At 38.4% G+C, this 1,153,433-nt stretch overlaps 7 protein-coding genes and 1 long non-coding RNA gene across 15 annotated transcripts; 5 read left to right on the top strand and 3 right to left on the bottom strand.

Moving 5' to 3' along the window:
- Positions 1–31,441: 31,441 nt before the first annotated feature.
- On the bottom strand, positions 31,442–44,024 carry LOC309822957. 3 transcript variants are annotated; one of them, XR_014296786.1, is made up of 3 exons: positions 43,889–44,024; positions 43,119–43,277; positions 31,442–31,852 (listed from the first exon to the last, which is right to left on the bottom strand). It is a non-coding gene; the product is annotated as an uncharacterized lncRNA (long non-coding RNA). The 3 variants fall into 3 exon arrangements; XR_014296787.1 differs by lacking the exon at positions 31,442–31,852 and adding an exon at positions 35,682–35,875; XR_014296788.1 differs by lacking the exon at positions 31,442–31,852 and adding an exon at positions 36,089–36,152.
- Positions 44,025–104,653: 60,629 nt separating this feature from the next.
- PPP2R3A (protein phosphatase 2 regulatory subunit B''alpha) lies at positions 104,654–328,541 on the top strand. Of its 3 annotated transcripts, XM_082654434.1 has the most exons (15): positions 104,654–104,768; positions 136,353–136,507; positions 161,181–163,639; positions 191,506–191,772; positions 200,645–200,748; positions 206,980–207,082; positions 238,294–238,368; positions 246,171–246,257; positions 250,126–250,282; positions 261,777–261,825; positions 262,284–262,373; positions 300,713–300,888; positions 302,166–302,284; positions 303,964–304,070; positions 325,913–328,541. In XM_082654434.1, exons 3-15 carry the CDS (start codon positions 161,645–161,647, stop codon positions 326,037–326,039), a joined length of 3,456 nt encoding a protein of 1,151 aa, XP_082510560.1. In that variant the 5' UTR covers positions 104,654–104,768; positions 136,353–136,507; positions 161,181–161,644; the 3' UTR covers positions 326,040–328,541. The 3 variants fall into 3 exon arrangements, with proteins under 3 accessions (XP_082510560.1, XP_082510561.1, XP_082510562.1); XM_082654435.1 differs by lacking the exon at positions 136,353–136,507 and having other exon boundaries at positions 104,678–104,768; XM_082654436.1 differs by lacking the exons at positions 104,654–104,768; positions 136,353–136,507; positions 161,181–163,639 and adding an exon at positions 187,161–187,593.
- A 1,284-nt stretch (positions 328,542–329,825) lies between these two features.
- On the bottom strand, positions 329,826–366,188 carry MSL2 (MSL complex subunit 2). Its single transcript, XM_082655029.1, has 2 exons — positions 365,861–366,188; positions 329,826–333,666 (listed from the first exon to the last, which is right to left on the bottom strand). Exons 1-2 carry the CDS (start codon positions 366,000–366,002, stop codon positions 332,075–332,077), a joined length of 1,734 nt encoding a protein of 577 aa, XP_082511155.1. The 5' UTR covers positions 366,003–366,188; the 3' UTR covers positions 329,826–332,074.
- A 32,873-nt stretch (positions 366,189–399,061) lies between these two features.
- PCCB (propionyl-CoA carboxylase subunit beta) lies at positions 399,062–490,998 on the top strand. The gene is made up of 15 exons (XM_082655247.1): positions 399,062–399,257; positions 401,947–402,066; positions 403,059–403,127; positions 405,866–405,922; positions 407,996–408,109; positions 422,372–422,482; positions 438,449–438,557; positions 439,822–439,942; positions 441,581–441,662; positions 461,475–461,598; positions 487,486–487,593; positions 487,834–487,934; positions 488,347–488,445; positions 489,275–489,374; positions 490,395–490,998. Exons 1-15 carry the CDS (start codon positions 399,069–399,071, stop codon positions 490,514–490,516), a joined length of 1,626 nt encoding a protein of 541 aa, XP_082511373.1. The 5' UTR covers positions 399,062–399,068; the 3' UTR covers positions 490,517–490,998.
- Positions 490,999–494,170: 3,172 nt separating this feature from the next.
- STAG1 (STAG1 cohesin complex component) lies at positions 494,171–916,114 on the bottom strand (the record flags this gene model as incomplete). Of its 2 annotated transcripts, XM_082655685.1 has the most annotated exons (34): positions 915,954–916,114; positions 788,964–789,081; positions 782,274–782,376; positions 766,798–766,962; positions 737,575–737,671; positions 690,230–690,306; positions 657,008–657,212; positions 641,409–641,560; positions 639,131–639,204; positions 619,040–619,163; positions 595,166–595,264; positions 594,571–594,650; positions 589,088–589,195; positions 586,012–586,126; positions 571,261–571,378; positions 561,985–562,088; positions 546,063–546,155; positions 545,872–545,961; positions 545,508–545,711; positions 544,448–544,518; positions 542,924–543,011; positions 534,177–534,257; positions 520,070–520,162; positions 517,890–518,064; positions 516,033–516,172; positions 512,844–512,945; positions 510,033–510,181; positions 509,139–509,267; positions 505,039–505,244; positions 501,109–501,283; positions 498,831–498,941; positions 498,163–498,277; positions 496,581–496,661; positions 494,171–496,493 (listed from the first exon to the last, which is right to left on the bottom strand). In XM_082655685.1, exons 2-34 carry the CDS (start codon positions 788,990–788,992, stop codon positions 496,470–496,472), a joined length of 3,777 nt encoding a protein of 1,258 aa, XP_082511811.1. In that variant the 5' UTR covers positions 788,993–789,081; positions 915,954–916,114. The 2 variants fall into 2 exon arrangements, with proteins under 2 accessions (XP_082511811.1, XP_082511810.1); XM_082655684.1 differs by lacking the exon at positions 494,171–496,493 and having other exon boundaries at positions 496,494–496,661.
- A 106,589-nt stretch (positions 916,115–1,022,703) lies between these two features.
- SLC35G2 (solute carrier family 35 member G2) lies at positions 1,022,704–1,023,986 on the top strand. The gene has a single exon (XM_082654712.1). The coding sequence runs from the start codon at positions 1,022,710–1,022,712 to the stop codon at positions 1,023,946–1,023,948; it is 1,239 nt and encodes a 412-aa protein (XP_082510838.1). The 5' UTR covers positions 1,022,704–1,022,709; the 3' UTR covers positions 1,023,949–1,023,986.
- A 5,690-nt stretch (positions 1,023,987–1,029,676) lies between these two features.
- On the top strand, positions 1,029,677–1,122,674 carry NCK1 (NCK adaptor protein 1). Of its 3 annotated transcripts, none has more exons than XR_014296740.1 (6): positions 1,029,677–1,029,772; positions 1,091,890–1,092,133; positions 1,109,264–1,109,976; positions 1,112,012–1,113,263; positions 1,115,834–1,115,909; positions 1,122,654–1,122,674. XR_014296740.1 is itself a non-coding variant. In XM_082654311.1 (4 exons), exons 2-4 carry the CDS (start codon positions 1,091,908–1,091,910, stop codon positions 1,112,204–1,112,206), a joined length of 1,134 nt encoding a protein of 377 aa, XP_082510437.1. In that variant the 5' UTR covers positions 1,029,677–1,029,772; positions 1,091,890–1,091,907; the 3' UTR covers positions 1,112,207–1,113,285. The 3 variants fall into 3 exon arrangements, 1 of the variants encoding a protein (XP_082510437.1); XR_014296741.1 differs by having other exon boundaries at positions 1,029,711–1,029,807; XM_082654311.1 differs by lacking the exons at positions 1,115,834–1,115,909; positions 1,122,654–1,122,674 and having other exon boundaries at positions 1,112,012–1,113,285.
- IL20RB (interleukin 20 receptor subunit beta) lies at positions 1,122,669–1,153,184 on the top strand. The gene is made up of 7 exons (XM_082654312.1): positions 1,122,669–1,122,870; positions 1,135,038–1,135,164; positions 1,136,747–1,136,937; positions 1,141,250–1,141,374; positions 1,143,458–1,143,608; positions 1,147,125–1,147,267; positions 1,152,757–1,153,184. The coding sequence occupies exons 1-7, from the start codon at positions 1,122,798–1,122,800 to the stop codon at positions 1,152,862–1,152,864; spliced, it is 918 nt and encodes a 305-aa protein (XP_082510438.1). The 5' UTR covers positions 1,122,669–1,122,797; the 3' UTR covers positions 1,152,865–1,153,184.
- Positions 1,153,185–1,153,433: the final 249 nt, after the last annotated feature.

Below are 1,153,433 nucleotides of genomic sequence, written 5' to 3'. Positions count from 1 at the left end.
GTTTCATATTAAGTGAAAAACTTTCTTGTGACGCCTAGAGACAGAGTGATCTGGCATGGCCATGCCTCTGTGCTCTTCTGTCCTTCCCCACGGTTTTGACCTGCTAGGGCAGGCCTTTTCTGATCTGTCACATGCCCACGGCCTTCTTCACACTCTCTGGGCCAAGGATGGAAAATTAGTTTCATCTTATGTGCCAACTCCAGCTTGGTAGTGGCTCCTTGGAGTGTGTCAACGATTGAACAGTGTCTGAACACAGACGTAGAGAACAAACGTATGGACACCAAGAGGGGGAAAGAGGGGGTGGAGGGGTGTGGGCTGAATTGGGATATTGGGATTGACATATATACACTACTATGTATAAAATAGATAACTAATGAGAACCTACTGGATAGCACAGGGAACTCTACTCAGTGCTCTGTGGTGACCTAAACGGGAAGGAAATCCAAAAAAGAGGGGATATGTATAGCTGATTCACTTTGCTGTACAGCACAAAGTAACACAACATTGTAAAACAACTACACTCCAGTAAAAATTAATTTAAAAAAAAAAGAATTGAACAGTGTCTGAGATTTTCTCTTTCTTGCAAGTTAGTAAGTTTGTCTGCCACAGTTTTATGGAATTTAGTAGAAAACATGACACTCCTGGGTCAGAGATGAAGGATCATTTATTACTCACAACGATTGTAGCCAAAGTATCAGCATTTTGCACCAGTTCCCCAAGCCTCAATTTTCACAGCGTGACATGAAGAGGGCCAGGTGACCACTGCAGACATAATGGGTTACATTACAAAAGAGGAACCCTGAGCTTAGGGAACCCAAATCTTTTATAATGAATTTAAAGCATGCCTGCTTTTTGCTCTAGAGAGAGGCACAATTTTCCTTTTTTTTTTTTTTTTTCCCAACCAAGGATCGAACCCGTGCCCCCTGCAGTGGAAGCACGGAGTCTTAACCACTGGACCGCCAGGGATGTCCCGAGAGACACTATCTTCTCTATCTTCCAAGAAGGTAAGCAAACCTGTCCTTTGCTTGGAAGGAGACACTCTGTCTTGCAAGGCTGATCACTATACAGGCATCCTTGAAAAGATAGTCCAAAGCAAAGGACAGTGAGTGTCTTTCTCAGGCGACATACAGAATTACAAGAGACCCATGGAGGATTGTCTCAGAAAAATATCCCTTATTTACACAGCATCTTGTCTTCTGGAGATCTTCCTCACTCTGTTGGCCACTTCAATCAATCAGACGAAATGAGGCTGATTCCAAATCCATTCCATTTGTCTCATACAGCATTAATTAAAGCCAGTATCCATAGGACTCCAAGTAATAGACCCAGCCAGCTGAGCAAATCCCATAAACCTGCAGGGTATACCTTAGAGAATCAAGTGGCTTTCTCCTTAAGTTTTTGTGTTAACCTTTCAACTCAGGTCAAGATATCGATCCAGCCATAGAAAGGTAGTGATTGTTCAGACTCGATCTTGGCCTACAAGGAGGAAGACTAAAACAGTTCTACCAACAACCCTGGCCAATAGGCTGAGTCTAACCACAATGCCTTTCAGGGCCGAGGTAGGGTCACTAATCACTTGAGCTAACGTCAGGGATGGGGTTTATCCCAATTGTCTTTTGGTGACTCCCATCCTAGGGATAAATACCCGCAGGGTGTGCAGAAATAACCAGTCAGCTGTCCTCTGGGAAGCTCCCCCTAGTGACCTAGGCTAGCTTTCCTGTGGAGAAATCAGTGCAGTTGCCTGGGGTCTCCATTATCTACTGGTGATATTTCCTTAAACATTTGAAGGTCTCTCATGACCACTCATAAGGTGAAAGTCTCTGAGTCCAGTAGGATGCTGGGCCTTCTTTTAATGATGGGAGGCAGAAGAGACAGCAATCTTCCCTTTACTGTTCCCCTCGACAGAGAGATTGAACACTGTAAATCCACCAACACAGTCCCAAGAATCTTCACTTTGGAGAACACCCCTGACTTTTTCAAGGTTCATCAGCCACTCCTGCTGACAGAGATGTGACAGTCATGGCCTTTGAGTCTGAGGTCTCTGACTTGCCAACTGTATTAGTCTACTAGGCTGACATAAAATACCACAAACTGGGTGGCTTAAACCATAGAAATTTATTTTCTTACAGTTCTGGAGGCTGGAAGTCCAAGAAAAAGGTGTTGGCAGGTTTGCTTTCTCCTGAGTCTTCTCTCCTTGGCTTGCAGATGGCCACCTTTTTATTCATCCTCATGTGTTTTTTTTGTTCTTGTTTTTGTTTTTTTCTGTACACATTGACCTGTGGGGTCTCTTCCTCTTCTTAGAAGGACACCAGTCCTATTGGATCAGGGTCACACCTTTATGCCTCATTTAGCTTTAATTACCTCTTTAAAGGCCCTCTCTCCAAATACAGACACTTTGGAGGTTACAGCTACAACATATGAATTTGAGGGGAACACAATTCAATCTATAACACCAACCAATGGGACATCATCCAAATAGTGAAAGCTGTGGTTATGGAAGGGAAGGGGTACATTCACTAAATTCTGGTAGCAAATGGCACAGGGTACACCTGGGGAAAAGGAGACCTAGACGTGGTAATAGGAGTTGATCTTAATCCCCAGATATCAGTGGTAGGAAAAAAAAGTTTTAACAATATCCGAGACAACGTACCAAGTGCGAAGTCTGTGTAATAGATACAACTCTAGCTGAATCTAGGTGCCTTTTCCTCCCACAGGTCTAAGTGACTTGTGCACTCTTTCAACAGAGTCATAAAATCTTGAGTCCTTCCTCTTCCTGAAATTCCCTGGCTTGCTCAGGTGGGTGTGTATGACCTTTGATCCCCCTTGAAGACAGAGAGATTTCGGCCCTACCTTTAATCATCTTTCTCCTTAAAGGAGCTGAGGTCAGGGGTGATAGGGAGAGGGGATCAGGGAGAATGGAAGGATAGAATGGCTCCATGCCATTAAATAAGGTTTCTTACTTACTTTTGGTTTTGTGCATCATGGTAGCAGCTCATGGCTCCACCAAATGAACTTCCAATGTTTTCTGCCCACATAACACCTCTGTGTCAGGCAGCCAGGTCCTCATGGCTGACACCATCCATATCAGTTATGGGAACCTCCTCACTGAGAAGCTTCTTTTATTTATTTATTTATTCATTTATTTATTTATTTTTGGCTGCATTAGGTCTTCATTGCTGCACGCTGGCTTTTTCTAGTTGCAGTGAGTGGGGGTTACTCTTTGTTGTGGTGCGTGGGCTGCTCATTGCGGTGGCTTCTCTTGTTGTGGAGCACAGGCTCTAGGCATGCTGGCTTCAGTAGTTGTGGCACGTGGACTCAGTAGCTCTGGCTTGCGGGCTCTAGAGCACAGACCCAGTTGTGGCACATGGGCTTAGTTGCTCCACATCATGTGGGATCTTCCCAGACCAGAGCTCAAACCTGTGTCCCCTGCATTGGCAGGCGAATTCTTAACCACTGCACCACCAGGGAAGTCCCTAGAAGTTTCTTTTTGACGTCGCTTTTTGGCTGGAGTCACAGGGTTTGCACCCTCTTGCTGACTCGGGCTTGGCTAGCACAGAAGCAACTTTCTTTGAAGATGCCACCTTTATCCAAGGCATCTGATATACTAGGGGTCAGCAACCAGCTATGGATCAAATCCAGCCTGCTGTCTGCTTTGTAAATAAGGTTTTATTGGAACAAAGTCACATACAATTGTTTACATATAGCCCGTAGCTGCTTTTGTGCTATAGTGGAAGAGTAGAGTAGTTGCAGCAGAGACAGTATCGCCCACAAAGCCTAAAATATTTACTATTTGGCCCTTTACAGAAACAGTTTGCTGATCCCTCTGCTACACCATTACCAGGGTAACATCCCTGGAGATCTTGCCCAGTTTCAACAAAAGGGCTAGGGAGATTTTTCCAGGGTGCTGGAGCTGGTCACAAGAATCTATCTAGATTTCTCTGGTTCAGTTTCTCATTCTCCAATGGGTCATCTTTATTAGCATTGTAAACCCAAATCAGGACAGTAAGAGCTGAAATACTAGTCAATGTCTCAACTAGGGTTTTCCACAGCAATTTGTCCTTCTCAGGAAAGTCTCCCTAAGAGGGTGAAAGCTCCCTTATAGCAGCCAGAACCCACTGCAAAAAAAAAAAAAAAAAGAACAAGCAAACAAAAAAAAAACTCTAAGACCTTTCACTCTTGTCTCCAGTGGATCTGTTTGAAATATAGCCAGCAGGAGAGCTTGAGCCATAAGGGTCTCTGCTATTGTCATTCTTCCTAATACACACCAACCCTCCTCTTCAAAGTGGCCAGCCAAAATTTTAATGATTTCTGCCCATAGCAATCATAAATTTCCCTCCTTTAATGCTCAGTGTAGATGTGCATCTCTATAACTGTTCTCTGAAAGACATGAAAACTCTCCCCACTCAAACCTTAGCTGTTAAGTGAGGTGGATGTGAGGCTGACCACTGGTTTAGTGACAAAGTCCTGAGGGAGAATTAGGAACAACCAGACACCATTCGGGCTGGTATCTTTGAACTTATTTCCTGGTACTTAACCTGCAACCACCGCCCCAATTTTTCCTAATGGAAGACTATTTATTGTCCAGTTGACCATACGATTTAAGTGAACATGTTTGCTACCAATTCCATGGACTTTCCTCAGATCCCAGTCTTAAACACATAAGACTCTCATATTTCCTCTTCCAGAAAACCATGTTTCTGGAACATCCCATCCTCATCACCAAAACTGTCAAGAAACAAGAGAGTCTGAGATTTTACCCTACTTATAAGCTAACAAGTTAGCTTAACACAGTTTCACAGATGCTGGTAGAAAACAAGAGACTCCTGCGTCAGAGATAAAAGACCATTTATTACTCACATCAGTAGCAGTAGCCAGAGCATCAGCATTTTTACCATTTTTACCAATCTCCAGGTAATGTGAAGAGAGCCAGAGGACACCAGCACATGCAATGAGATGTGTTACAGAAGAACTCTGACCTTAAAGAATCTGTCTTTTATCCTTCCTAGCAAATCTTTGCTTTGCTCACAAGGGAGACACTACCTCTATCTTCCAAGGCTGTTTGCTATACAAACAACCTTGAAAAGATAGTTCAGAACAATGGGCAGTGAGTGCCTCACTCAGAGTATGTGCAGGCACATGACAAAGCCATAGAGAATTGTCTCCCAGCAGATGCAGATTGAGGATTTACGGTACCCAGCCTCGATCAGATGACCAATTAATGATTTCTGACACTGACCTTGGAGAAAGTACTTGCAGCATTTATGTACATTACATATTTGTATATGTATATTTGTATAAGTATATTGCACATTACATCATTAGTTACCAAAAAAGATATAAACTATAAGAACTATAAGAGAGTTCAGTGGTAATATACAAAATCAGTATATATGAAATCATGGGAAACTTTTGAAAATTGTAAAGCACTAACAGAATTTAAAGAATCATTCAATTTTTAAAAATTAGCTTTCTAATATACCAGTAAGAACTAGTTAACTAGTTGGAAATTATAGTAAAAAAGATGACATTCAAAATAGCATTGAAAAATATGTACTATCCAGAGACAGAGTTAATAAGAGATATGCAGGACAAGATAAAAAGGGCCATAAATTTTCACTGAAGGACATAAAAATTAGAATTGAATCAGCTGAGAGGCACCTTGTGTTCCTGGGTAGGAGAATTTGCTATAATAAAAATGTCAATCCCCCCCCAAATTCATTTATACAGTTAATGCAATTCTTGTCCCAAAGATTTGGGTGTTAGAGTTTGCAGAGGGAAGGGGTGATTATCCAGGGGAAACATTTGCTTTTGTTGCTTGAGACCTAGATTGATGGGTTGTTCTAATCATTAGTTGGCCATCCTATCTAGTTTGCTGAGTTTACAGAGCAATTTCTTGATCTACAAATCTCTGTGACTTAGAGTGGACATTAATACAATAGATTCCCTTGAGTTCTGCTTCCTCTCCCACTAAGAGCAAGTTCCATAGCTGCAGTCTCTGAATCCTTTGCTAAAAGGCCAAAGTGCAAAGACAAAGCCCTAATTTTTAAAGCTTGCTTTATTGGACTCTCCCACTGTACCCAGAGTCCCACAATTGAGACCTCTGCAGCAGACCGTATTTATAATGAATAAAGGAGCAATAGAAATGGAATTAATTATGGTTCCAGCACCAATGAATCTCTCGGAGAGGTTCAGTGAGGTCTTTTTAGTAGCTTTGCAGCATCCTCTGTTTTGATCTTGTAGTGCCAAATGAAACGCATCTGTAAAACTGTTCTGATGCCCAGTGCACACCCAACTCCTCAGCAACTCCAGAGTTTGCTGACCTGAAAATGATCAGGGAAACATTTGAGTCCCGTGGCTCTCCTACCCGTGGGATGTTTTCTATTCTCCAGAATCCTCTCATGCTAACACAGCAGCTGTCCCCACAGTTAATGCCATGCCCACCTGCTCCTCCTTTGCCTAAAAGCTAATGCTGATCCAGCACCTGAGACAAGAGAGAAAAGCCTTGGGAAGTGGACACATCGTGGAAAATTGACCCTTTCCCCACCCTCTCTACTCAACACAAAGCAGAGGAGAACATCCTCATCTTTCCTGATGGTCAGGAAAGCATGTTCCTGCTCCCTGATTTTCGTGGGTATTTCCTCAACTCACATAAAAGTGCAAACTTATCTACTTGTAGCAGGTTCTGACCTACCCCTCCACCTCTCCTACCTCCACCCTGCAGAAAAAGAATTCCACTTATGTGGTCTGGTTCCAACTCTGGTCACATTTATGCAGGATGGCTATATAATTTGCAAGGCCCTGTGCAAAATGGAAACACAGGACCATTGTTCAAAAAAAAGTTAGGAATTCCAAGACAACAAGAGCAGAGCATTAAACCAAGTGTGGGCCCTTCTTAGCGCATGGCCCTGTGCAAATGTATAGGTTACGTTACCAGGCAGCCAGTCCTACATTTACGTTTTAGCAACACCCAGGGTTTGCTTCTTCAAGTTGACTCCTGTTTTCTGCAGCTTTTAAGAGGTTAAGCCCCAGCTTGTGTCAGCAGCTAGGTTGTAAACAAGAGGAACACTAACCCCCCTAGTTGCTCCAACATGAGTCCAAACCTGAGGTAGTGATGCTGGGTAGAGGATAAGAATCTGTGTCCAATCCAGTTATTGTTGAAACAGCAGGTAAGCAATAGCAGGTGACTACAGTTACACACCTATCGACCTGGCCCTGTTTCAGATTTGCAACTTCAGAGACTTGTAACACTGCCATACAGGTAGGACATAGAAAGGACAATCAGGCCATCCTGCAGGGACTTCACTGGATGACCATGGGGCAGGAGGGCCCTAGAAGGCATTCTTGCTTCAGAGAAGAGCATCCCAGACTGACACTGAACAGATCCCATACAGCCTACAGACACATTTTGTTTGGCTCACTGTATTTTTTTTTTTTTAGCTGTCATAAGCCAGTTTATTCATTAAAGAACATTTTTTAGGTATGCAAATTGGGGTAAATGTACACACATAATACTGAATGGTATGGGATTGTCATTAAGTCAGTCAGAATGCAAACTGGCCAACTGTCACACTTTCACATAATCAGCCACCATTCCAAAGGTTTAATTTGACATCAATCATTTTAATAGAACATTAGAGAAGAAATTATATTAGAATATTGTCACTGGCTCACCATATTTCTGAAACTATAAAATTTTACCTTAAAATCTGGACTTCTGTCTTTCATAAATGATCAGAAGAGCTAGAATCCCTGGGCCCACATCTCTGCCTGGCAACAACTAACTAGAGTTGAGGAGCCACTGTCCTTAGACCTGGCATATGGCCCCCGGGCCCCACAGTCCCCAGGCTTCCCTATTATTCTACACCAACCTAAGTAACACCTGAGCCCTACCTGCCTAGCCCTGATCTTGAGTATATGCCCCCCAGTTCTTCATGGGCTCTTCCAACTCTGGGAAGCCACTAATGGCCCAGCCTCTACTATGGACCAACAGTGGACTGAGTACAATTATAGAACAAGTTACTGTAATTTCTATAGCCAACAATCAGATTTTCTGAAAGCAACGTGAGCATAAGTGTAATGTACTATGCAAGATGACAACGAGGAGGAGAAGGATGGTAGCGGTTGCCACTGTTAAGCACTTACCAGGCGGAGTATAAAGGCTATACTCTATATTATCTTGTTTCCTCCTGATAAATGGTGTGGAGCCCTGACACAGATACCATCTGACTTAGGCATCACATACTTTCACCCAACTTCAGCCACCAGGTGAAAAACTCCCTCCCTCCACTTTACCAGCGCTCACCAAACCCTGCCATGCCAACAGGACACTATATAATGCACTGCCTTAAAAGCCAGGCCACGCAGCTTCTACCCCTTCCCCACCTGTCTGGGTTACCGAGTGCCAGCAAGCCAGAATCCTGGGTCCACTCACTGGCTCACTTAGTGACCTCTTCATGATGGAATCTCAGAGAGCTCCATCCACTGAGTAGGGATCTACTCCCCCAACCCAATCTATCTCAGTGCGTTGCCCACAATGGGTGGGAGTGGGGAGGCGTCCTGCCAAGGCTAGGTGAGTAGACCATGGGAAGAATGTCTACAAGGAGCACCTGGAGCCAAATCTGACTGGCATCCTCACCAGCCAACTTCCCAGCCTCCAGACCAGCAAGAGATTCCCCTTCTCCTCCTCCTGTGCTGCCTTCTCTCCATCTGCCCCAGGCCCTGACAAGCTGTTGCCCAAAAGATATACTTCCATGTTGCCTCCTGAGACGCTGCTCTGTCCCTTCAAGCTACCTATGTGAATTGCTTCCTTTAAAGCCTCAGGACACCATAGGCCCAAAGGGGCCTCTCAGGCACCTGTCCTGGTAGTAAGGAGGCTACTCCATCTCTATCTGAGGTACAAACCTGAGTAAGTTTGAGTCCCTCACAGGAGGCTGTGTTTAGGAATGCTTCCGCAAGATTCTTGTTCAAACACATACCCATGTTCTTCAAAACATTCTTTGAAGCTTTAGGACTAGAAGGACATGCTAAGTGCCTGGACAAAACAAGATTATGGGCCCCAGAAGCTACCAAGGCCACATAATGAGTTTTCTTCAGGTGAGGGCCTCCCAAGTATGGCTGCACCAAAGTAGGGACCCAAAGCCCCAAATCTGCTCAATATCTGAGCAGACTCAGGGTCTTATCAGTTCCAGCAGAGGGGATCAGACAACAAGAGACTGAATCATGGGAGCTGAACTCACCAGAGAGTGACTGATAGACTAATATCCCTTATTAGTTCCCAGAAGGAGGGTTCTCACTGAGAAAACCCACACTGGTCATCAGCACTCAGGATGCCAAGTTGCAAGTTCTCTGCTGGGTGAGCAGAGAACATGAGCCAGGGCAACTGGATGTTCTTTCAGAGAATTACTTTCCAGCTCTGGTTGCTTGATGAATTGCCTTTCTCCACTGGAGGGATATTTCAGTCTGAAGAAGCAGTACAGGTCATCTGAAGTCAGGTCACGCTCTCTTCGGGCAGCATTAGAGGAAATCTTTCAAAGCCTTACCCTTCTGTGTTCCTTTCTCAATATTCCTTATCAGTTTCCTTAACTTTCAAAAGCCACTGCCATTATGTGATCTCATGTTACAATTTCCCAGATTACTGCTTGTTCTACATTAGCTACGTTTGTGATGGCTCCTTCCCAGAACATGAGCGAGGAAAGCCATCTCCCAATCACAATGAGGTATGGCTTACTGCTCCAAGATGTCATGTTTTCATTCTTATAGCTTCGGTTTCCCAGAATGGCATTGCTTAACCTTGTTCTCCAAAAGAGGCAGCTAGAAGGTAATAGAAAGAGCCTGGGTACCAGAACTGGAAGACCTGGTAAGACAATTTTCCTTGAAAAAATTCTGTGTCCACAGTTGTAAATGGACATAGAAATGTCTTGCATGCCTAGTTATTATCAAATGAAAAAACTCTTTGTAAAACAAATGTGCTGGGCTTCCCTGGGGGCTCAGTGGTTAAGAGTCCGCCTACCGATGCAGGGGACACGGGTTTGTGTCCCGGTCCAGGAAGATCCGCGGAGCGGCTGGGCCCGTGAGCCATGGCCGCTGAGCTTACGCGTCCGGAGCCTGTGCTCTGCAACGGGAGAGACCACACCAGTGAGAGGCCCGCGTACCGCAAAAAAAAAAAATGTGCTAAATAAATGTTGGGGAAGCTCGATGGATTCCAGGTTGAGCACACAGACTCTGAGGCCCTGGTTTACATCATAATCTTTTACTGCTTCTCTTAAGTCTTGCCAGCAACAAAGTATGTGCTCCACTGCCAGCCCACACTATACTCTAGCAGTTAAAGGGGCCAGAGGTAGGCAGCGATGGGAGAGGGGATGTAGGGGACGTAGAAAGTAAAACAGCAAGCCCAGGGCTAGCAAGTTCTCCATCATGACCTGTTTGGAGAAGCAGGTCTTAGCCAGCACCCCAAGACACAAACAGAAAGTAACAGAAAACCATTGGATGTTGGCATCTCTCAAATCTGGGCCCCACTACGTATTACCTGTGGGACATTGGAAAAGCCAGTTAACTTCTCTCAGTCTCATAATAAAGTAGAGATAAAACACCTATCAGGCTCTCCTGAGGATTAGATAACTAATGAGCAGCCCTGAACCACAGGGGCAGTGCTCCCTGTTTTAGTTAGAACTAAAGTCACCATCCCAGGGTCACAAAACCAAGCACTCGAATTCCCACAGGCTTCTTTAACAGACTCCAGTGTCTATTGTTTATAGTAACTAGGAACACTCTAAAATGGCACGCAAAGTGTTGTGGGAGAATGGGTGTGTTCATTTTTCTGGAGAGGAGGTCCACCGCTTTTAAAAGTATCCATCAAAATGCCCAGAGTCTCTGCTACAAATAATGTCCCTTCCAAAAAACAAAGACACCTCCAACCAGGGAAGGGATGGACCTTTCTCTCCAGACTTGAGGCTGTGCCACAAACCAGCCCACCCAGTGGGCTCTCTGTTTAATATCTGGTCTCCATGCTTTGCAAATTTCCTTAGACAAATATAACCATGGTGAGAGTTGGAGTTGTTTCTTGTTTGTTTGTTTGTTTTAAATTAACCGTATTTCTTTTTTATTTTTTGTAAATTTTGAGATAATTATTTCTTTAAATGCAGTAGCAAGACATAATACAGAGCAATCCCTTTTACCCTTACCCAGTTTTCCCAAAGGTCACACCTTGCAAAATGAGAGTAAAATAACACAGGTAGAACACTGACATTGATACAGTTAAGGTACTTAACATTCTATCCCCAAAAGGATCCCTCACGTTACCCTTTTATACCCACTCCCATTTCCCTTCTAATTTCAACCCCTAATTTGGATTTGGTTTTGGTTAGTTTGCTTTGATTTGGTTGTTGCTGTTGTTTTCCAACCTCATGCAGTGATGGATGGGCCATAAGGACATACAGTCATTTATCCAGCAGAGAACAGACGGTATGTGTGCACCCACATACACACCAAACTCCCTCTAAGAACACTACGCTACTCTCAGAGCAATGGGCTTTGGACAAATGGGAAACTGAGGTTTGGGGTTGAATAACTTGAATCTGAAGCCTTCTAACACTAATTAACATTTATCTAGGAGAGTCTTCCTGTGTGCCAGGTACTTTCCCTACAGTACCTCTAATCCTCTTAACAATGCTGTAAGGTAGATTTGACTCTCATTATCAAGGCAGCTGAGACTCAGGGTTAATAACTTGCCAGAGAGAATTTGAATCCCAGCCACTTTCAACTGAGATTGAGCGAAATTTTATTAAAAACCAGTAAACACAAAGAGTGTAGGGTAAGACATATAAGTATAAAATAGAAACTGAAAAAGCATACGAAAGGGGAAAAAAATAGGACGTGGGTATTGTATAGATCCTTAAGGCAAGGAGGGAAAAGGCTTTCTTCCAATTACTATTGCTACTTCATAAACCAAACCAAATTGAGTGGAATAAAGCAGTAACCATTTTATTATGCTCACAGCTCTTGCGGGTCAGAAATCTAGAAAGGGCACAGCAGAGATGGCTTGCCTCCACTCCAGCATGTCCGGGCCCTCCTCCAGGAAAACTTGAAGGCTGGAGGTGACTTGGTGCCTGGGGTCTAGAACCATCCTCGGGCACTTTCACTCATGTCTGGTGTGGTTGCTGGCTGCAACCTGAGATCGCAGCTGGAGCTGTCAACCAGAGCACCTCTACTCGCCTTTCCATGTGACCTGGGCTTCCGCACAGCATGGCGGCCTCAAGCGGGCTGACAGTTTTACAAGGCAGCCCTGGTACTCAAAAGCAGGTGTACCAGTGGACAAGGCAGGAACTGCAACGTCTCTTTTGTTTTAGCCTCAGAAATCACACAGCATCATTCCTGGTACATTTCATTGGTTAGAAGCAAGTCGCAGCCATTTAAGATAAACCCACAGCATTCTATCCATTATCTAGGCTGTGAGATAGATAACTAGAAAAGAAAAGTGATCTGGATGGGATTTTGACATTTTCAAATCTACTTGGTCCTTGGTGGTGGCTGAAGTCAGGAATGGGGGATAACGGCAGGAGGACGACAAACATACGTAATTTAAACATTTTTTTAAAGTGTTGATTTGGAAAATCAGATTATAATAAATTCTTCATAAATGGTGCTCACTTATTCCAAATCAGGGCTATCCGACCAAGGCTGAGTTAAATTTCCTCATGTGACATCTGTAAAGCAAGCCTTCCTCAGCAATATAATCATGTAAACAAGATGCAGGGTCAGGGAGGGTTTGTCTACAACCTACTTAGGAAAAACTGTTCTTAAGAACTTTAGCACTTTAATCATTTTAATTGTTTGCATGCCAATTAATTGGCACTGCTAATTATAAATGAGTTATCTGTTCATTAAAGCAGACTTAAACGAATGTCAGCTTAAAAGCACTTAGCCGTTAGTGTGGATTGCTTTGTTATCTGCAAGTAAAAACTGCATCCTTTTAAAAATGTCTATATTATAAGCAAGAAACTATAAGTTATTTTTCACAAATTCTGATTCATTCCACTATGGTCATGTAATAAGATCTTAGTAAATAAGATGTGATAAGAAAGGTAAAACTTCCAATGAGAAGAATAAAAGACAAATTTCAGTAGACTGAGGCAAAAGCAAAACCATGGGGAAAATGTGTTGAGCTGTGTTTGTAATCTAAGGGTAAAAGTGTGAAGAATAAAGAGAGAGAGAATTTTTAAAATACTAGAAAAGGCAAAGGAAGCTAAGTGGTGATGGGAGGTCCTAACAGTGGCTCTGGGGTCCCTGTAGTGATTAGTCTTTGAAAGAAGCAGTTGTGTTCTGATTCTCTATTGCTAGGTAACAAATTACCCCAAGATTGAGAGGCCTAAAACAATCTTCTTATTCTCCTCTTTTTCAGTACTGTGGATGAGGAATACAGGAAGAGTAAGCTGAGCCATTCCCCTCTGGTCCACTTATTTTCAGCTGGGGCACCTGGAACAGAATGAATCACAAGATAGTTTCTTCACTCACATGAGTGGCACCTCTGTGCTTCTTGGTATCTCTCTCTATATGGAGTTTCATCCTTCATGTCCTCTCCATGGACCTGGTTTTAACTTCTCACAGTGTAATGATCTCCAGATAGCTGGACATCTTGCATGGTGTCTCAGGGCTCCAAGAGAACAAGGCAGAAACTGCCAGTCTCCTTAAGCTCTAGACCTAGAACTGGCGTAGTGCCTCTTATGCCCATCTCTATTGGTCAAGGTTGTCACAAACAAGCCCAGCTTCGAGGGGAAGGAAATGGACCTCATCTCTTAATGAGAGGAATATCAAAAAATTGGCAGCCTTGATTTGCATTTCTCTAATGATTAGTGATGTTGAACATTCTTTCATGTGTTTGTTGGCAATCTGTATATCTTCTTTGGAGAAATGTCTATTTAGGTCTTCTGCCATTTTTGGTTGGGTTGTTTGTCTTTTTGATATTGAGCAAAAACTAAAGACAGAACTACCATACAACCCAGCAATCCCACTACTGGTCATATACACTGAGAAAACCGTAACTCAAAAAGAGTCATGTACCACAATGTTCATTGCAGCTCTATTTACAATAGCCGGGACATGGAAGCAACCTAAGTGTCCATTGACAGATGAATGGATAAAGAAGATGTGGCACATATATACAATGGAATATTACTCAGCCATAAAAAGAAACAAAATTGAGTTGTTTGTAGTGAGTTGGACAGACCTAGACTCTGTCACACAGAGTGAAGTAAGTCAGAAAGAGAAAAACAAATACCGTATGCTAACATATATATGGAATCTAAATTTAAAAAAAAAAAAGGTTATGAAGAACGTAGGGGCAGGAGGGGAATAAAGACACAGATGTAGAGAATGGACTTGAGGACACAGGGAGGGGAAAGGGTAAGCTGGGACGAAGTGAGAGAGTGGCATGGACATATATACACTACCAAATGTAAAACAGATAGCTAGTGGGAAGCAGCCACATAGCACAGGGAGATCAGCTCGGTGCTTTGTGACCACCTAGAGGAGTGGGATAGGGAGGGTGGGAGGGAGACGCAAGAGGGAGGAGATATGGGGATATATGTATATGTATAGCTGATTCACTTTGTTATAAAGCAGAAACTAACACACCGTTGTAAAGCAATGATACTCCAATAATGATGTTAAAAAAAATTGGCAGCCATTTTTCATCCACCACAAGTCCACCATGAGTCTGGATGAATATGATATTTAAAGTAGAGGAGAAAAATAATGGTATCCTTTTTTTCTTTTTAATAACAGTTCAAAACTCCTTTTTTATTTAGAAAATAAAGTTAGAGTAGTATAAGTGATGACACACTAAGCATTTATATCCATCAATAAAAAGACAAGCAGTGACTGATGTAAACCAGGTCTTTGGAAGGAAGTTCTATGTCTTCTCCATCTTAAAGGTTCACTTTAAATATGGCCTCAATGCAAACAATCCCCTCTATTAGTCTCCCCAGAGTTAGTCTCTCTTTCCTCCCTATGCTTCCCAAACGTGGACACCCACATTCAGTCCTCTGCTCTTTCTTCTGCTCTCTCTATCCTCTTCTTAGTAGATGGTCTGATTCCTTTCCACTTTTAACAGTCGGTTGCCAAACATTACTACTTAAACACTATCTCCAAATGTGTGAAACCAGTTTATCAACTACTCCTAACGTCTGCCCAGCCCTTTGACTTTGAACTTTATCACCCTCATTTTCCTTGTTGGCCTGACTAAATACCTTGTAGTGCTATGTTTGGAGTGCAGTTGTCCTCTCTCTGTTATTCCAAATACATACCCTTAGCAAATTAGCCACCAGATCACATTAGTTCCTAACTTGTAGCATCTCCTGCAACTGCCCGACCCCCTCCTACTTCCACTGCCCTTATCACCAAGTGCCTGATGCATGTCATTAAATTTGTTATAGACCTCCCTACATTCTACATCCCCTTTTCATAATCCTGCCAAATTAATGTCTCTTCCAATTTACCAAGTACATATTACAGTCCTATTCATTTAGTGTAATACCTTACATTTTTAACCTGGTTACTTAAAATTAATCAATATACCTACCCTCCTCCTGAGTAATAAAAGGACCTTACATGCCCTGAACTTCCAATTACCTCCCTCTCTTCTTACATATTATTTCTGTCCAGAAATCTAGTTTGATGATGATTTCATATTCTCCTAGCCAATACTATTATTTCTTTATTCAGTTAATAAACATTTGGATTTATCCACATACTTAACAAATATTTGTTCATCATTACTTCTTGGGTTCAATTTCACTTTTCATGAAGTGCATCCTTTTTATACCAGTGGTTCTCAAACTTGATACACACTAGAATCATCTAGGGATAGTTTTAAAATCCCAATTCTCAGTCTGTACCACAGAACAATTACATATAAATCTCTGTGGGTATAAGACAGGCAAGTCTCTCCTGATTATGCTAACATGCAACCAGATTGGGCAATTTATCTTAGAAAATCCTTCAGCAAAGTTCTCTTAACAGTAAATCATCTATGTTTTTGTCTGAAAATGTTTATAAAAATATTTGCCTTCATTATGAAATTATAATAAAGCTGAACATAAAATTCTAGATAAGCAGTTTCTTTCTTTTAACGCATAGAATATATTATTCCACTGCCTTCTGGCTTCTATAGTCCCTATAGTAAGGTCTTCAGTCAGTTTAATTTCCTTCCTTAGTAGGTAATCTTTATTTACTTTATGGTTGCTTTTACAATTTCTCTTTGTCTTTGAGGTTTTCAAATTTCTTAATATGTATCTAAATAGGGAATTAGTTACTATAAAATAAAAATGTTTGGAATTTACTGTATTTCCTGAGTCTGAAAATTCATGTCTTTCAACATTTTGGAAAATTCTCAAGGCCCTTGAGAATTATCCCTTCTAGTATTACTTTTCCCTCATTCTTTCTATTACATTCTCAAAAAATTCTAAAATTCTATATTATGCATCTCAGTCTTTCTCATTCTATTCTCCATGTCTCTTTCTCTTTCTTTCATATTTTCCTTATTTTTACCACTCTTCAAAGATCTTCCAATTCACTTGTTCAATCTTCATCTCTACCTAATCTGCACTTACCCTGTCTTTTGAGTTTTCATTTTCAATTATTTTATGTTTTAACCTCTAGAAGTCCTATTCTATTCTTTACAAAACCGTCTGATAATTATATAGGTACTATTTATGTATCATATTTTTATTTCTTCTTTTGTGTGTTTAACAAATTTGAAGAACTTCATTTTTTAGAGAATGTATCCAATAATTCTGTTATCTGAAGCTTTAGGGACTTAATTCTTTTGTCCCTTGTAGTGGGTTGTCCACTTGTGGTGCATGTTGTAATTTTGAATCATAATCTTGAGGTTTGGCAGGGCTTTAGCTGTAGGAATCTTGTGCAATTTGGATTTAAAGGATGTCTTTCCAGAGTGGTGCCCCATAGGTTTTACTAGTCTGGGATCAACCTCATGTTAATGCTTCTGCTTGAATTTCCTGGATCATGCAAGTAAGGATAATAGGATGGCCTTATGAATTCTCATGGGACATTTTTTTCCTTAGGTAAAGCAAACCAAGTATCCGTATAAAGTTTTGTTTTGTTTTGCTTTGCTTTGTTTTTTTGCCATTAGGGGGATATTTTCAACCACCATTTCACTGAGAGTATAGCCGTTTGAGGTCTTTATATGGGTGAGAGGGGTCTCAGTTCAAACATCCTGCCACAGGAATGTCCAAGGCCTCAACTCCTTGTGGTCTTTAAACTGAAGCCACCTGCTTACTTAGACTTGCAACACATCCTAGGGCAGCTGAAGCGAGTACCTACATGCCACTCTGATTTTCAGTTTTATTTTCATGTTTTGGTCCCAGAGTCTTTTCTTTCCTAACCTCCTGAAAGCTCTGCTATGCATTTAAAAGAATTTTCATTTCATTTTATTCACTGTTCTAGTTTTGTTGTTGTCATTGTCAGAAGAGGATTTTCAGGGTAATTAGCTCACCATCCTGCCATAAAAGGAAATCCCCATGCATATTCCTTCTAACTTCTGGGAGGAATGGATTGTAATTTATACTGTTGCTCACATTATTGGACATCAACATTATTTATTAATTAGTGTTAGTTAAACAAGTGAGTAAGGACATTATTAATTCACAAAGTATATCTCTTTTTTAAGAATCTACCAAAAATTGTTTTAGTCTTGACACCAAAAGTTCTTTTCAAACTACATTAAATACTGACAGATTTCTTTGAAAGGGAAATTGTGAACTTTCCTCCTGTCCTTTATTCTTTAACAATCAAACAAGGTATCTATTGGGCCAGTGCAGTGAAGTCACTCTCAGAGTTAAAGCAACATAGGAAATGATCTTTGAGCATACATTCTATTCTAGTATTAAAGCTCATAAAACCAGGATAGGGTTTTTTGTATATTTTGTTAATAACCCATGATTAATAGCTCTGATCAAATTTAACTTTATATTATTGATGGTGAGATATAAACCTGGGTGGACTTAATTTATCTTCTGTTTCATAATTCATTTAGTGAAACATCAAAAGTGCAAATAAAATTTAAGGGAACAGTAGTGATGTGAGCAAAAATGAAGTTCTTATAATAAAAATATGTGGATTTCAGTTGTTCAGATTATTTGTCATACATATCAACCTGGCCCACTGGAAGAAAAGAAAAATATTCTAGTTAGTCAAAGCATTCTCTGAGTTATTGATAGCTCCCACATTCCCCTTTCATCTTCCTGTTCCTCACTATAGCCATATCTTCCCTTTTTGCACTATCATATCTTCAACTCCAAATTCTATAGGGTTTCCCCCCTTTTCTTCCCCCTGATATGTTAAAAAAGCTAGCCTCAGCACTGAACTAAGAGCAAAGATAAATTGCAATGGGGCTGTGGAATTTTACCCTACAGAACCTATACAAAAGTGTGGCACAATTAATTCCCCATTGCTGTCTGTGTACAGTTCCTCCAACCAAACCCTCAGCTCTGTGAGAAAGGAAGCCAGGTTCTCATGCCTCCTCTAGGTCCCTGTGCCTGACCCAGGACTTGGTACAAGCTCCAGTCTAGATGAATAATTGATGATAATGTTTGTCTTGGTCATAATCATTATTATCATCAAAACTCCTGTCACCTATTGAGCACAAGCTTTTCAGATTCAGTTTTGAGTCCACAAAATAATCCTGAGAAGGAGGAGAAGTGTCTTTTTTAACATGGGAAAGCTGAGTTTCAGAGAGAATAAGTAATTTGATCAAAGTCACACAGAGCAATTAAATAGTGGCCTATATGGCATCTCTGTAAAATATTCTGGGCAGATAAATTTTATAAATCATTCCCATGGAGTAGACAAGTTGGAAAAAAAAGTACCCTTCCCCTGAGTGGATGTAGCCCGTGAACACACAGCTTGGTCTGGGGCACTGGTGGGATGTCAGCCTCCACTTGTCCCCTCAGTGGGGACAATTTGTGCAGTATACAAGCTGCACAATCATATGTTCAAACCCACAAGTCTCTGATTCCAAACCCCACAGTTTGGTCTTTCCAGCCTCTGTGATCGGTCAGTGATGATGATTCATGATCCCTCAGTGTTGGTCCTAAAATAGGTGGATGATTCTTGCTTCCACTCAGTCATTTCCAAATAACTTGAATTTTTCCTTGTGGATAGTTTGGATTGCCTGAGCTTTGGATTATGATGCTCGTCTCTACTCATTCATTCATGTCAGCTGCTAAAAAGGACTCCCAGTGCGCTCTGTCCTTGACCCCTGGGTCTCTTGGTGATTGGGAATTGGTAAGAAAAGCACAGATGGTACCACACCAGCCTTCGCCACCATAATGCTAAGTTTTTTTGTTTTGTTTTTTTGTTTTTTAACATCTTTATTGGGGTATAATTGCTTTACAATGGTGTGTTAGTTTCTGCTTTATAACAAAGTGAATCAGTTATACATATACATATGTTCCCATATCACTTCCCTCTTGCATCTCCCTCCCTCCCACCCTCCCTATCACACCCCCACTAGCTAGTCACAAACCACCTAGCTGATCTCCGTGAGCTGTGCGGCTACTTCCCACTAGCTATCCATTTTACATTTGGTAGTGTATATGGGTCGATGTCACTTTGTCGCAGCTTACCCTTCCCCCTCCCCATATCCTCAAGTCCATTCTCTAGTAGGTCTGTGTCTTTATTCCCATCTTACCCCTGGGTTCTTCATGACCTTTTTTTTTCCCTTAGATTCCATATGTATGTGTTAGCATACGGTATTTGTTTTTCTCTTTCTGACTTACTTCACTCTGTATGACAGACTCTAGTCCATCCACCTCACTACAAGTCACTGAATTTTGTAAGTTTTCACACCATTATTACAATGAAGTAAACCACGCCTGCCGCCTCTCTAGTACAAACAGTGGCAACTTGGCTGCACAACTCCAGCCCTAAACAAGCATGTGCTAACAGAAACCCCAACAAATCACAAAGCGTAAGTAGCAATAGCAGGCACCAGGGTAATAATTTATTTCTAATGCCATGCTGTCTTTAACAGTGCAGTTTCCTCCAGGGTGTTTGCTTTGAAATTGCAAGATAATTACATCTCAGAAACCAGGCTAATTACAGTTAACAGCCTGAAAACCAAAGGAACCCTTCCCTCCACCCCCACCTTCCTTTTTCCACTAGAATACTACAGAAATTCCACTTAAAACATGCAGCATCATTTAGGAAACCAATATGACTGCGGCTTAGAGGTTCATTTTCCCCTCCTCACAACACATGTATAACTCACGTTGATGTTTATCAGAGGGACCTGAGTAACACAGCCTCAGTGATTAGAATAAATAATGGCACTATAGAAAGGAAACGACAGCAATTTACCAATGGAGAAAAAGTCTCAATGTTTCTGGTGGAAAACCAGGGTGTGAGTGTGGATATGTGCTGCAAAAATGAAATTACTTGTGGCCTCTAGATACTCTGTAGGGTGTAGAGTAAATAATCAACCAATTTGGGCCATTTTTAGAATAAAAGAGCTGGAAGGGATGCGAGAAATCATCTGGTCAATTTTCATGATTGCTAAATATCAAAAATGCAAAGCAATGTGTGTTGGTTGTAAAAGTTTTCAAGAATGATTCCATGACCTGATCTCAAAAAACATTTTTTATCACCACATAGGCACCACACTCTGGGGTGAGGATATGCAAGTGGATTTCCTGATTTTTTAATAATCCTTATCAGAAAGTTCCCTCCATCCAAAATTTATCTTGATGCAATTTCAGACCTTTTCCTCTGCTGTGTTTTAGCTGAAATAAAGACTTCCCCAAATAAATAGAGCTGTCCCTACCATCTCCTTTGGATGGCATAACTTCCACTCCAAGTACTTCTGAACTTCTTAATCATTTGCATATTTTTTCCTAATTTGTCTCCAGTTTCCATTAGCTTTTAAAATGCGTAAGCCAAACATCACAACTAGTTCAGTTTGGCATCTCATAGAAACTAGGGCCTAGCTTTTCTTTCTTCCATTTGTGGGGAAAAGAAGACCAGATTGGAGAAGAGAATTGGAAATCAAATATTCTGAACTTTCACATGAAATCCATTCCTGTTTCTATAGTGCCTCCAGAACTTATCTACCTGACATCACAGTCTTAAATGTAACATAACTAAAGCCAAGCTTCTCCTTCAGGCTCTGCAGAATACCAGCGGTGTTCCTCTCCATCCATGTCTTATTCAGAAAAGCAACGTATGGGCCCTTCCATCAGGCTCCTTGCTAGAGGCTCCTAGTTGCTAATGATGAAAAATTTGCATGCAAATTGTATTTCTCATAGTAACAACTCCCTAGCAACACTGCCTGACTTCATTCGTTCTTTTAACAAACACTACTGAGTTCTCACTCTGGGGGTGGGGACTTTGTTCCCATTCTGCTGCTCCTCTTATTAGCTCTCCCCTTAAAGAGGAGGAATTGTTAATCTTGATTGATCGGGACATTCGATGGGGCCACTCTTTTCTAGCAGGCAGGTTTACTTTGCTCTAAAAGTCAGCCTCCAGGCATACTACTTACATTTCTGCCTCAGACCCAGGTAGATCCTGGTGCTAGATGTGGGTCAGCCATCCTTATTAGTCTTCCTCTTCTACTCTGAGAACTGGCTAGGAAATGTTCCCAGAGACTCTCTTGGGACAAGCCACCTTTCTCTGCTCTTTGTCTGTATCTCTTCAGGGGCATGCCTGAGCATTACAGTCCTAAGATTCAGGTTAGGGGGTGCTGGGGAGGTGAGAGGCCCCATTTTCTCCTTCCCAGTTTTATCACAGAGTCCTAAATTGGGACTTACATTGCTTATCTGAATAGTACTTTCAATTAACATCCCCAGGAAGACCTTTGGAAGATAGGGAAGACTGGCAGAGTATGACTTGAGTATCCAGGCTATGAAATCATCACATTACTCAACATCTCACTTCCAGTCTCTAAAATTTACTACATATCATGCCTGGAGCCAATGAGACAGTCATACAAAGCATAACCCTGTCCTCCAGGGGCTTACAATCTAGTGGAGCATTTTATCTGCCTTGGAAATGGCATTTCCATTGTCATTATCTAAAAAAACATTTATCCTTTACAAGAGAATATTTAAAATGAAATCTAAGATTTTAAAGGGATTTCACTGAAGAAATTTGGGAATTTGCCACAGTGAAGACAGGCACCTGTGTCATGCACAGTTAGGATTCTTTTGCTTTTTGGTGCTGCCCCAGAAACTTTACTAACTAGTGAACAGGTAGAAATTAAATAGGCAACTAAAGGATATAATTCTACCTCAACCCCAAAATGCCCAGGCACAATTCTGGAGAAATGGAAACTACCAGCTGGTGATTGGCTGGATTTTTTTTTTTTTTAATGAGAGAAGAGAGCTCAGAACCAATGAATGTGTGGCTATGAGAATGTCCAGACCCAGGAAGGTGTTCTGACCCCCAACACACACAGCATGGTCTCCACCCCCCAGCACACTTCTGCCTCAAAATGGGAGGGTGAGAGCAAACGTGTGTGAATAAACTCATCAGAGTACATTTCAGTCATAAGGAGAAAAGTTCCTACTTGAAAGGAAGCTGTGGGGACAAATGACAGGAGGGATGTTTAAGGCTGTTTCTTTCTAAAGAGTTTTCCTTTCTAGTCCTTCATTCTTTTGAACAACTCATTAGGGCTAGTAAAGGGCCGATATCACTGTGTAACGAGAAAACTATTTCTGAATTGTTCTCATAATGTTGGGTCAACAGTCAGCCATAGCTAGCCTGTACTTCCATGAGCTGAGACAATCCCATTACTGGGGTCTCTGCTGGTCACATGAAGTGGGCAGGCCACAGCGGAGAGTTCAAATGAAGCAGCCTAACTGCAACATGACAAGATTCAGGGAGAGAGAGAAAGAAGCAGTCTAATAAAACACTAGGGATAGAATCTAAGTTGGTTTAAATTTTAGTTGGTAATTGTGGTGTAAAGGAAAGTGATTTGTATAAAATTTAAAATACTCTGAAAGTACCGTATTAGAAATGTGGAGTTTTGTTAATTCTCTGGATGCTTTCACTATTTTAAACAATCAGAAATAGAAAGATCATGTTTTAAATATATCTCCTTTGGTCCACATGACTTAGATCATATAACTCAATTGCAAATCATCCAATAGCAGTTCACTTTAATTTCAGGGCAAAAACACAGGAGGAAGTGTAAGAGGACTGTATCCCTAAAGCTATACAGGGATGACAAATGGTATCATCTTTAAGAATGACCCAGGAACATTTTTAGACAAGTCATAGCTTACCTAATAACTTGTTTTTCCAAAATTTCCTCGAGTTTACTTATAATCCCCTAAAGAGATGCCTTAACAAGGACATTCTATTATAGAATTCAGTAGTGTGATAAAGATCTGCCTGTATCAGGTTTCTCTCTGATCACTGTCACTGACGATTTTCTATTCACTCATTCATTCAAGAAAATCATTTTTCTCTAATTGGACCTCAGATGCACAGTATTGGATTCATCATAATCCTTGACGAATGATTCTCTCATCATTGGTCCAGGCCTGAGCTACTTTTATTTAGTTATTTTTAATAATGTATTAAACATTCATCAATGCACCATCCAAAAAATAAAACTAGAACCTTGACAAAGATCTACTTCTAACCATGTGCTTTCCCCCTTATTCCATCCTCCTGCTTCCTTTCCCGGCCTGAGATAAGCATCCTTTTGAATCCCAGGTTCGTTCCCTTCCCTTCCTTTGTATATAGTTTTACTGCATTTATATTTATTATATATGTACATATATAATGGATATTATATGTAAAATGTATACTGTACCTACGCATTGTGCATATATATACACATATAATATATAGAGAGATATACATATATATCAGTATTTTTACTTTACTTTTTTAAGGAGGAATCATAAATAACCTTTGGAGAATTACTTTTTCTCCTTAAGGTGATGTTATTTAGATTCATCCATACTGTTGCAAGTTACTATGGTCCATTTATTTTTGGATAATAACAGATAATAATCTGTTGTGTGAATATATTACCATTTGTTCTCCCACTCTCCTAATGTTAGACATTTAGGTTGTTTCCAGGTTTTTCCTATTGTAAACAATGCCACCATGATCATTCTTCTACATGTATCCTGTCGTACATGTACAAGAGTTTTTCTGGGGTATACACTTATGAGCTGAATTGCAGGGGCTACAGGAAATGTGAATATTCAACTTTAGAAGAGAATTCTACACTCTTTTCTGAACTGATCACATGTTCCACTTTAGGAGATAATGTCAAACTCTTTTCCAAAGTTATTGTACTCCAACTTGGCATTATCAAACATTTTAATTTTTATCTAATTAAATGAATGTAAAATGACGCTTCATAGTGGCTGTGATTTGCATTTCCTTGATCACTAATGATGCTGAGCATCTCTTCACAAGTTTGTTGGTCATGTGGTAATTTTTCTGTTTGCGTATTTTTCCCATTTTTCTACTAGGGGATGTGTGTGTGTCTGTGCTTTTCTTACTGATATGTAGGAGTTTTTTTACATATTTTGATGTTAATCCTTTATAGTTCTGTATATATGAATATTTACCTAAGCTTATAACTTGTCTTTCAGTTTCTTTAAGGATATTTAAATCTTTAATCCATTTGGAATTCATATAACATGAGGCAAAGATCCAATTTTATGTTTTTCCACATGGATAATGGATAACTAATTTTTCCCAACTCCATTTACTGATTGCTCTTTCTTTCTTACTGATCTGATAATGTCACCTCTGTCATATGAAAGCAAAGTTTCATCTGTGTTTCTCTAGTCTATTCTTCTGGTCTATTTGCCTATTACTGTACCAATTCACACAATCCTTCCTCTCCACTCTTCCTTTTTCAGAAATATCCTGACTACTTTTGGCCTTCTATCCCTTCATGTGAATTTTGAAATAATTTTATCAAGTACCATGAAAAAACCTGGGATTTTGCTTGGAAATACACTGAATCTGTAGATAATAATTGAAATATTTATAATATTGTCTTATTCATAATATAATATCTTCCTCTCTTATTTAGGTCTTTTTTAGTTGTTCTTAATAAGCTTTTATAATTTTCCCTGCAGAGGTCTTTCATGTCTTATGTTAGATTACTCCTAGATACTCAATATTCTATGATAATTTTTGTAGATTTTGTTTTCTGTTTAATTTTGTTTTATAGTTTTTACTGGTATAGAGAAATGCAACTGATTTTTATATTAATCTTATACCCAGTCACATTACTAAACTCTCCTATTATTTCTAATAACTTATCTTTAGGGTAATTTGGATTTTCTATGTAAATTATTATATGATCTGCAAATAAAGACTGTTTTATTTTCTCCTTTCCAATCCCTATGCCTCTAATAATCTTTTCTTACCTTACTGAACCACCTAGAACCATCAATATAGTGTTAAAGAGAAGTGGTAGTAGAAAGCATGCTTTTCTTATTTCTTTTCATTCTACACTCATCCTCAGTGACCTCTTCTAGTTCCACGGCTTCAATCACTGTCTAGATCTCTATCCTGACTCATGTATCCAACTGTGATTGTTGGACCTTTTGATCTGAATGCTCCACAAACTCAGCACGTCCAAAACTCATCATCTAGTCTCCTCTCTCAACTCATGCCCACTCCTCCTTTATTTTCTGACTTTATAAATGACACCACCATCATGTGGCCCAAGTCAAAAAATGTGGAGTCATTTTTGAGCCTCTCTCTCTGACCACACACCCTCTCAGCCAATCAATCCTATTGATTCTAACTCATTGATATAACTTTACCCCAACCCTTCTTTCCACCCACTCTACCAAGGCCTGTCTTCTCTTACCTCTCTTACTGCCATAGGTTCCTAAATCATTACCTGATTCCAGTCTTGCCTTCTACCAAACCCTCTTCCAGGCCATAACCAGGAATAGTCTGTCTAAACTTTAAATATTCTCACACAATACCCATGTTAAAATCCCTTAGTGGTTCCCCATAACTTGTAGAAAAAGCCTAAACCCTTTGCATGGGCAAATGTCTAAAAGCTAGGCCTCTTTTGATCTGGCCGCCATGACACCTCAGCCTCATCTCCTGTTTTACCTGTCCTAACACTCTATCCTCTGCCATCCTGGGCCCTTTGCAGTTCCACAATCACCTGGTTCTCTCTCTCTTCAAGGTTTTTGTACCTGCTGTTTCCTCTCTCAGTAGTGTGTTTTCCCTTCCCCACTTCCTTCCATCTTTTTCTGAATAAGCCCCACTCATTCTTTAGGACCCAGCTTAGGACTTCCTCCAGGAAGCCTTTGCCGCACTGTAATTTACCTTGCCTGTTTTCCCCATTCCTTGAAAGCAGGAAAAAGTCTTACTCATGTTTATATCCCCAGAACCCAGTGTAGTGCCTTTCATAAGGTAAGGGCTCAATGAATGCTTTGAAAACATATAGTGAATCCGTTCTGCTCCCTTTACCCAAATTTCTGATCTCCATTTGCAAGTATCTTATCTTCCAATGCCTTCCCAGTCTCCCCCCTGCCCCCATGATGTGCCCCACCACTTTGTCTACATCTTTCCCTGGCGTGTGCCCCACCCGACTTGGGCTTTTATCTGATCCTCTCTACCAGCTGCTTGAAGGCTGAGGTTGTGCCTCATCTATCTTGGTGTTCCTGTCACCTGTAGCCCAGAGCCTAGCACATGAGTGATCCCAGATAGATATCTAAAGTAATAAAACTGAATTCCCTCCTGGAGCCACAAAACAAGTAGGGAACGTGCTTTCAATTCTTCTGTGAGCTGCACTCACGTTCAAAGCAGAAGGACTTCTGCCATCATATCCACCTGCACCGCCTTCCACCTCCACCTCCCCAAATGTTTCTTCAGTCTTATAAGGGAAATCTCTGGAACAATGTTATTCATTTTACGTAATGTTATTCATTTCACGTAATGTTATTCATTTCACAAGTGATGCTTCGTCATCTTCCTATCCTGTACTGGGAGGTGTACTGGGCGTGTTTTCTTGGCTTCATTTAGGGCGTTTTTTAAAGAAGAAGCCTTGAGGTGGCATTTAGTCCAGGTTTTCCTTCCTAGGAATATTCCTCTCCTCTGTAGCTGTTTATGAGTATCATACTCTGCCATTTAAATATTAATGCTATGGAAACAAAGGAGAAAAATCGCTCTTTCATCTGATATGTGATGTTGAGGGGAATTACGATTAATAAATGGTGACAAGCTCTATAGAGGAAATAAAAGTTAAATTGCCTTGGACTATTTTCATAAGTTGTTTGAGCAATGAGTATTACACTGAAAGCCCCATAACTGTGATCATTCTAAAAGCCTGATTTCTGACTGTACATCTAAAATGATAACTCAAACCTTAGCACTTCCCTCAGAATACTTGCATGCTGCAAGTTCATATGTAGGAGAAATCCTTTAAGGGGCAAAACTGAGAAATATCTGAAAATTAGGCTTTCTTTATCAAATCTCAAGCAGCCACTGTACTGGGGAAAGGCAAATTTTAGGTCTAAAAATTTAAGTAATAAACATGTCTGGCAGGTAAAAATATCTAGATAATTAACTACAATTTTTCACATCTTCAGCAAGATAAATCATGTCATAGGCAAATTGATATATCAGCTCGACTCAGTTAACTGCAGAGGGAGGGGCCCTCCAGCTCCCCTCCAGGTTTGGTTCCACAGCCTTCACTCTGCTTAACCTGCTAGGGCTATTGGTGAACATATAAGGCAGTGATTCCCAAAGTGTGATCCCTGGACCAGCAGCCTCAGCATCATCTGGGAACTTGGAGATACAGATTTTAAGGCTCCAGCCCAGACCTGCTGAATCTAAAACTGTGGAAGTGGGGCTCAGTAGCGTCCATTTAACAAGCTCCCCAGGAGATTTTGATGCATCTTCAAGCTTGAGAACCACTGATTCTTAACCCTAGTGGCACATAAGTATCACCGGGGGAAATTTTTTTTAAAAAACTGATGCCAGGGTTCTATCCCCCCCACAGAGATTCTGATCTAATAGGTCTGGGGTGAAGCCAGTGTGCTGGTATGTTTTAAAAGCTCCCCAGATAATTCTAAAGTGCAGCTCATGTTGCGAATCTGATTTCAGCCTCTGAGTTCTCATTCTGGCAATGGCAACAACCTCAGAAATGGGCTGCTGGCCTCCAGTCTTTCCCTCCGATCTGGTCTCCACCCCTTCCTCCACACACACCTGCACCCTGGGATGTATCTCAAATCCGATAATTCTAAACTTTACTATGCACCCGAATCACCCAGGGGGATTGTGAAAACAGTTTGCTGGGCCCCAACTCCAGCGTGTCTGATTCAATAGGTCTGAGGCGGGGCCCCAGAATCTGCCTTTCTAACAAGTTCCAAGGTGATTGTTGAAGCTGCTGGTCAGACTTCTAACCCATATGTTCTCCAGTCACTCTGGCCTTGGTGAGTAAAGAAAAATTATGACAGTAATGAACTTACCCTGCAGGACCTCTGGCCTCTGCAGATCCCCCAGCCTACTGCATAGAGCCCCCTGCTCTGGACCAGAAAGCAGTGCAGGGTGGCAGTCAAGAGTGCAGCCCCAGGGTCCAGGCTGCAATGTTTGTGTAATCCCATAAATTCTCTATGCCTTAATATCCTACTCATAAAAAGGGAGATGATATAGGACCTACTTGAAAGGGTTGCTGTGAGGATTACATGCACTAATACATGTAGCATAAAAGGTGCCTAGACATATTAAAGTGCTCGAAAATGTTTATAATTGATCACAAACTTATAAAGGCATAATTAGCTTTAACTGTTAAGTAGTCATAATTACAGACAAAGACAGTTCTTTCTAATTATTGTATAGCCCCTCCCTCCCTAGAGTTTAGACACTAATGCCTGGGGGTCTATGCAAACAGGGGAATTAAAAGGACACATGCTTTGCCATCAATACTCAGAATCATTTGTCCTTCTCCTCCCCTCAAAAATGGAGGGACGTTAATTGACTGCCATGAGTTGAATAAAAGGTTCTCTCCAGAGAGGCCCCACCCACTAGTCATGCTGAAATATAGCAGCATCTCTTGGAAGCAAATGCACACAGCCCCTAAACAAGGTGAAAAATCCTTCACTACAGTTGTTAAAATCAAATATGATCACATCACTCTCCACTTAAAATTATTCTGTGATTTCCAACTGCCTTAAGAATAAAAGCCAAATTGTTTATCCTTATGTAATGGGTCCTGGCCCCTTTCTGGCTTCTCAGCCCATAATGAACCACTTAGACTTTTCAAAGAAACACCTTGCCCTATGAAGTCACCGTGCCCTTCCCCCTGTGCTTTCCTCTGCCTGTGTGCCCTTCCCCCTCCTTGCACTCCTTACACACAAATTTGCTAATTAATATTTATTTTTCAGGCTCCCGCACAGTCACCTCTGCCTTAAAGCTTTCCTGACACACCACCCCACGTCCCACCCCCCTGGGCAGCGCTGATCATCCCCTTCTCTGCATCATTTCCACACCCTCTACAATCCACTGTTGTGCTGAGTGTCTGGGCTGCCGCTGCTTATTCACAGCCTCTCTCCACTGTTCGGGTGTGAGTCAAACCAAAGTAGACACCATGTTCTGGTCATCCTTGACCTCCACACCTAGCACAGCCCTAGCCCATATTAGGGGCTTCATTATTGAGTGAATGGATGAAGCAATGAAGGATGAAGGAGGAGGGAAGAAATACTCAGTGGATTCTGTGTCAACTGAAGTCAATTCCTGGAAAATCAAAGGACACCAAGGAGAGAAGAGAGCAGCAGTGTGCAGAAAGACGAAGGAGTGGCAGCCACCCCAGCTGATCCCAAAACGACAGGTGCACAGGACCTGGAGCTGGTAACTGTTGATGAACAGCGAATGTCTAGCTGTCTGGATTAGTTAGGACAGTGGTTCTCAAACATTTTGGACTTTGTTATCAGCAACCCCAAAGTGCTTTTATATATGTGGGTTTTTTCTGTCCATATTTACCATTAGAAATTAAAATGGAGAAAAATTGTTTCTTCATGCATTTGTTTTAAAATAGCAATAATAAAGATGTAAACATAAATATTTTCAGAAAAATTTTATTGAGAAGAGTGACTTTTTTTTTTACTTTTGCAAAGCTCTAATATCTGGCTTAGTAGAAGACAGCTGTATCGGCTTCTGTATTCAGTCTGTTGTGATATCACTCATCATGTAGCCTCTGGAAAACTCAGCTATATACTCATGAGAAAATGAGAATAAAAAAGGCAAATAAAGTGTCAGTACTGTGATGAGTCTAATGAAAGAGTCTCAGAGACACAACCCCCTGCCCCAGGGGTTCTGGAACCACACTTTGAAAACTACTGAATTAAGATACAGTATAGGTCATCTGTTGTTGCAGAGACTAAAATAACAGTGACTGGAATAAGATAAAAATATATTTCTCTCTTGCTTAACTTTCCAGATGTAAGCAGTCCCTATCAGTCATGATGCTCTTTCTGGTTGTTTTGCCATCCCTGGTACACATGGTCCAAAACAACTCCCCAGTACCACCTCTATATTTCAGCCAACAGGAAGGGGAGGGCACTCCCTGTTCTTTCATGTTCATGTCCAGATACTGTAGGGACTTCCCTGGCGGTCCAGTGGTTAAGACTTCACTCTCCCAAGGCAGGGGGCACGGGTTCGATCCCTGGCCGGAGAACTAAGATCCTGCGTGCCGCATGGCACGGTCAAAATAAAACAGAAACAGATGCTGTATGTATCACTTCCCTTCGAATTCCATGGGCCAGAACTTGGACAAAAGCCTATTACTGAACTGCAAAGGAGACTGGGAAATACCTCTAATCTAGTTGACGGTGTGTTCTATGACCGTAGAAGAAGGTGAGAACAGATATGGGGATAAGTCCCAGTCTCTGCTCCGCTGACCTTTCCCCCTAGGCTCAGCTGGGCCCAGGCCCAGAGAGCAGCTTGGACAAGCCAGGGCTCACCTTATCACTGCCCGGAAGGACAGGGAAGCTGGTCCTGGCATAGAACAGGACATAGAGCAGGACTCACACAGCAAGCCTCACAAAAACAATGGCAACAGAAAACGAGGAGTTCTCAAAGCAGGTAGGCCCACAGATAGGCTGTAAGCAGCTCACATAAAGAGGAGCAGACAGGAGCTGGAGACCAGTCACAATGGAAATGCACTAGTTAAGAAGAAAACTCCCAAGGATCAGCCATAAATGATGCTCTGGTTAGGAAAAAGGCCAAAATCATCAACACAGCTCACAAGGCCTTGCAGGATCCCAACCCTCCCTGCAAAAACCCTATGTCCAGCCACATCTCAAGCCAGTCTCTCCCACACCCTCCACATTTCAGTCATGTTCTACTCATCAATTTGAAAAGTGTGTCTTAGTCATTTTTTAATATATAAATTTATTTACTTATTTTATTTATTTTTGGCTGTGTTGGGTCTTTGTTGCTGCCTGTGGGATTTCCTCTAGTTGCAGTGACCAGGGACTACTCTTTGTTGCAGTGCACGGGTTTCACATTGAGGTGGCTTCTCCTGTTGCGGAGCACGGGATGTAGGTGCGCAGGCTTCCGTAGTTGTGGGGCGTGGGCTTCAGTAGCTGTGGCTCGTGGGCTCTAGAGCGCAGGCTCAGTAGTTGTGGCACACGGGCTTAGTTGCTCCGTGTCATGTGGGATCTTCCTGGACCAGAGATCGAACCTGTGACCCCTGCGTTGGCAGGTAGATTCTTAACCGCTGCGCCACCAGGGAAGCCTGCCTTAGTCTTTCTTATCTTAGAGTCTTTGCATGTGCTGTTCCATCTCCTGGAACACTCTTTTCCCCACCACCATCTGGCCCACACGTGCTCATTCTTCAGGTCTGTGGAAAAAAACAAAGCCCAACCAAATGAGAACAAGCAAAAACTATGTATCCAGAGCTTGCTACAGCAAGAGAGCCACTACCTCTTGAGTTTTGACAGTCTCAAAGGCAGGCAGAGGAGTAGGAAAGCTTTATAACAGAAAAAGGGAAGGTTTCAGGTGTGCCCTTATTGGAGGCTGTTGGCAAGGGAAAGCTGTAGGTGGGAAAACTAGAAGTAGGGCATTCTATGTGATTGGTTAGGAGCACAGATTTGACTTTCTCTGGTTGATCCTAAGTTGGAAGTAAGGACAAAAAGTAGGGAAGCTGTCAGTTATTAATCAAGTCCTGGCCATTTGGGGCCAATTGTTATATGAGTTATTGTTTGGCTTTCTGGACTGGTTGTTAGAGAGAGTGGTCTGACTTCCTATAAGTATGACATAGATAGCAGGCTGGCCGCCCAGGCTGGTTACTGTAGATAATAGGCTGGTTTCCTGGGCTGATTGCTGCAGATGATGGGTCAGAGTTCTATTTTACATAGGATTTGACAATGGTCTATTTGTATATTTAGTCTCTCAGGTCTCAGTTCACAGCATTTCCTCCTGGAAGACTTCCCCAACCCCCAGATCAGGGTAGGTCCACCTGTAATATGTAACTGCAGCTTCCTGAATTTCTCTTTCCTAATTCTCAGCAAACTTGTAATTAGTACTTGCCGAATAGGTTATAATCTCCATGAGGGTAGGGACTATATTTTTTTATTATTCATTTTCTATGCTCAGCACCAAACAAAGGGCTTAGCATAGAGTAGGGGCTCAATAAAAAAAAATTATTACATAGATGGATGGATGGATGCATGGATGCATGGCTAGGAGGATGGTTGAATGGATGTCTGACCTTTGCAGAGCTGAGGGCAATGTTCTGCTGCTTATCAGCTGACAAATTTCCAGAAACTTCTGCAAAGAGTAGCTGAAGGCATGAGTTCCATATTGGTTCTGCCCCCTGAGCCATTACGCCATTCAAACAAAGCCACTTAACAGCGAAAATAAGGTCCCATTCCTTATTGAGCCACCAAAGGTGTGACATTCAAGTTTAGCTATCAGTAATTTTCCAACCATGGGTCCAACCTATCTGGGATCTGACATCTACCTTGGTGTCTCCATCTTAAGCTACATTTCCTCCTAAGCATGGATCACTGACAATCTCCTACAAAATACTCCACTGGATCCTGGTGCTCCTCATTTAGGAAGGCTACCATAAACCTGCCAGCTGTAACATATCTTGCTGATCTGACCCAATGGTGACCCACAGTGCTCTCTGTATGCGCTGTTTTCTTTTATTTTCCAACCTCTGAAGATTGTCAGAATTCTGCCTGCCTAAGCAATAAATCCATCTTTTCAGGGATCAATTGCAGTGGCTGGCTGCAAAAGCTGGAAATCCAATTAACTGCAAAATAAATAAAAAATGAAAAATACACTGAAGCCGTGGCATAAATCAGCTAGAAAATGTTCTGCACATTAAAATAAACAAGGAGAAATTTCAACTTCATTTGTCTTCTTTTTTTAAACCCCATTATTGATAAATTTAGCCTTGGTTCCAATTTTGTCATAGCCATGATTTGCTCAAGTGTAGATCTGTGGGGATGGCTATCTCTGTTCTAATTATACCCTGCAGGCACTCTCCGGAGAGGAGCCAACTCGGCTAGGATTACCTTGGTGCCATATGTAAAACTTTAGGCCCCCTCTCCCTTCATCTTTTTGCACCACATGTGTTCTTAAAGGGGCATAAATCTGCTCTAACGTTGCGTGGGAAATATGAGTTATTTTAGCTTTCTGGGACATTTTGAAAAGGACAGAGTTTTCATCAGTTGGCTAAGTGAAAGGCCTTATGCCTCACTGCTACTAGGTCTGCTGGGCTGCAGCCGTGACACACAGAGCCCATGGGCACTGGACAACCTTCTCAATGTGGACAAGTGGGTTGAGTGTCTCATGGCAATTAACCTCCCTCCAGGCTCTAGCCCCAGGCTTCTTGTCAATGTCCTGGAAAGGGGCCCCCCAAGGTACCCAGCAACCTGAGGAAGCCACTTGGAGAAAACAGACCAGCAAAGGCATGGAGGGAAAGGCCACTTGAGTCCCATCTGTAACTGGAACACAGATTTGTTTCCTGCGGATGTTCTGATAGAGGACAATCGAGGGTGGCGATCCCTCTTCACAACGTGTGGCTGGAGTCCAGAGTGGGAGGGCTCTGTCACTGACTCACTGTGTGACTTCAAACAGTCCTGAGCTGCTCTGGATCTGTTTCCTTGTGTGTAAATGAGCAGATTGAAAGAGAGGCTGCCAAGGCCCTTCCAGGTCCCAATGTCTGTGATTCCATATTTGGTGAGTTAAAGCACATGTTTTATTCAAGGAAGATAAGAGTATTCTTACTTTGATGAACTATAAACTAGCTCTTCTATCCTTCCCTTTTCCTTGATACCCTGCTGTGTCATCACTGAATTTGCCATTTCTGAATTCTAAGCATTATACAGACAACAGGTGTTTGTCAGTGATGTTCCCATGGAAAAGAGGAAAACCAAAAGCCGACTGTTTCTCAACATTTCTTATCAGAAAAACAAATGACTCAGCATTGCTCAAAACACACACACACACACACACACACACACACACACACACACACACACACTTTCACTTCACCCTACCTCCAAATGCTCCTTGGTTAAAACCAATGATATCAACAAATGTGAGAAGAAACCTCTGCCATCCTTCAAAATGCACCCATGTGAACAGTTTTCTATTCAAATCACAAATTTTCTGTTATCCTTAGCTGGTTATTGATTTGGTTTTACTAAAAAATATTGCCTTATTTTCTAAACTTATTTAGAAAATTCTATTTACCCAAAAACAAAACCAAAAGAAAATGAATAGGTTGATGGGAAGCCATAACCATTGGAAACCCAGTCATTACTACCTAGAGGTATTTCCACGGTCGTAAACTAAATTTGCTGCCGTAGTAAACACAAAACACACAGGACCAGGGGTCTCTCCTTAACTGTAGCTGGAGAGGTCAAAGTTATGCAAGGAAATTCCTAGAAACAAGTCTCGATATAACACAGACATAAATTCACCCTCTTATCGTCAATCCTGATAGCTCTATTATTTTTTCCTTAACACTAACTCTAGGCTAGGCACTGTGTTTGGCACAAGGCAAACAGCCAAAGCCTGCCTTCTTGAAGTTTACAGAGGGTGATACATATATCCAGGGAACAAGGAAGCAATGGGTTAACTTCATGCAAAGCAATCGGTTATTTAGCATAGTGTAGTCAGTAGTTTTGTTAACCTATGACTGCATTTTTCTATTTTCATCTATTGGTGTTGCCATCAAGAAGGCAGCAGGAGGGACTTCCCTGGTGGCGCAGTGGTTAAGAATCTGCCTGCAAATGCAGGGAACACAGGTTCAAGTCCTGGTCCAGGAAGATCCCACATGCTGCGGAGCAACTAAGCCCATGAGCCACAACTACTGAGCCTGTGCTCTGGAGCCCACGAGCCACAAGTACTGAGCCCACACACCTAGAGCCTGGGTTTTACAGCAAGAGAAGCCACCGCAATGAGAAGCCCGCACACCGCAACAAAGAGTAGACCCTCTCACCGCAACTAGAGAAAGCCCACGCAACAACGAAGACCCAACACAGCCAAAAATAAATAATAAATAAATTTATTTTTTAAAAAAAAGGAAGAAGGCAGCAGGAGCCTAAGGCTCTTATCTTTCCAATCCCTCTCTCTTCTCCAAGGCAGGTAGTTACAAGTACCAAATAAGTTTCTATTCTCACTGTGGAGTTTTTTGGTTTAAAACTGTTTATTGGGGGCTTCCCTGGTGGCACAGTGGTTGAGAGTCCGCCTGCCGATGCAGGGGACACGGGTTCGTACTCCGGTCCGGGAAGATCCCACATGCCGCGGAATGGCTGGGCCTGTGAGCCGTGGCGGCTGAGCCTGCATTTCCGGAGCCTGTGCTCCACAACAGGAGAGGCCACAATGGTGAGAGGCCCGCGTACCACTAAAAAAAAAACAAAAACAAAACTGTTTATTGATCAATAAAAAAGTAGAAAATCAAAAAGTCATTGTCTGGGGGAACTGTACTAGTAATTTTACAGCCGGCTAGATAGTAAGGAGAGATTACAAATGTTAGTAGGCGGGAGACCCAGCTCCTGCTGAAAACAAGTCAATTCTGACAAAAATCCAACCACCATTACTGACCTTGGAGAGCACTGCGCAAGGTCAGTGGCAGAATGAATATGATTATATTGGTCCTGATCCCAGTCTGTTTACCAGCTCTAAAAAAAAGTGGACAGACATCATATGTACTCCCATATGCTTAAAAGTAATAAACACTGTAAATAACAGACTCGAGTCCTCAAAAGAATGCAAAAGAAAATGTACATAGGATTTAGAACAACATTTTTAAATAGATTTTTAATTTAATTTTTAAAATAGGACTGTCACTGGGACATATTGTTGCCACCGTAACTATTTATATTAATAACTCTGACTCACCCAGCAAGTCTTCGTAAGCTCAGAGAGTCTACTGGCAGTGTTCATTCATTCTTTCAGTCATCCTTCCTCCCATCTGCTCAAAACAAGGACTGCTGGGAGCATGAGTATCTGGAACTTCCAGAGCAGTCCCTTTGCCCTTGTCCTTAAATCTAACAATGACCTTCACCTTGATTCCTCCAAGGAGAACGTTCATTCCAATCTACTCAGTACCTTTCCCTCCACCTACTTGCCTTATTTCTCCTTAAACCTCTCTGTGTCCATAACCCAGATCTCCCTAAAATAACTGGGCTCAAATGTTTCCAATACCCTCTTCTGTCTGTTTGTATCCTCACCCACTTCTCTTGCCTCCATGGCTTCCACTAGTCACCATTTTAATTCTATTATATCCACCTTCAACTCCTCTGTTGCCTACTGAATGAAGCCCCAGACTTGATCTCTTCTGTCAGCTTTCCTTACTCTATAGCAGACAGATTACATGAATTATCATAAATATCATCAGGCACAAGTGCCTTCCCAGAGAGGCAGCACGCTCTGGGTCTAAACAGTCATCCAGAGACTTCCCTGGTGGCCCAGTGGGTAAGACTCTGCGATCCCAATGCAGGGACCAGGGTTCAATCCCTGGTCAGGGAACTAGATCCCACATGCTTCAGTGAAGATCCCACATGCCATAACAAAGACCTGGTGCAGCCAAATTAAATAAATAAATAAATAGTCATCCAACCATAAATTTTAGTTATAACGATCCCTGGAGGATGGCAATGGGATAAGTGAAGGGCCACCTGTGTGGATTGTCTCAACAGGCAGGGTTCCCACCTATTCCCAGGTGAGCTATCATCTTCACGTTTATGGCAAGGCTCTTGGTCTTCAGTCCTGAAACCCAAAACATAGGTGTCACCTCTCGGCTCTGATCACATTCCATCAGGAATAGCCGGCTAAAGAGGTAGGGTATAGTCATGATCATTATCCAACATCTCAGCTTATCATTTTCCAGGAAAGATCAGCTCTTGATGGAGTGGCACCCTGGACAGATGGGGAGGAAAGAAAGAGGAGAGGCTCCCAGCACAAGGCTCTGTCTATGGCGGCCAGGCCAAGATAGGCAGCATGATGGAGAGTCCTAGCAGGCAAGTGGAGCTTAAGGACACACCATACTTCCAGTAACAGGCATTGAAGAATTGAAGAAGAAGAGAAAGATGAGAGGGTCATTACAGAGGCAAGTTCTCCACTTTTTTCTTTGGTCAAAGGGAGCCTGGGGTGTGTTCTGGGAGGGCAGCAAGCCACAGAAGTGGGGACCAAATACCTTCCTCTCCTCCTGTCTCACCAGGGAGACAGGCTGTCCCTTCAGGGGGAAGAGCGAGCTAACTGAGGGTTCTCCTTACTGTCTTTGGGCGTCATGGACCCTGATATCAAGAGCTCGAGGGCAGCTTTGACTCCACATCTAGAATCCATGGAGGTGAGGACTTCAGCTTGAGCCTGAAGATTCAGATATGAGGGGTCTCTTCATGTGGAGAACTAAGGACCCTCTAAAGCAAGTCCTATCCTAGCGATTGTCATACTGAGTGAAGTAAGTCAGACAGAGAAAGACATATCAGATGCTATTGCTTATGTGTGGAATCTAAAAAAATTTATTTACAAAACAGAAGTAGAGTCACAGATGTAGAAAACAAGCTCATGGTTACCAGGGGGTAAGAGGGGGTAGGGATAAATTGGGAGATTGAGATTGACATATACACCCTACTATGTATAAAATAGATAACTAATGAGAACCTACTGTATAGCACAGGGAACTCTACTCAGTACTCTGTAATGGCCTATATGGGAAAAGAATCTAAAATAAAGAGTGGTTATATGTATGTGTATAACTGATTCACTTTTCTGTATACCTGAAACTAACTCAACACTGTAAATCAACTATACTCCAATAAAATTTTTTTAAAAATCAATATAAACATTAATGTAAACTATAATTAAGGATGATAAAAAATGAAATAAAATAAGTCCTACCTGAGAAAAGAGAGAAAAGAGGTACAGAAGTTTGGTTCAAGCGTAATGGGCTGCAACCAGAGATGACACTCTCAGTCATCCTTAGCTCCAGGCCCAGCGACTTACACCATGACCTAGAGCGGCAGTGACAAGAGTCAGCAACCTATGAGTCAGAGCTGGAGAGAGAAAGTGGTGAAAGTATCAAATACCCATGTACCAGTCATACCTGAGATTCCCCCAGGAGCTCCCAGAGCCATTGGCAGGACTTGTGGCAGGGACCTGGAGCAGAGAATACTGACTGGTGGGGACAAGAAACATGGGTGGGAGCTGCCAGCCAAAGATACATCCTTGCAAAGGGCCCCAAGTTTTCAGCCCAATACGTCTCTTCCCTCAGACTTTGGAGACAGCCCTGGTTGGGAATGTGGAGAATGGGTGTCAGAACATCCTCCAGGGAAGGAAGTTTGTGATATATGAGTTGTCCCCACATACGCAGGTACTCACGTCACAACCCTAACCCCACAGATATAGCAAAAGATGACATCACTCACATCCTGGTATCTTTAGCTACAGCTACTGTTGATGGACTCTGGTCAAAGAACAAAAAGGGCAGAGAGGCCTGATGAGGAGATGGAAAGACCCATATGACTGAGTTGATGTGACGTGGTTAATTAAGGAAGACACCATACATCAAATTCCATCAGAATCTTTATCATTTTCTATGCAATTTGGGCCTGAATGTCTTAAGCTCTGGGCTGAAGTCAGGAGTACAGCTCTTTATCTTCCTCTGAAGGATGGCAAGGTCACCTTGTGCCTGCCAGTAAACTTCACTGACTCTCCATAACTCCAACTGCAATAAGAAGAAACTAATACCTGTGAATTATAGAGAGGTTTTAAAGGCTGACAGCATTTTCCAAATTATTTAGGGGTTAGAAGGGGAGACATTTTCTGAATCCAGAGTATTGTTACAGCAGAATTGAGGCTTTTTAGAGCTGAAAGTGTTCCTTCCATTTTACAGATCCTAGGATACTGAGGCTCAGAGCAAGAAAGTGACTTCTCTGAGATCACACAGTCTGTCAGTGACAGTCTGAGAATAAGGAGCTGAATCTCCTTATTCAGCATCTGAATAAGGATGCATGTCTCCTGGATTCAGCTGGGGCATGCAGATTGACCTGCTGGATTTTTTGACAATGAACAAACACACGAACAACAAATATGAACCATTTACTATGCCCAAAGAATGCAGCTCTCCAGAAAAAAAGCATCTTCTTAGAAGCCTTTCAACATTGATTTTCCAAACCCTTCTGCCACTGAAACTTCTTCAGGCAGGCCCACATCATTTTTTTGGTCTTTTTTTCCAAAGGAATAACAAGTTCTTTCTTCCAGTTTCTACTTAATAATGCTGCAGTAGTGAACTTTTTCCTTCCCTCATTAAAGTAGCCCTGGATTGGGTCAGAGGAAAGCTGATTTGAGGTCTCCGCCTTTGTAACCAAGCCCTGGTTTTTTTTGTTTGTTTGTTTGTTTTTGTGGTACGCAGGCCTCTCACTGTTGTGGCCTCTCCTGTTGCGGAGCACAGGCTCCAGATGCGCAGGCCCAGCCGCTCCGCGGCATGTGAGATCTTCCCGGACCGGGACACGAACCCGTGTCCCCTGCATCGGCAGGCAGACTCTCAACCACTGCGCCACCCGGGAAGCCCCCAAGCCCTGGCCTTTAACTGGGATCTCCTCGGCAGCATCCCTGTTGCCCGTAGCAGGAAGACATCTTCCACTGGGTTATGAATTCTGATTTTTTTACCTTAAGTCTTGAGCACTCCCTACAAATAAAATTTTAATATAATTGGTTTCGGTGCACGTAGGAGCCTTTTAATTACCCTCTGAAAGATGCTTAGGCAACAGCTTGCTATTATGTTAAACAGTGTCAGCATCTGTACTGTAAATACAAACTTTGCACACCCATATTTGCCTTTCACTGTTTTTTCTCTAAGGAGACTTCTTTGGGAGTACAGCTTCAATCCAATGGACTGAGTGGACATCATTCCCTTTGGAACACCATCTTTTCTTCTCCTGACTCCCCTCAAAGCTGGATCCTGGCCATTTCAGACACCTCCATAAAACCATGGGGCACCTTGTGATAATTCAGGAGCCGATTACAAAGCGACAGGCTCCCCAGGCAGAGCGTCCTCTCCTCTGCAGCTCATGCCTGGCCATTTCACTGCTCATTAGCCCCTTTTCCAGAGAGTGAGCAGGGAAAACAAAAAGAGATGAAATCCAAACCCATCCATTTGCTTCCTATTAGCTGCTCTAGTTAAAAGTTTAGTGCAGGAGCAGGCTGAAATGATCAATTAATATAAAGTTTGAGGATTGTATCTGCAGCTCATTTGTTTAAGCTCGTCCTTCCTCTTGGAATCATCTATAGTACAAAATGTACTGGCTGCAGGACCAGGCTAAGAAAGTTACTATGATCATTTTGGCCCCAGGAAAGATAATCATGGCAAGCAACTGAGGGAAAACTGACATCAGACTTTCTAAAGCATCCAAAACTTTATGATGTCTCATATAAACTTTTAGAGTTTTTTTAAATTAAATTATAAAATAAACTATCCCATGGCTAGTAAAAACCAAAATAACTGCTTCCCTCTTTGTCTATTCCACTTACAGAAACCCAACTGCAGAGAAAGTCATACTTATAGAAATAATAAATCTTAATAATGCTATCAGGAAAACTGACTTTTAACGACAATGAATTTACACAAGATACTAAGCAAACATTGCAGCAAGCTAATCCAGGCTGTTAAATAAACAATTAAAAGTAATCATGCAAGATAAACCCCTCAGAGAGCAGAAAGATTTTCAAAGGGAATATTTACCTGTGCATAGAGAAAAATGTATATTCAATTTAAAGAAATAGGCTATATCTTCCTCTAGACAAAAAGATTGTTATCTCACGCGTTAATATGTGTTGGTTTATTCTGAACATTATTTGAATATTTCATCAGAAAATTATTTTCCCTCTAGGCACATGGGTTTTTTCTACTATATCCATGTGTATACCCAAGGCTGAAAGCTTTTACAGAAGGAATACTTCTCTAATCTTTGCAAGACATGATAGAATATATGTTACTGAAATTCACTTTATTATCAAATTTGCAAAAACATACCCAAGGCATGCAATGAGGTGTCTCTACACATATGATACAGACTCTACTTCCTGAGTCATTTTAACCAAAACTCAAGGACAAATCACTCGTAAAGCATAGAGAAATTGAGAGACTGAGCTGTTATAGAAGGCAGCTGGGGACTTCCCTGGCAGACCAGTGGTTAAGACTCCATGCTCCCAATGCAGGTGGTGCAGGTTCGAACCCTGGTCGGGGAATTAAGATCCCACATGCCATGCTGCGCGGCCAAAAAATTAAAAGGAAAAAAAAAAAAAAAAAGAAGGCAGCTGGGTTCTAGCCCTGCCTTGTCACCACCAACTGTGGAACCTTGGACCAGCCCCTTCCCTCCCTGGGCCTCTGCAAGAAATGGTCTCAACATGTCCTCTAACTCTAAAGTTTTGTGGTCTGTGAGATAGAGGATCACGCAAGATCAGAAGAAAGCCCAGCCAAGTTAGAGAAGTGCACATTCAAAGTTCAGCTGAGGATAGGAATGATCCTACATGACAGATCCAGGGCTGGAAACCTCTAATTAACTGGAGGTGATGAGGGTGGGTGTGGAGAGGGCATGCTCAGCCCCGAGACTGCAGCTCAGTACTGCTGTTTTATGAATTTCATTATTTCACCTAGATATCATCAGGCTCTAAAAACTCTTTTGTAAGGTGGGGAAAGGATTTAGAAGCCATAATGCTCATCTATTAACCTACAACTGAGGATAGATATTTATAGAAACTGAAATACTCCCCCTAGCTATTCAGAGTAACTGTTCCTGTCATGAGGTAACTAGAGCCCTCAACCAGTCATACAAACATTGCCCAACAAGTACAGAATTAGTTAGAGCTGAGCTGGTGCTGAGAGAGGAAGGAATAGCATATAAAAACCTCTAAGGTCAAATTAAAGAACGTATTCTTAGCCAAGGCTCTCAGACCTGGGCCTGGGCTTCAAGGGATCTGTGACCTTCCCAAAACAGTCAGCAAAACTACATAATGAATATGGCCATGTGCATTTTCCTAAGAAGAGTGTCCATAGCATTCATCAGCTTCTCAAAGAGGTCTGTGATCTCTAAAGGTTCATGAACTATTGGGATATACAGAAGAATAGACTCAAGATAAACAGGGAGGAGACTGAGGCAGCTCTGAAGAGTTTGAAATCAGAGCCAGCTCTGAGGATTCTCTAAGAAAGGTCAAGTTTGGAAGGAAGAGCCAAGCAGAGGCTTGGTCCAGGCCAAATGGGATGCTATAGCACCATCTCCAGGGATCCCTGAAAGGGTCAGGTCCACGGGTCGGACACAATGACTCAGTTGCCACCACAAGAGACTTCACTCACATGTGAGGCTGTAAGGCAAGTAGGTCACCAGGGCTCCTGTAAATCCCGCTGAACAGTGAAGACAATTCTAAAGGATTACTCACAAACAGATGGAAGGCATCAGACTGATTCCCATTCACCCCAGCTTCAGTCTAGCTCATACCCACCTCCTCTGATTGAGCACTGCCCCTCTATCCCATGTTTTCCTTTTTTTCCAAAATCCACCCCTGATTTCTCTATGGGCAAAAGGGACACCATGGGAAGAGAAAATAGGTTTGGCCCCAGGAGGCCAGTGGGAACACATGAGTAGTACCTCTTACAAGAGCTTTTATCAGGGTAGATGGTGGACACTTTGGGCCAAGGTGCCATTCAAATGTAAAGCTGAATTACTTCACTCAGTATGACAATCTCTAGGTCCATCCATGTTGCTGCAAATGGCATTATATCATATGATATCGCTTATATGTGGAATCTAAAAAAAATGGCACAAATGAAAGTATTTACAAAACAGAAATAGAGTCACAGATGTAAAAAACAAACTTATGGTTACCAGGGGGAAGAGGGGGAGGGATAAACTGGGAGATTGGGATTGACATACACACACCACTATATATAAAACAGAGAACTAATAAGAACCTACTGTATAGCACAGGGAACTCAACTCAATACTCTGTAATGACCTATATGGGAAAAGAATCTAAAAAAGAGTGAATCTATGTATATGTATAACTGATTCATTTTGCTGTACACCTGAAACTAACACAGCATTGTAAGTCAACTCTACTCCAATAAAATTTTTTTAAATGTAAAGTTGAATTAATTAAAATGAAAAAAATTTAAAATTAACTCCTTTAATAACACTAGCTGCATTTAAAATGCTCAGTAGCCACATAAGTTTAGTGGCTACTTCTTGGACAATTCAACTATAGAATATTTCCACCATCACAGAAAGTTTTTCTCTAATCCAGTACCAAACTCTGTGACACAAACAGTAATTACAACAGTGATTTAGAGAACAGTAGAGCCTACAGTGAACAGAAATGGGCTCACTGTAAAGGGCTTCAGGGAGGAAATGGGACTTACGTTGAGCCTCAGAGGGTGAGATGAAAGCATGAGAAGGGGCTTTTCATCCGGAAGCCATAGTAAGAACGAAGGCGAGAAGGAGAAGAAACGGGCACAGGCCTAGCTAGAGCCAGGTGCAAGTTCACGATGAACAAATACAGCAGGAATGAATGGATGAATGGCAGGAAACAAGATAAGTAGGCAGGCTGGAGACAGATTGCACAGGCGTTTCAATGCCAGGCACTGTAATTTAGGCATGACAATAATAGCTCCTAACACTGGCCACCACTTATTTAATGCTTATTGTGTTTCAAGCTTTGTACTACGAGATTTACATAAATTATTGAATTTACTCCTCACAGCACCAAGAGGTAAGTGCTATGAACTCTATGATGAGAATGGCAAAAGCAATGACTGGAGAGTTTAGGTAACTAATATCCGAGATCACGCAGCTTGGAAATGGTGGGCTACAATTCAAACAATATGGCTGTTGTGGCCAGTGCTTCCACCTTACACTTTCCTGTGCCCTGCCTGGCTTCCAAACAACTTTCTTTTTAATTAAAAAGGGCCTTTCGGACTTCCCTGGTGGTGCAGTGGTTAAGAATCCACCTGCCAATGCAGGGGACACAGGTTCGATCCTGGTCCGGGAAGCTCCCACATGCCATGGAGCAACTAATACTGTGTGCCACAACTACTGAGCCTGCGCTCTAGAGCCCGCCAGCCACAACTACTGAGCCCGAGTGCTACAACTACTGAGCCCGCACGCCTAGAGCCCATGCTCTGCAACAAGAGAAGCCACCACAATGAGAAGCCCGCGCACTGCAACGAAGAGTAGCCCCCGCTCGTTGCAACTAGAGAAAGCCCGCGCAACAAAGACCCAACACAGCCAAAAATAAATAAATAAAATTAAAAAAAAAAAAAAAGAAGGGCTTTTGCCTCCACCCTTTGCACTGTATATCAACGGTTTCTAAGGCATCTCTTCTGGAAGTCCCTTTACTTTTTCTAACACTTAGGGGAAAATACTTTCTTAACGGGGCCCCAGTCCTTAGTAGTTTAGACTGTGTGGCATCAGCAAGGACAGGAACATGGTGGAAGGGATTTGGAAAATGGCACAGATTGGCCCAATTATGAAGATAAGAGACATCTAGAAGAAGAGGCTGGTGTATTCAAGGCCTCACCAACTTTTCAATTGCTCTCTAGGCCACTTCAGAGCCCCACACACCCATCAGGTGCAGGGCAGGATTCCTGGCTCCATGGGCTCCTGGCCCCTTCATGGCCCCTGTCATCATCTCTCATTCCTCCAAGGAACTTGTTGGCTACCTTCTTTTGCAGGTTTGGGTTTTGGAGTTTGCACATATGGACCCTTCCCTCTTATAACCATGACTACAATCTGAGCTGGCTGCTCCTGGGCCGACCCAGCCTTGGACTGTGACCATAAATTGGAACAAAAGGCTTCCCACGGGAGAAAGACGTTAACGTGCTTTTCCATGCCTCTGTGCTTTTTCTATAGAAATAGAATACTTTATTATGTTAACAAAGCGTGACAATTCATCTCAAATTATTATAGATAAAAATTGATTACAGCGTTTAGAGCGAGATTAAAGAAATACATATACCTCATTGCTACTTTTAACAGCAATCATTCACTGCTTAATCTAATCTTGGCACTTGCCCAAAACTTCATTAGAATTCAACCTGTGTCTTTCCTGAGAGTTTAAATCCTGTTTAGGGTTGGTACTTGGTTTTTTTTTTTCTTCAGGGCGTTAGAGATTTGGGCACCAGTAAATATTTCACGTGGTTTCTCTCCAGCTTTCCACAATCTTAGCTGCCTTCATACAGCTTCTCAATGAGGTGGTGCCCTGCTATGTTCTAACAACCTAATTAACAGTCTTGCTGTCTAATTATTCTGCTCTTCTGTGTGAGAGACTGATCTTCTACTCCACACCATTTACCAACAGGCAAAAAGAGAAAGTGGTTAGATTCATGCCACATACCCATGGTGTGGAGCATACACACACACACACACACACACACACACACACACGAGTAGTTTTTCTTTTCATCTAGTGAGAAGGGTATGATTTCACACAAAGAGGAAGTCCTTCTTCAACCAGCCCTTCTGTCCATGAGAGTCAAATGTTCGTTTTCTTACTTGCTTGTTTAATAAGGGCTAAAAACCTCCAATTCATTCACAATCCTTGTTCTACCTAAACCATATTTAAGCAGAATATAATATTTTAAAACCAAGATGGAGATGTTTTTCTTTAATATCTTATTTTAGTAGGTTGTCAGGTATAAGGGTAAAACATCCTATTCCTATATACAAAAATAGAATTCAAATTTGTACATCATGAGAATCAGTTCCTTCTGAGTTCTATAAAGAAAGGTGCTCTTATAACAGAAACAGAATCACAGGGTGTGCCAAATGCTGACTGACAAATGAAGGGCTGGATGTGGGAAATCATCATCTTGCAAACACCAGAGCAAAGATTGGTCCAAGCAAGAATCATCAATGGTTGCTAAATCTGGAGGGAATTGTTGATGAGGAACAGAATGTCTTCATGGTCTTAAAGGGTCTCCTGAGAGGTGGATAGGGAACAAAATTAGCATCACTAGTGAGAGGCAGCTGGATTTTGTGTGCCTCCAGATGTGATGCTATCTGAAGATTATGCCTGTATTATAACCTGAAGCTGACCATCAAGAAACATCAAAGTAAAAATGAAAAACATTCTGTATACATATATTAAAAAGGACTGAATTCTTCAAAAAGGCCAATGTCTTCAAAAACAAAGAAAGGCTATAGAAATGTTCCAGATAAAGAGACTAAAAACATAACAACTAATTGGAATGCTAGAGCCGTGGGGAGAAAATGCCACAAGGGACATTACTGTGTCAACTGAAAAAATCGAAATATAGTAGGTAGATTAGATCAAAGTATTGTATCAATGTTAAATGTCATGAAATTGATAACTGTATTGTGGTTACGAGGCTATTCTTAGTCTTAGGAAATACACACTGAGGTATACCACCTTCATTCAAATTGTTCAGAAAAGAAATTATGTCTGTGTATTTATGTGTTAGAGAGCACGTCCGCACTCACAAGCGATAAAGCAAATCCAGCAAAATGTTAAGATACGTGAATATGGGGAAAGAGTATATGGGTGTTCTGTGTTCACCCCTTATTCTTGCAACTTTACTATGAGTTTTAAATTATTTCAAATAAAAAGTTAACAACCACACACACACACACACACACACACACACACACACGAAAATCTTGTGAGGGAATACTCAAGGAGAGAAAGAGGACAAACCATCTCCATCCTTAACGTTCTCCCAGGGAGGACCACTGTCTTCACTTACCCCATCCCCCTCCCTCCTCTAGGAGAGATGACCACTGTCACCACAACTGTTCTGGTGGCAGTTTACTCTTCCTACCAATCTTGGCTTAGATTTTAATAAGTATCTTTTTTATCTTGGTCTAGCTGAGACAAAAGTGAAAATGTTTTTTAAATTTTTGTCTTCAAAGATATTCTATGGAAAAAGAAAAAGAGTAGAAAACACAAGTACAAACACAAGTGAGGTTACAAGCAGATTTCTCATCTTTAAATTACGAAACACTTGTCAAAAGTTTGATGTCATCATTTACTACACTCACCTAAATTCACCTCAGCTCTAACATGTTTGACTTGCCCAGAGTTAATGTGCCTTCATCTATTTTTCTCAGCTAAGTCTGAGCCCAGATTCACTAGTGACCATTTGACCTTTGTGGCCAGTGTCATCAGCCCAGAGTTCTCTGCCTCATATAAATGACCACTCTTTCCATAACAGCTGGTTTATGTGATCAAAAATGAGGTATAGCACCTCACTCCCTGCCCTCAAGAGCTAAATAATTATCTTAACGTCCTAATGTAAGGTGATGGGAGTTTTGCCCTAACTCGTGAATTGTGCGAGAATGAACTACTGTTCTGTTTGATTGATCGTGGCTTGATTTTGATGAGGTGAATTTGAAAATTATTTAATGCTGCTTACAGTGCCTAATAAAAATCTTTATTCTTTTAGTTTAAAAAAAAGTCAGTGTGCTATTGAACCAATAAGTTCCCATTTACAGTCTCCTGAGGGGTCTGCAATCCTAAGCACATTGGAAGAACAGAGATGATGGACAAACTCAGGACCCAGTGACCCTCGCTGGGTCAGGTCCCATCTCAAGCCACTTGTCCAGGTGCTCCTAAACACACATTCAAGGGCTCATCCCCTGCCCCATTACCACTGCCACACCCCCACTACCACCCACGCCTACCCCTTCACCTCTACTGTCAAGGGCGCAGAAAAAATGGAAAGATCTTTAGCCATGCAATACCAATGCATATGACCAGAGAGGGGAACCATTCAATCCCAGACCTCCTCAGTCCAGATGTCTCTTTCTCAGATCCCAATTTAACATTGTTCTCAACCCTAGTCCCCTTAAGTCTGGCTTTCCAAGTAGTCTATTTTTTGTCTTTCTAAGTTGAATTTATATTAGAGTAAGTCCCCTGCATATGAACGAGTTCCATTCCAAGAGTGCTTTTGTGAGTCCAGTTTGTTCGTAAGTCCAACTAAGTTAGCCTAGGTACCCAACTAACACAATCAGCTATATAGTACTGTACTATAATAGGTTTATAACATTTTCACACAAATAATACATAAAAAACAAACACAAAAAATTTTTTTAAACATTTTTAATCTTACATTACAGTACGTTGAAAAGTACAGTAGTGCAGTACAAAAGCTGGCATACAGGGGCTGGCATCGAGTGAACTGGCAGGAAGAGTTACGGACTGGAGGAGGGAGAGGAGGTGGGAGGTGGTAGAGCTGAAGGATCGTCAGCCATAGGAGACAGAGGACAAGATGCAATTTCACTCACGCCTGACGTTGATGGCACAGGTTCTGGTTCCTTGCTGGATTCAATTCTATCTACCTTCTTGAAAAAACGATCCAGTGATGTCTGAGTAGTAGCTCTTTTTCTTCTCGTCATAGATGACACGGTAGCACTGGATTGCATTCTGCACGACTGCTGCTACCTTTGTGTACCATTCTATGTTTGGGTCCTGTGCCTCAAAAACTAACAGTGCCTCCTCAAATAAAGAAAATCCCCTTGCCATTTCTTGCGTCGTGAATCTCTTCAGTTACTTCTTCCTCTTGTCTCTCTTCATCTTTCTCTGCGTCTCCAATTCCATCAGGTCTTCATTAGTAAGCAGCTCATGTTGCACAGCAAGTTCCATCGTTATCGCTTGGCACTTCTTAGCAGCAGCAGCTACATCACTGCTGCTTTTACTCTTGCTTCCGAACATCCTGGGCTTGAAATAAAGATGCCATACTACTGTACCTCTATACAGTACTGTACAGTAAAGTACACAAAAGCACAACCACTTGTAGAGGATGCATGCACGTAACAATGTACACCAGACACGTGAACTAACTTACGTGATTGGACATGCAAACGCACATTTGTGTCTTTGAAAGTTTGCAACTTGAAGGTTTGTATGTAAGGTACTTACTGTAGTTATGGTAGGTTAAATTGCTTTAGCAAATGTATTCACGAATGTAATAGCTCAAATCACATAACAATCCAAGGCAAGAATTTCTGAGCCAGCAGGAATCTCTTCATCACATAATGACTCAGGGAATCCAGGCCCCTTCCAGTTTGTGGCTACACCATCCTCTAGAGCCCCATCATTCTCTGCAACCTCTGCATCCAGCTGGTGTAAAGGGAAAGAACCTAGAGAAGTTTCACCTGCCTCTTAAAGGCCACAGCTTAGAAGTGGTTCACATCACTTCCACTCATATTCCACTGCTGAGAACTGATCACATGGCCCAAACTACTGCAAGAGGGTATGGGAATTGCAGTCCCTGTCTGGGCAGCTTCCTATTACCCAGTTGTAGAGGAAAGATTTTTTGAGCAGCCTGCAGACCCGGCCATGGACCTTAAACAAAGAAAATGGGAAGGTTTGATTAATGGAAATCACATTGGAAAACAAAGAAGGACTCTGAAAGTTTATTTCAATTACTTTTTTCTTTTGAATTATTTTAATGTTTGTCTGTTTATTTATTTCCAAGGAAATCTATGCCTTAGAATTATGTTCATACAATTATTTGTATTCTTTATTTTTAATTTTTTAAAATATTTATTTATTTATTTAATTGCACCAGGTCTTAGTTGCAGTTCGCAGACTCCTTATTTGCGGCTCCAGGGCTCCTTAGTTGCAGCTCGTCAACTCCTTAGTGCGGCAGGCAGACTCCTCATTTGCAGCACACAGGCTCCTTAGTTGTAGCATGTAAACTCGTAGTTGTGGCATGCATGTGGGATTTAGTTCCCTGAGCAGAGATCAAACCCGGGTCCCCTGCATTGGGAGTGCAGAGTCTAATCTGCTGCACCACCAGGGAAGTCCCTATTCTTAATTTTTTTGCTAAAAGTTTTGAGGCAGGTACTAGATTCATTGGGGAAGAAAGAATGGTATTGATTTTTGTTCAAGGTCAATGCAAATATTGTAGGGAAAAATGCATTCTCAGGCAAAAGATCAGAAATTTGGGGAAGTCTGGTTTTCCCATGACTACCTCTCCAACATCATTTTCCACGCACCTTCCCCTCATGTGTCACACTCTAGCCTCACTGCCTTACTTACTGTTCCTAGAAGAATCCAAGCACACTCTCACTCCATGACATTTGCATTTTCTCTTTCCCTGCCTGGAACACGTCTTCCAGATATTTACATGTCTTGCCTCCTTATGTAATTCAGGCAAGACATGTAAATATCTGAAAAAATGTGGCCAATTTGAAGAGGGATTCTCTGACTTTCCTACTCAATATAAAATAGCATTCTTTCCCCAGCCGTCACATCACTTCTATTCTTCCACTCTGCTTTTTCTTCATGCCTATCACTACTGCAATATACTATATATTTATTCATTTATTTTGCTTATGCTCATCTTCCTCACTAGCAGGTAAGCTACATGTAGGCAAGATCTTTGCTTTATTTGTTGCTGTATCACCAGGAACTTAGACATGCTTGGCAAAAAGTAGATGTTCTGAAAGTATTTATTGGAGGAATAAATGTACTTGATCAGGTATGAGCAAAGCCACAAAAATAAATACTGTTCAAACCACATCAATATTCAAAAGTTCCCACAAAAAAAGGAGCTCTTTTGTTGTTCTAGTTTTTTTTTTATTTACCATATTTTAAACGGGTGACAACTGGATACCCACATGCAAAAGAATGAAGTTGGACCCCTTCCTTACACCATACACAAAAATTAACTCCAAATTGATCATAGACATAAATGTAAGAGCTAAAACTATAAAACTCTTAGAAGAAAACACAGAAATAAATCTTCATGACATTGGATTAGGCTGTGAATGCTTTCTTAGATATGACACCAAAAGCATAAGTGATAAAAGACAAAACGGATACACTGGACATCATCAAAAATTTTAAAAACCCTTGTTCTTCCAAAGGCATCATTAGGACAATGAAAAGACAACACACACATAGGGTGAGAAATGTTTTTGAGTCGTATCTCTGATAAAGGATTTTATATATTATAGAATATAAAGAACTTTTACAACTCAACAATAAAAAGATTAATAACCTAATTTAAAATGGACAAAGGATCAGAATAGACATATCTCCAAAGAAGTTACACAAATAGCTGATAAGCACATGAAAAGATGCTCAACATCATTAGCCATCATGAAAATACACATGAAAATAACATAAGCTACCACTTAAGGCCCACTAGAATGGCTTTAATCAAAAGACAAGAGTTGGGCTTCCCTGGTGGCGCAGTGGTTGAGAGTCCTCCTGCCAATGCAGGGGACACGGATTTGTGCCCCGGTCCAGGAAGATCCCACATGCCGCGGAGCAGCTAGGCCCGTGAGCCGTGGCCGCTGAGCCTGCGCGTCCGGAGACTGTGCTCTGCAACGGGAGAGGCCACAACAGTGAGAGGCCCGCATACCGCAAAAAAAAAAGACAAGAGTTGGTGAGGATGTGGAGAAAGTGAACCCTCACTGCTGATGGGAATGTAAAATTTCAGCCACTTTGGAAAACAATTTGGCAATTCCTCAGAATGCTAAATATAGGGTTATCATATAACCCAGCAAATCCATTCCTAAGTATATACCAAAGAAGGATAAAATTATTTATCCACACAAAAATTTGTACATGAATGTTCATAGCGGCATTAATCATAATAGCCAAAAAGTAGAAAAAACCCAAATGTCCATCAGCTAATGAATGGATAAATCAAATGTGGTATACACACATACAATTAAATATTATTAGGCAATATAAAGAAATGGAGTACTGGTACATGCTACAACACAGATGAACTTTGAAAACATCACGCTAAGTGAAAGAAGCCAGTCACGAAAAACAACATATTGTATGATTCCATTTACATGAAGTGTCCAGAAGAAAGTATTAAGTGGTGGCCTATGGCTGAAGGAGTTGGGAGGAATGGGGAATGATTGCTAATAGGTATGGGGTTCCTTTTGGGGTGATGAAAGTTACACAACTCTGTGAATATACCAAAACCTATTAAGTTACACACGTTCAATTGGAGGAATTGTGTGTTGTGTGAATTATAAGTTTTTCTTTAAGTAATGAGCCCTCAACTAGTTTTCTGTTTCAGGGACAGAATTAAATCCATGTCACACCTACATTGTTGATACTTGACCTAAACCACTTACAGTGTTCTAGAGCTGTGGTTCAAAAAGCATGGTCCCTGAACCAGTGACATCAGCATCCTCAGTAATTTGTCAGCAGATTCCTTGGCCTCACTATAGCCCTTCTGAATCAGAAACTGAGGTGGAGCCCAGCAACGTGTGTTTGCCCCCTAGGTGATTTTGATGCTCACTAAAGTGTTAAACTCACTTCTCTGGAAAAGGAGGAACCTAAGATCTCTCGTCCCGGGAAAAGTTTGACTGTACAAAATTCCTACCCACCTCCACTCTCATGATACTGAATGGGACACTTTCTTTTTAAATAATAGTCAGGGCTACTCTGCTCTTTTCCTCTCTTCTCTCCCCACACATACAGTTAAGCCATGGCTTCCTCTGTGTGATGCTACCCACCCCCACCTCTCTGAATTCCTTTCTCTATGTGTCCATAAGTAACAAACAAATATTTAGGTTCAGAGGGAGCTAGGAGAGCCCATTTCTTTATCTTGAGACCTCAAGCACATGAACAACTTGGTCTCTTACCAAAGCATGCTGCATTGTCGTTATTGGGTATTTGAGTCCCAAATTGTTATTGTTCTTTGCAAATACAGCTCCCTTGAAACTCTGTGGGGATAAGGGGTGCGTGTCAGGCCAGGATGGGGGCATGACCTCATAATAGCATCAAAATTTCACTCTTAGTCCTGAGCACCTACCAGCATGATATTTACCATATCCCCAGGGCAAGTACCACATTTACTTAACTTACCAAACATCTACCCCTCTTACACCAACCTACTTTGTTTACCCACACCTCCACCTACATGATCAGCATGGTCAGGGCACAGCTGTGTATAATGGCCTTTACGTGCTCACTGAGGTTTTCTGGGAAGCTCAAGGGCATGGGCGGTTGGTCTAAGGTCTCAGAGAGTCAGTGGCAGGACCCTGTGGCCTCAGGCAGCATGGCTCCACGCCCTACAAGAAAGTAAGCCCCTTGTCTAAGGGCTAAATATAGGTCACCGGCCCTCAGGTGGGTCACACCAGGGATGAACAGGTGACTCTATCAGCCATGCTAGATGCGCACGCATACGTGTGTATATAATAGATCCAGAGACATAGAAATATATCCTCTCACAGGCTCCCTTTCTTTCTGCAACAGAAAACAGAAATAGAGAAAAACTTAACAACTGCAAACCCAGAGCCAATTTATCAGAAACCAAATTAAAGCTGTTGGGTATTTTTGTTGAAACATCTCTACGTCTGAAATCTAATTTCTTGCAACTTTCCATATAGGATCCTATGTTGTATTATTTATAAGAAAATAATATTCTGCCCTCCCTTGACAGCATCTCCTGGCTGCAGAAACTACTGCAGCCATGAAGTAACAGAATGATTTGGGTAATGTTTCCATAGCTACCTTGCTTCGAAGTGAGGTTTATTCTGTTTTAAAGTCTACTGACCTGTTCACATCCCTATTTAGAATATTTTTCAATCTAATCCCTTGTCTGGCTATTATTGTATAATGTTCCTGTTATTCCTACATTTAAGGAGGTTCTGGATGCATAAATAAAAGCCTGGTAAGCAGGCCTTCCAGTTAGACATAACAATATGATGAAATTTTTTTCTTTTTTCTTTTTCTATTCCTTTCGAATCCAATGTGTATTCATTCTACCCTACCCTTGCACTAGGAAACCTTCCCAGGGTTTTTGGAGGTAAAGGCTGTTGAAGGTGCACTGGTGCCCTCTTGTGGTCATTCTGGCCTTATGGTTTCTTCCCAGAAGCCTATTCTACAGACAACTGATTTTGCCAAGAAGGTAATGAGAAAGCCCAATGCCATTGCTAATTGTCATAGGTGTCCTTGTGTCTGTGTCTTTTGACCCCTGCAGGCATGAGGGTCTATCTAGAAGGACAGGCAGACTCTCTCGAGTGGCAGTGTAACAATGAGGGTTACAGACCTCTGCTCTTTCTTCCAAGGCAGAGGCCTCATTACTAAAGAATACTGGTTCAACGGGTAAGCCACAGGAAGTGAACTGGGACATACCTCCAGGAAGATGGCACACCAAACAACTCTCGGAAAGGCCTTGTAATGAAGGCAACCCACAGAAAGAGGAGACAGCTTCATCTCAAGAGAACACAGGGACTTCCCTGGTGGAGCAGTGGTTAAGAATCAGCCTGCCAATGCAGGGGATATGGGTTTGAGCCTTGATCTGGGAAGATCCCACATGCCGCAGAGCAACTAGCCCATGCGCCACAACTACTGAGCCTGCACTCTAGAGCCCATGAGCCACAGCTACTGAGCCTGCATGCCACAACTACTGAAGCCCGTGCGCCTAGAGCTTATGCTCCGCAACAAGAGAAGCCACCGCAATGAGAAGCCTGCACACCGCAACGAAGAGTAACCCCTGCTTGCCACAACTAGAGAAAGGCCGTGCACAGCAACGAAGACCCAATGCAGCCAAGTTAAATAAATAAATAAATTTATTTTTTTAAAAAAGAGAGAACATAGACCATCCTTAAAAAAGACAGCAAGGAACAGGTAGTACCACATGCCTTTTTTAGAAGCTGAAAATATAAAGCTCCAGTTCTGGGTGAGAAATCAAGATAAAATAACCAGTAAAATTCTAGTTAATTCAATGTAACTGACTTTTATTCAGTAAGTATAACAGAGGGACGTCCCTGGCGGTCCTGCGGTTAAGACTTCGCCTTCCAATGCAGGGGGTACGGGTTTGATCCCTGGTCCGGAAACTAAGGTCCCATACGCCTCGTGGCCAAAAAAACAAAAACATAAAACAGGAGCAATACTGTAACAAATTTAATAAAGACTTTAAAGGTAAAGGTGGTCCACATCCAAAAAAACCTAATAATAAATAAATAAATAAACAAACAAATATAAGAGGGAGTGAATGATATATGGTCCCAGTGTTGTCCACTAGAACTTTCTGCAATAGTGGAAATGTTCTCTATCCTTATTGCCCAATACAGTGGTTATTAGCTACATGGGCTATTGGATACTTGAAATGTGGGAAACTAAATTTTAAATTTTATTTCATTTTAATTAATTTAAATAGCCACAAGTGGCTAGTGGCTACCATATTGGACGGCACAGGTCTTGAAAAACAGATAAGACTAAGACAACTACAGTATCAGTAGAGTTTGTAGTACAGGGAAGTACAAATAAAGTTCCACAGTGGGAGGGATGAGTAGAGATGACCATAGAAGTTTCCTAAAGGGGAGGCATTTGAGCTGGCTTTGAAACATGGGTTGATCTTATTAGACAGAAGCGGTAAGGAGATCATTCCAGGTGGCAGGAACTGCAGGTACAAAGGCATGGAGATGGCGTACTGTAAGTAAATGTCCAAGGAACAGAGGTGTGGAGTATGAGGTACATGTGGCTGGAAAGAACACTAGAAGCATAGGTTGAAACAAGGACTATGAAGCCTTGAATGTCTTGTAAGATATTTTGGTTAAAATCTATAGTCGATGGAACATTTAACAATCCTTCCACTAAAAGAGGCTTGGAGGGCAGATGAGAGCCTATATCACTAGGGAATCTGAGGTGCCAGGGGACCAAGGGCTCTATGGCAGAAGCCACTGAATGCTAGCTATTGTTATCAGAATTCCAGTTTAGGCTGATTAGCCTAATGACTGTGTGTGGAGGAAGAGGGAAGAGGGCCTCAAGGTGGGGTAACAAGAGGAAACCATTGCAACAGCTGGCCCAGTGAGAAACATGGAGGGTCTTAATGAGGATGAGGGACTGGGTGGTCCCACCTGGGGCCCCCAGTGTCGCAAATGTGATGCATCAGAACTATCATGCTATTGTAACCCTAGTGAAGCCAAAGACTCAGAGCAGTGTCACACTCTAAGACATGCCATCCAACAATCAAAAGGTAACTTCAAAATAACTTGAGTTATTTCCTGCATTTCTCAAATACCTGTGGGTTGCCTCAGATCACACTCTGGCACCCTGAGGACTAAGGAACTCAAAGAAATTCCTTTCTTCTCTCATCCACTTCCCTCATTCCCCACAGCTACTCCCACATCTCTCCTCAAAACTGCCTAGAAAACTCGTCCTCCATCACTGAGCCCTAAGCCTCCTGTCTCTCCACCCTTTCCCTCTCCAGCTCTCTCTTCATCCCCTGGTCTCCAATTTCTGCCCCTCTAAACTCTAAGGAACTAGTCCCCTCAGTGTGCAGGGGATAGCAAGAAGCAGGATGCAAAGCCAGAACAATCTTTATGTGGCAAGGGAGAGTAAAAGTTGGGAATTTTCATAGATTCACCCACTCCCCCCCAGAAAAAAGAAAACGCTCTCTCATATACAAATACATGTCTCTCATATACAAATACATGCTGTAGGGACTCTGGCAGTTCAGTATCTCCCTCCCTCCACCACCACCCCCAGGCTCCCACTTTTTTTTCCATCTTTTTTTATGGTAATTTCCAAGTCAGATCCTCAGACCAGTGGCACTGCATCAGCCGGGAGCCCCACTCCAATCTACTGAATTACAATCTCTGGGGAAAGGGTCCAGGAAACTGTCTTAATGTGCCTACCAGGAGAGACTACACATTAGATGTTAGGAATCACCAGTCTAACAGAGTTGAGAGCCATTACTCTCTTGTACCTGTGGGGTACAAGAGAGTAAACAGCCAACTGAACTTGCCTGGATTTATCAGCCCCTTCTAATAAATCTTAGGACTAGGTAATGGGAAATTTCCCAGGCAGAGATATATCCATATTCATATAAGCCTCCTTCACTAAAAGAGACTTGGCTTGGGTAATGTTTCATAACTTCTTGCACATCATGGTTCATGAGGAAAGTGAGAGGATATGGAGTCACACCAGAATTAACATAAGATGATCTCCAGCAGAGGGGCTTGGCTCTGGACTATAGAGAGGACAGTATTTCTGGAGATAAACAATCATAAGATTTCCCTGTTTTCCTTAAAGGAAGCAAGTGTGAGGCCATCTCCTAACAGCAAAACATTAGGTTCCATCTCACCCATACTGGGGCCCTGAAACACCAGGAGAAAGAGGCAAAATTACTGCCACCATCCTGCTGGTGGCCCATTCTGCCTTATAAGCAGCACATTAGATGGATGCAATTTCTAGTTCATACCCTAAGCTGCCTCTGAGGTGAGAGAGGGGGTCCTTGGATGTGGATATCATAATCTGCTTCTTTCCCCCAAATGTGAGCCCAGTTAAGGACTTCCTCTAAGTTATGGATGAAGCCATAACCATACCACTTTCTGCGTCTAAATATAGCCCCAGGCTCTCAGATCTGTACTTGGTTACTTAATCCTGTTCCATGTTAACTGTTAGTCTACCATTGTGTTCTAGTTTCCATTGTAATGGTTGAGAAGTCTGCTGTCATTCTAATTATCATTTCTCTGTAGGTGAAGTCTACTTTCTGCATTTATGACATTTTCCTCTCTAATGTTTTTCATTTTCATATGTCTAGGTGTGGATTTTTCTTTTTGTTTATCTTATCAAGACTCATGATTCCTGAATGAGAGAATTCCTGTCTTTTATCAACACTAGAAAATTGTCAGCCATTTTCTTCAAATATTGTTTTTCTGGGCTTCCCTGGTGGCGCAGTGGTTGAGAGTCCACCTGCCGATGCAGGGGACATGGGTTTGTGGCCCAGTCCGGGAAGATCCCACATACCGTGGAGTGGCTGGGCCTGTGAGCCATGGCCGCTGGGCCTGTGCGTCCGGAGCCTGTGCTCTGCAGCGGGAGAGGCCACAACAGTGAGAGGTACTGCAAAAAAAAATTTTTTTTTAATTTAAAAAATAAATAAATATTCTTTTTCTACAATTTTTACTTTAGTCTTTCTTGTTGTGTGCACATGTGTGTATATATGTCTGTGTGTGTCTTAAACTCTCTTTCATGTTTTCTATGCCTTAGCTTCTCTGTGCTGCAATTCAGTTCATCAATTTCCCTTTGAGTCTGTCTGATTTGCTGTTTATTCCGTCTGTTAGGTTTTTTATTTTAATAACTATAATGTCATTTCTAGAAAGTATATTTAATTCTGCCTTTTGGGTTTGTCTGCCTTTTTAATAGTGTCTCATAAATTTCTCGTGTTTTTTGTTGCTTGTTTTTTATCTTTAGTCATAATCATCCAGGAATTCATTCAACACTTATTGAGACCCTAGTATATATCAGTTACTGTGGGCATTGGAAAGTGGATAAGACATAATTTCTATTGTCAAGGAGGTATAAGGGTGAAAACACAGTACATAAATTATGACACAATATGTAAGGACTAGGATAGCTATTTGATAATTTGAAGGGAGAATCTGATCCAGCACAAGGGGATCAGAAAAGATTCCAAAAAGATGTAAGGCCTGAACTAAGTCCCAAAATATTAGGAGGTATTAGGCAGGTGATGTGAGAAGAGACAATATTAGCAAAGAAGGTGAATATATGCATAAGAGTGCCATGAACCACCCTAGCTCTTATGGCTGGAACTTAAAGTTTAGAAGCTAGAATAGATGGAAGAGTGGGCAGGGGCAAGAGAGGAAGATGGAAGTGTGATCATGGGCCAGGTCATGGGGGACCTGGTAAGCACTGGTGAGAAGCTCAGATAGTATTATATGTTCAATGGGGACCTAGGGTAAGAGAAGAGTTGCAGAGGAGCATGTAGCCCACCATAACAAAAAAATTTACTAATGACAAATAAATGCCAGTATTAGGTGAAATTGTTGGTGAGTTGAATCTAGAATAGGGGCATCTGTCTGCTCCAGCAAGTAACAAATGTGTCAATAGATTGCACAGTACATGCCCTGACTAAAAGTATTGAAATTCAGATAGATAGATAGATAGATAGATAGATAGATAGATAGATAGATAGATAGATAGATACCACCAAATGGATAACATGCTGGCCAAAGAATCTACTTACTGGCTTTGGCTTAGATCATTTGTAATTAGTGTGTCTAAGAAAGTACTGAACTCCAATTGCTGAATTTTCTAGGACTAGCTTACCCTAGTCCTAGAACATACCATAAGGTATGTTCTTGTGTGTGCTTTCAGGTGCCTAGGAATTCTTAGAGGATCCCAGGCTTACTGAAAAGAACTGCAGACATTTTCTTCCATGTCTGCAATTGGAAGGCAATCTAAAAAAGATAGTCAACATTTATTAAGTGCTGGCCATGGGCCAGGCTCTGTTCTATGCACTTTACATGCATTATCCCATTATATCTTCACAGCATCCCAATGGGTTAGGTACTTTTATTATTCCCACTTTACAAATGAGGAACAGCCCATGCTCTTAACCTCTATGCTCTGCTGCCTTCCAAAAATTCTACAGATGAAAAGTAGTGACATCTATGTCATAGCATTTGTTGGTCTTCATCTGTACCACTCCAGAGGGCACATCTCCTTGTCTACAGAAAAACTTCATCTAACCTGTACACTCAGGTGTATGAAGCCAGGAGGAAGCAGCTTGATCCTGTCCATGTATTCTCTGGAGGACATCACTGGGAGAACCCTTTCTCCCACTACCACTTGGTGCAGTCTCAAAGCTGTGGAAATTCAATCATTGATTAGCCTGAGAGTATAAAAAGCTGTAATGGGGGAAAGTACTATTGAATTTTCATTTTTGACTTGTTTTAAAAATACTTCAGTTCTGAGTGGAATCTTGGTTTACTAAGCTTGATGGAGCCACAAATGCTACATCCTATTGCATCAAAGCTCTGCATTTATCCTCCCTTCATCATCAGGTGTCAACTTCAAACCACTTCTCTCCATCTCTATGATTTTCTCCTTCTCTCTTCCCTCTCTTCTTTCTCTCAATTATTCTCCCTTTCCATTTTTTCCCATGGGTGAAAAATGTCTACTACATTAGCTGACATGGAAAGAACACCAAACTTGGAATCCAACTCCATAGATTGAAATGTCAGTTCTCTAATGATATGTCTTTGAATGGAGATAATAATGCTTTTTCTCAGAGTTCATATTTAGTAAACAGCTACAATGCATTAAGCACTCTGGTAGGTATTGGGGATACATCAGTGAACACTAATAATGATATGCCAACAATTGCAAGAGGTGCTATGGAAGATACAGTGTACTATCACAGCATCCAGCATGAAGGTCCAACCTTTCTGGAAGGGGACTTAGAATTTCCACAAGCGTATGAAAGAACACTGTAAACTGTAAAATCATACAGAAATGTAAAGTATAATAATTCATATTCTGGGACTTCCCTGGTGGTGCAGGGGTTAAGACTCGATGCTCCCAATGGAGGGGGCCCGGGTTCAATCCCTGGTGAGGGAAATAGATCCCACACGAAAGCTGCAACTAAGAGTTCACATGCCACAACTAAGGAGCCCATGTGCTGCAACTAAGGAGCCAGTGAGCCACAACTAAGGAGCCTGCCTGCTGCAACTAAGGAGCCCACCTGCCACAACTAAGACCTGGTGCAACCAAATAAATAAATAAATATTAAAATAAATAATAAATAAAAAGATTTCACTGTCAATTCATACAAAAAAAAACCTTTATATTCTATTATATATCTCCTCTCCCTCTTTCTTTTCCTCATTCTTTTTCCTTCTCTTCTTCCTTTTCTGGTGCCCTAAGGTCAACTCTAGGTTATCAAAAGATGATTAAGAGCTGCTAGATACCCAAGACCACCTATAGATTCAATGCAATCTCTATCAAAATGCCAATGACATCTTTTACAGAAATAGAAAAAACAATCCTAAAATCCTAAAAATCCTATAGAATCACAAAAGACCCTAAATAGCCAAAACAATTTTGAGAAAGAAGAACAAAGCTGGAGGTATCACATCTCCTGATTTCAAACTATACTACAAAGCTACAGCAATCAAAGCAGTATAGTACTAGTACAAAAAAAGACACACAGACCAATGGAACAGAATTGAGAGCCCAGAAATAAACCCATGCACATATGATTAATTAATTTACAAAAAATGAGCAAAGAACATACAGTGGAGAAAGGACAGTCTCTTCAATAAATAGAGTTGGGAAAACTAGACAGCCACATGCAAAAGAATTGAAACTATACCATTATCTTGCACCATACACAAAAATTAACTCAAAATGGATTAAAGACTTGAATGTAAGACCTGAAACCATAAAACTCCTAGAAGAAAACATAGGAAAATCTCCTCGACATTGGTTTTGGCAAGGATTTTTTGGATATGACATCTAAAGTACAAGCAATAAAAGCAAAAATGAACAAGTGGAACAACATCAAACTAAAAGCTTCCATGCAGCAAAAGAAATGGTCAATTGACAAAATGAAAAGTAATATACAGAATGGGAAGAAACATTTGCAAATCATACATATGATAAGGGGTTAATATCTAAAATATATAAGGAATACATACAACTTGATAGCAAAAAAGAATAAAAAACCCTCACATAATCCAATTTTCAAATGTGCAAAGGACCTGAGTAGACATTTTTCCTAAGAACATATATAGTCAACAGACACATTATAATGTAATCACCATCACTAATAATCAGGAAAATGCAAATCAAAACCACAATGAGATAACACCTTACACCTGTCAGAATGGCTATTATCCAGGAGACAATAACAAGTGTTGGTAAAGATGTGGCAAAAAGGAAACTCTTGTGCACTGTTGGTGGGAATGTAATTTGGTGCAGCCACTATGGAAATCAGTATGGTGTTTCCTCAAAAAAATTACAAATAGAACCATATGATCCAGCAATTCTGCTTCTGGGTATATATCAGAAGGAAATGAAATCACTATTTCAAAGAGATATCTACTTTCCCATGTTCATTGCAGCATTATTTACAATAGCCAAGACAAAGAAGCAACCTAAAGGCCCATTGATGAATGGATGGATAAAAAAAAGTATATACAGGTATGTATATAATGGAATATTATTGTCATAAGGAAGAAACAAATGCTGCCATTTGCAACAACATGGATGAAAACTGAGGGCATAGTGCTAAGTGAAATAAGTCAGACAGAGAAAGACAAATACTGTATGATCTCACTTTTTATTGGGTTGGCCGAAAAGTTCGTTCAGGTTTTTGTGTAAGAGCTTATGGAAACCAAATGAACTTTTTGGCCAACCCAATAAATCTTAAAAGTTCTCACCACAAAAAAACCCCACCAAAATATCTATGTGAGGTGTTAGATGTGTTAACTAAGCTTATTGTGATAATCATTTTACAATATATAAATGTATCAACTCATCATGCTGTACACCTTAAACTTACACAATGTCATGTCAATTATACCTCAATAAAGCTAGAAAAATAAGATTAAATAAATAAATAGAACTACAAGATGCTTATTTAATCAGAAAAACTCTCAGTAAATGTTTAGGGGGAATAGGATAGAATACACGGTATGGAAATAGAGGTGAACATTCAAGAATTTTTAAAATAAAGTAAGCATGTATTCAGCATCTATGGAATGTCCACATCTGCGAGGTACAGCATCAGGCACTGAAGATACAGTGGGAAAAGGCACACGCCCATACCCTCAGGGAGCTTACATCTGGAGGGGAGGCAGCAGAGCACACAGTACAATGTGACAAGAACTTTGACAGGGAAAGGACTGAGGGGAGTAACAAGGCGAGGTTCTTAAACTAGACTGGAATGTCAGAGGAAGCTTTGCAGAGAAGACAAGGTGTGAGCTGAGTGCAGGACAGGGTTACTCAGCTGGTCAAACAAGGGGGACCCATATCACCTCAAAACAAACTTAGAAACAACTACGGAGGAGTGAAGATCTTCAGAGGAATGTAGGGAGAACGTTTCAAATAGTCCAGGGACCAGACGTTTCCTCTCTCCTAGAAAAGCCACAGAGGGAGAACACAAGATGGCAGTGGTGCGATGGGATTGTACAAAGCAGGGAGGCCTCTCAGACAGAAACTACAAATCTAATAGCAGTTGACAAGAAATGGGCACTGGCTTGCCCATTGGGGGAGTGTGAAAGGACACAGCCTTCCTGAAGGACAAGGCTGCAATATGTATTGAAAGTCTTAAAAACGTCCATGGTCTTTGAACTAGAAATTCAACCTTTAGAAACTGATCCTAAGTGAAGATTTCCATGTAAGGCTGTTTATAATGGCATTATTTTCAAATGGTAAAGAAGTGGAAAGAAGCCAGATTCCAACACTCCAGTCTAATGGTTAGATGAACTGTGGCTAATTCATCTGGTAGAATAGCAGGTGACCAATTATAATCATGTTCTTGAATAGCAATTAATGATAAAGAAAATGTTCATGATATAACATTAAGTACAAAAAATAGGATACAAAACTACATATACTATATGATTTACATTTTGTTTAAAATTTACGTGTGTGTGTGTAAAGAAAAAAGACTAGAAGGAAAAAGATTAAAATATCAGTAATAGTGGAATTACAGGCAATTTTATTTTATTCTGTAAGCTTTTCTCTATATTCCAAATTTGAATCCTATGTATGTCCCACTATTATCAGAGAAAAATAATAAACATTATAAAAGAAAGTATTAACAAAGTCTATTTCTAGAAAATGAGGTCAAATTTGGTTTTTTAATTCTGTGTGTTTTCCAAAATGTTTCCCCAAATTTCATACTATGACTATGTATGGCTCTTTAAAACAAATCATTGAAGAGCCTTTTTTTTTTTACTGGGAACCCAGAATGCTTAGGGAACACGCTGCTATTTTAAGGGATTAGTGATTAAGTCACCTGCTGAGAACAGGTGTCAGCTTAGCAGAGAATGACATGGTAGCCCCCTCCCCTGCCCCCAGAACCAGAGGACCTCCTATCGCTCTCCCACTGTTTCTGCTCCTACCTTTGAGAATGGGAAGTTGGCAGGAATTTTAACCTTGATCGTAAGGTGCAGTTTTAACTCTGTTATGCCCTTTCTCTGTAATCTGGCATTAAGAGGGTTTGCAGTTGGGAGGGCAAGAACACCCATTGAGCTTGGCAGATATTCCTCAGAGTGCTAGGAGAGGATAGTCCACATAAAGAGAATCTTCTAAAATAAGTACTCAAATCCCTTTGTGTAAAGGTCTCTTTCATCTCCTCGCCATGCTTCATCTTTTGCACCAAGTTAATTAACAACAATTTTTCATCAAGCACAACCCTGACAGGTAAGTATATGGAGACTGTATCATTTCTCTTATCTTTCCTTCTCCTCTGGGTATTGTTGGGCTCTATGGAGCTTGAAAAGCGTTCTCTTGTTGGAGGACACGGAAGCAACACTCAGACAGTGTATTCTTCCGTGGTTGTTTTTTTAAACTAAGAATGAGTTTATTTCAGTATTTTAAAATCGAACCATTAAACTCATTCTGCTTTGCCTGATCAATTTTTAAAGTGTATTTATTTATTTGTTTGGTTGGTTGGTTGGTTATTTTTGGCTGCACTGGGTCTTCTTCGCTGCATGTGGGCTTTCTCTAGATGTGGCGAGAAAGAGCTGCTCTTCGTTGTGGTACATGGGCTTATTGTGGTGGCTTCTCTTGTTGCGGAGCACGGACTCTAGGTGCGCGGACTCAGTAGTTGTGGCGCACGGGCTTAGTTGCTCCACACCATGTGGGATCTTCCAGGACCAGGGCTCGAACCCGTGTCCCCTGCATTGGCAGGAGGATTCTTGACCACTGCGCCAACAGGGAAGTCCCTAAAATGTATTTTTAAATGTTTCTTTCAGTTAAGTAATATATAAAACACATTCTTGTAAAAAAAAATTAAAGAATATAGAAATATGTAAAGTGAAAACCTTCCCATACCCTTCACCTTCCAATTCAACTTGTCTCCCTGGGATTAACCTCTTTTTTATTATATTAGTTTCAGGTGTACAGCATTAAAATTCAACATCTGCATATACTACGAAGTGATCACCACCACAAGTCTAGTTACCATCAGTCACCTTACAGTTGACCCTTTCACCTGTTTCACCCACCCAACCCCCTTCCCATCTGGTAAACACTAATACCTTCAAAGTCCATCCACAAATGTCACAAATGGCAGAATTTAATTCTATTTATGGCTAAGTAGTATTCCATTATATATATACCACATCTTCTTTACCCATTCATTTATTAACAGACACTTAGGTTGTTTCTCTATCTTGGCAATTGTAAATAATGCTGCAATAAACATAGAGGTGCATGTATCTTTTCAAATTAGTGTTTTCATGTCCTTTGAATACCCAAACGTAGAATAGCTGGGTCATATGATAGTTTTTTTTCTTAAGTTTTTGAGGAATCTCTGTACTGTTCCCCATAGTGGCTGCACAATTTACAGTCTCACCAACAGTGTACAATGGTTCTCTTTTCTCCACATCCTCTCCAACATTTGTTATTTCTTGTCTTTTTGATAATAACCATTCTAATATGTGTGAGGTGATAACTCACTGGGTTTTGATTAGCATTTCACTAATAATTAGTGATGTTGAACATCTTCATGTGTCTGTTGGCCATCTGTGTGTCTTCTTTGGAAAAATGTCTATTCAAATACTCTGCCTTTTTTAATTGGCTTTTTGTTGTTCCTGAGTTGTATGAGTTCATTGTATTTTTGATATTAATCCCTTATTGGATATATGGTTTGCAAATGTTTTCTCCCATTCTGTAGGTTGCCCTTTTGCTTTGATGATGGTTTCCTTTGCTGTGCAGAAGCTTTTTAGTTTGATGTAGTCCCACTTGTTTATTTTTGCTTTTGTTTCCCTTGCCTTTGGAGTCATATCCACAAAAACATCACTATGACCATTGTAAATGAGGTTACCACCTATGTTTTCTTCTAGGAGTTTAATGGTTTCAGGACTTGCATTCAAGTATTTAATCCATTTTGAGTTAATTTTTGTGTGTGGTGAAAGATAGTGGTCTATTTTATTTCTTTTGCACGTGGCTGTACAGTGTTCCCAACTCCATTTATTGAAGAGAATATCCTCTCTCTATTGTATGTCTTTTGCTCCTTTTTTTGTAAATTAATTGACCATATGTGCATAGGTTTATTTCTGGGCTCTCAGTTGGTCTGTGTGTCTGGTTTTGTGCCAGTAGCATACTGTTTTGATTACTATAGTTTGTTGTATAGTTTGAAATCAGGAGCATGATGCTTCCAGCTTTGTTCTCGTTTCTCAAGATTGTTTTGACTATTCAGGATCTTTTGAGGTTCCATACAAATTTTAGAATTATTTGTTCTATTTCTGTTAAATATGTCATTGGAATTTTGATAGGGATTGCATTGAGTCTGTAGATTGCTTTGGGTAGTATGGACATTTTAACAATATTAATTCTTCCAATCCATGAACACAGATTATTCTTCCATTTATTTGTGCCTTCTTCAGTTTCTCTCATCAGTGTCATAGTTTTCAGTGCACAAGCTTTCTCTCCTTTTAAATTTTTTTGAAGTGTTTGAGAAGGATTAAATGTTCTTTGAATGTTTTGTAGAATTCTCCAGTAAATCCATCTGGTCCTGGGCTTTTGTTTGTTGGGAGATTTTTGATTACTGTTTCAACATCCTTACTAGTAATCAGTATATTCAGATTTTTTATTTCTTCATGATTCAGTCTTGGAAGATTGTATGTTTCTAGGAATTTATCTACTTCTGGGTTGTACAATTTGTTGACATATAATTCATAGTACTCTCTTATGATCCTTTGCATTTCTGTGGTATCGGTTGTATCTTCTTCTTAATTTCTGATTTTATTTATTTGAGTCTTCTCTCGCCTTTTCTCTTCCCTTACCTTCTCTCTCTCTCTCCCTCTCTCTCTCTCTCTCTCCCTCTCGATATAGCTAAAGGTTTGTAAATTTTGTTTATCTTTTCAAAGAACCAGCTCTTACTTTCACTGATTACCTTCTCGTTTTCTTAGTCTCTATTTCACTTATTTCCACTCTGATCTTTTATTTTTTTTAACATCTTTATTGAAGTATAATTGCTTTACATTGTTGTGTTAGTTGCTGCTGCATAACAAAGTGAATCAGCTATATGTATACATATATCCCCATATCCCCTCCCTCTTACGTCTCTCTCCCACCCTCCCTATCCCACCCCTCTAGGTGGTCACAAAGCACCAAGCTGATCTCCCTGTTCTATGCAGCTGCTTCCCACTAGCTATCTAGTTTACATTTGGTAGTGTATATATGTCAATTCTACTAATTTTGAGCTTCATTTGTTCTTCATTTTCTAGTTCCTTTAGGTGTAAAGTTAGATTGTTTATTTGAGATTTTTCTTTTTTCTTGAGGTAGGCCTGTATTGCTATGAACTTCCCTCCTAGAACCACTTTTGCTGCATCACTTAGATTTTGGTATGCTATATTTCTATTTTCATTTATCTCTAGGTTTTTTTTCATTTATCTCTAAGTCTTTTAGGAGATTAATTTCTCCTTTGATTTCTTCAATGACCCATTAGTTATTCAGTAAAATGTTGTTTAATCTCCACATTTTTGCGGTTTTTCTTGTTTTTTCTTGTGACTGATTTCTAGTTTAATACCATTGTAGTCAGAGAAAATACTTGATATGATTTAAATCTTCTTGAATTTATTGAGACTCATTTTGTGACCTAACATGTGGTTTACCCTGGAGAATGTTGCATGTACAGTTGAGAAGAATGTGCATTCTGCTGCTTTTGGATAGAATGTTGTGTGTGTGTGTATGTGTGCATGTGTGTGTGCATGCATGTGTATAAAGTCAATCTGATTTAATGTGTCATTTAAATTCCATATTTCATTATTGATTTTCTGTCTGGATGATCTATCCATTTGGTGTAAGTGGGGTGTTAAAGTCTGCAACTGTTATTTATTGCTTTCAATTTCTCCCTTTAAATCCATTAATATTTGCTTTATATACCTTGGTGCTCCTCTGTTAGGTGCATATACATTTGTAAATGTTATATCTTCTTTCTGGATTAACCCCTTTATCATTAAGTCTTTTTTTTTTTTTTTTTTTTTTTTTGGCGGTACATGGGCCTCTCACTGTTGTGGTCTCTCCCGCTGTGGAGCACAGGCTCCAGACGCATAGGCTCAGCGGCCATGGTTCACAGGCCTAGCCGCTCCACGGCACGTGGCATCTTCCCAGACCGCCTGCATCGGCAGGTGGACTCTCAACCACTGCGCCACCAGGGAAGCCCATTAAGTCTTTTTTTTAATGTTTATTTTGTCTGATATGAGTATAGGTACTCCACCTTTCCATTTGCATGGAATATCTTTTTCCACCCCTTCACTTTCAGACTGTGTGTATCTTTTCTTCTGAAGTGAGTCTCTTGGAGGCAGCATATAGATTGGTCTTGTTCCTTACCCATTTAGCCACTCTATGTATTTTGATTGGTGAATTTAGTCCATTTACATTTAAAGTAATTATTGATAGAAATGTGCTTATTGCCATTCTGTTAATTGTTTTCTGGCTGTTTTGTAGTTCTTCTTTGTCCCTTTCTTCTTCTCTTTTTCTCTTCCCTTGTGTTTTTGTGATTTTCTTTAACATTATGTTTAGATTCCTTTCTCATGTTTTGTGTGTACCTACTATAAGTTTTTTCCTTGTGGTTACTGCATGGTTCACATATATCATTCTATGTAATTAGTCATCTCTTTTAAGCTGGTAGCAACTTAAATTTGAACACATCCCAAAAAGGTGATGGAACACATTCCATCATTTTACCCCCTCCACATTTTATACTTTAGATGACATATTTTACATCTTTTTATTTCATGCATCCCTTAACTAATTATTGTAATTTTAGTTAATTTTGCTACTTTCATCTTTTAACTTTCGTGCTTGCTTTATAAGTGATTGATCCACTATATTTATTATATATTTTCCCTTGGTCTTTCTCATCTGCAAATATTGCACTAAATTTCCCAAACAGCAAGCCTACACCCTCTATATACTTCTTGCTCCAAACATCATTCTTTAAAAAATATCTTGCTTGTCTTTAGTCTTTTTTTCCAACACGTTTTGGCTCCTTCTTGGCCTTAGCCTTTCTGACACTCTTCTCATGGGTATAACAGGCCTGGACTAGCCATTGGTTCCCACTGCAGCTCATATCTATGGGATTATATTTACCTCACTGTTTACAAATGTTAACTACATTTTGTTTGTTTCCCTGATTCTGCACTTTACAGACTAGATCTCAAGGTCTATGGACACTGCTTCTAACCCATTTACTGGATACTTCCACCTGAAAATTTCTCTGATTTCATATTCCCTTTGTGCTATACCGGTTATCTTCCATGATACTTGGTTCCATGGTGTTATTAGACCAATTTCTCCCCACTCTTTCCAATTTTGGGTGGAATCTCTCAATTAAGTAGGCATTTCCTGTCAAACAGGTCTTCCCAGATTTAGTGCAAAGCACTCAAAATCTCTGCCAGAAGTTCTGGTATCAAAAACCACAATCTAGAAAACTAAAGCCTGCTACTTAATACCAGGAATAGCCAATACTTCAGTTTTCACTCCTCATTATTCTTCACAAGTGGCAACCTTTAAAATGCAGTGTGACATGATTATGACCTCTGCCTACCTCTACTTTAGCCTTCCATGGATTTTATAAGGGCCTTCAAAGCCAATAAAGATATACATGGCAGGGTTCTTCTGCCTCACTCACTCCTTTATATATAACTCTGTAGGTATGAGTATTGATCAGTAGGACTGATATATACTGGTGGGTGTCAACCATGTCCTGCTTGCCTGAATGCTCCAGCATGACAATTCACCCCTGCTGTCTGTGTCATGCCACAGGGTTGCCCCAAAGGGAGTTGTTCACCAACATCTGTGACTCATCTCTTCCTTACTGGGTAGGAACAGCCTTGTTCACTCCTGCTCCTGCCAGGGCTTGGCCTGCCATCTGACTGCAGATAAGTGTGGAGCACTGCTGGGCAGGAGCACAAAACTGCCTCCTTGGCCCCAGGTAGAGATGTTTCTCCTCCACCAGCCCCTCCACTGGATCAGTGGTTTTTTTGTTCTTTTTTGGTTTTTTTGGCTGCTTTAGGTCTTCATTGCTGTGCGTGGGCTTTCTCTAGTTGTGGTGAGTGGGGCCTACTCTTCGTTTCAGCACACGGGCTTCTCATTGTGGTGGCTTCTCTTGTTGCAGATCACGAGCTCTAGGTGCATGGACTTCAGTAGTTGCAGCACATGGGCTCAGTAGTTGCAGCACGCAGGCTCTATAAAATGCAGGCTTCAGTAGTTGCAGCATGTGGGCTCAGTAGTTGCAGCAGGCAGGCTCTAGGGTGTGTAGGCTTCAGTAGTTGTGGCGTGTGGGCTCAGTAGTTGTGGCTCATGGACTCTAGAGCACAGGCTCAGTAGTTGTGGTGCACAGGCTTAGTTGCTCCGCAACATGTAGGATCTTCCCGGACCAGGGATCGAACCCCTGTCCCCTGCACTGGCAGGCAGATTCTCAACCACTGCACCACCAGGGAAGTCCCTGATTACTGTTTTTCTATCAAGCCTCCTGAAACTGGCTAAACCCCTGCCTCTCTTAGGAAGGTTTTCCTTCTGACTTCCTGCCTGGTATGTGTCTTCCCCACTGTCTAGGTAAACTTTCTCCTCTACAGGGATCAGGAAGCCCCAGATGAAGCCTTTCACCTTCTCTGGAAGCAGGGGGAACACCCTGTGCTTGCAGCACATACTGCTTGCTTAAGCAGGAAGCTGAACATGGTGTACTCTGCAGCAATTCCCTCGGCTTTCAGACTTCCTGGGTCAAGAGTCCTATGTGGCTCTCCCTGTAAAAACATGCTTGTTCACCAGTTGGTTCCCTAGAAAGCCCGTTCATAGTTCTCTTAAGAAAACAGCTCTTAAATCAGCTTAATCAGCATAAATCAGCTGCCTCTCACGTTAATAATAATTAACTCCAGCAAGTTCTCAACTTTAAATGTTTAAGAAGTAACAAACTCAAAGCACAGGGACAGCTTAAACACAAAATGGTTATGATTTTCCTCAAGCCTCTTCCCACTCAGGCTCATTTGCTGGGTCTCCTGTAACCAGGCACTCAATAGGGGTTTTGAAATATTCTCACTCTTGTCTAACTCGTGTCTTACTTTTCCTTTCAGGGCCTCAAGCCTCATCTCTATAGCTATGGAATTGTCAGTGCAGAAGGGACCTTGGAGACATTCTCATCAGTCCCGTTTTTTAATCTGTAGTAGGAACAAATTTTTACTCCCAGACTTAGATGTGAAAATGTGACTTGATTACATTATAAATGAACTTATTTCTTAAATTCTCATGTCTATGCAATCTTGCCAATGCAGAATAACTCAGTCACTTTCATGTTTTCCCCCCCTCGGGTCTTTTTGGGTTACTACCCACCAGTTAAGGATTCTCTCTCTGTTCTCCTCCCCCATCCCCGCCCCCCACAATCTAAGTTCAGGTGTAGTTTATGTCCCATCCTGACAACAGGAATGAGGACATAGAGGGTCAGCTGGGCCCACAATCCTCTCCGTGCTGGTCTCTGCCGAGATAGCCAGCTTCTTGCTCAATCCTTATTGCCATGCACTGGGGTCCACTGCTGCCGCCAGGGGTCCTTCAAGACCTCCACTCACCACCATCAATTGGTTGCATTCTCCTTACCTAGGGATGCCAGATTTAGCTAATAAAAATATAGGATGTCCAGTTAAAGTGGAATTTCAGGTAAACAATGAATGATTTTTTTTCTTTTTCTTTTTCGTTTTTTTTTTTTTTTTTCGGTCCAACTAACCACCAGCCTTCTCTCAGTACTTTCTCATAGAAGTAGAAGTGGAGGGACCAAGATGCTCAGTCCTCCTCCAGGGACGGGGCCTTGACTCAGCTCATCCTCTTGCTACGTGGGTGGAAGGAAAAGCCAGAGAGAGAGAGACACCCCTTTGTGTATGACATTCAAACACACTGTGACCTCCTCCTCCAGGAAGCAAGAGCCCAGTCTATACCCTGGAATCCAGTGGGATTAAAAGTCCCTTTTCAGGAACCCTCCTACACTGTTGGTGGGAATGTAAATTGGTGCAGCCGCTATGGAAAACAGTATGGAAGTTCTTTAAAAAACTAAAAATAGAGTTACCATATGATCCAGCAATCCCACTCCTGGGCATATATCCAGAGAAAACTCTAATTCAAAAAGATACATGCACCCCAACGTTCATAGCAGCACTATTTACAATAGCCAAGACACAGAAGCAACCTAAGTGTCCATCGACAGATGAATGGATACAGATGATATGGTACATATATACAATGTAATATTATTCAGGCATAACAAAATGAAATAATGCCATTTGCAGCAACATGGATGGACCTAGAGATTATTATACTAAGTGAAGTCAGACAAAGAAAGAGAAATATATGATATCACTTATACGTAGAATCTAAAATATGATACAAATGAATTTATTTACAATCCAGAAACAGACACAGACATAGAAAACAAACTTATAGTTACCAAAGGGGAAAAAGGGGAGGGGGTGTAAATTAGGAGTTTGGGATTGGCAGATACACACTACTATATATAAAATAAATAAACAACAAGGTCCTACTGTATAGCACAGGGAACAAGATATCAATATCTTGTAATAAACCATAATGGAAAAGAGAACGACTATATATATCTATATATTTATCTATATAGGTAGATAGATAGATATAAAACTGAATCACTTTGCTGTACACCAGAAACTAACACAACATTGTAAATCAACTATACTTCAATAAAAATAAATAAATACATACAAACACACATACTATATAAAAGTCCCTTTTCATGTTTAATATGTATAGAGTTTCAGTTTGGAATGATGAAAAAGTTCTGGAGATGAGCAGTGGTGATGGCTTCACCACAATGCAAATGAACTTTATGGCATTGAATTGTACACTTAAAATAGTTACCATGGGAGAAAAGGGAACCCTCTTGCACTGTTGGTGGGAATGTAAATTGATACAGCCACTATGGAGAACAGTATGGAGGTTCCTTAAAAAACTAAAAATAGAACTACCATACGACCCAGCAATCCCACTACTGGGCATATACCCTGAGAAAACCATAATTCAAAAAGAGTCATGTACCACAATATTCATTGCAGCTCTATTTACAATAGCTAGGACATGGAAGCAACCTAAGTGTCCATCAACAGATGAATGGATAAAGAAGATGTGGCACACATATACAATGGAATATTACTCAGCCATAAAAAGGAGCAAAATTTGAGTTACTTGTAGTGAGGTGGACAGACCTAGAGACTGTCATACAGAGTGAAGTAAGTCAGAAAGAGAAAAACAAACACATATGTAAAAAAACAAACAAATATGTATGCTAACACATATATATGGAATCTAAAAATAAAAAAAGAAAATGGTCAGAAGAACCTAGGGCCAAGATGGGAATGAAGATGCAGGCCTACAAAAGAATGAACTTGAGGATACGGGGATGGGGAAAGGTAGAGTAAGCTGGGACAAAGTGAGAGAGTGGCATGGACATATATACACTACCAAACGTAAAATAGATAGCTAGTGGGAAGCAGCCGCATAGCACAGCTCAGTGCTGTGTGACCACCTAGAGGGGTGGGATAGGGAAGGTGGGAGGGAGATGTAAGAGGGAGGGGATATGGGGATATATGTATACGTATAGCTGATTCACTGTGTTATAAAGCAGAAACTGACACACCATTGTAAAACAATTATACTCTAATAAAGATGTTTAAAAAATAAAAAATAAAAGGTTACCATGGTAAAATTTTACGTTGCGTATATTTTACGGTAAGTTTTTAAGTCACTCTTCATGGAGGAAAGGAGGTAGGAAAAGGACAAAGACTGCCTTCCCAAATTATGGATGAAAAAGCAGGGATGCCTTCACCTCCTCTGCCCTCCATCAGTGTGCTCCTCCGTGCTTTGGCTTCCTCCTCAGGCTGGAGGTCTCCCAACTGTGAGTAACAACAGCTGTAGGAAGAGAAAACCAACTGCTGCTAGGAGCTCTTCCTGAAATCGAAGAAGTCCTTCCGCAGAAGTCACAGTAAACCTCATTGGCTCACTACCCACTTCCTGACAAAGGGGATGAGAGTCCCATTGGGCCAATCAGGTGCAGCCCTGGAACCGAAGGAGGGTCAGCATCCTTGAGGCAGTGAGCTGTGGGGGGAGTGGGGAAGGACAGATGGGTGCCTAAATGAAAGTGGGCCTGTGGGGAATGGGGAAGGGAGAAATGGATGGACAATTCAGCATCTAGTACATAGGCTGTGAGTAGGACAGAACTACACTGTCTGACACTTACATGGGTGTTCCCAAGGTCCTCAGGAGAGAAGCTGAGAGGCAGAAGCCAAGTGCTCCATAATGTGGCACATCCCATGACCACCCTCCCTCGCCCCAACAAAGTAAGAATCTTGAGTAAATTCTATTGACATTTCAGAAATTGATGTAAGCTCTTCCTGGCTGTACTCCTCAGATGCTCTAGCCCTGCTCATTGTACCCCATCCCTACCCCAGCCACCAGGAGCCCTTTTGGCTCTGGGTCCGTAGTGGTCCCTGGTAATACGCCCTGCTGGAGTGATGCTTTCTGTGTCCTCAAGCTCGAACATATGTTAGGCCAATGTGCTAGTTAAATAAAGGAAGTCCTTTTTAACTCTAAAAATACCAACATGCAGTTGGATTGATGGATGGTCACTAAACATTTGGAATGAAGTCTGAGTCAAAATTGTATGGATTTGAGAGACTTAAAATGAATGTAGGAAACGAAAAAGTTATGACCCACTAAGAAGCAGTAGGACAAACTGGAAGATGAAAGTATAATTGAGTTTAGAGGGTTTTTTCAGGTCTGAGAGCCCATGATGGAAGAAGTTTTATAAGAAGTTTTGAAAAGCCAGAGAAAATTGTACAAGTGCATCTAATCCAACAGAGATTCTTTCTAAAATAAGAAGTGAAAACTGTGGCTTCCCTAGGGGAAGGATGGAACCTTTCTAATTATATTGGAGTTTAAGTTCACAGGTGCAGAATGGGAGGGGGTCTGGAAAAGGTGGTTAGAATTGACATGCTGTGCAACAAACAGATGTGAGGTCACATTTGTCTGAGGACTTTGTGCCCTACTCCCTCGAGTAAATATGCCATACATCATTAGAATACTTTTCTAATGTTTAAAATTCCATGATTTTTAGAGAGTATGGGTATGACATGATAATGTGCACTTAGTTGCTTGATAAAGTGTATTAATCCCTTATCAGCAAACATTTCCTAAGTACCTATTATGTACCAGGATATGTGTGCTCATACTTAAACATGGTACTATAAATATTTAAGAACCATCTGAAGCAAGAATATGTTTTTCCACCCATACACACTCATTAAATATGTTCATACTGATGCATTGTGATTAGTTTTACCAGCTTGTTTCTTTGTTTACTGAAAAATTGAACATCAAATTTTTCTAAATTAATTTCAAGGTTTGTAGCAAAAGTAAATCTTTTACAGACATCAAAGCAATAACACAGCGATTGTAAAATAATAAACAAATACACTAAACTAGGAAAAGAATATGGCCCTTTTTAATTGCATGTTCTTATTCATTATTAAATATAAGAAGAGGTTAGGGACTTGCCTGGTGGTCCAGTGGCTAAGGCTCTGCGCTCCCAATGCAGGGGCCCCAGGTTCGATCCCTGGTCAGGGAACTAGATCCCACATGCAGCAACTAAGAGCCCGCATGCCACAACTGAAAAAAAAAAAAGATCCCGCATGCCGCAACAAAGACCTGGTGCAGCCAAATAAATAAATAAATATTTAAAAAAAAGAAGAAGAAGAAGAGGATAAATAATATAAATTCTCATATCAGTCAGTTTTATTTATGAAAAACTTATTGTGATAATCTTCAGTTCTGTCTATTGATCAGTTTGATAAGCTGGTATTATATCATATTACTTGTATTAAGAATTTCTTTGCAAACTATATAAGCCAATTTCCATGTGTTATCTGATCTGTACTTATAAATTTGCCTCATTTTACTGTGCTTTATTAACCTTTCATAAATTGAATTTTTCATTTTCAAATTTAATCAATTCGAATTATTTATGGTTATAATTGTGTTGAGTAAGAAAGTGATTGAAGTGAAGATTTTGTAAAGCTGGCCATCAACTGAGCAACATTAGTTTTAAATGGAACTATCCCATCGTGGATTTTACTATTCACCCATATGAATAGGGCCGATAGAAATCATCCATGGTGAGCGTAATCGTTTTTATTTAATTACATTTTACCTTCGTCAATACACAATGGCCACTCCCGTTTAAATATAATATACTTATAAAACATACTATTCTCTGGAGGGCTGTGGATGCAATTGTGCAATCTTCATGCAATATCAAGCCAGGGAAAACAATGTGGAGTATTTTTTTTTTTTTTTTTTTTTGCGGTAGGCGGGCCTCTCACTGTTGTGGCCTCTCCCGTTGCGGAGCACAGACTCCAGATGCGCAAGCTCAGCGGCCATGGCTCACGGGCCCAGCCGCTCCGCGGCATGTGGCATCTTCCTGGACCGGGGCACAAACCCGTGTCCCCTGCATCGGCAAGCGGACTCTCAACCACTGCGCCACCAGGGAAGCCCAGCGTGGAGTATTAAATACATGGAGTTTTGATGGATACTTGCAACCAGAATTAAATTGTGCTTATTGGGTTCTTGTTGGCAACAAAAGCTTTCATACCTACAGCTTTAAATGTAGTTCTGGGATATACCACTGGTGTCTGGGAGTGCAAGCTAGCAGGAATCAGAACACTGGGAGCAAGAGCCCCAACCTCAGGATCCTTGGAGTAGAGAAAATTGCAATCTGGTGGAGGCTGCAGTTGGATTACTTAAGGATTCAGTTTTATCCTCACTTTGACCTGTGGTTAGTAAGTGATGAAAGGGGATCAACAAAGATCTATTAGATATAAAAGGTCTGGATTTTCCATCATACACTACCTTGGCTATGTTTGACCAAGAATTCAATCCAGGTCACAAACAACACAGATCTGGGGTCCATCCTTCCTACTTTGCCTGTTCCCAATGATTCTAGACCCAGTTTGGACTATGTGTGCAAATAACTTTCATTTTCATCTTTCCCTGTTAATATATATCCCTCCTGTTCTTCATATCTCTCAAATCGTCCTCTTCTGCCCCACGCCTCTGATTATTTCTAATTCAGTGGAAAGTTAACTTTTCTCAGTTAAGTATTTATTGGCAGTGAGGTGTAGTAGAGACAGCACAGACTTTGACTTTTTATCTTTAACACCTGGATTTGGGTTTCAGTCCCTCCCACTTGATCTTGGGCAAATTACCTAACTTCTTAATTTCCTCGTTGACAAAATAGAGATAAACGACAACAGTAGTATTGGGGGATGATACTACCACCAGCCTGTGGTAGAAAGGAGACCCCAGACCCCAGTAACACTAGCCCACACCCCACCCCCTGACATCATGCTCCTGTGTCACCATGCTGAGTCAGGGAGACTTTTCCCAGTTTGTCTATTGCCTCACACATGTGCTTATAGTGATTTTTGATGCATAATTTTTTTAATATAAAAAATGCAACCAGGGCTCCCCTGGTGGCGCAGTGGTTGAGAGTCCACCTGCCGATGCAGGGGACACGGCTTCGTGCCCCAGTCCGGGAAGATCCCACATGCCGCAGAGCAGCTGGGCCCGTGAGCCATGGCCACCGAGCCTGCGCGTCCGGAGCCTGTGCTCCGCAACGGGAGAGGCCACAACAGTGAGAGGCCCGCGTAGAGAAAAAAAAAAAAAAAAGAAACCAGAAAAAAATGAGAATAATATTTCGTGGCTGTCAGAATTAGGAAGTCTTCGAATCATAAAAACATTGGAAGAAACAATAAGGAAATTACTTTTGTATAATCCCTACCCTCATAAAGCTCATATTCCAGCTATTCTCACTTGTGCCTTCTTCCAGGTAAACTTTAGAATAATTTTGCTGTCATCCCCACACACATTAAAAATCCCATTAATACTCCGACTGAGGTCATGTTACACTTAAGTAGTCCTATGATCCAAGGTGAAGCTGAGGCCTTTATCAGGAAAGCAAAGATTTTTCCAGAAACCCCCAGCAAATATCTGCTTCCATAACATTACCGAAAACTGTCCCACACGTAACTACGCTCCCCTGAAAAGAAGGCTACAAAATGATGTTTAGGTTCCAGCCTCTGAAATGGAGGTGGGAGAAGGAAGATGAGAAAAGGGGAGGGAGCCCACCTGCAGGGACTCCCACAAAGTCACCATGGAAGAGGGATTAGAGGCAGGAGCTACAGGAGCTGTTTCTGGGAGCACATGTGCAAGACTGGTCGCAGGAGTGTTGCCGTGGGATCCAAATAACACACTGCACACTGCTGAGAAGGCCACCCTGCCCCTCCTTGCTTCAGGTGGCCATGCAGCCTGGACACTCCGACTGGGAGCAACCACTTGGGAGAGTGTGCCCTGCAGATCCAAGAAGAGTCTGGAGAAGCCAGCAGAGCAGTGCCCTTGTGAGGGGCCTCTATAAATGCCTGTGAGTATTGATTCTTTGGGCAAATGCTGTTGGCTGCCTACCCAACAGCCACAACCCGTCCCCTTCTTCATAGCTTACAGAACCACAGTTTTGTTCCAGCAGCCATGCTCCCAGCAGCCATGAATAAATCATGTTTGGTCAAAGACCATCACAGCAATTGCAGTCCATCTTGGCCAGTGATTGTTCTATTCTGATGGGCAGCATGACCCAGCTTTAGGCAATGAGATGTAAGGGGAAGTCTGCTGGGAGTGGTTCTAGAAAATTTTGTATGTCTGATAAAAAGACACAGGCTTGTGAAAAGAGATTCCTTGGCCCTTGACCCTTCTTCCTGCCTTGAACATGGTTACGTGTGGACATTTTGCTTGGAGCTGTGGTTCTTCCAACAAAAGCAATTTTCGCAGGTTGGCAAGTGTGGAAACAGAAAAAGCCTAGGTCCTTGACGATTTTGTTCAGTAAGCCAGTGCATCACACCTGGAACTGCCTGTCTCTGGTCTAATGATGGAGATGATGAAAATCTTTATTATTTAAGCCACCATTGGTGGGGTTGTTTTAGTACTTGCTACTGAAAGCATTTCTAAATGATAGAGCCCTTGAAAAAGGAGATCAAGCAGAGCATTGTAAGTTGGTTTATTCTTCAGTAAAGACCTGGGAGGCAGAAGATGTCAACAGGAGGCTAGCAAATCTGAGTAATAATAAGAATGTGACCTCTTTCCAGTACCTACAGGCAGTGAGGCTTAGAGGCAGTCAAGTAATGCTTAAAATGTAATTTGAGAAGAAGTGACATTTTTTTACAATACAGTTTTCCTTTGTTGGAAGAAAATGTATTTCTCTCAATTATTTAAATCTCTTCTATCCCTAAGTTTTATATTTTTGTCGTATGTGCCCCACCTATTTCTTGTTAGGTTTATTCCTAGGTATTTTATGTTTGGGGCTCTCAGGCGGTTAAGGTTTCCTGAGGATCAGTCTTTTGCCTCTTTTCACCCCACAATTGCCTGAATGACACCTCCTTTCCTACCCTTCCCCTAAATACTACTTCAAGCTACTATTTCTCCATTCTGAGCAAATACACTTAACCTCCTAGGTACACAGACTTTTGCCTGGACTGTTTTTTGGAGGCCATCCAACCCTGATTGACAGGAAAAGGTAACATTTGGAATCCAGTGAGCTTGAGGTTAGAACATGTCATGTCAGCAATTGCTAAACAACAGTACATCAGATTAGGTCAAGAATTTGTGAAATGTTTGTGCCAAGTGAAATGTCAAAGCACATAGTGTGTGAAGGAAAAAAACCTCTGTGCCAGTCAAAATGTCATTCTGTCTTGCAGTGAGTAATTTATTCCTTTCTGTCTTTATTGCTGTTCTTGTTTCACACTTATTAATGTTGCCTCTAAATAATTGAAATTAATAGTGGCATTATCAGTGGCTAAGGGTAAAAACTATGGAGCTAATTTAGAATCACTCAGTCAGTTTGGGCTTGTTTTGAAAATGGAAGTTGTTAACTCAACCTTAAAAAAAAGGCTTTACCTGAGTATCCAAAGCATTTACACTGCAGCCAGTATTTGTTCTGCTAATTTCTGTAACAAGTAAAAAGAAGGCACGGAGATAGTGGAGAATAAATGTTTCTTAAATGCTGTATCTGAGGAATTGCAAACAAGATAGAAATGCCATAGATAGAATGATTAGATCCAGGTAGCCCTCAACAAATGGAATGCCAGTGGCTGTTGAGTGGATTACAAAGCAAAACTCCATAATGTTTGTCACCATTTTCCCACTGGTTTTAATGTCTAAATTGGCAGAGCTTCCCAGAACATGGCTCCTCTCCATGCCATTTGCTTTCTCTGAGAGCAGATTTCTGTTGCACAGTCATGGCCAAACAGTGGGGAACTGGTTTTGCTCTTGATGCTACAGCTGCCTGGTTAATAAACCAAAATGCTTCTCTGTAGGCAGAAGGGCCAGGACTGGAGTGAGGTAATTGAGGTGCCCAGATCACAACGTCTCAGGTGGCCCTCATTCCCATGTGCCCACCTGCACTTACGTGACCTTGAGAGTGAGTAATTCCTTAAATGCTGCACCCTAGGTTCCTCACTTACCTCACCCTTGTCCTGGCCCCGGTAGGCATTGTTGCTGCCCTTGGAACTGAAGAAAAGGACTTGGAAGTAAAGAAGAACTCTATAAATCTCTGATAATGATAACTGGGTTTCTACCCAATAATATTATTCCACATATTAGAAATTGAACAATATGAGTTCGAAGAGTCATGAGAAGCATGTATTGCTAAAATGAGAGAAGCCTCTCAACAAGGATTCCAATTAATGGGTCAGAATGGGCCGACGGTGTAAAAGGACCATGTGGGACCACCATGCTCCAGAGTGTGGGCTTCAAATTTTCAGACTTGGAGCTCAACTTTATCAGCATAAAGAGAGATGGTCCAATTGAGGGAAACTGGCAAGAGAATTACAAATAGACAGAATCCCAATTTACTAAGTTAGAGTTGTAGATATTTTCCAGTGACGATATCCCAGTGTTCAATGTTTAGGACATCCCTCCCTAGAGTCAGGGGATGTGGAACAAAGTAGTCATCAGAGGGCTGCAGATAATCATGGAGAGAGAGCAAAGGGTGTGGGTGTCAATGGCCAGGATATTTCATCCAGGTCAGGGAAAAGTCCTGCCTCACCCCAGAATACACTGTGTGTATCCGTCACTCAACAAATATAAATTGTGCACCTACCATGTGTTCAGCAAACCCTGTCAGCTCTCCCTTCAAATGAATTTTAAATCCAGTACTTCCTGCTACCTCCACAGTAACCATTTAATTCAAGTACCATCTTCCTGCACCTGGATTAATGGACTAGGCCCCCTAATTGGTCTCCTGGTTTCCACTGTCTCCCTGCCACAGATCAGGTTGTCAGGCTGATCCTTTTAAATGTAAAGGACCATCATGTATTTCCACTCAAAACACTCCATTGGCTTCCTACCTGTTAGAATAAAAGCCCAGATGTCTTTCTTGGGCTGCTACACCTGCGTGCTCTCACCCCCACTCTCTCTCTGATCTTGTCGTGTCCCACCACTACCCTCCTCACTCACTCCGTAGATTCTTTCATCCTGCTCCTGGGACACCCGAAGAGTGCTTTTGCTTAAGGACCTCTGCACATTCCCCTCCTGCTTGAATAATCTATTCCCAGATATTTGCAAGGCTCACTATGCTGAATGCCTAAATATCTATGCCTAACTGGAATCTTATTGCAGGAGTCATAGATGACCACCCTACCTGAAACAGCACCCTGACTTCACTTTATGTCCCCTTACCCTGAAGTATTTTTCTTTAACCATCTGACAAGTTTTCTGTCTCCCTGCAGTAGAAGCTAAGCTCCATGAAATTTTTTGTTCATTGTTAAATCCCTATCACCTAGAACATTGCCTGGAATGTGGTAAATGTCCCAAATATATTTGCTGAATTAAGGCTGAAGACACCTAAGTTATGTATGTAATAATTCTAATCACTGGAGGGGAATATTCTCTGGTGACTCAGGACTTTTCTCTGGCCTGGTTGAAATAGCCTTTCCAGATTCTTGATCTCCCTTTGATTTCTAATGGACTACATGAGGTATGAGAGAGGAAAAGAGGGACCAAGGAGAAACTGAGATTTTTAATATGCACAAATGGAAGAACAGAGTTCCATTTATTGAGTCACGGACAACTATGGAAGGAGTAGATTTGGGAGTTGAGGGATGAAAATCCACAGTTCATTTTTGAACATATTAAATTTAAGATGCCTAATGGGTATCCGGTAGAGATGTTAAGAAGGCAGTTAGATATAAGAGTCTGCAGTTCAGGGGAGAGGTCCAGGCAGGACATACAAATGCAGCAGCACATGGAAGGTGTTTAAAGTCATGGAACTGTGTCCATCCCCCGGGAACGAGTGTAGGCAGAAAAGAGTGGAGTTCCGAGGACCAAACAGTGCGACACTGACATTTAGAATTCAGGGGGATGAGAAAACACCAGTGAAGGACACTATAAAGCAAGCAGAGAAAAGAGGTAGCAGCTGAAGAAGGATAGGGATCTAGGAAGGTTTTTTTTTTTGAAGTACAGTTGATTTACAATGTTGTGTTAGTTTCAGGCATACAGCCCAGTGATTCAGTATGGATGGATGGACAGATAGATAGATTCTTCTTCAGATTCTTTTCCCTTATAGCTTATTACAAAATTTTGAGTATAGATCCCTGTGCTATATAATAGGTCCTTGTTGGTTATCTATTTTATGTATAGTGGTGTGTATGTGTTAATCCCAACCTTCTAACTTATCCCTCCCATTCTTTCCCTTTTGGTAACCATAAGTTTGTTTTCTATGTCTGTGGATCTATTTCTGTTTTGTAAATAACCTCATTTATATCTTTTTTTTTCAGATTCCACATGTTAGCAATATCATATGATATTTGTCTTTCTCTGTCTGACTTCACTTAGTCTGATAATCTCCAGGTCCATCCATGTCACTGCAAATGACATTATTTCCTTCTTTTTCATGTCTCAGTAATATTCCATTGTGTATATATACCACATCTTCTTTATCCATTCATCTGTTGATGGACATTTAGGTTGCTTAGGAGGGATTTTTTTTAATATAAGAAATATTAAGGTATATTTGATGCAATGGAAATGATCCAGTGAAAAAGAAAAAAAATTAAAGATATAGGAGAGAAGGATAATTGCAGGAGTGAAATTCTAGAGTAGGGAAGAGGGGCTGGATCCAGTGCAGAGGTGGTGAGGCTGACTTAGACAGAAGCACACACAGTTCACCCATCACAACAGGAGGAAAGGCAGAGTCTATGTGCACAGATGCCAGAAGGTGGGAAGATGTGGTGGAGCTTGTGGAAGTTCTTTTCTGGCTGCTTCTATTTTTCCAGTGAAATAATGGACTGGAGGTATTAGTGATATGCGAAGACCATAGGGAATCAGATGTTCAGAGGAATGCATTGAGTAGAGGTAAGCGAGTGGGGTGTTTGAAATTGTAGGGTTTTTGGTGAGGAGTACAGTTGTCAAATTGCCTCATGTGAGGCTCTAGTCATAGGAGCAGTGATTGAGGTGGGAACAGAGACAAGACCACATATGTAACTGGCCGGGGTATTGGATGAAAGGTCTTTCCTGATGTAACCTGGGGCTGACACACGTGTGAGTAACCACATTGGCTACTATTCCCTGAGCAACTCCCGTGTCCCATACAATCTATGCAATTCTCTCCTTTAATCCTCACAATAACCCTACAACAGCCCCAAGAATCAGAAGTTGTTACCCTCCAATTGTTTCATCTGTGTCCCAGATGAAAAAAGTGAGGTTCACAAAGGTTCATTAACTAGCTCAGGGTAACAAGCAATATGGATACAGGATTCAGACTCAGGTCTTCTAACCCCAAAGCTAGGTCCTTTCCCTTGGCCTGTACCGTACCTCTCCAACTGCATCACCTGCAAGCTTTAGTCCACAACCACCAGTTACAAGGGAGTTTGGCCACGAAGTCTTATGGCTCAGCTTTTGTTGTCTGAGCCTGAGGCAGAAGATGCTTCAGTCTCCTGAGAGAATAAGGCTCTTTTTCCCCTTTAGGTTAGTGTCATTTTGGGGCGTTGCAAACCAACAGAAGGAGGAGAGTCTAACAGCTATAGCCTTTTGGGGTTTATTTGTTTCAGGGGGTATCTTATTGGCCTGCCCCAGCAGCTACCTTGTCTTACTATACAGGAGACCCTTAGAAAATCCTGCAGTCAGAGCCAGGGGCCTTCTGGCCATCTGTCTCACGGTAACCCCTCCTCCATCCAGAAAAAAGTGAGGCCTAATAACCTGTCGTTAATATACTTAAAGTGTTCTACTGAAAATCCAGGGCTTTTTATCTCCAGGAGATAATTTATGCAAGTGATAAGGAGAGTAGAGACATGAAAGTTTTCACAAACTTCATCCATTTCTTGCTGCAGTTGGGAGAAATTTGCATGCATCTACTTTGTGGTAATTCTACGAAAGAAGAGAGGAATCCTACTTCTCAGTGCCCCAAATGAGAAAAAGAACAGTTGCAGTTGAATGTCATCACTGTTAATCATCTAGACCAGAACCGTCCAATAGAACTTTCTGCAATAAAGGAAATGTTCTGTATTTGTGCCTTCCAATTCAGTAGCCATTAGCCACATAGGGGTATCAAACACTTAAAACACAGCTAATACAATTGAGGAACTGAATTTTAAATTTATTTAATTTCAATTCATTTAAATTTCAGTTTAAGCCATCTATGGCTAGTGACTACCATACTGGACTGCACAGATCTAGATTATAAAACAAGAGGCCAAGCCACCAAGCCCCTCTGAGCATGGTAACCAAGTCTGACCACAAAACCTTGCCATGAAGACCCTTGCTTAGTCAGCTCCTCCTAAGAAATTAGAGTCCTCACTGCTCACAACTTTTGAACAAAAAAACAGAAACCCCATGTAATCATTTTCTATTTCTGCAACAAATTTCCACCAACTTTGAAGGTTAAGCCAACACATATTTGTCTCACAGTTTCTGTAGGTCAGAAGTCTGCATATGGCATGAGTCAACTGAGTTCTCTGCTTAGGGTCTCACAAGGCTTAAGTTAAGGTGTGAGCCAGGCTGCATTCCTTTCTGGAGGCTCTGGGGAAGAATCCACTTCCAAGCTCATTCAGGTTGTTGGCAAAATTCAGTCTCTTGCCGTTGTAGGACTAAGGTTTCTCTGCTGACTGTCAGCTACCCTTAGCTCTGAAAGGCCTCTGCCTGGTCCTTGCGCATGGCCCCTCTATCTCAGAGCCAGCAGCAGCACATTAAATCCTTCTCATGCTTGGAATCTCTCTGCCTTGCCCTTCTGCCTCCAGCTTTTAAGGGCTCCCATAATTACACTGAAACTACTCAGATAGTATCCCTATTTTAAGGTCAATTGATTAGTAACCTTAATTACATCTGCAAAGTGTCTTTGGCCAATTAATATAACATAACCACAGGAGTAATATCAGGGAGCAAAAATCTGGGGGCCAAAATTCTGCCTATCACAACCAGACAGCAGAGGATGGAGAAACCAGTGAGGCAATAGCTGGCAATTACTTAGTGCTTTCTTGAGTAGATAATAGAAAGGACTTGTTGGAAAAAATAATTTTTAAAAACCTCTTTTGACTATTTTCTGTCTCTTAGAATCTTGAGGTATTTGTCTTACTTCATGATTACAAGAAACTGACAAAGTGGTGGCCATCCCTGATCTCTGTTAAGGATCCCCAAACATTTCAGGTTACAGTCCTTGGAGAGTCTTAATCTTCAGAATAGCTTCCAGCCCAGAAAAGAGAGCTGCTACCACCTTAGAGGTCCTTCCCAGCATAGCAGCAGCTACGTGCAATTTCCAGCACTCTTTCTGGTTTAGCCAGTGCTGAGTTAGATATTAAGTACTGATAAGGACAACCTGGCCTGGAAGCTGTTAATTAATGAACAACTCAGTGTGCAAACTAAGCTCCTCAGCTCCAGTTAGCAAAATTTCCAATGAGAAAATGAAGTGAACGGAAAAATACTTCCTTCCAATTAGGTGAAAAGAGACACTGAGTTTTCAAGCCTTAAACAAAGAGCTGCTTTGTGTCTGTCCTCCTGGAGAGAAAGGAGGAAGATATCATTGAGCTAGGAGTTCAGAGAAAGAGAGAGAGAGAAAACGGAGGGAGGACCAGTCTGCTACCTGAAAGAGAGTGAATAAAAGACAAGCTGATGCATTTCCCAAGAGCAAGCACACAGGTGGTCTGGAAGTTCCCATGAGAGAAGTCGCTCAGGGGGCCACAAAGTTGAGAACGTGTAAGAGCCAATCCCTGGTTGAGAAGGTCACGGGAACAGCCCAGCGCTAATAACCCCTCCTCTGCCCATCATATCAGGAACCACTTAAAATGTACCTGTATGTTAAGCCCCATTTCAGACTCTGGGAGCCAGGTGTCTTTCAACAGGGGCAGTAAAAATAGAGAAGTAAGGAAAATCTTTTAGCCAGCTTTCTGCAGAATTCCTCTTAGAGAAGCAACTACCTTGTTTAGGAAAATACCTTGAAAAGCCAGGTGGTGCTAAAGGGTGAGCCCTGGGACAGGGGCTGGCAGGAGTTAACAAGGAAGCAGATAAACATCTCTGCTTAAAAAAAAAAGAACAAAAAGGGACTTGGAGTGGGAGAGAGTGAAAGAGAAAAGAGATGGGAGAGAGAGGGGAGGAAAAAGAGGCTTAGGCAATGCAGTAGGAAGTCTAGAATCTGGGAGTTGGGAGAAAAGGCAAAGGGGATTTTTCAAACAGGCCTATCTGATGTTACCTCTGTGTCACCCACTGTCTAGTGCTGATCTGGAGGGCCACCAGAAGTTCTCCAACGTGCTGCTAACTTCTATGAGTACTGCTTTAGGAGGGAACCAAGGAAAAGGAGCTAGATCCCGTGACTAGGTCCACTTGGGGGTGGAGAACTCAGCCAAAGCTGGGCATCACAGCAGGAGGGGCTGTGTAGAAACCCGAGGAGGGTGCTGAACTTCCCCAGGATGGGCTTGAGACAATCCTAACAGATAATACGTGGCAGGGTGACTACAGCTGATGTCTGAGTTACATAAAGATTAGATGAGCCACTCGCCAATTCAGCACTGCATTTATCTTGCTGCTTTTCCTGTCTTAATTTAATATCAATTTTCCCCAAACCTGAATTTACAGTTTTTCCCTCTTGGACCAAATTCCCAGTTTCATACCTAAATCCCCAGCAACTGGGCCCCTACCCACTACAGGGTTGGGTGAGGTGTGGTCACCCTAGCAAAGAGAAGCAGTGTTGGGGAGACCCACTGTTATCATGATGAAAACTCTTGGGAGTAGCTTTATTTTCTGGTCAGCTGGTCAAGTTGGGTTGACCAAGGAGTTTAGGTTTCTTCTCTCTCCTAAGCCTGAAGACTCTGTAGCTGAGGCCCAAGGCTTCTGAGGGGACACCAGGGTTGAGGGTGTGTCACCAACATGAGGAGAGGCTTAGCTAATTTGTCAGGACCCATGATTAGATGCGCTTCAAAGGCCTGGGAGCATGTATAGTTCTATTCCTTTGATTCAGGTCTAACAATTCTACCCTCTTTATTTGAGGCTGGTTCATGCAGAAACACAAACAACCGTATAGCCATGTTGCAACACTTTGGTGCCCTGGGCAGAGGCCTCTTGTTGCTGACAAGACCGAGAAGGTGGGCAGCACCTAGCCTCAGACACCACCTGGCACCCTCTCTGCATGGGCTTAGAAACCCCTTATGCCAGAGGCCCAAACAGATTCTCCAGGCTAGTTAATTCTGCTTTACCTATCTCTCCACTACTGGCAAGCTTTGCTGCCACCCTGAATACTAGCCCCTCTGATGGCCTGTCTTTTTCTGTTACTATTACCTCCAACCTCCCTTGGCTCATCCTTACTTTTCCCTCCCCACAACCCCACCCTTTCCACTGGCCCTCTGGAACCCTCATTCATTGACAAACTCCCTTCTCTACAATGTAAGGCTTTCCTTGGGCTCCTTTTCCCTCCTTCCTGGACTGAAACACAACACTTGTTGAAGGATACTGCCTTTCCCACAGGCCCCTGGGAGTGACGTTTTATTCTTCCATTCTTCACACACCCCATGGCTATTTGGGAAAAGGAACATATTTATATCTTCTGGCTCCCTATGACACTTATTCAAACACTTATTCTTCATTCAATTAGAAAAACTCTCTACCCTTTGTTGTGGCCATCATTGTCATCTATCCTTCTCTTGGTCACTCCCTCCACATTCACTGGACCTCAGCCTAACTCTCTTCCCCAAGTCTTGCCAAGGTTACAGGTGACTTTCACCTCCTCTCTCTTCACCAGCCATTCCTGTGGCTTCACCCTGAATGTAACCATTACCCAGAGCTCTTTCAATTCTGCCAACTTAAAGTCCAATATCCCACCAAAACCCATTACCAGTCCATTTTCCAGTTCCCTCTTTTAAGACAACTTCTCTTTGACCTCCTTTAGTGTGCTAACCCATGGGTTCCTCTATTTTATTCTAATCTCTCTCCCATCTGCGTTCGCTGTCTCACCTACTTGGGCCCTATGTGCTGTTCATTAAACCAGTATTTTACCACTATCTTTTATCGGTCCATTCAGAGATAGAAACCCCTGAGAATCGGCAAGCTTATTTATAAATGAAACACTAAAAACAATGAACAGTGTTCTACATAAAATAAATATTAATAAAATAACACTTCTACTAGTATTGACATTATCCAGGTAATCTTAAACTTTTCCACAGGGCTCTGGCTAATATTTAATGACTAGTAAGTCTGAACAAAAGTCAGAGGCCTATAGGTAAACTCTACTTGGATTTAAATAGAGCCAATTCACCTCCCAGTTGGATTTTGAGCAGTGTTGGAGCAGTAGAACTCAGAGGATTCTATCCAGGAACAAATTAAAATTTTATTATCCAACAAATGTTTCTCCTCTCAGCACTATCCTGGTGACTTGTCTTTTTAAAGAATTGTCATAATGTCTTCAGAGAATTATTGCCATTTCAACCTAACTCTCCATCCATCTTATATCACGTCTCTTTTTTTATCATAATGTAGAAACACTTCTTAACGTCAAACTATGAAAAGTCACTTATATCCAATATTCTTGCAAAAATGTATTAATACTAACCTTCAAATCAAGTCTCTGCAGGAAGTCTTGGCCATAACAGGTGGGCCTTGCTGTTCAGATAGCAGGCACTGTTTTCTTCTTCCTTCTCCACTTCAAGCCAGTGGAGTTGACACCCACAATCTTATAAGAAGACTGTCAACGTTTGCATCCAGCAAAGGGTTAGGAAAACGGTTGCCAGGAGATTGTAAAAAGGAAAAGAAATTGCAGGCAAAAACAACAGAGATGGATGTAGAGGTAGGTCAGGCAGAGATCAACAATAAAAGACAGAAATCTGAGCCTAATGCAACAGACTCAACCCAGGTACAGGCAGGGGTTGAGGGGCCACAGGAAGAACCCACTCAAAGAACTGGGGTCAAAAGAGTGAGGGGCACCGGGTAGAAGAGGTGTGTTGAAGCATTCTGTTCACTGAGGCACAGGGGAGATAGGAGCATGGGCCCAGTCTTAGGAAACAGGGCTGGCAGGATCAAGGTGTGAAGCAGGCCCCATATACCTGGCAGACATGTCAGGACAAGGGTTTTTTTTTTTCTCTTCTTTTTTTTAACTTTTTTTTTTTAATTTTAGAATCTTATTTATTTTTTTATACAGCAGGTTCTTATTAGTCACCTTTATTTTTTATTTTTTATTTTTTATTTTTTGCAGTACGCGGGCCTCTCACTGTTGTGGCCTCTCCCGTTGCGGAGCACAGGCTCCAGACGCGCAGGCTCAGAGGCCATGGCTCACGGGCCCAGCTGCTCTGCGGCATGTGGGATCTTCCCAGACCGGCGCACTAACCCGTGTCCCCTGCATCGGCAGGTGGACTCTCAACCACTGTGCCACCAGGGAAGCCCCTCAATTCTTTATTATATCATCTCCCCTCAATTATTTCAATCTTCTTTCTCACCCATTCTCCTGATCAACACAGCACAGCTCCAGAAGTGGAGTATGTGAACAGAAGCCGCCATAAAGGAGCTGGGAGTGAAGGGGAGGTGGAGTCTGTGAATACACATATGTTAATCTTTTTGAGCCAGAGATGATCAGAGGAGAGGAGAGCAGAGATACAAAGGAGCTGAAGAAGGGAGGGAGGGAGAGGGAAGGGTAAGAGGAGAGATGGAGAGAGAGACAGAGAGAGAGAGAGACACAGAGAGAGAGAGAGACAGAGAGACAGAGAGAGAGGAGAGAGAGAGAGGAGAGAGGAGAGAGAGAGAAGGAACTGAATGAGGCTGGAGTTGAGGTGGTGAGAAAACTGGGAGCGGGTGGGTCAATGAATGGGCCTGGGAGACAGACCTGCAAAGGCCAGAATAGCACAGGGTGTGTGTGTGTGTGTGTGTGAGATTGTAATTTCTGCCCATGGTCTCTTGGAGATTTTATGAACTTCTTTGCAGTTGGAATCGTGTTTTACTCTTGGATGCCACACAATGATAAAACTGGCTGCAAGGTGGCCCAGATCTCAGGGGATTACAGTATAAGACATGGCCCCTCCTCTCTAGATGTTCATAGTCCAATAGGGAAAACAGCCATTTAACATAAAAGAACACAATAAAACATTGCTGAGTGCTGTGCCACACCTCTCTGTAGGGCATGGGGGTGGCAAATGGGGAAGAGGTCATCTAGTTTACCCCTAGCTCAAGAAAGGTATGTGCTCTCTCATCAGTAAGGTCAATGGAGCTTAGGAGGGGATATTTTCTAGCTCCCAAATTGATTACCAAGAGCAACCTATGCCTCAGTCCTGGACAAGAAGAAGCAGAAGATCCAAATTCCCTCCTCGGACTGATCAAAATTCTGTCACCTCTAAGGCTTACCTGGGTGTCAGGCAGCCAGCAGCCCGCTTGGGCTAATTGAGGGCTTCCTTTCCTTTTCTAACTAAGAGCTGTGTGGATAGGGCGTGTCTTCCTTTCTACTCCAATATCACCTAAACAAAGGAAAACGTGTGTAAACCGGGGTGTTAGCATAAGAGAACACTGTACCAAATCACATAAACATGGAAGGAGAAAATGGGTGAATGCTCAACGAAGCCTGAAATTATGTAAGTGAAACACAAAGTCAGCCCCAGAGCAGCTGCAATATTATAGCTGTGGTTTTCATTGAGTTTGCTTCCCCCAGGCCAAGGGAGTTTCCAAGCAGGGCTGAAGCAATCACTTTGCTGCTTTGTGCCAGCCAAATGACTCACTCCCAAACCTGTTTAATATGAAACAGCATTAGGAGACTGGAGATAGCCTCAGGGAGATCAACTGCTAACCAGCTCAGATTATAGCTGCAATTCCTCAAACACGGCCACTTAAGAGTGTCTCTCTGTGTGTCTTCAGGGGCATACGACACTAAAAGAAAGGGACTGTCCTTGAAGCAGAAAGATCAGGGTACTGGTTCCCATTCGGTAGCAGTTCATCATGTGATTTAGGTCAGCCTCACCTGAAAAATGAGACTGATACCTTGTGCATAAAATAAGTCAATACCTACCCCCTGTGGTAGTTTTTGAGAATTGAATAAGAAATATTATGAGAATTAAGTGAGATGAGGGAAATGGTAGAAACCTGTAAACCAGGTATTATCATTACACACAGGTGTCATAAATCTCTTTTTACACTTTCATTGGAACTAGAGGGAATTTCCTTAAATAGCAGGAATGAGGAAATAAACACAACAAGAACTTTGCTTCCTACTTTAATATCAGCGGCAGTGAAAGCACCAGTTTAGTGGGTTATTGTGGACTTTTGTCATCCAGGCAGTAAATTGGAGTCTTCTCAAAGAGATTAGAGCTCCTCTCCTCAGTGTTATCTGGGGCTATCAGTTAGACCATCTCTGATATTTTCCAGCCAGAATTTTAATGAGATGTCTGAGAAATTTATGAAACTATTTCTCCCATTTATAATTACATGGGCAAGAAAATAAGCAAAAGGATCTTTCATTCTTTTTTTTCTCTCTTTATTCCCTTCTTCTTCTTTGTTTTCTACCCCAGAGGAACTGAGCGAAGCAGGTAAGATGAGTGAGGCACTTGTCTCAGATGAAAATTTTTTTTTGAATTTTATTTTATTTATTTTTTATACAGCAGGTTCTTATTAGTTATCGTATTAGTGTATACATAATACACTAATTACATGTATATATAGTAATTTATACATATTAGTGTATATATGTCAATCCCAAGCTCCCAATTCATCACACTACCACAACCACTTTTCCCCCTTGGTGTCCATACGTATGTTCTCTACATCTGTGTCTCTATATCTGCCCTGCAAACCGGTTCATCTGTACCATTTTTCTAGGTTCTGCATATATGCGTTAATATACAATATTTGTTTTTCTCTTTCTGACTTACTTCACTCTGTGTGACAGTCTCTAGATCCATCCACGTCTCTACAAATGACCCAATTTCGTTCCTTTTTATGGCTGAGTAATATTCCATTGTATATATGTACCACATCTTCTTTATCCATTCATCAGATGAAAATTTTAACTGAGTGCCAAAACCCTCAAAAATCAACATAGGGACTTCCCTGGCGGTCCAGTGGTTAAGACACTTCTACTGCAGGGGTTGCAGGTTTGATCCCTGGTCGGGGAACTAAGATCCCGCAAGCCGCAAGGCACGGCCAAAAAACAAAAACAAATCAAGATAAATATACTTTAATGAATATTTTCAAAAATAAAATTAATGCCAAAAAAGATGAACAAAATATCACATTTTTAGATAAACATCAGTGACAATGCCATACCAAGACATATTGAAGCCTGAGGCAAAAGGAAAAATCAGCACTCCTGATCCTGTCTGTTTAAAGCTTGGTATTTTGTTCATCATTGATTTTTGCCTTAATCTTGATGTATCATGTGTAGCAATTTTGTTTCATTCTTAGTGGCATATAAAATTATAGTTTGCCTTAGTATTGATGGCATCTTAGATTTGGCAAAGTGCTTTCCATGTGGTATGTGGAATAAGAATGACACCTGGCAATGAAATTCAACTTGGCTTTGTTTCTCTCTGTTTCCTTTACACATTTATCCAGTGGAAGTCACCTTCCCTGTTCCTGAGCAAAAACTCTGTGAGTCCCATGGCTTTTCTGTTCCCTCTTAAATAATGAACAATCCCACAATCATTTTAAATCACAAACACAGTCTCAGTTTAGCAATCAGAATACATAATCCCCTGAAATAATCAAAACTCACAACTTCACTTAGTGGTAAACCTTCTCCCCTCCACCAGACCCGGGGGCTGGCAGCCTGCAGTAGGAAAGAAGAATAGGGTCTTCTGCTCTCTGCTTTCCCTGGATTTCTTCTTCACCCACTAAACACCTGCTGTTTTGTTCTCCTCCCATATGGTAGGGGGTTAGCAGCAAGGATAGGAAGGGGATAGAACAGTTCTTACCTGGCTGGGTGGCTTCACACTCTCTGAGCCAGGAAGATGGTTAACGGTGACTCTTTCTCTTTGGGCATCTTTCTTGGCTCATCAGAGTTTCCCTCTCCTTTCAGGTGTCTGTAACACTTGTCCCATCTGGGTGGTGACTCCATGGATGTTTATTATGTAATGAGCTCTGCCCTTCTGTATGCTTTATATATTCTAAAATTTCTTAATTTAAGAAAAAAGAACTGTGAGAGAGAATAAGGGGGAAGAAAACTAAATCTACATGAAAACAACCTTTACTGGATAGAAACTTGCCTTACCTCTCTCTCTCTCCCCCTCCTCTCTTGTTTTACTACCAGCCATATCTTCTCTCCTGGTCTTCATTTTTATCCCCTCGATAGACCTATACAAATAAAAGTTTGTCTAGATGAAGATAAACTTCCTTGCCCTTGTCACATGCTAGTTTATTTCTTACTCCTTTTGAATAAGCAGAGCCATATCCCGCTGGTTTCTAATTTCTTCAAGAATAAATGGCCATGGCCAGAATCCAGTCCACTCTCAGTCCCCTGGGAACTCGTCAGGAGAGCTGGAACATGTCTGCCCTCGACCTCTAGGGCAGAAATCAACAAGAGTCCCAGAGCAAGAAAAGCACTGTAAAAACAGCAGTGTCACCAAAGGCAGAAAACACATCTCATTCTCACCATTGAGAGTCCCACTGTACTGCTGGTCTCCAGGCACTGGGACTGAAGAGAGAAGAATGTTGCAGAGGCTAAACAGTTGTCCCCACTTTAACAAAATAATTGCCTTCATTGTTTAACTTCACAGTACTGGCAATATATTACTTATATCCTTGAGGGCTCATTTTCCATAGCAAATTCTTCAGTGTTCTGCTTTATTGGTGGTATTTAAATGTGTGGTTCTATTTTGCCTTCTAGGATCTATAGAGGCTGGAACTGGAAAACACATTCTCACACATTTCAAAGGGCCTGCCCAGATTCAGGATGTCTGAGTCAAAACACTTTTCCAACAGGACAAGTTTCGGGAGGAGAAGGAGAGAACAACTTGCTGTGGGTAGGTCTTGCAGATAAGTCAACAAAGCACAGAGGGAAATCAATGCAGAGTCCAAGCCCTCTGTGACTAGGGCTGGTATTTATGATTGAGGAGTTGCTTGCAGCAGCCAGCTAGGCTTGGGGGTGGGGGGATGGGGGGAAGGCATCCATTCCAGGAGGCAAATCTGTACTCACTGCTATCCCTTGCTCCCTTCAATCTCCTTCTGAAACTCATCCCAGAGGGGTTAATAAAAATGAACAGAAAATGCTGGTAGATGAGACAAATAAAGTAAAATGTGAACAGGGTGAAGAATCTCACAGAACAGAAATGGGATTCCATTAAGCCATGAACTCAGAGGAAGAAAAAGAAAATTGCATCTTTATTTTCAACCTCTAACTGAAAATCTAGCATTTCCTTCAATAATGAATGGAGGCAATATACCAGAGCAGTTTCACACCACCAATGACTTTGTCACCAATAGAATTCACAGATATCTTCAATTAGCTTTATGGCTGTTGCCAGTATCTTGAAATATCATTTTTGTTCAACGTTACTTTGAAATTGTGATGGCAAATAAATTTGTCACTAGATCTTAATATTTAACCTGTTAATAAAGAAGTGTATAGAAATATACTGTACATTTGTTTTAATATTTTGATAACTATATTTCAATACTTGGTTTCCTTTGTGATCCTATGTATTTTATGAAATAGATTTTAGAACACTATTCTCAGAAGAGAGCCATAGGCTTCATAAACTGCCAAAGGGGAAAAAGGTGCAGAATCCTTTCATAAGGCAGTTGCAGAGTAGTTGGAGGGTACAGTTCCTTCCCATCAACCCAAATTCAAAAACATTTGAAAAAGACTTTGGTGAAAAAAAGGAGGAGGGGATAAAGATATAACTTTAGCTATGCCTAGGGACTATGCAATTCACTAGGGTATGAAAGAGGTTAAAGTCATGGACTTAGAGAGTCTCTTGGTTAAAAACAAACAAACAGATGGTTCAGGAGGAATAACCTAGGTGACCCTAGATCCAGTGTCCTGTGTCCTGATAACCCCAATCTGGAATATATGGTAGACCCACAACTTCTCCAAGAAACTGATGTTAATTCAGTTGGATGTCCTTACAACCCTGGGAACGAATGTAGAAATAAATAGAATAGAAGCCTTTTTTTTTCTTTTTTTTTTGCGGTACGCGGGCCTCTCACTGTTGTGGCCTTTCCCGCTGCGGAGCACAGGCTCTGGACGCGCAGTCTCAGCGGCCATGGCTCACGGGCCCAGCCGCTCCGCGGCATGTGGGATCTTCCCGGACCGGGGCACGAACCCTTGTCCCCTGCATCGGCATGACTCTCAACCACCGCGCCACCAGGGAAGCACAGAATTGAAGCTTTTACAGCCAAGTTTCACTTCTCCATTGATTTACAAAAAAATTAAGCAGGTAGTCCAAAGAGTTTCCATATATTCTGCACCCAGTTTCCCTTATAATTAATGTCTTACGTTAGGATGGTTCATTTGTTACAATGAAGAAACCAATATTGACACATTATTATTAATTAATGGTCATAGTGTATTCAGATTTTCTTAGTTTTTGGTTGTCATGTCTCCTAGGCTGTTCTTAGCTGTGGCAGTTTCGCAGACTTTCCTTGTTTTCACAACCCTGGCAGCTTTGAGGAGTACAGGTCATATATTTTGTAGGATGCCCCCAAATTGGAATTTGTCTGATGTTTTTCTCCTGATAAGACTGTGGTAATGGTTACTAGGAGAAAGATAACAGAAGTAAAGTGTTATTTTTATCACCTCATATCAAAAGTGCATATTATCAGCATGATTTATGACTGTTGATGTTGTGTTTGATCACCTGGCTGATCTAGTGTTTGTCAGATTTCTCCACTGTAAAGTTGCTCTCCTCCTATTTCCAGACTGTACTCTTTGAAAGGAAGTCACCGTGCACAGATCACACCCAAAGAGTGAGGAGTTATGTTCCCCTCCTTGAGGTCAAAATATCTGCATCAATTATTTGGAATTCTTCTGTATGGGAGATTTGTCTATTCTCTCCTATTTATTTATTATTCAATCATCTACCTCAGTATGGAATCATGGGTATTTATTTTGTACTTTGAGCTTTAATCCAATACTACTTTATTTATTTTCTTGCTCAAATTGTTCCAACTTCGGCCACTGGGAGCTCTTCCAGTTGGTTCCTGTGCACCTTTGACGTACCCCCATCAGTCTGTTTTGTTTTGTTTTTTAATCACTTCCTTACTTTCTGATACTATAATATTCTCCAGTATCATCTTATATATTTCCTGCCACAGCCCTAGAATCAGCAATTCTCTAAGGAGTCCTATTCCTTTTATTGGAGAGTGATATTAGAAATCACATTCTGGACACTAGGTGTACTCCTTGTTACTGGAATGCCCAACTGATTATTTACAAACATGTAAAAAGGTAGTCAGTGTAGGAAGGATAACCATTTCAACAAATGGTGCTGTAGCAACTGGACATACATGGGGGTGGGGGGGCAGGGAGGAATAACCTTAACCTAAAATTCACATTCTGTGTAAAAATTAACTAAAAATGAATCATAGATGTAATGTAAAACATAAAACCATAAAACTTTTGAAAGACAATACAAAATCTTCAGGATCTAGGATTCGGTGAATAGTTCTTAGACTTAAAACCAAAAGTATGATCCAAAAAAGAAAAACTGATAAATTAGACCTCATCAAAATTAGAAACTTTTGCTCTAAAAAAACCAAAACTCTATTAAGAGAAAGAAAAAACAAACCACTACAGACTGGGAGAAAATATTTGCAAACCTCATGTCCAATAAAAGACTACTATTTAGAATATACAAAAAAATCCCAAACTCAACAGTGAAAAAATAAGCAATCTAATTAGAAAATGGGCAAAAGACATGAACAGACATTTCACCAAAATGGATATACAGATGGTAAGGAAGCATATGAAAAGATGCTCAACGTCATCAGCCATTAGGGAAATGAAAATTTAAATCACAAAGACATATCACTACACAGAGAAATGAAAACATATGCTCACACAAAAACCTATACAGGAATGTTCCTAGTAGATTTTTGCATAATAACCCCAAACTGAAAACAACTCAGATGTCATTCAACAGGTGAATAGTCAAATAAACTGGAGTATATCCATACCATGGTATACTACTCAGCAAGAAAAAGGAACAAAGTAATGACATACACAGCAATTTGGGTGACCCTCCAGAGAATTACACAGATGTCAGTGGTTGCCGGGAGCTGGAGCTGAGTGATGGGGTGGGCAGTGGGAGAGGGATTGACTATAAAGGAGTGGCACAAGGGCATTTGGAAGGTTGATAGAAATATTCTATTCCTTAATCATTGTAGTGGTGGTTACACAACTGCAAACATTTGTCAAAACTCAGGATTATACACTCAAAAGGGTAGATTTTATTGTCTGTAACAATTCTGACTCAGGGGACTTCCCTGGTGGTCCAGTGGGTAAGACTCCGTGCTCCCAATGCAGGACCCAGGCTCAATCCCTGGTCAGGGAACTAGATCCCACATGCATGCTGCAACTAAGAAATCCACATGCTGCAACTAAAAGATCCCACATGCTGCAACTAAGACCCGGCGTGGCCAAAATAAATAAATAAATATTAAAATAAATAAAAAATAAAATTAATTTCAATGATGATTGCACAACTCTGTGAGTATACAAAAAATACTGAATTTCACATTTTAAATAGGTGAATTATATGGTCTGTGAATTATGTCTCAATAAAATTGTCACAGGAAGGAAGAGAGGGAAGGAGGGTGGGAAGGAGGGAGAAAACAAAAAGAAAACCAAAAAAGAAAATCAAACACAAACTTCAAACTTTTCAGATTTCCCAAAGTAATCACATTCCCCCTGCAAGGAAACAATGTCTCAAGAAACTTCTGCACATATATCTAATGATTTTATTCTGTTGTAGATGTCCTGCTTCTGCATATTGTGCTCTTCTAATTAAAATCTTGTGTGATACATCTAACTGAGCCTAGATCATACCCTCCCATAGCTGCAAAGAAAGTGGGGAGAGTGAGTTCTGGTTTCAGCCTGGGAGTCAGAACTCCTAAAGGTGGAGATTCCCCAAATAAAGGAAAGCTATTCACAGATGCTAAGAAACTATAAGAATATGATATGATATGATAGAATGTTCACTATGCTCAACCACATGCGGAAAGTGAGTTAAAGCAGGGCAAGGTGGGAGGCAGAGGGACCAGTTAGGTGGCTGGTTCAGGCCCACAAAAGAGAGATGGAGATGATCTGAACCACTGATGGCTGAGGCAGCAGTAATTGAGGCAGAGAGGAGCAAACAGATTTGAGAAACAGTTTGAAAGAAAAGTCAGCAGAATTTGGAGATTTATTCCACAAGAGAGATGAGGAAGAAGGAGGAATTAAGAATTTCTGTCTTATGTTAAAAAAAAATTTCTGGCTTATGTAACTGGGTGGATAATGGGATTTTGATGGAGATGAGCAAGAAACATGGGGGGAAGAGCAGGTTTGGAAGTTAGGGGAAAGAGGAGGGAGTACCCAAATTCTAGATATGTTACTGGTTTCTGGTATAATTCCGCTGTGGTCAGAGAACATACTTTGTATGACTTGAATACTTTTACATGTATTGAGCTTTGTTTTACAGTACAAAATCTGGTCTATCTTGGTAAGTATTCCATGTGTATCTAGAAAGTATGTGAATTACTTTATTGGATGGAGTGTCCTACAAATGTCAATTAGGTGAAGCTGCTTGATAGTGTTATCCAAGTCTTATATATCTTTGCCAATTTTCTGCCTATTTGTTCTACCAATTACTAGGAGAAGGGTTTGAAATCTACAACTATGATTGTGAATTTGTCTATTTCTATGTTTGCTTCATGTATTTCAAAGCTCTATTATATTAAGTATATAAACATTAGAATTGTTAGGTCCTCTTGATGAATTGACCCTTTATCATTATGAAATGACCTTCTTTACTTCTGATAATATTCTTTGCTCAGAAATCTTTTCTTCTGGTTAATTTTTCTTTTGTTTGCATAGTAAATCTTTTTCCATACTTTTACTTTTAACCTATTTGTGTCTATGTATTTAAAGTGCATTCCTTGTAAGCAGCATACGGCTGTGTCTTCTTTTTAATCCAGTCTCTTCCTTTTAACTGGGGGTGTTCAATCCATTTACATTTAATGTGATTATTGATATGGTTTGGTTAAAGTCTATCATCTTGTTAATTGCTTTCTACCTTTCCAAGTGATTATTTGTTGCTTTCTCCTCTTTTTGTATGTTCTTTTGGATTAATTAAAAAATTCTGTGTTTACATTTTAACTCCTTTGTTGCTTTGTTAGCTCTTATTGTCTGGTTATTTTAGTAGTTGCTTTAGGGTTCATAGTATGAATCTTTAGCTTATCAAAATTTAAATTCGAGTGAAATCGTACCACTTCATGTATCCATACAGTATAAGAAACTTACAGCAGCATACTTTTATTTCCTCTCTTAGTCTTTTTGCTGTTTTTGTCATACATTATAAATCTCAAAATTGTGTTGCCAGATATAGCAAATAAAAATGAATGACACCAAGTAAAATCCAAATTTCAGATAAATAACAAATAACTTCATTAAATAAGTATTTTCCATGCAATATTTTGAAATACTAAAAAGGTAACAATTATTTGAAATTCAGAGTTAACTGGGCACCCCATATTTTATCTGGCAATCATACCCATAATACATTGTATTTTTTGTTTAAATAATAAAGCATCTTTTAAAGAGATTTAATAATAACTTTAAGATTTTATGTATTTATAATGCAGTTACTATTTTTTGTTCTTCCTTCCTTTCTGTAGATCCATAATTCCATTTGGTGCCATTTTTCCTTATGCATGGAGACTTCCTTTAGCATTTATTGTAGTACAGGTCTGCTATGATTAATTTTTTTAGACTTTGTACATCTGAAAAAGTCTTTATTTTGTCTTCATTTTTGAGATGAGAATATAATTCTAGATTGATAGTTCTTTTCAGTACTTTGAAGATGTTATTTCACTATCTTCTTGCTTGCATTGTTCCTAACAAGAGATATGCTGTCATCCTTTCTTTGTTCCTCTATATATAACATGTCTCTTTTCTCCTGCTACTTTTAAGATTTTTCTCCTTATTACTGATTTTGAGTAATTTGATTTTGATATGCCTTCATGTGGCTTTCTTTATTTTTTTTGTGTTTGGATGTGTTGAAATTCTTAGATCTGTGAGTATATAGTTCTCATCAATTTTGAAAATTTTAGGCCAACATTTATCCAAATATTTTTGTCACCATCTCTCTCCTTTGGAGACTTCATTTACATATGTTAGGCCGCTTAAAATTGTCCCACAATTCACTGATTCTCTTTATGTTTTCAAAATATTTTTTTCCTATGTATGCTTCATTTTGGAAATTTCTATTGATGTGACTTCAAGTTCACTAATCTTTTCTTTGGCAACATCTAATTTGTCACTAATCTATCCAGTATATTTTTATTCAGACATTGTCATCTTCATCTCTAGAAGTAGAATTTGGGTCTTTTTATGCATCTCATGTCTCTGCTTAACTTTTTGAACATTTAAAACACAATTAGAGTAACTGTTTTAATGTCTTTATCTGCTAATACTAACATCTATGACAGTCCTGGGTTTGTTTTTGATTGATTGACTTTTCTCTTTATTATGGATTGTATTTTCCTAAATCTGATCAAGTTGCTAGTTCTATTATCTGTTTATGAGAAATACAGGGGTAGAGGAACATGTTAAACAACACCTCAGGGGTGTAATCAGTAAAGTGCAGAATGTGGAAAAATCCACAAGACCAACTGTTGATTTCTTCAGTATATAAAGTGCACAGAAAGAAAAAGTTTAAGAGTTTTCACTAAATACAATGTGATGGGAATTCCCTGGCAGTGCAGTGGTTAGGACTCCTTGCTTTTACTGCCAAGGGCCCAGGTTAGATCTCTGGTTGGGGAACTAAGATCCCACAAGCTGCTTGGTGCAGCCAAAAAATAAAATAAAATAAAATTTAAAAATAAATAAATATAAAAAAGAAGCATTATTTTTTAAAAAATATGATATGAGGACCTTGTCTGAATCCTGATTTGAAGAAGTAAACTATTTAAAACATTTATGAGAAAATTGGGGAAATTTGAATACTGACTAGATGTTAAGAAATCATTAATTTTTAAAGATAAATGATTTTGTTGTTTTTAAACATAGACCTTAGTTTTTAGCGATACATAGTAAAATATTTATGGGTGAAATAATACGCTGCTGTGACTTGCTTCAAAATAATCCAGGGAGGGAAAGAGAAGGTGAGGATACAGATGGAACAAATTGGCCATGGGATGGTAACTGTTAAAGCTGAGTAATGAGAACATAGTAGGTCACATATTATTCTCTCTGCTTTTGCAATATTTGATCTTTTTCCATAATTAAAAAAAATCAGATGTTCTCTTCTCTGAAAAGAATTGCCATACTGTCTCCCTACACCTAATAGAATTAATTGTGCTCAGGAATGTTCCCCTACCATCCAAATAAATTAAACTCTCATTTATTTTCAAATTGTTCTCTCTAATTTGTCCATAAACCCCTTGAGAGCAAAAATGATGTCTTACTCATTTTCTATTCTTTGTATTTCCATCACCAAACCACAGAGCTGGGATGCTCAGTAAACAGTGACGAATTGGCAGCTCTCCACCCTAATTCGCCAAGGTGTTTACGACAGAGATGCCGACTCTGTCATACTGAATCAAATTTCAAGTTAGATGTTGTGTCCTTTATAAATTCAAGTCATACTGCATATAAATGTATGGCAAAGGAGCCCAAAAAGCTCTAATGTTAAAAATTCAGGTAGTAAAACTGTCAAGGCAAACCACGAATCCAGCAGAGATTGTCAGGGTCAGCAGTACTAAAATTGTTGTATAGCTCATTGTGTACTTCCCTTCCTTACAGGTATGCATTACACTATGACCTTTGCAAAGTCCTTCCGTCCTGCCCTGCCTTTCTCACATGACTGCTCTAAGTCTCAAGTAAGATACACTAATGCACACGAAAGGGCTTTTTTTAAACTGGAAAGCAGTATAAGGTTTAAAGTATAATGACCTCTTTCTAAGGCATGAAGGCATCTTACAGAGCACATCATTTTAGCTATTGGAAGATCTGACCTTGTATAAAATTGTTCAGTAGGCAAAGCATGTTTTGGGTGATTATACAGTTGGCCCTTGAACAACAAGGGTTTGGACTTTGCAGGTCCATTTATATGCAGATATTTTTCAATAAATACGGTACTTGGATTTTCATGTTACAGACCTTTAAATGTGGGGAAAAGTTTTGTTTGATTAGAGATTGCAGTATGTGGAGTCAAAACAACTAGGGTTTTGAGTCCTGATTCTATCCACTTTTTCAGCTTCCTGCCCTTAGGTGAGTCATTTATCAATTCCTTTGTTTTTGAGGTAGAGATAGCAGTACAGAGGACTTTCCACTGCAAGGGAGGTGGGTGGGTGGTAGACGCCCCTAACCTGCCCAACCTTGTTCAAGGGTCAACTGTATATACATATTTATATATATATATATATATATACATATATATATATATAATATTTTTCTTTCCTTGAACTATAATACACACACAGCACCTATTATATGCCTGGTGCTGTGCTAGGTGCTAGTGACACAGAGTGAGGACAGCTAGGTGTCCAGGACCTGTCCTTGCAGGCCACCTAATCCCTGGCTATTTTTAAGTCTTCACATACCCACCTACCTCCCACCCCTAGGTGCTCCTTACTCATGCTGTTCAATCTCCTGATTGACTTATTTTTTAAGTTGTTTACATATTTATGTATTTATTGATTTATCTTTTTAATTAAGAATTTCACTGTTTCACATTTTTCATATGTGCTCTTAGCACATGATTGTGGGCAGGTGGCCTATGAGTTCCTGTGTCAGTTACAAGGAAGGCAATTTTGAGAGGACCTTCCCAAGTTGAGTCCCCCCAGCGCGATGAGATTTATGTTTTAAACCAGACCATTTCACATGGTGTTAAATCTCAGGAGTGGTTATAAGGGTGTTATGTCTCAGGATAATTCATAAGTTGTACATTGGTTTTATGCGGCTTTCTATATTTGTGTTATATTTAACAATAACTGTTAAAAATAAATATCTCTTCTTTCAAAATTCACACAACTTGTTCACTATATCATAATGACATGTGGCGCAGGTGCTGGCCACAGGTAGGTAGGATCGGAGTGACAGGGAGTGTCTGGTCAGCGGTGAGGGCTACCTGTCCACCGCCTCTGGCCTCAATGGAGCCATCCAGTCGGCTACAGGAGGGCAAAACAACTAAATGAAGATAACAACAACGATAACAGTAATAATAAATCAGAGAGTGAAACTCTCATCCGCCAAATCGTAGTAAGCACTACGAATCGCATCCCCGCAGGCCCGCCATACAGGGGACTGCACGGACAGCGCCCCTGGCGGCTCTTGCGGCGCCCCTGAGTGCCCCCTTTCACTCTCTGGCCGGCAGAGTGGGCGGGGTCCGCTGGGAGGGGCGGAGCCTGGCGGGAGGGGCGGGGCGCCGAGCCCACAGCAGCGGGTGGGGCTGAGGGATGGGAGGGGGTGGACGGCCGGCTGGGCGGGGCGCGCTTGGGCCTCAGCTCCTCACGCGCTGCTTTCCCAGCCCACATCCCGCGCCGCCCGGAGCCCTGGCGGCCAAGGCTGTGCGCGAGCGGAGGCAGCAGCCAGAGGAGGAGCCGCGGGCGCTGAGGTAAGCGTGGGGCCGCCCGCCGCGCGGCCCGGAGCCTTCGCGTCCCGCGTTCGGCCCGCGGGTTGTGGCGAGGGAGGGGGGCGGTGCGCGGAGGCCCGGGCGGGCGGGGCCGGGCCCTGAGGGCGGGGACCGGCCTGGCCCCAGGGGCCGGCGGGGTCGGCAGGGCAGCGCGGCGCTGGCCCTGCTTGCTGAGCCGCGCAAGTCGGGGTTCGAGGCGGTGCGGGCGCCGCCGCACGACCGGCTCGGTCCCGGGCCTTGTCAGCCCGGGAGGTGTGGAAACGGCCTGTCCCGGGGACGCCCACGGAGGAGGGAAGGCGGGGGACGGCCTGGTCCCTCCCACTTTCGGGGGGCTGGGGGGCCAGTTCGCCCGTACAACCCTCGGGAACTTGTTAATAGGAAAGCTTGGCAGAGAAACAAATGCCAACGTTTTGGAAGAACTGAGAGTCACGTCGTTAGGCGCTGAGCCTTTATTTTCCTTCCCCGCCCCCTGACCAACCTCGGCCCGACTTGGCCAAAGAAGGATGTGTCACCAGCTCGCGGCCTCGGGCGGGATCCCGGGCCCGGCTGGGAAAGGGAGTACCTGAAACAAAGGTAAACAGGGGTCGGGCTGACCCCGGCCTTGCCCCGCGGCCGCCGCTGGGCCGCCCCGGTGAGTCTCACTCCCGCGCCGACCCCGGCCGCCGCCTCGGAGGGGCTTTCTCCTGGGGGACCTCTCGATGGAAACCAGCTGGCCGGCCTTGGAGTTGATGTTGCATCTGAACTCTGCTATGCTCACATTATTCCCAATCCTCTGACTCTGGTAAAGCTTAAGGAAACTGTATCCAGTTTTAGTGGTCAGCAAATGTAAGGGAGGATAAATTGCTCTTTGTAAATTATAAGGTATTTTCTTATTAGGAAGTGGTCTGGAAACACGAAATAAAAATTTTTAACACGTAAGCAAAAAAAGAGTGATTAGTATGCCTTCCAAAATCTGAGGAAGTCTTCCTCCTCAAATCTTTTATGTACAAAACATCGCCCAAACCTTCCGAGCCAAGCATTTTTCTTTGTTCTTCGTTAGTCTCAGGCCTCAGTTTCTCATAGAGAGAGCACCCAGTCTGAGACCCTAAGAATAGCCGTACTAGAGCAGAGTGTGTTTCTAGCTCAGTAGGCAACAGGCTTGTGTTATAGTAAAACACCGTTTTCTTTTTTGGTCATACTATTTTAAATTACCTCAATTTCATTTCTTCCAGGAGTATCCATGACTTTTAGTGAAAGCCTTTTAAAAAATCTATAGACTAATTTATACATACAGTTTATTCACACTTATTGCATCCTGTCCTCTCTGGCAGAAGAACTTATAGCATGAGATACTTGTGGAAAAACTTGAATCTTTTCTAACTCTGGGAGCTCAGAAATTGAGGACAGAGGAAAGAAGTTTTTTTTTAAATGGAAAGCTTTGGAGAAGTCTTTACCAGGACCAACCTGGCTGTTGAGTTCAAAAAATAGCTTTATCTACGAATAATCTGAACTTTAAGCAGTTAAAGATTTATTTGTATTCATAAATATTTGCATATTTTAAAATACAGCTAACATTCTGGAGATTGAAAGGGCTATACGACTTTATCTTAGTCTGACTTAATTTGGCCTTAATGTTTAGCTGAAACCACTGCCCTAAGAGAATGAAAGGTTCGTTTCAGCAAGAAGGGAATAAAGGAGATGAGTAATATTGGGGTATGGGCTACTTGAGGTGGGTACCTGTTCAAACCATAACTTTGCTTTTAAACGCTTCAGAGGCTTCGCATTACTTCTGGCAAACAGTATACACTGATATGGTCCATACCACCCTTCAACACACAGCTTAAAGCTTTACTTCCTCTCTGAAGTTTTTCTTGACATCCTCCTCACCCCACCTCCCCCCCCCCCGAAAAACCCCATTGCCTGGAATAGAATTGATCACCCTTTTGAGTATGACCGTCCTCTAAATTAGACGTACCACTGACATTTTGGACCAGATAATTCTTCTCGTGGAGGCTATCCTGTGCACTATAGGATGTTTAGCAGCATTCCTGACCTCTAGTTAATAGTTACCAGTAGTCCGCCTGCATACACACACAGTTGTGACAGTCAAACAGTCACACACCCCACACCACCCACACTCAAAAATGCCTCTAGACATTGCCAGATGTCCCCTGGGAGGGCCAAAATCACCCCCAGTTGAGAACCACTGTTCTAAAGGGACTGCTTGTCTTAACACTAATGACACTGCATTGTCCTCATTTGCTTCTGTGTCATTTTTTCTACTCTGCTGGGTTTGAAGGTAAGAGCAGTCATTCATTTAACAAACATCTGAGAGAGAGCCTACCTTGCCAGCCAGACCTTAATTTAGGTCTGGGAATACAGTGGTAAAAGCCACGGATGTGGTCTCTAAACTCCTGGACCTTACAGTCTAAAGAGAGTGACAGACACATACATGTATAATTATACAGTTCCTCGTTACAATTGTGATAGATTCTGGAAGTACAGCGTTCTCTGAGTACATCAAAAAGGGGTACTGACCTAGTTTGGAAACTAGGGGTTTCTTTGGGAAGTAACCTATAAGGGGAGGTAGACTGAAGAATAAATAGAAGTTACAAGGGAAAGCTTTGGGGGACTGTATTCCAGGCAGAAGGAGCAGGACCTTTTCTGGGAATTCAGAGGCCAGTATAGCTGGAGGATGGAGAGTGATAGGGGCCGGATGATACAAAATGAAGCTGGGAAAGTAGGTGAAGGCACGGTGAGCAGCAGTTCTCAGTCCAGCCTGTTTATCAGAATCACTAGAGGAACTTAAAACAATACTAGTGCCTGGGCCATGCTCCAGGCCCATTAGATCAGAATGTCTGCAGTGGGTCTTATTTCCTCCCCCAGCTGCCACTTTCCTTATACCTTCCAGCAGGATAACCACTGTTAGTAGTTTTATGTATCATTCTAGACATTTTCTGTGGCATTCAAGCAAATGCATATTCTTTCCTCCTGTTGTTTACACAAATGGTAGCATACTGTACACACTGTTCTGTTCCTTGTTTTGTTCTCTTAACAATATCCTGGAAATCTTTCCATTCTAATATATAGTTTTCTTATTCTTTTGAATGACTGTATAGTATTCCATTGTATAGATACACAGATTATTTAATGGATCCTCTACTGAGGGACATTTAAACTGTGTTCCTCTGTTGAGGGACATTTAAATTGTTTCCAGTAATTTACTATAACAAATCATACTATGCATATGCTAGTTCACATGTGTGTGAATATATTTGTAGGATAAATTCCTAGAAGTGGAATTGTTGGGTCAGATATATACACACACACATTTGTAAATATTTGTGGTTGTAAAAGATTACTCTGGTCATATTGGAGAGAATAGCTTGGAAGGAAATGAGTGGATGTTGGAGAAAACTGATTCTAACTAAGATTACAGTGTGTTATAAAGTGAATTGTGTCCCCCTAAAATTGCTCTTTGAAGCCCTAAGCCCTAATGTGACTATATTTGAAGATAGTCTTTAGGAGGTAATTAAAGTTAAATGAGGTCATAATGGTTGGGGCCCTAATCCAATAAAATTGGTGGCCTTATAAGAAGAGGAGGAAGGGAAGGCCATGTGCTCACAGTGAGAACATAGCCATTTACAAGCCAGGAAGAGAGTCCTTACCAGAAACCAACCTTGCTGGACCTTGATCTGGGACTTCTATCCTCCAAAACTGTAAGAATGTTAATTTCTGTTGTTTAAGCCACCCAGTCTATGGTATTTTATTATGGCTACCTGAGCTGGCTAATACAGTCAGCCTTTGGTATCTGCTGGGGATTGGTTCCAGGACCCCCCTGGATAGCAAAATCCACGGATGCTCAAGTCCCTTATATAAGATGGCGTAATACAGTCAGCCCTCCATATCTGCAGGTTTACATCCATGGATACAGAGGGAAAACTACACTGTGGAAAGGTAGAGAAAAACTGATAGCTGGGACCAAGTTGGTAGCAGAGGAGATGGAGAGAAGTAAATGGATGCAAGGGATATATTTAGGAGGCATAATTGATAGGATTTGTTGATTGATACAGTACAAGCAGTGAGAGGGAGAAATACGTGTATAGAATAAAGCCCAGGATTCTCACTTACCCAGCCAGGTGAATGGTGTTACCTGAGCTAGAGAACATTGGAAGAATAAATGGTTGAGGTGGTTTAAATTACAGTTCACTTTGGGACTGGTGAGAAGTGGAGATGTCACATAAGCATTTGATAATTCAAATCCAGAGCCCAGAAGGGTGTGATGGACTGGGGATATAAATATTCAGGTGTAAATTGAAGGGTGTAGATGGAATTACCCCGCACAGAGGTTGTACACCCACAGCCCAGAGCTGAATCTGGTTTACAGATGTGTGTTGTTTTTCATATACAGTGGTTTTTGTTGTTGTTGTTTAATTTTGAGTTAGTTGCCAGTAATTTAAAATCTGAAGATTTCCCATGAAAATCCAGATTTTGGAGCTTTTCTTTAAAAGTGAGAAGATGTAGCACTACTGAGCTGGCTTTCCCATATGAGAGCAGTTGATTGGAGCTCTGTCACAGCTGATCCCAGCTGCTTTCTAGTCCACCAAAGAGCCTACCACTCCCTAAAACTTATTCCTGGCCTGCTTTGTTTATTTTCTTCTCTGACTGTGTAGGCATATGAGTGTGTGATGCCTGCTGTAGGGAGAGAGTATAGAATAGTGATTCTCATTTTGGCTACACATTGGAAACATTAAATGGTTAAAAAATACTGATGCTGGGGCCTACCTCAATTTCTCTTTCTGTTTGCTTGCTCTGAATTGCAGCCTGGGATTTTTAAAAGGTCCTCAGGTGATTCCACTGAGCAGTGGCAATTGAGAACCATCTATAGAGATTAAGAAGAGAAGAGGGCTCAGGCCCAGCATTTCAAAGTTGGGTCAAGGAGGGTAACCCCAGGAGAGGGATGAGAAGTGGCCAGAGGTACAGTGGAATGACACCTTGCTTGCCCTTAAGGTATGCAAACTTAACCGAATATATTTGAAGGTGTTTCTAATTAGATGAAAGAAAGTGTTCTATTTCACAGGTATACTTACTGTTGTGTTTTTTTTTTTGCATGCATGCATACATAGATGCTGTTCATTACTGTATAGAGTTATGCATACAAAAATCAGTTAGGCTTTACTTAATAGGCCATTTAAAGAATTTTCGAGAGTAATTTAAATATACTCGGTTTTTGTCTTAGAAACTCACTTTCAAATTTAATTCCAGTTTAAGATGTGTCATGAAAGGCAAGGGAAGAGAATATTTTAAAAAGAGGAGTCATCAAGTAAAGATGTAGACATAAAATGATGTACTGAATTTAGCAAATGGAGTCTTTGACCTTAGCAACAACCGTTTTAGATTGAAAAAGGCAGAAGCCAGATTGAAGTGGATAGAAAGTAAGGAAATGGAAATGGTGAATGTTGGAAAAATCTTTTGAGATGTTTAACCAAAAGGGGAGTGATGAGGCAGGGGGAGGTGTCTTACATGTCTCTATGGTAGGTGCTTAGTCTGTGTTGGTTACCCAAACGCTTCTCCTGACTTTTCAGGGACGTATCTCAGTCGTGCCTGATTACCTGTCTACCCCATTTCAGAGGGGTCTTGCTTATATTTGTTTTGGAGACTTTGTGCTTTTCACTGAGGAGATATTTTGCCAGGACCCTTGAGGCTCAGATGTTGGTGATTAGGCCCTTAGTCTCTTTCTTATCTGGAAAGCCATAGAACTCCTAAGGACCAGCAGGGCTCCAGTGACCCTGACATCATCCTTTCAGTGAACTGATGAACAAAGACCAGATTGTTGGCATGTTGAAAATGGAATACTTGGCTATGTCAGGGAATATGTATCTAGCTGTCATTCCTAGGGATAGTTTTTTTTTTTTTCTTGCGGTACGCGGGCCTCTCACTGTTGTGGCCTCTCCCGTTGCGGAGCACAGGCTCCGGACGCGCAAGCTCAGCGGCCATGGCTCACGGGCCCAGCCGCTCCGCGGCATGTGGGATCTTCCCAGACCGGGGCACGAACCCGTGTCCCCTGCATCGGCAGGTGGACTCTCAACCACTGCTCCACCAGGGAAGCCCCCTAGGGATAGTTTTTGCAGCTGTGTTTTTTTCTAATTAACTTGATATTGCAGTTTGGTTTTCCAGTTGCGTGTATGTAACATTTCTCATACTTTGAAATCTTTATCATTGATGGTGATTAAAGGGTATGGATATAAGTTGGAGAATTAGGCCCTCATTGAGCTCAGAGAGAAGCAGAAGAAGAGAACACCAAACAAACTTTGGTTTCCAAAAGGTTGTATGAATGCTGTTACCTTGAAGACTTTGGATTAGAATGACTCTCTGGAGTGGGTTGTAATGCAGATGTTCACTACCAATCTGTCATTTATCCATTTCTGCCTCACTGGCAACCTCAATCTGGCACAAGAGAGTTTAAAGGTCAGTTTTACACTTCATGTTTCTAAGAGTTGTGATCTACCAGCAAAACAGAAACCACAGGGGTTGGAAAATGCCAAGGATTATTAGTGAAGAATGGTATTTATTAGTTGAAGGCATAAGCCCCATTGCTGTACTCTTTTTGCAAACAGGAGTATCATCTTGTAAGGGATTGTCCTTCATAGCTGTCATTGGTTCATCAGGTGCACGATGGTTAACTTCTAAATGAAGGATGACTTTGTGACATGAATAGCAGACTTTGGTTTAAGGTTTATACTGGGAGTTTATGATAAGAAAATATTTTGTTTAGAAACTTTTATGTGCTTAGGCAATTGTAGGAATTCTTTTATTGCAAATATAGTTAGGTACTATGCCTGATGGTGATAGATGGAGGGAAAAGTTCACTGCCAAAGTTGTCCAGAGCTCCTTTGGTTTGTAAAGGAGACAACAGTGGTTGCATGGTAATAGGATTTAGAGTCAGTTCGTCAGTGCATGACCTTGATCTGTCAAGTGTGAGCTGTGTGACTTGCTTTTATGAGTTAAAATTCACATAACATAAAATTAACCATTTTAATCATTTTAAAGTGTACAATCAGTGAATCTCAATACATTCACAGTGTTGTGCAACCATAACCATTATCTAATTCCAGAACATTTTTTATCACCCCAGAAGTAAGCCATGTACCCATTAAGCAGTTATTCCCCATCCCTTTCTCCCCCTATTTCCTGGAAACCACCAGTTTGCTTGCTTTCTCTATGGAGTTGTTTATTTTGGACATTTCATATAAATGGAATCACACAAAATGAGACTTCCTGTATCTGGCTTCTTCTTTCATTTAGCATGATGTTTACAAGGTTCATTCGTGTTGTGGCATGTGTTCCTTTCTTTGAATAATATTCATTCCTGTCTTTGAATAATAATTCCACTGAAAGGATATACCACCTTTTGTTTATCCGTTTATCAGTTGATGGACATTTCAGTTGTTTACACCTTCTGGCTACTGTAGATAGTGTTGCCAAGAGCTTTCGTGTGCAAGTTTTTACTTGAATACCTGTTTCAATTCTTTTGTGTATATACCTAGGAGTGGAATTGCTGGATCATATGGTGATTCTATGTTTAACTTTTTGAGGAACTACCAAATTTTTCCACAGCAACTGCACCATTTTACATTTCCACTATCAGTGTTGAAAGTTATAGTTTCTCCACGTCCTCGTCAACACTTGTTATTTTCTGGTTTTGGTTTGGTTTTGGTTATGGCCATCCTCGTGGTTGTGAAGTGATATCTCACTGTGATTTTGATTTGCATTTCTCTAGTGACTAATGATGTTGTGCATCTTTTAACGTGTTTGTTGGCCATTTGTATATTTTCTTTGGAGAGATGTCTATTCAAGTTCTTTGCCTGTTTTTTAATTGGGCTGTTTGTCTTTTTTGTTGTTGAGTAGTTAAGAGTTCTTTATATATTGATTACTAGACCCTTGTCAGATACCACCAAGAGTGGTATGATCCTTCAGCAACCACCAAGGGTCTTCCATTCTAGTGCATAGTGAGTCATGACATAACTAGAGGGCTGGGATCCAGCCAGTCACAGAGTCCCAGGTACAAAAGGTATTTGGATATGTTGTACCCATCCAAAATTAAAGGTATATTTTCTTGTAGAGCATCCATTTGTCAAATTCTGTTGCTATTCCTCTCAAATTTATTTATTTTTTAAATAAATTTATTTATTTATTATTATTATTATTTTTTTTTGGCTGTGTTGGGTCTTCGTTGCTGCATGTGGGCTTTCTCTAGTTGCGGCGAGAGGGGGCTACTCTTCGTTGTGGTGCGTGGGCTTCTCATTGTGGTGGCTTCTCTTATTGTGGAGCACGGGCTCTAGGCACGCAGGCTTCAGTAGTTGTGGCACATGGGCTCAGTAGTTGTGGCTCTCGGGCTCTAGATTGCAGGCTCTATAGTTGTGGCACACGGGCTTAGTGGCTCCGCGGCACGTGGGATCTTCCCGGACCATTGCTTGGATTCTTAACCACCACGCCACCAGGGAAGTCTCTCTTCTCAAATTTAGGGATAGCTGTTCTAGGTGTGTGAGTCATAGTTTTCAAAACTAAAGAGTTTTCAGGCTTTGAAGGAGAATAAAGACAGTTCTTTTTATTGAACCAAGAATTCTCACATATCAATGTATCAGCCTTTAAACTTCTAGAACTAAGACTATTTCCTGATTCAGTGGTTAGTGATCTCATTCACCTCAATCAACAAATATTTATTGAGTTACCACTATGTGCTTGGCACTTTGCTAGATACTAGAGATACAGTGCCTTATGATACAAGTCCAAACTCTCTCTTGACCCTGCATCCTCCTCCAAATCTGTTCCTCTCTGTTGTCTAACTGACTCAGTCCAGTTCCTTTCCACCAGTCTCTCTTGAGTCCTCTCTCTTGAGTCAGGCCTTTACCCTCCACATTGCTAACTCCAGTGAGTAAGTTTTCAGTCTTTTTCTTACTTGACCTTTCAACAGCATTTTGCACAGTTGATTATTCCTTTCTTTGAAATGCTTTCTTCACTTAGCTTCCAGAGTACTACATTCTCTGGATTTCCTCCTACCTTACTGGTGATTCCTTCTCAGTCTTTTTGTTTTCATCATGTAACTGACCTCTGAAAATTGGAGAGCTGTTTATTCCTCAAACCTCTATTCTTCCTTATCAACCCTATTTTCTTGTCATTTCACCCAGTCTCATGACCTTAAATATACACCAATCCTACCACCAAGGACTACCAATTTTTTTCTCCAAGTTAGACCTCTTCTCTGAATCTCATACTCTGATATCAAAATGCCTACTTGACCTCTCCATTTGGATATCTAACAGACATCTCAAAACGGAACTCCTCCTCTTCCCCTCTAAAACCCACTCTTCCCACAGCCTGTCCCATCTCGGTAAATAGCAGCTCCATTCTTCCAGGAACCCAGGCCAAAAACCTTGGCAACATCTTTGACTCTCTTCTTTCTCTTTCACCCCACATTCAGTCTATCAGCAAACCCTCTTGGCTCTACATTCAGAATGTATCTAGAATTGGTCACATCCCAATATCTCTACTGCTTCTACCTTGTCCAAACCACCATTGTATCTCACCTGGATTACTGTCATAGCCTCTTTTTCCCTGCTTCTGTCCTTGCTCTCCTAGCAGCTAGAGGGACCCTGTTAAAAGTAAGTTCTCTGATCAGAGGCTTTACACTTACCTACAAGGCCCTATATAATCTAACCCCCCTTTTACTTCCCTGACCTCATCTCCTACAACTCTCCCCTGTGCTTACTTTGTCCCAGTCACAAATGGTTCTTGTTCTTCCTTCAACAAAGCAGCTACATCCCTGCCTCAGGACCTTTGCTTTCCCCTAATATCTACAAAGCTCCTTCTCTCAGGTCTTTGTTAAAGTTCATTTTCCCCAGCACTCCCTTCCATTTCAAACTCTTCTTCCCAGATCTCTCAATAATCTGGGTGTTCCTCCCATCCCCCCAAGACTGAGCATTGAGGCTGTTTCTCTCCCATGCCCCCATATGTTTATTCATCTTTAAGCTTTCTTTTGAACTGAGTCCCTCCAGTTTTGTTTTGTTTTGTTTTGTTTTGTTTTAAGCAGTTTGAAAACTGCTTGTCTGTGAGGTTAGAAATAAAAAGCAGAGATTAGTGTCTGTGAATGGGTATGTCATTAAGGACTTAGAAATCATAGCAAAGGCACACTGAGCCCTTCCATTTCGTGATCACAGGCATAGTCCCTGTTTCACAGCCTTGAGAATGGAGCCCTGGAATGCTCCTGCTGTGAGTACTGATGAACACAGCACTCCTACCAGTGCCAAGCCCCGAGCACTGTGGCTCAGGTGTCAGCATTTTGTCTTCTGTCAGCATGGTACGTCTTGGCAATCTTGGCATTCTCCTGGCATTCTAGTTGGTACCTCTTGCCCATGGCAGGCCCTGCTCAGTGAGTGGAGGTTCACTCAGTGTTGGCAGCAGTATTGAAATCCATGTATTAAAGGCAGTTAAGGGTTCCACATAATGAAGAGAGTGTGTTGATTCTACTGTGAAATGCCTCAGACTCTAAAGAAAAGGGCAACAGATCATGTCCAATGACGGTCTCTCTGGATAGCAGGTTAAGAGGTTTCATCTGGGTCATTGTTTCTCAGCTTGTCTGTAAACCTGCAGGCCTTCATGAGGGCCTTCTGGCGGGATCATGTTATTAAAGGCTGGAATGGTGTCTGTTTTGATTCATTATTTTAAAAGACAATGCATTATTTCTAATGAATTTTTAACCAAACAAGTATTATATAAATATGTTCTCCTTGCCTCTACTCTTTTCCTAGATGAGCTAATTTCCTAGATGACAAATAAGTAGATAAATAAATAATGTAATTTCAGATAGTGGTAATAGTGCTATGAAAAAAATTAAGTAGGTCTATTCCCCAGATGATGAACACTTGGGTTGTTTCCAGTTTTTCCTCTTTTAAACATTACTGCAATGAACATCCTTGTACTTATGCAAATGTGTGAATGTTTATATTGTATAAACAACTGAAAGATGGAATTACTGGGTCATATAGTCATATAATCAAAATTTTAATAGATAGGGGGAAGGGTGAGCTGTGACAGGGCGAGAGAGAGTCATGGGCATATACACACTAACAAACGCAGTAAGGTAGATAGCTAGTGGGAAGCAGCCGCATGGCACAGGGATATTGGCTCGGTGCTTTGTGACAGCCTGGAGGGGTGGGATGGGGAGGGTGGGAGGGAGGGAGACGCAACAGGGAAGACATATGGGAACATATGTTTATGTATGACTGATTCACTTTGTTATAAAGCAGAAACTAACACACCATTGTAAAGCAATTATACCCCAATAAAGATGTTAAAAAAAAAAAAAAAATTTTAATAGATAATGCCAAATTGGTCCCCAAGGTATCTATACTAATATTATTTAACTATATAATATGTAATATAATTAAAAGCAGTAATGTGTTTATGTTTTTTAATAAATAAAATATTTTTATTACTTTTAGTTACACTAGGAATATAGAATACATTCTCTTTGTTAAAAGTAAAAAATTAACAGAGGACAAAAATCCTCATGCCTTCACCAACTTGCAAATTTTTGCCTCTCTCAAAAGTTTTTTAAACTCCTCTCCCCTTGTTTTAATTTTTATTTCCATGTGGTTGAGCATCTTTTCTAGTTTTTGACCATTTGTATTTCTTTTTTTCTTTTCTATTCGGATTGCATAGCAAAGACTGCTGGTTACCTCCTGTGATCCATTCTTCCTTCATCTTTAGTAATAGGAACCCCAGTTTTTAGCCAGGTCCATTGCTGCCCATCCAGAAGACTATATTCTTTGGCTTCCTTGGAGCTAAGTATAACTAGGTAAGTTTTAGCTAACAATACATAAGCAGAAGGGTTTGATATGACTTTCTGAAGGCTCCTTCAAGAGAGGAGGCACTCCCTCATCCCTTCACACATTCTGTATATTGGAACACAGATGTAATGACTGGAGCTCTACCAGCCATCCTAGACTATGAGGACCATGGTGGTAGCTCAGTGAGCCAGAAAGTCTGGGTCTCTGAGCATTTGGTCAAGCTGCTGCACCAGCCCTCAACTTCTTTTGCATAAGAGAAATTTAACTTCTGTTTTGTTTAAGCACGCTTATTTTTGTTTTTTCCTGTTATATGCAGATAGTGAATACTTTTTATTTATTTATAGGAGTTCTTTGGCTTCTAGATACTCATTCTTTATTTATGAAAATGGTACATTTTCCTCCAATCTGTTGTAGTCCTCTCCCTTTGTTAGTAATGGTTTTTAATTTTGATGTCAGATTTACCTATCTTTGCTTTCATGGCTTTTGACTTTACTTTTTTTTTTTTACTAACTTTTTTTTTAACTAACTTTTAAATGGATGTCTTTCCTGCCTTAAGATACAAACATAGTATCTTACATTTTCTTATACTTTTATATAAAATTTAAATCTTTAATTCATCTGGAATTTATTTTTGTGAATAGTGTAAGAGAGGACTCTTGTTCAGTTGGCTATCCATTTGAATAATAATTTTTCTAATAAGTGGCATGTCAAATTATCAGTTAATAGATTCTCATATATGTATAGGTTGGTTTTAGGACTCTATTTAGTTCCATTGATCTTTGCTTCTGTGACATTAACACACTTTTAATTACTATAGCTTGATAATAAATTGTGATTTTTGGTAGGCAAGGTCTTCTTTCTTTGTTCTTTTTAAAAATATTAAACATCAGGCTTCCCTGGTGGTGCAGTGGTTGAGAATCCATCTGCCGATGCAGGGGACAACGGGTTCATGCCCCCGTCCGGGAAGATCCCACATGCCGCGGAGCGGCTGGGCCCGTGAGCCATGGCCGCTGAGCCTGCGTGTCCGGAGCCTGTGCTCCGCAATGGGAGAGGCCACAACAGTGAGAGGCCCGCGTACCGCCAAAAAAAAAAAAAAATTAAACATCTACAGCACAATATTTATAAAACATATGTAAGATGTAAAGCATAGCAGTACAATGAACACTTGTTATCCACTGCTCAGTTTAAGGAAAAAATATTGCTACTACTTTGTCTTTGTTGCCCCCGCCCCCCAGCCAAGGTTCTCTTGGCTCTTTCACATTTCCACTTCCATGTGAAATGTTAGAATTAGCTTATAAATTGATCTTAGAATCAATTCATATAATTGAAGGCAATAATAGTTTCTGTATCAGTAATTGCTTTTTGGAAATTAATAAACCAGTTATTTAAATGTTTTTCCCATTTAAAAAGCAACTTGGGTTGTTTCCATGTCTTAGCTATTATAAAGCTTCAGTGAACATGGGAGTGCAGATACCTTTTCAAGTTAGTGTTTTCATTTCTTTCAGATACATACCCAGAAGTGGAATTGCTGGATCATATGGTAGTTCTATTTTTAATCTTTTGAGGAACCTCCATATTGTTTTCCCTAGGGGCTGCACCAATTTACTTTACCTTGCACAAGGGTTCCCCTTTCTCCACATCCTGGCCAATGCTTATTACTTGTTGTCTTCCTGATAGCCATTCTAACAGGTGTGAAGTGATAGCTCATTGTGGTTTTGATTTATATTCCTCTGATGATGAGTGATGTTGAGCACCCTTTATTCCTAGGTATTTTATTCTTTTTAATGCAAGTGTAAATGCTGTTGTTTTCTTAATTTCTCATTCTGATGGCTCATTATTAGTATATAGAAGTGCAGCTGATTTTTGTGTATTGATTTTGTATCCTACAAGTTTACTGAATTTGTTTATTAGTCCTGACAGTTTTTTAGTAGAGTTTTTAGAGTTTTCTATATGTAATACTGTGTCGTTTGTGAATATAGTTTTATTTCTTCCTTTCTTTTTTTTTGGTACGTGGGCCTCTCACTGTTGTGGCCTCTCCCGTTGCGGAGCACAGGCTCCGGACGCGCAGGCTCAGCGGCCATGGCTCACGGGCCCAGCCGCTCCACTGCATGTGGGATCTTCCCGGACCAGGGCACGAACCAATGTCCCCTGCATCGGCAGGTGGACTCTCAACCACTGTGCCACCAGGGAAGCCCTATTTCTTCCTTTCTGATTTGAATTCCTTTACTTCTTTTTCTTCCTGAATACTCTGGCTAGGACTTCAAATACTATGTTGAATAAATGTGGTAAGAGTGGGTCTCCTTGTCTTGTTCCCGATATTAGAGGAAAAGCTTTCAGCTTTTCACTGTTGAATCTCATGCTAGCTGTGAGCTTGTCATATATGGCCTCTCTTATGTTGAGGTATATTTCCTCTATTCCCAGTTTGATGAGAGTTTTTATCATGAATGGATTGTGATTTTTGGCAAATGCTTTTTCTGCATTTATTGAGATGATCATATGCTTTTTATCCTTCATTTTGTTAATGCAGTGTGTCATATTGATTGATTTGTGGGCGTTGAACCATCCTTGCATCCCTGGAATAGATTCCACTTGACCATGGTATATTATTCTTTTACTGTATTGTTGATTTCAATTTGCTAATATTTTGTTAAGGATTTTCATCTCATCTTTGTTCATCAAAGATATTGGCATGTAATTTTCTTTTTTTATAATGTTGTTGTCTGGTTGAATTAAGGGTATTGCTGGCTTCATAAAAAGGGTTTGACCCACGTACCTATGGTCTTCTAATCTATGACAAAGGAGGCAAGAATATACAATGGAGAAAAGACAGTCTCTTTAACAAGTGGTGCTGGGAAAACTGGACAGCTACATATAAAAGAATGAAATTAGAATACTCCCTAACATCATACACAAAAATAAACTCAAAATGGATTCAAGACCTAAATGTAAGGCTGGACACTATAAAACTCTTAGAGGAAAACATAGGCAGAACACTCTTTGACATAAATGACAGCAAGATCTTTTTTGATCCACCTCCTAGAGTAATGAAAATAAAAACAAAAATAAACAAATGGGATCTAATTAAACTTAAAAGCTTTTGCACAGCAAAGGAAACCATAAACAAAACAAAAAGACAACCCTCAGAATGGGAGAAAATATTTGCAAATGATGCAACTGACAAGGGATTAATCTCCAAAACATACAAACAGCTCATGCAGCTCAATATCAAAAAAAGGAAATAACCCAATCAAAACATGGGTGGAAGATCTAAATAGACATTTCTCCAAAGACATACAGATGGCCTAAAAGCACATGAAATGAGGCTCAGCATCACTAATCATTAGAGAAATGCAAATCAAAACTACAATGAGGTATCACCTTACACTTGTCAGAATGGACATCATCAAAAAAATCTACAAACAGTAAATGCTGGAGAGGATGTGGAGAAAAGAACCCTCCTACCCTGTTGGTGGGAATGTAAATTGGTACAGCCACTCTGGAGAACAGTATGGAGGTTGTTTAAAAAACTAAAATTAGAAATACCATATGACCCAGCAATCCCACTACTGAGCATATACCCAGAGAAAACCATAATTCGAAAAGATACATGCACCCCACCCCGGTGTTCATTGCAGCACTGTTTACAATAGCCAGGTCATGGAAGCAACCTAAATGCCCATCAACAGAGGAATGGGTAAAGAAGATGTGGTACATATATACAGTGGAATATTACTCAGCCATAAAAAGAGCAAAATAATGCCATTTGCAGCAACATAGACAGACGTAGAGTTGTCATAATGAGTGAAGCAAGTCAGACAGAGAAAGACAAGTATCATATGATACCACTTATATGTGGAATCTAAAAAAATAGGGTACAAATAAACTTATTTACAAAACAGAAGTAGAGTCACAGATGTAGAAGTCAAACTTATGGTTACCAGGGAGTGGGGGGGGGATAAATTGGTAGATTGGGACTGACATATACACAGTACCATATATAAAATAGATAAGTAATAACGACCTACTCTATAGCACAGGGAACTCTACTCAGTAATCTGTAATGGCCTATATGGGAAAATAATCTAAAAAAGAGTGGATATATGTATATTTATAATAATTCACTTTGCTGTACACCTGAAACTAACACAACATTGTAAATCAACTATACTCCAATAAAAATTTTTTTAAAATAATAAAATAAAATGAGTTTGGAAGTATTCCCTCCTCTTCTACTGTTTGGAAGAGTTTAAGAAGGACCATTATACTGTTTTTAAGTGTTCTTAGTTTTAAGTATAGTTTAATTTGTACTCATAATGGATTGTTGGTTAAAGATGGAACATGTGTGAAACACATGTCAAGATATCATAGATTAATGAGGAGCATGAAAAATGATAGTTCTGCAAAACTATTTCAAGATGCTCTTTATGAAATACGTAATTTGCATTCATCTGATCAAAATTTTTATGAAATATCAAGATGTTTCTAATACTTAAAAAACTACATGATTAAAGGAAGCTGGGTGAAGGGTATAAGGGAATTCTCTGTATTCTCTTTGCAGTTCTTCTGGAAATCTATAATTAACTCAAAATAAAAAGGTTTTTTTAATCATTTTAAATATAAAAACATTAGCCAGGCATGCCTTAGTTTAAAGTTATGTGTATTCATACATGCTTATAATTGGCATTTGCTATTTCCTATTCTTAAAGCTACTCTAGAGAAAATAATTTCAGGTTGGTTAACCAAATACAAATAGCAAGGTAAAGATACTGTATTGAATATCATGAAACATAGAAGGAGTCTAATCAAATTCAGATGATTTCATTTCTAAAATGAATTGTCAATTGAGAGACTCCATGTGGTATGAAATAAGGAAGAGGTTTGCTCTAAAAAGAATTCATTTTCAACTTACTATACAACTAGTGTTATAGATAGCTGGATGTTTATTTTATTATCATTGATCTTATTCTGTTTAGGTACTTCAGATTCTCAAAAGGAAAGATTTAAACACTTGAAAATATGAAAAAGAAAAAATATACAGGGTTATTCTGTCCAACTGGCTTTTTGTTTATTGGTGATAAAGATCTGAAGTATATGTTTGCTGAGAACTTCTCTCAAAGAGCAGCATGAAACCATTTCTTCTACCTTGATTAAACTAAACCTCCAGGGCTTCCCTGGTGGTGCAGTGGTTAAGAATCTGCCTGCCAATGCAGGGGACACGGGTTTGAGCCCTGGTCCGGGAAGATCCCACATGCTGTGGAGCAACTAAGCCCGGGCACCACAACTACTGAGCCTGCGCTCTAGAGCCCATGAACCACGACTACTGAAGCCCGCACGCCTAGAGCCCGTGTTCCGCAACAAGAGAAGCCACCGCAATGAGAAGCCCACACACCGCAACATAGAGTAGACCCCACTCGCCACAACTAGAGAAAGCCCGCACTCAGCAACAAAGACCCAACTCAGCCAAAAATAAATAAATAAATGAATTTATTTAAAAAACAAACAAACAAACAAAAAACTAAACCTCCAAATTATCAAAATAAGAGTTGATTTTTATAAGCTCAAAATGGAAGAATTCCAAGTATCAGGTTTTTAACGTTTGTTTGTTTTGGCTACTATAATGTGGATTAAATTTCAGCCTACATCTCAATATACATTTGGTGCCAAGTCCATTTATTAAATTTAATTTTATATTAGCGTACAGTTGATTTACAGTGTTCTTTTAGTTTCAGGTATACAGCAAAGTGATTCCGTTATACATACATCCATTCTTTTTTAGATTCTTTCCCATATAGGTTATTACAAAATATTGAGTAGCGTTCCCTGTGCTATACAGTAGGTCCTTGGTGATTATCTATTTTATATATAGTAGTGTGTATATGTTAATCCCAAACTCCTAATTTATCCCTCCCTGCACCTATCCCCTTTGGTAACCATAAGTTTGTTTTCGAAGTCTGTGAGTCTGTTTCTGTTTTGTAAATAAATTCATTTGTATGTTTCTTTTAGATTCCACATGTAAGTAATATCATAGGATATTTGTCTTTCTCTGTCTGACTTACTTTACTTAGTATGATAATATCTAGGTCCATCCATGTTGCTGCAAATGGCATTTCATTCTTTTTTTATGGCGGAGTAATATTCCATTGTATATATGTACCACATCTTCTTTATCCATTCCTCTGTTGATGGACATTTAGGTTGCATCCATGTCTTGACTATTATAAATAGTGCTGCAGTGAACACTGGGGTGCATGTACCTTTTCGAACTATGGTTTTCCCAGGATATTGGTTGTTAATCCATCTTTTAATTTTTTGACAATTTTATTTGACAACATGTGATTTTCTTTCCATGATAAAACAGTTCATCTACTGTGAATAGAAGTCAAAATTTGTCCTTAAATATTAACAGTATAATTAAAGACTTTGCCACATGAGCTTTATAATAAAGCTTTAATAATATGCTGAACTAAGATGAAATATTTTTACTTAAAACTCCTTTATCTTGTGTCATAAGAAATTTTTTAAAAATAATTTTTTAAATTCCTAAGGAGGTTCACAGTATTATTTTTTAAAAAACATTCATTATTCAAGAAAGGTTGGGAAACACTGATCTGCATTGTAGGCCTGATCACTGAAATTGTACTGATTGATGTCAGATTGGGCCTGGATCCAGAATGGCCAGCCTGGAAAAGACGTACCATCCTCAGAATGTAGGGACAGGATGTGTCATGGAATGAGGCCCTTTAACTGAAGAGCACAACATTGCCACTCACTTTCAGAAGGGTAATGATTTCCCCCTTTCAATATATGTTGTTGCTTTGGTCTTAAAAGTAGGCACATGGACACATGTATTGCTCAACTGCCCCATTATAATCAAAGATTAGAATGTCCAAAAGACTCTAGGCTGCTAAAAAAAAAAAAAACAACAAAAAAACACATTACGTATCCATTACATATGGTGAAGTTTTTTTGGTTACAGATTAAATGAAGAAAGACCAGGAGAGGGAATGCAGTAGAGTATTATGAAAGCAAGAGCTGAAAGAAAAATGGAGAGAGAATATCAATGAAGGTGTATGTTTTCATGTCATAGAAAATGATTGGTTGTAAGGAATAAATATCCACTTAAAGATATATTTGTGGGCTTCCCTGGTGGTGCAGTGGTTGAGAGTCTGCCTGCCAATGCGGGGGACACGGGTTCGTGCCCCGGTCCAGAAAGATCCCACATGCCGCGGAGCGGCTGGGCCCGTGAGCCATGGCCGCTGGGCCTGCGCGTCCGGAGCCTGTGCTCTGCGGCGGGAGAGCCCACAACAGTGAGAGGCCCGCGTACCGCAAAAAAATAAAAAATAACATAAAAAAAGATATATTTGTAAAAAGTTTATTTATAGGAAAAATACACAGGGAGCACATCAGTTCACTGCAATTTTAGAAACTGAACATACTCCTCTCTCTCTTTCTCTCTGTGTTATATGTGTTCTGTTTTCTTGACACCAGCTTCTCCTGCCATGTTGCTCATTGTGGGATGCCCCAAAACAGTGGTCTCAGCCATCAATTCTGTAGGACTTTAAGACCCAGAGCTCTCACCTAATTGACAGTATTCCAGTGCTTCAATTCCAGGTTCCTAGGAGAGAAAACATGATTGGCCTACCTTGAGTCAGTGTCTCAACTAAACTTGACCAGGGATTGGAAAACAGTTGTGACTCAATAAAGTTGTCCCGCCTTGCCTGTGAACAAGGCAGGTCCCTAAGAAGTAGGGATATCTCTTGTTCAGTACATAGGAGAGAAGACTTGTTTAAGAAGGAATGGATTGGTGCCCTGAGCTCTGAAAAAAAAGAGGAGACTATAAAATATGTACGCCCCCACAAAAAAAAAGACAAGAGTGTAATAGTCTCCTAAATGTAATCTTCCTAGGAAGATTAGGTCAGTTTACATAAATCGCAACAATATCTTTTTGGATCCATATCCTGGATTAGTGGGAATAAAAACGAAATGAACAAACGAAAAAACAAATGGGACCTAATTAAACTTAAAAGCTTTTGCATAACAAAGGAAACCATAAACAAAACAAAAAGACAACCTACAGAATGGGAGGAAATATTTGCAAACTATGCAACTGACAAGGGATTAATCTCTAAAATATACAAACAGCTTGTACAGCTCAATATCAAAAAAACAAACAAACAACCCAGTCAAAAAATGGACAGAAGATCTAAATAGACGTTTTTCCAAAGAAGACATCCAGATGGCCAAAAGGCACATGAAAAGATGCTCAACATCGCTAATTATTAGAGAAATGCAAATCAAAACTGTGACGTATCACCTCACACCAGTCAGAATGGCCATCATCAAAAAGTCTACAAATAATAAATGCTGGAGAGGGTGTGGAGAGAAAGGAACCCTCCTGCACTGTTGGTGGGAATGTAAATTGGTGCAGCCACTATGGAGAACAGTATGGAGGTTGTTTAAAAAACTAAAAATAGAGCTACCATATGATCCGACAATCGCACTCCTGGGCATATATCCAGAGAAAACTATAATTCAAAAAGATACACGTGCCTCAGTGTTCATTGCAGCACTATTTACAATAGCCAAGACATGGAAGCAACCTAAATGCACTTCAACAGAGGAATGGGTAAAGAAGATGTACATGTATACAATGGAATATTACTCAGCCATAAAAAAGAATGAAATAATGCCATGTGCAGCAACATGGATGGATCTAGAGATTATCCTAAGTGAAGTAAGCCAGAGAAAGACAAATATCCTGTGATAGCACTTATATGTGGAATCTAAGAAAAATGATACAAATGAATATATATATAAAACTGAATCACTTTGCTGTACACCTAAAACTAACACAACATTGTAACTCAACTATACTTAAATTTTAAAAATTTTTTAAAAGAAAGAAAATAAATAAAAACAAATGATACAAATGAACTTATATACAAAACAGAAATAGACCCCCAGACAAGAAAAACTTACTGTTACCAAAGGAGAAAGGTGGGGGGAGGGATAAATTAGGAGTTTGGAATTAACATATACACACTACTATATATAAAATAGATAACCAAGAAGCACCTACTGTATAGCACAGAGAACTGTACTCAGTATTTTGTAATAACCTATAAACGAAGAGCATCTGAAAAAGAATATACATATATATATATATATGTATGTATAACTGAATCACTTGAAACTAATACAACATTGTAAATCACCTACACTTCAATTAAAAAAATCAGGTCAGTTTACAAAGTGAACCACCCACTGTCCATTCTATAACCTTAGGCAACTTTGTTTCCCCAATAATCTTTACAGCTGATTCCCATCCAACAGGAATGAGGGCCCTAGAAGATGAGATAAAGTAAATGATTAAAACTTTAGGAATTTAACCAAAATTTTTCCTAAGACCTGTACTGTAATGTCTGTCAAGGTATGGATAGATACCTTGGTCTGCAGTCTGTTTCCCAGCTACAGTCATGATAAAAGTCTGTTTAGGCAGATGACAAATCAGACTGGGGAGCTCCATTAAGTTCCATCCAGCTCACCTAGCTTGGTAACTGCCAACATTCAAATGGCCTAGTCCTCCCACTCCAAAGTGGTGGGGTTGGGTTTGTCTTGAGCCATTCATGCATAGCACAGGTGAGTAGTAGCAAGGGCATTCATAAGGAGGAACACCACTAGGGGTAGATGTACTGAGTGATAATACTACCAGCAGAAGCTCTTAATGGTCCCTATTTATCAGTGTGGATGTGTCACTTTTCTTAAAGGACTAAGACCTGGTTGACAGAATGTTCTCAGATGCTTTGGTAACCAAATGCCTATACAGGAATACATTCTCTAGGGATTTGGACATGTGTCAGCTAAGTTTGGAGATCAGGGTAGTACAGAGCCCCCTTACAGGTGAACCAGAGATATATTGATGAGTAGACTTGTATAAAAGAAATTTCCTAGCCATAGTACACAAATAATCAATCCTCCTTTGGTAGGCAGTCTTTCTCAGTGTGTATTGGAAGGGAGTCATGCAGTTCTAGTGGATCGTCTTCTGTATGTTGCCTCTCAGTGCTAGGGCATTTGTGATAGGGGCCAGGGATACTGGTCTTAGGTACAAGGCATGTGCTAAACCTTCTCATTAAGTAAAATGAAGGTTAGGATAAGCAGTTATCAGAAATGTCCAAGAGGGCCTCTTCATCCTAGATGGTGTCAGTCAGTCTGTCCTGAAACTAGTTTTAAAAGGTGACTTTTTTCCTAGTCTAGTCTCATCTAAAGAATCAGAAATGGCAGTATATTAGCAAATTGCTTCCTTCCCTTTTCCCTTTCCTTCCTCATTAAGTTCTTCCTTTATACCAGGCACTGTACTGGTGTTGGGATACAGTGATGAACAAGCAAACAGGATCCTTACCTTTGTGGAGCCTACATTCTATTGCAGGGAAAATACAGTAAATGTGTAAACAATAAATAAAACAATTACAGGTACTGATAAGTGCTGATACAGACAGTAAACTGGGTAATGGGGTAGAGAGTAATGAAACAGGGCCTTGGTCAAGGGAGAAGAGTCTATTGGAGGAACCAAAACAAAGGCCAAGGAAGAGCAGTACAAGATGAGGTGAGGGAAGTGGTAGGCAGATTCTGGAGCTATATTAGGCCATGGTAGAGGAGTTTAGATTTTGTTCAAAATGGAGTAGGTAAGCACTGGAGCATTTTAAATAGGAGAGTGATTCACTCTGGTTTGTTTTCCTCTAGTTGTGCTGTTTGGAAAATGACTGGAGTATGGAGAGGCTAGAGTGGAAGCAGAGAGACCAGTTAAAAGGCCATGATGATAGTGCAGGAGAGAAAGCTGGATAATTTGGGCCAAGACTAGCAGGATTCTAATGAGAAGTGGTCAAAATTGAGAGAGATTTTGGAGATAGGGTTGTTAGCCCTTAGTGAGTTTATATCCTGGGTATGGCCTACAAATATGTCAGATGGCCATTCCACTTTTGGGACCTTACAGACACCTACCAAGGTATCTGTAAAAAGATCTATTGCCCCCATAAGGTACTCTGGTTGTGTATATACCAGGCTATACTGGGTTGTCTGTCTGTACAGTAAGTAATTAATAACAAGTAAACCCTTGCTAGACCTCATCTACAGGAACACAGAGGTCCCTTAGTCCCACATGCAGAATGTCAACTGAATGAAGAACTTTGGGAGTGTCTCAGGGTTCTCATCATATCCCTCAGGGTACTTGAGGCTGAATGACAGGTTGGTGAGGCAGGCTTGGTGGCTGCCCTGACCCTAGACTTGGACCTGTCAGCTCAGTCTGACATACCACATGTATGACCAGCAAATACAAAGCAAGTCATGAACAGCCTCACTTGTTCTATTATAGCAGATAACTCTGTTTATTCTCAGCTCTCCTGCTCTCAAATTTCTGACTCTGTGCTCAACCTCCATACCTGCTTCTAGCCTTTTGGTTCGGATGCCCATCATGTCACCCTTTGAACCTTGTTCTCAGTTCTGCTTTCCTGTCTGATCTCAGCATCCTTTTTTCCAGCTCCCTGCTCTCCCAAACACACCTATTATTATATTGAATGAAAAATTTTCTGCTGAAATTGTGGCCACAGAGCCCCACTAGAGGTGGTGACTCAGACTTGTACCCCAAGGGTTGTTTTATTTAGTTAGGTACTACTCTTGAGCCCACAGGGCCACAACCTTTTGCCTTAAATTGTCTTACAGACAGACAAGTGCTTCCTACGCTCTTCCATTGGGCAAGCTCAGAGATTCACTGGATTGGAGCAAAAGTGAATGAACTAATGATCTTATTTGTGATACAACTTCAGCTAAGATAGGTCAAGGTTGATTAAATAGAAGGGATCAGTTGGCTCAATAAGTAAGATACCAAAGCTGTATCCAGGGCAGAAACAAAGAAATGGGGAAGCAGTGCGTTCTGTTGAGGGACATGTGAAAACCGTGAAGGTTGTCAGCTCAAAATAGTCTGCATTTCCTTCTTGCCTGTAGATATTTCCATTGGGCTTTTGCCCTGTTCCCCTACCCCAGTTGAATTTTGGGGTGCTTCACAGCATCTTGACAGTTCATACATTAAGAAAATAACACTGAATTCCTATCTTATGCTGTGCACTGGCTCCACATTGGGGATATAAGGATGAGTAAATTGCAGTGGCTTTCTGACTCACCTCTGCTTCTGCTTCCCTGATCCATCCCCCTGCCACCTGAAACCCATCATTTCCCTTCCTGAGAAACTGTAGTAGTGCTATAAATGCTTAATAAATACCTCATGAATAAATGGAAATTATTTCTAAGTTCCTTTTGTTCAGAGACTCTTTGCACTAAATCTTTGCATTTATGTTTCCTCCAAATCAAATCTCATGTTTTACACTTACATTAATTTTTTTCTTGCCCTGATGTTTGCAGCTCTTCCATGTTTAGAGTCTTCTGCATTTTTTATGTCCCTCCTGTTGATTTAATCTCATAGGTCACTTGTTCTAAAATAATAAAAGTTAAGCTTTGTGCTTGGTTCTATGGCATGTCTTGTATATAGTTCTATTTCTGGATATGATGCCATTTGTGAATATGCTTTTAATTATTTCTCAGTTTTATTATTGAACAAGCTCATTGTCTTAATTATGCTTACAAAGTTTGGTAATATACTTATAGTCTGACGTTCAAATAAGTAGCATTAACATTATTCATTGGTTTTTAAGGGTCTAAATTTTACTCAACTTATCTGTTATGATTTTATTTTATATGGATATTATATGTGTCACAATTTAATCATTCACTAATAAATTTATTAAGTTTTCAAGGTTTCTGAAACACAAAATTGGGGTTAAAAAAAAAACTTGTGTTCTTGCTGTCCAGGTTACTACAAAGAACTTCACTGTTCTATAGATTTATATTCATCCGTCCTTCCTTCCTTCTGTCCTTCCATCCTTCCTTTCTTTTTCTTGTGCCTAGTGAGATTTGAGACAATTCCTTCTCTAGATGTTGAGAAATATGGAATTATGGCAGGGACTCAGGTACTGACTATCCCAGCTCCTTTGGCTTTAATATGGACAGAGGGGCTTCCATTTTACAGAAAATTGTGCTCAAATCAGTTTTTCCACTTTCTAAGTATGTAATATGAGCAAGTTTTTTCTTTTAACTTCCCTTAGCCTCAGTTTCCTCATCTGTGAAATGGAGATAACACTGTGCTCAATGCTGGCATAAAAATTAAATTAGATAATGCGTTTAAATGCTCAGCACAATACCTAGCATATCAATACTTTTAAAATGATGGTGTAGTAATGCTAATCTTCCCTCTGCAAGCCCAGTACAAGAAGGATCAGTCAGCATAGCAGCATGCCTCTGCCTCTCCCGCAGTCCTTCACACACACCTCTCCCCTGCATCTAAGGAATACAAGCCCAAGATAAGAGTCCTCAAAGAGGAAACATGTCTAGTTCTCCTCCTTGCGCTCTCATTATCTGCTGATGATGCTGGCATGAATTCCTGCAGAGAATGGTCTTATGCCGTATGTATGACCATTTTCTTGACTCTGCCAGTGGAGGCCTAGGGAGGGTATTCTTACTCTGACTCACCAATAAACTTTTGGTAAGTGATAGGCCTTGAGATGTGTGGTTATTAAAATATACTTTTAAATGTCCTAAAGGTGTAGGGTAGGATCATGGGAGAAAGTGGCTGAGACAGGGTAGTAAACAAGATCAACATATTTAACACTGTGGAGAAAAGGTCAAGAACCTAAGAGGCCAGGACATCAGACGGACTATCTATTTGAATGTCAAAATCAATAAGAATTACGCTAGAAATAGTGTTGGAGTGACAGTGAACCAAAAGGTAAAATCAAGGAATGAAAGGGAGTGACCTTGGGGAGCCTTCAATCCTGCAATAAGGAAGGGTGGTGGGTGGTAAAGTCTAATGTTATGTGACTCAGAGCAGGGGATTTGGGTAGAGGGCAGGTGGAGAATGGTGTGAAAGTAGCAATGAGGAACCAGAATGACACCAACCAGGCCTCATGTTTGAAGGGTGTGGAAGAGAAAAAGAGTTGTCATCTAAGAGAGCTACAGGGAAATCAGCATCCTCAGGGGAAAGTACAGTTTCAATTTAAATAAGAAGGTAAAGGAAGTTGAAGAAAGCTTCAGAGAAGAGATCCAGGATCTGGGGATTTTGCTGTTGTCTACCCATGAGTCCACAGGGCTCAGTGGAAGGGTTAGGATTTCTGGAGATGGTATAGAGGCTTGGAGTTCCCCCTCCTCCTCCTTCATCATCATCATCATCATCATCATCATCATCTTCATCTCTCCCTTGCATACATCCTCAGTTCTTTTGCCTCTTTCTCACTTCAGCAGCCTTGCCTGGCTGAACCACAGCACTGATTAAATCCAATTCTTTGCCTATTCCATGCCTGTAAAATCATGCTGCTGAGCTTGCATTAAATTAATGATCATAACCTTAAGTGGGCCCATAATGCTGCCTGGCAATCATACTAGATTTCTCCAGTCATTTTCTGTTTCATTTCCTCCTAGATGATTATTGCATGTCTTCAATCTCCTTACATGTTCACCATCTCCTCCCCAGTCTTCACTTTCAATTGATGACCTTGATTCCTAGTTACAGAAAAGAAATAGAAGAAAAAGAGCTTTCACAGGCTTTCACAACTATACCTACCTACTACTTGTAGTAGTATCCGTATCCTCTGCTTTCTTTCCTCTTACTGTGAAAGAGCTAACCTAATAAGTGCTTCGTAATTCTTTGTCTTATATCAGTTTTACCCTCTCTGAATCATTGTCTTATACACGAAAATATGCTTGTATTTTCCCCCATCTTAAAAATAATCTTCCTTGACTCCACTTTCCCCTCTTACTATTGCCTTGTTTCAGTTAAACTTCACAGCAAAACTTCTTGGAAGAGTTGTCTGTAGTCTGTTGCTAGTTTTTGTCTTCCCATTCTTTTTTTGTACTCAAGCCAGTCATATTTCTGCTCCCAAAATTCCATCAAAACATTTCTCTACAGTTATCTGACTTAACATTCAGGAGCAGAGTTAACCACTGTCTCCTCCTTGTAATACCTTCTTCACTTTATTTTAAAATACTTGTCAAGAACTATGCAGATCTAAGATTTTACCCTATTTGTAAGCTAACAAGTTAGCTTGCCAGTTTCATGAATAGTGGTAGAAGACACAAGACTTCTACATCAGAGATGAAAGACAGTTTATTACTTACAGCAATAGCAGTAGCCAGAGTAGGAGTCTTTTTGTACTGGTTCCCTTAGCACTAGTTACTCTGAGACAATGTGAAGGGGGCCAGACTACACCTTTCCACATAGTGAGTTGAGTTATTAGAAACGAAACCTGATCTTAGAGAACCCAAATATTTTATAATGGTCAATAAGCATGCCTTCTCTTTGCTCCAGAGGGAGATAGTACCAAGTTTTCCAAGGCTGTTTGCTATACAGACATTCTTGAAAAAGATCATATGGAACTATCATATCATATAAAATATTATATCACTGACTATCAAGACAGGCAGTGCCTTGCTTGCAATGTGTACAGAAACACGAGAGACCCATGGAGAACTGTCTCACAATTCCTCCCTCTCTGACCACTTCTTTTCTCTCTCCTCTCCTTCACTTCCCCAGACTCTAGGTCTGGGCTGTCTAGCACTATAGCCACTAGCTCATGTAGCTATTTAAATTAAGTTTTCAGTTATTCAGTTGCATTAGCCATATTACAGGTGCTCAATAGCCACATGAATGGCACAGATATATAAATATTTCATCATCTTAGAAAGTTCTATTAGACAGCACTACTCTGCATGTTTGAGTGCTCCTAAGCTCAGCCTTTGGATGTTTCTTTCTGTATTCTATTCCTATATAGAAATAGAGATTTCTATAGAATCTTGTAGAATAAGGTTTATTATGGAATAAATATTTATATATATTTCTTTCCTTTCTATATTCCCTCCCTTGGTGATCTCGTCTAGTCTCAAGGCTTTAAATATAACTCTCAAATTTGTATAATCCTAAATTTCTCCCCAGAAGTCCAGATTTAATTCTTTAATAGCATTCTGCACACCTTTACCTGACTGCCTAGTAGGCACCTCAAAAGTAATGGCCAAAACTGAACTACTGACCTTCTTGCCACAGCTGCTCCCTCTCCCACCAACAAATCTGTTCCTCCTGCAGTCTTCCCAGTATGAATTAAGTCAGTTCTCTTCTTCCAGTTGTTCAAGCAAACAAACAACAGTTTTAAAAAAATCAACCCTTAGATTCATCCTTGACCTCCCTCTTTTCCACAAAACCGACACATCTGTCCCACTGGCTCTTGTTTCAAAATATATCCAGAATCTGACTTTTCACCCTTCCCCTGCTACCACCTGGTCCAAGCCAACATCATCTTTTACCTGGATTATTCGAGGCAAATTTGGCCCCCTTTTTGGTCTCCCTGCTTCTACTCTTGTCCCCTGTGGTCCATTCTCATAAGAGCAACTAGAATGGTCTTGTTTAAAAAGTAAGTCAGATCATGTATTTCTCTGCTCAGAATTCTTTAGTAGCTTCCTATCTCACTCAATAAAAGTCAAAGTCTAGTCACACTGGCATTCTCACTCTTGCTAAAATATTCAAGACATGCTCCCACCTCAGAGCCTTTATAGTTGGTGTTCTTTCCACCACTTCCCCCCCCCAACGCAGCTCCACACATGTGCTTTTTCCCTCATGATACTGACTTATTGAAGAGACCAGGCCAGTTGTCTTATAGTGAGCCATATAATGAATTTCTCTGTTTACTTATGGTGGTGTGTAGCTTATTTCTCTATTGGCCTGTATTTCCTATAATTGGACATTAAATCTGAAAGTTTGATTAAAGCTAAATATTCTTGGCAAGAAAAATCCATACATGATATTCAGTCTTCATATTACATCGAATTGGAAGGTACATATCTGATTATCCCACCATTAGTGATTCTAAGTTTAACCAAGGTGTTAAGGTGGTAACTTTCAGATCCGTCCATTATAAATTTATATTTTTACCTTTGTGATTAACAGTCTGAAGGGTGAATGTTATTTTTTTAATCATGTGATTTTTAATAATGTTTTTTAGCTATATGTTTGTTTTTTCAAATAAAATATTTTTTAGAGATCCATCCAATATATAAAACAGATAACAGCAGAACTATTCTAGTTGCAGTGGGAAATGGCTAGTATTGGCAGCTTCCAAGGGAACTGTGACGAGCGCAGTTTGTAATTCACAGAGCCCAGCCAAGTGCTGGAGGAAACAGAGGCCCAAAGAGGATCCATGAAGTCTTAAGGCGGCCTAGCATCTCATGAGAAAGGCTCAGTGCGCTTTGTGTTAGAGCACAGTGTGGGGAGCTCTCACTTCCTGGGAAAGCCGTGGTTATGGATGATCACTAGAATGGCACTTGGTTTTTCCCTGGCAGTCCACCCACTGTTTTTAGTTGTCTGAGTGCTGTCTTTGACATTCTATCTGTTCTGCAGATGTGAAATTTGAAATTACTTCATTTTTAGCGTGTGTTGGGCTGCAGACTCTTTTTGTTTCCCTTTTGGAAATTCTTCATCCACAAAGAATTCCAGAATCAGACAGACATTATTCATCTTATGTCTGGAACACTAAAATCTCATGAGCTTCCATATGTCTTACCTCTTTCCACCTTTAGAATATTGAAAATGCTGCCACAACTGAAGTCAGTTTTATCATTTCCTTGCTGCTTGCTTCCTTTCTGCACCTAATTTATCGTACAGCCTTAATGTGCCTTTGTAAAGAATTGAACAAGTAAATTTGGTATATCCACAGAATGTATCTAAGATGTATGGTATATATTTTTATTTTCATGAAAAGAGGTCTCCCTATATTAAGTGGAAAAAGCAGATAATAAACTATAATTGTCTCACTTTTGTTAAAAAATTAATATTCACAAAAATCCCATGTCTATTTCTGTGAATGTTGATGTGTGTGTTGAAAGTCAAAAAAGGCAAAAATGTTCATATTGATATTATCTCTGGGTGTGATCTTTATTTTCCTCTTTGTATTTCTCTCTTTTTTTTTCCCCAGCAGTCGTGTCTTATTTCTACAGTCATTACTTTTGTAAAGATTAAAATTGTTTTTTTAAAAAATAAGCAATAATAACTTTGATCTGTCAAATCCAAGCTACATTGAAGGCGATTCCAGGCTCATCCTCTGCTTACTCCATCCATGCCATCTGTTGGGATTTTTCCCTGTTCTCTTATTGTCCCATTCAAGCAAGTTTTCCCCTGACCCAAGCTTGTATTTATTTTACTCCAGGTTCCTGGTCCTCTCCTAGAATTGCTCACTTGGCTCTGGAGAGATTCTCTGTTCTCTTGTACCCAAATAAACTTGTCAGAAAAGGAAAGGAGGATGCAAAAATTATGTTCTAAAAGGAACTGTCACTAGAATGTGATCAAGGCCCAGAAGTGCCCCAATATACACCTGTTGAATGAATTGATCTATTCTTTTTTGTCTCATTTATTTTATAAGTTCCTATAATCAGGAGCTTTGCTTGTTTTCTATAATGCCCTAAACATTTTGGGTACTTAATATACATTAATGAATAGTCCTTTCTTTTAAAGACCCATAATTTACCTAATAAAAGTGAATGTAGGATCTGTTGTCAACTTTGACCAGAATTTGTGCTTGCACAGGGTTACAGAAAAGGACAGGATTTAAAGATAACTTACATTCAGCTCCTACTCATAGATTTGTGATCATGGGTAGTCACATAAGCCTCTGAGCTTCCTTCATTTATAGCCTTACTGATTCTCTTCTGGACTGTTTCTGCAGAGGCCTTCTGCCTGGTCTGCCTGGCTTTGGTCTTGCTTCCCCAACTCTGTCCTCTGCAGTGCTACACAGTGCTACACCCACAGTGTAAATCTGACCTGGTCCCCACCACCCCCGACTGAAATCTCTCAGGGACTCTCTGATGCTACATTGCCTCCCACCCAACCCCCACCATTTAGCGGTAGCACCTAGAAGCCTCTCTTCAAACTTGCCACTGGAATAACACCAAACTCCCAGTAGCTCCTCACACCTCCCAGGCCTCCTGGGGCTACCTCCTGCCTTGCTCCATTTGTCCACAAGGTATCTTTCTGCAGCCACTGCTTCTGCTTAACTCCAGGCTGGGCTTGGCAGCCCTCCTCTCTGGGGTGCCTTCCTTGATGTAAAAGATACTCTGTTTCTCTGCCCACTCACACTGCAAGCTGTTTGAGGCAAAATTATAGGATCTGTAGTTCCCTTGTCTTGAAGAGTACCTGGCAGCATTCAAATGTTTATTAAACTGTATTGTATATATGTTCTTCTAAACCATCCAAATGATTTTTATTTACAGAATGTGATTTCATTTTTATATAATCTCCTCCAAAATAAGAAAAAGGCTTAGAAAAGGAAAATATATGAATTAAAGTAACTTAAAATACTACCAGCAGTCAGAGATGACTATTTTTTGGAATATATTATAGAGAATTTTTTTAAATTATAAAATGGTCAAAGTTTAACCTCCTGATTTTCCTTTGGAGCCAGTACTCCAAGAAATCAGTAGCTTTGCAAATTACATGCATTAAAAATTAATAGCCAGTTCATTGTGCTTTCCACATCAAAGAATACAAAATAGTTTTCTGGTAAATATATAGCTTTTTTGTAATTCAAAACAAGAAAGAATTTTTTGCTTTTCTCGTGTTCCCTAGACCCCAGAGCCATCTTTTGTCCTATTTTTCCAGAAGAGAAGGCGAATCCCAGTGAGGGAAGTGACTTGACCATCTTACTGAGCTGGTCAGTACAGAAGCAGAAGCTGGGAGGAGGAGCCCCTGACTGCCCACCTGGTGCTTTTCCCCTCAGGCACATTTCCTCTTTCTCCACTGGAGTAAAGATAAAAGTAAGTTTTTAAGCACTTCTAATTCCTGTATGCTCAAATTAGACCTGCTGCTGAGATGTTCTTATTTTACTTTTAGTCTCATTAAGACATTAGCCCTAAACCTAGAGCATTAATTGTTCTTTCATGTTCATATGTATAATTTCTTTGAGCACAAGAAAAATATTGCCTTCTAAGAGATTTCTTAATTTGTTTTCTCAACTATTTTTGAAGAGAACACAACAAATAAAATATTCCAGGTCTCCTTTCTTATCCTGCAAATACATATAGTATATGTTTTTGTATTCCTCTAAATTGTACTCTCGGGATCAGTTTCCATACTGAGTCATCCACCACCGAGCACCCGTGTTTTCCAGGCAGACTGTTTTATTATTTCTAAATGACTCATTCCTTCTGAATCATCACACCTATGTATTCTGTTAAATAAAAAGTTTTAGGCACTTTTCTACAATTTTTCTTCTTCCAGACTTCAAAATGTCCATTTAAATGACATGGCTATTCAACCAGTTTTCCCTTGCATCTACGATTTATGTGGATCATTTTCTTCTTGAACCCTTTCATAATTTGAGATAAGCAGAGGAAGTTCTTTACCTCATACCCTCTGCTCCAGATGTTTCCTGAAATAGAACACATAAATAGCAACATAAAAATATGTGTAACATCATTCTCTGTTTTCCATCATCATATTTATGCTGTTTAAGGTTTTATTAACTTCCCAAATTTCTACATGAATTTAGGGAGAAACACCTGTAAAAGAAAAGTATAGCTTTAATGTTTGTTGGTACACAAAATCTTTGGAATTCAGCATGTTGGAAGAATGTAGCACTTTCCTCCCTTGACTTCCATGTCATATTTGGCTGGTTCTCTTCCTGCCCTTTGGAAGTTCATTCTCTATCTTCTTCCTTGAATCATTCTCCTCACCCTATACATACCAGCCTTCCTCAGAGTTTTTTTTGTTTTCTTTTATTTGTCTCATTATTCTCATATTCTTTTTTTTTAATTTTATTGGAGTATAGTCGATTTACAACGTTGTATTAGTTTCAGGTGTACAGCAAAGTGAATCAGTAATACATATACATATATCCACTCTTTTTTTTTTTTTTTAGATTTTTCTCCCATATAGGCCATTACAGAGTATTGAGTAGAGTGCCTTGTGCTATATAGCAGGTTCTTATTAGTTATCTGTTTTATGTATAGTAGTGTGCATATGTCAGTCCCAATCTCCCAGTTTATCCCTCCCACCCCCCCATCCCCTGGTAACTATAAGTTTGCTTTCTACATCTGTGACTCTACTTCTGTTTTGTAAATTAAGTTCACTTGTACCTTTTTTTTTTAGATTCTACATATAAACGATATCATATAATATTTGTCTTTCTGTGTCTGACTTACTTCACTCAGTATGACAATCTCTAGGTCCATCCATGTTCTGCAAATGGCATTATTTTGTTCTTTTTTTATGGCTGAGTAATATTCCATTGTATATATGTACCACATCTTCTTTATCTGTTCTTCTGTTGATGGACATATAGGTTGCTTCCATGCCCTGGCTATTGAAAATAGTGCTGCAGTGAACACTGTGGTCCATGTATCTTTTTGAATTATGGTTTTCTCAAGGTATATGCCCAGCAGTGGGATGCTGGGTCATATGGTAGTTTTACTTTTAGTTGTTTTTTTTTATGTCTATTCTTATGCTAATACCACATTGTATTGAGTACTGTAGCTTTATAGTAAGTTTTTTTTTTAAACATCTTTATTGGGATATAATTGCTTTACAATGGTGTGTTAGTTTCTGCTTTATTAACAAAGTGAATCAGTTATACATATACATATGTTCCCATATCTCTTCCCTCTTGCGTCTCCCTCCCTCCCACCCTCCCTATCCCACCCCTCCAGGCGGTCACAAAGCACTGAGCTGATCTCCCTGTGCTATGCGGCTGCTTCCCACTAGCTATCTGCCTTACGTTTGGTAGTGTATATATGTCCATGCCTCTCTCTCGCTTTGTCACAGCTTACCCTTTCCCCTCCCCATATTCTCAAGTCCATTCTCCAGTAGGTCTGTGTCTTTATTCCTGTCTTACCCCTAGGGTCTTCATGACATTTTTTTTTCTTAAATTCCATATATATGTGTTAGCATACGGTATTTGCCTTTCTCTTTCTGACTTACTTCACTCTGTATGACAGATTCTAGGTCTATCCACCTCATTACAAACAGCTCAATTTCATTTCTTTTTATTGCTAAGTAATATTCCGTTGTATATATGTGCCACATCTTCTTTATCCATTCATCCGATGATGGGCACTTAGGTTGTCTCCATCTCCAGGCTATTGTAAATAGAGCTGCAATGCACATTTTGGTACATGATTCTTTTTGAATTATGGTTTTCTAAGGTTATATGACCAGTAGTGGGATTGCTGGGTCATATGGTAGTTCTATTTGTAGTTTTTTTTTTTTTTTTAACGTCTTTATTGGGGTATAATTGCTTTACAATGGTGTGTTAGTTTCTGCTTTATAACAAAGTGAATCAGTCATACATAAACATATGTTCCCATATGTCTTCCCTGTTGTGTCTCCCTCCCTCCCACCCTCCCCATCCCACCCCTCCAGGCTGTCACAAAGCACCGAGCCAATATCCCTGTGCCATGCGGCTGCTTCCCACTAGCTATCTACCTTACTGCATTTGTTAGTGTGTATATGCCCATGACTCTCTCTCGCCCTGTCACAGCTCACCCTTCCCCCTCCCCATAACCTCAAGTCCGTTCTCTAAGAGGTCTGCGTCTTTATTCCTGCTTTACCCCTAGGTTCTTCATGACATTTTTTTCTTAAATTCCATATATATGTGTTAGCATACGGTATTTGTCTTTTTCTTTCTGACTTACTTCACTCTGTATGACAGACTCTAGGTCTATCCACCTCATTACAAATAGCTCAATTTCGTTTCTTTTTATGGCTGAGTAATATTCCATTGTATATATGTGCCACATCTTCTTTATCCATTCATCCGATGATGGGCACTTAGGTTGTTTCCATCTCCGGGCTATTGTAAATAGAGCTGCAATGAACATTTTGGTACATGACTCTTTTTGAATTTTGGTTTTCTCAGGGTATATGCCCAGTAGTGGGATTGCTGGGTCATATGGTAGTTCTATTTGTAGTTTTTTAAGGAACCTCCATACTGTTCTCCATAGTGGCTGTACCAATTCACATTCCCAGCAGCAGTGCAAGAGTGTTCCCTTTTCTCCACACCGTCTCCAGCATTTATTGTTTCTAGATTTTTTGATGATGGCCATTCTGACTGGTGTGAGATAATATCTCACTGTAGTTTTGATTTGCATTTCTCTAATGATTAATGATGTTGAGCATTCTTCCATGTGTTTGTTGGCAGTCTGTATATCTTCTTTGGACAAATGTCTGTTTAGGTCTTCTGCCCATTTTTGGATTGGGTTGTTTGTTTTTTTGTTACTGAGCTGCATGAGCTGCTTGTAAATTTTGGAAATTAATCCTTTGTCAGTTGCTTCATTTGCAAATATTTTCTCCCATTCTGAGGGTTGTCTTTTGGTCTTGTTTATGGTTTCCTTTGCTGTGCAAAAGATTTTACGTTTCATTAGGTCCCATTTGTTTATTTTTGTTTTTATTTCCATTTCTCTAGGAGGTGGGTCAAAAAGGATCTTGCTGTGATTTATGTCATAGAGTGTTCTGCCTATATTTTCCTCTAAGAGTTTGATAGTTTCTGGCCTTACATTTAGGTCTTTAATCCATTTTGAGCTTATTTTTGTGTATGGTGTTAGGGAGTGATCTAATCTCATACTTTTACATGTCCCTGTGCATTTTTCCCAGCACCACTTATTAAAGAGGCTCTCCTTTCTCCACTGTATATTCCTGCCTCCCTTATCAAAGATAAGGTGACCATATGTGCGTGGGTTTATCTCTGGGCTTTCTATCCTGTTCCATTGATCTATCTTTCTGTTTTTGTACCAGTACCATACTGTCTTGATTACTGTAGCTTTGTAGTATAGTCTGAAGGCAGGGAGCCTGATTCCTCCAGCTCTGTTTTTCATTCTCAAGATTGCTTTGGCTATTCGGGGTCTTTTGTGTTTCCATACAAATTGTGAAATTTTTTGTTCTAGTTCTGTGAAAAATGCCAGTGGTAGTTTGATAGGGATTGCATTGAATCTGTAAATTGCTTTGGGTAGTAGATTCATTTTCACAATGTTGATTCTTCCAGTCCAAGAACATGGTATATCTCTCCATCTGTTTCTATCATCTTTAATTTCTTTCATCAGTGTCTTATAGTTTTCTGAGTACAGGTCTTTTGTCTCCTTAGGTAGGTTCATTCCTAGATATTGTATTCTTTTTGTTGCAATGGTAAATGGGAGTGTTTTCTTGATTTCACTTTCAGATTTTTCATCATTAGTGTATAGGAATGCAAGAGATTTCTGTGCATTAGTTTTGTATCCTGCTACTTTACCAAATTCATTGATTAGCTCTAGTAGTTTTCTGGTAGCATCTTTAGGATTCTCTATGTACAGTATCATGTCATCTACAAACAGTGACAGTTTTACTTCTTCTTTTCTGATTTGGATTCCTTTTATTACTTTTTCTTCTCTGATTGCTGTGGCTAAAACTTCCAAAACTATGTTGAATAAGAGTGGTGAGAGTGGGAAACTTGGTCTTGTTCCTGATCTTAGTGTAAATGGTTTCAGTTTTTCACCATTGAGGGTGATGTTGGCTGTGGGTTTGTCATATATGGCCTTTATTATGTTGAGGAAAGTTCCCTCTATGTCTCCTTTCTGTGGGGTTTTTATCATAAATGTGTGTTGAATTTTGTCAAAAGCTTTCTCTGCATTTATTGAGATGATCATATGGTTTTTCTCCTTCAATTTGTTAATATGGTGTATCACGTTGATTGATTTGCATATGTTGAAGAATCCTTGCATGCCTGGAATAAACCCCACTTGATCATAGTGTATGACCCTTTTAATGTGCTCATGGATTCTGTTTGCTAGTATTTTGTTGAGGATTTTTGCATCTGTGTTCATCAGTGATACTGGCCTGTAGTTTTCTTTCTTTGTGACATCTTTTTCTGGTTTTGGTATCAGGGTGATGGTGGCCTTGTAGAATGAGTTTGGGAGTGTTCCTCCCTCTGCTATATTTCGGAAGAGTTTGAGAAGGATAGGTGTTAGCTCTTCTCTAAATGTTTGATAGAATTCGCCTGTGAAGCCATCTGGTCCTGGGCTTTTGTTTGAAGATTTTTAATCACAGTTTCAATTTCAGTGCTTGTGATTGGTCTGTTCATATTTTCTATTTCTTCCTGGTTCAGTCTAGGCAGGTTGTGCATTTCTAAGAATTTGTCCATTTCTTCCATGTTGTCCATTTTATTGGCATAGAGTTGCTTGTAGTAATCTCTCATGATCCTTTGTATTTCTGCAGTGTCAGTTGTTACTTCTCCTTTTTCATTTCTAATTCTATTGATTTGAGTCTTCTCTCTATTTTTCTTGGTGAGTCTGGCTAATGGTTTATCAGTGTTTATCTTCTCAAAGAACCAGCTTTTAGTTTTATTGATCTTTGCTATCATTTCCTTCATTTCTTTTTCATTTATTTCTCATCTGATCTTTATGATTTCTTTCCTTCTGCTAACAATGGGGTTTTTTTGTTCTTCTTTCTCTAATTGCTTTAGTTGCAATGTTAGGTTGTTTATTCGAGATGTTTCCTGTTTCTTAAGGTAGGATTGTATTGCTATAAACTTCCCTCTTAGAACTGCTTTTGCTGCATCCCATAGGTTTTGGGTCGTCGTGTCTCCATTGTCATTTGTTTCTAGGTATTTTTTGATTTCCTCTTTGATTTCTTCAGTGATCACTTCATTATTAAGTAGTGTATTGTGTAACCTCCATATGTTTGTGTTTCTTACAGATCTTTTCCTGTAATTGATATCTAGTCTCATAGCATTGTGGTCGGAAAACATACTTGATAAGATTTCAGTTTTCTTAAGTTTACAAAGGCTAGATTTGTGATGCAAGATATCTATCCTGGAGAATGTTCCATGAGCACTTGAGAAAAATGTGTATTCTATTGTTTTTGGATGGAATGTCCTATAAATATCAATTAAGTCCATCTTGTTTAATGGGTCATTTAAAGCTTGTGTTTCCTTATTTATTTTCATTTTGGATGATCTGTCCATTGCTGAAAGTGGGGTGTTAAAGTCCCCTACTATGATTGTATTACTGTCGATTTCCCCTTTTATGGCTGTTAGTATTTGCCTTATGTATTGAGGTGCTCCTATGTTGGGTGCATAAATATTTACAATTGTTATATCTTCTTTTTGGATCGATCCCTTGATCATTATGTACTGTCCTTATTTGTCTGTTATAATAGTCTTTATTTTAAAGTCTATTTTGTCTGATATGAGAATTGCTACTCCAGCTTTCTTCTGATATCCGTTTGCATGGACTATCTTTTTACATCCCCTCACTTTCAGTCTGTATGTGTCCCTAGGTCTGAAGTGGGTCTCTTGTAGACAGCATATATACGGGTCTTGCTTTTTTATCCATTCTGCCAGTCTGTGTCTTTTGGTGGGAGCATTTAATCCACTTATATTTAAGGTAATTATCGACATGTATGTTCCTGTTCCCATTTTCTTAATTGTTTTGGGTTTGGTATTGTAGGTCTTCTCCTTCTCTTGTGCTTCTTGCTTAGAGAAGTTCCTTTAGCATTTGTTGTAAAGCTGGTTTGGTGGTGCTGAACTCTCTCAGCTTTTGCTTGTCTGTAAAGGTTTTAATTTCTCCATCAAATCTGAATGAGATCCTTGCTGGGTAGAGTAATCTTGGTTGTAGGTTTTTCTCCTTCATCACTTTAAATATGTCCTGCCAGTCCCTTCTGGCTTGCAGAGTTTCTGCTGAAAGATCAGCTGTAACTTTATGGGGATTCCTTGTGTGTTATTTGTTGTTTTTCCCTTGCTGCTTTTAATATGTTTTCTTTGTATTTAATTTTTAACAGTTTGATTAATATGTGTCTTGGCATGTTTCTCCTTGGATTTATCCTGTATGGGACTCTCTGTGCTTCCTGGACTTGATTAACTATTTCCTTTCCCATATTAGGGAAGTTTTCAACTATAATCTCTTCAAATATTTTCTCAGTCCCTTTCTTTTTCTCTTCTTCTTCTGGAACCCCTATAATTCGAATGTTTGTGTGTTTAATGTTGTCCCAGAGGTCTCTGAGACTGTCTTCAGTTCTTTTCATTCTTTTTTCTTTATTCTGCTCTGCAGTAGTTATTTCCACTATTTTATCTTCCAGGTTACTTATCCGTTCTTCTGCCTCAGTTATTCTGCTATTGATCCCTTCTAGAGTATTTTTAATTTCATTTATTGTGTTGTTCATCATTGGCTGTTTCCTCTTTAGTTCTTCTAGGTCCTTGTTAAATGTTTCTTGCATTTTCTTTATTCTATTTCCAAGATTTTGGATCATCTTCACTATCATTATTCTGAATTCTTTTTCAGGTAGACTGCCTATTTCCTCTTCATTTGTTAGGTCTGGTGGGTTTTTACCTTGCTCCTTCATCTGCTGTGTGTTTTTCTGTGATTTCATTTTGCTTATCTTACTGTGTTTGGGGTCTTCTTTTCGCAGGCTGCAGGTTCGTAGTTCCCGTTGTTTTTGGTGTCTGTCCTCAGTGGCTAAGGTTGGTTCAGTGGGTTGTGTACGTTTCCTGGTGGAGGGGACTGCTCCCTGTGTTCTGGTAGATGAGGCTGGATCTTGTCTTTCTGGTGGGCAGGTCCACGTCTGGTGATGTGTTTTGGGGTGTCTGTGGCCTTGTTATGATTTTAGGCAGCCTCTGCTAAAGGGGCTGTGTTCCTGTCTTGCTAGTTGTTTGGCATAGGGTGTCCAGCACTGTAGCTTGCTGGTCGTCAAGTGAAGCTGGGTATTGCTGTTGAGATGGAGATCTCTGGGAGATTTTCACCATTTGTATTACGTGGAGCTGGGAGGTCTCTCGTGGACCAGTGTCCTGAAGTTGGCTTTCCCACCTCAACGGCACAGCCCTGACGCCTGGCTGGAGCACCAAAAGACTGTCCTCCACACGGCTCAGAATAAAAGGGAGAAAAAATAGAAAGAAAGAAAGAAAGAAAGAAAGAAAGAGGATCAAATAAAATTAAGTAAGATAAAATAAATTTATTAAAATAAAAAGTAGTTATTAAGAAAAAAATTTTTTAAGTAAAAAAAAAAAACGGACGGACTGTACCCTAGGACAAAGCAAAGCTATACAGACAAAATCTCACACAGAAGCATACACATGCACACTCACAAAAAGAGGAAAAGGGGGAAAAATAATCTATCTTGCTCCCAAAGTCCACTTCCTCAATTTGGGATGATTTGCTGTCTATTCAGGTATTCCACAGATGCAGGTACATCAAGTTGATTGTGGAGCTTTAATCCGCTGCTTCTGAGGCTGCTGGGAGAAATTTCCCTTTCTCTTCTTTGTTCGCACAGCTCCCGGGATTCAGCTTTGGATTTGGCCCTGCTTCTGTGTGTAGGTCACCTGAGGGCTTCTGTTCTTCCCTCAGACAGGACGGGGTTAAAGGAGCAGCTGATTTGGCAGCTCTGGCTCACTCAGGCCGCGGGGAGGGAGGGGTATGGATGCGTGGGGAGCCTGCGGCGGCAGAGGCCAGCATGAAGTTGCACCAGCCTGAGACGGGCAGTGCGTTCTCCCGGGGAAGTTGTCCCTGGATCCCGGGACCCTGGCAGTGGTGGGCTGCACAGGCTTCCCGGACGGGAGGTCTGGAAGGTGACCTGTGCTCGCACACAGGCTTCTTGGTGCCTGCAGCAGCAGCCTTAACGTCCCATGCCCGTCACTGGGGTCCGCGCTGAGAGCCGTGGCTCGCTCCCGTCTCTGTAGCTCCTTTAAGCAGCGCTCTTAATCTCCTCTCCTCGCTCACCAGGAAACAAAGAGGCAAGAAAAAGTCTCTTGTCTCTTTGGCAGCTCCAGACTTTTCCCGGACTCCCTCCCGGCTAGCCATGGTGCACTAACCCCTTCAGGCTGTGTTCACGCGGCCAACCCCAGTCCTCTCCCTGGGATCTAAGCTCTGAAGCCCGAGCCTCAGCTCCCAGCCCCAGCCCGCCCCGGCTGGTGAGCGACAAGCCTCTTGGGCTGGTGAGTGCTGGTGGGCACCCATCCTCTGTGCGGGAATCTCGCCGCTTTGCCCTCCGCACCCCTGTTGCTGCACTCTCCTCCGCGGCGCTGAAGCTCTCCCCCTCCGCCACCCGCAGTCTCCGCCCGCGAAGGGGCTTCCTAGTGTGTGGAAACCTTTCCTCCTTCCCAGCTCCCTCCCACTGGTGCAGGTCCCGTCCCTATTCTTTTTGCCTCTGTTTTTTCTTTTTTCTTTTGCCCTAACCAGGTACGTGTGGAGTTTCTTGCCTGAGGTCTTCTGCCAGCGTTCAGTGGGTGTTCTATTGGAGCAGTTCCACATGTAGATGTATTTCTAATGTATGTGTGGGGAGGAAGGTGGTCTCCGCGTCCTGCTCTTCCGCCATCTTCTTCTAGCTCTTCTGCCCATTTTTTTATTGGGTTATTTGATTTTTTTGGTATTGAACTGCATGAGCTGTTTGTGTATTTTGGAGATTAATCCCTTGTCGCTTGCTTCATTTGCAAATATTTTCTCCCATTCTGAGGGTTATCTTTTTGTTTTGTTTCTGGTTTCCTTTGCTGTGCACAAGCTTTTAAGTTTAATTAGATCCCATTTGTTTATTTTTATTTTTCCTCAGAGTTTTGTCCTTGACTCTTTTCTCACCTATGCAGGTTCAGTCTTGTCCTCTCTTGTGGCTTTAAAACCTTTATCTGGTGCTTACTCCCAAGTCTTTATTTTCAACTCCTATCTCTACTGAATGGGAATTCAGTATATTCATCTGAATGGGAAATATGTCTCCTGGATGCCCCACCAAAATAACACATGCCTGCAGCTGAGTCTGTCTCCCCTAGACCCTTGCCCCGATGCCTTAGCACACAATAATCAGCCGCAGCGTCATTTTTACATCTCCCTAGAACCCAGTTTTTAAAATTTGTTATCAAATATTACATATTCTCATATTTAAGGTGTCAATCCTTAAAAGACCTTTTGAAAATATCAGTTTCTCCTCCCAACTAGGCCTGCTCCTCAGAGACGACTGCCAATTTTTTCTTAGCTATTTCTTCCATTATTTACCTTCATATTTATAAATGCATATATATTGCAACTTCATCATTAATTAATTTTAAACCTTATGTCTTGCTTTCCTGATATGAATTTCAGTTCTCTCACCCCTGTTCCACCACATTAACAAAATAAAAGGTAAAAATTATGTGAGCATCTCAACAGATGCAGAATAAATATTTAACAGTATTAAACCACCTTATGAATGGATTAAAGACCTAAATGTAAGACCAGACACTATATATAAAACTCTTAGAGGAAAACATAGGCAGAACACTCTTTGACTTAAATCACAGCAAGATCTTTTTTGACCCACCTCCTAGAGTAATGGAAAGAAAATCAAAAATAAACACATGGGACCTGATGAAACTTAAAAGCTTTTGCACAGCAAAGGAAACCATAAACAAGATGAAAAGACAACCTCAGAATGGGAGAGAATATTTGCAAATGAAGCAACTGACAAAGGATTAATCTCCAAAATACACAAGCAGCTCATGCAGCTCAATATCAAAAAAACAACCCAACCCAAAAATGGGTGGAAGACCTAAATAGACATTTCTCCAAAGAAGACATACAGATTGCCAACAAACACATGAAACGATCCTCAGCATCACTAATCATTAGAGAAATGCAAATCAAAACCACAATGAGGTATCACCTCACACTGGTCAGAATGGCCATCATCAAAGAATCTACGAACAGTAAATGCTGGAGAGGCTGTGGAGAAAAGGGAACCCACTTGCACTGTTGGTGGGAATGTAAATTGATACAGCCACTATGGAGAATAGTATGGAGTTTCCTTACAAAATCAAAAAAAGAACTACCATATGACCCAGCAATCCCACTACTGGGCATATACCCTGAGAAAACCATAATTCAAAAAGATACGTGCACCCCAGTGTTCACTGCAGCACTATTTACAATAGCCAGGACATGGAAGGAAGCTAAATGTCCATCAACAGAGGAATGGGTAAAGAAGATGTGGTACATGTATACAATGGAATATTACTCAGCCATAAAAAGGAATGAAATTGGGTCATGTGTAGAGACATGGAGGGACCTAGACTCTGTCATACAGAGTGAAGTAAGTCAGAAAGAGAAAAACAAATACCATATGCTAACGCACGTATATGGAATCTAAAAGAACGGTACTGATGAACCTAATGGCACGTAGGGCAGGAATAAAGACGCAGATGTAGAGAATGATCTTGAGGACACGGTGGGGAGGGGAAGCTGGGATGAAGTGAGGGAGTAGCATTGACATATATGCGCTACCAAATGTAAAGTAGATAGCTAGTGGGCAGCTGCTGCATAGCACAGGGAGATCAGCTCAATGCTTTGTGACCTAGAGGGGTGGGATAGGGAGGGTGGGAGGGAGACTCAAGATGGAGGGGATATGGGGATATATGTATTCTTATAGTTGATTCACTTTGTTATACAACAGAAACTAACACGATGTTGTAAAGCAATTATACTCCAGTAAAGATACATATTAAAAAAAAAAGCTTATGAGATTTTTTTTTAACTTAACAAACTAGAAATAGAAGAGAACTTTCTCAATCTGATAAAGGGTATCTACCAAAAACCCTGCAGCTATCATCATATTTAATGGTGAAAGACTTTTCCCTAAGATCAGGTACAAGGCAAGGATTTCTGAACTCACCACTTCTATTCAATATTGTTCTGAAGATCCCAGCCAGTGCAGTAGTCAGTAAGGCAGTAAATATTGGAAAGGAAAAAGTAATAACTCTGTAGTCTCAGATAATATGATTGTCTATATAGAACATCCCAAGGAATTTACCCCTCAAATACTATAAGTGAATTTAGCCAGGTGGCAAGTGACAAGATCAATACACATAAGTCAAATGTATTTCTCTATACCAACAACAAACACAATGGAAAATGAAATTAAACTAACAGTACCATTTGTATTAGCATCAAAAAACATGAAATACTTGGGAGTAAATTTAATGAAAGGCTTACAGACATTGCTTAGAGAAATAAAAGAGCATTTAAATAAATGGAGAGATACACTACATTCATGGATTGTGATGACTGGAGACTTGATATTGTTAAGGTCTCCATTGTTACCAAATGGAGATTTAGATTCAATGAAATTCCAATCAAAACCCCAGCAGGTTTTCTTTGTGAAAATTGGCACACTGATTCCAGTATCGATATGGAAGTGCGGAGGACCTAGAATAGCTAAAACAAAAAGAAAAAAATGGAGGATTTACATTATTATTTTAAGGCTTACTATAAAGCTACAATAATTATGACAGAATGGCACTGGTGTTTATAAAGACAAAAGAATAGAGAATCCAGAAATAAATCCATATATATAGTAATTTGCTTCTCAGCAAAGGCTCCAACATAATTCAGTGGGGACAGGATAGTCTTTTGAACAAGTGGTGCTGGGTGATGTTCAAACTCAGCTCATACCATACATAAAAATTAATTCAAAATAGATTGTAGACCTAAACATAAAACTTGAGACCCCCAGAAAAACCTTAAGAGAAAACATCTATGTCCTTAAGATAGGCAGAGATCTTAAGACAGGATACAAATGTATTAACTATAAAAGAGAATTTGATTAATTGGATTAATAAAATTAGAATTAAAACCAAAAGCTACTGCTAAGAAAATGGAAAGGGAAGCCACAGACCAAGAGATATCTACATCTAAAATATGTAAATGAACTTTAGAGCTCAGTAGTCAAAGACAACCCAAAAGATTTGAATAGAAACTTCACAAAAAATGATACATTTGAATTGCTAATAATAAGCATATGAAAAATACTCAATATCATTAGTCGTCAGGGAAATGCAAATTAAAACCACAGTGGGGTACCACTTCACACCTGCTAAAATGGGTAAAATTAAGGAAACTGACAAGTATCCAAAAGGTTGTAGAGCCACTAGAGCTCTCAGGTGTTGCTGATGAGAGCGTAAAATGGTAGAACCACTTTGGAAAACTATTTTACAGGTTTTTTAAAATTAAAGTACACTTCTCATGACTCAGTATTTCCATTGTTAAGTACCCAAAAGAAATGAACACGTATTCACAAAAAGACTTTTACTTGAAGGTTCACAGCAGTTTTAATTCATGATAGTCCAAACTAGAAACAACCCAGATGTCCATTAACTGAATAGATAAGACAAATTTGGGTATATTTAATTATACATCAATAGAATATCTACTAAGCAGTAAAAAGATATATACAAATGATGCATGCAATAACATGGATGAATCTCAGAACCATTGTTTGAAGTTAGAGAAGCCAGACTAAAAAGTATACATCTCATGTGATCACATTCATGTGAAGATCTAGAACTGGCAAAATGAATGTATCGTGATAGGACTCAGATCAGCAGTTGTCAGATACTGCAGCATAGGAGAATTGATTTGGGAAAGGGCACAGGAATAGTTTTAGGGTGATGTAAATGTTCTTTCTTTTTTAGGACAGTGGTTACTACACAATATGAACATTTTTACTGTATGTAAATTATACATCAGTAAAGCTGATTTAAAATAAAAGTGAGGCGCTGAAGAGCTGAGAGGAAGCTCTCTGTTTTAGAGTAGCATTTGTCAATTAGTGGGCTTCATGAAAGGTGATCATGTGGATAGATGGGATTTCCAATCTCCAGAAAAGGATTCTTTAATCCATAGTGGGGACTGGGAGCTAGAGGTAATAAGCCTGGTTTCTGGTGACCTGGACTTGGGCAGGGGAAAGGGGGCTGGTGGACTTACTCAGAAAGTAGACTTTTACTCAACTTTAAGTCCTTTACCACCCTCTCCTTCATATACAGCCCTGGGGTTGGTGCTTTTCTGGTTCAGTTTTTTTCACCAGCAAATAAGATTTCTGTCTTAGCAGGATGAAGGAGGGATGATTTTCTGAGTTTGTGGAGTAGTGGTGGGGAGAACTCTATTCCTTTGCATACTTTCCAACAGTCCCCTGTGTTCAGTCCTCTACCCTAGCCCATTTTCTGTGGTACTTGGTACCTCCTAACCTGGGCCTTTGGGGGTTGTGCAGGGAGAATTGGTTTGTTTGTCATTAGTATCCTTTCCTCCTCTACTCTGCTAAGTCATTGACCATTCTGCTGCTGTTTTCTATCTTCATATACAGTGATTTGGGGTTACAGGTGTCACTTAGGGTCTTTGAAGACAGAGTTTACATTCCTATTTTTGTTCTTACTGTTTGGAGGAGGACCTTAGAACAGTAAAATCCATACTGTACATTTCAACTTCAGCAATACCAAACTCCTGCTAAGTCTCCAAACACACAAGGTTTTTTTCATATCTCTGTACCTTTGTAGAACTCCTTTTTGCTTATAAGGTCCCGTTTAATTTCTTCTTCACCTGCTAAGGCTTTTATCTTTCAAAATCCAGTTCTCCCTCCTAAACTTTTCTTGTCGGCTGCCTCTGTACCTTTATTTCACAAGAAATCCACTTCATCAGGAAGTTTACTCTGGAGGAATACCAGGAGCCACTGGAAAGTACTTGTTAGAGTAATCATACACTAATTAAAGTGAAAGTGATAGGAAGGGTTGAATGAACTCTGAAATTGCATATGAACCACTTAGATAGAAATTGGGAAAACAGACTCTGGCCCATTGCAGGGATGAAAGAAGCAGGGAAGATGAAAGCCTTGGGGGAGGTGGGCAGGCAGTGTGCAACAAGACCGGAGGAGGAATAAATGTAAACATTCAATATTTATTTATTTTATTTTTTTGGCTGCATCAGGTCTTAGTTGCAGCACGTGGGATCTTCGTTGAGGCATGCAGGATCTTTCATTGCGGCATGGGCTTTTCTCTAGTTGGGGTGTGTGGGTTTTCTCTCTCTAGTTGTGGCATGCGGGCTCCGGATCACGTGGGCTCTGTAGTTTGCAGCATGCGGACTCGTAGTTGTGGCGCGTGGGCTTAGTTGCCCCATAGCACGTGGGATCTTAGTTCCTGACCAGGGATCAAACCTGCATCCCCTGCATTGGAAGGTGATTCCTTACCACTGGACCACCAGGGAAGTCCCATAAACATTCACAATATAAACTCTAATTTCCCTTTCTGCTTTCTACCCCTGACATACATGTTTAGACTGATATTTCGCCAAATTGAAGATTGTAAAACACTCATTGCATGTGCCATTAAGAAAAAAAAAAACTCAAACTATGATACAATGCTTTCTTATCATTTAGAACTTTTTTACTTATTAGAAGAGTTCTTTTCACAGATATCGTTTAGACAGATATTTTTAATTATACATAACTCTTGTGCATACATAGTCTTTGGGACTATGCCATAGTCTTTGGGATTTTTTTTTGAAATCTCACTTGCCAAGGTTACCAGTGACCTTCACATTGGCAAAGCCAGTGGGTAATTTTTGTTTTTCCTTAACCTCTCAGCAGCATCCAACACTAGTGACCTCCATTTTGAAAGTTTCTCCTTCAGCATCCTTGAAGTTGCTTCTTAGGATCCCTCTAAGAATTCTGTTCTTCTCTTTAACCCAGAAATGTCAGTGATCCTCAGCCCAGAGCCCTTCTCACTTTATGCACTCACCCTGAGTGACCTCTCAGGGCTGCCTCTTCAACCCAGATCTTGCTGCTGACATGCAGGTTTTTATATTCACACTTCATGCAGTCATCACCACTTGGATGTTCCACAGGTACCTCTTCAAACAACACATTCAGAATAAAACTCTTATCTTTTCTATGGCCGCCTCCCATAAGACAAAAACAAAAAGTCTGTGTTGGAAGTGACAACATTAGTCCCCCAATACCCAAGCGAGAAACCCAAGATTCCTCCCTCTTACTCTCTTCTCCTTTTCTGTGAATTCTTTCTCACTATCTAATCAGTGCCCTTCTCTTTGTTAGTTACTGCCACCTTCCTGGTTTAGGGTCTCACCACTTCTTGCATGGATTATTACAGCCTTCTAATTGATTTCCATGCCTCCACTCAGCTACTAGAGTCATCTTTCTCAAACATAAACCTCATCATGTTACTTCCCAGCCTAAATGTCTTTGTTTCTTTTCCCATAGTTTTCCAAATAAAGTTCAGACTGCTTAGGTTAGCACACGAGACAGTCTGTGGTCCAGTTCCTGCTGCTGTCTGGTTTCCTCCCCTCTTGCATGTCTGTACACTTCCTCCGGTGAAATCAGCTGGAACTATCATAGTTCTGAACTCACTGTGCCATGTTAGGCCTCTGAGCCTTCACATGTATGTCTCCCTCTGCCTAGAGTATTCTTCCTTTCCTTTTTGTCTAAATAATTCTCATTAATCCCTTAAAACTAGGTATATACATCCCTTATTTGGGGAAGCCTTTCCTTACTCTTAGATCTGATTTAAATACTCTCTTTCAAAATGGACAAAGGGCATGAAGAAAGGCTTTGTGAATGAACAACACAAAATGCCTACTAGGTAAATAAAAAGATGTTCAGGCTCAGATTAAAACAGTGTACTTCATTTATTCACCTATCAAATTGGCAAAGATTTAAAGAGTGGTATCACTCAAGGAGAACGTGGGGAGATGGGCCCACTCCTACACTGACATTGGAAGTATAAATTTGCCATCTTCTGGAGCACAGAAAATGGATGTGTATATTTATCTAAGAACCATTAAAAAGTATATGCATACACATACACCCCTTTTGACTCAGCATTCTCCTCCTTGCAATATATCCTAAGAAAATAAGTTTTTTTGGTAAAACATATTTTCACAAGAAAAATTTCAGGATGTTCATTCATAAAAATATTAACAGTGGTTATTTCTGAATGGTAATATGAGTAATTAAAGTGTTTTTCTAACTTTTCTGAGAAGAACATGTATTAATTGTGAGAGCAAAACAGGGGAAAACAGAAGCCCCAGTTTAGTGCTCCTGATACCCTGTTGTGCTTGCCTCCCCTGTTGCCCTCATTAAACAGTGAGTGTGCTGAGGGCTATCACCATGAATTATTCAGTATCATCCCACCAGCCTCTGGCTCAGAGTAGAAAATGCTGGATGAGTGAGTTACACCAGTAACAGCTAACAGTTATTGAGCATTTCCTGTGTCTTGGGCATTGTTCTAAGCATTCGACATATTAACCTCACTCTCATGAGATGGGTACTATTATTATCTCTGTTTTGCAGGTGAAGTAGGCTGACAAAAGTTAACCAACTTCTGTAAGGCCACACAGCTGTAAGTGGCGGGGTTGGGATTCAAACCCATGCAGACTGGCTTTTACTAGTGACACAAGGTAGCATCGTGGTTCTGAGTTAGATTGTATCTCTGATTGAGAATAGTTGGATTAGATTCCAGGTCTAGGATTCCAGCCAGACAATTGGGCATCAGTTGAATCGTGGTCTAAATAAAAAGGCAGAATTTGACACCCACAGATCTGAACCAAATACCAGGGAAGTAATCTTCATTTCTTTGGCCTTTAAAAAAAAAAAACTCAAATCATTTTAGACTGTAAACTTATTGAAATTGGTATCACCCCTTGGGATTTAGCTTTGTTATATGTTCCCTCTCTCTGCTATTCATGTCCCTTCAAAACTTAAAGACCTAAATTTTTAATTAGTTCTTTAACTCTTCTTCCCACCACTTCTCTTTCTCAGTAAGATTACTTATGACACGTTCATCAAATTTTATTTTTAAAACCTATCAATCTTCATTTTTACCATATCTTCTCTTTTTTTCTTTTAAAGTCTCAGAATTTCTGAAAGCTGCATTCCTATTATCTGGAACTGTACTGAATAATATGATGGCCACTAGCCATATGTGGCTTTTTAAGTTAAAATTAATCAAAATTAATTTGAATAGGCAAAAGATTTAAACAGCGCTTCTCCAGGGAGATACGGGGCTGGTCAGTAAGCACAGGAAAAGATGTTCAACATCATTAGCCATGTAGATGTAGGTTAAAGCCCCAATGAGATAACACTACACACTATTAGAAAGGCTAAAACAGTCACAAATGTTGAAGAGGATGAAGAGGATGTGGAATCAACCATATCTCTCATACATTACTGGTGGGAATGTAAAATGGTATAGCCACTCTGCTAAACAGTTTGGCAGTTTCTTATAAAAATACACTTAACGTTCAACCCAACAATCAGACTTGTAAATAACCTGTGGTTAATTACCATAGAGTAATGAAAAACATGTTCACACAAAAACCTGCACACTAATACTCACAGCAGCTTTATTTGTAATAACCCAAACTGCAAACAACATAAATATCCTTTAATAGGTGAATGGGCAGACAAGCTGTGGTATATCCATACAATAAACTCAGCAATAAAAAGGAATGAACTGTTGATACATGCAGTAAAGTGAATGACTCTCAAAATCATTGTGTTCAGTGAGAGAAGCCAATCTCAAGAGTTTACATACTGTGTGATGCCACACATAAAACATTCTTGAAATGACAAAATCGTAATGATGGAGAACTGTTCAGTGGTCTGTTGACTGTATGACTACAAAAGGGTAGTATGAGGGGTTTTGAGGGATGATGGGGTAGTTCTGTATCCTGATTGTGGTGGTACTTACTATAAAAGGAAGGGAAGAAGGAAAGAAAAGGAAGAAGTGATTCATGTAAAACTGGTGGTATCCAAATAAGCTCTGTTAATAGTCAGTTTCCTGGTTTGGGTCACTGTGGTGATATAGGATGTTACCATTCGAGGAAACTGGGGGAAGGGTACACAGGAACTCTCTATATTATTTTTGTAACTTCTATGTGAGTCTACAGCAATTTCGAAATTAAAATTTTTTAAATAAAGTTACAATTCAGTGCTTCAGTTACACCAGCCACGTTTTAAGTACTCAGCAGTTCCATGTGGCTAATGGCAGCCATATCAATGCAGATATGGAATGTTTCCATCAATGCAGAAAGTTTTATTAGACAGCACTGGTCTAAAAGCATACGTCTGACTCTGGCCAGTGTTCTCTCCTCCTTGAATATTTCAGATTCTAATATCACATGAATACTTTCTTGTATTTTCTGTCATGTTACTTTATCAACTTGTTGTTTTGCTTATTTTCAAACCTAGAGAAATACTTCTCTTTACTTTCTCAAATTTCATGTCAATTTAGGAATTTATTTGACATGGGTATAGGTATCTGGATATTTAAATTTTCTAACAGTTCTGCATTTTGCTTCTGGACCAATTTTATCACCTGTATTAAGATATAGTCCTGGGACTTCCCTGGCAGTCCAATGGTTAGGACTCCGAGCTTCCACTGCCAGGGGCATGGGTTTAGTCCCTGGTCAGGGAACTAAGATCCCGTATGCTGCACGGTGCAGCCAAAAAAAAAAAGATAAAAAAAAAAAGCTCTCATACAGTTATTCTAATATACTTTCTTGACAGTATCCATTGTATTTTCCTTCTCTTTTACCCTTACCCAAAAGCTTTTTCAAAATGTTGGATTTCTGAAAAGGTGCGTAGTTTTTTGTGTTTGGTGCTGTTTCTTCCCTGTCTTCTGGATGTACCTCTTTTGAAAAGGTAATTCCTTTGATTGCCATGTTCTAGTCTTTTGTCCCATAACACTTATTCTTCTTCGGCACCTTTGTATTTTCACTTAAAAATTAATGGGTACTCACTTTATTGTGGAACTTTACTATGGAACTTTATACTTGAGCTTCATCCACCCTGCAGGATACTTAGCTTTATAGTTTTATATGAGCCACCATCTGGGATTTGAAGACAAGGCAGTAGAGGATGAAACAACAGCTCAAGATCCATTCACATAGCAACAAAGTTGAGACACTGAAGGAAAAAAAAGAATAGGGGTGACTCACCTGAAGAAAGCCACAAAAAAAGAAAAAGAAAGGAATATTGGAATTAAGATTTGTATATTTGTGGAAGGAAAATCTGAATATTATAATGATATCAGTGTTCCTTCAAAATAATTCACAAGTTTATTACAATTATAATCAAATTCCTATAGGATTTTTCTTAAAACTTGACAATGCAGAAACTCATCTGGAAGACCATCAAAGAATATTTGAAGTGTAAAAACAAATCATAATTAGAAATAGGAGGGAAAAAAGCCAGGTAGTAAAACTTAATAAGACAACAGTAATTATGATAGTGTAGGCTTGGCATAAAAACAGAGTAATAATCATTGAATCTAAAGAGCCAGGAAATATACCCTAAACAGTATAAGAATTCAACAAAAGAAAGGGTTCTTCTTGAATTAATTGTATAAATTGTATCTGATTTCACTGTCTCTAATACATAAATAAACAAAGGATATGAATAGAAAATTTACCAAAGAAGAAATATAACAAATAAGGAAAATAAACAGAATTTTCTAGGATTGAAGAAATAAAAATGAAAACAATGAAGTTCTGTTTCTCATTATTAAATGGGTAAAGGTTTTTATCATTAAAATGCAGATGCAATTGATGGTAGAGTTAAACTCATGCTCTCCTTCTCTGCTGTCATCATCTCCTTCCTATTGTGGCCTTACTGCACCTTTCTTGGTGCAGTAATATTGCACATTCTATCATTCAACAAATCATACCAGCTCTACCTTTGAAATACATACAGTTTAAATGTCTCCAGTGTTCCTCTCCTGGTTCAAGCCCCCAGCCTTCTTGCCTGGTTTATTGCTATAGCCCCTGACTTGTTTCTTCTTATCTTGCTCCTCTGCAATCTCCTCTGAACACAGAAGCCAAAATTACCAATTTAAAATGTAAGTCTGCCAGCAATCCCATTACTGGGCATATACCCTGAGAAAACCATAATTCAAAAAGAGTCATGTACCACGGTGTTCATTGCAGCACTATTTACGATAGCCAGGACATTGAGGCAACCTAAGTGTCTATCGACAGATGAACGGATAAAGAAGATGTGGCACATATATACAATGGAATATTACTCAGCCATAAAAGGAAACGAAATTGAGTTATTTATAGTGAGGTGGATGGACCTAAAGTCTGTCATACAGAGTGAAGTAAGTCAGAAAGAGAAAAACAAATACTTTATGCTAACACATATATATGGAATCTAAAAAAAAAAATGGTTCTGATGAGCCTAGGGGCAGGACAGGAATAAAGACACAGATGTAGAGAATGGACTTGAGGACACGGGGAGGGGGAAGGGTAAGCTGGGACGAAGTGAGAGAGTGGCATGGACATATATACACTACCAAATGTAAAATAATTAGCTAGTGGGAAGCAGCTGCATAGCACAGGGAGATCAGCTCAGTGCTTTCGTGACCACATAGACGGGTGGAATAGGGAGGGTGGGAGGGAGATGCAAGAGGGAGGGGATATGGGGATATACGTATACATATAGCTGATTCCCTTTGTTATACAGCAGAAACTAACACAACGTTGTAAAGCAGTTATACTCCAATAAAGATGTTACATAACTAACTAAAAAAAAAATATAAATCTGATCATGTCATTTCTCTGCTCAGTAGACATCAGTTGTATCCCAGCTCACTCAGAGTAAAGCCAAATTCATCTTAATAGTCTACAGACCCTGCATGGTTTAGTGTCCTACCTTTCCTTTCTGACCTCGTCACTCACACTGCCCCCCTTGCTTTCTCTACTCTGTTCATGTTAGTCTCCTTGTCATTCTTGTAGTAAGTCAAGCATACTCATACCTCAGAGCCTTTTTACTTATGGTTATTCTGCCTGAGATGTTTTAGCCCAAAATACCTCCTCAACCTGCTCCCTCTCTTCTTTCAGATCTCTGTTCAGATGTCAGTGAGGTCTTCCCTGACTGCCCTTTGTAACACAGTACCCTCTCATCCTTTCTAAGCCCTTGCTCCACTTCATTTTTCTCTATTGCACATATCACCATCTAAGTTATATGTTTACTTATGTGTTGTTTTTCTTTTTCCAGCTAGATTGTCAGTTCAGTAGGTACAGGGACTGTATTCACTGCTGTATCTCTAGCACTTAGCAAGTGCCTGGCACATAGTAGGCACTCAGTATTTATTGATTAAGTAGGAACATTGATTAAACCTTTCTGTTTTGTTTCTTTAATTTTTTTCTTTTATTCTTTTTTTTCTTTTTTTAATTAATTTTTTTATTGAGTATAGTTGATTTACAATGTTGTGTTAGTCTCTGCTGTACAGCAAAGTGAGTAAGTTATACGTATTCTATGATAGTTTGTGTCCCTCCATCTGGCAGATATAACAATTAGAAACATATACACATCTAACAACACAGTATCAAAATACAGAAAGCAAAACAAATTAAGGGAGCAATAGAAAACTCAACAATAATATTTGGAGACTTCAGTAGCCCCACTTTCAATAATGGATAGAACTACTAGGCGGAAGTTGATTGAACCTTTTTGGACGTCAACTTACAGCATGGTTTAAAAGCCTTTTTTTTTTTTTTTAAGTAAGAGAATGTTAAATTCTATCCATTGATGACGAGAGAGAGAGGTCTGCATGTAGCAGGCTCTGAGAGGATGAGATCAAGAGCAGTAATAAAGGTTGTTTTTCTCTCTCTCTCTCAGAGAGTAAGAAAAGAGATGATGGTAGTGTAATAATTTCCAAGTATAGAGGAAGTTGTACAATCAAGAACAAGCACTATGTGTTGGCCATCTTTAATAAATTCAAAATGGATCAAACACCTGAACATAAGGCCAGACACTATAAAACTCTTAGAGGAAAACATAGGGACTTCCCTGGTGGCGCAGTGGTTGAGAGTCCGCCTGCCGATGCAGGGGACGCGGGATCGTGCCCCGGTCCGGGAAGATCCCACATGCCGCGGAGCAGCTGGGCCCGTGAGCCATGGCCGCTGAGCCTGCATGCCCGGAGCCTGTGCTCCTCAATGGGAGAGGCCACAGCAGTGGGAGGCCCGTGTGCCACAAAAAAAAAAAAAAAAAAAAAAAAAAATAGGCAGAACACTCTTTGACATAAATCACAACAAGATCTTTCTTGACCCACCTCCTAGAGTAATAAAAATAAAACCAAAAATAAACAAATGGGACCTAATGAAACCTCAAAGCTTTTGCACAGCAAAGGAAACCATAAACAAGATGAAAAGCAACCCTCAGAATGGGAGAAAATATTTGGAAATGAAGCAACTGACAAAGGATTAATCTCCAAAATATACAAACAGCTCATACAGCTCAATATCAAAAAAACACAACCCAATCACAAAATGGGTGCAAGACCTAAACAGACATTTCACCAAAGAAGACATACAAATGGCCAACAAACAGATGAAATGCTCAACATCACTAATTATTAGATAAATGCAAATCAAAACTGCAGTGAGGTGTCACCTCACACCAGTCAGAATGGCCATCATCAAAAATTCTACAAACAATAAATGCTGGAGAGGTTGTGGAGAAAAGGGAACCCACTTGCACGGTTGGTGGGAGTGTAGATTGGTATAGTCACTATGGAGAACAGTATGGAGGTTCCTTAAAAAACTAAAAATAGAACTACCATATGATCCTACAATCCCACTCCTGGGCATATATCCAGAGAAAACTATAATTTGAAAAGATACATGCACCCCAGTGTTTATTGCAGCACTATTTACAATAGCCAAGACATGGAAGCAACCTAAATGTCCATCAGCAGAGGAATGGATAAGGAAGATGTGGTAAATGTATATAATGGAATATTACTCAGCCATAAAAAGGAACAAAATTGGGTTATTTGTAGAGACGTGGATGGACCTAAAGACTGTCATATAGAGTGAAGTAAGTCAGAAAGAGAAAAACAAATATCGTATATTAACGCATATATGTGGAATCTAGAAAAATGGTATAAATGATCTTATTTGCAAAGCAGAAATAGAGACACATAGAGAACCAATGTACAGATACCAAGGGGGAAAGGAGGGGAGTGGGATGAATTGGGAGATTGGGATTGACGTATATACACTATTGATACTATGTATAAAATAGATAACTAATGAGAACCTACTGTATAGCTCAGGGAACTCTACTCAGTGCTCTGTGGTGACCTAAACAGGAAGGAAATCCAAAAAAGAGAGGATATATGTATACATCTAGCTGATTTACCTTGCTGTACAGTAGAAACTAACTCAACATTGTAAAGCAACTATACTCCAATAAAAATTAAAAGGAAAAAAAAGAAAACTAGGTTGATGGAAGCAAAATGTTGATGCAGGTCAGTAGCAGAAAATAAGGCTATAGGTGACGAATAGATGTTAAAAGTGTTGAAAATGAGTCAGAGGAGCTAGGCCTGCCATGATGCCTGATAGAGATCAGTAATGTGAATTCTTGAACTATGAGAGGTGTGAAAGCTCTCTAAATCCAGGCTAATTAGTGTCATGTAAGATAGCAAGGAGGGTAGGATAAGAAATACCAATTGAGAGGCAGTTGTAACAAGGCAGAGTTGAGGTATCACTACTCTAGGTTAGTAAGGAGTATATGAAGCAAAGGCATGAATCAAAGATAAGCCGTCAGTGATGTGGCAAAGAATGAGGTGATTAACTGCATATGGGATGCAGAGGGAGAGGAAATAAAAGGTTCTCTCAGTATTAAGAGATCATATTCCCTTTTAATTATTTTCTTTTTTCATTATAGGTTTTCCTGTCATTCACAGAAAAATGGATCATTTAAACCTTTGGAGGACTCAGTTATCACAATACTTCTATACTACCAACTGAGATTCATGTATATTTATGACCATAAATGTCTGCATCATAGAACTGCTGAAGAACTAAAAGAGAATATTCTTTAATCTTCTTAAAATTTATTCCTAAAAATAATCCTATAGTGTCATGATATTACTAAATTAAACTAGAAGGCACAGTTATTAAATTATTAGACTTGTTAATAAGAGCACACATGTGCAACGGCTACTGTATCCTGACAGTTACCAAACCTCAAATTTTGATGATTTCCCTTTGTGGGAAAGGTCATTATATTTGCAAGAAACCACTGAACATTGTCATCAAATATATTTTCAGCTGAGTGTCTTTTAGGAGAATTTACTTGAAACAAGTTCTAGAAAATTCCATGCTCCACCACTAAGTGGATTTGATATTATGGCAGCAACTTACAGACTTGTGGTTAGTACTGTGAACCACTACAGCAGTGTGGTGATAGACCGGCGTTTTGAGCAAGCTGTACATTATTGCACTGGAACCTGCCACACCTTCACCCATGGAGTTGACTGCATTGTGGTCCATCATAGTGTTTGTGCAGACCTCTTACACATCCCTGTGTCTCAGTTCAGAGATGCAGATCTGGACTCTCTGTTTCTACCCCATGAAAATGGGTTTTCCTCAGCTGAAGGTGACTATCCCCATCAGGCCCTCACAGGCATACCCAGGGTCAGGAAAGGATCTACATTTCAGAACACCTGTAACTTAAAGGACATTGCAGGAGAAGCAATCAGTTTTGCCAGTGGGAAAATAAAAGAATTTTCCCTTGAAAAACTCAAAAACTCTAACCACGCAGCTTACAGAAAGGGAAGGAAAGTTAAGTCTGACTCATTTAACAGGAGGTCAGTTGATTTTGACTTGCTCTGTGGCCATTATAACCATGATGGGAACTCCCCATCCTTTGGTTTACTCCGGAGTTCCTCAGTCGAGGAAAAATCTTTATCCCATAGAAACTCACTCGATACGAACCTGACTTCATTGCTTCTTCACAACTTCTCTGAAGAAGACCTGGTTACTCAGATTTTGGAAAAACATAAAATAGATAATTTTTCTTCTGGAACAGACATAAAGATGTGCTTAGACATCTTGCTAAAATGCTCTGAGGATTTGAAAAAATGCACAGACATCATAAAACAATGTATAAAGAAAAAGTCAGGGAGTAGCATCAGTGAAGGAAATGGTAATGATGCAATTTCTAGCTCTGAAACTGTCTATATGAATGTAATGACCAGGTTAGCATCCTATCTGAAAAAGCTACCATTTGAATTCATGCAGTCTGGGAATAATGAGGCTATAGATTTAACAGAACTGGTCAGTAATATGCCTAGTTTACAACTGACTCCCTTCTCCCCAGTATTTGGCACTGAACAGCCCCCTAAGTATGAGGATGTTGTCCAGCTCTCAGCCCCTGACTCTGGACACTTTCAAACTATAGAACTGCAAGATGACAAGCACAGTTCTAGGAAAACAGACACTGTAAAATCCATTCCAAACAACTCTACAAATTCCTTGTGTAATTTAGAGATAAGTGATCCCAGACCTCTAAAAAATGTCCAGCTTCAATCACAGTCATTAACCATGAACGCTTTAGAAAATGTTTCTTCTGGTAATCTAGTGGAAACCCTTTATATTGAGGAAGAGTCAGATGGAAAGAAAACATTAGATAAAGGACAGAGGACAGAAAATGGACCCAGTCAGGAGTTGTTAAAGGTAAATGAAGATAGAGCAGAATTATCAGTTCGTGGTACTCATCTTAAAAAATGCCCTGCCTCAATGCAAAATGAAATTGGTAAGATATTTGAGAAATCAGTTGTTAATCTACCTGAGGAAGGTCTTAAATCAAAAGTTCCTAAAGTTGAAGAGGGAAACCACAGAGATTTTATGAATCCTAACAGTCAGGAAGAGATAGATAAATTGTTAATGGATTTGGAATCTTTCTCACAGAAAATGGAGACCTCTCTAAGAGAGCCACTTGCCAAAGGTAAAAGCTCTGTCTCTCTAAATAGTCATAGTCAGTTGACTGGTCACCTCCCTGTAGATCTTGAGCCTGAATCTAAAGTCTCTTCACCCACGGAAAAAGTCTCACCTTCCTGCCTAACAAAGATTATTGAAACCAACGGACACAAAATAGAGGAAGAGGATCGAGCCCTCTTACTGCGAATTCTAGAAAGCATTGAAGACTTTGCTCAAGAACTGGTTGAATGCAAATCAGGCAGAGGGAACCTATCACAAGAAAAAGAGATGATGCAAATTCTACAAGAAACCTTGACAACTTCCTCGCAGGCCAGTTTATCAGTCTGTAGAAGTCCTGTTGGTGATAAAGCCAATGACACTACCTCAGTGGTTTTGATTCAGCAGACCCCAGAGGTGATCAAGGTAAGACCCGACAATCTTCAGTTCTGAGATGTCGCCAAAGAAATGTTCTAATGTTTGCAAAATTTATAAACAGAAACTTTTTTTGTTACTCATTTTATGTTCTCCTAAAGCTCCTGCCCTGCACAAGGCACGGTCTCACTAAGTTCAGTGGAGAAAGCCAAAAAGCAAAATCTTTAGAGTCAGTCAGACTAGTTTTAGTTGCCTTCCCCACATCCTTTATCATCTTCCTAGCTCTGTGACCAAAGGAAAGTTACTTAGCCTTAATATTCTCATCTATATAATGGAAATAATAACGATCAAGATAACTTATGTGAAGCACAAGCAAGGTGCCTTACACAAAGTAGGCATTTAATATTAGTTCTTACCCTCAGTCAACCAGTAGGCCACTTATTACTGAATGCTGTGTAGAGTGCAAGCCAGTGTAGAAGTTAAAATCTAGTTGGGGAAACAAAGCTAACATACCAGAAACAGTATGTGAACATGTAAGCATGTCTCTGAAAGTTTTGTTAGTGCAGTAGGTCTTCAAAGAAGGTAAAGACTAGAGGATGTGAGATTTCCTTCATCATGCAAGTGGGAATAAATATCCATCTACAGTCATAGGGTAGAAGTATTTTCAAAAGGCTTTGAATCTACCCTGCTACTGATAGCACTGTTTTTGAATAATCCCAGAAAGGGAGTTATCTGCCCATTTGTAGGTATGTGTGTGTGTCTTAGCACAACAGGATTATTTTTGTTCATTTTCCATGTCCAACGCAGTTGGTAAGAGGCTCTGCTCCACCTCACTCAGGGACCCAGGCTGATAGATGCTCCATGTCCCTACAGCTGCCCCATTGCCCCATCTGGAATATGTGGCCTGTGAGTTCACCAAGGAAGGCGAAGAAAGGGATGGAGCTTTTAACTGCCTTGTCCCACACATGACACACTTCCCATCTGCTCACAATCCAGTGATTCCAACCTGAAGTCTAAGAGTCATAGGGGAGCACATAAAATATTTGGTGAGCACTGTCTCTACCATATGAATATACCATACATGCCAACATGTATGAATTCAGACATGAAGCCAAAGCAAGTTGTAAAATAATGATATGAATTATTTAGAGATATTTACATTTGTCCAAAAAGTATGAATAAATACACGGATACATCAAATACAGTATTCAGAACAATGATTAATCCCTAGAGGAAGGAAGAGAGATGGAACTGAGGAAGGGTGTCCAGGGCCTCAGTAAAATTAGTAATGTTCTATTTCATAATCTGGTGATGGATTGTAAGTATTTTGTCATATTATTTTATGCCATGTTGTATATCTTTAATGTAGTAAATTTAAAAAACAAATGGATATTAGAGATGGCATAAATATGGCCAAGTTAAAAAACAAGTTACTTATTATTTTAGCATTAATGTTTTCATTGGAACAGGAAAAAATGCATATTGTGATCAGAATAAATTTTACCTCGTATTTGTTTTGTGGCTGTTGTTCTCCTGTGCACATTTTTAGTTACTAGTGACACTAAAGTTTAAAACAATAACTACTTAAGGTTATTAAATAATTTAGGTCTAAAGATCCTCAAGTGTTCACTGAGCATTTCTGTGAAGTCTCTGTGTGAGCCTCCTCATTCATTGATTCACAGATGGTAATATCTTTAGTTAATGTGAGTCAGTGCTGGGGGGAGGAACTATGGAAATTAATTATAAAAATAAGAAAAAAATCCTTTCATGTACATAAGCAATTCTGATGTGCTTAATATTTTATAAAGAAAAGAAAATGCCTATATAGCAACCTCAAAATGGTAATAACAGAAGATCTAACAGTATTTGTGATCTGAGCCATGCCAAGATATTTAGATGTATTTTCTCACTATTTCCCCATTAAAAAAAACAGTCTACTTTCTCTGATGACATATTCCAATGTCTCACAGCCACTCTAGCCAGAAACTCTTACTGTAATATAGTGTTTTGAATTTTATTTAACCCTCTCGCCCCATTATCTTCTGAGAAAAAAGGAGACAAAATTCTTCTAGGAGAGGTGGGCTACAGAAAGCAGAAAATGTGAACTTGAAGCCAAGAATAGGTCCTGTGCAGCATCTCTCCTGTGTCCCTGGTTGACAGCTCATAAGTGGGTCTCCAATCTACGTACAGCTACCTGAAAATGACACAATGGCCTCTAATGAGCTCCCCAGTTTTTTGACAAGTATGGACTGAAGTCAAAATCATATTAAAAGACTCTCCCATAGGTCTTTTAAATAAGTTCCAATATCATAGAATAAAATTTGATGAGATTTCTTCTTTTTTTCCCCCCAGAGGTACATAATTTTTTTAATTGAGGTATAATTGACTTATAACATTATATTAGTTTCAGGTGTACAACATAACAACTTGATATTTGTATACACTGAAATAATCACCACAATAAGTCTTATTACCATCCATCGCCATTATAATTTTTATTTCTTTATTGAGATATTGAGATTTCTTCTTAATGAAAGTTGAAAAAGTAATTCATGAAAAGCTAATTTAAAGAAACAGGTAATATAAAATGTTTAATTCAGGAATGTACTTAATGCAAGAAAACAAAACTATTCTTCCTTGCCTCCTACCTTTTCATTTTTTTTATCTTTCTTTTCTTCTTATGAAATATTTTAAATCAGGAGATGGCAAACGTTTTCTATAAAGGGCCAAATAGTAAATATCTTAGGCTTTGCAGGTCACAAGTTCTCTGTCACATAGTCTTCTTTGTTGTTTGTTTGTTTAAACAACCTTTTAATAATATAAAACCATTCTTAGCTCCAAGTCTTAAAAAATAGGCAGTGGGCCAGATTTGGCCCACAGACTGTAGTTTTTCAACCTCTATTTTAAACAAATAGAAAAGTATTGTGAATGGTAGAAAAAGCATTCTTATTACTCACCACTTAGCTTTGTCAAATCTTAATGTTTTGCCATAGCTTTGTTTCAGATCTTTGTTTTACTTAATATTTTCATTAATATTATCATCATCGTTTAATAAAAGGTCATCTCAGATATAGTTGAAATCCCTAGGGCTCCCCTCCCCAGTATTCTCTCCCCTTTCCAGAAGTAACCACTTCCTGAAGTGTCTATATTTATCTCCTGCAAGCTTTTTTTTTTTAAAACGTTTTTTAAATTTTATTTATTTATTTTTGGCTGCATTGGGTCTTCGTTGCTGCGCGCGGGCTTTCTCTAGTTGCAGTGAACAGGGGCTACTCTTCATTGCAGTGCGCGGGCTTCTCATTGTGGTGGCTTCTCTTGTGGAGCGTGGGCTCAATAGTTGTGGCACACAGGATTAGTTGCCTCGTGGCATGTGGGATCTTCCTGGACCAGGCTCGAACCTGTGTCCCCTGCATTGGCAGGTGGATTCTTAACCACTGTGTCACCAGGGAAGTCCCATCCTGCAAGTTTTTATACAGTATTGTTGGTCATGTTTTTATTCTTGTATAAAAAAAATGAACAGAAAGTAGCAGAAAATAAAATCAGAGAGGTAGGTTAGGGCCAGCTTACGAATGACCTTCCTTGTATGCTATGCTAAATAGTTTGTCCTACAAAAAAGAAGCAGACTCTGGGCCTCCCTGGTGGCGCGGTGGTTGGGGGTCCGCTTGCCGATGCAGGGGACGCGGGTTCGTACCCCAGTCTGGGAGGATCCCACATGCCGTGGAGCGGCTGGGCCTGTGAGCCATGGCCGCTGAGCCTGCGCGTCCGGAGCCTGTGCTCCGCAACGGGAGAGGCCACAGCAGTGAGAGGCCTGCGTACCACAAAAAAAAAAAAAAAAAAAGAAGCAGACTCACAGATATAGAGAACAAACTAGTGGTTGCCAGTGGGGAGAGGGAAGCGGGGAGGGGCAATATAGGGTTGGGGGAGTAAGAGGTATAAACTACTAGGTATAAAATAAGCTACAAGGATATATTGTGCAACATGGGGAATATAGCCAATATTTTTTTTTTTTTTTTTTTTTTTTTTTTTTTTTTTTTTTTTGCGTTATGTGGGCCTCTCACTGTCGTGGCCTCTCTCGTTGTGGAGCACAGGCTCCGGACATGCTGGCTCAGCGGCCATGGCTTATGGGCCTAGCCGCTCCGCGGCATGTGGGATCTTCCCGGACCAGGGCACGAACCCGTGTCCCCTGCATCGGCAGGTGGACTCTCAACCACTGCGCCACCAGGGAAGCCCATAGCCAATATTTTATAATAACTATAAATGGAGTATAACCTTTAAAAATTGTGAATTACTATATCATACACCTGTAACTTACATAATATTGTACAGCAACTATACTTCAATTTTTTAAAAAAGAATTTGTTCTAGGGGAGTGAGGAGCTAAAGAAGACTTTAAAGCAGAGGAGCCCCACAAGTACAGTTTTTTAAGAATAATAATTTTTTAAAGAATAATAAATTAAGGCTTTTATTTTTTCAACATTTTGGACAGTCAGAAATTTTCCAGTAGTTCAAAACATTTCAAGTAAAAGACTTACGTAAGGGGCATGTAGGAATTGCTTTTATATGACATTGATGATTATCCCTGAGAAGAAAGATTGACTTGACAATATTATATATAATTAATATTTTAATACATATGTATTTCAAAATAATTTCTCACAAGGAACAGTATTTGTTGTCCAGAAATACTATTCAAACCTATATTGCGAGAGGGAGTCAAATATAAAATACTAGGAGGATGTTGAGAAATTGATAAAGAGGATATTGGTCTAAATCAGGGGTCAGCAACCTGTGGCCCATGGACCAAATGGGACCTGCCACCTGTGTTTGTAAATAGTTTTATTGGAACACAGCTACAGTCCTTCACTTACATATGGTCTATGACTGCTCTTGTGCTCTGCCTACTAAGCTGAGTAGTTACAACAGAGACCTTAAAGCCTAATATATTTACAATCTGCCCGTTTACAGAAAATGTTTGCTAATTCTTAGTCTAGATATTATTTCATTGTAGATCAGCAAAACAGACTTTTGATAAGGTTCAGTGTGATATTTTGTTAAAGACATTGGAAATCTTGGAAACATCATTAAATATCAATAGCAAAAACTACCAATGATGGATGGCAGTAAAACAGTGTACCAGTAGAAACAGAAAAGTAAGTAAGCCCAGAGTTTCAGAATCCTTCATCATGGGTTCTGATCTACACAGCTTTCTCCCCTTTCCTCTCCAGTCACTACCTATCTCTGACTTTTCCACTTAAGGTAGATTCCTTTTTTTTTAACATCTTTATTGGAGTATAATTGCTTTACAATGTTGTGTTCGTTTCTGCTGTATAAAAAAGTGAATCAGCTATACATACACATATATCCACATATCCCTTCTCTCTTGCATCTCCCTCCCACCTTCCCTATCCCACCCCTCTAGGTGGTCACAAAGCACCGAGCTGAACTCCCTGTGCTATGTGGCAAAACAGATTCGTTTTCATCCCCTGTCTTATTGCCTGTTCTTTTTTCCTTTCTTTGCTCATGAAGTCTCTCACTGTGTCAAGTTATCTATATCATTGGTCAACAAATGAGTGTTTGCCTGTGTACATACATTTTTCACAAAGACTCTAAGTGACAGGAAACAATCCTGTAGGTCCTAGAATAGCTGAGATGTTATTCAGATGGGTCTGAAATGAGTTAAACAGAAGAGAACAGTATGTTTTCACTTATATGTAGAATCTAAAAAATTAAAGCAAATGAATGAATATAACGAAACAGACTCACAGATATAGAGAACAAACTAGTGGTTACCAGTGGGTGGAGGGGTGGGAGATAGAGCAAGATAGGGGAAGGGGGTTAAGAGGTACAAACTACTAAGGAGAAAATAAAGAAGCTACAAGGATATATTGTACAGCATCGGGAATGTAGCCAATATTTTATAATAACTAAATGGAGTATAATCTATAAAAATACAAATCACTATGTTGTATACCTGAAACTAATATAATATTGTAAATCAACTATACTTCAATTTAAAAATAAAAAGAACAGCTTGTAGAGGAGAGAAAGGAGGTGTGGCTGAGGTTTCAAAGGGTTTCATAATAACAAATGGGTGAATTACTTAGGACATGTTTTGACATGGGACATTAAAAAATTTTTTAAACACTGAGAAAAATTGTACTGCTTTGGAAGTTCACGTAATAAGTGATATTTTAATTCCATGTTTTATTACCTCCAGCAGATGGTATTACAGTCGTTTCTGGTCTGTTTTTAGCCTTATGGGGCAATAACCTGTTGGCTATTATTCACAGATTAAAATAATAAACCCTAGCCTCCCCTGAAAATTATTTACTTTTACTTAATTTTAGTAAAAACAAAGCCGGGGGAAATTTCCATTACTGCTTGTCTCAATGGAAAGAGTGGAGGGCAGGGGGAAGAATTCTTCAATGAAAGAGGAAGATTTTTTTTTAAGCTATACTATAATATTTAAGTCTAGTGAAACCTTACAAATTTCACTAATTGAGGGGGAAACCTGTCTGAATTACTAGAAAGTACAAATTAAAATTTTAATGTTTAATTTTTTAAAACTATTAATTTCAAAATTATAGAGTAAAACTATTATCAGAGTATTGCCAGGTGTGAACTTTAGCTGGATCTATCTTAATAATGTGGTAAAGATCATTCATAGTTGTTAAAAATGATTAAAGAAGACAATTTAGGTGATCAAACAGGCTTTATTTAACACTTCATGAAGTAGAATCTCCTTTTGGAGAGTGGCAAAATGGAGTGGAAGGCAAGAAGCTTTTACAGGATAAAAAATGAAGAAAAAGGAAGAGGCAAATATCTGATTGGCTGGGGCCCCATAGTCAACCTTGTTTGGGGTGAGAAGGCCCACAGTTGGCTTGGCATTTGGGGATTAGCTGACTGAATATACAACATTTTTGGTCAAGTGGACCATTTACAGGGACACATAAGTTATCCAAGTTTTGGTTTGATGACATGGCAGAAGCAGCTCCATCTTGAGCCTAGAAGTTTATTTTAACATAGTTAATACATTATTGGTATGCAAAATGGAGGTTGCTAAAATGCTTTAAAATGCTTTTAAAAAGATAGTTTCTAAATAGCTTAAACATGTACTGTGTACAGCACACAGTTGGGGATAAAGATAAATCAGACATCATGAGCTTTGTGGAGCTCACAGTCTAGTAGGAGAGATGAGCTATTTACTGTGATGCAAAGTAGAAAGAATGGATTCCATGAAAGAGATAAGTGAAGTGCTACAGAGTTCAGAGGATGGAGAGAGAGATCCCAGCTTGTGGAATTCAAGGAAGTTTCTCTGGAGGAAATAGCATTTGGATGTGGATACCCTACTCTTATCCAATTAATTTACTTAAGGTCCTAAATGTTGGTGTTATTACAGTGTTAATGATACTAAGGGTAGAGGTTTATTTCTCACATTGGCTTAGACCATTTCCATACTGTTCCAGGACATCAAAATGTACCTTAATCTTCTCCATCTATCTTACAAATATAAGCCTTTGGTCCTAGGAGAATCCAGTAAGGGAGGCTAGATGGATAGATCATAAATCCATTGTTTCTCTCAAACCCAGGCTCTCTGGTAGTCTAATCTTGATGATCAAGGGCAAACGAAATGGGCTTAACAGAACTCCCCTTCCAAGAGAGTATAAAGGGAAGTATCAGGCTGCTGTGCTTATATTATTTCAAATTCCAAGTTAGTAGAATTCACACTAATAAAGTAAAGGGTTAAATGGGTGGGACCCATCTCCCATCATTTTTCTGCAGTTTTTAAGTCAGACTCTAAGCAGACATTCTATCTCACAACCTAATTCGTACCTTATCTTCTCTTTTACCACTTCAGACTCCAAAATTGTAATCTCCGGCTCCCAAACATACCCCTATAGAAATGTAAGCACATGCAGAGAGATTTATGAATTCCTCTCAAGTTTCTTTGCCTGAGCCACTATCCTCTATTGGCCTTTATTTAGCAAATGGTAGCGTTAAATAAGTATTTATTGAATGAATAAACAAAAAAGTGAATGAATAATCAGATGAAGGGATTTTTGCTTGTCTGCTTTGCCCCTTCTCAAATGGAAACTCTGCCCTCTTGCCTGAAGGCCATCTCTTTCCCGGCCCTTGGCTTCTCAAGGGTGCATGCAAAAGGACCTGACATAAGGTTCCCTTCTAGGACTTGAGGGTGGTGCCTCAGCAAGACTCAAATATCTCACCCAGACCTCTGGCCTCTTAATTCCTCTAGCTTTTAACACCTAAAAACCTATGGTGTTCTGGGGAAAATCCCATCACCTTCCCTGGCAAGAGGGGAGAACCCCATTAAAAGTGTAGATCATTTTACCTTATCGCAGGATGGAAATTTCTTGATTATAGACTGTAGGCATTTTGAGGAGAGGGTGCTCCCTTATTAACCATTGCACCCTCAAGCCCTAGTGTAGTACCTCCATATACAAGCTGTTTGTTTAAATCCTGAAAATTCCTTTTCCCCATTCTCAGAAGTCCCATCTTCATCCCCATGGATTTAGGTTGGAAAAGAACTTTTCTGGACACTTAATTTCAGTACAGTTGTTTGTTTTTGTTTGTTTGTTTTTGGATGCCCAAGAGGGTCAGAGTAATCTTTTAAGGTGGGAAGGATTTACACTTATTACTAGCACTCACTTTGTTTTTTCTGACCCTGATCAGGAATATGTGTCTGAGATACCATTCCAGGGGCAATAATGGGCCTTCCTAGGTTAATGATCTAACATTACGGGTTTTTTCAAAGTTTAGATATTATATTCTATAATTTCATATATATATTTAAATGCAGAATAATTATGTAAATAAATAAAATTGTATCAAAGCACACTTTTGGAACCTTATTAAAAGTTTCTTCTGGAGCATTTCTCTTTTTACTTTCTAGGTTTTTATCCGTGCCTTCATTAAGATGAACCAGCCATGTCATTGAGGGAAAATGTTTCTTCTCCCCCAGCTTTATAGGTGCTGCTGGTTTCTTGAGTTCAGTGCTGGGAATGTTTGACTAGAAATCAAAACACTCAAATAGGAAACCATTCTCCCTTCTACTTCATTAACCACCATGCAGATTAATAAAAGTAAAAAGGGATCTGGCCAGGGGCAAATATAAATTTGCAGAATGAGTTCAACCAGTGTTCCCCCTCCACCTTTAATGTCTTCTGAGATCAGGTCCTTTTGCATCTCCATCCGTTCTAATTAATCAACATCACTTATCTCAGATATGTCCCCACCTGTATTCAAAAGAATATGATAGATATGTATGTACTAATGTAGAAAAATGGTCAAGATAAATAGATAAAAATGTAAATTGCAAAACAGATGTACCAATGTGATCCCTTTTTGTTATTGATATGTCTGTGTGTACACAAAAAAATGGGGGGGGTAAATATGCTCCCAATTATGCATGTTCCTCTAGAAGTAAAATGCGAGACCCAGATATCCAGGTACTTCTGCTAAGTATAGCCCCCCCTACAGCCTCCAGAACAGGAGCGAAAAGGAGCTCCCAGAGCTCAGATTGCTCCTGGTAAGCAGTCCTCAGTTCCCCTCACCATTTCTGCCTTAAGACCATCAGGACTAATCTGATATGCCCTTCATCCCTGTTTACATTAGTCACCAGGGAAGTCTAGGAATCCAGATCATCACTTTCCTCCTCACCCTACTCTTGTACATCCCCTTTTCTGAGCCCAGCCCTAAAATCCTTTCACCATGCCCTCTTGATCATCCACTGGCAAAATGTCCTAGGTCATCAAACTCTTTTCTAAACATTCCCTTTACCTTCTTGTTCTAACTGAAACCTATTTCTCCCTAAGAGTACTATAGCCATGTGAAATGATGGCACTTTTCTTTCCCACTCCACCCCCTGTCTCACTGGATCTAGAGGAAGCAGTAAATGTTCTTACGTTTCATTGCAGCTTCCAGGCTATTCTTTTTCCCACCTCTCTGAAACTACCCTCCCCCAACTTTGAGCTAATGTCATCAGACTTGCCACCCACTACCCCTCCTTGATTTTAGTCATCTACCACCCCCAGGTCCCTTCCCTTATTTCTTGAAGATTTTAACTCCTGGCTGTACTTTCCAATACTACTTGCTAACATTCTTGTGAGTTTTCAGTAGATGAGGCATTCAGTACCTGGGCTTCTCAGTTCTTTGATCTCTCCTCCAGTGAGCTTGTCCTCTGCCCTTCTTTAGCTGCTCATTCTCTGGTCCTTTGTTTATGTCAGTGGCTTTAAAAATATGGTTCCCAACTAACAGCATTAGCATCACCTGGGAGCTGGATAGAAATGCATATCCTCAGGCCCCGGCCCAGGCCTACTAAATTAAAACTCTGAGGTTGAGGCCCAGCAACCTGTGCTTTAACAAGCCCTTTAGGTGATTCTCATACATGATCTTGTTTGAGAACCACTGTCATAGTTCATCATTAAAATCACTCTCTGAATGTACTCTGTTTCCATGCCTTGCCTTCATTTTGTGGTACTCATCTGGGAAAACTCCAACTGATGTTAAATGTGTTTCTGTCTACTCTGGGCTTTTATTTGTGCAGCTGACCTTGGCTGGAGAATATCACACAACCATACTGAGTGGTCTTCTGTTAAATTTATGACTGCCAACATACAGTGTGCCTTTAGCACTCTGGCAGTCCTACTACGTTTCCCTACTCCCTCACTTTCCTGCTCTGCAAATGACTCTTTTGTAGCTTCTTCTCTGTCCTCTAACATCTCTTTCATCCTTGCCCTCAGCAAATTACTTTGGTTCCTATTTTACTGAGAAAACTGAAGCAATACGAGGAGACCTGTAGCCACCCACCTAGCCATATCAGTACCTATATACTTTCCCTTCCCTTCTGTTGCTGTGCATATACAGTCCGGGCACCTTTCTAAGGCCATCCTCTATACTTGTGCTCTAGATCCCCACCTCTCCCATCAACCCAGGGACACTCCTCCGGTGATTGACCCTTTTCTCCCCTGCAGTCATCAGTTTTTTCCCTTTGATCATTCTGTCAGCATAAACATACAACAATTCTGCCCTCTTTAAAACCAGGCATCCAAAAGGCACTTTGACATCCAAGAGACACAGCTCCATCAGCTGTTATATTTGCAACATAATGCTCAGCCCTAGGGTCCTTGACCATCAATTCTAGCCTTCTCTTTTTTTTTTTTTTTTAACATCTTTATTGGAGTATAATTGCTTTACAATGGTGTGTTAGTTTCTGCTTTATAACAAAGTGAATCAGCTATACATACATCCTCATATCTCCTCCCTCTTGCGTCTCCCTCCCACCCTCCCTATCCACCCCTCTAGGTGGTCACAAAGCACTGAGCTGTGCTATGTGGCTGTTTCCCACTAGCTATCTATTTTACATTTGGTAGTGTATATATGCCACTCTCTCACTTCGTCCCAGCTTACCCTTCGCCCTCCCCGTGTCCTCAAGTCCATTCTCTATGTCTGTGTCTTTATTCCTGTCCTGCCCCTAGGTTCTTCATAACCTTTTTTTTTTTTTAGATTCAGATTCCATATGTATGTGTCAGCATACAGTATTTGTTTTTCTGTTTCTGACTTACTTCACTCTGTATGACAGACTCTAGGTCCATCCACCTCACTACAAATAACTCAATTTCGTTTCTTTATATGGCTGAGTAGTATTCCATTGTATATATGTGGCACATCATCTTTATCCATTCATCTGTTGATGGACACCTAGGTTGCTTCCATGTCCGGGCTATTGTAAATAGAGCTGCAGTGAACATTGTGGTACGTGACTTTTTTTTTTCTTTTCCTATGTTTTCCTCTAAGAGTTTTATACTGTCCAGTCTTACATTTAGGTCTCTAATCCATTTTGAGTTTATTTTTGTATATGGTGTTAGAGAGTGTTCTAATTTCATTCTCTTAACATAGCTTTCCAGTTTTCCCAGCACCACTTATAGAAGAGACTGTCTTTTCTCCATTGTATATCCTTGCCTTCTTTGTCATAGATTAGTAGACCACAGGTGCGTGGGTTTATCGCTGGGCTTTCTATCCTGTTCCATTGATCTATATTTCTGTTTTTGTGCCAGTACCATACTGTCTTGATTACTGTAGCTTTGTAGTATAGTCTGAAGTCAGGGAGTCTGATTCCTCCAGGTGCATTTTTTTCCCTCGAGACTGCTTTGGCTATTCGGGGTCTTTTGTGTCTACATACAAATTTTAAGATTTTTTTGTTCTAGTTCTGTAAAAAATGACATTGGTTATTTGTTAGGGATTGCATTGAATCTGTAGATGGCTTTGGGTTGTATAGTCATTTCACAATATTGATTTTTCCGATCCAAGAACATGGTATATCTCTCCATCTGTTTTTATCATCTTTAATTTCTTGGATCAGTGTCTTATAGTTTTCTGCATACAGGTCTTTTGTCTCCCTAGGTATTTTATTCTTTTTGTTGCAATGGTAAGTGGGAGTGTTTCCTTGATTTCTCCTTCAGATTTTTCATGATTAGTGTATAGGAAAGTAAGAGATTTCTGTGCATTAGTTTTGTATCCTGCTACTTTACCAAATTTCATTGATTAGCTCTAGTAGTTTTCTGGTAGCATCTTTAGGCTTCTCTATGTATAGTATCATATCATCTGCAAACAGTGACAGTTTTTCTTCTTCTTTTCCAATTTGTATTCCTTTTATTTCTTTTTCTTCTCTGATTGCCGTGGCTAGGACTTGCAAAACTATGTTGAAGAATAGTGGCAAGAGTGGACATCCTTGTCGTGTTCCTGATTTTAGAAGAAATGCTTTCAGTTTTTCACCATTGAGAATGATGTTTGCTGTGGGTTTGTCGTATATGGCCTTTATTATGTTGAGGTAGCTTCCCTCTTTGCCCACTTTCTGGAGAGTTTTTATCATAAATGGGTGTTGAATTTTGTCAAAAGCTTTTTCTGCATCTATTGAGATGGTCTTATGGTTTTTCTTCTTCAATTTGTTAATAATGGTGTATCACATTGATTTTGAGGATATTGAAGAATCCTTGCATCCTTGGGGTAAATCTCACTTGATCATGGTGTATGATCCTTATAATGCGTTGTTGGATTCTGTTTGTGAGTATTTTGTTGAGGATTTTTGCATCTATATTCATCAGTGATATTGGACTGTAATTTTCTTTTTTTGTAGTATCTTTGTCTGGTTTTGGTATCAGGGTGATGGTGGCCTTGTAGAATGAGTTTGGGAGTGTTCCTTCCTCTGCAATTTTTTGGTAGAGTTTGAGAAGGATGGGTGTTAGCTGTTCTCTAGATTGTTGATAGAATTCACCTGTGAAGCCATCTGGTCCTGGACATTTGTTTGTTGGAAGATTTTTAATCACAGTTTCAATTTCATTACTTGTGATTGGTTGGTTCCTATTTTCTATTTCTTCCTGGTTCAGTCTTGGAAGGTTATATACATTTCTAAGAATTTGTCCATTTTGTCCAGGTTGTCCATTTTATTGGCATAGAGTTGCTTGTAGTAGTCTCTTAGGATGCTTTGTATTTCTGTGGTGTCTGTTGTAGCTTCTCCTTTTTCATTTCTGATTTTCTTGATTTGAGTTCTCTCCCTCTTGATGAGTCTGGCTAATGGCTTCTCAATTTTGTTTATCTTCTCAAAGAACCAGCTTTTAGTTTTATTTATTTTTACATCTTTATTGGCGCATAATTGCTTTACACAATTTTCTGTTTCTGCTTTATAACAAAGTGAATCAGTTATACATATACATATGTTCCCATATCTCTTTCCTTTTGCGTCTCCCTCCCGCCCCAGCTTTTAGTTTTATTGATCTTTGCTATTGTTTTCTTTGTTTCTATTTCATTTATTTTTGCTCTGACCTTTATGATTTCTTTCCTTCTGATAACTTTGGGTTTTGTTTGTTCTTCTTTCTCTAGTTCCTTTAGGTGTGATGTTACATTGTTTATTTGAGATTTTTCTTGTTTCTTGAGGTAGGATTGTATTGCTATAAATTTCCCTCTTAGAACTGCTTTTGCTGCATCCCATAGGTTTTGGATTGTCGTGTTTTCATTGTCATTTGTCTCTAAGTATTTTTTGATTTCCTCTTCAATTTCTTCAGTGATCTCTTGGTTATTTAGTAGCATATTGTTTAGCCTCCATGTGTTTGTGTTATTTTATGTTTATTTCCCTGTAACCGATTTCTAATCACATAGCGTCATAGTCAGAAAAGATACTTGATATGATTTCAATTTTCTTAAATTTACTGTGGCTTGATTTGTGACCCAAGATGTGATCTATCCTGGAGAATGTTCCACGTGCACTTGAGAAGAAAGTGTAATATGCTGTTTTTGGATCGAATGTCCTATAAATATCAATTAAATCTATCTGGTTTATTTTGTCATTTAAAGCTTGTGTTTCCTTATTAATTTTCTGTTTGGATGGTCTCTCCATTGGTCTAAGTGAGGTGTTAAACTCCCCCACTATTATTGTGTTACTGTCAATTTTCTCTTTTATAGCTGTTAGCAATTGCCTTATGTATCGAGGTGCTCCTTTGTTGGGTGCATATATATTTATAATTGTTATATCTTTTTCTTGGATTGATCCCTTGATCATTATGTAGTGTCTTTCCTTGTCTTTTGTAACATTATTTTAAAGTCTATTTTATCTGATATGAGTATTGCTACTCCAGCTTTCTTTTGTTTTCCATTTGCGTGGCATATCTTTTTCCATCCCCTCACTTTCAGTCTGTTTGTGTCCCTAAATCTGAAGTGGGTCTCTTATAGACAGCATATATATGGATCTTGTTTTTGTATCCATTCAGCGAGCCTGTGTCTTTTGGTCAGAGCATTTAATCCATTCCCGTTTAAGAGAATTATCGATATGTATGTACCTATTACCATTTTCTTAATTGTTATGGGTTTGTTTTTGTAGGTCCTTTTCTTCTCTTGTGTTTCCCACTTAGAGAAGTTCCTTTAGCATTTGTTGTAGAGCTGGTTTGGTGGTGCTGAATTCTCTTAGCTTTTACTTGTCTAAAGCTTTTGATTTCTCCATTAAATCTTAATGAGATCCTTGCAGGGTAGAGTATCTTGGTTGTAAGTTTCCCTTTCATCTCTTTAAATACATCATGCCACTCCCTTCTGGCTTGTAGAGTTTCTGCTGAGAAATCAGCTGTTAACCTTCTGGGAGTTCCCTTGTATGTTATTTTTCCCTTGTTGCTTTTAATAATTTTTCTTTGTCTTTAATTGTTGTCAGTTTGATTACTGTGTGTCTTGCCATGTTTCTCCTTAGGTTTATCCTGCCTGGGACTCTCTGCACTCCCTGGACTTGGGTGGCTATTTCCTTTCCCATGTTAGGGAAGTTTTTGACTATAATTTCTTCAAATATTGTCTCTGGTCTCGTAGGCTGTCTTCATTTCTTTTTATTCTTTTTACTTTATTCTGTTCCACGGCAGTGAATTCCACCATTCTGTCTTCCAGGTCAGTTATCTGTTCTTCTGCCTCAGTTATTCTGCTATTGATTCCTTCTAGTGCAGTTTTCATTTCAGTTATTGTATTGTTCCTCTCTGTTTGTTCTTTAATTCTTCTAGGTGTTTGTCCTTTAAGTCTTCTAGGTCTTTGTTAAACATTTCTTGCATCCTCTCGATCTTTGCTTCCATTCTTTTTCCGAGGTCCTGTATCATCTTCACTATCATTATTCTGAATTCTTTTTCTGGAAGGTTGCCTATCTCCACTTTATTCAGTTGTTTATCTGGGGTTTTATCTTTTTCCTTCATCTGGTACATAGCCCTCTGCCTTTTCATCTTGTCTGTCTTTCTGTGAATATGGGTTTTGTTCCACAGGACGCAGGATTGTAGTTTTCTTGCTTCTCACATGACTTTTTGAATTACGGTTTTCTCAGGGTATATGCCCAGTAGTGGGATTGCTGGGTTGTATGGTAGTTCTATTGTTAGTTTTTTAAGGAACCTCCATACTGTTCTCCGTAGTGGCTGTATCAATTTACATTCCCACCAGCAGTGCAAGAGGGTTCCCTTTTCTCTACACCCTCTCCAGCATTTATTTTTTGTAGATTTTTTGATGATGGCTACTCTGACTGGTGTGAGGTGATACCTCATTGTAGTTTTGATTTGCATTTCTGTAATGATAAGTGATGTTGAGCATTCTTTCATGTGTCTGTTGGCAATCTGTATATCTTCTTTGGCAAAATGTCTATTTAGGTCTTCTGCCCATTTTTGGATTGGGTTGTTTGTTTTTTGATATTTAGCTGCCTGAGCTGCTTGTAAATTTTGGAGATTAATCCTTTGTCAGTTGCTTTATTTGCAAATACTTTCTCCCATTCTGAGGGTTGTCTTTTCATCTTGCTTATGGTTTCCTTTGCTGTGCAAAAGATTTTACGTTTCATTAGGTCCCATTTGTTTATTTTTTTTATTTCCATTTCTCTAGGAGGTGGGTTAGAAAGGATCTTGCTGTGATTTATGTCATAGAGTGTTCTGCCTATGTTTTCCTCTAAGAGTTTTATAGTGTCTGGCCTTACATTTAGGTCTTTAATCCATTTTGAGTTTATTTTTGTGTATGGTGTTAGGGAGTGTTCTAATTTCATTCCTTTACATGTAGCTGTCCAGTTTTCCCAACACCACTTATTGAAGAGGCTATCTTTTCTCCATTGTATGTTCTTGCCTCCTTTATCAAAATTAAGGTGACCATATGTGCGTGGGTTTATCTCTGAGCTTTCTATCCTGTTCCATTGATCTGTATTTCTGTTTTTGTGCCAGTACCATACTGTCTTGATTACTGTAGCTTTATAGTATAGTCTGAAGTCAGGGAGCCTGATTGCTCAATCTCCATTTTTCGTTCTCAAGATTGCTTTGGCTATTTGGGGTCTTTTGTGTTTCCATACAAATTGTGAAATTTTTTGTTCTAGTTCTGTGGAAAATGCCATTGGTAGTTTGATAGGGATTGCACTGAATCTGTAGATGGCTTTGGATAGTATAGTCATTTTCACAATATTGATTCTTCCAATCCAGGAACATGGTATATCTCTCCATCCGTCTGTGTCATCTTTGATTTCTATCATCAGTGTCTTACAGTTTTCTGAGTACAGGTTTCTTACCTCCTTAGGGAGGTTTATTTCTAGGTATTTTATTCTTTTTGTTGCAGTGGTAAATGGGGGTGCTTCCTTAATTTCTCTTTCAGATTTTTCATCATTAGTGTATAGGAATGCAAGAGATTTCTGTGCATTAATTTTGTATCCTGCTACTTACGAAATTCATTGATTAGCTCTAGTAGTTTTCTGGTAGCATCTTTAGGATTCTCTATACATATCATGTCATCTGCAAACAGTGACAGCTTTGCTCTTCTTTTCCGATTTGGATTCCTTTTATTTCTTTTTCTTCTCTGATTGCTGTGGCTAATACATCCAAAACTGTGTTGAATAATAGTGGTGAGAGTTGACATCCTTGTCTTGTTCCTGATCTTAGTGGAAATGGTTTCCGTTTTTCACCGTTGACAACGATGTTGGCTGTGGGTTTGTCATATACCAGCCTTCTTTTTTGACATCTCTTAATTCAGCCCTCACCCAAAATTCCTGAGACATCACACACATGTAAACCGCCAACAAAGACATTGGAGCGATTGATTTTATAGTAGTGTCACCATGCATTCACTGATATTCAACATGGCAGTGTCGGTGGATTGGAAACCCTCTATTCCTTCTAACTTGAGTTGTCTAACGTGTTTATAGGCCAAAATTGAATTCTTATGCTCTATAATGAACAGTCTCTACTTGAAGTAATTACTGAAGGAAGAAGAAAGGCAGACTAAGAAGTACAGAACTCTATGAACCAGAAATTCCAGTTATCCAAGAATTATAATATGTAATAATTTTAGGTTCTTAATTATCTCTGCCTGCCCCAGATCCTAGAAGAGTATCTACCCCTAAGTATTAGGAACACTGAGAGTTAAAAATATTAGATTTATGGGTGCTTTTTCCTATGGAATGTGTTCCTGTCATTTGGAGGAGTTGAAGCAAGACACAAAAATGCTTAATTAGATGTCCTCCTGTTTTGGTACAACCAATGAAGTTAAGGCTAGTGGAGCAAAGAAACCATGGATCACCACTAACATCAACCACCAGCCTCCTTCCCCCACTCCAGTGTTGCATTACTAAAAGTAAAATAACATTCGTGACACAAAGCAAGCTATTAATAAGACAATGGGAAAACACCAAGTTGGAGCATAAAGGAGGATATAAAAATTTAGTATTAAGAGTAATTAGCTTATAATCAATTTCCTCTATTAAAGCTTATTTACAATGATATTTTAAACAAAGTCTATGATTCCAAGTTATTATTAGCTTTTTTAACTGCTCTGCCAGTTAGAGCCAAGATGAGAAAGGCTTTTTTAGGCTGAGATATAATAGTATAAAATTCACCCTTTTTAAAGTGCCTAATTCAGAATCACTATATTTGATACCCGTTACTTATATAATATTGTACATCAACTGTACCTCAGTTAAGCTATATGCCCTATAGTGTTCATTGTATCACTTTATGTTTCTACATCAATAAAATACAATCACACACACAAAAAGTGCATAATTCAGTAGATTTTAGTATATTCAACAAGATTTTGTAACCATCAGCACCAACTCCAGGACGTTTTCATCATCCCACAAAAAAATCTGTATTCATTAGTAGTCACTCCCCATTCCCCCCTCCCTCCAACCCCTGGCAATCACTGATCTTTCTTCTGTCTCCATAGATTTGCCTGTTCTGGACATTTCATGTAAACGGAATCATACGATATGTGGTCTTCTGTGTCTGGCTTCTTTCACTTAGCATAATGCTTTAAAGATTTATCATGTAGCATGTATCAGTACTTCATTCCTTTTTATGGTTAAATAATATCCCATTGTATGAATATACCACATTTTGTTTATCCATTAATCAACTGATGGACATTTCAGTTGTTTCCACTTTTTGGTTACTGTGAATAACACTGCTCTGAACATTCATGTACAAATTTTTGTGTAGACAGAAAAAGCCTTCTGATTTAGCTTTTTTTTTCAAAACAGCCAGCTTCCTTTTTAAAATCAGAAGTACCCTCTTGATGTAGCGTAACTTCCTCTTTCATATGTAACTTTTTTTTCCCCTATAGCATCTTATGAGCAAAATCTTTTGATGTCACTTCAGAGTGACTCTCATGTCTTTCTGGACCTGATTCTTCTCACCTCAACACAGGTCCTCACAGCTGAGCTGATTTCCCAGGCTTGCTATGCTACGTGTTTCTGTCACTCACTCAGATGTTCGCAGTTTTGCTGCCTTGTTTATCCCAATGGGTCTTCTTAACTCCGTGGTCTTGATCAGTTCTATTATCTCAGTCTCCAAAGTCATTGTCACCTGAGGCTGGTATGACTTTACATGTTAGTTTATAAAATAAAGGCTAGACTTATTTTAGGATAACACATTGCATATATCGATACAACATTAACTGTTTAGCAGTTTTATACAAGTCAAAATAAGTGATTCGTGTCTTCAGCAAATGTTCAAAGTTTTCTCTATCCTGTGTAATCAACCCATTTTTTCCTTAAAACATCCCATAGAGCTGATGCTTTCTGAAGAGAGTGAATTAATATTGTATATCACCACTGTCTTCATTTTCAGAGGGGGAAGGGCAGGGAGTTATGAGAGGATTTGGAAAGCTCTAAAAAATCCATTCTGAGTTCCAAACTAAACTTCAAAGACTGAATCCTACAAAAACAATATGTTGGGTGTCACACACAGTTTTATCCTTCTATCTCCTTCCCACTGTCACCTTCCTTTAGGGTATAGGCTCTTTCTGGACTCACGCCTCAGTTCTGTAGGTCATTTCAGGACATGATAAGGGAATATCTTTTCTTGCTTGATATATTGGAGGCTATCCTTAAAACAGTTCTATAGTTTTTAGTCATTTCAGAGAGGGCAGTCTCTCTCGTATGTAGCCCTGCCAGGGAACCTGTAAAACCCTGTAACCCAGGAGTCCACCACTGAGCTGGTTCTCTTTGAGAAAGGTTATCCTCCTTGCTCAAGCATGTTTGCTCAAGGGAAACATATACGGAATGGTAACACAAGAAAGGAACCCCAGTCAAGGCAGCTGGATCTTAAGGTAACAACTGATATATCCCAGTCATTCCCACAGCAAGAGAGCACCAGTCTTTTCCATCCTCTAGTCAAGCTGTCTTAACACAGTTGCCCTGAAGACCAGGTTGGGCCCATGGTCCAGACAGGACATCCTCTGTCTGCAGGCAGTGTATGTGCATGAATGATCTGCAGGCCAAAAAGAGATGCAGGTTGCTGTGCAGGAAACACCTACTATTGGCTAGCTGTCTTGTTAGGATGGACTTCATGTATGCTGCAGAGGGCAGGAGAGAGTATCGCACGGTTTATTCCAGAAGGACATTGGGAAGACCCTTACAATCGACTCTTTCCATTATAACTGAGAAACTTTCCATCTTTGCAAATTGAATTTATTAACTATATGTTTATAGTTTTCTATTCTTCCTCATTCTGTTTAGTTCCTCCCTGGAAAACCTCTCACCTAGAAACAGCTTTTCCCTTCCAGCCCCCAGCCCCAAGGATTGTACCACTTTCTCTGTGACTAAAGTAAAGAGAGAAGAGAGTAGATCATAGGCCGTGTTTGTGTCAATAGTGAAATTCCTTGTTTGATCTTTTTCCAGTAAAGAAGAGGTCACTCTAAAAGCCATGTTCTTTGCTGCTATGTTTCAGTTATCATATACTTCTTGAAACTAACTCACATTCTCAGACTCTTTCTTGAACCAAGCATGTATACTTCCATACAGGCACAAGTAAATATGTAAAAAGCAAATAAACAAACTTCATAATAGTCTTTTTCCATCAATAACTCATTGCTACAGACCAGTTCTTTCTTAACCCCCTTTAGGGGACCTGGCCTTTCTCCCTGTGAATTTTTTGGAAAGCCGTTGGATAAATAAAAACTTAGAGCTTATTTCACCATCAAAGGACATGGAGAAATGTCTTCTTCCTGCTTAAGAGGGGTAGCAGGACAGCCTCTTAACCACTGTTCTGACTTTGAAACTCCAGAGATTTATAAGAAGTAAATGAAAGTATTTGCTGTCCTTTGCTGTAAACCAACATTGTGCTAGGTGCAATGAAGAAAAAAAGGGATCGCTTCTTATCTTCTTCGTATCCTCAGCACCCAGCAAAGTAACTGCACATAATAAGTGTCAGAAATATATTTGTTGAGTGATTGAATGACTTTACAATTGACCTTACCCTGAAAAGTTTAGACACTGTTGGAAAATATTGCCGGATTATAAAATATTGCAGTAGAAGCCCTTTTACCTGAACATGATTGGGATGGATAGTTACTCAGTAGGGAATTGTAAACTCTATCCATGTATTCTGTAAAATGTGTATCTTAAACATTTTATTTTAACTTGGAACATTAATTATTCAGATCTTTTAATGTAGAGCCAAGCCTTTTCTTTGGAAATGAGTGTCATAATTGGAAATTGAAGTTTCATGACATCTTTTTGTAGTAAATCACACTCAGTATATTTGTTAACTGATTTCCAGGAACTTAAGTCAGTAGTGAAGCAATTTGAATGTAGTTACCGTCTAGATTTTAATGATTTTTCTCCTTTATCTCACCGATAACTAATTTTACAGCAGAAAAATTTTAGTAGTTTTTTGCCTTTACTGAGTATTTATAAAATATTCAACTTAGGGTTTTAGTTTTAGAAATATCAACTCTCTTTTTTCCACATTCATATTTCATTAGTTTATGTAATTGAATTATTACTGTAAAAAGTACAACCAGTATAAACAGATGGGGACAAATACAACCAACTCTTAGTAAGCATAGAACTCAACTACTGAGATAAGAAACATGAGAGCATAACAGAAACTAAACTATTAGCCATGAACCAGTGTGTCCCAGGCATTGGTGGTTCTCCTATAGGTAAAATGGAGAGCATTGGTTTGTCCAGAGAATAAGTTAAGTGGAAGTCATTCAAGAAAGACTCTACAATATTTTATTAAGAGAATTGCAATAAGGGGCTTAAATAGATAATCCTTCATGAAATAGGTAAAATTTGAGTTGAATTTCGAAGGATGGTTAAAGTGTGTATAATTTGAGGAGAAGGAGTATTCTCAGGAAGGGGATGAAAAGTCACACCCCTGAAGCCATGGGTTGTTGTAGGAAGGGGAGAAATACAACTAAGGTGTGGCTAAAGTGAAAAAGCATTAAATCACAAGTCTAAAAACCCAGCTGCATTCATAACAGACTTTTTTAATGTTTTAATTTGGTGGTAAATAATGAAGGAGGAATTAGAGAGTTATAGACAAGAGTGTAGGGAAAGCCACCTAGCTCAAAGAGTTAACCTGAATGAGAGAAAATTGGGGAGACAAAGGAAAGGCCCAGGTTGAAGCATTAGACCAGTGGTTTCAATGTAATCCTCTTTCAATCATAGTATATATTGAGAGCTTTCAGGTAAGATTTTGTATGAGTGGAGAATTCTACAGCTTAAAAAGAAATTTGAAAACTACAGGTTTAGGCATATAAGCCCAATATACATGTTATAAAGTGTTACCAGAATGTCTTAAAATCGAGAAAAAACTTAAGTTGTAGGAAACAATGGAAAACCAAAGAATTTAATTCCCAGTAAATTAGACAAAGGTTCAGCAGAAGAGAATCGTAAGCTGTTATTGGTTTTGGGGTTTATTTGGTAATATTTGGTTTATATTTTCTAGAAGTAGAAAATCAGTATGGATCGAATAATATGGCTGACTGAAAATAAATATTGAATTCTAAATATTAAACATGAGATAATACTTGAAGATTTGCTTGTAAATAACTATGAGGCAGCTATTCAATATATGATAAAATAATAGAATTTTTTTAAAATCTGAGATTTCTTGAAAGCTTAAGAAAAACGAGTCTCACAAATTCAAGATGTATTATGTCATTGCTATTTGATCATCTTTTGTACCTTTATTATAACCAAATTTCATTCACTTCTGTGTATCTAAATCTGCTTTCTTTTGGCATTCCATCATTCCTTTCTTAACTAACCAATGCTTTGACAATAAATTTTCAAATGTATCCAGATTCATAACCACTTCAAAAAAGTATGCTTGATCACTAGATAGTCTTCTGCAAACTAACCAAAAAAAAAAAAGAAAAAAAGATTTGATTTTAAAATCTGAGACTAACAAATCTCTGTATATTCCTGTTTGAGGATGATAGTGTTTTTCTCCATATTTTGACTGGTTATATCTAGAAGGTTTTAGACATTTGCTTCCCTTCAAATAAGAATTTTTTTAAATTATTCTTAAAATAATAGTTTCAAATTTGAAGTGCAGCATGTTCTTTTTTTCATAAAATATTAAATAGCAAAATCAAAAATGCTCTACATGTTCTCTCCTAGCTTGAGGAGAAACTGTTTTATGTGGCTTGACACCTCATGTACTCTGAGTTTAAGAAGTTAGCATTATCTGAGAAGTCACTATTTTTAGGTCCAGCTGTAATGTTTCTAACTTTGGTGCTCAGAGTAGTGGGTGCTTCCTTTCCCAGAAGGCTCTGTATTCTCCACATGGGCAGGTCAGTTTGACTTAAAGCTACCTACAAGGAGCAACAGGCCCATTGCAGCCCGTGTTTCTTACTTGAAAATTATGAGCAGGTCTTGGGAGCCACAGGCTGTATTTGGGAAGCAGCTGCATGTCAGTACAAGCATGGATTGTGGTCCCTGGAGGCTGGGAGAGCACAATGCTTGAACTTAATTTCTTTGGGAGATAAGAAGAAAAAAAATACCTTTCTACCTGACGAGATTGACAACTTATTAAGTCTGACTATCTTCAGAAGTGTGCTGGACAGTTTGATAAGTAAACATCCACTTTTCAAAGATGATGATCAAGGAAACATCTCTACGAAGGGACCCGGACTTAAGGGGAGAGTTAGCTTTCCTGGCAAGGGGCTGTGATTTTGTTCTCCCGTCACGGTTTAAGAAGCGGCTGAAGTCATTTCAGCAGACACAGGTTTGAAACTTGGGTGTTTCTTTTAAAATATTTTTATTACTAATAAAACCACCCAGTGAACTAACTTACAAATAATTTTACAGCTCACTTGATATTAGATCAAGGAATTAATCTGTGTCCTCTATTCAGCTATTTCCAGAAAGCTATTTGTAGAGAGATTCCAACAGGTTTAAAAATAGACCTTCTGGACCTGAAGTACAGTACTCACATTTTTCTCTTGTAGAGAGGGAATCCAGTTTTAGAGACAATTAAATACAACTTAACAAATATTTTACAATTTAGAATTTTTCATAGAAATATCTTTGAGAAGTTAGAATTTCCATGTTAAAATCCTTGTTTGCACTTTGATTTAGTAGACTAAATTTGTATTAACATACATATATCTGTAATGAATCTTTTTTAAAAAAGAATATTGATCCTTATAGTCTTTTTTTTTTTGAAAGAAATATTTTTATACATATAGGCAGTTGTGTGTGTGTGATATACTGTGTGTAGGGAGCAAAGGATGGCAGTTACTCCTGGGTTCTGAAAGAATGTCTTCCCTCAGCTGTGAGGTTGAGTCATTTCTGCCTGCAGGGGCTGCTTGCAGAGATCGTGCTTATTTGCTTACAACTGTAGAGCCAGTGTCTCATCAAACAAGTTACCTAGCACTGAATACAATACGGATCAAGGGCCACATCAATGATGGACATCAAGAATCCAGCAAGAAACCATAGTTTTGTAGTTATTCTGACCTAAAGTAATTTCAAATTATTTGAGTGAATGATATGAAATTGCGTTTTTAAAAATAGGTCAAAAATGGTCAAATATTGGAAATGCTACAGTAACATAAGGGTACTGTTCAGAATGAATATCTAAATGATACTGTATAGGGAAAGACTGTAATGGAGAATTGAGATACTTTACACAGCTAATTCTGTTTTAATGCTGTTCCTAGATTTGAATGAAATAGTTTTATTTAAAGTGGGCAGATGCTAAACTTGGTAAATCTGACGAAATTTATATTACTGTTTTATTCTATAATGTTGTAAAGCGTCAGTTTTATTAAACTACTTTAAGACTTAAATTATATGTCTCCTATTGAACCCAGTGGAAAGTAAATCAATACACCTGAAAAGTTCAAAGTAAATGCATTCTTTTTATCTTCCCTTTAAGTATTAACATCAGTTTTATTAAATATGGACTTAAACAGTGAATTAGTAAATACTTCCCTATTAGTGAACTGCTCTGTGTTAAAGTACACTGACGAAAGCAAAGTAGACTATTATATAATTGAATATTTTCCCATTCAAATTAAAACTTTGACAAATAGCCAGGGTTTCTTCTGAATGTCACTTATTTCTGTCAAAGCAAAAGTGTAGAGTTAACACTGAAGGGCTTGCTCTAAACCTTCTCCAGTATTGTGTGTTCACTAGAATATTGAGTTTCATTCCCAGTGGCACCAGTGGTCTCAATCCTATGGTTATAATTGCCCTGAAGTTATCCATAACTACCCTGGATGTCACACCATGGGAAACATTTTTGAGAAACAAAAAAGAATTTTGGTAACTGTATATTTGTAGTCTCACAACTCTCTTTCAGCATAGAATAATAGAAAGGAAATGACAGTAATACAAGTAACCTAAGTAAAGCCCCTGAAGAATTATATGCCTTATTTTAGAAATTTAAAAACAGTTTCTACTGTTATTGACTCATAGGACTATGTAATAATAATTGCAGATTTAGCACTAAGGCAGAGACAATTGCTTACTTAGAAGAGATTATCAGTTTGTTAAATCAAAAGTAGTTTGTAAACTTTAAATTGCCTTACAAGTGTAAGTGATTATTTTATTTATTATTGAATCTGAAGGACCATGCCAAGTTATGTTTAATCTTTTTTTTTTTTGTGGTACACGGGCCTCTCACTGTTGCGGCCTCTTCCGTTGCGGAGCACAGGCTCCGGATGCGCAGGCTCAGCGGCCATGGCTCACGGGCCTAGCCGCTCCGCAGCATGTGGGATCTTCCTGGACCGGGGCACGAACCTGTGTCCCCTGCACCGGCAGGCGGACTCTCAACCACTGCGCCACCAGGGAAGCCCTGTGTTTAATCTTTTGAGAACCCCATCCTTTGGCCTTGTGACTCATTTTCTTAAATAAGACATATCTCTGCCCAGCACAGTTTTGAGCCTCTTCCCTATGTTACATCCTGTAATTTCCTTTAATCCTCACAACAACCTTCTAAGAAGAAGGTTGTTGTGAGGATTAAAGGAAATTAATTGGTGAGGATTAAAGGAAATTAATCTGTTTTATTACTGAAATTCTAAAAGGTTAAGTAACTTACCTGAGGTCACAGAGCTAGTAAGCCATCACTGATTTTTGTTAAGTTTTTCATATTTCATTGGCATCACTTCCCTCTGCAATGTCTTCCTTGACTATTGCTTTATATGAGTGATATCCTGATACTGCAGCAAAGGCTTGGTGTGACCAACTGGCCTTCGTATCCCCAACAGTATTAATATATGAGCAGATTCCACTCTGTATTAATGTCAGATATTAACATGAGAAATGGGCCGTGTTTAATAAAAGTAGGAGATTAAATCATATTTATCACATATTTGTATGAATGAAGCCTGTCTTCCTATAATACTTATGCTTTTCAAAGGTAGCTAAAATTTTTACCCTGAATTTAAAAATCATGTTATAAGTCCATATGTCAAAAGGGAATATGATATTCAGATCTACTTCATACTGATAAATCATTGTTCAGACTTTAGGAATGACGTTAGGATATAATTTAAGGAAGAAGAACACTCGAGTAATATTTTGTGTTCACAGTGAATTTAAAATAAATTTAGCTAGTCAACAGTCATGTCCGTCTTTCATACCTTATGTAGCATTTAATAAGGCCATGCTCATGAGCCTTGATAGATAATTTGGTCAAAATTAAGAATAGAAATTAAACTCTGAAAATCTTCATTGAATCTTTTTTGCTTTTTCTATTATGAATCTCAGAACTAAATTTAGTCTTCATTGCTAAAATAAACTTCTACCAGAATATTAGTGTACCTCCCTTCCCCTTTCCCTAAATCATGGTTACTCTTAGTCTCCCTGTTGCCCCCCAACCTTTTAATACTGTCCTTTCTATGTCTCTTTATGGTACACCACATCAAATCCTTTTTGGAAAAAGGAATGATATAAACTGTTAAAGAATTAATAAACTGTAAAGAGAGTTTGGCTGTGGTGAAATTAATGACCATGATCCTTGTCTATTAGAGTATACTAAAAATGAGAGAATTGTGTATCTCAGAAAAAATAGCATGCCTCTGGTGGCAAGTCAGTCAGCCTGGTAGAAGACATTCTAAAACTAAAATGCTTTAATTTTCTTAACAAAGACTTTCTTTGCATCAGGGACTAGCAGTGATTTTACCTAGATAAAGTCAAACTAGGGAAGAATGTAGAAGGACAGCCCCCACAATACATTTTAGATCTACATATTTAAAAAGAACTCATTCTGTTTGCCTACTGAAGGACAGGTAGAAATGCATAGAAACACCAAGAACAGTCTTCAAGAAGAATTTACTAATCCAGGTCCAACAGACTGAGAATTCACCTTAAGGTCCTTAATATGTCAACTGACCTTGCTCTTAAATGTCTCGCTCATCACTGGTGGGAAAATGTACTGTAGGATTTTTTAAGCACAAATCTATGTAGACTCTAGTATTGACAGATGAGTAATGTACTGATTGATTCAGTGTAGATAAGCATTCCCTCAGAGCATGCTTACCCCTGTCTATAGTTGAGTGAGCTCTTCATCTGTACTGCTTCTAATTGTGGTTTCTTGTATTTATACCCAACTTCCTATTACTGGTGAGGACTTTCCAGTAATATATACTGTTTAGAATATTTGTGTCTCATAATCATATTTTCTTTCCAGATTCAAAATAAACCAGAAAAGAAACCTGGGACACCACTTCCACCTCCAGCCACCTTTGCAAGTAGTCCCCGACCTCTCTCCCCTGTTCCTCATGTGAATAATGTTGTGAATGCAACATTATCCATAAACATTCCACGGTTCTACTTCCCTGAAGGACTCCCCGATGCCTGCAGTAATCATGAACAGACTCTAAGCAGAATTGAAACTGCTTTCATGGATATTGAAGATCAGAAAGCAGACATTTATGAAATGGGAAAAATTGCAAAGGTAATATAACTACTAAATGATGTATAATCTCCCTTTCTCTAGCAATCCCAATCTCCCTCTCTTTATTGCCTCCTTGCTCTCTGTTTGTAAGCATACATCTTTTTTTTCCATATTAGAAAAATGTATTTGATACTGATATATTAGCTATGGTTCTACTTTATGGAACTCTTAAGTGTGAAAAAAGCCTTAGTAGTTTCGTAGTCCATCCTCCCATTTAATACAGGAATTCCATCCATGGCATCACCAACACATAAATTCATTATCTGCTTGAATGCCTTCAGTGACAGGAAACTCACTACCTTGTCAAGCAGCCTGTTCCATCATTAAATAGCCTTCCTTGTTAGAAAAATTTCCCTTGTGTTGAATACAAATCTCTCTTTTTTGTTCTCATTCATTGATCATAACTCCTTGCCCTCAAACCAGACAAGGAACAATTAGGCCAGCTCAACACTGTAATTCTTCTCAGAAATAAATGGATTTGCCACCAGGAAGCAAGTCTGTGATACTTTTCAATATATCCAACTGCTTCTAATTTAAGGTCTTAGTCCCTAATGCTAAGACTACTGTAATATCTTTAGTAATGGATTCTACACCTCCAGCCTCCTCCTAGAACAGTTACTACTGAGCATAATCATCAGTTTATATTTGATCATGTCATTCCCCAGCTCAGCAATATTCAGGGATTCCTACCATCTATAGGAGTGCTTTGTTTCGTTTGGGTTCTGTTTTTATGATGCATGTATACTGAAGAGTCAGATCATACCTCAGGATTTAGCAGTGGTCTCAAGCTGTGCTTCAAGAGACAGAGGGGCTTTAGTAGGCTAAGGGCTGCATGTGGACAACTAGACACCAAGTGGGAGTTCCCAAGACCCCATGCACCCTTCCACTGGGAATGCTTCCTCTGCTTTCAGGAATAATATTTGAAAGTTTGAAGACTACTGCTTTTGAGGATAAAACCCAAACTGCTGTTCCCTGCGTGGGCCTGACCCACCTGCCCTCCCACAGGCTTGCCTCTGCATTTGGGCTCTCATAGTTCTCCCCTCCAAAGTGGGCTTCCACTCTGCCACTCCCACATCACCCATCCTCTAAGACCTAGCTTCCATTGTGTCCTGAGAGACGTCCCTGAATCCCTGCCCTGTCATGTCCCATCTTCTCTCCTACCTCTAACCTCAGAACATTTGTTACTGCTGTTAAATAATTTGTAAGTAGAGTGATTTTAAGGGAAGTGAAAAAGAATCCTTTTTTTATTCCTTTTTTCATCACCCTCCCCCAATCTTAGAACTTGCTTTTTGACCCCTTAGAATGTTTCTAGTGAAAAACAACGTCTTTCATTCCAGAAGTAAGAGCTCACCTTCTTCTCCTCTATTGTACGTATGAGGAAACTGAAGTCCTACAAGTATGTACGTGAGGACACAGAGTTTGTCCATGTCAGGAGACATGTCCTCTGACTCCTGCATCGTGCTGTTTCTACCCTATCTCCCCTGGACGTATGCTAACATACCATCAACTGACTTCCAAGCTATATCCACCCAAATAAGTTATAAGTTCTTTCAGGACATTGGCATTTTCTTACCCCAAGCTTTGAGAGATGACTATTTTATGAATCAAGTGGTAAATTATCTGAGTGGACTAGAATAATGAATCTAAATCCAAAAGATAGAATTTAGCAAGGATGAATGAAGTCTAATTTGGAGATAACATGTTAATCACATAAATGCCAAACAGGGTATATCTAACATGGTAACAATTTGTGTGAGAGAGACATGAGGTTTCATGGACCACTTCGGGCAGGCAAACAGGAGAGACTGCAGATTGCAGGACATGGTAGTTCCCCGGTGGTCTGCTGGGCTCCCCACATCTGGAGAGCCAATCAGTGACTAGTGCTTCACTGCCAGAGACCTGCAGCCTGCTCTGTCTTGAAGGTCTCTGGGTCGACCTTCATCTAAGTATTCCCAGCGCCTGACTGAGGAGCCTTCCTGCTGTGCTGCCTCCACCCTCCTGCTCTGGCTCTCCCACCTGGCTGGTGGTAGCCCTGCCCTGCCTGTGGCTCAGTGGCCGCCAGCACTCCACAGTGAATGCACAGTGAGAGGAGAGCAGAGAGCCTGAGGACTCCACATGGTCACGAGATGTGTAGGAGAGAGCGTAGTCAAGTCAGGGAAGGGGTTTACATGCTGGGGAGTCAGACGGAGGACTTTCCTATTTACAGGCAGTGAGGATCAATCTGTAGGTGGCATCAGGAAAAACTGCCAGTGTGGAAGCTGACAACATAGAGAAGTTTAAAAAGATAGAAAACTATTTTTTTTAGTAGCCATAGTAACAGGCATTTACGTGACAATTTACTGTTTATACCAAATTATCATGTGGCACAATAGCCAGTATACACATACATGTCTGATTAACTTGTCTGAATTGTACTTGATTATAGCCCTAACTTCCATTCGGGGTGCCAAGCATTTGTGTTCACTGCTCTTAGACCTTAATTGTCAGCTCAGATAGCAAGGTGAACTGCTCATACTTTTAAAAAGTTAAAACTAACATTGCATATAAAGATGAGGATGTGTGTATAATGACCTCGGAAGTACTGTATCAGCTCGTTTTATTGGATTTTGCCTCTTTATTCTTAAAATCATTTATTTTTTAAAAAATTCATTTAATCATGTCTTCCAGTTAGCTAGGCTCATGTAATCCAGCTTTTCCTTGGCTACGGCCAGTCTTTTAGCACTCACTAAATCAGTCTTACTTTCCACCGTTCTTTGCTCTACAGACCTTCCTCATCCTTTGGCAGTGCCTGTATCACTGACCCTCGTGTGCTTGTGTTCTCACGACAGGTTGGCTATAGGAAAGGAGAAGACAACCCCTGGGGGACAACAAAGGAGGATGTGGTCAGAGCAATAAATGAACGTTTTTATGGATTCTTATAGTTTATAAAGCTACTTGGAGGACCTTCCCTGGTGGTCCAGTGGTTGAGATTTTGCCTTCCAATGCAGGGGGTGCGGGTTCGATCCCTGGTCAGGGAGCTAAGATCACACATGCCTCACGGCCAAAAAACCAAAACATAAAACAGAAGCAATATGGTAACAAATTCAGTAAAGTCTTTAAAAATGGTCCACATCAGGGCTTCCTTGGTGGCGCAGTGGTTGAGAGTCCGCCTGCTGATGCAGGGGACACGGGTTCGTGCCCCAGTCCGGGAAGATCCCACATGCCGCGGAGCGGCTGGGCCCGTGAGCCATGGCCGCTGAGCCTGTGCGTCCGGAGCCTGTGCTCCGCAACGTGAGAGGCCCGCGTACCGCAAAAAAAAAAAAAAAAAAAAAGTCCACATCAAAAGAAAAGAGAAAAATCTCTCTCTTATAAAGCTACTTGGAAGGCCAGCTTGAGTTTACAGTCTACTCTCCGTGATGCTTAAGTGTAGCTGTAGAGACTGGGGTCTGTTTTTTAAGTGCAAAGAAAACTCTGTTTATGAAATCTGCATCTGTTGGTGAAGTTTAGCTCATTCATCTTCAACCTCAAACAGCGTGGAGAGATGAATGTCCATTTCTGATTAAATTCTCAGTGTGTAGTTTGTACTTTTTTCCACAGCTTTAAGTAGTGATGGAGAAGAAATGACTAGAGAATGAATCTAAGAGGAACAAAAGCAGCAAAGGATGGGCTTCCCTGGTGGCGCAGTGGTTGAGAGTCCGCCTGCCGATGCAGGGGACATGGGTTCGCGCCCCGGTCCAGGAAGATCCCACATGCCGCGGAGCGGCTAGTCCCGTGAGCCATGGCCGCTAAGCCTGCGCGTCCAGAGCCTGTGCTCCATAACAGGAGAGGCCACAACAGTGAGAGGCCCGCGTACCGCAAAAAAAAAATAAATAAATAAAAAAATAAAATAAAAATGGTCCACATCAAAAGAAAAGAGAAAAATCTCTCTCTTATAAAGCTACTTGGAAGGCCAGCTTGAGTTTACAGTCTACTCTCCGTGATGCTTAAGTGTAGCTGTAGAGGCTGGGGTCTGTTTTTTAAGTGCAAAGAAAACTCTGTTTATGAAATCTGCATCTGTTGGTGAAGTTTAGCTCATTCATCTTCAACCTCAAACAGCGTGGAGAGATTAATGTCCATTTCTGATTAAATTCTCAGTGTGTAGTTTGTACTTTTTTCCACAGCTTTAAGTAGTAATGGAGAAGAAATGACTAGAGAATGAATCTAAGAGGAGCAAAAGCAGCATAGGATGGGCTTCCCTGGTGGCGCAGTGGTTGAGAGTCCACCTGCCGATGCAGGGGACACGGGTTCGTGCCCCGGTCCGGGAAGATCCCACATGCCGCAGAGCGGCTGGGCCCGTGAGCCGTGGCCACTGAGCCTGTGCGTCCGGAGCCTGTGCTCCGCAACAGGAGAGGCCACAACAGTGAGAGGCCCGCGTACCACACACACACACAAAAAAAGCATAGGAACAGAAACTGAGGAACAGCAAGGGAAGTATTTGTCACCACTGAGTTTTAGCCTCTAAGAGAAAGTTGAGAGAAAAGAATGAAAGTCTTCCGAACTGAACAAAGCCCTCCAGCTCCTCTAATTGGCTGATACAGTACTATCTTGACCCATTGTTCCTGTGGCCTGTAAGCTAGCCTCTCTGTACCTTTTTTTCTTCATCTGCAGAACTGGATAAAAATACCCACCCTCTTCTGTATGGGATCATGTCAGGGCCAAATGAAATAACGAGCATGAGACATTTTAAAAATGTTAAAGAACATTACAAATATTGGGTGATCATCTCTTCCTGTGTATCATTAGACAATCTTGCTTTCAGTTCTTTATGTTGTTGGGCCATTTTTAGATCTAATTATAGGTGTCAGTCAAGCTTTCTTCGCTCCAGCAACGCTGACTCTTGTCTCCTCCTCTAAACCTCAGTTTCCTAAACCCATTTTCAGCACGTCCTGTACTTCCTTACTTGTCATCCAGTCTTTTCCTTTGTAAAAAGCCTTGACATGAGCTTGTTCTCTCCTTCGTTATAAAAGTTTCTATTCTGTTGCACTCAGGTTGATATCATTTACTTTTTTTTTAGGTTCTTATTGATCTCCTGACTCCCTTTATCTTTTTTTTTTGTCTGCAAGAAACCCACTTAATTTTTAAAAAATTTTTTTAACATCTTTATTGGAGTATAATTGCTTTACAATGGTGTGTTAGTTTCTGCTGTATAACAAAGTGAATCAGCTATATGTATACATATATCCCCATATCCCCTCCCTCTTGCATCTCCCTCCCACCCCTCTAGGTGGTCACAAAGCACCGAGCTGATCTCCCTGTGCTATACGGCTGCTTCCCACTAGCTATCTATTTTACATTTGGTGGTGTATATATGTCAATGCCACTCTCTCACTTTGTCCCAGTTTACCCTTCCCCCTCCCCATGTCCTCAAGTCCATTCTCTATGTCTGCATCTTTATTCCTGTCCTGTCCCTAGTTTCTTCAGAACCACTTTTTTTTTAGACTCCATATATATGTGTTAACATACAGTATTTGTTTTTCTCTTTCTGACTTACTTCACTCTGTATGACAGACTCTAGGTCCATCCACCTCACTACAAATAACTCAATTTCGTTTCTTTTTATGGCTGAGTAATATTCCATTGTATATATGTTCCACATCTTCTTTATCCATTCATCTGTTGATGGACACTTAGGTTGCTTCCATGTCCTGGTTATTGTAAATAGAGCTGCAGTGAACATTGTGGTACATGACTGTTTTTGAATTATGGTTTCCTCAGGGTATATGCCCAGTAGTGGGATTGCTGGGTCATATGGTAGTCCTGTTTTTAGTTTTTTAAGGAACCTCCATACTGTTCTCCATAGTGGCTGTATCAATATACATTCCCACCAACAGTGCAAGAGGCTTCCCTTTTCTCCACACCCTATCCAGCATTTACTGTTTGTAGATTTTTTTGATGATGGCCATTCTGACTAGTGTGAGGTGATACCTCGTTGTACTTTTGATTTGCATTTCTCTAATGATTAGTGATGTTGAGCATCCTTTCATGTGTTTTTTGGCAATTTGTATATCTTTGGAGAAATGTCTGTTTAGGTCTTCTGCCCATTTTTGGATTGGGTTGTTTGGTTTTTGATATTGAGCTGCATGAGTTGCTTGTAAATTTTGGAGATTAATCCTTTGTCAGTTGCTTCATTTGCAATTATTTTCTCCCATTCTGAGGGTTGTCTTTTCGTCTTGCTTATGGTTTCCTTTGCTGTGCAAAAGCTTTGAAGTTTCATTAGGTCCCATTTGTTTATTTTTGTTTTTATTTCCATTTCTGTAGGAGGTGGGTCAAAAAGGATCTTACTGTGATTTATGTCATAGAGTGTTCTGCCTATGTTTTCCTCTAAAAGTTTTATAGTGTCTGGCCTTACATTTAGGTCTTTAATCCATTTTGAGTTTATGTTTTGTGTATGGTGTTAGGGAGTGTTCTAATTTCATTCTTTTATATGTAGCTGTCCAGTTTTCCCAGGACCACTTATTGAAGAGGCTGTCTTTTCTCCATTATAGATTCTTGCCTCCTTTATCAAAAATAAGGTGACCATATGTGTGTGGGTTTATCTCTGGGCTTTCTATCCTGTTCCATTGATCTGTGTTCCTGTTTTTGTGCCAGTACCATACTGTCTTGATTACTGTAGCTTTGTAGTATAGTCTGAAGTCAGGGAGTCTGAATCCTCCAGCTCCATTTTTCTTTCTCAAGATTGCTTTGGCTATTTGCTCACTCTCTTTATCTTAATCCTTTGTTTTTAAGCAGATGCAGACCAGCCATACATTTTTTAAAAATGGTCAAAGTGTATTGTCTGAAGCCCTTGCCATCCACTGCCCTTCCAGTTTTTTCTTTTGGCATTTTCTCCAAGGGCCCGATACCCTCATGTTGACCAACCTTTGGCTGCTCAGGGTGACCCACTACAAGAAAAACAATTCAGCCCTTTCCCATCTACTTCAAAACATATCTATTCTGTACTTTATCTCTTAGGATTCTGCCTTTGGGTCATAAAAAATTTGTAAATGTTAATCCCAGTGATTTACTACTCTTTATGAGCTGATGTGTACACATTTTAACCGGAGTCTTCTGAATAAAAGACTGTAATCTAAGGAAATGAAAGTTTTTAATAGTGGAAGTAGACCCACCGGAGATAGTAAGTGCACAGTCCCTGGAAGTGTTTCGCTGAGCTGGTGACCACTTCCCAAGGATGAACTAGAAGATTCCTGATCCCTTTCAATTCTGAAAATCCGTAGTGGCTCTAGTGGTGGGAGCTTCAAGCACCTTGGCAAGCCAGTTCCAGTCTCTCCTTGTATTTTCTCCCTTTTTGTGGCTCTGCACCCCCCACCTCCATAATACAGGCTATTCTTCCAACTTTTCCAGCAGTTACCAACAGCCTGTCATATTTAAGAGCATTTTCTTGGCAAACCACCATTCTGCATGAAAGGAAGGATTGGGATTGGGGAAAGTGGATTTGACAGTTACTACCCAAAGTATGTTAATTGTAAGCTTTGTACCTTGGCAGTCATAATTTATACAATAAACAAAATCCATTTGTTTGCTAAGCAACACCTTTCCCTCATTCTTGACCTCAGTGGAGGTATTTGACCTCTGGACTTAAGAAATCTTAAATTCCATCCTGCTTGCAGAACATGCTTTAGTGGCCCTGGCAGAAGCAATCTCATTTCTGCCCTGTACTTACCTCCCTTGGCCTGAATCTCACCATCCATATCCTCATCTCTGACATGAACCCAGCAGCCCTGGGCATTCTCTCAGCATAACTGATCTCAGATGAGGTACTATGCAGGCTTCTGTGGGGATCCCCCATGCACCGAGGCCTCACATCAGGAGCAGCTTCACTTCAACCTATTGTGGGTTCACATCCAGTCATCTGTCAGAGGGGAAGCTTCCCTTTGTAGAATAAGGCTCAACAGATCCTATATCTAATATGAATAATAAGAATATCTTTATCCAATGACAAGATGTGACTCTCTGAAGAGCTTCAGATTTGGGAATACATTTTATGTGTATATATAAAATTGGGATCATTTAGAGACTACTTCTCTGCTGATATTTAGATATTATTATTACTTGGAAGAATTTTCCCTCTAGAAAAAAAGCAGGTTAATTTGGTACAGACTGTCTCTTATAAGAGTATAAGAATAATTTTTCTTAATTGAAAGAAAGAGCTTTTTTATTGAGGAGAAAAAAATTATTATCTTTTAGAGTATTGTATTTAATTCTTTCTAAGGCTTTTATAATATGTAGCCATTTGTGGTATCTTCTAAATAAATAATAGCATTTTAATTTTTGCCTTTCAGCTTTCACCTGAATTGTATCCATTTAAATAGATTTATAGCTGTTTTCTTGAACAGTCCAGGCTTTTCTGGTTCTTTTTGCACCTGGGGCTTAATAACACAATAAGCAAAGGAGAGAGAGGGAGAGAGGTGATAGAGTGTATTGACACCAAGTGAGTGAGCAATAAAGGTGGCTGTATTTTCCTGCCATAGGAGGGAAGGGCATATACAACCATGATGTTCAGTCACTTCTTTTTTTTCCTAAAGGTAGAAAATATATGATGTAAGAGTGGTAGGAAGGGAGGGAGACTCGTTGCTTTTTCAGGTTAGGGGAAAGAAACATCACTATAAATGCACTTGAAGAAAAGGCAAATGGATTTTCATTTTCTTCATTAAACATGTCATCTTCTTATTTTGTTTCCCCTCTGTCTTGCTGAATCTACCCCAGCTGATGTATCTGCCTCTGCCCCAGTTTTGCTCCTCCAAGGGCCCTTCTGTCCACTGTGGCATGAAGGGTAAAAGCCACAAAGGCCCTTTCTTCGGTCATGTCATCTCTTCACTGCCCCTTGGCTTACACTGTATTTGTGCTTTATCTGCAGGTCTGTGGCTGTCCTCTTTATTGGAAAACCCCCATGTTCAGGGCTGCAGGGGGAGAGAGGACAGGATTTGTGTCAGCCCAGTCATTCATTGCCATGTGGAGAAAGTAAGTATGAGAGCAGTTACTCTGGGGCTGGGCAAGGAATTGTCCGGCCCTCATGACATGCTTTATAAAAGTCACTTATTTTACTCATTTATTAATTTTCCCCTTATCCTTTGTTTCAACAAGTAAAATTCAATGACTCACAGTTTATTATGCCCACACACAAATTCTTTCCCTAAGCCTTTATCTTACGTCTCTAATCAGTAAAACAGGCCTTCAGAAATACTTCTTTAATAAGTATTTGGTAGTTCTTAGTTTCACTTGTTAACAATTTGAGTCTTAGGATTTGACTCTTGCAGCAGTGACATAAATGCTCCTTTAAGGGGAGCAGACCACACTTGTCACATGCTTCCATTCTCATGTGATCAAATTTAGAATTGTATGTAGTTGATTTCTTAAAAATAGCTGAATTCTAGTAGATTTTAGTTACTACTTTTTGAAAGCTCCAGTTAAGTAACAAAGGAATAGAACATCTATCAAGATACTCCTGGATTTTAACATCCTGACAAGTTTTCTTAAACTCAAATCCAACTTTCTTCTCTCTTTTATTTTTTTCTCCCTTCTTTCTTCTTTAGAAGTTATTTCTTGATATATTTATCAATTTAAGAGACTGTTATAGCATGCCCCTTCTACCTCTTTTAACTGATCAGCCTTCTTTAAATATGCTTTTCTCATCTTTTCTGGGCTAGATACCCTTCCTGATGAACTATCGGGAAATGCTGTTCACCTGATGTCACTATCATCATCATCATTATTTAAAATCAACATATAATAGCAGCAAAATTCAGCTTACAGATTCTTCTGATTCTTTCATGCCACCTCAAAGCCGTTAGTAGTATAATGCTTGAGAACATGATAGGTGATGAATAACTGTATTCTTATTTTGAAAAATCTAGCAGCAAGTTGAGTTCACCAAGTTCTTCTTGCATTACAATAGAACTAAAGTGATCAGGGGATATAAGACTACCAGTTAATGGACTTCTTTTAAAGAACAACATCAAAGCTAAAAGTTATAAATGCTTCATGTTTTCCAGGTGAATTTTAGTCATTTTGTTACAGGGAATAGTTCTAAGTTGTTCAAATACCAAGGACTAGAATGGCCCTAGGACTAGAACCACTCCTCATACACCAGCAGGATGACTCTCCAAAGTCAGGGTCATGGTCACCGTTCCACTTCTCCTATCGCAAATAGGAAACAGCTAGATAAAAATCTTAAAAAAAAATTTTTGTGTGTGTAGTCGTAAAAGAAGAACTCCTTGGAGTCTAGAATTAGCAAAAAAGCACTAATTAGGAGTAAACCAGTAAAAGAATTGGCATTTGCCATTCTGGCTGTCTCTGGCACCCTAGAACCTGAGGGAAGAAAATAGAGCCAAGGGCCTGAACAATAGGGGGGTCAGCTTGGATTCCCTCTCCTTTCCCTACCAGTAAAGCCAGGACTTCAGCTGGGTGGTCTGCTTGTCTATTATTAATTATTATTGTTGTTATTAGAAATCAGTGTATAACAGTAGCAGAATTGAAGATCTTGAAATGTGTAGATGTTCTAGCTTTCATTCAGCTAGCTTCTCTCCCCCTGGTAGGTGCCAGGCCCTGAGAAATGCCTCAGGTGGAGTGTGAACAAGGGTTAGAAAGAATAGGGATGTTACACAGCTCTTGTCCTGGGTATCTTCAGCCATTGAGTTCAGCATTGTTGGCAAAAGCCATCTAACAATCTGGGAAAGCAGCAAGAAGTGAGTTATGATTATTTCAGAGAACGTGTTGAAGAAGCTGGGAGATTAAAAAGGGGTGGGGGGAGTAGTTCATTCTATAAAAAATTAGAGCCAGAGAGAAGAACTATAACTACTTACATTCTAAGTTACTTTGAATATGCTAGGACCCTATGTTTGTGAGCCTGACTATCAAAGAAAAACTAGTAATCAACTTGTTTATCGGCAGTTAACTGCATAATATTAAGGAAAGTAACAGCCAGTTTTTTTGTCTTAGACTTCATGTCACCGGGATAGGGTGGATATTTCTGTTGGTGGACAGAGCAGCAGCAACAGCTATATTCCTTTATTGAAATGAATCATTTTCATTTTATCTCTAAGAAAAAGAGATTATTTCTGCAAAGGCAAAAGGCAAAAAGACTTGAAGCACAAGTCTTCATTTTCAGTTACTATAGGACACTGCTTATGAAGTTATACAGCATGAGCAACTGTCCCTGTCTTTTTTCATTAAAAAATTTTTTTTTAAAATTCTGTGAACAGATAACTGATGTCTCTGTATCAAAGCTTTATTTTCTGCCCAGATACTATAACGACTGGAGCGCCCTCTAGCGGGAGCTCCTTTTTCAGCACTTAAAATGCGTGCTTTAAAGGAGACTCAAGTATGGCTATTTTGGGAGACAAAGCAACTAAGCAGGATGGTTTGAATTACCACACTGACCTTAAAGAAGACGTGTGTTTATTTTTATAATTTTTTACAAATTGTACCCTTTGCATAAAGTGACTTGGGTCCGAGTATAGTATATAAAACTTTCAAGTACAAAAAAATAACTGGCAGGACTTCCCTGGTGGCGCAGTGGTTAAGAATCCGCCTGCCAGTGCAGGGGACACGGGTTCGATCCCTGGCCCTAGAAAATCCCACATGCTGCAGAGCAACTAAGCCTGTGCGCCACAACTACTGAGCCTGCGCTCTAGCGCCCACGAGCCACAACTGCTGAGCCAACACACCACAACTATTGAAAGCCCGTGTGCCCTACAGCCCGCACACCGCAACTACTGAAGCCCGTGCGCTCTAGGGCCCGTGTGACACAACTACTGAGGCCCACGTGCCTAGAGCCCATACTCCACAACAAGAAAAGCCACCGCAAGGAGAAGCCTGCGTACCGCAACAAAGAGTAGCCCCCGCTCACCACAACTAGAGAAAGCCCACGTGCAGCCAAAAAATAAATTTTTAAAAATTAAAAAAAAAATAACTGGCAGATAATGACACAGAATTAAAACATATTGGCATATACATACACATGCTGACTTGCTCCAATAATAGGCTCTATATAATCTTGGGGGGAAAGTCAAATACAAAAGTTAACAGCAAAACAGGAAATAGTTTGCCTCCTGTCCCAGTGTTTATGGGGTGGAGGCTTCTGAGCCCTCCTCTGAGTGGTCTGAGCATGAACACCTTAACAGGCTCTTGTTCCCCTGCCTCTGCTCCCCTTCCCTTCCCTGCTCTGCTGCCCATTTCGTATCTGTACTTTGACATCTGTTTCTCTTGCAGTCAAGACATTTTTAGGGGAAAGGCATTGCTCCACAGCTTTTCTTTTTGAGTTCCCAGTTTACCAGCTTTGTGACAGAGCTCCTCTTACACAGAGTCAGTTATATTGTCCCAGCTTTTTTATGCTTTACTTCCTCTTACCTTTTCATGTCAAAGTGTCATTTTTCCACTAACAAAACAATATTTCATCCTAAGAGCTCTGGATGATAGTTTAGAATAGCTATGTTTACCTTCTTTCTCCAGCTTTCACGACTTTTTTTAATCTCTTTCTCTCCTGCCTTATAGAGTTCACCAGCCACTAGCATTGGCTGAGAATCAGAATTCACCTTTTCTCTCTGATTCATGCTTCTGATCGCAAAAGGCCATACCTAATTTGACTTTTCCCTCTTAGAGAGTCTCTCATCTGTCAGTGTCTGTGCAGTTTGTACTTAGAGGTGCTATACCTCACTGCCTTTTGTTGTGATCATCCCACCCATTTTCTTATCCTAAGAGGTGATTCCCATCAACACCTATTTCAGTAATCTTTTTCTGAAATATATATTTATTTAATTTTGGGGGTCCTGAGCATGCTGAAAAATGATAAGGAAAATAAATATAAAGATCATTCTGTGGCTTTAATAATCACAAATGAAGTCAGTTAAGGGTATATCTGTTAGATCACAAACATTTTTTGAGAATCTTCAATGTGAAAGTCACTATGTCTATCTAGTGTTAAGGGAAAAAAAGAGCTATAACTTTGCCTGCCCTTTAGGTGCCAGAGAAATAAAAGAAAGTTCGTGGTACAATGGTGTATGTAATACATACAAATTAAATAGTACAAAGATCAGTAAGGAATTTAGTTGTCAGAGAAGGTTTTTTGAAAGAGGTAGTTTATTAGCTGGACCTTAAAGAATAGCCAGCGTTCAGATAGCAAAGTTGGGAGAGATGGTATTCTAGGAGAGTAAAACAACATGAGAAATGGCACCGAGGCAAGAATGCACACAGCACGCTCAGAGAAGAGTGGTTCAGGCCAGCTGCCCAGAGTGGACGTTTCATTTAGCATAGTAGTGAGATAGGCAGACTCTAGCCTAATTAAAGAGGGCCTTAAATGTCCAACTTAGACATCCAGACTTACTCATATAAGTGGTAGAAAACTGTTGAACATTTTTGGAAAAGGGAATTATATAATCAAAGAATGTTTTAGAATGATGAATTGTCCATGATGTGAGGTTGCATGGACACTGAAGCCTGTTATGACCCTCTTCCCTTCTAAAGGTCTCAGCATGAAGTAATAAGACCCTGGACTTGATGATAAAACAGAAATAGGAAGGAAGGAATGGTTGTCTAAAATGTTTTGAGGAAATATTCCTCAGGACTCTAGTTTTCCCATCCCAAATTCCAAGCACCTAGTGATCTAAGATAGAAAGCTGGGAGTCATCATGGACTTCCCCCCTTTTACCCCTCCACACCTATCAACTACCATTTCCTTTCACTTGAACCATATTTGCCCCTTTTTCTTCGTCTCCCACTGCCAGTATCCATGCTCAGGCCCTTGGAAAGATTTCTGCTTGATATTTATGAAAAACACATCTGATCATGTCACAGTCCAAGTTAAAACTCTTCTGCGAGTAGGCGAAAGTCCAGGCTTCTTGACCTAACATAAAAGGGCCTCCAGGGTCCAATCCTACCATGTCCCCTTCCCTTACCACCCCAGTGCTTGCAGCTGCTCAAATAATCTGTGCAGTCTCACACCAGGTCTTTGTACATGCATCCTTCTTGATCTGCAGTAGTCCACTTTCCTACTTCACAACTCTTCAGGGAATTTCACTGGTCCTCCTGTGTCTTTCCATGACACCCTGAGTTTATTACTTCTGTAATAACATTATACAGGATTATACATCTTATTGGTGTAGCTCTTTCACTAGACTGTAAGTTCCTTACAGGGCACAAAACTATGTCTTGGGCTTCCCGGTGGTGCAGTGGTTGAGAGTCCGCCTGCCGATACAGGGGACACGGGTTCGTGCCCCGGTCCGGGAAGATCCCACATGCCCCGGAGCGGCTGGGCCCGTGAGCCATGGCCACTGAGCCTGCGCGTCCAGAGCCTGTGCTCCACAACGGGAGAGGCCACAACAGTGAGAGGCCCGTGTACCGCATAAACAAACAAACAAACAAAAAACTATGTCTTATTTTCTTTGTATTTCAAGTATTCACAAGGCCAGACAGTATCTGGCACACAATTAGCATTCAGTAAATGATTAAGGAAGAAAAGCAAGAAAGGTTGGAAACTAATTGGATGTGGAGAATAAGGAAGAGAAATAAGTTTAAAATGACTTCAAATTTTCAAGCCCAGATAACTTGGAGTGGTACCACCATTAACAAAAATAGACATCCATGACTTTGAGGGAAGATTTTAAATTTGGTTTTCGCTATTTTGACTTTGCTGTCAGAGTATAGCATCCAGATGGAAATGTCCAGCAATTAGTTGGATGTGAGGAATTCTTAGAACTTGAAGATTTAATAGGGCCTTCATTTTCTTCTTAAGCCTGGTGCTTCAAAGTCTAATTTCAAAAGCCCCCTATCATGTTAGTCCTGGATATGTCTGCCAGCCTGGACAAGCAGAAGTTCATGTCTTACGTAGTATGTAGTGGTCCATCAGATGTGTTCCCTCCTAGTGGGCAGCTCTGGAGTTCTGGTTCCAGATGCCCTAAGCTAACCTGAACAGACATTCTCCTTCAAGTGTATTTTTACATGCATTAGTTCAGTTGACTCTGTGGTCTCAGAAGCATTCTACAAAAATAATGTACCGTCTTGTTGTTGAGCTTTTATTAAGATGGCCCTTTGACAAAATCAAGAGCATGGAAAAATTTCCTTTTTTTTAATCACTGAAAAGAGAGCACTTGATTCTTGATCTAAATGGCCTTCAGATCAGACTGAAATTACCAACTATTGATGTTGTAGTCATTGTTCATAGTAGCCAGTCTTCCTAAGCAATTGTTTCTTTTCTAGGTTGCTGAGTAACCATCATGATGATGCCTCTAAGTTTATCTGTCTTCTTGCAAAGCCCAGCTGCAGCTATCTAGAACAGGATGATTTTGTTCCTTTACTTCAGGTAATTTTCATTTCCTTTTAAAAATGGGTTTTATTTTTAGAGTTTCAGAGGCTTTTAAAATTTTTTCAACTGTGAGATATGTCAACTGAGATATACAAATTTAGAGGTCAGATTTCTAGACGAGTTGTTTCCAAGCTTGTTTTAGCAGCAAAATCCTTTTGTTTAGAGAAAATTAACACTGATAATAGTATAAACAGATAATAGTATGAAACAGATAAAACAGGGCTACTCCCACTGAAGCAGAAGAGAGAGGCCTTACTCAGCCTCTCCTCTTGCCCACCCACAGCAGTCACAGAAGCACCTTCTGAAACCAGGAAATTGGCCTAGTTGAGTAGACCTTTGTTAAGGTTAAAGAGAAAGAGATCTCCAACAGAAAGAGCCCACTTGGGGAATATTTATATCCAGGCCTTCTGATGAGAATCAATTGCATGCCAATACTGGATCTGTTTTTATTATAGCATTCTTCATAGCCTGATACATTACTTGTTAATATTCTTAATTTCATGTTTAAATATTACATTTTTCTAAGTAGTTCACAAATTACTTGAAGCTGAGACCTGCCTTTCATTTCTGTTGAATGCACATCATTTTTTTAGTTGTTCTAGTAAATCCTTGTTTACTGTTAGTTAGGATACCTAAAGAAGGGCAGAAAGATGCATTAATGTAGTGCAGGTTTTTTTAAGTTGTATTCGTGGCTACCATCAATTTTTTAATAGATTTTTGTTGAATTGCAACATACATACACAAAAAGACACATTAATCACAGTGCATCAATTAATTTTCACAGTGTGAGCACATCTGTGTAACTAGCACCCAGATGAATAACCAAAAATTACCAGTACTCCCAAAGTTCTTCATGCTCCCTCCCAGTCACTGCTGCCCTAGGGGAACCACTATCCTGACTTCTAACACTGTATGACATAGATTTCTAGTTGTTGGAACAGTTTTACATGTTCAGAAAATGAAGTTTGGTTGTAATTTATTTTGTGTGCAGGGTTTTGAGCTTGTCTTAATTTGCATGGTAGCCTTGATTATCCTTAGACTCATCTGCTACATGTTTTTGTTCCCCTTTAAAAAGTGTTCATGGGAATGAGGATTGTTAATCGTATCTTACATTTAATCAAGATCATCATACATAATATCCAATATTATGTGTTCCTATTTATGTTTTGTGAAAGTTCTCCAGCCACCCCTCACCCTCACCAGCTCAATCCATTCGCAGTCTTGCTCTGTCTCCTACAAACTTCATCTTTTTGGCCCCCTTCCCCTAAGAGCTTCTGGTTGGGTCTGGCAGATGGATAGCACCGCCAGGAGGTGGGAGGGCAGAAAAGAAAGAAGTTAGCATTTCTTCCCAACTCTTTGCTTCAGCACAGTAATGTATTTCTCTATAATACAGCTTCTGCTGGATGGCCGCTTCTCCACAGTTGTAGTGCCTACTGGGCTCCTGTAGCTCTGTTCCTCCCCTTGCCCTTTGGCCCTAGGGATTGTAACAATATCTTTCTGTTGCTCATCCCCGGTGCCTTCCACTCCCTTGTTTGTTCCCTTAACCTCCCCACGACTCCACACATAATTGCTTCGTGAAAGGTTCATATGGGTGAATTCTTTTTCCTATGGGGACCTGCCTTGACTGAGTTTTATCAGAAGCTTTAATAAAAGCTTTGACAGGAATATAAATGAAGCTGTACCAAGAGAATTATGAACAAACAACAAAATTATGAATTAGTGGACATTTTTACTTCCGTCCCTTAAATGTAAGGAGAAGTTTTATTTTCATATAAGAAGTGGACGTATGGAGTCTTCTGGTAAAAGATGACAGACTGATACATTCTCCTCCCATTCTTTTCCAAACTCCTCCAGTTAAAATATAGATATTTAAAAGGAATAAATCCATGAAAGTTAATGGAATGGCATAGAGGAACAGAGGAGGAAAAAAATCAGTATACAAGATACGTAGTATTCCTTGGAGATAGAAAGCAGAAGCAGGCTAAGGAGACCACAGCCTGGAACGAGGGGCTGTGTATGGGCTGCAGTGGAGAAGTGAGCTACTCTGTTCCACTCTGCTCGTTAGGATCCCAGAGAGGCTGTAAACTTGGAGTTGGCAGAGCTGATGAGAAGTATTAGAAATGGGGAATCATTGAAGCCTGGTATACAGAGCAGTTGACCAGTTGACTCCTTACCTGGTTCCCAAATGTAAAGTGCAGCCTGACAAATTAACAAACAATAGAGCATGTTAAGACAAATTCCAGTAGAGGAACATCCTAGATAGTGTCTGGCCAGTACTCATCAAAACTGTCAAGATTGTCAGAAAGAAGGGAAGTCTGAAAAACTGTCTTAGCCGGAAGGAGCGTAAGGAGGTACAACAGCTAAATGTAATATGAGATCCTAGAACAGAAAAAAATACATTAGGTAACAACTAAGGAAATGTGAATTAAGTATGGCCTTGAGTAATAGTAATAATAATGTATCAATATTGGCTTATTAATTATAGCAAATGGTAATGTAAGATATTAATAATTAGGGATCTGGGTGCAAATATATGGGAACTTTATACTGTCTTCTCAATTTTTCTGGAAGGCTAAAACTGTTCTAAAAAGGCATTTTTAAAAAATAATTACTATATTCAGGGAGATTATATAAAACAAGAATAGATGCTGACACAAGAAAGAGCTGTTTGAATTTTAAAATGTAAGTGCCAAAATTTTAAATTTCAACATAAGGCCTGGAAACTAAAGTTAAGGATATCTCTGGCACACACAAACTCACAGATGGGGGAGAAAGAGAGAGACAGAAGAGAAGACATAAAGGACCAATTCAAGAATTTCAACATCTAACTAACTGAAATCTGAGGAAGAAAGAAGGGAAAAAACGGAGAGAAGGAAATCATCAAAGAAATAATATAAGAGTCATCAAGGAAATAATACAGGATGGAGAGAATTGGAAAGACTGGAGTGATAGGATGGGTCCAGAGAGCAGGAACCCAGTGGGATTCCTGTTTCCTTTCTTGAGGAAGTACAACATGCCTGTGTAACCATCATCTGATCAAAAACAGAATGTGACCCTCCCATCCCAGCCTCTCATGTTCCCTCCAGTTACTGCCCACAGAACCAGAATACACAGAATATAAATCTTCTGGTTGAGAGGAGCCTCTGAGTGCCAAACACAGTGAATAAAAAAAAGATATACATAAACCAGTCCTGTTGAAATTTTAGAAAGCCACTGGAATCCCCCAGAGAGAAAAACCAGGTCACCTTAATAAGAATAAGAATCAGGATGGTATTAGATTCTCATTGGCAACTCTGGGGAAATGGATTTGAATTCAGATTTCTACATCCTGCCAAGCTATCAATCGGATATGAGGTTAGAATAAAGTCATTTAAAAATTCAGAAAGTTTATCTCCTGTTTTCTTAGAGAGTTATGGGAATATATTCTACAGCAAATTAAGTAAAACAAAAAAGAGAAATGCATGAGATACAGGAAAGAGTGGATTCGATCCAGAGAAGCAGTGAAATAAAGTCCCAGGTTGGCAACTGAAGAACAGCCAGTCCAGAATAGAGAAGGTGGAGGATTTCTCTGGAAAGGGAGGTAGAAGGGGATAGTTGTTACATGTGAGAACAGGGAAACTGGAGAATATGATGAAGATGCAGCATCGTGTATCAACAAGCTAAAGAAAAGCAATTAGAAACTCCTTGAAAAATGAAAAAACTGTGTAAGACAGTCATGTATAAACACGAAGCAAACTGAAATGTGACATGATTATAAACAACTGATGGAGGGTAAGAAAAGGAAGTTCATCTAACCTCAATGCCTGGAACATTCTCCTTTGAATGCCCCCAAGGGACATGATGTTGGACCAATAAGAAATGAAATGCATTCCTTATATGCTGCTTAACTTAGCATTCAACAGTATTTATATAATCAAAATGTCATAAAATATTTTGATGTATAACACCTAAAGTCACTCTATGGATTAACTGTAGAAAATTTTATTATGGTTGCAGAACAGTATTTAAACAACCTGAACAATGTAAAAGTCAAAATATTGCCAACAAAATGTGAAAGAGAAAAAGAGGGAGAAGAGAAAATAACGGTAGGGGTGCTATAATCATCATCCTATGTAAAAGGAAATTAAGGCACTAAGATGAATGGGGTGAAAAATGTATAAATAGATTATTTGCAGTTTACAAAGATAACCAATACAAGAACTAAAAATCATAACCTCAAATATTGGGTAAGGTGAGTAAAGTGGGACAGTTTAAATGAGCTAAACCCTCATCTTCCCTAGCAAAGAATAATAGATATTGTCTAAAGTTGATAGAGCTATAAAGAAAAGTAATTGTAGGGACTTGACTGGTGGTGCAGTGCTTGAGAACCCACCTGCCAATGCAGGGGACACGGGCTTGAGCCCTGGTCCAGGAAGATCCCACATGCTGCGGAGCACCTAAGCCCATGTGCCACAACTACTGAGCCTGTGCTCTAGAGCCCGCGAGCCACAACTACTGAGCCCATGTGCCACAATCACTGAAGCCCACACGCCTAGAGCCTGTGCTCCACAACAAGAGAAGCTACTGCAATGAGAAGCCCGCACGCTGCAATGAAGAGTAACCCCCGCTCTCCACAACTAGAGAAAGCCTGAGTGCAGCAATGAAGACCCAGCACAGCCAAAAATAAATAAATTTTTAAAAATAAATTAATTTTAAAAAGTGATGCCTATTAAAAAAAAGTAATTGTAACATAGTATTTAATTATACTTAAATAATAATTAAATTTTATGTTTAATTATAGAGCTAAGCAGCAAAAGAAATAAAAATATAAATGATTCAAAAGAAGTGGGGCTAAAGGTGCATGGATGGGGTAGGTTGGTAGAATGGTTCTTCCACCATAAGTTCTTATATACTCCTTGATTTTATACCATGTGTATATGTAATTTCTCTTATTTTTATTATGGATAATTTTGAGCTTATACAAATGCAGGCAGAGTGATCTACTGAACCCCCCTGTACCCATCACCCACCCCCAATAATAATCAGAAACCAAAGAGATAGAGAATTTTAAAAACAGTAGCACTTTCAGTAAGTTGAAATCTTGGTATGGGGAAAACTTTAACAAAATAGACGACCAATTAACTAATTTCATCAAGAAAAAGGAGAAAGAACTAATAGACAAAATAAGAAATGACAAGGAGGAACAGAAGAAATTTTTTAAAAATCATAAAAGACTATTTTGCAGGCCTCAAATTTATTTGGAAATAAATTTGAAAACCTAGCTGAAATGGAAAATTTCCTAGGAAAATACATCTGACCAAAATTGATCCCATTTTATTCATTTATTTATTTTATTTATCTATTTTTGGCTGTGTTGGGTCCTCGTTGCTGTGCACGGGCCTTCTCCAGTTGAGGTGAGTGGGGGCCACTCCTTGCTGCAGCGTTAGGGCTCCTCATTGTGGTGGCCTCTCCTGTCACAGAGCATGGGCTCTAGGCACACGGGCTTCAGTAGTTGTGGTGCATTGGCTCAGCAGTTGTGGCTCATGGGCTGTAGAGCTCCGGCTCAGTAGTTGTGGCGCACGGGCCCAGCTGCTCCGTGGCATGTAGGATCCTTCCGGACCAGAGCTTGAACCCATGTCCCCTGCATTAGCAGGTGGACTCTCAACCACTGCGCCACCAGGGAAGCCCAACCCCATTTTATTTAGAAAGCTTAACAAAGTAATTTCCTTAGAAGAAGTAGAGATCTTTATTAAGGAACTACCCCACAAAAAGCACCAGGCCCAGGTAGTTTCACAAGGGAATTCTACAAAACCTTCAAAGACCAGATAGTCCTAATGCTTAATAAATTATTCCAGAGAATTGAAAAGGAAGGAAAACTCTATAGCTCCTTCTATGAAACAACTGATACATAAACCAGGTACAGACAGTACAAAAAAGAAAATTGCAAATGAATATAATTCATGATTAATAATAAAAAGTAATAAATAAAATATTAAAAAGATGCATACAACCTGGTGGGATTTATTCCAGGAAGTCAAGATTGCTTCAGTATTAGGATCTTTTTTAATATCACATGTTGTTTCTAAGAAAAAAATTATGATTGTCTCAATAGATGCTGAAATCACTTTGGACAAAATTTAACACCCATTCATTAAAAAATGCTCAAGAAAGTAGATATTTGAGATACTTTCTTAACATGATTATAATATATATACCTAGCGCTAAAGCCAGTATAGAAAAACATTAGAGGCATTTCCATTAAAATCAGAGACAGGGCAAGGATGTCACAATATCCATTACTGTTCAGCATTGTACTAGAGTAATTATACTGTACAAGAGAAAACAATTAGAGGCATAAGAATGGCTGAAGAAGTAAAGTATTCATAGATGACGTGACAGTAAACCTGGAAACCCAAGAGAATCAGTGATAAAACTCAAAACAATAAAATAATTCAGTAAAATAGTAGGAAATAAAATTAACATATACAATCATCAGATCTTCCATTTCTGACCAAAATGGAGTAACTGGGATTGGATTTGCCTTCCTACCCGAAACAACAAAAACGTCAGGCAAGAAATACAAAATAATGGTTTTCAAGGTGCCAGACATCTGGCAACAAAAGATAGTGATTCCTGAGAAACAGTAAACAAACAAAGTGATCCTTATGATCGCCTTGAGAGAGTTTCCAAGCCACAGTGTGTTGATGGGGACCCTAGGCAGAGTTCAGGGAACTCCCTGAGTTTAGGAGACAGAGCTGAGAATCTAGAGGGACCAAAGTAGCTAGAATTCTTGGGACAGAGCACCAAAGAGGAAAGAAATGCACAGAGAGAAAACTCCAGAGAGCTTCAGAACTCCTCCATGAGTATTCATCAGAGGTACTGATCAGCAGATATATGTGAGGAAAGTAACCAAAGCTGAAGAAAGAGCTACCCCAAATTAGAGGGAACAGTACCCATAAGTCACACAGGGCCAATCAAGAATAATATCTGTCTCTACCATCCAGACTGGAAAACCTCATAATACACGGCACTTTAGGTAGAGTAGTCATAGGAGTCTTGCCTCAGTAGTGGGGAATAATTAGCCCTAAATTAGATAGCACTCAGTCCTGTCTAACAGATCTGAAAAGCAAAATCTAGAAGGATGAGAGGGTTTTTCAAAGTAACTTAACAGCATCGCAGAACGTAAAATATTTATTCTATTCAGAACTTGAGAATAAAAGAATATAAAAATATCCAGCACTCAAAAAGGTAAAATTCAAAATGGCTGGCAACACCAGGCATGCAAAGAAACAAGAATACAATTGATGATTAGGAGAAAAATCGATCAATTGAAACTGACTCAGAACTGACACAGATGTTAAAATTAGCAGACAAGTATATTAAAACAGATATCAAAAACTGAATACTTTTTTAAAGACCCAAACTGAACTCGTAGAGATGAAAACTAAGGTGTCTGGGGTGAAAAATATACCAGATTAGATTAACAGGAGATTAAACATTGCAAATTAAATGACTAGTGAACTTGAAGACATAGAATAGAAACTATCCAAAATGAGACATAGAGACATAAAAAAAGAAAGAAAAATGAAAAGAGCATCAGTGAGCTGTGGGGCCTAACTTCAAGCAACTTAACATACTTATAAATGGAAGAGAGGATGTTGTTAAATAAAGAATTTGTCAGGTCTTAGTCGCAGTTTCCTAGGACGGAACTTCTAAAGCCTCGGAATTTCCCGAATGATGAGTGTCTTTGTTTTTCATGGTGGGCTCCTGGGACATGCCTGAGTTTATACTAATGAGGTGACTCATTGTGGGCCCCTATATAGTTCCAGGATGAGGGCTTCCCATGCCAGAAAGGCCAACCATGTGATTACAGGTTGAGACTTTCAGCCAGGTGATATCAGCCTGACCTCCAAAGAGGCAGGGAGCCTGGAGATTGAATTCAGTCGTGTGACCAGTGATTCAATCAATCATGTCTACATAATGAAACCCAATTAAAAAGTCTGGACACTGAAGCACAATTGAGCTCCCCCTGGTTAACGATACACGGTAATGTGCTAGGAGGGTGACACATCTTGAGGACACAGAAGCTCCACATTTTAGACCTTCCCAGACCTTGCCCTATGCATCTCTTATTTGGCTGGTCCTCATTTGTATCCTTTATAATAGAATAGTAATCATAATACATTACTGTCCCCAGTTCTGTGGGTCATTTGGGCAAGTTGTTGAACCTCAGAGGATAATGGAAACCCCCAAATTCATGGCCAGTTAGTCAGAAGTATGGGTAGCCTGGGAACCCCAGAGTTATGGCTGGTGTCTGAAGTGAGAGGAGTCTTGTGGGGGACTGTGCCCTTAACCTGTGAAATCTGCACTAACTCTGCATAGTTAGTGCTGAAATTGCATTCCAGGGGGACAGAAAATTATTTGAAGAGATAATGGCCCAGAATTTTCTGTACTTGGTAAAAACTATAAACCCATGAAACTAAGATGCTCAATAAGCCCAAAGCACAAGAAACACAAATCTATACTAGGGCACATCATAATAAAGTGGCTCAAAACCAGTAATAAAAAGAAACTTTGAAAAGTAGCCAGAGAAGATAGTCACATTTCATAGAGTGGAACAAAGATAAAGATGACAGCGGATTTCGTGTTGGAAAAGTCCAAGCCAGAAGACAGAGGAGCAACATCTTTAAAGTACTGAAAGGAAAGAACTATCAACCTTGAATACTATACACAGTGAAAATACCATTCAAAAATGAAGGTGAATTAAGGATTTTTTTGGACATAGAAAAGCTCAAAGAATTCATCACCAACAGAAATGCACTACAAGAGATGTGTTTTGTTTGTTTGTTTTTTATTTGTTTGTTTGTTTTAAAAGTTGTTTAGGCAAGGAAGAAAGTAATACCAGATGGAAATGCAAATCTACACAAAGGAATGAACTCCAGAAGTGGTAACTACATGTATGTGATTTTTTATTATTCACATCTCTTTAGAAGAAAAGTAACTCTTTAAATGAAACTATCAACAATGCATTATGGTGTTTCTAATATATGTTTAAGTACAATTTGACAACAATAGCATAAAGACTGGGAGAAGAGAAATGGAAGTATATTGTTATGACTTGCATGTAATCCATGAAGTTGTATAACATCTCTTGAAAGTAGATTGTAGTAAATTAAAGATGTATGCTGTAACCTCTGATGCACCTCTAAAATAAGAGTTATAGCTAATAAGCCAAAAAAGGAAATAAAATGAAAGAATCATAAAGGACACTCAGTTAACACAAAAAGAGGCAGAAAAGGAAGAAAAAAAAAAGAACAAAGAATGGATGGGACAAATAGCAAGATGATAGATTTAAACCTAACCATATCAGTAGTCACATTACGTATAAGTGGTGTGAATACCCCCAAAAGCAAAGATTAGACAAAAAACCAAGACCCAAATATAGTATGTTGCCTGAAAGAAATATAAAGACACAAATAGGTTAAAAGTAAAAGGAGGGAAATATATATACCATGCTAATATTAATCAAAAGAAAGCTCTTACAGAAATGCAAATCAAAACTACAGTGAGGTATCACCTCACACCAGTCAGAATGGCTATTATCAAAAAGTCTACAAGTAACAAACGCTGGAGAGGGTGTGGAGAAAAGGGAACCCTCCTACACTGTTGGTGGGAATGTAGATTGGTGCAGCCACTGTGGAACACAGTATAGAGGTTCCTTAAAAAACTAAAAATAGAGCTACCGTATGATCCAGCAATCCCACTCTTGGGCACATATCCAGACAAGACGAAAACCCTAACTTGAAAAGATACATGCACCCCAGTGTTTGTTGCAGCACTATTTACGATAGCCAAGACATGGAAGCAACCTAAATGTCCATCAATAGATGAATGGATAAAGATGTATATAATGGAAGCCATAAAAAAGAATGAAATAATGCCATTTGCAGCAACATAGATGGACCTAGAGACTATCACACTAAATGAAGTAGTAAGTCAGACAAAGACAAATATCATATGCTATCACTTATATGTGGAGTCTAAAAAAATGATACAAATGAACTTATTTACAAAACAGAAACAGACTCATGGACATAGAAAACAAACTTACAGTTACCAAAGGGGGAAAGGAGGTGGGGGTGGGGGGGAGGATAAATTAGGACCTTGGGGTTAACAGATGTACACTACTCTATATAAAATAGATACACAACAAGGACTTACTATATAGCACAGGGAACTATATTCAGTATCTTCTAATAACCTATAATGGAAAACAATCTGAAAAAGTATATATGTATAAAATAAGTAGCAAGAATATACTGTATAGCACAGAGAATTATTAGCCATTATCTTGTAATAATCTGTAGTGTAGTATAATCTGCAAAAATACTGAATCACTATGCTGTACACTTAAAACTAACATAATATTTGTAAATCAACTATACTTCAATAAAAAATTAAATGAAAAAAAACTGATTCAAATTTGTAAAATAAATATCTATATTCCAAACGATAAGTAAGTAAAATACAGGACTAATCCCATAAGGGACATACAGTTAGTAGACAAACAGTGGGAAAATGTTAATTCTCACTAGATATCAAAGAAATGTAAATGAAAGCAGTCTGAAGATGACAATTTACACATTCTAAAAGAAACCCCCAAAAAAGTTGAATGTTTATATCCAGTGATGGTGAAGTTGCCCAGAAATTGACTCATACATTCTTACAGCCATGTTGTTCCCACCCTTTAGCCAGAAATGTTACCACTAAGAACTTAAGAAAGCAACAATTTGGCAAAAGTAGAAAGGTCCCTCCTCATCCTCCTGACTTCTAAATGTTGGAACTCCCACAGCTGAGCCCTTTAACACCTTCTCTTTTCCATCCATATGCACTGTTTGGAGGATCTCACCTATATACCCAGATCTCTCTCCTCGTGGATCTCCAGGAAGAAAGCAGACCCCAGCAGAGATTTTCCTGGGGGTGGGGTTTGGGGAATTTTTTAGGCACTTCAAGGGCTCTGAACTCAGTCAGAAGGGGCCGTGAAGACAGGAGGGGCCAGAGAGACCCCTAAAGCAAGCTTCTTCATAATATTACTCCCTTACGTTGTTAATAACCAAATGTCCCAGGCTTTATCTGATGGGGAGTAAGGATGAGGTCCCCAGGAATTCCCTCATTGCAGTAGCCCTTAGCTCTCCTGCAGGCCACCAGATCTCAGCTGCCCTTGACCCCTGCCTCAAGTCTGTGAGAATATTTTTGTGAGATAGCCCATTCATATTTTGACTTCCTCACTGAAGCCCATGTAGGAGAGCAAAATTTGCCACCCCAAAATGTCTCTTTGGCATGTAGGTTATTTCAGGCTGAACACAAAGCCCAAAAGACTCAGGAAAAAACTTTGACCTTCTCCCTAATTGCCTAAAAGAATTTAGATAGAGGGACTGTTCCTGGAAAAGAGCTATCAGCAGAGATCTCTGCAAAGAATATGGGCTAAGTATGGTGGGGGAAACTGGGCAGGGCCTAGAAATCAGAGTCCACTCTGTTCTATTGTCTCTGTGTAGCCCAGCGAACATTTGTTTATCAAACACTTGCTTTTCCATCTTCATGTGAATTGCCTTCCTCCTCTTTGAAGTCCCAAACCACTACCCACAACATCCACTTGTGTCTTTAGCTGAAGATGGTATTTAAGGTAAGGGCTTTGGCCATTTTGGCTAGTTACTCAGTTTTCCTGGGTCTCTCCCATGTATACACATTTAACTTTTGTTTAATTTTTCTCCTGTTTAAAAAAAAAAAACTCTTACAAATAAATGGAAAGACATTCCATATTCATGGATTGAAAGACTTACTATTTTTAAATACCCATACTATCCAAAGCAATCTATAGATTGATGCAATCTCTATCTAAATCCCAATGGTCCCATTCCCCCATTCCCTGGCAACTACCATTTCTGTTCTCTGCTTCTCTGAGTTTGACTATTTTAGATACCTCATATAAGTGGAATCATGGAGACGTTGTTCATTGGTTATAAAGTTTCAGTTATCCAAGACAAATAAGTTCTAGAGATCTGCTGTACAACATAGCACCTATCATTAACAATACTGTATTGTGCACTTAAAATTTTGTTAGAAGGTAGATCTCATGTTAAGTATTCTTACCAAAAAACAAACAAAAGAAGCAGCACAGGGAAAGTGTTGGAGATGAAGTATATGTCTATTACCTTGATTGCACTGATGGTTTCCTAGGTGTATGCATGTGTCCAAACTCATCAAATTGTGTATATTAAATAGGTGCAGTTTCTGTATATCAGTTATACCTCAATAAAGTTGTTTAAAAATACCAATGGTATTTTTTGCAGAAATAGAAAAAACAATTCTAAAATTCATATGGAATTTTTAGGACTTGGAATAGCCAAAACAATCCTGTGAAAGGAGAACAAAGCTGGAAGCCTCACACTTTATGACTTCAAAACATATTACAAAGATACAGCAATCAAAACAGGATGGTACTGGTATAAACACAGATATACAGACCAATGGAACAGAATAGAGAACCCAGAAATAAATTCTTGCTTATATGGTCAAATGACCTTCAACATGGGTGCCAAGAATAATAATGGGGAAACAATAGTCCCCAACAAATGGAGCTGGGAAAACTGGATATCCACATGCAAAGGAAAGAAGTTAGAATGTATCTTACACCATATAGAAAAATTAATGCAAAATGGATTAAAGACCTAAACATAAGACCTGAAACTATAAAACTCCTAGAAGAAGACATAGAGGAAACTTCACGATATTAGATTTGACCATGACTTTATGGATATGACACCAAAAGCACAGGCAACGAAAGCAAAAATAGACAAATGGGATTATATTAAACTTTAAGCCTTCACAGCAACGAAACAGTCAACACAGTGAAAGGCAACCTACAGAATGGAAAAATATTTGCAAACATATCTGATTAGGTTACTATCCAGACTATATAAAGAACTCCTGTGACTCAATAACAACAACAACAAACAACCTGAATTTAAAATGGGCAAAGGACTTGAGTAGATATTTCTCTAAAGAAAATAAAACGTCTGATAAGAATATGAAAAGATGTTCAACATCATTAAATAAGTAGGGAGTGCAAAGCAAAAACCACAGTGAGATACCATCTCACACCCATTAGGACGGTTACTTTTTTTTTTTTTTTTTTTTAAGCGTTGGTAAGGATGTGGAGAAATTGGAGTACTGGTAGGAATGTAAAATGGTACAGCCACTATGGAAAGTAATATGGAAGTTCCATATGATCAGCAATACTACTCCTGGGTGTACATCCAAAAGAATTGAAAACAGAATCTCAAAGAGATATTTGTACACCCACGTTGATAGCAGCATTATTCACAATAGCCAAGAGGTGGAAGTAACATAAATGTCCATCAGTGGATGAATGGATAAAGAAAATGTGGTATATACATGGAATGGAATATTGTTCACCTTTTTTAAAAAGGGAAATTCTGTCACATGCAGCAACATAGATAAACATTGAGAACATTATGCTAAGGGAAATAAGCCAGTCACAAAAAGACGTATACTGCATGACTCCACTTATATGATGTATCTAAAGTGGTCAAATTCATACAGATAGAAAGAATGGTGGGTGCTAGTGGCTGAGGGAGGGTGAGGTAAGGATTCATTGTGTGATGAGTGTAGAGTTTTAGTTGTCCGGGATTGAGTGGGTGGGGAGTGGGGGGAATCTGGAGATCTGTTGCCCAACAATGTGCAAGTCGTTGACAGTATTGTACTATATGCTTGGAAATTGTTGGGAGGATGAATCTTATGTATTTCTTTTGCCACAAAAAGAAAAGAAAAGGCAGGGTGGGTGGCTATATTAATGTCAAAGTAGTTTTTAGAGAAAATAATGTTGCTAGGGAATGATAAAGGGATCAATTTATTAAGAGGATATAACAATTCTAAATGTTTACACACCTAATAACAGACCTTCAAAATGCATGAATCAATATCCGATAGAACTTCAAGGATAAATCCACAATTATAGTGGTAGATTTCCACGTGCTGCTCTGAATAATGAATAGAACAAGTAGAGAGAAAATCAATAAGGATATAGAACACTTAAACAAGACTATCAACCAACCTGACCTAATTGACATTTGTATTACACTTCACCCAACAACAGCAGAATACACATTCCTTTATTTTTTTCTCTGAAATCTTGATATATTTGATTATATTTTTCCCCACATGTTATCTTTTCTACTTTATATTGAAAACCAGAAAGGGTATTAGGAATCTGAGTAAGAAGGTATAGGTTCACACATACTTTTGTCATACAGTATACACATTCCTTTAACATGTACACAGAATATTTACCAAAATAGACCATATTCTGGGCCATAGAACAAATCTCAACAAATTTTAAATATTCAGCTCACAAAATATATTCTCTGAGCATAATGGAATTAAATTAGAAATAATAAAAGATCTGTGAAAAATTCCTAAATATTTGATAACTAAATAACCTATGGGTCAGAGAAGAAGAAATCAAAAGGAAAATTAGGAAGTATTTTGAAATGAATGAAAATGAAAATACAACATATCAAAATTTATGGGATTCTGCTAAAGCTGTATTTATTTTTTTACTTCCTATTGTACTTTTTTTTAATTTAAAAATTTTTTTATACAGCAAGTTCTTATGAATTATTTTATACTTATTACTGTATATATGTCAATCCCAATCTCCCAATTCATCCCACTCACCCACCCCCATGCTTTCCCCCCTTGGTGTCCATACATCTGTTCTCTACATCTGTGTCTCTATTTCTGCCTTGCAAACCAGTTCAACTGTACCATTTTTCTAGATTTCACATATATGCATTAATATACGATATTTGTTATTCTCTTTCTGACTTACTTCACTCTGTATGACAGTCTCTAGGTCCATCCACATCTCTACAAATGACCCAGTTTTGTTCCTTTTTATGGCTGAGTAATATTCCATTGTCTGTATGTACCACACCTTCTTTATCCTTTCGTCTGTCGATGGGCATTTGGGTTGCTTCCATGACCTGGCTATTGTAAATAGTGCTGCAGTGAACACTGGGGTGCATGTGTCTTTTTGAATTATGGTTTTCTCTGGGTATATGCCCAGTAGTGGGATTGCTGGGTCATATGGTAGCTCTATTTTTAGTTTTTTAAGGCACCTCTATACTGTGTTCCACAGTGGCTGTATCAATTTACATTCCACCAGCAGTGCAAGAGGGTTCCCTTTTCTCCACAACCTCTCCAGCATTTGTTGTTTGTAGATTTTCTGATGATGCCCATTCTAACTGGTGTGAGGTGATACCTCAGTGTAGTTTTGATGTACATTTCTCTAATAATTAGTGATGAGCAGCTTTTCATGTGCCTCTTGGTCATCTGTATGTCTTCTTTGGAGAAATGTCTATTTAGGTCTTCTGCCCATTTTTGAATTGGGTTCTTTGTTTTTTTACTATTGAGGTGCCTGAGCTGTTTATATATTTTGGAGATTGATCCTTTGTCTCTTGATTCATTTGCAAATATTTTCTCCCATTCTCAGGGTTGTCTTTTCATCTTGTTTAGTTTCCTTTGCTGTGCAAAAGCTTTTAGGTTTCATTAGGTCCCAATTATTTATTTATTTTTTTATTTCCATTACTCTACGAGGTGGGTCAAAAAAGATCTGGCTGTGATTTATGTCAGAATGTTCTTCCTATGTTTTCCTCTAAGCGTTTTATGGTGTTCAGTCTTACATTTAGGTCTCTAACCCATTTTCAGTTTCTTTTCGTGTATGGTGTTAGGGAGTGTTCTAATTTCATTCTTTTACATGTAGCTATCCAGTTTTCCCAGCACCACTTATTGAAGAGACTGTCTTTTCTCCAAGGCAAGGTATCCTTGCCTCCTTTGTCATACATTAGTTGACCATAGGTGCATGGGTTTATCTCTGGGCTTTCTATGCTGTTCCATTGATCTGTTTTTCTGTTTTTGTGCCAGTACCATATTGTCTTGATTACTGTAGCTTTGTAGTGTAGTCTGAAGCCAGGAAGTCTGATTCCTCCAGCTCCATTTTTTGCCCTCAAGATTGCTTTGGCTATTCGGGTTTTTTTGTCTCCATACAAATTTTAAGATTTTTTGTTCTAGTTCTGTAAAAAATGTCATTGATAATTTGATAGGGATTGCATTGAATCTGTAGATTGCTTTGGGTAGTATAATCATTTTCACAGTTTTGATTCTTCCAATCCAGGAACATGGTATATCTCTCCATCTGTCTGTGTCATCTTTGATTTCCTTCATTAGTGTCTTATAGTTTTCTGAGTACAGGTTTTTTATCTCCTTAGGGAGCTTCATTCTTAGGTATTTTATTCTTTTTGTTGCAATAGTGAATGGGATTGTTTCCTTAATTTCTCTTTCTGATCTTTCATTGTTAGTATATAGGAATGCAAGAGGTTTCTGTGCATTCATTATGTATCCTGCAACTTTACCAAATTCACTGATTAGCTCTAGTAGTTTTCTGGTGGCATCTTTAGATTATCTATGTATAGTATCATATCATCGGCATGATAGTTTTACTATCATGGAAAACAGTGACAGTTTTACTTTTTCTTTTCCGATTTGTATTCCTTTTATTTCTTTTTCTTCTCTGATTTGTGTGGCTAGGACTTCCAAAACTATGTTGAATAATACTGGTGAGAGTGGACATCCTTGTCTTGTTCCTGATCTTAGAGGAAATGCTTTCAGTTTTTCACCATTGAGAATGATGTTTGCTGAGAGTTTGTCATGTATGGCCTTTATCATGTTGAGGTAGGTTCCCTCTTATGCCCACTTTCTGGAGAGTTTTTATCATAAATGGGTGTTAAATTTTGTCAAAAGCTTTTTCTGGATCTATTGAGATGATCATATGGTTTTTATTCTTCAGTGTGTTAATATGACGTATCACATAGATTGACTGGCATATATTGAAGAATCGTTGCATCCCTGGGATAAATCCCACTTGATCATGGTGTATGATCCTTTTAATGTGTTGTTGGATTCTGTTTGCTAGTATTTTGTTGAGGATTTTTGCATCTATATTCATCAGTGATATTGGTCTGTAATTTTCTTTTTTTGTAGTATCTTTGTCTGGTTTTGGTATCAGGGTGGCCTCGTAGAATGAGTTTGGGAGTGTTGCTTCCTCTGCAGTTTTTTGGAAGAGTTTGAGTAGGATGGGTGTTAACTCTTCTCTAAATGTTTGGTAGAATTCACCTATGAAGCCATCTGGTCCTGGACTTTTGTTTGTTGGAAGATTTTTAATCACAGTTTCAATTTCATTACTTGTGATTAGTCTGTTCATATTTTCTATTTCTTCCTGGTTCAGTCTGGGAAGGTTATACCTTTCTAAGAATTTGTCCATTTCTTCCAGGTTGTCCATTTTATTGGCATAGAGTTGCTTGTAGCAGTCTCTTATGAGGCTTTGTATTTCTGCAGTGTCCATTGTAACTTCTCCTATTTCATTTCTAATTTTATTGAATTTAGTCCTCTCCCTCTTTTTCTTGATGAGTCTGGCTAATGTTTTATCAATTTTGTTTATCTTCTCAAAGAACGAGCTTTTAGTTTTATTGATCTTTGCTATTGTTTTCTTTGTTTTTATTTCATTTATTTATGCTCTGAACTTTATGATTTCTCTCCTTCTGCTAATTTTGGGTTTTGTTTGTTCTTCTTTCTCTTGTTCCTTTAGGTGTAAGGTTAGTTTATTTGAGATTTTTATTGTTTCTTGAGGTAGGATTGTATTGCTATAACCTTCTGTCTTAGAACTGCTTTTGCTGCATCCCATAGGTTTTGGATCGTCGTGGTTTTTTGTTATCATTTCTCTCTAGGTTTTTATTGATTTCCTCTTTGATTTCTTCAGTGATCTCTTGGTTATTTAGTAGTGTATTGTTTGGCCTCCATGTGTTAGTGTTTTTTACGTTTTTCTCCCCTGTAATTTTTGTATGTTTCTTTTATTTTTTTTCTTTTTGCGGTACATGGGCCTCTCACTGTTGTAGCCTCTCCCGCTGCAGAGCACAGGCTCCGGACGCACAGGCTTGGCGGCCATGGCTCACGGGCCCAGCTGCTCCGCGGCATGTGCGATCTTCCCGGACCAGGGCATGAACCCGTGTTCCCTGCATCGGCAGGCGGACTCTCAACCACTGCACCACCAGGGAAGCCCTCCCCTGTAATTTATTTCTAATCTCATGACGTTGTGGTCAGAAAAGATGCTTGATATGATTTCAGTTCCCTTAAATTAATCGAGGCTTGATTTTTGACCCAAGATGTGATCTATCCTGGAGAATGTTCCGTGTGCACTTGAGAAGAAAGTGTAATATGCTGTTTTCTGATGGAATATCCTACAAATATCAATTAAATCTATCTGGTCTATTTTTTCATTTAAACTTGTGTTTCCTTATTAATTTTCTGTCTGGATGATCCGTCCATTGGTGTAAGTGAGGTGTTAAAGTCCCCCACTATTACTGTGTTACTGTCGATTTCCTCTTTTATAGCTGTTAGCATTTGCCTTATGTATTGAGGCGCTCCTTTGTTGGGTGCATAAATATTTATAATTGTTATATCTTCTTCTTGGATTGATCCCTTGATCATTATGTAGTGTCCTTCCTTGTCTTTTGTAGCATTCTTTATTTTAAAGTCTATTTTATCTGATATGAGTATTGCTACTCCAGCTTTCTTTTGATTTCCTTTTGCATGGAATATCTTTTTCCATCCCTTCACTTTCTGTCTGGATGTGTCCCTAGGTCTGAAGTGGGTCTCTTGTAGACAGCATGTATATGGATTTGTTTTTGTATCCATTAAGTGAGCCTGTGTCTTTTGGTTGGAGCATTTAATCCATTCACATTTAAGGTAGTTATTGATATATATGTTCCTGTTACCATTTTCTTAATTGTTTTGGGTTTGTTTTTGTAGGTCCTTTTCTTCTCTTGTGTTTCTCACTTAGAGAAGTTCCTTTAGCATTTCTTGTAGAGCTGGTTTGGTGGTGCTGAATTCTCTTAGCTTTTGCTTTTCTGTAAAGCTTTTGATTCCTCTCTCAAATCTGAATGAGATCCTTGCCAGCTAGAGTAATCTTGGTTGTAGTTTCTTCCCTTTCATCGCTTTACATATATGGTGCCACTCCCTTCTGGCTTGTAGAGTTTCTGCTGAGAAATCAGCTGTTAACCTTATGGGAGTTCCCTTGTATGTTATTTTTCCCTTATTGCTTTTAATAATTTTTCTTTGTCTTTAATTTTTGTCAATTTTATTACTATGTGTCTCAGCGTGTTTCTCCTTGGGTTTATCCTACCTGGGACTCCCCGCACTCCCTGGACTTGGGTGGCTATTTCCTTTCCCATGTTATGGAAGTTTTCAACTATAATCTCTTCAAATATTTTCTCTAGTCCTTTCTCTCTTCTCCTTCTGGGACCCCTATAATGCAAATGTTGTTGCGTTTAATGTTGTCCCAGAGGTCTCTTAGGCTGTCTTCATTTCTTTTCATTCTTTATTCTGTTCTGCAGCAGTGAATTTCACCATTCTGTCTTCCAGGTCACTTATCTGTTCTGCCTCAGTTATTCTGTTATTGATTCCTTCTAGTGTATTTTTCATTTCAGTTATTGTATTGTTCATCTCTGTTTGTTTGTTCTTTAATTCTTCTAGGTATTTGTTAAACATTTCTTGCATCTTCTCAATCTTTGCCTCCATTCTTTTTCTGAGGTCCTGGATCATCTTCACTATCATTATTCTGAATTCTTTTTCTGGAAGGTTGCATATCTCCACTTCTTTTAGTTGTTTTTCTGGGTTTTTATCTGGTTCCTCTATCTGGTACATAGTCCTCTGCCTTTACATTTTGTCTATCTTTCTGTGAATGTGGTTTTCGTTCCACAGGCTGCAGGATTGTAGTTCTTCTTGCTTCTGCCGTGTGCCTTCTGGTGGATGAGGCTATCTAAGAGGCTTATGCAAGCTTCCTGATGGGAGGGACTGGTGTTGGGTAGAGCTGGGTGTTGCTCTAGTGGGCAGAGCTCAGTAAAACTTTAATCTTCTTGTCTGCTGATGGGTAGGGCTGAGTTCTCTCCCTGTTGGTTGTTTGGCCTGAGGCAGCCCAGCACTGGAGGCTACAGCCTCTTTGGTGGGGCTAATGGCAGACTCCTGGAGGGCTCATGCCAAGGAGTACTCCCCAGAACTTCTGCTGCCAGTGTCCTTGTCCCCGTGGTGAGCCACAGCCACACCCCCGCCTCTGTGAGAGACCCTCCAACACTAGCAGGTAGGTCTGATTCCGTCTCCTATGGAGTCACTGCTCCTTCCCCCTGGGTCCTGATGTGCACACTACTTTGTGTGTGCCCTCCAAGACTGTAGTCTGTTTCCCCCAGTCCTGTCAAAGTCCTGGAATCAAATCCCTCTAGGCTGAGAAGTCTGATTCTCTGGGAATTCCTCCTCCCGTTGCCTGACCCCCAGGTTGGGAAGCCTGACGTGGGGCTCAGAACCTTAACTCCAGTGGGTGGACTTCTGTGGTATAATTGTTCTCCAGTTTGTGAGTCACCCACCCAGCAGTTATGGGATTTGATTTTATTGTGATTGTGCCCCTCCTACTGTCTCACTGTGGCTTCTCCTTTGTCTTTGGATGTGGGGTATCTTTTTTGGTGAGTTCCAGTGTCTTCCTCTGGATGATTGTTCAGCAGTTAGTTGTGATTCCGGCACTCTTGCAAGAGGGAGTGAGTGCACGTCCTTCTACTCCGCCATCTTGAGCCAGTCACTTTAAAGCTGTATCTAATAAGTGAGTTTAGCAAGGTTACAGTTACATTATCAATGTACAAAACTCAATTTTCTTTCTATATGCTAGCAACAAATAATTGGAAATTGAAACCTTTTAAATACCGTTTATAATACTACCCCAAAATATCAAATACTAGAGGCAGATCTGACAGTAGATGTGCAAAACATGTATACTGAAAACAGTAAACATTGCTGAGAGAAATTAAGATTTATATAAATGGAGAGATTGTCTTCTTTATTGATGGGAAGACGTGATATTATTAAGGTGTCAGTTTTACGTTAGATTTGACTCTTAGAACCATAGTAATGTTTTGCATACTCTCCCTGCAATAAATAATGAATTATAATCAACCAAGACCTGTAGGCAAGAAACCCAAAATAGAATATAAACAGTAACAAATGAACTGAACTGTATTACAAATGGACAGCACAACCACATTAAAGAGGATAAAGGAAGATTAGGAAAGAGCTAACCTAAGTAACCTTGGAAAGAATATGTTAACTGGATACTCTTAAGACTAAAGACAAAAGGTACTGTACACAAATACTGTAGCCTACTTAGTAAATTACTTTCTCAATAGGGTAGGTGTTGGCAAGTCTGTTAAAGTTACAAAGGAAAGGGGGAAGTCATGAATGAACCTTGTGGTATTGAATTGAAATCAGTTATCTGTATGATTACATAGTTTTTAATATACACAGATAGAAAGAGAAAGAAATATATGTGTACGCGTGGACTGATATACACACATATATATATTCCTAGTTCTGTCTGCCAAGAGGGTCCACTAGCAACGACACCCTAGTAGTAACAAGCAGCCCCCAGATGTGGTTTCTCAATACCATTCTGCAGTAAAAGGAATCAGGGCTGCTTGGAGAAAAGGTTGATTCTAGGGCTGGAGCATCAAAAATATAAGATGAGACTGGACCATCTTGTGATACCAAAAAATACAGAAGTGCTTACAAAAGGATGGGACATGTCAAGAGGACACAGGAGCCAATTTAAAAGAGTTCCCAGTGACCAAAGCTAGCTCATAAATTGAACAAATAAGTACGCCGGAGAGAAAGGACAGCTCTTCCTTATAGAAGGAAGGGGGAGACTTAGGTAGGGGGAGACCTTCAAGATGGCAGAAGAGTAAGACGTGGAGATCACTTTTCTCCCCACAAATACATCAGAAATACATCTACATGTGGAACAACTCCTACAGAACACCTGCTGAGTGCTGGCAGAAGACCTCAGACCTCCCAAAAGGCAAGAAACTCCCCACGTACCTGGGTAGGGCAAAAGAAAAAACAGACGAAAGAATAGGGATGGGACCTGCACCAGTGGGAGGGAGCTGTGAAGGAGGAAAAGTTTCCACACACTAGGAAGCCCCTTTACTTGTGGAGACGGGGGGTGGGTAGGGGGGAAGCTTGGAGCCACAGAGGAGAGCGCAGCAACAGGGGTGCAGAGGGCAAAGCAGAGAGATTCCCACACAGAAGATTGCTGCCGACCAGCACTCACCAGCCTGAGAGCCTTGTCTGCTTACCCGCTGGGACGGGTTGGGGCTGGGAGCTGAGGCTCGGGCTTGGAAGGTCAGATCCCAGGGAGAGGACTGGGGTTGCCTGTACGAACACAGCCTGAGAGGGCTAGTGCGCCACAGCTAGCCAGGAGGAGGTCCGGGAAAAAGTCTGGAACTGCCTAAGAGGCAAGAGACCATTGTTTCGGGGTGCATGAGGAGAGGGGATTCAGAGCACCGCCCAGATGAGTGCCAGAGACAGGTGCAAGCTGCAGCCATCAGCACGGACACCAGAGACGGCATGAGACACTAGGGCTGCTGCTGCAGCCACTAAGAAGCCTGTGTGCGAGCACAGGTCACTCTCCACACCTCCCCTTCCAGGGAGCCTGTGCAGCCCACCACGGCCAGGGTCCCAGGATCCAGGGACACCTACCCCGGGAGAACGCACGGCACGCCTCAGGCTGTTGCAATGTCATTCTGGCCTGTTGCGGCAGGCTCACCCCGCATTCCTTACCCCTCCCTCCCGCCAGCCTGAGTGAGCCAGAGTCCCCTAATCAGCTGCTACTTTTAACCCTATCCTGTCTGGGCAGGAACAGACGCCCTCAGGTGACCTACACACAGAGGTGCGGCAAATTCAAAGCTGAACCCCAGGAGCTGTGTGAACAAAGAAGAGAAAGGGAAGTTTCTCCCAGCAGCCTCAGGAGCAGTGGATTAAATCTCCACAATCAACTTGATGTACCCTGCATCTGTGGAATACGTGAATAGACAACGAATCATCCCAAAATTGAGGTGGTGGACATTGGGAGCAATGATATATATTTTTTTTTCCTTTTTCTCTTATTGTGAGTGTGTATGTGTATGCTTCTTTGTGTGATTTTGTCTGTATAGCTTTGCTTTTACCATTTGTCCTAGGGTTCTGTCTGTCCGTTTTATTTATTTTTTTTACTATAACTTTTAGCGTTTGTTATCATTCGTGGATTTGTTTTTTGGTTTGGTTGCTCTCTTCCTTCTTTTATTCCTTTTTCTTTTTTTCATTTCTTTTTCTTTTTCTTTTTTTTTTTTTTTTGCGGTTCGTGGGCCTCTCACTGTTGTGGCCTCTCCCATAGTGGAGCACAGGCTCCAGATGTGCAGGCTCAGTGGCCATGGCTCACAGGCCCAGCCGCTCCACGGCATGTGGGATCTTCCCAGACCGGGGAACGAACCTGTGTCCGCTGCATCAGCAGGCGGACTCTCAACCACTGCGCCACCAAGGAAGCCCTATTTTTCATTTTTTTATTTTCAATAATTTTTTATTTTAATAACTTTATTGTATTTCTCTTTTTTCTCTTTCTTTCTTTCTTTTTTTCTCCCTTTTCTTCTGAGCCGTGTGTCTGACAGGGTCTTGGTGCTCTGGCAAGGTGTCAGGCCTGTGCCTCTGAGGTGGGAGAGCCAAGTTCAGGACATTGGTCCACCAGAGACCTCCCAGCTCCACATAACATCAAATGGCAAAAGCTCGCCCAGAAATCTCCATCTCAACGCTAAGACCCAGCTCCACTCAACGACCAGCAAGCTACAGTGCTGGAAACCCTATGCCAAACAACTAGCAAGACAGGAACACAACCCCACCCATTAGCACAGAGGCTGCCTAAAATCATAATAAGGTTACAGACACGCCAAAACACACCACCGGATGCGGATCTACCCACCAGAAAGACAAGATCCAGCCTCATCCAGCAGAACACAGGCACTGGTACCTTCCACCAGGAAGCCTACACAGCCCACTGAACCACCCTTAGTCACTGGGGGAAGACACCAAAAACAACAGGAACTACGAACCTTCAGCCTGTGAAAAGGAGACCCCTAACACAGTGAGTTAAACAAAATGAGAAGGCAGCAAAACACACAACAAATGAAGGAGCAAGGTAAAAACCCACCAGACCTACCAAATGAAGAAGAAATAGGCAGTCTACCTGAAAAAGAATTCAGAGTAATGATAGTAAACATGATCCAAAATCTTGGAAATAGAATGGAGAAAATACAAGAAATGTTTAACAAGGACCTAAAGAACTAAAGAGTAAAGAAACAATGATGAACAATACAGTAAATGAAATTTAAATTCTCTAGAATTAATCAATAGCAGAATAACTGAGGCAGAAGAATGGATACGTGACCTGGAAGATAAAATAGTGGAAATAACTACTGCAGAGTAGAATAAAGAAAAAATAATGCAAAGAATTGAGGACAGTCTTAGAGACCTTTGGGACAACATTAAATGCACCAACATTCGAATTATAGGGGTCCCAGAAGAAGAAGAAAAAGAGAAAAGGACTGAGAAAATATTAGGAGAGATTATAGTTGAAAGCTTCCCTAATATGGGAAAGGAAATAGTTAATCAAGTCCAGGAAGCACAGAGTGTCCCATACAGGATAAATCCAAGGAGAAACACGCCAAGACACATATTAATCAGACTATCAAAAATTAAATGCAAAGAAAAAATATTAAAAGCAGCAACAGAAAAACAACAAATAACATATAAGGGAATCCCAATAAGCTTAACAGCTGTTCTTTCAGCAGAAACCCTGCAAGCCAGAAGGGAGTGGCAGGACATAGTTAAAGTGATGAAGGAGAAAAACCTACAACCAAGATTACTCTACCCAACAAGGATCTCATTCAGATTCGATGGAGAAATTAAAACCTTTACAGACAAGCAAAAGTTAAGAGATTTCAGCAGCACCAAACAGCTTTACAACAAATGCTAAAGGAACTTCTCCAGGCAGGAAACACAAGAGAAGGAAAAGACCTACAATAACAAACCCAAAACAATTAAGAAAATGGTAATAGAAACATACATATTGATAGTTACCTTAAATGTAAATGGATTAAATGCTCCCACCAAAACACATAGACTGGCTGAATGGATACAAAAACGAGACCCGTATACATGCTGTCTACAAGAGTCCCACTTCAGACCTAGGGACACATACAGACTGAGAGTGAGGGGATGGAAAAAGATATTCCATGCAAATGGAAATCAAAAGAAAGCTGGAGTAGCAATACTCATATCAGATAAAATAGACTTTAAAATAAAGAATGTTACAAAAGACAAGGAAGGACACTAAATAATGATCAAGGGATCAATCCAAGAAGAAGATATAACAATTATAAATATATATGCACCCAGCATAGGAGCACCTCGATACATAAGGCAACTGCTAACAGCTATAAAAGAGAAAATCAACAGTAACACAATAATAGTGGGGGACTTTACCACCTCACTTACACCAATGGAGAGATCATCCAAACAGAAAATAAATAAGGAAACATAAGCTTTAAATGACACATTAAGCAAGACAGACTTAATTTATATTTATAGGACATTCCATCAGAAAACAGCAGATTACACTTTCTTCTCAAGTGCACACGGAACATTCTCCCGGATAGATCACATCTTGGGTCACAAATCAAGCCTCAGTAAATTTAAGAAAATTGAAATCATATCAAACATCTTTTCCGACCACATCACCATGAGATTAGAAATCAGTTAAAGGGAAAACAAACACAAACACATGGAGGCTAAACAATATGTTACTAAATAACCAAGAGATCACTGTAGAAATCAAAGGAAATCAAAAAAAAAATCTAGAGACAAATGACAACAAACACGTGATGATCCAAAACCTATGGGATGCAGCAAAAGCAGTTCTAAGAGGGAAGTTTATAGCAATACAAGCCTACCTCAAGAAACAATAAAAATCTCAAATAAATGAACCTTACACCGAAAGGAACAGGAGAAAGAAGAACAGACAAAACCCAAAATTAGTAGAAGGAAAGAAAACATAAAGTTCTGAGGAGAAATATATGAAACAGCAATAACAAAATTAATAAAATAATAACAAAAATTAATAAAACTAAAAGCTGGTTCTTTGCAAAGATAAAGAAAATTGATAAACCATTAGCCAGACTCATCAAGAAAGAGAGGGAGAGGACTCAAATCAATAAAATTAGAAATGAAGTAGGAGAAGTTACAGTGGACACTGCAGAAATACAAAGCCTCATAAGAGACTACTACAAGCAACTCTATGCCAATAAAATGGACAACCTGGAAAAATGGACAAATTGTTAGAAAAGCACAACCTTCCAAGACTGAACCAGGAAGAAATAGAAAATATAAACAGACCAATCACAAGCACTGAAATTGAGACTGTGATTAAAAATCTTCCAACAAACAAAAGCCCAGGACCAATTGCCTTCACAGGTGAATTCTTTCAGACATTTAGAGATGAACTAACACCTATTCTTCTCAAACTCTTCCAAAATATAGCAGAGGTAGGAACACTCCCCAACTCATTCTATGAGGCCACCATCGCCCTGATACCAAAACCAGACAGAGATGTCACAAAGAAAGAAAACTACAGGCCAATATCACTGATGAACACAGATGCAAAAATCCTCAACAAAATACTAGCAAAGAGAATCCAACAGCACATTAAAAGGATCATACACCATGATCAAGTGGGGTTTATCGCAGGAATGCAAGAATTCTTCAGTATATGCACATCAATCAATGTGACACAGCATATTAACAAATTGAAGAACAAAAACCATATGATCATCTCAATAAAGTCAGAAAAAGCTTTTGACAAAATTCAACACCGATTTATGATAAAAATCCTCCAGAAAGTAGGCATAGAGGGAACTTATCTCAACATATTGAAGGTCATATATGACAAACCCACAGCCAGCATCGTCCTTAATGGTGAAAAACTGAAAGCATTTCCTCTAAGATCAGGAACAAGACAAGGGTGCCCACTCTCACCACTGTTATTCAACATAGTTTTGGAAGTTTTAGCCACAGCAATCAGAGAAGAAAAAGAAATAAAAGGAATCCAAATTGGAAAAGAAGAAGTAAAGCTGTCACTGTTTTCAGATGACATGATACTATACATAGAGGATGCTACCAGAAAACTACTAGAGCTAATCAATGAATTTGGTAAAGTAGCAGGATACAAAATTAATGCACAGAAATCTCTTGCATTCCTATACACTAATGATGAAAAATTTGAAAGAGAAATTAAGGAAACACTCCCATTTACCACTGCAACGAAAAGAATAAAATACCCAGGAATAAACCAACCTAAGGAGACAAAAGACCTATATGCAGAAAACTATAAGACACTGATGAAAGAAATTAAAGATGATAGAAACAGATGGAGAGGTATACCATGTTCTTGGACTGGAAGAATCAACATTGTGAAAATGACTATACTACCCAAAGCAATCTACAGATTCAGTGCAATCCCTATCAAACTACCAATGGTATTTTTCACAGAACTAGAACAAAAAATTTTACAATTTGTATGGAAACACAAAAGACCCCGAATAGCCAAAGCAATCCTTACAAAGAAAAACAGAGCTGGAGGTATCAGGCTCCCTGACTTCAGACTATACTACAAAGCTATAGTAATCAAGACAGTATGATACTGGCACAAAAACAGAAATATAGATCAATGGAACAGGATAGAAAGCCCAGAGACAAACCCACAGACATATTGTCACCTTATTTTTGATACAGGAGGCCAGAATATACAATGGAGATAAGATAGCTTCTTCAGTAAGTGGTCCTGGACAGCCACATGTAAAAGAATGAAATTAGAATACTCCCTAACACCATACACAAAAATAAACTCAAAATGGATTAAAGACATAAATGTGGGGCTTCCCTGGTGGCGCAGTGGTTGAGAGTCCGCCTGCCGATGCAGGGGACACAGGTTTGTGCCCCGGTCCAGGAGGATCGCACATGCCATGGAGTGGCTGGGCCCGTGAGCCATGGCCGCTGAGCCTGTGCATCCGGAGCCTGTGCTCCACAACGGGAGAGGCCACAACAGTGAAAGGACCGTGTACCGCAAAAAAAAAAAAAAAAAAGACATAAATGTAAGGCCAGACACTATAAAACTCCTAGAGGAAAACATAGGCAGAACACTCTATGACATAAATCAGAGCAAGTTCCTTTTTGACCCACCTCCTAGAGAAATGGAAATAAAAACAAAAATAAACAAATGGGACCTAGTGAAACTTAAAAGCTTTTGCACAGCAAAGGATACCATAAACAAGACGAAAAGACAACCCTCAGAGTGGGAGAAAATATTTGCAAATGAAGAAACTGACAAAAGATTCATCTCTAAAATTTACAAGCAGCTCATGCAGCTTAATTTCAAAAAAACAAACAACCCAATCCAAAAATGGGCAGAAGACCTAAATAGACATTTCTCCAAAGAAGATATACAGCTTGCCAACAAACACATGAAAGAATGCTCAACATCACTCATTAGAGAAATGCAAATCAAAACTACACTGAGGGGCTTCCCTGGTGGTGCAGTGGTTGGGAGTCCACCTGGGGAGTCCGCCTGCCGATGCAGGGGACAAGGGTTCGTGCCCCGGTCCAGGAAGATCCCACATGCCGTGAAGCAGCTGGGCCCATGAGCCATGGCCGATGAGCCTGTGCGTCCAGAGCCTGTGCTCCACAACCGGGGAGGCCACAACAGTGAGAGGCCCGCGTACCGCCAAAAAAAAAAAAAAAAAAAACCTACACTGAGGTATCGCCTCACACCAGTCAGAATGGCCTTCATCAAAAAATCTACAAACAATAAATGCTGAAGAGGGTGTGGAAAAAAGGGAACCCTCTTGCACTGTTGTTGGGAATGTAAATTGATACAGCCACTACGGAGAACAATATGGAGGTTCCTTGAAAAGCTAAAAATTGAGCTACCATACGACCCAGCAATCCCACTACTGGGCATATACCCTGAGAAAACCATAATTCAAAAAGAGTCATGTACCACAATGTTCATTTTAGCACTGTTTACAATAGCCAGGACATGGAAGCAACCTAAGTGTCCATCAACAGCTGAATGGATAAAGATGATGTGACACATATATACAATGGAATATTACTCAGCCATAAAAAGTAATGACACTGAGGTATTTGTAGTGAGGTGGATGGACCTAGAGTCTGTCATACAGGCTGAAGTAAGTCATAAAGAGAAAAACAAATACCATATGCTAACACATATATATGGAATCTTAAAAAAAATGGTTATGAAGAACCTAGGGGCAGGAGAGGAATAAAGATGCAGATGTAGAGGATGGACTTGAGGACACGGGGAGGGGGAAGGGTAAGCTGGGACGAAGTGAGAGAGTGGCATGGACTTATATATACTACCAAATGTAAAGTAGATAGCTAGTGGGAAGCAGCCGCATAGCACAGGGAGATCAGCTCGGTGCTTTGTGACCACCTAGAGGGGTGGGATAGGGAGGGTGGGAGGAAACTGCAAGAGGGAAGAGATATGGGGATATATGTTTATGTATAGCTGGTTCACTTTGTTATAAAGCAGAAACTAACACACCATTGTAAAGCAATTATACTCCAATAAAGATGTTTAATAAATAAATAAGGTAAACACCACTATATCAATGCCACAGTCAGTTTCCGTCAATGGCTGCTGAAATCTGTGGGCACAAGTTTTCAGAGAAACAGGATATTAGCAGTGTCTTAAAGTATCTCCCCCATGATATTTATCAGTTATTAAATGGTAATAAATTTATGGTGGCAACCCAGCAGATACCACTTTAACCAAGTGTGTTCTAAAATTAACACAAGTTGTAAAACATATCAGCATCACATACTCCTTGTAAGACTGAAAAGGACACAACATCACTTCTGTGGTATACCCATTAAAAGTGTGTAACTTTAATGATGAGGAAATACCAGACAATGCCACATTGAGAGACATTCTACAGAATAACTAACCAGAACTCATAAAGTGTCAGAATCATGAAATAAAAGGAAAGACTGAAGAACTGCCACAGATTGGAAGAGACCAATGAGACACAAGAACCAATGCAGTTAGGATGCTGGAACAGAAAAAACAGATTAGGGGAAAAGCTGGAAATTTTTGAATAAGGTCTGTAGTTTAGCATTACATCAATGTTCATTTCCTAGTTTTGATAATTGTACTATGGTTTGTAAGTTGTTACCATTATGGGAAGCTGGGAGAAAGATGTAGGAAATCTCTCTATAAAATTTTTGCAATTTACTGTAAGTCTAAAATTATTTCCAAATAAAATTTAAAGAAATAGTAAGGTCCATTGGTTTTAGACTGTATTGGTAGGTATGAATAGCTAACTGCTCTGAAGAAACAAAGGAAAGAGATATAACTGATGTCTGTCCATTCATGACTAGCCAATTAATAGATTATATCTATGTTAGCATTGCTGTCGCCTCTGGTTATTAAATTAACAGTAATTATCTCCATTAGGTTCTCTAGGCTCATTCAAAGTGCTTTTAAAACCTAATTAGAAAATAAAAACAGTATTTCAAGGATTTAATATTCTAATAGTCTTCCATGAGAACAAAATATCAGATTTTAAAATAAATAAAATCCTAAATTGGAAAACAAATTTGTCAACACAGTTATTTTGATGAACATTAGCTGGTTCATAGAACTTAACATAGATTTAAAGCTATTTGGCTACAAGGCTATTTTTTTCCCCCAAAATTTCCCATGTCTGTAGTTTGAGAAAGAATCGTTCTAGTGGGCTTGTGTCTATCATCCTTTCTGTGTAAATTTCACTTAGCAATCCCTACCAAGATCTGTGGGATGAATTTCCCGGAAATGCATGTTAGAATTACAGTATGTACCTGTAAGACATTTGATTCATAAATCACCAAATATAGCTAAATTAAAATTTTAACTTTTTATTGACATATACTGTGAAAAAACACACATAAGTATGCTTGTGAAATATTTGAATTTAATAAAGTACTAATTAAATTTTAAGTACATTGTTCAATATTCTGAAACAGCGAGTTTGCTCAACTGGCAAGTATTCTACAAGAGGGAAAAAAGTTCTGTAGGTGTCTTGGGGTTTTTTGGGGTATGTTTGTTAATTTAGTTTGGTTTTGTTCTTTTTCAGGATGTGGTAGATACACATCCTGGCCTCACGTTCCTGAAAGATGCTCCAGAATTCCACTCCCGCTACATCACCACGGTAGGCCGAGTCCCTTTTTGTCTTAATATAACTCTATAAGTCTCCTTTTTGTCATTATCTAGTATCCAGGCTTTCAGATCTTTATGCAAAATGGGCTATAATGATTATTTTAAGTGGAAGGAAGTAAAATTGAATTAATTTTTTCTATCTATTTGCCTTCTTATATGTGTCCAGTGCTTAAGAGGTCTCTTGTATATAAAATTTAAGTGATATGCTCATTCGGTCTGGTATTATGAGGTATACCTTTTGCTGTATCATTAATATTGATACCCAGTTGATCTTTAGCATTTGCAAATAATACTGAAAAGAATCTTCAACATCCTTTTCCAAAAAAAGATGTATCTATAGTGCCTCAAAGTTAGAACTGAAATGATAATGAAAAATAGATTGTATGTAATCAGAAAACAAATCATGTAAGAATTTAAAATAACATGATCACAATCTCCTATTTTGTGGGGTGTTCTCATTCCATGTTTCTCATACACAGCCTCATTTGGTCAGTCACAGGCAGGGCATGCAGTATGAGTGAGAGCACACAGGCCTACAGCTCACACTGCAGCCACACCAGGCATTCTCTGCCCTAGCTTCCAGATTATCTTTGGAAGAACTCCACAGCTGAACCAACCTCAGGGCACACCTCACATTCACAGCCATACCCGGGGGAGATGATCCCTGCCTCTGGTAAATAGAACAGTCTCCTCTGAGGAAGGCCCTCTCATTCTTAGGGCACTTTTTGTTGGCTATGAATTTGTTGGTTTCTGTTGAGTTACAGAATACCACCATTCTTTTTCTACTGTAGGAACTTCATTATTTGCTTTTACATTGATTCTCTTCTGTCATAAAACTTTATAAGACTTTATTTGAACCATAAGGTGTCACTGTCATCCAAGACTATCTCAGAAGTTATTTTTGCCTGTTAACCACAACACTCTACTAAACTACCTCTACTACAATCACCCTGGCCCAGCCACTCATCCTTGTTTTTCACATGGATTCCTTCTAATTGGTCTCCCTACTTACACCCTCATTGCCCTACAGTCTAGTCTCCACAAAGCAGAGTTATCCTTTGAAAATATAAGTCAGACCATGTCACTCCTCTGCTCAGACCCTCCAGTGTTTCCCCATCTCATCACTCTGCTTCAGCAACAACAGCCTGCCTTCTCTCTGTTCCTGGAATAGACCAAACCTGCTTCTGCCTCAGGTGCTTTGTTCTTACTCTTTCCTCTGCCTGGAATGCTCTTCCTACAGATTTCCACATGACTCACTCCCTCACTTCATCCAGATGTGTGCTCAGACATTCCCTTCTTAGTGAGACCTTCCCTGATCACCCTCTGCCTTCTTCACCCTTCTTCTCCCTGTCCCCTCCCTCTACACTTCTGTTCCTTTGTTCTGCTTTATTTTCCTTCTTAGCGCCTATATCACTGATATGTAATTTTTTTGTTTATTGTCCATCTCCTTCTCTATAACATAAACTCCATGAGAGGAGGGACTTTGTCTATATTTAGATGTTGCTATATCTCCAATGCCTAGAATAGTACCTGGCACATAATAGATACACAGTAAGTATTTATTGAGTGAATACGTGAAGTTATTCATGCTTAAGAATTCTATACATAACCCTGGTTTCAATTCCAATAGGAATTATTGGGTTCTGATTGCTGACTGTTCTATAAACTAAGGACGTATTAATAGTATATTAGAATCTCAAGAATTAGAAAAGATGTTAAAGATAATCTAGTCCAACCTTCTACCAATTCAGAGAATGCTGTCTACAGAGCAACCTTTTATTGGAATTTGTTCTTAGAAAAGATATTAAAGAACAGAATTATAAAAGAGATAAATTTTCCTTCTATACACTTTCTAGTTTGGTATTTATTGAAGTATGATCGCTGGACCTATGATGGTCTATAGTCATCTAGCAAGTGGCCCCCAGGAAGTTTTAGGAAGAGTGCAAAGCCATGAAACCGTTTTGTTCGCATATAATTCACATTTTCTGAGAAATGCTAGTATGTTAGTCGTTGAACAAAAAGAACTACATAGGTCAATTAACAGGATCCAATTAATTATTGCTGCTGACATATTTGCATGGCATTTGCATATTATTGTTTACATTTCTTAAATTTATGCTTTATTGTTAGTATTATGCTGCTTTATCCCCAGTTCACAAAAATGAATCCAGTATAGCTGATTCACTTTGTTGTAAGCAGAAACTAATACAACTTTGTAAATCAACTATACTCCAATAAAAATTTTTTTAAAAATGAATCCATTGCTCAGTAGTAGTCATTAAAGTGTAAAATACTTGTGAAATAATGATAATGGGGCAACTCAAAACATCATAACGTAAGTAGTAAATAAGATCTAACTGAGAATACAGAATGTGAATCTGTATGTCCTGAGATAAGTGTACCTACTGTTGTGATAATCTCATACTACCCTCCAAAACAGAAAGATGCAAATTAAAAGCATCATACTGAATACCTAGAAACAATTTTATTGGACTGGTTATCTGTTCTACCCAGTGCCTTTTCTATTATGAAATTTGGTCAGATAATGACATGAAGTCATTGAAAGTTTTAGGTTATTTCAGAGTACAGTGAATTTTTCTATAAAAAATACAAAATAAGCTTTCTAGTATGAAATTAATTAATTTTGTGGCATAGAAGTAACCAAATTAGAGAAGTGTCATTCTCTACCCTGCTCATGGCAAAGATAACAGTATTTCCAAGAAACTTACAAAGATCAGCCTCAGAATTAATGACAGATATCTCAAAAAAAGCAAAATTAATTTATCATATGACCCTATTGAATATATACTCTCAGTGGCATACAGTATAGGACAATTAACATATTTTGTTTGCATGGTAGAGTTATTCAGTTATTTCACTTTACAGTTGGAAGAAACTGCTTACACAGTGTATGACTCAAGTATTAGCTTATGTGTGGCACATATACAATGAAGAAAATTTGGGCAACTTTTATTTTCCATTTATCACTGAAAACCTATGCTACAGGAAAAGACTTTTTATTTGTTTGTTTAGTTAAATATTTTGTCAGCTGTTTTAGAATGGAAAGGCAGAACACCAAATTTACATATAGCAAAAAAGGACATCACTACCTAAATAAGGGATTATACCCGGAGTCACTCCACGTTCTCCTTTATTTCCAGAGAAGAGTTGGCAAGTGAGAAATGAGCCTCTTGATATCAAATGAAAATGAGAATTGGAAATACCAGCAAATTGTAGCCCTTGAGTTTGCAGGTTTGCATACCATGCAAAGAAATTGCCAGTGAATAAGGCTCTGCTTATCCTTACTGGCATATGCTGACTTTTGAGGAAAGAGGTACTCATGTGAGGTTTTAAAATTAGTGATAATATTGAAAATACTTTTTTGTGATATTCGTGCTGGCAGTAAAGATATTTCTGTGGCTTGCTCAGATGGTGTCTTAGTGGTGTATTCAGTGTCTTGATTGGCCTGAATCTATCACTCCAGGCTGAAATGTCAGGATTTTCATTGTTGAGGACAAGGTAGTGATATTTCCTAAAATGGCTAAACTGGTGGAAACTGCTCATCACTAATAGCTTAACTCTTTCCCCTTGAGAACGTTTCCTCTTGACAGAGAACGAAATCATTTTTATTAGATAGTTTTGTTTAAGTCCAAGTTCTGCAGAAGACCATGAAGAAATACTTTTCAGAGCCATAGTAACTAGAGTGGATCAGTAACCCATTCACACACACACACACCCCCCCCCCCCACACACACACACCGCCTAATAGAAGAGCCAGGCTTCCAGCATTGAGTTGTTCATGTGCATTAAAGTCATCTACAAAGAGCAATCTCTGTAATTTCTGTGTCTGCATTTGATCTGCTTATCAAAAACTCTGACAGAACCACCAAACACATACTTCTATTCCTGGTGACCTCTACTTGTGAATTAGAGGTTTCCACTTCAGTAGATATAAAGAAAAAGAAAGGAGACTGACTTACAATTCAAATTGTCAAGTTGACTAGAGATTCCTTGGTGAAAAATTATCAAATTTCATTTCTCTCACTGATAGTAAACAGTTATTCTTAGTATTATTAATTTTTACATTTTTTTGATATTTTTAAATTTTTGATTAATTTCTTTTTAAAAACCTAAAACTGGTAGACCAAAAAAGTTAGGGGGGAAAAAAACAACTGTAATTAATGTAGAACCAGCAGTTACATGCTCTCACCACTAGATGGTGCCCCTACCTCGATAAGCTAAAATGCTGAATCAGTTGTGTGGAAACCAATAAATGTGCTGATGTAAGGGGCCACTGAATAAGGAGATTTAGGCTATGGAAAAATGGAATACAGGTACATTTTATTACAGTATGAGACAAATAGGTTAGCAGAGGCTAAAAATAGGAAATTACTTAACATTCAAAATGTTTATGAATTTTAAAAATTCTCTCAAAAGAACAAAAGATGAAGAAAAGAATAAAATAAAAATAAATACAGATTAAAGTTTTATAATTTTAAGTGTTATATAGTACCTCCATAAGTAATATAAAATATTTGAGGGGTATATATATACAAAATTTAGACAGACAGGAAACTTAGACTTTAATATAAATTTACGTTCAAAATCAAGAAATAAGGACAAAAATCTAATAATGTGCAACAAAGAAAAGTTTGGTGTAATAATATGTATTGAAATTGACTTTAACTTGAGAGCGAAGACATGGAACTATGATAAGAGATATTCTTAATTTTTATTTTCATATATATAATTTCTGGCCTAAAATCCTCCATCTTTTTTATAGGAACTTTTGTGAAGCTAGTGCTAAAAATACAGTGTTGAATAAAACACATTCTCTGCCCTGAAGCACCTCACTCAGAGTCTGAGTGACTGGGGCCAGTAGAGAAGTTGTAGACACCAGCTAGTCCCAGCTCCCACCTAACACGGAATCCTGTGAGCTTCTGCCTAAATAATTGTGGTGAGAAGAAACCTCACTACTTCATACAACCCATTGCTTCATAAGGCTAATGTTAGGAAACTCTTGTTTACATTGAAGCATTTCTAACCAGTAAGGGCATTTCTATCCAGTAATTCTAGTAGTTCCAGTTCTATTTCTACCCTCTGATGCAGTACAAAAAATATCAGCTTCTTATTCCACCTGATAACCATTCAGATCATGGTCACATCCATACTGTAGTCTTATTTTTTCCTCAAGAGTAAACACAACTACATTAGTAGTATCTTTCACAATAATTTTGTATACAGTTCCCTGTTTTATATTTTCTGTACATCTTATATGCAATCTATCTATAAATCATAGACAACAGTACTGATTTTATGTAAAATATTAATTAGAGAACTTTCCTAGGTTAGTATCCATCTGCTGTTCAAAACTCTGGATAGAGTTATTCAATTAGCTATGAATCCAACCCATATGTCTCTATCACAAATATAACATGAAAGTCTTTGTCACACAGCTTTCCAATCTCATTAATTTATCAAGCAATTTTCCAAAGAAGATATACAGATGGCCAACAGGTACATGAAAAGATGTTTAACATTACTAATCAGGGAAATTCAAATCAAAACTAAAGTGAGATATCACCTCACACTTGTTAGAATGGCTATCATCAAAAAGACAAGAAATAACAAGGATGTGGAAAAAAGGGAACTCATGTGCAGTCTTGGTGGGAATGTAAATTGGTGCAGCCAATGGAGGTTCCTCAAAAAAACTAAAATAGAATTACTGTATGATCCAGCAATTCTGCTTCTGGGTATTTATACAAAGGAAATGGAAACAGTAACTTGAAAAGATACATGCACCCCTGTGTTACTGTGTCATTATTTATAATAGCCAATAAATGGAAACAACCTAAGTGTTCATCCACAGATGAATGGATAAAGAAGATGTGGAATACAATGGAATATTGCTCAGCCATAAAAAAAGAGTGAAATCCTGCCATTTGCAACACCATGGATGGACCTTGAGGGCATTATGCTAAGTGAAATAAGTCAGAGAAAGACAAATACTGTATGATATAAATCTTAAAAAAAAAAAAAAAGAACGCTCACAAACACAGAGAACAGATTGGGAGCTGCCAGAGGCAGGAGGTGGGGAGAAGGGAATCAAAAGGTATAAACTTCCAGTTGTAAAATAAATTAGTCATGGGGATGTAATTTACAGCATGGTGACTATAGTTCATAATACTGTACTGAATATTTGAACGTTACCAAGAAAGTAAATCTTAAAAGTTCTCATCACAAGAAAGAAAAATTCTGTAACTGTGGAAACGGATGTTCACTAGACTTATTGTGGCGATTATTTCACAATATATACAAATATCAAATCATTATGTTGTACACCTAAAACTAATATAATGTATGTTAATTATACCTCAGTTTTTTAAATTATCATGCAGTTATTGACCACCTGATGATATAGGCAGAGCAACATATCAGGCACTGGGATGCAAGTGAAAAGAGATCAGGTTCCTTAGAATTTGGAGGTGATGACAATCAGGTGTACCTGTGTTGAGAATATAACCACAGGATGACCGAAGGAGACTCAGGTGACATCAGGAGCACAGAAGACAGCTCGACCCAAGTGCCTGTGCTGGGGCTTCCTATGGAGTTGGTAACTGAGCTAGATGCTGAAGGGTTGGGGGGAGTTAGCACCGGTAGCGAGATGGGGTGAGGCGTGCCGGGCAGCACAAGTCTGGACCTTCATCCTGAGGCTACTTTTTTCCTGTTACTTTTGGGAATCACTCTCTTTGATAAGGAATCCAGAAACAGAATAGTGGTTTGGTTCCTCATTAGGCCTACTCTTAGGATAGATGTCCAAATGTCTTCTCTTTTTTGTTCTTCTTGCACTAAAATAGCCTAAAAAGGGGATCTAACCTCTTCTATGATTAAAAACCACCAAGGTTACAGGATTTCCATATCATTAGATAATCAAAACTAAAGCCGAAGTACTAAAAAAGCTGCTTAACTGCTCTTCTCACCCTTGCTTCCTTTCGAAGAAGAAAAGAAAAAAAAGAAAAAAACCCTAATAGGTCAAGTGCAAATTAAATGGGTGGAAATAACCCCAGGTAAAAGTGTTAAGAATGCACTGTGGCCTCCTACCTCCAGGATTGCAGCCTGTCTTCCTTCTCCAGTCCTCCCCTACACAACAGCACATACATCCTCAATTTCAGACACCTTTGCTACCCATCCTCCTTCTCTCCCATCTTGTCCAGGGTCTTCTCCAGAGTTTCACCTTTGTTAAACTTATTAAAACACTAGTTAGTAACAAAACTGTTCACGCCTAAATAAGGACTCGGGATATAAACTATCCCAGGTGTATCTGAGTTTCCAGAGAGAGTTCAGAAGTCTTCAAAACTCCAATGGATAAGGCTATAATAACCAGAATATGCCCTCTTGAATCATACCATGTTGGCAGCCATTCTTCTGACCCAGTAATTGTTAAGCCACCCCAGTGCAGATTTCCCACCTCATATGCCTTCCAGAAACATCTAGCCTAATAAGCACTACTTGAATCCCTATATGAGAGGTAAAAATGAAAGTGACATGTAGGCACCTGGGAAATGCCGACTTGTGAGCAAAGAATTTTTTTATTCTCAGAATTATAAGGGCAGATGCAAACTATATGGATGTAGACTTTTTTAATATAGTATTAATTTTTACTAGAAATTACACTTGATATAATCAAAAGGCCAAAACTTAGCTTGGTTCAAAGAATGTTCATAAGATGGCCTTTGATAAAGTAATAGATATCTTTAATGTTTTTATTTGGTTTTGTTTTCCTTTTGGAACCAGGTTATTCAGAGAATATTCTACACAGTCAACAGATCTTGGAGTGGAAAAATTACTGCAACAGAGATAAGAAAAAGCAACTTTTTGCAAGTATGCCTCTCATTGAAATTCATACATAAGGAGCAATTTAAATAATAATCTTACTTCATTTAACAAATATTTGAGTGCTTATTATGTGCAAAGCCCTGTCACTACTTTCAGTCGTTAAGCAGTTATCAGATACCTGGAAGGTGTTGGGGGAACAAAGATGAATAACAAGAAATTTTTGCATCAGGGCATGCACTGTGGAGGAAAAGAGAAAAGGGCACAGACAGCCACACCTGACTTGAAAAATTCCACGGAAATATATCATAAACATGCAGTGAAGGCTTCACAGTAGGACTGGCATGTGATCTTGACCTTAGAGATATCAGGAGTTTACCAAGATAAAGAAATCAAAAGAAAAGGGGATTCCAGATAGAGGAAGCAGCATAAACAAAGGCCCAGAAGCATGAAAGTGGCCCGTTCAGGAACTGCAGAACAGTCTTAAGTGGCCACAGGCTCCAAGGAGAGTGACCAGTGATGAGGCCTGAGGGGTGAGACAGGGCCAGGTTGGGAAGGGCCTTGCAAAAGAAATGGAGGAATTTCAACTTGTTCCTTTTAGCAGTGACTCTTTATCCATCTCCTGCTAGAGAAAAATACTAAAAATTCCTTTTAAGAAAGAATGCATTTCATTCAATTATTTTATTTATTTTACCAAATGAGAAAGTACTGACCACTAGTGGGAGCCTTTAACCGAGGCAATCTTCATGCCTGATTGTTCAAGATCTTCTATTAACCTAAAGAAAGTAGAATTGGTCACACTTGAAAGGAAATGAAATATTTTACTTTAAGTAAATCATACTAAATGAAGCTTAAGCAAATAATACAACCTTATTTACACTCTGTTTTTCCCATCTTCATCTGGGACAGACAAAGTAATGAAGACTTGGCAAAATTAGCAAACCATAATAAATATGCAAACACTTTTTATTCTAATAAATGAAAAGTCATCATCACGGTCATTATTAATATTTACTGAACACCTGGTGTCTGCCTGGGCTCTCAAGAGGTAATGTGGTATGGGTTGAGATGGCAAGAATTCCATTAAAAAGGCCTTCCTTACACCTTAAGAATGATAGGGGCTTCCCTGGTGACACAGTGGTTAAGAATCTGCCTGCCAATGCAGGGGACACGGGTTTGAGCCCTGGTCCGGGAGAATCCCACATGCCGCAGAGCAACTAAGCCTGTGCGCCACAACTACTGAGCCTGCTCTCTAGAGTCCCATGAGCCACAACTACTGAAGCCCGCATGCCTAAAGCCTGTGCTCCACAGCAAGAGAAGCTCACACACTGCAACAAAGAGTAGCCCTCACTACCCACAACTAGAGAAAGCCCACGTGCAGCAACAAAGACCCAATGCAGCCAAACATAAATTAATTTTTTAAAAATGATAATAATCCCTCACATTCCTGAAGCACATTAGAGTTTTGTATTTCTAGATCATTATTATAATCCATATTTTTTTTACTGATGGTAAAATTCATATGGTTGAATGACTTGGATAAGATCACACAGCAAAATAAGTGGTTGAACTGGAAATAGAACTCAAGTGTTCTGCTTCCCTCTATTTTCTTCCCTACCCCTCTCCTTAGTCTTCCTCTTAGTACATGAAGGTATGCTCATAAAATATTCAAATAACATAAACATATATAGAATAATAAGCAGAGGTCACTATCTCTTCACCCTGCCATTTCACTCCCTTTACCAGAGGGAACCCATGTTATCTGTGGTTTTATTCCTCTGTATATGTGTGTGTGTGTGTGTGGAGTATATATTGTATGTGTGGAGTATATAGTTTTGTTCTGTGTGGCTGCTTTTTTGAATTATTTTTAATATGTGAGACCATACTTATTATTCTGTTAACTTTTTTTAACTTAACAGTATGTCTTGATGTTTTTTCATTTCCATTCATATAAATCTATCTCATTCCTTTAACTATTGTGTAATCTGGCATGGCTGTACTGTAATTACATACTTCTCTACTGAAGATGTTCAATTCGCTTTCATTATCTCCCTATTACAATAATGCAGTGAACATCCTTATACTTTCCTCTTGTGTGTATATGAGTAAGAATTTCTCTAAAATAGAGTACTGGAGGGAAAATCCTGGATCAAATGGCACGTGCTTTTTTTTTTTGCAGTACGTGGGCCTCTCACTGTTGTGGCCTCTCCCATTGCGGAGCACAGGCTCCGGACGTGCAGGCTCAGTGGCCGTGGCTCACGGGCTCAGCCGCTCCACGGCATGTGGGATCTTCCCGGACCGGGGCACGAACCCATGTCCCCTGCATCGGCAGGCGGAGTCTCAACCACTGCACCACCCGGGAAGCCCGGCATGTGCATTTTTAATTTGATAGATCCTGCCAAGTTACCCTACTAAATGCCTGCACTAGTTCATACTTAAATGTACATACTCACCAACAGCAGAAGTTATTCATTTTTTTCATTTTATGACAGTCCAGTAGATGAAAATGAGAGCTCCCTGCTTCTCAAGATATTTGTTTTATTGTACATATTCTGTGTGTACATTTATACACATTAAAGAGCATCTTATAAAAAAAAACATTACAAGCAAGTTTGGAAAACAGAAGAAAAAGCGTATTTTACCACTCTAATAAAACTAATATTCTTGTATGTGTTCGTCTAGTCTCATTCATATGCATATTTGGATTTTAGAATTTAATATAGTTCTTAATGTGTACAATCTTATATCCTGTATTTTGCACTTACCATGTCATGATTTTCCTTTGTTTCTATATAGACTTTATAATTTTTACTGGCTGCAAAATCTTTCATTGAGTGGCTTTTACCATAATTTGGAATTCAAGGTGAAAAACATTATAAGAAAGATGACTATTTCATAATACAAGAGTATTACTTTGATAAAAATTATTTTCTAAAATGTAAATACTGGAAATCCAAAATTCCATTTTATTTTCTTTTTAAGATTTAGCTAGTACATGTTTTAACCTTGCTTTTAAATTTTACTTCAGACTTCTCTCTTAATGGACAGCATATACCTAGATCTGCTTTTGGGGTTTGGGTTTTATTCTCAATCTGAAAATCTTTTAATAGGGAGATTTAACTCATTTACCTTTGTTGTGACTGTTGATATATCTTGTCTTATTTCTGTCATCTCACTTTGTTTTTTCTATTTCCTAAGTTTCCTTATGGTTTATCTTTTTTCTGACTCTTCCTAAAAACATCTTCATTTATCTGCCCACTTATATGATAATTTGGCTTATTATAAGAATTCTGGGCTCAAAAATCACTGTTTCTGGTGTTTTCCCTAGGGGCACACAGTGAGTCAGGGGAGACCGAGGCTTATTTCCAGCTCAGGGCCCTGCAGCTCTACCCTCCATGCCTTCTATGCCAGGCTACCCCACACTATCACAGTGGTATAAATAAGTCACCTTTATGGTAAACTTGATGCCATTACAAAACCAAACCCTGCATGTGGATGCCCACTTTTCATAATAGAATAGATAGAAGATCAGTCTTTTAACTTTGAAAAGTTAAAAGTAATGTGAGTTTATGGCCATGTAATTAAAAGTCTGTTGTCTGATTGTTCTGTGCTTGCTAGTCTGGGGACCTCTGACAGGCTGCAGTCCCCTTGGTGATAGCTCTTCCCTTTCCCTGCTTTTAAATCCTCCGTAGCATCTAAGTCTTTGCTAAGAATATTACAGAGCACGTAAATGCTTATAGGTTGATCAATTGATTAAAAGGTAGGATGAGGTTGCCTACTAAATTTCCTGGTTTGGTACCAAAACCAAAATTTTTAATTCAGTTTAGAGTAAAACTTAACTGGGATCTATATAATGGCCAAAGCTGGGTCTTCATATTTTTAAAATAAATTAATCCTTCTATTCATACCATTTCAGACTCTAGCACTTTTGGAAGAAGAGGAAGATATAAACCAAATCACAGATTATTTCTCCTATGAACACTTCTATGTTATTTATTGTAAATTCTGGGAACTAGATAGTGATCATGACCTCTACGTCAGCCAGGCCGATCTGTCTCGATACAATGACCAGGGTGAGTGTTTCTATGGATGTTGACTTTACTATTTTGAAGAAGGCAAGAGTTAAATTGTGCTCATTCATTATGGGGAATTCCCGTTTCTTAAATCCTGTATCTAATCAAGTCCTCTTGAAAGGGCCAAGAATTTTTAAGTAGAAGTGAGTGAAGGTACTAATTTTTTATTTAGAAACCAGATTTAGGAGAAGGGGTTTGGAGGTAAGTAAGAAATTAGAGTCTTAGTTTTGATGAATGGGTGAGTCTTTATAGTGATGCTTATTTTCTGATGATGAACTGAATAAGAACCACATCTATGTAAAGTTTATTTGAAAGAGAATGTATATACACCTTTATAAATTCTCATTTTACAGTATTTATAAACAACCAAGGATGAAAATGATGTTTCTAACTTGCCAGTGTTTTAAAGGATTCAAAAAACCTTTTCTGGCATTTAGTTCTAGAAAAGGTATTTTCTCTGCAGGTGAATTTTGTGTGCTTTCTTTTGTCAGAAAACAAAAAATTACATATTACATGATATTACCCTTCTTACTTCATTTTGATCAGTAGTAAACTTAGAACCTGTTTCCTGCTGATTTAATATTCTTAACCAAGCACCAAGATACATTGATTCATTCTTCTCTCATAAGATTGTCCCTGTTCTGTTCTTAAATGTCTTCTCAGATACTGTGGATTTTTTTAATAAGCCCTTAGCCTTTTAGATGTAGCAAAGTACAAATCTTAAATAAATACTTTGAATTTTGCTTCTGATATTTGGTATATCTGTGACTAGTAGTATACATCTTAAGAAAAGTTTCATTCTATATGTCAGTTTTCATAGAACTTTCCATTTTAAGAAACAGAGTTCTAGCTCACAAAACTCAGGTGCCAACCAGGCATCAAGAGGAAATACTAAATTGTACTTATTTGATAAACAAGCATTTTAGTATTGTATTCTTCCTTCAAGTACAGATGTACCTCGTTTTATTACACTTTGCTTTATTGAATTTTGCAGATAGAGCATTTTTTACAAATTGAATGTTTGGGGCAGCCCCGCATTGAGCAAGTCTATCGGTGCCATTTTTCCAGCAGTATTTGTTCACTTCATGTCTCTGTGTCACATTTTGGTAATTCTCACAATATTTCAAAACGTTTTCATTATTGTTATATTTTTTATGGTGATCTGTGATCAGTGATCTTTGATGTAACTATTGTAATAGTTTTGGGGGACCATGAACCACACCTGTATGACAGCAAGCTTAATTGATAACTGTTGTTTGTGTCGGGCCTCCATATTCCCTGAGACACAACAATATTGAAATTAGGCAAATTAATAGCCCTACAGTGGCCTCTAAGTGTCCAAGTAAAAGGGAGAGTGGCACATCTCTCACTTTAAATCAAAAGCTAGAAAGCTTAGAGGGGAAGGCACGTTGAAAGAAAGGACAGGCTGAAAGCTAGGCCTCTTGTGCCAACAGTTAGCCAAGTAGTGAATGAATGTGAAGGAAAAGCTCTCAAAGGAAATTAAAAGTGCTATTCCAGTGAACACATGAATAAGAAAGTGAAACTGGGAATTCCCTGGCTGTCTAGTGGTTAGGACTTGGTGCTTTCACTGCCCAGGTTCAATCCCTGGTTGGGGAACTAAGATCCCACAAGCTGCATGATGTGGTTAAGAAAAAAAAAAAGTGAAACAGCCTTGTTTGCTGATACGTAGAAAGTTTTAGTAGTCTGGATAGAAAAACACACCAGCTACAACATTCTCTTAAGCCAGAGCCTAATCCAGAGCAAGGCCCTAACTCTCTTCAATTCTGTGAAGGCTGAGAGAGGTAAGGGAGCTTCAGGAGAAAAGTTTGAAACTAGCAGAGGTTGGTTCATGAGGTTTAAGGAAAGAAGCCATCTCTATAATATGAAAGTACACGGTGAAGCAGCAGGTTACCCAGAAGATCTAGCTAAGATAATGAAGGTGGCTACACTAAACATCAGATTTTCAATGTAGATGAAACAGCTTTCTATTGGAAGCAAAAGCCATCTAGGACTTTCATAGCTAGAGAGGAGAAGTCAGTGCCTGGCTTCAAAGCATCAAAGGACAGGCTGACTCTCTCATTAGGGGCTAATGCAATGCAGGTGGTGACTAAGTTGAAGCCAGTGCTCACCATTCCAAAAATCCTACAGCCCTTAAGAATTATGCTAAATCTCTTCTGCCTGTGCTTTACAAATGCAACAACAAACCGTGGATGACAGCACATCTGATTAAAACATGGTTTTCTAAATATTTTAAGCCCACTGTCGAGACCTACTGCTCAGGAAAAAAAGATTCCTTTCAAAATATGACCCTGATTGGAGAGGACTGGCGGTGTGAACACAGCATGAAGGGGTTAGTGCACCACGGCTAGCTGGGAGGGAGTCCGGGAAAAAGTCTGGACCTGTCGAAGAGACAAGAGACTTTTTCTTGCCTCTTTGTTTCCTGGTGCGCGAGGAGAGGGGATTAAGAGCGCTGCTTAAAGGAGCTCCAGAGACGGGCACAAGCCGCGGCTAAAAGCGCAGACCCCAGAGATGGGCATGAGACGCTAAGGCTGCTGCTGCCGCTACCAAGAAGCCTGTGTGCGAACACAGGTCACTCTCCACACCTCCTTCTGGGGAGCCTGTGCAGCCCGCCACTGCCAGGGTCCCGGGATCCAGGGACAACTTCCCCAGGAGAACGCACGGCATGCCTCAGTTTGGTGCAATGTCCTGCCGGCCTCTGACACCGCAGGCTCGCCCAGCATCCACACCCAACCCTCCCCCCGGCCTGAGTGAGCCAGAGCCCCCGAATCAGCAACTCCTTTAACCCCGTCCTGTCTCAGCGAAGAACAGACACACTCTGGCAACCTACACGCCAAGGCAGGGCCAAATCCAAAGCTGAACCCCGGGAGCTGTGTGAACAAAGAAGAGAAAGGGAAATCTCTCCCAGCAGCCTCAGGAGCAGCGGATTAAATCTACACAATCAACTTGATGTACCCTGCATCTGTGGAATACCTGAATAGACAATGATTCATCCCAAATTGAGGAGGTGGACTTTGAGAGCAAGATTTATTATTTTTTCCCCTTTTCCTCTTTTTTTGAGTGTGTATGTGTATGCTTCTGTGTGAGATTTTGTCTGTATAGCTTTGCTTTCACCATTTGTCTTAGGTCCATTTTTTTTTTTACTATTTAAAAAATTTTTTTTCTTAATTGTTTTTTTATTTTAATAACTATATTTTATTTTACCTTACTTTATTTTCTTTTATGCTCTTTCTTTCTTTCTACTTTTTCTCCCTTTTATTCTGAGCCATGTGGATGAAAGGCTCTTGGTGCTGCAGCCAGGAGTCACTGCTGTGCCTCTGAGGTGGGAGAGCCAACTTCAGGACACTGGTCCACAAGAGACCTCCCAGCTCCATGTAATATCAAATGGCGAAAATCTCCCAGAGATCTCCATCTCAACACCAACACCCAGCTACACTCAACGACCATCAAGCTACAGTGCTGGAAACCCTATGCCAAACAACTAGCAAGACAGGAACACAACCCCAACCATTAGCAGAGAGGCTGCCTAAAATCATAATAAGTCCACAGACACCCCAAAACACACCACCAGACGTGGACCTGCCCACCAGGAAGACAAGATCCAGCCTCATTCACCAGAACACAGGCACTAGTCCCCTCCACCAGGAAGCCTACATAACCCACTGAACCAACTTTAGCCACTGGGAACACACACCAAACAGAACGGGAACTATGAACCTGCAGCCTGCAAAAAGGAGACCCCAAACACAGTAAGATAAGCAAAATGAGAAGACAGAAAAACACACAGCAGATGAAGGAGGAAGATAAAAACCCACCAGACCTAACAAATGAAGAGGAAATAGGCAGTCTACCTGAAAAAGAATTCAGAATAATGATAGTAAAGATGATCCAAAATCTTGGAAATAGAATAGAGAAAATGCAAGAAACATATAACAAGGACCTAGAAGAACTAAAGATGAAACAAGCAATGATGAACAGCACAATAAATGAAATTAAAAATACTCTAGATGGGATCAATAGCAGAATAACTGAGGCAGAAGAACGGATAAGTGACCTGGAAGATAAACTAGTGGAAATAACTACTGCAGAGCAGAATAAAGAAAAAAGAATGAAAAGAACTGAGGACAGTCTCAGAGACCTCTGGGACAACATTAAACACACCAACATTTGAATTATAGGGGTTCCAGAAGAAGAAGAGAAAAAGAAAGGGACTGAGAAAATATTTGAAGAGATTATAGTTGAAAACTTCCCTACTATGGGAAAGGAAATAGTTAATCAAGTCCAGGAAGCACAGAGTGTCCCATACAGGATAAATCCAAGGAGAAACACACCAAGACACATATTGATCAAACTGTCAAAAATTGAATACAAATGAAAACATATTAAAAGCAGCAAGGGAAAAATAACAAATAACACACAAGGGAATCCCCATAAGGTTAACAGCTGATCTTTCAGCAGAAACTCTGCAAGCCAGAAGGGACTGGCAGGGCATATTTAAAGTGATGAAGGAGAAAAAACTACAACCAAGATTACTCTACCCAGCAAGGATCTCATTCAGATTTGATGGAGAAATTAAAACCTTTACAGACAAGCAAAAGCTGAGAGAGTTCAGCAACACCAAACCAGCTTTACAACAAATGCTAAAGGATCTTCTCTAGGCAAGAAACACAAGAGAAGGAAAAGACCTGTAATGACAAACCCAAAACAATTTTAAAAATGGGAATAGGAACATACATGTTGATAATTACCTTAAATGTAAATGAATTAAATGCTCCCACCGAAAGACACAGACTGGCTGAATGGATACAAAAACAAGACCCATATATATGCTGTCTACAAGAGACCCACTTCAGACCTAGAGACACATACAGACAAAGTGAGGAGATGGAAAAAGATATTCCATGCAAATAGAAACCAAAAGAAACCTGGAGTACCAATTCTCATATCAGACAAAAGAGACTTTAAAATAAAGACAATTAGAAGAGACAAAGAAGGACAATACATAATTATCAAGGGATCAATCCAAGAAGAAGATAAAACAATTGTAAATATTTATGCACCTAACATAGGAGCAACTCAATACATAAGGCAAATACTAACAGCCATAAAAGGGGAAATCAACAGTAACACATTCATAGTAGGGGACTTTAACATCCCACTTTCACCAATGGACAGATCATCCAAAATGAAAATACATAAGGAAACACACGCTTTAACTGATACAGTAAAAAAGATGGACTTAATTGATATTTATAGGACATTCCATCCAAAAACAACAGAATACACATTTTTCTCAAGTGCTCATGGAACATTCTCCAGGATAGATCATATCTTGGGTCACAAATCAAGCCTTGGTAAATATAAGAAAATTGAAATTGTATCAAGTATCTTTTCTGACCACAACGCTATGAGACTAGATATCAATTACAGGAAAAGATCTGTAAAAAATACAAACACTTGGAGGCTAAACAATACACTACTTAATAACGAAGTGATCACTGAAGAAATCAAAGAGGAAATCAAAAACCACCTAGAAACAAATGACAATGGAGACACGATGACCCAAAACCTATGGGATGCAGCAAAAGCAGTTCTAAGAGGGAAGTATATAGCAATACAATCCTACCTTAAGAAACAGGAAACATCTCGAATAAACAACCTAACCTTGCACCTAAAGCAATTAGAGAAAGAAGAACAAAAAACCCCAAAGTTAGCAGAAGGAAAAAAATCATAAAGATCAGATGAGAAATAAATGAAAAAGAAATGAAGGAAACTATAGCAAAGATCAATAAAACTAAAAGTGGTTCTTTGAGAAGATAAACAAAATTGATAAACCATTAGCCAGACTCATCAAGAAAAAAAGGGAGAAGACTCAAATCAATAGAATTAGAATTGGAAAAGGAGAAGTAACAACTGACACTGCAGAAATACAAAAGATCATGAGAGATTACTACAAGCAACTCTATGCCAATAAAATGGACAACCTGGAAGAAATGGACAAATTCTTAGAAATGCACAACCTGCCAAGACTGAATCAGGAAGAAATAGAAAATTAGAACAGGCCAATCACAAGCACTGAAATGGAAACTGTGATTAAAAACCTTCCAACAAACAAAAGCCCAGGACCAGATGGCTTCACAGGTGAATTCTATCAAACATTTAGAGAAGAGCTAACACCTATCCTTCTCAAACTCTTCCAAAATATAGCAGAGGGAGGAACACTTCCAAACTCATTCTATGAGACCATCATCACCCTGATACCAAAACCAGACAAGGATGTCACAAAGAAAGAAAACTACAGGCCAATATCACTGATGAACATAGATGCAAAAATCCTCAACAAAATACCAGCAAACAGAATCCAACAGCACATTAAAAGCATCATACACCATGATCAAGTGGGGTTTATTCCAGGCATGCAAGGATTCTTAAATATATGCAAATCAATCAGTGTGATACACCATATTAACAAATTGAAGGAGAAAAACCATATGGTCATCTCAATAGATGCAGAGAAAGCTTTTGACAAAATTCAACACCCATTTATGATAAAAACCCTGCAGAAAGTAGGCATAGAGGGAACTTTCTTCAACATAATAAAGGCCATATATGAGAAACCCACAGCCAACATCGTCCTCAGTGCTGAAAACCTGAAAGCATTTCCACTAAGATCAGGAACAAGACAAGGTTGCCCACTCTCACCACTTTTATTCAACACAGTTTTGGAAGTTTTAGCCACAGCAATTAGAGAAGAAAAGGAAATAAGAGAATCCAAATCGGAAAAGAAGAAGTAAAGCTGACACTGTTTGCAGATGACATGATACTGTACATAGAGAATCCTAAAGATGCTACCAGGAAACTACTAGAGCTAATCAATGAATTCGGTAGAGTAGCAGGATACAAAATTAATGCACAGAAATCTCTTGCATTCCTATACACTAATGATGAAAAATCTGAAAGTGTAATCAAGAAAACACTCCCATTTACCATTGCAACAAAAAGAATAAAATATCTAGGAATAAACCTACTTAAGGAGACAAAAGACCTGTATGCAGAAAATTATAAGACACTGATGAAAGAAATTAAGGATGGTACAAATAGATGGAGAGATATACCATGTTCTTGGATTGGAAGAATCAACATTGTGAAAATGACTCTACTACCCAAAGCAATCTACAGATTCAATGCAATCCCTATCAAACTCCCACTGGCATTTTTCACAGAACTAGAACAAAAAATTTCACAATTTGTATGGAAACACAAAAGACCCCGAATAACCAAAGCAATCTTGAGAATGAATAACAGAGCTGGAGGAATCAGGCTCCCTGACTTCAGACTATACTACAAAGCTACAGTAATCAAAACAGTATGGCACTGGCACAAAAACAGAAATACAGATCAATGGAACAGGATAGAAAGTCCAGAGATAAACCCACGCACATATGGTCACCTTATCTTTGATAAAGGAGGCAGGAATGTACAGTGGAGAAAGGACAGCCTCTTCAGTAAGTGGTGCTGGGAAAATTGGACAGGTACATGTAAAAGTATGATATCAGATCACTCCCTAACACCATATACAAAAATAAGCTCAAAATGGATTAAAGACCTAAATGTAACGCCAGAAACTATCAAACTCTTAGAGGAAAATATAGGCAGAGCACTCTATGACATAAATCACAGCAAGATCCTTTTTGACCACCTCCTAGAGAAATAGGAATAAAAACAAAAATAAACAAATGGGACCTAATGAAGCTTCAAAGCTTTTGCACAGAAAAGGAAACCATAAACAAGACCAAAAGACAACCCTCAGAATGGGAGAAAATATTTGCAAATGAAGAAGTTGACAAAGGATTAATCTCCAAAATTTACAGCCAGCTCATGCAGCTCAATAACAAAAAAACAAACAACCCAATCCAAAAATGGGCAGAAGACCTAAATAGACATTTGTCCAAAGAAGATATACAGACTGCCAACAAACACATGGAAGAATGCTCAACATCATTAATCATTAGAGAAATGCAAATCAAAACTACAGTGAGATATTATCTCACACCAGTCAGAATGGCCATCATCAAAAAATCTAGAAACAATAAATGCTGGAGAGGGTGTGGAGAAAAGGGAACACTCTTGCACTGCTGCTGGGAATGTGAATTGGTACAGCCACTATGGAGAACAGTATGGAGGTTCGTTAAAAAACTACAAATAGAACTACCATATGACCCAGCAATCCCACTACTGGGCATATACCCTGAGAAAACTATAATTCAAAAAGAGTCATGTACCAAAATATTCATTGCAGCTCTATTTACAATAGCTAGGAGATGGAAACAACCTAAGTGTCCATCTTTGGATGAATGGATAAAGAAGATGTGGCACATATATACAATGGAATATTACTCAGCCATAAAAATAAACGAAATTGAGGTATTTGTAATGAGGTGGACGGACCTAGAGTCTGTCATACAGAGTGAAGTAAGTCAGAAAAAGAAAGACAAATACCGTATGCTAACACATATATATGGAATTTAAGAAAAAAAAATGTCATGAAGAACCTAGGGGTAAGACAGCAATAAAGACACAGACCTACTAGAGAATGGACTTGAGGACATGGGTAGGGGGAAGGGTAGGCTGTGACAAAGTGAGGGAGTGTCATGGACATATATATACACTACCAAACGTAAAATAGATAGCTAGTGGGAAGCAGCCGCATAGCACAGGGAGATCAGCTCGGTGCTTTGTGACCACCTAGAGGGGTGGGATAGGGAGGGTGGGAGGGAGGGAGACGCAAGAGGGAAGAGATATGGGAACATATGTATAGCTGATTCACTTTGTTATAAAGCAGAAACTAACACACCATTGTAAAGCAATTATACTCCAAGAAAGATGTAAAAAAAAAAAAAATGACCCTAATTGACAATGCATCTGATCACCCAAGAGCTCTGATGGAGCTGTACAATGAGATTAATGTTGTTTACATGCCTGCTGACACAACATCCATTCTGTAGCCCATGGATCAAAGAGTAGTTTCAACTTTCAAGTCTTATTCAAGAAATACGTTTCATAAGACTATAGCTACCATAGGTAATGATTCCTTTGATGGATCTGCGCAAAGTCCACTGAAAACGTACTGTAAAGGATCACCATTCTAGATGCCGTTAAGAACATTCATGATTCATGTGAAGAGGTCAAAATATCAACATGAACAGGAGTTTGGAAGAAGTTGATTCCAGTCCTCATGGATGTCTTTGAGGGGTTCAAGATTTCAGTGGAGGAAGTAACTGCAGATGTGGTAGAAACAGAGAGAGAACTAGAATTAGAAGAGGAGCCTGAAGATGTGACTGATTTGCTGCAAATCTCATGATAAAACTAACAGATGAGGAGTTGCTGCTGATGGATGAGCAAAGAGAGCAGCTTCTGGAGATGGAATCTACTCCTAGTAAAGATGCTGTGAAGATTGTTGAAATGACAACAAAGGACTTAGAATATTATATAAACTTAGTTGATAAAGCAGCAGCAAGTTTTGAGAGGATTGTCTCCTATTTTGAAAGAACTTCTGCTGTGGATAAAATGCTATCAAACAGCACTGCATGTAACAGAGAAATCATTTGCGAAAGGACGAGTCGATCTATGTGGCAGATTTCATTGTCGTCTTATTTTAAGAAATTGCCACAGTCACCCCAGCCTTCGACAGCCAGCACCCTGATCAGTCAGCAGCCATCGACATTGAGGCAAGACCCTCCGCCAGCAAAGAGATTACAGTTTGCTGAAGGCTCAGATGATGGTTAGCATTTTTAGCAATAAAGTATTTTTAATTAAGTTATGTGTATTGATTTTTTAAGACATAATGCTGTTGCACACTTAATAGACTATAGTATAGAATAAACATAACTCATATGCAGTGGGAAACCAAAAAATTCATGTGACTCACTTTATTGTGACATTCACTTTATTGAGGTGGCCTGGAACTGAACCCACAATATCTCTGAGGTATGCCTATAGTCATACCTTCCTGTTACAAGAATAGCATAAAGATGGAGATATTTATAGGGGTGTCAGGCCAACCTTGTTAGCTATGCACCTTCTAATTACCAGTGGCCAGATCATCTGTATAACGTGAGCTAGTCTCCAGAGGTCATACAAAACCTGTGGGCTCTAAAGCGCCTTCTCTGGCTGGCATAACCAAGTTCTCATTAAGCCCTAAAATATTGTATATACACATACAGTAACTCATTAGAGGCATGTTAAAGGAATGAAGTCCAGAAAAGCAGGCATCTAGGCCTGCATAATGCAGGAGCCACTGAAACTCTGTGTAATTGCCCACCCACTAATCTGTCCTTAATAGGACAACATGATCTTAAGTTTTAGGAGCTTAAACTTTCCAACTCTAAAGAAACATGTTCAAAAAGACTTTAGCTTCAGAATTAAATACCATTGCCTTTCCTATATAGCCCTCTTCTGTTCTATTTCCTCTTATTTTCAAATTATTAACCCCATAAACCAGTGCTCAACAAACTCTAGGGGGCCCTTATTCAACATTTGGTATGTGGCCAGGAATGGCAGTTCTGACACTCATATTCTCAGCATTCTTCAACCAAATTAATTAACCTTTATGTTGACTGTACCTAACGCTGTGCAGAAGAGTTAGAGCTGGTAGCTGTTAACTCTAATGATACCAACACTGGTTCTGAAGTTTTAGTGTGCATGCCATTGCCTGGGGCACTTGTTAAAAAGAACAGATTCCTATCCTCACTACATCCCTAGGTCTGAGATCCACTGTTATCTCCCTTTTTTTAACTAATGATTTTGGTTACTTTGAACTCACAATGAGGTATGCTGATATAGATTACCTAGGATCTATCATCAAAAGCAACATACTATCTTAAGATATAATCATCCCTCTGAATAAAACTTACTGATGGAATTTATTTAAAAATTGTATGTTATATCATGTTATATCCTGGATTTTTATAGGATGAGAATATAAGAAAAGTATTTGTGGTATGTTTTAGTATCTTTTATAAAATTCTACCTGAAAAACGGTTCTCCGTTGTTTTACTCAAATTCCCCAACAATCAGTTCCCCCCCTTGGATTTAATGCTAGGATAAAATCTGTCTTGTTTTAGGGGAAAAGTTGTCTGGTCTCATTAGATAACAAGATCAATACAAATTTTGTACATTTTTGTCTTAGTTCTCAGGATATTCGGAACCAATTCGATGCTCAACTATATTAATATATCCCACCTGTCAGGCACATCCATTTGCCTGTTCTTTTTTAAATGATTGATTGATTGACAGAGTAAGCCATCTCAAATTCCTGCTTTCAAGAAGTATGTTATACATAAGTAAAAATTTACTCATATTCTCATCATGGAAGATTATTAAGTTTTAGCTTGTGGCTACTTGAAAATAAATTTGCCAAAAATATTGCCTTTTGGAGCATGTTTTAACTAGCTTTGTACTTTTTATTTACATTTAGCTTCATCAAACAGGATTATTGAAAGGATATTCTCTGGGGCAGTAACAAGGTAAGAAAAAGCATCTGAGTTTTAAAATGAACTACAAGTAATGCTTAACAATGTCATTTTAGCAAGGCTTCCTGCATAATTTGTCAGTGCTGTAGGTCAGATAATACCCTACAAAACATGCAGTTGTGGCTTCATACAAGATGGCGGTAATTCTTTAATACATGGGCATTAGTCCTTTATCTAAATACAGGTAAAAGTATTTAACCTGCTGATTATTTGTATTCAAATTAGAAACCAGATTTCTTTCTTCATATCTACAAATACTTTCTGATTTCATCCTCTAGGCATTTGAAAATAAGATAGGCAATGCAAGGGGTTGCCCTTTGTGAGGTTTCCAGCATTCTATTTTTTTTTAACTTAATTTCCAAAGAAATGTTACTTTATTTCTTAGTCTCTCATAGTACTAAATTTATCTGAGTAATTGCTCAGGAAACTTTATAACCATGTGTTTTCTTCAGGGGAAAAACAGTACAGAAAGAGGGAAGAATGAGCTATGCAGATTTTGTTTGGTTTTTGATTTCTGAGGAAGACAAAAGGAACCCCACCAGGTATGACTTCTGAGTTTCCTTTGCCAAGATTTTAAACCCATGAGCAAAGCTTGAAAAATTCATGGTGTATACGAGTGAGTGCCAGCTCAACTAGGGGTGCCAAGATGGGTTTGACTTAGTCTCTGCCCTCAGACTGAATGTAACCACAGTGTATCAAGAGAAGTGCTCTTACCCCTGGAAACAAAGGTGAAGTGACATGTGAGCTGGCCCTGAAGGATATTAAGCATTTATATGGAATATGGGAATAGATGCTGTGGATTTTAGTTGTTTCATGATATTCCTTGTTCAGTAGTAAATTGGACAGGAAAGAAGAGCAAACTGTGGATGACTAGTATATGAGAACATGCCCTCATTCTCCCAGTTAGAATCATCTCTCCCTTTGCTTGGCATACCTTGATTTGTCGCTGTGAGTTTATCCATCTGTTTCTTACACCTCTGTAACACTGTGTTACACAAGCTAGGAACAAGAAGAAAAGAGGGACATAGATTTTTGTGTCCCTCTCTTCTTTTTATTCCTAGCTTGTGTAACACAGTGTCCTGCACATAGCTTCTGCTCAGTACCAAGGGAGGGAGAGTCTGCAGTCCCTGATGCTGCCTGCTGGTATTACTGACTCAGCTGTCTGCATGTTAGTTCAAAAAGTTATCTAAATGTTGGATATATGGTTTTTGGAAATCATTGAAATGGAAATAAAACTAATTTATTTCATGGCCAGCATGTTGTCCATTTCAAAGATAGTAATTTGTTGTTCATGTAGACAACTTAGAAAACATGGCTAAAGCAGAAGAAAATAAATTTTAATACTAATAATTCTAACACTCAGAAAAAGACACTTAAAAATTGGTATGTGTTGTACAGTCTTTTTCATATAAACTTTTACATTCTCTTTGGACATGTAGGTTAATTAATTCCAGGATTAGATTTAATCCTTTGGAATGTTATCTCCTAATATCCTCTAGTAGTTTTAGCTAAATAGTTGTAACATCCACTATATTTTTCTTTAAAATAAATTCCGCAGGAAAGGAATTGCTAGGTTAAAGGATGTAGACATTTTTAAGAGCATTTATAAAAGTATTAAATTGATTTTCAGAAGAACTATCATTTTATACCTTTATCAACAAAGTATTGAGCATATTTTCTATAACCCTTATTCACACTGGGTATCTTCCTCTTAAAAATATTTTCAAATTTGATAAGTAAAGAATTCAGTATTATCTTTTTTGCATTTCTTTGATTGCTAGTGAGGCTGAATTTTTTTTAAGACATACTGAATTTTTTTTTTGGCTGCTTTGGGTCTTCGTTGCTGCATGTGGGCTTTCTCTAGTTGTGGCGAGCGGGGACTACTCTTTGTTGCACTGTGCGGGCTTCTCATTGTGACAGCTTCTCTTGTTGCGGAGCACGGGCTCTAGGCACGTGGGCTTCAGTAGTTACAGCATGCAGGCTCAGTAGTTGCAGCATGCAGGCTTCAGTAGTTGCGGCGCACGGGCCCTAGAGTGTGCGGGCTTCAGTAGTTGCAGCACACAGGCTCTAGGGCATGCAGGCTTCAGTAGTTGTGGTGCACAGGCTCAGTAGTTATGACACACAGGCTTAGTTGCTCTAAGCAACATGGGATTTTCCCAGACCAGGGATTGAACCCATGTTCCCTGCATTAGCAGCAGGATTCTTAACCACTGTGCCACCAGGGAAGTCCCGAAGCTGAATTTTTTTCATACATTTTTGGCCATTTTTATTTCATCTTAGGTGACTTGCCTTTTCATGTTTTTTGCTCATTTCTGCTGGATTAATTTTTTAAGTTTATCATTTTATCACAAATATACATCAAGTATTAAAAATTTTAAAATACATACATTCAGAAACCTTAATATAAAATTCATTCATAATTCTTTACTCCATAGTTAACATTTAGGTATATGTCCTCCTACCTCCTCCTCCTCCTTCCTCCTCGTTCCCCTCCATCCCCTCCTTTCACTCGTCCTCCTCTCTTTCTCTCTGCACCAAGTGAGAAATCATTGTATCATTTAGTGTACAGTTCTGTGATACACTTCTTCATGTAAGAGTATATTTCTATGCCAGTAAGTGTGCATGTTTATAATTTACCATTAATCCATTATTTCGAATGTTTAGATGTTCTTTTTAAATTTATTTTGTTTATTTATTTTTGGCTGCTTTGGGTCTTCATTGCTGCATCGGGCTTTCTCTAGCTGCAGCGAGCAGGGGCTACTCTTCATTGCAGTGTGCGAGCTTCTCATTGTGGTGGCTTCTCTTGTTGTGGAGCATGGGCTCTAGGTGCCTGGGCCTCAGTAATTGTGGCACATGGGCCCAGTTGCTCCGCGGCATGTGGGATCTTCCCGGACCAGGGCTCGAACCCATGTCCCCTGCATCGGCAGGTGGATTCTTAACCACTGCACCACCAGGGAAGCCCTAGATGGTTTTAATTACCTAAATTTCCGAAGATTTGAAGGCTGTGCATCTTTCCGTTTCTTGCCTTTTTGGTGTTCTGTTAACGCTCTCAATTTCAATCTTTTATCTTTCATGTTTACTTAATTATGAAAAAGCTTTCCTCAAATAGTTCCCATCTTTTCCTCCTATTATCCCATAGGAACAAATGATATAAATGATAATAAAGAAACTTTATATAACAAACATGAATATATACTTGTTCGCCTTTCTTCTATCAGCTTCTTTAAAAAAACATAAATTATATACTATAATAATTAGGACAATATATTATTGGGTTTGTAGTATATAGAGATGTGATATACATAACAATAGCATAAAAAAGAGGGATGAGGGAATAGTTATATAGGAGTACCGTTTCAGTATCTCACAGGAATTAAGTATAAATCTGAAGTAATTCTAAGAAGTTAAAATGTATATGGTAAGCCCTAGAGCAACCAGCAGAAAATTAACTCAAAAATACATAGTAAAAAAAAATCATTAAAAGAGTTAAGTGTCCCACTTAGAAAATATTCAGTTAACTGTAAAAGAAAGCAATAAAGGAAAAATAGAAGAAAAACTCCAAGACACATAAAAAACAAAAAGTAAAATGGCAGACATAAGTCCAACTGTAACAATGATAACATTAAATGTGAATGGATTAATCGTTTCATCAAAACGCAGATTTTCAGACTGGATAAAAAAAAACACGTTTTCTGGATACAATTCTGTGCTGTCTATATGAGACACAGATTAGATTTAAAGATACAAGGGGGGAAAAAAAGGAAAAGGAAGGATCAAGATATGCCATGCAAACAACAATCATAAGAAACCTGGAGTGGCTGTATAAATATCAGAGGACATAGACTTCAAAACAAAAACTGTTACTAGAGACAAGGACATTCTATTTCATAAAAGGGTCAATCCAACAGAAAGACATTAAAATTATAAACATATATGCATGTAACAACACAGAACCCTAAAAACATGAAACAAAAACTGACAGAATTGCAAGGAGAAGTAAATAATTCAACAATATTTGGAGACTTCAGCACCCCACTTTCAGTGATGGACAGTCAGGAAGAAGATCAACAAGGAAATAAAATCATGAACAATACTATAAACAAAACTATAAATCAACTGGACCTAACACATATCTATAGAACTCCCCACCTAAGAACAGCTGAATATATCAATATATTCTTCTCAAGCATATAGAACATTCTCCAAGATAGAGTATGTGGTAGGCCATATAATAGCCTCAAAAAATATAAAAAGTGAAATTACACAAATTATGTTCTCTGACCACAATGGAATAAAATTAACAGACAGAAACTTGAGGATTCACAAATATGCAGAAACAACGCACTGCTTGAATAACCAATGGATCAAAGAAGCATACCTAAAGGAAATTAGGAAATAATTTGAAATGAATGAAAATGAAGGAACAACATACCAAAACTTTAAGATAAGCAAAAAGGAAAACATAGTATACCAAGACTTATGGGATGAAGCTGTAAATCCATCTATTGAAAAAGAAAAAATGTCTTAAATCAATAACCTAACCTTCCACTTTTAGACGCTGGGAAACAAGAGCAAATGAAGTATAGCAAACAGGAAAAAAAAAGATTAAAATTGATAAATGAGAGAATAAGAAAACAGTAGAGAAAGTCAATGGAGCCAAAAGTCAGTTCTTTTGAAAATATCAGTAATGTTGATAAGGCTTTAGCTATACTGATCAAGAAAAAAAGAGAACATACAAATTATTAAGGTCAGAATTAAGAGGGAACATGACTACTGACCATAAAGGAATGAAAAGGATTATAGTATATATATAGTATATATAACAACTTTATGCTAACAAATTAGGTAGCAGACAAAATGAACAAATTCCTAGAGAGAGCCAAACTACTAAACTGGTTCAAGAAGAAATTAAAAATCTGAATAAGAAAAACAGTCCTGGGCTGAGGTAGCTTCACTAAAGGATGCTACCAAACACTTTTAAAAAATAACAGTTTTTTACAAACTCTTTGAAAAAATGAAAGAGGAAGGAACACTTCCAAATTCATTTTATAAGGCCAGTGTTACCCAGATACCAAAACCAGACAAAACATTACAAGAAAACTGTAAACCACTATCCTTTATGAATATAGATACAAAAATACTCAACAAAATTAGGAAACTTAATCTAGCAAAATATGAAAAAGATTATATACCATGATTAAGTGAGACTTATCCCAAAAATGCAAGGTTAGTTTACCATCTAAAAACCAAGCAATGTAACACATCATATTAATAGAACAAAGGATAAAAACCACATGATTGGCCCAGTAGTCTCAGCAAAAGCAGTTGAAAAAGTTCAACATTGCTTCATGATTTAAAAAAAAACAAAAAAAACCAACACAGATTAAACATGGACAGGAATTTCCTTGACCAGATAAAGCATATCTATGAAAAACCTACAGCTAACAACTAGTTAATGGTGAAAGTTTGAATGCTATTTTCCAAAGATCAGGAAAAAGACAAGGTTGTCTGCTCTATTCAACATTGGATCCTAGACAGGATTATCAGGCAAGAAAATGAAATAAAAAGCATACAAATTGGAAAGGAAGAAGGAAAATTATTTTTTAATGTAACTTTTAAAATTTATTAATTTATTTCTTTTTGGCTGTGTTGGGTCTTCATTGCTGTGTGCAGGCTTTCTCTAGTTGTGGCGAGCGGGGGCTAGTCTTTGTTGCGGCGTGCAAGCTTCTCATTGCAGAGCACGGGCTGTAGGCTTCTGAGCTTCAGTAGTTGTGGCACAAGGCTCAGTAGTTGTGGCTTGCGGGCTCTAGAGCGCAGACTCAGTAGTTGTGACACACGGGCTTAGTTGCTCCACAGCATGTAGGATCTTCCTGGTCCAGCGCTCGAACCTGTGTCCCCTGTGTTGGCAGGCGGATTCTTAACCACTGCGCCACCAGGGAAGTCCCCAAAACTATCAATTTAAATATGATATTATATACAGGAAATCCTAAGAAATCAACCAAGAAACTGTTAGAACTTAATAAAGGTTAATTTCAATTTACAAAATCAGTTTACAAGATTGATAAAATACATAATATCAGTTTACAAAAATCAATTGTTTCTGTGCATGAAAAATCCAAAAATGAAATTAAGAAAATAATTCCATTTATAATAGCAGCAAAAAGAATAAAATACCTAGGAATAAATTTAACAAAAGAAGCATAAAACTTACACCATGAGAACTATAAAATATTGTTGAAAGAAACTAAGGAAGATCTAAATGAAACAAAGATATCCCATGTTCATGGATCAGAAGGCTTAATATTGTCAGCATGGCAGTTACTCCCCAAACTGATCTGTAGATTCAAAGCAATTCCTAACAAAATCTCAGCTACTTTTTTGTTGTTGTTTTTGCAATAATGGAAAAACTGAATCTTGAATTCATATGAAAAAACAAAAGGATCAGGGTAACCAAAACAATCTTGAAAAAGAATAAGATTATAGGACTCATACTTTGATTTCAAAATATACAAAGCTGAAGGAAAGACCATGTAATACTAGCAATAAAGACAGACATACAGACAAATGGAATTGAATTAGGAGTCCAGAAGTAAATCCTCACATTTATGGTAACTGATTTTCAACAAGGATCTTAAGTCACAATTCAATGGGGGGAAAAACGTCTTGTAACAAGTGGTGCTGGACACTGGATATCTACATGCAAAAGAATGAATTTGGACCCCTACCTCATGTTATACAAAAACATTAGCTCAAATGGATCACAGACCTAAATGTAAGAGCTAAAACTATAAAACCTTTCAGAAGAAAGTATAGGAGTAAATTTTCATGACCTTGGTTAGATGCAGTTTCTTGGATGACACCAAAACCACAAACAACAGAAGAAAAAAATGAATGAATTGGACTTCATCAAAATTTTTAAAATTTATGCTTCAAAAAACAACATCAAGAACATGAAGGATAACCCACAGCATGGGAGAAAATATTTTTAGATGATATATCTGATACATAACTTGTATCTAGAATATATAAATAACAAACTCAATAATAAAAAGACAGATTACTCAATTTTAAAATGAGCAAAGGATCTGAATAGACATTTCTCCAAAGAAGATACCTATACAGCCAATAAGCACATAACAAGGTTCTTGATATCACTGTCATCAAAGAAATGCAAATCAAAACCACAGTGAGATACCACTTTACACCCACTGGGATAGCTATGAATTAAAAGTCAGATAATAAACAAGTGTTGGCAAAGATGTGGAGAAATGGGAACCCTCATACACTGCTATTGGGAATGTAAAATGCAGCAGCCGCTATGGAAAACACTGACAGTTCCTCAAATGGTTATAGTGTTACCATATGACCCAGAAATTCCACTGCTAGGAATATACCCGAGAGAAATGAAAACATATCCACACAAAAACTTGTACACCCATACAAGTTTCATAGCATCACTATTTTCAGAGAGAGGGGGAAGATGGCGGAAGAGTAAGACACGGAGATCACCTTCCTCCCCACAGATACATCAGAAATACATCTACACGTGGAACAACTCCTGCAGAACACCCACTGAACGCTGGCAGAAGACCTCAGACCTCCCAAAAGGCAAGAAACTCCCCACATACCTGGGTAGGACAAAAGAAAAAAGAATAAACAGAGACAAAAGGATAGGGACGGGACCTGCACTATTTTCAGTAGCCAAAATATGGGAACACCCAAATGTCTATCAATTAATAAATGGAAAAACAAATGTGATATATCCATATAATCTAATATTCAGCAATAAAAAAATATGAAATACTACATACTATAACAGTTGAATCTTAAAAACATTATGCAGATTAAAAGACATCAACCACAAAAGACTACATATTGTATGAATACATTTATATGAGTTGTCCAAAATAGGTAAATCTATAGATACAGAAGGTATGTTAGTAGTTGCCCAGGCCATGAGGGACGTGGAGAGGCAGGGGTGGGGCAGGGAATGATGTATAAGTGCTACTAGGTATGGAGCTTCTTTTTTGGATGTGATAAAAGTTAATTGTGGTGATGGTTATACAACTCTGTGGATATACTAAAAAGCATCTGACTATACATTTTAGATGGATGAATTGTATGATATGTGAAATATATCTCAATAAAGCTGTTTAAAAAGAAGAGTTGAGATAATACAAAGTATATTCTCTGACCATAATGGAATTAATGTAAAGATCAATAAGAGAAGGATGACTGGAAATTAAACAACACAATTCTAAATAATCCTTGGGTCCAAAAGAATTTTTCAAGAGAAATTAGATATTCAAAAGATAAAGGAATACTATGAATGACATACACACACATGTAAATGTGGTGACTTAAATGAAATGGACCAATTCCATTAAAGTCACAAGTTAACAAAAGTTGTCCAAGGAGAAATACATAACCTTAATAGTCTTGTATCTATTAAAGAAAATTGAATTCATAGTTTAAAACTTTCTGAAAAAGAAATCTCTCAGCCCAGATAATTTCACTACTGTATTCTTCCAAACATCTGAAGAAGAAATATCAAATTCTGTACTACTTCTTCCAGAAAATACAAAAGGAGGGAACAATTTCCAGCTTATTTTATGAAACCAGCATTACCTTGATACCAAAACCAGACAGACACATACAAGAAAATAAAACTACAGACCAACATCCCTCATGAAGATAGACCCAAAAATCATTAACAGAATACTAGCAAGTGAAAGCTCAACTTCTCAACCTCTCAGGCCCGGCCCCTCTTCCAAAATCAGCAGATGCCCCAAGGGAAAGATGGTCACAAATGCTAGGCTCCTCCTTTCTGGATTTCCTTCTACATCTGGACACCATAGTTCTTCACTGCCCTGTTAATAGTCCAGTGCCTTCAAAAAGGATTTTTACTGCAGATTTTCTCAGTGGGAGGGTTAATCCAAAACACTTAGTTCATCATTACCAGAAGCAGAACCCTTCAGATCAACTTTTCATATCTCGAGATACATAACTGGATCTTTACTTATAGAAATATTGCCAAAAGAGGTTTTTAAGTCAAAAGCTTTCTTTTCTGCCTTGCATGTTGCCTTTCTCCTACCTAACAGCTAACATGTTGCTGAGGCCTTATTCTTTGCCAGGTAACAACTGTTTCATATGTGATGGCTTGTTTAATCTTCATATCACTATGAGTTTAGGTGTCAGTGTTCCCATTTACAGTTGAGGAAACAGACGCTCTGAGAGATTGTACATCTACAAAGTGACCTAGCTTGGATTCAAGTCCAGGTCTGTATCACTCCAAATTCTGGACTGTTTATCACTATAAGGTATGGCCTATCATGTGAGACAGCATGTTTGCATGTCTGTCTTCTTACCAGCTAGGCTATGGAATCCCTAAAAGAGCATTCTCTTGGTGTCCTGAAATTCCTTATTGCTTAAGAGACTCAAAATTAGGCATTGGCCTAATTTGTCTCCTTGGCTTCTACAGGCACTTACTAGGCACCCAGAGTATTTGTTCTCAGTGCTTCACATTATCTTACAAAAGCAGAATGTGATCAGAAGACAGTTAAACCTCACTGTTGTAAAGTAATGAAGAAAATATCTATACATCAAAATCAAACACTTATTTAAAACGTAGTAGAAATCAGATTTGTGGCTTACGAATGACATGGGTAGAAAAAAATGTATTTCATGAAAGAAGTAATATACTCACTGAAGTGTGATAAGTGCTGTGTAAAATACTACGTAAAAAATTGTGATCTTGAGTCTTTCCTGTGCCTGGTTCTGTCAGGGTTAGATATGGAAAGTGTCTTTGGATAGATTATTTTTTGTGGACAGGCTTTTGCAACCAACCCTCTTTTGGTATGTCCTTTAACCACCCCTCTGGTCTGGCTGTTTATCACGTTCTGCTTCTGCCTTGGTCTTCTGACTAGGTGTCCTCTCCAGCAACTATCTCATGCATCTTTATGTCTGAGGACACTAGGCCAGTGCCCTTGAAGGTAGTAGGTGCTAAAATATGTATACTGAATATGCAAAGGAATATACATTTAGTTAATCCCTAAGTAATAACGAAGTTCCCCGTAACTTGTTTCTGCAATAGCTTATAGGAGTTTATATCAGGAATAAGACATTTCTGGTCCAGAAGTTAATTTCATTCAGCCTGAGAACAAGGCCAAAAGGTAATCTTGTTTATGTCTATAATTGTACAAATACAATCTTTAATGAATATAATTATGCTTTAAAACCAAAAATTGGTGGCAAATATAGCAAAAATTTAACACTGGTTCTCTCTGGGTAGTTACTCCTTTTGTGTGCTTTTCTGTTTTCCAGTTTTCTTGCAATGAATAGTCATTACTTCTAGACCTAAGAAAATATTACCTTTGTTAAAAAGAACAGAGGAAAGAAAAGAAATTAAATCTGCATTGGAAAAAACTTTAGAGAGTATCTATTATTTTCAATAAGAAAATTCCCTCTGAACATGTCCTATAAGTATTTAACCATCCAGTAGCCCCTGCTTCTAAACTTCCGGGGACAAATAGCTATCTACTGAGGTATATTATTTTATTTTGCCAGCTCTGAGCCTTAAAACGTTTTCTCTTCTTTGTGCATTGATCCTTTTTATGCTAATACTCACAGAATTACATCAGATTCATCTACCACACGATATTCTTCGAAACATATTTAAAGGCAGCTCTTATGTGACTTTGGCAAATATTGAGGCAGTTTGTCTCTTTCTTTGTGTTCTAGCTTTGATTCTCTTTTATGAGCTATTACAAAGAACTGAAGTATATGCTTTAGCTTTATTTATTTTATAGACTCTTTTATCTTAGTTCTTAATTGAAAATGCAACTGACTTTAGTTTATATTTCTTAGTAAAGTAAGTTGCCTTTCACTAAAGTCCTATTAGATAATTGCCAAAATCAAGAGGTACTTCCTTCCTATTGTCCTAATTTCTATTATCCTAAGATACGTAAGAAGGAATTTCAAGACACCAAGAGGCCTTAAAGACCACAGGACAGTCTACTGCTTCTTTCTGTACTATTCAACACATTATTACTTAAAAAGTAATGATAAAGTGGCAAAAGAGCCACATATTACCACATTTATTGTAGCCCTCTGCTCATGAAGTCTGTGTCCTCAAGGTTTTTCTCACAATCAAGATATCAGGTCTGTCTCCTCAAGGTTTTTCACAAATCATGAAATCATGTTTCAAAGTGGGACAATATTAAAACCCTGAGAGTAGATGTGATATGACAGCCAAACTCTGCTACCTCATGTTCATTGGCTCCAGTGAATGTCTCCTCTGTTCTTTGATGGTAATGTTAAATATCAAGCTGGTACAATTTTAAAAATAGATTTCTCAAAAGAATTTTGCAAGTATTACAGTTTAATTTGTTGCAATAATGTAAACTTTATCTTTTGGAATACAGGTGTGTTACAGATCTTAGTGTGGCTTACTTGAAAATAATTAATAGTCATAACTTAGTTATTTTCACCTTTTTCTCCTCAAAAGAGATTTTTTAAAACCATTAAGTGTATAGAGTTTCTCAGTATAGCTTAAGGCCTACAAATGGTAATTTAACCAAGAGTCTCTTAGAACCTTCTCTTGAGAAGTTTTAAATTACTGTGAATCAGTGGCTCTTTATAGAAAAATATTGTTCCCTGTTACCAATTAATGCTATTAGCTTCATATTCTATGATGAATTAGTGACATGGCTATACTTGCTACTGTAAGTGACATTGCTAAATGATAAAGTGGCCATAGTAGAGTGTGGGTAAGCTTCTAAATGAAGATAGCAACTTACCCACATATAGTACTTTTAGTCCCTCTTGAAATTCCACTAAAATGACAGTACAGAGATTTTTTTAAGGAATAAATCCATAATAACAAAGGAAAAAAGGAGAAAAAAATAAGGATTTGGAAACCAGAAAGTAAATAAATTTAGCACACTACCTGAAACCTAAGCCACCATAGGAAAAGACAAAGAAGCAACTGGATATATCGCAAAAACCTCCAAACATTCAGGACTTTGGGGTACCGGGAACATTGGAAGTAGGGGTGGGATAAAGATAGAACCAAAAATGAGGAGAGTTTATAGAAAGTTTCTTTAAGGAAACAGCTGATCTCCAGATCATCTCCTCTACCCAGGCTGGAGACTGGTGCTTTATTCCCTCAAGAGTATAAAATAGAGGGCCTCTGGACTGGGGAGCACTGGGCACAATTGAAGGTAGGGCTACCATATTGAAAACAGATGAAATGAGTGTATGCTTACTGAAAGCTAAGGTGCCCAGTCTTCATTCCTTACTCAACTTTCAGAATCTTGGCAACCTGTCCTTAACCTCTAGGCAGGAGACAAAAAGATGCTTTTCTGGAGAATCTGGCCAGCCCATGAATAAAGACCTGAAAATTTGACATTGGCTCAGCCCCAAGGAAAGAACCCAGGCAGATCATTTTACAGTAAAGCTCAGAGTCAACAAACCCATAAGCCAGAACTTCCAGTCAGCTTTTTAGCATCTACTCTTAAATATGAGCAGAGAACAAAGGATCAGTAAATACCTAAGTAAAGCTTCTTACATAAAAGATAGAGACCAAACAGATAGAAGTGGGAGGAAAGTAACTTGGATGAAACAGAATTCAGGGAGAAGGAACCTTCAGCAAAAACAACAAATACACTGTTACTAGTAGCCTCAGAGATAAGAGAAAAAATGAAATTCATAGAACATGAACAGAATGGTACTTTTAATAAAAGAAACAGCGTGGAACCAAAAAAAGAACTCTGGAAAATCAAAATTATGATAGCAGGAAAAAAAAATGTTCAGAAGATAAAGCTAGGTAGACCTCCCAAAAATAACCCCAAAATTGAAGTAATATAATATAGAGACAAGATATGAAAATTAGAAAGCCAATCCAAAAAGTCCAACATAACTAGAAATTGAAATATAAGATTTACATGGTAATTTTAAAATTCAGCCATAAGAGAGTGATGGCAGCAAGATGGTGAGTTATAAGTTTCCATTGCTCATCCCCTAACAGAAATACCAATTGAACAACTATCCATGAACAAAAATACCTTCACAAGAGCTAAGGATTCCAGGGCAGCACCAAAAGACCCAACCTTTGGGCCCACCCCAGCACCAGGCCAGCCCCTGTGTCCCCAGGCTTCAGACTCAATGCTGTATTCGAGTTCCAGGCTTACCCCAGCACCAGGCCAGCCCCTGCAACCCCAGACTCCAGGTAGGATATTGCCAACCCATCCTCCAGACTCACCCAGCACCAAGCCAGCCCCTGTGGCCTCAGACTCATCCCAATGCCAAACCAACCCTGGAAACCCAGGTTCCAACAAACCCCAGTAGACCTCAAAATTGGCCAACCCCCAGAGACCCAGGATCCAAACTCACCCTTGCAGATTCAGGTTTTAGGTACCACAGGCCCATCCCAGCACTAGGCCAGTCCCTACAGGATCAGGCTCAAGACCCACCTCTTACCATCAGTGCCCATGGACCCAGGCACAGGCCCCACTCACCTGCTGACCCAGGTACCTAAGTAGCCTACCCAAGTACTCCAGCAGTAAACCTGCTCACAGACCCCCACTAGACAACCTGTCCAAAATCTCTGAATAAGGAGACTGTTGAAAGGATTTCCCTGCCAAAGCCAATCTGTAAAGACTGAAATAAATGCCTACTTCTTCAGAGGCAGAAACACCAATGCAATGTGACAAGAATCACAAATAATCAGGGAAGCATGACACAATCAAAGGAACAAAATAAAACACTAATAACTTACCCTAAAGAAATTGAGATCTGTGAATTGCCTGACAAAGAATTCAAAATAATCATCTTAAAGGATCTCAGTGAGCTACAAAAGAACACAGACAACTAAGCAAAATCAGGGAAACAATACATGAAGAAAATGAGAAGTTCAACAAAGAGAAATCATAAAAATGAACCAAACAGAAATTCTAAAACAAAAGAACAAAATTACTGCACTGAAAAATTCTATAGAAAGCTTCAACAACAGAGCAATTAAACAAAAGAATCAGTGAGCATGAAAACAGGTCAATTGAAATTACCCAGTCAGAGAAAAAATAATGAAAAGCCTCCAAGACTTACAGAAGACCATGAAAATAAACAATATATGCATTATGGGAGTCCCAGAGGGAACAAAGAAAGAGAAAAGGGCAGAAAACTTATTGAAAGAAATAATGACAGAAAACTTCCCTAATCTGGAGAAGAAAATGAACATCCAGATCCATGTAGCCCAAGGAACCTCAAATAGATAAAAATATTAAGAGATCTTCACCATAGCACATTACAATCAAATTCTCAAGTCAAAGACAATTTTGAAATCAGCAGGAGAAAACCAACTCATCACATACAAGGGAACTCTTATAAGACCAGCACTGTATTTCTTAGCATACACTTTGCAGACCAGGAAAGAGTGGCATGATATATTCAAACTGCTGAAAGAAAAAACTGTCAACCAAAAATGCTATGCTTGGCAAGGCTATAGTTCAGAAATAAAGGAGAGAGAAAAACTTTCCCAGACAAAATCTGTGGGAGTTCATCATCACTAGACCTGCCTTACAAGAAATGCTAAAGAGAGTTCTTCAACCTTTCCTTAAAGGATGCCAACTAACATAAAAACATAGGAATTATAAAACTCACTGTAAAAGTAAGAATATAGTCAAGTTCAGAATATTTTAATACTATAAGGATGATGCATAAATCACTTTTAACTCTGCTATAAAAGTTAAAAGGCAAAATAATTTAACTGTAACTACAATAATTTTATAGTGAATACACAATCCATGAGTTATAAATTGTGACATCAACAACATAAAATGTGACAGGAGGAAAAGTTAAAACATAACAGATTTTGTATGCAGTCAAATTTAAGCTGTTGTCAACTTCAAATACTTTCATAACTGTAAGATGTTTCATATAAGCCTCATGATAACCAAAAATAACCAAAACAGTCAGAAACAAATTAACAAAATGGCAATAGTAAGTCCTTACCTATAAATAATTACTTTAAATGTAAATGGATCAAAATCACCAACCAAAAGACACAGAGTGGCTAAATGACTACAAACAAGATTGTACAGTATGCTGCCTACAGGAGACTCATTTTAGCTTTAAGGACACACAAAGCCTAAAAGTGAAGGGATGGAAAAAGATATTCCATGCAAATGGAAACAAAAAGAAAGCTGGGTTAGCTATCCTTATGTCAGACAAAAGATTTTAAAATAAAGACTAATAAAAGAGAAAGAAGGACATTGCAGAATGATACAGAGATCAATCCAACAGAGAATATAACAGTTGTAAGTATTTATACACCCCAACGTGTAAGAGCACCTAAATATATAAAGCAAATATTATCAGACTCAAATGGAGAAATAAACAGTACTACAATAACAGTAAGTGTTTTTACTACTGCACTTTCATCAATGCATAGATCATACAGACAGAAAGTCAATAAAGGAAATACCGGCCTTAAACAACATGTAGACCAAGTGGAACTAACAGACCTATACAGATCATTCAGATCATTCCATCCAATAGCAACAGGATACACATTATTTTCAAGTGCACATGGAACTTTCCCTAAGATCATATTTTAGGCTACAAAAAAGTCTTACTAAATTTTAAAAGATTGAGTTATATCAAGTATCTTTTCTGACCACAGTGGTGTGAAACTAGAAATCAATAACAGAAGGAAAATTCACAAATGTGTGGGAAGTAAAAAACACTCCTGAATAATATACAATGAAGGAAAATCAGTTCTAAGAAGGAAGTTTATAGCAATAAATGCCTACATTAATAAAAAAAGAAAGATCTCAAATAACCTAACTTTACACCTCAACAAAGTAAAAAAGCAGACTAAACCTGAAGTTAGCAGAAGGAAGGAAGTGATAAAGATCAGAACAGAAATAAATGAAATAGAGACTAGAAAAGATCAGTGAAACTAAGAGATGTCTTTTTAAAAAGATAAACAAAATTGACAAACATTTAGCTGGACTAAGAAAAAGAGAAGACTCAAATAAAATTATAATTGAAGAGGAAGCATTACAACTGATACAGAAACACAAAAGATCATGTAAGACTACTGTAAATACTTACATGCCAACAAATTGGATAACCTAGAAGAATGGATCAATTCCTAGAAACATACAACCTACCAAGACTGAACAGGAAACCTGAATAGACCAATAACAAGTAAGGAGATAGAATCAGTAATCAGAAACCTCCCAAAAAAGAAAAGTCTGAGACCTAATGATTTCACAGTTGAATTCTACCGGTGAAAGAATGAACTCAAATTATTCTCAAACTCTTCCCAAAAAGTGAAGAGGAGGGAATACTCCCAAATTCATTTTATGAGACCAGCATTACTCTTGTACCAAAGTCAGATAAGGACACTATAAGAAAAGAAAATTATAAGCCAAGATCTCTGATAAACATAGATACAGAAATCCTCAACAAAATACTGGCAAACTGAATTCAACAACACATTAAAATGATCATACACCATGATCAAGTGGGGTTTATGTCTAGGATGCAAGGATGGTTTGACATGCAAATCTATAAATGTCATATACCACATTAAAAGAATAAAGGACAAAAGCTATACGATCAACTCAATAGATACAGAAAAGCATTTGACAAAATTGAACACCCTTTCATGATTAAAAAAAAAAAAAACTCTTATCAAGTTAGGTGTAGAAGGAATGTACCTCAACATAATAAAGGCTATGTATGACAAGTCCACAGCTAACATAATACTCAATGGTAAAAAGGTGAAAGCTTTTCCTCTAACATCAGGAACAAGACAAGGATGCCCCACTCTTGCCACTTTTATTCAAGTGGAAGTCTTAGCCAGAATAATTAGGCAAGAAAAGTAAAGAAGAAGTATCCAAACCAGAAAGGAAGAAGTAAATTTTTTTCTTTGCAAATGGCATAATATTATATACAGAAAACCCTTAAAGACCACAAAAAACTGTTAGAAAAAAATAAATGAATTTCAGAAAGTTGCAGGATACAAAATGAACCTACAAAAATTAGTTGCATTCCTATACACTAACAACACTGAAATATATAAAATCTTAATGAAAGAATATGAAGAGGGGGCTTCCCTGGTGGCACAGTGGTTGAGAGTCCGCCTGCCGATGCAGGGGGCGTGGGTTCGTGCCCCGGTCCGGGAAGATCCCACATGCCGCGGAGCGGCTGGGCCCGTGAGCCATGGCCGCTGAGCCTGCGCGTCCGGAGCCTGTGCTCCGCAACAGGAGAGGCCACAACAGTGAGAGGCCCGCGTACCGCTTAAAAAAAAAAAAAAAAAGAATATGAAGAGGACAGAAGAAAATGGAAAGATACCCCATCTTCATGAGTTGGAAGAATATTGTTAAAATATCCATGTTACTCAAAGTGATCTACAGAGTCAGTGCAATAACTATCAAAATTCCAATGACATTTTTACAAAAATAGAAGAACAATTCTAAAATTCATACAGTACTAGAAAAGAACATGAAGCAATGTTAATGAACAAAAACAAAGCTGGAGGCATCACACTACCTGATTTCAAAATATACTACAAAGCTATAATAAAACAGCATAGTACTGGCATAAAAACAGACATATATACTAATGGAACAGAGTAGAGAACCCAGAAATAAATCCATACATTTATGGTCAACTGATCTTTTTCTTTTGGCTGTGTGGGTCTTTGTTGTTGCATGCAGGGGCTACTCTTTGTTGTGGTGCACAGGCTTCTCATTGTGGTGGCTTCTTTTGTTGTGGAACACAGGCTCTAGGCATGCGGGCTTCAGTAGTTGTGGCATGCGGGCTCAGTAGCTGTGGCATGCAGGCTCTAGAGCACAGGCTCAGTAGTTATGGCACATGGGCTTAGTTGCTCCGCAGCATGTGGGATATTCCCGGACCAGGGCTCGAACCCATGTCCGTTGCATTGGCAGGCAGATTCTTAACCACTGCACCACCAGTGAAGTCCCTGGTCAATTGATCTTTTTCAAAGGTGCCAAGAACACACATGAGGAAAGGACAGTCTCTTCAATAAAGGGTGTTGGAAAAAAATAATAAAAGGTGTTGGAAAAACTGGTTATCCATACGCAGAAGAATGAAATGGGACCATTTTCTCACTCCATATAAAAAATCAACTCAAAATGGATTGAAGACTTAAATGTAAGACCTGAAACTATAAAACTACTAGAAGAAAACATAGGGAACAAGCTTCTTGACATTGATTTGTGGGGGTGGGGGAATATATCCCAAAAGCACATGAAACAAAAACAAAAATAGACAAATAGAATTGAATCAAACTAAAAAGCTCCTAGTGGGAAACAACAGAGTGAAGAGAGAACCTATGGAATGGGAGAAAGTATTTGCAAACCATACATCTGATAATTGAAAATATTATAAGGAACTCTAACAACACAATACCAAGAAAACAACTAATTTTAAAAATAGACAAAGAGGGGACTTCCCTGGTGGTCCAGTGGGTAAGAGTCCATGCCCCCAATGCAGGGGGTCCAGGTTCAATCCCTGGTTGGGGAACTAGATCGCACATGCCTGCCACAACTAAGAAGCCTGCAAATGCAGCTAAGAAGTCCACATGCCACAACTAAGAAGTTTGCATGCTGCAACTAAAGATCCTGCATGCCACAACTAAGACCCGGCACAGCCAAAATAATAGAAAGAAAGAAAGGAAGGAAGAGAGGGAGGGAGAGAGGGAGGGAGGGAGGAAGGAAGCAAGAAAGAAAGAATACAAATAGACAAAGGACCTGAATAGAATTTCTCAAAAGGAGACATACAAATGGCCAACAGATAAATGAAAAGATGCTGAATATCGCTAATCATCAGGGAAATACAAATCAGAACCACAACAAGATTTCACCTCAGACCTGTTAGAATGGCTTTTATCAAGAAGACAAAAGGTAACAAATGAGGATGTAGAGAAAAGGGATCCCTGGTACACTGTTGATGGGAATGTAAATTGGTACAGCCATTATAGTAAAGAGTATGGAGGGTTCCTCAAAAAATTAAAAATAAAACTAACTTATGATCCAGCAAATCTACTTCTAGGTATATATCCAAAGGAAATGAAATCAGTGTCTTTTTTTTTCTTTCATTTACTGAATACTGTTTTATTTCTGAGCAAAAATGGAAATATGCTAGTGGCATGTGACATTTTCTGGGCTCTAAAGAAACTCTCCTTTCTCAAATGATGACTGATTTAGAACCAAATGTAATGGTCTTTTTAACCACAGTAAATTATTAAGATAATTTTTGTTTCTAACTCCAAGCCCTTAAAAGTACAGGCTTCAAAGACTAGCCCCTTAACTTAAGCAAAATATTCTCTGACATAAATCGTAGCAATATTTTCTTAGATAGTCTCCCAAGGCAAAAGAAAGAAAAGCAAAAATAATCAAATGGGACTTAATCAAACTTAAAAGCTTTTGCACAGCAAAAGAAACCATTAGCAAAATGAAAAAACTTATGGAATGGGAGAAAATATTTGAAAAGATGGGACTAACATGGGGTTAATTTCCAAAATATATTTTACATACAACTCAAAATCAAAAAAACAAACTACCCAGTGAAAAAAAGGGTAGATCCAGAAATAAACCCACACATCTATGATCAATCTATGACAAAGGAGGCAAAAATATACAGTGGAGAAAAGAAAGTTCTTCCATAAGTGGTGCTGGGAAAACTAGACAGCTACATGTAAAAGAATGAAATTAGAACATTCTCTAACACCATAAACAAAAATAAACTCAAACTGGATTAAAGACCTAAATGTAAGACCATATACCATAAAACTCAGAGGAAAACCTGGGCAGAACTCTGTTTGACAGAAATAGCAGCAATATCTTTTTTGATCCATCTGCTAGAGTCATGGAAATAAAAACAATAAACAAATGGGACCTAATTAAACTTAGAAGATTTTGCACAGCAAAGGAAACCATTAACAAAACAAAAAGACAACCTACAGAATGGGAGAAAATATTTGCAAACGATGCGACCAACAAGGGATTAATTTCCAAACTATACAAACAGCTCATACAGCTCAATATTAAAAAAATAAACCCAATCAAAAATGGGCAGAAGACCTAAATAGACATTTCTCCAAAGAAGACATACAGATGGCCAGCAAGCACATGAAAAGATGCTCAACATCATAATTATTAGAGAAATGCAAATCAAAATTCCAGTGAGGTATCACATCACTCTGGTCAGAATGGCTATCAAAAAGTCTGCAAACAATAAATGCTGGAGAGGGTGTGGAGAAAAAGGAACCCTCCTACACTCGCACTGTTGGTGGGAATGTAAACTGGTACAGCCACTACAGAGAACAGTCTGGAGGTTCCTTAAAAAACTGAAAATAGAGCTACCGTGTGATATGATCCTGCAATCCCATTCCTTGGCATATATCCAGAAACGATGAAAACTCTAATTCAAAAAGATACATGCACCTTAATATTCATAGGAGCACTGTTTATACTAGCCAAGACATGGAAACAACCCAAGTGCCCATCAACAGACAGTTTAAGGAGATGTGACATACATATATATGTATATGATTTAGCCATAAAGAAAGAATGAAATATTGCCATTTGCAGCAACATGGATGAACCTAGAGATTATCTTACTAAAAGTGAAGTAAGTCAGACAGAAAAACACAAATATTGTATATGTGGAACCTAAAAAATAATACAAATGAATCTGTATACAAAAGAGAAACAGACTCACAGACATAGAAACAGACTCACAGGTTATTTGTAATAACCTGTAAAGGAAAATAATCTGAAAAAATATATATATCTGTATCACTTTAAACTAACACAATATTGTAAATCAACTATACTTCCATTTAAATAAATAGATAGATAAATAAATAAAATAGTCACTTTGCCCACCTCCCCCAAAGAAAAAAGACTGGCCTTTTCTCAAATTACTACAGTTGCAACTTGTGTCTTTTCTTTCTTTTTCCTTTTCTACCTCTTTTTTCCCCTTTTTTAGGTATAACTGACATATAACATTATACTAACATTATATTAGTTTCAGGTGTACTTCATGATTTGCTGTTCATATGTATTGCAAAATGATCGCCGCAATAAGTCTGCTTAACATCTGTCACCATACATGGTTACACTTTTTTTTCTTGTGATGAGAACTTCTAAGATCTACTCTCTTAGTAACTTTCAAATATGCAGTACAGTATTATAAACTATAATTACCATGCCATACATTACATCCCAGGACTTATTTATTTTATAATTGGAAGTTTGTAGTATTTGACCCCCTTAACCCATTTCACCCACCCCCTACCCTACTCTGGCAAATACCCATCTGTTCTCTGTATCCGTGATCTCTCAGTTTGGGGGTTTGGTGGTGGTGGAGGTAGTTTTTAAATTCCATGTGTAAGTGAGATCATACAGGATTTGCCTTTCTCTGACTTACTCACCTACATAATGCCCTCAGGGTCCATCCATGTTGTCACAAATGGCAAGGTTTCAATCTTTTTTATAACTGAGTAATATCCCATTGTGTATATATACCACATTTTCTTTACCTATTCATCCATTGATGGAAATTTAGGTTGTTTCCATATCTTGGCTATTATAATTAATGCACAGTGAACATGGGGGTGCATACATCTTTTTGAGATGTTGCTTTTTCTTTTGATAAATACCCAGAAGTGGAACTGCTAGATCATATGGTAGTTCTCTTGGCAATTTTTTAAGGAGCTCCCTGCTGTGTTCCATAGTGCTGCACTAATTTACATTTCACAGCACACAAGAGTTCCCTTTTCTTCACATCCTTGCCAATATTTGTTATTTCTTGTCTTTTTGATAACAGTCACTCTGACAGGTGTGAGGTGTCTCACTGTGGTTTTGATTTTCATTTCCCTGATAATTAGTGATGTTCAGCATCTTTTCATGTACCCGTTGGCCATTTGTATGTCTTCTTGGAAAAATGTCTATTAAGATCCTCTGCCATTTTTTCAGTTTGTTTTTTTACTGTTGAGTTTTGAGTTCTTTATATATTTTTAATATTAACCCTTATCAGCTAAATAATTTGCAAATATTTTCTCTTATTTGGTATGTTGCCTTTTTATTTTGTTGATGGTTTCCTTTGCTGTGCAGAAACTTTTTAGTTTGATGTAGCTTACTTGTTTATTTTGTTGGCTTGCTTTTGGTGTCAGAGCCAAAAAAATTCATTGCCAAGACCAATGTCAAGGAGCTCACAGCCTAGAAGCTAGAAGTTTTACAGTTGCAGGTCTTACATTCAAGTCTTTAACCCATTTTGAGTTGGTTTTTGTATGTGATGTAAGACAGTGGTCCAGTTTCATTTTTTTGCATGAAGCTGTCCATTCTTCACAACACCCTTTATTGAAGAGACTGTCCTTTCCCCATTGTATATTCTTGGTTCCTTTGTTATAAATCAATTGACCATATATGTGTGGGTTTATTTCTGGGCCCTATTCTGTTCCACTGATCTGTGTGTCTGTTTTTATGACAATCATACTGTTTTGATTATTATAGTTTCGTAGTATATTTTGAAATGAGGTAGTGTGATGCTCCAGTTTTGTTCTTCTTGCTCAAGTTTGCTTTGACTATTTGGGATCTTTTATAATTCCATACAAATTTTAGGATTATTTGTTTTATTTATGTGGAAAATGCCATTGGAATTTTGATAGGGATTTCATTTAATCTGTAGATTGCTTTGGGTAGTATGGACATTTTAACAACATCAATTATTCCAGTCCATGAGAATGAAATATCTCCATTTATATGTATCTTCAATTTCATTCATCAGTGTCCTGTGGTTTTCAGTGCACAGATCTTTCACCTCTTTGTTTAAATTTATTCCCAAGTATTTTATTTCATTCTTGATGCAGTTGTAAATGGGGTTGTTAATTTCTCTTTCTGTTAGTTCACTGTTACTGTACAGAAATGCAACAGATTTTTGTATATTGATTTTGTATCTTGCATTTTTACTGAGTTTATTTATTAGTTTTCTTACAGTTCTTTGGTGGATTCTTTAGGGTTTTCTATATATAATATTATATCATCTGCACATAGTGACAGTTTTACTTCATTTCAAATTTGGATGGCTTTTATTTCTTCCTCTTGCCTAATTGCTCTGGCTAGGACTTCCAGTGCTACATTGAATAAAAGTAGCAAGAGTGGGTACCCTTTTCTTGTTCTTGGTCTTAGAGGAAAAGCTTACAGCTTTTCACCATTGAGTATGATGTTAGCTATAGACTTGTTATATATGGCCCTTATTATGTTGAGGTATGTTCCCTCTATACCCATTTTGTTGAGAGTTTTTATAATAAATGGATGTTGGATTTTGTCAAATGATTTTTCCATATCTATTCAAATGATCATATGTTTTTTACCCTTCCTTTTGTTAATTTGGTGTATCATGTAGATTGATTTGCAGATGTTGAACCATTCTTGCATCCCTGGAATAAATCCCACCTGATCTTGGTTTGGATCTTTTCACTTTATTGTTGAATTCAGTTTGCTAATATTTTGTTGAGGATTTTTTCATCTATAGTCATCAGGAATATTGGCCTGCAATTTTCTTTTCTTGTGGTATCCTTGTCTGGTTTTGTTATTTGGGGGTAATGCTGACCTCAAAATTAGTTTGGATGTTTCTTCCTCTCCTATTTTTTAGAAGAGTTTGAGAAGGATTAGTATTAATTCTTTTCAGATGCTTGATAGAATTCACCAGTAAACCTGTCTGGTCCTAAGCTTTTGTTTGTTGGGAGGTTTTTCATTACTGATTCAATCTCCTTACTAGTAATTAGTTCAGATTTTCTTTTTTTCATAATTCAAGTCTTGGTAGGTTGTATGTTTCTAGGAATTTATCCATTTTTTTCTAGGTTGTCAAGTTTGTTGGTGTATAATTGTTCATAGTAATCTCCTATAATCCTTCGTGTTTCTGTAGTATCACTATTACTGTTTTTTCTGTCACTTCTGATTTTATTTGAGTTCTGTCTCCCTCTCTCTCTCTCCTGTTTGGGAGTATAGCTACAGGTTTGTCAATTTTGTTCATCTTTTCAAAGAACCAGCTCTTAGTTTCATTGACTTTTCATTGTCTTTTTAGTCTCTTTTTCATTTATTTCTGCTCTGATCTTTGTTGTTTCCTTCCTTCTACTACTTTTGGGTTTCATTTGTTCTGCTTTCTCTCATTGCTGGTGGAGTAAAGTTGTTTATTTGAGGTTTTTCTTGGGTTTTGATATAGACATTTATTGCTATGAATTTTCCCCTTAGAACACTTTTCACTGTATCCTCTAAGTTTTGGTATGTTGTATTTCCATCTTGATTTGTCTCAAGGTATTTTTTTACTTTCTTTTATTTCTTCTTTGACATATTAGTTGTTCAGTAGCATGTTGTTTAATCACTACATATTTGAGAATTTTCCAGTTTTCTTCTTGTAATCAATTTATAGTTTCATACAGTTGTGCTCAGAAGAGATGCTTGATATGATTTCAACTTTCTTAAGTATACTGACTTGTTTTATAGCCTAACGTATGATCTGTCTTGGGGAAAGTTTCTCATGCACTTGTGAAGAATGTGTATTTTCTTGCTTTTGGATAGAATGTTTTGTATGTATCTGTTAAGTTCATCTGATCTAACATGTCATTTAAGGCTGATGTTTCCTTATTGATGATTTTCTGTCTGGATGATCTATTCATTGATAAAAGTGTGGTATCTAAGTATCTTACTATTATTGTATTGCTGCTTATTTGTACATTTAAGTCTGGTAATATTTGCTTTATATATTTATGTGCATAAATATTTACAAATGATGTGTCCTCCTGTTGGATTGATCTCTATATCGTTCTGTAATGCTCTTCTTTCTCTCTTATTACAGTCTTTATTATAAAGGTTTTTGTCTGACACAAGTATAACTAACCCAGCTTTCCTTTTGTTTCCATTTACATGAAATCTTTTTCCATCCCATGACTTTTAGTCTGGGCGTGTCTTTACAGTCAGTAAGTTTTTTGTATGCAACATATAGATAGGTCTCGTTTTCTTATCCACTTAGCCACTCTGTGTCTTTTGATTGGAGAATTTAGTCCATTTACATTTAAATTGTTGATAGGTATGTACTTATCGCCATTTTTTAACTGTTTTCTGATTGTTGCTGTAGTTCTCTGTTTATTCTTCTCATGTTCTCTTTATGGTGTGATGACTTTCTTTCATGGTATGCTTAGATTCCTTTCTGTTTATCTTTGGTCTATCTTTTATGGGTTATTGCTTTGTGAGTACCATGAGGCTTACATATAACAAATTATACTGAGTCAATTTTAACTTGATAGGAACTTAAGCTTGAATGCATTTTAAAGCTCTACATTTTTGCTGTCTCCTGCCATGTTTTGCTTTTGATGTCACATTTTACATCTTTTATCTTGTATATATCTTAACCAATTATTATATAGTTTTACCACTTTCATCTTTTAGCTTTCATACTAGCTTTATAAGTGATTAATTCACCATCTTTACTATATATTGGCCACTACCAGTGAGATTTATACTTTCATATGTTTTCTTGTTACTAATTAGTACCATTTTTTAAAATTTTTTAATTATTTTTTTAATTTTTGGCTGTGTTGGGTCTTCGTTGCTGTGCGTGGGCTTTCTCTAGTTGTGGTGGGCAGGGGCTACTCTTCGTTGTGGTGCACGGGCTTCTTGCGGTGGCTTCTCTTGTTGCAGAGCACGGGCTCTAGGCACATGGGCTTCAGTAGTTGTGGCACGCAGGCTCAGTAGTTGTGGCTCATGGGCTCTAGAGCGCAGGCTCATTAGTTGTGGTGCACAGCTTAGCTGCTCCACGGCATGTGGGATCTTCCCGGACCAGGGATAGAACCCATGTTACCTGCATTGACAGGCAGATTCTTATCCACTGTGCCACCAGGGAAGTCCAGCACTGTTTTCTTTTTTTCAATTCAAAAAAAAGTACCTGTCTTTTATTTCTTGTAAGGCAAGTTTAGTGGTGATAAACTCCCTAAGCTTTGCTTGTCTGGAAAACTCTTTATCTCTTCTATAATTCTTGATGAAAATGTTGCCTGGTAGAGTACTCCTGGCTAGAAGTTTTTTCTTTTAGTACTTTGAAATATACCATCCTGCTCCCTTCCAGTCTACAATTTTTCTGCTGAAAAATCAACTTATAGGGGTTTCCTTGTATGTAGCTAGTTGTTTTCCTCTTGCTGCTTTTAAGATGCTCTCCTTGTCTTTAACTTTTGACACTTTAACTATAATATGTGTTCCTGTGGATCTCTTTGGGCTACTCTCTTTTGGAACTCTCTGGGCTCCCTGGATCCAGATGTCTGTTTCTTTCCCCATGTTAGGGATATTTTCAGCCATTATTTCTTCAATTAAGTTTTCTGCTCCTTTCTCTTCTCCTTTTCAGACCCCTGTAATGGGAATGTTGGTCTGTTTGCTGTCCCGTAAGTCTTTTAAGCAGTCTTCACTTTCTTTCAATATTTTTGTTTTGTTTTTGCTCCTCTGATTGTGTGAGTTCCACTACCCTATCTTTGAGTTCACTGATCTTTTCTTTGCTTCATCTAGTCTGCTGTTGAACCCCTCTAGTGTATTTCAGTTCAGTTATTGTATTCTTCAGTTCTGTGACTTCTATTAAGTACTTTCTTATACTTTCTGTCTTCGTTGAAGTTCTCACTGTATTCATTCTTTTTTTCTTCTGAGTTTGGTGAGCGTTTTTATGACCCTTATTTTGAACTCTTTATCAGGCAAGTCAATTATCTCCATTTCATTAAGGATTTTTTCTGAGATTTTTTTTTTCTTGTTCTTTAGTTTGGAACATATTCTTCTCTTTCTTCATTTTGCTTGACTCTCTGTGTTGGTTTCTATGCATTAGATAAAACAAACACCTCTCCCAGTCTTGAAGTAGTGGCCTCACATAGGAGATGAACCTTATGGTTCAACCCTGCCCTAGCTCGTGGTTGTCTGTCAAATCTCTGTACTTATCCAAGCATCCTATTTTAAGTTTGATGGTTCCCTGTAGTTGAGGGTATGCAAAGACCGGTCAGTGTCCCAAAAGGAAGGATCTCAGTCAGCACCTAGATTCAGGCTGATTACAAGCCAGACTCTCATCAGCAGCTCTTAAATTATGCAAATATATACAGTCCTGTGGAACCACAAGTATAAGCCCCACTGGCCATCAGAACTAAGTAATTGGGAGGTATTCCTGGGCAGCAATCGAAAAACATCAGGGGTGCCAGATGACTATATAAACTCCTTTCTGGGAGATACCAGCAGGCTGATGCAAGGCAAAGTAAGAGTGCAAAGATGGCATCCATCAGCCTGTGTTCCTGAAAGCACCTCCATAGGGCCCTAGATGTGAGCCAAACCTGAGGCCTGTGACTAAGGCCAGTGACCCAGCACACACAACTAGGCCTCTTTCACAGAAAGACTAGGTGGGGTTATATTTCACTCTGTTGTTTGTGTAGTGCTCTGAGCATGGTCGCTTACTATGAACTGTCTCTCCAGTCGTTACAGTCTCATGGTACCTGGGAATGCAAGCCTCTCTGGCCACCAGAGCCAGGTGATCAGAAGGTGTCCCCTGGGTGGCAGCCACAAAAACCAGGGCTCCAGACGTATATAAAAACTCCCCTCCAGGAGATACTGGCACGCTGGAGTGCAGCAGAGGGAGAGTATGAAGGGACTTTGAGGTCTCTGGAAGGGATTACCCTTAGATCTGTGATTAATTAAGAATTCTACCTCTCTGACTGCAGCTTTGATGGTAAGCTAATAGGCTTCTTTAACAGAGAGACTGGGCTCCTGGGTGTGTTGCCTCTTGCTGTGCCCTGGGATTGGTAGCTCTTTAAGAATTCTTTCTCCATTGGTTACAGTCCTGTGGAACCCGTGAGTATAAGCCCTGGTGGCCACCAGAGCCAGACAATCTAGAGATGTCCCTGGAGGCAGCCACAATAACTAAGGAGTCAGACAAGTTTATAAGCTCCTTCCTGGGAGATACTGACCAGCTAGAATATGGCAGAAGGGAGCTCAAAGACTGCATCCATCAGCCTTCATTCCCTGAGAGCGCCTCCACAGGCCTCTAGACGTGTGCCAAACCAGCAGCCTGCCCCTTAGGCCCAAGTTCCTGGATAAGCAAATAGGCCTCTCACTGAAAGACAAGGAGTGTGTTTCAGTCTGCTATGTGTGCTGTGCCCTGATGTGGTGGCCTGCTAAGAACTGTCTCCAATTGCTATGGTCCCATGAAACCCAGAAACACAGGCCTCCAGAGCCAGGCAATCAAGTGGCATCCCGTGGGTGGCAGCAACAAAAACTGGAGCACCAGCCTTATGTAAAAGCTTCCCTCTGAGAAATACTTGTGCTCTGTAAGGCGGAGGGAGAGTGGGAAACTGGTGCCCTGTGGCTGGAGTGAGGCGCAGAGGGAGAGTGTAAACATGGTGCCTGCTAGTCTGTCCTTTCACAGTAGCCCAGCAGGCCCCCAGATGTGTGTTAAATTAGACGCTTGCCCCTTAGGCCGAGGCTTTAAGATAAGGAAATCAGCCTCCTTAACAGAAAATCTGGGCACCTCTATAGCGGCTGCTTCTGTACTTGGCCCTGGGGCAGGTGAGTCCAAGCATGCAAGCCCTTTAAGAGCCTTTTCTCACTTCACTAGAGCATTGTAGGTCTCATGAACTCAAGCCTCATTGGTTTTCAAAGCTAAGTGTTTCAGAGAGAGTCCGGATCAAGATGGCAGAGAAAGAAAATCTAAGCTTATTTCCTCCCACAGAGCCACTAAAACTACTAAAACTATGGAACAACTGTCTCTGAGAACAGCCTGAAGACTAGCAGGACAGATTTTCTACAACCATAGATACAAATAAAAGGCCACATCAAGGGCTTCCCTGGTGGCGCAGTGGTTGAGAGTCCGCCTGCCAATGCAGGAGACACGGGTTCGTGCCCCGGTCTGGGAAGATCCCACATGCCGCGGAGCGGCTGGGCCCGTGAGCCATGGCCACTGAGCCTGCACGTCCACAGCCTGTGCTCCGCAACGGGAGAGGCCACAACAGTGAGAGGCCCGCATACCGCAAAAAAAAAAAAAAAAAAAAAAAAAAGGCCACATCAAGACAGGTAGGAGAGGCAGAGATGCAGTGCAGCAGAACCCATACCCCTGGTGTGGCAATCCCACAAGCAGGAGGGATATCGTAACCAAGGAGGTTTCCCCTGAGGAGCAAGGGGCCCCAGCCCCATGTCGGGCTTCACAGCCCACAGGCCTGCTCAGGGAAGATGAGCCCCTGCAATGTCTGGCTTTGAAAATCAGCTGGGCTTATGTCCAGGAGAGCCTAAGGCTCCACTCTTTGTGTGTGTGTGTGTGGTGTTAGAAGTGTTCTAATTCCATTCTTTTACATGTAGCTGTGTGTGTGTGTGTGTGTGTGTGTGTGTGTGTGTGTGTGCGTGTGGTGTTAGGGAGCGTTCTATTTCCATTCTTTTACATGTAGCTGTCCAGTAAGGCTCCACTCTTGAAGAGCTTGTACAAACTCACTCTGAGTCCCAGCACAGAGATAGCAGCTTGGAAAGAATCTGAATCATACAAGAGGGAGATTCATTGACTAATTTTAGGGCATGTGTCAGAGGGGCAGGTTTCTGGTGAAACTTTCTCCAGGGATAGAAGTGCTGGTGGGCTCCCTTTTTGTTTTTGCTCTCCTTCCACGCAGCTGGCCTGGCTCTGGCAGGCACCATTTCTGTCATTCTCCATCAACCTACCTAACACCTGGCATCCATCCCCAGCATTCCTCTGAGAACTCACCCCACCCAACCCACCAACCTCAGCCATCCCCTCCAAAGCAACTCCCACCCTGCCCCACCTGGCAGGTGGCCCCAACCAGCACCAGTGCCCCTCAAAAGTGGCTCCTGCTAGAGGGGACCATCCTTGCACACTAATGTGCCCACAGCAATCGCAGCCAGGCCTCATGAATGGCCAGGCTGGGGACTAGCCCTGCCCACCAGGGTGTCAACAGCAGTTGCGGCCAAGCCACTCAGCTAGCCAGACCAGGGACCAGCTCCATCTACCAGTGCACCCACAGCACTTGCAGCCCAACCACAACAAGAGAACATACACAGCGCATACAGGGGATAACCAGGAGCACCTCGCTCTGGTGACCAGGGGTGATGTTGCCACTGGGCCCCACAGGACACCTACATAAGACCAGTCTTTCAAGACTGGGAGATGTAGCTGATACACATATTATGTAGAAACAAACACAGACAGTTAGGCAAAATGAGGAGACAAATAAGAAAACAAGACAAAACCAAAAGAAAAAAATTAAACAAAATGGAGATAAGCAATTAACCAGATAAAGAGTTCAAATCAATAGTCTTAAAGTTGTTCACTGGACTCTGGAGAAAAATAGATGAACTCAGTGAGAACAGTAACAAGATAGAAAACACAGAAAAGAACCAATCAGAACTGAAGAATAAAATAACAGAAATGAAAAATACACCAGAGGGAATCAGCAGACTAGAGGATGCAGAAGAATGTATCAGCAATCTGAGACAGGGTAGTGGAAGTCACCCAATCAAAACAGCAAAAAATAATAATAATAATTTGTAAAATGAGGATAGTTTGGGACTTCCCTGGTAGTCCAGTGGTTAAGACTCCACACTTCCACTGCAGGGGGCCCGGGTTTGATCCCTGGTCAGGGAAGTTCCCCATGCCACATGGTGTGGCCAAAAAATAATAATAAATAAAATGAGATTAAATTTAAAAAAAAACTAAGGATAGTTTAAGGGACCTGTGAGACAACATCATGTGTACTAACATTCACATTACAAGGGTCTCAGAAGGAGAAGAGAGAGCAAAAGTTTTCTTCAAAACCTATTTGAAGAAAAATGACTGAAAACTTTCCTAACCTGGCTAACAAAACAGACATCCAAGTGCAGAAAGCATAGGGAGTCCTATATAAGATGAACCCAAGACACCCATACCAAGATACATTACAATTAAAATCTCCAAAGTTAAAGACAAAGAGAGAATCTTTAAGGCAACAAGAGAAAAGCAACAAGGGACTCCCACATAAGACTGTCAGCCAATTTGTCAGCAGAAACTTTACAGGCCAGAAGGGACTGACATGATATTTAAAGTACTAAAAGAAAGAAAGCTTACAAACAAGAATACTCTACCTGGCAAGGTTACTGTTCAGAATTGAAGTAGAGATAAAGGGTTTCCCAGACAAGTAAAAGCTAAAGGAGTTCATCACCGCTAAATAAGCCTTATTAAGAAATGTTAAAGGGACTTCTTTAAACAGAAAAGTGAAGGCCATAACTAGAACCAAGAAAATCATGTAAGAAAAAAAATCTCATTGGTAAAGGCAAACATATAGTAAAGGTCAGTCACCTACAAAGCTAGTACGAAGGTTAAAAGACAAAAGTAGTAAAACAAAAAGATGCAAAATACGTCAGAAACATAAAATATCGGGGGCAGCAAATGTAGTGCTTTTAGAATGCACTCAAACTTAAATGACCATCAGTTTAAACAGACTGCTGTATACACAGACTGTTGTATATGAACCTCATGGTAACCACAAACCAAAAACATATAACAGATACACAAAAAATAAAGAGAAAGGAATACACACATAACATGGAAGAAAGTAATCAAATCAGAAAGAAAGAGAACAAGAAACAAAAGAAGAAAGGAACAGAGAAGAACTACAAAAACAGCGGAATGGCAGTAAGTACATACCTGTCAATAATTACATTAGGGGCTTCCCTGGTGGTGCAGTGGTTAAGAATCTGCTGCCACAGGGGACACAGGTTTGAGCCCTGGTCCAGGAAGATCCCACATGCTGCAGAGCAATTAAGCCTGTGCACCACAACTACTGAGACTGCACTCTAGAGCCCACGAGCCACAACTACTGAGCCCACGTGCTACAACTACTGAAGCCCGCGCACCTACAGCTGATGCTCCACAACAAGAGAAACCTCCGCAATGAGAAGCCTGTGCACCACAACAAAGAGTAGCCCCTGCTTGCCGCAACTAGAGAAAGCCCGCACGTGGCAACGAAGACCCAACACAGCCAAAAATTAATAATAATAAAATAAATATTTTTTAAAATAATTACATTAACTATAAATGGACTAAATGCTCCAATCAAAAGACAAAGCGTGGCTGAATGGATTAAAAAAACAAGACCCATTTATATGGTTCACAGAAGACTCACTTCAGATCTAAAGACACACACACAGAATGAAAGTAAAGGGATAGGGACTTCCCTGGTGGCGCAGTGGTTAAGAATCCACCTGCCAATGTAGGGGACACAGGTTCGAGCCCTGGTCTGGGAAGATCCCACATGCCGCGGAGCAGCTAAGCCCATGAGCCAGAACTACCGAGCCCACGTGCCACAACTACTGAAGCCCGCACACCTAGAGCCCATGCTCCGCAACAAGAGAAGCCACTGCAATGAGAAGCCCATGCACCATAATGAAGAGTAGCCCCCACTCGATGCAACTAGAGAAAGCCCACATGCAGCAATGAAGACCCAACACAGCCATAAATAATTAATAAATAAAATTTTTTTAAATGGAAGTGAAGGGATAGAAAAATATTTCATGCAAATGGAAATGAATACTAATGATATTAGTATTAGATGGAAATGGAAATCTAATACTAATTATATTAGTATTAGAATACTAATATCAGGCAAAACAGACTTGAAAGCAAAGACTGTAAGAAGAGACAAAGAAGGTCATTACATAACGATCCTTGGGGTCAATCAAACAAGAGGATATAACACTTCCAAATATCTCTGCACTCAACATAGGAGCATCTAAATACATAAAGCAAATATTAACATACATAAAGAAAGAAACTGATAGTAATACAATAATAATAGGAGGCTTTAATACCCCACTTACATCAATGGATAGATCATTCAGACAGAAAAATCAATACGGAAATATTGCCCTTAAATGACACAGGTGCACTTAACAGAACATTCCATCCAAAAATAGCATAATACACATTCTTTTCAAGTGCACATGTAATATACTTTGGGTAGATCACATGTTAGGCCGCAAAACAAGTCTCAATAAATTTAGAAAGACTGAAATCATATCAAGCACCTTTTCTGAAAGTAGAAATCAATTACAAGAAGAAAACCGGGAAAAACACAGACACATAGAAGCTAAACAACATGCTTCTAAACAACCAATGATTCAATATAGAAATCAAAGAGGAAATTTAAAAATACCTTGAGACAAATGAAAATGGAAACACAGTGTTCCAAAAACTGGAGCACAGCAAAGCAGTTCTAAGAGGGAAGTTTATAGCACTACAGGCCTACCTTAGTAAACAAGGAAAACCTCAAATAAACAATTTAAGCTTATACCTAAAGAAACTAGAAAATGAACAAACAACACCCAAAGTTAGTAGAAGGAAATAATAGAGATCAGAATGGAAATAAATGAAATAAAGACTGGGGAAAAAAAGATCAGTGAAAAAAACTAAATGAAAGAGAAGTTACAACTGACACAACAGAAATACAAAGGATCATAGAAGATTACTACAGTTATTTGCCAGCAAATTGAACAGCCTAGGAGAAATGGATAAATTCCCAGAAACATGCAACCTTCCAAGAGTGAATCATGAAGAAATAGAAAATCTGAACAGATTACCAATAATGAAACTGAATTAGTAATTAAAAAAAAAAAAAGCCCAACAAACAAGCCCAGGACCAGACAACGGTAAATTCAAACAAACTTAAGGAAGAGTTAATACCTATCCTTCTCAAACTATTCCAAAAAATTGAAAAGGAAGGAACAATTCTAAATTCATTATACTGATATCAAAACCAGATAAAGACACTACAAAAAAAATTACAGGCCAATATGTCTGATGAACATAAAATGCAAAAATCCTCAACAAAATATTAGCAAATTGATTTCAATCATATAGTAAAAGAACCATACACCATTATCAAGTGTATTACACAGATGCACGGATGGTTCTGTATGCACAAATCAATCAACATGATATACTACATTAACAAAGTGAAGGATAAAATGATCTAGTCACATGATCATGTGACTAGATGCAGAAAAAGCATTTGACAAAATTCAGTATCCATTTTTGATAAAAACTCTCCAACAAAATGGATATAGAGGGAACATGTATCAACATAATAAAGGCCATATATGACAAACCAGCAGCTAAGAAAATACTCAACAGTGAAAAGCTGAACGCTTTTCCTCTAACATCAGGAACACGAAAAAGATTTCCACCATTGACACTTTTATTCAACATAGTATTGGAAGTGCTAGCCACAGCAATCACACAAAAAGAGATAAAAAGTATCCACATTGGAAAGGAAGTAGTAAGACTGTCACTATTTGCAGATGATATGATAATATATATAGAAAACCCTAAAGACTCCACCAAAACACTATTGGAACTAATAAATGAATGCAGTAAAACTTCAGGATACAAAATCAATATACAGAAATCTATTGCATTTCTATAGACGAATAATGAATTATCATAAAGAAATTAACGTAACATTATATTTATAATTGCAACCAAAAGAACAAAATAGCCAGGAACAAATTTTGCCAAGAAAGTGAAAGACCTATACTCTGAAAACTATCAAACACTGATGAAAGAAACTGAAGACAATATAAATGAATGGAAAGATATAAGAATTAATATTGTTAAAATGTCCATACTATCCAAAGCAATCTACAGATTCAGTGCAATCCCTATCAGAGTATCAATGGCATTTTTCATGGAATTGGGACAAATAATCCTAAAATGTGTATTGGAACCACGAAAGACTGTGAAAACCAAAGCAATATTAAGAAAGAACAAAGCTGGAGGTATCATACACCCTAATTTCAAACTATGCTACAAAGCTACAGTCATCAAAACTGTATGGTCTTGGCAGAAAAACAGACACATAGATCAATGGAACAGAATAGAGAGCCCAGAAAGAAGCCCACTCTTACATGGTCAATTAATGTACAGCAGTGGAGCCAAGAATATACAATTGGGAAAGGACAGTCTCTTCAATAAATGATGTTGGGAAACTTGACAGCTACATGCAAAAGAATGAAACTGGATCACTTTCTATGCTATATACAAAATATAAACTCAAAATGGATTGAAGACTTAAATGTGAGACCTGAAACCATGAAACTCCTAGAAGAAAACATAGGCTGTATACTCTTTTACATTCGTCTTAGCAATATATATTTTTTTGGATCTGTCTCTTCAGGCAAGGGCAACAAACAAAAATAAACAAATGAGACATCAATCTAAAAAGGTTTTGTGCAGCAAAGGAAACCATCAACAAAACATAAAGGGAACTTACTGAATAGAAATACTTGTAGATGATATATCTGATAAGGGGTTAATATCTAAAATATATTTTAAAACTCACACAATATCAAAAAAAAACAGTCTGATTAAAAAGTGAGCAGAGGGCATGAATAAACATTTTTCCAAGGAAGGCGTACAGATGGCCAACAGACACATGAAATGATCTTCAATATCACTAATCATCAGGGGAATGCAAATCTAAACCACAATGAGATCCTCACATCTTTCAGAATGGCTGTTATCAAAGAGACAACAAATAACAAGTGTTGGTGAGGATATGGAGAAAAGGGAACCCTTATGCACTGTTGGTGAGAATGTAAATTGGTGCAGCCACTACAGAAGACAGTGTAGAAGTCCGTCAAAAAATTAAAAATAGAACTGCTATATGATCCAGCAATTTTACTTCCAGGTATTTACCCAAAGAAAACAAAAACACTAATTTGAAAAGATACGTGCACTCCAACGTTCAGTGAAGCATTATTCACAATAACCAACATATGGAAGTAACCTAAGTGTCCATCGATAGATAAGTGGCTAAAGATGCTGTGATACACACACACACACACACACACACACACACACACACACACAATGGAATTTTACTCAGCCATAAAAAAGGAATGAAATCTTGCCATTTGAAACAACATGGATGGGCTTTAAGGGTATTATGCTAAGTGAAATACGTCTGACAGAGAAAGACAAATACCATATGATTTCATTTATATGTGGAATTTAAAAACCAAACAAACAAAATAAGACAGAAACATACTCACCAATATGGAGAACACAGTGGTGGTCACCAGAGGGTAAGGGGGTGGTTGGGTGAAATAGATGAAGGGAAATTGAGAGGTACAAACTTCCAGATATAAAATATATAAGGCATGTGGATGCACTGTATTGCATAGGGAATACAGTCAATAATACGGTAATAACTTTGGTGACAGATGGTTACTAGATATGTTGTGGTGATCAATTCATAATATGTATAAATGTCAAATCACTATGTTGTACACCTGAAACTAATATAATATTACATGTCAACTATACTTCAATTTTAAAAAAGGAGGGGAAAGAATCTAGACTTGGGGGGAGTGGTCTCGGTTGTATGTCTTTAAAAGTTTGGGTGCACAATGTGGGGTTCAAACTCTTTGCTCCTCAGGGAGAAGCTCTGGATTTTGAGTTTCTACCTGATTGTGGGTCACTGTGCTGGGTTGGGTTTTACAGCAAGATTGTGTCTCAGCATCTCCTACCCACTTAGGTGTGAGTTTTTTCTCATTTGCCCAATATGTAGGAGTCACTCAGCTAGTTTTTAGTTTTTTTCAGAGGAAATTGGTCCATATGTAGCTATAGATTTGGCATGTCTTGGGAGGAGGTGAGTTCAGGATCTTTCTACTTGACCATCTTGAACCATAACTCTGAAGTCAGTCTCTTGAAGAGATATCTGTACTCCCTTGTTCATTACAGCATTATCACAATAGCCAAAATATGGAATCAACCTAAATGTTCCTCAAAGAATAAATGGATAAAGAAAATGTGGTATATGTATACACACACAGTGGAATATTACTCAGCCTTTAAAAAGAAGGAAATCCTATCATTTGTAACATGGATGAACCTGGAGGACATAATGCTAATTGGAATAAGCCAGGCACAGAAAGACAAATAGTGCATGAAAAACAAGTCAAACTTATGGAAGCAGAGAGTAGAATGGTGGTTACCAGGGGCTGGAGGTGTGAGGGAAATGGGGTGATGCTGGTCAAAGGGTACAAAGTTGTAGTTATATAGAATGAGTAAATCTAGAGATCTAATGTACAATATAATGACTATACATTTAATATAATATTGTGTTAAATACTGGAAATTTACTTAGAGAGGGTAGAGTTCAGGTCTTCTCATCCCTACCCCCCCCAAAAAAAATGGTTAACACTGTGAGGAGATGATATGTTAAGTATCATCTTTACTGTAGTAATCGTTTTTACTGTAATCGTTTTTACATCTTTACTGTAGTAATCGTTTACTGTGTAATTGTTTTTACATCTTTACTGTAGTAATCGTTTACTGTGTAATCGTTTTTACATCTTTACTGTAGTAATCGTTTCACTGTGTATATCACATTATTTTGTTATATATCTTAAATACATACAATTTTTAGTTAAAATGTTTTAAAATTTTTTAATGAAATTAGCTACAGTAAAAAAGTAAAAAGAAACATAAGATTTAAATTAATTATGTATCTTATTTAACCCAATATATCTAAAATGTTATTTCAACATGTACTCAGTATAAAAGTATTGATGTTTTACTGTTTTTTTTCTTCCTAAGTCTTCAAAATCTGTTGTGTATTTGCACTTAAAGACATCTCAGATTGGACTAGCCACATATAGCTAGTGGCTACCATATTGGACCATGCAGATTTGAATTATAAGAATGCCACAAAAATAGAATGGATAAGGGGAAACAGAGGCAGGGAAGAAACAAAATAATTTGAGAAAATGTCCAAGAACTAAAGAATACTAGTTTCCAGATTGAGCCCAGCAAAATAAGTGAATTAGATACAGACCAAGGCACCTCATATTATTTCAAAACACCAGAAACCTCTATAGGCTTCAAAGGAAAAAAAAAAAAAAAAAACAGGTTACAGTCAAAGGATCAGTGGCTTTAGACTTCTCAACAACAATGGATAAATGGAAGACAATGGATCAGTGCCTTTAAAATTCTGAAGGAAAAGAACCACCAACCTATAATTCTATAAATACCAACTACATTGGGAGTAGATAAAAGGTATTTTCAATGATCCAAGATCTAAAAATGTAGCTTTTAGGAAGCTACTGAAGGATGTGTTACACCAAACAAGGAAGTAAACCAAGAATGAGGAAAATGTGATATATAAGAAACAGGAGAAAGGTGAAGGGAATTCCTAGAGTGAAACTGTGAACCAGGCCTAGAGATCAACCAGTCTAGATGAGAGTAAGTCAGAAGGAACCAAGAAAGACTTCAAGGAAATGCAATTGATAGAATACCTAATGGGACTGATTATGGATGTAGAAAACTGGTAGAGGTTTTGGGGTTGAATTAGTAACATGTACTGTACCCCAAAAACTAAGCAAATAAAAGAGAAAAGGAAAATGTAGTTATAAACTCTGAATGTTGAGTAATTTATCTATATATTAAGAGGCTGGGGAGGGCTGTGGGTAAGGTGGAATGAGTGGCAAAACAGCTGAAACCTCATCTTTCATAGTGCAAAATTAATCCACTCCTTAAAACAGAAATATGAGAAAGGAGCAATATAGACATCTTAACTGAAATGTAAAGATAAAAACCAAAATCAGGTGTTGAAAATGGTTGGATCTGGGGAAGAGAAAATAAAGGTCTGCCATTTTTTCTGATAAATTTTGTAAAACTATGTCTAAGTCTAAAGTATACACATATGTAACTTTTAAAAGAAACATGAACAATAATAAATCTGAGTGAATAAAGGACCTTTAACGGGCCATTGCTAATGAGTATCCTTATGTCCTAGCATTGAGTACTGGTTCCGCTGCATGGATGTGGATGGGGATGGTGTGCTCTCCATGTACGAGCTGGAATACTTCTATGAGGAGCAGTGTGAACGGATGGAAGCCATGGGCATTGAGCCCTTGCCATTCCATGATTTGCTGTGCCAGATGCTTGACCTGGTGAAGCCAGCCAACGATGGTAAGATTGAATAAAGAGCCATTTGCATTGTACACCTAGGTGTACAATGCAAACTCCGTTGCACTGTAACGGAGTGTGGGATATAATCCTGGATGGTCCTAAATTATTTAACTTCCCAGAGTCTTCCATACAGGCTTTCCAAATACAGAAGTATTTAAGTTTCTCCTTTATTGTTAGCATAGAACCAACAATTGATGGCAAATTCTGTTTAAGAAATAGGCTTTTTCAACTTAAAATAGAACTACCATATGATCCAGCAATCCCACTCCTGGGCATATATCCAGAGAAAACTGTAAGTTGAAAGGATACGGGCACCCCCGTATTAATTGCAGCACTATTTATAATAGCCAGGACATGGAAGCATCCTAAATGCCCATCAACAGAGGAATAAATAAAGAAGTTGTGGTACGTGTATACAATGGAATATTACTCAGCCATAAAAAGGAATGAAATAATGCCATTTGCAGCAACATGGATGAACCTAGAGATTATCATAAGTGAAGTAAGTCAGACAGAGAAAGACAAATATATGATATCACTTATATGTGGAATCTAATTTTTTTAAAAAAAGATACAAATGAACTTATTTATAAAACAGAAGCAGACTTATAGATATCAAAAACAAACTTATGGTTACCAGAGGGGAAGGTGGGATAAATCAGGAGCTTGGGATGAACACATGCACGCTACTATACTTAAGCTAGATGACCAATGGGGACCTACTGTATAGCACAGGGAACTCTACCCAATATTCTGTGATAGCCTATATGAAAAAAGAATCTAAAAAAGAATGAATACGTGTGTATGTATAACTGAATCACTTTGCTGTACACCTGAAACTAACACAACATTGTAAATCAACTATACTTCAATAAAATTAAAATATATAAATTAAAAAAATTGTTTAAAGAAAAAAAAAAGAAATAGGCTTTTTCCATAGAAACAGAAAGCAGATTAGTGATTGCCAGGGGCTGAGGATTTGAGAGGGGAGATGGAGTTGGACTGCTTGATGGGTACAGTTTCCTTTGGGGGTGAAGAAAATGCTATGAAATGTGACAGTGGTAATGGTTCTGCAACATTGTGAATGTACGAAAAGCCACTAAGTTGTACCCTTTAAAATGGTTAAAATGGTGAATTTTATGTGAACTTTACCTCAAAAAAAAAGAAATCAATTTTTATAATCAAATAAGCATATGCACATACTTTTAAACTTCAGTAAAAGTTTTTTTCACTTGCCAAAACAGCTCTTGAAATTTACCAGATTTGTTCTTACACAGGCAAAATAACTCTACGAGATCTGAAGAGATGCAGAATGGCTCACATCTTTTATGACACTTTCTTTAATCTGGAGAAATACTTAGACCATGAACAGAGAGATCCCTTTGCGGTCCAGAAGGTACCAGTATAGTTTTAACTTCTATTTGAGGGCTGCAGTATCAGGGGTTGTGTGCTACAGATAAAAATGGTCTCTGTCTGCAGGAATTCTGGTATTTAAAGAGGTAACATTTAAAACATTTCATCACATACTGAAATGAGAGAATAAAGGACCTAGAGCACATATCTTCCCATAGTATTAGAAAGTATATTGGGCTTGATTTAACTGTACCATTCAATTTCGGGATGACAAGGTAATAAAAACTAGATGCTCTCCAAAATAAGACAACCTTCAGATAACGTAACACTTTTTCAAGTAGTAATGATCACTGTACATGACTATCAGTTTGAAGACATTCTACAGCTGAAGAGGGGTGAGCTGCCTTCCCCATACACAAAAACCTGTGGACTCTCAGAAAACCCATGTCCAGAAAAACACGAAACAAACAAAAAGCAGAATATCACCACTTCTTCTAATCCCCTGTTTAAAGAGTAAAAATTATATTGATGGAAAAGAACTGTTTCAGTTGAGTCCTATAGGAGTACAAGTACAGGAAACTTTCTCAGTCTTTTCTTTGTCTTCCATATGTTGCATAACTGTACTTGTAAGAATATAAAGATCAGCTCCTAAAACCAAATACTCTGCACTGGAACTTGGGGCATATCAAGATGCATTATCACTAGCCTGAAGTCAGTATTATATCATTGAGTTTAAGATGCCCCATTATTTTATATACCTTTAAGCAAGAAAAGTTATTGCCAATTGTAAGTCTGAGATGCATGCCAATTTCAGAGATGTTAAAAGGGTGGGGTGAAGTTCTTAAAGTGGATTAAATACAGTAATTAAGGCATTGTGTAGTCAATATTTAGGTACTTGCATTCTTCTAGGCATAACTAACCTTACACCCTAGGGCAATACTAACTCAATTTCATCATGGAAAAACATCATTTTACCTAGAACATATAATCCAGGATGCTGCCTGTATTGTAGAAGGAAAAGAAAATATATGCCCTTTTTCCCCCTTCATTTCTTTTATTTATGTTATAAATTTTACTTTAAATTTTTTACCTTTAAATTTTCCTTTTTTTTCTGAGAGGTGGTAATTATCAACATTCTGAAAGTGCAGAAAGTGCTCAGTAAATTCCAAGCACTGTGTTGAAAAGACACTGGTTATATAGAGATGATTCAGTATATAAAGAATGGGTATACAGAGATGAAAAACGACAGAAGAGCAAAAGGTGGCAACCAAGCATAGTATAGCGAAGGAAATGATTGGGGGAAGAAGGGCAGTTTCTAAAAGATAACACAGATAACACGGTATCTGAGCTGGCTTTGAAAGAAGCAATAAAAATTTGTCAGAGGAAGGGATGGTACATTTCAGGTGGGCATAAGCAAACCACAAGTCACTCCAGATAGCTGCTGTGCAAAGTGCCAGAGGAGAAGGGGCTAGAGAAGAGCCTCTGATAACAAGGCTGAAGAATCTAGACCTAAACAGTCTAGCTGCTGAACAGCCTTATAATTTTTTAATTCACGGTGTAGAAAATCACTTTAGGAATGTTACTTTAGCACCACTTTTAACATGTTTAAATGAAACATGTTTCAGATAGGTTTTTTTTCAGTGATGTAAAACATTTGTAATGACCTATCTCCAATTCTTTGTCTTTGATTTTGTTTCCTGTGGCTGTCCTTTTCCCAATCAGGATGTTGAGAATGACAGTCCTGAGCCCTCTGACTGGGACAGGTTTGCTGCTGAGGAATATGAGACCCTTGTAGCAGAGGAGTCTGCCCAAGCACAGTTCCAGGAAGGGTGAGTGAGTCTGCCTTGGTCTTGTAGAACTTTTTTTAACAGGGGTAATAACCACATTAGGACCACCTTAAAAAATCAAGCTAGTAATCCTTTCCTATTTCTACCATTTTTGAATATCATAAAAATGAGTGATTTTAACCAACTTCAGTTAAATGAATATTTCCCCAGCAGTCTTCTCTCTCCTTCTTCACTAATTTCCTGAAAAGTCTTCTCATGTGCCATTTCCTTTAATGGAGTTGTACCTTTCACTGAAAACTGAGATCATTGTGCAGTCATACTACTTTGCTAGGGATGTTAGTACACCCTGTTTATAAATACAGGAGGAGGCTAGAACTGAAGCTGTTTTAAGTAGTAAAGATTATCATGTTTAAAACAAATCTTTATCAGACATGGTTTGGTGCTTTCAACCCTGAACAGGAAGTAACCTCTACAAGGATTTATAATAGGGTATAATTCCATAAAGGGACTGTGGTAAGAAATTAAATTATTCAAGACTTTTACTGCTTAGAACATTTCAGTAACTATAATTTGCTGGCTCTTTTCATCTTCTGGCGATTCCTTTAGCAGTTCCTATGATTCTTCCTTAGTCATTGTTTCTCTAAGCCTCTCAATTAATCTTTATTATTAATGTAATGCATTGTAATGCATTTTGAATAGGCAGTATATTAATTTGATTTAATATTCAAATAAAAGAATAAATAGTAAGTTTCCTGCTACCCAGTTGTCCCCAGAAGCAACCACTGTTATCATTTTCTGTGCACCCTTCCAAAGACACTCCATCCCCACTCCCTCCCACGTGTTCTCACACTCTCTCTCTCTCATACACAAACACACATATATACATACATATGTGTATATGTATAAAAGCAAATACACATATACATTCTTTTATTTCTTTCTTCCTCTTACACATATGGTACCATACTCATTATTTAGTTTCCTGCTTTTTCCACACTTTTATAAAGTTTCTGTTATAGAAGATGAATAAGTTCTGGAGATCTGCTGTACAACATAGTATCTATAGTTAAAAAATGGTATTGTGCACTTTAAAATATGTTAAGAAGATAGATCTCATGTTAAGTGTTCCTACAAAAGAAAAAAAAAACACAAGGAAATGTTGGAGGTAATGGATATGTTTAGTACCTTGGTTGTGGTGATGGTATCACAGATATAAGCATATATCCAAAATCATCAAGATGTATTCACTAAATGTGTACAGTTTTTTGTATCAAACTTCAATAAAGCTAAAAATGATAACAACAAAGATTGGGAGAGCAGCATGGTGAACCAGATACTTGTATTTTATGATCATTGAGGTATAAATGAGGCATCACAAATATTTGGGGGGCCCTGAGGTGTATGAAAAAATTAATAAAAGAATAACTGAAGGTTGGAGAAAAACAAATCAATAAATTGGAGATTATTCCATAAATATATTTAATGAATGTGCTAAGCTTTTTATAACTGCATAATATTCCACTATATAGTTATACCATTATTCTACATTCCTCCGTTCACAAACATTATAGTGAAAATAGTGAAATATTAGAGATATAATGTTGCAGTGAATAATCTTATGTGTCATTTTATACATATGCGGGATAAATTTCTAGTGTGTAGCAAACAGATAGCAAACTTGCAAAGACACAGGAGGATTTTAGAGAAACCAACAAGAAATGATGCAGACACCCAGAACTAGGTATGGTGGGAGCATTTCATCCCTAGGCCTAAAAGGACAAGTAGGTGAAACCATCATCAGAACCCAAAGAGAAGAGCTATATGGAGAGGGTCACCTGACAGAACTTGTGACCTTCGTAATGGGATTTAGCCAACCTGTGACAACCCAGCTGAGGGAGAGCTGCTAGAATATCCCGTTTCATTCTCATATCCTTCAGTATCCTGCAGGCACTTCGCTTTAGCTTCCAACCAGAAACCAGAAGACAAGAGAGCCCAATGGTGTGGTCCATTTGGGTCAGCCTCCTGGGGCACAGAGCTAGGGGAAGAGTAGATCTAGAGGGATAAACAGAAAATACCCAGCTCAGTAGATAATGTCAAATAGTCCTCCATAGAGATTGTACCATTAAGTCTTGAATATCTTTTTTGAGAGTACTGAAGAAGCCATCACCAAACCACCTTCTTTAATCTAGAGATTTCCTTAATATGCTTAGCCACAAAACTGGGACCTCATTTTTATGTCAAAGACCCAGAGGAAACGCTTAAAATCATTCATCATTCATTGATTATCTTAAGTCTGAGTGCATCAGAAAAGACAGGCAAGTTGATTCACAGGCATGATTTAGTTTTTTGGCAGGGGGCTTCATTAATACGAATTGGGGTAAGTGTACTGATCTTATGAAGCAATATCACTACTGTTAAGAAGATGTGTAGATGTTTATAATAGTGAAAACTGGAGACAATCTAAGTATTTAATAAGAAGAAGATTAATAAAATTATCCTACATATACACAGTGCAATCCCATGTAACCATTAAAAATCATTTTGTGGATGTATAATTCTTAACTAGCAAAGAAAAAACAGAGATGTGAAAGAAGGCTTTGAAATATCAAGTAAAACTGAATAGAAAGGAACAAAATAAAGTTATCAGAAAATTAGGTATATATAAGGAAAACAAAAGGGATCTAACTTAAACATACTAGACAGTGGAGCAAATGAAATAGAAAAAAATATTCAAAGATAACAGAAAAGCTTTTTTGAAATAAAAGAAGACCTGAATCTGAAAGGTCAGAAGTCACACCATATCCAGGAAATACTGATGATGACTGGCCCCATAGATGTGTGGTGAATTTAACAGAATTCAAAGATAAATAAAAGTTTACTTTGGGGGCTTTTTCCATTTTTAAAAAATGCAAGTCACCAGACAAAAGAGGAAAAAAGAATCAGCCTTGCCTCAGGTACCTCCACAGTAAAAATAAATACTAGAAGATCATAAAATAATATTTATAACTTTCTCAGAGAAAGAAATTCTATATCCTAAAATTTTATACTAACCCAAGATGGCATTCAAACATGAAAACACAAATGGATATTTTCAAACATACAAGAACTGAAAGGAATAAAGCACCCATGAGCTCTTCTTTAAAAAGGACATAATCATAAAACCAAGAGATGAACCAAAACAGAGAGCCCAGAAATGGAATGGCCATGGTGGAAAAGAAATAATAGTGAGTGTTCAATCCATTTAAATATAAAAGGATAGAGGCAGAACATAATATTCTGGAAAAAATAATATAACTAAAAGTGGGATGTAGAGAGGAGGAAGAAATATATGTGTAAGTTTCATTAGCAGGGCCTCAACAGCTACCCTCTAAAGCTGATAAGTCAAGTTGAGGGTTTAAGGCTATTAATTAAACACTTGAAAAACCAAAGCCAGACTCTAAATATTCTAATTCAATCAGAAAACATGTACACACAAAAAAGAAAAACACAGACCACGCAGCATAAAGATGAGAGAACTAAAACAAATACTTTTAAGTCAGTGAATATAAATGGAACAAACTCACTTATTAAAAGAAAAGTATTCAACTACAGAATGACAACAAAAGCTGAATTAAAAAAGACTAAACACCCCAAAAAAGCTGTCCTGATAACATCAGATTCTTGAAGCAGAAACTCCAAAAGGAATAAAAAGGAGAAACTGAAACCTGTTATTTGCAGCCATAATAAAATATTCCCTGAAAATGGATACCTTTGTGGTTTATTGTCCAGAGACCATTTACAAAATACATATTAGGCCACAAACAAAACTTCAGTGGACTTCTAAAAAGTAACAGTAATACAGACTAGCTTCTCATTTCAAGGAGGTAAACAAAGCATCCTGTAGTTTTCAGTCTCTGATACCATATAAAAATAAGAAATACAGAGCACCACTTGAAGTAATAGGAGAAACTTTCAGTGGACTAAAAGAAGGAAAGCAGATGGAATCGGATTGAAGAGGGAGCCAGAGCTTAGGTTCTATGCAGGAAGATGAGGAAGATAATTGCCACAGATAAAGGGAGCAGTACTTACAGATGATTCATACCTTAATTTGACTGAAACCAAGAGCAAGAGAGAAACCAGAAGAAGAAGCATCCCGGGAAGTTGAACCCTGTGCATCCCATCCTACCCATAAAGGAAAGACAAAAGCAGTGAGTATGGGATCTTGGGGCAGCATGGCCCATCCATCCCCCTATTCCCATTTAAAACACTAGCAACCCCACATTGCTCTCTCCTAAGCAGCCAGTGCAGAGGCAACAGTCTGTTCTCTACTACATAGTAAAGTGGACAAATATCAACCAATAAAATACTCAACAAATGGAAGAACTTTCAACCCTGGAAGGAGACTCACTACAACAATCAGAACAAGACATCAAAATGGGTATATTTACTTTTTTTTTTTCCTGCACCGCACAGCATGTGGGATCTTAATTCCTCAACCAGGGATCGAACTCGTGCCCCCTGCAGTGTAAGCGCAGTCTTTAATCACTGGACCGCCAGGGAGGTCTGACTATTTTTAGAGAGATAAGAGAGAATATTACACTCTTCAGGCAAGACCAGCCAAGTATCTTTCCAGTATCTGGAAATGAGAAGAAAAAAAATCTTAATGAAAAAACAAAATCATTGGGCTAAATAATAGAATGGACACATCTGAAAAGTTTTTGATTTGGAATATTGATTGTGATACAGGAGTAAGAAATCCTTGTAGAAACCAGTAGAAATAATAGCCAAATAATTCCCAGAATTTTAGCTGTTTAAACAAATAAAAATATACACAGAAACAGGAATCAGCACATTTTTTCTGGCCAGGTAGTAAATATTTTAGGCTTTGCAGGTCTCTGTCACAATTACTTAGCTCTGCCACGGTGGTGTGAAAGTAGACATAATGTGTAAGTAAGCGAATGTGGCTGTGTTCCAATAAAATTGTAATAATAGACACTGAGATATTAACTTCAGATCATGTTCACATCACGAAATAGTCTTTTGATTTTGTTTTCAAATTTAAAAAGGTAAAACCATTCTTAGCTCATGGGCTGTACCAAAACAGGTGGTGAGACAGATCTGGCCCACCGATTGTAGTTTCCCAATCCCTGTAGTAGAGTGAAATTTCAGAACATAAAAGATAAAGAACTGAAAAGCTACCAGAGAGGGAAAAGGAAAGATTACCCACAAATTAAACACAAAAAGATACACTAACTAATATGTATAAAATAGATAACTAACAAGAACCTGCTATATTGCACAGGGAACTCCACTTCACTTCACTATACAGTAGAAACTAACACAACATTGTAAAACAACTATACCCCAATTTAAAAAAAAAGAGAGCACTTCACTGAAATACTGAAAAGAAAAAAACTTTGAACCCTGAATTCTGTTCCTATTTAAATGTGAGGGCCAGATAAAGACATTTTTAGACATTCAAAGATGCAAAATGGTTGCCACCCACAGATGATCTCTGAAAGAAATACGAAAGGGTATTCTTCAGCAAGAAGGTAAATATATCCTAGAGGAATAGTGGGATACAAGAAACAACAAAATTAGTAAAATTTATCCTTAGAATTAGGGAAGTATTGATTATAGATACTGTTAACAGAGAGAGTAAAAGAAGGTCGGGGTAATATGCTATGAATCTTTATTAGAGTGAAGAATATAGACACTGATAAATTTATATTTAACAATGACTAGAGTTAAAGTATGTCTGTTGGGCTTCCCTGGTGACGCAGTGGTTAAGAATCCGCCTGCCAAGGCAGGGGACATGGGTTCGAGCCCTGGTCCAGGGAGATCCCACATGCCACAGAGCAACTAAGTCCATGCACCACAACTACTGAGCCTGTGCTCTAGAGCCCGCGAGCCACAGCTACTGAAGCCCGCGTGCCTAGAGCCTGTGCTCCACAACAAGAGAAGCCACTGCAATGAGAAGCCTGCGTACCACAATGAGTAGCCTCTGCTCTCTGCAACTGGAGAAAAGCCCGTGCGTAGCAACAAAGACCCAACGCAGCCAAAAATAAATACATAAAGCAAATAAATTAAAATTTATTTATATATGTCTGTTAAAAAGTTTAAGGACGGGGCTTCCCTGGCGGCGCAGTGGTTAAGAATCTGCCTGCCAATGCAGGGGACACGGGTTCGAGCCCTGGTCCAGGAAGAACCCACATGCCATGGAGCAATTAAGCCCATGCACCACAACTACTGAGCCTGCACTCTAGAGCCCGTGCTCCGCAACAACAGAAGCCACCGCAACGAGAAGCCCACGCAATGCAATGAAGATTAGCCCCCGCTCACCGCAACTAGAGAAAGACCGCGCACGGCAACTAAGACCCAATGCAGCCAAAAATTAAAAAAAAAGAAAGTTTAAGGAAAACCACTAAAAGAATAAATATTAAATAGAAAACTTTCTAATCATTTTTAGAAAAAGACAGTAGACTATTAACTGGAAAAATAGTTGTATAAAGAAAACTCAATCTACTAAAAGACAATGTGTTTATCAGTATTCTTTTGGTGAGAAGTGACTTTAACTCAAATTGGCATAAGGGGGGAAAAGCATTAGCAAAAAGGAAATTATTGAACTTTTATTGAATTCAATAATTATTGAATTATAGAACTGAGAAGTCTAGGGATAGTACTGACTTTAGAGACTTTGATTTTATCTCTTTCATCTCTTAGATAATGCTTTCCTTTCATTCTTTCACTCTTCAGCAAGTTTTTTATATGTGGTGGCAAGATGATACCTTCAAGTTCAAATAAAAGAGAAAATCCCTTTCCCACAAGGTTCAACAAGCTGCCCAGGACTTGTGTTGGCTCTGATTGGCTTGGTTTGGGTCTAGTCCCTGAACCAGCTCCTGAAGGAGTTAGGCCTAGAACTTAGCTTGGACAGGAGTCAAGTTCACCCAAACCATGTGTATTCCCAAGGAAAATTTGGGAATTTTGAAAATATGGCCCCAAAAAAGGAAATGCTATACTGGTAAAGGAACACCAGATGTCCACTACAGTAAGAAAGGAGACAAGAAGACAAAGACAGACAAAATAAATGGACAAAGTAAGTCCAGATAAAGTATGAATCACAAAACTCAGAATGGATTAAAAATCCAACTGTACACCATTCTTTTAGATTCATACCTAACACAGAGGTAACAGTCAAATAAATAGTAAACAAGAGGAAATCAGGTATAGCAATGTTAATGAGACAAAGAGAATTGAAACCTTTAAAAGAAACTTACCAGTATTTCAGCAGCTGGCCATGAAAATAAGTTACGAACTTTATGCAATACATAAAACAAATCTGATATAAATACAAGGAAAAATTCACAATCCCATAGTCATATAAAAACCAACAAATCAAACAGGCTAAAAAATTCATAAAGAATATAGAATTAGTAAACTTTCATAGAGGTACTCAAAAGTATACTTGGTACCCAACAAATACACATGGAACCATCACAATAAAGTACCTATTTATTAAGGCATGAAGGAAACTGCAACATTTTTTAAAATTACTAGCATATAGGGCACATTTGTTACTTAAAATGTAACCTGAAATTAACAACAACAACAAAAATGCACATATCTGGAGAGTTAAAAATAAAATTTTGAAAAATTAAATATATCTTAAAATAATTGTTAAGCTAAAGAGAAGATCAAAATACCAATTACAGTTTCTTTTAGAATCAGGCAATGAAAGCATTATATTTATTAAAATCTGTGGGATATGGACAGGGGAAAATTTGTAACCTGTAGACAGAAATAAATGAATTAGGCGATGCATGAAAAAGGATGACAAAATAGACCCAAATAAAGTACATGAAAGGAAGAAGTTCAACAACTGTATTTCAAACAAAAATAAATCTATTAACTTATCCATACATACCCATATTCTGTGCCAAGCACTATTCTAAATATTTTAATTCATAAAACTTCTATTTTGTAGGTGCTGTTATCCCTAGTTTACAGATATTAAAACTGAACTACAGAAGATTAATTTGTCAAATCTACCAACATATATAAAAGAATACATCATCAGTAAGGGGGTTTTATCCCAAGATTGCAACAGTGGTTCAACTTTACAAAATCTGTCATTAACAGATGAAAGGAGTAAAAAAGGAAACAAAATATAAACTGATTCTTTGAAGGCATGTGATAAAATATATCTTCTGGTTTGGAAAAAAATTATAAAACTAAGCAAACTTAAGAGCACCTCCTTAATGGGTAAAGGGTATTAATCCCATGCCCCAGAAACAACCAGCTAAAAATATAATAGAAAAAAATCCTATTTGTGATATCAACAAAAAAAGTGACTCCAAAATATATGTGAAGAAAATATAAAATTTCACTAAAAGTTACAAAGATCATTCCCCATGTTAAAATTAATTTATTAATTTGATATAATCCCCCCAAATATGTTGTAGAACTTGATCAGCTAATTCTAAAACTCATACTGAACAATAAATACAAAAGACTTGCAGTGAGTTCTGAAAAGAAACAAAGGTATGGTGGGGCACAGGGGACGTGTACTATAAAGCCATAGTAATTAAACTCATTTTAGAATCCATGCCAAAACAGAAGATTTATGCAAAGCAATACAGTATATGATAAAGATAGTGTGTCAAGAAAAGTCTAGTCAGTAAAATGTTGGCTCTCTGGTGGAGTGAAGAAAGTACATATTAAGCTAATATCTGCATGCAAATAAAGAGTTTAAAAGCAAAAAAGTGATGGGAGAAATTTATAGGGAAATTATTTATAGATATGAGTATATTTTAAAAGTGACAAATTCTATATCACAGTCAAAAGCAAACACATAGGGTTGAATAGTCTTTCATAAATTGGATTCTTCAAAATCAGTAGTTAAGAACATGAATATTAACCAATTCTACAACATCAAAAGATAGAAATTTCACCCAGGAAATAACAATGAAAATTCCCACTTCACCAACAGTTAAAATGTAGTAGCCAGATATAACAATTTTAAGTGTTATCTGTACCTAACAACAAAGCCCCAAAATACATGAAACAAAAATTGCCAGACAATTCAACAATTATAGCTGGAGATTTCAACACTCCTCTTACAGTAACTGATAGAACTAGAGACAATCTCTAAGGATACAGAAGACTTGAACAACACAGTCAATGTATTTGATCTAATCAATATATACACTCCACAAAACAGTAGCAAAATACACATTTTTCTCAAATGCACATGGAACTTCTTCAGGAAAGACCATCTGTTAGGTGAATAAAACAAGATTCAGTAAATTCAAATCAAGTATGTTTTCTGACCATTATAGAATAAAATTACAAATCAATAACAGAAGGAAATCTGGGAACCCCAAAATGTTTGGAAATTAAATAACACACTTCTAAAGACGCATGGGTCAAAGAAGACACTGCAGGGAAATTTAATACTATCTTGAAACGAATGAATATAAAAGAACATATGAAAATGTATGAGGTGCAGTTAAAGCAGTGCTTAGAGAAATATTTATGGCCCAGAAAGGTCGAACATCAATAATATAAGCTTCCATCTTAAGAAACTAGAAAAAGGAGGAGCCAAGTAGACCCAAAATAAGTAGAAAGAAGGAAATAACAAAGATCAGAGTAGAAATCCATGAAATAGAAAATAGGAAAATAATATGAAAGAACTGATGAAACCAAAAGTTGGTTCTTTGGAAAGATTTTAAAAGAGATAAAGCTTTAGAAAAAACGAGAGAGAGGAATAAATTAAAATCAGGATGAAAGAGGTTGCATCACTATGGACACTATAGAACTTAATTATAAAGGAATATTATGAACAACTTTATCCCAATAAATTTGACATCTTAGATGACATGGGACAAAATCCTCAAAAAACTCAAATTACCAAAACTGGCTCAAGTAGAAATGGAAAATCAGGATAGACTATATCAAGATACTAAAATTATTAAGTTTTCCCCAAAAGAAAAGTCCAGGTCCAGATGGTTCCAATGGCAAGTTCTGTCAAATATTTAAGGGAAAAAATAATACCAATCTTTCATTAATACTGTCAGAAAATAATAGTAGGAGGGAACACTTCTAAATTTATTTTAGAAAGCCAATATTACCTTTATACCAAACCCAGACAAAGATCACGAGAAATGAAAACTACAAACCAGTATCCCTCATGAACATCAATATAAAACTTTTCACAAAATATTTATCAAATCCAGCAACATATAAAAAAGATTATACACTCTAAGTGGGGTTTACCTCAGGAATGGAAGGCTGTCTTAACATCTGAAAATCTATTAATGTAATACACCATATTCATATAATAAAGGACAAAAACCACATAATTTCCACAGACACAAAAAAAGCATTTGACAAAATCCAACATCCATTCACAGTAACTCTTACCCCAGTAAGGATAAAAAGGAACTTCCTTAACCTGATAAAAGGCATCTATAATTAACATCATACGTATAGTGAAAAACTGAATGCCTTTCCACTAAGATCAGGAACAAGGCAAGGATGTTTCTGTCCCTCCCCATTTCTACTCAGCACTGTAACTGAGGGTCCTAGCCTGTGCAGTAAGACAAGAAAAAAAAACATTAAAAGTGTTCAGATAGATTGGAAAGAAAAAAGTAAATCTATTCCTAGATTATATATCCTTTAAGTAGAAAATACAAAGAAATCTGTGTAAACGCTACCAGAACTAATAAATGAGTTAGCAAGGTCTCAGAATACAAGCTCAGTATACAAAAATCAGTTGTATTTCCATGTACTAGCAATGAACAATCAAATAGTGAAATTCAAATAAAGAATTCTATTCACAACAGCATCAAAAAGAAAAAATACAATAAATATAACAAAAGAACTATAATACTTGCACGCTGAAAACTGCAAAACAGTGCTGAGAGAAATTAAAGACCCAAATAAATAGAATTAGAAAGCTCAGTATTGTTAAAAAGTCAGTTCTCCCCAAATTGATCTACAGATTTAACCCACTCCCTATCAAAATCCCTGCAGGCTTTTGTTATAGAAATTGGCAAACTGATCCTAAAATTTATATAGAAATGCAAAATACCTAGAATAGCCGAACACTTTTTTAAAAGAACAAAGTTGAAGGACTTAGGCTACCTGATTTCAAAACTTACTACAAAGCAAACAACCATCACGGCATTGTAGAATTGCTAAGTATACACAATCAATGAAACACTCTAGAAATAGACCCTCATATATACAGCCAATTAATTTTCAACCAAAGGAGAAAGGGTGGTCTTTTCAGAAATGATGCTGAAATAATTGGATGTCCATATGCAAAAACAAGAACCTCAATCCACATCTCACACCATATACAAAGATAATTATCTCGAGTTCCCTGGTGGTCTAGTGGTTAGGATTTGGCACTTTCACTGCCATGGCCTGAGTTCAATCCCTGGTGGGGGAACTGAGATCCTGCAAGCCGCATGAAGTGCCAAAATAATAATTATTATTATAATTATTAATAAATATTAATTAATTATTATCTCAGTAAATTTAAGAGCTGAAACCCTAAAGCTTCTAGAATAAAACATAGAAAAATCTTTGTGACCTTGGGTTAGGCAAGAGCAATAAAAATATTGATAAATTGGACTTCCTTCAAAATTAAAAACTATTGCTCTTCAAAGACACCATTAAGAAAATGAAAAAGACACACTGGGGGAAAACATTTCTAAAACATCCTGATAAAGGATTCTTCCCAGAATATATAAAGAACTTACAGCTCAATAATAAAACGACAACCTAATTTTTCAAGTGAACAAAAATTTGAATATTTAACTAAATTAGAGGTACAAACAGCAGATAGATATATGAAAAGATGCTTTACATCATTAGACATTAGGAAAATGTAAATTGAAACCACAATGAGATACACTACACAGCCACTAGAACATCTAAAATCACCAGTTGGCAATGATGTGAAGAAGCTGGAACCCTCATATATTGGACTGATGTGGATGTAAAATTATGTAGCCTCTTTAGAAATGTTTCGCAATTTCTTAAAAAGTTAAACATACATTTATCATATGAATCAGCAGTTCCACTCCTAGGAATCTACCCAAGAGAAATGTTTACCCAAGACTTGTACATGAATGTTTACAGCAGCATTATTCTTAGTAGCCCAAAACTGAAAATAATCCAAATATCCACTAAACTGGTGAATTGAGAAACAAAATATAGTATATCCATGTAATGGAGTGCTCTTCAGCAATAAAAAAAAAAAAAAGGAATGAACCATTGACAAACACAACATTGATGAATCTCAAGCCAAGTGAAAGAAGCTAGACAAAAAAGAGTATATTCCAATCTTGTCTGATTCCATTTATGTAAAATTCTAGAAAATGCATCCTAGGGACTTCCCTGGCAGTCCAGTGGTTAAGACTCCGTGCTCCCAACGCAGGGGACACAGGTTCAATCCCTGGTTGGGGAACTAAGATCCCACATGCCACACAGCACAGCCAAAATGAAAAAAAAAAAAAAAAAAGGCAGGCTTGCCAAAGGGGAAAGGGGCAGGGAGGATGGATTGGGGGGTTTGGGATAAGCAGATACACACTACCGTATGTAGGGTAGATGACCAACAAGGATTTACTGTATGGCATAGGGAGCTCCATTCAGTATCTTCTGGTGACCTATAGTGGACAAGAATCTGAAAAAGAATATATATGTATAACTGAATCACTTTGCTGTACACCTGAAGTACACAGTATTGCAAATCAACTATATTTCAATAAAAAAGAAAATATCACGATTTTTAAAAATTTTCTAAAAAATTCTAGAATGACAGAAACCAAATCAGTGGTTAGCTGGGGAGGGCAAAAGTGATTCTAAAGGGGCATGAGGAAACTTTCGTTGGGGGGGGGCAGGGGGTGGAGATTTACATGATCTTGAGGTGTTGGTTTTACAGGTATATACAAAAGTCAAAACTTATTAATTATACACTTTAAATATGAGCAATTTATTCTATGTCAAATATACCTCAATAAATAAAAGGAAAGAACTACTAATACGTGCAACAACACGGATGAATCTAAAAAATACCATTCTACATGAAAGAAGCCGGACACTAAAGACTACATATTATATGATTCCATTTATATGAAATTTCTAGAAAAGGCAAAATTATAAGCCAGAAAACAGATCAGTGGTTGCCTAGTTCCAGGATTGAGAGTACAAAGTGAATGCAAACAAGCACAGGGAGAGGAAAGGCAGATGGAGAGATGAAAGTATTCTACAATTGAATTGTGGTGATGACTGCACAATTACTAAAACACATTGAACACTTAAGATCAGTGAATTCTATGATATGTAAATTAAACTTAAATAAAACATTTGTAAAAAGCAAGCACCCAAAAAAGTTTAGCTTATTAAATTGGCAGGAATTTTTTAAGAGATGGTATGAATTCAGTACATGTTTGCATTCCTGCTGTATACTAAGCACTACTGGATATTGGTGAACACAGACAGGATCCCTGCCTTAGCAGGGAAAAACAGGCAGATACAATTAAAATAAAGTGTCTTAACTGCTCTCTCATAGAAGCAGCACATTGTAGTAACATATTGCTGGTAGAAGCAAATTGGCCCAACCTCCCTGGAAATTAATTTGACAATATGCTGTAAAAGCCTGAATTCATACGCTTTGACTCCCGATTCTAATTCTGGGTATCAATTGTAAATAATCAGAAATTTAGATAGAACTGTTCTATCCAAACAGTTGGCATTGGTCACAGGTAATTATAAAATTAAAAAATTCAAAGCAACACAAATGCACGATAATAGAATAGTTAGTTAAGTAAGTCATGGTATCTATGTGTCATATTTTGCAGACATTTAAATTATGTGTTGCACAAAAATGTAACATGGAGAAATCAGGGTTACAAACTTGTGATATAATCTCAATATTAAAAATGTGTATCTATATAAACATGCTAAATGATAAGCCTCCAAAATATTAACAGTGGTTAACTCTGGGCTGTGGGATTGCAAGTACTTTGGTTTTTTATACTGTTCTATAATTTATAATGTTTGTATAATGAACATGTACTACTTTAATAAACAGGAAGAAGTTATTTTTCTCCTTTATCTGTTTACATAGCTGATATGTATTCACTGCAGAACAGTTAGAAATGAAGATAAAAATCTTCACCTAAAATCTACCACCCAGAGATAGCCTGACTTATCATTTGGGAGTATATCCTTCTAGACATTTCTTTGCAAATAGATAAGTAATTTGTTTTATAGAAATGGAACTTTATACTACATATTGTTTTGTAACCTGATTTAGAGGAAGGAGAAAATAGAGATAGCAGGTCTAAACACTTAGAAGTTTATTAGTCTAAAAAGGAGAGAAAACAGATGGCAACTAAAGAGAATAGGTAACTGGCTCAAGCAAAAGTTTTTCTCGAGTTGTGGTAGTGCTCAAAGAAGGTGCCAGTGTGTGTGGAGGGCAGAGAGGGGAAGCAAAGGGATACAGACAGAAATACAGGTGAGGGGTCACGAGAGGAGATGCGGAGACCAGCTGTAGTGAAATTTGACCAGTGCATATGAGAGGCTTCTGCTGGACACCCATCTTCTCATGTTGTGGGAGATAAGATAAGGCCTACACAGAGCACATGTGGGTGATGAGATCTCAAGGGGAGAGGAGAAGCCTTACAACAGCCATGGCCTGTAGGGTGAGCACTAGAATGTCAACAAAGGAAAAGAAAGGCCTCTTTATTATAGTTGTTAGTAACTGACTGACATGGTTCAAAAGCAAAGCCAGACCCAGAATTCCAAGGCTACATCACCTAGGGCTTCATCTCAAGAGGAATTACAAATAAATTAGGGTGAGTTTGCCAAACAGAAATTACCAGAATCAAATATTAGAAAGGGAGGAAGCATGGTAGTGCCATGGAAAGAGCATAAGCTTAGGAGCCAGACAGATCTGGTTCTACCTCCCACTCACCAGCTGGGCAGGTTATCTGACTCCTGAGGCTAAGTTTCAGAAGATACCAGCAACCACCTTCCAAGGTGGTTGTGAGAATCAAAGATAATACATATAAACACCTGGCACATCGTAGATACCTGACAAATAATAGCTATTACTTCTCCCTGAAGGAGAAGAGATACAATATAACATCATGGTTAAAAGCACAGAATTTGGATTTAGACAAATTTAGTTGCACAGAATTTGGATTTAGACAAATTTAGTTAACTTCAAAGCCTTGCTCTATCAATCACTAGAGCAAGCCTCAGCATCCCCTATACAATGAGGATACCACCTGCCACACCAAGCTGTTTCTGGATTAAATAAGACAATGTACATAATGTATTATGCCCTTAGGCATAGTGCCTATGTAATCAATAAACGATGGCTATTATTACTACCACTTCTGTGATCTTGGCCACATTACATAACCTCTCTGAATTATAATTTAGTCAGGTATTACATTAGCATTCCACTGTCTACCTTGTTCCCTTCATTCCCAGGGCACAGAACATGGCACACAGTTGGCAACAGTAAATATCTGTTGCATGAACAACAGGACTGTACTGAGAATTAAAGATAATGTATATAACGTATCTAACAGTGTCTGGCAATGGACCTATTTGTGTTTCCACTGGAACATGGGCTCCTTCAGGGCAGAGCACCTTGTTTTATTCATCTTGTAATACCAGCACCTGGCAAACTGTTAGGGATGTAGGAGATCCTCAGCAAATGTTTACTGAGTGGCACAGAAGGCAGCAGTAACCTGGCAGCTACCCTCACTACAAGGATAACGCAGGAGCCCAAACAACTTGACCCTCCAAAATCAACTTGAAATTCTCTATCTACTTTACCATCTAACATCATAGGTCACCTCTGGGCCAAGTGCCTGTACCTCCTGATTCAAGGCTTGTACTTAGGTAATGCTTTCAATAAGCAACCTAGTAATTAAAAAATAATAAGTAATCTGGTAATGACTCCATATTTTAGTGAGGTGAAAGAGGGTAAATGGTCTCCATAAGTATGAGTTTGCAAACATTGTGAAGTATCCCATCTAGCATCAAAGTAATGAACGGTCATAGGGGAAGCCAGGGTACCAGTTACATATACCTAGTCAACTAAATGACCATGACTATGTGTCACCTATATGAAGACAACAGGTTATGACACCAAACTTATAGTTAACATTCTTATGGTTTCTGCAATAAAGTTTAAAACTCCACAGAAACTGTGAAAAGCAGGCTAAAGGGTCCTCTATGTTGCTATCTTAAGAAAACGCAGCCTGTAATAATTAGAAACAAGATTCTCTGCCAATCTGACAAATACTTGATTACTTCAGATTTTTAGTTAAGAATCTTTTACATTATCTCAAAAATACTTTCTTACCGGATATTCTGGTGTTTCACCAACAGCTTTACATTTGATTAACTTAAACACAATTTTCTTTTTCATTCTGAGAGTCATTATCTGATTAGTAGAGAAAGATAAGCTTACTGCAGAAAAATTGCAAAATATAAAGAGATTAAAATCATCCTCGGTTCAGTCATCCAGAGGTAACCATTATTTATACCTTGGTATATTTCTTTTTGATGCTTAATGTTACTAGTGTATTCAAAAACATGACTTTTAATGCTTCAGAGTATTCTCTCAAGCAATAACACATCCATTTTCCCTATCATCGGGACATTTAGATAATTTAAGAACTGTTTTCTACTGAATGTTTTTAAAGGTGGATTTCTCCTTTATACTAAATATAAACATGTACTGACTTACACCTTGTATGAGATCTACATTTACTTCATTCAGCACTGGAAAATAAGACACTGTAGGCAAAGAAGGCCCGTCAGAAACCCACTGGAGCAGTCCTCCAGGAATGTATGCTATTGAGAGTCAAGTCTGGGGTAAGGGGCTGTATGGAGCCCGGCTGTCCTGAGTGAGGTGGGAGAATTTAGCAGAAGAGCAGGGATCGTGGCGGGTGGGGTACGTGTGTGTATACATTGGGGCATGAGTTATAATCTTACAAGTCCAATAGTTCTGAGTCATTATTTTATAATCTAAAATTTATTCTAAAATTTTTATACTATCTACATCCAAAATAAATAAGAATTAATAACTGATGACTCATGACCCTAGAACTGCAAGAGATCCTCAGCCATCAAAAATGTAGTATCAGGACTTCCCTGGTGGTCCAGTGGTAAAGAATCCGCTTTCCAATGCAGGGGACGCGGGTTTGATCCCTGGTCGGGAACTAAGATCCCACATGCTGCGGGGCAACTAATCCCACGCGCCACAACTACTGAGCTCGCGTGCCTCAACAAGAGAGCCCACACGCCCTGGAGCCCACATGCCACAACTAGAGAGAGGAAACCCGGGTGCCACAACGAAGAGCCCACACCTCAATGAAAGATCCCGCACGAAGACCCCACGTGCCGCAACTAAGACCTGACGCAACCAAAAATAAAGAAAAAAATGAAGTAGGATCAACTTTCTGAGGCAGGAAAGGAGGTGGTACATATTAAGAAATTTTAACAAAAGTTGAAGCAAAAGATTTTCTATAATAGTTACTGAATGGGTCAATAAGGAAATTCTCTGAACCAAATATCTAACTTCTAAAGTATTGATATTTCAGGTAATCCATTTTATATAAATGACTTAGGTTATCTGTTCTTAAAAGTATAAAGGTAAAATTCATCCACTCCTATTTCTAAAGTGTTATAGACTCCAATTCAGAGAACTATTTAACAGTTTATTTTATACATATAGCCAGCATATATCTTAGATTTCCTCAGATAAGCCCTGAATCAAATACTCTATCCCTTTGCCCCTGTAGTCAGAATCCCAGAAGTGGAATCAAACCACAACTCCCAGACAACACCCTGAAACTGCATACAAATTCTTTGTCAGACCACATATGTGCCAGTCATTATTTCTGCTCATTCCAGCTATTATACTTCCATCCCAGGAATCTGCAGAACTAGTCCTAATACTTTTGCCCAGAAATTGCTCATCTGAAAGGGGAAACTTACTTAGGGAAACAGGTTTCTAAAGGCTATCATATTGCTAGCAAAAATATGATATTTGATATTTTGCAAATTGCAAAAGTATATGAACCATCATTTTCCCTTATGCTAACTATGAAGTTACTAGTAGTTGCTACTATGTTACTACTAAGTTAAAGAATTTGTTCTCAATTTGATATCTAGGGTTTCTTAGTGAACTGTTTGTGAACTCTATGAGTTCTGCTTTAAAGCTCTGACCACTCTACTCATTTAAAAATGGCCAATTAACAGAGAATACCTCATAAAATAATTTCATTTGAGCCCAGAGGAATCCCAGTGACCTACGAGTAAACCTGGAATTGGTCATTTAGAAGGAATCAGTAAACATTCTCTCTCCCTCAGGAATTCCTGGAGAGCAGGATAAAGATTAAGGCTCTTGCAGTTCTGACTTTAGTGACTTCAAGGTCACTAAAGTGACCTTGCACCCTCACCATTTTACTGACTCCAGCCTTCCCCAACAACTCAACACACAGTTTTACAAAAGCATTAGGACATCATTTTTCATTCAACAGTACATTTTAAGCACCTAGCACCAGGCACTAGACTATATAGCCCAAGAAAATTAGTGAGTTATAAAATGGACACTTTACAGTTGAGTAGGGATGACATTTATTTAATTATACAGTTATGAAAGAAATAAACAGGGTAAACCGATAATGGAGAGAGGCTTGCAACTTAGGATGCTGAGGGAAGAAGAATCTCCTAGGGAGGTGATGAGAACCTAAAATTTGAGAAGGAAAGTTATGCAAAAAGCAGGGAGCAAAAATGTTCTAGGCAGAGGGAAAAATATAAGCAATGGCTCTGAGGCAGGAAACTGTGTTGAGGACATTTTAAAAGGCCAGTGTAGCTGGAGTATAGTGAGCAACAGAGGGAAATGTGGCTGGAAAGATTAGCAGGGGCCATATCATGCAGGGCCTAGGGGAGAAACTGAAAAAAGTTAAACAAGGTAGTAGTGTAACCCCACTTGCGTTTTTTGAAGATTACTCTGCTACATTGGTAGAGGGGCAATAGAGGCAGGAAGACAAATAAGGAGGCCATTACAGACATCTAAATAAGAGATGGTGGAAGCTCAGGCACTGGGAATCAAGAACCTTTTAAATGACATCTCAGATTAAAAGATGAGCACAAGTTAACCAAAGGGGGAAGGGCACTGCAGGCCACTGAAAAACAGGTATTGTACCGTGGCATTAGGTCCCAAGACCTATTCCGACACTGTAAACAGTCTGGTATGGCAAAAGCAAAGGGTATGTGATAGAAGCGAAGGCAAGAAGACCAAGTGTTAGAAAACTATTGCAATAATCCAAGCAAGAAAGTATAGCATCCTGAACTAAATCAGCGGCAATGGAGAGGAAGCAGCAGGACTGCATCCATGTGGTATTGAAAGTGGTAGGAGAGAGTGGCTGGATTTGAAGAGGGAAGGGGAAAGGCAGGAAGAGGAGCTTGGAATAACAAGGTTTATGGCTTTGAGTAGGTAGATTATGGTGCTATTTGCTAAAATAGGGAGAACCAGGGGTATGGGAAGGACGAGTCCAGGTTTGTACACGCTGCCATATGGGAAGAGCCACATAATAGACAGCTGGATATGTGGCAGTCTCCAACTTAGAAAGAGGCTGAGGCTAGACATGTACATTTAGAAACCACAGGTGAACAAGTGGTGGATAAAGCCATAGAATGACTGATTGCTCAGGGAAGTACAAAATGAGAAGAGCTTAGTCCAGGATGCTGGGATGCACTAACCGTAATGGGGCAAGAGTTAGAGCAGGGTTTCTCAACAACAGCACTGATATTTTAAGCTGGGTAATTCTGTTGTGAGGCACTTTCTGTCACACTGTAAGATGTTTAGCAACACACCTGGACTCTACCCACTAGATGCCAATAGGACCTACCCAGTTGGGACAATCAAATATGGCTCCAGACACTGCCAAAAGCCCCCCGGAGTGGGGGGAAGCACCGCCAGCTGAGAACTACTGAGTTAGGGTAAAAGGACTCACCAGGGCACTGACAAGAGGTTCTGAATGAGCTCCCTCCAACTTAAGATTCCTCCAAAGTCTCTGTGTATATTACTGCTCTTGGTGCCTTGAAAGTACAAAAGAAATGCAGGTGACATTCTACTACATCCAACCCACAAAGCATTGGAATACTTTTAGGTACTAGATTGGATCAAATCCATTGCTGGAAATCCCATTTCTGTATGAGGCTACAGTGGGGGAAAAATACATACTCTTTTGTAAAAGATTTTTTATTCACAAATTACAAAAAAAAATTGTGACCCTGCCCCCCAGTATAGGATGAGGTGTCACCATCCTGCTTCAGTAAGCCCCAGCACTTCTCCATCACGAGAATAATATGTGATATTTTCCAAGAGTTTATGATGTGTAGGCCCTCTCACCTAATCTCTTTTCAACCCTTATAAGGGGTAGGAACTGCTATTAGTCGAGGAGGCTGATGCAGGGGGGTTAAGTTACATGCCCAAAGTCATATTAAGTGACCTGAGATTAGAACTCAACTTCCAAAGTCCATGCTCTAAGGCTAAACCACTTAGCCACTATTCCAGATGACCTCCATTAGGCTACAAGCTTTGTGAGGAAGGGGCTGGTCGGTCTTTTTCACCATTGTATCCCTAGCATTTGGCTCATGCTTAGCAACAGGAGCTCAAATAGTTACTGTGAATGAGTCTCAGTTCAGACTTCACTCTTTAATTCATTCCCAGATCTGCATTGAGAGCTCACAGACAGCAAGTTAGGTTACCAAAAGGAAGAAAATGCCTTCCATTCTGACAGGAAATAAGCAGCCAGTGTCTGACACTGCATTTCTAGAATTAACTTTTCTTTGAGAGTTTTTCCGCCCAGAAATGAAGCCTCTACCATCAACCCTGCTTCAATTGCATTAAAGCAAACTTACTCTCCTTATTGCCTCCTTATTCAACATACACCATAACTGGCGTATAACTATTGAGGCCTCAAGGAGATGGGAGAGGAGTAGAAACAGAAATTAAGTATGGAATATTTTTGCAAAATGACAGTTAAGTAATTTCTGACAGGATCATAAATGGTACTCAGGGCAACGTTTTCCAAACATCAGATAAGCTTTTTAATAAAAATGTAATATTCTCTACTCTCTATGAATAGGTGCCACCTACTAGGTATTCCTGCCTCAGCATATTTTTCATCACCAGGCAGTCTTGGAACCTTTTTTAATAAAAGGACTATATATCCAGAAATTTCTGCACAGATGAAGCAGCCATCATTCTGAGATAAAATATTTTGTCATCCCTACCTGGAATAGCCAGGAGGGGTGGCCTGGAGGATATGGAACTCAGGAAATACAAGTAACCTCTAAAGAGGGAATATGCTGTGGAGTTCTGCAAAGAATGGAGGGAAACCCATGAGTGGACTTTAATCTGCTCTATGTACACACAGATATACATCTTCAACGTACTTCTTGGAAGCCATGGAAGCTATAAAACTGTTTGAGAGAAAGTTCCCCACTCCGCATGGAAGCCACCAATGAAAGCATTCATGTAAAATTCATACTTTCCAGACCTCATACCCTCCCTAACCTAGCTTCATCCATAATGCTCTCATTCCCATCAAAGCCTCTAGGGAAGGCTTGATTCAGCCCGTTTTCAACGTAAGTAACAGGGAAGGGAGAAGAATGTGTTTTCTGTTCCAGAGCACTGTCCCCTCCAGGGTGGCTCAGTTGTTCACAGCTACCATTTAGCAACTCAGGGTATTTCTGCTAGCTGGTCTTGTCTCTAGTTTGCTATACTGACTTCTACCCAAACATTAAAACTTTCTTTTAAAAAAATCAGTAACTCACTTTTGCTGTTCTTTCAGCTCCTTTGAAGATTATGAAACAGAGGAACCTGCCTCTCCCTCTGAAATTGGAAACAAAGGCAATAAAATAGTGACCTCAAGCCTTTCAGAGAAATGTGGAAAGCTTCAGTCGGTGGATGAAGAATAGCTGCCAATGTCTACATGAAAGGGAGATACGTATTTTAAATGTTTTTTTCTTGTGAAGAGATGCTGTAGTTTGCATATTGCTTTTTAAAGGCTTTGATTTCTGCAAGTGCGTTATCTGCAGCACTAGGAATTTTTTTAACGTTTTTGAGCAATAGCTCTGGATACACATACCCAGTTTGGGAGACTCCTCCAATTTGCCTCAAACCTCTTACAGAGCTTTTCCTCAGAAGCAAGTAAGATATACATCACCTTCCAACGTCTGTGAATCAGCACTCTTCACCCCTGAATGTACCAAGGATCTCTTGGGGACAGTGCCAAGCACAGTTCTCTGCACAAAAGCAGGAGTTGCCTCTGTTGTCCAGCATCCCTGAGGCCCATCAGGGCTCCTATGGAGCCCAGAAGAAGCCTTCACTTGCAGAAAACTTGAGTCAAAAAATTCTGGAACTTGAAAAAGCAGTCAGGGCCTCCAGAACTGAATTAGCCCTGGTAATAAAAGCACTGCCAAAACATCTCAGAGACTTCTTTTAATTGTATGTGTACTGGAGTTCAAAGATCTTGAACTTAATCTAATTTCACAATGACCTGCCAAACTGCTAGTCACTTTACATCCTCAGGTATTGTAACCACTGGGCCTTCCAACCTTGCTGGCAAGCTCTAAATAATCCCTCCCCATCCTGACTGTGGATCTTATATAAAATCTGAAGAAAAACTTGTTAACTGAAGACACGTACAGAATATGACTCACACTTGGGGGGGGGGGAAGTTTCCTTTTAACTCATCTAACATTTGTAGAGAATTATTGAGTGATTAATCTAAAAATTAGTTGATGTCCCATCTATACTTCATATCAGAAGACCTACTTGAAGACTTAAATAATTATATATGAAAATTCTTACTAGACATATTCATCACTAAATATTAGACTAGGCCAACAGTAAAGGCCTCAATCTAAACATTATTCCTTAACTTCATGTTGAAAAGAAACTATTTCAAATATTGCATCCACTTCAGTATTTATCACAAAAATGGAAGAAAACAGTGATGCCACCCATAAAGGAAAGCAACTTCATGTTTACTATAGTGGTAGATGTGGTCAACACAGAATACATTTTTCAGCAAGCCACAATGCAGCCAAGCCCCGCAATACTGTTGAAGATAAAATTGAAAATAAACTATTAAAAAGGATGGAAATTTGACACTATAAAAGAAACCCCCAAGAAACTTTTTAATATCCACTTCTGTCAAAGTCATCAAGTTTTCTCCTGGATTTTTTGTTTTAACCTCAAGTCCTAAATGTCAGAGTAGCTTCCTTTGCACCCCACATTGGTTCCCTTGCTGGTGTGATGGCCAGACTTTGAAACAATCAAACCTTGGGCTGTGGTAGGCAAAAAGTGGAGAAAAGGAGAATTTAGGAAATGCACCATCAACTAGTGTAGTTATTAATAGAGTTAGCAATCCTTCCTGTCAGTATCCTCCCAGTTTCCTGTTATTTTACCTTCATGATCAGAACTGACCTTCCATTTAACTATTACAGAAAGTATTAAAAGTTAGTTTCTAACAGTTCACAAAGAATAAATAAAAGCTTAAAAGTGACTAAATTTTTTGGAAACACTACAAAAAATAATCTAAACACACTGGTAAATTATTAGGATTAAAAGTGTTTATGTGGTACATGAAATTTACCGTCTATCCCATCCAACCTTTACCAGGGAACAAAAGCAACTTTACATTTTCAGATAAAAATGCTAAAAAGGTAAATTTTGTTAGAAGCCAGATATGGTTTAAAGGTTTTATTAGCCATAATGATCTAAACTATTTCTAAGACTCAGCAAAAATTCAGTTTTCCAATATACATTTGATTTTGGTTTTTTTACTACATAGCTGTACTTGACCTTGTTTCTACTTACTGAAGTCCTCTTTCACTTTGGTCAATAACTGGTTTCAAAAGTCTACAGTTATTATAAAAGTACAGCTAACAATATCATTCCACTTAAGATAGTGCTTTTAATTTAGGTTACCCAAAGTATCACATTTTCAGACATAAGAATGTGTTTCACTGTACTCCCTTCTTAGTATTGAATGTAAGAAATGTGAATTCTGAGGAACTAAGATGATAGTATATATTTGACTTTCTGGTAAAGATCATGCAGAATATAATCATTACTGCCCAACTGGAAATTTCAAGTTATTACAATATCCAAGACTCTTGATAAAAGTTAAATTGAGGGTATGATCTTAATGCTAGTCAATGAAAAATGAGTTTCATAGCATAACATTGCCAAGGTAATCAAACTAATGAAATTCTGTATATTTTCCCTGCATCTTATCTATGTCATTGTGTACTGTTCAAAGTGTTTATAAAACTCTAGATTGATCAAATGAGAGAAGTCATTTGCTCAACTTTTGGAAATGTTATGGTGTGTTTGGGTGGAGAAGCCTGCATGATTTAACTTTTGTTTTTGTTTTTCCCTTTTTGCAAAACTAAATAAAGTTGTCAAATATGAACTAAGATAATCACTACACACTTTTGGTTTTAATCACACTTGCAATTCATTTTTATGTTTGAAAGAGTAGCATTAGAAACAAACTTGAGTTTCAAAGAGAATAACTCTTTGAACCCCTGGGAAAACTTTATAAAGAAAGAAGATCTGGGGGCTTCCCTGGTGGCGCAGTGGTTGAGAGTCTGCCTGCCAATGCAGGGGACACAGGTTCGAGCCCTGGTTTGGGAGGATCCCACATGCCGCGGAGCGGCTGGGCCCGTGAGCCACAATTACTGAGCCTGCGTGTCTGGAGCCTGTGCTCCGCAACGGGAGAGGCCGCGATAGTGAGAGGCCCGCGCACCGTGATGAAGAATGGCCCCCACTTGCCACAACTAGAGAAGGCCCTCGCGCAGAAACGAAGACCCAACACAGCTATAAATAAATAAAATTTAAAAAAAAAATTCACTTTAAGAAAGATCTGGAAGGATAACACCTCATAATGAAAAGTGATTTCCTCTGGGGATAGGAATTTGGGTTTGGAAGTGAGAAGTTCACAGGGATCAAAGGAGACTTTAAGCCTTATATATAGTATATTCTTTTAAAAGAATGTGTAATTGTTATCTGGATACCTAAAACTTAATTTTTTTAAAATAAGGGAGAAAAATTAAAGTACCATCCACACATTAGATTCCCATTCTATACTTTGAACTTAGTATTTTCTAAAGCATTTTATATTTGTTGCCTATGATACGGGAAAAGAAATTTTACTTTTCATCGGTTGTTAAACTTTCACTTTTCTTCAGCGAGGTCACCAACGAGTTATTTTAAGAAAACTAAGAACACAGTGAAGGAATTCTTTATCCTAGAACTGTATTACATCTCTGCTTAGAGATGTAGACCTATGGAAACTAATCAAAAAGATTAGCTCTAAAACTGTCAGCTTTAAAACTTCTGTCACCTAAGGTGAAAGATCATTGGATCATTTATGGTAATTACAAGGACTCAAAAGAACAAGTGAAGATGAGTCATATTAAATGCTGTTATTGTTTTGGTGGTTTTAAATCCTGTTGAAGTAAATCCAGTTACTTCAGTAATAATTTCTCAATCATCCCTTGTTAGCCATTGGTCAGCATTCCTAAAATAACTCACGGTATAAAGAAAAACAACGCAAAAATCAAGGCACTGTAATTAATACTCTTCCCCAAATGCATATAATACAGGCCATTCAGAGCGTGCTATCCCAAACTCCTCAGTATTCTACAACATAGAATTACAAAACTAACATTTATTGATAGATTTAAGGTGTAATACAGGTTTCCAAAAGTGTGGCAGTGAGAATACCAGCATAAAAAAGAGAAACTTGTGCTAAAAAAAACCTGAATTCATCATTGGCAATATTACATAACAATCAAGGCCCTCACATACTAATGATTTTCACTTTATCTATATTGCCAACCTCCCATGCATCAAAAAACACAAAACTAAGATTATCAAACTTGGGAATCAATAAAGTACTCAAGGAATTTTAAAATCATAATATTAGGAAAATTTGGGAGATTTGCAAAATTTATCCTAATCATCCATGTGTACAATCTCATTTCTAGTCATTTTTGCAGTGATCATTAGTGAATAAAGAACAGATTTACAAGTTTATATAGCAGGGCATCTGCGTCCAACACAAAATTGTTACAAACTTTAGGCAAATACATGTTTCATAAGACACTGCTAACACTTAGAGGAATTAAATAAAATTCCGAAACTTGGAAAGCAAATAAAGACAAGACAACTAAGAAGCATTTTCCACCATTTACTCTTGTTATCAAAAATAGTTCAACTCTTCTCGCAAAACAAAAACAAAATAGTACATACTGGACACATACATCACATTTTTCTTCCTATGGCTTTAGCCCACCCCCACCCACCAAAAGAGACAAAAAAAAAAAAAAAAACCCAACAACAACAACAAAAACAACTCTACCTGACCACATTCACAGAAAATGACACCAGGATACACTACAAAACAGAAGGTGTCATCTGCTCTGTGTCCAAAGGTTTCTTCTCCATGTCTTGTACTAGGTGAGTAACCATCATTGAACATGCTGTGTGCCAAATCAAAACATAACTTCAACATATGTCAGATCTCAGGAGAGGTGGTGAACGTAGTAGAAACTGAAAATTTTCCAGCAGTATTTTTCTTTAAATAAGCACTGTCAAAGCAGCAACTCTTCTTTTAAATCATAAGGTCATTTCTTTACAACCTAGTCAGTCCTTGTTTTATTTGGGCTGTGCTCTTTCAAGCAACTGACTAGATTTCCCTTCAACAGAATGTTGTGACTCACTTATCTCCCCCATAAAAATTACAGGAAAGAAGTGCATTTAAACTGAAACATAGTTTGTGCTTTACATGCAAAAGAGTATTCTAAAGAATATCCTCCTAGCTTCAAACCCAACTAAACGCACAGGCTTCATAAAAAGGCATTTTTATTAGGCCTCTATAAAGAAGTCTCCACAATGAATAGCACCCTAAAAAAAAAAAAAAAAAGGAAAGAAAGAAAAAAGCACATTCAAAATAAAGTCTGTGGCAAACAGAGGAAACGAAAATCACTTTGAAGTGGCCAATGGCAATAGGTATAATGCATAAATCTGAGTAACTTTTGGAGCATTATTCTAAAATTATTTTAAATAAATCCCAATTTCTAAATAAAACATTTAAATAATTTTTTAAAAATTTCTGTCACATACCATAGTCTAAATTCAATTACCTTCAGAATAGAACTGTTCTTCTCCACTTCATTTATCTTATTAGAACATTGCTCAAAGTGAAGGATTTTTTTCCCTAGAAATGAGTCAGACTTAACTAAAAATGGGGATCAACTCAGAAGAGTTTTGTGGCATAAACAGCTAAAAACATCTGCAGTCTGACAGAATTTCAGTTTGTTCACTTTTAAAAGACAGATTTCTTCAACATTCTAATGAGGGGCAATTTTTCTTTCATAATACTGCTGATTTAAGAACTGCTACATACACCAGTAGCCAATTTTCATGATTAGAAATGGTATTATGTCAGCACAAAGGTTGAGCTGGACACATCAGCTTTTCAACAGGAGAAACATCAATGGCATCTGAAGGTAGCACTGAGTCTCCTGAACAAACTAATGGTTACTTTTTCACAAAATATGAGCACAATCTTTATGGACTGACTAGATACCACTTCCTTACATTTAATCATAAACTTTGATTATGCACAAAGCATGACCATAAACAGTGAGGTTAATGTTATTTTCCTTGCCAAAGTTCGTTTTGTATAAATCAGTTGCATCAGCATTTGTTCTCAAACTATGAGGTTCTGTAAGAACTAAGGACATATAGTTGTAGGGTTACTCCTCCATTATCTGCAAACTATTTCCCCGACACTAACACATATAACTTAGCAATGAAAACACTTGATACAAGTGATCTATATGCAGGAGCTCCGGCAAGTTAAACCAACAAAACCATAGCTGCCGTAAAACTGTAGCTATTTCCCTACCAGAGGTAGGTTTAAAGACCCACTGATTTAACAGTCGAATCTCATGTCTATAGCTTCATCCAAACTTTTATCATCATGTGTACTGGCAGCTAAAAACGTTGTTACTGGGGACCCTGTGACATTAATTACACTGGTGCTGGTACTAGCATTGCGCACAGCAATGCTAGTCACGTTAATGCCCAAAGTGAGCCTGGTCTGCTCCAAGGCCTTTTCTGGCACAGCAAATGCCTCCAGCTTCTTCTCCCCATTGGCCATATAGGAGTTTTGGCAGCCACGACATATACAATCTAAGCAGGCTTTGCGGTTAGAGTAGCAAGGGCAGCGTTGGCCGCGGCATGTAAGAACACTTGGATTTTGAGTAGCACGCCCACATTTACACCCTTTCTTTTCCTGGGGTTTTTTATACACAGTCTTGGTAGGACTTCCTGGCATAAAATGATGACTAGGAATCTTTTCCTTTACTGTTTTGTCTTTTTTAAGAATACCTGGCTTGGTTTTAGAGTGAGATTTCTTGGATCCATGTTCATGACTCTTTTTCATGCTTTTAGCAGATAAAAGTACAGTTTTGCTGATTTTGGGTGTTGTGCCTCCATTGGGAACAGTTGCTATAGGTTGAAGAGAAATTTTGCTCTCCCGTTTCACTGTCACAGGAGCAGATGCCCCCAGTGTTGGGCCTCGGATAATGGTAGAAATTGGAAGTGGCTGAACTTTCTCACTGTCGCTTTCTGATCTGGATCGTTTTCTATTCAATTTTGCTACCTTCGGAGTTGCTGCTGTACATGATAACCCATGAAGTGCAGGACTGGTGGACATAAAAACATTATGGCTAAGAGACTGGGAAGAAAGCTGCAGAAAAGGTCCATTGGATACAGTGGCTTCCAAGTTGGGCTGCAAATTAGGGCAACAGACTTCTGTGTTTGAAACAGTTTCTAAGCTGCGGAGTACTTCCTCAACACTCAGTAACAAAGAGTCACCAGGTTTTATATCTTCACTGAAACTGCAAATATCAATGCCTGTGGAGCATAAGTCAGTGGCTACCGTGTCACAGACAGGTGGCAAACTGTCAGACAGATCCTCAGTTTTTATGTCAACAGTGTTACATACATCAATTGTATTTGAATGTTCAGGTGAAGGAATATTTATACCAAATCTATCTATTGAAAGCCCATTATAAGTAGGCAAACCATTGATAACAGAACTGCCAATAGCAATGCTGAGGGTGCTTTCAGATACTGGAGATAAACTAGCTTGAGGATCAGTTGTGGGTTCTGAGGTCGAAGGTAAAGGGGAATGTGTCAAACACAAAGTAAAGGATGAATCTGAGGGTTTTTCCGTCTCCTCACAAAACAATGATCCATCATTAAGCAAAGCCAAAATATCAGAAGAACAGTCGACTGCTTCTATTATATCCCGTGCCAATGTAGTCTGTGTTATATATTCACAGAGTTTTTTGTAGCAGTTCACTAGGATGCTTAACTGCTTGTTTTCCTCAAACTGCTCATAGTCTTTGCACCAGCTACATGAAGGCTTCATCATCATTTTCTTGCCTTTACAACTTTTGCAGACATAGTGTTGGCAGGTGGAGTTGGTGGGTGCAATAGGATCTTGTAGCAAATGTCCTAAGAAGGAAAAAGGAGGAAAGCAAAGATTTTAGTAAAATAAATTTATAATTTCATATACTGAAGTTGAGATTATAAGTAATCTATTAAAGTTAAGATGGATTAAACTCACCAGACCAGATAACAAAACATGTAACTTACAGGAAACAGAAAAATACTCAATAGCTCACTTCACTTCCATGCCATATTCCCCATTCCTTTATCTCAAACAGAATCTTCCTCAGTCTGCGTTTCTCCCCCAAATCAGTATGTTCTGGTCCACTTTCATATTCTCTTCTCCAAAGGCTAGAAAGAGGTGGTGATCAGTCACTAAAAGCACAAACTAGGCTTAAAACTCTTGGGACCTCAACCTAACCCAACTGTTGGTAATGCCACAACATACTGAGCACAGTCATACTGTTTATTTTGTGTTAGACATGGGAAAAAGATAAGAGCAAGAGAGAGTTAGTCCCTGTCCCCATTAAACATCCTTTGAGGGCACTAATCATTCAGTACAATGGCATCTTCACAGAAAAAAGTACAATTTCAAACCATTTCATTGTATATACCAGTCATAAACTAAGAGAAGACCAAAATATAGTTATGATGGAAAAGAACTATATTCATTTATTAAAAAAGGAAATATTACTAAATTCTTTTATAGAAAATCAAAATACAATGACAATGGAAAGAAGTGTTTAAATGTAGTTAAAAAAAAAAAACAGAGTATAATACTGGGCTCAAAGTCTTCTGACAGAATACACAATGACCGTGGTCATGAACCACAAGTATCCAAAGTATAGCAATATAGTATAAAAGTGAAAGTGATCCCCCAACTTGATATAACTCCTAAACTATAAATGATCTATACATATGAATTAAAAAGGAGAAAACAACTAGCTCCCCAAAGAAGCAACTGCTCATTGGTTCCCAATTCAGGACAAATAGTAATTAACTCAAAGCAGCACCTGTTTTCTTATATACATTACATAATTTAAGACTGGGACAGAAAGTACTTCTGGTTATAGCTAGTGAAATCAGCAAACCCTCTCCCTTAAAAGCAACTATAAACCTGAAAATTTTTGACAAAGAGTCGTTTTCACAGCCAAAGACATAAAACCATGTGAGAAGCATTTATGTTTGAAAAACTGATTTCAGGTAAGGACAGTGGGAATCTGTGGTGTTCTGTTCCGGGGCTACCCAGGTTCTACCCTACCACCCAGCTCTATCAGTGTTACCCTGTGAGAACCAGAAGCTGCTGTGATGGAAGGGGACTCATTCCACTTAGTACAGAAGACAATGCATAAACATGGAGGCATTATCACTGGAAGTGACTTGTCAGAAGCTGGCCAGTTGGGGAGGACAAACGGCTCAGCTCTTACTAGCCTGAGGTTACACAAGCTCAGGTTAGACAGAGAGGCCTCACACAAGATGGCAATTTTCCCCTAAGTTGATCTATAAATTCAATATAATCCCTTTGAGAATCCCACGTGGCTTTTTCTTTTTTAAGAAATTAACAGAATGATTCCAAAATTCATATGGAATCACAGAGGACCTGGGACAGCCAAAACAATGTTGAAAAAGAACAAAAAAGTTGGAGGACTTACACTACTAACTTTACAATCTTCCATAACCATAGTAATCAAGACAGTATGGTAATAGCAAAAGGATAGGTACATAAATCAATGGATCAGAATAGAGAGTCCAGAAAGAAATTTACATTTATGGTCAACTGATCTATTTGACAAGATTGTCCAAATAATTCAACAGGGGAAAAGAGTATTTTCAACACACTGTGTGAGACACTTTGATATCCCAATGCCAAAAAATAAACATATACAATATACACAAATAGTAACTCAAAGTAGATCATACACATACAAATCTAAGAGCTAAAATTCAGAAGCAAAGCAAAATGCAGGAAAAAACCATGACTTTGGGCTGGGCAGTATTAGATGCATCATCAAATGCACAAAAGGGGAAGAAAATTGTAAAATGGATATTCACAAAATAAAAAACTTGTGCTTCAAAAGTCACCATTAAGAAAATGAGAAGATAATCCATGGACTGAGAAAAAATATTTGCAAACTGTATATCTGATAAAGGGCTTACAACATGATACATTAAAAACACTTTATGCAAATCAATAAAAAGACAACTCAATTTAAAAATTGAACAAAAGATTTGAATAAACATTCCACCAAAGAAAATATATAATAAGCACATGAAAATATGCCAGTATAATTAGTTATTAAGGAAAGTGAAACTATGGCATACTGCTACACACCTACTAGTACGGATAAACTCAAAATGAGGGATAATACCAAGAGTTGGCAAAAATGTGGAGAAATCAGAACCCTTCTATATTACTGGTGGGAATAGAAAATGGAAAATCACACTGGGAAACAGTTTGGTAGTTTCTTTGAAAGTTAAACAGGGCTTCCCTGGTGGCGCAGTGGTTAAGAATACGCCTACCAATGCAGGGGACACTGGTTTGAGCCCTCGTCCGGGAAGATCCCACGTGCCGCAGAGCAACTAAGCCCGTGAGCCATAACTACTGAGCCTGGGTGCCACAACTACTGAAGCCTGCGCGCCTAGAGCCCGTGCTCCACAACAAGAGAAGCCACCGCAATGAGAAGCCCGTGCATCACAACAAAGAGTAGCCCCCGCTCGCCACAACCAGAGAAAGCCCACGCACAGCAACAAAGACGCAATGCAGCCAAAAATAAATAAATTTATTTTTTTTAAAAGTTAAACATTTACCATACAAACCAGCAACTCTACTCCTAGGAGCCTATTTGAAGACAAATGAAAATATACATCCATATAAAGAGATGTTTGTGAATATGCATAGCAGCATTACTCAGACAAAAACAATCCAAATGTCCATCAACTAGTGAATAAACAAAATGTAGTATATTCATACAAAAGAATACTGCTCAGCAATTAAAAGAACTATTGGTACAAGCCAAATCATGATGAAGTGCAGAAACACTGTGTTAAGTGAAAAGCCAGATGCAAAAGAGTACATTATTGTATTATCCCATTTATATAAAATGTCTAAAAATGACAGAAAAGCAGAAATAGTGATTGCCTAGGTCTGGGGGCAGGAGCATGGGTTAATTGTAAATGGGCACAATGGAACTTTGGGGGGTGATTAAAATGTTCTAACATCATATCGTGCTGATGCTTGTACAACTCTAAAAATAAATAAATAAAAACGCCTTAAGACAAGGCCCCAGTAGTTACAGAGTCCAACCTTCTTTCTACCCAATACAGGAATCCCTTAAAGTAGCAGACTTAATCTAAGGAAGGCTGTAGGGGATATTAATACATACAGAGAGATGTGTACACGCTTAAAAGGATAAACCGTAAGGTTAAAAAGAAATACGTCATCTACTGGGAAGGAGAGATTGAACAAAGTGAAAAGGGACAGCATTTCACTATTCTAGGTTTAATCTGTTTGGTAGCATTTAACTTTTAAACCATGTAAATATTTTACATAATTATATAACAAAACTAAAAAATTTAAAGGAAATTCCTACAGATCAAAAGTAAAATGTACCAAAACTGTAATTTCTTATCAAATTGATGGTATAACTATTCAGTTAACTACTTCAAATGACTTTAAAACAGAAAATTGACTCTAACGTTACATCCTTGTTTTGTTTTCAGAAATTACATTTATTGGTGGTAGTGTTGATAGTTATTATAAAGTGTTAGTGTCTAATTGTGGGATAAAGTAAATGCTGATGTCCTTGAGAATCTAGATTTTTTTTTTAGTAGGAGGAAGGAAGTCATAAGATGTGAAAAGTAAAAAATCCTGTAGTCCTGAATTTCAATTGGATTTATCAGTATGAACTCATGTTTTCATCTTAAAAGTACATATTATACACTGAAAAGGCGTGGCAACAGTGGCAATGAACTCAGATAACCATGTTGAAAAACAATTTCTTATTCAAAGGAATCAGAGCTTCTTGGACAAATGGCTGATTCTAGATCTGTGGCATAAGTTAGACGAGATGAGTTTTGATTACCTTCTTATGCCGGAAAGCAAGGAAACTATCAAAGATCCGGATAACATTAAAGGGACTCAGGAGCAAACCTCAGAGGTTTCCAGTGACCAAAGATGAGAAAATCTGAGCATGCATAAATGCAATGGAATATAAAGCACACCTAAAATGTTCAAATCTCTAGAGTTCATTTAAAAAAAGGAAAAAAAATCAGACGCTAGTGAACCAGCTCATTAGTTTGAAAACTGGTAAATAAAGAGCAAGAAGCAAGTATTTATTCTGATTTACCTTACCTATATATAAGCTAAACCACCAAATAACCAAATCACAGATGAGAAGTTTCTCTTTATGGGAATAATGTAACTAATAAATGAAGAATGACATAATTTGAATGTCATCATTTTATAAGCCCTAATGATTTGCAAACTGTACAAGCTAAGTGATAAGTAAGGATTACCTCTTCTGGCCTTCATTCCATCACTGATTTTCTTTTCACCAGTCATGTCAATCAAAACCTCCCGGAGGTACCAAACATCTTCAAAGGACTTACACCCTCCACATCTGTGTATTCTTCTACGAGATTTTAGGAGACTATGCCTAATACTAAGAACTGAAAATAGGTTAGAAAACACTAAAATTATCACTTATTGATTCATAATTCCACCACCAATGAGTTCCTAAGAACTTCCACTATGTGGTCTCATATTACCTACTGGATTGCCCAACCATTCCTCAACACAAATATTTGAAATTTTAATCTATCATTAAAGATGCCTATAGGCAAACTTGTTTTATGCACTCAGCTAAGTATCCTAACCCTCAAAAGCGTCCCAGAGGGTTCTCTTTACACCTCACAACAAAGGCAGCTCCAGTGATACAGGAACAAAGAAAAAGTTCAGAGGCTTCTTAGAGCTGGGGTAAGTGTTAGCCATATACTTACTACATGTCCCTAAGGAAACTCCTCCCTGCAAAACTAAGAAATGTCAGATAACACTTTTAAAATTGTAAATATACATCTTATACTAGAAAGTAAAATGGATGGGCAATCTTAGTCAAGCGGAAGTGCATCACTTACTGGCAGACTGTACTATAAAAACTGGGTAGTATTTGGGGAAAGGTTTAATTTGCTTTAGCTTACATCATGTTCGCTATAGTTTCACACTCAAGTACAAAAAGACTTGCTCAAAACACATCTTCAGACCTTAAAAATTTATAGTTCATGACAAAAAGTTTTCCCACTGCACTGCCTTGAATTCTTACTCTGCAATATATCACAGGAATTATCTTCCTTTACATAATATCAATACAAGTTGTCTTCTAACTAAATGAATTTGATATTATGTGCCCTGTTTAAATAATACTAAATGATGCTATACTGACCCTAAAAATACTAAAGACTAAATTTCATTTTTACTCTTCACTTTAATAGAAGTTACTAATTCCTTTTTTATTCTCCCTCTCCTTCACTTTTCCCATCCCCAAATCACCCAATTATAATTTGAGACTAAAATTTCATTTTAGATTACCACAACAGTCATTCTGGGAATTTCTGGGAATACATAAATATTGGCAAGAAATTTGCTAAGATATTTAATATCAGATTTTTTTAATGCTCTTAGCTTGGTGAAACTTTTTATTATAGTAGTTTCATAAAGTCAGAAAGTAGTATAATTAATCTTCATATACCTATGTATACCAGATTCAATAATTATCTAGATTATGCCACATTTGCTTCATCTACCCATCTTTTGTTCTTAAGTATTTCAAAGCAAATCCCAGCAAACCTCTAAATACATCAGTATATATCACTACAAAGTACATTTTCTTATGTAATCGCAATGCCATTATCACACCTAACAAAATCAATTATTTAAATAAATTTTAAACCAAATTTAGGTTTAACTTAAGGGAAAAAAATCTTAAAGCCCTAGAAAAGGGCTTTAATTCTGACATAAAAAAAAAAACCATTTCAAAAGTTATGTTCTTCTCAGTAAACATACTTTTTAGCCATAAAACGTTCCTTCTATTAAACAGATTTAACATAGACATTCAAATCACTACTTTACAGTATTAATAGACCAAAGGTAGCACTTGGACTGGTTGCCACGCACTTTATCCTTACCCCTGAGAAGAATAACTGACAGCATCAAGAATTACAAAGCAGCCTAAGTTTGAAAGAGAGACCCACAGCACCAAAATAAATAAGCAAACTGTAAGTAGGTCTCAAATCAGCTTGCCCCTTTCTCCATACAAGGGATAGGCACAACTCCTTAGTATAAGCAAACAAAGATATGATTAGTTTTGGCAAACTCTTCTAAATACATAACTGATTCCAACTTCGAACAAAGCCACTGGTAATTCATTCACTTCAGAATACCATTGGTAAAAGTGGACCATACTATAAATGTTATGCTGACATGCAGACTACCCAGTAAATTATGCCTTAACTGCTTCTGAAACAAGATCTTTTATTCTCCTTTGTACAGTGATTGTGTTTAACCCCACTAATATCCTGACCAGATGACTGGGGGAAATTAAGTTTAAGAAGTGCGGAGAGAGGACACAAGAAAAAATAAAACCAATAATGGCTAAAATGCTTAGCAAAACTTAGTGAATGACTAAAAAACGATCTTGTGAACACTGGACCTGGCAATAATAATGATCATAAAATAAAACCTACAAAAGCTACAAAAGGTTAAAATCTGACAGGGATAAACTAGATGTGAACAGCAACAGAGAGACTACAAAATCAATTCCTCATTCTAAAGCTTACATGGAAAAGAAATGATCCCAATGAAAATAATTTCAGTAAAATGAAAACTGAAAAAAGTAGAAAATGGTTTAAGGAATTAAACTATCTCAATGGCTTAATTTTGTCATTTGACCAAAAAAAGCATTATATAATTCTAACAGGCACAAAAAGAGCACTGATCAGAATCAAAACATTCTGTATTTACCACCACTCGTCCAGAATTCCTTCTCCTGGTAATGCTTCTATTACAGCAACAAGGAATGCCTAATCAAAAACCTCAGATAATGCAAGTAATTTTTTATAAGCCTTATTTGTTGTTGATGAGATGACACTTCAGGATCAGGGAAAATTAGCCAAGTCTCATATAAACAAATCCTAACGTCACTATCAGAAAGCAAAAAATGCACACAGGCAGGTCACGGTTAATAATTAAAACAATCATACCATTTCTCCAAGAAGCATTCTTGGAAACCAGAGTATTAAACAGTCAAGGAATTCACAAAAAGAAATAAATCTTATGATACTCAGATATATGGTATATACGGAAAAGTATCTGGAAAGAGGGGAAAAAATCAGTATAGAACTCCACAGCTGTCAAATATGTGGTATCCTACAAAAGAGAGAAAGCAGTTTTCTGCTTTTACTGATAATGTAAGCAACATGAAACAGAAGGGATATCATATAAGATACATTTCTACATACTAACTCAATAAAATATGCTTTCCATCACAGCTTAAATTTGCTTCCCAACAAATGGACCCACATCAAAACTGATTAGCAAAATTAAAGGTTACCAGATACTTATATTAAAGCTCTAAGGCAAAAGGAGGAAAAGAATAAAAATGAAAAATTTCACTTGCTAAAATATAATAATTATATTCATTGAGATTTTCTTAAAATCATTACTAAAGGAACTTTAAAAAAATAGTACTAACTGGTTATCTTAAAATACTCAAAAAAGTAGAATTCTTAAATAAGAAGTTTCTAGGTTCACTTATGTTACTGATTCTAAAGCCGATTTCCTCAGCAATCACTACTGAATAAGATAATGTACTTTTCATCAGCCACTCCTTTCCAAATGGCCTAAATAACTGTACTGACCACCTAAATACAGACAGTCACACAGAAAGAAATACAGAAAAAGAAGAGAGAGGGGGAAAAAAAAAAGCTGTATTAGCAGCAAAAAGAATTTTGTTGCCAGCCAGATCACATTGCTGTGAAACTCCTGAATCCAAGAGAGGACAGTAACTTAAGCAATGACAAAACATTTCAATGAATGACGACAAGTGGCACACTTGGTCTTGGAAAGGCACTCTCAAATGTTGCAGACATAAAAACTTCAAATATTTTGTTCAGAAATGCAGTCTTGGATTCTTCTGCTATGCAAATCTCTCCTGCACCATAAGGGCAAGGCTCTTTTTTTATAGACTCAATCTGACTCAATTTGTTTCAAATATACGTCATACGTTTCCATTTTCTACAGTATGACCAAAAAAGAAAAAAATTCTTTGTCCAGATTTTAAATTTTCTCAAGAGAAGTCAATAAAGGGACTTCCCTGGTGGTCCAGTGGTTAAGACTCCATGCTTCCACTGCAGGGGGCATGGGTTCAATTCCTGGTCAGGGAACTAAGATGCCACATGGCAAGGCCAATAAACAAAAAAAAAAGTCAATAAAAACGTGTGAGCCTGATCTCAAAGCGGGGCGGGCAGCGGGTGGCCTTTAATTTACAAAAGGTGATAAAAATGAAACTGCAGAAACACTAGTAATGAATGATTGGGCGGGCAGAGGTCAATTAAATGCCAAGATCTTTGTTCAACATGTTTGAGAAGGTTCCTTTTTGTTCCATTACAAAACATGTTCTTTCTAATAAGAATTTTTTTCTGTATGTTTGGCACTATACAAATTGATCCTTTTCTTTCATTATATTATTACGTGACTCTTTCAACATTTACCTGAATATTTCTCATAAACATGAAAAACTGGTAGATGTTAAATCCTTTGAAGCAGGGGTTCACAGCCTGCTAGGAACCTGGCCACAAAGCAAGAGGTGATCAGCGAGCGAGCGAAGCTTCATCTGCCGCTCCCCATCACTCCCCATCACTCGCATTACCATCTGAACCATTCCCCCCTGCCCCCAACCGTGGAAAAACTGTCCTCCCTGAAGCCGGTCCCTGGTGCCAAAAGGGTTGGAGACCGCTGCTTTAAACTTTACAAATCTGTTACAAATCAAAGAAGTTTTAAAGTTCATCATTGTTGGAAGTCAGGTTCCTAGGCAGTGAAACTCTTGGGAGAGAGGTCAGTGTGCTGAAAGTTTATCAGGTGAGGAAGGAAGGGGCAGAAGAACAAATTAGGCTGGGATGTATCACAACGAAGGCCTCAGATGACCCCACAGGGAGCTCTGAAGCTGGGAGGGCTCTTCAAGGTTGTCCTATGGTGGCACATGGGAGCCAGGTCTTTAATGGACTAGTCTTTGAATGCAGGCTACTCCAAGGAAGGGGATGTGAGCTTGGGCGAGTGGCTCTCTTCAGCCAACAGCAATTCCCAGGGAAGTCTGAAAACCCCAGGAACACTCCCACTAACTAAGAAAATGAAGTCCTTCAGTCCTGAAGTGGGGATTTGGGTAGTGTATACATAGCATCCACTACAATTAGCAATTTTAACTGTCCAAATCTGATGAATATGAGTAAAAAAAAATGTAATAATGATGATGTACCTTTAAAAATGACTAGCCCTTGGGCTTCCCTGGTGGCGCAGTGGTTGAGAGTCCACCTGCTGATGCAGGGGACATGGGTTCATGCCCTGGTCCAGGAAGATCCCATATGCCGCAGAGCGTCTGGGCCCGTGAGCCATGGTCACTGAGCCTGTGCGTCTGGAGCCTGTGCTCCGCAACGGGAGAGGCCACGACAGTGAGAGGCCCGCGTACCGCAAAAAAAAAAAAAAAAAAAAAAAGACTACCCCTCCATTCCTTGAACCTATAAAGTGACTAAATATCTAAGTTCTTTCTAGCTCTAAAATTTGATGATGCTAAGATTTTATGGCAAGATCTACAATGTATCAGAAGTCTTGCATTTGAATACCATTAACTGTTTAGGTGATAAGTATTATCAATATATTAGAGTTCTATCCTGTATACTGAAATTTTCGATAAAAGTTTCATAATAAAATCCAATGAAAGCCTGCATATTTCCACTTCCCTGTATATTTTCATAATTTCAAACTTACCGACTTAACATATTTAAATATTCTCAAGTCTGATGATCTTTCTTCTTTTCAAAACCCTTCCTAAAGATACAACTAAAAACTGTCCAAACAAACCAAAAAACAAAAAATACCTTCAACCTTCAAGCAGCCTTTAAAACCCAAATTCTTTCGTTTTTTTGTTTTTTGTTTTAAATATTTATTTAGTTATTTAGTTATTCATTTGGCTGCGCTAGGTCTTAGTTGCTGCGTGCAGGATCTTCACTGCAGCGTGTGGGTTCTTTTTTTTTTTTTAAGTTGTGGCATGCGGGATCTAGTTCTCTGACCAGGATGGAACCCAGGCCCCCTGCACTGGGAGCACAGAGTATTAACTGCTGGACCACCAAGGAAGTCCCTAAAACACAAGTCTTTGGAATGACATACGTGGCCTTTCAGAATCTAGCCCACACCCACCTTCCCCCCAGAATTTTGTAACATTAAGCTTTCTCCACAAACTCCATACTCCATTCTCACCTGGCCATTCCAAAACAAGCAATGCTTGCTTACTCATTCCTCTGTGATCTGCTCTTCCTAGAATGTCCTTCTTCCTTCCTTGCATGGTAAACTATTTATTTATTTATTTTTTTTTTTTTTCTGCGTTGGTTCTTCGTTGCTGCACGTGGGCTTTAGTTGCGGTGCATGGGGGCTACTCTTCATTGCGGTATGCGGGCTTCTCACTGCAGTGGCTTCTCTTGTTGTGGATCACGGGCTCTAGGCTCGCGGGCTTCAGTAGTTGTGGCACGCAGGCTCAGTAGTTGTGGCTCCTGGGCTCTAGAGCACAGGCTCAGTAGTTGTGGTGCACGGGCTTAGTGACTCCGCTGCATGTGGGATCTTCCCAGACCAGGGCTTGAACCCGTGTCCCCCGCATTGGCAGGCAGATTCTTAAACCACTGTGCCACCAGGGAATTCACTAAACTATTTACTCTTTAAGGATTGACTCAAATATGACCTCGGAAAGGAAGCCTTCCTTAATTCCTAGCCCTCAAGTTTGTTCAAAAAGCACTTTGCACATTCTCCTATTATAGCACTTATCACATTATATCGTCACCATTCACTGGGTCTCACTCAAGGCCGGAAACTTATTTATCTCTGTATCCTTAAACCAGTGTTGGCACATAAGCCAGCAACTAATAAATGTACAATGAATGAATCATAAAAAGCACACTAGAGTTGGGAGTGACCTTGGAAATAAACTTGTCCCATGGCCTCATTTTAACCAAGATGGCCTTTCATAAGATTACATAGCTAGTTACTAGCAATGAGAAATAGTAGCTTAGTCTATTGATTCCCAATCTAGTATTCTTTCTACTTAACCAGCAGCATCCCTACTTCCGCTACTAAGTCCGTGGCATCCACTGAGACAATTTTAGCTTCTTTTCACTTATCAAAAAGAATGATCACTGAAACTGGACCATAACAGAAATCAACATACTAACCACAAGATGTAAAACCTTTTGGGGGAAGGAGACAGAAGAACAGGTACTGGCAGTAACGAATAGTGAGTGGGTCAGGAAGAGTGAAACGAAGGGGAGAATGGATGACCAATAATAGTTTTGTGAGAGTCAGGAAATCTTTACTGCATAGAAATTGGAGCTACAAGAGTCCTGCCTGGATTCTCTACACACCAAGCTTAATTTTTAAAGTCAATCTTAAATGTTTTAAGTGAACATATATGCTATAAAGCACTGTACTACCTCCTCTGTAAAGAAAGCCCAACAAAAAAACCCTCAGCCTGCATATCAGTCTATGAATTTACAGCATGAGAAATCTTAGCTAAAGACTGTATATATATATGTATATATATACATATATATGTATATATATGTATATATATATTAAATGGGTGTTATATATATAATATTAAGTATAAAATAATTAAAATATGTACAGTTGGTTTTCGTAAGTGATATCACTTTAGAAAGCATTATTAGTAGTAGCAGCATTAAACTGATGCTGATCAACCCCAATATATACATACACCTTATTCTTCCTGTGGTGTGAGAGTAACTATGCTGACTCCGAGTCATATCCATTCAGCTTAGATTCAATCAATCTGTAACAGCATTATCAAGGCACATATAAAGACTGGGAGAATATACTTCTACTGATGTCAAAAGTCTGACATAGGGCCTGAACAATAATCCTTCCATAATCCAATCCATTGATCTAAATATCCCCATTCTCCAACTTTTCCAAATGAAGAATTGTTTAGGCTATCTTCGTTTAAGAAAATATTCCTCTTTCCTCAATCACTTCAACGAGTAACTTCTGAGGCCCTGCTATATGCCAAGCACTGTGCATTTAACAAAGGATACTTGGACCTTTTTTACATCACTGAATTACAGCACCAAAATTACACCTCAAAATTAAAGATGTAAAGTATGTCTTGAAACAATAGTAAGAAATCTCCTAGATACATAAACACATGGGAATAATAATCTGGATTCAGCTAAGAACAAAAATGACAATACCATAAAAAGATCTTATGTATCACTTAGCAAATGGGCATAGATGAATCAACTGTTTTAGACAATTTAAACTGTCCTTTTTAAAGCTTGTTTTTAGTTTTACAAAACCTGTGCCCAATATACTTTTTTGCAGACATACGCTGAAGTCTAAACCTCTTAAAAATCTTTTCATTAGGCGAAATTCATGAGTATGAATGCTACTCATTGGGTTTGACATATATACACTAATATGCATAAAATATATAACTAATAAAAAACTGCTGTATAAAAAATAAAAAATTCAAAAGAAAAAGAATAAGCTCAAATCAAAGAGAAATGAATTTGAAATCAGAGAACCCTCTTAAGAAGACAGCACTATTTTCCTCTTGGCAGAGCTTCCTAACCCAGGTCTGTTCTTTTTAAATTTTTGACTAAGCAGCACTTTAGAATATGTTCCTTTAAACTTTAACACAATTTATTTTAGTAGTAAACCAAAAAGCAAATACATGCCTCAAAAAATCAACAGGTCCAAACAACAAACTAAAGTTTCAAGGAAATTATTAGTTCTCTAATTAAATATTCAAGCAGCTATGTTCTAAACCACTATTAGCCCCTGATCATCTGGATTCCACAAACCTGTAAACTTTTCTTTAAAATATCTAGCACAAATAATTTCGCAGTATGACAGGAAAATGTGCATTTTAATTTTAAAATAAGGGAATATTATAATATATATGCTCTGGTCACTAAAAATGGTGACACAGAGAGGTATTTTGACCACGTGACCCAGTAATTATTTTAAAGGTCATTGCATCACTTTAAATAACTAAGCACTACTATACTGAGAGACCAGTGATAGCTAAACATGTATACCAGGGGAGTGGGTGGTGAAAAAAAAAAGACAAAATCCGTGTTTCCAGTTTGGGAAAAAGATTACAACCAGTCTGCAGAAAAATGAAAAATGGAAATCGACTGTTAAATATCGCAATTTTAAAAGTATGAACGTTACTCAAGCCAAGCTATTTACTGCACATCTGAATGGTTAAATTTCAGAGTTTAACTTTTATGTCTTTGGTCAACCTACAACTATGAAAAATACTTCCTGATACTCTTGGATGTATCAACAGTTTATACAAAGTAAGTAAGCTTCACCAGTCAAGTACTATTATAACTAAAAAACCAAACACTGACCGTACATTATTAAATGGATGATATATAAACCACAACACATTCATAAACTCAAGTCATGCCTCATTTCACATTCTAGTAAGAATTAAAAGAGAATGCCAGACACCATTTATCTTAATAATTATGCAGGGGAGATTTTGTAGAGTGTTTTGTGGTTACAGAGCACTTCTGTAATATTCTGTTATTTTCATATTTTAGCAAAGCCATGACGGTCTCTCGTTAAATTATTACCAATACGATAAAACAGGCTAGTCAATTAGGCACAATTAAATCGATTCTCAGCTCAACAACAAACATTAATTGAATAAATCAATATTAAGCTAGTTCCAAATTTCCCAAACTGGTGTTCCACTGTACCAGAATGCATTAACAGGTTTGCTTTAATATCCTCCTGGAGAGTCATCCCCAAATTTACATTAGTGTCTTAAAACTGAAAACTACCAATGTCAAGAAACTTGCTTAACACAGCATTACTTAAATTTATTGGCACATGTTTTTTCGTTTAAGTACACCTATAAACCTCACATAAGGAGTATTCAAAGACAGCACTACTGTTATCCATGGATTAGTATTAGAATCACCTAGATGGCCTGCTTCAGACTGACTCAATAACTGCAGATACTGCCCAGGAATGTGTATTTTTAAAAAGCTTCCCAACAAATTCTGATCCACAACTGGGATTAAAGATACTTTAACCTTTCTTGCCTTGATGAACTGGGACTTTTTTTTTTTTGCGGTACGCAGGCCTCTCACTGTTGTGGGCTCTCCCGTTGCGGAGCACAGGCTCCGGACGCGCAGGCTCAGCAGCCATGGCTCACGGCCTAGCCGCTCCGCGGCATGTGGGATCTTCCCGGACCAGGGCACGAACCCGTGTCCCCTGCATCGGCAGGCGGACTCTCTCAACCACTGCACCACCAGGGAAGCCAAAACTGGGACATTTTTCTAATCAGTTAAGTAAGAAATGTGATTAAAAGATTTCAAGAAATTTTTAAAATAAACGTATTATCAAAGATTATACTATAAAGTTCATTTTAATAAAACAAAGAAATTTTGACTTCCCACTAACAAGGGCTACATCTTGCTTTATTTAAATAATGTAATAAACGCATTTTGGCAATATATCTATTTTTAAATGACCTCTCTTGTTTATAAACTCATGAATGTTAAAAACATAGGCTAAAATTGAATATATTATGCAAGGACAAAGCTGTAAATGTGACTTGGTTATTTGTAATTCTTGTATCTTTTACAAAAAAAAAATTTTTAGTGTTCTGTTACTAAATGATAAACTAAGGGTGGCTTTAGACTGGTATTTGCAAACACTTCAAATAACACACAGCAAGTGTAGTTAGTCTTTATTCTCTAAAAATAAAAGGCCATACTGTATATCACTATGTATTCTCCTGCTAACACTGCTTTTTGGATAATTACCTACACCTTGTGGATATGGAGAATATTAAGAGAACAAAGACAATTTACACAGAAGAATAATAATAATCATGAACCAGATATTTGGAATCATTAGTATTTTTATGTTCCTCATTACCTAGTATTTCAATAGCAACCTAATTTTCTTAATGTTTCTTGTCCCCAACCAATGATCCATTGAATGGATATATGAAGAATTGAGAAAACTAAAACAATACGACTAAGAATTAATAAAATACGTGACTGAGTATTAAAACAACTTAAAACCCTCACGGCAGAAAGGATTTGGCAGAATTATTAACTGGTATGGCATGTGATTTGGTCCAGTAGTCATCTGACATCTCAAATTGCCTCACTTTAGAGGAAGAAAAATAGTTAAATTATCTTCTGTTTTTTAAATAACGGAAACCTTTTACTACATGAACACTATGGAACACCTTCTTGAACCCAATTCACTAACACTGATTTGGGGGAGTTGTTTTTCAAGTCTATAGTGGTGAGCTCCAGTGATCTGTTCATAACCCTATCCAGCTCAATGTTTTAAAATCAAAACCTCAGATGCAAACACTGAAGGCATCTTTCAATGCTCCCACAGGTTTCAGGAACAAATCTAAGTTCTTTAGTTGTTATAGCACTGTCCAGTAGAACTTTTTTATGCAATGATGGAAATCTTTTACATCTACAGTAAGGTAGCTATTACCCACATGTGGCTACTGAGCACTTAAAGAAGTAGCTCAGTATAACTAAAGAACTTTTTAAAATTGTCACAACAGCTAAGTGGCTGCTATATAGGACAGTGTAGGTTTAGAATATAATCTGATTCTGCTTCCAGACGAAATGGAATAATTATATTTTGTTTCATTTTTGTTTCAGTTGCGAGACTTACTCTCCCAACTGAAACAAAAACTGGACAAAACAATGGTTTTCAGATATACTGGGCAACAGACACCACACATCAGTAATCCGTGCATGGAAGAACAAATGAGCTAAGCCCTACAATTGCCCCAGCTTGCTGTCTGGAGACAATCTTCAGGCCACAGCACAAGGAGGGAGAACCAAGACAAAGCCCAGTAGTCTCCCGGAGTTGAGAAGACAGAGTTGCGAAGACAAGGCAGCTGGACTTCTCAGGGCAGAGTACTAGAGATGACAGAGCCGCACAGAGAAAGAACACCGTATTTATAGATGGTCTCTTTCAAATCTTCAGCTGAGTACTGAATGATCAGCACATGTTTATAAGGAAATTACCCCAGGATGGAGAAAGAATCCCCAGAAAGGAACAAAAAAAACAATCCCTATAACTCAAAGGCAGCAGAACAATTCCTATTCCCACCACCTAGTGTGTGAAACCTCATTAATTCATGAGGCATCAGATAGAGTAGTCAAAAGGTTCTTGCCTCAAGTAATGCAGAAAAATTAGCTCCTAAAGGCTGCTCTGGTTCCACCTAAAAAAACACTTAAAAACAAGCCTTGAAAGGATCAAGGATCAAACTATCTGCAAGTAACTTAACCAAATTCCAAGAACAAAGCTCAAGAATATTTATAGTACAAAAATACCCACCCACAAGGTTAAAATTTTACCAACAAGGTACCATTCACAATATCTAGCATCCAATCAAAATTAACTCGGTATGCAAAAAAGTAGGAAAATATGACCCACGCAGAGAAGAAAAACCAAAGAGCAACAAAACTTCTACAGGATTACAACAGAACAGTAAAAATTAACTATGTGACTATTACATTATACATTCTCACTATATTCCATATGTTCAGAATTATTTTATGCACCTAAAAACAGAACTTCAAAATACATGAAGCAAAAAGTGATAGAAATTCCGAAGAGAAACTGATAAATCCATAATTACAGTTAGAGATTTCAACATCTCTCAAAACATGAAAATAGAAAATCAGTAATGACACAGAAGATCTAAACAACACCATCAACCAACTTATGAAAATGTTTTAATTGACCATAAACACTGTGAACCAATAACTATTCTGACTGCAAACAAGATAAATTAACGCTGATTCTTATACAGGTAAGGTCTCATAAAATAATTCAAGATCCCAACGACATTAGAATTCTACAGTTAAAAATAGATAGGGCTATTTTGCAGAGTAAAATTTAGCTCCCTACCCCAGAGGTATTCAGGAAAAGGCTTAGGTGAACTTTCAAGAATATTACAGAAAGCGTTATTTGATGTGAAGAAATGACTGTATGATTTATGGTGCTTTCTGTCTAAAGCTTTATAAATTCTCATCATGAAGAATAATCTAGTAATACCTTCCTTGTAAAACATATGTAAAAATTGAGCTGGCAAGCTCAATGACGCTATAAAAGGATCCCTGAAACAGCTCACAGCTTCTGGTGGATAGACTATGCCAATCATATCCTATGTCACATCCTGAATAAATTCACTCACAAGCTGGACAACCAACTGATTAACTGTAGAGGGGATTCAGAAATCCAACACAAAGATACCTGAATTGGAATGCTCCCTTCTAACCCTAGAATCCCATATTATATATGGCCAGAGTCCCAAATTTCAGAACAGCAGACAGAGATTTAAACTTCAAGGGAATGGCATTTAGCAGGATTGAGAGGAGGTCAAAAGCTATACCCCGGACCGCCCACCTGCACATGCAGGATCTTAGTTCCCCAACCAGGGATCAAACCCACACACCCTGCAATGGAAGTGCACGAGTCTTAACCACTGGACCACCAGGGAAGTCCCTAGGTATGCCTTTAATTATTGCAAAAAGAATTTTAAAACTACTTGACTTTGCCAGAAAACCTAAGTTATTTCCAAATTTGACGCCAGACAACATTTTAAGTGCACATTTTTTGTGGTTTGTAACAATAAAAATAGACAAATGCTAACTGATAAGACAAACTAAATTCAAAACACAAAATATATGCTGGCTATAAAACTAGATTAAATACAGGTTGAGATAGGCAGATATTCCAAATCTGCAAAGATTCAACATTTCTGAACAGAAAGGCAATGAGCTAGAATAATTCTGTTAAAATATTACGAAGTCAGAAAAAGGAAAAGATGAGGAAAATGGTCAGACATACACTAATTAAGGTGAAAAAAATTATCTGAATTAATTTCCTAACATGGGAACAACAAAAAGAAATCTTTAAAAGAGGAAAGCCAATAACAGAAACTAAACAGTTAAGAAATAAAGTCAAAGGTGATGGACAAAGAGAAAAATATAAATTAAAATAAAGATTCTGAAATACCACCTTTTAAATTAAAAGATAAAATTTAATCAGACCTCACAAAAACTGATTAAATCATACATTAAAATGTAGCCAGGTGGACTCTGAGGGAAGGTGTCAACTGAGAAGCTAATACAATAAGGCATTAACCAATTAGTGATAGTATGCTATCAATGCAATGAAAACAAGGAGTGCAAACACAGGAGGAGGACTAAATGTTCAAATTAATTTGAAAGAATGAAAACCACAACCCCAAGACTCAAAAAATATGTTGTTTGTTTTACTATATCAAACAGTATATCCTGTGATTTTAAAATCAAGGTTTCCAGGAAGGGGCACAAAATTAAAGTTTTTAGATTTTAGCCTTTCCTAAACATATTTCCAATAACATTTCCTCACTAATCCCAACTCCCAGGCACCATCAAATTACTAAACACTGTCTCATCCTTCTCTTCATTCTCCTCAGGCCCACACTAGATCCGGTCTATTTTCTCTCTTAATTGAATCCTCTCCCAAGCACCTGATAAGCCAGGTTTTATCAGATCTTCCATACAATTCAGTACTTTCTGTCAAGTATATACCCTGTGAAAGCACTGTACTAGACATGTATATAAATTTAAGGATAGAAAATATTTAATCTATTCATAGTGAAATACGCCTAACCAAAGACAAATTGTAATACAGTGTACCAAAAAATTAAGCTGTTATGATAACCATAAAGAGGACAAAATTTTCCCTTTGCGTTATCTTATGTTGTTTCCTTTTCACTACCACCATTATTCCGGCCTCTATAATATGGATACATCTGATATCCTTCCTAACTGGGTTTCACCACATTCCAATAATCAATCCTATATTCTATCCCAAAACTAACCTTTTTTAATACAAAATCTATATATAACATCACTCTCTTACTTAAAATATTTCTCAAACACAACAGGGATTTGCAAATTCCCCTACCCATATCCGGACAGGGGGGAGGGGAGCGGGGGGGGGCATAAAATGCACATTACAAGGCCCTGCCCACAGAGATTCCAATTCAATCAGCCTGATATGATAATTGGGAATCTGAATTTTAACAATCCCTTTAGGTTTGATTTAGGTGGGCTATAGAGCACACTTTGAAAAAGAACAGGTCTACGAGGTAAATGTCAAATTCCTTAGCCTGGCATCAAGGTTCCCTGTAAAAAGGCCCCGAGTTACCACTATAGGGCAAGAATGGACTCTCTTCATTAGAGATAAACTTGATTTTCTGCAGCCTCAACAAGCCAATGTTCTCTCCCTCAAGTCTTGCTGAAAATGTTCACTTTTTACCATTCCTCCTGGCCTAGCTCAAGCACCTAGCTTTTCACCAAATTGTGAAAAGGAGATTTTTCTTAGGAAAAGAAACCAACAGTTAAATTAATATATCTGACATAAAAAAAGTAGCTGCCAGAACACAGTACTAAATATTGTTCTTCCTTAACCAACCTACTAGATAAATGTTCCCTAAAGAATTCTTCCCAGATCAGAGAGAACAGGTAAACTTAAGTCCCAAGAAAAAACTGGTAAACCAAACTGCTTTAACCCCAGTGAGGGTTGCCCAAACTTTGACCCAAACAGTTACTCAAAAAAGTTACGTGAGGGGAAAATCTCACTTACTGTTAATTTCTGAAATTTTTACACATGTGACAAACTTAACTTACGAGTAAGTTAATATTACATCAATATTGGTAATAACATAAGTGCCTCTAACACACAATAATTGCTGGTTTACTTATGTCTTCCCCATAACACGAGCAACATATGGGTAGGGGCCATGTGTCTTAATTCATCTTTTTATTCCAGCACTGAGAACACCACAGTGATTAATAAAGATTTTGTGAGCAAAAAACAAAATTTTTTTCAAGATAAAAAAATGATAGTGATTCTCCAAAGATGATATACAAAAAGCCAAGAAGCATATGCAGGAGAGAGGGGGAAGATGGCAGAAGAGTTAGACGCGGAGATCACCTTCTTCCCCACAGATACATCAGAAATACATCTACACGTGGAACAACTCCTACAGAACACCTACTGAACGCTGGCAGAAGACCTCAGACCTCCCAAAACGCAAGAAACTCCCCACATACCTGGGTAGGGCAAAAGAAAAAAGAATAAACAGAGACAAAAGAATAGGGATGGGACCTGCACCAGTGGCAGGGAGCCGTGAAGGAGGAAAGGTTTCCACACACTAGAAGCCCCTTCGCGGGCGGAGACTGCGGGTGGCGGAGGGGGGAAGCTTCGGAGCTGTGGAAGAGAGCGCAGCAACAGGGGTGCGGAGGACAATGCGGAGAGATTCCCACACAGAGGATCGGTGCTGACCAGCACTCACCAGCCTGAAAGGCTTGTCTGCTCTGGGAGCTGAGGCTTGGGCTGTGGGTCGGAGCACAGGGAGAGGACTGGCGGCCTGAACACAGCCTGAAGGGGTTAGTGCACCACCCCTAGCCGGGAGGGAGTCCCGAAAAAAGTCTGGACCTGCCGAAGAGGTAAGAAACTTTTTCTTCCCCCTTTGCTTCCTGGTGCGAGAAGTGAGAGGAGAGGGGATTAAGAGCGCTGCTTAAAGTAGCTCCAGAGACGGGTGCGAGGCATGGCTAAGAGCGCGGACCCCAGAGACGGGCATGAGACGCTAAGGCTGCTGCTGCCGCCACCAAGAAGCCTGTGTGCGAGCACAGGTCACTCTCCACACCTCCCGTCCGGGTAGCCTGTGCAGCCCACCACTGCCAGGGTCCCGGGATCCAGGGACAACTTGCCCGGGAGAACACACGACGCGCCTTGGGCTGGTGCAGCGTCACGCCGGCCTCTGCGCCGCAGGCCCAGCCCACACTCCGTACCCTTCCCTCCCCCCGGACAGAGTGAGCCACAGCCCTCGAATCAGCTGCTCCTTTAACCCCGTCCTGTCTGAACGAAGAAAGGATGCCCTCCCATGACCTACACGCAGAGGCGGGGCCAAATCCAAAGCTGAACACCGGGAGCTCTGCGAACAAAGAAGAGAATCGGAAATCTCTCCCAGCAGCCTCAGGAGCAGCAGATTAAATCTACACAATCAACTTGATGTACCCTGCATCTGTGGAATACCTGAATAGACAACGAATCATCCCAAATTGAGGAGGTGGACTTTGAGAGCAAGATTTATTATTTTTTCCCCTTTTCCTCTTTTTGTGAGTGGGTATGTGTATGCTTCTGTATGAGATTTTGTCTGTATAGCTTTGCTTTCAACATTTGTCCTAGGGTTCTATCTGTCCGTTTTTTTTAAAAAAAATTTTTCTTAACAATTATTTTTTTATTTTAATAACTTTATTTTACCTTACTTAATTTTATTTTATTCTCTTCCTTTCTTTCTTTCTACTTTTTCTCCCTTTTATTCTGAGCCCTGTGGATGAAAGGCTCTTGGTGCTGCAGCCAGGAGTCAGGGCTGTGCCTCTGAGGTGGGAGAGCCAACTTCAGGACACTGGTCCACAACAGACCTCCCAGCTCCACGTAATATCAAACGGCGAAAATCTCCCAGAGATCTCCATCTCAACACCCAGCTTCACTCAACAACCAGCAAGCTACAGTGCTGGACACCCTATGCCAAACAACTAGCAAGACAGGAACACAACCCCACCCATTAGCAGAGAGGCTGCCTAAAATCATAATAAGTCCACAGACACCCCAAAACACACCACCAGACGTGGACCTGCCCACCAGAAAGACAAGATCCAGCCTCATCCACCAGAACACAGGCACTAGTCCCCTCCACCAGGAAGCCTACATAACCCACTGAACCAACTTTAGCCACTGGGGAAAGACACCAAAAACAACGGGAACTACAAACCTACAGCCTGCAAAAAGGAGACCCCAAACACAGTAAGATAAGCAAAACGAGAAGACAGAAAAACACACAGCAGATGAAGGAGCAAGGTAAAAACCCACCAGATCTAACAAATGAAGAGGAAATAGGTAGTACCTGAAAAAGAATTCAGAATCATAGTAAAGATGATCCAAAATCTTGGAAATAGAATAAACAAAATGCAAGAAACATTTAACAAGGAACTAGAAGAACTAAAGATAAAACAAGCAATGATGAACGACACAATAAATGAAATTAAAAATTCTCTAGAAGGGATCAATAGCAGAATAACTGAGACAGAAGAACGGATAAGTGACCTGGAAGATAAAATAGTGGAAGTAACTAATGCAGAGCAGAATAAAGAAAAAAGAATGAAAAGAACTGAGGACAGTCTCAGAGACCTCTGGGACAACATTAAACGCACCAACATTCGAATTATAGGGGTTCCAGAAGAAGAAGAGAAAAAGAAAGGGACTGAGAAAATATTTGAAGAGATTATAGTTGAAAACTTCCCTAATATGGGAAAGGAAATAGTTAATCAAGTCCAGGAAGCACAGAGAGTCCCATACAGGATAAATCCAAGGAGAAACATGCCAAGACACATACTCATCAAACTGTCAAAAATTAAATACAAAGAAAACATATTAAAAGCAGCAAGGGAAAAACAACAAATAACACACAAGGGAATCCCCATAAGGTTAACAGCTGATCTTTCAGCAGAAACTCTGCAAGCCAGAAGGGACTGGCAGGACATATTTAAAGTGACGAAGGAGAAAAACCTACAACCAAGATTACTCTACCCAGCAAGGATCTCATTCAGATTTGATGGAGAAATTAAAAACTTCACAGACAAGCAAAAGCTGAGAGAGTTCAGCACCACCAAACCAGCTTTACAACAAATGCTAAAGGACCTTCTCTAGGCAAGAAACACAAGAGAAGAAAAACACCTATAATAACAAACCCAACACAATTTAAAAAATGGAAATAGGAACATACATATCGAATATTACCTTAAATGTAAATGGGTTAAATGCTCCGACCGAAAGACACAGACTGGCTGAATGGATACAAAAACAAGACATACATATATATATATATATGTGTATATATATATATATATACACATATATATATATATGCTGTCTACAAGAGACCCACTTCAGACCTAGAGACACATACAGACTGAAAGTAAGAGGATGGAAAAGATATTCCATGCAAATGGAAACCAAAAGAAAGCTGGAGTAGCAATTCTCATATCAGACAAAATAGACTTTAAAATAAAGACTATTACAAGAGACAAAAAAGGACACTACATAATGATCAAGGGATCAATCCAAGAAGAAGATATAAGAATTGTAAATATTTATGCACGCAACATAGGAGCACCTCAATACATACGGCAAATACTAGCAGCCATAAAAGGGGAAATCGACAGTAACACATTCATATTAGGGGACTTTAACACCCCACTTTCACCAATGAACAGATCATCCCAGATGAAAATATATAAGGAAACACGCTTTAAGTGATACATTAAACAAGATGGACTTGATATTTATAGGACATTCCATCCAAAAACAACAGAATACACAGTTTTCTCAAGTGCTCATGGAACATTCTCCAGGATAGATCATATCTTGGGTCACAAATCAAGCCTTGGTAAATTTAAGAAAACTGAAATTGTATCAAGTATCTTTTCCGACCACAACGCTATGAGACTAGATATCAATTATAGGAAAAGATCTCTCATAAATACAAACACATGGAAGCTAAACAATACACTACTTAATAACGAAGTGATCACTGAAGAAATCAAAGAGAAAATCAAAAAATAACTAGAAACAAATGACAATGGCGACACGACGACCCAGAACCTATGGGATGCAGCAAAAGCAGTTCTAAGAGGGAAGTTTACAGCAATACAATCCTACTTTAAGAAACAGGAAACATCTCGAATAAACAACCTAACCTTGCACCTAAAGCAATTAGAGAGAGAAGAACAAAAAAACCCCAAAGTTAGCAGAAGGAAAGAAATCATAAAGATCAGATGAGAAATAAATGAAAAAGAAATGAAGGAAACGATAGCAAAGGTCAATAAAATTAGAAGCTGGTTCTTTGAGAAGATATACAAAATTGATAAACCATTAGCCAGACTCACCAAGAAAAAAAGGGAGAAGACTCAAATCAATAGAATTAGAAATGAAAAAAGAGAAGTAACAACTGACACTGCAGAAATACAAAAGATCATGAGAGATTACTACAAGCAACTCCATGCCAATAAAATGGACAACCTGGAAGAAATGGACAAATTCTTAGAAATGCACAACCTGCCAAGACTGAATCAGGAAGAAATAGAAAATATGAACAGACAAATCACAAGCACTGAAATGGAAACTGTGATTAAAAATCTTCCAACAAACAAAAAGCCCAGGACCAGATGGCTTCACAGGCAAATTCTATCAAACATTTAGAGAAGAGCTAACACCTATCCTTCTCAAATTCTTCCAAAATACAGCAGAGGGAGGAACACTCTGAAACTCATTCTACGAGGCCACCATCACCCTGATACCAAAATCAGACAAGGATGTCACAAAGAAAGAAAACTACAGGCCAATAGCACTGATGAACAGAGATGCAAAAATCCTCAACAAAATACTAGCAAACAGAATCCAACAGCACATTAAAAGGATCATACACCATGGTCAAGTGGGGTTTATTCCAGGAATGCAAGGATTCTTCAATATACGCAAATCAATCAATGTGATACACCATATTAACAAACTGAAGGAGAAAAACCACATGGTCATCTCAATAGATGCAGAGAAAGCTTTCGACAAAATTCAACACCCATTTATGATAAAAACCCTACAGAAAGTAGGCATAGAAGGAACTTTCCTCAACATAATGAAGGCCATATATGACAAACCCACAGCCAACATCGTCCTCAGTGGTGAAAAACTGAAAGCATTTCCACTAAGATCAGGAACAAGACAAGGTTGCCCACTCTCACCACTCTTATTCAACATAGTTTTGGAAGTTTTAGCCACAGCAATCAGACAAGAAAAGGAAATAAAAGGAATCCAAATCAGAAAAGAAGAAGTAAAGCTGTCACTGTTTGCAGATGACATGATACTCTATACAGAGAATCCTAAAGATGCTACCAGAAAACTACTAGAGCTAATCAATGAATTTGGTAAAGTAGCAGGATACAAAACTAATGCACAGAAATCTCTGGCATTCCTAAGCTTTAATGATGAAAATCTGAAAGTGAAATCAAGAAAACACTCCCATTTACCACTGCAACAAAAAGAATAAAATATCTAGGAATAAACGTACCTAAGGAGACAAAAGACCTGTATGCAGAAAATTATAAGACACTGATGAAAGAAATTAAGGATGATACAAATAGATGGAGAGATATACCATGTTCTTGGATTGGAAGAATCAACATTGTGAAAATGACTCTACTACCCAAAGCAATCTACAGATTCAACACAATCCCTATCAAACTACCACTGGCATTTTTCACAGAACTAGAGCAAAAAATTTCACAATTTGTATGGAAACACAGAAGACCCCGAATAGCCAAAGCAATCTTGAAAACGTATAACGGAGCTGGAGGAATCAGCCTCCCTGACTTCAGACTATACTACAAAGCTACAGTAATCAAGACAGTATGGTACTGGCACAAAAACAGAAAGATAGATCAACGGAACAGGATAGAAAGCCCAGAGATAAACCTATGCACATATGGTCACCTTATCTTTGATAAAGGAGGCAGGAATGTACAGTGGAGAAAGGACAGCCTGTTCAATAAGTGGTGCTGGGAAAACTGGACAGATACATGTAAAAGTATGAGATTAAATCACTCCCTAACACCATATACAAAAATAAGCTCAAAATCGATTAAAGACCTAAATGTAAGGCCAGAAACTATCAAACTCTTAGAGGAAAACATAGGCAGAACACTCTATGACATAAATCATAGCAAGATCCTTTTTGACCCACCTCCTAGAGAAATGGAAATAAAAACAAAAATAAACAAATGGGACCTAATGAAACTTCAAAGCTTTTGCACAGCAAAGGAAACCATAAACAAGACCAAAAGACAATCCTCAGAATGGGAGAAAATATTTGCAAATGAAGCAACTGACAAAGGATTAATCTCCAAAATTTACAAGCAGCTCATGCAGCTCAATAACAAAAAAACAAACAACCCAATCCAAAAATGGGCAGAAGACCTAAATAGACATTTCTCCAAAGAAGATATACAGATTGCCAACAAACACAAGAAAGAATGCTCAACATCATTAATCATTAGAGAAATGCAAATCAAAACTACAATGAGGTATCACCTCACACCAGTCAGAATGGCCATCATCAAAAAATCTAGAAACAATAAATGCTGGAGAGGGCGTGGAGAAAAGGGAACACTCTTGCACTGTTGGTGGGAATGTGAATTGGTACAGTCACTATGGAGAACAGTATGGAGGTTCTTTAAAAAACTACAAATAGAACTACTATATGACCCAGCAATCCCACTACTGGGCATATACCCTGAGAAAACCGTAATTCAAAATGTTATAACACAGCATTGTAAAGCAATTATACTCCAATAAAGATGTAAAAAAAAAAAAAGCATATGCAAAGATCACCAACATCACTAATCATTAGAGAAATTAAAATCAAAACCACAATGAGATATCATCTCACACCCATTAGGATGGCTACTATCCAAAAAACAAACACACACACACACACCCCAATAACAAAAACCGAAAGAGGAAACACAAGTGTTGGCAAAGATATGGAAAAACTAACTGGAGACCTTGTTCTGCTGGTAGGATTGTAAAACGGTGCAACCACTATGGAAAACAGTATGGAGTTCCTCAAACAATAAAAATAGAAATACCACACAGTCCTGCAATCCTACTTCTGGGTTTATATTCAAAAGAACTGAAAGCAGGGTCTCAAAGAGTGTTTACACACCCATGTTCTTAACACTATTCACAACAGCCAAGAGGTGGAAGCAACTCAAATGTCCAACGTTGGATGAATGAATAAACTAAGCATAGTGTATACATACAATAGAATATTATTCAGCCTTAAATAGGAAAGAAATCCTGTCTCATTCTACAACACGGATGAACCTTTAAAACATTATGCTGAAATAAGCTAGTCAACAAAGACAAGTATTGCATGATTCTACTTATATGAGGAATCTACAATAGTCAAATTCATAGAGGCAGAAAACAGAATGGTGGTTACAAGGGGTTGGGGGGAAGGAAGAAAATGGTGGTTGCTTGTTGGGTACAGAGTTTCAGATTTACAAGATCAAAAAGTTCTGGAGGGGTTTCCCTGCTGGCGCAGTGGTTGAGAGTCCGCCTGCCGATGCAGGGGACACGGGTTCGTGCCTCGGTCTAGGAGGATCCCACATGCCGCGGAGCGGCTGTGCCCGTGAGCCATGGCCACTGAGCCTGCGCTCCGCAACAGGAGAAGGCACAACAGTGAGAGGCCCGCGTACCGCAAAAAAAAAAAAAAAAAAAAAAAGTTCTGGAAACCTGTTTCACAATAATGTAAATATACTCAACACTACTGAACTGTACACTTAAAAATGGTTAAGATGGTAAATTTTACATTATATTCTTACTACAATAAAAACTTTAATTATAGTGATTTTAAGTACAAGAAAAATAAAATCTTAAGTATCAAATGAACTCACACTTGAGAAGAATATAAATGTAAAACATTAGTATAACGCTTAACATACGATTAAACAAATGGCCTTTTAATTTAGCCTCTAAAAGGTATGTGGTTTAAAATAAATCACGCTAAATGTTCAAATTTCATTTTAGAAGATTCTTGCTATTTATAAATTGTTTGCTCAGTCAAAAACAAAGTATTTCTGCTAAAAGAATCAGAACTCCAGAACTGGAAGAGATTCTTGAGATAATCTACTGCACTAATTCCAAAGTGGGCCCACAAACAATGCCAAAATGAGAAAAATAAGGAAAATGAAAGTAGTCTTTCATAAAGCTAAATCTATTTAATTTTAAGGCATATACTTTATTCTGAGAGCACATCCTTCCTACTTGGAACCTTGCTCTTTTTATCGGCAGCTTCGTCCATTCAACAATGCTTGTTCAGCCAGGAACTGTCAAGTGCAGGGCTACAACAGTGAACAAGACCAGCAAGACTCTCACCCTCAGGGAACCACGTACCTTGTAGTGGAATGTGAGAGTAGCAGTAGTAAGAAAAGATGTCAGGATTTGCTTTTTTAAGTCCTTAACATTCAAAACAAAAACTTGGTCAGCTTAGGTCAGTGGGAAACACTATTCTCCAGCTCTTTCCTATTTTATAAATAAGAAACTGGATATCCAAAAGTTCCACAACTCTTCAGTAAAAGCCAAAACCACTTTGTTTCTAGAATTTAAAACATCAGGGAGGGGCTTCCCTGGTGGCGCAGTGGTTGAGAGTCCACCTGCCGATGCAGGGGACACGGGTTAGTGCCCCGGTCCGGGAAGATCCCACGTGCCGCGGAGCGGCTGGGCCCGTGAGCCATGGCCGCCGAGCCTGCGTGTCCGGAGCCTGTGCTCCGCAACGGGAGAGACCACAACAGTGAGAGGCCCGCGTACCACAAAAAAAAAGAAAGAAAAAAAAAATCAGGGAAATATTCATGTCCCTGAGATTTGACCATGATTAATTTACAGGACTCCAAATATCTCAGAGAATACTATTTTTCCACTTAACATGTCCTTCCAGTTCTAACAGTATTTGATTCTACATATCAAACTTGTTATGTCATTTGAGGATATAAAAGCTTAATAAAAAACTTAAAATCCCTAGGGCAGAATTTATTGAGTTTCATGCCATCAAAAGAAAATTCATTCTACATACTTCGTGATAAAAATAAAGCAAGTCCAACGTTAAGAACAAGGGGAAAGAACTGACACAGAAATAGTACCCACAGTAATACTGTCTTGGTCACTGTTTCTGTGGCCTAGAAAGTACAATAACTCTCTGGAGCATTGCTATCCCATTCACCAGAAACTTCAGAAAGTTTAAACATACAAAGCAACTGAAAAACAAGCAGTGATAATCAGCTAATTAACATTTCAAAGAACAATGATAACAAAACCTGTAGTTCCAGTGAATAATCTAGGTTTGACAATATTTGACCGGACAGTTCAATCTCTTCTCTCACTTCCCCCTACCTTTCTCCATCTCTGCGCAAGGGTGGCACAAAGTCCACAGACTTGTTCTCAAGGGTTCAAAAGGTTTTTCCCACTTAAAAATAAACTCACATAAAACACAAATTTGGAAAAACAAACTTAAAGAAGATATTATCCCCTTTTGTGGATACAAGAAATTTAGGCAAAAAGTTAAAGTAACTTGCCTAGACAGAAAGTAGAAAAGTTAAGATTTGTACCTAACTGCAAAGTTCATAGACCCTTTTTCCCTCCCTCACCTCCTCTCACTTTCTTTCTCTGAGTCTGTCATAAACACCTACATGCTATTCACTGAACAGGAGAGAATGAGGCAGAAGGAACACAGAAATGTACAAAAAAATAGTATTTTCCCTAAGATAGAATAATTTGAAAGAGTTAAAAGCACCTGTGACAGAACAAAGAATTCACTGAGGGAGGGAGGGAGTTGATGAGTTAGACCATACACAGAAAGAATATATTTTAGGCAGAAGGAACTTCAAAGAGCAAAGGTGGGGAAAAGAGAAGGAAGACATAAGGCATGTATGTTCAAAAAGACAAAAATATCAAACTGACTGAAGCTGAGAAATTATTAGAAATTAAGAGGGCAGTTAAATACAAAGCTGAAAGGGGAGGTTTGGGTCAGACACTGGAGGACCTGTTGAAACAAACTCCCTATTTACAGCACCAAGATAGGATTAAAACTTAACTTTTACATATCTATTATCCTAACGAAATAAGACTGCACATGCCCTATTAACTGGAAGGAGTTTATGCTTTCCAGCTAGGAAAAAGAGTCCAGGACAGTATCTGACATAAAGATGAAAACTGTTGGATCTGAATTCAAATAACTGGGTTTTTTCCCCCATCTCTTCATAACCACAGACTTATGTCCAAAGAGATGAGGGGAAAAAACTGAACCTACATCCATATTGCTGAAATTTTATGCCAGCTACTCAATTATAAGGGAGAAGTAGAACCCATAAATCTTTTGCATAGGATGGTGGGGAAGAGAGGCTTGAACAAGAAGGAATAATTAAAAGCCCCAATGTCACAAAAATTCCTTTGAGTTGTCAAGACTGATTTAAAAAAAAAAAAAAAAAGCTACAGTTGGACTTTCTAATGTAGCTTTATCTTTAATATCAGTTTTTAAAATGCAGGTTAGATTCTTGGAAAATGTTCAATTAGACCACAACTGTCCTGAAGCTACTGATAACTTAAAATTCCAAGCATCTGCAAAACTACCATTTCCCTCTTTGAGAGCTAAGTCCCATCCACCATGTAAAAAGCAGAACTACCAGATCTTCAAGTGTTACCTGGATACTGACATCACTCTCTACTGCAGTTCTAGCAGGCCAGGATGGGCTCGTCTATGCCCTCTACATCACCACAGTAGCAATTCCCCCACCAAAAGAAAGGTTTGTATTGAAAGAAGTTATAGTAGCCCCATCTCCTCATTCCACAAACTATCAAAAGCTATGAAGACATTAAAAAAAAAAGCACTCCATTAAAAAAAAAAGTGAGAGTGGGGTGGCGGAGTTCCCTGAAACTAAGCAAATTCTTATACTATATTTGTAAAATGTAAGCGGAAAAGAAGCTTTGAATCTAGCCCAAAGCTCTCATTTTACATGTTAAGAAACTGAGGCCCAGGGCAATTAAGTGATTTACCAGGGCAACTGCTTCTCTATAAAGGTGTTAAGTGTCAGTTACCAGTCAGTGTAGCACTTAATCGCTTGTAAGAGTTACTTAAATGTTTATGAGATTAAGAACACGATGTGCAAAAAAAACACTCTTCACCTCTTCTGTACCCCTCAGGGCTTTGCCCCAAAGCTATACGGAAAATGCTGAAAGAATCTCAAATGAATACCATTTCTCCCTTCAGCCACTACAGTCGCAAAATTTCTCTTAAGATAAAGCTGAAATGCCTGAATTTCTCAAATTCTGACTAAACAAGTTAGTGGACCAACAAAACCTCAAAAGTTTTGGCGAAGTAAGAATATGAAGTGGAGTATTACTGTTTTGGTTTTGCCAGTTACCCTTTCCTTTATGTTAATGTTTTCAGTCTAAGTTTTTTCAAAAATAAATTATTATTATACGCATACAATTAATCACTGAGATAATAATCACAAATTATTATCACTTTTGAGACATGGATTTATTAGACAATTTAGCATATCTTCATCTCTCAAAAATAACTTGAAAATATCCTGCCCAGCACAAAGTAACACCTCTTGAACAAAAACACCGAAAATAACCCTCTACCAGGCCACAATATAGTAAAACCACCAAAAAACGTAATCCTGTAAAAAATCCCACCAGCTAAAATACACTGAACCATCAGTCTGCCCTGGCTCACTGTTTATCGTCAAACTGTCAAAGCATTAGAAGAACCCGGGGGAAAAAGTTCTGCAGCGACTTCACCGGCTATACCACCACCCACACACAACACGTTTGGGGAAATGCAAACACGCCACATGTAGGTGTTTTAACCAGGTTTAACCACGTTTAAACAAGGTAGGTATTAAGTCAGCTTTGGTATCAAAAGCTTTAAAAAAAAAAAAAAAAGAAGAGGGACAGCAACACAGATGCATATTTCACCTCTTTAAAAAAAAAAAAAAAAACAGGAATGACCCAGGACGAATTTAAGAGTTTTGAACGAGGCCGCTGTACAGAGCGGTTTGGAAGGGCTCTGTCTTTCTGAAATGCCGGAAAAAAGTCCTCTGCCGAGTTTCAAAACTAAAGACCGCAAACTACCGCACAAATAATAAAAGTTTAATACAAACTACCCCTCCGTCAAACCGTTTCTGCTACCATCGCCCTGAGTTTTTTTTAAAACAAGCACTGAAAGGGGAACAATAAAAAGCGTCTCACCGCAAACGCAGCACGAGAGGGACTGTCGGAAGTAAGGCAAGAGCCTGTTAATCTCTGTAAACGCCTTGGGGTCTCCGGGGTCGTAGTTGAGCACTAGGCGGCTCGCGGAAATGTAGAGAGCAGTAGCATTCACGGGGTTCATTGCAGACACTTCGACACTGTTGGCTCTCGGTTGAAGAGAAATTCCGGATCCAACTTTGTAAGCAGCCAAGAAACAATGGCGAATTTGCAACAATTCGGAGGAAATCGGGGGAGAACCACTGGCCAAAGTTGTAACCAAAATCCGTACAAGTTTGTAGAGCCGTAGCAGTCCTCCCACACATGGGGCCTTGGCGCCCCTCCTCCGTCCCTGAGATTTGCAGACCAAGGGGAAAAAAAAAAAAAAGAGAGAGAAACCAGCGTTCGAGTTTGTCCCGAGCGGCCGCGGGGCGCAGAACGCGGCGGCTTCGGCGCTCAGTCTAGCCCCGCGGCTCGGCGGGCGGCCTGCGTTCGAGCTGCATCTCGGGACGCGAAGGCACCTCCTGTGGTCGAGCTGGGCGGTCGCGGGAGCAGGCCCCGGCCCGGTGCAGGGGCGGGCACGCTTCTCACGGGCTGCAGGGCCCTTACTCCATCACAGCGCCCGGCGCGGAGGCAGCGGCGACGGCAAGGACTGCGGTGAGGTCGTCGGATTCCTCGATCTAGTGCACCGAGCCGCGGCGGCGGCGAACGTGGCTGCTGCGGCTGGCGGAGGCCGCCGCCGCTCTCTCCATATCGGACACGCCTGGCTCTCCGCCCCGGCGATTACAGCCCGGCAGTTCCCTGAGGTGGCGAAGCGGACAGGAGAGGCCCCCGCCCGAGAGGGGAGGGCCGGGGAGGAAGTGCGCGGGCCGGCGGCGGCGGGAGAGGGCGGGGAGCAGGCCCGGCCGGGCCGCGGCAGCGGCCCTAGCTCCTCAGTCGCTTACTCCGAGGTCACCAGGCGCAAGCGCCGCCCCCTCACTGCCCGGCCATCTTCTCCGCGCGGCACACACGGACGCCTCCTCCGCCAAGCACCACGGTCGCCGCCGCCCACGGCGCCCACCCGGCCGCGGCACAGGCTGAGGCGAGCGCTCACACCGACAGGCCCCGCCGCCGCCCAGCGCACACAGCAAGGCCCCGCCGCAGGCCCCTCCCCCCGTGCCTCGCCGCCCTCACCCCGACTCCACGCGCCACTCTAGCTCGGTAGGGCCCGGGCTGCTGCGGCCTTAATGTATCCCGCGGGCTGTGCGGCGCCTCAGACCCTGCCGGCGACGACGACCGTTACCCCAACGGGCAAAGCCACTGTCATCCCCGAGACTCCCCCGCCGCCGTCGTCGCTAGCGCTCGCACGCATGCGCAGACCACACTCTCACCCCTCCCCCCCGCCCTTTGCTTTCCCTTCGCTTCCCTTTTCCCCTGCTTCTCCTCTAAGAGCCCCCTCCACGCCCTCCCAGAGCTACCGGCTCGCTGTGCGCATGCGCACTCCACTACCCAGCTCCACCGCCTTTCACCCTTACGCGTGCGCTTTGACCGCCCACCCAGAAAACCGGATAAACACATCAGCCCGCTCACGCCAGCCCCTCCCCACTGCCAACCCACCCTGAGCTCATTGCGCATGCCTGGCTCTCCACTTACGGCTCTCGGTACAGAGCATGCTCCCGGCGAGCCGCCTGCTCTTTCCGCCCCTCCCCCATGCGCTCTCAAATTCCCTCTTAGGCGTGTGGGTTGTGGTGAAACATTCGTTAGTTGACCCATCTTTCCCCAGTGTGAGCTGTAGGCTTCTCGCACTACACTGCTTCTTCGGTGTCCGCCAACGCGGAGGCCCTGCTGGGTCGCGCCATGTGGCTCTCTGCGCTGGCGCAACGCGGCCTTTCCTTGCCCTGGCTGACCGCGAAGTGAGGAGGAAGCCCCGCACCGCCCGAAGCCCCGCCCTCGCGGCCTTTCTCCTGGAACCGCGCTTCCCGGCCGCGGAATGGGCGCTGTCGCCTCGACACTCGCCCAGCCCAGAAGGGAGGCGACGAGTGACGTGGCTGTACGCCCAGCGGGCGTTCGAGCTTCAGGGTTTTGGTTGGGGCCGCGGCCCGCGTCGACGGCAGCCTGAGGCCTCTGAGGCCCGGGCAGGCCGTCTGAAGCGGCGGTGCCCGGACCCACCTGCCTCTCCCGCCCGTCCGAGCGGGCTCTTCCTGCGGCCTCTGGTCCTTGGAGTCCGACTGATGCGGACAGCCCGACCTTCCAGGGGCACCGGCCGGGACTGCACAGAGCTCTCCACGAGAACAGAGTGCAATTTAAAAACAAAACGAACCTCTATTTTAGCTCCTTTAACAGACCTAGCCCCTCTGTGTGAACAGATCTCTTAAAGAACCTATGGTCCTGCTTTAGAACCCAAATCCTTGAAAGTATTATCTTTTTTTTAAACAAGTTTTGGCCTTGTGTTTTTGCAGGAGACCAAGGACACTGAGATATAAATAAACAAAGCCTAAATTAACGTCTGATTCCCCTCCCCTCCAAAAGGACAAAAGCGTCTTTAAAAATAGAAACAGCGTAGGAATCATTATCTCTGGATACACCAGAGCTCTTCAGCATAATTTTTTGCCCATAGTAAATGCTCTACACATGTTTGCAAAGTAAGATTTATGACGTATGTAAATCTTTAGCGGCACAAATACCTGTTAGTTTTAGAGGCTTGCCACTTAGAGTAGAAATGAAGAGTTAAGATAAGGCAACCCATGTAACCTCTGATATATAATTTTTATTACCATTTGAGAATAGGTTTATTTTCTTTACAAGTCCTAGCATATTATCAGTATGTATTAAGCAAAAATAATTATTTTCCTAGTTTTGTAAAACGAACAAAGCTGTGCAAAATATATTTGGTCGTCATTTATCTAGAAAATGACAGTCTATAAAATTCACTCTTTTTTAAAAGCCTCATCATTTTTTTTAATAAGAGATCTTAGTTCTAAGTTCACTTTCAGATAAAACTGTTATAATATACAGTTCTATTTCTATTCCAGACTCTTAAGTTCTACAACACACAGGTTGTTCTTCCCCAGAGGACCAACACAGAGAGTAAAATAATCAGCACTGTTTCCATTCAGACAGTATAAATTAGCAGTCACCCTAGGCAAGTGATTACTTGCAGGCCCTTAACATTGCTGATTTTCTCATAAACTAACTTTTTAAAATCTCTTGAGATGTGCACATCAAATTAAGATTAATTCTATTGATGGTTCGTGTGTGAAAGAGAGACAGAGAGAGAGGAGACAGTTCTTTTATAGCTTCTGAAATTGGTTGCAACAGGTGATAGACTATGGCACTTAGAGGCAAAGCCTCTTCACACTGAAGTATACTCCCTGTCTAGTAACTATTCGCTCACTTGAGGTTTGCCTAAAAAGAAAACAAAAGAACGGTTTATATAAAAAAAAGTGCTTGGATCAAATAGGAGAAATCATACATAACTCAAATTCCTTAAACTATCAACCTAGGGTAATTTTTTTCATAGTTTGTGTTTAATTATTATTCAGAAGTAAAAGTGTTAAAGTTGCCAGATCTAACAATAATATGAAATGCCAGTTTAAAAAAATTTTTTAACTTTTTATTTTAGAATAGGTTTGAAATTACAGAATTATTGCACAGATAGTACAGACAGTTCTCGTCACCCAATTTCCCCTATTACTAACATCTTACCTTAGTGTGGTACATTTGTCACAATTAATGAACCAATAGGAATACATTATTATTAACTAAAATCCATATTTTATTCATATTTGTTCAGTTGTTCCCTAATGTCCTTTTCCTGATCCAGGATCCCATCCAGGATAGCACATCACATTTAGTCATGGCTCCTTAGGCTTCTCTTGGCACTCAGTTGAATTTTCATTTCAGAGAAACAACAAATACTTGTTTCCTTCTTATTATCGTCTTTCCTACCCATTTTGAATTAAAGCTTCCCTTTCTGTCTTCCAAGATTTCCATGTGCTTACCTCTATCATTGCACTTATCACACTAAGTGGCAGTTGTTGGTTTAGCCCTGTCTTCTCCCTATTATACTATAACTGTTTTCTGCTCTTCTCCCTCTTTGCCTTTTATCGTCATTGCCTAGCACAGGGTTTGACATAGAACAGGTACTCGGTAATTGTTAAAATAATGACAGGGACTTCCCTGGCAGTCCAGTGGTTAAGACTCTACGCTTCCAATGCAGGGGGCACGGGTTCGATCCCTGGTCAGGGAACTAAGATCCCACATGCCACAGCGTGGCCAAAAGATTAAAAAAATAGTAAAAATTAAAAAAAATAAAGTAATGGTGAATTACTAGAAACGCGATAATGTAAGTAAACACCCCAGTACAGTGTGTGGTGAATAATAGGCATGGACACATGTTGGCTTCTCCTTGGGGAAAGACATAAAATGTCTTACAAATTTAAAGACGGTTCTTACATCAGCTAGATCAACGTCAATTCTAAGATCCTTAATAAAACAAGAAGTGTGGATTGATTTGAAACACTCAGAATAATCAATCAACAAGTATTTATTGATTGTACTGTAGCACTTTGGGGATAATAAAATAAATGCAGAAGTAGTTGTAGTTATACTTTCAAAGAACAAAGATCAGGCTGGCAGCAACTCAAAGGGATTTTCTGAGGGGTTAAGCCCTTTACAAAATTGTGAAATAGTTGTTTACCTTCTTTTCTCTTCCTCTTTCACTCTCCTTCCTCTGCCCCCTCCTTCTTCTTTCTACACCAAAATCTACCTAGAAATAATGTTCCCTCTTCCCTGGTTGCATTCTCCCTCAGGAGACCCTAGGAGACCTAGGGTCTCCACTCCAGTGCCTTTGCCATTATAACCATCTGTTGTCTGTGTCCCCACCAACCCAAATTTATATGTAGAAATCTTTTTTTTTTTTTGTCCGCGTCCCTTGGCATACGGGATCTTAGTTCCCTGACCAGGGATCGAACCTGTGCCCCTGATGTGGAAGTACAGTCTTAACCACTGGACCGCCAGGGAAGTCCCTATATGTATATAGAAATCTTAACCTCCAATATGATAGTATTACAAGGTGGGGCTTTGGGATATAATTAGGTCATGTGGGTAGAACCCTTAAGAATGGGATTAGTGCCGTTATAAAAAGGACCCCAAGAGAGCTCTCACTCTCTCTGCCATCTAAGGATACAACAAGAAGTCAACCATCTTCAGCCCAAAAGAGGGCCCTCACCAGGTGATCATGCTGGCACCTTGACTCACACTTTCAGCATCCAGAATTGCAGAAATAAATATTTATTGTCTAAGCGGCTCAGTTTCAGTTTATGGTATTGTGTTATAGCTGCCCAGGCTCACTAAGACATCATCCCTACCAAATTTTAACAAGTGCTTAATCTATTGTCATCTGGAAAGAAATCAATCCAATTAACCTCAATCTATGGAGAGTGATAATAGCTTAATCTAACTTCCAACAAATCTTTGAAGACTGACCAGAGCAAGTACCTCTTTATGGGGAACAGCAAACCAGATGAACTTAAACGAGGACCTAATCCAAATCAATCCTCTTCTTTCCGACCTCCTCCTCAAAAGGTGCCCATCAAAAGAACCATATCCCTTTGCCTATCAATTCCTGTTGATATTTTTTCAATGAATTCTTTTCTAAATCCATACATATATCCATTCATTTCATCCAAAACATTTATTTAGCAAGTCTAGCACCTATTTATTTTATATCTCAAATATTAAAATTGCCTTCAGCTTTTTCATCCCTAACTCCAGCCCAGATAAAGCAGCTGCTTTGTTGTTCATCCGCCTAGCAGAGTGCCAGACACATACTAAGGTACCTACTAAATGTTACTGTTTTTATTCCTTAAGACACTTTCAACACTATTCAAATGCCTATTAAATTTGTCCATTCATTTATGCAACCAACATTTATTGCCAGTTATATGCCAGGCATTCAGAATACAAAAATGAATAATTCAACAGTTTCCAGCCCTCAAAGAGTTCACAGTCCAGTTGCAGTGGCAGCTATGTAAACAGCTAATTTATAATTCAGAGTGGTAAGGATTTAGGGATGCACTTGATGCAAATCTAAAGTATCTTAGTAGATATTTCTGTTACACTATGGGTTAAACAAGCTTGTGTAGACTTTCCTGGGAAAATAACTGCAATTATTCACAGCATTGTTTCTAAGAGAAAATGTGTTCTGCATTCCAAACAGTCAATTTAAAATTGAATTTTTGGAATACAGCCTGTTTGTCCCTGGGGGCTGTCTATGTGGCCATTATCTAAGATCCCTATTTGTCTTAGGACAATTTGTATCTCTTTACAATTCCCACCTGTTCCATATGGCCTATGGTACTACCTGAAGGTTGCTAGTCTCAGGGCCACCAACTTACTCTACAGGGTTCAGCACTACATGACTGAGAGAGTTCTCTGCTCAAGCAAGTTGAGTCAAGAAGGTAGGACTAAAGGAGTCTCAGTCCTAAATTTGACTGTTCAAAATTTTACTGTTAGGGAAGGTAGTGAGAAAAGTTCATCAAGAGAGTGATGAGAGTTTGGAATCACTGCTATGTGAAATGAGAGCAGGAACTGCTTAGGGACAGAAAAAGGGATTGCAAAAATGGTTTCCAAAAGGGTATACCTCTTGGATAAAATAGGATCTGTAAAGATATCTTAGTAGACACTCCTGGACAATAAAGGCTTAAAAAATGGTCTTTGAACCACGAAAGACCCCAATGAGCCAAAGAACTCTTGTGGAAGAAGAACAAAGCAGAAGGCATCACACTTCCTGATTTCAAGCTGTACTATAAAGCTATAGTCATCAAAACACTATGGCACTGGCATAAAAACAGACAAATAGACGAATGGAACAGAATTGAGAGCCAAGAAATAAACCTAAGCATATATGGTCAACTAATATTTGACAAGAGAGCCAAGAATACTCAGTAGAGAAAAGACAAGTCTCTTCAACAAATGGTGCTGAGATAACTGGATATTCACATGTGAAAGAATGAAACTGAACCCATATCTTACAACACTTAACAAAAATTAACTCAAAATGGGCCTTCCCTGGTGGCGCAGTGGTTGAGAGTCTGCCTGCTAATGCAGGGGACACGGGTTTGAGTCCTGGTCTGGGAAGATCCCACATGCTGCAGAGCAACTGGACCCGTGAGCCACAGCTACTGAGCCTGCGCATCTGGAGCCTGTGCTCCGTAACAAGAGAGGCTGCGATAGTGAGAGGCCTGCGTACCGCAATGAAGAGTGGCCCCCGCTTGCCACAACTAGAGAAAGCCCTTGCACAGAAACGAAGACCCAACACAGCAAAAATAAATAAATTAATAAACTCCTACTCCCAACATCTAAAAAAATAAAGTAAAAGTAAAATCCTCACTGGAAGTAAACCTTTAAAAAAAAATTAACTCAAAATGGATTAAAGACTTAAATGTAAGACCAGAACTCATGAAGCTCCTAGAAGAAAACATAGGAAGAAAGCTCCTTGACATGAGTCTTAGCAATGATTTTTTGGATATGACATTTAAGTCACATGCAACAAAATCAAAAATAAACAAGTGGGAGGACTTCCTTGGTGATCCAGTGGTTAAGAATCCATCCTCCAATGCAGGAGACGCAGGTTCAATCCCTGGTCAGAGAACTAAGATCCCACATGCCACAGGGCAACTAAGTCCATGGGCCACAGCTACAGAGACCATGCCCTCTGGAGCCCATGCGCTCTGGAGCCCACGTGCCACAACTAGAGAGAAGCCCGCACGCTGCAACAAAGAGCCTGCGTGCCGCAATGAAAGATTCCGCCTAACACAACTAAGACCCGACTAAGCCAAAAATAAATAAATAAATAAATATTAAAAATAATAAAAATAAATAAACAAGTGGGACTATATCAAACTAAAAAGCTCTGCACAGAAGAAAAAACCATCATAAAGTGAAAAGACAACCTGTGGAATGGGAAAAAGTATTTGCAAACCATATATCTGATAAGGGGTTAATATCCAAAATATAAAAAGAACTCATATAGCACAATAGAAAAAAATCCGATTCAAAAATGGTCAAAGAACCTGAATAGATATTTCTCCAAAGAAGATATACAGAAAGCCAAGAGGTACATGAAAAGATGCTCAACATCACTAGTCAGAGAAATGCAAATTGAAACCACAATGAGATATCACCTCACATCTGTTAGAATGACCATCAACAAAAAGATGAGAGATAACAAATGCTGGTGTGGATGTGGGGAAAAAAGGAAACCCTGATGCACTGTTGGTAGAATTCTAAATCTGTACAGCCACTGTGGAAAACAATATGGAGGATCCTCAAAAAATTAAAATTAGAACTACCATATGATCCAGCAATCCCACTTCTGGGAATATATCCAAAGGAAATGAAAACACTAGCTCAAAAAGATAACTGCACCCACATGTTCACTGCAGCTTTAATTACAATAGCCAAGACGTGGAAACAACCTAAGTGTCCATCCATGGATAAATGGATAAAGAAGTTGTGGCCTATGTATACGATGCAATATTATTCAGCCATTAAAAAAAAACAAGGAAATCCTACCATTTGTGACAACATGGTTAAACCCTGAAGGCATTGTGCTAAGTGAAATAAGTCAGAGAGAGACAAATACTATATGATCTCATTTATATGTGGAATTTCTGAAAATAAAAACAAACGAACTCATAGAAAAAGAGATCAGACTTGTGGTACTAGAGGCGATGGGTGATGGAAGGAAGTATTGGAGAAAGGTGGTCAAAAGGTACAAACTTTCAGGGCTTCCCTGGTGGCGCAGTGGTTGAGAGTCCGCCTGCCAATGCAGCGGACACGGGTTCGTGCCCTGGTCCGGGAAGATCCCACATGCCGCGGAGTGGCTGGGCCCATGAGCCATGGTCGCTGAGCCTGCACTTCCGGAGCCTGTGCTCCGCAACGGGAGAGGCCACAGCAGTGAGAGGCCTGCATACAGCCAAAAAAGAAAAAAAATGTACAAACTTTCAGATATAAGATAAATAAGTACTAGGGATGTAATGTACAACATGATGACTATAACGCTGATATGTGATAAACAGGAAAGTTACTAAGAGAGTAAACCCCAAGATTTTTCATCACAGGGAGAAAATATTTCCTTTTTTCTTTTTGTTATTTTCTTCTCATTGTATCCATATGAGAAGATGAATGATAGCTGAACCTATTGTAATCATTTTGTAATATATGTATATCAAACCATCATGCTGTATGCTTTAAACTTATACAGTCATATGGGTCAATTATTTCTCTATAAAACTAGAAAAGCATGGTATTTGCAACTCAGAGACAGACTACAAGCTAAGAATGAAGATTTCTAACCTGATATATATATATATATATATATTTGCTGTACACCTGAAACTAACACAACGTTGTAAATTAACTATATTTCAACTTTAAAAAATGGTTTAAAAAAATATTTCTAACCTGAAGTTGAACAAAATAGACTTTGTGGACCATGTTGTCCTTCTTGTTATTCCTGAGCTTTGGGAGGTAGCATGGAGTAGTGGAATTAGTGTGAACAAATCTTTATTCCAATACTTACTATGTAGATTTGGGGAAAATATTCAAGATTTCTGAGCCTTAGTTTTCTCAACTGTAGAATGGGGATAAAAATACTTTCCTTGAAGGGTTACCATGGAGAGTCATATATTCATCAAATGTGTTTCTAACACAGGCACTATGGGTACACAGGTGAAAAAACAGTCTCAAGGAGTTCCAGTCTACCAGCTAAGACAGAAATGGACATACAGTTATAACACAATGAGACAAGTATTTCAATATGGTGCTGTAAAAACATGAGAAGGGACACCTAACCAGACATCAAAACTCAGGAAAATATAGAGGAAGTGATATATAAAATGTGACCTGAAGGACAAGTAGGAGAAGCAGGGGAAGGGCAGGAAGAGTCTCTAGGCAGAAGGAAGAGAATGTAGTAAGGCTTAGAGGAAGAAGCTTTCCTATTTGGGAAATTTCATGTAGTTGAGTAGGGCTAGAACATATATATTATAAGAGGAAAAGTTATGAGATATGAAGGATTTTATGGACATTATAAGAGTCATCCTAAGAGTAATGGGACATCATAGAAAATAGATTTTGGATGCAGGTGCAAGATTAGAAGCTGAGAGACCAATTAAGAAGCCACTGCAGTATTTCACCAAAAGATGATCTTGCCCAGGGGTCGTCAATTACAGTCTGAAGGCCAAAGGCCTATTTTTGTATGGCCTACAAGTTAAGAATTTTTTTACTCTTTTAAATTTTTTAAAATAATAATAATATTTTATGACACATGAAATTTATATGAAATTCAAATTTCAGTGTCCATAAATACAGTCTTGTTGGAACACAGCCACACTCAATCATTTATGAATTGTCTACAGTATCTTTTGCACTGCTACAGGAGATTTGAGTAGTTGTGACCTGCAAAGCCTGAAATATTTACTAGCTGGCCTCTTTTTTTTGGGGGGGGGGCTGCACTGGGTCTTAATTGCAGCATACAGGATCTTTTAGTTGCAGCATGCGGACTTAGTTGCGGCATGTGAACTCTTAGTTGCAGCATGCATGTGGGATCTAGTTTCCCGACCAGGGATTGAACCCGGGCCCCCTGCATTGGGAGCGTGGAGTCTTACCCACTGGGCCACAAGGGAAGTTCCTAGCTGGCCTCTTACTTTAAAAATTTACTGACCCTTGATCTTGGGCATTAAGCTAAGGTGGTGTCAGTGAGGGATAAGAGATATTAGGAGACTGAATCAATAGGAGTTGGTGAATGGTGGAATGTGAGAATGATAAACAGTCACAGATGATGTCCAAGTTCTCTTATTTTGCCAACCATAATAACAAACACTTACATGGCCTTACCATGTGCCGGGCACTGATCCAAGTCGTTTAAGTATATTAACTCATTAATCTGTTCAACAACCCTGTGAAGTATTATTTTTATCATCCCCATTTCACATATGAGGAAGCTGAGGCACAGAGGTCCAGTAATTTGTTCAAGGTCACACAGTTAATGTGAGGTGAGAATTGAATCCAGGCTGTCTGGTTCCCCAGTCTCTACTCTTAAGATTATTCTATAAGTTCAGAATAGGGAACTCAGCAGGAAAAATGGGTTTGGAGGGAAATGATGAATGCAGGTTTTAGACATATGCAGTTTAAAGTGGCTGTGGAACTTCCAAATTAAATGTCCTATAGGCAGTTGGATAAATGAATCTGGTGCTCTGGGTGTAGGAGGGAAGGATCTGGGTTGTAGATATAGACTTGGGAGTCAGATGGCAAGAGCAATCATGGGAGAGATAAAGATTACCCAGGGGAAATAAGAAGAGAAAAGGGCTAAGAATGAAACCCTGAGGACCACCAATATTTAAACAAAGAGTAGAGAAGCGCATCCCACAAAAAAAGACTGAGAAGGAGTAGTTATAGAGATAAGCAGCAAACTGGAAAGATTTTTCATCTTTAGTCTGGTGGTGTATGTAAGTACTAGCATAACAACCAGCATACAGTAGGCATCACAAATGGTAGCTCCTTTTACTATTGAAGTCTTATTTGAAAGTTCTAGCTCTTTCTTAGCCACAGTATGGGGCTGTTCCAAACCTTTTCCACATTCTCATGTCTTTGAACTCCCATCCTTCCTTGCCTTCCAATTCTTAGCAGCGGACCTTACGTCTACTTTAAGGAGAAAATCAAGATCTCCTTCTTCTCTACATCAAAATATTCCATAATTCCCCATCATTCATTCTTCCCTTCTCTTTCTGGCTTCCTCCAGGACTTTGCTCCATGGTTTTTCCAAGTTTTACTTCTTCAGCCATCCATCCATCATTGCTATATTTCTCAGTTCTATCTAGCTATGCCATATGCTTCTTTCAGACCATCTTTCAGACCTCATCTTCTCTCTCTTCCTTTAATCTGTCAAACTTTTGGTAGAATTCAAACTTATTTCAATTTTTTCATTAGCCATTAATTTGTTCATCTCTTGAAATCAGATTTATGCCCCCACCATTCTAATGAAGCTATATTCACAGAGGGCCCCTACTGTTTGACTTATGTATTGTCCAATCACTACTTTCAACAATGCTATATTAAATTGTCCTTTCTTGTTCTTGTATTGCATCTTAAGTAGAGCCCATAATTTTCTGGTTAATAAAGTCCAGTCTAGTTTAAAACTTTGAATCAAGAGTAGGTTTGACTGAAATCACAGAAAACCGAAAATAACTATGGTTAAACAACATAGAAATTTATTTCTTTCATGTTTAAAAACAGTCCAGAGGTAGGCCACGCACAGTTGACATGGGAGTTCCACTGTCATCCGAGACTCAGGCTCTGTCATTATACCCTACCATGCAAATACATCTACCTTCAAGATTATCTTATAGTCCAAGATGGCTACTGAAGCTTCAGCATTTCAGAAAACAGTAAGGAGGAAGGGAAAACAAAAGGGCCCACTTCCCATCTGAATCAGAGCCTTTTAAGCAGTCTCCAATTTTAAGCAGCCTGCATAACATTTCTCTTATGTTTCTTTGGCCATAACTTAGTCACTTTGCCATGCCCAGTTGGAAGGGAGTCTGGAAATAGCCTTTTAGTAGGTGCATGAACTTGCCAAGTAAAATGGAAGTTCTACTATCAGGGAAGAAGGAGAGAATAGACTTTGGATGGCAACTAGCAGTTTCTGCCACAAACTATAATCTCAAAATGTTTTAAAATCTTATCTCTTCCTCTCCTTTCACTCTTCAAGATCTAGCTCCTCTTGGTGTGTAGGTACAAATAGGAGAGAAAGAGCGACAGGGCAGTAGCACCCTTAAACCCAGACTAGCAAGGGCAACTCTGGGGAAACCTCTCCTCCTGTCAGGTAGAGGGATCCACAGAGCCAAGGAGATTTGCCCAAGAGTCTAAGAAATGGCCAAGGGACAGCAGTTGGTAATAGAGATTTGATGTTTAGATTGAGGTGAGCATGTTAGGAACCTTCAAGAATGAGGAAAATCCAAGGTAAAAAGAGAAGGGAGATGGGCCAGGAGCCATATTTGGGAGACCAACTCTACCTGTGCTGCCACATTCTGGTGTGAAATGCCAAGGACTTCAAAACTTCTAAATTGTAACCTGGCCTTCCATGCTGTTTTGAAAATATATTTGTCAAAGTAGGAAAATGAAACATATTTTATTTAAAAGTTTTTTGTTCGTTTGATTTATAACTTATAAATATTTAGATATATGGTATGTAAGCTGCCATTTATACTCTTGTCCTGGGCCCTGCTAATGGTTGCGGTGCTAAGGGTCTGCCCAACTGGGAAGGATCGAAGTTCTTACCCTGACGGTTGCCACTGCTTCTCTGGCTAACATTAACTGGCAACTGATGTTCTGAGTGGCAGGCATCCAAGTTCAAGGTCTCTCTTGGGTATGTGTTTGTATTTCTCTAGGACTACTTCTGGGTGTCCACTCGCATGCGCCCAGATATTCATGGGAGTATATCTCTGGGTTTGCCACTTCCAGGACCTCTTTGGTTCACACTCCCAGCGCTCTATCCCATAGTCTCCTACTGCCAGCACCCCCTGGCCTGGTGATAGCTTCCTGAAGTGGGGTACAGCCAAAATGGTTCAATCGTGGCTACTTTCCTCAGGGCCCATCTAACAGGAATTACTCATTCTTGCTATGAAAAATGGTGGGAGTTCAGACTACTCCATAGCCTACCTCCATTGCCCATTTGACATCTCTCTTCTGTTCCTTTCCCTTTGCTTACATCGTCTCCTACTCAAGAATACATTCAACCAGGAAATCAGCTTCCCTTTCCCACACACCGTGACTCCAATCTCAGCTGGTGGTGAGAATAGAGGAAAAGCATGTTTCCCTGGGAGGGGAACAAAAAGCCTCTTGCCATAAACACACAACCACAAGACTAGACTCTGATCTCCTATTTCTTCTCTCTTTTCCTATGAACTGGGAAGAGAGAGAAGGTTGGGGTGGTGTCTGGTAGTAGCAGGACTGGTTTTGTTGCCTCAGTCCTGAGTAAAATGGCTGCAACATTTGAGGTCCTGTGCTTCATTATCCTCAGCTATGGGCCCTCAGTCCCACTTCTGGAACAAAGGAAAGGTACAATTCAACAATATCAACCTACTTTAATAAATCTTAACCCTTCTTTTCCTTGACCGCTCTGAAAAAAATTTTTTTATCATTCATTACATCTTTCTTCTGAAAACACTCTTTCTCCATTGTTCCGCAATTTTGTACTGAGTGTTCCTATGTCTGTGTATTCTCTTTTTCACTAGTGGATTATTTCCTCCTATTTCAGTTTGACATTTAAGATAACCTTAAATTGAAATCAGCTATTTACATCTCTCACTTATCAGACCATAAGTTTTTTGAGGGCCTGAAGTATTAGTTCATTTATTTTTGAATGGACACATGAGTGGTTGAATGAATGAATTCAGACCACAGTTGCTAGCTCTTCTTATTTCATATCCCCGCTCTGGCAACTCATCCTCTCTAATGGATTAAGCGACCCCTTCTTCTTGAATAATTGTTGTATCTGTATCTCTACTTTGACATCTCTTCAAGCTTCAGATTCACATCTCTAGCTTCTTGCTTTCTTCTTCACCTAGATGTGCTGTAGTCACCTTAAAATGTATATATCCAAAACTGAATACATCATTTCCCCAATAGTCAGGTCTCGCATTGCTCTTCTCTATTATTTCATTATGCCATTGTTCTCTCTTTCTCTAAAGCTTATAACCTTGGGGTTACCACTTCCCCCAACAAGTGTTATCAACCCTTTTTCTTCAAAACAATAACAAACCAGCTTACTACGATTATTATGATTCTATTTTTATGGGGTACTTAGAATAGCCAAATTCATAAAAACCAAAAATATAATGGTGGTTGCCTGAGAGAGGGGATAATGGAGCATTATTATATTTAATTATATTTAATGGGCATAGAGTTTCACTTTTACAAGATGAAAAGAGTTATGAAGATGGATGGTGGTTGCGCAACAATGTGAATATATTTAATACCACTGAACTGTACACTTAAAAATGGTTAAGCTGGTAAATGTTATGTGTGTTTTACCACGATAAAAAAATTAAAAGCAACGATAACAAACTCCCTTATTACAGATGTTATACATCTGCAAACAATTTATTATTTTTAAAAATTTTTTTAAATTTTATTTTATTTGGCTGTGTTGGGTCTTCATTGCTGTGTGCAGGGTTTCTCTAGTTGCAGCGAGTGAGGGCTACTCTTTGTTGCGGTGCGTGGGCTTCTCATTATGGTGGCTTCTCTTGTTGTGGAACACAGGCTCTAGGCGTGCCGGCTTCAGTAGTTGCAGCATGCGGGCTCAGTTTTTGTGGTACATGGGCTCTAGGCACGCGGGCTTCAATAGTTGCAGCATGTGGACTCAGTAGTTGTGGCTCACAGGCTCTAGAGTGCAGGCTCAGTAGTGGTGGCGCATGGGCTTAGTTGCTCCGCGGCATGTGGAATCTTCCCCGACCAGGGATCAAACCCATGTCCCCTGCATTGGCAGACAGATTCTTAACCACTGCACCACCAGGGAAGTCTTGCAAACAATTTATAAATGCAAACAAAAAAGACCACCTGTAAATCCATGTGTTAATAATTTGCATGTCTTTACAGCCTCTATATGTACACAAATACATATATATTTTCCACCAAAATGAGATCATGAATGCAATTCTATTTGGAAACTGTTTTTGGAACCTATTTTTTTCACTTGACAATATGCCATAAGCTTTTCCCCATTTTGTGAAATTTTCTTCTACCACAGTGTTTCTCAAATTATGGTCCCTGGCAGCATCAGCATCACCTAAGGACTTGTAGATGCAAATTCTCACACACTACCCCATGCTTACTGAATCAGTAACTCTGGAGGTGAGCCCAGCAGGCTGTATTTTGAGAAGCCCTCCAGGTAATTCTAATGTACACAGAAAGTGAGAGCCACTGTTCTACAATATGACTTTTTAACAGCTCATGATATTCCATTGAATACTAATACTGCAATCTACTTAAGTATCCTGCTATTGTTGGACATTGAGGTTATTAATTTTTCACTATTTAAATAACACTCAGTGAATGTTGCTGCAAGTAAACTTTGAAGACATCCCTGAGAGGGAAATAAACCGCTATTTTATTTAGGCCATTGTATCTAGGGGTTCTTTTATACAGCATCTTAGCCTTTGCCCTAGTGTACCTTCTTTACCTCAAACTTACAGTTGACTTCTAGCCAGACCCTCTAATGTTAGCCTCCTAGACCTATAATTTATCTTAATCAGTATTGACTTATTAAGCTATTTAAGTCTCTAATTTGCACAAATCTCGCCACCCTCCTCTGCTCAAGAACTACTACTGTTTATTCATTCATGCATTCATTATTTAAGGTACACTGTCCAAAGTGATATTAGAAAAATAACATGGACACAGTCCTTACCCTCATGTACCTTTATAGTATCATTGGAGACTTTGACAAAACGGATATTAATCAAACATTCACACAAATAAATATAAAATGACAACTTTGATAATTACAAATAAAAGGAGAGGATATAAGAGACATATAACAGAAGCATTTGATTTAAAGAAGTCAGGGAAGGCTTCTCTAAGGAAGTGTCAAACTGAAATTTAAGGATGAGTAGACCTTAAGTACTGAAAAGGGAAGAGATGAACCTTCTACCCAGTGAAGGCAAAGACCCTGCAGAAGAGAAGCATGGTGATTTTGAGGAGTTGACAGAAGACCGGTTTGGCTGGAGCAGAGAGATGGGGGGATGGTACTAGATGAGTTATAGAGACTGGTAGGATCTAGGCCATGCAGGGTCTTAGAGACAATGTTAAGAATGTTTGTCGGGACTTCCCTGGTAGTCCAATGGTTAAGAATCTGCCTTCTAATGCAGGGGACACGGGTTCGATCCCTGGTCGGGGAACTAAGATCCCACATGCTGTGGGGCAACTAAGCCCGTGTGCCACAACTGCTGAGCCCACACACCGCAACTAGAGAGCCCATGTGTCGCAACTACAGAGCCCATGTGCTCTGGAGCCCACGTGCCACAGCTAGAGAGAAGCCCGCATGCCACAACTAAGACCTAATGCAGTCATAAATAAATAAATAAATAAATATTTTTAAAAAGAATGTTTGTCTTATCATATGAACATTGAGAATCCATTGAAGAGTTTAGGTTTGAGAATGGCATAATCATGAAATAGTTGCTTAGATGAATTAACTAACTAACTAACTAGCTAATTCTACCCTTAGACTTTTGCTCTTCCCCATTTATATTCTCCTCTGGGCAAACCACCCAACTTCAAGTCATGAGTAACATCACAAGGGATACTGAGAATGAGTGGCCAATGATACAGGAGAAAAACTAGGAGTATGTGATGTCAAAGAAGCCAAGAGAGGGCTTCCCTGGTGACGCAGTGGTTGGGAGTCCGCCTGCCGATGCAGGGGACGCGGGTTTGTGCCCCGGTCCGGGAGGATCCCGCATGCTGCAGAGTGGCTGGGCCCGTGAGCCATGGCCGCTGAGCCTGCGCGTCCGGAGCCTGTGCTCCACAACGGGAGAGGCCACAGCAGTGAGAGGCCCGCGTACTCCAAAAAAAAAAAAAAAAAGAAGCCAAGTTAGAGTCTGAATTTCTTACCTTGGTATTCAAGGCCCACAACAATTTTATTTTTATGTACACTTCCATCATTTTTCCCATGACATCGCTAAAATGAGCCTTTTAGACATGGTGCTCTTCAGATAAAGTGCCCCATTTATTTTATCTAGAACACTCTGCCTACCAATCACCATTGGATGTATCTTCTGCCCACTGCTACTTATCTAATTACTACCTATTTTCTAGACCCTGACCCTATTTCACCTCCTCTACGAAGATTGCCGTGGAGGCCACTAGAATGTACCTCTCAGATCTCTGATTGCGGTGAGCATAATTGAATGAGGGCACCAGCTATTGCCCTCTGCAATTCATCACTGTTTGCACCAAGGTTTTGCTTCCCATGGACTGCTCCCAGACAATGACTGAGCATGGCACAGATACTAAGGTAGGCCCATTCCTGGGAGATGCCAGACTCCTCTGACAGATGACTCTGAGAAATACTAAAACAACCGTCCAAGCTGTCCTTAGAACTGCACTGGGGTGTAAGATGCTTACATCCAATCTTCCTTCCCTCATTCTTTCACTCAGAATCAGACTTGCATTGTAATCTGATGGCTCTCCCAGTCTCCCTTTTTTGCCGCCCCATTTTCTCCAATAGTCTTTACCTCTAGCACATTTCTTGCATGATTAATCTTGTTTTGCATCATTTCTCAGGGACCTGGACTTACACAAGTGGTATCAGAAGTGGTCCAAGAAAACAGGTGGTAAGATAGAAACTTGGACTGACTCATCTACTGCCATCCAAAGAGAATGCCAACCTGGTTTGTAGGTGGGGCATAGGTAGTTCCTGGCACAAGATGGTAGCTCAGTTGCTAAAGATTCCACCAATGTTAACCTGGGAAAATGGCCCAGTGGAGGGGAATGCTGTGGCAGATGTGATGACACAGGCATTTGAAAAACATGGGAAGGAACAATGCCTACAAAGATAGTAAAATTGGGTAGTTACTACCAAGTTGTATTGATGCCTGCAGAGAAATCATGAGAGACTGAAGGCCATTAAAAACAAGCAATTTTTGATTAAGTGAGAGAGCCATAGGCCTGTGGGATAGGTTACAAAGAGACCTTTATCTCCATCAGGGGAAGGGAATACACAGCTGAATGGCAGGATGAAGACCTAATTGTTAGAGTAGCAGAGCTCCAGAGACATTAAAATGCTCAGCTAAGGCAGGTCTGCAATAGCCTTCCAAGGGCACTGAAGTACTGGATAGAGGCAGCAAGTACAGTATAGTGTTTGGGTGGATGGGGTGCCTGCCTTCAAGACACGGTGTATGTATTAAATCAGAGACCTCTATATGGCACTGTGTTCTCATTAGGAAGAATACATGGGTCTGGGAACCAAGCAGAAGTGACCCACTTACAATGACACCCAATGCCCCACCGAGGAATTTTGTGCTTCCTGTACCCACAACTCTTGATTCTGCAGGTTAGACATCCAATTCCCCAAAGAGGGCACACTTGTGCTGGAGGATATAACAAGGACTGCATTGAATTACAAGCTGCAGCTGCTGCCAGGGTGCTTTGACTTGGGTGTGTCCAGGCACCAGCAAGTGAGAAGAATCACTGTCCATCAAGAATAGTTGACCTTGATCAGCAGGGGGCCACTTTTACACAATAGGGGCAAAGGGGAACACATGTGGAAGCCAGCGATCCACCTGGGTGCCTCCTGGCGCTCTCTGTTGTAGCCATGAATGGACATACAATGCAACCCGGCCTGGGAAACGTATGATTACCAATGGTTCAGCCCCTTCCAGAATGAAAGTTTGGGTCACATCACCAGGTAAGTCAACAAGACCAGCCAAAGTGATTGCTGAGGATGAGGGGATTTGTGAATGGATGGTCAAGGAGGGAGAGGATGAATACCAGTTGTGGCTCTGAGATCAACTCTAGCGACAGAGACTATAGCTTGTGCTACTAAATGCCCTCTTCTGAGTTTCCTCTCAGGAAGAAAAGCCCACAGAAACAGAAAGGAACTGCTTCTCAAACCTGTGGGAAGAGGCAGATCTGTGTGAGGCTAAGGGTAGATTGTGGTGGCTGTGAGAATGTACCTTTCAGATCTCCAACTGCAAGGAGTATAATTGACCAACGGCCCCAGCTACTGCTCTCTGAAATCCATGGCTGGATTCACTCTGAGGCCACACATCTTGCAGGCTGCTCCCAGCCAATGACTGAGTGTGGCAGAGAAACTGAAGTTCCTGGGAGATGTGGGACTCATCTGGAGGGTGACTTTGCTTAAGGACTCCCTGATGGTCTTGCTCTGGTCCTTTCCTCTCTCCTTCACTCAGGGTCAGATTTACCTTATGCTCACAGTCTAGAGTCTCTCCCAGACTCCTCTGGCTCCCTCCCCATTTTCTCTCACAGGCATCACATTAATACATTTCTTACATATTCAATCCTGTCTGGTGTAAATTTCTTGGAGGACCTGGACTAAACCCTTGCCCTAAGCCCTCAGCAGTCAGTGATAACTTCCTATTTGAACTTTTTTTTTTTTTTTTTTTTTTGCGGTACGCGGGCCTCTCACTGTTGTGGCCTCTTCCATTGCAGAGCACAGGCTCTGGACGCGCAGGCTCAGCGGCCATGGCTCACGGGCCCAGCCGCTCCGCGGCATGTGGGATCTTCCCGAACTGGGGCACGAACCCGTGTCCCCTGCATTGGCAGGTGGACTCTCAACCACTGCGCCACCAGGGAAGCCCTTCCCTATTTGAACTTTTATAGCACTTGCCCCCACTGCTCACCTGACACTTCCCAAATGCTACCTAGTCTCTTGGAGATAGCTACCATTATGTCACACTTGTCAACCTCTGCACTTCACCAAGTGCCCTATACCTAGAAAGAACTCAGTGCAACAGTCGTAGGAAAGAGGTTGTCAGGGGTGCTGAGTTGTTCAGACTATCTTGCACCCCAGGATTGATGTTCCACACTTACTTCAAGTTCCTGGTGTACTATATCTTTCTCCACTCTCCAAACCTCCTACTCAAAGAGTTCCCCATCTTTACAGGGTGGTTTCATCTTTAGTTTCCTGTCCCCAAACCCCATACATTTTACCACATACATTGACTCAGTAGAGGATGTGGCATAGACAGCTACCTGGCAACCAAATTTTTGTGACTCCCTTTCTGTAGTGTGGAGTTGTTGCTAAAAAGAGGCTGGCCAGGCGGGGACCACACTGCCAGGCTTGATCCTGTATCCAGGGGTAGCTGGGATCTTTAAGAGGCAGGACTCCTCTTCCACTTGTCTCCTTCCGTATTCTCCAGTTGAATACGGGTAGGGATGGTGAGGCCACAAGTCGGAAGAGGCCTGGGTCCCTGAATCACCATGTGGAGGAAAGCTGCCCACCATGTGGAGGAACACCTACACTGGAATGTTGGATGAGTGAACAATAAGCTTCTATTATGTTAGGTTACTGAAATTTGGGGGTTGGTTTTTTACAGTTGCTAGCATTATTCTAAATAATACAGAAATCATTTGTCCTTTTCTTGGACACTCACCATCTTACCACTCACCACTCACCATCTTAACTCCCTTTTATTTAGAGGGAGTGTCCTTTTATGGGACTCTTGAGGACAAACGGATTAGATCCTTCTCATGCTAGGGTGTGGGCATGTTACTTAGTCTCTGACAATCTGACACATTCCCACTCAAGACTCTGAATGTGGGAGTAATGCAAAGATACATGACAATATAGAAACCGTTCACAGTGGTGGTATGGCCTTGAGAATCCAGGGGCAGTGGCAGCAAGGCCTGGCAACAGTGTTTTTTAGGTCAAAGTCCTAACAAGACTGTTCTTGTGGCATGACCTTTTCTGTGTTTTCCTGCTTCTAGATTCACTTGCTTTTTCACTTTTCTTCATTCTTCCTGACAATTCCTTCCTTGCAATAATTAATTATCTTCTTCAAAGCTCCAGAATTTGTTTCATCTACACTATCTCCTATCTACACCGGCCTCTCCTCCCAAGCTAGAGTCAACAGGATGACCATTTATTAAGCACCCAGCACTGTGAAAGGCGCTCTAAATATGCTGTCTGACAATTTAATCCTTCCATTTCTTCTATAGGGTCAGTATTATTATTGCTGTTAATAAATGGGAAAATTGCAGCTCAAAGAGATTAACTGATTTTTTCAGTGCTTGTGAGTGTTACTTGGAATTCAATTTGGATGGCATCAAAGCATGTTTTTCCATTGCACCAGAAACCCTTCACCAACTCCTAATTACTGCAGTGCTTCTTTCTAGGGCCTCTTATAGCCTACGATCATCTGATTCTGGAAGTACGGAATAATATCAATATTTACTTAATCCTTTCCTATACATAGAAGTGGTTGTAAAGAAAATTTTCTTGTTGCAGTTGTTTTCTAAGGCTTCAAAGAGTATGTGTTCTTCTTTTCCTTTCTTGTCCTTCCCTTCTCTTTTCTTCCTTTTCCTTCCCTTCCCTTTCATCCTTCCTTATTTTCTCTTTCTCTTTTACCCTCCCTCCTTTCCTTTCTCCCTCCCTCCCTCCCTCCCTTCCTTCCTTCCTTCCTTCCTTCCTTCCTTCCTTCCTTCCTTCTTTCCTTCTTCCTTGACAAAACAACAAATCATGTGGTATAGCAGATAGTACATGGTGGCATCACTTCAGTCAGCTCCAGGGGAGCTGACTTTCCTTAGAATGCACTGCAATCTAAGATGCTTCTTCCCAAACTTCCTTCCTTGTTTCTCTCATTCACTTAGGGTCACTCACGCTAGCATCAACCATAAGGTTGGGTGCACCATACCCTAATAGAAAGTGATTATCTTTATTACTTTTGATATTCCTCACTAAGTATGTCTCAAATATCAACAACACCCTTGGGAAACTGTATAGGTTTCCTGTGCTCCACGAGAAAGAAGCTGCCTCTAATGATGGAGCTGAGGGTCAGATAGTTCCATTTTCCCAGAGAAACTGGAGTAGGGAGAGACAAAGTCTTTCAGTGATTGAATACCTCTCCTGTATTAGGGACCATTGGTCCTAGAAACATAGAAATAAAAATTATAGAATCCTTACCCTAAACAACCCTATAGTCCAGTGAAGAGTCATACATTAATAGTTATCTTTTCCAGTTTCTAGATGTTAACTTTAATTGCTTTAGAACAGCATAATTCATACCAAATGCTTTAAACCATCCATTATAATAGAAATAATTGTGAAATTAGCATAGATCATATAACCTGTTAGAATTATAGCAGGAATTATAAAAGAAAAAGAAGTGAGGAGAAGCCACTAATTAAAAGAAACATTTCTTAATCCAGTGCCATGACTCTTGTCTTAGAATTTTCTGAACAGTTGAAAGAGGGCTAGAAAAGAGGAGGATGAGGGGAAATGAAAGAATATTTCTTGTATCATGGCTGCATTTTAATTTAAATGCAACCCAGTATCCAGAAATGGGGAGAATCATTAAAACTCTTTTGTTTGAAATAGAAAAGGCCATCCTCAAGGGTAGTAGAATCAGTATACTCAGAAGGCAATACTGGAACTGTTCTTGTGAGCTCAAGGACTCTTTCTTCGAATCCACCTTGTTTTTCTTATCTTCTACCATCCCAGTTGGATGTCTGTACCCAGTATACCATAGTTCTGAACACATACATCCCAAACCCATTGCCAGGTATAAATACAGATAGAATTGGAGTGTAGTGTGGGTGGGAAGGGCGAAGTTAGCAAAACCTGAACAAGTAATTTTAATGCAACTGATCAAGAAGGTACTGGCATAGAAGTAGGGACAAACCATGGGAACACAAAAGAAAAATGTAGTAATTTTGTGGGATGGAAATCATGTTGGATATTAGAAGGAAGGGAACTAAGGCCATCAGGAAAAGCAAGAAGGGGAAGGGAGTGTTCTTAGAGAAAGTTAAGGCTATCTAGTGGGCCAGGTGGAGGGGGTAAGAGAAAGCCCCAAGCAAAGGACTGAACTGGTAGAGGAGAGAAAAGGGAAAGCCATCAGCGGCCTAAGTGTCAGATTTTTGCTTCATAGGGCCGAACAAGGTGGGCGATTGAGAGGTGGAAGTAGAAAAGGGACAGGTTGCTGAGCGGAGCACTGAGGGAAAGCAGAAGCAAAGAGGTAGGAAGACAGAGAACTGGTTAGAGAATTAGAATCACTAAGAATCATAAGCCTCTTTTTGTTGAGAAAGACAAGGACCTTTAGGATAGAGGGGCCAGGGCAGCATGTTCAATGGCGGCAGGAACAACATAAATGATTCAAGCCAGAGCTAAGATTCCAAACTGAAGTCTGCTAATGAGACACTTTCTGCAACCCAGGTAACCAGAGAAAGTATAAGGCTCTCTTACAAAGATATCACCAATAAAATGTAGAAATTGATATAAGCTATAAATTAGGAACAAAAAGCAGTTGGGAGTTTAGAGAAAGAAGAGGTTGCTTATAATGGGAAATTGTGGAAATGTTTTGCAGAAGAAATGGTGTTTGAAACTGGAGGCATCAGATTTGGACATGCAGAGATACTATTGAAGAGAACAGCAAGGCAAGAATCTTCAGTGACCTAGTGTAGTGTTGGGAATGATGTCCTCCCAAAAGGTATGTCCAAGCCCTAACCCCTGGCACCTCTGTGAATGTGGCCTTATTTGGAAATAGATCTTTTCATATGTAATCTTGTTATTGATCTCGAGATGAAGTCATCCTGGATTTAGGGTGGGCCCTAAATCCAATGACTGGTACCCTAACAAGAAAAGGAGGAGGGAGATCATAGACAAGGAGACACAGGGAAGAAGCCCATGTGAAGATGGAGATTGGAGTGATGCTACCACAACCTTAGGAACACCAGGGCATGGACCAGATTCAGTATGAAGAAAGGGTATGGGAAATGTAGGAGGAAAGGGGTGGTAGAGAGAGCCTCCGGGTTCCAGGTCCCGGAAGTGGAACAACCAGGAACCACTGGAAGCTGGGAGAGACAAGAAAAGATTCTCCTCTAGAGCCTTTGAAGGCAGATTGTCCCTGCTGACACCATAATTTTGGTCTCTTGTCCTCCAGAACTGTGAGAAAATAAGTTTCTGTTGTTTTAAGGCACCAATTTTGTGATAATTGGTTGCAGCAGCTCTAGGAAACTAATGAACCTGGTATGATTTTTCTGACTTCTTCCAGCAACTGTGGGCAGTCTGATAGCAGAATCAGAGTGGTCCAAAGGAAGTGGTGACCCAGGGTTGGGCCTTGGGACGGTGATCTTTTTTTAAGTTTTAAAATAAATATTTATTTATTTTGCTGTCCCGAGTCTTAGTTGCAGCACGTGGGATCTTCATTGTGGCATGCAGGATCTTTAGTTGCAGCATGTGGGATCTAATTCCCTGATCAGGGATGGAACCCTGGTCCCCTGCATTGGTAGTGCAGAGTCTTAGCCACTGGACCAAAAGGGAGGTCCTGGCATGGTGACTGTGATAGAAGGGAGTTGAGGGAGGCTAGAGTGCTAGAGTAGGTAGAGTTTAAATAGTTATACTGTGGGAATTAAAAGGTTCTATTGAGAGAATGGACCAGATTCAGTATGAAGAATGGGTTTTGGGGGAAGGTAGGAGGAAAGGGGTGGTAGAGAGAACCTCCAGGTTCCAGGTTCTGGAAGTGGAGCAATTCTTGGTGATTACAAGGCCCAGCTTGTGGGTGGCTGAAGTGGAACAGAGCTGAAGGCCCTTCTTGTTGAGGAAGCTGAGGCATTCTCAGGACAGCTAGCCAGAAGATATTGGTATAAAGGCTGAATAAACTCTCTGAGAATAGCGGTGGAAGGCAGGTGTGATGGTTAATTTGATGTGTGAGCCTAATTATGTTTAGGCTAAGGGATGCCCAGATAGCTGGTAAACATTATTCCTGGGTTGTCTGTGAGGGTGTCTCTAGAAGAGGTTTGTATTTGTTTGAGTATACTAGGTAAAAAAGGATCATCTTGGGGCTTCCCTGGTGGCACAGTGGTTGAGAGTCCGCCTGCCGATGCAGGGGACACAGGTTCGTGCCCCGGTCTGGGAAGATCCCACATGCCGCGGAGCGGCTGGACTCCTGAGCCATGGCCGCTGAACCTGCGCGTCCGGAGCCTATGCTCTGCAACGGGAGAGGCCACAACAGTGAGAGGCCCGCATACCAAAAGAAAAAAAAAAAGATCATCTTCACCAATGTGGGTGAGCATCGTCCAATCCATTGGGGGCCTGAGTAGGTCAAAAGGGCAGAGGAAGGCCAAATTCCCTGTCTCTGCTTGAGCTGAGACATCCATTTTCTCCTGCCCTATGACATCTGCATTCCTGATTCTAGGGCTTTTGGACTCAGATGGAGACTTACATCATTCACTCTCCAGCCTCCTTTTCTCAGACTTTTGAACTCAAACTGAATTGCACAACAGGCTTTCATGTTTCTCCATCTTTCTTTCTTTTTTTTTTAATAAGACCATATAATCTTTAATATTCATTGATACATGTGTAAACATGCAATAAACTATGAATATTATAGAGTGTTTTCTTTTTTAATTGAGATATAATTGACATATAACATTATATTAGTTTCAGATATATAACATAATGATTCTATATTTGTATATATTGTGGAATGGTCACCACAACAAATCTAGTTAACATACGTCACCATACATAGTTACAAATTTTTTTTCTTGTGATGAAAACTTTTAAGATCTACTCTCTTAGCAACTTTCAAATATGAAATACAGTATTATTAACTATAGTCACCATACTGTACATTACATCCCCATGACTAATTTATTTTATTCCTGGAAATTTGTACCTTTTGACCCCCTTCACCAATTTTGCCCCCACTTCTCTCTCTGTCTCTGTCACCAATCTGAGCTCTTTTTTTTTTTTAAGATTCCACATATAAATGAGATCATACAGTATTTGTCTTTCTCTGACTGACTTATTTCACTTAGCATAAAACCCTTAAGGTCCACCCATTGCAAGATTTCATTCTTCCTCATGCCTGAATAATATTTGTATATATATATATAATATACATATATAATATAATATTTTATTTATCCATTTATCGATCGGTGGACACTTAGGCAGTTTCCATCTGCCTAAGCTAGTTTGGCTATTGTAAATAATGCTTCATTGAACATGGTGGTACATATACCTTTTCAAATTAGTGTTTTCATTTTCTTTGGATAAATACCCAGAAGTGGAATTGCTAGATCAAGTGGCAGTTCTATTTTTAGTTTTTTGAGGAACCTCCATACTGTTCTCCATAGTGGCTGTATCAATTTACATTCCTACCAAGAGTGCACAAGTGTTCCCTTTTCTCCACATCCTCACTAACACTTGTTATTTCTTAACTATTTGGTAATAGCCATTCTAACAGGTGTGAGGCTAAAACCTCATTGTGGTTTTGATTTGCATTTCCCTGATGATTAGTGACGTTGAGCATTTTTCCATGTACCCATTAATCATCTGTATGTTTTCTTTGGAAAAATGTCTATTCAGATCCTCTGTCCATTTTTTAATCAGATTATTATTATTATTTTGCTGTTGAGTTATGAGTTCTCGCTCTCTATTTTTTTAATATTCATGTTATTTTATTGTTTAAAAATTCCATCCACCTTTAATATTCATTGCAAATGCTGACTCCTCCGTTTTAAAAAAAAACTATTTATTTATTTTTGGATGCATTGGGTCTTTGTTGTTGTGTACGGGCTTTCTCTAGCTGTGGCGAGCAGGAGCTACTCTTTGTTGCGGTGCGTGAGCTTCTCATTGCAGTGGCTTCTCTTGTTGCGAAGCACAGGCTCTAGGTGCGTGGGCTTCAGCAGTTGTGGCTCACAGGCTCTAGAGCGCAGGCTCAGTAATTTTGGCTCAGGGGCTTAGTTGCTCTGCAGCATGTGAGATCTTCCCAGAACAGGGATCAAACCCGTGTCCCCTGTATTGGCAGGTGGATTCTTAACCACTGTGCCACCAGGGAAGTCCCTCTCTATATACTTTGGATGTTAACCCCTTATCAGATATGATTTGCAAATATTTTCTCTCATTTGGTTGGTTGCCTTTTCATTTTGTTGATTGTTTCTTTTTCTGTGCAGAAGCTTTTTAGTCTGATGTAGCCCCACCTCTTTATTTTGCTTTAGTTGCCTTTGTATTTGGTGTCAAATCCAAAAAATCATTGCCAAGACCAAAGTCAAGGAGCTTACTGCCTATGTTTTCTTTTAGAGGTATTGTGGTTTCAGTTCTTACAGTGAAGTCTTTAATCCTTTTTGAGTTAAGTTTTGTGTGTGGTGTAAGGTAGTGGTCTAGTTTCATTCTTTTGCATGTGGATATACAGTTTTCCCAACACTGTTTATTGACGAGACTGTTCTTTCCCCATTGCATATGCTTGGTTCCTTTATTATAAATTAATTGATCACATATGTGGGGTTTATTTGTTGGCTCTTGATTCTGTTCCATTGAGCTACACGTTTGTTTTTATGTCAATACTATACTGTTTTGATTACTATAGGTTTTTAATAAAGTTCAAAATCAGGAGCACAATGACTCCAGCTTTGCTCTTTTTTCTCAATATTGCTTTGGCTACTGGGGTCTTTTGTGGTTCCATGCAAATTTTAGGATTGTTTGTTCTATTTCTGTGAAAAATGTCATTGGAATTTTGATAGGGATTGTGTTGAATCTATAGACTGCTTTGGGTAGTATGAATATTTTAACAACATTAATTCTTTCAATCTATGAGTATGGAATATCTTTCCATTAATTTATGTGTTCTTCAGTTTCTTTCATTAATATCTTATCGTTTTCAATGTACAGGTCTTTTACCTCCTTGGTTAAATTTATTCCCAGGTATCTATGTATGTATGTACGTATGTATGTACGTATTTATTTATTGGCTGCAGCACGCAGCATGTGGGATCTTCCCTGACCTGGGATCGAACTCATGCCCCCTGCAGTAGAAGTGCAGAATCTTAAACACTGGACCACCAGGGAAATCCTATTTCCAGGTATTTTATTCTTTTTAATGCAATTGTGAATGGGTTGTTATCTTAATTTTTCTTTCTGATAACTTGTTATTAGTTTAAAGAAATGCAACACATTTTTGCACATTGATTTTGTACCTTGCAACTTTGCTGAATTCATTTATTAGCTCTAATGTTTTCCTGGTTGAGTCTTTAGTGTTTTCCATATATAATATTTTATTTGCAAATAGTGACAGCTTTACTTCCTTTCTAATTTGGATGCCTTTTTTTTTTTCTTGCCTAATTGCTCTGGTCCATCTTGCAGACAGTAGGTAGTGGGACTTCTCCTCCATAACCACATGAGCCAATTCTCTTTTTTTTAAATTAATTTTATTGAAGTATAGTAGATTTACAATGTCATGTTTAATTTCTGCTGTACACTAAAGTGACTCAGTTATGCATATATGTATTGTTTTTCATATTCTTTTCCATTATGGTTTATCACAGGATATTGAATATATTGATAGTTCCCTGTGCTATACAGCAGGACCTTGTTGTTTATCCATTCTATATATAATAGTTTGCATTTGCTAATCTCAAACTCCCAATCCTTCCCTCCACCACCCATACCCTTGGCAAACACAAGTCTGTTCTCTATATTTGTGAGTCTGTTTTTGTTTCATAGATATGTTCATTTGTGTCATATTCTAGATTCCACATATAAGTGATATCATATGGTATTTGTCTTTCTCTTTCTGACTTAACATCACTTAGTATGATAATCTCTAGGTCCATCCTTGTTGCTGCAAATTACATTATTTCATTCTTTTTAATGGCTGAGTAATATTCCATTGTGTATATATACACCACATCTTCTTTATCCATTCATCTGTCACGAAACATTTAGGTTGTTTCCATGTCTTGGCTATTGTGAATAGTGCTGCTATGAACATAGGGGTGCATGTATCTTTTCATATTATAGTTTTGTCTGGGTATATGCCCAGGAGTGGGATTGTTGGATCACATGGCAACTCTATTTTTAGTTTTTTGAGGAACCTCCAAACTGTTCTCCATAGTGGCTGCACTAACTCACATTCCCATCAACAGTGTAAGAGGGTTCCTTTTTCTCCACACCCTTTCCAGCATTTGTTATTTGTAGACTTTTAGTGATGGCCATTCTGACTGGTGTGAGGTGGTACCTCATTGTTGTTTTGAGCCATTCTTATAATAAACCTCTCTATCTATCTATCATTTATCACCTAAAAGGTCTGTTTCTTTGGAGAACACTAACCCTGACTAATACAGCAGGAAAGAGGGAAAAAGTGAGCCCGACACAGACATCATGAGAGAAGGGAGAGGAGGGTGTGTTGTGGAGGTCAGGGGATGCTGAAATGTGGTACCAACAGATGGCAAAAACTTCAAAGGGGGACTTCCCTGGTGGTCCAGTGGTTAAGAATCCACCTTCCAATGCAGGGGACGTGGGTTCAATCCCTGGTCAGGGAACAAAGATCCCACATGCCACAGGGCAACTAAGCCCACGCACCACAACTACTGAGCCCACACACAACTAGAGAACCCGCGTGCTGCAACTACAGAGCCCATGTGCCACAACTAGAGAGAAGCCTGCATGCCGCAACTAGGACCCAATGCAGCCAAAAAAAAAAAAAAAAAAAAAAAATTCAAAACAAGAGCAGCTCAGCAAGGGTGGAAGCGATGTCTGGAATTGCCTCTGGAAAAAAGGATAGGGCAGTTCTGTTCATTTCTCACAGAGCCCAAGGAGCCAGAAAAGACAAAGATTTTCCAAGATGGTGTGAAAAATGTGTGTGGTCTGGGGAAAACCAGGTTCCACATCTTGATAACAATTTTAACTGGAATTTAAGCCAGGTCTCTTGTAACCCAATCTTAGTAGCCAAAGAAACACAGTTCAGGGGAAATAATGTGAATTTAAAATACTTCTTTTTTTTCCTTCAATTTTTAAAATAAAACACTAAGGGCGAAGTGCATTCATAATGCACAAGAAACATTTAAAAAATCCTCTCTTCCCACGTGGAGGGTAGCTGCTCTCCAAAATTTCCTGCAACACCCTTTACTCCTACCACGCAAACCTCACTAAGGTGAGAAGACACCGGTACTGCACTACACCTAATTGACGGAGAGCTCTGGCCCTTATTCTGAAATTAACTGCTGAATTTGCACTGAGGCCACGCCTCTCCCAGGCTGCTGCCATCCAATCAGGGGCAGAAATATTTTGGCTCCAGGACTTAACAGCCTTGCTGAACTTTCCTTAAAACTGCATAGTAGTCTAAAAAGCTCCTAGTCACCCTTCTTCCTTCTCTTTCTCCTTGACGGGGGTTCAGAGTTGGATTGCAACCTGATAGTTCTTCCAGCCTCTCCCAGATTTTGCTCCATTTTCTCTCACAGGTGGTCCCCTAACTGATTTCTTACGTGTTTAATTCCCCTCTAGGCAGCTGCTTCTCTGAAGATTCAGACTAACACATTCTCCCAAATATGGCACCTCTTCCAAATTTACTCCTTCCTTCTATTTCACCCATTTTTGCTGACAGTGGTCATTGACAAGAATAGGATGGCCAGATCAGGGTGACTCCTGTCTTGAAGTGTAGAAATAACTCAGACACAGGAATTCAATGAAGGGGCACTAGGAACAGGAAAATAGGCCAGAGCATGCAAGGATTCCAAAGGGCAATTGTTGGGTAAATACATTCTCCCTTTTTACTCCTCCTCCCACCCACCCTAGGCTGGGTCTTGCATCTGAAGTAGGAGAAATAACATGATAGATCTTTAGAATTCTGTATTGAGCACCCATGGGTCGGGCACTAGTACAGCAAAAAAGAAGACTGGGAGGAGAAAGAAGGGGAGGGAAAGAGAACTACCTGGAGGGAGCACTTAGGTTCAGTCTAACAGTTGTCTCTGGATCCCTTCTGTGCTGGGCTTTCTGCTAAATGCTGGTTACTCAAAGTTAAATAAGAACAAAATCTTCCTTGCTTCCCGAGGGACCGATAGTTTCCCTAACCCAGGTAGAGGGAGGATCAATGTAGACTGCCTTGAGGAAATACCTGAGTAGAGCCTGGAAGGATGAATAGGCATAGGAGAAAACATGCTATTGTCTATTTGCTAGCTCAGTTCAATTCCACAAATACATTCTGAAGGCCTCCTGTGTGTTGAGCCTTGTTCCGGGTGCAAGGGCCACAGTGGTGAGCAAGCTGCCACAGTCCCTGCCCTCTGGCTTGGGAATTTAGTTGGGAAGAGTTCTAAACAATGTTAACACCATGTGAGATGTGCCACAGGAGAGGGATCTGCAAAGCATCTTAGGACAAAGGAGTTCCAATGCCCCAACCCGAATCAAGTCCCAATGCTGAATATGGCAAAATTCTTCACACTGTAACTACATCCCTGCTTTTCAGGCTCATGTACCACCATTATCCCAAAAGCTGGGGACTCAACCATGTGTGTGAATCTGAACAGGCCATTATTCCTGGCATGCAGCTACCTTCTCAGAGATAACTCTCCTTTACACACCCAGCCTTGCCTAAATTCTCCACTGTGCTACCAGGCTGGTCCTTTGTCTACCTCTCTAGATTGGAAAGGTCCTTAACGCAGGGACCCAGGTGCAGGGCCAAGAGCATCTACTACGGAGTCAGAGAGATGCAGGTGGGCTTTGTCCAGCCACATGCCTTCAAGCCTTAGACCCTCAGCTTCACTGCATATGTAGGTGAACAATTCCTACTCCAGGAAAGTAATAAGTACTAGTGGTTACTTCTTGGCACATAGCAGCTGCTCAAAAATGTTTGCTAAATTGAGTTCTATTAACGTTGAAGTCTCAGGCCAGAGTTTGGACTTTATGAAGGCCCTGGCTGTGAGCTGGAGCTCGGCGGGGTTAATGATCAACTTTAGCAGTTTTCTGTGGCTAAGAATGTGAAATATACACCTTGTTCTTTGCTTTGAAGAGCTGACTATTAGCTGGGGAAACAGATGGACAAGCTCCCAACAGTTCAGTTCTAAATCCCTAGAGCAGTGGTTCTCAAACTCAAGCAAGCATCAAAATCACCTACAGGCCATCTGTTGAAACAGATTGCTGGCAGCATCCCCAGAATTTCTGATTCAGTAGGTCTTGGATGGAGCCTGAGAATTTTAAAGTTTGCATTTCCAGCTCGCTTTCAGGTGATGCTGAAGCCTGGTGCTCAGCAAGTGGTACATAATACGTCTGTGTTTGAATCCTGGTTCCACTACATCTCTAGTCCTGGCTGATCAAATCACTCTACCTCTCTGTGCTTCATTTGCTACATCTGTGAAATCAGGATAGTAAGCTAATGCAGGTAAATGCTTAAAGCAACACTTGGTACAGTGTTCAACAAACGCTGGTTAACTTTATTTTCTAAAGAAAGTGAGAGGACAAAACCAGGGGTCTAGATAGCCAGAGAAAAGCAAGGGCTAAGTCGCTCTTCTGTGCAGCCTGGCGGGCACAACATCGGTTGACCACACGACTCAGGGTGACGCCCTAGCACAGCCTCGAGTCTCGAGCTCTCCTGCCTTTCTGCTAAACGCGCTCCGCATTCCAGCCCACAGGCTTCCTACATGCCGCCGACGCTGCGCAGGCGCAGACCCCGCGATGTGCACACGACGCACATGCGCACTCAGATGCGCTGGTAAAGCAAAAATGGCGGCGGCGGCGGCTATGCGCGTGGCGGCACCCGGAATCAGGCTCAGTGCTGTAGTGAGAAGTCTCCGGGCCGCGGTGCGCAGCGTGTGCACCCAGCCTGTCTCTGTTAATGAGCGCATCGAGAACAAGCGTCAAGCCGCACTACTGGGAGGAGGGCAGCACCGCATCGACGCGCAGCATAAGCGAGTGAGTCCTAAAGGGGCCCCGGCCAGCCCGCTTCCGGCGGTCGCGACCTATCACAGCGTGAGCGGCTCGCGGCGTACGGGGCCTCCTAGCCAATCCGCGCGATGCCGCGAGGGGCGGGGCGGAGCCGAGGATGTTCACCTTGTGAACCTGTTGTCTTTCTCTGGGGCAGGTAAAATCAGGACAAGCACCGTTGTGCTTTGTCACTGTCTGCTTTCCCTTTGGAATTTTAGACGGGTCTGGCTGGGCTCCAGCGGCTTACCAGTTAATAGCTATGAACTTTTGGACAAGTTACCCCTTTGGAGTCAATTTATTCTAAATAGAAGATGGTAATAATTCTCCCCTTGTAATGTTACTGGAATAAGATAGTGAAGCAATGATAGGCACTTAATTAAAAAAAAAACCTTGTTCTTCTCATGCCCCATGAAAGAGTGGTGGTAGGTTCTTGCTCCATTATGGAAGCAGGAAAATCAAGGCGTTTGGCAGGGGAAGTTACATGGGCAAACTCACATTCACCTGGGGTGGCTGTGTGGTGTGCGCAGGGAACTTGTGGAAACTCTGCCCCCCGAATGCCAGCCGAAGCTCCTTTAGGATATCAGCGTGCTTGCTGGGTAGGAAAGTCACCTTCGGAAGCAGGTGTTTTTTCCTGGGGTTGCTCAGGTTACTCTGAGAGTTTGGCTGGAGTGAGCAGCTGAGGCACTGCCACCCACTGCCCGGGGTACTGCGAGGCCCAGATCGGTGACTTGGGACTTGAAACGAGGCTCGCTCAGTGCGTCCCGGACACGTGTGAGTCTGGCCTGATGTGCTGGATGGGTTAAATAACCAACCTGGAAGATGCAAAAGTGAAATTTTTAGAGGTGAAGGATACTGAGGCATAAATTTACAGACGTGGGGGTAGTGGGGTCTTTAGTGAGGACATTCGCACTGGCCCTTTATTAACTCTAATTTGAGTGTTAATTTAGATGTTGTAAATGCCCATTTGACAAGAGCCTGAGTGTGACAGTTCCTTTTTGCCATTTGGGAGTGAGATGTAAATTTGGTTGAGAGTGTGTGGTGCCCAGAGTGCTTTTCCTCCCTCCCCTGAGGTCCCTGGGGTGGCAGTGTCTGTGTTGAGGGAGCTTTATTATTATTATTTTTTGGCTGCATTGAGCGGCATGCGGGATCTTAGTTTCCCAACCAGGAATCGAACGGGTGCCCCCTGCAGTGGAAGCGGGGATTCTTAACCACTAGACCTTCAGGGAAGTTCTGTGAGGAAACTTTAGATTATCCTCCGGAAAGGCCTGTCAGTGCTCCCTGCACTCTTTCTGTTGGGGCCCATGGCTCAATCCCTCCCTGGAAGATCATCCCACCCATTTCCAGGCGGATCTTACTGGATTTAGATGCAGCCTCCAGAAACTGTTTTTCTTTTGCCAAGGCTGACTTAGTCAGGAGGCTTACTTGGTTTAAATCTCCTACCCCATACCCTTTTACACAATATTTGGACTACTTCCACAGGATAGATTCCCAGAAATGGAATTACTGGGTCAAAAGATACAAACATTTTTAACACTGATATATATTGCCAAATTGCCGCCTTCTTCTTTTTTTTTTTTTTTTTGCGGTACGCGTGCCTCTCACTGTTGTGGCCTCTCCTGTTGCGGAGCACAGGCTCCGGACGCGCAGGCTCAGCGGCCATGGCTCACGGGCCCAGCCGCTCCGCGGCATGTGGGATCTTCCCAAACCGGGGCATGAACCCGCGTCTCTTGCATCGGCAGGCAGACTCGCAACCACTGCGCCACTAGGCAAGCCCGCCAAATTGCTTTCTTGGAAACTTATTTTATTTTACACAGTAGTGTAGAGGATTACCTTTTTGTTTTAATACCACCTCACTGGCTTTGGCTTCCTTCTTAAGGGGAAAATATAGCTAGTTAGAGGTTTTTTTTTTTTTTTTTTTTTTTTAACAGGGGTCGGGGATAGACAATGGGCCCCGTTATTGGTCTTGGTCTAAGGGCTTGGGAGCCCAAACTATGGAGGCTCTTGACAGGTTGAGGTCTCCAACGTCACCCTCTCCAAGAACCATTTTTTTAACTCCTCTCAAGTGAGCTCTTTACTCTGTCCCACTCTTTTTCTACTAAGCCACTCTCTGCTGTGGGGTTGTCTGTGTATCACAGTCACTGTCAGGGGTAGGGTCCCTAAGCAGGGCCCCCAATGTAGGAGAGGACCCTGGAGGAGGCAGGAGAAGTGTCCTTGGGGCTGGACCCTAGTGAGGTGAGCTTCTGTGGGGCTCCTTAGAAGAAGCTTGTGAACCTAGGAGTGTAGCCTCAGACCCTTCGTGAAGCCTGCTTTAGTTTTCTATCTCCTGCTTCTCCGTTCTCCTTTTTACTGCTCCTTGGGTCTCCAGTAAATGTTTGTAGAACTCGTTATCTTGTTCCAGGGTCAGGCTCTCCTTACCCCGACTTCTCCTCTCTGCCTTTCCCTCCTACTCCCTTAATTTGCTTCCACAGTTAGTGGCTCCTGGAACAGCCGGTCTGCCCTGATTTCCTTACTGGCTGAATTCTACTGATAACACCTTTCTCTTGGGCAGGTTTATGGAACAGAGGCTTTCACATAGGGTGAAGGCAAAAACTAGCCCTCCTGGCCCTCCCATGAGCACTCCTTGCTTACTGACTTTTGTCTATGATGACATCACTGAGCGATTTTTGTTGCATTTTAGGGAAAGCTAACGGCCAGAGAGCGGATCAGTCTCTTGCTGGACCCTGGCAGTTTTGTTGAGAGCGACATGTTTGTGGAACACAGATGTGCAGATTTTGGAATGGCTGCTGATAAGAATAAGGTATCTGTTCACAGTGGTGGTGCAGGCCTCCAGGTTTCACTTACCAGCTGCGGCCCTGCTGTTCGACACACTAGATTAATGAAGTCCTTTCAGGATTCAGGATGCATTGAAACATTTTCAAGTGTGGGGCCCTGGAATTGCAGAAGTGCCTCTTGAGAAGCACTGCTGGGGCCTCCAGGTTCCCCACTCACCTTTGTCTACAGATGAAGGAATGTGGGTGCACTACTCATACCTTGTGCAGGGTGATTCTGGCCCAGCTCCTAGGGCTCTGGTGTGGGTTCACAGGTCTTACTGGTATAGAATGACAAACTTAGAAGGAGAGTTGGGAATTTTTTTGGATTGTGTTCTGGTCTGCCTAGGCACCAGGAACCCCTAAAGGCTAACCAGTCACCTCTTTTGACATACTTTAAGTTTATGCCTTGGAGTTTTGGAGGTCAGAGTTACCAACACTTGTTCCTTCAGTTGGGTGTTCTCCATGGTGCACAGAGTTCTTTGGACTCTCTTTTGGTCCATTTATTTTCAAGACTATGATCAAAGATTTATAACCTTGGCACTAAACTTGCTGGCTCCATTTGAGCCATTATGGGCCACACAATGACTGTCAGAATTCCAAGCAAAATGATAGGTTTGCCTTTTTAAGGTTTGGAGGTGGGATGTGTGGCTCTGTAGAAGTTGCCATGTTTTGTTATATATTCTCCTTCCTCCTGTGAGGGTTCAGTAGTGGCTTCCCTAGGGGGTCCCCTGATTATTCTGCTGAGGCCCACTGAGGCCCAAGACTACAGTGTTCTGTTGATGAAGCAGTAGCCCAGTGCTTGCTGTTGCAGAGCTGAGGGGGGAAGCGGGGATTCCTTCATGTTCTTTATTCATATTGAATTTTAAGGAATTTGGGGTGTGGTTTTTTTAGGGGGAGTCTTTCCTTGGGGCATAACTACGAAATTAATTAAGAGAAGTATTTGGTTTTTTTAACTTTCATTTTTCTATTTTTCTGGTAGTTTCCTGGAGACAGTGTGGTCACTGGACGGGGCCGAATCAATGGAAGATTGGTTTATGTCTTCAGTCAGGTATTTCATACTCTAATTGGCTGAGGTTTCCTTGAGGGCAGAGCCAGGAACAAAATATGTGAGAAGAAAACAGTCCTGGGGAATGAAAACTTGCCTGTAGTTGGGGCAGGTGAGGGAATTACTTTATTTCTTAGTGCATATGTCCAGAGTATTACACTATTATAATGTAATAGAGTGTTTTTAATTAGGGAGAAAGACTCCCTAGTCAGTGTGGGGGAGGATCACAGGGCAGTAGTCATCTAAGAAGTCCCAGGGACCAGGACTTTATCCAAGTGAGTGAGAGTCCTCTTGGCAGGTTGGGTGCGTGCTGGGAGGGCAGCTGTGTCCTGGGCAGATTGTGTGGACCTGAGGGAGTGCAACGGATGCAGCTTGGGCAGAGGGGATTTGACTCTTAGAGCCACAGGCCCCTTGAGTTTTAGGCTTTCGTGAAAGAGTTCAAACAGTTTTTGTTAGGCTGCATCAAGACATACAGTTTCTTCACACGGACACCATAGGAGAATGTAGTAGGCAGAATAATGGCCTGCAAATATATCCAAATCCTAATCCCTGAAACCCGTGAATATGTAATTTTACCTGACAAAGGGGAATTAAGCTTGCAGATGGAATTAATGTTACTAATCAGTTGACCTTAAAATAGAACAGCTTGGGTTATCCAGGTGGGCCCAGTGTAATCACAAGGGCCCTTAAAAGTGGGAGAGAGGCAGAAGGGGAGGTCAGAGTAATGCTATGTGAGAAGGACTTGGTCTGCCTGTTTCTGGCTTAGAAGAGGGAGGAAGGGGGTCATGAGGTGAGGAATGTAAATAGATGGTCTCTAGAAGCTGGAAAAGATAAGACAACAGATTCTCCTCTGGAGCCTCCAGAAAGGAGCATAGCCCTGCTAACCTTGATTTTAGCTCACTGAGACCCATGTAGGACTTCTAAATTACAGAACTGTAAGATAATGAATGTGTGTTGTTTCAAGCTGCTGACTTTGTGGTAATTTGTTATAGCAGCAGTAGAAAACTAACACAAAGAACATGTTGTATCCTATTTTTTGTTTGATTTTTTTTTCTCCACTAAGAGACAGAAATATGTATATAATTCTAAATATTTAGTTTCTTTTTACAGATCTTAAAGGTATAGAGCTTATTTAGGAACCTAGAATGTTTTCCAGGTTTGAGAGTAAAATAATTATACTTGATTATTTTAAGAGTTATTTAGACAGTACTCATTTGCTAATAGAATTACTTTTAAAATATTTTAAAACTGTGTTATAAATGTGTCTGCCAAATGCCTAACTAGAAGGGATCATCTCTCTTTTTTGTAATTTATGAGAGCTAGGCAAAGAATTGTATAGAAGGAACCATTAGTAAGATAGCTAGAACAAAGAAGGCTATTGTGCTTTCTGGGCACAATGTTCCCTTAACTATTAAGGAGATAACAAAAATTCATTGAATTGATGCTTCGGAGCACCCCTTATGCCCGTGGGTTTGGGTGGGGGTGAGGGGGAGGTGGAGATGACCGAGACAGTTCTTGCCCTGGAGAAGCTAATCGTTTTGTAGGTAGAATGGGACAGAACAGGGGTGGCTACAGTTACCGATAGTCGGTGAGAGGTTCTGGGCAAGTGCCATGGGCTCAGGACAAGGGAAGGTCACATCCGGATCCAGGAAAGCTTTAGGGAAAATGGGGCATGTGAAGTAGGCCCTGAAGGATACTGAGGGGGAGGAGTGATGGGTCAGATTTTTTGTAGTGATCCCCCAAATGTTAATATCTGCAGACATTGTTTTCTGCGGGGAGCTTCTGTTTTTCCAGAGAAGCAGTCGCAGTCTTTTGCGTGATAATTGGCTTTAGATGTGTTCTGGGGGAAGGGGGTGGGGGGAAGGAGGGGCCAGCAGTGGCTCATCATTCACTGTACAGATTAGGCATCTCACCTGTTTTCAGCCTTGCCTTTGCTGCCTTTTGTGCCTGGGGATTGTGACTCCAGAAGCCCTCTGGTTAAGTTTCTTGAGAGAGTAAACCTCCTTTCTCTTCTCCAGGTGAAGAAGAGGCCCTGTGGGGTCTAACTGCTCCCAACACAGACTTCCTGTCAGTCTGCTTTCCACCGCACTTTCTGTGGTTCCTGGGCTGTCCCCTCCTGTGGTTACTCCCTCGGCAGGTGTAAAGGCTTCCATTTGCTCCAAGTCAGATATTCTTGTGCTTTCACTTCCCTCATTTGTTCACTCTCTCTTCTGCTGTTGTTTCCTCTTTTTTGTCCTCATGGGCTGAATGTGTTTTTAATTCCGTACTATCTTTTTGATGGGGATTTAGGAAGGAGGTCATTCCTACAAGAAGCTTTTTATATCAGAAGGTAATGAAAATCCAGAAGCAAGAAGAAGCAGTGAGGACTCATTCACTTCTTTCACCTCCTTTATCAAAACAGCAGATATTTCCTAGTAATAGAAATGTCTGTTTGACATCCATAGAATCTGATTTTTTGGGGTTAATTCTGCCTGAAAAGTTTTCCTTCCCTCAGAGCTACAAGTCGTTTTTGTATACAAAGACTAGGTCTTTTGCTCTTCACATTACATGCACTCCTTTTAAGACATTTTATTCACTATTCATTCTATGGAATACTTTATGTCACACTCTCCCCCTAATCTTTTAAACTTCTGAAAATCCTTTAAAAACTTTTATCTATGAATTTTCCATTTCCTCCTCCTATTGGGTCTTCATCTCTGGCTAGTCACTCCATATTATTTTTTGATTTGTTTTCATTTTAGGATTTTACAGTTTTTGGAGGCAGCCTGTCGGGAGCACATGCCCAAAAGATCTGCAAAGTAAGTATTTATTTTTTATAAATTTTCTTTTTTAAAAAAAAATTTTTATTTTATTTTTGGCTGCATTGGGTCTCCGTTGCTGTGTGCGGGCTTTCTCTAATTGCGGTGAGCAGGGACTACTCTTCCTTGTGGTGTGCAGGCTTCTCATTGTGGTGGCTTCTCGTTGCGGAGTGTGGGCTCTAGGCGCATGGGCTTCAGTAGTTGTGGCACACGGGCTCAGTAGTTGTGGCTCACGGTCTCTAGAGCACAGGCTCAGTAGCTGTGGCACACGGGCTTAGTTGCTCCGTGGCATGTGGGATCTTCCCGGACCAGGGCTCGAACCTGTGTCCCCTGCATTGGCAGGCGGATTCTTAACCACTGCACCACCAGGGAAGCCCCCAAAGTAAGTATTTAATATTGAAAACAAACTCAATACTTTCATCAGTCACATGGGGTGGGGCAGAGGTGTGCAGGATGTGGTGCTGACCTGAAGGTGCCTTCAGTAAAGGGCAGGAGGTCTTAACATTTTTTGTAGCATGGATCCCTTTGGCAGGCTGGTGAAGCCGGACCTGCATTTTTTATATATATTTAAAATTTAAAGTCTTTATTGAATTTGTTACAATATTGCTTCTGTTTTATGTTTTGGTTTTTTGGCACGAGACATGTGGGATATCAGCTCCCCGACCAGGGATTGAACCTGCACCCCTTGCATTGGAAGGTGAAGTCTTAACCACTGGACTGCTGGGGAAGTCCCTGGACCCGCATTTTTTACACATGCATAAAGTAAAATGTAGGATTACAAGAGGTTGAAAATTAAACAATCACATTTGTAATATATATGCTTCCTTATTAATGAATTAAATCGAGATTTAGCAGTGGATAAACTGCTATAATTTCAAAGTTGGCATGAGTTGAAAATGATATTTCAAGATATCTGCCAGAAAGTGGGACCCACCAGAAAGTGGGACTTCCCTGGTGGTCCAGAGGTTAAGACTCCACACTTCCATTGCAGGGGGCACGGGTTCGATCCCTGGTTGGGGAACTAAGATCCCACATGCTATGCGGTGTGGCCAAAAAAAAAAAAAAAAAAAAAAAAGATATTTGCAGCAACTTTAATGTGGCATAAAAAATCTGTGGCTTCTATTAATGACAAAGTCACAGGTATTTCTAATACTGCTGTGGTTAATAAAATGTAAAATTTTCCAAGTTCATGGACTCCTTGAAATCTACTCACAGGCTTCTTACGGTTCTGAGGATCCCAAGTAAAGAACCCATGGTCTAGGTAGAGAATCCAGGTACTGAAAAAGCAGTGCAAATGATGGCATTTAAAAAATGCTGCTACAGATGAGATGCTCTGGTGGTGAATAAAAGTGTAGATCATATTTGGGGAGTTTTGGAATAAAGGTAGAGTTGATCTTTAGTAGCTGGGCAGGGCTTCCCTGTGTAATGGAATACCTAGCTTCTCCGTGTGGTCCTGTCATGTGTTACTCCTGAGACCTTGGGCCAATCCCTAAACTTTTAAACCTTCCTAATTTCCTCCACAATTTATTGCCTCTGTTGTGATTACTAAATGAGATAATGGAAGTGAAAGTGCTTTGTAAATTCTCAAGGACTGTTAGAAATGTTGCTCATTAGGCTGTCAACTACTGACCCATGAGGAAAATCTGTCTTATTAGAAGTAAGAGGGCTGGGCCTGGCCTCCAGTTAATAGATGGGTCCACATTTACTTTCACAAAAATACTGCTTTGCCATTCTATCAGTTCAAAATATTATTTTGTTCAGTCCCAGGCTGAAAAAATACTACAGCCTGGGCCTGAGGCTCTAGAAGTGGTTGCCATGAACAGTCTTCGCCTCTGCAAATGGGAAGTGCTTTGGCTCTTGGCTGCTTGGGGGACTTTAATTAGCGGTTTAAATATCTGATTTTCTGTCTTCCACGAGGTACCCAATCATCATGTGGAATGGAGCCAGTGTTATGGACTCCTGTTTTGAAAAGTACACTCAGAACATTTTCCAGAAAACCACCATGGTGCTTTGTAAATGCTGTTTTTCATAACAGGGTCAGTTGTCTCACAAAAGATTTTTCTGCTATCTCAGATCATGGACCAAGCCATGACAGTGGGGGCTCCGGTGATTGGACTGAATGACTCTGGGGGAGCACGGATCCAAGAGGGAGTAGAGTCTTTGGCTGGCTACGCAGACATCTTTCTGGTGAGAAACCGTTAATAGAGAATGGGAGAGTACAGGGAGTTCTCTAAGCTGTGTCCTGGTCAGAGCTTCCCTATCTTACCTCATTGTGTCCCGTAGCTCCTTCTTGTGTCATTGGGGTGGCATGAAGGGTGGATGAAAAGCAAGAGAGGTGGGGGTTCCTGGTGGCCTAGTGGTTAGGACTCTGCTGTGGCCCCAGTTCAATCCCTGGTCGGGGGAACTGATAAGGTGGGGAGGGTTATCTTTCTTTTTCTTTCATAGAGGCCACTGATACTTATAGGGGAAAACAAAATTAAAGGTTATTCAAAAGGGAATGTCACTTAAATAATTTTTTTGCAAAAGCAAGGAGTAGGGAATATAAAAGGTTAAAATGAACTGACTTGCTAAAAATTAGGAATTTTATTATTTTAACTTTATTTTATATCAGAGTATAGTTGAACAACGTTATGTTAGTTTCAGATGCACAGCAAAGTGATTCAGTTATACATATACATGTATCTATAGAATTAACAGTTTTTAAAAAAAGCAGTGTTTTTTTTTGTTTTTTTTGTTTTTGCAGTACGCGGGCCTCTCACTGTTGTGGCCTCTCCAGTTGCGGAGCACAGGCTCCGGACGCGCAGGCTCAGTGGCCATGGCTCACGGGCCCAGCCGCTTTGCGGCATGTGGGATCTTCCCGGACTGGGGCACGAACCCGTGTCCCCTGCATTGGCAGGTGGACTCTCAACCACTGCACTGCCAGGGAAGCCCCTGTGGTTTTTTTTTTTTTGGTTAAGACATTACAAGATCATTATACAAAGTTCAAGCTGTAGTACAAAGAAGAAAGAAATCCCACCATCACCCAAGATCCCACCAGTTAGAAGCATTTGGTGAACATCATTTCAGATATCTGCTTTCTTACAGACTAAAAGAGAAAGAAATGAAAAGAAACACAAAAATTAAATACATTATTTGAAGTAGGAAGTGCATTGTGAGAGTATAGTAAGGGAGGTTGGGGTGAGGGAGAGATGCTGCCAGATGTAAACTTGAGAGAAGGGACAGATCAGCATTTCCAGGGAGGGGAGGAAAGAAAGGACAGAGACAGGCAGACATTGTTTCTAATCAGGCCAGCTGTTCTTGTCATCCCCTGGCCTGCAGGCTTATGAAGGTTTTTATTCCCTGCCACTGCCCTTTGTGTTCAGTCAGAAAAATGTGTGTTTACTTTGTGTACGATACTCTGGTAGTTGTGGGAGCCCTTGTGTATGTTGAGAAGCCACTTTGTAGATCTTAAACCTACTTTTTAATCTTTAAACTTGAGCTCTAGGGGTAGCACACTGGGGAGTAAAGGCACTCCTTTATGTCTTTTACCCACATTCACCAGCTGTTTACATTTTGCCTGTTTGCTCTATCATTTTCTCTCCGTATGCACATATTTGCACGTTATATTTTTCTGAAACATTTTAGAGTAAATTGGAGATTATGCCTCCTTTATCTCTTAAATCCTTCATTGTATATTTTCTAAGAACAAGGACATTTTTATATAAACAGAGTACAGTAATTGGGAAACAATATTGATTCATCAGTATTATTCTTACTCATATTTCATCAAATGATCCTAATAACAGCCTTTATAGTTACCCCCCCCAATCCAGGATTAAGTACTGCCTTTAGTTGTCATATAACTTTAATCTCCTTCAATCTGGAACATTTCCTCAATTTCTCTTTGTCTTTTATGACTTTTGATTTTTTTTAAAACAGCTTTATTGCGGTATAATTTACGAAGCATAAAATCCATCCATTATAAGCATACATTTCAACGATTTTTAAGAAACTTGTGCAGCCATCACCACAGTCTACAATTTAGAATCTTTCCCTCCGAAAAGATCCTTCCTGCCTGTTTTCAGTCAATTCCTACCCAGCCTTAGGTAGCCACTGATCAGCTTTCTGCCTCTACAGTTTTTTCATCTCTCTTCACTTAAAATAATGTTTTTGAGGTTCATTCATATTGTACTGTGTATCAGTGATTTGTTTTTATTGCTGAATAATAGTATATAGATATACCGTATTTTGTTTATCCATCCACTAGTTGATGGACATTTGGGTAGTTTTTACATTTTGAATATCATAAATAATGCTGCTATGGACATTTGTATATAGCTCATCGTGTGGACATATGTTTTCATAACCCTTGAGTAGATTCTTAAGAGTGAAATTGTTGGATCAAGTTATCGAACCCAAGTTCTTGTGCCCAATGCACAGTGAAGCCAAACAAACGGGAATGTCGGAGATTGGAGCGGAGAAAAGTTTATTGTAGGGCCAAGCAAAGACCTGAACTCCTCCATGGGTTTCAGGGAAGAGTTTTTAAGGGGAAGGTGAGGGAGGGTAGTAGGAGGGTGTGTGTGTCTGATTGGTTGGTGGTGAGGTAGCAGGGTGGTGTTTCAGGAATCTCAGTCATCAGCCTTCTGGTTCCAACCAGTCTGGGGTCCACATGCCTGTGCTCAGGGGGCCTGAGTTCCTGTAGAAGAACTCAGAGATATGTATCGAATTGTTACGCACATCCTCTGAGGAGGAACCAGGCCCAGGCCCCATGCCGCACTATTATTTCTTTCTGCATTCCCTCAATCCCCTAATTAGTAACTATTTGAGTCTGCCCTTTGGAACTCAGGGAAGGTCTAGGAGGCTAAAACCTTTTTCTTACAAACAAGAATTGGGGGACACAGAAAGGCTTTTGTACTTGGGAGGGCCTCACAGGGTCCTTCTCGGCTTCATTATAAGTTTATGTATAACTTTTTAAGAAACTGCCAAATTTTTTCCCAAGGTGACTGTACCCTTTTATATTACCACAAGCAGTGTAATTGGGGGTTTCAGGTTCTCCCCATTCTTGTTGACACATAGCATCGTCAGTCTTTTCCATTATAGTCATTTCAGTGGTAAGTAGTGGTATCTCTCCGTGGTTTTAATTTGCATTTCCCATCTCACTAATCCTGTTGAGTATCTTTTTACGTACATGGTAGTCATTCGTATATCTTCTTTGCTGAAATGTTTGTTCAGATCTTTTGCTCATTTTGTAATTGGATTTTGGGTAAGAGTTCTTTATATATTCAGGATACAAGTCCTCTATCAGATATATGATTTTCAAATTTTTTTTACTGGTCTGTGGCTTTTTATTTCTTTTCTTTTTTTTGGTAAATTAATTAATTTATCATTTATATTTGGCTATGTTGGGTCTTCATTGCTGCGTGTGGGCTTTCTCTAGTTTCAGGGAGCGGGGGCTACTCTTCATTGCAGTGCGCAGGCTTCTCATTGCGGTGGCTTCCCTTGTTGCGGAGCATGGACTCTAGGCACGCGGGCTTCAGTAGTTGTGGCATGTATGCTCAGTAGTTGTAGCTCGCGGGCTCTAGAGCACAGGCTTAGTAGTTGTGGCACACGGGCTTAGTTGCTCCACGGCATGTGGGATCTTCCCGGAGCAGTGCTCAAACCTGTGTCCCCTGCACTGGCAGGCGGATTCTTAACCACTGCCACCAGGGGAGTCCCTGTGGCTTTTTATTTCTTAATGGTGGCGTTTTAAGTGCAAAAGTTTTAAATCTTAAAGTCCAGTTTATCAGTTTTTTTCTTTTGTAGATCATGCTTTTATTCTCATATAAGAACTGTGCTCAATACAAAGTCATGAAGATTTTGTCTAGTGGTTTTGTTACCAACCAGGGTTCTTGGCCTCCTTAATCAATAGAAATTGGTCAGAGGCCAGACAAGAAATTCAGGCAAGGCTTTACTGGGGCCCCTGCTGCAGCAGGAGGGAGCGAGAACAAACAACAGGTTCGCTTGCTTGCTTGCTCACTGAGGAGGGTGCAGGCGACCTTTTTCATTACATGGGGTGAGGATAGGGGTGTGTCTGGGAGTCGGGCTGGAGGGGTGGCTTAGGTGGTCTGCCCACCCCTTAGGTGGTGTGGTGTGCAGGGGGCACGTGCAGTGCCCTGCTTTAGCTCCGGGCTCTTCAAAAGTGGCAGTTGCGTTTTTTGGTCTCTTTGTATCTCTTGTCCAGAATTTGCCCTGATTGCACCTGCATGCAGTTACTTTTAGTCCCATGTAGTTTTCTTGTATTTTGTTGCTCGAGGAGAGGTGTGTCCAGGTGCAAGCACTGCAGCACTGCAGCACTGCAGCACTGCAACAAAGGGTCCCAGCTCCCAGCCTGTCTCAGTTTTTTTTCATGAGGTTTTATAGGTTTTTGGCCTTCATATTAGGTCTGTGATCCCTTTTGAGTTAATTTTTGAGTATGGTCTGAGGTCAGGGTCCAAATTCATCCTTGTCCCACCACCATTAATTGACATGACTGTTCTTTCCCTACTGAATGGTCCTGGCACTTTGGTGGAAAGAAAATCAATTGAGCATAAATATAAGGCTTTATTTCTTGACTCAGTTTTTTTCCATTGATGTATATGCTTATCCTTACATCAGAAGCACACTTTCTCTTCTGATAGTCTTATGATGTGTATGTTGGTACATTTGATTTCCCACAGGTCCCTCAGCCTCTGTTCTTTTTTCCTTTTTTTTGCTGTTCCTCAGAGTTGTGGACTTAAAAACTGTTCACAAACTAAAAGTTGTGTCAACTTAAAAATAAATGCACAATGTGCGAGTTGTGAGTTAAGTTTTACTTGGGGCAAAATGAGGACTGCAGCTCAGGAGACAGCATCCCAGATAGCTCTGAGAAACTGCTCCAAAGAGGTAAGAGGGAAGGTCTGAATATATGTGATTTTGGTGAAGGGGGAATACATGCAATCAAGCACATATTTTTTGTAGAAGTTTTCTGCTAGTCTCATGAAAGTTACTGCTAGTCACAAGGAGCAGATGTCACCATGAAGGATTTTAGTGTTTTTCTAGATATGAGGAGATACAAGAATTGGGCTCATAAAATTGGCTCCTGAAAATATCTAACTTTCTGAAGACCTGTTCTGCCAGTTTTTCCCAGAGCACAGAGTTCCTAATTTCAGCTTTCTACCCTGAACTCCTTTCGGTGGGGTGTTGAAAGTCAGCAGCTGCAAATGCACAAGACTTAATCCTTGTAGAGGTAGATGGCAAGTGCCAATTGTAGTTGACATTTAAAAACAAAAATTGTTGATTTATTTGGTTGCACCAGGTCTTAGTGGTGGCAGGCAGGCTCCTTAGCTGCGGCTCGCTGGGCTCCTTAGTCGTGGCTTGCGAACTATTAGTTGCGGCATGCATGTGGAACCTAGTTCCCTGACCAGGGATCGAACCCAGGCCCCCTGCATTGGGAGCACAGAGTCTTATCCACGTGCCACCAGGGAAGTCCCTAAACTTAGACATTCTAAATGTACAGTTCAGTTGTATTGAATACGTTCATAATTTTATGCACCTATCACCATTGTCCATCTCCGTAACATTCTTTTTTTTTTTTTTTTTTTGCGGTATGCGGGCCTCTCACTGTTGTGGCCTCTACCACTGAGGAGCACAGGCTCCGGACACGCAGGCTCAGCGGCCATGGCTCACGGGCCCAGCCGCTCCGCGGCATGTGGGATCTTCCTGGACCAGGGCAATAACCTGTGTCCCCTGCATCGGCAGGCGGACTCTCAACCACTGCGCTACCAGGGAAGCCCATCTCCATAACTTTTTAAGTGTCAATTCTTTTTTTTTTTTTTATGTTTTTTAACATCTTTATTGGAGTATAATTACTTCATGATGCTGTGCTAATTTGTGCTGCACAACAAAGTGAATTAGCCATATGCATACATATATCCCCATATCCCCTCCCTCTTGCATTCCCTCCCACCCTCCCTATCCCATCCCTCTAGGTGGTCACAAAGCGCCGAGGTGATCTCCCTGTACCATGCAGCTTCTTCCCACTAGCTAGCTATTTTACATTTGGTAGTGTATATGTCAATGGTATTCTCTCACTTCATCCCAGCTTACCCTTCCCCCTCCCCGTGTCCTCAAGTCCGTTCTCTACGTCTGCATCTTTATTCCTGTCCTGTCCCTAGGTTCTTCAGAACCATTTTTTTAGATTCCATATATATGTGTTAGCATATGGTATTTGTTTTTCTCTTTCTGACTTACTTCACTCTGTATGACAGACTACAGGTCCATCCACCTCGCTACAAATAACACAGTTTCGTTTCTTTTTATGGCTGAGTAATATTCCATTGTATATATGTGCCACATCTTCTTTATCCATTCATCCATTGATGGACACTTAGGTCGTGCCCATGTCCTGGCTATTGTAAACAGAGCTGCAATGAACATTGTGGTACATGACTCTTTTGGAATTATGGTTTTCTCAGGGTATATGCCCAGTAGTGGGATTGCTGGGTCGTATGGTAGTTCTATTTGTAGTTTTTTAAGGAACCTCCATACTGTTCTCCATGGTGGCTGTATCAATTTACATTCCCACCAACAGTGCAGGAGGGTTCCCATTTCTGCACACCCTCTCCAGCATTTACTGTTTCTAGATTTTTTGATGATGGCCATTCTGACTGGTGTGAGGTGATACCTCATTGTAGTTTTGATTTGCATTTCTCTAATGATTAGTGATGTTGAGCATCCTTTCAAATGTTTGTTGGCAATCTTCTTTGGAGAAATGTCTATTTAGGTCTTCTGTGCATTTTTGGATTGGGTTTTTTGTTTTTTTTGATATTGAGCTGCATGAGCTGCTTGTATGTTTTGGAGATTAGTCCTTTGTCAGTTGCTTCATTTGCAAATATTTTCTCCCATTGTGAGGGTTGTCTTTTCATCTTGTTTATGGTTTCCTTTTCTGGGCAAAAGCTTTGAAGTTTCATTAGGTCCCATTTGTTTATTTTTGTTTTTATTTCTATTTCTCTAGGAGGTGGGTCAAAAAGGATCTTGCTGTGATTTATGTCATAGAGTGTTCTCCCTATGTTTTCCTCTAAGAGTTTTATAGTGTCTGGCCTTATATTTAGGTTTATTATCCATTTTGAGTTTATTTTTGTGTATGGTGTTAGGAAGTGTTCTAATTTCATTCTTTTACATGTAGCTGTCCAGTTTTCCTAGCACCACTCTATTGAAGAGGCTGTCTTTTCTCCATTTTATACTCTTGCCTCCTCTATCAAAGATAAGGTGACCATATGTGCATGGGTTTATCTCTGGGCTTTCTATCCTGTTCCATTGATCTATATTTCTGTTTTTGTGCCAGTACCATACTGTCTTGATTACTGTAGCATTGTAGTATAGTCTGAAGTCAGGGAGCCTGATTCCTCCATCTCCATTTTTCTTTCTCAAGATAGCTTTGGTTATTCGGGGTCTTTTGTGTTTCCATACAAATTGTGAAATTTTTTGTTCTAGTTCTGTGAAAAATGCCATTGGTAGTTTGATAGGGATTGCATTGAATCTGTAGATTGCTTTGGGTAGTATAATCACTTTCACAATGTTGATTCTTCCAATCCAGGAACATGGTATATCTCTCCATCTGTTTGTATCATCTTGAATTTGTTTGATCAGTGTCTTATAGTTTTCTGCATACAGATTTTTTGTCCCCTTAGGTAGGTTTATTCCTGGGTATTTTATTCTTTTTGTTGCAATGGTAAATGGGATTGTTTCCTTAATTACTCTTTCAGATTTTTCATCATTAGTGTATAGCAATGCAAGAGATTTCTGTGCATTAATTTTGTATCTTGCTACTTTACCAAATTCATTGATCAGCTCTAGTAGTTTTCTGGTAGCATCTTTAGGATTCTCTATGTATAGTATCATGTCATCTGCAAACAGTGACAGTTTTACTTCTTCTTTTCTGATTTGGATTCCTTTTATTTCTTTGTCTTCTCTGATTGCTGTGGCTAAAACTTCTAAAACTGTTGAATAATAGTGGTGAGAGTGGGCACCCTTGTCTTGTTCCTGATCTTAGAGGAAATGGTTTCAGTTTTTCACCATTGAGGACGATGTTGGCTGTGGGTTTGTCTTAAATGGCCATTATTATGTTGAGGTACGTTCCCTCTATGCTTACTTCTGGAGCGTTTTTATCATAAGTGCGTGTTGAATTTTGTTGAAGACTTTTTCTGAATTTATTGAGATTGTTATACGGTTTTTATCCTTCAGTTTGTTAATATGGTGTATCACATTGATTGATTTGCATATATTGAAGAATCCTTGCATTCCTGGGATAAACACCACTTGATCATGGTGTATGACCTTCTTAATGTGCTGTTGGAGTCTGTTTGCTAGTATTTTGTTGAGTATTTTTGCATCTGTGTTTATCAGTGATATTGGCTTGTAGTTTTCTTTTCTTGTGACATCTTTGTCTGGTTTTAGTATCAGGGTAATGAATGAGTAGAATGAGTTTGGGAGTGTTCCTCCCTCTACTATACTTTGGAGGAGTTTGAGAAGTATAGGTGTTAGCTCTTCTCTAAATGTTTGACACAATTCGTCTGTGAAGCCGTCTGGTCCTGGGCTTTTGTTTGTTGGAAGATTTTTAATCACAGTTTCAATTTCAGTGCCTGTGATTGATCTGTTTATATTTTCTATTTCTTCCTGATTCAGTCTCAGTAGGTTGTACTTTTCTAAGAAATTGTCCATTTCTTCCAGGTTGTCCATTTCATTGTCATATAGTTGCTTGTAGTAATCTCTTATGTTCCTTTGTATTTCTGCAGTGTCATTTGTTACTTTTTTTTTTTTGTTTTTTTTTTTTTTGTGGTACGCGGGCCTCTCACTGCTGTGGCCTCTCCCGTTGTGGAGCACAGGCTCCGGATGCGCAGGCTCAGCGGCCAGGGCTCACGGGCCCAGCCGCTCTGCCCCATATGGGATCTTCCCGGACTGGGGCACAAACCTGTGTCCCCTGCTTCGGCAGGCGGACTTTCAACCACTGCGCCACCAGGGAAGCCCAACTTTACCTTTTTCATTTCTAATTCTGTTGATTTGAGTCTTCTCTCTTTTTTTCTTGATGACTCTGGCTAATGGTTTATCAATTTTGTTTATCTTCTCAAAGAACCAGCTTTCAGTTTTATTGATCTTTACTGTTGTTTCCTTCATTTCTTTTTCATTTATTTCTGATCTGATCTTTAAGATTTCTTTCCTTCTGCTAACTTTGGGGTTTTTTTGTTGTTGTTTCTCTAATTGCTTTAGATATAAGGTTAGATTGTTTATTTGAGATGTTTCTTGTTTCTTGAGGTAGGATTGTATTGCTATAAACTTCCCTCTTAGAACTGCTTTTGCTGCATCCCATAGATTTTGGTCCATCGTGTTTCCATTGTCATTTGTTTCTAGGTATTTTTTGGTTCTAGGTTTTTTTCCTGTAATTGATATCTAGTCTCATAGTGTTGTGGTTGGAAAAGATACTTGACACGATTTCTGTTTTCTTAAATTTACCAAGGCTTGATTTGTGACCCAAGATAGGTCTATCCTGGAGAATATTCCATGAGCACTTGGGAAGAAAGTGTATTCTGTTGTTTTTGGATGGAATGTCCTATAAATATCAATTAAGTCTATCTTGTTTAATGTGTCATTTAAAGCTTGTGTTTCCTTATTTACTTTCATTTTGGATGATCTGTCCATTGGTGAAAGTGTGGTGTTAACGTCCCCTACTATGACTGTGTTACTGTCAATTTCCCCTTTTATGGCTGTTAGCATTTGCCCTATGTATTGAGGTGCTCCTATGTTGGGTGCATAAACATTTACAATTGTTATATCTTCTTGTATTGATCCGTTGATCATTATGTAGTGTCCTTCTTTGTCTCTTGTAATAGTGTTTATTTTAAAGTCTATTTTTTCTGATATGAGAATTGCTGTTCCAGCTTTCTTTTGATTTCCATTTGCATGGGATGTGTTTTTCCATGCCCTCACTTTCAGTCTGTATGTGTCCCTAGGTCTGAAGTGGGTCTCTTGTAGGCAGCATATATATGGGTCTTGTTTTTGTATCCATTCAGCCAGTCAATGTCTTTTGGTTGCAGCATTTAATCCATTTATATTTAAGGTAGCTATCAATATGTATGTTCCTGTTACCATTTTCTTAATTCTTTTGGGTTTGTTATTGTAGGTCTTTTCCTTCTCTTGTGTTTACTGCCTAGAGAAGATCCTTTAGCATTTGTTGTAAAGCTGGTTTGGTGGTGCTGAATTCTCTTACCTTTTGCTTGTCTGTAAAGGTTTTAACTTCTCTGTCGAATCTGAATGAGATCCTTGCTGGGTAGAGTAATCTTGCTTGTAGGTTTTTCCCTTCCATCACTTTAAATATGTCCTGCCACTCCCTTCTTTGTTGTGGAGTTTCTGCTGAAAGATCAGCTGTTAACCTTATGGGTATTCCCTTGTATGTTACTTGTTGCTTTTCCATTGCTGCTTTTAATATTTTTTCTTTGTATTCAGTTTTTGATAGTTTCATTGATATGTGTCTCAGTGTGTTTCTCTTTGGGTTTATCCTGTATGGGACTCTCTGCTTCCTGGACTTGATTGACTGTTTCCTTTCCCATGTTAGGGACGTTTTTGACTATAATCTCTTCAAATATTTTCTCAGACCCTTTCTTTTTCTATTCTTCTTCCGGGACTGTTATAATTCGAATGTTGGTGTGTTTAATGTTGTCCCAGAGGTCTCTGAGACTGTCCTCAATTCTTTTCATTATTTTTTTTTATTCTGCTCCTTGGCAGTTCTTTCCACTATTATATCTTGCAGGTCACTTATCCATTCTTCTGCCTCAGTTATTTTGCTATTGATTCCTTCTAGAGTATTATTAATTTCAGTTATTGTTTTCATCACTGTTTGTTTGCTCTTTAGTTCTTCTAGATTCTTGTTAAATGTCTCTTGTCTTTTCTTCATTCTGTTCCTGAGATTTTTGAACATCTTTACTGTCATTATTATTTTATTTTATTTTATTTTTAAAAATTTTTTGCGGTACGCGGGCCTCTCACTGTTGTGGCCTCTCCTGTTGCGGAGCACAGGCTCCGGACGCACAGGCTCAGCGGCCATGGCTCACGGGCCTAGCCGCTTCACGGCATGTGGGATCCTCCCGGACCGGGGCATGAACCTGTGTCCCCTGCATCGGCAGGCAGACTCTCAACCTCTGCACCACCAGCAAGCCCTACTGTCATTATTTTCAATTCTTTTTCAGGTAGGTTGCCTATTTTGTCTTCATTTATCTGGTTTTTTAGGTTTTTACCTTGCTCCTTCATCTGTAACATATTTTTTTGTTGTTTCTTTTTTGTTTTTGGATAGGTTTGGCGGTATTCCTGTCTTACTGGTTGTTTGGCTTGAGGCATCAAGCATTGGAGTTTGCAGGCAGTTGGATAGATCCGGGTCTTAGTGCTGAGATTAATACCTCCAGGAGACCTCACTCCGATTAATATTTGCTGGGGTCTGAGGTTCTCTGTTAGTCCAGCAGTTTGGACTCAGAGCTCCCACCACAGGAGCTCGGGCCCAGCCTCTGGCCGGGGAACCAAGATCCTGCAAGCTATGTGGTGTGGCAAAAAAAAAAGAAAAGGAGCAAAGAATATCAAAGAATAAAAAACAAAATAAGGGCGTCCCTGGTGGCGCAGTTGTTGAGAGTCCGCCTGCCGATGCAGGGGACACGGGTTCGTGCCGCAGTCTGGGAAGATCCCACATGCCGTGGAGCGGCTGGGCCCGTGAGCCATGGCCGCTGAGCCTGTGCGTCCGGAGCCTGTGCTCCGCAATGGGAGAGGCCACAACAGTGAGAGACCCGCGTAACGCAAAAAAAATTAAAAAAATAAAATAAAATTAGAAACGTAAAAAATATATTAGGAAACATAAAAATATAATTGAAACAACTACAACAAGATAAAATAAAACCACAACAGAAAAAATAGAAAAAAATTGGGGGCATGGGGGGAACAAGCCAAAAGGAGAGAACAGTAACAAAGTATGAAGAATAAAATAAAATTGGAAAATAAAAAATTTATTAGGAAATATAAAAATATAAATGAATCAACAATAGTGAATCAACAAGGTAAAACAGTACCCCAATCTAAAAGAGGAAAAAAGAAAAAGAAAAAAAAAGACTTGGCTCTTTGGGCGGAGTTTAGGAGGGGTGGAACTTAGGCAGGGGCAGGGTTTAGGGTGGGGTGGAACCTAGGCCGGTGGCGGGGTGAGGTCTGAGCATGAGGCAGGGCCTTTGCTTAGGACCGTGTCACTGGGGGTTCCTCCCATCCGCTTAGGTGTCTGTGGTCCCCCACCGGTGCCTAGTAGGTGCCCTAGTTGTGCAGAGACACGAATTCTGCGTCCTCCTAGTCTGCCATCTTGACTCCCCCCTCTGCCGAGTACTTTCTTGCTTCAGTTTCTGACATATCCGTTGCCCCGGGCCATCGGGTGGGCTGGTTCCTGACTGGCGTGCATACTCTGTGCTGGTGGTAGCCTGGAATTCCGCACCTGGAGAAACTTTTCAGCTAGCGGGGCAGCCGTAGGGAGGTGGACAGGGGCCATCTCCATAACTTTTTGTCTTGCAAAACTGAAACTCTATACCCATTAAACAGTCACCCCCCATTATCCCCTCTGCCAGCCCCTGGTAACCACCCTTCTACTTTGTCTCTATTATTTTGACTAAATAACTTAAGTAAAATTGTACAGTGTTAGTCTTTTTGTGACTGGCTTATTATTTCACTTAGCACAATGTCCTCAAGTTTCATCTATGTTGTAACATGTGACAGGATTTCCTTCCTTTTCAAGGATGAATAATATTCCATTGTATAGATATACCACATTTTGTTTATCCATTTATCTGTTGATGGGCATTTGGGTTGATTCCATGTTTCACCTATTGTGAGTAATGCTGCTATGAATGTGGGTGTACAAGTTATCTCCTTGAGACCCTGTTTTCCATTCTTTTTGGTATATCCCCAGAAGTAGAATTTCTGGATCATTTGGTAATTCTATTTAAAATGTTTTGAGGAACCACCATGCTGTTTTTCACAGCAGCTGTACCATTTTACATTCTTACCAATAGTGCACAAGGGTTCCACTTTCTCCACATCCTCACCAACACCACTTGTTTTCTGTTTTTTTGATAGTAGTCATCTTAATGTGTGTGATGTGGTATCTCATTCTGGTTTTGATTTGCATTTCCCTAATGCAAGTGATTTTGAGCTGGAGGGGAAGGAACTTGCAACAATGGGGTGAGGTGTAACAGCAATGGCCGCCTAACTTCCTAACTTCACCTCTGATCAGAATCAACAACCAGCTGTTGGAGCATAGATTTGAGATATTTGGAGGGCAGGGTCCTTTTTGTCTGCCTCTGTGTAAGCCACTCCAGGAACACATGCACAGCTGCATGCCTCATGGCTGGGGGTAGAGGGTGGGTAGGGGTAGCTGCTACAGCGCTACCAGTTGAAATTGACTGAAATTAACCACAATTTGCCCTCCAAATCTTCCTATGGATGTTAAGCCTTCAGTAGGCTTAACAGAGCTCCAGAAAGTTACATCAGACAGATTCTGCCAGTGTAATTTTTGTCCAGGTGGGGAGACAGATTCCTGATGCTTCCCATTCTACCATCTTCTCAGAATCCTCTCTGTGGATGCCTTTTTGTGCTGTCCTGAGCTATGTCCTGTGAATTATAGAAATTGGTCTCAGACCCAGGTCAAGGCTAAAAGTGGACATAACTTCTCTTAAGCTGATGGGGCTCAGGGAAGGATAGAAGCTGGGGGATGGGCAAGGAGTCATTGGGCTCTTATCTTTCCTGGGTCTTCCAGCCCCCTGGGAAATCTTGTTTTTCCTAGAAGGTGGCCTGAGGCTTGGCTCTTCACAACACCTTTGTCCCTATGGAACCTTTTTGCCTTCTGCCACCTCCCTATTGCCCATCTGCCCTGTGTAGGGGTGGGCAGACATTGAAGACTGAGTAAAGTAGCACCTGCCTCTTAGCCTTGCCTTGTAACTGTTGGGCATCCTCTGTGGAGGGTGTGAAGGGGCTCCAAGTAGAGGTCATGGATCCAGGGTAAGTGTTGGCCCTGTATATTCCACCTAAGGTTTTCATTCATTATTCCAGCCAGTTTTGTACAGACAGGGGTCCTTGCCTGAGGTGTGTTTAGAGCTGGGGTGAGAGTGGTAGGATTCTCTCTGAGCTCATGTCCTGGTGGAGCTTTTGGGGAACTACTGCCCTGCCAAGGAGAGAAGAGGTTTTACTTGCCCCAGAAAGTAATAAGCCAGCCATCCCACCAGCTATGGGAAAAGTTGCATATACAATATTCTGGAAGAAACTGTACAGATTAGGCCTCTTGTCTCTAGGATAGAATTTCTGTGAATAAAAGCCAAATGTACTTTTATTGTTGCCTCTGTCTTTCTGCAGGTAATGCCTTGAACACCTCTGTAACCAGATGCCTTTGCCTTTCTCTTTTGGCAGAGGAATGTCACGGCATCCGGAGTCATCCCTCAGATTTCTCTGATCATGGGCCCATGTGCCGGTGGGGCTGTCTACTCCCCGGCCCTAACAGACTTCACGTTCATGGTAAAGGTAAGAAAAGGACCTGGTTCTCCTGCCCTTTGAGAGTTGTGCAGTACCTCACCTGCAATAACAATAATTCCTGACCCAGATCTGGGTTGTTATCTGCACGCTTATTGGATTTCAGTGCAGTGCTGATAAGGTCTTGGTGGAGAGAAGGTTTTGGCATGAAGACTGTAGCTTGTGTGGGTTCAGTGGCAGAATGTGCTTGTCTGCTTCATTGGTGGGTGATTTTACTTGTTGATCTGAATTGCAAATGATTTTCAGGTAATCAAAGGTCCTATCCTCTGCCCAGACAGATGATCGTTTACTGAATCCTATTCAGAAAGTTTCTCATGGAAAGCTTTTCTGTAAACTGCTTCACTAGGAGGTTGTTTCTTATGTCCCACCTTTATTTCTTCAGCTGTTTGCCATTTTATTACATTTTGTCTATGATAGTAATGGTAAATCTGATCTCCAACTTCATTGTAAAGAGGTTCATGTCTTTATTACATGATTTATATGAAATGATATTTTAAAATGATTTTTAAAAGAAGCCTATTTGAAATCATACATGGGTAATTACCTTTAACCTGATACTTAAAAAAGAAATCAGTCTTTTCCTCTTAAATATTTTTAACCATAATGAGCAATAAATGTCAGGACAGGGCTTTCCTGGTGGCCCAGTGGTTGAGAGTCCGCCTGCCGATGCAGGGGACATGGGTTCGTGCCCCGGTCCGGGAAGATCCCACATGCCATGGAGCGGCTAGGCCCGTGAGCCGTGGCCGCTGAGCCTGTGTGTCTGGAGCCTGTGCTCCGCAACGGAAGAGGCCACAACAGTGAGAGGCCTGCGTACCGCAAACAAACAAACAAAAAATGTCAAGACAAATTACGGGGCAAAAAGGAAAGAGATTCATCCAGTATGAAAACAGTGTAAATAGAGGAGCGTAAATAGAATAGGAAATACTTTTCTCTTTGGCCGTAGGAATTAAAGTTTAACAAAGTGCTTACCCCTTGACTCAACTATTCTTTCTTGGTGACAGATTAAAAGCAACTTAAATGTTCAATGTTCAGTTTAGGGTGGACTTTAAAAATTAAGATGAACACATCTCTTATTTCCTGAGCAAAGCAGGATTCCTTGAACTTTGCCCACTAAATCTATATATGCCATACCTACGTGGTGCTACCCCAGTTGTCTTCCTACCTGGCAGGAATGGAGGTGTGGGATCAATTCCTCTGGCCATTCTTTCCTCCTCTCCCTACATACATGCTGGAAAATTCTAAACTGCTTTCTCTTATTTTTTTAAAATTAATTTATTCTTTTTTTTGGCTGTGTTGGGTCTTCATTGCTGCACATGGGCTTTCTCTAGTTGAGGCGAGTGGGGGCTACTCTTCATTGCAGTGCGCTGGCTTCTCACTGCGGTGGCTTCTCATTGCAGAGCACGGGCTCTAGGCGCGTGGGCTTCAGTAGTTGTGGCATGTGGGCTCAGTAGTTGTGGCTTGCAGGTTCTAGAGCACAGTCTCAGTAGTTGTGGTGCACGGGCTTAGTTGCTCCGCGGCGTGTGGGATCTACCCGGACCAGGGCTCGAACCCGTGTTCCCTGCATTGGCCAGGCGGATTCTTAACCACTGCACCACCAGGGAAGCCCTGCTTTGTCTTATTTTTAAAACATTTTTTCCCAGTTTTATTGAGATATAATTGACATATAACATTGTTTAAGTTTAAGGTATACATTTTTAAAAAAATAAATTAATTAATTTATTTTTGGCTGTGTTGGGTCTTCATTGCTGTGCGCAGGCTTTCTCTAGTTGCAGTGAGTGGGGGCTACTCTTTGTTGCGGTGCACGGGCTTCTCATTGCGGTGGCTTCTCTTGTTGCGGAGCACAGGCTCTAGGCGCGCAGGCTTCAGTAGCTGTGGCTCGAAGGCTCTAGAGCGCAGGCTCAGTAGTTGTGGCACACAGTATTAGTTGCTCTGCTGCATGTGGGATCTTCCCGGACCAGGGCTCGAACCCATGCCTCCTTCATTGGCAGGCGGATTCTTAACCCCTGTGCCACCAGGGAAGCCCCCTTAAGGTGTACCTGTTGATTTGATACTTACATATTGTAAAATGATTACCCCCATAGTGCTCTCATAATTACCATTTCTTTCTCGTGGTGATTAACATTTAAGATCTACTCTCTTAGCAGTTTTCAAGTATGTGATACAGTACTGTTAACTATAATCTCCATGTTATACATTAGATCCCCACAACTTCTTCATCTTATAACTGGAAGTTTGTATCTTTTGACCAACATCTCCCCTTACTCCAACACCACCCCCGCTCTTAGTAACCACTATTCCTTTTCTGTGAGTTCAGCTGTTTTAGTGAGATCATACAGTATTTCTCTTCCTCTGTCTGACTTATTTTACTTAGCATACGCTAAGTGAAATGCCCTAAGGATCCATTCACGTCACGAATGGCAGGATTTCCTTCTTTCTCATGGCTGAATAATATTTCTCTGTGTTTGTCTGTGTGTATGTATGTGTCATGTTTTTTTTATTGATATGGATATCCAGTGGATAATTCTGTGTGTATATGTGTATTTGTATGTATGTCACATTTTTTTTTAATCCATTCATGCATTGATGGACACTTAGGTTGTTTCCATATCTTGGCTACTGTGAATAATGCTGCAGTGAAATGGGAATGCAGTCATCTGTTTGAGGTCCTGATTTTATTTCCTTTGGATATATACCCAGAAGTGGGATTGCTGGATCATTTGGTAGTTCTATTTTTAGTTTTTTGAGGAACCTCCATACTGTTTTCTATAGTGGCTGTATCAATTTGTATTCCTACCAAGAGTGCACAGTGTTCCCTTTTCTCCAGAACTTTACTAGCACTTGTTATTTCTTGTCTTTTCGATAATAGCCATTCTAAGAGGTGTGAGGCTAAAACCTCATTGTGGTTTTGATTTGCATTTCACTGATGATGAGTGATGTTGAGCATCTTTTCATTAGCCATTTGTATGTTTTCTTTGGAAAAATGTCTATTCAGATCCTCTACCCATTTTTTAATCAAAAATTTTTTTTGCTGTTAAGTTTTACGAGTTCTCTATATATTTTGGATATTAATCCCTTATCAGATATATGATTTGCAAATATTTTCTCCTATTCGGTAGGTTGCCTTTTCATTTTGTTGATTGTTGCTTTTGCTGTGTAGAAACTTTTTAGTTTGCAGTAGTCCCACTTATTAATTTTTGTTTCTATTGCGTTTGCTTTTGGTATCATCCATAAAATTATTGCCAGGAGCAGTGTCAGGGAGTGTTTCTCCTATGTTTTTTTCTAGGAGTTTTACAGAGTCGGGTCTTTAAGTCTTTAACCTATTTTGAGTTAATTTTTGTGAGTGGTGTAGGATATGTGTCCAGTTTCATCTTCTGCATGTGGTTATCTAGTTTTCCCACCATCATTTATTGAAGAGACTATCTTTTCCCCATTTAGTGTTCTTGGCTCCCTGGTCAAGTATTTGTTGATTGTATACGTGAGAGTTTGTTTCTGGGCTCTTGATTCTGTTCCATTGGTTTGTGTTTCTTTTTATGTGACGCCATACTTCTGTAGAAAAATGACATTGGAACTTTGATAGGAGTTGCATTGAATCTATAGATGGCTTTGGGTAGTACAGACATTTTAACAATATTTTTATAAACATGGGATTTTTTTCCCACTTGTGTCATCTTTGGTGTTTTTCATCAAAGTTCTATAATTTTCAGTGTTTAGATCTTTCACCTCCTTGGTTAAATTTATACATAGGTATTTTGTAATGTTTGATGCTATCGTGAATGGGCAGGTTTTATTTCTTTTTCAGATATTTTCTATATAGTGTATATTTTGTACATAGTGTATAGAAATACAACTGATTTCTGTATGTTGACTTTTTGTACGCTGTATCTTTTAATCCTGTGTTTTCATCCTAAGCTATCCCATCCTCCACTTGCAGAACTTTAATTAATATCTGCATATTGGCACCACCCCCTCTTTCTTGTCCTCCGCAACTAATCATTAAGCCTTAACCATTCTACATCTTAACTATTCCATGTGTTTAATGAGAGTACAATAAAAATGCTAACAGATTCTTTCTTAAAGATCTAGACAAGTTCATATTAACAAGAAAACTACAGTGTAAGAGTAGACATTCCATGAAGGAAGTGCAATGAAAGGCTAGTCCTGCCAGGTGAGAAAATATGTTTTAAAGCTAAAATAACTAAAACTATTTGTTCAGTTTGTAAATAAATAGACCAGGGAACAGAACAGAATTGAGTAACAGGACAGAACTGAAAGATAGATCTAAATATATTTAGACATTTAATTTATGATGGAAAGGATATTGTTCTATTCAGAGTCACTGATAATGGCAGTTTCTTGTATCAAAGACACCAACGATTTCTGTATCATTAAATCCAGTTGACATTTCTCAGTCCTATCTTACTTGACCTTCCAGCAGCATTTGACCTATGTCATCACTTCTTCCTCTTTGAAACATCAGGGCACTATACTCTCTTGGTTTTCTTCTAGCAATTCTCTCATTCCCTTGGTGATCTTATCCTACCTCAAGACTTTAAATATCCATCTATGTATGTGCTGACAACTCTCAAACCTATTTCTTCAGGATGGAACGGTCTCCTGAACTCCAGGATTAAACCTTCAGTTGCCTATCAACATTTCCATTTGGGCTTTAATGGGTTTCTCATCTCTAATGAGGCCCTCCCAAAGTGCTCTCTTATAGCCTTCCCCATCTCAATAAATGGCAAGACCAGCCTTCCAGTGGCTGAGGTCGAAAACACTGACTCATTTTTCTGTTACATTCCGAGTTCAATCAGTCTAAAATCATATTTGCTCTATTTTAGGATATAATCTAAAATATAATAAAATTCCTATGTACTTCTTATTACTTACACTGCTATTACTTTGATTCAAGCACCTCACCTGGATTATTGCATAATCCTTCTAACTGGTCTTCCTGCTTCTGTCTCTGCCTCCTCTCTCAGTTAATTAAAAAATTTTAAACAATTTAAAATTTCTAATGTAATACATACTCAGGGAAGTACATAAAATACGTAAAGTTTAGCAATTATTATAAAGTACAGATCCATGTAAATGACACCCAGATCAAGAAATGGCCCTCCAAGAGCCTGCCCCCATTACCCTCATAATGAGTATTGTCTCCATCCATCCTGTCTAGAAGTATTTGTCTCAACTTTTATGGTAATTTTAAAATTTGCTTTGCTCTACAGTTTAAAATTTTAATTATGCCTCACTAAACAATGGGGTTAATGCTGCCTATTTTACCTTTAATGTAAAGTGAAACATAATATGCATTCTTTTGTGCGTGACTGTGACGCATGTTTATAAGATTTATCCATGTTCTTTGTAAATGTAGTTCATTTTAGTAGCTGTGTAGTATATTATCTTAAGATCCTCATCCTTTCTACTGTTGATGGATATTTGTGTTTCAAGATTTTTGTCATTGCAAATGATTCTGATATAAGCATTCTTATACATGTATGTTGGTGCATACATATTTCAGTTTCTCAAGGTGGGGCAATGTTAGGTCATAGGATATACATGTCTTCAGCTTTTCTATGTAATGCCTGTTTGCTGAAGAAGTTGCAGCAATTTACACTTCTACTAGCAGTGTGTGAGAATTTCACTTGTTCTACATCCGTGCCAGCACTTTTATTGACATAATTTAATTATGCCAGTTTGCATGTGGTGTGATCTCTCTTTTTTTTTCTGTTTTGTTTTTAATTTTAATTTTATTTATTTTGGCTGCATTGGGTCTTTGTTGCTGCACGCGGGCTTTCTCTAGTTGCAGTGAGCGGGGGCTACTCTTCGTTGCAGTGCGCGGGCTTCTCACTTCGGTAGCTTCTCTTGTTGTGGAGCATGGGCTCTAAGCACGCAGGCTTCAGTAGTTGTAGCTTGTGGGCTCAGTAGTTGTTGTGCACAGGCTCAGTCGTTATGACACACTGGCTTAGTTGCTCCGCGGCATGTGGGATCTTCCCGGACCAGGGCTCGAACCCGTGTCTCCTGCATTGGCAGGCGGATTCTTAACCACTGCACCACCAGGGAAGCCCTCTCATTGTTTTAATCTGCATTTCCATGACTAGTGAGGTTAAACACCTTTTCATATGTTTCTTTTTTCTTTTTTTTTTTTGGTTGTGCTGCACAGCTTGCGGGATCTTAGCTCCCTGACCAGGGATTGAACCTGGGCCTCAGCAGTGAAAGCGCTGAGTCCTAACCATTGGATCGCCAGGGAATTCCCTCATGTTTCTTTCATGGCATGGCTGTTCATCTATTTTACCCATTTTTAAAAATTGAGGTTTTTGTTTTCTTCTTACTGATTTTTAGCAGTTCTTTGTATATACTGGATGTAAGTTCTTTATCAGTTATATATATTGCACCTGTCTTCTCCCACTCTGTGACTTCAGTTTTTTCTTCTCAATGCTATCCTTTGAGCAGAATTTTTAGAAAATCTTTTTATCTTGAAATTTCAAATTTACAGAATTCTGAACTGTTTGAGAGTGGGTTATATATATCATGTCCCTTTACCTTTTTAATGCTTCAGTATATAATTCTTTTTTAAAAATTAATTAATTAATTAATTAATTAGACTGTGCTGGGTCTTAGTTGCGGCATGCAGGATCTTCAGTGCCGCTTGTGGGATCTTTGCTGTGGCATGCTGGATCTTTAGTTGTGGCATGCAAACTCTTAGTTGTGGCATGCAAACTCTTAGTTGTGGCATGTGAACTCTTAGTTGCAGCATGTGGAATCTAGTTCCCTGACCAGGGATTGAACCTGGGCCCCCTGCATTGTGAGTGTGGAGTTTTAGCCACTGGGCTGCTAGGGAAGTCCCCAGTATATAAGGATGTTTTCTTACATAACCAGTTGTTAAACTCCAGAAGTTTAACACTGATACAGTACGTTTTAAAAAAAATTGTAGAATATACATAAGAAATGGTTAAGTGGTAAGATTTAAGTTACAGTTCTGTGGCCTTAGGTACCTTTACATTTTTTGTGCAACCATCGTCACCAGTCATCTCCAGAACTTTTTCATCTACCCCAGTTGAAGCTCTGTACTCATTAAACATTAGTTCTCCATTCCCTACTCCCAGCCCCTTTCTGTTGTGGAATTTGTGGACTCATACAATATTTGTCCATTTGTGACTGGCTTATTTCACTTAGCATAATGTCTTCAAGGTTCATCCATATGGTACCATGTGTCAGAACTGCCTTCCGTTTTTTTTTTTTTTTTTTAACATCTTTATTGGGGTATAATTGCTTTACAATGGTGTGTTAGTTTCTGCTTCACAACAAAGTGAATCAGTTATACATATACATATGTTCCCATATCTCTTCCCTCTTGCGTCTCCCTCCCTCCCACCCTCCCTATCCCACCCCTCCAGGCCGTCACAAAGCACCGAGCCAATATCCCTGTGCCATGCGGCTGCTTCCCACTAGCTATCTACCTTACTACGTTTGTTAGTGTGTATATGTCCATGACTCTCTCTCGCCCCGTCACAGCTCACCCTTCCCCCTCCCCATAACCTCAAGTCCGTTCTCTAGGAGGTCTGCGTCTTTATTCCTGCCTTACCCCTAGGTTCTTCATGACATTTTTTTTTTCTTAAATTCCATATATATGTGTTAGCATACGGTATTTGTCTTTTTCTTTCTGACTTACTTCACTGTGTATGACAGACTCTAGGTCTATCCACCTCATTATAAATAGCTCAATTTCGTTTCTTTTTATGGCTGAGTAATATTCCATTGTATATATGTGTCACATCTTCTTTATCCATTCATCCGATGATGGGCACTTAGGTTGTTTCCATCTCCGGGCTATTGTAAATAGAGCTGCAATGAACATTTTGGTACATGACTCTTTTTGAATTTCGGTTTTCTCAGGGTATATGCCCAGTAGTGGGATTGCTGGGTCATATGGTAGTTCTATTTGTAGTTTTTTAAGGAACCTCCATACTGTTCTCCATAGTGGCTGAACCAATTCACATTCCCACCAGCAGTGCAAGAGGGTTCCCTTTTCTCCACACCCTCTCCAGCATTTATTGTTTCTAGATTTTTTGATGATGGCCATTCTGACTGGTGTGAGATGATATCTCATTGTAGTTTTGATTTGCATTTCTCTAATGATTAATGATGTTGAGCATTCTTTCATGTGTTTGTTGGCAGTCTGTATATCTTCTTTGGAGAAATGTCTATTTAGGTCTTCTGCCCATTTTTGGATTGGGTTGTTTGTTTTTTTGTTATTGAGCTGCATGAGCTGCTTGTAAATTTTGGAGATTAATCCTTTGTCAGTTGCTTCATTTGCAAATATTTTCTCCCATTCTGAGGGTTGTCTTTTGGTCTTGTTTATGGTTTCCTTTGCTGTGCAAAAGCTTTGAAGTTTCCTAGAGTAATGAAAACTGCCTTCCGTTTTGAGACTGATTATGCTGTAATAAACGTTGGTGTACATGTATCTGTTTGAATCCCTGTTTTCAGTTCTTTTAGGCATACACGTAGGAGTGGAGTTACTGGGTATTTTGGTAATTCTGTTTAATATTTTGAAGAAGCATCATACCGTTTTCCACAGTGGCTGCACCATTTTACATTCCCACCAGCAATGCACAAAGGGTTCCAATTTCTCTACATCCTTGCCAACGTTTGTTTTCTGTTTTGATAATAGCTATCCTAATGTGTGTGAAGTGGTATCTCACTGTGGTTTTCATTTATATTTCCCAAATGATTAGTGATGTTGAGCCTCTTTTCATATTATTTGCCATTGGTGTATCTTTTTTGGAGACATGTCTATGCAAGTCTTCGGTTCATTTTTTGATTGAATCATTTTATTGTTGTTGTTGAGTTGTAGGAGTTCTTCATATATTCTGATATTAACTCCTTATCAGATCATGATTTGAAAATATTTTCTCCCATTCTGTGGACTGCCTTTTCATTCTGTTAGTGTTCTTTGCACAGAAGATTTTAATTTTGATGAAGTCCAGTTTGTCTACTTTTGTAATCTCTGCTATTGTTATCATACCCAAGAAATCTTGCCAAATCCAGTGTCACATACTTTCCCTGTATGTTTCCTTCTAAGTTTTGTAGTTTTAGCTCTTATGTTTAGTCTTTTGATCCATTTTGAGTTAATTTTTGTATATGATGTAACATAGGGTCAACTTCATGTTTTTGCACGTGGATATCCAGTTTTCCTAGCACTGTTTTTTTTCTTTTCCATTATAGTTTATTACAGGGTATTGAATATAGTTCCCTGTGCTATACAGTAGGTCCTTGTTGTCCTATTTTATATATAGTAGCGTGTATCTGTCAATCCCAAACTCCTAATTTATTATAACCATAAGTTTGTTTTCTATGTCTGGGAGTCTGTTTTTGTTTTGTAAATAAGTTCATTTGTATCGTATTTTAGATTCCATATATAAGTGATATCATATGATATTTGTCTTTTTCTTTCTGACTTGGTTCAGTTAATATGATAATCTCTAGGTCCATGCATGTTGCTGCATGGCATTATTTCATTCTTTTTTATGGCTGAGTAGTATTCCATTGTATATATATACCCATCTTTATCCATTCATCTGTTGATGGACATTTAGGTTGGTTCCATGTCTTGGCTATTGTAAATAGTGCTATAAATATGAATACTGAGGTGCACCTATCTTTTTTGAATTAGAGTTTTCCTGGATATATGCCCAGGAGTGGGATCCGGCACCATTTGTTGAAAAGACTGTTCTTTCTTCATTGAATGGTCTAAGTATCATTGTTGAAAACCATTTGACCAGGTATGGAAGGGTTTATTTCTGGGCTCTCTATTCTGTTCCATTGGTCTATATGTCTGTCTTTATGCCAGTACCACACTGTTTTGATTTCTGTAGCTTTTTAATAGGTTTTGAAGTCAGGAAGACCTCCAACCTTGTTCTGTTTCAGAATTGTTTTGGCTGTACACAGAGTCCCCTGAGATTCCACATCAACTTTAGGATGGATTTTTCTATTTCTGCAAAAATGTCATTGAGATTTTGTTAGGGATGATGTTGAATCTGTACATTGCTTTTGGTAGTTTTTACATCTTAACAGTATTGAGTCTTTGAATCCATAAATGGAAGATATCTTTTCCATTATGTCTTATTTAATTTCTTTCAGAAATGTTTTATAATTTTCACTGTACAAGTTTTTTTTGCCTTTTTGGCTAAGTTATACCTAAGTACTTTATCCTTTTAGAAACTATTGTAAATGAAATTGTTTTTGTAACTTCCTTTTCAGATTGGTCATTGTTAGCGTACAGAAATGCAACTGATTTTGGTGTGTTAATTTTGTATCCTGCAACTTAATTTGTTTATTCTAACTTTGTGCGTGTGTGGAATCTTTGGGGTTATCTACATATAAAATCCATGTCATCTGCAAACAGATAATTTTACTTCTTCCTTTCTGATTCGGGTGCCTTTTTCTTTTTCTTGACTAATTGCTCTGGCTAGGATTTCCAATACTGTGTTGAATGGAAGTGGAGAAAGCGGGCATCCTTGCCTTGTCCCTGATCTTAGAGGAAAAGCTTCCAGTCTTTAACCATTGAGTATAATGTTAGCTGTGGGTTTTTCATATGTGGCCTTAACCATGTTGAAGTAGTTTCTTTCTAGTTTTCTGAGTACGTTTACCATGAAAGAGTATTGAATTTTGTCATGCTTTTTCTGCATTGCGATGATCATGTAATTTTTTCCTTTTGTTCTTTTAATGTGGTGTATTGATATTGGTGTGCTCAACCATCCTGGCATTTCAGGAAAGAATTCCTCTTGGTCTTGGTGTATAATTCCTTATAAAATGTTGAATTAGATCTGCTAGTATTTTGTTGAGCATTTTTGCATCAATATTTATATGGGATATTGATGTGTACTTTTCTTGTAGTGGCTTTGTCTGGCTTTGGTATTAAGGTAATGCTGGGTCTCAGAATGAATTAGGAGGTATTTCCTTCTCTTTAATTTTTTGGGAAGAGCTTGAGAAGGATTGGTGTTTAATCTTTCTTAAAATGTTTGGTAGAATTCACTGGTGAAGCCATTTGGTCTTGGGCTTTTCTTTGGGAGGTTTTTGATTACTGATTCAGCCTCCTTACTAGTTACAGGTCTATTCAGATTTTCTATTTTTTCATGATTCAGTCTTGGTGGTAGGTTGTGTGTTTCTAGGAATTTGTCCATATCATCCAGGTTATCCAATTTGTTATATAGAATTGTTCATAGTACTCCTATAATCTTTTTATTTCTGTGGAATTGGTAGTGATGTCCCCACTTTCATTTCTGATCTTAGTAATTTGAGTCTATTTTTTCTTAATCCATCTAGCTAAATATTTGTCAATTTTATTGATCTTTTTGAGGAGCCAAGTTCTGGTTTTACTGATTTTTTTGTCTCCCTCTTATTTTTCTATTTTTCATTATCTCGGCTCTAATCTTTATTTTCTTTCTTTTGCTAACTTTGGGTTTAGTTCTTTTTCTTTTCTTTTCTTTTTTGTTCAGTTCCTTAAGGTATAAAGTTAGGTTGAGAACTTTCTTTTTTTTTTTTATGCTTATTGATTTTTTTGGCTGCATTGGGTCTTCATTGCTATGCACAGGCTTTCTCTAGTTGCGGTGAGTGCGGGCTACTCTTTGTTGCGGTGCGTGGGCTTCTCATTTTGGTGGCTTCTCTTGTTGTAGAACATGGACTTTCAGTGCACAGGGTTCAGAGGTTGTGGCACATAGGCTCAGTAGTTGTGGCTCACAGGCTCCAGAGCGCAGGCTCAGTAGTTGTGGTGCACAGGCTTAGTTGCTCGGGGGCATGTGGGATCTTCCCGGACCAGGGCTCCAACCTGTGTCCCCTGCATTGGCAGGCAGATTCTTAACCACTGAGCCATGACGTAAGCCCTGAGAACTTACTTTCTTATTGTGTTTAACAGCTTTAAATTCCCCTCTTAGCACTGTTTTTGCTGCATCTAGTAAGTTTTTGTATGTTTTCATTTCTCAATATTTTCTAATTTCCCTTGATTTCATCTTTGGTCCATTGGCTGTTTTAAGAGTGTGATGTTTGAGACTTCCCTGGTGGTGCAGTGGTTAAGAATCCACCTGCCAGTGCAGGTGACACGGGTTCGAGCCCTGGTCCTGGAAGATCCCACATGCCGCGGAGCAACTAAGCCCGTGCGCCACAACTACTGAGCTTGGGCTCTAGAGCCTGCAAGCTACAACTACTGAGCCTGTGCGCCACAGCAACTGAAGCCCACGTGTCTAGAGCCTGTGCTCTGCAATAAGAGAAGTCACTGCAATGAGGAGCCTGCGCACCACAGCGAAGAGTAGCCCCCACTCACCGCAGGTAGAGAAAGTCCATGCGCAGCAAGGAAGACCCAACACAGCCAAAAATAAATAAATTTATGAAAAAAAAGTGTGATGTTTAATTTCCACATTTTTGTAAGTTTCCAGTTTTTTTGTTTCTAGTTTCATTCCATTGCGATCAAACAAGATAGTTTGTATGATTTCAATCTTTTTAAATTTATTAAGGCTTGTTTCACATATGCCTAACATGTAGTCTATCTGATATAATACTGTTGTCTACTCTACCATCTAGATTACAGTTTGGTCACTTGTCCCAAAAATGTCCTTAATGGCATTTTCTTTCTCCAGTACAGGATCCATTTCAGGATCACATATTGCATTTAGTTGTCATGTTGCATTAATTTCCTTTACTCTGTGACAATTCCTCAGACGCTTTGTCATGACATTTTGAAGACTACAGAATGAATTATTTCATAGATTGTTGCTCAATTTGGGTTTATCTGGTATTTCCTCACGATCAGAATCAGATTAGGTAGCCCAGCCTCTCTACTACATTAGTGATGTTGTATCCTGCTCAAATGATCACATCTGGAGACAAGTGATGGCCATCTGCCCTTCACTGGTGACATTAATTTGATCATTGTTGAAGTGTTGTCTGGTTTCTCCACTATGTAGTTACCATTTTTTCTTTGTAACTGATACTCACTGGGGAGTTGCTTTGAGACCATACAAGTATGCTGTTCCACATTATACTTTTTGCCTTGATTTAGTATCTATTGATGATTCTTGTCCAAACCAATCTTTACAAGATGGTTATTTTCCAGCTCCACCACTTGCTTCATATCAGTTGGTGATCTACTCTAAGGAAGAGCCCTGCTTTTCTTGGGCATTTGTTTATTTCATTGACTTAATATGGGTTCATGGATTCCCTATTTTACTCAATGGTTTATATTCCATTACAGTACTATCATTATTTTGATGCTCAAATTGTCCTTCTTTTAGCCAATGGGTGTCCCTGTAAGCTGGCTTCTGTGCTCTTTTGATAGGAGAACGAATGTCAAATGTATACTTTATGGGTAGTGTGTTTTAGTTCTTGAACTTTTTCCTACCCTGAAGTCAGGAAGATACTTTCTATTTTCTAAATGTTTTATTATTTTGCCTTTTATGTTTGCATCTAAAGTTGGGGTTGATTTTTACACATAGTATGCAATAGAGGCTAGTTTAATGCTTTAAAAATTTTTTTTCCAGTATAGACACCTAGTTGACCTAGAGCCTTTTATTGAAAAGAACAATCTTTCCTGCTCTGTGATGTCATTTATATTGTGAATCAAGCGTCCATATATCGAGTGTTTCACTGAGCTTTCTTGGTCTGTTTGCTTATCTCTGTGCCAGTCAGTACCATACTATCAATTACAATGGCTTTACGACAAATGCTGATACCTGGTACAGCAAGTTGTCCTTCCGTAGTTTCTTTAAGTGGTATGGATATGGGATATTCTTGACCCTTTGCATTTCCACAATTTTTTTTTTTTACAACTTTGAGATATAATTGATGTATGGTGAACTGCACACACTTTAAGTTGTGCAATTAGAGCTTTGATGCATGTATACAACCATGGAGCCATGACCACAATTAAGATAATGAACATAACCATCACTTCCCAAAGTTTCCTCATGTGTTGTTGTAACTCATTCTTTCCTACCTCCCAGCCCTGTCTTTAGGTAACTGTTCATCTGCTTTTTTTTTTAAATTAAAAAAAATTTTTTTAATTTTATTTTTGGCTGTGTTGGGTCTTTGTTGCTGCATGCGGGCTTTCTCTGGCTGTGGCGAGCGGGGGCTTCTGTAGTTGGCGGCTAGTGGGGGCTACTCTTTGTTGCGGTGCACAGGCTTCTCATTGCAGTGGCTTCTCTTGCTGTGGAGCACGGGCTCTAGGTGCACGGGCTTCGGTAGTTGCAGCATATGGGCTCAGTAGTTGTGGTGCATGGGCTTAGTTGCTCTGTGGCATGTGGGATCTTCCTGGACCAGGGATCGAACCCATGTCCCCTGCATTGGCAGGCGGATTCTTAACCACTGTGCCACCAGGGAAGCCCTCATCTACTTTTTATCACACAGGATTAATTTGCATTTTCTAGAATGTTATATAAACAGAACCATACAAAAATGACATTTTGTATGTACAAAATATATACAAAAAGTATGTACTCTTTTTTTTTTTTTTTTTTTACGGGGCTGGTTGCTTTCACTTAGGATAATTATTTTGAGATTCACTTGTTGATGGAATTGGGCTGTTTCTAGTTTTTTTGTTTTTGGCTGTGTTAGGTCTTTGTTGCTGCACGCACGCGTTCTCTAGTTGCAGTGAGCGGGGGCTACTCTTTGTTGTAGCGCGTGGTCTTCTCATTGTGGTGGCTTCTCTTGCTGCAGAGCACAGGCTTCAGGCACGTGGGCTTCAGTAGTTGCAGCACTCAGGCTCAGTAGTTGTGGCATGCAGGCTCTAGATCATAGGCTCAGTAGTTGTGGTGCACGGGCTTAGTTGCTCAGGCATGTGGAATCTTCACGGACCAGTGGTTGAACCCGTGTCCCCCGCATTGGCAGGCAGATTCTTAACCACTGCGCCACCAGGGAAGTGTCTGTTTCTAGTTTTTGATTGTTACAAGTAATGCTCTTATGAACATTTGTTTGAGTCTTTGTGTGGAGTGGGGAAGATAGACCTCTCTAGCTAGGCCATTCTAGCAAGATTCCAAACCAAGGAGCCATAAAATAAAAACTGATACAACACAGATAATAGCCTAAGGACTAATGTCCTTAGTATATAAAAACAACTATCTAGTAGGAGAATGGGCAAAGAACATGAACAATGAGCTGACAGAGATGATTGTAGTAAGATACTTATTGCAGCATTGCTTGTTATAAGTAAAACACTGGCAACGGTCTAAAGGACCATCAGTAGGTGGCAGTTAAGTAAGTTGCGATACATATCCTACTATACTGATACGGAATAATCTTCAAGAAGTTTGAGAACAGTGTGTGTAGGACAATGTGCTAGAGAGAAAATAAGAGGGAAAAATATATAAATGCTCATATGCATGGATGTCAGAGAAACTGACAGTGGTCGCCTTTGGGGATGGAAATTAGAGGGCTGGAAATAAGGGCTTGCATGTAGACTTACTTTCTACTGTATCTCCTATTCTGATTAAATTTTTTACAATATGTCTTTATTATCTTTAAGTTAGAAACTAAAAATTAAAGCCTGTCACTCTCTCAGAACACCAAACATTGATTTTCATTGTCTCCAGATGGCTTCACTTAAAGTGACCGATTAATTTTAGGCAAGCTGCACACTATCACAGTGCCTCAGTTTCCTGATCTGTAAATGGGGTGATAATAGTACCTAGGCTTTAATGACACAATCCCATGAAATGCTTAGAAAAATTCTTGGTGTGCAGCAAGCTCTGAATAAGGGTCACCTGTTAGGGTGTTCTACAGATGAATGACTGGTAGCCACACTGCAGGCCATTTTGCTGAGAGAGAACCAGGCAATGAAGATTTTTTGATAGAGAGTGAGGCAGGGAAAACGTGGGTCTTTCGTTTGGGTACGCATCTGTGAGCTGTGTCCTAACCTGGTTTTGCGAGTTCTGGTGCTCTGAGATTGAACTTTCTGAAATTCTCTGGTTTCAGGACACCTCCTACTTGTTCATCACTGGCCCTGATGTTGTGAAGTCTGTCACCAATGAGGACGTTACCCAGGAGGAGCTCGGGGGCGCCAGGACCCACACCACCATGTCAGGTTAGAGGCCTCGAAGCTTACCTTACTGTTGTCAGACACTGAGAAGAGGAATTGCTAGAAGTGACAGTCTGTACAGATATCACTTCATCGACAGAATTTCTTTGAATAGACTGTAGTGTCATGTATTGTCTACAGATATAGTAATAAAGGTGGATTTATATCTCAAACTCGTTAAATTAAATTACAGGCTACTACTAATGCTTTCATAGTCTTTGAAATTTTTGAGCAAATTAGAATGATGGTTACAAGAATTATGATTCATAAAAGTATGTGTGCTGTGGAAAAAGTAGCACAGGGTAAAGGGGGTTGGGATTGTTGCAGTTTTAATGAGGGTGGTAAGGACAGGCCTCACTGGGCAATAATTGAGCAGATTTGAAGGAGTGGACTGAGTGCATACCTAGGGGAGAAGCATCGCAGGCAGAGGCTTCTGAGGAAGGAGAGGGGCTGGTGTGCTCGGTGAGTGGCGAGGAGGGTGGTTGGGTTAGGGACATGACATTATTTGACTTTAAAAGCTCAGTTGGGCTGCCTGGTAGAGAAGAGACTCTGGGGGCAGCGGTAGAAGCAGGGAGTCCGGTGGGGTGAACCTGAGAGGGAGTTTCCTGCCCCACTTTCTCTATCATGTCTATGGCCCTGTTTGGCTCTTCTGTGATTTCAGAGTGTTCTTGAGGAATGATGGCTTGATTCCTTACCACGTGGTTCCCCTTCTTTCCTCCTTTGTTCTGCCATTGCTGAGTACCATGACATGTGCCAGCCGTTTTCCTTTTATTTTTTATTGTCCAGTTTCTTGAGTGTTAATGGACATATAACCAGGCATTATTCCAGTTGCTGGGCTGCAGTGATAAGACAGGCCTAGCCTCTACCCCGTTGGAGCTGATACTCTCGGGGAGATGTCAGGCAGTAAACAGGGAAATAGGTGCTGCAGGGAAAAGTGTGACGAGAATTCCCACCTGGTCCAGGGATGGAGAGTGAGGGGTGTGGGGAAAGTTGTGCTCTGGAGAGGGGCAGGGAAAGCCTCAGCAAATAGGCGACACTAGGTCAAAGACCTGGATAATGAAAGGAGTGACCCTTGCAGAGAGAACAGGCTGCATGGACTGAGGGTCAGCCTGAAGGTGTGTGGTGTGGTACCATCCTCAGTGGAGGGGGCGGCGACAGGGCTGTCGGCACAGTCTGCTGCAGACCTGCCCTAGAGGGGGCAGGTGGGCATGAAGCTGCATCTCTGGGCTGACAGGTGCCCTGGCCCATTATATACTCCCTGTTTTCTCAGGCGTGGCCCACAGAGCTTTTGAAAACGACGTGGATGCATTGTGTAATCTCCGGGAGTTCTTCAACTACTTGCCTCTCAGCAATCAGGACCCCGCCCCCGTCCTTGAGTGCCATGATCCCAGGTGAGTTGCAGGCCGGAGCTCCTCTCGTTTTGCAGGTTGGCTTGTCCTTCTCTGGCCCGTGTGCCCTGGCGGGACCTCCAGGGTCTGCCCTGGTGGGCAGCTTGGAGTAGATTGTGCAGTGGAGTCAGGTGTAGGCATGGTGGTGGCATGTGTGGGTATAGGAGCCACAAAGGATTTTATTTACTTATTTAAAAAGAAATTAAAAAAAAATCTTCTGGCCATGCTGTGTGGCATGCGGGATCTTAGTTCCCCCACCAGGGATCAAATCCTTCCCCCCCTGCAGTGGAAGCTTAGACAGAGTCTTAACCACTGGACTGCCAGGGAAATCCCAAGATATTTTATTTTTATTCACGTTTTTCCTCTCTCTAATATCTGACAAGTAGCTTGGGAGTAAAAAGTGGCCAAAAAAAATATTATTTCTGAGCCTTTGTCCAGAATTGAGATATATATATATGTGTATATGTGTGTATATATATATATATATTTTGTCTTAACATGAAATAAATCAATGTGAAATGATTCAGACAGCATGCCCTTTAGGAAATGTGCTTATGCACACCTGCTTGTGGCCAGAAGCTGGGACATTCCTGGGGAAGGGTGTGTTGCTGACCACCTAGTGAAGACCTTCTTTCCTTCTTGCTCTTCCGGCCACTGCCTGATGTGGGGAGCACCGCAGAATAAGCCAGAAGCCCAGCTGGGGAACTATAGCTCCAGACCACTGGCTGCTGTCTTCTCCATTTTGTTTCCTCTCTGATTTTGAAGCACTCACTTGGCCTGCAATACTTCTGCAGAAAGACTTGAAATTGTGTCCCTCAGGAAGAAGCCATCCCTTGGGAAGAAGCCGTTTGCAGACACTGCCCTGGGCTTCTACTTATGGGGCCATGTCTGGGCCAGGGATGCTTCTCAGAAGTCATGTCCAGGGCCACTTCTTGTCTGCCTCTGCCTCACTCCTCAGGGGATACAATCAGCGGCCCACTGTGTGTAGTCATGAGAGGGAGGGTGGTCACAAGGCCCAGAAGTGATGGGCACAGCCTCCTTTTCCGAGCTGCTGTACTGTTTGGGGTTCTTGAAAGGTTTAGGACATCATTTGAAGGTGTTACGGTCCGAGGGCCCAGACGTGTCTGAACAGCCTGCTTTGGCCCAGCCATACCTCCTCGTCATTCAGTCCCAGGGAAGCTGTATGCATATGTGTAAATAGCACATGAAAAGTAAGGGAGGACTTTGTTACTGGGTGGGGCTCTACCCAAGACGCTGGTGCTGAGCTCTCTGGGAAGCTGGGCTTGATGCTACAGTGGCTTGTTCACTATAATGTCCTTTGGTACTCCATACAATACCTAGAATGTAGGAAGTGTTCAGAGAGGATAAATGAAGGAATCTCCACATTCAGGGGAATAAGCTCATTTTTTTTTCCTCTAAATGAAAACAGAAAGATCTTCTGGGTTAATATCAAGCTCAGATTCAGTTTAATATGGTGGCAACAAAGGCATGTATCTTTGGGGACTGCTTTGCTAGCCCAGCAGGGACAGAATCAGTCCAGCCCCCATGCTGTGTCTCCCCCATTTCCTCTCCCATTCCCCACCCACAGAAGGCAACGGGCTCTTCCATGTTGATTATATCTGCTTCTTTTTCTATCCAAAGTGACCGTCTGGTTCCTGAGCTTGATACAATTGTCCCTTTGGAATCAACGAAAGCCTACGACATGGTAGACATCATACACTCTGTAAGTGCCACATCTGTCTGTCTTGTCTGTGCTGGCTCAGCCATGTGCATGTCATTGTGCTTTGGCTCAGTGAGGAAGTGCTTTACCCACAGGCCTTACCATTGGGCAACAGAGGCAGGGCACGGGGTGGCACAGAACAAGGGCACTGAGTAGTGTGCTATGGGAAGAGCTAGTGGCTGTGGCCACCCTACTGGCTTGGACAGGCTTGGGGGCGTGGCAGTTGGGTCCGCAGAGCTCAGGGCTCTTGAGCTGGCACTCTGAGGCCTGTAGAGAAAGGGCCGTGTCTCCAGAGCCTGGAGTTGAGGCAGGATGACTCTTCATGTACCTCTGTTTGGAGCCTCATGCTCAGAGGGCATTTTTTTTTTTCTCTAGAGAAAGGAGAGTGAGTACATAAGGTGTCCTGTGACAGGGTTGAGGGGTGTGTGTGTAGGTCGGAGGAGGACGCGAGTCATTTGTACCTTTTTCTTGGTGTAGCAGGTTCCTGGGTCATTAAGTGAAGAGGACAGTGTTGGGGTGAACTGGGGGCATCTGTCCATGGCCATTGTCTCCCTCACACTTTCCTACGCGCACTGTGCTCTTAGCTCTTCTCGATTAACTGAACCCAGACGGCTCTGTGGGCGCAGCCTCTCCGGGGCCCTGGCTCTCCCAGTGACCTGTTCCTCCTCCCTGTACTGTGGGGAGTCAGCGTGAGTCAGCAGCCATGGCCGGGCTCTGCCTCTCCTCATTGCTGGATTCTTAGCCTACTGAGCACCATTTGAGCCCGCTTCTACCAGCATGCCCTCCTCTGACCTTAGCCTTCAGTACTCTCTACACCCTCACAGTTGTCCTGTCCGTCTCTCACCACCTCTGCTCCTGGACTCCCCAGCCCTCAATCATCCCGTCCTGTGGAGCCCTCTGCCCCTCCTGGCCTCTGCCTTCCTGGCCCAGCTTGGACTCTGCCATTACGCCAGATGTTAACAGCCAGGCACTGTTCTCAGTGTTGGTGCTGTATCACTCTGTGATGGACAAAAACCCTGCCTCAGCGACCTCACATTTGGGTGAGAGATTCAGAGAACAAAAGCATACGTGGCGTGGGTAGTTTTAGGTCCAAAAGTAGTGTGAAGAAGGTAAAATGGGGTCTGTGTCATCAGTGCTCCAATTCTCCTTTTGCCCTGTGGAGTCCCATCCCTGGTTCAAGGCTGCAGCCAGCCAGCCAGCCAGCCAGCCGGCCATTCATCCATCCATCCATCCATCCATCCATCCATCCATCCATCCATCCATCCATCCATCCACACACCCATCCATCCATTCATCCACTCATCCATCCAGTCACTTATTCATCCGCCCACCCATGTTGCCAGTGGGGCCTGAGCCTGCCAAGGGAAAGCCCCGGAGCCTTGCTCCAGCCTGAGCTGGGTCCTCGGTTCACCTCTCTGGTCTCCGGCTTGAATATGTGCCGTGAACCTCCCCTCAGCTCCTGTTTTTATCTTCTTCACTTTCCCTGATCGAAACCCTAACTTCCTTCTCTATTCCCCACTCTGATCAGATGACATCAGCATTTCCTTCGTGGAGAAAATTGAGAGCATCAGGTTCATCACTTTCCATAGGTGCCTGTTTCTCCCTCCCCACCGTCCCTCCGTGTCTCCCCAGGCTGAAAGAATGAGGTGCCTCACCTGGGCTCCTCACTCCATTGCTTCCTGTCTGGCATCTTGCTTTCTTGACTGGTTTAACTTCTTCTCCCTCTCTTAACTCCTTCCTCTGGGCAATAAATGTGTTTGAACATGTATGAACTTCTTGTCTGCTAAACCAAACCCGTCTTAACCTGAATCTCTGTTTAACTGACATCCACAGTCTTTTCTACCTTTTTCCTTAAACTCCTCTTGTCTCTTCTTCCTTTATTCCTCTCTGGAATCTGGCTTCTGCTTTCCTCTCTCTGTTGAATGACAGCTCTCCTAATGACCTCTCCAAATTGCTAAACTAGGGAACTAAGGGCATTAAAGAGGTATAGTTACAGAAGTAACCATTATTAAAATAAATATAAATCCTCCTAAATAACAGAAACATTTATATAGAATAGATCAAATCAATGCATCACATAGAGAAACAGACAAGCCTCCCCAGTGTTCTCTTCCAGGCACTGTTTTCCCACCAAGCCCCTGAGGGAAACTACCATCTTGACCTTTAACAGCATAAATTAGTTGTTCTTGGTTTTGTATACTATATAAATGGAATCATATAGTGTGCAGTCTTTTCTGTCTGGCTGCTTTCATTCAACGAGACGACTGAAATTCGTCCATATTGTTGTAATGCGTGTTATTCTCGTGGTTCTCCTTAGGCTTTTTTTTTTTTTTAACTTTTGAATTTTATTTTTTATACAGCAGGTTCTTATTAGTTATCCACTTTATACATATTGGTGTATACATGTCAATCCCAATGTCCCAGTTCATCCCACCAGCAACACTCCCCACCACCACTTTCCCCCCTTGGTGTCCATATGTTTGTTCTCTACATCTGTGTCTCTGTTTCTGCCCTGCAAACCTGTACCATGTACAGATGCCCTGCATCTGTACCATTTTTCTAGGTTCCACATATATGCGTTAATATACGATATTTGTTTTTCTCTTTCTGACTTACTTCACTCTGTATGACAGTCTCCAGATCCATCCACGTCTCTACAAATAACCCAATTTCGTTCCTTTTTATGGCTAATATTCCATTGTATATATGTACCACAACTTCTTTATCCATTCGCCTGTCGATGGGCATTTAGGTTGCTTCCATGACCTGACTATTGTAAATAGGGCTTCAGTGAACAGTGGGGTGCATGTGTCTTTTTCTCTGGGTATATGCCCAGTAGTGGGATTGCTGGGTCATGTGGTAATTCTGTTTTTAGTTTTTTAAGGAATCTCCATACTGTTCTCCATAGTGGCTGTATCAATTTACATTCCCACCAACAGTGCAAGAGGGTTCCCTTTTCTCCACACCCTCTCCAGCATTTGTTGTTTGTAGATTTTCTGATGATGCCCATTCTAACTGGTGTGAGGTGATACCTCATTGTAGTTTTGATTTGCATTTCTCTAATAACTAGTGATGTTGAGCAGCTTTTCATGTGCTTCTTGGCCATCTGTATGTCTTCTTTGGAGAAGTGTCTATTTAGGTCTTCTGACCATTTTTGGATTGGGTTGTTTGTTTTTTAAATATTGACCTGCATGAGCTGTTTATGTATTTTGGAGATTTATCCTTTGTCCGTTGATTGGTTTGCAAATATTTTCTCCCATTCTGAGGATTGTCTTTTCGACTTGTTTGTAGTTTCCTTTGCTTTGCAAAGCTTTTAAGTTTCACTAGGTCCCAATTGTTTATTTTTGTTTTTATTTCCATTACTCTAGGAGGTGGATCAAAAAAGATCTTGCTGTGATTTATGTCAAAGAGTGTTCCTCCTATGTTTTCCTCTAAGAGTTTTATAGTGTCCAGTCTTACATTTAGGTCTCTAATCCATTTTGAGTTTATTTTTGTGTATGGTGTTAGGGAGTGTTCTAATTTCATTCTTTTACATATAGCTGTCCAGTTTTCACAGCACCACTTACTGAAGAGACTGTCTTTTCTCCATAGTATATCCTTGCCTCCTTTGTCATAGATTAGTTGACCATAGCCATGTGGGTTTGTCTCTGGGATTTCTATCCTGTTCCATTGATCTATATTTCTGTTTTTGTGCCAGTACCATATTGTCTTGATTACTGTAGCTTTGTAGTATAGTCTGAAGTCCTCCAGCTCCGTTTTTTTTCCTCAAGACTGCTTTGGCTTTCGGGGTCTTTTGTGTCTCCATACAAATTTTAAGATTTTTTGTTCTAGTTCTGTAAAAAAATGCCATTGGTAATTTGATAGGGATTGCATTGAATCTGTAGATTGCTTTGGGTAGTAGAGTCATTTTCACAATATTGATTCTTCCAATCCAGGAACATGGTATATCTCTCCATCTGTTTTTATCATCTTTAATTTCTTTCAACAGTGTCTTATAGTTTTCTGCATACAGGTCTTTTGTCTCCCTAGGTAGGTTTATTCCTAGGTATTTTATTCTTTTTGTTGCAATGGTATATGGGAGTGTTTCCTTAATTTCTCTTTCAGATTTTTCATCATTAGTGTATAGGAGTGCAAGAGATTTCTGTGCATTAATTTTGTATCCTGCTACTTTACCAAATTCATTGATTAGCTCTAGTAGTTTTCTGGTAGCATCTTTAGGATTCTCTATGTATAGTATCATGTCATCGGCAAACAGTGACAGTTTTACTTCTTCTTTCCCAATTTGTATTCCTTTTATTTCTTTTACTTCTCTGATTGCTGTGGCTAGGACTTCGAAAACTATGTTGAATAGTAGTGGTGAGAGTGGACATCCTTGTCTTGTTCCTGATTTTAGAGGAAATGCTTTCAGGTTTTCACCATTGAGAATGATATTTGCTGTGGGTTTGTCGTATATGGCCTTTATTATGTTGAGGTAGGTTCCCTGTATGCCCACTTTCTGGAGAGTTTTTAATCATAAATGGGTGTTGAATTTTGTCAAAAGCTTTTTCTGCGTCTATTGAGATGGACTTATTGTTTTTCTTCAGTTTGTTAATATGGTGTATCACATTGATTTTGTGTATATTGAAGAATCCTTGCATCCCTGGGATAAATCCTGCTTGATCATGGTGTATGATCCTTTTAATGAGTTGTTGGATTCTGTTTGCTAATATTTTGTTGAGGATTTTTGCATCTATAGTCATCAGTGATATTGGTCTGTAATTTTCTTTTTTGTAGTATCTTTGTCTGGTTTTGGTATCAGGGTGATGGTGGCCTCATAGAATGAGTTTGGGAGTGTTCCTTCCTCTGCAATGTTTTAGATGAGCTTGAGAAGGATGGGTGTTAGCTCTTCTCTAAGTGTTTGATAGAAGTCACCTGTGAAGCCATCTGGTCCTGGACTTTTGTTTGTTGGAAGATTTTTAATCCCAGTTTCAATATCATTACTTGTGATTGGTCTGTTCATATTTTCTGTTTCTTCCTGGTTCAGTCTTGGAAGGTTATACCTTTCTAAGAATTTGTCCATTTTTTCCAGGTTGTCCACTTTATTGGCATAGAGTTTCTTGTAGTAATCCCTTAGGATGCTTTGTATTTCTCTGGTGTCTGTTGTAACTTCTTGGTTTTCATTTCTTATTTTCTTGATTTGAGTCCTCTCTCTCTTGATGAGTCTGGCTAATGGTTTATCAATTTTGTTTATCTTCTCAAAGAACCAGCTTTTAGTTTTATTGATCTTTGCTATTGTTTTCTTTGTTTCTGTTTCATTTATTTTTGCTCTGATCTTTATAATTTCTTTCCTTCTACTAACTTTGGGTTTTGTTTTGTTCTTCTTTCTCTAGTTCCTTTAGGTGTAAGGTTAGATTGTTTATTTGAGATTTTTATTGTTTCTTCAGGTAGGCTTTATTGCTATAAACTTCCCTCTTAGAACTGCTTTTGCTACATCCCATAGGTTTTGGATCATCGTGTTTTCATTGTCATTTGTCTCTAGGTATTTTCTGATTTCCTCTTTGATTTCTGCAGTAATCTCTTGGTTATTCAGTAACGTATTGTTTAGCACTCCATGTATTTGTGTTTTTACATTTTTTTCCCTGTAATTCATTTCTAATCTCATAGCATTGTGGTCAGAAAAGATGCTTGATATGATTTCAATTTTCTTAAATTTACTGAGGCTTGATTTGTGCCCCAAGATGTGATCTATCCTGGAGAATGTTCCATGTGCACTTGAGAAGAAAGTGTAATCTGCTCTTTTTGGTTGGAATGGCCTATAAATATCAATTAAATCTATCTGGTCTTTTGTGTCATTTAAAGGTTGTGTTTCCTAATTTTCTGTTTGGATGATCTGTCCGTTGGTTTAAGTGAGGTGTTAAAGTTCTACACTATTATTGTGTTACTGCCGATTTCCTCTTTTATAGCTGTTAGCAGTTGTTTTATGTATTGAGATGCTTGTATGTTGGGTGCATATATATTTATAATTGTTATATCTTCTTCTTGGATGGATCCCTTGATCATTATGTAGTGTCCTTCTTTGTCTCTTGTAACATTCTTTATTTTAAAGTCCATTTTATCTGATATGAGTATTGCTACTCCAGGTTTCTTTTGATTTCCATGGAATATCTTTTTCCATGCCCTCACTTTCAGTTAGTATGTGTCCCTAGGTCTGAAGTGGGTCTCTTGTAGACAGCATATTTATGGGTCTTGTTTTTTATCCATTCAGCAAGCCTGTGTCTTTTGGTTGGAGTATTTAATCCAGTCACATTTAAGGTAATTATCAATATGTATGTTCCTATTCCCATTTTCTTAATTGTTATGAGTTTATTTTTTCTTTTAAAATAAATTTATTTATTTTTGGCTGTGGTAGGTCTTCGTTGCTGAGTGCAGGCTTTCTCTAGTTGTGAGCGGGGGCTACTCTTCATTGTGGTGCATGGGCTTCTCGTTGTGGCTTCTCTTGTTGTGGAGCAAGGGCTCTAGGCGCGTGGGCTTCAGTATTTGTGGCACGTGGGCTCAGTAGTTGTGACTTGCAGGCTCTAGAGCGCAAACTCAGTAGTTGTGGGACATGGGCCTAGTTGCTCCGTGGCATGTGGTATCTTCACTGCGCCACCAGGGAAGACCTATGAGTTTGTTTTTGTAGGTCCATTTCTTCTCTTGTGTTTCCCACTGAAAGAAGTTCCTTTGGCATTTGTTGTAGATCAGGTTTGATGGTGCTGAATTCTCTTAGCTTTTGCTTGTCTGTAAAGCTTTTGATTTCTCCATCGAATCTGAATGAGATCCTTGCTGGGTAGAGTAATCTTGGTTGTAGGTTCTTCCCTTTCATCACTTTAAATATATCATGCCACTCCTTTCTGGCTTGTAGAGTTTCTGCTGAGAAATCAGCTGTTAACGTTATGGGAGTCCCTTGTATGTTATTTTTCGTTTTCCCCTTGTTGCTTTCAATAATTTTTGTCTTCAATTTTTGTCAATTTGATTACTGTGTGTCTTGGCGTGATTCTCCTTGGGTTTATCCTGCCTGGGACTCTCTGTGCTTCATTGACTTGGGTGGCTATTTCCTTTTCCATGTTAGGGAAGTTTTTGACTATAATCTCTTCAAATATTTTCTTGGGTACTTTCTCTCTGTCTTCTCCTTCTGGGACCCCTATAATGCGAATGTTTTTGCGTTTATTGTTTTCCCAGAGATCTCTTAGGCTGTATTCATATCTTTTCATTCTTTTTTCTTTATTCTGTTCCGTGGCAGTGAATTCCACCATTCTGCCTTCCAGGTGTCTTATCCGTTCTTCTTCCTTAATTATTCTTGTATTGATTCCTTCTAGTGTATTTTTCATTTCAGTTATTGTGTTGTTCATCTCTGTTTGTTTGTTCTTTAATTCTTCTAGGTGTCTGTTCTTTAATTCTTCTAGGTCTTTGTTAAACATTTCTTGCATCTTCTCGATCTTTGCCGCCATTCTTTTTCCGAGGTCTTGGATCATCTTCACTATCGTTATTCTGAATTCGTTTTCTGGAAGGTTGCCTATCTCCACTTCATTTAGTTGTTTTTCTGGGGTTTTATCTTGTTCCTTCATCTGGTACATAGCCCTCTGCCTTTTAATTCTGTGTGTCTTTCTGTGAATGTGGTTTTTGTTCCACAGGCTGCAGGATTGTAGTTCTTCTTGCTTCTGCTGTCTGCCCTCTGCTCTCCGTAATCTTTTGTATGAACAAACCACAGTTTATCTACTGTTGGTGGGCATTTGGGTAGTTTCTAGTTTGGAATTATTACAGATAGTTCTGATATCATTCTGTTATGTGATTTTGGTAAATAAACAAACAAACTTCCACGTTTCTGTTGAATCTGTAGTGAGGAGTGGAAGTACCGCCTCATAGCCAGGCATACATGGAGCCTTAGTGGACCCTGCCCAAGGGTTCTTCAAAGGCTGTGTCAGTTTGCACTCCCACCAGCAGCATTTGAGAGTTCTGGTGCCTTAACATTGTCACCAACACTTGACCAATACCATACTGCCTTAATTATTCAGTTGATAGTACGCTTTCACATCTGGTAGAGATAGTTCCTCTTGATTATTCTTTTCTTGGAGTTTTCTTGCCTAGTCTTGTTTATTTTTCCATATGAAATTTAGAAATCAGTTTGTCTTGTTTTAGGGTGAAAGCGGGGGGTGAAAGTAGGGCATCCTTTTGTTGTTTTTATTGGGATCCCATTAAATTTATGCACTAACTAGGGAAAATTGACATCCTTATGAATCTGAAACAATCTAAAAACACAGTTTGCATTTTTATTTGTTAAAGTGTACTTTTTTCTCCTTGACTGTTTTAAAGATTTCCTTGTTTATTCCTAAGTATCTTTTTATTGTAGATGGGGTCTTTTCTATCTTCTGTTGTTTTTTAGGTATATATGAAAGCTTTTGATTCTGTTTATCAATTTTATATCCAATTACCTATTAAGTTCTCTTATTATTTGTTATAGTTTTTCACTGTTAATTCTTTTGGCTTTTTCAAGTATATTAGTGTATTGCCTACATACAAATAGTTTTGTCTTTTCCTTTCCAGTTATGTTATATCATTTCTTTCTCTTGTTCAGTTGCATTGATATACCTCCATATTTTATCAAATGCAGTGATAAGCAGTGGTTGTCATAGTGGGCATCTTTGTTTTGTTCCTAACTTTAGAGAGACTGTCATTAGTGTTTCCTAATTTTATATCTTTTTCTCATGTTAAGAAAGCTACCACTGCTTCCTGTTTTTTTTTAACATCTTTACTGGAGTATAATTGCTTTACAATGTTGTGTTGGTTTCTGCTGTATAACAAAGTGAATCAGCTATATGTATACAGATATCCCCATATCTCCTCCCTCTTGCATCTCCCTTCCACCCTCCCTATCCCACACTGGTTTCTATTGTAATTTTTGTTGTTACCTACTTGTTTTCTTTGTAAATCAGGGGTGGGTATTGAATATTGTTAAGTGCCCTTTAAGCATTTATAGCGGTAATCACATTGATTTTTCTTAGTTCTATTTGTAAATATATCATAATACTTGTTATATTTTATAAATGTTTTATTTTGAATGTTTACATCAATATCATGGAATGTTAGATGATTTGGGGGGTATTTTATTTATTTTAAACTTTTTATTTTATATTGGAGTATAGCCGATTAACAATGTTTTGATAGTTTCAGGTGCACGGCGAAGGGACTCAGCCATACATACACATGTATCCATTCTCCCCCAAACTCCCCTCCCATCCAGGCTGCCACATAACATTGAGCAGAGTTCCCTGTGCTATACAGTAGGGCCTTGTTGGTTATCCGTTTTAAGTATAGCAGTATTTACATGTCTATCCTAAACTCTCTGACTATCCCTTCTTTAGGGAGGTGGTGTATTTTAAAATCAGGTTTTGGTGTCAGTGCTCTTGCATCATTTATTAGTTTGCTAGGGCTGCCATAACAAAATACCACAGACTGAATTGCTTAAACAAAAATTAATTTTCTCACGGTTCTGGAGGCTAGAAGTCCAGAATTGAGGTGCCAGCAGAGTTGGTTTCTGTTGAGCCCTCTCTTCTGGTTTGCAGATGGCTGCCTGCTCACTGTGTCCCGATGTGGCCTTTCTTCTCTGTGCACAAGAAAGAGAGATCTCTGATGTCCTTTCCTCTTAAAAGGACACCAGTCCTTTCAAATTAGGGCCCCAACCTTTATGACCTCATTTACTTTATCTCCTTAAAGGCCCTGTCTCCAAACGTAATCACATTGGGGGTTAGGCTTCAATGTATGAATTTTGGCGGTGGGGATACATAGTTCAGTTCATGAAGTGCCATAATGAGAATTTGCAAGTTTTCTATGCTTTGGAACAGTTGAAATAGCATTGGGATTATCTGCTCTTTAAAGATCTGGTGGGATTTTCCTGGTGGCGCTGTGGTTAAGGGTCTGCTTGCCAGTGCAGGCGACATGGGTTTGATCCCTGGTCCAGGAAGATCCCACGTGCCATGGAGCAGCTAAGCCCGTGTGCCACAACTACTGAGCCGGTTTTGGTAGACTATATATATTTTTTCTATGAATTACCTATTCCAGATTTTTAATTTTACCTGCATAGGATTATGCAGAGTATATAGTCTTAGAAGATTAGCAAAATCTGTTTCAGTGGTTTTCTCTGACATTTCTTGTTTTATATTTTCTTGATAGTTACCTAGTAGTTGAAATATTTTATTGATGTGTTTCAGAGAATCAACTTTTTGTTTAATTTTTGTTTCTTTTTAAAGCTATGTATTTTCTGCTTTTTTATTGATTAATTCCTTTTGTGCTTTCTTTCAGTTAATCATCTTTTTTTCCTTCTCGAACTTTTGAGCTAGAAGTTTAATAAATATATTCTGTTTCATTTTTAATACTGTATTTAAGTCCATTGTAGAAAACATAGTCAAATAGCCACATCTAACTGTAGGGGAGGTTAGGAAATATGATAGTCATTTGCCCATCATTTCTTCTACAGTGGTAGAAACAGAAGCTGGATTTTTGGTGGATACTTAGGAGTCTCTGCTACACTCTCTAAATCCTTTTTAAATAAAAACAAATAATATGTACAAACAAAAAAACTTAAGTATAGAAACATGTAAAATGAAATGCAAATATTTTCTCTCTCCTTCTTATCAGTCTTTCCCAGAGGTAAGCACTATTAAGTTTCTTGTGTATCTTTCCAGAAAAAAATTTATATGTCAAATATATATCAATATATTTACTTTTAACTGAAAAAAGATTGTATTATAGACACTTCCACACCTTACTCTTTTTTCACTTTCTTTCCCTGTCATGGCATACAGGTCTACCTTATTCATTATAATGACTGTATAGTACCCCACTGTATGGATGGAACATTATTTAAACATTACCGTACTGATGGACATTTAGATCTTTTACAGTTTTTGTTGTTATAGCAGTGCTGCAGTAAACATCTGTGTGTATTAGTATGTTTTTGTGACTATATCCATTGGATCAGAACTTAGTAATGGAATTTTGTCAGTGGCATGAATTCTTAAAATTGTTTAAAAAAAAAAAGAGGGGGAAGGTGGTATTTCTGGGTAGTCAAAGTCTCCTGAATACAAAACTCTACACATACTTGAAAAACTATATGTAGGCCAATAAGAAGAAAAAATAAAACTACCATTTCCATTCCTTTATCATAATTGTAAGACAGGAAACTACAAACTTCATATAACGATAAGTAGAACAATAAATACCACTTTTTAAAAAAAATATTTATTTTTGGCTGTGCTGGGCCTCAGTTGTGGCATGCGGGATCTTTAGTCATGGCATGTGGACTCTTAGTTGCAGCATGCAGACTTCTTAGTTGTGGCATGCATGAGGGATCTAGTTCCCTGACCAGGGATCGAGCCCAGGCCCCCTGCATTGGAAACTCAGAGTCTTAACCACTGGACCACCATGGAAGTCCCTAAGCACCACTTTCTAGTAGGACTGTTTCTTGAATTTTGGCAACAAGTCTCTGTGGAGAGCTGGAAGAAGTGTTGAGACACTGCTCAGAAGAAAGAGAAGGGAATTTAGAAGAAACCACTCAGGGAGAGGAAGTTCACTATAAGAGTGAAAATACTGGAAAAGAGTCCTGTTAGGTCAGAAGAGTTACTTAAGAGGAGGGACTTAAACATACACAAGAATCAAGAAAGCATGGAAGGGCATTCCTTCTAGGGAAGAAAAGATTAAAAAAGAAGAGAGAAGCACCTTTGGAAATTGTGAAGTGAAGGAAAAATGAAGAAAGAGGTAAATTTATGTGTCTACAAGATAAAAAAAAAAACCACTGAAGGTCATACTACCCCTTTCCCTACCACCCTCTTCTAATATCAAGACACCCATTAAGTAAGTGGCACTTTGTTATACTGACAGAAGAGGGCGCTCTTGAACTGGGAATCTTGTTCACCGTCCCAGACTGTCAACCCTGTCCACAAAATGCAGATACAAGTAGTTTATCTATACAGAGCTACTAAGATAAGAAAACCAAAAATGAGAACAAAAAACTTCAATTGACAAAACTCCCTTCATTGTAAAAGTTAGTCATTCAGCAGATGATCACACTGCAGTAGAGTTCAGTAGCCTCAAATCATCACCTGAGTTACGAAAATCAAATTCAGAAACTAATGACAGAATGGACATAAAATAGGAAGAAGTAAAGTTAGAGGTGACTGAATTAAAATGGTGGGGGACAAAATCATATATGAGAAGTGAAGACAGAATTATAAAGTGCTCTAGGGAGATTGTATTTGAATGAAATTTAATATGGAATGTTGAAGAAAAGTGGGAAAACAAGCAAAAGCATAAAGAAAAAGGTAAAAAAATCAGAAAAAAGTGACTAAAATGGAAGATAGGCAAAGAAGACTGAACATACATATAACTGGAGTGTCTGACGAAGGACAAACAGGAAGAGAATTAATGTTTAAAACTGTAATCCAAGAAGACATCCCAGAAAAAGACCCAGAGCTACATAATGAAAGAGCTCACTGAGTGTATGGGAAAATTAACCAAGAATGATCAAACTCGAGTAAATATCCATATATAACTACTAGATTTTTTTTGGCTGCACTGGGTCTTAGTTGTGGCATGTGGGATCTTTGTTGTGGCATGTGAGACCTTTAGTTGCGGCATGCAGACTTCTTAGTTGTGGCATGTGGACTCCTAGTTGCGGCTTGTGGGCTTCTTAGTTGTGGCATGTGGACTCCTAGTTGCAGCATGCATGCAGGATCTTGTTCTCCAACCAGGGATCGAACCCAGGCCCCCTGCATTGGTAGCGTGGAGTCTTACCCACTGGACCACCAGGGAAGTCCCACTACTAGATTTTGAAAAGAAAAATCCTCAAGACTTTGGGGCAAAAAGATTAAATAACTTACAAAGATGGGAGAATTAGAGTAGCATCAGACTTTTCAAAAGCAACAACAAAGCAAGGCAACAATAGAGAAGCACTTCCTGGAGACTCCAGGAAAGACTAAAGATTTTATATCTGGCCAAGCTGATGTTCATGTATTAAGACTAAAGAAAACCAGCTAAAACTGAGGGATTTCTGTGTTCCCAGGCTCTTCTTGAGGAAGCTTCTAGAGGATGAGTTTCATCCAACCAAGAGATTACTGGACAAATTTTAGGAAAAGGATTGATGGTGCTTATTTAATTATAAGACCAGAATAAGGTTGGGAATGAGGGTAGAGAACAATGTATAAATGCTATGTTTCAGTTGCAGAAAAAAATGCCACTGAAAGATGGAAGAGAAGGAAGAGTGAAAGAGTATAGCAGAATAAGTATACTGATTGTTGTGACCAAACAGATATTAATAGTAGACAACCCAGTTAATAAGACATTAGATGAGGAAACAGACTAAGGGCATTAAAAAGGTATAATTACAAAGGTAACCACTAGACCAAAAATATAAATCTTTATAAACAGCAACATAAAACATATTACTTAAACAGTAAATGTAACATGGTACACAGAATAATTACAAGAATAAAAAACATCTGAAATACCAATAAATATGAATGGCCAAACTTATTTATTAAACTTATCTCATTTATTAAAAGAAAAGGATGTTAAATTTCCCTCATAAAGCAAGACCAACTATATGTGGTGTACAGGAGACAAAGTGATTCTGAAAAGTTAAACGTAAGGGATGGGGAAAGGTATGTCAGGAGAACAGAAACAATGCCGTGTGTGTGAGCCTAATATTGGGTGATGTGAAATTCAAGTATTTACTGTGACAAGGAAAGACATTTTCAAATGCTAAAAGCCATAATTCACAGTGATGATGTAAAAGATCTATGCCCTAAATGATAAAACTACCATCTTTAAAAAGGAGAAACTGTAGGATGTCCAAGGAGACATAGGTAGAAACAAATAATAATAGATTTAAATGTACCATAATTAGTACAAAGTAGGTCAAATGGACAAAAATAAGTAAGATATAGAAGACCTCAATAACATCACAGATAGATATTAAAGATCTATTTCAGACTTTACAGCCTGGTAATAGGCAATGAATCTTATTCTCAAGTGCACATGGAACATTCACAAAAGTTGATCACATATTTGGTCAGAAAGAAAGCATCCTAGCAGTCCATAAAGCAAAAATATTACAAAACACAATGATTAAGACTAGAAATTTATAGCTACAACAATAAAAGCACTGTCTCATTTAAAATAAATCTGTTAATTCTTGAATAAAAGGAGAAAATATAAGCCAAATGACAGAATTCTAAGAGAATAAAGATAATGAAAACACTACATATCAAAATCTATGGAATACTGTCTATGAGAGGAGGAAAATTTATAGCCTTAATTGCTTAGTGAAAAATGAAAGAAGGAAAAGAAACTAAATTCTCCATTCAAAAAGCTGGGGAAAAATATTCTAAAGAATAACAAGACAGGATTTAATAAGGATAAAAGCAGAAATTTTATGACTTGGGAAATAGAAAAATAGCTGTAACTAATGGAATAGAGTAACTACTAGCTAACTTAAAAAAAAAGGCACAAGTAAAAAAAAAAAGGCACAAGTAAAAAGTGGAAAGGAGAAATGATAGAGATAGAAGAAATTTAAAAATCATAAGAGGTTAGATGAACTGGACATTTTATTTGGAAAATACATTTTACCCAAAATTGACCCCATTAGAGGTAGAAAGCCTAAGTGGACCAAATTACATAGTAGTTATTTCACAAAAATAGCACTAGACCCAGATAGTTTCATGTGGGAATTCTATGAAACCTTCCAAGACCAAAGAATCACAGTGCTACATAGATTATTTCAGATCATAGACAGTAAACACACACACACACACCCTGTACAAATTCTTTTTATGAAACAAGTATGACATTGATATACCTGAACCTGATATAGAACTGAAAAAGATTTCAGATTGGCATCATTTACCAATATTGATGCAACAATACCAAATAAATGTTAGCCAACAGACTCCAACACCATGTTAAAATTATATACCATGAGCAAGTGGGATTTATTGTAGGAATGCAAGGTTGGTTCTAGAAAATCTATAATGTACTGCATTAATAGATAGACTGGAGAAAGATTATATGGTTGTTTTCATACAATGCTGAGAAAAGGCTTTAAGAAAGTTCAACACCCATTTCTAATAGGAACACTCAAGAAAGTAGGAATTGATGAATACTTAACATGATAGTTTAATATACACTTTTTCAAAACCAAGCATCTTAATATGGAAATACTTACACTAAGATCTGGGACAAGGCAAGGATGCTCTCTATCTCCACTATTATTTAACATTGTACTGGAGGTATTAGCCAATGCAATTTGATAAAGAAGAAGATCAATTAGAGGCAAAAAGCTTTGCAAAAGTTGACCTATGCTTGTGTATGACATAATATGCTAAAAAACCTAGGGAATGCGTGATAAAACTGAAACAATAAATAGGGAACAGGATATAAAATTAACCTAGGAATAGTCTTCATATATACAAACAGTAACCAATTATATTGTGGTAATGTAAACACTCATTTTGCATAGCAATAAAGATAAAATATTTAGTGATAAACTTATGGGGCAAATTTTAAAACTTCTGAAAAACATGAAAACAGACTTGAACAGATGCAGAGACATCCCTTGTTCCTGGATATTGAGTTAATATAAAAACATCAAAAGAAAAGCTATGGCCATATCTTTTATTAAAGCATGCTGTAGTTAAAACAGTGTAGTCCTGGCACATAAATAGATCAGTGGAATAGAATAGAAAAGCTAGAAGTTGATTCAAGTACATATAGAATTCTGGTACATATGATAAAGGTATTATGTCAAATTCCATGGGCAAAGATTAGCTCTTCAATAAATGGTGCTAAGGAATTGCCTGGCAGTCCAGTGGTTAGGACTCTGCTCTCTCACTGCTGAAGGCCCGGGTTCAATCCCTGGTTAGGGAACTAAGATCCCACAAGCTGTGCAGTGTGGCTCCCCGCCCTGCAAAATAAATAAAGAAAGAAATGGTGCTAGACACCTGGATAGCTGGTTAGGAAAATATAAAATTTTATTTGTAGTTTATACCATATGCAAAAATAAACTAATAATAGATCAGAGAACTAAATATAATAAGTGAAATATTTAAAGAAAGCATAGATGAATTTCTCTAACTTTAGGAGAAGGTAAAGGATTTTGAACTATGATTTAAAATTCAGTTTCAGTTAAAAAATTGATAAATATGGCTATATAAACATTTAAAAATTCCACTCTGCATAGCAAAAAAATACATGAAGTTAAAAGACACCCAGGGGGACTTCCCTGGTGACACTGTGGTTAAGAATCCACCTGCCATCGCAAGGGACACAGGTTTGAGCCCTGGTCCAGGAAGATCCCACATGCCACGGAGCAGCTAAGCCCGTGCATCACGACTACTGAGCCTGCACTCTAGAGCCTGTGAGCCACAACTACTGAGTCTGCGTGCCACAACTGCTGAAGCCCGCGTGCCACAATTATTGAAGCCTGAGCACCTAGAGCCCGTGCTCTGCAACAAAGAGAAGCCACCACAGTGAGAAGCCCACGCACAGCAACAAAGAGTAGCCCCTGCTCGCCGCAACTAGAGAAAGCCCGCGCACAGCAGCGAAGACCCAGCGCAGCCATAAATGAATGAATGAATGAATGAATGAATGAATGACAACCAGGAATTCCCTGGTGGTCCAGTGGTTAGGACTCCATACTTCTACTGCAGGGGGCACAGGTTCAATCCCTGGTTGGGGAACTAAGATTCTGCATGCCTCGTGGTGTGGCCTCCCCCCAAAACAACAACAACAACAACAACAACAAAAAAGAACCAGCAAACTGGGAGAAAATATTTGCAACATATATCACAAGTAAAGGACCAATATCCCTAATACATAAAGAACTTTTTTAAAAATTGAAGGAATAAAGACTAAAACTGATAGAAAAGCAGGCAAAAATCATGAATATATAGCTCACAAAAGAAGATACAAAATGGACCTTGAACATATTTGAAAGATGTTCAGCTTTACTCATAAAGCTAGAAATGCAACTTAAAATTATACTGAGTTATTTCTCTTTTGTCAGATTGGCCAGTGATTCAAAACTTGAAAATACTTTCCATGGCAAGTCTGTGGGGAAGCAGACACTGTCATTTGTTGATGGTAAGAGCTATCTGAGAGTTTGCCCCGGCAGTCCCACTTCTAGGAATTTACCCTGAAGATACACTTCCCACTTTACACAATTATAGATGCACAAGGTTCCTACTGTTACAGTGTTATTTATAATTGCAAAGTATTCTAAACAACCTGAATGTAAGTGTCAAAATAGTGTACACAACACATAGGAGATTGGTTGAATAAACTTTGGTACGTCCACACAATGGAGTACTATGCAGGAGTGAAAAAGAGTGAGGAAAAGCTCTATGAACTGATATGGAGTGATTTCCCGGATATATTGTTAAGTGAAAAAACTCAGAGTGCAAGAGAGAAACTCAGAGTGTGAGAGAGTATCTATAATTTGTTACTTTCCATCTAAGGTGGAAGGGGAATTAAAAATCTATAAATGTATCTACTCATTTTTGCAGTGCACACACAAAGGATAAATCAGAAAGTGATGACATTAATAACAGGGTGAGGGAGTTCCCTCGTGGTCCAGTGGTTAGGACTCAGCACTTTCACTGCTGTGGGCCCGGGTTTGATCCCTGGTTAGGGAAATAAGATCCCGAAAGCTGTGCAGCACTGCAAAAAAAAACCCCAAAATAAAAACATCGTGAGTGGAAGGGATGGGGAGTGACACTATTAACCTATATTAATGTTTACATACTAAAAATAAAATCAAGACAGGGTGGGGGTAAACCTTTGAAATAAAAACAAATGAAACTGTTTCAAATGAATAACTTTTGAATGCAATATTTTGACTATATACCTTTAGTCTAATGACAGAAATAGTCATAAAGAAATACTGAATATTAGGTTTTTGTTTTTTTGCTGTCATATGGGTTAGCAATTCTGAAACCATTTCATTTACATTTGAGGATTGAATAATAACTACATTTTGAGGATAATGGGAGTTAGATGTCCACTATAGGAGAAAGGAGTTATAGTATGGAAAGGGGGGTACTAGAATGAACCCTGTAGTTGAATTGGAAGTTGGAATTGGAGTTATCAGTATGAACTCCTGGTTTTCATATTACTTACAGAAATGTGTGTGTGTGTGTGTGTGTGTGTGTGTGTGTGTGTGTGTGTGTGTGTGTGTATGTAGATCTCCTAGCTCTGTGCTCTGGGCTAGCTTCTTAGAAGCAGCCATTTATTCTAACCCCCGCCCTTGGGGACCTGGGTCCCTTGGAGAAATGGCTGATTCTAGGGCTTGGGGCAGGAAAAAAATACAAGATGAACCTGAAAGTAAGGTAATTCCAGAATGTAAGGTAATGCTCAAAGAATGATGGAGAAGCATCAAAAGGGCATAGGATCCACCTTGAATGAGCTCTCACTGTCAAATGTGGGACACTTTGAACATAAAATAAATGTTGGTGGTAAAGATTACAATCCACATAATAAAACAAAAATCTATACCTTCATACTGTGGATTTCCCATAAGTAAATGGGAAGGGCAAAGACATTTTTGACAATAGAATACCAAGTAATAAATGGAGAAGGAAAAATGGAGTTAGAAAAATTGTTTGGCAGTTATCATGGCAGAAATTGGGTTAATAATAAAGGATCATCTATGAAGGCTAACTATACCTACTAGGTAAAAGCTTGATGAAGCATAGGATTTTTACCTAGTTTCAGAATATTTCCCTACAAAATACTTATTAATTACAAGTGGAAAAATAGTAACTTTACAGGGGAGAAACCTGACATATATCACCACCATTAATGGACAAATTGATATCATGTGCCTTTTGATGTGATGCACTTGAGAGGGTCACTTCTGTGATATTCTGCCAAAAATGCTTTACCTGAAATTAAACATGAACAAACATGAAACCCAAATAACCAAGTAACTGACCTGTAGTCTTCAAAGATGTTATGAACATAAAAGACAAAGATTGAGGGGAAAGAATCAAGGCAGGCTAAAGAGACCACATGACCACTCAGAGTACCAAGTGATCTTGGGTCAGGTTCTAGAACCAGATTTTTGTTGCTATAAGGAATGTTATTGGAATAACTGGTGAAATTTGAATAAGGTTTTATAATAGATAATAATATATTAATGTTAATTTCCTGATTTTGATAATATCACTGAAGTTATAGAAGAGAATGTCCTGTTCTTAGGAGGTAGACACTTAGGTACTTAGAGGTAAAGAGGCGTCGTGTCTGTAACTTATTCTCAAAACAGTTCAGGAAAAAAAGTTGTGTGTATGGACATATATATAGTTAGAGAATATATATACAGACACGTACTTAAGAGACAGACAGAAAAGCAGGGAAGGCAGGTTGGGAGAGGGAACTATGAAGCTTACATGGTAAAACGTTAATAAGTGGGGAATCTGGGTGAAGGATATTTAAATTTTTTTGTATTCTGGAAATTTTTATGAAAGTTTGAAATGATTTCAAAGTAAGGTAAAAAAAAATGTATTAAATATGCCAAGTTCAAATAGAACCTTTAAAAAAGACTGTACTGGTTTATCCTCTTCCATTTGTGTACGAGAGTGTTTTCCCTTTCAGCAGGGAGGAGGTACTGCCTCTGCCTGTTGTCCTGCTTCCTGGGAGAACCTGTGGTAGGGAGTAGCTATCCAGCCTGTAATTCTGTAAATGTCTGTCATTCTATAATGGAGTTGGATCTTGTTTATCATTTTGAGCTAAAGAGTAAATTTATCCCTGCAGGTTGTTGATGAGCGAGAATTTTTTGAGATCATGCCCAGTTATGCCAAGAACATCATCGTTGGTTTTGCAAGAATGAATGGGAGGACTGTTGGAATTGTTGGCAACCAACCTAAAGTGGCTTCAGGTAGGAGGGAGACACTCTCATAGACCTTGGGGGGTGGTTGGGAGCCAGGGCTGCCTGGGCCCAAGGTGCCCATCTTCTGCCTTTTCCTCAGACACAGTCTTCAGTGGCTAGAGAAAGAAACTCAAATATCAATAGCTGAAGTTGCGAAAGCTCCTTTGTCTCTTAATTTCTCAAAATTAACATAAGCATCTGAAAATGCTTCTTTCATGCTTCTCTAATTTTTTAAGGGTTTATAGATAACTTTCCTCCTCAACTTTTAAGGTCTTTACTTTTTCAGAGGCCTGCTTTCTGTTCCCCTAGTTACATTATGTCTCACCCACTAAACTGTGAGCCCCATGAGGCCAGGGGTGTTAGTGTCTTATTCACAGTTTTCTCTCTAGTGCCTTTGATGGTGCCAGGAGAACAGTTGGTCCGTGACAAGTTATATACGCTTTTAAAAATAAATAATTAATTAATTTGGCTGCGTTGGATCTTCGTTGCTGCACACAGGCTTTCTCTAGTTGCAGCGAGCAGGGGCTACTCTTTGTTATGGTGCGTGGGCTTCTCATTTTGGTGGCTTCTCTTGTTGTGGAGCATGGGCTCTAGGCGTGTGGGCTTCAGTAGTTGTGGCATGCGGGCTCAGTAGTTGTGGCGCAAGTGCTTAGTTGCTCCGTGGCATGTGGGATTTTCCCGGACCAGGGCTCGAACCCGTGTCACCTGCATTGGCAGGCAGATTCTTAACCACTGCACCACCAGGGAAGTCCCTGATCCATGACAAGTTAACAGCATCTTGCTGTGTCTGTACCCCACAGCCTTCTGGTGAGATGGTCAGACTTGAGTAACAGCCAGGGTGTGGGGACTCTTCCATGGTTGTGCTCTGGGTGGGGTTGGGGTCTCTGGATAGTGCTTCCCTCCTTACTATTTTCCTTCTTAGGTTTCCTTTGAATCCCTATGTGGGACGCATACACCCTCCCTTTTTGACCTAGCCTCATCTTTTATTTCTGCTGTGACAGTTTCTCCTTGTCTTTAGAAAAAGGTTTGTAAAAGTGTTTTTTATTGTGGTAAAATATGTATAACATAAAATTTGCCATTTTGACCTTTTTTTTTTTGTTACTAAACTATGGTTGATTTGCAATATAGTGTTAGTTTCAGGTGTATAGCAAAGTGATTCAGCCATATGTGTGTGTATATATATATATATATATATATATATATGTACATATATAACCTTCAGATTCTTTTCCATTATAGATTATTACAAGATATTGAATATAGTTCCCTGTGCTGTACAATAAATCCTTATTGTTTATTTTGTATATAGTGGTGTGTATCTGTTATTCCCATACTCCTAATTTATCCCTCACCCCCTCGCCTTTCCTCTTTGGTAACCATAAGTTTGTTTTTTATGTCTGTGAATCTGTTTTTATTTCGTAAATAAGTTCATTTGTATTATTTTTTAGATTCCACATATAAGTGATAACATATAATATTAGTCTTTGTCTGACTTACTTCACTCAGTATGATAATCTCTAGGTCCATCCACATTACTTCAGATGGCAATATTTCATTCTTTTTTATGGGTGAGTAATATTCCATTGTGTGTGTGTGTGTGTGTGTGTGTGTGTGTGTGTGTACACCATATCTTCTTTATCCATCCGTTGATGGACACTAAGGTTGCTTCCATTTCTTGGCTATTGTAAATGGTGCTGTTATGAACATTGGTGTGCATGTATCTTTTCGAATTAGAGTTTTTGTCTTTTCTGTATATGTACCCAGGAGTGGGGTTGCTGGATCATATGGTAGCTGTATTTTTAGTTTTCTTAGGAGCCTCCATAGTGTTTTCCACAGTGGCTGCACCAACTTACATTCCCACCAACAGTGCAAGAGGGTTCCCTTTTCTCCACACCCTCTTCAGCATTTATTATTTGTAGACTTTTTGATGATGGCCATTCTGACTGGTGTGAAATGTTGCCTCATTGTAGTTTTGATTTGCATTTCTCTAATAATTAGTGATGTTGAGCATCTTTTCATGTTCCTGTTGGCCATCTGTATGTCTTCTTTGGAGAAATGTCTGTTTAGGTCTTCTGCCCATTTTTTGATTGGGTTGTTTGTTTTTTTGATATTATTTTAACCATTTTTAAGGGTACAGTGCAGTGGCGTCAATTACATTCACAATGTGTGAACCCATTACCACTAACTTTCCCCCCCAAATTTCAAATCATCCCAAACAGACAATTCATTTCCATCCTACCTCCCACCCTTGGTAATCTTAATCTACTCTCTGTGAATTTACCTATTCTAGATATGCCATATAAGTAGAATCATACAATATTTGTTCCTTTGTGTCTGGCTTGTTTTACTTAGCATAATGTTTTCAAGATCCATTCACATTGTAGCATGTATCAGAACTTCATTTTAATTTTTCATGTCTATATAATATTCCATTGCATGTGTATAACTGCATTTTGTTTAATCATTTATCTGTTGATGGACACTTGGGTTGTTTCCACCTTTTTGCTATTGTGAATAATGTCACAGTGAACATTGGTGTACAAGTATTTGTTTGAAACCCTGTTTTCAGTTCTTTTGGGTATACACCTAGTTGTGGAATTACTGAGTAATATGGTAATTTTAGGATTACTTTTTTGGGGGAATATCACACTGTTTTCCACAGTGGTTGCACTGTTTTACATTCTCCTTAGCAATGGACAGGGTTCCAATTTCTTCATACTCATCAACACTTGTTATTTTCTGGTATATTTTGATAATAGCCAGTCCTCATGGGTGTGATGTATTATCCCATTGTGGTTTTCATTTATATTTCCTTAATGATTAGGGATGTTGAGCATCTTTTCTTAGGCTTATTGGCTATTTGCATATCTTTGGAGAAATGTCTATTCAAGTCCTTTGCCCATTTTTTGATTACTTAGAGTTTTTTTGTTGTTGTTGAGTTACAAGCATTCTTTGTATACTCTGGATATTAAACACTTATCAGATAAATGATTTGCAAATATTTTCTTCCATTCTTTAGGTTTTCTTTACACTTTCTAGATAATGTCATTTGATATACAAAAGTTATAAAATTTGATGAAGTCTAATTCTCTTTCTCTCTCTCTTTGTTTTTGGTTGCTTGTGCTTTTGGAGTCATATATAAGAACTTATTTGCAAATCCAATGTCATAGAGCTTTTCCCCTATGTTTTCTTTTAGGAGTTTTATGCTTTTAGTTTTCACATTTAGGTTTGATCAGTTTTGAGTTAATTTTTACATATAGCTTAAGTTAGGGGTTCAGCTTCATTCTTCTTTTTTTTTTTTTTTTTGGCAGTATGCAGACCTCTCACCGCTGTGGTCTCTCTCGTTGCGGAGCACAGGCTCCAGACGCTCAGGCCCAGCGGCCATGGCCCATGGGCCCAGCCGCTCCGCGGCATGTGGGATCCTCCCGGACCGGGGCACGAACCCGCGTCCCTGCATCGGCAGGTGAAATCTCAACCACTGCGCCACCAGGGAAGCCCCATTCTTTTTTTTTTTAATAGATCTTTATTGGAGTATAATTGGTTCACGATACTGTGTTAGTTTCTGTTGTACCAAAGTGAATTCACCAAAGTGAAACAGCCATATGCATACATATGTCCCCATATCCCCTCCCTCTTGAGCCTCCCTTCCATCCTCCCTATTCCACCCCTCTAGGTCATCGCAAAGCACCGAGCTGATCTCCCTGTGCTATGCTGCTGCTTCCCACTAGCTAATTATTTTACATTTGGTAGTGTATATATGTTGATGATACTCTCACTTCACCCCAGCTTCCCTCTCCCACCCTGTGTCTTCAAGTCCATTCTCTATATCTTTATTCCTGCCCTGCAATTAGGTTCATCAGTACCATTTTTTAAAATATTCCATATATATGCATTAGCATTTGTAGAGAGCTTCATTCTTTTGCATGCGGAAATTCAGTTATCCCAGCACCATTTGTTGAATAGACTCTTCTTTCCCTTTTGAATGGACTTGGCATTTTTGTCAGACATCAGTGGGCTGTAGATATATGAGTTTATTTCTGGGGTCTCAATACTATTCCTTTGGTCTGCAAGTCTATCCATGTTCTAGTATCGCACTGTTTTGATTACTGTAGGTTTGTAGTAAGTTTTAATATTGGGAAGTGTGAGTCTTCTCATGTTCTTCCTTTTCAGATTATTTTGGCTTTTTTGGGACCCTTGCAATTCCATATGGATTTGACTGTTGGCCTTTCCATTTCTGCAGAAAATGAAGTATTGACATTTTAACAATGTAAAGTTTTCTAACTCATGAACACAGGATGTCTTTCCATTTATTATTTATTTATTTTAAATTTTTGGCTGTGTTGGGTCTTCATTGCTACACATGGGCTTTCTCTAGTTGTGATGAGCGGGGGCTACTCTCTGTTGCGGTGCATAGTCTTCTTATTGCAGTGGCTTCTCTTGTTGCTGAGCATGGGCTGTAGGTGCGTGGGCTTCAGTAGTTGCAGCACGTGGGCTCAGTAGTTACGACATGCAGGTCCCAGAGTGTGCGGGCTTCAGTAGTTGCGGTTTGTGGGCTCAGTAGTTGTGGCTTGCAGGCTTTAGAGAGCAGACTCAGTAGTCATGGTGCACAGGCTTAGTTGCTCCGTGGCATGTGGGATCTTCCCAGCCCAGGGATCAAACTCACATCCTCTGCATTGTTAGGCGGATTCTTAACCACTGCGCCAAAAGTGATGTCCCCTTTCCATTTATTTTGGTCTTCATTTATTTCTTCAGCAGTGTTTTGTAATTTTCACTGCACAGGTCTTTAACGTCTTGGTTAAATTTACTCCTGTTTTATTCTTTTAGTTGCTATTGTAAATGGAATTCCTTTCTCAATTTCTTTTTTGGATTGTTCATTATCGGTTTTATAGAAAGACATCTATGCAACTGCTTTTTGTTTGCTGATCTTGTAACCTGCAACTTTGCTGAATTTATTAGATTTAGTAGCTTTCTTGTAGATTCTCTGGAATTTTCTACATATAGGATCATATTTAATGCATATAAAGATAGTTTTACTTCTTCTTCTCCAATTTAGATGCCTTTTATTATTATTTTTTCTTGTCTAATTGCTCTGGCTGGAACTTCCAACACAGTGTTGAATAGCAATAGTGCCATTGGGCATCCTTGTCTTGTTCCTGATCTTAGGGAGAGAACTTTGTGTTTCACTGTAGAATATGATGTAAGCTGTGGGTTTTTCATATATGGTCTATGTCATGTTGGGGAAATTTCCTTCTATTTGTAGTTTTCTGAGTGTTTTATCATGAAAGGTGACAGATTTTGCCAAATGCCTTTTCTATGTCGATTGAGTTGATCATGTAGCTTTTGTCCTTTATTCTATTAATGTGTTGTATTATACTGATTGATTTTTTTGTATATTGAACCACTTTTGCATTCCTGGGATATATCCCATTTGGTTATGGTGTCTAATCTTTTTTTTTTTTAAATAAACTTTATTTTTTAGAGCTTCTTTTAGCTTCACAGTAAAATTGAGTGGAAACAACAGAGCATTCCCATATATACTCTGTTTTCACACATGTACAGCCTACCCCACTATCAGTATTCTGAACCAGAGCACTGTGTCTGTTACAATTATGGAATGTACATTGACACATCATTACAAGTCCATGGTTTACTATAGGGTTGACTCTTGGCGTTGGATATTCTGTAGGTTTGGATAAATGTGTAATGATATGTATCCACCATTTGCAGCATCATATAAAATAGTTTCACTTGCCCTAAAAATCCTCTGTGCTCCACCTATTCATCACTCCCTTCCCCCTAACCCTGATAGCCTGATAAACCCCTGGCAACCACTCATCCTTCTACTGTTTCCATAGTTTTCCTTTTCCAAAATGTCATATAGTTGGAATCATACAGTATGTAGCTTTTTCAGATTAGCCTCTTCCGGCTAGTTATATGGAGGAAGCTGGTCTGAGAAGGCCACATACTCTATGATTCACGTTTCCTCTGTGTCTTTTCACGGCTTGATAGCTGATTTCTTTTTAGTGTTAATATTACATTGTTTAGATATATCACAGTTCATTTATCCATTCACCTACTGAAAGACATCCTGGCTACTTTTAAGTTTTGGCAGTTATTAATAAAGCTGCTAAAAACATTCGTGTGCAGGTTTTTATGTGGATGGAAGTTTTCAACTCATTTGGGTAAATACCGAGGAGCATGATTGCTGGTTCAAACGGTAAGAGTGTGTTTAGTTTGTAAGAAACTGCCAAACTGTCTTCCAGAGTGGCTGTACTAATTTGCATCCCCACCAGCAGTGAAGGAGACTTCCTATTGCTCCACATCCTTGTCAGCTTTTGGTGTTCTCAGTGTTCTGCATTTTGGCTATTGTGATGTGTGTAGTGGCATCTCACTTTAATTTGCATTTCCCTGATGACATATGATGTGGAGCATCTTTTCATATGCTTATTTGCCCTGTCTGTGTTTTCTTTGGTGAGGTATCTATTCAGATCTTTGGCCAGTTTTTAATTGGGTCATTTTCTTATTGTTGCGTTTGTTTGACCTAAACAGAGGTAAACTCAAAAAGATTAGTTTATTCAGGAATAGCAGAGGAACTGTAATTTAGGACAAGCAAGCTACAGGTGAGTCCATTGAGGGTTTGGGGCAGGTTGTATTTATGGACAGGAAATGTAAAGAGGGGAGAGTCCAGTTAGAGTCAGTTAAAATAAACAACAAATGGAGACCAGCCTTGAAAACTTCCTGAGCAGATAAAATCAGTCCAGTCACAGAAACAAAACTCAATTCAGCCCACTTGGTGAGTCCATCCTGACCTGGGTCATCTCCCATTCATGAAACTTCCCAAGGTTGATATGAGATAACCCCTGATCAACCCCCTGTCATCTGAGAAAATGTTGGCACTATCAGTGTTCTGTAAATCAGGCCTTTAAAGGAAATCTGTTTCTTAGTCCTTAAGTTTTTGTCTTCCTGAGGGCACTGTGTGAGATTTTCCAATTACATCCTCCAGTTCTATTTTAGATTGAAATTCTTTCACAAGTTTTGAGAGTTCTTTGTATATGTTAGATAGCAATCCTTTATCAGATTGTGTGTTTTGCAGATACTTTCTCCCAGTCAGTGGTTGTCTTCTCATTCTCTAGACAGTGTCTTTCACAGAGAAGAAGTTTTTAATTTTAGTGAAGACCAGCTTACCAATTATTTCTTTCATAGATCATGCCTTTGAAAGTAGTGTATCTAAAACGTTGCTGCTATTTCCAAGGTCACCTAGGTATTCTCCCATGTTACCTTCTATGAGTTTTATAGTTTTGTGTTTTACATTTAGGTCTCTGGATCCATTTTGAGTTAATTTTTGTTAAAGGTATAAGGTTTGTCTACATCAGTTTTTTTGGATGTGGATGTCTAGTAGTTCCAGCATCATTTGTTAAAAAGACTGTTTTTCTTCCATTGTATTACTTTTGGTCCTTTGTCAAAGATCAGTTGATTATATTTATGTAGGTCTATTTATGTAGGTCTATTTATATTATGTAGGTCTATCTGGGCTCTTTATTCTGTTCCATTGATTTGTTTCACCAATACCATACCCCTGGATGATACTGAGTATTTCTATCCATGAACATGGAATATCTCTACTTACTTAGCTTTTTTATTTTGTTCATCAGAGTTTTGTAATTTTCCTCATATAGATCTTGTTTTGTTAGATTTATGCCTATGTATTTTTTTGGGGGGGGTGGGGGTGCGCTAATGTAAATGGTATTCTATTGTTAGTTTCAAATTCATTGCTGGTATACAGGAAAGTGATTGACTTTAATAAATTCACTTTGTGTCCTGCAGCTTTGCTATAATTATTAGTTTCAGCAGTACTTTTGTTCTTTAGGATTTTCTACATAGACAGTCATGTCATCTGTAAACAAAGAAAGTTTGATTTCTTCCTTCCCAATCTGTATGCCTTTTATATATTTCCTTTCCTTGTTCCATTGTATTAGCGAGGACTGCCAGTACGGTTTTGAAAAGGAGTGGTGAGAGGGCACATTCTTGCATTATACCTGATCTTGGTGGGAAAGCTTCTGGTTTTTCACCATTACGTATGATGGTAGCTATAGGTTTTTGTAGATGTTCTTTATGAAGTTGAGAAAGTTCCCCTGTATTTCTAGTTTGCTGAGAGTTTTTATCATGAGTAGGTGTTGGATTTTGTGAATGGTTTTCTAGATCTATTGATATGTGGCCATGCCACGCAGCTTGCAGGATTTTAGTTTCCCAACCAGGGACTGAACCCAGGCCCTGTCAGTGACAGCATGGAGTCCTAACCACTGGACCACCAGGGAATTCCCTGCATTTGTTTTTTAAATCATGTAAGAAATAAAAAGTGGTGTTACAGGAGATAGGAGAAGATGGCGGAAGAGTAGGACGTGGAGATCACCTTCCTCCCCACAGATGCATCAGAAATACATCTACACGTGGAACTGCTCCTATAGAACACCTACTGAACGCTGGCAGAAGACCTCAGACCTCCCAAAAGGCAAGAAACTCCCCACGTACCTGGGTAGGGCAAAAGAAAAAAGAAAAAACAGAGACAAAAGAATAGGGATGGGACCTGCACCAGTGGGAGGGAGCTGTGAAGGAGGAAAGGTTTCCACACAGTAGAAGCCCCTTTGCGGGCAGAGACTGCGGGTGGCGGAGGGGGGAAGCTTCAGAGCCACGGAGAAGAGTACAGCAACAGGGGTGCGGAGGGCAAAGTGGAGAGATTCCTGCACAGAGGATCGGTGCTGACCAGCACTCACCAGCCTGAGAGGCTTGTCTGCTCACCTGCCGGGATGGGCTGGGGCTGGGAGCTGAGGCTCAGGCTTCGGAGCTTAGATCTGAAGGGGTTAGTGCCATGGCTAGCCAGGAGGGAGTCTGGGAAAAGTCTTGAGCTGCCGAAGAAACAAGAGACTTTTTCTTGTCTGTTTCCTGGTGCGCGAGGAGAGGGGATTAAGAGCGCTGCTTAAAGGAGCTCCAGAGATGGGCACGTGCCGCAGCTATCAGTGCAGACACCAGAGACGGGCATGAGACGCTAAGGCTGCTGCTGCAGCCACCAAGAAGCCTGTGTGCAAGCACAGGTCACTATCCCCACCTCCCTTTCCCAAAGCCTGTGCAGCCCGCCACTGCCAGGGTCCCGTGATCCAGGGACAGCTTCCCCGGGAGAACGCATGGCGCGCCTCAGGCTGGTGCAACGTCACGCAGGCCTCTGCCGCCGCAGGCTTGGTCCGCACTCCGTACCCCTCCCTCCCCCCAGCCTAAGTGAGCCAGAGCCGTCGAATCAGCGGCTCCTTTAACCCCGTCCTGTCTGAGTGAAGAACAGACGCCCTCAGGCGACCTACATGCAGAGGCGGGGCCAAATCCAAAGCTGAGCCCCGGGAGCTGTGCGAACAAAGAAGAGAAAGGGAAATTTCTCCCAGCAGCCTCAGAAGCAGCGGATTAAAGCTCGACAATCAACTTGATGTACCCTGCATCTGTGAATACCTGAATAGACAACAAATCATCCCAAATTGAGGAGGTGAACTTTGGGAGCAAGATTTATTATTTTTTCCCCTTTTCCTCTTTTTGTGAGTGTGTATGTGTATGCTTCTATGTGAGATTTTGTCTGTATAGCTTTGCTTTCACCATTTGTCCAAGGGTTCTGTCCATCTGTTTTTTTTTTTTTACTTTTTAAAATTTTTTCTTAATTATTTATTATTTTAATAACTTTATTTTATCTTACTTTATCTTCTTTCTTTTCTTTCTTTCTTTCTTTCTTTCTTTCTTTCTTTCTTTCTTTCTTTCTTTCTTTCTTTCTTTCTTTCTTTCTTTCTTTCTTTCTTTCTTCCCTCCCTCCCTCCCTCCCTCCTTCCTTTCTTTCTTTCTTTTTTTTCTCCCTTTTATTCTGAGCCGTGTGGAGGACAGTCTCTTGGTGCTCCAGCCAGGCGTCAGGGTTGTGCCACGGAGGTGGGAGAGCCAACTTCAGGACACTGGTTCACAAGAGACCTCCCAGCTCCACATAATGCCAAATGGTGAAAATCTCCCAGAGATCTCCATCTCAACAACAACACCCAGCTTCACTCAACGACCAGCAAGCTACAGTGCTGGACACCCTATGCCAAACAACTAGCAAGACAGGAACACAGTCCCATCCATTAGCAGAGAGGCTGCCTAAAATCATAAGTCCACAGACACCCCAAAACACACCACCAGACGTGGACCTGCCCACCAGAAAGACAAGATCCAGCCTCATCCACCAGAACACAGGCAGCAGACCCTTCCACCAGGAAACCTACACAACCCACTGAACCAACCTTAGCCACTGGGGACAGACACCAAAAACAATAGGAACTACGAACCTGCAGCCTGTGAAAAGGAGACCCCAAACACAGTAAGATAAGCAAAATGAAAACACAGAAAAACACACAGCAGATGAAGGAGCAAGGTAAAAACCCACCAGACCTAACAAATGAAGAGGAAATAGGCAGTCTACCTGAAAAAGAATTCAGAATAATGATAAAGATGATCCAAAATCTTGGAAATAGAATAGAGGAAATGCAAGAAACATTTAACAAGGACCTAGAAGAACTAAAGCGGAAACAACCAATGATGAACAACACAATAAATGAAATTAAAAATATTCTAGAAGGGATCAGTAGCAGGATAACTGAGGCAGAAGAACGGATAAGTGACCTGGAAGATAAATAGTGGAAGTAACTACTGCAGAGCAGAATAAAGAAAAAAAATGAAAAGAACTGAGGACAGTCTCAGAGACCTCTGGGACATTAAACGCACCAACATTCGAATTATAGGGGTTCCAGAAGAAGAAGAGCAAAAGAAAGGGACTGAGAAAATATTTGAAGAGATTATAGTTGAAAACTTCTCTAAGATGGGAAAGGAAATAGTTCATCAAGTCCAGGAAGCATAGAGAGTCCCATACAGGATAAATCCAAGGAAAAACACGCCAAGACACATATTAATCAAACTATCAAAAATTAAATAGAAAAAAAACATATTAAAAGCAGCAAGGGAAAAATAACAAATAACACACAAGGGAATCCCCATAAGGTTAACAGCTGATCTTTCAGCAGAAACTCTGCAAGCCATAAAGGAGTGGCAGGACATATTTAAAGTGATGAAGGAGAAAAACCTACAACCAAGATAACTCTACCCAGCAAGGATCTCATTCAGATTTGATGGAAAAATTAAAACCTTTACTGACAAGGAAAAGCTGAGAGAGTTCAGCGCCACCAAACCAATTTTACAACAAATACTAAAGGAACTTCTGTAGGCAAGAAACACAAGAAAAGGAAAAGACTTACAATAATAAACCCAAAACAATTAAGAAAATGGGAATAGGAACATACATATTGATAATTACCTTAAATGTAAATGGATTAAATGCTCCCACCAAAAGACTCAGACTGGCTGAATGGATACAAAATAAGACCCGTATATATGCTGTATACAAGAGACCCACTTCAGACCTAGAGACACATACAGACTGAAAGTGAGGGGATGGAAAAAGATATTCCATGCAAGTGGAAATCAGAAGAAAGCTGGAGTAGCAATTCTCATATCAGACAAAAGAGAATTTAAAATAAAGACAATTAGAAGAGACAAAGAAGGACACTACATAATGATCAAGGGATCAATCCAAGAAGAAGATATGACAATTGTAAATATATATGAAGCCAGCATAAGAACACCTCAATACATAAGGCAAATGCTAACAGTCATAAAAGGGGAAATCGACAGTAACACAGTCATAGTAGGGGACTTTAACACCGCACTTTCAGCAATGAACAGATCATCCAAAATGAAAATACATAAGGAAACACAAGCTTTAAATGATACATTAAACAAGATGGACTTAATTGATATTTATAGGACATTCCATCCAAAAACAACAGAATACACATTTTTCTCAAGTGCTCATGGAGCATTCTCCAGGATAGATCATATCTTGGGTCACAAATCTAGCCTTGGTAAATTTAAGAAAATTGAAATCATATCAAGTATCTTTTCCGACCACAACGCTATGAGACTAGATATCAATTACAGGAAAAGATCTGTAAAAGATACAAACACATGGAGGCTAAGCAATACACTACTTAATAACGAAGTGATCACTGAAGAAAACAAGGAGGAAATCAAAAAATACGTAGAAACAAATGACAGTGGAGAGACGATGACCCAGAACCTATGGGATGCAGCAAAAGCAGTTCTAAGAGGGAAGTTTATAGCAACACAATCCTACCTTAAGAAACAAAAAACATCTCAAATAAACAACCTAACCTTGCACCTAAAGCGATTAGAGAAAGAATAACAAAAATAACCCCATGGTTAGTAGAAGGAAAGAAATCATAAAGATCAGATCAGAAATAAATGAAAAAGAAATGAAGGAAACGATAGCAAAGATCAATAAAACTAAAAGCTGATTCTTTGAGAAGATAAACAAAATTGATAAACCATTAGCCAGACTCCTCAAGAAAAAAGGGAGAAGACTCAAATCAATAGAATTAGAAATGAAATAGGAGAAGTAACAACTGACACTGCAGAAATACAAAAGATCATGAGAGATTACTACAAACAACTCTATGCCAATAAAATGGACAACCTGGAAGAAATGGACAAATTCTTAGAAATGCACAACCTGCCTAGACTGAACCAGGAAGAAATAGAAAATATGAACAGGCCAATCACAAGCACTGAAATTGAAACTGTGATTAAAAATCTTCCAACAAACAAAAGCGCAGGACCAGATGGCTTCACAGGCGAATTCTATCAAACATTTAGAGAAGAGCTAACACCTATCCTTCTCAAACTCTTCCAAAATATAGCAGAGGGAGGAACACTCCCAAACTCATTCTACGAGGCCACCATCACCCTGATACCAAAACCAGACAAAGATGTCACAAAGAAAGAAAACTACAGGCCAATATCACTGATGAACATAGATGCAAAAATCCTCAACAAAATACTAGCAAAGAGAATCCCACAGCACATTAAAAGGATCATACACAATGATCAAGTGGGGTTTATTCCAGGAATGCAAGGATTCTTCAATATATGCAAATTAATCAACGTGATACACCATATTAACAAATTGAAGGAGAAAAACCATATGATCATCTCAATAGTAGCAGGGAAAGCTTTTGACAAAATTCAACACCCATTTATGATAAAAACCCTGCAGAAAGTAGGCATAGAGGGAACTTTCCTCAACATAATAAAGGCCATATACGACAAACCCAGAGCCAACATTGTCCTCAGTGTTGAAAAGCAGAAACCATTCCTATTAAGATTAGGAAGAAGACAAGGTTGCCCACTCTCACCACTTTTATTCAACATAGTTTTGGAAGTTTTAGCCACAGCAATCAGACAAGAAAAAGAAATAAAAAGAATCCAAATCAGAAAAGAAGAAGTAAAGCTGTTACTGTTTGCAGATGACAAGATACTCTACATAGAGAATCCTAAAGATGCTACCAGAAAATTATTAGAGCTAATCAATGAATTTGGTAAAGTAGCAGGATACAATATTAATGCACAGAAATCTCTGGCATTCTTATATGCTAGTGATGAAAAATTCGAAAGTGAAATTAAGAAAACACTCACATTTACCATTGCAACAAAAAGAATAAAATATGTAGGAATAAACCTACCTAAGGTGACAAAAGAGCTGTATGCAGAAAATTATAAGACACTGATGAAAGAAATTATAGATGATACAAATAGATGGAGAGATATACCATGTTCTTGGATTGGAAGAATCAACATTGTGAAAATGACTCTACTACCCAAAGCAATCTACAGGTTCAATGCAATCCCTATCAAACTCCCACTGGCATTTTTCACAGACCTAGAATAAAAAAATTTCACAATTTGTATGGAAACACAAAAGACCCTGAATAGCCAAAGCAATCTTGAGAATGAAAAATGGAGCTGGAGGAATCAGGCTCCCTGACTTCAGACTATACTACAAAGCTACAGTAATCAAAACAGTATGGTCCTGGCACAAAAACAGAAATATAGATCAATGGAACAGGGTAGAAAGCCCAGAGATAAACCCACGCACACATCGTCACCTTATCTTTGATAAAGGAGGCAGGAATATACAGTGAAGAAAAGACAGCCTCTTCAATAAGTGGTGCTGGGAAAAATGGACAGGTACATGTAATAGTATGAAATTAGAACACTCCCTAACACCATACACAAAAATAAACTCAAAATGGATTAGAGACCTAAATGTAAGGCCAGAAACTATCAAACTCTTAGAGGAGAACATAGGCAGAACACTCTACGACATAAATCACAGCAAGATCCTTTTTGACCCACCTCCTAGAGAATTGGAAATAAAAACGAGAATAAACAAATGGGACCTAATGAAACTTCAAAGCTTTTGCACAGCAAAGGAAACCATAAACAAGACCAAAAGACAACCCTCAGTATGGGAGAAAATATTTGCAAATGAAGCAACTGACAAAGGATTAATCTCCAAAATTTACAACCAGCTCATGCAGCTCAATAACAACAAAACAAACAACCCAATCCAAAAATGGGCAGAAGACCTAAATAGACATTTCTCCAAAGAAGATATACAGATTGCCAACAAACACGTGAAAGAATGCTCAACATCATTAATCATTAGAGAAATGCAAATCAAAACTACAATGAGATATCATCTCACACCGGTCAGAATGGCCATCATCAAAAAATCTAGAAACAGTAAATGTTGGAGAGGATGTGGATAAAAGGGAACACTCTTGCACTGTTGGTGGGAATGTAAATTGAATCAGCCACTATGGAGAACAGTATGGAGTTTCCTTAAAAAACTAAAAATAGAACTACCATATGACCCAGCAATCCCACTATTGGGCATATACCCTGAGAAAACCATAATTCAAGAAGAGTCATGTACCAAAATATTCATTGCAGCTCTATTTACAATAGCCAGGACATGGAAGCAACCTCAGTGTTCATCAACAGATGAATGGATAAAGAAGATGAGGCACATATATACAATGGAATATTACTCAGCCATAAAAAGAAACGCAATTGAGTTATTTGTAGTGAGGTGGATGGACCTATAGAGTCTGTCATACAGGGTGAAGTAAGTCAGAAAGAGAAAAACAAATACCGTTGCTAACACATATATATGGAATCTAAGGAAAAAAAAAAGTTCATGAAGAACCTAGGGGTAAGACGGGAATAAAGACACAGACCTACTAGAGAATGGACTTGAGGATATGGGGAGGGGGAAGGGTAAGCTGCGACAAAGTGACATCGACCCATATACACTACCAAACGTAAAATGGATAGCTAGTGGGAAGTAGCCGCATAGCTCACGGAGATCAGCTAGGTGGTTTGTGACTAGCTAGTGGGGGTGTGATAGGGAGGGTGGGAGGGAGGGAGATGTAAGAGGGAAGTGATATGGGAACATATGTATATGTATAACTGATTCACTTTGTTATAAAGCAGAAATTAGCACACCATTGTAAAGCAATTATACTCCAATAAAGATGTTAAAAAAAAAAGAAAAAAAGTGGTGTTACAAACCAAAAATACAATAATACTGGCTTTTTATATTTCCCCATGTAGTTATCTTTACTGGAGATTTTTACTTCGTCATACAGTTCTGTGATACTATCTACTACCTTTTTATTTCAACATGATGGGCTCCCTTTACCATTTCTTGTAGGGCAGGCCTAGTGGTAACGAACTCCTCAGCTTTTGTTTGTCTAGGAATGTCTTTATTTGTCCCTCATTTTTGAAGGACAGTTTGCCAAGTATAGAGTTGTTGGTTGAGTTTTATTCTTTCAGCATCTTGTTTTTTAATTTTTTAATTGATGTATACTTGCTGTATAATATCATATGTTACAGGTATACAGTATAATGATTCAGAATTTTTAAAGGTTATACTCTGTTTATAGTTATTATAAAATATTGGCTATATTCCCCATGTTATACATATATCTTTGAATCTTATTTTATGCCTAGTAGTTTGTGTCCTTTACTCCCCTACCCCTATATGGCCCCTCCCCCACCTTATTGCTCCTCACCGGTAACCTGTAGTTTGTTCTCTGTGTCTGTGAGTCCACTTCTTTTTTGTTATATACACTAGTTTGTGGTATTTTTTAAATTCCATATATAAGTAATACCATACAGTATTTGTCTTTCTCTGACTTACAGTAAGTCCCTTACATATGAATCTTCAATTTGTGAACTTTCAAAGATGCGAACGTGTGTTCGCCTGTCTAATCACATAAGTTAGTTCACGTGCGTGGCGTACATTGTCACGTGCTTGCATTCTCTACAAGTGGTTGTGCTTTTGTGTACTTGACTGTACGGTACGGTATAGAGTACAGTAGTACAGTATCTTTATTTCAAGCCCAGTATGTCCGGAAGTGAGCGTAAAAGCAGTGGTGATGTAGTGGGTACTGCTAAGAAGTGCCAAGCGATAACAGTGGAGAGAAAAATGAAAATAATTGAGAGAGTGGAGCAAGGCAAAAAGATGGTAGACATCACTCATTCTTATAACATGAATTGTTCAACCATCGGCACAATTCTAAAGAACAAGGACAGGATCATGAAACATGAAGTCTGCTGTGCTGATGATGTCAACAATACTATCGGAGAAGCGTGGAAAAGTGATGGAGGAGATGAGAAACTCAGTGTGTGGATGCAGGATCAGCACCAGTGTCGAGTCCTGTTCAGCTTAATGCTGATTCAAGAGAAAGCTAAAAGCCTTTATGAAGACTTGACGAAGAAACACGGTGAAGAATCAGAGGGTGCATCTTTTAATGCCAGCCATGGCTGGTTTCCTTGCTTCAAGACTAGAGCCAACCTTCACAATATGGTAGCTGCCCAGGAATTTCCTGAAATGCTTCGGGAAATTATTGATGAAGGCATGTATTCACCCAAGCAGGTTTTTAATGTGGATGAGACAGGACTGTACTGGAAGAGGATGCCAGACCGAAGTTACATCAGTAAGGAGGAAAAGTTGATGCCAGACTATAGAGCAGCAAAGGATAAGCTGACTCTGTTGTTTGGTGGCAATGCTTCCAGTGATATAAAGCTGAAGCCTCTCTTACTTTATCATTTAGAGAATCCAGGAGCCCTTAACAGCATAGCCAGGGGCTCGCTTCCTGTTGTGTGGAAGAGTAACCCCAAAGCCTGGCTACACAGCCCATTTTCCAGGACTGGTTTTTCCACCACTTTATATCCCGGACGTGGAGAAATATTGTTTGGAGAAGGGTGTCCCATTCAACATTCTTTTGCTGCTCGACAGTGCTTTGGGCCATCCCCCATTCATAGACAACTTTCATTCCAATGTCCTGTAGTGCATCTGCCACCAAATACTATGTCGCTCATCCAACCTATGGACCAGGGGTTATAGCGACTTTCAAGAAATATTATTTATGTCACACTTTTCATCAGGCAGTAAAGGCGAGTGATGAATCAGGAACAGACTTGCGACAATTTTGGAAGGACTATAACATCTACAGGCCATAAAAAACATTGACTTTGCTTGGCATGAGGTTACGGCCATCACTGTGAATGGGGTTTGGAAGAACGTTTGTCCGCAGTTTGTTCACAATTTTCATGGATTTGAGAAGGTGGATGAGGAGTCTAAAGAGGTCTTCAGCAACTTGGTGACCCTCAGCGAGAAGCTGGAGCTAGATCTGCAAGAGAATGACTTCACTGACTCCTTGCTGTGCAACATGGGAGCTTACTAATGAAGACCTGATGGAATTGGAGGCCCAGAGAAACGATGAAGAGAGACAAGAAGAACAAGTAACTGAAGAACCTAAGAGATTCACGAGGTAGGAAATGGCAAGGGGATATTCTTTATTTGAGAAGACACTGTTAGTTTTTGAGGCACAGGACCCAAACGTAGAATGGTACACAAAGGTTGCAGCAGCCGTGCAGAATGCAATCCAGTGCTACTGTGTCATCTATCACGAGAAAAAAAGAGCTACTACCCAGACATCACTGGATCGTTTTTTCAAAAGGGTAGATAGAATTGAATCCAGCAAGGAACCAGAACCTGTGCCATCAATGTCAGACGTGAGTGAAATTGCAGCTTGCCCTCCGTCTCCTATTGCTGACGATCCTTCAGCTCTACCATCTCCCACCTCCTCTCCCTCCTCCAGTCAGCAACTCTTCTTGCCTGTTCACTCGATGCCAGCCCCTGTATGCCAGCTGTTGTACTGTACTACTGTGCTTTTCAAGGTACTGTACCGTAAGATTAAAGATGTTTTCTTTAGTTTTTGTGTTTGTTGTTTTTTATGTATTATTTGTGTGAAAAGTATTATAAACCTATTACCACAATTACTATATAGCTCATAGTGTTAGTTGGGTACCTAGGCTAACTTTTCTGGACTTAACGAACAAATTGAACTTACGACCGCACTTGAACGGAACTCGTTTATATGTAGGGGACTTACTGTATTTCAGTTAGCATAATGCCTTCCAAGTCCATCCATATTGCTGCAATGGCAAAATTTTGTTCTTCTTATGTCTGTTTGGTATTCCATTGTATATATACACCACATCTTCTGTATCCATTCATCTGTTGATGGACACTTAGGTTGCTTACATACCTTGGCAATTATAAATAATGCTGCTATGAACATTGGGGTGCATGTATTTTTTCAAATTAATGTTTTTGGGTGTTTTGGATATATTCCTAGGAGTGGAATTACTGTGGCAGAAGAACTGAATAGACATTTTTCCAAAGAGGAAATGCATATAACCAATAGGCACATGAAAAGATGTTCAATCTTGCTAATCATCAGGGAAATGCAAATCAAAACCACAATGAGATATCACATCACACCTGTCAGAATGACTATCATCAAAAAGAACACAAATAACAAACGTTGGCAAGGATGTGGAGAAAAGGGAACCCTGTACACTGTTGGTGGGAATGTAGATTGGTGCAGCCACTCTGCAAAATGGTATGGAGGTTTCTCAAAAAACTAAAAATAGAACTACCATAAAAAATAGAACTTTCAGCACTTTAAATATGTATCCCATTTGGTAATCTTATTGAAGATTCTTTTTTTTTAAAAAAATTATTTATTTATTTATTTATTTTTGGCTGTGTTGGGTCTTCGTTGCTGCACGCGGGCTTTTTCTAGTTGCGGTGAGCGGGGGCTACTCTTCTTTGTGGTGCACAGGCTTCTCATTGCAGAGGCTTCCCTCATTGTGGAGCACAGGCTCTAGGCGCACGGGCTTCAGTAGTTGCAGCACGCAGGCTCAGTAGTTGTGGCTCATGGGCTCTAGAGCACAGGCTCAGTAGTTGTGGCACACGAGCTTAGTTGCTCTGTGGCATGTGGGATCTTCCCGGGTCAGGGATCGAACCCGTGTCCCCTGCATTGGCAGGCGGATTCTCAACCACTGCGCCACCGGGGAAGCCCTGAAGATTCTTTCTGTATGATGAGTCACTTCTCTCTTGCTACTTTCAAGATTCTGTCTTTGTCTTTCAATAATTTGACTATAATGTGTCTCGGTATGGGTGTGTATGAGTTTATCCTACTTAGAGTTTCTTGAATTTGTAGCTTCACGTCTTGTGCCAAAATTGAGAAGTTTTTGGACATTCTTTCTTCAAATAATCTCTCTGCCCCTTTCTCTCTCTCTCTTCCTCTGGTACTGCCATGCGGTGTATGTCAGTTCTCTTGATGATATTCCATAGGTCCCTTAGTCTCTATTCACTTCATTTTTTCTTTTCTTTCTGTTCCTCAGACTGGATTATTTAAGTTTTCTTATCTTCAAGTTTCCTTATCCTTCTTGTCTACTCAGGTCTGTTGTTGAACCCCTGTAGTGAACTTTTCATTTCAGTTATTGTACTTTTCAGCCATGGAATTTCTGTTTGGTTCCTTTTTATAATTTCTCTTGATTGATATTCTCATTTTGTTCATAATTTTTTTTCCTGATTTTTTTAGTTCTTCATGTTTTCCTTTACTTCCTTGAGCATATTTAAGACAGTTGATTTAAAATCTTTGTTTAGTAAGTTTATTGTCTGGGCTTCTGCGGGATGGATTCTTTTATTTTGCTCATTTGAATGGCTGTACTTTCCTGTTGCTTTGTATGCTTTGCTATTTGTTGGAAACTGAACATTTGAATATTATAATACGGTAACTCTGAAAATCATATTCTCCCCTTTTTCCAGAGTTTGAGGTTTTTTTGATTGTTCAGTGCTGTAGTAGTCCATTTTTCTAGCGACTTTTCCCAGCTGTTTTTGCAGAGGCTATATTCCTTGTTGTTTTCCTAAGCTTGTGTCCAGCTATTGTTTTAACAGAGATTACCTTGAACACCAGGTGCCAAAACAGACAAATAAGAAAACATCTCCCCTAGTCTTTGCAAATTGGCTTTGTACTGAGGCTGTCCTTCAACACGTAGCCAGACTTAAACTGAGTTTAGGTATCAGCCCAAGGTTAAAGCCTAAGGTCTTCTCAGGTCTTTTGTAATGTTATGTTTTCCTTTTAATTCATCTCAAGGTATTTTCTTTTTTAAAATTTTTTTATTGAAGTATTGTTGATTTACAATGTTGTGTTAATTTCTGCTGTACAGCAAAGTGACTCAGTTATACACGTATATATTCTTTTTCATCTTCTTTTCCATTCTGGTTTATCACAGAATATTGAATATATTGTTAGTTCCCTGTGCTGTATGGCAGAACCTTGTTGTTTATCCATTCTGTATATAATAGTTTGTGAGTCCCAAACTCCCAATCCTCCCCCACCCACGCTTGGCAACCACAAGTGTGTTTTCTATGTCTGTGAGTCTGTTTCTGTTTTGTAGACAAGTTCATTTGTGTCATATTTTAGATTCCACATATAAGTGATATCATATGGTATTTGTCTTTCTCTGCCTGACTTAATTCACTTAGTATGATCATCTCTGGGTCCATCCATGTTGCTGCAAATGGCATTATTTCATTCTTTTTAGTGACTGAATAATATTCCATTATATATATACCACATCATCTTTATCCATTCGTCTGTCACTGGACATTTAGGTTGTTTCCATGTCTTGACTATTGTACATAGTGCTTTTGTGAACATAGGGGTGCATGCATCTTTTTGAATTATAATTTTGTCTGGGTATATGCCCAGGAGTGGGGTTGCTGGATCATGTGGCAACCACCTGTGTAGGAGGGTTCCCTTTTCTCCAAACCCTCTCCAGCATTTATTACTTGTAGACTTTTTAATCATGGCCATTCTGACTCGTGTGAGGTGGTGCCTCATTATAGTTTTGATTTGCATTTCTCTAATAATTAGCAATGATGAGCATCTATTCATGTGCCTATTGGCCATCTGTATGTCTTCTTTGGAGAAATGTCTATTTAGGTCTTCTGCCCATTTTTCAATTGGGTTTTTGTTGTTGTTGTTGTTAGTGAATTGTAGCTCTTTGTATGTTTTGGAAATTAAGCCCTTGTTGGTTGCATCATTCGCAAATATTTTCTCCCAGTCTGTAGGTTGTCTTTTCATTTTGTTTATGGTTCCTTTGCTGTGTGAAAGCTTATAAGCTTGATTAGGTCCCATTTTATATTTTTGCTTTTATTTCTGTTGCCCTGGGAGACTGACCTAAGAAAACATTGGTACAATTTATGTCAGAGAATGTTTTGCCTATGTTCTCTTCTTGGACATTTATGGTGTCTTGTCGTATATTTATGTCTTTAAGCCATTTTGAGTTTATTTTTATGTATGGTGTGAGGGTGTGTTCTAACTTCATTGATTTATATGTGGCTGTACAACTTTCTTAACGCCACTTGCTGAAGGACTGTCTTTTCCCATTGTATATTCTTGCCTTCTTTGTCGAAGATTAATTGTCCCTAGGTATGTGGGTTTGTTTCTGGGCTCTCTATTCCGTTCCACTGATCCGTTCAAAGTATTTTCTTATTTCCCTTCTCAGGTCTTTTCTGAACACGCATCTGGCTCTAGGCACGTCTGCGTCTTTCTGAAGTCCCTTGTATACACAGGTGATCTTGAATGCCCTAATTCCCCCCCCAAACCCCCTCTCTCCCTGTTTTTTTCCTCCCAGGCCTTAGGAAATGTCAACCGTCATCTTTCACCCCAGATGTCTATAGGTGGTTCTTTTGCCTTACAGTGAGCAATGCCTGCCACTTTTCTGGCCTGAGTGAGTTCTGAGTTAGGTGAAGTGATGAAAGGCTTGCATCCATCTTTCAGGTAGCCCCCAGACAAGGCAGAACAGACCTACATGGTGATTTGTGCCTCAGGTCTTCTTTGCTTCCTCTAGAACCAGGGAAGAGTGTGGGGCACGTGTAATTCAAAACGCCACAGAGCTTTCCTACAGTTTCTAAGTTGCCTTTTTCCTGATTCAGCTTTTACTTAGTACATTTTGCCTGTTCCAGAGTTTTGACAAAGTTGGTTCTGACAGTTTCTGCATGTGTTTTGATGTTTCTGTTTGCAGACAGGAGCTTGGAGCTGCCTATTCCACCATTTTGTTGTCTAGAAATAGTGTTTAAAGTTAGGAATTTATACATACTGAAAATGCATTTTGTTCCTACAGTAAGTTCTCGGCTGTTCACGTATCTCTTTAGTTCCTCCTCTTTGCTGTGTCTGTCCCTGGTGTGGACTTCACATGATCTTCTGTGTCTGCTCAGAGATACTTCTTGTCCCGTGACTATGTCTGCAGGTTCTGGCGCCCTCCAGTACAGGTGCACTCTGACAAGCTCACTTGTTAAGAAACTGCTTGGCTTATTGTGGAAACTTTATCTACAAATACTTAGAATGTCTATCCCAGGGGCCTGCCCTAGCCCTGGCTGGAGTCTGAATACCTGGTTCCATTGTGGTTCCTCAGCTTCCCTTCTTCTTGACTCAGTAATTCTTTGTGATGTTTATGGGGTGTCAAAAAAGGCAGCTTTAGAGGCTCACAGAGGAGGCCTCTTTTCTGGTTCTCATTTCTTTTTCTTTTTTATTGAAGTATAGTTGATTTACAGTGTTGTGTTAATTTCTGCTGTACAGCAAAGTGACTCAGTTATACGTATATATATTCTTTTCCATTATGGTTTATCACAGGATACTGAATACAGTTCCCTGAATACAGGGAACTGTATTCAGTATCCTGTGATAAACCATAATGGAAAAGAATATATATACGTATATATTCCCTGTGCTGTACCCTAGGACCTTGTTGTTTATCCAGCCTGTATATACTAGCTTGCACCTGCTAATCCCAAACTCCCGATCCTTCCCTCACCCACTCCTCCTCCCCCTTGACACTGGTTCTCATTTCTTCCTTGTAGGAATTAGCCAGGGCTCATTGGGCTCTCTGGGTGCCAGGTGCTCTGTCAGGCCTGGACTAGGGCCTAAGATGATGAGGCCATCATCTTAGTAGACCTGGGGCCCACTCTTGGCAGCTCAGGGCCACAGGTTTTCCATTTCTGACTGTGTTCATTTCCCTAACGATTTTATCTTGTTTTGGTTGTCATTGCTTGTATTTTTCTTCATTTTGATTTTTATTCTGGCCTCTTTGTACTTCTTGTGGTTTCTTAATTTAGAATTGTCTTCATCCCAGGACTCATCACTCACATTCTTTATTTCAAGTCATTAACATAGATTTTTCTTCTATTGAGTTACAATTGAGGCACAGTAAATTACATGTTCATTGGGATGGGTTTTGGCAGTTAATACAACTTTGTATTCACCATTCAAAATAAGATATGGAACATTTCTATCATCTCAGAAAATGCATTAGGCAAGAGGGAAGTTTTGCCTATTGCTATTATTTTTTGAGTTGTCTTTTTATTGTTGATTTGTAGGGTTCTTTATATATTCTGGATGTGAATCCTTTGTCAGATATGTGTATTTTAAATATTTTTCTCCTGGTCTGTGACTTGTTTATTCATTTAATTAATGGTGTCTTTTGATTCACATTATTTTAAAAACTTGGTAAAGTCCCATTTATCAGTGTTTTTACTTCTGATTAGAACTTTTTGTGTCCTGTCCAGGAAATCTTTGCCTACTACAAAGTTTCAAAGATAGTCCACATCATCTTCTAGGAGCTTTGTAGTTGTGGGTTATGTTAAGATCTACAATCCATTTGGGGCTAATTTTTGTGTGTAGAGTATAGAGTGAAACAGGAGTCTACTTCCGTTTTTTTCCATACAGATATTTAATTGTTCCATCACCATTAGTTAACAAGACTTACTTTCCACACTGAATTGTTTTGGTGCCTGGTCTAAAATCAGTTGTGTGGGCCTGTTTCTTCACGATCTATCCTGTTTCATTGCTGTTTTTGCCAACCTCTATGCCTCTGCCATACTGTCTTGATTACTGTAGCTTTGTAGTTCTTGGTGGTTCTCACCAGGGACAGTTTCAATATCCTGGGAACATGTGGCAGTGTTGGAAACACTTTTGGTTGTCACAGTGGAGATGAGGGGTGGAGGGGTGTGCTACTGGCATCTAGTGGGTGCAGGCCAGAGATGCTGCTCTACATCCTACGTGCAGAGGTCAAACACCCACAGCAAAGAATTATCCTGTCCAAATTGTTGATAATACCAAGACGGAGAAACCCTGCTTTTGTGAGTCTTCAAGTCAGTTAGTATAAGTCTTCCTATACTGATATTTTAAAAAAGAAAATACCGTTTTGACCATTCTGTCTCCTTTGTATTAACCATGTGAATCTTAGAATCTGCTTATCAGAAATTCCTATGATTTTGATAGGAATTGCTTGAAAAATACAGATTTCTCCACTATACTTGCTATTAAACTTTAAATCTAAAATAATTAAAATAGTATAAGTAATTAAAATTAAATACAATTAGGAACTTAGCCTCTCACTTTTACTAGTCATGTTTCAAGTATTCGGTAGCCACATGTGGCTAGTGGCTACTATGTCGACAAATAGCAGAGCCAGAGAACATTTTCATCATCATAGAAAGCTCTTTCAGGCAGCACTGGTATAGATCAGTTTGGGGATTGATTTATTCTTCTAATCCATGAGTATATAAGTTTTTTTGTAGATATTTTTTATCAGATAATGGAAGTTCAATTGTACTCCTAGTTTACTGCTAGTTTTTAATTGTGAATGTTGGATTTTCTCAGATGTTTATATCTACTGAAGTGACCATATGGTTGTTCTCCTTTAATAATTTCATTGCTTTTCACACATTAAATCAAGTCCGAATTCCTGGATATAACTGCACTTGGTCATGATGCACCAGTGTTTTTATTTAATGCTGGAATTGATTTGGTAATATCTTAGGACTGTTTGTATCTATGTTCATGAGGGATTTTGGTCTGCATTTTCTTGTAATGTCCTTTTCTTGTTTTGGTATTTAATGCTGGCTTCATAAAATACTTTGCAAAGTGTGATAGGAGAGGGTTTACTAGTAACTGAGCTCTCATTCTGTGCCCTTTCACAGATACCATCTCCTGTAATCCTTACAGCTGTGGTAGGAGGGGGATAACACCCCTGCCTTTCAGGTGGCAAATCTCAGGCTCAGAAAGTGAAGTAATTTACCTGACACGTGGCTATAGCTGGTGAAGCCAGAATCAGATTCCAGGGTACAGGGACTCTCTAAGACCAGCCCCTGGATGTCACCTCCCACGACTGGCTGCAGGGGCGAGGCAGGCTGTGCATCAGGTGGCAGCAAGCAGCCCTTCAGGTTACGAGGCTGAGACTGGCTGCCTGCCCTGGGCTTTGCTGCCGGTCCCTCAGGGGCGGCGCCACTCCTTGGCCCTCTGACCAGTGCCAGGTGGGTTCTCCTGTCTTCCCAGTTTTTCCTGGAGTGTGAGGATCCCCTTAGCCGTTTTCTGAGGAGGTAACTTTGGTGCCTCCTTAGTAACCAGCTCTGCATGGTTGCTGGGGGCACATTCCCAGTGTGGGTGGGACTGGGAATTGCCCAGAAGCTCAGCCTGGATGATCTTTTTCTAGGATGCTTGGACATTAATTCATCCGTGAAAGGGGCTCGTTTTGTCCGATTCTGTGACGCGTTCAATATTCCACTCATCACGTTTGTGGATGTCCCTGGCTTTCTCCCCGGTGAGTCATTGACAGAGGTGGGGGCCAGGAGAGGCGGTTTTGCCCAGCGAGGCATCCACTTTATTTGGAGATCTTGCAAAATTCCCTCAGGATTTGTGACGTCTCCATATTCTGGGTGTCTGGATGGTGCGGCTGTGTGAGGGGTGGCCCTTTGGGGAGGGGGAAGACCTCCCAGCTGAGAGCAGAGGCCGACCTCCTGAGGATTCTGTGGGTATCCAGTAACTCTTCCTCGTGACCCAGGCACTGCGCAGGAGTACGGAGGCATCATCCGGCATGGCGCCAAGCTTCTCTACGCGTTTGCCGAGGCAACTGTGCCCAAAGTGACAGTCATCACCAGGAAGGTGAGGAACTCACGCTGGAGGCTGTGAGCTCACTCACTCCCACGGCAGGGCCGTGGCTGGAAGTCTGGCCGAGAGGTTCAGCAGTGCTGGAGGGAGACTACGCCTCTCTCCCCTTAAAAAGCTCTGGAGGACAGCACGGCAGACATGCCCTGCAGGGGTGTCCCTGGTCATCTGGGAACTGAAAGCAGCAGTGGGAAAAAGCAGCCGGGAAAGACCGTGACCATGAACTGTGAAAGGCCTGTGGGCTGCGCCCTTGTGCTCCGGCTCCCTGGCCTCACAGACACTGGGCCTTTAGCAGCCCAGGAGGGCTCTTCTTGCTTTCTGTCCTCATTTTGCTTGGCTTCCTGGGGTCTTGCAGGGATGTGACATGGGTGACTCAGGCACTAACATTCAGCATTTGGGTCTGTTCTAGGCCTATGGTGGCGCTTACGATGTCATGAGCTCCAAGCACCTTTGTGGTGACACCAACTATGCCTGGCCCACAGCAGAGATTGCAGTCATGGGAGCAAAGGTGAGGCCCCCTGGCTTTCCCTTCTGCGTCTGGGAAATGTTGGAGAGGGGCCAGGGCTCCAGGGAGTTGGGGTCTAGGCCCTGGCAAGCCTGCCTCCTGCCCTCACTTCAGGCGTGTGCCGCCGTCTCCGTGCCCGGGTGGGAGGAGCCTAGAGTGGGTTTTGAGACGTCAGTAAAGGGGAGAGGGCTGAGTCAGCTGAGCTGGGCTTCGGAGGACTGGACGTTTCCCCCGGCCCCAAGCTGCTGACTTAGGGCAGGTGCTTCCTGTTGCCGAGCCTGCTCCCCACTCCTTTTCTGCTTCAGAACAGCTGTTGTGGCTGAACCAGGTAACTCCCATGCCCCCGCCTCTCCAAGCTGACTTTCAAGGGTTCTGACGTGAAGGCTCATCTTTCAGTCCTCATTTTTCTACATTTGCATTTCAGTCTTTCCACCTCTGGCCATTGAATTGTGTGCTCAGGGCTCAGAATCATGAAAAAGGGAAACAGCAGTCTGCGTCCCTCAATGAGGGAACTGTGGATTTAACAGTGGAAACTGGGCCAAATATCTTGGCCTCAGAGAAGGATAAATGCAATTGGAGAGAGGAGGACAGAATCTGGGGAGGCAAACACCTGGCTTAGCCTGGGCTGCTCGTCATTGGGGCCACAGCTGAGCATCCATCCCAGCTCCCGGAGTCACGGAGGTCAACTCCAGGCACCTGGACCTGGCACTTGTCTCTGGTACACTTTGATTTACCAGGACACTGGCAACCATGCCCATGATGATGAGCTGAGGGAGGCCTGCCCAGGTCTCCAGGGGCCTCCAGGGGCGTTCACTAACTCCTCTCGTGACAGGGCGCTGTGGAGATCATCTTCAAAGGGCACGAGAATGTGGAGGCTGCTCAGGCAGAGTACATCGAGAAGTTTGCCAACCCTTTTCCTGCAGCCGTGAGAGGTAGGGCCTGTGGTGGGGAGGGCAGCTTCGTTCGTTTGTTGGGTCACTTGCTTCTTATTTCACTCCAGAAAGTCTGCCTTTGTCCTTCCAGTTTAATCTGGAGACCAGTGAGGGCTGGTTTGTCCCTGAGCAGTCATCACTTAAAGATGCTGCTTTGTCACCAGAATCAAAACAACATTGCTGAAATGGCTGAATCTCTTAGCGTTGTTCCAGTCCCCCTAGTGCTGTGAAAAATCTACCCAAAACAAAGTGACTTAAAACCACCACCTTTTGTTTTGTTTTGTTTTCCCTCATAGTTCTGAGGGTCAGCGGTTTGGTCTGGGCTGAGCTGGGTGGCTCTTCTGCTGGCTGGGCCTGGGATCAGTCATGCAGCTGTGTCATCTGGCGGTCTGACTGGGGCTAGTCCACGATGGCCTCACTCACATGGCTGGTGCTGGCTGTCAGACTCTCTCTCCACGTGGTTTCTTATTCTTAGGGAGGCTAGTCCACACTGCTTTACATTGTGTCCTGAGGGCAAGAGGGAGAGTGGGGCAGCTGCAAGGTGCCTTGAGGCCTAGGTTTGGAAGTTGCAGTGTTACTTTTGCCACATTCTGTTGGCCAAGGCAAGTTACAAGGCCAGGTGAAGAAATACAATCCATTTCCTGATGGGAGGAGTGGCATAGTAACATTGCAGAGGGGTTTATGTACAGGATGGGAGGAATTGTTGTAGTGATTTTAAAAAAAGAAAAGTGCACTTTCTTAATTGGATTCCCTGTTGAATTCATCTTGGTAGGGAGAGGGTCACATTTTCCTTTTCTTGCCGAGTGTTCCTAGGCCAGAAGTTTGGGACCTGCCAGAGGAACAGGGGGCTCCTGGGATCAGGGGAAGGTTCACAGGACCCAGCTCCTCTTGTGTCAGGTTGGGCCCTGCTCACACTGTTGGCCGCAGAAGATAGTGCCCTGGCTGAGCACCATGTGGTGTTGGGTGGGTGGCAGCATCTGGGGCTGCAGATGATTTGCTTCCTTTTCTGTGCTTCCCCAGGGTTTGTGGATGACATCATCCAGCCTTCCTCTACACGTGCCCGAATCTGCTGTGACCTGGATGTCTTGGCCAGCAAGAAGGTACAGCGCCCATGGAGGAAACATGCAAATATTCCATTGTAAATGTACCAAGGGTAATTACTACCTGGCCATTTGCACCCATCCCTGCCTTTTTCAGTCATGAAACCTGGGAATCTAAATACCAGTAATAACTTGGCTAAGTTTATTAAATTCCAGAAAGATTTCATTTGTGCCTTCCTATAAAATTGTTTTATTAAAAATCCCAGCAGTTTTTGAGCATAAATCTTATTTTTTTGTGGTAAAAATCTGAAAAATCAAGAAAACTAAAGAAAACACTATAGTATTCACTTAGCGCTGACCCTTATTTAACACCTCTGTGTATTGCTTTCCTTTCTTTTCCCAAGAATTAATTTTTTTCCTCTAAAGGTGAGATAATAAGCTTTTAGGGTGAAGTACTTGTCTGCTTAGGCTTTTGGTTTTCTTACTTTTAAATAATATAACAGTTAAATGATATGTCCTATCCTTTCAATTCCTTCAGGAATTGTTGAGGATTAAAGAAGATGTTTGTAATTGTGTGTGTGTGTGTGTGTCTACCAGAATAGATGCTCAGTAAGGCATACACCCTATATTAATTTCTTACCCTATATTAACTTCTTTCCAGAAACGTGTTCTCACATTTTAAAAAACTTATTTTGGAAAATTTCTAACCTGTGGAAATGTTGCAAGAGGTGTATACCCTTCACCTAGATTACCCAGTTCTTAACATTTTCTACATTTGCTTCATCTTTTATATAAATATATAATTACTATTTTTACTGACCTATTTGAAAGTTGCAGAATCATGACCTTTTGTCCCCCCAAATGTCAATGCTTATTTCATATGAAACAAGGCTCATTGTCTTACATAGTCTTTAATGACACTGACATTGTTGAAGCATGTTCGCCAATTATTTTGTAGAATGTCCCTCAATTTGGGTTTGTCTGATTGTTTACAGACATTTAGATCCAGGTAGGAGTAATACACAGGAGTGTTCTTTCCTTGTATTACATTAGGAAACACGTTAGGTTTTTCCATTATTGATGAAATTGAGTCTGATAGGCATTCTTTAAGCCTGTCAGCACACTTTCATCCACTACTTTTTAGTATCCATTATGATTCTTGCTTCAATCAGCTGTTCTATGTTGGTGGTAAAATACTGTATTTCTAACCCTATCATTATATCCACAAGGAAAGAAGAAAGAGCTTTCTCTTCTTTAAGTTTTTAGTATCAATTTAGATGCATAAATTATTTTTTCATTTTTAAACATTTTTTCCTGAAATAATATATTTTTCTTACTATGCTATCACCCTATCAAATTTTCAAACGCACATTATACTAGTTTATTGAGAATCATATATTATTCTTCATAACTGAAATCTGGGCTTAGTACACAGTAGGTGTTTCATAAATGTTTTAGTGAATGAATATATTCAGTCATTCAATCAAGAAAAAACAGAGACTGATGAGTTCTTTAAAAATTTGTTACTTATTTTGATGCTCAGAATTTCGTGATACAGCCAGAGGGGCGCTCTTTCAAGCTGGTTCCTCAGTCCTTTTGATATGTCACAATAATTTTTTGTGCACTTCCTTATTTTTTGACACAGGGTAATGTACCAGGTTCATCTTATATTTTCCTCACCCAGCTGCAGATTCAGTGATTTCTCTAAGAGCCCTGGTTTCTTTTAGTAGATGAAATTTAGAAGCAAACATATGGCCTGAAACATATTTTTGTCTTCCTAACTAGGTGGTTAGTTCCTAGGGGGCAGAGATGTTTGGCCAGAGGCTCCTTGTACTTCTCTTTGGCACCAGCAGTAAGACTGTAAGCCACTGGAGCTGGGAAAGGAGTGGTGGCAGACTCCTGGTCTTTTAGAGGCCTCCTGGCTAAGGAAGAACCATACGGGTTGGTTAGCATGTGGCTCAATAGCTTAAAGTTGCCTGGCCAATCCAATTTCTGGGGTCTGTCAAGCTAGGATTTGGCCCATCTGAAAACCAAGCTGGTGGCGGAGACACGGAGCTGCAAGATCTTGGAAGCTCTGTCAAGTAGACCAGCCTCAGTGTATTGCAGAGCAGCAGTCAGTTTTCTCATCAGCTGCTCTTAGGAATGCCTTTCCCAACTGTGGTCTCATCTTAAAGGGACAGAGAAAAATGATGAATCTTGTAACCAGAGAGGACTTGGGTGTACTGAGTGGAGCGCTGGCAAATGTGTTTAGACCGAGAGCAGATAATACAGCGAGTTGTAGTGGAGGTAGGAGGCTCTATGAGTGTCCTGCTGTAACTGTCCCTGCCCTAAGTATGTAAACCGATTTGTCCTGAACCACACAGCTAATGAGTGGTGAAGCTGGGATTTGAACCCAGGCAGTACTGTCTGATCCCAAAGGGTTGGAGTGAGAAAGGTGGTGGTCTGCTCCACTTGGGATTGTATCAACCCAAAGAGCTACTAAATTTGGAAAACTTTCCTACCTTATGCATGATGGCATCCTTTTGAGTTGCTGGAATAATGGGAGCACGCACATCCACGAGCAGCCTTCCAGTGCTTGTTTGTGTAAAGTCTTTCCAGCTTCTCTCCTGACCATGTCTTGGTCTCCCCAGCCCAATCCTCTGCTTCTGGATGCACTGATGCTTTTTGCTGGCACGTGAGATGTGGTTTGCCCAGAGTAAGAGAAGCCTGTGAAAGACACTCACCCAGTAGACTGACTTAACACCCTTGATGGAGTTGTTGAATCAACACAGACTCCACCTGTTTGACAGATGTGAACTTTAAGTCCTTCTGGTTTCAAAGGATTTCTGGCGAGCTGTGGCTTTATTATATATATTTTAGTGAAACTACAGGTCCTCATGCTCTTGCTTCCCTGTCAGCATGGGATCTCCACCATTCCAAGCAGAAGCTGTGGCTACTCAGTGGGCGGAGCCTCAGTCTGGGGCCTGTGTGGAATCCAGCCAGCACATTTGGGCAGATGTGGCAGCCTTAGTAGGTAGGTACTGACCATGTCCCTACTGTCCTGGAGATGAGAAATGCCTCATTTATGTGTCCTTGGGAGCAGAAAGCTATCCTTCAAGACGTGATGCCCAGTGTAGACCCCTACAGAGCAAGGCACTTAGGAGGGCATGGATGGAACCTTACCTGAGTTTGGTCTGATATGTGGAGCCTGAGCAGGCACTAAGCCTTTGTTTCCCATGAAGACACTGCGCCTTGTTTGATAGATTCTTTTCTGAGAGCAGGGCCAATGGAGAGTCACAGTCAAGTCACATCTGGGAGGTTTGCAAGCTTGTCCGAAGGTAGAGTCACACATGGGTAAAGCCCTGGTCTAATCTCATAAACACATAACCTTCGAGATGAGCTGCTACAGAGATCCGTGCTCATCACATTCCCTCCTGGGCTGCCTGGAGAGCTCACCTGCCGATTTATCCCCTGCATTCCTGCCTCTTCTGCACAGCCATCTTAGGCCATCTAATGAACACGGCCCAAAGAACACAGTCAGGCCCATAAAGTATAGGATACAGTTTTGTTCAGAGTGACACCTGGCAGCAGTGTCAAGAGAAACCCTCACTTCAGCAGCCATGTAGAACACAAGTGATCTTTACAGGGCACTGCTATGGGGGCAACCGTGCAGAAGTGCTGGGTCTGGATCTCGGGTGGGGGAAGGACCCAGGCTTCAGACCAGTTGATAATCCCTGAATGCCTCTTCCAAAACGCAGCCCACGAGAGGCTTCCTCTTGAATCACAGACCACTTGGCCTAGCTAGTCTCTCACTCTCTCCAAGGAAATACAAAGAATGAAAGAAAACTGATGAGCTAGTCCTAAGATTCTGCTTGCTTAAAAAAGTAAAGCCTCATTTGATACAGGAATTTTGCCATCATTTAACAAATGATCTGAAAGAGCGAACTCTCAGTTTTTGGTAAAAAGGGAAAGCTTCATCATTCTGTCGACAGGACAAGAAATCACCCCTTTAAAGCTTTACCTAGTAGGAACAATAGGATGACTACCACAAGCCTGATTTTGAATAGTTTATTAAAGGAAAGGTGAAGCATCAGTTTCAAATTGTACAAAAGGAAAAAAACCTCATATTGCAAATGTACAATTTACAGAATTACTAGCAAAACCAATCAAGGAGACACTGAAAATACAAAAATTCGATTGACTTCAAACTGAACTGGAAACCCATTGGAGTCGATATTACGCCTTTTCTGTTGCACGGTAGTCCACAATTCTAAGTCAGCATCTGTTTGTTTTCCACGTGAAACTGTCAAGCCAAGGATCAATCTGTGCAGGTGCCAGGGCACTTCCCAGCCTGCTCCCTGGCCAGAACCACAGGCGGGCAGGGCTGGCGTGGTGGACAGTCCAATCATCCCTGCCCCTTCACTTCCAGTGAAACTCACATTTCTGGAGGAAAGCGAGACCCCAGCCCCAACTGGAGCCCAGGAATTGCTCAATTAGCAGATAAAACATTTTTGGTGACCAAGTTTTTTTCAGAACTGTACAAATGTTGAGAAAAGTTTGTTTTGTCTGTTTACTAAAAGGATGAATAAAATAATCCATTTTGCTTTCCCACATAGTCACTGGGTGCACAGATTTTTTTTTTTTTTAAATGCTTTTGTTTTTTGGTAAAAAGGGAAAGCCTCATCACTCTGTTGCAGCTACTTTACTTTAAAAACCAGCCCAGAAACAGCTGTAAATGGATTGGTTTGGAAGTTCTGAGGCTTACTTTAAAAATCAGAAAGGAAGAAAGTGGGCTTTTTAAAATAACAGTAGCAGCAAGTCATAAAAAAGTCTAAGCAGAATGTAACTCTAAACCATTAAAGGCTGTCCTGAAGATTCATAATTTCTTTCCCCCAAAGAATTATCCTTAATATGCACATTTAACACTGAAATGTTGCTGTATTTCAAGGTAAGCGTAAGACCTTCACCCTCTAAGCACAGACTTCTATGCAGCACATACGTCTATAATCGGTAAACTTAATTAATTCACAAAATTAGTGCATAAGGGTATTAAGTGCATGGGAAGTAGACACGGTTATGTTACACTTAAAATTACGTTTGAATGGCGAAGGAGTTCTTCATGATTATCTTTTTAAGAAAATGGAAGTCCATGTAACTTGAATTTGGCAGGGCATGAACTAAGTGGTAAAAACAGCAAACTGATAACTTGAGAACCGTTTTTGTTTTACTGAGAATACTTTATTTGCTGGTAGAAGTTGCTAAAAATGCACAGAACAAATACCAATAGAAAATGTACTGTATTTGAATCTCCCTAATCTATATAAAATGAATGGTGTACAGCATCTGTTGGAAAAATGGCTGCTTGGACATGTCTTATTTTATGCCCCCTTATAAATAAAAATAAACCTTTTTATTCAAGAGTATATAAAATCGGGGAATTCATATCCATGTCCACAGAGGGTATATGGTTTTTGGCAGAGATGCACTGTCAGAGTTTCATCTTAGCTTGTCAGTATTCTGCTCCTCCATATTTCTGTGTTCCACAAGGTCCAACCAAATCCAGTGAGCTCCAAAACACTCTTCGGCAATTAGGATGAGCTGCTTTACTCATAGGTTTAATAAAAATGGTTAGCTTTTAAAACATAAAAAGGCAAAATGTTAAAACGGTTTTTAAATTGTACAACAGGAAAATAAAGTTAAAAATATTTTTTTTTTACTCAATGCTGAGCTTTCATAAAACAGGTGTATTACAGTGTTTATCTTGACAGCTGTTTTAAAAATTTAAAATTTCTTCCTCCCTCCAGAAAAACACACACATCTGTATTGGGATAAGTCCAATAATAGGACACAAATGATTTTTCAGGTCAGTCTTTCTGAGGTGACATTCACCAACATTCTCTTGGGTAATTTACATGCTCCTCTTCTGTCACTGCAAAAAGGGATTGACCTCAATCATTTGATTAAAAAACAAATCAGATCACATCAAAAGTGTTTTTTTCCCCATACAAGCTATCACAGTATATAGGCCTCTAGCTCTAAATAATAGAGTTCCAGATTTGTAAATTTTCTTCAGACTTCAGAACATAGGCATTCCAAATCCCTAGAAAAAGTGAAACACAATTATTAAATTCATGCATAAACAAGACCCAGAAACCATAATAAAGAACAGTAATAATTTAACATTTACTGAATCGTCTTCTATGATAGCTGCAGAATCAAAGAAATCTGGCCTCAGCTCAGCTCTCTCTCGCCGATTTCTTGATGGGGGCTGGAAAGAGAAGCCAGATACTTAATTTTTTCCTGAGATACATTAAGACAATGAACTGTGATAATCAGCTAATATTTCTAATAGTATCATAAATATAAAGAACTGTTAAGGGTCAATTTGAAAGGAAAAGAATCTGGCTTTTACAGGAGCATACATTAAAGAAAAATGTAACAGTATTTGGCTTTTAATTATCACTTAGATAAATTATAAATTAGATAAAAATAAATTTCAAATTACAATAAATGTGTAAATGCATATAAATAATTTTTGGGCCTATAAACAAAGAACATACCTCTCAAATCATGGAATAATTATAAGATTGATCAAACACTAGGTGACAAAACTTCATTAAATTCCCCAGAGCAGGTAGATGGACAGCTACTGATGGGTGGGTTGAGGGAGGGTTACAGATTGGATATGGTCTCATTTACATTTCTTACCAAACCTTTTCATTATGGAAAATTCAGAACATACAAAGCAGAACGCTATGGGGTAAATTATGTCCCCCCAAATTAATATGTTGAACTCCTAACCCCTAGACCACAGAATGTGACCATATGTGGAGACAGGGCATTTAAAGAGGTAAGTAAAAGGAGATCGTATGGGTGGGTTCTAATCCAATGTGATCCATGTTCTTATAAGAAGAGGAGACACGCACAGAGGAAAGATCAGGTGAAGACAAAGGGAGAAGATGGCCACCTACAAGTCAAGGAGAGAGGCCTCAGAATGAAATCAAACTTGCTGACACCTTGCTATTTGACATCTAGCCTCCAGAACTGTGAGAAAATACATTTCTGTTGAAGCCACCCAGTCAATGGTATTTGTTATGGCAGTCTAGCAAATTAGTACATAGAGAAAGCAGTATGATGAACTCCCATACACCCATCACCCAGCTTAAACAATTTTCAAACATTTGGCCAATCTTGTTCCATTGAATTCCTGTTTTTTTCTTCTCCATGTCATTTCACGTATGACTACTTCAGTATGTATCTCTTAACAGATAAAAACTTTTAAAAAACATAACTACCATGTATTACTATTTCTGACAAAGAAAATTTCTTAATATCACCTACACTTAGTCCATATTCAGATTTCCTTATTTTAAACATGTCTCTTCACATTGAACAAATAAGGTCCATATTCTGCATTTGGTTGCTATGTTGGAATGCAGTGTACACAGACTCCAATTTAAAGTACAAGAGGCCAGATGAACATGCTATACTGAAAGATCTAGTGTAAGCTGTTTTTCATGAAGGTAATAAGGAGCCAGTTCCTGTTATTGCCAGAATTGAAAATCTGACTGCTTTGAAAACAGGCTTGAAAAACATAAGCTCATCCAAATGCCCACAAGTGCTACAAGCGCTACACGGGCCCTGCCCACTGTTGGTCAATGTTACCTCCTCCTCCTCTTCCTCTCACGGGGTTCTGAAAACAAGAGCATCATCTTACACCAACACCTTCACATATTTTAACAGAAGAAAAATGTATTGAACTTCCTTACCAGGTCAATAACCATAGTATCTTCAAATTCTTCATTCATATCTTCTAACTGACTCCGGGATGACATCATTACATCTTCAAAGATGGGCTCAGCATCTTCCTCCATTAGACCCCGACTGATACAGAAAAAGCATAGTTAGAAAGCTGTTCAGACTGATAGAACCTGGAGTTCTGGCTCTTACACTGCGTCTTTTAACCAATGAAAGCACACCTTCCAATTACAACCAGTAGACTGCACAAATTATGATATTGAACTCTAAGGGAATTAAGAATCATTCATTTGGTTAACTCAAGATTTCATCTCAACTCATCAGAAGGAAGTATAATTTAAATGCAGTAACAATATTACTAGCTAGCTATGTATCAATTCCCACAGAACTCTTAAGTGATTGGTGCCATTATTATCCCAAATTTACAAATGAGGAACCAGAGGCACAGAGGTTTTAGAGCTTATCCAAGGCCACACGGCTGGCAAGTTGCACACTAGGATTTAAATGCTGAAAGCCTCAAGCACCCATGTCCTCCATTCCTATCCTACGCTGCATAGCATATCCTAAATTATGATTTTAACTCCTCTTCTAAGACCAAACATCAGAGAAACCCAAGTCGTTACACAAAATGACCATCACACAGTGATCATGTTCTTGTGACACTTGATGTAACACTTACACGGCATGCCTTACTCCAGTTCTCACTTTCATGTAGTTCATTCCTGTTCTGTCCTTCCGATTTAAGTCTTCTAATTTCGGCTGGCCTAACCAAGAGATCTGCATCTGAGGACTAAGAGAGGGTACTATTACTCATTTTGTGGCAGCAGATGAGGAATTTAGGTCATCAGTCCCATGCTAAAACAGCCATAGTTGGTTGGCCTAATCCCCATGTAAGGGGAGTTAGCTGGATTTATTCCAGGGTCAAGGTTGAGATCATTATCAAAGGACCTGTCTTTGCAGAAATGGCAGTAAACTGGAGATCCCTAAGTCTCCAAGAGAAGCTGGCTGTGGAGGCTAGTTGTTAGGTGTGAAGGCAATCAGAATATGTCACCCCAAAATATGCTTCTTTGAGATAAAAACTGTTTTGAGCTGAAGGCAATTAAGAAGTAGTAAAACACAGAAAAAGTTCCCCCTTTTCTGCCTAAAGGCAGGAAATAAATTCTCCTTTTACTGGAGACAGACTCTTATCAGCCCAGAGATGGCAGCAGAGGAACGTGCAAACAAATCCTGTTAAACGAATGCTTATCTTCCTAGTTAAGATGAGGACTACCTAGCCCTAGTTGGACTACCCCAGTCCAAACTCGTTTGTCTTGTCATTTCTTCACAATTTTGTCTAAAGGGCTTAAAAGCTTCCTGCTCTGGTCACTTCTTTAGGTCTTCATTCTCTTGTGAAGGCTCCCATGTACATGTAAAAATTTAATAAAATTTGTATGCTTTTCTCCTGTTAATCTGTCTTTGTCAGTTAAATCTTTAGACCCAGCCAGGGGCCCTAAGAAGGTTGAGGAAAACTTTTTCCTCCCCAACAGGTGCTTAAATTATCAGCTTCTTTCCCCAAATCCCTGCTAAACAAGAGCGCTTCTCACACTTCTGTATCCAGCTGCTGCCCTACTTACAAGTGTTCCTAGCTGCACACTCAGTCCCCGAAGGGACAGGAATGATGCTGGCTTCGTTGCTCAGAGCTCTCCAGAGCTGAACAAGGGAGGGTAGATCACATTTTTTCTCAGTCCTTCTGAGGAAGTTTGGACTCAGGTACATGCTGAGCCAAATCACCTGTACTCTATCCTTACTGGCACGTGGACACTTGCATAAAATCAACATGACTCTTGGGATGCAAACTTGAACGATTTTTGGTAGCTAAAATCTGCCGCATAAAGTTCTCTCGAAGCAGCTGTCTTTATATCATGTTAGGCTGCCACCTTGATTCAACCTATAAATCTGTAGCAGGAAAAAGACGACAGACCACAGCCAGGAGGGACTGACATGGTAAGGTCAGGGAAGCAAGGCTCCAATACGGAGGATACCCCCCCTCCCCCAGTAGGAAATGGAGTGGGAGTGCTGGTCATAAGGCAAACTACCCTCTAAGATGGCCCAGTTATGCAGTGGCTGACAAAGATGATCCTTTCAGCTTTGAAGAAGGCAGATCCTCAGAGCAAAGATTCCTTATGAAAACCCAGGATCTGAATTCTTGTAACACTGCCCCTTTCTATTTTCAACCTGCTAAATTTGTTGAGTTCTAGTGAGAATTCTCTCTTATCCATCAGAGTAATTCACAGCATTACTCTAATATGAACAGAAACACAAGTGAGGAGCTTACAGACTTTCAAAGTTGAATGGAAAATAAAAAGTTAAGGTTTTCAAAGCAAAAGTCATGCCATCACCCTGCCTTTTCCAAGATTTTCAGAGCCGTGGTACTAGAAAACAGTTTAATCGCTAGTGCAGTAAAAAAAAGGTAAGAGCTTGATTATCCTACAGAAAGGACCGCTATTCTCAGAATTTATCACTGCTTTAACAATTCTTAATCTATGAACAGTTCAAGTTTAAAATATAAACCAAGACAAAGTACTATTAATTAAATGGCTGATAAAAGTAATAGTCTATTTGGTGTTCAGACTAGGAACAACCTTAGCAGAGACTCTTCTAGGCTCTCTCGCCAAGGAAGTAAACCTGCATGTGTTCTTGGCAAATCTCTGAGAAGAAACAGACCTGCCCAATGAATCTGCAAACTCCAAATGAAATCAGCACTTAGTAAGATACCATGCATCTATAGGTCTCTAGACTTTGAGGAACTGAGATCCACAAGTGTTTGCAGACTTATTATACATCTTCTAATATAAGTTATTTAAACTCTGGTTTTGTTTTCTCATTAACTGAGAAAACAATACGCTCAGATGAAATAATTTTTCTTACTTTAACAGTTGCAGGTTTTATGCCAAGAAAACAATTTTTTTACTACTTACTTGTGTAAAAAGTCAGGTTCAGAACCATGTTCAGACTCAGGCTCCTGAATCTGCTCTCCCATGGGCCGGCTATTCTCTCGCAGAACAGTGGAAGTGAGCTGTGGTGCCGGCAGGGGGCCAGGAGTCTGAATCATGGTGTCAGTCCTGTTCAGCCACGTATTATCCAGACTTTCATCTGTAAAATTCCAGTTAATGAGGGTCACAGAGTGTCATGGGTGGAATGAACTCTGGTAGAAGTTATAGCATAGATTTAAAGAGCATGGCTCTGGAATAGACTGCCTAGGTTTGAATTCCAGTTACACCACTCACTTGTGTGACTTTGTATAAGCTATTAAATTTCCAAAATTCAGTCTGCTCATATACAAAAGGGGATATTGGTAACTGACCTCATTGAGTTGTAAGGCTTAAATAAGGTAATGTATGTAAACATCAAATGTTAGCTATCCTACATTATCATCTCTTCCAAGTCCCTCCATCCCTACAGAAGGGGAAGAATGTGGCCAGCCAGAGAGACCCCTCTAACCTTCCTTTTGCTCAAGCAATAAAAGGCCTATTTACTGGGTCTTAGAGGGGCGCCAGGCAACAGCACTTAAAATCTGGCTGGCCTTTACTGAGAAATCAGCAAATCCTGTTACACAATTAGGCACTGGTCACCAGAGAAGTAACTCTTTGGCCAGGTTATACTTGCGGGGCTGGATTGAGGGACTCACTGATTTCATGCCTCTAACTTCTACCTCTTTAGAGAAGTCTTCTCTGATCACCCCACTCAGCCCCCAACTTACCATTCTTTTTTAGCTTCCAGAGGAAACAAAATCATTCTCGCTCACTTAGGGCTCAATTATACACTGTCCTGCATTGGCAGGTGATCTGTCATGTGTATATGTTATCTCTGTAATTAGATTTAAGTTTCTTCAAGAGACCAGGCACTATTTTTTCCTTCTTCTAAAGATCATTTATAAAGATTTGAACAGATTAAATTACTATTTATAGCATTATTTGCATATCTAAATCCTGATAAAATGCTACATGAAGTTCTACCTACAAAATTCTAAATTACAGTTGACCTTTGAACAATACGGTTTGAACAGCATGGGTCCACTTAAACGCAGATTTTTAAAAATAAATATGTACTCCAGTACTACACGATCCACAGTTGGCTGAATCCACGGATACAGAATCAAGTACATGGACTGTAAAGTTAGATACGGATTTTCAACTCCATAGGTGGCTGGTGCCCCTAATGCTCCCCCTCACCCCACTGTTCTAGGTCAACTGCATTTTCTTGATGTGGGAAGACTTAAAAAATAGTATTACTGCTATGTGTTTCCTTCTGAAGAATTTTAATCACAAAATGTAGTATGAATCCCATTGTTTTTCCTCCCCCAATAAGTCTCAGAGACATGTGCATGTGAGGCTCCTCCTTTGCCATCAAGCATTCTCTCTCTCTCAGTGTATTCTCCAGTTTCTAAAATTTTGTCAGACACATGTATGTTCTGGATAGGCTTTTCTGTTCCTGGAAATACCTACCTATTGTCTGGTTAAGGTCATTCCACTGATCTGAAGCTCACTACTGAATCTCTTCAGCAAAGATATGTTACATCTTTTCTTCATACCACTTTTCATTCAACATTTAATTCAAAACTTTTATTCTCTGCTGCACTTAAAATTTTATGATCATAGGAATGGTCTTATTTAGGTTCTTAACCTGGTAAACCATCTTTCAGCTTTCTACTACATGTCATCCTTTCCAGAAAAATTTTCCCTGATTCATTACGAGTTTGGTCACTCCCTGTATGTTTCCAAAGAACGTTTTTGGCCCATCAGAGCACTCACCACGCTGAACTGAAATTGCCTGCTTCTCTGTCTCCCTTTCTTCACTGGGAATTAATACCCAATCTCCAGCATCTAGTACAGTTCTTAGGAAGGTGCTTGGTAAAAGAGTAACTTCAGGAAGAACTCACTCTTCTTGAAGAGATCCTCCTAACCCTCAAGATTCCTCAATGAAAACACTTCTTGCAAAGCTCTCTCATCTTCATTCCAAACAGATGAAACTCTGTTGCTTAAGGGTTCTGGACATGTAACTTACCTTAGTTACTTGGTAAATTTGAAACTGATATGGAGCAAGTTTTCTTTTTTGCAATTTAATGATTACCAAATTAGGTTATTGGGTCCATATATGCTTCTCCGTCCTGAGGACGATAATACTAACTGCTCCATTAATGTATAGATAAATGGTTACCTAAATTCTCTAAGCCTTTGGTTTCTTCTGTGTAAAACCTGGATAATACTGTTGAACTCAGAATTGATTTATAAAACATCTATACAGCATTTATTATGTGCCAGGGACTGACCTAAGTGCTTTACAAATATTAGTCAAATAAATGATTAAGTGATGTAATGCACGTAAAACACATTCTTGGTATAGCAAGGATTTGATGAACTCTGGCTAAGATGACCATTACATCTAAGAAAAGCTGTGAGCAGAAAAAAAATACAGATAGAGGAATAGATGTGGGGTGCCCTGATAAAAAGGGCACCCTGCTCTAGAAGACATTTCCGAAAGGAAATGACTGGCATCATTCTTTAGAGAACAGTTCAGGATCTTATACTATAACGACAGGGTTCTGTATTTTCATTTTCTGGGCCAAAAAGATTTTAAGCCCCAAAACTGAAACTTGAAAGGTAATCTTAAACTTTACTATCAAGTCTGTAAATATTTTCAAATCTTTTATTCTCTTCAAAATATACATTCAGCCTAATCTACTGACTGATGCAAGAAAAGGGGCATTACTATATGATGACAACAGCAGCTAACATTTATCAAATGCTGCCTATGTGCCAAGCACTGTGCTAAGTAATCACTGTGTGTGCGCTAAGTTTTTTGGGGGAAGTATCTAATTTAATATTCACAATAGCTAACAGGACAGATACTCAGATCATCCTTCATCTGATCAGTGATTGAGGCTTAGAGAGGTTCAGTAACATGCTCAAAGGTTACACAGCTGAAAAACGAGAAAGCCAGGTCTGAATTCTAGAACTCTGAATTTAAGAGTTTGTGCTCTTCATCAATAGTTAATACTGCCTCCCCAATGATGAAAGAAACATTAGACTTAAATTCTAATTAATTTTGCTGCAGATCTCAGCAAAGTCTTTGATGAGTCACTATTTTTTAGCAGCAGAGGTAAACAGAAGGTTGTGAACAGGGGCAACAGAGCGTGATGCAGATCACTGTCCTCTCTTGCTTTGGAGAGATTCTATTAGGAGAAGCATGGAGATGGAGCAAGATTATTTGGGGAAATAAGCATTTTTACTTTGAGTTTTCTTAGTTTAAGACTAATGCTTTGTTTAATAAAGCAATCTTTAGTCTTTTTGGATATAGGAATATCTATTATTGATCGCATTTTCATGACAGTTCAACTCCCTGTTCCCCATAGCCTATGAGGGTTAAAAAACCAGATCTGGCCATCACTAATTTAATATACAAAAATAAATTATCCAACCAAGTGGTGGAAATGGAAAGTTGTTCTGGTATATTCATTGTGCTGCAGAGTTCCATCCTCAATTTACCAAAATCTCTCCTATATTAGGATGCATTTTGATAGAATAACATTATGACTGTCTTATTTTAAATTTTAACGTATTAGAGATCTATGGTAAGGGGATCAGTTTTATAAACCTTCCTGTCTCCTCTTTTTCTCTGTGCCTATCTTCCTCTGTGTTCAATGCTTTTTCAAGCTCTTTTTCCTTGACCCGCTTCTGTCCAGTTTTGTCTGTTACAATCTTTGTGGCTGAACCTCTCAGTGTATATGAAACATATAAGGAAATAATGTGCTTAACAGTATTATCTTGCTTCAACGGATTATTTACCACTTTATTTTTCTTGATACTATCAGGCACACTATTTGCCTCATAGTATAAAGGCACACTTACCTTCTACTCGTTTTTTGTGAAGTGGAGGTCGTCCTTTCTTATTCCTTACTGAGGAGGTTTTGCTGCTGCTACTTCCACTGTTCACGGACATTCTATCATCTTCACCTCCAGTGACTAATGAATTTCTATAGGAGATGAGTGGAAGCCATACATCCTCCCTCCTTTCCATCATCTGTTCCGTTAGGAATTTTTCTAGGTATGAGTGACTAGAAACACAAAAGAAGCAGTCATTTTTATGGAAGCAGTTCATGCATCACTTATTTAATTTTTTTTTCATAACCTGAGGCTCTCTCTCTCTCTGAAGGTTCTGAAGAATCCTTAAGGACACACATTAAACTATTAACAGTGGTTACCTTTAGAAAGAGAGGGATTGAGAATTTAAGGTTTTGCTTCACAAATTCCTGGAATACTTTTTTTTTTTTTTTTTTTTGCGGTACACGGGCCGCTTACTGTTGTGGCCTCTCCCGCTGCGGAGCACAGGCTCCAGACGCGCAGGCTCAGTGGCCATGGCTCACGGGCCCAGCCGCTCCGCGGCATGTGCCTCCCGGACCGGGGCACGAACCCGTGTCCTCTGCATCGGCAGGCGGACTCCCAACCACTGCGCCACCAGGGAAGCCCCTCAGGAATACTTTTAAACAAGCAAATGTATTACTAAGGGTGTATGTGTATTTCTTCCTTTACTCCTTTCTTTGTTTTTAAATACCAATGTTTAAAAAAAAAATCAGAAGTCTGGCTCAAAAAGGTTATTGAATTTTCTTTTAAAGTGTTCAAACCAGGGCAGGATTTCTAGAATGGTGGCGTGAGGAGCTTGGCATACCCTCTCCCCAGCAAAACAACCTGTTTGGTGTTGGTTGTTGATAGTGGGGGAGGCTATGCACATGTAGAGGCAGGGGGTCTATGGGATGGCAACTCTCTGTACCTTCTCCTCATGTTTGCTATGAACCTAAAACTGCTCTAAAAAATTAAAGTTAAAATAAATAACATAGATAAATTAAATCACATGTTTTCCTGTTAGTCTGGAAGACTGTACATGGCCCAAGACTGCCCTTCTCAGGAGCAATCAGTGAGGGACCTTCTAAGCTGCCGGTCCCCTGGCTGACCATGGGGCAAAGTAAACAACCTGAACTGTGATAGCAGCTTTCAAAAGCCACACCCACATCCAACAGTAAAAATCTAACTTGCTAAGGAGGTTTAAGCACAACCTTTGATTAATAAGGGGCTGACACAGGCTAAATAATAAAAAAACAAGGGAAAAAAAGATCTGAGTAGGGACAGCAGAGGCTGCATACTGCAAGAGAACAGACCTCACAGAGTCTGTTACTCCAAATAAATGACCAAGCAATCAACAACAACTATCTCTAGGAGGATAAAGAATGAATATCAAGAGTAGCTAAATTATTATTTTACAATGTATCACATATGCAATATATTAACTAAAATGGTCAGTTTGCAACAAAAAATTATGAGACAAAGAAACAGGGAAATGTAATCCATATGTAGGAAAAAAACCCCAAGCAATAGAAACTTGGCCCACAACTGCAAAGCAATTATTATACATATGTTCAAAGAACTAAAGAAAACCATGTCTAAAGAATTAAAAGTATAATAACACTATCTCTCATTAAATAGAGAACATGAATATGAAGATAGAAATATAAAAAAAAGAATCAAATGGAAATTCTGCAGTACAACAATGGAAATTAAAAAGTCACTAAAGGTGCTCAACAGATCTGAGCTGGCAGAAGAGAAATCAGTTATCTTGAACACATATCAATAGAGATTATGTAATCTGAAGAGCAGAGAGAAAAAAAAAATGAAGAAAAATGAACAGTGCCTGAGAGAAATGTGGGATTCATTAAGTACACTGACATGTATAATGGGAGTACCAGGAGAAGAAAGGTGTAGAAATAAATGTGAAGAAATATGGCTAATCACTTCCAAATTCGATGAAAAACACGGATCTACACGTTTTCAAAGCTCAACAAAGTCCAAGCAGGATAGCTGCAAAGAGACCCACAACCAGATGTATCGCAGTGAAAATGATGAATGCCAAAGATTAAAAATCTTGAAAAGTATCCATAGTAAGAGAAAAGTAACTCATTACACACAAGGGAACTCCCAATAAGTTTAAAAGCTGACTTCTCATCAGACACAGTAAAGGCCAGAAGGAAGCAGGATAACATAGTCAATGTGCTGAAAGTAAAACGCTATCAACCCAAAATCTTGTATCTAGAAAACTGTATTTCAAAGCTAAAGATGAAACAAAAACACTCTCAGGTGAACAAAAGCTTAGAGAATTTGTTGCTGGCTTACTTGCTTTTCAAGAAATACTAAAGGAATTTCTTCAGGCTAAAAACAAATCAGAGAGTAATCTGAATTTACAGGAAAAAACAGAGTGCTGAAGGTAATTACCAGGTAGTCATAAAGGACAATATAATTGCATATATACTTATCTTTTGTCCTTTTCACTGATTTTAAAAAGCAATTGTATAAAACTATGCATTGCTCTGTCACTGGAACAATAACATAGAAATGTGTATTTGACAATGTACACAAAAAAAGTGTGTGACAGCAAAGATGTATTAGAGTAAGGAAATGATAGCAGATGGTATTTCATACCCACAACTATGAAAATAACTAAAAAATATAATTAAAGATCTCTGAAGGAATTAAAATGTTACAGTAGAAAATAGCCATTTAATATAAAAGAAGGCAATAAAAAGGGAAAAACAAAGGCACAGACATATAAAAAATAGAAATTATTATGGCAGAGATTGTTTCAAAAGAAAAAACATGATCTAACTACAGGCATGCCTCATTTTATTGTGCTTTGCTTTACTGTGCTTTGCAGATACTACATTTTATACAAATTGAAGGTTTGCAGTAACTCTGCATTGTCAAGATGATGGTTAGCATTTTTAAGCAATAAAGTATTTTTTAATTAAGGTATGGACACTGTTTCTAAGACATCATGCCATTGCACACTTAACAGACTACAGTGGAGTGTAAATATAACTTTTCTATGCACTGAGACACCAAAAAATTCGGTGACTTGCTTTACCTATTACAATATTTACTTTCTTGTGGTGGTCTGGAAGTGAACCTGCAATATCTCTGAGGTATGCCTGTATATGCTGTCTATAAGAAACACACTTTAGATTCAAAGGCAAAAAGACAGAAAGTGAAAGGATGGAAAGAAAGCTATACCATGCAAATAGTAACTAAAATAGAGCTGGAGTGGTTACACTAGTATCAGACAAAATAGACTTTAAGAGAAAAATTACTAGGGACAGAGGAGAACATTTTATAGTGATAAGTAAGAGTCAATCCACCAGGAAGACATAACAATTATAAACATATATACAACTAACAACAGAGCCCCAAAATACACATGAAGTGAAAACTGAGAACTGAAAGGAGAAATAACAATTCAGTAAAAATAGTTAGAGACTTTAATACCCCACTTACAGTAATGGATAGAACAAATGAACAAAAGAAAATAGAAGACTTGAACAGCATCCTAAAGAAAACTATAAGCGAAATGGACCTTCAATCTTCTTGAAACCAGTCAAAAACAAAATAAAACTAAAATATAATTAATATAAAAGGAAAGAAGAAAGTGTTCCACAATAGTTAAGCCAGTGTTCATAGATCTTTGAATTAGAGAATAAGAAATCATTTCCACTTGCAAATTCTAGGGTACTGAAAGGTAAACAATCAAAGAAAAACTATACAAAAGTCTGAAAGAAAATTATAGTCCCCTAAAATAGGGGTCCCCAACCCCCAGAGTCTGTTAGGAACCAGGCCGCACAGCAGGAGGTGTGCGGCGGGTGAGCAAGCAAAGCTTCATCTGCCGCTCCCCACAGCTCACATTACCACCTGAACCATTCCCCACCCCCACCCCCCATCCATAGAAAAACTGTCTTCCACGAAACTGGTCCCTGGTGCCAAAAAGGTTGGGGACCGCTGCCCTAAAACAACCAATCAGAGCCTAAGTTACCAAGAGTAATTATATCTAGATGATTTTTCTCAAAAATTAAACATTTAAAATTATAATGGTGTCATGATAAAAGCCACTTGTCCTGCAACATGCAACTTACACAGTCTTTTTGTCTTGTCGAAGAAGTTTAGATGAAAATTCACTTAGTACTTCTAGGAAAGCCAGATTAGGAGGCGGATATTCTTGTCCTTTCTGATTTTGGTATTTAAAGGCAAATTCTATGCCATCCCTGAAATAAAAGAAAATATTGTCTTATTCTTCCAAATAGCTAGTATAGTTCTTCAATGGGCTAGAATTTCAAAAATAGTTGGGAAGGCAGCAAAATCATCACTGAAGGTAGTAAAATCTGACAAATTCAAATGGTAAAATAATGTTAATTTGTATGACACAGTTGCATAATAATATTTAATTTTATTATTTACAGTGGAAAACAACTTATATTGTGAACATGTATTTCACAACTTATATTGGGAAAAATAATAAGAAATAGCTAAACACCCACAAAGCTAAATTCCTGTGTAGCTTTTAGAGATAACAGAATACCCTGGAAAGATACTGAGATTGTTAGAAAATTTGGTTCTTAGAGCTGGTCATGGTACCAAGCAGGTGTCTGAGTTTTTGTAAGATACTTAAAATTTTTTGTCATTCAGTTTTCCATTATGAAATGAGGTGTCCATTATGAAATGAAGTTGCACAGTGCTTTTAAACAGATGTCTCCCACAACACTTTCTCACCAATAGACCAGATAAGAACATCCTGTTAAACTTTCCTTTCTATACTTTATAAGATGAAAAAATGTGTGAAGTAAGTAACTATTTTTCAAATTAAAAATACCCTCCTGGTTGAGAATCACTAGATTAGACAACCTCTAAAGTTCTCATAACTTGAAAATTCTAAAATTTGTCACTTTAAAAATTGGTCATATAATAGTTGTTTCTGGTAAATTCCAGTAAACCAGACTGTATATAACAGAGTGTTTATTTAGCTCACTCACTTGTGAAGCGTGGCAACTGCTTCTCGTGTCTTGATCTGGTCCAATCCGAATGTAAGGGCAAAGCGACGTGCCAATTCTTTAATGCCACTTACATGGGCAGATGTCCTATCTAGGTTGGGACCTTGCTCTTGAACAAGTTCATTAAACAACTGGTAGAAAGAAAAAAAAAGAGGAAAAAACCTATAGTTAAGAAATATTTATTTATTGTTAGAATAAGTAATATAATTTAAAAATATTTAAAAGCCATATGGTAAAACACATATTTCCCTCCTTGTACTAACAGTAGCCACACTGTTCCCGTTCTCCAAGTCATCTACTATTTCTTGAGCTCATTTTCATGCTAGTTGTGTGATTAAATGCAAACCGAATTTTTTACCAAAAAGGAACACATTTTGGGTTGGGAAAAGGAAATATGTTTACAAAAATATACTACGTATTCATAAACATCTATGTATTCTTTTTGTTGTTTTCACAGGAATGGTAATATATGAAATACAGGGTTCAGAACTTTGTTTTTTGACAAGAACATTATGTAAAAGAAGACCATTAAGATACAGGGGGTGATTTTTCCCACCCAATAAAACAAAATATACAAAAAAGTTCTTAAACTGAGTGAAGAGGTTTTATAATTACATAGACATTACATATATTGTATCAAAATAACAGAAACAAAACTCTGGAGTACTAAAGAATATAAAAGCAATCATCATTCTGTCATCAAAGTCAGACACTTAGATTATCTGCCTTCCCTTCTATTATGAAAGACGGATAACCCAAGCTTTCATCTAAAGCCACTCCCTGCTTATGTACTGAATCTCCCTGTCCTTTACCTACTCAGTGGTTTGGTCCTGAGCTACTGCTTTCTCCTGAATCCATTAACTATTCCCTCTCTGTTAGATGCATGCACCTTAAAAATCAAGCAAACAATCCTAACTTCTTAATTCCATCTCCTCTGCCAGTTACCAACACGTTTTTCTCATTCTCTTTACACAAAGATCCTGAGTATTGTTTACATTTGTTTTCTTCCTCATCTCCCAATCTCTCAATACACTTTAATCGCACCATTTCACTGAAATAGCTCTTATCTTCTATTAATTATGTTGTCTACCATTTTAGGTTTCTTTAGCAATAGACCAGCTTAAACTACTTACTCTGCCATGACTAGAAACAGCAGTTCTTCCAGAGATTTTCAAATTTATACATAGATAATTGTTAATAAATTCTTAAACTTTAAAATGTTTTCACAGATAATTGTACACAATAGCCTTAAACTTTAAAATTTACATTTAAAATAAATTACAAAGAATATATTTCACTGTACGAATATCGAAGTAAAAGTTCTCTTTTCTCTTTCCCATTATATATCATTCTTCTCTCCAAAGATAATCAAGGTTAAAGTCTGAAATGTGACTAATTTAGACACATTAATATATAAAGTGACTAATTTAGACACATTAATATATTACATAAAGTTTTAACTTTTACATAAATGGTACTGTACGATATATTTTATCCTGAAACTTGCTATTTGTCACTTAATATTTTGTCTTAAAAATCGTTTAGCTACTTCAGAGTATCAGTTTATTTTAACCATTCCTCTGTTGATGGACATTTAGACTATTTCCAATTTTGCAATATTACACAGACTGTTGCAGTACAACATTTTTCACATATACGTTTTTGTGCACACCTGCATGTATCTATGTAGATACCTAAGTAGCAAAAGTACTGGTTTAAAAGGAATGTATACCTTAAATTTTGAAATATACTGCAAAATTATATTCCAAGAAGGTAAGAGCAATTGCTTTCACAAGGGATCTTTTCTTGCCACATCTTTAGCAATCACTGGTATTATCTATCATTTTAATTCATGCCAGTCTATTTGGCAGTGATAAATGTCTCCTTGTTTCAATCTGTATTATATTAATTATTAATTAAGTTATGCCTCTTTTCATGTGTTTACTGCTTTTTAAATTTTCCTCTTCTGAAAAGTGGCTTTTCATTTGCTCACTTTTCTACGGGATTTATTTACCTTTGTTACTGATTTGTAGGATTTGCTATGTATCATTAAAAATATTTTCCCACAATCTGTCACTGTTTTTTAAATTTTGTTCAGAGTGCTGGCTGATGTATAAATCTGTGTAAGTATATATATATAATCAATTTTTTACATTGTGGCTTCTTTCCTTGAGGACTTCCCTACTCCAGGACATAAAAATATCCTTTTATTTTCTTATAAACTTTTAATTTTTAACATTTATATGTAATCCACCTAGTAGTTATTTTGGGTGCATGTTATGTAGGGCTATCACCTATTGAATAGGCCCGATCCTTTCCCCACTGACCTTTATCATAGGCTAAATATATACATACATACCTACAGCCATCCCCAACTCTCCCATCTCTACGTTAATCCTAGGCATTTACTAGAAATCTTATTTAGGCAATACATGTGACGTATTTTCTTCTTTGGATACTATTGTTGCCCCTTCCCTTATTAAATACTTTAAAAATGTATTTTTAAATTTTTTCTTTAAAAATGATTACTTTTAAAATATCCAATTTGGCATTTCATCTGGTCTAAGAATAGATCACCTTAGGATTTCATCTATTTGAAATGTGAACTATAGGACTGTCTTCCTAAAGAAAATACACATAACACATCTTTGTACCAGAAAGTATCCATAGTAATGTATTAATGCAATGACCTAATTTAAATGAGGTAAGATACCTAGCACATAATAATAAGCACATGGAAGTGCTCAATAATATTAATTTTACTCTTCATCTCTTTCCCTTCAAATTTCTTACCTGCTGTAAACTGAGAATGAGGGTCTTGGCACACTGAATTTTATCAATCTGCCTGGTTTTACTCAGTGTTTCCTTAATAATATCACCATAGTCATTGTAATACTGTGAGAAAAAGAAAAAAATATAGTTTTAAAACTGTTGCTATTTAATGAGATAAATAGGCTGATGAAAGAAATGGAAAGGTGAGTACAGAGGTGTTTAATTTTTCATCTTAAAAACCTAATGAGAGTTAAAATATATTGTCTAAAGTTAAAGGAATACACATTTGATAGTTAAAATTATGAAATAACTAATAATAATTAAACTAAAAAATTGGTAATTCCAAGAGGAGAAGAAGTGATATAGGTGAGCAAAATTCCTCATTCTTTACAACATGGATTCAATAGATTTAAAAGGTGACAAATCAAGAAACAGAACTCTGACAGAAACATCTTAAAGAGCTAAAATCAAAACAGTTAAAATTGCTTGCTTACTTCTGGGGAGTAGGCCTAAATAAGGGGAAGGGCAGATTACAGTAACAGATTTAAGTTTTCACTGAATACTTTTGTGCACTCATTATCCCCCATAACATGTCTATATTTTACCATTATAAAAAATAAAAACACTGATTTCTTCAACAGTGATTAAGAAAAATTCAACTAATTTCTTTATAATTCAACTTTTGGATACAGGATTTAAAGAGTTTTCCTTGTGAGTAAATAATTAGGAAAAACTTTGAGACCATTAAATCTGGATGTTACTTCCAAGCTAGAGCATAAAACCTACAACCTATGTAAAGAAGTGAGTATATTAGCTTGACAACTGGATTTTTATAATCTTTAAGAAGACGGGTATACTTCCATGATGTGAAGTGCAAAAAAAAAGGGTAAATGTCTCGAAAGAATCATCCTTTCAGTGCAATTAAAAATTATCTCAATGCAGATAAAAAGAGAAAGATATATGAGAACACTAAAGTGGTTCGACAGGTAGATCAACAATAAATTCAGATTTTTAATGATCACATAGAGAAATGAGGCAGAAAGCCAAATAGACAAGGATGTATAATAAAGAATAGCAAACAACAATTAAAATATTCACAAAAAGATTAAAGCCTAGAAAGAACAGAGGAGTGTAAAAATTGCTATGGATGATAAAGCTTATTTCTTGAAACCAAGACAGTATTGCTAAGGGATGACAAGGAAAACCATATTAAGCTCATATTCATCTAACCAAACCCCGTTTCGACATTACTTTTGGAAGCCTTGTCTGGTTGCTCACTTAAGTCTCTATTTGTGCTTGCTTTGTAATTTATACATCTATCTCTACAGTAATCATGATGAGGCTTTATGGTTTAGTGGAAAGAGCTAAGCTTTGAAGCTAGGCAAACCTAAAATCGAGTGCCAGTTTTTGCTACTTTAATAGTTGTGTGGGGACTTCCCTGGTGGTCCAGTGGTTAAAATTGGTCTTGCAATGCAAGGGACACCAATTCGATCCCTGGTCAGGGAACTAAGATCCCACATGCCGCGGGACAACTAAGCCCGCGCACTGCAACTACTGAGCCCGAGCGCCACAACTAGAGAGCCTGTGTGCCGCAACTGCAGAGCCCATGCACTCTGGAGCCCTTGCACCGCAACCACTGAGCCAGTGCACTCTGGAGCCCGCATGCCACAACTAGAGAGAAGCCTGCACACTGCAATGAAGAACCCACGCGCTGCAACGAAAGATGCTGCATGCTGCAACTAAGACCCGACGCAGTCTGTAAGCAAGTAAGTAAGTAAATAAATAAATAATAAAAAAAGGTTGTGTGGATCTTCGAAAGTTAACCTCTCTGAGCCTTAATTCCCTTATCTGTAAATGATGATATTATTTCCTAACTCACAGAGTTACTGTAATCAACAAAGATAATATAAAAGCTTTAGAACAGTGTCTCAAATATAAATGGCATAGAACACAGGCAGCTATTCATTATTAGCATGTTATATTATGTTTACATTTCAGTTTCTCTGTTAATCTGTAACCTCCTTAGTGCTGAAATCATGTCTTATTTAAATCCCTGGCTACTAACACAGTGCTCATCACACTGCAGTTGTTTAGCAAAATATGATGACTTAGTTACTATGTCATAACTAGAATTGGACATAAACATGTGAATCAATGGAATACACAATATTCTGAACATGGGCAAAATAAAATACTGTGTCTGACACAAGAACAAGGCCAAAATACATAAACTGAGAAGTGTGCCTCTTAGGCTATATCAAAGATTTTTGAGCACTGCTTTTTTTGTGGTTCAGAAACAAAATGTAGCTTCTGGAAAGGAGAGCAGCCAGGAAGGCAACTACCTATCAAAATCCTGTCATATAAAGAATGGTATAAAACCTTTCAACATCTCTTTACCTCCCTCAGGAAAAAAATCCCAAGTTCTCACACAGCATATAAGGTCTACCCTGTCAGTTTCTTTAAATCTTACCTCTGGCTCCATTCTCATAAGCAATCTATGTTACTATATCAAATTACTTGCATTTCCCCCAAACAATTCATTGCTTTGTACACGAAGTCCGATCTGCCTAAAAGTCCTCCTACTACTTTTTTGCTTGACTGGCTAATTTATGCTTATCGTCTCAGACTTAGTTCAGAAGGCACTTCTAAGCAGTTTTCATTAACCCTCATATTTCTTAAGAGTGGGGTATCTGTTTTATATATTTCCAGGAACCCCTATACGTACCTCTGTTATACTGTATAAATGCAATTGTCTAATTACTTGACTATTTCCAGCTTTAGACCACTTTGGAGCAGGAATTTAAAAATCTTTGTAACTTGAGTGCCTGGCAACACAGTAGTAGGCATACTTATAAATATATCTGAAGAGATTTCATAGGGAAGAGAGTTAGCTTTCTTCCGTAAGAGTCCATGGCCTCATGCAAATAAAAAGGCATTCTTTCATATAAATGTAAGCAACTCCTACTTTATGGAACTGATATAATAGTATAGAGTGATAAAAAGCTCATATATAAAATAGAGGAATTTTAAATATGTCAGAAAATCATCAATAATATTTAGGTAGGAGCTGTCAATTTTAGCTTATTCATCATTCTTTCATTTTTAATTGCAAACTTCTCTGCTACTAAAGTGGAGGGAGAAAAATAAGAATATGAAACTACTATCTTAATAAATAAACATCCCATTTAAAAAAAGACTGTAAAACTATACCTTCATGTAGTGTTTAAAGATGTCTGCAGCTGCATGCATGTCAACAATATCGTAGATGATAAGTTTGCTGAAGGCAGCAAGTAGATTCCTTCTCTTATGTAAGGCCTCAATTTTATTAGCTTCGTCTTCTTCATCACCCTCTAACCACAGAAAATAAATTACTTATGAACTTTGGCCCTTTATCCAAGGTAAAACAATGTAGACAATCTGCATAATAAAAAACCAGCCTATAACTTTACAAATAGGTACAATTCAGTTTTAGATGGGCTAAAAACTGTTAGTTATACTGATTATTTTAGGGTGCTATATTTAGTTAAACATTTATTAAACACTTAGTAGGCACTAAGGTTTCTGTCTTCTAGGAGACTGTCATAGCAAAGATTGAGTAAGGTAAACAAACCATATAGATTTTTTTTCTGATACTTTTGTCATAATAATACTGTTGTTCTGTTTACCTTTAAAATGCTGTCTTCTCTTATCTGAATATTCCTTATGTGCTAATGTATTTCTACAGAGAAGAAATTTCTAGAAATTTTTAAGACACAGGGAAAAAGTTTTCTTTTAGAAAAATATATGGGGAGTAATGGAAGTTATATGGAGGAGTTAGTTTTCAGTTCTTGTCCTAAACATGGTTACACTGTAAGCTGAGAAAGTATATTTTGCAAACTATGTTAATGTAATATGCATTTTTTTAAACAAAACCTTACCAAATGCTTTCAAACAAGTAGTCTTTATTCCTCAAGTTTTAGATTCTCAGGCCCTATTGGCTTATCTATTTCTAATCCCAAGAAAAATTTCTCCACAAGGCCATAGACAATAAAAGTTAACACATTTGTTTCAGGCTCTGTACTGACTCTCTCATGTTTTGGCGTGCCCTTATTTAGGGACAGTGTTCTTCCTTCCCTTCTTTGCGTGTATATATTCATAAAAAAACTTACTCTCAACTTCTCTCTTCCCTTTCTATTAACTGGTCCTGCTGTGAAGCATCAATGCTTTGAGAAGTTGGAAATCTTTTTGCTTAAGATAAGTAGAAGGTAAATTTTATCTCCTGAGATTAATATGAGCTCAAAATAAAGATCCTTTGTTCACAGCCCAGTATTTTCTAAAATGTTCTATTAAATAAAGAATATTCTAATAGCACCAAGTAGATCTGTGGATCTGATATGCCACAGATCTTAGAGATTATCTATTTCACAAATAACCTATATAATATTTATTTATAATTATTTATATTCAGTCTAATTTTACTAAGTTTTCATTCTGCAGGCTCAGCACAATTTTGACTGGTGAGGTTTGATAACATTCTTTTAGCACTTAGTATCTTAGAGTCACATTTTGTTAATTTAAGTAATATATGATCACTACTCAGAAGGAGAAAGGAACTCAGATGCTTTCCTTTAGAAAAATTGTGAACCTGGAAGCAGTTCAATTAGAAAAAAAACATCTATCCTAAATATACATTTTACATATGTGGGAAATGACAAATGTACACAATTATTTATTATAGCATAGATTATAATAGCAGAAGATTGGAAACTAGCCAAATATCAATATGAGATGAATAATATAAATTATACTCTATTTAAATAATAAAATACTATGTAGCTATTAGAATAAGGAAGCTCTGTATGTAGTGATGGGGAAAGATCTTTAAGGTACTATGTTAAAGTTAAAGCAGGGACACCTCACTGTGTATATTTTTATCCTTGTTGGTTTCTTAACTACATGAATGTATTAACTTTTTTTTTTTAAGAAAAAAACTGTAGTATTTTTTAGGATTGAATTTGAAATTTTTTCTCATATCTTTTGGGGTTGGTAAAACAAGATCAATATTGACAAAATGATAGCTACAAATACCCATGCTCTGGTTCTCCTCATCTTGGTCAATGAAAACATGATCCATCACAAAACTGAGGAGTTCAGACTGAAGTCCAGTATCTGGATTAAACACCAAAGGCTGAAGGCCCTCCCTGCCACCTGTCATTAATTGGTGGCTGAAAATCATCAATAGATCACAGAGTAACATGAAAGCCTGGAATGCAAAGGAAATTCATCAGTAAAATATTGTACAAATGTAGCTATAACTACAAATCAATGTTAATGAAACTATACTAAATTAAATACAGCTCAATAACAGTACCATAATAGAAATTCTGAGTATTCAAATTGCAGCTACTTAATTTTAATTTCCAAACTGAATAAAATTATTTTGTCTCATTACGAACTAGTCATACTTAAGACTCTCCACCCCCCTAAATATAACCTGCTTCTTTTACTTGGCTGTATTAACTCAAAACAGTTGATTAAGAGATTTTTGACTTGAAATTATAAAAAATGAGTTAAACTCAACTCTGGAAATACAAAATTGATATAATAAATTAATGACAGATGTTACAAATCAATCTTATACTGCATAATCAAATAATAAGCATAAATCTTAAGACAAACTGTATAATTCAACAAATTACAATGTAGTACTTTAAGTCTGTAAGCTTCTATTTTGGATTCTTCTTTAAAAAATCTATTGTAAAATGAAATTTTTAACAGTAGGTTAAATTGAATTCAAGGTCATTCACATAAAAAACAGTGTCTGAAAGCTTCCCAACAAATGTAATCACATAAAGAAACTTTCAGTATATTTCCCCATAGAGAAAGTATTATAGCTATGTTGCCAAATTTATCCTATTTAATGGATGGTACAAAATAAACTTGTATCACCAGTTTATTGAAACTGAAAGATTTTGTTATGGAATAACTGAGGGCTCTGATGCCTCAAAACAATCCACTCACCCCCTTCTAAAAATTGACTTCTATGGGAAAACATAATTTTGGAATGTATCTGGAGATGGCTGTATACTTGGTTGTTTACCTCCAGCAAGACTCATGGCAGTTCATGCTCTAAGTACACAACCATGAAATACATTATTTGAGTCACTTGAAAACAGGAGAACATGAAAGAAATCCAGGAAAATATACATTTTTAACTAAGGCCATACTTTTGCATGTCACCAAACAGTGAGGATGCAGAAACACTGAATTTTTGGCTTAAATGTCCTGAGCTAGGTACTTTTTAGACAGCACTGGTTGAGTTCAGAAGGTTTAGAGAATAAGGTTTAGGAAAGACCATTTCTGTTCCCATTTACGTTAGATGCTGATAACTCAATAAAGAAGAGACCTGGATAACCTATTTGTAGGAAGAGATAGCGAAGGGTAAGTACTGCTGTACTCTTTTTAGATATAGACTCGTCTTCTAGGCCAACATCATTAAAAAAACCGACATGGAAAAGGTATATCTGTTTTATATAAAAGTATTTCCTAATAGAACAGTATAATTAAATAGATTACAAAATCACTTTGTGAAAATGGTATTGCCTTGGGTTCCACTTTGACCCTCTTTGGTCTACGACCTTTCCCAAGGGGTGAGGAGTTTGTTGGACCAATGGTATATGCCCACTTGCACCTCTACTTTACATCACTGCCCAGGTACAGGGATTCAGGAATTCCTTGCCCTCACAGACCTGATTCTGCTACCAGGGGGTGCACAGGCATCTTTCCTAGACACACTGCATCCCCAGTGTGTACTCCTAGGCCCCAGGGTAATCAAGGAGCAGCTGTCTGAAGAAGTGATGTTGATAGTTTGGATATGTGGGCTGAATTGTTCATATGCATGTGTGAGGAGTTCTACCTAGTGTGGGTAAGAGCTGAAGGTGAGAAGAGAAGGTGGACCCTATGCCAGCTCCCCAACCCTCCAAGTTCTGGTAAGGAATCAAAAATTCTAAATCTGAACCTGCCTTCCAGGCCATTATGACAGTATACTTGTTAAGGTACAAAGATGTGTAACAGGTTAGCTTACTTTATAACTTAAATATTCAGACATCTATATTCTTGTCCCAGGTGCCACAAATGTTAGGGATAAACCTGCATGCTAAGAACTGTCATAAAAAATTACATCTTCTTAAAAAAATTTACATCTTACTGTTCTTCAGTAACTCATTTGAGTTATTTTTATTGAGAGCTCTTAACTGACAATTTCTTACCTGTTCCTTCACTGGAGTATTAACATTAGATAGGCACTGTTGGCAAACAGCCAAAAAGGATTTCACTGTTTTCCTCAATACCAACAAATCCTCCTGTAAGACATATTCAAATTTACAAGCATGAATTACAATATCCTAGAAAACTGATCCAGAAGAAATAATAAATGGAAAATAGCCAAACTAGTTTATTGTTAAGGAAATTCATAAAACCAAATATATTGTTGGGAACCAAATCATATAGTTATTTCCTAGTTATCTTAATGGAAGGGTCAGCGAAACTGATAATCCTGAATACTCAGTTCTATTTAGCTTTGAAATGCTCAGTATGATTTCCTCCAACATATTTGCCTTTATCAATATGGTTTACTCAGGCTGATATTAAAATTTTTAGTCATTCCTATAGCAAATACTAGCTGGTAGTAAAGTGAGAGAGTGCAGCAGCATACTGAAAAAAATCAATTAAGCAATAAACATGTACTCCCATATTCTCAGGACTCTGCAAAATGTCAAGGGGAAAAGATAACTTTAAGATAGTGTCCATGTTCTCAAAGAGTTAACATCTTAGCAGGGAGTTAGACCAATTAGAGAGTAATTAAGTGTTTAATTTTTTGGTGTTAACTCTAACTGTAGCAGAAAGAGCTGAGTTGGAGGCAGCTTCATAGAAAGATGGCCTTTAATCTAAGATTGGATGGGTGAATAGGATTTAATCAGATGGCCATATAATATTCAAAATGAAACATCTGAAAAGTATAAAAGGAAATTTAAATTTATCAAGTACCTATAATTTGCCAGGCACTGGTATGAGGGCTGTTACATAATTTCATATTTATATTGATTAGAAGAAGTAGTTATTACTAGCAAGTGTTTGAAACCAGGACTGTCTGATATCAGAGTTCACGTTCTTTTCACTGACTAATAAGCAAGACGCATGCAGATGACTCAGTATGATATCAATATTTAAAATAGTAATGAAGAGTAATTAAATGAGCATAGGCTGATGTAGGAATCACTTTTAAAAAGTACTCTGTGAAACTAAAATTCTTTAAACTACTCTATTTTGTACAGATGAGCGTACTTATTCCTTTTTGGGATCTTCACATCCCAAATAATGATACTTTAAAAATTATACATATTTCCTTTTGCTAAAATGAGTGCAATATTCAGAAGAAGGAAATAAGATCATCTTGTGCAGAGTAATAGAAAAGACACTGCCTCCAGGACCTTTAATGTTCCTGCAGATGAACATCCAACAACCAAACCTCAACATTCCTTGACCTTTAATTTCAAAGACTCACAAAGCAGTAGGGGAAATAGACAAGAGAACACGCAACTGCAACAGAATGTAAGGAGTGCTATGTTGGAAAGCCTAACCCAGAGTCAAAAGTAGTCACAGAAGGGTTCCCAAACAAGACTACATGTAAGCTGAGTTCTGAACAACTAAAAATTATCTACCTATATGGAAAGGTGTTCCAGAGGGCACAGAATGTTCAAAAGCCCAGAGGTGCTTTTGAGAGACTGCTAATTTATTGCAGTTGAGGCACAAACAGGGAGGAGAGTGGTGAGAGAAAACTGAAGAGAAAAAGAGGACCCATTTTCCATTTAAATGGAAAGTACTTAAAATGCCATGCTAAATTATTTGGCTATTATCCCGTCGGCAATAAAGGAACTAATGAATAGGATTTTTATCATGAAGTTGCTAATAATTTATGTTAAAGAATCATATTCTAAGCAGAAGGGAGAATGATATAAAATAGGGAAGCTAGTTAACAGTAAATACAATCTTCTGTTGAGGGCTTTTTATGTGCCAAATACTGTGTTCTAAGGGGAATAAATTTAAGTCTCACAATCACTCTATGAAGTAAGTGGTTAATACGCCTATTTTACAGATGAGGAAACTGAAGTTCGGAGCACATATAGATTCTAAGCGATAGCGTAAGGATCCATACCTAGGGTTATCTGACTCTAAAGCCCATGCTTCTAATCATTATTCTACATTTCATCACATATTAACAAAGGCCGTGGGAATAATCTAAAATGAGGGCCTGAAAATGAAATGTTGGCAGAAAAGATGTAAATAGATTGAAGAGAAATTAAAGCAGCAGGATTGATAGAATTTAGGAACTAATCAGAACAGGGGATGTTGATGTTACGCCTAAATTTCTAGGTAGTTGCCTATTAATGGCTTACGGTATAAGGCACCAAGATAGTTAACACAGGAACAAATGCTAAGGTAACAAGTTGGGCTTTAGAGATGATGATCTGCGATCTCTGAAAGATATGCTACTAGAGATGTCTAGTAGGCAGCTGGATGAATTCAAAGTCCATGGTAAAGAATCTGAGCAAGAGTAGAGACTTGGGAGTCCTCTGTATTTAGCTGGCAGCAGAAGCAATGGAAGTAGATGAGACTGTTAAAGGAGAATATGTAAATAAAGAGGGCTGACAAAAGTATCCTGGGGAACACCGATATTTAACAGATGGATGAGAAAGAAGAGCATATGAAGAAATCTAAGAAATGGTCTGAGAAGTAAGAACAAAACCAGAACGTGGCATCCCAGAGGTAAGGTAAAAATGAATGGAAGGACTTCCCTGGTGGTGCAGTGGTTAAGAATCCACCTGCCAAATCAGGGGACACGGGTTCAAGCCCTGGTCTGGGAAGATCCCACATGCCGCGGAGCAACTAAGCCTGTGAGCCACCACTACTGAAGCCTGCGTGCCTAGAGCCCATGCTCTGCAGCAAGAGAAGCCACCGCAATGAGAAGCCTGCGCACTGCAACGAAGAGTAGCCCCCACTCGCCGCAACTAGAGAAAGCCTGCGTGTAGCAATGAAGACCCAACACAGCCAAAAAGAAAAAAGAATGGAATAGTTTAACGATGACAAATGTTACCAAAAGACAAGATGAGGATTAGAAAGCATTGCAAGGATAAAGCAACTCAAGGTTGTGAGTAACCTTGGGTCGAACACTCTCAAAGTAATTAAAAGGGCTAAAGTCAAACCACAATGGATAGAAAGGAGATAAGAAAGAAGGCAACTCTTTCAAAAAAGTTTGACTGTAAAAATTAAAAACAGAACTACCATATGACCCAGCAACCCCACTACTGGGCATATACCCTGAGAAAACCATAATTCAAAAAGATACATGCACCCCAATGTTCATTGCAGCACTCTTTACAATAGCCAGGACATGGAACCAACCTATATGTCCACTGACAGATGAATGGATAAAGAAGATGTGGCACATATATACAATGGAATATTACTTAGCCATAAAAAGAAACGAAACTGAGCTATTTGTAGTGAGGTGGATGGACCTAGAGTCTGTCATACAGAGTGAAGTAAGTCAGAAAGAGAAAAACAAATACTGTATGTGAACACATATATATGGAATCTAAAAAAAAATTTTTTAAATGGTACCGATGAACCTAGTTGCAGGGCAGGAATAAAGATGTAGACATAGAGAATGGACTTGAGGACACAGGGTGGGAGGGGGAAGCTGGGGCGAAGTGAGAGTAGCATCGACATATATACGCTACCGAATGTAAAATAATTAGCTAGTGGGAAGCAGCAGCATAGCACAGGGAGATCAGCTCGGTGCTTTGCGATGACCTAGAGGGGTGGGATAGGGAGGGTAGGAGGGAGACGCAAAAGGGAGGAGATATGGGGATATATGTATGCATATGGCTGATTCCCTTTGGTGTACAACAGAAACTAACACAGTACTGTGAAGCAATTATACTCCAATAAAGATCTATTAAAACCAACAATAACAAAAACCAAAAACAATAAAGAGTGAGAAAAATAGGACAGCTGCTAGAGGTCTTTTGGCATCCTTTTTGACCTTTTCAACATAAAAGATTTGAGAATATTTGTTGAATAAATAACTGAAAGAAAAACAAAATGCAGGCCATGCTACTAACTAGCTATGTGACCTTAGAGAAATTATCTTATATCCCAGAATTACAGATTTTAAAAATCTATAAACAAAAGGGTTGAACTATGTATTCTCTGAGGTTCTATTGCATTCTGTGATTCTGCTGAATTAATTTAGGCACTCAAACGAGAACACACAGGTGCTAACTGGTAAACCTAGTATGCAAAGGATGAATGTTCAGTTCCTGCTAGTACCTAGACTAGTGCTTGGCACATGGGCAGATGTTTAGTAAATATTTGCTGAATGAAATCCAAGTACACATAATACAGATGATACCACAATCCTAGGGAGAAATATGTAATGTGTTCATTTTATCACACAATAAATATAATTAAAAAATGATGCTAGGAGGTATTAATGCTCCTTTATTCCCTTAAATTTCATGGTTAGTGTGCAGTTTGACGCAGTCTAGGGAATCAGCTATCTTTGGAGTTGGAGGCAAAAGATTCCTTTAAAGGTCAATCATAAAGCAAATGTGTCTTATGTAAAATGATTACTTGCCAATTCATCTGAGGAGTTGTAAATTTAACATCACAACTAAGTAAGCAACCTACTGATTGTAGCATTTTAAGAAGAAAGTGGAAATGGGAAGTAACCAAGGAAATACTGAGAGAAGCTAAAGGCCTTCTTTAGCAATAAGTTTAGCATAGATTTGGATGCAACCTAAATATTGAATGCTCAAGAAAGTTAACTTAATTGTAATCAGTTAGAATTCATTGAGAGAAATATAAGTACCAATCAATAGGTTTAGGTAAATAGGCACAGATACTGTATATTTAACAGAGTTAGCTAATCTTATATAGTAGATTCCTTTGAACAGCTGGGAATGGAATTTAGGTTTTTTGGATTTCAGAACACAATTTTCCTACAAACTTCATTATGCTGGCATCTTACACTACATAAAGTTAACGTTTACTTGGCACTTAACCGTGTACCAGGCACTAATCTAAGCTTTTGACATATTAACTCAACTAATCCTCTCAACTGTGATGGGTATTGCTATTATCACTCCCATTCTACATATGAAGAAACGGGCACAGAAATGTTAAATGCAGGCCCAAAGACACAGTTAGTAAGTGGAGTAGTAAATTAACCAGAGCAGTCTGCTTCCAGAGTCTGTGCTCTTAACCATTTTGCTATAATGACTCTTTTTATAATGCGGGAAAATTAACATATTGAAGAAACCTGCAGCATTATGGAGGTAAGAAATTTGAAACTCCAGTCAAATATATTTATATATAAACAAAAATGCCAGTCAACCCAAAAGACACTGAAAAAGAACAACCCAAGAACAAGGTGTGCTAATTATCTAGACTGCAATTTTAAGCAACTAGAATGTTGCTTAAATGTTCCTTTCAAATGTGTTTTCCTAGATGAAACCAATATTTTCTCTTATTTTCAGAAAGCAGCTCGGCGTTAAGAGCACTTTTTCCTAAAGTAGCTACGGAAAGGAATTCAAATGGGTCAGGTGAGAAGATCACACTGAAATTTAAATTATTAACATCTTGGCTATATTCTTTTGTATGCCTTTTGCAAGTTGCTTCACTAGCCTGGCTAAAATTTTTTTTGCTTCCCCATAGATCTAGTGAAACCAAGAATTAGACGACTGAAACCCAGTACGCTCTAATGTGAAAGGGCTAAAATAGTTTCAGTTTTTCAGTGATCTACTGACAAAAATAAGAGAAATATCTCTTAGTGAGTTAAGATGATGTTTTAAAAATACACCCCGACCAGAAAAATCTCAACAATGAAGACTCCCAAATAAGGCTGGTACAATTAAGATGGTGAATTTACCATATAAGCTATATTAGAAGTTTTCTCAAAGGTACAAAGGCTCAAAATACCCTAACATCTTGGGAAGAAAAAAAAAGATCTTAATTGTAGATTGCCCCTTAAGAGCTAAGTACTCCATATGATTATAGTCAGTGAGGAAAGATAAGGATTTAATTCCAAAACACACAGAACATGCAGATTTTAAATGGGTGATTTCTTTTCATTTTGTATCACAATTTTATGTGTCTAGAGGAAGACTAAATTTAGCTGTCCTTTTATCCACAACTATGAAATACCATTAAGATAATCATAGCCAGAAACTGAAGCCATGGAAAAACCAGCAGTAAACACATAAAACTAGTTCAACATTATCTGACAAATACACATTTTTAGAATGGGCAGAAATAAAACAGGATAAAGGTGTGAAATAAGGACCTAGATCACGCCAAAGATCTTCGATTATGAAAATAAAGCCTGTTAAGAATTTAGTGATCAGTTTTTCATGATAAAAATGGGGCACAAAACTAAACTAGTTACAAACAAGACCAAGGGGTTACCTTACTAGGCCAGGGACTGGCAAACTTTTTGTATAAAGGGTCAGATAGTAAATATTTTAGGCTTTGTGGGTCATAATGTCTCTGTTCGAACTACTTAACTCTGCCACTGGAGCAAGAAAGCAGCCCTAGTCAGTACATAAATGAATGAGCATTACTGTGTTCCATTAGAACTTTATTTACAAAAACAGGTGTCTGGCCAGATTTGGCCCATGGGCTATACAGTTTGTCCAGTCTGTATTGGGCTATAAAGCTCTTTGGAGGTATAAACTGTGTTATGCTTATCTGTACTTAGCATCATTACTAACATATAACGAGGCTCATTTAATTATTTTTCAGCTCAACTAAGTCATTCTATCATAGTAAATATGATAGAAACACATGTAACTAAATTCATTCACTTGGGATGCATCGGTGTCACCATTGTGGTAGGGTAAACCTTATGGAATATCTTTGAAATTGCTTTCTTATATGAATAACTGCTACTAGCTTCTCTTTTGAGGCTAAGGAGTGAGTGTGCCACTCTTGTTAATACACAGTAAAATAACTACTGGATTTTTAAACCCCAAATGTAATACCTAGTTTTCAATGTTGTTGCTGTTCTTGGCGATCTGAATCCCCACCTGCTTGACTCCTGCCATTGCCTCAAAGGCTAATCCACTTATGATCCAGGAACCCTTAAGCTGCCTACTGTAGTTCCAAAACATCTTCTGATTTCTCTTTTCTGTGGTGTACAAAGATGAAGAAGCTAAAGGAGGAGTCAGAGGAACAGGGGAAAAGTAGTGACTGTTAGGACCAAAGCGAGAGATTTGAATTCCCAGATTTTCAAAACACAGATGGAGGACAAAATCTACCATGCTATATTCCAAACCTACAGTAGATACTGAGCATGTTTACATGCTCCCGTAACCTTATATAATAGTTCATTTAGTATTAATTTTTGGTTTTGGCAGGGGAGAAGATTAGGAAAGCACAGAACTAGGACTGCAATTTAATGCCATCAAAACAACAATTATTGTTGACTGAAACATTTCTTTTAATCTTCCCAACAACCCTATCCAGCAGTGAATATCACATATTAGGAAACTGAAGTTCAAATGTGAAGTAACTTGCATACCTTTGTCATAGGTGGTAAGAAATGGAGTCAAAATTCAAACTCGGATTTAACTCCAAAGACCATGCTCCAACACAAAATTGCTGGAAATATATCCTGTTTATAAACTGGGAGCTTCTTATGTATATAAATTAGGTGAGCAACAATAAGTCGTTTAAACAAATACCTAGTAATTACGGAATGACCACTGGAAAAAAAAAATTTCAAAATTAAAAACCTACTGTGGAAAGGAAAAGGCATTACTTTATCAGGGAATATTAACTAGGTTAAAACACTTATTTCCTTTTACTCAAATAAAAGGCCTGACAGGAAAATAAACTTTTATCATTAATTTTGGTGGAGAAAGATCTCCAATCTCTGTACTGAAAAGTGGGAAGTGTTAATGTTTCATTTAAATATTCTTAATGTTGCTTTAGGCCTCTAATAAACTCAGTTAAAACACATTTTTACATTATAATAATTGTTATTTAGAAAAGATCGTCTCAGTCCTGGCTCATTACTTAGATTCTGAGGTATTAAATATCTTAGGAGTTAAGAATATTTATAAAGTGGTACTTTAAAGATCACCGTCCCTGTGTAAGTAAAAACAGCATCCAACTGGACAGGTTAGGGAAGCTGAGGAAGCCTTATGCTGTCCTTCAAGGGGTGGGAAGGTATTCCTTACCAGGTAGAAAGCTCCAAAAGTAGAGGCCCAGGAATAGGGTTGCAAACACAGCATAGAATTCTCGATAGAATGTTGGAATCGTGACTCGTAAGTTCTCTTTTAAGTTGAATATATTTACTTCTGACTTCCACAGGTTTTTAGAATGTTAAGAGTTGGATAAAACTTTGGACAAGTTCAGAGTTCAGTATAAACAGCCATCTACTTATGTATTCCAGATTTTAAAAAAAGAACATTCTGAGAGCTGAACAAGAAATGAATAGAAAACAAGTCCTGGATCTTTCTCTCCTAACTTTCCTAGACCAGTCAATCAGGCACTTGAGATAGGATATATTAATAGAAACAAAGCTATCAAAGAATGACTCTGAAGTCATGGACCAATCAAAAAGAAATGCTTAAAATTAACTCGATAGTTAGTGAGGATAGTCTTCTCAAGAAATAAAAGGTAGGGGGAAAAGATCTAGAAAAGAATGAAGTAAAATGGTTATAAACTACTAAAAATTCATTCCTAGAGGGATAGCTATTATTTCCAACTCTTGGCCCCATTCCCTTCCCCTTCAAAGCAGTTAACTCTGCAGATGGAGAGGTACTATCTATGTTTTGTTACTATAGGAATTTGGGGGAAGGACCTGAGTGAGCTATCTCTTTTCTTATTCATTGCTATTCTAAAGGACTGGGAAGGGGAGAGGAAGAGGTCTAGAAAGCAGCCTGTAGATTTTTATACACAGCAAGGTTAAACATGTCTCTTCATGGGGCTTGGCCACCACCAGTCCCATGTTCACCCTAAACTTCTCCTTTCCCCAGTTTGTTTGGAGGTAAACAAGTTGAAATTTGCAGAGGAGAACCTTTAGTCAAGAGGGTAACGGAGGACCAAATTTCACAGTAAACATGCTATACTCCTCAATAATAATTTCACTTGTAGCTCTCTGGGGGGTGCAGACTTTCTTTAATTTAAAGACTTAGGGATAAGGCCTGGGTTCAGAATGCAGGGATGTTTGCCCCAGGCCATTCCCACTGCTGTCTAGAATAGAAACATGCAGGGTAAGGTAGAGAGCACTACAAATTTAGGACTACAGAGAGTAGGACAGCTCCTCCCAGGAGGAAAAAAAATTGAGGATAAATTCTAGATCCCCAGGCCAAAAAAGGCAATAGGGGCATTAGTTTAGCCCTAACTCTTATTTACCTGGCTCTTTAAATGTCTTTGTATATGTCCAGAAGGAGCTGAAGGAAGAAGGATGTTTTCTGCTACAGAGAAGAGAAACGGAAGGCTGCTTCTACAGGACCAGCACTAGGGGGCACCGGAGCAAAGTATACTGAGCATGACCTGTGAGACTGCCAAAGAGCTTCAACTCTGGAAATTAGGGGAACAGAGGAAATACCCATTGGTGAAACCCAGTGCACTTCCATTTCAAATAAAGATCTAATCCTGTTCTTGATACAGTCATCTCATATACTCAATTTATAGAATACTGCTTACTGTTGAGTTAAATTATAATTTGAATTTAAACTTCAAATATAACTACCATTCATAATCCCCTGAATGACAGTGTTCATGACAATAGGGAAGAAAAATAAATTTTAGAAAGTACTCTCTAAAGAGCAATTTAGCAATATGTATTAAGCCTTAAAAGTATGTACAGTCTTTGATCAAGCAATCCCATTTCTAAGAATATAAGATGTAACAATGCAAAACACAGAACAAGCTTTTGCACCAGAATGTCCACCACAAAATTAATTTTATTAGTTAAAATGTTTAAACAACCTAAATATCCAAGAGAGGAGAGTGGTAAAATAAATTATGGTATAGCTACACTAGGGACTACCATGCATACATTAAAAATATTATCTATAAACATTTAATAAATGAAGAAAATGTTATGTTAATTGAAGAGGAGACAAAATTATAAATACATCATGATCTCAGTAAGACTGAAAAATATGTAAGAAAAAGTACTAAAAGAAAATACACCAAAATATTAACAGTGGTTATCCACAGGTGGTAAGATTTGGAAATTTTATTTTATGTATATAGTCTTTACAATGAACACATACTCAAGTAAGAAAGCTCAAATTTAAGAAAACCATTCTACCTTATACTTTACACCAAAAACAAATAAGCATAATTTATTAATTAAAAATGTAAGTGACCTCTTCAGAGATTTAAATGAATTTCTATAAATGTAACAATGAGTAGAGAAAAACAGAGCAGTCAGGTGGCCAGCTCCCTCACTAGATAAATGGCTCATTCTATATTAACATAATTATTCCACAACAAAAAAACAAAATTAATTCATGTGATAAGACTTTCAAGTTGTCTCTACAAAATCAATATTACAAATGTTAAATATATAGACCCCAAGGGTCTGCTGTATTACATTTAAATTTCAGGAAACAAAGGGAAAAAAAGGATAGAGAATTTCAGGTGCATCATTAGCAAAGTCTTCCATATACTTTAACTAAGCCACTGACATTACAAACTCAGCCATTTAAAATCACAGTAACTTCTCATTTAAATACCTTTAGGGATACAGAATGATGAAAGAAAACTGCCATGTGACATAATTTTTCGATACCCAACTAACTGATAACTGATATTGCTAGTTTGTGTTCAGTGAGGAGTCAACCAGTGTCCGTAGAAAATCTGTTTTTAAAAAAACACCACCAACAAAACTCTAAACGTAGTTGTATTAAAAGCTTCACAATACAAGATTTTAAAGAGTACTAACAGAAAGACACTAGGATTGAGATTCAAAAGACTTGTGCTGTAAGTCTGTGATTTTAGATGTCTCAATTTTTGTTAAGTATAAGGTTCCTTATCTGTAAAATGGGATTATAACATCCACTTTATAGGATTATTAAGCAGATTTAATTAAATTAGAGCATTTAAAGTGATTAACAAAACGTAAAATATCAACAAGGTAAAAATAACAATGTCCCCTTTTAGGCCTTACCTAAAACAAACAGGTTTCATCAAGTTATTTCCAAATTCCTTTATAGCTCTAATATTACATTTACAAACAACAGAAGAATGCTGCTACACCAAATAAGATACAGAACATACTAAGCACTTTTCTAGTATTCATTCAGGCCCAACAACTCAATGAGTTATATGTGATAAACCAAAACCTATGATTAGAAGATGGAGAATCAAGACGTTTTTGTAGTAGTAGTTTTTAAAAATTAATTTTTGTGATATTAATATTCACTTTAAATATCAACAACAAAAACAATCCCTCAAAAAGTATCAAAAGGTATAAAGGGAAAAGTAAATTTCTTTCCTTCGTATGCTTGCCCCCAAAGAATTTCTATTTCCCAGAGGTAACCACTGTTAAGATTCTTGTATATTTATCCAGACATCTTCAGTATAGCAGTTATTGTTAACCTTAGCATAGACTGCAGAATTCTAGAGCTAGAAAGAATTGGCCCAATACAACTTTAAATTTCATAAAATGTAACCTGAGACACAGATAAGTGATTTTTCACTTGTTATTAGTACCTGGAAAGCCCTTTACAACTGATAAAATGCTTTGATATAAATTATCTATTTTAAAATTATTTAAGTGACTTCCCTAAAGGTTATTTACACAAGTTAATGATGTGGCTGAGACGATACTTAGGAAGTTGATATCTTATCAAGTGGGATGTTAATAATATAGATTACATGTGTACAAAGCTGATGTATGTGGCTCTTACATTTTCAGAGATATCCTATATCATATAGGGGATTAGAAAGTTTGGCAATTCCTGATCTTGTGATTATTATAAGTAAGAATCATTGAAATAATTATTTTAAAAGGAGGAATATTAGCAACGAAAGATTAATTTTTCAAGTTTGCATGTATTCTGAAGATTCATGTTTTTCAAGATTATCTCTTTGAGACAACCACTTTTAAACTATAGATGCAACTGATACACGATTACTAAATATACTTTGGTTTACAAAAATTATCAACAACTTCAAAGTGAGAAGAAACAACTTGAGAGACACCTAAGTAAGGAGAAGTTCACATGTGATATAAATGCACACAAAACTACAAATGGAAATCAACTGAACAATAAAGCACCTAAAAGATGCTATGGCATTCTTTCTGGAATGAAGAAAATCAGTGTTGCCTGCAAAATCTGCATTGCCACTGTGGCAATGACAACAACAAAATCTGCAGAATGATTAATGACAAAAAGGAAGTTATTTTTATTAGGAGAATGTATCAGATGAAAATTAAACAGAAAGGCAAGGAATCTCAAAATAATTCTGCTGTAACAGGATTAAAAAAATAGAAAATATTCAAAGAAGTAGGTCCAAGAATAGAGATTCTCACTCTAATTATGGAACATAGTTGTAAAAGGACAAAATTTAAATTAAATGGAGGAAATAACCACTAATTATGCTAAAGTTTTAGGTTAGTGTATATTCCAAATTTACTAAAATGTAGTCATCAACATTCAGTTAAAATACAAATAACTCAGATAACCAAAATGATATCAGTGGAGAAAACCAATATAAAAGTCAACCAGGTGAAAAAATCAGAATAAAAGTAATTGTGTATAATATATAAACTCTTGCTTTCAAATTTGAACTTACATATATTCAATCTCCTTTAATCTTACCATATAAAATAACATTAAAAAAATATGAAACTGTAATATAGTTTTAAAGTGGTTTTGTTTTTCAAGACTGAAACTGTTAATAAAATAGAAAAAAAACCCCAATTACTTCCAAAGGCAAAGAAATCCTCAAATTATTCATAGGAAAGGACAAAAAGAAATTCTTTCTCCGAGAAAAGAACGCTCCATATCAAGCAGTTGTTTATATATGAAAATGTATTATTTACATTCTTTACTGGTTGAATAGCTTGTGTTTTGTTAAGCTGAGGATATGTAAACATCATAGTATTTTTATTTGGTTCTTTATCAAGTGTTTGCTCTTTACTCATATATTCAAGACTCTTTGATTTCATAAAACAATTGAAACATATTTGTTTTATATTTAAGTCAGATAATTCCAATGTATAAAATACTTTTTTAGTCTGATTCTCTTCATGGTTTCTAATTTTCTTTTTAGTAGTGTTTTTTTTTTTTTTTTTTTTTTTGCCGTGAGCTCATTTTTCTTAAAACTTTGTAGAAAACTCTTTGAGGCAAGTTCCTTCAGAAAGGATTTATATTTGATTGTCTTAGGTTGCTTGGGAATACTACCACTACAGAACATTTTAAATCAAAATCTTATTTTGTTTTTCTGTTTGTTTTTTTTTTTTTCTAATGGACCACAGAAATAGTATGGAATTAGGGTGCAAACCTATGTGACAGCTCATGGTTATAAACTTTCATGGGTGACCTATTTTCCCCCCTTTAATTAATGACAAATTTTAAGACAGGCTGTTTCCCTTATATTCCCCCATGAATGGAACTGGTATGGATTTATTTCTAATTTACCCTCATGCTGGTATAGCTCTTTAGGATCCCAAATTTATCAAGGAGACATGCTACCTATTAGACTTTCCTCCTCGAGAGGGCCTTGGGATTCGCCTAGATTAGAAAATATCCTCAAGGTTAAGTAGGCTTTAGTACTATGCTTAACTCTCTTGGATTCTAGTTTCACTTAACTTCTGGTTTGTATTTTCCCTTTTGTTTTGCATGGTCACGTGTAGATTAAAAATTAAAAAAAAAAATTTTATCCAACAATGTAAACTTAAAAAAAAAAAAGTATTCTTTAGTTTGGGCCCCAAGGTGCCAAAATTGCAGAACTGAAAGCTACATACTTTTGTCTTTCAATATTATCCTCTTTTTTATAGCATGTCGCCTATCAGAGCTCTTGTGGTTTCAACAACAGTTACCTCTTATAAGAATTTAAACTTTGTATACACATATAACTCTGTGTCTATTGCTCGAAAAACTGTTTGTCTTCCAAAGAGGTAAAATATATATACAGGATAAAGCAATAATTGATAACATTATTATATATTTTATTAAAATTATAATTTATTACAATAACTGATAAAAATAAATTATTAAATAATGAGTTAAGCAAAGTTATTTTGCTTTAATAGTACCCCTTCTGCCTACAGAAACTCTTACTTACTTTGGAAGGAGAACCATCAGTAATTTTCACCAACTGCCAAAGAATCGAGTAATGGGAACACTGCAGTGCCTGTACGACTATCTGTATCAAATAAAAAATTCAAACAAATGAGACATAATTTACGTTTGTACAATATTAAGAGAACAATATTTATCATAGTTTTTATCTTACAATAAGGTTTCAAGTTCAAATATTTGTAGAATTAATGAGAATGTATAAAATAATAGTTAAAAAAAGACAAAACCAACATATCAGTCTAGAGAATAAAGATATAATGTATCTCGATAAATATGGACCCAAATGATACTACACTTTAAACAAAACTGCACTGTCAGAATACTTTGCTCAGTCAGATTTTTAAGGGGAGACTGAAGAAATTGTTTTTATCCAAATTTTATACCTAAATGATTACTTATTTTGCTTTAAAGAATTTTTAATATAAAATACAACACATACAGAAATGTGCATAAAACATATACAAAACAATGATTGAAGTATATGAAGAAAATACTGTGTCACAGATTAGTCTTTGTAGAAAAATGTGGCTATTCTTTGATATGACACCAATACTCCAATTTACGTTTGTGAGAGAAAGCAAAAGACATCTTCCTCTTATTATGAAAATAGTATGACCTTATGAGCCTGCCCTGGAAATTCCCCCAAGCTCCCTGGACCACACTTTGAGAATCACTGCTCTGGGAACAGGATTGCTGGGTCATATAGTATGTGTATATTTAACTTTACAGTAAATAGTACCAAATTTTTGTCCACAGTGGCTGTATCTAATAGTCTGACAGTTCCTGCGGCTCCATGTTTTTACCAACATTTGATATCATCAGATGTTTTAAATCTGGTGATTTTATTATGTATGAGTAGTATCTTAATGTGGTATTAATTTACATTTTTCTAATTACCAATGGAGATGAGCACCTTTTCATGTTTTATTGGGCCTGAATTCCTGTTCTGTGAAATGTTTATCCATATTTTTCAGAGAGACAAATAGAAGAATTTAGGAAAATAAACACTGGTTAAGAATCATAATAAAAAAGAGAAGTTCATTTTGGATAGGTCTTTTACTACATTTTTGTTTGAATACATGGTACATCTTTATTGCAATAAAGCATGTCTGATAATATGATATTCCATTATTATAGTGTCTCTATTATTTTCTCCTCTTGATAAACTAAAAACCCCAAGAGAATGTAGAGAATAAATCAAAAGAGAAATCAGTAAGTGGAATGCTTCAGGAAGTACAATTTTGGCTGGTTTTACTTTAAAAATTTCAGGTTTCAGATCACGTAAGTAAAAGATATCTCCAATGCACCTACTCAGCACTGAAAATAACTCATCAGAATTAGAGGGATGAGTGGTGCTGCTTTTCATACAAAACTAATGAGATGTCAGGGTTTTATTAAACATGATAATTAAATGATTGATTCATGTCAGAATGCCAGAAACAAGACTACTGAAACACTGTCAACTTATGAACATTAATGTTAAAGAAATCATCTTACTATACTTAGGGGATACTCAATATGGTACACCTCGGGTTCTGAGACACCTTGTGATAACCTTTACTTTATACTAAGAAGTACTAAAGTGGTTTGTGTGATTTAAAACTTTTTCTTGAATTTGAAACAATCTGCATTGTTAAATTACTAGAAGAGTGATATACAAATGAACATTAACCAACGGGAAATTAAGATATGGAAAAAAGTAATGTTGAAGAACTGCCTGATTTTGGTTATATCTATCCTAATCATTACAAATATCATTTCCTTTCCTTCTACATTTCTATGACCTATATACTAGGAATTATTCAAAGTGTGTTCCAAAGTTGTGCACACAAGTTTCTTAGATGTGGTTATAAGAGAAGAGAGAGATTGGTCACTTCAATACCTATTTCCAATACAGCATCTCCATTTTAATTTTCAATATACTGGTATTCATCATACATTTACTTTAAAAGGGCTCCACTGTATTATTTTAAAATAAAAAGCTCACTCTCATTGACTGGGAAATATTTTGCTTTCTCACAGGTATAATTATATAACAATACAGTTGATCAAACTTCAAAAGAAAATTCAAAACTCTTCCTTCCAGGCTTTACATCAGTCATATTGATTTTATCCCCTATACTAGCAATGTTATCCTAACTCGTCAAAAGTCGTTTATTTAGCAACTTCATCTTTCTGTAGTACATGTAAAACAAGAAGGACAAGCAATAAAACAACAAAAAAGCCAAAAGAGATTATTCTAACCTATTAGCACCACAGTCCTTCTGCCTTTTCTTGACTAACACTGCTCTGACCCTGGAAAGGATCTTCAAATAATTCCAATTATTAGTCTGATGACTAAGAATTTCTTCCAACCCTACTCTTCTGACCTCATTTTTCCACAAGGTAATGATGTACCTGGAAGGACACAGTAATGTATATTGCATACTTCTGGGCAAAAATTACTTAAGAAGCAGGACTGCCTTCTCCATCTTCTCCTTCCCTATCCGTCAGCAGGATACCAATAACCCAAGAGACCATGGGTCCCTGAATGACTTGGCAGTGCAGTGACACGCTGCTTCCTTTAATTGTGCCTTAATGTTATGTAAGTGAGAAATAAATTTCTATTGTGTTAAGCCTCTGAGATATTGAGATTAATCTATTATAGCAGTTAGCATTACTTTAACCAACATAAAAATTATTTTTTATTAGCCTTTTTTCTTAATAATTACTTTTATCTATTTAAAGGAGTTAGCTCTACCTTTGATTAGCAGACTGAATCAATGAGAATCATTCAACATACAGCTAATGATATATCTTGAAAATGAAGATGAACTGTATTATTACATCTAAGTTAAGACCAAGGGATAAACTCTTAGAATGTTTAAAGTTTAGAAAAACTGAATTTGCCTGAAGATAAAACCTGACAGGAAACTAATAAATGCATGTGCAGATATATGTTATCTACACATATAGGACATGTTTAAAATTCTGAAAATCCACATAATGACTGGGATAAATTTAGGCTCTTTTACTTTTCTGTTTGCAAGAGACTTTAAGGGGAAGGAGGCTCAAATTTTTTAGTGCACAAGTACATGACAAAAGAGTGAACTAGGGCTTCCGTGGTGGCGCAGTGGTTGACAGTCCGCCTGCCGATGCAGGGGACACGGGTTCGTGCCCCGGTCCGGGAGGATCCCACATGCCGCGGAGCGGCTGGGTCCGTGAGCCATGGCCGCTGAGCCTGAGCGTCCGGAGCCTGTGCTCCGCAACCGGAGAGGCCACCAACAGTGAGAGGCCCACGTACCGCAAAAAAAAAAAAAAAAAAAAGAGTGAACTAAACTTAATACTAGTCTGCTTCTAATATCCAAAACTGATCTTTTTATCATATTTAGACTTGGTTAACATGAGTGACATTAATATTCCCTTTTAAAAAGAGCCTTTAGGTACAAATTAATAATCAACATGGTTTCACCAAAAAAGGCATAAGCCTGGTAAATAAGTGCGTGAAAAGATGTTCAACATCATTAGCATTAAGAAAATATATATTAAAAAGCACAGTGAAACACCACTACATATCTACTTGGATGGCTAGAGTAAAAAGTATCGACAATATCAAGTGCTGATGAGGATGCAGAACAACTGGAACTCTCATACGTTGCTGGAAGAAATGCAGAATGGTACAGCCACTCTGGAAAATGGTTTGGCAGTTTCTAATGAAGTTAAACATACACTTATCATAAGACCCAGCAATTATACTCCTGGGCATTTACTTTAGAGAAATGAAAATTTATGTTCAAACGAAAGACTGTATACTAATATTCATAGCACTTTTTATTGTGATAGCCAAAAGCTGGAAACAACCCAAATATCTTTCAACAGTTGAATGAATAAAACAAACTGTGGTGTATCTACACAATGGAATACAACTAAGCAGCAAAAACAAACCAACTACTGACTCACACAACAACGTGGATTAATCTCAAAGGCATTATGCTCAGGGTTTACATACTGTACAATTCCATTTATTTGGAAATCTCAGAAAGACAAAATTATAGTGATGGAAAACAGATGGGTGGTTTTCAGGAGTTGTAAGTAGCTCAATCATATGACTATAAAGGGATAATATGAAGAAGTTTCGGGGATGATGAAACTGTTTTGTATCCTGATTGTGGTGGTGACTACGTAAATCTATACATATGTTAAAATTCATAACTTTACACAGGAAGGAAGACAAGTCAGTTTTACTGTATAATAATTAAAAAAATAAGAATCAGTGTGGCAAAGAGCAGAGTTTGCAGTAATAATTTTGAGTAAATGCGAAGAAAAGCACAAACACTGAAGCTAGTAACAAATAAGCCTTAATATAATCATAAGCAAAAACTGGACTAAAATTAAACAACTCCTGTATTATGTTCCGTCTAAAGAAATGTGTTGATTTCCAGTTCACAATGATAGGTTAAGTACCAGCATCTAATCTCTCCCCACAATTCCCAATGAAACAATACAGTGCAAAAGAAGTTTGGAAAAAATACAAAATAATAAGAGTTTGACATGGGGCAAACATCAGAAGGCATGGGATACTATAAAGAGCAGTAGCAAATTAGCAGTAGAAAATTTGAAGAGACAATGAAAATAATTTAAAAGCTTGGTTAAAGTGGGTACGCCAACAGCTATGAGACTTTAGGCAAGTTACTTAATATCTCTATGTTTCAGTTTCATAATCAATAAAATGAGAATAACGATGTATATTCTATAGGGTTGTCATGAGGCTTCAAGAAATGTATGCACATAAAGACTTAAAATAGTACCTGGTACATAATAAGTACAAAACTTAAATTTTCTATTATTGATGGCTTGATAGGTCTAAAGTTACTGATATGATTACATTTCCTTCTTTATGGGTTTAATCACACTATTTTGTTATACAGCATATATTTACCAAAATAATATATGAATTGTTCTTTATTGGCTTTCAATTTTTAGAATCTGGAAAGATATTCTTGGAACTATGTATTGAAGCAGAATTTTAATATTTAATTTTTCTTAGATGTTGCCTAAGAGAAGGTTTAAACTTACAGATATACAGATATACCAATAGGAAATTGGCACAAAGGCCACAAAACAGGATAAGGAGAATTTTAATATTTTTTTGCTTTCATTTTACAAAAAAATGTATGAAGAAATACTACAATAAATTCTGAAATGTGGGTTCTTTACAAACGAATGACTATTGTGTTAGGGAACTGCAGTAAGTTTTATATTTTCCATAGGTTAAGAATTCATTAGCATAGGGGTAGGCATAAACAGACTCTGGAACATATTCTTGTGCCAGAAAGTATGGAAGTGCTCAAAAAAATATTTAAAGCACATAGGAACAGGCTGGAAAGAAATTCTCCCTGGCTAAATCTGCAACAATTTCAGCACCAAAATGAATAACAATAGTACTGTTTTAACCAGATGAACAGAACAGGAATAAAACAGAAACCCATGAGTCCACACTGACACTAAATTTTAAAAAATAAATTTGAAATTTAAAAAGGTAAACAAATTAATAAATACATAAATAACCAAAGGGAGAAGGGAAAGTTCTTCCTTAGAGCAGAGGGCCAACAAATAAATATAAAATAAATGACAGAGTTAGGAAATCGCCACTTCAGTTACCATTTTGTGACTATCATAATAATAAACGAGTCAGGCAAAATCGCAAAAGAATGCTCAAATTATTATGTCAAAGTTTGATAAGAAACAGGATTATTTACACAGTCTTAAAAGAATATTCCCACAGATTAGTTATTCATTAAAAAAGAAAATGGTAACTCTACATGGGATATACTCAGCAGACCTTACTTACTAAAGTGATCAAAATTAATTATCAACAATACTGAACAAACTGCCATCATGTGCTTTCTGATGTGATTCACTGAAAGCAGAATATCATTTATGTAGCATTCCTGCCACGAATGCATAATCTCAATCTAAACGTGTAGATCAGACAAAAGTAAATGGAGAACATTCTATAAAATAACTGGTCTGTACTCTTCAAAATGTCAATGTCATGAAAGGCAAAGCCTGAAAAACCATTCAGATTAAAGGAGAACAAAAAAAAGACATTACAAAAATGCAATGTGGGACTTCCCTGGTGGTGCAGTGGTTAAGAATCCACCTGCCAGTGCAGGGGACATGGGTTCGAGCCCTGGTTGGGAAGATTCCACATGCCATGGAGCAACTAAGCCCGTGTGCCACAATTGCTGAGCCTGTGCTCTAGAGCCCATGAGCCGCAACTACTGAGCCCACGCACCACAACTACTGGAGCCCATGCGCCACAACTACTGAAGCCCACATGCCTAGAGCCTGTGCTCTGCAACAAGATTAGTTACTGCAGTGAGAAGCCCGTGCACCTCAATGAAGAGCAGGCCCCGCTCGCCACCAACTTGAGAAAGCCCATGTGCAGCAACGAAGACCAAACACAGCCAAAAATAAATAAATAAATTTATTTTAAAAAATTTTCTAAAAAAAAAGAAATACAATGTGCTATTATGGCTTGGATCCTGGGCTGGAGAAAATTGCTATAAAAATATTATTAATACTTATTGTACACATGCATATTAATATTATATGGGGAGGAAGAGTGAAAGGGAGAGAGAGCGAGAGGCGCGCAAGCATGTAAGAGTACAACTGGGAAAAATTATTGACAATTGATGAATTGAAGGAAATAAGAGTTGAATTTTCGATTAAAACTTTTCTATAATTCAACTTTAAAAAAAGTATTTTAAGAATAGCTAAATTTTTTAAACTTTGGTTTTACCTATTCTACTATAATCGTTAAAATAGCACTGACATGAGAAAAGGTAGATCACAGAAAGAGGAAGGAAAAAAGAATTCAGTTAATCCTGAAGAGTGGGACTGTGAAACTTCTAGTTGAAATGGTTACCATGGAAAACAAACAGTCAAGCATATAAGGACAATACAGTTCCCCCTAAATAGCTAGAAAGTTTTAAGGTATCTTCAAAATGTTCAAGCATAACTGAGGGTTAACAAACAGCAAACATTTTGGCAGTTCTTTGATATCCTTGCTCTGAAAGAGTATTTTCTTGGATTCTAATTAAAAGGAACAGAGTTGGAATCTAAAAAAGTAAGCTTGCATGGTCCTATGAAGAAATGGCTGAATACGGGTTTTGGAGTCTCAGTACTGGGTATCTAAAGATGTTTCTAAGAGGTGCTAAATGCTAAATCATTTCTGATTGCTAAAATGAATAAGAGTACAATCTAGTAGTGAGGTATTCAAACTTCATACACATGTTTAAAGTAATAAAGAATGTGTGTCTAAGAAGTTAACAAAGTTAAAGCAAATCTCACATAAATGCTCTCTTACTCAAAGAAATTAAAATAAAATTGGGTAGATAATGCATATGCAGTAAAAATAAATAATAGAAAACCAACATAATCACAGAACAACATTGTGAGACTGTAACAAGTCAGGTCTAAGACAATAAATGATGGTATGGAGAATTAAAAATAAATTTAGATATAGTTATAATCTCCAGATAAAACAGAGAAGTGCTATTCTTATTCTCTTCTTGAGGAAAATGTGAAAATCAAAAAAAAAGATTATCTTAACTCTATCATTCCCTTTCAACTCTGAAGCACAGCTTAGAATATCAGTGAATTGCATTTAGGCTACTGAAAAGTTTGAGACGAAAAGAGGATCAAAGCTGAAGAGTCAACAATAAATGAAGAAAAACAAGGGGTCAAATTTTCAGCATTTTCCCACAAACTATAATAAAACACCTAACACAATCAGGGATATTTGTTATTAAGAGCGGCTACAAAGGATAGATCAAAGACATGAATTAAGGCAATTTAAGAGTTAATCATAGCAATAATAAAGCATTGTTTCTATGATGAACTTTTAACATGAAATTATAATTTTGTTATATCTATTGATTACTTTAGTATAATGAAGTGTCATCTAAGCATCCCATATTACCAAAACAGGAATGGATGAGCTCACACCTAAACACCACCTTATACCTAACTTATGGGGTTGGTGTTTTGGTCTACATGAATGAGTGTCTGCAATGTATAAAATAACTCCTAATTCTTAATAACAGATTGTTACTGTTAATTAGCAATAATTATAATTGTTAATTAGTAAGTAACAAGTTAGTTCTCATACAGAAGTATTAAATTCTTAATTCTCTGTATGATAATTAAGTTGACTATTCCAAGTCTCTTCCAGACTGGAGAGAGTTTGTTGAATTCCTGCCCTTTTCACTCCAACTTATATGAATGCAAAAAAGTCTAAAATCTGCTAAAGGCCTCCAAACTTATGTAAGTATGATTCACCACAAAAACTAAGCCATATCTAAGGCTTACTATTATCATTACCTAGAACAGTGCCCGAAATACAGCCATGATCAGAAATTTTCATTATATTAAATTGATGAAGTTTTGAAATTGCTACTATAGTAATGGTATTTTCCCTAAAATAGTCATAATGTTTATGTCAAAATTAAATATTAATATTAAACTTTTGCTACATTATAGCAAACTTTTTCTATTCTTTTCTGTTCAAATCTGAAGATATAATATATCTATCTGTAACACTGAATCACTATGGCAATAATTCTCAAAGGAAGTGGCTGCGTTTAAGAATTATCAACTATGTTCCATGAAAGGCTTTTGATAATCCTACACGATATCAGAAAAGCTTTCTAAAATGACACAGAAAGAATATCAATAAACTCCTACCTGTTCTGGCATAGCTCCATGTTCAATTCCAGTCTTCAATAATCTGTAGCAATTACCAAACAGATCCCATTTTGTGAGATCATGAGCGCTAAAATAAACAAAAATGCATTAACTTTATTCTAGAGTGGAGGAAGGTTTAAATTTGTTGAGCTCAGTTTCAAGGGGGGAAGAATAAAGTAACTTCATTTTCTAGTAGAACTGTAAAAGTTCCATAAGGAAATGTTCAAGTCCTCAAACTTAGAAAGAAAAAGAGAAAGAGGGAGAAGGAGAGGAAGAAAAAAACAAAGAAAGAAAGAAAAAAAGAAGGAAGGGGGGAATGAGAGGGGGAGAAGAGAAGAGGGAGACGGGTAGAGAAAGACAGAGTGGAAGCTGATATTAGGAATTCATTAAAAGAAATCAAAAACAATAAAACTTCATATGTTAAAGTGAAGGTTACCATTTCTTTCTTTCTAGTATGTTTTAAAGCACATTTAAACAAATTCATTCAGAATTTCAAAGTATAAATACATGCATATTTTTGAAAAAGAGATTTGTATTCACGAGATGGAGATAAATAAAGACAAAGTCAGGGTAAAGGAAATATGGCACAGTTCCAAAACTTTAGTGTAGCTATTTACATGTGCTGAGGACTTCTGAATGAGATAACACTGACAGTGTAAATTCTCATGAGCTCTGCTACTAAAAATAGCACAATTACTCACTGTCAATTTTTATTTTCAAACGTCAAAATATTTTCTTAAATAGGAGTTTTGACACTGGTTGTCAACTTTTATTTTCAGATGTCAAAATATTTTTTCAAATAAGAGTTTGTTTCTCCATGGAATTCCAAAAATGTACTTGTGTATACAGAAAAGGCTTAGATTTTAGACACTGCTTTTGAAATCTGAAGTATTCATCAAAGTAAGGGCTACGCCTAAACATGCTTTTTCACAACAAAGTTCTTTATTTTCCTTTCTTTATGGAGAAGATAAGCATGTTTCATTACAAGGGATATGCAAATTACAATTTGAAAATGACACCTATTTCATTGATCTGAGCCTTTTTTTCCTTATTCAAATCCAGCAGTTCTGTCTACATAGTAAGAACACAATAATAAACAAACTAGACAAACAAGGACAATTCAGGAAAAAAAGCTTACAGAAATAATTTTGTGGCTTTCTCCAAAGCTGTGATTTTTATTTAGTAAGATTTCTAAGAGCTATCAACTGAAAATTATACCTTTAAAAACTCTAGCTTGCAGAATAAGCCCATCTAATTTGTTAATTATATTGATTATCTTAAACTTTTACAGTGTACAGTGTACATTCATTACACTGAATGATAAATCTTACTCCTTAAGTAATCAAATTATAATAAAAACTCATAATTTATCTGTAGGAAATCTGAATAATAAAAACATCACAACATCTCAATATTTCTCTAAAATTTCCCAGTGTTACATGGATGTTAAACATTAAAATCAGTTTGTTTTATGTTGACTAATATAGGTTATTCATTAAATCTACTTTAAATAAAATGACATACTTGTGGAAAGAGGTTAACCGCTTTAATGTAGAAAGAACATTGTAAATATCATCATCATCAGCTTCTTCTCCCTATAAAAAAAACAGCAGACAGTACCTTAATACCATAAATTTACTCACCCTCAAATTCACATGAAAGTCTATTAATACTTACTGCCTAAAGAAAAATTCTTTTTTATTATATAAATAGTATATATTCACTGTTGATAAATGAGAAAATACAAATAAGCAAAAAAAAACAAAAAGTAAAAAACACCCATAAGCCCAACACCCAGAAATAACCACTTTTGCATTTTAAACAATGTCATAAATGTGACTTCGTACAATTTTCTGATTAATACCTTTGGATAAATTCCTTGAAACTGCTGAGTGAAAGGATAGGTAGTTTAAAGATTTTATTGGTTATTTCAAAGATTTTACTGATTGTCAGTTACATCTGCAACTTCAAAATCACAATGAAAATCAAAAAATGGTTGAAAAAAATTAAAAGTTAAAATTAAAAATTAAAGTAGGGGAAAACTGATTACATGGATTAAAAGTAAATCCTATCAGCCTGGCCGTCAGGACATACAAAGCTGTGGGAATTCCAGATTGCCTTACATAGATTGAAAGGAGAGGGCAAGAGACAGGAATCACAGAAATAATTATAAAAATAACCAGTTGGAGATGCTTGCTGCTATCTTAGGCACACCACTGGTAAGCAGCTATCCTTTATAAGCACACAATTTTTATGTTCTATTCATTAGCACGTAATAGTTCAATAATATTAAAATGCAAATTAGGCCCCAGGAATAGAAAATGAAAAAATGACTTAAGAAAGTCAGACCTTTTTTAAAAGAGAAAAAAAAAGTCTGTCTTTTATGAAACAGATTTTTAAAATAAAAATGAAGTGTAACTGAGGCTGATCTTCATAAAATGAACAACTGCAATAATGCTGCTAAGTTTTGAAAGTAGAGAATTCTACTAGATTTTATTTTAAAATGGAAACAATTTAAAACTCAGCTACCTTGAAAAATTATTAGCCAAAATCATTATATGTACACATTAACTTTAAAACAGACCTCTTGCAATAGATCTTCCACAGAATGATTGAATCGATCTACAAACTCATCAATCAGTTGGCTTCGAGCTATGTCAACTCTGTTCTGGATGGTATACTCTTCACTGCATAAGATGCTATAGGTTTTACTGCAGGCTTCTAGAACATCTGATTCTATGTGTTTCTCCACAACAAATTTAATCTGTTTTAGTAAAGCATCTAGATGCTGAGGAGGAAAAAAAGAAAAACTATGATATTTAGATTAACAAAAATTTAAAAAAAGCATCTGTCATATAACAAGTAAGCCTATATATTACATGAAAATAAAATAATTCAGTTAATAAAACTGACTATAATAGCAGAATTTCAATTTTATAGTGTCTTACCTTTTCCATTCTACCTGTGCTATAAATTTCTAGATCAAAATACTGTGGGATTTGTAGCAAGTTTGCTACCTTCTCTGCATCTGCAGAATACTAGAAGGAGAAGCAAAGAAAACAAAGTAACTACTTTAATACTACAGTGTAATAAGCAAACTCAGTGGCATATTATCACAAAACTGTAAATGAAACTGTACCTTTGATAGCAACATAGGCAGTGTGATGATAAAATGCTCAGTCAATTTGTTTCTATCATCAATCTGAGTTTTCCTTTCTTTGGCAGTTAGCACCTAGAAATAAATTTAAATGGGCAAAGAAGAGTGTCATGTACTAATTTATAAATCTAGAATGTTACAAAGATGATGAAGCACTGGCAGATAATATAACAGAGAATTTTCAGAAAAGCTTATTAACAAACTACTAAAATAAATGTATCTAGTTTTATTCAAATTACTTCATTACTATTACTTTATTAAATAGCTACTTATTTTAGGTAAGTTACTACTTGTTTAAGTAAAAACAAAAACATTTCTAAAAAACCAGTTATGAATATAAAAATACTGGAACCAATGGAGAAATAATTTTTCTAGAGTTTTAATCTCAATATGTTAACAGTTATCTCCCCTAGGTTAAATAAACTATTCTAAACGTACTTTAGCAAGTAATCCTTTTTTAATACCATCAGCAGCTAGTAAATTTTCACTTATTTTTAAAGCATATACTAACAATGTCTCTGGACTCATTTATATTTGATTGTTCTTGTAATTAAGCCATAAATCTGTTAGGCAATAATCAAGACAGAGGGGTACAGCCTGTGATCACTGAACAGATTAGAGCCCTTCACCTTAGCCTGTATTCAACTAGCTAAACTATAGGTGGTTCCAAAAATAAAATACTAAAATGCAGGCTCAGTTAGGATAATTATTTTCCCAAAGTATTCTGCAGTTTATTATCTTGAAGGAATTTACCATCATAATGTTGAATGGTTTTATGGGACAGAAACATTCCAATGTAAATTGCCACTTTATAAATGTAAACCCCAATGTTTGAGAATGTATGAAAGAATAGGGCCTCCTATCTGATTCTTCTTTCAGGTTGCTTTTCAACCTCTTAAACATATAAAGTAAACATTTTGGAATGATCTACCACCAAGTGCCATGTTTAGTTCTGCACAAAGCAATTAAAGGGGCTACATGTAAAGTGAAATATGTATCTAGAAATGTATGCAGGATATTGAGAAGTCTTGAAATTCATTTGACAATGTAGGAAAGGTCTAAGGATGTGGACTTTAGGGTAACAGCTATTTTGATTAAACGGTCATTGTGTCAGGCACTCTACATACATGAACTCATTTAATCCTCACAATATCTCCGATGGGACAGCAAAAATGGCATAATACCTATGAAGGGGAATTTGCCAATATCCAACAAAATTGTATACATATTTTTCCTTTGCCCCAAGCAGTCCCACTTTAGCAATCTACCCCACCAACACACCTGGTACAAGTACGAAATGACACACTATTATTTGCTGCACATTATTTCCAGCAAAAGACTGACCCAAAAGACTCTCAATATTATATCCACATAATAGATCATATATAGCCATAAGAAAATGAAGCTCTCCAAATAAAGTTATGGAGTAATACCCAGGATATACTGTTAAATTAAAACGTAAGGCACAGAACACCATATAAAGTATGCTATTCTTTGTAGGAGACAGGAGATTGAAACGGAGGAGAATGGAGAATAAGAATACACATATTTGTACGTGTGCATGCATTCATCTATATTTGCAGAATGAAACACTGGAAGGACAGACCAAAAACAAATAAAAATGGTTACTGGTAGGTAGCAAAGGGGTGTAGAGGGAGGCATATAAGAAAGACATCTCTAAATATATATATATTTTTTAACATGGTTTTGACTTTTTAACTATGTAAATTTTTTACATGTCCAAAAAATAAAAATAGAAAACATAAAAGTAAAGAGGTGAAAACCCTCTTATGCTAAATTTAAGTCAGAAATATCAATATGAATGTGTGATTTAAACATGTGTATATATATAGAAATATATATATTTCTTAGCTCTGTGTACGAATGGTGCCTAGCAGAAATGATAACCAATTGACAATGAGTAACCCTAGTAACAAGATTTTGATCTTTACACATTACTCTATATCAAAAGGAACAAGGGCTCGTGGGAGATTCCTGTGCTAGGGTAATGTAGTATCAGCCTACAAGGTGACTCCCAATTGACCATTGTCTCCTGGTATTCATGCCCTTAATATAATCTCTTCTGAAAATGAATAAGGCTGACGTGTAATCTAAGGAATATTGTGGGAATTATATTGTATGACTCTTGAGGTCATAAAACACACACAAGTGTCCACCTTACTCTCTTTTGGACCATTCCTTCTGGGGGAGGCTGGCAGACTTGAAACAGTCCTACTGAGAGGTCAACATGGTAAGGATCTAAGGCCTCCTACCAACAATCAACACTAACTTGCCAACCATGTGAAAGAACTGTTATGGAAGAAGCAAATTTACTATCAAGACTTCAGAGGTTAAAGCTCTGCCTAACATCTTAGGTGCAACCCTATGAGAGAATCTAAACCAAATTAACAGCTAAGCCACTCACAAATTTCTGACCCACAGAAACTATATGAGACCATGAATACTTTAAGCCTCTAAGTTTTGAAGTATGGTAGTCCCCCTCTATCCATGTGGGATACATTCCAAGACTCCCAGCAGATGTCTGAAACTGCAGATCATTCCGAACCCTATATATACTGTGAATTGGTACAGCCACTATGGAGAACAGTATGGAGGTTCCTTTAAAAACTACAAATAGAACTACCATATGACCCAGCAATCCCACTACTGGGCATATACCCTGAGAAAACCATAATTCAAAAAGAGTCATGTACCACAATGTTCATTGCAGCACTATTTACAATAGCCCGGAGATGGAAACAACCTAAGTGCCCATCATCGGATGAATGGATAAAGCAGATGTGGCACATATATACAATGGAATATTACTCAGCCATAAAAAGAAACGAAATTGAGCTATTTGAAATGAGGTGGATGGACCTAGAGTCTGTCATACAGAGTGAAGTAAGTCAGAAAGAGAAAGACAAATACCGTATGCTAACACATATATATGGAATTTAAGGGAAAAAAATATCATGAAGAACCTAGGGGTAAGACAGGAATAAAGACACAGACCTACTAGAGAATGGACTTGAGGATATGGGGAGGGGGAAGGGTAAGCTGTGACAAAGCGAGAGAGTGGCATGGACATATATACACTACCAAACGTAAGGTAGAGAGCTAGTGGGAAGCAGCCGCATAGCACAGGGAGATCAGCTCGGTGCTTTGTGACCACCTAGAGGGGTGGGATAGGGAGGGTGGGAGGGAGGGAGACGCAAGAGGGAAGAGATATGGGAACATATGTATACGTATAACTGATTCACTTTGTTATAAAACAGAAACTAACACACCATTGTAAAGCAATTATACTCCAATAAAGATGTAAAAAAAAACCCATGCCTATGATAAAGTTAATTGATAAATTCGGCATAGTAAGAGATTAACAAAAATAACTAATAAAATAGGACAATTATAACAATATACTGTAATAAAAGTTATGTGAATGTGGTCTCTCTCTCTCTCTCAAAATATCCTGTATAAATTTAACACCTTTTCCATCTTAACTAAGAACTCATCAAGCACTGTGGCTATCACTTTTGCAGTTTGAGGTGTGACAGCAAAACTAATAGGAATTTCTTTTTCCTTCCTCACAATTTCAGATAGAAATCTATTCTTAACGAAGATCTTAGCAAACTCAGCATATGATTTTTTTCTTTCCTTGTTAAGTCTAGAACTTTCACCTATTCACTTAAAGGAGGCACTTACGGCTTCTCTTTGATATATCCGAATTGCCAGCATCACTACTCTTGGGCATTCAGGCGATATTAAGTAAAATAAGGGTTACTTGAACACAAACACTGCAATACTGTGACAGTCAATCTGATGACCTACAACAACCACTAAGTGACTAACTGGTGGGATACACTGGACAATGGTATGATTCAACGTCCCGGGCAGGATGGAGAGGGACAAAGCTGGATGGCATGAGATTTCATCATGCTTCTCATAACAACATGCAACTTCAAACTTATCAACAGATTACTTTCGGAATTTTCCATTTAATATTTCTGGATCATAGCTGACTGGTAACTGAAACTGTGCGAAGAGAAACCATGGGTAAGGGACCACTACTGTAATTTCTTTTACGCAGGAATAGATAACTAACATAAGCAATAAAGGTAGAAAGTGAGACTGGGACATTTTGCTCTGAAAGAAAGCATTCAAAAAATGATGACATGTCAAAATAATAAGAAATTAGCCTGAAGGGGCTGTCATTCAAAATTGGGACATAACATATTCTTAAAACTTTTATTTTGGAAAATTTCAAAAACACTCATTTTGTCATTATTGTTTCATCAATTTTCCTAAAGGTTTTTTTCTTCCATAGCATTTTAAAATTTTAAATGTCTTTATTGGAGTATAATTGCTTTACAATGGTGTGTTTCTGCTTTATAGTAGTTTCTGCTTTATAACAAAGTGAGTCAGCTATACATATACCTATATCCCCGTATCTCCTCCCTCTCACCCTCCCTATCTCACCCCTCTAGGTGGTCACAAAGCACCGAGCTGATCTCCCTGTGCTATGCGGCTGCTTCCCACTAGCTATTTTATACTTGGTAGTGTATATATGTCAATGCCACCCTCTCACTTCCTCCCAGCTTACCCTTCCCCCTCCCCGAGTCCTCAAGTCCACTGGCTATGTCTGCATCTTTATTCCCATCCTGCCCCTAGGTTCTTCATAATTTTTTTTTTTTTTAGATTCCATATATATGTGTCAGCATATGGTATTTGTTTTTCTCTTTCTGACTTACTTCACTCTGTATGACAGACTCTAGGTCCATCCACCTCACTACAAATAACTCAACTTCGTTTCTTTTTATGGCTGAGTAATGTTCCACTGTATATATGTGCCACATCTTCTTTATCCATTCATCTGTCGATGGACACTTAGGTTGCTTCCATGTCCTGGCTATTGTAAACAGAGCTGCAATGAACACTGTGGTACATGACCCTTTTTTGAATTATGGCTTTCTCAGGGTATATGCCACGTAGTGGGACTGCTGGGTCGTATGGTAGTTCTATTTTTAGTTTTTTAAGGAAACTCCATATTGTTCTCCATAGTGGCTCTATCAATTTACATTCTCACCAACAGTGCAAGAGGGTTCTCGTTTCTGCACAACCTCTCCAGCATTTATTGTTTGTAGATTTTTTTGATGATGGCCATTCTGATAGGTGCGAGGTGATACCGCATTGTGGTTCTGAGTTGCATTTCTCTAATGATTAGTGATGTTGAGCATCCTTTCATGGGTTTGTTGGCAATCTGTATATCTTCTTTGGAGAAATGTCTATTTAGGTCTTCTGCCCATTTCTGGATTGGGTTGTTTGTTTTTTTGATATTGAGCTGCATGAGCTGCTTGTATATTTTGAAGATTAATCCTTTGTCAGTTGCTTCGTTTGCAAATATTTTCTCCCATTTTGAGGGTTGTCTTTTCGTACTGTTTATGGTTTCCTTTGCTGTGCAAAAGCTTTTAAGTTTCTTTAGGTCCCATTACTTTATTTTTATTTCCATTTCTCTAGGAGGTAGGGCAAAAAGGATCTTGCTGTGATTTATGTCATAGAATGTTCTGCCTATGTTCTCCTCTAAGAGTTTGATAGTGTCTGGTGTTACACTTAGGTCTTTAATCCATTTTGAGTTTATTTTTGTGTATGGTGTTAGGAAGTGTTCTAGTTTCATTCTTTTACATGTAGCTGTCCAGTTTTCTCAGCACCACTTATTGAAGAGGCTGTCTTTTCTCCATTGTATATTCTTGCCTCCTTTACCAAAAATAAGGTGACCATATGTGCGTGGGTTTATCTCTGGGCTTTCTATCCTGTTCCATTGATCTATATTTCTGTTTTGCTCCAGCACCATACTGCCTTGATTACTGTAACTTTGTAGTATAGTCTGAAGTCAGGGAGCCTGATTCATCCAGCTCCGTTTTTCTTTCTGAAGATTGCTTTGGCTATTCGGGGTCTTCTGTGTTTCCATACAAATTGTGAAATTTTTTGTTCTAGTTCTGTGAAAAATGCCATTGGTAGTTTGATAGGAATTGCACTGAATCTGTAGATTGCTTTGGGTAGTATAGCCATTTTCACAATGTTGATTCTTCCAATCCAAGAACATGGTATACCTCTCCATCTGTTTGTATCATCTTAAATTTCTATCATCAGTGTCCTATAATTTTCTGCATACAGGTCTTTTGTCTCCTTAGGTATGCTTATTCCTAGGTATTTTATTCTTTTTGTTGCAATGGTAAATGGGAGTGTTTCCTTAATTTCTCTTTCAGATTTTTCATCATTGCTGTATAGGAATGCAAGGGATTTCTGTGCATTAATTTTGTATCCTGCTACTTTACCAAATTCATTGCTTAGCTCTAGTAGTTTTCTGGTAGCGTCTTTAGGATTCTCTATGTATAGTATCATGTCATCTGCAAACAGTGACAGCTTTATTTCTTCTTTTCCAGTTTGGATTTATTTTATTTCTTTTTCTTCTCTGACTGCTGTGGTTAAAACTTCCAAAACTATGTTGAATAATAGTGGTGAGAGGGGCAACCTTGTCTTCTTCCTGATCTTAGTAGAAATGGTTTCAGTGTTTCACCATTGAGAACGATGTTGGCTGTGGTTTTGTCATATATGGCCTTTACTGTGTTGAGGAAAGTTCCCTCTATGCTTACTTTCTGGGGATTTTTTTTATCCTAAATGGGTGTTGAATTTTGTTGAAAGCTTTTTCTGCCTCTACTGAGATGATCATATGGTTTTTATCCTTCACTTTGTTAATATAGTGTATCACATTGACTGATTTGCCTATATTGAAGAATCCTTGCATTCCTGGGAAAAACCCCAGTTGATCATGGTGTATGATCCTTTTAATGTGCTGTTGGATTCTCTTTGCTAGTATTTTGTTGAGGATTTTTGCATCTATGTTCATCAGTGATATTGGCCTGTAGTTTTCTTACTTTGTGACATCTTCATCTGGTTTTGGTATCAGGGTGATGGTGGCTTCGTAGAATGAGTTTGGGAGTGTTCCTCCCTCTGCTATATTTTGGAAGAATTTGAGAAGGATAGGTGTTAGCTCTTCTCTAAATGTTTGATAGAATTTGCCTGTGAAGCCATCTGATCCTGGGCTTTTGTTTGTTGGAATATTTTTAATCAGAGTTTCAATTTCAGTTCTTGTGATTTTTCTGTTTATATTTTCTATTTCTTCCTGGTTCAGTCTCAGAAGGTTGTGCTTTTCTAAGACTTTGTCCATTTCTTCCAGATTGTCCATTTATTGGCATATAGTTGCTTGTAGTAATCTCTCATGAACCTTTGTATTTCTGCAGTGTCAGTTGTTACTTCTCCTTTTTCATTTCTAATTCTATTGATTTGAGCCTTCTCCCTTTTTTTCTTGATGAGTCTGGCTAATGGTTCATCAATTTTGTTTATCTTCTCAAAGAACCAGTTTTTCATTTTATTGATCTTTGCTATTGCTTCCTTCATTTCTTTTTCATTTATTTCTGATCTGATTTTTATGATTTCCTTCCTTCTGCTAACTTTGGGTTTTTTTTGTTCTTCTTCCTCTAATTGCTTTAGGTGTAAGGTTAGGTTGTTTATTTGAGATGTTCCCTGTTTCCTGAGGTAGGATCGTATTGCTATACACTTCCCTCTCAGAACTGCTTTTGCCGCAACCCATAGGTTTTGGGTTGTTGTGTTTTCATTGTCATTTGTTTCTAGGTATTTTTGATTTCCTTTTTGATTTCTTCAGTGATCTCTTCATTATTTAATGTATTGTGTAGCCTCCATGTATTTGTATTTTTTACAGAATTTTTCCTGTAATTGATATCTAGTCTCATAGCGTTGTGGTTGGAAAAGATACTTGATATGATTTCAACTTTCTTAAATTTACCAAGGCTTGATTTGTGACCCAAGATATAATCTATCCTGGAGAATGTTCCATGAGCACTTGAGCAGAAAGTGTATTCTGTTGTTTTTGGATGGAATGTCCTATAAATATTAAGTCCATCTTCTTTAATGTATCATTTAAAGCTTGTGTTTCCTTACTTAGTTTCATCTTGGATGATCTGTCCATTGGTGAAAGTGGGGTGTTAAAGTCCCCTGCTATGCTTGTGTTACTGTTGATTTCCCCTTTTATGACTGTTAGCATTTGCCTTATGTATTGAGGTGCTCCTATGTGGGGTGCATAAATATTTACAAATTGTTGTATCTTCTTCGTGGACTGATCCCTTGATCACTATGTAGTGTCCTTCTCTGTCTCTTGTAATAGTCTTTAAGTCTATTTTGTCTGATATGAGAATTGCTACTCCAGCTTTCTTCTGTTTTCCATTTGCATGGAATATCTTTTTCCATGCTCTCACTTTCAGTCTGTATGTGTCCCTAGGTCTGAAGTGGGTCTCTAGTAGACAGCATATATACGGGTCTTGTGTTTGTATCCATTCAACCAGGCTATGTTTTTTGTTTGGAGCATTTAATCCATTTACATTTAAGGTAATTATCGATATGTATGTTCCTATTACCATTTTCTTAATTGTTTTGGGTTTGTTATTGTAGGTCTTTTCCTTCTCTTGTGTTTCCTGCCTAGAGGAGTGCCTTTAGCATTTGTTGTAAAGCTAGTTTGGTGGTGCAGAATTCTCTTAGCTTTTGCTTGTCTGAAAAGGTGTTAATTTCTCCGTCGAATCTGAGTAAGATCCTTGCTGGGTAGAGTAATTTTGGTTGTAGGTTCTTCCCTTTCATCACTTTAAATATGTCCTGCCACTCCCTTCTGCCTTGCAGAGTTTCTGCTGAAAGATCAGCTGTTAACCTTATGGGGATTCCCTTGTGTGTTATTTGTTGCTTTTTCCTTGCTGCTTTTAATATTTTGTCTTTGTGTTTAATTTTTGAGAGTTTGATTAATATGGGTCTTGGCATGTTTCTCCTTGGATTTATCCTGTATGGGACACTCTGTGCTTCCTGGACTTGATTAACTATTTCCTTTCCCATCTTAGGGAAATGTTCAACTATAATCTCTTCAAATATTTTCTCAGTCCCTTTCTTTTTCTCTTCTTCTTCTGGGACCCCTGTAGTTTGAATGTTGGTACATTTAATGTTGCCCCACAGGTCTCTGAAACTGTCCTCAATTCTTTTCATTCTTTTTTCTTTATTCTGCTCTGCAGTAGTTATTTCCACTGTTTTATCTTCCAGGTCACGTATCCGTTCTTCTGCTTCAGTTATTCTGCTATTGATCCTTTCTAGAGAATTTTTAATTTCATTTATTGTGTTGTTCATCACTGTTTGTTTGCCCTTTAGTTCTTCTAGGTCCTTGTTAAACATCTGTTATATTTTTCCATTCTGTTTCCAAGATTTTGGATCATCTTTACTATCATTTCTCTGAATTCTTTTTCAGGTAAACTGCCTATTTCCTCTTCATTTGTTTGGTCTGTAGGTTTTTACCTTGCTCCTTCATCTGCTGTGTTTCTCTGTCTTCTCATCTTGCTTAACTTACGGTGTTTGGGGTCTCCTTTTCGCAGGCTGCATGTTCGTAGTTCCTGTTGTTTTGGTGTCTTTCCCCAGTGTCTAAAGTTGGTTCAGTGGGTTGTGTCAGCATCCTGGTGGAGGGGACTAGTGCCTGTGTTCTGGTGGATGAGGCTGGATCTTGTCTTTGTGGTGGGCAGGATCGTGTCCGGTGGTGTGTTTTGGGGTGTCTGTGACCTTATTATGATTTTAGGCAGCCTCTCTGCTAATGGGTGGGGGTTGTGTTCCTGTCTTGCTAGTTGTCTGGCTAGGGTATCCAGCATTGTAGCTTGCTGGTCATTGAGTGGAGCTGGGTCTTAGCGTTGAGATATACATCTCTGGGAGAGCTTTCACCATTTGATACGTGGAGCTGGGAGGTCTCTTGTGGACCAGTGTCCTGTACTCGGCTCTCCAACCTTAAAGGCACAGGCCTGACACCTGGCTGGAGCTCCAAGACCCTGTGAGCCACACGGAAAAAGAGAAAAAGGAAAAAAATATATGTATCATTGCTCCCAAAGTCCACCGCCTGAATTTTGGGCTGATCCGTTGTCTATTCAGGTATTCCACAGATGCAGGGTACATCAAGTTGACTGTGGAGATTTAATCCGCTGCTCCTGAGGCTGCTGGGAGAGATTTCCCTTTCTCTTCTTTGTTTGCACAGCTCCTGGGGTTTAGCTTTGGATTTGGCCCTGACTCTGCGTGTAGGTCTCCTGAGGGCGTCTGTTCTTCGCTCAGACAGGGTGGGGTTAAAGTAGTAGCTGATAGGGGGCTCTGGCTCACTTAGGCCAGTTGGAGGGAGGGGTACGGAATGTGGGGTGAGCCTGCGGCAGCAGAGGCCAGCATGATGTTGCAACAGCCTGAGGTGCGCCTGTGCTCTCCTGGGGAAGTTGTCCCTGGATCACAGGACCCTGGCAGTGGAGGGCTGCACAGGCTCCTGGGAGGGGAGGTGTGGATAGTGACCTGTGCTTGCACACAGGCTTCTTGGTGGCTGCAGCAGCAGCCTTAGCGTTTCATGTGTGTCTGGTGTCTGCACTGATAGCCGCGGCTTGCACCTGTCTCTGGAGCTAGTTTAGGAGGTGCTGTGAATCCCCTCTCCTTGAGCACCCCGAAACAATGGTCTTCTGTAGCATTTTAAGGCAAGTTCTTTTTATATCATTTCACCCCTAATATTTAATTATGTCTCTAACAGATGAAGATGCAAGAATAATTAAGCTTTGCATCTCCAACAAAATTAAACAATAATTCCTTATTATCATTTCATACCCAGTCCTTTGTTTTCTCAGTCTCTACTTTTTGGAGTCTTCCCTATATTCGTATTTAATGTAATGTTTAATATGGTTAAATTTATGTCAGCCATTGGGCTATTTGTTATCTCTATATCTTATGTCTTTTTTTCTCCCCTCTCTTCATCCTTTACTGCCTTCTTTGCAGTTAAACATTTTTTAGTGTGCTATTACAATTTCTCTGTTGGTTTCATTCCCCTTTTTTAGGTATGAGTAGTTACTCTAGGGATTACAATATACTTCTTCAACTTATTACAACTAACTTCAGATTAATAATGAATTAATTATAGCAAAATACAGCAATTTTACTCCAAGAGAGTTCTATTTCCTTTACCCTTATTTGTGCTATCTCACATATCTATATATATTATAATCTTAATACTACAGTGCTGTAATTGTTGCTTTAAATAATCTCATGTCTCTTTAAAAATTAAAAAAAATATACTATACAAAGCCTTTTTTTTTTTTTTTTGCAGTATGCGGGCCTCTCGTTGTGGTGTCTCTCATTGTGGAGCACAGGCTGCGGACGTGCAGGCTCAGCGGCCATGGCTCACGGGCCTAGCCGCTCCGCAGCATGTGGGATCTTCCCGGACTGGGGCACGAACCTGTGTCCCCTGCATCGGCAGGTGGACCCTCAACCACTGCGCCACCAGGGAAGCCCTACACAGCCTTTTATATCCACCCACATATTTACCATTTCTGGTACTCTCTATTTCCTCCTGTGGATTAGAGTTTCCATTCTTTATAGCTGGAAGGACTTCTTTTAGTATTTCTTCTAAGGCAGGTCTTCTAACATGTCTCTCAATCTTTGTTTATATGGGAATGTTTTTATTTTCACTTTCATACGTGAAAGATAATTTTACTGGATTTAGAATTCCTGGTTGGCAATTTTGTTGTCTTTTGGTGATTGTCATTCTACTGTCTTCTGGGCTTAACTACTTCTGATAAGTCAACTGCTAATCCTATTGCTGTTGTCCTCCACATGAGTTATTTTTTTTCTTACAGCTTTCAATATTTTTTGTCTTTAGCTTTTAACAGTGTGACTACCCTGTGTCTAGAGGTAGATATTTTGTGTTTATACTATTTGGATTTTCTTAAATTTCTTGGACCTGTGGATTAACATTTGCCATCAAATTTGGGACGTTTTTGGCAATTCTTAAAATGTTTTTCCTTCCTTTTCCTTCTCTCACTCCTTTTTGTAGGACTCCATTACACAAATTTGGTGACTTGATGTTGTTTCACACATTTCTTAGGCTCTGTTCATTTCTCTTCACCTTTTTTCCTGTTTTTTTCCCAGAATGAATAATTTCTATTAATCTTTCATGTCCACTGTTTCTTCTGTCATCTCAAATCTGTTGAGCTTATCTAATAAATTTTAAATTTCCGTTACTGTACTTTTCAACTCATGAATTGTCATTTGAAAAATTGGAATTACTGAGATTCCTTATTTGTTATCTTTTCCTGTAATTCTCTGAACATATTTTCCTATAATTCTTTGAACATATTTATAAAAAAGGGCTCTGAAGTATGTGCTAAACCCAACAATTGCACCTACTGAGAAAACATTTCTACTGTCTACTTTTTTCCCCTGAGTATGGCCACATTTTACTGTGTTTTTTTTGCATGGTTCCAATTTTTCTGGAAAAGTGGACATTTTTTGATAATATTCTGTAATAATTATGTATTTAAAAAATATTTTTCTAAGTGTCATTTTAATAAATTAAACTTAAACTGTGTAATTTGTCTCTCCCATGATGTGTGGCTTCTGTTGGGAATTTTTATTCTTATTTTTGTTTTTTAGCCTGTCTTCCTGGGAGTCTCCTCTGTGTTTCAATAGATCACTAGTCAGCCAATGATTTGGGTAGAGGTGGTGCTCAAATGATCCAAATTTATAAGGCTCCTCGCCTCTGAGACCTGATCTGTTGTGGGATAGAGAGCACATTCAAACTTCAGCCACTATGTAAGTTTGCTTGACTTTTATTTTCCATTGGGTTCTCTCTCTCAGGTTTCCCAGTCAGCCAGGGATGTATGAAGAGTTTATTAATCCTTTTATAGCTTTCTCATTTCTAGCATTTTTTGTTAGATTCTTGGCTGGTTCACTATTCTTACCAACTTGCAGACACAATCTCTGAATATCACAGGTACAGGATTTCCTTGTTTCTGCCATTTCTAGTTGACAAAGCTGTGGATTTTTTCCCATTTGTCCCATATTGAGTCTGCTCCCTTGACAGCAAAGTTGCTGGTTTTTACATACAGTGCCACTCTGGTAAAATTACAGATGTCACCAATCAAGCCTGTGGGTTCTGTGTATACTGTAACCCTAGGCAGGAAGGCTGTAGACTCACTCCTACAGCTTTAACCTGAAGCTTCAGCAGTTTTCCAAGAATACAAGCACACCTCATTCTTATGTTTTGCAGATATTGCTTTTTTGAAGAAAACAAATTGGAACTTTGTGACAACCCTGTGTTGAGCGAGTCTATTGGTACCATTTTCCCAACAGCATTTGCTCATTTTGTGTTTGTGTGTCTGTTTCTGTGCCACATTTGGTAATTCTTGCAATATTTCAAACTTTTTCATCATTATTATTATACCTGTTATGGTGATCTGTGATCAATGATCTTTGATGTTACCATTTAATTGCTTTGGGGTGCCAGAAACTGCACCCATATAAAATGGGGAACTTACTTGATAAATGTTGTGTCCCACTGCTCCACCAACTAGCTGTTCCCCCATCTTTTCCCCCTTCCTGAGACTCAACAGTATTGAAATCAGGCCAACTAACAACCTTACTAACCCCTAATAAGCCTCTAAGTGTTCAGGTGAAAAGAAGAGCCACACATCTCTTGTTTTAAATCAAAAGCTAGACATGATTAAGCTCAGTGGGGAAGGCATGTTGAAAGGCCAAAAGCTAGGCCTCTTGAGTCAAACAGTTAGCCAACTTGTGAATGCAAAGGAAAAGTTCATGAAAGAAATAAAAAGTGCTACTCCAGTGAATACATGAATGATAAGAAAGTGAAACAGCCTTATTGCTGATATGGAAGAAGTTTTAGTGATCTGGACAGAAGATCGAACCAACTACAACATTCCATTAAGCCAAAGCCTAATCCACAGCAAGGCCCTCACTCTCTTAAATTCTATGAAAGCTGAGAGAAGTGAGGAAGCTGCAGAAGAAAAGGCTGAATCTAGTTCATGAGATTTAAGAAAAGAAGCCATCTCTATAACATGAGTTCAAGGTGAGGCAGCAACTGCTGATGTAGAAGTTGCAGCAAGTTACCCAGAAGATCTAGCTAAGTTAATTACTGAAGGTGCCTACACTAAACAAAAGATTTGCAGTATAGACAAAACAGCATTATATTAAAAGAAGATGCCACGTAGGATTTTCATAGCTATACATTTGGTGACTTTAAGTTGAAGCCAATGCTCATTCGCTATTCTGAAAGCCCTAGGGCCCTTAGAAATATGCTCAATCTACTCTGCCTGTTCTCTATCAGTGGCACAACAAAGTCTGGGTGACAGCACATCTGTTTACAACATGGTTTAGTGAATATTTTAAGCCCACTGCTGAGACCTACTGCTCAAAGAAAAGATTCCCTTCAAAATATGACTGCTCACTGACAAAGCATCTGGTCACCCAAGAGCTCTGATGGAGGTGCACTATGAGAATAATGTTTTCATGCCTCCTAACACAATATCCATTTTGCAGCCCATTGATCAAGGGGTAATTCTGACTTTCAAGTTTCATTAGTAAAGAAAGAGATTTTGTAAGGCTATAGCTGCCATGGATAGTGATTCCTCTGATGGATCTGTGCAAAGTCCACTGGAAACTTTCTGGAAAGGATTCAGCGTCCTAGATGACACTAAGAATATTCATGATTCAAGGAGAAAAGGTCAAAATATCGACATTAACAGGAATTTGGCAGAAGTTGATTCCAATCCTCATGAATGACTTTGAGGGGTTCAAGATTTCAGCGGAGGAAGGAACTGCAGATGTGGTGAAAATGGAAAGAGAATTAGAATTCAATGCAGAGACTGAATATGTGATAAATTTCATGACAAAAGCTTTAACAGATGAGGAGTTGCTTCTTATGGAGGAGCGAAGAAAGTGGTTTCTAGAGATGTAATCTACTCATGGTGAAAATGTCGTGATGATTGTTGAAATGACAACAAAGGATTTAGAATATTACATGAACTTAGTTGATAAAGAAGTGGCAGAGTTTGAAAGGTCTGACTCCAATTTTGAAAGAAGTTCTACTGTGGGTCAAATGCTATCAAACAGCATTGCATGCTACATAGAAATTGTTTGTGAAAGGAAAAGTCCATCAATGAGGCAAACCTCATTTTTGTCTTATTTTAAGAAACTGCTACCAGCAAAAAGATTGCAACTCGCTGAAGGCTCAGATGACAGCATTTTTTTTTAGCAATAAACTAGTTTTAAATTAAGGTATGCACATTGTTTTTCTAGGCATAAGGCATTGCGCACTTAATAGACTACTGTACAGTGTAAACACAACTTTTTATGCATCAAGAAACCAAAAAATTCATGTGACTAGCTTTATTGCAATATTTGCTTTATTATAATGGTCTGGAACGGAACCTACAATATCTCCAAGATATGCCCATAAATGCTTCTCAATTTGTTGTTTTATCGCTGGCTAATTTCCAGAGCCCTGATATGGGTTTTGATAGTTTTTCCAGTTTTACACTTTTTTTTTTTTTGGCAGAGAGGAATTGCCTACCTTTTCACACTACCAGAGCCAGTCTTTCCATCACGATTATCTCAATTCATCTTAAATAGCAATAACACCCGCATTATTAGCCCCATACTACAGGTAAGGAAATTAGCAAAGAAAATAGTCAACTGTCCAAAGATTACATAGATGTTAAGTGGAAGAGCCTCCAAAACTAGGCAGTTTGCCTTCAGAGCCTTTCTGTACCTTTAACAAATATGAATGTGAAAATTCGTAAGATACTAGACTAGAAGCAGGCACAGGTGCTACAGAAGCATGGATGCAAAGAATCTATTTTGGTACCTGAGTAGACAGAATATAAGATGAACTACCACAGCATATATCATTTACAAAAAATATTCAAATATTTAAGACAGTTAATTACATTAAAAGCTTTCTTTTTTTTTGTAGATTTCTAATATAACTTACTCTCTTGCCGGTACCCCTTCCCACTGGAGGATGTGCCTCAGCAGCTTGACGAATCGTACAAACCATTAGCTCTATAAGAGCACTCTCCTGACGGTCAGACATTGCTAAAGTGAAACAAAACACATTAGTATGAGTAGGTAGTTTTACAATAGCCATGTATCAAAACTGAGCACAATTATAAAAAACTGTAGTCTATTACTTAAAGACTAAAGTTCTATTCTTTGTCCTTTCCTTGTTTTAAGAATAATATGTGCTTGTCGTAAGTCAAACAAGAAAGAGATATACAAAGTAAAAAAGACAATAAACTCTGGTTTCTTCTAATACTTGGTCTCTTGTAATATACTTCTGAATTAGGCAATGCCAAAATTTTCCTTCTGTATCACTTCAAAGCTCATATATCTTTCTTTTACTTTTAGCAAAAAAAGAACATGCTATATCTTTTCAAAAAATTAATAGATTTTGAATATCTTTCAAGTCACATGACATGTACAAATAATTATGTTAAATAATTACAAGTTATTACATAATTTGTGTTCCACAATTTATTCAGCCTTCTCCTATTAACATGCAAATTTCCCCCAAATTTTTGTCACATTTACAAACAATGCAGTAATAAATATCATAAGTACACATGTATTTATGTAACTGATACTTTTATTTCTATAGAATATATTTCAAGAGAGGGAGCAATGACTCAAAAGTTAAAATCTTGGTACTGACAAATCAAAAAGGTTACTTACTGCAATCCACACCTCCAAATGCAATGATGAGAATGTTTGGTTCCTCATATCCCTGCCAGCACTTGATGTTACAAGTCCCTTTAATGTTTGCCAATCCAATGATTGAAAATGGTATGTTATTTTGCTCCTGCCTAACTACTAAGTAGTGGAGTGTATTTTCTTGTTTATTAGTTTAAAATTTTTTGGAGATTTTTAATGTTTATTCTCTGCTAATTTTTCTATTGTTATTCACCTTTCTTGGATTCTTCTTTTTTTACATTTATTTATTTATTTATTTTTGACTGCGTTGGGTCTTTGTTGCTGTGCGTGGGCTTTCTCTAGTTGCGGCAAGTGGGGGCTACTCTTCGTTGCAGTGCACAGGCTTCTCATTGCAGTGGCTTCTCTTGTTGCGGAGCACGGGCTCTAGGCGCACGGGCCTCAATAGTTGTGGCATGCAGGCTCAGTAGCTGTGGCTCATGGGCTCTAGAGCGCACGCTCAGTAGTTGTGGTGCATGGGCTCTAGAGCGCAGGCTCAGTAGTTGTGGTGCATGGGCTTAGTTGCTCCGTGGCATGTGGGATCTTAACGGACCAGGGATTGAACTAATGTCTCCTGCACTGGCAGGTGGATTCTTAACCACTGCATCACCAGGGAAGTCCCTAACTTTGTCTTAAATGATGCAAATATTTTCTCCCAGTTTGTTCTTTTGTTTTTAGACTCTTCATGGTATCTTTTGTCAGAAATTATTAACTTCTACAAAGTCATATCTGTATTTATTTTTTTATGGCTTTCAGATTTCTCTTTTCTTTCCAGTTTTTTTGAGAGATAACTGACATACAATACAATATAGGTTTAAGTTGTACAGCATAATGATTTAACTTATATATATCGTGACATGATTATCCCAGTAAGTTTAGTTAACATCTATCATCTCATACTGATTAAAAAAAAAGGCTTCTGGGTTTCTTGTATTGCTTTCAAAGATCTCCTTTCTCCTAGAGATTATAGAAATATATCTTCTTCTCTCTCTGTCTCCATCTGTTGCTTGCTTTTACATCTTTAATCTGTCTGAAATTTATTTCTGCCGATAGTATCAAGTATGGGTCTGTTTATTCCCACCAGATGAGCAGTCAATTATGCCTCTACCATTATTAAATAAAACCAGCTTTCCCTGGTTTATTTGAAATGTCACCTTTAAACATGTTTTAGGTGCTTATATATACTTAGATCTATTTCTGGATTTTTTATTTAGTTTCACTAATCTATTTTTCTATTGCAAGGACACACTGTTTTGATTATAACAGCTTTATAATGTTATAATATACCTTAATGTGTAACTTAATTCAACTAATTTGAATATTTAGTTGAACAAATTTCCCTTATCTAGTCCTTTTCCTAAAAAATTTCTATAAAGCTAGTAGCAAACAATTAAATATTTTCTATGTGTAAGGCACGGTTATAAGTGATTTATATGTATTTATTTGTTTTATCCTCAAAACAATTCCAAGAGCTAGGAATTAATATCTTCACACTTTGAAGATTGGGAAAATGAGCCACGGAGAGGTTAAATAACTTTTCAAAGCACTCAGTAGTAGAGCCAAGATATGAACCCAGGTAGTCTGACTCCAAGGTCTATGCTCTTAAGCACTATGCTATACCACCTTTTTAAAATAAGCTTGAAATTCTACATTAACTTTTATTTTTTAATTTTATTAGAGTATAGTTGATTTGCAATGTTGTGTTAGTTCAGGTGTACGGCAAAGTGAATCTGTTATACATATACATATATGCACTCTTTTTCAGATTCTTTTCCCATATAGGCCATTACAGAGTACTGAGTAGAGTTCCCTGTGCTATATAGTAGGTCCTTGTTAGTTATCTATTTTATATATAGTAGAGTGTATATGTCAATCCCAATCTTCCAATTTATCCCTCCCCCACCCACCCCACTGGTAACCATAAGTTTGTTTTCTATGTCTGTGACTCTTTTTCTGTTTTGTAGATAAGTTCATTTGTACCCTTTCTTTTAGATTCCACATATAAGCAATATCATATGATATTTGTCTTTCTCTGTCTGACTTACTTCACTCAGTCTATGTAATACTCTTTTTTTAAAAATAAATTTATTTATTTTCTTTTTGGCTGCGTTAGGTCTTCGTTGCTGCACACAGGCTTTCTCTAGTTGCAGCAAGCGGGGGCTACTCTTAGTTGAGGTGTGTGGGCTTCTCGTTGCAGAGCATGGGCTCTGGGCACACAGGCTTCAGTAGCTGTGGCACGCAGGCTCAGTAGTTGTGGCTCACGGGCTCTAGAGAGCAGGCTTAGTAGTTGTGGTGCACGGACTTAGTTGCTCCACGGCATGTGGGATCTTCCTGGACCGGGGCTCAAATCCGTGTCACCTGCATTGGCAGGCGGATTCTTAACCACTGTGCCACCAGGGAAGTCCCAGTCTATATAAACTTTAAAATCATTTTGCTTAGTTCCTTCTCTCACCTCCCAGAACTCTCTCAAACCTACTGGAATTTGAACTGGTATTTTTAAGAAAATTATACATTACACTGGGAAGAACTGACATTTTAATAATCTTTTCAGCCAGGAACATGATATAGCTCTTCATTTATGATATCTTATTTGACATTATTTAATGAAACATTATGATTTTATTCACACTGATTCTGTACTTTTCTTGTTGAATTCATTCCTATGTATTTTTAAAGATACATTTTTGAGACTAATTTGAATAGTTTAATTTTATCTTTCTGTCTCCCTCTCTCCTTCCTCTCTGTTTTCTCTGTATACTTATTTATGTTAAAGACCAATTTAAAAAAAAAGACCAATAGATGTGGGGATTATAGAACTAGGCATAAATTAAAAGAAAAAAATATTAAGCTTTAGAAATTGAGAAGTTTGTACTGATTATTTCAAAATAAACTGGGACAACAGCAATGAAAAGGCAAACAAAGGCATAACATCTTATCCCTTATTCTGTACCAAAATCATCCTAAGCAGGAATATATATGTACATCTTAATTCAATCATTTTTTGTTTCACATTTTAATTGTGATAGAAAAAGCACATGAACTTTAGCTTGTCTTAGGAAAACCACAAGAAACAGCTTCAGCTTTCCATTTATACTCCCTGATCCAATAAAACAATCAAGTTTCTATTTTATGATTCTAGAATTTCATATTTTTTTCAATTTGGCTGGGGATAGAGGAATGACAAGATTGTCTATGAACTAAATGCATTTTCTATTATTTATGAAAAAAATCTAGTTCTATGGAAAGTGAGGAGAGAAAAACTTACCTAGTATAGAAACATTCCACTATTATATACTAAAATCCATACATTAGTGTTGAAGAAAAACTCAACCTTATACAGTGTCCAATGCCATCAATTTTATTAGTTTATAATTTGAAACCATCCATTCAGATATGGTAAACTCAAAACATTTGAAATTTAACTGAAATCTCTTTGGGGATAAAACAGCAAAATCAAATAATAAAATTGAAAACAAAGCAAGCTTTAAGCCACACACAAGAGCCAAACAGCCACAATGATAGAAAGGAAAGGGTGGCTGTTCGCACTATGAATTACCAAATACCTACACAACTTTCTAAGTCTGCAGAAACCTCTTTACACATCATCCCCATTTTCTCATTATTGATTTCAGTCTTATCACCCTGAACTCTGGATTTTCTCCTTAATATCACTGAAAAGAAACACTAAAAAGTCACCAACAACCTAAATCTTCACTTAAAGCTGATGGTCTTTGCATAGTCCTTTTTCTCCTCTGCAATACGTGATATTATTAACCATAGCTCTCTTGAACACCCTCTTTACTGGGCCTTCTATAGTGTACAATGAACTCTTACTATCCTTTTTATATAGCTTGCTCTCACTCTTTCTTGCTCTTCCTGCTTTTGTCCCCTTCCTATCCACAATCTTTAAAACTCACCATGGGCTTTTTCTTTCTATAATCTATTTTTATCTTTTACATTTTTATCATATCCCATAGAAACCACTCCAAACCATGTTGACAAAAAGCATTTTTTTTAATACGAATTTGATCACATCCCTCCCCTGTTTAAAATCCTTCAGTGGCTCCCTATTACACTTAGAATGAACTAAATAAATCCACTTATGATTATGGACTTAAATGTTCTACATCATCAGGCCTCTGCCTCTATCTCATCTAGTGCCACTGGCCCACTGTGCTCAAGCTACTGCAGCTCCTGGAATATAACAATATCATTCATGCTTCAGATACTCTGCAATTGCTATTTCCTCTATCTAGGCAGCTCTTTTTTTGACACTTCCCCTGGCTAGCCCCCATATCCTTTAGATTCTTGGCTCACAGGTGGCCTCCTTAGAGAGATCTTCCTTTTGGGATTCAATCTAAAGATGGACCCCTTCTTACTGTTATTATCCGTCACAGATACTTATTAACTTTTGAAATTATTCTGACCACTTAGTTTTGGTCTGCCTTCGTCACTTGAATGTAAGTTCCATATGGGCAGTGAGCTGACCTTGTTTAAGACTGCACCCTCAGTGCTTAGTATAACAGCACATAGAAGGTGGTCAATAAATATTTTAAAATTATGAGTGAATTAATGATTCCCTACTTGAAGAATTCCACTTATATACATTACTTCACCCATCAACTGGATCACAGAATTCTAGCATTAGAAATGATCACAGGGCTTCCCTGGTGGCACAGTGGTTAAGAATCTGCCTGCCAATGCAGGGGACACGGGTTCGAACCCTGGTCCGGGAAGATCCCACACGCCGCACAGCAACTAAGCCCATGTGCCACAACTACTGAGCCTGCATTCTAGAGCCCGCGTGCCACAACTCCCAAAGCCCACGTGCCTAGAGCCCGTGCTTCGCAACAAAGAGAAGCCACCGCAATGAGAAGCCTGTGCACTGCAATGATGAGTAGCCCCCGCTCGCCGCAACTAGAGAAAGCCCATGCGCAGAAACGAAAACCCAACACAGCCAAAGATAAATAAATAAAAATAAATATATTTAACAAAAAAGAAATCATTAGCTTTCATTGCAAGCTATCAAATGTTTCAAAAACTGTTTAAAAAAAAAAAGAAATGATCACATAAGTTTATCTAATCAAAGAGCCTTCTTTATAAATGAAGAAGCTAAGACCCAGAGAAGTTAAATGACTCAGTTACGGCCCTGTTTTTGCCTGATTATTTGTTACCCAGACCTTCACATTACACTAAAAATTTATCCAGCAATTTGATTTTGCTGCAGAATACACATACACCCCCAAAAAACCCTGTCCCTTAAAAACACTGCAAGGCAGTCTTACAGCAGCTGTGATTTATTATTATTTTTCTTTTCCATCATGGTTTATTACAGGATATTGAATATAGTTCCCTGTGCTACACAATGGGACCTTGTTGTTTATCCATTCTAATATATAATAGTTTGCATCTGCTAGTCCCAAACTCCCAATCCAACCCCCTCCCCCGACCAGCAACCACAAGTCTATTCTCTGTGTCTGTGACTCCACTTCTGTTTTGTAGATTAGTTCATGTGTGTCATATTTTAGATTCCACATATAATATCATATGGTATTTGTTTTTCTCTTTCTGACTTACTTCACTTAGTATAATAATCTTTAGGTCCATCCATGTAGCTGCGAATGGAATTAAGTCATTCTTTTTTATGGCTGAGTGGTACACTGTATATATGTACCACATCTTTTTTATCCATTCATCTGTTGATGGACATTTAGGTTGTTTCCATGTCTTGGCTACTGTAAATAGTGCTGCTGTGAACACAGGGGTGCATGTATCTTTTCGAGTGATAGTTTTGTTCTGATATATAGCAGTTGTAATTTAAATTGCTATTGGTAGTCTTTGACAATGTGTCTGTTTTCCCAAATTTTAGTCCTATATTTGCAACTGCTAACTAGACTTTCATCCACTGGAATATCTATCACACTTCACTTATGTAAAGTATAACTAAATTTCTAATTAGTCTTAAGGAAATAAGTAAATCACTAATGGCATTTTGTTATCATAAAATATAGCAAAATAGTAGCTCAGAATATTGATTTGGATACCATTCCATACCAGAGCTTATATGTGGCACAGCAAACATATGGACAAATGTATGAAAAAAAGTTGAATCATGATTTCAAAACGGTCCTGGACTTGTTACACATAAATTCTCCAGCCTTGCCTTCCCAGATTCAATCATACCCTAAAACTGTGGTTGACTTAAAATTTTTTCCCCATTTTACAACTCACTTTTCTAGCTAAAATCAAACCAACCAAACCAAGCCAAACCAAACAAAACCAAACCTAACCAATCTCTTGACTGAAAGTTAAACCCAATGTCAACTAAACTTAAATCACAAAGAAAACCTAATAATACATAGTTATTTTAAGAAGGTAGATCCAGGGCTTCCCTGGTGGCGCAGTGGTTGAGAGTCCGCCTGCCAATGCAGGGGACACGGGTTCGTGCCCCGGTCCGGGAAGATCCCACATGCCACGGAGTGGCTGGGCCCGTGAGCCATGGCTGCTGAGCCTGCGCGTCCGGAGCCTGTGCTCCGCAATGGGCAAGGCCACAACAGTGAGAGGCTCGCGTACGGCAAAAAAAAAAAAAGAAGGAAGGTAGATCCATCTAGAACACCTTGATGACTGACAGAGTAATTACTATTTTCTGACTGACACATCTTATTTAAATGAGAGTAAAAAGTTAACAATACCAAATCATAGCACCTTGGCTCTTCTTCCCGTAATTTATTATGTCCCCTGCTTCCCTTCTCCTTGGATATAACCTTATAGAGCATACTTGACAAAAAGAAAAATGGCCTGGGATCATAAATAAGAAGCTCTAGCCTACTCTGATAATTTGCTGATTCTATGGCCACAAGCAAGGAAGGAAAATGGATGAAATGTACTATTAAATACTATGCCAAGCGTTTTGCTCAAGTGTTGACTGGGCTGTAGTGATTAGAAAGGAAATTGATTTTACTAGATAAAATATTAAGATTAGTTAGAAATAGATTTATGAGGTCAGGGAACTTAGCAGGAACATGTATGAGCAAAATAAAGACAATGTAGAATGTATGTTCATGTTCCTCTGATCACTTCAAAAGTGAAAGGAATCCAGAGTACAGGTGAGAGTTTGACCTAGTGAGCAGAAGGTCCTGTCAACTTAATAATAGACCTGTCTTCTTACCAAAGATATGGAGGGAAAAAAACACATGCAAATATAGTAGATAATAATCAGAGGTGGGGTCAAATATACTATAATAAATTCTACCTTGAAAGAAGGTCTGGGAAATTTTGGGGAAGGATTTGTGTTACAGATTAAGAATGAGGGGGAAAAAAAAAAGAATGAGGTTGTGAGGCAAATATCTTGAATTTAAAAGCAGCAATTTCAGCCAGTTTACTGGAGTGTATTTGGGTACGATGCATAGCTATTGTTTCTCTCACTGAATTTGGTCAAAGCCAGAGCAGATAATACCAATTAGCATCACTGCTTGGAAAGAACACTGGGGGATGGTCATTAAACTGTTTAGGTAATCTATTGCAGGTGATGGCTCATTCCGCTCTTATATCCCAGAGGGTTGAACTACATAGAAAAGCAGGGGAAACAGAATAGGGAATCAATAGTATACTATTTTATTTAATCCTCACAACAACTATATAAGGTAAATAAGAAAAAGAATCCTTATATTATAAAGAAAAGGAAGCTAAGGAGCAGAAAAAATGAGGACATAAGTCACAAAGGACAGAGTTAGAAATCTGAATCTGTTTCTTTTGATTCTAAAGTCCATGTTTAGTTCATTACAAGCCTCACTTACATCAAGGTATCATCTACATTTTAGGACTCTGTATGGATTAAATAGTAGTTCTTTAAACTACTGTTGTGGGCTAGATTGAAAAACAAGCTATACAGAGGAAAAAGCATTGCTAGTTTTAAGGAGCTAATATTCATATAATCTTTTAGAATATAAATGCTTTATTAAGTATCCATTTTGCTGTTCATGTTATTACACAAAGTGTAATGTAAGATGCATACTTCAGAAATTATCAATATAGTAATTATTTCTCCCTATTTCTTGAATAGCTAGGTAAGTGACTTTATTTTTGATTTCTTTATTTTAATTTTTAAAAAGATATAACAAAAGAGGGGATGATTATGGTCTAATTAAATCATTGTATGTGAAAGGTTAAGTACACATACATAGCAAAAAGATTCTGCATGTGCCTTTTTTTTTTTTTACATTAAGTGTGTCAGTACTTTGTGTCTCAAATCAGCATAAAGAAAACTTTTTTGAATGCTACATAACATTTACAGGATTTTAAAAACTTGTGTGGCATGAATGGTAGTAGTCCTAATACAGAAAGATGTTATACACTATTGAGACATCCTTGCTTGTTATAGGAAACAAACTGTTCTCTTTGCAAAAAAAAACACACAGTACGCTTGCATATACTCATTTGTAAGAAGTGATCTATACAGGGTGGTATGATAATTAATGCAAACCCAAAACAATATGTAAATCAACTTATCGAAATACTATACCTTCCTCTCCTTGAACAGGTTCTTCTAATAACAATTCTGTCATACATTCCCAGTCTTTCAATAGTTCTTGAGAGCTCTCCCACAAACTGTCCACCAAGTAGGCAGCATGTTCGTGTAACTAAAAATAACAAATCAAATGTGATTGAAAAACATTTAATGAAGAAACTAGTAATAATATATTGAGTTGTTAAGCCATTTTCTTCATAATTAAAACTGCTTGGTCACAATGTTTCCAAGAGCCACTCAGAAAACTATGTATATATATATATACATACATACATACATACAAACACATTTGCATTCCACTGTTGATAATGGGGATGCAATATATAGACTTAATCATTTAAAAACAGTAGTAAGGTTAAGAATCTCCTAGTTCAATGAAATCATATATTGATGAAGAAACTGAGAGTACAACTAGTTAACAATTTTCCTGAAGTTATAAGCTGGATTTAGGGTACTTTTCATTATTCTTTATTTGTCTTTCTCTATAACGATTTTTTTTTTTTAAGAAAATGAATTACTTTCTCTCAGAATTCCATTTGACACTTTGGTACCAGCCTTACTTACTTTTTATCTCTGTTATTTGGTTAAGGTCAAAATGTACGTTACTCCATCTCTCTGTTTTTCCACTCTCATTTCCACTTAACAAATTCCCCATCTCACCTCACCTCCACTTTTTGCTGCTCATTACTCTTGACAATTTTCTTTGGAACCCATGTTCCCACAATAAACAACACTCTCAAGTTCCTCAACAAACATTTCAGATGGAACGCTTTACCATCTGCCAGTCATTGAACTGTGAAGAATATTAATTACTTTAGTAAAGTTCTTTAGAAAAGGTAAGTAGAAGTGTTGGCCATGTTCTGGTTTCTGCTACTTACAATTAACTTCTCTACCCTTGCATAAAAGTTCTACCACCTCTGAGTCTCATGACAACCAGCTAAACCACTTTCAAACTTTACATTGCAACCCGTTCACTGGCTGTTAAAATAATTTAATGTATTGAGACCAAAGTTTCAAAGAAATGAAACGGAGAGGATATGTATAGAAGATATAATCCACCAAAAATATAATTGTGAACTTTTTTATACCTATTCTAAAAATGAGTGTATAGCACACAGAATGTTAAGTACTATTTCATATTTCAGTTATATGTTCTTGTATTTGTGAGAGAAAATGGTTTTTGTATCATGAGGAGTGGCCTGAAAATGTGTGAAAGTCACCTTGGTAGACCTACTGATTATCTACTGATATCTTAGCACATTTGGCACGTGAGTTGCTTTTCTTCCTCATTCCTAATTCTACCATTATTCTTAACTTCTATGAAAATTTTGATGATCTATTTAAAGCTCTGCCTCATTTGATCTCTTGAATTCTATACTTCATTTCCACTGCATTTCAAATCTCACATTCTGGCTTCTGAAATGCCTCAGGAAAACTACGTACACACGCGTAGACACACAACACCCCACAGTTTCCCAATGTTTTTTGTCAAAGCCAGAGTAGATAATATTGATTAGCATCTCTGCTTAAGGAAGAAGATGGACAAACGTTTGCAGCCAGGCCTATTCAAACTTTCTAAACCACACATCCTAGGAAAATATCCCTAGACCATAAGTAACATCATTCCAACAGTGACAGGCACAAGTAGTGCACAACCTGGTGTCAAAAATGAAAATTAACAGCAGAAAACAGAAAAACTGATAGTTTCAAAAAAATAGGCTATTAAGCCTATGCTGAAATGGAGTTATTATTTAGTGGGTACAGAGTTTCAATGTAGGAAAACTTTGAAAAAGTTCTGGAGATCAATGGCAGTGACAGCTGCACATCCATGTGAATGTACTTAATGCCAATGAAGAGTACACTTAATAATAGTTAAAATGGTAAATTCTGTTATTTCACCAAAAATTAAAAAAAAACTATACTGAATAAACTTGCTTTTATGCCTGATATACTTAAATATGTCTGTAGAATAGGTATAAAAAAGTTCACAATAATATTTTTGGTGGATTATACCTTCTATACATATCCTCTCTGTCCCTCTTAATGCTTTTGGTCCTCAATTCTGGTTTATCTTATATGATATTGTCCTTTCAGCTTTTTGTAAGCCTTTGTTAACTACATCCAGCATTTATCCAGTTTGTTTACTTCCTGTGTTAAATTTTTGATTAAGGTGTGTTTGTAAACATTTTAATTTCTTTATTTCAACCCTAAATGACAATCTGCTTTTTTAATAAAGCATGTTAGTCTCTTTACATTTATTGAGATTACAGATGTTGGCATCTGCTTCCCTGTGCTTTCCTGATGACATTTTCTTTTTTTTTTAAGCTGTGCTTCCTGCAGAGTTTTATTTTCTAACTTATATTTTCTCCATCACCAAGATCACCAAAAATAATTTTCAGACATCTGCCTTAAGCTTCACAGCCATATTATTTAGGCTTAGTTCTAATTTTTTTCAGATTTATTTGCTCACCAATATTTCTTATATTCCTTATTTTCCTTTTATTGCATGCAGTTTTCATTTTGCTAGAAAACACCCTCAAGTAATACCCTGCATATAGGGTACATAGGTAGTAAACATTTTAATTGCCTTTCCTTTGATTAGTTCCTCTCCTCCATTCTCTCTGTTTTCTTTACAGAGTTTCTACTAGATAATATAATAAACTTTCTTAATCTGTACTCCTTGTCTCTTAATTTCTCTCTCATACTTTTTTTTTTTTTTTTTTTTTTGCGGTACACGGGCCTCTCACTGCTGGGGCCCCTCCCGTCGCAGAGCACAGGCTCCGGACGCGCAGGCTCAGCGGCCATGGCCCACAGGCCTAGCCACTCTGTGGCATGCAGGGCATGCGGGATCCTCCCGGACCGGGGCACAAACCTCTGTCCCCTGCATCGGCAGGTGGACTCCCAACCACTGCACCACCAGGGAAGCCCTCTCTCTCATACTTTTCATTTCTTTCCTCTTTTGCACTACTTCCTGCAAAATTCCCAATCTTTGGTTATGTCTATTCATGTCATTTAATAATCCACCTCTCACCTACATTTTGGAATTCATGTTTTTAATTTCTAAGAAGTCTCTTCCTCTTTCATAATTGCTTCTTCTTATATTTGGGGGCATTAATCAAAAATTTTCATCAGGGGCTTCCCTGGTGGCGCAGTAGTTAAGAATCTGCCTGCCAATGCAGGGGACACGGGTTCAAGCCCTGGTCTAGGAAGATCCCACATGCCACAGAGCAACTAAGCCCACGCACCACAACTACTGAGCCTACGTTCTAGAGCAGCGAGCCACAACTACTTAGTCTGCGTGACACAACTACTCAAGCCTGTGCGCCTAGAGCCTGTGCTCCACAACGAGAAGCCCATGCACCGCAATGAAGAGTAGGCCCTGCTCGCTGCAACTAGAGAAAGCCTGCACGCAGCAACGAACACCCAACTCAGCCAAAAATAGTAAATAAATAAAAGATACCTAAAATTTAAAAAAAAAAATCATCAGTATGTTGGCCTTGCGCTTCTTTTTCATGATATTGATTTTTTTCAAGTTTCAATGTTTCTTGGTTGCCAGTACATATATATTAATGAGTCCAGACTCAAGAATACTGGTAGCTAGAATCCTTTTCTTGAATCTGGTTGCAATGTCCTGGCTTCCTTGGTTGTGTAGGAAAGTGGAAAAAGGGGATCTATAATCAGGTAGGGTTTTCCTCTAATTGTAGGTATGCACTTTGCATTTTGAATGCAGAAGTTCCCTCTCCCTACTGATGGCCATACATATCTGGGGTAGTTATTCACTACTTTGCTTCTCAGACCAGTGTCCACATCCCAAATGCCTGGACCAGCATTTCTGAAAAGAGGAATAAGCTCCTCTAAAGGGCAGACACTTAATTACTACTGACAGCTTACTCCTTTCACCAGCCTCTGTTGCTCTGATCTTTAATGTATTTCAGATTTCTACCAGAAAATCTCGAAAAAATTTTCCCTCTTTTCGTCTCCTGTGGGGGTATGGGTTACTTAACTGGAATTCACAGTCATTTACTTTACAGTTTCCACAAATTCTTCACTGTCCTGGTCAACTGGTGATATCTCATTCATTTTGACTTTTTTATCATGAGGTTTTCAGTTGTATGAGTTGCTGGCACAATTCAAGGCTTTAAGTTGTATAATTTCACTAGCATTGGCATTTTTAAGAATGACTTTTCTATGCCTTAAATCAAGGCATATTAAAATTTAACTCAAGAATGTTTTCATTGTTCTAGAAATTTTTTTTGTTTATATTCTCAATATAGATGCTAACTTCTTTGAGCATTACCTCTTCCTGACTGTAAGGCGGTGGCTTAATAGAATGCTTTCTGTTAACACTAATAACCACTTGCTTCAAACTCAATGTGTATACCAGCAGGACATGATAATGTGTTGGCCTATTTTCTGATTAAGAGTTTCAAATTCATCAGTATGAGTGACAACAATCAGTATAACACGCTCTGTCAGGAACTGGCTTGATATAATATTTATGAGACAGTCTTCCTGTCTTGGGGCATGTGTGATGGCCACATAACTTGCTACTCTCAAATCTCTACAAGAAAAGATCAATGTCTGAGAAAAAAAATTTTTAACGTGGCCAATAGGGAAAAAGGTTACAATCGCCTTTCAGACATTTCATACCAAGGACCTTCTATTGGTAGCAAAAGGTGAAGCTATAAGAAGGAAGGCCTTGAAGCATTCTTGATGGTTATAAAAAAAAAACCTGGGATTCAAAAGGATCTGGAGGGCTTCCTTGGTGGCACAGTGGCTAAGAATCCACCTGCCAAGCTCTTTGGTGGGGCTAATGGTGGACCTTGGGAGGGCTCACGCCAAAGAGTACTTCTCAGAATTTCTGCTGCCGGTTCTTTGTCCACATGGTGAGCCACAGCTGCCCCCTGCCTCTGCAGGAGATGTTCCAACACTAGCCACCCAGTTTCCAGATATATGCAGATCAATGGACTGACTCAGCCTGACCTCCTGGCACATCCCCCTGGGGGTCTGTGCCATTGGTCAGCACTTTGCTCTGAAGGAGGTGGGCTCACCATCAGTCTAGGTGTGTGTAGTGGAAATCAGGACAACCATCCTGCCACAGGTACATGTACCTGCCACAGGTACATGCCAGGTACATGTGGCTGACAGGGCCTTGGTGCTCCGGCCGGGTGTCAGGCCTGAGTCTCTGAGGTGGGAGAGCCAAGTTCAGGACACTGGACCACCAGAGACCTCCCGGCCCCTTGTAATATCAATCGGCAAGAGCTCTCCAAGAGATTTCCGTCTCAATGTGAAGACCCAACTCCACTCAAGGACCAGCAAGCTCCAGTGCTGGACACCCCATGCCAAACAACTAGCAAGAAAGGAACACAACACCATCCATTAGCAGAGAAGCTGCCTAAAGTCATAATAAGTTCAGATACCCAAAAACACACCAAGGGACGTGGTCTTGCCCACCAGAAAGACAAGATCCAGCCTCATCCACTAGAACACAGGCACTACTCCCCTCCACCAGGAAACCTACACAACCCACTGAACCAACCTTACCCACTGGGGGCAGACACCAAAAACAACAGGAATTATCAACATGCAGCCTGTGAAAAGGAGACCCCAAACACAGTAAGTTAAGTAAAATGAGAAAGAAATACGCAGCAGATGAAGGAGCAAAGTAAAAACCAACCAGTCCAAAAAAATGAAGAGGAAACAGGCAGCCTACCTGAAAAAGAATTCAGAGTAATGATAGTAAAGATTATCCAAAATCTTGGAAATAGAATGGAGAAAATACAAGAAACGTTTAACAAGGACCTAGAAGAACTAAAGAGCAAACAAACAATGATGAGTAACAAAATAAATGAAATTAAAAATTCTCAGGAAGGAATCAACAGCAGAATAACTGAGGCAGAAGAACGGATAAGTGACCTGGAAGATAAAATAGTGGAAATAACTAATGCAGAGCAGAATAAAGAAAAAAGAATGAAAAGAATTGAGGACAGTCTCAGAGACCTTTGGGACAACATTAAACGCACCAATATTCGAATTACATGGGTCCCAGAAGAAGAAGAGAAAAACAAAAGGACTGAGAAAATATTTGAAGAGATTATACTGGAAAAATTCCCTAAGATGGGAATGGAAATAGTTAATCAAGTCCAGGAAGCACAGAGAGTCCCATACAGGATAAATTTAAGGAGGAACACGCCAAGACACATATATATCAAACTGTCAAAAATTAAATACAAAGAAAAAATATTAAAAGCAGCAAGGGAAAAGCAACACATAACATACAAGGGAATCCCCATAAGGTTAACAGCTGATCTTTCAGCAGAAACTCTGCAAGCCAGAAGGGAGTGGGAGGACATATTTAAAATGATGAAAGGGAAAAACCTACAACTGAGATTATTCTACCCAGCAAGGATCTCATTCACATTCGACTGAGAAATTAACACCTTTACAGACAAGCAAACGTTATGAGAATTCAGAACCACAAAACCAGCTTTACAACAAATGCTAAAGGAACTTCTCTAGGCAGGAAACACAAGAGAGGGAAAAGACCTACAATAACAACCCAAAATAATTTAAAAAATGGTAATAGGAACACACATATCAATAATGACCTTAAATGTAAATGGATTAAACGCTCCCATCAAAAGACACAGACTGGGGCTTCCCTGGTGGCGCAGTGGTTGAGAGTCCGCCTGCCGAGGCAGGGGACACGGGTTCGTGCCCTGGTCCGGGAGGATCCCACATGCCGCGGAGCGGCTGGGCCTGAGAGCCATGGCTGCTGAGTCTGTGCATTTGGAGCCTGTGCTCCACAACAGGAGGGGCCACAACAGTGAGAGGCCAGTGTACCGCAAAAAAAAAAAAAAAAAAGGACACAGACTGGCTGAATGGATATAAAAACAAGACCGGTATATATGCTGTCTACAAGAGACCCACTTCAGACCTAGGGACACATACAAACTAAAAGTGAGGGCATGGAAAAAGATATTCCATGCAAATGGAAATCAAAAGAAAGCTGGAGTAGCAATTCTCATATGAGACAAAATAAGACTTTAAAATAAAGACTATTACAAGAGACAAAGGACAGTACATAATGATCAAGGGATCAATCCAAGATAAAGATATAACAATTATAAATATTTATGCACCCAACATAGGAGTACTTCAATACATAAGGCAAATGCTAACAGCCATAAAAGGGGAAATCGACAGTAACACAATAATAATAGGGGAGTTTAACACCCCACTTTCACCAATGGACAGATCACCCAAAATGAAAATAAATAAGGAAATACAAGCTATAAATAACACATTAAACAAGATGGATTTGTTATTTACAGTACATTCCATCCAAAAACAACCTAATACACTTTCTTCTCAAGTGCTCATGGAACATTCTCCAGGATATACCATATTTGGGATCACAAATCAAGCCTTGGTAAATTTAAGAAAATTGAAATCGTATCAAGTATCTTTGCCAACCGCTTTGCTATGAGACCAGATATCAATTACAGGAAAAAAACAGTAAAAAGTACAAACACAAGAAGGCTAAACAATATGCTACTAAATAACCAAGAGATCACTGAAGAAATCAAAGAGGAAATCAAAATACACCTATAAACAAATGCAGCAAAAGCAGTATAAAAGGAGGTTTATAGCAATACAATCTCACCTCAGGAAACAAGAAGAATCTCAAGTAAACAACCTAACTTTAAACCTAAAACAATTAGAGAAAGAAGAACAAAAAAACCCCCAAAGTTTGCAGAAGGAAAGAAATAAAGATCACATCAGAAATAAATGAAAAAGAAATGAAGGAAACAATAGCAAAGATAAATAAAACTAAAAGCTGGTTCTTTGAGAAGGTAAACAAAATAGATAAACCATTAGCCAGACTCATCAAGAAAAAATTGGAGAAGACCTAAATCCACAGAATTAGAAATGTAAAAGGAGAAGTAACAAACGACACTGCAGAAGTACACAGGTTCATGAGAGATTACTACAAGCAACTATATGCCAATACAATGGACAACCTGGAAGAAATGGACAAATTCTTAGAAAAGTACAACCTTCTGAGACTGAACCAGGAAGAAATAGAAAATATAAACAGACCAATCACAAGCACTGAAATTGAAACTCTGATTAAAAATATTCCAACAAACGAAAGCCCAGGACCAGATGGCTTCACAGGCGAATTCTATCAAACATTTAGAGAAGAGCTAACACCTATCCTTCTCAAACTCTTCCAAAATATAGCAGAGGGAGGAACACTCCCAAACTTATTCTATGAAGCCACCGTCACCCTGATACCAAAACCAGACAAAGATGGCACAAAAAAAGAAAACTACAGACCAATATCACTGATGAACATAGATGCAAAAAGCCTCAACAAAATACTAGTAAACATATTCCAACAGCACATTAAAAGGATCATACACCATGATCAAGTGGGGTTTATTCCAGGAATGCAAGGATTCTTCAATATAGGCAAATCAATCAATGTGATACACCGTATTAACAAAGTGAAGGATAAAAACCATATGATAATCTCAATAGATGCAGAAAAAGCTTTCGATAAAATTCAACAGCCATTTATGATAAAAACTCTCTAGAAAGTAGGCAGAGAGGGAACTTATCTCCACATAATAAAGGCCATATATGACAAACCCACAGCCAACATTGTTCTCAATGGTGAAAAACTGAAACCATTTCCACTAAGATCGGGAACAAGACAAGGCTGCACACTCTCACCACTATTATTCAACATAGTTTTGGAAGTTTTAACCACAGCAATCAGAGAAGAAAAAGATATAAAAGGAACCCAAATCAGAAAAGAAAAGTAAAACTGTCACTGTTTGCAGATAACATGATACTACACATAGAGAATCCTAAAGATGCTACCAGAAAACTACTAGAGCTAATCAATGAATTTGGTAAAGTAGCGGGATACAAAATTAATGCACAGAAGTCTCTTCCATTCCTATACAATAATGATGAAAAATCTGAAAGAGAAATTAAGGAACTGCTCAAAAAGAATAAAATACTTAGGAATAAACCTAGCTAAGGAGACAAAAGACCTGTTTGTAGAAAACTGTAAGACACTGATGGAAGAAATTAAAGATGATACAAATAGATGGAGAGATACAGCATGGTCTTGGATTGGAAGAATCAACACGGTGCAAATGACTATACTACCGAAAGCAATCTACAGATTCAATGCAATTCCTAATCAAACTATCAATGGCATTTTTCAACAGGACTGGATAAAAAATTTCACAATTTATATGGAAACACAAAAGACCCCAAATAGCCAAAGCAATCTTCAGAAAGAAAAATGGAGCTAGAGGAATCAGCCTCCCTGACTTCAGACTATACTACAAAGCTACAGTAATCAAGACAGTATGGTATTGGCACAAAAACAGAAATATAGATCAATGGAACAGAATAGAAAGCCCAGAGATAAACCCATGCACATATGGTCATCTTCTCTTTGATAAAGGAGGCAACAATATACAATGGAGAAAAGACAGCCTGTTCAATAAGTGGTGCTGGGAAACTGGACAGCTACATGTAAAAGAATGAAATTAGAATACTCCCTAACACCATACACAAAAATAAACTCAAAATGGATTAAAGACCTAAATGTAAGTCGAGAAACTATAAAACTCTTAGAGGAAAACATAGGCAGAACACTCTATGACATAAATCACAGCAAGATCCTTTTTGACCCACCTCCTAGAAAAATGGAAATAAAAACAAAAATAAGCAAATGGCACCTAATGAAACTTCAAAGCTTTTGCACAGAAAAGGAAACCATAAACAAGAGCAAAAGACAACCCTCAGAATGGGAGAAAATATTTGCAAATGAAGCAACTGACAAAGGATTAATCTCCAAAATTTACAAGCAGCTCATGCAGCTCAATAACAAAAAAACAAACAACCCAATCCAAAAATGGGCAGAAGACCTAAATAGACATTTCTCTAAAGAAGATATACAGACTGCCAACAAACACATGAAAGAATGCTCAACATCATTAATCATTAGAGAAATGAAAATCAAAACTACAGTGAGATATCATCTCACACCAGTCAGAATGGCCATCATCAAAAAATCTAGAAACAATAAATGCTGGAGAGGGTGTGGAGAAAAGGGAACACTCTTGCACTGCTGGTGGGAATGTGAATTGGTACAGCCACTATGGAGAACAGTATGGAGGTTCCTTAAAAAACTACAAATAGAACTACCATATGACCCAGCAATTCCACTACTGGGCATATACCCTGAGAAAACCATAACTTGAAAAGAGTCATGTACCACATTGTTCACTGCAGCACTATTTACCATAGCCAGGACATGGAAGCAACCTAAGTGTCCATTGACAGATGAATGTATAAAGAAGATGTTGCCCATATATACAATCAAATATTACTCAGCCATAAAAAGGAAATGAAATTGCGTTATTTGTAGTGAGGTGGATGGACTCAGAGTTTGTCATACAGAGTAAAATAAGTCAGAAAGAGAAAAACAAATATCATATGCTAACACACACACACACACACACACACACACACACACACACACATATATGGAATTAAAAAAAAAAAGGGTCTGAAGAACCTAGGGGCAGGACAGGAATAAAGACGGAGACGCAGAGAATGGACTTGAGGACACGGGGTGGGGAAACAGTAAGCTGGGACGAAGTGAGAGAGTGGCATGGACATATATACAATACCAAATGTAAAACAGATAGTTAGTGGGAAGCAGCTGCATAGCACAGGGAGATCAGCTCCATGCTTTGTGACCACCTAGAGGTGTGTGATAGGGAAGGTGGGAGGGAGATGCAAGAGGGAGGGGATATGGGGATATATGTATATTTATAGCTGATTCACTTTGTTATACAGCAGAAACGAACACAACATTGTAAAGCAATTATACCCCAATAAAGATGCTAAAAAAAAAAAGAATCCGCCTTCCCATGCAGGCGACACGGGTTCGAGACCTGGTTTGGGAAGCTCCCACATGCCACGGCGCAACTAAGCCCGTGCGCCACAACTACTGAAGACCTTGTGCCTGGAGCCCGTGCTCCGCGACAAGAGAAGCCCCTGCTCAATGCAACTAGAGAAAGCCTGCGGCAGCAACGAAGACACAATGCAGCCATAAAGAAACAAATAAATAAAATAAATTTATTTTAAAAAAAAAGGATCTGGAACCCTAACAACAACACGAAAGTTTACTTTCTAAACGCAGTTTTTCGTAACATAATTTCATAAAAGCAGCATGAAAATCAAGCATTTGCAAGCATTCTTTGTACTCCTTGGGAATTGATGAACAAAAAAGGTAGCTCATTAATGGAGAAAGAGTCATTGTACAGCAAATAGATAATCAGAATTATATTAAAATTTATGTATAAATTATATAACATAAATTAAAATTATATTTATTGTCTAGGTGAACTTTACCTTGCTATATCTAAGTATAATTTATTTTATAGGGTGTCCTCTAATCCCGTATATAACAAACTAATCTCATTTTCCTGACTTTATTTACAATTTTCTGGGTGTGTTACCATTTATCTCTAATTGGCTTCAAGGTTGCTCATAAATATTTTACCTCATGTTTTTTCTGCCCTGCTCACTTCTCTGTCGAATAGTTAAATACACTAAAGGAGTTCACTGTATAATGGAATCTTATATTTATTCCTTTTATGGAAAATCATTTACAGTGCAAATAACCATTCCAAATTATTAAGCCTAAAATTTCTAAATACTGTTATATTGGCTTTTATTCTCTGCAGAAGCAGAGCCAGTTATTGGTGAAGCTTGAAGAACATATTAAAAAAGAACCCCCAAAAGTTAATACTCTGGGGAGATTTCCTGGTTATATCAATAATATGTCTGTTAACTTTCTGTCTTAAATTACTGTCATAATGCACCTCATCATTTCATATGCCTAAAAGGACAGTTACCATACTTCTAGATTGTCCAGAAATGTTCTGGGTTATGATTAGTGCTTTGGAATAATTATCAATAGCATCCTTGTCACTCTGAAAAGCATCACAGTTTGTACAGGAAATATTATGGTCACACTGCATATAGGGAAATATGGACTCATCACATGCAAGTACCATTTATCCTACTATATGGCATGTATCTCAAATACACAAGGTATTTTTTCACTTGAAACCAATGACTACTAAAAAGGAAAGAAAAACTAGTTTAGGCAGATCTCTTAATCTCCATCATTTCACCTATAATTCCCATATAAAAGAGGACTACTACTCCATGGACTACAAACTTCTCTCAATTCAACATTTTAGAATTCTATTACTAAAATGTTACTATTTAACATCCTAGTAAAACAAAGGAATAGGAATGATTTTCAATTCAGTTAATTCTAGTTAACTGATCAGTAATCATCTATAAGCTGGACTTATTTTACTTTATGATTTCTAAGGTCTCTTTCTATTCAACTTTTTATGAGTCTAAAATATTACTGAAACACACATTAGAGTAAAACAAGAGGAATTCAGAATAAGACAATCAGAATCCCACCGTATTGTAAGAATATGACTTTAATAAGCATTCAGCTCCAGGTGTACACAAGAAACCCTTAAGTATGATTTGCAGTTGTTTTTGCAGCTGACAAGAATGCCACAGAGGAGAACTGGGAAATATATTTTAATGTTCTTGTAACACTTTAGTAAACAGCAGCAAACACACGAAACAGCAGTACCATTTGAAATATAGAGCAGTAATACACATCACAAATTATTGCTTTATATAGAAGATGAAACTGTGTAAAACTAACTACTTATGGATTTTAATATATCAAAAAGTAAAGTCCTTGGGCTTTCAGAGATCTAAAACATTTTCTTTCAATTAATAATCAAGTTAAAATAGCCTGATCATCATATTCCCTAAACTTTTCAGCAGTTTAAATAGTATATATGTGTCTCATCCCTATCAAATTTTGAAATTACTGTTGCTATTAAAGTCAAAGTTTTAAATATGACTTGATTGTTGCAAAATACTTTTAATCCCATTTCTTTAAAGCCTAAAGGGCTAAAGATTTAATTTGAATCGTCTACCACAAGTGTGATATTTATTAAGTACTTAGTGTTTTACCTTAAACATTCACAAACATCTGTATTTTACTCCATAATATATCCACACTTGCTTTGTTAAGAAAATAATGCTTTAAACCCTTACTATGGAAAGTGTGGTCCCTGGACTTCTGGTCCAGAAGCATAAACATCACCTAGGAGCTTGTTAGAAAGGTAGCATCTCAGACCCCAACCCAGAGCTACTGAATCAGAACTGGCATTTTAACAAGATCCCACGTAATTTGTATACACATTTAGAACAGTGTTCTTAAATTCTTAAACACGTCCTTTACTCAAACGCAACTCTCCAACTGGTTTTGTTTCTGACTTTATTCTTTCTCTATCTGTTCCCAACTCACTTAAAAGATACCGGGAATTCCTTCACCACTTTACCACTTTTCTGGCTTTGCTTTGCCCGAACGCCACTCTTTCCACTGAGTAAGTTCTTACATCTCTCTCTGATTTTAATTTTCTTATAGACTGCCTGTTTGTCTCTCTATTCCTCATTCCTACAGGGTTTCTCAAGCACTTTCAAACTTGAGCATACAGTCTCAAGTTTTTCTTCTTCCTGGACATGCCAATACAAACCAAAAATACTCTTTCCCCAAGTAAAGTTCAGGGTCCTAGATTTCCAGATTTTCGCCAACTTTTTTGCAACTCTGTTCCCACTCACTTATAAGCCAACAAGTTTGTTCATTCAGGGGGTCTTTAGGTTTAGTTTGCCATTCCCCCAATGTCATACCAGCAGTAGGAAATACAGTTCTAATATCAAAGAACATTTAAGTGGGCAAAACAAAGTTCACTTGCGCAAACAGACTTAGATAGATAATATGTTATGGATGTTAACTGTTTAATTGATAAACTGACATGGAAATGTCACATGGAATTACTACTATGGATTTGTACAACTACTAATTTACATCTAAATTCATATTTTTCTTTCTCCTTAAATAACATAATTTTCAAACAAGATAAAACTAATGGTTTTAATAGCTTGACAATGTTCATGAACTGTTTAAATAATATAATGTGGTTTTTTTTTTTTTGGCCATGCCACACAGCTTGCAGGATCTTAGTTCCCTGACCAGGGATTGAACCTGGGCCTTCGGCAGTGAAACCACGGAGTCCTAACCACAGAACTGCCAGGGAATTCCCTAAATAATATAATTTAAAAGGCATGGGCAAAAATTCAAGAAAAAAAAAGCAACAATAAAAAGTATGTAGTATTACAATGCAACACTATAAAACTTTAAAAATTGCTAGCCTATATTCAGTGTTAATCCACACCTGCATACATATTCCCACAAAAGGTAGAGTACTGATTCCATAATCATAAAATCAAATCCATGGAGGCAGGGAATTCCCTGGTGGTCCCAGTGGTTAGGATGCAGGCTTTCACTGCCGTGGACCCTGGTTCAATCCCTGGTTGGGGAACTAAGGTCCCACAAGTCACGTGGCACAGCCAAAAAAAAACCAGAAAAAAAAAAAACAAACAAAGAAAATATCCATGGAGTCAGATTTGTAAGAAACAGGCTTGTCTTCATTTGATTAAAAAATATCGTTAATTACAATGAATTAAACAACAATTTTATTTAAAATGTAATCTAATGTTAAAACAAAAACAAAATAAAGAATTATGTTAAAAATTTACCTCACTTTCAAGAAAGAAAAGAACCAGCATCCTAATAAGGTTCCCATTTGGACTGTTCCTCCCCCTCCTCTTTGCTAATGCTTCTTCTGCTTGTGGGTCATGTCTGCTAAATAGCCTGGAAATAAGTAACAAAACAAGAACTTTACAAATTTACATGGATATGAATTTTAGTCTTTTCCTTCAATGTATAAATTATTTCAGTGTTAAAAGAAGAAAACAGTATTAGAGATCAGGTTACTGATTTGTTTCAACACAAGTAGGTAACTGATGTTTTTATAGGTCAAAAAGTGGTTAGATCTAAACAATTTCATACAGTTCAACTATACATAAAGTGTAAAAGAAAGCTTTTTTTACTGATGACTAATCAATGTTCAAATCTTTATGAAAAACATAAACTTTTTATTCTCTATGATAGATACTAAAGTATGTAATTTTAAATAGAGTTCTATTTTCTTAAATATCCATTTTACAGTCATGTAATTATAGAATTTAACCAAAGGCTCCAGCAATAATGGTAAAAATTCAGACTTTTAATCATGATTTATTTCTTCCACTATCTTCTGTTTACTAACCTATTACCTAGAAACAGTATTCAACAACCCAACAGTATTGAGTAAAATGAAAGAAACATTAAATTTATAAAAATACTACTTAGTGGCAAAACTTCTAGAATATGGCAAAGAAATGACTTGAAAATTTTAATTTGCTAAGAAGACTTATTCTAACAAAACTTAAGGACTACTCAAGGTGCCTTACTCCCAGGTATTGCTCCAGGTAAAAGGGATATAATACTGAACAAAGAAAAAATCCCTATTCTCATTGAGCTCTCACTCTAGTGGTTGGAGATAAACAGTAGATCAATATATACCACCTCAGGTGTTACAAGGAAATACAACCATCTAGGAATAGGAATATAGAGTGCTAGATTAGACATGGAAGTCATAGTAGGCCTCTCAGATGAGAGGCTAAATAATTGAATAAAATAAGAAAAACTTCATGTGACATAAAATATAAACCAATTTCAAGCAGAAAATGAGTATTGAGAAACTATTTTTGGAGGGAAGGGGAAAGTATATGGCAGGGGTATAGAAGACTAGAGTATTATCTTGAAGCTATATCTGCACAGCTATCAGACTGGTTTAAGAGAAAGCTTATTTGGGTGGCTTTCAGAGGTGGGGGGCAAATGGAAAATATGAGGGTCCTTTACACTAAAACGTACAAATTTAAATAACTGCATTCACTGTATATAAGGCACTGAGTAATTAGCTTAATTTTTCTAATATTAAAATGTAGAATTTTCAATGACATTAAAACATTCATTTCAGATACATTTTACCGTTTTTTGGATGCTTGGTATAGCTTAATACACTAGACTAAAAAACAGACTAAGTCTATGTGCATGCACACATTTTTTTTTTTTTAAACTTTATCGTGGAATTCTGGGGCTAGTCTACAGTTTACTTGTTAAGATTTTAACAGATCACAATATTAAATGGTGGGAAAATGCTGAAAGAGATCATTAAGAATCAAAAGTTCTCAAACTGAATATTTTCAGGGCAGGGGCATAAAACAAGCTTATGAAGTGAAGCTTTCATTTGCATAGGAGTTGACTTCCTTTGCACAAAGAAATAAAAAATAATGGCAGCTTACATTTGTCAATTTTTACGTAAAATATTATAATTTAAAATTCTTTAGCAAGTGTTTCAAACTTACAAAAACACAATACAAATAAAATTAAATATATCCAAAGGTTCTTTCTGATTACAGTGCTGCCAGTTTATGGCCTCTATTCTGTAGCTGACCAGCCTTTTTAGTCTATCTTTTCTTTGAAACTATAGAAGCAATAATTCTTTCTAAAAAAACACAAAGCTTTTTGAAAAGTTAAGTAGAGAACAGATTAGAATTTATTACTAGAATACAATAAAAAAGGAAGGGAAGTGAAGACTACAGTATACCCTTGATATTTGTGATAGACAACACCTCAAGATAAATATGGAAATAGCATTATTCTTTATTAGCCAATGATGTCAGAGTCACTGTCAAAGTCAATATCTTATTTTAAAAGTCATGCCTAAAAATTCTGACTTTCTTCCTCACTTTCATTACCAGCATGCCCTACTAGCCAGCTTCCTTCTTAAAGATTTTTCACATAGAAACAACTTTTTCTCACTTTGAGAGGTACCACTAAGTAAAGAGCAGTTTGTGGCTGCAGCACTGAGCTGCTGATGCTGGATGGAGGGCCAGGCCTGCTCATTATCAAAGTTAATCATCCATGTACAACAGTTGCCCAGTGCATGATTTACATCTGTGCTTAGCATAATTACAAATCACAACATGTAATGGACTTCTGGGTTCACCTGTCAAAGTCACTAAGTTAAATCTATGAACAAAAACAAAAACAAAGCAAAACATCCCCTTGCCCAAGAATATGTTTACATTTTAAGAATGAATTAATCTACTAATAAATTATGTAACATATACAGTAGACCATGATCAAAAATATATTTCATAAGAATGTTTAATTATATTCATAAACTCTCACTAGCACTATGCTTTGTCAAAAAAATAGATGAGATTTTGCTTTTAAACTGTAACTGCATATATAATTTTTAGCATCATTATGGATTACTGATTAAAATAATCCTCATCTTGACAGAATGGAGAAAAATGAAAATTTGGGAGGCGTTTTGAGGATATTTAAATTACCAATGTTGAGAAGATGAGAACTCAGAATTTTAAAAGGGAAAAAAATTTGGTGAAATAAAATATCCGTTACTTAGGGGAGTCTTTATAAACTTCAAGCACTTCTCCTTTCTCCACTCACACGCCTAAGCTGACTAGCTGAGAACCATCCTTTTAGATTTCAGGCCAAAGGAATATATCACAAGGGACATCATTCTCAGGGATGTGATTCATGATGTGCACGTAGGTGTGAGAATATTATAACCCCCAGAACTTGGGGCAATGGCCACTTCTAGCACTGTTTTCAGTCACTATTACTTTCTTTCATTAACTGTAAAACAACGACAAAACAACATATGAAAGTGGAACCTGGTTTCAAAGAGAATTAACTCACTTTTTGTGAAGGAATTCTCCAGCTGCCACAGCAACAGGACGATGTGCTGAGTATACCAAGTGGTAAACATTTTCACAGTCTTCATTGGAAAGAGCTTCTTCACTTCCACTGAAAAATTCAGAAAGTAACACTGAGCCAAAAATAGTTACTGTCAGTTCTACCTTGATTAACATTTTGTAAGGTTCTTTATAAAAGCTCAAGCATGCTGACTTTATTTTCGTCTCTTTTTAGTCTGACTTTGAAAATAATATTTCTCTTTAACTATAAAAGACACTTAATTGTTATATAAAATTCAGAAAATACAGATAACACAAGAAAATAAAATGTCCACATTTCTTCCCATACACACCTATGGACAATGAGTATTAGTACCTTGGGATATATATTAGCCCAGTTTAGCTCAGTTTCTTGAAATGTGCATAAGATTTTTGTTAATAGGCACTGGTCATATATTTGCCCCTGTTTTACAGAGTTAAATTATTATTGTACTATGTAACTCTTTCCAGAACTGTCTATTTTAAATTATAGTTTATCACAATATTTACAATACTATTTAGTCTTCTTTCTATGTAAAATGGATTCACTAGTCATAACCACTCCTCTATTAACACAAATTTCCCACCTTTCTATTCATGCATTCTTAAAGTTTGAAACTTTTCTTGGTTTGCTGGAATGTATCTTTAAGTATTTTTTTCCCAAAGAGGGAACATCTATTTCCTGATTATTAACATGATTAAAAATGTCTGACAGGGTTATAGATTAATGACTAGATGACTACAGAATTCTTGGGCTATACAGGTTCTTGACAAGATGTAGGGGTATAAATTCATTCTCTGGAGATGCCTAGAGGTTAGGAGGAGATCGAGGGATCTGACAAATATAAATTAGAATGACCTTTGCAGCAGAATAAGGTAGCTGCATCATAGTATAAGGGAGAAACTTTAGTTCTGAAAGAAAAAGAGCTGAATATCAAGGATGGGAGACAGACAGAAGCATTTTTTAAAGTACACTTTTTCCCCCCTCTCAACAAGGCCTAAGTTTTAACCTCTTCACTTAATTACATGTATATCATCAACTCAATTAGCTAATACCCTCAGGATAAAGTTAAACTCATAGGAAAAAAAATTTAACAAGATATCTCAGTAATCTAAGCTCATAAGTGAAAGGAAAGTAATCTATACCAAAAGAAGAATTAACAGATGCAGAGAAAAAGAATTTAAAGATGGTATAACAGGATGTTAAAGGTGACTTAACTTGTTGTTTTGGGGAAGTTCTGGTAGAGAGTCCACAAGCCAAGAAAAATAAGGCCAGATCATTTCATGCAATGCTATAAGAGACTGGAGAGTTAGTTTTGGGAACCTTAGCTCATTTCTCACCAAAATAATATATAAGTAGACATTAGGAGATTGAGCAATATAATGAGTAGAAATCCATACTTCTTCCATGTTTCCTTTAGGCCAGATATGGAATACTTAAAGGGAGCCAGCCTGGATAGTTTTAAAAGACATTTTGCCCAACAAGACCACCTAAAGGGCAAGCAACTCAAACAGAGGAAACCTGAAAGTCAGGCGCTGAGTCACACAGTAAATAGCCAGAGGAGGCACTGTCCACTCTGGGGAACTTCCCATTGTCATAAATACCTAGAGTGGGGATGAGACAGGAGGGAAAGGGACAGGACACAAAATGCTAGATAATGAAGAAGGGGAGCAGCTGTTGGGATGCTAAGATAGGCTAGAACCAGCTCAAACCAAGGTGGCTTTGAGAACAGTTGGGTCACTGACCTTTAGCTAATTATACCTTCACTGAAATACTAAAAATCACTCCCTCTTACACCATGACAGTTCCGAGGAGGACCATAAAAGGTCAAAAAGTAGGCAGTGGTCCAATTCTTGGGAAATCCCCACCCTTCACCAAAATAGCAAGAATATTCCTCCCACTCAGCCTATGAAATTACTTAACCCATAAAAACCTATGACCCCATGCCCCTGGGCAGAGCTCACCTTCCCAGAAGACCCTGTGCCCTGGAGCCGCTCTTGCCTTCTGAGACAGAATGGAATGTGTATCTCTCTAAATAAACTTGCTTTCCCTTTACTATGGTTCGCTCTGGAATTCCTTCCTGTGGGAAGCCAAGGACCCTCACTTGGAGGTCCATCCTAAGGACTTCTGTGGGTTCCAGGATGACATCTCCCTCTTCTGCAAAAGGGAGAGCTCTCTGAGGAATCCATAAAAGGACCAATATACCTAATGAATTATTAGGTCATCTGACACAGCTGGAGGGCCATAACTATACTTTTATATAAGACACGTTTTGCCCTTATTTCCTCCAATGAAAACATAGAAAAAAACCTTAAAAATAGACTTTTGAAACTAGCCAAACCATTTTCTAAATTCATGATGAAAGTATGATTTTTTTTAGCCAAACAAGGTCTTAGATGGTTTGAAAATACTCTTTAAGGAAGTAAACTAGCCTGAAAAGACAATACTGGAGGAGTCTATGAGAGAATTACTCTTCCTTGGAAGTAAGGGAAGAAGTACTATCAAAGCAAAGTTTACTCCTGTCTAAATGAGCAATTACTGAAACTAAATAAAAAAAAGGAAGCAAAAAAACCCAAAAAAGTAATCCTTAACAATAGATTTTAAACTCTAGACAATTCCGATGAAAAATACAAGTGGTTGCAATGTGGGTATTTTTTGTTCAAGGGAAAGACATTGATAAGCTTGTGAAATTTACAAGTAAACTATAACTAGGGGGCATAATAATTTAAAATAGAATTTGAAAAGGAAAAAATTCTTCATAAATGACAAGGAAGAATGAGATGTAAGGATAAAGTGAATATTATCAGAAGATGTACAAATCATGAATAGAGAGGTACTTATCTATATACTCTGAAGTATACCAAGCAACAACCGAAAAGGAAAGACAAGTGAACAATAGTAGTTCAAGACTTTAACACATCCTTCTGAAAAAGTAGACAAAAATAAGCAAAGGTATAGATAATTTGAATGACTCTAAATAAATTCAAAGTAATGAATATAAATAACTATATACACAACACAGATATGTATTGTTTCTAAACATACTTAGAAAATTCAGAAAATTGACCAAAGTACTCAGAACACATTCTCAAATAATACAATAAAATAGAAAGATCAGCTTTAAACAATCCGATCTAGGGAGAACAAAAATTACTACTGAATAATTTTGATTTAAACTGAAAATCATAAAGGTAATCAAAATACTTATCATTGATTGTCTATGAAAATATTCTATGTCCAAATTTTTAGGAGACTAGTAAAGTAGTACTTAAAGGTATATTTGTTACTTTAAATACGATTGTTCAAAAACAAGAAAGAAATAGCTAAAAGAAGCTAGTTCTTTGAAAAGAACAGTAGGATGGACAAACCTCTGCCATGACTGATCAAGAGGATACAAATAAAATGAACGATGTAAATAACAAAAGAAATAATAGTTTTATGAATAAAAATATCATAAGCTATCAAATAATAAAGTTGAAAACTGTGATAAAACTGATATACTATAAAAATCATATGAAAAGCCAAAATTATTACAAGAGGAAATAAAGGTTAACTTAGATAGATAACCACTGAAGAAGTAGAAATGGTAATCAAAGACCTTTCTCTCAAAAGAAACTTAAAACTGACATGGCTTTAACAAAAGAATTCTCTCAGAATTTCAAGGAGGAATTAATCTGTCATAGCAAATTTATTTCAGAACAGAAAAAGGGTGAGAAACTACTGAAGATATTTTACAAACAGTATATATCTTGATTTCAAAGTTGGGTAAGGAACAAAAAAATTATGGCAAATTTACACACAACACAGATGTGAAAATCCTAAATAGGATATTAAATGTAACATTGCATTTAAACAAAATACAATGAAAACAAATATGTCATGTTCAAACACGATTTATTCTAGAAATGCATGGGTGTAAATCACCATTAGACAAATCTACCAATTTTATTCAGGCTCAACAATGTATGAAAGGAAAATCCCAGAAAACTGAGAATACAAAAGAACTTCTATCATATCAAAAACCTATCTCAGAAATAACTTTAGATGCCTTCCTAGAACAAGAACAAAAAAATCCACTATCAGTGATACTTCCATAGTGTTCAAAGTCCTGGCTAATGGAAGTAGACAAGAGAATGAAACAAAAGTTTTAAGGTTAGAAAAGGAGAAGACAGAACTGAAATTGTTTGCAGATCATATAATGATCTACGTAGTAAATTCAATACAATCAAACCATCAACATGGATAAAAGTTCTAATAAGCTGCACATAAAAGACCAACATAAAAATTAAATGTTTCCTTGCCTTAGGAATAACTAAGTAGAAAATATTTTTAACACTAAATACTAATCAAATAACAATAAAACAATAAAAACATACAGTATTTAAGAATTAACCTAGTAAATAATGTACAATACCTCTAGGAAAAAATTTAAACCTTATATAAAAGACCTAATGAGATCTAAATAAAGCAATACATCATTTTTATGTATAAACAATACATAATTGTAAAAAATTCCATTCTCTCCTAAATTTTTCATAAAATTAAATGCAGTTCTTTGTTTTGGCCATGCTATGCAGCCTATGGGATCTTAGGGGCCCCAACCAGGGATCGAACCCGTGTCCCCTGCAATGGAAGCATGGAGTCTTAACCACTGGACCGCCAGGGAAGTCCCTAAATGGAGTTCTAATATTTAAACTCCCAACCAAAGTTTCTGAGGAATTAGACAAAAGTACTTTAAAAATTCATAAAGAAGAAAAAACAAATCCACAAGTAGCTAAGTGGATTTTTAAAAGAAAGGCAAAGAAGAAGGAACAAACCACTAAGAGGCCATATTTATAACATACAACATATACTAGAGTATAAAGCCACAATAACAAAGAATATGGTAATAGAGCAGAAAGAGGTAAAAAGAGATCAAAACAACAACAGACCCTGGCATACATGATGTTTGGTGTATGACAGATATAGCCTCACAAAGCGGGGAGGGGAGGATTTGTAATGACTTTGCCGGCACTTGCATTCTCTCACATAGATTCTTCCTAGTTTTTAGTCAAAGCTCTATAGATGAAACTAACTATTCCTATTTTAAAATCTCTATCATATTAATGACACAATTTAATGCCTTATTTCCTTTCTCCTACTTCTATACCATTCCAAAGAAGCCTATTTGAAAAACCTATCCCTTTGAAGCCTTCTCTCTCTTTAGACAGAAGTATGTTACTTCTCTGACACTGCATAAAAGAACTTTTATGTAAAGAAAATAGACAATATTCAAAATAAAAAACAAAGAGAAAACAAAACATTTTGTTTCAAACCTAACCTTAAAATGTGAAAGTAAAACCTAAAGTGGTAAGAATATATATTAGGGTTATATATGCGAAGTACATCAATAATGCTGGGAAAAAACATTAATATATTAGCAGATTAAATTAAAATATTATACTTACTGAAGTATCAGAGTAACCAATCGAATAGCTTCCACAGCAACATCATATTCCTTATCAAGTGTCATTGATACAATGCGATCCTGAAGAAAAGTTATACATCAAACCAACCATGAACAGAAAGTAAATGGAGACAGATCTGAGGTAATGTCTTTGGGGGAGTTCATGGAAGACTAATGATAGATTAGTCTAATGATGATTAGGTTAAATGGAAAGCTTTACTATTGAAACCATATTGTCATAGTCCTATGCACACACCAGGAGGTGTCATAAATGTTTATAATATAAAATTTTTTTCATCAACTGGCATTCTCTAACAGAGACAAACCTTACCTTGCAAAATTAATATAACTATAAAAAAGCTGTCTATGAAAAAAATCTTATTTTAAGCAGGTGAGCCTTCTACTGAAGGTAATGAATAAGAACTCATGTTGGTAATATCTTTTGTAAAGCAGAGATTCATCTATTTAAGACAGGTTCATTTAAAGAATATGCAGTGAAGAATATGACCTAAACACTTGTTATGGTAATGCCATTTGCTAAACTAGCTAAAACGAGCATTTTTAAAGTGAAAAAGAAAATACGCTAAGCATCTTACCTTGAATCGGTTAGTGAATAGCTCCAATTTGGGGAATAATTCTCTATTGGTATACAGACTTTGTAGAGCTTTCAAACACTTCAGCCTGACTTCTCCTTGCTTCAGAAATACAAACAAAAACACAACAGAAGCAGTCAATTCTATGCCATAAAAGTTGAAAAGATTTTCAAGTCTATATGAAGACTAAAGTCATTTTCAGCTTAATCATTCAATTTACTTCATATTGTAATTCAACATAAGGTGGAACCAAGCAATTCTATTTGCACTTACATTTAATTAAAAATGCATTAAAAATTCCTTAGTTACTTGAGAGTAAGCTACACCTTTTTCAAATGTGTATCAACTCTGGTTCAACATGAAATACCTCCCACATTATACTGTGGCACTTCGAGAGAATTTCTGACCTATGATTTTAATTACAGAAGGGTATGTTAATTTGTCCTTCCTGTAGAAAAATCTAATTTCATATTAAAGGGTCATCATTTATTCATTTCACAAATATTTACTGGATACCTTTTACTTTCCAAAAAGAGCAGTTAAGAAAACATGATAAAGGGAAGAATGTTTAAAAACAGAGGCAAAATGATAGAGTGATGTGTCCTGGGGCTGCTATTTACTAGGGAAATATAATAAAATCATTAACTTGGAGTAGAAGGTGTTGGTGATCAAAGTGCATTCCGGGTCATCTAGAAATTTAGCCAACTCTCAAATGATTAAAAAGAGAACGAAGTTTCTGTGTTCAAAAAGCAACATGCTGGGGACTTCTCTGTGGTCCAGTGGGTAAGACTCCACGTTCCCAATGCAGGGGGCCTGGGTTCGATCCTTGGTCAGGGAACTATATCCCACATGCCACAACTAAGAGTTCGCATGCTGGGACTGAGTCCACGTGCTGCAACTAAGAAGGCTCCATGCTGCAACTAGGAGTCCACATGCCGCAACTAAGAAGCCTGCATGCTGCAACTAAGAGTCCACATGCCCCAACTAAAGATTCCCGCATGCCCCAATGAAGACCCGGGGCAGCCAAAAAAAAAAAAAAAAAAAAGCAACATGTTGTAACAGTAGGAGTCCAAGTTTTGGAACCAGACAAAGCTAGATTTCCAATTCTATAGCTTAGTAGCTACATGAGAGGTGACAAGTATATTAATCACGCTGATACTCAGTTTTCTCATTTATAAAATATGATACTGACTTCATAAGGTTGTTAATAAAATTTGAATGCTGGTAAAAGTTTTAACAACTAGCTCTGGGGGACGGGGCCCTGAATTGTTGCACTTGCAGATTTCTGTGATGTGATTACTCCCTCCATGGCCAATTTCAAGCTACCAATGATACTGAACTCATATAAGTGAATGGATGTGCATAATCACTCTCTTGAAAGCTGATTCAAGGTAGCTCGAGCACACCACTGAATGAGATAATGCTTGCTGGTAAAGTCTCTAGCACATAGGAGGTACCTCTGGTAGATGCTGTTGAGGCCCCGCCCAGATGTCCAAATCCTAATATACAAGGCTAATCTTCCTGCTTCTTCCTGTATTGACAGCTAATGGCGCTTACCTGCATCTTTCTCTGGAGAATTGACCATGGCTGAAAAGAACCACCTGGTACAAAGATTCCTATGCTCTACCTTGCCTCTCCTGTCCACACCCTTTCCCTCCTTCAGGATGAGGCTCATAGCCAGTGGGGAATGATATAGGAGGGTAAAAGAGCCCACCCTCCTTGCCTCAGGACAGTACAACCTCTGAGGTGCAATTTATTTTTCAAAATTCCTTCTGAGACGATGCTCAGACAAAATTTCTTCTGAAACCACATTTCTGTTAGTGTGTCTCCTGCTTAATCCTATATTCCTCACTTTCTTAGAGGCTTCTCAGGAGAATACAAACTTCAATGTATCACTAGCACAAAAATCTCTGACTAAGGCTGGGCTTCTAAGGAATGTGACCTGAACAGTTGGTACCAAGAGTAGTCCTAAGAAGCAGACCTCAATGATGGGATTCTGAGGTTGGATCACTTGAAGGAAGGACTACTATGAGGAAGGACTCAATTTCTGGTTGTAAGTGAAGTTAACGATAGTCTCTGACACAGAATAGCAGCCATTTGCTAATTCACTTGCGGGTGAATGGAGATGTGCACTTAGCTTGTACAACATGCCAAGCATTTGAGGGATGAGCGTAATTAATAACTATAAGGACTATGGACTAAGGACTATGGCTGCCACTGAGATGCTAAACAGAGAAAATGACAGGCTAATTAATCACCAGTTTAAATCAACAACTGGCAACATTTAATGAGATCCTTATCTCCTGCAGATAAAGAGCTGAATATATTGAAGACCAGACCCAGAATTTAAGGAACTTTGCATCCCAGGCAAGTCTACGCCAAAATCAGGGCCATATAGGAAAGAAGTGCAATTTCAAAGAATAACTGGTGGATGCAGCTGATAACCTTCAACTCCAAGTTTCCCATGAACTTGTGGGTCTGCAAATAAGTTTCATGTTAGAGGGTAGCATGCCTCCTCCACCCACCCCTCCCCTCGAATATATGGAAACCTCAAGCGAAGCAAGTACCTTAAGGACAATGCTAGTAGCCCTCCTCATGCTCTATACTAACCTTCCCTTGTAGCTCCAAGCTAAGGTCAAATTTCAGCATAGCCCAAATGGGGAAGTACTGGGTCTGCTAAAGGAGGAGAAGGATTATATGCTATAGGTGCTGCAGGAATGGGCCAACTTGAACCAGTAAGAACCAAGAGAGTGTCTGCTGAAGGTACTGGACTGGAAATGGGAATATCAAACAGGATACGAGAGAGTTTTTGGATATAGGGCACTCTCCCTTGTCTCAGGATTTAAGGCCCATGGAAATGGCCTAACGCATTGCTGGATGACTCCTGGAAAAAGCAACGTTGCATATTAATGAAATAAGAGATCCGAGAATCGTTGTGGCAGACTGTGAAGAAAGGCATTTAAAACACAGTAAAGTATGCCATAAAGGATCTGTTGTATAAACTCAGAAGACCTACTAGTTGAGTATGTTCCTCAGGAGGGCCCAGAGAATATTGTTTACCAAGGCAATAAAGAAAAGACTGGTGATGGGGGCACAGGCATTGCTGAGAAACTCCATAACAGCTGTATTCTGTAGGCTAGAGCTGGCACTAGGAGATACTCAAACAGAATTCGGCTTCCAGTACAATGAAGATGATGAGATCACAGAACAGCAGAAAGAAAGTAGCATCAACTAACTAGTAGATGCAAGGTGGGCATAATAATTATAATGGGCAGCAATGTTGAAGAGCAGCCCATGGGGATCTATGGAGATGACTCACAAGATATGGTCTTCCTGGAGGCAAGATGTGGAAAGCCAACAAAAGTATTATGTAATATGTATCTATAATCACAAGAGATCAACAACAGATAAGCAAAAGACTAAAGACAGCTGACCCAAAGTAAAATCATAACCCCAGATGTAAGACAGCATGTAAGAAGTTTCCTTACTTGTAACTCTAAATTTAAAAACAAGGCCAGAAAAGATGAAATTACTCTATCCATTCAAGTTCACACAGCAAATTATAGGTAGAACAAAGACATCAGTCGAGTTTTATCTACACCTTGTCCAACGATGCCTCCCAATCAACTACTTCTCCTCCCAAATCTTGGTTCTTTAATGTACCAAATCTTGGTACATTACAGGAACTTAATTAAATAACTTAATAATAATGTCTAGCAATAACTTAGATGAAAAATCACTTGTATTTTTGTTAATTTCTCTATTTGGGGGCTCTACTATACTCTGAAGGTATTTCTACTACAAAACATAAATGTTTTGTTGTTTTGCTATTACACAAAATCTTATTCAGATCTGAATGCTATTTAACAGTGCCTAACCCATAGCTGCTGCTCAATAAATATTTTTTGAATGAATAACTATATAATATAAAAATAAGAAAACAAACAAAAAAGAAACACAGAAAAATAAAATAATTTGTTGAGGGAGGGAGCTGGGCATATTTGTCAGAGACACTAATCTATCAGCATTTTTGCAAAATTATTTTTGAAAAAAATGTTAAGAGCTATAAAAAGTATTGTGTAGCATAATGGCATCATTTCATAATGAGTTGTATTTTAAAGGGACAATTCTCATGCTTCTAGGAGAAAATGCTGATTGTTATTAAAATGCCTATGTATAATGTTAACACCACAATGGGAATAAATGAACCAAATTCAGGTGGCCTGTCAAGGAGCAGATTTTTTTTTTTATGTGGTGGGGTGAAGGGAGTACAGAGAAGATAGTCTTTGTTGTTATGTTTTGACAATTTAATTGAGACATATTTGACATGCAAAAAACTTCACGTTTGTTTGATGCATTTGGACATATTCATACATGCATGGTACTATTATAATCAAGGCAATAAACATACTCATCACCTTCAAAAGTTTCCTTTTAACACCTCCCCCCCCTTTTTCATTTGGTAAGAAGAGAAGTCTTGAGAGGGACATTGTTATGTACTATTAGGAAAGAGAGTCTTGTTCATGTAGTCTTTAGACCTCCACTTGGCTCCATAAGAATAGGCCTTAGGCTTGGAACACTCCCTTACCAAGAGATACAGTAGCCAACAAAAAACACCATGGCATCGTAGAATGAAAGGGCTAGGCAGCTGGCTCTGGGGGTGGGGTGGTGGTGATGCACTGACTGATGTGCTGGCCTCCCTCTGGCCATATGGGGATAAATAGGGATATTGATAATCTCTCTGTTAACAGGGAAAAGCTGGTGCAATGCATGAGGGTGGAAATGTGAAATGGGTCCTAAAAAGTGTAGGGAAACAATAATCTGGGCTCTTGGTCACATTTGCGCTCCCATTTCACGCCCCCCAACTCTCAAGGTGTCTTAAGGGTCACAAATGATGTCTGAGAGAAGTAAAGGGGTCCCATGCAGGAAATTTTACCTGATCCAGGTGGCTTACAGGCCTCAGATAAAACCTGTTTCACTCAATGCAAAACCACCTATGGCACTGCTGAAAACAAAAGTGTTGAAATGAAGTCCTTCTTCGAAAGTGAAATATGGAAACTGAAGGACGGATATGAACAGGAGCCAGGGGTGTCTCATACTGCCTGGTTGGTGCATCTGTTTGATGAAGGGGCACTGCAGACTTTAACTATCTAGGGCTGAATAACACAGTTAGGGATGGGGCCAAGATCTCTGGGTCCCCGTTGGGGACCAGAGGCCCTATGCCCCTGTCAAGATAGAAGGGAAAAGGGGAGAGGGGAGCTAAACTTTTATGGGGCCTTTGGATACTGGTGCCCAAATGACAGGTCCCCATAGAGGCAGAATTAAAATAGTAGGTCTGGGAAGAATGTAGTTACCCATGGAAGACAAGTCCACATGTATTTGTGGATGAGATTCTTTGGACCATTTCAGGTACTGATGATCCTGGTTCCTACTATTGAATACGTAATAGGCATTAACATTTTGGCTGTGTACGGTACTGAAAACCACCATTGCCTCAAGCAGTACGTACCACAACAAGGACAAATTCAAGCTTAATGGGCCAGCTGCATTCCTAGCCTGCTCCAGAGCTGGCCAAATCATGGTGCGTTGTTCAACAAAAATACTGTATCTCTACGGTGGGGAAAAGGACATCGCTCTGTTAATTCGAGACAATACAAGCAGCCCAATCAGGCCAGTAAGGAAGGCCTCCAGAGTTTGGAGGTTGACAGATTACCAAAGGATAAATGTAGAAGTTTCAGCTTTTGCCCTAGCAGTTTCTGATATTATCACCATCACTGAGACAGTGCAACCCATATGGAAAACAAGTATGCTGTTGACTGATCTGGCTAATGCCTTCTACTCGATCCCTCTGAAGAATGAGGTCATGACCAATTTTTGTTCTCACTGAACAGCCTACAATATACTTTTACTGTACTCCTGCAGGGATACCTAAATTCTTCTGTAATATGCTACCAGAGGGCAGGGCTTGATCTTCAATAAGCTCAAGTACTACAGAAGTTTTATTCATCCCTTATATTAACGACATGGCTACAATGCTAATTTCATGGTGGCTACAGTGCTGCACTTAGTCACTGACAGAATGATTAGTACCAATTTGACTATAAATCCAGATAAAGTCCAGGCCCTAGGCACAGCAGGTGCAATTCCTAAGGCCCAAGATTCAAAGGTGACATTATGGCATGGTTTACTGACAGCTCTGTGAAACTAAAGGCAGATGAGGTCTGCTGGGTTGCAGCTACCATCTGAACCAGTAAATGGCCATCTTTTGACTATCAGGTGTGGGCATTCTAATAGGTCAAGCTCTGCACTGTGGTAATGGCAGTGCAGGCCACCTCTACTACCATTCCTTGATACATTTTTCACCAACAAATGGGCTGTTGCCAATGACTTAGCCATCTGGTCAGGCAAATGGCAACTAAAAGACTGGACTATTAATGGATCCCCCATATAGGGAAAAGAACTATGGCAGCAGCTTGCTCCCTGGGAAGAAAAAAACATATGTCACTTATGTAGATACTCATGGCAAAGGACCTTTTTTTTATTTTTAAATTTTTATTGACGTTAAGTTGGTTTATAATTATTACTTTCAGGTGTACAACATACTCAGTATTTTATAGATTTACCCACCATTTAAAGTTATAAAATATTGGCTATATTTCCTATGTTGTACAGTACATCCTTATAGCTTACTTATTTTATACATAGTAGTTTGTACCTCTTAATCCCTACCCCTATCCTGGCCCTCCCCACAGGTAACCACTAGTTTGTTCCCTATATCTGTAAGTCTGTTTGTTTTGTTATATTCATTCATTTCATTTTTTAGATATAACATATAAGGTGAAAATGCAGAATTTGTCTTTCTCTGTCTGACTTATTTCACTAAGCATAATACCCTCCAAGTCCATCCATGTTGTTGCAAATGGCAAAATTTCATTCTGTTATATGGTTGAGTAATCTTCCATTGTATGTATGTATGTATGTATGTATGTATGTATGTATGTATGTATGTATGTGTGTGTGTGTGTGTGTATATATATATATACACATATATATACACACATACACACACAATGTATATATACCAAATCTTCTTTATCCATTCATCTGTTGATGAACACTTAGGTTTCTTCCATATCTTGGCTACTGCAGATAATGCTGTTACAAACACTGGAATGCACATATCTTTTCAAATTAGTGTTTTCGTTTTCTTTGGACATAAAACTAGGAGTAGAATTGCTACATCACATGGTAGTTCTATTTTTAGTTTTTTGAGAAACCTCCATACCGTTTTTCATAGTGGCTGTACCAATTTACATTCCCACCAACAGTGTATAAGGGTTTCATTTTCTCCACATCCTGGACAACATTTGTTACTTGTGGTATTTTTGATGACATCCATTTTGACAGGCATGAAGTGATATCTCACTGTGGTTTTGATTTGCATTTCTATGGTGATTAGCAATGTTGAGCATCCTTTCATGTGCTTGTTTGCCATCTGTATGCTTTCTTTGGAAAAATGTATATTCAGGTCTTCTGCCCATTTTAAAATCAGGCTGCTTGGTTTTTTGATATTGAGCTGTATGAGCTGTTTATATATTTTGGATATTAATCCCTTATCTGCCATATCATTTGCAAATATTTTCTCCCATTCAGTAGGTTGTCTTTTCATTTTGTTGATGGTTTCCTTTGCTTAAAAGATTTGCAAAAGATTTTAAGTTTAATTAGGTCCCATTTGTTTATTTTTGCTTTTGTTTCCTTTGCCTTAGGAGACAGATCCAAAAAAATACTGCTACAATTTATGTCAAAGAGTGTCCTGCCTGTGTTTTCATCTAGGAGTTTTATGGTTTCAGGTCTTACACTTGGGTCTTTAATCCATTTTGAGTTTATTTTTGTATATGGTGTGAAAAAATGTTCTAATTTCATTCTTTTACATGTAGCTGTCCAGTTTTCCCAAACCACTTATTGAAGAGAGTGTTATCTTCTCCACTGTACAGTCTTGCCTCCTTTGTTGAAGACTGACTATATGTGCATGGGCTTATTTTTGGGCTCTCTATTCTGTTCCATTGAACTATGTGTCTGGTTTTGTACTAGTACTATACTGTATTGATTACTGTAGCTTTGTAGTGTAGTCTGAAGTCATGAAGCATGATACCTCCAGCTTTGTTCTTTTTTCTAAAGATTGCTTTGGCTATTCAGGGTCTTCTGTGATTCCATATATGTTTTAGCATTATTTGTTCTAGTTATGTGATAAATGTCATGGGTATTTTGATAGGGACTGCAATCTGAAGACTGTTTTGGGTAGTATAGCCATTTAAACAATATTAATTCTTCCAATCCAAGAACAAGGGATATCTTTTCATTTTTTTGTATCATCTTCAGTTATTGTCATCAATGTTTTATAGTTTTCAGAGTACAGGTCTTCCATCTTGCTTAAGCTTATTCCTAGGTATCTTATTCTTTTTGATGCAATTTAAAAAAGTTTTTATTCGAGTACAGTTGATTTACAATGTTGTGTTAGTTTTAGGTGTAGAACAAAGTGAATCAGTTATACATAAACATATATCCACTCTTTTTTTAGATTCTTTTCCCATATAGTCTGTTATAGAGTATTGAGTATAGTTCCCTGTGCTATACAGTAGGTCATTATTAGTTATCTATTTTATATATAGTAGTGTGTATATATCAATCCCAGTCTTCCAATTTATCCCTCCCCCACTTACTCCCGGTAATCATAAACTTATTTTCTACATCTGTAACTTTATTTCTGTTTTGTAGATAAGTTTGTTTGTACCCTTTTTTAGAGTCCACATATAAATGATATCATATGATACTTGTCTTTCTCTGTCTGACTTACTTCATTCAGTATGGCAATCTCTAGGTCCATCCATGTTGCTGCAAATGGCATTATTTTGTTCTTTTTTATGCCTGAGTAATATTCCATTGTGTGTGTGTGTGTGTGTGTGTGTGTGTGTGTGTGTGTGTGTATATACACACACACACACACACACACACATATATATATATATACCACATCTTCTTTATCCATTCCTCTGTTGATGGACATTTAGGTTGCTTCTATGTCCTGGTTACTGTAAATAGTGCTGCAATGAACACTGTGGTGAATGTATCTTTTCAAATTATGGTTTTCTCTGGATATATGCCCAGGAGTGGGATTGCTGGGTCATATGGTAGCTCTATTTTTAGTTTTTTAAGGAACCTCCATACTGTTCTCCACAGTGGAGGTACCAGTTTACATTCCCACCAACAGTGTAGGAGGGTTCCCTTTTCTCCCTCTCCAGCATTTATTGTTTGTAGGTTTTTTGATGATGGCCATTCTGACCAGTGTGAGGTGATACCTCACTGTAGTTTTGATTTGCATTTCTCTATTAGTGATTTTTGAGCATCTTTTCACGTGCTTTTTAGCCATTTGTATGTTTTCTTTGGAGAAATGTCTATTTACATCCTCTACCCATTTTGTGACTGGGTTGGTTGTTTTTTGGATATTAAGCTGCATGAGCTGTTTGTGTATTTTGGAGATTAATCCCTTGTCGGTTGTTTTGTTTGCAAATATTTTCTCCCATTCTGAGGGTTGTCTTTTCGTCTTGTTTATCGTTTTGCACAGTCTTTGCTGTGCAAAAGCTTTTAAGTTTAATTAGGTCCCATTTGTTTAGGAGGTGGATTGAAAAAGATGTTGTTGTGATTTATGTCGAAGAGTGTTCTGCCTATGTTTTCGTCTAAGAGATTTATAAGTATCTAATTTCATTCGTTTACATGTAGCTGTCCAGTTTTCCCAGCACCACTTATCAAAGAGATTGTCTTTTCTCCATTTTATATTCTTGCCCCCTTTGTCATAAATTAGGTGACCACACGTGCATGGGTTTATCTCTGGACTTTCTATTCTGTTCCATTTGATGCAATTTTAAATGGGGTTGTTTTCTTGCTTTCTCTTTCTGATAGTTCATTACTAGTATATAGAAAAGCAACAGACTCCTGTATATTAATCTTGTGTCCTGCAACTTTACTTAATTCATTTATTACTTCTAATAGTATACTGGTGGTCATTTTAGGGTTTTCTATATATAGTATCATGTTATCTGCAAACAGTGACAGTTTTACTTCTTCCTTTCCAATTTAGATGTCTTTTATTTCTTTTTCTTCTCTGATTGCCATGGCTAGGACTTCCAATACTATGTTAAATGGAAGTGGCAAGAGTGAGCATTCTTGTTTCTGATTTTAAAGGAAAAGCGTTCAGCTTTTCACTGTTGAGTATGATGTCAACTGTGGGTTTGTCATAAATGGCCTTTATTATGTTTACATATGTTTCCTTGATATCAACTTTGATTAGAGTGTTTATCATGAATAGGTGTTGAAATCTGTCGAATGCCTTTTCTATGTCTATTGAAATGATGATGTGGTTGTAGTCTCCATTTTGTTAATGTGGTGTATTACATTGACTGATCTGTGGATATTAAACCATCCTTGCATCCTTCTAGTAAATCCCAGTTGATCATGGTGTATGATCCTGTTTATATATTGTTGAATTAGGTTTGCTAATATTTTGTTGAGAATTTCTGCATATTCATCAGATATTGGTCTGTAATTTTCTTTTTTTTGGTAATATCTTCGTCTGGTTTTGGTATCAGGGTAATGGTGGCCTCATGGAATGAATTCAGAAGTGTTCCTCAATTTTTTGTAATAGTTTGAGGATAGATAGTAGCTCTTCTTTACATGTTTGGTAGAATTCCCCTGTGAAGCCATTGGGTCTTGGACTTTTATTTGCTGGGAGCTTTTTGATTACTAATTCAATTTCACTACTAGTGACTCGTCTGCTCAGATTATTTCTTCCAGATTCAGTCTTGGAAAAGTGTACGTTTCTAGAAATTTACCCAATTTTTTCTAGGTTTCCAATTTGTTGGCATATAACCGTGCATAATATTCTCTTATGAGTTTTTTGTATATCTGAGTATCAGTTGTAATTTCTCCTCTTTCTTTTCTTATTTTGTTTATTTGGGTTCTCTTTTTTTCTTAACAAGCCTAGCTAAAGGCTTATCAATTTTGTTTATGCTTGCAAAAGACTAGCTCTTGATTTCATTTATCTTTTCTGTTGTCTTTTTTGGGGGGTCTCTATTTTTATATTTCCTCTCTGATCTTTATTATTTCCTTCCTCCTGATGACTTCGGGCTTTGTTCTAACTCTTTCAGATGGTAGGTTAGGTTGTTTATTTGAGATTTTTCTTGTTTCTTGTAGGCCTGTATCACTATAAACTTCCCTCTGAGAGCTGCATTTCTGCATCCCATAGATTTTGGCAAGCTGTATTTTTATTTTCATTTGTCTTGAGGTGTTTTCTGATTTCCTCTTTAATTTCTTCATTGACTTTTTTTGTTCTTTTTTTAGTAGCATGTTTTTGTGAAGGACCACATGCTTGTGTTTGCAAAGGAACTTTTAAAATAAAAACATAAATGGACTCGTGTCAATCAAGTTTGTGCCCAGTGGGCTGCAACAATTGCCTGGTGGGTACATCGATGGAAAAAGGAGTCTACTTCAGATGCAAAAATGGGCCAGAGCCCAAGAGATAACCCAGAAGTCTAAGGATGTAGTACAATCTTGTGATTCTTGTCAATATACTCAAATCATCCAGAGAGAAGAACTGGGACACATTAACCAAGGACTGGGACTCACCTGGATCTGGCAGATTGTTCACATCAAACCCCTGACCACCAGCCACAGGCAAAGATGATGCCTCACTGCCATAACACCTAGTCAGGCTATTGTATAGCTACTCCAGTCTGGCATGTGGATGCTGAAACATAGCTGTCCTTGAATAAAATTTATGTCATATTTTTGGATACCCCATGGGACTTCACTCTGACCAAGGAACATCCTTCACTGCCCAAGCAAGACAATGGGCACACTCTCAGGGACTATGGCTACTAAACACTCCAGTGCAAGGAAAACAGGCACTGCAACACACGTTGGGAAATACTGAGTTTGGTTGTGGTGGAAGTGGACTAGGCAGCCATGTGCTTAGGCTGTGCCTGCAAAATCACAATCTCAACATGTCATTCATTCTTCTTTTTTCCTGTTGGAGTGTACGTCTTTGGGGTGATCTGCAGTTCTGCCTACGATTGTACCCCAGACAGGGCCCCTTGATTCTAGTCTGGATATGATACTTACCTTGGGGAACCTCCCTCCTATGGGATACCACAAAGGCGGGAGATGAAATCAAGGAGTATCAGGGTGCTAGCGAGGGTCCTTCTAGTAGTACTGGGCACACTGACCCTTTCAATCAGGTGGGTGACGTTAACAGACATGTCAAGTTTGTGCAGTCCTTCCCTAGACTGGTCAACTGAGGCCAAAAAGTTTGTGTCAAGCCACAAAGGCACTGGGTGCCCACAGAGGAGGTAACATCTGGCTTGGGTTGCAATACCAGGGCAGCTAGTATCACAAGCAGTAGACCAGAGTAGCTCTGGCCTGAGAAGATTCATGAAGTGGGAGAGGAGTAGAAACATTCATCTTTCCTCTTCTCACTCCTACAGAATCATCTGCTGTGTCTGTTACAACAACAGCCACAGTCAGAGGAGGCAAACTTAAACAATGCTGGGATTTGTCATCACAGAATGAATTCCTTCTTGTTCCGCATTCCCACTGTAATGGCCTGGCTGACACAAAACTCCTCAGAACTTCCTCAAGTTGTCAATGGGTCAAATAGCTGGGTCACTCATTTGATACAGGCCCAGAAGCAGGCATGCTCCGGAGTCCCTTACTTTAATATTTCTTATGATGTGACAGAAAAAAAACCCTGTACAAGAATGCTTATTACTGATCTATACCGACATTTTGGACTTGGATGCCCAGTATGTAACTTTTCTCTCCCTGCAGCCACATGGTAAAAGCCAAGGCTGTATATAACTGGACTAGTCAGCATTATCCGAACAAAATCCCTGACATGTGTCCCCTGCACCCCTCAGGGTTATGTATTTCTCTGTGGACCCCAATGGGCAATAGAATGTCTGCCTCCAGGGGAAGGATTGCTGCCTCAGAGTTCTAAGGCTGACTGTCCATGTCAGCAACTGCAGAGAGGGCTGAAAAGGACCCCTTCTGCTGATGTATTACAAAGTGGCTCACAGTATCCTCCTGGGAAGACAAACTAACCACTGGTTTCATTCTGCTATCCAAATTCTAATACTGGGAATAGGTATGCAGGCCCTAGAAAAAAATGGGTGTACAACCTGTCCTCAACCATAGCAGAAATAGCTAACACTATGCCCAAGCCATCCAAGCCAATGAGACTCACTGAACTCACTAGTCAAGGTGGTGATGGATAACTAAATAGCCCTCAATTACCTGCTGGCAGAACAAGGTGGTGTTTGTGTTATTGTCAGCATTTCTTACTGTGTATACGTCAACAATTTGGGGAAGCTGAAAACTGAGCTGATGAACATCCATGCTCAGGAGGGATGGTTATCAGCTGTACACACACAGTCTCCCCAAACTCACAATTTGACCTCTTTAGCTGGCTTAATGCACGTTGAAGACCACCCTCTAGGGTGGCTTGACTGTCTTCCTGGGTCTGGCTCTCCTAACGGGCCTGGTAAAGTGCTGTTTCCTAATGACAGGAAGGCTCTATGAACACTCCACATCCAAACAGATTGTTCTGGGACCCTGGTGAACCCAATTCTGCCTTCAAGTTTGGGGTGGGTGATTGACATGCTTTATCTGCCATGTCAGTGGTCGAGCAGGGGTGAGGGGTAGACTGTTGGGAAAGGCAGTCTCCTGTACAGTGTTTTGACCCACACTTGGCTTCACAGGAAGAGGCCTTGGGTCTGGAATACTTCCTTATCAAGTAATAAGAGTCTTCATGGACTGTGCTGGGTTTATCACCTTGTGTGGGAATATCACTCCCGTTTTAGACCCAATGTGCGTTCTTTTGTTCTGCTTAAGTGTGTGCATCATATGGCACCTGGCCAACCCCACTATTAAATCTGTCCCCTGTGAGGACAGAATAGGGTCCTTAGTTCTGTGGCACAAGAGGGGTGCATGAAGGGCAACTGCTGGACCATGGGGGACTGACACTACTGAAGCTAATCTTGCTCTGTCCCTTCTCCATATGAGTAAAGCATTGTTCCATCCAATGCTTGACTGTGTTGTGTTTTCCTTGGTGATCAGTATGCAGTGGGCAAAGAATTTGAACTTCTACTTCTAGTGATCGGCAACAGATGTCATTTGCTTGACATATACAGAGCTAAAAGGTTTTTGGTAAACTTGAGAAACAGAATATGGGATGAGTGAACACAAAGATGAGGAAATGAAATGGACTAACTGAAAATAAATCCCACCCAAGCACTGAGATTTTGATATAAGTAATCAAGCATTTGCAAGAAAGTAGAAGAATTGTACACATAAGCTAAAAGCAAAAAACAGTACAGTCATATTTACAAACTGGAAAGGACAAAGAAAGGTAATCTAGTGTCATGAGCATAAATACAAAAAGAGAGTAAGATATGTAGTGTAGAGCACAGAGATTACTAAAGCTGTATCTAAATTAGACCTATTCTGTGTCACCCTCAATGTCAGAACTAAAACCAATGGGTAGGAATTTAGAAATAAGTTTTGGTCAACAGAAAGATGAACTGAATTTCTAATAACTCCTTTAGCTGTTAGAGATTGTCCGTCTTTCTAATGACCAAAATTTAATACTGCAGAACTTACACAAATTGGCAGTATGAAAAAAGTTTGTCTTATTTATAGGAGGGTAGACTAGGTTATAACCTCTAAAATTCTAAAATCAAGACAGAAAGAATATCAAATCATTATGTTGCATACCTTAAACTAACACAATGTTAAATGTCGATTATATCTCAACAAAAATGGAAAAATGCAATTGATAATTAAAATGTAATTTTTTTAAAAATGAGAAGAAATTTTATCAGCTCATTTGAAAATGCACAGGATGAGTCTGAAGACAGAGGTTACAGCCTATACAATGAACACTTTCAACCAGATGATTAAAAGGAGAGAAAGGAAATTACTTCAATCTTCAGAGAAAAAAAGTACAAGGTGATCAGAAAGGGAATGACAAAAAGGAAAGTTTAGAAATAAATATTTAATACTTACACTCTTTTCTAAGTAAAGCAATTGGAGATCACAGGAGAGGTTTATAACATCATCCTATTGAAAACACTACTTACTCCTTAAATCATTTTACCAACAATGTACAGGAGAAACCTACCTCTTCCTTTATCTGGACAGAGGATTTCTACAGACAGACACAGTTTAGTGATTTGTTTTAAATTGATGTTTGTTTATTTTTTGATAGGCCACATCAAATTGGTGTTTTCCCCAGAATTTGTGGACATACATAAGTTCTGTTAAAACTGGTAATTGTTACTGTTATTGTAATTCAGTAGAATACTCTATTAGGGAGGTGAGGAGAGGAGGAAAACTGATATGGTAGTAGTAGGGAATAAAAATGAAAGACTTTAAACTTATTTCTACTAAAAAGCTTGTCTGCTTGGATTTAGTAGTATGGATATGCCTGCATGAGGGCACAAGGTGTAATTCTAATATCTCTCACACCAGTAAAATTTAATTGGATGCATCTGAGATGAGGCTTAGATGTAAAGGTCCCCAGTACCACATGAGGACTGGAAAAAGAAAACAAAATCGAGTTTGGGATTTATTACTATAGACAAAAGAATCTGAATTGATAGGGGAAATAAATATATTCAGGAAAAAATTCACTATGTACACACTAACTGGATTTTCCTTCAAATGAGGTGGGAAATAAGAATCCCTTTTAATCCTCAATTAAAAATTAGTCACTGAAACTGACCAACCAACTTATGATGATCTCCCTACACTCTGAACGCTCTTTTATAGCAAAAATGGCCTATAAAATTCCCTTGGGAACTTTCATTATAATTTATGTGATTTTGTGGTTTTCTTTGATAATACTTAGCACACTACTATTTAAAAAATAAATGCTCGGGGAACCGGATCAACATGGCGGAGGAGTAGGACGTGGAGCTCACCTTCTCCCCACAGATACATCAAAAATACATCTATGTGTGGAATGACTCTCACAGAACATCTACTGAATGCTGGCAGAAGAATTCAGACTTCCAAAAGAGCAAGAGAATCTCCATGTAACTGGGCAGGGCAAAAGAAAAAGAGAGAGAAAGGAATCGGGAATGGACCTGAACCTCTGGGAGGGAGCTGTGAAAAAGGAAAGGTTTCCGCACACTGGGAAGTCCCCTCAGTCCCTCTGTCCACTGGCGGGGACAGAGGGGTAGCTTCAGAGCCTTGGAGGAGAGCACAGCAACAGATGTGTGGAGGGCAAAGCAGAGACAGATCTGCACAGGTCGATGCTGACCGGCACTCCCCAGCCCAAGACGCTTGTCCGCTTGCCTGCTGGGGCAGGTGGGGGCTGGGTACTGAGGCTCGGGCTATGGAGGTCAGACCCCGGGGAGAGGACTGGGGTTGGCTGTGTGAACAAAGCCTGAGGGGGGTAGGGTGCAGGGTGCCAAAACTGAGGGAGTCTGGGAAGAAGCCTGGGCCCACCAGAGGCAAGGGACCATTGTTGGGGGGCATGAGAGGAGAAGGGTGGGCCCGCCATAGGAGCTTCTTTCTCTGCATGCTCACAGGCAGCAGGGCACTGCCTATATGAGCTCCAGGGGCAGGCGTGAGCCATGGCTGACATCTTGGACTCCAGAGGCAGGTGCAGAACGCTGCCATTGCTGCTGCCACTGCCAAGGGTCCTGTGAGCGGGGGTGCAGATCACTGCCCTCACCTTTCCAGGAGCTGGCAAGGCCCGCCACTGCAGAGGGTCCCATGAAGTGGGACCAACTGCCCCGGGAGTGCGCACAGCCAACCACCGCTGACAAGGGTCCTGCAACCCGGTGCCAACCACTGCCCCCACCTCCAAGGGGTGCGCAACACACCACTGCCGCCTAGGGTCCCAAGATCTAGGGCCAACTTCCCCAGGGACACATGACACACATGTGTCTTCCCCAGGGACACATGACCTGCTGCCGCCATTGCAGAGAAACCTGCGACCGGGAGCCAACTCTTGCTCCCGCCTCCCTGGGAGCGTGCACCTGCACACCCCGATCAAGGGGATAACAGCCAGCACATGCTAAGAAACAGACAGCAAGCATCCAAACCAAAAACAGCACTCATGTCAAAAAAATACTGAACCCACACAAGCTACACAGGGATTCTCCTGCTTATAAATAGCCCTCCAAGACCACAGTAGATAATTTTTTCTCCTGAACTCACAGAGTAAGAGAAATATAAGCAAAATGAGAAAGCAGAGGAACCACTCTCAGTTAAAAGACCAAAAAAATTTGCCTGCAGGAACAACGAAAAAGACCTCCTCAGTCTAATAGACACCGAGTTCAAAAAGGAGGTAATGAAAATACTGAAGGAATTAAGAAAGGCTATCAACAGAAAGGCAGATTACTGTAAAAAGGAACTTGAAACTACAAGGAGGAGACAATAAAAATTAGAAAATTCATTTGCTGAGACAAAAGCTGAGCTCAAGGCAATGAACAGCAGAATGAATAATGCAGAAGAAAGAATAAGTGACCTGGAAGACAGACTAATGGAAATTACCCAATCAAAACAGAAGAGAGAAAGCCAAATGAAAAAAAAAAAATGAAAGCAACACAGGAGACCTACGGGATAATATAAAGCAGGCCAATCTATGCATAACAGGGATTCCAGAAGGAGAAGAAAGAGAAAAGAGGATTGAAGATGTATTTGAAAAAATTATGGCTGAAAATTTCCCAAACTAAAAGAAGGAAACAGATATCCAGATACAGGAAGCACAGAGGGTCCCAAAGAAGATGAAGCCAAACAGACCTACATCAAGACATATTATAATAAAAATGGCAGAAGTTAAAGATAAAGAGAGGATTCTAAAGGCAGCAAGAGAAAAACCAAGAGTTCTTTACAAGGGAACCCCCATAAGACTATCAGCTGATTTCTCTACAGAAACACTGCAGGCCAGAAGGTCATACAAAATATATTCAAAGTCTTAAAAGAGAAAAATCTGCAACCTAGAATACTCTACTCAGCAAGATTATCATGTAGAATAGGAGGAGAAATAAATAATTTCTCAGAGAAGCAAAAATTGAAAGAAAACAGCAATACTAAACCTATCCTGAAAGAAATATGGAAAGGTCATCTCTAAATAGAAAAGAAGCAGCAAGAAGAAATAGGAAGGAGGAAATCACAATTGGAAAGTAAATCACTTAAATTAGCCAGTATAGAGATCAAAAAGAAAAAAAAAAAAAACCCTATTTGTGAAAGCAATGATAAACACAAGGAGCAGCAAAGGGATAAACATGAAGATGTAAAAAGGGACATCAAAATCATAAAATGTGGAGAAGGAGAGTAAGAAAATGCAGATTCTTTTTGTTTTTTTTAAATGTGTTTGAGCCTATATGACTACCAGTCTAAAGCAAGCATATATGGGAAGGGGTTAACATACTTGAAAACAGGGCAACCACAAATGAAAAACATACAATAGATTCACAAAAACTGAAAAAAGAACACAAGCATAAAATAAAAGGAAATCATGAAACCACAAAAAGAAAAACAGAAAAAGGAACAAAGAAGAAACAAAGAATCAACTGGAAAACAAGGTTTTAAATGGCAATAAATACATATATATATCAATAATTACCTTAAGTGTCAATGGACTGAATGCTCCAATCAAAAGACAAAGAGTGGCAGACCGGATAGAAAAAACAAGAGTCTACAATATGCTGCCTATAAGAGACCCACCTTAGGGCAAAGGATACACATAGATTGAGAAAGAGGGAATGGTAAAAGATATTTCATGCAAACGGAAATGACAAGAAAGCAGGAGTTGCAATACTCATATCAGACAAAATAGACTTTAAAGCAAAGGTTATAAAGAAAGATAAAGAAGTACACTACATAATGATAAAAGAATCAATACAAGAAGACGATTTTGTACTTATCAACATATATGCACCTAATATAGGAGCACCTCTGATACATAAAACAAATACTAACAGATATAAAGGGAGAAATTGATGGGAATACAATAGTAGGAGACTTTAACACCCCACTCACATCAATGGACAAATTTTCCAGACAGAGAATCAACAAGGTAACAGAGGTCCTAAATGATACAATAGTTAGACTTAATTGATAGTTTCAGGATACTACATCCAAAAAAAAAACAAACACCACCACCACCCCACAAAAAACAGAATACACATTCTTTTTGAGTGCACACAGAACATTCTCTAGGGCTGACCACATCCTAGGTCACAAAACTAACCTCAACAAATTTAAGAGTACAGAAATTATTTTAGGCATTTTCTCTGACCACAATGGCATGAAATTAGAAATCAACCACAGGAAAAGAAATGAGAAAAGAACAATTAGTTGGAGACTGAATAACATGCTACTAAAAAACCAATGGGTCAATGAGGAAATCAAAAAGGAAATTAAAATATACCTTGAGACAAACAACAATGAAAACACAACCATACAAAATCTATGGGACACAGCAAAAGCAGTTCTTAGAGGGAAGTTTATAGTGATACAGGCCTTCATCAAAAAACAAGACAAATCTCAAGTAAACAACCTAAACTATCACTTAAAAGAATTAGAAAAAGAAGAACAAACAAAACCTAAAGTCAGCAGAAGGAAGGAAATAATAAAGATCGGGGAGGAAATAAATAAAATAGAGATTAAAAAAAAAAAGGAAAAAATAACAAAACCAAGAGCTGGTTCTTTGAAAGGGTAAACAAAATTGACAAACCTCTAGCCAGGCTCACCAAGAAGAAAAGAGAGAGAACCCAAATAAACAAAATGAGAAATGAAAAAGAAGAAATATCAACTGATACCGCAGAAATACAAAAACATAAGAAAATACTATGAACCATTATATGCTAACAAATTTCACAACTTAGAAGAAATGGATAACTTTCTAGAAACATATAGACCACCAAAATTGAATCAATAAGAAATAGATAATTTGAACAGATCAATCACTAGAAGTGAAATAGAATCTGTAATAAAAATACTTCCTACAAACGGAAGTCCAGGACCAGATGGCTTCACAGGTGAATTCTACCAAACATACAAAGAACTTACACTGATTCTTCTCAAACTCTTCCAAAAGACTGAAGAGGAGGGAACACTCCCAAAGACATTCTATGAAGCCACCATCACCCTGATACCAAAAGTAGACAAAGACACCACCAAAAAAGAAAATTATAGGCCAATATCTTTGATAAATATAGATGCAAAAATCCTCAGCAAAATATTAGCAAAAAGAATCCAACAACACATAAAAAAGATCATACACTATGACCAAGTGGGATTCATCCCAGGTTCACAAGGATGGTTCAACATATGCAAATCAATCAGTGCAATACAGCACATTAACAAAAGAAAAGTCAAAAACCACATGATTATCTCAAAAGATGCAGAAAAAGCATTTGACAGAATTCAACATTCATTCATGATAAAAACTATTACCAAAGTGGGAATAGAGGGAACATATCTCAACATAATTAAAGCCATTTATGAGAAACCCACAGTCAATATAATAATCAACGATGAAAAGCTGAAAGCCTTCCCACTAAAATCTGGAACAAGACAAGAATGACCACTCTCACCATTTCTTTTCAACATAGTATTGGAATTCTTAGCCACAGCAATCAGACAAGAAAAAGAAATAAAAGGTATTCAAATTGAAAGGGAAGAGGTAAAATTGTCACTATATGCAGAAAATCCTAAGGACTCCACACAAAAACTACTAGATCTAACAAATAAATTCAGCAAAGTAGCAGGATAGAAGATTAACATTCAGAAATCGGTTGCATTCCTTTACACTAACAACGAAATATCAGAAAGGGAATGTAAACACCTTTTAAAATTGCACCCCCCCCCAAAAAAAATCGAGGAATAAACCTGACCAAGGAGGTGAAAGACTTATATGCTGAGAACTATAAAACATTAATAAAGGAAATGAAAGAGGATTCAAAGAAATAGAAAGATATCCCATGCTCTTGAACTGGAAGAATTAACATTGTTAAAATGGCAATACTACCCAAAGCATTCTACAGACTTAATGCGATCCCTATAAAATTATCCATGACATTTTTCACAAAACTAGAACAAATAATCCAAAAATTTATATGGAACCATAAAAGACCCAGAAGTGCTAGAGCCATCCTGAGGAAAAAAACAAAGGCATAACTCCCCAGACTTCAGACAATGCTACAAAGCTACAGTAATCAAAACAGTGTGGTACTGGTACAAAAACGGGCATATGGATCAATGGAACAGAATAGAGAGCCCAGAAATAAACCACACACCTATTGTCAATTAATCTTTGACAAAGGAGGTAAGAATATACAAGGGGAAAAAGAAAGTTTCTTCAGCAAATGGTGCTGGGAAAGTTGGACAGCTGCATGTAAATCAATGAAGTTAGAACACACCCTTACACCATGCACAAAAATAAACTCAAAATGGCTTAAAGACTTAAACATAAGACAACATACCATAAAACTCCTAGAAGAGAGCATAGGCAAAACATCCTCTGACATAAATTGTACCAATGTTTTCTTAGGTCAGACTCCCAAGGCAATACAAATAAAAACAAAAATAAACAAATGGGGCCTAATCAAACTTGCAAGCTTTTGCACAGCAAAGAAAACCATAAAAAAAAAAAGAAAGACAACCTACCAAATGGGAGAAAATATTTGCAAATGATGCAACAGACGAGGCTTAATCTACAAAATATACAAAAAACTCATGCAACTCATCAACAAAAAAACAAATAACCCAATTGAAAAATGGGCAGAAGACCTTAATAGACATTTCTCCAAAGAAGACATACAGATGGCCAATAGGCACATGAAAAGATGCTCAACATCACTAATTATTAGACAAATGCAAATCAAAACTACACTGAGGTACCACCTCACACCAGTCAGAATGGCTATCATTAAAAAGTCTACAAATAACAAATGCTGGAGAGGATGTGGAGAAAAGGGAACTCCTACACTGTTGGGGGGAACTGTAAGCTGGTACAACCACTATGGAGAACAGTATGCAGGCTACTCAGAAAACTAAAAACAGAATTACCACATAATCCAGCAATCCCCCTCCTGGGAATATACCTGAACAAAACTATAATTCAAAAGATACATGCACCCCTATGTTCATAGCAGCACTGTTCACAATAGCCAAAACATAGAAACAACTTAAATGTCCATCGACAGAGGAATGGATAAAGAGGATGTAGTAAATATATACAATGGAATACTATTCAGCCACAAAAAGAACAAAATAATACCATTTGCAGCAACATGGATGCAACTAGAGATTGTCATACTAAGTGAAGTCAGAAATAGAAAGACAAATATATGATACCACTTATATGTGGAATTTAAAATATGGCACAAATGAACCTATCTACAAAACAGAAACAGACTCAAGTTGGGCAGGGAGAAGGATGGACTGGGAGTTTGGGATTGGTAGATGCAAACTATTACATTTAGAATGGATAAACAACAAGGTTCTAATGTATAACACAGGGAACTATATTGAATATCCTGTGATAAACCATAATATAAAATATAAAAAAGAATGTACATATGTGTATAACTTAGTCACTTTACTGTACAGCAGAGATTGGCACAGCACTATAAACCAACAATACTTCAAAAAAAAAATTAAAAAAAAATGCCAAAGCTATAAAAAAAATAAATTGCTCTGAGCTGTCTAAAAAAATCAATCAATCAATCAATCAATCAATAAGTAAAAAATGCTCCACAGGCTAATAATGGTAATATATAGAAAATAAGTCTTAGACTATTACCAAAATTACTGTAAAAGTCTAAGAATATAATTGCATTTAAAAAGATAAAATGAAAAAAAAAGATAAAATATCTTCTAATAGTTATGATACTTTTAACAATTCGAATAATGGAATATAACATCTTTTAAAAGAAATCATTGTTAAGATTTCTTTTTTGTGTGTGAAAATCTGGCAATTCAAGTTATAGAATGTCAGGTCATTCAATATAAAAATTCCAGCAATTTATCATTCCTATCCTTGGTTATTTAAGGATTACATCCTCAGGACTTAATAATGTGAGATTCCTTTTAAGTCAGAGCCTTTTCTAAGAGAGTGGAAGTAGAGACAGATTTTAAGACCAGATATTCTAGAATCCAACGAATCTATTCAACTCTGCTAAAACATTCTACTATGATATGACCTTAGAGAATTCAAAATAAGAAAGCTTATTTAGTTCCTATATATTAAGAGAAACAGGAATCTCTTTTGATTCCAAACTAGAAAAAAATTATAATTAGCTTATTGAGATACTACATTCTCTTAAAATTTAGATGTACCAGGTTGCCAACCTTGCTTTAAGACGGCATTACAACTAAGTAAGACACGGTTTTCACACATATGCTGATGTCTCAAGTTTCATCATGGCCACAAGTAAATAGTATTCAGCTGTATCATCTTAAATTTCCATATTATTATAAAGTTTGAGAAAAACCAACCAATGCCATCTTTTTTTTTTTCTTTTTCTTTTGCGGTATGAGGGCCTCTCACTGTTGTGGCCTTTCCCGGTGCAGAGCACAGGCTCCGGACGCGCAGGCTCAGTGGCCATGGCTCATGGGCCCAGCCGCTCCGTGGCATGTGGGATCTTCCCGGACCGGGGCACGAACCCATGTCCCCTGCATCAGCAGGCGGACTCTCAACCACTGCGCCACCAGGGACGCCCCCAATGCCATCTTAATTCCTAGCTTTCTAGAATTAATATTAGGACAAGTACATCTTCTATGAAAGCTGAGAACAGAGTAACTTACCCTGTCATGAAGAGTCCAGCCAACATATTTTAGGTAACTGTCATTTAGGAAGGCATCACTATACATTTTCATCCATACTCCAATTTCTTCAATACAAATGGCTCTAATCTCAGCAATAGCATCACTAGAGAAGGAAAAAAAAGAGTCAAACCTCTGATTAATATCCAAAGCTAGAAAGTACTTCATACTCATTTTCAGCAAGCAATAGATATAATATTATCCAAATACCATTTTTATATCTGCCCTCGCAAAGGTCTCCAACTTGAATATCTTCTATTTTTTACATGGCTTCTATGAAATAAAAACCACCAATACCAAACAAAAAAAAAAGCTTCTGGAAATCATCTTATTTTGACTCAACTGCTCTATTTTCAATGGACTAGGAAATGACATTTGGAGCTTTCTGAAAGCCTCACAATTATTATGGGATCAATACACATGTTAAAACTTCTGAGGAACCAGAGTATCAACATCCAAATACAGGATAATGGAGAACTCAAAACGTGTTTCTCTAAATAACTGTGACTCTTTCTAAGCTAGTACACATCTAAAGAATTAAAAAATAATTTTCATGAACAAAAAATTAGTATCTATGAGGCAAAATTGTAGCAGCCTGTATTATTTGAAAATGTACAGTAGTTTACAAAACCAAGTCCTTGAAGTAACTGCACAGGGAAGAAGAATAATTCACATTTAGTCACAACAGAACAATCCTGGTGACCACACTATGAAGTGGTAGCAGAATGAACCCCAAAAGTCAGGTCTCTGGCTCTGTGCCCAGACAGCTTTTCACCTCACCATAAGCATCTACTACAACCCTCCTGGAATTACTTCTACTCTAAAATCTGTGAACCATGAACAAATACAGTGTTAATATTTTTACCTTATCTTTCAACAGGATAATAACTCTGGCTAAAAACACCCCGTATTATACAATTAAGATAAATCCTTTCTTTTGTAGATCAATCTTAAAGGTTTCTGAGTTACCATACATGAATAATTTTTAATTCTCCAATTTACACAAGGCAATCATCTGTCAAGGAGCTTTCCTTAGTTTCTCTTTTGTGATAAAATGAGTGCTAGTATTCTAATATTTAATTCTCTGCTCTAATAAATCTTAGTTCCTTCTAAGTCCATGTCATTGCTTAAAGAATAAAAATGTGAGAAACTTTCTCTTTCAAAACCATACTACCAATTACAGTCTTTAGTTTTCCTACACTTTTGCTGTTGTTTATACCTTTTTCTCATGGAGAGATTCTATAGCACAGAGGCTAATGATACAGACTTTGGAGTAAGACATCCTGAGTTCAAATCCTGACTCTGCTATTTACTAGCTGCAAGTTATTTCCCTCTTTCTTAGATTTCCTCACCTGTAAAACAGGGATAATAACTGAACCTAGACCTCACAGTGACTGTGAGGATGAACTCACTTAATAAAAGTATCAATAAAATACTTAGAACTGTGCCTGGTACCTACTAAAACTTTCCATCAATGTTCATTATTATAATCTTTTAATTGTCATCAATCTAGACATTCATAGATGATACAATATAAAAAGTAGCTTAAAAACTGTGAAAGAATGTTCCTTGACCTTTAAAATAATGAATGTGAATGGTTCAAGGGTATTTCTTTTTTTCTAAATATGAAAAATTTCAGACATTACAAAGTTATTATGCTTTAACTTCATATATATTGTTTTACATATTTTGAAACTTTACATACATTATATCTTATAGGCTTCCTCTCCAATTAGATTTTTTCACAAACCAGTTTTGCAATTTATACACACTGATTCATATAGCTCCAAGTCCAATATATTAACCTTTAACTGATGTTCAGTGTTCCTTTCTATAAATAAATTACAAATTACTTATACATTCTCTCAGTGGCAGATATTTAGGTTGTTTCCAAGTTTTTGATTTTATTAACAATGAATGGCATAAGCATTCTCGTACATGTCTGCTTGTGTAAGCGTTTCCCCTAGGGCAGTGTTTTTAAAACAGTGCATTACTACCTACCAGCGCATTATGAAATAAATTTAGTGAGTGGGGAAAAAAAAAGTATTTGGGATAGAAAATACTAAAATGCTTCACATGGGGTAAGGCAAGTAAGTATTTTTTCTTGGAACATCTGTGTACTTGATGTAGGAAATGGTCAGTCAAGTCTGTGAGACACTGTTGTTATACTTAGAAGTGAAATTTACTGGGTGAGAAGGAATACACATCTTCACCTGAATTAGATATTAACAAATTTTTCCATATAGTGCTTTCATCCCTACCTGTCACTTGGTATTGTTCTACTATTTTATATAAATTTCCACTTCTAAGAACTACAAGTTCATATACTTTGTCTTCTACTGGGCTGTACAAATTAAAAAAAATAATAACAACAGCAAAAATAAAACAAAATAAAATAGCTCCCCTCCAAAACCAAAACATAACCACAAAATCCCCAAATCCCAAAGATCAATTACACTTATTCTCTGCTAAAATACGCTTGTACAAACCAATCAAAAAAATTAAAGCAAACAAAACCAGGCTGAGTTTTTTATTACACAAGCTCAGAGAAGTAGGGTAAGGACACAATGAATAGGTATGGTATTTTGATTAAAACTATAGTGACTACTAAGTACAGTAACTCATAATACATAGCTCAATCATTCTTCCATTCATTACCATTGGTATTACCATTACCTCTGGTATTGAGATTATAGGTGGCTGATTCCTAAGGCTAGAAAATATAAAGGCTTAGCTTTATTTCAGTAGGAAAATATTGCTCAAAATCTTTTTTTATAACCATTTCTATGTCTAAGCCTAACCTCTAATACCTTTTTCTCATGCTTATTAGACTGCCAAAAGCTCATGTTCTTGAAACACAGCTCTTCTCTGTAAGCACTGCCAACATTTAGATACAGCTTATCTTCTTGGAATCCCAGTCCTTGTCTACTTCAGATGCTAGTCTGATGCCTCCCACTTTAACTTAAAATTTTTTTCATATCCTTTTTAGATCTACAATTTGACTATGTATGTAAGATAGCCCATTCTACTACTATTAAAAGTCCCTAGGTGATTTTTCTCCTATTTGGGTTTTGGAGCTCTAATCTACTTTGCTTGCTGATACTACCCTATTAATCATTCTCTACATGTAACTATATTATGTAATTACAGACTATACAGTAAAATAAGAATTTCTTTGTGGTGGTCTTAAAATGTCCACAAATTTTCTGTTACTATTCCTTTGGTGGAGACACATGCTTCTTTTCTTGAATATGGGTGTACTTATTAACTTGTTTCTAATAAATATAATTCAGTGGAAATGATGAATTTTGGCATCTGAAGCTAGGTCAAAAAAGACATAGTGACTTTTCCTTTGCTCTCTCTCTTGGATCAATCTCTCTCAGGAAAGCCAACTGCCATGTCTTAAGGACATTCTAGCTGCCTTATAGAGAACTCAATGTGGTGAGTAACTAAGTCTTCTTCCACCAGCCATGTGAGTAAGCCGTATGAGAAGCAGATGCTCCAACCACAGTCAAGCCTTCAAATGACTGCAGCCTCAACCAAAGTCTTGACTGCAATCTGATGAGAGAACTTAAGCCAGAACCCCTTAGCTAGGCCACTCCCAAATTCTTGACCCATAGTAACAATGAGATAATGTATAGTGCACCAAGTTTTGGGGTAAGCTGTTATATGGCAAAAGATAACCAATAGTCTTAGTTTTACTGTTATTGAAGGCCTTTTACCAATTGAGCCATAACCAATCTTCTTTTAGTTTGGTCTATGAATGAGTTCTTTAGTCCAAATAGCTCAACTGCACACATTACATGTCTGTGGTGACTCCTACACTCACAGTGCCCTTATTCCACTCTGATTACCTACAATGATTATTCTTTCAAGCTCTAGTAAACTTTCAGGTCTTCCATGATTCATGGCACATCCTCTTATTACCATAGATAGCTTTCTTCTTGCCTTCTAGGAACTAACATTCTATTTAAGTAAATGAAGTACAAAATGAAAATGCAGTATATTTCTAAATATCCCTGACTTACTATATATATATATATATATGTATATATATACACACACACATATTTTTCCCCCCTTCAGTACACGGGCTTCTCACTGCTGTGGCCTCTCCCGTTGCAGAGCAACAGGCTCCGGATGCGCAGGTCCAGCGGCCATGGCTCACAGGCCCAGCCGCTCTGCGGCATGTGGGATCTTCCCGGACCGGGACACGAACCCATGTCCCCTGAATTGGCAGGCGGACCCTCAACCACTGCGCCACAAGGGAAGACCCTACAATATATTTTTTGATATACAGATATTTTTCTCATATTTTAGAGATCTTCAGTCTTTGATTTTTATATTACATTTATTTTTAACACCTTAATCTCTATTTCCAAAGGTCTCACTCCATTTAGAAAGATAACGTTTAGCTGCAGGTGTTTGGAAGTTTCCAAAGCAAAGATTAAGTAGGGGGCAAAAAAGTTAGTAAGACAAGAGGAAATGTATAAAGAAAATCACAAGATGAACGAATTTTCATAGTTCTAGTACTGGGGCCTTGAAATGAACAACTAAAAATGAAGTTAGAATACACTTTACTTGCAAACTCAAAGAAAGAAAAAAACTAGAAAAGAATAATTCTGGGGCAATTAATCCTCTGCTGTAGCTCTTTTTTAAAGCATAAAAGAATAATTATGTTCATTTCTATGGAAAACTTACCTAATTTACTGATCCTCAGTTAGTATGCCTTTACTTTAATATCTAACAATAATCTAACAATTTAAATCTAACAATTAATTTAATTTTAATTAATATTTAATTTTTGAAGTTGGGGTGGCAGGAGAGAAAAAGCATTAACTTAAAGTGTCATCTCTCCACAGCACTTCTATTTCTAGTAGGTACATGCAGTAACATTTTCCCTTAATCAATAAAGTGGACTAAGTGATACTTCTGGAAAAACCAATGATTGGTATCCATGACATGCTGATCACTTTGGCAGGCAGGTCATACTCTCACCTATATTTTCAACCCTCTTTTGAGGAACTGAAATTTTTTTTAATAAATTTATTTATTTAGTTTATTTTGGCTGCGTTGGGTCTTCGTTGCTGCACATGGGCTTTCTCTAGTTGCAGCGAGCAGGGGCTACTCTTCGTTGCAGTGTGCAGGATTCTCATTGTGGTGGCTTTTCTTGTTGTGGAGCACAGGCTCTAAGCACGTGGGCTTCAGTAATTGTGCCTCCTGGGCTCTAGAGCACAGGCTTAGCAGTTGTGGCACAAGGGCTTAGTTGTTCCACGGCATGTGGGATCTCCCTGGCCTAGGGCTCGAACCCACATCCCCTGCACTGGCAGGCAGATTCTTAACCACTGCGCCACCAAGGAAGCCCAGAGGAATTGAAATTTTAGTGTATCAAAAGTGAGCTATGACAGATTCAATACTTGTATGCAAGGTCTGATTAAATTAAAAAATCAATAAGGTAACAGTAGGAAATTAAAGAATTGTTGCTTTTATGAGAATAATAGGTTGAAAATTTTGGCAAGACTCAGAAAGGGTGGGTCACTAAAATGAAATAAAGGCTGTGTTATTTTGGTGTTGAAGATTGAGGTAAAATCATAAAAAATGATATGGATTCTGCATTCAAAATTGTGTGGCTGAGCCAAGATAGACAGGATTTATGCTTCTTCCACTTGAAAAAACTAAAAAAACTGCATAAAATACATAAAATAATATTTTTTAGGTGTTGGATATCAGGCAGAGCAGGGCAGTGGTATAGGCAGGGGAACGTATACAGAGCCTGGGTATTTCCCAAAGTTGAGGAAAAGAAGCTGGGACTCTAGAGGACAAGGTGGTTAGATTTTACAAGGCACAGTACCAGAGATGCACAGAGAGAGTGAGCGCTGGGCATCTGCAGAAAGACCCTATCAACTCTTCAGCTGAGTATAAAGAGCATGTACATGTGAACAAACCACTCAATGCTGGGGAAAGAATGGCAACAGCAGAGAGGGCAACCTCTGGAGCAAACATAGGGCTTGGAATACTTTGTGTTCCAGTGAGGCAGAGCAGAAAAACCTTGTAATTCACAGGGCATCAAGAAAAGTACAAAGAATGGTTTTATCTTAGTATCTGGGTAAAGTTAACCTTAGACTAAACGCTGCCCTGGTCCACTTAACAAACCTTAAATAAAGTCTTGAAAAGATCAAACATTAATTATGTCCCAGAGAAAAGTGGATGAATATCTTAAGAATACATTGTTTGGTACCCAACAAAAAACCCACAGTGGTTGGCACCTAATAAAAATTGCCAGGCATTCAAAGAAAATGACCCATAATAAGGGGAAAATTAATCAAAACAAACAGAATCAGAAATGACACAGATGATAAAACTAGTGAAACAGAACATTAAAAGTTACAACAAAATATATATATTCAAGAGGCTTGAGGAGAGCCTGGAGGTAATAAAAGAAAAATGAAGAAAACGACCCTGAAGAACATGACAAAATTGTTAAACTAGTTACAAAACAAAAAAAAAATTTAAATGTAACCAAGAGCAAAAGATAAATTAACTACAAAGGACACAAGATAAGAATGACAGCAGTTCTAGTTGGAAACAAGCCAAACCAGAGATAATGGATCAATTCCTTTAAAAGACTGAAAAAAAAAAAAGGTCAACCTACGATTCTATATTAAGAGAAAACACCTTTCTTCCCGTCCCCCCAAATAACTCAAAATACAAAAGCAATCTTTTTAGTTTTCTGGAAATAGATTCAAAATGTTGATAAGCATTTACTCGTAAAAAGCTGATGAAATTTGGGCCCAAAACAGCAAAAATCTATGGCATTCTTGAATGGACATAACCCCTTCAAACACCCTAAAACTCAGAGCAGCAGGTGTAGTGGAGGTAGCAGGATTGGGAATGCCCATGAAAACCATGGTTTTAAGATGAGGAAGCTGACTTGATTGGTAGCAACATGCTAAATACCAACACCCAGGGAAGATTTCAATAAAAAGAGCAAACTCTGTAAGAAATGAATGGGGAAATAGCAGAGTTCTGCTAGCCTAAAGCTACAGTCCAGGAGAGATAAATTCCTCAGATTAAGTCCAAGTAAATTATTCAAAAACAAAACCCCCAACAATACGACAAACTTCAGGGGAAAAAAATCAGAATCCATATTTGCTAAGATATATTTTGTAAAATGAACAGTTTTTAACAAAAGATTATATGATGTACAAAGAAAAAGCGAAGTAATACCTATACTTGGAAATTGAAACAGTCTAAAGAAACTGCTCCGAGTGGGCCCAGCTGTTAAATTTAGCAACGTTTTTAAGGAAATCCAATAAATACAATCAGATTATATTTAAAGATGCTATATTCAAAGAACTAGATGAGAACATGACAAGGCCTCAACCAACAGTGGATTATGATAAAGAAACAGCAACTATAAAAATAGGACCAACTGAAAAGTACAATAACAGAAATAAAAAACTCACCATATGGTTTCAGCAGCATACTTGAGTTGACAGAAAAAAAACACTGAACCTGAAGATAGGTAAACAGAAATTACCCAAAGAATAGAGATGAAAAACATTGAGGAAGGAAAAACGAGAGAGAGAGAGTGTGTGAGAGCGCGCACACGCACGTAAGCTCCAAAAGTCTAGGAAACAATATCATGTATACCAGTATATGTGTGAAAGGAGTACAAACAAAGAGAAATGGGTAAAAAATACTTGAAGAATCAACTGCTAAAAGCTTATGAAATTTGATGAAAAACATGAATCTACAGATCCAAAAAGGTCAACAAAATATTAGTAGGATAAACACAAAGAGATCCATATCTAAACACATAAGCAAACTGTTGAAAGCCAAAGAAAAATGGGGAAAAAAAGAAGAAAAGAAAATAAAAGCTACAAAAAAAGTGATTCATAAATGTACAAGGGAACAGCAAGATTAACAACTAATTTTTTACTCAGAGACAATGAAGTCCAGTAGGTGGTAGAAAGGCAGTAAAAGTGTTAAAGGAAAATAGAACTGTCCACCGAGAATTCTATATCCAGCCAAACTATCTTTCAAATATGGAAGATGAAATAATGACATTTCCAGATAAACAAAGACTGCTAGGACACTTGCCTTATAAGAAACTGTAAAGAAAGTCCTTCAAACTGAAAGGAAGTAACTCTATACAATAACTCAAATTCATAGAAGAAAATGAAGAATGCTGGAAATGTTAACAACAGGGTAAAAAGAGAAGATAGCATGAATACTTCGTTTAATTTCATTGAAAATCTTAATATTGTATATACTGATAATAGTTAAAATGGTAATGTTGGGATAATACCAAATAGAGATAAAAGATATTTGACAATAATAGTACAAAGGAAGAAAAAGAAAATGGGGCTATACTGGAGCAAAGATGCTACATTTATGTGAAATTAGTCATGCTAATGGGATGTAGTTTCTGTAGCAACCATAAAGAAAATAACAGAGATTGTTCAATGGATAAAAACACAAGATCCAACTCTAGGCTGTCTATAAGAGATATATTTCATATTCAAAGACACAAACAGTGAAAGGATGATAAAAGATACATCATACAAAAAGTAACCATAAAAGAACTAGAGATATATTATTATCAGGCAAAGAAGTCTTTGAGACAAAAAAAAAAAGTCATACTAAAAAAGAACATTTCATAATGATAAAAAGGTTTACAGGAAGATGTAACAAAACAGCAGAATATATCCTTTTTATATGCACATGTAGTTTTTTTTTTTTTGGATAATCCAACTGATTAAGGAAAAAACAAGGCGCATAAAGTATAAAATGATTTAAATATCAATACCTGAAAGTGTGTTTACTAACAACAATGCAATTAAACTAGAAATTAAGAAGAGAAATTAATTTGGAAAACCTCCAAATATTTTGAAATTAAACAAGAAAACTTAACAACCCATGAGTCGAAGAAGAAATCACAAATAAAATAAGGAAATACTTAGTTCTGAATAAAAATTTAAAATACAACATATTTGTTGTATAAAAAGTCATGGTATGTCACTAAAGTGGTACTTCGAGGGAAATTTATAGCTTAGCATGCCAGATAAGAAAGGAAGAAGGCTATACAAATCAACAATCTACCATAGGAAACTAAAAGAAGACAAGTAAATTAAAACTAAAGCAATCACATGGAAGGAAATATTAAGGTTGAAGCAAAAATCAATGAAATAAAAAAATACATAAATAAAGTCAATGAAAGCAAAAGTTTATTCTTTGAAAAGATCAATATAACTGATAAACCTTTAGCTAGGCTGACTGACCAACACAAGAAAGAGAGAAGATACAAATTACAAAATCAAGAATGAGTAAGGAGACATCCTACAGAAATAAAAATGATTATAAAGAAATATCATAAATAACATACAAACAAATGTGCAATATGCATGAAATAAAGTATTGTCTGAAAGAGACAAATTACCATAAAGAATCAACAAGGAATAGAAAATTTGGATAGATCTATAATAAGTTTAATTAGTAAATGAAAATCTTCACACAAAGGAAAACCTAGGCTTAAAGGACTTCCATGATGAATTCTATCAAATTAATAAAACAAGACAAAACCAAAAAAAAACAATCTTCCATAAACTCTTTCAGAAAATAGAGCAGGAGGGAACATTTTCCAGTTCTCTGAGGCTAGTAAGCATATTAATACCCCTTATGAAAGTAGACACAAAAATCCCTAACAAAATATTAGCAAACTAAATCCAGTAGCATAGAAAAAACATTATATCCCATGACCATGTGGAATTTTCCCAGATTGCAAGATTGGTCTAATATCTGAAAATGAATGAATATAATACCTTATATCAATAAAAAAGCCTGTATTTTTATCTCAATTGAAGCAGAAAAAATGAAATCAAACAATCAATCACAATAAAAACACCTAACAAAACCAGAAGGGAATCTCATCCTACTAACGGGTATCGACATAAAAAACTTACAGCTAATGACATTATACTTAATTTTAAAGACTAATTATTTTCCCATTAAGATCAGGAATAAAAGTAAAGCTGTCCTCTCTCACCACTTTTACTCAATATTGTACTGCAGATTCTATTCAGTACAATAGGCCAATAAAAAAATTAAAAGTGCCTTTGTTCACAAATGGCATGATCCTTTATGAAAGAAGCTACAAAAACAAAACCCCCAAACTACAGAACTAATGAAAGTATTGTATAATTTTGCAGTAATAAAATAATATTTTACATATTAATAAGGAAGAGTCTAGAACAAAAATTAAGGACACGATTCCCATTATAACAAAATAAAAATGAAAACAAAAATAAATTTAACAAAAGTAGTATGACGTACACTGAAAATAATAAAAATTGCTAAGAGAAACTACAGAATATGTAAATAAATGGAGATACAACCTATATTCACAGAATGGAAAATTCAATATAATGAGGAAGGAAATTCTCTCCAAATTGGTGTACTGATTCATTATATTCTCTATCAAAATTCCAGCAAGATTTTGTGTAAAAATTGACAATTTGATTATAGAATTTATATAGAAATGTAAAGAATCTATAATAGTCATAACAATTTTGAAAAACAAAGTAAAAGGACATAACACTACCTAATTTTAAAAACTTACTCTAAAAGAAAAATACTGTATGCTCTCACTTATATGTAGACTCTAAAAATGCTAAACTAATAGAAATAGAGAGTAGAAAGGTGGTCACCAGATGCTGGGGTGGGAGGAAACTGGGGAGATGTTGGTCAAAGAGTACAAACTTCTAGTTATAAGATAAATAGGTTCTAGGGACCTAATGTACACCATACCATGGTGACTACAGTTAACAATACTGTAGTACACAGTTGAAAGTTGCTAAGGGAGTAATTCTTAAATGTTATCACCACCTAAATTGTAAAAGGTAATTACTTGAGATGATAGAGGTATTAACTAGCCTTATTGTGATAATCATTTCACAATATATTATGTGTTTCAAAGAATCTTGTTGTACACCTTAAACTTACATATGTTATATGTCAATTACATCTCAACAAAGCTTTTAAGAAATACCTTAAAAGTACTGTAATCAATACAGCTGGTAAGAGTTTAAGGACAAATTAGAAAATCCAGAAATAAAACTTTGCATTCATGGTCATTTGATTCCCAAGAGAAGTGCTAAAGCAACTCAGCTGAAGAACAGCCTTTCACCAATAGTGTTTGTAAAAATGAATATCTATATGCAAAAAGTGTCCTTATATCGCACCATAAACAAGAATTAACTTAAAAAAATCATTCATATAAATTAACTTAAATGATTAAATGATTAAACTTCTAGAATAAAACACAGAAGAACAGTTTGGGTTAGGAAAAATGTTTACAGATATGACATCAAAAGCATGACCATAGAAGAAAAATTGATAAATTACTGCATTCAAATTGAAAACTTTTGTTCTTCAAAAGGTATCATTAAGAAAATGAAAGGAAAGCCAAAGGCTGGGGAAAAATATGAAAATCATTTATGTGATAATGCACCTGTATCAAGAATACAAAAAGTACTCCTACAAAATCCCTCTTGATAATTGTTAGAATAAAAAGACAGACAATCAGTACGGATAAAAAAGACTTCAACAACAACCATCAACCAAGTTTGACCTAATTGACATAAAAACAAAACCATGATACATACTCTTTTCCTATGCAAATAAAAAATTTATCAAGATAGAACACACTATGGGCCATAAAACAAATATCAATAAACTTAAAAGCATTCAAGTCACATAAAGTATGTTCTCTGACTAGAATGAACTTAAGTTAGGAGACAATAACAGAAAGTTCTGAGATATTTGCAAATATATACCAAACTTCTAAATAATCCATGACCCAAAGAAACAAGTCCAGATGGAAATTAGAACGTATTCTGAACTAAATGAAAATGGAAACACAACATATCCAAATTTAGGGGATACAGCTATAGCACGGCTAAGAAAGAAATTTATAGGAGTAAAAATTAATAGGAGAGAAAAAAGTAAGGCCTTATATCAGTGATATCCATTTCCCCCCTGAGAAACTAAAGGGCAGAGGAAGGAAACCCAAAGAACAGTAAAAGAATAGTAATCAAGTGAAACAGAAAACAGAAAAATAGAGAAGTACAATTAACCAAAATCTCATTTTCTAAGAAAATATAAATATAATTGATTAGCTCTAGACAGACTGATATGTGAGAGATGAAACCACCAATACTATGAACAACTTTATGCTGTTATTTCTTGAATATACTTCAACAACTTAGATGAATCTATCATTTTTTTGTAAGACAAACTGAACAGTCTTATATCTACTAAAGAAATTTAATTTGTAGTTTAAAACATCCTTACAAAGAAAACTCTAGAACCCAATGGTTTAATTCCTATCAGAGGAAGAAATAATACCAATTTTATTCAACTGTTCCAGAAAATTAAAAAGGAGAGAATACATCACAACTCATTCTACAAAGCCAGCATCACATTGGTACCAAAAACAGTCAGAGACACTCAGTAAAATAAAAGAGTTATAGACATATATCCCCCTTAAACACAGATACAAAAATTCCTAGGGAAATTTCAGCAAATGACATCCAACAAGATAAAAAAAGAATAATAGAGAAAGGAGTGGCCAAGATGGAGGAGTAGAAAGATGCTAAACTCACCTCCTCTCACAAGCACACCAAAATCACAATAATTTTCAGAACAATCATCAATTGTTGTAAGATGTAACTTACATCACTGAAGACTGTAACTTACCAGAAAAGGTTTTGTACAACAAAAGACATAAAGAAGGAACCACAACAAGACCAGCAGGAGGGGCAGACTCGCAATATAATCAAATCCCATACCTGGGTGGGCAACCCACATACTAGAGAATAATTGTATTGTAAAGGTTCTCTCACAAGAGTGAGAGTTATGAGCCCCACAACAGGCTGTCTAGGTTGGGGGTTCAGCACTGGGCAGAGAAGCCCCAAGAGCATTTGGCTTTAAAGGCCAGGAGGGCTTGATTACAGGAGGTCCACAGGACTGGGGAAAATAAAGACTTAACTCTTAAAGGGTGCATACAAAATCTCATGTGCACTGGGTCAAAGGGCAAAAGCAGTAATTTGATAGGAGCCTGGGCCAGACCTACCTGCTGGTCTTGGAGGGTCTCCTGTGGAGGCGGGGGGCAGCTGTGGCTCACCCTGGGGACATAGACACTGGTGACAGACATATCAGGGAGTATTCATTTGAATGAATGCTTGGGGAGGCTAACATCTGGCTTCGGGCATCAGCACAAGAGCTGGCCCCATCCAATAGCCTACAGGCTCCAGTGCTGGGATGCCTCAGGCCAAAAAACTAACTGGATGGGGACACATCCCCATCCATCACCAGACAGGATTCCTAAGATTTCCTGAGCCAACATCCACCTGAAGACAGGCCTCTAGACAAGGCCCTGACCATCAGAGAGCCAAAACCCAGCTCTATCCCTCCCACTAGGAAGCCTGCACAAGCCTCTAGACCAGTCTCACCCACCAGGAGGCAGACACCAGAAACAAGAAAACTACACTCAGCTTGCAGACTGAATTTGGAAATGCAGGCCAGACATTACCCTGGGACCAACTAGGCCCTGGTCCCTGGATTACAAGACGGGAGTGCACTGCTGGGAAGCATAGGATGTAACCTACAGAGGGGCACTTCTACAAGGTGGAGACATCACTGAAGACATCAAACAGGAAATCAGAAATTACCCTGAGACAAATGAAAACAAAAACACAACAATCCAAAACTTATGGGACACAGGAAAAGCAGTTCTAAGAGGGAAGTTTATAGTGATACAAACTTACCTCAGGAAACAAGAACAATCTCAAAGAGACAACCTAAATTTACACCTAAAGCAACTAGAGGAAGAAGAACAAACAAAACCCAAGGTTAGTAAAAGGAAAGAAATCATAAAGATTAGAGTAGAAATAAATGAAATAGAAACGAAGAAAACAATAAGATCAATGAAACTAAAAGCTGGTTCTCTTAAAATATAAACAAAATTGATAAACCTTTAGCCAGACTCATCAAGAAAAAAAAGAGAGGGCCCAAATCAACAAAATTAGAAATTAAAAAGGAGAAGTGACAACTGACACCAAAAAAATACACAGAACCGTAAGAGACTACTACAAGCAACTCTATGCCAAAAAAATTGATAACCTAAAAGAAAGGGACAAATTCTTAGAAAGGTACACTCTCCCAAGCCTGAACCAGGAATAGAAAATAGGAACAGACCAATTACAAACACTGAAATGAATCTGTGATTAAAAAACTCCCATCAAACAAAAGTCCAGGACAGAAAGCTTCATATCAAATATTTAGAGAGGAGTTAACACCTATCCTTCTGAAACTATTTCAAAACATTGCAGAGAAGGAACACTTCCGAGCTCATTCTATGAGGCTACATCACCCTGATACCAAAAACACACAAAAAATTACAGGCCAATATCACTGATGAATATAGATGCAAAAATCCTCAACAAAATACTAGTGATCTGAACCCAACAATACATTAAAAGGATCATACACCATGATCAAGTGGGATTTATCCCAGAGATGCAAGGATTTTTCAATAACCTCAAATCAATCAATGTGAGACACCACATTAACAAACTGAAGAATAAAAACTGTATGATAATCTCAATAGATGCAGAAAAGCTTTTGATAAAATTCAACATCCATTTATGATAAAAACTCTTTAGAAGGTGGGCATAGAGGCAACACACCTCTACATAATAAAGGACATATATGACAGACAGCTAACATCATACTCAATGGTGAAAAACTGAAAGCATTTCCTCAAAGTTCAAAAAGAAGACAAGAATGCCACTCTCGCCACTTTTATTCAACATAGCTTTAGAAGTCCTAGCCAAGGTAATCAGAGAAGAAAAAGAAATAGAAGTAATCCAAATTGGAAAAGAAGATGTAAAACTGTAACTGTTTGCACATGACATGATGCTATACATAGAAAATCCTAAAGATGCTACCAGAAAACTATTAGTCCTCATCGATGAATTTGGTAAAGTTCCTGGATACAAAACATATAGAAATCTGTTGCATTTCTATACCCTAACAACAAAACATCAGAAAGAGAAATTAAAGGAACAATCCCGTTTGTTATTGCTTCAAAAAGAATAAAATACCTAGGAATAACCTACAAAAGGAGGCAAAAGACCTGTACTCTGAAAAGTATAAGACACTGGCAAAAAGAAATTGAAGACAACACAGATGGAAAGATATACCGTGTTCTTGGATTGGAAGAATATTTTTTTTAATTAAAATTTTTTTTAATTTATCTTTTAAAAATTGAAGTATAGTTTATTTACAATGTTGTGTTAGTTTCAGGTGTACACAATAATTCAGCTATACACGCAGACACACACACATACACATATATACATTTTTTTCAGATTCTTTACCCTTGTAAGTTATTACAAAATATTGAGTATAGGTTCCTGTGCTATGCAGTAGGTCCTCATTCATTATCTACTTTATATATAGTAGTGTTTATATGTTAATCCTAACCTCCTAATTCCTCTCTCCCTCCATTCCCCTTTGGTAACCATAAGTTTGTTTTCTATGTCTGTGGGTCTATTTGTTTTATAATTAACTTCACTTGTATCTTCCATTTATCTGTCGATGGACATTTAGGCTGCTTCCATATTTTGGCTATTGTAAATAGTGCTGCTATGAACACTGGGGTGTATGTATCTCTTTAAGTTATAGTTTCCTCTGAATATATGCCCAGGAGTGGGATTCCAGGATCATATGGTAACTTTATGTTTAGTTTTTTAAGGAACCTCCATGGTGTTCTCCATAGTGGCTGCACCAATTTACATTCTCACCAACAGTGTAGGACGGTTCCTTTTTCTCCACACCCTCTCCAGCATTTATTATTTGTAGACATTTTGACGATGGCCATTCTGACTGGAGTGTGGTGATACCACACTGTAGTTTTGATTTGCATTTCTCTAATAATTATGATGTTGAGCATCTTTTCTTGTGCCTGTTGCCATCTGTATGTCTTCTCTGGAAAAACGTCTATGTAGGTCTTCTGCCCAGTTTTTTTATTTTTTATTTTTTTTTTGAGCTGTATGACCTGTTTGTATATTTTGGAACTTAATCCCTTGGTGGTGCACTGTTTGTAAATATATTCTCCCATTCCATAAGTTGTCTTTTCATTTTGTTTATTATTTCCTTTGCTGTGCAAAAGCTTTTAAATTTAATTAGGTCCCATTTAAAAAGTATTTGTTTTTATTTCCATGATTCTAGGAGACAGATCTAAAACAATCTTGCTGCGAATTATGTCAAAGAGTGTTCTGCCTATGTCTTCCTCCTGGAGTTTTATAGTAACTGGTCTCACATTTAGGTCTTTAATCCATTTGAGTTTAGCTTTGTATATGGTGTTAGAGAATATTCTAATTTCATTCTTTTACATGTAGCTATCCAGTTTATCCAGCACCACTTCCTTTTTTTTAAATGATTCACTTTTTTATATAAATTTATTTTGTTTATTCATTTGGTTATGCCAGGTCTTAGTCACAGTTCGCGGGTTCCTTAGTTGTGGCATGCATGTGGGATCTAGTTCCCTGACCAGGGATCAAACCTGGGCCCCCTGCACTGGGAGCATGGAGTCTTAACCACTGCACCACCAGGGAAGCCCCTGGCACAACTTCTTGAAGAGACTGTCTTTTCTTCATTGTATATTCTTGCATCGTTTGTTGTAGATTAATTGACTATAGGTACATGGGTTTATTTCTGGGCTTTCTATCCTGTTCCATTGATTTTTGTGCAATACCATACTGTTTGGACAACTGTAGCTTTGTAGTATAGTTTGAAATCAGGGAGCCTTATTCCTCCAGGTCCGTTTTTCTTTCTCAGAATTGCTTTGCCTATTTGGGGTCTTTTGTATTTCCATACAAATTAAAATGTTTTTTGTTCTAGTTCTGTGAGAAATGCCATTGGTAATTTGATAATGATTGCTTTGAATCTGTAGATTGCCTTGTGTAGTAGAGTCATTTTAACAATATTGGAAGAATCAATAAAAAAAGAAAGATATAAATGAACTCACTTACAAAACAGAAATAGAGTGACCGACACAGAAAACAAAGTTTTGGTTACCAAAAGGGATGGGCAGGGAGAAGATAAATTAGGAGGATGGGATTAACATATACACATTACTGTGTATAAAATGTAACAGATAACCAGGAAGGACCTAATGTATAGCACGGGGAAGTATACTCAATATTTTGTAATAACCTACAAGGGTAAAGAATCTGAAAAAAATTGATATACATTCATATACAGTAAGTCCCCTACATACGAACCTTCAAGTTGACAACTTTCAAAGACGCGAACGTGTGTTCGTATGTCTAATCATGTAAGTTAGTTCACATGTCTGGCGTACACTGTGATGTGTGTGCATCCTCTTCAAGTGGTTGTGCTTTTGTGTACTTTACTGTACAGTAATTTATATAGTAGTAGAGTATCTTTATTTCAAGCCCAGGATGTCTGGAAGCAAGTGTAAAAGCAGCAGTGATGTAGCTGGTACTGCTAAGACGCACCAAGAATTGGAGGTCCACAGCAAAGACAAAGAGAGAGACAAGAGGAAGAACAAGTAACTGAAGAACTGAAGAGATTTACGATGCAGGAAATGGCAAGGGGATTTTCTTTAGTTGAGGAGGCACTGTTAATTTTTGAGGCACAGGAGCCGAATGTGGGACAGTACAGAAAGGTTATAGCAGCCATTCAGGATGCAATTCAGTGCTACTGTGTCATTTATGACGAGGAAAAAAGAGCTACTACCCAGACATCACTGGATTATTTTTTCAAGAGGGTAGACAGAACTGAATCCAGCAAGGAACCAGAACCTGTGCCATCAATGTCGGGCATGAGTGAAACTGCAGCTTGCCCTCCATCTCCTGTTGCTGACGATCCTTCAGCTCTACCATCTCCCACCTCCTCTCCCTCGTCCAGTCAGTAACTCTTCTTCCCTGTTCACTTGATGCCAGCCTCTGTAAGCCAGCTATTGTACTGTACTACTGTACTTTTCAAGGTACTGTATTGCAAGATGAAAAATGTTTTATTGTTTGCATGTTTGATTTTTATGAATTATTGGCGTGAAAAGTATTATAAACCTATTGCAGTACAGTACTGTACTGAAAAACCAATTGTGTTAGCTGGGTACCTAGGCTAACTTTGTTGGACTTAACAAATTGGACTTACGAACACACTCTCGGAATGGAACTCATTTGTATGTAGGGGACTTACTGTATATATCTATATATCTATACATACATCTATATCTATCTATCTATATCTATCTCTCTATATATATCTGAATCACTTTGCTGTATATCCGAAACTAACAGGACATTGTAAATCATCTACATTTCAAAAAAAATGACTTTATAGCAATAAAAAGATTTAAATGAAGAAAAATAATATATCATGATTATGTGTGTGGGTTTTATCCCAAGAATTTCAGGTTGAGTTAACGTTTAAAAAATCAACCAATTTAATTCACCACATTAACACTCTTCAAAAAGAAAAACGACGTAATGATCTCAAAAGATGGAGAGAAGTATTTGACAAAATTCAATATCCATTCCTAACAAAGTGTCAGAAAACTAGGGATAGGAAACTTCCTCAACCAGATAAAGTTAATCTACAAAAAACTTACAGTTAAGTCTTAAGGATGAAAGACCTTAATTTTATTAGTGAAAGAAGCCAGACCAAGACACGAACAAAAATCAGGAGTACAAAGTGTAAATTCCATTTCTATAAAATTCTAGAAAATGTAAACAAATCAGTTAGGAAGGAGATCATTGATTGCTTAAGGATGGGGAAGGGGGAGAGTGGCAGCAAAGGAGGAATTACAAAGTGGTAGGAGAAAACTTCTGAGGATAATGGATATATTCATTATCTTGCCTGTGGTAGTTTTACAGGTAGGGGTTTGTGTGTTCTGTGTGTGTGAAAAGTCATCAAATCATGCACTTAAATGTACTGTTTATTTTATGTTAATTATACGTCTATAAAGCTGTAATTTAAAAAAAAGACTGCATGGCAGGTATATGGGAATTTTTGTTTTGAAAATAAATTTGTTGATAATTCATTACATGCATGGTTTATGTAAGAAAGAGGATGTGAAATTCCATTCAAAGAATTCATATTCAAAGTAAAAGGCTTGGTTCTATTTCAAAAGAGTTTTACATTTTCAGTTAAAATAAAATGTTTTAAGGTAAGTTATCAAAGTTACAAATTTTTCCTTTTTTAAAAAAATAATCTCCCTGTTTTAATTAACTTTTAAAACTAACTGGCCAATTAAAGTCTTAAATGTGTCTAAAAACAGTGCATCTATTATCTGTGTCTATCTGCCTAAACATATCAAATCACGCCTAACTAATAGAAGGCAACAAGCGTATGTATATGATTCATTAATTCTCCATGAAATACGCTCATGTAGTATTTTAATAGGTCACACATTTCACAGAAGGACAACTTGCAATGGAGCATGACAAAAATACTTCAGAAATACTTTGACCCTATTTTCTTGTGTATAGTTGAAGGTAAAGAAGAGTGATGTTATAAAGATGCTGCATTATCTGCAGAGGTGCCCTCTACTGTACTCATTTCTCCCATCTTAACCAACACATTTTTAAAACACTGTTGGTTAATTTGATTATATAACAAGATGAGTACAAAAGGGCCACAAGCAGGGAATTTAATTTTTTCAAATATGAAGACAATCAAATCTTATTAAGGCCACATTAACTTAATGATATCTTATTAATATTACATCAGTACAAATGCAAGTACATAGGATCTCTAACAGTATATGTTCTGAATCTGGAAGAGTGTGGCAATGATGGTGGTGGTACAATTTTGACCACAGTTAACAGTACACTTATTTAGCTTTTATACCCAAAGCTGTTTTCCGGCTAACAAAACAAATAATTAGAAAGTTTATATTTTTATTGCCTAGGACTACAAAGAAGCAATAAATTATTTAAGTTAAAAATGTTCTAAATGATTTTTAAAATCCCTTACCGGTATCTATGAACAAATATACCCTTAAAAATAGAGTTCATCATATTTTCGATTTCATCCTGATTTTCTTGTAGCTGAAATGAAAAATAAAAATATAAATTAAAATACTGATCATTTTATTTGTAATAAAGAGTTCCAATTGTTTTTAATTCCTGATTATTCTCATTCTGGGTAATTTTCAATCTTTTTTCTCATATATTGTGCAACAGATGTCTGAAATTAACAGTATTCTTTCATTATTTCTATAGCTTTTCTACATTGGCTTAAAACCACTTTCTGTCTCTCTCAACATGTATTACACAATGACTAAAAAGGAGTGGTGTGGTTAAGTGTGACCAGATTACTACCACAAAATATCACCTGCTTTCGGAATAGGCCTCAATTTCTTTACCTCTCCTGTCCAAACCAGGTCCCCTGCTTGGTTTTACATTTCTTGGTAACAGATCATCCTCGATTATTATATTTGCCACTGTGTAAGAAAGTTCCTATTCCACCTAAAGTATCCAAATATTACTCTGCGTCTGATTAGCAACAAACTGAGCATTGGTCAAATTCCCAATATAGGAGGAACAGCAGAAGATAGCAAGGACACTAGCCATTAGTGGTGAAATGCAGCAACAAAATAAAATACTATAGAAAAGATATAAATAAACTTCAGGCAATACTACACATCAAAGTTAAAGTTTGAGTTTACTACTCAAAAGGAACAAAAGCACTGATACAAAATCACATTCAAGATGATAGTTTTTATTTTAATTTGTTCTGCAGTGAAATATTTGCTTTTAGTGCATTTATACAAATGTGACAATAAAATTCCTTCAGACTTTCTCTTTTGCTATATGCTTTGTTTTGGGTTTTACTGAAATAACTTTGGGAATACCTTTATAGTAAATCATTCAAATTACTGAAACTTACTATAAGTTCTAATTTTGCTGCATTTATTATATAAAAAATTAAATAATTTATAAGAGATACAGTTTGGTTAGCAGTTCTTACTAAAGTACAGTTCCAAAACTTACTTACAATTATTTCTAGTATAGAATGTGCTATGAGTTGTACTGTGTTCCTCAAAACTTCATATGCTGAAGTCTTAACTCCCAGAACCTCAAACCTTATTTGGAAATAGGATTGTAGCAGATGTAATTAGTTAAGATGGGTTCATACTGGAGTAAGATGGGCCCCAAATCAAATATGACTGTCTCCTTTTTATAATGGAGAAATTTAGAGACACACACACAGTGAGAAGGCCATGTGAAGAGTAGAGTTATCTGCCAGTTCTAACCTATACAACTGTGAGACAATAAATTTCTGTTCTAAAGAAAAATCAGGGACTTCCCTGGTGGTGCAGTGGTTGGACTTGAACCCTGGTCTGGGAAGATCCCACATGCCACAGAGCAACTAAGCCCATGTGCCACAACTACTAAAGCCGGTGCACCTACAGCACATGCTCTGCAACAAGAAAAGCCACTGCAATGAGAAGCCCCCGCTCTCCGCAACTAGATAAAGCCCGCGTGCAGCAATGAAGACCCAATGCAGCCAAAAATAAATAGAATTTAAAAAAAATAATAATTAAAAAAAAAAGAAAAATCAGTTTGTGGTATATGCTACAGCAGTCCTAGCACTCCAATACAGCACAGACCATAATTTAATCATAAGTTTGTTGCTTCCTGCTGCCTGTTATAACCCATTATTTATTGACAGCAATATATTTATAGCATTGAGACATTATTCTTTTCTCAAGTTAAAATACAGACTAACACTGTACATCTAAAATTTCATTTCTGATTGGATGAATAAAAATGTTGCCTACTAAAAATCCAGTTTAAAATCTCTTTCAACACATTTATAAGAAAATTTCACTGTAAAATTGGAACCAATCTTATTATTAACAGAAATGTCTCATACATCTACTAATATATAGTCTTTGGCTTTCTCCTGCAATGCATCTTTGCTGGCCCCTAGTTCTGATGTTAGTATTTACCGTGCTTTCTGGGCCCACAGCTTGATAATCTTTTTGAGTTATCTAATTCCCAGACCACCTTCTTTCTAAAGTATGGTTGTTCTGTGTTTCTCTTCTGCCCTCAGACAGCACTCAGATAATCAAACACTGGCTGGAAGCAAATTCCAGTTTCATTTGAAAACTCTGAGCTCAAATAATCAAACTTAAAAAAAAAACTTTTAAAAATACACACAAACCTTTTTAGGAGAGTAAAAACACATATGATATATTTACTACACATTTACAGAACGTAAGAATCACAGTTACTGTGAACCTTACCTCTTTGCGTTTTTGAAGTAGTAACTCCAACCTTTCGTTGGCTCTCTTCCCAATCATTTTATTTCTCTCAGCTTCATACTGTCTCTGTGTATTATCCTGATGAATACTGAGGTTTAAGGCAACATTCACCAGAGCAGTCATGAGCTTCATGGCTATGAAATAAAGTAAGATTACAGTATTTACTTGTGAATCAGAATTTCATCCATAAGATTACAAATTTATAACAGAAATGGATGATGGAAGGAAACTAGTCAACTTCTATGTTTTACAATCTAGGCATAATTTAAATAAGAAAGACGAAAAATTATTTTATAGAAATAAACTCCCCATTTTAGCCTGTGACAATTTTCTCTGCCTCAGTGTCCCTATAAGCTTGGCTCATTAACATTCCCACTTAAAAACAGACTCATCCTGGGAGTTCCCTGGTGGTCCAGTGATTAAGACTTGGTGCTTTCACTTCCGTGGCCCTGGGTTCAATCCCAGGTCGGGGAACTAAGATCCCAAAAGCTGCTCGGTGCGGCCAAAAAAAAAAAAAAAAAAAAACTCCAAAACACCCAAAATGGACCCATCCTAATTATCAGCAGGAAGGATTTATGTAGTCTCCTCAACAACCCCTTTCCCTCACCTTCAAACATACACAACCTAAGTAAGAGCATACTAACCAAACCTTTTAGACCTTTCTTCTGGCCACCAATTCTGTGTATATAATTGCTTCCTTAATACCTTTACTTAGATGCGTCAAAGTGTCTTATTTGCTTACAATCAGTTCATGACTTTTACTCCCAAAGATGGTCCTTTCCCTGTGTTCCTCACCTCAATGAATGGCATAACCTCTGATCCCTGAAAAATAGACTGAACCTACCAAAGTCATTAAATTCATTAAAAATATATTCTGTGAATTTCTGACCGGTTTCCCCAGTCACAGTGTTAATGTATTTTTAAACACTCACTTGTATTTGTAAATCTAATTAAATATTATCAAACTTCTCTTTCAAGTCCTCTGAGGAACAGGTATGACACAAACCTTAACCTTTTGTCTATTCAAATTTACTTTCATCATTGAGATGATAAGAGTGTAGGGAATTCTGGTAAAGGAATAAAAGTTTGTGATGGCAAAATGATCTCCCTTTTTTTTCATTTAGTTTATTTATCTGAAAATACGAATGTTCAGTTATTAATGAGTGTTTTGGAAGAACCAATCTAAACATCTGCAAACATATACACAACTAAAGATGAGCATGCATTTCTTTTAAAGCTTCTAAAATTTCCCTTTAATTACATATATAAACGTATACATAATAGTGTAACTATATCTATCTATCTACACATACACATACACACACACACAATTCGTTATTCGGAAACTCTATCTACATTTTGGTCAAATCCATGTTACTAGCAATGCTACTGCCCTCAAACCAAAATATAAGACAAAAATCCTAAAAACAAAATGTAAGTTAGTGAGTAGTTAGAAATGCATTTAAATGAAAATGTTTCCCTTTTCCTGAGATATGGCATCTAAATATAATAAATTGAAAAATCTTGTGTTTCAAAATATAGGCTAGTGATTTTATAGCATTTTACAAATTGTCAGTAGAATACCTCTGAAGGTTAAAAGTACTCTTAAAATTAATCTGTATAAAAAAGAATAGCTCAAAGGCAGAAGGGATCTGGTGTATTCAAATTGCCCAGATCAGGGATAACAGATAACAGTTTAACAGAGCTTGTCCTAAGCATACAAAGTCATACCCAAATGGACCTTAATTCAGTTTATACTTCTAGATCTCTAAAATAAAATGACTTGAAGATCAAGGAATTGGAAAGCATTAAAATTAACACCAACTCTGGCTGGAATTCACCAGCAGAAGCTGAAATACAAATTTTCTTGAACTTAATTGTTTTTTGTCTTCAGCTATATATCTCTTTGGGAACCCAGAACCCAAACTCCAGCTGTCATTGTGTAATGACCCTCCTCCCATCCTAGGTATATATAAACAACAAAATATATCAACATACTAAAAAAAAATGCAAAATGATCAATATATTTTCAGAAACATATTAGATATGATAGAGCAGTATTTACTGAGATGTTTATGGACCTGTAAAATTTAAACTTCATTGAAATTTTCACTTTACATACTAACATAAAGCAAATAAACAGCTATTGAGGAGAGACTTCTAACTTAACGATATAGATACAACATGGGGATTGTGATAGGGATTATTGAGTCCACTGAAAAAAGACTCATTCCTGCATAGACTGAGCACTACTTAAGTTTTACTGGTATTATTAACAGAATTTTATAAATCCAGTAATTCAGCCTGGTTTCTATGATGTGGGCTTTGAAGTGCCTTCTCTTTGTCTACCAAGGAGAATACTTAATTTAGCCTTCATATTTTAACTGTTGGCTACAGAATGGCAAACTTGTTCTACCGCTGTGCTACTAAGAATGTGTTCTGCAAATATGTGTTGACCACAAATGGCTTGTTACCAGTTCATTAAAGGTATAAATTTGGAAGTAAGTTTTTAGAAATTTTTATAACAATCTGACAGAATAATCTTATGTCTACTGAATCTAGTAATAAAATGACACTAAGATCATAATTAAAAAACTAGTCTTTCACCACAGAGAGTTCAAAAAACACTTATTTAGTGCATCTCCATTCATTTACCAATCCGTAAGTACTGAGCATTGTTTTGTGTACTAGAAGCACAAAAGTGAATGAGACAGAGTATCTGCTTCCATGATTTTTATCTTCTAGTGAGGAGAAAATAATATATCAATAGATAATATACAAATGAAAAAATCTATCAGTTAAAGAAAAAAAATATCGTTAAAAAAAGTAAAGTATGGTAAAAAGGACAGAGAGCAAATGGGGTGGCTAGGCCTCTCTGAAGAGCTCATATTTAAGCATGCATGAGGCAATGAGCATGATTACATGACAGAAAGTGTCCCAAGGAGAGGGAATAAAATGTGCAAAGGTTATGACGTAAATTGTTATGAGAGGGGACTCATAAAAGAGCAAGGTACTTAGTGTGGCTGAAGCACAGAAATAGGCAGAAGCAGGAGACAAGGTTGAGGAGGAAATCAAAAGGCCAGGTTGTAAGAGTTTTACTAGGAACTAGTTAGGACTCAAGAATTAAATCTAGGGCTTCCCTGGTGGCGCAGTGGTTGGGGGTCCGCCTGCTGATGTGGGGGATACGGGTTTGTGCCCCCGCCCAGGAGGGTCCCACATGCCACGGAGCGGCTGGGCCTGCGAGCCATGGCTGCTAAGCCTGCGCATCCGGAGCCTGTGCTCCACAACGGGAGAGGCCACAACAGTGAGAGGTCTGCGAACCGCCAAAAAAAAAAAAAATCTAAATGAGATAAGACCCACTGGAAATTTTGGTGTGGGTGAGAAATAGTCTGATTTATACTTTTAAATGCTCTATGAACAGACTAGCGAAGAGTAAAAGTGGAAGAAGGGAGACCAAATAGAAGAACACTGAAAGAGAACTGAACATATTTTGCCAAAAGCTTACAATAATGATTCTCGAGTTTTTGGCCTTGAGCAACTCAGTAAAGCAATGCTAGCTTGGATTGAAGTGGTAGCAGTAGGTGGAGAGAAAGTTAGATCTGAAATATATTTTCAAGGTAGAGCTAAAAGAATATGATAATATAGGAAATGAGAGAAATAGGAAAGGCAAGGGTAATTAGAATGTCTTGTGCTTATTAGTTATCTAAGTGGAGATGGTTAATAGATATACATCATAAAAATATTGGTTTTTAGAGCCATTAAACTGGATAACATATCGATTCAATGGACGACTATTCAGCCACTAGAAAAAAATGAAGCATGATTTATATATGCTGTAAAGTCTGCCAATAAACTTCTTGGTGGAAAAAAAGGCAAGATGCCTGTCACTGTGTATATTATAATATCATTTACGCATGAAGAAGGAATGAATTATTTATTATTATGTGCCAGTCACTCTTCTAAGCTCTTTACACACACTTATTCATTTATACCTCACAACTCTATCAAGTTAAGTACTATAATTATTTCTTTTATACATAAGAGAAAACTGAGGTATAGATTGGCTAAGAGACTTGGCAATTACACAGCCAGTAACTGGAAGAGATAGAATTTGATTACAGCCGTCATGCTCCATAGTCTAAGTTCTTAACCACTACACCATACTGTCTCTCACTGAATATGTATGTGCTATCATATTCATAAAATCTTTGGAAAGATATAAAAGAAACAGGCAACTTTGGTTGTATTCGGAGAAGGGAATTTGATGGCTGAGAGCCATGGGTAGAACACTGACATTTCACCATATAACATTTTTAAATCTGGAATTTTAAATCGTATGACAGCATTACTCTCTCACCATCATTTTTTTAAATTAATTAATTTTTTATACAGCAGGTTCTTATTAGTTATCTATTTTATACATATTAGTGTATATATGTCAATCCCAATCTCCCAATTCATCCCACTGACCCCCACTTCCCCCCCTTGGTGTCCACTTGTTTGTTCTCTACATCTGTGTCTCTATTTCTGCCTTGCAAACCGGTTCATCTGTACCATTTTTCTAGATTCCACATATATGTGTTAATATACGATATTTGTTTTGCTCTTTCTGACTTACTTCACTCTGTATCACAGTCTCTAGGTCCATCCACGTCTCTACAAATGACCCAATTTCGTTCATTTTTATGGCTGAGTATATTCCATTGTATGTATGTACCACAACTTCTTTATCCATTCATCTGTTGATGGGCATTTAGGTTACTTCCATGACCTGGCTATTGTAAATAGTGCTGCAATGAACATTGGGGTGCATGTGTCTTTTTGAATTATGGTTTTCTCTGGGTATATGCCCAGTAGTGGGATTGCTAGGTCATATGGTAATTCTTAGTTTTTTAAGGAACCTCCATACTGTTCTCCATAGTGGCTGTATCAATTTACATTCCTCCCAACAGTGCAAGAGGTTTCCCTTTTCGCCACACCCTCTCCAGCATTTGTTGTTTGTAGATTTTCCGATGATGCCCATTCTAACTGGTGTGAAGTGATACCTCATTGTAGTTTTGATGTGCATTTCTCTAGTAATTAGTGATGGTGAGCAGCTTTTCATGTGCCTCTTGGCCATGTGTATGTCTTCTTTGGTGAGATGTCTATTTAGGTCTTCAGCCCATTTTTTGATTGGGTTGGTTTTTTTTGGCAGTGTTGGGTCTTCCTTGTTGCACGGGGGCTTTCTCTAGTTGTGGCGCATGGGCCTCTTATTGCAGTGGCTTCTCTTGTTGTGGAGCACGGGCTCTAGGCGTGCAGGCTTCAGTGGTTGTGGCTCGCAGGCTCAGCAGTTGTGGCTCGCAGGCTCGGTAGTTGTGGCACACGGGCTTAGTTGCTCAAAGGCATGTGGGATCTTCCTGGACCAGGGCTTTAACCTGTGTTCCCTGCATTGGCAGGTGGATTCCTAAACACTGCACCACCAGGGAAGTCCCAGGTTGTCTGTTTTTTAATACTGAGCTGCATGAGCTGTTTATATATTTTGGAGATTAATCCTTTGTCTGTTGATTCGTTTGCAAATATTTCCTCCCATTCTGAGGGCTGTCTTTTCATTTTATTTATAGTTTCCTTTGCTGTGCAAAGGCTTTCAAGTTTCATTAGGTCTCATTTGTTTATTTTTGTTTTTATTTCCATTACTCTAGGAAGTGGGTCAAAAAAGATCTTGCTGTGATTTCACTACCGTTATTTTTTAATAGAAATAATAAAAACATGGAATTCGTTTTCACTTTATTCACTGAGGAGTGAATAAAGATAAAAACGTCTTTAGATTGAGTCTGAGATAATTCAATATTTACAGTTTAGCTTTCTACAGTCCACCAAAACAGTGCTTCAAGAAGGAAGAAGTAGTTATGTCTTTCAAGAAAGATGACACTAAGAAGGTAACTGCTGACCTCAACAAGAGCAAAGGCAGTGAACAGGGAGATAGAAACCTGATTGGAGTGGGTTTAAAGAGAATAAGAAGAGAGTGAGTAGAGACAGTAAATAGAAATAATTCTTTAAGATTTGCTATAAAGAAAAGGAGAAAAATAGGACTATAATTAAGGAGCATGTGGAAACAAGGGAGGGTGTGATGGTCAGTCTTATGTGTCAACTTGGCTAGGCTACGGTATCCAGTTATTTAATCAAGCACTAATCCAGGTGTTACCGTGAAGGTATTTTGTAGATAAGATTAACATCTGTAAGTAAAGGAGACTACCTTCAATAATGTGGTGGCCTCATCCAATCAGCTGAATGCCTTAAGAGCAAAAACCGAGGTTTCCTAGAAAACAATTTCTGCCTCAAGACTGTACAACTCCTGCCTAAGTTTCTAGCCTGCTGGCCCGCCCTACAGATTTTAAAATTGCCAGTTCCCAAATTGTGTGAGCCATTCACTAACATAAATCTTCCTCTCCCCCAATATATATATATCTGTGTGTGTGTATGCAAATAAGAAAAGAAGTACCTAAGTATATCTCCTGATGAGTCTGTGTTTCTGAAGAGCCCTAACTGATACAGAGTGTTTCTAAAAGATAAACGCTGTTATAGCATATTAATATAATGATAAAGGTGATGGGGGAACTGAAGCAGGACAGAGAGAAAAAACACCCTGAAGAGTAAAGTTCTTGAACAGGAATTGGATCCACTGCACAAGGGCAAGGACTAACCTTAGATAGATAGTACTGTAATAAAAGAAAAAGCAGAGTATATGTGTACTGGTACACCTAGATAAGTAGGTTTAATCACTGAAGGATTCTCTTCTGTCTCTATAAAGCTAGCAAGATAATCAGCTAATTGTGAAGAAAAGAGGATAGCAGATGCTACAGGTTTGAGGAGAAGGTGTGAAATAATCTTATAAGAAAGTAGGAATATCCATGGCATAGAATACTGTAATAGGATTGCTAGGCAGCACTAAAGGTCCACTTGAGAGAAAAATGTAAAATGCCCAGCCATTATAACTATGTGTTGTTCTATAGCCACTTTCAGCTCCACTTGTGTAGGTATGGAACAGGTAGTAATATGAGGTTTTCCTAGGGGGTATAATGGAGGGCAAGGATGTTGAGGATCCTTCATGAGAAGGACATGATTAAAATAAACCTGAATAACAGAATCTATGCTAGGAAAGTGGAGGCAGTGAGGACATCAAGAACACTAAAAAACAGAGTATCAAAGAATTTAAAGCCCCAAAAGAAGAAAAACAATGTTGGAGCTGGGAACATATAAAACAAAAACTGGAACAAAAGAGATTATTGGCAACTGGGATGGTTAAAATTAAGATTATGGACACTGGCCCTTTTATTTACTATTCAACAATTTGCATTTATGTGTTCTTCAACATAAAAATGAAAACTAAAAAGCTGTCTTTATATTTAGTGATACCTACTATACTTTTGAAAACTATTACTATAAACCCTGGAAATATATATGATAATGGGACAAAACTAAATTTTAAAGAGAGGTATGATTATATTCCCTCTTTTTTTTTTTTTAAATTGAAGTACAGTTGACTTACAATGTTGTGTGAGTTTCTGGTGTATAGCAAAGTGATTCAGTTATACATATATACATATTTTTTCATAATGGTTTATTACAGGACATTGAATATAGTTCCCTGTGCTATATAGTTCAACACTGTTATCTGTTTTATATATGGTAGTTGGTATCTGCAAATCCCAAACTCTTAATTTATCTCCCCCACCCCCTTTCCCATTTGGTAACCATAAGTTTGTTTTCTATGTCTGAGTCTATTTCTGTTTTGTAAATAAGTTCATTTGTATCATATTTTAGATTCAACATATAAGTGATATCATATGGCCTTTGTCTTTCTGACTTACTTCACTTAGTATGATAATCTCTAGGTCTACCCATGTTGCTGCAAATGGCATTACTTCATTATTTTTTATGGCTGAGTAGTATTCCATTGCAATTATGTTCCTTCTTTAGTTTTAAAAAACTTATTTAAAAAAACAAAAAGGCTTACAATAAACTTCCTCTTTCCAAATAATAAACATTTAATCAATCCCTGTCTCTTAAAAACCCAACCAAAATAATGAGAAAACAATTTTCTTCTTCAATAAATCCAGAAAATTACCTGCAACCCCAAACCACAATGTATCAATATACGTATATGGAAAGCAGACGGATGAAGCATGCAAATCAAACCAAATGGTTGAAAAAGCTTGACAACTATATCTAAAGAAATACAAAAAGAAAAACAATTTTGGTGTGTAGAACCCAAAAGCATTAAGGAATTGGAGAAGTATTGGTGTCCACAGAAGATGAAGTGAAATAAGGTCTGGAAATAGGAGCATTATTTCAAAGTTTGTATAGTAAGTAATTAAATCTCCACTCGAACCTAGGCAGTCAGGCAATTCCCCCAACATACACTCATCTTGGAAGTCCAGAAAGTTTATTCCCTGAAGAATATAAACCAGAGATTTGGACTCATCAGACACAGAGGAGGGATACAGGTGAAGTGCAGAGTGCCCTGGGTGCTCCTTCACCCTGTATTAACTCCCAAATGGCAGACAGCAAACAGACTTAAGGAGATTGAAAGATCCTTCTGCAAAGAAGCTAAACTTCCCCAGGGAAAAATAATTATCAAGAGTTTAGGGTCCACAGTGAAAATGGTATGTGACCACAGGACCACCCTACAGTGATGCTCACCAAAGAGGCCAGAGCCATTGCCCCTCCCTGTCAAACACAACACACACACACACCCATGCCACCCCCAACCCCCACCCTCTCTGGCAATCTGCTCTTTAGTGTCTCATTGTCAGCAATGACTAGAAAGCCAATGAATAGATACTTAAGGAACGTTTCCAACATGAAAGACACTGATAAAAGCAGAGAATTGGAAAAGAGGTCAGAGTAGGGTGTTAAAAAAAAAAAACTTCAGAGTAATAATTAACGTTGTCAAAGAGAGATAAAAGAAAATGTTACATCCATGAAACAGTGTTAAAAAAAAAAAGACTTGGATAATGCAAAAGAACTCTTAGAATATTTAAAATGATAATGAAAATTAAGCTCAATAAAGCTGAAGAAATACAAGAAAAGTGAACAAAAAGACTAAGGAATGGAAGCTAAAAGAGAAACAACAAGAAACTCAGGATTGATTCAACAGATTAACATCCAAGTAATATGTATTCTATAAAGAGTGCCCAGCATAATGAATGGGAATTATATACACACATTAGGGTATATCACCATGATATTTCAGAAAATCAGGAACAAAAAGAACATAAAGCTTCCAAAGACAAGAAACAGGATCAGAATCAGAACTTTGAAACAGGATTGGTCTTCTCAACAGCAATATTGGAAACAAGAGGAAAAATTCTGAAGAAAATTTTCAATAAGTTCCACATTGGTTCAATTAAATGTAAGAATAATTTTTCAGGCATGTAAAATCTCAAATATATACTTTTCCAATACTCTTTTTCTCAAGAACCTATCAGAAAACATGCTACCCAAAAAGGAGAGAATAAATTTAAAAAGAAAAAAAGGGCAGGCCAAAGATAGAGGTTTCAACAAAAGACAAAGGATCCAAATAATGGCAGAAAAGTTAAATAACTTAAAGGACATAAAGATTTTAGAAAACAACACAGCCTTATCAAACATAATTGTAAAAAATTAAAAGTACAGAAAATGTACCCCACAAAATTGATTATAACATCCTATTATTTGTTTAAAAATAAAATAAAAAATCCTCACATAAAAGGAAACACCGACATGTCATGACAAAATTAAGAAGTGGTATGATTATGGCTAATTTTTATTTTTGTACTTTTCTCCTATTCTGAATTCTTTGTAAGTTGTATATGTAATTTTATATGTACAGAAAATGTTTAAACATACAACATGGAAGTATTAATGAAAAATCTACAAGAAATTTTCTCAATTTCTCTATCCTCTTTAGAGCCAAACCAAGCAAGCTCTGTCATTCTATCACAGTTATAATATCAGACACTTACTGAATGACTTGTATATGTGAAACATTTAACACGAATTATTTCATTTAAGCCTCACAACACTCCTATAAAATGGGACTATTAGTAGCAACACTATACAGATGAGGAAAGTGAGGCCCTAAAGTTAAGTAACTTGTCCAAGGTTACCAAGTTGATACATAAAAGATATGATTATAAAATGATTTTAAAAATCATAATTTCTTTACAAAAACTAGCCCCCAAAAGAAAACTAATTTTCATACCCGATGACAGAAAGTAAAGGCGATAAATCTAAGAAAATGATACTTCTGTAACTAGAAAATGTAAAACATTACTCTAGATACCTATATTTACATTTGAAAGAGTAATTACATTTAAAAAGTTTACTGTATTTTATGTGTACAGTTATAAGATATAGTGGCACTCGCAAATTTGGTCTATTATTGGGCATTAATCTCATGAGAACACCAAAAGTCTACTACATACAAATTCTAGAAAGGTGAAAAAAAAGTGTTATATCTAGAGGAGCAACGAGAAACACAAAGGTATTAAAGTTAAAAAAAATGCACTGGTGAAAATACAAAGCAATGAGAAAGTAAAAATTTCTTTAATGAATAAAAGGAAAATATAAAGAAATTAAGGAAGAGAGCTTATTTATACTCTAACAGTCTGCTCTTTGATGATGCCAGATTGACCTAAAATTTTGAGGTTCTAACCATAGCAACCAGAAATATTCAGTCTGGTTAAGAGTTATAAAATACCTACTGAATTTAATAAATAGAATTTGGCATGTGAGAGCCAAAAAGATATGTAAAAAATGAAAGTGCATGCTGTTAGTTTTCTTAATAGCAGTTTCTGAAAGATCTGTTTATTTACTTGTTTCTGATTTCCCCATTTGCAATGTCTTCTATTACGAAAATAGTAGGTGTTCAATAAATTCTGAGGAAAAAAAACACGAGTGAAGGGAAACACTGCACACACTACTGGCTCTTACTGTCATTACAGAATAACAGCCGCAGTTTACTAAATGTCAGGCACTAGTTCAAGCTTTCTTAATTTCTTTTAATGAGGTAGCTATCATTATCTTTCCCACTTTGCATATGAAGAAAGTGAGGCCAAAAGGACTTGTCCAAATTACCCAATTAGTAAAAGGAAGAAAGGGATATGTATTCAGACAGCCTGGTCCAGAACCCATTCTATGAACCCTATATTATATGGTTTCAGCAACCAAAAGCCAAAGAAAAGACATCAATTTACTGAGACAAGATTATTTTCAGTCTGTGATGGGAGAACAAAGAAATTTCTTACAGCTTTTCTTTTCTCAGAGTAAAAGTCCAGAGATGCTGACTTGGTAAAAAAATGTTAATCAACAACAAATCATATGTCAATATAAAATCAACCATATACCAATATAATAATGTTCAACAATGAGATACAAAGAAATGTTTACTTCCGCAAGAATCTGAGAGTGACCTATTATTGTTAACTAGTGGTAAAGACTGGCCTCCCAGCATAATGAGCCACCTGACTGTCATATGATGATCTTAACCACATTTTCTAATTTTTTCAGAATTCATTTTAGAAAAAAATAGAACAGAATCAATCACCATGCTATATTAATAAAATTTTGTAGTCTTAATCCCCCTTTGTTCAAATCAGCATTTTCACTTTAGAAGTGAGAGGTAGCCAGTATCTATCTATTTGTAACATAGAAAATTATGCAGGTGAGAAAACATCAAAACATAAAAAAGGTAAACCAACATTATTCATCTCGCCATCTAACAAAAATTTGAAGTCACCAACTTCTAACGTATTGGCATACATTTTAAAAACAAATGCCTAAGTATAATATAACTATAAATCTAAAAAACAGATCCTTTGAGATTAGAATTATCTTTATAATACCAAACAACACAGTGGTAAAACAAAGGGAAACCTACTTGTTTTTGAGCTGGAGGAGGAAAATATTTTTTCATGAAGATTCCATGAAATTGGGGAAAGAAAATATGTCCAGCCTCAGATTGTAAATCCACCAAAATAATAATGACAAAATACTACTTATATAAATTAAATCCACATACTATGTTCTATTCTAATATGTCTGAGATAGCTATTTAGAAAAGCAACAAAGGCACTTAATTCTGAAGATAAATCGGTAATGAAAACTTTATTACAGTGTAAAGCTTCTTTATTAAGCTGAGTCAGACATATAGGAGAGTATGCTTTACAATTCCAATTAAAAGAATAGAAAAAAATAAGGAAAATATAATACAAAATGTAATTGCTAACAGTCTGTTTCAATTTAATGGTAAAAAGAATTCCAAAAAGAAGGGAGAAAGCACAGTTTACTGGGAAAATGAGACTACTTCTACCTGGAGAATAAACAAACCTGAAGAACTACAAAATGATGAAAATTTTAGTAAAAATGTGACAAAAGTACACAATTAAATGCAATGCATAAACACTGACAATTGGGACATATTATTAACTAATAACAAGAAAATGGGATATTTGGAAAATAGATTAAAAGTACTATTGATAAAACCACTCTGATGATTTATGAAGCTCTAAAACTTATCTTGTCTGTACCCTACAAAACAACTAACCTGATTGTCTCTCTTCTCAGCTAAGATATAAGCAATGTCAAGGAGCATTTTATTCCAAAGCCGATAATCATATCTGGCCATAACTGCCTTGTAACTGTCCATGCACATAGTCTTTGAAGCAGAGGATTAAATGTTCCTGCCCATTTTATCTAGTCCCCAAGACTCCTCCTGCAAAGTGAATAAAAATGATTATCTTTTAATCTACCCCTTATACACATACCATAAAAGAAAAAAAGGGAGGGGGTACCAGAAAAGAGAGCAAAGATGAAAAGAAAATTATCCTTGAAAAGATGGATAATTATTATCCAGCCTGGAATTAAGTTCTCAGCAAGATCTCTGTGCTTTGTTGTTGGGTAGGTGACTGATGTCTCACTTTTTATGAAACTGAGCTTTGGAAGACATGATCATTAATGTACACAGAGAAATTACAGTAATATTTTGAAATAAATTTGAGAATAGGTTAGCTTTTAAAAAATAAGTATAAACATAACATTGATCTCCTATTTTTCTTGATTTCTGATTTTGAAAAGTAATTAACAAATACAAATAGGCTAGATGATATAAAAAAAAGCTGAGGAGAAAAACCAAATGGCATTTATCAGGCAGTTTTAAAAGCTATCATGATCACAGGTAAATTGTGAGAAAAGAAAGACAGAAAGGCACTGGAAGGAGGAGGGAGCAACTCAACTCAAAAGAAATAGGAGGAAAGCCATAATTAAAATATGTTTAAGCACACACAAAATTAGCAATGTATAGATTACCAAAGGGATAAATATACGAAAAACAAGAAAATAATAAAAGTCACTGAAAATGGGCCAATGGAAAGAAGAGCTGAAATGGACCATCATAAAGTCAGTAAAATACAGTAATATTTCATTTACATGGCAGTGAAGGACAAATGCAAATGAATTAAACTGCATTTTTCAGGAAACTGAAATGTTTTAAAACTCAAAATATTCTGTCTATTTCTATAATATACTATTCCTTCTCTTGTGTTCATAGAGTATGTGGCATATATTTAGTCTTTTATATAAAATGCACACAGGTTTCTGGATTAAACAGAGGTAGCTGGCCGCTACAGAGGAGCCTCAGATTGCTCTGTATCTTGATATCTGTAAGCAAATTTTTTTTGTCTTTTTTGTTATAAATTATCGTTTCACAATTCTGTCAGCAGGACAGAATCTAACACTTGTCCTCCAATCTAACACTTGCTTCTCTTTCTCTCTTGGCATTGGGAAACTAGATAATAACTCTTTATGGCAGTAATTTTGGCTATTCAGAAGTAACTTCTATCTTATGTTTAAGTTTTGTTTATTTCAAATCACTGCATTTACTATGCATCTGAAAACCAGCTAAACAAGAATTACTGTACGTAGATAAAAGAAAGATGAAAAGTAAACAGAAAATATAAAGAAAAGAAAAAAAGCAAACATAAAGGGCAGAAGATTCTAAAAGTGATGAAATTAGAAAGAAAAATTGTATAGCATCAGATAACTTTTAAGTAATAAACAGTATATTTACAGTACCTTTTCAAAAAGTTACAACTGGGTACAAGATCTCTTTTTATTCCTAATAATGAGGAAGAGGATACTCTCAAAACACAGAATAAAACATGTTTGATGTTTGTTCTATATAGAAAATTTTTTCAACAATAAATTGTGTGATTTTACCTTTTTAAAAAAGATAAAATTAAGTAAAAGATCTTCCTCTTTTCCCAGTGAGAAAAAGGACACCCTCAAAAGAATAACTGTGTGTCATGTTTGCTCCATATAGAACTGCAACTAAGGGAATAATGGACACTAATAATATGTATTAACCACATTAAGGAAGGAAAAAGGAGTGGAAAAAAATATGGATGACTCTATATAAAATTATCACATTGGCTTTAGGCAACAGGTTAAACCAGAAAATGATAAAATTTTAAATCCAGGGTTTGCAATGTGTAGTCCCCAAAGTATCAGTGTCAGCAACAGCTAGAAACCTGTTAAACTCGGGGGCAAGGCCACACAATCTGTTTCAGTAAGGCCTGGAGGTGATTCTGATGCATGCTAAAGTTTAAGAATCAATGCATTCAATAAATTAGATAAATGAGAAATTTAAATTCAAGATGAAATGCAATTAATTAAATTAAATCTCATTTTTTGTCATGGTAATGTGCAAGATGAATATAGCCAGAGTTATTGCTATTAAAAAGGATGTAATTTGGGAGTATTTAAATATATGTGTACGTACATACACACACATTCTCTCTCTCTGTATTACAGGAGAAAAAGAACAATCATTTAGTCATTTTAGGTAAGCACAGTTAAAATCGTTGAGGAATTGAGAACGATGGCTAAATTAACAAAATTACCTTGTTACGGAAAAACAAGGGGAAAAAGAACATACTTGACTCAATTTGTCTACATAATTCTAAAATAAAAGCAAAAGTGAAAATTATAATGTCAGTTCTTCAGGACTCAGCCTACCTACCTGAACTGATTTTAGAGACATTACATTTAGGTTATTACAGCACTAGGAATAGAAAAAATGCCAGCTAGGTCACACTTACCTATTACAATTGGATAGAATTGTTTAAAAATACATATATATAAACAAAATTTACACATTTATGTATAATAACAATGAACTATGAAGCAATGTAATTAAGTAGAAAAACTACTATGAATTTGGAATTTCAACTATTATTTGGGTTTACCAAAGAACATGGCCTGGTGGACTCTTAAAATTTATTTGGTTATAAAATAAAAATGCAGGAAAATACATGTTCAGAAAGAGATTTGGTAACACTCGCCAGAAAATTTCAATTTTCATTCTCAAGACTATCAAATGCCAGTTATCAAAATAGGCACACATTTTACTTAGAGAATACAAACCATTCACGTGAATTTTGGAGAAAAACTATTTTTCAAGAGCAAAGTAATGAATTTAATATTTAATCTAAATAAAACTTAACTAGAATAGAACATATTTAACAAAACTAAATTGAAAAGGAAATAAAATGTTGGTTACTTACCAGCAAGGGTACTTGTATGTCTAAAAGCTCTGACCTGGGAGTCTGACAAACCAGTCAAAAGGGAGATTACTGTGTCCATCATATACTCATCATAAATTATGCTATACTGACATTGTCGAATCAGGACTCCAATAAATTCACAAAAGTTTGAACGAAATTTTTTCCACTGAGGTCCAGGCATGGTAAGGGGGTAATCACCACTGTCCTAAAAGGGATAAAAAAAGAACATATTAAATATGACATCAAGTTTGATCAGTATTTTTTCCTCCTACTGGAAAAGGAACATTTTTCTCAAAGTAGATATGGACAGAAATCAAGGGGCACAAGATGTCTTTCTCTTTTTTTGCTTGTTTTGATCTTCAACATCTAAATTGTTAATGTGCTCAAAATTATTATTTACAACCAGTATTTAATCCATTATTCTAAGCCATTCATTCAAAATAATAGTTCCAGTTTTGCTGTACTTGGGTCCTAGTTGAGATAATTTAAAGTAGGAAATTAAAAAAGAATTGAAGTTTAGACTAGAAAGGATATTTGCTACTGAATTCAGATCAAACTAATGGTGATACCTGTGAAATATAGCATCTTTCAATTATTTTAAATAGACACTTTAAAGAACTGACAGTTTCAAGAGTATAAGCACTTCATTAAGAAGTCCAAAACCAACTTTTCACATCTGAAACTGCAAACCTGTTTTTTCCAATTTTACTATGAACTTTCAATTAACTCTATTTTATGGAGTGAATTTATTAACTTTTCAACGAAAAATATCTAGCATGGGCTCTTGGTATCACGAGATTGTGTTATCTTGTTTAAAATACGAAACTGACAGTTGAACCCAGCAGAGGTTTCCCACTCCAGCCTAAAACATTTTGGTGGAGGAATGGAAATTCACAAGGCAGAGAGTGCAAAATTCTGTGAACATAGTTATCTGTATACTCTCAATTTGTGGCTATTTGTCTTTTCTAGGCCAAACTGCTGTTAGGAAAATTGGTTATAAATGAGGTCTTGAGCTCTGTTGGTGTCCCAGGAAAGAGAACTAGTGTGACACTTAGAACAGCAAGAAATCCCAAGAGCAAGGAACAGAAAGCAGAGATAGGGAAGAGCTTGGCAGTCAGTCAAATATCCCCAAAGAAAGTTAATTTTGGCACTACATGAGTATTATGTGGGTTACTAAGCTCTATAGGACATCAAAAAGGAACTGAAGGGGCTAGCTGAATCCTCCCTGCTCTTTAGACTGGGGGTGTGGGAGCACAGACTGGAGAGGGTAGCAGGATGGAGAGGGGAGACGCTTCTCAAAGGTATCTCTGAAGGCTGCCTGCTGCGTCCATTTCACAAAAGCCCACCAGGGTAGAGTCTCTTTTGCTTTGTACCAACTGTGAGATTCAGCCATTTAGTGCTCACAACCAGATCTGGGCCCCAAGGAAAGTACAAAGAAAAGAATCTATCTAAACAGCCCCAACAGCAAGAGGAAAGGAAGCCAGAAAAATCACCATTTAGGAAAACCTAAATAAAACATAAGTATACTTCAAAGATTCAAATGCAGCATAAAACAAAACAAAACTCTAGGGAACTGACAAACACACTTTTTTTGAAGTATAATTCACATATAACATTAGTTCCAGGTATAAAATATAATGATTCAATATTTGTATATATTACAAAATAATCACAATAAGTGTAGTTGACATCTGTCACCATAAACAGTTACAAATTATTTTGCTTTTCTTGTAATGAGAACTATTAAGATCTACACTCTTAGCAATTTTTCAATATGCAATACAGTATTAATAACTATAGTCACCATACTTTACATCCCCAGGACTTATTTATAGTACAACTGGAAGTTTGTACCTTTTGTCCCACTTCACCCATTTTGCCCATTCCCCCCAAACCCTGGCAACTACTCTGTTCTCTGTATCTATGAGCTCGCTCAGAGTTCTTTTGTGTTGTTTTGTTGTTGTTGTTATTTTCATTTCACATATAAGTGAGATCATATGGTATTTGTCTTTCTCTGACTTATTTCACTTAGTGTAATGTCCTCAAGGTCCGTCCATGTTGTCACAAATGGCAAAATTTCCTCTTTTTAACAACTGAATACTATTCCTCTGAGTGTGTGCGTGTGTGTGTGTGTGCGCGCGCGCGCGCACGCGTTTACCACATTTTCTTCACCCATTCATCCATTGATGGACACTTAGGTTATTTCCATGTTTGGCTATTGTAAATAATGCTGCCATTAACATGAGGTTGCAAATACCTAAAATACTTTATTTCTTAAAAAATTCAGTTGATGAACTGAAGGAAAGGATGGTTACTGATAGGAGATACATTAGTAGCCTAGAAAATAATGTGCAAGACATATCAGAGAAAAAAAACATGTAAATGCTAGATGAGGCCTGTGGAAAAAACCTTTTAAAATAGACAAAGTAGGTTAGTATTACCTTTTAAACCTTCTGTCCTTTCCTTTTTCATTGATTTGGAACTCATATGTGGTGCTGATGGTCAACAGCCATTTTGCAACCATGAGGGGACAGTATGAAGATAAAGAATGGTACAGAGAAAGATGGAAAAAATGTAGGTCTTTGCTCTGTTGAGGTGTAGTATCAATACCAACCATGTTCTCTCTACTCCCAAATTTATTTTGTGTGAGACAAACTCCTGTGAATTAAAGCCACTGTTGGTCAGATTTTCTGTTACTCACAAACAAATCCATTCCTGTTATAGCAGAATTACAAGCAGTGGGAAAAGATGAATTATTCAGTAAATGACTTTGGTACAGTACAACTGGCTTTTCATTAGAAAAAAATCAGATATGTATTGCACCATACACTAAAATAAATTCCTAATGAAATCAAAACACTTAAAAATACTCAACCAAAAAAAGAAATAGCAGAAAACGTGGAAGAATCTTTAACCGTGGTCATTTTTAAGTCTTTTGTCATTTACAGACAGTTCTGGGTATACTCTGATGCATTTGCAAAAATGTTCCTATACAAGGGTTTCATCTTCAAGGAATTCATGGAAAAGACTCTGACAAGTACAGGTTTCTGGTAACTGACTATACTGCTGAACTGAATGAATAAGTATTTTCAGAACTCTAATGGAAAACTGATGAATTCATTAAAGTGCTAACAAAAGATCAAGATGAAAAAAATATTAATTACATGGGACTGAGTGAGCTGATGAGTATGATTATAATTTTTGTGACTTTCTCTTTAAATAAAAAATCCCACAAGGACACAGAGGCAAAAAATATACAAATCAATTTTCACTGCGAAGTAAAGGAGCTGTTACAGTGGAGGATTACTGGACTGAACGTCAATATTATGACATAGTATGAGTGTTTCATGTTGGTAATTGCAATCATTGTTGCTTTCATTGTGGTCATCCATTTACAATGCTTGGTGTCAGTTTATCTCTCTCAGTGTGTGTGTGTGTGTGTGTGTGTGTGTGTGTGTGTGTGTGTGTGTGTGTGTGTGTGTGTGTGTGTGTGTGTGTGTGTGTGTGTGTGTGTGTAAAAAGAAAACATGGAAGAGAGTCCCTCCCATCAAGCCTCTTAGATAGCCTCATCCACCAGAGGGCAGACAGCAGAAGCAAGAAGAACTACAATCATGCAGCCTGTGGAACAAAAACAACATTCATAGAGAGATAGACCAGATGAAAAGGCAGACGGCTATGTACCAGATAAAGGAACAAGATAAAACCCCATAAAAACAACTAAATGAAATTGAGATAGACAACCTTCCAGAAAAAGAATTCAGAATAATGATAGTGAAGATGATCCAGGACCTCAGAAAAAGAATGGAGGCAAAGATCGAATGGAGGCAAAGATCGAATGGAGGCAAAGATCGAGAGGATGCAAGAAATGTTTAACAAAGACCTAGAAGAATTAAAGAACAAACAAACAGAGATGAACAATACAATAACTGAAATGAAAACTACACTAGAAGGAATCAATAGCAGAATAACTGAGGCAGAAGAACGGATAAGTGACCTGGAAGACAGAATGGTGGAATTCACTGCCACAGAACAGAATAAAGAAAAAAGAATGAAAAGAAATGAAGACAGCCTAAGAGACCTCTGGGACGACATTAAACGCAACAACATTCGCATTATAGAGGTCCCAGAAGGAGAAGAGAGAGAGAAAGGACCTGAGAAAATATCTGAAGAGATTATAGTCGAAAATTTCCCTAACATGGAAAAGGAAATAACCACCCAAGTCAAGAAGCACAGTGAGTCCCATATAGGATAAACACAAGAAGAAACATGCCGAGACACATAGTAATCAAACTGGCAAAAATTAAAGACAAGGAAAAATTACTGAATGCAGCAAGGGAAAAACGACAAATAACATACAAGGAAACTGCCATAAGGTTAACAGCTGATTTCTCAGCAGAAACTGTACAAGCCAGAAGGGAGTGCCATGATATACTTAAAGTGATGAAAGGGAAGAACCTACAACCAAGATTACTCTACCCGGCAAGAATCTCATTCAGATTCAATGGAGAAATCAAAAGCTTTACAGACAAGCAAGAGCTAAGAGAATTCAGCACCACCAAACCAGCTCTACAACAAAAGCTAAAGGAACTTCTCTAACTGGGAAACACAAGAGAAGAAAAGGACCTACAAAAACAAACGCAAAACAATTAAGAAAATGGTCATAGGAACATACACATCGATAATTACCTTAAAAGTGAATGGATTAAATGCTCCAACCAAAAGACACAGGCTTGCTGAATGGATACAAAAACAAGACCCATATATATGCTGTCTACAAGAGACCCACTTCAGACCTAGGGATACATACAGACTGAAAGTGAGGGGATGGAAAAAGATATTCCATGCAAATGGAAATCAAAAGAAAGCTGGAGTAGCTATACTCATATCAGATAAAATACTTTAAAATAAAGAATGGTACAAGAGACAAGGAAAGACACTACATAATGATCAAGGGATCAATCCAAGAAGATACAACAATTATAAATATATATGCACCCAACATAGGAGCACCTCAATACATAAGGCAACTGCTAACAGGTATAAAAGAGGAAATTGACAGTAACAGAATAATAGTGGAGGACTTAACATCTCACTTACACCAACGGACATATCATCCAAAATGAAATTAAATAAGGAAACAGACGCTTTAAATGACACAACAGACCAGATAGATTTAATTGATATTTATAGGACATTCCATCCAAACACAGCAGATTACACTTTCTTCTCAAGTGCGCACGGAACATTCTCCAGGACAGATCACAACTTGGGTCACAAATCAAGCCTCAGTAAATTTAAGAAAACTGAAATCATATCATGCCATCTTTTCTGACCACAAAGCTATGAGATTAGAAATGAATTACAGGGAAAAAACGTAAAAAAGACAAAAACATGGAGGATAAACAATACGTTACTAAATAACCAAGAGATCACTGAAGAAATCAAAGAGGAAATCAAAAAATACCTAGAGACAAATGACAATGAAAACACGACCATTCAAAACCTATGGGATGCAGCAAAAGCAGTTCTAAGAGGTAAGTTTATAGCTATACAAGCCTAGCTAGAGAAACAAGAAAAATCTCACAAAAACCAATCTAACCTTACATCTAAAGAAACTAGAGAAAGAAGAAAAAACAAACCCAAAGTTATCAGAAGGGAAGAAATCATAAAGATCAGAGCAGAAATAAATGAAATAAAAACAAAGAAAACGATAGCAATGATCAATAAAACTAAAAGCTGGTTCTTTGAGAAGATAAACAAAATTGATAAACCATTGCCAGAGTCATCAAGAAAAAGAGGAAGAGGACTCAAATCAATAAAATTAAAAATGAAAAAGGAGAAGTTACAACAGACACCGCAGAAATACAAAGCATTCTGAGACTACTACAAGCAACTCTATGCCAATAAAATGGACCACCTGGAAGAAATGAACAAATCTTAGAAAAGTATAATCTTCTAAGACCGAACCAGGAAGAAAGAGAAAACATGAACATACTCATCAGAGTAATGAAATTTAAACTGTGATTAAAAATCTTCCAACAAACAAAAGTCCAGGACCAGATGGCTTCACAGGTGACTTCTATCAAACACTTAGAGAAGCGCTAACACCCATCCTTCTCAAACTCTTCCAAAAAATTGCAGAGGACGGAACACTCCCAAACTCATTCTATGAGGCCACCATCACCCCGATACCAAAACCAGACAAAGATACTACAAAAAAAGAAAATTACAGACCAATATCACTGATGAATATAGATGCAAAAATCCTCAACAAAATACTAGCAAACGGAATCCAACAATACATTAAAAGGATCATACACCATGATCAAGTGCGATTTATTCCAGGGATGCAAGGGTTCTTCAATATACGCAAATCAATCAACGTGATACATCATATTGACAAACTGAAGAATAAAGACCATATGATCATCTCAATAAATGCAGAAAAAGTTTTTGACAAAATTCAACACCCATTTATGATAAAAACTCTCCAGAAAGTGGGCACAGAGGGAACCTACCTCAACATAATAAAGGCCATATACGACAAACCCACAGCAAACATCATTCTCAATGGTGAAAAACTGAAAGCATTTCCTCTAAGATCAGGAATGAGACAAGGATGTCCACTCTCACCACTATTATTCAACATAGTTTTGGAAGTCCTAGCCACAGCAATCAGAGAAGAAAAAGAAATAAAAGGAATACAAATTGCAAAGAAGAAGTAAAACTGTCACTGTTTGCAGATGACATGATACTATAAATAGAGAATCCTAAAATTGCCACCAGATAACTATTAGAGCTAATCAATGAATTCGGTAAAGTTGTAGGATACAAAATTAATGCACAGAAATCTCTTGCATTCCTATACACTTATGATGAAAAATCTGAAAAAGAAATTATGGAAACACTCCCATTTACCACTGCAACAAAAAGACCTACCTAAGGAGACAAAAGACCTGTATGCAGAAAACTATAAGACACTGATGAAAAAATTAAAGATGATGCCAACAGATGGAGAGATATACTCTCTCCATAATCCATGTTCTTGGATTGGAAGAATCAATATTGTGAAAATGACTATACTACTGAAAGCAATATACAGATTCAATACAATCCCTATCCAATTACCAATGGTATTTTTTATGGAACTAGATCAAATCATTTTAAAATTTGTATGGAGACACAAAAGACCCCAAATAGCCAAAGCAGTTTTGAAGGGAAAAAACAGAGCTGGAGGAATCAGACTTCCTGACTTCAGACTATACTACAAAACTACAGTAATCAAGACAATATGGTACTGGCACAAAAACAGAAACATAGATCAATGGAACAACACAGAAAGCCCAGAGATAAACCCACACACCTATGGTCAACTAATCAATGACAAAGGAGGCAAGCATATACAAGGGAGAAAACACAGTCTCTTCAATAAGTGGTGCTGGGAAAACCGGACAGCTACATGTAAAAGAATGAAATCAGAACACTCCCTAACACCATACACAAAAATAAAACTCAAAATGGATTCAAGACCTATATGTTAAGACCGGACACTATAAAACTCTTAGAGGAAAACATAGGAAGAACACTCTTTGACATAAATCACAGCAAGATCTTTTTTGATCCACCTCCTAGAGTAATGGAAATAAAAACAAGAATAAACAAATGGGACCTAAAGAAACTTCAAAGCTTTTGCACAGCAAAGGAAACCATAAACAAGATGAAAAGACAACCCTCAGAATGGGAGAAAATATTTGCCAATGAATCAACGGACAAAGGATTAATCTCCAAAATATATAAACAGCTCATGCAGCTCAATATTGAAGAAACAAACAACCTAATCCAAAAATGGGCAGAATACCTAAATAGACATTTCTCCAAAGAAGACATAGAGATGCCCAAGAAGCACATGAAAAGCTGCTCAACATCAACAATTATTAGAGAAATGCACATCAAAACTACAATGAGGTATCACCTCACACCAGTTAGAATGGGCATCATCAGAAAATCTACAAACAACAAATGCTGGAGAGGGTGTGGTGAAAAGGGAACCCTCGTGCACTCTTGGTGGGAATGTAAATTGATACAGTCACTATGGAGAACAGTATGGAGGTACCTTAATAAACTAAAAATAGAACTACCATATGATCCAGCAATCCCACTACTGGGCATATACCCAGAGAAAACCATAATTCAAAAAGACATATGCACCCCAATCTTCACTGCAGCACTATTTACAATAGCCAGGTCATGAAAGCAACCTAAATGCCCACTGACAGACAAATGGATAAAGAAGTTGTGGTACATATATACAATGGAGTATTACTCAGCCATAAAAAGGAATGAAATTTAGTCATTTGTTGAGACGTGGATGGATCTAAAGACTGTGATACAGAGTGAAGTAAGTCAGAAAGAGGAAAACAAATATCATATATTAACGCATGTATGTGGAACCTAGAAAAATGGTACAGATGAACTGGTTTGCAGGGCAGAAGTTGAGACTCAGATGTAGAGAACAAACATGTCCACCAAGCGGGGGAAACCGCGGTGGGGTGGGGATGGTAGCGTGCTGAATTGGGTGATTGGGATTGACATGTATACATTGATGTGTATAAAATTGATGACTAATTAGAATCTGTAGTATAAAAAAAGAAACAAACAAAAAAACAACTAATACTAAACTTTCTTTGGGTTATTTGTACGGAAATATGTTAATATAAATGTTTCAGACATTACATAAAATTTCTAAAAATCTTATATGTTGTGGTATAATGTTATAAGTCATAATTCTACTTATTACTTTAAAATGTATATCTCAGAAGTAAGTAAAAAAAAAAAAAAGGAAGAATAGTCTCAGAGTGGGGAAATCTTTTTTCCAAATATAATAAAAAACTCAGAAGTCATAAAGCACGAACAGATTCAATCAACATAAAAGTAATTTTTTTATATAAAAAAACACAACACTAAAAGCAAAGTCAAAGAAGTAACAACAGGATTTGGCTTCCAGTTAGAATATAGAAGGCTACAAACAATGAAAATAAGCTGAATCAACATAAAAAAATCATAGCTTTTCTTAAGCCCATCTTGAACTGAAGTAACCTGAATTCCAAAGAATGATAAGCCTTGCAAGAAAAGAGGAGACATACAAACTTTGTCATCTGTGGCAGAACCAAGGAAGAGAAAGGTAAGGTGAAATCAGGCAAAATGTTAACAAACTGTCAAAGATCAAGTGTCAGTGTAGAATAACAAGGAATTTGCACTCGCTCCAAAGCTATTTTTTGAGGTGACCACAGGTTTCAACTAGGTGATTAAAGCCTGAGACAGAAGAAAAGACAAAACCTTTATTAATGCAGGCCTACAGGGGATGATCCTCAATTGCTGGGGGACAGGTAAAAAACTCAGCTCACTTCTCCAGACCTTTCTCTCCTAAAAGCCAGAAACCTTAATCTGATGGGGGAGGATCAGTACACTGAGTCACCACTATGGCACAGCAAAGACCTACCACAGCTAGGAGAAGGGTAGAAGAAAAAATCCTTTAACTATGGGAGAGAGGGAGACAAAACACTGTCCTGGACCCTGAATCCTATACCAATACCAAACAGAGGTCTGCTGGCATTGGGAGGTGGATAGGAAATTCCCACCCAACGCCAACCACAGACACAGGCAAAGTTTAACTGCCATAGGAAGGAGGGTCAGGAAAGCTGAGAAGGTCCTTAAGTACCTCCAGGTACAGAAGACTTGCTTAAGATTTAGGCAGGACTAGGACAAAAGAGAATCCCCATGCCCTCATCATAGCACCAAGCAACAAGCCACACCACTCAGAAGTGTAGAGCAGGAGTACTCTGTGGCACAGGAGCGCAGAGAGAGCTGAAAGCTGAGGGTGCAGCATAAACGCTGAGAAAAAAAACCTCTGGTATCCTAAGCACAAGGCAACAGCAGCCTACAACTAGAAAAATCTGAAGCCTGTGGTATACTAAAGATAATGATAGCAATAATAGAACACCTAGCTCAATTCCTAACCACACTGAAAATGTATACTGTTTTGTCCTTTTTTTTTTTTTTTTTTTTGCGGTACGCGGGCCTCTCACTGCTGTGGCCTCTCCCATTGCGGAGCTCAGGCTCCGGACGCGCAGGCTCAGCAGCCATGGCTCACGGGCCCAGCCGCTCCGCAGCATGTGCGATCTTCCCAGACCAGGGCACGAACCCGTGTCCCCTGCATCGGCAGGCGGACTCTCAACCACTGAGCCACCAGGGAAGCCTGCTTTTAATTTTTATATCATGTGCAAATATTGTGATTAAAAGGAAAAACATTTTGGGAAAAGGAAAATCTCCTATATCTACTTCAAAAGGCAGTTTCTTGCCTTACTCTGATACTAGTTATAAATTTCTTCCTGTTATATACACTTATACATGCCATGTGAAAAGAACAGTCTAGTCTAGTTAATGATGGACAGTAGGGTAATGAAAACTAGCATACTTCACAAACCAGTAATTTCTTTTCTCAATATAGCTAAGAAAATGAAATAACAATAATAAAATGAAGACAATAACCAAGTAGCCTAAATGGCTTATCCACACTAATATTTAGGTTCTTTGAGGACAGTCTCATTATAATGCTTTGCATAAGAAGTTTATTGATAAACTAATGAAAAGGTAAACCATATCAAATAAGTAACAGGTACAGAAAAGCAGAAAGAAACTTAGAGTAGGAAGAATATCAGGCAGAGACATGCAAGAAGGATAACATAGAGCAAACCAAAAAGGTCCAGTAAGAAAGCAATTCCTCTACGTATGTTCAGAAGAATAGAAGGGGAGAAATCTACAGCAAAATATAACATAATATAGCTAGTATTCATATGGTATGTGCTTTTCACGTATATGATCTTGTACTATCCATACACTGTGGTGACTCTTAGTATGTATAAAGATGAGAAAAATAAGTTCTAAAGAACCTGTCTTCCATCATAGAGCTACAGGGTTCTGGTTCTGGGATTGTAAAATCCATATATTCTCTACTCTACAATGGGGCTTCACCTGGTTTACTCCAGTAACCCTGGAGGACAGAAAGGTTGTCTAGTGAATATTCTTCCATGGGAGGAACACTTTGTTTCTGCTCCCAAACTAGAGACAAGAAACTAACGAAGTCTATTTTGGAAGTTTTGGGTACACTGATGGGGGGTGGGATAAAGGGTGTCAAGCTTCAGAGACAAGAGCCAACAACAAAAACTAGAAGACTGAGAGCCTCTGACTGGGATTAGAATAACCATCTTATAAGAGGTCCACTGCAAGGTAGAGCCATGCAGCTAACAGAGGTAGAAGGCTAACTGCCTAATCCCTAAGCATTTGATATTTGGGAACCCAATGTGGTCACAAACCATAGATATCTAAAGAGATAAAACACTCTCTAGGAATAAATCCAAGAGGCTTGATTTTTAACCCAGCGGATGGGCAATGTCACAAAAAAAGTTACCTATTTTTGGTGAAACATGGCTTTTGGTTCCCTAATTTCAATAGACTTACCCAAAGATATATACCACTATTGCTTAAAACAGTAATTTGCAAACACTTCTTTGAAGAAACTATACATCCACCCAAACATCTACCCGCCCATTTATCTATTCATACATTTATTAAGCAACAAATATGCTCTGGCACTACACCAGGTCCTTGGGCACATAAAGATGAGCAGAACAAGGGTCTTCTTCTAAGAATCTCTATTTTTTTTTCCAGCTTTATTGAGATATAATTGATAGATGACATTGTGTAAGCTTAAGGTATACAACATGTCGATTTAATACACATGTACTGCAAAGTGATTACCATCATTGCATTAGCTAATATCTCCATCCCATCACATTGCTTTTTTTTTTTTTTCTTTTTTTGGTGAGAACATTTAAGGTCTACTCTCTTACCAAGTTTCAAGTATGTAATACGTACTACTACTGTACATTAGATCACCAGAACTTATTCATCTTATAAATGGAAATTTATACTCTTTGACCAACTTCTCCCCATTTCTCCCATCCCCTAAAGAAACTCTATTTTAATTGAGAAGATGAACATGTAAAAAAATAGTAAGTGAATTAAATACAATGACAGGAACTTGACAAGCATACGTAGTACTTAGAAAGGAGTGTCAATTCTCTGCAGAAGCAACTGGGAAGGGGAAACAGGGTCAACAGCATTCTAGGCAGTAGCATTAGCGAAGGCCTATAAACAAAGATACAAAAAAGGGAGCACAGAGCTACTTTAAGTTTGGAATCTAAAACAGATTTTGTAACCAAGAAGAAAGATGGGGCTGGATCAAAAAAGGCTTAGGAAGCCAAACTTTATTCTAGAGACAGTAGATGGTCACTGAAGGATTTGCATCAACAGCTATGAGTTTTAAAAAAATATTTCTGGTTCCAATATGGAAAATAGAAGAAAAGGTGAAAGAAATGGAGCAAAGGTGACTTACCACTGCAGTCAATCCAGAAACAGAAGGGTGAGGGCAGAGACAGTTTAAGATAGTAACAATAATGATAGACGAAATGGCAGGGTCATGATAAATATTCAAACGTTAAAGAAATAAAATCTACTGAAGTAAGTGACTGATGGACAAAAATGACTTCTGTTTCTGGTGTGGTCATCTCGGTGGGTTTATTCACAACAGGAAGCAAAGAATTCTTTTCCCCTGACTCCTGTAGGAGGCATAACTCTTTTGTTTAAGAATGTCTAATTAGGACTTCCCTGGTGGTGCAGTGAATAGGAATCCGCCTGCCAATGCAGGGGACATGGGTTCGAGCCTGGTCCGGGAAGATCCCACATGCCGCAGAGCAACTAAGCCCGTGCGCCACAACTACTGAGCCTGTGCTCTAGAGCCCGAGAGCCACAACTACTGAGCCAATGCACTGCAACTACTGAAGCCCATGTGCCTAGAGCCCGTGCTCCACAATGAGAAGCCACAATGAGAAGCCCGCTCACTGCAATGAAGAGTAGCCCCCACTCGCCACAACGAGAAAACCTGCGCAGCAACGAAGACCCAATGCAGCCAAAAATAAATAAATAAATAATTAAAAAAAAAGAATGCCTAATTAGTATGTCCCATTAGAAGAGACTGACATCCTTTAATTCATAAATGATTGATACAGAATATCCTATTTCCACACCTCAGGCCACAGTGGTATCTACATCAAATAAATACAAAATTTCAGGAACACATCGTCAACAAATACCAAAACCTTTAAGTGGCAAGTTGACATAAGCATAATGTTAATAAAATGCCAAATTACTTGAGACTTGAAAAGGGAAAAGTAGTTTTACAAAAATTCAATAGTTTTCACCTTAAACAACTGATCAATCTTAGCATCACTAATAAGTGGACAACCTGACATCATGAGCTAGCTGTGACAAAATGTAAAGTACACAGCATCACCTACGAAATTATCTTGCCAAAAAATGTAAATGTAACCTAATGAAGTCACTAGACCTAACTTTCAGGTACAAAATACAGGAGATATAGGGATAAGTTAAATGATACCATGAGGGGGAAAAAAAATTAGATAAATAAAAATGTGAGGTATTTTTTAAGACAACTAGGTTGTCACCAAACGTTAACGTGATACAAATAAACACCAAAAAAAAGCGGGGGAACTGTTTCATATTTCAAAAAAGTCCTGAAAACACAACAATCAAATGTGATATGTAGGGACTTCCCTGGTGGCGCAGTGGTTAAAGATCCTCCTGCCAATGCAGGGGAAACAGGTTCGATTCCTGGACTGAGAAGATCCCACATGCCGCAGAGCAACTAAGCCCATGTGCCACAACTACTGAGCCTGCGCTCTAGAGCCTGTGCTCTGCAACAAGAGAAGTCACCAATGAGAAGTCTGTGCACTGCAATGAAGAGCAGTCCCTGCTCACTGCAACTAGAGAAAGCGCAGGTGCAGCAACGAAAACCCAAAGCAGCCAAAATATAAATTAATTTTAAAAAATGCAATATGTAAATTGGTGTGCTTTACTTCTCTGTTGTCTCTCTAATATCCTAGGTATGCTTCTACCAAGGGGCCACTTGCCTTTGTTGTTTTCTCTTCCCCTGGATATATGCATGGATGCTCCATCACCTCCTTCAAGTCTTTATTTAAGGTCACATTCTTACAGAGTTTTCCTGACCATCCCATTTAAAATAATCCTTCTCTTCCCAATTTCTTCATTCTTCTCTGTTTTATTATTCTGCATAGCATTTATTATTTGTCATACTATAATAGTTTGCCTATGTATGTTATTCATTAGCTTTTCCCCCAAACTAAAATGTAAAGTCCAGGAGGGCTGGGATTTTCGCTTGGTTTATTCAGTGCTATATCCTCCATGCTTGGAATGGTTAACAGACAGTCAAGTATTTCTTGGTCAAATGAATGAATCACCACGAAAACAATACTGTCAAAATGGGTCTAAAATAATGGTAAAAGCATATCTAAATGATCCCTACAGATATTTTTTTCCTTAATCATAAATCTTGACAATCTGTGTTTCTTTAGGCACAGACAGAAATGAGGAAAATAGGTAAAGTCAAACCAGCAACGGGACTACCAATATCACTCCTTTTAAATATGTCCTACTAATAATTGACATCAATTATTTACATGAAGTGCTACCAAATGTCAGGCCACTACTCTCAACCATGCATCTTCACAAACATTTCATGAAGAGTGGTAAATGATTAATGGGTTTATAAGAAAAAAATGTTTACAAAATTCAAGACATTGATTACCTCTGAGGTGAAGCATTTTAGTATTCTTAGTAATATTTCAGTTGTTAAGCAGGGGGGGTGGGAGATTTACATATATTACATGTTACACACATTCTTTTATTGTAGCAAATGACATGTAATTTTTTTAAGTGGGTGCATTAAAGTATTTGAAACTATCCACATTAACATCTTCGAGTTCCTGAAATCACCAGAAGAAATCCCAAATTCTGGAGTACAATTATCTGAATTATCACAATGTTACAGTCCTTGTTTAACATCTGTTAATTTACATATCACAGTGATTAGTAGAGTTTTTCATTTTAATTTTTCCCCAGAAAGTCAGAATGCATAATAACTGTGTGTCAGGGGAACAAAGAAAAGGATATACTTCTTATCTTTGGAAAGATCCAGTAGAAAACATTTTTATGAAACAAAACTGAGTGGCTTATATAAATTTTATCATTAAATATATCCTTTGAACTTTTAAAATAAGTCCTATTGTACATTTAAAAACAACCAAAAAATAACTATAAAGATTAATTATTTAGATAGATTATTTTGGCTGACTGCCATGATGCACTTAAAGAAAAACTGTTCTTTACTATCAGACCTCTGCGAATTAAGCCCAAACTAATTTCCAATTTTGGCAAAACCTCAGACTTTTTTAAAGTATCAGGAAATTCACTTGGCCCACAGAGACATATGTACACCAATTAAGAAACACTATAAAAATACATTTGGAAAGAACAATTTTACAAATCAATTCAACAAAAATGTCACTATAATCTTATCTCTGTATCTCTAGCATTTATCTAGGACACTGTCTCATGTACTTAGGAGGAAAACAATGTTTTTGGACATGGCTCATTTATTAGTATTAAATCCAATCTCCTTAGTCTAGTCTACAAGGCTATTATTCACTCTCTCCAGCTTTGTATCTTGCTGTTCCTTCTATACATCCAAAACTCCATCTTCTCTATAAGCTCCTTCCTGGTTTTACTGCTGAACTTCGATTTATTTTTGAAAATCTAATTTCACACCTAAATAATCTGTGAAGCACTCACACCTCAAATAATGAACTCATCCTTTGGGTTCTCAATGGGTCTTATATTTCTTAACTATTGAGCTTGTCAAGGTATTACTGCTATTAGTTTACAAAGTTCTTTCCTCATTTAGAACATGAACTCACTGTCTAGAGCTATAACTTTGTTGATCTCTAAATATATAGTTCCTAACTAAAAACTGGACATACATTAAGTATTCAATAAATGTATACTGAACAAATAATTAAAAAAATGAATCCCATATAAGTTTGAAAGATCAAACAGTTCATTTGTTTAACACTTGTTAAAATAGAAAGTGCAATAAATGTGTATCATTTATGTCACAGTAAAATAATGTTTTTGTAGGTATGTTTTAAAACTGAAGGATACCAATGCTTGAAATTACCATGAGGTAATTATAACCTCAATATACAGTTGATCATGACTAATCCAGATGGGGAGTTAATCTACTCCCCACTGATACAAATGTTATTGTTGAGCTATACTTGGGTTTATGACTATCTCATTTAAGCATTTCTCATAATAAGAGTGATGCCTCAGAAAACTCAATCTAAAAAGATTTAATATTAATCAACAGACTATAACTGGTCCTTTAAAAAATACTAGTTTAATTCCATAACTCATTCAGTCAGTCCTAAGACACTGGTAATAAAAACCACCAGAAATTTATTTTATGACTGAAGGTGTGAGTAGAAAGAGCACAACTGTTACTTGAGTACCCTTCCCCAGCTACTTCAGATTATACACTTAGAGTTATATACCAGGCAGAATACAGTAGTGGCTATCAGTATGAACTTAGGAGCTAGATGATCTGGGTACAATTCCTGGCTTTGCCATTTACTAGCTGTGTGACCTCAGGCAAGTTTCTTAACCCTTTTTGCCTCAATTTTCTCATCTGTGAAAAGGCGGTAACAATAATATAGAAGACATACCTCATAAAAATGTTGAGAATTACATATATGTAAAGTACTTACAATGGTGCCTGGCACATAGTAAATATGATATCTCTATTTGCTACTATTACTGTTCAACATATTTCCTGCTGGCTCCAATACATTACACTGCAAGCTTCACAGCTGTAATACTATTTCCTGTCTTACACCTTTTCACATTACAAATTGGTTACAATTTCTTGAGTTTTCATTAGTTTTCTACATGATTGCTCCTTTGTCTTGGCATTTTTCATATCCAACTTTGCTTCCTTTCTTTAATATTCTGTTTACCTTCCTCAACTTGGAGTAGTCTCCAAAGTGATACAGACAACACAAACTGAGAGGTGCACTGCAAAAAATATTAGAACTTCTATTTTTATCTAAAAATCAGAAACAAGATATTTAAATATAGAGAATAAGATTGGTATGCCCTCGCTAGGTTCATATTTCAGATTGTTTTTGTCACAGATGGTATTTGAGGTATCCCAGTAGAATAAGAATAGATCAGTGCTCTAAAGGATTGACATTAGAAATGGAACTCTTCACTGGTTTGTTCATTTTGTAAGTTACTTATGACCACTGCAATAGATTTATGATTTATACTATTTATTTTTAACTCTTCGCAAAATGGAAATGCAGATTTCTAGAGAAAACAGACACAAAAACAAATATCTGAATATGTAATCACAAGTGAATAACAGAAATGAGGAGACACTGACACTTCTTGCACAAGCTCTTCTTAGACCACTGATTATGAGCTAATGACATTTGTCATTAGAAACTGACTTACTCATACGTGTACTCATACGTGCAATTATATATATATATACATGCTTCAACAAACACTAAACGTTAATGAACAAGGACTACACACTCAGTCTACTCATAAAAGGATGAAAAGAAAATAAAAATTTATTTTTATTTATTAGGTATTTAGGAAATAAACTTAGTTCAGAACTAAGAAAGTCTGCAACAATCGCCAGGCAGCAACTTCTTAAGCACTTTCCTTACAAGATAAGAACTCAAGCCTTTTGAGAAAAAGTATGGGGAAGAGGGAGACATGGACAGAATAATTTAGCCTTTTCATAAGTTTTCACTATTAGGAATTTAGGATAAAAATGCTTTACTGATGGAATGTACAATCAAAAATATTTAGAGACTTTAATTTGGGACTAGAAGTAAATTCAGCTTTACTCTACCACATTTTGGCATCTCTTTACATTTTCTCAGTTTGTACTATTTAACCATTTTTACATTTCATAATATTTTTAATCCTTTGATTAATAACTGCTCAAATGGATAAGCAACTGAAAAGTTCTATACTTAAGGTTAAATAAACAAATTCACAGAAGCACGTATGATTAGAAATGAGAAGAGAAAAAAGCTACAAGATTAAGTCATATCATTATAAAAGAGCACAATAAACAAAATTTCTATTTATAATTGTGAGCAGAGCAAAACAAAATAACAGACAAGAATGAAAGGCACTAAGTGCATAGAGTTGATTCGTGAACAATACAGGTTTGAACTGTGCAAATCCACACAAATTTTTTCAATAAATATATTGGGAAATTTTTTGTAGCTTTGCGAAGATTTGAAAAAACTCGCAAACCACAGCCTGCCTAATAAAAAAAAATTAACAAAAATAGGAATGTCATGAATACCATTTATTTTATCACAACCATAAAATATACATATATTATAAAAAGTTAAAATGTATCAAAACTTACCCACACAAACACTTACAGACTGTCACATGGCGCCATTTGCAGTTGGGAGAAATGTAAACAAACGTAAAAATGCAATATTAAAACATAACTGTGTAAAATTAACTACAGTACATACTGTATTGCTGTCATAATTTTGTAGCCACTTCCCGTTCCTATCTTTAGTGAGCACCGGCTTACAATGCTATGTGAGACTAATCATCTCCATGTAAGCAGTTTATTTCTTCAGTAAATTGCATAATTGCAGTAAAAAGTGATTTCTTGAGGTTCTTGCATATTTAACATCATATTTAGTGCAATTCCGTAAACCTTAAATAATACCATGGGACCCACATGAAGTGCTACTAATGATGATGAAAGTGCTCCCCCAAAGCAGAGAAAAGTCATAACATTACAAGACAAAGTCGAGTTGCTTGATATGTGCCATAGATTGAGGTCTGCAGCTGTGGCTGTCCACCATTTCAAAATAAATGAATCCAGCATAACGACCATTTTAAAAAGAAGAGAAAATTCGTGAAGTCATCACTGTAGCTACACCAGCAGGCATGAAAACCTTGTACTTTTCTGATGTATCTTTTTATTTCATATTAAATCCAGTTCTTATGTTGGTGCTGGACTGCTTGAAGAAAGGCATACCTATAGACTCTTATATGAGTGGAGGAAACGCAGTCATTATATGAAAACTTAAAGCAAAAGCAAGATAAAGGGTCTAAAGCTGGAGAATTTAATGCCTGCAAAGGATGGTTTGATAATTTTAGAAAAAGGGTTTGCTTTAAAAAATGTCAAGATAACGGGCAAAGAAAATTCTGCTGACCAAGAGGCAGCAGACAACTTACAAGTCACCATTAAGAAAATCATTGAGTAGAAAGGATATCTGCCAGAAAAGATTTTTATTTTTTATATTTTTTGTTGAAATATACTTATTTCCAATGTTGTGTTAGTTTCAGGTATACAGCAAAATGATTCCAGTATATATATATATATATATATTTATATATTTATATATATGTAAATATACCTGCATTTATTACTTATATATATGTTTCTTTCTTTACATTCTCTTCCATTACAGGTTATTACAAGATATTAAGTATGGTTCCCTTTGCTATACACAAGGTCCTTCTTGGTTATCTATTTTATATTTAGTAGTGTGTATATTTTAATACCAAACCCCTAATTTATTCATCCCCCCTTTCCCTTTGGTAACCGTAAGTTTGTTTTCTATGTCTGTGAGTCTATTTCCGTTTTGTACATAAGTTCATTTGTATCTTATTTTTTAGGTTTCACATATAAGTGATATCATATGATATTTGTCTTTGGTTTACTTCACTTAGTATGATAATCTCTAGGTCCATCCATGTTGCTGCAAATGGCATTATTTCATTCTTTTTTATGGCTGAGTAATATTCCATCTCTCTCTCTCTCTCTCTCTCTCTCTCTCTCTCTCTCTCTCTCTCTCTCTCTCTCACACACACACACACACACACACACACACACACACACACCACTCTTCTTGATCCATTCACTTGTCAGTGTACACTTATGTAGCTTCCATGTCTTGACTATTATAAATAGTGCTGCTGTGAACATTGGGGTGCATGTATCTTTTCAAATTATGTTTTCCTCTGGATATAATCCCAGGAGTGGGATTGCAGGATCATACGTTAGCTCTATTTTTAGTTTTTTAAGGAACCTCCATATACTGTTCTCCATAGTGGCTGTACCAATTTACATTACCACCAACTGTGTAGGAGGATTCCCTTTTCTCCATACCTTCTCCAGCATTTATTATTTATAGACTTTTTGATATTGACCATTCTTTTTTTTGTTTTGTTTTTGTTTTGAGGTATGTGGGCCTCTCACTGTTGTGGCCTCTCCCGTTGCGGAGCACAGGCTCCGGACGCGCAGGCTCAGCGGCCATGGCTCAAGGGCCCAGCCGCTCGGAGGCATGTGGGATCTTCCCGGACCAGAGCACGAACCCGTGTCCCCTGCATCGGCAGGGGGACTCTCAACCACTGTGCCACCAGGGAAGCCCTGATATTGGCCATTCTGACTGGTATGAGCTGATACCTTATTAGAGTTCTGATTTGCACTTCTCTAATAATTAGCAATGTTGAGCATCTTGTCATGTGCCATGTGTATGTCTTCTTTGCAGACATGGCTTTTTACATCTTCTGCCCATTTTTTGATTTGGTTGTTTTGTTTTTATGAACTTGAGCTGTATGAGATCTTTGTATATTTTGAGGATTAATCCCTTGTCAGTTGCATCATTTGCAATTTTCTACCATTCTGTAGGTTGTCTTTTTGTTTTGTTTATGGTTTCCCTTGCTGTGTAAAAGCTTTTAAGTTTAATTAGGTCCCATTTTTTAATTTCTGTTTTTATTTCCATGACTCTAGGAGATGGATCCAAAAAGATATTGCTATGATTTATGTCAAAGAGTGTTCCGCCAATGTTTTCATCTAGGAGTTTTATAGTATCCAGTGTTACATTTTGGTCTTTTTAAAAATAATTTATTTATTTTATTTTTGGCTCCATTGGGTCTTCATTGCTGCGTGTGGGCTTTCTCTAGTTGTGGTGAGTGGGGGCTACTCTTCACTGCAGTGCATGGGCTTCTCATTGTGGTGGCCTCTTGTTGCAGAGCATGGACTGTAGGCACGTGGGCTTCAGTAGTTGTGGCTTGCAGGCTCTAAAGTGCAGGCTCACTAGTTGTGGCGCTCAGGCTTAGTTGCTCCACAACATGTGGGATCTTCCCAGACCAGGGCTCCAACCCATGTCCCCTGCATTGGCAGAAGGATTCTTAACCACCAGTTAAGTCCTACATTTTGGTCTTTAATCCACTTTGAGTTTATTTTTGTGTACGGTATTAAAGAATGATCTAATTTTATTTATTTACATATAGTTGTCCAGTTTTCCCAGCACCACTTACTGAAGAGACTGTCCTTTCTCCACTGTATATTCTTGCATCCTTTGTCGTAGATTAATTGACCATAGGTGCGTGGTTTTATTTTTGGTCTTTCTATCATGTTCCATTGATCTGTATGTCTCTTTTTGTGCGAGTACCATACTGTTTTGATAACTGTAGCTTTGTAGTATAGTATGAAGACAGGGAACCTGATTCCTCCGGCTCTATTGTTCTTTCTCAAGATTGCTTTGGCTATTTTGGATCTTCTGTGCTTCCATACAAATTAATTTTTTTTTATTCTAGTTCTGTGAAAAATGTCATTGGTAACTTAATAGGAATTGCACTGAATCTGCAGATTGCCTTGGGCAAATAGTCATTCTGACAATGTTGATTCCTCCGCTCAAAAAACATGATATAGCTTTCCATCTGTTTGTGTCATCTTCGATATCTTCCATCAGCGTTTTATACTTTTTGGAGTACAGGTCATTTGTCTCCTTTTCTAGGTTTATTCCTAGGTTTTTTGTTTTTTTGTTTCTTGGGGTTTTTTTGATGCAATGGTAAATGGGATTGTGCTTTCTCTTTCTAAATTTTCATTGTTAATGTACAGAAATACAACAGATTTCTGTGTATTAATTTTGTATACTGCAACTTTACCAAGTTCATTGATGAGCTCTAATAGATTTCTGGTTATGTCTTTAGGATTTTCTATGTATAGTATCATGTCATCTGCAAACAGTTACAGTTTTACATCTTCTTTTCCAAGTTGGATTACTTTTATTTCTTTTTCTTCTCTGATTACCTTGTCTAGGACTTCAAAACTATGTTGAATAAAAGTGGTGAGAGTGGACATCCTTCTGTTCCTAATCTTAGAGGAAATGCTTTCAGCTTTTCACCACTGCATATGACAGTAGTTATGCATTTGTCATATATGGAGTTTATTATGTTGAGGTATGTTCCCTCTCTGCTCACTTTTTGGAGTTTTTATCATAAATGGATGTTGAATTTTATCAACAGCTTTTTCTGCATCTATTGAGATGATCATATAGTTTTTATTGTTCAATTTGTTAATGTAGTGTACCACACTGATTGACTTGCAGATATAGGAAAATCCTTGCATCTCTGGGATAAATCCCATTTGATCATGGTGTATGATCTTTTTAATGTATTGTTGGATTCAGTTTGCTTGTATTTTCCTGAGGAATTTTGTGTCTGTGTTCATCAGTGATATAGGCCTGCAAATTTCTTTTTATGTGGCATCTTTGTCTGGCATCAAGCTGATGGTGGCTTCACAGAATGAGCTTGTAAGTATTCTTTCCTCTGCAATTTTTTGAGATAGTTTCAAAAGGATAGGTGTTAACTCTCCTTTAAGTATCTGACAGAATTTGCCTGTGAAGTTATCTGGTCCTAGACTTTTGTTTATTGGGAATTTTTAAATCACAGATTCAATTTCAGTACTTGTAACTGGTCTGTCCCTATTTTCTGTTTCTTCCTGGTTCAGGCTTGGGAGATTGTACCTTTCTAAGGATTTGCCCATTTCTTCTAGGTTGTCCAGTTCTTTGGCATATAGTTGCTTGTAGTAGTCTCTTATGGTCCTTTATTTCTATGGTGTCAGTTGTAACTTCTCCTTTTTAATTTCTAATTTTATTGATATGGGTCCTCTCCCTTTTTTTCTTGATGAGTTTGGCTAAAGTTTTATCAATTTTTTTTTTTTTTTTTGCGGTACGCGGGCCTCTCACTGTTGTGGCCTCTCCTGCTGCAGAGCACAGGCTCCGGATGCGCAGGCTCAGCGGCCATGGCTCACGGGCCCAGCCGCTCCACGGCATGTGGTATCTTCCCAGACCGGGACACGAACCCGTGTCCCCTGCATCGGCAGGCGGACTCTCAACCAGTGTGCCACCAGGGAAGCCCAAGTTTTATCAATTTTAAAAAATATTTTCAAGGAATCAGCTTTTAGTTTTGTTGATCCTTTCTATTGTTTTTATAGTCTCTATTTCATTTATTTCTGCTCTGACCTTTATACTTACTTTCCTTCTACTAACTTTGGGTTTTGTTTGTTCTTCTTCCTCCGGTTGCTTTAGGTGTAAAGTCAGGTTGTTTATTTGAGATTGTTCTCGTTTCCTGAGGTAAGCTTGTATAGCTATAAACTTCCCTCTTAGAACTGCTTTTGCTGTGTCCCGTAAGTTTTGCATTGTCCTGTTTTTGTTTTCATTTGTCTTTAAGTATATTTTCTGATTTCCTCTTTGACTTCTTCAGTGATCCATTGGTTGCTTACTACAATACGTTTAACCTCCAAGTGTTTGTGCTTTTTGCAGTTCTTTTTCTTGTAGTTGGTTTCTAGCCTCATAGCATTATGGTCAGAAAAGATGCCTGATAAAATTACAACTTTCTTAAATTTACTGAGGCTTGCTTTGTGGCCCAGCATGTGACCTCCCCTGGTGAATGTTCCTTGTACACTTGAAAAAAATGTGTATTCTGCTGATTTTGGATGGAATGCTTTATGAATTTCAATCAAATCCATGTAGTCTAAGGTGTCATTTAAGGCCTGTGTTTCTTTATTGATTTTCTGTCTGGATAATCTGTCCACTGACGTTAGTGGGGTATTAGAGGATCCCACTATTATTGTGTTACTCTCAGTTTTTCCTTTTATGTCTGTTAGCATTTGCCTTATACATTGAGGTGCCCTTATTTTGTATGCATATATTTACAGTTATATCATCTTGGATTGATCCTCTGATCATTATGTGGTATCCTTGTTTGTCTCTTGTAACTGTCTTTATTTTAAGGTCGATTTTGTCTGATATGAGTATTGCTACTCCAGCTTTCTTTTGATTTCCGTTTCCATGGAATACCTTTTTCCATCCCCTCACTTTCAATCTGTATGTGCCTATAGATCTGATGTGGTTGTCTTGTTGGCAGCATATATATGGGTCTTGTTTTTGTATCCATTCAGCCAGCCTATGTCTTTCGGTTGGAGCATTTAATCCATTTACCTTTAAGGCAAATACCCATATGTATGTTCTTATTGCCATTTTGTTAATTGTTTTGGATTTGTTTTGGTAGGGCTTTTTTCTCCTTTTGTCTTTTGTTCTCTTTTCTTGTGATTTGATGACTTTCTTTAGTGTTGTGTTTTGATTACTTTTTCTTATTTCTGTGTATATCTACTATAGATTTTTGGTTTACCATGAGAGTTTGATATAGCAATCTATACATATAATGATTGTTTTAGGTTGTTGATCTCCTAATTTCTAATGCATTTGAAATATCCTGCATTTACACTCTCCTCCTTTCACAATTATTGGTTTAGATATCATATGTGTGTGTGTGTATAATTTCCTACCTTTACTGTATGCCTTTACTGGTAAGCTTTCCCATTTCATAATTTTCTTTCTTCTCCTTGTGGACTGTTCTTTTCTGCCTAGAGAAGTTGGTTAGCATTTGTTGTAAATCTGGTTTGGTGGTGCTGAACTCTCTTAGCTTTTGGTTGTCTGTAAAGCTTTTGATTTCTTCACTGAATCTGAACAAGAGCCTTTCTGGGTAGCATATTCTTGGCTGTAGGTTTTTCCTGTTCATCACTTTAAATATATTATGCCACTCCCTTCTGGTCTGCAGAGTTTCTGCTGGAAAATCAGCTGATAACATTATGGGGGTTCCCTTGTGTGTTACTTGTTGATTTCCCCTCATTGTTTTTTTAATATTTTCTCTTTATGTTTAATTTTTGTCAATTTGATACAATGTAGCTTGGTTGTGATCCTCTTTGGGTTGATCCTGTATGGTACTCTCTGCTTCCTAGACTTGGGTTACTGCTTTCTTTCCCATGTTAGGAAAGTTTTCAGCTATTATCTCTTCAAATATCTTCTCAGGCCCTTTCTCTCTTTTTTCTCCTTCTGGGACTCCTATAAGGCGAATGTTGGTACATTTGGCATTGTCCCAGAGGTCTCTTAAACTATCCTTTTTTCTTTCGATTTTTTTTTTCTTTATTCTGTTTCACAGCAGTGATTTCCACCACTCTGTCTACCAGTTCACTTATTTGTTCTTTTGCCTCATTTATTCTACTGATTACTTCTAGTGTATTTTTCATTTCAGTTATTGTATTTTTTTTAATTTATTTTTATTTTTGGCTGTGTTAGGTCTTCGTTGCTGTGCGTGGGTTTTCTCTAGTTGCAGCAAGCGGGGGCCACTCTTTGCCGTGGTGTGCAAGCTTCTCATTGTGGTGACTTCTCTTGTTGGGAGCACGGGCTCTAGATGCGCAGGCTTCAGTAATTGCGGCTCATGGGCTCTAGAGCACAGGCTCAGCAGCTGTGGCGCATGGGCTCAGCTGCTCCGCAGCATGTGGGATCTTCCCAGACCAGGGCTTGAACCTGTGTCTCCTGCACTGGCAGGCGGATTCTTAACCACTGTGCCGCCAGGGAAGCCCCAGTTATTGTATTCTTTAACTGTGTTTAGTTGTTATTTTTTCTAATCCTTTGTTAAAAACTTTCTTGTAACTTCTCACTCTGTGCTTCCATTCTTTTCCCAAATTCCTGGATCATCTTTCCAATCATTACTCTGAACTCTTTCTCAGGTAGATTGCCTATCTCCATATCATTTCGTTGTTTTGGGGTTTTACCTTATTCCTTCATCTGGAACATATTCCTTTGCTGACTCATTTTGTCTAAACTTCCGTTTGTATTTTTATGTATGTGGAAGGTTAGTTATGTGTCTTGACCTTGAAGAAGTAGCCCTCTGTAGGGGATGTCCTATGTGTCCCAGTAGTACAGCTCCTCTCGTAACTCAATGGCCAGTTATCAGCTGGTCCCATGGTAGGTTCTGACCTGTGTTTGTGGACTCAGTTCCACAGGTTTGGGGACTGTGCATTTCTTGCTTCTATTGTCTACCTGGTGGGTGAGGCTAGTCTAGAGGCTTGTGGGGGCTTCCTGGTGGGAGAGGCTGGTGTCTGCCCCCTGGTGGGTAGAGTTGGGTCTTGGCCCTCTGGTGGGCAGGGCCATGTCAAATGGCATGCCTAGTGGTGGCTGTGGGCTCAGGAAGTCTTTAGGAAGCCTGTCTGTTGATGCGTGGGACCACGTTCCAGCCCTGTTGGTTATCTGGCCTGACGTGTCCCAGCACTGGAGCCTACAGGCTGTTGGGTGGGGCCAGGTCTTGGCACTAATGTCCCAAGCAAGATGTCAGCCTTCAGATGATTTTTCCCGGATATGTTCACCACCAACTTTTATGCCCCAAGAGAGAGCCACAGCCACCCCCTGTCTCCCCAAGAGGCCCTCCAAGACCAGTGGGCAGTTCCGGCCCAGGTGCCTTTGAAGTCACTGCTTTTTCCCTGTGTCTTGGTGATCAAAAGACCTCGTGTGCATCATCCAAGAGTGGAGTCTGGTTTCCCGAGTTCTGTGGAGCTCCTGTGGTCAAGAGATGCTGGCCTTTAAAGCCAAATGCTCTGGCAGCTCCTCCTCCTGATGCCAGACCCCCCCCCGCTGGGGAGCCTAATGTGGGGCTCAGAACTCTCACTCCTGTGGGAGAACTTCTGTGATATAATTATTCTCCAGCTTCTGCGTCACCCACCCAGGGCATATGGGATTTGACTATATCATGAGGGCACCCTTCCTACCATCTCGTCTTCTCTGTCTTTGAATGTAGACTATCTTTTTCATAGGCTCCAGTCTTTTTTATTGATGGTTGTACAGCAATTAGTTATGATTTTGGTGTTCTCATGGGAGGATGTGAGCTCAAGGTCTTCTACTCTGCCATCTTGTTTTCTCTCCTGGCCTGATCAGAATGGGGTGCTGGCTGGGACTAGGCAGAGCTGCAGAACCCAGCTTGGCATCAGCAGTGCCAGCAGCTGCTCTCCAGGAGCATGGCAGATCCCTCGCTGCCTGTAGCCAGGTGTTTTTATACAAATCCTGGTAGCAGGCGAGGAGCTCAGCTTCGCTGGACTGGTGATCTCAGCTGCAGCCTCAGTCTCTGGAGTGAGCTGGGAGTCCCAAACATCCTATCCTAGTCAACAAAACTGCTGAAAAGAAAAACTTTTTTCTCTTCCAGCTTGGGTCCTGCAGAGACAGCCTACAAATTAACTGACAATTGACAAACTTACTGGAGAAGAGACATTTACACTTGCACGTGGGAGTTGCTCAGTGATAGGTAAGTCTGCCTCAACAGGTTTTTAATGCAGAAGAAAGCGCCCTACTTGGGAAAAAATCATCACAAACAACATTATTAGTAAGGAAGATAAGCGAGCACCAGGACTTAGGTAAGAAGGCACAGGCTAACTCTACTTTTTGTGCACATGCAAGTCAGGTTTATGATCAGGACTGCTCTTATCTGTAAAGCTACAAACTCCCAGGCCTTGAAGGGAAAATATAACACCAGCTACCAGTCTTTTGGTTGTAGAACAAGAATCCATGGACAATGAGAACCCTTTTCTGGATTGGTTCCATCGATGCTTTGTCCTTGAAGTTGGGAAGTACCTTGCAAGTAAGGAACTGACTTTTAAAATTCTTTTTATAATGAACAATGCCCCTGGCCACCCAGAACCCTATGAGTTCAACACCAAAAGTGTCAAAGTGATCAACTTGCTCCCAAACACAGTATTTCTAATTCAGTCTCTAGATCAAGGAGTCATAAGGGTCTTTAAGGCTCATTACACACAGTACTCTATGGAAAGGATTGTCAGGGCTATGGAAGAGGACCCCCATAGAGAGAACATCATGAAAGTCTGCAAGGACTACACCACTGAAGCTGAAGATGCCACTGTTGTTAGAGAAAAAGCCATTGTTGTTAGAGAAAGCTACCAGGCCCGAAATAATGAATTCCTGCTGGAGATAAATTTTGTCCAGATGTTGTGCATGACTTCACAGGACTAAGGACAGAGCCGATCAAAGAAATCATGAAAGAGACTGTGGATATGGCAAAAACGGTCGGGGTGGAGTGGAGCGGGCAGTGAAGAGTTTTAAGATATGAATCTTGAAGAAATTCAAGAGCTAACAGACACTACACCAAAGGAATTAAGAGAAGATGACTTGATGGAGATGAGTGCTTCCTAACCAGTGCCGTACAATGAGGAAAAAGACATAGAATAAGCATTGCCAGAAAACAAATGACATTAGACAATCTGGTACAAGGGTTCTGCTTACTCAACACTGCTTTTAACTTCTTTTACAACATGAACCCTTCTGTGATATGGGCATTGAAACTGTAGCAAATGGTGGAAGAAGGACTGGTACTATGTTAGAGAAATGAAAAAGCAAAATTCAAACAGAAATTATGATGTATTTCCATAAAATTACACCAAATATGCCTGCCTCTCCTGCTTACCCTTCCACCTCCTCCACCTCTGCCATCCCGGAGACAGCAAGACAAACCCCTCCTCTTCCTCAGCCGACTCAATGTGAAGACGATGAGGATGAAGACCTTTGTGATGATCCACTTCCATTTAATGAACAGTAAATAATCACCATGCCATACACTTAATAAACATATCTGTTGTATATGTGTGTGTCTCCATGTGAAAATATAGTAACTGTATGGCAAGAACTGTATGAGACACTCGTGTCATCATCATCATTGCCTAACTATTCATTGTGTAGAGCTTCGTGTGCAAGACTTGTATTGAAGTGGATAGCCTACCCATACACAGGCATAAGGTGAGTGATATTTAATATATACTGTTCTATAACTTTGCTTTCAAAGAATTACATTACTGTACAGTATGACACACACTCACTCTCATAGTTGGAGAAACTGCATATCAGCTTATCACACCACAGGTAAGTGATTTTTCTTAAAAAAAAGTAACAGTGTTTCCAATATTGTATTATGAATATGACAGTAATACTGTATGCCATAAAAATTTTATAACAATTCATTCACTAGTATAAAGGCTAGGCTACCATGAAACAATTGTATCAGTTACACTAGGCTAGCAAAAAGCAATCAGATTGCTGGCTTCTTCATTATCAATGCATAAATCATCATAACTGTAAGAAAATATAAATTATTCACATTATCTTTTCATTTTTTATGTCTAGTATTAATAATACATATAAGATCTATGGTATTTTGCATCATATAAGACAATATTGATATAGGTACTAAGAGACAGATGATTTAGCTTATAAACAGATGACAAACTTACAGTAATGATACAGTACAGTACTGTAAATGTACTCTCCCCTTTTTATGCTTTTCTTAATAACATTTTTTCTCTAGCTTACTTTATTGTAAGAACACAGCATATAATATATATAAAATACAAAATGTGTGTTAATTGACTGTTAATGTTATTGGTAAGGCTTCCAGTCAACAGTAGGGTATTAGTAGTTAAGTTTTGGGGGAGTCAAAAATTATATGAGGATTTTCAGCTACAGAGGGCTGAGAGTACCTAACACCCGTGTTGTTCAAGGGTCAGCTGAATATTAAATGTGTTGTGTTGCAAAGGTTTCCCTACATAGATGTCATACTGAAATATATGAAAACTATACAAATTGACCTTTGGGAAACATATCTAAGAATTGATACATGGAGATCTGATTGTAATAACCTGGGGAAGAAATACAATTACAGTGTGCTTTACCTCCTGGCAACTGGCTCCAACAGGAACCAAGTATATCTATTGACTTTGAAAAGCTATAGGCTGCTCTGGGAATTAACATATTTCTAAATTAGGCTGATATTACAATTACAAAGGACATGTGGCCAGGTGCAGATCTGTAGTTATAACCAATTTGTAACAAGGAATAGAAGCTACAGTATACTACTTTTTCCGGCAATAACATACTCTTGGACTACCTTATTCAATTTAAACACTTTCAACTGAAATGACTTCTAACTCATCTCACCTTTACTTTAGTTTGCTATAATACAATATATTCATTCATTCAAAAGAATTTTAATGGCTACTCCGTTAACGAGGCACTTTTCTAGGATCTTGGGATCTAATGGTTCTTTGATATTTCAGAATTTTATCACAAAATATAATTCACCAAAACTAACCTCCTCCCACTCCCAAGGAATTAAATAACCTATACAGTATTTTGAAGAAAAAAAAACTTAAAATACTGTATATTTAACAATATGAAAGCATCTAAATGCATTCTTGAGTGTATACAGAGTAGCAAAAGATCAATATCTTGCTAAAGAGTTTAAGATAAATTTTTTTGTATCTGCATCTGAATTATAATTTCATTAAATTCAATACAGTGAACAATATGTGACACAATCCCAGTATATGTTTATGATGTATTCAGCTCATAAGTTTTACCACTCCGTATCAACAATGGCTTTTGCAAATACAGAGTCTGTCCCTCCAAAATACGTAATACCACCTTTCAAATAGAATTTCCATTTGTTCTTGCTTCGATGAATCTTGTCATACTTGCAGACAATTTAATTATCAGTGTCAAACAGGTCTGGCACATCCTGCTCACTAACATCATCTCTGGAATTTTTATTTGATTGTATGTTTATTTATTTATTTTGAGTTTAAATTTTTACTTTTCAAACTGGTTATGCAATAAAGTCTCAAGCAAAGTGAGTAAGCATCCTATTTATGACACTGTTTTAAGCCACCTAATTAAAAGCATTATATAGATATTTAAAACTGAAACTGACAGTATTTATTAAAACTTCTAATCATCACAATTATATTTATTTATTTCTAAGTAGCTTTAGAAGATATTAAATTCTGCTTTAAATTAATACATTCTAATAATCCAAACTGTATTAGATATACTGTTTAAAAAAGAATGATGATTTTAAAAGTCTTCTTTGATTAGGTCAATAATCTCAAATATTGAGACAAAATGTTTAGGAATATGAAATGAATGCCTTCTGAATAATTTCATTTGCTACATTTTATTCATTGTTGTTTCCCCCTCATTCTGTTTTCATATATGAAGTGTTTTTATAACAAATCTTGGCTTCCTCTTTTTATTTGCCTTAGAACAATAGTTCTCAATAGTTCTTATATATTAGAATATCACCTGGTGAGCTTTAAAAAAATCTCTATATCCAGGTCACATGCCTTACAAAGTAAATCAAAATGTCTGTGGGATGTGAAAGGGAGCCAGGAGTCAGTATCCCCATGAGATGTTAATGTGCAGCAATGTTTGGAAACTACTGTCTTAAACTTTTAATAATCATTCCATCACGTGTTAGTGCTGTGAAGGTCCAAGATATATACTACTTTTAAATCTACAATCTGAATCACCTGTATTGCAAGCCTGGCATAGTAGTTAGTATAGTAGCTGGTGAGTAAAACTACTACTTGCACCTTAACTTATATCTTATCTGGCTTTAACTTCTATTTGCAACATATAAAAACACTTGTAGTAACAACAAAAAAATTATTTTTTAGTGAACAGGAGTCCCACAGAAATGTTTCAGAATCTAGGATTTTTTGCAGTTTAGAAGTTAATACAGTGCATATACCTTATATTTCATCATACCCCAAAACAATCTGGGGCAGCCCCCTGTAATCAAGAACGTTAACGTTTAACAACAATGCATACAGATATTCACACTGACTGTGATAAATAAAAATTTTAAGTAGTCTCATGTTATTTTAGGCCAGGTTTTGGAATTTCAGAGCTTTTTGGATTACAGAAATGAAGACAAGTGATTATGGAGTATATCTACATAGGTGACAATTTAAGGTCTCCCCTACCTCCCATAAAATGTGAATAAATAGTCTGAAAGCCACTGACAGAATGTTTCTGTAAAATGTTTTCATACTGCTGCTAGAGTAAAGGTGACACCTGATGAGAAAGACATATATTGAACAGCCTGTGTTTGAATGTCTGCTTTGACATGTGTTTGTAGTACTTTTTTAATTAAAAATAAACACTACTTACTGCTACTACTAATAAAAAGCCTAACCCCATCTTACTAAGAGTGGACCTAGAAGAAAACCAATCTTTGTTGTTAGTGTTGAAAGTCAAGAAAAAGGAACACCTAATTCAGAAAATAGAAATCTTAATTAAATCAAAAGGCAGAACGTTAAAACTGGAATTGATGGTGGCCTAAAGCATGACATGAATTGAGTTCACCATAAATAAAATAAAGAAATAAAACTGTAAAAGTATCTCAACATTTACAGTGTAAAACTGCTTGAGTGAGTATTTTAGTGAAAATGGAAAATCATGCAGAAAAAAATGGTTTCTGCATGATTAATTTGTGAAGACAATAAAGAAAACTTGTATTCTTAATGGAAATCAGATTATCTCAAGTAGAATGTCCCAAATAGAAGTTCAAGTTTTACACACACACACACACACACACACACACACACACACACAAAGAAAATGGGAAAGGGGTGGGAGTGGGGGAGATATGTGTGTGTGGGTATGTCAGTGGTGGGGATCCATGTAAAATAATTTTGGGAATTCTGGATTGAATTAAGTTAAGGAGATTTTTCTCCATTAGGACTTCTAAGAACCTTAAATAAGTTAATATGCTTTCACAATCTCTAAGGTAGGTATAATAGGCAGCCTGCTCACACTTCCTTGACCTCCAAACCCTTTTTTCTTTAAAGCATTTAACAAGACTAGTATTCCACAGAACATGAAATTGCTGGAGATGTATTTATAAATTCAGGAATTTTAGATGGTCTTCAAGAATGACTATCAAGAGTCAACTTCTACTTCACACCATGAATTTTCTTATCCTTATCAGCTATCAGTCACTATTCAGTGCTACTACCTCCATGCAATGTAATAAAATTCCCAAATGAATGAGATTAATTTTGGAATTAACAGCATGGATTATCATATAAATGAGAAAACAGTATATCTTCTCTTATACTAAACACCAAGTCAAAACAAAACTTAAAATAACATATTCATCATTTACAAGTGTAAGCAGGCAGTTTGTATAAATATTGAAATGCTATACCTCATCAAATTCTTCAGTCATTTTTCTGATGATTTCTGCATTCTGCATATTTCGAAACATCTCTATTCTCACAGTACCTGTGGAACAACAGATTTTATATAGTTAATCTTTTTCTATCCCATGCTAAAAATTAGATTTAACCTGAGCACTGTTTGAAAAGTTTTATATGAAAGTGTTTGGGTTTTTCTTACTTCCCCCAAACTTCTATCTATTCTAAAGGAATCCCTTGTTTAAGAATTTAAAAGTTCTTTAGACATTAAAAAAAAACCCTGAATATCCTATGATAAGTATAAGGAAAAATATTGAGAGAAGTGTTGAAGAAGGAAAAGACAAAGACATAAAACAATGAATTTATATGGTAAGGAAGCCCCTAAAGATTGACTTAAATATATACTGGTGCTAACCAGACATACAGCTGGTTGCCTTTGTCTGAAAAACATCCAAGTATAGAAAGTGTTATCTCCCTTAAAGGCTCCCTCTGATATTTTTTAATCATCAGAATATTCTTCGATAAATTAAAACTAAATGTCCCATAATCTAACAACACATTTCAGTTATATCTGTTTTTTTGAACATGAAGAGTTGCTCAATAACTTCTACATAAGGATCAGACAATCAAAGAAAAAGTTAACCTCTTTCAACATCTCATTCTTTCGTACTACTTTTACCTTACTTTATTTTTATCTCAAATATGGTTATGTAAATATTATCACTCTTATGAGAATGAGTGGTTTATATTGAAAACCTGTGTTAAAAATAACATTTAAAGAAACTGAAATAAGGTTCAATTTAAAGAAACTGAAATAAGGTTCAAAATGAACTTAGGTACAAAGAATTCCGGCCTAATAATTAAATGAGGTTCAGTTTCAACTGTATAAGTGTAAAATACTCAAGTTAAAAATCACAAAAATAACACTCAATGAATCAGTAAGAAAATAATTACTGTATAACCTCTGACAGGCTCCTTGCCAGTGATTACCAGCTCCAACTCAAATCACAACTAGGAATGTAGGTGGGAAGAGTCTCTGAAATGTACTGTACGCTTACAGGAAAGACCATGGAAGCAGTAGGATAGCCACTAAAAGTCAAAGTATGATCTTAATTCTGAGTCCCAACAAAAACTACAATGGAACATGTGGCACTTATTAAACTCGATTTAACTGAATTAAAATCTATAAAATGAGAAAAAAGCCCTATCTGCCCTATCTTTTAATCAGGATCATTTAAAAGCACAGTTTATTTACTGATACATAGTTCTCATTCATTTTCTGGATGATGAATTAAGTACTACCAACAGATATTCCCAATATTCAACTTTAGAGATGACAGTCTAGGCCGGAATGTGGATGAAAAGGAAAAATATTTTTAAAGAGTTCTTCCCCAACATGCAATTTCTGAAACAAAATGAGAAACTTTTTATCCTGATTTTATTTTTTTATGTGAAAAACAGTAACGTAGAGAGTATTCAACAGTGTTGAAGACAGGTTGTTTATGTACTACAATACAGCCTTTATTTTCAGAGGATTTTAAAAAATTAAATAAACAAGAAATGTGCTCAACTGATAATTGTAACTAATCTCAAATAAAAGTAACTTTCTGTTAGACATTCTTAAAATCACTCAAAACAAAATTGTTTCTATTTAACCTTGTTTGGGTCATGAAATAGTCTGTCAATCTGAAATAACATTCCCATAGATAAAAAGCATGTAATTTCAGGGGTTAATTCATGGTACTCTTGATAAGTAAAATTACATTCATAAGTACTAATAAAAAAGCAAAAGAAGTAAAATTAGATGTTAAAATTTTTGAACATGGGAAGAATTAACTGTTCTTCTTAGGGAGATGGAAATATTTTATATTTTGAATGGAATGTCATTACATGGTTGTACGCATTTGTCAAAAGCCACCTATCTGTATACTGTGTGTGAATTTTAATGTATGGAAATTAGATCTTGGTAAAGTTGATTTTTTAAAAATTCAAGAAAAGGGACAACATTAATTCTACTACTTCATTAATAAGTTGCACATATCACTCTTAAAATACTCCCAGTGTAAATAATGTTCAACTACTCTATATCCATGATTGACATGGCAGTTTTCATATTCAGTGGAGTCTTAACTATACTTTCAATAAAATAGCTATGTTAGTTCATAAAGAGAGGACTATTTCACTGCATCTATTTCATGTGGTAAAGTGAAGAGCAACAAAACAGTAACTAGCATTAAAAGCGATATGAAAAAAACCTCATGCTTAGCATCTTTAAAGATGACTACAATATACAAATATCAATTACTAATAAAATAAAATCAGATGTTTAAAAGCCATAATTTTGAAAATGAACAGAAGCTTGTTACTGATTTTTCTTTTAAGGACGAAATTCCTTCTCCTGCCACAATGACTATTCCAAAGATTAGCCTATTTACTTATTTTCCAACTGTTCATTCTTCTCCAATTGGGTACCACAACTCTACAGAAACTGCTTCCTCACACCAGCTGTCTCCGAACTGCTACATCAAACAGTTTTTCCTTAGTAATAATCTATCTAATGTATTTAAAGAATCTGCTTATTTTATTGGTTCCCACAGCAGTATATATTTACACTATATTCTCTGATGACTTATTTTTATTTCTTTCAGTTACTTTTACTCATTTAACCTAAGTACATACAGGTAATTTCTAAAGCTCAATCCAAGCATTCTTTTTTGCCCTTTTTTTACATTTTCTAACCCAGATGTGGTCCCTACCTACCTAGCTCACCCACTAGAATAAAGTATGGCAGAGACCACTACTTACTGAACTTTGTATTCCCCCATGAACCTTGAAAAATGCCTGACAGGTTAAGCTCCTCTGCCCTTTTAAGCTTTCTTTGACAAAGAAAAAAATCTTGTCTTAATTCAACAGTAATGTTCAAAATAAATTAAAAAGCTAATCTCAGTTCATCTTTGGATTCTTGGTTCTTAAAGATGCATATTTCTAAAAGAAGATTATCCTAAGATTATGGATAGTAAAGGTAAATAAAAAATCTGAAATGATTCAGATTCATGGAAACATAAATATCTGAAAATAACGAATAAAAGAGAAAAGATCACCTTCCACTCTCTTAAATACTAACAAGTTATCTATGAGAATCCTAAAAGAATAAGCCACCAACATACATATTTTATATTAAAAAGTAAAAGTTTGCTTGAGCAGGCCCTCCTCACAAGATTGTACTTTTTTAATAAAGCAAAAAGAAGAACTTTCAAAACTGTCATTTTAAACTATGAATAATTTTAGAAATGGAAGTAACATCAGAAAACTACCATCAAGTTCTTAATCATTTAAACTATGTCAAATGCTGGTAACAGCAGAAATTGATACAATCCCTGTGGTATGCAATTCAGCAAATGTCTACCAAAACTAATTTACATCCTCTTTTGTCTTGATATTGTACTTGTTGCAAAGTATCCATAAAATCACACATGTGCAAAATAATGAATATACAAGGTTATTCCCTGAAGCACTGTCTGTAACAGTAAAATAGGAAAAAAACCCCTATGCCCATAAATAAGAATCTGATTAAATAAGTAAAAATGGTGATAATAACAACAATGGTGGTGGCAGCCTACATCTGGGTGCTCACCATCTGCCAGGTATTGTGCTAAGTAATGCTTAAACTTCCAAACAACCTTATTCAGAATACAATTTTTCTCCCATTTTACAGATGAGAAAATTGAGGCACCTAGAGATTTAGCAACTTGTAAAAAGGGTTTTCCAGCAGCACATCCATGGCCTGCATGAAGGCAATCTGGCTATATAGGTCCATGAAAACCACTACTTTTAATTGGCTCTTAAAGTCAATGGAAGCCATGGAGACAAAAAACAATAAAGCCATCTATGACTGATATGAAAAGACCTGTAGGATACATTTATACCTGAAAAAAGAAGGGATAGGTTCCAGTTCAAGATGGTGATATAGGAAGACCCTGAACTCATCTTCTCCCATGGACAGAATTAGTCTAGTTACATATGGAAAATTTTCCTCTTAAAAAAACGTATTCAAAAAAAAAAAACATAAAGGCTGGCTGAATGACAATTATACATCAGGCAAACGAGAAGAAAACCACATCAAAGCAGGTAAGAGAGGCTGGCACAAAATTTCACCAAATATGGCACAAAATAAACCCGACCTACAGCACAGGGAAACACAAGCGAGAGGGAACTCCAAATCAGAGCTTCTCCCTGAGGACTGAAGGGCTCAAACCCCACATCAGGCACCAAAAATTTTAAAGACATGCACTTGAGAGATAAGCCAACACCCGCCCCCCCCACCCCCGCCACCAGCCAAAACATCTAATTTTGAAAACCAACAAAGCCTCACATCCTGAGACCCACAGGACAACACCAATCTGGTAGAAAGCTCTTAAATGGCCTGCACAACTTGGACTCATCTACCCAGGGCCCAGCTCAGAGGCAGCCTAAAGCAACTCAACTTGAACTGAATCCGGATCACCTGCTTACATTAAAACCATGGCCTAAGGGGCAGGCATCCAATCTAACACACACATCTAGGAGCCTGCTGAAACACTCTCTGGGGATGGAGAATGGCACCATCTCACACTTTCCCTTTGCTGTGCTCCAGAGCACCAATATTTCCCGAAAGAGAGAAGACTACATGTGCCTGGTGCCCCAATTTTTCTGGCTGCTACCCAGGATATGATTCTTGATCGCCTGGCTCTAAAGGCTAGGGGAGCTTGCATTCCTGATCACATGCAACTGTAATAATCAGTGTCACCCAGAATGGAGCTCATACCCATCTGGGGCCCTGATTTTTGTGACTGCTACCAGGGATCACCTTTACTTCACCTGGCTTTCGTGGTCAGTGGGGCTGACATTTGTAGGTACTGCAACACTGTAACCAATGAAGACAGAGTTCTAAACCAGCTACCACCTCCAGGGCACAGCAAGAGGCAACAGATCCAAGAACTCAGTCTTTCTGTGAAAGAGACCTATTAGCTAAACATTATGATTGTGGCTTGAGGGGCAGGGTTCTCTTTAAACATGCATCTAGGGGTTGACTGTAATCCTTTTCAAAGATTTCAGAGGATGGGCACTATCTTCACACTCACTCTCTGCAGTGTTCCAGAGCACCAGTGTCTCCTGCTGAGAAGCTTTACATGCATCTGGTACCCTGGTTTTTGTGTCTAATACCTGGGACATTTTGCAACTGGAGCCCAGGGCTCCCTGATCACTGGGATCTGGTTGCAAAAGGGGCTTGGGTACCTGGGTTCCATGGGACTGTGGCAATTAGAGGGATGGTTCTGGGCAGGTTACCACATGTAGCCCACTGCACAGACAGCTGGCTGAAGCACATTTCCCGGTCTATGAAAGAGGCCACTTTGCTTCTCCTGCAGCTTTGGATTGAGAAGCAGCCTTCAAGGGTTTTTTAAACATCTTTATTGGAGTATAATTGCTTTACATTGTTGTGTTAGTTGCTGCTGTATAACAAAGTGAATCAACTATACATATATATATATATATATATATATATATATATATATATATATATATATATATATATATATATATATATCCCCTCCCTCTTGCATCTCCCTCCCACCCTCCCTATCCCACCCCTCTAGGTGGTCACAAAGCACCGAGCTGGTCTCCCTGTGCTATGCGGCTGCTTCCCACTAGCTATCTATTTTACACTTGGTAGTGTATATATGTCAACAGGATTCAGGTTTGACACACATGCGGTGGCATATGGAGCGGCTCTAAAGGAACATAGACTGTGGATGTCATTTTGGCACTCTCCTTTTGCCTTGCTCCAGCTCACTGTTATCTCCTACAAAGAAGTTATACACTCATCTGAAGTTCTGATTTTTCTGACTGCTGCCCAAGGTATACTTCCAGATTGCCTGGCTCTGGTAACCAGTGAGGCTTATGTTTGCAGCCTTTCAGGACTGCATATATTATATCTACATACTTTTAAAAACGGCTAGCTGATGGCTTGGCTTCTAGTCAGCCTGAATCTAGGTGCTGAAATCTTCCACTCTGGGACAGTGACAGGCCTTGGCTCATCCTCAACTACTGGGAGCTATTAAAAATATATTAGGATGCTTAGACAAGCAAAGAGGTTTGAGAGACGACCAATAGCTGGGGCAAGGCTGAACAAAAAGGTTCACCTCCTACACAAAGCCACTCCTTCAAGACTGGGAGGGGGTGGTTGTTTCATCCACTGTGTATAAACCAATAGAGAGAGTTAAGCAAAATGAAGAAACAGAGGAATATTTTCCAAATGAAAGAACAACAAAACTTCAGGGAAAAAAAAAAAAACTTTAATGAAACAGAGATAAATATTTTACCTGAAAAAGTAATGGTCATTTGATATCCACCAAATGGGTGGTAATGGGAGTAATGGATAAGTGAGAACTTCAACAAAGAGATGGAAAACATAAAAAAGCACCAATACAATTTACAGAGATGAAGAATACAATAACTGAATTGAAAAGTACACTAGATGGGTTCAAGACAAAATGAAACAAAAGAAAAAATCAAACAACTTGAAGACAAGGCACTAGAACTTACCCAATCACAGCAGCAAAAAGAAGAAGGTCAAAGACAGCTTAAGTGACACATGGGATGATACCAAACATACTAATATTCACATTTTAGGTCTCCCAGAAGAAGAAGAGGGAGAGAAAGGGGCAGAAAACATTCAAGTCCAGGAAGCCTAGAGAGCTCCAAAAGAGATGAACCGAAAATGGCTCACAGTAAGGCACATTATAAATAAAATGTCAAAAGTTAAAGACAAGAAGATAATATTTAAAACAACGAGAAAAACAACTAGCTATATACAAGAACTCCCATGACACTATCAGCACACTTTTTAGCAAAAACTCTGCAGGCCAGAAGGGAATGCATGGTATATTCAAAGTGCTGAAATAAAACTTCCAACCAAGAATACTATACCTGGAAGAGCTCTCATTCAGAATTCAAGGAGGGAGAGTTTTTCAGAGATGCAAAAGCTAAAGGAGTCCATCACTACTAAACCAGCCTACAAGAAATGTTAAATGGATGTCTTTAAGCTGAAAGGAAAGGGCACTACTTAGTTATCAGAACACATATGAAAGAATAAATCCACTTAAAAGTAAATATATAGTGAAGTAGTGGATTAATGACTTATGAAGCTAATATGAAGGTTAAAAGACAAAAGTAATAAAAATAAGCATGACAGTAATTAGTTAAGGGATACATAAGATTTTTAAAATGTAACATGAAAAATATAAAATGTGGACAGTGCAAAGAGAGTAAAAACGTTAAGCTTTAAAACAGGATGGATGAAACTTAAGTTGTTACCAACTTAAAATGTGGTTGTAAGTGTCATGACAACCCAAAGCAAAAACCTACAGTATAAATACACAGAAGATAAAAAGAAAGGAATATATACATATCGCTAAAGAAAGTCATCAAACTATTCCGTTGGCCAAAAAGTTCATTATGGAAAACTGTTACAGAAGATGTTAACATGTTACAGAAAAACCTGAATGAACTTTTCAGCCAACCCAATACAAAGTAGGAGAGGCAGAGAAGAAAAAAGGAACCAAGAGTAACTATAAAAACAACTAGGAAACAATTAACAAAATGGTAATAAACACAAACCTATCAGTAACTACTTTAAATGTAAAAGGACTAAATTCTCCAATCAAAAGACATGGAGTGGATAAATGAATAAAAACACAAGTCCCATCTATACGCTGCAAACATGAGGCACACTTTAGATGTAAGGACACACACAGACTGAAGTAAAGGGATGGAAAAAAGATATTCCATGCAAACGGAAACCAAAAGAAAGCTGCAGTAGATATATATATATATATATATATATATATATATATATGTATACACACATCACACGTAACAGACTTAAGAGAAAATTAATGGTATAGATATAATAAAAAATAATAGTAAAGGAGTTGTCCAACAAAAGGATCAACATTTGAAAATATTTATGAACCAAACATATGAAGCAAATATTAAAAGAACCAAAGGGAGAAAGAGAAAGCAATACAATTATTGAAGACTTTCATACCCTACTTAAACCAATAGACAGATCATCCAGACAGAAAATCAATGAGAAAACAACTGTCTTAAATGACATTAGACCAGATGGACGTAACAGATATTTATAAAACATTCCATCCAAAATCAACAAAATACATATTTTTTTCTAGTGCACAGGGAACATTTTCTAAGATAGATCATATGTTTGGCCACAAAACAGTCTTAATTAATTTAAGAGGACTCAGTTTTGGCTGAAAAGATGGCAGAGTAGAAGGACGTGAGCTCACCCCTTCTGACAAAAACACCAACATAACAACTAAATGCTGAATAACCATTGACCAAAAAACAGAAAAGAAAAAAAAAAAAAACAAACCCAGAACACTGGAAGCTGCCAAAAAAGATACCCTACATCCAAAGACAAAGAAGAAGTGATGGGACAGTAGGAAGGGCACAATCACGATAAAATCAAATCTCATACCTGCCATGTGGGCGACCCAGAAACTGGAAAATAATTATACCACAGAAGTTCTCTCACAGGAGTAAAAGTCCTGACCCATGTCAGACTTCCCAGCATTGGTACCTGGCGAAAAGAGGAGGAGCCCCCAGAGAATCTGGCTTTGAAGGGCAGCAGGGTTTGATCACAGAAATTTCATAATACTGGGAAAACAGAAACTCCTCTTGGAGGGTGCACACAAGGTCCCGTGTGCAACAGGACCCAGGGAAAAAAGCAGTGACCTCATAAGAGACTGGGCCAGACCTGTTAGTATTAGATGGCCTCCTGTGGGGTCGAGAGTGAGGCTGTGGCTCACTGCTGGGACAAAGACACTGGGAGTGGTGGTTCTGGCGAGTACTCATTGGTGTCAGCCCTCCTGGAGGACACCATTTCCTCCCGAAGATCTAGCCCCACACAAAAGCCCATAGGCTCCACTACTCGGAGGCCTCAGGCCAAACAACCAACAGAGCAGGAACACAGCCCCACCCATCCACAGACAGTCTGCATAAAGTCTTCTGAGCTCAGCCCTTCCCACCAGAGGAACAATACCCAGCTCCACCCACCAGTGAGCAGAAGGCCCACAAGGATGCATGCACAAGCGTCATAGCCTCATCCACCACAGGGGCAGACAGGAGAAGCAAAAAGAACTACAATCCTGCAGCATGCAAAACAGAAACAGCAATCACAGAAAGTTAGACAAAATGAGAGGGTAGAGGGATATGTCCCAGATAAAGGAACACGATAAAACCCCAGAAGAACAATTAAGTGAAGTGGAGATACTCAATCTATCAGAAAAAGAATTCAGAGTAATGAGACTGAAAATACTCCGAGAGCTCAAAAAAATAATGGAGGCACAGATTGAGAAGATACAAGAAATATTTAACAAAGACCTAGAAGAAGTACAGAACAAACAGATGAACTATACAATAAGTGAAATGAAAAATACAATAGAAAAAAATCAATAGGAGAGTGAGGCAGAAGTGAGCTGAAAGACAGAATGGTGGAAATCACTGCTGTGGAACAGAATAAAAAATAAAATGAAAAGAAATGAGGACAGTCTCAGAGACCTCTGGGACAACATTAAACACACAAACATTGGCATTATATTACAGGAGTCCCAGAAGGAAGAGAGAGAAAGGACATGAGAAACTATTTGAAGAGATAATACCTGAAAACTTCCCTAAGAAGGGAAAGGAAACAGTCACCCAAGTCCAAGAAACACAGAGAGTGCCAGGCAAGATAAACCCAAGGAGGAATAAGCCGAGAAGCACAGTAACCAAACTGACAAAAGTTAAAGACAAAAACAAAATGTGAAAAGCAACAAACAACATACAAAAGAAATCCCATCAGGTTATCAGCTGATTTCTCAGCAGAAACTCTGCAGGCAAGAAGAGAGTGGCACGATATATTGGGTTGGCCAAAAAGTGCCTTTGGTTTTTAAGTAAAAATGAAAGACACACTTTTCATTTTCACCAACAACTCTATTGAACAACGGAGTCATTCCTTTGTTCCACTACCTTCTGCCATTTTTCAGGCAACTTAACTCCATCTTCCCAAAACTTTATATCTTTTTGAGCAAAGAACTGTTCCAGGTGCCTTTTACAGTCTTCCAGGGAATTGAATTTTTTTCCATCAAGAGAATTTTGCAGTAATCCAAAGGTGCAATGTCTGGTGAACACAGTGGGTTAATCAGAACTTCCCATCCAAGCTGTAATAGTTTTTGCCTGGTCATCAAAGACACGCACAGTCTTACGTTATCCTGATGGAAGATTATGCGTTTTCTGTTGACTAATTCTGAACACTTTTCATCGAGTGCTGCTTTCAGTTGGTCTAATCGGGAGTAGTACTCGTTGGAATTAATTGTTTGGTTTTCTGGAAGGAGCTCTTAATACAGGACTCCATTCCAATGCCACCACATACACCACATCACCTTCTTTGCATGAAGACCAGCCTCTGGTGTGGTTGGTGTTGGTTTATTTCACTTGAACCGACAATCTCTTCCACTCCACATTATTATCTAGTAACCAATTTTCATTGCCCGTCAAAATTAGTTTTAAAAGTGAAACGTTTTCATTAAATTGCAGTAGAGAATCACATAGGGAAATAGGGTCAAGATTTTTTTTCGCTTAACTTATGTGGAACCCAGACATCAAAGCGATTCACATAACCAAGCTGGTGAAAATGATTTTCAACGCTTGACTTGGATATTTTGACTATGTCGGCGACCTCCCGTGTGGTATACCATTGAAATTTCCAGCACAAAACTTCGCAAACCACCTTTGACACATTCAATCAGACACAGCATCTTCTCCATACACTGCACAATTTTTTTGAGTGTTTCAGTTGTGTTTTTACCTTTCTTGAAATAATAAACCATAATATGCAGAAAATGTTGCTTTTTATCTTCCATCTTCAATATTAAAATGCGACACAAAAATTCACCAAATTTGATGTCTTTTTTAAAATGCACGCTGATATAACAGCTGTCAAATACAATCTACCAAAACTGTTTTGAATGAAGTTAAAGCCAACTAAGTACTACTACAGCAATCTTACAGAAAAAACTGAACAAACCTTTTGGCCAACCCAATATTTAAAGTGACGAACGGGGAAAACCTACAACCAAGAATATGCTACCTTGCAAGTCTCTCATTCAGATTCCACAGAGAAATCAAAAGCTTTACAGACAAGCAAAAGCTGAGAGAGTTCAGCACCACCAAACCAGCTTTACAACAAATGCTAAAGGATCTTCTCTAGGCAAAAAACACAAGAGAAGGAAAAGACCTACAATAACAAACCCAAACCAATTCACAAAATGGTCATAGGAACATACATATCGATAATTACCTTAAATGTAAATGGATTAAATGTGCCCACCAAAAGACACAAACTGGCTGAATGGATACAGAAACAAGACCCATATATATGCTGTCTACAAGACACCCACTTCACACCTAGGGACACATACAGACTGAAAGTGAGGGGATGGAAAAAGATATTCCATGCAAATGGAAAACAAAAGAAATCTGGAGTAGCAATTCTCATATCAGACAAAATAGACTTTAAAATAAAGACTATTAGGAGAGAAAAAGAAGGACACTACATAATGATCAAGGGATCGATCCAAGAAGAAGATATAACACTGTAAATATTTATGCACCCAACATAAGAGCACCTCAATAAATAAGTCAAATACTAACAGTCATAAAAGGGGAAATTGACAGTAACACATTCATAGTAGGGGACTTTAACACCCCACTTTTACCAATGGACAGATCATCCAAATCAAAATAAATAAGGAAACACAAGTTTTAAATGATACAGTAAACAAGATGGACTTAATTGATATTTATAGGACATTCCATCCAAGAACAACAGAATACACATTTTTCTCAAGTGCTCATGGAACATTCTCCAGGACAGATCATATCCTGGGTCACAAATCAAGCCTTGGTAAATATAAGAAAATTGAAATTGTATCAAGTATCTTTTCCAACCACAATGCTATGAGACTAGATATCAATTACAGGAAAAGATCTGTAAAAAAATACAAACATATGGAGGCTAAACAATACACTACTTAATAATGAAGTGATCACTGAAGAAATCAAAGAGGAAATTAAAAAAATACCTAGAAACAAATGACAATGGAGACACGACGACCTAAAACCTATGGGATGCAGCAAAAGCAGTTCTAAGAGGGAAGTTTATAGCAATACATCCTACCTTAGGAAACAGGAAACATCTCGAATAAACAAGCTAACCTTGCACTTAAACCAATTAGAGAATGAAAAACAAAAAAACCCCAAAGTTAGCAGAAGGAAAGAAATCATAAAGATCAGATGAGAAATAAATGAAAAAGAAATGAAGGAAACGACAGCAAAGATCAATAAAACTAAAAGCTGCTTCTTTGAGAAGATAAATAAAATTGATAAACCATTAGCCAGACTCCTCAAGAAAAAAAGGGAGAAGACTCAAATCAACAGAATTAGAAATGAAAAAGGAGAAGTAACAACTGACACTGCAGAAATACAAAAGATCATGAGAGATTACTACAAGCAACTATATGCCAATAAAATGGACAATCTGGAAGAAATGGACAAATTCTTAGAAATGCACAATCTGCCAAGACTGAATCAGGAAGAAATAGAAAATATGAACAGACCAATCACAAGCACTGAAATTGAAACTGTGATTAAAAGTCTTCCAACAAACAAAAGCCCAGGACCAGATGGCTTCACAGGCGAATTCTATCAAACATTTAGAGAAGAGCTAACACCTATTCTTCTCAAACTCTTCCAAAATATAGCAGAGAGAGGAACACTCCTAAATTCCTTCTACGGGCCACCATCATCTTGATACCAAAACCAGACAAGGATGTCACAAAGAAAGAAAACTACAGGCCAATAGCACTGATGAACAGAGATGCAAAAATCCTCAACAAAATACTAGCAAACAGAATCCAACAGCACATTAAAAGGATCATACACCATGATCAAGTGGGGTTTATTCCAGGCATGCAAGGATTCTTCAATATACGCAAATCTATCAATGTGATAAAACGTATTAACAAATTGAAGTAGAAAAACCATATGATCATCTCAATAGATGCAGAGAAAGCTTTTGACAAAATGCAACACCAATTTATGATTAAAAACCCTGCAGAAAGTAGGCATAGAGGAAACTTTCCTCAACATAATAAAGGCCATATATGACAAGCCCACAGCCAACATCATCCTCAATGGTGAAAAACTGAAAGCATTTCCACTAAGATCAGGAATAAGACAAGGTTGCCCACTCTCACCACTGTTATTCAACATAGTTTCGGAAGTTTTAGCCACAGCAATCAGAGAAGAAAAGGAAATAAAAGGAATCCAAATCAGAAAAGAAGAAGTAAAGCTGTCACTGTTTGCAGATGACATGATACTATACATAGAGAATCCTAAAGAAGCTACCAGAAAACTACTAGAGCTAATCAATGAATTTGGTAAAGTAGCAGGATACAAAATTAATGCACAGAAAATCTCCGGCATTCCTATATACTAATGATGAAAAATCTGAAATTGAAATCAAGAAAACACTCCCATTTACCACTGCAACAAAAAGAATAAAATATCTAAGAATAAACCTCCCTAAGGAGACAAAAGACCTGTATGCAGAAAACTATAAGACACTGATGAAAGAAATTAAAGATGATACAAATAGATGGAGAGATATACCATGTTCTTGGATTGGAAGAATCAACATTGTGAAAATGACTCTACTACCCAAAGCAATCTATAGATTCAATACAATTCCTATCAAACTACCCCTGGCATTTTTCACAGAACTAGAACAAAAAATTTCGCAATTTGTATGGAAGCACAAAAGACTCCGAATAGCCAAAGCAATCTTGAGAACGAAAAACGGAGCTGGAGGAATAAGGCTCCCTGACTTCAGACTATACTACAAAGCTACAATAATCAAGACAGTATGGTACTGGCACAAAAACAGAAAGATAGATCAATGGAACAGGATAGAAAGCTCAGAGATAAACCCACGCACATATGGACACCTTATCTTTGATAAAGGTGGCAGGAATGTACAGTGGAGAAAGGACAGCCTCTTCAATAAGTGGTGCTGGGAAAACTGGACAGGTACATGTAAAAGTATGAGATTAGATCACTCCCTAACACCATACACAAAAATAAACTCAAAATGGATTAAAGACCTAAATGTAAGGCCAGAAACTATCAAACTCTTAGAGGAAAAAATAGGCAGAACACTCTATGACATTAATCATATGGAGAAAATATTTGCAAATGAAGCAACTGACAAAGGATTAATCTCCAAAATTTACAGGCAGCTCAATAACAAAAAAACAAACAACCCAATACAAAAATGGGCAGAAGACCTAAATAGACATTTCTCCAAAGAAGATATACAGGCTGCCAACAAACACATGAAAGAATGCTCAACATCATTAATCATTACAGAAATGCAAATCAAAACTACAATGAGATATCATCTCACACTGGTCAGAATGGCCATCATCAAAAAATCTAACAATAAATGCTGGAGAGAGTGTGGAGAAAAGGGAACACTCTTGTACTGCTAGTGGTAATGTGAATTGGTTCAGCCACTATGGAGAACAGTATGGCGGTTCCTTTAAAAACTACAAATAGAACTACCATATGACCCAGCAATCCCACTACTGGGCATATACCCTGAGAAAACCAAAATTCAAAAAGAGTCATATACCAATATGTTCATTGCAGCTCTATTTACAATAGCCAGGAGATGGAAACAGTGTACGTGTCCATCATCAGATGAATGGATAAAGAAGATGTGGCACATATATACAATGGAATATTACTCAGCCATAAAAAGAAATGAAATTGAGTTATTTGTAGTGAGGTGGATGGACCTAGAGTCTGTCACACAGAGTGAAGCAAGTCAGAAAGAGAAGGACAAATACCGTATGCTAACACGTATATATAGAATCTAAGAAAAAAAAATGTCATGAAGAACCTAGGGGTAAGACAGGAATAAAGACACAGACCTACTAGAGAATGGACTTGAGGATATGGAGAGGGGGAAGGGTAAACTGTGACAAAGTGAGAGAGTGGCATGGACATACATACACTACCAAACGTAAAATAGAAAGCTAGTGGGAAGCAGCCGCATAGCACAGGGAGATCAGCTTGGTGCTTTATGCCCACCTGGGTGGGATAGGGAGGGTGGGAGGGAGGGAGACACAAGAGAGAAGAGATATTGGAACATATGTATATGTATAACTGATTAACTTTGTTATAAAGCAGAAACTAACACACCATTGTAAAACAATTATACTCCAATAAAGATGTAAAAAAAAAAAAAAACAACATATGACCATCTCCATAGATGCAGAAAAAGCTTTTGACAAAATTCAACACCAACTCTCCAGAAAGGGGGCATAGAGGGAACATACCTCAACATAATAAAGGCCATATATGACAAATGTACAGCTAACATCATACTCAATGGTGAAAAGCTAGAAGCATTTCCTCTAAGATCAGGAACAAAACAAGGATGTCCACTCTTGTCACGTTTATTCAACAGTTTTGGAAGTCCTAGGCATGGCAATCGGACAAGAAAAAATAAATAAAACGAATCCATATTGGAAAAGAAGACTTACAATGTAACTGTCTGCAGATGACATGATCCTATACATAGAATATCCTAAATATGCTACCAGAAATCTATTAGAGGTCATCAATGAAATCAGTAAAGTTATAGTATACAAAATTAATATGCAGAAATCTATTGCATTTCTATACATTAACAATGAAAGACCACAAAAAGAAATAAAAGAAACAATCTCATTTACCACAGCATCAAAAAGAATAAAATACCTAGGAATCAAACTACATAAGGACACAAAAGACCTGTATTTTGAAACTTATAAGACGCTGATGACAGAACTGAAGATGACACAAACAGATGGAAAGATATACCATGTTCTTGGATTGGAAGAATCAATATTGTCTGAACGACCCAAGGCAATCTATAGATTCAGTGCAATTCCTATCAAATCACCCACTGCATTTTTCACATAAACTAGAACAAAAAAATCTTAAAATTTGTATGGAGACACAAAGGACCCCGAATAGCCAAAGCAATCTTGAGAAAGAAAAATGGACCTGGAGAAATCAGGTCCCCTGACTTAAGACTATATTAGAAAGCTACAGTCATTGCCTACACAGAAAGAAAAATAAATTGCTTAGGTATTTAAAGTTACAAAAATAAAGAAAGAAATAATAAAAATACCAAGCCATGGTGAAAAAAAAAAAAGGACTAGAGACCTAAATTTAAGACCAGATAGTATAAAACTCCTAGAGAAATAAAAAAGGCAGAACACTGTCTGACATAAATCACAGTAACATCTTTTCCTAGCTGTCTCCTACAGTAATGGAAATAAAACAAAAATAAACAAATGGGACCTAATGAAACTCAAAAGCTTTTGCACAGCAAAGGAACCATAAACAAAATGAAAAGACAACCCACAGAATGGGAGAAAATATTTACAAATGATGTGACTGACAAAAGATTATTCTCCAAAATTCACAAATAGCTCATGAGGCTCAACATCAAAAACAACAACAAATGAACAAACAAACAAAACACCCAATCAAAAACTGGGCAGACCTAAATAGACATTTCTTTCTCCAAAGAAGACATACAGATGGCCAATAAGCACATGAAAAGATGCTCAACATCGCTAATTATTAGAGAAATGCACATCAAAACTACAATGAGGTATCACCTCACACCAGTCAGAATGGCCATCATCAAAAAATCTACAAACAATAAATGCTGGAGAGCGTGTGGAGAAAAGGGAACCATCCTGCACTGTTGGTGGGAAGGTAAATTGATACCGCCACTATGGAGAACAGCATGGAGGTTCTTTAAGAAACTAAAAGTAGAACTACCATATGATCCAGCAATCTCACTCCTGGGCATATATCTGGAGAAAATCATGGTTCAAAAGGGTACATGTACCCGAATGTTCACTGCAGCACTGTTTACAATATCCAAGACATGGAAGCAACCTAAATGTCCATCGAAAGAGAAATGGATACAGAAAATGTGGTACATACATACCATGGAACATTACTCAGCCATTAAAAAAAATGAAATAATGCTGTTTGCAGCAACATGGACAGACGTGGAGATTACCATATGAGTGAAGGAAATCAGGCAGAGAAACAGAAATATACAGTATCACTTATAACTCGAATCTTAAAAAAATGATACAAATGAACTTATTTACAAAAGAGAACAGACTCACAGAGAACGAACTTCTGCTTCTAAGAGGGAAGGGTTGGGGGAGGGACAGATCGGGAGTTTGAGACTGACATGCACACACTGCTACATTTAAAATAGATAACTAACAAGGATCTACTGTATAGCACAGGGAACGCTGCTCAATATTCTGTAATAATATAAATGGAAAATAATTTGAAAAAGAATAGATATGTGTGTGTGTATGCACACATAATTGAATCACTTCGCCGTACAACCGAAACTAATACAACATTGTTAACAACTATGCTCCAATATAAAATAAAAATTTAAAAAAATTTAAGAGAACAGAAATCATATTAAGCATATTTTGCGACCACAATGGTATAAAAGTATTAATTAGTTACATGAAGAAAACTGGACAATTCACAAATATGCAGAGATTAAATAACTTATGCTCCTGAACAACCAATGGGTCAAAGAAGAAATTAAAAATACCTGAGGCAAGTGAAAATGGAAATGTAACATACCAAAATTTATGGGATACAGCAAAAGCAGTTCTAAGAGGGAAGTTCATTGTGATAAATGCCTACCTCAAGAAACAAGAAAAACCTCAAACCTCAAAAACCTTTCACCTCAATGAAATAGAAAGAGTAGAAACAAATGAAGCCAAAAGTTAGTAGCAGGAAGGAAATAATAAAGATTGGGGCAGAAATTAATGAAACAGATACTAAAAAGACAATAGGAAAGATTAATGAAACTAAGGGCTGATTCTTTGAAAAAATAAACAAAATTGTCAAGGCTTCAGCTAGACTCACCAAAAAAAGGACACAGAACTCAAATTTTTAAAAAAGAAACAAAAGAGGAGATGTTATATCTGATTCTACAAAAATACATAGGATCATAAGAAACTACTATGGCCAAAGATATGCCAACAAATTGGACAACCTAGAACAGGGGTCCCTAACCTCCAGGTCGCAGACCGGTACCAATCCTTGGCCTGTTAGGAATGGCCCACACAGCAGGAGGTGAGCAGCGGCAAGAGAGCAAAGCTTCTGCTGCTCGCCATCGCTCCCCATCACTCACATTACCACCTGAACCATCCTCCCCGCTCCCCATCAATGGAAAAGTTGTCTTCCACGAAACCGTTCCCTTGTGCCAAAAATGTTAGGGGACTGCTGACCTAGAAGAAATGGATAAATTCTTAGAAACATAGTATCTAATTAGAGTCAATCATGACAAAACAGAAAATCTGAATAGACAGATTACTAGAGTAAAGAGATACAAGTAATCAAAGACCTCTCAACAAACAAAATCCAGAACCAAATGCTTCACTGGTGAATTCTACCAACCATTCAAAGAAGAATTAATGCCAAACCTCCTCAAACTCTTTCAAAAAACAGAACTGGGGTGAGGAGAGCAGGGAACTATTCCAAACACATTTTACAAGGCCAACATTACTCTCATACCAAAAGCAGACAAAGACGCCACAAAAAGAGAAAATTACAGGCCAATATCCCCGACGAACACATATGCAAAAATGGTCAAACAATAGCAAAACAAATGTAACAATACATTAAAAGGATCATACACCATAATCAAGTGGGAATTATTCTAGGGATGCAAGAATGGTTCAACATAGCTAAATCAGTCAATGTAATACACCACATTAACGAAATGAAGGATAAAAATCACATGATGATCTTAACAGATGCAGAAAAAGCATTTGATGAAATTCAACATTCATTTATGATAAAAACTCTCAACTTAGCAGGCACAGAGGGAACTTATCTCAACATAATAAAGGCCATATTTAACAACACTACAGCTACCATTATACTCAACAGTGCACAGCTGAAAGCTTTTCTCTACGATCAGGAAAAGACAACAAGGCCTACTATTGCCACTTTAACATAGCACTGAAAGTCCTAGCAGGATCAATTAATCAAAAATAAATATATAAACAAATTAAAATGTATCCAAACTCAAAAGGGAGAAGTAAAACTGTCACTGTTTGCAGATGACATGATCTGATATACAGAAAACCTTAAAGACTCCCTCCACCCAAAAAAACTGTTAGAAATTCAAAAAATGTTGAACAAAGAACTAAGGATGATATGAGATATTAAATACAAAGTACTTAGTATAGTACCTATAAGATATTCAGTTAGTACTGGGTTGGCCAAAAGGTTCATTCGCTTTTTTTCCGTATGGTGGCTCTAGTAGCGCTTAGATGTCTTTAACTTCATTCGAAACAATTTTGTTAGACTGTAGATGACAGCTGTCATATCAGTGTGCATCTTAAAAAAACTTATCAAAACTAGTGAATTTTTGTGTATCCCTTTTAATATTGAAGATGGAAGGGAAAAAGCAACATTTCTGGCATATTATGCTTCATTATTTCAAGAAAGATAAAAATGCAACTGAAACAAAAAAAGATTTCTGCAGTGTATGGAGACGGTACTGTGACTGACTGAAAATGTCAAAAACAGTTTGTGAAGTTTCGTGCTGGAGATTTCTTGCTGGACGATGCTCCATCGTCAGGTAGACCACTGAAGTTGAGAGCAATCAAATTGATATTAAATGAGAACAATCAATGGTATACCATGCGGGAGATCGCCAACATACTCAAAATATCCAAATCAAGCGGTGAAAATCATTTGCACCAGATTGGTTATGTGAATTGCTTTGATGTTTGGGTTCCACATAAGAGAAAAAAACCTTCTTGACCATATTTCCCCATGCGCTTCTCTACTAAAACGTAATGAAAACGTTTCGTTTTTAAAACTTTTTTTTTTTTTTTTTTTTGCCGTACGTGGGCCTCTCACTGTTGTGGCCTCTCCCCTTGCGGAGCACAGGCTCCGGACGTGCAGGCTCAGCGGCCATGGCTCACGGGCCTAGCCGCTCCGCAGCATGTGGGATCTTCCCGGACCGGGGCACGAACCCGTGTCCCCTGCATTGGCAGACGGACTCTCAACCACCGCGCCACCAGGGAAGCCCAAAACTATTTTTGACAGGCGATGAAAAGTGGATACTGGACAACAATGTGGAGTGGAAGAGATGGTGGAGCAAGCGAAATAAACCACCACCAACCACGCCAAAGGCTGGTCTTCATCCAAAGAAGGTGATGTTTTGTATATGGTGGGATTGGAAAGGAGTCCTCTATTATGAGCTCCTTCCAGAAAACCAAACAATTAATTTCAACAAGTACTACTCCCAATGAGACCAACTGAAAGCAGCACTCGATGAAAAGCGTCCAGAATCAGTCAACAGAAAACGCATAATCTTCCACAAGACTGCACGTTTCTTTGATGACCAGGCAAAAACTGTTACAGCTTAGCTGGGCAGTTCTGATTCACCCGCAGTATTCACCAGACATTGCACCTTCGGATTTGCATTTATTTTGGTCTTTACAAAATTCTCTTAATGGAAAAAATTTTAATCCCCTGGAAGACTGTAAAAAGCACCTGGAACAGTTCTTTGGTCATGAAGATAAAAAGTTTTGGTAAGATGGAATTATGAAGTTGCCTGAAAAATGACAGAAAGTAGTGGAACAAAATGGTGAATACGTTGTTCAATTGAGTTGTTGGTGAAAATGAAAAATGTATCTTTTTACTTTAAAACCGAATGAACTTTTCGGCCACCCCAACATTAAGTTCTCCTACTTTTAGCATTCATTTTTGGATAGATTATTCTGCCCATTTTGGAGGCAAGCCAAAAGCTCTAGTTCCTTATTTGAGCACTAATGGACACCAGATTCCTACTTGTGCATGTTGCCAGGTTAATGCTCTTTGGAGAATGAGATCAGTCACCTCTTTCATTCCAGAACCAAGGAAAGTCATTCTAGCGATTTTCCCATCACCCAGACTTATAGCCTCCACCTCCAGAGTGGAACTGATCAGAGACAACAGCACTAGACATCTGGGCCCCAAAAGCCTAGAACCCACGACAGGGATGAGTTAAGGCAATAAAGAAGTCATTCTTAGAGAAGTCAAGCAGGAACCAGCAAACTGTCTTATTTTCATATATATGAAGCCATGGCTTAGAGAACTGTCTCACCTTATATTCTTCACTCCTTTTCAATTCAACCCCTGCTCTTTTCTATAATGCCAGCCACAGCAGGAACCCTAGCCTTCTTTGTATCCTTACAACAAGATACAGAAGCAGGTGGAAGAGAAGACTGAAGGCAGACAAGAATTTTACTTAGGAAAAAAAAATTTACCTAAATATAACTAAAGATTTATAGCTTTTATGACATAGTAACTTCCTGGCTCAATCAAAATTAAACCTGGTTGTTGGGATTTCCTGGGAGTAGGACACTAACACTGCCTGAGAGCACTTAACAGACAGCCTTCCAAACAGTAGATGTTTTTTAAGCAACTGTTCCATGTATTGAAAACTTTTAATTTTAAGACTTTTCTTTTGAAGAGTGAATATAGAGTCTAAATAAATAAAATCTAATCTGGTGATGGACCAGAAAGAATCCAGGCACATAACAGGATGTGTTGGTTGTCTTTTATTTTTTGTTTCATTTCTGCTGTATGTAATAGCAGGTTGTAAATCAAAATGAAATGGAGAAAGACTGATCATAAATATGGATAAATTAGTAGAGAAAATCTGAGTCAAAAGAGGGGAAGTAATGCTGAGGCTACTAAAACGAAGAAAGACTCACTAAAGAAACATCTGCATATCAGAAATGTAGGACTTGCCAGTTACCTAGGATTCCAGTGACCATATGTAAAGTCTTTCTCAAGATTTAAGGAGAGGGAGTGGGAAAAAGGTAAAGAGAGACAGACACTTTGCTTACCTTTTGATGAGCATTTCAAGCTTAATTATAAATATCTTGGGATGTATTTGTTCTGTCTAGGTAATACATGCAAAAATGGAAAAAAATTTACCTCACTCATTACTATAAACATATAGTTTCAGAAACTTATAAACCCTTTAGAATTCCTTAAAAATAAAAATTGTTGTGATTATATCTCCAGTAACAAGTCTGTCTCTAGATGGCAGACTGTACTTTGTAACATTCCTTGTTTTAAAAAAAAAAAGCTAATATACTTCTTCCTCTGTAAATATAAAAAGTAAATGAAACATCAAACTAAATGCTCAAAAAGAAAAATCACACATTTGATTTTTGAGTACCAAGTCTTTCAAAACTGCATAGAGTTTATTTACTAAATACTAGAATTTCAAATTTTGGAGCTTGGTTGAGCCATGCTAGAATAGCCCAGGGCCAAAGCAAGCAATGTCCTAGAGCTGTAACCTTTCAAACTATTTTCATCAAATCTTCATCAATATTATAAAAACCTCATCTTCAGTGCTAAAGCTGTTAACACAGACAAGAATTAGAGGAAAGGACAGTAAGGAAAATGAACTTGTTTTTTAAAATGCCTGCCTGCTACTTCAGGCTCTCTTACTGTTGTTAATATAATTCAGGGTTTCTTAATCTGTGGCACATGGATTCCTAAGTATCTACAAACTTTCTCAAACTGTATGAAAATTTGGGTTTGTGTACTTTTGTGGAGAAAGGCCCCACATTTTCAGGACATTATTAAAGGCATTTGAGAACCCCAAAAGGTAAAAATTACACATTATAGGAAAAATAGCAACCAAAGATTTTTAATCTTAGGGAAATAAAGGGAGAAATAAAATTGCGACAGTAAATTATAGCTCTGGAGAAGATTCATCCTTCAGAGCATGATATGGAAAAGCAAAGACTGGACTTGGAAATGGGGAGAAGAAAAGGCTGAACTCTTTCCCATCCTAATAAATCAGGCCATGAGCGAAATGGTATCGTTTAAGGAGAACCAGGTTTCATCCCTAAATGGCAAAGAAAAAAGCACAAGGGAACTTACCCATTATGTTACAGGAACCCATAAATTACTTGGTGAAAATTTTTATTTATCAAGCATCCTGTTTACAGACAACATGATACATTTCACTCCAGTTACATAATATATGTAAGATAATTTAGGATTTAAATATTTGAGATTATTTAGGATTATTTGGCAGTTTCTTATCAAACTGCATGTAAATGACCAAGTCCTGTTTCTTTAACCTGTTTTGCAAAGCTGTGTCAACAGAAGATCCTAAATAATCTCAAGCTTAGTTTTGTGAAATCCTCTTATAATTTTTTTATGTGCCACTAAGACTTTCTCAACCCATCTTTGTCTAAAATGTCTTTTTTTCTATTTTATCTTTTATGTACGTGATCAAAGAGAAAAAAAAAACTAACTGGTCTTAATAAAAGGGTCTCAAAGAATTTTTCTTAAACTAAATTCCCCAGTATTTTTTATTATTATTATTATTTTGCTGTACGCGGGCCTCTCACTTTTGTGGCCTCTCCTGTTACGGAGCACAGGCTCCGGACGCGCAGGCTCAGCGGCCATGGCTCACGGGCCCAGCCGCTCCGCAGCATGCGGGATCTTCCCGGACCGGGGCACGAACCTGTGTCCCCTGCATCGGCAGGCGGACTCAACCACTGCACCACCAGGGAAGCCCTCCCCAGTATTTTTTTAAAATATACTTTTTATTTCAGAATAGTTTTAGGCTGACAGTAAAGTTACAAACATAGTACAGAGGTTCCCTTTTACACCTCAACCCGTTTCTACTATTGTTAATATCCGACATTAGTATGGTACATCTGAAACAACTAATGAGCCAATATTGATAACATTATTTTCTCATTAATGATAAGATTATTATTTTATTAAGAAATAATTGACATACATCACTGTATATAAGTTTAAGGTATAGAGCGTGATGGTTTGACATATATATATTGTGAAATGATTACAATAGGTTTAGTTAACATCCATCATCTCATATAGATACAAAAAAAAGAAAAAACAATTCTCCTTATGATGAGAACTCTTAGGATCTACTCTCTTAACAACTTTCCTATGTATCACACAGCAGCGTTAAGTATATTGATCATGTTGTACACTACATTGCTAGCACTTATTTATAACTCAAAATTTGTTCCTTTTCATCAGCTTCCTCAGATTCCCCCTCCACCTACCGTGATAACATTATTATTAACTAAACTCATACTTTATTCAGATTTTTTTAGTTTTTACCTAATATCCCTTTCGTGTTCCAGGATCTTCTCCAGAATACCACAAAAGATGGTAGCTGTCATATCTACTTAGGCTCCTCTACATCGTGACATTTTCTCAGACTTTTGAGATTTTGATGCTTTTAAGGAGCAATGGTCAGATATTTTATGAAGTATCTTTTACTTTGGGTTTGTCTGATGTTTTCCTCACGGTTAGATTTGGTTTATGGGTTTTTGAGAGGAAGAACAAAGAGATAATGTGTCATACTCATCACATCAAAACTAGTGTACATGCTATCAACATGACCAAACAATACTGATTAACAAATCATGATCATCTAGCTGAGGTAGTATCTGTCAGGTTTTTCTACTGTAAAAGTTACACATTTTTCCTTTTTTCATACCATACTCTTTGGGAGAAAGTCACTATGTACAGCCCACATTAAGGGGGTGGGGAATTATGCTCCATTTCCTTGAGGTTTATGTAAGTAACTACATTATTTTAAATTCTTCTATGAAGAATATTTGTTTATTCACACCTGTTTGTTTCATTAGTCAATCATTATCAGCATGGACTCATGAACATTTTATAGTTTGAGTTATAATCCAATTCTATGATATTTATTTTATTGCTCAAACTGTTCCAGGTTTGGTGTTGAGGGCTTTTTCACAGTTGGCTAATATGTCCTTCTGACATATCCTCATCATAGTTTTGTTTTCTTTGAGCACTTGTTTACTTTCTGACACTATGAAATGTACCAGGCTTACCTTACATATTTCCTGTCCCAGTCCTAGAATCTAACATTTCTTTAAGGAGCCCCAGTTTATTTTAATGGAGAATGGAATTAAAAACCGAGATTTGGTTCTAGATGATTCGTTGGTACCGGCTCATTACTAGTGGGATGTCATTTCCCTTAGGCCCTCTTAGCTGAAAGAACATATATACACTTAGCTATATATGAGTTATACTAATGCCTTCAACAGCATTACCAAATGGATTATTCTAGCGTCCTCCCCTTGCTTATCCATAAAATCTCCTCCTCCAACAGTGAAAAATCCGGTTCCCACCATTAACCATCTATTTACTTAATATTCCAACCTGAGTATACATGTATAGTGACCTCAGAATTGGTAACCCATACCCACATGGGAAACAACTTTGCCATTTAGAGTACAGTGCTTACATACGCTTACTTTTTTAATTGAAGTATCATTAATTTACAATACTGTGATACTTTCAGGTGTACACTGAAGTGATTTCAGTTATACATATGTATGTATATGTCTATATTCTTTTTTCTCAATTCTTTTCCACTATAGTTTATTGCAAGCCAGTGACTATAGTTCCCTGTGCTATACAGGAAGTCCTTCTTGTTTATCATATACAGTTCCTTTTGTCATTAGTCATGAATCTCCACTCATTTCTTTAGTTACTTAGGACAACACCTTTTCCCCAAACCCCTTCAGTGAGGTTATTTCATGTATTTTTAATACAGTTAGATCCTTCTGTCATAGTCTGCATTCATCCTGGGATGACCTAATAAGTAATTTTTTTTTAATTTGCAGGCACTGATTTTTATTCTTTGTGCTATAAAGTTCTACGGGTTTTGAAAAATGTATAATATCACGTATCCACCATTACAGTACAATACAGAATAGTTTCATCAACCTAATTCCCCTACTCAACACGCACCCTTCCCCGAAATCCTGGCACTGATCTGTTTACCATCTCCATAGTTTGCCTTTTCCAAAATGTCACATAAACTGGAATTATGCAGCATGTAGCCTTTTCAGACTGGCTTCTTTCACTCGGCAATGCCCATTAAGATTTCATTATGTTTCTGCATGGCTTGAGAACTCATTTCCTTCTTATCGTCAAGTACATCAAGTAGTATTCCTTTTACGGATGTACTACAGTTTATCCATTTCATCTACTGAAGGACATCTTCATCGTTTCCAGTCTTTTAGCAATTATAATTACTATAAACACTGACATTAAGGTGTTTGTATGGACATAAGTTTCAAATCAGTTGGGAAAATACCTAAGAGCATGATTGCTGGAAGGCTGTGTTTAGTTTTGTAAGAAAATCTTAGACTGTCTTCCAAAGTGGCTATACCATTTTGTATTCCCACCAATAATGAATTCCTGTTGCTTCACATTCTTGGCAGTATTTGGTTTTATCAGTTTTTTTTGAACTTAGCCTTTCTTGTATAGTGATACTTTAATTTGCACTGCCCTAATGACAACTGATGTTGAGTGTCTTTTCTTATGTTCATTTGCCATCTGTATATTTTCTTTGGTGAGATGTCTGTTCAGATCTTTTACCCACTTTTTTAAAGAACTGTTTATTTTGTTACTGTTGGTTTTTTAAGAGGTCTCTGTATATTTTGGATACAAATCATTTATCATATATGTGTTTTGCAAATATTTCCTCCCACTCTGTGACTTGTCTTTTGAGTTTCTTCCCATTATCTTTTGCATCAGAAAAAAATTTTACTTTTAATAAAGTCCAACCTGCCAAATTTTTCTTTCATGGATCATGTTCTTGGTGGTTATATCTAAAAACCTCATCACTAAACCCAAGATCGTGTGGACTTTCTTCTATGTTTTCTTTTAGAAGTTTACAGTTTTGTATTTTACAGGATATATTTTGAGTCACTTTTAGTGTAAAGGACTCTGTGTTTAAGTTCATTTTTTTCCATATAAACATCCAATTGTTCCAGCACCATTTGTTGAAAAGATATTTCTTCATTTAATTGCCTTTGCATCGTTATATATGTTTTAAAGAAATCAGCTGACTATATTTGTGTGATTTCTGTAATATTTTAAAAGAATAATTTCTGGTATACAAATTTGATACCTATCTCCAGGAACCCACTGGAAAAAGAAAGATAAATATATACCAAAATATTTCATTTTCCATTCTCTCCGTATTTTAATAATTTTTATCCTGTGCTCTGGACATCCAACAGTTTCTCATAAACGATAAATCTGTCAGAATTATCTGTGGTTTTCAATGCACTCTACCCAAAATAGTACCTGTATACATCTATATTCAAAAGCTCTTCCAAAAACATGAGTAATAAAAAATTAAGATTTTTCATTAGTCCTTAGAGATTTCAAAGTCCACAAAAGTAGAAATTACTTTACAACAATATAAAAGATAAATATGCAAAATGTGAAATGCAAGTGTTAAAGTATCAAAATTACATGTTACATTTATACACACGCACATACACATATGAACTTATCATTATCCAAAGAAAGAAATCACTTTAAATTGATATATAAAGGTTCTGATTATGTGACACTGTAAACAATATTAATAATATAAATCCTCTTTGTGAAATGCTAACTAAAATATGTAAAACATCTGAAAAGCATCTGAAACCTTATGAAGTTGTACGAAATTACTAGGATAAATAACTAAAAGTAGAAACCTGAAATACAGAAGAAGCACCTTTCTCTGATAACACTGAGCCTACAAAGCACAAACTGGGAATTCTGAGGTGAAGGGTCAGAAGAAACAACTCTTTCATGAAGTGGGGGCTCAAAGAATTTCACCTCTAGATTAAGGTTAAATTAGCAGTAAATCTAACACTCTGGGGAGTACAAAGAAAGATTTTTCTTGTGTTTGTTTGTTTTCTTCATACTAAGTACAAGGAGGTAAATGTACCTGGGAGTTAGTAATCAAAAACTGGTGCTCTCACAAATATCCTGAATTCACATAATCTGAATCAGGAAACTGCAAAGTGTACTTAGTTGCAAATGGTCCTAGACTGGTAGTATTCCTGGGCATCTGTCAAGTAAATGATAAATCCTCACTAGTGGATTGTACCTTTACCCTAGGCCTCAAATAAATTTGAGAGAAAATATGGAGTTTGAAATTAAAAGTAACTAAACATATCAAGAAGAAGAGCAATACACAAAATGAGAAGCAAAAAAACACCACAGAAATAGACTGAAATATTAGAATTAAGACTTAAATATTAGAATTATTGAAAGCAGCTGTTTTGCCCCTTTCCTGTTTAACCATTTCTGCCCCCTCTAACCTTAAAAACCTAATTATAGGAATGAGATCACTAAGCAACTGAAACAAACTCCTGACTTACACTCTCCTGAATGCACGTTATGCCTTTTCTAACCTGTTGATTCTTTTCCTAGATAAAAAGTAGTAAGAATAAAGAATTAAATAGTTAAAGAATGATTAGCTCTCTATCCCAAATAGCCCCCTAAGGAATACTGCAGGCAGACGATGCAGGCAAGATAACATCTGAAGAAAGAGTCAGCCAGCCTGCACTTAATGGTGAATGATACAGAACCCAACCTCCTGCCTCAAAGATTCGCTGAGATTCTTCTGCCTCCATGTATCCCTTTAAAGACTGTCACGGCTGAGCAGAATCTTTGGAGTTGGTCTCTGGAGACGAGTCCACCATCACCTCAGATTGCCAGCTTTTCAGATTAAAGCACCTTTCCTTTCTATTGACACCTGTCTCTCAAATTATTTGCTTATGAGCAGTGAGCAGCCAAACCTGGGTTCAGTAATATTATGAAATACAGATATAAGTTAGAATTATACTTAAATATTGGAATTATCAGATACAAATTATAAAATAAAAAAATTTATTTGTTAAATAAGGAAAATACAAGACTGAATATACATGGAGAACAATTCCATGAACTTCTTTTTCTTTAAAAAGAACAAAGTAGCTATAATTTCTACAAACGGGCAACAGAGTAACTAAAATAGATTGGCAAAGATGAAAAAAGAGTAAACTGAAGTGGAAGATGGGAAAAAATACGCAGAAATCAGCACAGAAATTTTAAAATACAGAAATGTAAAAAGAAGACAGTATGCAAAGGTCAAACAGTTACTAGGGAAGAAGTGAAATAAAATGAGAACAAGCAATATTTAAAGAGATAACTGATGAAAATCAGCAAACAAAAGAAACACATTCTATACCTAGAACATAATATAGTTAAAACTGCAGAATACCAAAAACAAAAAGAAATCTTAAACTTTGGGAAAAACAAATATTAAAAAAGAGAAAAATGATTATTCCAAGTTCTCAACAACAATACAATCCAGAAGACAGTGAAAGTCTTCAATGTGTTGAAAGGAAATAATTTTTAATATTAAATTATATACCCATCAAAATGTATTTTAAAAAATTAAGACAACTTAAACACGTATCAGACAAAATTCAACAGAGTCTACAAAATCTCCAACAGAACTTCAAAGGAATTTCTAAATGGTGCCCATCAGGCAGAAGTGATCCCAGATACATATGAAATGAAGAAAAAATTAAAAACATATGAAGTCGCATGAACATGCATAAAGCAAAATAAATAATAATTCTTAAAAAAAATAATTATAATCGGAAAACTAACATTTAAGTTACAACACAAGAAAGAAAGTAATCCTTTCTTATCAAAGAATTATGATATTCTAGGTGCTTCTACTGTCTGGGAAATGGATAAAGGTGGTAATTACCTTTAGATTTGCATATGTTAAGTATTACTTCTATAATTTTTAGGGTAACCATTTAAGTGAATGTGAAGAACATAAAATTGTCCAATGTAGTAGAGGATAAAAAAGGAATTCTTTTATATCTAAAGACCTAAAGGCAACAAAGAAGAGAAAAATAAAGAAATAAACCAAATATCCAGTGATTATATTAAATGTAAAAAAAGGATTAAGTGATACCGTTAAAAAAAAAAAACAGGGCTTCCCAGGTGGCGCAGTGGTTGAGAGTCTGCCTGCTGATGCAGGGGACGCAGGTTCGTGCCCCGATCCGGGAAGATCCCACATCCATGGAGTGGCTGGGCCCATGAGCCATGACTGCTGAGCCTGCGCGTCTGGAGCCTGTGCTCCGCAACGGGAGAGGCCCGCATACCACAAAAAAAAACCCAAAAAAGAACAGTTTTTAGACTGAATAAAAACATACAATTCAGGTTCATGTTGTTTACAAAAGGTATCTAAGAGGTAAAGATACACAGAAATAATGAAATCAGAAAGGCAGAAAAGGTTGGACCAGAAAACCGTAACAGGTAGTGGGCTTCATTAAAATTTAAATAAATAGACTTTTAGAAAAAGGCACTGCCAGAGATAAACAAGAACATAAATATAAAATATTTGAGTTATAAGAATTATTTCAATATTTGTATGAGCCTAAAAACATAATGAGGATGTGTGAAGGAGAGGATCTGGAGGGGAGAGTGAGGGAGTGGGGAGGCCTTCAAGGACAAATATATAAATCTACAATCATGATGTGGGATTTTATATATATCTCTCTCAGAGATTTCGAGAAAAGCGAACAGTAAGTATAAAATACTTTAACACTATTATTGAACAACCTTAACCTAATGGACACAACTGTACCTAGAAAATACATAATACACATTAATGTCAAGTACACATGGAATATTTGCAAAAACTGACCATAAAACTTTAAAACAACACTACACAAATAAGAAAGGACTGAAATCATACAGAACATTTTCTCTGGTCTCGAGTCAATTAAGCCAAGAAGCAAGCAATAACAAACGTTAACCAGAAGATCTCATGTTTGAAAATTAAGAAATATGCTTTTAAGTAATCTATGAGTCAAAGAAAAAGAAAATTAAAATACATTTGAAATTAAACTAGTGAAAGTAAACATCACAAGAAGATATAAACATTAAAAATATAAGGGAGGGGCTTCCCTGGTGGCGCAGTGGTTGGGAGTCTGCCTGCCAATGCAGGGGACACGGGTTTGAGCCCTGGGCCGGGAGGGTCCCATGTGCTGCGGAGCGGCTAAGCCCGTGAGCCACAACTGCTGAGGCCCGTGAGCCTGGAGCCCGTGCTCCGCGGCGGGAGAGGCCACTGCGGTGAGAGGCCTGTGCACCGCGGCGAGGAGTGGCCTCCGCTCACCGCAACTAGAGAGAGCCCACGGGCAGCAATGAAGACCCAATGCAGCCAAAAATAAATAAATTAAAAATATATATATATATATAAGGGAATATTACAAACAACTTTATTTAAAAAATTTGAAAATTTAGATGAAATGGGCAATTTTCTAGAAAAATATAACTTGTCAAAATAATAAAACACCTGAAGAGTGCTAAATCAGTTAAAGAAATTGAATCAATAAAGTCTTCCAACAAAAAAATTTCAGGCCCATATAGTTTCAATAGTGAATTCTATCAAATGTCTGTAAACAATTCATTTAGTTTTCCAGAAAACAGAAAAAGAAGATATTCCATATAATTCACTTTGTGTAGTTAGCAAAGCCTTGATAATATAACCTGAAAAGGAATGAATAAAAAGGGAAAATAGCAGGCCAATCTAATTGATGAATACAAATGTAAAAGATTCTGAACAAGATATTAGCAAAGCAAAGCTAGAAATAACTTCAAAAATATAATACACCATGACTGGAGACTAAACAATATGCTACTAAATAACCAAGAGATCACTAAAGAAACCAAAGAGGAAACCAAAATATTACCTGATAACAAATGGCAATGAAAACAGGACCACCCAAAACCTACGGGATGCACAAAAGCAGTTCTAAGAGGGAAGTTTATAGCAATACGATCCCACCTCAAGAAACAAGAAAAATCTCAAATAAACAACCTAACCATACAAATAAAGCAATTAGAAAAAGAGGAACAAAAAACACCAAAAGTTAGCAGAAGTCATAAAGATCAGATCTGAAATAAATGAAAAAGAAACGAGGGAAACAACAGCAAAGATCAATAAAACTAAAAGCTGGTTTTCTGACAAGATAAACAGAATTGATAAACCATTAGCCAGACTCATCAGGAAAAAAAGGAAGACTCAAATCAACATAATTAGAAATGAAACAGGAGAAGTAACAACTGACACCACAGAAATACAAAGGATCATGAGAGAATACTACAAGCAACTATATGTCAGTAATATGGGCAACCTGGAAGAAACAGACAAATTCTTAGAAAAGTATAACTTTCGAAGACTGACCCAGGAAGAAATAGAAAATATGAACATACCCATGACAAATAATGAAATTGAAACTGTGATTAAAAATCTTCCAACAAACAAAAGCCCAGGGCCAGAATGACTTCACAGGTGAGTTCTATCAAACGTTTAGAGAAGAATTAACACCCATCCTTCTCAAACTCTTCCAAAATATAGCAGAGGGAGGAACACTCCCAAACTCATTCTACGAGGCCACCATAACCCTGATACCAAAACCAGAAAAAGATCTCACAAAAAAAGAAAATTACAGGTCAATATCACTGATGAACATAGATGTAAAAAACCTCAACAAAATACTAGCAAACAGAATCCAACAACACATTAAAAGGATCATACACCATGATCAAGTGGGGTTTATCTCAGGAATGCAAGGATTCTTCAATAAATGCATATGAATCAATGTGATACACTATAATAGCAAACTGAAGAATAAAAACCATATGATCATCCCAACAGAGGCAGAAAAAGCTTCTAACAAAATTCAACACCCATTTGTGATAAAAACTCTCCAGAAAAGTGGGCACAGAGGAAGTCTACCTCAACATAATAAAAGCCAATATGACAAACCCACAGGCAACATCATTCCCAATGGTGATAAACTGAAAGCATTTCCTCTAAGATCAGGAACAAAACAAGGGTGCCCACTCTCAACCACTATTATTCAACATAGTTCTGGAAGTTTTAGCCACAGCGATCAAGGAAGAAAAGAAATAAAAGGAATATAAATTGGAAAAGAAGAAGTAAAACTGTCACTGATGGCAGATGACACAATACTATACATAGAAAATCCTACCAATGCCACCAGAAAACTACTAGAGCTAATCAATGAATTTGTAAAGTAGCAGGATACAAAATTAATGCACAGAAATCTCTTGCATTCCTATACACTAACAACAAAAAAATCAGAAGGAGAAATTAAGGAAACACTCCCATTTATCACTGCAACAAAAAGAATAAAATACCTAGAAATAAAACTACCTAAGGAGACAAAAGACCTGTACACAGAAAACTGTAAGACACTCATAAAAGAAATCAAAAAGAATACAAACAGATGGAGAGATACACCATGTTCTTGGATTGGAAGAATCAACATTGTGAAAATGACTATACTACCCAAAGCAATCTACTGATTCAATGCAATCCCTATCAAATTGCCAATGGCATTTTTCACAGAACTAGAACAAAAAATTTTACAATTTGTATGGAAACACAAAAGACCTCGAAGAGCCAAAGCAATCTTGAGAAACAAAAAAGGAGCTGGAGGAATCATGCTCCTTGACTTCAGACTATACTACAAAGCTACAGTAATCAAGACAGCATGGTACTGGCACAAAAACAGAAATACAGCTCAATGGAACAGGATAGAAAGCCCAGAGATAAACCCATGTACCTATGGTCACCTTATCTTTGACTTAGGATGCAAGAATATACAATGGAGAAAAGACAGTCCCTTCAATAAGCAGTGCTGAGAAAACTGGACAGCTACATGTAAAACAATGAAATTAGAACACTACCTAACACCATACACAAAAATAAACTCAAAGTATATTAAAGACTTAAATGTAAGGCCAGACACTATAAAACACTTAGAAGAAAACATAGAACACTCTATGACATAACTCACAGCCAAGATCCTGTTCGCCCCACCTCCTAGAGTAATGGAAATAAAAACAAAAATAAACAAATGGGACCTAATGAAATTTAAAAGCTTTTGCACAGCAAAGGAAACCATTAGCAAGACGAAAAGACAACCCTCAGAATGGGAGAAAAAATTTGCAAACGAAGCAACTGACAAAGGATTAGTCTCCAAAATTTACAAGCAGCTCATGGAACTCAATATAAAAAAAAGCAAACAACCCAATCTAAAAATGGGTGGAAGACCTCAACAGGCATTTTGCCAAAGAAGACATACAGATTGCCAAAAAACACATGAAAAGATGCTCAGCATCACTAATCATTAGAGAAATGCAAATCAAAACCACAATGAGGTATCACCTCATACCTGTCAGAATGGGCATCAACAAAAAATCTACAAACAGTAAATGCTGGAGAGGGTGTGGAGAAAAGGGAACCCTTTTGCACTGTTGGTGGGAATGTAAACTGATACAGCCGCTATGGAGAATAGTATGGAGGTTCCTTAAAAAACTAAAAATAGAACTACAATATGACCCAGGAATCCCACTACTGGGCAGATACCCTGAGAAAACTGTAATTCGAAAAGAGACATGTACCCCAATGTTCACTGCAGCACTATTTACAAGAACCAGGTCATGGAAGCAACCTAAAAGTCCAACGATAGATGAATGGATAAAGAAGATGTGGCACATATATACAATGGAATATTACTCAGCCATAAAAATGAACGAAACTGAGTTATTTTGTAGTGAGGTGGATGGATCTAGAGGCTGTCACACAGAGTGAAGTAAGTCAGAAAGACAAAAACAAATACTATATGCTAACGTATATGTATGGAATCTTAAAAAATAGTACTGATGAACCTAGTGGCAGGGCAGGAATAAAGACAGACATAGAGAATGGACTTGAGGACACGAATGGGGAAGGGGAAGCTGGGATGAAGTGAGAGAGTAGCACTGACATATATACACTACCAAATATAAAACAGATGGCTAGTGGGAAGCTGGTGCATAGCACAGGAAGATCAGTTCGATGCTTTGTGATGACCTAGTGGGGTGGGATAGGGAGGGTGGGAGGGAGGCTCCAGAGGGAGGGGATATAGGGATATATGTATACATATAGCTGATTCACTTTGTTGTACAACAGAAACTAACACAACATTGCAAAGCAATTTTACTCCAATAAAGATGTAAAAAAATATATACATAATACACCATAATCAAGTTAAATTCCTTTCAAGTATGCATATTAGATATAACATTAAAAGATCAGGGACTTCACTGGCGCAGTGGCTAAGACTCCATGCTCCCAATGCAGGGGGTCTGGGTTCGATCTCTGGTCAGGGAACTAGATCCCACGTGCATGCCACAACTAAGAGTCCGCATTCAACAACTAAGCAGGCCACGTGCCACAACTAAGGAGCTGGTGAACTGCAACTAAGAAGCCCGTCTGCCGCAACTAAGGATCCCACATGCTGCATCTAAGGAGCCAGTGAGCTGCAACTAAAGGAGCCCTGGAGCTGCAACTAAGGAGCCCATCTGCCACAACTAAGGAGCCCGTGAGTCGCAAATAAGGAGCCCGCCTGCACAACTAAGTCCTGGTGCAAATAAATAAATAAATAAAATTTTTTTTTAAAAGGATCAGTGTTAGCCAGGGATGAGGGGTGTAGAGTTGGCAAGGGATAAATAGGAGCATAGGAGGGATTTTTAGGACAGTGAAACTATTAATACCATAGTAGTAGATACCTCATGCATTTGTCCAAACCCACAGAAATTTACAGTGCACCTGCAGACTAAGAAATTCTCCTGTAATATGAGTAAACATAGATGTTATGGCCATCAAGCCACGAGGTGCTGCCATGGCTCCCCACTGTGCACCCTGAGGGGAATCAAGATATACAAAAAACAGGACACTGGCCTAAGACAGTTAAGGTGCATATCAAAGGAATGATTTCAAGGAGCCTAGACTCTTGCATCTTCCCATAGATAAAATGTGCTAAATTCATTAACTTAAGATGTCTAGTTTTTCTTTAACAGTAATATTTTGATGTTCTGACTACTTGGTTTTTGTTGCAAAAACTCCTATATACCCTGGTTCCTCCCTTACCTCTTCGAATCAGTCCCTCAGAGCTATCTGAGAGGCTATCTCCTGAGCTTAAGTCCTCAGCAAGTCCTCAAAATAAAACATAATTCTCAACTTTTAGGTTGTGCATTTTTTTCAGTCGACAAACCCTAATTTAAACTATGAACTTTAGTTAATAATAATGTATCAATATTGGTTCATCAATTTTAACAAATGTACAAGGTGTTAATAGGGGAAACTGTGGGGAGGAAAGAAGGGTATATGGGAACTTTGTAATTTTCGCTGTATTTTTTATAGGAGTTTGTGGTTTACAAAAAAAATTAAGTCTACTTAAGAAAAAAAAAGATACTATTTATAAGGAATTTTTTAAATGCCTAAAGTCCAGAAATAAAAATTTTGGTAACACATATATAACACCTTTTCACTCATACACAAAACTATCCTCTAAAATGTTGAATGAAAATAAAGACCTAAATAAAGGGAGCAATATATACAGTGATCATGAACTGGAAGAGTGGATTTTATAAAGATGTAAATTCATCCCCCACTGATGTACAGCAATGGTTCTCAACTTCTGCCCCGCCCCCACCCAGATATGAACAATGAAGGTTGGGGTGGTTGGACAGTGGCAACAGGTACCTATATCCATTAATAAGTAATTGTGATTATTTAAGAATAGAAATTTTAATTTTTCTTCCAAAATTATGTTTATCATTTTGACTAATAATTCTAAGTTGTTAGGACGTAATTAAATTGTTTGGAATTAACTACTTCGAAAAGAAACTTTTAGGGGCTTTTTTTGGCCTATTGATACCATGAAAAAATTACTGAGACAGTAATCAGCCCATGAGATGCAACATTCAGGAAACTCTTGACGTCACTGTTCCTGAGTGAGATCAATTCTCTAGCAATCCTAACCTCCTAGAAAGCCCTCATGCATTTGGAAATCCACTGTTAGGAACAAGTACTGCAACACAGAACCATTACTTAGTATAACCAACTAAGAAGGTATTTCTAACCCATAATAAGCTTAAGAAACATCCTTAATAACTAAAAAAATCACATTGTCACTGAAAACTATTTATCAATACCTCTGATATATATTTCTTAAATCTGTTATATACTGATGCTAGAATATACCCAAATATGTATGCCTTTACCAGTGGTGTTTTAAACAATAATACTTCGAATATAGAGATAACATATCTTTATTTTGTTATACATAATATCATAAATATTATCATTGTGTTCTTAGTTTCCTCAGAATTTATTTCTATGAAAATTTATGAAGTTACATAGCTTTAAAAATGCATAACTGTAAGTGAACAGTGTTTGAATGAACTTCTCCTTTGTGATCTTTTCCTACTCGACACTGAAAAAACCCTATTATCACACACTGATTTAGTCAGTAGTATATTTTAACTAAGGGTTCCAGAAGTAAAAAGAATTCATTCCAGATGGTTTAAATAAAGAGATTTTAATGAGGAGAACACAGATGTATGAGCAAGGTTAAGGAAACAGCCAGGGCTGCTGATGCAACTTAAAATAGCTAACGCAGGAAACCAATACCATACCCCAGACTCAAGGATCGAGATGAGAAAATAGTAATAAGAGAGCAAAATAGAAGAGGGGCTGCTGAAACTCTACTCACAACATGGTGTTCCAATCTGTCGTGTCATTTGAGGGATGTCCCTTCTAGTCAAAAAGTAGGAAAATAAGTTTTGTAACTTTTTCCTCCCTTACTTGGTTCTCATCTCGCTTTAGCCAAATTTTTTAACATCTTTTTGTTCTTGATTCTTATGTAGTGTTAGAGGAAAATGGGCTGATATGAAAGAACACCAATGTGGATATTGGAAATTACTTTGCAACACAAGGAGTCCTTATAAAATGCAAATCTTATCTCAATAAATAATATAAAGAAATTTCCCCATGTGTCCTTCGCCTTCTGAACTTTCCCTGTAATGTGCCACCATGCAAATGTTTCCAATATTGTTTGAACTGTAGTTTAACCCATCAATCATTTTTATAACTTACAGATTTTGACTTACACTTAATTTTTTTTTTGTTTTTGTTTTTGTTTTTGTTTTTTTGCGGTACGCGGGCCTCTCACTGTTGTGGCCTCTCCCATTGCAGAGCACAGGCTCCGGACGCGCAGGCTCAGCAGCCCAGCCGCTCCACGGCATGTGGGATCTTCCCGGACCGGGGCACGAACCCATGTCCCCTGCATTGGCAGGCGGATTCTCAACCACTGCGCCACCAGGGAAGCCCCTACACTTAATTTTGAGTCACATTTTATTACCACTCCAAGGTAATAAAAAATTTATTCCATGTTTTCTTCTAGTGCTTTTATTATTTCTTTCTATCTGGTATTTATTTGTTCTTTCTTAAAAAAATTTAGTTTGTTTCTGCTATTTATTGTTGTTTTTATATTTAAACTCCTGATGCACTGGGAATTTATCTTGGTGCACATTATCAAGTAAGGTGTAGATCTGAAATAATTTCAAACATTTTCCACATTTTTATCTTAAAAAGATTTTTTTTTAAACATTTAATTTTATTTATTTTTGGCTGTGTTGGGTTTTCATTGCTGTGCACAGGCTTTCTCTAGTTACAGCGAGAGGGGGCTGCTCTTTGTTGTGGAGCACAGGTTCCAGGCACGTGGGCTTGAGTCACTGTGGCATGTGGGCTCAGTAGTTGTGGCTCACGGGCTCTAGAGCGCAGGCTCAGCAGTTGTGGTGCACGGGCTTAGTTGCTCCACGGCATATGGGATCTTCCTGGCCAGGGCTCGAAACCGTGTCCCCCGCACTGGCAGGCAGATTCTTAACCACTGCGCCACAGGGAAGCCCCTTACAAAGAAGATCTTTTATTCTATCTCTTCTAACTGTCTATTCTAATAAAAAACAAACATACTAATTTATCTATAGTATCTCCATCTCAATAACTTACCAAATTACTGTTTTGTGACACTTTTATTAAAGTACAGTAGTTTACAATATTATATTCCTCTCAAGTGTACAACATCATGTTTAATATTTTTATGGATTTTAAGTTATAAAATATTAGCTATACTCCCTGTGCTGTATAATATATTGTTGCATCTTACCTATTTTATACATAGTAGTTTGTGTATCTAACCTTCTACCCCTATTTTGCCCCTCCCCCACCCCTCTTCCAACTAGTAAACTTGAGTTTGTTCTCTATGAGTCAGTTTGTTTTGTTATATTTATTCATTTATTTTTTAGAGTCCATATATCATTGATAACATAGAACAGTTTTCTGTCTCCACCTGAATGATTTCACTAAACAAAATAAATCCTGGTTCCATCCAAGTCCTTGCAAATGGCAAAATTTCATTCCTTTTTATGACTCAGTAATATTGCACTGTGTATATATACCACATCTTCTTTATCCATTCCTCTATTATTGGACACTTAGGTTGCTTCCATATCTTGGCCATTGTAAATAATGCTGCTGTGAACACTGGGGTACATATATCTTTTCAAAATAGTGTTTTCATTTTCTTTGGACATATACCCAGGAGTAGAATTGCTAAGTCATATGGTAGTTCTATTTTCACTTTTTTGAAGAACCTGCATAGAGTTTTCCACAATGGCTACACCAAAGTACATTCCCACGGATGTGGGTCTTTTTAATGATAGCCATTCTGACAGGTGTTCAGTGATATCTCACTGTGCTTTTGATTGGCATTTCCATGATGATTAGTGATGCTGAGCATCTTTTCATGTGGCAGTTGGCCATCTGTAAGTCTTCTTTGCAAACATGCCTACTCAGTCCTCTGTCCAATTTTAATTGGATTGTTTGTTTCTTCAATGTTGAGTTTTATGAGTTCTTTATGTATTTTGGATATTAACCCCTTGTCAAATATATTGTTTGCAAATATTTCTCCTATTCAGTAGGCATCCTTTTCATTTTGTTGACAGTTTTCTTTGCTGTGCAAAAAGCTTTTAAATTTGATGTAGTCCCATTTGTTTATTTTTCCTTTTGTTTCCCTTGCCTGAAGAGAAACATCCAAAAAAATATTACTAAGACTGATGTCAAAGAGAGGACTGTGACTTCTTCCAGAAGTTTTATGGTTTCAGGTCTTAACATTTAAGTGTTTAATCCATTTTGATTTTGTTTCTGTACATTGTGTGAGAAAGCAGTCCAGTTTGATTCTGTTGCATGTATGTGTCCAGTTTTCCCATCACTACTTTTTGAAGAGACTGTCTTTTTCCTATTATATACTCTTGCTTCCTTTGCTGTAGATTAATTGACCACATGTGGGTCAGTTTCTTTCTGGTCTCTATTCTGTTCCAGTGATCTATCTGTCTGTTTTTGTACCAGTACCATACTGTTTTGATTACCATAGCTTTGTAGCATAGTCTGAAATCAGGGAGCAAGATTCCTCCAGCTTTACTCTTTTTAATCAAGATTGCTTTGGCAGTTAAAGGTCTTCTGTGGTTCCATATACTTTTTAGAATTATTCTTGTTCTGTAAAAATCGTCATGGGTATTTTCATATGGATTCTAGTAAATCTGTAGATAGCTTTGAGTATTACGGACATTTTAACAATATTTATTCTTTCAATCTATGAACATGGGACATCTGGTTTTTTGTATCATCTTTAGTTTCCTTCAACAATGTTTTATGAGTATAGATTTTCCACCTCCTTGGTTAAGTTTATTCCTAGGTATTTTATTCTTTTCAATGAGATTTTAAATGGAACTGTTTTCTTGTCTTCTCTGACAGTTCATTACTAATGTTTCGAAAAGCATCAAATTTCTGTATATTAATCTTGTATCCTGTAATGTTACTAAATTCATTTATTAGTTCTAACAATATTTTGGTGGAGACTTCAGGGTTTTCCATATATAGTATCATATCATCTGCAAATAGTGACAGTTTTATTTCTTCCCTTCAAATCTGGATTCCTTTCTTTCTTTTTCTTCTCTGATTGCTGTGGCTAAGACTTCCAATACTATGTTAAATAGAAGTGGTGAGAGTGGGCATACTTGTCTTATTCCTGATTTTAGAAGAAAAGCTTTCAGGTTTCCACTACTGAGTATGATGTTAGCTGTGAGTTTGTCATAAACAGACTTTATTATGTTGCCATGTTTCCTCTATACCAACTTCAATGAGAGTTTTTATCACGACTGAATGTTGAATTTTGTTAACTGAAATGATTATGTGATTTTTATTCTTTTTGTGAATGTGGCGTATCACACTGATTGCTTTACAAATGTTGAACCATCCTTGTGTCCCTATATTAAACCCAACTTGGTCATGGTGCATGGTTCTTTTTATATATTGCTGAATTTGGTTTACTAATATTTTCTTGAGGTTTTCTGCAGCTATACTCATCAGAGACATTGGTCTGTAATTTCTTTTCTTCTTTTTTCTTTTGTAGTCTTTGTCTGGTTTTGGTATCTGTGTGATAGTGGCCTCGTAGAATGAATTTGGGGATGTTCCCTCCTCTTCAATTTTTTGGAAAAGTTTGAAAAGGATAGGTAGTAGCTATTCTTCATATGTTTGGTAGAATTCCCCTGTGAAGCCATCCAGACCTGGACTACACTTGCCCTGTTCAGAAGTAAGGCCAGGTCAGAGCCAGCTCTAGACCAGTATGTGGTTCAAACCTCTCATTCCCCAAGGAGGATCCCCGAGCTTCTGACATCCTCTCCTCACTAGGGTGCAAGTCCAGACCTGATCATTTCTCCTCCCTTCCTATCCAACTCCATGTGGATCTTTCTTTAGTCTTGGTTATAGAAAAGCCTTTCTCCCAGCCTACGCTTTGTTTCAACGACAGTAGGCACACATGTACTGTATTTCTGAGGTGTTCATGGGGGGGGGGGGGGAGGGAGCTCAGCATCCTCATATTCTGCCATTTTGATCTCCCTCTTTCAGAATTATTATATTGCCTTTATTAGTTTTGCAAACTGTTTCTCTTGAAATTTCTAAACTTTCAATATCACTCCCAAATAGTAATCATACTTCATTTTATTATCCAAATGTGTCAGCTTATATTGCCAATATTAAAGAGGAGTTGTGAGAGTGGACATCCCTGCCTTGTTTGACTTCAGTGAAAATGACTCTACTAGTTTCCCTTGAGCATTATGTTGGCTTTGGGGTTAAAAGGCTTTTTTTTCCTTCCATTTTCTACTTTTCACTCTTTACATATCCCTTTATTCATCAATACTCCTCTGTATACTTCCCCCAAAAAACAAAACTCTTACACAACTACAGTACAATGATCAGAACGATGAAATTAACAATTATGTTCTAACCCACAGAACTGATTTCGGATTTCAGTATTTGTCTCAATAATGTTCTTTTTACCAAAAAAAATCTAAGATCATGCACTGCATTCAGTTCCTTTAGTATCGAATATGGAACAGTTCTCTGAGTCATTTCTTTGTATTTCATGATACTGACACTTCTAAAGAGTACAGTATATTGTGAAAAATATATCTCAATTTGAGCTCGTCCAACGTTTCCTCATGAGTAGGTTTAGACTCTGAACTTTTGGTAAGAATACTACAAAAGTGAGGTTGAGTTCTTCTTCTAGGTGCATAACACAAAGTACATGCTATTAACTGGTTCTATAACTGGCAGTGTTCGCTTTCATCATTTGTTTATGGTAGTGTCTACCAAGTCTGTACAGGTAAAGTATCAATACCATTTTACCCATAATAGATATCTTGTAAGGAGACAATTTGAGGAGGTAAATACTGTGTTCTTCACTTTCCCCCACTAGTTTTACAGTGCGAGCACTGAGTTAAAAATTTACTTTAGTTTATACTTTTTACACTCGTCAGTGTGGTTATGTTATTTATGCTATGGCATGGCATGGTTCATCTGTTCTGACAGCATCCAGTTTTAGGATTTTCCCTTCATCTTTACTGATTTTTTTTTTCTTTCTGAGTATGTGAAACATGAAGGTAACTCCAAAGTCAAGATTATTCAAAAAGTATATTCCAGTAAGTAACATCCCTTTACCTCAATTCCCTCTAAGCTTTCCACTTCATTTACATACACACACACCCAACGGGTAGCCAATCATTCTATCTTGTCTTTTTTTTCTTTTTGGTCAAGTGACCAGATACATGTGTATATTCTATTATTTCCCTTTCTTTCTTCTAAAAAAAACCTCGAATACTTTTAGACACTCTTTTGCACTTTGCACTTAAAAAAATGTATCCTGAAAATCTCCTTGCATTTGTCCACAGAGATCTTCCTCATAATTTTTTGCAATGACAAAAAAATCCATTGTATAAGTTGTACCACAGTTTATTCAATCATTGTCGTATATCTCAGCATTTAGGTTGTTCCCAGTATTTTACAAGTACAAACAATATGGTATTTAGTAACCCTATGAATTTGTTTTCATAAAACTGGAGGTATATCTTCATGGCAAATTCCAGAAACAGGATGGCTAGGTCAAAAGATAAAAACATATGTAATTTTGGTAGATAATGTCAAATTTCTTTCCATGAGAATTGTATCAATTTGATTTCCAACAAACAATGTAATAGTGCCTGTTTCCTCACAGCCTAAAAAACAGAGTGTTGTTATAACTTAATTTTTATCAATCTGATAGGCAAAAATGGTATCTTGGTGTAGCGGTATTTTGTAGTTCTCTTCTTTCATATGTTTTAATATCTGCTTACTACAGTTTCACAGGTACTTGGGTCTATTTTAGATTTTTACTATACTGCACTGATGTGAGAGACAGTAAGTTTTCTCTCTTAAACATATTAAGAAAATATGCATCTATGTCTGTTTTATTAGAATGTTTTAAAATCCATTTTGTCAAATGTTTTTTCAGGAACTATGAAAATAGCTGAAAGGAAGTGGCAAGGGATAAGAACAGAAAATTCAGAAATGGCTCTTAAGCCACACTCGTAAGAGAAATACAAATTAAATCATCCAAATACAAAAATTAACCATGGATCAATGACCTACATATAAGATCTAAAATGATAAAACTATTAGAAGAAAACATAGAGATAAATATTCAGGCTCTTAGAATTTGCAATGGATTCTTAGATTTGACACCACAAGCATGAGTAAAAAAATGAAAAAATAGGTAAGTTGGACTTCATAAAAGTTTAAAACTTTTGTTCATCAAAGAATATCTTTAAGAAAGTGAAGAGACAACCTACAGAGCGGGAAGCCAATAGCTGCAAGTTATTAACAGTTGCATGTTGTATATCTGATAAGGGTTTAATATCCAGAATATAAAAAGAACTCTAATAACTCACAATAAAAATAAAATCCATCTAATTTTAAAATAAGCACAGGATCAAATACACATTTGTTCAAGAAAGATATACAAATTGCCAAAAGTACATGAAAAGATGCTCAAGATCACTGGTGATTAAGAAAATGCAAATCAAAACCATAATAAGAAATCACTTCATAACCCCTAGGTCAATAAAATTTAAAAATCAGAAAATAAAAGTGTTTTAGAGGATGTGGAGAAATAAGAATCTTCATACATTTCTGGAATTTAAAATGGTGCCGCTGCTGTGAAAACAGTTTGGCAGTTCCTCAAAAAGTTAAAATAGAATTACCATATGATCCAGCAATTTCACTCCTAGGTATTTACACCGAAGAATTAAAAAATAAGTACTCAAGCAGATATCTGTCCACGAATGTTCACAGCAATATTCACAGCAACCAAAAAGTGAAAACCACCCAATGTCCATTGACAGATGAATGGATAAACAAATTGTAACATATACACAAAATGAAATAAATTATCAGTACATGCTACTACCTGGATAAACCTTGAAGACATTATGCTAAATGAAAGACATCAAAAACAAAAGGTCACATATTGGACAATTCCTTTTATATAAAATGACTAAAACAGGCAAATCCATAGGAGTAGAAAGCAGATCAGTGGTTGCCAAGGGTTGCAGGGAAGAAGGGAATGAGGAATGACTACGTAATGAATATTAGGTATTCTTCTGGGGTGATAAAAAGAAGTTTTGATACTAGAGAGAGGTGGTTGCACAACACTGTTAATGTGCTAAAAACTACTGAACTGCCCACTTTAAAATGGTTGTTAATTGTTTAAGTGAATTTCACCTCAATTTAAAAAAATCATACTGACATATTTTTAAATCATTCCTAAGAGCAATACAAAAATTTGATAAAAACGCTTTGTTGAAAAGACCAAGAAGAAACAGACATTTTCATATATTAATGATAGGAGTAAAAATGGGTACAATTCCCATATCAGGAAATTTGGCAATATCTAATATAATTACAAATATATTAATCTACAGACATTCTTCCACCAGGAGCAAGTAAGGTACACACAAAACTACTCACTGTAACAGAAAAAGACTACAGATAATGCAATGGTCTGTTAACAGAAGACTAATTAAATAAATTGTTGTACATACACACAAAGAAATGAATGCTACGATGCTGGAAAAGGGAGGGGAGGGGAGGGGAGGGGAGAAGGGAAGGAAGGAAGGAAACCAAGAAAGCTCTCTATACACCAGTATCTTTTTTTGGGGGGGGTGCGGAAAGAGCATATATTTCCTATTTATATAGATAGACGAATATACAACAAAGTAGTTAAGAGCAATTAACTCTGTGGACATAGATAGGAAGGCAAGAAGTGGTAAAGGCTTTTTGCTTTACATATCTCTTTTTTTTTTTTTTTGGTTTTTTGAACCATGGGAATGAATTACAAAAGGAAAAATTTTTAAGACTACCAGTTGTTTTAAAATCAAAACTCAATCTAACAGGACAATTACAGTTTAGACAAGATAACACATGTAAAGCACATCACTCAGTGCTTGCCTTTCCCATTTTAAGACTGTAAAATTAACAAACTCACTTTCCTTCAAATAAACTAATCTCTTGCCAATCCTCACCTGTCTCTATGCTCTAGGATTCAGCCATAAACTCTCTTTATGTCCTACAGTGTGCTGTATTTTCTTGTCTTCCGGAATTTTTACACAGTCTGTTAACTTTGGCCTTTCTCCTCCTCCTTAATTTTCTCTTACTCAACCTCAGTCCCAGGGTAGAGTTTCTTCCTCTGAGATGCATTTTCTTACAAATATCCCCACATTCACACATACACAGAAACACACAGCCTAGGTTGGATCAGAAGCCCCTCCTTGTTATTCCAACACTACCTTCTGGTTAGACATATAGACTTCAGATTGAGACAAGCCTGAATCTAAATCGTGAATTTGGCACTTACAAACTGTATGATGTCCAAAAACGAACCTAAGCCCTGTATTCTCAGTTTCCTGAACTACAGAATAAAAATCACATCTGACTGATAGTAGTGTCAAACCAATATTAAATGAGCTAATGTATGTAAAGCACACAGCTTGGCACATACTAGTCATTAAACTGTAACCAGTTTTATTATTATTACTTTCATGGCACTGAGCACTTTAGTAAACTTTAGTAAACTAGTGGTATATTTCCCTCTTTTTCTTTGCGATAAAGCCTTCTTTAAAAATTAAACTTACTCTTAATACTGGGGCAGAGACTGTCTTGATAATATCTGTATACTTTGGAACAGTGCGTAGTATAACTTAGGTACTCTGTAAATATCTGATAAACTTATGTCAATATGGTGAGCGATAACTTAGAAATAAGAAAACCTTCAAGAAATCAATTTGATCAGTGATCTCAATAAAAGACAACCATTCTTTCTGTATCAGTAAGTAAAGAACGGTGTTTACCAACTGATTTTCCCCATGTAGCACATTTAACCTGTTAATATTTATTCTAGAGAAAAAAAGTATCTATCAGTTATCTATTAATATGATAAAAATAAAACTTTACTTTTAACAAATTGTCTATGGATTCCAAATGACTGTAAACTTAAGAAAAACTGATTTTCATACTTATGTTACCTTGAATTATTTAAGCTTCAAGCATTTCATCTATAACATGAGGACTCAATGAATTTTAGCAACTAGCACAGTTTACAATATGGAGCACAGATACAAATAATATCAGTAAATATTAATTATAAAATCTTATGATCTAAAAAGCCAATTCATTAATTTAAGATTTCCTTCAAAATATTAAAAAATTCAGAAGTCTGTTGAGTAAAACTGAACCAGAAAAAAAAGAGAAATATACTTAAATAAAAATAATTTTATCAGAAAAAGATGAGCACATAATTCCAGGATCAATTATAAAATGACTAACACAAGGTAAAGTAAAATTGACACTGCTGGACTGACAGTCTTAATGTACATCATTTATTCCAACATTCTGTACCTCGACATCCTGAACACTGGATAAAAAAGTTGATTAAATCCAGAAGTGCGATGTCCCTGTCTTGTTTATATGATTCAATCCAGTCATCAACCACAGACTGTGGGGGGAAAAAAACCATAAAATTAAAAATTAAAAAATTTATATTATAGCAAATAAATTTTCAAAAAATTCCTGTTTTTCGATGTGTATCTATTTAAACAAGCAAACTACTTACCTAAAATTATCTCTCTGTAGCCAAATAAAACTAGAGATTCCCTCATGTTGAAAGGCAATTCAAAGGTAAATTACTAGGTTTCAGAAATTTGTGCAAAATAGAGCACAATATAAGCCTGACTTTACCAGTCACATTAAGTCCAATAATTATTAAACAACTATAGATACTAATATTCAAACCATACTATGAAAATAACTAAAAAAGTAACTTCACTTATACATAGATATAAGCTTTCTGAGTATCAGAAAACCCAGCAGAGAATAAAAAGAATACACACCATATATAATAAAATGCCTTTTTTTCCCAGGTATACAAGGATGACTCAATATTAGGAACTCAATTCAATTTATCAACAATGTAAAGAAGAAAAATAAATGATTTTAATACTAGATCTCAAAAAGGTATCTGATAAAAATCCTGCAGCCAAGCTTAATAAAAAATGTCTAGAAAAACTAGTGTTATGTGATATGTTGGTAAACAACATAAAGACAAAGACTACAACATATTTGTTGTTGAAATCCTTAACACTTTTCAGCTCTAAAAAAGAATGAGGCAAGGATGCATCCCTAAGCATTCAACACAGATTTTAAAAGTTTTTAGTTTGTGCAAAAATTAGTAAAATATCAGGAAACACAATTCTCCTTTCCTATAGTTGATAAGAAAATTTGAGTCTCTACCAAACTGACTTGAAAGATTAATAAAAAAATTTGACAAGACAACTGACAAAAGATAAATGTACAAAATAAAATTTTAATATTGGCAATATATAAGAAATATAAATAGATTGAGAAGGCTGTTCACAATGAAAATCATCTAAAAACAAACTCAAAGACTGTATAAATTTTAATGATGAAAATTATAAAAAATTTACAGGATATGGAAAATGACCTAAATAAGTTTCATATACTGAATTTTTTAAAAAAGATTTAGTGCTGTATCAATAAAGTCTTTCCAAATTGCTAGATAAATTTAATGTGATTCCACTTAGCATACTACCAGGCAGAATTGTTGAGGGTCTTTCTGGGGGTGGGAAGTGGGAAAGCACAGGAGACCAATAAAAATAATTTTTAAAACAATTTTAAATAAATTTTTAGTTTTGTACTTAGGTATAATTATATACAGTAAATGCGTAAATCTTAAGTTACTCCTTGATGAAAGTTTACATATACATACACCTGTATAACCATAACCAAAATGAAAATATAAAAAAATTTCCAGAACTGAAACAGGCCACCTCATGTTCCATTCCAGGCAGTAACCATCACAAATGTCAATAGTTTAACTATTATTCCTTTACAGTAGATATGTTTTTAAAATTCATATAATACTGTGCTTTGTGTTTGATTTCTTCCAGCCAATGTTTTATCAGTGAGATTCAGTCATGTTATAGTATGTGTTATCAGTAGTTCCGTGTTTGTACTGCTGGATAGTATTTCATTGTATTAATATAGCATATTTTATAACCCATTTTACTACTGATGTACATGAGAGTCGTTTCCATTTTAGGGCTATCACAAATAAAATTGTTATGACCATACCTGTACACATTGTTTGACATAAACATTTTTTCTGCAGTATATATACCTAGTAGCAGACTTATTAACAAACAGAATACATATATATTGAGGGCCAGTACACAATGTCATCCAATTTTCCAAAACAGATGTATTAAATTATACATCCTCCAGCAATGTATGACATTAGGTGCTCCACATCCTCACCAATACCAGGTGTTGTCAGCCCTTTTATTTTAACCCATTCTGCTGGAGCGTACCCCTTTCCCTTCTTTAATGATCTCTTCTGAGGAGCAATCGTATTTCCTTCTCTAATATGAAAGGGGGACTTTATCATTAACTGCTGATGTATATAACACTGTTTCTCTGTCTCATCACATTAGTGTCTGGAAGATTTTGTTTTAAAAGTACAAAGAAAATACAACGGTGGTAGGAGAGGCTAAAAAGAAAAAGAAAGAACAGCATGGTATCTGTTCAGGGTTCACTTCTGTTGCATAATGTGTTCAGGCCCTCTTGGCTAAAAATGGTGGTGAGGCCTAAGAATGGATAGAGCAGGTTAACAATGACCTTGAGACTCAGGAGCAAAGCAGAAATGCTTTGTGACCCAGGTAATGAAGTATGGCACAAAGCAGAGAAGGAAGCCATTTCCCCACTTCTATATGGGGCCCAGCATTGTGAACACACTCTGAACATGGTGACCAAATTTTTCTTTAGCTCCCAAAGCACAAATATTAATTTATAATCCCACCAGTTGTATATGAAGAGCACAAAACATTCTGAATAAATAAGGCTAATGAGGAGGGACTTGCATTAGAAATATTAAAATAATACAAAAATACTGAAAACAATATAGATTGAAAGTAATGTAGGCCTAGAAAAGTAATACAAGAGAGTAGAGCATAGAAACAGATCCAGGTATATTTAAAACAAGCTATAACAGAGGAGATATTTCAATTTTAGATGGAAAAGGGTGGTTTATTTAATAAATAATACTGATATAATTGGTTATTCACCTGGAAGGAAACAAAGTTATACCTTTTAAAAGTTATCAGAGACGTGTAGGGGCAAAGGAATCTAAACAACTAATACAATACCGTAGTGAAGAATTCAATACAGAATGTATTTATTATTTATTTACCCATTCAACCATTCTGTATCTTTTGATTAGAGAACTTAGTGAATTTACATTTAAAGTAACTACTGATAGGTATGTGCTTATTGCCATTTTGTTAATTGTTTTCAAGCTGTTTTTGTAGTTCCTCTCTATTCCTTTCTTCTTCTCTTGCAACAAATGAAAATGGCAATGTAACATACCAAAATTTATGGGATGCAGCAAAAGCAGTTCTAAGAGAGAAGTTCACTGTGATAAATACCTACCTCAAGAAACAAGAAAAATCTCAAATAAACAACCTAATTTTACATCTAAAGGAACTTAAAAAAAAAAGAACAAATGAAGCCCAAAGTTAGTGGCAGGAAGGAAATAATAACGATTAGAGCAGAAATAAATGAAACAGAGACTAAAAAGCCAACAGAAAAGATCAATGAAACTAAAAGCTGGTTCTTTGAAAAAATAAACAAAATTGACAAACCTTTACCTAGACTCATCAAGAAAAAGAGAACTCAAAAAAATAAAATCAGGGCTTCCCTGTTGGCACAGTGGTTGAGAGTCCGCCTGCCGATGCAGGGGACGCGGGTTGGTGCCCCGGTCCGGGATGATCCCACATGCCGCGGAGCCGCTGGGCCTGTGAGCCGTGGCCGCTGAGCCTGCACGTCCGGAGCCGGTGCTCCGCAACGGTAGAGAGGCCGCAGCAGTGAGAGGTCCACCGCAAAAAAAATAAATAAATAAATAAATAAAATAAAATAAAATAAAATCAGAAATGAAAGAGAAGTTACAACTGATTCCATAAAAATGCAAAGGGTCATAAGAGACTACTATGAACAATCATATGCCAACAAATTAAACAACCTAGGAAAAAAATGAGTAAATTCCTAGAAACATACAACCTAGTAATACTATATCATGATGAAATGGAAAATCTAAACTGACCCCAATTACTAGCAAAGATTTTGAATCAGTAATTAAAAACCTCCCAACAAACAAAAGTCCAGGACCAGAAGGCTTCACTGGTGACTTCTAACAAACATTCTAAGAATTAATGCCAGTCCTTCTCAAACTCTTTCAAAAAAAGGAAGAGAGTGGAAATCTTCCAAACACATTTTATGAGGCCAGTACTACCCTGATACCAAAACCAGAAAAAAAATGCCACAAGAAAAGGCCAATATTCCTGATAAACATAGATGCAAAAATCCTCAACAAATATTAGCAAATCAAATTCAACGATGCATTAATAGGATCATATACCATGACTGAGCAGGATTTAGTCCTGTGATGCAAGGATGGTTCAAGATGCAAAAATAAATGTGATACACATTAACAGAATAAAAGATAAAAACTGCACGATCATATCAATAAGTGCAGGAAAAGCTTCTGACACAATACAGTACTCATTTATGACAAAAACTCTAAAACAAACTGGGTATAGAAGGAACAAACCTCAACACAGTAAAGGCCATATATAACGCCCACAGCCAACATTACTCAATAGTGTAAGGCTGAAAAGATTTTCTCTAAGATCAGGAAAGACCAGAGTGAACAAACACTCTCATCACTCCTAGTCAACATAATACTAGAAGTCCTAGCCAGAGCAATCAGTCAAGAAAAATAAAAGGTATCCAAATAGAAAAGGAAGAAGTAAAACTTTTTTTTTCAGATGATATGACCTTCCATACAGAAAATCTTAAAGACTCCATCAAAAAACTGTTAGAAAAAATAAACTTATTAAGTTGCAGGATACAAAATCAACATACAGAAAACAGTTGCATTTCTATACTACATAAAACTGCATTTCTATATTACATCAAATTTAATAAATCACTAAATTTAATAGCAAAAAATCCAATTTAAAAGTTGGCAGAGAAACTGAATAGTTTTCCAAAGAAGGAATACAACTGGCCAAGAAATACGTGAAAAGACGCTCAACATCACTAATCATCAGGAAAATGTAAATCAAAACCACAATGAGATATTAATGTCACACCTGTTTGGAACAGCTATTAAAAAGATAAGAGATAACAAGTGTTGGTGAGGGTGTGCATTGCTGGTGGGAATGCCAACTGGTACAGCCACTATGTAACACAGTACAGATGTTCCTCAAAAAATTAAAAAATAGAACTACCATATGATCCAGAAATCCCACTTCTGGGTATATATGCAGAGGAATTAAAATCAGGATTTTATTAAAATATCTGCACTTCCATGTTCACTGCATTCACAATAGCCAAAATATGGAAACAACCTCAGTGTCTGTTAAAAGATGAATGGATAAGGAAAATGTGGTGTGTATATATATATATATATATATATATATATATATATATATATATACACACACACACACACACACATATATATATATATACACACACACAATGGAATACTAATTCGTCCATGAGAAAGAAGGAAATCCTGCCACTTGCAACAACTTGAATGAACCTTGAAGGCACTGTACTCGGTGAAGTAAGTCAGAGAAAGACAAATACTATATGATAACACTTATATGTGGAATCTAAAAAAAAAGCCAAACTCAGAGAAATAGACACAGAGTAGTATTTACCAGGGCTTGAGGGTAAGGGAAATGGTGAGAAGTTGGTCAAAGGGTACAAACTTCCAGTTGAAAGATTAACAAGTTCTGGGGATACAACATACAGAACAGTGACTATAGCTAATAATACTGTATTATATACTTGAATGTTGCTAAAAGAGTACATCTTAAATGTTCTCACCAGAAAAAACAAATGGTAATAATGTGAAGGGATGGAGATGTCAGTTAAAGCTATGGTGGTAATTATTTTGCAACATGCAAATGTATCAAATCAACACACTGTACACCTTAAACTTACACAATCTTATAGTCAATTTTATCTCAATAAAGGTAGAGGAAAGAAAAAAGAAAAAACTGCCCATCTAGAATTTTGTTATCTGGCCAAAAGGTATCTTTCAAGTAAAAGCAACATAAAAACTTTTCAAAGAAAACTAAAACAAAACCAAGCAGATAGACTAATAAACACTCCTCTTGAAAGAAAACTACCCAGACTGAATAAAAATCAATCACATGATATTTACAAGAAACACACTTTAAATATAATAGCACAGATAGGTTGCACTAAAAGGGAGAAAAAATGTATACCATGCAAACATTAACTACAAAAAAAGCTGTTATGACTATGTTTACAGCAGACAAATCAAAACAAGGAATTACAAACATAAAAAAAAAACATACTTTATGGGACTTCCTGGTGGCGCAGTGGTTAAGAATCTGCCTGCCAATGCAGGGGACACGGGTTTGAGCCCTGATCTGGGAAGATCCCACATGCCACGGAGCAACTAAGCCCGTGTGCCACAACTACTGAGCCTGTGCTCTAGGGCTCACGAGCCATGACTACTGAAGCCCGCACCAGCCCGCACCTAGAGCCCATGCTCCACAAGAGAAGCCACCTCAATGAGAAGCCCACACATCACAAGGAAGAGTAGCCCCCGCTCACTGCAACTAGAGAAAGTCCACGCACACCAACGAAGACCCAATGCAGCCATAAATAAATAAATAAATTTAAATAATAAATAAATGTCAGTGTTTACATTATTAAAAAAACATACTTTATAATAATAAAGTGCTACATTCATCAGAAAGATAAAACAATTATAATTTTTTACATACCAAATAACAAGAGTCCCAAAATACATAAAGCAAAAAACTGAACTGAAAGTAAAAATATGCAAATCGATAACCACAGTTGAGATTTTTACTGCATGTCTATTGGTAACTGATAAAAGAAGCAAACACACAAAAAACAGCAAACATACAGAAGATTTGAACAGCACTGCTAATAAACATGACCTAATCAACATGTGTAATTACAACACCAACAATTAGAGAATACACATTCATTTTAGGTACACACTGAACATTCACCAAAAGATCAAAAAGCAAGTCTTTATGAGTTTTTAAGGATGGAAAAAACACAGGGCACATTCTCGGACCATTTTAGATTTAAATTAGACATCAGTAACAAAAACGTTACCTAAAATATCCCCAAATGTTTTGGTAATTAGGGAATATTTTGAAGTGACTGATAATGAAAATACAACATATCAAAATTTGTAGAATGCAGGTAAAATAGTGCTTAGAGGGAAATTTATAGCTTCACATACTTTATAATAAAATAAGTTCTAAATCAATGATTTAAGCTCCCACCTTAAGAAACACACATTACATTTAAATGTTGGTTGTCCTCAATTAGGGAGCAGGGAAAGATATTACTCCAAGATTACAAGAAGAAACATTTCTAATAACATATCCACAGCCTCTCAAAGAGGTCATAGCCTTAGAACATCTAAAATACGAGGTATAGTCACACAGTCATTCTGGGACCTAAGCTGACAGAGGCTCTATTATCCTCTCTAAGAGGTTTCTAAGGTTGATCCTGAAAAGTCAATATCCAGCTGATGAAGAAGTAAACACAGAAAAGCATGGCAGATTTTTGTAATTCAGCTTTGGAAGTAGTACATATCACTCTAATACTTCATTGGCTAAAACTTGTAAACGAGCCACATCTAGATAGAAGGGGAGCAGAGGGCTTCCCTGGTGGCGCAGTGGTTGAGAGTCCGCCTGCCAATGCAGGGGACACGGGTTCGTGCTCCGGTCTGGGAAGATCCCACATGCCGCGGAGCGGCTGGGCCCGTGAGCCATGGCCGCTGAGCCTGCACGTCCGGAGCCTGTGCTCCACAACCGGAGAGGCCGCAACAGTGAGAGGCCCGCATACCGCAAAAAAAAAAAAAAAAAAAGTAGGGGAGCAGAAACATGAAGTCTGTTTTGGCCAGTACCCTCCTGGAACTTTCTCCACGATGAAAAAAGAAAAATAAATTTTTGGTAAGTGGCCAGTCATCTCTGCCAAAATCTGCCCCTGTGGCTATAAATATTTATATGCAGCCTTCTTCCTACACAGAAATAATACTCACCTGCATGGATACTGTAAGTACTGTTTACTGGGGCAAAAATACTATCAATTTAAATGTCTATAAAAGAAGGTTTCACCAAACTAGAATAAAATGTAACTATACAAATGAGCTGTACTGATACGTTAGCACTAATGATACAGTAAGTTATTTGTGACATATTAATTAAAAAGAGAAACATATGATTCTTTTAAAGTAAATGGTATCACACACATGCATTTATAGTAGCATACAAACAGATATACAAAAATTCAAACTGTGACACTGACAGGCTTGCCCTTGATTCATTCCAAGAAGTTTAAATCTAAGACTTTACTAAAATGAAAATCTCTGAGAACTTAGCCACAGATCCTTAAAGGGAAACCATAAGCCAGCATCTGAATCACAGATAACAGTCAAATGATAAATATCATGACATTTGCTATATGATTTTATCATATTACAGTATAAGAAGAAATTTGTAGTTGTTAGAAGTATAATATTTTTAAAACTGAGAAAGAAAAACTAAAGAGAAAACAAAAGAAAATGTCAAGGATAAGAAGAGGAAATAGAAATATGTGAAAAAGAACAGTCAATGTCGTGGTTAAAAATGAGTTTTAAATCTGCCTCTAAGCTTCTTATAAACTAAACCTAAAAAAAAGATAATCAATTCAATATGGATATCTACACAGTACACTGAGTGCACATTCTTCAAACTCTATTAGATAAATATACTTCTTTTGGCAGACCATTTGATAGGACCTCGGTTAAACAGACAAGGTCATAGAGAATTAGTATTCTATATTGTTGCTTAAGAGTAGATTCATTTGCTTTGGAGAAATACAAGCAGATGGCAATATAGTTACTTCATAAACTAAAGACCCTAACTAGGAATCTTAAATGAATAAAGGGCCCTCCCTCTTCCCAACCAAGAATCACTATATAATAAATTAATATTTAGATGATTTTTTTCACCATAGCCCTTAGTAATATCATATACATGTTTTCTGTGAATGCAAATAAAAAAATAAATACTACATAGGTAGACTAAGAGTTCTTTATTACTCCATGAAACTAGACTGTTATTTTACCCTCAGATATGAGCTAAAATGTTCTTGGTTTTCAGAGTTCTCTAAAGGCTGCTTTTTCTTCTTGTTGATTTTTGTGTTTTAACTAACTGCAGTTTCTGGCCAATCTGATCATATCACTGTCCTTTTACACAACTGTATTATCGCCTAAACTTAGAGAATTTGTTTTTAAGCTCAGATAAATGGTGTGACATCACATGACAGGCCAGATTTTATTCCAGAGTTACGAATGGAATCACAGATTGTAATATCATTTAAATGCCATTTTCAGAAAAATAACTCCCATTTCATACTTTTACTTGATGCTAATCTTAGTTTTGTTTTTCTTTTGTTTTGTATTATTCAGACTGTGAAACAGAAAGCTTCTGTCAACAAGTATACTTTTCAGTTTAATCTGATAACCTAACTAGGTCTGAAGCTGAGTACTGTAATAGTGATGTCTAAATAAATTGGTATAGATAAATTAAAATGACATTTTAAATATCAATTCTCTTAATGTAAAGTTTTTATATTCTTGGCCTCAGAGGAATTGCAGGGGACTATTACAATAAGCTGAGTTGCCTCCTACTCCTAAGCCTGGGAAAACATTATCCAATTAACAGAACTGTTGGTTAGTGTGATACAGGAATGGAGACCATGTCAACACCTATTATATATGAATTTGTGCCAGTGGAGGGATCCTAATAATTTGGATTTGACCACCCAAACTGAAAAGAGCCTTAAGAAGTCAAAGCAAAATAATATGCCTAAAAGACTCAGCAATCAAGAAGGAGAAAAGAAAAAGTAAATTGGGTATATATGAAACAGATGGGAGATTTAAAGCATAAAAAGACTTTCTGGAAGTCTAAAAAAAAAAAGACTATCAAATTTAAATATTCATTGGATCAACCTAAGAATAATCACTATAGAGAATGAATTTAACATCCTGGAAGTTGAATGGGGAAAAAAATCTCAACACAAAATAAAAATACAGAAATGGAATTCATGAGGTAAGGGATAAAAGATTTGGTAGATATAGCTAAGACTAACAAGTACAGGTGTTTGAGATGGGGAAAAAAGAGAATACAATTAAAGTGATCATTTTAAGAGGAAAAACCACCTGATCAGTGAAAGATTTACATCTGTACATTAACATAGCTTATCTAGTTGTTGCCAGAATGGGAAAATGACACATATAAGCAAGTCAAGATAAAATTCATAAATTCCAAGGAAAAAGAGAAAATCTCATAAATGTCAGGACCAACAGTTAAAGTCAGATAATCTATACAAACTCCACCTCTACATACAGAGCATCCAATCTGCATTCAATGCCTCTCTCTTAAGAAAGCAAATAGCTGCCAACACCAGACATTTAAGGAAAGCCTCTTCATCAGTTATCAATTTACTGTGCCTTGGCTCCAAAGCTACTCTTCAGTATCTGCTCTATAATAATGAACGGGACTTTATAAGCATTTCTCTTTCACAGTAAGCACTATTTAAGCTTTATTAGCATAGAGCTCTGGAAGGACACTGCAGAAGGAAAGGGGTTTTCTCTTCCTGATTTTGGTATGTCAGAGTCTAGCTTTTCTTGCTCTTGCTACATAGTCCAATAGCAGCAAGTGCATAAAAGGAAATCCAGTGGTGTTTGTCCCAGGCTCACGCCAAGAGTATGCAGTCCTTTGGCAACCTTGTACTCCAGCCTGGGATTAGTGATTACCCTCCTAATGCAGCCCTACTGACATAGACACTGGCAGGCTTCAGGTCTCATGCTGGCAGCAGTGCTGCATCTTTCTCTGTACAACTGTCTACCATGCTGAACATGACTGTACCTCAGAATATTGTTTCCTGCTGCCCAGAAACTGTGAACCAGCTCTGGTTAAGGCAATCCAGTGAACTTCTCTGTCATTCAGCAGGCTGTAACTCCACTTTCTCCAACAAGGTCTGAACCCCCGCCTGGGGAAGGGAACCCCTCTCTTCCAAGGCTGTCTTTCCTTGAGAAATCTCCTTCAGCCCTAGAAGATTTAGTGTTATTTTTACATCTTTATAGTTAACTCTTCTATCATAGTTTAGCAATTATGTATAATGCATTTTACCAATTCAAATTACTCTGTAGTTTCGACTCCTGACTGAATCCAGACTGGTACAGAATTAGTCCCAGGAGTGGTTCCAAATGATAAACCAGTAAAGATAAGATTTGGGGACTGGTTTGGTCATGCCCTTGGGATTAAGCACAGGGCTGAGCTGCTCGCCAAGGAAATGGGATGCTAGTAATCTATGGCATACAGTAGTTTCAGAACAGTGAAGCTAACACCTGTGGTACACTGTGATGAAGTGTCAACTCAAGCACATGCCTTGGGAACTTAAGTGGCTGCTATGTTTGCTATTACAGCAGTAGTGAGAACTGTGAGGACAGCAGTATGAGATAGATACTTTTGTGTACAATTGAGCACTTAGAAAATGACAAGCTCAAGTCCATTAACTCTCAGCTTAAGTCACAGTGTGAGAACCAGAGAGCTTCCATGATTCCCCTGGAAGAATCTCTTCTTTCTTATACGTATGGGGCTGATATTGCCGAAGGTCAAGCTAAAAATTTAATTGTGTAGGTTGCTGAATTACAAAAACAGCTGAATTCAATCTCATCAAGTTTCTCATTTGAAAATTAAAACCTTGATCGGGAAAGACTGAGATCCTGAAATTAGAATGGAGATATCTAGTTGGTCTTAGACGAAACTAACAATTTTGACCTCTTTCCCACTCCCTTAGCCCCTCACCACTAATTGTGAGCCTTCCACACCAGTGGCAGTAGCTTGCTTTCCAGCATCTAAGAACACTAGCCTCCCATGGCTTGAAAACCTTCTGATGATCTCACATGGGCAGATGCCTTGAAGGGGGTTGCTCATTCTCCTGAAGACCCACCACAATCAACTCCTTTTGCCATTAGATCCGTAACTAGGGTCAAATCTCAGCATGCTCCAGGGGGACAGGTACACACTATGACCCAAGAGGAAATAGCTTACATACCCAACAGAAATTGGAGAACCATGTGTGGAGTAGATTCCTGAAGTATTTGACCAAAGAGAATGAAATATAATGCTATATCAGGGCAAATTAATTGACATGGGTGCACTCAGTAGAGATAACAGATTTACTACATTAGTCCATGTACCTGAAAATGGCTCTAATTATTAATTATCTAGTTGGTGCACTAAAAGTTGGATTTAAAGGCTGAGATGCCAGAGCTTTCCTGGCACTGATATGGATGGAGGGAGGAAAGAATCTAATGATTTAGGGAATTGGACTGGATTTATCACGTGAGAATTTCATACTGCTATTCCTCAACTATGTTATACAAAAGGGCCCAGAAAGCAATTAGTGAAGGGAGGAGCTACATCTCCCATTCTTACAAAGGTCTGTGGTTACTCTCCTTTGTGAGCCTGGTATGAGTGTAGGGGATGTGGTCATTAAGAAGATCATCAATGGAGATGATGACAGCCAAGCTAATACAGCCCAAGTGGCTATACTTAATCGTCAAAGACAAGGTGGGTTCATTACCTGTAAGGGGAGGCAGGGATGTACTTGTCACCAGAATGATTTGGCCCACAGAAATTTTTGATAGCAGCTAACTGATTACAGTGCCCCTGGGAACAAAACAGGTGGGCAGCCTAGTAGAATACTGTTTAATTTATATAACAGGAAAAACTCTAGGTCTGGTAGCCAGAAGTCTAACTTTGTCTCCAACACATTGGAGAGTTATAGCCTTCTCACCAGTTACTAAACCTGGGTTAGCTCACAGATCCAGAGTCAGTTGAACAAAGTGGAAACCAGGTCCCTTGAAAAAGAAGCCTGCACAGCTATTGCAAGTCACACCATACACCTCTAATTCTTCCCCAGAGACTTGCAGCCATTAATCAGAGGTACTACGTACTGTAAAAAGGAAACACTCACTCTCATTAATAGACACTGTCTCTGAATCGCCCTTATTTCCTGGCACTGAGGTCCACAAGTTAAATTAGAGGCTTATGGTGATACATGATACATGCGTCAGGTGATACATGGGGTTTTAACTCCAGTCTGACTGAAAGTGAGCCCAAATGGTCCAGGGACTCACCCTGTGGTTATTTCCCTGGTTGCTGAATAGATACTTGGAAGAGAGATACCTGGCAACTGAAAGGACCCCACATTAACTTTCTGACCCGTGGGATAAGAGGCATTATGGTAGGAATGTCTAAAGCAAAGTTCATGGAACTTCCTCTCCTTACCAAGATAATAAACTAGAAGCAATACTACATCCCCAGGGGAATTACAGAATTTAATCAAAGACCTCAAAGAGGCAAAGGCAGTGAAACCTATCATACCCCTATTAAACTCACCAGTTTGGCCAACAGAGAAGTCAGATGGATCCTGGAGAAAAACTATGAATCATCATAAGCTTAATCACGTGGTGACCTTCACGGCAGTTGCAGACCCTGGCACTTGATAAGCAGCTACTAACCTGGCTAATGCCTTTTTCTCCAATTAACAAGGACCACTCAAAGTAAGTTGTTTTTACCTGGAATGGACAAAAGTGTAACTTTCACAGTGTTGCTTCAGCACTACGTTAATTTTCCTGCTTTCTGTCATAAACAGTTGTCTTGGTTATCTACATCTCACAATCTGAGAGTGTCAGGAATCTAGATACAGCTCAACTGAATCTTCTGCTTAGGGTCTCACAGGGCTGCAATCAAGATATTCACTATGCTACATTCTCATTTGGAGGCTCAAATGGGAAAGAATCTACTTCTAAGCTCACTTATGTTGCTGGGAGAATTTCTTTCCTTGCCGTTGGTTGTCGACTGAGGGCCCTGACCTCCTGCTGGCTACTGGCTGGAAACAACTCTCAGGGCCAAGAAGTTCCTTGCTACATGGGCTTCTCCAACATGATCAATTACCTGTCAAGCCAACAAGGAGAATCCTGAGAGCAAACCTGCTAGCAAGATAGTGTCTTGCATAACACAGTGTAATCACAGAATTGCCCTCCCATCACCTGTGCTATAACTGGTGGTTAGAAGAAAGTCACAGGTCTCAACACACTCAAAGGGATGGGTCAAGGACATGAATAGCAGAAGGTGGGGGCCACCAGGGGCAACACCTGAGTCTGACCACCAAAACAGTGAACAGATATCTTGATCATCTTTACAATCCATAAAACATCACACTAGTTCACTATTTTGATGACATGCCCCAACCACCGAATGCCCAAATACTTAACTGAGGTGGCCATGGGGCCCCTAATGTTTTTAGAGAGTTACTGCCCTCTATTTTGTATGTCTTTCTAAGATTTGCTTGTACTTAATACTTTCTGTTCATCATATTCAATTAGCACAATGCTGTCAAAAATAACACTAAATAATTATGTAGAATAAATATCAGAAGAAAAAGCTAAAAGAAATAAAAACATTACTCTGAGGAGCAGGACTGGGAATGGGTAGGGAAAGACATGACCGACTGCAATTTTGGTCACTGTACTCTTTGATTTTTCTAAAAAATCATGTACATATATTACTTAAATAAAATTTGGCTTCTAAAAAGAAGAAAATAAAGATATGGATCAAGAAATACTAGGTGAATAAACAAAACCAGAAATGCTGAAGTGGCAATATTAACATAAAACTAGCATTTAAGATTAAAAGCAATAAACAGAAAATAGATATTATATAATGGGTAAAAGGCTAAATACTAAAGGCTTTTAAATAAGTGAAATATTTGCTTTAAGTTTGCTTTTTAACTTTTATAATTCTCAAATCCAGTAATTTTTCATATAATTTTTTCCTAATAGTTCTATGATATCATTGTTTATATTTAATTTTCTACTACATTTAGACTTTGGTGCATGATAGGAGTTAAAGTTCTACATTTTTTTCAAGTTGTTAATCAAGTGACAATTATGAAGAGAAAGAAACAGGCACGACACATTTTTTAACAAATTAAATTTTCATATATACGTAGGTCTGTGTTCAACTGATCCATTTGCCAGTTGAGCCAATCACGTGCATTAAAATTTTCTGTAGCTTTACGTACAGTCTATTAATTGGTAGAGTGAGTCCCTTGTTACTTTTCATTTTCAGAATTTTCTAAGTGTAATTTGTTCTTCTCAATCACTTCAGCAATTTCAAAATCAATCCCTAAGATTTTGAATGGTGTTGCATTATATACATAAATGAATTTTAAGACTTTTAAAGGAAATACTAATGAACAATAAATATTTCAGAAAAATACTGATTTACTTCTAATCAAAGAAACAAAATCCTGAGGATTCAAAATTCCACCATTAAAAAAAAATTTTTTTTAACTGAAGTATAGTTGATTTACAATATTGTATGAGTTTCAGGTGTACAGCATAGTGATTCAGTTTTTCTTTTTCAGATTATATTCCATTATAGGTTACTACAAGATATTTGATATAATTCCTTGTGCTATACAGTAAATCCTTGTTGCTTATCTATTTTATAGACAGTATAATGGTTTGCATCTGTTAGTCGCACACTCCTAATCTGTCCCTCCCCCACTCTTTCTCTCCTTTGTTAACCATAAGTTTGTTTTCTGTCTGTGAATCCGTTTCTGTTTTGTATATAGATTCATTTGTATTATTCTAAAATTTTTATTGAAATACAGTTGATTTACAGTATTACATTAGTTTCAGGTGTACAGCATAGTGATTCAGTATTTTTACAGATAAGTCTCCATTAAAAGTTATTACAAGATAATGGCTATAATTCCCTGTGCTATACAATATATCCTTCTTGCTTATCTATTTTAGACATAGTAGTTTGTATCTCTTAATCCCATAGCTCTACCTTGCCCCTCCCCCCTTGGCAAGCACTAGTTTGTTTTCTATATCTGTGAGTCTGTTTCTGTTTTGCATATACATTCACTTGTATTACTGTTTAGATTCCACATTACAAGTGATATCATACAGTACTGCCTTTCTTTGTCTGACTTATTTCACTAAGCATAATATTCTCTAGGTCCATCCACGCTACTGCAAATGGCAGGATTTCACTTTTTTGTGGCCAAGTAATATTCCACTGTGTATATACACCACATCTTCTTTACCAATTCGTCCATTGGGCATTTGGGTTGCTTTCATATCTTGGCTATTGTAAACACTGCTGCTAAGAACACTGGGGGGCATGTATCTTTTCAAATTAGTGTTTCCATTTTTTCCACATATATACCCAGAAGTGGAATTGCTGGATCATATGGTAGTCCTATTTTTAGTTTTTTAAGGAACTCCATACTGTTTCTCACAGTGGCTGCACCAATTTACATTCCCACCAACAGTGTACAGGGTTTCCTTTTCTCCACATCTCCAAGACTTGTTATTTGTAGACTTTCTGAGGATAGCTACTCTGACTGGTGTGAGGTGATTATTTGTCAGCTATTTACTAAATGTTGAACATATGCATTTTACTGTGGACGGTGGTATAGTGGATACAAAAAGTGCTTGCCATAGTTCCTGATATCCAAAACCATTTAATCTTGGGGGGTTTTTTGGTGGGGGGGGGCGGGACAGGGAGGGACACAAGCCTATCCTAAGTATCTAGCTAGTATCTCGAATGAGAGGAGTTCCTGCATTAAATGTGACTGGAAGAAGCTGTACATACTTTAAGGAAAGCTAAGGGAGTTTACCTCACATTGAACAGATGTTTTTCAAATAATAGTTAACTTCGACCACCTGTTTTTCGGTAAGCCATCAGCAGGAGCTGATAATGGAAAACTGAAGAGCAAATGTGGTCTGCTACTTCCTAATGATGTCAGATTTTAAGTTAAATTAGTGATTCAAGAGGTTTGTATTTCATGAGCCAGCAAATATAAATATATAATTTGAGAGATACGCAAAGAGTTGCCAACAATTTAATAGTAAAAAAAGAAACAACAAAAAATGAGAAAGAGACACTCATTACATGCCTTTATTTTTCTCTTTTGTGTGAATTAGTGTCAGAGAATATGTGGAAATATTCTGAACTGCTATGCTTCTTTGTATGGTCATACCCAGCTAGAAGAGATACTGGTATCAAAAGAAATCAACTAAAAATGTCCAAATGAGTTATTTTTATTTACCTCAGCACTTTATTCTAAGCAGCATCTTCTTATGGTAAGTTCTCTAACACACATTTTAAGAGAACATGATTAATTTGTGGTAAGGGACATTACATATGCCTGGCAAGGTCTTTCTTGGCTCAAAACGTGACCTCTCAGAATCCTTCTCCTTGTAACTTTCTCCAGCCTTAACCTAAATTTTAACATGATGTATTCTAGAATTCCATACAATATCTACAAATACAAAATACAAACACAAAATACAGATTCAAAACCACATTAAGCCTCACTGAAAGGTGAGCTTTGAATTTTATCATAAACCAAGCATGACTAAAATATTTTGTATCACAATACACTGACATAAATCAGCCTCATTTGATTCTCATAAGAAGCCTCATGGGCAGAACATCAATTACTGATAAGGAAATTACAGGTGAAAGATGTTTGGTGACTTTCCCAAGACCATCCCAGCTAAATAATGACAACTCTGTCTTCTAACAGTGCAGTATTTTCCCCACTATTAAATAATAGGGGTCCATTTTAGGTCAATCAAAGCTAAAAACACCTGGACAGCATACACTGAATTTTCAAACCATTTTAAGCCAAGTTTTTTCTGAACGCTGAAGTCAGTAAATCTCTTAAAATGACTATGTAATCTGTATCATCTACAACCATTAAAAAAACAGTTATCCCATTTTTTTCCTGCTCTAAAATACTACACAGTTCTTGGTTTCTTTCTCTTAATTCACTCTTCCACTGATTTTCCTTCCCAACTGTTTCCTCTGAAAACATCCTGAACTAGCAGTTCACTGTAAAATTACTCTACACATTAAAACCAATTCACAAAATCTGTCTCTACCTCCTTGGCCCAATCTGAAACTTGGATGTTTTCCCTATGGCCTCAGAATACTACAGTACTTCCTTTTTTGTGCTTTATGATAACTGCCTCTCCTAGCTACTGTCATATCCGAGCCACACTATATCTATCAGCATTCGAAACTCATCAGCCTTTAAGACCCATGCCAGGTGGCTTACCGTCCTACCACCACCTTCCTTTTTGTGATACATTAAGTAGCCTCTACAGTCACCCCTCTCTCCACCCCCAGTCACTGAACTTTGTTTCTTGGTTCAAAGTCTTCCCCTCTACCCCAATCAAGCCATCCAGAGCCATTTCAACAATGTTAATAAAGATATATCTGATATCTTAAGATACACAATTTTTACTTCTGTTGGTCTAAAAGACCATCAATGTTTTTACTTCAGACTCTCCATTCACATCCTAGACATCTAAGAACTATTCCATCTTTGAAATCATTTCCATACTACCTGGAATGATCTCTGTCCATTTAGTACAGAACGTCTTACACTCACACTTTGCCTTTTGAGCCTCATCAAGAACTTCAGTCCTCTAACGTCTTTATCTTGCATTCATTTCTTTACCAATTCTTACAATGTCATTACAATTTATCATACAAACTAGAACACTTAGAGGGTGAAAGAGGGTGCTATTAATAATTATGCTAGAAAAGTCTGTCCTAAATCCTATTATACATCCTTTCAATCTCTTGCCAGGACTCTCAGAGCTGCTTTGTGTTGACGATGGCTTCAACTACTAATAGAAGGTTATTCTGGAATTTCTGCACAAGCAGCAGAAAAGTGGAGTTAAAGTCATCCTAGTTATTTTTTCTCTTCCATTTTACTCTGGGATTCATCAATTCCTTCTGTAATTTATGAAATGACTAAATATCAGAAACATTTTATAAACCGAATAGTTCTAAAAGGATTTCTAAAATAACATCTTTTAAAAAAAACCTTCCCAGTGCTTAATATAACTGAAGAATAATCTGCTATTGTATGCAGTGTGGGGAAAAGGTGTGAAATGGCTGGTTCTGAATGACCAGGAAGTGATATCATAGCATACAAATCTAAGATACATGGGTGGATACGATGACATGGATTATTAAGACATAACTGTAGTGAAAATACACCTGTTTTGCTGTCAATGCATGAGTTGTCATAAAGTTGGCAACAACTCTTTCAAAGTACAGAATATTTGTCTCTAATGTGTCTTCTAAAATCAAGATACCTAAATTATGAAATAATGGTGTTTCATAAACAAAGTTAGGCTTGTGGATATTATAGGTAAATGATTTCCTATCATATCGCCCAGAATAACCCTGTCTAGTCCGGTTAATCACACTCTTCTCAGTTAAAATACAGGATGTTAGTAAAAATACAGATTAATATTTGTCAGACCTACTTAAAACGGACAGGAAGAAAAGACCTAAGCACAATCAAGTTTAATGTCATAAGACAACAGAGTTCACAAGGAGAAGCTAGAAAGAAACACACCAAGGCACATATCTCTGAGTGAAGAGTGAAAGATGGAGTTTTAACAGAGAATACGTAGTTTTTAACTTTCTTGAAAATGTGTGTTCACATAGTCCAGAATTTCCACAGCCAGTTAGGAAACATTCATATCCTAGCCCAATGATGCTGCAAACAACACAACATCTATATACACTTTCTAAGACTGTGCATGTCAGATTAGTCTTTGTCTTGTTTCAAGCAATTCAAAACCCTCAAAGGACTATAACTACTGAGAAGGAGTTCCTGGCACAGATCAAAACCTACATTTTTGTTCCTTCTAGTAAACAGTAAATTCACATTTCTAATATCTGGTTACAGGGCTGCAGGAGGAAAATCAAACAATTATATGAAGTTATACTGCTACAAATTTAGTCTTCAATGCCATTAACAATCCTTTTAAATGTCCCAGATCAGTTTTCTCTCTGCACTTATTTTTTTTAAATCAATTCCAAATTTTTTTACCACTCTCCTCATTTCTGTTCATGCTTATCAAAAATTGTAGCATTGACTCCAGGTTAAGAAATCCTGTACTAGATCAAAAGTCCTCACCAGGAGGAAAAGCCTTCTCATCTCAAAGGCTTAGGACCAAAGCCCAGGAAATGATAAGGAATTATATCAACATATATATAGTTTTCTTCAGCAGTTTGGACACAAATCATGAAAAAAAATTTCTGAAGGGTTCTGCTTTATACATGATTAAAGTTAGTGTACAGGGTAAGAAACTGCACAAGCACACTCAATCCAAATTTACTGAGGTGGACAAAAGAAGAAATTCTAAAAAAGTCTCATAGTTCAATATGTCTTTATTCATATAATATTTTCTGTATTTCAATTCTTACTGAAGCTGTAAGTAAGGAATTTTGACCAGAAGCATTAAAATAAGTTAGGTCCTCTCTGTGAAAATAAAGCTAGTAGAAAGCACCATATTCCATATATTCAAATATCTATAAACAATTCATAAACACAAATAAATATGTAAAATAAAGGCTATTTTTCCTTAAAATGACTTCATAAAGTAAACCCATTATATACATAATCTTTTATAAATATTTCACTATCATAATCACAAATACATCAACAGTCATATCTCTGTTTACTTGACATGTCCTAGACCATCTATATAAAATGTGATATACCTGTGGATGATATCTTTGGAAGGTTAGGGGATATCATGAAGACGACTAATAATATCTGAAACACCTACGTTAAAGCCACAAGCTTGACATCAGCAACAATACAAAAAAAAACAACAGCAATGTGTTTACTGAAGCTAAATACATGAAAAATAGTAGGTATCTTTGGATGTAACTGAATATAGGCTGTGGAAATTCCTAGAGTCCCTAACTTCAACTTAGGACTTTAGTTCTAAATAACTTATAAGGAGTTAATGCTCTTATCTTAGCACTAATCAGCAGCTTTTATAATCTCTGTATTGAAGAAATTAAATCAAAATATTTACTGTATACCTTCCCTCTAATTATCTAAAAGTAACCAGAGTATGACAATTACGTGTTCTCCCTTTCACAGTGTATACCAAATTGGGTAACAACTACCCAGCCACTGACTCCATTACCTGGCTCACTGTAGTACTGGTAAGTTTCCATCAATGGAATGTAAACAGGGGGACCAAAAGCGTCTAAGAAGTAGGTAGTGCTCCATTCTCTCTCCCCTTCCAGCCACTGAATGCAAACAACATTGAGGCTCTAAGGGAAAGAGGAGCCAGAAAATGGAAGGAGCATGGATCCTTAAGTCACCATATGAAGGAAAGACACCTACCACTAATTCTTATATTACATATATAAGAATGGTTACATATAGGAGAAATTAATGTCTATCATGATATGTCACCAATATCTGAGGTTTATTTTTTACAGTATGTATATTACTCTAACTATGTAGATGCTAGAATTGTTGGGGACAAGTTAAAACATCCACAAATTTCAGAGAGTCATTCTAACTAAACAAAAAATCAAAAACTCACTCTTAATATTAAGCTATCATTTGAGGATTTTCAAATACCTATGAAATGAAAAAAGCAATTTATATCTTCTGCCCTAAAACATTCTGTATATTTTACATATTACTTTTCATTCTAGGAAAATGGGAGATATCAGGACTAAAGCACTTTAAAACATTAGCTTACAGTTAATCACACATGTTATTAGGTTGTTATTAGGTTAAAGCAAGAGTTAAAGAGGGGCTTCCCTGGTGGCGCAGTGGTTGAGAGTCCGCCTGCCGATGCAGGGGACATGGGTTCGCGCCCCGGTCCAGGAAGATCCCACACGCCGCAGAGTGGCTGGGTCCGTGAGCCATGGCCGCTGAGCCTGCGCGTCCGGAGCCTGTGCTCCGCAGCGGGAGAGGCCACAACAGTGAGAGGCCCGTGTAACGCAAAAAAAAAAAAAAAAAAAAAAAAAAAAATTCACCTACACAAATCTTAGGGGAGAACTCCTCTGCATTTGATACCTTGAGATTTGGCATCTAACTCATTTGTAAGTTGGGGACTAGAAGAAATCAATGTCCTATAAAAGTTCATACTTTTCTTTAACATCAGAACAAAGTTTCCTCCCTAAAAGAGAGAGAATGACTAATCACAGACTATCCCGCTAAGATACCTATGTCTTTCACAATCATAACTTCAATGGACAAAATCAGTTTTACCCACATAGTCACCTGTCAAAAGCAAACAGGAGACCAAACTGTGCTATTAAGTATACTTCATTTATAGGCTGAATCCAATTCCTCATTCACATAAGTTATTATTATCAGTACATTAAGACCAAACGGAGTTTTCTTAGCATTAATCAACAGTTTATAATAGTATATTAACAGATCATTTGATTAGTATGGAGAATTTCCTTTCCCTTCGATGATTAGCAAGTCTATGAAGGGAAGGGTCAGGCAAGTTTAGTTCATATTCTATCTCTTGTACCTAACCCAATGCCTGAAACAAGAGCTCTCAATGAATTTTTGTAGAATGAAGCAACTGTAGTCCAACATTTTTAGTTGAAGTCTGGAGGAACAAAATGCAAATGCCAATGGATTATAGAAATTCACTTAAATGCTAACTCATAACTACTAAAGCAACAAATACCAGATTAATAGCTTGAATGTTCCAAAATTCAACATATAGTCAGTGTCATGCACCTAGAAGTCAAAATGTCCAAACCAAATTATTCCCATACCCATCTACTAACACCTATACTCTTAAAAATTTCCTTTCAGTGAATATCCCCAAGTCAAACAACTAGGAATTATCTTAGATTCTGTCCTCTTTCTCATCCTTCAGAAGCATCCTACAGCCTTAATATTTATAGAATCGGTCACTTCCTCTTCCTTTTCACCCTCACTGACACTATAAATGCAAACTCATTACTTCCCAACTGGATCACTGGAAGGGGAGAGAAAAAAAAAAAAAGTCTCCTAATTGGTCTTTCTTCCAGCCCTACACACCCCAAATCACTACCTGTACTGCTTCCAGAAAGGTATTTCTAAAAACGCTAAGTATGATGTTATTTTCTTTCAAAAATGCCACCAATTTCAAAAAAAGCCAAAACGTTCAATGTTCAGAATCTAGCTTCTCTCAGCTCTATTTTTACTGGACATCTATGCCCTCTTTGTAGGGGTAGAGATTTCATTTTTGCATGACCTGTTTCTGCTATAAGAAGTGCCCTCTGCTACTGCCTAGCTAACTCCTACTCATCTTTCAAGTCTCAGGTCAAGTTTTAGCTATACAGGCAAACCTTCCACAACCCTGTCCTCTAGACGTGCCCAAGTGAATTTTCAGAGTTTTCAACCCACTCAGTATATCTGTTTTATTAAAGTATTCTGTAACACCTGTTTCCCATGAGGGCAAAACTGTGGTTGTTTTTCTGTACATTGAGGAACTATCTAGCACAGCATCTGATTACAGGAGGTGTGTAACAAGTATCTATTAAGCTAGTAAAACTGATTCTTTACAATTCTGATAAGGAGAAAAGACTTAAAAGAGAAAACGGTCATAAATAGTTGTAGGAATCAAAGGTTTCTCGAATGCTGGAGAAATAAAAGCAGCCAGGTTCTTTAACACAAATCTTATCAAAGCCTTCACATTTCACACTTCTCCAAAGGGGAAGGGATACGGTCATTTTCCAAATATATGGACATTATAAGCCCTCCTTTTGGGGGGCATTTCCGAAATGCTATCCATTTTTATTTCAAAAAATAAAATAAACAAGATAGACAAGAAGGTATCCAGCTTCAACAACATTTAATACTTTACAGCCATATTTGTTTCTTTCTGCTTCTTTTTCAGTAACTGCTGTAGTACCCCACATACACCCATCTGATCCCATTCTCCTTCTCCTATCTCCTCAGTAAGTAACCAATAATATAAACTTGATGTTAAATAAACTTAGATATGTGTTTATATAAGCAGTACAATATACTATGTATCATTATGTAGCTTGCTTTGTCCCTTAAAATCCATTTCTGAAATTTATCTATAATGGTACCTAGAGCTCTAGCTCACTCATTTGAAGTGTTTGAATATACCACATTTTATTTATCAATTGTCCTGTTCATAGACATTTTTTACTTCCTTTTCTTCTCTTTGCTATTACAAAGTAGCAATAAAAATTCCTGTATTTGCCTCATTTATAAAAATACACAAAAATTTCTCTAAAGGTTACAACTAGGAATTGAATTCCCTTTCTTCAAAGTATCTCAGTTAAAAAAAGAAAGACATAAAAAAGAGAAAAAGGTGTTGCCCACCGTGTAGGCACTCATTAAATATTTGCTAAATGAATGAAAAATAGGTCATTCAACTTTTCTTAATACTGTCAAATTTTTCTCCAAAGGGGTTACACAGATTTGTACTCCCACTTGTTGTTATTCTACATCCTTATTGACTCTCACTATCTTCCAGACATTTTTATGTCACTCAATATGAAGAGTATGAAACAGAATTTTATTCTATTCCACTCAAAATTGTATTCATTTTTCCTTACTATTTTCTTACATGGGCTATTGTTTCCTCTAACACGTTCAGAATGCTGATTTTTTTTTTTTTTTTAGTGTTAATTTTCTCTCTAGGAGTTCTGCTGATCACTCATTAGTTCTAATACCCTAGTTTATGTTGAAATTCCTACATAGACAATTGTATATTCTGCAAATACGGAAAATGTTGTATTTTCCTTTTCAATTGTTATACTCTAGTGCTTTTTCCTGGGAATTCATCTAAATTTCCCTTTTTAAAATGCCGCGATGTGAGGGACTTCCCTGGTGGCGCAGTGGTTAAGAATCCACCTGCCAATGCAGGGGACGGTCTGGGAGGATCCCACATGCCGCGGAGCAACTAAGCCTGTGCGCCACAACTACTGAGCCTGCGCTCTAGAGCCCGCAAGCCACAACTATGGAGCCCAAGTGCCACAACTACTGAAGTTCATGTGCCTAGAGCCCATGCTCTACAACAAAGAGAAGCCACTGCAATGAGAAGCCCGCGCACCACAACAAAGAGTAGCCCCCGCTTGCCACAACTAGAGAAACCCCACACGTAGCAACGAAGACCCAATGCAGCCAAAAATAAAAAATTAAAAAGTGCCGTGACGTGAGCTATAAGGTTTTTGTGTGATAACTTTATCTAAGGAACTTCTCTCTTGTTCGTTTATTCATGAAGAGTTATTGTTCATTATGAATATCAGCTATATTTTATCAAATGATTTTTCTAAACATTCTATATCAATTTCCCCCCAGGATTATCTGCTATATAACAGTAAAATATTTTCTAACATTAAGCCACCCTTGCATTCCTAAGATAAAACCTCTAAGTCTTAAAAATGTACTGAACTGAAATTGCCAATATTTTGAATTAGTTGACCGTTTCTACCATTTCTTTTTCTATTTAATTTCCACTTCTACTTTTATTATGCCTTTCTTCCTAATTACTTTAGTTTTCCTATTTTTCTTTCTCTAAGTTTGTACTACTTTTGCTAATAGTAATACATTTAAGACTGTATATTTATTCAAGTAGTGCTTTAGCTGGCCTCAATTTTTCACTAACATTACTTTCACTAACATTCACATTTCAACTCTGTTTATTTCCTCTTTACCACATGAATTATTTAAAAGCGCCTTTCCAGACTTGTGAGTATAATGTAGTGTAGAAGGGGAATTTATTTTGTGTGTTTCAACCTTATTGCACTGTAGTCAGAGAAAAGGGTCAAGCATTCTTTAATGAAATATTTCAAGACTTTCTTTCAGTCCTCAATATTTTACAGTTATACTATACAGGCATCCCTTAAGACATATTGCAGGTTTGGTTTCAGACCACCGCAATAGAGCAAACATTGCAATACAGAGAGTCACATGAATTTCTGGTTTCCCAGTGCATATAAAAGTTATGTTTACACTATACTATAGTCTCTTAAGTGTGCAATAACATTATGCCTAAAAAAACACTGTACATACCTTAATTAAAAAATAATGCTGTTGGAAAAATGGTGCTGATAGACTTGTTTGTCAAAGGGTTGCCACAAACCTTCAATTTGTAAAAAATGCAGTATCTGTGAAGTGCAGGAAAAAACAAAAAACACAAGGAATGCCTGTACTATTACTAGCTGTGTGATGATTTTCACTTATCTTGTTGACTCCTGAGAATGAACTCTAGATCCAAGGAAATGTGACTGTAAATTTCTACAAAACTACCTCTTCAAAAACTATGTCTCTACTATTCCCTCAGGATTCTTCCCCTGCATATTTTGGAACCCTTTCAATCCACACCAAAGTCACTCAACTGCTCTTTCATATTTACTTTTTTATTTCTCTGGGCTACATTCTAAATGAATTCCTAATGAATGCCAATTCCTCAATTCTCCCTTTGATGGCATCTAATGTAGCTTTTTATCCTCAGTAAAACCAATTTACTAAGTTTATTTCCTATTTGGTATTAGATAGAATTTCTTCTTTCATCTCTCTAGAATCTTAAATATACTTATTTCTTTTATTATTCATCCCTCCTTAGCCAATGATTTTGTGATTATCTCTGCTCATTCTACTCACTCCACTGCACAACTAGATCATATAGTGGACTTAGAAAGAACTTCTTGGTCTAAGATGATACAGGGGATTTTTACAGACCCAGTCTCCAACCAAGAAAGTAGCCATTTTAATTCAGGACCTGGTTATAAGGACTATGTCTGTCCTCTCCCTTCCTTCAGCCCATGATTTTCTAAAAGTGGGGTTTTAGTATAAGTTATTACCCAAACTAGGACCCTCTTGAGTATTAAAGGAGTCTCTACTAATAACTACATGGATGATAAGCATAAACTAGAGTCTGAAGGGTAACCTGAGATATACAATCCCCCTAGTCATAAGCCTTAGCCTATGCAGCAGTTCTCAGCGGCTTTCTTCAGTCTCCTTTACAAGTATGGAGTCACGTGTTAGGCCCTGGCTTCATGTCGTTTAAGCCTAACTCTATTCCTCTACCCTTCATGAAGCACCTTTCATCTTTTTAACACACAAGAGCCAAACTCTTGGCTACAAGTGCCTGCTTCTGCTACCTTAAGCCCAATCCTGATCACCAGGTAGTTTTTCTTCTATATAAACCACAGAAACATTTAGTTTCTAAATTCATTAATGTCTACCCTCTTTTTAATATTTTATCTTTCATTACTTTATGTTTGAAGTGAAGAGGTAATAAACACTTAGTGTGCCAGCTTCAATAAAAGACCTGCAACAGAGTTTTTTAAACATGCATTCCTTTTGCTCAGCAACCACTTTCAGGAATTTATGTTACAAAGGATTCTCACGTGCACATTTCAGAGGGATATATAAGGATATTCAAAGAAGTACTATGTTTAATAGAATAACTACTCTTAAATACTCTTAAACTACTCTTAAATAACTACTCTTAAATACTCTTAAATAGTTATCTTAAATATACTTATATTCTTCTTTAACAATAAAGCAGCCCAAATGAAAACTGGTTAAATAAATCACGGCCCAGCCACATTAGGGAATAGTATATAACTATTTAAAATTATAAGGTTAATTCATGGGAAAAAATGCCTACAACAGAACGCTGAGTAAAAAAAAAAATTACAGAAGTTTGTAGATTAATTTGAATATAGCTAGGAAAGAAAAACATAAAAGAATAATAAAAAATTACAGCAAAGTAGAAAATGCTTAGGGTCAACTTCAATAGAAGAATAGTGAGAAAAAGTTGAAAAAGTGACTTAAAACCAAATTATGCAAGTAGCAGTAGGCTCTGACTACTAATCTTTACCTTTCATAAAACATGAATCCAAAAGAATTTAAGCAGAGAGTAAAGTATGGAAACAGCAACAGGGAAGAGTAATGTGGATGAAGAATATAGAAGATACTGGGCAAAAAAGAAAAAACGTACACTACTCGCTAGTGTGTATCAAATACAGATGACTAGATTTTGTTCATATTAAATATTGAAGATTTTGTTCATATTAAGTAAAAGTTGGAAAAATAAAGTTCTGCATGAAAAATGAAAAGCAAAATACTGAAATGCAGTTTTTAAATTTAATTCCCTTCATCTTTCTGCTTGTGTTTCCATGTAAGGGTGGGAGGCAATAAACAGAAATCAAAAATAGTATTTCTGTAGCTTGTTAACAATTTTTCTATTACAGTATAATAAAGAAACTGTCAAGCTTAATGGCTACACGTCACTTAATATATTTTAAAATTATACTTATGTAATCTAAGGTTGTCCATTGTTCTGGGTAACTGGGAATTCAGTATTTCTTTTACTATTTAGCATCATCCCACCACTCCACCTCCTTCCCTTCCCATACAAATTCCAGGATTCTTGAACACATCAATCTGGTAACATACATAAGAAGCAGTAAACACTAAACTCCCTTAAGGAATTCAAAGGGAAATACAGGTTAAAAAATAGAAGGTATTCTAATGAAAACTTGCCTGCTTTTAGGTCTAAAAATAAATCTGTTTCATCAATTACCTAAATTTCAGACTTAAATTGAAAATGAAGTATCAAAAATGAGCAGATATCAAATTAAAAGATTTAACATATAATCATCAGTAATCAAAAAATGCAAATTAAAATAATGAATTACCATCTTTGCCTATGTTGTCAAATAATTCTTAAATATAAAGTATCCAACTGCTAGCTACACTTCTGGTGAAAGCTAAACTAGTACAACTTTTGGAGAGTAAAAATGGTATTATTACCACACAGTTAAGAAATATTCTATAATAAAATAATTTTACCTCTAGTACTTTAAAATGAAAAAATGATGTGGGGAAGTAAATACAAATGATAAGTTTTAAAATAGTGGAAAAAAATGTAAAGAAACACATAATCATGGTTTATCCTTGTAATGAATTAGTAAGAAGCCAATGAATATATGCTCTTCTAAACTATTTAATGGTATTTGTTGAGTCAATGAGGAGAGAGAAAAGAGTAAGAAGGTTATAAAAGATCTCTCTCTCTCTCTCTCTCTCTCTCTCTCACACACACACACACACACACACACACAAATAACCATAAAATATTAACTGTGGTTATTCCTAATTCACTCTTAGGAATGTTTTTTATACCTTTTCTTCTTTCAAATATTCTTCAATACACATGTTACTTATATTAAGTCAAATTCTTAAAAAAACACATACTATTAAGGCAATAAAAATTCTTAGGCAGCTCCTGTTACATGCAAGTTACTTTACTCAGCACAATGTAATCTAAACTTTGTAATCTTAAACTCACTATTAAAAAAAATGCCTTTCCTGACACCTTTTACAAAACAAGCAAAGAAAAACTTTTAAGTTAATAAAATTCTTGATTACACAATCAACAAGAGTATATAAAATGTCAATATATACACGAATAGGTTCCATGCTATTGACTGTATTGCTTTACTAATACGATAAAAACACTTAAAAAAAAAAACACTTAAAATTTACCTGCATTGCACTTTTCCCCAGTTTCACCACTTCAAATAATGTGACAGGCTCCCCTTCACCATTCTGTTGAGGATGCCCATTAGCTCTTCCACGGCCTGTTCCTCTAACTCCAGCTTCAATTCTACTCTTCTCTCCTGGAGATTTTCGAGGTTTCTTATTTGTAGACTGAATAAAAAGATGAGGAAAAGTTAAGTTAAATGCAGGCATACTTTGCTTTATGCAAGAATGATCTCAAATTATGTTTGATCTTGTGAAAGGGAAGTTAGCACTGTTATAGATAAGAGACATAATCCCAAAGGAAGCTTTACAATGTTTTCATTGATAAAAACAAAGCGCAAACAGCAAAGTACAAGTTAATTTATACAAGGCATGAAAATAAAGTCAAAAGAAAAAGATTTAATATTTTGTACAATAATGCCAATGCTGAACATTTTAACCATGCCCCAACCATGCCCCCTTCTTGACATTTTCTTCTTCCTCTCTTCCTCAATATTCTGTTTCCTCAGAAACCTTGTTCAATAAAACATTACTTAGGGCTTCCCTGGTGGCACAGTGGTTGTGAGTCCACCTGCCGATGCAGGGGACATGGGTTCGTGTCCCGGTCCGGGAAGATCCCACATGCCGCAGAGCAGCTGGGCCCGTGAGCCATGGCCGCTGAGCCTGCGCGTCCGGAGCCTGTGCTCCGCAACGGGAGAGGCCACAACAGTGAGAGGCCCGTGTACCGCAAAAATAAAAAAAAAATAAAAATAAAACATTACTTGGAAAAAGCTACATATTCAACTTCTCCCTTGACTTAAGTGCTCAAATATTTCTTATCCAGTCATGCAACAAATATATATTGAACATATTTGGAACCATTCTAGATACTAGAAATACAGCAAACATTTCCGCCTTGACAGTTTACATTCTTCAATTGACAACCCATCCCACACCCCCAATTTTTTTTAAAAAGTCAACACTAGTTATCACCTTATCTGTGTCTCACCTTTAGAGTCAAGATAGAATTGCTTGCAGTCACTGTTATTATTCCCATAAATTTCATTCATATATAAACTCATCAGGGTTGCTGCTTCACCAAGCCCACCAGTAAAAGTAATGTTGCTAAACGCAATAGACATTTTTTGAAACTCTCTCAACAGGCAATGTTATCCCCCTTGCCTTTCAGATATCTTTTCCCTCCCTATACTCCTTACCTGTCAGTTACCTTAGGTCTCTCCAGAGCATCTTCTCAATCTTTATAGTCTCTCTTGAGTGATTTACTTCACTCTCATAATAGCCTGTTTCAGTTATCAATTTACTGTTCCTCATCTCCAAATGTATTCTAGTTTGCCCCACTCTGTAAACATTTCTCTTTTGTCATATGCTGCACAGGTAGGCTTATAACCAGAGGGCCCTGGAGGAACATTACAAAGCATAACATGGAGGGGCTTTTCTCCCTGCTCACAGGACCTGCTCCCTTCATTCTGTATTCCTGTATTCTTCACAGTACTCTTTCACTCCTCTTAATAGTTAACAGCCTGACAACCATTTGTGTGTGTGGATTAATATATAATGAATTTACTGCTTATTTTTAAATAAATTATTTTTAGAACAGTGTTAGATTTACAAAAAAATGTGAAGATAGTACAAGGAATTCCCACATATATCACGTCTAATTACACCTATTATTAACACCTTACTATTTGTACTGTACATTTGTTATAATTAATGAACCAAAATTGATACATTAACAAAAGTCCATACTTAATTCAGATTTTCTTAGTTTTTGTCTAATGACCTCTTCTGTTCTAGGAGCCCATCCAGGGCACCTAGACATACTCACATCATGTCTCCTTAAGCTCCTCTTGGCTCCAAGTTTTTATACTTTCCTGGGTTTTGGTGACCTTGACAATTTTGAAGAATTTTGTACAGGGATTTTGTACTGTACAGATATTTTATACAATGTTCCTCAACTGGGGTTTGTCTGATGTTTTTCTAATGACTAGACTGGGATTATGGGTTTGGAGAGGAAGATGTGAGAGACAAAGTATCATTTTTGTCACCTCGTATCAAGTGTATATACTAACAATGTGATTTATCACTCAATGTTGACCTGTTAATCAGTTGGCTGAGGTGGTATTTGTCAGGTTTCTCCACTGTAAAGTTACTTTTCCTCTCCTTTCCAAACTGTACCCTTTGGAAGAAAGTCACTGTGTGCATCCCACATTTAAGGGGTGGGGAGTTATGCTCCACCTCCTTGATCCACCTCCTTGAAGGTGGAGCATTTACGCATACCATTTGAAATTTTTCAGTATGAGAGATTTGTCTATTCTCACTCATTCACCCAATCATTTGTACTAACGCAGACTCATCGACATTTATATTTTTGGATTATAATTCAATACTATTTTTTTTTAAGATGTTAGGGTAGGAGTTTAGTAATTTATTTATTTATTTTTGCTGTGTTGGGTCTTCGTTTCTGTGCGAGGGCTTTCTCTAGTTGTGGCAAGCGGGGGCCACTCTTCATCCCGTTGTGCCGGCCTCACTATCGCGGCCTCTCTTGTCGCGGAGCACAGGCTCCAGACACGCAGGCTCAGTAGTCGTGGCTCACGGGCCTAGTTGCTCGGCGGCATGTGGGATTCTCCCAGACCAGGGCTCGAACCTGTGTCCCCTACATTAGCAGGCAGATTCTCAACCACTGCGCCACCAGGGAAGCCCATTCAATACTATTTTATTTTGTTGTTCAACTTGCTTCAGCTTTGGCCATTAAGAGATCTTTCAGTTGGTTCCTGTGTCCATTTGACATATTCCCATCATTCTGTGTGTTTTGCTTTTTATTTTTTTAGCACTTGGTTACTTTCTGGCAGCACATCATTCTCCAGGCTCATACTGTATATTCTCTTTTCCAGTTTTAGAATCAGGGAGTTTAGAATCCAAGGAGCCCTGGTTCCTTTTATTAGAGAATTTTACTAGAGATGAAGATCTGGGCACTAGGTTTGGCTCCTTGATACTAAGTGCCCTTGCTTCTAGGCCCTTAAGCAGACAAAACAAAGAAATGTATGTTCCATATATATACACATAACTATAGATGTTTCTGTATGCAATGATCTGTTACCTATATTAAGCTAAACATAAGCTGGAACTGGTATCTCCAACTCTAATCCATTACCACATGGATGCTTCTTCCCCTTGCTCATCGACAAACTCCCACTCCAACAATGAGAAATCTGGCTCTCCTCAGTATTCACGTAGAGCAGTATTTTAAGCCCTACCCCATGGGAAACAACTTTATGAACTAGACTGCAGTTCTTATATACACTGTGTACAATTTCTCTGACTTTAGTCTTACAGACTCATTTCCAAAGTTACCTAAGTCAGCAACTCTCTCCCCACTCCCTTCACTGCAAAAGAGATTACATTGTTACACTCTACATTCCATCCTGGTATTCCCCCTACCTTATAAATGATTTTTTTTAAACATCTGTATTAATAAAATTCACTCTTTTTCTGAAAAGTTTGGTGGGCTTTGACAAACGTATACTGTCATGTACGCACAACTATGGTATCACAGAGAAAAGTTTCACTACCTTAAAAAATACTTGTGCTTCACATCCATTCAACCCTCCCACTTCGCCTTGGCAAACACCAAATTTTTTTTAATCACCACTACAGTTTTGTCTTTTACAGAGAGTCATGTAATTGGAATCGCACAGCATATAGCGTTTTCATACTGGTATCTTTCATTTTAACAAAATGCATTTAAGATGGATCCGTGTCTTTTAGTGGTTGAACAGCTCATTTCTTTTCATCTCTAAACAATATTTCATTGTATGGATGTACCATGTTTTGTCATTCATTTACCTAACGATGGACATCTTGGCCACCATTTTTGGCAGTTAGGAATAAAGCTGCATAGGCATTCACATGCAGGGTTTTGTGTGGACAAAACTTCTAAATCAGTTGTGTAAACACCTAGGATAACTGGATCATATGGTAAAACTATGTTTAGCTTTGTACAAACCTGCCAAACTGTCTTCCAAAGTGGCAACACCATTTTGCATTCTGACCAGCAGTGAATGAGAGCTTCTGCTGCTTTGCATTCTTGCCAGGAAATTGGTACTGTCAGGCTTTTAGATTTCAGCTACTCTAACAGGCATATGGTGATATCTCCTTGTTGTATTAATTTGCAATTCCTGAGCGATAAATGATTAAAGACTTTTCAATAAATAATAATTCTTCACAGTAAATTTTTCTGTTTGAATTACTGGTGAGAATTTGTCTCCTGATTAAAATCTCCATACTTGCATTATCCAATATCATGGCCTCTAGCCTCACATAGCTAACTGAGCACTTGAAATATGGCTACTCAAAACTTAGATGAGCAATGTTTTGACTATCCACAAGGTTGTGAAGATTTAGTATGAAAAACAGCATATAAAATATCTCATTCTGGGCTTCCCTGGTGGCGCAGTGGTTGACAGTCCGCCTGCTGATGCAGGGGACACGGGTTTGTGCCCCAGTCCGGGAACATCCCACATGCCGCGGAGTGGCTGGGCCCATGAGCCATGGCCGCTGAGCCTGCGCGTCCGGAGCCTGTGCTCCGCAACGGGAGAGGCCACAACAGTGAGAGGCCCGCGTACCGCAAAAAAAAAAAAAATCTCATTCGTATATTGATTACATGATGAAATTATAATATTTTAGGTATACTAGGTTAAATAAATTATATTATTAAAGTTAATTTCACCCACTTCTTATAATCTACTAGAAAATATTAAATTACAGATGTAGCTCAAGTCACATTTGTTAGACAATGCCATTCTATTCTAATACTATAACCACAGTAATCCTTATATTACAAATTTACTCCAACACTTATTTTCTTCTTTCTTTGATCTCTAATCTCCAATGACTCTCATAACCATCAAGTTAAAGTTCAAAGTCCTCAGCACAGCAAGTAATGCTATCAATTATTACCTGTTCGGTCATCTACCACACCAGCTCCCTATTTATAGGCTACTATCTTCCCATACTGACCAATTTAAAATTGCTTGAAAATATCATTATTTCATGCATTCATCCTGTTTAGCTGATAGATCCTGGCTCTTCCTAACAAGTCTTGTTTCTGTGCTCACTCTTTGGAAAAACAGGTGTCTTCCCTATGGCAGGTATGTGCATGAGCACTTGTGTGTGCATATGAAGAGGGGAGGGGGGAATGTTATTTTTCTTTATTGAGTAACACATTCCCATGGCTAAAAATTCAAAAGGTAATTAAAGTTACACAATGAAAACTTGCCCACTCTTACTCTCAAGCCTTAGGAAAGAAGATTGGTTCTTTCAACCAAAATTATTCATTCCTATGTGTCATTCCAGAGACATTTAAACATATTTAAAAAATACACATGACAAAAATTAAAGAAGACGTAGATAAAGAGAAACCCATCCCATGTTCGTAGGTTGGAAGACTTAATATCATTAAGATATTAATACTACCTAAAGTGATCTTTCTACAGATTCATTGCAGTCTCTATCAAAATGCATACGACCATTTCTGCAGAAACAGAAAAATCCATTCTGTAATTCATAAGGAATCTCAAAGGACTCCAAGTAGCCAAAATAATCTTGAAAAAAGAACAACATTGAAGGACTCACACATCCTGATTCCAAATCTTACTACAAAGCTAGAGTAATCAAAACAGTGTGGTACTGGTATAAAGACACACAGACCAATGAAACAGAATAGAGAGCCCAGAAATAAACCTTCACATGTATGATTAAATAATTTTTGACAAGGGTACCAAGACCATTCAATGGGGAAAGAGTAAAAATGAAACCCACAGAATGAGAGAAAATATCTGTAAATCATATATCTGATAAGATATTAATATCCAGAATACAAAGAGAACTAAAACACAACAACAAAACAACCTGATTCAAAAATGGTCAAAGAGGACTTCCCTGGTGGCACAGTGGTTAAGAATCCGCCTGCCAACGCAGGGGACATGGGTTTGATCCCAGGCCCGGGAAGATCCTACATGCCATGGGGCAACTAAGCCTGTGTGCCACATCTACTGAGACCATGCACCACAACTACTGAATCTCATGCACCCTAGAGCTCACGCGCTGCAACTACTGAAGCCCACGTGCCTAGAGCCCATACTCTGCAACAAGAGAAACCACCGCAATGAGAAGCCCACACACCACAACAGAGAGTAGCCCCCACTCACCGCAACTAGAGAAAGCCCGCACACAGCAACGAAGACCCAACGCAGCCAAAAATAAACTTTTTTTAAAAAATGGGCAAAGGACTTGAATAGACATTTCTACCAAGAAGATATGCGAATGGCCAATAAGCGTGTGAAAAGATGCTAAACATCTAATAATTAGGAGAAATGCAAATCAAAACTACGAGATGCCATCTCACACCTATTAGGATGGCTACTATCAAAAAAAAGAGTAAAGTCTAGGCAAGGTTGTGAAGAAACTGGAACTCTTATGCACTGTTGATAGGAATGTAAATGGTACAGCTGTTGTATAAAACAGTATGGCAGTTCCTCAAAAATTAAAAATAGAATTAATCATATGACCACCAATAACACATCTAGGTATGTACCCAAAAGAATTGAAAGCAGGATCTCAAAGATATTTGTACACCCTTATTCACAGCAACACCGTTCACAATAGCTAAAACTTGGTAGTAACCCAAGTGTCCATCGGTGGATGAATGGATAAGCAAATGTGGAATATAGATACAATGGAATATCATTTAGCCTTAAAAAGGAAGGAAATTCTGGGATCTCAAGAACATTATGCTAGGTGAAATAAGGTAGTCACAAAAAAGACAAACACTGTATGATTCCACTTACATAAAGTACTTAGTCAAAATCATAAGGGACAGAAACTAGAATGGTGATTGCCAGGGGCTGTGGGGAGTGGAGAATGAGTAGTTACTGTTTAATGCGTGTACAGTTTCAGTTTTAAAAGATGAAGAAAGTTATGGAGATGGGTGGTGGTGAGGACTGCATATGAATATATTTAATGTCATTGAACTGTACACTTAAAAACGTAACTTGTTAAATCACACGTGTATTTCACCAAATTAAAAAAATTTTTTGAAAAAAAATGCACATATATTTCCATGTATATATTATATTTTATGTTATGTATGCACAGTTATGCACCATTCTATTTTCACTATCAACATATTTTATACTTAATCTATAGCGAAGACCTACAGAATGTCTTGACTTTTCCGAAGGCTGCAGTGTTCCATTACATAAATATACATTAACTTATTTAGCCATTAACCTATTGATAAACATTTATTTTGTTTTGGATCATTTACTATTACAAATAATGCTGCAACAAGTAAGCTTGTGCACATGTAGGAATGTTTGCATGTGTCATAGACACATACATCATTACACATATTTAGTACATATATAGCAAGAACTAAACTCCATGAATAAAGAGAAAATAAACCATAATTCTCAATCCTGGGAGCCTATTAGCACTGGTTATAAAGGGTGAATAAGAAGGTAAAAAAATCCACTTGATCTTATCTAGGGTCTAACTGTATTTTATCCCATTATCCAAGAATGATTTTTCCTATTACAGACCTATACAGTAATATACAGTAAAGATGCCGAAAGATAAACCAAAAAGCTGATGTTCAGAAAAACTGTGCCCAATAAAAAGAGTAAGGAAGAGGAGAGGTCACAGCATAACAAAATATATGCAATCTTTAGCTTACACCCAAGGGACACAATTTTTCAGTCCTGATAATAATAATTCTCTCAGAAAACAGGTATACTTATTCCATTAAATAAAATAACACATTTGTATAGAGATTGGGGGCAGTGCTGTAAGGGGGATTTGAAAACTAAGAACTGTGACAGTTATTTCAAAGGGTAAAAATATATACATTACTCTTTAGTTACTTGTGACTTTCCAGGCTCCCTTCGCTACACTTTTTGTGCTACAAAGGTCAGGACACCTGTAGATGTAGTCTCCTTCCTGGACAAAGGAACCATGGTGCTCTCAAATGAAAGAAAAGGGTGATGTTCTGTATCAAACTTGCTTGTTGGACCAGTTTTGAGTTTGTGCCACCTTAAGAACTGAGTCATAGTGACCAGTGTGAAATACTAACTCATTTGTGGTTTTGATTTGCATTTCTGTAACAATTAGCAATGTTGAACATCTTTTCATGTGACTGTTGGCCATCTGTATGTCTTCTTTGGAAAAATATCCATTCAAGTCTTCTGTCCATTTTTTTGATTGAGCTGTTTGTTTTTACAATATTGAGTTGTATGAGCTGTTTGTATATTTTGGGTATTAACCCCCTGTTGGTCACATCATTCGCAAATATTTTCTCCTGTTCCTAGGTTGTCTTTTCATTTTGTTGATGGTTTCCTTCCCCGTGCAAAAGCTTTTAAGTTTGATTAGGCCCCACTTGTTTATCTTTCCTTTTATTTCTTTTGCCTTGGGGGACTGATCTAAGAAAACATTGTTACAATTTATGTCTGAGAATGTTTTGCCTGTGTTCTCTTCTAGGAGATTTATGGTGTCATGTCTTATATTTAGGTCTTTAAAACAGTTTTTAGTTTATTCTTGCACACAGTGTAAGAGTATTCTAATTTCATTGATTTACATAGTTGTCCAGGTTTCCCAACACCACTTGTTGAAGAGGTGGTGTTTATCTTTTTTCCGTTGTATATTCTTGCCTCCTTTGTCATAGATTCCTTGACCATAAGCATGTGGATTTATTTTGGGGTTCTCTATTCTGTTCCATTGATCTATAATGCCAGTTTTTGTGCCAATACCACACTGTTTTGGTTACTGTAGCTTTGTAGTATAGTCTGAAGTCTGAAAGGGTTATGCCTCCAGCTTTGTTCTTTTTCCTCAGGACTGCTTTGGCGATTCTGGGCCTTTTGTGGTTCCATATAAATTTCAGGACTATTTGTTCTAGTTCTATGAAAATGTTATGGGCATTTTGATACGGATTACATTAAATCTGTAGATTGCTTTGGGTAGTATGGACATTTTAACAGTATTAATTCTTCCAATCTAAAAGCATGGATACCTTTCAATTTCTTTGAATCATCTTCAATTTCTTTCATCAATGTCTTATTGTTTTCAGCATATAGGTCTTTCAACTCCTTGGTTAAGTTTACTCCTAGGTATTTTTTGACACAATTTTAAATGGGAGTGTTTTTTTACTTTCTCTTTCTGACATTTCATTCTTAGTGTAAAGAAATGCAACACAATACCTCACACTGGTCAAAATGGCTATCATCAAAAAGTCTAGAAATAATAAATGCTGGAGAGGATCTAGAGAAAAGAGAATGCTCCTACACTGTTGATGGGAATGTAAATCAGTACAGCCACCATGGAAAACAGTATGGAGGTTCCTTAAGAAAATTAAAAATACAGCTACCATATGATCCAGCAATCCCACTCCTGGGTATATATCCAGAAAAAATGAAAACTCCAATTCGAAAAGATACGTGCACCCCAATGTTCACAGCAGCACTATTTACAATAGCCAAGACATGCAAACAACACAAGTATCCATCAACAGTCAGACTGGCTTAAGAAGACGTAATATACATATACAATGGAATATTACTTAGCCATACAAAGAATGAAATACTGAAATTTGCAGCAACATGGATGGACCCAAAGAATATTAAATTTAGTGAAATAAGTCAAACAAGAAAAATATTATATGATATCACTTCTATGTGGAATCTAAAAAATAATACAAATGCATCAATATACAAAACAGAAACAGACTCACAGACATAGAAAACAAACATGGTTACCAAAGGGGAAAGGGAGGGGGGGAAGGGATAAATTAGGAGTATGGAATTAACAGATACAAACTACTAAAACAGATAAACAACAAGGATTTACTGCACAGCACAAGGAACTATATTTAATATCTTATAATAACCTATAATGGAAAATAATCTGAAATATATAATCTGAATCTCTTTGCTGTACACCTGAAACTAACACAATAGTGTAGATCAACTATGCTCCAATTTAAATAAATTAATAGCAAAAAAAAAAAAAAAAACCAGAAAAACTGAGCCTTTGTCTTAATTGGTAGGTTACTAATGCCTTAGTAACCTAGCCAGTAACCCAGTTCCTCTGGAGCTAGAGTTCTGTCCATTATCAGTTTGTCTCAGGGACAACTAGCTCTAGCCCAGATGTAGCTCAGCACAGATCTTTGCATGCTCACTCATCCTAGAGATATAGTCTCCCTGGCAGAACATGATCAGCTTACTCCATCTACCCCAACTACTACCTGCCTAGGAAATCTTTCCTCCACTAACAGAAAGCGGATCTCTTCCCTAATATGTGCCTCAACTTAGGAAGACAATAATACAGACTCCTATAAAGTGAGGCCTAAAGAAAGGAACTTGGGAAATGTAAAAGGGACTGATGTACAAGACATTGTGAAATAAAAATTCATGAGATTCGGAATCTCATTACATATAGGAGAGACGGGGAAGGGACTTGGGATGAGGAAATTAAATAGTGACTCACATTTTAATTCTAGATTCCTGGAAAAATTATGGTATCTTTTAGCAAAATTAAGGAAGTCAGAACTAAACTCTAGTTAAATGAAAAATTTTCAAAATAAAACAAGCTAATTGACAGAGAAGAGGAGATACAAGTCCAACTGATAAATATATTTCCAAAAGGGATCATAAAAGTATGTAGGTTTAAGCCACAAAAATTATTTTAAGAAGAGATTTCTATTTCTTAGAAAAATAAAAATAGAAAAAGTGGTATGGAAAATGACCAACAGACAATTCGGAACACAAATGACCAATATTTCAGAACATACTGATGAAATGTTACAGTACTTAAAAATTAGAAAATATTTAACAATCAGTGTACTCAATTCAACTTACTATAAAACAGGTAATGCCATGTATTTTGCTGCGTAAAAGGCAACGCTACACATCAAAAACTTTCAAAACATATGGCATATCTTTTGAGTAATCAATTCTACTTTTAAGAATTTAGGATAAAAAGTATCTATGGCTCTAGAGCAAAATTTATTTTTGAGATATAAGTTTATGTCAGCATGGTTTAAATCAGTGAAGAATTTTTAACATAAATGTTCAACAATGGAGACTATTTAAATAAATAATTTCACACAGAATACTATGTAGCCATTAAAATTATGTAAAATATATAAATGATATCATGAAAATCATGATTATAAACAAAAGTACCAAGTAATTTAGAATATCCAATTTTTATAAATTCACCTGTTAACCTCTCCTTCTGATACTCATTGTTAATATTTTATTGTGTATGCTATCCTCCATCTTCTATGTGTATGAATACACAGACATAAAAGTAAAAATTGTACCTCTTTTTATTTACCCTTCTTACTCAGCCTACATAAATATGAAAGTTAAATAATGCTAAGAATATACGTGCTGGTTCTCACTTAAATAGAATAAAGAGAACAAAACCCTTAATAAAACATTAAACGAGAGACTAAAGATGGGTTAGCTTACAGATGTGCTGATTTGCATGGCAACTAAATGCAACATGAAATCCTGGACTGGATTCTAAACCAAGGGAAAAAAATATTTTTTCTTTTGCTTAGGGCATTATTAGGACATCAGGCAAAATCTGAATGAAGTATATGTACATAAGGTCAGTATTATATCAATATTATTTTCCTGATTTTCAAACATGTACTGTTGTTGTGTAGAATATCTTTGATTTTATGAAAATGCATACTAAAGCATTAAGAGTAAAGTGGCTTCGTGTCTGCAACTTTCAAAAATAATAATTGGTATCAAATATAAATTTTTATATATAAATATATATTTACATTTATGTGTCTGTGTATACATAGACAGAAAAAAATATGATAAAGCAAATGTAGTAACATGCTAACATTTGGACAATCTGCATGAAGAATCTGCATAGGAATTCTTTGCAGAATTCTTGGAATTCTTCTGTGTATGAAATTATTTCAAAATAAAAAGAATTTTAAACACTTGAGGGTAAAAAGAGTGATGATTTAACAAAATTAAACACCATTCATTCATTCAATAAACGCTTACTGAAAGTTGAACACTACTATACAGCAGTAAACAAACCAGATAAAAATCCCTGCCTTCATGCAGCTTACCTTCTAGTAGGGGGAGACAGACAAAAAGCAAATAAGTAAAGGTATACTACGTTAGATGGCAATAAGTACTATAGAGAAAGGGGAAAACACACACACACACACACACACACACACACACACACACACACACGGAGGAAGGGGACAGTAAGTCCCTTTGGGTAGGAGGGAAGATACGCAATTCTAGATACCATCCACAGGGAGGCCCCAGTGAGAAGATGACACAGGGCCCTGAGACAAGGAGCACACCTCGTAAGTTTCAGCAAAGGCACATGATGGTGGCTGAATCCAGTGTTGTAGTAAAAAATGACTGATGCAATTTGCAAATCAATTAGACAGGATGTGTTGATAGTCTAGATATAGGCTGAGAAAGAAAGACTCAAAGATGACTACAAGATTTATAGCTGAGCAGCCAGAAGCACGAAGCTGCCATTATGGAAAAGGGGTGAGCAGGGGATAGGAAGCTTGAAAGTTTGGGTATTTTTAACATCCTGGGCCCATTAAATATCTAAATGAAGATTCTCAATGGGCACTGAATATGAGTCTGGAGTCCAGGGGTAAAGTCCAAGCTGGAGACAAAATCTGGGTGACATAAGCTTAGAGATGGTGTTTAAAGTCATGAGATTGGACATCACCAAGGGAGTACTGTGTAGACAGAGAAATAATGTCCATTATTTGCTAATACAATCACAGGGGTAGAATAAACGTGATACTATATAGTGTTTGTTTAGAGATCAATAATCATTTGGATAGAGAGCCACAATAATAACAAATATGAATTAGGACATCTGCAAAATAAGAGTGGTTTAATAAGAAACAAACCTCTCTGAAGTAACAGTATACTGAAAAGAAATACCAAAGATGAGATGTCTCCTAAGAATTTAGAAATAGAGAAAATAATACTGTGCAAAACAGAGGTCCTTATATTATTTGTTTTCATTTGACTGAGTAAATTAATAAAACCAGAGATCCATGAAGTCCTCTTAACAAGTATGAACAATATTAAAATAGCTAAACAAAGAGTGTATCAGTCAAAACTTAGAATTGTTCAAAATGGAGCCAGTCAATAGAAAATGTCCAAGCAATCTTCAGAACAGGTACTGTGGAATAACTCAAATATGATCATTCTGACAATTATACCTCTCAATTTTAATTAACAGCTTGGCATTTTGGCATTCTTGAGGAAAAGAGTTTGGGAGGTAGGTTATCAATTGAAATCCTAGCTTTGCTACTTATGCAATGTTGTGACCTTATGCAAAATACCACTCTCTATTTTTGTTTTCTACTTTGTAAACTGCATATAAGACCTATTTCCTAGTATTGGTGTGAAGATTAAATGACATAAAAAGCTTCAGCTCAGTACGAACCCCAGAGCAGAAACTCAGGAAGTTCTGTTGTTTCCAAGATCAAGAAATAGGTCTGAGTCAGTTGGAAGTATAGCTAGCCATGTGAACTAATGAGTGTGAAAATATAGACTAAAGTCTAATACAAGTCTCTAGAATGCTACTATCCTATGCAGGCTGACATTTTTTCAATTGTATAAACATGGGATGAACATGTACTATTTACCTGCTAGATTATGTAGTAGCAATTTCACTAAAAATAAAATCTAATTTCTAACCAGAAAAGAGCTAAGCGTTTGGATACACAGACTCCTTTGCATCAGGAAAGCAAAATATTACAAAGATACAGCTGTAGACAAGTCAAAATTAAATAGGTTATAAAAAATAATACAATAGCCTGCTGAAGGGGTGATAAATTCTCTTTAAGGGAAAAAAAAAGGTTTTCTTCAAGAAGACAGCACTTAATCTGAATCTTCAAGTGAAGAATTTTAATTGGAGGGGAACAAATTCAAGTAAGCAATCATGTAGGCAGTTTATTTTACAACCTTCAAGCAACTTTAGTCTTATTTCCAATTTGGTACCTATAAACTATGAATCCTAGAGAAAGCAATGCAACTCACCTATAGTCTTAGAAAAATCACATACTAGCAAGGGGAACTAAAATAGTCTTCAGCTTCTAAGTACAAGACTTTTTCACTTTTCCCAAAATGTTTTTTAAGGAACACTGTACCACCAAATACTCTAAAAATTAAGAAGGATTATAAAGAGTGACTATATGTCTTTTCCTCCACTATTTTTCTCCCTTTAAATAAAGGTGGAGGATAAAAGCAAGTGTAGAGAAAACTGTAGAAGTCATCCTTCTATCCGTTTTGTTGTTGTTGTTAGATTGTCCTGGAAAAGTAAAAGTTACGGAGTTTCACTGAAGCTAATTGAAGACTGTGACAAACAGATAAATACTGATAGAACAGCAATAACATAAAAAAAAATTTTAAGTCACTACAAAGGACATACATATATAAGAACTGGTTAAATAACATAACCATCAATTGCAATAAGTAGATCATGATTCAAACTACAAACTGTATTTTTTAAAAGATAATATTTATGAAATGATTATAAACTTTAAATGTGTTAATCAGTGATGTTACTAAAATACTGTTATCTTGCATTATGATAATGATATTGGAGTGATGTTTAAAAAAGAGAGAAAGCAAGCCCTTATCTTTTAGGATATATTCTGAAATATTTAAAGATGGAATTATGTCTAGAATGACCTTCAAAATAACATGGGAAAGAAAGACTGGCCATGACTTGGTAACTGCTAGGTAAGAGTTATATGGAGGGTTTATTATACTATCATGCCTCCTAGAGAAGGAGGCTAAAATTTTTCATAATAAATTTTATAAAATAAAATTTTAAAACTATGAATAGCAAATCCCACCATAAAGGTGAGTGTAACATAGTACAAGCCTTAACCCAATGACACATTGATACTACTGTCTCTGACAGTTTATACCACCTTCAATTAAATGACGACTTGTGTATTCAGATTACATAAAGATATACCTCAAAGTAAGGATACCTAGAGCTTTTCTAAATTTCTCAATCATGTATAAATGAGAATATATTCTGACACTGGACCCAAATACTACCGAAATGCATACTTAGGAGCTCACAGGAAATCTGAGTTGCATCTAAAAATAAAAGGCAAAGAAATCATAACTAACTACACCTCATTCCATGTTGATCATCTTCTCAATGCCTTCACATGGACCACCATTTATTTACAAGAGAAGCATGGAAAGCAGAAAAGATAATTAATTTCCTTTTTCTAACCACTACTAAGCCAATTTATGAAGCAAAGTTTCCAAGAATTTCTGATGTGTCAGTGAGATTTGAAAAAGTGTTAACAATACTAGAATTAACAACTCATATCAAGCCCCTTTACTTGGTAACCGTTAAAGGAACAAAGACGACAAGTATATACATACTGGAGGCCGGCCAGGTCGACCCCTTTTTCTTTTTCCTTTGACCTCTGTTTCTTCAAGTTCACTGCCAGCATCAGAATGGGCAGTAGTTTCATTAGTTGAATCCCTAGAAAATATGATATATTATTTTAGTGAACAAATTAATAATATATACATATTTATAATGCAGCTCTGTTCCACTGGTTTCCTTACCTCCTGCTATATGTACACATATGGCTGATTAGAAGTGGTTTATACTTCCACTTTCAGAAAAAATCTTTAGCAAATTGAAAATGTTACCCTCCCTGCTAATATCACATAACACTGAATAAAATGATTCCCCAAATAGAGAAATACAGACAAGGAAATGACTGTGGAAATGGTAGCTGCTATACAACATATAAATGCAAAATAACAATTGCAAAAGACTAATTCTTCAATATAAAAAAGACAAAAGCTTGGGAGAAATTTTATTTATTTTATAAAATAATAAGAGTGTGCTGGTCAATGTTTAACAACTGGCTCTTCAAAAAATATATGCATAAATTATTAGAAATGTTAACAATATAAAGGATGCATAGCATGCAACTTACAAAGAATAATAAAATGCACAATATTCTTTATTGTAAATTCTATCCAGCTAATTGATTCATATAAAATGATTTTGATAATTTTGCCAAACTCTTGTATCCCTAGCTAACCTATGGTTGCAACTGATGAACAAATAGGGTTTTGACATGAAAGACAGTTGATATCTTTGTTCACTTTAATGAATAGAATGCAAATGAAATGACAAAGACATTTGTGGGAACTTCACTAATTGGTCAATGTTGGGAGCAACTTTTTTACTGAACGGAATACATAATAGTTCTCGAACACTAGAAGGATACGTCCTCAATTTTTTGTGGTATCATAATGTAATGACTATAGACTTGATACACCTTTAAGTTTAATCTGTTATTAACAATTTCTCCATCACTTTATTGAGTCCACAAACAACAAAACAATAAACTGAGCCCTGATGTGTAGCGTTTGCTGATTTTCATAATGTGAATGCTCCCCCCGCAGCCAAATTCAAACTACCAAAGTGACATCACCAAATACAGAGTTGAGAAATAATTAACAGTAGCAGTACACTACTAAAAAGTATTTCCACCATACATACAATAATAAGTGTAAATAAAAACCTCAAGAACACAGAAAATAGTAGGATGTAAAATAATTAGGAAATGATGAGTTTTGAGTATTTATTACTTTTGTTTTTAACATGATTTAATTAATTTTAAGTTTGCATAATTTAAATTTTTATAATGGCTATGTTATACTGAACGAGGTCACAAAATTCCTGGAAATTTAATATTCAGCTCTCCAGGCCAGTACAGGCTGGCCCCAGCATGGCACTAAAAAGGTATAGATAGTATTAACAAAAACATCCTCACTGAGTTCTACATTACTAACTGTATAAAGGATCTGCATAAAACTGCAAATAGCAGGAAGGGTACAAAGCAAATAGAAGTAAGGGTAAGCTCAACTCACAACTTACTGAAACTGCACCACTGAAGGCTCTTAGTTCCATTCCCTCCTTGTGTTGATTCCTCAAAGCTCATTTCATTACTGTTTGCTCTTCTCCCTTTAAACTACCCTCTCTTGGAGAGCTCATCCACTCGATGTGTAACTTTTATGCAAATGACTTCAGTATATTATCACAGACCTAACTATCTGTAATTCAAGATTTTCAACTGCACATGTAACATGCTTCTTTGCATGCCACCTCAAATTCACCAAATAACACATATAAAATTAAGTCCAATTCTGACTATTTCTAGCTCTCTGTTCATGGTAATACCACTGGTTAACTGATTTAGTAAGTTAATGCCCAAGTGTGCTTTGTTATATAAATTTGTTATTGTCTTACTCAAATTCCTATAATCACATCAGTCTTCCTTTTGTGCCGTCAGTTAAAGTCCTCCTGAGTTGTCCTCTGTATACTAACTCAGTCTCTCATTCTTTTCATGATTATTACCATAATCACAACTTCCTGAATTAATCACAACTTATCTCCCTGCTTCTACTATTCCCCTTGTCCAAGACACTCTACACACTACTGTCACTAATATTCTCATATCATGTTCCTTCTCTGCTTGCAAATCTTCAAAGGTAATCTGGTATTTAAAACTATAAGTAATATTGATCTAGTCCAAGGGTCAGCAAACATTTTCTTAAAGGGCTATATAATAAATATTTTAGGCTTAGGGGTCTTAATGTCTCTGTATCTACTACTCAACTCTGGGACCATAGCATGAATGCAGCCATAGATAAAACGTAAATGAATGGATGTTGCTGTGGTCCAATAATATTTATAAAAACAGGCTTCTGAGGGCTTCCCTGGTGGCGCAGTGGTTGAGAGTCCGCCTGCCGATGCAGGGGACATGGGTTCGTGCCCCTGTCCGGGAAGAGCCCACAGCTGGGCCCGTGAGCCATGGCCACTGAGCCTCCGCGTCTGGAGCCTGTGCTCCTCAACGGGGAGGCCACAACAGTGAGAGGCCCGCATACCGCCAAAAAAAAAAACAGGCTTCTGAGCCACTATCAGTAAGTTTTTCAATCACTGATCTAGTTGATCTTATTCATTTCTACTAAAGAACAATAAATCATTCTGCTTTTTCTCCTCACTACAGTCCAAATAGACTGTTTAGCATATACTGTGTGCTGGTTTATATACATTATCTAGAATAAATATGCACAAAACCTTGTAAGAAAACATACTGCTGTCCCAATTTTACAGATGAGGAAACAAAAGATCTGGAAACTTGATCATCTTGTCCATATTTACACAACTAGCAAGTGGCAGGGTCCACTTAGATCTCAAGGTAAACGTGAATTCTCTATCTCCACAGCAGGATACTAGAATGCAAATAATATGTTTTGTATTTCTCTTACGTGGACAGAATACACTAGTGCTTTTGATGCTTATTGAAATCTCCAGGCAACTACGAAAGCAGGTTGGTTCCATCATATAATATGTGACCCATCAGTGAAATTAATTTAACCTTGAGCAATATAGTTTACTGACAAAAGGAAAAAGTACAATTGTCTTCTAATTCCGCAAACTTCAGCCAGCTTAGAAGGTGACAGCTATTACCAACAGATAACTAACATACTCCAATTAGTATATATATGTACATTTATTTGTTTATTAGAATCTGATACATAAATTTTTGTTTTTTAATTTCAAGCAAGAGAAGATATAAGAATACAAGGAAGAGTTTCACTTCACCATACCCTAACTCTGAACCTCAATCTGCAGAACAAGATTATTTACAGTTTCATCAATACTCTGTCATAAATATTTATGTTCTGGTACATATATACATAAATACAAAACAATATATTTTAATTTTTAAAATTTAAATTAATAGGAATTTTCCATACAAATACATAGGATTCCTGAATGGTACTCCATAATACATTCCCTATCTATGAGCACTTAGATTGTCTCTACTTTTAAGCTATCACAAACAGAGATGTAACAACTGTCCTTGCACATTAATTCTAATTAATTCTTATTACACATCAACAAATCTCTCTCTAGATTAGACAGAGAATGCTGGAGTATGCAAATTCAAACGTCAACCAACTGCTCTACAAAAAGCACATTTATAAGACTATCGGACATAAAAGAAGAGAATGGAAGAATCAGATCGAACCTTATAAATGATTTTTTTTGCTCCCTAAAACTCTCTAAATTCTGTCTTCCTCTCTCCATTTCCTCTGTAATCATTTTAGTTCAAGTTGTTATCATCCCTGGCCTGGACACTGCAACACCTTTCACCTAATAGGACTCCTTGCTTCTTCTGTTGCCACTTCCAATCTAATCGCTATACTGTACTAACAGTGATTTTCATAGTGTATATCTTATTATATATATATCCCATGCTTAAAACCCTACAGTGGTTTCCTACTGCTTCTAGGGGATAAAAACCTCAAAATTCTTAATATAAGACCTACCAGGTCCCTGTATGATACAGCCCTACCCTACTTGCAATCCTTATTTCACACCACTCTCCATCCTCAATCCTGAAAAAAGAAAAATAACAAACAGCTTTATTTCAGTCCCTCAAACATACCATGATTCCTCCTACCTCAGGGTCTTTGCACATGCCATTCCTTAAGTCTGGAATTAACACCCTGATCCCTTCTTCTTCCCCCAAATTCCCTCCATTTCAGGTTTAAGAATCATGTCTCTTCCTTAGAAAAGTAGACTAAATCAAGGCATGTGTTAAAGTTCTAATAAAATCCTCTATCTTACCTTCATAGCACCAAGGGCAGTTTAAATCCATACATTTGTGATTATTTGATTAATATCTATCTATATAAGCTTCATGGCAACAAGGACTGAGTCTTTTCCACTTGCTCTTTCTCCCCAGAGCTTAACACAGTTCCTTGTACTACAACATTTGGTGGAATATATAATATGTGGTAATTGACAATATTTGATGATGCTTAATATTGGGCTGGCCAAAAAGTTCATTCGGGTTTTTCCAACAATGTAATGGAAAAACGTGAACGAACTTTTTGGCCAACCCAACAGTAAACACGCTAAGGTAACAAATTCATTTGTCATTATAATGACTAAGCAAGCCAAGAAATAATAAGGTCATTCACTAGAGTGACCTTTCTAGTATCTCAATTAGAAAAATCACTACTGAACACAACATTAACAATCATGGGATCAAAAGATTTGTCTGTTTTTGAAGAGACTTTAGAAATTAATTTCCAATATGTTATCTTCACTTTACAAATGACAGAAACTGAAGTTTACCAATACTAAGAGACATATCATGTTTCCTTTCCTCTACAATGTAGACATGGTATAGTTAGATGGATCGATGAAGATAATATCCTCAGAAAATTGTTTTATGTACTCAATAAATGCTTCTTAGATCTCAACTTCACCAAGAGTACATCTCCAGCTGACAGATTAAAAGCAAATTTCATTTACCCATCTCGCAGATCACTACTATCCATTATCGTATTAAAAGCTTACATTTTTATGAAAAATACAGTTATCCACAAAACATGTTAAATACTATCATGCCCATGCAATCGCTTGTTAAATATAATCTATTTAAACACAACCTATGTTTTATATTTAATCAAAGAGATATTTTACAAAGGGTGTGCCTAATACCCAGCAGTGTGCTAGGAGCTGGCCATACAAAAATAAAGCACAGGGCTTCCCTGGTGGCACAGTGGTTGACAGTCCGCCTGCCGATGCAGGGGACAGGGGTTCGTGCCCCAGTCCGGGAAGGTCCCACATGCCGCGGAGCAGCTGGGCCCGTGAGCCATGGCTGCTGAGCCTGCATGTCCGGAGCCTGTGCTCCGCAACGGGAGAGGCCACAACAGTGAGAGGCCCACGTACCGCAAAAAAAAATAAAGAAAAAAAATAATAAAGCACAAAGGTACAAAGTTCAGACAAAAACAATAAGAAAGTGTTATAAAACATTATGTTAAGTATGATACTATTAAAAAAAGGGTAGAGTATGACAGGAGCACAGGAGGGAACCTACCCAACTTTGAGGAGTCAGAGGACCTTTGCTGGAGGCATACTTTAGCCAAGACCCACAGGACTACCAAGATGGCCAGGTAAGGAAAGATACACATAGGCATTGCAGGCAGAATTAAGAAAAACAAAAATACAAAGAACAAATACTATATGGAGACCTCCACACTTGGTATTATGTTCAAGTTAAGGCTAATAAAGAGGCTTGAAGTTAAGTAAATAGAAAGGGCTTGTATCTCCTATATTTGGACAAACAAAGGAGGGTAGGTATTGATGGGTTTTTAGCACGTAAAATAATTTGGATAGCTTTTTGTCTTAGAGCTCCAGAGGAAAAACAGTAGGCCAGGAGACCACTGGAAGGTGACTACAGTCTCTTGGAGAAGACACATATAAATGATCTGGGACTATAAAAACATATAAATAATTACATATACTGTTGGTCACTTTCATTATATCTAAAGCACTGTTATCATAAAGGATCACAGTATGCAGATTCCTAATTTGTAGCTTAATGACACGTATAAAAAGAAAAGTATCTGCCATTACCCTGATCACATCTCCCAGAGAATTCATAATAAGATCAAATTCTAGATCTGTCCTACAACCCTAAAAAAATCTAATAATGAGATGCCACCAGAAATTCCAAGGACTCACCAATCACAATCTCAATCTCAGGGAAAAGAAGTTCTGGCATGGGGGTGAGAGGGTTAGACACACAGTGTGATACAGGATAGAGGTCTACAAACTTTCTCTGTAAATCGTCAAACAAAATATTTATGCTCTGCAGATTAATTCATTCTCTATTACAACTTATAGTCATAAACAGTCTGCAAAGGAATCAGTGTGACTCTATTCCAATAACACTTTATTTACAAAAACAGTCAGCATGCCAGATTGGCCCATGTTCATAGTTTGCTGACTCCTAATATAAGACAGTGTAACATGTTTTTTGTTCAGTAACACAGAACATGCTGACATTATGATGCAAGGGCTATAGATGGATATAGTAATTACATCCTCTGATAGTTCTTTTACTTCAAACATATTACCCAACTATCAGAGAACATATTTGATGTCTTATTAATGAGAGCATTTTGATACAGAAAAGTGTTACATGCATTTTAAAAAAATAAAAAGAAAGCTATAATACTTACTGTAACACTGGTAACTCTGAAGTAATCATTGCTGTAAAGCTCTTTCCACAATGGAGCAAAGAATCAAGTGCTGTACAACTCAAAACTTTCAAAATAACCTCAAAGGTAATCCTGTTAACTAAAATAAAAAGAAAGAAAGAAAGGAAGAAAGAAATTATTTTTTCCAGCTTTACTGAGGTACAGTTGACAAATGAAACTGTTACTTACAGCAGGATGATTTGATATATGGATACATTATGAAGGGCTTCCCCCATTGAGTTAATTAACAAATCCACCACCTCACATATTTACTTTTCCTTTTTTTTTGGTCCCAACATTCAGTAAGTTCTACTCTCTTAGCAAATTTCAATTACACAAAACAGTGTTATCAACTATAGTCACTATATTATACATTAGATCCTCAGACAATATTCATTTATAACAAAGTTTGTACCCTTTAACCAGCCTCTCCCTATTTCCCCTACCACTTGGCCCCGGCAACCACTTTTCTACAAATTCCCCACCCCCGCTTCAAGATTCCACATATAAGTGATTCCACACACATAGACACAACAAGTTTTCTTTACTCATACATCCATGGACACATAAGGTTGTTTCCATATTTTGGTTATGGTGAATAATGGTGCTATGAGCATGGGAGTACATCTATCTCTTTGGGATAATGATTTCATTTCTTTTGGATATATACCCAGAAGTGGGATTGCTATGTAATATGGTAGTTTTTAATTATCTGAGGAACCTCCATACTGTTTTCCAGAGGCTTTACCAGTTTACATTTGCACGAACAGTGAAGGGGTTCCATTCTGCCCACATCCTCAACCAGAATATATCTCTTAAATTTTTGATAAAAGCCATCCTAACAGAGGTGTGAAGTGATACATCATGGCTCTGATTTTCATTTCCCTGAAGACTAGTGATGTTGAATACCTTTTCATGTAGCTTTTGGTCATTTATATACCTTCTTCAGAAAAATGTCTATTCAGGTCTTTTGAAAATTACTTTAGAATAAAATGAATATGCCAGAATACACAGACTACAATCAACCAGTACTACCAACAAGCACACTCCTTAGTATTTACCCAAATGAATTGAAAATTTATGTCTACATAAAAGCCTGCACAAAGATGTTTACAGCGGTTTTATTCAAAATTGCCAAAACAGGAAAGAAAGGTGTCCTTTAAGAGGTGAATGGATAAATAAACTGTGGTACATGCAGACAATGGAATACTATTTAACACTTAAAAGCAATGAGCTATCAAGCCAGGAAAAGACACAAAGAAAGCTCAAATGCATATTACTAACTGAAAGAAGCCAATCTGAAACCACTACATACTATATGATTTGAACAATATGGCATTCTGGAAAAGGCAAAACTATGGAGACAGTAAAAATATCAGTGACTGCCAGAAGTTATGGGGTAGGAGAGATGACTAAGTGGGCACAGAAGATTTTTAGGGCAGAGAAGATATTTTGTATGATACAAGAATGGTGGGTACATCTAACTGTACATTTATCAAAAACCATAGAATATATAACACAAAGAGTGAACCCTAATGTAAATTACAGACACTAGGTGATAATGTCAACATAGGTTCATTGATTGTAACAGACATACCACTGTAATGTGGGATGTTAATAGTGGGAGAGGCTATATGTATGTGGGAACAGGGGTTATAGGGGGAATCTCTCTACCTTCTGTTCAATTCTACTGTGAACATAAAACTTCTCTAAAAAATAAAGTTTATCAAAAAAAAAAAAAAAAGTAGCGGAGGAAGTGGGACAAAAGAGCATCCAAGACAGGCCATGGCACAATACCTAATAGAATAACATAGGTATAACTAGAATTCCAGAAGGAGAGAGAAAGATCAAAGCAAAATAAATATTTGAAGAGATAGCACAGGAGAACTTTCCAAAAATAATTTGACATTAAAACACAGATGGAAGACCAGAGAATTCCCAAGAATAATATCTAAAATATAATATTGCTAAAAATGAAAGAGAATTCAAAAGGAAGCTAAAAAAACATAATTCCTCACACACAGAAAAACAAAAAATTTTATCAGACTTTTTGGTAGAAACTATGTAAGGTGAAAGACAATGGAATAAAACTGATGAGTGGAGAGGAAAAAACCATGAACACTGAATTATCAATCTTTCAAAAATGAAAAAAAGAAATGATGTCATGGAAAATGGAGGAGTAAGAAACCTCAAGAATGAGGCCCTCCAATGAAGCAACTCTTAGCCTGCCAAAAAAAAAAAAATGACAAGACATCTTTTATGGACATCTGTAATCTAAGAAAAATGTATAACAAAGAGAGAAGTGCCTAACAGTCTATTTTATTTGATAAGAGAGCACAATAGTATTTTTCCTTACCTGTATGCCGTCTCCCCTCCCCCAACTCTATGGTGCCCATAGGGACAGCAGACAGAGTTACTAGTATGGCTTGCTGGTGCCAAAGGGAACACCATGGACCCAATCTCAAAAACTGTGGCAGAGTGTTTTGAAGGGCTTCCCTTTTTTTTTTGAAAGAGTATCATCTTTCAAAAAGATTTAAAGACAGACAATAAAAGTAGTTGCCAGGGGCAAGACAATGAATTACATAAATAACAGACAATCTAAAAAGCCTCAAAATAAAAAGGCAGAGGAGTTAAGATATTTGAAGAATAAGTACTTCAAAGGGATATCACACATACTAGGAAATGTAGACTGCTACTTGAATGCCCAGGGCTGGATGAATTCTTAGAGAAGACCTGAGGGGCACAGGCTTGCAACTCTAGCTGATCTTTGCTCTCTGTGCAAGCACAAGGTGAATACTAAGGCAAAGCTGTAGGTAGCCTGCCTAACCTCTGAAGAAGTACCTCAGCTAACAGACAATCTGCAAAAAAACAAGAAATTACATTTTTCCAACTCCCATTAACTAAGGAAATCTGGAAGATCACTGCTAAACACCCAGACAACAAAATTTCAGTAACCACACATGACAAGGAATACAGTCCTTGAGAAAACAGTTTAGAAAAAAGTAAATAAAGAAATGACTGCAGCCCTTGAAAAGACAACAGTAAAGCATGAGGAGGAGAGGAGAATCTAGTATTACAAAACTGTAATATTCAAAATGTCCAGTTTTTAAAAAACAATAAAAAAAAATCAAAAGGCATACAAAGAAATGTGAAAATATGACCCATTAACAACAACAAAAAAGAATTTCACACAAATCATCTCCATGTAAGCCCAGATATTGAAGTCTGACTTCCAGAGAAAACAGACTTCCAAAAGTATATCAACAGAAAGGGGTAGAAAGAATATCTGAAGACACAATGGCAAAAAACTTACCAATTTAAAGTTAAATACAGAAATCTACACAATCAAGAAGGTAAATGAACTCCAAGTAGGAGAAACTCAGAAGTGAGTCACACACAGAGATATAGAGAACAAGCTAGTGGTTACCAGTGGGCGGGGGTGGGGGGGGATAGGGGTGGGGTTTGGGTCGGTAATATAGAGGTGGGGGAGTGGGAGGTACAAGCTATTGGGTGTAAGATAGGCTCAAGGATGTATCATACAACATGAGGAATATAGCTAACATTTTGTAATACTGTAAATGGAAGATAATCTTTAAATTTTTAAAAAAAATTTTAAAGAGTCACACAGATAAAACTATAGTTTACCCTTGAACAACACCAGGGTTAGGGGTACTGACTCCCTGCACAGTCAAAAATCCACAAATAACTTTATAGTCAGCCCTCCGTATCAGTGGTTCCACATCAGTGCTCAACTGACCACAGACTGTGTAGTATTTTAGTTTTTGTTGAAAAACACCTGTGTAAGAGTGGAAAGGTGCAGTTCAAACCTGTGTGATTCAAAAGTCAGCTGTATAGTTAAACTGTAAAAGCCAGAGATGAAAGAATCTTGAAGGAAGAACAAAAACAATCCACCTCATTATATACAAGTAATGCACAGAATCCACAGTAAGACTAACAGCCAATTTCTCATTAAATATCATGAAAGCCAGGAGACAGTAGGATGACATATCTAAAATGCTGAAAAAAAAACTGTCAAATAAGAATTCTATACCCAGCAGACTATCACTCAAAAATGGCAGAGAAATTAAAACATTCCTAGAAAAATAAAAACTGAGGAAGTTTGTTGCTAGACCTGCCCTGCCCTACGAGAAACACTAAAGGAACTCCTTCATGCAGAAATAAAGAATAAACAAAACTTGAAGCCACAGAAAAAAAGGAGAACACTGGAAAAATTAACTACACAGGTAAATATAGAAGCCAGTATTATTTTATTTTTCGTTTGTAATTCCTGTATTTGTTTCCTTTATGATTTAAAAGTAATAAAATAGTATTTATATACCTATGTTAATGAACACACAATGTATAAAGATACAGTTTAATTTTTAATTGAAATATAGTTGATTTACAATATTGTGTTTGTTTCAGGTGTACAGCAAAGTGATTCAGTTATACCATTTTTTCAGATTATTTTCCATTATACATTATTATAAGATACTGTAGCTTTGTAGTATAGTCTGAAGTCTGGAAGGGTTATGCTTTGTTCATTTTCCTCAGGATTGCTTTGGCAATTCTGGGTCTTTTGCAGTTCCATATAAATTTTAGGACTATTTGTTCTAGTTCTATGAAAAATGTCATGGATATTTTGATATGAATTGAATTAAATCTGTAGATTTCTTTGTCCAAATGTATGGGCATTTTAACAATATTAATTCTTCCAATCCAATCCATCTTTCCATTTCTTTGAATCAAAAGATGTAATTTATTAACAATAATATAAGTGAGGGATGGGGATGGGAGCAAAATTTTACAAATTATTACAGGTACACCTCATTTTATTGCACTTTGCTTTATGAGCTTCAAAGATATTGCATTTTTTACAAATTTAAGGTTTTGTGGCAACCCTGCTAGTCTATCACTGTCATTCTTCCAACAGCACTTGCTCATTTCATGTCTCTTTGTCACATTTTGATAATTTCCCAATATTTCAAACTTTTCATATTATTATTATGTGTCCTATGGTAATCTGTGATCAGCAATATTACTATCATAATTGTTTTAGGATGCCATGAATGACATCCACATAAGCCAGCAAACATAATTGATAAATGTTGTGTGTGTTATGACTGCTCCACTGATTGGCCATTCCTCTGTCTCTCTCCCTCTCCATGGCCCTCCCTATTCCTGGATACATAACAATATTGAAATTAGGCCTATTAATAAACCCACAATGGCCGCTATGTGTTCAAGTCAAAGGAAGAATTGTATGTCTCTCACTTTCAATCAAAAACTAGACATGATTAAGCTTAGCGAAGAAGGCACGTCAAAACCTGAGACAGATAAAAAGCAAGGCCTCTTGCACCAAGCAGTTCGCCAAGTTGTAACTGCAAAGAAAAAGTTCTTAAAGAAAATTGAGAATGCTACTCCAGTGAACACATGAATGATAAGAAAGCAAAACAGCTTATTGCTGATATGAGGAAGTCTTAGGAATCTAGATAGAAGATCAAATCAGTTACAACATTCCCTTAAGTCCAAGTCTAATCCAGAGCAAGACCCTACAAAGGCTAAGACAAGTGAGGAAGCTGCAGAAAAAAAGTATGAAACTAGCAGAGGCTAGTTCATGAGGCTTAAGGAAAGAAGCTGTCTCCATAACATAAAAGTGCAAGGTAAAGCAGCAAATGGTGATGTAGAAACTGAAGCAAATTATGCAGAAGATCTAGCTAAAATAAGTAATTAAGGTGCCTACACTAAACAAAAGATTTTCAATGCAGAAAAAACAGCATTACTTTGGAAGAAGATGACATCTAGGACTTTCATAGGTAGAGAGAAGTCAGTGCCTGACTTCAAAGCTTCAAAAAACAAGCATACTTTCTTTATAGGGTCTAAGGTAGCTACTGACTTTAAACTGAAGCCAGTGCTCATTTATTATTTCAAAAATCCTAGGGCCCTTAAGAATTACACTATATCTATTCTGCCTGTGCTCTAGAAATGGAAAAACAAAGCCCGGATGACAACACATCTGTTTATAACATGGTTTAGTGAATATTTTAAGCCTACTCTTGAGATCTACTGCTCAGAAGATTCCTTTCAAAATATTACTGCTCATTGACAATGCACCTGATCACCCAAGAGCTCTGCTAACAATGCACCGTGAGAATTATGTTGCTTTCACACCTCCTGACACAGCATCCAACCTGCAACCCACAGGAGTCATTTCACTGTTCAACTTTCATTAGTTAACAAATACACTTCATAAGGCTGTAGCTGTCATAGTTAGTGATTCCTCTGATGAACCTGGACAAGGTCAGTTGAAAACATGGAAAAGATTCAGCATTCTAGATGCCATTAGTAACGTTTGTGATTCATGGAAAGAGATCAAAACATGAACATAAACAGGAGTTTGCAAGAAGTTGATTCCAACCCTCATGGATGACTTTGAGGGGTTCAAGTTTTCAGTGGGGGAAAGAACTGTGGGTGTAGTGAAATAGCAATGAACTAGAATTAAAAGTGCAGTCTGAATATGTGACAGCATTACTACTATTCTCATGATAAAAACTTTTACAAATGAGAATTGCTTCGTAGGTATGAGCAAAGAGAGTAGTTTCTTGAGATGAAATCTACTCCTGGTGAAGATGCTGACAAGACTGCTGAAATGACAACAAACAGTTTAGAATATTATGCAAACCTAATTGATAAAGCACTGGCAGGGTTTAAGAGGACTGACTCCAATTTTGAAAAAAGTTCTATTACGGGTAAAATGATCTCAAACAGCACTGTATGCTACAGGAAATTCATTCATGAATGGAAGAGTCCACCAATATGGCAAACTTCACTGTTGTCTTATTTTAAGAAATTGTCACAGTCACTCCAGCCTTCAGCAGCCATAAACACTGAGGCATGACCCTCCTCCAGCAAAAAGACTACAAGTCAACGAAGGCTCAGATGATGGTTAGCACCTTTTAGCAATAAAGTGTTTTTTATGTATGTACATAAAGGTATGTACATAGTTTTTTAAGACATAATGCTAATGAATACTTAACAGACTACAGTAACTCAAGTGACTCACTTTGCTGTGATGTTTGCTTTACTGCAGTGGCCTAGAACCAAACCCGCAATGCATTTGCAGTATGCCTGAATAAATGAATAAAAACCAAGTTACTATCATTTCAAACTAAATTGGTATAAACGTTAAGATATTAATTCTGATCACCAGGATGATTACTAAGAAAATAATTTAAAACATTTAAAACATGAAAATGGTACACGAGAAAAAAATCAAACACAAACAAAAGCAGTGATAGAGGAACTGGGCAAGAAAGAATATATAAGACAACTAGGGACTTCCGGGAAGATGGCGGAAGAGTAAGATGCGGAAATCACCTTCCTCCCCACAGATACATCAGAAATACATCTACACGTGGAACTGCTCCTACACAACACCTACTGAACGCTGGCAGAAGAACTCAGACATCCCAAAAGGAAAGAAAGTACCCACGTACCTGAGTAGGGCAAAAGAAAAAAGAATAAACAGAGACAAAAGGATAGGGACGGGACCTGCACCAGTGGGAGGGAGCTGTGAAGGAGGAAAGGTTTCCACACACTAGGAAGTCCCTTCGCGGGTGGAGACTGCGGGTGGCGGAGGGGGAAGCTTCGGAGCCGTGGAGGACAGCACAGCAAAAGGGGTGCAGAGGGCAAAGCGGGGAGATTCCCGCACAGAGGATCGGTGCTGACCAGCACTCACCAGCCCGAGAGGCTTCTCTGCTCACCCGCCAGGGCAGGCGGGTCTGGGAGCTGAGGTTCGGGCTTTGGTCAGAGCGCAGGGAGAGGACTGGGGTTGGCGGCATGAACACAGCCTGCAGGGAGTTAGTGCACCACGGCTAGCTGGGAGGGAGTTTGGGGGAAAGTCTGGACCTGCCCAACAGGCAAGAGACATTTTCTTCCCTCTGTTTCCTAGTGCGCAAGGAGAGGGCATTAAGAGCACTGCATAAAGGAGCTCCACAGACAGGCGCGAGCCGTGGCTAAAAGCGCGGACCCCAGAGACGGGCATAAGAGGCTAAAGCTGTTGCTGCCACCACCAAGAAGCCTGTGTGCGAGCACAGGTCACTATCCACACACCCCTTCCGGGGAACCTGTGCAGCCCGCCACTGACAGGGTCCCGGGATCCAGGGACAACTTCCCCGAGAGAACGCACGGCGCACCTCAGGCTGGTGCAACGTCACGCTGGCCTCTGCCGCCGCAGGCTCGACCCGCACTCCGTACCCCTCCCTACCCCCAGCCTGAGTGAGCCAGAGTCCCCGAAGCAGTTGCTGCTTTAACCCCGTCCTGTCTGACCGAAGAACAGACGCCCTCCGGTGACCTACACCCAGAGGAGGGGCCAAATCCAAAGCTCAGCCCCAGGAGCTGTGAGAACAAAAAAGAGAAAGGGAAATCTCTACCAGCAGCCTCAGAAGCAGCGGATCAAAGCACCACAATCAACTTGATGTACCCTGCATCTGTGGAATACCTGAATAGACAACGAATCATCCCAAATTGAGGAGGTGGACTTTGAGAGCAAGATTTATTATTTTTTCCCCTTTTCCTCTTTTTGTGAGTGTGTATGTGTATGCTTCTGTGTGAGATTTTGTCTGTATAGCTTTGCTTTCACCATTTGTCCTAAGGTTCTATCCGTCCTTTTTTTTTTTAAACTATTTAAAAAACTTTTTTTCTGAATAAGTGTTATTGTATTTTACCTTACTTTATTTTATTTTCTTTTGGCTTATTTCTTTCTACTTTTTCTCGCTTTTATTCTGAGACGTGTGGATGAAAGGCTCTTGGTGCTGCAGCCACGAGTCAGGAGTGCGCCTCTGAGGTGGGAGAGCCAACTTCAGGACACTCGTCCACAAGAGACCTCCCAGCTCCACATAATATCGAACGGCCAAAATCTCCCAGAGATCTCCATCTCAACACCAGCACCCAGCTTCACTCAACGACCAGCAAGCTACAATGCTGCACACCCTAAGCCAAACAACTAGCAAGACAGGAACACAACCCCACCCAGACAGGCTGCCTAAAATCATAAGTCCACAGACACCCAAAAACACACCGCCAGACGTGGACCTGCCCACCAGAAAGACAAGATCCAGCCTCAACCACCAGAACATAGGCATTAGTCCCCTCCACCAGGAAGCCTACACAACCCACTGAACCAACCTTAGCCACTGAGGACATACAAAAACATCCCCAAAACAACGGGAACTACGAACCTGCAGCCTGCAAAAAGGAGACCCCAAACACAGTAAGATAAGCAAGATGAGAAGACCGAAAAACACACAGCAGATAAAGGACCAAGAAAAAACCCACCAGACCTAACAAATGAAGAGAAAATAGGCAGTCTACCTGAAAAAGAATTCAGAATAATGATAGTAAAGATGATCCAAAATCTTGGAAATAGAATAGACAAAATGCAAGAAACATTTAACAAGGACCTAGAAGAACTAAAGATGAAACAAGCAATGATGAACAACACAATAAATCAAATGAAAAATACTCTAGATGGGATCTATAGCAGAATAACTGAGGCAGAAGAACGGATAAGTGACCTGGAGATAAAATAGTGGAAATAACTACTGCAGAGCAGAATAAAGAAAAAAATGAAAAGAACCGAGGACAGTCTCAGAGACCTCTGGGACAACATTAAATGCACCAACATTCGAACTATAGTGATTCCAGAGGAAGAAGAGAAAAAGAAACAGACTGAGAAAATATTTGAAAAGATTATAATTGAAAACTTCCCTAATATGGGAAATGAAATAGTTAATCAAGCCCAGGAAGCACAGAGACTCCCATACAGGATAAGTCCAATGAGAAATATGCCAAGACATATATTAATCAAACGGTCAAAAATTAAATACAAAGAAAATATATTAAAAGCAGTAAGGGAAAAACAACAAATAACACACAAGGGAATTCCCATAAGGTTAAAAGCTGATCTTTCAGCAAAAACTCTGCAAGCCACAAAGGACTGGCAACACATATTTAAAGTGATGAATGAGAACAACCTGCAACCAACATTACTCTACCCAGCAAGGATCTCATTCAGATTTGATGGAGAAATTAAAACCTTTACAATCAAAGCTAAGAGTTCAGCACCACCAAACCAGCTTTAAAACAAATGCTAAAGGAACTTCTTTCTCTAGGCAAGAAGCACAAGAGAAGGAAAAGACCTACAGTAACAAACCCAAAACAATTAAGAAAATGGTAATAGGAAGAAACATATCGATAATTACCTTAAATGTAAATGGACTAAATGCTCCCACCAAAAGACACAGATTGGCTGAATGGATACAAAAACAAGACCCATATATATGCTGTCTACAAGAGACCCACTTCAGACCTAGAGACACATACAGACAGAAAATAAGGGGATGGAAAAAGATATTCATTGCAAATGGAAACCAAAAGAAAGCTGGAGTAGCAATTCTCATATCACACAAAATAGATTTTAAAATAAAGACTATTACAAAAGACAAAGAAGGACACTACATAATGATCAAAGGATCGATCCAAGAAGAAGATATAAAAATTGTAAATCTTTATGCACCCAACATAGGAGCACCTCAATACATAAGGCAAATACGAACAGCCATAAAAGGGGAAATCGACAGTAACACATTCATAGTAGGGGACGTTAACACCCCATTTTCACCAATGGACAGATCATCCAAAATCAAAATAAATAAGGAAACACACACTTTAAATGATATATTAAACAAGATGGACTTAATTGATATTTACAGGACATTCCAACCAAAAGCAACAGAATACACATTTTTATCAAGTGCTCATGGAACATTCTCCAGGATAGATCATATCTTAGGTCACAAATCAAGCCTCAGTAAATTTAAGAAAATTGAAATTGTATCAAGTATCTTTTCCGATCACAATGCTATGAGACTAGATATCAATTACAGGAAAAGATCTATAAGAAATACAAACACATGGAGGCTAAACAATACATTACTTAATAACGAAGTGATCACTGAAGAAATCAAAGAGGAAATAAAAAAATACCTAGAAACAAATGACAATGGAGACACGACGACCCAAAACCTATGGGATGCAGCAAAAGCAGTTCTAACAGGGAAGTTTACAGCAATACAATCCTACCTTAAGAAACAGGAAACATCTCGAATAAACAACCTAACCTTGCACCTCAAACAATTAGAGAAAGAACAAAAAAACCTCAAAGTTAGCAGAAGAAATCATAAAAGTCAGATCAGAAATAAATGAAAAAGAAATGAAGGAAACAATAGCAAAGATCAATAAAACTAAAAGCTGCTTCTTTGAGAAGATAAACAAAATTGATAAACCATTAGCCAGACTCATCAGGAAAAAAAGGGAGAAGACTCAAATCAATAGAATTAGAAATGAAAAAGGAGAAGTAACAACTGACACTGCAGAAATACAAAAGATCATGAGAGATTAATACAAGCAACTATATGCCAATAAAATGGACAATCTGGAAGAAATGGACAAATTCTTAGAAATGCACAACCTGCCAAGACTGAATCAGGAAGAAATAGAAAATATGAACAGACCAATCACAAGCACTGAAATTGAAACTGTGATTAAAAATCTTCCAACAAACAAAAGCCCAGGACCAGATGCCTTCACAGGCGAATTCTATCAAACATTTAGAGAACACCTAACACCTATCCTTCTCAAACTCTTCCAAAATATAGCAGAGGGAGGAACACTCCCAAATTCCTTCTACGAGGCCACCATCACCTTGATATCAAAACCAGACAAGGGTGTCACAAAGAAAGAAAACTACAGGCCAATATCACTGATGAACATAGATGCAAAAATCCTCAACAAAACACTAGCAAACAGAATCCAACGGCACATTAAAAGGATCATACACCATGATCAAGTGGGGTTTACTCCAGGAATGCAAGGATTCTTCAATATATGCAAATCAATCAATGTGATACACCGTATTAACAAATTGAAGGAGAAAAACCATATGATCATCTCAATAGATGCAGAGAAAGCTTCTGACAAAATTCAACACCCATTTATGATAAAAACCCTGCAGAAAGTAGGCATAGAGGGAATTTCCCCAACATAATAAAGGCCATATGTGACAAAACCACAGCCAACATCATCCTCAATGGTGAAAAACTGAAAGCATTTCCTCTAAGATCAGGAACAAGACAAGGTTGCCCACTCTCACCACTCCTAACCAACATAGTTTTATAAGTCTTAGCCACAGCAATCAGAGAAGAAAAGGAAATAAAAGGAATCCAAATCGGAAAAGAAGTAAAGCTGTCACTGTTTGCAGATGACATGATACTATACATAGAGAATCCTAAAGATGCTACCAGAAAACTACTAGAGCTAATCAATGAAATTGGTAAAGCAGCAGGATACAAAATTAATGCACAGAAATCTCTTGCATTCCTATACACTAATGATGAAAAATCTGAAAGTGAAATCAAGAAAACACTCCCATTGACCACTGCAACAAAAAGAATAAAATATCTAGGAATAAACCTACCTAAGGAGACAAAAGGCCCGTATGCAGAAAATTATAAGACACTGATGAAAGAAATTAAAGATGATACAAATAAATGGAGAGATATACCATGTTCTTGGATTGGAAGAATCAACATTGTGAAAATGACTCTACTACCCAAAGCAATCTACAGATTCAATGCATCCCTATCAAACTACCACTGGCATTTTTCACAGAACTAGAACAAAACATTTCACAATTTGTATGGAAACACAAAAGACCCCGAAGAGCCAAAGCAATCTTGAGAAAGAAAAATGAAGCTGGAGGAATCAGGCTCCCTGACTTCAGACTATACTACAAAACTACAGTAATCAAGACAGTATGGTACTGGCACAAAAACAGAAATAATGATCAATGGAACAGGATAGAAAGTCCAGAGATAAACCCACGCACATATGTTCACCTTATCTTTGATAAAGGAGGCAGGAATGTATAGTGGAGGAAGGACAGCCTCTTCAATAAGTGGTGCTGGGAAAATTGGACAGGTACATGTAAAAGTATGATATTAGATCACTCCCTAACACCATACACAAAAATAAGCTCAAAATGGATTAAAGGCCTAAATGTAAGGCCAGAAACTATCAAACTCTTAGAGGAAAACATAGGCAGAACACTCTATGACATAAATCACAGCAAGATCCTTTTTGACTACCTCCTAGAGAAATGGGAATAAAAACAAAAAATAAACAAATGGGACCTAACAAAGCTTTTGCACAGAAAAGGAAACCATAAACAAGACCAAAAGACAACCCTCAGAATGGGAGAAAATATTTGCAAATGAAACAACTGACAAAGGATCAAAATTTATATGCAGCTCATTCAGTTTAATAACAAAAAAACAAACAACCCAATCCAAAAATGGCCAGAAGACCTAAATAGACATTTCTCCAATGAAGATGTACAGACTGCCAACAAACACATGAAAGAATGCTCAACATCATTAATCATTAGAGAAATGCAAATCAAAACTACAATGAGGTATCATCTCACACGTGTCAGAATGGCCATCATCAAAAAATCTACAAACAATAAATGCTGGAGAGGGTGTGGAGAAAAGGGAACACTCTTGCACTGCTGGTGGGAATGTGAATTGGTACAGCCACTATGGAGAACCGTATGGAGATTCCTTAAAAAACTATAAATAGAACTACCATATGACCCAGCAATCCCACTACTAGGCATAAACCCTGAGAAAACCATAATTCAAAAAGAGTCATATACCAAAATGTTCATTGCAGCTCTATTTACAATAGCCCTGAGATGGACACAACTTAAATGTCCATCATCGGATGAATGGATAAAGAAAATGTGGCACATATATACAATGGAATGTTACTCAGCCATAAAAAGAAATGAAATTGAGCTATTTGTAATGAGGTGGATAGACCTAGAGTCTGTCACACAGAGTGAAGTAAGTCAGAAAGAGAAAGACAAATACCGTATGCTAACACACATATATGGAATTTAAGAAAAAAAAAAGTCATGAAGAACCTAGGGGCAAGACAGGAATAAAGAAAAAGACCTACTGGAGAATGGACTTGAGGATATGGGGAGTGGGAAGAGTAAGCTGTGACAAAGTGAGAGAGTGGCATGGACATATATACACTACCAAATGTAAAATAGATAGCTAATGGGAAGCAGCCGCATAGCACAGGGAGATCAGCTCGGTTCTTTGTGACCACCTGGAGGGGTGGGATAGGGAGGGTGCGAGCGAGGGAGATGCAAGAGGGAAGAGATATGGGAACATATGTATATGTTTAACTGATTCACTTTGTTATAAAGCAGAAACTAACACACCATTGTAAAGCAATTATACTCTAATAAAGTTTTAAGAAAAAAAGACAGAAGAAAAACAGCAAAATGGCAAAAGTCCTTCCTTGTCAACAATCTCCTTAAATATAAATGTATTAAACTAACCCATTAAGAGACAGACTGGCACAATGGAATGTTTTAAAATGATCCAGGGACTTCCCTGGTGGTGCAGTGGTTAAGAATTCACACGCCAATGCAGGGGCATGGGTTCAAGCCTGGTCCAGGAAGATCCCACATGCCACGGAGTAGCTAAGCCTGTGCGCCACAAGTACTGAGCTTGCGCTCTAGAGCCCACGAGTCACAACTACTGAGCCCATGTGCCACAACTACTGAAGCCCATGAGCCTAGAGCCCATGCTCCGCAACAATAGAAAAGTCACTGCAGTGAGAGGCCTGTGCACCGCAACCCTGCACCTCTCGCTGCAATGGGAGATAGCCCGCGTGCAGCAAAGACGACTCAAGGCAGCCAAAAATAAATAAATAAATTTTGAAAAAAATAAAATGATCCAATGACACGCTGTCTACAAGAAATTCATTTTAAATTTAAATACACAAAGAGATTGAAAACAAGAAGATACAAAAAGGTATTCTAAACAAAGGGTAACCAAAAGAAAGCTTGAGTGGCTATGTTAATATCAGACAAAAAAAATTTTGTCACATTTATTTTGTGAGACATAATAACACTGAGTAAAAATGATCAATTCATCAGGAAAATATAACAATCAAAAAGATATATACACCAGACAGCAGAGTCCCAAAATATATGACACAAACACTAACAGAATCAAAGACAGAAATAGATAATCACTATAGTAATAGCTGGTGATTTCAATATACCACTTTCAAAAAAACATAGAAGATCCAGACAGAATATCAATATGGAAACAGAGGACTTGAACAATACCATAAACTAAACAAATGTAATAGACATATATGGAACACCAAACCCAACAACAGTATACACATTATTCTCAAGTGCACATATGAAATTCTCCAGGTTAGCTGACTAGGCCACAAAAAAGTCTCAGTAACTTTTTTAAAAGACTGGAGTCATAGAAATTATCTTCTTTGAGCACAATGGAAAGGAAGTGGAAATGAATAACAGGAGGGAAACCTGGAAAATTTACAAATACGTGCAAATTAACCAACACACTCTTAAATTACTAATGAGTTACAGAAAAAATTACAAGACAAATTAGAATACTTTGAGATCAGTGAAAACAACACCACATACCAAAATTGATGAGACGCAACAAAAGCAGTGCTCAAAGGGAAATACAGCGGTAAATGTTTACATTAAAAAAAAACTGAGGGAGCCCTTCAAGATGGCGGAAGAGTAAGATGTGGACATCAACTTCCTCCCTACAAATACATCAGAAACACATCTACATGTGGAACAACTCCTACAGAACACCTACTAAACGGTGGCAGAAGACCTCAGATCTCCCAAAAGGCAAGACATTCCTCACGTACCTGGGTAGGGCAAAAGAAAAAAGAAAAAACAGAGAAAAAGGAATAGGGACAGAACCTGCACCAGTGGAGGGAGCTGTGAAAGAGGAAGTTTCCACACACTAGGAAGCCTCTTCACTGGCAGAGGCAGGGGGCAGCGGGAAGCATCGGAGCCACTGAGGAGAGTGCAGCAATAGGGGTACAAAGGGCAAAGTGGAGAGATTCCCGCACAGAGGATGGGTGCCAACCAGCACTCATCAGCCTGAGACGCTTGTCTGCTCACCTGCCGGGGTGGGTGGAGGCTGGGAGCTGAGCTCGGGCTTCGGAGATCAAATCCCAAGGAGAGGACTGGAGTTGGCTGCGAGACCACAGCCTGAAGTGGGCTAGTGCGCCACAGCTGGCCAGGAGAGAGTCCAGGAAAAAGTCTAGACCTGCCGAAGAGGCAAGAGACCATTGTTTGGGGGAACGCGAGGAGAGGCAATTCCTGTTCCATGTACCCACAGAAGGTAGAGCACCACCTAAGCAAGCTCCAGAGATGGGCCCAAACTGAGGCTATCAGCTCGCACCCCAGAGATGGGCATAAACCGCTAATGTTGCAGCAACTGCCACCAAGAATCCTGTGTGCAAGCGCAGGTCACTACCCACCCCCTCCCAGGAACCTCTGCAGCACACCATTGCCAGGGTCCCGTGATCCAAGGAAAACTTCCCAGGGGGAACACACGGTGCGCCTCAGGGTGTTGCACCTTCATGCTGGCCTCTGCCGCTGCAGGCTTGCCCCACATTCCGTACCCCTCCCTCCCCCAGCCTCAGTGAGCCAGAGTCCACTAACAAGCTGCTACTTTAACCCCATTCTGTCTGAGCAAGGAACAGACGCCCTAAAGCAACCAACACGAACAGGTGGGGACAAATACAAAGCTGAATCCCAGGACCTATGGGACAAAGAAGAGAAAGGGAATTCTCCCCTAGCAGTTTCAGTAGCAGCGGATTAAATCTCCAAAACAAACTTGATGTACCCTGCATCTGTGGAATACCTGAATAGACAACAAATCATCCCAAAACTGAGGCAGTGGACTTTGGGAGCAACAATATATTTTTTTTTTCTTTTTCTCCTTTTGTGTTTGTATGTGTATGCTTCTGTGCGTGATTTTGTCTGTATAGCTCTGCTTTTACCATTTGTTCTATGGTTCTGTCTGTCCGTATTTTTTTGTTTTTTTGTATAGTTTTTACAGCTTGCTATCATTGGTGGATTTGTCTTTTGGTTTGGTTGCTCTCTTCCTCATTTTTCTTGTCACTTTTTTAATTTTAATAATTACTCTTCATTTTTTAAAATAACTTTTATTTTCTTCTTTCTTTCTTTTTCCCTTTCCTTCTGAGCTGTGTGGCTCACAGGGTCTTGGTGCTCCGGCCGGGTGTCAGGCCTGTGCCTCTGAGATGGGAGAGCCAAGTTCAGGACATTGGTCCACCAGAGACCTCCCACCTCCACATAGTATCAAACAGAGAAAGCTCTCGCAGACATCTCACTCTCAAAGCTAGGACCCAGCTCCACTAAATGAATAGCAATCTACAGTGCTGGACACCTTAGGCCAAACAACTAGCAAGACAGGAGCACAACCACACGCATTAGCAGAGAGGCTGCCTAAAAACATAATAAGGTTCACAGACACCCCAAAACACACCACCAGACACAGACCTGCCCACGAGAAAGATGCAGCCTCATCCACCAGAACACAGGCACCAGTCCCCTCCACCAGGAAGCATACACACCCACTGAACCAACCTTAGCCACTGGGGGCAGACACCAAAAAACAACAGGAACTACGAACCTGCAGCCTGTGAAAAGGAGACCCCAAACACAGTAAGTTAAGCAAAATGAGAAGACAGAGAAACACATGCAGATGAAGGAGCAAGGTAAAAACCCACCAAACCAAATGAAGAGGAAATAGGCAGTCTACCTGAAAAAGAATTCAGAGTAATGATAGTAATGATAACCAAAATCTTGGAAAGAGAATGGAAAAATACAAGAAACATTTAAAAAGGACCTAGAAGAACTAAAGAGCTAATAAACAGTGATGAACAACACAATAAACGAATTTAAAAATTCTCTGGAAGGAATCAACAGCAGAATAACTGAGGCAGAAAAACGGCTAAGTGACCTGGAAGATAAAATAGTTGAAATAACTACTGCAGAGCAGAATAAAGAATGAAAAGAATAGAGGACAGTCTCAGAGACCTCTAGAACAACTTTAAATGCACCAACATTCGAATTATAGGGGTCCCAGAAGGAGAGAAACAGAAAGGGTCTGAGAAAATATTTGAAGAGATTATAGTTGAAAACTTCCCTAATATGGGAAAAGAAATAGTCAAGTCCAGGAAGCGCAGAGGACCCATACAGGAAAAATCCAAAGAGAACGCAAAACACATATTAATCAAACTATCAAAAATTAAATGCAAAGAAAAAATATTAAAAGCACCAAACAACAAATAACATATAAGTGAATCCACATAAGGTTAACAGTTGATCTTTCAGCAGAAACTCTGAAAGCCAGAAGGGAGTGACAGGACATATTTAAACTGATGAAAAGGAAAAAACTACAACTAAGGTTACTGTACCCAACAAGGATCTCATTCAGATTCGACGGAGAAATTAAAACCTTTACAAACAAGCAAAAGCTAAGAGAATTCAGCACCACCAAACCAGCTTTACAACAAATACTAAAGGAACTTCTCTAGGCAGGAAACACAAGAGAAGGAAAAGACCTACAGTAACAAACCCAAAACAATTAAGAAAATGGTAACAGGAAGATACATATCGATAATTACCTTAAATGTAAATGGATTAAATGCTCCCACCAAAAGACAAAGACTGGCTGAATGGATACAAAAACAAGACCTGTATATACGCTGTCTACAAGAGACCCACTTCAGACCTAGGAACACATACAGATTGAAAGTGAGGGGATGGAAAAAGATATTGCATGCAAATGGAAATCAAAGGAAAGCTGGAGTAACAATTCTAGTATCAGACAAAATGGACTTTAAATTAAGACTAATACAAGAGACAAAAAAGGACACTACATAATGATGAAGGGATCAATCCAAGAAGAGGTAACAATTGTAAATATTTATGCACCAAACACAGGAGCACCTCAGTCGGTAAGGCAAATGCTAACAGCCATAGAAGGGGAAATTGACAATAACACATAGTAGGGGACTTTAACACTCCACTTTCACCAATGGACAGATAATCCAAAATGAAAATAAATACGGAAATACAAGCTTTAAGTGATACATTAAACAAGGTGGACTTAATTGATATTTATAGGACATCACATCCAAAACAACAGAATACACTTTCTTCTCAACTGCACATGGAACATTCTCCAGGATAGATCATATCTTGGGTCACAAATCAAGCCTTGGTAAATTTAAGAAAATTGAAATCGTATCCAGTATCTTTTCCGACCACAACGTGATCAGACTAGATTATCAGTTACAGAAAAAAATCAGTAAAAAATACTAACAAATGGAGGCTAAACAATACACTACTTAATAACCAAGAGATCACTGAAGAAATCAAAGAGGAAATGAAAACATACCTACAAACAAATGACAATGAAAACACGACCACCCAAAACCTATGGGATGCAACAAAAGCAATTCTAAGAGAGAAGTTTATAGCAATATAACCATACCTTAAGAAACAAGAAACATCTCAAATAAACAACCTAACCTTACACCTAACGCAACTAGAAAAACAAGAACAAAAAAATCCCAAAGTTAGCAAAAGAAATCGTAAAGATCAGATCAGAAATAAATGAAAAAGAAGGAAACAATAGCAAAGATAAATAAAACTAAAAGCTGGCTCTTTGAGAAGATAAACAAAATTGATAAACCACTAGCCAGACTCATCAAGAAAAAAAAGGGAGAAAAACCAACAGAATTAGAAATGAAAAAGGAGAAGTAACAACTGACACTGCAGAAATACAAAGGATCATGACAGATTACTATAAGCAACTACATGCCTACACAATGGACAACCTGGAAGAAATGAACACATTCTAAGAAAAGCACAGCCTTCCAAGACAGAACCAGTAAGAAACAGAAAATATAAACAGACCAATCACAAGCACAGAAATTGATACTGTGATTTAAAATCTTCCAACACACAAAAGCCCAAGACCAGATGGCTTCACAAGAAATTCTATGAAACATTTAGAGAAAACCTAGCATCTATCCTTCTCAAACTCCTCCAAGATACAGGAGAGGCAGGAACACTCCTAAACTCATTCTACGAGGCTACCTTCACCCTGATATCAAAACCAGATAAAGATATCACACACACACAAAAAAACTACAAGCCAATATCACTGATAAACAAAGATGCAAAAATCCTCAACAAAATACTAGCAAACAGAATCCAACAGCACATTAGAAGGATCATACACCATGATCAAGTGGGGTTTATCACAGGAATGCAAAGATTCTTCACTGTATGCAAATCAATCAATGTGATACACCATATTAACAAACTGAAGAATAAAAACCATATGATTCTCTCAATAGATACAGAAAAAGTTCTTGACAAAATTCAACACCGATTTATGATAAAAACTCTCCAAAAACTAGGCATAGAAGGCACTTATCTCAACATTATAAAGGCCATATATGACAAACCCACCGCCAACATCATTCTCAATGGTGAAAAACTGAAATCATTTCCTCTAAGATCAGGAACAAGACAAGATTGCCCACTCTCACCACTATTATTCAACACTGTTTTGGAAATTTTAGCTACAGCAATCAGAGAAGAAAAAGAAATAAAGGAATCCAAATTGGAAAACAAGAAGTAAAGCTATCACTCTTTGCAGATTACATGATACTATACATAGAGAATCCTAAAGATGCTACCAGAAAACTACTAGAGCTAATCAATGAATATGGTAAAGTAGCAGGATACAAAATTAGTGTACAGAAATCTCTTGCATTCCTATACACTAATGATGAAAAATGTGAAAGAGAAATTAAGGAAACACTCCCATTTACCACTGAAACAAGAAGAATAAAATGCCTAGGAATAAACCTGCCTAAGGAGACAAAAGACCTGTATGCAGAAAACTATAAGACACTGATGAAAGAAATTAAAGATGATAGCAACAGATGGAGAGATATACCATGTTCTTGGATTGGAAGAATCAACATTGTGAAAGTGACTCTACTACCCAAAGCAATCTACAGATTCAATGCATCCCTATCAAACTACCACTGGCATTTTTCACAGAACTAGAACAAAACATTTCACAATTTGTATGGAAACACAAAGGACCCTGAACAGCCAAAGCAACCTTGAGAAAGAAAAATGGAGGTGGAGGAATCAGGCTCCCTGACTTCAGACTATACTACGAAGCTACAGCAATCAAGACAATATGGTACTGGCACAAAAATAGAAATATAGATCAATGGAACAGCACAGAAAGCCCAGAGATAAACCCATGCACATACGGTCACCGTATTTTTGATAAAGGAGGCAAGAATATCCACTGGAGAAAAGGCAGACTCTTCAGTAATTGGTGCTGGGAAAACTGCACAGCTACAGGCAAAAGAATGAAATTAGAACACTCCCTAACACCATACACAAAAATAAACTCAAAATGGATTAAAGACCTAAATGTAAGGCCAGACACTATTAAACTCTTAGAAGAAAACACAGACAGAACACTCTATGACATAAATCGCAGCGAGATCCTTTTTGACCCACCTCCTAGAGTAATGGAACTAAAAACAAAAATAAACAACAGGGACCTAATGAAACTTAAAAGCTTTTGCATAGCAAAGGAAACCATAAACAAGATGAAAAGAAAACCCTCAGAATGGGAGTAAATATTTGCAAATGAAGCAACTGACAAAGGATTAATTCCCAAAATTTACAAGCAGCTCAATATCAAAAAACAAACAACCCAGTCCAAAAATGGGCAGAAGACCTAAACAGACCTTTCTCCAAAGAAGATATACAGATTGCCAAGAAACAGATGAAAGAATGCTCAACATCATTAATCAGTAGAGAAATGCAACTCAAAACTACAATGAGGTACACCTCACACCAGTCAGAATGGCCATCATCAAAAAATCTACAAACAATAAATGCTGGAGAGGGTGTGGAGAAAAGGGAACCCTCTTGCACTGTTGGTGGGAATTTAAATTGATAGAGCCACTATGGAGAACAGTATGGAGGTTCCTTAAAAAACTAAAAATAGAACTACCACATGACCCAGCAATCCCACTACTGGGCAAATACCCTGAGAAAACCATAATTCAAAAAGAATCTTGTACCACAATGTTCACTGCAGCTCTATTTACAATAGCCAGGACATGGAAGCAACCTAAGTGTCCATTGACAGATGAATGGATAAAGAAGATACGACACATATATACAATGGATTATTACTCAGCCACATAAAGAAACGAAATTGAGTTATTGTAGTAAGGCGGATGGACCTAGGGTCTGTCATACAGAGTGAATCAAGTCAGAAAGAGAAAAACAAACACCATATGCTAACACATATAGATGAAATCTTAAAAAAAAAAAATGGTTCTGAAGAACCTAGGGGTAAGACAGGAATAAAGACGCAGACTTAGAGAATGGAGTTGAGGACACAGGGACGGGGAAGGGTAAACTGGGACGAAGTGAGAGAGTGGCGTGGACTTACATACACTACCAAATGTAAAACAGATAACTAGTGGGAAGCAGCCGAATAGCACAGGGAGATCAGCTTAGTGCTTTGTGACCACCTAGAGGAGCGGGAATGGAGAGGGTGGGAGGGAGACGTAAGAGGGAGGAGATATGGGGATGTATGTATATGTATAGCTGATTCACTTTGTTGTAGAGCACAGGCTGACACGCCACTGTGAAGCAATTATACACCAATAAAGATGTTAAAAGAAAAATTTTTAAATGAATTCAGTAACTTACCTCTATACCTTAATAGGAAAAAGAAAAGCAAACTAAATGTAAAGGCAGCAAAATTTAAGAAATAATAAAAATAAAAGAAACAAGAGAGACTAGAGAAACAACAGAATTAGTAAGACCAAAAACTTTTTTTTTTAATGTATCAACAATATTGACACACTTTTAGATAGACTCAGTAAGTAAAACGGACAGAAAATGCACATAACTACAATCATATATGAAAGCAGGAATATTACTATCAACCTTACAGAAATAAAAATATTGTGGAAGAATAGGACGGAAAATTGCATGCCAATAAATTGCATAACCTGAATTAAATGGCTCAAACAAAAATTAAAAAATCAGAACAAACCTATAACATGCAAAGAGATTGAATCAGTTATTAAAAATCTCCCAACAAAAAAGTCCAGAACCAGATGGCTTCACTAGTGAATTCTATAAGCAATTAAAAGAAGAAGTAACACTGATCCTTCTCAAAGTCTTCCTAAAAATGATGAGGAAGAAAAACTTTGTAACTCAATCTATGAGGCATTTCTTTTATACAGAAGCCAAAGACACCACATCAAAAGAAAAAAAACAAACCAGAAACCAATTTTCCCTATAAGTGCAAAAATCCTATAATATATATATATATGTATATATATTAGCAAACAGAATCAACTACATATTAAACGTAATATGTATACCCTGGCAGTGGTTCAACATTAGAAAATCAATGAATGTAATAAAATATATTACATGGTTCTTTTTTCCTTTTTTCTAATAATCATCTCAAATTATGACAAATAGCATTTGACAAAATCTCAAGGGACAGCAAAGAGCCAAAACACTCTTTCCTGATAAAACATGCAAAAAACTACAAATAGAAGGGAACTTTCTTAGTATAATAAAGGGCATTTATGAAAAACACATACGTAACTTTACAGTCAATGTTAAATGACTAAAATAAAAGCTTCCCCCCTAAAATCAAGAAGTCAACAATGTCCATTTTCACCACAGCTTTCAACAAATTACTCAATGTTCAAGCAGAATTAGGCAATAAAGAGACATAAACTGCATCCAAATAGATAAAGAAATAAAACTATTCAGACAACATAATACTTCATATTTCAAAAATATCAAAGAATCAACAACAACCAAATACTAGTAGAAAAAAGTTGCAGGTGCAAGATAACAACATAACATACAAAAATCAATTGTGTTTCCTTTTTAGAATAAGTTTACAATGTTACAGGATACAAAATCAACACACAAAAAACGGCGCTATTTTGGTACAGTGACAATAAACCAAAAAGGAAGGGAAAAAATTACATTTACAGTTGCATCAAAATAAGCTAAATACTTAAAAAGAAACTTAACCAAGGTAAAAGATTTGTTCATGGATGGGAAGACTTAATATTATAAGGATGTCAATACTATCCAAAACAATCTACAGACTCAATACAATCATCATCAAAATCTCAATTAGTTTTTTGTAGAAACAGAAAATTCCATCCGAAATTCTTATGGAATCTCAAGAAAAGAACCCTTAAAAACCCGAACAATCTTGAAAAAAGGAACCAAAGTTGGATGTCTCAGACTTCCTGAGTTCAAAATTTATCACAAAGTAAAAGTAATCAGAACAGTGTGATACAATGTGATACTAGCATAAAGACAAATATACAGACCAAAAGAATAGAGAGCCCAGAAATAAATCCTCACATATTTGGTCAAATGAATTTTGGCAAAGAAGCCAAGATCATGCAATAGGGGAAAGACTGTCTTTTCAAAAAAATGGTTCTGGGAAAAGTGGATATCACATATAAAAGAATGAAGTTAAACCCTGACCTTACACCATACACAAAAATCAATTGAAAATGGATCAAACACCTAAGTGTAAGAGCTAAAACTATAAAACTCTTTAGAGAAAAACTAGGGCAAAAGTTTCATGACACTAGATTTGGCAATGATTTCTTGGATATAAGACGAAAAGCACAGGCAACAAAAGAAAAAATAAGTTGGACTTCATCAAAATTGAAAACTTTTCTGCATCAAACAACATTATCAATGGAGTCAAAAGGCAACCAAGGAATGGGAGAAAATAAAATCTGCATATCATATATATGACAAGAATCTAGTACTCAGGATACACAGTTGACCCTTGAACAACATAGGGGTTAGGAGCACCAACCCCCCACACCGTTGAAAATCCACGTATAACTTTACAGATGGCCTTCCATATCCACAGTTCTGCAGCCACAGATTCAATCAACTGTAGATTGTGTAGTACTGTAGTATGTATTTACTGAAAAAATTCCATGTTTAAGTGGACTCACACAGTTCAAACCCATGTTGTTCAAGGGTCAATGTATTTTCTTACGATCCAACAAGACAAAATATTCCAATTTAAAAAATGGTCAAAGGACTCAGACACTTCTCCAAAGAAGATATATTATTGGCCAAGAAGCACATAAAAAGGGTTGAGGCTCAACATCATTAGAGAAATGCAAATGCAAATCACAATATGATACCATTTTGCACTCATTAGGATGGCTATAATCACAAAATGGAAGATAAATCTAAGAAAATCTCTGTCATCTTGGGTTAGGTAATGAGTTCTTAAATATGACACCAAAAGCATTATCCACAAAAACGCAAACAAAAAACATTAACTGGACTTCATCTTTCTTCTCTGCAAAAAACACTGTTAAGAGACTGAAAAAACAAGTCATACACTGAGAGAAAATACTTCCATATCACAAATCTGACAAAGAACTTGTAGGAAGAATATTTAAAGACCTCTCAAAACTCAAATATAAGAAAGAAAAGTTCCTTTTTTTTTTTTAAATGGGTAAAAGATTTGAACAGACACTTCACCAAAGAAGATAAAAGGGTGACAAATATTCCAATGAATGCTCTTTACCATTAGGGAAATGGAAATTAGAACCACAATGAGATACTGCTACATACTTATTAGAACGACTAAAATTAAAAAGACCATTTCAAGTGTTGGTGAGGAGTCAGAACAACTGGAAACCTCATACATAGCTAGAGGGAATACAAAAATAGCACAATCCCTTTGAAAAACATTTTGGCAATCCTTTTAAAAGTTAACCACACACTAACCATATGACTAATGCCACTCCTAGATATTTACCAGGTACAAAGAAGCTTATGTTCTTACAAAAAATATGTACTCAAATGTTCATAGGAGCCTTATTCATAATTGCCAAAAACTGGAAACATGCCCAAAACCGTCCTTAATTGAATGACTGTATAGATATACAATTGGCATATCCACAAAATGGAATACTACTCAACAATTAAAAGGAATGGACTGTTAATATATGCCACAATATTGATGAGTCTCAAGTACACAAACTATGTACTTACTGTAGAATTCCATTTATGAGGTAATTCTCGAAAACCACAGAGACAAAGAACAGATCAGTGGCTGTTAGAGGTTGGGGGAAAAAAGGATTGACCACAAAGAGACAGCATAATAGAATCTGGTGGGTGAACTATGTATGCAAATTAAAACTCTTCTTTTAAATCCAACCAGGATCTTTTTCAGAAATTGAGATAATTCTCAAATAAATATGGAAACAAAAAGGAACTGGAATAGCCAAAACAATTTTGAAAAAGAAAAAAGTCAGAAGACTCATAATACCTAATTCCTATATACAAACTTACACAAGCTTAATAAGAAACACAAATATGAAATGTTTTACATATTCATAAGCAATTTACATTTTTCACTTGGAAAAGCACTATGGACATTCTATATCATCTCTTAATACTTGTGTCATAAGTATATTTAACCCATTCCTTGGGTTAAATTTAGCCTGTCTATAATTTTTGACTGCTGTAAACAATGCCATCATGTATTCTTCCTCAATCACACAAACATATTTGTAGGACGGCTTCCTTGTAATGAACACTTTTAACACATTCATGCAATCTTTTACTGCCAAATTACCATCTAAAAATACTGTACTAATTATACTCCTTTTACTAATATATGTTGTATTAAATATAAAAACATACTTATTATGTATTGAAACTAGTACAGTTTTAGTTTCATACCAGTACAACTTTAAAAGGCAGAACACATCAGCTTACCCTTCCTGCCCCTAACCCTCTTGCTTTGAAAATAAAGTCCACTGCCAGGTTTTTGGATCATATACCAAGATGTCTAGTGATGGTTTCAAGACACTTGCAAAATTTTGAGAATCTCAGTTCATGGATATTTTACTTAAATAAAATAATCTGGTGCCTTCTTATTTGCTTTTTCTCCTTTTAATTGAGTCTCATTTTATTAAGCACATCCAATTTTGTCTTAGAAACCTGTACATTTTGTTCTGGGTACTCTCTACAGCTTTAAAAATATTTCCCTTGGTGGAGAAGGTATAAATAAATGATGAGTACCAATCTTTCACTTAACATTTTACCATCCCTTAGCCTTTATTTTTGTTCTTAATCATAGCTTTAAAAGTCTTGTTTATACTTAGTATATTTTTCATAAGCCATCCTAAACATTGTTCATATAGTTCTGGCAATCTTGGAATTCATCATTGGTCATACATCCATCTATTCCATTTTTATAGGCAGTCTTCCATAAATTGGTATCACTCTGTAACCAACTTGCTTTTGCTTTTTTTTCTTTATTGAAAACATCTAATATTCATTAAATAAGTACCTACCGAGTACTGCCTACATGCTAGACATTGTGCTAATTTTCACTTTCAAGAATGAAAACTCCCCATTCTTTGAGTTATGTTGGTTTTGAAGATACTCTACCTAAAAGAACATATATGTCTCTCACTCACTCTGAAAGTTTTTCTAATACCTAAGGTACACCTCTCATCATCACCAATGTTGTCTTCTAAGCTGACCTGATTACTTCTCAGGGCTCCTGACTCTTCCACTTCTCCCATCAGTTCTCACACTCAAAATAAAATGCAAAAGAGCTGTTTCTCTCATTTTGTCAAACTTCTGAGGGGTAAAAAATGGCAACAAAACTAATAAAAAGCCGAAAATCAATAAAGACACAGGTGAACTCAATAACACCATCAATCAACTGCACATAATTGACATGTATAAACTACTTCTTCCAACAATAGCAGAATTCACATTCCTCTCAAGCTCACATGGAACATTCATCAGGACAGATCACATTCTGGACCATAATACATTCCTTAACAAATCTGAAAAAGCAGAAATCATACAGTGTAAGCTCTCAGACTACAATGGAATTAAACTAGAAATCATTAATAGAAAGATAGCTGGAAAATCCCAAAACACCTGGAGATTAAACAACACACTTCTAAATAACACAAGTCAAAGAAGAAATCTCAATAGAGATTTAAAAACATTTCCAACTAAGTGAATACGAAAATACGACTTATCAGACTTTATAAGATGCAGCAAAAGTAACAAAGAGACATTTATAGCATTGACTGCATACATTAGAAAAGAAAAAAATCTAAAATCAATCATCTAAGCTTCCATCTTATGAAACTGGAAAAAAAAAGAACAAATTAAATAAAAACTAAGTATTAGAAAACAAATAATAAAAACTAGAGAAGCTGGGCTTCCCTGGTGGCACAGTGGTTGAGAGTCCGCCTGCCATGCAGGGGACACAGGTTCGTGTCCCGGTCCGGGAAGACCCCACATGCTGCGGAGTGGCTGGGCCCGTGAGCCATGCCCACTGAGCTTGCGCGACTGGAACCTGTGCTCCACAACGGGAGAGGCCACACAGTGAGAGGCCTGAGTACTGCAAAAAAAAAAAAAACTAGAGAAGCTGAAAAACAGTAAATCAACAATATGACTGGAATGACTAAAACCAAAAGATGGTTTTTTGAAAAGATCAATAAAATCAGTAAACCTCTAGCCAGGCTAACTAAGAAAAAAGGACACAAATTACTGATATCAGAAATGAAAAAGAGAATATCAGTACAGAATAGCATTACATTAAAAGGATAATAAAAGAACACTATGAATATGCTCACAAATTCGATAACCTAGATGAAATGAACCAATTCTTTGAAAGATACAATGTGCCAAAACTCACAAGAAGAAACAATCTAAACAGGCCTATTATCTACAAAATAAATTGAATCAATATTTTAAAACCTTCCAAGACAGAAAGCACCAGACCCAAATGGGTTTACTAGTAAATTATACCAAACATTTAAGGAAGAAGTTATACCAATTCTCTACAATGTCTTCCAGAAGATGGAAAGAAGTAGAGGGAATACTTCTTACCTCATTCTAGGAGAAGAGCATTACCCTAACACTAAAACTAGATAAAGACATTGCAAGAAAATTGCAGACCAATATCTCACATCAACCCAGATGTAAAAATCCTCAACAAAATACTAGCAAATCAAAATTTTTAAATGTATTAAAAGAATTATGCACCACAAGCAAGTGGGATTTATCCCAGGTATGCAAGGCTACTTAAAACTTGAAAATCAAATAATGGAACCCATCACATCAAGAGGCAAAGTAAAACCACATGGTCATATCAATAAATTCAGGAAAAACATTTTATAAAATCCAACACCCATTCATAATTTTTAAAAGAACTCTCAGCAAACTAAAACAAAGGGGAACTTCCTCAACTTGATAAAGAACATCTACAAAATTCCTACACCTAACAACATACATAATGGTGAGAACCTAGCCCTCTAAGAACAAGAACAAAGCAAGGATGTCTCTTCTTGCCACTGCTTTTCAACACTGTACTAGAAATCCAAGCTAAAAGGGAAATAAAAGGTATACAGACTGGGAAGGAAGAAATCAAAATTTCTGTGTATGCAAATTACACAATTCTCTATAAAAAAAAACTGAAAGAATAGAAAAGTCATGAACTTTCATATATACAAACAATGAACAAGTGAAACTTGAAATTAATAAAACAGCATTTATATTAGCACCACAGAAAAGAGAAGTATTTAGATATAATTCCAACAAAATATGGACAAGATCTAGACAAGGAAAACTCCAAAAGTCCAATGAAAGAAATCCAAGAACTAAATAAGTGGATAGCTATTTCATGTACACAGGAAGACTCAATCTTGTCAAGATATCAGTCCTTCCCAACTTGGTCTATAGATTCAACACAATCCCTATCAGTTTCCTAACAAGTTATTTTCTGTATATCAAAAACTGATGCTAAAGTTGATATGGAAGAGAAAAAACCCAGAATAGCCAAAACACTATTGATAAACAAGAACAAAGTTGGATGACTGACATTATCAGAATATAAGACTTGCTTTAAGTCTATAGTAAACAAGACTGTGATAGTGGCAAAAGAAGAGACAACTAGATTAATAAAATAATACACAGCCCAGAAGTAGACCCACACAAATACAGTCAACTGATCTTTGACAAAGGAGCAAAGGTGATATAGTGGAGGAAAGAGTATTTTCAAAATACAGTGCTGAAACTGGATATCCATGTGGGGAAAAAAAAAAAGGAGGAGAATCTAAACACAGATCTTCCACTCTTCACAAAATTAACTCAATATGGATCAAAGACCAAAAAGTACACTCAGAAGCAAAACTTTTAACATAACACAGGAGAAAATCTAGATGACCTTGGCATATGGTGATGACTTTTTAGATACAACCTCAAAGGCACAAGCTATGGGGGAAAAATGATTGATAAACTGGACTTACTAGAATTAAAAATTTCTGCTCAGCAAAAGACTGTCAAGAGAATGAAAAGACAAGTAACAGACTGGGAAGTAATATCTTTCCAGACATTTTTGTCTTTCTAATATTTTCAAGATATTTTTGTCTTTCTAATATTTGAAGTATCCAAAATACACAAAGAATTCTTAAAACTCAGTAAGAAAACAAACAGCCTCCTTAAAATATGGGTGTAAGACTTGAACCAACACCTCACAAAAGAAGATACACAGCTGGCATATAAGAATATGAAAAGATATATGAAAAGATACCTAACATCATATATCATTAGGGAATTGCAAATTAAAAAAACAGTAAGATACCTCTACACACCCACTAGAATGGTGAAAATCCAGAAGACTGACAAAACCAAATGCTGACGAGGATGTGGAGCAACAAGAACTCTCATTCACTGCTGGCGGGAAGGCAAAATGGTACAGCAACTTTGGATGAGTTTGGCAGTTGCCTACAAACTCAACATACTCTTACCATATGATCCAGCAATCATGCTCCTAAGTATATAACCAAAGGAGGTGAAAACTCATCTCCACACAAAAACCTGCATATAAATGTTTATAGTACCTTTATTAAAAATTGCTAAAACCTGGAAGGAACCAAGATGTTCTTCAGGAAGTGAATGGATAAATAAACTGTGTTACATGCAGACAATGTAATATTACTCAAAACTAAAAAGAATGAGTTACCAAAACATGAAAAGACAGAGGAGGAACCAAAACATGAAAAGACAGAGGAGGAACCAAGATGGAGCAGAAGGACGTGCTCTCACTCCCTCTTGCGAGAACACCAGAATCACAACTAGCTGCTGGACAATCATCGACAGGAAGACACTGGAACTCACCAAAAAAGATACGCCACACCGAAAAACAAAGGAGAAGCCACAATGAGATGGTAAGAGGGGCACAATCACAGTAAAATCAAATCCCATAACTGGTGAGTGGGTGACTCACAGACTGGTGAACATTTATACCACAGAAGTCCACCCACTAGCGTGAAGGTTCTGAGCCCCACGTCAGGCTTCCCAATCTGGGGATATGGCAAGGGGAGGAGGAATTCCTAGAGAATCCGACTTTGAAGCATAGTGGGAATTGACTGCAGGACTTTGACAGGACTGGGGGAAACAGAGACTCCACCCTTGGAGGGCAAACACAAAGTAGTGTGCGCATCGGGACCCAGGGGAAGGGGCAGTGACCCTGGGCAAGACGGAACCAGACCTACCTACTAGTGTTGCAGGGTCTCCTGCAGAGGCAGGAGATGGCTCTGTTGCACCGTGGGGACAAGAACACTGGCAGCAGAAGTTCTGGAAAGTACTCCTTGGCATGAGCCCTCCCAGAGTCTGTCATTAGCCCCACCAAAGACCCCAGGTAGGCTCCAGTGTTGGGTTGCCTCAGGCCAAACAACCAACAGGGAGGGAACCCAGCCCCACCCATCAACACTCAAGTGGATTAAAGTTTTACTGAGCTCTGCCCAACAGAGCAAAAGTCCGCTCTACCCACCACCAGTCCCTCCCATCAAGCCTCTTAGATAGCCTCATCCACCACAGGGCAGAGAGCAGAAGCAAGAACTACAATCCTGCAGCGTTTGGAACAAAAACCATTCACAGAAAGATAGACAAGATGAAAAGGCACAGGACTATATACAAGATGAAGGAACAAGATAAAACCCCAGAAAAACAACAAAATGAAGCGGAAATAGACAACCTTCCAGAAAAAAAATTCAGAATAATGATAGTAAAGATGATCCAGAACCTTGGAAAAAGAATGGGGGCAAAGATCAAGAAGATGCAAGAAATGTTTAACAAAGACCTAGAAGAATAAAAGAACAAACAGAGATGAACAATACAATAACTGGAATGAAAAATACAATAGAAGGAATCAATAGCAGAATGACTGAGGCAGAAGAACGGATAAGTGACCTGGAAGACAGAATGGTGGAATTCACCGCTGCGGAACAGACTAAAGAAAAAAGAATGAAAAGAAATGAAGACAGCCTAAGAGACCGCTGGGACAACATTAAATGCAACAATATTTGCGTTATAGGGTCCCACAAGGAGAACAGAGAGAGAAAGGACCAGAGAAAATATTTGAAAAGATTATAGTTGAAAATTTCCCTCACATGGGAAAGGAAATACCCACCCAAGTCCAGGAAGCACAGCGATCCATACAGGATAAACCCAAGGAGAAACACGCCAAGACACATAGTAATCAAATTGGCAAAAATTAAAGACAAGGAAAAATTACTGAAAGCAGCAAGGGAAAAACGACAAATAACATACAAGGAAACTGCCATAAGGTTAACAGCTGATTTCTCAGCAGAAACTCTACAAGCCAGAAGAGAGTGGCATGATATATTTAAAGTGATGAAAGGGAAGAACCTACAACCAAGATTACTCTACTCAGCAAAGATCTCATTCAGATTCGATGAAGAAATCAAAAGATTTACAGACAAAAGCTAAGAGAATTCAGCACCACCAAACCAGCTCTACAACAAATGCTAAAGGAACTTCTCTAAGTGGGAAACCCAAGAGAAAAAAAAGACCTACAAAAACAAACCCAAAACAATTAAGAAAATAGTCATAGAAAGTACATATCGATAATTACCTTAAACGTGAATGGATTAAATGCTCCAACCAAAAGACACAGGCTTGTGAATGGATACAAAAACAAGACCCATCTATATGCTGTCTACAAGAGACCCACTTCAGACCTAGGGACACATACAGACTGAAAGTGAGGGGATGGAAAAAGATATTCCATACAAATGGAAATCAAAAGAAAGCTGGAGTAGCTACACTCATATCAGATAAAATAGACTTTAAAATAAAAAATGTTACAAGAGACAAGGAAGGACACTACATAATGATCAAGGGATCAATCCAAGAAAAACGTATAGCAATTATAAATATATATGCACCCAACACAGGAGCACCTCAATACATAAGGCAACTGCTTACAGCTATAAAAGAGGAAATCGACAGTAACACAATAATAGTGGGGGACTTTAACACCTCACTGACACCAATGGACAGATCACCCAAAATGAAAATAAATAAGGAAACAGAAGCTTTAAATGACACAATAGACCAGATAGCTTTAGTTAATACTTATAGGGCATTCCAACCAAAAACAGCATATTACACTTTCTTCTCAAGTGCACGCGGAACATTCTCCAGGACAGATCACACCTTGGGTCATAAATCAAGCCTCAGTAAATTTAAGAAAATGAAATCATATCAAGCATCTTTTCTGACCACAACGCTATGAGATTAGAAATGAATTACAGGGAGAAAAACATAAAAAACACAAACACATGGAGGCTAAACAATACGTTACTAAATAATCAAGAGATCAGTGAAGAAATCAAAAAATACCTAGTGACAAATGACAATGAAAACACGATGATCCAAAACCTATGGGATGCAGCAAAAGCAGTTCTAAGAGGGAAGTTTATAGCTATACAAGCCTACCGCAAAAAACAAGAAAAATCTCAAGTAAACAATCTAACTTTACACCTAATGGAACTAGAAACAAAAGAACAAACAAAACCCAAAGTTAGTAAAAGGAAAGAAATCATAAAGATCAGACTAGAAATAAATGAAATAGAAACAAAGAAAACAATAGCAAAGATCAATACAAAACTGATAAACCATTAGCCTGACTCATCAAGAAAAAGAGGGAGAGAACTCAAATCAATAAAATTAAAAATGAAAAAGGAGAAGTTACCACAGACACCGCAGAAATACAAACCATCTTAAGAGACTACTACAAGCAACTCTATGCCAATAAAATGGACAACCTGGAAGAAATAGACAAATTCTTAGAAAGGTATAACCTTCCAAGACTGAACCAGGAAGAAACAGAAAATACGAACAAACCAATCACAAGTAATGAAATTGAAACTGTGATTAAAAATCTTCCAACAAACAAAAGTCCAGGATCAGATGGCTTCACAGATGAATTCTACCAAACATTTAGAGAACAGCTAACACGCATCCTTCTCAAACTCTTCCAAAAAACTGCGGAGGAAGGAACACTCCCAAACTCATTCTATGAGGCCACCATCACCCTGATACCAAAACCAGACAAAGATACTACAAAAAAAGAAAATTACAGACCATTATCACTGATGAATATAGATGCAAAAATCCTCAACAAAAATACTAGCAAACAGAATCCAACAACACATTAAAAGGATCATACACCATGATCAAGTGGGATTTAGCCCAGAGATGCAAGGATTCTTCAATATACACAAATCAATCAATGTGATACACCATATTAACAAATTAAAGAATAAAAACCATATGAACATCTCAATAGATGCAGAAAAAGCTTTTGACAAAATTCAACACCCATTTATGATAAAAACTCTCCACAAAGTGGGCATAGAGGGAACCTACCTCAACATAATAAAGGCCATATATGACAAACCCACAGCAAACATCATTCTCAAAGGTGAAAAACTGAAAGCATTCCTCTAAGATCAGGAATGAGACAAGGATGTCTACTCACCACTATTATTCAGCATAGTTTGGGAAGTCTAACCACGGCAATCAGAGAAGAAAAAGAAATAAGAGAAATACAAATTGGAAAAGAAGAAGTAAAACTGTCACTGTTTGCAGATGACATGATATTATACATAGAGAATCATAAAAATGCCACCAGAAAACTACTAGAGCTAATCAATGAATTTGGTAAAGTTGCAGGATACAAAATTAATGCACAGAAATCTCTTGCATTCCTACACACTAATGGTGAAAAATCTGAAAAAGAAATTATGGAAACACTCCCATCTACCACTGCAACAAAAAGAATAAAATATCTAGGAATAAACCTACCTAGGGAGACAAAAGACCTGTATGCAGAAAACTATAAGACACTGATGAAAGAAATTAAAGATGACACCAATAGAGGGAGAGATATACCATGTTCTTGGATTGGAAGCATCACTATTGTGAAAATGACTATACTACCCAAAGCAATCTACAGATTCAAAGCAATCCCTATCAAATTACCAATGGCATTTTTTATGGAACTAGAACAAATCATCTTCAAATTTGTATGGAGACACAAAAGACCCCGAATAGCCAAAGCAGTCTTGAGGGAAAAAAATGGAGCTGGAAGAATCAGACTCCCTGACTTCAGACTATACTACAAAAGTACAGTAATCAAGATAATATGGTACTGGCACAAAAACAGAAACATAGATCAATGGAACAACATAGAGAGCCCAGAGATAAACCCACGCACCTATGGTCAACTAATCTATGACAAAGGAGGCAAAGATATACAATGGAGAAAAGACAGTCTCTTCAATAAATGGTGCTGGGAAAACTGGACAGCTACATGTAAAAGAATGAAATTAGAACCCTCTCTAACACCATACACAAAAATAAACTCAAAATGGATTCAAGACCTAAATGTAAGACCGGACACTATAAAACTCTCAGAGGAAAACATAGGAAGAACACTCTTTGACATAAATCACAGCAAGATCTTTTTTGGTCCACCTTCTAGAGTAATGGAAATAAAAACAAAAATAAATAAATGGGACCTAAAAAAACCTCAAAGCTTTTGCACAGCAAAGGAAACCATAAATAAGACGAAAAGACAAACCTCAGAATAGGAGAAAACATTTGCACATGAATCAACGGACAAAGGATTAATCTCCAAAATATATAAACAGCTCATACAGCTCAATGTTAAAGAAACGAACAACCCAATCCAAAAATGGACAAAAGACCTAAATAGACATTTCTCCAAAGAAGACATACACACGGCCAAGAAGCACATGAAAAGCTGCTCAACATCACTAATTATTAGAGAAATGCAAATCAAAACTACAATGAAGTATCACCTCACACCAGTTAGAATGGGCATCATCAGAAAATATACAAACAACAAATGCTGGAGAGGGTATGGAGAAAAGGGAACCCTCAGGCACTGTTGGTGGGAATGTAAATTAATACAGCCACTATGGAGAACAGTATGGAGGTTCCTTAAAAAACTAAAAATAGAATTACCATATGACCTAGCAATCCCACTACTGGGCATACACCCAGAGAAAACTATAATTCAATAAGACACATGCACCCCAATGTTCACTGCAGCAGTATTTACAATAGCCAGGTCATGGAAGCAACCTAAATGCCCACTGACAAATGAATGAATAAAGAAGTTGTCATACATATATACAATGGAATATTACTCAGCCATAAAAAGGAATGAAATTGAATCATTTGTTGAGACGTGGATGGATCTAGAGACTGTCATACAGAGTTAAGTCAAAAAGAGAAAACAAATATCGTATATTAACGCATGTATGTGGAACCTAGAAAAATGGTACAGATGAACCAGTTTGCGCGGCAGAAGTTGAGACACAGATGTAGAGAACAAACGTATGGACACCAAGGGGGGGAAAACCGCGGTGGGGTGGGGATGGTGGTGTGTTGAATTGGGCGATTGGGATTGACATGTATACACTAATGTGTATAAAATTGATGACCAATAAGAACCTGCAGTATAAAACAAACAAACATCAAACAAAAAAACCAACTAATACTAAACTTTCTTTGGGTTATTTGTACAGAAATATGTTAATATGTTTCAGACATTACATGAAATATCTAAAAATCTTATATGTTCTGGTATAATGTTATAAGTCATACTTCTAGTTATTACTTTAAAATGTATATCTCAGAAATAACTAAATTTCCTTGCAAATTGCATTATTATGAACTTTCATCAAATCTTTAACCAATCAAATCTTTAACCAATCCAATCTTTAAGTCTTTTGTCATTTACAGAGAGTTCTGAGTGTACTCTGATGCTTTTGCAAAAATGTTCCTATAAAAGGGTTTCATCTTCAAGGCATTCATGGAAAAGACTCTGACACGTACAGGTTTCTGAACTCTAATGGAGTTTTCAGAACTCTAATTTTCAGAATTAGAGAACTTTTTCAGAACTCTAATGGAAAACTGATGCGTTCATAAAAGTGCTAACAAAAGATCAAGATGAAACAAAAAATTACATGGGACTGAGTAAACTGATGAGGATGATTATAATTTTTGTGACTTTCTGTTTGAATAAAAAAAAAATCCCACAAGGACTCAGAGGCAAAAAATATACAAATCAATTTTCATTGTAAAGTAAAGGAGCTGTTACAGTGGAGGATTACTCGACTGAATGTCAATATTATGACATAGTATGAGTGTGTTTCGTGTTTGGTAATTGCAATCATTGTTGCTTTTGTTGTGGTCATCCATTTACAATACTTGGTGTCAGTTTATCTCTTGTAAAAATAAAATACAGTGTGTGTGTGAAAAATAAAATAAAAATTTAAAAAGAAATAAAAATTAAAAAGAAATAAAAAAGTAAAAGCATGGAAAAAATTATAGTATGATAACACTAATCCAAAAAAAAAAAACATGAAAAGACATAGAAGAAACTCAAATGCATATTACTAACTGAAAGAAGCCAATCTGAAACTGCTACATACTATATGATTTCAACTACATAGGATTCTCGGAAAGGCAAGACTATGAGACAGGAAAAATATCAGTGGTTGCCAGGGGTTAGCGAGCAGGAAAGATAATAGGTGGAGCACAGAGGGTCTTTAGGGCAGTAAAACTTTTCTGTATGATACTGTAATGATGGACACATATCATTATACATTTATCAAAACCCACAGAATATACAACACCAAAACTGAGCAGTAACATACAACTATGGACTTTGGGTGATAAGAACATGTCAATGTAGGTTCATCAATTAAACACATGTATGTACCTCTATGGTGCAAGATGTTGATAGTGGGAAAGAATGTATGTACATGGGGACAAGGAATATACGGGAAGTCTCCGTATCTTCTGCTCAATTTTGCTGTGATCCTAAAATTGCTCTTAAAAGTAAAGTCATTTTTAAAGAAACAATAAATAATTTATTGGCAGATTAAAGTTTTCCACAGATGTTAATTCATATCCTTGATCAATTTTATGATCCCATATGGATTTAAGCACGTCTGTGCAAGAGTGCATGTGTACACAACAGATACAGAGGCACAATGCCCCATCTACTTAAACATGCAGTACCCCTATCTTTTTGCCATGCACTGTGCCACAAATGAGAGGAAGAAAAATAAAATGCAGAATATAACTCCCAGCCTGTACCTTTCCCAAATAACACCGTTTTATAAATTCTCGTTAACTGAAACAAGAACAAGGGTTAAAGAGCAAAATGTAATGCATAATTTCCAATTACATGCGGTATCACCTGTGGAGTACGAAGTCCTATTCTTTAATCAGAGGAATTCACTCTCTAGGTAAAGACTTATATAATACAATCCAATTAATTCAGGCCCCTCTTTTATCATTCCTAAAATTTTACCTGAGTTGTCTTAAAGAATCTCTTAGCAGTGAATGTGTACACACATACACATATGGGTAGGTGGTAGTGGGGTGCAGCATGATTTGCAAAGCAAAACAATGATTAAAATGATAATATTTCTAAAAGTGCTTTTTAACAATTTTGATAAGTACTACTCTGTAACTACATACAAGTATTACATTCATTTACTCTTTTTACCAGAATTGTGTTTGTTACCTATGTTTATAATAGCAAATAAAAGATATTAAGAGAAAAAGTTTTGTCCAATACAACATACATAAATGTATACTTCATAATATAGAGAATTTAAGTAGATTTCAATCAAGAAAACAAAGTACCAATCTCTCTTCCCAGTAAAATTTAGCCTACAAATGAGAAATATTTTCTAGTTCTTTCAGTGAATAAAAAGAATGCCAAATAGAATTCAAGCCTCCAAGTTACATAGCAATTCCTACTATAAGATGACCCAAATAGGAATTGGGCAACGTTATGACACAAGAAATGGGGAAGTAATAAACTTCAGAAAACATTAATCCTGAAAATCTCAAATATTAAAGAGACAAGATAATTTATACCAAAACTGAATTACGTGCTCAATGGGACAGAGATAAAAAGTTCATTGGTAACAGCAAATTGACTCATTATTCCTCTTTTCTAATGAAGTATTCTAAAAAACTATCCCCTTCTTTTACTATTGCAAGGTAACAGAGCCTTAAAATCAAAAGGAAATACAGCAGAGGGCTTTAAGAGTTGGGGCTCTGGAGCCAGACAGTCAGGACCTTTAGAATGATGTGCTTTCTAACTCTGCAGCTTACTATGCCTCAGTATTCCCACCTCTCAAACAGGAATAACATTTAAAAAAAGCATACTTCATATGGTTGCTGAAAAGAGTAACTGGAAGAATGCCTATAACTCTTTAATAAATATTAACACCTAGCTACGGAAAGAAGGAGCAAATAAAAATATAAAGGAATGTCAGCTCTGCGAGGGCAAATATTTGTTCTTTTTGCTCACTGCTATATTCTTAAAGCCTGAAACCTAATAAACATTTGTTGAATTAACAATGTATGTGTGTATGCATATACATTATGTAAATATAATTGAAAGCAGATCATGCAAAACTGAACATGAGGAGAATTCTCCGAGCTAACACACCAAAATCAGCAGCTTTTTCTTTAAAAGTAAACACAAAAATAGTTGAGGGCTGCATTCTCAGTAACTGTGACTTATTCAGCAGTGACATTAAGCATTAAGATGGCTGGAGGGGGAAGGTGGGAGGCCAAGCAAGGAGTTAAGGGATAAGATGGAGGAATAGAGTATATGAGGATGGAAGAAAGTTTGGAAAAAACCCCACAAATGATCTTATACACACATACAACACAGATGAATGTCCTTACACTAAAGGAAAATGACAAGCCTAAATAAGACTCTTGTCACATCCAGAGAACTTTGAACTTATTCTGTTTTTACCAATCTCTGCCAAAGCTTTACATGTTAACCTCTGAAAATGCAATTCCATAATAAACCTCCTCAAACTATTTCCCAAAACACTGCCTCCATATCTTCTTCACATCTAGTCACACTTTCCCTTTACTTTTAGTATTCCCATTACTTTATGTTCTTATATTCCAAAACCAAGAGATAACACCAAGAATCTTAACGCTCTCCTACAATCGCAACTTCCGCTGCTCCTCTCCCATTACTCTACTCCTAATTCCAAAGTGCTTGTTATTTCTTTTATAAAACCAATTCTCTTCTGCTTCTGTGTATGTGCAAATACTACCTCATGACCAATACCCCACTCTTCCTGGAGCAAACTGGAAAGCTCTAACCTTCTTGAAATCTAGGAAGGGTTAGGTCTCACACTTACTGATGTAATAAGCTTCACACCACCTTGTACATACTGCTGAGAGTACCTTTTGCCTTGTATTGTGTGTGTGTGTGTGTGTTCATGTATTATTTTGTAAATAGTAAGTGTCACAAATTTCTTTCAGCTCCTTATTTTTGTCACCCCACTCTATATTGTTTTTTTTTTTAATTAATAAACTTCATTTTTTAGGGCAGTTTTAAGTTCACAGGAATTTGCCAAATAATTTAAGTGATTCATTTGCATTTCTAGTTCTTTAGGAGATTTTATCATCTTTTAGGAAGAACTGTCTTCTCTTTCTGTTCCTAAGGAAACGTCTGTACCTGGCACCCATAAAGGGTGTAAAACATAAATATAGCACGTGTAAAAAATAAATATATACCATGACACTGATGTAACAATAAACTGGTAAATAAATACCTAATTCATTAGTAAGTTTGTTTTTAGTGCTATTGTGCATGGGATCTTTTTCTCATTATAATTTCTAACCAGTTACATAGAACTGGTTAACATATAAATTACCTTCTCATTTCTGGAAATCTGTACAGCACTGGAGCTATGAAAGGAAGATTACAGCAAGCTCCACCACTGGTTCCTCTCTAGAGAAGAATGAGGCCTCCTGAGTTAGGTTTCAAGAGTTCAACAGGCAGGTGTACTATGTGAAAAATGTAGAAAAATCTAAAAGCATCAATTGAACAAATTCAAACTAGAGCTTTGATAAAGGATCAGAATCCGAAATCAGATGCAAAATAACAAATCTAAGAAACAGGAGTAAAATTATACATACAAAGTGGAACCAAGAGAAAAGAATCTTATATAAAGTACTATATCAAGACCAAAGCAGATTAGAAACAAACAATAAAACTTCAAAGACTACAGGGATATAATACATGGATTTGTGGCAGAATCAAGACATTCACTCATCTTTATTATTAGTCTAACTTAATCAAAATTTAAGAAAGCATTACAGATAAGTATCCATTATCATTTTTAGAAAAAATTAAATTCAAATAAATTTAGTTAAATACAAAGCCCTCCAAAATGATCTTAAACCATATTAAATTATACAACTAAATGACTACAAATAAATATGTTATTGATTGGCCTGCTCTAAATTTAAATAGCATTAAAAATGCCAGCAGGGACTTCCCTGGTGGCAGTGGTTAAGAATCTGCCTGCCAACTCAGGGGACACGGGTTCAATCCCTGGTCTGGGAAGATCCCAAATGCCGTGGAACAACTAAGCCCATGCGCCACAACTACTGAGCCTGCACTCTAGAGCCCCTGAGCCATAACTACTGAGCCCGCATGCCACAACTACTGAAGTCCGTGTGCCTAGAGCCTGTGCTCCACAAGAGAAGCCACTGTAATGAGAAGCCCGCGCACCACCACAAGGAGTAGCCCCCGCTCGCCGCAACTAGAGAAAGCCTGTGTACAGCAATGAAGACCCAACGCAGCCAAAAATACATAAATTTTTTAAAATAAAATTTAAAAAATAGATCAAGTTTAAAAAAAAAATGCCATCAGCCTTTAAGATAGCCAACAAGTAAAAATGAACCCCAAGGAAATTAAGTTCCTTACATTGAATCATCCTCTACTAAATATACAATAGAGAATATGCTTACAAACAGATAACTGACCTGTCTATCAAAATTACAGGAATTTATGTTCCCATGTGCTTTATATGAAAAATACACTGTGGTTTTTAAAAATTAAAATTTTCCCAAAATTCAAATACCACCACCATTTAACTTCTCCCCAGCTAAACGTTACATTCTTTTAAATATTTTCCTAATGGATATACTTACTCACACAAATAAGAATCGTCTGGCAACTAACAGCTTCAATAAGCAAAACAGATCACCAGTTTAGTAACTGCACATGAGGATTAATAAAAACATTCCAAATATGTCCTTTGGCTGAAGTAAATAAACATCTACTGTTAAAAGAGTTTCTGAAAAAATAAAAATACTTATGGGAATATAGTCCTATGATTTTCATATAAAAATTATTTCAGAAGTGTGGAAACAACAACCACACCTTAGCACCATCCTAAGAAAAAATTTATGGAATTTAACAAAAACATATAGGGTAATTTTTTTTTAACCTGGTTAAGAAAACATCACTAAAGGGCAACCTTTTTTTCAATTCCCCTTAAAATATGTGCATTACTCCATTATTAAAGCTTTCCATAAACAAAAATTTTTAATTTATGCATAATTTATAGCTCAAGTTTAAAGTCTTATTTAATCAACTCTCTTTCCACATTAATCACTGCTTCAACTTTCACTAACTCAGCTTATACAATATTAATTTGCAAAACTGGCTTTCTAATACTAATTCTAATTTCCAAAACAAGAACAACATAATAAACTTTTCTCACTGCAGCATGCACACTTCTGTTCTCTGGGTTAGGGATGAATCTGTAGTCTCCAGGAGGCATTCTAGAATAGTTTTCTATATGCTTAGTTTCACAGGGGAAAAAAACCCACAAACTTAAAAAGCCAAGACCATCGTCTTCTGGAGGCCCCCATTCCATACCCCCACTGGTATTTAAAATCTACTAAAGGCAAGGCAATGTGAGACAATGTTGGTATCCAAAAATGTTTAAATTATGGTGCCTTCTCTTAAGGAACTTAAAATTCAGTCAAACAGAAAAAAATACACAGAATCCATGACAGGTTCTTAGTTTTTTGAGGGAAGAATATGTGCCTACTAAGTTTGATGAAGCAGTGAAAAATAAGATTCTATGGGACCATGATCAGGAAGAAATGGGTTCTTAATAAATCCTTATAACTAAATAAACTTTAAAGAATGAGGTCCAATTTTTCCAAAGACGACATGCAGATGGCAAACAGGCACATGAAAAGATGTTCAACACTGCTAATTATTAGAGAAATGCAAATCAAAACCACAATGTGGTATCACCTTCCACCTGTCAGAATGGCTGTCATCAAAAAGTCTATAAATAACAAAAGTTGGAGAAGATGTAGAGAAAAGGGAACCCTCGTACACTGCTGGGGGGAATGTAAATCAGTGCAACCACTATGAAAACAGCATGGCGGTTCCTTAAAAAACTAAAAACAGGAACTACCATATGATCCAACAATTCCACTCCTGGGTATATATCTAGAAAAAAAGGAAAACTTGAACTTGAAAAGATGCAGGCACCCCAGTGGTCATAGCAGCACTATTTATAATAGCCAAGACATGGAAGCAACCCAAGTGCCTATCAACAGACACTGGGTTCAGAAGATGTGGTATAAATGTACAATGGCATATTACTCAGCCACAAAAAAAAAAGAATGAATTACTGCCATCTGCAGCAACACGGATGGACCTAGAGAGTATTATGCTCAGTGAATTAAGTAAGATAGAGAAAGATAAATACTATACATCACTTATATGTGGACTCTAAAAACGAATACAAATGAATGTATATGCAAAACAGTCTCACAAATACAGAAAACTTGTGGTTACCACAAGGGAGACGGAAGGGGGGAGAGTCATTAGGGGTTTAGGGTTAACAGATACAAACTACTATGTATATAAAATAGATAAGCATCAAGGATATACTGTATAGCACAGTGAATTATACCCATCATCTTGTAATAACCTATAATGGAATATAATCTGCAAAAATACTGAATCACTATGCTGTACACCTGAAACTAACACAGTATTTTAAATCAACTATACTTCAATTAAAAAAAAAAGAAGAATGAGGTCCAAACCAGATAAAAGATATAAAATTGCAGTGGTTCACTGCTTTGTGGGTTGGTTTAGGAAAAGTTCTTTTATAACTGGAAAATCTGAACATTGTTTATTGAACAATAATTAAAGTATCTAATTTTGTGTTGTTACTTTAAATCCGGACAGAGCTATGTGTGAGTTTTCCTCAAATCTACTACTCTACCAGTAACAAGTAACATTTTATCTTAAATTCTGAAAAATTCTTTACAACTTGAACACCGATATAATTAGAAAAACCTGAACTATAATGGATTAGAACCCAAAAAATAAGGCAATCATCTAAGAGTCCATAATGATATAAATAAAAATTGAATGAAAAAGTAAATAAGGGGAAAGGGAAAGTTTTTCCTTACAGCAGAATAAATAAATGTATAAGGAATGATAAAAGGAGAAAAATCACCACTTAAACATAATTATTTTTTCAGGCAGGAATCATTAATGGATACCAAAACTGGTAGGCAAAAGTATAGTGAGAAACTTCGGTATAGTCTCAAAGTATCTCCCCACAAGATATTGATACAAATTAATTACAAAGAGGAAAACAGTAATATTATAGTGGAGAAAACAGGCAAGCCCCTCCTTAACCAGGGGATCATAGTTATCACCGCTAATAATGAGACATTTCAGCAGAGGTCTCCTGACATGAGGAACAAAGAAGGGTACAATTTCAGTTTCGCCGTATTCTTGCCAAAAAAGAAAAACTTGAATTTAATCATAAGGATAATCACATGAACCCAAACTGAAGAACATTCTACAAAATAACTGGCCAGTATTCTTCAAAAGTGTCAAAGTCACGAAAGACTTTATAAGGTTGAGAAACTGCCACAGTCGAGAAGAGGTATGACAACTAAATGCAACGTGTGATCCTAGATTGCATCCTAGATCAGAAAATGGACATTAGCGGGACAACTAATGAGATATGAATAAGGTCTGCATATTAGTTAAAAATATGGTATCAGTTAATTTTCCAGTTCTGATAATTGTGCTGTGATTATGTAAGGTATTGGCATTTGAAGAAGCTAGGTGAAGGATACAGAGAATAAACCTCTGTATTACTTTTGGAACTTAACTGAAATTATTTCAGGAGGGAAGGAGAAAACTCCAAAATAACTCCCAAACTGTACACTAAAATACACCTCATTAAAAGATCTAAGAACATGAAGGAAAAAACCAGTGAGGTATTTTCTCAATTTTCCCACTTTCTGCCAAGGGTTCAAAACATTCCTTCATTCTTAGTAATTCACTTACAAAAGCTGAGCATGAGTGCTATGTAGGTTCTCCCTCCCCTCCCCCTACTCAACATAATCTATGTCTCTTGAAGATTGAGACAACAGTAACTATTCTAACTCACTATAATCAAATTGCACTTAAACTATTTGCATATCCCATAGAGTTCCACGGGACTGTACTGTGCAACAAATGGAATTTCAATAAATCCTTAAAGGGGAAAAAAACTCTGATAAAACCAATGATATTTTTACATGCCTCAAAATGCCATAAATGTTCAATCCCATTAAGAAAATTACTAACCAAAGAATGCTAAAAGCCAGAGGTTACAACAATGGTAGTAAGTTCTTTTATCTTTTATGCTTATATTTTGCACTTCCAAGGTTCTTCCCTTGTATTAGTTTCCTAATATAGCAGCCCTAATATAGCTACGGTTGCTATAACAAAGTGCCATAAACTGGGTGTCTACAAGCAACAGAAATTTATTCTCTCAGTGTTCTTGAGGCAAGAAGTCCACAATCAAGATGTTGACAGGGCCATGCTCCCTTCCAAAGCCTCTAGGTGAGGATCCTTCCTTGCCTCTTCCAGCTTCTGGTAGCCCCAGGCGTTCCTTGGCTTATTACAGTATAACTCCAATCTCTGCCTCCATCTTCACATGGTTCTCTTCACTGTGTCCATAAGTCTTTGTGCCTTCATACGGCATTCTCCTTCCTATGTCTCTGTTCTCTCTTCTAATAAGGACATCAGTCAAACTGGATAGGACTCATCCTAATTGAGTATCATGTTAACTGAATTAAATCTGCAAAGACTCTATTTCTAAATACTAAGGTCACATTCTCAGGTAGGGGTTAGGACCTCAATGTGTCTTTTGAGGGGGGGGACACAAATCAGCCCACAATACCCCTCTATTCCATAAAAGTATCATTTAGAAGTTACTCATGCAACACCGTTTTAATAAATGTTTACTGAGCAACTCCTATATTCTATGCAAACTCCTTATGCTCCAAATAAGTGCTGAACATAGAGGGGTAAATAAATTAGATGAAATCCCTTTTTTTTTTTGCGGTACGCGGGCCTCTCACTGCTGTGGCCTATCCTGTTGCAGAGCACAGGCTCCGGACGCACAGGCTCAGCGGCCATGGATCACAGGCCCAGCCACTCCGCGGCATGTGGGATCTTCCCGGACCGGGGCACGAACCCGTGTCCCCTGCATCGGCAGGCGGACTCTCAACCACTGCACCGCCAGGGAAGCCCGAAATCCCTTTCTTTAAGAAGCTGGTATTTCCAATTCATAGAATCAGACAATAAGAGATAAACATAACTTCAGACTGTGCAAAGTGATAGGAGGTGGTAAAGTACTTTAAGAGGATGGTTTTAGACTTTCTGAGGGGATAACATTTGAGCAAAGACTTGAAGGATGTGCAAGTGTAATGGCCAATGTAAAAGGTTGGAGCAGAGTGACCATTCTTGACAACGGAGGGAAGGTATTTCTTTACTTAAGTGTTATGGCCATATGGCAATGGTGCGGACAGTTTACAATTCATTAGGCATACCAACTTTGAAATTATGATCCTTACTTTAATAGAATCTTCTATCAAATTCTGTACATCAAAATGTCAGACACTTAATTTTTTAGATTATGCTATTTCAATTTAGGATAATTTAAATTTGTGTAGCCCGCAACCATACCATGAAAGTTTGATGATCACAAATAGTGAGTTTCAAAGGACATTTAACTTAATAATTGTAGGTTAAGTCAAGATGCCGTGCTGTTTTAATGCAAAATTATAGGTTATACAGATGTATTTTTTTAAATTAATTATTTTTGGCTGCGTTGGGTCTTCGTGGCCATGTGCAGGCTTTCTCTAGTTGCAGTGAGAGGGGGTACTCTTGGTTGCGGTGCGTGGGCTTCTCATTGTGGTGGCTTCTCTTGAGCCCGGGCTCTAGTCGCACGGGCTTCAGTAGTTGTGGCTCACAGGCTCAGTAGTTGGGGCTCACGGGCTCTAGAGCGCAGGCTCAGTAGTTGTGGCGCACGGGCTTAGTTGCTCGGCAGCATGTGGGATCTTCCCGGATCAGGGCTCGAACCCGTGTCCCCTGCACTGTCAGGCGGATTCTTAACCACTGCACCACCAGGGAAGTCCTACACAGTTGTATATTTACTGTTAATAAATACTACGCTCCACAATTAGGAGAAAATTAACTTAAGAAGGAAAAAACTTCAGCAGAGATTGAAGAACAGACTAGAGTACTCCCCCAATAGAAGGCTTCTCGGTATTCCACTGAAACTAGGGGTGGAACAAAAAGTAAGGTGAAGTATATGTATAAAAGTCCCAGAATAATCATAACCATACCCTTTCATCACTGCTCACTAGAGCACCAAGCCTGCCAGCTACCCCAGGCAATCACCTGGATTAAATATACTCCAGGAATGCCTCTGATCAGGTTTCTCCTCTTTATTTCTCTAGTGTTCCCCACTGCCAAGCTCACTATCTTCAATGGTAGTGATTCAGGGAATTAGTGAAGAGGCAGAAACTACTGTACTAAGTACAAAATTCTAAGGTATTATCATTGTGGTAGCTTAATACAGTTTAATACAATGATCAGGTTTAATGCAGACTGTTACATTTAATTAACAGTTTACTAGACTCATTTCTTATGTCTCAGTTCTCACAAACATGCAGTATTTCTGTCATATGCTCTTATTACACTGGGTACTAAAGAGACTACAGCAAAATCTCTACTAACTAGAACCTGTACAGTATGAATGATTTCATGTCTGGGACACATATCTGGACAAACAATGTTTTGCATTAAATCCCAAAATTACTGAGCATGTTGAATGGCAAACATAAATTATACTGAACACTCCCTTGATATCGCTGCTCAGAACTGTATCTTTTATTCTCCCCATGCCCAAAGGGACTATAAGGAATATTCTTACAAAAGAACTAGGTTTTAGTTGCGAGAATCTGGTGAAAAGGCTAAACATATGAAGGTGGGATTTTTTTGGTGCTAAACCTACTACCTTTCCTCTCCAACTACCCCTACCCCCATGATCTATTATAGGTAAAATGTTAAGTTTTGTTGTCTTCAGCCCCCATTGCCTGTGCTCATACCACTCTCCACCTCCATTTCACCTACACCACCACCACCACTACCACCCCACCCCCTTTTCCATATTTCTGTATCTCTTAACATCTCAAATGTTGCATTCACAGAATGAAGTGATAAATCTTTTTTTCAAAAGTTTCCTAGAATATTATTGCCCATGCTATTCATGGCACCTATTTATAAAACTGCCTTGTTTTATATTTATACATGACTATTTTGAAATTTATGGTAAGGCCAAGATCTTGAATATCTTCGTATAGAGATATCTTAGCTATCTAGAACTCAGCTGAAAACTAGGACAAATATTCTCCCACAATCTGAATTCTCTTAGTTACCCACTGTCTCTCCTAAACCACTATCACTCCTGCCCTCCAAGTGTGTAAAGGCTCTAATCTTCCTCCATCAGTGTCATCTACTCACTTCTTGATTACCTACCACTGCTCTTCACATTCACTGAAGATGTTTGCATCTTGGTCAGAATTCTGCCCTTATATGTCCTACCAGCATGGGCAACATCTATCTAAAACCCAAGTCTCAAGATTCCTGAACCTTTTCAATTCCAAAGACCTTCACACACAGCCTTCGGACTTTATCTACCAATTTCCACAGCCAAACACTTAATTAATCTGACCCAATCTTCCAACATTCACAGCTCTCTCATGCCCACACTCTCCTTATATCTGCTCCTCAACTTCACACACACAACCTAGTACCAACCATTGCCTACCTGGTCCCTTTGTCATCTTCTTTCCTTTATAAGCCTACATGTGAATGATCTCCTAGACCAATTCCTTACCAACTCCTTTTACCACTGGTCCTTCTGTAGGACCTATCATATAAAAATCTAAGCCTAAAACAATCCCACAAACTATCTTCTCTTAAACATCCAAACTATTGAGCAATGTTGGAAAAGGATCAGAGACATGAAAATTAATACCACTCTAAACTGTGGTCTACAATTTCTGATGGAATTGTAATTCCACTAAAGCAATGTTTTTATTTGTCCATGACAGACTCCCTCTTTTATTCTCTTCAACAACTACTCCAAATTTTAATCTTTAGACCCTTTCCCATGGCCAACCTGCACCCTCCCTGAAGTTCATTTAAAAAAAAAAAAAAGATGCAGTCATTAGTAATGAACAATCTGCTCAGCTTTTTGCCTCTCCCTTACTCATTGTCTCTTCTTTAATATTATCTCAGAAAATAAGGTATCCTTCTTCTTGTTCTTGCTCTATCCCTTCATATCATTATTTCATTCTCTACTATCTCTTTCCCTAAGCCTACAAACCATTCAAGTGTCCCCTTATCACTTAAAACAAAGATTGCAGCTCCCTATCTTGGTAGGTACCACAGTCTCTATTTTCCTTCCTAGAAAAGCAGCTTATAACCACTGCTCCCATCTCCTGGCTTCTCATTCCCCTCTCTTGTTTTGTTTTTTTTTTTTTATCTTATTTTAGCCCTAATTCTCTGCTGAATTACTCTTTCAAAAAAATCACTAGGATATTACAAAATTATCAATATTTTAAATGTTTCTTCAGGTTATTATTATTTTTTATAAATACATCCTAAAATATTTACAGATGAAATATGTCAGGGATTTGCTTCAAATGAATATAGGATTGGAGATACACAGATGAAACACTATTAGCCATGAGTTTATAACTGCTGAGGCTGGGTAACAGTTACATATGGGTTCACTATACAATTCCATTTACTTTTGTATGAAATCTTCCTTAATAAAAGGTTCATAATAGTAAAGAACACAGGTCTACATTATAGTATCCTTTTCAACTAGAGCATAATTTTTAACTACCACAGAAGTCACTGAGTCACCTGGGTTGGGGGAGTATTCCCCTCCCACAACCTCCCCAAAATTCCCCAATCCTTGACCTCATGCAACAACAAATAAAATAACCTATGGGATGTGATACATCCTTTAGACATGTTGGACAGGTTTAAATGTTGTTTATGCCAATTTTTAAAGTACCTGATGATTCCAAAATCTTATTTCAGATTTGATTTTACTACTTCTTCCTGTATACATTTTCTTAGCTGCAAAATTGTGACTTCTGTCACCACAGTCCATAAACTGAGCTTCTCTTCTCAAGAGTACCCCCACCTCCCAGTCTTTCAAAAAAAGAAATTAACTTATTAATAAAATTAAACTTTAAAATTCTGTTTTTCCTCCAAATTGTTCATCTCATCTAATGGAATCATCTTGTCACCCAAGCTGGAAAATCAGAAACACTGAAATCAGTCTTGACTCCTTAAAATCTTGCCCATTTTACCAGCAAAATGTATTTTAAATCCACCTCTTCCTCTCTAATCCTTCTCACACTGCCCTAATAAAGGCCCCCCACTGTCCCCATGAATATCTCAATAGTCTCCTACTCTTCTTGTTTCCCTCAATTCAATACACCATCCTAGAGCCAGACTGTTTTTTTTTAAAATATTAATTTAATCACACCAGATCAGTTTCAAATAACTCCCTATCATTTCTAGGATGAAACTCAAGTTCCTAAGCATAGCAAACAAAAATCTTAATGATCTGGCTCCTCCCTAGATTCACTTCCAATCTCTCCCTGACATTTTAATTTATGTCTCTGGTAATACCAAACTACTTGTCATTCACTGCAAACACCTTTCTGTTTTACACTTTCATGACTTTGCTCATGCTATTTTCTCCCTCAAACATTCATTCATTTTGTTCGTGTATTATTGAAAGACTCCAGTTTGAGTTAATAAAGACTTCAGTAAGGAAGCCAATAAAACAGAGAAAAATGAATGTGTTTTTATAAAAAAAAAAAAAAACCTGAATAAAAATAGCAGAAAATAAAGATTCCAAAGTTCATAATAACAACACCAAAATTAAAAGTTATGTATAAACTTACCAAAACATACACAGGATACATATGAAAATAAATAGCTGACTCCTATGAAGTTCATTTTACAAGATGTAACTAATGAATAACTCTGAATAGTGAAGTTACGAACAATGTTTATTCCTCGTTTTTGCTTCTCTGTACTTACTATGAACAACTGTTACACATGCAATAAAAGATAACTCTAAGATTTTTTTAAATTATAATATAGTTAATTTACAACGCTGTGTTAGCTTCAAGTGTACAGCAAAGTGCTTCAGATATATACATATATGTATACATCTGAAGTAGGAAGGTAGGAAGCCTTGAACCCTGCCCATTTATCAAGCTCACATCTCAGTGCAAAGTTCCAATGGCCCCTGAGATACCTCCATAAAATGCTGACCTCTATGGAAACCAATGAGGAGGGGGAAGAGCATGTAAGGGGGACAGTGAATACTTACGATCACCTTCAATTCTGGCACTTCAGGAGAAGTAACACCTGAAGTCAGTTGAGTGATTCAGAACAAAAGGGAAAGGATTGATAAGAATACCCCTGTTTAACCAGGAAAATATCACAGATGTAAGTGGAAAGATCACAGGAAGGTCTCAGAAGAAAGTTTCAGGAAATTAAGGGTCATCTTGTGCATCAAAGCAGTAAATGATCTTAATAAGGCAAGATAAGTAGATTTGACTTCAGAAAAATGAAAACTCTGCACATCAAAACAAACAAGCAAGCTACAAAACTAACCACAAAAAGACAAAGTGTTCATATTAACATCTGAAAAAGTGGTAACTTACAGAAACAGTGAAACCAGTAATAAGCAAGCAAACTGGTAAAGGACAAAGTTACAGAGGAAAACTGGCTAATGCACTTGTAGAAAAATTCTTGACATCACTAGTGAAATACAAAACATCATTTCATTATTACTTTAAATTATATTTCTTTGATCAATAGTGAAGTTAAGCATTCTCCCCTCAAAAACATATTTTAAGTGGTACTACTCAATAATGGCATCGTAAAATGACATGGACACCCCCTTATATTTCTGGTGTTACTTAAGATTAAGAAATTTTCAACTCATTCTACAAAGTTGGAAACACTACAAAGATGCCCACTATCACTGATACCATTTAACCATAGTAAAGGTCCTAGCCAATGCTACAAGAAAAAAGAAAAGGAGAAAAGTGGGAGAGGGAGGAGTGGGGAAAGAGAAAGAGAAGGGAAGAGACCAGATCACGTACACCAACAAATAACCAGAATCTATAGAACTAAAGAGTCCAGCAGTATTGCCAGATACAAGGTAACAGAAAATTCATAACATTTCCAATTAGAAAATAAAATACACAATTTTCAATGGCAACAACAACAAAAAACATTATATCTTAACAGTTTCTCAACCTCAGTATTTACTGACATACTGAGTTAGATACTTTGTTGTGGGGGCTAGTCTGTGCATTGTACAATGTTCAGCAGCATCCCTGCCTTCTACCCACGAGATGCAGTAGCAACTCCCAAGTTGTCTCCAAGACAACCAAAAATGTCTCCAGACAATGCAAATGGTCCCTGGGGGACACAAAATGACCCTTATTAAAAATCAGTCATCAAGAATAATGAATATTGGGCTTCCCTGGTGGCGCAGTGGTTGAGAGTCCGCCTGCCAATGCAGGGGACACGGATTCGAGCCCCGGTCCAGGAAGATCCCATATGCCGCGGACCGGCTGGGTCCGTGAGCCATGGCCGCTGAGCCTGCGCGTCCGGAGTCTGTGCTCCGCAACGGGAGAGGCCACAACAGTGAGAGGCCCGCGTACCACCAAAAAAAAAAAGAATGAATACTATGGAGTAACAAAAGAAAACCTAATGTTATTAAAAATACATTAAAAGTTTTAATCAACGAGTGCCACTCCATGCTCTTGGATGAGGCAACTTACCATGCGATTTCTCCCTCAAATGTATCAATTTGATGCAATTCCCTTCTAAATTCCAGCTGGATTTATTTTTACTTTGGTAACTAACAGTAACCCACTTAATGTAGCATCTAGTCTGTGCCAGCCACTATTCTAACACTACACATATATTCACAAATTTAATCCTCCCAAGGGCAGGAAATTTCTCTTAACTTCATTTTACAAATTACAAAACTGAAGCATCCAGTGATTAAGCAAGCCCAGGGTCACACAATACTAGGTGACACAGCCAGGATTCATCCCCAGCTGACTGGGTCCAGAATGTACACTCTTAACCACTTCACTATCTTATCTGGCAAAACAATGCAAAGACAACCCTGGAAAGACTGAAGTGAAGTGCCTGGAAATCAATTACACTCCTGGAACCTGGAAGTAGTTGGCTCTTTCCTACTAATTTTGATAGAACTGACCACACCAGGAATTTATCTGCAGTGGAAAAACAGAAATCCTCATGTACTCCTGGTGGGAGTACAGGCTGGTGCAATTATTCAGAAGAGTAATGTGGCACTGTTTAGTGAAACTGAGTATATGCACACATAACCCAGGAATCCAGGTCTTGAATATGTATCCATAAGTGGACATGTATAAGGATGCTCTTTTTCAGCACTGTTTGTGCTAGCAGAGAGCTGGAGGAATTACAGTGTCCATCACTGCACTGAGGTAATGGTTAAGTGAAACATGGCAGATGAACACTATGGAATACTAAGAAGCCATTAGATTCAATGGACAAGACAGGCATAGAGCAACATGAATAGATCTTTAAAACTGAGTGGTGGGGGAGCTTCCCTGGTTGCACAGTGGTTGAGAGTCCGCCTGCCGATGCAGGGGACGCAGGTTCGTGCCCTGGTCTGGGAAGATCCCACATGCCGCGGAGCGGCTGGGCCCGTGAGCCATGGCCACTGAGCCTGCGCGTCCGGAGCCTGTGCTCCGCAACGGGAGAGGCCACAACAGTGAGAGGCCCGCGTACCACAAAAAAACACAAAAAACAAACAAAAAAACTGAGTGGTGGGAAAAAGAGCGAAGAATAAAATGATGCCAATTCTGCTTCATGTCTGACTTGGAAAAAATCCACACAAGACAGCAATGTATGTTTCACAAGAATGCACACAAGGGACTTCCCTGGTGGCGCAGTGGTTAAGAATCCACCTGCCAATGCAGGGGACACGGGTTCGAACCCTGGTCTAGGAAGATACCACATGCTGCGGGGCAACTAAGCCCAAGCGCCACAACTACTGAGCCTGTGTGCCACAACTACTGAAGCCCACAGGCCTAGAGCCCGTGCTCCACAACAAGAGAAGCCACCGCAATGAGAAGCCCGTGCACCACAACGAAGAGTAGCCCCCGCTCAACGCAACTAGAGAAAGCCCACGTGCAGCAACGAAGACCCAACACAGCCAAAAATAAATTAATTTTAAAAAAAAAGAATGCACACAAATAGACGTATATATATCAATCATGTTAAATAAATGCCTATGAGAAGAGAGGGAAAAGAATGGATAATGCAGATAAAAGGAAATAAATAAAATGACAGCAAAACCTTAAATGAGTCAATAATTATCATGTGCCATGAACTGAGGACAGGATTAATTCAATACTCTGCACTTGGGGTTCAACAAGTATATTTAAAATAACTTCAAATGACAAAAAACTTAAAAATTCTTCTAGAAAGCAACTAACATATATTCAGACCTTTAAAATATCAATAACCTTTGATTTAGTATTTCTTATTCTCTGAATCTATCCTAAAATAAAAATAAATGTAACTATTTTTACACGTAAAGCTGTTCACTTGTCCTGAACCATTTATAATATAAAAAAATAAACATAAAACTGGAAACAGGGCTTCCCTGGTGGTGCAGTGGTTGAGAGTCCGCCTGCCGATGCAGGGGACACGGGTTCATGTCCTGGTCTGGGAGGATCACACATGCCGCGGAGCGGCTGGGCCCGTGAGCCATGGCCGTTGAGCCTGCGCGTCCAGAGCCTGTGCTCCGCAACGGGAGAGGCCACAACAGTGAGAGGCCCACGTACCGCAAAAAAAAAAAAAAAACTGGAAACAACAATGCCCTATAAATGGAGAGCAGTTACTCATGAAATATTTTATATACCACTAAAACAATGATTATAAAATATTAAACATAAAATGTTAATGATATTATATGGAAGGACAATATATGAAGGATGACCTCTACTATGCATGTTTTATATACAGTCATGTACACAGAAAAAGACTGAAAAGGAAATGCACTAAAATGTTAATAATGGCTATCTATGAGCTACGGATTTATATGTGATTTCCAGTACTTTTCTTTATATTTCCTTGTATTAAACATAAAATAGAAGTGCTATTAATATTTTCATTAAGGTAACAGGATAATTCAGTACTACCAGAACAGCCCAAAGCAGACCAGGACCTATGGTCATCAGGTCACATGGTCACTATCATTTAAAAACAAATGATTTTTTAAAATATTTCCAAAGGTCATACTTATGAGGGACATACAGATTTTAGTATTTAGAACTCATTTATTGAACTTCCAAAGTGTTTTGTCAAAAAATTAATGGGAGTACCCTACATTTCTATGTAATCTATTACGAAAAGTTTTTCTTTAATATCCCAAAGTATTTCCTTAATAAAGGAAACAGTAATACCCTAAATTACCTTTTATTTATTAAGTGCTAATTAATTTTTATCACGAGTTATTTTTTGCTAGCAAAATTAGAAAATCTAATATAACTATACAAACCAACATAGCTATAACTTATTTAGTGTATCAATTTCAGCACTACCACCATAATCAAAATTTTTTAAAACCCTAAGTAGAAACAGCAGATACTTAAATTAGTAAAACTGCCCTCATTCTAACACCACAGTTACAAAAGAGGTGGTAAGTAATGATGAAAGTTCCATCATGTAATAAGACAGATATTATTGTGCCAATTTGCATGGCTCTATTAATTTTTATTATGGAGTTCTTAATTAGACTTGATTTTACTTACTTTACAGACCTCAAAATCCAAAGTACGCACCACCACCTCCCTTTTCACACCATTCCTATAACCCTAAGAGAGGCAGGTTCATGGGACTACCTTAAGAATCCAAGTGAGAGCAGCCTCTAATCTAACCAGAGTCAATTTAGTCTTTATTCCTGGTTTTACCATTCTTTCTGACCCTGCACAATTAACAACCTTTCCATGTCTCAATCTAATTAACTCCTCTGAGATAGGTACTACAGAGGGTAGAATACAGAATGTAACTGATAGCTTTGAGAGTGTTTCTTTAAACAATAGTAAAATTAGGAAAAGTGACAACAAAAGCTTCCAAGATGCTTTTTAAAAGGGTTTGGAAAATTATTTTTTCAAATATTTTTCCTGTCTCATTTTCATTATTCGTAAAACTACTTCCAGTAAATTGTTTAACAGTAATATAAGTGTTAAATTTTTGTGTGCTAGTCTGTTAAACTTCAAGAGGTTTAAGAGGATTCCTTCAAAACCCTCTTTCATTTGCTCAATTCTCTTCTCAAGCATATTAGACTCCATTAACAGCCAATCATGTAAGCTGAGCTGCAAGTGACCCGAGAGTTGCCATAGCAACAGCTGCTTTCCGAAATACGTGTTATGCATTTTAAAAGCTCTCACAGAGAGGATACCACATCTATCAATTAACAACCTAAGCTCAACAGAGCACATTACCCAAATGAAATGAAAAACTCACCTACCTTTAACAGGGTAACTACTCTGTAACTAAAGGAATATCTGATATTCTTTAATCAAAATGTTATTGTGTTCTATAGATGTCAAAATCAAGCTTATAAATAATAACACAGAATACAAAAAATAGATGCACAGCTTGTTTATTAATGCACAAAACTGATACAGGAAAGGAAATAATAATCAGAACTACATTTAGCAATGGGCCATCAAGGGTAATGAATGAACATAATATGCTATAATAAAAACTGCCAAATTTTCACACAATTTTACTAACGAAAAAGTTGACCCTAAATGTGGTAGATTAAAACATTTTTCAATGCACATATGGTACATGCATGTGTGTATGTGTCACACACACTACATAAAGATGTGCAGGCACAGTAAATACAAAAGACATTCTACTGTTTTTAAGAAAAATCATTCTTTTGGCAATTCATCAGAGATAGACATCTTTTCTTCAAAGACTATACTGGGGAAATTCATTCTCATGAAGAGATGCACAGCTAGCCAGGGTTAACCAGCAAAGTCATGGAATAGTGTGCAATTCTGCAATAAAAAACTTTCGAAAACAAACTTGTATCTTCAAAGTAACTTCAAAATTGATATTTAATGAATGTACATGACTAAAGGAAAAAATAGGACACAAAACTTAGCAGTCTTGAAAAACCTATTTCTAAAACTATCCTCAAACATCTAATTCACGTAAATAAACAGAATACATAAAAAGTATTACCCAAAGCGTTTTTAATCAGGAAAAAGTTGCTACAAATAGGATAACTAGGTAAAACATACTGAAATTACTAAAAATCTAGGGACTAGGGGAGGGAAGGAATGGGAGTCTGGCGTTAGCAGAGGCAAACTATTAAGTATAGGATGGATAAACAACAAGGTCCTACTGTATACCACAGGGAACTATATTCAATATACTGTGACAAACCATAATGGAAGAGAATATGAAAAAGAATATGCAACGGAGAAAAGACAGCCTCTTCAATAACTGGTGCTAGGAAAACTGGACAGCTACATGTAAAAGAATGAAATTAGAACACTACCTAACATCATACACAAAAATAAACTCAAAATGGATTAAACACCTAAATGTAAGACCAGACACTATAAAACTCTTAGAGGAAAACACAGCAAGAATGCTCTTTGACATAAATCACAGCAAGATCTTTTCTGACCCACCTCCAAGAGTAACGAAAATAAAAACAAAGATAAACAAATGGGACCTAGTGAAACTTAAAAGCTTTTGCACAGCAAAGGAAACCATGAACAAGACGAAAGACAACCCTCAGAATGGGAGAAAATATTTGCAAACAAAGCAACAAAGGATTAATCTCCAAAACATAAAAACAGCTCATGCAGCTCAATATTAAAAAAAACCAACAACCCAATCAAAAAATGGTGGAAGACCTAAACAGACATTTCTCCAACGAAGACATACAGATGGCCAAGAGGCACATGAAAAGTTACTCAATACCACTAATTACTGAGAAATGCAAATCAAAACTACAATGAGGTATCACCTCACACCAGTCAGAATGGCCATCATCAAAAAAATCTACAAACAATAAATGCTGGAGAGGGTGTGGAGAAAAGGGAACCCTCTTGCGCTGTTGGTGGGAACGTAAATTGATACAGCCCCTAGGGAGAATAGTTCCTTAAAAAACTGAAAATAGAACCAACATATGACCCAGCAATGCCACTACTGGGCATATACCCAGAGAAAACCATAATCCAAAATCTTTTGGATTATGTACCCCATGTTCATGTAGCACCAATGTTCGCTGCAGCACTATTTACAATAGCCAGGTCATGGAAACAACCTAAATGCCCATTGACAGATGAATGGACAAAGAAGATGTGGTACACATATACAATGGAATATTACTCGGCCATAAAAAGGAACAAAATTGGGTCATTTGTAGAGATGTGGATGGACCTAGAGTCTGTCATACAGACTGAATTAAGTCAGAAAGAGAAAAACAAACATCGTGTATTAACGTATATATGTGGAACCTAGAAAAATAGTACAGATGAACCTACTTCCAGGGCAGGAATAGAAATGCAGGTGTAGAGAACGAAGGTATGGACATAGGGTGGGAAGGGAAGGGCAGGATGAATTGGGAGATTATGTTTGACATAAATACACGACCATGTGTGAAACAGATAGCTAGTGGGAACCTGGGTATAGCACAGGGAGCTCAGCTCCATGCTCTGTGATGACCTAGATGAGTGGGATTGGGAACGGGGATGGGAGGGAGGCTCAAGAGGGAGGGGATATTATGTATACATATAGCTGATTCACTTCGTTGTACAGCAGAAACTAACACAACGTTGTAAAGCAATTATACTCCAATAAAATATATATATGTATAACTGAGCCCCTCTGCTGTACAGAAGAAATTAACACAACATTGTAAATCAACTATACGTCAATAAAATCTAAATAAATAAATGGGCTAATTACTGTTAATTACTAAAGCAGAAATTCAAAAAATAAGGCATAACAAAAATGAAAAAGAAATGTTTTAATAGCTATTAAATGAGACAACTAGCAGTGACCAGGCATGGCCCCAGACACCTAAGAACAACCCTAGAAGGTCCAATGATTGAAGTATTATTGTATTAATGAAATATTCATTAACTTAGATAATTCCTTTGTTCCAAATGCTATTCCATCTCTAAAGAGTAGAAAACATAGTACATTTCTCCTTTCAGTATAAAAATCTCACCCTTATCTCAACCCTGTATTTCTTAACTTACACAAACCCTGAACACCAAACACAATTCAAAATCCCAGCAACATATTAAAACTACTAACAGCTTAACTCTTCTAAGCAATTTATATGTGTTAATTCATAGGATCTTCGCAATATCCCTTATTATCTCCACTTCACAGATGATGAAACTGAGGCACTGAAAAGTTAAGCAACTCATCCCTACTCAAATGGCCAGTAAGTTGTGGAATCAACATTCTTACCCAGACAATCCAACTCTATGTCCCCTACCTTTATCTATTATCCACAATGCCCAAGTAACTGAATATGGTTTACAATCTCCAACCCTTCATCCTAACTGATGTTTCTCCAGTCACCTCTCACCGTTTCTCTCCTTAGTTTAGTTAATTTATTCTTAGCTATGTCAATTTCCCAGCTTAATAATTCAAGTAAAGCAAAAAAGAATTAGATTTTTTTAATAAAAATCAAGTAGGTTGAAAACAACCCCCCCAAAAAAGGAGGAACTTGTTCATCTATGAAACCTAGATAAAAACTGTTCAAGAGGATAAAATAAAATGCCATTTATTTCTTCTTATGCAAAAAGACACATATGTATAGATGAGTATGGTTATGTGATGATATAGACAAATAACAATTATTAAATGCTTACTACATGCTAAGCACTGTCTTAAAAGGTTTTTTAAAAATATGCCCTAACATTTAATTATCACAACACCCTAAGAGGTACATATTACTAACCTTGCTTTAAAATAAGCAAACAGGTAAAGAGAAATGAGGTAACTTGCCCAAAGGTAGAGAGCTAATAAGTGACAGAACTGGAATTCAAAAACCTCTGGCAGCTTCACCAGTGACAACCTATCTTATCCATGACTCAATCAGTTAGCATCAGTAAAAGGGGGAATTAAAGATTTTACAGGTAAGTAGATCTGTCACACAGGCAGTCAACATGTTATAAACATTCTTAAAAGTAGTCATGGCTATGCACGCAGATTTAACAATCATAAACTTTTAGAAAAATTAGAAAACACCAAAATATAACATTTGAGGCCTGTTAAATAAACTAAAGGACTTCCAATTCAAGATGGCAGACTGAGCACACAAATGTGCCTTAAGAATATATATCAAATCACAAACGTATGGAAGAAAAAGTATTCCATCATCATATCGGAAATTTGGGGTGTACCTGGAAAATAAAAAAATCAGATTAATAAAAAGTGAGCAAAGGGAACCACAACCAAGATAGCAGTTTGTATCTTTCCAACCAAGTCAAAGAGAGGCTCCAAGCTTAAAACACAAAGAGCAGGAGGTGAAGGGCTATCATCCAGAATATAAATCAGTATATCAGTAATTAAAGAACTGCATTCCAAACGATTTAGTCAACTCTCCCTGCTTAAAGAAAAAGCTGAGAGCAATGGCTGTTAGCCTCAGGATTAAGCCCAGGCACTAAAGTGCTCTTCAAATAGGTTTGAAATAATTTTGCTGGGTTACAACTAGCAATTTTTAACAGTCAATAATGAATAGAACAGAAAATACAAAGCAAGGGTATATACCATTTCATGGAACTTTTACTCAGTTATATATTTATAAATATATTTATAAATGTGTGTGTGTGTACTAAGTTTCAATGTAAATTATACTATGAATCACAGTTTTTAAAATCAGAAGTCTGTTACTCGAAATTAAGTGTGCAGGTCTGAGGAGGGCTCCTAGGGTGGGTGTTGAAGGCTGAAAAAAAAAGCGGAGAAGCAGTTGAAACACTAAAGCATTCCACTCCCCACATAAGCTATGATGAGTTTGGCAATTGTGGCTACCTAACAGTCTGCCTCCTCCTCAACCATATATACCTTAAAGGACTTTTCCCACCTTTCTTTCCATTATCAACCCACTAAGGAGCTTTTTAAACATTTTCCCCGATCACCCCCTCTATGAAATTTTAGTACCACAGATATACTGTGTATCTATCTGTTTGTATACTATATCTGTGATATATACTTAAAAGGGGCCACTTTTTTTTTTACCCCCATAATCAATTTTTACTCCTTTGAGAATTCATGCCTTAGGGTAAATAAAGAAGCCTACCACATGCCACAGTCTAAGGAAGGAACCTATGAATGAAACAAACCTACAGGAGAGAACCTCACTGACCAACTTAATCTTTCTTTCATGAGTATGGATAGACAGCCAAAACTCAACAAATCTAAGGGAAAACAAAAGATGAAAAAACAAACAACAAAAATAACCAAAGAGAGGGCAGAGATGCAAGCCCAGAGGGTAAAGGTCCCAACCACAGAGGATTATTCCCAGGTCTTAAAATCTAGTGGTATTTCCCCAGCTGGTTTTTAAAGTTACTTGGGACTTGTGACTGCTTTCTTTTCTTTCTATTTTCTCCCTTTTGAACAGAAATGACTAATAACTGTCATCCTAAGGCTGTCCCACCACTGTATTTTTGGAATAGATAACTATTTTTCTGGTTTCACAGGTCCACAATAAGAGAGCTTCATCCATACTTGATGTATATAATTTATCAATAGATATGAAATATGGGACTTCTGAGCTGATGAGATTTAGATGAGACTCTGAACTCTGAATTGATACTGTAAGAAGGATAAGACCTTTGGGGACCTTGAGGTGGGGTTAATGTATTTTACATGTGAGATGGATATGGATCACAGAGGCCAGAGCGAGGACTATAGTAGGCAAGATTTTGGCCCCCATCCTCTCTACTCCCTGCAGTTACTCCTGTACACATCTCACTACATGGGAAACGAGTTAGGAACTTTAAAACAGGGAGATTATCATAGATTATACGGGTAGGCACAAATGCAAATCACATGGGCCCTTAAAAAAGAGGAAGGCAGAAGATCAAGGATCAGCAGAAGAGGCAGGAGAGATTTAAAGCTTGAGAGGGACTCAACCTTCCATTGCTGTTTCTGATATGAAGTGGACCATAACCGAAAGAATGTGAGTGGTCTCTAAAAGCTGAGAATGACTCCCCTCTCCCAAGTCAATAGCCAGGAGGAAAAGGGACCTCAGTCCTTACAACCACTTGAAAATCAATTCTGCCAACGATAGGCATAATCAAGGAAATGGTTTCTCTCCTAAAGCTTCCAGCAAGGAACAGCCCTGCCAATAGATTTTGGCCTTGTGAGACTGCACAGACTCGGTCTAGCCCACTGAATTTCTGACCTATGGAAACTGTAAGATGCTAAACCCGTGGTAATTTCTTAATTGGCAATCAAAAGCCAACACAAGAACTGCTACACCAATTTTGCAGATCAGAAATCTTAAGCACAGAGAGTTTAAGTAACTTGCTCAAGATCACATTACCAGTAACTACTGATGCTGAGATTCAGCCCCAAGTAGTGTGGCTTGTGTTCTTAACCATAAAGAAGACAACATGATCAAGAAGGAACAGAGATAGCTGAGCATCTAGAATGAAACTTGAAGACTTTCTTTGGCAGAAGCTAAAACACACAGAACAACATTCCTCCTTTATAGTTTCAACAAATCACTTGGTTCACAACTAAGTTATAGTTATATATATATATAATTATAATATAGCAGATGCTATTGTTTAAAATCACTTTTAAAATCAATTTATAGTCAAAACAGTCTAAATTATAGATATATAACTAAGTATAAACAAAACTCTGATAAGGTAAAAATAATAACATCACAAGTTAACAAAAATTAGAAGATGGAGGAGGAAAGATAAAAGGAATGTTAGATACACTAATTCCCTGATCTTTGAAAACAGTAAGATACAGATACTACCTAAAGTTGATAAATCAAGAAATAATGATATAAGTGAGAAAATGACATTGGTATAAAAATTAACTTGTAAAGATGGTTTTCTGAGGATTTTGGAAAGGGATAGATATTTTACTTTTCATTTTGTGCGTTTCTCTGCTTTTTTTAAAACCATGGACATGTATTACATCTGTAACTATTAAATATATTTAGTAAACACGCCTGGATGTGCGTCAGGTCAGGTTCTCTGGGAATCAGACCCAAGACTGAGTTAGAAGGTGAAGAAATTCATCATGAAAAATGCCTATTAAGTATGAAGGGGAGGGACTTCCCTGGCAGTCCAGTGGTTAAGACTCTGCACTTCCAATGCAGGGGGCACGGGTTGGATCCCTGGTCCAGGAAGTAAGATCCCACATGCTGTGCAGTCAAAAGAAAAAGAATTAAGGGGAGAATGAGCAGGAGCTGAATAGGCAGAGAAAGCCTTCAGGCTGCAATGCAGGTCTGACTATAGTGCCTGAGCCTCAGACCAGTGCAGCTCCAGTCTGCCAGCCCAACAGGGAGCTTAGGCACAAAGACTGCCTTAGAGAAGTCCCACGTTGGGAAGAAACAGCTAGACCCTAGTATCCTGCTGTGCTCAGTTACTGGCAGGGAGCTGCCCAGGAAGAATGTGACTATGGCTTAATGCTGCAGCATATCCCAAAGGCTCTGTGGCCTGGAGGCTGACAGTTAACAACATTCCTTAAAGGTAGGTTTCCTCCAAGGGAGATCTAAGCAGAACACCTATAGGGCTGTCACAGACGCCATATAAGGGAATACTTTGCAGCCGTTAAAAATGTTAGCGAGTGCTAATTTTCCATTACACTTCCTATAAGAAGCCCTAGAGTTCTTCAGAGGTATCTCAAAGGCAGATTTTTCAGGCTAGTGAAGAAAGCCAAATACTGAAGTATTGTATTTCCATCCCACTTTCAACAAAGCAGCTCCACTTTTATCTGCTTTATTTACTACATTTCTCCCTAAAATCAGTTTGAACAAATGACTGCAATGCTAAAAAGAATTCAAAAAAACCCAAAAATTCAAAAAACATCTCTGAGACTTCCCTGGTGGCGCAGTGGTTAAGAATCCGCCTGCCAGTGCAGGGGACACGGGTTCAACACCTGGTCCGGGAAAATCCCACATGCTGCAGAGAAACAAAGCCTGTGCACCACAACTACTGAGCCTGCGAGCCCCAACTACTGAGCCTGTGCGCCACAACTACTGAAGCCCATGTACCCTAGAGCCTGTGTGCTGCAACTACTGAGCCCACGTGCTGCAACTACTGAAGCCCACATGCCTGGAGCCCGTGCTCCGCAACAAAAGAAGCCACCGCAATGAGAAGCCCGTGTGCCGCAATGAAGAGTAGCCACAACTAGAGAAAGCCGGCACGCAGCAACAAAGACCCAAAGCAGCCAAAAAAACAAAAAAAAAGCATCTGTCACAAAAAGTAACTTTTAATTGAAAAAAATAACCAATGTGTGTTTAGAATTAACACTTGTGCTTGTGTGTAAACCTGTAACACAAACAAAAAAGACTAGAAGGATAAACTTCAAAATGTTATAATAGAAGTTACCTACTGGATAGTGAGATTATAACTTTTTCCTTTTTTGCTTACTTGTATTTTCTATACTTTTTACGATTCCCATTACAAGATCTTGGTAATCAGGAAAAGTAAGCTCTCTTAAAAATTTGTTTAAAAAAAAGCCCTGAACTGAAAACTTGTCTCTTCCCACAACCTCAGATCTATATTACTACAAAAAAATTATTTGGCCTCTTACTAATAACAAATAAAATCACATTTACAAGGCCAGACAAAGACAAAAGCGCTTATATGTGGAATCTGGGAAAAAACAAACAAGAAACAAATGAACCTCTATACAAAAAAAGAAACAGACCCACAGACTTAAAAAACAAACTTATGGTTACCAAAGAGAAAGGGTGGGGTGGGGGGGGGGCGCGTGCGGTAGATAAAGTAGGAGTTTGGGATTAACATATATACGATATTGGGTTGGCCAAAAGGTTCCTTCGGTTTTTAAGTAAAAATAAAGACACATTTTTCATTTTCACCAAGAATTTTATTGAACAACATATTCACGGTTTTGTTCCACTACCTTCTGCCATTTTTCAGGCAACTTTGTAATTCCATTCTCCCAGAACTTTTTAACTTTTTGAGCAAAGAACTGTTCCAGGTGCCTTTTACAGTCTTCCAGGGAACTGAAATTTTTGCCATTAAGAGAATTTTGTAAAGACCGCAATAAATGGAAATCCAAAGGTGCAACATCTGTTGAATATGGCACATGAATCAGAACTTCCCAGCCCAGCTGTAACAGTTTTTGCCCGGTCATCAAAGAAACACAGGGTCTTGCATTATCCTCATTGAAGATTATGTGTTTTCTGTTGACTAATTCTGGATGCTTTTCGTCAAGTGCTACTTTCAGCTGGTCTAATTGGGAGCAGTACTTGTTGGAATTAATTGGTTTTTCTGGAAGGAGCTCATAATAGAGGACTCCTTTCCAATCCCACCATATACAAAACATCACCTTCTTTGGATGAAGACCAGCCTTTGGTGTGGCTGGTGGTGGTTCATTTTGCTTGCCCCACAATCTCTCCCATTCCACATTATTGCACAGTATCCACTCTTCATCGCCCATCACTATTTGTTTTAAAAACGTTAACGTTCACATGTCAGTAGAGAATTGCATGGGGACATATGGTCAAGAAGATTTTTTTCACTTAACTTATGTGGAACCCAAACATCAAAGTGATTCACAAAACCAAGCTGGTGCACATGATTTTCAACGTTTGACTTGGATATTTTGAGTATGTCGGCTATCTCCCGCGTGGTATAACACTGACTGCTCTCAATTAATGTCTTGATTTGATCGCTATCAACTTCAACTGGTCCACCCGACCTTGGAGCATTGTCCAGCAAGAAATCTCCACCACGAAACTTCAAAAACCACTTCTGACACGTTCGATCAGTCACAGCACCTTCTCCATACACTGCACAAACCTATTTTGTTTCAGTTGTGTTTTTTTACCTTTCTTGAAATAATACAGCATAATATGCTGCAAATGTTTTTTTTCCATCTTCAATATTAAAATGGCTACACAAAAATTCACCAATTTTGATAAGTCTTTTTTTAAATGCACACTGATATGACAGCTGTCACATACAATCTAACGAAATTGTTTCAAATGAAGTTAAAAACAACTAAGCTCTACTAGAGCCATCTTATAGAAAAAAATCAAACTTTTTGGGCAACTCAATACTATATATAAAATAGATAACCAACAAGGACCTACTGTATAGCACAGGGAACTATACTCGATATTTTAAATATTTCCCAATATTGAACCAATACAGGAAAAGAATCTGAAAAAAATAGATATATATCTATGTATAACTGAATCACTCTTCTGTACACCTAAAACTAACACAATATTGTAAATCAACTATACTTCAATTAAAAAAAAAAGAAAGCAATATGCTTATCCTCCCAAAAAAATCATATTTACAAATTATAACATTCACTTCAAAGAACACTCTACCCATTAAGGAACAACACATGCATTTAATTATTCCAAATAATATCTTTACGTTCAACTAGTGAAATCATAACACTTATTGCTAGCACACAAATAACTAAAACATATTACATAATTTTCAGGAAATTTTCAATGATTTGAATATATGTGTCAGCAACAATTTACAGTAAAATTATTCACTAATCATTTCAATTTTACAGATTCATTCAACATTAGCAGCAATGTATGTAGTAAAAAAGCACATAATTTCACATTACTCTCTTGGTTTTTCCACCCCTGTAGCCAAAAAAGCTTCTAGTATTCCCATTTAATAAATGCAGAATTTGGTGTATGAGGCCAAGGTCACCAAGCAATTAAGTGGCAATGCCAGGGGAAAACACTGATTCATAATTGATTTTTAGACTACACTGGTAAGGCTCTTGCAAAATTCACGCATTCCTCCCGTACTCTAATTTACCCAAATAAAAACACATTCACTTTAAAGAAAAAAGCTACAACTCTAGATTTTTTCTTTTTTTTTTTTTTAATCAACTTGTACTTTGAAGAAAAATCATGTATCCCAGTACATGTTGGGATAAATGTTAACTGACACCACAAAGAGTTTCAATAATGGATGGATTTTCCAGCTCTTGGTGAACTGTTTATTTTTGTTTTGCATTTATAAAGACTATGCCAGAAAGAACACAAAAACAAAGAGGCTCAAGTTTTTAATGGGATTTTTTTCTCTTTAAAATAAATTACCAAAAATGTGTATATACCTTATAGTTCATGTTTTTTTCTCTTCCAGATGCTTCATATATCTATGACAGGTACTATCTCATACTCTATTTGGTTCTCAATACAGCCTACTATTATCTTCACTGATGCAGATGGATAGGAAGTAAAGGACAAAGCTAATGTCTGGACCCAACATATCTCTAGATAACTCCTTAGACAGAACTAAGAAAAATGTAAAGATAAACTAAGAAATACTTGAAAAACAGAAGGGCTACTGAAGAAGAATTTTAATGAGAAAGTAATATACTGAAATGGTGAACAAATACAAATGATGTCAAGTGCAGAAAAAACGAGATAAGGGAATAAATTAATATTCTCATCTCCAGTGCTTTATGAGGTGGTAGGAAGTTGAGCTGCTGAAACAAGAGCTGACTCACATAACCCATTCAAATAAAACACATTTCTATAATTTCACTCAAATAAATATGCAGAAACACTTTTTTTTCCCTCCCCTCTTTGGTTACTGCTTACCAAAGCAAAGATCTCCCTGACCTGGAGCTGGCATTCTAGCCAACATACATGAGCCTAACCAGAATAATAGAAATGTCATGAGAATTCAGATTAGCCCACAAAAATGAAGTCCACAAACTGAAAATCATTGCTCCTGCTAAACGTATCAGTTAAGATGGAAACAGCATTTTTAATGGATGTATGTGCACACACAGATATGTGTGTTTCAATACAAAAAATATCTTAAATTCCCGAAGTGAGGGTTAAAAAGTAAATAAGGATACATAATGAAAAGTAAGACTCCTACAACCCCTTATCCTAGAGGCAATTAGACCCACAATTGTAACCAATTGTGTCGGTTATCTTTTCAAATGCATTATATGCCTAAACAGACATATATGTATATATTAGGAGTAATTTTTTTAAGCATTGCAATTTAGAGAGAGAAAAAAATTGTGACAAAATTTTGCTATTTTGTATTTTTGACATCCACATACTTCTGTTAAAACTTTACCACAAAACAGAAATTAACAAAGTGTTATCACCAAGATGTAAAAATCAACAACTGGAGAACTTGGAACAAGGTAAGCACTGAGCAAGTGTACCAACCACTCCACTCCACCCCAAAACATACATACACACCCACCTAGGCAAAAGAAGAAACAAAGAGAATTAGTATAGCAGATAAACTTCAGATCTGGAATACAAGAGCACTGTTAGACAAAGGAGATAAACTTCAGATTTTGAATACAAGAACATTGTTAGACAAAGGCCACAGTGAAGAAGCTGCCTAAACTAGTAATTCCGATAAAAGGAAAAACAGACTACGCAGAGCATACCAACATGGAGTATTCAGGTCCTGAGAAATGAAAATTATCTTAAATGCTTCATTAATTTATGGTTAAACATTTTTTGCACAGATAGTTTATAAGTAATGTTGTGTACTTTATATGTTCCCACTAAAGTAGAAACATAAATTCAATTTTTTTCCACTGTTAGTGATGATGAATCTGATCATTTAGTTAATAAGATGGTAAGATTTACCAGATCTTTCCCTTTACAATTTGTGGAATGATATTGTTGCCCAAAGTATCTTTCATGTAATGGTGTTAGAATCCATTGATGATCCTTATCTGAATCAGTTATTTCATTAGTGATTGCAAAATGGTAATTTTCTAATTCTTTTTTATTTCTTTCCCATTTATTCACTGGCATTTTTCTATTAAAAAAAAAAAAACTTCCACCGACAAGCAAGGATAAACTATAGCTCTGCCTAAAAATGCAGCAGAAATGCTTAATTCTTTACCTTTACTTAACCGTTTTTTCAGAATAAGGAGTTTCTCCTATGTACATTCCTAGAGTAGCAAGTCAGTTTCTCTCTCTTTCTGTCTTTCCGAGTAGCCCTGTGGATCCACAGATTTTCTATAATCAATTACAGTTATTCTTTTTGATGTTAAAATTGTTCCAAATTTACCCAGTGGGTTTTTTTCATGCACAGGGAAAAAATTGGAGACCAAGAACTGTGTCATCTAATGGGCAGGCTTTGAAGTGGAAAATTTCCCCCTTTCTCCTTAGATATTAGTTATGAAAAAAGATTAAAATATTGAGGTAGTGACACTGTAGCATATACATACAACTTATAATAGGGGCTGTGGGACCCAATTACATTACAATTTTCTAAATCCTACATCAAGCAGTCATTTCTGATGACCTAAATTCATCTTTGTTTAACCTTCTACTCCTTTTAGATCTTACCACATGTGTTCTAATGTATTATAAAATGTATGATCTAATAATTATATAATTATAATGTATTATAATTAGCACCGTTTTTCCTCCCAAAAATGAAATAAGAAATGAAATGTCTCTTCATCCTGGGCTCAGAATATACTCGACATTATCAGAGGATGAAGAGATTTTACAGTATAAACTAATTATAACAAGATTTTCAGCAAACACAGTCATTCAATGTTTTCAGTTCACAAGGAATACAGAAAAGAGAGGATCAAGTTAAAGAACATCTCTGAAACAAAGAAAAAACAGGTTGGGATGTTTTAAAAATAAGCAGCCTTGTCTAGTAAAGAAGTCAATATCTTAGAGGGAAAAGAGCATGAGGTATTCTAGATTACAAGAGAACCGAGACATAACAACCATGGGCCTTGACGTGGTCCATTACTCATACAAGGGGAGGAAAAGACACTATGAAAGACTTTTGGAATCAACTGGGTAAATCTGAACACGAACTAAGTATCATAGTAAAATATCACTCTTATTTTTCTTAGACATGATAATGGTAGTCATATACAGAAATGACATTTTTAGGCAATGTAGACTGACATATTTATGGCAATGAAAACTTATGTCCAAAGACTTCTAGACAAATTTCAAGAAGTTTATTTCTAATAGCCAAAAATCGGTAACAACCTAAGTGTCCAACAACAGGTGAATAGATGTACTGAATATATCCATACAACAGAATGCTACGCACCAATAAAAAAGAGAGAACTCCTGATACATGCAACAATGTGCATGACTTTTAAAAGACAATGCCTCACCAAAAGAAACCAGAAGCAAAAGTATATACTTATGATTCTATATATTCTATTTAAAAATTCTGTCGCATATACTGACAGAAAGCTGAACTGTAGATGCCTGAGATAAGAGTGGTGGCGTATATGACTGGGAGGAAACATGACAAAACTTTCTGGAGGGCTAAAAACGTTTTTCATCTTGATTGTGGTGGTGGTGGTTACAAAAACCTATATATTTGTCAAAACTACAACCATGCACTTAAAATTCAAACATTTATAAACACTATCCACAATAAAGTTGATTTTAAGAAATAAGTAACAAAAAAAAATCCTATTCACAATTGCAACAAGAAGAATACCGAGAAATAAATTTAACAGAGGAAAAAGACTTGTACATTTTAAACTACAAGACACTGATGAGAGAAATGGAAGATGACACAAATAAATGGAAAGATATACCATGCTCATGAATTAAAAGAATTAATACTGTTAAAATGTCCATACTACTCAACGCAATCTACAGATTCAGTGCAATCCCTATCAAAATTCCAATGGCATTTTTCACAGAAATAGAACGAGCAATCCTAAAATTTGTATGGAACCACAGGACACCATGAAGAACCAGAGCAATCTTAAGAAAGTATAACAAAGCTGGAGGCATCACACTCCCTAATTTCAAAACAGTATGACACTGGCATCAAAACACACACACAAATCAACGAAACAGAATACACAGCCCAGAAATAAACTGAGGAATATACGGTCAATTAACTTATGACAAAGGAGTCAAAAATATGCAATGAGGAAAGAACAATCTCAATAAATAGTGTTGAGAAAACTGGACAGCCACATGCAAAAGAATGAAACTGGACCACCATCTTACATCATTCACAAAAATTAGCTCAAAATGATTAAAGAATTGAATGTAAGACCTGCAACCGTAAAACTCCTAGAAGAAAATAAAGGTGGTAAGATCCTTGACATTAGTCTTGGCAATGATTTTTTGGATTTGACACCACAGGCAAAGGCAACAAAAGCAGAAACAAACAAGTGGGACAATATCAAACTAAAAACCTTCTATACAGCAAAGGAAACCATCAACAAAATAAAAAGGCAACCTACTGTATGGGAGAAAATATTTGTAAACCATATTCTTGATAAGGGGTTAATATCCAAAATATATAAAGAATTCATACCACTCAATAGCAAAAAAAAAAAAAATCCAATTTAAAAATGGGCAGAAGATCTGAATAGATATTTTTCCAAAGACATACACATGGCCAACAGGTACATGAAAAGACACTCAACATAACTAACCATCAGGGAAATGCAAATCAAACCAAAATGAGATATCACTTCACATCTGTTAGAACGGCTATTATCAAAAAGAGAAAAAATAAGTCTTGGTGAGAATGTAGAGAAAAGGGAACTCTTGTATACTGTTGGTAGGTATATAAATTGGTGCAACCACTATGGAAAACAGTATAAACGTTCCTCAAAAAATTAAAAATAGGAACTACCACATGATCCAGCACTTCCACTTCTGGGTATCTGTCCAAAGGAAATGAAAACACTGTCTCGAAGAGATCTACATTCCCATGTTCATTGCAGCATTATTTAGAATAGCCAAGATATGGGAGGAAGCAACTTAGGTTGCATGTTACATAAAGAAAACATGATATATATAGATAGATATGACTGTACATGTATATATGTGCACACATATATATATCTATATATATGCAATTAAATATTATTCACCTATAAAAAAGAAGAAAATCTTGTCATTTGTGAAAAATGGATGGACTGTGGGGGCATTGTAAGTCAGACAGAGAAAGACAAATAATACTACACGATCTCTTAAATGTGGAATCTAAAAAATTAAAAACAAAACAGAACACCAAACTCATAAATATAGAGAGGGGATTGGTGGTTGTCAGAGGCAGGGGGTCAGGGTGGGCAAATGGATGAAGGTCACCAAAAGGTACAAACTTCCAGTTATAGAATAAGTAAGTCCAGGGGATTTAATATACAGCATGGTGACTACAGTTAATAATGTTGTATTATATATTTGAAAGTTACTGAAAATTTTAGAAGTTCTTATCACAAAAAAAAAATTGTGTAACTATTTCTGTTGATGTTTACTAGACTTATTTTGTGCAATATATACAAATATCAAATCATTATGTTGTATACCTGAAACTAATATAATGTTACACATCAATTACATCTCAAAAAAGGGAGCACTAATAAAAAATACTTTCTTAATTGCGGTGATTGATGTTTTCACAGATGTACACTTAAGTCAAAATTTAATAAACTGTACAATTTAATACGTACACGTTATTGTTGTCAATTCTAATTCAATAAAGCTGTTAAAAACAAAGCTAAATGAAGTCTTGAATAATTAGTTCCCTCTTCCCCTTTCCATAATAAACAAATGCTACAAACAACCCCTGAAAATGTAGACTACTTTAAAAGAAAAAAACTAAGTGAACTGGGAAAACAACTTGAATATAATTGAGACTACGAAAGCAACAACAGATGTCTTTTTTAACTGTGAAACGCTAAATGATATTAGTTTAAATAAGGACCTAGATGGGAAAGCTGATGTGCCAGGAAGTTTCAGACCCGAATCTCACTACCCACCACTTCCTTTTCCCCAACCAACTTCCAGCCAAGAGTGACCATTTAACAAGGTCCAACCTTGAGATCTGAAGACTACTTTGGAGTTACTGATACAATCACTGTTGCTTCCCCTTCCTCTATCTTCCAGTGCTTGGAGCCATATCAACCATATGCAAACATGAAAAAGAAGCCAAAAATTAATCATGGAGATACCTGTTCTGATATCACTGTACCAGTGAAGCAATACAAGCCAATTATGTAAGAAAAATGAAGCCTTAATTTATCAAGCCAGGGTAGTCTGGTTTTCTGTTACCTAATACCAAATTCAATGCTAACTGATACAAATAAATACAGTCACCATTTCTTTTTAAACACTGAGATATAATTGACACATCATAAAATTCACCCTTGTATACTTTAAATACACAATTCAGTAGTTTTTAGTTTATTCACCAGGTTGTATAATCATCACCACTATCTAATTCCAGAACATTTTCATCATCTGCAAAAGATACCCTACACCCATTAGCAGTAACTTCTCCTATCCATAGCCCCTGACAATCATTAATCTACTTTCTGCCTCTCTGGATTTGCCTATTCTGGTTTTCATATAAATGGAATCATACACTATGTGAACTGGGTTTGGCTCTTTTTACTTAGCATAATGTTTTCAAGGTTAATCTATATTAACTAAAGCATGAATCATTACTTCATTCCTTTTTATGGCTAAATAATGTTTTGTTGTATACCACATTTTCTTTATCCATTTACCACCTGATGGTTGGAGACAAAAGCAATATACAAAAGTCAATAGTTTTTGTGCTGGAGAAAGAAATGGAAATGAGATTAAAACGTTCTCATTACAACAGCAGCAAGACCTATATAATACTTTTCAATGAATTAAATAATTTGGCACTAAATATAAATTTAAGGAAACTATACATTCTTATCAAAATCATAAGCACTATCATATATTTAGAAAGCACTATCATAGGCATGTCAGTTGTCCCCTATATTAAGTAATGAATTTCATGTAACTCAAATTAGCATCCAAATAATTTTTATATTATTATATTTTTAAGGAAGAAATGACCACATTTATATATAAGAACTAATGCTGCAAACCAGACAAAGATGAAAAACAAGGGTAACTTGGAACGTGCTTCAAATATGAAAACATTATTGTCACAGAAAACAACTCAATAAAGTATTAATATAGAAACAGAACAGTATCAATAAAATAATAAACTGAGAAAGAGTGCCATAAAAATGAAAATTTTGAATAAAATAAGGGCAATCATTCAAGTCAGTGGGAATGGATGGCTTAATTAAATATTTTTAAAGTGCTGGTAATATTGAAGAAAAACTGGGTGCTCTAATGTTATAAGACATACAAAAATAAACTCAAGACAAATGTGAAGTGTAAAAGATAAAAATCTTGCAGGAAAAAAAGCTGAGAAACATTCACAATTCAAAACTAAAAAGTATAAAGGGGTTCGCATAAAAAAGTTTTTGGGAAAAATAAAAACATTTGCAACAGAGGTAATGAAGTATTAATGTTTTAACACACAGTGAGCTCTTACAATCTGTAAAAGACAAACAACCCAAATAGAATTTGGGCAAAGGATATCAAAATAACAATTCACAAAAGAGGAAAATTACATGTCCACACATGTAAGAAAAGATGCCCAATCTCATCAGTACTCAGGGAAATTCAAATTAAAAATAACAATGAGGGCTTCCCTGGTGGCGCAGTGGTTGAGAGTCCGCCTGCCAACGCAGGGGACACGGGTTCGTGCCCCGGTCCGGGAAGATCCCACATGCCGCGGAGCGGCTGGGCCCATGAGGCATGGCCGCTGAGCCTGCACGTCCGGAGCCTGTGCTCTGCAACGGGAGAGGCCACAACAGTGAGAGACCCGCGTACCGCAAAAAAAAAAAAAAAAAACAATGAGATAAACATTACACCTATTGGGCTGGCAAATGTTTAAAAAGCTATAGCCCAATTCCTAGCAATGAAGTAGGAAAAAGTATTCTCACACACTGCTAGTGGAAAATTTTGGTAGAAAGCAATTTGGCAACATCTACTTAAATAAAAAATATAAAAACCCTTAAACCCAGCAATTCTACTTCTGGAAATCTATCCCACACAAATAAAAGCATCTGGAAGTAAGAACATATATTCAAAGATGCAACACTGTTTAAAGTGGCAAAAAACTAGAAAGACAATATTGGATAAATGTGGGAATGGCTAAATAAATTTTATATAACACACCATGAAGCAGTCTTCTGGCGTCATGAAAATAATGAATAAAAGTTATGGACAGACAGCAGAGTTATTCCTTAGATGGGGGATTTCTCTAAGGTACTATTAGTGAAAACGGAAAGATGCAGAGAAGTATATATAATGATCCCACCTTTTTAAACTCATCATCACAGCAAGCCTATATATGTAATTGGGAATACAAATATCTGTATAAGCTATACGAAAAGAGACATAAATATGGAGCAATATATTATACTGTGCTATATACACAGTTAGAATGAAAGTAGTTCTGATGCAGTGAGAAGGGAAAGTTTAGAGCTAAGCCAAAAAGAATGGCACAGGAGGATAAATTCTCATTTGTCTTTATGTAAAAATTATAAAGTATTTTTTATTTTAAGCAGACATGTCAAGATACAAATTTTATCCAATATAAGAATTAAAGAATTACACTTACATATAATAAAGAAAACTAAGCATTGCTTGTTGTAACACACACAATAATTTAATACATGGTAAAAATATATGAATAAGAACTATCAATTAAATTATATAGAGGAAAATAAAATCATTTAAAGTTGTAATCTGACTAAAAATATATTAACCTGGGAATTATAGTTCAAAATGCTACAAAATGACAACTTTACCCATGCCCTACTTGCAAAATATGCCTCTTTTATGCTAGAACTGAAAAGTGTATCAAACTCACCAATATTTAATTGTATGATTTAAATGCAGCTTTCATATGTGAAATTAAGCCATTCAGTTATACTATGGATCTGCCTGTAGCCTTAGGGGAACAGCATACTCCCTTAAATCAGGCATAATCCAAGCAAGGCAGTATATAGGCATGAGGTCATAAAATACGAACTGAAATACCAGGTTATACAAACTTTCTATAAAATTAATATAGCCTCTGTCATTTACTAACACTGGCACTATATAAACAAAGATAACTTCATCTTTTAAAATGTTTTAAGACTCAGCTAAACAATGGCGTACTGAAAGAATTATACACCTTAACCAAATGGGATTTATTCCTAGAAAGCAAGAATGGATCAACATATTAAAATCAATCAATGTGGAACTTCCCTGGTAGCACAGTGGTTAAGAATCTGCCTGCCATGTCCAAGGGGACATGGGTTCAAGCCCTGGTCTGGGAAGATGCCACAGAGCAACTAATCCCATGCACCACAACTACTGAGCCTGAGCCCTAGAGCCCGTGAGCCACAATTGCTGAGCTCACGTGCCACAGCTACTGCAGCCAGCATGCCTAGAGCCCATGCTCCACAACAAGAGAAGCCACTGCAATGAGAAGCCCACACACTGCAACGAAGAGTAGCCCCCACTTGATGCAACTAGAGAAAGCCCATGTGCAGCAACGAAGACTCAACGGAGCTAAAAATAAATTTAAAAATTTATTTTAAAAAATCAATCAATGTAATACACCACATTAACAAATGAAAGGGAAAAATTACATGATGATTTCAAATGATATAGAAAAAGCACTTGACAAACTTCAACACCATTTCAAATTAGAAACTCAACAAACTAGAAATAGATGGAAATATCTTAATATGATAAAGGCCATATATGAAAAACCCACAGCTAATATCAGACTTAATAGTGAAAGGCTGGAAACTTTTCTCTAAAATCTGAAAGGAGTTAAGGATCCCTACTTTCACCACTTCATTTCAACACAGTACTAGAAACCACAGCAATTACACAAGAAAAACAAATAAATGGCATCCAAATAGGAAAAGAAGTAAAACTGTGTGTACATCACATAATATTATATGTAGAAAATCCTAAAGATTCCACACAAAAAAAAAAGCTTTCAGTACTAATTTTAAAGACTTAGGGCTTCCCTGATGGCACAGTGGTTGAGAGTCCGCCTGTCAATGCAGGGGACACGGGTTTGTGACCCGATCCGGGAAGATCCCACATGCTGCAGAGCGGCTAGGCCCGTGAGCCACGGCCACTGAGCCTGCGTGTCCGGAGCCTGTGCTCCGCAACGGGAGAGTCCACAACAGTGAGAGGCTCGCGTACTGCAAAAAAAATAAATAAAAATCTAGCAAACTTACATGATACAAAATAAACACACAAATATAAGCTGTGTTTCCATATACTGAGTATGAACAATTTGAAAATGAACGATTCCATTTACAGTATCATCAAAAATAAAATAATCCTTAAAAAACTAATATCAGAGCTACCTGCAATCCCGCTCTTGGGCATATATCTGGAGAAAAACATAATTTGAAAAGATACATGTACCCCAATGTCCACTGCAGCACTACTTATAACAGCCAAGACAGGAAGCAACCTAAGTGTCCATTGACATATGAATGCATAAAGAAGATGTGGTGTGTGTGTGCGTGTGTGTACAAAATGGAATATTACTCAGCCATAAACAAAGAATGAAATAGGGGCTTCCCTGGTGGCGCAGCAGTTGAGAGTCCGCCTGTCGATGCAGCAGACGCAGGTTCGTGCTCCGCAACGGGAGAGGCCACAACAGTGAGAAGCCCGCATACAGGAAAAAAAAAAAAATGTAATAATGTCATTTGCAGCAACATGGATGAACCTAGAGATTATCAAACTAAGTGAAGTAAGCCAGAGAAAGGCAAATATTATATATCATTTACATATGGAATCTAAAAATAATGATACTAATGAACTCATTTACAAAACAGAAATAGACTCACAGACATAGAAAACAAACTTATGGTTACCAAAGGGGAAGGGGGGAGGGATAAATTAGGAGCTTGGGATTAAAATATACACACTTCTATAAATAAAGTAGATAACCAACAAGGACCTACTGTATAGCACAGGGAACTATACTCAATATCTTATAATAACCTATAATGGAAGAGAATGTAAAAAATGAATATATATATTTATGTATGTATAACTGAATCACTTTGCTGTACACCAGAAATTAACACAACATTGTAAATCAACCGTATTACAATAAAAAAAAATTTTTAATTTATTTATTTATTTTTGGCTGCATTGGGTCTTCGTTGCTGCGTGCAGGCTTTCTCTAGTTGTGGTGAGTAGGGGCTATTCTTTGTTGCAGTGTGTGGGCTTCTCACTGCAGTGGCTTTTCTTGTTGCGGAGCATGGGCTCTAGGCATGCGGGCTTTAGTAGTTGTGGCTTGCGGGCTCTAGAGTGCAGGCTCAGTAGTTGTGGCACAAGGGCTTAGGTGCTCCATGGCATGTGGGATCTTCCTGGACCAGGGCTCGAATCCGTGTCCCCTGCATTGGTAGGAGGATTCTTAACCACTGCACCACCAGGGAAGTCCCTCAATAAAAAATTTTTTTAAATAAAAAATAAAACTGGCAAACTGAAAAAAAAATAAAATACTTAAGAACAAATGTAACAAGCAAAAGGCTTATATACTAAAAACTACAAAAAGTTGTTGAAAGAAATTAAAGAAGAAATGAACGATCCAGCAATTCTACTTCTGAGTATACACCAAAAACAAAAGCAGGCTATCAAAGAGATACATGTATACCCACATTCAGAGCAGCATTACTCACAACAGCACTTGGAAGCAATCCAAGTGTCCATTGATGGGTGAATAGATAATGATACAATATATACATGTAATGGAATATTATTCAGCCTTAAAAAGAAAGAAAATTCTGACACATGTTATAACATGGATGAACCCTGAGGACATTATGCCAAGTGAAATAGACTAGTCACAAAAAGACAAATAGCATATGATTCCACTTATATAAGATACCTAGAGTAGTCAAATTCATAGAGACAGTAAAACAGTGGCTGCCAAGGGCTGTGGAGAGTGAGAAATACAAGGTTGTTGTTTAATCAATATGGAGTTTCAGTTTTGCAAGATGGAAAGAATTCTGAGATTGATTATACAACAATATGGAAGTACCAAATACTATTGAAATGTGCACTTAAAAATTATGATGGTAAATTTTACATTATGTGTACTTTAACACAATTTTTTTAAAAAAACCTACAGCTAATCTCATACTTAATGTTGAGAAAGCAGACACTTTCCCACTAAGATCAGGAACAAGGCAAAGATGTCCTGTCATCACTCTTTTTAAACACTGTTCTAGAAACCCTGGCTAATGCAATAAAACATGGAAAGGAAATAAAAGGTATATGGATTGGGAAAGAAGAAACAGAACTGCCTTTATTCACAGATGAAATGATTGTCTATGCAGAAAATCTGAAAGAACAGACAAAAAACTCCTGTATAATAAGCAATTATAGCAAGGTTGCAGGATACAAGGTTAATATACAAGTCAATTGCTTTCCTATATTCCAGCACTGAACAAGTGGAATTTTAAATTCAAAACATAATGCCATTTATATCAGCACCAAAAAATGAAATACTTAGGCACAAATCTAAAAAGCTATACACAAGATCTACATGAGGAAAACTAATCATGATGAAACTGATGAAAGAAATCCAAGAACTAAATAAATGGAGAGCTATTCCATGTTCATGGATAGGAAGACTCAATACTGTCAAGATATCAGTTCTTCCCAACTTGAGCTATAGATTCAACACAACCCCAATCAGAATCAACAAATTACTCTATGTATATCACAAACTCATTCTAAAGCTTAAACAGGTAGGCAAAAGACCCAGAAGAACCAACACAGTATTAAAGGAGAAGAACAAAGTCAGGGTGACTGACACCACCCAACTTTAAGATCTGCTTTAAATCTACAGTAATCAAGATGGTATGATACTGGCAAAAGAATAGACAGCTAGATTAAGAAAATATTACAGAGAGCCCAAAAATAGACCCACACCAATATAGTCACAACTGATCTCTGACAAAGGAGCAAGGGTGACACAATGGAGAAAAAAGTAAATGTTTTCAACAAATGGTGCTGGAACAAATGGACTTCCACATGCCAAATTAAAAATAAATAAAAAATAAATCTAGACACAGATCTTACGTTCTTCACCAAAATTAACTCAAAATAGATCACAGGCCTATATCTAAAATGCCAAAGTATAAAACTCCTGGAAGATAACATAGGAGAAAATCTAGATGATCTTGCATTTGGAGAGAACTTTTTAGATACCACACCAAAGGCACAATTCATAAAAGGAAAAAATTGGTAAGTTGGACTTTGATAAATTAAAAACTTCTCCTCTGCAAAAGACACTCTCAAGAGAATAAGCAAAGTCACAGACTGGGAAAAAATATATGTAAATAATGTATCTGATAAAGGACTGTTATCTAAAATATACAAAGGACTCTTAAAACTCAACAGTAAAATAGACAAACAATCCAATCTAAAAATGGGCAAAAGATTTGAACACCTCACCAAAGAAGATATTCAGATGGCATATTAGCATATGAAAAGATACTCAAGAAGACACATCTACTGAAATGGCCAAAGTCTGGAACACTGACAATATCAAATTCTGATGAGGATGTAGAGCATCAAGAACTCTCTTATATTGCTGGCAGGAATACAAAATGGTATAGCCACCTGGAAGACAGCTGGGGGGTTCTTACAAAACTAACATACCCTTACCATACAATCCAGCAACTGCACTCCTTGAAAGTTATCCAAACGAACTGAAAACCTGTGTTCACATAAAAACATACACACAGATGTTTATAGCAGCATTATTCATAATTGCTAAAACTTAGAAGCAACCAAGATGTCCTTCAGCATGTAAATGAATGAACTGTGGTATTATTCAGCAATAAAAAGAAATGAGCTATCAAGTCAGGAAATGACAGCAAATACATATTTTTAAGTGATGTAGCCAATCTGAAAACACTACATACTCTATGATTTCAACTAAATGGCATTCTGGAAAAGGCTAAGCTATGGAGTAAAAAGTGGTTGCCAGAGGTTAAGAGGATGGGAAGGATAAACAGGCAAAGCACAGATTCCTTTTAGGGCAGTTAAACTATTTTGTATAATACTATAATGGCCGATAAATGTCATTATACTTTTGTCAAACTCAAAAAATATACAATAAAATGAACCCTAATGTAAACTATTGACTTTAGGTGATAATGACGTGTCAACGCAGGTTCACTAATTATAACTACTGAACCAACTCTGTTGCTAGTGAGGGAGGCTGGGAATGGTGGGGGGAGCGGGGCGCAGGGTAGGGCTATACAAGAACTCTCTACACTTTCAGCTTAATTTTGCTGTAAACCTAAAATGCTCTTACCAAGAAAAAAAAAAAAGGAAAGAAAGAAATGAAGTATTGATAAATGCAACAACATGGATGAATCTCAAATGCATTCTGCTTAGTGAAAGAAACCAGAATCGAAAGGCTGCATGCTAGATGATTTCATTTATATGACATTCTGAAAGAGGCAGAACTATATGGGGTTGGAGGAAGAGGTGACCACATAGGGGCATGAGAGAACTGTTAGAACTCTTCTATATTTTGATTCTGTTGATAGTTTCACAACCGATGCATTTGTCAAAACTCATGAAAGAGTAATTTCTACTATATGTAAACTACACCTCAATAAACCTGACATGAGAGAAAACTTTGCTTTCTTCAACATCTCTAAGGATATTCTTTTTGATAAGTTATTATTTATAATGTTTGGGATTTTTTCATTGTAAATAAGCTTTAAAGGTTTTAGAATATAATGAATATAGTAATAACCTTTCTGCTTTACAAATTAAAATTTAGAGCTTACCACGCAACACTTTTTACTTTGAAATCTATTATAATTCCTATGCTCCTTATGGACTAAGTTTCCTCATTTAATATTACATATCCTCCAAAACAGGTGGTTCACAACTTCAATCAGAGTACAGTTCTCAAAGTGTGGGCCCTGGACTGACATCAGTATTGCCTGGGAACTTATTAGTACTGCAAAGTATCAGGCCCCAAACATGACCAAATAAATCACAAACTCTCAGTTTGGGGCCCAACAATCCCAGAAGAGCCTTACAGGTAATTCTAACACCGTTTTAAGAACGCCTAGCCACAACTCCAGATGAATTAAATCAGATTTTCTGGGGTGGGGTCCAGCCATCAGTATTTTTTTAATTCCCCAGATAATTCTAATGTGTAACCAAGGTTTATTTTGATTCAATAAGTGTTGGGTTGGCATCAGAGGTCAGATTTTTAACAAGCATCCCAGTCATTTCTAATGTCAGTAGCCCAAGGATCTCTGATTTAAAAAAAAAAAAATCATGCAATCACAAATAATGACTACAATCTACTACCAGAATGTACTGTACTTTTTTATTACTGGTAAAACTCATCTACTTGAACATTCTGAAGTTAGACACAACCCAGACATTTTAAAATCTGGAGTTATGCAACTAAGAGGAATAGAAAATGAAGAAACCAAAATTTCCACAGCCTGACTGCATTCCCTAGATCTGTATCTTGTTTAATAGAGAAGTTAGAGCATATATTTATAGAAACTGGACTACACAGCAAATATTTAAATAAATAAACATGAGGTATATTTAGTGCAAGTGAGATAGCCACAATCTTTTTTTTTTAATTGAAATACACATTACAACTATAGAAAATCCGATGATTATCAAATTTTAGCACTAACACAGGTTCTGTTTGTTTTGGATTATTTTTAAACATTTGTTGAAGAAAAGTAAATGATAGGTGAGCCAACTGTCTACTTCTATTAAAAGCTCACTTTAGTATTAAATACACTGTAAAACTTAAAAACTAAGATAAAATTTTATTTGAGTTTTAGTATTATAAGACTCCACTTTTGACATTTTTTTCCCATCTTCCCCTGGCTTTCCATTTACAATCTTTAAAAGCAGAATATATATAACAAAACATATATATATAGATAGATATAGATATATATATATCACCTGACAGTTTACAAATCACTTTCAGATACATTCTCTCAGCCCCATTAACAGGCATCATTATCAATTTACAGAACAGGAAACTGTGACTAAAGGAGGTATATGACTTACCCCCAAAAATCAAATAAGCCAAGACGTAAACCTATATTCTTCTGCTTCTCAATGCTATTTTTAATTGCTAAAGACCAGTGATTGACCCACACCTTAAGACCCACTGATTCCTGAAACAATAGGTGTCAAGTAATTCTCCTTAAGATGATCCCTTACTTCCTGAATGTATCATTTTCTCTTCTTAGAATCCTATTTCACATCATAAAATAGTAAACAAGTTTGTGGAGAACACACTTTCTTGTTTTCTTATTATTTTAATCTATATATTTAAAAGCATGGGAAATCACTGCTTCAGAAACGTAGAATTTCCTATAAAACTGGGGTTCCTCTTTGTAAAAATCTCCTGTGATGAGAAATCATTTTAGAAGGTATGAGAATAATAAATGAGGACAGAATGCTGTTCCCATAGAGACTCTTAAGCAAAAATCTTCATTCCTGAGTTTCTGTATGTAACAATTCAACCACACTTGCTTTACAGTCAAGAATCCAAACAGTTTCCTATTTTGCTCACATTAGAAAATACTTTGATACTAGTGTTATTTGCTAGCCAGCTGTCTTACTGGAGAGATCAAACCATCTTTTTGCTCCTACTAAAAATATCTCCCTTTAAGGTCCCACCAGCCTACTTAATTTTATAGGGAGACAATGCCTCTGCTGAGATAACTGCTTTATTCATACACTTAAGGATTCTGTGTTTGACTGTTTACCCATTGTTGTATTGTAATTTATAAGAAATATATATTTGGTCCTCCTGGCACAGAGCTCCTAAAACCTATGTAATTTCCTAAGGGATCAGAGCGATAATGTCTTTTGTTATTCGTAACAAGCCCCTTTCACACACCTGAGTTTATGTTAATGAGATGATTTTTAGAAAGCCTCTAAGGATGGGAGCTGGTTGCCAGGGAACCAACCACATAGTTAGAGGCTCAGACCTTTCAACCCCATCCCCTGACCTCCAGGGAGGGGAGAGGAAAAGGGATGAAGATTGAATTAATCACCAATGATCAATGATTTAATCAATCATGCCTGTGCAATGAAGTCTCCATAAAACCCCAAAAGGAAGTTCACAGAGCTTCTGGGTTGATGAACTCGTGGAGGCGGGGGTGCCACGCCCCTTCCCCCACACCTGGCTCTATGCCTCTCTTCCATCTGACTGTTCCCGAGTTGTATCCTTTTTATAATAAACCTATAGTCTAGCAAATAAACTGTTTTCCTGAGTTCCATGAGCCACTCTAGCAAATTAACTGAATCCAAGGAGGAAGTCGTGGGAACCTCCATTTACAGCCAATTGGTCAGAAGAACAAGTAACAATCTCTGGCCAAATGCAAAAAGTAAAGAAAAATAAAGATTAAAATTTTTTCAAAATTTGAACAAAATTCACAAATTTATAGAGTATTCTGAATTAAATGAATATATTATAACAGTAATTTAAAACAGAGCATACTGAATCTGGGCCATCTTTCCCAGACCTATGAATCAAAAGACACCAGTCTATCATAACAGTAGGAGACTTAGTTAAAGGAAGAGCCAAGGGATGAATCAAATCCTCAGTGTTGGAAGAGGTAGTTTATATAGGAGTTTCTTGATTAAGTAATTTTTTAATTAAGTAATTTTTTAACTTCAGACTGGGGATCAAGTTGCAATTTAATTCACTAGCTGTATTTTCTGTTTATGACAATAGGAGCAATAAATCTTTCTTCTTTGATTATTTATCTTCATTTAAAATAACCTAAGATGCTCTGAATATACTTAATTTCAGTAATTAAGATCATTATGATGATTTCTTTGATTTTCACAAGATACCAAAATTTTTTACTATGAAAGGTCTATGTCATGGTTTACATGAAAAAAAAAGAAAAGAAGAGGGGAGGGGAGGAGAGAAGAGAAAAGAAATCTAGGCATAGGGTTTAAAGAAGAATGGTGTGAGGGGCTTCCCTGGTGGCGCAGTGGTTGAGAGTCTGCCTGCCGATGCAGGGGACATGGGTTCGTGCCCCGGTCTGGGAAGATCCTATGTGCCGCGGAGCGGCTGGGCCCGTGAGCCATGGCCACTGAGCCTGCGCGTCCGGAGCCTGTGCTCCGCAACGGGAGAGACCACAACAGTGAGAGGTCCGCATACCCAAAAAAAAAATTAGAATGGTGTGAGAAGTTATACGTAGAACTCATGATTTTAAGTGGTAAGAGTTAAAGTTCATAACAAAAGTAGTTTTCTAATGGTTACAAAATACCAGTTTTCTGTGAGCTGAACAATTTCATATTATGCAGGCTTACCTGTATTTTATACAAGTTCAACATATCAAACTACATTCACAAGATTCTATTTTTGTCTTCAAAGGTTACAAAGCCCCCCCCACCCTCCCCTCCTTTTTTAACATTTTATGTTAGGGTAGGCTTATTCTTAAATTTGATTAAACTAATAAAGGAAGATAACTGTCAACTGCAAAGAAAAGAAAAGTATACATTTGTCTCTTAAAAATATAAAGTTAATTATACTTTGATATTTTCTTTTAAACAATGAGTATCTTTTTAGGCAGCTTTACAAATGGTCAAGCATGACAAAATATTCAATTTCACTAGTAATTAGAGGAAAGCAAAACAAAACAATATACTATTTTTTAACCATCAAATAAGAGAAATTAAAAATTCATCATATTCAGTGTTAGCAACACTCAAACTGAAGATAAGAATATAAATTAAAACAATCTTTTAGGAGGGCATATTTGGAAGATCTTGTAGGAATTTGACAGAAATATACTTAACAAAGATCTAAAAACAAATTTGTTTATTAAAAGGCTATAAATTAGAAATAAGCTAAATGTCCATACTATACCATGCATGGACATGCTACGCATAGTAGATTCATCCTATGGAAATACAATGCAGTTGCTATAAAAGAACAAAATCTATCCTTATGCAGTAATATGAAAGATGTTCACAATAAGAAGTTAAAAGCTATAAAAAAAGATGTATAATATGAATATTTGTTTCCTTGGGCTGCCATAACAAATTATCACAAATTTGACCGCTTAAAACAACAGAAATTTACTCTTCACAGTTCTAGAGGCCAGAAGTCCTCAAGGTGTAGGCAGGGCCCTACTCTGCACAAAGGCTCTAGAGAAAAATCCTTCCTTGCCTCTTCCAGTTTTTGTTGGCTCCAAGTGTTCCTTGGCTTGTGGATTCAAATCTCTGCTTCCACCTTCACATCACCTTCTCCCCATATCTGTTGACTTCACATGGTCTGCTTCTCTGTGTCTTGTCTTCTCTTCTAAGGAGATTTGTTATCGGATTTAAATTCCACCCTAATCCAAGATGACCTTACGTCAAGATCCTTAATTATATCTGCAAAGACCCTTTCTCCAAAAGTCACATTCACAGGTTCCAGAGGTTAAGACGTGGACATTTACGGGGGTCTATTCAACGTTATCCAGCCCAGTTACATTTTGTTAATTGTATACATGTATGAGCATACATTTTTAAGTAGCTAGAAAAAAAGGGGTAACGAAAGGATACAGAGAAAACCATTAACAGTAATTACCTCTCAGGAAGGGGAGGCAGATAATAAAGTGAATGGGAATTCTCATACTCTACTTTATATACTTCTGAAAAAAAATTAAATAATGAGCACTTTACTTTCCCACTGCCCTAGACAACCATTTCACACACACCCACATTAAGTCTCTCTTCAATCCTACAACAAATCTTTTCCCATCTTTGCTCAGCTTCCCCCTTCACTGAAAAGACAAACTGTCACAAAACTTCCACAAACTAAAAACCCTACATTTACCCACTCATCAGCACCTGCACCCACATACTTTACCTCCCTTCAGTGAACTTGTCAAGGTTATATTCCCACAATTCCTCAATTTTTTTCCTACATCAATTTTTCACACACAAATTGATCATTCACCTCAGCAGAGAAAAACATTTTCAATTTCTTTTTTTATAAGTTTTATTATAAATGTATTTATTTAATCTTTGTCTGCATTGGATCGTCGATGCTGTGCACGGGCTTTCTGTAGTTGCGGCAAGTGGGGGCTACTCTTCCTTGCGGTGTACAGGCTTCCCACTGCAGTGGCTTCTCTTGTTGCGGAGCGTGGGCTCTAGGCACGTGGGCTTCAGTAGTTGTGGCACACGGGCTCAGTAGCTGCAGCTCACAGGCTTAGTTGCTCCACGGCATCTGGAACCTTCCCAGACCAGGGCTTGAACCCGTGTCCCCTGCACTGGCAGGCGGATTCTTAACCACTGCGCCACCAGGGAAGTCCCCCTCAATTTCTTTTAAAAATCTTCTCTGGAACCAATTTTATATGTCCATACTTGCTATTTCCAACATCTCTCATCCCATTCTTTCTTAAACTCACTCCTATAAGACTTTTTCCCCACTATGCCACCAAAACAGCTAGTCAAGGTCACCATTAACTCCTTTTGGTAAACCCAATGGTCAATACTCAGTCCTCGACCCATCAGCAGCACAGTCAAAATTAAAAACATTTGTTGTCTTCCAGAATACCTTACTCTTCTACCTGTCCTCCTTTGTTGGTAACTTCACTGGAACCTCCTCTCCTCCCCAACCATTTCAGATTTGAGTACATACCCCAGTGCAAAACAACCCAATGGGCTCTTCTCTATCTATGCCCAGTCCCTACAGATGACAACATGTAATCTTACAGCTTTAAAGATCATCTAAACTAATAATCTCAATTTTTTATCTTTAGTCTAAACATCTTTCCCAAGCTCTTGGTTTGTATTATGCGACTACCTACACTGACATCACCACCAGGTATCTGCGAAGCTAAATTTCCCTACCATCAAATATCTACAGCAGATATTTACTTCTTCAGGTCTTTGGTTCTCAATAGCTTTATTCTTACCATTCTAATAAAAATTGCAACTTTCTACCTCTCAACACTCTCAATACTCTTACTTTGCTCTACTTTTTTCTTTTACAAGAGTACTTACCACTTTATTTACTTACGTTTAGCTATTGTTTATACTGTGCCCTCCTCCTCAAACTGAAATGTAACTTCCATTAGGATAGGGATCTTTGCCTTCTTTGTTCACTGATTTATCTAGAATACAGCCTGTCACATGGTGAACACTCACATATTTGCTAAACTGATTTTTTAATTTAAAAAAATTTTAAATAAGGAAGCCGTTCCTCATTCTGCTCTCATTTGTAGTTGATTTGCTACCGAAATTTCACTTCTGTCTACCTATGATCTACCTCTGACCTCTTCTAGCTTTATTTCTAAAGCTAACTGAACAAGTCCTCCTCTGTGACACATCATTCTGTGTCACATCTCCTATCCAAAACATCAATTCAGTTTCAGTTTTAACATCCTCGGTTAAATAAACATATTTTAAAACTCATCCTTATTTTAAAATTCTCTTGATCAACTCCAAATTCAGACTCCTCCAAATTCCTGTCTTTGACACAAGATTTTAGTTTGACTTTTTTTTTTTTAGTTTATTTTTGGTTGCATTGGGTCTTTGTTGCTGCACGCGAGTTTTCTCCAGTTGCAGCAAGTGGGGGCTACTCTTCGTTGCGGTGAGCTGGCTTCTCACTGCAGTGGCTTCTCTTGTTGCAGAGCACGGGCTCTACATGCACAGGCTTCAGTAGTTGTAGCACACGGGCTCAGCAGTTGTGGCTCGCGGGCTCTAGAGCACAGGCTCAGTAGTTGTGGCGCACCGGCTTAGTTGCTCCATGGCATTTGGGATCTTCCCAGACCAGGTCACAAACCTGTATCCCCTGCATTGGCAGGCAGATTCTTAACCACTGCGCTACCAGGGAAGCCCTAGTTTGACTTTTCAAACCCTCTTTTGGGAGAGCAGGTAGGAGGCTGATGCAGAATAATCACTTGGGTAGTTTTTTCCAAAATATAAATAGTATCTTCCTCTCTACTCTGACCCTACATTTGCACATTCTGATTTATCAGGGGAAGTCATAAATAGATATATGCTTTCCAAAAAACTTCTCTAGACACCTCTGATGTCATATAATCCCAATCACTATACTGACAACCAATGAATTAAAATATAAAAAATACTACAGGTTGTGATTCATAATCTTTAAGTCTTCACATCCATGTTTCTCTAACAGAAAAATACTTTCAGAGGAACAAAAAGTTAATAGTTAATTAACAGATTAATCAACAGATTTGATTAATCCTAAGAAATAAGGAGGGCCCTACGAAGTATCCACATCATGTCTACATACTCCACCTTCAGAATTCTAAGCTTGTTACCATGTTACATGCCCCCAATTCTTCCTTTTGCCTGCTAATGCCTATAAATTTACTTTAGAATATTCACAACTGCCCAATTGTTGAAAAGGAAGAGTTCACTCTTCCCTTTGATATGCTACGTTCTTCTACACTCCTAAAATTTGACAATGTCCTTCCAGCTTCTCTTTTTGCCATACCTCCCAAATTATTTCTTCCTCCCTGTCTAGAAAGCTTTGCCTAGAACTAGTAATTGTAGAAAATGATCTCTGGATGCTCATGCTAGTCTCCATTCCTAATTCTGAGCAACTAAGCACCAAGGGGACTTGAAGAAAAAGGATCACTAAACTGGGTTTCTAACCTTAGAAACCTTCCAACTCAGTTTTCTCATCTACTAAATGCACATACAGAAGTAGATTATTTCAAAAGTCCCTTCCAGTTACAGGATGTATGATTCAATGATTCTGTTACTTACAATGGGATTGCTAGAAAAAAATTAACACAAGGTCTCTCAAGAACAATTTAAAAAAACATTTTATGTGCTTTCTCAACTATTTTAAGTAGATTTAACAATCCCTATCTTGAATTACTGAATCTTCAAAAACCTTTAAATATACTTTATTTTTAAAATATCCAATTTGCCTACAATATATTAAAATGGACTTTAAAAAAACTGACTTTTATCCTTGAATATTTTGGTTCCTGACTAAAACTTAACCCCTAGCTGACACACCACCACCACTATTCTATCCTCAAATATCTACATGTGTATACAATTATAAAAAATCTTATTAAAAAAGAACCTCTTCTTCAATGAAAACATCAGTACCCAATACCTCATTATAGGAAAATTACCTCTCCAGAATAAGTAGTGTTCGTTCTACTTTTTCAGAGAAGTCCTAGAAGTCACTGTATCCCATAATCAAAAGCAGCTCAGTGAAACAGACCCAGAAGCACCTGAACTTGCTTCCTACCTCTGCCACTTAATAACTGGTACTAGCCACCCCACTGTGTAAATATACCTAGCCTCTCTGAGCATCAATTTTCCCAACTGAAAAGATAAAGAAAATACCTATCTTGTGGGGATGCTCTGAGGATTAAAATAGATCATATAATGCATCTTTCAGTGTCCTAGGAATATAGCAATCACTCAGCAAAAGGTAGCTATTACTTTTGTGAGAATCATTTAACAAATCCATTCTTTCTACCCACTGAAACTTCAAATGAAGTCTGCTAATTAACATTGTAATATATGAAGAGCTATTTCTTTGCCCCCAGTTTCACTATACAAATTAACTAGATTTTAATTAGTGATTCAAACCTAATTTAACTACTCTTTCACATCTTTTTTTTTTTCTTTTTTTGCAGTACACGGGCCTCTCACTGTTGTGGCCTCTCCCGTTGCGGAGCACAGGCTCTGGACGTGCAGGCCCAGCAGCCATGGCTCACGGGCCCAGTCACTCCGCGGCATGTGGGATCCTCCCACACCAGGGCACAAACCCGTGTCCCCTGCATCAGCAGGCGGACTCTCAACCACTGCGCCACCAGGGAAGCCCTACATTTTTTTAAATGAAAATCACTAATTGTTAAAATAATTTACAACCAATAATGACCAACATTAAATTAAATTATTAAATTAAATTAGCAGGTATAACTTATAAATTCAACTACCAATTCATTCATAATTCACTTCATTTATCCAGGTTCAGTTACTGATTTTAGGTCAAAAAATTGAAAATGATTATAAGCAAGCAAAAAAGCCCCAAAATACACATGCAAACACTAAGAACTGAAAGGAGAAACAGGCAGTTGAATAATAATAGTTGGAGACTCTAAAACTCCTACTTTCAACAATGGCTGGAACATCTAGACAGAAGATCAATAAGAAAATAGAGGATCTGAGTAACACTATAAATCAACTAGATGTAACAGACATATACAGAACACTCCACCTAACAAAAACATACGCTCTTCTCAAATACACATGGAATATTCTCTGGGATAGGCCACACGTTAGGTACCCAAACAATCCTCAGTAAATTTAAAAAGACTGAAACCTACAACGTATTTTCTTGGACCACAATGGAATGAAACTACAAATCCATAACAGAAGGAAAACTGGAAAATCAGCAATATAAACCCACCCTTAAACAAGAAACAAGTCAAAGAATAGATCACAAGGAAAGTTAGAAAATAACTTGAGACTAATGAAAATGAAAATACAAGTTACCAAAACCTTGTATACAGCAAAAGCAGTGCTCAGAAGGTAATTTATAGCACATAGAAACACCTACATTAAAAAGCACTATTTCAAATCAGTAACCTAACTTTATACCTTAAGGAACTAGAAAAAGAAGAGCAAAACAAAACCCAAAGCCAGCAGAAAGGAAATAATAAAGACTAGAACAGAGATAAATGAAACAGAGAATACAAAAACAATTAAAATCAACAAACCTGGCCAACCTTTACCTAGATTAAAAACAAAAAACAAAATGCAAATAACTAAAATCAGAAATTACAATGACAGTACTACTAATGTCACAGAAAATAAAAGGACTGTAAGAGAACACTATGAACAACTGTATACCAACAAATCAGATAATGTAAATGGAACAATCCAAAACTAACTCAAGAAAAAAATCAATGTATTTATAACAAGAGAATCCATCACCAAAAACCTCCAGACAAAGAAAAGCCTAATCCAGATAGCTTCACTGGTGAATTCTACCAAACATTTTTTAAGAATTAACACCAATACTATCAAACTCTTCCAAAAATTACAAGAAGTAATACTTCCTAACACATTCTATGAGCACAATATTATCCTAACACCAAAGCTAGAAAAAGATACAAGGAAAAAAAACTACACGCCAATATTCTTTATGAATATACATGCAAAAACCATCACAAAATATCAGCAAACCAAATGCAACAGCACATTAAAAGGACTGTACACCATGACCACGTGAGACTTATCCCAGGAATGCGCAAGGGTGGCTCACATAATTTCATCAATAAATCATATTAATAGAACTTAGGAGGGAAAAAAACACACAATCATTTCAACAGACACAGACAAAAAGCATTTGTCAAAGTTCAACACCCTTTCATGCTAAAAACAACACTCAGAAAACTAGGAATCGAAGGGAGCTTCCCTAACATGATAAAAGAAATTTATGAAAAACCCACAGTTAACATCAAAGCTTTCCCCTTAAGATCAGAAACAAGACAAGGAAGCCCACTGCTAGTCAACATTGTACTGGAAGTCTTAACTACAGCAATTAGGCAAGAAAAAGAATTAAAGGCATCCATATTGGAAAGGAAGAATTATAACCACCTCTAGTTGTACATAACATCATCAGACAGATATAAATAGATAGATTATACCAAAGAATCCACAAAAAAATTTACTAAGCTAATAAACAAACTGAGCCAAGGGCAGGGTGCAAGATCAACATACAAAAATCAACTGTGTTTCTACTCACAAAGAACAATCCAAAAAGAAAATTAAGAAACAATTCAATTTACAATAACATCCAAAAAATAAAACATCCCAAAGTAAATTTAACCAAAGGGGTTAAAGACCTGTAAACTAAAAACTACAAAACACTGCTGAAAGAAATTAAGAAGACCTAATTAAATGGAAAGGCATCCCATATTCACAGACTGAAAGACTGTTTAAAATTGCTGAAGTGGCACTACTGCCCAAAGTGATCTACAGACTCAGTGCAATCCCTTTCAAAATTCCCACGGCCTTTTTTGCAGAAATGGAAGTCAACCCCCAAATTAATATGAAATTGCAAGGGGCCCTGAATAGTCAAAACAATACTGAAAAAGAAAAAGTTGGACAGCTCACACCTCCTAATTTCAAAACTTCCCACAAAGCTACTGTAATCAAAACAGTGTGGTACTGCTACCAGGATATATATATAAACCAAGAGGAAAAAAAAAGAGAATCTAGAAATAAACATACTTCTTCTATGGTCAAATGATTTTTGACAAGGATGCAAAACAATTCAGTAAAGGAGAAACAGTCTCTTCAACAAAAGATATTGAGATAATTTGATAGCCACATGAAAGAGAATGAAGTTACACTCTTAACTAACACCATACAAAAGTTAACTAAATATGGTTCAAAAACCTAAATATAAAGGCTAAAACTACAAAACTCTCAAAAGAAAACATAGAGGTAACCTATGACCTTGCAGTTGGCAATGGTTTCTTAGAGGTAACACCAAAAGCACAAGTACTTCAGGGAAAAAAATAAACTGTACCTCATCAAACTTAAAAACTCTGGACACTATCAAGTGAGTTAAAAGTTCACAGACTGAAAATATGTGCAAGTCATACATCTGATGAAGGTCTAGTATTCAGAATATATAAATAATTCTTATAACAACAAAAAGACAACCTAATTTTTTAAAATCAACAATGGACTTAAAAATACATTTTTCCAAAGATAATACACAACTGGCCAACAAGCATATTGGGAAAAAAAAAAAAACTTCACTGGTCAATAAGAAAATTCAAGCCAAAGCTACAATGAGATACTACTTCACACCTAGTAGGATATGGAAATGGAAAAGCCAGTCCTCTGATTCATATGGAATTGCAGGGGCCCCAAATAGTCAAACAATATTGAAAAGGAAAAACAAGTAGGAAGGCTCCCACACCTCAATTTCAAAACTTCTACAAAGCTACAGTAATCAAAAGTGATTTTTTAAATCAAAACAATAAGAATAAAAATAACAGGTATTGACAAGGATGTGGACTAATAGGAAGTCTACCTTGCTGGTGAAAATGTAAAATGGTGCAGCCACAATCAAGAACAGTTTGGCAGTTCCCCAGAAAGCTAAACACAGAATTAACCATATGATCCAGCAATTTCACTCCTAGATATACACCCAAATGAAAACATAGGTTCACGCAGAAATTTGTACACAAATATTTATAGCAGCATTATTGAAAAATTAGCCAAAATGTGCATGAGATGAACAAATTGCAGTACAGCTGTCCCTCGGTATCCTCAGGGGATTGGTTCCAGGACCCCACCACGGATACCAAAATCCACAAAGTCCCTTATATAAAATGACACACATAAAATGGAGTTATCATTCAACCATACAAAGGAATAAGTACTGATACAAGCTACAACTTCAATGAACTTTGAAACATTATGCTAAGTGAAAACTAGACATATATTAAATGATTCCATTTATATGAAATACCATGAATAAACAAATCCATAGAGAAAGAAAGCAGATAAGGGCTTACCGGGGGGACTGATTTTTAACAGGTGTTGGGGGGAGTGGTGAATGATTACTTAATGGATATGGGGAGTGCTCTGGTGTTATGAAACTGTTTTGAAACTAGAGAGGTGTGGCTGTACAACAGTATGACTGCACTAAATGTCACTGGATTGCACACTTTAAAATAGTTAATTGTATGTTACATGAATTTCTCTTCAATTTTTAAAAAAGGTAAAGAATAATGGGAAACCAATATGAACTATGAAACACTAATTTGAAATAAACAGTTTCACTGCTTACTATATTGGTATTTATACCATTCTTAAGTGCCTAGTTCAATCCTCCAACCCTCCAAAAAATAATGTGGAGTAAAGAGTCACAGAATCTTTTAAATGTGTCGTAAATTCTTACAATTATTTTAGGTATGTGTATGTTTACAATTACCTACTTTATAACCAACCCTGATGGAGAATTTATGATCTGGGAAAATCAGATTACAGTATGATTTACATAAACGATCTATGGTTATTTCTGAGAGCTTAAGTGAACTCTGTCCTAATTAAGGAAGAGTTTAAGAATTCCATATAAGTATCACAGTATCACAGAATTTTTTCATAAAATGTAATACAACATTTTTTGGCCTATTTACCCCTAGAAATATGCTGGGTTTAGGAAAGTTCACCACACAAAATTCCAAAACATAAGTTTTTATCAAAATGTTTATTTCTGAAGATCAGTTTTCTCACAGTATTGAAGTCTGAATTCATAATGGTTTTCCAAAAACGTTTAAGCTGTTAAAATATTATTTTACCATTCCCTTCTGCAAGATATTTTACTTTACACTTTTATTCTCTGATACGTTTCTCTCTTACACTCTATTCCAGTGCTCCAATACCAGGGTTCCTGTCTAATTTTTTCTCTCTCTCTCACACACACACCACAATGCAAAATTAAACCTACACTGTATTTTGTTTCCTTTCCACAGTCCTAAAATTTCAAAAAGTCTTTTTATATTTCGTATTCATTGCAACAAGGTAGTTATTTGCATAATGACTTCACTTTAATGTTTATTTAGGTTACAGCCCCTACCCCATTATAACCACAGACTAGAAGAAACTATTTAATGCAAAGTAAAGTTTGCCAAGAAGAAAAATCTAAAACTAAAAAATGGTAAAGGGCTTCCCTGGTGGTGCAGTGCTTAAGAACCGCCTGCCAATGCAAGGGACATGGGTTTGAGCCCTGGTCTGGGAAGATCCCACATGCCATGGAGCACCTAAGCCAATGCACCACAACTACTGAGCCTGCGCTCTAGAGCTCGCGAACCACAACTACTGAAGCCCTCGTGCCTAGAGCCCATGCTCCACAACAAGAGAAGCCACCGCAATGAGAAGCCTGCACACCACAACGAAGAGTAGCCCCTGCACGCCACAACTAGAAAAATCCCACGAACAGCAACAAAGACCCAACGCAGCCATAAAATAAATAAATGTATTTTTTAAAGTAAATAAACCATTTTATTTAAGCAACTATTTTTACAAGTAGCTTGAAACTGTAAATGCAACTAAAAGCCAAATACAAAAAAAAAATACAATCTACTCAACCAAACTGAGTTAAGTGAAATGGTCATATGAAGTGTATTTTTATCACAACACACAATAATCACTTTGTCCAGCTTCTTTGAAAACAAAAGGAAAATGTCATTATCAGAAGCAATTATTCTGGGTAGAATCTGGAACTCTCTCAGGCTTTAAAACTGCTGGAGATGCTTTGGAAATTTCGACTTAAAACTAAAATGAAATTCTGTTCACAGAAAACTGTACTAAGGACTTCGCTGGTGGCACAGTGGTTCAGAATCCACCGGCCAATGCAGGGACACAGGTTCGATCCCTGGCCCGGGAAGATCCCACATGCCATGGAGCAACTAAGCCCATGAGCCACAACTACTAAAGCCCTCGTGCCTAGAGCCCGTGCTCCACAACAGGAGAAGCCACTGCAATGACAAGCTCACGCACCACAACGAGTAGCAGCCCCTGCGCATCACAACTAGAGAAAGCCCACACACAGCAACGAAGACCCAACGCAGCCAAAACTAAAAAAATATTTTTTTAAAAAAAAAGTGCACGTAAAAAAAAAAATTTACTGTAAAACTCCTGATACGACCCAAAACCTATGGGGTGCAGCAAAAGCAGTTCTAAGAGGGAAGTTTATAGCAATACAATCCTACCTTAAGAAACAAAAAACATCTCAAATAAACAACCTAACCTTACACCTAAAGCAATCAGAACAAAAAAAAACTAAAAAAACCCCAAAGTTAGCAGAAGGAAAAAAACCATAAAGATCAGATCAGAAATACATGAAAAACAAAAGAAGGAAGCGATAGCAAAGATCAATAAAACTAAAAGCTAGTTCTTTGAAAGCATAAACAAAACTGATAAACCATTAGCCAGCCTTATCAAGAAAAAAAGGGAAAAGACTCTTTTCAATATAATTAGAAATGAAAAAGGATAAGTAGCAACTGACACTGCAAAAATACAAAGGATCATGAGAAATTACTACAAGCAACTCTACGCCAATAAAATGGACAACCTGGAAGAAACAACAAATTCTTAGAAATGCACACCTTCCGAGACTGAAGCAGGAAGAAACAGAAAATAGGAACAGACCAATCACAAGCACTGAAATTGAGACTATGATTAAAAATCGTCCAACAAACAAAAGCCCAGGACCAGATGGCTTCACAGGCGAATTCTATCAAACATTTAGAGAAGAGTTAACACCTATCCTTCTCAAACTCTCCCAAAATATAGCAGAGGGAGGAACACTCCCAAACTCATTCTACAAGGCCACCATCACCCTGATACCAAAACCAAAGATGTCACAAAGAAAGGAAACTACAGGCCAATATCACTGATGAATATAGATGCAAAAATCCTCAACAAAATACTAGCAAACAGAATCCAAGAGCACATTAAAAGGATCATACACCATGATCAAGTGGGGTTTATCCCAGGAATGCAAGGATTCTTCAGTATATGCAAATCAATGTGATACACCAGATTAACAAATTGAAGGAGAAAAACCATATGATCATCTCAATAGATGCAGAGAGAGCTTTTGACAAAATTCAACACCCATTTATAATTAAAACCCTCCAGAAAGGAGGCATTGAGGAAACTTTCCTCAACATAATAAAGGCCATACATGACAAACCCACAGCCAACATCATCCTCAATGGTGAAAAACTGAAAGTATTTCCACTAAAATCAGGAACAAGACAGGGTTGCCCACTCTCACCACTACTATTCAACATAGTTTTGGAAGTTTTAGCCACAACAATCAGAGAAGAAAAAGAAATAAAAAGAATCCAAATCGGAAAAGAAGAAGTAAAGCTGTCACTGTGTGCAGATGACATGACACTATACACAGAGACTCCTAAGGATGCTACCAAAAAAACTACTAGAGCTAATCAATTAATCTGGTAAAGTAGCAGAATACAAAATTAATGCACAGAAATCTCTAGCATTCCTATACACTAATGATGAAAAATCTGAAAGGGGAATTAAGAAAACAATCCCATTTACCACTGCAACAAAACTAAGGAGAGAAAAGACCTGTATGCAGAAAATTATACGACACTGATGAAAGAAATTAAAGATGACACAAATAGATGGAGAGATATACCATATTCTTGGACTGGAAGAATCAACATTGTGAAAATGACTCCACTACCCAAAGCAATCTACAGGTTCAATGCAATCCCTATCAAACTACCACTGGCATTTTTCACAGAACTAGAATAAAAAATTTCACAATTTGTATGGAAACACAAAAGATCCCAAACAGCCAAAGCAATCTTGAGAAAGAAAAACGGAGCTGGAGGAATCAGGCTCCCTGACTTCAGACTATACTACAAAGCTACAGTAATCAAGACAGTATGGTACTGGCACAAAAACAGAAATATAGATCAGTGGAACAGGATAGAAAGCCCAGAGGTAAACCTATGCACATATGGTCACCTTATCTTTGATAAAGCAGGCAAGAATATACAGTGGAGAGAAGACAGCCTCTTCAATAAGTGGTGCTGGGAAAACTGGACAGGTACATATAAAAGTATGAAATTAGAACACTCCCTAACACCATACACAAAAATAAACTCAAAATGGATTAAAAACTTAAATGTAAGGCCAGACACTACCAAACTCTTAGAGGGAAACAAAGGCAGAACACTCTATGACATAAATCACAGCAAGATCCTTTTTGACCCACTTCCTAAAGAAATGGAAGTAAAAACAAAAATAAACAAATGGGACCTAATGAAACTTAAAAGCTTCTGAACAGCAAAGGAAACCATAAACAAGAGAAAAAGACAAGCCTCAGAATGGGAGAAAATATTTGCAAATGAAGCAACTGACAAAGGATTAATCTCCAAAATTTACAAGCAGCTCATGCAGCTCAATATCAAAAAATCAAACAACCCAATCCAAAAATGGGCAGAAGACCTAAACAGACATTTCTCCCAAGAAGATATACAGATTACCAACAAACACATGAAAGAATGCTCAACATCATTACTCATTAGAGAAATGCAAATCAAAACTACAATGAGATATCATCTCACACCGATCAGAATGGCCATCATCAAAAAATCTACAAACAACAAATGCTGGAGAGGGTGTGGAGTAAAGGGAACCCTGTTGCACTGTTGGTGGGAATGTAAATTGATATAGCCACTATGGAGAACAGTGTGGAGGTTCCTTAAAAAACTAAAAACAGAATTACCATATGACCAAGCAATCCCACTACTGGGCATATACCCTGAGAAAACCACAGTTCAGAGTCATGTACCAAAATGTTCACTGCAGCTCTATTTACAACAGCTAGGATGTGCAAACAACCTAAGTGTCCATCAACAGATGAATGGATAAAGATGTGGCACATATATACAATGGAATATTACTCAGCCATAAAAAGAAACGAAATGGAGTTATCTGTAGTGAGGTGGATGGACCCAGAGTCTGTCCTATAGAGTGAAGTAAGTCAGAAAGAGAAAAACAAATACCATATGCTAACACATATTTTTAAAAAATGGTTCTGAAGAACCTAGGGGCAGGACAGGAATACAGGTGCAGACGTAGAGAATGGACTTGAGGACACCAGGATGGGGAAGGGTAAGCTGGGACGAAGTGAGAGAGTGGCATGGACATATATACACTACCAAATGTAAAATAGATAGCTAGTGGGAAGCAGCCGCATAGCACAGGGAGATCAGCTCCGTGCTTTGTGACCACCTAGAGGGGTGGGATAGGGAGGGTGGGAGGGAGGGAGACGCAAGAGGAAAGAAAGAAATATGGGAAGATATGTATGACTGATTCACTCTGTTGTAAACCAGAAACTAATACACCATTGTAAAGCAATTATGCTCCAATAAAGATGTAAAAAAAAAAAAAAACCTCCTGATTAAAGTATCCCAATTTCTGTGAGTCCACCTAAAAGAAAAGAAAATTAAAGACAATACTTATAATAGCGTTAAAAAATTCAAATACCTAATAATAAATCTAACAAAAGATATGCATAACTTCTGTCCAGAAAGCTATAAAGGATGTCATTTCTCCCCACCCCAAAACTTATCTAAAGCAACAATGCAATCCCAATCAAAATTCCAACAGGTTTTATGGTTTGGCTGGGGGTTCTATTTTCGTTGTTGTTTTTGGGGGGGCAGGGGGGAGGGAGAAACTGACAGGATAGTTCTGAAATACACATAAAATGTAAAGAAACAGACTAAGAAGTCGGGAAAAAAAAAAGTGGGAAGACTTGCTTTGTAGAATATTCTGAATCAACATTAAATTCAATAAATAAGGCAATGATATTAGGGCAAAAATAGACAGATTCAGGATGGAGACCCAGAGACAAAGCATGCATATACAAACATAAATTATGAAAAGATGACTGCTGAGCAATAGGAAAGGTTTCTGATTTTTTTGTTTGATTGTTCCTAAGTGGTGACAGGACAACTGAATATCCATATTAAAAAACATTAGGGGCTTCCCTGGTGGCGCAGTGGTTGAGAGTCTGCCTGCCGATGCAGGGGACACGGGTTCATGCCCTGGTCTGGGAAGATTCCACATGCTGTGGAGCAGCTAGGCCCGTGAGCCATGGCCGCTGAGCCTGTGCGTCCAGAGCCTGTGCTCCGCAACCGGAGAGGCCACAACAGTGAGAGGCCGCGTATCGCAAAAAAAAAAAAAAAAAAAAAAAATTAAAACTTGACCTAATACACACACAAAAATCATTTCCAGTTAAAGTATATGCCTAAATAAGAAAAGTAAATAAAGCTTCTAGATGATTTAGAAAAGTAACTTAGTAAACTCCAAGCAAGGAAAGGTTTTTCTAAACAGGACACAAAAAGCACTAAGCATAAAGGAAAAGACTGATAACTATAACTATATAAGAACTTCTTGGCACCAAAAGATACCATTTTAAATGGCACCTTAGGCAACTATAGAATGGAAGATACTAAGGATCTATTTAAACTGACAAAGGACTCAATATTCAGAATATATAAAGAACCCCTATGAATCAAAACAGAGACAATCCAATAGAAAAACGGACAAGTGACAAGAACAGTCACTTCACAAAATAGCTTGTAAAAAGAGCCAAAACTGAGGTGCTTAACCGCATTAGTACCCAGTGAAAATACAAATTAAAACCCTCAAAAATGGCTAAAACTTTAGAAGACTGCAGTAAGCACCGGGGAGAAAAATAAAGGAAAGGGAATTCCCATATACTGCTGGCAGAAATAAAGTACGGTAAAAACACTCTGGAAAACAACTTCGCATTTTCTGATTACATACATTAGGACCAGCAGATTTCACTCCTAGGTATAGATACAACAGAAATGGTAACACGTGTGCATTAAAAATATATACAGGAGTGTTCTTAGAAGCATTATTGGTTATTTATAATGGCCCCAAACTGAAAATAATCTAATGTACATCAATAGTAGAATGGATAAATTGTGGCATAATCACACAATTGAATTCTGAATAAAAATGAACTACAGGGCTTCCCCGGTGGTGCAGTGGTTAAGAATCCACCTGCCAATGCAGGGGACATGGGTTCAATTCCTGGTCCATGGAAGGTCCCACATGCCACAGAGCAACTAAGCCCGTGCGCCACAACTACTGAGCTTGCACTCTAGAGCCCGCGTGCCACAACTACTGAAGTCCACGTGCCACAACTACTGAAGCCCGCGTGCCTAGAGCCCGTGCTCCGCAACAAGAGAAACCACTGCAATGAGAAGCCCGTGCACCGCAATGAAGAGTAGCCCCCGCTCACCGTAACTAGAGAACGACCGCGTTCAGCAACAAAACCCAAAGCAGCCAAAAAAGAATTAATTTTTAAGAAAAATGAACTATAGGTCCGCACAACCTGGAGGAATTTCACAAATGCACTATCGACTGAAAGAAGCAAGACAAAAAAAAGAGTGTGATTCTGTCCACGTGAACCTCTATAAAATAGACAAAGCCAAGCTATAACATTTAGGGATAAAGACTTAGGAGATAGAAATATTTTTAAAAACAAGAAAATTATAACCAAAAAATTCAGGGTAATTGTTCATTTAGGATAAAGGAATGGAGCTGTAATGCAAACGGGCATGCAGTGGAGGAGCTTCTCCAGTGTGGACAATGTTCTGGGTCTTGACCAAATCAGTTTCACAATGTTTACTTTATAATAACTAGGCAGTACATTTATGTTTGATGCACTTTATGTGTTTTATTTCACAATTGAAAGCTCTTTTCAAAAGGCAAATACATGGCAAAAATCTACTAGACATCTTAGACAATTACTGTAGCTAAAAAAGGTATGGAAGGTATACATAGGGGCTTCCCTGGTGGCGCAGTGGTTGAGAGTCCACCTGCCAATGCAGGGGACACGGGTTCGTGCCCCAGTCCGGGAAGATGCCACATGCCACGGAGCGGCTGGGCCCGTAAGCCATGGCCGCTGAGCCTGCGCATCCGGAGCCTGTGCTCCGCAACAGGACAGGCCACAACAGTGAGAGGCCCGTGTACTGCAAAAAAAAAAAAAAAAAGGTATACATAAATTGATATGAATCATATCGCTTAGATAAAGAAGTCACTTTGGGCCTGGTCTCATGGTTTCTGCTCTGGTCTTGCTCTTGCTTAGTATGAATGCCTGCACCTTCCTTAGCTCAATCTTTCTCTATCGCTTATTTTATCTTGAAAAAAGATAAAACCCTTAGATTAAATCTTCCAAATCTGAGTTTTCCAATGAGTGCTATGCAAACCACCAGTGGCTAAGAAATAGTTCCAGGTGCAACACTAAACAAAAGTTTTTAATCTAAAACTGGCAAATGACAAAACTGCTGACATTTGTACCTGAATAAGTGAAGTTCTGAAAACAACTCGATGACCCATTGCTTTGACCATGTGCTTCTGGGATGCTTATTCCACAAACCCAATTTAGCCATGCAGATAAAAAAAATAACTCAAGCTCTACTTTTTTGTAAAGCCTAAGTAAATTACTAACCAAATCCACAAACGTGGCTATATTACAACAATATTCTAATTAACTAATTGGCCAAAGCAGCTCTTAACATTATAATGCTTAAGACAAAAAAAGAGTAAAAACGTCTGTGCATTCTCTCCCTGGTATACAACTGCCCACAGTAGAAAGAAGCATAAACTTTCAAATCAAGACTGCCTGCCCTAGACTCAAATTATAACACTAACTAGTTATAAGACTTTCTGCAAATTACTACACTTTTTCAAGCCTTAGTTGTCTCACTTATAAAGTAAGGATAACAATCTATATCTTTTGCCAAACACTTCACATTTCTGAGCCTTGGTTCAGAATGAAGATAATAATACATACAACCCTTCCAGTATTGTCGTAAGGATTAAGCAGGAATTTATATAAATGGATTATCACAATGAATTGTATATAACAGGCACTTAATAAAATAGTTGCCCTCTGTTTTTCCCTTTCTTGTTGCTCTCCTTTGTAAATGCATGGAGTATAATGCCACACAGTCTTATTAACTCTACCCAACACCCACATCCCCCAAAAAACCCACATGCACTTACTTAACCTCATTTTATCCCTTAGACAATCTTAAAGCCCACATTTATCATAAAGTTACCACTGACTTTGATGTTACAGGTATTTCAGTATTAATAAGAAAAAAAATTCTATGTACCAGGAAAAGAAAAATTGTAGTCTTTTCAGAAAACAAAACAAAAAACAGACTATGAATCTGGGAGTACCCAGTGGATCTATAATCCTAGTCAGAAATCATAATACAGAAAGTTAAAACTTAGGAATTCAATTTTGAATGTAAATGACAAAAACAATTTCCCTAAAGCTGCAATAAAGTGAATACAATGAGAAGCGGCAAATTCCTTCTAACCTAACCCTATGTTCTAAAGATACTTATCCTCATGTAAATGGACCAAATGAAAACATAACCCCAGTCTCTACACCCTCAAAACTTTGTTATGACTTTTTTCTAGGGGGGAGGAGAAGAAAACATAGGACTGAAAAATCCCTAAAAAGGGAGACATTTCTTTAAAACACACACACACACACACACACACACACACACACACACTCACTCTCACACTCTCTCTCTCTCACTCCAATTCCTGAGTTGGAAATCTATTTTTAAGTATTTCCATTTTTAAATGTAGACATATTTAAATTTTTCTTTCTGCATCTCACTCTTCTAAAGCAATAAATTCTTGGTAAAGAGTTATTACTAATGGCTTTGGGTATGACAATGGCTTTATCTTTAAGATGTCTAGGGTTTGCTACAAAGTAATATGGGGGAGAGGGGAACAGATATGGGTATAGATGAAAAAAGACTGGACAAGAAAACAATTTTGAAGCTGGGTGATGAGTATATGAGGATTCACTGAACTAATCTGTCTTCATCTGCATGTTTTAGGTTTTTCCACAATTAAAAGTTATTTTAAGAAAGTAATAAATTTTTGCCACAGTTCTACAGAATGCTTTGTCTTGCTGTGTTGAAATTTTTCAAATAATTACATTCACCTAGTAAAAGTTTAGGTTTTTAAACATTCGGCACTATATTTTTGCATTTAACGTAAGTGTAATTTTAATATTTTTTTCTAGCTAGAGTAGTAAAATCCTGTGATGCTCTGATTCTTGTTTGCTGATGGCAGTTAATATCATATGTGATATTAAAATCTAATCCAAGGGGCTTCCCTGGTGGCGCAGTGGTTGAGAGTCTGCCTGCTGATGCAGGGGATACGGGTTCGTGCCCTGGTCTGGGAGGATCCCACATGCCACGGAGCAGCTGGGCCCGTGAGCCATGGCCGCTGGGCCTGCGCGTCCGGAGCCTGTGCTCTGCAACGTGAGAGTCCACAACAGTGAGAGGCCCGCATACCACCAAAAAAAAAAAAAAAAAAAAAAAAATCTAATCAAAAATACATCCAAAATATTCAGAAACCCTCATACACTGATAAGGAGAAATGGAAAATGGTATAGCCATTTTGGAAAACAGTTTGCCAATCTCTTTAAATGTTAAATATAAATCTACTATATGACCCAACAATTCTACTCCAAGGTATCAGTGGAAGAGAAATGAAAATGTCTACACCAAGACTTGTACACAAATTTCACAACAGCACTGGTCACAACAGCCAAAAAGTGGAAACAACCAAAATGACTGTCAACTGGTGAATGGATAAACAAAATGGAAAGAATGCTCTTCAGCAATAAGAAGGCAAGTACTGAAATGTGCTATAATATGGATCATCCTTCAAAACCACTTAAATGTAAAAAGCCAAACACAGAAGACCACATATTTTAAGATTCCACTTATATGAATTATCCAAAAAGGGCAAATTTATAGATACAGAAAATAATTAGTAGTTTCCTACTAGGGACTGAAATTTCATTAGGGATGAAAATGGGAAGTGACTACAAATGGTTATGGAGTTCCTTTTGGGGGTGACAGAAATCTTCTAATCTAACCTAACTGTCCATTGACAGATAAATGGATAAAGAAGATGTGGCACATATACAATGGAATATTACTCAGCCATAAAAAGAAACGAAATTTGAGTTATTTGTAGTGAGGTGGATGGACCTAGAGTCTGCCATACACAGAGAAGTCAGTCAGAAAGAGAAAAACAAATACCATATGCTAACACATATACATGGAATCTATGTATAAAAAAAAAGAAGAAGGTTCCGAAGAACCTAGGGGCAGGACAGGAATAAGGACGCAGGCGTAGAGAATGGACTTGAGGACATGGGTATGGGGAAGGGTAAGCTAGGACGAAGTGAGAGAGTGGCATGGACATATATACACTACCAACTGTAAAACAGACAGCTAGTAGGAAGCAGCCACATAGCACAGGGAGATCAGCTCAGTGCTTTGTGACCACTTAGAGGGGTGGGATAGAGAGGGTATGAGGGAGACGCAAGAGGGAGGGGATATGGGGACATATGTATATGTACAGCTGATTCACTTTGTTATAAAGCAGAAACTAACACACCATTGTAAAGCAATTATACTCCAATAAAGATGTTTTAAAAAAAGGAAATATTCAAAATTAGACTGTGGTGATGGTTGCACAGCTTTGTAAATTAACTAAAAATCACTGAATTATATACTTAAAAACAAGAGTATTTTATGTTACGTAAATTATACCTCAATATAACTGTAAAGGAGAAGGGAAAAGACGGGAAGGAGGAGCAGGGGGACTACAGTGCCTCTGAGATGATGAATGAATGGAAAGATTGATCTTTAAGAAGTAACCTGACCAAAATCTTAGCTAAATATATGTCAGAGCCAATACTGAAATCCAGGCTTGACTACAAAATCCTTATTCTTCCTACATCCAGAAGTAAGGGGGCACTAGAAGCAACGTATGCCTTACTCAACTTTGCAAGGATAGATTAAATCCACTAGTGAAGCAGTATATGGGACACACAGAAAAAGGCTCCTTTAAAACTGAGGTAAAGTCACTGTGAGAATTAAATTAGAGAATCAAACATCAAGAGATAAATCATCTGTAGAATGAAAAAGTAAATACACAAAATACAAACAAGGTGGCATGGGAATCTGGACCTAGCTCTTGTCCATAACTATATGAAAGCTGAAACCAAATTAACTGAAGAGTGAAGAGTGTTGAAACAAATTAAATCTCGCAGTTTGTCTCCAACACTGTCTCTGGATAGTGTTCTGACCCGGATCTGCTGTAGTTCAGACATATATATCAAGCTATCACAGCTCAATAATACTGACAACTAAGATGATCCAACTCACTTTGGGTTAATTCCAGGTTTACTGGTCAATCTTCAGATTATAATCTGTGTCTGATATAGGTCTTCCGACAGGAGGAAAATGAAATGACTGATGAGCATGGACAGTCCATTTCATTTGAAAATTACATTTCTCAATGTGTATCAATAACCTGACGCCCTGATTCATACCTCAGACTTCACCTGCAACCTAAATCACTCCTACATTTAAATAATAAATTGAACTTCTAAACATATCAATTCTGAGAACCAGAGTCTGCTACATAGTTCATCAGTTCCTGCCACACTTAAGAACTGACTCATCAGGCAGTCAGCCTTCCCTAGAGACACTCTTCTGCCCTGCTGCATGCCTCTGAAAACTGCAATTTGTATTTTGTTTGTTTTACAAACTAGATGAATGCTGCTCAGAAATCTGCAAACATACAAAATGTCCCCCCCAAAAGACAACTGCTTATATTCATATTTCATAGTTTATAGAGCACTATTACAGTAGCCCATTTACTAATCCAGCATCCTCTGAGATGACCAGGACATACATGCTTATTCCCAATACTAGTAAGTCCATGAGTTAAAAAGTTATTCACAAAAAAACATGCTGCTAATAAACAGACTAACCTGGATTAGAATCCAGGTCTCCAGTCTCCAAATCCAGTTGTTCCTTCCACTTTAGACACTGCAAGTGTCTAAAACGCCAACCCAATAAAACCAAGAAAGCCTGTGCTTCTACCAGAAAAATCAATGATTATTTTCTGCAGTCTTAAAAACAGTCAGAAATCCTTTAATAAATAAGATACATAATCTTACAGAGATCAAGATAAACTATAGTAGAGAGAAATGCTCAAATTTGAATAAAGGAATGAAATTTATAAACAAAGGCTTATAAACAAGGACTTCCCTGATGGTGCAGTGGTTAAGAATCTGCCTGCCAATGCAGGGGACATGGGTTCGAGCCCTGGTCCAGGAAGATCTCACATGCCGTGGAGCAACTAAGCCCATGTGCCACAACTACTGAGCCTGCACTCTAGAGCCCACGAGCCACAACTACTGAACCCATGTGCCACAACCACGGAAGCCTGCGCACCAAGAGCCCATGCTCTGCAGAAAGAGAAGCCACTGCAATGAGAAGCACGCATAGCGCAACGAGAAGTAGCCCCCACTCGCTACAACTAGAGAAAGCCCGCGTGCAGCAATGAAGACCCAATGCAGCCAAAAATAAATAAATTAAATAAATTAAAGACTTGTAAACAATATTGAAGCAAGTACTGACAGAAACAGTTCCATTTGGATCCAAATGAAGAATTTTAATTTTATATGTTAATAAAAACAAGGAAGTGCCTTCTATTAGAATCTTGTTAGAAAACCTAATGCTCTTTTTGTATTCTTTTTTTTTTTAAGAAGATGTTGGGGGTAGGAGTTTATTAATTTATTTTATTTATTTTTGCTGTGTTGGGTCCTCGTTTCTGTGCGAGGGCTTCCTCCAGTTGTGGCAAGCGGGGGCCACTCTTCACCGCAGTGCGCATGGCCTCTTTTGTTGCAGAGCACAGGCTCCAGACGCACAGGCTCAGTAGTTGTGGCTCACGGGCCTAGTTGCTCTGCAGCATGTGGGACCCTCCCAGACCGGGGCTTGAACCTGTGTCTCCCGCACTAGCAGGCAGACTCTCAACCACTGCGTCACCAGGGAAGCCCTCTTTTTGTATTCTTTACCAAAAGAAATGAAATCACTTATAGATAGACGGGGGTGAAGTTAGTGATTTGGTTCCATTACAAAACAGGTACTGAGAAGTATACTATGACCCAGCAATTCCACTCTAGGATATGTATCCAAAGAAATAAGGGCATATGTTCACCAAGAGACTTGTACAAGATTGTTCACAGTAGCTTTATCATAATAGCCCCAAACTGAAAAGAACCCAATTGTCCATGCACACAAAAAAAAGGATATACGTTTTGGTATATTCATAGAATACTACATAGCAATAAAAAAGGAACTGTGGGTATATGCCACAATACGGATGAACCCCACAAACATCACGTTGAGCAAAAGAAGCCAAAGTACAAGTAACTGATGGCTTACAAAAGCTGGAATAGGTTGGGGGAGGGGAGGGAGAAATAACTGAGAAGAGAACCTTTTGGGGGTGCTAGAAATGTTTTAGATCTTGATCTGGGAGGTGGTTACGTGGTAAAAATTCATCAAACTTACAAGCAGTGTACTTTATGTATTAACATGTTATATGGCAATTTTAAAAGCTGGCATATTTATTTGGAACCTTTAACACAACACAGAAGAATGTCTTTTAATCTTAAATTTCAAAACATAAGACTACTCCAAGAATGTAAGTATAACTGGAAAAGTGATTTTATACTAAAATTAGCCCACAGTAGATTCAACCAAAATTATTACAGATATGTATTTCAAATTTTGTTCTAAAAGTTCTTAGTTTGTTGTATGCCTTCAAGGGTTGGGCATAGCAAATGTCAGAGTAATCTCTATCCTAGCCTCGTTTCAATCATTTCAACATCTTCCAAAAATAAAATAGTAATTAAATCCAAGTTTATCAATGAATAGATAAGGTCGTCTACTGAGAAAGAGAGGGTAAGTGGTTAAGGGGGCTACAAGAGAGTAGAAATTTTTAAATAACTGCTATGAGAAATGAAAAAGAACTAACTAGGAAAAAAGAAGAATTACTGGGTAATGTTGAGGGTCCAATTAAGATTGGTGAGCATGGATATTTAGTGGCTCCAGTCTGCAAAGTTAAGGTTTTCTCCAGATGTGCTCAGCAGGTCAGAGCCAGGTACACAGAAATGAAAAAGATTAATTGATCTGTGGCTAAGTATGGGTTAGACAGATGCAATGAAGAGACAAAAGTGCAAAGCAGCTCAGCATATTCCAAAAGTTACATAAGGTTCCAAGCTACTTAAGAAAATTAAGGCAGGAAGGGGACAAAAGAGGTGTCAAAGGACTAGAAGGCTCTATAAGATTGAAAAGAAACTGTCAATGTCTATGTTCAAAAAGAAATCAAAAAATTGAACATATGCAGAAATTCATGAATAGGTCTTTTACAGCAAAGTACCATTTTTTCTTATTAGTTTAGAAAATGGAATGCTCCTGCCTAACAATTCAAATTTCCTTTTTTAGAGGAAATAGAAAGGTTCCAAATGGAAAAGGTCAAATGCTTAAAGTATTATAATTGCAAATTTATACGTTCCTCAACATTTCTATGTAAATCCAAAGATTTTTTTTCCAATGATATTTTGATTTAACTAAGGAAGTTTCCAAATTTCTTAGTGAATCAATGAACCTTTACCAAAAATCTTACTGTAAGCAAATTGCTCACCCCATACATCAGTATACCACCCTTTAATAGTGTGTATCTGTTTAAAGTGAGGTCATATGACAAAAGAATTATTTTCTATTTCCAAGCTCTGTCTAGCTTGACCTTAAAGTAAAACTGGTCAGTAACAATATGTAATGAGTGAATGGAGTAACAAAGTCAACAGGAAAAAGGTGGCTGGAAAGATTTAGGAACAAACAGCATAGTAAAGGCATTAATCTCAGCAAAGAATGATGTTTTCAGCACATCTGAAGCTGTAATGAAATAATCTCTAATAAAAAGGTTTAAAGTATAACAATCAAGCTTAGTATATGATATGAATCTAAATTATTTAATTTGGTTGAATTTAAGTATCATTTATTGAGTGTCTATTATTTTGCCCAGCAATGTGCTTGCTCTGCTGCTATGGAACATGTTCCTACCCTGAAGACACTTCATAGTATAGAAAAGAAACCCACATGTGAATTATCACAGTTTATCACAATACAAACAGTATTTAATTAAGTGCCAAACAAGTAAGATAAAGTCATAGTAGGGTATTTGCAACTTAACCAATATGGTTATTAGCTGGGGGTTGGGGGGGAATCACTATCACACCTCACAGGAATACCTGATGTTTCTGAGATGCCTGGCTACAGTTTGGACTAAAGATCCACAGCTGTTTTCATGGTGGTAGTAAGAGATTTGGTTTTTGCATGTCAAAGAAACATTACTAACATACATATGCACACATCATTTATACACACAGGAACTTTGTTTTGGTTAATAAACTTTCAGTATCTGTTTTAGGTGATGGTTACTGTTCTCTTAATATGATGCAGCAAAACTTAGCAAACTGTTTTCCAAAGCTTATGTAAGTTAAACTAGAAATTACAGTGCAATGTGAAAAGAACGGCAGCTAGGTTCTCTAGCCAAAATTAAGACGTATTTGCCTATACCTCTACTCTGTAAAACTGTGCTGCTAGTACTGGCATACAGCCTCAAAACACACAAACACATGGAGTTTCATTGCTTTAATTTCATCACTTAGCTTCTACAATATTGCCTAAGAACTATTTCTTACTTGTCACCCTCTGTATCCATTCTTTCAACAAATTCTACCACTGTCTAAACAGCTCGTTGCAAATGCAAATTTTCACCTGCCAGTGATCTTTAAAAGGTGAGCTTCCATACACAGAAACCATTTATACTATTAACACTAGGACCATCAGTAGTGCTATCAATCCATTTCAACCCATATCATACGTTTAATGGGCTGGTATGGATGGGATGCTTCTCACCATCTACTGTATTTTACCCACTCTAATATATACATTTTCCCCCATTTCTGAGGTAAAGATGCATCTCACAATCTATCGCATTTTATAATTGTGCTGGACAGTAATTAAACTTAGCTGTCATTGTCCATACATAACCTTGTCATAAACTGTGTTATCTGCATTGTTAGTTTCATGCATGTTGAGTTTAACTACCTTTAAAACGTCTTGACACTGAAAAGTTATTGTGTACAAAGGTACAAAAATTGAGATCAGCAAATCAAATTTCATTATTGCTAGTAATAATCCCAATTCCATGTTTTCTCGCAAAGCAACGATAAAGTGATTTATGGGATATGAGAACAGCCACAAGTAGATGAAGCTGTATTATGCTTTGTTACTGAGATACATGCCAAAGGATAGCCTATCACATGCCAAGCAATGCAAATGAAGACAGAAGAAACTGTCAAGTCTCTGGGGATAAAAGATTTCAAAACAATGAGTGGCTGGTATGACCAATTATAGACTGCACAGGCATACAGCATGTTCCTTCTTATTGTACATAAAATAGTGCTGTGTTGTCTCTTAACAGCAACTCAGGTTCCAGGAAATTAAGATTTTAAAAATTAGAACCCTTCATTCTTGCTCTTTGCCATCTTAGGATGGCACCACCATTCACGCAGTTATTAAAGTTAGAAACCTGGAGATCATTCTTGACTTGTCATTTCCAAAACACATAAAGGATCACAACACTTCTCATTATTACCTCTATTGCAACCATAGCCCAGGCACCATCACCTGAACACTGCAACGACCTAACCCTCCCCTCTTCCATTCCACCCCCAGCACAATCCAACATTCACACCTCAGCTAGAGGTGTCGCAACCTTGGCACCTTTGACATTTTGGGCCAAAAATACTTTGCTGGAGGGAGCCTGTCCTGTACTACTGCAGAATATTTAGCCATATCCCTAATCTCTACCCACTAATGCCAGTAGCATACACCATCACCCCCAGCTGTGGCAAATGAAAATGTCTGCAGATTGCCAAATGTCCCCTTGGAAGCAAAATATAACCCACAGTGGAGAATCACCGAGCTAGAGGGATGTTTTTTAAACATTTCTCTGCTTAAAACTCTCCAATGGTTTCTCATTTTACTTATAATAAAATCTGTGCTCCTTAGAGCCTTGCTCACCCAAACGTACCCTATGTAATCCAGATTCTGGCCTACCCCTCTAACCTCAGGTGAAGCCACTATATTCTTCCTGCATTATGCTCCCTCCATAACGACCTTTCAGTTCCTAAAATACCACAGCCATTTCTGCTATAGAGATTTTGCCTTTGCTCTTCCTTGTGCCTGAACCATTCTTGCCAGGTTATGTGCAAGCTCAGCTTAAATTTAACATCCTCGAAGATGCCTTTCCTGACTCTGTTTATGCATCTCACTATTACCCATCACAGTACCTCACTTATTCCCTTTACAGCTTTTAACACAGTGTACAGTTATTTTGTTTACCTGATTATTGACTGTCTCTCACATGAGGACAAATACCTTGTCTGCCTTATTTCCAGCATCTAGGCAAAATGAAACGAACAAATTTTTAACTCGAGAACCTTAAGTACTAGATAAGTTGGTATCAATAACTTCAACTCCACCCCCCTCTCATTTCCCACCTATATTTATGATCATTCCCTTGAAGTGGAGGGAGGAGAGTGGAGGGGAAAGGAAGAGACTAACAAAGCCCTCATCCATAAAGTATCTTTGTCATCATCATGTTCTCTGAAGCACTGGGTGCAGATTAAATGACATATGTAATGAATCTAAAGCACTTGGATGGGTGTGATAAACAACCTGTATTCAATAACTGATGGCTTTGTATGTAAAGCACCAAGCACAACACCTATACAGATAACTGAAAAATGACAGTTCTCTTGCCCCTTTTAATATCACTCTACCACCAGCTCACCCCGAATACAGTAAGAATGTAATTTTGTACCTAGGAGATGCCTCTCCCCTTCCAGGCCTCCAGGAACATAACATACCATACTAGGTGTAACACAGGCTAGTCACTCATATATGTATGTTGACTGAGGAAAGCAAAATATCCATTAACCAAAGCCAATTTATCATAAAATGACTTCAGAATTATACTTCAATTAGCTTCAGTAAACAAAATAACCATATGAATATTCAATTTCTGAACCCAGCTTTAAATTAAATTCAGGAAAAATATAAATTACTGTTTAACAATATCAGTGTTGGTTACTAAAAATACCTATGCGTCTAATACAAATACAAGTCTACTTATAGAAAACTGCACAACTTTTACCTAATAATTAGAAGAAAATGATTTACCTTAAATTCCTTTTTAATATACTGTTTCTGACAGCATTCTGTATATGCATTTGGGGCGGGGGGGTCCTGAGGAAAGTGGTAAAGCAATATATTATAAAGGAAACATAAAGGCAGCCAGACTGCCAGGGTCTGAATCCCAGTTCTGCTAATTACTAGCTATGTGAACTCTGGAAAATCACTTAACTTCTCCATGCCTCAGTTTCCTCATCTGTAAACTAAGACTTAACAATACTACCCACCTCATGGGGTTGTTGTAAGGATCACCTAAGTTAATGTATGTAAAATGCTTAAACAGTGCCTAGTATATAGGAAATACTGTAACTATTAATGTTATTGTTATTTTGTTTCTTTGCATCATTATGGTTAACAGCTGCCATACTGGATAGCACATATACAAAACATTTCCATCACTGCAGAAAGTTCTATTAAACAGCACTGTAACAGACTACAGGATAGTTAGAATGCCTGATGAGATAATGCTTATCTTTTCTAATTTTTTAAGAAGTGCTTAGGAAAAAAGCACTCTAAACCCAAAGTAGTTTTTAATCTAATAACTTTGACAGGTAACGAAGAACTTGGGTTTTGATCTATTTAACAAGTCAAATAAAAGAGAAGTGGTGAAGGAAAGAGAGACTTTTTTAAGGATCTCTATTCGACAAGATAACAAAACAAATGAATTTTTTATTTCCTGTCTACCTTATCCTACTAAACACTCTCTGCCAAGGCTACCATACTTAGAAAAGGAATTTGTTATTAATTATATTCAAATATAATTATCAACATATCAAAAAAAACTTGTGATACAGTATTGTATGTGCTTCTTTAACACAGTAAATAAAAGATCTAGAGGTGGGTCTAACAGCCCAATTTTAAAGCACTGATTAGGATAAAAGATATTTTGAGATATCTGTATCTGCAGATACAGATCTGCAACATCTGTAATTTAATATGAAAATATTTCTCATTTCTATTGGTAACAAAGTTACAGCATTGCTTATACAACTGTGATTTGTTGCCTACATTCAAAGTTGAAGAAAATGCTAAATCTTACTTAGAGGTTAGGGAAAATGAAAATATTATTTTCCCATCTAAGTTTATGAACTCCAGGTTTTAAAAAAAAGTTGCTTAAGAGATTAGACTTCAGAGTTATAAAAACCTGGACTCAAACCCACCGCTTCCTAGCTAGGTAATATTGGGAAAAGGTACTTTACCTCCTCTGTGAAATGTGAGTAATACCTATATAAGATAGCTGTGTTTATTATCATGCTACTCAACATAGTATTTGCCACATTCTCAATAAACCTGTGTACTATTAAAATCAGTAACCAAGTTCTGACAGTTATGTACTTCAGAACCCTCTGTGCATCAGAAAATCAGGGATTTGATGTCAGTTGGTCTGGGGTAGATCACACCCATTCTTTGGTATATTTTTAAAGCTCCCAGGTGATTCTAATGTGCAGCCACTAGCCTAAGGACAAAGTTCAAACTCTAGTTTGGCACACTAGGCACTCTGGTCACTGCTTACAGCCCTAAATTTTAATCACTCCTCTATAGGTAACCCCAAGCTCTTCACACACAGTCAAATAATGCTTCCTCAAGAAGTGGGCTATAGTAGTGGCTCTCAAACTTCAGCCTGCATTAGAATCACTGTTAAAACACAAATTGCTGGTCTCTATCTCAAGAATTTCTGATTCAATTGGACTGGGGTGAGGACCAAGAACTTGTATTTCTAACAAGTTCTCAGGTAATGTTAATACTGCTGACGCAGGGAGCACAATTTAAGAACCACTGGGCTCTAGACTACATCACTACATTGTCCCTGTATATTCACCTGGAATGCCATTCCCATCTCCATCATCCCATTCTTGCTTGGCTAACTTTCACTTTTCTTTCAAAACTTATATAAGAATTTGCCTTCAGGAAGCATTTGCTCACTTCAACAAACCACCTCAAGGCATTTATTACCTACTATAAAACTTATCTGCCAGAAAAAACACACTACAGAATATTCTTAATGGTATACTAATGCACAGGTTAAATATCTACTACCATATACAGGCTGTTTTGCAAGAACTGAGGGAAAAGGCCTCCTTTGGGCAGGCGAATTAGAAAATGCTAAAAAAGCAAATGGACAGTTGGTCAAGCAGAATGAAACCTGGATTTCAGCCCCCACCTAGCCCCTTGGCCGTGGCACCTTTATGCAGAGCACCACCAATTCCTAACCAGTCATGGCAGCCCTGGCACAGCCTACCAGTAAAACACAAAGGAAGAGCCCTTAGATCAATCCTGGACTTGAGAAAGGGAGAGACGATGGGAGGAAGGGGCAATAAGGCTGTCAGGAAAGAATTTTTGGAGAAGGTTATATCACACCTAAGTTCTGAGTCGTGAATCGCCTTCTCTGTACATCAGGAAGACAAGAACTGTGCTTTAATGTTTTTATACCCACAGTGTATGGCTCACTGTAGATGTTCAATAAATGTTTGAATGACTCACAATGACTAAAATTATATGAAGACACTTGCTAATCTATCTCTTTCTCACCAAATAAAGAAGCAAACACACACCCATCGCTGGAACCAAAAACCATAAATACTACCTAAATATTAACGTATTTGGCCTGTACACTAATCAGCTAGGGGAAAGCATGAATTATTCTAATAACCTGTTGGAAGATGAGACAAAAGGGCCTGCTGGTAACACACTTAGGTTTTTCAAAACTAAAGTCTTTAAAATCAAAAACTTTGCATTACCTGATTCAGAACTGATTTCCTGATTATTTCAACATGGACTAAAAAATTTACAGGAATCTTGGAAACTAATTTTACAACAAAGAAACTGAGGCTCAGAGAAGTAGTGACTCAAAGGCACACAGCTAGTTAGTGGTAAAGCTGTAATTAAAACTCAAGTCACTGGCCCTATACTAGTTTTCTCTCTCCTATATCACACTCCCTTTGCATTTATAAAATAAAATATTAAATATCCAAAACTTTTTTAAAAACTCAGATTAACCCAGGTTTTGTTCTCTCTACCCCATTTTAATGAGAGGAAAAGCAGCCAACTAACCATCTTACTTTGTCTAGGAACTTAAAGAGGTAACTTTCAAGATTATGTTTTGCTTTTGGTAAAGATTCATTCCTAAGTCTCTTTGTTTGCAAAATTATACATGCAAAGCTAATATTCATAAATAAAAATCCTGATACAGTCTTCAAATTTTCTCAATTACCAAGGAAGCATTACAATGGCTTTCCAAGATACAGTACTTTCTAAAGAAAGAGCCTGATTTTTAAAATACGTTTAACAATAAGCAGAAAACTGGCTATAACTCTCACCTCTCTATTAACCTGAGTACCTCATCCTCTGACCTCTCTCATTAATAGTTTATTAAACTAGCTTTATGTGCTAATAAGAACCAATTAATTAAAATTCTTTGCTTCTGGAAAGTAATCTTATGACTTATCTGGATTATAATTTTATTCGCCTTTTAAATTTAAGATGAATGTCTTTTGGATTTATATACAATGCAACATAGTCTAAGAGTTAAGAGTTAACTTTTTAACTGACACAGCAATCCACGAGACATGCTTGGTTTTTTTTCTTTCCTTTTTTTTTTTTTTTTTTGCGGTACACGGGCCTCTCACCGTTGTGGCCTCTCCCGTTGCGGAGCACAGGCTCCGGACGCGCAGGCTCAGCGGCCATGGCTCACGGGCCCAGCCTCTCCGCGGCATGTGGGATCTTCCCGGACCGGGGCACGAACCCGCGTGCCCTGCCATCGGCAGGCAGACTCTCAACCACTGTGCCACCAGGGAAGCCCGAGACATGCTTTTATTACTTCCAATTATACAGGTGAGAAAACTGAGATTTAGAGAGGTTAAAGAATTTGCCCAAGTTTACATGCCTAGGAAGGAGATGAGTTAGAATTTGACATAGGCTGTGTAACTCAGGTGTCAGGAACTCTCTTGGACAATATATAATGGCTTTCTTAGCCCTTAATCATGTGATAATGCTTCCTTCATCTGTGAACATACAAACTTTTTAACTATCCCTAACAGTAGAAGGTAAGTAATGCATTTTCTTCCTGAAAGTTAATTTAGGCTTTAAAAATAAAGCAGAACACAGCTTAAGACATTCTTTAGCTTTTGTATCTTGCATTCTGTCGTAAGAATTTCTGCACGTATGCTACCTTGTACTATCTCTACTAGAGAAAAGAGAAAGCCTACCTCTCAGTACTCTAAATGAGATAAGAAAAAATAATAACATGATATAATAGAATCGACAGACCTTTAGAATAACAGAGGGAATAAGGGACCTCAAAAGAGACAATCAGGTCATGTTCATGCTTGACTATGTATAAAACTTTTTTTCTGCCTAAGATTGAGGAGACAAGCAGTGGTGTCTCAAACCTCTACCTGAACCTTTAAACCAACTCAACAATTATGCAGAGAAATCTTGTCAAAGAGCCTAAAAAGGTAATACTTAAATATTGTTATCTCAATTAGAAAATAAAAGGACTATCCTGAAAAACTCTTCCAACTCTTCCTGACCTATTAAAAATAATCTATCATTTGGGGGGACCTGACAAGGAGAAGGGCTTGTCCTCTTACCTCTGCACTTTATGCTTCCAAAGTATCCTGAACCTAAAGCCCTCACAACATTTCAGGTAGTATCCCTATTTGTTTTGTTGCTTTGGGGTTTGGTTTCAGTTTTTAATCTCTCCCCATAAAATAGAAGTTGTTTAAAAGCAAAGTCTATGTATTTAACAACTTTATATACTCACTACTAGTCATGGAGTTAAGCACTCATATTAATATTTGCTGAAAAAATTTTAATTGGATTCCCATCACAGAGATAAGACAACTGAGGCCTCTAGAAATTAAGTGTTCTACTCAAGACCTCATGACTGTTATATGATAGAAAAAGAAAACCAAATCTCTGTAAAATAAACTTCAAAAGATTACAAAAAGCATAAATAAGGCTGAGATAAAAATGCCCTTTTAACAGATTTAGAGTGTGGGTTCTGAGAGTAAGTCTGGATTTAAATCCTGGCTCTCTCATTTATTAGTTGTCTGGCCTTGCAACAATTAGTCTACAAAATACCGTGCCTTATGAACACCACCACTTACCAAATCTTATGGTGCCAACAATAAATGCAATAATGCATTTACAGTAAATGAAAATACAAAGACGGTGATAACTGTTGGCTGAAGTTATCAGGAAAGATTTTACACAGATTCTACAGCTCAGTGTTTGTTTTTTCTGTTTTTCCTTTCTTTGTGAGCTATATCAATTATACAGCATAATACATAAAATCTAGATAACAGTTTAAAGAATCATCAAGTGAATACTCCATGTAACTACTACTAACATCAAGAAATAGAATACTCCAAAAACTTCTCTACAATGTGTCCCTCCCTCATCACAAACTTGAGAGGTTTAAGCAAATCTAATAAACTTAATTTAGTTAATTTAAGATTAAATAAGTTTAATCTAACCTGTAAAACAGATAGCAGCAACATAATAACAACAACTTCCTCACAGGGTTACTGTAAAATATTTACTGGTATACAGTAAACACTCCATGAGTGTTTCTTACACACACATTATACCCCAGAACAAAGACATGGGGTGGGGGGGCGGGGAATATAACTATGTAATCAAACTGGTGAGAGCATAAAACCTACAGGGAAGTACAGCACAGAGACAGAGCTAGAAAGCTAGGTTGGGGCCATGTAAGAAATAAAAGAAAAATCTAAGCTAATAACATAGAGGAAATTGAGAAAATTCACTGGGCAGTTTTGAAAGACAATTCTCCATGGGTCTCTTGTTTTTCTGCCTGTCTGGAAAACAGAGGCACCGACTGCCTTTGATCCAATCTTTTCAAGTATATTTGTAGAATCTTGGAAAAAAGAAATAGCATCTCTCCCTCAAGAAAAGGAGAGGTATGCTTACAACCCATTATAAAGATTCCAGTTTCTCTAAGCTTGGGATTCCCCTCCTCTAACACAACCCAATGCATGTGCAAGTGTCACATCTTCACCCTACCGTGTACAAACTGGGGCTCCAAGATCTGACACTAATAACTGTGGCTACTGCTCTTGCTGTAATGCACTGTTCTTCATTTCTGACCAAGGAGTCTCATGACTCCAATAAACTGTAGCAGGTTAACTTAGTCTGCAAGTAGGGTAAAATCTCAGTGCTTGACAGGCATTAGCACATAATCAATGTTTATTATAACTGATAGATTCCACTTCCACACTGTCAGAAAGGATAAAAAATGCAAAACCCAACTATATGCTGCCTTCAAGAGGCACACTGTAAATATAAAGGAAAAAAGAGTTCTAAGTAAATGGATGGAAGAAAATACATTACAGAAACAGTAAGCTCAAGAAAGTTGGAGTGGCTATATTAATATCAGAAAAAGCAGATTTTAAGACAAAGACTATTACCAGGGATAAAGAGGGACATTTCATAAAGCCCAATTCATCAGAAAGACCTAATAATCATAAATTGTATGTGCCTAATAACAGAGCTTCAAAATACATGAGGCAAAAATTAACAGAATTAAGGGAGAAACAGATAATTCCACAGTCATAGTTGGATATTTTAATATCCCTCTCAGCAACTGAATAGAACTAGAGTAAAAAAAAACAAAACAAATAAAACAAAACCCAAGACATAAATGATTTGAAAAATGCTACCAAAGCACTTTAATCTAATTGATATTTACAGAATAGTACACCCAACAACTGCAGAATATTCTTTCAAGTGTGAAAGGTACATTTACCAAGATAAACCATATGATGAACCATAAAACAAGGTTCAGTACATTTAAAAAGATTAAATTCATACAGAATATATCTCAAGACCTCAAAATAAAATTAAGTTGGAAATCAATAACAAGAAATCTAAAATAATCCCAAATACATGAAAATTAAACAACACGCTTTTAAATAATCCGTGGGTCAACAAAGAAATCACAAAGCAATCAGAAGCTATTTCAAACTAAAAGATAATAAAAATATCAAAATCTGTGGGATGTTGCAGTGCTTGGAGGAAAAGCTATAGCTTTGAATGCTTACATTAGAAAACAAGAAATGTCTGAAATCTATGACCACTTTAAGAAGCTAGAAAAAGAAAAGCAAAACACATGGGGGAAAGAAAATTATAAAGAACAGAAACAAATGAGAGAGAAAAGACAAATGGAGAAAATTAGCAATGTTATTTTTGAAAAGAGATACAAATAGATAAACCAAGAATTAGACTGGCCAAGAAAAAAAGAAAGAACACATTAACAACACCAGAAATTAAAGAGATATCACTACAAATCCTACAAGCAGTCAAAGGATAACAAGGGAATTTTATAAACAACTAATGTCAACAAATTCCTTTAAAAATACAACAAAACTAACATAAGATGAAACAAAATCTGAATAACTCTATGTCTAGTAAAAAATTGAATTTGAATTTACCAAAAGTCTTCCCACACACACAAAAAAATGTAAGTTCAAATGGTATCACTGATGAATTCTATCAAACAGTCAAGGAATATTGCACAGTGTTTCAGTCAGTAGAGGGAACACCTCCCCGGCTTATCTTATGAGGCCATCATAATCCTAATACTGAAAGCTGAAAAAAAATTACAACCAAAGAAAACTACAAAATAATATCCCTGATGAAGAAATATCCTCAAGCCCTAACAAAATATTAAACATAAAAAGGATAATACACTGTGATCAAGTGAGGTTATCCTAGGCATCAAGATTAACATTTGAAAACCACCACTGGTGTTTGAAAACCTGTGGTAGAATGATGAGCACTTTGTTGCTAAATTTGGCTACTGCAAATATTTTTGTTCACCTACCCCAACATACAAGAATATCTCTCATCAGAAATATAAAGACATAAGTATAACTGCTAGGTTTATGGTACATGTATTCTTCAACTTACTACAAATCATTTTCTTTTGCAAAATGACTATGTCCCTCCAAAAGTGGGAGTCTGATTTCCCCACATTCTCATTAACACTTGATATTATCAGAATTTTTAATGTTTGCCAATCTGGTAGAAGTGAAATGATTTCTTCTTATGGTTCTACTTTGCACTCTCCCAATTACCAATGAGATTATAATTCGGCTGTGGGTTGCTGTAAGTCATGATAGCACATAGGTGAGTTGCAACCAGCATTCTTAATTTAAAAAAAAGAAAAAATTAAAAAATCAGCGTGTACCACATAAAGGTTAGACATTATTTCCATGGTTTGTGTGTTTGTACTGGGTCACAACATAAAATGTTTTTGTAACTTTGAGCTTCTAGCAAGTTAAAAGCCACCTCTAGAGCTGTTTAATTACAGCAAAACTCCTTAGAGAAATTTGGGCAACTAACTGGTACATCATTTAGGCCCATAATACTAAGGATGTATCTTATAAAGAAGGCAGGATTGAGATGTCCTTTAAGCACTAACTGGCTTAAAGAATTAGAAGAGGGAGAAGAAACCTGAAAGAAGAAATAAGGAGTGAAACAGAAAAAGGATTCTATAAAACAAACTGGTCTATGACCTACTTAAAGCTCACTTAAAAAGAATCACATTTGTCAATAAGACAAGGTTTCTCTCAGCACTAAAACATAGGAAGTTGGGATCCCATCCTCTTGACTACCAAAATGACAGAAAACTGATCCATCCTTCTCTGTAGACACATCCTAATTCCCACCTCAAGAATCATCTCTTTCTTGGGCTTATGCAAGAGCATCCTCTTAGGTCTCTGCTTCCTACCTTTCCCTACAGAGCGTCACAGTACCAAGAATCATCTAAATTCTAGAGATTCATATTTTAATTCAGCTAACAAAGATTTTCCAAGCGCTTACTATATCACCTCTCTATTAAGAAATTAAGCTGTACCTCCCGAACAATTTTAACTCCTGGTTATAGTCTCTAAATCTTGTTATTCTTAACTAAAACTGTCCTAATTGCCTCCTCTTGAAGGTGTTTTGCTTCTTGGACTGTTAAACCTCCCGCATACCATGACCAATTTCTGCTACCCTCTTTGTCCACCAATAATATCCCTACTCTATTTTAAATAACTATTCTTTTTCATAATCCCTTCTTCAAAAGTTGCTGGACCAATCACACACAGCAAATGTCTGGTGTAATGAGTTTATGAATCTACCTGTCACTTAATAAGAGTGTGATCTTAGGCATTTAAATTTCTTAACTTCCCTGAGATTCAATCTCATCCCTAAAATGAGAAAACAATAGGTATCAAGCAGTAATGAGAATTACATAATCTCTATTGTCTTTTTTCTTTTTACTTAACTTTTTAACTTTTATTTTTAATTTCCTCTAAATGCAATTAAATGCTTTTATAGAGGGACGCACTTCAACTGAGATACCATGAAATACAAAACGGAAAAAGGATGAAGACAAAACCAGTATGAGTAAACTCACCAGGTGGGGTTACACTGCTCTGCCTATGTGCTCTTCTTGTACATCCAGATTCTAAAGAAGCAACTGTAAAGATACTTCTTTCCCCATGGCAAACAAAATTCTAACAACCCACAATGACCCACACCCTAGTATATAACCCTCCCCTTGAGTGTGGGAGAGACTTGTAAATATAATGGAACATCACTCCTGAGATTGTTACATGGCAAATAGATCTTTGCATATGTATTTAAGTTCCCTAATCAGTTGAGTTCACCAAAAAGGAGATCTTCCTGAGTGGGTCTGACCAAATCAGATCAGCTTTAAAAAGGGGTCTTAAAAGGGAGTCCAAAGGACAGAGACAGAGGAAGCCAGAGCAACTGACTTCTGCTTGCCTGGATGAAAGCAAACAGCCATGATGTGAAATGCCTACGTGAACATGTGGTAAGGAACTGAGAAAGGTCCTTGGCCAACAGCTAGAAAGAAGATGGCAACATCAGTCATACAGCCACAAGGAAATTCTGCCAACAAGTAGTGAGCATGGAAGAAGGTCATGAGCCTCAGATGAGAACTGCAGCCACAGCTAACACCTTGATTTTAGCCTGGTGAGATGATGAAAAGCGAGCCCAAAGTACCCAGATTTCTCACCTACAGAAACTGTGAGCTACTAAATGGGTGTTGTTTAAGCTAGTACATTTGTGGTACTTCGCTATACATAAAAAGAAAACTAATACACTCCATCAACATAGGACAAAGCAGAAAAGGATAAAAAGGGGGAAGAGACATCTTTTTCTCCAGAGTGCACTGTATCTCCTCACAGCACTGATTATGAAGATATAAGATCCAGAATCAAGGAAAAAGATTAAAACTATAAAATTACATAAATTTTTACAGTTTTAATGATTAAGAAGGGCTTTTCCACACACAGCTTGTTATACAACTACCATATAATTTATTACCTTCATTTTAGTGATGAGGAAAGAAAGGCTGGAAGAGTGACACCCCAAAGATCACAAACCTAGGGTATGTTTAAAGTAACTTCAGTCCAGGGCGCTCTTCTCCCCTACCACAGCCCCCTTAAGGCTTTAAAAGAGCCATTCAAATCAACAGTACCTGCATACTGTCTTCAAGGGAAGCGTTCCTAGTAACATAATTTCCCGTATTTCAAATCTACTTAAATACCCCTTGGCTTTGTCAGAATGTCAAAACTAAAGTGGATACTGAAAAATTTCCAATCAAAAGTAGTTTGGTTGTAAAAATGACCATGGGTAGACCATTTGAAAAAACAATGTACATTTTGAAATGTAATGAAAACTTTAGCAAAACGCTTGTCGGTTTTCTAGTACTTTATTTAGATAGCAAACAAATTGTGTTATAACTATTCTCAAAAATCCAAAGCAAGTAAACAACCTTTCCGAATCTTTCACTATTTCCCCCCTTGGGCAAATTTGTTTAGCCTGAACATTTCGTACGTTATAAATATGACAACGTGGTACAATATATCATACAATACACAGGCTGTTTTTATTTTCACTGTTATATGTATTTTCCTAAGTGCTTCACCATCAGAATTTGTAATTTTCTTAAAAAGATACAGGAAAATCTAAAAGGTGTAGTCAAATTCCACGTAAGTTACAAATCACACAACTTTCTTCATGCCTAGTCAAATACTTTCCTAAACACTATGTTTGCTAAGAGATGCAAAATAAAGTCCTTTCTAGTCACAACCACGAGAAGGAATAAACTATATATTCATCATCTTAACATCGACTTTAACAGCAAATAATTCGCTGTCGTCACATACAAACAGCATCGTTTTGAGTCTATAAGCGTCCAAAACCATCCCGTGATTTATACGCCCGGGGCACGATTCTCTGCAATGTGAAGAAAATCGGTAAAATGTCAAATGTTGGTGGAAGGGGTGACGTGACAATCCTAAAACCTGAAAATTTCTTAGTCCCTACAGCACACAAGAAGCACCCCGTTTGGACTCTCCAATCAAGGCCCAGGTCCAAATCCAGGCACTCCAGTTTCCCAGCTCTTCACCACCACCACCACCCCGAGAAAGGAGGGAAAACAACTTTTATTGGCCTCGTCTCCTGGGGGGCTGGCAAACTAGCGGGGCAGTGCTCCGGCCTGGACACGTTTCACAAGGAGGCCTCCGTCGGGGGCGGGGAGGGCAGATAGCGGGAAAGCCCGGCTTCGACGTCCCCTCTGCCCCAAGCGCCAGCCCCCCACTCCACCCCACCGAGAAGAGGCCTGGGCCGGCCGCCACGCCGAGCGACCCCCCGGTCCCTCCGCCGAGGCGAGCTTGTTGTCATGTGACGCCGCCACCGCCGCTAAAACACCGCAGAAACGCAGGGCGGCGGGCGGCATTCGCACCAGCCCGCCTCGGCCCGGCCCCGCCGGGCGCGGGCGAGTCCCGAGAGTCCAGGCGGGGGGGCGGAGGGCGGGCTTGGCGGCGGGCCCGAGCGCGCCACAAAGGCTTCCGCGCCCGTCGCCGTAGTGCCTGAACGGGCGGGGGCACAATTTTCGGGGCCCGCGAGAGGGGTGCGGAGCGACCAGGGCTCCGGGGCGCCCGCCGCGCCCACAGTCGTTCCCCCCGGCTCCCGGACGGCCGGCGACCGCCGCGCCCCGCACAGGCCCGCGCGGCCTCCCTCCCCCGCGCGGGGCCCGCGCCCGGCCCGCCCGCTCCCCGCTCGCGCTCTCTCGCTCTCTCCCGGCCTCCATCTTGGATCGGCGCTTCCAGCCCCCGCGCCGCTGCCGCCGCATTCCCCCTCTTTCCCGCCCCCCGCTGCCGTCGCCGCCGCCCGCACTCACCTCAGCTGCCCATCCGGGCGCAGCCGGCCGTCGACCTAGTTTCCCCCCAAAAGTCTCCGGTGTGTTATTCCCGATGTGGGGGGGTTGTTACGGGGTGGTCGCCGGGGGTTCGGGAGCGGGGGCCGCGCCTTCAACGGAGCTGCAATCCTAACCCGCCATCTGGTGGCATTTTCCACACGCCAATGGCGCCGCTGCAGACTTGGGTCCGGACCGCCCTCTGCTGGCCGCCGTGCTTACTGCCTCGCTGACGGGACGGACCTGCCCGGAAAGGGGAGGGAGCTGAGGCGCGAGCAGGCGGCCGCGGCGGGGACGCGCGCAAACGCTTTCCTGTGGGGATTACGCGCACGCGCGCCAGCGGGGCGGGAAACGTGGCCGCTGCGTGGCGGCCCGGCCCCCGCACGGAGCGCTGGCCCAGCTCAGCCAATCGCGAGCGGCGGATACCTCTCCGTGACGGCCCTGTAGACTGTTCGTGGCCGCCCGAGGCGGGCGGAAGGATGGCCGCGGCGGCGCTTGCGCGCCCCGCTAGCTGAGCTGCTGCCCGCCATTTTTGGAGCTTTTCCGAGACCTGGGAGGGAAACCCGCCCCCGGCCCCTCCACCGAGGCCCCTCCCCGGGTCGCGGGACTGGCGCTTCCCCGCAGCCCCGCCCGGCTCCTGCTACCCCCATCCCCCGCCCGGGACGAGCTCTGCGGAAACGCGAGGGGGTGGCGGCACAAAACTCTGCTCCCGCCTCTCTTGGGTTTCATGAGGGCCTCAGAGTTTAGCATTGTACTAGCGATTTATTGTTGACTGTTGACGAGCCGCTTCCCCCGGCGCTGGTGTAAAGGTTTCGAGAACTGTTTGGGACCTCCCTCGCCGCCGATCTAGACCCAACACTGCTCGCCGCAGGCCGATTGGCGTCGTCCCTGCGTCTGTAAAGCAGATCCTCTCCGTGGTGCCGGCTTTGCATAAGGCGGCAGCATTGGCTAGTTAGTGAGTAAAGAATGTAGGTAGACTGGGAAAATATAGCCTCTGCTTTGGAATCAGATTTCACCTTCCACAGCCTAGGACTACTCTCAGTAGCTGTGAAATGGACGTGAAAATCCTAGCCTTTTAGCTGCCAAAAGGGAAAGTTGATTAACGTGAGATCATGACCAAAATATGCCGCTGAACGTCGCCTTTCCCTACTCTCCACCCGCCTCTCTGTGGCCGTGGCTTCTACCTTTCACCCACTCACAACTTTCAATACAAAAGTGAATCCTTAGTCTCCCAGGTCATCAGCCCCATTTATGACTAAATCTCTGTTACTATACCCAGCTCTATTTCTGTCTTGCCTTAGAATCGCTCAACTCTTTTTTAGTAGTCTTAACGGCCAGTCTCCAGTAGATTACCCGTATTTCTGATTTCTCTCCCAAGGGTCACAGGTATGTGGGTTTTCACTGGAGGAAGTCACAATTCTACCTGCTTGGTATGAATTTGTGACTGCACTCCCACTTACAATTTTTTTCACTCATCTTTGGTTGACTTCCTATCGTATTCTCCCCAAGGACTATTGAAGCTTTCCTTGTTAAGGTGCCAGTCCCAATCCATACTAATAGATAAAATCATCTAGTTTCCAGGGATAAAACCTATGGAATTCCAATTCCGGTTTGATATTCTCTCCGTATTAAAATATCTGTAACCACACCCTGTTCATGACCTCTCAAATTCTCACCAAATTAACCCATTCCCCCCCTTCTCTCCAAAGCTAGTCTTTCTTCCTGGACTACGTATGCCGTCCCTTCCCATTTCCACCTTCCACCACTTTCCTAGGTGGTTATATCTTCAACATCTTGCCATTGGCTTCTGTTTTTCAGCAGTTTCCATGGTCATTTTAAAAATTTCAGTACTACTACTCCCTCCAGTTACAATACTATCAATCAGCCTTCTTTTCACTGTCACATTTCTCAAAAGAAGCAGTCTCCCACCTTCATTACCACCTTATTCCTTAGCTTTTATCAATCTAACCGATAACAACAAACTGAATTTACACTTTCAGGTCACAACCATTTTCTCATCCTCTTTTTCTTGGCACACCCAATCCTACACCCTCCTTGAAACCCTATTTCCCCCTTTTTTAAGACAATTCCTGGGATCTACAACCTACCTGGTTTCCTGGTCTTCTGATTCCTTGGCTAGCGCCTCCTCTTTTTTCCAATCCATAGTTCAACTCCTAGCTCTCTGTTCTCCTCTACTATCCTTTCTCTTCAAAAGTCTCTTTATATTACTATCTGTTCCTGATTGTCTCTTAACTAACATTCCTCATATTCAGCTTTCTTGCCCAAAATTCAGCTCCAGCCCAAAATTCAACATTTAAGGTAATGCATCTTTCTTATTCAAGTTTCCTGATTTCTCTTAATAGCATTGTAATTTCAGATACATTCAAGCTTTAGCTATTTGGTAAGATAAAGTAATAGGTCCTATAACAAGTTAACTTTATTGCAGAATCACACATTTCCCAGGAGCCTCTGCTTTCATGAAATTCTTAATCAAGATTCCAAAGTTCTTGGCAAAGATTTTCAAACACCGCAGTTTTCATTAACAGCTTCAAGTCAGAGGTATGAACAAAATGTCAGAAAGAATACCTGGAACTAGTGTAGGTAGGTGCTAAGGGTTCTTAAGTATTATTTGGGATAGGGAATAAAGTATCAATAGAACAAACATTTGCTTAGTCCAAGTTTTCTGGTGCCCTTTGGAATTTCTACCTCATTGTTCGTTTCAAATTATCTGAAATGAGACCGGGCCCACTTTGAAGATTCAGGTTGATAGGTTAGATGTCTAAAGAAGCACATGCTGAGGGCTTCCTCCCTGGTGGTGCAGTGGTTGAGAGTCCGCCTGCCGATGCAGGGGACATGGATTCGTTCCGCTGATCCGGAAAGGTCCTACAGGCTGCGGAGCAGCTGAGCCCATGAGCCATGGCCGCTGAGCCTGCGCGTCCGGAGCCTGTGCTCCGCAACGGGAGAGGCTGCAGCAGTGGGAAGCCCGTGTACCGGAAAAAAAAAAAAAAAAAAAAAGCACATGCCCCTTAAGCTTTTATTTCAACTCAATCTTTTAGCCAACCTGGTCCAAAAATATAATATTAAATTTAATATTATAAACTTAAAATTGCATTTACAGAATTACACATTAATGTAAATGTAATATAAATGCTTTACAGACTAAATGGCTAACATTTATTAACCAATAATGTGAAGATCTTTGCCTTATAACATAAAAAGCTAGTTTGTGACTATTTAGATGGCAGAACTCCTTTTAAAATTTGGCTGAACTTATGTCTTTTTCCCTTCTGGATAATTTTAGCATGAAGAAGATTTCAAAGTTATTCCATTGACCTTAGAGTCCTGCTTAAAGTAAAAGACGATCAGCCAACTTGTTTCATGACAATAATGATGGCATTCCTTTCACAGAACCTTTTTTTTTTTAATGACTTAATTTTTTTAGAGCAGTTTTAGGTTCACAACAAAATTGAGAGGAAGGAACCGAGATTTCCCATATACCCTCTACCTACACCCATTATAGCCTCCTCCGCTGTAATCAGCATCATTCAACCAAAATGATACAGTTGTTACTGAGGAAGAACCTATATTAACACATCATAATCACCCAAAGTCCATAGGTGATTCCTTAGGGTTCACTCTTAGTATTGTACATTCTGTGGGTTTGAACAAATGTATAATGACATACATCCATCATTATAATATCATAATAGTTTTTTCATTGCCCTAAAAATCCTCTGTGCTCTGTGTATTCTTCCCTCCTCCTCCCTCATCCCTGGCAACCACTGATTTTTTTACTTGTCATATGGTAGGTAGGCTTTTCAGACTGGCTTCTCTCACTTAGTAATATGCATTTAAGCCTCTTCCATGTCTTTTCATGGCTTGATGGCTCATTTCTTTATAGTGAATAATAATGCATTGTCCAGATGTACCACAGTTTATTTACCCATTCACCTACTGAGGGACATGTTGGTTGCTTCCAAGTTTTGGCAATTATAAATAAAGCTGCTATAAATATTCCTATACATGTTTTTGTGCAGACATAAGTTTTCAACCCCTTTGAGTAAATATCAAGGAGTGTGATTGCTGGATCATATGGTAAGAATATCTTTAGTTTTCTAAGACACTGCCAAATTGTCTTCCAAAGTGGCTGTACCATTTTGCATTCCCACTGACAATTAAGAGAGTTTCTGTTGCTCCACATCCTTGGTGTTGAAAGTATTCCAGTTTCTGGCCATTCTAATATGTATATAGTGGTATCTCATTGTTGTTTTAATCTGCACTTCTCTGATGGCTTGTGCTGTAGAGCATCTTTTTATATGCATATTTGCCATTGTATATCTTCTTTGGTGAGATGTCTGTTAATGTCTTTGGCCCATTTTTAAATTGGGTTGTTTGTTTTCTTACGGTTGAGTTTTAAGTGCTCTTTGTCTATCTTGGATAACAGTCCTTTATCAGATGTGTCTTTTACAAATATTTTCTCCCAGTCTGTGGCTTGTGTTCTGATTCTCTTAACATTGTCTTTTGCTGAGCAGAAGTTTTTAATTTTTCTGAAGTCCAGCTTATCAATTATTTCTTTCATGGATTATGTCTTTGGTGTTGGGTGATACCTAAAAAGGTATCACCCTACCCAAGGTCATCTAGGTTTTCTCCTAAGTTATCATCTAGGAGTTTCATAGTTTTGCACTTTACATTTAGGTCTATGATCCATTTTGAGTTAATTTTTGTGAAGGATGTAAGATCTATGTCTAGATTCTCCTTTTTTTTTTGGATATGTGTGTCCAGTTCTTCCGGCAACATTTATTGAAAAGACTATCTTTACTCCACTGTATTGCAAGATCTATTGATTATATTTATGGTGGTCTACTTCTGGGCTCTCTATTCTCTTCCATTGATCTATTTGTCTATTCTTTTGCCAATATCACAACTGTTTTGATTACTGTAGCTTAATAATAAGTCTTGAAGTCGGGTAGCATTAGTCCTCTACCTTTGTTCTTCTCCTTCAGTATTATAGGGCTATTCTGGGTCATTTGCCTCTCTATATAAACTTAAGAATCAGTTTGTTGATATCCATAAAATAATTTGCTGGGATTTTGATTTGGGTTGCATTGAATCTATTGATCAAGTTAGGAAGAACTGACATCGATGATATTGAGTCTTCCTATCCATCTCCTCATTTATTTAGCTCTTTTCTGTTTGCATTCATCAGAGTTTTGTAATTTTCCTCATATAGATCTTGTAAGAAAAACTTTTCAAAGTAACATTTGATTCATGATTGTTCCCTTTTCCATGACTTTTACAGAGTTCTAGACACAGCTACTGGATATTTAGACTACAGAAAAGTCTTCTGATTATGCTTTCTCACACTTCACTTTGACTACTTCCACATACCACATGAATATCTAAAACAGTATTTTGGGGATCATGACCACTGTCCCATTTTACTCTCCCAAAATCAAGTATTCTTCCTTTGCATTTTTCACTTGGCTACAGGATATTTACTGTTGTTTATCAGCCAGACTTTCGCAAAAATCAGAAATGGTTTTCCCTTCTTTTCTACTCTTGCAATTAAGGTGTGCTGCCAATTGGTGGCAGTAATGTGCCACAGTGTCCTACCTATCAGATTAAACCATGATTTTTCCATACCATTTGTTTTCAATTCCTTCTAAACATGAGCAATTAATTCTGTCCCAAGATGGGTAATAAGACAGAGCCAGAAGACCTCCCCTTTCAGAATCAGTAACCTGGGTTCAGGCAAAATGCTATCCCCCCAAAATGGAGGAACAGAACTACTCAGACACTTTAAAAAAGAAATCTCATAAGCAGAGGGCTGGAACTCATGAAGGTAGAGTTAAGAGCTCTTAAATATCATTTAGGGTAGAGAATAAAGTATCAGTGTAACAACCATTTGCTTAGTCCAAGTGTCTTGGTATCCTTGGAATTTCATTTTAAAAGATCTAGAATAATGCCTGACATATTTTAGGGAGTCAACCTTGATAAAGGTAGATGTCTGAAATATTGTTTCCATATAAACAGAGCAACCAGCCTCTAATTTCTTTTTCCAGTCAAAGAAATGCGCATATGACAACAAATAAAATGAAACAAATTAAATTGTAACAAATCAGATAGCACAAAAGAATTTATGATGAAAAGCAACAAATCTCATGCTAATCCTTTCTACCTCTAGGACCAGTCCCCAGGGACAACCTCTTTTGCATATTTTTGTTTGTGATTACTTCAGTATTTCTAAATATGCTTATATCAGCTTTAGACAATATCTAACAACTCCTTGGTACAAAAGATAAGGATTATGTTAACATCCATTCTTCCAATATTTAAGAGTTACATTAATTTTAGCTCTTTTGTTGGTTATCTTTGTAACTTTTAGTAGTACACTGTGAAACTCTAGACAATATTTCAACCTTAGATAGTATTTCGACTCTCTGATATTAATACCACCATTCTTCCTTCCCACCTACTCACCTCCCTTAAACACAGTCAATATCTTTTGTGTTTTGTCTATTAGTTGACTCAAAATTAACAGCCAGCTTCCAGGCTATGGAGAGTGCCAGGATTACATTTTCTTCTCTTCAAGACATCTGTCACATCCACTAGAAAGCCACTCAAAGGAAAATGTGCAGAGTATCAGGATCAAACGGATTCTCTTTCCTTATTATCCCCTGCCCAAATATTTGTGCTTCACACTTGAGCGGTAAGCTGCTTTGTTTGGCTTTATTTCTTGTAGAGTTTCAAATAGCCGTTGCGGAACACGGTCTCTAGGCGCGCGGGCTTCAGTAGTTGTGACGCTCGGGCTTAGCTGCTCTGCGGCATGTGGGATCTTCCCGGACCAGGGTTCGAACCCATGTCGCCTGCATTGGCAGGCGGATTCTTAACTACTGTGCCACAAGGGAAGCCCTAAAGAAAATCATTATTTCTTAAAAAGAACTTTTTTTTGCATGTTTCATACTAATTTAATCAGACTTACATAAGTGATATCTGGACTGTGAGATGAACTGGGGTCTAATATTAGTTTCCTATTGTTGTTGTAATACACTGTCACAAACTTAGTGGCTTTACAGCAACACAAGTTTATTATCTTACAGTTCTGGAGGTCAGAAGCTCTAAATAGTGTCCACAGGACTGAGTTCTTTTGAAGGCTCTACGTGAGAATCCACTTCCTTGCCTTTTTCAGCTTCTAGAGGCTGCTCGCGTTCCTTGGCTCATGGCTGCTTCTTCAGATCACTCCAGCTTCTGCTTCTGTGGTCACATCCTCTCTCCTCTCCGATGTGCCCTTATAAGAACCCTTGTTATTACACTGAGAAAAAGAACTTTTTTTTTTTTTTTTTGGTGGTACAGGGGTCTCCCACCGCTGCGACCCCTCCCTCTGCAGAGCACAGGCTCCGGACGCGCAGGCCCAGCGGTCATGGCTCACGGGCCCAGCCGCTCCGCGGCATGTGGGATCCTCCCAGACCGGGGCACGAACCCGTGTCCCCTGCATCAGCAGGCGGACTCCCAACCACTGTATCACCAGGGAAGCCCGAGAAAAAGAACTTTTTTAGTATAAATATTACATGCATGTGACCAGTTCAAAAAGTTACTTACCTATCATTTTCCCTTACCCTCTTAGTTCTCCTCTCAAGAAGCAGCCACTGTTATCCATTTCCAGAAGCTTTTGGATTTTCTCTTTAATCTTAGTGTTATGATATTTCTATGGATCAAAATTTAATAACAAGTTACTAGGACCAGAACTGCAATTTTTTTTCTGAATACATGTAAACAATTAGTGAATATAAGCATCTTCTGTCAATGGTATTTAGGGAGACATGCATTGAGCACTTACTAGTATACATGGCAGATACTTGGTGTTTTGTTTGTTTGTTTTGTTTTGAGGGTTTAGTTTTATTTTGCTACAGTTGTATTGAGGTGTGATTGACATATAATAAACTACACATATTTAAAGTGTATGATTTAATGATCTGTAACCTATATAAACCTATGGAGCCATCACCATAATCAATATAATAAATATATCCATCAACTCCAAAAGTTGCCTCATAGACCTTTGTAATCCATCCCTCCCTGCCTTTATTCGTCCATTCAGGCAACCACTGATCTGCTTTGTCAGAATAATAATAATAATAATAATACTTTCTTTTTTGTTTTATTTCTTTACTCAGTACAATTATTTTGAGATTCATCCATATGGTTGTGTATAGCAATCATTCATTCCTTTTTAGTGCTGCTGTAGTATTCCACCATATGATTAGACTACAATATGTCCATTTACATGCTGATGCACATTTTGTACATAATTTTTTCTTCTTATGGTAAAGCTGTTATGAACACTCAAACACTGTGATTATGTTTTACTGGATTTGATCTTTTGTAGGTAGACTAAAAAGGCCGTCTGTAGAGCAAGGACCAAAAATTCAAATGCCTACAGGAGCCAGACAGATAATATAAATAAGTAGGGAGGAGGGGAAAATTTGACGTAATAAAAGCAACAGTTTAAGCTTTATGGTGAGTGGCAAACTGACATTTGGTATCCATGTTGGGATGGGTGGAGATTATGACAAACTGGAGAGCTTGAACCCAGTTTAAAGCAGGTAGCTTCTCAGAATCATCTGATTCTTGCCAGGCTGTCCAGTGTTGCCAGGGTTTCCTTTTTTCTTTTTCTTTTCCCCAAGGGCAGTCACAAATCCAGATTGTATGTGAAGTTTCTTAATTTTTTTTTAAATATGGAAACAAATGAAAAATAAAATTCAGGAATCAAGACAGGAGGGAATCAAAATATTGACTTGAATAAAAATCCTGCTATTTGTTCAATTAGATACTGAATATATTCATTGTATTATTCTCTCTTTTTTGTTCGTTTGAAATTTTCATGATAAATACAATTTATAAAAATTAGCTTGGGGGCTTCCCTGTTGGCACAGTGGTTGAGAGTCCGCTTGCCGATGCAGGGGACACGGGTTCGTTTTCCGGTCCAGGAGGATCCCACATGCGGCAGAGCAGCTAGGTCCGTCAGCCATGGCGGCTGAGCCTGCGCGTCCAGAGCCTGTGCTCTGCAACGGGAGAGACCGCGGCAGTGAGAGGCCCGCGTACCGCAAAAAAAAAAAAAAAAAAAAAAAAAAAATTAGCTTAGATAAAGCTAATTAGAGAAATACCTTTGGGTTGGCAAATGGGCTTGCTAATGGTCCCCTCATGCAACGGAATACACCCATCACCCAGTCATAAGCAAAACTGGACAACCTCAGGCTTTCCCGTGAGATTCAGGCCTTCCCCATAAGCTTATAACATTGAGGAGCAGAGAATTTGTTGAATCCTACTGACAAGCCAGGGGATAGAGAAACAGAAAGGAAGTTAGACAGAATCAGAAACAGAGGAAGCCCAGAAAAGGTTTAGTCTTTTAAGCTTGATTCCTTCTAATCTCATCTACCAAAGAAGTCATTCCTACTTCTCTGGGAAGAGAAAGATGCTGAATTCTTCTCATTCTTTTTCCTTCTGGGGAGTAGAAATTTTCTTCCCTCTATGAAAACAAAAGGAATGAGAAATTTAAATGCTTCACCCCTGTGGTGGGCATTTTGATGCACTGCCCAGATCCCTCTACTATAAAGACTTGTCCCAGGTACTGGGTGCTGTTGGCAGAATCTTTGGAACCTTCAGGATTGCTACATTTGCAGAAAGCTACATCGCTCAATGTTAGGCCTCTTCCCAGGTTGCCCCACATTCAATTACTGAACAAAGTTGGGGTATAAGAGCCTGACCATCTTAGCCAACTTGGGTCAACTCTGAAGGTCAATTCTAATCTCCTGACCTCACTACGGGACCTGCACACAGCTTAGTTCTCCCTCTGCCCAATCCTGCTTCCTTCTTCTCTGGTTCACAAGTGTTAGTTCCAAGGGTACTCCTTAATAAATATCCTGCCTGTTAAACTCTATCTCATACTCTGCTTCCCAGGAACCAACCTGTGACGTTTAGTGTCAGGAGTGAGATCTGAGAAAGTAGGCCCTAAGATGGGGTCTTGGAGTTTGATCATTAGCTGCCCACCTGACAATAAGGACACCATCACACAATTACAGTCCAATTGTTAAAACTTTCATGGATGGTAAATCAGGTTGGTAATTAGTGGAAGGCTATGTATTAATGGATATGATGTATCAGGTACTTGAGACATATGGGGAAAATAGTAACTATAAGGACAATGAAATTAACTGGTCCTGTAGAGTGAATTGTGTCCCCCTCCCCTCAAATTCATATGTTGAAGTCCTAACCCCCTACAAGATTGCATTTAAAGATAGGACTTTTAGGAGGTAATTAAGGTTAAATGAAGTCTTATGAGTAGGATCCTGATCTGATAGGATTGGTGGTCTTATAAGAAGAGGAAGACACCTCTCTTTCTCTCTCTCTCTCCTTCCCTCTCTCCTTGCTTTTCCTCTCCTCTCCCCCTCCTCTTCCCCTCTCTCCCCACCACACACAGGGAAGGAAAGGTCATGTGAAGATATAACCAGAAGGCTGCTGTCTGCACACCAGGAGGGGAGTTTTTATTAGGAACTGAATTGGCTGGCACCTTGATCTCTTCCCAGAAATGTGAAAAATAAATTTCTGGTGTTTAAGTCACCCAGTCTATGGTATATTGTTATGGCAGTCTAAGCTGACTAAAACAGGTGACTATTCCTTAGCCAGATTAATGCACTGTAAAAAGATAATGAAAAGCTGAGTGATTAACCACCAATTGAAAGCTAAAATGAAGACTACAGGGTCTCTTTTGTAGCGCATAAAGTGGCTCTCATCTCCTGCAGTGGGAGACCAGAATAAACTCAGGGTGGCTAAGCTCCAAAGATTAAACTTTTAGCCAAGACAGATATACTAAGCCAAGGTCAGGGCCCTGGTTGGAAAAGAATGGGGCTTGACACAGTAGATGAGGATATTTCCAGAAGAGGCCTGCCCTCCTCTGCTAAGACCTATCACTTCCCTCCATTGTTCAGAGATGGTGAAAAGACCTCTTCACATCAAGACAACAACTGCTCTCCCTCTCAAGATTTGTTTTCAGGTTGCCTCCCATCCTATAGGCCTTAACTGATGATAAGCCTCAATGTGCTGGATATAATAATGTAAGAAAGGGATTATACCCAAAAGGAGCTTTAATATACAGTCAGCATAAATTGAGAGACTATATGTAGGATTGAATTTTGAGGGTGCTTGATGAACAGAAAGGGAATATAAAGTTGGATAAGGGAGAAATTGGGAGCACTCTCCTAGTACTAAGGATTTAACAACATAAAAAAAAAAAAACCCAAGAGTCCCTCCCATCAGAAAGCTTGCACAAGCCTCTTACATAGCCTCATCCACCAAAGGGCAGACAGCAGAGCAAGAAGAACTACAGTCCTGCAGCTTCTGGAATAAAAACCACATTCACAGAAAGATAGACAAAATGAAAAGGCAGAGGACTATGTACCAGCTGGAGGAACAAGATAAAACCCCAGAAAAACAACTAAATGAAGGGAGATAGGTAACCTTCCAGAAAAAGAATTCAGAATAATGAGAGTGAAGATAATCCAGGACCTCGGAAAAAGAATGGAGGCAAAGAGCGAGAAGATGCAAGAAATGTTTAACAAAGACCTAGAAGAATTAAAGAACAAACAAACAGAGATGAACAATACAATAACTGAAATGAAAAATACAATAGAAGGAATCAGTAGCAGAATGACTGAGGCAGAAGAACGGATAAGTGACCTGGAAGACAGAATGGTGGAATTCACTGCCATGGAACAGAATAAAGAAAAAAGAATGGAAAGAAATGAAGACAGCCTCAGAGACCTCTGGAACAACATTAAACTCACTAACATTCGCATTATAGGGGTCCCAGAAGGAGATGAGAGAGAATGACCTGAGAAAATATTTGAAGAAATTATAGTCAAAAATTTCCCTAACGTAGAGAAGGAAATAGCCAGCAAAGACCAGGAAGCGCAGAGAGTCCCAGGCAGGATAAACCCAAGGAGAAACACACTGAGACACATAGTAATTAAACTGACAAAAATTAAAGACAAATTATTAAAAGCAACAAGGGAAAAATGACAAATAACATAAAAGCAACTCCCATAAGGTTAACAGCTGATTTCTCAGCAGAAACTCTACAAGTCAGAAGGGAGTGGCATGATATATTTAAAGTGATGAAAGGGAAGAACCTACAACAAAGATTACTCTACCTGGCAAGGATCTCATTCAGATTCGGCAGAGGAATCAAAAGTTTTACAGACAAGCCAAAGCTAAGAGAACTCAGCACCACCAAACCAGCTCTACAACAAATGCTAAAGGAACTTCTCTAAGTGGGAAACACAAGAGAAGAAAAGGACCTACAAAAACAAACCCAAAACAATTAAGAAAATGGTCATAGGAACATACATATCGATAACTACCTTAAGTGTGAATGGATTAAATGCTCCAACCAAAAGACACAGGCTCGCTGAATGGATATAAAAACAAGACCCATGTATATGCTGTCTACAAGAGACCCACATCAGACCTAGGGACACATACAGACTGAAAGTGAGGGGATGGAAAAAGATATTCCATGCAAATGGAAATCAAAAGTAAACTGGAGCAGCAATACTCATATCACATAAAATAGATTTTTTTTTTTTTTTTTTTTTGCGGTACGTGGGCCTCTCACTGTTGTGGCCTCTCCCATTGCAGAGCACAGGCTCCGGATGCACAGGCTCAGTGACCATGGCTCACGGGCCCAGCCGCTCCGCGGCATGTGGGATCCCCCCGGACCAGGGCACAAACCCGTGTCCCCTGCATCGGCAGGTGGACTCTCAACCACTGCGCCACAATCTAAAATAGATTTTAAAATAAAGAATGTTACAAGAGACAAGGAAGGACACTACATAATGATCAAGGGATCAATCCAAGAAGAAGATATAGCAATTATGAGTATATATGCACCCAACATAGAAGCACCTAAATACATAAGGAAACTGCTAACAGCTATAAAGAGGAAATCAACAGTAACACAATAATAGTGGGGGACTTTAACACCTCACTGACACCAATGGACAGATAGATCATCCAGACAGAAAATTAATAGGGAAACACAAGCTTTAAATGGCACAATAGACCAGATAGATTTAATTGCTATTTATAGGACATTCCATCTGAAAACAGCAGATTACACTTTGTTCTCAAGGGCACACAGAACATTCTCCAGGACAGATCACAACTTGGGTCACAAATCAAGCCTCAGTAAATTTAAGAAAATTAATCATATCAAGCATCTTTTCCAACCACAAAGCTATGAGATTAGAAATCAATTACAGGGAAAAACACGTAAAAAACACAAACACATGGAGGCTAAACAATACATGGCTACATAACCAAGAGATCACTAAAGAAATCAAAGAGGAACTGAAAAAATACTTAGAAACAAATGACAATGAAAACATGATAATCCAAAACCTATGGGATGCAGCAAAGGCAGTTCTAAGAGGGAAGTTTATAGCAATACAATCCTACCTCAAGAAACAAGAAAAATCTCAAATAAACGATCTAACCTTACACCTAAAGGAACTAGAGAAAGAAGAACAAACAAAACCCAAAGTTAGTAAAAGGAAAGAAATCATAAAGATCAGAGCAGAAATAAATGAAATAGAAACAAAGAAAACAATAACAAAGATCAATAAAACTAAAATCTGGTTTTTTGAGAAGATAAGCAAAGTTGATAAACCTTTAGCCAGACTCATCAAGAAAAAGAGGGAGAGGGCTCAAATCAATAAAATTAGAAATGAAAAAGGAGAAGTTACAATGGACACCGCAGAAATTCAAAACATCATAAGAGACTACTATAAGCAACTCTATGCCAATAAAATGGACAACCTGGAGGAAATGGACAAATTCTTAGAAAGGTATAACCTTCCAAGATTGAACCAGGAAGAAATAGAAAATATGAACAAACGAATAACAAGTAATTAAATTGAAATTGTGATTAAAACTCTTCCAACAAACAAAAGTCCAGGACCAGATGGCTTCACAGGTGAATTCTACCATTTAGAGAAGAGCTAACACCCATACTTTTCAAACTCTTCCAAAAAATTGCAGAGGAAGGAATACTCCCAAACTCATTCTACAAGGCCACCACCTCCCTGATACCAAAACCAGACAAAGATACTACAGAAAAAGAAAATTACAGACTGATATCACTGATGAATATAGATGCAAAAATCCTCAACAAAATACTAGCAAACAGAATCCAACAACACATTAAAAGGATCATACACCATGATCAAGTGGGATTTATCCCAGGATGCAAGGACTCTTAAATATATGCAAATCAATCAGTGTGATACACCATATTAACAAATTGAAGAATAAAAAACATATTTACAAAAACCCAGGAGACAGTGTGAATTTGCTACTAGGATGATTTCTAGAAGCATGGAAAAAGTGATGGCTCATAGGAAGTTGGGTTAAAATGCCATAATTACCATGAAAACAGTGGAAGAAAGAATTCAAAGAATCCGACAATTGGTCATGCTACAGACCATATACTATGTAAAGATGAAAACCCACAAGATGATCAAATTACTGAAGGCCAGGAGGCTACACCATATGTAAGGACATAAGAAATGTACTGTTGTGAGGGGCACCAGTCTCATTAAGAAGCTCCATGGTGACTTTCTATAAGCCAGAGCTGATGGTAAAGGAAGCCATTAAGGAACTAGGTTTAATGATAGCAACAGGGATAATAGGACCCCCAAATGATAGAGGTCAGGTTATGTTGTTTAATGGTCAGAAGCCAAGTTGGACAATTATTGTAATATAAATTCAGAGGAGCAGCCAGTGGGAAGTGACCTACACAGAATTACGCAGACAATTAATAGAATATGATGTCCCTAGGGGAAAAATAAATGGGCAGTCAATAAAGGTACCATTCAGTTTGTATCATCAGTTGTATTCAAAACTGCATAGTCAGGAGACTGAGGTAATCGCCCCAGTTAAAATCATGATTCCTTGCCAAGTTTCCAAATATGAATCTGTGTTTAGACCTGGAGCTCACTAACTTAAGAAGAGATCAGGTCCCCAGGAGGAAGGAAACCTGTAATACCATGCAAATGTACTCAGTAATGATTTCCTCAGTTTTTCGCCAAAGGTTGTTCCAGAACCCTTGGACCTAAGGCCATTTACTCAGATAACTGTGCACAGGGAAAATGAGAATACATAAACATTTCAAGGCCTGTTGATCATAGAGTCTGAATTGACACTGATACTTGGAGATCCAGAGAATCATCATGGTCTCCTTTTCAGAGTAGGTGCACATAGGGACCAGGTAAAATGAAGTCCTATCCAAGGTCCAGCTCACAGTGAGCCCAAATGACCTATAGATTCACATGTTAGTCATTTCTTCAGTCGTCATCGTCACATATACAAGCAGAATAGATATACATCACAGTTGGCACGACTCCCACATTGGGTCCTTGCTCTATGAAGTAACAGCGATCATAATGAAAAAAACCAACCTGAAGCCTCTGAAACTTCCCCCTCCCTTAGTAGACATAAATTTTAAAAAGTATTGCTGGGGAGAATGATGGAAATTATTGCCACTTCTAAAGATCCACAGGATGAAAAGTTGGTGATCCCCATCATACCTCCATTTTTTAAAGATGAATTTTATTTATTTACTTATTTATTTAGACCACTCCACAAGGCTTGCCATTCCCTGACCAGGGATTGAACCGGGGCCCCGATGGTGGCAGCATGGAGTCCTAACCACTGGACTGCCAGGGAATTCCCCATACCTCCATTTTATTCACCAGTCTGGTCCCTGCAAAAACCAGACCGATTCTGGAGAAAAATACAAGATACAATTCTTTGCTAAAGCAGAATAACATAGACGCAGGTACATGGTATGCGACTATTAAACTGACAAGTATGTTCTTTTCCATCTATCTCAGAAAAGAGAATCAGAAACAGTTCTCATATACATGTAATGGATAACATTTCTGCCCCAGGGCTGTTAATTTTCCCACCCTTAGTAATAACATAGTTGTCAAGAACTGTGAAGGGTCTGAGATTTTACCCAGTTTGCAAGCTGACAAGTTAGCCTGCCACTATTGTAGATGCTGGCAGAAGACATGAGACTCCTGGGTCAGTCAGTAGACTTAATTGTTCACAGCACAACAAGCAGCGTGAAGCTTACATTTGCACTAGTTTCCCTTGTTCCCCAGGAACCATGAGGAAGATGTGAGGTGGTCTAGATAGAGCTGTACATGCAGTGGGTTTGCTTCATGGCTGAGATACTCTGAGTTTAGAGAAACTTTTATCAAACAACCTGCCCAAACTTTTCCCCAGACAGAGATATTATCTTTATTATATCAAACACCAAACAAAGCTGTCTTTTGCAAAATCATAAGCTATCACTTATAAGTGGAATAAGAAAAATGACACCAATGAACTTATTTACAAAATAAAATCAGACTCACAGACATAGAAAATAAACTTATGGTTACCAAAGGGGAAAGCGGGGGAGGGATAAATTAGGAATTTGGGATTAACAGATACACACTACTAGATATAAAAATGATAAACAACAAGAATCTACTTTATAGCACAGGGAACTATATTCAATATCTTGTAATAACCTATAATGGAAAATAATCTGAAATAAAATATATGTAACTGAATCATTTTGCTGTACACTAGAAACAATATTGTAAATCAACTATATTTCAATTTTTTACTTAATTTTATTTTTATTTTTAATTATTTTTTCCACTGTGCTGTGCAGTATGCAGGATCTTAGTTCCCTGACTAGGGATCGAACCCACACCCTCTGCAGTGGAAGTGTGGAGTCTTAACAACTGGACTGCTACAGAAGTCCCTGCTATATTTCAATTTTCTTAAAAAAAGAGTTGTCTTTTGTTCTGAAGAGAGATACTATCTCTATCTTATAAGGTTGTTCCTATACAAACATCCTTGAAAAAATAGTTCAGAACAAAAGCTGTTGGTGTCTGCATGTAAGATGAGCAGAAACACAAGAGATCCATGGAAAATTGTCTCCCAATTCTGCAGAATTGGAGGTATAGGTCTCCAAAGGCAACACAGTTTCACCAGGGAACACAGCAAGACTCCCAGTGAGCTACAAGCTATGGCTGCTAACCCAACTTCTTTGTGTTCTTTGACTCCAGGGACCTTTGGGCAAAAAGAGGAGTCACGATTCTGGCATCAGAAGGTTACACATGGAGGTAGAGAGGAACATGTTTGGCGTTCAGGTGATCCAAATGCACGTCTCTTGGTGAACTCTTGTCCAATTTTGACCATAAGTGGACTAGTGTAGCAATCTCAGAACAAGAAGGACATAGTGACAGGGTTCATACCATTCAAGGTTGAGGGTCTGGGTCATGCCACCAGCCCAGCAGGTATGATAGTTTAGGGTAAGGGGAACACAGAATGGATGGAGAAAGAAGGAGACAATGAGTATCAGTTGAAGCCAGAGACTAACTGGCTTCAGTTAGGGGTTTTAGTTTGTGCCATTAACCTTCTTTTTTAGTATTTCCCACAGAAAAAGGGGCCCATCCTAATTATGGTGTTTCTGCTCCAAGAACATAAATGAATAAGTATATCTGAATAGAACAACAGGTAGATTGTGTTACTTAACCAAACTCAGGTTCAGTTGCCCAATGCACAGCAAAGCCAATCTACGGACACTGGGTTGTAGTGAGGGAAAGTATAGCATTTATTGCAAGATGCCCAACATGGGGCCATGCAAGGAAAATGGGCAGCTCATGCTCAGAAGACTTGAACTCTCTGATGGTTTTGGGGGAAAGTTTTTTAAAGGCAAGGTGAGGGAGAGAGTCCCATATGCTTGATCAGCCAGGGGACATGCTTTTGATTGTTGCTGGTGAGGTGACTGGGTGGTATTTTGGGAATCTCAATCATCAACCTTCTGGTTTGGTTCTGACTGGTCTACGGTCTATGTGCTAGCAGTCACTATGCAGTTAACTTCTTCCATCTGGAAGATAAGTAGAATTGCTGGGTCAATGGGTATATGGATTTTAAATTGTATCATTAATTTTAATTGCCCTTCAAAAGGATAGTACCAATTTATACCCACAATCAACAAAACAACTCAAGGATATGGGTCAGGATAATATCTATAGCCCCTGAGGAGGAACCAAAGGTCCTTAACTTCGCTTTATGGCTAAACTATTATTATTTTGTCTTGCTTGACCTTTTCCTTCCTTTCTGCATTTTCTTCCTTTTCTGATTAAACTTGCTCTTTGGAATTTGGGGAAGGCCTAGGAGGCTAAAGCTTTTCTATGAATAAGAGGTGGGGGATATGGGGCCCCATCTCCAGTAAGGCCCTGCAGGGTCCTGCTTGGTTTCAACTGTAGTGGGCAATGTGACATGCTGCCCAGATCTATGTTCAGTGAAGGATTTGTTACCCCGACTTCCAGGAATTCTATTAACTCCTTTGGGGATTGCCTCCACTGTGGAGAGGCATGTCCCTTCCCAGGATGGCCCATATCCAATGACTAGTTAGTGCCAGGGTCCTGGTCATCTCAGTCTAATCTGGGATAACTCTGCACCAGTTTTCCTTGTGAGGTCAGCTGAGGCTCTCATTGGTTTGCATCCCAGTTTAACTTTTCCCTCTGTTCAATTCTGCTTCTTTCCCCTTCCTTCCACAGATTTTGATACCAAGGGCACTCGTAATAAATATCCTGCCTATTAAAATTCACCTCAGAGTCTGCTTCCCAGGGGACACATTCTGACACAGCCATTTATAGTATATCCTCCTAATAGATTACAGTGTACCTATTAAAAAGATACTGTACCTCCATATGATGAATTAGCTTGGAAAGAAACATTAAGTTAAACAAAATCAAGTTAATATGTAGTAGGAAAAAATCTGGATGTATGCCTTAGTATTAATGGTGAGTATCTCTGGATAGTGGTTTTTATTTTCCTTTTTATTACTTTCCTGTATTTTCTGAATTTCTCTATTTATTATATGTTGATTTTATAATCAGAAAGTGCAACAAAGCTATTTTCATTTTGGAAAATCAACTTTGTCATAAATAGACAATCTCTTCCACAGCTGGGGCAGTAAACTGGTGTAAACATTCTGGAAATTAATTTAACCATATGTATAAAGGCCCTTAAGTCCCAGTAATTCTACTTTGAGGAATTTATTCTTAGAAACTAATTTAAAATAGAATTAAATAAATTAATGTAATTGAATATATACAAAGATATTTGTTACAGCTTTACTTATATTAGTCAAAAAAAAAAAATAGAGAGGGACCTTCAAGATGGCAGAGGAGTAAGACATGGAGATCACCTCCCTCCCCACAAATATACCAAAAATACATCTACATGTGGAACAGCTCCTACAGAACACCTACTGAATGCTTGCAGAAGACCTCAGACTTCCCAAAAGGCAAGAAAATCCCCACATACCTGGGTAGGGCAAAAGAAAAAATAAAAAACAGAGAGAAAAGAATAGGGACGAGACCTGCACCTCTGGCAGGGAGCTGTGAAGGAGGAAAAGTTTCCACACACTAGGAAGCCTCTTCACTGGGGGGGACGGGGTGGGCAGGGGGTACACTTCGGAGCCACAGAGGAGAGTGCAGCAATAGGGTGCAGAGGGGAAAGCGGAGAGATTGCCGCACAGAGGATCAGTGCCAACCAGCACTCACCAACCTGAGAGGCTTGTCTGCTCACCCGCCGGGGTGAGTGGGGCCTGGGAGCTGAGGCTCGGGCTTCAGAGGTCAGATCACAGGGAGAGGACTGGGGTTAGCTGTATGAACACAGCCTGAAAGGGTCTAGTGTGCCACAGCTGGCCAGGAGGGAGTCTGGGAAAAAGTCTGGACCTACCTAAGAGGCAAGAGACCATTGTTCTGGGGTATGCGAGGAGAGGGGATTCCTGCTCTGTGTACCCACAGAAGGCAGAGCACTACCTAAGCGAGCTCCAGAGACTGGTGCAAGCCGCGGCTATCCACTTGCACTCCAGATATGGGCATGAACCACTAATGCTGCAGCTGCTGCCACCAAGAATCCTGTGTGCAAGCGCAGGTCACTACCCACACCCCCAACACCACCAGGAACCTGAGCAGCCCACCATTGCCAGGGTCCCGTGATCCAGGGACAACTTCCCTGAGAGAACACACAGTGTGCGCCAGGCTGTGGCAATGTCAAGCCAGCCTCTACCACCACAGGCTCACCCCACATTCCAATTATGACTACCATACTCCTCTCTCCCTGGGCTGAGTGAGCAAGAGAGCCCTAATCAGCTGTTGCTTATACCCCTCCTGTCTGGGTGGGGAACTGACTCCTGAGGGTGGTGTATACACAGAGGGGAGGCCAAAACCCAATCTGAATCCCAGAAGCTGTGCAAGCAAAGAAGACAAAGGGAAATTTCTCTGTGCAGCTTCAGGAGAAGCAGATTAAATCCCCACACTCAACTTGATAAACCCTGCAACTGTGGAATACCTGAATAAACAAAGAATGTTCCCAAAATTGAGGCGGTGGACTTCGGGAGCAACTGTAGACTTGGGGTTTGCTTTCTGCATCTGATTTGTTTCTGGTTTTATGTTTATCTTAGTTTAGTTTTTAGTGCTTGTTATAACTGGTGGATTTGTTTATTGGTTTCGTTGCTCTCTTCCATTTTTAATTTTTTTTATTTTTTTATTATTTATTTTAATTTTTAAATATTTTTCCTTTTTTCTCTTTTTGTGAGTATGTATGTGTATGTTTCTTTGTGTCATTTTGTCTGTTTAAGTTTGCTTTTACCATTTGTCCTACTGGTCTGCCTGTTTTGTTTTCTTTTGTTTGTTGTTTGTTTTCTTTTTTTTCTTTTTTTTGTTTTCTTTTTATGAATGTGTGTGTGTATGTTTCTTTGTGTGATTTTGTCTGTTTAGTTTTGTTTTTACCATTTGATTTCGGGTTCTATCTGTTCATGTTCTTTTCTTTTTTCCTTGCTTTTCTTCCAAGCTGTGTGGCTGGCAGGGTCTTGGTGCTCCAGATGGGCATCGGGCCTGAGCCTCCAAGGTGGGAGAGCCAAGTCCAGGACATTGGACCACCAGAGGCCTCCCAGCCCCATGTGACGCCAATAGACAAGAGCTCTCCCAGAGACCTCTGTCTCAACACTAAGACCCAGCTCCACCCAATGGCCAGCAAGCTCCAGTGCTGGACGCCCCATACCAAACAACTAGCAAGACAGGAACACAATGCCACGCATTAGCAGAGAGGCTGCCTAAAGTCATACTAAGTTCACAGACACCCCAAAACACACCAGCAGACGTGGCCCTGCCAACCAGAAGGACAAGATCCAGCTCCACCCACCAGAACACAGGCACAAGTCCCCTCCATGATGAAGCCTGCACAAGCCACTGAACAAACTTCACCCACTGGGAGCAGACACAAAAATAATGGGAACTACGAGCCTTCAGCCTGTGAAAAGGAGATCCCAAACACAGTAAATTAAACAAAATGAGAAGATAGAGAAATATGCAGCAGATGAAGGAACAAGGAAAAAACACACCACACCCAAACAAATGAAGATGAAATAGGCAGTCTACCTGAAAAAGAATTAAAAGTAATGATAGTAAAGATGATCCAAAATCTCAGAAATAGAATGGAGAAAATACAAGAAACATTTAACAAGGACCTAGAAGAACTAAAGAGCAAACAAACAATGATGAGCAACACAATAAGTGAAATTAAAAATACACTAGAAGGAATCAATAGCAGAATAACTGAGGCAGAAGAATGGCTAAGTGACCTGGAAGATAAAATAGTGGAAATAACTGCCAGGGAACAGAATAAAGAAGAAGAATTGAGAACAGTCTCAGAGGCTGCTGGGACAACATTAAATGCACCAACATTCACATTATCGGGGTCCCAGAAGAAGAAGAGAAAAAGAAAATGTCTGAGAAAATATTTGAAGAGATTATAATCGAAAACTTCCCTAACAGGGGAAAGGAAATAGTCAATCAAGTCCAGGAAGTGCAGAGAGTCCCATACAGGATAAATTCAAGGAGAAACATGCCAAGGCACATATTAATGAAAGTATCAAAAAGTAAATAGAGAGAAAAAATATTAAAAGCAGCCAGGGAAAAGCAACAAGTAACATACAAGGGAAGCTCCATAAGTTTAACAGCTGATCTTTCAGCAGAAACTCTGCAAGTCAGAGGGGATTGGCAGGACATGTTTAAAGTGATGAAAGGGAAAAATCTACAACCAAGATTACTTTACCCAGCAAGGATCTCATTCAGATTTGACAGAAATTAAAACCTCTACAGACAAGCAAAGGTTAAGAGAATTCAGCATCACCAAACCAGCTTAACAACAAATGCTAAAGGAACTTCTCTAGGCAGGAAACATAAGAGAAGGAAAAGACCTACAAAAACAAACACAAAACAATTAAGAAAATGGTAATAGGAGCATACATATCGATAATTACCTTAAGGGTAAATGGACTAAATGCTCCAATAAAAAGACATAGACTGGCTGAATGGATACAAAAACAAGACCCACATAAACGCTGTCTAAAATAGACCCCCTTCAGTCCTAGGCACATATGCAGACTGAAAGTGAGGGGATGGAAAAAGATATTCCATGCAAATGGAAATCAAAAGAAAGCTGAAGTAGCAATCCTCATATCAGACAAAATAGACTTTAAAATAAAGACTATTACAAGAGAAAAAGAAGGACACTACATAATGATCAAGGGATCAATCCAAGAAGAAGATATAACAATTGTAAATATTTATGCACCCAACATAGGAGCACCTCAATACATAAGGCAAATGTTAACAGCTATAAAAGGGGAAATTGTCAGTAACACAATAATAGTAGGGGGTTTTAACACCCCCATGTTCACCAATGGACAGATCATCCAAAATGAAAATACATAAGGAAACACAAGCTTTAAATGACACATTAGAGCAGATGGACTTAATTGATATTTATAGGACATTCCATGCAAAAACAACAGAATACACTTTCTTCTCAAGTGCTCATGGAACATTCTCCAGGATAGATCATATCTTGGGTCACAAATCAAGCCTTGGTAAATTTAAGAAAATTGAAATTGTATCAAGTGTCTTTTCCAACCACAACACTATGAGACTAGAAATCGATTACAGGGAAAAAATGTAAAAAATACGAACACAGGAAGGCTAAACAATATGCTACTAAATAACCAAGAGATCACTGAAGAAATCAAAGAAAAAACAAAAAATAGCTAGTAACAAATGACAATGAAAACACGATGACCCAAAAGCCATGGGATGCAGCAAAACCAGTTCTAAGATGGAAGTTTATCGCAATAAAATCCTACCTCAAGAAACAAGAAAAATCTCTAATAAACAACCTAACCTTACTCCTAAAGCAATTAGAGAAAGAAGAACAAATAAACTTAAAGTTAGCAGAAGGTAAGAAATCATAAAGATCAGATCAGAAATAAATGAAAAAGAAATGAAGGACACAGTAGCAAACATCAATAAAACTGAAAGCTGATTCGTTGAGAAGATAAACAAAATTGATAAACCTTTAGCCAGACTCATCAAGGAAAAAAGGGAGAAGACTCAAATCAACAGAATGAGAAATGGAAAAGGAGAAATAACAACTGACACTGCAGAGATACAAAGGATTGGGGACTTCCCCGGTGGTGCAGTGTTTAAGAATCTGCCTGCCAATGCAGGGGATATGGGTTCAATCCCTGGTCTGGGAAGATCTCACATGCTGCAGAGCAACTAAGCCTGTGCACCACAACTACTGAGCCTGTGCTCTAGAGCCCACAAGCCACAACTACTAAGCCTGCATGCCACAACTACTGAAGACTGTGCACCTAGAGCCCATGCTCCACAACAAGAGAAGACAACACAATAAGAAGCTCATGCATTGCAACAAAGAGCAGCCCCTTCCTGCCGCAACTTGAGAAAGCTCACGCACAAAAACAAAGACCCACCACAGCCAAAAATAAATAAATAAATTTATTTTTTAAAAAAAGGAAATTCAAAGGATCATGAGAGACTACTATAATCAACTATATTCCAATAAAATGGACAACCTGGAAGAAATGGACAAGTTCTTAGAAAATCACAACCTTCCAAGACTGAACCAGTAGGATATACAAAATATGAACAGGCCAATCACAAGCACTGAAATTGAAACTGTGATTTAAAATCTTCCAACAAACAAAAGCCCAGGACCAGATGGCTTCACAGGTGAATTCTATTAAACATTTAGAGAAGAGCTAACACGTATCCTTCTCAAACTCTTGCAAAAATGTAGCAGAGGGAAGAACACTCCGAAACTCATTCTACAAGGCCACCATCACCCTGATACAAAAACCAGACAAAGATGTCACAAAAAAAGAAAACTACAGGCAAAATAACTGATGAACATAGATAGAAAAATCCTCAACAAAATACTAGCAGATAGAATGCAACAACACATTAAAAGATCACACACCATGATCAAGTGAGGTTTATCCCAGGAATGCAAGGATTCTTCAATATACACAAATCAATCAATGTGATACACCATATTAACAAACTGAGGGATAAAAAACATGATAATCTCAATAGATGCAGAAAAAGCTTTTGACAAAATTCAATACCCATTTATGATAAAAAAAAAAAAAAACTCTCCAGAAAGTGGGCATAGAGGGAACCTACCTCAACATAATAAAGGACATATATGACAAACCCACAGCCAACATCATTCTCAATGGTGAAAAACTGAAACCATTTCCTCTAAGATCAGGAACAAGACAAGGTTGCCCATTCTCACCACTATTATTCAACATAGTTTTGGAAGTTTTAGCCATGACAATCAGAGAAGAAAAAGAAATAAAAGGAATCCAAATCAGAAAAGATATTAAACAGTCACTATTTGCAGATGGCATGATACTATACATGGAGAATCCTAAAGATGCTACCAGAAAGCTACTAGAGCTAATCAATGAATTTGGTAAAGTAGCAGGATACAAAATTAATGCACAGAAATCTCTTGCATTCCTATACACTAATGATGAAAAATATGAAAGAGAAATTAAGGAAACACACCCATTTACCACTGCAACAAAAAGAATCAAATACCTAGGAATAAACCTCCCTAAGGAGGTAAAAAACCTGTACTCAGAAAACTATAAGACACTGATGAAAGAAATCAAAGATGACACAGACAGATGGAAAGATATACCATGTGCCTGGATTGGAAGAATCAATATTGTGAAAATGTCTATACTACTCAGAGCAATCTACAGATTCAAAGCAATCCCTATCAAACTATCAATGGCATTCTTCACAGAACTAGAACAAAAAATTTCACAATTTGTATGGAAACACAAAAGACCCTGAATAGGAAAAACAATCTTGAGGAAAAAAATGGAGCTGGGGGAATCAGGCTCCCTGATTTCAGACTATACTACAAAGCTACAGTAGTCAAGGCAGTATGGTACTGGCACAAAAACAGAAATATAGATCAGTGGAACAGGATAGAAAGCCCAGAGATAAACCTATACACATATGGTCACCTTATCTTTGGCAAAGGAGGCAAGAATGTTCAATGGAGAAAAGACAGCCTCTTCAATAAGTGGTGCTGAGAAAACTGGACAGCTACATGTAAAAGAATGAAACTAGAACACTCCTTTACACCATACAGAAAAATAAACTCAAAAAGGATTAAAGACCTAAATGTAAGGCCAGACACTATAAAACTCTTAGAGGAAAACATAGACAGAACACTCTAGGACATAAACCACAGCAAGATCCTTTTTGAGCCACTTCCTAGAGAAATGGAAGTAAAAACAAAAATAAACAAAGGGGACCTAATGAAACTTAAAAGCTTTTGAATCGCAAAGGAAACCATAAACAAGATGAAAAGACAACCCTCAAAATGGGAGAAAATATTTGCAAATGAAGCAACTGACAAAGGATTAATCTCCAAAATATACAAGCAGCTCATGCAGCTCAATATCCAAAAAACAAACAACCCCATCCAAAAATGGGCAGAAGACCTAAATAGACAATTCTCCTAAGAAGATATACAGATGGCCAACAAACACATGAAAGGATGCTCAGCATCACTAATCATTAGAGAAATGCAACTCAAACCACAATGAGGTATCACCTCACACCTGTCAGAATGGCCATCATCAAAAAATCTACAAATAATAAATACAGGAGAGGGTGTGGAGAAAAGGGAACCCTCTTACACTGTTGGTGGGAATGTAAATTGATACAGCCACTATGGAGAACAGTATGGAGGTTCCTTAAAAAAATAAAAATAGAACTACCACATGACCCAGCAATCCCACTACTGGGCAGATACCCTGTGAAAACCATAACTCAAAGAGTCATGTACCAAAATGTTCATTGCAGCTGTATTTACAATAGCCAGGACATGGAAGCAACTGAAGTGTCCATCAACAGATGAATGAATAAAGAAGATGTGGCACATATATACAGTGGAATATTAGCCATAAAAAGAAATGAAATTGAGTTATTTGTAGTGAGGTGCATGAACCTAGAGACTGTCACACAGAGTGAAGTAAGTCAGAAAGGGAAAAATACCGTATGCTAACACATATATATGGAATCCAATAAAAGAAAAAGAAGATGTTCTGAAGAACCTAGGGGCAGGACAGGAATAAAGACACAGACATAGAGAACGGACTTCAGGACATGGGGAGGGGGAAGGTAAACTGGGATGAAGTGAAAGAGTAGCATTTACAGCTATACACTACCAAATGTAAAATAGGTAGCTAGTGGGAAGCAGCTGCATTGCACAGGGAGATCAGCTCGGTGCTTTGTAACCACCTAGAGGGGAGGCATAGGGAGGGTGGGAGAGAGGTGCAAGAGGGAGGGGATATGGGGAGATATGTATACATGCAGCTGATTCACTTTGTTATACAGCAGAAACTAACACAACATTGTAGGGCAATTATACTCCAATAAAGATGTTAAAAAAAATAAACAACATAAATGATTCACACATGTACATGTTATATGTTTGTGTGTATAAATTTCATAGCCATTCAAAATAGTGTTTATTTTCAAAGAATATTTATTGACATGAAAAATATCGCAATATAATGCTAATAAATGGTAGAAATTAATATATAAGATTATATGTACAGTTTGATAATTTTGACATTATCTTGGGGGTTGTTTCTTATCAGCATATATACACATGAATGTATATGTATCTACACACACATACATGTGCTCTCACAAAGGAAAAGACTGAGAGAAAATATATCAAAATATTAACAATAAATATTCCTGAATATTGGAATTTCTGGTTCTTTTAAAAATCTTTCATCTTTTCTAATTAAAAAAAGTAATATATGGCTTCCCTGGTGGCTCAGTGGTTGAGAGTCCGCCTGCCGATGCAGGGGACACGAGTTCATGCCCCGGTCCGGGAAGATCCCACATGCTGCGGAGCGGCTGGGCCTGTGAGCCATGGCTGCTGAGCCTGCGCATCCGGAGCCTGTGCTCTGCAACGGGAGAGGCCACAGCAAAGGAAACCATAAACAATATGAAAAGACAACCCTCAGAATGGTAGAAAATATTTGCAAATGAAGCAACTGACAAAGGATTAATCTCCAAAATTTACAAGCAGCTCATGCAGCTCAATAACAAAAAAACAACCCAATCCAAAAATGGGCAGAAGACCTAAATAGACATTTCTCCAAAGAAGATATACAGACTGCCAAGAAACACATGAAAGAATGCTCAACATCATTAATCATTAGAGAAATGCAAATCAAAACTACAATGAGATATCATCTCACACCAGTCAGAATGGCCATCATCAAAAAAATCTAGAAATAATAAATGCTGGAGAGGGTGTGGAGAAAAGGGAACCCTCTTGCACAGCTGGTGGGAATGAGAATTGGTTCAGCCACTATGGAGGACAGTATGGAGGTTCCTTAAAAAACTACAAATAGAACTACCATATGACCCAGCAATTCCACTACTGGGCATATACCCTGAGAAAACCAAAATTCAAAAAGAGTCATGTACCAAATTATTCATTGCAGCTCTATTTACAATAGCCCGGAGATGGAAACAACCTAAGTGCCCATCATCGGATGAATGGATAAAGAAGATGTGGCACATATATACAATGGAATATTACTCAGCCATAAAAAGAAACAAAATTGAGCTGTTTGTAATGAGGTGGATAGACCTAGAGTCTGTCATACACAGTGAAGTAAGTCAGAAAGAAAAAGACAAATACCGTATGCTAACACATATATATGGAATTTAAGAAAAAAAAATGTCATGAAGAACCTAGGGGTAAGACAGGAATAAAGACGCAGACCTACTGGAGAACGGACTTGAGGATATGGGGAGGGGGAAGGGTGAGCTGTGACAGGGTGAGAGAGAGTCATGGACATATACACAATAACAAACGTAAGGTAGATAGCTAGTGGGAAGCAGCCGCATGGCACAGGGATATTGGCTCGGTGCTTTGTGACAGCCTGGAGGGGTGGGATAGGGAGGGTGGGAGGGAGGGAGACACAAGAGGGAAGACATATGGGAACATATGTATATGTATAACTGATTCACTTTGTTATAAAGCAGAAACTAACACACCATTGTAAAGCAATTAGACCCCAATAAAGATGTTAAAAAAAAAAAAAAGTGAGAGGCCCACGTACTGCAAAAAAAAAAAAAAAAGTAATATACATGCACATGATTATTAAAATAGAAAATTACATTGCAAAAAGGTATATGCAAGGGAAACTAAACTTTCCTCGCATTCCAGATCCCCCAGATCCCAGAGGAAACATTTTCACAGATCTCTTATGTCTGCATCCAGACATAAGAAATACTTTGTGTCCATATTGCCCTTTTTACATTTTTTACACAGATGAGAGCATACTATCAATATTAACATTCTCCTACATCATCCTTTTTCTCTAACAACTGAGTTTGGAGATTATTTATCTATATACATCTACTTTCTTTCTAATGGCTGAATAGCATTTCAATGTACCATGTGGACATTTAGGTTATTTTTAGTTTTTTACTGTTGAAACATTCATTTTTTTATATACGTTTTAAAAACTTTTTAAATTTTATTTACTTCTGGCTGTGTTGGGTCTTTGTAGCTGCCCGCGGGCTTTCTCTAGTTGCGGTGAGTGGGGGCTACTCTTCGTTGTGGTGCACAGGCTTCTCATTGCGGTGGCTTCTCTTGTTGTGGAGCACGGGCTCTAGGCACGCGGGCTTCAGTAGTTGTGGCTTGCAGGCTCTAGAGCACAGGCTCAGTAGTTGTGGGGCATGGGCTTATTTGCTCCACGGCATGTGGGATCTTCCCGGATCGGGGCTCAAATCCATGTCCCCTGCATTGGCAGGCGGATTCATAACCACTGCGCCACCAGGGAAGCCCAAGGGTGGGACTGTTTTTGCAGCTCAGAGTCAGGCTGACTCAGGGCCTTCAGTGGCCAAGGTCATAAGGTCCCCTTAAGGGCTTCCCTGGTGGAGCAGTGGTTGAGAGTCCGCCTGCCGATGCAGGGGACATGGGTTCATGCCCCGGTCCGGAAGATTCCACATGCTGCGGAGCGGCTGGGCCCATGAGCCATGGCTGCTAAGCCTGTGCGTCCGGAGCCTGTGCTCCGCAATGGGAGAGGCCACAACAGTGAGAGACCTGCGTACGGCAAAAAAAAAAAAAAAAAGGTCCCCTTAAAAGCTCTAGCTACTGTCCTCTTCAGCTGAGTGAACTTCTCAGGCTGCTTTATTTTTTTATCTTTTTAAATTTGGCTGTGCCGTGCACCTTGCGGGATCTTAGTTTCCTGATCAGGGATTGAACCCATTCCCCAAGCAGTGAAAGTGGGGAGTCCCAACCACTGAACTGCCAGGGAATTCCCACCAGGCTGCTTGTCTTTATTTGATTTTTCTTCTTCTGCCTGTTATCTTTAATATACATTCTCTCTCTTCATTTTTCCTTTAGATAGACTTAGGTGATCCATCTAGCTATTAACCTTTTCCATTAAATTTTTTTTACTCTGGAAAATTTCAAATATGTACAAATTTTGAGGAAACTGTAAAATGAAGAGTATACCTTCATATATCCATGACCCAGCTTCAAAAATACAGTGTATATACCCCTACACATTTTCCCAACAGATTTGCTTTTAAGCAGATCAAAGAAGTCTGAAAGTAAACTTTTTTTTTTGTAGTTTGAGAACAGATCATAATATGCAAAACTGTCTCCCCATCACCTCATCCTTTGTATGCCACTCCTTAGTGAATAGCCCCATCCTCCCCCTGGAAGCCCAGGTCGCCTCGTCCTCTGAATCCCCCACCATCCAGTTGATAAAATCTAGCTGGTCCTGCTTCCTACTCTTCCTATGCACTACTCCTCTCTATTCCCCTTGTCACTGTCCTAGTTCAGGCTTCTGCATCACTCTTCTGGATTGGTCCTTCTGCATGTCTGGAGCCCAACACTTGAGACTTTAGACACTCTGAGACAACCAGCATTAGGGGTTTGGTATGTGTATTAGTTATCTATTGTTGTGTAAAAATTTCTCCAAAAGTTAGCCACTTTAAACCATACATATATATCATGTTACAGTTTCCGTGGGTCATGGATCGGGGCACAGCTGAGCTGGGTCCTCTACAGTCTCTCACAAGGCTGGAATCATGATTTTAGCCCAGGATCTGTGATCTCATCTGAAGGTTCAACTGGAGAAGAATTGGCTTCCAAGGTAACAACTCATTGCCTGTTGGACAGAGGGCTTCAGTTCCTTGCTGGCTATGAGCTAGAAGCTGCCCTCGGTTCTTTGCCACATGGTCCTCTACTACATGACTGCTTACCTCCTCAAAATGTTCAAACCCAGAGGCAATAGAGAATATCTGCTAGCAACGTAGAAGTTACAATATTTTGTAACTTAATCATGGAAATGATGTCCCATCACCTATTCCATAGAATCAACTCACTAGGTCTAGCCCACACTCAAGGAGAGGGAATTATGCAAGGGCATGAATACTAGGAGTTGGGGGATCATTAGGGGCCACCTTAGAAGTCTGCTTACCACAGTGAAACAGGAGAAGGTTTCCACAATGGCTAGAGGGCAGAACTGAAAAGAAAGCTGAGGCACAGGGAGAGCTTGTGGTCTCCACATGTGTATGTTGGACTTGAGGCCCAAACTCCAGCATACAGATACTCAGAGTAGGAGACTGGTGAATAAGAGCAAGCAACAGAAAATTCTGCAGTGGAATATAGCACAAAATGTATTTATGCTTGCTATAAGTTTTCTTGTCAGTAGAAATATTGGCTGCCAGGTATATTTATATTGCATTTTTCACGGGGAAGCAGGGTTTATATATCATTAAAATACAGAAGCATTTCTCAACTTTTCTTACCTCACTGACTATTGCATTTGTCTCCTTCAAGGGCTAGCTTTCCTTGGCTACCTCTGAAATGTGGATGTTGCCTAGGGTTGGGAATTGTGCTCTTTCTTCCTCTACCTCTCATTTCTCTCCCTCATAGTTCCTTCACTCTCATACCATTAACAATACGGAAAAAAAATTTCCAGATCTACCTCATTAGTTCTCACTTCTCCAGGTGCCTATTTAAAATATCCAGCTGTTTCTTGGAACATTGCCACCAAGATGTAACATCATAATCCTCAACTTAACGTGTCTCAAGCCAGAGTTATCATCTCTCTCATAAAATTAATCCTTCAGATACATACCCAGAGGAAATCATTAACCACAGTTACTGATTAACTATGGGGTAAGGGACTAGGGCTTCACAGTGGGGGGAATTCTTACTTTTCATGTTAAACTTGTCTATGCTATTTTTACTTTTCACAAGGAACACGTTTAATCTAAAAATAAAATGAACAGCTCTTCCTCCTGACTTAAGCCCTTGTGTTTCTGGTCATGGTTCCCCATCCTTGCTCACCCATAACTCTGCCTCCTCCTTGATCCTCCCTCTTTCAGGGTCTATTCAAGTGTCTGAGGTGATAAGCAATGGTGTCACTTTCTATTGTGACAATACTGAGGGATAATTAGAATACAAAATAGAGAGACTCAGGAAGAAGACCATGATAAACCTAAACTGGATGGGGTTATGGACAGGAACATAGGGCAGAAATTCTTGAAGGAGCCATTGACTTTGATATTGTTATGGCAGAATTTTACACTGATCTGAGAGAGATGAGATCAGCAAATTAGGTAAGCGCTAGGAGTGGGAAGGTCTGAGGACCATGTAGGAGTTCCCGATTGGTGTTAGGGTGAAGGGTCTCACAGTGGCAGAGGCAGATTTAGAGTGAAATCATTAGAACTTAAGCTTCAGGGATCTGACATGCCCACACCTCTTCCAGAGCTTCAGGGAGGACACTAGAAGAATTTTCTAATACTGATATATTTTTGTAAACTTTGCAAAAATAAGAAATTGATTTCCACTTATAATTCTCCTGTGTCACACCTCGTGAGTTGTGTAGCATTGGAATGGCCATGAACATTTTGGGAATCTGATTAAGGGGAACTCAAGTAGGAGAAACATTTAGTTTGGATTTAGTGAAGGGTATTTATGTACTCATCAGTCAATTCTATACATAGTAATTTATTTCTTGCTGTCCTTTGGATAGAAATGCCTTCCAGGAGAACTCCTATTGTCCAATACACTGATTTACCCGGGATCATGACGTGAAAGTACGAAGTTAGAGGATGGATTGCCTTACGAAGTTGTCCATAGAACCTGGCAATGGAAGTATATGAGGAGTGGAAATATGGTTTGAAATATACAGATCCAGATGTTAATTTGTGGAATATTTTAGCAATCATAACACATGAACAATTATAAGCAGGTAATTCTGTTCTTATTCATGCCTTTGGGAATATACTTAGTGACAAAACATTTATAACTATAAATACTTAATACATTCTTAAACTTTTTTTTATGGGATTTCCATGAACTAGAACTTGTCAGGATTTCTGTGTTTAACTTTCTGACTGATTTGATGCCACATATTGATATGGACAAAGACAATATAAAACTCAAAATGTGCCACTACAACTGGAACATTAACAACATACCAATGAGTGAGCATCATGAGTTCAAAACGTGTTTAAAATTAGTCCTTGTGTTAGTTTGCTAAGATTGCAGTAACAAAGTACCACAGAGTGGGTAGCTTAAACAACAGAAATTTATTTTCTCACAGTTCTGGTGGCTAAGAGTCTGAGATCAAGGTGTCAGCAAAGTTTTTTTTCTTCTGAAGCCTCTCAACTTGGTTTGCAGATGGCTTTAGATGGAGGAAAAGCATCTGACAAAATCCACACCCATTCACGATAAAAACTCAATATTGTCAAGATGTCAGTTCTTCCCAACTTCATCTATGGGTTCAACACAATCCCAATAAAATTCCAGCAAGTTATTTTGTGGATATTTACAAACTGATTCTAAATTGTATATGGGGTGATGTCACCAAGATGGCAGTGTAGGAGACCCCAGTCTCTGTCCTCCCACAAAAATCAACAATTAGATGGGTATCCACAAATAAAAACAGCCTGGGAGACCTCAGGATTCCACTTAAGAAACTTCAGCAACACAGTAGGAAAAAAAAAGTTTTTTAACCTGAGACTAACTCACAAAAAGGGAAGAAAGAACAGCTTCATTTTGCCTGTATCATCCTATCCCCCAGGTCAGCACTGCTCAGCTCCAAGAGGGAATTCCCCAGCGAGAAAGAATTCTCCTCATCAGTAAAGGGAGAGCAGGATGAACAACCAGCCTTTGGGGGCAATACACAAAGGACCTGGTTCAGTTTTACCCCACCCAGAGACTGGCAAAGCTGAGACATATAGAGCTATGTAGACATATAGAGATATAGAGACATAAAGACATATACAGACAGCTAGGAACAGGCGCTCGCAATATCAACCATATGGTGGGAGCCCCTGCATTTTCCAGTGACCAGATTTTCAGGGGACCCCAGCAGCTTTTCCCACACACCACTATGTTGTGTCTGCAACATCCCCTGCCACTAAACAGACACCTGCAGCTGGCTCCCACAGCCAAGTGTGTGCACACAACTGGCTCCAGCCACCACCAGTGCCTGCCCTGATCTCCAGCTGCTAGACCCAAAAGCCACTGCAACCATTGTAGACTCCCCACAACAAAAGACCACACACTTGTCAACGTCGTGGGCCCCATCAGCCTGAGCCATTGTCAACACACACACCATAGACCTGGAGCTGCCACATGTCCCTGCACATTACACCTTACACCTCTAAACCCCAGGTCAGAGCATTCTCCTGTGTACCCCACTCACAGGTGAATGTCTTTCTTTACCAAAGCCGGTTCATAAAGTCTGGAAGAGGTGACTTCTTTCTCAAAGGTGTAGACTCCTATGAAAGGCTACAAAGATGACAAAGAATCAGGGAAACATGACACCACTAAAGGAACACAGTAAACTTCTAGTAACTGACCACAAAGAAGTGGAAATACATGAATTTTCAAAATAATTGGTCTAAAGATGCCCAACAGCTATAAGAGGAGACAGATAAACAATTTAATGAGATCAGGCAAACAATATAAGAACAAAACGGGAAGTTTAACAAAGAGATAGATAACAAAAAAGAACCAAGCAGAAATTTTGGAGTTGAAGAATTAAATTGAAGCATTAAATTAAAGAATTAAACTGAAGAATACAATAGAGAGCTTCCACACTAGACTGGACCAAGCAGAAGAAAGAATCAGTGAATGTGAATGAAGACAGATCATTTGAAAACATTCAGTTAGAGGAGCAGAAAGAATGAAAAGAAAAGAAGAAAACCTGTGGGACCTATGGAGATGAGATGTTATATATGGACCTATGGAGAGGAGATGTTATAACTGATATCACAGAAATACAAAGGATCATAAGAGACTACTGTGAACAATTATGTCAGCAAAATGGACAACCTAGAACAAATGGATAAGTCCCTGGAAACATTCGACCTACCAAGACTGAATCATGAAGAAATAGAAAATCAAACCAACAACAAGTAAGGAGATTGATCAGTAATCAAATCCTCCTAACAGGGGAAAGTCCAGGTGGCTTCATGGGTGAATACAACAAAACTTTTAAAGAACTAATGCCATCCCTTCTTAAACTTTTCCAAAAGATTGAAGAGGAAGGAACACTCTCAAACTCATTTTACAAGGCCAACATTACCTTTTTACCACAGCCAGATAAGGATACTACAAGAAAAGAAAACTACATGCCAATATCCCTGATGAATATAGATGAACTACATGAAAAATGAACTATCTGGAAAAGAAATAAAGAAAATAATTCTACTTAGAATAACACCAAAAACAATAAACTACTTAGGAATCAATTTAACCAAGGAAGTAAAAGGTCTATACACCAAAAACTGTTAGATATTGGTGAAAGAAATTGAGAAAGATACAAAAAAATGGAAAGATCTCTCATGTTCATGGATTGGAAGAGTTAATATTGTTAAAGTGTCCACACTATTCAAAGTCATCTATAGATTCAGAGCAGTTCCTATTAAAATTCCAATATCATTTTTTCACAGAAATAGAAAACATAATCCTAAAATTCATTTGCAATCACCCCAAAAGACCCCAAATAGCCAAAGCAATTCTGAGAAAGAACAGAGCTTGAGGCATCACGCTTCCTGATTTCACACTTTTATTACAAAGCTATAGTAATCAAAACAACATGGTATTGCCACAGAAACATACACGTAGACCAATGGAAGAGAATTGAGATCACAGAAATAAACCCACACATATGTGGTCAACTAATACGTAATGGGGATAATATACTCTCTTCAAAAAATAGTGTTGGAAAACAGGATATTCACATTAAAAAGAATGAATTTAGACCCTTAACTTACACCAGTCACAAAAACTAAGCTACAATGGATTAAACACTTAAAAATAAGACCCCAAACTATAAAATTTCTAGAAGAAAACAGGGAAAAAACAGCTTACCATCAGTCTTGGCAATGATTTTTTAGATATGACACTAAAAGCACAAGCAACAAAAGCAAAAGTGGGGGTGGAGTCAAGATGGCATACTAGGAGGACATGGAATTTGCATCTTCTCACAACTAGGGCACCTACCAGGCACCGGTGGGGGACCACGGACACCTAAGGGGACGGGAGGAACCCCCAGCAACTGGGTAGGATGTGGGGTGTGGGGGGAGTGAAGGGGGAGGAGATGTGGAGGCGGGACAGGACTGGCACCCCTGAGAGGTGACTGGGGAAGGGGAAGGGATCCCATGCCAGAAGGGGGAAATTGGGGAACCATTAGGAGGGCAGAGGATCAAAAGGGAGCATGGCCAGGTTTCCCCTGCCCACTTGGGCCCCCAGGAACCTGCTGAGATCCCAGGCCTGATCCTCTGCCCACGGAGGCCCCCTCGAGCCACATGGGTCCTGAGGGAGTGGGAGGGAGGGAAGGGGGTGCAAAAGTAAAGGCTGGACCACCAGGACTGGCACCTCTGAGGGGTGGCTGGGGGAAGGGAGGAGTTCTTACACCCAGAGGGACCCACCCACGGTTAGGGGTCCAGTGATGATGGGGGAGACCCTGGGGGAGATGGTGGGAGAGGGGCATGAAGGAATGGAAGGGAATGCGGCCAGTGCTTTCCCGGTCCATTTAGGCACTGGGGAGTCTGTTGGGATCCTGGGTCTAATCCTTCTGCCCTCGGAGCCTCCCTCCTGCCACGAAGAACCCTAGTCCTGCCCCTACACTCCACCCAGGGCCCTACCTCTACACTCGGAGACCCCCTCCAAAGCACTGGGCCTAAACCCCGCACACACACCCTCACTCAGGGCCCTAACTCCAAACTCCGGAACTCCACACTGCAGAGGCCCTCCTTTCCCCGTGCTGCCTCTCTCCTTCAGCATGCAGGTCCTAAGCAGAGGCCCGCCCCACGCTTGAACATTACCCGCCTAGGTCCCGCCCCATGCTCAAACTTCACCCCTCCACCAGCCTTGGCCCCGCCCTACCCTAAACCCAGCGCCTGCCTAAGTTCCACCCTTGCCTAAACTCCACCCCCATAGCCAAGGCTTTTGTTTTTCCTCTTTTAGACTGGGGTTCTGTTTTACCTTGTTGATTCATTGTTGTTGATACTTTTTTTTTTTTTGCGGTACACGGGCCGCTCACTGTTGTGGCCTCTCCCGACGCGGAGCACAGGCTCCGGATGTGCAGGCTCAGCGGCCATGGCTCACGGGCCCAGCCGCTACGCGGCATGTGGGATCTTCCCGAACCAGGGCACGAACCCGTGTCCCCTGCATCGGCAGGCGGACTCTCAACCACTGCACCACCAGGGAAGCCCTGTTGATACCTTTATATTTTGATTTTTCCTAATAAATCTTTTATTTTTCTAATTTTATTTTATCCTTTATACTTTGTTATTGTTCTCTCCTTTTGGCTTGTTCCCCATCCCAGCCCCTGCCCATTTTGTTTTTTCTGTTGTGGTTTTATTTTACCTTGTTGCAGTTGTTTCAATTATAGTTTTATTTTTCCTAATATATTTTGTATCTTTTAAATTTTGTTTTTTATTCTTTGATATTCTACTGCTCATTTATTTCCTTTTATTCCTTTTCTTTCTTTTCTTTACCATGCCACTAAGCTTGCGAGATCTTGGTTCCCAGGCTGGAGGTTGGGCCCGAGCTCTGTGGTGGGACCCCCGAGTCCAAATTGCTGGACTAACAGAGAACCTCAAACCTCAGGGAATACAAATTGGAGTGAGACCTCCCAGAGGTCCTCATCTCAGCACCAAGACCCGGCTCTATCCAACTGCCTGCACACTCCAGTACTGGACATCTCAGGCCAAACAACCAGTAAGACAGGAATACAGCACCACCCATCAAAAAGAGAAAAAAAAATGAAATAACAAAAAACTATGTTACAGATGAAGGAACAAGGTAAAAACCTATAAGACCAAATAAACGAAGAGGAAATAGGCAACCTACCTGAAAAAGAATTCAGAATAATGTTAGTAAACATGATCCAAAATCTTGGAAACAGAATGGAGAAAATACAAGAAACATTTAACAAGGATCTAGAGGAACTAAAGAGCAAACAAACAGTAATGGACACAAAAACTGAAATTAAAAATACTCTAGAAGGAATCAATAGCAGAATAACTGAGGCAGAAGAATGGATAAGTAAGCGGGAAGATATAATGGTGGAGATAACTACCAAGGAGCAGAATAAAGAAAAAAGATGAAAAAAATTGAGGACAGTCTCAGAGACCTCTGGGACAACATTAAACACACCAACATTTGAATTATAGGGGTCCCAGAAGAAGAAGAGAAATAGAAAGGGACTGAGAAAATATTTGAAGAGATTGCAGTCAAAAACTTCCCTAACATGGGAAAGAAAATAGTCAATCAAGTCCAGGAAGCATGGAGAATCCCATACAGGATAAACCCAAAGAGAAACACTCCAAGACATATATTAATGAAACTATCAAACAGTAAATACAGAGAAAAAATATTAAAAGCAGCAAGGGAAAAGCAACAAATAACATACAAGGGAATTGCCATAAGGTGAACAGCTGATTTTCAGCAGAAACTCTGCAAGCCAAAAGGGAGTGGCAGGACATATTTAAAGAGATGAAAGGGAAACATCTCCAACAAAGATTACTCTACCCAGCAAGGACCTCATTCAGATTTAATGGAGAAATTAAAACCTTTTCAGATAAGCAAAAGTTAAGAGAATTCAGCACCATGAAACCAGTTGTAGAACAAATGCTAAAGGAACTTCTCTGGGCAGCAAACACAAGAGAAGGAAAAGACCTACAGTAACAAACCCAAAACAATTAAGAATATGGTAATAGGAACATACATATCGATAATTACCTTAAATGTAAATGGAATAAATGCTCCCACCAAAAGATATAGACTGGCTGAATGGATACAAAAACAAGACCCATATATATGCTGCCTACAAGAGACCCACTTCAGACATAGGGACACATACAGACTGAAAGTGAGGGGATGGAAAAAGGTATTTCATGTAAATAGAAATCAAAAGAAAGCTGGAGTAGCAATCCTCATATCAGACAAAACAGACTTTAAAATAAAGACTATTACAAGACACAAAGAAGGACATTACATAATGGTCAAGGGATCAATCCAAGAAGAAGATATAACAATTGTAAATATTTATTCACCCAATATAGAAGCACCTCAATGCATAAGGCAAATGCTAACAGCCATAAAAGGGGAAATCGACAGTAACACAATAATAGTAGGGGACTTAAACACCCCACTTTCACCAATGGACAGATCATCCAAAATCAAAATAAATAAGGAAACACAAGCTGTAAATGACACATTAAACAAGATGGACTTAATTGATACTTATAGGACATTCCATCCAAAAACAACAGAAAACACTTTCGTCTCAAGTGCTCATGGAACATTCTCCAGGATAGACCATATTTTGGGTTACAAATCAAGCCCTGGTAAATTTATGAAAATTGAAATCATATCAAGTATCCTTTCTGACCACACACTATGAGACTAGATATCAATTACAGGAAGAAAACTGTAAAAAATACAAACACATGGAGGCTAAACAATGTGCTACTAAATAATCAAGAGATCACTGAAAAAATCAAAGAGGAAATCAAAACATACCTAGAAACAAATGACAATGAAAACATAACAAACAAAAACTATGGGATGCAGCAAAAGCAGTTCTAAGAGGGAAGTGTATAGTAATAAAATCCTACCTCACAAAACAAGAAAAATTTCAAATAAACAACTTAACCTTACACCTAAAGCAATTAGAGAGAGAAGAACAAAAAAACCCCAAAGTTAGCAGAAGGAAACAAATCATAAAGATCAGATCAGAAATAAATGAAAAAGAAATGAAGGAAACAATAGCAAATATCAATAAAACTAAAAGCTGGTTCTATGAGACGATAAACAAAATTGATAAACCATTAGCCAGACTCATCAATAAAAAAAGGGAGAAGAGGGCTTCCCTGATGGCGCAGTGGTTGAGAGTCCACCTGCCGATGCAGGGGACATGGGTTCGTGTCCCGGTCCGGGAAGATCCCACATGCTGTGGAGCAGCTGGGCCCGTGAGCCATGGCCGCTGAGCCTGCGCGTCTGGAGCCTGTGCTCCATAATGGGAGAGGCCATAACAGTGAGAGGCCCACATACAACAACAAAAAAAAAAAAAAAAAAAAAAAAAAAGGAGAAGACTCAAAACAGCAGAATTAGAAATGAAAAAGGAGAAGTAACAACTGAGACTGCAGAAATACAAAGGATCATGAGAGATTACTACAAGCAAGTATATGCCAATAAAATGGACAACCTGGAAGAAATGAACACAGTCTTAGAAAAGCACAACCTTCTGGGACTGAACCAGGAAGAAATAGAAAAAATAAAGAGACAAATCAGAAGCACTGAAATTGAAACTGTGATTAAAAATCTTCCAACAAACAAAAGCCCAGGACCAGATGGCTTCACAGGGGAATTCTATCAAACATTTAGAGAAGAGTTAATATGTATCCTTCTCAAACTCTTCCAAAATATAAAAGAAGGAGGAAAACTCCCAAACTCTTTCTACGAGGCCACCATCACCCTGATACAAAAACCAGACAAAGATGTCACAAAAAAAGAAAACTACAGGCAAAATCACTGATAAACATAGATGTAAAAACCCTCAACAAAATACTAGCAAACCGAATCCAACAGCACATTAAAAGGATCATACACCATGATCAAGTGGATTTACCCAGGAATGCAAGGATTCTTCAATATACGCAAATCAATCAATGTGATACACCATATTAACAAAATGAGGGATAAAAACCATATGATAATCTCAATAGAAGCAGAAAAAGCTTTCAACAAAATTCAACACCGATTTATGATAAAAACTCTCCAGAAAGTAGGCATAGAGGGAACTTACCTGAACATAATGAAGGCCATATATGACAAACCCACAGCCAACATCATTCTCAATGGTGAAAAACTGAAACCATTTCCTCTAAGATCAGGAACAAGACAAGGTTGCCCACTCTCACCAGTATTATTTGACAGAGTTTTGGAAGTTTTAGCCATGGCAATCAGAGAAGAAAAAGAAATAAAAGGAATACAAATCGGAAAAGAAGAAGTAAAAGTGTCACTGTTGCAGATGACATGATACTATACATGGAGAATCCTAAAGATGCTACCAGAAAACTACTAGAGCTAATCAATGAATTTAGTAGAGTAGCAGGATACAAAATTAATGCACAGAAATCTCTTGAATTCCTATACATTAATGATGAAAAATCTGAAAGAGAAATTAAGGAAACACTCCCATTTACCACTGCAACAAAAAGAATAAAATAACTAGGAATAAACCTACTTAAGGAGACAAAAGACCTGTATGCAGAGGTCAGATTGGCCATGATCAAAAAATCTACAAACAATAAATGCTGGAGACTGTGGGGAGAAAAGGGACCTTCTTGCACTGTTGGTGGGAATGTAAATTGATACAGCCACTGTGGAGAACAGTATGGAGGTTCCTTATAAAACTAAAAATAGAACTACCATATGACCCAGCAATCCCACTACTGGGCATACACCCTGAGAAAACCGTAATTCAGAAAGAGTCATGTACCACATGTTCATTGCAGCACTATTTACAATAGCCAGGACATGGAAGCAACCTAAGTGTCCATTGACAGGTGAATGGATAAAGAAGATGTGGCACATATATACAAAGGAATATTACTTAGCCATAAAAAGAAACAAAATTGAGTTCTTTGTAGTGAGGTGTATGGACCTAGAGTGGGTCATACAGAGTGAAGTAAGTCAGAAAGAGAAAAAAAAATACTGTATGCTAACACTTATATATGGAATCTAAAAAAAATGGCTCTGGTGAACCTAGGGGCAGGACAGGAATAAAGATGCAGACATAGAGAATGGACTTGAGGACACAGGGAGGGGAAAGGGTAAGCTGGGACAAATTGAGAGAGTGACGTTGACATATATACACTACCAAATGTAAAATAGATAGCTAGTGGGAAGCAGCTGCATAGCACAGGGAGATCAGCTCTGTGCTTTGCGACCACCTAGAGCAGTGGGATAAGGAGGGTGAGAGGGAGATGCAAGAGGGAGGGGATATGGGGATATGCATATGCATATAGCTGATTCACTTTGTTATACAGCAGAAACTAACACAACATTGTAAAGCAATTATACTCCAATAAGGGTGTTAAAGGAGAAAAGAAAAGAAAAAAAAAAGCAAAAGTAAGTAAGTTGGACTACATTAAACAAAAAGACACATCCAAAGAATCAATCAACAAAATGAAATGAAAAGGTAACCTAGGAATGGGAGAAAATATTTACAAACCATATATCCAATAAAGGGTTAACATCCAAAATATATAAGGAATTCATAGAAACTCAATAGCAAAAAACCAAATAATCTAATTTGGTTTTGGGTAAAGGACCTGAATACATATTTTCCCAAAGAAAACATACATATGGTCAACAAGTACATGAAAAGGTGCTTAAAATCACTAACCATCAAGGAAATGAAAATCAAAACCACAACGTGATATCACCTCACACCTGTTAGAACGGCTATTATCAAAAAGAAAAGAGATAAATAACAAAGGCTGGCAAGGATGTGGAGAAAAGGGAACCCTTGTGCACTGTTGGTGAGCATGTAAATTGGTGCAGCCACTATGGAAAACAGTATGGAAGTTCCTTAAAAAATTGAAAATAGAACTACATATGATGCAGCATTCCCACTTCTGGGTATATATCCAATGGAACTGATATCACTATTTTGAAGAGATATCTGCACTTCTGTGTTCATTGCAGCATTATTCACAGTAACCAAGACAAGAAAACAAAGTGTCCATCCATGGACGAATGGGTAAAGAAAATAAGACAGAGAAAGACTAATAGCGTATGATCTCACTTATACGTGGAATCTAAAAACATTAACGTCATAGAAATAGAGAGCAGATTGATGGTTACCAGGGAATAGGGGGTAGGGAAAAAGGGAAAATGTTGACCAAAGGTTACAAACTTTCAATTACAATGTGAATAAGTTTCAGGGATCTAATGCACAGCATGGTGACTATCGATAACAATACCTTATTGTATATTTGAAAGTTGCTATGAGAGTAGATCTTAAATGCTCTCACCATATGAAGAAGAACAACAAAGATGGTAATTATGTGAGGTGAAGGATGTGTTAACTAACCTTATTGTGGCAAACATTTCACAATATATACATATATCAAATTGTCACTGTACACCTTACACTTACACAACCTTATATATCAATTATATCACAATAAAGCTGGGAAAAAATAAAATTAAGAATTTTAAACAATAAACAAAGTTTACATAGAAAGGCAAAAAATCCAGAGTGATAAATATAATATTGAAGGAGCAGAACAAAGTTAGTAGATTGACATAACTCAGATTCAAGACTTACTATAAAGCCACAGTAATCAAGATGGTGCAATATTGGCAAAAGAATAGGCAAATAGATTAATGGCACAGAACTGAGAGCATAGAAATAGACCCTAATATAATCAACTAATCTTTGACAAAGGAGCAAAGATGATACAATGGAAAAAATATATTTTCAACAAATGGTGCTGGAACAACTGGACATCCACATGCAGAAAAAAAAATCTAGACACAGATCTTACATTCTTCACAAAAAATTAACTCAAAATGGATCATAGACCTAAATGTAAAATGCAAAACTTATTATAAAACTCCTAGGTGATAATATAGGAGAAAACCTAGATGCCCTTGGGTAAGGTGATACCTTTTTAGCTACAACAAAGATACAATCCATGAAAGAAATAACTGATAAGCCAGATTTCAGTAAAATTAAAATCTTCTGCTCTGCAAAAGACAATGTCAAGAGAATCAGAAGACAAGCCACAGACTGGGAGAAAATATTTGCAAAAGGCACATCTGATAATGGGCTGTTATACAAACTATATAAAGAACTTTTAAAACTTAACCATAAGAAAATAAACAACCCAAATAAATGGACTTTGGTCCTTAACAGACATCTCACCAAAGAAGATATACAATGGCAAATATGCATATGAAAAAATGCTCTACTGCACAAGCCATCAGAGAAGTGCAAATTAAAACAACAACGAGATACCATTATACACCTATTAGGATGGCCAGAATCTGGAACACTGACAACACCAAATGCTGATGAGGATGTGGAGCAACAGGAACTCTCTTACGTTGCTGGTGGGAATGCAAGAGTACAGCCACTTTGGAAGACAATTTGGCAGTGTTTTACAAAACTAAAAATACTCTTACTATATAATCCAGCAATCACACTCCTTGGTATTTACCCAAAGGAGCTGAAAACTTATGTCCACAGAAAGACCTGCATGGGAATGTTTACAGCAGCTTTATTCATAATTGCCAAAACTTGGAAGCAACCAACATGTTCCTCAGTAGGTGAATGGGTAAATAAACTGTGGTCCATCTGGGCAATGAATTATTATTCACTATAAAGAAATGAGCCATCAAGCTATGAAAAGACATGGAAGAGGCTTAAATGCATATTACTAAGTGAGAGAAGCCAATCTGAAAAGGCTACCTACTGTATGATTCCAATCATATGACAGTCTAGAAAAGGCAAAACTATGGAAGCAGTAAAAGATCACCAGTTGCCAGGAATAAAGGAAGGAGGGAGGGGTGAACAGGCAGAGCACAGAGGGTTTTTAGAGCAATGACACTACTCTGTATGACACCATAATAGTTGACACATATCATAATGCATTTGTCAAAACCTATAAAACTCTAATATAAACTATGAACTTTGGGTGATAATGATGTGTCAGAGTAGGTTTATCAACTGTAACAAATGAGTCACTCTGGTGTGGGATTTTGATACTGGGGGAGGCTGTGTGTGTGGTGGGCAAGGAGTTACATGAGAAATCTCTGTACCTTCTGCTCAGTTTTGCTGTGATCCTAAACCTGTTCTAAAAATCATCTAAAAGTTGAAAAAAATATTGAAACAATTTATCTCAAATTATGTTCTCCAGGAAGCAGATCTGAGATGGAGTTTAGTGAGCTGGATATTCATGGGGAAGTACCCTCGGGATTGACTCTTGCTGAATGAAGGGGAAAGAAGCAGGAGTTGACAGAAACAGGAGTTGACAGCGAGAAATCAAACTGTGATGCAAGCCCAACGGTAGGCTTGGCTCCCTCAAATGGAGTTTCAGAGTGAGAGTGGCCCTTCAAAGTTTTCCCAAGTCGGGTTGAGGTGGCTAGGTCTTTATTTCCTGCATCTTTCTTCATTGGATATGGCCAGTCCTGAGACTGACCTTGGGTGAATGGCCAGCCCTGAAAGACTAACCTTAGGTGACGCTAATCTCTACAGATGAGACAACCCCTGAAGGAACTTATGACCAAAGGTTGTCTGCTAACAGCACTCCTAGTAGTTGGGGCAGCAATCCTGCAATGAAGGGGATCTGAGTGGCAGATTACCATGTTCATGACATTCACCAAGGAGAAATTCACCAGAGCTGAATGGCCCAGCTGTCCAGATGGAAGGAGGTAGCCTTTGACATTGTATTTCAGAAAAGTACAAATGCAGTTGGAGAATCCTAACTTCAAGTTTTAAAAGTTCTATTCTAATTTCTGATGCATCACTAACTAGTCCCACAAAAGCATTGCTAATCCTTGGAGGATATTTTTCAGAAATAACATAGCTTTGGAATATGGAGAAGGGCAGAGGAATCGCTCCAAGGTAGACAACTAGCCAGCAGCTTGAAACCTTACAGTCTCTTCAAGTTTGGATTTTGTAATTTTAAAAAAGTTGCTATTTTCTCTTGTACACTTGATTCTGGCACTATCCTTGTTCACGTCCAGAAATTCATCCATGCTTAATTCTTCAGTCTTCTTGTCTGACAGCAACAAAGGAGCAGTGAAGCATATGTTTCATACTCCTTAATGAGATCTTCTTCTGGCCCTCAGCCTGCCGGCACTTTTCAATGCAAGAAATGCAGAGCCAACAGAGGCTGAGGGTGAGTGCAGCCAGCCTGCATTCACAGTGTGCAGCTGCAGCCTCCAGGAAGGGCCTCTCTCAGCCTGCATGTAGCTAGGAGGCAGAACAGAAGCTGGCCCTCATCCTGTCCCAGTTCTGTTTTGAGTGGAACACTCGATCACTCTGAGTTTCCAGGGAGACATGGCAGAGGGCATAGGACTTGGTGACCTCCAGGGCTGGTGGGAGTCTCAAGGGATATCTTAGATGTGAAAATGCTCCATAAACTGGAATACACTGGACAATCACCAGGCAGAGTTTGTGCTTGTGTTTCTCTTACAGTTTGACCTTGTAAAGTAAATACTCTTTCCTTGGCAAAAGAATTTTAGTCCCTTCCAAGAACTGGGACAGCTTAGTGCCCTGAACATGCCCTCAATTTCAGTCGCGAGGTTGAATTCTAATCCCCAATCTTCTGCCACCTTAATCTCACTTAATCTCTCCTCTGAAGTAAGAGAATTTGACTCCATGACTACTGAGTCCCCTCCCAGCTGGGTTAAGCTGATGTGGGCTGAAGGGAACTGGACACATCGGGGTGGAGGACACCTTGGTAAGCAGAGGGAAAAACACCAACTAGGATTTAGGAGACCAGAGACCTGATTCACTCTTCCATTAACCAGCTGGTGACCTTGGGCACATCACTCAAACTCTCTCAATCTCCAAAGGAAAGTGGAGATAACATAACATTTTATAATAATACGTCAAGATTTACTATGAGGATTAAACAAAAGAATTTATGTAAATTACCTACCAGTGTCTGGTGGCCTTCTTATTTAACTATCTCATGGTCTGGTTGTGGCAGAAAGAAGATAGTCGGCACTGCTTTGCTGTTAGGCTCCAAAACCCAGAACCTGCTATAGGTAGGATCCACCAGCCTTGCTAGGATTGAGCCATGAGCTTGAAGAAGATGATTTTAGTGTGGACCCTGAAAAGAATGAAAGTTCTTGTGTCCAGTGGAGCCTCATGAGAGCTGGGATACTATGAGGCCTGATGCACAAAGCTGAGCCCACCACACCATCCCCCTATGAACTGAGGGTAAGGCCAAGGAAATTTCAGTAAGTGTAGAAAGGTGGTAATAGCATTGCTTGGCTGTAATATTCCAGGAATTGTTAGTATATGTGTCAGTGAGCTATAGTTGCAATAATTCTGTGTAACAATAATCCCAAACTCATTTATTCTTGCTTGTGTATCTGAGAATTGGCTGATCTAGACTGGATTTGGTTGGATGGCTCTGCTTCAAGCTGTGGGTTCACCTGTGTTTGGGTCTTCATTAAGAGTACGGCTCAGATATGTTCCATATGTGTTCATTCTAAGGCTCAGGCTGATCGGGCAGTAGCTACCTGGGGACAGTTCTTCTCATGGCGATAGCAGAGATGCAAGAGGGCAAGCCCAATTGCACAAGCAGATTTCAAGTTTTCCCTTGCACAGTGTCCGATAATATCCTTCTGACCAAAGAGAATCACAAAACTTTGCACTCAGTAAGGAGAAATATATCCTGCCTCTAAAGAGAGGAACTGTAAAGTCACATGGCAAAGGGTGTGGATGCAGACAAAGGTGAAGGACTGGTGCCAATAAATCCATCCACCATACTGTCTAAATGTAATACACATCTGTTTAGTGGGCCACATAGATGTGATAGGCATTTTGTCTCATAATTCAGAGAGGACTGGTCACAGAACAGAAGGTCACTTGAGTTACCTTATGTGGAGCGTACATTATTATAAGAGGTCAATGGACAGTGTCTTAAGCATCTGAGGTCAGGAAATGAGACTGTGCTGGTGACATGGGACTCAAAACCGAAAGTCAGGATGTGATGCTACCCCTCCAGTTCTCACAAAGTTGCATGGCTCTTGGTTTCCACTTCTTTTGCATTTGCTTTATTTAATCTGTTTCTTTGTGAGGACCAGTTTCTTTTTTCTTCCCAAGGTGACTCTTCTCTCATTATTTTAGCTTCCTACTAGCTGTGGTGCTGGCTTGTCCCTGTGCTGATTTAGGCTCACACTGTATGTTTTTTTAATTAAAATATCCATCAGAGACAATCACTGGGCTTTTCAGCTCAGCTTATTCAGGGAATTTGGTTGCCTTTGGATTGGTTTCCATAGGTTCTAATAAAATGTGGCCAGAGGAGGCAGGATCCCAGGCTGAGTAGGAGCTACGCAAGGGATCATTTCCAAGAGGGGGTGTTGAGGCAAAAATGAACATGTTCATTTCGCAGTCGCAGGAGATCTAGAAAAAGGGGGAATGTGCCACCCAGAAATATTCTACTAAACTAATTCCCTAAAGGAATTTATGCAAAACCTTACTGATACAGGCTCAAAACATCTTCTTCAGTTTAGGTTCCCATTTCTCCGACACCGCAGTATCCTCCATGACTGCTTCTTCTCTGGTTCTCTCTTTAAATATTTGTGCCCCTGGGACTCAGCTTTTACACTCTGCCCAGCTGGACATCACGCGTGGCCAAGGCCACGTGCCTGTTTGTACAGCTGGTTGTGAGACTCAGTGTCATCAGGACTCTGTCTCTCTACATTTCTCTATACTTATTTCCTTTCAGTTGACTCCTCCTGGGCTTAAGCAGCTGCAGGCATACATCCTACTAATTTCACAATGAGCAAAAGGAGTGGTTATTTTCCCAGTGGTTCCCACAGAAGTCGCAGAAGTGAATCTCACAGTCTAAGATTAGCCTGGTTGAGACACACAGAGTAGTAGATGTTTTTGGTGCTCCATCCAGATCCCCTCTATCAGCTGTTACACTCTTCCCATCCTTATCCCTCTTCTCACCACCCACAGCTGTTTTGAGGCTGTGGCTAGCAGCTTAAACCTGTGACCTTGACTTATGAGTTGCCCTTGGTTAATAAGAGCCTCCTAACCCAAGGATGCCTGGAAGGTTACACTGCCTCTATCTCTAGACCAATGACTGACAGACAAGGAGGTACAAAAGGGCAGCACCTTGCCTCCAGGCAGAAACAACTCTGTAGAACAATTTGTGTTCCAGAGGCAAGCTTCTCCTTCCAGAAACAAAATCAGGTCAAATCTGGACTTTACCTGACACCAGCTTTCTTCTCGTCTCCTTCCTCTTCTCTATCTTGCTTCCCTCACTCCCTTACGTGTTTCTCCTAAGAGCACACCTGTCTTCCTTACATCTGAATCCTTGCCTCAGGCTCTGCTTCTAGGGAACCTCATCTGAGACACATGCACATTTCTGAGTCCGTTACTGAATGACGGTTAAGGAGAGAGATTATGCTAAGGAATAACCAAGGTCACATGCCCACCTATACAGCATAAACCTGAATTCCTGAATTTGTTTCATCAAGGACCTTGATTTTGTTCACTGCTGCAGCCCCTAGGTCCAGAATAGCACAATGAAGATATCTAATAAGTATTACTTAAATAAAGAAAACAGTGAACTGAGTATGTATGTATTTATTATTTCCCCCCAAAATTGGGAGGGGGAGATGATAACTATGTACTATAGAGACAAACAAGCAGAACTAGACTTAAAAACCAAAACCTCTTTCACGGTGCCAAAAGCCAGGTTCCCCTCAATGACCAGATGCACCAAGTATCTGTGACCCTAAGCAGTCCTTTTGCTTTAGGATTTAAAAAACATTCCAGGAAATGTGTTTGCTGCTTATTTGCCATCTGGTGAGTAATGAAATTACTTCAAGTAAATAATAAGTATGTGCTTGTTATTTAATATACGAATTGCAGAGAGCAGTAACCAAATCCTGGAAAAGGTTTCTTGCTGAGTCATTCACTCTTGCTCAAGACAAGCTTTCACTTTGCATTGAATTTTAATGTGATGTTTCCTCATCGTCCCCTCCCCCTCTCCTGTAGTCAGCTAGTGAGTAATTTCTCTGTGGCTGGAGTAGCAGCTGCCCTCCCAGAAGGGTCAGGCCAGCTCTGCTGAGACATTTCCAGGGAACCCCAGGCCTTTGCACTTCCCAGGACCCATTCATGAACTTTTCCCCAAGGGCCCATGTGTGAAAGAAAAAAATCCATTTGTTTTCTCAAAATTTATTAATTATACCAAGTATGCTGGTACAATTCTAGCCCAAACTCAAGCAACTTCGAGTTAGTTCATTTTACTTGCCATGAGTAAAAGTGGGGTTTCCATCAAGCTTTTGAAATAATGACAATATTGGGAGTCACTGAATAATCTTATTTTAGGGAGATAAAAGTTTACAAAGGTCACACTGGGTTGGATGGGAGCAAAAGTCAAGTCAGGGAGAGCCACCAGAAGGCTGTTTTGGTAAACCAAGAGAAAGATTTGCTAATTTTAAAAAGCGTCAAAAATGCAGTTTGGGGGACTTCCCTGGCGGTCCAGTGGTTAGGACTCCGTACTTCCACTGCAGGGGGCAAGGGCTCGATCCCTGGTCTGGGAACTAATATCCCACATGCTGCACGGTGCGGCCAAAAAAAAAAAAAAAAAAACTGGAATAAGATTGATCACCTCCAAGGATCTGGCTTCACTGTGTGAAAGGGGAACGTGTACTGTGGAGACTGGAACTAACAAAGTTCTCATAGCCACTGTCCTCAGCATCTCACCTGAACAATCTCTGTAGCTGCCACCAGGTGACAGGTGCTAGGAGCCTGGATCATGGTGTGTAACCTTCACACATGTAACCTTAGGCTCTCAAGGCCATGGACAAGTGGCAGTCCATATGGTTTGGTCCATAAGTATGAAACTTATCTTTGATATGAATTAGCCAAATACTCACTATTAGCAAGGGCTGAATTATGACTTTCATGGGCCCTGGAAGTTTGAATTTGTGGACCCTTTTTCCATAAAAAATATTAAAAATTGTATTTTATGACTGTGTTGGTATAAAGATGAATACAATCCAGGCTGCATTCACTTTTTTTTTTATTGTGTTAAAATACACATAACAGAAAATTTACCGTTTGAAGTGTACAGTTCACTGGCATTAAGTACACTGGATTCGGTTTTATATATTCATTGTATTTATTTTTATTATGAGTTTTACAGAAATGAAGATGAAAACATTTTGTGGTCCCTTTAGAGTACCATGGACCCTCGATACTGTGCTTGCCGTGCCTAACGGGGAAGTTATCCCTGACTATGAGAGGGCAAAATGGGCAAGAAAAAGCAAAACTGAAATGTACTCAAACTCACTTTATAGTTCACACACAAAAATGATATTCAAACCTACCTTTCCATTCTGCAGGGAGATAGTAAGCCTGGGAAGCAGTGTGTCTGAGTGGACAGAACATAGGACTCAGGCAGACTGAGATCAAGCCATATTTTTGCCCCTTACTAGCTGTGTGTCACAGCCGGCACAGGTGGGGCTCACACAGGCCCAGGGAGGAGCCCAGGGACAGTGGGGGGGGGGGTGGCGCCCACAGTGCCAACAGACTCAGAAATAGCACCAGCTCCAGGCCGAGAGGTCTTGGCAGGGCTCCAGATGAAGCTCAAGACAGTCTCCGGGAGTCCGATGGGGAGAATGTAGAGTTCAGGAGAGGACGTATGTATCAGTCACAGCTGCAAAGTAGGCAACAGAAACAAATAAGCAAACAGGAGACTGAGGGGAGAGGAGCAAATGCCAGTCAGGCTGGCTCAGTGCTGCTTTTCTGGAACCTGATCTGAGTCTCCTTGTTCTTGCTGCAAATGCCATAGGTTGCCTGAAACCGTGTGCCCTTCAGTACTTGTCTTCTCAAGCCTCAGTCTCCTCATCTATGCAATTAGGAATTGGTCTAATGACTCCTAAGGTCTGATGAACCATTTGCCTCACTCCAACTTCCTAATAGCTCCACCGTCTTTCCTGCTCTAGCTCTAGATTGTTGGAATTCAGAGCTTAATGTCCAAGTTTCTGAGCAGAGGTTTCAACTTGGTAGCTGCTGGGCCAAATCTGTCCCACAAGTGAGCTTTGTCTGGCCTGCTCACTGTTTTTAAACTTTGAATTAATTGCCAGCATCCCCAAATCAGGAGATGGCTCATAAAACTCTGAAGTTCTCCCTCCTCTTGAGAAGTTGGCAGCTCTCCCTTCCCACATGGTCTTGGCTGGATCTGAGTAGGAGCTGGCCCTTCTACATGAAGCACCGCTGCTGCAGGGTGCTACAGTCTTCCCTAGCCCATTCCACTCTTGCATGGTCCCTGTAGGCAGTTGGATTCGCTACCCCTGCAGCTAAAGGCCACAGCCTTTTCTTATTTGCTGAATTTCATCTCTCTGGTGCCCAGGCACTGTCCCTTGTGAAGTGGCTTAAAGCTGACCGTCATGCCTCCCAATCCTTATGGTTCATTCTGAACAAAACCTTTGAGCCTTGAGTCACCCACAGCTCATCTCCCCAGGGGGACCTTGATTCAAAGAGCAGTTTTCCCTGTTACCCTCTGGCCCTTCACTCTTCTGATAATTGTCCTGAATCTGGAGATATTGGAGTCCCTCTGACTAGGTGTTGTTCTGCCCTTTCAGGGCATTGACTAAATAGTCCAGAGGTGTCTGCCCCTGAGTATCCAGTTAATTAAAGGCTGGAGGACTGAAGAGGGGCAGTGCCAGTTGGAAGCTCTGAAAGAGAGAGAGAGAAACCAGGAGAGCATGGGAGCCACCAGGAATCATGGAGGTCACACAGGCTACGTGCCCATCTGCTGCTGCCATGTTACTGCCTGTGTTACCTCCACATTTCCTCACAAACCGGTTCTGTGTTTGTTTCCTCTACTAGACATCTCAATTACAACTGGACTGGAAAAGAATGAGCTTTTTAAGCAGTTCTACAGGGATTTACTCATAGTAGGTTGAGACAATTCAAGGGTAAGTTTAAGTCAAAATGGTACAGATTGTACGACGACATTCAAGTATCATGTTCTAGATGGTTTTCTTGAGCCAGCTCTAACCTTATCCGCACTGCAATTTTCTCTCCCCTTCTCCTCCCCTAACACTGAACACTATCATTCCTACAAGCTAAATATCTCTGGCATCTCTGCACTCTATCTGGAGAGCCTCTGCTTTGGTTCAAACAGCCTGGCCTGCTTGCAGCTCCCAGTTGTCAGGGTGAAGGTTCTAAATGGAAATCAGAGCATCTTACTTTCCAACTTAAAATCTCTGAGGGCTTCTCACCGACTCCAGGGTAAAAGCTAAGTTTCTTCAGTAGATGCTGGAATCCTGCTGACACCTGGCCCTGCCTCCCTCTCCAGGCTCATGTGATGCCCACAGTCTCCAGTCACATAAAATACCCACAGACCCTCAAGCAGTCTCTTAAGTTTTCTACCTCTCAGCCTTTGCTCTTGCTATTTCTTTCTACATTTTTCTTCATTCTCAGACTACTCCCTGGCAAACTCCTACCCATCCTTTAAGACCCAGATCAACGAAGACTCATCTGGCCTATCCTGCAAGGGATTAGGATGGGGCAGGATGACTAGGTGACAGTTCCTTGGAGGCTGAGCACCAGAAAGGGGTGAGGCTCTGGCTATGAGTAGGAAACAAAGAAATAGACCAGCGATTGCAACGTGGCAACTTCCCCAGTCTACATTCTATCTCCAGAAGTGTTTTCTTTGTCAGGCATAGGTTTTAATGTTTTTAAATTTGAGAATTTGTTCTTTAGTTCTCTATTTATGTTAACATTCCTGGCCCCTGAAGGCCTCTGGGTAAATGAATGAAAGGGCTGTGGATGGAGGGCTGGAAAGGATGCAAAGGGGAGAAGTTCCTTTTTCAGCTATGACGAGTTGGCCACATGGGGTGGTCTGAGAGTCAGGGACCCTCACCCCACCTCATCCCACACTTGTGGGAGTTACTAAACATTGAAGTTCAATAGAAGCCTTTCCCACCTTTACTCCTTCTCCCTGCTCTCTACTCTCTAAGGGTGGGAATATACTATGAAAGTCAAAGTAAAGAGTTGTCTGTGCGTGGTCCTGGACTCCCCATGTGTGCTTGTCTAACTCACAGCAAGGCTGAGAGGCAGCAGAAGGTAGAGAACTTGGACTCTTAAGTCAGACCAAGTTCAAATCTCAGCACCCTGTAGAATGTGGGGCTGCCAACAGGTTATTTCACCTCTATGCCTTTATCTTCTCATCGGTAAAATGGGGATAGTAATAGTATCTACCTATAAAGTTGTTGTGTAGATTAGATGAATTAGCTATGTAAGACTCTTAGGACAGTGTCAGAGTGTTTACATAGGAAGGGCTATATAAGTGTTTGCTATTCTTGGTTTTGGACAGTACTATCCCTCCAGTCCACAAGAAAGAGTACAGTGCTGACACTTTGTGGTATATGTAGGGCCTTAACTGTAGAGCTCCTTATTAGTGTGATTGGAGGTGTCCCTGATCAGCACGCTAAAAGCTGATGCCACAGAGTCTCCTCAAGGAGGTCTGCTCCTTGCTGCCTGGGCTGCAAGAGCCAGGAATGAGTGCTCACAGGCTGGCCATCTGTGGGCATGAGCCATGCCACCACCAAGTCCTGTTCCTCTCATCTTTCTGTCATAAGGTAAGACTGGTATATGCCATGTGGAGAGAGAGAGAGGGAGAGAGAGAGATGGCAATTTGATTTGCATCCTGCTGGTAGAGTCTTGTATCTTTCTCTGTATCCAAATAATTCAGAACCAAGGCAGTAGGACTTCCCTGGTGGCACAGTGGTTAAGATTCCACCTGCCAATGCAGGGGACACGGGTTCGAGCCCTGGTCCGGGAAGATCCCACCTGCCGGGGAGCAACTAAGCCTGTGCACCACAAGCACTGAGCCTGTGCTCTAGAGCCTGGGAGCCACAACTACTGAGCCTGCGTGCCACAACTACTGAAATCCGTATGCCTAGAGCCCGTGCTCCACAACAAGAGAAGTCACTGCAGTGAGAAGCCCGCACACCGCAGCGAAGAGTAACCCCCGCTTGCTGCAACTAGAGAAAGCCTGTGCAATGAAGACCTAAGGCAGCCAAAAATAAATAAATAAATAAATGTATTAAAAAAAAAAAAAAAAAGAACCAAGGCAGAAGTTTGCAGAAAGCTTCCTGGGGAGCTCAACTACCCTCATGCTGCTTCTCCCTCCCTCTAATGCTTGGCCCCTTCTGTCCTTTGTATGTGCTTCAGTCATAGCAAAGGGCACACTAGTATACCAAATTTCTTCAGTTCCCAAAAGTTACAGATTGTAAGACATCTTTTAATCTATTAACTTAGCAATAGATATCTGGGTCACGGGAACCCATAACGTTAAAAGAACTCATCCATTGACACATCTGATTTCAGAAGGTTTAAAATGTTTTAAAATCATCTTTTTAAGACAATGATTTTTGAAAAAATACTCTTGCTCTCCAATAGACTTGTGAACTTGGTGGGGTCAGGGACAGTGCATTTTTGTTCCTCCCTCCAGGCCATGACTGTTGATGTCCTGAATGAATGTTTCATTTGGAAAAATTTCCGGAAGCTCCCTTAGTCACCATGGTAACCCAAAATTCGTTTCACAGTCCTGTGTACCAAGGGGAGCCCTGCTGAGGAAGGCTGCCTGCTGACCTGGACTCTGAACCATGCTGCAAATGCTGGCTTCCCTTCCCAGACAGGCAGAACAATGATGGAAATAAAATACTTGGAATGAAAACCTCAGCAATACCCTTGCTAATATAAAACAATTTATTTAAAATAATTATGTTGTCAATTGTCAGACTTTCTTATCAATGCAAAAAAACCTCTTCTCTCAAAGTCTTTTCTCAGTGAGCCCTAAATAATATGAACAAAGGACTCTCAGTGCAGAGTTAGAAAATCTATTCTCACGGTTCAGTAATTTGTTGAACTTCTGTTGAATCCAGTTATTCTCTGAAAGTTTAGAGATGCCACTAAGAAAGAATGTCTATAAAAACAATAATAGCTTCCATTTCCTGGGCTCCTATTAATGTTGCAGGCACTTTCCATGCACTTAGTTGACAAACACATATATCACTTACTATGTGCCTCGCACTGCTCTAAGCACTTTGCACATATTAATTCATTTAATTCTCATAACAAGCTTACGAGGCATCTTCTATTGTTATCCGCACTTTACAGATGATGAAATTGAGGTACAGGAATGTTAAGTGACTTGCCCAAGGTCACATAGCTAGTAAGCTATAGAGACAACATTCAAACCCAGGCTGCCTGACTCCAGAATCTGTGCTCCTAACTAAGTTGCTACACTGCCTCTTTTCATCCTTTCAATAATTTAATAAAATAGGTGTTATTAGGCTCATTGGATTGGATACTGAAGTTCAGTCAGGTAACATGTCTCTATGGCTTCTTCCCTTCTGACCACATTCTAACTTGGGAAATTCTGGAAACTCTTCAGTGGTTTAGAATCAACCTTCCATCTTCCATGTCCCCAAACACAGATTCATACAGTCACAGGAAATTTATAATGCCTCTCCCAAAATTATTTTTAGGAGATTAAGAGCCCCAATCTTTGTAGATAAATTATTTTGGAGTGGTAATCTAAGGCATGCACTGGCAGGAGTTGAATATGCAAGCTTAATGAGTTTAATTAATTAGAAGAGAATGTTTCTTTTAAGATCAGGGAGTAACTGCTCTTTGAAGTGTGAGCTGGTAATTGGGAATACAGTGACTTAAATGCTTAAAGCATTTGAATTGTATTATCCTAAGAATGTGCTCTCAGAGCATGGAAGACTGATTGTCTTCCACAGGTGAAAGGTGGTCAGTAGGAAGAAGACAGAAGTTAACACCCTAAAGTTGGGGTCACTTTTCCCAAGCCAAATTGTGAGTCCCTTGAACGTAGAACAGTGAGGTGACCAGCCATCCTGGTTGGCCTGGGACTATTTTGGTTTTAACACTGCAAGTCCCTCATCCCAAGGAAATCTTTCTTTTTTTTTAAGATTTTTTTTGAAGTGGACCATTTTTAAAGTCTTTATTGAATTTGTTACAATATTGCTTCTGTTTTATGTTTTGGTTTTTTGGCCGCGAGGCATGTGAGATCTTAGCTCCCCAAACAGGGATCAAACCCACACCCCCTGCACTGGAAGGCGAAGTCTTAACTACTGGACTTCCAGGGAAGTCCCCCAAGGAAACCTTTCAGTCCTGGGAAAACTGGCATGGTTGGTCATGCTAAATTAAGGGCCAGTTATGAATGACAATTTGAGGGAGAAATTCCCTGTTGGATGGAGAAGGGGAACTGAGGAGAGAGGTGAGGGGCATCCCAGGCAGAAGGAGCAGTTTGAGCAAAGGCCTGAGGTATGGAATGTGATGGTGGTCTTGGGGGGAGTTGTAAGGATCTCATGTGGCTCTACTCTGAAGTTGACAGGGGATGCCGAGTGGAAAATGAGGCGAAGAGAGGTGGCTAGCCAAATAGGAAGCTGATGGAATCTGAAATGGCCAGAACTTTATGACCCTGGCTCAATGCTAAGAAGTTTATCCCCAGTGGTAAGGAGCATTATCAGGACCAGGAACACTTTTATGGTGATGGTGGTCTTTTTGGTCTTGGTTAACTTAAAACAAAGCAGAATCTTAACTCAGTGGGCTTCAAACAGTTTTGCTCTTAAATTCCCTAAAATTATTTGAAAACTGTATATACTGTGCATATTTTAAAGTTGACCTTTAACACGTTTATCATAAGTTTAATCATGGCAAAGGATATAATTTCTGGCACTTCATAAATATTGACATCTTAAAATAAACTGTTATGGGCTTCCCTGGTGGCGCAGTGGTTAAGAATCTGCCTGCCAGTGCAGGGGACATGGGTTCCAGCCCTGGTCCAGGAAGATCCCACATGCCGCAGAGCAACTAAGCCTGTGTGCCACAACTACTGAGCCCGCATGCCACAACTACTGAAGCCTGCATGCCTAGAGCCTGTGCTCTGCAACAAGAGAAGTCACCGCAATGAGAAGCCCATGTGCAGCAAGGAAGACCCAACACAGCCAAAAATAAATAAATAAATAAATAAATAAATAAATAAATAAATAAATAAGTAAACTGTTATATCACTCTTTTAAATGAATCCTGTGGAATCTAAATATCCAAACAATGCAATACCATCCTCCAACCAATGTTCATTTAAAACATACACGAGCAACCTCTTTTTCAGTAGAAAATTTTGCACTGCAAAATTGCATTGCATCTATGTTTTCTTCTTGAACTTATACTTCCATTGCACTTCCTTCACAAAATTATATTTTTACGCTTGAAAATCTTTTATTGATCACAGTATCATACTTCTTTGTGACAAAATTATGTATATAAATTGAAATGGAATTTTATAACATTTGCTATGACCATTACACTTTATTTAAATATTTCTTCTGGATTGAGTTATCATTACAATTAATATAAGTACATATTTGATTAAAACAATATAAATATATCACAAACTTTGATAAGTAATACTAAATATCAAAACTAAAATTTATTGAAGTAAGTTTATTAATGAGGTAGAGGGCTATCTTAAAAATTGGTTCATGAATGCATAGATGAAAATTATTTATTGCTGGAATGAGACAGTATCCAGTATCAATCATATTCCTTTTTTGTTTGTTTATATATGTGTGAGCCCTGAAAATCTTATTTATATAAATAAGATGATGGAAATGGAAGGCATTTTGTTATAAACAAATGCATTCAGTGCTTCAAACTCCTCTTAAGTTATACACCACAAAATAACATAATGATATATTATAAAAATTTATTTTCTTTGAGCTGTCAGCTGATAACTTGCTTAGATCCTCCTACAGTTTTATTGAAGAAAGAATAGGAAATACCTGGTTTACCAAAAGTTTTGTTATCCAGTGATTTACTTTCTCAGCACCAACACCCAAACATGTACCCCCTTTACCCCAATACATGCACACCCTTGTTTGGTACACCACAGTAAGATTCAGGTCTGACTTTCTTTTGTAAAGAGAGAGAAGGATAACTGTAAAATAGTAGGTAGGATAGGAGAACCTGCAGGATACAAACCCACGTCAATCATTTAGAAAAAAAGAAATAAAGTCTTCATGTGCCTCTAGCGCAGCACGGGCTTCAGGTTGAAGATCACTGTCTTAGGAGATGTTGTTGCTGATCCATGTGGGATCTAGGATGGGAATGTCTCCCTCCCCAGTCCACAATCAACTTGCTAAACAAGAGTTTTGTAAGAAAAAAGAAATCCCCTTCTTGTGTCTTGCCATGTTGGCCTTTGCCTTGAAGATGCTTGTGTACCTTGAGCTTTCTGTCTCTGTATCATGACCTTCCTTCAGCTCTGCTTCTTAACCTTGGGCCCTCCAGTGGTGGCTATCATCCATAGATAAAAAATACCAGGGATGTCTTTCCTATCTTTACCCTGTTTCACAGGGGCTAAACCCAGAAAAAGATTCCAGTGGAATAATGACCTTTGGTAGAGTTGTTATCTTGGTTTGAACCTACAGAAAGGGAGATGGGAACGGACCCAGAATTCTGGGGTCCTTGACACAATTTTCCCCAACTCTGACCATGAACATTCTTGTAGAGTCTTTATCTCTCTCTCTCTCTCTCATACAATGCCACCTGCCCCACCCCACCCACACAACACATGCATGTGACAAAGACTGGAGATGTTTTAAACAGCAGGCAATCTATCTGGCAGGAGTGTGAAGAATATATGAATGGGTTAAGACTAAAAGCAGTGAGACCACTTAAGAGACCTTTATGGTATCATGGAAGAGATGCTAATGGCCTGAACTCAGGCAGGAACAGTGGAGATGGAAGGAATGGGTGGACTTGGGAAATGTTAAAGAAAAGGAAAGGACTTATTCAACTTAATTACTGACTGAATGAAGGTGATGAAAGAGAGGGTGGGGTTCAGGATGAGTTCCACTTTTCCAATATGGGTAACTGGATGAATGTTAGTACCATTCACCAATCAAATACAAAGAAAAAATGAATTTGAGTAGATGGGAAGTTCAATTTTTGCATGATTATTTTGAGCTGCTTGCTGGGTAGATAAAGTAGGCAGTTGGGTGTAGAGTCCAGGAAAGGAGTCTTAGCTGAACATACAAATTTAGAAATCAGTAGTGTATAGGTGGAAGTTCAAGTCATGAGAGAGGGTTAGATTACCCAGAAAGAGGGTATAGAAAAAGATGAGGAGAGGGCCAAGTGCAGAATCCTCAGAAAAACAAACACTCAAATCTGGGCAAAGAAGAGAAGCTAGCCAAAGAGGTGATAAAAACAGGAGAGAGGTAGAAGGTGAACCTAAAGAGGGAGGGGAGCTTCCAGAAAGATACAAACGGTCCTAGAGTCAAATGTCTAAAAATGTGCATTGGATCTCTCATAGATAGATATAAACAAAAAAATTTTGCCTAATCCCATTGCCCCATTAATATCCCCCCTGCATTTCTTTACTTCCTCTAAATGCTAAACTTCTGGAAACAGTTCTCCATTCCTGTCTCTTATTCCTCATCTCCAACTCTCCCCTTAGAATCCAGCAGTATGGCTTCTGCCTTTTCCATTCTACAGATCTTGATCTCTCAAGAATCTTATCAAGAATCTTATCAGTGGCCTTTTCTCATCCCAGTCTTTTGGAAATGATGCCAGGAAGCAACAGTAGGGGTGTAGGAAAGTGAGAAAGAAAAAGGAAGAAAACCAATAAATGGTACCCTATCAAGTCAATTACCAGTGTGAGTGACTAGAACTTAATGCTTCTGGGGAACTCTGGGAGTCAGTGTAGAACATGGGCTCAGAGTTATCCTAAGGAGTGTGGGATCCGGGATATTTATACACCAACTTCAGTCAGTCATTGATTAAGGGCTGTTGCATTGTAGTGAGGATGGGGAAGCACTAATTCCCCAGCACTTTCTTGAAGTATTCTTTTTCTTTGATTTCTGTCCTGGTACCCTAACCAAGTCCCTAGTCCCTTCTTTGCCCTATCTCCTCAAATAGTTATTTTTCTTTCTTCTACCTCTTAAACAAGAGCAAACTGCAAGGCAGAACTCCAGTCTTCAGTCCTCTGTTCTTTGTTTCTTTACACACTTACTTAATTGTTTCTCTATCCTCATTAACTTAACTCTTGCTTCTATGCAGATTACTCCCAGTGTGTTGAATGTGATTATGTTCAATGACTTAGCTGTTAAGATCAAGATTTATTTAAAGGTCTTCAGAAAAAAAAGGCTTTGGGTATCTTTTATAACTCAACAGACTGAAAAATCTATAAATGTCTGCTGGGAGTCATTCAGGAATTACACTTCCCGCTGATAGTGTGAGAAGCAGACTCAGTATATGACTCAGCTTGCAATCAATCGATGGAGCATTATGCTTCAAGGAAATGGGGAAGTCTCATAGCAATTTAGAATTTGTCACTAAATCTAGTCTGACTCTTTGTCCAGAAAGAAGTGCAGCTCCCTACTGTCAAGGCCTGAGCTCTTGGGATCTTTGCCTATTTCCTAGGCAGAGCCATAATTAACAATGTTTGCTATCAAGAAAAGCAGCATGATGCATGTTCTCAAATCAAGCCAGCACACATGCATGTGTGTGTGTGCGTGTGAGAGAGAGTGAGAGAGAGAGAGAGAGAGAGGTGGAGGCAGTGAATAGTGAAGGGTTGGGTGACAGAGGTGAAGTCTGAGGGAAAAGTAAACAGATGGCTTGCAGGCAGGTCCTTGGCTCTGGCTCTGTCCATCCCACTGGCTGCTCAGGGAGTAGTGGAGAGGGGAGGGAGTTTTAAACTTTTAAACAGGACTTAATCTTCTAAGTCTTAGTCTTCTACTACCATCATTTATAATTTTCCTTTGGCCTCTGTCTTTGACTCATATTTAAGAGTAGACCAATGAAGGGAGTTCCCTGGTGGCCTAATGGTTTGGATCCTGGGCTTTCACAGCCATGGCCTGAGTTCAGTCCCTGGTCAGGGAACTGAGATCCTACAAGCTGTGCAGCATGGCCAGAAAAAAAAAAGAAAAAAGAAAAAGAGAGAGAGACAAGTAGAGCCCTGAAAATTTGCCTGGAGCACATAGCAGGGGCTTTGTCAAGAAGTCCTAAGAATTCTAATTCCTGACTGATTGATTGATTATTAAAGTATAGTTCATGTGCAATATTACATAAGTTACAGGTGTACAAAAGAGTGATTCACAATTTTTAAAGATTACACTCCATTTATAGTTATTATAAAATATTGGCTTATATTCCCCATGTTGTACAATATATCCGTGTAGCTTATTTTATACATAATAGTTTGAACCTCTTACTCCCCTGCCCCTATATTGCCCCTCCCCCCTTCCCTCTCCCCACTGGTACCCACTAGTTTGTTCTCTATACCTGTGAGTCTGCTTCTTTTTTTATTCACTAGTTTGCTGTAGTTTTTAGATTCCACACATAAGTGATATCATACACTTGTCTTTCTCTATCTGACTTATTTCACTTAGCATAATTCCCTCCAAGTCCATCCATGTTGCTGCAAATATCAAAATTTCATTCTTGTTTATGGCTAAGTAGTATTCCATTGTATACGTGTGTGTGTGTGTGTGTGTGTGTGTGTGTGTGTGTGTGTGTATGTGTGTGTGTGTGTGTGTGTGTACGATATCTTCCTTATCCATTCATCTGTTGATGACACTTGGGTTTCTTCCATATATTGGCAATTGTAAATACTGAACACTGGGGTGCATGTATCTTCAAATTAGTGTTTTTGTTTTTTTCAGATATATACCCAGGAGTGGAATTGCTGAGTCATACGGCAGTTCTATTGGTGGGAATGTAAATAGGTGCAGCCACTGTGAAAAACGGTATGAAGGTTTGTCACAGTGGCTGCACCAATTTACATTCCCACAAAGAGTGTACAATAGTGCTCCCTTTTCTCCACATCCTCGCCAACATTTGTTATTTGTGTTCTTTTTGATGATAGCCATTCTGACAGGTGTGACATCTCATTGTGGGTTTGATTTGCATTTCCCTGATGTTTAGTGATCTTGAGCATCTTTTCATGTGCCTGTTGGCCATCTGCATTTCCTCTTTGGAAAAATGTCTATTCAGTTCTTCTACCTATTTTTAAAATCAGGTTGTTTTTTGATGTTGCGTTGTATGAGCTATTTATATATGTTGGATATTAACCCCTACTGGCCATATCAGTTGCAAATAGTTTCTCCCATTCAGTAGGTTGTCTTTGCATTTTGTTAATGGCTTCCTTTGCTGTGCAAAAGATTTTAAGTTTAATTAGGTCCCCTTTATTTATTTTTGCTTTTATTTCCTTTGCTTTAGGAGATGGATCCAAAAAATATTGCTATGATTTATGTCAACAAGTGTCCTGCCTATGTTTTCATCTAGGAAACATGGTTTCTGGTCTTACATTTAGGGCTTTAATCCACTTTGAGTTTCTTTTTGTATGTGGTGTTAGTGTTCTAATTTCATTCTTTTACATATGGCTGTCCAGTTTTCCCAGCACCACTTATTAAAGAGACTGTCTTTTATCTATTGTATATTCTTGCCTCCTCTGTCATAGATTAGGTGACCATAAGTGTATGGATTTATTTCTGGGCTCTCTATTCTGTTCTATTGATCTGTCTCTGTTTTTGTACCAGTACCATACTGTTTTGATTACTGTAGCTTTGTAGTATAGTCTGAAGTCAGGGAGCCTGATTCCTCCAGCTCTGTTTTTCTTTATCAAGATTGCTTTGGCTATTCGGGGTCTTTTGTGTTTCCATACAAATTTTAAAATTGTTTGTTTTACTTTTGTGAAAAATGTCATTCATATTTTGATAGGGATTACATTGAATCTGTAGATTGCCTTGGGTACTATGGTCATTTTAACAATATTAATCCTTCCAATCCAAGAATACAGTGTGTCTTTCCATCTGTTTGTGTTGTCTTTAATTTTTTATATGTCCTATAAAAAATTTTTTTGTTTTTGTTTATTTTCTTTCTAGAAGCTTGAAGATGTTCTGCTTGTCCCTAGGATTCTGAAATTTCACTAAGATATGCCTTGAAGTGAGCCTATTTTAGAGAACCATGTGGGGCTATAGACCCTTTCGATCTGCAAACTCTAAGATATTGTCCTGAATTATTTCAAGGATTATTTCCTCCCTTCTGTTTTCTCTGTTCTATCTTTCTGGACTCTTTATTTGGATTTCCTGAGTAGGTGTTCTAATTGTCTTACTTCTTCTGTCCAGTGTTCCATCTTTTTGTCCTTTTGTTTCACATCATGGGAAACTGTCCCTTTCCATCTTTTTACTAACTCTAAAAAACTTTCTACTATCATGTTTTAAATTTTCAAGTCTCCCTTTGTGTTCTCTGAATATTCCTTTTTATAAATATACACTTTTCCTCTTTCAATGATGTAATATCACTCTCTCCGAGAATTTTGTTTATTACAAAAAAAAAAATTTTTTTTTCTCCCAGGTTAGGCTCTGTTTCCTCAAAATTATCTTTGTTTGTTTTGGTCTCTCTGAGGCTTTTCTCAGATGTGTGGTGATTTTTGGTCTCTGCTAATATTTAAAGATAGGGCATAAAAAGCTGATTGGGAGCTCTGAGAGCCTGGGTTGGGGCTTGTCAGTTGTGGATTTCACTGTACAGTGGTCTAGCAGGGCCAGTGGTTAGCGAATCCCTATGTCAGAATTTTGAAGTCTCTCTCTTGAGCTTGTTAGAATACTCAGAGAAGGATCCTCCAGGCTCTTGGAGAGTACATGCCTGGCTGCCATTATTCTGGGAGGTAAGAGGTAGAAGAGAACTAGTGGTTTTAACATTCAGTATGTGAACATTCACACTCTCCTGTTTTCCATGTGGATCTCCCTATCCCCAGTTGGGCCTGATGTCCCCCAGTTCAGAGACCCTCAGATTTTCCTTCTCCAGAGAGCAGTCCTCTTTGCTCTCAAAGAGGAAGCCCTCCAGTCTCCTTCGAGAGTGGGGGTGAGGTCATTTCCTTGCTGTGTGGATTGGGAGGGACATCTGGGGAACAGACAGCTTCTTAAAAGAACCTTCAATTCATCCCTTTTATCTCTATCCCTTACTTCAACCTCACTTCTGGTGGTATCTGGTGCTGCCAATTCATGACCTTTTGGGTTTTGCAGTGTAAATCGGGCTGTTTCTTACCTTCCACCATCACTGACTGTGGATTCCATTTACTAGAGTCTGCTAAGCCAGTTACTGCTTGTTCAAGCGTTTTCTAACCTCCAAAATTCCGTTGTTGTTGTCTCCTTTTCTCTTGGTCCTTGTAGATATATGGCTTTTTAAAAAATCCCTTCCTAGTTGTTTTAGTGAGATTTTTGAGCGAGAGCAGAGGTTACTTCAAACTTTCCAATTGTCGTCCTAATTTAGGTGTCATGGGACCACACCTTGGATGTTCCCCCTAGTTAGGGCCCTCCTCTGGGAAACAGAGGTAGTGGGAGAGAGGACTGGGTCCCTGGAGGAGCTTCAGAAGAAGGGAATCCTATGAATCTAGAATATTCAACCTCTCCCCAGGCCAAAGAGCATGGGGAATTCTTGCGGTTAAGTGCACACAGCCCCCGAGGCTGTGTGGGTGCTCTCTGAGGCTCACTGGAGACTCAGAGGAGGGTCAGGACCCACACAGGAGCTTGTCCTCCACCATCCGATCACCACTTAGTTCACTGTTTACACTCCACCTCTTCCTTAACTCCTTTCAGGCTGAATGAGTGTCTCTTGGCGATCTTTCTAGTTCTAGAAAAGATAAGAACTCTTTACTGGTAACTTCTCATTTGTGAACTGTTAAAAACAAAATCAGGGACTTCCCTGGCAGCACAGTGGCTAAGAATCCGCCTGCCAGTGCAGGGAACACGGGTTAGAGCCCTGGTCTGGGAAAATCCCACATGCCGTGGAGCAACTAAGCCCGTGTGCCACAACAACTGAGCCTGCACTCTATAGAGCCCGCGAGCTGCAACTACTGAGCCCGCGTGCCACAACTCCTGAAGCCTGTGTACCTATAGGCCTGCTCCGTAACAAGAGAAGCCACCGCAAGGGGAAGCCCGCGCACCGCAATGAAGAGTAGCCCTCGCTCGGAGCAGCTAGAGAAAGCCCACGCACAGCAACGAAGACCCAACACAGCCCAAAACAAAACAAAACAAAACAAAACAAAATCAATTTCTCTGAACATTTTAGAATGCTGCAGGTGAAAAGAGCTTAGAGAACATCAAGTTTAATCCTGCTATTTAGAGCTGAGGAACTGGTAGGTCCAGAGGGGTTAATTGATTTGCTCAAGGTCACACAGTTGCAGAGCAGCAGAGCTAACAATAGAGCTCAGGCCTCCCCACTCAGGCCTCCCCCCCACCCCCCCACCCTGCAGTCAGGAGCCCGTGCCCAACGCCATCTGCCGCGCGAGCAGTCTGCCCATCTGCGCGACCATGTCTCCTTAAAGATCACTAAAGTGGTTCATAAACCACCTCACAGCTGAAGCAGAGTTTGCTCTAATTTTTATCACACTGATTATTACAAATGATATTAAATACCCAGTGTGAGCAATCACATCTCAAGTTCTAAAGTGGAAAAGTCTTTGAGGATTAATGGAGCGAGAAGAGAGAGGTTATTTTGCATATAGAAAATTTGGTGGCAGGCTGGTTATTGTTCTTCACCTGTTTAGAGAGGGTGCAGAGGGGAGAAAAAATGAAATGGCAGAGGCGCAAAGGTAGGAAGCCGGGATGAGCCCCCTCTACCCCTAGTACTTCTGTTGGACCTGGTTCTGGTGAACCCCTACCTCCCAGCAGACCCCCTTCTTTTACTTTGTGGGTATTTTCACAGTCAAATTGAAGCAGAAAGATCCATATATTACATATATTATTAATATAAAAATAAATAATAATAATGAATGTGATAAAAATTAGAGCAAACTCTACTTCGGCTGTTCGGTGGTTTATTAACCACTTTAATGATCTTTAAGGAGGTGTGGACACATAGACTGGCAGCCTGCCCACATGGGCAGGCTCCTGTTCCTTGTAAAGCCCCTAGGGTTCAAACCATGTCCTAGGGCAAGGACAGAAACTGATGAGAGAAGTGGTCCAGGACACCCAGGAGATAGGCAAATTTTGGTGTGTCAAGTGCAGACACTAGGATATTATTTTAAAAGAAATTTCCCAGAACAGGAATCAGGAGTCAGAAATGGCGTGTACTGTGGGGAAGAGCTGCTAAGATTAACTTGATTCTGTTTTGCATTTGTTTTTCAGTGTTTAGTTTAATAAAGTCTTGTTGAGCAGTAAGTCAAATCAGATCTGGTAGACATTGGAGGTGGTAGACATCGCTATCTTTGGTCACCCAACACACATTCGCCTTTTTCCTGGTAATGGTATCTAATGTTTATTCTCAAGATCCATGGGCTTCAGTGGAACTTGATACCCCTCTTCTGCTTTAGGAATGGAATATGTCAGATGGGATGTGGTGTTTAACATAAGTTAACAGGCATCATCTCAATCACCACAATGATTGGATAAGGGAAGGACAAATCCAGCCAGGGTAAGCTCAGGACTTTGGTTCAAAAAGTGGAAGAGGGAAAGTGCTCTTCTTCCTTTTATGTGAACAAGAAAACATGTGGGTCCTGGAGCCTCTGATAGTCATTTTGAAACCACGAGGGGAGAAGTCTGCCAAGAATGGAGCCAACAATGAAGAAGTGGATTTGAGAAACAGAGAGAAACTGAGTCCTAATCCCATCATTTCAGCATTTGCTTAAAGCCTGGCCTAAGACTCTGGACTGTTCAGTTATACGAGCAATTATAACCCTTTATTGCCATTGTCCATTTTACTTAATTTAAAATAATACACGACATGTTCATCTCTTTTGCATTTCCATGTATATGACTTTCTCTCTAGTCAGCCAAAGGTACCTACTAACCATGAGGGTGGGGAGGATTAGGACTCCTAAAAAAGGAGTTTAATGAGGAAAAAAAAGAGTCAAAGTTCATTTTGCTATTTGAGTGCAGAAAGGAGAAGAAAGTGAGAGAGATTGGGAGTAAAGAGGTAGACCCTTGTATTGTGACTTTAACTTTCCAGGCAGAAATTCCAAGGCTATTGAATAGACTGTGGAGGAAGCTGAGAGTAGAAGGGGCTTCTGTTCTACTCCCTGTCGGGAATGTGGGAGGAGGAAGCCCCCCAAGGTGCCTCTGCACCAACACAGGATGACTAAAGCAGAGGAAAAGTGCAGTGTGGCATAGACAAGGAGTCGTCGAGGTGACTCTCCTCATTCTACTCATACTCTTGTGTAGTGTGGAAGTGATCCAGAGGCTCCTGCCTGCACTGTGAGGGATATAGAAAGTAGCTGATGGTGCTAGTTGGTCTGTCTCCATGGTGGCAGCAAAGTGACTTCGCAGCCAAAAGACGCTTGCAAATTACTTGGGCTGGGAATCCTCTGGGAGTCACAGCCAGACATCGGGGGATCCATAGTGCCAGTAAAAAGCAACCAGGACCAGAGTTAATCTTCCCTGCTGCATCTCCTTGACTCTCTCTATTGGTGATTCCTCATGTGATTTTTAATTTTTTTTTGTAAGCCCATAGTTTCCTCTGTGAGTACTATGACTTGTGGATGTGCTTGACAGTGTTTATGTATTTGCATTTTTTAAGTTAACTTTTTAAAAATGATGGCAAATATACATAGCATACATTTACCATTTTAACTATTTTAAAGTATACAGTTCTAAAGTGTATTCACATTGTTGTGCAACCATCACTACCATCCATTTCCAGAATTTTTTCATCTTCTCCAACTGAAACTCTGTACCTATTAAACACTAAGTCCCCATCCTCTCTTCCTCAGCCCCCACCCACCCCCAGTCCCAGGTACAACTATTCTACTTTCAGTCTCTATGAATTTGACTACTCTAGGTACCTCATATAAATCATACGACATTAATTATTTTGTTACTGGCTTACTTCTCTTAGCCTAATGTCCTTAGTGTTCATCCATGCTGTATCATATGACAGAATTTCCTTCTCTTTAAAGGCTGAAAAATATTCCATTTTATGTACATTCTATATTTTGTTTATTCATCTGACAACACTTGCGTTGCTTCCACCTTTTGGCTATTGTGAATAAGGCTGCTACAAACATGAGTTTACAAATGTTTGTTCAAGTCCCTGCTTTCACTACATTTAATACCCTGAAGTAGAATTGCTAGATCATATGGTAATTCTATTTTTAGTTTTTTGAGGAATTGCCATACTGTTTTCTGTAGTGAGTATTCCATTTTACATTCCTACCAGGAATGCACAAGTGTTCCAGTTTCTCCACATCCTCACCAACATTTATTATTTTCTGTTTTTGTTTTTGATAATAATCTCCCTAATAGGTGTGAAGTGGTATCTCATTGTGGTTTTGATTAGCATTACCTTAATGGTTAGTGATACTGAACATCTTTTCATGCGCTTATTGGCCATTTTCCTTGGAGAAATGTCTATTCAAGGCTTTTGATAACTTTTTGTGTTTGGCCTCACTGCACAACATGTGGGATCTTAGTTCCCCGACTAGGGTTCGAACTCACGCCCCCTGTAGTGGAAGTGGGGAGTCTTAACCACTGGACTGCCGGGGAAGTCCTTGATAACTTTTTAATCAGTTGCTTTTGTTGTTGTTGTTGCGTTGTAGGCATTCTTTATATATTCTGGTTATCAATCCCTTATCAGATACATGATTTGCAAATATTTTCTCCCATTCTATGGGTTGCCTTTTACTCAGTTGATAGTGTCTTTTGACACACAAAAGACACTTAATTTTGATAAAGTCCAACTTAGCTATCTTTTCTCTTTTTGCTTGTTCCTCTGGTGTTACATCCAAAAAATTATTGCCAGATCCAATGTCATGGAGTTTTGCCATATGTTTTCTTCTAAGAGTTTTATAGCTTTATCTCTTACATTTATGTCTTTGATCAATTTTGACTTAATTTTTGTATATGGTGTAAGGGCAGAATCCAACTTCATTCTTTTGCATGTGGATATTCTGTTTTCCCAACATTAAATGTTGAAAAGACTGTCCTTTACCTACTGCATGGTCTTGGCACCCTTGTCAAAAATCATTTGACCATATATGTGTTCGTTTCTGGGCTCTCTGTTCTATTCTTTTGGTCTATGTGGCTGTCTTTGTGCTAATACCACACTATTTTGATTACTGTAGCTTTACAGTAAGTTTTGAAACCAGGAAGTGTGAAACCTCAAACTTGTTCTTTGTTTTCAACATTTTTTGGCTTTAAGATTCTGTATGAGTTTTGGGATGGATTCCATTTCTGCAAAAAACATCATTGGAGGTTTGGCAGGGATTACATTGAATCTGTAGATCACTTTGGGCTGTACTGACATCTTAGTAATTTAAAGTCATACAGTCCATGAACGCAAGGTATCTTTCTGTTTATTTTTGTCTTAATTTCTTTCAGCCAATTTTTTAGTTTTCATTATACAAGTCTTTCATCCCCTTGGTTAAGTTTATTCCTAAGTATTTTATTCTTTTGCATGCTATTGTAAATGGATTTTTTTCTTAATTCCCTTTTAAGAGTGTTCATTGTTAGCGTATAGAAATACAACTGATTTTTGAGCATTGGTTTTGTATCCTTCAATTTTGCTGAATTAATTTATTAACAGTCTTTTATTGAGTATTTAGGGTTTTCTACATATAAACTCATGTCATTTGTGAACAGAAATCATTCCTTTCCTATTTCAATGTCATTTATTTCTTTTTCTTGCCTATTTGCTCTGGCTAGAACCTGTAGTACTATGTTGAATAGAAGTGGTGAGAGTGGGCATCCTTGTCTCATTCCTGAGGAAAAGCTTTTAGTCTCTTACCATTGTGTGTAATGTTAACTGTGGGTTTTTCACATATAGCCTTTATTATGGTAAGTTAGTTTCTTCTATTCTTAGTTTGTTGAGTTTTTAAAAATCATGAATGCATTTGCATTTTTAATAACCAGAAAATTTCATTTAAAAATCAAGATTTCTGGGAATTCCCTGGCAGTCCAGTGGTAGGACTCGGCGCTTTCAGTGCTGTGGGCCCAGGTTTGATCCTTGGTCTGGGAACTAAGATCCCACAAGCCAAGGTTTCCCTGGTGGTGCAGTGATTAAGAATCTGCCTGCCAGGCTTCCCTGGTGGCGCAGTGGTTGAGAGTCCTCCTGCCGATGCAGGAGACACGGGTTCGTGCCCCGGTCCGGGAAGATCCCACATGCCGTGGAGCGGCTGGGCCCGTGAGCCATGGCCACTGAGCCCGCACGTCCAGAGCTTGTGCTCCGCAAAGGGAGAGGCCACAACAGTGAGAGGCCCGCGTACCGCAAAAAAAAAAAAAAGAATCTGCCTGCCAATGCAGGGGACATGGGTTTGAGCCCTGGTCCGGGAAAATCCCACATGCTGTGGAGCAACTAAGCCCGTGCGCCACAGCCATTGAGCCTGTGCTCTAGAGTCCGTGAGTCACAACTACTGAGCCTGTGTGCCACAACTACTGAAGCCTGCACTCCTAGAGCCCGTGCTCCACAACAAGAGAAGCCACCGCAATGAAAAGCCTGCACACCGCAACGAAGAGTAGCCCCGACTCGCGGAAACTAGAGAAAGCCTGCACAGCAACAAGGACCCAACGCAGCCAAAAATAAATAAATAAATATATTAAAAAAAAATCTATCCCAGAAAGAATTAAAAAAAAATTAAGATTTCTATCCCATATTTAAAAAATAGAAGATCTTTCAACACTGGATTCACATTTCTTTATGGTCTCTGAAGCTGAACGAACAGCTACTCTCCTTATACAGCATTCTCTTCAGACATGATCTCCATACAGACTTTTTACTCGTTTTACTTATCTAGAGGGATTTACTTTTGGGCTCCTGTAATCTTAATAGTAAACATTAATTTAGTTCTTGCTGGGTGCCCAACACTGTCCTAAGCCCTTTACATGTATTAGTTAATTTAATCCTCATAACAGCCCTGTATAGTAGGTTATTATTGTCCCCTTTTCTGATGAGGAATCTGAAGCTCAGAACTAGTAATTGGTGAAGTGAGCAAATGTGGTAATAGAGTAGTAAATGATAATGAAGAAAGAATTGATCGGGGGAAAATAGATAACTGTGCTTATTGTTGGTGCCCTTTGTTTTGTACACAATTTGAAGACTAAGGCAAGTGCTTGAATTTTGAGACAGCAAGTTGCCTCACTTACTTCAAGATTTGTGGTGTGCCAGGTATTTGAGGTTGATAAAAGTCTGAATGTTCCTAAAATGGGGTGTTACTGTGTGCCTCCCTGTGTGGATATACAAACCAATTTTTAGTTGCTTGGCCCAGAGTGCTACAAGAACTGAGTTTTGTGTCTAACTGCAAGAGTGAAGTGGTGGTGGTGCTGATGGGGGAAACACGTATTTTCACAACAGTAATCAGGAACTCTAGTAACTTCTTCAGGCTTTGAGGAATTTGAATCATTTTTTTGGGATCAGAAAACAGGCCTCTTGAATAAAGGCTGTATGTATATGGAAACAAAACAAAATATATTTAAAAAATCTTTTCTGACATCTCTTTCTGTAGGAACAGCAAAATATTTTACTTTATTTTTTAGGTTGAAAGAATTTCAGCTGCCTTGCTCTCCATGTCAACATGATGTCATTTTCAAAAGAAACACTAGTCTAGTATTAAAAAATTGAAAAGCAGTATAAATCTTAACTGAAGTTTCTTTGAGAGCTACCTATAATGGACATGTTCTTTTTTCACCTGCCCATCACTTTTTTTTTTCTTGTGTATCCTTTTGGAGATATTCTGTCTAGACATGTATATTTGTATGTCCCTATACATTTCTATGTTTCTACCTGCCTATTGGTCTGTCTGTTTGTCCATTTCTCACTCTCTAGTCCCCCTCTTTCACACAAACAGCAACTTACATTCCACACTGGTCTTTACTTGTTTTTTTTGTTGTTGTTTGTTTGTGTATTTCCTATCTTAACAGTATATTCTTAGAAATTGTTTCATATTGTTATCACAGTTTGTGACACCCAAATTTGCCCATCACTTTATGGGTTTTTTCCTGATAATAGAACCTTGAGTTTTCTTTGGAGAATGACTCCTCCCCCATCCTTTGTCCCCAGACTAAAGCATACGGTTGGGTATATGATCCAGAATTTGCTAATGAGATTTTATTGGAACTACTTGGAAATATGTGCTTTGTTTCTACTGGAATGATTAGCTATAAGGATGATATAGTTTCAACACTGGGGAAAGGTGGGGAGGTGGGGAAAAATCACTACATGAGAATAAACTCTTTGAAGTCCACAGAGAGAGAAGGAGTGACCATATCTTGATGACATTGTTTGCACCCTGGATCCAGCCATACCTGAAGCTATCTATTTATAGATTTTTTTCAGTTAAATCAGTTTGCGTTTTTGACAATTGTCGGAAAAAGTCCTCAATATTATAGCACAAAAGAAGAATTCCACTTATTACACATAACGAAACATCTAAAAATCCTTCTTCCTGTTTCTCAGTGTCTCTCAGTATCATTCAGAATGGCAGCTGTGCTAAATTCCTAGTCTCAAACCTCTCAAACTCAGATCACTCTACATCTTCATTTTTCTCACTCCCATCCTCAAAACTTTTCTGGCTCTCTTCCTCCCCCACTTCCTCCAAGAGAAACATAAAATCTAGCTGAGCTTTGTGGATGAGTCTAGCCTTCTGAGGCTCCTTTTGCTTCTGTTCCTCTACTCCTTACCTAGATCAGCACAGTTAATGCCCAGGTTGCTTTCTGAACAACAAAGGATCCTTCCTCTTCAAAATGAAGAAAGGCCAAAGATACTTGTTAATTTTCTGTTCTGGTCTCATTTGTATTCAGTACAAATAGGGGAGATATTAATTCTGTTTGCAAGCAGCTACTCCTGGGGTTACCTTTGGGTAAGTCTTGCCAAGATAATGCCTCGGTGTTTTGTTTTGTTTTTGTCTGTGTGCTTTTTGAAGGGGTGGGATGGGGAAAGAATTAAACTAGTTAAACCAGTTTGATCATTTTTACAAGTCAGAGAGATGGTCAGGCCTTGGATTCAGACCCAGCTGACATGGAGTGCTAGGGGTAATCGTTACTCACTCTATTGCCTTTTATTTCCTCCCTCTTTGGGAACATTCTTTGGGTTTTCTACTGAAACAGCCGGAGACTCTCATCAACAACAGCATCACTCAGCAGCTCCTTCATAAACACATTTTTCAGACACTGTGCCCAAGACTCTTTTAAGTGTCCTAAGGATATCAACTCATTCAAAAGCAGCCCAGCTGCAGTTGGGAGAGCACCAGCACTTGCTCCATAAAGATCTAGATTGTCTCTTCCCATCAAGAGGCACCCAAAAGTTCTATTGTGCTGGACACTTAGATGACCCCCAGCCCTTTTGTGGAACACATTGATTCTGAGTAGTCTGAATCCTATTCTTGGGTCTATTCAAACTGTCTTTGATACCCTCAGACTGGAGGACTTGGTGGGGAGATCACCTAGCATGATGGCTGCCTGGAGCCTGGCAAGATGACTCTGGGAGACATCTCACCTTTTAAAAGTCCCTTCTTTCTTTCTTTCTTCCTTCCTTCCAACATTTATTTATTTATTTATTTGGCTCCACCAGGTCTTAGTTGTGGCATGTGGAATCTTCGTAGCAGCATGCAGGATCTTTAGTTGGGGCATGCGGGATCTTTAGGTGCAGCATGCAGGGTATTTTAATTGTGCCATGCAGGCTCTTAGTTACAGCATGCAGGATCTAGTTCCCTGACCAGGGCACCCTGCACTGGGAGCATGGAGTCTTAACCACTGGACCACCAGGGAAGTCCCAAAAGTCTCATCTTTCTTTGACACATTTTTTTTTCTTATGAATCTTCCCAACCGCAGTGAAGTATTATAGTGTCCTGGAATGGTAGAAAAAAGGTGGTAGGATAAAGATGGCATGGCACATCCAGGGGATAGTTGAGAATTTAAGGAAGAGACTATTTAAAAAGGTGTGGACAGGTTTAAAGGAAACATCTGGGAGCGAGGCCTGCAGGGGCAAGGGCAGCAAGTGGTAAACAGGACTAAGAATGAACTGTAGGAGAGGGCCACAGGATTGGAGTAATGGCGTTCAGATAAAGAATGCAGCCACTGCTAATAGAATGGCCCTGTGAGAATGTAGGGGAGAGGTCCTGAATAACATCCTGCCCTGTGATCAACATTCTGCCCTGTGGTGGACCTCCTGCACATGCCTCCCATTGGCCAAAACCAGACAAAAGCCAGAGGACAGTTGATGTCGTCCATAAAAGTCAGTCCTGAGTCACAGAACAGGGTGGTGAGTGGATCTGGAAGGACAGAGGAAAACCCAGCAGTCATTTCCTATCTTTTCCTACAGCTAGCACCTTGGTTCAGGCCTCACCCTTTCTTGCCTGGCCTATGCTGATGGCCTTCCTGCCTGTCCTCGTGTCCCTGTTTCCAAGAAGCTGTATTCATTCAGCACGGGATTGGGGTATATAGACCTCCGTCCAGGAACCAGATCTGCAGCGTCAAGACCCTTGCCCCAGAGACCTCATCGGTAAAACAACAGGTGGAGCCGGGGGATGCCCGAAGACCTTCCCGGACCATGATTTACTGATGCTAGACATATTTTAAATATCAAGGAATCGACTTGCGACTTTTAAACGCAAAGGGACAGGTGGAAATGGATTGAGGCTGCCTCCCTGCCCCCTTCCAGAAAACCATGTCACTCCGGCAGACCGGCGATTGCTTCAAAACCATGTCACTCCGGCAGACCGGGTCTCTCGAAGGGCATAGGCTAAAGCGATCCCGGAAGGCACTTTCGCGGCGCCTGGGCCCTCCCACCGCGCGAGTAAGGGGCACAAATCCCCGGCGCTCCCCTTTGGTCTTCCACTTGGGCACCTGCCGGTGGGAAGCGAGGGGGAGCAGCGGAGAGCGCAGGCGCAGGGTTCGTGCCTGCGGCGCCGCTCTCCCTGCCTAGCCAGGCGGCCTGAGCCGCCCCTGCCGCGGTTTTCCTGGCGAAGCGCGCGGTGGCCTCAGTGGGCTCAGAGCCTGGACTAGGCGCGCGGCAGCGGGCAGCCCCGGCCGGAGCACCGGGCGCTCCTTCCTCGCCGCGACGCACAGGTAACCGGGCCCCGGCAGCCGGTCGGCAGCAGTGGACTGGGACCTTGACCCTGCCTGCCGGGCCGCCCCACCCGTAAGGAGTGGGAGCGTACCCCGAACCCCACACGCTCGCTTTTAGCCGAGGCACTTAAGAGGCCGACTCCCTCTTTTGGGGTTAGGCCGGGCCCTGGGCGAAGCGCCCCGCCCCCTTTACAAGCCTTTGCGGAGGCTCTGCTCGACGCCTGAACGGCTGCGGGCCGCCACTTCCCGGCACTGCTCTCTTGGAAAACCTGGACGCCGGTTCGGTAGGGTCAGTATCAGCTGTGCGCCCCCGTTTCCTGCCACTGTCGCATGTATGGGTCCTTCCCCAGCCTCTCTGATAAAGGCCAGGAGCTACTGCTTTCCTTTCGCCCAGGAACCCACCCAAACAAGGGAGAGTCCCTATGGCGCCATGGGATCAATTTCAAATACAAACTTTTAAGAATGCTGGATGGTTTTAGAAATAGGGCCGAGAATGAGTATTTGCCTTTCTTCTGTTGTCTGTCTCTGCCTCTTGGACGCCAGTCTATGTGGGTTGAGATTTTCGCGGAGATTAAACGGTTTGGAGAAATCTTTCCCCAACGAAAGGCGAGGGCAAGGAGGAAGGGCCAGGCCGCGGCCGAATGTAGCGGGTGGAGGCTCAGAGCAAGTCCGCTCAGCCTTCCCCACCTCCGGGGAGGAAAACAGGACCCTCCTTGACCCGGCTCCGGGCTGTAGAATTTCTACGCCTCGTGCGCCCGTTTGGCCTCTTTAGAGAGAAGAGGATGGCAGGGTGGCGCGGGCCAGCAGGAAGGGCGAGTGGGAGCGCTGCGCGGACCCGCATCTCCGGCCAGGCTTTTGCCGGGCTTGGCGAGGAGCGGGATGGAAAGCTGGCGTCTCAGTGACGATTGAGGGCCCGGAGATAGTGACGCACTAGGCGAAGAGGGCTGGGGGCGCCTGGGGAAGGGGCGGTCTCCGCCAGCTTTACGGCTCGAAAGGACTCGATTGGGGTTGCCCGTGTCCGTGGTGCTGAAGTGCTTCAAGCTCCTTCGTCGGCTTACTTCCCGGGCGGCGGCCTGCCTTGCGGTTCTACTCCGCACCTTTGAGTAGCCGCTCTCCAAGGCAGGTGGCCAGAGTGGCGCCGGCTCCCTGGCTCGACACTGAAAGCCTTTGCGGATGGATTGATGCTGGTTTCCCGCAGATAACATGAAGGCAAATGTGGCTCGCCCGGGGGTGCAGATAAAGCATATGCATAACAGGTTTGATTTACCTACATGGGAGGACACAGGGTGAGCATAAACATGAACTCTCACGTATGCATATGCATAGCATATGTAGGATGCATGTATGTGCATATGCACACAAACATTACGCACATGTAAATACACTCATTGGTTTTCAGTGCCATCACACACTACAAGTCACACATTTTCCCCAGAGCTTCTTGTGTAATCCATCTTTATTTTTTGACACGTTTCTGAACTCCGCAGAACCATTAACTTCCATGGTTATCTGTTCCCAAGTCACAGAACCTTGGGAACAGGTGAATTAAAGTGTTTGGTATTTTGCTGAGCAACGAAGTATTTACACATATTTTAATTCCAGAACAAAGATAGTCTAGAAAGATGTAAAATTGATATTGATACAAAAAAGATGTTGCTAAAGGAAGTTTAAACAAAAAGAATTAATGAAAAATTTAATACAGAACAATAGCTAGCTAACGATCTTATGGAAAGTTATAATCTGAAGAAAATATGACTAAGATGTATCATAATGCTGACAATTTCAAATATACTGGTGGGATATGGTTTGTGAACTCTGTAAAGATTACATATATACTTTTCAAAACATTGAATATCTGTGGTTTTTCTCTCATAAAATGTATGCTCACTGTAAGAAATTTAGGTGACAGAGAAATACATAAAACCAGAGAAAACCATTGTAAATAGATTTTTAAAAAATTGAAGCATAGTTGATTTACCATATTGTGTTAGTTTCAGGAGTGCAGCAGAGTGATTCAGTTATACATATATGCATTATATTCTTTTTTCTGATTCTTTTCCATTATAGTTTATTACAAGATATTGAATATAGTTCCCTGTGCTCTACAGTAAATCCTTGTTATTTATCTATTTTATATATGGTAGTGTGCATATGGTAGTGTGCATTAATCCCATACTCCAATTTATCTCCCCCTTCCCCTTTGGTAACCATAAGTTTGTTTTCTAGGTCTGTGCATCTGTTTTGTAATTAAGTTCATTTGTATTATTTTTTTAGATTGCACATGTAAATGATATCATATAATATTTGTCTTTGTCTGACTTACTTCACTTAGTATGATAATCTCTAGGTCCATCCATATTGCTACACATTACATTGTTTCATTCTTTTTTATGGCTGAGTAATATTCCCTTGTGTATCTATCTATCTATATCTATACCTATATCTCTATATTTCACATCTTCTTTATCCATTCATTTGTTGATGGACAGTTTGGTTGCTTCAATGTCTTGCCTATTGTAAATAGTGCCTCTATGAACACTGGGGTGCATGTATCTTTTTGAATTAGAGCTTTCATTTTTTCTGGATATATGCCCAGGAGTGGGATTGCTGGATCATATGGTAACTCTATTTTTAGTTTTTTATGGAACTTCCATACTTTAACAGATTTTCTCTTAGATGAACACACATGCATTTTAAATGGACCAACCTTCTGTTGGTTGCATTTTCACTATGTAATTTATCATTAATGTCTTTCAAACCAATACATATAAAACTAGGTCATCATCATTAAGTGGTGTATAATATTGCACTATGTGGGCAGAACATAATTTGTTTAAGCAATCTTATAATAATGAACATTTATTTATTTCCAATTTTTGCTGTTATTAGACAGTTCTGCAAATAATATCTTTGAACAAACATTTGTGCACTTATTTATTTTCTTAGAAAAAAAATCCTAGAAGTGAAATTGATCATTCAATGGATATGTACATTTTATGTTTTGATACATTGATTTGTTTATTTATTTGTTCGATTATTTCCTGTCTCCTCCCTTGTGTGCTTTATTCTTTACTATGTTCTCAGTATCTACACAGTGTGAAATATATGTGTATTCAAGACATATTTGTTGGAAGAACACTATTTCTAGATTGTTCTACAGAAAAGATGTACCAATATATACCAACATAAACATTGAATTAGAATGTCAGTATCCCCACACTATCACCAAAATCAGGGTTTTCTTCCAATTGGATAGGCAGTAAAGAGCATCTTTTTATATATTTATTGGTCATACTTATTTTTGTTTTGTGAGTTTCCAGCTCATATCCTTATTTTTCTATTTTTCTTATATTCTTTTTCTTATTTGTAAAAACTCTTTGTATACTGAAGACTCTGTTACATGTTGCAATTTTTTCTTGATTTTTTTATTTTTAAACTTTATGATATTTTCTGCTGTATGGAAAATTTCAGTTTTTATGTAGTCAAATATATCTTGCCCCTTCCCTTTTATAAAAAAATTTAAAAAAATCATTTTATTGGCTGCACCATGAGGCTTGCATTATCTTAGTTCCCTGACCTGGGATCAAACCCGTGCCCGCTGCAGTGGAAACGTGGAGTCCTAACCACTGGACTGCCAGAGAACTCCCAGATTCCTTTAATTTAGTTAGAGTTAAGAGAAGATAGAGTTAGGTTGCAGCATTGTGGCAACCAAAGCTCTGCACCACAACTAATTAGACCCAGAATTAGAGGTCTCTGGTTAAAAGGGTGACTTTCTTCAAAGGGGACCAGCTATGCCATTCTCCTAGCATTTGTTGAGTCTGGCAATGCCCTAGGGCCTGGGGATTCCAAGAAGAAGATAAGGACACAATCTCTGTTCTTGGAGCAGGAACACTTTATCAGGGGTTTGTGTTACATACACAATTCACATTGATACCTTGTGTCAAGGACTGTAACAGAGTCCTGTAGAAACTGTTCTTGAGTCCAGAGGAGGAACAGATTGTTTAGTGAGAGCCTTCTCCAAGTAGTTCTCCTGGAAGTTTGTGGGGATGTGGGTGGGAATTTGCCAGATATTGCTTTGTTGGGTAGTAAGTAGTTGATGGCCTCAAGTTGGAGTGGAAGCTGACGGTCTGGATTTGAAGGCTGACTGCCATAGTAAGCTCCTTGTAAGCTTGGGCAAGTTACTGAAGCTTGCTGATCTTCACTTAATTTTTTTTCTTTTTAAAGAGGGACTGATATTAGTGCCTGCCTTGTTGGAGTTGTTGTGGGATTAAGTAAAATAATACACACTGAGCCCTTGGTATAAGCCTGGTGCATAGTAGTCTAGTCTATTTATTTTCTTGCCTTTCTATAAAGTTGCATGTAAATCACTCTGGACAAGTGATTATTGATCCCATTGTCAGAGCTCTTAAGGGTAAAACTATGAACCGTTTGTGTCTTCTGAATCTGTGAATAATTCTCCTAATCTGGAAATTTCTCTCTTAATGTTGCTTAAATCCCAAGCTGCTGCTTTTTACTGATTCTCATGCTAGTCTGAAATTGTCTAGTCTGAAATTGTCATTACTTTTGCTTTGTTCTCTAGTACTCTGATGTTAAAGCAAATACATTTTTTTTTTTTTTTGCGGTATGCGGGCCTCTCACTGTCGTGGCCTCTCCCGTTGCGGAGCACAGGCTCCGGACACGCAGGCTCAGCAGCCATGGCTCACGGGCCCAGCCGCTCCGCAGCATGTGGGATCCTCCCGGACCGGGGCACGAACCCGTGTCCCCTGCATCGGCAGGCGGACTCCCAACCACTGCGCCACCAGGGAAGCCCGCAAATACATATTTAATTGTATAACTTCCTTTAATGTGCATAGCACTTCTTGTGTCTGTTTTGTGGTACTTGTTAGCATATTTCTTTTCTCCAAAATGAACATGTAAGTTCTTTAAGAGAAAGCGTATGTTTTCTAGATTTTTTAAAAAGTTATCTTTTATTACCATTGTCTGTTTTTTAAAAAATTTAAAAATTAATTATTTTTGGCTGCATTGGGTCTTCATTGCTGCACATGGGCTTTCTCTAGTTGCGGTGATCAGGGGCTACTTTTCACTGCAGTGTGCGGGCTTCTCATTGTGGTGGCTTCTCTTGTTGCGGAGCACGGGCTTCAGTAGTTGTGGCTCACAGTCTCTAGAGCACAGGCTCAGTAGTTGTGGCGCAGAGGGCTTAGCTGCTCCACGGCATGTGGGATCTTCCCAGAACCAGGGCTGGAACCCGTGTCCCTTGCATTGGCAGGCGGATTCTTAACCACTGCGCCACCAGGGTAGTCCCTGTTTTCTTAATTTTATCTCTCATACTATCTTAGCACAGTGCCTTCCACATCATAGGCACCTAGTAAATATTGACCAAATGAAGGTATAAACATAAATGCATGAGGCTGTCAGAATAGCTGGTGTGATCTCAGGCTGCCCTCATAGAAACAGGATCTCCTGACTAGGAGAGATCATAGAAACCGGTATATGTTCAGAGAAGAATGGTTAAGGTGGTAAGATGAAAACCACGATTATACGTGGAATAATTGAGAAAGAGAAGATTTTCAGTTTGTAGAAGAGAAAACTCATGATAGGAGACCTGGGACGGGGAGGGTAGGAAATAGTAGTTCCTGATACTGAAATGTCATGTGAAAGAGGGAATTAATTAGTGATCCCAGAGCAAATATGTAGGAACAGACACTGGAGATTACATATAGAGAGATTTTTGACTCAATGTTAAAAAAGAATTTTCTAACAATCAGAATGACTCCCAGGTGGCTGCCTTGAGAAGGAATAAGTTTTCTGTGACTGTAAGTTCAAATGGAAACTGTACTATTTGTTGGGGTTGCTGTAGAGGCTAGAGTTACTTTCAAAGAAATTGGAGTAGATGAACTCCACAGCCTTTTTCAACTCTCATGGTCTTTAATTCTATGCATATTATTATAATTTGTATATAGTTACCCTATAGTAAATATATACATGTTAATGTATATACTGTATTTGGATAAAGAAATATATATATATGTATGTACTTATCATATAATCTCATTATTATCATATTGCCTAAATTAATGAAGGATGAAAATTTCAAAAACTTGATCTTGATTATTTAAAACATACTACTAACATCCTTTTTTCTTGAGGACAACAGTTTATAAAATATTGTTCTACATGAACACTGTGTGCTTAAACTACAGTAAACAAGTTTAATAATGTTGTTAGCATCTCAAATGTAAATAAATATTTTTTTCAATTTCTAAATTGAATCTAAAAAGAGAAAACAAGTAAGTGAACCAGAGTCAACTTGTCCTGATTCAGATGAGTTGTGATGTAAAGTTCAGGACTTCATTACCACTATCACCATCATCGCTAACATTTATTTAGCATTTACTGTATACCTAGCTCTGCTTTAAGCACCTCACACATATTAACTCATGTACTTCTCCCAAAAAATCTAGGTAGATTCTGTTATCCCCAGTATATTTTTTCATATTTTATTTAGAAATAATTTCAAACTTACAGAAAACTTGCATGCATAGTCCAATGAACTCTTGGGGTGAAGGGTAATTCTTATACATACTTCATCCCAAGTTCTCCAATTATAAACATTTTACAATGCTTGCTTTGTCATTCATTCAGATACTTTCTCTTTTTTTCTGAACCAGTTGATAATAAGCTGCAGATGTGATGCCTAATTACCCCTAAGTACTTAAGTAGGAAGACTACACTTAAGTAGTTTTCCTTAAAGACAAGACACCCTCCTGCATAACCACAGAATTATCACCAAAATGAGGAACTTAAGACTGATATAATTCTGCCATTGAATCCACAAACCTCATTCAATATATGCCATTTCCCCCAATAATTTCCTCTTCAGAAAAATGTTTTTTATTTCTCGTCTGGAGTTAAATCCAGGGTTATGAATTGCATTTAGTTGTCCTGTTTCTTTAATCTTTAATTTGTGACAGTTCCTCATTTCTTCCTTGTCTTTAGTGACCTTGACATTTTTGAAAGTTCAGGCCATTAATTTTGTAGAATGTTCCTCATTTAGGTTTGTCTGATGCACGTTATGCATTTTTGGCATAGTTACACATTTTTGTCAGGAAAATGATAGAAGCAATACTGTGTTTTTTTCAGTGGATCTTATTAAGGGATACAATATTGATTTGTCTTTTTGCTGGTGATGTTAACTTTGATGACTTGGTTAAGGTGATAACTTCTCCACTGTAAAGTTGTTATTTTTCCCTTTGTAATTATAAGCATTTTGTGGGGAGACACTTTGAGACTATGTAAACATCCTATTCTTCAACAAACTTTTGGTCACTTATTTTATGATGGTTCTTGCTCAAATAAATTATTACTATGATGATTGCCAAATGGCAATTTTTCCAATTCCAACATTCATTTGACCTTTACTAGTTGGTATTCTGTTGTAAGGGAGAGTTTTCTCTTCCTTTATTTATTTATTTGTTTGTTTATTCATTTATTTACATTAGTTTGGACTTGTGGATTTCTATTCTATTAGGTGGATTATAACCAATTACTATGATTAATGATTATTGACTTTGATGCTGAAATTGTTACAGATTTGGCCATTCGAATCCCATTCAAGCTGCTTCTTGTGTTGTTTTGACATCTCTATTATCAGAGTACTTTCTAGTGTAAGATGCTCCAGGCTCATCTTGTACTTTTCCTGCCCCAACCATTTCAGTCATTTCAAAAGCTATTTTTCTAAAGAGCCCAGCTTCCTTTTAGTAGAGAATGCAAGATCTGGGTGCTAGGTGTGGTCATTGCTACTGGAGTATTGTTACTTTAGGGCCATCTTAGCAGACAGAACTGGGAAACTCTTAAGCACATCTATATTTATTTCTATATCTATTCATCTATTTATATTAAAATGTGTTTATTCTAATATCTTCAACTGCACTCCAACACCACAGTGCTCATTCTAGTCTTCACCCTTTTTCTGTTTGTATCTTCCTTCTCTGATGGTAAGAAATCTGGTTCCCATTATCTTCAGGGTATTGAACTATTTCCTCATTCTCCCTTTATATAACCAATATCCTGACCTCGTGGGCCATCCCCTTGGCCCCAATTTCCTCCTCAGACCCAGTCTTGCTGCCTCCACCAGCCTCCTCACAGCCTTAAGTTACACAGCTAGAAAGTGGTGGAGCTGGGGGGGGGGGAAATGCAAAGTTGCTAATTACTTGACTGAGAGCCCTTTATTGGGATTTCAGGCCCAAGGGTATCTATTGTGAAACTGCTCCTGTGAAGATGCTCAAGGAAAGGGGGCCCTTGGGCTAATGGGATGAAGATTTAACCAGGCAGATTGGCAGCCCTCAGGACTGTGCCTTCCATGAGAAACTTGGAGAGTGAAGGATGGAAGCTGCCAAATGATGCTACCTGCCAAGAACGACAGTGAGGGGATTCTCCAAAATTGGTGCAGTTCAGTAATCAGCCAGCACCTCCACTGCAACAAATCTCCACTATGTTTTTACTATATCGAGAGCACATTCCGTTAGGACAGAAACATATCACTGTGCTATTATTTTTAAAGAGGAAATATTGCTTTTATTAGCAGCTCCTTAAATTGAAATTCTAGGAGATGGATGATGGTGTCCGCTGTCTTAGTGCTGACTCCATTTCCTGGTCCAGAAGATCAGAAATCTGTTCATGTTTTAGAAAACAGCATGAGGTCCATCTGTTCAGGTCAGATTTTTCCACATTAACACAGAGATTTATAGAGTGGTAACTTATGTAAGAAAAACCAATGATGATTATATTCTTTGCTGTCATTTAGGATCCATACTATTTTTTTTTGTTAGCCCTGAAAATATAATAAAGCACGCACACATGCGCAATGAATTAATTCTTTCAAACACTATGTATAATAAAGGCATCCTCCTTAGTTTATGTAGTATTTCACCTCTGTTTTGGTTTGGGTTCTACACACCATCCATCCAGTTTCTCTCTGTAATATGGTCTGTTTATCCACAATTTTCTTTGCAACAGAAGGCACAGAAATATAAGAGCTACATTTGGCTTCCTGGGTGACATTTTGTCTAACTGAAATACCGAGTAATGACTTTTTTTCCTCTAATGAAAATAGCTTGATTTTTTTCCTGGATTTTAAAGTAAATGCATGCTTATGTGGAAAATTAACCTAAAAAGTAAAAAGAAGAAAGTGCTGAATAATTGAAATTTCACCATCTGTAAGTATAGATATAAATTGTTTTATATAAAGTCATACCATGAATACTCTTATACCCTTCTTTTTCTTAGCAATGTGACATGAAGGTTTTTTAATGTCTATATATACATATATAGTATCTTTTTTGATGACTGCATAATATTGCATTGATGTTTTTATTTAACAGGTCCCTCATTAAAGGACAATTAGGTTATTTCCAGTTTTTCATTGTGTAAAGAAAGCCATGATGAATATCATTGCTTGCCATCTTTATGTACTTTACTAGTGATCTCCTTAGGATATATTCCTGGAAATGGCATTGCTGGGTCAAAGAGTTCACACATTTTAAATTTTGGTACATGTTGCTGGTAAAATTAACTCCTGATGGGATGGATTATACTGTGCTTTTCCTTCCTATACAATGTCCCTGCCAGTGATGGGACTTTATAAAGTCTCTTTTCAGCTTTGCAGTAGCATTATATATTTGTGTGTGTTCTCTAAATAGCATTAAAGGAGTGGAACGACTTTAATAAATCTAGGTATGCCACTTAAGCAACCAGATGTTGTCAAGTTTCATTCAAAATCTGACTTACAGTTTGAAACAAGATGCCATGTGTTCACCATTTTTCAATTGCTTTACGTTATTTGAGTTTGATAAAATTTGAGATGTGAGTGGTGTCTACAGTGTGAAGAATCAGTTATGATCAAATGAAACCAAATGTGTACAATTTTGAACTGATTCATTTGGCATTTTCATAAATCTTGGCCTCGAGAAAATTCAGGCTTGGCTTTTTCATGGATAAACAGCAGCCAGAACAGGGCGAATGTGAGCAGGTGGTATATGTAGTATTTGAGGGATTTGAGAGTAGGCTGTCGATCCTGGGTGTTCCTTTTTTGTTCAGGGACTGGTGTAAAACCTGGGGGGTTGGCAGCCTTCTTTGAACTCAACTGGGCTATTTGATCCTCTCTACTGAGAATTAGGTAAAGAATAAACAACCAATAAGTACAACTTTAACAAGATATTAGAACAGCGCTGTAATCTGTTTTATATTTAATTAGCATCTAACCTAATTGGTGATTTAACCACTTAGATACATACAGAAAAGATCATGGAAACAGAAAAGGATCATTTTATTCCTTCCCCTCCCCCTTCTAGCGATGACTTCCTGCCACTCTTGACAGATTCACCCAGCACAGCTGAATTTAAAGATGCTGATTCACTGTAAACTAATTCTGCTTTTTTTTTAAAAAAAAAGACAGTAGGGGGCTTCCCTGGTGGCGCAGTGGTTGAGAGTCTACCTGCCAATGCAGGGGACGCGGGTTCGTGGCCCGGTCCAGGAGGATCCCACGTGCCGCGGAGTGGCTGGGCCCGTGAGCCATGGCCGCTGAGCTTGCACATCCGGAGCCTGTGCTCCGCAACGCATGAGGCCACAGCAGTGAGTAGGCCTGCGTACTGCAAAAAAAAAAAAAAAAAAAGACAGTAGGAAAGTAAGTGGTAGATGATAAATATATATTCAATGAGAATGGCATATTTTATGCAAATTGATAAGTCCACTGCTTCAGAGATGAGAAAGGCTCTTTCCTGGAAGGGGAAGTGTCGATTATAATCGGTGAAAGACTCTTGCATTTCAGCAAGTTCTTAGCTGCCAGCCAACACATTCATCACAGTGTGCCAGAATGGATTTTAAAACGGTACAACATAAATTGCTCTTTTCCAAATCAGGCATCATCACCCTCACACAAGCCAAGTCAACCCGCTTATCTGAAAACTGCCACATAAGGCTTTTTTTCAATCTCAGTTAACCTTTTCCTTTCCTGGTATGCACGGTTCATTAGAGTCTACTAAAGTCATTAGCCACGATTGAGTACAGAGGAGACGGGCTTCTCCAGTTTTGCCTACACAGCAACTAACATGCCCAGAACTTCCAAGGTGATGGTAACATAGAATATTTAGGCCAGCTCTAACCAGAATGATAACTCTCATCCCCAGCCCCCTTTCCCACCTTCTGCTCCTACAAATTTAATGATTTCTTTTTTCTCATTCTTTGTCCTTCCCAGAGCCAGCTATTGACTCCTAGCAGCTCCTGCACAGCTGATAGTCCCTGGCTATCCCTCTCCTAACCTCCTGCCCTAGAACTCTCAGCTGAGTCTCCAGCTCAAACTTGCGCTAGGCCTCCTGTTTGGTGCATCTCTCCACTACTCCTTCCTGCCTCTCCCCGACCCCATACCCATCCCATCCGATCTCTCTCCTTACCTCACTTCATCTCCAAGTCCTTTAGCTGTAATTCTCTCCTCTCCTATAACCCAGACTGACACAGCCCAGCAACATCCTGAGGCCTTGCTCTCATTCTCCCATAGCCCAACATAGCGCAATTCTTAGCTCCCTTAGACCACATTCTACCTTGTTCCTCCTGGCCTGGCCTACTCTGGAATCCAGTATCTATTGCCCTTCTTAGTTCAGCTAAGCAGCCTTCATCCCCAGCTCAGCCAGCCACGACCCCAACTTCAGCCTATCTCAGCTCCATCTAAGGAGCCTTGACCCACATCCACTTGGGCAGCTTCTGCTATTCAGCCCAGAATAAGGATTCTTTCTCACCTAAGTATCCCTCTTCTAAGCGATGTTAGCTAGCATGCTGAGGAGTTTATCATTCAGCCTAGTGTGCCCCGAACCTCTTTTCACCTGGAGTGAGTGAGCTGTCATACCGTTCTGGTGCTGTTGTGCATCTGTTAGCACAGGGAGTGATCCTCACACAGGATGTCACCACAGACCTGTCACCAGCAAAATAGAGCAATGATGATGGATTTAGAGTGGTTCATCCACACTCCTCCCCTATTTCTTCTAAGTAAGAAGGTGAATTTGAGGGCTTCCCTGGTGGCACAGTGGTTGAGAGTCCGCCTGCCGATGCAGGGGACACGGGTTCGTGCCCCGGTCCGGGAACATCCCACATGCCACGGAGCGGCTGGGCCCGTGAGCCATGGCCGCTGAGCCTGCACGTCCGGAGCATGTGCTCCGCAGCGGGAGAGGCTGCAACAGTGAGAGGCCCACGTACCGCAAAAAAAAACCAAAAAACAAACAAAAAAAAAGAAGGTGAATTTGAGAGACGGTTGGCAGGGTCAGGAGATGCAGTCATTGACTATGGAGACAAAAGCTAGCTGTTGCTACAGTAATACAAAAGTGAGCCCTAGTGAAGAGCTGGACTATCAGGGTCAGAGCACCAAAATCAAATTCCACGATGCAAGAAGCTAGCTGTCCCTCAGACTCCCAGAGTAAATTATTTTTTCTCAAGAGCAAGAAGTGCATGGATAGAGTGAAGGATTACATATCCTACTAATTTTTAGGCCAAATGTCAGTTTATTACTGGCCAACAATGTGAATATAAAGATCAGAATTCATCCCCAAGGACCCCCAATGTAACATTTTGGGGATAAACACCTAAGAGTAGCTACCATCAGTTATATTCACAAATTATGTGTGAAAAAACCCAGTTTATAGCCAACTTAAAGTCCAGTCTAAGATTGTATCATTTTTACTCTGAAAAATTTAAAATGTGGAAAGTAATCACTTCTGGCTAGTGTAAATGAAAATACTAAGTAATTAAGCAATCATTTCAACACAGGATTAATAAAATATAATATTTCTGTCAAATATTCAGATGACTACTTTGAAGTATTTTGAAGTAAAGACGTTGTCCTTATTTCATGAAGTAACTTCTAATATATTAACATTCATTGCTCTTAAGTGAATTCGAAGTATAACTTATTTTAGCCACCGAAACATTTTGAAAATGGAAAAAAAAAAAAGGTAAAACCAAGACTTTTTTTGGTCTTTTAAATTCCAAATGCTCAATGCCAACTTTTCAGTGAATACCCTTACTCCCTCTGTTCATTCAGTCTGATTTCATTGCCATTTCCTTATTTCTTTCTTGGTGGGTGGTTCAGGATCTCTTTCACAAGACAAGGAGGCATGAGGAATGGGGTTGAAGGGCTTTCCTATTTTTAGATTGAAAATTCTTCAATAATGTAGCTCAGATGAAAGTTGTCTCAATCCAAGAAGTTTGCAGGGATGCTGACCCCTCTCCCAGATATATCTTGGCTGGGCTGCTGTGACAATCCTGGGCCAGCATGGGGCCAGTATAGAGTCCAGTGGCAGGCCAAACCAGGAGAAGGCTTCCTCAGGGTTCTGGAACCAGTATCTCTAGCACAGAGACTCAGAATTGCAGCCAAGCAGCAAAGATAACAGTGTGAGGACAATCTCAGAGGTGAAACCAGGACAGAAATGGGAGAATGAACAGCAGAGCTTGTGATAACTGATAGCAGGATGGGACAGAGTTCAAGGAGCAGTTGTAGAATGCAGTTCAGGAATGAGTCTTTATTTTTGTTCAGTATTTGTTAAGTGTGCTCTGTGTGCTAAGAATACAAATATGAATGAGAACTCTCTTGGCTTCGTGGAACTCACAGACCACAAAGGAGATTGTGACTTGGCAAACTCCCTTTAGGTGGTGCCTAGATCTGTTGAGAGAGTAGGCATGGCAGATTTAAGGAGCTACCCTGGGCTGTTGCAAAACCCAGAAAACTTGAGATGTGCTGAAAAGTCCTGCCCAGCATGGATGTGGGAGGAGATGGAGTCATACTGTGATGGCTCCTGACTTCTCTGTGGCTCTGAGTCTTCTCAGAAACAGCACTTTAAAAAAATCAGAGGTCTGAGTGACTTCTAATACTTGTCTCTTTGCCTGGTTTGCTAGCTGGGCCTAGATGAAGATTTGAGTAGACAGAATGCGTAAGGAAGTTATAATAAACTTGCCTTGATAGTTGTATTTCCAGAGAACTATCTAAGTAATCACATAAAATTTAAAAGGTTTCTAGCAGAAGATGGCTTGAAGGAATTATTCGGATTCTGTCTTAATTAGCAGTCCTAAGTTATTTACAATTGACATGTATTTCTTCAGTATGAGCTCAAAGTGCTGTCTACCCATCTTTATGAAAATCTTATGTTATTCTTACTCCAGACTACCAACCAATCCTGGTTGATTCTTTCAAAAATCTATTCTAACTTTCTTGATAAATTTTAGCCTATTTTTTTGAAACAATAACCACATGAAGAACAAAATGTAAGCAAATTGTCTACTATGAATTACTGTTGTTCACCACCCTGTCTCATCAAGAAAAGAATTAATAGCAATTTAAGACTATTGGAAGGGATCACCAGCATTATCTTCAGTCTTTGGTTCATTAGACTGCCATTATGTGTGAATGAATACTCTTCCATAAATTTCAAAATATTAATGCTTTATTGGCATCTGTATTAAAATAATATTGTTAAAAGCAGAATAAGCAGGAGAGGTTCCTTGACTGGTGGGATTCAATTTTACATATCACATGGTGTAATACACAGTGCATCTGTGTATATGGCAAGGTTTAGTTACAGATAACAAAAATCACTCTGGCTCTTTCAATCAGGAAGAGATATAATATAAGGAATCAGAAGTCTCTCAAATCATTGGAAGGGCTGGAGGAGCAGATTTTAATCTGGGCCTCCAGGCACATTTCCTAGAGTGCATTGTTTTATCCTTTAAAAAAGTTCCAAATTTAGAAATTTGTAAACTATAAGTAAGCCTTCTTGCTATAGAAACAGATCAGAGAGGAAAATAACCATTTCTTCTATACTAGTAACAAAATCTTCACAGTACTTGGCTAACATGAAGGAAGCAAGCTAGTACTTATTGAGCACCTGCTATGTGCCAGGTATTGTTCTAGATGCTTTTGATCCATCTTTTCATTAAGTCCTTAGTAATAACCTTTCCAAGTTAGTAATATCAGCCCATCTTACAAATGAAGAAACTGATGTTTAGAAAGGTTACACGATACATGCCCAGGCAGAAAGTGATAGAGGTAGAATTCAAGCTCAAATCTGCTGCCTCAAGAGTTGGTTAGACCTGTTGTCCAGCATTGGTTATTTTTATATATATATAAATTTATTTATTTATTTTATTTTTGGCTGTGTTGGGTCTTCGTTGCTGTGCATGGGCTTTCACTGGTCGCAGCGAGTGGGGGCTACTCTTCATTGCAGTGCGCGGGCTTCTCTTGTTGCGGAGCATGGGCTCTAGGTACGTGGGATTCAGTAGTTGTGGCACACGGGCTCAGTAGTTGTGGCTCGCGGGCTCTAGAGTGCAGGCTCAGTAGTTGTGGCACGTGGGCTTAGTTGTCCTGCGGCATGTGGGATCTTCCCAGACTAGGGATTGAACCCATGTCCCCTGCGTTGGCAGGTGGATTCTTAATCACTGCGCCACCAGGGAAGTCCCCCAGCATTGGTAATTAATCTATCTGGTGGTATCCAACCAAAGTTCTGATTCAGTATTTAATGACTACATCCAACAGGGCAGTTTACTCAGCCCTTGAGAGGTGTTTTATAATTCACTTTATTTCTAGATGATCCATGAGGATGTGGTTGTTAAAAGCAGATGTCTCAAACAGTACCACAGGGGTAAGCAGCCAGCAAATATTTTCTATGTCAGGCTAAAATAATCTTGTCCATGCCACTTGACCCAGAACTTTGTAGTCTCATCCAACACTTTTCTAGATCTTAAGAAGACCAACAATTCTTTTCTGGGGAAAATCATGGATTACATGCAGCCAGTTCTTTTCCACACCAATACTAAGTGTTTGGATCTTTTCTCTAAGAACACAAATCTGATCTTTAGACATTCACAAAATGATGGTGTCTGAGTTTTCTGTTTGCTGCTGTAACAAATTACCACAAACTTGGTGGCTTAAAACAACATGAATTTATTATCTTGCAGTTCTGTAAGTCAGAGGTCCAGTTCGGGGTATCAGTGGGCTAAAACCAATGTGTCGGCAGGGTGTATTCCTTTCTGGACATTCTAGGGAAGGATCCACTTCCTTGCCTTTTCCAGCTTCTAGAGGCTGCCCACACCCCTCGACTCATGATTCCCTTCTATCTTCAATGCCAGCAACAGCAGGCTGAGTCCTCACATTGTGTCACTCTGACTTTGCTTCTGTTGTCACATCTTCTCTGTCTCTACTTTCCACTTTTAAGGGTCCTTGTGATTACATTGGGCCCAACCAGATAATCCAGGATGGTCTCCCTATTTTAAGGTCAGTTGATTAACAGCCTTAACTCCATCTGCAATCTTAATTCCCCTTTGTCATGTAAGGTAAAGTTCTGGGAATTAGGATGTGGACATCTTGGTGGGGCTTGGGGGGCATTATTCTGCCTACCATGGATGGTTACTTTGCAGAGTAGTATGGAAGAAAGGGCTTGGGAAGGCAGACCTGGACCTGAATCTTGTCTCTACCATTAATTAGTTATGTCACCCACTAACTGGCAAGTTACCCAACCTCTCAGAACCTATTTCCTCATATCTAAAATGGAGATTATAATACCTACTTCATAGAGTTGTTTTGACCTTTAAATGATAAAATAAAGTTCTTAATATATGCCTGTCACAGAATAGAGGCTAAATAATCATAGCTATCCTTATAATTAGAGAATCTAGAGCCATATTCAGGATGAAACAATCCAAAAGAGTACTTCCCAGGTACTTCGAGGCATCTGTGCTTGATATTTCCCGTGGTTTCATTTTTCCTTTAACTCTAGTTGAATGGTTGCCTCAAATCCTTTCAAAACCAGTGTATTGATCCTAAATAAACACAAAAAATGAATGAAGACACACTTTATCTCACTATTGGTCTCAGCTAGTTTCTCTCTGTAGATGACGTCTGAACAGAGAGCAAAGAGGAAACATGAATCCTCTTGACTTATCTCTTATTTATTCTTTCACAATCTTCCCCTGGCCATCAAAAACTGTTTCCTCATTTACATTCAGGGAAAACGTCAACATTGTTATCTGTACCTTTTCACATATGTGACTTTTCCTGTGATGGTTATGGATCTACCCCTGTGTAAAGGATCAGTGGCAGCTGGTCATCCCATTTACCTTTAAACTCTCAGAAGGCTGAAGTTAATGATTGACCTGTTGTGTTCAGAACCCAATATTGGATCCATATTAACTAGCCATTAAAAATGATGTTGTAGAATATTTAATGACATGGAAAAATGTGTACAATGCACTGATAAGTAAAGGGGAAGTTATAAAATAGGATATAGTGGTTGATACCATGTTTGGGGAAAACAATGTTCACAAATAGAAAAAGACCTGGAAGGGTCAGTAGTTATCTCTGGGTGGTAGGATTATGAGTTGTTTTTATTTTCTTTGCTTTCTCACCTTTCTCAATTTTCTACAATAAGCATATATTGCTTTTGTAATAGGAATAAACAAAATGTGTTTTTTTCTAAAGGGCTGATGGTGGTAAATAGCTTCTCAGTCAAGCTTGTCCTGAGCAAGCCCAGGGAATCCTGATGAGGAACTGCTGTGGTCTTGTTGGTGGGACTCACTTGACTGGGCCAAGCTATGAGACATGCTCTGGGAAGCAGGGAAATAGCAACTGAAGTTCAGCCTGGTGATGCTGAAAGACATGTATCTCCACACCCTTCTTAACTGGTTGATAATAGTTTAATTAAGAAAAGTAGATAAACTTTATTTAAAGAACAGCTCCAGTTATGCCTGAGGAATTTAATATTAAAGAAAATATGGGAGACCTAGCAGCATAAATAGAGCCAGAGGCAGAGAAGCTAAACACACACATTCCCTTAATAGCTAAACTGCTCACCCTAATGTTTTATTATTCTTGAAATGTTATTAAGGACTTTAAAGTATTTTAATGGATAAGGCTCCCTATTTGGGTTACTAGCCATTTAAATCCATTTATTTATATTATTATATTTTGTTCTTAACAAAATTTGCTTCATTAAAAAATAGTCCATTCATTCAACAAACAGTTATTAAGTACCTATCTCATGCCAAGCATTGAGCTAGATGCTGCAAATATAAAAATTAATAATATCTAATTTTAATACGTGTGGGGTTAAAACCCTCACAGATCTAGCATAAGAGAAAGACAAAAACACAGTTGTAATTCAATGCATTCAATAAATTCTATGATTGAAGAACTGAGGTGGGCATCTAACTCAGACTGGGGTGGGAAATGGGCCTAGGGAAGTTTTCCAGAGATGGTAACATTTAATCTGGGCCTTGAAAAATGAGCAGTAATTTACCAGGTGAAAAAGCAGGAAAAGGGTATTCCATAAAGAAGGAACAGCTTATGTAAAAACCCAGAGCCATGAAAGAGCATGACATAGAGAATTTCCTGCAGTTTGGAATAGCCAGAACTTTTGTGCTTATGGAGGACAAGCAAAGGATGAGGCTGTGATGGTTAATTTTATGTGTCAACTTGGCTGGTCAAAGATTATGCTCATGTTTCTGTGAAGGTGTTTTTGGATATTTACATTTAAATCAGTGGATTTGAGTAAAGCAGATTGCTCTCCATAATGGAGGGTGGGCCTCATCTAATCAGTTGAAGGTCTGAAGAAAAAACCTGACATCCTCCGAGGAGAAAGGAATTCTGCCAGCAGACTGCCTTTGGGCTTGAACTGCAACTGTTCCCTGGGTCTACAGCCTGCTGGCATACTCTGAAGCTTTTAGACTTGCCAGCCTGCATAATTGCGTGAGCCAATTCCTTAAAATTATTCTCTCTATATAGGTGTATATATACACATCCTATTAATTTTGTTTCTCTGGAGAACTCTGACTAGTAAAGAGGGTAAGGGCAGAGGACAGGGAGAGTTCTTCTGAACAGTTCTGCAGTTTGATGATCACAGGAAACTGCAGGTTTTCAGCTGCCTACCATTGATTGAGCAGTGATGCTAAGACACCAGAAGTGGATATGTGGGCCTATAAAATCCTATAGAGATGTCAGTAGTCAACATCATTCCCCATTCTTTTCCATGTCTTCCTCTTCTTGGCTTTCAAATCCATTCCATTCCATCCAACAAACATTTATCGAGTGCCAGTATGTGCCAGACACTGTGTTAGGGGCTGAGGATATAATGGTGAGAAAGTCTGCTATCACGAAGTGTATGGTCTGGTGAGAAAGACAGGATATAAACAAACGAATGCAGGGGCAATGGGGCACAAAAATTGGAGAGAACAGGGAAGACTTTGCAAAGGAGGAAGTAACACTTGAGCAAATCACTGAAGCACAAATGTGAGCTCTACAGGTAGACAAGGGCAGAAAGGGGGAGGCCCATGTCATTCCAGGCAGACAGAATCATGTGAAAAAAGATTTAAAAGTTATTGAACACTTGCTAAGTGCAAGATACTTAGTGTTTTGTATGTATTAACTGATTTAATATTTTTATTCTATCCTATTATTATCGAAATTTTACAGAAGAGGAAATAGGTAAAGATGTTCAGTAAGTTGCCCAAGGTCACATATTTAATAAGTTCTGTAGCTAAGATTCAAATCCAGACAGTCTGGCTTCAGTATCCACCCGCCCCCCCCCCCTTTTTTAAATTTCCATCCCTGTGCCACTGTCTGTCTTCCTTAATCATGTAGCAGCCACAGAGTCATTAAATCTTTTTTTTTAATTGGAGTATAATTGCTTTACAACGTTGTGTTAGTTTCTGCTGTACAATGAAGTGAATCAGCTATATGTATACCTATACAGATTCATTAAATCTTAAAGCCAGAAAGTCCTTAGATAATCTAGTTGAGTGGTTCTCCCACAAGAAAATTATACATTAGGATTATTGGGGAGGTTTTTGAAAATACCAATGCCTTCCTTTCTGCCCTGCCCCACACTGGAGGAAGCACTACATTTTCCCCCTTTCTTTTCTTTTCTTTTTTTTTTTGGCGATATGCGGGCCTCTCACTGTTGTGGCCTCTCCCGTTGCGGAGCACAGGCTCCGGATGCACAGGCTCAGCGGCCATGGCTTACGGGCCCAGCCGCTCTGTGGCATGTGGGATCTTCCCGGACTGGGGCACGAACCCGTGTCCCCTGCATTGGCAGGCGGACTCTCAACCACTGCACCACCAGGGAAGCCCCTCTTTTCTTTTTTTTTTCCTATTTAAATAAAATTGTGGTAAAATATAAATAATACAAAACTTACCATTTTAACACATTTTAAAAATATTTATTTTTATTTTTGGCTGCATCAAGTCTTAGTTGTAGCACGTGGGATCTTTCCTTGCGGTGTGAGGGCTTCTCTCTAGTTGTGACATGTGGATTTTCTCTCTCTAGCTGTGGCACGCGGGCTCCAGAGTGCATGGGCTCTGTAGTTGTGGCGTGCGGGCTCCAGAGAGCATGGGCATTGTAGTTTGCGGCACTCGGGCTCAGCTGCCCCGCAGCATGTGGGATCTTAGTTCCCCGACCAGGGATCGAATCTGCGTCCCCTACATTGGAACGTGATTCTTTACCACTGGAGACAAGGGAAGTCCCTTAACAAATTTTTTAAATGTTCAATTCAATAGCATTAATTACATTCACAATATTGTGCAACCATCACCACTATCTATTTCCAAAACTTCTTCATTACCCCAAACAGAAACCTTGTAGCTGTAACTCCCCATTCCCTTTTCTCCCAGCCCCTGGTAATCTCTAATCTATTTTCTCTTTTTATGAATTTGCCTATTCTAAATGCCACATATAAGTGGAATCATACAGTATTTGTCCTTTTGTGTCTGGCTTATTTCAGTTAGCATAATGTCTTCAAGGTTCATCCATGTTGTAGCGTGTATTGGAACTTCATTCCTTTTTATGGATGAGTAATATTCAATTGTATGGATATACCATATTTTCTTTATCCACTCATCAGTTGGGGCACTAGGTTGTCCCTCTTTCTAAAAACACATACTGAGGAACCATTGCTTTTTAAAACTGAGGAACCATTGCTTTTTAAAACTTAACAATGTCATACACAAGGAGAATAAAATGACAGAAGGAGGGCTTCCCTGGTGGTGCAATGATTAAGAATCTGCCTGCCAATGCAGGGGACACGGGTTCAAGCCCTGGTCTGGGAAGATCCCATATGCCGTGGAGCAACTAAGCCCGTGTGCCACAACTACTGAGCCTGCGCTCTAGAGCCTGTGAGCTACAACTACTGAGCCTGCGTGCCACAACTACTGAAACCTGTGTGCCTAGAGCCCATGCTCCGCAACAAGAGAAGCCACTGCAGCGAGAAGCTTGGGCACCGCAAGGAAGAGTAACTCCCACTCGCCTCAACTGGAGAAAGCCAATGCACAGCAAACGAAGACCCAACACAGCCAAAAAAAAAATTAAATAAAATAAATTTTTAAAAAATGACAAAAGGAGGCAGGGGCTAAGTACCAGATGACACTGGTAAAAGGCCCAGAGGAGTGACATGTATACATTTTGGTTTGGATGACAGGAGGCTAGTTCTTAGGGTGGAGTTCTAGTGGCAGGGGTGCTCACATGATTGAGGCTTTTCTCCTACTTTCTGCACAGATGTTTTGTCATCATCACTCTTGCTTCCTGTCAGAGAAATTATGATTTCAGGAAAATGAAAATAGCTTATTCTGTTATGAAAGTGGAATGTGACTCTGACAGTGATAATACTTTGTCCTTTAAGGGAATAAAATAAATATCATTTTCCCTGAAATCATTTGCATGAATAAGTGGCAGTTACTTCTGGGCTAGGATGTCAGACAGGGCTGTGTCTGTGGGAGACAGGAGTAACGTTGAGAAGGTAAGATGGAGAAAGAGGGAGGGGATTGGGGAGAGGAAAGGGTGAGAGAAGAGCAGGGAGGAGAGACTAATTTGGGGCACTAGGTGACAAAGTTCTAGACAAAACTTTGGGACAAATTGTCTTCAACAATAAGACCTACTTACCTGCTCCTCGTGGCCTACCTGGTGCCCTTCACATAGAGTGTGTTCAATAATATGTAACGAGTTAGTTTCCTAAAGTGAGTATTTACCTTTACGTCCTTTTAAGTTATTGCAGTTCAAAGTGAGGTAGGCCATTAGTTTTCTCCAAATATTTTGTTTTCCACCCTTCCCCAATGCTCTCGCACTCCAAAACCTCCTAAGATTTCACTTCCTCTCAAAGCTGAGTTAACCCATGTTTAGAATTTAGCACGTTGTCTGTACAAATGTAAATATCAATACATCTGGCTATTGATAGTATTGTTATTATTGACTTCTTCCATATTTCCTTCTGTTTTCACTGGATTTTAGAGCCATCAGTTGTGCCTTTCTTTATTGTTTGTTTTCCCATTCTTGCTTTTATGCTAATTCTGATTGTTTCCATTAGAGCTGAAAATGTTTTCATGATCTCTGGCTAAATCAAGATCTTGTCTTCTTAGTCTTTTTCTGAGAACTATTGCAAGGATGCTTTAATCTAAGTGTTACAAAGGAGAAATTGATAATGTGCCTTATTTTTTGCTTTTCTAAGAGAGACATAGATGGACTGTTGTTTGTCAGGCAATAATCTGATGCAATATGAATGCTATTCTAATTGCAATTTCTGCCATTATATATGGTATATCTATCCTAAGTAATACATCTGAGTAAGAATGATTCTGTCCTGGTTGCTCTGAAATTTCCTTTTATATTTTTATAGAGATTCAGTTGGTTTACCATAGAAGACTACTAGACTGTATGTCTCCTCTTTTTTTCCCCCTTTGGTTGAATTTGCTTATGGTAGTTCCTTTATAATCTGAGTATTTGAAATATTATACAATTAACTTTTCTTGCAGCCCTTCTTTTACATCTTCATAAAACTGTTCCGTTTCATGATTTGACTTATTTCATTTTGATCATTTGCCACTTAACACACAATGTGAATATTATCAACCTTCTAAGAAGGGCAAACATCTACTTCTTCATGATAAATCCCTCACTTTCTGAATGTGACTGATTTAAGAAAGGCATGCTCTTTATCTTCTACTCTGTTATTTCTCACTTATTATCATTATCCTTGTCTTTCAAGTTCTACTTTATTAGTTTATTTAAGAACTGATTTTCTAGTTCCAGAGGTTGGAGCTTAGAAGGAGGTTCTTTCCTCTCTAAAGCAGTGGGCCTTTACACAAAGATACAGTCCCAAAGAGTATTAATGAAGTACAAGCAGACTTAAATGCTGCCTCTAGTTCTCCTGATCCTTATGAGTTGCAGTGGGGAAGAGACTGAATCCCTATTCAAAGAGGGGTGTTAAAGGTTATGCTAAGCTGGGTTCATCATAAGGATTGGTAGACTCATGCTCACAGCCTTGAGGCCTCAGAATATGGGCCCCTTTTCATCAGTTTGGAGGGATGAATGGCTTCTCTCAATAGTTCTCAGGAGATATGTTTAACAGCACAGATCCTATGCATGTCCTGATGTCTCACAATATCCTGGAAAGGTGGTTGTTGGGTCTTCCCTTTCAGGTGACCAGTTAGGTGTGGTCTTTTCATTTTCATTCAGGGGCAAGACTGTCCAAGCACACTGGGGGAATAAGGTTATCTCAGGACTGGGCTGTTCAGGTATAATGTAGTAACCTATCAGTTTGTGATAAATATTTAGTTCAAAGCCAGTCTGATTCATGAGTGTCAAATACCACATCAATGCCCACATTTAAACCACTGTATTATAATCAAGTTGTACTAGCCAGCTTTATATCTAAGACTGTTTACCATTTTAGGGATCAGTCTGGTAACTAAAGAAAGAAGCTCTGATTACCAAGTGGCATTTGCTGTAGGCACCATAAGGAGATTTTCTAAGGATTCCCACCAAGACAGTAGGGATGGCACTGTTCGTTTTCTCAGCCTTAGGAGAGAGGTGATCTTGGGCCTTAGGTTGTGGGATGTAGCTTAGGAAACAGTACCTCTTTTAGATACAAATACTGCTTTTTCAGGCTTGCAATACTGAATTGCGCCCATTGTTCAAGCAGACACCAAACTATGTATCCTTTTAGTCCATTTGTCCAACATTTCAGGTTGATACATTTGTAGCTGGATAGGCTAGTCTTCTGGTCCTATTGTTTGACATTCCCTCTTCTCAGCTGAGTTGCTCTATGCAGCTGAAATGGACACCTCTGCCTGGGAAGGGACAGCCCCACATAAATGTCAGAGCAACTGGAGCCATGAAATTAGTTCAGATTCTTCCTCTCTGTAAGGAAGGAGGAGAAACTGAGTTGGCATATTGGTCAGAACAACTTTGAGCAGGTGGTAGAAATTTGTGATCATTGAATTGCATGGTGGTCTCGCATGGGAGAGATATCAAAATACTAGAAGTGTGAAATCATTAAACAGACAAACTGAGAGTTGAGTTAAAAGACCCCAACAATTATCATCTAAAACTTTCTCTTAAAATAGACATAATTATTGCTCTAGTTGGTGGCAGAGCTAGAACTCAAAACCAACATTTCTGACTCAAATTTTTAATCTCTGGAAAAAAGTTTTGTTTTTCTCCTTCTCCTCTTTACTTGTCTATATGTTACATATGTTTAGAGTCCCAATTCAGGCATCCTTTCCACCTGGAAACCTGCAAAGATCCCCCATATTTGGGTTACATGCCCTTTGTGTGTGCTCCAACAGTTTCTTGTACTTCATGCAGTTACTTGCATTATTAACTTATTAAAATATTAAATTTGAATTACTTGTTGTCTCTTCCACTAGTCTATAAGCTCTATGAGTGCTGGGGCCATGCCTGTTTTATTTATCTTCATATTTATAGAGCCTAGAATGGTGCTGGGCACATGGTACCTCAGTTAGTATTTATTGAAATGTTCACAGGTTGAAAGACTTAAATGTGCAAAAATGTAATTACTAGTCAGGATTCCAGATTCTCTTCAATAATTATATTTCAAAGGCTGAAATTAAATGAAAACTAGGGAGAATGAATAAGATCCTGGGACTTCCCTGGGGGCCAGTGGTTAAGACTCCACGCTCCCAATGCAGGGGGCACGGGAAGATCCCACATGCCACATGGTGTGGCCAAAAAAAAAAAAAATCTTTATGTATCCCTTTAGTATAAGATGGCTTTTGCATCAGTGGGATACAATATAATATTTTTTTAAATATATTTATTTATTTTATTTTTGGCTGTGTTGGGTCTTTGTTGTTGCACGTGGGCTTTCTCTAGTTGCAGTGAGAGGGGACTACTCTTCGTTGCAGTGCGCGGGCTCCTCATTGCAGTGGCCTCTCTTGTTGCCGAGCACGGGCTCTAGATGCGCGGGCTTCAATAGATGTGGCTCGTGGGCTCAGTAGTTGCAGCCTGCAGGCTCAGTAGTTGCAGCCTGCAGGCTCTAGAGCACAGGCTCAGCACTTGTGGCATATGGGCTTAGTTGCCCCATGGCATGTGGGATCTTTCCGGACCAGGGCTTGAACCTGTGTCCCCTGCATGGGCAGGCAGACTCAACCACTGCGCCGCCAGGGAATCCCTATACAATATAATATTAATGGTGTTGAAAAATACCTGTAATATATCTGTTATAGACTAATCCACTGAGAGAAATGAACAAAGATGACACAGTTCAAATAACAGTTTAAAGTATACAGTTGGACTAGGATTAAATACATTAATTTATACCTAACAGGATGTTGACTAAAACTTTCCTCTTCATTATATATATATATATATGTATACACACCACCACACACATGTATGTATAACAATCAAAGTGATTCAGTTATATATATGTGTGTGTATGTATATGTACACACATACATATAACAGAACCATTTTGCTGTACACCAGAAACTAACAGAACATTCTAAATCAACTATACTTTAATGAAAAAAAAAAGTTTCGTCTTACCTCAGAATTAGAATCCAGGATCTCACAATGGGGCACAAAATATCCCAGTTTCAAAAGCCAATCATTTTGGTCCAAATATAAGAGGCCTTTTACTTTAACTGTCACTAAGCCCACTCCTCCTTCCGATTCCTTAAAATACTAGGGAGGGAAATAGGGTGTTCCAGTTATCTATTGCAGGTAACAAATCACTCCAAAGCTTAGTGGCTTAAAACGACAACAATCATTTTATTATCTATCATGGTTTCTATAGATCAGGAATTTGGAAAGGACTTGGCAGGGCAATCCTGACTCAGGGTCTCTTATATACTTGAAGACAGATGGGTGGCTGGAGTTCGAACAGCAGGGGGCTGGAGCAGCTGGGGGCTTACCAGGAATTTCTCTCTCTTCAGGTGGTCTCAGGACCTCTCCATGTGGTTTCTCTACATGGGCTAGTTTGAGCTTCCTTACAGCATGGTGACTTCAGAGCAGTCAGACTGCTTACTTGGTGGCTCAGAGCTCCAAGCACAAGTATTGCAGCTAGGAAGGAATAGCTATATTTCCTTTTATGTCCTAGCCTCAGAAGTCATAATAGGTCACTTTTACCATACTCTATTCGTTGAAACAGTCACAAAATCAGGGCTACTTTTAATGGGAGGGAATATAGACCCTACCTCTCTATTTAATAATGTCAAACTTACATTTTACAAAACCAGACAAGTAGTATGGGAGATACTAGACTAGTGACTCTCTTTGGAAAATGCAGTCTGTCAAAGGGATCATATTATCTATTGTGGGTCCTTGGTCTAAGAAGAATGTTGTGCTTTTTCCTAATGGGGAGGGGACAGGGATGTTCCTCCTTAGAGCCAACTGAGGGTGAAAGTTACCAGATCATTATTTACAATGATTGGGTGTGCTTTCTCGTTCTCCAATTGGAAGTTTGCTTAGACAGCACATTTTAATTTGCTCTTTGCTTGCTCGAGGAAAGAGAAAATTGGAGAGAAGGGGGCAGTGGTGAGTGGCCTATATACTCACTGGAGTGGTAAGGATATGTGACTTTCCTGGGGTCAAGTGAATACTTTTGGTGCCTAACCAAGAGAACTGCCCACGCGGCAAGAGGACCCAAACAGCAAAAACCTGTGGGCTGGGCTTCCCTGGTGGCACAGTGGTTGAGAATCTGCCTGCCAATGCAGGGGACACGGGTTCAAGCCCTGGTCTGGGAAGATCCCACATGCCGCAGAGCAACTAGGCCCGTGAGCCACAACTACTGAGCCTGCGCGTCTGGAGCTTGTGCTCCGCAACAAGAGAGGCCGCCGCGACAGTGAGAGGCCCATGCACCGCGATGAAGAGTGGCCCCTGCTTGCCACAACTAGAGAAAGCCCTCGCACAGAAACAAAGACCCAACACAGCCAAAAATAAATAAATAAATAAAATTTTAAAAAAAAGCAAAAACCTGTGGGCCATAGCCCCAGGGCAGGAGACTCCCCCACATCAGGAATTTGTGCACTGGGGAGGCTCTACAGAACTTACGTAAGATAGCCTGCATTTGGATGCCTGCAACCTACAGAGTATCAATGGCCTATCAGAGTTAGCACAGAAACAAAGACAATAATCAAAGAGAGAATTTCACCATGTATTAGAGTCAGGGTTCAACCTGAGACACAGAACCAATAGGAGATTTATTACACGGAATTGGCTAATGTAACTGTGGTGGCTGGATAAGGAAGTTTGTAGTCTGTAGGGCAGGCAGTCAGAAAGAAAAGATCAGGAGCATGTTGGAACCCATGAGCAAAGGCCAAAGCTTCTTGTCCACAGGTAGTAAGGAAAGGAAGGTCATGAGCAGGCTAGAACCCCAATGGTATGAATTGTTTGGAATCTGTGAAATCATGGAAAGCCTAATCCGTTTTTGGAAGGGCTTACTTGATTAGGTCAGGCCCACCCAGGATAGTCTTTCTTTTATTAACTTAAAGTCAACTGATTAGGGACTTCTATCACATCTGCAAAAACCTTCATAGCAGCACTTATATTAGTGTTTGATTAAATAACTAGAGAATGTAGTTCAGCCTAGCCAAGTTTATATATCAAAAAGCCATCACACAACAGCAGCCACTGTATGAGATATGTGTCCTTTCCTTTTCCTTCTTCCCTGTGCCAATACACCAGGGGAGCTGGAGCCTAGAGAGATGGAGGAAGTGTCCCAGAGGTAGACCATACTGCCCTCCCAAGGACTCCAAAAGGAGGGAAAGGGAGAAGGAGTAAACCAACAGAATACGTCCTTCCCCTATTTGTGCCCCTGGGGCTACAAATCTGGCCTGCAGTGGGAAGGGGAAAGCTTTGAAAGGATATAAGACACAACTTTAACAATTTTAAGCAAGTGGGAAGTTATGGGATCTAACTGAGGTATCATTAAGATATTTGCTGACTAGCAAGGAAAAGAGATTTAACAGCAAATTTGGGTACAATGACTGGAGACAAAATTCCACTGATTGAGACAACTAAATAACAAAATGATGAGATTACAAAAATTAGAAGAACTACTGCAGATGTTAAACAAAGAAGAAAAAAATAAGTGGCTAGAGTGGTCAGGGAAGGCTTGTTTCTAAAAGGCAAGATTTGGACTGGGCCTCCTTAAAAGATGAGCAGTATTTAGAAAGTGGGAGCAGAGGGGAAGCTAGTGAGAATAAAAGCTTAGAGAAACCTGTACATGTGGGGAGTCAGGACAGGGAGAACACTGGACTGATCAGAGCAAAGTATGTTTGTTAAGGAGCTAAGTATCGATAGGGGCTAGACTAGGCAGGGTCTTGAGAGTTAGGCAGAGGAGTTGAGACCAATGACGTAGTTGGTAGGAAAGCTTGTAGGTTCTTGAATGGAAAGCTTGAGGGAAGTTTTTTGTTTTGTTTTGAATCTGTTAAAGGCATTAATGTGACAGTGGTATAATATAGTTGGATTTTAGGGGAGAAGGACTGGGATCCAAGAGGGCTAGTCAGGATGCTGTTGCAATATTCTAGATGGGAATTCATAAAAACCTGATCCAGAATCACAAAGGTAAAATGGAATTGGAGGAGAAAGGAAAAATCTGAGAAATATTTCAAAGACAAAAACAATAAGATTGATGACCAAATAGAGTGTGATGGCAGAAAGGATAATTGAGTATTCCTTGGTTTCTAGCTTGGGGAACTAGAAAGATGGTGGTATTTCAAACATAAGTGAGGAATTTAGGGAAGGAAAATCTATTTGGGAGACCAAGACTGTTAATTCAGTTTGTGATTATTGAAGCTAAAGTCATGATTTGAAGTGGAAATATCCTAATAAAAGTTGAAAAAAGAGATTAGCCTGATAGCAATATGCATGAAGGACTGCAAGTGGGGGGGTCCATGCTAGGAACTGAAGGGCTTGGAGGCACAGGTGGTGTTTTTTAAAATGACTCTTCCAACTGAAGGTGGTGTCATTTAGAAGAGAAAGGAGTAAATAGGAACAGTTGGTTTACCCAGATGGTGTTAAAGAACAAAATAGGATTTGATTTCTGGACCATGGTTTAAGATCCTAGAACTGGTGAGTTTTTGGCAAGCAACAGGGAATATGTCATGAAGACAAAAAATAAGAAGGTTTCCTTTTTAAAAATTTTTATGTTTTAGAGGGGAGGGGAGAAATAATTGGGAAGGAAATAGGAAATTGTTCTTGGGGAGAGGGGAAAGAACTAAAGAGAACTAAGTGAACAAATACAGGTCTCAAAGAAAGAATAACATTGTAGAAGACACCCAGTGTTTCAAAAGAGTTAATTATAGGTGAAAGGAAGCTGAATTTATTAATATTCATTGAGAGTTTACTATATGCCAGAACTATGGCAAATCCTTTATATGTCATGGACATCCTTCTATGTCAGTAAAGATCCGCATTGTCATTTTTAATGGCTGCATAGCATAGTATCGAGGGTCATTCTGGTAAGCTACAATGAACTCTCCTATTCATACATTTTCCCCACCTTTTTGTATGCTCTCTTTTTCTCAATAACAGATGAACTTTTCTTTTTAGTTTGTAATTTAATTTTAAACAATTATCATGATTCAAAAAATATAGTAAAAAGTATACAGTAAAAATGTTTCCTTCTATTCTTGTTTCCTGTCCCACCCCAATGATTATTAGCTTCCTTTGTCTCTTTCCATAATTCATTTGTTATACTTTTTATATTATATAAACAAACATAAATATGTACTCTTATTTTTTCCTTTTTTTAAAAAAAAACATAAGGTAAAATGCATCTTGTGATCATCTCTTTAGGGTAAAATCTTAGATGTGATATTGCTGAATTAAAGGGTAGTTTTAGTTAAAATCTTAAACATATTGCCCAGTTGCTCATCAGAAAAGCTGTATATAGCAAAAATGCATGAATGTCACGAAATCCATTTTATTTATTTTCTAATTTCAGTGCATCCCATATATCTGAAAATGTATGGGAAGCCAGAATAAACATTTTAAAAAATCACTATAATTTGTAATGTAAGACTAGTTTGGGTATCATACAGAAGTGATTATACAAAAGAATTTGGACTTAATCATTATAATTTATAATACAGACAAATGGACACAATGAGAAGGAAAGGTTTGATCTATGTTGTCGTTTATTTTTCTGTGTTTATCTTATTGGATGCATAGAGAGGGAGGAATGAACAAATGGAAAAATATCAGTTGTTTGTGATGTAAAGAAAATACAGCTTAATGAGACAAAGAAAAATCAGAATGAGACATAGGGGCAGACTTAAGATGAGAGTGAAAAAAGGGTAGACAATTTCATTGGGCTTCATACATCTGATAAGGCATATTGCCAGATCATCTCTTCCTATTACTTTTTAAAAAAAAACTCCTGTTACAACCTCTACTATCTGTTATTGAATTGGTACATATGATTATAATAGAAATTAAAACTATATTTCAAGTGATGAATATGTACATTTGTCTTTTTTTTCCCTCTTAAATAGAATTGATTGCCTGAAGAAATGGATACTTCTCCCTCCAAAAAATATCCAGTTAAAAAACGGGTGAAAATACACCCAAACACGGTGATGGTGAAATATACTTCTCATTATCCTCAGCCTGGGGATGATGGATATGAAGAAATCAATGAAGACTATGGAAATTTTATGGAAGAAAATCCAAAGAAAGGCCTGCTGAGTGAAATGAAAAGAAAAGGAAGAACTTTCTTTGGAACCATGGATACTCAACATCCACCAACAGAAGACCCAATGACCAATGAGATTGGACAATTCCAAAGTTTTGCAGAAAAAAATATTTTTCAATCCAGAAAAATGTGGATAGTGCTGTTTGGATCTGCTTTGGCTCATGGATGTGTAGCTCTTATCACTAGGCTTGTTTCTGATCGTTCCAAAGTTCCATCTCTAGAACTGATTTTTATCCGTTCTGTTTTGCAGGTCTTATCTGTGTTAGTTGTGTGTTACTACCAGGAAGCCCCCTTTGGACCCAGTGGATACAGATTGCGACTCTTCTTTTATGGTGTATGCAATGTCATCTCTATCACCTGTGCTTATACATCATTTTCAATAGTTCCTCCCAGCAATGGGACCACTATGTGGAGAGCCACAACCACAGTCTTCAGTGCCATTTTGGCTTTTTTACTTGTAGATGAGAAAATGGCTTATGTTGACACGGCTACAGTTGTTTGCAGCATCTTAGGTGTTTGTCTTGTCATGATCCCCAACATTGTTGATGAAGATAATTCTTTGTTAAATGCCTGGAAAGAAGCCTTTGGGTACACTATGACCGTGATGGCTGGACTGACCACTGCTCTTTCCATGATAGTATACAGATCCATTAAGGAGAAGATCAGCATGTGGACTGCACTGTTTACCTTTGGTTGGACTGGGACAGTCTGGGGAGTATCTACTATGTTCATTCTTCAAGAACCCATCATCCCATTAGATGGAGAAACCTGGAGTTATCTCATTGCTATATGCATTTGTTCTACTGCAGCCTTCTTAGGAGTTTATTATGCCTTGGACAAATTCCATCCAGCTTTGGTCAGCACCGTGCAACATCTGGAGATTGTGGTAGCCATGGTGTTGCAGCTTCTAGTGTTACATATATTTCCTAGTGTCTATGATGTCTTTGGAGGGGTAATCATTATGATTAGTGTTTTTGTCCTTGCTGGCTATAAACTTTACTGGAGGAATTTAAGAAGGCAGGATTATCAGGAAATACTAGACTCTCCCATTAAGTGAATACCTGATTATTATCTTGTTAATGTTCAGTTATTAATAGGTACACAGACATTTTAATGTTCATCTGGAAATATGTTGTATAACTGACAGAGTGCTATATAATTAATATATGCAGACGTGGAAAAATTTATTCTAGTCTAATAAATTAAAAACATATACTAAATTATGTGGAATATCATGAATCTGGTCTCTTTGCTGTTAATAATAAGGCAATTTTTATTATAAAAATGATTATTTATTATAAATAATAAAAGGGTAGAGAATGTTAACTTTTATCACTAAAGAACATAAGACTTGAAGAAATGACTTCTTTCAGATGGAAATTCTGTGGTCCTGAAGTTCAAAAATTAGTAAAAAGTTCATGCCCAATGTTCTATAAATGTTCAACAAAAATCCTTCGATATTCAAAAATCTATAAGGTGAAATGCTGAATACCAAGCCCTGTTTTGTCACCTATTTGCATTAGAAAACTAGAGGTGATTGGGCTTGGTAAAGTAGCTTGAGTGAGTTGAGGCAAGAAAGAGGGAACGAAGGAAAGGAGCTGGTTTTTCACTGGCAGTGGTGGTTGTCCTACCTTAGAAGAAATTGGTCTTCCCCTTGCTGAGGCCACATTAGGCAATGCATAGTAAATGGAGGTAGGGAAAAGCTTGGATTCCTGCCAGCTCTACTTAGTCTATGCCATTTTGTGCCTTATGGTGGGAGATAGAATGTTGGGGGGAGGGTCTACTCATCCTCAGTTATGCAGATCTCTTCCAAACCTGCCCTTGTTTATGTAGTAAGTATATGTGTGAGCTGCAGTAAAGGTACTCCTTACCCCTGAAAAAGACACTAACAGTAATCATAGTACAGCAGAAAACTGAAAACTTTGTGTCCTGAGATTCTTTTCAGAAGAGCTTAAAAGTCTGTAAAACCACATAGAGTAACAATAATTTGGGTCTAATTTGGGAATTTTTGACTAATTTAGCACAAACAAATGTTGATATGGTATTGCTTATTAAGCTATCGTTATTGAGCTATCTTAACTTCAAATACACCCATCTATAACTCTCCTCTGTGATGCTATGACTCAGACCCTGCAAACTACATTTTTCCTATGCCAGCTGGTCTCACTAGGTTCCACCAATAAAGGGCATTAGAGGGAGACTGTAAAACAGAGAGGATAAAGGACTTCCTTCTTTCTGTTTGCTTGCAGTTTCTGTCATTTTTACCCCCGCAATAAGCAAGAGCCCTTTGGTCCAGAAGCAGCAATTGATCTCAGCCTTAAGCTTCTTTTGGCACTCCTCCACCCGCTACCCAGCCTCATCATCTCCCTCTCAGTAGCAGCAGGACCAGTTGCACAGCATCCTCCCAGGGGTATAAGCTACAGGTCAGCAAGTCATTCCTCTGAGCTCCTGAGACCTGATGATCCAACCTTGATTCCTCTTTTTCACTACTCCTAGGGGTTCTAGCTGCTCTCTATAGTTATCATATCTGGGCTGCTTCAGTGTTTCCTTTTTGCTTTTCCAGTCCATCAACACCCAATACTATGTTCTCTGTTGTAATATCTTGTGATTTCTGTTCTCCTAATATGCCTTCAAAGATACCCCAAAAGGAACCCAAAGTCATTTTTAGGGTGTTTGTGCTTTTGGAAAATGTTAACATTCAGATTTTTCAGGAATAACTGGCTCTCAATAGAAATTACCCAAACTGAAGCACAGAAACAAAAAGATTTGAAAAAAAAAAAAATGAACAGAGCCTGGAATGACCTGTACTAAGGGGTAAGAAGTCTAGTATAAGTGTAAGTGTAGTCACAGAAGAAGAGAGAGAATGGGGCATAAAAAAAGATTTGAAGAAATACTGGCCAAAAGTCTTCCAAATTGGGTAAAAAGATACAACAACCAGCAATCTGCAGATCCAGGGAAATAAGTGAACCCCCAGCATCATAAATACAAAGAAAATCACACCTGGAAACATAGTGTAACTACTGATAAACAAAGATAAAGAAACAAAATCTTAAAAGCAGCCAGAGGAAAAGATATATGACACACAAGAAAACAATGATAAGAATTACATCTGGCTTCTTATCAGAAAGAGTAGAGGCCAGAAAACAACAGAATGACAGTTTAAAGTGCTGTAAGAAAACCCTTTGATGGCTTCTCATTGCCTATAGGATAAAGTCTAAGGCCCTTAACTTGCATAACCCACTCTTGTTTACACTTTTAGTCATCTTCTGCTCTAGCAATATTCTACTATTGTGTAATACCTTTTTTTTTTTTTTTTTAACGCAGGCCCCTCTATGTGGAAAGATCCTCTCTTCTTTGCCTACTTACTTGCCTGACTAGCTTGACCACACACACCCCTTCCCCTGTGGACTAATGTCCCCCTGTACATATCTATTGCTGTATTTACTATACAAATAAGTACCTGTTTAAATCTAATTCTCTGACATTGAATGGAGCTCCTTTAAGTTGAGGACTGATTTTTAGGCCTCTGGTATCTATTGTACTGCTTACCACAGAGTGGACTCAATCAATTTTTGTTGAATTAATTACCATAAAACACTAACATTACTCAGTATAGAAACTGAATTTAGTTACCAGGGTCCACTAATTTCTATACTTCACAGTCAAGCCTGTGATTACTTTCTTCTTACTGATTAGTAGATAGGTTTTTTTTTGTCCCAAATAGTCCTTACAGTGATGCTAAACCAGATCATTCTCTCTTTTTTTAAAATTTTATTTTTGGCTGCGTTGGGCCTTCGTTGCTGCGCACAGGCTTTCTCTAGTTGCCGCGAGTGCGGGCTACTCTTCCTTGCGGTGTGTGGGCTTCTCATTGCGGTGGCTTCTCCTGTTGCAGAGCACAGGCTCTAGGCGTGCGGGCTTCAGTAGTTGTGGCTCGTGGGCTCTAGAGCGCAAGCTCAGTAGTTGTGGTCCATGGGCTTAGTTGCTCCGCGGCACGTGGGATCTTCCTGGACCAGGGCTCGAACCTGTGTCCCCTGCATTGGCAGGCAGATTCTTAACCACTGTGCCACCAGGGAAGTTTTAAGCATTTCCAACAATAAGCCCTCCATAGTTTCCTGGGAAAGGTCTTAAGACATGGAGGCTCATTTTTCCTTTCCTTTTCTTCCCAGATTCTTTCCTTTGGAATGAATGAAGTGAACTGTCTACATGTTTTTATCCTAGACAGATTAGCTACCCGTATCTGAGGCCCCATTTCTAGTCCATAGGTCATAAGTTTTGACCTAAATGTTGTTGCCTGATCCTGGCTAGTTCCTAGTCCACTCATAACGGATAAGCAGGGTTGATTCCTATTTTTGGTTTGAGTTGTGCTTTTAAAAGAGAGAAAGAAGCAGCCAAGCGCATGTTTACATTTGGAAGTTGGGGAGACAGACTGTGTGAAAGGAGGTCTCTGGGACAACTCCCACCCCTTACGAACATGGACTCCATTCTTCTAAGTACACCATACTGCAATATATGACTTTCTGTCTATCTACCCTTCCACCCAATGCTTTCCTCTCTCATTGCTGTTTCCTTATTTTTCTTCTTCAATTCCTTCTCTTTTTCTTATATCTTTCTAGTTTCTCTTTCTTTTTTTTTTAAGAGTTCCTGGTAAGAAAGGGTGATGAGGGAACTTTTAAAGGAAGATTAAAAGAAAAACACATATTTACAGGGAACTAAAATCCTTTTATGAAAAAGCTCTCTCCCTTACTTCTTCTACTGCTTAAATAGATGGCACACAGTAGTCAATAGATCTGGATCAAAATCTCACAAAGGGTCTGTTCAGATCATTGGCCCATTCAAAATACATATTCCCATACAAAATAAAATCTAAACTTATGACTTCAGCATATTTTTTCTGGGTTTAATTTCCCCACTTAAGGCAGTGATATAAGCTACCTGATGGCAAGGAATATTTTACCTGTTATATTTGTATTCACACTCCCTAATCCCATCACATGTAACTAGAATTGAATTGAGCCAGGTGTAGCTAACAGTTTGCCATGTGATTTTGGAGAAATAGTTTCAACCTCTGGACAACGGTTTATATAGTTTCAAAAATGAATGTAATAATATCTCAATCCATAAACTTTATAATATGTATCAACAAATAAAACTATTGTATTAGACAGCTTGGGCTGCTATAACAAAATGCCACAGACTGTGGCTTAAACAACAATTTAATTTCTCACAGTTTTGGAGACTAGAAGTCTGACATCTGGGTGCCAGTATGGTTAGTTTCTCGTGAGAGCTCTCTTCCTTGTTTGCACATGGCTGTCTTCTCACTGTGTCTTCTTGTTGTGAAGACAGAAAGCAATCTCTCTGTTGTCTCTTCTTATAAAGACACTAATCCTACAGGATTAGGGCCCCACTCTTATCACCTCAGTTAACCTTAACTACCTTTCAAAGGCCCTATCTCCAAATACAGTCACATTGGGGGGTTAGGGCTTCAACATATGAATTTTGAGAGGGAACACAATTCAGTCCACATCAGCCATGATAAAATATACACAGGTATTTAGACCCTCAGAATAAATCCAAAATTCACTTAATATTATTGACTTTAGATGCTAATTATGGGATATAGACAGAGTACTTGCCCAGAATTTCGTGGTCCATTTGCCCCAGTGAACTTGAGGCCAGGAAGGGACCATGGGTGATTTGTGCTTGACCTTGTGATCCTATATCTGGCAAGAGAACCAAATTCCTCTATCAGGACCCAAACGAATAATTTTGAAGTTAAATACAGAAAAGCGTAAACTCTTGGAATTTACAGTCAGGACCAGGATTTAAAATGGGAATGGAAGATGTATTCATGCTTTAAACAATATTTACTGACGATCTACCATGTGCTAGGCACTGGGTAAAAACTGAATACTGACATGGTTCCTGACTTAATTGAGTTTACAATCAGGTAGGGGTATGGACAGGCCCTTTCAACAGCAGGATGGGGAAAATACCTGTGCACCCCAGCAGGCTTCCCTAAGGGGGCATCACCTAAGCAGAGCCCCAGAGATGTCTGGGAAGAAACGAGGCAGGTGATTGGGGGCTGCAGCGGGGGTTTCAAGAGAACCAACTTATTGACGGCTGGGGCTGGGCCGCTAAGAATGGGCAGACCCGGCACCCAAGGTCACTGTTCCCCTCACAGCAAAGCTACCGCAGCCAAGACGGGAAGCTACCCACGAACCAGGGTACTTTGAAGGCCCTCAGACTCAGCTTATTTCGGTTTGCGGCTCAAATTAAGCACATGTCTTACATTTTTCTCTCAGGTCCCCATTTCCAGGCCTTTTTGTTTGTTTTTTCTTTTTCGCTCCCCGCCCCTAAGAACCTTTCGCTGGCAAGACCTTCTGGTGCAGAAACCAGAAAGAAGCTCCCAGAGCAGTCGGGGTTGAACTCGGGAAGCAGTCATTTCTGCCGTAGAATCTCCTGTGGCGCTGAGGAGGAAGGCCCAGAGTAATAAGCCAGAACAGCCGGGGAGACAAAAGCAACAAGACTCAGAGTCAAGCAGGGAGCTTCTTGCGTTCTCACTCCCTCTCCGCGGAGCCGCCTCCGCTCGCTCCACACCCAGCACAGCGCTTGATTGACAAGGGGGCCCGCCCAATCCCAGCGCGGCGCAGACGGCTTTCGCGTCAGTGGAAGGGGAGACTGAGCCTATCGGATTGGGCAGGGAGGGGGTTTCCTGCCCGCGCGGATCCGCCCACGGCCTCGCGACCATTCGGCGCTGCAGCCCCGCCCTCTCGACACGCGCGCCCCGCCCCTCTCTTCAGAGCTACGCGGCGGCTGAGCGGAGGCCTCGTGCCGTAACGGCCATCGCGGCGGCCGCGGCGGCGTCCCGGTGCCCTCCTCAGGTGAGCTGGGGCCACCCGGGCTCGGCAGAAGGGAGGTGAGACGGTTGTGCCGGCAGGCAGACGCACAGAACAGCCTTTCCTTGCTCCGGGAATCCACATAGCCTGTTACTTGCCGCGGTGCTTCCTCTTCCCCGGTGAAGTTAGCCCCCGGGGCGTCGTCTGCCGGCCCGGAGCTGAGCCGGAGGGGGCGGGGAGGCCGCTCGGCCGGGCCTGGGCGTTTGCCTCGGAGCTCCGCGCGACCCTCTGGCCACTGCCCCGGGCGGCGCGGCCCCGAGGCCTCCCGGTCCATACCCGGAACGTCGGGTTGGGGTGAGCGCCGCGGCCGACCGCCCCTGCGAAGCTGGGAGATCGAGTGTGAGGCGCGCGCCCTTCCCCGTTTCTTTTTCTCCCCAAAAGTCCTGTCGGCTGTTGTGGCGCAGTCCGAGGCCGCGAAGGTAGGGACGTGGTAGTGGAGAGAAAGGGGCGCGCTCACCTCCAGCCCGAGAGGAGGGGGAGGGAGCCGTTCTCCGTGCGGAGGGTGGACGTCTTCGGGATGCGCCTCCCGCCCCTCCTCCCACCCCCAGCCGTTTCCCTCCTCCTCGGGAAAGCTGGGTTATTTTAATCTTATGGACCTGCTGTAGATTCGTACGCGAGTTGCTTGGGCTGTGAGCTTTTGACTTGAGTTGTAATATATCCGGTAAGAAAAGAAAATGTATCTCGGTAGTTGTTTTGTAACCTTTCTTATGTGTGTCCATGAAAGTTAAATTTGCCGTAAGAAGCTCGGGAAGCTGGATTTTGTTCGGGACTGAGAACTCTGACATTATAGACGCCTAATTAGTGTCGAACGAATGAACTAGTCACCTAAAAATAATTCTACCCCGTTAGATTTGGTGATAAACCATGGGAGTTACGAAAGAATAAGGTTAAGGAGAAATTTCTAACCCCATCTTGGGTGGTGAGCAAAGAAGCTCACTCAGTGTCCGGTCAGAACGGGTAAGTGTTGCAAGAGGTATTCATTGTTAAAAATCTTACTTTGGTAGATTTATGAAAGACCAACTATACAATTTATTAAGCACTTGGAAAGCACTGTGCCTAAAGTCTCAACCTTCAGCGAGTTCACAGAGTCAATGGGGTCGGCTCTTAAACAGGCATCTCATTCAAAGTTTGATAGAAACTCAAGAACTATGCATTGGTTGATTAATATTAGTTTTATTTCATCTTGATCACAAACTTTGGGATTTTCTTCTTTGGAAAATTGTCATCTGTGAACAGTTTGCAGAATGTTCAAGATTTCTCAGCTGTGCTTGTTCATGTATTAAATTTTAAATTGTTTGCTCTACTTTTCTAAGTATTATCTTTAGTCCAGATGTTACCAGTGCTTTCAGGTCCATGTAAATAAAGCTTCGAACATTTTGTTAGATATTGAATGATGCTTTATGCCACTGCGTTCATTTTTCTTTTGAATCTTTGAGAACTTTCCTGCCAAAACTCAAGGTAGATTTGATGTGATTATTGTTATAAATCACATGTCAGGAAGAATTGATAAATACAGTTGCAGTCCATTTTTTCCCTCTTATAGTTTAATTAATAATTTTTACAATTTACTCACCTTTATAATATGGAAAAATACCAAATGTTGTCTACCTGCACCAGAAGACTAAATGATTATTTAGTTGTTTGGTCAATAAGTAGAATTAGAGGAAACTCTTGAAATAACTAAGCATTTAACAAATTCTCCGTGAATACTTTGCTGTGCTGTTTTAGGAAGACAGCTGACAGGGCCACAAATGACATTTAAAGATTATTTAATAAGGCAACAATTCTATTTGGATGCTCACTTTATTTGAAAGATAGAATTTATAGTCTTCCCTTCAAAACTGATTCCATATGCTGACTTTGTTTTGGTGATTTTATCATGCCTTAAATTACCCAGACATAAACCTTGGTTTTATCTTTGACTTCCTCTATCCACATAACTTAACACTAACCAATTTTTGTCAACCATTTTCTGAAATTTCTTTCAGATATCTGTTCCTTCCCACTAGCTTTTAACTGGGTTTTCTGCCTGTCTTTTCTCCCTACTCAGTATGTTCTGCCTTCTGCCTGTTCTTAAAATAATGCTTCCAACGCCCTCACTGTTAAACCAGCAATAGTTCCCTGTTATTTACAGAGTATAGTTCAGAATTCCCAGCCTTCTAACAATCTGCTCAAAGCCTGTTTTTTCTAATGATGGCACTAATTCTCTATAGGAGCTGTCCACCCTAACCAACCCAATCTCTTGTTCTCATTTAGACTTTGTATTTTTCTACCTTGGTATCTGTTGAGACTTTGCCTACGTATAGCCTGCGTTCTTTAAAAGGAATTTTCCTCCTTAAATTAAGTGGCAAATGAGGGCAAATTTTGTTGAAGTTTCATTTTTGGTCCTTTAGTGCAACCTTCCAGATCTTTCTGTTCTCTGTGTTGTTGCTTTCCTTTGAACGCACTGCCCTTACTGTTTTATCATTCCTTTGGTTTTTAATCTTATGTGGACTTGTATCATAATACTATGGAACAATATTGTAGGAACGTTGGAATCCAACCATCTGTTTTATAGATAGGGAAAACGTAATCCATACAGACTAACTGCACTAAAATTCACCTAGTGATGGTGGCAGAGCTGAGACTCAAACCTTGATTTCCTGCTTGACTTCCTAACTCAAGCTGTGTATATTAAAAAAAAAAATATTGTGTATTCTATATGAAACTATACTTCTTTTCATCTCTTGCAATGTCATTTTGTATTGTTTGCTTCACATTACTTTGCATTTTGTGTATTAATGCCTTCTGATATAGATTCAAAACTTCTGTGTGAGGGCAGGGGAACCTTCATGACTTGCATTGTTTGAATCATTGAAACAGTGATTTAAAGTCTACATAGAGACTTCTAGCTTGTTGGATGTATTAACAGCTTTAACAAAAATAATACTGTCATGTCCACTGTTGAGTCCTGACTCACTAAAAATGAATCTCTTAGAAGTTTCACTGTTGGATTTTAGTTTGTTTGATTCTCTTGATAAAAGAGACTTGAATCTTTGGGAGCCTTGAAAGTAGATGTGAACAATGACTTATTAGGTGACTAAGTTTATTGACCTAACTAAATGTTCTTTTCCTCTTTTTTTTTTTTTGCGGTACGCGGGCCTCTCACTGCCGTGACCTCTCCCGCTGCGGAGCACAGGCTCCGGACGCGCAGGCTCAGCGGCCATGGCTCACGGGCCCAGCCGCTCCGCCGCATGTGGGATCTTCCCGGACTGGGGCACGAACCCGTGTCCCCTGCATCGGCAGGCGGACTCTCAACCACTGTGCCACCAGGGAAGCCCCTTTTTCTCTTTCTGATAGAACAGTAACACTTTTACATTTTGCTATTTTTTCATTTTGTTCATCTGTCAAGAACCAGATTATTGAGCAATCTGCTTATTGAGCAAAACATTCTGTAAACCATTTGTTCCATTTGGGGAGTTAGAGAGCTTTTATATATTTGTTCTTCACGTTTTTTTCCCTCTTAACTTTAAAGTTTCTGTTAATACCAGCAGCATAGGGTTTCCTTGGTATTTTTGTTACATTGACGTAGCAAGAGTTGAATGGTATAAGACAGCACAGAAAACTATCAGGTGAAATATCTCTGGAGGGTATGCTTTACTTTTTTGGCCTGAAACAAATTAGAAAAATTAGAAGCTATTTTTCTTCTATTGTTTGGTTGTTTATAATGGCTTATTCTTATTTGTTTAAATAATTATCTGCTAAAATAAACTGTGGAAACACTGTTTCTCTTGTTCTTTTTTCCTGAAATTGTACCTAAGGAGTGCTGAATTGGATAAGTATGGTATGAATAATTTCTGCTTTTGTTCAGACAGACCAGTTGAATAAAGCAGTGAGAGTATGGCTTGGAGAGATTTTTTAAAAAACGGGTGCATTGAAAAGGTTTTATTTTTTCTTTTTTTAATGAATCAGCCTTCCCAAACTTTCAGTACATGCATGCTTCAAAATCATGTTGCATTTAGATCAATTCAAATAATAAATATAACAAAGAATTTAATGTTCTTTGTATTTTTTGAGTATTCCAGCTATATTGTAGAAACATTTTATTAATTAAACAAGGCACTGGAAAGGTTTTTGGAAATACTTGATCACTTCCAGATACTATATGTTTTTAAGCAACATTTTTATTTTTAGAAACATTTAGAATACTTCCTGTACAACCTCCCCCCCCCGCCCCGCCCCCCAACCCCGAATTTTTGCTGCCCTAGGAAGTCAGATTTTGGGTTGGCCAAAAAGTTTGGAAAAACCCGAATGAACTTTGTGGCCAACCCAAATACATTAGTTTTTCTATGTTTTTTTTACATTTTTTTTTTTACATATTCTTAGAAAGCCCTATAAAGCCTTCCATGATTTGGCTTTTGCCAGCTTCTAGCTGCATTTCTTGGCATTATCTTTTTCCTTTAGGCTGCTCTTTGGGCCTTGAATAGCCAAGCTCTTTTTTGCCTTGGAGCCTATGAACATGCTCTTCCCTCTGGCAGATGGCTTTTTTGGGTTAATAAGTATTAAGTTTGGCTGCTAGTAACAGACACCGAATAATAATTTCTGTCCCACAGCAGAGAAATCCAGAATTTACATGACACTCATTTATTAAGTGTTATTTCCAGTTGTTTTCCTATAAATAACTTTTTTTTTTTTTGCGGTATGCGGGCCTCTCACTGTTGTGGCCTCTCCCATTGCGAAGCACAGGCTCCGGACGCGCAGGCTCAGCGGCCATGGCTTACGGGCGCAGCCGCTCCGCGGCATGTGGGATCTTCCAGGACCGGGGCACGAACCCGTGTTCCCTGCATCAGCAGGCAGACGCTCAACCACTGCGCCACCAGGGACGCCCTATAAATAACTTTGAAATAAAGATCTTTGTGTATAAGACCTTAGAAAATTTCCCTTTTGATTAATTCCTGTTGTGGAATCCAATTGAAAGTTCCATTAATTTCTTTAAAAACTTGTTTAGAGAAAGTATCATTTTTTTTTAAATTGCAAAGTGGCCAAATTTCAGTGTATCCCTAATGAATTTTTCCAATTGTAGACATAGGCCCATTACCCAGATCAAGGTATAGAACATTCCTAGTGCTCCAGAAGGGTCTCTCATGGGTCCTCCCAAATCTGTATCTCCCCTGCCCCCCCCCGCAAAGTAATCACCATTTTGACCTATATCACCATAGGTTACTTTTGCCTGTTCTTGAACTTAATATAAGTGGAACCATACAGTATATACTTTTGTGAATGGCTGCTTTTACTTAACATTGTGTTTGTGAGACTCACCCATGATGTTGGGTACAGCAGTAGTTGGTCTTTTTCACTGATGGCAGTATTTTGTTGGATGAATATATACATTTAAAAAAAATTCACCATTAGTGGATGTTTGATATACTTCAATTTTTTTAGCTGTTGTGAATAAAGCAGCTATGAACATTTACTTACAAGTCTTTTAGTGGACATACACCCTCATTTCTTTTGAGTATATATACATGGGAGTAGAATTGCTCTGTTTTTGTCTACCAGTGTTTTTTTTTTTTTAATTTTTTCAATTTTTTGGCTGCATTGGGTCTTCATTGCTGTGTGCATGCTTTCTCTAGTTGTAGCAAGTGGAGGCTACTCTTCATTGTGGTGCGCGGCTTCTCATTGTGGCGGCTTCTCTTTGCGGAGCGCTGGCTCTAGGTATGTGGGCTTCAGTAGTTGCAGCATGTGGACTCAGTAGTTGTGGCACGCGGGCTCTAGAGCACAGGCTCAGTAGTTGTGGTGCACAGGCTTAGTTGCTCTGTGGCATATGGAATCTTCCCGGACCAGGGCTCGAACCCGTGTCCCCTGCATTGGCAGGCAGATTCTTAACCACTGCACTACCAGGGAAGTCCCTTTCTACCAGTTTTTGAACCTGATTGAACTAGTTCTCTGGCTGGTCCATAGTAGTTTCCTGGGATTTCTCCCTTTACCATAAAGCTAGTGATTCCCTTTGCCTTAACTCTCTTATTTCCTGTGAATCATGTAATTCTTTTTAATTTTTTTATTGTTTTGACCCCTTCTTTTGATGGGGTATATCCCACAGTAGATTACTGTGAAAAGTTGAGATCTGTGTTAATAAAAAACCCCTTTATTCATTTTTGGTCTTCCCACTGATTTGGTTGGTTGGGTAAGGAGTTATAGGTTGGAAATAATTTCCCTTCTGAATTCTGAAGGCATCTCTCCATTGTTTTCTAGCTTGTGGCCCATTTAAGAATTCTGAAGACATTCTGATTCCTGATCCTGTTTTTTGCCTTTCTGGAATTTTGTAAATTTCATGAGGGTGTGACTTGGCATACATCTATTTTTGTGTGTTTCCTTAGATATTATTCATTGTGCCCTCCAAATCTGCCAAATTATGTTCATCAGTTCTGGGAAATTTTCTTGACTTTTTTCATTGATGGTTGGATTAATCTGCTAGGGCTGCCATAACAAAATACCGTAGACTGTGTGGTTTAAAGAACAGATACTAATTTTCTCACAGTTTTGGAGGATAGAAGTCCAAGATCAAGGTACTGTCAGGGTTGGTTTCTGATGAGTTCTCTTCTTGGCTTGTAGACAGCTGCCTTCTCAGTGTGTCCTTACAAGGCCTTCCATGGAGAGAACTGTATCTTTCCTCCTCTTATTTTGAGGATACCAATCCTGTTGGATTAGGGCCCCACCCTTATGACCTCATTTAACCATAACTACCTCCTGAAGGCCGTATCTCCAAATACCGTCACACTGGGGGCTAGGGCTTCAACATACAAATTTTGAGGGGACACAGTTCAGTCCATTACAGTGGTTTAGTCTCCTCCCTTTTGTATCTCTCTCTGTGAAACTTCTGTTCTTTGTTTGAATCTCTTAGACTAGTCCTCTGATACTCCCTTTTTCTCTTACTTTTCACCTCCTAGTCTTTTGGCTCTGTTTTATATGGGAGGCTTTCTTAACTTTATTTCCTAAGCCTTCTGTTGAATTTTTCATTTTTTGCTGTGAAGATTTTGATTTCCCAAGAGTTCTTTTTGTTCTCTTAAAGATTCTCTTTTGTAGAGAGCATTTTGTGCTTCTGTCATGGATGCATTGTCTTCTCTAATTTCTGAGGCTATAAATAGCTTTTTTTTTAACTTTTTTTTTTTGCAGCCTCTGTTCCTTCTAAATTGGTCTCCAGCTTTTATGTTGGAGGCTTACTTCAGGTGTCAGTAATCAATCCTTGGATGTTATCTAGTGAGTGAAAGTCTGAATTGATGGGGACTTGAAGACTTTGAATTTCATTTCATGGTGGCCCAAGTGAGCCATTTTTTGAGAAAACCCTGATTGATGTGCAGGAGGTGTTTTCCTCTTGGGTCAGGTTCATGAAGGAAAACTCAAATCTGCTTGAGGTCTGAAAGTTTGGCCACCAATTTTTTTGGTTTGAGGGATTGGATTTCTCATTCCCCTACTTTTGGTAGAGTATACAGATCTTTAATTATATCTGGTGAGCCCTAGTTCAGAGTGGAGTAACCAACCAATCAGAATGATTTTACATTTTTAAAGGGTTGTAAAAAAATAATATGTGGCAGAGACCGTGTGGCCCGTAAAGACTAAAACATTTACTATCTGGCCCTTTACAGAAAAGGTTTGCCTACTTTGTTCTGGTTGTAATGGTTCTGATTTCCTTTAATAAAGCTTCTAGACTACTACTACTTTTACTCCCACTCAGGCTTCAGTTTACAATCTTGGGACTTCCTGAAGCTATTTGTTTTAATTTAGTTTAGTGCATATCATGGAAGTTATGACTAAGAATTGGTAGGATAGACTCTATTATCAGAGATATGAGATTTTTTAATGTAAAATCTCAAGAAGTAGGAAAAGCAAAATACTGAAGAAATAAATCACAACGCATAATGAGTGTACGTGTGCATTGTTCTTTTTCTTGTCATCTAAGTGCAGAACATAAGTGTGTATACTTTGAAGAATGGGGAAAGGGGCATTGAGAACAGGCCCAAGTCATGTTTTAAATGAGCAATTTTCATCAACTCCTCTGTAGTTGGTAAATCATAACTGGCAGAATAAATTGGCTCCAGACAAGAAGCTGTTCCAGGCAGTAATATACATATACATATATATGTGTAAGTGTACGTATATATGTGTGTGTGTGGTTGTATTTGTCCACCTGATATCAGAAACGAGAGAGAGAATGTAAGCCACGTGGCAGGGTGGGAGAAACAGGAGTTGCATTGTTATAGGAAATAAAGTAAAATGTCTTTTCCTTTAAGTGCTAGCTGCTGAAAAACTGTTACGTTTAGTCTTAATTGTGTGAGCAGTCTCATCACAGGTTTCTTGTATAATACTTTCTTTCCTTTAAATGGTGTCTTATCTTTAGTATTTATCTCCGATTTTTTTTTTTGTTGTTGTTGGATGTGGCATGCGGGATCGTAGTTCCCTGACCAGGGATCTAACCCGTGCCCCCTGCATTGGGAGTGCAGACTCTTAACCACTGGACCACCAGAGAAGTCCCTATCTCTGTTATTATTATTATTTTTTACAAATTTATTTAATTAATTAATTTATTTTTGGCTGCATTGGGTCTTCGTTGCTGCGCACGGGCTTTCTCTAGTTGCGGCGAGTGGGGGCGTCTCCTGTTGCGGAGCACGGCCTCTAGGCGCACGGGCTTCAGTAGTTGTGGCTCCCGGGCTCTAGAGCGCAGGCTCAGTAGTTGTCGCCCACAGGCTTAGTTGTCTGCGGCATGTGGGATCTTTCTGGACCAGGGCTCGAACCCATGTCCCCTGCATTGGCAGGCGGATTCTTAACCATTGCATCACCAGGGAAGTCCTCTCTGTTATTTTTTAATATGTATATTCCAGACTTGTTTCTTTGAGTGTACAAACTCATGCTCACTTAAAATAGGATCACATGCTACATTTTGTTTTCTAATTTGGCTTTTATAAACATTCTTTTGAGTCAGTATATATAAGTTTAAAGATTCTAGAGACAGACAACTTGAATTCCAGTATAGGCTTCATCACTGTTTGGGCTTAGGCGTCTACAAGCCTCATTCTTCTTATCTGTAATATGGGGATTATACTTAATCAAAGGATTATTATAAGATTTACATGAGAATTCATGTATCCACTTAACTGCTAAGCAGTGATTGGTGTACATTAAGAACTTTAGAATCAGTTTTAGATGTAAAATAACAGGGTTCAAAAGTGTAGATGTTGTAAATGTTGGTAACTTGCCAAACTACTATTCAGAAAAAAATACGAATTTAATCTTCACCAACAAATAGTGTTCATTTACTTGGCATAATTATTCTAATTTTTGACAACTTGGTAGGTAAAAAACTGGCAGAACTAAAAGGAGAATTAGAGAAATTCATAAATATAATTTGGGATATTTTAGTATAACTCTGAGTAATTAGTAGAACAACAATAAGACAAAAAAGTCAAAAGATTTGAACAACATAATTAACAAATGAGTCTAATTACATGCATAGAACATTTTACCCAGCACCTGAAGAATACAGATTTTTTTCTAGTGCCTATGGAAATTTACCCCCAAATTTACATATGCTGGACCATAAAAAAGATGGAAATAATCAGTTCTAGAATATGTGCTCTGACATGTTGGAATTAAGCCAGAAATCAATTACAAAAAATAACTAGAAAATGACATGTCAACTGTTTGGAAATTAAACAGTATACTCCTAAGTAACCCAGGGATTAAAGAAGAAATGACATTAAACTCTTCTGAACTGAATGATGAAAATATGACATAACTTAAGGGATACAGGTAATCCATGCTTAAAGGAACGTTTATAGCCTTATAATGCATATGTTAGAATAAAGGCTAAAAATAATTGAAAAGATTACTGTGTAAAGATGGATGAGTGAAAGATGCATTTACTTTTACTCCCCTCCAAAGCCTACCAAGATGATTGATCGTATAGAATATTTTTTAAAGGTTGGAACTACATAGGTAAAGAGAATGGAAGAAGCAGTGAAATTTGGAAGCTGGAAAGCAACAGCCTGATAGAAACATTTTAGTAGATTTAAAAATGTTCGGGGCTTCCCTGGTGGCGCAGTGGTTGAGAGTCTGCCTGCTGATGCAGGGGACACGGGTTCGTGCCCCAGTCCGGGAAGATCCCACATGCCGCGGAGCGGCTGGGCCCGTGAGCCATGGCCGCTGAGCCTGTGCGTCCGGAGCCTGTGTTCTGCAGTGGGAGAGGCCACAGCAGTGAGAAGCCTGCGTGCCACAAAAAAAAAAAAAAATGTTCAATCCTAAACTGGCAGTAGGAAAAATAGAAAAGAATCCTCAGGCTCAGGAATTGGCAGCATCAGGTATTCTTGTGGAAGAAGGGCTGAGAGTGTGCTAAAAATAGAAGGATTGCTTGAAAGTCTGTTTAAGAAGCCAGCTCAGTTAATCATAATAGCCAAAAAGTAGAAACAGCCCAGATGTCCATCAACTAATAATGGGTAAATAAAATGCATATTGCGATAAACAGCAGTGAAGTACTCATACATGTTATAACGTGAAGGAACCTTGACAGTATGCTTATGTGAAAGAAGCCAGTCACAAAAGACCACATATTGTATGATTTTATTTGTATGAAATGTCTAGAAAATACAAATCTATAGAGATAGGGAGTAAATTAGTGGTTGCCTAGGGCTGGGAATAGGGGAGATTAGAGGGAAATGGGAAATGACTGCTCAAGGGTACGGGTTTCTTTTTTGGTGTGATGAAAATGATCTAAAATTGCTTGTGATGATGGTTGCACGACTGAATATACTAAAAATCATTGAATCATATGCTTTAAATTGATCACTTGTGTAGAATTTGAGTTATATCTCAGTAAGCTATTACAAAAAAACAACAACAAAAAGGCAGCATGAGCCTAGATCTCTTTGTCAATTTGTATAGCTAAGTGACTGCCCTCTTTACTGTGGCAACAGAAGACTGAAGATTTATCCTCTGCAGTGGATAAAATACAGTGTCTCTAAGAGAGGGGTAGATACTAATGTAATTGAAGACCAGTTATCCTACAGTGAACACCTGGATTAAGTGAATGTGCTCAATGTTAGAACCCTTATTGAGGTCCCTTCTCTTGGGGTCCCAGAATCCTGACAATCAAGTAGGAACTTAGAGGATGATTCTCTTAGTAGAACCAAGGAGAAAAACTCTGAAGTTATTCACAATCAGTTTTTAGGGCCCTAGTTTTAAATATGAACAAGACAGTTAAGGATCACCAGATTCATGAGGAAAGCTTTTTTTTTTTTTTTTTTTTTGCGTTACACGGGCCTCTCACTGTTGTGGCCTCTCCCGTTGCGGAGCACAGGCTCCGGACGCGCAGGCTCAGCGGCCATGGTTCACGGGCCTAGCTGCTCTGTGGCATGTGGGATCTTCCCGGACCGGGGCACGAACCCGTGTCCCCTGCATCGGCAGGCGGACTCTCAACCACTGCGCCACCAGGGAAGCCCATGAGGAAAGCTTTTAATATAAGAGACCAAAACAAATAGAAAAAAAGAATTTGGAGCAATAAGAACTAAAAAAAGAGCTCTTGAAAATTAGAGGGTAACAGTAAGAAGAAAATAAAAGAATGGAAGTTAGAGTAGAGGAGACCTTGCATAAAGTAGAGGAAAAGATGGAAAACAGGTAAAAAATATATGTAATTCAAAGGTCAGTCCAGGAGATAAACTTCTAAGCAACAGAAGTGTTGGTAAGGGAGAACAGAGCAAAGAGTGGAAAAGAAATAACGGTGAAATATTCAAGAAAAATACCCAAAGTTGAGGAATATCATTTTGCATATTGCAAAGCCTTCTGGGTTCTCAAGGAAAATGGATGAAAACAGATAAATGTACTTTGAATTAGGGTCTAGTCAGGAAAATGGAGACCATACTACTTATAACAGAATTGTATAATATAAAGAATTGTTTAGCCATATGTTATGGGTTGAGTTGTGTCCCTGCAAAAAGATATGTTGAAGCCCTAACCTGCGGTACCTCAGAATGTGACCTTGTTTGGAAATAGAGTCTTCTCAGAGGTAATCAAGTTAAAGTAAGGTCATTAGAGTGTCCTTTAAGCCATTGTGACTGGTGTTCTTTAAAAACAGTGGGGAAACTTAGACATAAATTTGGACACAGGCATGCACAGAGGGAAGATGGCCATCTACAAGCCAAGGAATGCCTGAGACTACCAGAAGCTAGGAGAGAGGCCTGGAACAGATCCTAACTAATACCTTCAGACAGAGCATGGCCAATACTTTGATTTCAGACTTGTGTTGTGGCCTCTAGAACTGTGAGATGGATTTCTGTTCTAAGCCAACCCAGTTTGTGTTACTTTGTTATAGCAGCCCTCAGAAACTATAATAGACTAGGTAATTGGAGAACTGAAAAGGCAATAAGGGAACTCTCAGGTATCACAAAGATAATTAACTGTAGGAAGTAATTAGCCCCTAGGGTTGGGAGAACAAAGAGAAGAGATTGGAATTATTGGAATTCAGAAGCTTGAAGAGTGGCCCTGAGGAACTGGAACTCAAACTTCTGAGGAGTTGCTGCCTGCTCAGGAAGTGTAAGTATTTTAAGAGACTTGATAAGGCTGGTCTGGGAATGGCAGGAAAAACACAAAAGCAAAAAGTTGCTAACTGAAACCAATTGCTGATACTGGAACCATTGCTGTTTCCACATTGAAGGTTGACAGTTGATACTGAGCTGAAGGAGTATCTCCCTGTTCCCTCCTTCAATCTTCCAGTGTCTTTCTAGTATCTCTTTTAGGCAGAGTCTAACAGGAAGCCAGCTAGCAAAGAACTGTGATTTGCAGGGTTCCAGCCCCTCAGCATTACAAAGCAGAGTAGAGAAGAGTAGGTTTGAAGTCTAGGACAATAGCTTAATAACCAGTACACACAGACACTGAGATATTTCATTGTGAAATTTTGGAATACATGGGACTGTAAGCTTCCGGAGGGGTAGAAAGATCTATAAGCTTCTGGAGGGGGAGAAATGGGTCCCTCAACTTCAGAGATTGAGTATTCTCAACTGCAACCTCACAAGCCAGAAGACAGTGAGCAAGGCCCTCAAATTCTGAGGGAAAATGATTTCCAAGCTAGATTTCTTTACCCAGCCAAATTATTAAGTACAAGTATAGAATGTAGGCATTTTAAGATGTGTAAGGTCTCCAAAAATTTCTCTTCCTCACTTCCTTCTCAGAAAGCTATTGTGTGATTTGCTCCACCCACCAAAAGGAAGGTGTAAACTTCAGTGAAAGAGGAAGGTGAGCATTATAGGAGACAGGAAATCAAATTCTAGAGGGACAAAGGGAATTCCTAAGGTGATAAAGTGAATTCCCTTAATGCTAACTGATTATCAGATGAAAGAGCAGTAAGTCTGGATTTGAACAGGTGAGAAGGCCCTGGTAGTTTTATGACAATGAAACTAATAAAATACCTTATGTCTGTATCTCTTAATTAGGCAATTGGCAAAGAGTTTGAAGTTGAATTAGTGATATCTTTTGTTTGCTTAGCTTTTTATATTGGAGTTTAGAGCTTCATTCTGGAATTTCTTCTCTCTTGTACTCTCCCTTAGGTGATCTCGTTTAAGCCTGTGATTTTAAATAGTATTGATATGTGGCTGACCTCTTGCTCAGGCAAGACCTCTGCTCTGAGCTCCAGAGTCATTTATTGGATCCATTATCTACTACTGTGTAAAAACCACTCCAAAACTGAGTGGTTTAAAACAATAATCATTTTTCTTCTGCTCATAGATCTACATTTAGGCAGCACTTGGATGGAGATGGCTTGTCTCTGTTCCAAGTGGTATCATCTAGGGTTGCTTGCTCATACTGCTGACAAATTGTTGTTAACAGTTGACTGTGAACTCCTTGGCTGGCTATGGGCTAGGGCAGCGGTCCCCAACCTTTTTGGCACCAGGGACTGGTTTCATGTAAGACAATTTTTCCACGGACCGGGGTGGGGGTGGCGGGGATGGTTCAGGCGGTAATGCGAGTGATGGAGAGCAGCAGATGAAGCTTTGCTTCATGCCACTCACCTCCTGCTGTGTGGCCCGGTTCCTAACAGGCTGTGGACTGGTACTGGTCCGTGGCCCAGGGGTTGGTGACCCCTGGGTTAGGGGCCTTGGTTCCTGTCCATGTAGATCTTTACGTAGGCTGCTTGGGCTTCATCATAGCATGATGGCTGGGCTCCAAGAACAAGCATCTTGAGGGTATCCAGTAGAAGCTGTAACACTTTTATGACAGCCTTGGAATTTGCATAGCTTCACTTCTGCATAGTAATAAGCCTACCAATATTCAAGGGCAGGGAAATTTTCCCCTCATTAAGAGGTGGTGTCTAAATTACATAGTAAGAGAAGCATTGAAGATATTGTCTCAGCCATCTTTGGAAAATACAATATGCCAGATACATCAAGCTGTTTCCTTGATTTTGCCACTTCTATATATATCCCATAGGTATTTTGAACTTAAAACAATCAAAACAAATTCTTGATTTCCTTACTCTTAAACTGTATGCTTTCCCTGCTGCCTCCATTAGTTCATTCCTCAATCTTTCTCATTTCATTCAATGGTATTGCCGCTCACCTAGTAGCTAAAACCCAGGTGTCATACCTGATTCCCTTACTTCCCATACTTCTAATCCATCTTGTCTCTTCAAACTCCAAATACATCTTGAATTCTTCTGTTCTCTGTCTACATAGTCACCATACCACTCAAGTCCAGGCTACCAAGGTACCATCATCTTTTTACTTGGACTCCTGTTGTTATTTATTTCAGATATAATTGACATTTTATTAGTTTCAGGTATACAGTGTAATGATTCACATTTGTATTAACTGCTCTTCTAAAAACTTTTGGTAAAATCCACATAACATAAAATTTACAGTTCTAATCATTTTTAAGTGTATGTAGTTCAGTATTAAGTATATTCACATTGTTGTGCAACCAATCTCCAGAACTTTTTCATCTTGCAAAAACGAAACTTTGCATTCATTAAACAACTACCCATTCCCCCAATCCCTGGCAACCACCATTCTACTTTCTGTTTCTATGAGTTTGTTTGCTCTAGTTATCTCATTTAAGTGGAATCATTGGCATTTGTCTTTTTATGACTGCTTTATTTCACTTAGCATAATGTCTTCAAGGTTCATCCATGTTGTCACATGTGCAAAATTTCCTTCCTTTTTAAGGCTGGTAATATTCCATCGAATATATATACCACATTTTGTTTATCCATTCATCTATTGATGGATATTTAGCTTGCTTCCACTTTCAGCTATTATGAATAATGCTGCTGTGAACATGAATGTACAAATATCTGTTCAAGTCTCTTTTCAGAAATTGCTGGACCATATGGTAATTCTCTATTTAATTTTTTGAGGAACTGCAATACTTTCTTTTGAGGAACTACCATCCCTCCCTCCCTCCCTCCCTCCCTCCTTCCCTCCTTCCTTCCTTCCTTCCTTCCCTCCTTTCCTCCCTCCCTCCCTTCCTTCCCTCCTTTCTTGATAGTAGCCATCCTTTCATATGCCTGTTGGTCATTTGTATATCTTTAGAGAAATGTCTATTGAAGTCCTGTATTTAAAACTTTTGTTGTTATTGTTGTTGAGTCTTAACTAGTCTTTGTATTTCTACTGGTTTTTTTCCTTTTAACTAATTCTTTACATGGCAGTCAAAGAAAGGTTAAGATTTCTGTATTAATCGTGATATGCTAACAGCTTTAATAAGCACAAATCTTAGTGGCTTAACACAGTGGAAGTTTAAATTACTTTTTCATGTCAGTCTAGTGTATATGTGTGATGGAGTAGGAGTGGGGATACCTCTGCTCCTTGCAGTAATTCAGGGGCACAGGCTACTCTATCTTTTTAAATTATCACTATCATCACAATATGACTTTTGAGGCTGTCTTGAAAAGGGAAGCAAGTATGGAGGAAGATTTTAGGGCCCACTAAAAAGTGGCGTATATCACTTTCACTCACATTCTATTGGTCAGAACTGAGTCCCATGACTCCACCTAACTACAGAGGCGGCTGGGAAATGTAGTATAGCAGTGTACTAATGAAAGAGAGAACACAGATATTAATGAGCACTAGCGGTCTCTGTCACAGTGTATATTAGATTAGAACTCCCTTGCTTAAAACCCTTTAATGACTTCTTGTTACCCATAGACTAAAATTAGCCTATGTCTGTTCCAACCTTATTTTGTACCATTTCCCCCTTATTATTCTCAACTTACATTAGACTAGGTCATTTCCTATAACATGCCAAACATTTTTTCCTCCTGGAACCTGTGTGTTTTGTAGTTTCCTTTGCTTGGAGCACTCTAAATATTTAAATGACTCCCTCCTTCTCATCTTCAGTATCAGCTTAAAATCCATCTCTAACTAAAATCCCAAACAAAAATAGCTCTCCTATTCTCTGTCCGTTTTGATAGCACTGTGTTTACATCTATCACAGCATTTATCACAATGTATAGCTATTTTATTTGAAAAAAAATTTTGTTTGCTTTACTTGTGTCCTCTGCTAGAAAGAGATGTCTTTCTCACTGTTGTATCCCTGCAGCACCCAGCCAATGCTTAGCACACTCTAGTAAATGTGTTGTATGAATGAATGACTGTTATACAGAACAGACTGAACTGGAGAGACTGGAGGGAATTATAACCAAGACTTCTAATGGTAATTTAGGTGAATTGCTGAGGGCTTGGGTTTTAGTGGTGGCAGTGTCAATGGAACAGAAAAGGATGAAGAGGAATCAAAGGAAAAACCAACACAAATTGCTGTGTGACTAAAGTGGGGAGTCTGGGTGAAGGGGATGATAGTGGTTTGTAATTAACAGATCAGTAAAGAGGATAGAAGAGTTGGTGTTTTGGAGATAATGATGAGTTGGGATTGATGTGTGTTGAGTTTGTGGTGATAGCAAGACTTTCATGTAGAAATATTGAGGAACAGTGGCTTGGATTAGAGCACACAATTGAAATTATAGATTTGGGAATCAGTTGGGCCCAGGTGATAAGATGAAGCCATAAAAATGGATGATCTACAGAGAGAGAGGGTATATATTGATAAGAGCAAGGGGAAAAAAAAGAGAAGCCAGATATGGAAACCAGGAGTAGGTAGAGAGGGAGGAGAACCAATTTAATACAGGGCTAAGGAAACCAGGAAGTTTCAGAAAGAAGAAAGTTTAGCTTGACTGCTGCTAGTGTGGGTATTCTTTGTGATATGCATTTGAAGCTTCTGAAATGTTACCTTTCCTGAAGGTTATAAAATGGTGATATTAATATCTGCTTCATAAGGTCGCTGTGAGGATTATTAACATACTATGCTAAAAGCAGTTAGTGTAGTTGCTCTTTTTAGTACGTGTCCATTAAACGTTTTGAAGTGAAATATAATACAAGACAGTACCGTTAAGCATCAAGAAGGCATTAAGGAGTTTGTAGAGGAAGAAAAGGCGTCTGAGCTTGCTGTAGCATCTTTTCTTTAGAGATATATTCTTTTTAAATGTTCCAGTAAGTTAGAATTGTACTAAAAGCCTATATAGAGATAACATTTATGAATTTATTTTGAAAAGTTTTTAGTAGGAATTTTCTGATCTGAAAATATACAGAATCATAGCAGTACAATGGCGGTTCATCTGTTAATGCTTCTTAACCACATCCTTTTACTGAAGTTATTCCGGAAGCATTTATAATGCAGGTGCTCCTTTGAAAGGCATTGTCCTTTAAAATGGGTTGAGACTAAATTCTTATTTAACATTGAAATGAAATGAAGGTATATTTAAAATGGAAATATAGTTTTATATGTCAAATTGTACTAACTGCTTAGAGTATTTGACTTTTGGTAGTGGAACTTGGTCACAGGTAGTGTGGAGAAATTCCAGTTCCTTTTTGCAGTTGCCACAGGATTCTGTCTCCAGATAATCAAATAAGAGAGCCATTTACACAAGGGGAAGTGGGAGCTTTCCTGCATTCCTTGTCATTATCTTTTTGTTTAGGGAACTTTGACAGGTTAGCTGGGCTGTTTGGTTGTTCCATAGCTTGCATGACCAGTCTTTTTTTTTTTTTCCTCCTATCTTAACATGTATTATTATGGAAAAAAGTAACTTATTGTTGTGTGTTGCCTTTTCATGATCAATAGCAGTCTATAAGTAAGAGTAGTAGTTTGGAATAAAGGGTAAGGTAAAAAGGCCGGTAGGCAAGGAAAGAAGTATTTAAAAATGAAGGAGGGGAAGGGAAAAAGTAGCTGAGAGATAATTGGTGAATAGAGCTTTTAAAGTTTATCTTTCTCTGCCTTGGGGTTTCAACTAGCTGTGAATTAGCAGTTGAAAATTGCTTTGCCAATAGCATATAATTGGTGACTTTAAGGGTTATCTGCTACCTGGAACAGACATAATTTCTTAAAATTCAGATATAACTAAGTTTATACTTTCTTACAGTTGGTCGTAGAAGTTTTAGCGTTAGGTGGGAGGATAGGGCAGGGAAAGAGGATTATGTAGCAGGCACTGTACTAAGTGTTTTATGTATGACTTTGTTTAATCTTCACAACAACCCTGTAAGTAGATGTTATCAAAGCACAGAGAGGTTAAGTAACTTGCTCAAGGTCACACACATAATAAATGTCAGAGCAAGAATTCAAAGTATGATGTTTCTGTCTTGTAGTTAATCTTTTTTTTTTTGTAGTTAATCTTTTATTCATCTCTTTGCTTCATTTACAGTTCCATTCAGTCACTGGGTCCTGTTGGCTTTTAAAAAAAAAAGCTTTATTGAGATATAATTCACATACATACAGTTCACCCATTTAAAGTATACAATTCTGAAATCAACCACAGAAAGAGAAACGAGGAAACAAGGATTACGTGGAGACTTAACAACATGCTACTGAAAAACCAGTGGGTCAACAATGAAATCAAAGAGGAAATTTAAAAATTCCTTGAAATAAAGTATACAATTCAGTAGCTTTTAGTACTTGCAGAGTTTTGCAACCATCACCACATAGAACATTTACACCACCCCTCAAAAGAAACCCCACTCCTGTTGTCACCCTCTGACCTCCCCTACCCCTAGTCCTTCTAGACAACCATTAATCTACTTCCTGTCTCTAGATTTGTTCGAACGTTCTGGGGACTTCATATAAATGGAATCATATAATATGTGGTCCTTTGTGGCTGGCTTCTTCCACTTAGCATAATGTTTTTAAGGTTCATCCATGTTATAGCATGTATTAGTACCTTATTATTGCATGTATTAGTACTTTATGACTCATTAGTACTTTATTATTATTGCTGAATAATATTCTGTTGTATGGACATACCAAATTTATCCTTTCATCAGTTGATGGACATTTGGGTTGTTTCTCCCTTTTGACTATTATGAATAATACCGTTACGAACATTCATGTATAAATTGTTTTATTGTGGTAAAATATACATAACAGAATGTGCCATTTTAACTGTTTTTAAGTGTATAGTTCTGTGGCTTTTAAGTGTATTCACATTGTTGTGTAACCATCACCACCACCTATTTCCAGAACTTTTTCATCTTCCTCAACTGAAACTCTGTATCAATAAAATACTAAATTCTCATTCTCCCATCCCCTCTGCCCCTGGTAACCACCATACTTTCAGTCTCTATGTAGTTGACCTCTCGAGGAACCTTATTTAAGTAGAATCATACAATATTTGTCCTTTTGTGATTGGCTTATTTCACTTAGCATAATGTCTTCACATTGTAGCACATCCTTTTTAAGGCTGGTAATATTCCATTGATTGTATATATCATTTTATTTACCCATTCATCTGTTGATGGACACTGGTTGCTTCTGCTTTTTGATTATTGTGAATAATGCAGCAGTGAATATGGGTGTGCAAATATCTATTCAAGACTCTGCTTTCATTTCTTTTGGGTATATACCCAGAAGTCGAATTGCTTGATTATATTTTTAATTTTTGAGGAACCCCAAACTTTTCCACAGTGGCTGTACCTTTTCACATTCCTACCAGTAATACACAAGGGTTCTAATTTATCCATGTCTTCACCAATACTTGTTATTTTCTGTTTTTTGATAGGATTAGCCATCCTAATGAGTGTGAGGTGGTATTTCATTATGGCTTTGATTTGCATTTTCCTAATGATTAGTGATGTTGAGCATCTTGTGCTTGTTGGGCATTTGTATATCTTCTTTGGAGAAATGTCTATTCAAATTCTTTGCCCATTTTTTAATTGGGTTGATTTTTTGTTGTTGAGTTGTAAGAGTTCTTTATATATTCTGGATATCAGTTCCTTATCAGATATGTGACTTGCAAATATTATCTCCCATTCTGTGATAGTATCCTTTGACGCACGAAAGAGTTTAATTTTGATGAAGTCCAGTTTATTTTTTCTTTGTTGCCTGTACTTTTGGTGTTAGATCTAAGAAATTATTGCCAACTCTAATGTTGTGAAGCTTTTGCCGTGTTTTCTTCTAAGGATTTTATGGTTTTAGTTCTTCCATTTATGTCTTTGATCCATTTTGAGTTCTTTCAGTATATGGTGTAAGGTAAGGGTTCAGCTTCATTTTATGAATTTTTATGTGAATATATATATTTCTTTTGGGTGTATAGCTAGGAATGGAATTCCTGGGTTATATGGTAACTATGTTTGGCCTTTTGAGGAACTGCCAAACTATTTTCCAAAGTGGCTATACCATTTTACATTTCCACCGGCAGTGTATGAGGGTTCTAATTTCTCCATGACTTTTTGGTTTTAATTTCTCCACACTGTATTACCTTCTGACTGGCTGATTTCAAGTTTCCTTGGCTGACCTCTTTGGTGATAATTTCACAACTCTGCCTTTCTGCTGTCCCCTTTCACCAATCCATAACGCTGTTGGTTGTATTGTAAAAGTTTAGAGCTGAAAGGAACTATAGAGAATCATGGAAGTCAAACCATTCATTTGCAGTTGCTGAAACATAGAAGTTAAGAGATTTGACTCAAAGTTATACAGTGATAGTGTCAACACTAGACAACCTCCTATGTGCATAGCTTTCATTTTATTAAATTATGTTTCCTTTTTCTGTGTCTAAAACTCTTTACCTGACTGTCTTAACCAGGTCTCCTCCTCATCCTGTCCCCTAAAGAACAATCTAAAAGCAAGGAGTTGCGTGCAGGTAATTTATTTGGCAGATGATCCTAGGGAACAAGAGTAAGGGGCCAGCGTGAATGAAATAAAAGAAGAAAAGCCAATACAAGAGTGTGTTATTGAGTTATTCAGTGCTGTGGCAATCAGGACTCAAACCCAGTGGGAACTTTTGAGGCTCTAGATGCTTCTCAGTTTGTCTGTTCAGGGATGGACAGGAGTAAACTGTATCATCTGTTCTTGTTCTCCATCAGTTGACGGTTGCCTCAGGGCAGGGTAAATTCTTTCTCCTTCCCTCCCCCATTTTAGGGCTGCACACGAGAGCCTGCCAAGTGGTGTCTCACTTCATGGCTTTAAAGAAGCTTTAGGGCAGAAAGAAAATGAATCACAGTGAACACTATGGGGGAAGTAAGTCAGAACCTACCTGTAACTATTAGCCTTGGCTTATGACTAGTGTGGTAGGCAGAATAATGGCCTCCCAAAGATATATACATCCTAATCTTCTAAACCTGTGACTGTGTTACCTTGCATAGCAGAAGGAACTCTGGAGATAGGTTGATTTTTCTGAATTATCTGGGTGCGCCCAGTGTAATCACAAGGAGCCTTATAAGAGGAAGGCAGGAGGGTCAGTTTTAGAAAGAGAAAAAATGGAAAAACTATAAAATATAAAAGAAAGGTGAAATAATAAAACTATTATATAAAGGTGAAACATTTTAGAAACAATACGTTGAGTATAAATTTTGGAGAATTTGAATAAAATTGGCTCTGTTTCATTTAAGAAAAGAAAGGAAGAAAGAGATGTGACAGTGGAAGGCGGAGGTCATGATGACCTGGCTAGGAGCCAGGGAATGTGGGCAGCTTTTAAAAGCTGGACTGGATTTTCCCCTAGAGCCTCCTGAAGGAATGCAGGCTTTGATTTTAGCTCTGTATAACCTGTTTTGAACTTATTTCCAGAACTTTAAGTTAACAAATTTGTATTGTTTTAAGTCACTAAATTTATGGCAGTTTGTTACATAGCATTAGGAAACTAATACAGCTAGAATCAAAGGAGAGTTGGATTGCATGAAGATGAAGATTTTTCTGATAGAATCTGTGCCTTGCTGCCAGCCTCTCCTTTGATTCTAGCTGTTTTAGGTTTTTGCTTCGTAACAAGTTACCACAAATGTACCTCTTGCTCTGCTCAGATCTGTTTGGACCCTGCATTGATTCTAATCCTTTGCCGAGTCACTGCAGCCTCAACCGAAATTTAAAAAGGGTTGTTGCTGCAAGCTGGTGCTACCTGCTGCTGCAACTGGTCTTGAAGCAGGGATTAATATTCATCATTTTCCTCTTTCACCACCCATTCTAGATTTCCCTTATGCTGGGCTGGCAGTTCAGCTGCTCTAGGTTGCTTGTGACCTCTAGACTTCCAAACCGGAGGGACTTGAGCCCTTAGTTGTCTTGCCCTTTTTGGGCCGTTGTTGCTACAATTTCCTGTTTCCTTTATTAGTACCAAGCTTGGAAAACAACCTGAGTCTGAGACAGACTGCTTCCTACCTACATTGTGTACAACAACTCCTAATGATAATGAGAGTCAGTAATCATTACTAGTATATTTATTTCTTTGCCTGCTGGTCTATCAGCATGAGGAGGCCGAAGTGCCCAGGTAGTGGTTGTAGCTTTTTTTAGTGCCCATTCATTTAATTACATTTCAGTTAGTACAATTAGGTTTGCATTAGTTACGTTTCAACCAACACATTTGTGATACCATCATGTAGGAAACTTTCAGGACCATGAGAAAATGTAAAAGGAGAGAGAGACTAGCCTAGGCCTAGCATTCAGGGATTGGGAAAGGTTTCTCTGAGGGAATTCTGCTTACTTAGAGACTGGATGGATGAGTTGAAATTAAGCAGATAAAGAAGTGGGGAAGAACATTCCAGCAAAGAACACATCCTGCATCAAGGAGGTGCTTGATGCCCTCCTCCTCTGGAACCCTTTCTTCCGTAAACTTACATGGTTGTAGCTTTTAGTAGAACCCTTATTGTATCTTCTGGTAGAAGCGTTACCCTCAGGACCGTAGGAGAGCTTTTAAATTGTGGGTATGTGGGAAATCCAGATTCCACAAATGAGTTACTTGGATTGATGGTGAAAAGAGTTAGTTAGTCCAGCTTTTACTTCTTGGTTTCTGGACTCATGCATTCTAGATAATAGGGTTATAACACCATAGTTGTTGGGTCGTCCTGGAAGACCAGCAGGGCGACTGTTCAGCTGAGCCTTTAATATGCCATTCCATTATTTTGTTAGTCTGGCAGTTTCCTGGTGATGTGATATGTGGTAGGACCAGAGTATGCCATAGTCAGATGCTTATTATTATTTCTCCTTCCCCATTAGACAGGTCCTTTGGTTTGAGGTGAGGTTAAGATGGGTCTCATTTTGGTAAAGCAAACATTTTGAAACCATTGGATGGTGGTGCTGGGCAGAGATATTATACTGTAAATGTTGAGGGACACTTTGGGCAGGGAAGGCAATTCCATTTCTAGAGTAAGTGTCAGTTCTGCTCCCTCCCAGAATGCAAGGGTCCCAACCCCATTATACCACCTGTTTAGCTCTATGTCTGATAAGTTGCTGTTTGCATTCTGCGTTGATCCTAATCTTGCTAGAATTTCGTCTTTTTTAGTAAGGCTTTTTAATAACATTTTCTAAAAGTATGTTAATGATTTTTTTTATAATAGGGAATCTGATGAACAGAACTTCTAAGTTTTTTTTTTTTTTTTTTTGCACGGTACGCGGGCCTCTCACTGTTGTGGCCTCTCCCGTTGCGGAGCACAGGCTCCAGACACACAGGCTCAGTGGCCATGGCTCACTGGGCCCAGCTGCTCCGCGACATGTGGGATCTTCCCGGACTGGGGCACGTACCCGTGTCCCCTGCATTGGCAGGCGGACTCCCAACCACTGCGCCACCAGGGAAGCCAGCTAAGTTTTATGTAATCAACTGTATGATTCATTTATGAGGAATTTAAGAAAAGGCAAACTATAGTGACAGAGTATTAGTAGTTGCTAAAGGGGAGAGGATTGACTGTAAAGGGGCACAAGGGAACCAGAAAGTGGTGATGAAAATGTTTTAGATCTTGATTGTGGTGCGGGTTTCACAATTTTATACATTTGTCAAGACTCATTAAACTCTACACTTAAAATCAGTGAATTTTGTATGTGAATTCTATCTCACAACTGATTTTAAGGAAAGCAAAGGATTTAATGTACTCACTCGTCAATCTTTTCCATATTTATTTATTTTCCTTTATGGATTATGCTTTTTGATTAAGTTTGAGAAACTCTTCCCTTCTCTGGGATATTTTTTTCTGATTTTCCATTTTCTTAATTTCTCTTTATTTCCTTTAATGTCTTGAAATGTACACACGATTTGATTTAATCTGGTAGAGTAAGACACAGACATGGAAATGACTGTCATGAAGGAAGTTTTTACTCACAGTTCCTTAGAAACAGAAGCCACGCCACACCAAGGAGGCAAAAGGAGTCAAGGGGAAAGTATGGAGCCTTTATTGTGGTTTCTGTGAGAAGGATGAGTCAGGGTAGGCACGCTTGAGCAAGTCTGGGGTTGGATAGTTTGAATGATTTATAGCTCTGGGTGATAGGGGTGGTCTTTAGTTGTTTCTAGTAGTGGCCCTGGCATGATTTAGGGCAGGGAGAATATTGGCTTCGTATGTGAGAGGTTTTTTGATGGAGATGGTTGGGGATATGGGCTCTGGATTCATTGGTTGTACATCAAAGATGTGCTCTTGGGCTTACTGTTTGCTATCTCTAGGGATTAGGTAATCCTGGGAGGGACAGTCCTCTGTGTCTGAAAGGCCCTGCCATGTCAGAGCATTACAAAATATAGAAAATTTAAAAACATGATTAATGCAATTATGCTTTCTTTCTGTTTACTCTCATCTTTTTTCAGTTTTTGATTGAAAAAATATTAGTTAAGCATATTTCATCTATATTTTTGTTAAAAATGCATTAAAGCTATAAACCGAGATCCACATTTTGATAGCATAATACTTTTATTGTTGCTTGGTTCTTATTTTATCATTTCTATTATGATTTTCTTTAAAATTTTTTGCCTAGGAGTCCATTTTTAAGTTTCCAAACATTTCAAAGATGTTTTATTGATGATTTCAACATTATATTGTGGTCAGAGAAGGTGGTCTTAGATATAAGTTCTTTGAAATTTTTGTCTTTCTTTGTGACTCCACGATTGTTTTTTTAAAATGTTCCATGTGTACTTGAAATACCTCTCCATACCTATTAATGTTGCCATAATATTGTTTTGTCTGATATTAAGATCGCTACATCATCTTTTTTGTGTTGGTGTTTGCCAAAATATTTTTTCATTTATTTTCAGCCTTTCTCTCCTATAAGCAGCTTTAGTTGGATTTTGTATTTTATTTTTATATCAAATCTGATAACCTCTTATAAATGAACTAAACTCATTTACATCTAGTTTATAAGTAGATTTATTTTTCCTTGTTTTGTTTACCACTTTTTTTTTGTTTTACTTCTCTTTCTGTCTTTTGATGAATTGATAATTGAGTACTGCTCATAACTCAGTTTGTAACAAAGTGGGTATGTAGAATCTTACCTATTGACCTCATTGCCACAGGTGACATATCCTTATGTGGCATCAGCCTCAGTCACTAGATCCTTGTGTGCCTAATATGCTAGGAACTGGTGATACAGTGATAAATATTGTTTCTATCTTAGTGGTAGTGATGGTATTCTGAAAGTAGATTTGGAAACTTTTACACTGCAAAAGTATGAAAGAAAGGAAGGGAGGGAGGGAGGGGGAGGGAGGGAGGAAGAAAGGAAGGAAGGAAGGGAAAAGAAAAGAAAAAAGTTGATGAGATGATAAGTGTGATTTTCAGGGGGAAAAAAAGCATGTGTTTCTTTTTAATAGCAAAATAGGTACATATATATCCTATACAATCTTTTGGCTTTGTCATATTAACCTTTCTTCACCAGTATCTTCAGAGACCCATATAATTTTAATAATTAGTTGAATTAACAAATTTTGAACTAATTTTAAAAAATATTAGAATGGGTAATATATGCCTGTTGTATAAAAGCAATGATAAGATAAAATAGAAAGAATTTTAAAAAAAGAAAGCCTTGTTAAAAAATGAGATAAATTTATCTGTGGAAGTAGTGGACTAGGAGTACAGCTTGCAAAGTGGGGTTGAAGCCTTGGCTATGCCAGGTTTAGATATGGAAATAGTTGAGGTGATCTTTAATTCATGTCTTGTAAGATCATAGAGGCTGACAGAGTCACACGTGATACTGGAGACCAGAGAGTTAAGGACACTGGGTAAAAACCAGATGTAGGGGTGGGTTGCCTTACTTGTTATAGGAGGCAAGCTGCAACTGACTACTACTTGAGAATAAGACTTACATGGTCACATCTTAACTCCAAAGGAGGCTTAAAATATAATTTTTTATTGTGTTTGCCATGTGGTGAGCCCAGTTGGGGAGTTCTGTTACTTAGGAAGAAGAGGACAAATAAAGAGGTAGACAACTAATGGATTCTGCCATATGGAGGTACGGAAATTATAAGAACTGTACAAGAGGTAGATGCGTAGAGAAGGGATTGACTAACTCTGCTCAGAGATGTCTGGGGAAGTGATGCAAAGAAAACAAACATGAAAAAAATAACAAACATGAATGAGATCATAAAGGATATTCCGGAGTTTGCTGAGTGAGGAAGGGCATGCTATATTGAGGACTGGAACACCATGTGAAGGGAGCTGAAAGTTATGATGTTGATTCTGTGAATTTAATTATCACATGCATGTATTAAGGTGCCAAGGATACAAAATGAAATGAGACTTTGTCTAGTTCATCTAAGAACTTGCTGTGTAGGGAGACATTATTTAAGCAGCCTGTTTCAGTGACAGGACACTGAGTGCCTTAATAAAATAAATAAAAGGTTGTGTAAGAGCACAGTGGAGAGGCACCTAAGTCAGCCTTATCTGATGATAAGAGAAATGACTCTTGAATTTAGGTTCCAAAGAAGGAGCAATACAGAGGTAAACATCCTTAAAGGATGCCAAATTTAGGGAGCAGAACATGGATCTTTATGTATGGGTAGAGCATAGGTGGAGAATATGGAAAGATATGACTGTATGAAGGTGTTTTTATCCTGAGGGCTAGTAGGAACCATTGAGGGATTTTGAGTAGGGGAGTTAAAAGCTCAGATTACTCTGGCTGTAGTGTGGAGACTAGGTTGTTTAGAATTTAATAATTAAACAGAAAATGATAAAAAGGGAAACATTAGACCTAGAAAGTTTAAATGTATATAACTTTTCCCCCTGATTTTTAAAATTGTGGTAAAATACATATAATACAAAATTTACCATCCTAAACTGTTCCCTCAGTTTTATTGAGATATAATTGACATCCAGCACTGTATAAGTTTAAGGCTTATACAACATAATGATTTGACTTACATACATCGTGAAATGATTAGCACAGTAGGTTTAGTGAACGTCCGTCATCTCATATGGGTACAACATTAAAGAAATAGAAAAAAATTTTTTTCCTTGTGATGAGAATTCTTAGATTTTCTCCCTTAACAACATTCATATATAACATACAGCAGTGTTAATAATATTTATCATGTTGTACATTACAACCCTAGTACTTACAACTGGAAGTTTGTACCTTTTGACTACCTTTATCCAATTCCCCCTCTCCTGACTCCTCTGGTAGCTACAAATCTGATCTCTTTTTTTCTGAATTTGTTTGTTGTTTGTTTTTGAAGTATAATTGACCTATAACACTATGTTCTTGGTATATAGCATAGTGATTCATATTTCTGTACATTTCAAAATGATCATGATAAGTCTGGTCATCTGTCACCATACAAAGATATTACATAATTATTGACATATACCCCACACTGCATATTTCATACCTGTGACTCATTTATTTTGTCACTGAGAGTTTGTACCTCTTAATCTCCCTCACCTACTTCTCTTCCCCCCACCCCTCCCCTCTGGTAACCACCTGTTTGCCCTCTGTATCTATGACTCTGTTTCTGTTTACTTATGTTTGTTCATTTGTTTCTTAGATTCCACATATAAGTGAAGTCATACAGTATTTCTTTTTCTCTGTCTGACTTATTTCACTTAGCATAGTACCCTCTGGGTCCATCCACATTGTTGCAAATGCAAGATTTTATCTTTTATATGGCTGAGTAGTATTCCTGTGTGTGTGTACGTGTGTGTGTGTGTGTGTGTGTGTACATTTATATATACCACATCTTCTTTGTCCATTCACCTGTGGGTGGTCACTTAGTTTGCTTCCATATCTTGGCTCTTGTAAATAAATAATGCTACAGTGAACATAGGGGTCCATATGTCTTTTTGAATTAGTGTTTTGATTTTCTTCAGATAAATACCCAGAAGTCGAAATGCTATGTCATAGTAGTTCTATTTGTAGGTTTTTGAGGAACCTCCATATTGTTTTCCATAGTGGCTGCACCAATTTACATTTCTCCCAACAGTACATGAAGGTTCCCTTTTCTCCACATCCTCACCAATATTTATTTGTTGTCTTTTTGATAATAGCCATTCTGATAGCTGTGAGGTGATTTCTGAGTAAAGTCCTGAATCTATGTTTGAATAAAAATTACACATGGAGGGCATGAGAGAGAAGTAGAATTAAGTGCAGCAGTTAACGTGAAAGATGCTCAAATGTTATGAATAATTGCATGTTAAATAAGTCTTGGATTTCAGGTGACCACAAGTTTGGTGTATGTCAGGAAAATATGGTTCGTAAAAAGTGATGATGCAACCTAAACCTTATTTATACTGTACATCATGGGGAAAATGATAGTTCCGCTGTCCCCTGTGCTGTGTTTACTCGTTTGGGAATATGTACAACTTGGAGTGACACTTTTAGGGCATACAGTAATTAGAGTGTACTAAAGAGTAAGGAGTGGAATAGCGAGCACTTAATATAATGAAAAAATTTAAAAACACAATACACGGACTTCCCTGGTGGCTCAGTGGTTAGGAATCCACCTGCCAGTGCAGGGGACATTGGTTTGAGCCCTGGTCCAGGAAGATCCCACATGCCGCGGAGCAACTAAGCCCATGTGCCACAACTACTGAGCCTGCACTCTAGAGCCCTTGAGCCACAACTACTGAGCCTGCATGCTACAACTACTGAAGCCCGTGTGCCTAGAGCCTGTGCTCCGCAACAAGAGAAGCCACTGCAATAAGAAGCCCGCGCACTGCAACGAAGAATAGTCCCGCTTGCTGCAACTAGAGAAAGCCCACACGCAGCAACAAAGACCCAAAGCAGCCAAAAATAAAATAAAATAAATTTCTAAAAAATAAACAAACAAAAAAACACAATACAAATCTGGCCTTGTTTAGCCCAGAAAATTTAAGGGGAAACTTAGATTATAGTTTTGGTGCTCAAAAAAAGATTTTTCGATATTATCTTATTCAGTTCCCTTATAAGAAAATGGAGTTTCAGGGAGGTTGATATGACGTTCTCTGAGTCATAGCAAATGATAGAGCAGTGTCTAGAACCCAAGGATGTGGTTAAAAAGGAAATTGAATGCATCATAAGCATATTTTATTCACAGGGGCAATGAAGCAGGGCTGGGACTAGGGTGAGACAAGCATCTAAGTTGCCTAGGGTACAGAATTGAAGGAGGTACTCACTCTTAGGTGCAGATCCTGCACTTGCAAGATCCTTATTTATCAGCGTAATATATGAACATGGTTTAAATGTCAAATAGGGTAAGAGATACCTCCTAGCCCTACAGATTAGGGATAGCCTGAGGAAGCTAGATGGGGTGATGGTAGAAGAGAATTATCCCCTAAGACCTAGCCCTCTGTGTGCTCTCTAACAGTTTGCAAACACCTGTGGAGCATTGGCTTCACTTTATGTGAGAACAATGTAGGGTGTATTGTCTTCAGGCCTGGACTGGTTCCTATTCTCCTTTTTCCCTTGAATCAGATTTCAGAGAATGTAGATTTTCCTTTGTGCCTTTTTTTAAAAAATTTTATTTATTTGTTTATGTTTGGCTGCATTGGGTCTTTGTGGCTGCACCCGTGTCCCATTCATTGACAGGTGGATTCTTAACCACTGTGCCACCAGGGAAGTCCCTCCTTTGTGCTTTTAAAGCTGTGTTCACCTACACAACCACCTGGGGGTTCTCTCAAGCTTGGCTGAAAAGATAGAGAATCTAGACAGTCCTCTCATTTCCTCTACCTTAACAGGCCACATACCCAAATAAGGAGGCAATGTAGAGATAACAGTAATAAAGGCATGAGATAATCCAGGTGTTTTACTGTCATAGTCCAGTAAAACTGGTCTCTAGTTTCTGACTCCTGTTTTGTTTTTGAGGGTGCGGTCACCTAGTTTAGTTCCATTCTCCTTAGGAAAAGGACATGTTTCTTTATGAGAGTCCTTTTCCCCAGCGCTTAGGGGTTAGAGGCAGTCTAGGCTGAATAAAATCGCTCCTTCCATGTCTTAGGAAGATAATTTGTATTTCCCAGAAACTCCAGGATGGATGACACATGGAGTAGAAAAGCTCTTCTCCAACTATTAGTAGTTTCCTTTTTGGCATTACCCTTTGTGAGGAGAATGAAACCAGAATGTACAGCCTCTGTCTTAGAACTAGTGAGTATAAACTTGTTATACTGCTCCTCTGGATCTGTCCTGTTTTAACCTGATACCAAGCTTGCCTTCTTAGGACCATTATATTTTTTGTTCTTTAGGCCTTTGGTATTCAAGGCAGGCCATATGTTTTTATATTACATTTTAAAATAGGTGTGTTCTGGCAGCTAAGAGTTTATAAAGTGGAAAGACAAGTAATTTTATTGGTCCAGTCAGAGGTAGCTAAATGTATAAACAGCAACACACTGGACCTAATTTACAGATGCAGCTGGCATAGTTTGTAATGCTAATTGGGAGCAAAATATGTTTAAAATAAGTCAGAATTACAGGTAAAATAATATTAACAAGAAATAGAACTTTCCCCACTAACCTGTAAGCTCTTCCAGGACAGCTTTAGCTTTGTAAGCTGGTTCACTCACACTGTGCCTAGAACATAGAAGGACCTCAAAAAAAAACCTGGTAAATGTTTACAAGGGAAAGCTTGGTAAAATCAGTGATTTGGTTGTTTATAAGACCCACAATAGTGTTCAGTGTTAGCTTTCATTAAACCCTTTCCAAAGTGTACATGTACACGCACACACACACAGTTATTAAATTTGGAAGTATCTGTACTTGCTGGTATTAGAGTTTCCTTAATCCCCATCTAGCTTTTTATATTCTTGTTTTTGTTCATTTTTCTTCCATCTGAAGTCTTCTTTCTTAGACTGTTCTTTTCTCCTTTAAATTTCATACTCTTTTTTTTTTCAGTCAGTTTGGTTCCCTATTATCATCGTACACACATGTTGGCCCTATTAGTTTATTTTTAACAGAAAGGTAATTTTTTGCTATCTCTGAAATGAAGAATTCAGAGGTAGGTTCTAGATTGAGGAATGATTAGGTTTAAGGGCTCAAAAAATGAAATCTAATCGTTATTTGCCTCTCAGCTTCATTGCCAGGTTCTACATAGTGATGTTTACTCTGAGTGTACATGTTCTTAGGTTTAAGTCTGTTGGGAAAATGGTGTCATCCCAGTAACCCCATAGATATCCCAGAAGTCTTTCTGAATGAAGAACTTGAGTTTTAGGCCCATTCTCCAACTAGTCACAAGAATTAAGGGAATTTAATATTCTGATTTGGCCGTGCAAGAATTGCAGATACTATATCACAGTTGATGGAACTCCACCTAAAAAATGGTGAAATAGAATTGGGGGGTGGGGGTGGGGTGGGGATGGAGAGGGTAGTTTCTCAGAAAGAAGTTGAGATAGTATCACAAAAAGAAGAGAGAATAGATACTGGTACAGCTTAAAAGTTAGCTATTCAATATTATGATTGACTTAATTTTTGATTTTTAAGGGATCAGTGAGGCTTTCTAAATTTTTTAATTATCAAAATAGTATATGAGGGCTTCCTTGGTGGCACAGTGGTTAAGAATCTGCCTGCCAGTGCAGGGGACACGGGTTTAAGCCCTGGTGTGGGAAGATCCCGCATTCCACAGAGCAACTAAGCCCGTGCGCCACAACTACTGAGCCTGTGCTCCAGAGTCTGCGAGCCACTGAGCCCACGAGCCACGACTGCTGATTCCCGCGCGCTTAGAGCCTGTGCTCTGTGACAAGAGAAGCCACCAGAATGAGAAGCCCACGCACTGCAATGAAGAGTAGCCCCCGCTCGCCGCAACTAGAGAAAGCCAGTGCGCAGCAGTGAAGACCCAATGCAGCCAAAAATAGATTAAAAAAAAAAAGTATATGAACATCGTTTAAAATGTCAAATAGTGCTAAGAGGCCTGTAACAAAAATAGCAGTCCTTTGCTCTCCCTTTACTTTTCCCACCCCTTTTACTCAAGAAGTAATCACTTTCAACTCTCCTAGCTGTTTCTAATGATACAGATGAAGCAAGAAGAAACAGCTAAAAAAGTTGAAAGTGATTACCTCTTGAGGCAAGGGGGAGGAGAAAGGAGCAGAAGAGCAAACAACTGTTACTTTTGTTATAGGTGCCTTAGCACTATATAACATTTTAAGCCATGTTCATATATTACTTTGATAAGTAAAAACTATATAATGCCTGTATTATCTCTTATTCATTAAATTTTAGACATCTGATTTTCTGTTAAGATAAATGAGGATATTCATTTTCTTAACCTATCTTTCTTGGCCCCATTGTCTTGATAAAATATAATCAGATTCAGTGTTTTCATTATCGTGACCACATAAACCATGTATGTATTGCTTACAGCTGACCCACCTCCTATGTTTAAATTTCTTTTCTTGTGTAACTTCATATTTTTTTCTTGAAATCTGTAAGAAATTTGTAAGATTCTCATTTAAAATTTTCTTTGTTTTCTTTGAATTTATAGCTAAACCTTCCCACACCCAACAACAGTTCTGTAAAATTCATACTTTGTTAATTTTTCACATAGTCATACCTGTCAGATAATCTATCAGGTTTTTTTTCTCTTTTTCCTGTAATCCTACTCCAATTTGGACTATTTATTGTAGACCTGTTACAGAGTTTAATTTGCTTTTCTCGGCATTCTGGAAGTCTCTTTGCCTTTCTTCATTGGTCCCCCTGTTTCCTAGGTCTAGTGTCTTCTTTTATCTTGCTTTATTCCTTTGTTTTGCTGTAGCATATTTTCCAGTTGTTTCCTGAATAAGGGTACATTGGAATTAAATATTTTGAGAATGCATGTCTGAAAATTATTTTATTCTTCTCTCATACTTAATTGGTAGTTTGGCTGTATATAGGAGAGTCATCATTTAATGGGTATAGAGTTTCAGTTTTGCAAGATGAAAATTGTTCTGGAGACGGATGGTGGTAATGATTGCATAACACTGTGAGTACTTAATGCCATGGAACTGTAGACTTAGAAATGGTTCAGATGATAAATTTTATGTGTATTGTATTAGTTTGCTAGGGCTGCCAATACAAAGTATCACAAACTGGGTGACTTAAACAACAGAAATTTATTGTCTCAAAATTCCGGAGGTAGAATCTGATCTGACATCAGTTGTCAGCAGGGTTGGTTTCTGGCTTGGTTGATGGTTGTCTTCTCCCACTGTCTTCATATAGTTTTCCCACTGAGTGTGTTTGTGTACTAATCAGCTCTTAAAATGACACTAATCATACTGGATTAGAGCCCACCCTAATGACCTCATTTTACCTTAATTACTTTGTTAAAGACCCTATCTCCAAATATAGTTACATTCTGAGGTACTAGAGGTTAGGACTTCAGCATCTGAATTTGGAAGAGGGGTGAGAATTCAACCCAAAACAATGTATTTTACCACAACTTTAAAAATACATATAAAAATATGATTACAGTCAGTTTTTTACCCATTTATGTTTAGTTGTGAAGCACAATAAGGATTAGATCAGTTAATGTGTTTACATTTGTTGTATTAATTATGACATTAAATTCTTCATTATGTTACACTTTTGTTATAGATGGTGGTTTATACCATAATTGCTCATAATTTAGCAATCTTAGCAAGATTATCATATTGCTTTTACTTTAGCAGTAACATGTAATGACTTCTTTGATTTATATAAAATGCAGTATTCTTCAGATTATAAAATGGCAATACATTCTTATTATGATCTTGGTACAGCTTATTGTAATTCAGAGAGTAATAAGTAAAATTTTGTGATACCTGACAAAATAATCATATAGGGAATAATGGCTTGTATATAAAAGGCATTAATTAAACAAGTTGTTGAAGAGATAGAGTTATAGTCTATTTTTTGAGAGCAGGATTTTTGCTTCATATGCCTTTCTTTACTCTCAGGCTTTAGCTCAGTGTCCTACTCTAATAACTACTCTATAAACGTTTGTTGAATGAATAAGTGAATAAATTTTGATATGCACAGGACTTTAGCTCTTGTCATTATCTTGTGCTTTCTCATATTGGGGATGTTTTCAAAGTGATATTTTCAAAAGTGGATAGGATAAGATGGCAATTTATTTGACCTGTCCTTTTAAAAAAAACGGGTAAGTAGTCTTTATTTCAGACTAGCCTGTAACTTTTTGTTTTCCTCATGGTGGGATTCTTATCCATGTTGTTTTATTAGTAAGAGTGTCTAGCAGTTAAAATTACTTGATGAGATAGTAGGTTTTAAAACATTGAATAGAATAAAATAATCTTATGAATTGCCTTGTCTTTTTGCATTACAGCATATTGAAGTTAGTTATTGGGGGATTTTCACCCCTTCATTGTTTACTGAGAGATCTGTAGCCCAGCCAGACTTCCGGAGCTCCTCACTTAGGTATTGACACTCTGCTGATTTTTATCAGAAACAGGAAGTTGTCAAGTTATCTGTTAAAGTACAGCAGATTCTAAAATTGCATTTGTATTAGCATGGGAGATTTCCCTTTAGAATTATTTTCTATCACTAGCTGGTTCTTTACTTTTTCCTAGGAATATAATAACTGGCTTCCCCAAAATGGTCATATTTATCATGATCTATATATTTACCTAGTAAACAGTGCCCTTCCTCATTGTTTACATATCATACACAATATGGTAAAATGATTTGATAAGATGATTGATAAAGTGACTTAGTGTCATTAATATATGGATACACTAAATGAATTTTTACAAGTAGGTTGGGAAGAACATGTTTTTAGCTGTTTGGCCTGATGTTATTCCCATATTTAGATTAGTAATTCTCTGAAGGTTCCTAAAGTGGACCTTTTAGGGAGTTTATAAGACCCAAACTGTTTTCATTAGACTGGGATGTTCAGTTTTCATTTCTACTCTGGTGTTTCCAGATACTGCATAAAACACAATGATATAAAGATGTCAGCATATGGAAGATATGCAAAAACTCAGTGACTGTATATTGGGTGATGATACAAAACCATATATGAGTAAAAATAGTTCCATTTAAGGCCGAACAATGAATGTTTTCTGCTATATATTTATTTTAGTTTACATACAACAGGATTCACACTTTTTGGAGTATGAATGGGATTTGACACATTCTTGGAGTTATGTAATCACTACCACAATATAAGTACAGAACAGTTCCTTCACCTTGCTCTCAAAAAAAAATTTCCTCTTGCTTTGTAGTCACTCTCTTCCCACCATTAACCTGTGAAAACCACTGATCTATTCTCTTTCCCTATAATTTTGCCTTTTCCAGAATGTCATATGTAGCCTTTTGAATCTGGCTCAGTGAGATTGCTGGGTCGCATGGTAAGTTATGTTTATAAGAAGCTGCCAGACTGTTTTCCATAGTGGCTGTGCTGTTTTGCATTCCAACAAGTAGTGTATGGATTCCAGCTGCTCTGCAGCCTCATTCACACCTAATATTGTCAGTTTGTTTGTGTGTTTCCTTCTTTCTGTCTTCCTGTTTCACTCACTAGCTTGTTGCTTTCTTTACCCCCTCTCTTCCCTTTCTTTCTTCACCTCCCTTCTCTTTTTAATCCATTTAATAGCTGTGTAGTGATAACATTTTGTGGTTTTAATTTGCATTTCTGTAATGACTAAGGATATTGAAGGTCTTTTCATATGCTTATATGCCATCCATATATCTTCTTTGGTGAAGTATCTGTTCCAACATTTTGTCCACTTAAAAATATTAAATATTTTATTAAATAATTTATTAATAATAAATTATTATTTATTATTAAATAATTTAGTGTGTGGAATCTCACATAGTAGTGGCTATACTGGCCTGACCCCCTTGGCTTTGGACTGGGAGTCTTTGGCCTGTTGAAACCCAGGTGATAGCCTCCTCTTTGGACACTGGGGAGGCAGCCTTCATGATTTCAGAATAGCCTTTGGGGTCCTTCTTTTCTTGTCATGAAGAATATCCCGAGATCCCAACTGAATAGCTTTGTGGTCCCATCCTGTAAAACCTAAGAAGGCTGACAATCTTCCTTCATTCTGTCCTGTCTCCTTCCAGTTCTGATTGCCTGTTTGCTGCTGGAGTGGCTGATAAAGTCTGATGTTCACACCCATACTAATCTCTTTATCAAGGGGTCCTTGGCCACAACCTTAGTGTTCTGTTCTGAACATAGTGCTTTCTCATTTTTTTTTAACATCTTTATTGGAGTATAATTGCTTTACAATGGTGTGTTAGTTTCTGCTTTATAACAAAGTGAATCAGCTATACGTAAACATACGCCCCCGTATCTCTTCCCTCTTGCATCTCCCTCCCTCCCACCCTCCCTATCCCACCCCTCTAGGTGGTCACAAAGCACTGAGCTGATCTCCCTGTACTATGCGGCTGCTTCCCAATAGCTATCTATTTTCTGTTTGGTAGTGTATAAATGTCCATGCCACTGTCTCACTTTGTCCCAGCTTACCCTTCCCCCTCCCTGTATCCTCAAGTCCATTCTCTAGTAGGTCTGCATCTTTATTCCCGTCTTGCCCCTAGTTTCTTCTGATCATTTTTTTCTTTCTATTGTTTTTGTTTTTATATTCCATATATATGTGTTAGCATACGATATTTATTTTCCTTTCTCTGACTTCACTCTGTATGACAGTCTCTAGGTCCATCCACCTCACTACAAATAACTCAGTTTTGTTCCTTTTTATGGCTGAGTAATATTCCATCGTATATATGTGCCACATCTTCTTTATCCATTCATCTGTTGATGGACACTTAGGTTGCTTCCATGTCCTGGCTATTATAAATGCAGCTGCAATGAGCATTTTGGTACATGACTCTTTGAATTGTGGTTTTCTCAGGATATATGCCCAGTAGTGGGATTGCTGGGTCGTATGGTAGTTCTATTTGTAGTTTTTAAGGAACCTCCACACTGTTCTCCATAGTGGCTGTATCAATTTACATTCCCACCAACAGTGCAAGAGGGTTCCCTTTTCTCCACACCCTCTCCAGCAATTATTGTTTGCAGATTTTTTAAAGATGGCCATTCTGATGGGTGTGAGATGATATCTCATTGTAGTATTGATTTGCAATTCTCTAATGATTAATGATGTTGAGCATCCTTTCATGTGTTTGTTGGCAATCTGTATATCTTCTTTGGAGAAATGTCTATTTAGGTCTTCTGCCCATTTTTGGATTGGGTTGTTTGTTTTTTTGATATTGAGCTTCATGAGTTGCTTGTATGTTTTGGAGATTAATCCTTTGTCAGTTGCTTCATTTGCAAATATTTTCTCCCATTCAGAGGGTTGTCTTTTCGTCTTGTTTATGGTTTCCGTTGCTGTACAAAAGCTTTTAAGTTTCATTAGGTCCCATTGTTTATTTTTGTTTTTATTTCCCTTTCTATAGGAGTGGGTCAAAAAGGATCTTGCTGTGATTTATATCGTAGAGTGTTCTGCCTATGCTTTCCTCTAAGAGTTTTATAGTGACCGGCCTTACATTTAGGTCTTTAATCCATTTTGAGTTTATTTTTGTGTATGGTTTTAGGCAATGTTCTAATTTCATTCTTTTACATGTAGCTGTCCAGTTTCCCAGCACCACTTATTGAAGAGGCTGTCGTTTCTCCATTGTATATTCTTACCTCCTTTAGAAAAGATAAGGTGACCATATGTGTGTGGGTTTATCTGGGCTTTCTATCCTGTTCCATTGATCTATATTTCTGTTTTTGTGCCAGTACCATACTGTCTTGATTACTGTAGCTTTGTAGTATAGTCTGAAGTCAGGGAGCCTGATTCCTCCAGCTCTGTTTTTCTTTATCAAGATTGCTTTGGCTAATCAGTGTCTTTTGTGTTTCCATACAAATTGTGAAATTTTTTGTTCTAGTTCTGTGAAAAATGCTAGTGGTAATTTCATAGGGATTGCATTGAATCTGTAGATTGCTTTGGGTAGTAGTCATTTTCACAATGTTGATTCTTCCAATCCAAGAACATGGTATATCTCTCCATCTATTTGTATCATCTTTAATTTCTTTCATCAGTGTCTTATAATTTTCTGCATATAGGTCTCTTATCTCCTTAGGTAGGTTTATTCGTAGATATTTTATTCTTTTGGTTGCAGTGGTAAATGGGAGTGTTTTCTTAATTTCACTTTCAGATTTTTCATCATTAATGTATAGGAATGCAAGAGATTTCTGTGCATTAATTTTGTATCCTGCTACTTTACCAAATTCATTGATTAGCTCTAGTAGTTTTCTGGTAGCATATTTAGGGTTCTCTATGTATAGTATCATGTCATCTGCAAACAGTGACAGCTTTACTTCTTCTTTTCCGATTTGGATTCCTTTCATTTCTCTTTCTTCTCTGCTGTGGCTAAAACTTCCAAAACTATGTTGAATAATAGTGGTGAGAGTGGGCAACCCTGTCTTGTTCCTGATCTTAGTGGAAATGCTTTCAGTTTTTCACCATTGAGGACGATGTTGGCTGTGGGTTTGTCATATATGGCCTTTATTATGTTGAGGAAAGTTCCCTCTATGCCTACTTTCTGCAGGATTTTTATCATAAATGGGTGTTGAATATTGTCGAATGCTTTCTCTGCATCTGTTGAGATGATCATATGGTTTTTCTCCTTCAGTTTAATATGGTTTATCACATTGATTGATTTGCGTATATTGAAGAATCCTTGCATTCCTGGGATAAACCCCGCTTGATCATAGTGTATAATCCTTTTGATGTGCTGTTGGATTCTGTTTGCTAGTATTTTGTTGAGGACTTTTGCATCTATGTGCATCAGTGATATTGGCCTGTAGTTTTCTTTCTTTGTGACATCTTTATCTGGTTTTGGTGTCAAGAGTGATGGTGGCCTCGTAGAATGAGTTTGGGAATGTTCCTCCCTCTGCTATATTTTGGAAGAGTTTGAGAAGGTTAGGTGTTACCTCTTCCCTAAATGTTTGATAGAATTTGGCTGCGAATCCATCTGGTTCTGGGTTTTTGTTTGTTGGAAGTTTTTTTTTTTTTTTTTTTTTTTTTTTTTTGCGGTACGCGGGCCTTTCACTGTTGTGGCCTCTCCCGTTGCGGAGCACAGGCTCCGGACGCACAGGCTCAGTGGCCATGGCTCACGGGCCCAGCCGCTCTGCGGCATGTGAGATCTTCCTGGACTGGGGCACGAACCCATGTCTCCTGCATCGGCAGGTGGACTCTCAACCACTGTGCCACCAGGGAAGCCCTGTTGGAACATTTTTAATCACAGTTTCCATTTCAGTGCTTGTGATTGGTCTGTTCATATTTTCTATTTTTCCTGGTTCAATCTTGGAAGGTTGTGCATTTCTAAGAATTTGTCCATTTCTTACAGGTTGTCCATTTTATTGGCATAGAGTTGCTTGTAGTAATCTCTCATGATCCTTTGTATTTCTGCAGTGTCAGTTGTTACTTCTCCTTTTTCATTTCTCGTTCTATTGATTTGAGTCTTCTCTCTTTTTTCTTGTTAAGTCTGGCTAATGGTTTATCAATTTTGTTTATCTTCTCAAAGAACCAGCTTTTAGTTTTATTGATCTTTGCTATCGTTTCCTTCATTAATTTTTCATTTATTTCTGATCTGATCTTTATGATTTCTTTCCTTCTGCTAACTTTGGGGTTTTTTGTTCTTCTTTTTCTAATTGCTTTAGGGTGTAAGGTTAGGTTGTTTATTTGAGATGTTTCTTGTTTTTTAAGGTAGGATTGTATAGCTATAAACTTCCCTCTTAGAACTGCTTTTGCTGCATCCCATAGGTTTTGGGTCGTTGTGTTTTCATTCTTATTTGTTTCTAGGTATTTTTTGATTTCCTCTTTAATTTCTTCAGTGATCTCTTGGTTATTAAGTAGTGTGTTGTTTAACCTCCATGTATTTGTATTTCTTACAGATTTTTTCCTGTAATTGATACATAGCCTCATAGCGTTGTGGTCAGAAACAATACGTGATACGATTTCAGTTTTCTTAAATTTACCAAGGCTTGATTTGTGACACAAGATATGATCTATCCTTGAGAATGTTCCATGAGCACTTGAGAAGAAGGTGTATTCTGTTGTTTTTGCATGGAAAGTCCTATAAATATCAATTTAGTCCATCTTGTTTAATGGGCCATTTAAAGCTTCTGTTTCCTTATTTATTTTAATTTTGGATGATTTGTCCATTGGTGAACGTGGGGTGTTAAAGTCCCCTACTATGATTGTGTTACTGTCCATTTCCCCTTTTATGGCTGTTAGTATTTGCCTTATGTATTGAGGTGCTCCTATGTTGGGTCCATAAATATTTACAATGGTTACATCTTCTTCTTGGATTGATCCCTTGACCATTATGTAGTGTCCTTCTTTGTCTCTTGTAATAGTGTTTGTTTTAAAGTCTATTTTGCTACTCCAGCTTTCTTTTGATTTCCATTTGCATAGAATATCTTTTTCCATCCCCTCACTTTCAGTCTGTATGTGTCCCTAGGTCTGAAGTGGGTGTCTTGTAGACAGCATATATACGGGTCTTGTTTTTGTATCCATTCAGCCAATCTATGTCTTTTGGTGGGAGCATTTAATCCATTTAAGGTAATTATCAATATGTGTGTTACTATTATCATTTTCTTAATTGTTTTGGGTTTATTATTGTAGGTCTTTCTCTTCTCTTGTGTTTCCTGCCTAGAGAAGTTCTTTTAGCATTTGTTGTAAACCTGGTTTGGTGGTGCTGAATTCTCTTACCTTTTGCTTGTCTGTAAAGCTTTTAATTTCTCCGTCACATCTGAATGAGATCCTTGCTGGGTAGAGTCATCTTGGTTGTAGGTTTTTCTCTTTCATCACTTTAAATATGTCCCAGCACTCCCTTCTGGCTTGCAGAGTTTCTGCTTAGAGATCAGCTGTTAACCTTATGTGGATTCCCTTATGTGATACTTGTTGCTTTTCCCTTGCTGCTTTTAATATTTTTTCTTTGTATTTAATTTTTGATAGTTTGATTAATATGTTTCTTGGTGTGTTTCTCCTTGGATTTATCCTGTATGGGAGTCCGTGTGCTTCCTGGACTTGATTAACTGTTTCCTTTCCCATATTAGGGACGTTTTCAACTACAATCTTTTCAGATATTTTCTCAATCACTTTCTTTTTCTCAGACCCCTATAATTCGAATGTTGGTGCATTTAATGTTGTCCCAGAGGTCTCTGAGACTGTCCTCAATTCTTTTCATTCTGTTTTCTTTATTCTGCTCTGCAGTAGTTATTTCCACTATTTTATCTTCCAGGTCACTTATCCATTCTTCTGCCTCAGTTATTCTGCTATTGATCCCTTCTAGAGAATTTTTAATTTCATTTATTGTGTTCATCTCTGTTTGTTTGCTCTTTAGTTCTTCTAGGTCCCTGTTAAAACGTTTCTTGTATTTTCTCCATTCTATTTCCAAGATTTTAGATCATCTTTACTATCATTATTCTGAATTTTTTTTCAGATAGACTGCCTATTTCCTCTCCATTTGTTAGGTCTGGTGGGTTTTTCCCTTGCTTCGACATGTGCTGTGTGTTTTTCTGTCTTCTCATTTTGCTTACTATGTTTGGGGTCTCCTTTTCGCAGGCTGCAGGTTTGTAGTTTCTGTTGTTTTTGGTGTCTGTCCCCAGTGGCTTAGGTTGGTTCAGTGGGTTATGTAGGCTTCCTGGTGGAGGGGACTAATGCCTGTGTTCTGGTGGATGAGGCTGGATCCTGTCTTTCTGGTGGGCAGGTCCACGTCTGGTGGTGTGTTTTGGGGTGTCTGTGGCCTTATTTTGATTTTAGGCAGCCTCTCTGCTAATGGGTGGGGTTGTGTTCCTGTCTTGCTAGTTGTTTGGCATAGGGTGTCCTGCACTCCAGCTTGGTGGTCATTGAGTGGAGCTGGGTCTTGGCGTTGAGATGGAGATGTCTGGGAGATGTTCACTGTTTGATATTACGTGGAGCTGGGAGGTCTCTCGTGGACCAGTGTCCTGCACTTGGCTCTCCCACCTCAGTGGCACAGCCCTGACGCCTGGCTGGAGCACTAAGAACCTGTCCTCCACACGGCTCAGAATAAAAGGGAGAAAAAAAAGAAAGAAAGAAGATTAAATAAATAAAGTAAAATAAAGTTATTAAAATAAAATATAATTATTAAGAAAAAAGTTTTTTTAAGTAATAAAAAAAAATGGACAGACAGAACCCTACGACAAATGGTAAAAGGAAAACTATACAGACAATATCGCACATGAAGCATACACATACACACTCACAAAGAGAAAAAGGGAGAAAAAAATATATATCATTGCTCCCAAAGTCCACCTCCTCAATTTGGGATGATTCGTTGTCTCTTCAGGTATTCCACAGATGTAGGGTACATCAAGTTGATTGTGGAGATTTAATCTGATGCTCCTGAGGCTGCTGGGAAAGATTTCCCTTTCTCTTCTTTGTTCGCAGAGCTCCCGGGGTTCAGCTTTGGATTTGGACCCACCTCTGCGTGTAGGTCGCCTGAGGGCGTCTGTTTTTCCGCTCAGACAGGACGAGGTTAAAGGAGCCGCTGATTCGGGGGCTCTGGCTCACTCAGGCCGGGGGGAGGGAGGGGTACGGATGCGGGGCAAGGCTGGGAGGCAGAGGCCGGCGGGATGTTGCACCAGCCTGAGGCGCGCCGTGTGTTCACCCGGGGAAGTTGTCCCTGGATCCCGGGACTCTGGCAGTGGCGGGCTGCACAGGCTCCCCGGAAGGGGTGTGTGGATAGTGACCTGTGCTTGCACACAGGCTTATTGGTGGTGGCAGCAGCAGCCTTAGCGTCTCATGCCCGTCCCTGGAGTCCACGCTGATAGCCGTGGCTTGCGCCTGTCTCTGGAGCTCCTTTAAGCGGAACTCTTAATCCCCTCTCCTCGCGCACCAGGCAACAAAGAGGCAAGAAAAAGTCTCTTGCCTCTTCAGCAGCTCCAGACTTTTTCTTGGACTCCCTCCTGGCTAGCCGTGGTGCACTAGCCCCTTCAGGCTGTGTTCACGTAGCCAACCCCAGTCTTCTGTCTGGGATCCGACCGAAACCCGAGCCTCAGCTCCCAGCCCCCGCCCGTCCTGGCGGGTAAGCAGGCAAGCCTCTCAGGCTGGTGAGGGCTGGTCGGCACCGATCCTCTGTGCAGGAATCTCTACGCTTTGCCCTGTTGCTGTGCTCTCCTCCGTGGCTCCGAATCTACCCCACCTCTGCCCCCCGCAGTCTCCGCCCACGAAGGGGCTTCCTAGTGTGTGGAAACCTTTCCTCCTTCACAGCTCCCTCCCACTGGTGCAGGTCCCGTCCCTATTCTTTGTCGTTTTTTTTTTTCTTTTACCCTACCCAGGTACGTGGGGAGTTTCTTGCGTTTTGGGAGGTCTGAGGTCTTCTGCCAGCATTCAGTAGGTGTTCTGTAGGAGTTGTTCCACATGTAGATGTATTTCTTATGTATTTGTGGGGAGGAAGGTGATCTCCACGTCTTACTCTTCTGCCATCTTAAAGCTCCTCTCATTTTTAAAAATATGGGTAGGCAGAGACTTTTTCAACTTAATATTTAAATTTCTGCTTCCCTCTTGATTAACAATTCCATCTTTATTTCTCTACTTGTGTTTTAGTATAAGCATTCAAGAGAAGCTAAACTTCACCTTCTGCAGTTTGTTTAGAAATAGCTTGAAGCAAATAGTCCAATTTCATCCTCAAAAGTTTTACCTTCCACTGAACACTAAGACAGGAACAATTTGTCTTCTTGGTCATTCTTACTAGAGAGTTATCAATTTTCTTGATCTTTTCAAAGAACATCCTTTTGGGGACTTCCCTGGTGGTCCAGTGGCTAAGGCTCCATGCTCCCAATGCAGGGGGGCCTGGGTTCGATCCCTGGTCAGGAAAGTAGATCCCACATGCCACAACTAAGAGTTCGCACGCTGCAGCTGAAGTTTCTGCATGTCACAACTAAAAGATCTGGCGTGCTGCAACTAAGCCCTGCACAGCCCAATAAGTAAATAAATATTAAATATATGTATATTTAGGAAAAAAAATCCTTTTGGTTTCAGTAATTTTTCTTTTATGTTCTGTTTCAATCTCATTGATTTCTGATCTTTATTAAGTCCTTCTTTTTCCTTTGGGTTTAATGTGCTCTTCCTTTTCTAGTTTCTTAAGGTGGATGCTTACATTTTTGATTTGAGATCTTTTTTCTTTTCTAACATTTTGTTAGTAGCATTTTAATGCTACAGATTTCCTTCTAAGCAGTGCTTTAGCTTCATCCAGCAAATTTTCATATGTTGTGTTTTCATTCAGTTCAAAATATTTTCAAATTTCCCTTGAGAAGACTCTTTGGCACATGAATTATTTAGAAGTGTGTTATTTAATTTCCACATATTTAGAGATTTTCCAGTTTTTTTTCTGTTATTGGCATCTAGTTTAATTCTTCATGGTCAGAGAACATATGCTGTGTAATTTCAGTTCTTTTACATTTATTAAGGTTGGTTTTATGGTCCAGAGTATGGTCTATCTTGGTGAATATTCTGTGTGTACTAGCAAAGATGTATACATTTGTTGCTGTTGTTGAGTATAATGTTCAGTTAGATTCAGTTGGCTGATGTTTAGATCTTCTGTATCTTTCCTGCTTTTCTGTCTACTTGGTCTGTGTATTACTGAGAGTGGTTACAGTTCAGAATAATTGTGGATTTCTTTACTTCTTTCAGTTCTAGTAGTTTTTGCTTCATGTATTTTGGAACTTTAATTGTTAATTATATACATATTTAGGATTGTTGGGTTGTCTTGATGAATTTACCTTTTTCTCATTAACTCAGGTCTTTATACCTGATAATTTTCCTTGTTCTGAAATATACTTTCTCAGATACTAAAATAGCCATTCCAGCTTTCTTTTGACCACTGTGTACATGATCCTTTTACTTTTAATCTATATAGCATTATATTTAAAAGGGTTTTTCTTTTTTTTTTCCCCGGTACGCGGGCCTCTCACTGTTGTGGCCTCTCCCGTTGTGGCCTCTCCCATTGCGGAGCACAGGCTCCGGACGCGCAGGCTCAGCGGCCATGGCTCACGGGCCCAGCCGCTCTGCGGCATGTGGGATCTTCCTGGACCGGGGCGTGAACCCGTGTCCCCTGCATTGGCAGGTGGACTCCCGACCACTGCGCCACCAGGGAAGCCCTTAAAATGGGTTTTTGATAACAGTTGGGTCTTATTTGTTAATTTAATCTGATAGTCTTATCTTTTAAAAAATTATTTATTCGTTTATTTTAGGCTGTGTTGGGTCTTCACTACACGTGCGTTTTCTCTAGTGGTGAGCAGGGGCTACTCTTCGTTGCTGTGCGTTGGGTTCTCATTTTGGTGGCTTCTCTTGTTGCGGAGCATGGGCTCTAGGCGCGGGCTTCAGTAGTCGGTATGCGGGCTCAGTAGTTGTGGCTTGTGGGCTCTAGAGCGCAGGCTCAGTAGTTGCGGTGCACAGGCTTAGTTGCTCCGCGCCATGTGGGAACTTCTCAGACCAGGGCCCGAACCCGTGTCCCCTGCATTGGCAGGCGAATTCTTAACCATTGCACTGCCAGGGAAGTCCCTTGATAGTATATCTTTTAATTAGTATGTTTAGGTCATTTATTTTGTGTAATTATTGATATGTTTGAGTTTTATTATTTGTTACTCTTTGTTTCTTTTTTTTATTTTTGTGGTACGTGGGCCTCTCACTGTTGTGGCCTCTCCTGTTGCGGAGCACAGGCTCAGCAGCCATGGCTCACGGGCCTAGCTGCTCTGTGGCATCTTCCTGGACTGGGGCACGAATCCGTGTCCCCTGCATCGGCAGGCGCACTCTTAACCACTGCGCCACCAGAGAAGCCCACTCTTTGGTTCTTTTGGGTTTTGTTCCGTTTTCCCTTTTCCTTCTTTTCAATTGAGTGTGTTTTTAGTATCCATTTTAATGTATATATTGGTTTTCATGGCTGTTATCTCTTTGTCCTTCTTTTTAGTAATTGCTCTAAAGATTATAATATACTATATACTATATATACTTAATTTTCCTAGTATATCTAGAGTTTGTATTTTACCACCTCAAATAGAACATAAAGCCTAACAACTGTATATAGGTCCCATTGCCCTCCCCACTTATATGATAATTGTCATATGAATTATACATATGGGTTGAAAGCCCCCCCATGAAAATATTATAATATTCCGTTTCAAGAGCTATGTTTTAAAGAGCTTAAGAGATGAAAATTAATCTTATACTTACCTAGATATTTCCCATTTTTGTTGCTCCTCCTTCATTCCTGAAGTTTCAAGTTTCCCTCTGATACCATTTTTCATTTAGCCTTAAAGCTTCCTTTACATTTCTATTAGAGCCAGCCTGTTGGCAGCAAAGTGACTTAGTTTTGATTCATCTGAGAATATCTTTATTTCATTTCATTCCTGAAGGATATTTTCACTGAATATAGAATTCTGGGTTGTCAGTTGTTTTCTTCCAACATTTTAAAGATATGGTTCATGGTTTCTGATGAAAAGTCCTGTAGTTCAGATTGCCCCCTATATCAGGATTTTTCAACCTTAGCACTTTGGACTGGATAATTTTTTGTTGTGGAGGCCTATCCTATTCATTATAGGATGTTTAGCAGTATCCCCATTAGCACCTCCCTCCTCCCCAGCAGTGACAAAAAATGACTCCAGACATTGTCACATATACCCGTGGATGTGAAATAACCCCCAGTTGAGAACCACTGGCCTGTATGTAATATGTTGTTTTTCTCTGGCTGCTTTCAAGATTTTTCTTTTACTTATGGTTTTTAGCAGTTAGATTATGATGTGCTTGGACATGATTTGAATTTATCCTATTTGGGGTTTGCTTAGTTTCTTGAATCTGTAAATTTATGCCTTTTGCAAACTTTCGGAAAGTTTCAACCACTGTTTCTTCCAAGTATTTTTTTGTACCGGTATCTTTTCTTTAGGGATTCCGAAGACATGAATAGTAGCTCTTTTGATATTGTCCCACTGGTCCCTGAAGCCCTGTTCTTTCTTTTTCAAAAATATTTTCCCCTCTCTGTTCTTCAGATTGGATAATTTTTATTGATCTGTCTTCAGGTTTATACAGTGTTTCCTCTGTTGTTTGTTGAATGGCACACTTTAAAAAGATATGTCCATTTCCTAATCCCTGCAATTTGTGAATATTACCTTATGTGACAAAAGGTGTGATTAATTAATTTGAGGATTTTGAGAGGAGGGTAAATTCCTAGATTATCTGGTAAGCTCTAATTCCAATGCCAAGTATCCTTATAAGAGTGAGGCAGAGGGAGATTTGCTAGACAGAAGAGGGGGAGGCAGTGTAAACACAGGGGCAGAGTTAGAGTGATGCAGTCACAAGGAATGCTGACAGCTACCAAGAGCTGGAAGGGGCAAAGTACAGGTTGTTCCCTAGAGCCTTCAGAGGTAGTACAGCCCTGTCAACACCTTGATTTCAGACTTTTTGATTGTATCCTTGATTGAGACCTTCAGATCTCTGACAGAATAAATTTCTGTTATTTTAAACCACCCAGTTTGTGGTAATTCGTTATAGCAGCCATAGAAAATTAATACATCTGCCGTCTTGATTCTGCTATTCAGCCTCTCCAGTGAAGTTTTTATTTCAAATATTATGATTTTCAGCTCTACAATTTCCATTTGGTCCTATTTAATAGCTTCTCCTTCTCAGATGAGATTTATCTTTCCATTTGTTTGAGTGTTCACCTTTACCTCATGGAGCATGGTTATATTAGCCACTTTAAGATTTTTGATAATTCCAATATCTGGGTTATTTTTGGTTCGCATCTATCTGTTGGTTGTTTTTTCTTCCAATTCTTGCCCAAATTTTCCTACTTCTTGATATGTTGGGTAAGTTTGAGTTATATACTGGACATTTCTAGTATTAAGTTGTGAGAATTGGGATCCTGTTAAAATCCTTTGGAGAATTTACTGTTGTTTTAGTAGGCATCAATCTGATTAGATTCAAACCAGTTTTTACTTGGTTTTATGGGCAGTAGTTCCAATATCAGTTTCATTTTCTAAACCTTTGCTGTAGTATTTGAGTCTGTTTGCTATGTGCACCAGTCAGGGATGGTCTGGGCTTGGGCGGTGTTTATTTTGTATTTCCGTTCTCAGTGCCTTTGTCATGCTTCTTTGGAAATTCCATGCATGTCCAACTTGGGGGAGGGGAGTTTAGTACTTAAGTTGGTTCATAACTAGAATTATAGATATAAAAGATTCACAAGCTCGATACTAATTGAAGTGGTAAGGATAGATTTTATTCAATAAATACTACGACAGGGAAGAGAGTCCAGCATGAACTGAATTCAACTTTGCCAAAACAAAAGGCAGCAGACTTTTAAGAAGTTGGAATGTGCTAAGGGAAAGGCACAGAGCGGTGTTGAAGGGGATTGATCCATATGGCTAGGGCAACAAGGTTTGTAATTGGTACTTATCCAGAGGAGAAATAAACGTCTCTTTATAACAGAGGCAGTGGTGCAAGTTAGAGCAAGGCACCCACCAAAAGTTGGGCCCTTATCTTCCTACAGGGTCTGGGAACAAGAGTGAGAGTTATCTCCTTGAATGTTTGCATTTTAAACAGATGGCTCTTGGGTCCTTGAGAAGACAGTTTTAGGTGGTAGACAATTTATATCTCAAGGGAGCAGAGGAAGTATTTATAATTGCAAGCTTTCTAAAGTAACTGCTCTAAGAGGGAGTTCAGGGGCCTGTCTATCACCAAGATTTAGCTGGAACAAACAGTAAATTCTGGCAGCACTGAGCTTTCTCAGGCAGGAACTTAAGGGGGCTGGAGGGTTCATCTTAGGGATAGAGCCTTAAGCTATTAGAAACTATCCTAGTGTGTTCAAGTCTGTTAGTGTGAGTAATCATTTATAACAAGTCATTTATGCTGAGAGTCTGCAGTTTTTTGTTGTTGTTTGTTTGTTTTTGCAGTACGCGGGCCTCTCACTGTTGTGGCCTCTCCTGTTGCGGAGCGCAGGCTCCGGACGCACAGGCTCAGGGGCCATGGCTCACGGGCCCAGCTGCTCTGCGGCATGTGGGATCTTCCTGGACCGGGGCACGAACCTGTGTCCCCTTCATCGGCAGGCAGACTCTCAACCACTGCACCACCAGGGAAACCCCGAGTCTGCAGTTTTTATAGGTCAGGATTGAGGCCTAGTTAAGAAGAGGGTTCAGAGGAGCCTGGCTAGAGTTTGGTCAAAGAGAGAGTCTTTGTCATAGATTACGTTCTTCTGCTCTTCTTTCATGGGAGTTCTCCAATATTCTCCAGCTCCCAGTGACCCCTTGCTTCCTTTGGCCAGAAAAATTGGCTTTTCTTATTAGAGTTTCAGTCTCGCATGTTGTTGCTCAGTTCTGGGCCTGACTGTGCCTGACTTCAGGGTGAAGAGGCTATAGAGAAAGCATAGGTGTCCTCTTGGGGTCTTTTTTTAAAATTATTTTTTAAAATTTTTTGGCCGCACCGCGCGTCCTGTGGGATCCTAGTTCCCCATCCAGGGATCAAACCCGTGTCCCCTGCATTGGAAGCATGGAGTCTTAACCCTTGGACCATCAGGGAAGTCCCCTCTTGGGGTCTTAATGTATATGCTGTCTCCATCATTGTGTCAGCAGTGCAGATCTGCACTGAGGCTGGCCTTGGGACCGGACTGGGAGAGGGGGAAAAGAAGGAAAAAACCTCAGGAACTTAACCCACCCACTCTGGCTTTCAAGAGGCTTTTCCCCCTGTTTTTTGGCCAAATGAACTTCTCTTCCAAATGAGGTTCTTCCTTACTGCACCTTCCGCACAATTTCCCATTCTTCTTGGCTTTGGGTCATAGCTAGGAAATAAAGTGTGTGTGTGGTAGGGTGACCAAAAGGAAATTTATTGTTTGGTCAAATTTCAAAGGAAATTTGTGTATTCAACAGGATATTTATGTATTCGTCTGTTTTCAAGCTGATTTCCCTCTCCAATCTACCTATTGTATACTTTTCAGGGTCCTTAGGTAGCTGATGCTTTGCATTTTTTTTCTGGAGATTTTAGTTGTAAACAGTTGGAGAGAAAGTTTGCAGCAGGCTTACACTCATCATTCCTGAAATTTAAAATACTTAGGCCAGGACTTCCCTGGTGGTGCAGTGGTTAAGAATCCACCTGCCAATGCAGGGGATACGGGTTTGAGCCTTGGTCTGGGAAGATCCCACATGCCATGGAGCAACTTAGCCTGTGCGCCACAATTACTGAGCCTGCGCGCTAGAGCCCACGAGCCACAACTGCTGAGCCTGCGTGCCACAACTACTGAAGCCTGCTTGCCTAGAGCCTGTGCTCTGCAACGAGAGGCCACTGCAATGAGGAGCCTGCGCACTGCAACTAGAGAAAGCCTGCATGCAACAACGAAGACCCAACGTAGCCAAAAATAAATAAGTAAATAAATAAATTTATAAAAAATAAAAACAAAAGGTGAGTGGATAAACAAAAAAAATACTTAGACCAGTGAGTTTTAATATTTAAAACAGTATGGAAAAGTTCATTGATAAAGTTTTAGATTCCACATTAGAAACTAGTATTTAAGAAACTCTATTGCTTGTCAAGTTTTGGTGTAGTACCAAAAAAGAATCCACAGTTATCTGAAAAGACTCTTAAAATACTCTTCCCCTTTTCCAACCATACATTTGTGTGAGACCAGGTTTTCTTTTCAGCCAAAATGATGTTGTAATACATTAAATGCAGAAACAGATATGCGAATCCACCTGTCTTCTATTAAGTCAGACATTAAAAAGATTTGCAAAATGTAAAATAATTCTATTCTTTTCATTAATGTTTTGTTTTAGAAAATATAATTTTCATAAAAATATGTTAAAATGTATTGGATTAAATGTGATTATATTTAATTGAATTGAAAATATCCTAACATTTTCTCACTTTTAATTCCTAATATGGTAAATATTGATAGATAGACCCAACCTAAACAAAAAAGCTCTTCAGTTTTTAAGTATGTAAAGGGGTTTTGAAACCAAATAGTTTGAGAATTGCTGATTTACTAGGTAATTGGTTTCCATGTATTTATAACTTGTGTATTCCTCTTCTGTTCCTTAATAGTCAGCAGTAATCAAAAATACATGAACTCTGGGGGGAGTGAAAAGAACATGCATTTGACTCCCAGCTTCAACCACTTATTTTCAAGGTTGAAGAGCCATTTAACTTCTTAGTATCTGTATTATACTTGTAAAGTGAGGATAATACTTTAAATGATTGTTGTGAGGGAAATGCTAGGATATACCTGAATTACAGACATTTAGTAAATGTTCCTTGGTATAGAGTTACATATTTTTAGCAACTCTCAGCCTTTGTGACGGTGTAAAAACCTCTCATCTTAAGCCAGTAGGTGTTCTCCAACTTAGTCTGTTGATCCCTTTCCAATAAGAAAGAATGGTGTAATTTATGAAGATCCCAAGAACAGTAAATTTCATGTTGTCTGTCTTTAGTGACATGTTGAAATGATTGAGTTCTTTAATTCCAACTTGGTTCTGTTCTTGTGGTAACCAGATCAGAAAAGGCCAGAAGTATGATCAGCGATAGTGTCTAGGTCCAGTTTGGGAATGAGATTGGAAGTGAATTTGAAAAACAAACTGAGATCATGAAATAAGCCCAGGAGAAAAAGGCAAGCAGGATGTGAGTACTATAAAGTGGGACTGATGTCAAATCCGAGGTCCATGATGTTCATAGTATCAGAGGAGGGCAGGTAGTCAGTGAGGATCAAAATAGGTAGTTCAGATTTTATAAAGGAAATCCAACACTTGATGTCAGGGAGGAAATGGACACTGGTTGATGAGGCTCCTGGGTTCAGGTGCTAGGTACAAGGACAGAGAGACAAAAGGATAAGAATCCAGTTCCTGGAAGAAGAGTGGGGCCAAGGTCATCCCAGTGCAAATATTGTTAGTGTAGTTGCAAACATGGAGCTGAAGCTTTTGTAGGAGAATGTGGAATATTAATTGACAACCTTTACAGCCAGGCCTCTGGGCTGAATCAAAGTGCAATGGAGTCACTTCATATTTAATTTCTGTTTTTTGAACTAAACTTTTAGTCTCTAACCAAAAGAGAGCAAGAGAGAAATGGCTATTACAATAGTGCAAATGTTACTACCTGTAATTCTACTCTGAGCATCTGTTCCAGGGTAAGCATGAGATGGGAAGCATTTACTTTGTTTTCTCAGTTGGCCTCAATTGTTGTCCCTCTTGTAGTGTTAACATGTTAGTTTACTTTGTTACTTGTTTTTAAAGATGCATAGTTTTCCCTACTATCTGAACTCTAAGGTTAGCTCTTTTATCTGGTACTTAACTGAGGAAAATGGTCATCAAAGGAAAGCTGAATTATAAGTGGGTTTTTTTTTGTTTGTTTTTTGTTTTCGTTTTAGATTCCAATTGTTTAAATTCTGTGTAATTCTACTGTAAAGCTGATTTAGTTCTATGACAACTTACTACTCTTACATTTCTTTTTTTCTCTTACATGCCCCATGTTTCCTCACCCATACTTTGTGTTCTGGATACCAGTTCCTATTAGCTAGCTTTCAGTTGTTTTTCTCTTTTTATAGTACATTTAAAAAAATCAAGTAATATGTACCTATTGAAAAATATTCAAACCACACATATCTATGGAGTAGGGAATGAAAATCTTACCAGTCTTACCACTCAGTGAGGCTACCACTGTGCAATTTGATGTGTATCCTCCCTGAACTTTTTAATGCATATATAAGCATATGTAGTAGGATGTTTTCAAAATACAATCATAATAAGCATATTGTTTTGAATTTGTATTTTTTGCTTAATATTTCTTGGACATTTTACCATACCAGTATTTATAATTAGGCACTCTTGGTGTACATTTCACTCCTGATTTTTCACATAAGCAGTGCTGCAGCAAACATTTTTACATAAATGACTTTGGGTACTTGAATCATTTTTGCCCATAGTATGTAGATTGCTGGTTCAAAGAAATGTGCATTTACAATTTTGAGCTGTTCTTCAAAAATTTTCTTCTCAAAAAGTACGATAACCAAATTAAAAAGATAATGACAAAATGGAAAAATTTATACCAAAGACAAAGGGCATATATTCCTACTATACAGAGAGCTTCTAAAAACTGAAAGAAGCCACACCATAGGAAAATGGTCAAAAGATAGAAACAAGTAGTCCACACAGAAAAACAAATGCAAATGTCCTTTAAATTTTGGGAAAGGTGCTCAATCTCACTGTAATAGAGAAACACAAATAAAAACTGCTGTGAAGTAGTATTTCTTATCTAATTGGCAAAAATCCAAAATATTGACTACATAGTTTCTTGGCAAGGCTGTGAGGAAATAATCACTCTCATATATTGTTGAGAATACAAAAAGATAAAGAGCCAATAGATAGGAAATTTGGCAGTATTCACAAAATTATATAAACCTTAAGCTTCATCTCAGCATTCTTCTATGACTCGAACCCAGAGGCACAGAAAACAGGAAAACAAAGTGACATGTATATGAGCACTATTGCAGCACTATTTAATACCAGAAGACAGGAAACAACCCACTGTCCATCAGTAAGGTATAGTTGAGGAAAGTGTGATACTTGTATAATGATGAAGTACTATGGTAACATAGGGCAGAAGTCTAGTACAGTATAACAAACAGGGTATTAATATTGATAGTCAAGATACAGAACATTTCCATTACCACAAGACTCCCTCTTGCTGCCCTTTTATAACCACGCATTTCCTTCCCACTCCCACCCTGTCCATAACCCCAGGAAGGCATTAAATCTGCTCACCATTTCTATAATTTTATCATTTCAAGAATGTCAGATAAATGGAATTATATAGTGTGTAACCTTTGGGATTGGCTCCCCCCACCCAATTCAGCATAATTCCCTGGAGATAAATCCAGATTATTGCATGTATCGATAATTTTTTTCTTTTTATTGCTAAGTAGTGTTCCATGGTATGGGTATACCACAGTTTGTTTAACCATTTGCTTGTTGAAGGACATCTGAGTGGTTTACATTTTTTGACTTCACAAATGAAGTTGCTGTAAACATTCATGTAAAAGTTTTTGCATGAATATAAATCTTCATGTCTCTGGGATAAAAGCCCAAGAATACAACTGCTCACTTGTATGGTGGTTGCATGTTTAGTTTTACAAGAAACTGCCAAACTGTTTTCCAGGGGTCTGTACCATTTAAAATTCTCATCAGCAAAGTACGGGTGATTCAGTTTCAACATATCCTTGTCAATATTTGGTATTGTTACTCTTCTGTTTTAGCCATTCTGATAGGTGTGTAGTGATGTCTCAGTGTGGTTTTAATTTGCATTTTCTCAGTAGCTAATGATGATGAGCATCTTTTCATGTGCATGTTTGCCATCTATACATCTTCTTCAGTTAATGTCTCTTTATGTCTTTTGCTTGTTTTCTAATTGGAGTTGTTTTTCTACTGTTGAGTTTTTCCTTTTATGGATCTTACTTTCAGTGTCAAGTTTAAGAACTCTTTGCCTAGCTCTGTGGTCTGAAGGTTTTATTCCATATATTATTCTAAAAGTTTCAAGTTTTATATTTAAGATTGTCATCCAGTTTGAGTTAGTATTTGTATAAGGTGTGAGTTTAGGTTAATGTATATTTTTTTTGTTTGCCAATTTTGGTCTCCATTAGCTCTTGCAACATTTGTTGACAAAGCTGTTTTCCTCCATTGAATTATTTTTTGCACCTTTGTCAAAATTCAGTTGGGCATATTTGTGTGGCTCTATTTCTGGGTTTTCAGTTCTGTTCCATTGATATATGTGTGTATCCCTTTGCAAATACAGTAAGTCTTGGCTTACTGTAGCTACATAGTAAGTATTTCCCCACTTTATTCTAACTTTTAAAAATTGTTTTTGCTATTCTAGTTATTTTGCCTTTCCATAAAAATTATAGAATAATAATTCTATATATACAAAAGTTTTTGCTGGGATTTTAATAAGAATTACATCACCTGTATATCAGTTTGGAAAAAATTGACACCTTTACTGTGTTGAATCTTCCATTCCATAAACACTATTATTTAGATCTTCTTTGATTTCTTTCATCTGCATTTGTAGTTTTCAACATATAGTCCTCTTGATGTTTTGTTAGATTAGCACTTCTTTCATTTTTTTCCTTTTATTATAAATGGTATTACTTTTAATTTCGGTGTCCATGTGTTCATTTCTAGTATATAGAAATACAGTTGCTTTTTGCAGGTTGATCTTATGTCACAAATTTGGATAGATTTTATTTTCATTTTCATTTCAGTGTAAATGAACTTTCCTTGAGACTTCTTTGACCCATGGATTATTTAGAAGTATGTTCCAAATATTTGGAGGTTTTTCTGTTATCTTTCTATTGTTGATTTCTAGTTTGATCCTGTTGTAGTCAGAGAATAATTTCAGTTATTTTAAATTTGTTGAGGTTTATTTTATGGCCCAGGATATGGTCTATCTTGTTATTTGTTCAGGGGCACTTGAAAAGCATGTATATTTTGCTGTCGCTCATTGGAATATTATATAAATGTTGGTTAGATCCTGTTGGTTGAATGTGTTATTGATTTTTTTTTTTTTTTTTTTGCGGTACGCGGGCCTCTCACTGTTGTGGCCTCTCCCGTTGCGGAGCACAGGCTCCGGACGCGCAGGCTCAGCGGCCATGGCTCACGGGCCCAGCCGCTCCGCGGCATGTGGGATCTTCCCAGACCAGGGCATGAACCCGTGTCCCCTGCATCGGCAGGCGGACTCTCAACCACTACGCCACCAGGGAAGCCCTTGATTTCTTTTACATCTTTGCCGATTGTCTGGCTGATGGGTAATAAAAGTCCTGGCACCTTAGTTGGTCTTTACTTACACCACCAGGCAGAGATGTTGTGGTGCCCCATTATAGCCTCTCAAGGGTAGAAAATCTAGGTTTCCTTCTTGGTCTTTGCTGGCATGGGTGGGGCCCGTTTTTTCTGCAGTGTTTGACTGGAGTAGAGTTTTTATTGTCTAAAAAGTTTTCTGTATTGCTAAGCTGTCCCTTTTTTGATCCATTGTCTGGAGAGCACTGGGTTTTGTTGTTTTTGTTGTTTTTTTCTCTGCCTGTTGGTGTGTTTAGCTTGCCAATCTTCAAGTCTAGGATATACCAGGCAAAAAGAAAACCTAGGGGATTCACCACTATGTTGTTACTTGGGTCCTGAGTTTCCCAGCTGATTTTCCTTCTCTTTACCTTTCAGAGTTTTCTTTTGTTTGATTCGTATGTAATATCCAGGGTTTTTAGTTCTACTTAGCTGGAGAAATAGAGAAAAGTACAACTACTCTGTCTTCCTGGAAGTCAAGGTTGTCTGTCTAATTTACTTTTGTATATAGTGTGAGGTAGGACACTTTTTTCCCAAATAGATAGTTAGTAGTCCTAGTATCAGTTATTGAATAACTCATTCTTCTTCAGTGATTTGAAATGTCACCCCTGCTAGATATGAAATTCTCATATTTTTGCATATTTAAAGACACATAGTAGAAGTTCGCTGACTTGCCTAATTAACTGACTAAACCCCTTTATTTCCATTATGAAACATATAACATGATACCCTTGACATATTTCTACTCTCACCAATTGAGTTGAATCTGCTTACCAAGAATTAGAGGTATTGTATCTTTCAGGTGTGCTTCTTACTATAATCTTGTATATTATATAAATTAACAAAAATAGTGCTGAAAGAAAATTGCTTTTGTGAAAACAAAGTTGATTGCTTTGGAAAGACTTACAAAGAAGTCACTTAAAAAAATTACTTGCTTGTGAATTAGGCCTGGGTGAGACCACTGTAAATGTTTAGGGGGAAAATATATACAAAAATTCATTTTGTGTTAAGTGGTTTGAAGTACTCCATCTATTTCAAAAAGACCTAAATTAGAAGAACTCATAGCTAGTATATTAGAGAAGAGGGCTTCTAAAGCCACCTGTATGTAGGTGTATCTGTTTCTGGACCTTAATCTATATTCTACTGGTCTATTTGATATTCTATATCAATATTCTATACCAATATCATATTCTTTTAAATTGCTTTAATATTTTAGTGCATTTTGATATCTGATAGGGTATGTTTGCCTATAGTGGGAATTTCAGCTGAAAAGAACAAAACCCAACTAAAACTGTCTTAACGTAATAAAGAAACACATTAGTTCAAGGAACTGGAGGTTTAGGGGGCAGTTTTTAGTACTTATTTTAGCAGATCTGGCTCTATTTCCCAGAAGCTCTCCTTTCATTTGTTTGTCAGCTTCATTCTCCAGCTGGTGACAAGATGGCTGCAGGCCTCACATCTGTCCATGACAAAATACAAAGACAGTCTTTTACTACGTTTCTCAAGAGCCAGTCATCATTACCCTGAAGTTGCTAGCATAGTTTTCCTTGCATCCCATTGGCCTTAAGTGGGTTAATATGGACAAAACTAGCAAGGAAGAGATTGTCATGATTGGCTTAGATGAGTTCTCAGTCCTGCATGTACATTAGAATCACTTGGATGGCTTTTAAAAATAGTAATGCCTGAGTGACAATCCACACTGATTAGAATCTCTGAAGTAGGGGCCCCAAGCTCCTGTATTTTTTAAAAAGCTCCATAGGTGATTCTAAATGGAGGGAAAGCTTTCATTAACCCAAATACACCTTTGAAGCTAGAGTCATTCCCCCAAGTTGCATGGCTAAAATAATAATAATGAGGTGGCAACTATAAGGATAATTGGGATATTGTTAGGAAAAGAGAAAATGAATGCTGGATATACAACCTACCAACTATTATACCAACTCTTATTGTTGTTTTTTTTTAACCAACTCTTATCATTATACTCTTTTTTTAAGATTAATTTTGTAGATTAATTTTTTAGATTAGTAAGGGGGTGGGAAGACAGGTTCCCACAGGAAGGAATCACAGTTGGTGCCCAAGTATCCCTGACAAAATCTCTTTGCTTTTCAGTGTCTCAAAAAGTCTATCACTTGTGATTTTTTACATCATGCACCAGTTATTATTTAGACTTGGTTGTACCTTTTTTTTTTTTTTTCCAATTTGGCTGCGCCTGGTCTTAGTTGAATGTAGCACGCCGGTTTTTTGTTGCGGCATGCGTGATCTTTAGTTGTGGCATGTGAACTTTTAGTTGAGGCATGTGGAATCTAGTTCCCTGACCAGGCATGGAACCTGGGCCCCCTGCATTGGGAGTGCAGAGTCTTAGCCACTGGACCACCAGGGAAGTTCTGGTTGTAAGTTTTTATTTGCAAGTAATTTCAAACAGAAAAATTGCAAGAATACAAATTAATTTTTCTGGTTTCTCCCTGTTCGTCATTTCTTGAATACCACATCGTCCTCTTTTTTTTTAACATTATTAATTTTGCTGCTGTATATACTTGAGTCATTATTTTAGAAGTCTGTATGGTAGGTTTTGAGACCTTGCAATAACCCCCCAAAAGTATCTACCTTGTAGATGTAAAAGTATCTACACTTGAATGCGAGGGCTTGTTGAATTCTAGATTAAAATGCATTTCCCTGAGTACATTGAAGAACTTGCTTCATCATTGAGAAAACAGAATCAGTATTTCGGATAGTCAATATCCAAAATCAGAAGCTGATTTTTTTTGCTTGCTAAACCAGGATGGCTCTTTATGTAAAATAGTCTCTCTGAAGAAAGCAGAGAGCTATTCTAGGTTCAGAAGTGACTTAGGTTTGTAACATTTCCTTTCTTTGTTCTAAAAGAGTTTGCATAAGTTGGATTTATTTGTTCTTTGAATTTTAATAGAACTTGCCTGTGAAACCATCTGGACCTGGTGTTTTCATTATGGGAAGATTTCTTAATGACTAATTCAATTTTATTACTTTTGTTATTTTAATTTTTCTGTAAATTTGTACATTTTACTTTTTCTCAGATTTATTGATGAAGCTTTTAATATTGCCATGTCTTTTGAATGTCTGTAGCATCTATAATTATGACTCCCCTTTTATTCCTGGTAATTTGGTGTGCTTTTTTTCATTTTTAAAAAAATTTATTGAAGTATAGTTGATTTACAATGTGTTAATTTCTGCTGTACAGCAAAGTAATTCAGTTACACATGTATATATGTTCTTTTTCATATTCTTGTCCATTATGGTTTATCACAGGATATTGAATACAGTTCCCTGTGCTATACAGTAAGACCTTGTTTATCCATGGTATATATAATAGTTTGCATCTGCTAATGCCAAACTCCAGTCCATCCCTCCCACACCCCCTGCCCTTGGCAACCAAAAGTCTGTTCTCTGTGAGTTTGTTTTGTAGATAAGTTCATTTGTGTCATATATATTGTATTTGTCTTTCTCTTTCTGACTTAATTCACTTACTGTGATAATCTCTAGGTCCATCCATGTTGCTGCAAATGGCATTATTTCATTTTTTTATGGCTGAGTAGTACTCCATTGTATATATATACCACATCTTCTTTATCCATTCCTCTGTTGATGGACATTTAGATTGTTCCATGTCTTGGCAATTGTAAATAGTGCTTCAATGAAGAGTGGGGGTACATGTATCTTTTCAAATTATAGTTTTGTCTGGATATATGCCCAGGAGTGGAATTGCAGGATCATATGGCAACTCTATTTTTAGTTTTTTGAGGGACCTCCATACTGGTTTTCATAGTGGCTGCACCAGTTTACATCCCCACCAACAGTATAAGAGGGTTTCCTTTTCCCCATATGCTTTCCAGCATTTGTTATTTGTAGACTTTTTAATGATTGCCATTCTGACCAGTGTGAGGTGGTACCTCATTGTAGCTTTGATTTGCATACCTTTAATAGTTAGCAGTGTTGAGCATTTTTTCATGTGCCTGTTGGCCATCTATATGTCTTCTTCGGAGAAATGTCTATTTAGGTCTTCTGCCCATTTTTTGATTGGGTTGTTTGTTTTTTTGTTATTGAGTTGTTTGAGCTAGTTGTATATTTTGGAAATTAAGCCCTTGTCGGTCACATCATTTGCAAATATTTTCTCCCAGTCCATAGTTTGTCTTTTCATTTTGTTTGTGGTTTCCTTTGCTGTACAAAAGCTTTTAAGTTTGTTTAGGTCCTATTTGTTTATATTTGCTTTTATTTCTGTTGCCTTGGTACGATTTATGTCAGAGAATGTCTTGCGTATATTCTCTTCTCAGAGTTTTATGGTGTCATGTCTTATATTTAAGTCTTTAAGCCATTTTAAGTTTATTTTTGTGTATGGTGTGAGGGTGTGTTCTAACTTCATTGATTTACATGTGGCTGTCCAGCTTTCCCAACACCACTTGCTGAAGAGACTGTCTTTTCTCCATTGTATTTTCTTGCCTCTTTTGTTGAAGATTAATTGACCATAGGTATGTGGGTTTATTTCTGGGCGCTCTTTTCCTTTTTTCATTGATTAGTCTTGCCAGACTCTGTCCATTTTTTAGTCATGACAAAGAACTACCTTTTGTTTTGCTGAGCCTTTCTTCTATATCTTTGTTTTCTGTTTCATTAAATTCTGCTTTTATTTGTATTATTTCCTTTTATCTACTTTTCTTTATGTTCTTCTTTTCTAATTGAAGACAGATGATCAGTTCATTAATTTATTTTTAACTTTTATTTTTCTGATGTAACTATTTACAAATCTCCTTTTTATATACTCCTTTTGGTGCATCCCACAAAGTTAGCTATATAGTCTTTAATTTTACTTTTAAGTATTTTCCAAATTCTATTATGATTTCTTCATTGACTCATGAGTTTTTAGAAGTTTCTAAATATTAATATATAAGGTTTTTGAAAAGCTGTCTTTTTATTATAATTGTCAGAATATGGTTGTAGGGTGCCAAGTACATGAAAATGTAGAGACTTTTTTATGGCCTAGCATTTGATTGATTTTTGTATATGTTCTGTTTATATTCTTCTGTTTGGAAGTTATATTTGTATATGTTTATTACATCAAACTTAGCGGTTATGATGTCAGTTCTTCTTTAGCCTTACTAATATTTTGTCTCCTTAATTTATTACTGAGATAAACATGTTAAAAGTTCTCTATGATGATGATTTTGTCAATTTTTCCCTGTCGTTCTATTTTGGAGCTATATTAATAGGTACATATAAGTTTAGCTGTTATATATATTGAATAAAACCTTTTATCGTGGGCTTCCCTGGTGGCGCAGTGGTTGAGAGTCCGCCTGCTGATGCAGGGGACACAGGTTCGTGCCCTGGTCCTGGAAGATCCCACATGCCACGGAGTGGCTAGGCCTGTGAGCCATGGCGGCTGAGCCTGCACTCCGCAACGGGAGAGCCCACAACAGTGAGAGGGCCACGTACAGCCAAAAAAAAAAAAAAACCCTTTTATCATGATGTAGTTAATTTCCTTATCACTAGTAATAGTTTTACCTTAAGTTATTAATATAGCTACATCAGTTTTGTATTGATTAGCATATGCCTGGTATTTTAATTTTTTTCATATTTTTATTTTCAATCATTCAGTGCTCTTTGGTTCTTAGGTGTGTTTCTTTGGAAAAGCATGTAGACTACTACTAGTTAAACCTTATGTAAAATATTTTCTGTGTGGTTACAGTGCAGAAGCTGCTGAAAAATGGCAGAAGAAGTGGTGGTAGTAGCCAAATTTGATTATGTGGCCCAACAAGAACAAGAGCTGGACATCAAGAAGAATGAGAGATTGTGGCTTCTGGATGATTCTAAGTCCTGGTGGCGAGTTCGAAATTCCATGAATAAAACGGGTTTTGTGCCTTCTAACTACGTGGAAAGGAAAAACAGTGCTCGGAAAGCATCGATTGTAAAAAACCTAAAGGATACGTTAGGTAAGTTATTTTTGTATTAAAACAAGAATGACAGTACTTTCTTTTAAATGAATGCTGGAGCTTGGCTGTTTGTACTGAATTTTGGCAGCAGTGGGCAGAATCAACTAGAATATCCCAGGGCTGGGATTTCAGCTAGGCAAGGTAAATTTGGCTCATAGCAGGGATATTCAAGTCAGGTGTGTTCAAGGAGACCGGTGAAGGTCAGTTTCTGTAAATCTAGCTGGTGGATCTGGCCAGAGTTCAAGAGTCAAGCCAGAGTGATGCTGACAGTGGAACTTAACTCTGATCTTCTATCAGGGGCTCCTTGAACCATGAGTGCCTGTTGAAATTTAGACAGATTCTACATCTAATTGAAATAGGGATAAAATGAGTGAGATGCAGAATATCCTCCTTGTCATCAAGGCAACATATTTTACAGGATTGCTTCATTGCTTCATTTTACATCTAATGGCTTATATTTTGAACTGTGCTTTTAAAAACAAACTATCATTTTATTCTTATATTTGATAAAAGAGTTTTAAATTGTGCATTACTGTATATTAGCATCTACAAAGCTTATCTCTTTCTTATTTTGTTTCTCTTTTTTCCTCTTCTTTCTTCCCCTAACTGTAAAGTTTGTTTGTTTTTACTGGCCTTCCGTTAGGGCCAGGGATAGGGGAACCTACTTCACATTGGGCTTGGCCAAGCTGTGATAGGAAGGAAATACGTGCAAATGAGGCCTAGGCTGTCTCTCTCTCTCTCTCTTAATTCTCCTTGGCTGACAGGAAGGAATTGGGAGGGACAGAATTTCCCTCAGGTATTCAGGCAAGCATGCTGTTACTTAATAGTTTTTGGTATATATGTAGGAGAAGAAGTAAAATTTCTCCTTGAAAAAAGATAGTTTGAGAGTAATGTGGCATGATTGATGAATATGGAATATTATTGACTAACTGCTTTATATTAGTTTTTATTTCTTATTCAGCATTATTGTTATTCTATTATTCTATTAGAAAGGTCATTTAATAAATGGAGTTACTAATCTGAATTTTCACCATGATACTTAACTGCTTTAACTAGGTTTGCCTTTTTTTGAGATTTTAAGGTTTTGCAAATAAGGCCATTATTATTAGTTTTTAATAGTAGTTTTTAAATAGAAGACAATTCTCATATGAATGAAAGACATTTGGAAAGAGATTGTCCTTGAATAGCTGAAGAGACCAAAGTTACAACCAGGAATACTTGTGATTTTGTAAATACTGGACATTTATTTAAAGCATGTTGATTAGGTGTATTAGGGAAAGTTAAGGTAACTTCTATCAAGAAAGTATGCCTCATAGTGATGAAGGCACAGAAAGGACTAGGGCCACACCTAGATAAACTTTTATGTTCCTTTTAAAAAGGATAGTGGTATCCTGAGAGGTATAGCAGATGTGACAGTAATTAACAAAAGATAGTGAAAAAACTAATATAGAGCAAAGAGGAAAAACACCCCAGTTTTAGATATGACTGCATATGAATTTTAAAAGCCTTATTAGATACAGTTTTTATTATTAATATTCCTGGGAAACCTTCCATATTATTTTCTGATATTATTGAGACAGTTTCAGCAAGACTATATCTATTTAAGTTCTAGGCTATCACTGTAAATTTTATTAGTATATTACAGTTATTGCTGTCTATTCCAGAGGACTAGTGGTCTATAGTTAGACTGTATAATGATGTAAATCCAGCTTTTGCATCGGACAGCTTTCTTTCCTTTCTCAGAATTTCTGAATCCCTTTTTGGTAGGTAACTTAAATGTCCCATATAACTAATGGATTTTTTTCACAATGATTGATTGTGCTGATGGAGACACTGTTTGAAGGTTAAGAAAGAAAAGGAGAGAACAAAGGAAAGAATGAATACATGAATATATTTTCAACTGTTGAAAAAAAAATACACGCTTTAAAGCTCCTTCCAAAATAAATATGAATAGTAAGGTCATATCTGTGGCCATCATGATATACTTGTTTTATAGGTTCTGTTGGAGTTCAGGGGAAAAGTGTTTTGGAAAGAGAGAAGCCTCAGCAAACCTTTCTATTGCCTGGGTGTGGGCCAAGTCACATGGATTGGGTGTGGGGAGTTTCAATGTTGCAGAACCAGGAAGTTCACGGAGAATTATCCTGAGCTGTGTTAACAAACTGACGAAAGAGAACACGGGATTTTTTTTCAGAATGGATTGGTTAAAGGTCTTTAAAAATTTTTTCAGTAAGTTAATCTGTTTATTAAATCTGTAGTTTTCTTGTAGTTTTTGAAATAGATTTTTCACTTTGTGAATTTAAAGGAAAACTATGGATAGAACATGGTGGGTTTATATAGGCTGGTGCTTTATATTGTTTATGAAACATAAGCTAAGTGATTGGTGATACATCAAATATCAATAGCTTTGACTTGATAAGTAATTAAAAAATTTTTAATATCAATGTTTAAATAACAGACAGGAAAAGGATATAAATGATTTGAGTTTGATGCAGTTAGTTCTTTGAACTTAGCATAGACATTTGAAGTGAATTACATAAATTGTAAACATATTAAAAACAGGAGGAGAAAAAGGCTTTAAGTGAGCAAGTTCCTTCATCCTCAACATTTGAAGTAACATGATATTGTTCTGGTGCTTTTTGCTTAGATTTCAGAGGACTGATGTAGAAGATAATGTTTAATAAAAGCATCAGTAAAGAGAATGTTTTGACTTAATGTCGGATTGCTAGAAATTGCTATTTTGGTTAATGTGAGACTTGATATTTTGAAATGAATTGTGAGAGCAGCTGCATACAAAGAATATGAAAACATTGACAGAAAATAGTGAATTCTTAGATTGTTTTTGAGTTCAGGTCATAAAGTAATTCTAATACTAACAAGAACCTCATCTGTGTATCTGCTGATAGCCTTTTTATACTCTTATGATAGTGAACTTGATTTGGTCTCTTTGAACAATTGCTCGGTGGTTCTAGGAAAATGAACAGAGGGATTGTTGTAGAAGTCTCTTATGTGTAAGGAGTCTAAGGAAACAAAAAGTAACCTGTCAAAAGATTTCGGGGCAAAGAGCAAAATGGAAAGGGAGTAAAAGCACTTTGTTGAAAAAAAAGTTGTAATATTAAGACTCATTCATTTCTTTAATTAACTTTGGTGGCCAAGTAAATCCTTTTAGAATATATCTCTTTTGTTTACTTTTTGGGGAGTTGTTAAAATTTTAGACCCATTTTGGGGGGTTAGTTTTCCTTTTAAAGAGCTTATTTATTCATTCATTTGTTTATCAGCATTTTTATTGAGAGCCTACCCACTGCAAGCCACACAAAAATTATAGAATGAAAAACTAACACTAACTGTCACAGAAGTTACATTCTGATGAGGAGGTAGGTGGTGGTTGTTACACTAACTGTCACAGAACTTACATTCTGGTGAGGAGGTAGCTGGTGGTTGTTATTTATTATTAATATTTCGTATCTGAGTTTGATATCTAAGTGATGTTGACCATAAATCAACTAGAAGTGGTATAAAAAGAATATGTTATATCATTGATACAGTGATTTAATATATACCATCAATACAGTATAAAATCTATAGAGTCTTAGAAAGTTGATAGTTATTTTTAAATACATGTGTAGACTGAGAGTCAGGATTTGAGATTTATAATCAAAATATTCCTTTCCTCACTGCCTGCAGTAAGGCAGAATTTATATTTATTTAGCTCTGTAGCTGTTCACCAACCTTTTCCCTGAATGGCCTTGAAAAGTAAGAGGAAACAATATATGTGCTCCTTGTGTGGTAGCCAGAATACCCTTGAGAACAAAAAGGGCACATTGTTTTAGAGAAAGCAGAGAATAATAAAAAGCAGTAATTTATCTTCATATAAATCAAGTGAACAGATAAAAATACAAAAAAATTAAATAAAAACCTGTACTGGAAAGAACATCATTTATATGTATTTAGAATTCCTTTGTTCTGCTCCCAGATATATCACTTATAGGCCATGTGGCCAAGGGTATATAACTTTCCTAATCTTCTGTTCCTTATGTGTAAAGGCGAGAGTTGGGCAAGACCAGATGATCCTGGAAAGTCCCTTCTGACTCTGAAAGTCTTTAGTCCTGGTAAACAACTGATCAGTCTTACATGTGGTATAGAAATCAGGGGAAAGTCCATAAGGGAGAAACTGGTTTTGAAGAAGGAGGAACATAACAGAATTATAGTTCCCTAAAGAATTCGCAAGAATCAGTAATACTTTCTTAGGCCTCATTCTATTGAACACTTGTTTACTCTGATTTAGATGGAAGGGAAATGACATGCTTAAGGTAAAGACCTAATGATGGAAGTATAACTAGTACATTGAGTTCAGAAATTTATTTGAAAGCTAAAAACTGAGAAACAAGATGAATAGAAACAGACATAAATGTAAAATTCTACATTAAGTTTTTAAAAGGAATTGAAAAAGTTGCTGAGAATTTGTCTTGGCTGCAATTTACATGAGTGAAAGACTTAGTAGGAGCTGCTGTGATAATGTAGGTGCTAAAAAAAATATCTCAACACTCCGTATGATGGCATTGATTCAAATCTACGAGGCACTCAGGTGAAGGGATGCAGTAGTTCCCTAGTGTGTGTGCTGGCCAAATAAAACATGACATCATCTATTCACTTTGGATAAATATACTTTAACAGTGATATTGAGAAACTCAGATGCTTCCAAATACTAGCATCAAGTATATCAAAGGATTTGGAAACCAGGTTACATAAAGAATAGTTATGGGTACAAAGATTTGCCTTAGGGAGAGGACAACTATCGTGTGAAGATGGAATATTTACAGTGCTTAACCAGATTCTTAAAAACTTTTGAGGAGTTAATAGTACATTGTTTTGGTCAAGAAACAGTGCTATAGGAAGAAAGAAGTAAGACTAGTGGATTGGAGTGAGGGGAAAACTATACTAATGCTTTTGGTTTTTTAAACAAAGCTAATGATAAAAATGACTGCCTCAGAGTTATGCACATCCTCAGTGCATATACCTGAGTATTATTTCCCTCCCAACTCTGAAAAAGTAAATGCCAGAAGCACTAGGAGGTAGGAAAGTAATAACCACCATTGATTGAGTGCCTGCTAGGTGCTATGCACTGTGCTGAGTGCTTTACATATAAACTTTAAAAAATTCTTTACAAAACTTTTCTGAGATAGGTACTTACTACACACCACCATTTCACAAACAAGGAAACTGGAGTTTAAAGAAGATTAAATAACTTGACCAAGATCAGATTAACCAGTAAGTAACAGCACTAAAGTTTAAATTTAGGGTCTCTTTTGTTGAGAGTTTCCCTAGTGCACACATTATAACTATAGAGTAGAGAAAAGATTAGAGTCAGATAAGTAATGGATTGAAAAGATTTGATGCAAAAGGGACTGATTAAAATTAGGAGGATTGTGGTGAACTAACTGTGAAGCTGGGAAAAATTTGGAAAAGATAATACATTGATCTGAGGGAGCCTGCTTGTTGTGGAATGATCTAATTGTTGCTGATTATAACGTACTTGAGAAATTAAGAGATACTGATACTTTACATTTGTATAATTTTGTAAAGTACTTTTGCATCTACTCTCTCATTGATAGCATGAGATTGGAAGGACTATTTTTAAGCAGAAACAAAGGGCAATAAACAGGCCCTTCTGGAAGATTTGTAAGCAGGGGAAAAAGCAAGCTATTGATTACGCATGCATTTGTCAGTCATTCACATGATAAACAGGACTTTGTTTTGTACAGAAAACAAATATTCTAAGCTTATATTCTTTCTCTGAACTATTTCTGGCCTCTAAGATTAAAATAGGTTGTTCTGGTGTTTTCCCATTAGGGCTTTAATTGTTGGGTCTGTCCAAAAATTCTTCACAGTTTTTTTGGACAAGGTTAATTAGTCTTAGACATTATCTTTTTCAGAATCAAAAGAAAAATATTTTTGAACTAGCCTTTATTTTCAGGTTTAGAATTTTATATTTGCTTATGTCAGTATTCAGTTTAATCAGTTTAATAAACACATTGATCATCTGCTGTATATATACAGTTCTAAGTAGTATAGGAAGTACAAAAGATCAGTGAGACATTAAAAATGCTTCTCTCTGGAAGCTTATGCTCTAGTAGATGGGCTTAAAAGACACAGGAAATGCTAGCATACAAGTACCTCAGAAGTACAAGGTGCTGGGGTACTTCAAAAAGGAGAGCTTATAATATCATTGAGGGTGACGATGGGGAATGAAGGATGTTGAAAAACATGAAGCAGAAAGATAAATAAAATAATAAAATTGTTATTTGAAATGGCACTTCTTGAATGGGTACATTTTTGAAAGGCAGAAGTTTTAATGAGGTTTTGCTAAGAAACTAACAAGGTAAACTAAGTCATGAAGGTAGAAACATCTAATTCAGGGGATTTAAGTGGCCCATTCTTACTAAAATTTAGGGTAGTTTTAGTGCAGGGCGTTATAGAAAGATGCTTTTGTTTAACATTTACTCTGTGTACTGTACTATTACTTTATTTTATTCAGTTCTCACAACACTCATGGTAAGTGCTGTTTCCTCCATTTGTGAGCTCAGAAAAGTGAAATAGCTTGCTCAAGTTTCCACAGTTAGTAAGAAGCATACCTGGGATTTGAACTCAAAGGCTGTTTAAAGGTCTACACTGTTTTCTATAGTCTATACCAGGGGTGCCCAACCCCTGGGCTGCGGACTGATACCTGTCCGTGGCCTGTTAGGAACTGGGCAGCACAGCAGGAGATGAGTGGCAGGCCAGTGAGCGAAGCTTTGTCTGCTGCTCCCCGTTGCCTGAACCATCATCATCCCATCCACACCACCGCCCCGTCCTTGGAAAAATAAAATTGTCTTCCACGAAACTGGTCCCTGGTGCCAAAAAAGTTGGGGGCCGCTGGTCTATACCATAAGCCTGGAAAGGAAGGCTTGAGGACATTCTAGACAGGGCTGTAGATTCCAGGCAGAGTATTTCTCTTAATTTGTTAGGCAGGAGAGCCACTGTTGGCTTTTGAGCAATAGGGTCATGTGATTGTAGCTGTAATATAAGATTAGACTGGATGATGTGGATGATGGGTTGAAGTGAGATAGATTGGATTAGTAAAAAAAAAAACTAGTTAGTGGGTAGTGAAGGCTCAAGCACAACAACATAAGCCTGAACTAGCACATGAATAGTGGAAATGGAAAAGTGTTGGCATAAAGGACATATGGTGACTTTAAGGATTTGATGTGTGAATCTTTTAAGAAAATAATTTTTATGATGTAAAATTCATGAAGTTAACTGTTTTAAAGTGTACAGTTCAGTGGTATTTAGTACATTAACAATGTTGTGCAACTACCACATCTGTCTAATTCCAAACTATTTTCATCACCCAAAAGGAAACCCCATTCCCATTAAACAGTTGTTCCCATTACTCCTTCCCTTTAGTTCCTGGCAACCACTAATCTGCTTTCTGTCCATATGGATTTATCTATTCTGGCTATGTCATATAAATGGAATCATACAATATGTAACCTTTTATGTCTAGTTTCTTTCACTCAGCATACTGTTTTTGAGGTTCATTCATGTTGTAGCATGTATCACCACTTAATCCCTTTTATGGCTGAATAATATTGAATTATATGGGTATACCACATTTTGTTTATCCATTCATCTGTGGATGGACATTTGGGTCATTTACATCTTTTGGTTATTGTGAATAGTGAAGCTATGAACACTTGTTTACAAGTATTTATTTGAATACCTGTTTTCAGTTCTTTTGCGTATATACCTAGGGATGGAATTATGGTAGTTCTGTGTTCAACATTTTGAGGAACCATCAGCTGTTTCCCACAGCAGTAGCACCATTTTACATTTTGACCAGAGGGGTTCTCCTCATCAACACTTATTTTCCTTTTTTTTTCGTTTGGTTTAATTTGGTTTTATTATAGCCATCCTAGTAGGATGTGAAATGGTATCAGTATTTCATTGTCGGAGTTCCCTGGTGCTGCAGTGGTTAAGAATCTGCCTGCCAATGCAGGGGACATGGGTTCGAGCTCTGGTCCGGGAAGATCCCACATGCCACGGAGCAACTAAGCCTTTGTGCCACAACTACTGAAGCCCGCGCACCTAGAGCCCGTGCTCCACAACAAGAGAAGCCACAGCATGAGAAGCCTACGCACCACAATGAAGAGTAGCCCCTGCTTGCCGCAACTAGAGAAAGCCCTCACGCAGCAACGAAGACCCAGTGCAACCAAAAATAAATAAAATTGATTCTTTAAAAAAAAAAAAAAAGTTCATACGGTTTTGACTTGCATTTCCCTAATGACTCATGATGTTGAGCATCTTTTCATGTGCTTTTGGTTATTTGTACATCTTCCTTGAAGAATTATTTATTCAAGTCCTTTGTCCATTTTTGAGATAGGTTGTTTTCCGTTTTGTTCTTAGGTTCTAAGAGTTCTTTATATATGTTCTGGATAGAGACCCTTATCAGCATTATGATTTGCAAATATTCTTTTCTAATTCTGTAGGTTGTCTTTTCACTTTCTTGGTAGTGTCCTTTGCACAAGTGTTTTTTATTTTAATGAAGTACAGTTTATCTTTTTTTTTTTTTGGTGTCAAATCTAAGAATCTGTTGCTATATCCAAGGTCATGAGACTTTTCCCTGTGTTATCTTCTGAGTGTTTTAAAGTTTTAACTCTTATATTTGGGTCATCTATCCATTTTGAGTTAATATTTGTATGTGGTATGAAGTAGGAATCCAACTTCGTTCTTTTGCCTGTGGATATGCAGTTGTCCCAGCATCATTTGTTGAAGAGACTATTCTTTCTTCCATTAAATGGTTTTGGCACCCTTCTCAAGGTCAAAGTCAAAATATATGGAGCAACTGGAATAGAATTGAGAGTTATTTCAGAACTCTCAATTATTTTCCATTGGTCTATTCCTCATTCCTTTTATGCCAGTACTACACTGTTTTGAGTACTGTGGCTTTGTAGTAAGTTTTGAAATTGGGAAGTGTGAGTCCGTCAACTTTGTTTTCCATTTTCAAGTTTGTTTTGGCTATTTGGGATAACTTGCGATTCCATATGAATTTTAGGATCAGCTTTTTCCATTTCTGCAAAAAATAGGGTGTTGGTACTTTGATAAGGATTACATTGAATCTGTGGATCACTTTGGATAGTATAGGCATCCCTTGGTATCTGCAGGGGTTTGGTTCCAGTACCCCCTGCAAATAACCAAAACTCAAGGTTGCTCAAGTTTCTTGTATAAAATGGCATAGTATTTGCATTAACCTACACACATCCTCCTATATACTTTAAATCATCTCTCAATTACTTGTAATACTAATGCAATGTAAATTCTATGTAAATAGTTTCTGGTGCATGGTACATTCACATTTTCCTTTTGGGAATTTTCTGGAGTTTTTTTTCCCCAAATATTTTTGATCTGAGGTTGCTTGAATCCACAGATACGGAACCCATGGATACCGAGGGCCAACTGTATTGCCATCTAAAAATACTAAGTTTTCAAATGCATAAACACAGAATGGGGGCTTCCCTGGTGGCACAGTGGTTGAGATCTGCCTGCCGATGCAGGGGACACGGGTTCGTGCCCCGGTCTGGGAGGGATCCCACATGCTGTGGAGTGGCTGGGCCCGTGAGCCATGGCCGTTGAGCCTGCGCTTCCAGAGCCTGTGCTCCGCAACGGGAGAGACCACAGCAGTGAGAGGCCCATGTACCGCAAAAAAAAAAAAAAAAAAACACAATGTCTTTCCATTTATTTAGGTCTTCTTTAATTTCTTGCAACAATATTTTGTAGGTCAACAATATTTTGTAGTGTTTATTGTATAAGTCTTGTACCTCCTTGATTAAATTTATTTCTGTGTATTTTATTCTTAATGCTATTAAAAATTGAATTTTAAAAATTTCCTGTGACTTCCCTGGTGGCACAGTGGTTAAGAATCCACCTGCCAGTGCAGGGGACACGGATTCGAGCCCTGGTCTGGGAAGATCCCACATGCTGCGGAGCAACTAAGCCTGTGTGTCATGGCTACTGAACCTACGCTCAAGAGCCTGCGAGCCACAACTCCTGAGCCTACGAGCCACGACTACTGAAGCCTGTGTGCCTAGAGCCTGTGTTCTGCAACAAAGAGAAGCCACCACAATGAGAAGCCCATGCACAATGAAGAGTAGCCCCGCTTGCCACAACTAGAGAAAGCCTGTGCGCAGCAATGAAGACCCAACGCAGCCAGCCTGAATGAATGAATGAATGGAAGGAAGGAAGGGAGGAAGGAGCCCAATAAGGTTTGGGGGGTTAAGAGCACAGGAAAAAAAAATTTCCTTTTCAGATTATTCATTGCTAGTATATAGAAATACACTGATTTTTTTGTGTTTTTGTATCTTTCAACTTCGCTAAGTTATTGGTTCTAGCTTTTTTGTGTGTGAATTCTTTAGGATTTTCTATATAAGATCATGTCATCTGTGAATAAAGATTATTTTACTTCTTCCTTTCCAGTTTGGCTATCTCTTATTTCTTTATCTTGCCTAATTGCTCTGGCTAGCACCTCTCGTACAGTGTTGAATAGAAGTGGTGAAAGAGGGCATTTATGGCTTGTTCTTGATCTTAGGGGAAAAGCTTTCCGTCTTTCACTGCTGAGTGTGATGGTAACCATGGTTTTTTCATAAATGCCCTTTATTTTGTTGAGGAAATTGCCTTCTGTTCCTAGTTTGCTGACCATTTTTATCATGAAAGGGTGTTTTATCACTTTTATCATGAAAATCCCAAATTGCTACTTGCAGTACTTTTGTGGACATTTGCCAAGGGCAAAAAATTTGAGTTGCTAGCAGAGGTCAAACAAGGTGACCTCTCATTTCAGCTCTCATACTGAAAATCAGTGTCCTTTTTGCAGTTTAATGCCGTGTGTGTGTGTGTGTGTGTGTGTGTGTGTGTGTGTGTGTGTGTGTGTGTGTGTGTGTGTGTGTGTGTGTGTGTGTGTGTGTGTGTGTGTGTGTGTGTGTGATTTTACTGTTTAAAATGGTGCCCAAGCATAGTGCTAAAGTATTGTCTAGTGTTCCTAAGTGTAAGAAAGCTTTGATTTGCTTTATGGAAAAAATATGTGTGCTAGGTAAGCTTCATTCAGGCATGAGTTTATAGCGTTGTTGGCCATGAGTTCAGTGTCAGTGAGTCAACAATTTATATTAAATAAAGTGTCTTTAAAGAGAAACACACATAACAAAAATGTTGTGAACAGAGTATCCCCTAGAGCAGTGGTTCAGTATGCTAATTAAGTATTCATGGTCACCTTATAGAACAGAACCACCATGAATAACAAAAATTAACTGTTGAGTATATTTATATCTATATTCATACAGGAAAGGATATTGGTCAGTAGTTTTCTTGTGATATCTTTATGTCTTTGGTATCTAGGTAATGCTGGCCTCATGGAATGAGTTATGAAATGTTTCCTTCTCTTTTGGTAGAAGTTTGAGAGAAAAATGTTTGGTAGAATTCAGAAGGCAAGTTATCTGGTTCTGGACTTTTATTTGTTGAGAAGTGTTGATTACTGATTCAGTCTTTTACTTCAGTCTATCCACATTTTCTGTTTCTTCTTGAGTCATTTTTGGTAGTTTGTGTGTTTCTAGCAATTTTTTCTTTTCATGTAGGTTTTCTAATTTATTGGCATATAGTTTGTAGTATTCTTTTATTTCTGTAAGGTTTCTAGTAATGTCCCCACTTCAGTTCTGATTTTAGTAATTTAAGTCTTTTCTCTTTTTTTTCTTGGTCAGTCTCGCTAAAGATTTGTCAGTTTTGATATTTTCAAAGGTTTCATTGCCTCTTTGTTGTTTTTCTGTACTCTTTGTATTTACCTCTGCTCTAATCTTTATTATTTCCTTCCTTCTGCTAGCTTCTGCTTGATCTTTTTTTAGTTCTTTAAGGAGTAAAGTTAGGTTATTGATTTGAGATTGATTTTCTTTTTTAGTGTAAGCTGGTACAGCTATAAATTTCCCTGTGAGCACTGCTTTTGCCATAGCCTATAGGTTTTAGTATGTTGTGTTTTCATTTTCATTTATCTCAATGTATTTTCTAATCTCACCTGTAATTTTTTCTTTGACCTACTAGTGGTTTGGGTGTGTTGATTAATTTCCACATATTTGTAAATTTTCCCATTTTCCTTTCTGTTATTGATTCTGAATTTCATTCCACTGTGGTCAGAGAAGATATTTTATATGATTTCAGTTTTGTGGTCTTTTGTTCTATCCATTATTGAAAGTGAGGTATTGAAATCTCCAACTATATCGTAGAACTGTCAATTTATCCCTTTAATTCTGTTAGTTTTTGCTTTATGTCTTGCCGCTCTGTTGTTAGGTGTGTATATATCTATAATTGTTAAATCTTCTTCATGGATTGACTTGTTATCAACATATAATGTCCTTTGTCTCCTGTAACGATTTTTGTCTTAAAGTCTTTTGTTACCATTTTCATGGAATGTCTTTTTGGATCCTTTCACTTTCAAACCTGTTTGCATCTTTGGATCTGAAGTTAGTGTCTTATAGATAGCATAGTGTTGGATCATATTTTTTTAATTCATTCTGCCAATCTTTACCTTTTAGTCCAACATTTCAAGAAATTACTGGTAGGAAAGGCCCTTTGATACTTTGCTGTTTGTTTTTTCTATATGTCTTATACCTTTTTTCCCCTCAATTCTTTTATTACTACCTTTTATAATTGATTTTTTTTCATATCTTAATTGAAGTATAACTGCTTTACAATGTTGTGTTAGTTTCTGCTGTACAACAAAGTGAATCAGCTGTATGTATACATATATCCTCATATCCCCTCTGTCTTGAGCCTCCCTCCCACCCTCCCTATCCCACCCCTTAGGTCATCACAAAGCATCAAGCTGATCTCCCTCTGCTATGCAGCAGCTTCCCACTAGCCATCCATTTTACATTTGGTCGTGTATATATGTCAGTGCTACTTTCTAACTTTATCCCAGCTTCCACTTCCCCTGCTGTGTCCTCAAGTCCATTCTCTACATCTGCATCTTTATTCCTGCCCTGCCTGCCACTAGGTTCATCAGTACCACTTTTTTTAGATTCCATGTAAGTGCATTAGCATACGGTATTTGTTTTTCTCTTTCTGACTTACTTCACTCTGTATGACAGACAGAGTCCATCCACCTCATTACAAATAACTCAATTTCGTTCCTTTTTATGGCTGAGTAATATTCCATTTGTATATATGAGTGATATCATCTTTATCCATTCATCTGTTGATGGACATTTAGGTTGCTTCCATGTCCTAGCTATGGTAAATAGTGCTGCAATGAACATTGTGGTGCATGTATCTTTTTGAGTTATGGTTTTCTCAGGGTATATGCCCAGTAGTGGTCTGGCTGGGTCATATGGTAGTTCTATTTTTAGTTTTTTAAGGAACCTCCATACTGTTTTCCATAGTGGCTGTATCAATTTACACTCCTACCAACAGTGCAGGAGGATTCCCTTTTCTCCACACCCTCTTCAGCATTTATTGTTTGCAGATTTTTTTGATGATGGCCGTTCTGACCGGTGTGAGGTGATACCCTCATTGTGGTTTTGATTTGCATTTCTCTAGTGATTAGTGATGTTGAGCATCTTTTTGTGTGTTTGTTGGCCATCTGTATGTCGTCTTCGGAGAAATGTCCATTTAGGTCTTCTGCCCATTTTTGGATTGGGTTGTTTTTTTGATATTGAGCTGCATGAGCTGCTTGTATATTTTGGGGATTAATCCTTTCTCAGTTGCTTTGTTTGCATATAATTGATTTTTTTATGATGCACATTTTGTTTTGTTCTCATTTCTTTTTCAGTGTGTTTAGTTTTTTTCTTAGTGATTACCCTGTGGATTACAATTAGCATCTTAACTTTTTAACAATCAAGTTTGAAGTAATGCAAATTTAGCTTCAATAGTATACAAAAGTCTGCTCTTTTATAGTTTTGTCTTTATACATTGTGTGCCCATTAACCTAGATTTGAAATTACCGTTTTATATATTTGCATCTTAAATCATATAAGAATAAAAGAGGACTTACAAGCTAAAAATGTAACTGGTTTTTATATTTACAGTGTAGCCACCTTTACCACTGTTCTTCATATGACTTTAGTGACCTTTCATCTCAGCCTGGAGGACTCTCTTTAGCGTTTTTTGTAGCACAGGTGTAGTGTGACAAACTCCTTCAGTTTTTGTTTACCTTGGGAGTATCTTAACTTCTTCAGTTTTAAAGGACACTTTTGCTGGACATGGAATTCTTTTTTTTTTTTTTTAACTTTATTAGAGTATAATTGCTTTACAATGGTGTGTTGGTTTCTGCTTTATAACAAAGTGAATCAGTTATACATATACATATGTCCCCATATCTCGTCCCTCTTGCGTCTCCATCCCTCCCACCCTCCCTATCCCACCCCTCTAGGTGGTCACAAAGCACCGAACTGATCTCCCTCTGCTATGTGGCTGCTTCCCACTAGCTGTCTGTTTTACGTTTGATAGTGTATATATGGACATGGAATTCTTGATTGATACGTTTTTCTTTCAGCATCAGATTCTACCTTGTCCTTAGGGTTTGTTGTTGCTTCTTATTGTGGTTGTTTTGTTTGCTTGTTTAGTGACTTTTCTAAACTCTTTTTATAAAGTCTGTGTCATTGTGTGATCACACACATCTGTGTTCTTTTGCTTAGTTGTTAGCCAGTGTTTTGAAAGAGTTTTCTTAAACACGTGAAACCAAAAGAAAAGGAAAAAAAAAACCTCTTTCAACACTTAGCCAGGCCATTTGCAACTCTTCCTTAGCCTTTACTTACTGCTTCTTCAGAGCTTGAAGGTCAGCAATAGGTGAAAGCTCAGGGTCTTCTCAGGCCTTTGCTGAACAAGTGCCGGTTCTGGCTATGTGTGTGGCTTTCTTGATTTTCTGGTATACACAGGGGCTTTTCAAAGCCCTTATTACCCCATTTGTGTCCTTACTCAAACTTTTCCTTCCTAGGATTTTTTATCTGTTTCTTATCCTAGTTGTTGTTTCTTCTACCAGTCTGCTGCATCAATTAAATGATTTCAGCAGAAAACATCCTAGCCCTGGGAATGCTCCAAGTCAGGTGAAACCAAGGCAAGTCATTGTGCCGGTCCTTCAGGTAGCTTCCAGATAGGTTGAAACGCACAATTACAATTCTTTGTGAATAAGATCTGTATTGTTCTGTCTGGCATTAGGAGTTCAGTTTGCTATCCTCACAGCCACCACTGATTTGGGATTTAAGAGATATTAGGCAGGCAGCTTAAAATGCTATAGTGCTCTCTTACTACAAAGCAGCAGCTTCTTTATTCCCTAAGCGTAGCTAGTTTTTATAAGTTTTTTACTAGATTCTGGAGTTCCGCAAAAGTTGATTTTGACGGTATTTGCCAGCTCATTGATTACTCTTTTGGAGGGATGGAACCCTAGAGTTCCCTGCTGTGCCAGAAATCCCTGATGTATGAATTTTTCATGATGATGATACATCATTAACCAGAAGGAAGGAAATTGGGAGGGAGGGAGTTAGTTGATTTATTGATCTTGGAGAGGTTATTTTTATTTGGACATGGAGGTTGTATTTGAGGTGCTGATGGTACATTCATTCTGTAGATGTCTAGTGACATTTGGAATTGTAATGCTTGAATTCCAGCTTAGAGCTACAAAGAGACCTTGGAACCTTCTATACAGAAGTTATAGAAAGTGAAAGTGTATGATTTCCTTGAAGCAGAGGCTAAGTCCAAGCATGGCATCTTGGGAAACACGTTCAACAAAGGAATCATTCACTTGTTCTTTCAGCAAACATTCACTTTGTTCCTGCTACTAGTATAGTTACTGCTAAGTGCTGGAGATACAAGGTAATAAGATCCAGCTTACTGCCCCCAGGAAACTCACTCTTATTAGATGGACAAGTAAGCAAGTACAATCCAATTTTATAACAAGGTTTAGAGGAACCCAGACAGAAGAACACAAGAATATTTAAACAGGTCAGTAGGGAAAACAGGAGACTCTCAGGGAAATTAAAGAAGGAGAAAATGTTGTACAGAGTTATCTGTGATCTTGGTTGCTGTATAGAGAGTTTGAAAAGACCGAGGGCTCTAAAAGGGACTAATTTGGCAGTGAAGAGATGACAAATTGAGTAGTTTTGGTGGAGATAGAGAACCAGATTATAAGGCGTTAGGAGTGAGTGAGTGGTGAAAAAGTTGAAGGAAAAAGGGAAGACAGTTTTATAAAGAATGATGTAGTTAAAGAACAATAGCAGAGTTGAAGTAACTTTATTTTGGAATAAAAGCGATCTAAATGTGTTTTTAGACAATAGAAGGGAGTGAGTGGGAGGGGAACAAGGATGGTCAAGAGTCCCAAAAAGAGGCAGGAAAGTTGGTAGGTATTAAGAACCCAGAAGGATCAGAGGTTGGGAACTTGGGAGAAGAAAAAGAGTAAGGGTAATGAGAAAGAATTTTGAGATAGTGAGAAAGTATTTGAGAAATTTTACCTAGGAATGCCTTAGTTTTCAAGTGAGCAGCGGTGAAAATGCCTGACTAAAGTTGCTGTAGCATACATTTGTGATGATAGTACCATTTGGTTATTTTTTTCATTCTTTTAACAAATATATATTAAGCATCTCCTGTGTACTAAGCACTGTATGAGATCCTTGCGATTATATCCATGAACAAAGTCAGCAAAAGTCTCTGCTGCTGTGGATATATTATTTTAAAATAAACATGAGGTAAAATAAATAGAGCAACCTGGGTCTTGGGAACTAAGAAAGCAAATGGGAGGATTACCTAGACTTAACTACAATTTTATATTGCATGTAAAATTGTGATTTAAGTTACTATTTTATTTCTATACAGCAAGTTAATAGAATCTCAGTTAATAAAGTAAGACAAGAAGAATATGGGTTTGCTGGAGCCTTTATAAGTCGTGAGGATGTAAAGAAAGAAAGAGAAAGAGTGAGAGGGAGGGAAAAAGGAAGGAAGGACGGAATTTGTTATCTTAGTTAAAAGGCTTGAAGGAATTACAGAATTGAAGATACTTTCTTAATAATGAATAAATTGGTGTTTTTGATTATCATTATTTTATATTCTCATTACCCTTTTTTATTTAAACAGGCATTGGAAAAGTGAAAAGAAAACCTAGTGTGCCAGATTCTGCATCTCCTGCTGATGATAGCTTTGTTGACCCAGGGGAACGTCTGTATGACCTCAACATGCCTGCTTATGTAAAATTTAACTACATGGCAGAGAGAGAGGATGAATTGTCATTGATAAAAGGGACAAAGGTGATCGTCATGGAGAAATGCAGTGATGGGTGGTGGCGGGGTAGCTACAATGGACATGTTGGATGGTTCCCTTCAAACTATGTGACTGAGGAAGGCGACAGTCCTTTGGGTGACCATGTGGGTTCTTTGTCAGAGAAATTAGCAGCAGTCGTCAGTAACCTAAATACTGGGCAAGTGTTACATGTGGTACAGGCTCTTTACCCATTCAGCTCGTCCAATGATGAAGAACTTAATTTTGAGAAAGGCGATGTAATGGATGTTATTGAAAAACCTGAAAATGACCCTGAGTGGTGGAAATGCAGGAAGATCAATGGAATGGTTGGTCTGGTGCCGAAAAACTATGTTACCATTATGCAGAATAATCCATTAACCTCAGGTTTGGAACCATCGCCTCCACAGTGTGATTACATTAGGCCTTCACTCACTGGAAAGTTTGCTGGCAATCCATGGTATTATGGGAAAGTCACCAGGCACCAAGCAGAAATGGCATTAAATGAAAGAGGGCATGAAGGTGATTTCCTCATTCGTGATAGTGAATCTTCGGTAAGTTGGTTTTCAAAGGTAAATGGAAATAGAACTCTGAGTATTAAAAAAATAAATAGAAGATTAGAGAAGTTAAGTGGCTTCCCTAAAATTAACCAGGTAGTATATTTGTTAAAATATGTAAAGTTTCTTAGTGAAAGTCAGTGTTCTTTCCAAGTGTATTTATTTTTAGTAATATATAGCCCTACCCTGGATTATTTAAAAGCCTTGTCCTAGTACTGTTGGTTTTGCCTTCCTGAAATATTTTCTTTTGCATTAAACTGAAAAATGGAGAAAATTGAACACTGGTTTCTTCACTGAGAGTAAAACAATGCAGTAGACTAAACTGGGAAAACATTTCTTAAATTGCATAATGGATACACTGTCATCCTTACAATAAAGGAAATCCCTGAATTTAAAAAATTGATATTTGGTTTTTTTATAAATTGCTTGTTTGGACGTTGGAATACACTATTACATACCTCAGAAACCCATTTGAACATGCACTCTGTATTTGAAGTGCATTTGCAATAAAAGATAAATTCTGTTCCAATACTAGTAAAACAATAAAACTGTAAAACCATAAAAATTGAATAAGAAAATAGTTTTGTGGGCTCTTTTGGGTACTATCTAGGATTTTAGAATTTGACAATACTCATTTCCCTTAAAAATAGCCTTTATTTTTCCTTGATAAAGGATATCACTACTTTTCCATGAGTAGTATTGGCTTTTTTTGTGTATATGTATTTGTACAAAAGTTAATGTATGATTGTATAGAAGGTTGAAAGAAAGAAAGAAGACCTATCTGTTTGAGTGGTGTGTGTGTGTGTGTTTAAGGGGTGAGGGGTGGGAAAGATGAGAGGGCGAGATTGAAATTAATTGAACTGCCTGATGTGAAGTTCAGGAAATGGGGGCCTGTACATAACCCCTCAGAAGGAGAAGGTGATTTATGATAGGGAAGAGTGGTGGGATTTGTTTTCTGTTAGGTGCCTGACCTGGCCCTACTTTCTAGGACAAGCAGTGGGCAGAAGGATTAGAAGGGAGTGACCCTGGAGTGGGTGGTAAATAACCATAAGATGTTTCCAAGAAACCCACTGCTTGAAACTTTGGCAGTAACTGTATAAGAGGTTGATATAGACTATTCAGAAGAGTGTAAGGTTAAAAAAAAAAAAAACCTAAAACTTGATTGCAAAATACTGTGTATTTTCTTGTGGGTAATTAAGCATAGATATTATCCAAAATATACCATTACTTTTAGTAGTCGAATTTTTAAAGTAGAGGTCTCAAATAGGCATATTTCATTTGACCTGCACAGTGTTTTTAAACATTTGAATTCATTGTCAGTTTTTAAATATTGGGAGATTTAGTATAAGAATTTAGACATCAGATTTCCCTTTTAAAATTGGAAGGCCTATCAATACGGTTGAGCCGTATTCCTACAAGGCAACAATTGGCAGTTAAGTGGCCACCTCCTTTAGATTGGCCATGTACTGTTGTTTCCCCCTATATAGCCACCCTGGCCATTGTTTACATTTCTTTTTTGCCCCTTATAGGCATTTGAGTTTATGATCTCTTATTAGAGTTTAAATTAGTTCTCATTTTTGTGTCCTTCATCTTTGAGATTTCAGAGTATTTACTCTGTAAGACAGCTACTGTTAGCTACTAATTGAAAAGGGGTGGATGTCTTGGATTTTCTCCTATGTTTCTCCAGTAGTTTGAATGGAGAGAAGATAGTTTTTATGCTTCAGATGTTAAACTAAAGGATTTGCCCTGGTGTTAGGTAGAGCATAATAGTTAAGAGACTTAAGAGTCTGGCTGCTTCGATTTGAATCCTGGCTCTTTTGTTAACTAGATGGATGATCTTAGGCAACTCAGCTTCTCTTCAGCCTTGATTTTTTTTTCATCTGTAAAATGGGTTTGTTTTGAGGCATAAAGGAGATAATTCATGTAAATAATTTAGTATTGTGCCTAGTACTTAAAGTGCTCACATTTTAGCTGTTACTAGTTTAATATAAAAATGCTAATAGATGTCTTTCAAAATTTTTTTCTCTTTTAGCCAAATGATTTTTCAGTATCACTAAAAGCACAAGGGAAAAACAAGCATTTTAAAGTCCAACTAAAAGAGACTGTCTACTGCATTGGGCAGCGTAAATTCAGCACCATGGAAGAACTTGTAGAACATTACAAAAAGGCACCAATTTTTACAAGTGAACAAGGAGAAAAATTGTATCTTATCAAGCATTTATCATGATACTGCTGACCAGAAGTGACTGCTATACAGTTGTAATTCGTCATGTGAAGACTGAGAAAATATCAGTCCAGTCATGCTTGATTGGAAATTGCTGTTTCTAACTCTATATGAAAATTGACTATAATACATAAGTATTTTTATTATAACTCAGTTCATACATATATACTACATATGCCAAACATCTGCATAGAGCAATTCCTTATCCTTGGTCTTCTGTTTTATTTTTTTTTTTGCTCTTTTTCTCTTCGCTTCTAATATTAAGGTTTTATATTTTGAAAAAATGATGCAAATCGAAAGTCTTTATATGGAAGAATTTCTTTATTGCCTTTCCTTTATTTCCTTGTAAGGGCACCACCTTAGTTACTTCTGCAATGGTTCTCTTCATATAAAATTATTATATCAATTATATCAATATATGGCATATGCTAAAATAAATTTCTTGGAGAGTTGTTAATCTTTTCTGTGACTAAATAGCAATAATAAATGGAAAATTAGAAATTATTTTCAGGTATTATATTTGTCACAAGCCATTGTAAATATCAAGTATGTTGTGTCTGTCATTATTTTCCAAAATTCGTTTGTTTTCAGTGTAAAGCAAAACATACGGGACATAGGTTAGAAAACATATCTTGTACAATTTAAATTTACAACTGTTGGAAACAAAAATCTGTAAATTCCTAAGTTTTTTTTTGTTTTTTTTGGGTGCTTCTCTCTCATCTGGTTATTCAAGAGAACAAAACAGTCTCTGAGATATTTAGCTTTTCAAACTGTAAATGGATGCTCTAGTGTTATTTTTTTCCCCTAGTGTTATTTTACCAAAGCATCTTATTTTTGAATATGTTATATCTGTGTCAATATGAAAAAAGCTATGGCCAAAGTTTGAAGAAGTAAGAGGCAATGAGATACTTGGTTCTCCCCAACCCCACCAAAAAAAAAAATCAATAATTATCAGGCATAGTATTTCTACTATTCTCATTTTCTTCTTTCAGCTTTGAATTTTATTGACTGGGACACTAAAATTGATGTATACCTGAGGAAAAGATGTGATGTGCTAATGGTAAGGGAAAATTATTTTTAGAATCTTATATTTTCAGATGCTTCTATTAAGTTTTTGTTTATCAAGCAGAAGTTTGGGTGTATGGATGAGAGGCTACTGTAGCGTATTTAATCTATTTCTATACATCACAGAAGAAAACCAGTTATACTTTATGGTCACAGCTTTTCCCCCCACTATAAATTCTGGAGATTTAATTTAAGCAAAGTACTTTCAATATTTTAATAGAAAATACTTACTAAAACCACATAACTTAGTAAATAGTAGAAAGTCATGAGATTTTAAAAAATTTCCCCAATGCTGCCTACGCAAATGAATGTTTCCATTCTTTAATATGTTATGAACAGACATTTAAGACACCAGAATTACTGATTCTAAAATTGAAGTTGTCTAATTCATGAGGTTTTTGACTTTGGTTTTTTTAAATTTGTTTTATTTTAAATGTTTTTTTAATTCTCTAAATCTTCAGATCATTTAAAGACTTACATTGCCACTGGGTGGCAGCCCTGACTTCTCTCACTAAGCAATAGGAGTTAGCAAATATAGACATTGTACAATTTTCTGTCTTCATTACATCTGCTTTTAAATCCTTTTAGTTCATATTTCATTATCTTTCTCAGCCCCCTTTGTTTATGAAGATGATTATTAGTAGCCAAGTTTAATGGAAACAAAAGTCATGTATTCTTACCTTTTTTGCTGTAAAATCACTTGAATATAAATTGAGGAAAATAGTTTTAAAGTAGTTGTAAAATGACTAGGTAGCAAACATCTTCTTAATCTTAAACAAACATTTGATGATGCTTTCTTTTTATTTTCCACCTCTTTGTGGTCCCCACCCCCCAGTCTTCCTTATTTAAAAAATGGATTATTTGTTTAAAAAAAAAGGAGAGGAGCAACTCAATTACTACTTTGTATCACAGACATGAGCTATTTATAGCAAACCCTGCAGAGCTGATGTTAAGGATTTTGAGAAAGTAGCTAGGAATGGAGTAGCACTGGAAGCAGAATGCATATTTCTGTGCCATAATTAGATTTATAATAACTAGGGAATTCCTAGATAGTCCTTGTGTGCCTAATAGCTATTGTGTGCTCCTCCTATTATGTGATGAAACCTCACTGGGAACTACTTAATTTTCTACTTCAACATTTTATCAATTTTTTAAGAGTCTTAAAACCAATCTTTACATCAATGACTGTTTTTTAAAAGCATGAATTAATTTTCTTAAGAACTAGAACCATCTTAGAAAACATCTACATAGCTAGCTAGTAGCAGGACTTGTATTAGAAACCTTATTCCCAGCCTGATACACTCTATATTGTGACACATTGGCTTCTCTGTGCTTGTTTTTAGACAAGGAGGAAAGTCCTGGGAAGAGCAGTATTACAGTAGTTTTCTTCCACCTGTGAGGAGATGCTTAACTATCAATTTAAATATTCATAACACACATAACCCTGCCCAACCCACTTCTACAAATAACTTCTCCAAAATCTTGGAAGAAGGTTTTTCAGAACTTTATATAAACTCAGTAACAAAAAGCTATTGCTGCTGTATCTGTTATTTGGTCATAAGTCCTTAAGTTCAGCTGAATACATATTCACAAACATATATTACACGTCTTTGACTATACACAGTAACACAGGCACCTGGCACTATTAAAGATGGTGTGTCACAGACATATCACTTAAAATCAGAAGGCCTAAGTGCAATCAACTGCCATTGCTGGAAGAATAAAAAGCCTAGCAGATGAGCAACTTGGATTGTTAGAATGATGTTATCCTCATAGATATGTGGATAGATCAGTGGCACATAAGTTATCTCCAGTGTTAATGCTTTAATTCTATCATCTAATCCAGAGATTGCGAGAAGCAGGGCCACTACTGTCTGTGTAGGTACATTGTGAGAATTAGGAAAAGGCACCTCTTCTCTGGGCAAGCCCGGCCACTTTTTTTGCTGTTGAGAAGTCCAAAACTCACCACCACTACCCTTCTCCCATCTTGCAAGGTGCCCTGTTCAGGATACAGCCAATACAGTTCAACCCACAATACTTAAAAAAGTAATGGTTAACATTTTAAAATTGGGAGATTTCACATAAAATCCAGAGTTCTGCTTTCCCCTGAAAAATGAGAAGCTGATAATACTAAATTTGAATTCCCAGAAGGCATCAGATGGTATGGATGCTTCCCTTATTTTTACCAATGCATATGGTTAAAAACAAAATTAAAAGTGTAAAAAAGGCTCTTTCCCAGCCTTTATTCCCCCTTAGTTCAAGTCTCCAAATGTAGTTACTGTTACTCCCTGTTTTTCCTATAACTTGGAGTTATCTGGAAACTTAACCATTTTGCAGAAATGCTTCAAGTGCAATGTCCAAATCAATAAATTAGGAATGTAGCATTTCAGCATGCTTTAACTTTTCCACTTTAATATTTTGCTAGAAGAAAAGGAAATCCTTTGTAATCCTGTATTTATATACATCCTTTAACTGTTTTCAAATGGCTTCACAACTGAGGTTGCTTCTAACTTAAAGTACATTTGATACAGGATAGATGACATCCTCATTTTATGTTTTGAACAGCATCCAGTGAACTTTTTGAAAATGCCATATTACTGCTTCTGGGGAAAACCTGTATTTTATTCTACTGCAAGGCAAGGTAGGAAGCTCCTCTCTTCTGATAAACTGGTTCTATTGGTTTAGCAAGTTTATATGACTCAACTCTGTCATCTTCTAAACTCTTACAGACCAAGCATGCTGTGCATACTCCACACCCTAGTTTTTTGCTGTTGACCTAAAACCAAATGACCAAAGAAATATATTTTTCTTGTTTACCAATGAGGGGTTCTTGTGATTTGAAAGTATACAGTTTGCTGAGACTTGTTTGTTTAATGAGTAGAACATAAACTGGGCTTGGTGAGGTTTTGAAGAGCAGGAGGAGGAGTTTTTGTTATTATTGGCGGTGTTCACGAAGGTAAATGTTTTAAACCACAGTGTCTTTTTGAGGGTATGTTTGTTGGCTGGAGCACTTTCATTATCTCAAATACTTCAGAATTGGCCTGATGCCTACAAAGGATTCACACAAACTTTTAATTTACCAATTGGACTGGCTGATTTTCTAAATGTTTCCACTCAAATTACTTTTTTAAGCTGTTTTTAAAGCTTCAGGGAAAGCTGGTCTCAGTATTTTGAAATAATGTTGCAAATTTTATTTGTAGTATAACTACAAAGAAGACAAAGAGTACTCAATTTCCTCTCCATGTTTTCTTGTACCTCGGTGGAATGATAATGACTCTCGAACAGGAAGACAAGCATAAATAGACAATTAAGAATAGACATCTAAGGTAGTTAAGGTATTTAGTTGCTTTAAATCTCTAGGCTCAGAAGCTATGTAGAACATTTGGAGATAGCTTTCAGGAAATTATGGAGACAGTTGGAGTCCAGAATGAGACTAAAGTGTTGTCTGTTTTAGGTTAAATACCGGAATGGTTATTAAATTTGTTTTTTTTTTTGAGCATTTGTAGAAGAAATTAGTGATCCCTGAATAAGCATGTCTTTTCTTGGAACAAGTAATGCCAAACATTTACTTGTTTTGATATGGTTTCTAGACTGTAGATAAGGGGGATGTTGTAGAAGAAAACAAGTACTGATTTCATCAGCGCATATGCTAATCACTTGGCGTCAAGATGAGAAAAATACTTTTTGAATGGTTATATCTATGTATATGGTTTTGTGTCTTTGTTTTGCTTTTGGAGATACTTGTCCTTCAACCAACCATCCAACCACCTCATGTCAAATGTTTGATTGCGTAGGTGCCAGACTGTTCTAACGTAGCAAAATGATAGTGAAGAAAATGGACAAATTTGTCCAAAAACTGTCCTAAAACTTTCATTTCTAGTGATGTAATGCCTAATGGAGAAGTGCTATGAAGAAAAAACAGAGCAAGATGAGGAGGTCGGAGAGTGAGAGTGGGGTGTTAATTTATATAGGATGGTTGGAGGCCTCATAAAACAGACTGAGCATATTGTGTGCTTCACTTAATAGAATCAGTGATGACTAGGATTAAACCAGTGAATGACTGAAAATACAGCAATCAAAATCATTTGAAAATTATTAAGATCTTCACTATTACAGAGCATTGTTTCTGGTTTTCAAATTTTAGAATTGAATAAAATGGTATTTGTTTTATTTAAACACGGAACTTTTAACTACAAAGGACTATTCTGAATAAGGCTTGATTCTACATCTTAAGAGAAGTTGTTGGGAAATGTCACAGAAAAGAATCAGTTATAACTACAGGAAGGAGGGCAGTTTGACAGACTTAAGGGTTTTAATTCATCACCCCCTAAGGAAAGAATTGAGGTTAAGGGAGGTTAAATTCCTGATGTTCTGCACTGGTGCCAGACAATAAACGAGGCAGGAAATTGAAGAAGAAAATAATGTTCAGAGGAGGTTGAAAAAGGGCTGTAAGAACCCTGAAAACCAGAGCTTGAAAGTGTGTGAAAGTTACATCTGGAGCAGACTCAGTGGAAGCGGGAGTTAGAAAAATCTATGACAAGGAGAATTCCACTGTTTAAATACACTGTGTTCCTTCCAGAAAAAAAATATAATAGTAATAATTTAGACAGTGGGTTACAATTAAATGTCAGATGTGCTAAAACACAGGACAGATATTTAGGAATCTTGGTAAAGGGAAGAGAACTATTTTGTGTTAAGTAGAGGAAGGAAGGGTTATTGCAATTAACTGACCACGTGGTCTGTGCCAGGGCACCAGGACCTACCCTGCATTTGCACAACCCTAAGAGTGAGTGCCTGAAATTTTCCACCCTTGGTGCCTCCCTTGCTTCATTCTAGTCCCAGCCCTATGGGGCTCAGAGGGCTCGGGATTCTCTTCCTTGACCATCAATCTCCTTTTCCTTCCCCACTCTTTACTTTTCCACAAAAACCTTTAACTCCTTGCTTTTCTTTCTGTAATTAAATATTCAAACTGCAAATAGTGTAATAGGAAAAAAAATTCCTATTTCTAGACTGTACTTCTTTATGATAGGAAATAGCTTTGTTCTTCCAGCGGTTCATCTTCAGGCATAGGTGACTGATCATCTTCAACTCTGGAAGGCCATGGAAATTAATCTGAGAAGTGCAGCGGAAATTAATCTGAGAAGTGCAGCAACAGGTTAGAGGACAGTTTGGTTTTGGCATGTTGCATTGACAAAATATCACAACCAGCTGATGAGAAAGTGTAGAAAGAGAAGTTCCTCAAAGCCAGAAGAGAAAGGCAAGATCAGAGTCGGGGATCCAGGCAAGGGTAGGGGCTAGCAAGTGAGGCACAGCCCTTCAGAGGTTCTCACCCAGTGGCATGGCCCATGCAGAGGTGGATCGTCTGAGTTCCTTGTTGATTCATGGACCAGTCCTGAGAGGAACTGCCATTCAAAAGCTTGTGGCAGGCAGGTAGCATTACCCCTCAGTGCCCCTAGAGGTGTGCTGAGCCCAGGTCAGAGACTTTCTGCAGTGGCTTGTGAAGGATTGGCAGGCAGTACTGCCTTGTCAACATGGCAACATGTCATGTCAACATGTCATGACAAGTGACAACATGGCTTGTCACTTGTCAAGTGCTGGGCGGGGGCATCTTGACAGGGACCCATGCCCAGGTTGAGCTATCTTAACACCTCAAGGTTTGGTGAACAACTCTCCTTCCTCCCCCATCACATAACTAAATGAGTCTTGTTCTTTCTCCCATTTTCTGTTTACTTTCCTTTTCCTTTTCATCCTCAGTCTGTTTTCCCCTCAACTTTTCCATCCTTGGGCCTTCCCATGCCATTCTCCCAGTTGGAATGCTTAACTGCAAGCACATCTTTCCTATCCAAATCTAAACGGGTACATCCTTGGAATTCCATATTGAGGATTGTCCGTTCTCTAAAGCCTTTGCTGATCTCCTAGATCACTAACTCTTTTACGTCCCTCAGACACATTGTGAGCCCTCCTTCGATACTAATTGGGAGGTAGTAAGGTGAGTGAAAAGAACTTGGAGTTAGGCAGATCTCTGTTGGAATTCCTGTCTCCATCCCTGACTGGCTCTGGGATCTACAGTAAATAAACTTCAGATGTGTCCTCATCTGAAAAGTTGGGAATCAAATTTTATCAATACCTTGCAAGTCTGTCGTATAATATATGGAAATGTGTATAGAGTGCAGGGATCAAGGAGAGGATGCAGCAAGTGTCCTTGACCTTGATGTAGTTAAAAGACATACAGCGAATACTTATTGTATATTTACTTTGCCAGATTCTGTTCTAAGTGTACCATTTCATATAATCCTCACAACAGCCCTACGAATTAGGTACTATTACAGTTGTCTCCAATTTACAGAGGAGGACATTAAAACATTGTTTAAAAGACTTGGCGAAAAAAACACAGTAAGTGGCAGAGCACCAATACCAACCCAGACAGTCTGGCTCCAGAGTCCATGCTTTTAATGACCACCCTCTAATAGGTGTCACCAACTGGAAGCTTTTTTTGCTGATCCAGGGGCCAAAGTGAAAGATGGGCAGCCCACAAAGGGCCAGCCAGTCAGAGCAAATAAACCCTAATGTATTTATTGTTAATATTATTAATATAACAAATGGTTAATACAGCATTTGTGAAGACCTACTGTGTCCTTGGCACTGTGCTAATGTGCTTTGTCTACATTCTTTAATTCCCACAAATATTATGCAAGACATTGTTTTATAAAAATGACGCTCATAGAGTTGCTTTCTTCCCCTTCACATCAAAAGAGCACTACTTTTCCCATCCAATCCTCAGCCTACAACTATCTAGCTTCTGATCCAAGTTCTCCGCTGAAACTCCTCTTACTGAGATTACAAATGACCTTCTAGGTGATGTAAATCCAGGAGACATTTTTTGATAATTTACTCAGTGACTCTTTTCTGCACCCCCCCTGGTGATCACTCCATCCCTCATCATTTCCAGGACCATAGTTTGTTCCAGGACGACCTCTCTGACCTATTTATTCCCCCTATATCTTCCTATGTCATTTTGCTTGTGCTGGTCCTTTAAATGCAGGTCTTCTCCTGGAGCGTATCCACATGTCTCTTTAATCTACATACTCTCCCTGAATGTTCTCACCCACTTGCTGGTCTCAGCTACCAATGAAATGCTGAATGTAGGGGAAGTGGTGCCATACCCTGACACTCATAAACTGAGACAAAGATCATTTGAATATTGGAGACTGCCCCTGCCCATATGAGCACCTCAAAGTCGAGTGTATCAAACTGAACACATGCAGCCTTTTTCTGTACCATTCCCAACCCTGCCTGCCCTGCTCCCACCCCACCTCCTTAACATTATTTAGGTTGGGATGCTGTCATCCACCTAGTTATTCAAACGAACGTGAAAATCATGTTTGCCTCCTCCTCCGCCAATCCACTCAACATCTAGGAGCTGTCAATTCTACCTCCATCATTTGAATTTAGTCACTTCTCTCTACAGACATGGGAGAACCTAGTGGAAGCCAACATCTCTCAACTGGCTGACCCACATCCCTCCCTTCTGGCCCACCTGCCTCCAGTCTGGCAGCTTCCACGATTTTCTCTACCCTAGTCATAAATTTTTTAAAGCTCAAATACAGGGAATGACAGATTAGATTTGAGCTTTTAACCATCATTGCCTCAGGATAAACTCTGAGCTCCTCAACAAGGCATTCAAAGCTCTCTCTTGAATCCTGTTTTTGTCTACCTTCGAGCCCCATTTCTTGCCACTCCAACCTTGCTCTCCAGTTGCATCAAACTTATCGTGGTTTCCCAAACACGCTATGGCTGGCTGACTGATTTTTTTCAGCATTTAATACTCAGCCCAAAGTCACCTCCAAGAAGTCTTCTCTGAACCCCCAGGCTGGGTTAGGTGTTTCTCTTTAATGCTCCTTTATTCCCTTGTGAATATTTCTGTCACTTCATTTTGAGTATTGATTTGTGACTATTCTCATGTCCATTTTCTCCACTAGGTTTTGGTTGAGGGCAGGAACTATCGAATTCCCAGGATCTAGTACATAATAAAAGCCCTTAGTGAATGTCTGTTGAATGAATAAATAAGTAACTTTCCCAAGGTTATATTGCAAATAAATTCTGACACTGGAACCAAATGTGTTGCACTCTAAAATTCATGTTCTTTCCACTGAGGCGTTTGCACACGTGGAGTGTTTAGAGTCTAAAAAACTGACATTTTAAGGGGCCAAACCCTACCATAAGATTTTCCTTCCAATTTAAAAAATTTAAATAAAGTTTTCAATAATACATTCACATGGTTCAGTAATCAAACAATATAAAAAGATAACAGCACCCACAATAATTGAAAGCAGGGTCTTGAGATATTAGTACATCTGTGTTCAGTGCAGCATTATACTCACAATAGCTAAAACGTGGAAGCAAATCAAGTGTCCATCAATGGATGAATGGATAAGCAAAATGTATATGGACTATTTTTCAGCCTTAAAAAGGAAGGGAATTCTGCCATATACTACAAAATGGGCAAAACTTGAGGACATTATGCTAAGTGAAATAAGTAAGTCACAGAAAGACAAGTACTGCATGATTCTACTTATATGAGGTACTTAGAGTAGTCAAAATCATAAAGAGAAGTATAATGGTGGTTTCCAGGAGAGGGGAGAAGGCGGAGTTATTGTTTAATGGATATAGAGTTTCAGTTTTACAAAATGAAAAGAGTTACATGGACCGATGGTGGTAATGGTTGTACAACAATTTGGATGTATTTGATACCACTGAACTGTATACTTAAAAATGGTTAAGATGGTAAATTTATGTGTATTTTACCACAATAAAAACAATTTTTTAAAATCCCCAAACAAACAAAAGGTAGTGGAAAGAGTCTCGTTCCCATTTTTCTCCTCTGTCTTCCCGATTCCCACTCCCTTTGCCCCAAGGTAAACAATCTTGGTAGTTTTCTCTATCTCCTTCCGGGTTTTCTTTTTGCAGATGCAAGCACATATGAAGCTATATATTCTTCACCTCCTGACTCTATAAAAGATATTTAGAAAAAAATTTTTAAACTTCTCTACTTTTTTTGAAGTGGAGATGTAGAAAAACAGCTAATCAGTACCTAGCTTGCATGAACTCACCGGAGAGAGAGTTGGAAGAGAACAGCTATTTGATAAGAAGTTCAGATAATCTTGCCTGCTACTGCCAGGGGTGTCTCTGGAGACGACCAGGGTCCCCCAGAGCAGAGCCTATGATCCAGGTATCTCCCCCATGCAGATTCTTAAGCTTCCCAGTTATCTTTTCTCTGGAACTCTCCTAGGCCACACCCCCTGATGCAACATCTGGGTTTGGGCAGAAAGGAGGGTGCTGCCCAGCCCGCCTCTTCTGAGGTGTCTGGGCTGGCTCCTCTTTCCAGAACAATTCAGGCTTTACAGCGACTCAGACTCAGCTCCAACTTCTGCGTTCCGAAGCAAGGATGGCTGATACGGAAAGAATGCTTCATTCTGGAAGGAAACAATGTTCCAGGTCAAACTGAGCCTGCCAAACAGAGACCCTCACAATGGTTCTAGAAGAAATCGAGACAAGTCTTATCATGTGGTTTTCCTACGCCTTGATTCCTTGTTTGCTCGTGGGTAAGTATGAATCAGAATACCGCTTACAGTCTGGGACTCAAATATAGGTTAGGAAGGTGAAAAATACTTTCCCAGGGTTTGAGGTTGCAATATATGCATAGAACATCTTATGTCTGTTTTTGAAAAGGTTTCTCACCTCCTAATCCTCCATCCCCACAGAGAAAAGACCTGCATTCTGTTTAGAAATCTCTCAGTGTCCACAGAACAATCTAGGAAGATAAAGCATCAGAAAAATAGTTTAAAGGTTAGCAGAGATCCATGCATTTTGTTATTTATCTTATTATTTAGTTTTAAAAGCCAAAACATAGTTATTATCTCAGTCTTTCTGTGTGTGCCTCAGAGATGTTCACTGTAAGGACAGGTTTAAGTAAAGATTCTAACAAAATACATGTGAATAGAAAGACATAATTTGCAACCTTAATATTGGGTACAAGATTTATGAAAATTGGAATTCTCTCCTGGTCACTTCAGAAAAGGTAGCAGTCAGGTACTCCATACCATCTTAAAAAGTATTTGGTTTGGGGCATTTTGCCTGCCAGTAAGATTACATAATTATCTCTGCTCCATTCTGGCTGCTTGCACCTACATGTTATTGTTCTGAAATCGCAGCTTTCACTTTTGATGTTTCTTCCTGTCAACTAACATTTAAAAGAAATTTCTAATTTGAATACACCAAGGTCCTAGGCACTTTGCAGTGTCTGTGGGTGTCTTGAGTACTTTCTTTTTTTTAACACTGAGAACTAATTATTCTAGTTAGTTTAAATCAGGTAACAAATCGGTGCCGAGGTGATTAGCAAATGTTTAGAGCTGACTTAAACATCAAATATATGCCTGTGTAGCTCAAAACCCTTCACAACTGTATGTCTCAGCACATGATGAGCAAATTTGCTGTTTGTTTCATGACACACCATATTTAGACCCCAATCCTATTTCTCACTACTCCTTGAAAACAAGTATGGGCCACAGGCGGCTGCTGTCTTCACAGCTGGCGCATCACCCACCCCCCCCATTTCCTCCTCCTGGTCTTTATTGTAGTTCTTTCCCTCAGAAGCTCCCTCTCCAGTCCTTACCCCATCCCAAACCCGTCCTCCCATCATCATTCCAGATGGGTCCCTGCTCCTGCAGACCCTTCCCAGACCTCTCTCCTTTGATCCTTGACCCCATGTACTCTGTTTCAGTGGGTTGTTTCTGTTTCCTGCACTGGCCTGAAGGCAGGGCCTAGGCATCTTTCCTGGCGTCCCCACAGCCCCTAGCATAGGCTCAGCATGTTAGCTGATTGGTTAGTTACTTGATTCATTGATTAGTTGGTGGCACAAACAAGTTGCTAGGAAAACGCTCCTCCACTAAGCTAAAGGGAGAAGACGGGGTGGCCAAATGAGAAGGGGAAAGGCCAGCATATTTTTCCTGATTTTTTTTTAATTGAGGTATAACTGACATATGACATTATATTAGTTTCAGATGTACAACATAATGATTTGATATTTGTATGTACTGTGAAGTGGTCACTGTAATAAGTCTAGTTAACAGCTGTCACCATACAAATTTTTTCTTCTTGTGATGAAGACTTTTAAGATCCACTTTCTTAGCAATTTTCAAATATGCAGTATAGTAACTATAGTCACCATGCTATATATTACATCCCCATGATTTATTTATTTTATAACTGGAAATTTACACTTTTTGATCCCCTTCACCCATTTTTTAATTTGACATTTTCTTCAATGAGGTAGTCCAGTCTTTTAAGCCTTTTCCTGAAGACTCCTATTTCAAGTAGACCTGGAGGTGAGTACTCTTGTGACACCTGTAAACTTACACAGAAATAAAAACAACAAACAAAAAACTACAACAACCATCCCTGTCCCCCTCCACCACCCACCCAAAAAAAAAAAAAAAAAAAGCAACCAAAAAAAACCCACCAGTGGTAGAAGCCACAAGGATGTCAGAGTGAGAAAGACCTGTGTGTGAGTTTTGACTTTTATCACTTGCTCGTTCAGCGAATATATTTCTTATCACTTCAGTTTCCTTATCTGCAAATTGGTCAAAATAGCTACCTTTCAGTTGGGAGGTGTCAAACGAGATTATGAAAACAAAGGCACTCTGAAGATGTTACTTTTCATCTGTTGGTTATGCAAACCGATGGTGGTGTCAGCAGTTATTTGCTTTAGCTGAGGTTGCCTTTATGCAATTTTGACCATTTACTCTGGACTGTGTAGGAGCCTGCAATGATTTCTGCAATGTCTAAATGAACTTCTACTACTTACTCTAGATCCTTGGGACAGATGGGTAGAGGTCTTGCTCTCTTTTACAGAATTTATTTGCCTTGCCCTGTCCCTTTCAAATAATAGTGTGTAATTCAGGAAACTGATTCCCACTACCAATAATAATAATAATAGTAATAATAACAGCAATAATAACAGCGACAGTGACCATCGCAACTGCCATTTATGACCGCACACTGTGCTCTGGATTAGCAAAAATATTCTCTTGACATCTCACATCAATCCTGCAAGGTAGGTGATATAACCCCCATTTTATACACTAGGAAAGAGAGGCTCAGAGAGGTTCAGCTATTTGCCCAAGCGTATACATCTAATAAGTGGGAGAACTGGGATTTGACTCTGGTTCTGTTGGCTACAGAGCCTGTGCCCTTTGTACTTCTCTGCAGAAGAAGCTGAGACATTGAAGCAGGCCAGAAAAAGTTTGGAAGGACAAAGCAAAAGGAATAAAGAAGATGTTGCTGTGTTTTCTGACACATTTGCCATAAGGGCTGTTGGAAGTAAAGGTGGCAGAACAGAGCCCAAACGAGGGGAGCTGACAGCAGACACAGTGAGGGGAAGCCAGCATGGTGATTCCAGGGAGGAGATGCAAGGGGTTCTGCCTGGGAAATGTGCCCAGGGGCTTTGTGGTGGGCATAAACCTCAGAATGACACAAAGGTCTAATGTGAGATAGGAATTCGGGGGGAAAAATCAGGCTGAGGCTAATTTCACTAAGGAGCCAAGACTTGGTTCACCTGTTTCGTTTTCATTCATTCTGTATTTCTGAGCGCCTGCTGTGTGCCACGTTCTGGGTGGTTAGATATGAACAAAACAGTGTTTTCTGTCTGCAGGGAACATAAGAACCTGCTGGGAAATACACCTAATTCTTTAGGGGTTTATCATTCATAGTTTATTATTATTATTATTATTGAGGTATAGTTGATTTATAATGTGTTAATTACTGCTGTATGGCAGAGTGATTCAGTTATACATATATATATATATATATATATACATATTCTTTTTTATATTCTTTTCCATTATGGTTTATCCCAGGATATTGGATATAGTTCTCTGTGCTACACAGTAGGACCTGTTTATCCATTCTATATATAAAAGCTTACATCTGCTAACCCCAGCCTCCCACTCCATCCCTTCTCCCAACCCCCTCCCCCTTGGCAACCATCAGTCTGTTCTCTATGTGCATGATTCCATTTCTGTTTCATAGATTGGTTCATTTGTGTCATATTTTAGATTCCACATATAAGTGATATCATATATCGTTCATAGTTTTAACTGTCTTTCGACCTGAAGTAAGGTCTAGATCAGTGGTTCTCAATCTCAAGTGCATGTTGGAATTAACTGGAGAGCTTTTAAAAGTACAAATGCCAGGATTTCACAGCCAGAGGTCTGATTTAACTAATCTAGGGTGCTGCCTGGTCTTTGGGATTTTTCAAAACTTCCTGGGTGGGGCTCCTTAGAGAAGTGGTTTATTCCATAACTGGGAAGAGAAAATAGAAGTTTGGAACATCTTGTGGTAAGGAAGGAAGTGCTCAAAAAAGGATGGGGCCCAAAATGCAACAAGGATCCTGGATTAGATCCTGGAATGAGAAAAGGACATTAGTGGAAGATTTGGCAAAATCCAAATAAAGTTTGGAGTTTAGTTAATAGTAATGTACAATGTTAGTTTCTTAGTTTTGACAAATATATTGTGACTATATAAGATGTTAGCATTAGGGGAAGCTGAGTGAAGGGTGTACAGGAACTCTGTGTACTTACTGTCTGCGTTTTTTCCCTATAAATCTAAAATTGTTCTAAAAATTAAAAGTCTATTAATAAAAATAACATGAAAAAAGAGAGTGAGAGATGGGAGTAAGTCAAAAGGACACAAAACCCAAAAAAGCTCCCAATGGCCAAAGCTGGAACGATTTGAGTAACAAAATAAATAACGATAGGGCTTCCCTGGTGGCGCAGTGGTTGAGAGTCCGCCTGCTGGTGCAGGGGACACGGGTTCGTGCCCCGGTCCGGGAAGATCCCACATGCTGCGGAGCGGCTGGGCCCGTGAGCCATGGCCTCTGAGCCTGCGCGTCCGGAGTCTGTGCTCCGCAACAGGAGAGGCCACAACAGTGAGAGGCCCGTGTACTGAAAAAAAAACAAAAAACAAAAAAAAATGATAGAATAAAATAAATTTCTATTACAAATGGTGGAGAAGGAAGAGCTATTTCTTACAGAATTCCAGTTAACACATAGAAAATCACAAAACATCACAGCAATGATTGTTGCAAGTAATATCCACCAATAAACACAAAATTTAATGGATGGAAGTTGGGGGAGAAAGAATATTTGCATAGTGTCACAGTATCTCCCCTAAGTTATTTATTAATTATAAAGGGGAAAATGGTCATTTTATAGTGAAGACACCACCTTAACCAAGTAGTCAAGGTAAACACCACCGGTAATAAGACATAGTAACATCATGTATTCCCTGTGAGTATGTGCCAAAAATGCACAACCTTAATCAAATCATGAAAAAACATCAGACAAACCCAAACTGAGAAATGGTCTAGAAAACAACTGACCAGTACCTGTCAAAAATGTCAAGGAAGGATTGAGGACAGATTGAAGAAGACTAAGTATAGATATGACAACTAAATGTGGGATTCTGGATTGGTTCCTGAAAAAAAGGAAGGAAAGAAAGGAAGGAAGGCAGGCAGGAAGGAAGGAAGACTTTAGGGGAAAAAAATTGGTGAAATTCGAATAAATACTGAGCCTTCATTATTGATATTGGGCCAATGTTAATATCTTCCTTTTCATATTTGTACTATGGTCATGTACATCTGGAAGGCTGAATGAAGGGTATATGGGAGCTCTCTGTACTATTTTTGCAGCTCTTCTGTAAGTCTGAAATTATTTCAAAATAAAACTTAAAAAAAACACCCACAAAAAGCCACCTCCCCAGTAATTCTCATGGGCAGCCAAGGTTGAGAACCATTTAGAACTCTATATACGAGTGCTTCTCAAACTTTAATATGCTTATGAATTACCTGGGGGATCTTGCTTGTTAAAATGCACTTTCTGGTTCTGTAGGGCACAGCTTGCAGCCTGAGAGTCTGCATTTCTAATAAGCTCCTGGGTATTGTGATGCTGCTGATCCAAAGACCATACTTTAAGATCCTGAAGCAGTAGATCACTTTCCTGAGGCATGAATTGGTTTGCATACCTTCTGAAGCTGGGGTGGGGCACTAGTTACTTAGGCAGCGAGTGATGCCAGCAACCTGCTTAGCAGCCATGTCCTAGCTCAGCCTTGCTCTTTTCTTCTTCTGGTCACATACAAGGGGATTCTCTTGAAATAATTTACTGTATTCGAGGGAGACATTTTAGGGTATCGTGTCAGTTCATGGTATCAATATCCCCTGAAGTGCAAGCCCCATGGGGTAGTCAGAATGATGGTCTGCCAAAGACATCCACGTTCTAATTCCTGGAACCTGTGGATACATTACCTCTTATGGAAAAAGGTATTTTAAAGATGTGATTAATGTTATGGGATTTTGAGATTAGGAGATTATCCTGGATTATCAGGGTGGGCCCAATCTAATCACATGAGTCCTTCAAAGCTGAGAACCTTTCCTGGATGCAGTGAGAGAGAGATGGGAGGACAGAAAAAGAGGCAGGAGAAATTTGAAGCATGAAAGGGACTCAACCAGCCATTGTTGGCTTTACAGATGGAGGAAGGAGGAGCCATGCGCAAGAAGGTGGGTGGCCACCAGCAGCTGGGAATGGCAAGAAAACAGTCTCCCCTGGAGCCTGCAGTCCTGCCAGCACCTTGATTTTAGCCCAGTTAGACCTGTGTAAGATTTCTGATCTATGGAACTGGAAAATAATAAATCTGTGTTGTTTTCAGATACTACATTTGCGGGAATTTGTTACAGCAGCAATAGAATACTAATAGGCCGCAAGAAAGAGGGATCAGCTTTGTGAATGCAGCTCTATGCAAAAAGTGTTGCTTAGCTACTTTCTGCCACACTGAGCACCAGAATCTTAAATAGTCACAGTCACCTGGCTCAAGTCTCTATCGGAAACACCCAAGAGGCTCCACCCAGTGGGCCTTCTTGAGATACTGAGTCAGACTGCTAGAACAAGAACAATTCTCTACAGTGACAGGAGCATAACTATTCACAAGGAACCAAACGATTATACAGAAGATATTCCAATATCTTGGTCTAGCTCCGTTGACAATTCTCATCCAGTGTGGCTGAGGAAATAATTATTCCCAATTTTGCACCCTTCTCTCTGTGGCCAGTAGTCTTTCTTGTTCACACTGTAAGCTTACTCTCCCCTCCTGCCTTGAGTGCATTCTTTGTTTTTGCATTTACTCATGCACATCAGGAAGAGTCTCTATTAACTGGTTTCTTCTACTTGACTTCAATACACATTACTCCTGACTGGTAGATGACATTTCTTGTTAATGAGAATGGTGGGTGGATAACAAAGTTTTCTTTTTCTTTTATTTATTTATTTATTTATTTTTGCGGTATGCGGACCTCTCACTGTTGTGGCCTCTCCCGTTGCAGAGCACAGTCTCTGGACATGCAGGCTCAGCGGCCATGGCTCATGGGCCCAGCTGCTCTGCGGCATGTGGGATCTTCCCAGACCAGGACACGAACCCATGTCCCCTGCATCAGCAGGCGGACTCTCAACCACTGCACCACCAGGGAAGCCCCAAAGTTTTTTTTTTCTCCACTGAATTGTGTTCTCAGGACCACAGTGAGCCTTGTCTAACAACTGGAGGGGATTCACCTATGAAACCCTTCATAGGTGAAAGGAGTCACTTTCAGCTTGGAGTCTGAGCTGAAAATAGACTTCCCTATTTAGTGTCCTAGCATAAAATGGATTTTTCCTCATATAGGGCCACCATGCTTTCTATGTAACCCAATTAAACATCCCCTGGCATCAGTAGTTCATGGGCATTACTGATTTTCCATCTCATTCCCAATGTGTATGTGTGCTACATAAACAACAGCGAAACAAAGATGGAATTTGGAATATATGGTACAAATGGCATAAAGATATTGAAGATGTTGCCTACAGGGCTCAGAAAGAAGCAGTAGTTTTCATTTTAAGACAGGAATGAGACTGAGTATTTTGCCCATAGTGGAGTTAGATTTGGAACTTCACAGGTAGGAGAAGACAGTTACACAAGTGCAAACTGCTGCATAACATAATGGAGGCACCTAAATTTTGGGACATCTCTTGCTGTTGTCCTGCCTGTGTGACCCTCATGAAGAAAGATATACCCAGAAACTCAACCTCAGAGTAGTTGCTTAAATCCTTGATGAGTGCCCTGGTCATTAGGACACCTAATTGTTAGGTCTCCCACCCTAAACAGGTGTCCCTCACTGATTTAATTGACTGCACCTAATTCTACAACTTTACTTTTCTCCTAGGTGCATTTCATCCTGTTTGAATTTATCCTATCATGGTCTTTTAAAATGTATCCTGTCATGCAGATAATCAGAATTAATGCTAAATTTTTAGGTGTGATGACACTATGTTTGTATTTTTTAACTGAAATTTTGTTGAGGTAATTCTAGATTTATATGCAGTTATAAGAAATAATACAGAAAGCCCAGTTTCCCCAATGGTATTTTGCAAAACAATAGTATAATATCACAACCAGGATATTGACATCATTGATACAATCCACCCGTCTTATTCAGACTTCCCCAGCTTTACTTGCATTCGTTCGAGCGTGTGCTTGTGTGTGTGTGTATAATAGGTTTGTGTATTTATCACCACAGTCAAGATACTGAACAGTTCCAGTACCACAACGATACTCCTGTTGCCTTTTTAGAACCTCCCCCTACTGTGCCTTTCCCCACTGTTCCTAACCCCTGGCAACCATTAATCTGTTCTCCATTTCTAAAATTTTGCCATTTCAAAATGTTATAAAAATAGAATCATACAGCATGTAACTCTTGGGGGGTTGGGTTTTTTCACTTGGCATAATTTCCTAGAGATTCATCCAGATTGTTTTACGTAGTGATAGTTTGTTCCTTTTTTTTGGCGGGGTACGCGGGCTTCTCACTGTTGTGGCCTCTCCCGTTGCGGAGCACAGGCTCCGGACGCACAGGCTCAGCGGCCATGGCTCACGGGCCCAGCCACTCCGCGGCATGTGGGATCTTCCCAGACCGGGGCACGAACCCGTGTCCCCTGCATTGGCCACTGCACCACCAGGGAAGCCCCAGTTTGTTCCTTTTTATTGGATGTACCATAATTTGTTTGACCATTCACCTGTGGGCATCTGGGCTGATTCCAGTTTGTTTATAGACATTGTTGTGCAGATCTCGTGTGACATAAATTTTTACTACTTTGGGATAAATGCCCAAGAGTGCAATTGATGGGTTGTATAGTAATTACAAGTTTAGTTTCACAAGAAACTGCTGAACTATCTTTCAGAGTGGCTGTACCACTTTATATTCCCACCAGCGATGTATGAGTGACTTTACCTGCATCCTCACCAGGGTCTGGTATTGTTACTTTAAAAATTTTTAGTCATTCTGATGGCTGTGTGGTGCTATCTCAGGGACGTTTTAATTTGCAATGCCCTAATAGCTAATGATGTTGAACATCTTTTCATGTGCTCATTTGCCATCTGTATGTACTTTTTGGTGAAATGACTCTTCATGTCTTTTGCCCATTTTCTAATTGAATTGTTTGCTTTTCTACTGTAGGGTTTTGAGTATTCTTTGTATATATATTCTAGATATGAATCCTTTGTGCGATATATAGTTTGCAAATACTTCCTCCCAGTCTGTATCTTGTATTTTCATCCTCTTAACAGGGTCTTTTGCAGAGCAAGGTATTTTAAGTTTGATGATGCCCATTTATAAATGTTTCCTTTTATGGATCTTGCTTTTGGTGTCAAGTCTAAGAAATCTTTGTCTAGGTCTGAAGATTTTCTATGTTTTTTCCTAAAAGTTTAGAGTTTCATATTTTGCATTAAGTCTATGGTCCACTTTGAGTTATTTTTTGCATAAGGTGTGAGATTTAGGTTGAAGTTTTTTATTTGCCTGCAAATATCCAATTGCTCTAATATTATTTGTTGAAAAGGCTATCCTTCCTTCATTGAATTGCTTTTGTACCTTTGCCAAAAGTCAGTCGAGCATATTTGTGTGGGTCTATTTCTGGGATGTCTATACAGTTTCATCAATCTATATGTCTATTTCTTTGTCAATACCACACAATCTTCATTACTGTAAGTCTTATAATTGGGTAGATTGATTTCTCTCACTTTATTCTTTTTCAGAGTTGTTTCAGTTATTCTCCTTCCTTTGCCTTTGCTTATAAATTTTAGAAAAAGCTGGTATATATCTACAAAAAACCTTGCTGGGATTTTGATAGGAATCACGTTAAACCTGTATATCAATTTGGGGAGAATTACCATTTTAACTATGTCAAATTGTTCGATTCATGAGCACAGTATGTCTCTCCATCTATTTATGTTTTCTTTGAAATCTTTCACCAGCATTGTGGAGTTTTCCCCATACAAATCCTAGATATGTTTCATTAGATTTACACCTGAACTTTAGGGGGAGAGAATGATTGTAAATAATATTTTAAATTTCTGTGTATAAGTGTTCATTGCTAGTATTTAAAAGTACAACTAATTTTTAATGTTTATCTTGTATCCTATGAACTTGCTGAACTCACTATTAGTTTTAGGAGGTTTTTTTTGTAGATTCTGTGGGATTTCCTACATAGCGTGCAAATAGGGGGAGATTAATTACTTCTTTTCCAATCTGTAATGCCTTTTACTTCCTTTGTTTGCCTTATTACAGCTGCTAGAACTTCTAGTACAATGTAGAGTAAAAGTGATGAGGGTGAGCACCCTTGCCTTTTTCTTGATTTTAGGGGGAAAGAATTCAGTCTTTCACCATTGAATAAGATGTTAACTGTAGGTTTTTTAGAGATGGTCATTATCAAATTGAGATAACTCCCTAATGTTCTTGACTTGAAGAGAGGTTTTTTGTTGTTTTCTGCTTTTAAATCATGAATGGATGTTGAATTTTGTAAATGCTTTTTCAGTGTCAACTGATATGATTGTATGATTTTTCTTCTTTAGTTTGTTGATGCAGTGGATTACATTAATTGATTTTCAAATATTGAACCAGCCTTGCATACCTGGAATAAATTCCACTTGATCATGGTGCATAATCATTCTTATACATTATTGAATTTGGATTGCTAGTATTTTGTTGAAGATTTTGGCATTTAAGTGCATAAGATATGTTGATGTGCAGGCTTTTGTGTTTTTAAATACACACTACCTTTACCTGATTTTGGTATCAGGGTAATACTGGCCTCATAAATTAGTTGGAAAGTGCTTTTTCCTCTTCTATTTTTTTGAAGAGATTGTATAAAATTGGTGTTAATTTCTCTTTAACTATTTCGTAGTATTCTCCAGTGTAACCATCTGGGCCAGGAGATTTCATTTTTGAGAGTTTTAGAATTATGAATTAGAGCTTTATATTTACATAGCTTTAAAATCTTCGCATATCTGACTAGGGAAATGTTTTGTCTACTTTACCAGAGGAAGGATGTCAGAGAGGACCACGCTCCACCCTCCCGGGTGACCTCACTGCAGCTGGCAGTTTTCCTTTTCATCCCTTGGGTGATTACAGGTTTAAAGGTGGGGAGGGCAGGATGCCTCCCTTGTGGGTACCCTAGGTGTTTCCTCACAGGGCAGGCCGTGGACGCTGAGAGTGAGATCAGGATGCATCACAAGGGTCCTACATTAGGGAAGAAGCAAGGGCACCAGGTGGGGTGTCCCCAGCAGCACCCATCCTCTCGTGGTTACAGCGCTGGATAACGAACAGCAGGTGCCAATCTGGAGACAGGCACACAGATGAAAAGTCCTAGGCGAGGGTCCCAGCCTCATACACACCATGCTGTCGATATTATCACTGCAACTGTAACAGCAAAGGGAGGCAGGTGTTGGGCATTAAAAGAAGAGCGTGTGAAAGTCGGAGGGGAAGACCATATCGGAAGATCCAGACTGCACCCTGGGTTACACGCAAGGATGAGCCCTGAGGCTGCAAGGTCCTTATGAGGGCAGGTTCAGCTTCACAGGCCTCTTTGATTCTGTGTGCAAACTGTAGACCCACTGTGTGCACACTCTGAGCACACAGCTGTGTGAGCAGGTGCTTGAATCCCGGCTGGCTCAGAGGGCTGCAGGCTGCCTGGGGCGGAGTCTCCGAGCTGGCTTGGTGCCTTTCTGCACTGGACTCCTTCCACGGCAGACCTGAGCCTGCACTTCCCAGATGGCAGCTGCGCCCTGTTTGGCCTTCTTGGGGACACTAACGAATTGCTTTGGTACCTGAGGATGGCAGTAGCAGGAGAAGGTGGTGAAGAGAAGCTGGCAGGAGCCGGTATGGGTTTGCCATGTAGGGGTGGGGGGCTCAGGTTTACGCAGCTTGCTTTAGGTCACATAGTAAGTGGCAGAGTCAAGGCCTGCATCTAGATCGTGACATAAGGGTTGTACATAATGTGCTTCAGTTTCCTCATTTGTACAACAGAGAAACTAATGGTCCTTACCTCCCAGTATGGTCATGAGGATTAAATGAGATAATCATGTGACAACCTAGCACATGGCCTAGATAGAGCATGGTAAGTGCTCAATAATATTAGCCATTATTATTATTAATATTAACATGCCATTCAATCACCAAAGGCAGAATTACAATGATGATAGCAAAAATTTAGCATGAACACAAGTATGGTGACTTTAGAGTTGTTTCTAGTTCCTAAGCATGTTTGGCATTTCATTAGAAACTAACTTGAAGCTGTGGCATTTCCCCCGATGCCAGCCCCCTGAACTCACCTGTCAGCCTGTCTATCTGCCTTGGTCTCAGATGGAGTGACTGTTCTGCCTGCCCCTCAGAACCTCTCTGTACAATCAACCAACATGAAGCATGTCTTGACATGGAGCCCAGTGATTGTGCCTGAAGAAATAATACACTATTCTGTCGAGTACCAAGGGTGAGTTTTGTTTTTTGTGTTTTTTTTTTTTAGTTTTTCTCTTTTAGACATTAGTTGATTCCTCTCCAGGAATCACAACCTTCATTCCAGAGCTCAAGGAGGCTTTGTGAGCCCAGGGAGAGGTTATTTCCCATGATCTGCATCCTCTGTCTGCATGGGCACTGAGAGAGTTGAAGCAACAAGGGAAATTGTCCCATGGATTTGACAGTGAACTCCCTGGGAGCACAAACATGTATAAAGACTTTTTGGTGAAGCTTCTTTCCAACAATGAGTCAATTGTCTAATGCTGAAGAAAATTTTAAGAAGAAACAAGTTTGTCTCTGACTTGAGGTGGAGAAATCACTGGGGACTCAGATCTTTTGGGGGTGGGGGAGACCTCAGTTTTTCCTGACTGTGTGCTTGCCCCTAGAAGCCAAAACAAATTGTGATCCTATAGGTCAGCTGGCCCTTCTCCAGGTGTCCAGGCCCTCGGAGCTGTCAAGGAGTGACAGGGGCACAGAAGGTGCTCAATATATTTCATTAACAGTTTATACAAACTGAACAACTACACGTGCAGACATTCTCTTAGGCTCACGGGTACAGTTGACAAAGCTTCTGGACAGAGGGAGCTTACATTTAGAGGAGACAGTAAAAAGGTAAAGAAATAAGTACACGAGGTCTGCACTGTCCAGTGTGGTAGCCACTAGACACAGACAGCTATTTAAATTTAAATTAATCAAAATTAATCAAAGTTAAATTAAATTAAATTAAAATGTCTGTTTCCCAGTCGTACGAGCCACATTTCAAGTTCTTAATAGCCACATGCGGCTAGTAGCTACCATATAGAACAACAGGGATACAGAACATTTCCACCAACACAGAAAGTTCTATCAGGCAGCATTGCTGTAGGTAAGTTCAGATAGAAATCAGCTCTAGGAGGAAGCTAAAAGGCTGATGCAACAGAGAGTTTCTTCTGTGGTAGCTTTTTATCAGATGGTCGGGGAAGGTCTGTCTGAGGATGTGATATTTAAGCCAATATCTGAAGGACAGGAGCAGGCAGCCAATGGGAATGCAGGGGCAGAGCATTTGAGACACAGCGAACGTGACAGCCTGTCGGAGGGAGGGCAAGGAGGCCTGTGTGGAGGGAGCATCACGTTTAGGGGTGTAATGAGAAGGCCAGAGAGTCTTGTAGGCCATGGGAGAGAGTTTGGATTCCATCCTAGACTCTTTGGAAGCCACTAAGGAGACAAATATGATGCTCTGCTGAGTGACGCATGGTTTGAAGACTGGCAGGAAAGGAAGCAGGAAAATCAGGAGACACACAGCAAGGCAAGGGATGACAGTGGCTGAGACTGGGGTGGTGAGCATGCAGATGGAGAGACTGGGACAGAGTGGGGTTTATGCTTGGGTCTCCCTTGTCTGGTGAGAAGGAGTAAGGAAGAAAGGGTGGTCGGTGAGGGAGGAGAGGGGAGAAATGGGTATGGAGCAAATGCTTGTTTTCCTGACCCATAAAATGTCAGTGGATGCAACAGTTACTTGAAACCATCATTGAGCCTGGGTAGAAGGGGCTGGTGTGACGCTGTCCCCTCCTCTCTTTGGCCAGAGAGTATGAGAGCCTGTACATGAGCCACATCTGGATCCCCAGCAGCTGGTGCTCGCCCACCCAAGAGCCCGAGTGTGACATCACTGATGACATCACCGCCACTGTACCATACAGCCTCCGGGTCAGGGCCACCCTGGGTTCACTGACCTCAGCCTGGAGCACCCTGAAGCACCCCTTTAATCGAAACTCAAGTAAGCCTCTTCTCTCCTCACTCCCCCGCCCCCAGCAGCCTCCCCTTCAGGAACCATGCTCACTGAGACTGTTGGGATTCTTTTCAGCATCAAATTAGTCTTGCAAAGCCAGAGTACTGTGAACATCAACAGCCCTAACTGCTCCATTTTAAAAAGTCAGCTGCTTCCCACAGGCCCTCCCTCTCATTTTGAAAGAGACTTTGGAAGTCAGTCCTGTCTCTGGAAGGAAAACTGCTCTGGAAGTGGGGAGATGGGGCTAGGATGGCCTCTCCCTACCCTAGTAGTGCCTCATAAATCTTACACTGCCTCCCATCTGGGGCCTCGCTAACTCCATCTTTGTTGCTCTGTGAGCATCTTCTTCGTGCAATAGGGTCTATACATGATTAGGAACAGTCCTTTGGAAATAAGTAACTTTTCTATAGCAATAGAACCTGGAAAATAATTGAGAAAGAAGTAAGGGAAGAGGGCTTCCCTGGTGGCGCAGTGGTTGAGAGTCCGCCTGCTGATGCAGGAGACGTGGGTTCGTGCCCCGGTCCGGGAAGATCCCACATGCCACAGAGCAGCTGGGCCCGTGAGCCATGGCCGCTGAGCCTGCGCGTCCGGAGCCTGTGCTCTGCAACAGGAGATGCGACAACAGTGAGAGGCCCGGGTACCGCAAAAAAAAAAAAAAAAAAAGTAAGGGAAGAATCCAGATTGGTGACCAAATACGGCAGAGTGCAAATAATGGCCAGTGTGTAGAAGGGTGTGTGTGGGGAACCGCAGTAGCAGGGTCTGGATGCCGGGGGCGAGGAAGCAGCTTGTCACATGGTGAAGGGCTTTGACATAAAGCTTGATCAAGTCGGAAGAGGAGGGCCACAGAAGAAGAGAAGATCTAGGCCAGGTCTGTCTTACAGAACAATCACTCTGGCTGTGGTGTGAAAAGTGAACTGGAGTAGGACAAGCCTTCAGGGCAGGTGAACGGTGAGGACGGGGTTGTAACACTCCAGCTGAGCCAAGGTGGGTCCTGATCCCAGAAGTGGGGAAGGGATGGGAAGAAGAGGACAAATTCTAGAGACATTGCTGAGTTAGAAAGGACAGCGCTTGGGGACCAGTTACTGGGAGACAGAATGGGGAGAGATAATGATGGCATCCATCTTCCAGATGGGGTTAGTGGGAGTGTCACCCAAGGAAGAGAACCCAGGAGGAGCGACTGGTCTGAGGAATAAGAGTTGCTGCTGGCTTTGGGCTCTTTGAGATTGAGATGCCTATAGGATATCATGCCATGGATGTCTGATTGGCAGTTGGAAATCAGGCCCTCGGGCTCAGACAGGTCAAGGTTAGACACACAACACAAAATTAATAGCTAGTGGCTTGAGAGCAGGTGAGATGTCCAGGGACAAGACATAAGGACAAAGAACCCAGGATAGGCTCCTGGGAAACCTTAGGTTTAAAAAGAGGGTAGAGGGAAAGTCACTGGTAGGTGCTGGGTGGGGAGAGGGTCATGGAGGGGAGAGCGGATGAGCTGCTGCTGGGCCTGAAGGAGGCCCCTAAATGGGTCCTTGAGAAAGTGGCTTCATGGAGCCGTGGTGATGGTGGACAGGCTGCCAGCTGGAGGGTTGAATGGAGGCAGAAGGGGCAGGGCAGGTGTGGATGATAACGTGACCAGTTGGGACATGCAGGAAAGGCAAGGGAAAGGCCTGTGGTGACCTGTTTTCTTGGTGTGGCAGGTGACCCTCTGCTGGGAGTGAGGACAAAGGAAGGTTTGGGGCAGTAATGGAATGAGTCAAAGGTTACTGAGGACTATATGAGATTGGGTAGAAATTAGGACTGTTAGAAGATGAGGGAGTCCACGCTAGAAGGGGCTGAGGAAGGTGAATTTGAAGGGGAAGTTGGCCCTCTAGAGTCAGGCAGGTGGGGTTGAAATCCGAGATCAGCCCCTTGAGTCCTCATCTGTAAGAAGGGCAACAGTTTGCCTCACTGGGTAGTTGTGGACAAGATGAAAAGTGCAAAGGCTCAGGGCGGTGCTGTCTTATCATAGCACTCAGCTATTGGTAAATATTAATATTAATTACCCAAGGGATGCCCAGAGTTGAGAGCCAGAGAGCAGAGGAAGGAGGGAAGAGCTGGGGGCAGCAGTGGGACCATTGGAATGGATACCAATAGAAATTTTGGTGCCGAATGTGGGCTCCTCTTCCCAGTCTCTTTCTCTAGGCACTGGGAGGATATGGTGGAGGCAGTGGGATCCCATTGCAGGCCCTGGGGAAGCCTGAGAGGCGCTGGAGGGTAGTGCAGCTTTGCCTCTGCCTGCTGTGCCTGGGCAGCACCCAGCACCACCTCCCTTTGGCTCCTAGAAGCACGGGCTCCAGCCAAGGTCATTGCTGGTGGCTGGCAGCTGTTGGAAAGGAAGGCACGGGGCATTTGGAGATTGAGGGCGTGCCTACAAAGCTATGGGGGCGGGTGTGTGCAGTAGCAACTTGTGCTTGAGAAGGCCAATATAAACAGGAAAAGGGCCACTGCAGGAGGAGCTGAGGAAGGGAGTCTCTGTACCTGCCCCAGAAGCTGCTCCTGTGTGGTCCCCATGCAGGTGAAGTTAGCTGCAGAGCTGGGATGGAATCGAGACTCTCAAGGGCATTACGTCTGTTCTTTGGCCTTTGAAAAAGGCCACGCTGACTTCTCCCAAGACATATGAAAAATCTTATTTTAAGGCTCTCTTGAAAAGGATCTCCTACTTTTAAAGGGAAGCCTGTTGAGAGCAGAGGTTCATAACCTCAATTATATGAATTCATGTCACAGGGGAGCTTTAGAACCACTTATCTCCAGGGCCCAAGCCTAGAGTCTGATTTAAGCGATCTATGTGCATCCTGTTCATTGGGAGTTAAAAAACACCCCACAGCAGAGTCTAGAAATGTGGAAAGACATGGACTCAAATTCTGGCCATTAACTGTGTGATTCTGGGAAAGTCATTCAACCTCTCTGAGGCTGTTACATTATCTGTACGATAAGAACAGTATTTACCTTCTTAAGCTTGCTGGATGGATTAAATGAGATAAGTTTGTAGAGTACATAGGACAGAAGTTCTTGTCCCAACTTTGTCAAAAAATTCTCTGAACTGAAATGACATTAGGTCATTTTGTCTAATTCTAATCTCAACATAGATGGAGATCAGGGAATCCAATTCTAATCATGTTTGACTTAAAACTGGAGGAGTCAAAACATCTCTCTCCCTACTGGAGGTGTTTCAGACGCAGTTCTAGTGGTGCTGTATGCTCATATGAAGCCTCTGAACTGGGTATGTTTTGTACAGTTGGTCCCTGACTTTCCAAGTCCTCATGTTCCTTTTCCAGGCAGCTCTTCAAATGCCAGGAAATACTTTGTTCTCTGAAAACTCCCTGCAGGAACTGCCTTTCTTTTGAGTGTCCACTGACCCCAGTGCAGGAGGATGTAGCCCAGAACACACTCTGCTAAACTTGCCAAGCCAAGCCCAGCAATTGCGGTGGCCCCTCTGGTCCTGCAGCATCTGGATCTGAGAGGCAAGTCTGGATCCATCATCAGTAACCAGGGACTAAAGACTGTCTATGTGGGCCCTTCTGTTCTTGGTCTCCTGATAGGAAAGTATCCATGGGGGCTGCTGGCCTCTCTGTTTGGGATCCAGTAATATGAAGGATGGTGCTTGTGCTTATGCTGTAAATTTCTAGAGCTGATTATTGGAATTTGTAAAACCCTCTGATTTTCTAACATCTTCCATTAAGGATATGAGATTGAAGAATCCTTGGACTGAGAATAGAGAGGCCAACCCATCCACAGGCTGCTGATTTGCTGATGTTTGAGAGTTAGCAGCAGCCGGTATATATAACTGATCTATGCGAATTGTAGTAAGTTGTTGTCATTTGTTTTTTTTTTTTTTTTTTTTTTTGCGGTACACTGGTCTCTCACTGTTGTGGCCTCTCCCGTTGCGGAGCACAGGCTCCAGACGCACAGGCTCAGTGGCCATGGCTCACGGGCCCAGCCACTCCGCGGCATGTGGGATCTTCCCAGACCGGGGCACGAACCTGTGTCCCCTGCATTGGCAGGCGGACGCTCAACCACTGCGCCACCAGGGAAGCCTGTCATTTGTTTTTTTCATTTGCTCATCATTCAAAAAGTGTCTACTGAGCACCTGCTGAGTACAGGAGAGGATCAGTGTACACGCCTCTGCACACTGTGAAGCCATATCCAAACCCCTCCCCTCCCATGAGCCTGACATGTTTCTACTGATGGCTTGGTCATGGTCTCCCTGGACAAAACTCAGTCTTGTCTGGGGCTGGCTTTGATTCTTTCCTTGTCTTGCCAACAGCCATCCTCACCCCACCTGGGATGGAGATCACCAAGGATGGCTTCCACCTGGTTATTAAGCTGGAAGACCTGGGGCCACAGTTTGAGTTCTTCGTGGCCTACTGGAAGAGGGAGCCTGGTGCCAAGGTGAGACTTCCACCCTTGGCCTTTGAGTTAGACTTTGGAGAAGCAGTCACAGACCTCCGAGAGCTGGATGAGGAAAGCCAGCCCCTGCAGTGCTTGCTGTCTGGGGTGGCCTGAGGATGAGCGGGCCTGGGTGAAGTGTGGGAAAGGAGAGATGGGTGTAGGTTGACAATCCCGGCAGCCTCTTCCTCAAAGGACTGCCTTGGTCCAACCCAGACTGTGGCTGGGAGCTGTCTCAGGCCACGTTTGCTAAAGTATGAGGGCTGCCTCCTTGCCCTAAACTCTGCCATAGTTGGATCCATGATACCTTTTCAATGCATTTCTTCTCCCTCATCAGCATGTCTTCTCAGCCATTCTCCCTGCTGTTTACAGGCGGCAGACCAGGGTGTTCCAGATCAACTGGATGATTTCAAAAGCATATGAGGCTGGCACAAGGCTCTCGAGGGTGTGTATCTGGGCAGCGTGCAGAAGTCGGGGCAGAGAGTCAGGAGCTGGCTGATACAAACAACCCTAATTCTGAGCCAATGGGCCACCTGGAATGCCTAGATGGGGCGCTGCCCTACCCTGTGGAATGGATGCTGCGGGCTAGGCTGGGTGGGAGGTCAGCTCTCCCAGAGGGAGTGGCCAAGCATCCTGCAGCCACAGCAGCAGAAAGGATGGAGCTTGGGCAGACCTGTGGAGGCCCTGTCCAAGCTGAAATGGTGACAAGGCCCACTCGAGTCAGCACAAGGAAAAATAGGCTCTGTCACAGGGATTAATATGGTGCTATAAGGGGCTCTCACAGACTCCATGATCAGAGCAGGCCCAGAGCCAGGCTGCAGCACAGCCTCACTTGCCCAGGGGCCCCCGTCTGTGGAGTCTCTGATTCCCTCCAGTGGGCCCTCTCTATTGCACTCTTTCCGTGGCCCTCTCCCCAGCTTGCTCGCAGGCCCTCACCACTCCTTCCTGCACATGCCTATGGCTGTGCCTTACCAGGCCTGACTCCTCCTCGCCATGTCCTCTCCCCTTGGTCCCTGCTTCTAGCTGCAGGTATCAGTTCCCCAAGATCAGTTCCTAGCAGAGGAAATCTGACTGGTACTGCTTGTCTTATCAGGCCAAGCTTAGGGGTCGCCGGTTGCTGGCTGGCCTCTGATAGACCCTTTCCAGGCCAAGGGTACCCCTGACCTAATGCCAGTGTCTGAGGGACAGGTCATGTGCCCTACCACCCACTCAATGGGGACCGTGGGCTGGGTAGCTTCCCCTGGAAGGTGGTATGTGTAGGTGGAACAGGCAACAGCCATGGTTTCCAGCATTTATTCCTACTGGGTCAGGGCCCAGTGGTAGGAGGTGGCATTGCCAGGCAGAGGGAGTCGAGTGCGGGACTGATCAGGGCCTCGGCTGGCTGGGAGCATGCAGATCCCTAGGATTCTTCGGGAGGTGCAGAGCCAGTGCTGGGAGAGGAGCCTGTGTCCTGAGCCACCTGGGCCTGGCCCAGACGAGTCTCCACAGGTTCAGACGCAGAGCACAGCCCTCAGGGGGTGAGTGGGGGTGGAGGGGCGTGCAGATGGATGGACAGACAGTGGATGGATGCAAGTGTGAGGAGGCACTGCCCACAGGCTCCAGTGTTCCTGTGTACTGATCCCCCTGGCAGCAGTGGCCCGGCCAAGCCCCCAGTCAGATTTCTGACCTTCAGGTCTCTGTCCAAATATTACCCTATCAGAGAGGTCTTCCCTAATCCCTATTCTGGTGCCTCCTCATCACTCTCTACCTCTTTGCCCTGCTTCATTTTTCTTCATAACCCTCATCACCACCTGATGTGTGTTATATATGGTCTGTCTTACCCCACATAAGCTCCACGAGAGCAGGAACTTTGTTTTGTTCAATGCTGTGTCCCTGTTTTCTTCAGTGTTTACACCAGTGCCTGGCACACCGTAGGTGCTAAAGAAATAAATAAATATTTAAGAATGAATGAATGAATAAATGAATGAATGAGAGGAACATTCTGTATGCATCTTGGAAAGGAAATATTTACAGCTTCCCTTCCCTCCTTCTCCCTCTTTTGTGTCCTGCTTCCCCCAGAGTGTAACTGTTTTCTGTTTTCCTAAAGGAACACGTCAAGATGGTAAAGCGCGGGGGCATTCCGGTGCACCTGGAAACCATGGAGCCAGGGGCTGCACACTGCGTGAAGGTCCGGACGTTCGTGAAGGCCATTGGGAGGCACAGTGCCTTCAGCCAGACAGAATGTGTCAAGGTGCAAGGTAAGGCCACCTGTCTGCCCCTCCTGGGCGATGCTCGTTGCTTGCTGCTTCCTCTGGTTCTGAGTATCCCCTCGGTTTCCCTGACCTGCTCCCCCAGGCTGGGTAGATCCTGTGGTGAAATTGTTCTGCGTTCTAATCCCCCCAGAAGAGAGTCCACCCTGGGGCTGGGCAGGGGTCACTTGGCAGCTGTCTAGAACACTTTTCCCTGAAAGCTCCCGAGGCCTGAGGCCAGATGTTGCAAGGCTGGTTGACCCGGTGGCAGCTGCCTGGGTATCAGAGGGGGGTGCTAGTGAGGCAGCCGGGGCCTGAGCGTCGGACCTCGTGTGGACGTAGCCCACTGTGTAGCATGGCTGCGCTCAGCTGGGAGGGGCCTGATAGAAAGTTTGTAGAATCCTCTTGTTTGACTTAATTTTTCCCCTTGAATTTTTTATGGTTTAAAAGCCTGCAGTGAAAAGAAATAAAACAAAACCCCATATCCCATGATTTTGCCACACAAACACCACGAGTGACATTTGTGTATAACTTTTTAGTTTTTTAAAAATTATCATTTTGAGGGCTTCCCTGGTGGCGCAGTGGCTGAGAGTCTGCCTGCTGATGCAGGGGACATGGGTTCGTGTCCCGGTCCGGGAAGATCCCGCATGCCGCGGAGCGGCTGGGCCCGTGAGCCATGGCCGCTGAGCCTGCGCGTCCGGAGCCTGAACTCCGCAACGGGAGAGGCCACAACAGTGAGAGGCCCGCGTACCGCAAAAAAAAAAAAAAAAAAAAAAATGATAAGGTACGTGTGGAACCGCCTTCCTCATCCATGTAATTCCCACCCCTCCCCCAGAGGTATTAGCTTTTTGTATATCCTTCTAAAGACTTCTCAGTACATTTACAAGTAAATGGGAATATACTTTTATATATTTCCCCTCCTTTTAGCACAAATGTTAGCACACACCATGAACTGTTCTGGATCTTGTCTTTTTCACTTTACATATCTTGTAGATTTTTCCATATCTGAAAAGAACTTTTTCATCCTTCTTTGTAGCTACATAGTATTCCACTGTATGTATATATAACTAATTCAACTAGCTCCCTATTGATGCGTATTTAGTTTTTTTCTCCCAATATTTTGCTATTACAGCCAATGCTTTCATTAATTACCTTGGGCATAGATCATTTGCTGGTATATTTGAAGGATAAATTCCAAGAAGTAGAGTTGCTGGGTCAAAGGGCTGTTAGCCTTTGTGTAGACACATGTTGTCGTTGAATTATATATACACTTTGAGTCTGCTTTTTCACAAATATCACATCCATAACATTTTCCATGTAGATTTTCTGATTACCATTTTATACTACTTTTTTTGGGTCTTTATCTTTTAATTGAAGTATAGTTGCTTTTCAATGTTGTGTTAGTTTCAGGTGTTCAGCAAAGTGATTCAGTTATACATATATATGTATATAAATCTATTCTTTTTCAGATTCTTTTCCATTATAGGTTATTACAAGATACTGAATATAGTTCCCTGTGCTATACAGTAGGTCCTTGTTGGTTATCTGTTTTCTTTTTTTTGCGGTATGCGGGCGTCTCACTGTTGTGGCCTCTCCCGTTGCGGAGCACAGGCTCCGGACGCGCAGGCTCAGCGGCCATGGCTCACGGCCCAGCCGCTCCGTGGCATGTGGGATCTTCCTGGACTGGGGCACGAACCCGTGTCCCCTGCATCGGCAGGTAGACTCTCAACCGCTGCGCCACAAGGGAAGCTCTCTGTTTTATATATAGTAGTGTGTATATGTTAATCCCAAACTCCTAATTTATCCCTCCCCCAGACCCTCATTTTATACTACGTTTTAAAACCATGTAAGTCAAGCTCGTTAAAAAATTCGAACAACACAGAAGTATATAAAGTAAGAAGTACACGTTCTCCATTCTCCCCACACCACTCAGGAGGTTTCCTTTGGCAAGTCTGGCATTTAATCCTCCAGTCATCATGTGATGCCAGTACTCAGAGGCACAACTGGGACTGTACTGTGCTTACTGCTTTGTACCTCGCTCACCTTCACTGGGTATAGCTATTGTGAGCACCTGTTAATGTCAGTACATATAGATCTACCTCATTGTTTAAGAACATGCATAACAAGCCAGTATATGGGTGTGCCAAAGTATATGTAACCATCCCCCATAAATAGGTATATTCTGTGCTTTCCAGTCTTTTGCCACTACAACCCGTGATGCAGCGAACAAGTCTGTATATATCCCAATTCTCATTTTAATAGCTGAACTCCTGACCTGCCATGATGATATCCCATGATGTATTAAATCATCCTCCATTGGGGGTATTTAGATCATTGCCCTCTGCTTTTGAAGATGATGTTCATTCACTGATTCATTCATTCATTCATTCAGTGAATAATTATTGAGCACTGACTATGTGCCACCTGCTGGGCCCGTCACTGGGATACAGCAGGGAAGTCCCTGCCCTCACCGAGCTTACCTTCTAGTTGGGGAGACAGGCTACAAGGCAGTAAACAAATGAGATGGTGTCCCTTGGTGGTACGTGCTATGAGAAAGCACACCAGAGCGTGCTGGGGTGGCGGAAGGTGCAGAGGTGCTGCTTTGGTCAGAGAGGGGGGCTGGTTATGCGAGGCTGTTGCTCTAATAAAGATGTTGCTGTGAACTGCTTTCTGCATATGTTTCCTTCCTTGGAATTATTCTTTGGAATCCACTCACAGGAGTGGATGAAAGAGTATGAACATCTGTGTATCTCTTGATATGTACTGCCAACATATTTTCCAAAATCATTGATACAAACTGTGGGGACCCCAGCCATCTGGAAGAGCCCACCAGCTTCTCTGCAGCTGCATTGGCTGTGGCACCCTTCACATCCTGGGTGAGCAGTCCAGCCCAGAGGGGCTAAACAAATAGGACAGAGAGATGGGAAGGTAAACTGTCCCCCGCTTCCGCATCTCCAGACGTTCAGACTTGGCACTTTCTGATACATCACTTAGTAGAATTTGGAGCCAGCCCTACCTGTGTGACCTGGGGTAAGTCACTTAACCCTCGCAGGGGCTTGATATATGAGTTATTATGTGACTGTGTTCTGAATTCAGCATTTTCCTCCATCACACGAATCAATGCCAAGAGTAAGTTGTGAAATACACTTTGTTTTCAGTTACTGCCCAGCTCCCTTCTGGGCTGTTCTCTTTTGGTGCTTCCCCCTCATCCTGCCCGGGGCCTGGCCCTCTGCCTTCTTCCTGGCAGTGGCTCAGAGGTACGTGCAAATACAGCTAGTGGCTTAACAGATGATGCTCCTCCCTTTCCCTTCCCAAGAAAAAGATCGTAATCTTCCTTGGCTTTCTGGAAACCAATCTGGATTCTAGAAAAATGGTTTTAATGGTGGTCATTTCGGTCACTAGGGCACACATCAGATGTCAGGGTGTTGGAATCTGCTCTCTTGGCCAGTGTGCAGAGCCAGATCCAGGAAAGCGAGGGAGGCCCAGGATTGTCTCCTAAGCCGGTTTCTGTCTTTCCGTTTCCAGGAGAGACCCTGCCGCTGGCACTGGCTCTGTTCTCATTTGTGGGCTTCATGCTGATCCTCGTGGTTGTGCCGCTCTCCATCTGGAAAATGGGCCGGCTGCTCCAGCACTCCTGTTGCCCCGTGGTGATGCTCCCCGACACCTTGGTAACTGTTCTTTTTCCTTTCAGCATGATGCTGACCCGATGTAGTCTGGGCCTTAGTGGGTCAGGGACACACATATCGTGGGTTTACAAGCATTTGCACAAAGAGGGGAGAAGAGTACTTACAGGAATTCCCTCCTAGTCAGAGGGGCTGGGAGACGTCCCATCACCAGGGGGTTGTGGCCTTCCCCAGGCTCCCATCAGGCCTCTGCTCCTTGCCCCCAGGTCCTGGCACGGCCAAGGCAGCAGGTGTGTAGCCCAGCCCAGGAGGCTCTGCATTCCAGGCGTCATGCATAGTCTTACCCTGAGGACCGGCCTACCGAGCCTTCTTACCTCCCTCCCATCATTGTAACAGCAGCTGCATCCAGAAATATGTTCCAACACAACATAGTCAGTTCATACGCCAAGAGCCTCATGAGTCCTCAGGGTGAAGTGCACGTGTGTGAAATTAGGGCGCGTGGAGTCTGCTTTGCCTTTGGCTGGGGGCAGGGGGACTAGCTGGACCTGTGACTACCGAAGGTGAGGGTTCCCAACTCCTCACAAGCCAGGGTCCTTATCTTACTCCTGAGGTCACTGGGCCATAGATCTGAGTGTCTCCAGTGGGGACAGGCCCTGTGTGCTGTGCCAGGGTCGGGGAAAAGCAAAAGCAGGTCTCCAGAGATCCCCACACGTTGCATCTGTCTGCTTCCTGTGCACCCTAGCCCCCCTCCTCCGCCCCGGACCTCAACCCACCGAGCAGTGCAACAGAACACAACAAAATAATAACAAACAAAAGCAAACCCATCCCTGTCCCCTCAGGGATATCTCACCCTTCTGTCCTGGGAGGATGGGGTTAGCGGTCAGCTTCTCAGAAGCAGCTAGAGCCAGAACTGCCTGCAAGCTATACATTCCTGTAGTTCCTTGTCAGCCAGGAGTTACCCTGGAAGGGTCCCTCTTGTGACATCACAGGGCCCTGAGAGCACAGGCCATGCTCCCCCTTCACAGGAGGACTAACCCTCCCTGCAGTCCAGTCCTCAGGACACCCTGCACGCCCCACCGTATGATCCTAGTGTCAGCTCTCTTTCTTTCCAGGAGTTTAGGGAGTCATGACTCCAGGGGACACTGGTCCAGAATTAAGCACCAGGCACCGTTCTAAGGCTTTATGGATATTTGCTCATTTCATTTGCCCCTTTTCATAATGTTTACCAACCAGTGTTCTTTACATCGGTTCCCCCTCCAGCCCCTCTGGATGACTAAAGGGTTTACTGCTAAACATAAAGGCAGTGGGATGTATCAAACATAGGGGACAGGGCTGGCCTGCATCCCCTTCAGCAAGAACTTGAGGGGCTCAGAGTTCCCTGAAGCACAAAAGGATGTGTATTCTGCTGTTGTTGGGTGGTGTTTTATAAATATCAATTGGACCAAAATGTTTAATACTGTTCAGATCATCTTTGTCCTCACTGATTTTGTTGGAATAGTTCTATTAGTTATTGAGAGAGAGACAACAAAATCTCTAACTATGAGTGTAGATGTGTCTGTTTCTCCTTTCATGTCAATTTTTCCTTCATGTGTTTTAGAACCTGTTTTAGGTGCATACATATTTATGATTGATAGGTCTTCCTGAATAATTGAGTCTTTTATCATCATGAAATGTCCCTCTTTATCTCTGGCAGTATTCTTATCCTGATATCAATATAGCCCTTTTTTGTTTACTGTTTGTAGGGTGTATCTTCTTCCATATTTTTATCTTAAACTTATGAATGTTCTCAAATTTAAATGGTGTCTCTTGAAGCAGCACAGAGGTTTTTTGCTTTGTTTTGTTTTGTTTTTTAAGTGAATCTGTTCCAACAATCTCTGCCATTTAATTGCAATGTTTAATCCATTAACACTTAATTCTAGTCCTCTCACTTCCTAACTTTTCTGTTTGCACCCATATCTGTTTTCTGGTTCTTCTGTTCATGGCACCAAGAGAGACCCTCAGCTCCTCAGGGAACTGTAAAAAATGGGAAACTCACCCAGAGACATTCCCTTCTTCCAAGTGTCAACTTTTGGTTGCTCTCCTGTGACTTAAGGAAGTTGGTTTCATATTTTGATCCGTTTTTGAAGTTGCTATCTGCAGGAAGATCGGTCTGATTGGTGCTCCTCTGCCGTTAGTAGAAGCGGAGCCCTGCAGTAAAGGAAGAACCCCTGAATGAACCCAAAACGATGATGATGGGAGGGGAGCATTCCTGGCTCAGCAGGTCACTAGCTCTTCTTTTCCACACACGTAAAAAGCTCAGCCTCCTTGGCTGGACTCCACTGAGTAGTTACCCTTTACGGCTTTCCTCCCAACTCTGTTCCCATGCTTACCCTCTACTCACGAGCTCTTGCATTCCTAATACCCTCCTTCAATTTCCCTCTCTGGTCCTACATTCAATGACCTAGCAGAGTTCCCTCCCAGGACCCAGTGTGTTGTTAGGGAGCCACAGAGTAAAGGGCCAGGGAAAGAACAATGTAAAGGGTCCGTTCCCTGGAGAATTTCAGGTGCACAAGGAAAGCCCTCCAATGGCAAGAGCTCCTAGGAATCCTAATGCATTATGAGCCATACCCTAAAAATAGCTTTTGGAGAAAACCAAGCAACTGAGATGAGACCAGAGACAAGGACATTCTTTTTTTTTTTTTTTTTTTTTATTCATTTATTTAGGCTGCACTAGGTCTTAGTTGTGGCATGCAGGATCTTCGTTGCAGCATGTGGGCTTCTTAGTTGCGGCATGGGACTCTTAGCTGCGGCATGCATGCAGGATCTAGTTCCCTGATCAGGGATCAAACCTGGGCCCCCTGCATTGGGAGTACAGAGTCTTACCCACTGGACCCCAGGGAAGTCCCGAGACAAGGAGATTCTATGAGAGAATGACCACTTTTGTTCGTGGAAGGTAAATGCCATGACCCTTGACCACCTTTTGCTTCTCTGTTCCCCTTACCATCCTTCCTACTTTGTTCTAGTGTCTGTTCCTACATGCATTCTTTTCCATAAGGCTTTTAATTTGTATTCTGTTTCTCTCCAGATTTTAACATGGACAGTTTCTCTGAGTGTATGCATTTCCCACAGTGTTTTGTGAGAAATAGATAGCTAGTGTCCATCAAATCCCAAATAAGTTCTGGAGCTGCACATCACCACCACCATCTCCCCCCTCTCAGCCTTTACTTTAGCACAGCCTAGCTGCGCTTCAGCATTTGCACTGGTCATAGATAATCCTCCAAACTATTAAAAAGCAACTTCCAGCCAACCTTGCAAAGACCACGCATCTTTCCAATTAAACCATGGAAAATTACCAAGTGGAAATCCTCGACAAGGCTTCAAAAAGTCCTATTGAGTTTGTAAATGTTTAATTTGTCTGTTTGGATTAAACATTTCATGTCTTCATCTATAATTTTACAGTTGGTGATGGTTGCACTCTGAAATATACCATTAAGAATGTCTTTCCATTCAAGTTTTTATCACCAAGTAACAGTCTATGGCAAAAATATATATGCAAGGAAAATTATACTAAGACTGCTCGGTGTGTGTTCCCTATTTTAAAATATAATGTATTTTCCTTGTCTTTTATCCATAATTGCTTCATGGGGATGGAGGCTTTGGTGCTAAAGGTTCTTTGTTTCCTTTCTGTGACTCACTTTATTCTTTCTCTTCTTGCTGTCACATTCCACTGTAACGTGGGTAGCAAACATCAAGATGGCCTCAAGTTAGTCATCTCTAAATTGAGATGTGCTCCAATGGGCCATCCCAAGTCTGACTTTGTGTACTTCATAGAAAGTAGAGTTTGTGAGCCCAGGTGCCTCTGGGGCCCAGACAGATTAAAAAAAAAAAAAAAAAAGAGTGTACAGTACAATAAATGTGATTTAATAGGGAGAGATAGATAGGAGGACCATGGCAAACATGGCCCAGCTAAAGAAACCAGCTTCTTCTCAGTTCATGCAGTTTGCTGCCAAGAGGGGATGTGAGCCAGTGCTTCCTAAATTTGAAATGAGAATCCAGAAATCCAGACTTTATAATAAATCTCCTGATTTTCAAATGTTAAGAACAAATTCAAATTTAAAAAAATATATCAGCTGAACCTTGCTTGGAAGTTTGTTCTAAACTATGGGACAACAGTTTTGTACCTTCTGAAATTCTGAGCTTACGCTGTTTCACTTTAATGTTCTAGAACGACGCCATCCAGTATGGTAGCTGCTAGCCATATGTGATGATTAAGCACTTGAAATGTGACTAGTCCAAACTGAGATGTGCTGTAACTATGAAATACATGACAGATTTTGAAGATGGTACAAGAAGAGTATAAAATAGTTTATTAATATTTTTATGCAGATTAGATGTTGAAATAATATTTATTTTTAAAATAAAATATATTTTTAAAATTAACTTTACCTATTTCTTTTTACTTTATAAAATGTGCTACTGGAGAATTTTTAATGGCTTATGTAGCTCACATTACATTTCCATTGCAAGGCACTCCGCTAGAGTTTAAAAAGCAATCAGGTATAAGCACTGCAGATGTCGGTAGCCAGTGCCCTGGGAATCTGACCAGACCAGCATCAGGGAATTGGTGGTGGGCTCCACACTGACATCCCATTCAGTGAGCCTTGCTTTCCCATTATTTGCCTGTGGACACCAGGAGTGAGCCCTGTAGCCACCTCTTTACAAACAAGATCAAGGGCAACCGACTAGATGAAGCTAATGTCTCTGGGGATGGGGGTGGAGGAAACCATTGTGCCCACCTGTCTGTGCCCACATGCCACTCTTTAAAGTGATGACAGGGAGGGACTTCCCTGGCGGTCCAGTGGTTAAGACTCTGCGCTTCCACTGCAGAGGACACGGGTTTGATCCCTGGTCGGGGAACTAAGATACCACATGCCCTATGGTGTAGCCAAAAAAAAAGAAAAAGAAAAAAGAAAAGTGATGATGGGAAGGGCTGTGGGAGACGCTGTGCAAGACCCAAGTGAGTTTGTTGGAGGCGAATGGTCTAGGGGCGACACTGGGGAAAGTCGCCCTGAAAGGTTGATACCTGCATTTTTACAACCAGTTATGATGATGTATTGGGGTTGCTGGGAGAAGATAGCAGGGATGTGAAGTATGAGTAGGAAGGGACTCCTGTTTATGGAGCACCATCCCTGGACCAGACACCCTGCTAGTGCTGTACGTGGAGCACCTCAGACCAGGTCACTCTTTTCAGAGCTCTCTGGCAGAAGAAGGTTAGATTTTTTGGACCAGAACTACATTCTGGGCTTCTGTGGGGCAGGGTCCCCTAGGGAGGAGTGCCGAGGAGGCAGGACCCCAAGACATCTGCTGGTCGGTGACCTGGGAGACGATCTCAGTGAAGGTGGGAAGCCCTTGCTCTAGGGGTTAGAATTGTCTTTGGGCTTTTCTGCTGCTGGAAAGTTAATGAATCAGATAGTTGAGGTTTTTGGTGATATTCTCCACGATTGCTATTACTATGACTATTCACCTAATGAATATGAATGAAAATTGTTTTTCAGAAAATAACCAGTTCACCCCAGAAGCTAATCAGCTGCAGAAGGGAAGAGGTAGAAGCCTGTGTGGTGGCCGGGCTGTCTTCTGAGGAGCTCCTCAGGGCCTGGATCTAGCAGATGAAGTCTAGAAACCTGGTCTGCAGGACACGGGACGGTGAGGGGAAGGGCCGTGCTTCGGCTTTCCTCCAAGGACAAAGGACAAGAGAAGAAGAGCCTGCTGTGTCTGTGTTAGAAGCAACTGTCAGAGGTAGAGTGGTGTGGCCGATGGAGCACTGAGAGGGGGTCAGGGGATGCGACCTCCAGCACTGGATCTCTCTGCTGTCCTCTAGGGGGATGACCCTGTGGAAGGTGCTTCGTCTCTCAGTTTTCTCAACTATACAATGAGGGGATTAAGTACCCAACCATTAAACCATATGTATATATATCCATATCATCTCTCCACCACTTGAAGAGCTGTAGGGAAATTGACAACACTGTGCATTGGGATTGGTTCTGCTTTTCTGAAGAGCAGTAGATACACGTGTAACAGGAATAATCCCAAGCTCTATACACCTGCTGGCTTGGAGATCCTGCTTTGCTAGAGGAACCTTGAAGAGGAAAGGAAGGGTGGGTGCAATGGGGTTGATTTCACTTCAAGCCAAATGCCTGCTCAGAGGTGACTGAATGGCTAAGCCAGCTCTCCA

This window comes from Grampus griseus, assembly GCF_964374135.1.
Source record: "Grampus griseus genome assembly, chromosome: 5".
NCBI classification, from domain to species: domain Eukaryota; kingdom Metazoa; phylum Chordata; class Mammalia; order Artiodactyla; family Delphinidae; genus Grampus; species Grampus griseus.
This window is presented reverse-complemented; position numbering and strand designations above follow the sequence as displayed.

Excerpts from the sequence above, each read along its gene's own strand:
- PPP2R3A (XM_082654434.1), top strand. The coding sequence starts at position 161,645 with ATGGCAGCAACTTACAGACTTGTGGTTAGTACTGTGAACCACTACAGC. Across the intron at positions 207,083-238,293 it reads ATTTTGTTCCTTTACTTCAG|GATGTGGTAGATACACATCC; the intron begins GTAATTTTCATT and ends GTTCTTTTTCAG. Across the intron at positions 304,071-325,912 it reads CAAGCACAGTTCCAGGAAGG|CTCCTTTGAAGATTATGAAA; the intron begins GTGAGTGAGTCT and ends CTGTTCTTTCAG.
- MSL2 (XM_082655029.1), bottom strand. The coding sequence starts at position 366,002 with ATGAACCCCGTGAATGCTACTGCTCTCTACATTTCCGCGAGCCGCCTA. Across the intron at positions 333,667-365,860 it reads CCTCTCGTGCTGCGTTTGCG|GACATTTGCTACAAGATCCT; the intron begins GTGAGACGCTTT and ends TTTCCTTCTTAG.
- PCCB (XM_082655247.1), top strand. The coding sequence starts at position 399,069 with ATGGCGGCGGCGGCGGCTATGCGCGTGGCGGCACCCGGAATCAGGCTC. Across the intron at positions 399,258-401,946 it reads TCGACGCGCAGCATAAGCGA|GGAAAGCTAACGGCCAGAGA; the intron begins GTGAGTCCTAAA and ends GTTGCATTTTAG. Across the intron at positions 441,663-461,474 it reads TGGTAGACATCATACACTCT|GTTGTTGATGAGCGAGAATT; the intron begins GTAAGTGCCACA and ends TTATCCCTGCAG.
- SLC35G2 (XM_082654712.1), top strand. The coding sequence starts at position 1,022,710 with ATGGATACTTCTCCCTCCAAAAAATATCCAGTTAAAAAACGGGTGAAA.
- NCK1 (XM_082654311.1), top strand. The coding sequence starts at position 1,091,908 with ATGGCAGAAGAAGTGGTGGTAGTAGCCAAATTTGATTATGTGGCCCAA. Across the intron at positions 1,092,134-1,109,263 it reads AAACCTAAAGGATACGTTAG|GCATTGGAAAAGTGAAAAGA; the intron begins GTAAGTTATTTT and ends TTATTTAAACAG. Across the intron at positions 1,109,977-1,112,011 it reads TTCGTGATAGTGAATCTTCG|CCAAATGATTTTTCAGTATC; the intron begins GTAAGTTGGTTT and ends TTTCTCTTTTAG.
- IL20RB (XM_082654312.1), top strand. The coding sequence starts at position 1,122,798 with ATGGTTCTAGAAGAAATCGAGACAAGTCTTATCATGTGGTTTTCCTAC. Across the intron at positions 1,135,165-1,136,746 it reads TATTCTGTCGAGTACCAAGG|AGAGTATGAGAGCCTGTACA; the intron begins GTGAGTTTTGTT and ends CTCTTTGGCCAG. Across the intron at positions 1,136,938-1,141,249 it reads CCCCTTTAATCGAAACTCAA|CCATCCTCACCCCACCTGGG; the intron begins GTAAGCCTCTTC and ends TCTTGCCAACAG.